Consider the following 1,153,433-nt stretch of genomic DNA (forward strand, 5'->3'; position numbering starts at 1 on the left):
ATCAAGGCCAGGTTTTTTCAGAAGCGGCAGAAGTTTAGCCTGCTTCCATTCTGCAGGGACCATTGCCGACGAAAGAGAGAGGTTTATGATCTGAGTAACATCCCTACAGACAATACCAGCCACTTCCGACAAAACCCGAGCCGGACACGGATCATCGGGGGAGCCTGATTTAAGGCAATCAAGTGGTAGTGGTAGTGCAGAGTGGTAGTGCAGAGTGCAGAGTGGTAGTGCAGAGTGGTAGTGCAGAGTGCAGAGTGGTAGTGCAGAGTGCAGAGTGAGAGTGCAGAGTGGTAGTGCAGAGTGCAGAGTGGTAGTGCAGAGTAAAAGTGCAGTTTGAGAGTGCGAGTGGTAGTGCAGAGTGCAGAGTGATAGTGCAGAGTGCAGAGTGGTAGTGCAGAGTGCAGAGTGGTAGTGCAGAGCGGTAGTGCAGAGTGGTAGTGCAGAGTGGTAGTGCAGAGTACAGAGGGGTAGTGCAGATTGGTAGTGCAGAGTGGTAGTGCAGAGTGGTAGTGCAGAGTGGTAGTGCAGAGTGGTAGTGCAGAGTGGTAGTGCAGAGTGCAGAGTGGTAGTGCAGAGTGCAGAGTGGTAGTGCAGAGTGCAGAGTGAGAGTGCAGAGTGCAGTTTGGTAGTGCAGAGTGCAGATTGGTATTGCAGAGTGCAGAGTGGTATTGCAGAGTGCAGAGTGGTATTGCAGAGTGCAGAGTGGTAGTGCAGAGTGGTAGTGCAGAGTGGTAGTGCAGAGTGGTAGTGCAGAGTGCAGAGTGGTAGTGCAGAGTGCAGAGTGGTAGTGCAGAGTGGTAGTGCAGAGTGGTGGTGCAGAGTGGTAGTGCAGAGTGGTAGTGCAGAGTGCAGTTTGAGAGTGCAGAGTGCAGAGTGGTAGTGCAGAGTGGTAGTGCAGAGGGGTAGTGCAGAGTGGTAGTGCAGAGTGGTAGTGCAGAGTGGTAGTGCAGAGTGGTAGTGCAGAGTGATAGTGCAGAGTGGCAGTGCAGAGTGGTAGTGCAGAGGGCAGAGTGGTAGTGCAGAGTGGTAGTGCAGAGTGCAGAGTGGTAGTGCAGAGTGGTAGTGCAGAGTGCAGAGTGGTAGTGCAGAGTGGTAGTGCAGAGTGCAGAGTGGTAGTGCAGAGTGCAGAGTGGTAGTGCAGAGTGGTAGTGCAGAGTGCAGAGTGGTAGTGCAGAGTGGTAGTGCAGAGTGCAGAGTGGTAGTGCAGAGTGGTAGTGCAGAGTGGTAGTGCAGAGTGCAGAGTGGTAGTGCAGAGTAAAAGTGCAGTTTGAGAGTGCGAGTGGTAGTGCAGAGTGCAGAGTGGTAGTGCAGAGTGCAGAGTGGTAGTGCAGAGTGGTAGTGCAGAGTGCAGAGTGGTAGTGCAGAGTGCAGAGTGGTAGTGCAGAGTGGTAGTGCAGAGTGCAGAGTGGTAGTGCAGAGTGGTAGTGCAGAGTGGTAGTGCAGAGTGGTAGTGCAGAGTGCAGAGTGGTAGTGCAGAGTGGTAGTGCAGAGTGGTAGTGCAGAGTGCAGAGTGGTAGTGCAGAGTGGTAGTGCAGAGTGGTAGTGCAGAGTGCAGAGTGGTAGTGCAGAGTGGTAGTGCAGAGTGGCAGTGCAGAGTGCTGAGTGGTAGTGCAGAGTGGTAGTGCAGAGTGCAGAGTGGTAGTGCAGAGTGCAGAGTGGTAGTGCAGAGTGCAGAGTAAAAGTGCAGTTTGAGAGTGCAGAGTGGTAGTGCAGAGTGCAGAGTGGTAGTGCAGAGTGCAGAGTGGTAGTGCAGAGTGCAGAGTGGTAGTGTAGAGTGCAGAGTGGTAGTGCAGAGTGGTAGTGCAGAGTGCAGAGTGGTAGTGCAGAGTGCAGAGTGGTAGTGCAGAGTGGTAGTGCAGAGTGGTAGTGCAGAGTGCAGAGTGGTAGTGCAGAGTGGTAGTGCAGAGTGGTAGTGCAGAGTGCAGAGTGGTAGTGCAGAGTGGTAGTGCAGAGTGGTAGTGCAGAGTGGTAGTGCAGAGTGCAAAGTGGTAGTGCAGAGTGGTAGTGCAGAGTGCAGAGTGGTAGTGCAGAGTGGTAGTGCAGAGTGGTAGTGCAGAATGGTAGTGCAGAGTGCAGAGTGGTAGTGCAGAGTGCAGAGTGGTAGTGCAGAGTGGTAGTGCAGAGTGGTAGTGCAGAGTGGTAGTGCAGAGTGCAGAGTGGTAGTGCAGAGTGGTAGTGCAGAGTGGTAGTGCAGAGTGCAGAGTGGTAGTGCAGAGTGCAGAGTGGTAGTGCAGAGTGGTAGTGGAGAGTGGTACAGAGTGGTAGTGCAGAGTGGTAGTGCAGAGTGGTAGTGCAGAGTGCAGAGTGGTAGTGCAGAGTGCAGAGTGGTAGTGCAGAGTGGTAGTGCAGAGTGGTAGTGCAGAGTGGTAGTGCAGAGTGCAGAGTGGTAGTGCAGAGTGGTAGTGCAGAGTGGTATTGCAGAGTGGTAGTGCAGAGTGCAGAGTGGTAGTGCTGAGTGCAGATTGGTAGTCCAGAGTGCAGATTGGTAGTGCAGAGTGCAGATTGGTAGTGCAGAGTGCAGATTGGTAGTGCAGAGTGCAGATTGGTAGTGCAGAGTGCAGATTGGTAGTGCAGAGTGGTAGTGCAAAGTGCAGAGTGGTAGTGCAGAGTGTCAGTCAGTCAGTCAGTCAGTCAATTATCTTTATTCGATTATTAAAAATCATAAAAGAGCGAGCAATAATACATGACAACATTTCATCAAGACACATGATAATATAGATCAATATTTTGTTAAAAAACCCTAAAATCACATTATACAGAATAAATTATGCATTAATGTTTAAAAAGAGTAAAATTGATAAAATACAAAAGGTAAACATTAGTCTGGGATAAGGTGCCTAATTCTAGAACGATGCTTATTTGTACGTACGCCTGCAACCAAAAAACTAGCAACATGAAATGCTACTTTTAAGTTCGGAAGAAGTTGCAGGAACATCACAGCTGGTTTTACCTGTGTAAAACCCAAATTGCACAGTATAGGCAGCAAATATTTTTTCCTAATCTCTTTATAATTGCCGCAGAACAAGATAAAGTGAGTCGTGTCCTGGGTGGAAAAATAATCGCAATCACATGGTTCAGCATTTTCAGGTCTAATCCACTTCTTAAAATTACCCAGAATGAAGGGAATCAGGTCAAGACGAAATCTCGTTAGAAGAAAACGGTGGTATGGTTTATTTACCAAAAATAGATATGGTTCCATACCTGGGACAGATGTTAACGTACAATGTTTCCTAACCGTAGATTTATTTAACTCTGTGGCTTCCCTCTCCAAAACATAATAATTTGTCAGTAGATTTTTAACTATTTTTATGTCTTCCTGAATCGGCCAACTAAAGTTAACTGCGTCTGAACGTATTTTAACCATGGAATGTTGTGTGCTCTATCCAGGGATAAGCAGTCTTTAAGAATATTATGATTTAAAGTAAGCTCCTGATTGAGCCAAACTTTCAACCATCCAATAACTGGGGCTAATTTTAAAGTGTCGGTGATATAGCCCAGTCCAAGCTCTGTATGTATTATATATGTGGAAGTCGATTGAGGGACAGAAAGCAGGGTTCTCAAGAATTTATTTTCTACTATCTGGATTTTATCATATTCATGATTTGTGTACCCCCAAATAACAGAGCCGTATTGAGCAACCGACAAACATTTAGCTTTGTAGACCTTTATAATGCTTTCCATGGGACGGGCTCCAAGTTTTTTAGCAAAACCAAGCAACCCAGCAGCCGCTCTTGCTACAGCGTTGCTTTTAGCCAAAAGCTGGGGGCCCCACGTGCCCTTTTCATCGAAGGTCACTCCTAGGTAAGGAAAGGATGGGACTCTCCTAACCTCTTTCCCAGCACAGAAAAAAGTTTTAGTCTTTCTTTTCCTGCCTACGGCTCCTGCTATCATTACATGGGATTTTTCTACATTGGTTTTCATGTCCAACGAGGACATGAAATCCCCAAAGGATAAAAGGAGTTTATTTAATGCCACTCCAGAGCGTGCTAAGAGGACAGCATCATCCGCGTACAGGAGGACAGGTATCTTTATCTCACCTGCACGCGGGATGTCAGTATGGGAATCTGCCAGGACTGCCTCAAGGTCATTTATATAAAGAGTAAAGAGGAGGGGGGCAAGGATACATCCTTGCCTAACCCCCCTCTCTGACTTAAAGTGACAAGTACATCTTCCTTCCCTGGTCACTCTGACCGAGGTCTTAAGGTCTCTATGTAGCTCCGCCAGATACCCCACCAAGGGAGCATCAATGCCCATGGACAAAAGGACCCCCCACAGCTTAGCCCTGTTGACCAGGTCAAAAGCCGAGGAGAGGTCCATGAAGGCCATGTACAGAGAGTCCCCCTTGGCAATTACATATTTGTTTACGATCAGTTCTAGATTTAAACACTGATCTAGAGTTCCTCTTTTGGCTCTAAAACCATATTGTGCATTTGATAAGGTGCCCTTCCCTTCTAAAAGCTGAGTCAGTCTTCCTAAAAGGACTCTCCCCAGGATTTTAACACTAGAATCAATAAGGGAGATTGGCCTATAACAGGCCGGGTCTGTTCTTTGTCCCTTTTTAAAAATCGGTATTATGGTAGACTTAGACCAGCTAGTAGGAAAAATAAAATCTCTTGTAGCATTAAAAATATTAGTGAGAATTTTGGCACTTAATTCAGGGGCACTCTTAAAGAAATCTGCGGGAACCCCATCAGGGCCCGGTGCCTTTTTAGAGTGTGTGTCACTGATCGCTTTTTTTACCTCCTCAATACTAAAAGGGGGGATGATAGCTACTACTTGTGTAGGTTGTGTTTCACAACCTGGAGTGTTATCAGGGCAGCTATAAATATTACTGAAATGTGTAACCCACTGTTCATCGGGTATGGTGCAATCTGCACTCTTTTTCTCTAAACCCACAAAAAATGGATGGTTTATTATCGCCCAAAATCTAGAACTATCTCTCTGTGTATCGGGCGACAATAAGTCGTTCCAGGCCTCCTTTTTGATCTCGGATTTCCTCGTCCTGATAGCATAATTATATTTTTTTCTCAGTAATGCTATCTGTTCTTTGTCTCTTGGTTTGTTTTTTAAAGCCTTCAAGAGGATTGAGTGAGCCTTGGAACAATTTGAATCGAACCATTTTGGGCCCCTATCTATATGGGGCTTTTTCTTTACAGTCAGGTCTAGATTGACCTGGCGGCAAATGACATTAAACGCTTCTATCAAAGTGATAACAGAGTTATTATTATCCAAGCAGATTGCAACCTCCCCCTCAATTTTAGCCAGGGTATCCTGTATAAAGGTAATTGGGGTTACTTGATCCCATTTCAGTCTGCGATTCTGATCTCCCAGAACTAAATCAGTCACACATAAAACTTCAATTTCTCTCTTTCCCAAAACTCCCTGAGATACAATCTCTAAAATTATTGGGTTATGGTCACTAAAAACTGAAGTTTCTACCTTGTAATTAAACACTTCAGACAGAATACTGGACGATAAAAAAATATAATCCACAACTGTGCCGGTGTTGTTACCCACGTATGTTGGTAACCTCAAACATGTGTTGCTACTATAAAATTCATAAAGATAAAAAATTGCTAAGAGTGATTCCAAAGCCTCTCCACGTGATGAGGGTTCGAAATGCGGGGTGGAGAGGTAGGGGGGAAAATCCTCGTATTCCACGCGGCAATCCATATTACATGGGTGAATATTATAGTCTCCCATGAGAATCACATCGAAACCATGAACACTATTCTCACTGTGGGTGGACAGGAAATCCTCTAGAGTTACCAAATGCTCGTTCAGGATTTGACTGACGGGGGAATTATAAAAATTAACAAATAATATAGGCTGTGAGTTTTGTGTGGTTAATTCAACCGCTAAGATATTTGTTGAATTGGTTTTAATCTGTCTTGGCTTTCCTTGAATATCTAAAGAAATATATAAAGCCAAGCCCCCCTTTGCCCTTCCAGAATTACTAGGTACTGCAGGTACAAAGAAATGGGAAAAGCCGTCTAGAACAAGTCTGTCTGTCGTTTCCCAAGTTTCTTGGAAGGCAAGAATGTCATTGGATCTGACCATCTCCAACCAGTTCTTATCGTTGAATTTAGATCTGATGCCAGCAACATTCCAGCTCATAATTCTGCAGGCCCTGTTATCTGTGAGTTTTGGATCTAAAGGCCCGAAAACAGGCAAAGGACCCTCATCATTAGTATCTTTTCTGAGAGAGAGTCAATCGTTTTGATCCATGAAGGATAATGGGACATAGCGATTAAATAATTGAAGAGGTTCTACGAAGGAATTTTGCTGTGGTAGAAGGGGATAATGGACCAATGCATTATGCCTTATATCTTGCCCCCGTCTAAGATTAGTGTCCCAAAATCTATCCCACCCTGGCGCAGGAGTCCTTGGATGAGTGACGTTCTGTTGCTCCCCATAGAAAAACTTCAGGGTTAGAGGAACAACAGTACCCTGTCTGCGTTGAGGAGGGAATAGGTTAGCAAGTATGTTAGGAAGGACATCTTGATTTGAGAGGCTCACTGCCACACAGTCCCCTTTAAACTTTTTCGTCCGGTTTCCCAGCCAGGGGACCCTGGTTGCTGACTTAATTACGTTTGCCAGTTGGTGTTTTCCCCCTGGAGCTAACCGCATATTATTGGTTAGCCAGTGCAAAGCCTTGCTTGTAAGGGAGGTAGGGCTTTCCACTGTTCCCCCTTCCAAAGGAGGGACATTCGCTAACACAAGAACCACTGGTGTGGCCTCGACTAAAAATTGTAGGGGGTCCGTAGAATGAGCAATTACTGGGGGTAAGCTGACAGGGGGATTATTATCTGTTGGGATGTTAACTAAAAGAGGGCCCTCAATAGTAGTGGTCAATAATGTTAATGGTTGGGGCTGTAAATTCTCAACAGACTGCTGAATCCCTACACCATCACTTACAACCTCTTTAACCACATTTCCCCCTGTGTTATTGCTCAAATTTGTAACTATCGTGGTAATGTTTTCTACCCCTCCTGCAACCGTGGTGTGGAGACCACCCAATCTTTTAATCTCCGCTTGCAATTTATCAATTTTAGATATTAAAGGTTTTACAATGGCATTAATTTTTAACTCAAGAAAGTCAGCAATCCTTTCAAAAAATGCGTCCTCAAAAATATGATTTTGTCTATCCTCCACTGTGTTTACTTGCATTGTCTTTGGGGTAATAGCCCTCTTCCTTCTTGTCCCAGGACGTGGTCCACACAGCTTAGGTGGATTTTTAGTACATAATCGTCTTGGCCTTATAGCGCGCCCTTTAGGTGTCTGCTCATCAGATGAAACTCGTGCGTGTTTCTCCTGGTCAGAGTCAATGTCAATGTCACTTTCGGCCTGTATATTGGAAACCTCAGAGGCCGGGACAACATTGTCAGGTGCGCTGCTTAATCCTTGGAAAATAGGGCCACTAATTGTGCTCTCCTGATTGGCTTCCTGCAAAATAGTGTCATCAATCAAGATAGATGCAGTCGGGGATAAACACCGAAGGTCTGGGGATTGGCTTAACCCAAGAGAGTTTCTCCTCTGCGTGTTTATTTTTTTCACGGTCTGGACAAGGTAGTTGTCAAGAGTGTTTTTTGGGGCTTCCTTCGATTTCGTAGACATATTTGCAATATACTCACAGCCTTGATTTTTAAACTAAAATAATAACTAATAGGAAAACTCTTTCAACTGAGAGTTCTTACTTGCAAAGATGAATCCTGCAGCGTTTCTGGCCCTGCCCCTGCCTCTTCCTGCCGATGAGGGCCGTAGAGGGCCCGCCCTTTGCCCGGGCTTCGCCCCGGGCGTCCCGCTCGCGTCCCGCGACGCGGGGTCTCAGGGATTTTATTGCGCCTCCTGGCGCGTTGTCCCCGCGTTCTGTGTCACTTCCTGCGCGCCGCCGCGTGGCCTGCCGGGTATTGTAGTCCCCGGAGCGGCGGCGCGGTAGTTGCGGGCTTCGTGACTCTTGGCGGTGGCGGCTGGACCATGCGTCAGCTGCTGTGGACTCTCGGCGGTGGCGGCTGGACCCTGTGTCAGCTGCTGTGCACTCTCGGCGGTGGCGGCGGTAAGTGAGTGTGGCTCCCCCGCTCTGCCGGGGGTCTCAGGGATTTTATTGCGCCTCCTGGCGCGTTGTCCCCGCGTTCTGTGTCACTTCCTGCGCGCCGCCGCGTGGCCTGCCGGGTATTGTAGTCCCCGGAGCGGCGGCACGGTAGTTGCGGGCTTCGTGACTCTTGGCGGTGGCGGCTGGACCATGCGTCAGCTGCTGTGGACTCTCGGCGGTGGCGGCTGGACCCTGTGTCAGCTGCTGTGCACTCTCGGCGGTGGCGGCGGTAAGTGAGTGTGGCTCCCCCGCTCTGCCGGGGTCTCAGGGATTTTATTGCGCCTCCTGGCGCGTTGTCCCCGCGTTCTGTGTCACTTCCTGCGCGCTGCCGCGTGGCCTGCCGGGTATTGTAGTCCCCGGAGTGGCGGCGCGGTAGTTGCGGGCTTCGTGACTCTTGGCGGTGGCGGCTGGACCATGCGTCAGCTGCTGTGGACTCTCGGCGGTGGCGGCTGGACCCTGTGTCAGCTGCTGTGCACTCTCGGCGGTGGCGGCGGTAAGTGAGTGTGGCTCTGGTAGTACAGAGTGCAGAGTGGTAGTGCAGAGTGGTAGTGCAGAGTGGTAGTGCAGAGTGCAGAGTGGTAGTGCAGAGTGCAGAGTGGTAGTGCAGAGTGGTAGTGCAGAGTGGTAGTGCAGAGTGGTAGTGCAGAGTGGTAGTGCAGAGTGGTAGTGCAGATTGAGAGTGCAGAGTGGTAGTGCAGAGTGCAGAGTGGTAGTGCAGAGTGCAGAGTGGTAGTGCAGAGTGCAGATTGGTAGTGCAGAGTGCAGATTGGTAGTGCAGAGTGGTAGTGCAGAGTGCTGATTGGTAGTGCAGAGTGGTAGTGCAGAGTGCATATTGAGAGTGCAGAGTGCAGAGTGGTAGTGCAGAGTGCAGAGTGTTAGTGCAGAGTGGTAGTGCAGAGTGCAGATTGGTAGTGCAGAGTGGTAGTGCAGAGTGCAGATTGGTAGTGCAGAGTGCAGAGTGGTAGTGCAGAGTGCAGAGTGGTAGTGCAGAGTGCAGAGTGGTAGTGCAGAGTGGTAGTGCAGAGTGCAGAGTGGTAGTGCAGAGTGCAGAGTGGTAGTGCAGAGTGGTAGTGCAGAGTGGTAGTGCAGAGTGGTAGTGCAGAGTGCAGAGTGGTAGTGCAGAGTGGTAGTGCAGAGTGGTAGTGCAGAGTGGTAGTGCAGAGTGCAGAGTGGTAGTGCAGAGTGGTAGTGCAGAGTGGTAGTGCAGAGTGGTAGTGCAGAGTGCAGAGTGGTAGTGCAGAGTGGTAGTGCAGAGTGCAGAGTGGTAGTGCAGAGTGCAGAGTGGTAGTGCAGAGTGCAGAGTGGTAGTGCAGAGTGCAGAGTGGTAGTGCAGAGTGGTAGTGCAGAGTGGTAGTGCAGAGTGCAGAGTGGTAGTGCAGAGTGGTAGTGCAGAGTGCAGAGTGGTAGTGCAGAGTGGTAGTGCAGAGTGGTAGTGCAGAGTGGTAGTGCAGAGTGCAGAGTGGTAGTGCAGAGTGGTAGTGCAGAGTGCAGAGTGGTAGTGCAGAGTGCAGAGTGGTAGTGCAGAGTGGTAGTGCAGAGTGGTAGTGCAGAGTGGTAGTGCAGAGTGGTAGTGCAGAGTGGTAGTGCAGAGTGCAGAGTGGTAGTGCAGAGTGCAGAGTGGTAGTGCAGAGTGGTAGTGCAGAGTGCAGAGTGGTAGTGCAGAGTGGTAGTGCAGAGTGGTAGTGCAGAGTGGTAGTGCAGAGTGCAGAGTGGTAGTGCTGAGTGCAGATTGGTAGTGCAGAGTGCAGATTGGTAGTGCAGAGTGCAGATTGGTAGTGCAGAGTGCAGATTGGTAGTGCAGAGTGCAGATTGGTAGTGCAGAGTGCAGATTGGTAGTGCAGAGTGGTAGTGCAAAGTGCAGAGTGGTAGTGCAGAGTGGTAGTGCAAAGTGCAGAGTGGTAGTGCAGAGTGGTAGTACAGAGTGCAGAGTGGTAGTGCAGAGTGGTAGTGCAGAGTGGTAGCGCAGAGTGGTAGTGCGGAGTGCAGAGTGGTAGTGCAGAGTGCAGAGTGGTAGTGCAGAGTGGTAGTGCAGAGTGATAGTGCAGAGTGGTAGTGCAGAGTGGTAGTGCAGAGTGGTAGTGCAGAGTGGTAGTGCAGAGTGGTAGTGCAGAGTGGTAGTGCAGATTGAGAGTGCAGAGTGGTAGTGCAGAGTGGTAGTGCAGAGTGCAGAGTGGTAGTGCAGAGTGCAGAGTGCAGAGTGGTAGTGCAGAGTGCAGATTGGTAGTGCAGAGTGCAGATTGGTAGTGCAGAGTGGTAGTGCAGAGTGCTGATTGGTAGTGCAGAGTGGTAGTGCAGAGTGCAGATTGAGAGTGCAGAGTGGTAGTGCAGAGTGCAGAGTGGTAGTGCAGAGTGCAGATTGGTAGTGCAGAGTGGTAGTGCAGAGTGCAGATTGAGAGTGCAGAGTGCAGAGTGGTAGTGCAGAGTGCAGAGTGGTAGTGCAGAGTGCAGAGTGGTAGTGCAGAGTGGTAGTGCAGAGTGCAGAGTGGTAGTGCAGAGTGGTAGTGCAGAGTGCAGAGTGGTAGTGCAGAGTGCAGAGTGGTAGTGCAGAGTGGTAGTGCAGAGTGCAGATGGGTAGTGCAGAGTGCAGAGTGGTAGTGCAGAGTGCAGAGTGGTAGTGCAGAGTGCAGAGTGGTAGTGCAGAGTGCAGAGTGGTAGTGCAGAGTGCAGATTGGTAGTGCAGAGTGCAGATTGGTAGTGCAGAGTGCAGATTGAGAGTGCAGAGTGCAGATTGGTAGTGCAGAGTGCAGAGTGGTAGTGCAGAGTGGTAGTGCAGAGTGGTAGTGCAGAGTGGTAGTGCAGAGTGGTAGTGCAGAGTGCAGAGTGGTAGTGCAGAGTGGTAGTGCAGAGTGCAGAGTGGTAGTGCAGAGTGGTAGTGCAGAGTGGTAGTGCAGAGTGCAGAGTGGTAGTGCAGAGTGGTAGTGCAGAGTGGTAGTGCAGAGTGCAGAGTGGTAGTGCAGAGTGGTAGTGCAGAGTGGTAGTGCAGAGTGCAGAGTGGTAGTGCAGAGTGGTAGTGCAGAGTGCAGAGTGGTAGTGCAGAGTGGTAGTGCAGAGTGGTAGTGCAGAGTGGTAGTGCAGAGTGCAGAGAGCAGAGTGGTGGTGCTGAGTGCAGATTGGTAGTGCAGAGTGCAGATTGGTAGTGCAGAGTGCAGATTGGTAGTGCAGAGTGCAGATTGGTAGTGCAGAGTGGTAGTGCAAAGTGCAGAGTGGTAGTGCAGAGTGGTAGTGCAAAGTGCAGAGTGGTAGTGCAGAGTGGTAGTACAGAGTGCAGAGTGGTAGTGCAGAGTGCAGAGTGGTAGTGCAGAGTGGTAGTGCAGAGTGGTAGTGCAGAGTGGTAGTGCAGAGTGGTAGTGCAGAGTGCAGAGTGGTAGTGCAGAGTGACAGTGCAGAGTGGTAGTGCAGAGTGGTAGTGCAGAGTGGTAGTGCAGAGTGGTAATGCAGAGTGGTAGTGCAGATTGAGAGTGCAGAGTGGTGGTGCAGAGTGCAGAGTGGTAGTGCAGAGTGCAGAGTGGTAGTGCAGAGTGCAGAGTGGTAGTGCAGAGTGCAGATTGGTAGTGCAGAGTGGTAGTGCAGAGTGCTGATTGGTAGTGCAGAGTGGTAGTGCAGAGTGCAGATTGAGAGTGCAGAGTGCAGAGTGGTAGTGCAGAGTGCAGAGTGGTAGTGCAGAGTGGTAGTGCAGAGTGCAGATTGGTAGTGCAGAGTGGTAGTGCAGAGTGCAGATTGAGAGTGCAGAGTGCAGAGTGGTAGTGCAGAGTGCAGAGTGGTAGTGCAGAGTGCAAGTGCAGAGTGGTAGTGCAGAGTGCAGAGTGGTAGTGCAATGCCAATAGCTCTAACTTTAACAAGGCCGAGACCATTGCATTGTAAATGATTGTTTGTTTTGCTGTAGCCCGACTCAACGGTATTGGAGCGCTATACATGAGCACCAGTTGCATCAAACCAGGACAAATTCATTTTTGTGGTACTCACGGGTAGATTAAATAATTTGCCCAGGATCATAACATGTTGAGCCACGCTGAGATTCAAACCTAATTCCCCCAATCCAAAATTGGCAGCCCGAGCATAAGGGCCACCTCCCTTCCCCCTTAGTCCCTGCTATTGTCTACTGTTTTCTGCTGTAACATTGTGCTCCTGAGCCCCATTACCTTGGCTGCTTCGCAACTTCTAAACTGAGCATCCGGCCAACCGAGAAACTGCCCCTCACGAGCGGTATCCCTGCACCCCAGCCTTCCTGCGCCCCCCGCGTATGCATTATTATCATGTGTGTGGCCTGAACCTGCACACTTTCAAACGCCTCTGAAGGGCACTTGAATCCCCGCTGTGCTATCTCTGGTATTTGGGTGCACTTGCATTGCACTGATACCACCAACCCTACCACACGTTAAAGCAACCCGATCATGCTCACCCCCCAACCATCCCCACTGTGCCTACTCCAACCCCCCCTGGTGCCCTCGGAAGCACTACCAGGCAAGGACACAACCCCTCACGTATGGTAGCCACACCTGCTTGTGGCAAGCACCGCAACTCTTGCCCTCCACCCGCCAATGCCAGATGTGTCTGAATGCCCAAAGGACGTTTGAGAGTCCACAAACATCATTGTGCACCCCCAGGTAAAGAGACAACAAACAGCATTTGAGCAAGCTCTCAAATATGCATACCTCTTCAACTACATTCATACCACATTCATAACTACATATATCTGGAAAGTGGGAGACATAAGATTGTTTTTAGTATCCACGACCATTTAGAGCTACTGCATATAGCAGGATCTGGATAGCATTGGTCGAAGCGTTTAGGTGGCTTGAAGTATAGATGGGCACCACCTTCCTCAGGACCTGCCAGAAATCATACCAGAATCGCTATACCCAGGGGAACTCCCAATATTACTCCACCAGCAATTATTTAGATTTCAATTTCGACTCATATGCCACAAATATTATTACCGCTCTCCAAAATTCTCTAATTCACTGTGCATCGAGTACGATATAAGTATAGGAGTGTTATCACAAAAGGAGCGGTCCTTATGCGATCACTTCAGTGGATCTCTGAGTCCTATGTTCTGGTGTTTTGCCAGTCCTTTAGGGCAACATCTTATCCCCATGTGTGACCCCGCACCCGGCCCGACCCCCCCAGCCCCATGCACTGCCGCAAGGCTCTACCCTATATATATATATATATATTTTACGCGCTAATACCTCATATTATTGTGTAATCTCATGTTTTTGTTTTCTCCTATGTCTATACTTGGCTCCTGTAATTGATGTAATTATGTAACCTGTAACTCTCTGATCCTCATGTAATGCACTCTGATACCTCCGGGTCTAGCCAGCGCTATATACAACTTTGCAAATAAATAAAATACCCTCCTGCCTAGCAGACAATCCCTCCTAAGGCTGTATGGCTCTCCTAGCCCCTCACCCCCACCTCACACAGTGTAGGGTGGCCAACTAGCATGGGTGCAAATTCAGGACAGTGAGTGTAAAAAATCAATAAAACGGGTCAAAATTCAGGACAAAAATTCAGGACAGGAGGTCAAAATTCAGGACAAAAGGTAAGTTTTACAAACACATCAGAGGAGGTTGCGCAATAGTATATAATTAAGTAAATAGACAACCACTTCATACAAGTGAAAATAAGTTTATATTAGGTTGAGACAATTGTGCACTTCATGGTTTTTCAGTATGCGTGCATCTTTAAGCAAATGTGCAGGTCTTTTAGTGGTAACAAAACCGCCGCCCCCACCCCACCTTTCCAGCTCCCAGAGAAAACGCCTAATGCCCGGTCCGGCCAGTCTGGCTTTCCTACTACCCTCCAATGGCGCCCCTCATCTTTACATAGACCGTCTCTCATGTGTATTTAATTTCTTTTATAGTGCTACTCATACTCAATAAGTATGTAGAGCAGAGTGTTGGAGTGCGTTACAACACATGTGAGAAGTTAGCCTGACATATGATGTCCACTATTCTAGTGGGCACCTTGCACCAGTCTAATCGACCCTTATTGATGGTGGTTGTAAAGTCAACCTTATAGACAAGCTATACTAGTGGTAGCATGGACCAGCAGGCATAGGCTAAGACTTCAGAGAGCATGTGAAGCAAGCTGTTTTAACAATTATAATCCCTTCAATACCAAATGAAAGGACACCACCAAAGGTATATATCAAATATATATGTATTTATTTCTAACACAACCCCTCTGCACTCTTTATGATGTCAGAGTGTAACCAGGGGAGCCTGTTGCCCCAAAGGTTAAAGACCCCCAGAACCCTGATCGGGGTCTCATCCCTTGACACACCCCTCTTGTCTCCACAGCCGCCCGATCAACAGCAGGACTGGTGGCAGACGGACGTGCCGTGGCAGGCATCGGAAGAGGACGAGGAGTGCGGCTCCTTAAATTGGATGAAGGAAGGAGAGAGGGCGGAGCCAGATGTCACGTCAAAAGCCGAGGTGAGGCCGGATCAGGTGTGCTTGTACATCGGAGGACGTTGGAATCGAGGAGAAGAGGCGAGCGAGTTGTTGCAGGAGGAAGACGGATCATTGGGAGGAGCAGCGAGAGCAGAAGAGCCGACCGAACGAACATCTATGGGATTCCGGACAGAGAGAGAGGAGCCATCACCGCTCCGAGAGCCAGGAGGCCAACGGCAACACGAGCCGCCCAGCCGCACGCCAGGAGGAGGCGTGTGGCTCCGCGAGGTACGGGGTTGCATAGCGGGTTGGGTGGGACGCAAGGGCGGGTCTGTAACGTGACCAGAACCCTTGGTTGTTTTCCCGGTGTTCCCGTCCCTGCACTGACCTACCCTTTCCTCTCACTCGTATACGAGCTGTCACACTGTTGGTGTTTCCTTCACACCCTTCCCCTGCACTGAGAGTTCGGGGCACTTGGACTGATACTTGTCCTCTCCTTTTCTCCCCGCCTCGAGCGTGACCTAGCATCACAGAGCCGAAAGAGACGGGACACCGGAGAAGCCCTGCCAGAACAGCAAAGGCCGAAGACGTCTCGAGGAGGAGAAGGCGGACGGACCGAAGTCGTTCCCCAAGGAGAGTGTCCTCACGCACAACTTGCACGGACTACCTCTTGTCTAAAATAAAGTCACCTTTAACGAAGACTCGTCTCTTGCCCTTTCCTACCGCTACCGTTACACAGAAGTAAAAGTACATCACAAGTTACTCAATTAGCATACGATAAGTTTCACATATACAGTTATGCCCTAGGGGCCTCAGGAACCATATACTAAGAAAGTGGTTTAAGAACCACGTGAGATTTAGGCAGCAGGCCTAGGGCCTGTAGAATCGTTGGGACTACACTAAACAACCAAGGGTTAGGACATAGGCGGCCCACGGGAGACGTGTGCAGTGTCTAAACACAGTCGCGAGTTACCATTGACTTATAATGGGAAACAAAGAAGTTAAAAAGTTACTGTTTAAGGACACTTCCGGATGGAATACGACAACCCCTTTAGACTAGGACACTTCGAGAGTCAAGACCCACGGGAGCACCGGAGTACTCGTGTTACCTCACCCAGGGAAGCCGGGTGCATAGGTGTCTTTTCGTGTCGGGTTTCGTCGTCGTTTTCTATGGAGATCTGCAAAGAAGTGCTGCAGGCGACCAGAGGAAAAGTGTCCGGGTGGATCCAAGAGTGGATTGGTGATGTGAAGAACCTGAAAGCAGAGGGGACGAGTCTGGGTCACTAGCCAGTGACCATGAAGGAACCAGTAAGGAACCAGGCGATGTTGCGTGCTTGAAGGTGAAGAAGGTGAGTTTGTCTCTTCAGCCACGAGGTCCAGGAGGCATCGACGATGACCAGGCACTGGATTCGAGCTGTCCCACAAAGGCTCTAGTTGACTGCGGTGTTGGTATCCGGATTGGACCCAACAAGCCTTGGCAAACGCAACCCACGGAGGATGTTGAGATTGGCTCTGTTGCAGACCAGCAAGGTCTGTAGCGTTTCTCCTTTGAAGGGAAGCTGGAGCAAGCCTGGAGCAACCAGGAAAGCAGTTTAGTTCAAAATAAAAGTCTTCAGGGGGCTCACTAGCCAATGAGCAAGGAACCGGGAAGGAGCGTCAAGTTGAAATGCAAGAGCGGGCCCCACGCGGCATTCGTGGAGTGTAGAGGGCTGAGCTTTGGTGCAAATGGTGCTCGGGTCTGGGGCTTCTTGTACCCCAATGCACAACTGTGAGTTACCTCAGGAGTCGATGCAGTTAGCAAAATGCAGGATGTCCAGGGTGTCCAGTCCCACGTCTCTTGTGTCTGCCACGGGGCTCAGCTTTGCTGTGGATGTGGGTCGGAGTTAGAGAAGTCTGAGAGTCCAGTTCCTGTGTCACTGAATCTTCGGGTTCCGGCGGGAGCATCGACAAAGCAGACCGGCAAGTTCCTGCAGGTGCCTGTTTGCACAGGGTGGTCACTCCTTGACCACAAGTAAGATGTCTTCCATCTTCTAGTCAGAATAGAATGTCGAAGGTCCAAGAGTTCTGTATCAAAGTTTCTTTTCAGGATAATCTGAAGTCCTGGGGAAACAGCTCCTATACTTAGACTAAGCTAAGGGGCTGGATTACCTGCCTAGGTCCCTCCTATGGGTAGACCTGAGAAGGGGGTGGTTACACCCCTTTCCCTTTGTCCTGTTTTGTGCCAGAGCTGGGGCTGGAGTGCCCCAGCAACTGGTTTGAACCGGGCTATGCATGGAGCACCTTGTGTGCCCGAGGCAGTGTCTAGATGCATTTACTGAATGCAGCCCTCCCTGCCCCAATACACAAAACCCCTGTCTGGGGAGGTGCTGGCACCTCCCTGGACAGGAAACCTATTGTCCAGGCCGCCCTTGCTGGAGTTTCCCCCAGCAACAGGAGGTCAGACTCGTGTCTGGGGCAGCAGCATCCATTTTGTGTTGCTGAGGCTCTGTTTAACTTTAACCAGGTAAAGCAGTAACATACATGTCTTTTCCCTCTAGAAGGGTGGAATGCTACCCCCGCCGCCAGGATTGGCGGGGGGGTAGTATTCCAAAGTGTTTGACACCTTACACAATATGTTTTGATAAAGCCAAACCAAAGTTAGCATTAACCGCGAGGATTATAATGCATTTAAGAGTATATAGTATGGCTATATCATAGAACAGCTATAAGGAGATGGTTCCTAAAGCTGCAGAGGGGCTCAGCTCATGCTAGGGCACCCTCTCACATAAAACCAAGCACTCTGCCTCCAGGCTTGTCGAGCCCTACCATAGAAGTGACTTATAGGTGCATATGTGTCTATATGTATAGGTAGATATAGATATACTATATCTAAGTAAGGGGTGATTATACCACCTTACCCAAGCTGAGTGATCAGCCTGTGGTGTCAGTTTGGAGGGCCAGCCAGGGGTGGCATAATACATGCTGCAGCCCCTGGTAGGCCTTGGATGCACCTATGCCCTGGAATTTGAATTTGAATTTAAAAGTATTTATTGAGCGTGCGTATACCAGGCGGTTTCTTGGCGCTGAAGGATGCAAAACCTGGGAGGGAGAGGTGCGGGGACTAGGGCGAGAAAGCTTGCACAAAAAGAAAAGTTTTGAGCGCCTTTCGGAACTCAGAATACGAGGGTGTAGATCTGATGGTGGGAGGGAGGGAGTTCCAGAAAGTGGGGCCAAGAACAGCGAATTTCATACCCCCCAATCTATTCTTCCTGAACCGCGGTACAGAAAGGAGAGACTGGGTGGAGGAGCGTAGTTCTCTGGCAGGCCTATAGTTTTTGATTTCCGAGTTTATAAAAGCAGAAGCAGTTCCGGCGCGGGCCTGAAACGTTGTGCATCCCAGCTTGAAGAGGGCCCGCTCTCTGATGGGGAGCCAGTGCAAGGCCTTTAATAGAGGAGTAGCATGGTGCGACTTAGAAAGACCGTGGATAAGGCGGGCAGCTTGGTTCTGGACCAGTTGGAGACGTTGGAGGGCATAGAATAAGATGTTGCCGTGGTCTAGGCGCGATAGAACCATCGCCATCAAGATGAGCTTTAAAGCAGGAAAAGAAAAGAATCTGGAGATCTTTCTAATGGTGCGAAGGGTAAAAAAACAAGAAGAGACCACCATGCTGATCTGGGAGTGCAAGGTGAGATGTTGGTTCAGCATGATCCCGAGTGTTTTGACTGAGCGGGAGGGTGAAGGGGGGGAACCAAGGGAGGGGGGCCAAAACGTGGGGGTCCAGGGGCTGGATGAACCACCAGTAAGAACCAACTCAGTTTTGTCTGGGTTAAGTTTAAGATGGTTAAGGTTCATCCAGTCCCTGATGAAAATCATAACTGATTGAAAACTGTAAATGGACTCAGGAGAGTGGGAGAGGTTAAAGATGAGCTGGAGGTCGTCAGCATAATTGAAAACCGCAACCTCCAGCTGCTGTAAAGAAAAAATGAGGGGAAGATGTACAAATTAAACAGAAGGGGAGACCGCACTGCACCTTGCGTGGAGAGGCAGAAAAGCCTGGCAGATGGACGGCCTGAGTGCGGTCTCTCAGAAAAGAAGTGAGCCAAGCCAGGGCGGGCCCCCTGACGCCCGCCGCCTCGACACGGGTGAGAAGAATGGAATGATCAACCGTGTCGAAGGCGGCGGACAAATCAAGGAGGACCAAAGCCTGGGGCCGGTTAACATCCATCCCCTCCCTGAGTTTGTCCATGACTGAAACCACGACTTTCTCGGTGGAGTGGAGCGGACGAAAGCCAGCCTGACAGGGGGCTAAACAGCCATTGTCCTCGACAAAAGAGCTGAGGACTGTGGTAATGTGGCACTCCAGGATTTTGCCCAAGTAGGGGAGGAGGGAAATGGGACGGTAATTGGAGAGGGAAGAGGGATCGGCACCAGGTTTTTTCAAAATAGGGATTATTGTTGCCGTTTTGTGATAATCAGGAACAGTGCCTTGTTTTTTTTGTGTTTTTTTTGCAGAGTTTTATATAGCGCGAACTAGACCCGAACCGAATCAGGTATCAGAGCGCTTTACATAGCACCAGTTACGTTACATGAGGACAGACACACATTCATTTTAGGCACGGGGAGATTAAGTGATTTGCCCAGAATCACAGGATGTTTGGCGTCGTTACCGAGACTCGAACCCAGTTCCTCCAGGTCCGAGGTCGAGCGCCCTAGCCTTTAATCCAACTCCTCTCCCCAACTCCTCTCCTGTTTGAGGGAATCATTGAGGAAAACCAAGGGGGGCGCAGGGCAAGCTAGAAAGATCTCTCTCGATACAAAAGCAGGGCAGACATCAGAGGGGGAACCAGACTTAACCCGGGCCAACAGGGGAGGAAGGGTTTCCCTGGTCAAAGGAGGTATATGGTCCAAGTGAGATCTGTTGGGCGGAGGCTGAGGGGCAATGAAGGAGGAGGAAGGCGGTGGTATATTGGCCTTAATGATTGCGATTTTCGCGATAAATAAATTGTTAAGGGATTCACAGAGAGATTGAGAGGGGGAAGGTTTGAGGGAAGCTCTATCTGACGAGGCCAGCTCATAGACAGTGGAAAAAATTTACCTGGGCTGATTTTCAGCCGAGAGAATTTTGCCCGAAAAGTAGTCCGTCTTGGCAAGAAGGATAGCTTTTTTGTATGCGTTAAGTGTGAGGGAATAATGTGCTTTTAAAGTCGGGCAGTAGGCGCGCCTCCAGGCGTGCTCAGCCTGACGCACAACCAGTTTTTTCTCCTTAAGGTCATTGGTGAACCATCTGTTGGCATTGTGGGCGCGTCTAACTGCGACGCGTCTCAAGGGAGCCACTTGGTCGCACGTCCTGGAGAGCCAATCATTAATGGCAGCTACCTGAGCTGAGGGGACAAGCTCCTCTAGGGCGGGGCAGGAACCTTGAAGGGAGGAGCAGAGGGAGGGCATGTCGACCTTATTCCAATTTCGGGCCCAGGTGTTCTTGGGAAAAGGAGGGCGTTTGGCGAGGCTAAGGTCGAGGAAAAACGAAATCAAAAAATGATCGGACCAGAGACAGGGCGTGATGATTGGGGATGTGACCGGGACGTTGAGTGACCAGATTTAGTCCAGGGTATGCCCCCAGACATGGGTGGGTGTGTGGACATGGGACACAAAGTTTAAACTGTGAAGGAGGTCGGTGAAATTTTTAGACACCGCGTCTTCCGCGGGGTCAGATGGCCAGAAATTGAAGTCCCCAAGAACTAGAACGGAGGAGTTGTTAACTGCTAGCGTAGCGAGCAATTCCTGAAGCCCGGGAATAAAGTGGGTGTAGATTGGGGGGGACGATAGACAGGGACGTAGGTAATAGGGATTTGAAAGGAGGCAGATCGCATCACCAGACAGTCGACTGCCATGGTGGTCGGGGAGGAGAGCAATTGAAAGTGAAGGCCAGAACGGACAATCAGGGCGACGCCACCTCCTGCCTTGCCTGCCAGTCGATCGGCCCGCAGGACGTAATAGGAGGAGGGCAGGGCCGCAAGTACATTGGGCAGGGAATCTGGGCAGAACCAAGTTTCTGTCAGAAACAGGAGATCAGGCTTATAAGAGTTAAGAAACACAAATAGTTTGAGGTGGTGCTTGACTGCCGATCTGGTATTTAAAAGAAAGGCCGAGATAGTGGAGGCCGAATTGGGCGGGGAAGGGGGTTCTAAGGGAGGGGGGGTAGTGGAGAAGGCAGGGTGGCTGGGAAGGGGAGGGCAAGATGGGGCCGGGCGAGGCCAAGTTTGGCAGTTTGGGCGGCGGTTCCAGGGCTGGTGGTCCAGGGGCCTTGGCAGAGGCGGAGTTCCTCCGAGGGAAAGGTTAAAAATTGGGCATGGTGGGGTGCCCCTTGCCCCGGCCGGATGCGGACGGGTGCAGACGGGCTTGCCTTTGGCGCGCCTTTGGCGCGCATCCACTGCGCTTGCGCTTGCTCTCCGCCCTAAGTAGTCTGGTGCCGTCGAGAGACTGGAGCGCTACTTGCGGCTTCCGCCGGAAGTGAGGGTCTATCTGCTCCCGGTGTAGCCCTCCAGTCAAACGGCACAGGCCGGGCTGGAACGGGGCCTCGGGGCACAGCTACAAACAGATAGATTACAAGTGTTTGGTTGATGATACAAAGTTAAAAATACAGTGCAAGTGAGTAAGTTTTAAAATTTTCGTAAGTACAAGCAAAGCGGCACCTCTTACATCAGGCTGCTCGCATCCACCTGTCAGCTCCGGTCTCTCCGCCCTAAGTAGTCTGGGGCCATCGAGAGACTGGAGCGCTACTTGCGGCATCCGCCGGAAGTGAGGTACCTGGGTACCTATGGTACACTAAACAGGGGCTCACAAAGGTGACCCAATACCTAATCTGGTATGTGCCTAAAGTACATGGTATCAATTTAGAGAGAGAACAGCTGGGCTGTGGGTCTGATTAGCAGGCCCACAGCCACACTAAAGTCGAAAAAACTGAAAATCACAGCAAAAAGTGGGGGTGACCATAGGAAGCAGACCCTACTCTCCTACAACACACACATATTATATAGCGACAATCACTCATATAAATGTGAAAGTCAATGTATAGGATATGTTGCTGAAGATAATGGGCTTACAGCGTGTAATCATACTTCCATCCATCATTCAAGGGTGTTTGATGTAATTATGGGTGTGGATTAAAACACCTAAGCTAAAAATCTGTGCCCGACTGGTATTTTTGTTGCTTCTGTCATTGCATCCAGATCTATAATACAAGAAGTAATGTTACACCTAGAACAAGTAACGTTACACCTACAACAAGCCAGAACTATTGGCTTTGTCAATGGTTGTTTGTTGCATAAGTTAAAAAAGCAACAACCATGGCTTCCTTGAATATAATATTGAAAATGCATCAGTTCTAAAATGATGAGAGTAAGAATATTTGGGTCCGCACACAAAACAAATAGTCCGTTCATCAATTAGTTCACACAGGTCTTTATTCCATAAATCTTTATTTTCTTATAACTCTTCTCAGTAGCCAACGCATTTCGCCCTGTTGAAGGACTTCTTCAGGGCTTATCAATCCATTTGTATGTCGAACTGAATATCCTAAACAGACATCACCCGTGCGTGTCTGACAGCGAGCAATTTGGGAACTAGGATCACGCACAGGTGATGTCTGTTTAGGAATGGGTCTACACTGACCGCATTCTGTTTGAGGAACCGTCCCTCTAGTACATGCCCACTTTTGATACCTTAGGCCGAGGAAGATCCAAGACTGAGGAGTTGAAGGTATCTTGCATATCTCAAGGTGACTAAGGCATTCATACCTAGATCAGGATCTTAAAGGGAGCAAGATACAAGTGCATCCACAAATAAAGGAATAGACTTGCATAACGATACAGGGGAGGGATGTGACTGTTTAATTGCCTGACTTTAAGATAAAAGGACACTCCGTGGGACATACATATGGATTGATAAGCCCTGAAGAAGTCCTTCAAGAGGTCGAAACATGTTGGCTACTGGCTACTGAGAAGAGTTATAAGAAAATAAAGATTTATGGAATAAAGACCTGTGTGAACTAATTGATGAACGAACTATTTGTTTTATGACCAAAATATTCTTGCATTTGTCTGTTGTGGAAGGCTTTTCACAACAAGGGTAACCAAAGGGATCTGGTTTTCTTTGGCCAACGCACCATATGTTACTATATCTCCCATTAGTTAAATAAGTCCGATTCTATATCCTATATCCTTTTTTCGTGTAAATCATCTAAAATGATGAGACTCTGAAATAACTATAATCCTTTCCTTTGAACTTCTTTCACTGCCTTCCTTCGATTAACTGGATTCTCAGGTAGCAGCAGCATGGGCGTTTTTGCACTTCCAGGTGACAGAAAGCCCTGCCCTAGACCAAGGCTGGAGGAGGCCACCACTGCCAAGCGCGAGGCTCGACGAGCACACATTTAGGGCCCGGCCTCTCGGCTCCTCGCCACGCCCAGGGGAGAGTAGGCGGTTGGCTCGCCCGATGGGCGACCGGCCGGGATCCATTTCCAGGTCAGGGGTGACGCGCATCCGGTGCGGGTGAAGACTCTGGCCTATTTAAGCTCTGGGAGTCGTGGTCCCGGTCTCTTTCCTCTCCTGCGCTGGACGGGCTGACACCACACCACACCTATTTAGTTTAACTTTAATTTAGTTTTAACTTTGAGTTGGTTTAACTTTAGGTTAGTTTTAACTGTAATTGGTCACTGTATCCTGGTCCGGAGCTGCGATCTCGGGCTATGCGGCGGCGGAGAGCAACGTCCTTCGGAGCAGCCCACTGGCGGGGGCGCAATTCCGGACCGTGTGGCAGCGGAGAGCGGGCAGCAGCCTTCTAGCGGAGATCGGCAGGTGAGGTGTCGGGTGTCCCGGGGAGCCGTGGGCAGCCGTGGAAGGCGGTGAGGGGCTGTTTTTTAAGAAGCCGCTGGGCTTGGGGTGCCTCCTGTGGCCCGCGGCTGCCTGCAGTGTCCCGCGTCTTTGTTGGTGCGCATCGGGCACCGGCATCTTCACTGTCAATCTGGGGGGGCGCAGGGATCAGGCATTGGAGGGAGCTTGCGGGACAATTAATCCCACTTTTAAGATAAGGAAGGACAAGATCTTGTCCATGCTGATGCTCATGTGAAATGCTCAACAGTGATGACACATATTGAAGTCAAACAGTGTCACAAAAGTGTCTCATAAGTGGATGTTTGCACAAAGTAAGTGAATATTGAGAAGTGTGTTTCCCGAATTGAAAAAAGTGTACATAGGGGTCGACTGCGGGAGACAGGACCTCCTCCCCCAGCCCACACCTGGCTGACCTGGCGGGGAGGACCTTTCAGCTGGAGGCGGGTCGGCAGCTGACTGTCATATGACGTCAAGTGCGCCAGCGGCCGCATGCATGCGGCATGCAAATTAGATCTTGTGGTGTTGCGGCAGGAGCATGTGATTATTTGAGCATCAGCATTAAAGGGAGGCCGGCTTTACACTGCTGCCAGCCCCGAAGTCTGACCTCAGTCACCATCCGGTGGCTCTTTTCGTCACATACAATTTTAAGAATACTGCCAAGAATGGTGTACTAAAATTTTTCTCCTTTTTAGGTCTTAACTGTAAGGCCTGAAGGCTACTCTGCCATACTGGCAGTGGTGACCTGGGCACTGTACATGGATTTGTGGGATGGAAAGGTCAGGCCTGGGCTGCAATGAAAGCAATTGGAGGGCCCAGGACCCTCTCTCATAGGACCCGGATCCCCCAGCATGCTCCCCGCTCCCACTTGATAACCTGAAACCCACATTAAATCATCGACAGGGATTTGCGTGGGTGTAAAACGGCCATGTTTAATATTTTGACATTTCATAAACATGACAAGGCATTTCAAATTCCTTATTTACAGTTATCAACACAATTTTATTATTGACTTTCATATTCTTCTTCATCGAGATTCTGATCCTCCAGCAGTAAGGGGCCTTCCAGCTCGCATCCTCCCTGCCGAGCATCCACGCAAGGTGCAACCCACCTGCGCCCATGAGGAGTGGGCCCCAAACCTCTGATCCTTGTCCCTCCTACGCAGGGGCCCCCCCACAGACCACCAGGCTGCCCAGGGACCCAGGAGGCTCGTAACCTGTCGCCCTAGCCTCCCCAGCCGGGGCCATATTTTACAGCGGAGAGCTTACCGTCTCCCCGCTCAGTGCTGGCCTAGGGAGTACGCAAGGCGGACTCCCGTCCATTCCGTCGGTCAATTTTACTGTTCCAAGGTCTTTCTACCGCAACACGCCCCTCCAACCTACTGAGCTAAAGGGACGGGTGGGTGGGAGTTAAAACTTAAAGGAAGGAAGTGGGGGACGCTTCTGCGAGCCCGCAGCCGGTCCGGTGCAGCAGAGGACGAAGAGACTGAGGTCCCTGCCCCAGGACCCTAAATAGGTCCCTAGTCTCCGCCCTCTGCCCCACCGGAAGCGCGTCACCTCGTGCTCCGGAAGTATTAAGAGGCAGGTCGCCCCTTAGGGCTGACCGGCCGCCACTTGGTCTAACGAGGTAGGGACGGGGGCCGGGGGGCTGGGTCCTAAGTGCGCGCTCCTTGATGCTCGCGCTTGGCAAAGGGTGCAGACGGCTCCATGGGTTGAGAGAGTTCTCGAAATTGGAGCACTGACACACATTTGTTTAAGGCAACATTGTCCCATAGATGGTTAGCATAGAAGTGACAAATGTTTTTACGGAGATGTGTCATTTCAGGGTGCATTGCTCGTTGAATAATTAATATTACTAGAGGCCTTCTGTTTCCAAAACACATTGACTATCTCCCGTTTTATGGAGGGTGGAATAAACAGAGCTGTGCCTTGGCAGCCTTTTGCATACCTCAGAAGTTGAATGTTTGTTATATGTGAGGGGGATTAGGAAAGAGGCAGTGCCACGGGAGAGTCTCAGACATGGAAATTTTCCATGCTGTGAGGGAATATTGAAGAGGTGGTTTTAGAGCCCAGGATCAGCCACTAGACCCCATCCACGTTGTTATTTCGAGACTGTAATTAAAGTAAGAATAACACGTAGTACATGTAAAATGCGATATCAAACGTGCTTTAATATTTCACGAGGGGAAAGAAAAAAGTTAGTAAATTTTTGGTGCAGCTTCCTGATGAAGCCTACCTCTAGTATGGTGGGTTTGCATGGAACCGGTTACCGGGGTTTGCTTTCAAGGGGACCAATCAGCATTTATCGAGTAAAAATTGCTATTTGGAGCTAGACTGCTGACTGGGTGTTGGGAACCAAGGTTCGTGCCTCAGGGTGGCGTCCACATCCTGTGATTCTGGGCAAATCAATTATCTCCCCGTGCATGAACGCGTACTTGTGTATTGTAACTGGTGCTCATCCAAAGCACTCCAATACCTTTCAGTCGTAGACGCGCTATATAAACCTGCATAACATATATGTGAGGTGTTTGTAACTTGTTCTGCGAGATGGTATCCGTTTCGCGAAAGAATAGATACCCCTTTGTTAAAATAAAGATAGAGGGGTGCACGCGCTGCCGACATTATGCAGAGTAGGCGGCAAGTTCCTCTAACAAGGCCTTCCCTGATTTCCCTGGTCCAAGGCCGTGTGTAATTTACGAAGGACCCCCCCGTACTCCTCCGTGAGGCGCTGGATGGAGGAATCCAGGCGGCCTAGCCCGGGGCAGGGCCAGGAGGTGGGGTTTGTTAAAGAGGATCTACCCAGTGATTTAATCAGGGGCTCAAAGAGTATGTGATGTCACGACCGCTTCACTTGACATTCTGGAGAGCCTATACCCATGCGGCACTAGCACGCCTACCCCACATTGTTTCCAGTAATACATTAGTAGGTAGCAGGTATTATACACTTCACACTGTGTCTTATATGACGAGTTGCTTTGCACAAATCCCTCAAAGATAATTTACACAAATGTTTATTGCCTTTTGTCTCTGGCAATTTCTGCCTGGCGTACTTACACCCTGCATTGGGTAGGCACTGAGAAGTGGGCTTTGTGGGGAAGGCCACAAGATATCTTCTCAATCATTCAATTACTGCTGTTTTAACAGCTCTGTTTGTTATTAATGATCATTGCACGTGTTCTCACATATACAGTGGGCGGCAGAATTACTCCAGGAAGAAGAAAAGCACCCTTAAGAGGAGTATCTGGCAGCCATCGCAGCGCGCTGGTATTTGTGAAATGTGCTGAAGAGCACAGTGCCATTGTTTGAGAGTACAGTGCAAGTAAGGCCTCTGCTGTGTGTGTGTGTGGAGTAAGGGGCGTGCTCACTAGAACTTCTAATCAGGTTTCCAAGATGTGTCACACAACTGGCTCAGCCTGGTTTATCAATAGAGCTGGTGCGCACACCTCTGTGCATGTTTACAGTGCCTGAGATCCGCCTTTGTGCACTTGACACTCCTTTACTTTGCTAATGCAGCAGCGGGGCGCCCTCTGTGCTCCTGGGAGAATTCCGCTCTCAGTTTTGCCAGGATATATGAATAAGAAATCCATATCGCGTTTATCAGATCTGCCCAACCTCAGAAGAACTGGAGGTCGGCGAACAGCAGCCCGGGTGTACCCATAGAGTGGGGACCGGGACTGAAAGGTGACATGCTGGCCAACATGCCAGATCGTCCCTCAAAGAGGGTTAATTATGGCACATAAGGGCGGGTTGGTGATCAATCTCCAATAATGCAATCTGGGCTATTTGGCTCTCTTGCTGAAGTCAGTAGGGTATGTCTCCTAAGTAATATCTCATGTCACTTTCCCTACTAACACGCGGGTAACGCGCCATCACAAGTGATCTTCAGGTCTGCACGCTACACAGGCCTTCGCCTGTGTTGCGTGCAGGACCTCGTGGCTCAGTGAGCTAAGGCATCCATTGTAGGGGCCTGTGTTTGACCTTCTGGTCACAAGTTCAAATCCCGGCAGGTCCATTAAGCCTTTATTCCTTCGAGATCAATAAAAATGAGTACTATTGAGCTCGGTAACAATAAACATCTTCCCACATTAAACATTTGGGTGAGGAGTTGCCATCGACCTTTAGGAAAATGCATCTAGACTTTGGGGGCACCTTAGAGCATTTTCTGGGGGCGGAAGGCCTGTCCCGGGAAGGAAGATGGCCCTGTCAATTTGGAGTACTAGTTTGGGGATTACCACCCTCGAATTTCCTAGAAAGGGGTGTCATCTCAAGCTGCTGGATAGGAGGCCGGCGGAAGGGAGTTCTAAACTGAAGTGCTGTGTCCCTGTATATAGTCCTAAGATCAAGAACAATTAATTTGCAAGGCTGTTGGATAGACAGGGCTGTGGAGACTGCGAGAAGGGATATGAAATCTTTAAATGAGCACAACTATGGGCGGTAATACACTCTAAGGGACAGTGACATAGGGGAAGTGTCCATGAGTGTGCAGGTTGATTTTCATTTAAGGGGACGGTTACACAAGCTAGTCCCTGCCGTTAGAGGGTCCTAGGTGCCCTACTGGTATCACTGTACTGCAGCAGGTGCTCCATTTGATGGGGCCAATCTTTGCACTAAAGAGCCGATGGCCTCAGTTGACTCATTTAGAATTGGGGCGGCAACATTAGCGGCAGGGGCGGGCTTATCGCCTGACACGGTGAGGAAAGTGGGACGCTGGTACTCGGCTTGTTTTCGCCTTTATATCCAGCCCGAGTGGCTATGAAATAATGCTCGCAATTTGGTCATGACTATGCCTGATTTTTCCATTTCTCTCCTGTTCATTAGTGTGCCCTGCTATGGTGGTAGGGGTACTGGGGCACTCGTTCGGGCAGCATGCCACAGGGCGATTGCAGCAGCGGCGAGTGGAGAAACCACTGGGCTTGAACGGGACGGAGTTCTTCTGGCAGGGCGTCAGGGGCATGCGAATACGGCAGCTTGGTCCTGCATGATGCCACGCCGGTCAGAGGGTTCCGGAGCACGATCTAGAGCCTTGAAGGCATCAGCTATCCAAGTTGTGCTCAGTGAAGGGCCGCTTGTGTCATTCCCCACACCGAAGGATCACAGGAGATCTGATGTTTCAGTTAGGCGGCTCAATGGGGAATTGGCCAAGTTGTGCTCAGTGAAGGGCCTCTTGTGTCATTTCCTACACCGGACGATCAAGGGAGATCGGATGTTTATCAAGATGATGGGCATCTATCGGACTTTGGCACAGACATATGGATCAGAGGCAGGGCTTTAAGTGGGCCGGGTCTCAAGGGGTCGGAGCACCGGCAGTTTTTTAAGGCGGCCTCGAAACGGGTCTCTATCGGGCTCTGTTTTGTGCCCTGGCACCAGCTGTCCGTTTTTTTCCCCAGACTGCAGTGACAGCAGCACATCAATGTGCGTGTGGTGAGCGTTGCAGAGGAAGGGAAATCCTTTAGAGAGTCATTTTCTCTCTGATTTGCTTTCTCTTTTTTAAACTAAGGAGCAGTACCATCATCGTGGTGTCACCAGGGCATTATGTGGAAGTTTTTTCAATATTATAAACAAGCTATAGTTGCTGCATATTTATCTTATGCAATTAGTAGTGACTTGTAGGTATGATGTGACTTGTTGTATCATATTTGGACGCAATTACAGGAACAGCAAAATACAAGTCGGGCGGCACACTTAGCTTACGTGTTTTTAAGCCACGCCCTTAATTACATTGACCACGCCCATTTGAGAGACCCCCCAGTTTTTTCATCCTACTTAAAGCCCTGATCAGAGGCATATGGTCTTTGGTGCAGAACTTATTTGGTGGTGGGGAGTGTGACGGACCTGGGGGCCTGGGTCACCCTTGTGGCGGTAAAGAGACCGTAGAACATTGACATGGACTTACAGAGTGAACGGGAGTACTCCTTTGCATACTCCCTAGGCCAGCACTGAGGGGAGAGACGGTAAGCTCTCCGCACTGAGAATGGGCCCCCCGGCTGGGGAGACAAGGGCGCCAGGTTACGAGCCTCCTCGGATCCTGGGCAGCCTGGTGGGCGAGGGGTGGGCCCCGGATATGGCGGACAAGGATCAGAGGGCAGGGGCCCATCACTCAAGGACGCAGGTGGGTTGCGCCTTGCGTGGGGTGCTCAGATTTGGAGGTGCGGGTCAGAGGGCCCCTTAGTGCTGGGGGAAAAGTAACTAGTATCACTAAGAACTTTGAATGTCAATATTAAAAATGTTATTGATCTTATCAATTTGTAATATGTATTGTTTAGTCATGTTTATGAATGTTGATAATTAAACATGGCCGTTTTACACCCACCCTTTCTCTGATGTGTGAATTTGATGGTGAGTCGTACCAACTGTCTTGGCGGGCGGGGAGCAAGCTGGGAGGTCCGGGCTCTATGCCAAGCGCAAGGCTCGTCGAGCGCGCACTTAGGGCCCGGCCTCCCGGCTCCTCGCCACGCCCAGGGGAGAATAGGCGGCCGGCTCGCCCGATGGGCGACCGGCCGGGATCCATTTCCAGGTCAGGGGTGACGCGCATCCGGTGTGGGAGAGGGCGGAGACTCGGCCCTATTTAAGCTCTGTGAGTCGTGGTCCCGGTCTCTTTCCTCTCCTGCGCCGGACGGGCTGACACCACACCGCAACTATTTAGTTTAACTCCCACCCAACCGTCCCTTTGATCAGTAGTTTGTGGGAGGCATTATGCAGTAAAGAGACCTTAGAACATTGACATGGACTTACAGAGTGAACGGGAGTCCTCCTTTGCGTACTCCCTAGGCCAGCACTGAGGGGAGAGACAGTAAGCTCTCCGCACTGAGAATGGGCCCACCGCTGGGGAGGCAAGGGCGCCAGGTTACGAGCCTCCTCGGATCCTGGGCAGCCTGGTGGGCGAGGGGTGGGCCCCGGATATGGCGGACAAGGACCAGCGGGCAGGGGCCCATCACTCAAGGATGCAGGTGGGTTGCGCCTTGCGTGGGGTGCTCAGATTTGGAGGTGCGGGTCAGAGGGCCCCTTAGTGCTGGGGGAAAAGTAACTAGTATCACTAAGAACTTTGAATGTCAATATGAAAAATGTTATTGATCTTATCAATTTGTAATATGTATTGTTTAGTCATGTTTATGAATGTTGATAATTAAACATGGCCGTTTTACACCCACCCTTTCTCTGATGTGTGAATTTGATGGTGGGTCGTACCAACTGTCTTGGCGGGCGGGGAGCATACTGGGAGGTCCGGGCTCTAATGCTGCGCCAGCCCAGACTGGCCCATTGTCATTCTGTATGTGGCAATCAGCCCCACACAGAATGACAATGGGCTGGGTGGGGCTGTTCTTGTGCTCGAGGAGGAGTGCGAGGCGGCCCCATCAGGGAGCTGAGGCCTTTCTCAGGGGATGAACAACATTGAAGACCTTGATAAAGATATTAAAAGAATTCAAACAAATTTGGAAAGCAACCTCACAAAAGATGATTTAGATAGCGCCTTGACGGATATCAACATACAGCTGGACAAATACACGAGAGAGATAAATGACAGAAAAATCCGCAAGTACAAACGTGACACCATAGACTGCAAGCTGGGGGAGGTGTATAATTGGGCTGAGGTTTACGCCCAACGAAGACAACAAAGACCATTCCAAAATCCATCTTCAGATGAAGGAAGTTCCTCATCATTTGATTCAACTCAAAAAGGCACATACAGACCAGAAAAGGGAGGTAAACAAACTGACAACAGGGATAACATTACTAATACTTCTTCTCCAACAACATCTGAAAGGCCTTTTTTAGGGAGAGGCCAAAGCCACAACGTCGAACCAGGAGGAGCAAGAGCACAAAGAGAACAAAGTTCTTCAATAGCCCAATCGACACGCAGCAAAACAACTTAGTAATCAACATCTCGAGAGAGAAGTTATCCAATAACCAACTTTCCACTTTGCAACGTGGTTTATCTTTTGTGCCTACTTACAGACCCAACGAATTGGAAACAGAAGTGAGCTTTTTCAAGTTCATGAGAACTCTTCGGCTGAGGCATTTTTCTTTCAAATATAGTCACTGAACCCACGACATCGACACAGACTGAAGACACATTGTTAGGATTGAGAAGTAAAAGCACTTTTTTAGCTCCTGTGAGCCATAAGATTCTTGATTCATATGAAACGATAACAATGAACGAAATAAAGGAATTGTTTAAGAAACCACCAGCTAAACGCTCCAATTTCCACAGTAGTGAATTTCGTGCGATCAACCAAATCATTGAGAATCGGAAAATCAAATGTTGTAAAGCTGACAAGGGTGGCGCCCTTGTCATAATGGACTCGGAATTTTATTTGGAAAGTGTGAACAGCCATGTATTTGATGAAAAGTTATACATGATACTACCGAATGACCCCACCATGGTATTCAAAGACACCTTGAACATAATCATCAACCAAGCAGTAGAGATGGGGACCATCACAGAAAAAGACAGAAGATTCCTGTTACAAGATCATCCTAAGTGCCCAAGCATCCACATGCTGCCAAAAATACACAAGGATCTAATGAAACCACCATTCAGACCGATTGTTTCAACAAGGGGTTCAATCCATGAACCCACAGGTAAATACCCAGACCGACACCTACAACCTCTAGTACAGAAAATGTCTACATACCTCCGTGATACCACAGACTTTCTCACCAAACTCAATGACACAGTACTCGATGGAACCACAGAAGTAACATTATGCACCAATGACGTGTGTTCCCTTTACACGTCAATTCCACACAACAGGGGCATTGAAGCTATAGAGTCGTTTTTAATCAACCACGACATCAAACAAGATTTAAAGGTGTTTCTGCTTGAATTATTACATTTCACCTTGTACCATAGCTACTTTTCCTGGAACGAGCAATATTTCCAACAGCTAGCTGGAACCTCTATGGGGAATTGTGCGGCCCCTAGCTACGCAAATCTCTTTATGCACCGATTGGAACTGGAGTACATTCTTGAAAATCCCAGATGGCAGGATAAGATACACAAATTTTGGAGATACATAGATGACATTTTCCTAATATGGAAAGGATCGTCCACTGAAATTGAAGAATTCATGAAATACATCAATAGTATTGATGATCCGGGATCCATTTCCAGGTCAGGGGTGACGCGCATCCGGTGCGGGCGAAGACTCGGGCCTATTTAAGCTCTGGGAGTCGTGGTCCTGGTCTCTTTCCTCTCCTGCGCCGGACGGGCTGACACCACACCACACCTATTTAGTTTAACTTTAATTTAGTTTTAACTTTGAGTTGGTTTAACTTTAGGTTAGTTTTAACTGTAATTGGTCACTGTATCCTGGTCCGGAGCTGCGATCTCGGGCTATGCGGCGGCGGAGAGCAACGTCCTTCGGAGCAGCCCACTGGTGGGGGCGCAATTCCGGACCGCGTGGCAGCGGAGAGCGGGCAGCAGCCTTCTAGCGGAGATCGGCAGGTGAGGTGTCGGGTGTCCCGGGGAGCCGTGGGCAGCCGTGGAAGGCGGTGAGGGGCTGTTTTTTAAGAAGCCGCTGGGCTTGGGGTGTCTCCTGTGGCCCGCGGCTGCCTGCAGTGTCCCGCGTCTTTGTTGGTGCGCATCGGGCACCGGCATCTTCACTGTCGACCTGGGGGGGGCGCAGGGATCAGGCATTGGAGGGAGCTTGCGGGACAATTAATCCCACTTTTAAGATGAGGAAGGACAAGATCTTGTTCATGCTGATGCTCATGTGAAATGCTCAACAGTGATGACACATATTGAAGTCAAACAGTGTCACAAAAGTGTCTCATAAGTGGATGTTTGCCAAAGTAAGTGAATATTGAGAAGTGTGCTTCCCGAATTGAAAAAAGTGCACATAGGGGTCGACTGCGGGAGACAGGACCTGCTCCCCCAGCCCACACCTGGCTGACCTGGCGGGGAGGACCTTTCAGCTGGAGGCGGGTCGGCAGCTGACTGTCATATGACGTCAAGTGCGCCAGCGGCCGCATGCATGCGGCATGCAAATTAGATCTTGTGGTGTTGCGGCAGGAGCATGTGATTATTTGAGCATCGGCATTAAAGGGAGGCCGGCTTTACACTGCTGCCAGCCCCGAAGTCTGACCTCAGTCACCATCCGGTGGCTCTTTTCGTCACATACAATTTTAAGAATCCTGCCAAGAATGGTGTACTAAAATTGTTCTCCTTTTTAGGGCTTAACTGTTAGGCCTGAAGGCTACTCTGCCATACTGGCAGTGGTGACCTGGGCACTGTACATGGATCCGTGGGATGGAAAGGTCAGGCCTGGGCTGCAATGAAAGCAATTGGAGGGCCCAGGACCCTCTCTCATAGGACCCGGATCCCCCAGCATGCTCCCCGCTCCCTCTTGATAACCTGAAACCCACAGTAAATCATCGACAGGGATTTGCGTGGGTGTAAATCGGCCATGTTTAATATTTTGACATTTCATAAACATGACAAGGCATTTCAAATTCCTTATTTACAGTTATCAACACAATTTTATTATTGACTTTCATATTCTTCTTCATCGAGATTCTGATCCTCCAGCAGTAAGGGGCCTTCCAGCTCGCATCCTCCCTGCCGAGCATCCACGCAAGGTGCAACCCACCTGCGCCCATGAGGAGTGGGCCCCAAACCTCTGATCCTTGTCCGTCCTACCGAGGGGCCCCCCCACAGACCACCTGGCTGCCCAGGGACCCAGGAGGCTCGTAACCTGTCACCCTAGCCTCCCCAGCCGGGGCCATATTTTACAGCGGAGAGCTTACCGTCTCCCCCCTCAGTGCTGGCCTAGGGAATACGCAAGGCGGACTCCCGTCCATTCCGTCGGTCAATTTTACTGTTCCAAGGTCTTTCTACCGCAACACGCCCCTCCAACCTACTGAGCTAAAGGGACGGGTGGGTGGGAGTTAAAACTTAAAGTAGGCGGCAAGTTCCTCTAACAAGGCCTTCCCTGATTTCCCTGGTCCAAGGCCGTGTGTAATTTACGAAGGACCCCCCCCCGTATTCCTCAGTGAGGCGCTGGATGGAGGAATCCAGGCGGCCTAGCCCGGGGCAGGGTTAGGAGGTGGGGTTTGGTAAAGAGGATCTACCCAGTGATTTAATCAGGGGCTCAAAGAGTATGTGATGTCACGACCGCTTCATTTGACATTCTGGAGAGCCTATACCCATGCGGCACTAGCACGCCTACCCCACATTGTTTCCAGTAATACATTAGTAGGTAGCAGGTAATATACACTTCACACTGTGTCTTATATGACGAGTTGCTTTGCACAATTCCCTCAAAGATAATTTACACAAATGTTTATTGCCTTTTGTCTCTGGCAATTTCTGCCTGGCGTACTTACACCCTGCATTGGGTAGGCACTGAGAAGTGGGCTTTGTGAGGAAGGCCACAAGATATCTTCTCAATCATTCAATTACTGCTGTTTTAACAGCTCTGTTTGTTATTAATGATCATTGCACGTGTTCTCACATATACAGTGGGCGGCAGAATTACTCCAGGAAGAAGAAAAGCACCCTTAAGAGGAGTATCTGGCAGCCATCGCAGCGCGCTGGTATTTGTGAAATGTGCTGAAGAGCACAGTGCCATTGTTTGAGAGTACAGTGCAAGTAAAGCCTCGGCTGTGTGTGTGTGTGGAGTAAGGGGCGTGCTCACTAGAACTTCTAATCAGGTTTCCAAGATGTGTCACACAACTAGCTCAGCCTGGTTTATCAATAGAGCTGGTGCGCACACCTCTGTGCATGTTTACAGTGCCTGAGACCCGCCTTTGTGCACTTGACACTCCTTTACTTCGCTAATGCAGCAGTGGGGCGCCCTCTGTGCTCCTGGGAGAATTCCGCTCTCAGTTTTGCCAGGATATATGAATAAGAAATCCATATCGCGTTTATCAGATCTGCCCAACCTCAGAAGAACTGGAGGTCGGCGAACAGCAGCCCGGGTGTACCCATAGAGTGGGGACCGGGAGTGAAAGGTGACATGCTGGCCAACATGCCAGATCGTCCCTCAAAGAGGATAATTATGGCACATAAGGGCGGGTTGGTGATCAATCTCCAATAATGCAATCTGGGCTATTTGGCTCTCTTGCTGAAGTCAGTAGGGTATGTCTCCTAAGTAATATCTCATGTCACTTTCCCTACTAACACGCGGGTAACGCGCCATCACAAGTGATCTTCAGGTCTGCACGCTACACAGGCCTTCGCCTGTGTTGCGTGCAGGACCTCGTGGCTCAGTGAGCTAAGGCATCCATTGTAGGGGCCTGTGTTTGACCTTCTGGTCACAAGTTCAAATCCCGGCAGGTCCATTAACACTTTATTCCTTCGAGATCAATAAAAATGAGTACTATTGAGCTCGGTAACAATAAACATCTTCCCACATTAAACATTTGGGTGAGGAGTTGCCATCGACCTTTAGGAAAATGCATCTAGACTTTGGGGGCACCTTAGAGCATTTTCTGGGGGCGGAAGGCCTGTCCCGGGAAGGAAGATGGCCCTGTCAATTTGGAGTACTAGTTTGGGGATTACCACCCTCGAATTTCCTAGAAAGGGGTGTCATCTCAAGCTGCTGGATAGGAGGGGCTGGGTAAGGCCTGGCGAGGACACAGAGCCGGCGGAAGGGAGTTCTAAACTGAAGTGCTGTGTCCCTGTATATAGTCCTAAGATCAAGAACAATTAATTTGCAAGGCTGTTGGATAGACAGGGCTGTGGAGACTGCGAGAAGGGATATGAAATCTTTAAATGAGCACAACTATGGGCGGTAATACACTCTAAGGGACAGTGACATAGGGGAAGTGTCCATGAGTGTGCAGTTTGATTTTCATTTAAGGGGACGGTTACACAAGCTAGTCCCTGCCGTTAGAGGGTCCTAGGTGCCCTACTGGTATCACTGTACTGCAGCAGGTGCTCCATTTGATGGGGCCAATCTTTGCACTAAAGAGCCGATGGCCTCAGTTGACTCATTTAGAATTGGGGCGGCAACATTAGCGGCAGGGGCGGGCTTATCGCCTGACACGGTGAGGAAAGTGGGACGCTGGTACTCGGCTTGTTTTCGCCTTTATATCCAGCCCGAGTGGCTATGAAATAATGCTCGCAATTTGGTCATGACTATGCCTGATTTTTCCATTTCTCTCCTGTTCATTAGTGTGCCCTGCTATGGTGGTAGGGGTACTGGGGCACTTGTTCGGGCAGCATGCCACAGGGCGATTGCAGCAGCGGCGAGTGGAGAAACCACTGGGCTTGAACGGGACAGAGTTCTTCTGGCAGGGCGTCAGGGGCATGCGAATACGGCAGCTTGGTCCTGCATGATGCCACGCCGGTCAGAGGGTTCCGGAGTACGATCTAGAGCCTTGAAGGCATCAGCTATCCAAGTTGTGCTCAGTGAAGGGCCGCTTGTGTCATTCCCCACACCGAAGGATCACAGGAGATCTGATGTTTCAGTTAGGCGGCTTAATGGGGAATTGGCCAAGTTGTGCTCAGTGAAGGGCCTCTTGTGTCATTTCCTACACCGGACGATCAAGGGAGATCGAATGTTTACCAAGATGATGGGCATCTATCGGACTTTGGCACAGACATATGGATCAGAGGCAGGGCTTTAAGTGGGCCGGGTCTCAAGGGGTCGGAGCACCGGCAGTTTTTTAAGGCGGCCTCGAAACGGGTCTCTATCGGGCTCTGTTTTGTGCCCTGGCACCAGCTGTCCGTTTTTTTCCCCAGACTGCAGTGACAGCAGCACATCAATGTGCGTGTGGTGAGCGTTGCAGAGGAAGGGAAATCCTTTCGAGAGTCATTTTCTCTCTGATTTGCTTTCTCTTTTTTAAACTAAGGAGCAGTACCATCATCGTGGTGTCACCAGGGCATTATGTGGAAGTTTTTTCAATATTATAAACAAGCTATAGTTGCTGCATATTTATCTTATGCAATTAGTAGTGACTTGTAGGTATGATGTGACTTGTTGTATCATATTTGGACGCAATTACAGGAACAGCAAAATACAAGTCGGGCGGCACACTTAGCTTGCGTGTTTTTAAGCCACGCCCTTAATTACATTGACCACGCCCATTTGAGAGACCCCCCAGTTTTTTCATCCTACTTAAAGCCCTGATCAGAGGCATATGGTCTTTGGTGCAGAACTTATTTGGTGGTGGGGAGGGTGACGGACCTGGGGGCCTGGGTCACCCTTGTGGCGGTAAAGAGACCTTAGAACATTGACATGGACTTACAGAGTGAACGAGAGTACTCCTTTGCGTACTCCCTAGGCCAGCACTGAGGGGAGAGACGGTAAGCTCTCCGCACTGAGAATGGGCCCCCCGGGCTGGGGAGGCAAGGGCGCCAGGTTACGTGCCTCCTCGGATCCTGGGCAGCCTGGTGGGCGAGGCGTGGGCCCCGGATATGGCGGACAAGGACCAGAGGGCAGGGGCCCATCACTCAAGGACGCAGGTGGGTTGCGCCTTGCGTGGGGTGCTCAGATTTGGAGGTGCGGGTCAGAGGGCCCCTTAGTGCTGGGGGAAAAGTAACTAGTATCACTAAGAACTTTGAATGTCAATATTACAAATGTTATTGATCTTATCAATTTGTAATATGTATTGTTTAGTCATGTTTATGAATGTTGATAATTAAACATGGCCGTTTTACACCCACCCTTTCTCTGATGTGTGAATTTGATGGTGAGTCGTACCAACTGTCTTGGCGGCAGTGGCGTCACTAGGGTTGGTGTCACCCAGTGCGGGTAACTCATGGTGTCACCCCCTCACGACTGTACCTATGGAAGGTAAGTTCTTTTCTTAGGCATTGGCTCCCCTTTCCTATCGATACAGTGGCGAACCAGAGCACAAGCAGCTGTTGTTCGCAGCAATTGTGTTTTTTTCAGCAAATGTTTGATGCAAATGTGTCTTTGCATCAAAAATATATGTGATGGAACATTTTGCACTAAAATATTTCATATGCATAATTACGTCGAATTTTCTAAGATTTTTCAGAATTTCCCACACCCTTAGTAAAGAGTTTAGGGTCCCCAGGGGTCCGTCATCCGGGCCCTTCTCTCCACAAAAGACCTGAGTGCCCCCTGTCTTTGCACACAGGCTTCCTGTCCCAGCAGCCCCTCCCTCTGCCTTGGACTTGCGGGGGGCAAATCCCCTCTGCTCAGCACCATCAGCTCAAATGGCCCCTCTGCACAGGCCGGTCTTAGCTCGCAGATGCACATCTCTATGCTCTGGACCTGCAGAGGTCAAAGGTTTCCAGCTTCTGAGCCTTGGGTGGTCCGGGCCAATGGGCCACAGAGGTCTAGTTCCAGACCCCCGCTAAGGGCCCGACAGCCCCGGACAGCATTCCCTCCATTTAGGGTCTCTCACAGGCTTTATTTTCAGGGTAGCACAAAGTATGCAAATATAATTGTATAGCAGGGGGTACATAATCAGTAAAATGGCGCCTCAAATAAATTGCGATTCAACTACAGGTGGGTACAGCAATGACAGCACAGAATAGCCAGCATGGTCCACCAAACGAGAGAAGTAACCAACAATTTCATTAAAGCACTTGTGTATGTCCCAGCCACTAATCATACATAAAAGACAGCCCTTGAATTCACTCACACAACAGGATGAAGAGTCTATAAGCCCAAACAAAACACTCACAAGTACTCGAAGGCAGCAACAGCTAAAATTATGAAACGCACCATAAACAAGATGAATAATGTGACATTTGCTGGTAAGGGAGATGCAGGGGAAATGCGCGTTCACGTACCACAGACACGACCCACAAGACGGAGGCATCCCTGGGACCCTGCAAACCACCCACACTGGAAGGGTGGTTTGCCACAATGACGTGTCCCTCTGTAGTGCCAGGTTGAGCCAGAGTCTGTGGTTCAGGAGGGAGGTCTCGCTGCCTGCCTCAGTGACTGTCGTAGTGCCAAACTGCCCTGTATTGCCAGCAGGCGCCTCGTGCTTCCGCCCCCCCCCCCCACACACACACAGACATTAGGGACCCGCCATCCAAAATACTTCTCTATCCACTCATGGAAGCTGTGGTCTGAACAGCTACAGAAAATGTGTAAGCACTCTCATTGTTGTCACGTTGGCAAGGAACAGGCACAGGAGGCTGGAAAAGCGGAGAGCAGGGCAGGAGGAGGCAGGCATGCCGAGGACAGCAGAGGACAGCCACTTGCTAGCAGCGGGAGCCCTCAGCGAGGGCGAGCAAGGGTGAGGCGTAAGGAGTGAGGAGGAAGCTGGGTAGGGGAGTCAGCGGGGGTCAGTGACCAGGTCACGAGTGATCATGCATGATTGAAAGTCCATGAATATTGCAAGCGGCCAAAGCTGATTCTATGAATAAAACCTGTACGCTGTAGTTAGCACTGGTAATCAGGGGTGAGGTGCACAGAGTCCTAAGAAGCCAACAGCAGCAAATTTTGCAAAGTAGGAGGGGTGAAGGCAAAACGTTTCGGGGTGACCCTGCTGAAAAGGCCAAGTCCAATAAGTACTGCTTGGATATCCAGTCCAGATTAGAGGACTCAGTGGGACAGTTAGGTCTATGTAACTGTTTCATTAAGGTTTGCCTCATTTCCACCTGTACATTATGCTTAATGTGATCTACTAGTTTAGTAATCTTTCTCAACTCAAGCATGCAAATCTCTGAAATGTTAGAGAATAAACAAGTTACTTGTAACTACAATTCTCCAACATTGGTATCTTTCATTCACCTGTGCTCACCCTGCTCCTTGTTTCTGAAGCTGCTATTGACTCCAAGAAAAGAGTTTTGAAAATGTGTCAATTGGTGCCTCTCATGAAGGTTGGAGCTCTGTGAGCTGCCACCTGATTTGCTCTACTTCTGGTCCTAAAATGAGGTGGATGAGCTACTGGTATTTCTATGATTGTTTTTTGTTTGTTTTCAATGCTAGCCTCTTTATCAAATACTGCTGTGTTAGCATTGACTAGTGAGAGTTCCAAGCCTCACAACAGGGATTCATTCAAGCATGTTAATCTATGAAACATTCCATTGCGGGAGATCGATGGTTACAAGTATTTTTTCTTCTCTTGTAAAGCACTCTGACACCCATTTTGATCGTGTTCACACTATTAAAACTGCACAGTTTGATACAAAAAATAAAGTAGTTAGGAGTCACACAACAAACCGACCATATCAAGTTTCCTAGAGACACATATATTTTCATATTTTATTTTATAGCAGCTGTTGTGCTCGTTATTCGTCCCGCTCTTTTCAGACGCATCTACAGACCTTTGCCTGCCTGAAACTACCGGCAATAAAACAAACGCTGGTATTTCTGAAATCTTTAACCCACTGAGTCCCAACATCTGCGCACATTAGGAAATACATGTTTTCCTCAGATACTGTATTAACTGGTTCAGCTGGGCTTCGAGGCCCGACCGTGCAGTATAATATCCTTACCCTGACTGGGCTCCTGGCGCCGCCGTTCAGAGGACCTGCTGCTCGGCACTTGCTCACGTCCTAGTGCGGGTATTCACGGGACCTCCCCCAGCACTTCCTAGCCCGGGCACTCGGAGCCACAGCACATCAATGCACAGCAGAGCAGAGCAGAGAGGAGTGAGTCCCGTTTCCAAGTAGGCTGGAGCGGACACGGTGGGAGCAGAATTCACTCCGAGCAGCATGACCTGTGTCAGGCAGAGGCCTACCCCCGGAGCCCGCCACTTCTGACTGACCTGAGGTCACATCCCCCCACCACGGCGCCACAGAGCCTGCAACGCAACGACTCTGCTGAGGGCAGGCCCCGCCCGATGCTCCTGGCAGCAGAGGGCATTTTGTAAGATTGTAGCATGACATGGAGAGATTTATAACCGTTACTGAGCCAGCGCTGGCAAGTGAAGTCTGCCGGCACACGCACAGGTGTCAGATGTGCCAGAAATGCGTTAGCATCACTCCCTAACTTGGCAGGCCTGCACGGTGTCACCCCCTTGTGATGGTGTCACCCGGTGCGGTCCGCACCCCCCGCAACCCCTAGTGACGCCACTGCTTGGCGGGCGGGGAGCAAGCTGGGAGGTCCGGGCTCTATGCCAAGCGCAAGGCTCGTCGAGCGCGCACTTAGGGCCCGGCCTCCCGGCTCCTCGCCACGCCCAGAGGAGAATAGGCGGCTGGCGCGCCCGATGGGCGACCGGCCGGGATCCATTTCCAGGTCAGGGGTGACGCGCATCCGGTGTGGGAGAGGGCGGAGACTCGGCCCTATTTAAGCTCTGGGAGTCGTGGTCCCAGTCTCTTTCTTCTCCTTCGCCGGACGGGCTGACACCACACCGCAACTATTTAGTTTAACTCCCACCCACCCGTCCCTTTGATCAGTAGTTTGTGGGAGGCGTTATGCAGTAAAGAGACCTTAGAACATTGACATGGACTTACAGAGTGAACGGGAGTCCTCCTTTCCTTACTCCCTAGGCCAGCACTGAGGGGAGAGACAGTAAGCTCTCCGCACTGAGAATGGGCCCACCGCTGGGGAGGCAAGGGCGCCAGGTTACGAGCCTCCTCGGATCCTGGGCAGCCTGGTGGGCGAGGGGTGGGCCCCGGATATGGCGGACAAGGACCAGAGGGCAGGGACCCATCACTCAAGGATGCAGGTGGGTTGCGCCTTGCGTGGGGTGCTCAGATTTGGAGGTGCGGGTCAGAGGGCCCCTTAGTGCTGGGGGAAAAGTAACTAGTATCACTAAGAACTTTGAATGTCAATATGAAAAATGTTATTGATCTTATCAATTTGTAATATGTATTGTTTAGTCATGTTTATGAATGTTGATAATTAAACATGGCCGTTTTACACCCACCCTTTCTCTGATGTGTGAATTTGATGGTGGGTCGTACCAACTGTCTTGGCGGGCGGGGAGCATGCTGGGAGGTCCGGGCTCTAATGCTGCGCCAGCCCAGACTGGCCCATTGTCATTCTGTATGTGGCAATCAGCCCCACACAGAATGACAATGGGCTGGGTGGGGCTGTTCTTGTGCTCGAGGAGGAGTGCGAGGCGGCCCCATCAGGGAGCTGAGGCCTTTCTCAGGGGATGAACAAGATTGAAGACCTTGATAAAGATATTAAAAGAATTCAAACAAATTTGGAAAGCAACCTCACAAAAGATGATTTAGATAGCGCCTTGACGGATATCAACATACAGCTTGACAAATACACGAGAGAGATAAATGACAGAAAAATCCGCAAGTACAAACGCGACACCATAGACTACAAGCTGGGGGAGGTGTATAATTGGGCTGAGGTTTACGCCCAACGAAGACAACAAAGACCATTCCAAAATCCATCTTCAGATGAAGGAAGTTCCTCATCATTTGATTCCACTCAAAAAGGCACATACAGACCAGAAAAGGGGGGTAAACAAACTGACAACAGGGATAACATTACTAATACTTCTGCTCCAACAACATCTGAAAGGCCTTTTTTAGGGAGAGGCCAAAGCCACAACGTCGAACCAGGAGGAGCAAGAGCACAAAGAGAACAAAGTTCTTCAATAGCCCAATCGACACGCAGCAAAACAACTTAGTAATCAACATCTCGAGAGAGAAGTTATCCAATAACCAACTTTCCACTTTGCAACGTGGTTTATCTTTTGTGCCTACTTACAGACCCAACGAATTGGAAACAGAAGTGAGCTTTTTCAAGTTCATGAGAACTCTTCGGCTGAGGCATTTTTTTTCAAATATAGTCACTGAACCCACGACATCGACACAGACTGAAGACACATTGTTAGGATTGAGAAGTAAAAGCACTTTTTTAGCTCCTGTGAGCCATAAGATTCTTGATTCATATGAAACGATAACAATGAACGAAATAAAGGAATTGTTTAAGAAACCACCAGCTAAACGCTCCAATTTCCACAGTAGTGAATTTCGTGCGATCAACCAAATCATTGAGAATCGGAAAATCAAATGTTGTAAAGCTGACAAGGGTGGCGCCCTTGTCATAATGGACTCGGAATTTTATTTGGAAAGTGTGAACAGCCATGTATTTGATGAAAAGTTATACATGATACTACCGAATGACCCCACCATGGTATTCAAAGACACCTTGAACATAATCATCAACCAAGCAGTAGAGATGGGGACCATCACAGAAAAAGACAGAAGATTCCTGTTACAAGATCATCCTAAGTGCCCAAGCATCCACATGCTGCCAAAAATACACAAGGATCTAATGAAACCACCATTCAGACTGATTGTGTCAACAAGGGGTTCAATCCATGAACCCACAGGTAAATACCCAGACCGACACCTACAACCTCTAGTACAGAAAATGTCTATATACCTCCGTGATACCACATACTTTCTCACCAAACTCAATGACACAGTACTCGATGGAACCACAGAAGTAACATTATGCACCATTGACGTGTGTTCCCTTTACACGTCAATTCCACACAACAGGGGCATTGAAGCTATAGAGTCGTTTTTAATCAACCACGACATAAAACAAGATTTAAAGGTGTTTCTACTTGAATTATTACATTTCACCTTGTACCATAGCTACTTTTCCTGGAACAAGCAATATTTCCAACAGCTAGCTGGAACCTCTATGGGGAATTGTGCGGCCCCTAGCTACGCAAATCTCTTTATGCACCGATTGGAACTGGAGTACATTCTTGAAAATCCCAGATGGCAGGATAAGATACACAAATTTTGGAGATACATAGATGACATTTTCCTAATATGGAAAGGATCGTCCACTGAAATTGAAGAATTCATGAAATACATCAATAGTATTGATGATCATATACAGTTCACACACACCATCAGCACCGGATCCATCCCATATCTGGATGTGCTAGTTTCCGTACAGAACAATTGTTTCCAAACAGATGTGTACACTAAAAAAACAGACAGAAACAACATGTTGATTTTTGACAGTTGCCACCCCATGTCATTGAAACGACATTTACCTTTTTCTCAGCTGCTAAGGATGAAAAGAATATCGCCAAGTGATCAAATTTATGAATCAAATGCCAACCTGATGATTACAAAATTCCGTGAACGGAAATATCCAGAAACCATCCTTGAGGAAGCCAAATTGAGAACCCAAACCATTCCCAGGGTAGAGTTACTTAAGACACATGTGAAGGATACTAATCAGGACAGACCAGTGTTTGTATCTAAATTCTCAAACTGAAGTGAACAAATAAAGAGAGTCATTTTGAAAAATTGGCAAATGGTTGAAAAGGAACCTGATTTTCAAGGACTCTTCACTAAACCTTTGTTTGCCTATCAAAGATCAAAGAATCTTAAGGACATGATTGAAAAGGATCCACACAACATAAACATCAAGTACACAGGGACGATCCCATGTGCTAACTGTGGACACTGCAATAATATAATCTGTGGCAACAGCATTAACCATCCCACCACAGGTAAACCAATCGAACTTTTCACCAATGCCACTTGCGACTCAAAAAACGTGGTTTACCTATTAAAATGTCCATGCGGACTCCCGTATGTGGGAAAAACGGAGAGGAAAATAAAAACTCGTATGACAGAACATAAAAGTACCATAAGAAAGAAATCCACTAAGGCCCCTGTAGCCGTACACTACAACTCTAACAGCCACAGCCACAACATCAGTCAGATTCGATTCATGATTTTGGAGTGTGTTCCCGTGAAGCAAGGCTGTGACAACAAGAAAAGGTTGGATCAAAAAACTGAATTCCTGCAACCCAACAAGGTTAAATGAACGGCTTGAATACAGTTGCTTTCTATAGCACAAATTATCTGTTGTATAATCTTGAATTCTTAAACTGCAATTAACTAATCAATTTTTTATGAATTTTGTATTAATTTGTGACACACAGAACATTCATTACGTGAACACAGTCACTCATTCATTTTCACTTTTTTACTGGCTTTGACATGTGATATATCGTCTGACTTTATTGTTCTCTGGACCTTTCCAACTTCGCTTTTTTCAGTACACAGCACCCCTATCAATGTGAATCACTCCGTTCCAACATGGCCGCCATTTACACATACTCTCCGACACTATCATTTATAATAACTTTCACTCGGTGAATTTTGTCCACTAGGCTCGTCGCATTTATTTATTGACCTTCAACGTTAGAACGGTGATATTACTAATATAATTGCGCATTCACATTCCTTAATGGGACACTACACACTTCCGGGATACGAGGGAGTTGACCTGGTTGACCGTGTTTAAGCGCACGCGCATTATGCCATAACCCGTCACCGACTAAGGCTAGTACACAAGTTACGTGTTCTTCCCGATTACCCGCTTGGTAAGTGGCATGCAATAATATACCTTAGCAAGTAGCTCTGACCTATCTTAACGCTCAACTAAGGATTCCGATGTAATCCCTACGACGGAGACGACATTAACGGGGCTAATGAGTGAACCGTTAGGCACGCAAGCATGGTTGCTTTGAGATTTATGTTTAGGCACACGGGGATCGTATCTTTAATACACGCTGGTTTTTTGCTCTAACAGTGAATATACCACCACTTCCACGAGTGATTATGTTTCACTACCCTTTATATGCATTTCGTTATCTGTCTTTACCCACATGTTCAACAGATTGGTTAACATCACGCTGGTTTCTTACTTAAGCAGTGAATATACCACCACTTTCACGAATGATTATGTTTCATTACTTTTTATATGCATTTTGTCACTTGCCTTTACCCACATGTTCAACAGATTGGTTAACATCACGTAGTGTTTAAAAATGTTTTTTATTATATGCTTTTTGACAGACTGTGGTCTGCTCCTATATCTCTGACAATACTTTATTTGACTTTACCTTATAGATGAAAATGCATTTCCCCTGATGAAGTGCGGTCAGCACGAAATGCATTGGGTATTTGGAGGATGATAACACCGATTGTATGAATCATTTGGAATAATTTTGGAATGTTTTGGAATTTTTATACAGCTGTGAGGTAACAGCATGTACCAAAGACAAATTTGAAAGAAAAAATGAATACATTTGAATGAGAAGTCGCTTCCTTTGGCTTACTTTATGAGTATTCTTCACTTAAAACTTTGATTAAATATTGGAGTGATTAAGACGTCTCCCCAAGGAGTGCGATTGGCTATTCTGTCAAGGTTGACAGCACCTACTTTGATGCCTTTCTCAGGGAAACAGCTCTGTTCCCCTGAAACGCCCAAAATTACTGACAAAAGGCGTCCGTAAAAGGGATCCGCACAGACAATGGACGTGAGGTCCAATTTACGGACGGTTGGTCACCCTAAGCCAGTGGTCTTCAATCTGTGGGGCGCGCCCCCCCCTCGGCAGGAGTGCCGCGCCCCCCCATTCCAGGGGGGGCGCGGCACTCCTGCCGAAAAGCTTTCCTTTGTGGAGTTGTTTTTCTTTTCGTCACGCAAGTCACACAATTCTGATTGGCCTGCTGCTCCCGCTTGTCCCAATCAGCATGTAGAACGTCACCAGCGACGTTCCACCAATGGGAGTGGCAGCAGCTGCAATTCCAGGAAGTGCCGCGAAATTTGCAGCTTTAAAGCCCCTGCATTGGAAGGTAGCTGCCTTTCCTGCTTTTCGTTTTGGACGTTTTCCGCCTCGTCTCGCTGTGAAGGCTTGCTGGAATCGGCCCCTCATCGCCGGAAAGGACTCTGTGCCCCTCGTCGCCTCCTCGCTGTGAAGGCTTGCTGGAATCGGCCCCTCATCGCCTCTCCTCTGCGTGTGCCTCTCGTTGGAATCTGTGTGCCCCCATCATCGCTGGAATCTGCCCTCATCGCTGGACTGCTGGTAAGAGGACTTTGTAGAAGTGTGTGTGGGGGGGGGGTGTTCCGTCCGTTTTTGTGTGTGTACTGTACCTAGCGCGAAGTCAGAGGGGGGCGGGGGGGGGTGTTCCGGCCGTTTTTGTGTGTGTACTGTACATAGCGCGAAGTCAGAGGGGGGTGGGGGGGGGGGGGTTCCGGCCGTTTTTGTGTGTACTGTACATAGCGCGAAGTCAGGGGGGGGTGTTCCGGACGTTTTTGTGTGTACATAGCGCGAAGTCAGAGGGGGGCGGGGTCGGGGGTGGGGTACACGAGCGAGGCTTCCTTGCACTTGAACGCTGGTGGCAGCAAGCAGTCTGAGAATGGATTTCTCCTCTAATTGGGCCCTGCATTCAGGGGACAAACGCAGAGGCAAGCCATCCTTTTTAAGTCATTTGTCGCATTGAACGTGAATGCCGTCCTCCTGCCGTATGCCTCCTATGTGCTGCTCCCTCTGAATGTTTGGAGCAGTTTTGCCATCAGCCTGTTCCAAGTGATCGGAATGGCTTTGCGCTCTACGTCCCTCTGTTTTACACATGCAGTCTATTTCGAATGCCGAGGCTAGTGTGTCTGGGTGTACTCAAGGTACAGGGCAGTTTCCTGAAAGGCTGGCACCTTCAGAATCCTATGTGGAGTGTGGTGTTTGACTGGCATGTACCTGGATCTACAACAGTCCACTCTGTGAAGTCAGTGATGCAGGGTCTGCTGAAGTCAAAAATGTCTGGCAGTGGCCTGTCTCCCTCACATTATTGGTGCCCTTAAAATGTGCCTGCCCAGTGCTTAATTTGAACTGGTGCTTGCAGGTGGGGCCTAGTAGCACTTATTTTTAGGGACCAGCACTTATTTTCCCCCAAAAGAATTTTACCACGAGAAAGAGACAAAAACACAAAAGGAGGAAAGAAGAAGGTGAGTATGTGTCTTGCCAGCTAAATTGCCGACTTTGGTGCTGGAAACAAAGGTTCGAGCCTCAGGGTCGCACCCACATCCTGTGAATCTGGGCAAATCACTTAATCCCCCTGTGCCTGAATGTGACCTTTTTTTGTGTGGAGAAAGACGGAAAAACAGTGAGAAAGCAGGAATGGAAAGGAACCTGATAAGAGTGAAGAAGTGATGGGTGGCGGATTAAAGAGGCATGGGTTGGATGCAAGACTATGCAGCCCTGGTATTCCGCGTTCCTACCTTCGATAGCGTGGGCCATGGGCTTCTAAGCAAAAGTTTGGGCACCTGCACTTATTATGTTGGTGGCCGCCTTTCGAGAAAACAGAAGGGTTCCATCACTGTCCAGTCCACCTCTGAGAATGGATGCGTGGCAAAATTAAACAGACAACTGACACATTCATGCCTAGTTGCCTGGTTCTGGCAAATTTGACCAGCAATTTCTTGAAACCAACTTGAGTCACATACCCAGGGTTGGATTGGGATTAAAAATCGGCCCGGGCACGCTACAAAAAGTGGACCACATTTGCATTTAGCCTTTCTGCAAAACACTGCTTCCGTGAAATTTTATTTTAAAAAAGGTGGGGGGGGAGTAAAAAAATGCACAGATTAGTGTACACTAGTGAAACACACCTGAAAACAAGGGAGGCCACTTCTGCTCAGACCCCCTGCCCGCACTCAATATGCATATATTAATGAGCCGAACCAGTGGGAGAAAGAGAGTGACACCTCTGCAGTTGATAAAAGGGAGGTAATGGACGCCCTTCTGCCTCCTGAAAGGCCACTCAGGCACTCACAGGGGCGCTGGCAGCATTGAACAATGCAGAAACCACCCAAATCGGCCCACCAGGCTGCTCAAAAAAGCAGCCCACAGCTGGAACTAGACACCGGCCCCTCGGGCATTGGATGTCTTTTACCTTCTCAAAGTCAGAGGGGGGCGGGGGGTGGCGGGGTGTTGTACTGAATGCCTGCTTGGCCGGTTCCTCCACACCTGGCTTGAACTGGCAATGGCTATTCATCCTTTCTGCCCACATGAAAAAGCCAGGCTCTGACCGAGGGCAGCAAAGTATTTCACTGTGTGGAAGATGCAAGAAATGCTGGATAATGAGAAGAGACGTGGTGAATATTTACTTGAGTTTTTCCCCAAACCTGTAGCTCTGTTTCTTCATAGGACGTTTTGTAAATGTCAAGTCATGCACTCCTGTCACAGTCCGCGTGGGTCTTTGGGTTGAATCAATTAAAACTTTGATTTATTCCTCTCTCTTTTTTGTTTTGCACAGCCTGTTTAAATGCCTTTTACTCATGTTTCACTGCTATTCACACTGGGTTCCACACATGGAAATCCCAAAAGATTTGGAGACATTTGTTTGACGTTTACAATGTGGAATGAAGTGTTAGGGTACACTTAAGTCAGAGTTTTTCCATCAGGGGTCACCATCCCAGAGCGATGCCTTCAGTGGTACCTTTAGGGCAGCAGCCCCTGGGCCTGCACAAAGAAGCTAAATTACACCATTCCAAACCTGTTTGTAATTATTTGGGGAATGTAGAACGAAGTATGTATTCATTTGTAATGTGACTTTTCTGTCATTGTTTCCTTTCAGTCACAGATCTTTCAGGCAGCTCTAGAACACAATGTAAAGTGCTTTCTGTTTCTATTTGCTATTCAAAGTATGCACAGATACGTGCTGAAAATTCAGTGGCTGCTTTTTTTGAACCGCCTGGGATTTTTCCCAATATATCAAGGTCGTATCTTAACCAATGGAGTCATAGCTTTGGCATATTTAGCTTTATATTTTTTATACAAATTTCAAAAAGGTATAGAGTGGCAGTACGGAGTATCCCAGGAGCCCTCCTTGTTCTGTTCCAGATGCCTTTCAGCTGCACATGTTGTATGACCACTTTTTGATGCTGTAGATTACGTGTTTTTTTCCCAGTGCTCTTTTGCCCTGGCCACCCGTCTGTAATATTACACCCATAGCGAACAGTCAAAAAACCACAACTAAGACCTGAAGTTGAGATTCAAAGGCAGTGCAAGTGTCTCACAGTGCCTGTCACTGGGTCCTAAAGTTGTTCCAAAATGCATGCTCATCCAATCCTGCGCTTCTCTGCAGAGTGCACATTACATTAGTCACGTGTGCCAGTTGTGATTCTGTGCAAAGGTCCAAGGAGGAACTGCACAGGTGTTGAAATATTAACATGGCACAAGTAAAATAAAATGTGTGCTTACAGGAGAGTGGGTGTATTGTGTATGGGGGATATTGAAGTGAAGGAGCCTCAAATAAAAAAAATGGAAAGCTAATGTGGTCCTGCCAGAAATCAAATTTTTAACTGGCAGATCATGGCCATCTTACCAGTCATCAGGACGTCAACTAATAACTTGAGAACATGCAAGTAATATTTCTTCAACATTTTCTCTTCATTGCAAGGGAAAAAGATACTTGGTCGCTAGGCTGAGGACTCCCATTCAAGCAGAAGAAACATCTGAGGAAGTGAATAAGAAGGTACGCATTTGTCTTTGAGTGATGGGTGAAGAGGCAGGGCTGAAGTTTGCCCTCACTAACCTTTGAACAAGTAACTCCCAGAGCCTCATCGGTGGTATACAGTATACACATACAGCAGCAATTTTGGGAGCACCTACGTAAAGCCTGGATGAGCTGGAATTACTTTTTTGCCACTTACCACAGAATTATGCTTTTATCCAAATTTATTTTATTTAAAACATAAGATATTTTTTTTAAAGATTTTTTTTTGCAACTACAAAGTTAAAGACCTCTTGTACCTCCTGCAGCTGTAACATTGCAGCCATTTACTATTCATTAACATGCAGCTTCAAATTTTGTATCTTAGGTTAAGCAAACATTTGATATGGATCGTTTTATGCTCCGAAAAGATGGTGGAGTGCTCAAGCGAAAGGCTGAAACAGAAAGCAACGGAGAGAGAAAAGCTGCAAAAACAAGGAAATATGATTCCTCCTATTTGGATATTGGTTTCACCTGCACTGTTGTTAGTGGAGAAAGTAGACCGCAGTGTGTGATTTGTGGCGTGATCTTAGCTAACGACAGCTTGAAGCCAACCAAACTAAGGCGGCACTTTGAAACGAAACATGGGTCTCTAGCAGGAAAAGGAAGAGATTTTTTTGCCAGGAAGTTGACAGAGATAACCCAGCAGAAAGAAGCGGTAAAACATGTGGCAAGTACTCCAGCAAATGCATTAAAAGCTTCATACCAAGTAGCATACCACATTGCCAAAAACAAAAGGCCCTTTGTAGATGCAGAAAAGGTGATTCTCCCAGCATTGCTCGACGTAGCTAGGACAATGCTTGGTGACAAAGCAGCAGAGAAGTTCAAAAGTATACCAATCTCAGATACAACAGTTTGCCGCCGCATCGCTGACATGTCAGAAAATATCCAGGGACAGCTCACAGCCAGGTTGAAATCAAGTTTGTTTGCTTTACAGCTGGATGAAGCAACTGATGTGTCAAAGGATGCCCACTTAATTGCATATGTTCGTTACTGTTATGAAACACTTGTATTAGAAGATTTTTTATTTTGCAAGCCAATCAAGGGGCGGGCAATAGGATCCGATTTGTTTGCCATGATCAATGACTTCCTGAATATCCATGGCTTAAAATGGGATAACTGTGTTGGAATCTGCACAGATGGTGCTCCTTCAATGTGTGGTGCTAGGGCTGGCCTAAAAGCTAACGTATTGAAAGTGGCTCCACATATTCTTTGGACCCACTGTATGATACACCGGGAAGCCCTTGCTGTTCGAAACATGGACAGCGAACTAGAGGATGTGCTGAATTCTGCCGTAAAAATAGTAAATTTTATAAAGACCCATCCCACAAGAGCTCGTCTATTTGCAATTTTATGTGCAGAAATGGGAGCTGAGCATGATGGCTTGCTGTTTCATACAGAAGTGCGGTGGCTATCCCGGGGCAAAGTGCTGTCTCGCATCTTTGAATTAAGGAATGAAGTACGGCAGTTTCTTCTGTGTTTGGACCCCGGCAAAGCAGAACAACTATGCAATCCCCGCTGGCTTGTACTTCTAGCATACCTTGCTGACATTTTTGAGAAATTAAATGCCCTGAATCTGTCTCTGCAAGGAGCTGACATGACTTCCTTTAACATGAATAAAAGAATAACTGCATTCAAGAACAAGCTTGAATTATGGAGAAGACTAGTTGAAGAAGGCCTGTTTGAGCAGTTTCCATGTTTAGTAGATGCTCTTGCGGAGACTGAATATGAACTTCCAAGTGTTGCTGAGGTAATAAAAAAGCATCTGACTTCTCTCAGGGACAGTTTGCAAAAGTATTTTCCGGAGGACAACGATCACTTAAATGACTGGGTCTTTCAACCATTTCTGGCAGAGGTGACAAGCCATCTCCCAATCCGTATGCAGGAAGAACTGTTTGATCTCCAAAGTGACCGCACTCTGCAGATGCATTTCAGCAAAGTCTCACTGGGAGAGTTTTGGCTGAAAATTTCTGCAGAATATTCAGCTTTGCAAGAAACTGCCATCAAAACTCTCTTGCCTTTCAGCTCGTCCTATTTATGTGAGATTGGGTTCTCAGCACTTGCGGTACTAAAGACCAAGTACCGTTCAAGACTGGATGTGGAACACAACCTGAGGATGGCAGTGGCAAAAATCCATCTGCAGATTGACCGTCTCGGTGGTGAAAAACAGGCACACCCATCACATTAAAGTTCGTGGTGTTATTATAAATCTGTCATTTATAAAACAAAGCATCCTAGTAAAAACAATTTACGCACATTTTATCTTGGAAAATTTTGTTTTGAGCTGTGTAATAAGCCTCTGTGATTTAACCACACCCACTCACAAACCTACAGTTAACTAAACTCTTATTGCGTTGAACATTATTTACCGGATATGGGCCGGGACACGCGGGTGGCGATCAATCATGTAGTGTACCAGATTGCAGAAATTTCTGTCAGGTGGTGGGGGGGCCTGACATTTAAAAAAATTAAGCAGGGGGGGCTCAACCTACAAAAGTTTGAAGACCTCTGCCCTAAGCGGTGTGTGCAAGGATGTGAGTGTCTTGGCAGTGCTCAAAGACAGCAGCGAAAGGTTTACAGGAGTCTAATTGTCACCGTGATTAGGAAAAAGAGGCATCATCACCCCCCCTTTTCTTAGCAGGGAGAAGGAGGTTTGGAAGTGGCAGTGCCTGGCACCTCGCAGTGCCACACCCGGTGGTGGTTGGCTGGGTAATTTGGCACCAGGGGAGTCTCATTGTCAATTGGCTGCGCCGTCCTTTGTGGTACTGTTGGAATGATACCTCTGGTTAGTGTCACGTTCTGCATTAACGAAGTCGGTCCTCCCCCCTCAAAGCAGTCACAGGTTTGCACACACCACAAAAAGGCAGCACATTTAGAGTTGTACCCGGGAAGGTACTACTTAAACAATAAAGAAGGTGGCATAACAGCTGGAACAGCCCACTTTAATGCTCAAGAAACCAGGTTCAGACCTAGCGGTACCATCAACAAACCAGTATTCTGGGCAAATCACTTCCCCCACAGGCCTAGCAATATATGGTCCGGCGGAATGTGCGGGTGCTCGCTTAAAGCGCTTTGAGCCTAACAATGAAGCATTTTTCCCAACAATAAAGGGCCATCTGTAATACAACCAGTGCTCTTTGAAGCATTTTCCTACCTGCAGGGTTGTGTTTAATGAATAAAAAAATACAAATAAAATTTGGGTGAGCTACGTCTCTACAACCGATATACCTACAGCAAAACTGCGGTTCAGGCGGGCTTCTCCATGGGGGCTTTTCCCCAGGCATAGTTTGGTGGAGGTGTGCGGCCTGCGGGGCTGCAGGGTTCGAATGGAAAATGTCATACAGGCTGCAGAGATCTAGTGGGAATATAGGGAGGTAGAAAAAGGGGACAAAAACGGCTCAAGCTGCTGAAAAGGGGGAGAGAAAGCAAGTCATGGAAGTACAAGAAAGATAAAGAGAGAAAGGGGGAACTACGATACAGGAAAGGAAAGGCAAACAGAAAGGAAGGGTGTTTTCAAACGCAACAATATCCATTCAATGAGGATTGAGCTGGGAAGGCTGCAATAGCAGGTTTGCATGTATGTCAAACAGTAAGGCAGGCGTGCAGTGATGGGGGAAGCCCTGGTTCATCGCCTCATACGCATCGTCTCTCTTGGAGCACAGTATATCAACTAATGCATTAAGCTGCAGTGCAGTGACCTATTAGTGTTGCCCCAAGGTTACTAACTAATGGTGCAGTTATTACGGATAACAGCAGAGCCATATGGTTAGTTATAGTTTCTAGGGTCCTGCTCCAAGTTCCATTTCACGGATTATATTAGGACAGTGTCCTTGGAAAGGGATTAGAATCATTTCTGGTCCCTCTGGCCTTGGAGTAGGTGTGCACGGCACATCGCCGGGGGTTTGGGTTCGGAGGGTTTGGGAGAACGGGAGCTCCTAACACCTCCTTCCCCCTTCCCCAGTGCGCCTACACCAATGCCGGACAGGTCAGAGGAGGAGGGGTGGGCATTGATACACGTCATTGGCTTAGAAACAGTTACCGAGTTACACATAGGGTAAGTACAGTACGTGGAGTAAGCACAAACACAGCAAGAGTATACACAAAAGTATACTATAAATCAGTGGTTCCCAATCTGTGCGCCGCGGCACCCTGGTGCGCCATCAAAACTAGCCAGGGGCGCCATGAACACACTTTGGGAACCACTATCAAGGCCTTTGACCTCTTCTTCACAGCACTTCCACCAAAGCTGCGATAGATAATTACAAGAGAAACAACAGATGCCCCCAATAAATAACTTTTCAATGCACTGCCAAAACGCACACCACGGGCTGCAAAGCATTATTCCTACAAGGTGAACACAATCAGAGCTGCGCACAGCAGATAATGAACCCTAACCCATCCACCTTCAACCCAGCGTCAAAACTTAGCAGGCAGGAACATTTGGAAACCCTCTGTTCACCTTTCTGTATTCTTTTTTTCACTCCACGAACAAGAGGCTGAATGGGTCAGACTGCCTGAGGCATGCATCTTGCAGCAAAATAAGTGTTACAATGCAGACAGAATTCTTAGCTGCAACTAATTGCTTTGAACCAATATTTGCACAAGCTCATCCCAAAACGTATGTTGTTTTTCCCCTCACAGTACAGGCCTGTCATTAACAAGTTTTTTTTTTTTTTTTTTTTAAAACATTATCAATTTGTAGATATGTTTTTGGCAGCGCCCTCACTTTTTGTCACAACCCTGAGTACCAGTTATATCAAGTTGCTGCTGCAGCCAAGTAATTTAGTGAGTTAAAAACATGACCTTGCAGGGCAATCCGGAAATGTTCCATGATTGACTCAAAAACGACTTTATTATAACTTAAAATCGTTATAACCCTCTCAATTAAACACATTTACATGGAGCAGTTTGAAGATAGGATATCAAAGGAAGCAGAATTGCTGTTGCACTTATAATGGCAAGATTCAAATCTGTTTGAAAACAATCACAATTCTGATATTTAGGCCAGTGGTTCCCAAACTTAAATTTAGGCAATTATTCCTATTTTCATGCAAATTCTGATTCAGACGTAAACTCCCCAGCGCCCGAATCTGGCGTAAAGTGGTGTGGGAATTTGGCGTAAAGTTGTGTGGAATAAGAGCACGCAGGGGATACTTCTCTGCACAGTTTTCATCAGTTAGTTAACCTGTCCCATTCCAAAATGGTGCAGAGAGAAGCTTTCCATGGCACCTTCTGATTCCTAGAGGCCTTGGGCAAACCCTATATTTTCAATTCAAATTCTGAGCATATTTGAACATAGCTCTTAAACACAGAATTAATGGTCACTCTGAACAGGAGGTCTGCATTTTGTACAACATAAAAAAGATGACAGAAATCTGTGGTGATTAATGTGAGCAATCTGAGCTGATTAGTATAAAAAAACCTCAAGGTTCAAATATTGAACATATCCCTAAATAGTTGCTGAAATAGGAATATCTTAACATAACCGGAAACTAGTCCCAACAGTCAGAGCATGCAAGAGATCACTGATCTTTTTTCCTTCTCTGGAGCAATATCAGGGAAAGATCATCTACATTTGTGCTGAATGTAAAAATATCACATTCTTAACAGAAATCTGTAGGACATTTTGATTTGAACAAAAAAAAGCAGTTTATTAAAAAAAATTAACATTTCTAGTAATCCAATTCAAAATGGGGGGGGAGGGAAGTCCAACTGTTCCAAGTGGTGGAAAATTAAATCTAAGAGTTAGTTGCAAGTATGGTCCAGAAGTAGTGTGGAAGATTTTAAGATCTTTTTCTCTTTTTTACCTTCAATATTTTGGCATTTTTGAGGAATGGCATGTATAGCGGATAATGTAGTCTTTGGCACTGGAATGCAGTACAATTTTAAGAGGTCACTGACATGACTTTCTTGAACATCTTTTGGATTTAGGTATCCTCAGTCTTGAACTTCACCAGTTATATATAAATATTTAATATGATTAAATAAAGAGTTCAGGTTAATTGCCCACTGCCCATGAACAGCCAGGGTGGTACACTGTCTATTATTGCCTGCCCAGGCCTGTAAAGTTAACTTTGTTTTGAATGTACTCTGACTAAACCAATAAAAGTATGTTATTAAACAACTGCTATATATCAATTTATTTGTATCTATGATTATAATACCTTCATGAGCTTCATGGCAGTTATTTTGAGAGAGAAAAATGGAAGTTCTCCCGAGGAAGGGCTTACATCCCCTCATCCACTAAAAAAAGTAACATAATGGGGAGCCGCAGCTTATGGCCAATAGGTCAAGGGAGCCGAGGGTCGAAAAAGTTTGTGAACCACTGCTATAAATGATGATAGTAATGCTCAGAGACGTAACTTGAGCCACATTTCGGGGGGGCTAAGAAAACTTGGGGGGGGTGAAACTTTAAGCAATAGGCAAAGTGAAGCTGCAGGGGCTCTTGGGAGGGATGACACAACATCAAAGCCCCATTAACATGAACATGGTCTTTTAAAGACCTGTGAAGTGCTCGGGTGCGGCTGTGTGCGTGCCCGGGAGCTGTCTGAGCCCGGGCTGCCACACACGACGGGGAGGGGCTGAAGCCCTTTGATTCCAATGGGTGTTGCGCGCCTGGTAATGCTAGTGTTGGAGGTGAGATGAAAGGCGCGCACAAGGGTTGTGGCGAATGGGGTGGAGTGGCTCATGGCAGGGAGAGTATTCTGCCAGCCTTCTGCCCCAGCATAGTGCCTCTTGCTGTCTGTCCTAGGTAGGGCTTCCAGGCCCACGTGGGGGGATGTTGAGCATTTGAGGAGGGATTGGATATGTATGAGATGCTGCAGCTGCCGCAGCATGTTTTGTGTCTGTGTGCGAGGCGCTCTGACGTATCACTGACGTGCTCCGTGCTGTGCAGTTCTAGATATAGGTATTTGGTGTCATTAGAGGGACAATGTTGGGCTTTAACTCTACAGATGGTTCTTCTGAGTCACGCCGCGTGTTTCCCCGTATGGGAAGTGTTCACACACAGGGAGAAGGTGTTGACTTTAACAACACCGAAAGAGGCCACACTTGAAGACAGGCACCTTACTGGAGTCATGCTGACTGATCGCGGATGGCGATGTGCAATGGGCGTGAGATGGTAGGTTAAGAGACAGGGAGTGGTGTAACAATCAGGGTGGCCGACTTTGGGAACAGGGGAATATGGTTTCCAGTTTCAGAGTTGGCTTGACATCCTGTGATACTGGGCAGATAACTTTATATGCCGGTGCCTACAAAACCAATGTTTTCTTCCGTAACATTACGGGGGATTTGTTGCCATTATCAGGTCAAAAAACAGAAGGTCAGATTGTTTGCTGCGAGGTGCTACCAGTATAGTTCCCTTTTCCAGAACATGGGGGTGCACTGGCCAATTCTCAGGCATAGATGCCGTTCTAGCGCCAGTTTTCCCTAACAGTTGCAAACGCGCAGTAAGGGCACACCGCAGTTGGAGGGAACTGAGGTAGTTGGAGTGAGTCTTTGGTGGCATGCAGGCGCCCATGGACACATTATTGTATTTAATGCGCTTTTATATTGCGCAAACATTACCCGAAGGTGTCAGAGCGCTTTACACAAGAACCAGTTGCGATACATTAGGATTTAGGATTACATGAGTTACATAAAAGATGCAAACAGAAAAAAAATGCAAATGTACAAGTGGTAAAGTCACACAAGGAAGAGATACAAGCAGAAAAAATTGCAAATGTACAAGTTGTAGAGTCACACAAGGAAGAAAAACAAGCAGAAAAAATTGCAAATGTACAAGTTGTAACGTCACTCAAGAAAGAGATAGAAATGGATAAACTCTAAGAGTCACATAGGAATGGTAGAGAGTACAGGTCTACTATATATACTAGTGGTTAGAGTTATCTCTCAGGTCACGGCCCCAAAAAAAACCAAAAAAAAACAGGAGAGCAGTGTTCCGTTAAGGAGGTGAGAGGGGGGAACGTAGTCACAGCACCAAGGGAGGGTGGGAGTGTTGCAAGGGTATGGAGAGAAGGCAAATAAGAGGTTCGTCAAGGGAGAAAAGAGGGTAAAGGACAAGGGAATGGACAAGATGGCGGGTCAGGGTCCAGAGAAAAATGGCAGAGAACAGCAGCAAAATGGCGGGCAGGACAAAAGTAGAGAAGTCCATGAGAGTGACCCAGTGAGTTCTTAAGGTGCAACGGAGTCAAGGGAAACCACTGGGAACTCTCTGCCGCAGCAGCGGTCGGTCCTTACACTGGGCCCCCCTGCAGATTAGTCCGGTGGTTCGTTGGTTGATCCTGTCGCCCCTGAAGCCACTATTAGTAAGTGTAGGTAGGGACCTACCACTGATAAGAAAGGCCATAATAACAAGGTCTCAATAATGTAGTCACTTGGACATCCCTTAGCAGCTTACTGCAGATGGTTAGGTGTGTGGTGCCACCAGTATACTGCGCTTTGCCATGGGGATGTTTTTCCCGTGCAGGGGGTGTGCACTGGCCAATTCTCAAAGGCACAGGTGCTGTTCTAGCTCAAGTTCACCTCAACAGATGCAAACGCACGGTGAGGGCACACTGCAGGTGGAGGGAGCTGAGGTGGTTGGAGTGAGGTTTTGGTGGAATATTTTAGGATCAAAATAATAACAAAAAAAAGGAAAATATAAGCAACAGCAAATGTCAATTTTATGGATTAAATAATTGTGCTTCTTAAACAACATGTGCCAACGTGAGACGTCTTGTCGCGGATGTCTTGTCGCGCTTGCCGGTACAACTTCAACGTTTGAGGCCAAGCACGATTCAGAAGAGTATAAATACATAAATAATTATACAAAAGAAAGACATATAGATAGGAAAGGCGTTTCTTTTACACATAGAGTCTACACAATGGAGTGATTACATGATGGAGGGATTCTGACAAGGTGAGGCCACTCCGCTTTCCACAGGCCTCAAGAATGTTGGGTTCACACTGACAATTGCAGTTGAGCATTCGAAGCACATTTTGTATCATGGGCCAGCGTTGCTTACAAAACGTGAAAAAAACTCCAAAAACCCACTATTTTAGCTATAGTGTGGAGTATCCCTTGGCCGCCTTCTTACTGGGGTGGGTGTGCGAGGCGCCACGCCAACGGGGGCAGGGAGTTGAAGGGGTTGGGGGATACTAAGCGCTCCCTGCTGCTTATTTCCCCCTCCCCAGCATGCCCACACCAGTGCAACACAGGTCCAGGGGAGTGAGGTGCAGCATATAGCATAGAAGGTACATGGGATGTCAGAAAAGTTTGGAGGTTTATGCAACAAAAGCGTTTTCACATACAGGTATTGGAAGGAGTCACAGCTTGCTAAACGGGTGCTAACAGAGATGATTTCTAGTGGGGTTTTTATACTGTAACACCTGTACTGAAATACGGAGGGATGGAACGTCAGGTTAACAAAGTTTTTATAAAAGAGGGCAAACACGATAGCCGATTATTCGTTAAACAGAATGAGTTTTTCTCCAGAGATTCTTCACTGTTCAACATGTCATGAAATAAAACAAAGAAAACAACCAATTAGGCCATAGGGCATAGGGAAAGAAAGAGCATGTAGCCTGGACGCAATTAGGTACTACCCAGTGACAAGTGTGGACAGTTGAAACAGGGTTCAATTGGTACTGAGAGCAATTTAAGTGCATGCAGCAGAGCCGAAGGAGACTCTGTTCCAAAAAATATTTTCAAGGATAGTAAAAGTAACATAGGAAGCATGGAGGAAGAGGAATGGGGGCACTCTAAGACATAGCTGGTAGGAAGGCACCGGTTTTGGAGGAGAGCCATAGACCGCAGCTGCTACAAAACCATGTGGTCATTAGAACATAAAAATAAGGTGCTTCCATTATAGGTTATGAGCAGGATAGAGTCTAGTCAGGTGGCAAAAAGGGTGTTGTTCAGAAGCTGGGTAAAGCATTGCAGGTATTAGGAGCACAGTAAAAGGGTATGGTAGAGAAGGATGTAGCAGTTGCAGGCGGGCAACTAGAGCCAAATTTCGGGGGGGCTGAAAAATATTTCGGGAGGGCTAATTCTTCCAACCACAGACAGAGTGGCTGTAAGAATGTGTGAACACAACAAAAGCCTCATTTACAATTAATGGTCTTTTAAAGCCCTGTTAAGTACTCGGGTGCGGCTGGAATTAGATGCTCGCCAGCCCGCGAATACGTGTCAGCCCGGGCTGACACACACGACGGGGGGTGGCTAAAGCCCCGTGAGCCCAATGGGTGTTGCCGCCTGAGCAGTTGGAACAAGGCAACGGTACTGGCGTTGTGTACAGACTTTTAGGAACATTACTGCTAGAGTTTCAATTTCAACAGACAATTTTAAGGAGTTGTTGGTGCGGGGCAAGTAAATACAGGTCCTGTGTCTGAAAGGATCTGACAGCAGTAGTATGGAATGTAAAGCTGAATGGTACAATACCAAACTGAAATGATTTGTTCTCTGGGATGGGCCACATGTGAATAAAGACCAAAAATTGGGCTTTCCGGGTTATTGAGCGGGTACCAACAGCCAAAGGTGACAAAAGCAACAGGGCCCTCCTTTAGTTAAGTATAGCTAATTCAGACCGCACAGCATAGCCTTATCAGTTAGGTCATATAAAACAGATCAAATTAGCAGGTGACCCTGTATCACTGTATATAGCATAGAGGTGGACAGCCCTTATTGCCCAGTTAGGCTCCTAGCTTGGTACATTTATAACAGGCAGGAGTCGATCACTAGGATACGTCCTCACCCACAAATATGGGATGCCAGAAGTTCAGGGGGAACTTTATGTGGACATCGGGGGAAAAAAGGCATGGAAAAATGTAACGATTAAGCTGTATATTAAAGTAATTACTAAAATCTTATGGTTCAACATTGCTCCTTTTGTGTACTACTTCACAGAGTGCAGAGCGGTCTAGGTGATCGAACACTGTTACCTTTCAAGGGCTGCAGACAGAGCTGGCGGCAATAAGGGGGTAATGCATCATTCCTCTTTAAACGTTCAAGGGTGCACTGCACGCACCCGGTCAACAAATGTTAATGTTGTGATCATTGAGTTCGGTAATCAATCAATCAGGGAATTGTGAGCGCGCTACTCACCCGTGAGGGTCTCAAGGAGCTGAGGGGGGGTTCGCAGATCTGTTTAGCCAAAGAGCCAGGTCTTGAGGGCCTTCATGAAGGTGTTCAGGGAGGGGGCACGTCTGATGCCAGCCGGTAGCTCGTCCCTTGTCTTGGCTGCAATGTGAGAGAAGGATCTTCTGCCTGCTCTAGCTCTGTGTATGCGCAGGGTTTCGGCCAGTGCGAGGTTGGAAGATCGGAGGTTTCTTTTGGGTACATGGAAGTTGATTATGTGGTTGAGGTATTTGAGTCCGTTGTTGTGTAGGCATTTGTTGGAGTGAGTGAGGATTTTGAAAGTAACTCTTTTCTCCACGGGGAGCCAGTGGAGACTTCGTAGGTGTTGGCTGAGGTGTTTGTGTCGGGGGTTGCCGAGGACTAGTCTGGCGGCGGTGTTCTGTATTGTCTGGAGTTTTGCGGAGTAGGGACTTGTTGATGCCGGCGTAGAGTGCGTTTCCATAGTCCAGTCTGCTGGTGATGAGTGCATGGGTGACTGTCTTCCTTGACTCAGGGGGGATCTACTTAAAGGTCTTGCGGAGGATGCAGAGGGTGTTGAAGCAGCTGGAGGTGACGGCATTGACCTGTCGGTTCATGGTGAATGATGAGTCGAGTACGATGCAGAGGTTCTTGTCGTGGTCTGAGGGGGTAGGTGGGCTTCCGAGGGCGGTCGGCCACCAGGTGCTGTCCCATGCAGAAGGGGAGATACCGAGGACAAGGACTTCTGTCTTCTCGACGTTGAGCTTCAGGCAGCTGTTGGTCATCCAGACTGTGACTTCTTGAATTCCTTTCTGGAAGTTGAGTTTGGTCTTTGGTGAGGGAGAGGATGAGCGGGGTGTCGTCGGCGTAGGATACAATGTTGAGGTTGTGTTGTCGGACGATGGCTGTGAGGGGGGCCATGTAGTGATGAACCCTGGGGAAACTCCGCAGGTGATGTTCGTGGGGTCGGAGAGGAAGGGTGGGAGTCTGATCCTTTGCCTTCTTCTGGTGAGGAATGATTGGATCCAGTCCAGGGCTGTTCCTTCGATGCCGCGTTGTGTAGTCTGGCGACTAGTGTGCGGTGGGAGACTGTGTCGAAGGCCGCTGATAGTTCAAGTAGGATGAGGGCTGAGGAGTGGCCTTGGTCCAGGAGGGTGTGGACGTCGTCTGTGGTGGCGAGTAGGGCGGTCTCTGTGCTGTGATTGCTTCGGAATCCGGATTGGGACGGGTCGAGGATGGCGTTCTCTTCAATGAATCATGTCAGTTTCCTGTTGACTGTTTTCTCTGCAACTTTGGCTGCGAATGGGAGGAGCGAGATGGGAGCGAGATGGGCCGATAGTTCTTGAGGTCGGTGGGGTCAACTGTGGGCTTCTTGAGCAGGGGTTTGACTTCTGCATTCTTCCAGTCATCTGGGAAGGTGCCTGGTTTGAAGGTGGTGTTGATGGTGCGTTGTAGTTCGGGTGCGATGGCGGCCGCGGCTCTGTGATAGATGTGAGGGAGGCAGGGATCGGTGGGGGCCCCCGAGTGGATACTTTTCATGGTCGAGGCGGTGTCTAAGTGACGAAACACGTGTGGGGTAAAGGAAGGTCATCGGAAGAGAATAAAACACAACCACTGAAGACAAGAAAAGAAATCTCATTTTCTCATTGTTACTTCTGATTGTATTTCTAACAAACTTTAATTGATTTGATTGGCGTGCATCTGTCAATCTTAGGATTGTATTAGGGGTGAAGGGTGTCTATCCCCACTATTGAATGCACCACGGGTGAAATCCCAGTCTGACAGTAAATACATGTAAATTCTATATGAGCGCTTGACACCTCTGAAAACACCCAGTTTGACAGTACCAGCTCCGGGGCTCTCGCCTACATCAGGCCATATGCAGGCCTCAAAGCCTCATCCAGGCGCATCCCCCTCTTTACGGCCAAATCTTCGGGTCCCTCTCAGCCCGTTACACAGTACTGCTACTGCTGCTCTCTTAGTGTACTGTAAGGCCCGCCAGAAGTCTTTTTTAAAGTGCCATTTATCACTCTTACGGCGAGCCCTCACAGACTCACTTCCACTCCGCCATCTTGGCTGGCCACGCCCCCAAATATATGCTTTTTGACCATCTCCTAAACCATGTGTTTAGCTCAGGTAGAAGAGGTGCCTCTCCAACGATAGCCTCTAGTTTTCAGGAAGCAGGGCTGGAGGCTCTAATTGCCGCTCTGTGTGTCCCTCGCGCTTGAATGTGGTACTTCAGATCTGCTTACACTGGGTGTCTTTCAGAGAAGGAAAGGTTGGCAGTTATCAAGATTGCAGGCACTATCTAGACTAAAGCTGTGTATATATAAGATCCACTGTATGGCAGAAAGCTGGCAGTAAACATTGATCCCTAGCAGACCACTAACTCTTGCATATTTCCAGAGGGGTGGGGACCATCTTGGATTGTCTGGAGCTGAGGTGCGATTGGACCATGCATAGAAAACTGCCATGCACATTCACCCCAAGTAAACTGACTGCATGAGAAACTGATATCTTGATAGTCTTTTGGCGCAAGCACACACAAAATCCTGCATGCGCACTGAGGCCTAGAAACAAAATTGACCACATGACTCAGGGGCTGTGTCTGAGGTTAGCAGGGGTGCCAAAAATGTACTCTCTAGCGGACACAAGACTACTGTGTTATTTAGGACATGTATTTATATAAGTTAGTGTCAGCATACCATTTTTTAATCCACTATATAGAACAAGCCTTTTTACTTGTTGAAAGGGAGAGTACAATGCCCATTGGCCTGCTCGTCCAAAGGTCCACTTACATGTCATGCCTTGACTCTGTTTTGACAGAGAGAGAGAAAGAGAAAGACAGAGAGAGAGTGTGTGTGTTTGTGTGTGTGTGTGTGTGTGTGTATCACGCTGATCTCCTGTCGTCCTTTGACATCATACACTACACGAAGTCAGTATGAACTAGTGGGAATAGGCCCCACTTAACATGAACCAGGTATCCTGTGTCCTACGTACGGCACAGGAAAGATGACTCGCACTCCCATGGATTAATGCCATTTTAATCACACTGTCTATTCTATTGTATTTTAACTACTGGGGATAACCAGTAGGTAGTTATAGTTAGGACCAAAGTTTCTATAGGATGAGCATTTTTTGTTTTGCCAATTATTTTGGTGCCGCTTGACGAACTTTTCAAAACGTATACTTTAGTCAGTTCTGCTGCTGTGTGGAAAGTTTTGGGGTGATCCGTGAAGTGGGGAGGGGGGCGGTCACGATAAGGGGGGGTCCCAAAATGCTTTTCCCCCATGTTATGTCTATGAGGCTTTATATATATATATGTGTGTGTGTGTGTGTGTGTGTGTGTATATATATATATTTTTTATTTTTTATTTGCCAATTCTTATTGCAATAAAGTCACAGATACCACTACGTGTTTCGACAATCTGTCTTCTTCCTGTTGGTTTCACATCTTTTTACAATCAGTAATAATTATCGGCTTTCCTTTTATGCAGTCAACAGGCATTCTGGGATATGTAGTCTCCTTCTATTTTACACCAGCGAGTCATGGTGTTTAGTCTCACCTTGCAACCTGTCTGAGAACAATAGCTTGTCTCTTCTGTCTGGTTTGCTTTGGTTTTTGCTTCCTCTAAAACTCTGTTGTTGTAACCTCGTGCTGACAATCTTTGCTTCTGCTCATCTTGTGCACGCTCAAATTGTCTTGTTTCACTACAATTTCTTCGTATACGAAGATTCTCAACATGAGGAATACAGTATTTCAAATTATTAAGGTGAAAACTTTGGGCATATAAAATTGTATTACCTGTGCTCTTTCTAAAAATCTTTGTATGTAATTTCCCTTCCCCAATATATACAGTAAGATCTAGAAACGCCACTGATTTCTCACTGATGTGCGAGGTAAAGTGTAAATTAAGTGCATTGTTGTTGATTTTTGTCACAAATTCTTTAGCTGAATCTAATGATCCCCACGAAATGATGAACAAGTTATCAATGAAACGTGGCCACAACACAACGTTATCTGTTAGTTCCTCTGTACATGTAACTGTTAGCACCTGCTCCTCCCATTAGCCCATATGCAAATTTGCAAAGCTGGAGCAAAGCAGGTGCTCATCGCTGTCCCTCTACATTGACGAAAGAGATATGATCCAAATAAAAAAATTATGTTTTTAAGGCACCAATGGATCATTTCAATTAGCTTCTCCATATCCTATACAGAGTGAGGGGCCTTGAGCTTATAAAATACTTCACTGCTCTTATGCCATCCTCATGGGAGATTCTTGTGTATAACCTTGGTACATCCAATGTCATTAGAATGAAATCATCCTCCCAATTGATGTCATATATCTTTCTCAGAAAATCCCTGGTGTCTTTTATATATGATGACAAGTTTTTAACTGACTCCTGAAGAAAAAAATCAACATATTTAGATGTATTGTCTAAGAGGCTGCCGATAGCTGAAATTATCGGTTGGCCTGGTGGTTTACTTAGCTTTTTTATGCACCTTGGGTATCAAATACAAAATGGTAACACGGGTTCGTCTGTTTTTAAAAAGTGAAATTAATTTTGCGTGATTACACCCAAAGACCTCCATCTAGAGAGTTCAATATGATACTCTTAATTGTTGAAGCTTCACTTTTCAATCAATCAATCAATCAAAGCATTTATATAGCTCACTACTCACCCGGAGGGTCTCAAGGCGCTGGGGGGAGGGGGTCCGCTACTGCTCGAACAGCCAGGTCTTGAGCTGCTTCCTGAAGGCGAGGTGGTCTTGGGTCAGGCGGAGGTGGGTCGGAAGGGAGTTCCAAGTCTTGGTGGCCAGGTAGGAGAAGGACCTTCCTCCTGTGGTGGCTCTTCAGATGCGGGGGACGGCGGCGAGGGCGTGGCTGGTCGATCGAAGCTGGCGTTTGGGAGCGTAGAAGTTGAGGCGGCTGTTGAGGTATCCTGGGCCTTGGTTGTGTAGGGCTTTGTGTGCGTGGGTGAGGAGCCGGAAGGTGATTCTCTTGTTGACCGGGAGCCAGTGCAGGTCTCTCAGGTGTCCGGAGATGTGGCTGCGGCGGGGGATGTCCAGGATGAGTCGTGCTGAGGTGTTCTGGATCCGCTGGAGTCTCTTCTGGAGTTTGGCGGTTGTTCCGGCGTAGAGGGAGTTGCCGTAGTCCAGACGGCTGGTGACGAGGGCCTGGGTGACCGTCTTCCTGTTCTCGGTGGGGATCCATCGGAAGATCTTACGTAGCATGCGCAGGATGTTGAAGCATGACGAGGAGACGGCGTTGACTTGTCTGGTCATGGAGAGGGAGGAGTCCAGGATGAAGCCCAGGTTGCGTGCGTGGTCTGTGGGTTTGGGTGCGCTGCCCAGGGCGGGGGGCCACCAGGAGTCGTCCCAGGCGGAGGGTGAAGATCCCAGGATGAGGACTTCCGTCTTGTCCGAGTTCAGTTTCAGGCGACTGTTCGTCATCCACTTGGCAACGTCTGTCATCCCTTCGTGTAGGTTGGCTCTGGCGGTGGCGGGGTCGTTGGTGAGGGAGAGGATCAGCTGGGTGTCGTCGGTGTAGGAGATGATGTTGAGGTTGTGCTGGCGTGCGATGGCTGCGAGGGGGCTCATGTAGACGTTGAAGAGTGTTGGGCTGAGCGAGGAGCCTTGAGGGACGCCGCAGATGACTTCGGTGGCCTCCGATCTGAACGGGGGGAGGCGGACTCTCTGTGTCCTTCCGGCGAGGAAGGAGATGATCCACTCCAGTGCCTTCTCCTGGATTCCGACGTTGCTGAGGCGCTGTACTAGGGTACGGTGGCAGACAGTGTCGAAGGCCGCGGAGAGGTCCAGGAGGATGAGGGCCGCTGTTTCTCCGTTATCGAGCAGGGCTCGGATGTCATCGGTAGCTGCGATCACGGCGGTCTCGGTGCTGTGGTTGGCCCGGAAGCCAGACTGCGAGAGGTCGAGGGAGCCGTTCGTCTCGAGGAAGGCGGCCAGTTGCTTGTTGACGGTCTTCTCGATGACTTTTGCCGGAACCGGGAGCAGCGAGATGGGGCGGTAGTTCTTGAGGTCGGTGGGGTCGGCTGATGGCTTCTTAAGTAGGGCGCTGAGTTCGGCGTGCTTCCAGCTCTCCGGGAAGGTAGCAGTGTCGAAGGAGGTGTTGATGATGTCCCGCAGGTGGGGTGCGATGACAGCGTCGGCCTTGTTGAAGACGTGGTGAGGGCAGGGGTCTGTCGGAGATCCGGAGTGGATGGAGTTCATCGTGTTGACGGTGTCTTGGGTGCTGATCGGGGTCCAGGCGCGGAGGGTGGTTGTGGGGGGCGGTGGTTCGGTCGTGGCGTGCGTCGGTTGAGTGCTGAAGCTGTTGTGTATGTCCGCGATCTTGTTGTGGAAGTAGGAGGCGAGGGAGTTGCAGAGGTCTTGCGAAGGGGTGATGTCGTTGTTTCCGGCGTTGGGGTTGGAGAGCTCTTTCACGATGTTGAAGAGTTCTTTGCTGTTGTGTGCGTTGTTGTCCAGTCGTTCCTTGAATGTGGTTTTCTTGGTGGCGTGGATCAGTTGGTGGTGTTTTCGGGTGGCGAGCTTGAGGGCAGTCATGTTGTCCGGTGTTGGGTCTCTGCGCCAGGTTTTCTCGAGTGCTCTGCAGTTCTTCTTGGAGCTCTTGAGTTCGTCGTTAAACCATGGTGCTTTCTTGCTGCCGGGTCTGCTCGGCGGGGTCACCAGAGGGGCGAGGTCGTCTGCGCAGTCGCTGATCCATTTCATGAGGTTGGTGGCCGCTTGGCTGGGGTTCGTTGTGCTGGAGGGAGGGTTCTTGCTCAGGGAAGTAGCGAGCTGGTCTGCAGTTATACTGTTCCAGCTTCTGCGGGGAACCTGTTGCTGGTGATGGTGGAGTGTGGTCCTTCTGAAGCTGAAGTGGACGCAGCTGTGGTCCGTCCAGTGGAGTCCCGTGGCGTGGCTGAAGGTGATGTCCTTGCTGGAAGAGAAGACCGGGTCGAGTGTGTCTCCGGCGTAGTGGGTGGGGGTGGTCACCAGTTGCTTGAGTCCGAGGTTGGCGAGGTTGTCCAGCAGGGTGGTGGTGTTGCGGTCGTTGTTGTTCTCCAGGTGGAAGTTGAGGTCCCCGAGGAGGATGTAGTCGGCGGAGGGGAGGGCGTGCGGGCTGATGAAGTCGGCGATGTCTTCGCTGAATTGTGCGCGTGGTCCCGGGGGTCTGTAGATGAGGGTGCCTCTGAGGGTGGTCTTGGTGTTGACGTGGATCTGGAAGTGCAGGTGTTCGGCGGGTGCGAGGGTATCGTCGGTGTCGGTCGTGATGCGGATGGTGTTCCTGTGGATGATGGCGATGCCTCCTCCTGTCTGGTTGACGCGGTCCCTCCGGATGATCTTGTATCCTTCCGGGATGGCGATGGCGATGTCGGGCGCTGAGGAGGCGTTCATCCAGGTTTCCGTGAGGAAGACGACGTCAGGGGCTGTGGTGTCGAGCAGGTTCCAGAGCTCGACGGCGTGTCTGTGGACGGAGCGGGTGTTGAGCAGGATGCACTTTTAGCTATCTTCTCATAGCATAGTGTATTTCCCAATTGTGCATTGGCCTCCTCCATATACATGGCCAAAGGTCGAAGCACAATATTGACACCCTTATCTGCTTGCCTCAACACAATAGGCCAGATGTAGGTAAATGCATGTTTGCAATTCCTTAATAGCGATTTTGAAGGAATCGCTATTAAGGAATCGCAAAATGCCATGTAGGTAGGAATCGCAATTTTTTTAGTGATTCCTTAATATTCCTTAATTGTGAATCGCAAATTGTGATTCGCAATTAAGGAATACCTTCCCATTCATTCCTATGGGCTAAGGGGCCTATAGGAATGAATAGGAATTGCTCCGGCAATTTGCGAGTCACCAAGAGGCACTCACAAATTGCGGGCGCAATTTCAAGGGTGCCAGGGTTCCAAATGGACACCCTGTTGCACCCTTGAAATGTGCATGTGTGCACATGTGGTGCACATACATGTCCTAAGGGCATGCATGTGTGCCACATGGCACTTAAAAAAAAGCAAAAAAGTGTTTTTTAAAGGAAATTGCTAATTACCACCAACTTAAAGTTGGTAGTAATTAGCGATTCCTTAAGGCTAAAGTGCACTTTCTTTTGTGCCAATTACATTTCATTTCATTTAAGGAGAAAAATAAGGAAAAATAAGGAATAGCAATTTTGCGATTCCTTATTTTGCTAGTAGATTTCAACTTACCTACATTGCTCGCTGACAAATAGCGATCGCTAACGCTGAAATTCTGCGAATTTCAGCGTTAGCGCCCGCTATTTGGCCACCTACATCTGGCCCAATGTCTTTTCTCCGATGTATTTTCTGCATAAGATGTTTGTACTGTATTTGCCTGTTCTCCCTAAGCAATGTCTGGGTGGTCTGATTGCTGTTCTGCAATTTTTAAGATATTTACTCCCAGCTTCAGCAAACATATCAATAGAATCTCTGGGCATCACTGGAAGAAAGATTGATTTGGGTCTAAATAGAGTAATCGCTCTCTCGGACATTCAGTCCTTGTTCTTGGATGAGCCAATCATCTGAGGACTCTATCGACAGACTATTTATGAAACGCAATATGCTCAGATCAGAGATGGCTGGATTACCACTTTACACTTTTTTACTTATTTGAGCCACATATTTACTGTCAAAGAACTTACAGTTTCAGCTTCCTAATGAATTTGAAACAATCTACTTGTGTTTGTACGTAATCCTACTCAATTGGAATACAAAACGAAAGTCCCAATGATAAGATTCAGGTTTCTTCATTATTCAACTCCAGGTCTGATAGATTGATAATATTCACACTAATATCTTCATTCATTATTTCTTCGTCAGCCCTGTTGGTTGTTTGTTTCCTTTTTTCTACCAAATCTTCTGTTTTTTCTTTTCCTCTTCCCCTTCCTCTTGTCCCTCGTGGATTCCTGCCATGATGCACCAGGGGTCGGAGGTTTAGATTGCGGTCCCATCGCAAACAACACAACTCATACTCCCCTGTTGGTACTGAAGCTGCGTGCCTCGCCTCTTCATTCTCCGTTTCCACGTCAGAGCTCAAATCAGAGCTGGAGATGTCCCTTTGCCTGGTATCTCCTCGTGGTCTGATTGACTGTGACATTTTCTGATGCCTTATGTTATCGAATATTCTTGAGAAAGTGAAAATCTGTCCTCTTTGGTAGTCCAGTTTGTCTCTCCTAAATGTTGTCGCTTATTGTCTGTTCATATTTTCTGAGCTGCCCTTGCATTTCCTCCTCGAATTTATTGATCATCTCCCTGTCACTCATTTTGCTCAATTGTTCGTTCAAGCTCTCTATTTCTTTAAGGAGAATTTCACGATCAATGGTGGCATATTTGATCAATATCGTTAACATCCGCTTAGAAAAATCTGCACTGTTTGCCGCCCACTCTTTTAGCATGTCCGGATTAGGGTTTGCATATGTAGGGGCTATTAGAATTTGTAGTCAGTCCCCTTGGTACACAGCCCACATCCAAATATCGCTGGACAGACTTACTCTCCCGCCACATTGAAATCTCTTGTTTGCCGGCGCGCAACGCCCATTGGACTCACAGGACTCTAGCTTCTCAACCCCCACCCCCACTCCCCCCCCCCCCCCCCCCCCCCCCGTCGAGTGTGGCAGCCCGGGATGAATGAGACAGCTTCCTGGAAACACACACAGCCGCACCCGAGTACTTTTTGAGGCTTTGATGGTTGTCACCTCTTAGGGCCCCAGCAGGTCCACTCTGCCTTTTGCTTGAAAAATCCGCCCCGCCCCCCCCCCCGAAAATGTTCACACGGTGCTCCGGAACAGAGGGGCGTGTCGGCTTTTCACACAGCTGCTAGAATGCTAGAATAAGTATCTCAACACACCCGTTCAGAATAAATAAACAGGTCCCAACACGCTCGAGTTAACTCGGACAGTTTTATTGTGGCTCGAGGTGAGCTTTATACACCATCTCAAATCCTTTAACTGAAAGTGCAATTTTGTTCTCACAACCACCATCAGTAGAACTTAACAGTGTTAATTTACATGTCATTAAATATATCGGCTATTCTGTAAAACATCGCCTAAAATTGCACTGGTTTGGATAGTGGGAAATCATACTCAAATAAAATGTCAAATAAAACTTATTTAAATGCAAATCACAAAGTGAACTGTGATAATGGGTGAGCAGCGTTTTTTAAAAAAAGTTGTAATTCACAGATGAATAAAGATTGCACATATTGACACAGCTAACAGCCCTTAACATTCTCTTCCTCAGCTTAAATCAGAATGTAAATATGTACATACAATTTAAAGTGCAAATGCCAGGTATTGTTCATTATCAAAGTGCAAAATAACATTCTAATATATTGCAATGGCAAATATAGAATAAACTCCGGCTTATTGCCTTAGCGAGCCAGTGTTCTATCCTCAAAAGTGCACCGTACATTGACTCAACAATTGTAGCAATAGGCAACATTGGTTTATGAAATCATGTTTATATATATATATATATATATATATATATATATATATATATATATATATCCAAATGGCCACAGGGCCGGTAATTGACTGCAATGTGTTCATCAGCCACAAATACTTTAGGCGCAATGGAGTATGCCACTGACAATGTAACACGTACTAAGTCTAACTTATAAACAGTGTGGGTGCACGTTTTTACAGTGTTCTCAGTGTCAAGAACACTCATGCACTGTTTATTTAATACAGGCATCTGGATACTGTTGAAATTGGCGCTTATGCCCACAGCCTGATTCAACAATTATGCGGTAACCCTAACGGTATGTATTTCTATTTGCCAACCAGACGACAAGTCATAGCATCATTAGAAAACAAGGTTTCTCATGGTGATGTTTCTGTGTATTTATTCAGACATCAGTGAGCCTGACAGTACCCTCGCGCAGATTGAAAGACGCTGTTTTGATGAAAGCACAGACCATCAATTACTAATCTCCCCGGTTTCTCAGTAAGTTGCTAATGTATAAACTCGACCGCAATGAGTCACCGACAAGAGTCTTAGCTAAACCCAATCCCTCAAGAGAATTCCAAACAGAACCATTTCCATCATTTCTCTTGCACTTTAGATTGCGTGACCAACGATAAGTGGTTGCACAACCAAAAGATCCAAATTGAAGACATAGGTGTCCTGATTCTCAAGAACAGGAACTGCACCCCAACCATTAAAGTATGTTGGTGCGAAGTATATTTACAAAAAGCCTAGATAGTGACAAAAACTAAAAATGCCCACAACTAGAATAATTTCTCTCAGACCACAACAAGTGTATATTAATGGTATGCATTTCTTTTTAGAAAGAAGACCACATTGGGGTTTTTAAATTCGTCTGTCCTGAGGAAGGTGCTACTATACTCTTAAGCATCGAAACGCGTCGACAAAGGACCTAATTTTTATCAATTTTCATAAAAAAATTTTTTCACTATGTGTGTACATTGGAATAATATGCCTATTAAGTAATTTGTGAACTTCTTGTTTTATTTAATATTTAATTTTGATGCATAACCATCAGTGTCTCTGTGCTAGAATACCGTAATACGGAATTGTTAGTAAATTGTGTTAATTGTGTACCAGAGCACTGTACGAAGATATTCGCATAATGTTTTTAATACTGATCGAATTTGTTTTAAGAAAATAAACTTTGAGAGACACAAATCTAAACTAGTGTGGTGCAATTAGAATGTCTAGTGTCACGGCTAAAAACAAAAAGTTATTTTGATACGTAAGTAGGCCTGTTGGTCACTAACACAAAAGACTAATAACACAGAAAGGAAACTTTGTTCAGATTACCATATACCCGGTCCTTTCTGGTCTCTGGGAAACTCTCTTCTTTGCAAGATTGTATTACAGCTTTTTTAGCTGGAGAGTGAATACTTTTTCAAGTATGGACACTTTACGCACTTTTGGTTTCTCTGAAGACCAATTCAAACAATTAATAGGGGGTTCCTCCAAAACAATTAATTCCATGACATTGACAAAAAATGACGATGAGCGATGGAATAAATTGTGGAACCTCAAGAAAAAGACGATACGTACGGAATTACATTCTGAATTTATCATCCAGTATTGTAGAAAGGGGATAATACCTGTAGGACTCCAGATTAAAAATGAGCCAGGTCTGTTCGTGAACAATGACAAATTTAAAGAAAGTTGGACATTGATCGCGAACAGATGTAGTCGCGACTGGATGTTGCTCATAATAGAGACCGCTCAAAGCATCATAATAATTGAAAGGGAGGAGATTGAAACCCTGGAAAAACAACTAAATGAAAGTACAGCCTTAGAGGATGCCAGGAAAAAACTTGAAGAGATACAAGAGGATATCAGCGGGTACCAAGATTACATGATAAACAAAAAATCTAATAAGCTTCGCAAAGATATAGCGAACTATAAAATAGAAACAGTATACCCTTATGTACAGAAGGACTACTATGAGCAACCAGCAGCGACTGAATACAATGGCAAACACTTTAACCACAATAGGAACAGATATCACAAGAAGAATGTGACATTCTCAGACAGTTCCTACAATAGTTCTGATTCTGAGGGTGAAAAAATTCAGGAGAACAGTAACACAACTGAGGGGCAAGGAGCAGTCTCAGGAAGGGGATATCATCCAGTTTTTTTAGGACAACAGCAGAGACGCCAACCCAGGGGTTTCAGGACCCGGGGGAGGGGCCGTCCAGGCAACCAACAGACAGGGGGGACCATGAGGAGGCCCTACATGCGAACCCGCAGTCAAAAAATCTGGGAATAGAAAACAAAAACTTGAAAGCCCCAATAATAAATCTCTCCAATAAAATACTCACAACATATGAAATTAGCGTCCTAGAGAAAGGTTTAGGTTTCGCACCTAGCACAATGGGATGTAGATTCAATATAGAGAGAGATATCAGGGACCTGTTTAGAAAAATTAGGATCAAAAAGTTTTTTGCCGGAAAAGAAGAGAGAGAGTCCAACAATAAATCGGGCCTCAAACCCCCGTCCACTTGGACCCCCAATACAACTATGGTTGGACAGGAGGTTGACACTTTTGAAAAGGCCGTGACAATTGGCCTTGAGAAACTTTTGGATACACAAGTTTGGACACAAAACAATTTATCAAAACCTGAAAGGAAGGCACTAAAAGACCTATCTACCTGTGATGACATTACAATCAAACCAGGGGAAAAGGGGGGAAGCATAGTAGTGTTATCCACAGAAGACTATGAGAGGAGAATGTGTACCTTGTTGGCGAACCCCACACACTACAAACCATGCACCGCTAGAGATTGGGATAATCTCAAAAAGAAGGTGAAAGATATGGTTACCTTCGCCAAGGAAGATGATATCATCTGTGACGAGGAATATCGATTTTTAATCAATGAGTACCCTAAGGTTCCGGCCCTTTATGGGCTTCCAAAAGTGCATAAGAGTATGGAAGACCCCCCCATGCGCCCCATAGTATCAGGCATAGACTCCTTAACGGAACCTCTGAGCAAGTACGTTGACCATTTTATTCAACCTTTGGTCACTAAGTTACCATCGTACATAAAAGATACCACGCATATGATCTCTAAAATTGAAGGTATGCCATTCAAAAGGGACTCTCAGTGGCTGGTATGCTTAGACATAGAAGCTTTATACACGAACATTCCGCAGCAGGACACTGTGAGTATGATGGAGGATATTCTGAAGAATGAAGTGGGGGACTTCACTGCTCAAAATGCCTTCATCATTGAGTGTATAGAGATAATCCTCAAAAACAAAATTTTTCTATTTAAGAACGATTATTATTGTCAGATCAAAGGCACAAGTATGGGGGCCACATGTGCACCGAGCCTTGCATGCCTCTACGTAGGAAAATTTGAGACTCAACATATTTATAACGAAATGTGTCCCTTTTTTGAAAATGTGAAATGTTGGTCTAGATTTATAGACGATATTTTTTTCATTTGGGACGGCCAAATAGAGGATCTGGATAATTTTCTAAAATTTATAAACCATGGAGACCCAAATTTGAGATTTACCTCAACCAAGAGTCAATCAACAGTAGATTTTCTGGACATCAGAATCCATGAGAATGAGGGATGTTTAAATGTAGAATTGTATGTGAAACCATCAGATCGTAACACCTTGTTACATCACACCAGTTATCATCCCAAATGTCAAAAGGACGGGATACCGTTCAGCCAATTCTTACGCATAAGACGTAATTGTAGCGACAGGAAGAGCTTTGAACTACATGCAGAGAATCTAAGAGCTAAACTGATACAAAGAGGATACCCGAGGCGTCTGATCAGACAAGCATACAAACGCGCAAAGTATTACAATCGCGAGAGTTTGTTTGAAACATCAACAAAAACGAATGCATGCAATGAGGGCATAATCATGGTTTCGGATTTCAATGGCTTCAGTAACAAAGTAAAGAATCTAATAAATAAAAACTGGACCATACTCAATAAAGCAGGAACAGCACCCATAGCTAAGCCCACCTATGCTTACAGGAGAAATAAAACCATCAGAAACCATTTAGTACAAACTTTTAGAGAACCTAAAACCAGTGGCCTCAGGAATGTCCTAACCAACACTCCCATCAGGGGCAATTTGCCGTGTGGGACATGTTCCCACTGTAAGAACATCATCAAAACGGACAAACTGGAGGTGAACGGAATCACACATTGGATGAACGACCATGTAAATTGTCGGACATCGAATGTAGTGTACCTTTTGATTTGCCCGTGTAACAAATGCTATATAGGAGAGACTGGACGTGAAATGCGCTTACGTCTCAATGAGCATCGCTCAGCTATAAAAAATCAGAAAAAGAATGCTCCCTTGGTTGAGCATTGGCTCACAGAGAAACATAGCGTGGATGAACTAAAATGGTTCATTTTAGAAAAAATTAAAATATCTGCGAGAGGTGGTGACTTTAACAAGAAACGAAAACTAAGAGAACAGTTTTACATGTCCAAATTTAAATCCTACTACTCAGGACTCAATGGGCGAGAGGAATGGGATAGAATGATCAGGTAGTACGCTATGCACATACAGAGTTCATCCAGTAACCAAGTATTTAAAGAAAAAACTGTTTTTGTGGGGAGGAAATAAAAAACCTCTATCTATGACCTCAAATAGTAATCGGATCTCATGATATGTGGGGTAAATAAAATAATGCCAGCACATCAACATAATTGACTGTATGTATTAGGAAAATATTATTCACTGAATAATTGCATAACATATAAATGTCATGAAATTTTGTATAGAGATGAAGCTCTCAAACTGCGACGCATCAACAAGCCTGTTAAGAAAGATGAACAATTTATATAGATGTTGTGATATGGGTTTGGCTAAAAACGATAATGCAAAATCCACAACTGATTCTTGAATATTGCAGATAGATGAACCTATCAACAAAGGCATATTAATATGTTTGTCAAGAAAGCAAAATTATTGGTATATGCAAACTATATATATGTTGATAAAAATGATTATGCAAAATTCATAGCACATCTTTAAGCGTTGTCTTGCTCAAATGAACAGCACAAATTGAATGTATATCAAATAACAACCTCAGAGTATCTCATAATTGTTGTACTGAGAGTGATTCTATGTCATAGACAAATTAATTGCTTGTGTTCCTTCCATATAGTCATCAGTAGGTCACATACCCCGATAGGCTAATGGAGAAAACAAGGAAAGAAAAAAGTGATAAATACGTCCTGGTTTAACTAAAAACTACCAAAATGGCGCCGGTAAATAAATGAAGAGGTGGATAGATAGTAACAATCCCTGTCTCTATCTCCATTCTCCATGGCAGGTCCATATAATCTAACAGCGTAGGAGTAACCTGATAACCACAGTGAGCAAATTAGTATAAAGTCTCGCATACTTTTTCTCATCATGGGGGCAAACTCCGATCAGTTAATATCATTGAATACCAATTAACATTTAAATAAATGGACCGAATTACATTTACGGAACTACACTCGCTATATCTCACAAGTGGGACTCTGTGTGTGTAGAGTGGGTCGTGCCACGGGCCGGCCTCGCTAAAGATGGCGCGACTTTGCAATATCGCAGCGAACATGTCCCTATAGCTTCGTCCTCCTTTTTGGAGAACTACTGCACAACGTACAACGCGGTAAAAAACTACAAATATGGCTGCCACCATCAACACAGGTGACAGCACTAATGAATTAAGTTTTTCGCCGATTGCCAATTAAGCACGGTATATAACATGGGCCGGGAATGACCGTTTCAAACCGGAAGCTGGGGAGAATCGAGAGATCAACCGCCTTTTCTTTCACGGTAAGGAGACGCGCTACGTTAAGATATGCTGCCATGGGATAATCCTCCGGGGTACAGGAGCGGCCCTTAGCCTTAAAGTTCTAGAGGGATGGTTAGACAAAGATCCCCAGAAATATAGCGGTATTTATCAAAGATGGGTGAGACATAAAATTTGCTTAGATACCAGCATAGGAGCCATATGGTTAGGGCTTTTAAAAATGAAAACATGTAAATACAAAGGGGAATTAGGATTTTGTCCAGAGTACCATCTGACACTAAAGTAACCAGCAACATGCTCTTACTAAATAGCCTTAAGATCACAATGATTGTAAGAAAATAATATAAGAAAGATGTATAAATAGGGGCAGTTCGGGATAATAATTAAATCATGAATCCAACTTATTAGTCACAGTGATACTACTGTGAACCTTGAACTGGCCATCAACCAATCATTTAAAAAGAAATAATGCTTTAAATATTTCTCTACCATATAGATCCACATGAGGAATGTATAAATAAGAGGGAGCGATTACAAGGCACTGAGTCTCCCACCAAATGCACGAGAGAGGACAGTATTAATAACGAACACGCTACCACTGGGAAGTGCATAAATTCACGGTATGTATGGGTGTACTTAAGTGGCCAGGCGCTAGCGCGGTAGATAGCACCTCAGTAAACCAAATCCAAACACTCATGCACTGTTTATTTAATACAGGCATCTGGATACTGTTGAAATTGGCGCTTATGCCCACAGCCTGATTCAACAATTATGCGGTAACCCTAACGGTATGTATTTCTATTTGCCAACCAGACGACAAGTCATAGCATCATTAGAAAACAAGGTTTCTCATGGTGATGTTTCTGTGTATTTATACAGACATCAGTGAGCCTGACAGTACCCTCGCGCAGATTGAAAGACGCTGTTTTGATGAAAGCACAGACCATCAATTACTAATCTCCCCGGTTTCTCAGTAAGTTGCTAATGTATAAACTCGACCGCAATGAGTCACCGACAAGAGTCTTAGCTAAACCCAATCCCTCAAGAGAATTCCAAACAGAACCATTTCCATCATTTCTCTTGCACTTTAGATTGCTTGACCAACGATAAGTGGTTGCACAACCAAAAGATCCAAATTGAAGACATAGGTGTCCTGATTCTCAAGAACAGGAACTGCACCCCAACCATTAAAGTAAGTTGGTGCGAAGTATATTTACAAAAAGCCTAGATAGTGACAAAAACTAAAAATGCCCACAACTAGAATAATTTCTCTCAGACCACAACAAGTGTATATTAATGGTATGCATTTCTTTTTAGAAAGAAGACCACATTGGGGTTTTTTAATTCGTCTGTCCTGAGGAAGGTGCTACTATACTCTTAAGCATCGAAACGCGTCGACAAAGGACCTAATTTTTATCAATTTTCATAAAAAAATTTTTTCACTATGTGTGTACATTGGAATAATATGCCCATTAAGTAATTTGTGAACTTCTTGTTTTATTTAATATTTAATTTTGATGCATAACCATCAGTGTCTCTGTGCTAGAATACCGTAATACGGAATTGTTAGTAAATTGTGTTAATTGTGTACCAGAGCACTGTACGAAGATATTCGCATAATGTTTTTAATACTGATCGAATATGTTTTAAGAAAATAAACTTTGAGAGATACAAATCTAAACTAGTGTGGTGCAATTAGAATATCTAGTGTCACGGCTAAAAACAAAAAGTTATTTTGATACGTAAGTAGGCCTGTTGGTCACTAACACAAAAGACTAATAACACAGAAAGGAAACTTTGTTCAGATTACCATATACCCGGTCCTTTCTGGTCTCTGGGAAACTCTCTTCTTTGCAAGACTCAGTGTCAAGAATACACGGGTGTGAATTTACAAATATCTAGTTTACCAGAGATGTTTTATAAAACTGTGATTTCTATATCCCTTTAAAAAGTTTCAATGACAAGAGTGTTTTTAAAAAAAAGACTGCCATGATGGGAGAATGTGCAAGTCATGAACTCTTCTATGTCCGTCCATAAGGGTCATATACCTGTAACCATGACAACCCTTAGCCTATTGAAACTCATGTAACATTTGAATGCCCATGTGAATGTGTAACATATATGTATATATAGTTTAACACAATGTTAATGCAGATGTAGTGAACAAGGCGGGAGCAAGCCGCCGAAACGCGTCTAAGCAGCAACTGAGCAATTAAATCGTTTGGATTATGATTCACGGAGTCAGCACCTTATTTTGATGGAAAGTTTGCTTGTTACAATATATATATATATATATATATATATATATATATATCACTGAAAAAACCATAGGTTATAGACCATATATAGTTAGGAATTAGCATTTACAAAACCTTGAAAATTCACTGAAAAAGCCATAGGTTATAGACCATATATAGTTAGGAATTAGCATTTACAAAACCTTATTTTACTCACACAAAACCATTGAAATTCGCATATATAGTTAGTTGCACTAACTATATATCGCGCACCCGCAATCCACTGCTGATCATGTCACATATTACATCCTTCATGACATGGTCAGTGACATCACTGATGACATCTCAAATGACATCACTGATGACATCTCAAATGACATCACTGATGACATCACTGATGACATCTCAAATGACATCACTGATGACATCACTGATGACATCTCAAATGACATCACTGATGACATCTTATTTGACATTACTGATCACATCACTGATGACATCATTCATGTGATAATACGATGAACCTCTTCAGACTCTAATATAACCTTAGATACACTCAGTGTAAACAGACACTCACAGACTGTCACTCATCCATGGAGTTACTCACACACCTAGTCAGTCATGCAAAGAATCAATCACACCTCCATTTACTCAACTATACAGTTATACACACCTTACTTATTCAAACATATACTAACACATATTTACTCTCTTATACAATCCCTGATACAAGTTCACAATGATCCATACAGCCACTCACACATTCACTGGCTCTTATGCACAGTTATTTATATATGTCAACTCTCACATGTACTGTGTTTTACATATGTACTTACTTTGACATGTAGCACTGAGATATCCATTCACTCACCAATACACTCATGCACACAGTCAACCGCCCATACAGCTGTTTCCACATGCACTTTTGAACCCATACATCTAGTGAATCAACTGCTCACACATCTATGCACAGAGTCATACACCTCCCAGCCGCCCACACACACACTCAGTCTCCCATACAAATACTTGGGCAACCAATCAATAACCCATATAGTTACTCATATAGCTACTGATCAACACATGCAGCAGTTTACAGAACAACAGACATAATGATGCACAAATTAAGACAGTTTAGTCACTAACCCATGCACTCAGTGAGACACATTTAATCACTCACTCATACAGTCACTCATGCACCTACTAAATCCTTCATCCAGACACTTATACATCCACTCATTCTTCAATATGTAAGACATATTTTAACTTTACAGAAACATACAGTCACTGGATGTTGTCATCAGTGATGTCATCAGTGATGTCATTTGAGATGTCATCAGGGATGTCATCAGTGATGTCACTGACCATGTCATGAATGATGTAATATGTGACATGATCAGCAGTGGATTGCGGGTGCGCGATATATAGTTAGTGCAACTAACTATATATGCGAATTTCAATGGTTTTGTGTGAGTAAAATAAGGTTTTGTAAATGCTAATTCCTAACTATATATGGTCTATAACCTATGGTTTTTTCAGTGAATTTTCAAGGTTTTGTAAATGCTAATTCCTAACTATATATGGTCTATAACCTATGGTTTTTTCAGTGAATTTCAATGGTTTTTTAATAGCAAATATCAAAAGCTGTAAAATGTATTCTTCTTTTAAAGGAAAAATATATTTTATATGTATTTAATATAATTTTTTTATGTATATAAATTTTTTGAGGGAACGAATTTATCAACTATCATGCTGAAGAAGAGTGTGGGGAAAAAAAAACAAAGAGGAGGACTAAGAGGAAAGAACAATCAGTTCAAAAATACAATTGCTTTAAAGCATGAAGTGCTTTTCCACACATTTACATTTAAATAACCCATATTAGAACATAAAAAATATCTACAGAGGAGACGGTGTACATTGAATTTTAGACTCTTCATTGGTACCTACATGTTGGTACTTACATCACCCACACAACACAACAACCGGGACGCTGTCACAGATATATATATTTTTTTGAACGTTATTTTCTCAAAATCCACTGGAGCACATATCTTGAGACCTAGCAAAGGCACATCGGGCAAACAGTCTCTACAATTTTGCCAAGTTTCATAGAAATCCATTCAGCCGTTCGAGCTAAAAGTGAGTCCAACCGCCCTATGGAAAACTCAATGTTAAAAACACGTTTTGGGACCCCCCTTTTTTCTCGGCCCCCGCTTGACGAAACCCCCCCAAACTTTTAGGGGATGCTCAGAAACAAAATGTGCCATTTTCCTGAAAATTTCAGCCAATTCCGTCTATCAACGCCAAAGTTATTCAACATAGAATTTTCAGAAATCCCTATTCAAAAAAATCCTAACTATATATACACCTACTGGCGACCGCCAGTAGGTAATATATATATATATATATATATATATATATATATATATATATATATACCATTTCTATGGCAAAATGAAACCCCTCATTTTGTTCCTTTTCAAATTAAATGTATTAAGTGTTACCACTTTATTCCAATCAAGATGACTTCAGGTGTGCCATACTTTTGTCATAAGTAAGACTGTTAGCGTTCTAGTTGTTCTTTAGAACACTCTGGGACATTCTGTCATTGGGCTCTAGTTGGGCTACATCTGGCTGATATTTGGGCTACATTTGTTTTTTTTTGTCTCTGGTGGCCATCTTTGGGCTACATTGGGCTACATTGGGCTACATTTTGGCTCTAATATATGTATAGCCCAATGTAGCCCAATATATATTTTTCAAAGTTAATTTTCGTAAAAATCACTGGAGCATATATCTTGAGACATAGCAAAGGCACATCGGGCTACCAGTCCCTACAATTTTGCCAAGTTTTGTGGAAATCCATTCAGCCGTTCGAGCTAAAAGTGAGTCCAACCGCCCTATGGAAAACTCAATGTTAAAAACACGTTTTGGGACCCCCCTTTTTTCGCCCCCGCTTGACGAAACCCCCCCAAACTTTCAGGGGAAGCCCAGTAACAAAATGTGCCATTTTCCTGAAAATTTCAGCCAATTCCGTCCATCAACGCCAAAGTTATTCAACATAGAATTTTCAGAAATCCCTATTCAAAAAAATCCTAACTATATATATATATATATAAAGTCACTGAATAAACAACGGGGTTAGGGATATGTTATAGTTAGGATAGTTAGGAAAACTGTATTTATTCTTTTATACAAATCCAACTTAAACTAGTCAAACCATAGAAAATCTAAAGTTACTGCTATAACTCAAATGTATAATTTAGGCAGCACCTTTAAATTACTATAAGTTGTGCACCTTGGTATCCAGTGTTGTCACCTCATTCACCACACTACATTAACTATAACTCACACCTTCTCCATTCACTTTGTTCTCACAAATTATTTAATTTGCGATATCATAAGTGTTGTTATGAATGCTATGATTTGGATGCACTGTTGGAAAAATTTATAGCTGCTGAACAATCATTGCATTAAACGATAATTGAACTAGACCTTTTGTAGATATCTCGTCCCCAGCCCATAATAGGCCCCGTGGTAACCCGAATGGGCCATTTCTAAGAGTGTTGTAAACTGGATTACAGATATTAATGAAGTGCATTGTGTCTTGGTTGATAGTATTAGGTTATGATAACACAAAAATGAGTATGAAGGGGAGGAAGGGAGGGATGGATAGTTGCTACTATCAGGGAGGGTATCCGTTTGTTTTGATAACTGTATGGTATATACTCTGTAATAATTTGGCGTATGTTCATAATTGAAAATCCAATAAAATATGTTAAAAAAAATAAAAATGAATGCTATGATTTCACATGGTATAAGTGATTCAAATCGTAGGGTTGAGTGTCATTTATTAGTTTGTTGTTAATTGGAGTGTTGTACAGTACAATGGAGTAGAGTGTGGAGGTGCGTAGTGTGGTAGAGTGGAGTATCGTAGAGTGAAATACAGTGTAGTAGAGTGGAATGGAGTGGGGTAGCATAAAGTGGAATAAAGTATGGAGTGGCATGGCTTGTCATATAGTGGAGTGGAGCATCATAGAGTGGAGCGACGTGTTGTACAGTGGAATGGTGTGTCGTACGGGAGTGCACGGTGTCATAGATTGGAGAACAGTGTTATAGAGAGGACTGGAATTGAGTGGACATACAGACCGCTGCGGTCACAGCAACAACTGTAAGTTCCTGCACAGTGTGACACACATGCCAAACCGTGTAGGAACTGGGGGGTGCAAATCCAGGGGGCACTACTGTCATGGTTCCAGCCAGGGAAGAGTGGCGGTGCGTGTGGTGGTATGTTTGGCAATTCCAGTCTTGGTTGGTGCGCAGGACAGCAGGGCAGGTCAGCGGTCCAGCGCTCCAATCAGGAAGCACACTCAGTCAAGTGGGATGCACTACCGGGTGAGACCGCATAAAGCTGCGGCACTCTAACCCGTCGGTACTTCCAGTACTGTTCCTGATGAGCCTGTCCCTGTGACCTACGACCCGCCTGTGGACGACTTGGAGTTCCCGACTAGCCCGAGACCTCCGCCCTTGCCGACGCATGTTGGCGTTCTCCCTGCTGACAAAAGCCCCATGGTTCCCTGGCACCTAGACCGTGACACGCTCTGATACGTGTGGTCACAGGTTTCTTGACTTTTCCCCGTGGCGCAGGAGTGCCTTGTTTTACAAGCACCGCAACACGCTCAGAGAGCGTGTGGTCGCTGCTTCTTGTTTGTTTCTCCACGGCGCAGGAGCACCTTGTTACAGCGCGACATGCACAGGGAACGCATATTTGATGCTTCTTGCCTGGTCCCTCGCAGCGCAGGAGCGCCTTATTTGTTTACATATTGTTTGCCTTTGCGGCGCAGGAGCGCCTTATAGTGTTACAGCGCGACACGCACAGGGAATGTGTGTTTGTTGCTTCTTGCCTGGTCCCCTGCGGCACAGGAGTGCCTTATTTGTTTACATGTTGTTTGCCTTTGCGGCGAAGGAGCGCCTTATTTTGTTACGGCGCGATACACACAGGAAACGTGTGTTCGCTGCTTCTTGCTTGGTCTCCACAGCGCAGGAGCGCCTTATTTGTTACAGCGCGACACGCACAGGGAACGCGTGTTCGCTGCTTCTTAACTGGTCCCCCACAGAGCAGGAGCGCCTTGCTTAGCGACACAATGAGACGCACAGGGAATGCGTGATTGTGGTTTCCTTTGTTCTCCTCACCACCCAGGAGTCTTCCTTGTTTTGCTTTACATTTTCACCCTGCTGCCAAGCAGGTGAGCATGGCAGCCCTTCCCTCTCCTTCACTGACGTTTGGATTGCTGGTGCCATCTTCTTCCAGTGCTTCAGGAACTGGGGTATATCGTGCTCGCCCTCGAGTTGCTCCTTCTCCGACCTTTGTTTCAGGTGACTATACCGACCATTACTCACCGATCCTTGTATTGATGTGAGTGTTGTGTGTATGGCCAAGCTAGAAGGTTGGGCAGGCGCACTAACCGATTGGTTCCTCTCTTATATAGCTGGCGATACCGAGACAAGTGCCCTCAGTCTAGTGGGACTCTTCACCAGGTATTTACTGACGACGTCCCTTCCCACCACCTTTTGACTCCTTCCCCTGGTCCTATCCTTGCCTTGGTCAGGATATCAACCTTGATAGGGTAAGGAGGGGGACGGTGGAGGTTGTTCGCGTTGTCCCTGTGAAATAGCCCCACGAGCATCCCAGGTAAGCTTTGTGGGGTTCTGAGAACTACCTGTGCCCCCTGCATGTACTCCCTGGGCCCAGAGGCAGCAGGGGGCTCGCCAACATGGAAAGGGTGGTGGCTTGGCAACTCAGAATATGCTCGCTAGTGCCGCTACTGCACCACCAGCATATTCCCGCCTCAGACCGTCGTGCTGCGGAATCCTAGATCCCAACAGAGGCGGCGGTCCGACCGCCACACTCAGAATGAGCAGTACCCCTAATCAGGCCCAAAAAGTGGAATAGCATATAGTGGAGTGGAGTGGAGTGGCATGTGGATGTAGAAGAAATTAGGTAGCAATGTAGAATATGGTGTGAAAAGTAACACAAGATAGCAATTTGCTCTGCCTTCAGTTTATCCAGATTGACCAACCAAAGCGGGGCCATGCTCTTGTATTGCGTTAGCCATGCAAGGAGAACACCATAGAACAGGGGGTCTACAAACTTTTCTGTAGTGAGAGCTTTTTCTGATCAGTGAAATCATGGTGAGCTACTGAAATCTAAGCAACTTGTGCATTGCTACCAGACACCTCACTCCATTCTTAGTTGACTTTAAGCCTAATTTCCAGAGAGCCAGATATTATGGTTTGAAAAAAATTCATTGAGTAGGGTCACTATGACAGGGCTGCTGTGTGTCAGTGTGAGTGTGGTCTTTGGGGATGTATAAACATGTGTGCGTATGAATGGGATATAGGTCCATGGGTGATTGGGAGCCTGTGTTGTATGTGTCTGTTGCACAGGACATACGTTTTGCCATATGTGCACTGTTACATGTATAACACAAACCTACAACCATTTTCTTAAATGGAAGAACTTTAAAGTACAGAAAACTGTTCTGCAAAAAGTTTCATAATAAAGAGTATTTTTCTGCACTTAAAATTTCTGTAACTTAAAATAATGCCTGTAGTTTTCAGTTATAAATATGGCACATATGATTACCAAATAGGGATTATTTGAGAAATCACAATTTGGTAATCGCAAAATGCAATGCACAAAACAGTGAGCAAATAGCGATTCTCTAATTGTGATTCCGTAAGAATTGCAAACGCAATTAGGGAATCGCTATTTGCAATTGCAACTCCATTCTTTCATATGGGCCTCAAGGCCCATAGATGAGAATGATCTTGCATTGCCTAAATTGGATACCTAATTGGTAATCGCAAATTAGGTAATGCAAATGCAAGGGTGCCTGGGGGCCTACGGCCCTGAGGTGCCCCTAAAAGAAAGTGCACGTGTGCGCCACATGGCACTTAGAAAAATGTATTGTTTTCAAATTGTGTACATGGTTACCATCAACTTGACAGAAAATAGCGATTACCTAAATTACAAATTTAAAAAAACTTTCATGCATTACAAAGGGCCATTTTGCAAACCCAAACAGCAGATTTTTGCGAATTGCACTGTTTGCAAAATTGCATGATGTATGTGCCCATTAATGTTTCATAGAAATATTTTTCTTTCACCCATTTCTTTTTTTAAATGACTGTATTTCCAGTCATAAATATGGCACAATGTCCACTGGTGACTGGAAGCAAGAGGTCTGCTGTTTGTAAATGTGACACTTTAAGAAAAGAGAAAGTTACAATGAAGAGTTATTTATTAAGGTAACTTTTCATTAAAATTGTCTCCCATTTAAAGCAGTCAGAAAAATCATTTTGTCCTCATTCTCCAATATTGAGTTAGATACCGCAGTGCTTCAGATCTTCACCTTTGTGCCCCCAGCCTGGGTAATAAATCTGAATGAGCACTGCTCATTATCAAACGCCACTATCTGCAGCCTGGTGATAATAATGTAAAATAAACACAGCCTTCCCTTAACTTTAAAAGGAAAATGTGACCCTGGTCTTATTTAAAAATGACCTCAAGGCTGTGAGCTACACTGCAGGTGTCTGCGAGCCACTGTTAGCTTGCAATCAACTGTTTGGAGACATCTGATATAGAATAATAAATCTGGGTGTTAGTGATACATTGTGCCACGATATACCGCAGTACTTTTGCGGTATAGGCAGGTACATTGCATTTGGAAGGCCTTATCTAATTTGTCCGAAACGTTGGCTGTATTTTGGGTTAGGGCCTTATATATTTGTTAACTAATAAGTTTCCTTCTTTTTCCCTACCTATTATCGCTTTATTAAAGTGTTAATAGGTACAGAAATTAAAACAAATTCCATATATTTTGAAAAGGTTTATAGTGTAGTGCTTGTAGTTACCAAGTACCTGTTGGTTATTTGACTACTTTACCTTTCTTCTTTCTCTTTTTAAAACTTGTGTGATATTTTGTCTCAATTACGCATTACGCCATACTTTTCTTTTTAATATATACAAATTTGAAAATACTCTGCAGTACACTATATTGGTAAAAAATAGTGTATTACAGTGTTTTTACCTTTTTAAACATATTTCTTATTTTTCAGTACTGCAGTTCTTTCAAGGTAGTACAGCGGTATTCTGTTATATATTTTTTAAACATATTAAACATTATAATTATTTTCCCTATCTATTACCACTAAGCATGGGCGTAAAATCCGTTCCGCTCGCGGATTTTGCGGATTTTCGGCAAATTCGCAATCCGCGAACTCTAGCGAATTTGCCGAAAATCCGTAAATTCGAACGCAGCAGATTTTTTTTTCTTGGTGATATAATTTTGCGGCACGCGGCGTTCACTTACCGTCATTCAGCGTTTGCCGAGTTGTTTTTCTCGATATTTTGCGAGTGCTGCGCCATTTTGGATCTTGCTGCGAGATCCCGTGGGAGTTTGGCGACCGCGATTACGTCATCGCGCCCGCCACCTTGCACAGCGAGAGTTTGTCAACGCGAGTACGCCGTGATCACGTATCGCAGGAGTTCGCAATTGCGAACCCGTAGATGTGGCGGGCAGCAACAATCTCGCACTCGCGAAAATACAAAATTTGCAATTCTGCACAAAAAATCCACCAGCAAGCAGCATAAACCTTCTGGAAATTATGATTTTTATCAGAATAACTTGTCAGGTTGACATTTGCCTGCACTTTTTTTGGCAAGGAGTCCATTTGGGAGGGAGGGGGGGAAGGAAGTGCCCCACAGTCTCCAACTTCCTGTTCCTGTCCAGCAGGCTCCTCCCAGTGCTTTCTTCATGTGCTGGTCACTTTCATTCGGATTCTTCACCTGGAAGGATTACTTTTTGTGGATGCTGCTGGATATTTGGATTTGAGGCCTTTTTGACTTTCTTTGGATCACTTTTGGATTAGAAATTTCACAAGTAAGTTTGTTTGGGGCATTACAGTTGCTGCAACTACAATTTTGGAATTTTCGATTTTTGGGCTGTTGTTGGGGCCTTTTGCCCAGGGGTACTCAGTGGTGGGTGGACTGAGTCTTTCTGTGGGGTGTCTTGAATTTAAACATCATGGAGGGCCTGGATGGCTTGGGATTGTGCTGATTGTTCTGTGTTTTTCGATTTTTTGGGGTGTTCATGGGGACAGGACATGTGGGTGGGGGCCATTTTGAGTGCTGCTACAGGCAGGCCTTGGCCATGTGCTGGGAGGCAGGGGGCCATTTTGAATGCAGGCAGTGTTCTTAGGTCTGCAACCATTTTGCCTAGATTTCAACCTTTATGCCCAGGGGTAGTGAGTGTTGCATGGGCCTAGTCTTTCTGTGGGGTGTCTTGAATTTAAACATCATGGAGGGCCTGGATGGCTTGGGATTGTGCTGATTTTTCTGTGATTTTCGTTTTTTTGGGCTGTTGTTGTGGCCTTTTCACCAGGGGTAGTGAGTGGTGCATGGGCCTAGTCTTTCTGTGGGGTGTCTTGAATTTAAACATCATGGAGGGCCTGGATGGATTGGGATTGTGCTGATTTTTCTGTGATTTTCGTTTTTTTGGGCTGTTGTTGTGGCCTTTTCACCAGGGGTAGTGAGTGGTGCATGGGCCTAGTCTTTCTGTGGGGTGTCTTGAATGTAAACATCATGGAGGGCATGGATGGCATGGGATTTTGCTGATTTTTCTGTGTTTTTCGATTTTTTGGGGTGTTCATGGGGACAGGCCATGTGGGTGGGGGCCATTTTGAGTGCTGCTACAGGCAGGCCCTGGCCATGTGCTGGGAGGCAAGGGGCCAGTTTGAATGCAGGCAGTGTTCTTAGTTCTGCAACCATTTTGCCTAGCTTTCAACCTTTATGCCCAGGGGTAGTGAGTGGTGCATAGGCCTAGTCTTTCTGTGGGGTGTCTTGAATTTAAACATCATGGAGGGCTTGGGATTGTGCTGATTTTTCTGTGATTTTCGTTTTTTTGGGCTGTTGTTGAGGCCTTTTCACCAGGGGTAGTGAGTGGTGCATGGGCCTAGTCTTTCTGTGGGGTGTCTTGAATGTAAACATCATGGAGGGCATGGATGGCATGGGATTTTTCAGATCTTTCTGTGTTTTTCGATTTTTTGGGGTGTTCATGGGGACAGGACATGTGGGTGGGGGCCATTTTGAGTGCTGCTACAGGCAGGCCCTGGCCATGTGCTGGGAGGCAGGGGGCCATTTTGAATGCAGGCAGTGTTCTTAGGTCTGCAACCATTGTGCCTAGCTTTCAACCTTTATGCCCAGGGGTAGTGAGTGGTGCATAGGCCTAGTCTTTCTGTGGGGTGTCTTGAATTTAAACATCATGGAGGGCTTGGGATTGTGCTGATTTTTCTGTGATTTTCGTTTTTTTGGGCTGTTGTTGTGGCCTTTTCACCAGGGGTAGTGAGTGGTGCATGGGCCTAGTCTTTCTGTGGGGTGTCTTGAATGTAAACATCATGGAGGGCATGGATGGCATGGGATTTTTCTGTGTTTTTCGATTTTTTGGGGTGTTCATGGGGACAGGACATGTGGGTGGGGGCCATTTTGAGTGCTGCTACAGGCAGGCCCTGGCTATGTGCTGGGAGGCAGGGGGCCATTTTGAATGCAGGCAGTGTTCTTAGGTCTGCAACCATTTTGCCTAGCTTTCAACCTTTATGCCCAGGGGTAGTGAGTGGTGCATAGGCCTAGTCTTTCTGTGGGGTGTCTTGAATTTAAACATCATGGAGGGCTTGGGATTGTGCTGATTTTTCTGTGATTTTCGTTTTTTTGGGCTGTTGTTGTGGCCTTTTCACCAGGGGTAGTGAGTGGTGCATGGGCCTAGTCTTTCTGTGGGGTGTCTTGAATGTAAACATCATGGAGGGCATGGATGGCATGGGATTTTGCTGATTTTTCTGTGTTTTTCGATTTTTTGGGGTGTTCATGGGGACAGGCCATGTGGGTGGGGGCCATTTTGAGTGCTGCTACAGGCAGGCCCTGGCCATGTGCTGGGAGGCAGGGGGCCATTTTGAATGCAGGCAGTGTTCTTAGGTCTGCAACCATTTTGCCTAGATTTCAACCTTTATGCCCAGGGGTAGTGAGTGTTGCATGGGTCTAGTCTTTCTGTGGGGTGTCTTGAATTTAAACATCATGGAGGGCCTGGATGGCTTGGGATTGTGCTGATTTTTCTGTGATTTTCGTTTTTTAGGGCTGTTGTTGTGGCCTTTTCACCAGGGGTAGTGAGTGGTGCATGGGCCTAGTCTTTCTGTGGGGTGTCTTGAATTTAAATATCATGGAGGGCCTGGATGGCTTGGGATTGTGCTGATTTTTCTGTGATTTTCCTTTATTTTGGGCTGTTGTTGTGGCCTTTTCACCAGGGGTAGTGAGTGGTGCATGGGCCTAGTCTTTCTGTGGGGTGTCTTGAATGTAAACATCATGGAGGGCATGGATGGCATGGGATTTTTCAGATTTTTCTGTGTTTTTCGATTTTTTGGGGTGTTCATGGGGACAGGCCATGTGGGTGGGGGCCATTTTGAGTGCTGCTACAGGCAGGCCCTGGCCATGTGCTGGGAGGCAAGGGGCCATTTTGAATGCAGGCAGTGTTCTTAGTTCTGCAACCATTTTGCCTAGCTTTCAACCTTTATGCCCAGGGGTAGTGAGTGGTGCATAGGCCTAGTCTTTCTGTGGGGTGTCTTGAATTTAAACATCATGGAGGGCTTGGGATTGTGCTGATTTTTCTGTGATTTTCGTTTTTTTGGACTGTTGTTGAGGCCTTTTCACCAGGGGTAGTGAGTGGTGCATTGGCCTAGTCTTTCTGTGGGGTGTCTTGAATGTAAACATCATGGAGGGCATGGATGGCATGGGATTTTGCAGATTTTTCTGTGTTTTTCGATTTTTTGGGGTGTTCATGGGGACAGGACATGTGGGTGGGGGCCATTTTGAGTGTTGCTACAGGCAGGCCCTGGCCATGTGCTGGGAGGCAGGGGGCCATTTTGAATGCAGGCAGTGTTCTTAGGTCTGCAACCATTTTGCCTAGCTTTCAACCTTTATGCCCAGGGGTAGTGAGTGGTGCATAGGCCTAGTCTTTCTGTGGGGTGTCTTGAATTTAAACATCATGGAGGGCTTGGGATTGTGCTGATTTTTCTGTGATTTTCGTTTTTTTGGGCTGTTGTTGTGGCCTTTTCACCAGGGGTAGTGAGTGGTGCATGGGCCTAGTCTTTCTGTGGGGTGTCTTGAATTTAAACATCATGGATGGCATGGGATTGTGCTGATGTTTCTGTGTTTTTTGATTTTTTGGGGTGTATAACTGAACTGATGTTCCTCTGTCTTCCATTGCTTTTAGGTGCACAAGACTCAAGAGAACCACCAGTGCCAGGAAGAAGTCCTGCAGCGGTGTGTGTGTGCAGCATAACGTCACGCGACGTCACGTCTGGACACAGACAACTCTGCAACTCGTGCAACTGCGGCCTGCTGTTCTGACCTGCTCTGAAGTAGATGGCCCCAAAAAAAGTTCCCCGTAGCTCCTCTAGCAAGAAAGTTGCCAGTAAGGAGCAGAAGAAGCAAGTTACCAAGGAGACTGGTGTGCCGGCCGCCACATTTTTTGGGAGTAAAAAAAAAGTACGCCTGCAGCAGCAGCGGAATCTGCTGGGGACCAAGCTGGGAGCAGCACCCCCGCTCCATTGGGCTCAGTGCCACCACCACCACCACGCCAACTTAAGTCCAAGCCCTTGAGTGCTGCAGAGGCACTTAGTCTAGTTGTTCAATCACCATCGACCAGTGATGTTGGCTCATCGCAAGAAAGTAGCAGCAATGTCCCTCAATCAACACAGGTTGTTGTAACTCATCTGACGAGTGTTGAACAACCACAGCCGCAACAAAAACCACATGTGCAAGTACAAGCCCAAGTACATGTGGAAGGAGAGGTAGCGCAAGGAGATGCGCAAGCAGAGGTGCGTGGAGGGTCACAAGTGCCCACAATAGTTGTTCCTCCCGAAGTAGGGGCACATCATGAAATCGACAATCAAGGCGAGGTATCATTTGAGGAAGCCACTCCTCCTGATGATCATTCATTGTCTTCCACACCCCTAGCAAGGAAGAGATCAAGGGTGGTGTCTACATCTTCTTCAAGCACACCTCCTTCTGATGATAGGGATCAAAATTGGGAACCAGCACCACTGCGGTCTGAGAGTGAGGCACACCATGATCTGACAAAGGTAGTTAAGCGTAAAAGGAAGCTCGTCCAAAGTCTCAGAGTTATGGAGTGTGATGAGGCTCAACAAGAAGTGGCGGATACTGCTGCTGATGAAGACTCTCACAACGACGACCCAGTCATCATAAAGGTCACTGCAGCCCCAGCGGGCATTCAGCAAACAGACATTTTGACCCTAGCCCGAAAAGCTGCTGAGCGTGATGATGATGTTGTCGACGAGGAGGTAGTGGAAACACCACAATCATTGGAGTTAACTAGTACACCAACACGTACCGCTTCCATATTTCTTCCTCGCCAGAAGGAACCTCCATCCACCTCGACCTCAATTAGTGGTGGTGAAAGTGCACAACGTACTAAAGTTCGGCAATCCACATCCTCCACTTCATGTGGCATTAGCAGCATGACCACCACCACCAGTATCGCCGCCTCCTCCGGCCCCCACAGACAATTCAAGTCCCCAGTTTGGGACTTCTTTAGTGTTTGCCCAAAAAAGGAAAACTTGGCCATTTGTAGCATTTGTAAGCTTGCAGTTAGTCGTGGTAAGTTTGGTACCAACTATGGTACCGGAGGCCAGAGAGGTCATCTTAGGAGACAGCACGCTGTCCAATGGTTTGCGCACCTAAAGGAGATCAAGGAAGCCCGAATTGGAAGTCAAGAAAACGTTGATGTTTCATCTGATGATGACGAGGAGGAAGAAGACGTGTCAAACACTTCACTTACACCCAGTACCCCTGTCAGCAGCACACCCCATGTGAGCCACACTAAGAGTGTGGGAGCGAGTGAGACACCAATGCGAAAAAGTTCATCAGCGAGCATAACTGGGTCAAAGAAGTCATCATCATCCCGTAAATGCTTGGTCCAGGGCAACATTAGAACCATGTTTTGTTCAGACGCGCCATATGAACGCAACCACCCACTGACGCGTCTGTATAACACTAAGCTGGCTAAAATGCTAGCTCTGGACCTTCTCCCTTTTTCTTTTGTAGAAGGGGTTGGTTTCCTAGAATTAGTGGCAGCGCTCTGCCCTAAATGGAAGGTTCCTAGCCGGTTCTATTTTGCCAGAGTTGCGGTTCCAGCACTACATGAAGATGTGCTGGAGGTGATTGGGGCAGCTTTGCAGAAGAGTGCTGTTCACACTATACATCTGACAACAGACATGTGGACCAGTGGCGCAGGCGCTGATTACATGTGCATCACTACACACTGGGTCTCTTTTTCAGGGGTTAAAGCAAAGCTAAACGCAGGTGTTGACCCGGACCAAGTTTTTAAAGCTGCTCGGAAACATGCAACACTAGCCATGTTTGGCTTGGAGAAACGTCACACAGCACAAAACATTTTGGATGAGTTTAACACAAAGGTTTTTCACTGGCTGTCCCCAAAAAAACGCCAGATTGGTTATGTTTCCACGGATAATGGCGCCAATGTAGTTGAGGCCATGGAGCTGGGTGACTATTTCAGAGTGCCGTGTTTGGTGCACTGTATAAACCTGGTTGTTAAAAAATTCTTGAGTGATGAAGACAGTCCAGCGTTCGAGGTAATGGCCACCTGCCAAAAAATGTGCAACCATTTCAGCCATTCTTTTAAGGCCCGGAAGCATCTGAGGAGCCTGCTACATGAACGTCGAATGCCAGTGAAAGCACTCATCCAGGAGGTGGCAACACGTTGGAACTCAACCTTCTACATGCTTGAGCGTCTGTATGAGCAGTATACGGTACTTGATCACTATTTCTTAAAACAGGGTACAGCTCAGAAGGACCTGAGGATGGATGCGGCGCAATGGGACCTAGTTAAAAGCCTGACAGACATGCTTCGTACTTTTGAGGTCTTCACGCGTGCAGTCAGCAAGGAGGACTGTAATTTGGGAAAAGCTATCCCATTGTTGTGCATGCTGGAGCACCAACTGAAGGCGGTGTCTTCTGTGTTTCAAAAAGATGAAAAAAAACAAGACCCTTTTGTTTTGACGAGAAATTATTAGAGCACCTACGTGGTGATGAACGTCTTAAAATGATCCACTCAGAACAGCATTACATTTGTGCTACTATTCTGGATCCACGCTACAAAAAGGCGCTGGCAGGCCAAGCATTCTTTCCTTTTGCTGATGAAGATGTTACAAAGTACAAAGGTTGGCTAGCCTTGTCAGCCAAGAGGTTTGAAAGAGAATGGCAGGATATTGAAGGAAAAGGCAGTACATCAGCATCAGCATCAGCAGGTCATCCCCAGTCAAAACAATTCACTTCTGCACCTGTGGCTGTGGCACAAGTGACCTCTCAGCCGTTAAAGACACTGGCAACCGGATCATCTGCACCAGACACAACAGTAACATTGGATGCTGAAGAGGATTGGCTAACTTGGCTTGGGTTTGGTTCTCAAAAGGTCACAGCAAAAAGTAAGCAAAGTGGAGGAACAATTGAGGACCTTGAGTCGATGGTGCAGGACTATCTGAATGACTCAACAGAGGTCTATGTTAATGCTGACCCATTGGCGTATTGGCATGGGAAAAAAGAATTGTGGCCACAGCTCTCCAACCTGGCTATAAACTACTTGTCTTGCCCACTCGCAAGCGTGTCTTCTGAACGTGTTTTCAGTGCTGCTGGTGGCATTGTAACTCCCAAACGGAGCTGCCTCTCGCCCAAAAATGTGGATAGGTTAACAATGATCAAGATGAATCAGCACCTCATACCACCAGATTACAAAGTACGAGAAAGCACGCCGCATGAAGACGAGGAGGACAGCAACGTAGATGAGGGAATTTGTTCTCTGTTTGGTGGTACTGACCTCACCCTGCCTGAATTCGCAGAGTATGATGACGAACTCTTATTCTTATTCCCTGACACCGAGCCGTTGAAAATGAGACAATGAATCAATAACTTTCTTTTTCGTCCTTATTCACTTTTATTCCTGTGTGTCTGTCTTTCTTTGTTTTGCACAGTTAATTTAATTCAAACTTTAATCACCTAATCACAAAAACAAGCCCATCAGCAGAACTGTCTTCACTTGTTTGCTTATTGATTTAAAGGTGCCGCAGTCTGCATTCCTCAGGTTCACAAGTTCAGAAGAACATGCTCCTCTATCCTCCTCCTCCAGACTCCTATTTCCCTCAAAGCAGAGGGCTGGATTACGCCCAATGAAGAAAGACTCAGCACTTGTGGGGGTGTTCTACTTCTTTGCGGGTGAGTTGATGGCTCTGGGGCCAATTCTGGGAAGCTCCAATACCGAATAAAAGTGGTTTGGACCAAATCGGAGGCGGAAATATTTTGCCGTTTTTTCTGACTTGCTTGCCTTTGAGGTGCTCTTTGGCGGGGTTTTGGGTGCTTGTGGGTGAGTTTTGGGGTCTGGGAGCACTGCTGGGACAGTCTAATCTTGATTGCATTTGCTTTTCAGGAAATCCGTGGTGGAAAACGGGAGTTATGACCTAGCTGCACAGCGCGTTTGGACCGAAGGCCGAGAAATATTGTAAGTATGAGATTTTCCTTTTTGGCTGTTTGGGGGTGTTGTGCTTTTTTGCGGGTGGGTTGGCGGGTCTTGGGGCATTCCTGGGAAGGTCTAAGACCGGATAGAAGTGGTTTGGACAAAATCCATGCAGAATTGTTTTCTGCTATTTCTGACATTTTGCTCAATGTAGCGTTTTCGGGGCCTGTTTGGGGGGCTTCCTGGTGTTTGTGGGTGGGTTTCGGGGTCTGGGAGCACTTCTGGCTATGGATACTTTAGTTTGCAAGAGGTTTGAAGCAAATCCATGGTGGCAGAGGGGAGTTAGGGCCTAGCTGCAGAGCGCGCGCGGAGTGATTTTGGAAATTGGCAAGAAAATGACTAAGTGACCATTTTTGTACTTTTGCTTTTTGGCTGTTTGGGGGTCTTCTACTAGTTTTCTCCTGGGTTGGCGGCTCTGGGGCCATTGCTGGGAAGCTCTAATACCGGATAAAAGTGGTTTGGACCAAATCGGAGGCGGACATTTTTTGCCGTTTTTGCTGACTTGCTTGCCTTTGAGGTGCTCTTTGGCGGGGTTCCGGGTGTTTGTGGGTAAGTTTTGGGGTCTGGGAGCACTGCTGGGACAGTCTAATCTTGATTGCATTTGCTTTTCAGGAAATCCGTGGTGGAAAACGGGAGTTATGACCTAGCTGCACAGCGCGTTTGGACCGAAGGCCGAGAAATATTGTAAGTGTGAGATTTTCCTTTTTGGCTGTTTGGGGGTGTTGTGCTTTTTGCGGGTGGGTTGGCGGGTCTTGGGGCATTCCTGGGAAGGTCTAATACCGGATAGAAGTGGTTTGGACAAAATCCATAAGGAAAAGCCTTTTGGCACTTTTTGTAACTTAGGGTTCATTAGGGTTAGCCCTAGCAGCAGGATTGCATGTGTTTCGGGGTGTTCTAGATTTTTGCAACTGAGTTCTGGGGTCTTAGAGCACTCGTGAGAATGTGTAATTTTGGTTGCAAGTCATTTGAAGAAAATCCATGGTGGGAAAGGGGGGATTTGGCATAGTTAAAGAAAGCCTTTGCCACTATTCTTAACTTAGGGCTCGTTAGGGTTAGCAGTATTTCTATTGCATGTGTTTGGGTGGGGGGGTTTTCGAGTCTTGGAGCGATGCTGCCTATGGATACTTTTGCTTGCTTGCAAGTGGTTTGAATACAATCCACGGTGGGTAAGGGGGTATTTGGGCCTACTTTTACTTTCAAAGTACGTTTTGTCACCAGTTTTCTGCTAGGCCTCGTTTTTTGAGATCTGATTGGGGGTCTTCTACATTTTTGCGACTGGCTTTAGTAAGGGTCTGGGTGGGAGCACTGCTGGGAAGGTCTAATTTTGTTCTAAAACACAGTTTACAGTACACCTAGCTTGAGGGGAAAGATCCGCTAAATTAATTTGCCCATACTTATTTATCCTTCAAAAGGTGACTCAGACAGAGTACGCACTTTCAAAAATATTGTACTGTCTATTAGGAAAATCAAAGTGTGACTTTTTGCACTACACAGCGTACATACCTTATATTTATTTATCAGTGGTGTTGTAATAGCACTTCCTGTTTTTCGTTCAATAATTACAGGCCGGGTTTCAGTCTGTGCAATGGGGAAAAAAGGATGGAGTCAGGCTTCACATTAGCGAGCCGCAATTCAGCATCCGCCAGGCAGGCAGTGGACAGGGTGTCTTCTGGTCACCAACATTGATGGACGAAGCGTCAGCTGGAATGGAGGAGTGCCGCTAATAAGAGGAATTGTTTGCTGCATGCAACTTACTTACCAAATTCAACAGGACAACTACAACAACATACAGATACAGTATCCATTGTTTTCTTCTATGAGTGTGACTGCATTTCTTGGATCTCTCTCTGCTTCTAAATTGATCCCTACAGCCATTCTATAGGTTTTACTTCGGCTAATTTTTAAACCTAATTTAATGTAAGAAGTGTTTCTCTGAGTGCAGAGATAGGCAAGTGGAAACGCTGCAGCCCTGTACTGTCGCATTCTAGTACTACTTACTTTTCAGTAACAATGCATGCAGTAGGGCATGCACTTCCTTTATGTCACTTAAAAGATTTATGGTTAGCTTTGTACCCAAATATTTCTTTATCTTCAATTATTGTTTGTCCATGCTGTGCTTTTTAGGGCTCGCCTATTAATATCCCGCAGGGATATAATAGGCTAGCCCTATTGGGGTGAAACCAAGAGCTCAAACCATCGGGCGGATTTCGCGGTTTTCTAAGAGTTCACGTGAAATCACGTGACCACAAGCACGGGCATTTGCCCACATCAAAGCCTCAGTCTCCCTCCCACAGGCTTCCCCAGTGCGCTCCGGCCTCTGAGAGCTTCAAAGCTTCAAAGCTTCCCCGCCCACTGCTTCACACTTCACGGCCGGCAGGCCGTGAGATCCATTCCTTTAATACAGTTGGAAAAGCCCAGCCATCTGCAGTTCCTTGTAGCTTGTTGTCTGTAAGTTAATGTATGTTAAAACGTAACACAATCAGCACTCACGTTTATTTTACTAATAAAGGCAACTTCCCACATCAACGTCTGTTAGCCTTTCCACTTTACTATCACATTATGTGTGGCGTTTTATATAGCGCTAACTAGACTCCAATGTATCAGAGCGCTTTACACCAGCACTAGTTACGTTACATACACACGCATTCATTTTTGGTAGGCACAGGGGATATTAAGGGATTTTCCCAAAATCACGCAAGCTTGGGCATCCCTGCCGAGACTCGAACCCAGTTCCCCAGCTCCTAGGTCAGCCGCCCTAGCCGTAAGGCCACAATCTCTCCACATTGTTCCTTTGTTTACTATCTTAGCTATTCAAGTTTCAGGCGTGCCCTTTAAACTATATATGGCACTTTTATTACCTTATTGTCTTCCCTTAGTTTCTTGTTTGGCGTGTGATTTATTTTACAACCCGGCCAGGAATGTTTGCGGCTGCTGTACATTTCTTAAATTACGTGTAGAAACATGAGACAGACGTAGACTCGGCTAGTACACTACATACGGAAATGATGTATACATAGTTATTTTTCCACATTTCATAGGCCGAGGATGTAAAGTAATATTTGAGACGTGTTATACTTTTTATCTAAAACATGAGCACTTGAAATTCGCATGCGGTTATATAATGCGCTGTTTTTTGTTATGGGTACATATTTTTGTTTTGTTGATTGTACGTGGCAAAAACGTAGCTTTTCGCCCTATGAAAGTTGCGTGCAATTGCCCATGCGTTTTTCTCGCACCTATATGAGTCGTTCAAACACGAACGCTGAGCACACCAACAAGAAAACAATGTAGTGTAACAACAGCATGTTTGTTGTGCGTATTATTTTCTTTTGTGAATGATGTCATATGCTAAGCCACGAGGTAACACAACTGCATGACTTGTTTTTCTTGTATTTTAATTCCACACATAGTTGAAACTATGGCTCTTCCCCTGTAGCTTAAATTTGAGATGTAGCCTGCTTGCAACCTGTTGCGTAAAACACATAGCCTCCTCCCAGCTGGGCCGCTGACGAAGTCCTGCTCTGCCCCGGGGGCAGCCTCTCTTTCATTACTGGTCCCATGCTTGTGCGACCTCGACCAGCCCTGCACTTCCCACCTTCAGGCAAAGCAGCTGCCGGCAGCAGGCTTCCCCCTCCTTCTCTTACATTGGGGCCGTCGCCTGCAGATTTCCCTGTGCTGCTTGCTGCTGGAGGGGCCACTGCAGACTATCTCGCGCTGTGGACCATCCACTGTCACCTGGCCGCAGGCGGTGTCCCTCATATCAGCTGCTGCAGAGACGATCCCATACGTGCTCCCCCGCAGTTAACAATCACTTCAGCATTAATAACAATGGATCACAAGAACGCCAAACTGTGTTTACTAATAAAATGTTATACTGGAATGCCCCCACTTGTCTTTCCTTCTCGGAGCTGACGGTTTGCTTTTATCCTATTTACATGCCTTTATAATTTCTCTTTTTCACTGATGACCGCATTAGTTCTTTTCATCACCTTATCGTACCAGTTCTTTGCCCCCTTGGATGTCATCACTCGGATGATACCTGCTGCTTTTCACGTTAGGTTACAGATCCATTTATTTTTTAAAGAGAAGGTTTTACATGGTAAATATTGAATTGATATCGGTTTGTTTTAAAAAGTGGTTAACATTAAAACTGGGACTTCTCTCAAAATTTAAAAAAAACGTAAGCGTCCAGTGTGTCTCACAGCTGCAATATGGTTAGCTCGTTTCTAAGTACTCAATATTTTGGCAAACAAGGGGGCCTACAGAGAGTTACGGCATTTTGCAGAGGATCACACTGTTTGGTTGATTCGTGCGCGCCGGGATTCAGTGTTAATTAAATCGCCGCGTTCTTCAGTTCAAGCATTTTTCAGCATAATCTGAGCACGTAAACTTCACACTAATACCCAGTAACGAGAAAACCAAGAGCTAAACAGAAGCAAAATGTATCCCCCATCTCTCCTCTCATACTGTAGGGGCCTGGCGAATGCTTTAGTAATATGCACAAGCAATTACTGCCACAGCTTTATTTAAAAATGTCACAAAAAGATGTTAATATTTCACCTCTGTTCTTGTTTTATGCTGGTTTAGTTTGACATAAATACCAGTTAACATGAAACTGCAACGGCATTTCCAATGCACCATCATTACCACTGCAAGAGTGAATCCCTTCAAACAATGAACAGTTTGTGATTTCTTTGCACAGATATAACATTATATATTACTTTGGGATTTCACATCATGGGGAATCAATTATTGCTATGATACTGGAGAGGCTTTGTGGTTGAGCACATTGCACACACATTAATATGGCATGCATTTCTTATCAACATTGACTCAACGATCTTATGATTTCTCCAACTAAATGTGAAAATCTAGCAACAAGTATCACCTACACTCTTCAAGGGCATGCAGTGGTGCTGCTTCTTTCTGAGTAACACGTTTTCGAGTGTATTGCAAGGATATGTGTCTTTTATTGAAACATCTCCTCTACTCGCCACTCTCCCTTTCCATTTACTCCCAAAGCCTTCCATTTTGCCCCCGTATTACCTCTCCTCACACCACAGCACCACTCAACACCACAGCACCCCTCAACACCACAGTACCACTCAACACCACAGCACCTCTCAACACCACAGCACCACTCAACACCACAGCACCCCTCAACACCACAGCACCACTCAACACCACAGCACCACTCAACACCACAGCACCACTCAACACCACAGCACCACTCAACACCACAGCACCCCTCAACACTTCAGCACCGCTCAACAAAACAGCACCGCTCAACAAAACAGCACCACTCAACACCACAGCACCACTCAACACCACAGCACCACTCAACACCACAGCACCATTCAACACCACAGCACCATTCAACACCACAGCAACACAACGCCACAGCACCACTCAGTGCCACAGAATCACTCAGCGCCACTGAATGTCACAGCACCCCACAATGCCACAGCACCACTCAACGCCACAGCACCACTCAATGCCACAGCACCACTCAATGCCACAGCACCACTCAACGCCACAGCACCACTCAACGCCACAGCACCACTCAATGCCACAGCACCCCTCAACGCAACAGCACGCCTCAACGCCACAGCACCACTCAACGCCACAGCACCACTCAACACCACAGCACCACTCGACACCACAGCACCCCTCAACACCACAGCACCGCTCAACACCACAGCACCCCTCAATACTACAACACCCCTCAACACCACAGCACCACTCAACACCACAGCACCACTCAACACCACAGCACCACTCAACACCACAGCACCACTCAATGCCACAGCACCACTCAACGCCACAGCACCACTCAGCACCGCAGAATCACTCAGCGCCACAGAATCACTCAGCACCACTGAATGCCACAGCACCCCACAACACCACAGCACCACTCAATGCCACAGCACCACTCAACACCACAGCACCACTCAACACCACAGCACCACTCAACACCACAGCACCACTCAACACCTCAGCACCACTGAATGCCACAGCATCACTCAGCACCACTGAAGCCCACAGCATCACTCAGCACCACTGAAGGCCACAGCATCACTCTGTGCAATCATTCAACAACTGGTTCTAATATGTTCTCTCAATGTTTCAAACTTTATTACAAATGTCACAAAAAGATGTTAATATTTCACTTCTGTTCTTGGATTTTCATCACAATAAAATACACTGAACATAATCTTCCCAAAAGTTATTTACAAAAGTTTAAGCTATTGCTATTATAAATTACAATAAATTTTATTTAAGTATTAAGTATTATAAAAAATAAAACCCATTGTTATTTGTAATATTAATACATCTAAGTCATGTAAATACAACGCATATTGCATTACAAATGCTATCGGTGTCACGTTTGCAAAAGTTAAAACTATTGGCATTGTAAATGACAAAGCTATTAATTTCGCTATTTTGAAAACCAATACATAAATAAAAAAATTGTCATTTACAATACTAATACCTCTAACTTTCCTAATGCGAGACCTATTGCATTGCAAATGCTTGTTTTTTCTTCTCTCAACAAAACCTACCCAAAAAGAAACCCCCATTCCCATCCATTTTCCAAACCCTAACCCTCTTCCCCCGGGCTGTGTGGTTTTGCTTGATGTGTGACTAAATGACATCAATAATTGCACACACTTACTGGGGAGGATAAGGTCATAGCAACAGGCTGGTGAAGGAATCCGAGGATATATTCTAGACTTACTCAGCTTCAGTACTATTTCTTGTAGTAGTAGCCAATGTCAAAGAAATTCAACGCAAGTACTAGTTATACTTTCAATACTTTACCATTTGTTAGGCTACATTGTGGCACTGTTCTAGTGTACTGTCACCTGCTATATTCTCTATCGTACCGTTGTAATGCTACAGTAAGGACAAACCAGGTTTCATTTTCTTTTTTTCCATAGGCATGCAACTGCCACTGTGTCACACCACTAGTACCACCGCAATGAGGACATTTCATCCGCCCAGGATTGCCAACCTTAATGGCCATTTCCCGTGGAGCCAGCCCTGGGCCTAGCCCTACTTTCAAACACAAATTACAGGTAAGATAAGCATTTGGTGGGAGGTAGTATAATGGAGTATTACGACTAGACGAGAGATTGACGGTAGTACTACTAAAGTCCTAGGACTCTTCAGGAAAACAAACTTACTGTTAAACCCCCACCCACCAGACTCAAAAGCAGTAAAAAACAGGTATGGTCAGATAAAGTTTCAAAAAGTATATTTTTGTAGCCCTAACAAAATAATCTCCCTCAAGACCCTCCCTAACCCCAACGATTGTCTTTCAAAAGTCCCAAAAAGAACCCAACTCCCAAATCCCACCCCCCAAAGTCTCTAAAAAAGGGGCAAGGGACACTACGGCAGGATGCTGTTCACTGTAGCGGCCAGGGCATCATACTCCTTGCGGAGGGTGGCATGGTCGAAGCGGAGGCCCTCCACCAAGTTCTTATAGGTTAAGACCTCCTGCTCCAGGTAGGACACTCTGAGGGATAAGCGGCGCTGGCGTGCCTTGCAACTCCTGTGGGGGGCAGCTGCTGTCTTTGCTGCTCGGCGGTGGCGGTTGGCTTTGGTAGCCCGGCTCCGTTCCGCTGGAGCACTGCGCTGGCTGGCAGCCCGTGGGGGCACGGAGGAGGATGCAGCTGTCCCAGTGGATGTTGTTGTTGTACCGGTAGACTGCGTGTCCTCCTCCTCCAGGGCCACCAGCCGCCGATATTCGGCGACAGTGGCATCCAGCCTCCGTTGCCGGGCCATTCGAGCCAGCTCCCTCCTTGATGGTTTGTTTGATTTGGAAGGAGCAACTAAATGAAGAAAGAAAGACATAGTCTGTAATCAATGCTCCTTAAGATTAACACAAAATGATTGAGCAGAAAGTTGTGTCACAGTACAAGTAGCAAATTGAAAGCACAGTACATAACTATTGAGGACAGTATCTATCTAACCTCCCACTTCTTCATCCTTGCTCTAACATTAGTGGGAGTTTAAGGAACAAATTCTACGAGCACTATGGACTTCCATTACAGTGGACTATGACAGTACACCAGTCTTATTCTTCTTCTTCTCTCTTGTTTAGGAAAATTGGTACGTTATCTTATGCAAGCCGGCATAATGCCAGCGCAGTGAACTTGCACCAGAGAAAAACAGACGCACACCATGATGAGTGAGACAGACTTGCGTTACTGTACCGGTCCAGTACATGCAGGTGGTGAAGCTCTTACTTTTCTATTACGGGTGGCACTTAGAATACTCTGTTAAAAGGGCTACTGCTTAATTAATTTAGCTTTCACCCTACAGTGCAAATGAGTACTAGAAAAGGAAAATGAAGAAGCTAAATAATCTGATTATCTATCACTTCACATGGGATGTATTTGATGACATATGGGATGACTTTAGGTGCTTTGCTTATTATTGAGTGAACAGTGATACACCCACACATGAATGACGTACTACTACTAAACTAAAGTTATTAAGAGAGGTAGGGAGTGTCCACCGTAATAACCGGATATATGCTGTGCTTGCAGTTGCAATACAAACTACTGCTACTATTCATGGTAGTATTTGGACAAAATTACAACTTATTTTCCTTGCCTTTCCTACACTGGAACGGACGTGCGGGTGCGGTGTTACATGCTCTTCAGAGTAACACTTAGTTCATCCAGTGACCGTCTACTCTCTCTAGATACACATATGCTATCTAAGAGTCAGATAATACCATGATCCAGGCATCCATCCATTCAAAGTATATGCACACATACAGTTTCTGTTTCACCCACCCAGGCTGTTCTCCTTCCACCCATCCTTGCTTCATCATTCACCCAGCCATGCACCATACCATATTCTTTCCTTCCCAGCCACCTTGGGGACCAAGCAAACACATATCATTCTTCTTTGCCAGTCATCATTAAATTTCTCATCCTTCCACACTTACTTACACCCTTCTTTCGCTTTTCGTTCATCCCATCCATCAAGTTAATCTCAGATCTGATTGGGATTCTTCTCGCCAAAAACTTCACAGCTAAGTCGAAGTACATTTAGAGGAGGCTACTACCTGGTTGATTTATAATACACCCGTGCAGAAAGCACACTCTGCAGTCTTCAATCTCAATAAGTAAGGAATATATAGCTTACCTCTGCCCGCCACCACCGTGTGAACCCTCACAGGCACGTCCGGCACTTGCACCGCCTCCTCCCCAGAGTTGTTCCCCTCGTCCAATACCACCACCTTCGCGCTGGCCCCGCCACCAGATGTTCCACCTACAAAGTACATTTAAGAATGTTAGAATACACCACTCACTACTATATAATATTTGGTCTAGGAGGAATAAAGAAATGTGAAAAAAACCGAATACAATGTAATAATTTGTGACTGTCTCTACTCTAAAGTAAAAATGTCCCTTTTTCCAGGGAAGGCTGTTGTCTTGCTGCACTTTTTGGCACAACTGATGAATGCTTGCTTTTTATTTTTAACACGCACCACTTTTTCTCCTAACAGACAGAAGCTTGACTTCTAAGAACACGAGCAGGATCAAGTTCAAACCAGGTGAGAGCTCGGCTCGACCACAAGAAATGTGTCCAATTAATCGTCAGCACTAAGCACTTTTCCATTTTCAGTTAAACGTTTAGTTTTATGACAAAGTTGATTTTAATAAATGTGTTTACTTTTAATAAAGCTTTTAAACTTAAATACACTCTGTGGTTTTTGGTCCTCCAGACTAGAGTGGATGAGCTAAAGGTTTTGGAATTTTTGCAAGCATGAGTCCGTACCTCTGACACTTCTTGACTCTGACTCCGTACTCTTGTCCTGCGTTGGATAATCTAATCATCATTGGGGATCAATCATCGGTGACTTTGGGAGCTAAATGACTCTGCCACACTATCTAGTCAGTAAGGAGATTGGGGGTTCAACTACAAAGTCTGTTATCACTGAGGTATGTGGAAATTCTAACAGCACCTATTATAATTGATAAGCTAAGCAATGCATTATTTAGTGTCCATAGTTCTGTTTGTGCAGATTTGTCCCTGCAACAGTAGTAGAATGGATTGTCCTACTATCCAAACCAAATGTAAAGTAGTATCTTATTCTTTCTTGGTGGTCATTCACCTTTTTATTGTTGGTAATTGTCAAAGCATAAACATTTAGAAGACTTGAAACGACATTATGGACAATCCCAGAGGACTGCACTCAGTGCATAGAGCTATTGCTGACTAGAATGGGAGTCCAATGGAATTGCCAAATGTGCAATCTTAGTTAGCTACACAGACAGACTAATAAGAATAATCTAGTAATACCACAGGGAGTCATAGTCGAGGCAGGATAAGAATTTAGATCCAGTCTACAAGAAGATCAAAGACGATTTAGAAAAAATCGAATGAGGAACGCTAGGAAAAAATAGGTACTCTATATTAAAATTAAAACTTACTGGGGCCAGCAAAGGAGCCCTCGCCTGCCCGATCCTGGCCTGCACCCTGAACAGCACCCTCCTCCTCCTCCTCCTGTGTCCTCTTGCCCCTGGGGGGAGCTGATGTACAACATGAAAGAAAGAAAGACCAGAAAACATGGATGATATTTGTCAACCAAATCAAACATTTCAAAAGAACAATAACAAAATATTTGGGCGAAATAGCAAATAGACAACTATTCCACGGGATATATTAACCGATCTCATGTGGTCTACTACGTTATTAGTATTGCTTGATTTGCGGACCGTCGACTTGGAAAGTTCTTATGTAACTCACTAAACAAACTACTAAAAAGGTTCGCCTAGGACTGGCAGGCAGCAGTCCGCAGCACGCGAAGTGACAGACAAAGTCCATCGTGATTGCAGATCAGTGAATACTCAAACTATCAATCCACCACCACTATTTCTTCTTATCGCCATGTGTACAAAGGAAGGACTGGACTTGAGTCTGTAGGGGCTGATTTAGAAGCCCCTTGCGGCTCTTTTGCTCCATTGTTGCGTGACTTTTGTGACGCAGTGGCAGAACAAAAGAGGCGCCATGGTGCGGCATATATTAACAACGTGACGCATATGGGAGATGCATCACGTTGTAAAGCCCTGCACCATCAGGGGGCGTTCCGGCGCAAGGGAGGGCGTTCCTGCGCAGGAACGCATCCTAAAAGTGGCTGAGGGACATCTACAAGATTTCAATCAGTCACTTTGAGGACAATGATGCGTGACTCAAACCCTGCGCCTGCTTGATGCAGCATTGGGGAGATAGGGCACCCCAGAGCATTGCTGGAGCTGCACCATCGTTGCGACGCAACTCCAACAATGCGCCGCCTTTACGGCACAGAAGCGTAACGCTTCGGTGACGTTTTGGGCACATGGTGCGCCGCATTGTAAATACGGCACACCATGGGTGGTGGTGGCGTGGCGCACAATTAACGGCGCATCCCTGCTACTTTGCAGGGATGCGCCGGTAATTAAAAATCTGACCCTTAGTGTCTAGCATTACGCAGTTCTTTAAACTACACTCATGCATAATTTCACAGGCCAATGAAATGAACACAAAATCGAAAACAAATAAGCATAGTAGCAGTGCTACTGAGAAGGAGAGCAGTGCACCTGAAATGCACAGAAGATTTTGAAATATAATTTACCTACAATGTAATCAGCAGCATTATTGCTCTTGGTAAAAAACAAAAATTTGCAAGATAATAACACACAGAGCAGGAGAAAAGAGAGTAGTAAAGAAATAGCTACTACTCACCAAGCCCAGGGATCTCAAGGCCGAGCAGGTCCAGCAGATCGCGTTCCCGGTCCAGGATATCCGTCCAACGGTGGGTGACCTGGTTGTAGGTGCGCCGGACCCGAGAGTGTTGGTACATGGCCTGGCACACCTTCTCCCACCGCTTCCGGCGCTCCCGGATCCCGTACCCGCTAGCGATCCTGCCGCCTGCCATGATGGTCCTGGGGAGGCGGCGCTGAACATAAAAAACTAGTGCGGCCACCTCCTCCGCGCTGAAGATCTCCCGGGGTTGGACATTCTCCCCCCTCAAACGCCCGCACGGGAGCCGGGCACGGGGTGCGGGACCCTTCCCCTTCTCGGGATGCTTCCCGGCTCCCTTTACCATGGTCTGGGCAGAAAGGAAGCTAAATAATAAAGAAGAAATAGAATAGGGAAGAAGAAAAGAAAAGAGTTTTAAAAAAGTAGTTTAGAATTAACCAAAAGTAGCAGAAAACACAAAAATATAGAGCTAGAAAAATAGAGGGATAGATAATAAGTAAAATAGATAAAAAATACTTCAAACAAGCAAAGGATGGCAGAGATTCAGAGAGGATACAGAAAGCATGCCCAGAACCATAGCAATGAATGAGAAACAAGATGGCCGCGCCCGTTCACGACCGCATGGGTAAGTTCGCGCGAGATTTTCCTCGCGATCACACGCGAAATTGTACTAGCGAGCCGCACACTTTGCGAGATTACACATAGCGCCCGGAAACGGAATTACGTCACGCAAACAAGATGGCCGCGCCCATGTACGACCGCTAGGGTAACTTCGCAAACGTTGCGCTACAAGCGGCTTGCGAACACGCAAAAAATCACGCAAACAAACACGCCGCAAAAAAAACAAATCCTGTATTCGCACGAATTCGCGGCTTCCGAAATTGATCTCGCACGAATTTGCGCCCCGCGAATCGCGCGAAATTGCAGAAAAACGATGTTTGCAAAACTGAAAGCACTCAGCTGGTGCAAAAGTTCAATCTTAACATTTGTAACCATTCCCTCTAGTGCTTCCTGAGGGGCCCCTCCAGAGTTCAGTTGCCTATTTGCAACTATTCTATGACCCTGCTCTGACCCTCACAGCAGGCTCATAGAATAGCTACAAGTAGGCCACAAAGGTCCTGTGAAAAAAAATTGCACTGCAACAGAAAGCAAATTACAGATAAGGAAGCAGGTGCCAGACTGGCAGTTTAAATTCAGTGACACATTAATCAACCCCAAATTAATTCATGTCAGTTGAAGCAAGGCAGGTGTGCTTGCTTTTTTTCACCCCCCATAATCTACAGTGATAAACAAACAAGAGGGTGGCAGTGATGTACCAGAGGGTGGCATGGGTGTACCAGAGGGTGGCAGTGGTGAAACAGAGGGTGCTGTGAACCTGTGATGATGAACCAGACGTAGAAACAACATAGTCGCGGCCGTTGCGAGCCGACAAGTAAGTTCGCAATTGCGAACTGGTACAAAATCCTCGCGAACTGGCAGAAACCCTTGCGAACACAAAAAAAAATTAAAAATCCGCAAATTCGCGAGAGTTTGCGGATTTTGCGGATTGCGAATCCGTAAATACGCAATTTCGCGGATTGCCAATTAGCAAAATCCGCCCATGCTTAATTACCACTTTAATTAGGGATAATACGTAGGGGAAAAATAATAAACCTATTACTTAAACCTATTACTTACCTGTATTTTACATCCTAAAGCAGAACACACGAACGCATGTACCATAGTAGTTTCACAAAATTACAGCAAAACTACCACTACAACAGATCTCACTAGTTTAACACCATTATAACTTTAAAAATACTTAGCCGACTTTCCTCTAACACCATAAACGATTATTTGCACACCATAATGTATAATCCTGCCAAATTTGATCAAAATCCGACACGCCGTTTGGACATTGTATCAATACAAAAAGTCAATGCATTTGGGACAAAATGCATTTTGAGACCCCCTTTTTTCTTTGCATCCTTTTGATCCATCATCGCAAAACTTCCCATCATCCACCAATGTAAAAGGAAGAATAGGTCTGTGAAGTTTCGTGGAGATTCGTCAAACGGGCACAAAGTTATTCAGGGGTAAAAAATCTGAGGAATTCCTATCTCTGGTGAACCTAACTATATCAGAGTGATGGTAGCCACTCTGTAGATGTAGATGTAGATATATATATATATATATATATATATATATATATATTTACATCACCACCAGACGACTCTCTTGCAATCCCCTGCCATGGGATAGAGAGACACGGACCACGGGAAGGTGTGGCTCAGATGTATTTATTTCCCCTCAGTGACCCGTTTCAAACTTCTTCAGTCAGACATTGGGTAAGCCATTCGCCATTTTAAATTTCCATTTCAACACCACGTGACTAATGAACATAGAGAACATACTTATCATCACAATGGCATACAACTTATTTTTGTAGTCTGTTTTCTAATTTGGGTAATTGGTTTTGCATAACCTTATTTTTTAAGATCCCAGTAAAATACTCATTTTTAATCTGATAATGCATTAATAAATATTCACATATATAAATTAAATAAATAAATATATGGATACATTAAAAAAGATATATAATGTATATATAATAACACATATTACAATCTTTTTAAATAAATTAACCAAGGTAATAATTCTAAAGTTAAAACCATCTATAAATATTGATCTAAAAACACAGTAATAATATATTTATGCAAATATGCAATGTTATCATAATGTCTTGATTAAATTATTATAGTTGCTGTCCTACTATATTCAAGGACTAGTAAACTGACCCTATTAAGAATTTAGACTATTAAAGTTTCAATCATGCCAAAGTTGAGAATTCTATGATGATATAGTATTATTTCTAAAGAAAGTGCAAGTGCTACCTAAAATACATAATTCTATACTGTAAAAAACAATTTAAAATTGAGTGCATTTGTGATAGTGTATATGAATAAATTACTAAAGTGCAATGAAGCGTATTAAATAAGCTGTTTATCTGCATAAATGCTTAAATTGTATTTGACCGCAAGGTAATCATTGTCTGTGTATTTGGAAGCATAATTCAAAAATTTCAAAAATTTCTCTCTGTTGGGAGAAAAATACTGACTTATAGGAAATACTGACTTATAGGAAAAAAGTGTTGTTTAGGCCATTTGGAGTTTTGCTGTCTAATTCCAAAATCGTGGTGGATTCAAGTTTACGTAACTTTTTTTCTCTATCTCCACCTCTTCGCAGTTTTGGGACAGCTTTAATGACAAATACTTAAGACAGTTGAGATCGTTATTATGCACTACCTTAAAGTGTCTCGCTACTGGATACGTCGGGTCATTGTTGACTATGGCGCGTAGGTGTTGTAGAATTCTGACATGCACCTGTAGCTTTGTACTACCCACATATATTAAGCCACAGGTGCATGTCAGAACATACACAGCGCATTCTGTTCTACAGCCAAAACTGCCCTTAATCTTAATGGCAGTGGGACTAAATTGGGTAGTATATTCAGATGTGTTGACCCCAAATTTGCACGCCTGGCACGAGGTGCATTTAAAAAATCCTTTTCTGTTTGTCAACCAACTGCCTGGGGTTTTCAATTCTGGACTGTTTTTCACTAACTGTGTGCGCATAGATGGCCCTTTTCTGAACGTAATGGTCGGTCGGTCAGGAAGTCTGGGGGCTAGTACACCATCCATCAATATTATCGGCCAGTTACGCCTGATAATTGACCTGATGTTCCTCTCTTGTCTGTTGTATGTGGTGATAAGCCTAGGTATCTCTTCCTCCCCATCTGTCTTATCCTCTATGAGTGTGAAAAGAAGGGATTCTCTTGATTTTTTTCTGCACTTTTTTGACTGCTTTCTGCAATCTCCTTTCCTCATATCCCCTCCTTCTAAATCTCTCCAAGGCCTCCTCACAACATGTATCAAAATCATCTTTGTTTGTACAGATTCGTTTGAGTCTAAGTAATTCCCCATAGGGAATACTGTCTATTAGGTGTTTGGGATGAGCACTGCTGGCATGTAGGGTCGCATTTCCAGCAGTGCTTTTTCTATGTAGTGTGGTTGCAATTTGTCCTTCTTTCACAAACACCCTGGCATCCAAGAATTCTATGCTTTCATCATTTATCTGGGAGGTGAACATGAATTATTATTTACATGGTCAGACACTGCAGTGTTATTTTGTTTAAATAGTAGTTTTGAAGTAGAGATAAGTGTATTTAAACGTAGTGATATTTGTGCCTGCAGACGTTTTGCGAAATGTTGCTGTTTTCTGCAAAAGTACATCAGTACATAGTGATGTGTTCTCACAAAAAATGTGATTTGCGACGTCATAAGTATTGTTGTAAATGCTGGTATTTTAGTTAGTATAACTGATATAATATAAAAAGGTATACGCGGTGCCTGGAGAAGGCTCAAGTTATAGTTAATGTAGTGTGGCTACCTCGTTCAATACAATGCATAGAGAGGTGAGTCAGTTATAATAATTTGAAGGTGTTACGTAAATTATAAAATAAAAACATTTCTGGTCTACTGTGTTTTAAGGTAGTCACAGATGAAGGTTAGGTCTAATTCAGTGCCTCTTCCTGGACGCAATCTTTGTTTGGAAGTCAGATTGTAGTGAATTATCTTAAATTAATTTTGATATCTGGGCAAAAGCTGCTCTTTCTAGATATTTGCCTAGGATTGATCTATTTGCTATTGGTCTGTAATTGTTGAGGTCTTCCAGGGGACAGTTTTGTCATCTTCAATAATAGTTGTACGTATGTCTTTTTGAAGTCTTGTTGAAAAACCTATTTTGTTAAGTAGTTGTTGATTAGTGTGCTTGGAAATCGTTGCAAGGATGTTTTTGAAGATTTGTGGAAGACAAAGGTCAGGAGGCCAACTGGCTGGCCTGCTAGTTTTGATAAGATCCTGCCATTTGGCTGGTGATAGTTAGTTAAAGGAAAGCTGAGCCATTCTTAACACTCCCTGAAAGGGATTTGTTGGGAGTGAGTTCATGCAATTGCTTTCTTTGTGTGAGCAGTATGAATAGAACATTTCTGCTTTTGTTTGTGCAATGAGTTGCCAGTTTGTGACAAAATTCCTATGAAATGCGATAGGTTACTTTGTTTCTTCAGTGCATTTAGGTTTGCAAAATTCTGGAAGTATTTTTTTTTTAATTTTTTTTAATTTTGTGTAGTCAATTCTACGTCAGTGATAACTTTTTTCGATTTTTGATTGAGGACTAGAACATTCTGGTATTTCTGTGTAGGTTAAAATTGATTTGAGGATAGTTTGTTATGAGCCAGTGTCATTTGTTGTTTTATCATTTTTAAATCTACATTCAATTAGGGGTCTTTTTTATTTTGTTATTTTTTAATGTTTTCTGTGGGATTAATATATGAGATTTTTTTATGGAGCCGTGCATTCTTTTAAATGAGTTTATGGTTCCAAATCTATTTTGAAAGCAAGTTCGGATTTTAATTTCTTCAAATTCAACGTGTTCCAAGGTGAAATGTAGTTGTGGGTAAGCTGAGCTTACTGAGGTGAGTTGCTGTGTCTTGTGTTTTAAGGAAACCAAGTGACTGGAGTAATTCTTTAGAAAGCGAATAATTCTTGGTTGCCGAAAATGACATCTAAAGAGCGTCTTGCAATGCTCATGGGTTTTGGAATAATCCCTTGTAGGTTGAGAATGTCAAGGCCTGTAAATATCGTTCTGGGGTGGGGCATATTAAGGTTGTCAAACCATATGTTCATGTAATCAAGAATACATAAATTTGAAAGTGTATCTAGAAAAGTGTCTAGGAAAGTTGCATTGCTGGGTGCTGCTCTGAAGACAGGTGACTGTCACAGGTAAAGGTTGGGTAGGGTTGCATCTGACAAGGAGGGCCTCACAAACATATAAGGGAACATCATCAGCAATGGTGAGGGTTGTTTGTTAAAGTGGAGAAGTGTGGCTCAATGGTTATAGCGGCAGACCCTGATGCAGAGGTCTAGCCCGGGACCAGGGTTCAATTCCCGCCTCGGCGGGTCTTGTCTTGGGCTCAATTTCCTCGGACCTGATAATTCTCACCTCGGTGCCTATTCTAATCATGGGTCCCACTCTGCAACTCTGGGCAATAGCTTCCTTAATCTCCACAATGGCCCCAACAACGCTAGGATGCCTGGCTTCACCTTGGGGGTGCCCAGGAAGGGTTCCACAGCGGTATGCATACAAGCGCCGAGATACCCTCATGGGTTGATTCGTGTGCTATACAAGTACTACTACATTACATTTTTACATTAAATAAGACAGCTAAGCCACCTCCTCCTTCGCCTATGCAATTTTGTGTAACTGTTTGATAGCCTGGCATAACAGCTTCATACAGTACTGGTGCAATGTTTCCTCCCCTTCACAATTCAGTTATGAAGAGTAAATCAGGCTCTTTGTCTATCAATAGGTCAAAGGGAGAGGAGTTGGCCTAACAGCTATGGAGGTCGACCTTGAATCTGGGGAAATGGGTTCGAGTCTCGGCAATGACGCTGAACATCCTGTGATTCTGGGCATATCACTTAATCTCCCTGGGCCAAAAGAAAATAAATATTGTGTCCTCATGTAACGCAACTGGTGCTATGTAAAGCGCTTTGATACCAGATTTGGGTCAAGTTCGGCTACATATAACTCCATAAACAAAAAACATTAAAAAAAAGTGTAGTACTTGTTTTTGGGACATACATAAACATTTATTAGTAAGGAGTTTAAAGCTGCTGTTTTAGAGGTATAATGATTTTGTGCTGGAGAAGAGTAAGTATTGTCTTTGGATGTTGTAAGTGATGTGCTATTGGTGAATGTGTTAGCTCTGGCAGGACGGAAATTGAGTTGTTTTGGGAGCTGTTATTCTCATCTAAATGGCTTAGAAGACATTTTGTTGGGTCTATGTGAGCAGGTGGCGAGGAAGTGATTGAGTGGGTGGCTGTGGAGTTGTCTTTGAATAGTAGAGTTGTTGTATGGTAGTAAAGGGGAGCGAGGTTATGAAGAGCAGCGTTGGGTGGATTTCTTCTGTATTTGCTGATCGTGTAAGAAGTTCGAGCAGGGCTTTAAATGTGTTGGGTCTCCATGGGTCCCAGACCAGGTAGCAATTAAAAACAGACATTGAAACGGGACCCCATTGGGCTTTATATTGATGTCCTGAACTTTAATGACAAAACACTGATCGATTTCTGAACATTTAATGTAGAAAACATTAAGGTAATCCATGTCAGCGATTTAGTTTCTGTTTATATTTCACATGTTTTACTTAATCCTCCATTTTCCCTTAGAGTGTTAGCTGTTTCTGGAATGTTGTGTTTCTGGCATGTTACTTTTGTGTGGTGTATACTATGAACTGAGTCGCTTCCCTCAATGTGTGTGTAATGGCCCACGATTGAGAACTCTGGAGTTGAAGCTGAAGCCAGTGTGAGTTTCTCACAGTGGGTCAAAAGGTGTTCAGAATACATGGACATCCAATCCTTGAATTATCGGCTCGGCAGAGCACAAAAAACCAATGGTCATATTATACAATTGCAATTGTGATTCTCTGCAAACATGGTGAAAGGAGAAACACACTTGACAAGGCAAAAACAAAAGAAAATGCAGTGCTTACAGGTGAGTAGGTACGTTGCGTGTATGGGGTGGTGAAGTGAAGGAGGTGTGAGGAAGTGCATTTAGCAGAGAAAGATAACAGGGTGCTCAAGAGGAAAAGACTGTGGTGTAACATATGCGGATGAACAAGATGTGGAATGAAAAGAGTGTAAGTGTCTAACAGAGTGAATATAGCAGGAGTGACTCAGACACTCTGAAGACCACTCCCCCTTCAACAGCCCTTTCTAATGTTTAATTTACAGTTGCACAATTTCAAAATTAAAACATTTCCAATATTAATTATTTACAACAAAATTCAGTGTTACTCATTTATCGTAAACAGCCAACAACCACTGACAAAGCCAACAGTACTATCTAGTTTTAGGTGTAGGTCAATCCCTGGGTTATATAGCTGTGCCCTTAATTACAGAGGCCGCGCTCCTTTTACAGACCTTCCCCCATACTTCTTTTTATCCCACTTAAAGCCCTGGGTATGAGTGAAAGGTGGTGGTGGTGGAGCATGAGTCTGGGTTCATAGCTCTGAATTCTACAATGGATATTAGACAGGATCATGAGTAATGATGTGTATTTGTAGTCTGAATGGTTGATCTTGGTTGATCTTAGTTGCTTGGAAACTGATGTAGAGATGTGTGAGAATGTTAGTTATTTGCGCTGGCATTAATTGCATAATGGATACATGTTCATGTTGTGGGGTGGGATGGGTGAGTTTGGGAAAGTCTGAGATGTGGGGTGGTGTGGTTTGTTTTGGTGTGACAATATTGACCGATATTGGTGTAATGACTTGAAATGTAGGATTTGACTGTGAAGAATTGGGTGGTGTCGATTTTGACAAGACAGGAGTAGGGTTGGATGGTAAAGGAGAGTCTATGTGGAGTGTAATAGTGGATAGACAGGGGTCAGGACAGTTCATTTTAGGGTGGAAAGATGTATGTAGGTTTATTTGTGGAAGAGTGTTACAGGAGTGTAGTCATGGCTTTGGGTGATAAGAGAAGGAGTGTTGTGTAGGGGGAGGGAATAATTGAGGGTTAGTAGAGAGTTGGGAGGGCTGGCCAGCCGCGGTCCATGCAGGTGACAGTGGTGGGGCCGGGTAAGGGGAGGATTTCGAGGGACGATGCCAAGGGAAAATTAAATAAATAAATAATTTGCCCTCAGCATCGTCACCTCGAAATCTCCCCTAACCCGGCCCAATCGCTGTTACCTGCATGGACCGTGGCTGGCATTGTCAACATGTGGAGATGGCAAAGGAAAGTGGGACAATTTAGGGAGAAAAGGGAGAAGGAGTTTGAGATTGAGGTGAATATGGATATGTGTATGGTGGGGTAGTGGCATAGTGGGGATATGTCTTTTGGACAGAACCTTAGCAAAGAGTTGCGCTGTGCATAGAAGTAAAGAGGCCCTCAAGTGGATGTAGATGAAGGGTAAGTTGAAGAATTTTGTACACATGGATATTACTTGGTGAATAAGAGTTGGTGGGATTGACCTTGCTTGATGGGAGTGGTAGTGCGTTTTTGTTTTTTAGATTGTGTATATGTAAGTTGTGGATGGTTCCTGGTTAATTTGTGTAGTTAGAAAAACTGGCAGCATTTCTGATCTTAGGCCTTTGTGTAGTTAGACCAACTGGCAGATGTTACTCCCATCTGGAACTGAAGACAGCAATGTCATCTAAGAAGGTAGCACAGGAGGCCTCATTACTAGCCAGGACTCTGTGAACCAACCTTTAGAAGGTAGCAGGTGCATTTTTCAAACCAGCGCGCATTACTTGAAACTGGAAGAGGCCCTCAGAGGTTGAAAATGATGACTCCTCTTTGGCCCCCTCTCTGGTAAGAGCGATCTGCTAGTACCCGGATGTCAAATCAAAGGTGCATCGGAATTTGGCAGTGCCCAGTCTGTCAATGAGCTCATCAGCTCGGGGGATAGGGTATTGATCAGTCCTGATGATTGAGTTGAGTCTTCGGTAGTCCACCGGCGTTCTGGTGTGGTGCCCGGTTGGGCAGCCTTTGGTACCAATACCACAGGGCTGGAACAGGGACTATTAGAGGGCCAAATCACCCCTAACGCCAACATCTTGGAAACTTCCTCCTTGATGCTGGCCCCACCATGTCTGACAAACTGTAAATGTTGTTCTTTACAGGTGGACTATCTTCCGTGTCAACATCGTGGAAACACAGATGTGAGAGTCCAGGGGTGCGTGAGAACAGGTAGGCAAACTGTCCCAGCAACTGGTAACAGTAACCCTTCTGTTCTGGAGTCAGGGTGGAAGAGAGGTTGACACCCTCCACTGACCCATCGTGTTGCTGTGCAGAGAGGAGGTAAGGAGAGGTTCGCTCTACTCTTCCACACCCTCATCTATCACAAGTAGCATGCTCACGTCAGACCTCTCAAAGCGAAGCTTAAGGCGGTATACATGGAACACCCTTAAGGGGTTCCTAGCGGTCGGGAGATCCATCAAGTAAGTGGCCTCCATCTTACGCTCCTTGACATTGTGTGGGCCAGTCCAGCGGTCCAGGAGAGCCCTGGGCTCTACTGGTTCCATGACCCACACTTTCTGTCCAAGCTGAAACTCCACCAGAGTGGCCTTCTGGTAATACTCGAGTTTTGTGACTGCTTGGCTGGCCTCTAGATTGCTTTTTGCTTCCTTCCAAAAGCAATGCATCTAGTGGCGGAGGATCAGTATGTAGCTGTAATACATCCTGGGGGGGGAGGGGTTCCTGGGAACTTAGTCTCACCCCTCCTTGACAAGGCTCGGAAGTCCACAAATAGGGTGTCCAAAGAAGAGTCAAAGAGGCAGCACCCTATTCCTTTCTGTGGCACCTGCCTATTGGCAACAAAAAGGCATGACAAGAGGAAGTCCCACTTGCATCTCATGGGCCCAGGCAGGCCAATAATCATGCCCTTCAAGTCGTGCTGAATCTTTCTACAAGATCATTAGTTTAGGGATGATATGGTGTGGTTCACTTGTAAGTTACAACACATTCATCCAACATGGACTTCATGTACGCAGACATGAAGTTAGTGCCTCTGTCAGACACTACCTCCTTGTGGAACCCCACATGTATAAAGATCCCCATCAGAGCTCTAGCCACCACAGGTGCAGTCACTAACCTCAGAGGGATGGGCTCTGGGTAGTGGGTGGCATGGTCCACTAAGACCAAAACACAACTGTTGCCTAAAGCTGTCTTGAGGTCCAATGATGTTTTAAAGGGAATGCCAACGATGAGCATTTTGCTTTTTTCCTGATTTCCCACTGGTCTGCCATGTAGGACAGGACCTATGTTCTTAATGGCCTAGAATGTCTTCATTCTAGGCCATTAAAAGTGGAAAACAAGTGGCAAAGGTCTTGTCTTGTCCTGAATGTCCTCCCAGGGGAATGTTGCGAGCCAAATCCAGTAGGAAAGCCCTGTAACACTGGAAGATCACCAGCAGATGGGCTGCCCCAGCACCAGAAACCTTAGGCTCGCTATAAAAGAGATCATTCTTCCAGTAGATTAGGTGATCCCAAGAGGCTTCACCTGATGCAGGGCTGAGGCCTGGCGCCTCAAGCCCTCAAGAGTGGGACCTAAGGTGGCAATGTCCTACCCAGTTGGCTCGGGGGCCTCCTACCCTGTGACCCCATCAAACTCCACTGTGGGAACTTCAGGGGCTAGTTTCCCATGCCCCTGACCCCTCTCCTTGGCAGCTGTCTATACCATTGTTCCAGGCTCCAGACGCCCTTTACTCCCTTTGCAGGCAGCCATTGACCGTGTGGCAACACCTACCCTCTCTGGCAATCCCGTCATCCCCAAGTGAGACTTGACCTCTACCTACTGTCAAGTCCACTCACCTGTAACTCTAGGTCCTACCTTCGAGAGATGACTGGACCCGAATTCTCCCGGAATCCTTCCCAGTTACAATGTTAGAGTAATACACTGAGCCAAGAGTGATACCAAGCGGCAGGGGGTTTGGGATGAGAAAAAATAAGAAAAGATACTGGAGCACTGGAAGTCACTTGTTCGTAGTGTTAATTCCTGCGTAATTTCTAGAGGGTGCTGCTTGAGGGGATGGTGCTCAAGAATGGGACCTGGATTCAACTTTCAATGGTGACTGGAAACATATCCTAAAAGAAAACATTGATAATCACTTTTTGAACTGAACACATGGAGTATAACTGACTCTGGCAATGAATAAGAGTTAAATCAGCTACTACATAAAGGCATACCAAGAAATGCTTCTTTGTAATCTGTTTTATGTCAAAGGACCATTCGCCATGTTGTCTAGCTCTCGTCCTATTTTCTTGATATTTAAACATTTAAGCAATCATTTTGCATCTGTAAAAGAAAATCAGAGTATTACAAAATGAGTATTTGCAACATTATACACATGGATAACAAATGACCCTTTCTGTCTGTTTTATATTCACCTTTGAGTTTTTCCAAAAATACTTTTATAAATTATTTTTTGTAATTGTATTCAAACAGTGTTTCTTTCACAATAAAGTTCTTCTAGCTGGGAATAAAAGTCTGCCGAGTTTTGACATCACCTTTTATCTCTAATAAATTCAAGGTCAATATTTGACTTCCTTCGTTGTAAAAACATGTACTTTAAATAAGTAAAACACATATCAAATGTTCCAAGGAATTATACACAAAGCATAGTCTTTATCAAATGTAACTGATTGCTGAAGCCGATAATGCAAGTTTATATAACTCAGGTTTTCTTTCTATTATTTTTTCAGAACAGGAAGCTGGGAGTGTCGAGATTGGAAAAGAAAATGCCTCCAGAAGGCAGGCAGTGCCCGCAAACAGCAGGACGCCTGGCGCTGGGAAGACGGACGAGCTGCAGCCGATAAAGAAAACTGGGATGCAGGCGCGCATGTAAGTGAACTATCTGCTCAGAGGCCAAGCATTGCTTTTCTGTTTTTTGCCTCTTTTGTAGTACAGTGCGCACGTGTTTTGAAGCACTTGTAGCAGCTGAACAAACGGCAGTTGACTCGCGTTGGCGACAAGCCTGGTGTCCTTCCAAACATGCTTCTGAGTTAGTGCAACGTATTTGGGAGCACCTTTAATATTTCCATGACTGTCAAACATCCAATTTGTACAAATAACAAGAAAAAGAAAGGAATAAAGAATGCTTCCTATAAATACAAAGTTAATAAACTAAAATACTGTGAGTGTATACATACAAAGTAAATAAACTAAACTATTGTGAATAGTGGAATTATGCATGCATAATGAGACCCTGGATAATATCCTTTTACAGTTTTCAGAGGGTCTAACATGTCAAGCCATACTCCATGTGCTATGCCATTGTGAGGGCAGTTGACATCATAACACCTACCTCCGGGTAGTGTGCTCCAGGTCGTTGCCTAGCAAATAATCAAACAGGCATGGCAGGACTCAGAGCAACTTGCAGAGAACCTGAACCATCACCAACACCCCACCCCCACTCAAAGGGAACCAGAGCCATTGGCTCTCTCAATTGTCGACAACTTCAACTTGGTGGAATTTGTTCAGTAGGAGCTGCTCTGCAGACACCAGCTGGCCCTTGACAGTAGTCATGCTGGCTCCTCTGCCTTGTAGAGCCTCCACATGTTGCTCACTGATGGCGACCCACTGCCTATGCTTTGAAGTATTTGCAGGCATGTGGGCTTTAGACACCATCTCTATCCCACGGGGAAACTAGGGTAATCTCTGTCAGTCCCCCAAAGTTAACTGGGACTGATGCCTACCCAAGGTCTACACTCGCCAACCCAGATGTCTGCCCACGGGTGGGGGGTTGTACCCTCTTGGGAAATTTAGAGTCACCCTGTCTTGTGATCAAAGAACGCCTTCTTCTTAGGATCAGACCAGGACTGGTTACCAGTACTCCCTTGGGAATTACTTTTGGGTTTTTAGAGAAATCCTTACTTATAGGTTTTCTCCCACCTCCTTTTTAGGTCTTGCCTGAGCCAGCGCATGCGCTGCTCTGGCGAGACATTTACTGAGTGGGGCTTTAAAAAGCCGACCACAGCTTTTTGGGTGGCCTAGAGCGTGCGGTTACGCGCACAGGCACAAGTAGAGGCGCCATCTGGCTTCCCTCTCACTCTCTCGAGTGCGCGCGCTTCGCTCCGCCTCTCTGTGCCCATATACGTCTCCCTTCAGCAGTCACCTCCCCGCTTTTTTGTGTGTGCGGTCTACGACTTTCACCTCAGACCTGCAGCGACGACATTGTTTCCGCATGAATAACCTGATTCATTTCATTTAACAGTTGGCTCCGCCCACGATTGCTTAGTAACGCAAATGAAAAGGAAGCTATCGACTTCATACTCTGGGTAGTGTTTTCGCAGCAGCTGTGCACCTGTTTGCCATGGCTCGCGCTCACAGGTCGCCCCACACCACGAGAACCCGACCGCCCTGCCGACTCCACTGACGGCTCGCATCCAACGCGCAGCGAGTTTTCCCTGATCTTTGACTCTAGGGGAGAAAACAAAGTCGCAGGAGAGTCGAGTTCCTCCTTCCCTCACACACTCCCATTACCCCTCCCAGATAATGACTCATGGCTGGCAACTTCAGTAAGTGGGTGGGCAGAAATCCGGCAACTCTACCAATCACTGACTTATGGTTTACATTAAAAAAGCACAGCTTGCAAGCGCTGGAAGGAACTTTTTGGAAAGTGCAAAACCCTGACTTTTAATCTGCGCAGGTCACGTGTGAGTGGTTTATCCAGACCAGTTTATTGTTACATTCTGGCACTGCCACGTTCAGATTCTCTCTATTTATAACTGCAAGCAAAGGACTGAAGATAAACAACATATCTGCAATGAGGACCCACGCATGGTACGTGTGGTACTGGCACCTTTAGACAGCCCTAGCTTTTCATGCTGGTTTTTTTAAATTTTTTTTTATAAACCTTTATTTGTACAGAAAGGATATACAAATCTGGGCCTACAACCAGACCGGCCGGCCACGACACGATAGAGCAGTCAAGAAATACAGAAGAAAAATATACAGAAACAATCATAATGGTGTGCAATCAATACGGTCCAAAAAAGGAGGGGGGGGGGGAGGATCCGGACGGCCCACAAACAGGAATAAAGAAGGTTAATTTTATAATATTACAATAAGGAGTATAACAGGCTCGGATACAGCATAGATGAATCCGGGTTCTAAGAGCAAGCCATTGGCTATAAGAAAACTAAAGGGCAGCAGTGCGGAGAAGTGTCACTACAGCATACATCAGTACGAAAACAGATGCGGTTAGCCCAAATCAACATTTAATTAGACACATCTTATGCACAACTACAACCCAGTAGTACATCGGAAACAGAACGAAGGAACCGGAATATTAACATCACTAGAACTAACCCGTCATACTAACCTTTGGGAGAGAAAGAAGGAGAAGGGGAGGGGAAGGAAGAGGGGAAAAAGAAAAATACAGACTAAAAGAGAAGAGCGCCGCGCCGAAACAAGCATCCCGTAGCAAGGACACAGAAAAGAGCAGGAGTATTAGCAACAAGGAGGGGATGAGAGTCACCATTGAAATGCAGCATAGCCACAAGAAGGAGAGCAGCGACGATACAGACCCCATCTCAAACATACCACGGGAGGCAGGGACAGACGCGGCGCTCCTATAAAGAGACACAAAAGGGGCCCTAGAACTAAGGAAAATATACCAGCAAATAAGACCCATCCCACCATCCCACCCAGCACCCCTGCAGAAGGCTACGGCCTACCCCCCCAGCAGCGTGCCTGTCGCCCTAATCCAGAACCCGAAATGTAGTAGAGACAAGAGAGAGAAGAGGAAGAAAGAGACAAAAAGAAGGGCATGAAGACAAAAAAAGTAGGAGGGAGGAGTAAAGGAGCAAAGACAAAACGGTCGGCCTCAGCCCACCGCCCAACCATACAATCGTAATACGTTTAAACGAAAACGACACAATCTCGAGCGTCATAAAACTTACAAGGGGGGTCACCCACAGCACTATGTATACGGGAAACTTCGCCACGGATATGTACACCAGCAATTCACCGGGAGCAATGTATCTCACCCCAGGCCTTTCTTGGCCACAATTAACATCCACCCCAGGACAGCGGGAAGTGAGCAACTCGGTGCGGGGCAAGCACACAAATTTATTTATTTATTTATTTTTTCAATTTGTAGGGCGCAACAGCTACCCAAAAAGGGTTTCCCGGCGCCTAGACACAGCTAGTTTGAGGACAGAAGAAGGGAACTGGCTATTGAGATTATTGTTCAAATAGCCAGGTCTTAACATGCCTTCTGAACCTGGCATAATTTTCTTCCTTTCGGATGAATGGAGGAAGTGTGTTCCAAAGGGATGGTCCCAGATGGGCGAAAGATCTGCCTCCTACTCTTGCCAATTTGAATCTCGGCACACAGAAATTGGCCGCCGATTGTGACCGCAGGTTGCGTTTGGGGGTGTAAGGGTGGGCTAGAGCTAGGAGGTATTTAGGAGCCGTGCCCGCTTTAATTCTGAACATATAGTTCAGGGCTTTGAAGCGGATTCTGTTTTCGACTCTGAGCCAGTGGAGTTCCCGGCGGTGACTCGAGACTCCGGAGTTTTTGGGAATTTTACACAGTAGACGTACTGCAGCGTTCTGGACCAATTGTAGTCGGCCGACTACTGATTTATTAGCTCCCAGATACAGAATGTTGCCGTAGTCAATCCGCGATGTTATAAGGGCATTGACTACGGTCTTTTGTGTGGAAAGAGGCAGCATCCAGAGGATTTTCCTCAACCATTTGATTATGGTGAGGCATAGACCCGTAACTTTATTCGCCTGTTGATTCATGGACAAGGAATTGTCCAGAATAAAGCCCAGATTCCGAACATGGGTCACCGGGGTAGGAAGAGCGCCCATCTGATCAGGCCAGTGTAAGGGATTCCACAAGTCTCGATGTTTACCCAGGACCAGGATCTCTGTCTTGTCACCATTAAGTTTTAATTGATTTCTCGTCATCCAGTTTAGTATGTTTTGGAGTCCTACTTTAAGTAGAGAAGGGGAATTTGGACAGGATTCGGACAGGGAAAAAACGATCTGGGAATCGTCGGCGTAGGGCATAAGGGTGAGACCAGATTGTTCCACAAGGTCGGCCAGGGGTCTAAGATATAAATTGAAGAATAAAGGACTTAGAATCGATCCCTGCGGCACTCCATGGGGTGCCGGCAGGGTATCCGAAGAGGCTCGTGAGGAAGTAATTTGAAAGGTTCGTTCCGCCAGGAAGGACTGGATCCATTCAAGTGCCTTTCCGCGTACACCATTTTTGTGCAGTTCTTTGATGAGAGTTTCATGGGAGATGGTGTCGAAGGCCGCGCTTAGATCTAATAGCACAAGCGCGACTGTCTGACCTTGGTCAAGGAGCTTACGAATGTGCTCAGTGACACCAAGCAGGGCGGTTTCTGTAGAGAAACCAGCCCTGAAACCCGACTGTGAAGGGTGCAGCAATGAATTTTCTTCTGCAAAATTTGATAGCACTGAGTGCACGTGCCTCTCCATACATTTGGAAAAGGCAGGGAGTAGGGATATAGGTCTTTAGTTGGCAAGAATTTCCGGGTTTGCTGTAGGTTTTTTCAGGAGGGGCGTAACCATGGCATGTTTCCATATGGCTGGGACAGTGGCAAGGTTAAGAGAGGAGTTGAGCAGATTAACGATAATCTCCAAAGAGCTGTCGTCCAGTTGCTTGATGATTTTAATTGGAATAGGGTCCCTGGGGGAGCCGGATTTAATGGTTTTCAGAATCACTTTCAGTTTGTCTACTGTGAAGTCAGGCCAGGATTCCAGTACATTGGCACAGGAGGGAGTTAATTCTGAGTCAGGGGGAGGGGGAGGTTCTTTATCGTTCGCATTAATGTCTAGGATGATTTTTTCAATTTTTTCCGTGAAAAAACATGCTAACGCCTGGCACTGTTGCGTGGTTAGTGGGGGTGCTGCGGCTATAGTATGAGCGCCGGCCAATTCTTTGACTTTATTGAATAGGGTTTTTGGCACATTAGTGGCTTCCACGATAGTTTTTGAGACGAATGCAGCTCGTGCTTTAGCGCAGGCCGTGTGGTAGAGATTCCTAGCTGCCTGATAGCTTTTTTTAGCTTCAGGGGCGTAGTGTTTTCGCCATTTGCGCTCAAGCGCTTTGCAGTTAGATTTTACAGTTTTTAGGGTGTCATTGAACCATGGAGCCGGGTGGCGGTGTCTGCTCCCTTTAATACGAGAAGTGGGCAAGCATTGATTGGCGGCATCACTGAGCCACTTTTGTGCGGCGGCCGCTAGGCTGTCCATGTTTGTGCCGTTATTCGGAGGGTTGGCTTGTAGTGCCGAGTTGAGCATTTCTAGGTCAACTAGTTTCCAGTTTTTTCTGGATGTGTCATGGAAGTCGTATTGCAAATTGGGGTTGGGAGGGAGAATAATGCTGAATTTTATAAGGTGGTGATCAGACCAGCAAATGGGCGTGGTGGCGAGACATTTTAGTTCTTTAATGTTGGAGATTATTGGGTCCAGCAAATGGCCGGCTATGTGGGTAGGGTCAGAGTTAGTTAGAGATAGGTTAAGGGCCTTCAAGTCATCAAGTAGGTTTGAACAGGAGGTGACGGAAGGGTCTTCTAGGTGCAGATTAAAGTCGCCCAGCAAGGAAAAGTTACTTAAGGCGATAAGATATGGGGTGATAAGGTTAGCTAGATTTGCTGCCCATTGGGAGAAACTACCGGGAGGGCGATATATCAACAGGCCTGACATCGTGAAATTAGGGTTCAAGGAAATTTTTAAAAGGCCCGCTTCACAATCTGGGATAGCTACTGGTTCAAGTGTGCATTTAAGGTTTCTATGAAAAATAATTGCTATTCCGCCACCGATTTGTTTGTTCCTATCTATCCTGGCTATGGCATAGTTGTCGGGGAGGGCGGTAGCAACGTCCGGTCCGGCGCTGTCATGTAACCATGTCTCGGTTAAAAAGAGGACGCTAGGTTTGTTGTCTAATAAAAGGTTAAGGATATTGTGTTTATGTTTTGGTAGAGAGCGACAGTTGGTGCTGAGGAATACGTATTTTAGAGGCTCAATCTTAGGCGGTAGTTTGCGTTTCCTGTGTCTTCTGGGGGTATCAGGGTGGGGTTGACATATTGTAATGAATGAAAAGAAGTCCGATAAAGACGTAGGCCAGGGAGGTCAATCCATAGGCAAGAGAACAAAAGTCCGGGTATGCAATTCAAGTGTCCCAACAATGTTAACAAGGGCAGGAAAAGACAGGAGTTCAGTCTCGCCGCTCGGGAAAGCGGGGGCTCCCCTGCAGCACAGAAACCCGACCTCATCAAGGCAAAGACATGCAGCAATCCACCATGCCTCTCGGGCATTCGAGCAGGATCGGACCCCAGCACGACATCCAGGTCCCCAAACTCCAAACATTGAAGCGCAGGAGGTTCCAAAGCCACTTGCATGCATACCTGTCGACGGACAGCTGTAGTAGCCCTCATCGCTGCCGAGGGGGGTGAGGCAGTGGCATCATTGAGACGAGAGGAGACCGTGAGGAACCGGTCATCTAAGATGGCGGCGGACCGCACCGATCCCCCAGGGGCATCGGGGGCCAAGGCCGCATGCAAAGATCGTAGTGCGTCTAGAACGTCGCCAATTGTAGGCTCACGCACACATGTCCAGGCCCCCGTGCAGTCCAGCAACCCAGGTCCGCCATCTTGAGGATATCCACGGCCCGGTTCGACGGCCGCCATTTTGTAGATTCAGCCTCGTCACCACCCTCCGCGACTCTCGGATCAGGCACACAGATGCGGACCCCCTCAGGCACCAAGAGGGTCCCACTAATGTAGCCTTGGTGCAGAAAGGAGAGCCGCCAAAGTCGGGGTTCCGCCTGCAATATCGCTGGCGTGTCCGATGAACAGAGCCCGGGCGCGAGGCTCCAGGGTGGATGGACGGAGCAGCGGCGGGGGGACCCCTTCACACGATCAGCCCTCGGAGCACCGCGCCCCACACAAGCTTCACGGCCGCCAAGGCAAGCCCGGATCAAGACCACCGGGATGTACGCACAACGGTCTCTCGCCAGTGGCTCACTCTCTCGGCCGGGGCAGGCGTTTACATCAACGCCAGGCTGGGTCCAATAGGCGAGGCCCCGGTTTCATCTCCGCGGAGGCCCCGGTCCCTCAGGGGGCACAACTTCGGAACCGCGGCACGCAGGAGCCTCCAGGTCAGACGGTGAGTAAGAGTAACACGTTGCGTTTCTATTTCTGCTCGAGTGTGTCGTCTCGGGGCAGGATATGCAGCAGGATATGCATGTCAGGCCTGAAGGCTGACGGAGCCGAGCTACAGAGCGACCATTACGATCGCGAGCTTGGCTCCTCCCCCCTTCATGCTGTTTTTTGAGGAACTAGTTGCAGTTTTAAAAGTGAAACTACAAGTCCCAGAACACACTATGAGAATAGCTTAAAAAGTAGGACGTACTGCCTGATGTGCCACCAGTGTTCTGACAAATGCACAATTACCACCTTTTAACCCTATCTCTACCGCTCCCTCTCTACCTCTCTCACTACCTCTCTCTCTCTCTACCTCACTCTACCTCTTTAACTCTCTACCTCTCTCTACACCCCTCTCTACGCCTCTCTACCCCTCACTCTCTACCCCGCTCTCTACCTCTAAATGGCAGCCGGAGCCTGATAGCACTGCTTGTCCTTTAAAAAAAAAAAAGCATTGGCATAGCCAATAGGTCTTGCATTTGGGGCCTTATAAGTGTTTAACCATGCAACAGTTAATGTTGTTGCACCAAGGATATTGTGTTGCATAACTAAATACTTATAAGGTCCCAAATTGAGACTTATTGGCTATGCCAATGCTTGTTCTATTGGGAACTGTAAATAACTTGTGGACACTCTGGTGCTAGCCCAGAGGTCTGCCTACTCAACAAGCTTCCTGGTGTCAGGCAGCTTGCTGTCCACTAGGTACTGGCGCCATTCAGGAAAACAGATATTGAGCATATGCTCTCTAATGATTAATTTATACAACCCATTACAATTACTAATCTTGCTGCTCATCCCCCATCCATTGAGTGCCTTACTGGAGTAATCTATACCATCTACCCAGGATTGGTTGGAGAGCTTCTGGCTGTCCCTAAATTTTTGGTGATACTTTTCAGGGGTCAGCCCAAATTTGGCTATTAAAATGGTCTTTATAGGGGTATAATTTGTTTGGTCACCATACTTTAGAGTGAGGAGTTAGTCCCTCGGAAGTGTTGGTATTTGTTTCCACAGACCCACCTTCTCCCCCAGTGTGAACCTTCAGTACAACTTCATAAGCTGAAAACCATTTATTAATGTAATCTCCCACCACATAACTGGGCACCAAATCCTTGGGTATACAAGCCATGCATGTATGCGGTCACTATCACTGCTGGAATCTACGTAAACAGCCAGCTCTTTTAGGCTCCTCTCATGAGTCAACAACAACCTTTTCTCCTCCACTGCCCTTTTAGCCTTTCTCTCCTCCCAGGCCCTTTCCGCCTTTTTGTATTCCAAAGCTCTTTTCTTTACCTCTGCCTCCATCTTTGATTTGGCCATCTGTGGCTAGAATTCTCTCTCCTTCCTCATTTCCTTAGGGGATAGGCCATGGGAAGAGACACTACTTACTGCTCTCACAGGGAGCTCACATTCAGGGATGTCACCCTCAGCCACTGCAGGCGGTTCCTCAGAAGAGCCATTCTCAGGCTTCCCTAATCCTTCATTTTCCTCTCAGTGATCTTCTGCCCAGGCCCTTGGCGCCTTTTGTAATGCCACCTGCTTGGTGGCACTCTTAGCAGGAAATCCCATCTCTTTACAAAAGTCTTTAAGCAGAGCCACGGTGTAAGTAGCGAAGTTGGCCAGCTCAAATTATAGAACTTGTAGAACCGGCAGCCAGAGACATGATTTTCAGGAAATATTTTAAATTGCCAATCAAGGAGAATAAAAAAAAAAATTTGAAATGGTCTTAGATGTGCATGGGTTGTTACACCAGGTTACTGTATGGCACTGCACAAACTCTAGTCCTACCCTCACCGCTGATCACCAATGAAAGAAATCGGGTTGTTTGCGGATTAGGGAATGAGCCCAAGTCAGGCAACAACTACAATCCTAGTCAGGGTAAGAGGCAGGCAAATCCTAAATTAACCTGTGCTCACCCTCTGGTAGCTTGGCATAGAGCAGTCAGGTTTAATTTTAGAGACAATGTGTAAAGTATTTGCGCAACACTTCAAACAGTAAAACTGTGAAAACACCACATGGAACTTAATCTAATAAATAAAACTAGACCAAAATAACAAAAATCCAATAAGTTGCTTGAGATATGAACTTTTAAAGAATAAACTGGAAAATAGCGCTTGGAAGCAATAAGCACTTATTTGGGTTATCTGGTGGCGCTGGACCGGGACAAATTAAAAAGTTCCGGCTGGCTGAAATGGAGCACGGGGCAGATACAGGGAACAGTTAAGTTTGCTAAACAAAAGTACCTTGCTCCGTGTTGCATTGACCTAGAAGATGATGCGGGATGCAGCCGATGTCGATCCTTGCAATGGTGGCAATGCACTGTCCTGATCTACGCATTTGCAACGATGCGTCATCTCAGAAGCACGCAATGGCTGTGATGCGGAGCTCTCGTCATCGAATCTGCAGTCGACTGAGATGCGAAAACAAGAGCATCGCGCAGTGTTGGTTCCGAAGGCGGAGCAGTGTCTTTGAGCCACACAAAAGCAGCACTGTTGCAGTTCTCGTCCGGGCAACGGGGAGTGATGCGCCAGTTCTGGTCATGCAATCAGGGGAAATGTGCCGGATCTTGTCAAGCAACAGTGCTGATGCACTGGTTCGTAAGTGGATGCATGGGTTTCACTGGAACAAGCACCTTAATCCTCACTGCCAAGGGTCCAGGACTGGGGTGGCACCACTTGCGAGGGTAGAGTCACATATGGCAGAGTCCAGTTGAAGCAGCAGAAGAGTTGGAAGTCCCAGCAAGCCCTCGGAATCACTATGGGTTCAAGCGATGCAGGTCCAGTCCTTCTCACTCAGGCAGAGATCCAGCAGCCAGCAGTGCAGCACAGCAAAGGAGGAGTCCAGCAAAGCAGCAGTTCAGCAGAGTGGCAGTCCTTCAGCAGCACATCAATTCTTCCTTGCAGTCTTCACAGGTCCAGAAGTGTACTGAAGTGGTGGTGTCAGAGGTCCAGTATTCATACCCAGTTGTGCCTTTGAAGTAGGAGAGACTTCAAAAACAGGGTGTCGAAGTGCAGAGGTCCTCCCTTCCTGCCCTGGCTCCAGGCTCAATACAGGGGGGTATGCAGCCCTTTGTGTGGGGACATGACACACCCTATTCAGGTGTGAGGCTGGGTCCAGCTCCTCCCACCCATCCTCCAGGGATGGCCCATTGAGTCACACCTAAGCTCCCATTGTGCGTGGCTGTCTGGGGGGGGGTGGCGTGGGGGTGAATACATAAAGCCCAGCTGACACCATCCACACAAGTGTATCAGAGACAGGCAGCAAGCATCAAATGGCTAAAATAAGAAAATGCTAGCATTCTAAAAGTGGCATTTTCAGAATTGCAATTTAAAATCCGACTTCACTACAAGGTGTGATTTTATGTTGGGATTCCAGAGACACCAAACTTGAAATGTCTTTTTCTTCTTAATTGGGTACTATACTTAAAAGAAATGCAATAAGGTAATCTCAATGGTATCCTACTGGAGAGATGGGCCTTGCAGTAGTGAAAAACTAATTTGAGAGTTTTTTCTACCAGGGCACATAAAACCTAAAAATACATGCACTGCCTTTTAAGTACATTGCACCCTGCCCCCTGGGTTGTCTATGGTCTACCTTAGGGGAGACCTACATGCATACAAAGGAAAGGTTTGGACGTGGCAAGAGGGTAATCTTGCCAGGTCGAAATGGCAGTGTAAACTGTACACACAGGCTCTGCAATGGCAGGCCTGAGCCATGGTTAAAGGGCTATTTAAGTGGGTGGCACAAGTGCTACAGGCCCACTAGAAGCATTTAATTAACAGACCCTAGGCACATGTAGTGCATTGTCCTAGGGATTTTAAAGTACATTAACTATGGCAATTGGAGATGAACCAATGTTACCATGTTCAGGGGAGACAGCACAAGCACTTTAGGACTAGTTAGCAGTGGTAAGGTTCACACAGTCCTAAAGCCAGTACAAATGAGGTCAGAAAAATGTAGGAGGTAGGAAAAAAGTTGGGGAGAACACCACCCTAAGGCTGTCAGGTCGAACACTTGCAAATTATGTTTTATTAGTGATACGTCCGCAAAAGCTATGGTAATTCAATCAGTTCCTGTGGAGTTACCTACTAGCCCAAGGAAGAAGCTTTTTTTTTTGTAATTTTTTTTATTTTGATTTAAACAGTGTAAAAACAAGGCAAGGGCCCCCGAGGTGCCATACATTCCCTCGCACAGGAGGACAGTTTAACATCGCTGGCGTAGAGTAACAGAAGTACGTAATCAAGTTCAAAGTTCTCAGATCATCAGTCCAATTAGCTCTGCGGTTATGACGTGAAGGTTTAAACCACTGATTGACCTGTAAGTAGAATGTCCTGTGCAGCGATGCCTAGGGCAGTGTGCCCTGCAATATGCATCCCAGGGGCCCAAGAGCAAAAGAACATAAACAAGCCCCCCCCCTCCCAGTCCGCCCCCTCCCTCCCCATGGTGGTGACTCCATTCGCCCCAACTGCCATCCCATCATGCACTCTAGATTTGAAAGAGGTGCAGTGATCTTAAGGATGCGGGACACACAGCTGATGGCAACCCTTTAGAGAGAAAGGCAACCAGCGGGCCCCACTGAAATTGAAAGTTCTTGAAGTTACCCAGGAAGATGTCCGCCATTCTTTCCATACTTAAAAGTTTCCAGAGCCTTGCGTGCCACAGGGAAATTGCTGGTGCCCCCTTCTGTTTCCAAGCGGCAGCCAACGTGAGCTTGGCAGCTCCTAGGCAGAGCCATAAGATCTTCTTGTCCGCCCGAGTCTGGTATTCCAGGCCAGGTTCCCGCAGGCCCAGCAGGACAGAGGCGATGGAGTTCTCGACAGGATAGCGAAGAATGTCCTTGATATGGGAGAGAATTTCCTCCCAATAAGGCCGAATCACTGGGCAGTCCCACCATATATGGCAGAAGTCACCCAGGAGCCCGCAACCCCTCCAGCATTTGTCGGACGTGGTCGGATATATGCGATGGAGCCGAGTCGGGCAAAGATACCATAGCATAAGTGTCTTAAGATGCGCTTCCCTTAGATGTAGTGAGTGATTAAACGCAGTCAGATCCCGCCACAGTGCAGACCATTCGTTATCAGAGATATCTCTCCCCACCATTTCCTCCCACTGTTCCATGTAACGAGGCCTGGGCGCCACAGCAGATCGAAGCAAGAGCTGATAAAGGAAGGAGATAGTTCCTTTCATGGTAGATGTCCGCAGTAAGAAGGCCTCAAATAAGGATGGTGGTCTTGTAGGTGCTTCCCGTAATCCAGGCGACGTAGCCCAGTGGAGCAATTGCACGTGGTGATATCGTTCATTCTGGGGGATCCCATAGTCCCGTGTACAGTTAGCAAAGGAGAGAGGGTCCTGCCCATGAAACAGATGGGTCAATGCTCTACAGCCCCCTTCCCTCCAAGCATCAAAGGGACCCTCTTGGAGCGCCGGCGGGAAGGCTGGGTTGAAATGTATGGGTGTGAAGGGTGAGGGAAATGTTGTCCACCTCTCGTCTGAGGCTAGCGTGTCCCAGACTTTCAACGTCGTCCCCGTAGGGGTGCTAATGTAAGCGTTAAGAGGGCGGTCTTTCTTTGGTTTCCACGCCAGGTCCCAGACTGATCTACCCGACACGCTCCGGTCCATGTGAAGCCAGTGCTTCTCCGACGTTTGCTGCGACCACGCCACTAACACCCTCAGTTGTGCCGCTTTATAATAGAGCTGCAGGTCCGGGAGTCCTACTCCTCCCTCAGACTTTGGTCGACGCAAGACCGTAAAGGGAAGATGAGCCCGCCCCCCCTGCCATATAAATCGCAATATCCGAGTCCTGAGGCGTCGAAAGAAATCGCTATCCAGTGAGATGGGCAGTGCCTGGAATAAATATAGATATTTGGGAAGGAGGACCATCTTTACAGAATGGATCCTGCCCAACCAGGACAGAAATTTAGGTTTCCACCTGTCCATTTCAGCTCGTGTTTTCGCTAATAGAGGGGGGAAGTTGGCCGAGAACAGTCCGCCCACCGTCGAGGTCAAATGGACCCCCAAGTAAACTATCGAACTTGTGGCCCATGCTAAGGGCGTCAAGGGACGCACCCGCTCCACCTCCGCCTGCGACAGGGTGAGATTCAGGATATACGACTTACTATAGTTGACCTTGAAACCGGCCACTGCTTCAAATTGCAATAAGGCCTCCCTGATGCAGGGCAATGAGTGTTCCGGATCCGCCACCGAAAGCAGAACGTCGTCCGCGAAGAGCGTGATTTTATGTTGTTCTCCCGTGAAGGGGATGCCCCGGATCCGCTCGCTCTCACTTACCGCCAATGCTAAGGGTTCAATGCTCAGCGCGAACAGGAGAGGTGAAAGAGGGCAACCCTGCCTGGTACCCCTGGAGTGTGGAAAGAACGCCGAGAAGTGTCCATTCACTGTCACCCGTGACCTGGGATTGCAAAAATTGGCCCTCACCATAGTAATAAATTTATCCGAAAAGTCATATGCCGACATAGTGTTAAATAGGAAGCCCCAGTCCACACGATCGAAGGCCTTTTCGGCATCCAACCCAACTAGGACCGCTGGGATGCGAAACCTATCTGCCTTTTCAATGAGGTGCACCACCCTCCGCGTATTATCGTGAGTCTGGCGCCCCTTGATAAACCCGGACTGGTCAGGATGAATAATTGCCGGCATCAGGTCTTGTAACCTGCGCGCCAGAATCGCTGAATACAGCTTAGCATCTATGTTAAGTAGTGCTATTGGGCGGAAGGAAGCTCAAAGTTCCGGCCGCGAAACCAGAGATGGCCATATCATTAAAGAGGGACACTAGGAAGTCGCAAAGGTCAGTGGCGTATGTCTTGTAGAAGACGGCCATATAACCATCTGGCCCAGGTGCTTTGTGCAGTTTCAGATCTTTGATGACCTCAAGCACCTCTTCCCTGGTGACCGGGGCCTCCAACAGGTCATTCCACTCCTTCGATATCTGGGGGAGTGGTAGGCGCCGCAAATATTCCCTTTGTGCTTCTGCATCGAGATCGTCCCCTGCGTAGAGGTTCGCATAAAAGCGGCCAAAGATGCTCGCCTTCAATTCGTCCCTATGCTGTAGCACGCCCGCGTCATCCTTAATCCCGCCGACATATTCGCGCTCCCTCCTGTCACGCTGTTGACGCGCTAGGTGTCTACCCACCTTATTCCCAGAGGAATAAGATTGTCGCCCCAGCCTCAACATCGTGAGTTCAGCCCTGTTGTTGTAGTGGGCTCTCAGTTTCCCACGGACCGCCGTAAGCGGACGTAGGGTCGCCCTCGACGGATTGAGCTTGTGCGCTTGTTCGAGGTTGGCCAACTCGGCCTCTAAGTCCTCCCGGTCTTTCCGCCTCAACCTGTTAAGAGTGGCGTTAAGGCCTATACACGTACCCCTGACGGACGCCTTAAAGGCGTCCCAAGTATTAGCTACCGATGTATCCGTTGTGGGGTTGAGGTCAAAAAACTCCCTAATGGCCTCCCGTAGTGCCCTATTCAATGCGTCATCCCTGACCACCGAGGCTGGGAAGTACCATTTCCGCTGTCCGTTACCGGACTGTGTCCAGCGAAGGGTGAGAACCAGCAAACTGTGGTCGGAAACTGAGAGCGGGAGAATGGTGGAATCTAGGACATCTCCCCTAAGGGCCTGACTGAGGAAAATATAATCTAATCGGGAGTAGGAGTGGTGTACATGGGAGAAGAATGTGTAATCTCGGGAAGTAGGGCGATAAAATCGCCATCCATCAAACAGCCCCATTTCACCCACCATCTGCTGTGTTGCATCCGAAAACACTCCTGTATCAGCCCTGTGAGACCTAGAGCTATCCACCACCTTATCCCACACCAAATTAAAATCCCCCATGAGGAACAAGTGCCCATCAGCGAAATCCCCCACCCTCTGCAGCAAGTCCTGTAGGAACTTATTTTGGCCAGCATTAGGTAGATAAACCACCACAAAGGTACACATTCGCCCCCGAACAACCCCTTTCACCATCAACCAGCGGCCATCCTTATCATTGCGCACCTCTACAGGTTGGAAGTGCAGCGCGGCGCGGAAGAGGATGGCCACCCCCCTGTGTTTCGTAATAGCAGAAGACCTGTAAATAAGAGGGTAAGCCTTATGTCTGAGGCGCAGCTCGTCTTTGCGCGCTAGATGAGTCTCCTGGAGACCCACCACATCCAGCTGATGATCAGTCACATATTTCCATACTTTCTGTCGTTTCTGCGGCGAGTTAAGCCCTTTAACATTCCAGGTCCCTATACTAACAGGCATCACAGAACCTCACCCCGACCCCTGCCAATGCCAGCTCATGAGTCCCCCCTCTCAGAGGCCTAAACTCACCCGACACCTGTAAAGCCGATGTACTACCCGCCCCACCCATCCTACTCCATTAGCCGGATAACAAGTCATCTTGAACCGTGGGTCCGCCCCCACTGCCCCAATCCTCCGTATTTCAAACGTGCATCTCAGCCATACACACCCCCTAGCACCCTTGTCACCACCATGAACCTTCCCCGACCCCCTCCCCTCACGCCCCCCACCCCCCAACACACCCCACAACAAAGGGAACAAGAAGAAGAAGAAAAAACTCAAGTCACTGAAACCCTCCTGGGGGTGTGGACGGGAACCCAACATCGGATCCCCCAAGGCCGAAGGGCGGGGTGTCTTCTCGAAAAGTACATACATAACCCCGGTACCTGAATGTGCGTGCCCCTCCGGCACCAAGGTGAGCTGCCCAAAGATCAGGCCGCCCCAGAGCTCTGCTGCGTCAACGCCAGCGTGGCAGAGGCCACTGACGCCACTGCACTCCCACGCTCCTGCAGGCTAGTCGTGTGGTCAGGCCTCCTGCGGCTCGCCTCCGGTCCCACTCTGTGCCAAGACGAGGAACGGTGTCGTCTCCGTGGTGAAGGACTGCGACGGTCCTGCGCCGGTGTCTCCACCTCGATCCCCAGGAGTGCCTTCGCTTCCCGGAGAGATCGAATCTGTGCCAGCCTATTCTGCCAACGGAAGACTATGCGGAAGGGATGGCCCCACGAGTAGGAGATGTTGTGCTCTCTCAAATAAGCAGTGACCGGTCGAAACTCGCGCCTCTTCTGGAGCGTGGAAGCGGCCAGGTCCTGATAAAGCTGAGGACGATGTTCCCGGAATTGCAGGGCGGGAATGTCCCGCGCCTTCCTGAGGATTCGTTCCTTGAGTTGGAAATCGTGCACACACACAAGTATGTCAGGGGGAGGTCCCCCATTCCGCCTGGGCAGCCCCACTCTATGGACTCTATCCATTCTGATGTCCTGCACATCTTCCTCATCCAAAATCTGAAGAAAGAGCGCCTGCACATATTCCCTGAGATCTCCCGCTTCGCCTTCCCAAGGGACCGCTCGAATGCGGATGTTATTTCGGCGGGAACGATTCTCCAGATCCTCAGCGTGGGCCTGCAGATCTATGTTCTGTTCCATGAGCCGGAGCACGTCCTGTTGTAGCAGGTGGACATCAATGGCCATGCTGAGGTCATGGTCTTCCAGAGTGGCCACTCTCTCCCCCAGACCGTCGACATCCCTCCGCACCTCACGGAGATCCGAAGTTAGCTGGGTTCGGAGCTCGGCAATATCATCTTTGATGGAGGCGAAGAGTTCCTTCATGAAGGCCTTAGTAGCCGGGGCCTCATCATCAGACCGCCCCGGAGATGCGCTAGGGCCGGGGGAGGCCGGGGGCTGAAAGCCCTTAGCTGACCCATCCTTGCCAGGCTTCCTCTTGCGTAGGGAGGTGGCCATCGTTGTCGCAGTCCACCACCGGTGTCAGGTCAAAAGAGCGGTGCACAGGGGAGCAGAGTTCACCAGAGCCTGCCGGAAGAACCAGGTGGAGGCACCGCCCAACAATCTCCAGCCGTCCCCCCGGCGCCCCAATGACAAAGTTAGTCCGGCGTCTCTAGGCTGTAGACCTCGATGCCCCAGCACACAGAAAGTACACCCCGGGCAGGCAGGCGCGTGGCGGCGTGTGAGCAGCAGGCCTGCCAAAGGCCTCAATACCAGCCAGGCCTCCTGGGCGTGTGAGTTAATCGAAGCGCTCCCTCCACAGGACGCATGTCCGCCGCTAGGTCCGGGCGAGGGAAGGCCGCCTTCTGGGCACAATCATCTCCAGGAGACCCTCAGAGGCCCCCAAAGCCTCATCAGCCTGACACAGCGTTACTTCACCGGATCCCCGGTCAATCTGCGTACCTGCAGCCTGCTTCGTCACTGTCCTGTAGCAGGGCTCCCCCGCCGAGGGGACTAGCGCTCTCACTGCCCTGTGTCTCCTTTCAGCCACCAGCAGCCGTGCCAAGCCGATCAGGCACACTCTGGGCCAAGCAGGGGCCCCCCAGCGGTCCACCCCGTGACCGCCTCAGCTCTCCACTGAAGGACCCAATCGTCCCAGCTGCCGTGCACTGCCCAGGCTGCAGCGCGGAGGGACGGACCCCAGAAGTAGCGCAGGCCGACTCGCGGACCAGGCCTCAGTCCCCGGCCTCAATTAGGCCGCCGGCCGCACCGCAGGTCCCGCCGTCCCCGGGCGATAGGCTCCGCCCCCACCCGGAGCTCAAGGCCACGGCTCCAACCGGGTCCGTTCTCGCTGCCGCTTGGTCCCCGGAGCGTTCCGCGGCAAAGATGAGGCAGCACCGACCACCACCGTTCGCCGAGTGCCCCTAGAGCTCCCTGCAGCTCTGTCCGGCTCTTCAGCTTTCAGCGCCTCACAGGGCGCGAGGATCGCCGCCAGCTCCAAACACACGACCTCGGGCACTAGGAGCGTCGGAGCTCACTCCGCTGCCAGCCACCGTTCTTAGTAGGCTCCGGAGCGACTTTAAGCCCAGAGGAGTTCCTGGGGTCAACGCTGGACAAGGCTATGTACGGCCCGGCGCCGGAGGGGACAAGAAGCACGTCCTACTCCGTCGCCATCTTGGCCACGCCCCGGAAGAAGCTTTTTTATTGATAGTCTAGCTAGGTTTGCAGCTCTGCTCAGACAAGCAGCATAGTTTTATTCTAATTGATTATTTTTCTAAATGGTCCAAGTGAGAACGGTTGGGAAGGTTACATCGGAGATCATAGTTGGAGTTTTAGATTAGGCGTTTTGTAGGGAATGGTTGCCATAGGTGATAGTTGCGAATAATGGTCCACAATTTACTAGTAAGGTGATGGAGAGATTTTTCATTAAGAATGGCATACAGCATAGGAGAATTTCAGTCTTTTATCCTGAAACCAACAGTCAAGTTTATGTTTGTTTATGTTTTAAGAACTTCTAAAGCACCTGAATCACCCCCGAAAGGGTATCTCTGCGCTGTGCAGGATTTCTTGAAGCAAGGAATGGTAAGGAGACATTTCATTCCAGAGAGTAAGCCCCTGCCCGGCTGGTAGGGGATACGTTTCTCAGTTAAGTAGCTGGGTCTTTTGCCATTTAAAGCTTATGTACAATGCAGCAAACTTTGAATTTAATTCGCTGGCGAATGGACAGCCAATGTAGTTGTTGTAGGAGTGGGAGTGTGGCCGTTCTAGTTGGCATTTTAGTGGTAAGCTGCACCGCCGTATTCTGTACTACCTGTAGTTTATTTAATAATGCTTCATTAGCTGTGACCAAGAGAGAGTTGCAATAGTCCAGGCGACTGCTGACCAGTGCCTGAACCAAGGTTATACGTACAGCTGATGGAAAGAGGTGGAATACTCTATGCCAAAAATGTATTAAATGGAAGCAGGTCCCAGAGGTAGCCACAACTTGGTCCTTCATAGACAGGGTCTGATCTAAATACACATCTACGTTTTTTAACACCGTCTTAGGGATAGGGGCAACGCTCAAATCTGCCAGACACCAATATGCGAACAAGAGTATATTGGCATTACCAAAGAGCATAATCTCAGTCTTTCCAGTGTTTAGCTGGAGATAGTTACCTGTCATCCATGAAGAAATAGCTTTCATGCCCTCTGAAAAACAAGATTTTGTGGTTAAGGAACTTTTGTTAAATGAGAAGAGAAGTTGGGTATCATCCACATACAAAATGAGGATGAAAACACATTTTTTAACAAGCTTTGCGTGGAGGGTAAGTTGAAAGGTTTAACAGGATAATCAAGACGATTCAGCTAGCAATCAAGTTCTCTTTGAATTGTTGAGAGGATGTAAACCAGGATCTAAGTTGATACCAAAGTGGTTGAAAAATAAATGCAACATAGACTCTAAAATTTATTTTCGGGAAATTAGAAATGCTGTTAGTATGTTCAAGCATAGAACGAAACATTTTCAGGATGCAAAAAGTGGTAAGACGAACAGTAGACATTGTGTGAAGGAAGGCAAATGGATTACAGTTAAGTTGAATTGAAATGTTGGTAAGGGTACTGCATATTGGTCTGATTCCATTCAAGTGGTGGAAATGTTTAAGAACGCTGTTAAGGTACAGGGTGGAACGGTTTGGAATCTTAATAGAGTGCCCAGTTGTGTTCAATCAAAGCTGGTGCTGATGTGTATGATGGTGGAACATGTGAGAGTATTTTGAATTATTACAAGGAGGAAGGTAATGTATTTTTGGATGTGTCTCAGAAACGGTAATGAGTCACCTGGTAAGAATTGCAACTCTGTACAGAATGGGGAGTTTGGGTCTAGGACTGGTAAAGTATGAAAAGTCTGCAATGCAAAAAAAGTGATGAGTCTGATTATGTGGTCGAAACAAGGAAGAGTGTTAGTTGCTCCAAACTAGCATCAAAACTAAGTGATTACAGGGGCGTGGCTAGCAGCCGATGAAGATGGCTGCAGATTAGGGAGGCTCCATACTCCCTATCATAGCCCAGTCGATCCGAACATTGATCCGGTGGCCCCGCTTGCCCCCGGCCTAGGGCTGCAGTGGCGGCAACACCGGAGAGTCCAGCGAGCTGTGCCCGAAGTGAGCGGGGCGATCCCCGGGCCAGCGGCGGTGTCTGGAACTTTGGGGCCTGGTGTGGCGGGAGATGCCGGGGCCTCAATTTTGTTGACGGCCCGGGACCCTCTGCATTTTACACGACTGTTTGAAAATAAGAGGCGGAGGCTGCCGGCGGTCTGCATTCACCGCGGTGCGGACTGCGCAGCCCTGCCCGAGGGGCTGTGTCGCCTGTGAGAGGCCTGCCGGTGCTGGTGCAGCCTGAACGGCTCCTGCGGTGCGTTCCTGTTGGGGTGAGGCCTGGAGGGCGTGCGGCGAGCCGGGGCCTCAAGTTTGGCGGCGCCCACTAACTTGGAGGAGCGGGGGAAAGAATGTGTCGGTCTGGCCCTGCTCCGCTGAGACTGTGAGCTGTATGAAGGAGACGTAGTGTGCCTCATGAACGGGTGCGGCCCGGGCGACTCCTGCGGAGCGTTGCGGTGAAGGTGAGGCCTGGGGGGCACGTGACGGGCCGGGGCCTAGAGTTTGGCAACACCCATTAATTGAAAGGAATGGCGGGAAGAAAGTGGCGGCCTGGCCCTGCTCTGAAGAGACCGAGTGTTGTGGGAGAGAGACGCTTGCCAGGGGGACCAGGTGCTATACTGTAACTCTCATAGTGTTACCCTGCCTTCCATCGCTGGCACCAGAGAGGTTTGAGGCTCACCTGCATGGAGGGGGCCGCTCGTGGATAGCGCAGATACATTGCTGTGACCGACGATGTGCCTGGCGATATCTACGCGATAAGAGTGCTATATGTAGCTCCACTGCCTAAGGTGCTGGTGAGTCGCATTCCCTGATATAGCGCCTGGGAGCCCGGCCCGCACTACGGGCTCCGCTGGCCTGAGAACAGAGAGGCTGCTTGGGGCACGACCAGCACCTTCAATATTAACATTGGTGTGGGTGCAAAGTACTGACCATAATGGCAGGCAGGAATTCGAAGGGCTCTAACTTGGTGAAACTGGACCAGTTTGCTTACAATAAGGCGCAGAAATTGATAATAATGGTTCTGTCGGACAGAAATACACAGTAGTATAGTATTTCAATTGTATTATTTGAAAACTTAGTCCCTATGGAGGGTACAAAGACAGTGGTACCTATACCAGTATAACCAAACACACTGACCACAAAGAAAAATTCAAGTAAAGTTTAACTCATATACTTTCATATTCTCTGTATTCAAATATTAGTTTTGCTGTCCAACAAACAAACATAAAACATATAAAACACATAAATTCTGTGCAGGACTGATACACATTTAAAACAACATATAAAAAATGTAAATTCACGAACTTATTGGCGAAGACAACTATATATGCAATAATCCACTAGGTACATCAATAAATTCTTGGGTCCTAGGGGATTTTGTATAGTTGGTTCATAAAAGAAGGAAATGCGTCGACGTTTCGACCCTGGGGGGCGATGCGATGATTTTGCGCATCAGAAGCGGGTCTTCATCAGGACTGTGCAGTTGTAGGACAGCCTTTTACGAACCTTGGCTCCTCATGGAAACCTGGTCCTTAAGTGGTTGCCGGTCAGCTGACTCAGCCACTATGGTATAGTTCCTTGTATCTCTGTAAAGATTAGTTATACAGGTGGTGAGATGGAAAAGGCGTTGTTTCTTTGATTTGATAAAAGTCGTTTGCGTCTGACTCCTTCTCATTAAAAAGCGGGAATGCCCGCTTTTTAATGAGAAGGCTGTCCTACAACTGCACAGTCCTGATGGCAAGAATTTATTGATGTACCTAGTGGATTTGTACCCTCCATAGGGACTACGTTTTCAAATAATACAATTGAAATACTATACTACTGGGTATTTCTGTCCGACAGAACCATTATTATCAATTTCATTACCCACCCAGGTTCTGAGGGTTAAAGGGTCACCCCATTATATGTAATGGTACAATAAGGCGCAGGCGGCGCTGCCAGAAGCGGGAACCGCGCCACCGCAGGGTGAGGCTCCGAACTCTGAACCAGAGGTGACGCTGCGTGACATAATGGCGACACTGAACAAAGTGGACTCCCGTATTGAAACACTGGCAGTGGAATTGTCCCTAATCCGGGCTGACTTCAGTAAAATATCAACGAGAATGTCCACGGTCGAATCTGCCACCGAAACGTTGACGAATGATACTTCCACGCTAAAAACTCAGGTGAACCATCTCATGGCTGAAAACAAAGTGCTGGCGGCCAAGCTCAGGTACCAGGAGAGTCGATCGCGGTGGTATAACATACGCCTAATTGGCGTGCCGGAGCTGACCGGGGGGGCGGCCCTGGACCTCTTCGTGGAGGACTTGATCACCAATCAGTTGCAGCCGCGCGGACTATCTAACTACTTCTCAGTGGAGCGTGCACATCGGGTCCCTGGGGGCAGGCCGAGGCCTGGAGCGCCGCCACGGCCTATTCTGGCCCGTATCTTTAGCTATCAGGATAGAGACGTAATACTGCAGGCCTCGCGAGCGGCCCCACCATTGAAGATCGACAATGCAACAGTGACTATTTTCCCGGACCACACAGCGGCGGTAACGAAGCAACGACAGAGTTTTCTGGAGGTTAAAAAGACGCTTCGCGACCGGGGCATTAAGTATTCTATGCTCTTTCCAGCTAAATTAAGGGTTGAGGCCAAAGGCAAAGCGTGGTTCTTTGCCTCCCCAGAAGAAGCGCAGGAATGGCAGGAGGGTGGGCGAAAGGCGGGTTGCCCTGGCAGGAGCGGCGAAGACAGCAATTGGCGCAGGGATCGAGCACGGAATGAGGAACATGAGTGACTTAAGGTATAGTTTGTGCCACTGGTGTTGCACGCTGTGTGGAGACCCCTGTACGGCCCACATTCAGACAGAATGCCATCCTCATGACTATCCTTAAGGTGAGCGAACAATTGTGATGGCTATATTGGGGTCCCTGGGCAAGGTCCGCTTGCAGTAGCCTCACGGCCTTCAGACTGATTGATTGACTATCACTGAGCATTGTCATTGATGTGTCTCTCCGTGGGATGGCCCTGTGGCCTGGGTCGGGGTGGAGTGGGGGCGGGACGGGGGGGTATTGCTCCTGTGTTGTAAGGGGTTGGGTAGCACCGGTTACTAATCTTTACCCCCGTTCACTGGAAATTGGGAGGGGAATTATGCACTCTGCTAGGTTGGGGAGGCGGGTAGTTGAGAATCCGTCAGGCAGGGAGGCAGGGAGGGGGCAGTATTGTTTTTAAGGGTTTGTTTTGGTTCACTGTTACTGTACACAAGGGCATACATACTGACGCACACGGCTATCAGCGCAAAGAAGTTATACTGTCGGGCTGCATCTCACGGCGCTCCAAACAAAATTCCTTACACATGTCTACACAAAGCCAACACGACACTTAACAGCAGCTGCCTTCGCTGACCCCTGGGACCCCCCTGTCTGTGCTGACTCGGAATGTCCGTGGGTTGGGGGACAAGATAAAAAGGGGGCTGGTATTGCAGTATTTTAAGCGGTGTGCGCCTGCGGTAGCTCTCCTACAGGAGACGCACTTAACAGGCTCCACCTGCAAAGCCATGGATAGGCGGGGTTATACGATGGTGGCGCATTCTGAATTCTCCTCGAGATCAAGAGGGGTAGGCATATTGATAAAGAAACACTTCCCGCTAGTGATACAGCAGACAAGAATTGATGACCAGGGCCGCTTCGCGGCAATGACTTGCCAATGGGAGGGGAAACTATTCAATTTAGTCTCGGTTTACGTCCCACCGTCCCAGCATGCAAAGGCACACTCAGCGCTTACTGCGTTCCTGCTTGCTCTACCAGACGCAACGATGGTGATTGGGGGCGACTTTAACGATATAGTGGATGGTACTGTAGATGGGCACCCTATCAAACCGAATGCTCCGTGTGGTCACCGCCTGAAGGGGCTAATAGAGGCTTTAGGACTTACGGATGCATGGCGATATAGGCACCCAAACATGTCTCAATACACTTTTCATTCAGGGGTCCATAATAGCCTCACGCGTATTGACTATTTTCTGGTGTTGGCAGACTGCCTGGCGGGGGGGGGAGGGGTGGATTGGTCAAAGTAGATATCCACCCTAGGGGTATATCGGATCACTCACTGATCATGCTGACATACTCACAACACCAGACTGTTAGGCGCCGCACCTTTCCCATCCATCCTAGTTTTCTGCTCATATCTGAAATTCGGAAGGGACTTACAGACACCACCACCGATTTCTTTCAGGAAAACGCAGAGTCGGTGGAGTCGCCCAGTATCCTGTGGGAGGCCTATAAAGCGGTTGCGCGTGGGCAAGCTATAGCGTCTATTACTGGACATAGAAGGGGGAAACGGGCTGAGCTGGATGGTATGGAACGAAAATTAGATGCTGCGACCTTGCAGCATGCTGAACATCCGACGCCCCTCACCGCACAGAAGGTACGCCTTAAACAGCGCGAGTACGTAGCGTATCAAAAAGAAATGACTATGGCCAATCTCCAAGCCACGCGCCACAGGGTGTACGAATTAGGTGATAAGGCGGGCAAAATGTTGGCCTGGTTAGACAAAAAAGAAAAGGCAGGGAGGACGATCGCGCGTTTGCGCACACCTACGGGCTCTTTGGTGACAGCTCCCAGTGTTATAGTGGCCACATTGGCTGATCATTTTGAGCAGGTATATGCCTCCCGCTCCGCGCTCACAATCGAGGAAACACACAAATACATCAAAGATATTGCTATGCCGCGGCTCACTCTGGAGGCGGCACTACTTCTAGAAGCTGACCTCACAATCGAGGAATTACGGACGGCTATCAGCTCTCTAGCATCCGGTAAAGCAGTGGGTCCGAACGGATTTCCAATTGAATTTCACAAACAGAATGTGCAATTGACGGTCCCCTTCCTTCTGAATATGTTTCAGGATAGCCTCCAGGCTGGTGAACTCCCGCGCGATCAGCGTCTGGACACAATTATAACAATCCATAAACCGGGCAGACCCCCGGAGGATTGCGGTTCCTACCGTCCAATCTCATTGATCAACGCTGAGCCTAAGATACTGGCTAAGTTGCTGGCACTGCGGTTCACCCCCACACCCCCATCTCTCATCTCTAATAAATCCAGACCAGTCGGGGTTCATGCCCCAGTGAAGCACCGTGCTCAACCTGCGTCGGCTCTATGCAGTGTTAGCTCGGAGGTCTTCCATTCAAGAGCCCGCTGTCATTCTCTCTCTCTATGCAAGTATGGCGTTTGATACGGTGGAATGGCCGTACTTATTCGCGGCGCTGCGGCACTTGGGCTTCGGCCCGATGTTCTGTGCCTGGATTTGTTTATTATATATTAATCCCTTGGCACATGTGGCAGCGAACGGACACATCTCCAGGGACTTTCTGTTGTCTCGAGTGATGCTGCAGGGCTGTCCATTATCCCCATTGCTGTTCGCGTTGGTCCTGGAGCCGCTGGCAGCGTGGATTAGATGGGAACCCTCAATTTGTGGGCTTCAGTGGACGGCGAATTGGGAAAATCGCATCTCATTGTATGCAGATGATGTTTTATTATATTTCACCAACCCCAGAAAGTCTATTCTGGTACTCCTGAACGTTTGCTCGAAATTTGGGCAGGTGTCAGGATATACTATTAATTGGTCCAAGTCAGTCCTCTATGTGCTGGTCGGTCCACCGCCAGTGCTACCCGCGGATTGTCCATTACGAATAACGGAAGATGCCTTTAAATATCTGGGCATCCACGCAACACCTGACCCCAACAACTTCCTGGTAAGAAATCTGAAGCCTCAAATAGACCGCTTCAAGTGCGATGTGGTGTTGTGGCGTAAACTTCCCCTCACGCTGCTGGGTAGGGCGGCGCTCTACAAAATGATGACGCTCCCACGTTTGCTATATGTCCTTGAAAACACACCATACCTAGTCCCGCAGGCTTATTTCAAAGCTATAGCGGCCAAAGTTTCCAGCTTATTGTGGGGGGCCAGGCCGGCACGGATTGCCCAGGATAAGTTGGTGCGCAGCTGGTACGATGGGGGGATAGCACTTCCAAACGTTCAGCTCTATTATTGGGCGGCACACTTTAAGATCATCAATAATAATAATAATAATAAAATGTAATTTGTAAACGCGCAACTTAGCCCAGTGGGCGTCAAGGCGCCTAGCTCAATATCTGGCTGAATCTGCAGGTGACAGGAGCTTACTGGTAGGCTTTAATGAAACACCAAGTTTTTAGGGCCTTCCTAAAGTGGACCAGTGAGGGCTGAGATTTGATCTCCAGAGGAAGAGTGTTCCATAATTGGGGTGCTAAGATGGAGAATGCCCTACTCCCCCATCTAACCTTCCTAGAACGAGGAACTACCAGTTGATTGAGCTCTAGCGAGCGGAGACATCTGCTTGGTACATAACGAGTCAACAAAGACCCCAGAGCATCAGAAGGACCTGCCCTAAGGGCACTGTAGGTAAGACAAAGGAGTTTAAAAGATACCCTAAAGGAGATCGGGAGCCAGTGGAGGCTCTTCCTTGCCACAGTAGCAGATGCAAGCCAAGGAAGAGCTAGCACAAATCGTGCAGCCGCGTTCTGCACCACCTCTAACCGCTGCAAAAGACATTTGTTGGCCCCAGCGTAAAGAGAGTTACAATAATCCAACCTGGAGCCAACAAGAGCAGTCACAATCTGCTTGCGTGCTTGAGGGGAAAGGTAGTGAAGGATTCTTTTGAGGGTCCTGATAACACCCCAACAGGTGGCAACTGTCCTGTTTACCTGAAACTACATAGAGAGCGAGGTGTCGAAGATGACGCCGAGATTCCTGGCAGATTGGGTGGGAGTGGGGCAGGTGCCAAGAGATGAAGGCCACCACTCACTTGACCACACGTCCTGGTCTTTACCAAAGACCAGGACCTCCGTTTTGTCGCCGTTCAACTTTAGGGAGTTAAGAATCATCCACTCTGCAACAAGTTGCATGCAGGACCTAAAGTTGGACGCGGATGTACTCACAGAGTGGGCCAGGGACACCATGCTCTGCGTGTCATCGGCGTACGACACCACCTCCATCCCCTGTGATCTTACTAGTCTCGGGAGGGGGGCCTCGTAGATATTAAACAGGGTCGGGCTCAAGGCCGACCCCTGTGGCACCCCACATAGCCGAGATTTGGCAGGGGAGAGGAAATCTCCGAGCATCACTCGCTGTTGTCTATGCTGTAAAAAAGAGTTCAGGAGACTCAGGGCCGACCCAGTTACCCCTGCCTCCCTCAGCCGAGATGTTAAAGTTGAGGGAGACAGGGTGTCAAACGCCGCCGTAAGGTCCAACAGCACTAACACGGTGGTTTGGCCAAGATCTACTTTTCGGCGAATGTTATCTACCACCTTGGTCAGAGCAGACTCCGTGCTGTGGAATTTCCTAAAACCATGTTGGGACCCGTCCAAGAACCCAGAGGAGTCCAAGAAGATGGATAAGTGAGAATTCATGTGAGCCTCCAACATCTTTGCGGGAGCTGGCAAAAGGGATATTGGTCTAAAATTTTTAAGACAGCCAGGATCAAGTGAGGGCTTTTTAAGAAGAGGCTTTACTATCGCCTTCTTCCACACCATAGGAAAGGCGCCATGTTCCATAGCCCCATTCATTATCTCCAACAGGGGGGGCAGGATAATATTCCTACATTCCTTAAGTACTTTCAGAGGGACAGGGTCCACAGGAGAGGCTGATTTAATTCCGTCGAGCAGTCGATTAAGACCCTCTAGGGAAAGCGCAGGAAAGTGAGTGAGAGTGTGGGAAGGGTTTCCAGTCCAAGATTCAAAATGCATAATTCCCGAGGAATCGTTGTCAGTCAAAGAACTCCTCTTGGATTGTAAAGCAATATAAATATCATCTATTTTTTTGTAAAAGAAGTCAGAGATATTGTTGCACAACTCTTGTGAGCCTACCACGGGAACCGGTGCCTGAAGCGACCACAATCTTAAAAAGCTCTTTAGATGAAGTAAGAGAGCTAGTCCGGTTGGTAAAATATTCCTGTTTCTCCCTGATAACTCTGCTTTTATATTCTCGCAACTGGCATTTATATACCTCCCGTTCTATAGGATCCCAGGATTTACGCCAACTTCTCTCTTTCCTTCTGCATTTTTGTCTCAGAAGCCTCAGAGAGTCCGAAAACCAGGGGGCTGTAGGTTTCTGCCGTGACACATATCTAAATGAGGTAGGGGCTAGCTCTTCAACTGCCTTGGTGATAGAGTCGGCAAGTTCTTGTGCTGCCTTATCCACCTCACTCAGGGATGAGATGCTAATGGCTTGGATATAGGGAGCCAGCGCATCATTGGAAAGGTTTCTGAAGCTTCTTTTCAGACATTTATTGTTGACCGAGTGATTAACCTCGGCGGGGGGAGATTCCAATTCCAATGGTACTGCTAGATGATCCGACCATACCAACGGAAGGGGCAGGCCAACTATTAGTCTCGTATCATTGGAAAATACCCCGTCCAAGGTATGACCGGCCCTATGTGTTGGGCAGTGCACCATTTGGACGAAGTCACAGGCTTCCAACGCGTTAACCAAAGTGGACGTATCTTTGGCTTCCAGGTCATCTAGGTGGAAGTTTAAATCACCAAGAATAGTGAAATGAGATCTCCCGAAATAAGGCTCCAGGATCCTGAAAAGCTCGGGACAGAAATTGGTTCTGGGTCCTGGGGGTCTATAGACGAGAATTCCTGAGAAGGAGACCGAAGGAGAGCAGACAATACAAAAATATAGGGCCTCGAAGGGATCCGAGTGAACCGATAAAGACTTCACAGTACATGAGAGTGACGCCTTGAAGAAGATTGCCAGTCCTCCTCCTCTACGTCGCTCCCTGTCCTGCCTATGAAGCATGTAACCATCGGGTATGGCCAGAAGGAGGTCATGACCTGAGGACCACGTCTCAGTCACGAAAACCCAATCAGGTTGCCTCATACTCACAAAATCATGAAATGCGATACTGTGCTTAATGAGAGATCTACTACTGGTTACATACTCCACAGGATGAGTCGGCGTATCAGGCAGACAGGCAGAATCTAGAGGGGGTGGGCTGATGACTGCATTGTATGTGGGACGTACGCCTCCGGGACTGGTTGGCCCTACAGCGCATACGATCCATATATGGTACCAAGCGCAGGCCTGCTTAAAATGCAAAGGCACCATCACACAAATGACACTGCTGTGGGATACACAGGAGTTGGGCTTCCTCCGTAAGAGTAAGGGGTTTAAAGACTGGGACAATATTGGAATCTCCGTGGTGGGCGACCTTTGGAAAAAGGGGGCGGTGGTAGAGTTCAGTCATTTGCAAGTTCAATACGGAATGGCACACACAGAAAGGTTCAGGTATCTTCAAATCCGACATGCACTTAGGGCGGCCATAACACCGGGCGCTTCCCTACCGGAGGCCACGCCATTGGAGGATAGACTCCTGACGGAATACATGACGATTAGAGCAACATCCTTCACCTACCACAAATTAGTCAATTTACTGGACCCAACATCGAAACTGAGGCGGTCTTGGTCCCGGGATGTGGGCGACTTTGAGGATTCCGAATGGCAGGAGGCCCTCTCATCGCCACGTGAGACGGCCATACCCTCTAGCTCTAGGCTCAGACTGGTCCAGCTCAAGGTGCTACATTGCACATACTACACTAGAACAACACTCTTTGCAATTGGTACAGACCAACACCAATATTGTTTACGCAAGTGCGGGGAGGAGGGTACATTCTACCATACGATCTGGGACTGCTCACGCATAGCGGCGTACTGGGCCAAAATAATGCGCACTATCTCCCATGTCACAGAGGTCTCCATCTTGCCGGAACCGAGACTCTGCCTGTTGAATGTGTGGGAACCTAATGACCTCAACCACCAACAAGATTGGGCTATGTTAGGTATGGCGATAGCGAAGCGAAACATTGCTATGTTATGGAGATTGGAGATGTTGCCTATGTTCCAAAAGTGGTGCAAAGATATGGACGAAGCAATGGTGGCTGAAAAGGCGGTTTTTATCCATCGTGGGTGTCCTTGGAAATGGGGTAAGGTGTGGGGGGCATGGAATACGTTTAGGGGGGATATTTGCGACCCACCCGAAATGGACACAGAGGGTATTACCCAGTAGGGCGTCGTGGACGGGGGAGGCCAGGGGAGAGGGTAGTATATGTACATGATTTGTTTTACATGTGGACATGATACGGTGTAACGTTGCTTCGCTACGCTGTGACTGCAGTCTGTAGAGATTACTTGATGAATGTCAAATGTGCCCTGATTTGCTGTTTAATAAAAAGATTTTTTTTTTTTAAAGAAAAAAACTAAGTGATTACGTTATGTAATCTGTCATGTTATTATCCTACTGCAAGTTAATGGCTATATAGCTTTATGCATTCTTAATGTATTGAATTTTCCTCTGCTCAGGTTTGTAAATTATGCACATCGCTATGTAGTTAATTTATTTAATGTGGGTTACTGAATGTATATAGCTATACTCACTTTTTGATTGTCCATTATATTAGGAGGGAAGGTGAGTGTTGGATTGGCAAAAAGAAGAATTAATCTATCTGCAATCAGAATCTATGAAGTTAAGTTTAATGACCAATAAGAAGATGGTGAGTACAGCAAGTGCACCAGATGCTGCATCGGCTCTTCACTAACTGCCTTACTTCGAATCCCCACAACCACATTTAAACATTCAAGAGCATGCCCTTTTCCCTCAGTAGCCACACATATCTAAGTTTCCTTTTGGGGCTCCGGACAGTTACAAACTGTGACCCCAATCACCTGGGGATAAACCAACACCCCACTGAGGGAAGTGCTCAAGAAACATTTAGGGCAAATTGCTTCTTTTAGCACCCGAGGCCCGAGTTGCTCTTCCTCAGTTAGACACCAGCTCTGGTAGCAAAGACGGCCCACGAGTACTTAGCGGAATACTCTATTCCTTGATCTTAGAGAAGTTGGAATTGGATCATAAAGTGGGCCAGTGGGTACACCTAACGCAGCCAGAAGATGTGGATTTACTGTCTACACTTCCAGAACTGGTTTGGGGTGATTGTTCATTCAATGGGCACTCTCCAGACAGAGTCTTTGTATAGAGTGATGCTCTGTACTACAGGGTTGTCTCAAGCCTGGAGCACCCACAATAGGTATGAGCTTTCTCTACCCGGTTGTCATCAGCCACACTGAAGAGTGATTAGGGGAAACACAGAAGGTTGGCCTCACTAAAGGTGTCCAACAACTGAGACTGCAGTTCCACCCTTCATCCCAAATATCTCCAGTTAGACTAACCTGCAGACTTAGCAGCAGTACATCTCAGTAAAAGTACTAAATGATTTTTCTAAAGGAGCCCTGTCTCCTCCTTCCAACTTCAGTAATGTCTGAAATACACTTCCACTGTGTGAGTGCGTCTTGTGCACAATGCCGAGCTTGAAGTATCCAAAATAGATCCTATAGGTTTCCATTACTATAGCTCACTCAAAACACAACATACAAGTATGAAGCAGACCACACACACAATATACTCTAGCTCTATGATCTGGTTTAATGCACAGAAGCAGGACTTTATACGAGTGTGCCAGAATGCCTCTACTCTAGTGGCACAGATAACTAAGTTTGGCCACACTTATGAACTCACGAAACTTGGTATGCTGCTGCCATCGCTCCATTTGCTAAAGTCCATGAAAGGGGCAGCAGTCCACTGTCTGTAGAATGAGAGCATGCTTATCATGCCCCCTTCAAGGTCACAGGACAAGTCTAGGAAATCACTCATGTCAAGAGAGCGGCCAGGGCCTCTGCACGCACTAGAGTAGCATTACGGTAAGGCTAAATGGAAACAAGCATTTGCAGTGCAATAGGTCTCGCATTTACGCGAGTTTGGGCTATTGACATTGTAAATCACAATGCCTTTTTATTTATGTTTTGGTTTTTAAAACATAAATATAGGCATTGTCATTTACAATGCCAATAGCTTAAACTCGCGTAAATGCGAGACCTATTGCATTGCAAATGCTTGTTTGAACAATTCGTGCTATGAAAAGGCACAGCTATTCCATTTTGCTTCAGTAACACACCACTGTTAGCCCCCCTCATGGAGCTGGAAATGTGCGAAAAATACACGGAAGAAAAAAGCATTAAAAGTCATCTTGTGCAGGAGAAGTTGCACAATTTTCCAGAGGGTCTTCCATTGGCCGGAAGTATTGCCCCTATTCCTGAGACAGCAAATTACCTGCTGACACCCACCCTCCCCCAGCCATCGGAGACACTACAGCTGCCCCCCCCAACCTCTCTCCGGCTGTCTACAGTACTCCCTGTTCTTTGCAGCATGATGGGGATTCTGGGCAGATTGTGGACGTCCAGGGTTGTTAGCTGAAGGGGCATAGATGCCAACCCTCAGTCTTCAGAACGTACGAGAGGGGGCAGTAAAGCCAGAGTTTACCTTATATTCGAAGTATTTCTAATTCTAACCCCTTCCCTGTTGATATTGTAATGTTCGTGTACAACTGCTTTAAATTCTATATCCACCACTGGCGACGCATAGTGTTGTAGGAAAAATAAAAACACCCAATGAAGCTTGTTAAAAAATATATATATTTTGGGCAGCCGTGTTCCAGGTGTGTTTGTGACAGCAGGGTGAGGACTCTTTCCATATTGTGGACATCCTTTTCACAATTATGGTAATTCTTGACACTGAGGCATCCGTGGCCCCCACCCCTGCTGTAACACTGACCCCTGTACTGTGGGGGTAACTTGTGGCATACTGCGGCTATGCAAAGCATGATAGTGCCCGATCTTGCATAATGTTGGCAATTCTTGGCATATCTCAAACCGCCATGGTATGATGGTGATAGGGCATGAATGTAAATCAGTTTCAATACATTAAAGTTCAAACAGTCTCAGACTGGGAGACCAGAGGTCACTGCAGGTGAACACACGTAATATGTGCAGTAGTGATCATGCTCATCTAATCTGATCTCCAAAACCCAACGCAAATGCATTTTTGCCAATGCCTGGTTTTGGAGAGTGGGTTGAGCAAGGCAAAACCAATTGCATTTCTAAATGCTTTATTTACGCAGCATATTGTACAAGTGTAAAACCTGTTTCCAGGCGCTTGCACTTTTGCCATAGATAGGAGGACATCACAACGAGACAGAAGGACCTGGGTGAATGAGAGACAGACCTCAGGGGGCCCCAATGAAGGGGGCTGTGTCTATGTGACGATGCTATCAGTAACTGATAGAGAGCATTCTGTCTGCAGAAGCCAACAATGCGCCTACCCACGCCTCACCTGATGTGTTTAGTTTTAGAAGGAGTGATATATGGAGCTGGGGAGGTGATAAAATGGGCAAAGTGCACAGGAGGCAGAGTTGCTGGTGTGGCTACTAGAAAGTTGCCAGGAGAATAGAAGTGAGCTTTAAACTACATTGAGCGTGACTTTGGTTAATGGGTTAGAGTTACTACAAGGATAACCTTTGACAAATGTGTGAGCGGGCATGCCCAAGAGTGAGACTAGTAAGACAAGATAGAAACAGCAAGCATTGGCCGAGCGACCCGGCCGGGAGTTGTGTGCGAGCGCACAAAAATTAAATTTGAAAAAAAACACGCATGTGGGGATGCTAGTGGTGCACGCAAGACATGAAAAAGTGCTGCACCTGTGCGCGTTCTAGCAAGCTGGTAGCCGGCCTGGAGCACTTTTCAAAGCAGCTACTAAATTTCTCGCAAGAGCAGCGCATGCGCGCTGACTCTAGCAAGACCTAAAAACAGGGTAACAGACACATGCAGTCATGCACTCAGGTTAGGGCACAGCTTTCCAAACTTTTCATGTTGGTGACACACTTTTTGGAGATGCGTCATTTTGTGACACAGTAAGGCAGTGTATCGAGCGAGGGAACTCGAACCACCTAAGGGGGTTTTGGCAGGGGGGGGGAGAGGGATTCTCCCCCCGGAAGAACATTTTGAAATACAAGTGGGCAAATGGTCTCCCTCTGTCTGTCTCCCTCCCTCTTCTCCAACCCTCTGTCGCCCTCCTCCCTCTGGCTGTCTCCCTCCCTGTCTCCCTCCCTCTCTGTCTCCCTCCCTCTCTCTCTCCCTCCCTCAGTCTCCCCCTGTCTGTCTCCCTCCCTGTCTCCCTCTGCCTGTCTCCCTGCCCCTGCCTCCCTCTGTCTTCCTCCGCCTCCCTCCCTCTGTCTTCCTCCCTCCGTCTCCCTCTGTCACCCTCTGTCACCTCACCCCAGCTTCCCGGGCACACACTCAGCCGCACCCGAGCACTTCACAGGTCTTTAAAAGACTATATAGCAGAGTATCTAGGAACGCCTCTTAATTAGCAGCAGTTATGTTGCCAAGTGCCTACGACACACTCACCATTTTCAGGTGACACAGTACTGTCGGACACACAGTTTGGAAAGCTCTGGGTTAGGGGAACACAACTGTACACCATGTGGGAGCCATTACAGTACCAACACCCATTGTATTATGTTCCGGTGGACATCTGCTAACGTCAGGACTTCCATCAGTGCATTTGGAGCAAGAACTGACATAACTGAGCCTGATCACTCTGCATCATACCTTGTGTGTACAGCAAGCAACCAGCAACTCACTGCATAGGCATTCAGGCTTTCCTGAGGACTGGTACAAAGGCTTAAGCATGCCACATACGAATACATTAGATTGTGCAAGCATTCTGACAGACAGCATAAATCCCAATGTATTAGATGAAGAAGGCATTAATTACATACTCTTGCAAAGATAAGCAAGCAGATTAAAAATCGAATTACTGCATTTTATAACGACTGGACAATGTTACCCGTTCAACTACCATTTTTAATTTACTGGACCTATATGTAAACAAAGGTCAATTTTTTTTCCTGATGAAATAATGCTGAACCAGAAAAGTCAATTTGTGTGTATTAACTGTTAATTGCGTTTTTAAATCAACATCAATATTCAAGATGAATTTGGGGTTGGCACAACCTCACTAGCCACTGAGAGCCACCGATGAGTTTTGTGGCATTTCATTAAGATGTGTAGTAGTGTCCAGTCCAGGGCAGACTTTAGCACCGTTGGTGCTTGGTACGACAATGTTTGTTTGCGCCCCCCAATGACCTCCTTCTCCACAGATTCCCTCACTACCACCATTTAACAGTGCACCTCAAGTCTCAGTAACCCCTCTCTCTCATGCATTTCTTTTGTCTTTTGTTTTATAGCAGCACTCCTACCAGTGTAAGGTGTCAAAGCACTTTACATCACATACACATTAAAAAAAAACAATGAATCATAAGTGTGTAAATCAGTATATAGGAAATGTTACAGCAGATAGATGACTACAAGATGTAGGAGCCGCAAGTCATCCATACTGGTAGGAAGTATAATTTAAGAGTGCTTGGTCTGGAGAAGCACAAACTCAGAATTTAAAACACAAGACCATGGTTAAGTTGGCTTTACTAACGAAAATTGATTACCAAGTGAACCCTTTTTGCAACATTGGAATAATGAAAGACTGGGGGGAAAAATCATAAGGCTTTAATCTATACCTTGAATTTAGCATGAAGCTCGCGGAGGATGGTTGACAGCTCACAGTTCTGTATTTGGATTTTCACTTAGAAACTGCACATAACAAAAGGGTCTCTCTGACAGGAGCAGTAACGCACTGACCTATTTACATTACATGCACTTTATGATCTGCACGGTACACGTGCTTTGCCTCAGACAGTTTAATCTACTGCTACTTTATGATGAGTCAATAAATTCCATTAGACAAAACTCCAATCTGTTAGCAGCTGCCCGATTAATCACGAAAGTTATCTTGACTTTATGGTTGCCTGAAAACTCCTGGAGGCAAGGAATGTGGCAGCAGGTGCTTTTATAACCATATTGTACTTTAAAACATGGCGCCCCCAAAGTCAGCGCCCAATGCGGTGGCACTGAAATCACCGCCCTAGAGCCGGCCCTGGTCCAGACTAATGTGTCAAGCTATAATAGGTATTACTTAGCACAAAGATTGTCCAGTACCTCGACCTGCCCAGGTCTTTGAGAACTGGACTGACATGATAGCATCCAGGTATTTCCTATTGTGGAGCCCATTTCTTGAACAACTCTACTTCCAAGTTTTGCTATAGTGGATACTACATCAAAACATAAAAAAGAATCACAGCCACGGTGGTGGCGTGTGCATCCCCTTTTCTCCAAGCCTGGAGGCATCCAATGATACAAACCTTTAACACAAGAGGCCAGGCAAAATGCAATCTCATAGCGCTGTGGATGTGTGACGCCTTTGCTCCTTGCCCTTCTCGTTCAATCGGTGGAAAGTGATTTCTGTACCTGTTCCAACTGATTGTTCTCACTGAGATACTTATCAGTTAGCTGACCTTCCCGCTGCTTTTTGTTTTATTGGTCTGAAGTACATTTTAACTCTCATTTTAACTGTGTATTCATATTTGAGGGCCACACAGTTCTTTTTGCATTTGGCTAGTTTTTCCAACCGATGTTCATTGTGTTGTCGGTACAGTCTTTCCCTAAATTGGTTAACCTAATACCGATTTTATGAGCATTACTTTCCAAAATTCATAGTTAAAACAGTTTTAGTCACTTTAATGAAACAAAGTAAGTTGTTACAATTGATTTACTATTCATTGCCTAATTCTACTAATTACATGCACAGTGAACCAATTCTTCTCTAGTTGCACGCCAAAAATCTGGAACTCAATTCCCCCCTGAAATCCAGACTGTAAACTCAAGTACAGCTTTCAAAAAACAAATGTAAGTTTATCTCTGGATTAAATTCTTCCCAAACTTCCCTCTTGCCCATTTTGGAGGGACTTCGGTCCAGGCAGCACGTTTCCCCGGCAGCTCCGCCAGCCAAGCAAAGCCTCTTCTGACCACAGCAGCAGAGTTCGAGCCTCGAGCCCGAAACAGCCTCAGGTTTTCGTGATCATCGTACTCACGCACTCCTGGCATGAGCGCTTGTGGGCTTTTGTGTGTTGTGTTCTTTACTGTGTGTGCTCGTGCTTCTTTCTCTTTTTCACTTACAGGTTGTGCCCTCAGTAATTTCAGCGCCTTAGCGCCTTGCCGCCTCTCGCCATTAGCCCTGCCCCCCTCCAGACTCCCGCCCGCTTCTTCCTTGCTCCCGTCCACCTCCCCTTGATAACGGCGACTGCTGCGGGGGAGCGCATGTGCGGACCAGACCTCGGTCCAGGCAGCACGTTCCCCGGCAGCTACGCCAGCCAAGCAAAGCCTCTTTTGACCCCAGCAGCAGAGTTCGAGCCTCGTGCCCGACTCTGCCTCAGGTTTTTGTGATCCTCGTACTCACGCGCTCCTGGCATCAGCGCTTGTGGGCTTTTGTGTGTTGTGTTCTTTACTGTGTGTGCTTGTGCTTCTTTCTCCTTTTCACAGGTTGTGCCCTCAGTAATTTCAGCGCCGTAGTGCCTTGTAGCTTCTCGCCATTAGCCCCGCTCCCTCTAGACTCCCGCCCGCTTCTTCCTTGATCCCGCCCACCTCCCCTTGATAACAGCAACCGCTGTGCGGTCGCGCCGCTAAGCCCGTCTGCGCCTGGACCGCACCCAGCGCCACGACCCCTGACCCTCCAGGCCCCTACCGCTACACCAGCACCACTCTCCTCGCTCTCAAACCCAGCTACCTCCAGCTCTGCGTACAAGCTCCTCCTCATAACACTCAAGGAGCTTTCTGATGCACACACTGCCGTAGCACTTTCTCCTTGACCAAGGCGGACACAGCCACACGCACTACCCCTGAAGCCGCCTCAGCCCCCGATACCATCTACTGCATCCTCCTCAACGTCCTGTCCCTCCACCGACACGCCACTGAGATCTGGGACCTACTGGACACTCTCACTCCCGATGTCGCTTTTTTCACCGAAACATGGACAAACGCAAGCTCCGGACTGGACATCGCCACAGCTATACCTGAAGACTACAAATTCAAGAGACTGGACCGCCCGAACCGCCCAGGAGGAGGCATCGCCATCGCGCACAGAACTGCCCTCAAACTCTCCACTCCCAACACCACTCTTCCCAACATAGAACACCGTCATTTCCAGATTCACACCAAACCCAGGACCACACTCCAAGGCTCGCTCATCTACAGACCACCAGGACCTCACACCCAACCCACTACCGCCATCACTGAACTTGTCGCATCCCACGCCATCACCTGCACGGACTACATCCTACTAAACTTCCACCTCGACAACCACCAGGACCCAGACTCAAACGCTCTACTGGAGAACCTCACCAACCTGGGACTCAAGCAACTGTTAAAATCCCCCACTCACACGGCGGGTCACACTCTTGACCCCATTTTCACCGCAGGATCTAACATCCGGGTCACCCATACCTCCCAGCTTGCCTGGACCGATCACCACTGTATCCATTTCACTTTCTCGTCCGGCCCCGCACCTAGAATAGCTCCGCTCCCTCCTCGACGAAGCTGGAGCAAGATCTCCGCGGAACTCCTCAACTCCACCCTCCTTTTGGACCCCCCCGCCTCCTTCACCGACACTGAAGCGGCCGCAGCGGAACTCCACAGGTGTATCACGAGCTGCGCAGATAAACTAGCTCCCCTGAGACAAGCTACCACCATACGCCCTCCGAAAGCTGCCTGGTTCACGACGGAACTCCTCGAGTCCAGACGCACCTGTAGATGCCTCGAGAAATCGTGGTGGAACCAAAGGACCCCGGCAGCCCACGCAAACTATAGAAGCGCCATGAGGAATTACCACCAGTTGATAAGAGACACCAAAAGAACTTTCATCAGCGAAAAGATAAACGCCAACGCAACGAACAGCAGCGAACTCTTCAAGATCATCACTCATCTCAACAAACCCACCTGCGAAGCCTCAGACATCACCCCCTCCTAAGATCTCTGCAACAAGCTAAGCACTTTCTTCCACCATAAGATCATGAACCTCTACGTCAACTTCAACGAACCAACAAATGCGTCCACTCTCACCACCACCATCTCCACTACGCCTACCATCACCACCTGGTCCCCCGCCTCCATCGATCTCATTACCACCACCATGAAGAAAACTCACTCAGGAGCCCCCACGGACCCTTGCCCCCCCCTACCCCCATATCTTCCACAGAGCCTCCTTGGCCAACGCTCCAGAGCTAGCCCCCACCCTCAACTCCTCCCTGTCCACGGGCACCTACCCCCCCGGATTGGAAACGCGCAGAAGTCAAGCCCCTCCTCAAAAAGCCATCGGCGGACCCGACTGACCTAAAGAACTACCGGCCCATCTCCCTCCTTCACTTCACGGCCAAAGTAGCAGAGAGACTCGTCAACACCCAACTGACCACCTTCGTCGAAGACAACTGCATTCTAGATACTTCCCAAATCCGGCTTCCGCAGCAACCACAGCACAGAGACAGCACTAATCGCCGCCACCGACGACATACGCATGCTGCTCGACCAGGGCCACACCGCGGCCCTCATTCTCCTGGACCTCTCCGCAGCTTTTGACACTGTATCGCACGGCATACTGACCACCAGACTCCACAACGCCGGGATCCAGGAAACCGCCCTCAACAGGATCCGCTCTTTCCTCTCTAACAGGACTCAGAGTTAGGCTCCCTCCTTTTCTCTCCGAACACAGACATCATCTGCGGCTCCAAGGCTCTTCCCTGAGCCCCACCCTGTTCAACATCTACATGGCCCCCCCCCCTCGCCAACATAGTCAGACGACACGGACTGAACATCGTATTCTACGCCAACGACACCAAACTGATCCTATCCCTTACCAGAAACCCAGAAGATACCAGACTCAGCTTTCAAGAGGGAATGAAGAACGTCGCAACCTGGATGAAGGACAGCTGTCTTAAGCTCAACTCCGAGAAGACCGAGGTTCTCATCTTCGGACCCCACCCCACCGCATGGAACAACTCATGCTGGCCACCTGCCCTCGCCCCCCTCCAACCCTCACGGAGCACGCACGTAACCTCGGCATAATCCTAGACTCCTCCCTCTCCATGAACCGCCAAATCAACACCATCTCATCCACTTGTTTTAACTGCCTACAGACTCTACGGAAGACTTTCAAATGGATTCCCCCCGATTGCAGAAAGACAGTCACCCCCCCTCTCATCACAAGCAGGCTGGACTACGGAAATGCCCTCTGCGCAGGAATCAACAAATCTCTACTACGCAAACTCCAAACGATCCGGAACGCAGCCGCCAAGCTAATCTTAGGGACACCTTGCCATGATCACATGACCCCTCACCTGCGAGAACTCCACTGGCTCCCTGTCGAGAAGAGGGTCACCTACAAACTACTCGCACACGCCTACAAAGCTCTCAACAACATCGGACCCAGCTACCTCAACGACAGAATAAGTTTCCACCCACCCACAAGGAACCTCCGTTCAGCTGACCTCGCCCTGGTAGAGGTCCCCCGCATCCGCCGAGCTAGATCAGGAGGAAGAGCTTTCTCCTAACCGGCACTCATTCAGACGAGATCTCAAGACCTGCCTCTTCGAATGACCTGGAGCTGCCCTTCCCTCCCCTCAGTGCCTTAAGACCCTCACTGGTGAGTAGCGCACTTCACCAACCCCTGATTGATTGAAAATCAGGTGCACGGAGCATGTGTGACGCAGTGGCCTTTACTCCCAGTTATCCTGCTGTCCTTTCCTCCGGCCCCATGTTCAACTGTGATCACTTCCTACAGACCATGTCTGATAAGGCATTCTCCGCCCTACACTAATCACCCTTGTTACATATTTATTTCTCCACTTTCATAGACTATTGATGTCCACTGCCCCCAATACAATCAATAACCTCTTGTTTAAGGGCTTATGCTGGAGTCCTACACTGCTTAGTTTGAATTTTGTGATCAATTTCATTTAGATATCTGCATAGACTATTGCCACCTACTCCCCAGCAACCTTCTAAGAACTCTTGTTCATAGGCTTATGTTCTCCCACAATACTCTCACCTAAACCATCATTTGTAACATATTGAGCCTATAGCTATACAGTGTAACCTGTAACTCATATTGCTATAGTATCTCTAGCGTTTTCTTCTGGTTTGTTGATTCCTTTACTCTCTTTGCAGTTATACGTAAAGCGCTCTGACATCATAGGGCCTAGTATGCGCCATATTAAAAACTGTATAAATAAATAAACAACCCGATTCCATCAGGCGACAAGAGCATTTTGGTTGGATATCTGCAGCATTAGCAATGGGCTGCCTCAAGGATCATCTTAGGCACCCACATCCTGTGTGACACATACATGACTACTTTAATTAGGTTAATTCACTTGCATTGGTGGCACATTAGGATTTACGGGGAGAAAGGCAGTGGAAAACGGTTAAAATTCGTCCAACTAATCAAGAGAGAAAATAGAAAAATCGATTTCCCTGTCTTGGCAACTAATATCCCCTCTATAAGCAAAATAAAAATAGTCATTCTAGCTGTCAGTGATTGGCTAGTCTCACTTCTAGGCCTAACCATCTACGCCTGTTTCATGACATTTAGTTGTAGGAGTATTCCTTAGCAGAAAATTGTTATTGCTTGTACAGTTTATTAACTTTACGCCTTCATAGGTCTCCATCAAATACCTTTTCTGCTTTTCTTTAAATGTTCACATTCTTTATCTGTTGGTTATCGTTGAGTGTGCAACCAAATATTCCTCTTGTGCTTTACTCATTTTGCAGAACTCAGGAAGAGAACCCCAGGAACTTGCTTCTGTGTGGCAGCCTTCACCTCGCCATGTACTGCTCTCTGAAACCAAGGCTTGCTAAACATATAGCATTAAACATTAGTTGCCACCTCCCAGATCACTCACGTTCCTTTCCACATTGCCCTAAATACACAAGCAATCCAGAACAGGGGAGGGAACTGGCCAGGGGGCAAACAGAATAAACATAGGTTTATATGCGTTTAGAAACACTGAAAGAGACACAAAGACCACGCTCACACAAGTCTGTTTTTGAAAATGAGATTTAGTGCACTAGACCGTGCCACAGCCAGTGATTGAAAATGCATGGCTATACTGAAGTTCATAAAAAGAACCCCACACCCAGGCTTCTTCCAATGACTCGGATAACTAGGGCTAGTAGGGGGGATACCTGTAAAGCATGTCAGTTCAATACTTTAGTGCATGTAGCTTGGCTCCCTTATATCTGGAGTTCTACTAAGAGCACCACAGCAACACATCCAAACGGATACCACTGGAAAGGGTTCCTAAACCGAGTTATAACTAACGGCCTTGTTAGGTCATAAGTGTTTTTAGAACATACACACCTCCTGGAACACATTATTATCCTTTCCATGAACATTATTTTCTTTTCCCTTTCTGGTCACGAATGTAATCAAATGTCATTAGGTTCTGCACGATATTCTCACTCCTGTAGCAAGACCCAGTTCACGTTATCCTCTGATCAGATCCATTAATCTTAAATATTCTGTTCAAATATGGTTACTAGTCAATATTAAGAGAAGGCACTTATGGCTGGAAATAAAAAAAATATTATTGAGATGACGATACCCACAGAGGGCTTCATCAAGCACAAAAGTTGAGACTAGCTAGATTCCTCCAAGGCATTTTTGCAGGAAGGAAACCAACTATTACCAATGGAAACTAAATGTATCCTGTTCTAAGGTAGTACTGTTATAATAAAACCTCTACTGAACATGGTTATCATCGTCCAGACAAACAAGAGGTTAAGGCTTCCAGGATTGATCTTCCTACATCCTCCAATCCTTGCGCGTCGGCTACCCCATGCTTCACCTGCATGAGTGCCGGCTGAGCATCACCTCTAGAGGCTCACGCCTAATTCAGCATTTTAGTCAATTGCAAGCGTTACAAATGATATAGTATGGATGGAGAGCGCAAACACCAAAGGCGGTAAACTTGGCAGATCATTTTAGTTAGCTCTACAGAAAAGTTGGCACTGCCCAGTCTGGACGGAATATGGTTAAAAAGGAAATGGAGGTGGTTCTACTATAAAAAGACAACAAACGCGACCCCACACAGTGGCGTAGCACGGGGAGGGGCGCGGTCCGCCCCAGGTGACATGAGTTTTGGGGAAGGCGGCTTCCCCCCCTCTCCGTTCTCACCTGCGGCCCAGGAATCGCCAGCCACCTCCTCCCCAACCCCACCCTGCTCTTATATTCGACCACCTAGCTACACCACTGAACCCCACACTGAGTTTTCAGCTTTCGGGTGAGTAGAGCTTGACCAGGTGCTGCAGCTCGGTGGGATACCCCGTCACCGGGCAGCGCTGGTGGTGCTTGACATAAAAGTAGGCGCAGCGGTAGCAGAAGACGTAGCCCGAGGTAGCGAGGGCGGTGTCGTTGACGCGGATTTTACGGCACAGCGGGCAGACCGTCTTCAACTTGGGCAGCAGGGGCGAATAGGTGTCCTGCGTGAAGTGGGCTGGTGCAGGCGGTGTTGGGAGGGCTGTCAGCGACTTCAGGGTCTCCTGGTTTTCGGAAGAGTACCACCAGTCCAGGAACTGCAGGAAGAACACGCCCACCGAGAGGCCCGTAGAGAGGGACACGGCTGCGCCCCCTGCCGCCCTCTTCAAGGCCGAGGTGGCCCTCTGACGGAGGCTGTGAAGGACAGGAGAGAAGCACAAATAGTAAAAAAGTCAGTCTGCTAAGAAAACACCAGCCTGTCACATAGGTGCAGCTCATTTACATTTGACAAGAGAGTATAGTTATTTTTATAGAAGTGTAAAGAACGACAACATACTTTGACAGTTTCAGTGAGGTACTAACAAACGGGGAGGGAGCTTTACCATTGACTTCTACTACTGAGTTTACCCCTCAAGAAATTATCCTTAAAAGTAAATACTCATGTTTACCAAAAACATGCAACACTTTTTCTCAAGACACTGGTTACACCCAATAACCACCAGAAGCTCCATGGTCCTTCCCGTGCACTCTCTGCCTTTGGTTTCTTGATCCTCCCCTCCCACAACCACCGAAGCAAGTAGTCAATCCATGGTTGGGTCAAACAGTCACCAGCCCCTACGGAATTCTGCAGTGATGTGAGATATGGCCATATGGTAGCATTGCATACTGTTAGTGTAGGCCCAGCAGTTCATCCTTATAGGCATTTAGCTGGGGAAAGGAACGGGATGAAGAGGGGAAGAGAAAAAACACACATGATGCAAGTAAGAGCAATATAGAATGCATTCGCCTTTCTACTAAGTGTATTTTTAGATGTTCTGTGCAGCAACGTTCTAGGGCCCAGTGTTCATCCATTGCTGAAAAGCAACTGATAGGGTTTGAAGGAGTTTCAGATGATGGCGCTCTACCTAGAGTATACGTTACACTCTGTGGGGAGATGAGTTCTAATGCGTGGTGCGTTAAGGGCGAACGGAATGACCCTAAAACCGTTCCAAGACAATCGAAAGGATTACCATAAACTGTAAACAGCAAAGCTCTCGCAACCACAAAACAGTGTGAAACATAAAAAACAAAAGTGACAATAAAGTAGCAGAAAGCAGCAGATCTCTATGTTCGTGTTCTTTTTCAAAAGGATGTTTTATTGGATCCACAATCAGCCGACACGTGTTTCATCGTGTTAAAGTGGAGTCAACACGACTCTTCAGGGCTGATGAAATAAAATGAACATGTGTATAGTACATTTCACTGTAACACATCTGGTACACTTATCAGTGATAGAGACGTGCACGTAAGTGGAAGTGACGGATTGTTATGTGCCTAGTGGCCGTTTAGTGATTTGCGAACCATGCACATCCACACTCGCATCCTGGTGACGGTGGTAAAGTGCGTGGGTAACTGCAAAATCATTATTATCTGTTTCAACGAATCTTTTTCTGTTAATATAAAATGCCCAAATAACATGGTTTGTTGTCTCATGCTCACGAAGAACCCGCGATTGCGAAGGATCAGGGTGTAAAAGTGTCAATTACTCCATTCTACTAAGCACACAGGTGAGTATATCGTGCTCAATAATAAAAACAAACACAAAGTGGGTCTATGTACCAAAAAACAAAAAGTTCATGCAACTCTGTAAAACCCCCACTAGTACCAATTGTAGCCTACCTGGTATAAAGACCCAGGCATCTATGGGTTGATGCAAAAATGAATACGAGTTGATAGAAATATCTATATATTACAAAAAAGAGTAAAAAAACAACGGGAGAAAGTTAGGAGTAGGCAAGTGGTGTTGATCGCAGGGTGCAGTAAAGCATTGTTAACTGTAGCTTACCCTGTAAAGATATTGACGGGTCTGTCAATATATTTAATGAGCAGAGAACCCTGGTTCCGGGTTTAAAGCTGTGTTTCACACAGCTGTATTGATATATTACAACAATGTTGCTCGTTTGCTCCAAAATGAGACTGCACGATAAAAGGAAAGCAAAATGAGGCTATATTAAAAAAAAAGCTGAAAGGAAAGCGAATAATAATAAAGTATCCGATAACTGCATATGCAGTCCGATCCATTAGTAGACCGTAGTGTACATACCTAAACAGAGTGTAACGTATACTCTAGGTAGAGCGCCATCATCTGAAACTCCTTCAAACCCTATCAGTTGCTTTTCTGTTGTTTATTCAGATTGGTTGCCTCCACGTTACTTTTACTTGACCAGTTCACTTTATTTTTCCCCATTATGGACAGGGATAAGGTAGCAGCAGACCTCTTCGACAATCTAGCTAAAGGAATGCCTACACACCAGGCCTCTGCCACTACAGGTCCTGCACCTGTGGAGGGACTCAGGGAAAAGTTTTTCAAACTTGAAAGGCTAAAAAAACAAGAAAATTCTCGGTGGTGGGATGGAACCACCCTGAAATATTACAGAAGAATCAAACAAATTCCTAGAGGTTTACATTCCCAGACCTTTCCCACATATGACAATCTTGACATTGACTTAATGGTCAAGTGGGAGGAGTCTCTTAACCAGAACTCTATGACCTTAATGGACATACTAATAGAGAGTGCAGAACGAAAGTCTGCTAAACTTTTATTAGAAATATCCACCCTAGAACAAGAGATCAAAGATCTAAACAAACCTGAATCCACTGTCAAAAACTATACCATTTTGGATGAAATTCTCCTTAAACATCAGGCAGATATCAAGACCAGGAAGGCCCGACAAATCAGAAGGGATGAGGCTGACTACAGAAATGGGAGGGTATATACTTATGAACAAAAATACGATTCATTGATTCCTAAATCTAGACAAGGCTCCCAGACGGGTAGATCTACTACAGCTAGCTCAGTAACTTCGAGTACCTCCTCACTCAACTCTGCTGGACTCGTAGAATCTGAGAATGAAAGAACAGAGAATACTGATCTTATTAATATGCCATTTTTTTTAGAAATGGAACGCATCAGAAAGGGCAACAGAACAACACTAACCAGGGGCGCCACAGACCCAAAACCCACAGGGGTAGGCGCAGCCTCAAACGAGGAGTATCGAAGAAAACTCAGGTCAGGCACACAAAGGAATTGACCAACTCAGATGATACGGTTCAAGTAATCAACCTTTCTTCTTTTCCTCTAACCACTGACATGGTTTCCTTACTTGGCAAAGGTCTGAACTTTAACCCTTACACCACTGGTGATATCTGTCAGAGTAAAATTGACATTTTCAAGTTTATACGAAATTTAAAGTTGAAGAAATATTTTGCTTGTAAATCTAATGTTACTAGTGAATCTAGACCCTCTCCTACTGTCTGTGACAAAGACGTTTTGACTATTAAAGATGTTCAAGCAACCCATCTGCTTCTTTCTTTAACGGATAGAGAAGAATGCCCTTATGACATGGAGAGGCTTCTAGAGGAACTAGATATTGAAACAGATTATGGTCAGGCCAGTGGCCTGAAAAACAAATCTAGGTGGACCCCAACTCTATCTGGGGGTAATGCGATAGATAATTTTCACAGGCATGTCCTGGACGACATAAATAAATTAAACATGAAGAACTTAAAGGACAAATTTAAATATAAGGAAAACCTGACAAAAGGTGAACGTCTTGCACTCTCTATTCTTAGTGATAACTCGAACATTATCATTAGGGAGGCTGATAAGGGGGGCAATGTGGTTGTGATGAATCTCGTGGATTACAACAATGAGGTTTTTACACAACTGAGTGACACTTCCTGTTATGAACCACTTTCTCAAAACCCTATGGGTCCTCTAACCATCCTAATCAACAAATTGTTGCTTGAATGGAAACAATCTGGCCTTCTGGACGATGACGAATACCTATATCTGAAGGTTTTTAGACCTACTTTTCCTTGGTTGTATACTCTTCCCAAAATACACAAAAACCTACCATTCCCGCCTGGCAGACCCATTGTCTCGGGTATTGGGGGTCCTACAGAGAGACTAGCGGAATATGTGGACCTTTTTATAGGCCCTTTAGTAAAAAACTTACCATCCTACATCCAAGATTCTAAACATATCTTAGGAATGATGTCAGATATTGATTGGCAACCTGAAACCATAATAGTTACAATGGATGTGGTGGCATTGTACACCAGCATTAATCTTGAACTAGGGATGCAAGCAATGGAGAAAACACTTTCCAACCGACCAGCTTCGCTGTGGGCTCACACGAAGATGTTACTACGTATGATGGAAATTATTCTTGACAATAATTACTTTATCTTTGACCGTAAATGGTTTCGACAGACGAAGGGGGTAGCTATGGGTTCGAAATGTTCCCCTTCCTTTGCGAATTTGTTTATGGGGGCCCTCGAATCCGATCTCATCTGGGGCCCTAAAGGTTCAGCCTATATCGACTCCATTTTATTTTGGGGACGTTACATTGACGATTGCTTCCTTCTTTGGTCTGGCACAATAGACTCTTTGACTACTTTCTTCAAACATCTCAACAACAATACATGGGGTATACAATTTACCATGCAATTTAGCAAAGAAAAGATGGAATTCCTAGACTTGGAATTTTACATAAAAGACAATGAACTCCACAGTAAACTTTACAGGAAACCCACTTCCTGTAACTCTGTTCTCCATGCTTGCAGCTCTCACCCTATACACCAAATACAGGCTATACCTTATGGTGAATACCTGAGAGCCAAACGGAACTGTAGTGAGCCTAGAGAATTCGACAACTGTCTAACCAACATGAAAAACAGATTTCTAAATAGAGGTTATCCCCTCCAAACTCTGAAATCAGCAGAGAAAAGGGTTCGTCGCGCCTCAAGACCAGATTGTCTAAAGAAACGTACCGAAAGTGAATCCTCTACCCAAAAAATTAGACTCATTACTGAGTTTAATGCATTACACCACACAATCTCCAAGAGTTTTAACAGACATTGGAAACTGTTAACTGAAGACACAACCCTAAGAGAGTGGCTACCAGAGAGACCAGCCATCACATATAAAAAGGGATGTACACTGAAAAACAAACTTAGTCCTACGGTCCCACATAATACTTCAGCCTCAGATTGGCTTACTACACATAGCTTAGGTTTCTTTAAATGTGGTTTCTGCTCCTTGTGTGTTTGGGGTAAACATGGCACTAAAACATTCAAAGGTCATGATGGTGTCAGATATACAATCAGACACAACATCACATGCCTAACTAGATACGTTGTTTACATTATTGAATGCCAGTGTGGCAAGATATACGTAGGCAGTACAATTAGACCCCTTAAAGAGAGATTAGCTGAACATATGCGGGCTATTCAAAAAAGAGATCCTAAATACCCGGTTGCGCTGCATATTGCAGCATGTCAACCACTTGAGGATGAAGTGAAGGTACGTTTCTTTGGTATTGACGTAATCCCCCCAAACATCAGGGGGGGCAACAGAGAACTTACTTTGAGACGTAGGGAGGCCACGTGGATCATGCGTTTGCAGTGCGTGGAACACGGGCTGAACTATGACCCAGAGCTTCAATTCTTTTTAGGAAACTAATGCCCCATTGTCTCTATAAAATGTTGCACATGAATCACTTGTCCGTAATATGATAACACATTTTGCAAATAGACATGGAATCGTTTAGACTGAAATGAGAACTGCATGAACGACTTCATTGGAGATATGGTCATACAATTAGTTCATTTTGGGAGTCATGACTCCAACACAGACCTTTTTTGATTTTTATTTACCATATGATTTTAATGTGCTGGATTACCACAATGATAATTTTCACTCAATTATGATGTATTTAATAGCAAGTGCAAAACTGTGGCTTATGATCTACCATTATAACATGTAATCTTATAAATTCATATTAAGAATGATATCAATGTACACATGAAGATTGTCATGTCACCAGTCACCGTGCGAATTCACATTTCACTTATGGGTGCTTAAGTCGGGGTTCTCCAATCCAACGCAACAGCGTTTACGCATATTTGGGAATCAACTCAAACAATTTTTCACTTGACCACTTGATTCATGACTCTAATTTAGATATGGATAGTTTGCCATCAGGGATTAGATCTACCATGAGGCTTAATCTTTTTTCGCGATCTGAACTGGTTGTGAAGTTTCACATTTTCGAATAGACGACTTGACTCATTTCGTTATTTTAATTGTTTTATTACTCTTTCTGTTCCTTATACAAATAAACTCAATAAGAATACATGAGATGATATTAATAGATTCTCACGGATCTATGCGTTTACATTTGATCTCATCCTTTAATTCCAAAGGAGATGTTCGGTAAGAGCGCCTAATTTGTTAACAGAGAGGAACTCACCTCCATCCTACTATGCCCTCATGTAAAATGGTGTTTTCGTTTAATTTGTACTTTTCGATTTTGTTCGCTAGTTAGGCGACCCACAGCAAACATTTTCACACCCAAAATGGCGGTCACGTTTTAACGTGGTAATCATATCAGCACGTTCTAGCTAATGATCGACCTAAACTATATTAGTCTGTCCGGTTTCCGGTCACGTGTCCGTCTTTGGAACACGGCGACCGGGAAAACACAGAGGAGGGATACCGATTTTCAAGTAAGAACACAACACCCTGTGTACTTGCGTTTTTTCCGATACATAATCTATTCTCTGGAGGTATACTCACTACCGCCTCCGTTCTTTCGTTTTTCTGTACTTAGTTCACTTACCTACGGAGACTCTTAACCAAGAACCAGCCTTAAAACTTTAAACATTCGGATCCCCTCCCGGTACGGTTAAACACCCACACGTGTTTAGGTATGTACACTACGGTCTACTAATGGATCGGACTGCATATGCAGTTATCGGATACTTTATTATTATTCGCTTTCCTTTCAGCTTTTTTTTTAATATAGCCTCATTTTGCTTTCCTTTTATCGTGCAGTCTCATTTTGGAGCAAACGAGCAACATTGTTGTAATATATCAATACAGCTGTGTGAAACACAGCTTTAAACCCGGAACCAGGGTTCTCTGCTCATTAAATATATTGACAGACCCGTCAATATCTTTACAGGGTAAGCTACAGTTAACAATGCTTTACTGCACCCTGCGATCAACACCACTTGCCTACTCCTAACTTTCTCCCGTTGTTTTTTTACTCTTTTTTGTAATATATAGATATTTCTATCAACTCGTATTCATTTTTGCATCAATCCATAGATGCCTGGGTCTTTATACCAGGTAGGCTACAATTGGTAGTAGTGGGGGTTTTACAGAGTTGCATGAACTTTTTGTTTTTTGGTACATAGACCCACTTTGTGTTTGTTTTTATTATTGAGCACGATATACTCACCTGTGTGCTTAGTAGAATGGAGTAATTGACACTTTTACACCCTGATCCTTCGCAATCGCGGGTTCTTCGTGAGCATGAGACAACAAACCATGTTATTTGGGCATTTTATATTAACAGAAAAAGATTCGTTGAAACAGATAATAATGATTTTGCCGTTACCCACGCACTTTACCACCGTCACCAGGATGCGAGTGTGGATGTGCATGGTTCGCAAATCACTAAACGGCCACTAGGCACATAACAATCCGTCACTTCCACTTACGTGCACGTCTCTATCACTGATAAGTGTACCAGATGTGTTACAGTGAAATGTACTATACACATGTTCATTTTATTTCATCAGCCCTGAAGAGTCGTGTTGACTCCACTTTAACACGATGAAACACGTGTCGGCTGATTGTGGATCCAATAAAACATCCTTTTGAAAAAGAACACGAACATAGAGATCTGCTGCTTTCTGCTACTTTATTGTCACTTTTGTTTTTTATGTTTCACACTGTTTTGTGGTTGCGAGAGCTTTGCTGTTTACAGTTCATCCATTGCTGTCCTTGGAACAGGGAACATGCTTACCAAAGTACCGCTATGCCTTTTACTCACAGGCATAGAAGAGTTCACTGGACTAGGGGTGCCCATATATCTTCATACCTGTTCCAATTTTACTATGAACTAGAAAGGTACTTGCCTGTTGCTTCACTGCTACTGGGAGGCAGAGTGTACTTACTTGCACTCTTTCGTGCACGTGGTGCTTAACACCACCCCATCTCTTGCCCAGACAGGTGGCAGAATGTTATGGGGCATCCCTTGTATAGTCGTAAAACGGCTTACCCATAGGTGTTCTTCCCTACCGCAGGAGTCTGGGATTTTGGAAAGCAGCAGGAGTTGCTTTGTGCTACTGTGTCTGGCTCGAAGTTATTGGCTGGTACGATCATTTCCAAGCCCAGTGTCCTAGCCACGCAGCATCTCAATTCAGACTATGGAACTACTTGCTACTAAATCCAGGCACCAATGCGCTGGGCAGACATACTTCCTCCTCAGCAGCACTCATGTCACAAGATACTTAATGAACAGCTTCATATGTGTCAAGCTGAAAAAATCTCATGGTTTTCTGCAAACAACTGTTTTTTTTTAAATCTCAGAAAAGGCCGCCGTGGTGGTCATTTACGAGCCAGTAAACTCAGGCTCCGCCTCAGACATGGTGTATTCCCTACATAAAAATGTTTTTAAGCATTCCTGAGTTCTTTAGGAATTAGGAGGACATGCAACTGGATGATACATTTCCAAGGCCTCCATTTTAAGGTATCTACTACAGACTGATATTTTTGAATATATAATATAACCCTCGAGCGGTCTTTGGGTCACTCCCTTGCTCACGACTGGATGAAGTTGTTGTCGCTTTGATTCAGTCTTTCCTCCACGCTCCTGTGTTTGTCTTGCATAGAAGCATTTCAGTTTCTCTGTGTTCTCATGGATATGGTGAGGCATGCCATTGCACAGGGACTCGATATTCCCTGCTGCTCAGCCAGTGACTGAGGTCATTGTACGGTTGGAATGTCGAGAGGGTTTGTGCTTTGATGAGGGGACAGTCAGTGTGAGAAGGGATCAGCAGCAGGATGCTGCTCTTTGTGGGGCTTTATCTGTAACCTACAACTAAGCTAATAAACCTACTTCCTTCATAACCAATGAACACCCATCCTTCATTGCTACACCCCTGCACTCAGTTTTTGCTCTTCACCTCGCTGTGGCTTCCTACACTATGCTACATGTATTTATTTTTTTGTTTTGTTTTTTACATTTTTCATTTTATGTGGGCATGGCATCTACAAGATACTGCCAGACCACCTGCTTCAGTCTTTGTGTGCTTGTTTTTGGGATTCCCCATCACCCGCCCTCCTGCTGCTCCATGTTATATTATATCTCTATCTATATATATCTAAAGATAGCGGGCCTAACAACTAAAAAGTGCTGCTGAACCACTCGCTTTCTTTTGCACACTTTACAACTGCTTCTTTATGCTGTTTTTAAAAATCACGGGAAAGCAATCCCGTGATTTGACCGGCATAAGCACGTCTTGTTCAACCGCTGCGAACAGGCACACGAATATTCTAGAGATTCTCCATGAATAGAAGGGGGATCTAGAAACGAAGTATCCTGATCCTGAAAACTCATTGCAATTGATCAGTGATAACCTGCTACCAATGAAATCAAACTAAGGATTTCCCCCCCCTCCCCAAATGTGACTGTGGGCTATAGCAGGCTTTCCCTCTTTGCTTTACAAGGGTCATCGGCTCATACCCAACTATTTGTCCTGATGATGGTCTTGTGACTAATTTTGATAAGACCGAAACGTCGACCTTCACGTCCACTCCTGCCATTGTAGACATCTCACGTTCAGTGCCTTATTGCGAATGTAACAGTAGTCACTGTACCATATATAACAGCTGGGACGTATTCTTACGTACTGTTGGATTAATGAATGTTTTCCTTGTACATCAGATTTTTTTATGTTTGATTCTAATAACTGATGAATAACCCTTACAATTGTTTCTCAATAATAACAATTTTTGATACATAATCTTTTTGTGTTGCTTCTCTTTATTGTTTGGCTAGTGTGGTAGCCTCACATTGTGACCCTGTGCACTGTTTCAAATAACTGGACCTTTTAATACAATACAGCAACTGATGTTTATAGTTCGGATCTAAAAACTTTTTTCATTAGAGATCCCTAATGCTGCTTAGTAAAGTGTGAAACAAATCCCTTTCTGGCAATTTGTTTTTGATAGATTATCTGCCCAAGCTCGCAAGGGTTTATTGGGTTACCCCGCTCTTCTATTAAGTATACTTAAGCAGCTGGCAGAGGGCACAAGGATGGGGCACGAGCAGAACTATGCTCTGGACTGAGAGTTGCTCTATTACTAGAGATCAGCAACCTTTTTTCTTTTTCGTCCCTCCGTCCTGAATGATCCTTCGTCCTGAATGATCCTTCATCCTGACAAAGGGGCTTCACTCTTTTTTCCCTTGACAAACTGCTTGCCACGAGTACTTGCGGCAGTGATTGAGTTGGCAGACGGGGTACATTTGTTTTAGTCACTTCAGTTCTGCTCCCAACTATCCAACAAAACCTTAGATAATTCTTTCCAAATCAATCGGCAGATCAAACTCACACCAACCAAGTCGCATAACAGGACTATAGCCTAAGAGGAAATTTCAGACCATATTCTGTGATGGGAATACTGGAATAGTCCGCGGCATCCCAGACAATCAACAGATAAAGAAGGCCACAATAATAGCAGACTGTGCCCTACTCAAATGCAGATCAAGTATCATAACAAAACATTCCCTTAGCAGTGCATCCAACACTTCCAGTTGCACTACGCACCACACACAAACTTTCATTTTAAACTGGTCTACTAATGATTATTATTTTTTTGACCAGTATTATAGTATATTCTGTCTTGGCCCCGCATGGTCCAATCACCATTAACGCGCCATTGTGTTCCACGCAATCTTCAGATTCTTCTGCTTGATGATCTGTAACGGTCACCTTCTAATCTTTCTTCCCTTCCTTTCTGTAAAGATTCGTACTCTCGTCTGCCATCATTTGTCCAGTGCTCTCTCGAATCATCCTGAAAATATTCTATGGAGCCGAAGGTGCAGGAGGAAGAATTTACAGGAGGAAGAGTTGGCACAGTAACTGGAAGACTAGGCCCATAAAGCAGGAGGTAGTGGCATTTTTGACACTGTTGGTCGCTCTGAAGTGTAAGACTGACCTGGCACTCGGATGGACAGCAGAGGGTTATGGAACCTCCAAAGGATTCGCAACATGTATAATTGGCTTTCGTGCTCTGGTGTTTTCAATGATGTTTTCGATGTTGAAGGTGCTAAGCGGACCCTTCCATAGAAGCTGAAACTCTTGATGTCAAGACGGATCTTGATAGAAAAGAGTAACTCTATGTTGGATGAGAGGTTCTAGAAACCCTCCGCATGGACTGCCTTGAAGTTAATCAGGCATAGGGACAATGCGGAGGTGAGGAAAGGTCTGAGGTTCCCCAAGGGGGACTAGACCTGGTCATCATCGGGCTTGATGAAAGTCTCAAACTAACCTATCTCTGAAGTAGTTAGTTCAATACTTTTTCACATTTTACGCACACAATACATATGCTATAATCTTCATGAACAAGATCCCTTACTTAATGTTTTATCATTTGTAAGTTGAGGTCCTGCTAGTAAATTCTATAAGGAACAATGCCTTTGGTAAGTGTGCTATAAGAATGCAATACGTTTTAGTTTCGACTATCCCTACTAAAAAGTTCAAAAACATGCTGTTTGCATCACATCAATTCTCTAATTTGTTTGTTGCAAGGAAACGCTTATTTTACCACTTCCAAGTAGGGTAAAAGAAAGTACCAACTTGTCACTTTAATAAGCATTGACAGAAGCTAATAGGTCTGGCTTTGCCTGCCAGCATTTTGGCAATTATTATTTTGTTCTGCTACTGTTTTTGCTAAAATATTATTGTTGGAGGTTGCCGCCTTAATCGATCTAAAAAATAAAAATAAAATTGACTAACAAGAAAAATATTTGATGATAAAAAAAGTACTCGTTACCACAGTATTTAGCCCTTGGCACTGAGGGGGAACTACTCTGTGCGTGGATGTGCTCCTTGAGAAAAGGCAGCTTGTCAGAACTCACAGTGAAGTCAGCCAATGGCTGAAGTATGCTGACCCATTACTCCAAGACGAGTGCTGGAGTGGGTGGAAGAAAATTGTGAATGACATAACAGACTAATAAATGAAGTCATGCTGAAAATCCCTATGAATAACTATATTTTAGACATAACATCAAAAGGTCTTGACTAACAGCCGATCTAAAAAAGCCAGTAGGTCTGGCATTGTCTGCCAACGTCTTGCCTTTGCTAATGCTTTTTTGTCATGTTATGCAAATCTTCATTGCTATTGAATAGGCAAGTAAAGACAGCTGGAGAGGCATGGAAAGACAGTGTTGCATATCTAGATATCTGTAGCTAGTGTTGCTTATCTAAATAGCTAAAGTTGCATATATAGATAAGAGTTGCATATCTAGTTAGAGTTGTGTATTTCGATAGTTAGGCTTGCATACAGAGAAGGTTGCACAGATAGAGGGATGTATAGATTGGTTTAGATAGAGTTGCAAAGAGATATATATATTTGCAATCTATACTACTATAATAAAGGAAGAACTTTCCGCCTTTGAGGCGGGTAAACTCGGGAACCACAGCGCCAATCCACACACCCGATACACCGTTGGAATCGTCAGGGTGTGTAGATGGTCATAGGCTATATAAATTAAAAAAAAAGTTATTTAAAAAATTTACTGTAAAAAAAAAAAGTAGTCCCTCCGAAGTAGCGCCGGCCGCGACGTGCGTGCTCACGTCAGGAGCGCGGGGAGGAGCGGCGTCCAGGAGCGCGACGAGGAGCGGCGGACATGGCGCGGGGGAGGAGTGGTGATGTGAGGAGCAGCGGACAGGCCAGCGGCGGTGCGAGCAGCGGACAGGCTGGAGGAGCGGCGGCTGAGGTAAGGGAGAGGTGGACATGGCGCGGGGGAGGAGCGGTGACGTGAGGAGCAGCGGACAGGCCAGCGGCGGTGCGAGCAGCGGACACAGCGGACAGGCCAGCGGCGGACAGGCGGGAGGTGCGGCGGCTCAGGTAAGGGGACCCATGTCGGGGCAGGCGGGGGTCGGGGCAGGCGGGGGTCGGGGCAGGCGGGGGCCGGGTGGGGGCCCGGGCTGCTGCACAATGTCGGGGCGGGCGGGGGTCGGGGAAGCCTGTTGCACCCGGACAAGGTCGGGACGGGCTGCTAGTAATAAATATAAAAATAGATAAGTAGCTTTGCAAAGATGAATAGATTTGCAAAAAGAGACATAGTTGCATAGATAGATTTGAAAGTGAAATAGAGTTGCATGGATTTGCAACGAGAGAGCTGCAGAGATAGAGTTGCAAAGCAACAGAGTTGCATAGATAAACAGAAATAGCTGGACAGATGGATAGATAGACAGGTATATAGAGAGACACGCAGGTGGGCTGACGGTTAAGTAGATTGATAGATACACAGACTGATGGGTTAGGGAACTGCGATACACGGCACAGCTTCAATTAGAAATATAATAGTTAAATGTTTATAAGAGCATGACAAACAAGATCACTGAAAGCAAACTAGAAGGCCAGACAAGCAGGATAAACAGTCTAAATTGGTTTACAAGTGTAACTATAGTCCTCAATTACATTTACAATGCACACCAGCATAGCACTGCAGTTATAAATGCACTTCATTGTGTGTATACTAAAAAGAGGACACGTTTAGAAAAGGAAGCTTCAAATGTACGAAATCTGGTATACTGTGAAATAGCAGCAGTGAGATAAACAAAGGCTACTCCAAAAATAATTTAGAAGAGCATGAACAGGCAACAGGAACTGAAAGTTGGAATGTGCGCTGTGCTCACACCAAAAACATAAGCTGGTAGAAAGATTCCAGCTATCACATCAGGCTCTAAACACAAAGCCAACACTGAAGTAACAATACAATCATAAATAATGATAAAGTAAATACATAAACACTGGCACTGAAGGGAACTACCCAGTGTGTGGATGTGCTCCTTGTGAATGAGCAAAATACAGTCATTCAAAGTGGAGTAAGCCATTGAAGGAAGCCGGCTGACCCATTGTTTCAGGCTGCATGCTGTAGTGGGTGAAAGCAAAATGTGAATGACACAAGAATAGACTACTGGAATGAAGAGAACTATCGGAAAGACCCTTAAGTGTGAGAGATGCGATCCTCTGGAATGCTCTCCCTTTAGAAATCCGCCTGCTAGAGGACTTATTAGTATTTCGTAGGGCCCTGAAAACTCATCTGTATTAAATTTCATTATCTCTTCTCTTCCGTTCTTTTTAGCGTTGTGTTATGTCCACCATTCCCTGCGCCAGGACGCTCCTTAGCTGGAGCATCTGTGCGCAAAATAAATAACAATAACATAACATAACATGTAAGTATAATGTACATATTATTTTGGGGAAATCAAAAGATCTCTGCTAATGCCGGACCTAAAAATATAGAAAGCTGTAATTGATGAAAATATTAGTAGATGGTGGCAACTTATGGCAAATATTTCCCATTCGGGCCCAGCCCACGTTTGTTAATTTTGGGATAATATCCAAATTAGGCAAATGATCTGTTTGAAAAGTGTGGTAAAGTTTCCACTATTCTAGCGCTACAAAATGCTCTAAAAAAGCTCAGTACAGCCTGGTGTACTACATTTCTAAACAAAACAAGAGCTGTATTGATATCAGGCACGGAAATTAATGGTGTCCCAATTGCAATTGTGGAGTTTTCAAATGTTTACCGTCAATTCTTTGCTGAAGTATATGCTTCTGCAGATTTTTTCGCACCACTTTCAAATGGAACGTTTCCACATGTTGTATGCACAAATTTGTTAAAAATATGTTGATGCAGCAAAAAGCGTAGTAGCTCCGATGCTGCACTTTTTATTAATTTCTGCAGCCCCCTAAATGAGGGTGGGTATATTAACATTTCTTGTGGACCAGGTTGGTGGATTTTGTACACATGATCATGACAGAAGCGCTCAAAGGAAATGCTCCTAGAAAGGAGTTATTACCTGCTAGTTTAGCAGCTTTCCTTATTCACCAGTGCTGAAAGATTGAGCTGCGAAATCCAAAGACATGGGGTGCATTTGACTGCACAGGAAATCGAAAAAAATCACACGTGAAATAACATTCATTATGTAAAAGGACAGTGTTGTGAGGCAAGGAATTAACCAATGTCTAGGTTAGGATATTTCGTTTGAAGGGCAATAAGCGGGGGGTGTATCAATAGTACAATAGTACAGCAGATGCAGTGATACCAGGGTCAGGGGTGTGAGAGGCACATAGACCAAATTATAGCTGTTTTTACTATGAAACCATGGATGAGGGGCACATTTGTATTGGGACCACTGGAACGTTTCCCACCCCACTGGATTAGTGTGCAAAAATGTTACTAGGAAATTTGAGAAGAGTTAAGTACAGTGTACCCTTTTTGAAAAATGCCATGCTAACTGAAAACATGTTTAAACATCATTTCTCTCGAGCTACACTTCAAAATTGAGGAGTCAGATTTTGCTGTTTTGTATTGTAGGAGAGTAGGGTCTGCTTCCTATGGTCACCCCCACTTTTTGCTGTGATTCTCTGGTTTTTCGACTTTACTGTGGCTGCGGGCCTGCTAATCAGACCCACAGCCCAGCTGTTCTCTCTCTAAATTTATACCATGTACTTTAGGTACATACCAGATAGGTTACTGGGTCACCATTGTGAGCCTCTGTATAGTGTACCATAGGTACCCAGGGCATAGGTTCACCTTAGGCCTACCAGGGGCTGCAGCATGTAGTGTGCCACCCCTGGTTTGCCGTCCAAACTGACACCACAGGTCTGTTCACACAACCTGAGTAAGGTGATGTAATCACCCCTTACTTAGATATAGTATACCTATATCTACTTTTACATATAGACACATATACACCTATAAGTCACTCCTATGGCAGGCCTCGACCATCCTGGAGGCAGAGTGCTTGGTTTTATGTGAGAGGGTGCCCTAGCATGAGCTGAGCCCCTCTGCAGCTTTCGGAACCATCTCCTTATAGCTGTTCTATGATATAGCCATTAAGTGCATTATAATCCTCGCGGTTAATGCTAACTTTGGTTTGGCTTTATAAAAACATGTTGTGTAAGGTGTCAAACATTTTGGAATACTACCCCCACGCCAGTCCTGGCGGCGGGGGTAGCATTCCACCCTTCTAGAGGGAGAAGACATGTAGTTACTGCTTTACCCGGTTAAAGTTAAACAGAGCCTCAGCATCACAAAATGGATGCTGCTGCCACAGACACGAGTCTGACCTTTTCTTGCTGGACGAAACTCCGGCAGGGGAGGCCTGGACAATAGGTTTCCTGTCCAGAGAGGTGCCAGCACCTCTCCAGACAGGGTTTTGTGTATTGGGGCAGGGAGGGTTGCATCAGCTGATGCTTTTCCAGACACTGCCTGGGGCACACAATGTGCTCCATGCATAGCCCGGTTCAAACCAGGTGCTGGGGCACTCAGCCCAGCTCTGGCGCGAAACTGGACAAAGAGAAAGGGGTGTAACCATCCCCTGCGCAGGTCCACCCATAGGAGGGACCTAGCCAGGTAGTCCAGCTCCCATCCTTAGTATAAGTATAAGAGCTGTGTCCCTAGGACTTTAAATTACCCTGGACGAAGCTTTGAAAGACATATCTTGGACCTTCGACGTTCCATTCTGACAGGAAGACGGAAGATATCTCCCTTGTGGTCAAGGAGTGACCACCCTGTTCAAACAGGCACCAACAGCAACTTTGCCGGTCTGCATTTTCGAGGCTCCCACAGCAAAACAGAGACCAGTGGCGGACACGAGAGACGTGGGACCCAAACTCTTGGACACCCTGCATTTTGCAAGCTGCACTCCTTCAACGAGGTATCTCGAAGTTGTACTTAGGGGTGCTAGAAGCCCCAGCCCAGGCCCCCAAACTCCGCTAGTGTTCCGTGGGCCCCACTTTTGCATTTGAGCTCGACGCGTCTTCCCGGTTCCTGGTCCGTTGGCTAGTGAGCCCCCTGAAGACTCCATTTTGAAAGTAACTCGCTTTCCTGGTTGCTGAAGGCTTGCTCCAGCTTCTCTGCAAAGGCGAAGCGCCACATACCTTGCTGGTCTGCAGCAGAGCCAATCTCGACATCCTGAGTGGGTTGCGGTTGCCAAGGCTTGTTGGGTCCAATCCGGTTACCGACACCGCAGTCAACTAGATCCATCGTGAGACAGCTCGAATCCAGCGCCTGGTCACTGTCGATGCCTCCTGGACCTCGTGGCTGAAGAGACAAGTTAGACTACTTCACCTGAAATAACCAGACATCGCCTGGTTCCTTCCGGGTCACTGGCTAGTGACCCAGACTCTGTCCCTTCTGCTTTCAGGTTCTTCAGCTCTTCGATCCACCCGGACACTTTTCCTCTGGTAGCCTGCTGCACTTCTTTGCAGCTCTCCATAGAAAACAACGACGAAACCCGACACGAAAAGACACCTATTCACCCTGCTTCCCTGGGTGAGGTAACACGAATAGTTCGGTGCTCCCGTGGCTCTTGACTCTCAAAGTGTCCTAGTTTAAAAGGGTTCCATCCTAGTCCATCCGGAAGTGTCCTTAAATTGTATATTTGTAACTTTTACGATCACCATAGAAAGTCAATGGTAACCCGCGCCTGTGTTTAGACACTGCACGCGTCTACCGTGGGCCTCCTACTTCCTAACCTTTGGTCGATTAGAGTAGCCCCAGCGATTCCACTTGCCCCAGGCCTGCTTTCTAATTCTCTCGTGGTTCTTGTACCACTTCCTTAGTATATGGTTTGTGAGGCCCCTAGGGCATAATGTATACTGTGCAACTTATCATATATTAATTGTGTGACTTGTATTGTATTTTTACCTCTGAACTCAAAGAGTGCAGAGGGGTTGTGTTTAGATTAAATACATATATATTTGATATATACCTTGTGTGGTGTCCTTTCATTTGGTACTCAAGGGATTATAATTGGTAAAACAACTTGCTTAACTCGCCTATTGAAGTCTTAGCCTGATGACTGCTGGTTCATGCTACCACTAGGATAGCTTTCTATAAGGTTGACTTTACAACCACCATCAATAAGGGTCGATTAGACTGGTGCAAGGTGCCCACTAGAACTAGTGGATATCATATGCCAGGCTAACTTCTCACATGTATTGTGTGGACAAACCAAAATGGGTGGCAGAGTATCTCACAAGATGACAGCAATATAGAGAGCTTTGGAGGGTTGTGGGGGGCAACAATTCAATCTATAATTGCAACACTATCACTCATAGGGGTATCTGAGCACTGAGGTTGCTGCATATGAATCGAAAAGCCAGGTCTTGAGTTGCTTTCTGAAGAGTGCCAGGGAAGGAGCCATTCGGAGGTGCGGGGGGAAGTAATTCCAGGCTTTGGCGGTGATGTAGGAAAATGCGCGGCCCCACCGTTGCGGGTGCGATGGATGCAGGGGACATGTGCCAGGGTGAGTGAAGTAGAGAGCAGGCGTTTTGAGGGAAGATGGAAGTACAGCTGGTCGTTGATGTAGGAAGGTCCTTGTCTGTGGAAGGCTTTGTAGGCATATGTGAGCATCTTGAATTGGCACTTGGGGAGGTCCGGGATGGGTCTGGCAGGTGTGTTCTTTATTCTCTGGAGTCTTCTGGGGAGATGGGTGGAGAAACCAGAGTAGAACGCTTTGCCATAGTTGAGGTGGCTGGTGACTAGGTGTTGTGCGAAGATCTTTCTGCTGTTTACTGGGATCCATCTGAAAATTTTGGAGAGTATGCAGAGGGTGTGGAAGCAGGAAGAAGAGACTGTGTTGACTTGTTGTTTCATGGTCAGTTGGCTCCCAAGGATTATGCAGAGGTTGTGGGTGTGGGGGGTGGGACGGACAGATTTACCACAAAGTTTTTACCACAAAATCCAATTACAACACATTTTTTACATCGTAAATAGTTTTACGATACACGTCTTTACCACACAAGTCTTTACAAAGCATATATATTTGAATTGGTGACTCTGCAGTAAGTAGCTTATGTATTTAAAGGGTAATTAAAAAAGAGGAGGTTGGGGGTCTCCACCAAATAGTAAACATGTAATCTACATAAATGTAATTTTTTTTAACTATATACATTTCATTTACAAAAGTGTTTTAAGAGGTATTGTATCATTTTTGAACAGTAGGTGGCAGTGTTAGACTGCGACTGTATTTTCTGTAACTGTAAGCGTGGTAAAAGTGTGCGTGGTAAAGGTATTTCAGATGTGAGTTAATGTAAATGCGTGGTTGTGGTATGAGTTTTAAAATCTGCATTGTAAAAACGTGCGTGGTTAAGTCATACGTCGTACTGTCACACAAACGGGTGTGGGTTTGAGTTCTTCCGGCCACTAGCTGTGGTCCCAGGTGGAGGTGTCCTTTCCAAAGCTCAGTACCTTAGTTTTGTCAGAGTTCAGTTGGAGTCAGCGGTTTCTCATCCAGTTGGCTTCGTCGGTCATGGCATTGCGAAGGTTGGTTTTGTGTCAGAGGGGTCCTTGGTGAGCGAGAGGACGAGCTGAGTGTCGTCGGAGTAGGAGATGATGTTGAGTCAGTGGGATCTGACGATGCCCACGCAAGGGGGGATCGGGGGTCATGTAGATGTTGAATAAAGTGGGGCTGAGGGATGATCCTTGCGGATCACCTCTTATGATGTCCTTAGGAGTGAAGGTGAAATGAGGTAGCCGGATGAGCTGTGTGCGTCCTGAGAGGAATGAGATGATCCATTTGAGGGTGTATAGTTGAATGCCAATGTTGTGGAGTCTGTCGATGAGGATGTGGTGGGTGACGGTGTCGAATGCTGCCGATAGGTCGAGGAGAATCAAAGCCACTGTTTTTCCATGTTCGAGGAGAGTTTGGATGTCGTCAGTTGAGGCGATTTGTGGTCTTGGTGCTATGGTTGGTCTGGAAACTTGATTGAGATGCGTCCAGAAGGTGGTTTTCTTCCCGGTAGTTGGTGAGCTGACGGTTGATGGCTTTTTCGAGTACAATGGCTGGGTATGGATGCAGGGAGATCGGCTGGTAGTTTTTGAGGTTGCTAAGATCGGCTGAGGGCTTCTTTAGCAGGGGTCTGATGTCTGCGTGTTTCCATCTGTCTGGGAAGGGTGAAGTAGAGATGGAAGCATTGAGGAGGTTGGTGAATTCAGGGCGGATTATGTTGGATCCGATGTAGAAGAGAAGGGGGGGGGCAGGGGTTGGCTGGTGCCCCGGAGTGGATGGAGGACATGATGGTTGTGGTGGTCTGGATGTTGAGGGGGGCACAGAGTTTGTGGGTGGTACGTATTGTATTTTCTGTGAAAGTCATGTTGGAGAATTCCTTGATGATTTTGAACAGTTTATTGGTGTGGTTGGCTGCGGCGTTAATGCGGCCCGTGATGGCTGCTCTTTTTACCTCCTTGATGCGCTGGTGGTAGTCGCGGAGTGCTTTTTGTGTGCTGTTCTGGTTGAGGGGTCCTCCGTGATGCGTCATTGCTTCTAGAGTATAAGACAGTTGCGCTTGGTGGTTCTGAGCTCCAGAGTGTACCAGCTACTTGTCTTGGCAATTTGTTGGTTTTTGCCACTTTCAGGGGGGTGACTTTGATGTGTCGGGTGGTGTGGGGCTGAGAGTCTGTGTCCATTGGCTCTCAGTTACTTTTACCCAGATGCAGTGGCTGGCACTTTGGTATTTGGTGGTGGTGGTGAGCTAGGACTTCAAGATAGTAAAATGGATGATTGTGAGATCGGTCCTGGAGAGTTCGATGGCGTCCTTGCGGTCCTCGATCTAGAAGTTGAGGTCACCTAGCAGAACGTAGTGGAGGGAATTGATGGCAAGGGGGCGATAATGTTGATGATGGCGACACAAAATGCTGGCCTGTATGAGAGGGTGCCTCTTATGGTTGTCTTGGCTTCGATGTGTAGTAGGAGGATGAGGTGCTCCATGAAAGGCATTGGGTCGTCATTCGTGGTGGAGCATTGGATTGTTTCTTTGAATATTATGTCAATTCCTCCGCCGTGCTTGTGTGGACGGTCATCTTTTATCTGTTGGGGGTGGCGATGTTGGAGTGGGAGGTGGGATTGAGCCACATTTTGGTGATGAAGGTGACCTCTGGGGTGAGGTTGGTGTTGGTGTCCTAGATTTCTGTGGCATGTTTACTGAGGGAGCAGGTGTTGAGCAAGATGCAGTGTAGTGGTTCTGGGTTGTTGGCCAACAGTCTATTCTGTACCGCACGCAATGCCTATTGCAAGAAGTGCAACAGGAGAGGACATTTAGCCAGGGATTTTTAGGGATGGCGACAACCACCAAGTCAAAGCAGTTAAAGTGGAGAGCGAAGAACAACAGAAGTTCATTTATCAAGTGAAAAGTTCATGTAATGGTTCTGTTCCGGATTACCCTAAATGTAAAATACTACTCAATAACAAATCCATAGAAATGTTTGCAGACTCTTGTTCTCCCTTTATCTTGTTGAACGTGGGAGATTACATGAAATTTTTGGGTGATCAAAGTACAGTAATAATAAAACCAATTTTTCAACGTGTTCAAGGCAAGAATTAATCTGTTAAATGTTACATAGCTGTGTTAAGAGGTCTCACCCAACGGTGTGACTTTGGGGAACTTAATGACTCAATCTGGGAGGTAGTGGTGTTGGGTCCTATGTGGGTAGGCAGTCCTGTGAAGCAGGAGAAGTAGCGGTGGTGACACGCGAAAGGTCCCACGGTGGAGCGCGAGGAGGACGTGCTGCAACAGTGTTGAGTCCAGGAGCTTGTCTGTGGAGTAGCGGCAGATAGTGGGAGGAGCAGGGGTCCTAGCATTGGGCGCAGTCTAGGCGCAGACAGGCTTGTCTTTGTTGCGCTTTTAGTGCGCCAACAGTGCGTGGTCCTCTGCGTCTTTATTAAATAGGCCTCAGGGAGGGGCACTAGGAAAGGGGGAGTGGGACAGAGCGGGAAAAGGGCAGTACGGGAGGCGGGAAGAGGAGGGAGCGGGGAGAGGGGCCTTGGGGGAGGTGTTCAGGTAGCAGACACGTAGGCTGCTACCATTGGACTGCTGGCACAAGGTCTGCTGGCAAGAGGCAGACTTCTAGGACAGGAGTGGCCCAAGGCAGTGGTGGTAGAGAGGAGAGCAGGAGGATACACTTGATACATTGGATAATGTCTACAACTCTATTTGTCACATTTACAATAGTCCTTGCAGTCTGTTCCAGAGTATGATTTTAATCTGATCATTCGTGAGCCCAGCGAATGGCAGTTTGTTGAAACTCAGGAGCAACTAAGAAGTGCTAAACAAGAGACGTAGTTGTCAGTCATATGAGGAAAACAGTGCTGGAAAGGCTGCTGGAACCCTAAGAGTTTCAATGTTATTCAAAATTATTCTGGCCAAGTAATAGTCTTTATGGAGGGGGCTGAGGTTTCATATTTCTAGTGTGCTCCTAGTGAAAGCTTGAGTCTATATCATAACCAAAGTCTTCAGCTTACGCTTATCTTTATTTCCTGTTCATTTCACAGCAGCCAATAAACCATCTTTAGTAACGAAAACTACAGATGCCACGGAACTAGGGAAAAAACTACAAGTCCACAAACCAACGTCCTTCACAGTGAATAAATAGGATCAGCACTATCTTGACTGCCTCTTTCTTTACTCCTCCAGTCAAGATTAGTGCCTTCTAATTTGATAGCACATGCTGGCTAACATTGGGCGTAACCACTCAAAATAATGGCTCATTATATGGATGCATTTGCTCTGTTTGTGACATGCCCACAATTAACCCTGGTCAGGCTCGTTGTCAGAGTCCCGAATGGGACAGCATTACATCCTTAAATCAAGTGCTAATTTGAACCCCTCTCACTAGGTGCCCCATGCTACTGAGACTAGTGTGGTTGCAATAATTCTCATGCAGGTGTAGCTTTGGGAGTTGCTCCTCCCGTCCTTCACTGCATAATTGTGTTTATGTCTGGGGCAGCTTCCCCCATATTGATCAAGGGGTGGTATCTATAGTACAAAGTCAACAATGATGTCTCTGAGGCATTTAATCTGGTTGAGCATGAACAACATTGTGAGGAAGACTCCTTTGAATACTAATCTGAGAAAGGCCTTGTGAAGCCATCGACTATTTTATTCAGCAGTTCTTTAATAACACCTTTCCATGGCATTTAAGCACTTCACAGAATAATTAAGAACATATCTGCTTATTCCTGTAGGATAAGAATCTGAGGGTTCCCCCTCTACCTACCGAAGCTCAAGTGTGGCATCCGCAAAGGAAAAAGTAAGAAAGAAAGATGGGCACATTCCGATGACATGGACAAACTGTCAACTTCCTAGGGGATTGTGGGAATCATTTCTCAAAGCCTTGGAGTGGAAGCTCAGACTCTGATGGAAAATCTTGAGTACATCAGAATCGGATTCAGAGTTCAACAAATCAGACATTCTGTTCTCCAGGAGTTCCTGGAGGCTGACAAAAGGACCTGCCAAATGCAAGAGCTGCTCTTCAAGCAGACATCAAGCCCCTCTCGTAGTCCTTGGGGGTTAAGATCGGTCTGCTATCATTTGAACCAGAGAACACAGTACAAGCACAGTCGACAGAGTGGGCTCCTCCAACAGCGGTTGCTACATATGTGCAGTCTCACTGTAAGAAAACTAGCAACAAGAATGTTTGTAATACACTTAGAACATATTGCTGGAAACCCTCCTTACTGTACAAAGTATCAGATACCCTGGATGTGGATCTGAACATGAACACATTTATAACAAATGTACTTGTGACCCAAACAAAGGTATTGACAGGTCTTGGAGGGCATGACAAGACGAACTGCTGGATTTGCCAGGACCTTGGACTAAGATCCTTGAGCTGGTACACCAAGTCAAGTACATTCTGACCTAATGGTCTCAGAGGGCCACATGTCTGCTTGGCAATGCAAACTGCATCATTTTGGCAAAGAGGCACCTTTCCATCCTTATGCGCCTAAACCTCAATTTGACAGAGCTAGCTTTGGCTGAAGCAGGCCCGATTGCAGATAGACTCCTCTTTGGCGCACATTTTGTTAAAGACTTGGGGAAGATTGTTAACATCTTTAGGAGACTCCAACATAGCCACCTTTTTGGAGGGGCCAAATGAGCACGAGGCTTCAGAGGAGACACATTCTTCCCATCCAGCAGAGGAACAGGGAGGGGTTCCTTCAATTTCAGTGCAGAATTTACAAGTAACTATAATTTGTTTTTTATACATAATTTTGGGGGGCAGGTACATCAATCAGTTTGTTCATAATTAGAACAAGCTGACTCAAGATGCTGGGTCTTGGGTCTCAGGGTTTTCAGCTAGAATTTAACAGAACATGTTTTCAGTTTGGTATTAAATCTTTGAAAATTCAATGGCTGGATTCTCCATCTCCACTGCAAGAAGGAAGCTATCCATCTCTGAGATATCTGCTAAAGAAGATGACTAGATGGTCCGTATATACCTCAAAGATGCATATCCAGTGTTCGAAGTGGGTGGGATCTGAGGGGCACGACATGCAAATACTTTTTTAATTTAAGAAAAACATTTCACCTACTTTTTGTAAAAAGACAACCGTCCTGGACAGGTAATTCTGACAGTTGAAATGTTTCAGCTGAAATACAAGGCCTTTTACCAGGGTGACTGCTTGCTAGATAGAAATGTAAACGTGCAAAACAGGTTAATCTCCAAACGTAAAGGGTACTTAGAAGCCGGCATTGGCTTTAAGTAATGGAATCACTTGAAGTTTCTTGATGACAAACATTTATTCTTTTGAGTCGCATTGAAAGGGAGTTACCAGCTCAGCTAGGAATTGTGTGCTTTTAAAGGACAGTTATAAAAGAAAACTGCACTATGTACAGTCTGGGTATTACTAAAATCTATATTTTGGAAGCACCTTTTAAAATCGTAATCCTTTTTGCATATTTGGTAGCAGCCTCTTATTTGGTATGCAATGCAAGTTTGAAATAATTCACAGTGCTTTCTGTCACAGACCTGGAAGCACTAAACGTACACAAGTCATTATTCTCCACTGCACTGAACAGGATTCAATTCTGTGGCCATCTGGTTATACACATAGACCTCTGCAGGGCATTGACTAATCATAATGTACGATAGTGCATTTCCCACTGATTAACTGAACTTGCATTTCTTTTTCATTTATGGTGTGTGTTATTTATATGTAATTAACTGACAGTGAAAGAGCGAAAAAAGTTACAGAATATTTTTTAAGCTACGCCTTTGACACCACCCCCTCGCTCACTCACAAAATCCCCATTGCTCACAGCATCACAGTTCCCATACTTTTTAAAATTCACTTTGAACACTGCACATATCCCACAATCCCGATATTTGCCTCACACTGATTATTCCTTCAGTGCCAATTGAGAGGCCTCTGGTACGAGTACTCTACCCTCATGTTCGGTCTGTCAGTGCCCCTTTGGCATTTCATCAAGGGAATTAAGCCAGCGGTAGAGACACGGGGAACCAAGGGTGTTCGATTGATTGCTTATTTTAAGGATTTTACCTTCATGGCTCAGGACCCGACAGAATTGAAGTTTGGTCCCTGGAATATTCAGATAAAATTGCACTATAAGCAGACGACGCGCTCTTCTTTTTCTCTAACCCGTGGGTCACCGGACCGAGGGTGTTACAAATTCTGCGGGTGTTTGGCTACACGCCAACCCGTCCAAGTCGACACGCTTTCCTATCTGCGGGGATCAGGGTAGCCAGGACTGGGCCTCACAGCTGGTCATAGCAAATGAAGCGTTTAAATATCTTGGGGTTCATATTACCAGAAACCCTACTGTGGCGTGGTCGCTTAACATTGCACCTCTGCTTCCGGTGGTCCGGGATGAGACGCCGATATGGTCCCATCTTCCCCTGTCCTCATACGGTAGGTCCACGATTTTTAAAATAGTGTCCCTGCCACGTTTGCTGTACCGACTGCAAAACTACCCAAATCCAATCCAGCCGTCGTGGTCCCGTCAAATGAATGCACTCTTGAATAGCTTCCTCTGGGGCGGTTCGGGTGGCTCTGGCGACCTGTGTCCAATCTACTTACTGTGGGGGCATCGCAGCGGCAGACGTGCAGTCCTACTACTGGGCATCCCAGCTGCTCGTCATTAATGACTGGTGGTATAACCCGCACAATGACCAGGCTTACTCGGTGGAGAGACTCTTTTTGGAGGTGCATCCCTTGCTCGATCTCCTGTATAGCAACTCTACCCTGGGGGCCCTTCCCCCGGCCTATCGCACGGTGATACAGGTATGGAGGAGCGTCTCTAGGACCCTGGGTTGGTGGGGCATGCTGACGTGCGAGACCCCTCTCTGGCGGGGCACGTGCCTCCGGTTGGTCGCGACACTGCCCGGGTTCCCCAGATGGGATGATATAGGAATATCCAAGTTAGGTGATGTAATGCGTGGGCCCACACTTAAATCCTTCCAACGGCTGCAGGAGGAGTTTGATCTCCAAAAGTCCCAATTCCATAAATACCTTCAGCTTCGCCACGCCCTGTCTCCCCAGAATAAAAACCTTACCACTCTGCCAAAATGTCACCCATTGGAGGGTAGACTGTAGATGGGGGACCTCAGAGAACATCAAATTCGCCAACTCTACCAGGCACTGACCACACATTCTAAGACAAACCTACACCGGACGAGAGCAGCGTGGGAGGCGGATATACCGACCCTCTCAGATGATGACTGGACTGAGGCTCGCGCCAATCCCAGAGGTTCCGCGGTGTCCTCCAGATACCGTTTAATCCAGTTTAAATACTTACAACGGGTGTACTACACCCGTCTCCTGCTCTGGAAGATGGGAGCTATCCCATCCCACACATGCCTTAGATGCCAATCTGACAACGGCTCTTTTCTGCACATGGTCTGGGGCTGCATGGCTTTGCAACATTTCTGGTCGCTTGTGTTGTCCTGCCTGGGGCGGGTGCTAGGATGGGACCTCCCTGCAGATCCTCAACTAACTCTTCTCCATAGTATGGACGACATTGGGGGGGGAACATATACAAACGGCATTTGTTATTTCTGGGGCTTACTTTGGCCAAGCAGGACATAGCGCAACAGTGGAAGTCCTCTCCCCCCCCCCCGGGGGTGGCGGCCGGATATCCGCTTTAGACAAATGTACGTCAGCCGAAGTGGCGGTGTTTCAAGCCCGAGGATGCCCGCAGAAGCATGGGAAGATTTGGAAAGTATGGGCTACTTATCGGGGCATAGACCTCTCCCTCTTGTTACCATCAGCAGATTCAGACCCTATAGACACTTACTATTTAGTGGATCCTCACTTCAAGACGCGGATGGGACAATGTGGAGATATGCTTATATGTTTTTATGCCTGTACAATGTTTTCAGTGGGAAACGCGGTGCATGGGAGGGGGGTGGCGGGTGGTGGGTGTTGTTGGTTTAACTGCGACATTGCTCCTCAAATGCTACCCACATCAGAAGTTTCTATTTCTGTAATTCGTGACTTGCATGACCGTTATTTGCCGGGTGAACTCCCCTTTGGTTGTAAAATTTCAATAAAATTTATTGTAAAAAAAATAAAATAAATAAAAGCTTTGGAATTAACAGGCAGAGAATTATCACCCTGAAATGTTTTCTTTGATATTACCAGACGAGCTAAGACAGATTCAAAACCCTTTTCCTATCCCAGTTTCCTAACAATCCTACGTTGTGTGTAGTTTATTCCCTTAAATTGAATGGAGACTATACCAGAGATATTAGATTGGATGGAACAAGTCAGTTGATCCCTGCAATCCACAAACCACATTGATCAGGGACAGTGGCTATGTTTTCCAGGTGGATACGATGGCTTATGGCAGAAGCTGGAATTGATGCAACTTCTTTTGGGGCAAGTATTTATATGTATGCAGTCAACTGAACAGGTATGCACAACCTCTGACAGTACACACCCTTTGGCTGCCACTTTAAAATAAGGAACTGTGAAAGAGGATTGTCTGCAAGTAAGGTAAGATTTGGATCCATATTTATAAGCTTTTCCAACTTGCACATATAGGGCAGCAATGCAATGCTTTTACCAGTAGGATGAGTGTTCTAAAGAAATGCTGTGAGCGTATATTTGAGGCTACTTATAATGCTCCCAGAAAGCTGTATGATTTTATGCAAATAGAAGCAGAAGTCTGAAAGCAAGACTTGTAGCTTTTTGCTTTCGAAATAGAATGCACACAAACATTGTAACTCAAAAAAGGTTTTTGCTAAGCGATTGTGGGACCTTAGATACCATATTGCTGAGTCACCATTTAGCAAAGTATGGTAGACACGTCAATATGTGTATTTAATTTTTTTAAGAGTCATTTTGTAGAATTAGTGTAAAACTACAATGGGCAACAGGAGGATATATTAGTCACGAAAGTGCACCCGCAGTTATGTATCCGTACATTGGTGCAGAGTTATCACTCATGAATTCCAAAGAGTTTACCGAAGTAGATCTGAAAATTGTACTTCTAGCATACCTTTGGGAATTCCATTTTCGCTTGAGCAAATATATATGCATGGATTGGCTTAGGTTTAATCAGACTGATGAAACACCACTGAAAACAACTGGAGCATAAATGGAGACTGAGTCAGTACAATGCAGACAGGAGCACATTCTAATCTGCCTTGAGACGCTTCTACCAAATGATCCGGACCACCAAACGATTGGCAGACTGCATCGATGCCTGCACCAACAGAAACAATGAAATCTTCACCATTGTTTAGAGTTTCACCCCGATCCACCCCTCGCAGAACCTCTGTAACAACCTCTCAAACATTAAGCAACAAAATCACCACTATTTAGAGCAATTTCTACCCCACAACAGGACCCAAAATACCTCAAACACTTCCCTATCGTATCCAAAGAACTAGCAACTGTTTTGAAGTCCTCTTTTTTGCATGTATGCTTTGATTCCAGTCAGCAGTTTGATTTGGACCTGGGCGGTTTTTGGCAATACATTGATTGGACTTGTACGTTTAGATATTTGTTGAGTGTGAGTCACAGAGATTTAGCGCTGTCAATTAAGAGTGGGTTGCAGTCCAGACCTTTTAGAGAATTTAGCAAGGTTTAGATAGGATTATTGATGCTGGGTGGCGAGTTAAGCAGGAATTCTATTTTTATAGGGCTAAGCTTCTAATTGTGTATTGCTATTCAGTACTAAATGTGTCAAGAATCGGGAATAGTGTGATAATATCTTCAATCAAGGAGATTTTCAAACAGAGCAGGGTGTCTTTTGCATAGAATTGGAATGAACTAATCAATTGCCTCCGAAGAGAGGTTTTTAGTACATCTTGTTTGATGCGAGAGGGTGAGGATAGGTCTGGTAAGTTAATTTTTGGCATCCGTTTTCAAGGAACAAGTGGAACCAGTCCGGAATCTGGTATCTGATTCCCATTCTTGTTATCCATGTCAAACACCAGTGGCAGGTCGAGAAGAAGGATCAGACAGGAGCTGCTATACTCCAAAAATAATTGTAAACTGAGTTGTAACGCCAGATTTCAGAAATGTAGAAAAGGGTAATTTGAACATTTGTTTACCATGCTTCATCGACATTTACAGCACAATTGTCAATTTTTTTGCATTTCCAATAGTTACAGTTCTACATATACACATCTGCTAGAAACTCTGGTGCAAAATCTACTATGGTCAAAGTATTTTGTATGTTAGAGACATTTAGGGGCATAGTTAAAATGGGGAAAATTAAGTTACTATTTTCAGAAAGCAAAGTGTTGTTGGCTAAAAGGCTGGACAAGCTGAAATATAACAGATGACATAGCCAATTGGCAGCACCGGCCTCCAGTCTGCCATAGCTGATGTACTTGATATTTTTACATAAGGCATTCTTCACTATTGAAATTATTATCTACAAAGAATAAAAGTAAGGACATTTGTTTAACTTCCATCATACAAGTGCTAAACTAGGTATATTATAGCACGATCATTTAACAGAATGTGCGGAATCTGTAGGAGAGTAGGGTCTGCTTTCCTATGGTCACCCCACTTTTTGCTTTACTGGTTTTCGACTTTAATGTGGCTGTGGGCCTGCTAATCAGACCCACAGCCCAGCTGTTCTCTCTCTAAATTCATACCATGTACTTTAGGTACATCACCAATTGGGATTTGGGTCACTCTTGTGAGTCCCTGTACAGTGTACCATAGGTACCCAGGGCATAGGTGCACCCAAGGCCTACCAGAGGCTGCAGCATATCTTATGCCACCCCTGGCTGGCCATCCAAACTGACACAACTGGCTGATCACTCAGCTGGGGCAAAGTCGTGTAATCACCCCTTGCTTAGGTATAGTATTCCTATACCTACAATTATATATAGACACATATGCACCTATAAGTCACTCCTATGGCAGGCCTTAACAATCCTGAAGGCAGAGTGCTTGGTTTTATGTGAGATGGTGCTCTAGCATGAGCTGAGCCTGTCTGCAGCTTTCGGAATCATGTGCTTATAGCTGTTCTATGATATAGCCATACCATATACTCAAGTGCATTATAATCCTCGCGGTTATTGCTAACTTTGGTTTGGCTTTATCAAAACATGTCGTGTAAGGTGTCATACGCTTTGGAATACTACCCCCTAGCCAGTTCTGGTGACGGGGGTAGCATCCCACCCTTCTAGAGGGAGAAGACATGTTGTTCCTACTAATCCCGGTTAAAGTTAACCAGAGCCTCAGCATCACAAAATGGATGCTGCTGCCACAGACACAAGTCTGACCTCCTGCTGCTGGGAGTCTTTCCAGCGAGGGAGGCTTGGACAATAGGTTTCCTGTCTTGGGAGGTGCTAGCACCACCCCAGACAGGCCATAGTGTATTGGGGCAGGGAGGGCTGAATGAAATGAGACACTGCCTGGGGCACACAAGGTGTCCCATGCATAGTCCGGTTCAAACCGGTGCTGGGGCACTCCAGCCCCAGCTCTGGCGCGAAACTGGACAAAGGGAAAGGGGTGTAACCACCCCCTTCCCTGGTCCCACCCATAGGAGGGACCTAGCAGATAATCCAGCCCACCAGATCAGTATAAAGGTAGGAGCCGAGTCCCAAGACTTTAGATTTATCCTGACTGAAACTTGAAATGAAACTCTGGACCTTTGACGTTCTACCTGAAGATAGAAGACTGAAGAATCTCCCTTGTGGTCACGGAGTGACCACCCTGTGCAAGCAGGCACCATCAAGCGAACAACGGTTTGCTTTGTCGACGCTCCTGCCGGAGCCCGAGCACAGAGCCTGACCCGGACTTCCAGTCTTCCTTCAGCCCAATCCACAGCCACACCAAAGCTGTGACCCGTGGAGGCGATGCAAGACGTGGGACCGGCCATCTTGGAAAGCCAGCGAATTGCTTTCCGTGCAACTTCTGAGGCACCCTCGAAGTTTTGCATTGGGGATTGAGAAGCCCCAGCCCCGAGCACCAACTGCACCGAAGATCAGCCCTCCACACTCCACGAGTTCTGCGTGGGCCCCTTCTGCATTTTCCTGCTCGACGCGTCTGTCCGGTCACTTGCCCGTTGGCTAGTGGCCTCTGTGACGACGAACCTTTGAATTTACAACGCTGGTCTGGTTGCTCCAGACTGGCCCCTGCTTCCCTGAAAAGGAGAAGCCCATCAGACCTTGCTGGTCTGATCCAGAAGTCATCTTCGATTCCTGCGTGGGTTGCCTTTGCCAAGGCTTGTTGACTCCAATCCGGAAGCCGACACAACCGACAGCGAGAGCCTTCGTGGAACAGTCCGTATCCAGCTCCTGGTCGTCGTCGACACCTCCTGATCCACGTGGCTGCAGAGACAAGCTTCACGACATCACCTGATTGCATCCCGACAATGCCTGGTTCCTTCCTGGTTCCTTCCTGGTCACTGGCTAGTGACCCAGACTCTGTCCCCTCTGCTTTCAGGTACTCTTCATCCTTGATCCGCCCTTGGATCCAACCGGACACTTCTCTCCTGGTCGCCTGCAGCATCTTTCTCCAAGGCTCCATAGGGTTCAGCGACGAAACCCGACACACTTTGACACCTATGCACCCGCTTCCTGTGGGTGAGGTAACGCGAGTACTTCGGTGCTCCTGTGGGTATTTACTATCCTAGTGTCTAACTTTCAAGTAGCTTTCTCCTTGTCCATCGGGAAGTGACCTAAAAGAACTAGTTTACAATTCTTTCGTTCCCATTATAACTCTATGGTAACTCGCGTGTGTGTAAAAACACTGCACACGCATCCTGTGGGCCTCCTACTTCCTATCCTTTGGTAGTACAGTGTAGCCCCAGCGGTTCCCTAGGCCTATCCTTTGTTCGTGACGTGGTTCTTATACCACTATTTTAGTATATGGTTTTAAGTGCCCCTAGGGCTCTACTGTATTTTGTGCAACTTAATGTATGGTAATTGGGTATCTTGTTATGTGCTTGTGCCTCTGACCTCATAAAGAGCAGGGGTGTGGAATTTTTTAAAATATCTACTTGTCCATGGGGCAGGTTGCTTCATAAATCTACTTGTCCTGTAACAAAATCCACTTGTCCCTTTAGTGCTATGTAGGTTGGTGACAAATTATGGCAGCAATCTCATTATATAAGAGCTCTTGTACAGCCTCTTGATTATGCCAGGGCTCATACCATAGTAGTGTTTGAATACTAGCAATCCCTTTATGTTGCCAAGTTTCGGCAGATCTACATACTGGGACGGAAGGTAATGGTAAGCAATAGTTCAAGGGTTGGAATGCTCTTTTGAGTCTGTGCAAACCTACTAACTTGCATGTTTTAAGGGTGTTCAGCAACTCTTCTCTAATATTTCCCCACACAGAGAAATGTTGAAAATTTACTCCCGCTAATGGCAAGCGTAAACCTTCTTCCAGAGTTGAGGAAACAGTAGTTGGAGGGAAAATGAACTTGCAAACAATCAGGTTTTCGCATGAGCTAATCTACACATGCATATTTGCTCATGCTTAAATTCAGTTCACAAATATTTTCTAGGAGTAAAATTTCTTGCCCTACTACTGTAAATTCTTGTGAATTCACTAAAGCCATATAGCTGCACGTATTTCAAGGACATATAACAAGGGTGCACTTTTGAGACTTTCTTTAATAATTGGGCCACTAATTTGGTCTGGTGTTAACCATGACCTTTTGTGTTTATTAAAATGGTCTCTCTCTCTCTGTATCGGCTGGCTTCACTGTGAGTGACAGCATTCTGCACCTTTCACAAGGAGCACATCAGCACACAAAGTAGTTTTGTTCAGCGCCAATAACTAATGTGGCAGTGCGTGCTTTTTTGAGACCAAAAACAATTTTTGCTTTTGCCAATGTTTGTTATAATGGTGAGGGCCCGGCAGATCTCACGTCAATAAGGCTTTACAAAAACCATGCCAAAACAAGTCCCACATTGCCAAAACTAAAAAGCTGACCACCAATTTCAGACCTACTTTCAAACCTACTGGCTTTGCCATGCTTATTTATTTTTATGTTTCCCATAATCTTATTGAAATTGGTTACACTGTTTTTCCAATATGAATACTTTTTGTAAATACTAGCATGCATCAACACATTTTACTAAATGATGCTACAAAGAATTGGTAACTGAAAATTTACAGTAGTTTAGCAAAATGTTTTTCCCCCCTACTTTTAGGAACATTTTATATTGAAAGCAAAGGATCATTAATCTTGCTTTCAAGCTTCTGCAAATATTTGCATCTAATCAGAGAGCTTTCTGGCAGCATTATGCATAGCCTCATATTGCTAAACTTTGAAACCTTGTGTACACACTTCTATACTGGAACCATGTCAGTATTGCAGTCAGAATTTACATTTACTAGAGCGCTCGCCCTAATAATAAAGGCTTTAAATTAATGAACCATAAATACAAGTTTTAACAGCATTAACAAATACACACAAAAATTAACTTAACTGCAGGCAGTGCCCTTCCCTGACCCTTAATGTGGCACTGCAAACTGGCAGCCAAAGGGTTTGTGCTGCAGGGGGTTTGGCCTACTTGTCCGAAGGACAAAAATACACATTAAAACTTGTTGCCCTTGACCCCAAACAATATGTCCTGGGTGTCTGGCTATAGGAATTCCACATCCCTGAAAGAGTTCAGGGGATTGTGTTTAGTAATAAATACATATATTTTTATATATAGCCTGTGTGGTGTCCTTTCACTTGGTATTAAAGGGGTTGCATATGGTAAAACAGCTGGCTTCACATGCCCTCTTGAGTTTAGCCTAAGACTGCTTTGTCCATGCTACCACTAGGATAGCTGGTCTATAACGTTGACTTTACAACCATCACCATAAGGGTTGTTTGGACTGGTGCAAGGTGCTCACTAGAATAGTGAACATCATATACCAGGCCAACTTCTCACATAATCACACCATTATCACTCCAGTAATTTAATTATTCCACCAGTATGCACATTTCTGAAAGGAAATGATTTAGCTAACAGGCTAAAAGAATTATATTAGCTTGTTTTATGATGTGTTTGTAATGTAATTTTGCATCGTTGGATGCTGTAAATGTTTTGCCAAAGCCCTGTTTAAATGGTACTGGAGCAGATCCCAAAATGTGAGCATTTAACACACTGAGCCAACTAAATTGATAAAAACACTCCGAGGAATGTGTACTGCAAACAAAAGCAAATCACTAAGACAATAAGAAATACAACTTGTAAATGTTCCTAGCTAACAATAGGGGACAGTAGCTTAAGGGAACACTAACATTCTCTTAAAAAGATGCGGTGAGAGATTTTGCTTTAATTTTCTTTACTGCAGCTAAAAAAAAACAGAAACACATGCTCACAACACTACAAATCAGGTTACTATCCAAAAATGAATTAACAACAGTCTAGTCTATGGTATGTTATGTTATGTTTTGTTAGTACAGCTTGTATAGCGCGCAGCAGCTGCCCCAGCAAAGGGGCGTCCCGGCGCTGTAGCTAAGGAGTGTAAAGAATAGCACAGAAATCACAGATCATAAAAGCTAGCAGAAATGTCTAATTAGGCTGGAGGAAAAAGGAAAGTTTTAACAGCTTTCCTGAAAGCAAGTAAACAGTCCATGCCCCGCATCTGTTCCGGTAGAGAGTTCCGAGGCTTCCACCAGTTTGCCCTTTTCTTTGCCAACTAGAAACTCTTCTAAAGAAGCTAATTCCTCCAACTTTGAGTCTACCCGTAACAGGCCAAACAACGACATTCCACCCAAATTGTGCCCTATTGGAAATATAAATTGCACCATGTCCAGTGCGCCCAATGGAACAAAACTAATGGATCAGTTAGCTCTCCTGGCACCCTGTCTGCTTACTCAGGTAGATCTAGTAGTTTATCCTGACAGGTACATCAGGACCTGTGGATAATTTATGTGTACGTTTTCAAAACGTGTGCATACATACTACCATGTTGACCTCAATCAAGTTCCTGGAGCATTCCATATGCCGGGGGTCCTTTATTTTTCTGTCCAGAGGCTTTCAGAGGAGTACCTGGACATAGCCAACATCCTCCGATGCAAGCACACATTCATATAATGATCTCAGGAACTTCTTGTTGTGAGGAATCAACGTGTCCTCAACGTTCTCTGGCCTGCTATCCCGTACTAGGGTGGTGCCCTGGTATAGAGTAGAAAGATCACCCGATCTTTGTCTCCTGGTAGTACCTCTGAAGAGTGTGGCTTACAAGACTGTCTGGTGTCCTCTTTCAAATCCTTGGAGAACTGATTTTCTAAGCATCTTCCCTCTTCATAGGAAGGAAAAAGTGAATTATTTTATGGTTTGCCAGGAGGGTGACTGGTGGCTTGGCCTTGCCTGTCCCTCCGCCTCATAAAGCTGGCTCTTCAGTAGCCTCCCTCACCCCAAATGCTCTACATAAATGCATTACCGAGTTTATCAAATGGATTAATCTTATGAGAAAGATTTTCTCCAGATGTCCTCAGCTGTCTGCTTGTTCTTATCAGGCCTGTTCCCTCATCTTGAGGGAAGCTCAACTTCCCTTCTCCTCTCCTCCCCAGGGAAGGTACCAGCCAAGATGCAGAAGCCTCATACAACCACTTTCCAAAGGGTTTCATTGCTCCCTTATTTGTAAATGTTATAGACTTCTGTACTGATAAATCCAGTGCCTCAGCAAAGCCAGCATCAGTGGTACAGAATCTGTACTCCGATTCCCCCTTCCAAAACAAGGCAACACAATCCCTTGAAGCCATAGTATGACAATGTCAATAATATACCCTCTTTTTGATATGAGCACAAAAGTAAACAGAGAATTAAACAAGCATTGGAAATGCAATAGGTCTCGCATTAGGAAAGTTTGAGCTATTGGTCTTATAAATGACATTTGTTTTATTTATGTGTTGTTTTTTCAAATAGCTAAATTAATAGCTTCGTCATTTACAATGCCAATAGTTATAACTTTCGCAAATGTGACACCTATAGCATTTGTAATGCAACATGTTTTGTATTTACATGACTTAGATGTATTGATATTACAAATAACAATGGCTTTTAATTTTTTTAAATAATTAATACTTAAATAATGTATTTAATTTGTAATGGCAATAGTTTAAACTTTTGTAAATAACTTTTGTGAAGATTATGTTCAGTGTTTTTTATTGTGACGAAAATCTAAGAACAGAAGTGAAATATTGACATATTTTTGTGACATTTGTAATAAAGCTTTAAACATTGAGAGAACATATTTGAACTAGTTGTTGTTGAATGGTTGCACAGATTGATGCTGTGATGGCGCGGAGTGATGTTGTGGTGGCGACGAGTGTTGCTGTGGTGTTCAGTGATGCTGTGGTAGAGCATAGTGATGTTGTGGTACCCCTGAGTGGTGCTGTGGTGGTGCTGTAAGGTGGCAGCAGACATGTGCAGTCCTATTTCATGCTGTTCACCGCTGCTCTGAGGTGTCTATTTTTTTTAAAATTCTAGTGTAGACTGCTAACATACATATATGTGAGCGAAATTCCCCGATTAGATATTTCCCGTTAATCAAGAGTGCGAGCAAGCACGTGCAGTAAGATTCCCCGTTCAGTTTTTAGTGCAGGTATAGAAAGAGAGCAGACACGTGCAGGAGTATGGAATCCATCTTTGTTTTTTGCTGCTATGACCAGTGGTAGCTGGCATGTGCTGTCACGCCCCCCTTCAGTTCTTTCTGGTCAGTGGCAGACAGGGTATGGAAGCCATGTTTCTACCAGCCCTGCACAGAAGGCCGTGTATGCCCAACCGAACAGGTTGATTAATGTTCTGATATCTGTTAAGCCTCTTCTAAAAACTCAACTTAATATCTATGCACATGTAAAAAAACACCATCTCTTTTCCAACCTGGGAATGTAACATGCTGTAGGATTAGGTGAGGCAGCTAAACCCCGAGACCTCTCACAATCATTTGCAAACAGGAGCCTGGATTAAAGTATCGTTTGTTGTTTTTATTTCTGGCAGATTAGTTGGAATTACTGCTGCTTGGGATACTCCGAGCCCCCACGCGGCCAACCCCTGGCTGCTGCTCGCTGCATTTTCACGTTCACTGAAATAAAAACAACTTTATGGAGTTGTGAAGCCAGTAATACTTTCAGTCCAGAGCAAATTAATACACAAAGATAAGCTTGTGCGTGCCACAGCGATTTTTTTTTCATGGATTTATGAAATTATCTGGATAGAAAAGTTAAAACAAGTGAAACCATTTTGTGTCAATGAGCACGCGCTGGAGTCGGGCTGAGCTGAAAACCAACGAAAACAAGCGTGAAGCATATGGCGGGGAGCGGATTCCCTTCAAGTCTTCATGGCTCGTTGCTGTTTGGGAGGTGGGAGGGGAAGTAGGAGAGGGGGGAGTGATAGGGATGAAAGCGCTAGCGGCCGCCTGCTGCCAAATGGTGACCTGCAGAGCGCATGAAAGGTAGAAACTTTCGAGATAGGAATAAAGACGGAGGAATAAAGACACTGGAAAAGATTTTTTTAATGGCCTCTTCTGTACAATGGTGTATATATATATATATATATATATATATATATATATATATTAAAGTCCACAAAGCACCCACGTGCAGCACGCACTCCAGCCAGCTCTTTCCAGGTAAGGGAGGGAAGCGGGTACAACCAGCGTCAGCAGAGCCTGACGCGTTTCGGGCATCCGCCCTTCATCTGAGGCTTCTCTGCTCTGAACAAACTGCCAACACCAGGATTGCAGAAAGTAGTCCCTTTATTTATTGCAACATCCATCGCAAGGTATTCTGGGATCTGCAGTCCTGCCAAATAACACCCAAGTGGGCTGCAGGCAATTATTATCAGAAAATGTCACAATTCACGGGTGTCCCGTAAATATCCTTCCCCGTTCAAATCTTGAGCCTAGCTGCTCTACTCCGCCGATAAAAGTACCAGCAGAAGAGACGCTTCATATGCGGTGGTGCGAGCCCCGGCCGGGTCGGCCGTCCAATATTAAAGTCCACAAAGCACCCACGTGCAGCACGCACTCCAGCCAGCTCTTTCCAGGTAAGGGAGGGAAGCGGGTACAACCAGCGTCAGCAGAGCCTGACGCGTTTCGGGCATCCGCCCTTCATCTGAGGCTTCTCTGCTCTGAACAAACTGCCAACACCAGGATTGCAGAAAGTAGTCCCTTTATTTATTGCAACATCCATCGCAAGGTATTCTGGGATCTGCAGTCCTGCCAAATAACACCCAAGTGGGCTGCAGGCAGTTATTATCAGAAAATGTCACAATTCACGGGTGTCCCGTAAATATCCTTCCCCGTTCAAATCTTGAGCCTAGCTGCTCTACTCCGCCGATAAAAGTACCAGCAGAAGAGACGCTTCATATGCGGTGGTGCGAGCCCCGGCCGGGTCGGCCGTCCAATATTAAAGTCCACAAAGCACCCACGTGCAGCACGCACTCCAGCCAGCTCTTTCCAGGTAAGGGAGGGAAGCGGGTACAACCAGCGTCAGCAGAGCCTGACGCGTTTCGGGCATCCGCCCTTCATCTGAGGCTTCTCTGCTCTGAACAAACTGCCAACACCAGGATTGCAGAAAGTAGTCCCTTTATTTATTGCAACATCCATCGCAAGGTATTCTGGGATCTGCAGTCCTGCCAAATAACACCCAAGTGGGCTGCAGGCAGTTATTATCAGAAAATGTCACAATTCACGGGTGTCCCGTAAATATCCTTCCCCGTTCAAATCTTGAGCCTAGCTGCTCTACTCCGCCGATAAAAGTACCAGCAGAAGAGACGCTTCATATGCGGTGGTGCGAGCCCCGGCCGGGTCGGCCGTCCAATATTAAAGTCCACAAAGCACCCACGTGCAGCACGCACTCCAGCCAGCTCTTTCCAGGTAAGGGAGGTAAGCGGGTACAACCAGCGTCAGCAGAGCCTGACGCGTTTCGGGCATCCGCCCTTCATCTGAGGCTTCTCTGCTCTGAACAAACTGCCAACACCAGGATTGCAGAAAGTAGTCCCTTTATTTATTGCAACATCCATCGCAAGGTATTCTGGGATCTGCAGTCCTGCCAAATAACACCCAAGTGGGCTGCAGGCAGTTATTATCAGAAAATGTCACAATTCACGGGTGTCCCGTAAATATCCTTCCCCGTTCAAATCTTGAGCCTAGCTGCTCTACTCCGCCGATAAAAGTACCAGCAGAAGAGACGCTTCATATGCGGTGGTGCGAGCCCCGGCCGGGTCGGCCGTCCAATATTAAAGTCCACAAAGCACCCACGTGCAGCACGCACTCCAGCCAGCTCTTTCCAGGTAAGGGAGGGAAGCGGGTACAACCAGCGTCAGCAGAGCCTGACGCGTTTCGGGCATCCGCCCTTCATCTGAGGCTTCTCTGCTCTGAACAAACTGCCAACACCAGGATTGCAGAAAGTAGTCCCTTTATTTATTGCAACATCCATCGCAAGGTATTCTGGGATCTGCAGTCCTGCCAAATAACACCCAAGTGGGCTGCAGGCAGTTATTATCAGAAAATGTCACAATTCACGGGTGTCCCGTAAATATCCTTCCCCGTTCAAATCTTGAGCCTAGCTGCTCTACTCCGCCGATAAAAGTACCAGCAGAAGAGACGCTTCATATGCGGTGGTGCGAGCCCCGGCCGGGTCGGCCGTCCAATATTAAAGTCCACAAAGCACCCACGTGCAGCACGCACTCCAGCCAGCTCTTTCCAGGTAAGGGAGGGAAGCGGGTACAACCAGCGTCAGCAGAGCCTGACGCGTTTCGGGCATCCGCCCTTCATCTGAGGCTTCTCTGCTCTGAACAAACTGCCAACACCAGGATTGCAGAAAGTAGTCCCTTTATTTATTGCAACATCCATCGCAAGGTATTCTGGGATCTGCAGTCCTGCCAAATAACACCCAAGTGGGCTGCAGGCAGTTATTATCAGAAAATGTCACAATTCACGGGTGTCCCGTAAATATCCTTCCCCGTTCAAATCTTGAGCCTAGCTGCTCTACTCCGCCGATAAAAGTACCAGCAGAAGAGACGCTTCATATGCGGTGGTGCGAGCCCCGGCCGGGTCGGCCGTCCAATATTAAAGTCCACAAAGCACCCACGTGCAGCACGCACTCCAGCCAGCTCTTTCCAGGTAAGGGAGGGAAGCGGGTACAACCAGCGTCAGCAGAGCCTGACGCGTTTCGGGCATCCGCCCTTCATCTGAGGCTTCTCTGCTCTGAACAAACTGCCAACACCAGGATTGCAGAAAGTAGTCCCTTTATTTATTGCAACATCCATCGCAAGGTATTCTGGGATCTGCAGTCCTGCCAAATAACACCCAAGTGGGCTGCAGGCAGTTATTATCAGAAAATGTCACAATTCACGGGTGTCCCGTAAATATCCTTCCCCGTTCAAATCTTGAGCCTAGCTGCTCTACTCCGCCGATAAAAGTACCAGCAGAAGAGACGCTTCATATGCGGTGGTGCGAGCCCCGGCCGGGTCGGCCGTCCAATATTAAAGTCCACAAAGCACCCACGTGCAGCACGCACTCCAGCCAGCTCTTTCCAGGTAAGGGAGGGAAGCGGGTACAACCAGCGTCAGCAGAGCCTGACGCGTTTCGGGCATCCGCCCTTCATCTGAGGCTTCTCTGCTCTGAACAAACTGCCAACACCAGGATTGCAGAAAGTAGTCCCTTTATTGGGTGTTATTTGGCAGGACTGCAGATCCCAGAATACCTTGCGATGGATGTTGCAATAAATAAAGGGACTACTTTCTGCAATCCTGGTGTTGGCAGTTTGTTCAGAGCAGAGAAGCCTCAGATGAAGGGCGGATGCCCGAAACGCGTCAGGCTCTGCTGACGCTGGTTGTACCCGCTTCCCTCCCTTACCTGGAAAGAGCTGGCTGGAGTGCGTGCTGCACGTGGGTGCTTTGTGGACTTTAATATTGGACGGCCGACCCGGCCGGGGCTCGCACCACCGCATATGAAGCGTCTCTTCTGCTGGTACTTTTATCGGCGGAGTAGAGCAGCTAGGCTCAAGATTTGAACGGGGAAGGATATTTACGGGACACCCGTGAATTGTGACATTTTCCGATAATAACTGCCTGCAGCCCACTTGGGTGTTATTTGGCAGGACTGCAGATCCCAGAATACCTTGCGATGGATGTTGCAATAAATAAAGGGACTACTTTCTGCAATCCTGGTGTTGGCAGTTTGTTCAGAGCAGAGAAGCCTCAGATGAAGGGCGGATGCCCGAAACGCGTCAGGCTCTGCTGACGCTGGTTGTACCCGCTTCCCTCCCTTACCTGGAAAGAGCTGGCTGGAGTGCGTGCTGCACGTGGGTGCTTTGTGGACTTTAATATTGGACGGCCGACCCGGCCGGGGCTCGCACCACCGCATATGAAGCGTCTCTTCTGCTGGTACTTTTATCGGCGGAGTAGAGCAGCTAGGCTCAAGATTTGAACGGGGAAGGATATTTACGGGACACCCGTGAATTGTGACATTTTCTGATAATAACTGCCTGCAGCCCACTTGGGTGTTATTTGGCAGGACTGCAGATCCCAGAATACCTTGCGATGGATGTTGCAATAAATAAAGGGACTACTTTCTGCAATCCTGGTGTTGGCAGTTTGTTCAGAGCAGAGAAGCCTCAGATGAAGGGCGGATGCCCGTAACGCGTCAGGCTCTGCTGACGCTGGTTGTACCCGCTTCCCTCCCTTACCTGGAAAGAGCTGGCTGGAGTGCGTGCTGCACGTGGGTGCTTTGTGGACTTTAATATTGGACGGCCGACCCGGCCGGGGCTCGCACCACCGCATATGAAGCGTCTCTTCTGCTGGTACTTTTATCGGCGGAGTAGAGCAGCTAGGCTCAAGATTTGAACGGGGAAGGATATTTACGGGACACCCGTGAATTGTGACATTTTCTGATAATAACTGCCTGCAGCCCACTTGGGTGTTATTTGGCAGGACTGCAGATCCCAGAATACCTTGCGATGGATGTTGCAATAAATAAAGGGACTACTTTCTGCAATCCTGGTGTTGGCAGTTTGTTCAGAGCAGAGAAGCCTCAGATGAAGGGCGGATGCCCGAAACGCGTCAGGCTCTGCTGACGCTGGTTGTACCCGCTTCCCTCCCTTACCTGGAAAGAGCTGGCTGGAGTGCGTGCTGCACGTGGGTGCTTTGTGGACTTTAATATTGGACGGCCGACCCGGCCGGGGCTCGCACCACCGCATATGAAGCGTCTCTTCTGCTGGTACTTTTATCGGCGGAGTAGAGCAGCTAGGCTCAAGATTTGAACGGGGAAGGATATTTACGGGACACCCGTGAATTGTGACATTTTCTGATAATAACTGCCTGCAGCCCACTTGGGTGTTATTTGGCAGGACTGCAGATCCCAGAATACCTTGCGATGGATGTTGCAATAAATAAAGGGACTACTTTCTGCAATCCTGGTGTTGGCAGTTTGTTCAGAGCAGAGAAGCCTCAGATGAAGGGCGGATGCCCGAAACGCGTCAGGCTCTGCTGACGCTGGTTGTACCCGCTTCCCTCCCTTACCTGGAAAGAGCTGGCTGGAGTGCGTGCTGCACGTGGGTGCTTTGTGGACTTTAATATTGGACGGCCGACCCGGCCGGGGCTCGCACCACCGCATATGAAGCGTCTCTTCTGCTGGTACTTTTATCGGCGGAGTAGAGCAGCTAGGCTCAAGATTTGAACGGGGAAGGATATTTACGGGACACCCGTGAATTGTGACATTTTCTGATAATAACTGCCTGCAGCCCACTTGGGTGTTATTTGGCAGGACTGCAGATCCCAGAATACCTTGCGATGGATGTTGCAATAAATAAAGGGACTACTTTCTGCAATCCTGGTGTTGGCAGTTTGTTCAGAGCAGAGAAGCCTCAGATGAAGGGCGGATGCCCGAAACGCGTCAGGCTCTGCTGACGCTGGTTGTACCCGCTTCCCTCCCTTACCTGGAAAGAGCTGGCTGGAGTGCGTGCTGCACGTGGGTGCTTTGTGGACTTTAATATATATATATATATATATATATATATCCTGTCTGTAAGCAGTCCTAATGGCGGCAGACATCGGACTCGTGACCATGGAGATAAAACGCTCGCTGTGCCATCGTATCCAAGTTGCACATCACTAATGGGATCTAATAATAACAAGAGGTATTAATGCGCCCGCAAGAGGTGGAGAATAAGGCTGGCTTTAGACTTAGCTCAGAGCCCTACATAGGATGTAGGAATCTAGAACACATCGATGCGGTCGGATACACGAAATCAGGGCGGTGCCTGCAGAGTTAATGGAACATTATAACTTAAACTGTGGCTATGCCATAAGAAGGAGGCGTATTGGGGGTAGTTCGGGTCAACCCTCCGGAATTCTTGTGGCGGCTGATGCTATTGTGGGGCCATTTGGCTATTCCCAGTCAGCACAAAATATTAGTTACTTTAGTGCTGGTGACAGCATGATGATATAATACTCAGAAATGTGGCAGTATTATTTTTCGGGGCCAGTCGATGGTGGTGAAACTGGAGACGAGAAGACACGGCACTTTCATTGTTTTATGACATGATTTTGTTGTGAACGCAATTTAGAAATTAAATAAACGATCCGAAATAAAATACTGAATCAACAATCGTGTTCAGCAGAGGCCTCCCTAAATATTTCTACTCGCATTATAAGGGTGATGGTTGACAAACATATCAACGGCATATTCCTCTGTAGTGAACACGGCCTGGCGGCCGTGAAACTGAAAGCACGGCCGACCGGCCGTGAAAAAGCCTTTGATGCAGCAGGGGGCAATTAGGGGAGGAGAATGGCTGGGCTGAGGCAGAGCGCAAAGCCTTTGATGCAGCATGGGGCGGAGCGGGAAGAGCTGCTGGCGGCACCAAGCTGACGATTTGATGCTGTGCACACGCATTTTAACTCATTGCGCTTGTGCATTGAGTTAAAAGCGCACATGCACAGCATCAAATCGTCAGCTTGGTTAAACTCTGGATAAGCCCCTATAGTCTCGCAAGCTCAATGCGCATGCGCATTGACAGGCGAGACCTAAAAATAGATTTAGATGATCTGACAGCTGCTCCCAAGTACAAGAAAGTGAGTGTGGCTTTCCTATGTGTAAATACACTGCGATTCTCTTGGCGCATAAGGTCTATGAAAGTCTTGGAAAAGCAATCTAAAGGCTCAGTGCAGAGGGGACTTGGGAGGCACAAAAGAATAAGCTGGTTAGACAAACCTCAGTACTTCTGCCTGCTACATTTTAAAACTGCAGGGCACAGCACTGCAAATAGATCTCGAGAGGACACGGACGGGTTGCAGTCCAGAGAAGGCTCGGCACTGCTGTTCCAGTGTTCAGACAGGCTAATCTGCAGAAGAACACCTTGATCGTGGCACGAGCCGCCACCTGTTCTCCAGCCTACAGTCCATGGACATTATATGCCCAGCGTCAAAGTAAAACAGCGAATGAGATTAAGGCACCAACAATAACAAATCAGTACAAACTGAATAAAATTGAAACCGTTGGAATCTGGTAATAGCTTCGCACTACAGCCTACTTGACAATTGAATACTGGCACACTACTTATGTTAGGCAGCAGCAGAGAAAGAGATGGACTGGGGGCAATCGTGGGGTTACCAGTGACAGGACTATTGTTTTTAGGTTTTTAATGGCCACATGATTTGTAGTTTTGGGCCGACAGGTTCTTGAATGTTGAGGTTTTCTTTTCTATATTAATCTTGTCTGCTGAGATTTGCAATAAAATAAGTAGAAGGGTACTCCTTGCCTCACATATAGAACAGCTATCTGAATGGTCTCTTACTACAGGACCATGATAGTACAATGTAGTTTAGAAAAAACGCTCCATTTATCTGTGTCAAGTAATTGCAACATGTATTCATGTTTCCCCTTTCTTGCTCATTTTGAATTGACTATGTACAATGCTTGACGGAGGCCACAAGTGGCTATTGAAATTTATGTTGGACTTAGCCGAAATTTCAATATTCTGTCAGGGTAATGATACAGCAGAAAATTGCTTCTCATGGATGTCTCTAATAACTTGGTTTGGGTGAAGTAGTTACAGTAACATGTCTTTGAAAAATGTGCCTACTCCGAGAAAATTAAACTTCCTAAAACATTAATAAATCAAGTGTCTTGTGAAGTGTGACTTCTAACCCTTAAGGGTCTCATGACAGGCGTGGGATGCTGATTCGTCGGAGGCACTGTGGTATAGTCGAAGAACCAGGTCTTGAAGCCCTTCCTGAATTAAGGCAGTGACGGTGATTGCCAGAGACGGAGGCAGGGTGTCCCATGTCTTTGCTGTAAGGTAGGAGAAGGAACTTGCAGATACGTGGGACAGTGGCAATTGTCAGGGCCAATAGGGCGGCGTAGAGGTTTCTGGTGGGTGCATGGAATGCGAGGCAGCGGTTGAGGTACGCAGGACCCGTTTCGTGTCCTGTAGGGCTTTGTAGGCACGTGAGAGGAGGTTAAAAGTGATTCTTTCGTTGATTGGGAGCCAATGGAGGTCTCTCAAGTGGCTGGTGATGTGGCGGTGGATATTGAGGATGAGTCTGGTGAAGGTGTTTTGAATATTCTGTAGGTTCTGGATGAGTTTCTGGGTGATGCCGGCATAGAGTGCATTGCCGTAGTCTAGCCTGCCGCTGATGAGTGCGTGAATGACCGGCTTTCGGGACTTGTTGGGAATCCACTTTAAGATCTTTTGGAGCAAGCGTAGCGCGTGGAAGGAAGATGATGAGACGACGTTGATCTGGCAGTTCATGGTGAGCGAGGAGTCCAAGATGATGCTGAGGTTTCTGGTGTGGTTTGTGGGTATGGTTCCAAGTGCTGCTGGCCACCAAGAGTCGTCCCAGGCGAAGGGGGTGGAGCCCATGATGAGGACTTTAGTCTTCTCTGAATTGAGCTTGAGGCAGCTGTTCTTTAACCAGGTGGCGACAGTATTCATCCCGTCATGGTGACTGTGTGTTGGTTGGTGAGGGAGAGGATCAGCTGGGTGTCATCGGCGTAGGAGATGATGTTGACAGTGGTTGCTGATGATGGCTGCGAGCTGGACCATGCAGATATTGAAGAGAGTGGGGCTTAGGAGGAGCCCAAAGGCACTCTGTAGATATCTCTGTGGGTTCAGAGTGTAACAGTGGTAGTCTGACTCTCTGTGTTCAGCCTGTGAAGAAACAGCGGATCCATTCCAGGGCTTGCATAGGGTGCAGTGAGAGACAGTTTTGAAGGTGGCCGAGGGGTCCAGGAGGAAGCTCATACTCTCCGTACGGCTGTTGCAAAATGTACCAACATTCTACAGTTTTAGGTCTTGCAAACCATCACATACTATGCTATGTTGTTACAATAAAGAGCCTCAATATTTGAATCTGCAAGGCCATCCAAGTTACTGCATCCATTGCTTGATCGCACTGGCACATGCAAGGTTTTGCTGTATAATGTTGGACTATGATGTTACTATGTAATTAAAAGCACTGCTACTACAATTTAGCAATAAAATAAAAAAGGTATCTGAAATCTAGAAGTACCCTGATGCTTACCTTTCAACTGGCTGGAGAGCCGCCTCCCCACCTCCTTTCTCCTCCAGGGCCAAGAGATCCTCCTGTGTCAGTCGGACCAGCCTCACACCTGCCAGTTTCAGCAAGGGTGAATGGTGCTGAGCAGCCCCCAGAATGTACCGTAGCTGCTGCGACAGAATCCAGCCTTCCCAGGCCATGTTTACAAAAGGGTAGGCAGCAAGGAAGGCCTTATAAAACCTCTTCCAAGAAGACGCAGGTGGGTGAATAGCATACTCATCCTCCTCTCGCAGTCTGGTTACCAACTTCTCCAGCTTGGATTTCAGGTAGGGAAGCAAGACTAGGAAGATGAGGGATTTCCAATAGTGGGTCCTGGGTAGCCCGGCACCAGCTAGCCTCTGTATGTCCTCGCCCAGGACCACTCTTTTCAGACCATAAAAGTTTTCTGAGAAGGAGGCGCTAAGTTTGGTTAGGTAATGTTGTTGAAGAAGCAGATCAAGCAAGGAATAGAACTCATCAAACCACCTCCACAGGGAGCCATATCGAGCAGGGTTGGACTCCGCAAGGACCTGACAACAAAGAACAAAAATAGATTAAGTATGAGTTTCAATGCACTAACTCGTAACCAAAGGAATATAGTTTTGTTGTAATAAAATAGGATGAATCAAAGCTTTATCTCGATTGAACTTTAATTCCAGGAGAAACCCAGAACAAACCCTACCAGACGCAGCTGGTTAAACTGTCACTGCCTCACTCCATAATGACCTCAGACATAGAACACTAATACATCAGAGGTGACATAACCCAGCCCAGCATAATACATTCTAACCGACCATGTATTATTTTTTACCATTTCATTGTAATTTTTAATTATTATGCCATGGTGGTTACAAATTTAATTGTCTTTTTAGCTTGTAAATATGTTGATTACTTTTAACTCTATATTTATTCAAAATGTGTGATGATTTTATTGGCCGTAATACCATGACTCAAATATGATGATGTATACCGGGATGAACTGAACTGATAATGTAATGTAATTCTGAGTACACACCCCATATCCCACCTGTGTTTTTGATTATTATAAAATTGTATTTTAATGAATTTTAATTGTATATCTTTTATGATGCAATTGCAACGAAATAAAGATTAAAAGCTGAAAGCATTCTAATACAATATAACATATCTACCCATCTTACACTACAAAAACATTTCTGTTTTCCCCCTGTTTGCCATTATCTTAATATATGTACAGCATTTCTTGTCGAAATACTCCTGCGGTTCAGTCTATAAATAAGGAAGTGCAGACCTCACAGCCCTGGGCATTCTCTATCAGCCATGTACTCAAGAACCTGCCCTGACCCAACCGACCCACACAACTGTGACTCCATAGAAGGCCTCACATTGATCTACTGAATCTGGAAAAAGTGATCACTGCCCTACTGACATTCCACTTTAGAAGACCACAGTGTCTTGTACCGAGCATGGCATAGTGACCGCACCAGCCGACATCAGGAATGACTGGTCATTGGCTGCTGACCCTAACTCTCTCACAGTATTGATCCTCCTCGATCCCTCGTCTACATTTGATCGAGCTGATCATTTCAATAACCTCCAAGCAGTCCCAAACCTCTTGTACCACATGGGAGACATTGTCTCCATGCTGGTTCATGGCAGCTTTATCCTGTCCTTTGGCAAGACACACATCATGTATGGATGCAGTGGCATGCAGGAAAGGGGCCTGGTAGCATCTAGCAGCGACCACAGGGATGTGTAGGGTGTATTCATCATAACTCCTTTTGGTGGTCAGTCTCTGTATTCTGCTAACTTTGGAACAAAAGGCGAAGCATGAGCTATAGCAAGGCTTGCTTGGATGAAAGCTATACATTCAAGAGGCACTTTCATACAGCTCCTTGATTTTAAAACACTTGATAATGTCACACATCTGAATATTTTTGTTAAGACAGAGAAGGCATGCTTTCCAATTCATCTGGCTGACCCCATAATCTCAACACACCAACACAGATAATAAAGGTAGCAAGCCCTACCCATTAATGAATGTTGCATATCTATGAAGGAATCGTGAACCTGAAGCCGGTGAATGTTCTACCTGGTAGGCCTGTTGGGTTATTGATCTCAAGACCCCAGTAACTGATGAACAGTGGTTTTTCTGCTGCACACAGTTCAAAGAAGTATCATGTAACAGTAGACATGGGGCGCTTCATTATAAATATCTGCATAGAGTTTATTACATGCATACAAACTTGTTATATTGTATTAGAATGTATTTTGCTGGGCTGGGTTATGTCACCTCTGATGTATTAGTGTTAAGTGGATGTCAGTAGGGCAGTGATCACTTTTTCCAGATTCAGTAGAACAATGTGAGGCCTTCTATGGAGTCACAGTTGAGTGGCTCGGTTTGAGTCAGGGCAGGTTCTTGAATACAAGGCTGATAGAGAATGCCCAGGGCTGTGGGGTCTGCACTTCCTTATTTATAGACTGAACCGCAGGAGTATTTCGACAAGAAATGCTGTACATATATTAAGATAATGGCAAACAGGGGGAAACAGAAATGTTGATAGGTTTGACAAACGGTGAGTGACAATACCAAAATACATTTACTCGGACCATTAGGTAACTGCTAAAGTAACAATAAAAATTTACATTTTCAACAGGAAATGATGACGCACAACAGAGAGATTCAAGTAGGATCAGCAAACAGGGTGATGTTAACCATTAATGCCTTCTTGAAGAGAGTTGAGTGTGAAAAGACGATGTGTGCGAGGACCCTTGAGGTTCTGGGCGGACGCAACAGAGGAAGTGCGTAACAGGCTGGGAGGTGTTAGGGTGTGGTTATTAATGGTTAGGTCATAAATCAGTGAACAGTGTGTGATTGTATGCAGAGGAAGAAATAGGTACAATCCAGAGTTCTGTGTGTCACATATTCATTTGCATGCTCCCAGGCTGTGGAGGACGCTACAGGGAGTGAATGAATAAAAATTGTTGAAAAGGAAGGTAGGGTTTCAACATCCAGTGTGGCGACATTAACACAATTATTGAATCTATGTAGGATGGATTAATGTACTGGCCTGATTTTCTGCACTAGTTCTATGAATTTTTTGTTTAGGGTTCATAGAGTTATTAGAGGAAGGGGTGAACTGCCCTGTAACCAGAGGCAGAAATCATCTCTCGCTCTGAGGTGGTCGGGAATCCTGAAAAGTTCAAAAAGCACAGAGGAAAAGTGTTCCAAAAAGGCTTTGGTTAAATGGAGTGAGCAGTACCAGGACAGAACTTTATAGGTAACAGTGGAGGGGTGTTATTTGTAGTAGGAAGAACTCTACGGCCTTGCGGGTGTTTCCAGAAGGGGTGGGGGGGGAGGTGGCCGGTGCAGGGGGTTTCACAGGTTGGGATTTGGAGTTAAATGCATGTTCAGAAGGGATGTTCATGTATACCACAGCCACCTCGTTCTGAGGGCAAGATTTAAACTTGAAATAACATCCTCTTGTACATGACATCACCAAATCTGTCAATGAATTTCTAAGCAAACCTAGTGCTTTTCCCCCCTTTTTGCGACCAGCTACCGATCTGCACTATGCCTGTCGATTGTACTGTACTGTTTCTAACGCAGGGCTGGTCTGGATTAGATAAGGATAAAACATGCTCATTGCAAGTTATAAAAATCCATAGATCTCGCCATCCTCAGGCTCTTCCTAGAGTTCAACATTAGACGTCACCTGGTCTGGAGAAGGGATTTGTGAAAATACCTTGGCCACATGTTGCAGTGCTGGTCTGACCGCCGACATCAAGCTATCCTGGGCAACCACCTCAAAGATGGAGGGCCTGTCATCGATGGCCGAGGCAGAGGTAAGGTGAGCACCATGCTCAGCCATGTTCTGTTCTTAGCGATGGAAACACATTCACAGGTGCTGACAGGTGAAGAAACTGTGCATCAGACGTCTACAGCAGAATTTGTACGAGCTGGATTAAAAAAATGGCATTTCTGTTGTTTGAAATGCGGGGAAACTAATGTCTGGAATTACAAAAAGAAATTCACATGTTATCACACACAAAAAAATGTAAATAAAAAAACAGAGGGGAAACTGTTTACATTCTAATAAATATCTATAAATACTAGCAGTTTGTACACAGTTAAAAAGAGGCATTGCTAACGTGGTCCATTCATTAGAAATGACTCAATTCATCTTGCGTTGTTTTAAGAAGTAGTCCCAAGTGGTATGGGTATGCCCAGAAACAGTCCATGTCACTTTCTGGGTCACCAAAAACTCAAGAAATAAGTAAAACGTGATGGCTGGAATGAGGGCATGTCAGTCACTGGCAAGTACTTTGCATCCCAGTCCATCATTGTTCGCCTACTATGTCACTCTAAACTAAGACTAATTATATGCAAATTCTACTTGGCCTTGCTCCAATAACAGTCCAGCCTAAACTACCCGACCAGGTCCCTTCCAGAAGGGAACACAAGCAATCCCAGACTGGGTTTGGCCATTTAGCCTTCATAAGTAAGATATAGTTTGAGTCAATTGGTGGAAGCTTGCTGACCTTGTTGTTGGGGCAGGAATCCAGGAGCCCGTGGTCCCGCTGCCAGAGACTCAGGAGAGTCTGACACCACTGCCGCTGGTTCCCTCGCCGCCGTGCACCATCTCACCGGCTGTAGCAAGGGGAACTACAACTCCCTGGGGGCATTGCGGCAGGAGCCGCCATCGTCATTTCCCGCCACCGGAGGCGCTTGAAATTGCGCGCACTCCCCGCGTCGCGGGATCGCGCGCGGGCCTGCGCCGGGCAGAGGGCGGGCCGTCCTAGGCCGTAAGAGGCCGGAGGAGGCTGGGCTGGGCCCGAAACTCTGCCCTTTCTGCCTGCCGTATCCTGGCCCGGTAGGCTTTCATTTACGACCCTTTTAATATTCTACTTCATAACATTCTCAGCCTGACTATAGGAGCATTATTCCTGATTTATTACATGCTATATTATGCCTAGCGAAACCAGAAGTAAGGCTGCTGCTGGAGGGGCAAAGTTGATTGGGACCCTCGATGATTTCATCATACGCACAAACACATTGATAGACCAGGGAATTGTGCTAATGGAGAGAAGGGTGTCCCAGGATCTAGCATTTGCTAAGAGGTCCTCTGTGGGTCACATTGCTGAGGCCCGCAGCCCTGTAAACGCTGTGGACCAGACCACCTCTGAGCAGATACTTGTAGAGGTCCATAATAATATGATTACCCAGCCAGAACTCCGGGATGCTCTTTCATCTGACTCACAGTATTTGGCACCACCTGGGAATATCTTGATTTCTACGCAAATAGATCCCCAGGTGGAAAAAAGTAATATTGAGCTACAAGGGAAAAGGGAGGGAGCAATCCCTAAGAATAGGCACACTAAAAACACTCCCATCATTAAAAAGAAAAATGCGATACCTGTACATAAATTGGGACCTGTAAATAGTACAGAGCAAACAAGGGGAGCTTCTAGAGAGGACACTAGGAAAGAAGTAGTTGGCCCACTAACAATGCCTATGACTATTGATGACTCTACCCTAGATGATACTCTGGCGGATATTTTTAATAATAGCTCCACACCCAACAGTGCAGACACTAATATAGATAGGGAAGATCCTAATACAGACAGGGAAGATCCCTTCATATTGACATTAAAAACCCTGATCAATTCTTTGCTGTTTCCCTTGGAAAATAAGCTTCTGGCAATAGAAACACAACTAAATGCTATGCACAAGGATATAGAAGCCCTGCGCCCGAGTCAGGCTAAAAAATTAGCACATCCAACCCTTCCCTTAAACAAGCAACAAATAACAAACAAATCTTTAGCTGAAGTCACTAAATCTGCCCCTAAAACTCCTCTGCTAAATCCACGTCCCCTTGTGACAAGTAAAAATCTAATTAAACCTACTCCATCTACTGAGGTTAATAAAAATAAATCAGCGACCTCAAATACCCCTATCCACACTGTTGAGAAACCCACCCAAGACAAAATGGAAAAACGTAGAGGGATCAATTTACCACCAGATGCTTGCCCCTACGTGGTAATCTTAACTGGAGTCCCCGAATTAGCTCCCCAGGTTACAGAATCATTTTGGGCACTTAAAAATAAAGTGTTCCAGTGGTTGAATTCTAACCACCCCCTTCCACCGAATATAACCAGTAACATTTTAATGGTGCAGCGGGTCCCCTGGGTGGGGAAAACTACAAAAAGATTACAAGGAGACTGTGTGGTGGTAACTTTTGATGACTCCAGGTCAGTGGATTATATCTGCCAAAGGGCCAAGAGAAATAATGGAACAACAATTGTGGCAAGACCACTCTCCTTTTTTTACATGCTAGTACAGACCGCGGATAATAGATGGAGTTGGTTGAGGGGCCCTATTCATTCTCGGGGAGGGTGGGGTCACGAAATGCGTCGGGATCTAGCCCACAATACATGGGGGGAGGGGGTAAATGATGGATGGACTACAATTCAACGCAGGAGGGGGGGGGGAACACATTATCCAGACCAATTTCGACATACTGAATGGAGGGACCCACAATACGTTCCGTTTTCCATCCCCTGCTTCAATCGGTTTAGCGATTTGGAGGCAGTAGATTGACAGTTAGACAACCAGGCACTAGAATCTTCCTCATTCTTATCCACCCTAAATAAGCCACCGGATAGCGCTGGGAATGTTGTACCATCTGACATGAGCACAAGGCAGGAAAATGGAGAAAACTTATTAACTATAAATGATACATTAAATGTGACTAATATCTTGGAGAACGAGATTAAAAAATCCAATGCAGCAGATACCAGGACTAATGTTAGTACTGACCGAAACAATGACATATGTACCTCAATGTTCTGGAACGTGGCAGGACTGAAAACAAAAATTACTAATCCTTCCTGGGAGACTGTTACAAATGATATGGATATTATGGCGCTCCAAGAAACCTGGGCTACAGATCAGATACATTTAAATGGTTATAAAACATTCTGCACTCCAGCAGTAGGTGTTACACATGGAAGACCGAAGGGTGGTTTGATTACGTACCTCTCGAATGGTTTAGGGTATGAGAGGGTACGTTTTTACTCTAAGTGTGATTTCTACCATAAATTAGCAATAGATACTAAAACTGGACTGTGCCTTGTAATTATAAACTTTTATAATAATATTCCAGGCAATATGTCACGAAATATTCTGAAAATGTTAGCCAATGATTTGCAACGTGAATTAGACAGCAATGAAAAAGAAGTAATGATTTTATGGGGGGGTGATTTTAATTGTCCATTATGCACAAAAGGATGTAAAGGCATTTGTGGTTTAATGTTGGAGCAGGACATTAATTTACCACATTTTAAACATACAGAGACTGGGGACTTATTGAATGAATTACTGTTTGATTATGATTTGGGTTTTGTTAATGAAATGATTCAGCAACCAGTACCTTTCCAACCAACCTTTATTGGGAGGGGAGCATCCACTACCATGGACTTTAGCCTTTGTTCAAATGGTTATGGTCATAAGATAGGTAGTTTTAAAATTCTGGATGCACCAATGAGTGACCACCTACCGCAAATACTAGAGATTGAGAACCTCTTTTTGCCTCGCCGTAATGATCCCGTACAGGTTGCCCCAGATGTCACGTTAGGGAGGCAGAACGGGTACACGCTCAAGTGGAGTAAGGTGGCACCGGAAGATTTTCTTAAAAAATTGGTAAATAGTTGTGCCGATAATTTTAACATTTGCTTAGACGAAGATTCCGATAGTGAAAGTATAATAGCCCATTTTAACATCATTGCATCCACTATCAAAGAGAATCTGAAATTAGCGTCAAAAAAAGGACTAAAGAAAGGCACAAGTTGGTTTGATAGGACTTGTACCAAGGCCCTCACAGAGCTCAAGCACGCAATACATAAGGATCCACGTGACATTACACAGATAAGAAATCTAGGGAAAGGTTATAACCAGGCCCTAAAAGACAGAAGAAATGCCATTAAAAAAGGAGTATGGGAAGAACTTTGTACAGCCTCACAAACAAAAGATATATCTGCATTCTGGAGAGTGGTAAACGCCCCACTTCCATATGAAAATACTAAAGCTCGGATGGAAATTGCTATTAATGAGGATGATTGGGTCGCGCATTTTTCCACCCTGTATACGCCCATAGATGAGGTGGAAAAAATAGACCTAAATATGGAAGGTGAATTAGTAGAGGAGGTAAATGAACTGAAGGTAACATTACCCGAGATCCTAGTAAGTCTGGGAGCCACAAAGGGCAGCAAGGCGGCCGGCCCAGACGGAATTCCAGCAGATTTGTACAAGGCAAATAGTGAACTCTGGGGCCCGATACTTGTACAACTTTTTAATGCAGCTCTTTTGAGGGGATTGAGTCCTTCCTGGTTTACATCAATTATTGTACCCATTTATAAGAAGGGAAATAGACAAGATTGTGCCTGTTATAGGCCAATATCCCTACTTGATTCATCAATAAAGATCCTCGGCAGAGTGATTTTAGCTATATTGCAAAACTGGGCAGAGGAGGTTGGGGCAATCAGTGATTTACAATTTGGATTCCAAAAGGGTATAGGAACAACAGAGCAGGGTTTAAACTTATTTCTGATTCAGCAGAAATATACCATGATAAAAAGGGAGCGTTTGTATTTTATATTTGTTGATCTTACATCGGCTTTCGATTGCGTGTCTCACTATAAATTATGGGACTTGATGTCACGGCTGGGCGTGGGAAAGCCGATAATTCAATTTTTAAGGGAGTTATACTCAGGAGCAACTGCTGTCGTGCGTTATGGCAAAGGGGGGGGAATGTAGTAGGTCTTTTCGAATAGGGCTCGGAGTGCGCCAGGGGTGTGTCCTGGCGCCCTTCTTATTCCTTATCTACATAAATGGCCTGGAGAATCACCTGCTGCAAGAGTGTAGGGATATGCCTAAGATTGGAAAGAGATCCATCCCTGCACTGTTGTATGCAGATGATGCCGTCTTAATGGCTCGTACCCCCATGGCCCTACACAAAATGATAACATCTTTTAATCAGTTCATGCTCAACCTTGATTTAAAAATAAATTGCAGTAAGACCTTTTCTATGAATTGTGGCACACGCATTAAAAAACAATCGATGTATATAATAACGCCCCTTTAGAAAGAACATCCACCTTCCCCTACCTTGGAATCTTGTTCCACGAAACGGGTTCCTGGACAAGTGCGGTGAAGGCAAGAACGCTCCTGTTTTCTAAGACAATTATGGCACTGAAGAGTTTCACACGAAAACTGGGAATGAAACCAATCAGGGAAATTTTAACTATTTATAATGCAACGTGTGTATCTGTGGCATTGTATGGAGCTGGACTCTGGGGCTATTCTAACACAAAGGCAATCCAAACAGTTGAAAATAAATTTTTAAGGCACATCTTATCATTACCAGAAAGCACAGCGACTTTTATTTGCCATGAAGAGTTGGGGTTGCCGTATATCACAGACACAATTAGAGTACAACCCATTCTCCTATGGCACAGAGTCTGGACTGTGAACGAATGCGTTCTAAATCGTGCCATACTACAGGATGTCTTAAAACTGGGGAGAGTAAACGGAGTCGAATGGCTAAACTATATTAAAACATTCCTGAAGGAAATAGACCGTTCGCAATACTATGACGATCCGTCTTCCATGGTACATATCCCCAGAAAAGTACTGAAAAAACTCTGTATGGACTGCCTTAGAGATAAAAGACAGCTTGAGGAAACTAAGAAAAACTCTGTCACTTCTCATCAGCTAATTTTAATAAGTGACAAACTACAGCCATACCTAAGCTTACATATGCCCAACTATGACAGATTCTTTCTAACACGTTTTAGAGCTAATATTGTTTTTAGATTATTTACCTTCCCTGAAATGAACTCGTGGTCCAAGGAATTACCTGTATGCCCTTGCGATTAAAAATCCGTACAATCTAACATTCATGTTTTATTTTTCTGTAAATTTTATACATTGCCCCGTAGAAAATTGATCGTCCCTATCCTAAAGGAAATGAATTTGCACAGATGTCGCCCAGTGTTTTTAGAATTACAAAAAATGGACAATGTTCTTACTGTTGCCTCGTTATCTGCGTATTTTAAACAGGTTTTTAAATATAGGAAATCAATTTGTTTAAACGAACTGTAACAGTGTAAATACTATGTATTATACTTATATCTTCCTTTTGATTGCTGTACCATTCAGAATTGTAAATGAAATGTGACTTTTTGTTGCTTTTATGGTTATTGCTTTTAACCGAATAAAGTACTTTTTGATCTTTGATCTTTGAGTCAATTGGCCCATGTCTTGACATAGTATTATTTGCACTCAGGGTATATGCTGCAACAAGAACAAAGTCATACGTGGCACTGGTTTTTAACATTTTGACTTCTGTGGACCCCCACTTAATCATTACTGGAAATCGAGGACCCCCAATGACTAATTATAGGAGTCTGGGGACCCTACTCATTCATTACTGAAAGTCAGGGACCCCGGCCTAAGTAAGTTTGTTGATTTCAACCTCATAACAATACACAAATGAGGAAAATATTATTTACTTCACACGCACACACACACACACACATACACACATACATATATATATATATATATATATAGAGAGAGAGAGAGAGAGAAAAAATCATAATTTTAAAGGGATGGGAGGAGCTTTTCTAAATGTAATTAAGGCAACCCATTACCATACTATATTCAGTTTGATACACTTGCGCTGTTCCACTAATTAATCTAAGGATATTAACTACATTTTTAGCCTTCAATATCAAATTCCTTCACATTAACAGAACATTTAAAAGGCAATTTTACGTTTTGATTCTTTATTTACATAAACTTTATTACTCTTAATTTTTTAAGCAGGCGCGAACCCTGAATGAATGAAGTATTATTTGATGTGTATAATTAATTAAAATCCTTGCATATCAAAATTAGTGTATAAATACGTATCTCACACCATTATAATACATATATCAAATTGTATATCAAAATAAAAATATTTATCATTTGAACACCGGTCTCAGACCATTTGTAAAAGGTGGGTTTTACCCTAAAATACATTGTTTTAAAATTACGTTTAGAAAAGTCCCAGTCCCTTATTTGTTGTTGACAAAAAAAGTGACTTGATGCGTTAAGGGTCTTGTGGGGACATGGGCTCCTTTTCTGGAGGGGGATCCTCACAGCTCGTTTCCTTCTGTTACTACAGAAGTCTCAACAATTGCAACCGCACAATTTTCATCGGTGCTGTTTTCAATTGGGACCCTTCATGTCATATTCATGAATTTGCCAAATTTGATCAGAGACGTGAGGGCTCTGTGCAGGACTGGAGCAGGGCCACGGCGTCAACTCATTTTCTGAGCCCATGCAGTCGCGGACCCCCGGAGCAGGCTTCGTGGACCCCCCGGGGTCCCCAGACCACAGGATAAGAAACACTGATGTATGGCATTCTTGAACTAATCTCAGCCACTGGCAATCGCTTGCGCCGCATCTCTGTTCTTTCTATTTTGTCCATCATGAGACTCTAGAAACTCAAAGTGGACCTCACAGCTGAGGGACAATTCCTAGTGGTGAATATAAAATCAAGCATTAAATCCATCACTTTGTTTTTCACGCCTGCTCAATGAATATGTTTCCCTAGCGCATGTATTGCTACCCTCCCAGCAATGTTAAATGCATCTTTAATTACTTGAGCATATAATCACTCATTGGAACCCCCATCGTGTTTGGTTGGCCCGCACAACTTGATGAGGAAGGGTCAGTTGCAGATATAACACCATCAGTAAAGAACATAAATTTTACAATGCAGTAACTACCACTTAGCTGATGTGTAATAGAGGCGCCCTACGTGTTACATTTTATTAATGACACGCATCTGCCATGGCTGCTACGACTTCGTCCGCACGTGGACAGTAGGTTCACTATCAACTGAGTTTTGATACAAAAAGTAGTCATTTGCCACCACTTATGCAAGAGCCTGTTAAATTTCCCACAAGCACTGAAGGTGAACAAGGATCCGGGCATGCTCAGCAGAGCAAGCTCTCTGGTCCTGTGCAGTGAAAGAACAGCGATCACCTGATTGTGGGTAGGAGGAATGTTGTCACCTCACCACAAGGACATTTAAACAAGTTTGTACAAAAAAGTGGATAATGTAACAGAGTTCTCCTGCATTCCTCTTGTCTGTCTGCCCTTCAAGAGCTTCTGAGTAGCATCGCCCCAAGAACTGGTCCCAAATACTAAGAACTGCACATTGATATCTTAAACTTGCAAAGCTTTAAGAGGCGGGGGGGGGGGGTCACTACTGGGGCGGAATGTACACATGGAACCAAAACGAGTGCTGCACTGAAACTCTCACTAACATAAATCAGCAGCACTGACTAAAGAGTATCACCGTTACCACTCACGAGTGTCCTTTTTAACATACATCAGCGCCCAACAGCACCAAATATTGATCCAAAAAGATGTACCCAGAGCAAAGCAAACAGCAAGCCATACACAATTCTTTGTAACACTAATTCATCAACCATTTGTTAAATCAAACCCCTTAAACATCTTGCATTTCAAATAATACAACACCCAAAGCTATTTTTAACGTTTAAACATCCACCCAAAGCTAATAAAATGCCCACTGATATGTTACAGACTTAAATCAATGATTAAGCCCTGCACGTTTTAACAGAGGTCAGGGTGTCATTAGATGAATACTGTTTAGGTTTTGACTAGTGTATAACACTTCAAAGGTTATACCAAGAATTTTAACAATGATATGCCCATTCCAGCCCTCTAGGAGTTGATGACACGTCGACATACAAGCTACCTTCTTCAGACCAAAAGCAAATATCAGTTTGTTAAATATTATGGAACTACAGATGTGGATAATCAACAATACAATTATTCTTTAACTACTCCAGGTTCAAAATATAATGCGCTTAATCAGGTACTTCTTAGCCAATATGCGAGTTTGTGAGACCATTTGAGAAGACACCTGTTTTAGTTCTATTAGTACCTGCCTTTCTGATAAATGGCACGGTCCTAATTGAGAATTATTTGAACTTCAGTTTACTCTTTGATTTTACTCCTTCTCAGGTAGAGTGCGTGGTTTACTGTGGATTATATTACTTACGACATGAAGGCATGTAAGGATAAACCAGTATGACTGAGCAGGATTGCATGATCCCACTCCTTTACTGCAGTTCAAATTTTCCCTGTTTATCAAACAAAATAATAATTAATCTATTTTTCTATTAATAATTGTATCTGTATTTATACAGCTCTAATTCCATCACAGATCTCTAGTATGTTTAATACTGTCCTAAAACTGTCTTTGCTTTAACAAACTAAGCCCTCACATAGTACAGCATGCGATTTAATGCACCAAGAGCTCTGAAACATTTTATAGAACAATATAAGTAAAACTAAACCGGTGTTAAATGCTAAAATATGGACAGGCAGAAATTCATCTACATGGAAACCTAAAGCCTGGTTAATAAAGCCTCATTGTTAAACTAACTTGTGAAATGAACATCAGTTGTGGGATATGTCTTTGAAGTGCCAGTACTACCCGAACTGGGTGTGGCTCAGGGTGCAGATATGTCTGCAGATCAAATTGGATTAGACCAAGTCACCATGGTGGTGGATAACTAACCGATCAATACTTTTAAATTACCAATGTAAGCTGAAGCACTTGCACTTTACTCAGCAATGTTGTCTGTGCGGGAGGGAAGGGTACGCAACCCTAGTTGTTTTCCTGTATTCAAACCATCGTGTTTTACACCATGGATAAATCTCGATGCCCTGTGTGTTAAATGTAGTGCGCACACCCCAAGCAATTTGTTTTTATCGGGGTACCAACTTTTTAAAGTAAATAAAGATTTATGAACCGATCAGTGCGTGGATATCAAGCTCTGAATCTGGCTTACTGTAGCTTCTACACTGGAAAGGCAAACATGTGGAAGCCACATTAGCTTTCAGACTATTTCTTGCTTCACAAGTGAGATCTGTGTGCAAAATCAATTTTGTTTTACTGTCGCCAATTAATAAAACTAAATTCCATTCAAAGCAAAGCGAGGAAGGTCAAACATTAAAGGCTCAGCAATCATTGATGGTGTTGCTATAATAGAGATTGGTCAAACAGATTATCTGATTATTCTGCTTCCATTAATTCGGAACCTGGCTTTCTGCCTAAAATGTATTCCATGGGAGATTTGATTTCACACCAACATTGATGACATGTTTGCTGCTCCTTGATCCCGTTTCTATCAAGATGTTATTCTGGAAATTCTGAGTCTTAAAGACTGGCTCTCTTGCCAGTTTTTCTTTCACCAACCAATAAGTCGACTTACTTTGTCAAATCTCTTGTTGTTAAATGTCCTGCGTTTTAAATGATACTGCAGGACTGACACACGTACTTGTGGGTTCACAGAAATACAGCACTCTCCCACCCACTGTTGATGTGCACAATTTCACAAATTTCATTAATGCTAGAAAGTTTATTTTAACATATATGCACACCTGGACGCTAATAAGCGGGCGTACACGTCGAAGACCATTATATATCACTTGCAGCGCAGATACTCTCCCTTTTTACACATCTGTCCTTACTACTATACACCAACTGAACCAATCCATCTCTTCTTGAGGGTGATTTCCCAGGCATGTGTTTCTATCAAGATGTTATTCTGGAAATTCTGAGTCTGAGCCCACCCATCCCTTAGCCGTTGCCAATCTGCTTCTTCATGCTGCCCATCTGTAACCCATGCTGCCATCTTTTCCACCACAGCACTGGTGTTTCACATAGTGTGAAGGTCTACAACCGACCGAGTGAAAAGGTCACCCATGAGATATGCGGTTTTACATGCTAAACATATAGTCGTTGGATCTATAAGCTGTTAAATGAAGAGAACACCCATCAGATATGCTGCCTTAAATGTTAACCATTTGGATGAAAAAACTTAGGTAGAACAGGCTATCACATCGACCCAGCTCAGACTTTATGGAACAATCAGAACAGAAGAGCAGTATCTGCCCTTGACAACCACGCTAACAAAGCCCTGGCATCTGCATAAGTTCTCGTGCCATGCAACTAACTACCTGGAAAATTACACTAGGTAATGAAGAACCAAGTTAATGACAGGTTACATAATAACAGCATTATGTGTATTGGAAACTGGGTAATATGGCCAATGTCTATGAAGGATCATGATCAGCAAAGATATGTAGGTATGCCCTGAATATATCTTTGGGCCAAGAAAGAGATTCCTGGCGCCCAACAGAAAGAGCACTCACACAATTCTAAACATATTATATACCTGCTGCATTGACTCATCTCTACAGTCATAGCTGTAGATCTAAAATAAAGCATGTAAAAGGGGGAATGCGGTGGTGTATGACACTCTAGAATGTACCTTAGGGATCGCCTCCTTGTAGTAACTAGGACTAAGGTGTGTTGAAGCTGGGACGAGCTAGCTTTAAATAAACTGCTGCAGTAGTCTTATCCAGCTGTTACCAGATCTCAAAATAAAAAGATATTGATGACAAATCTAGAATGCTATAGCTCAGAGATACTCAAAGTACAGCCCAGCTGGGGGGAAAGAGAGGGGGGGAGAGGGTTGGGGCGCATGGGGCCCTCCTGGCCCTCACATACTGCCCACTAGTCCACAGCAGCACTGGGCTGTTGTTTACTTGACTCAGCACTGTTATTAAAAAATGTTAAATAAACATGCAAGCATTTGCTTAACAGTTAATTAAAGTTAAAGAAAGGATGTAACTAGGCTGTCCTGCACCCCTTACCTTTAGGATCACCTTCATTTTACAGACATCTTGCAGAAAAAATGTAAAAATATGATAAAATCTCTTCAGATTCAAAAAGTGAAGTTCATGAACATGTAGAACTGTTTCACCTTAGTGCAACGGATGATCAGTACATTGAGAAGTATTTTTTAAAGTGTAAGTTTTCAAATATGAATTGAGAAACATTCAGTTTCCCCCACCCTGACAACAAAGCCAGTAGTGAACTAAGAAGCAAGTAGGTTGTTATGTGCGTTCTTTTGGTGGCCTGGGTTCCTATTTTACATGAACAGCATTATAGTTTATTTTTGTACAGCGCACATCCCGAATTCATGCATTTTCGAAGTCCTCTTATATGTGATAATCAAAAGAAAGTAACATAAAAAATATTGCCCGGGATTACACAAATTGGTTAAGTGGGGAAGCCGTGATTAATCCCTGGTTTTCTGGTTTCACTTTGTACAATTCAGCCCCTAGATGTATATGCTTTACTTTCCTAATCCCCCTTAAACGCCAACGCCTCCATATACCTAGCCCCACACCGCCACCCAGCTGGTATTAGTGGGCCCTGGGTCACATCCCAGTCCACATCTTTTGGCCCCTGGGAAAATGTTTGCGAGTACCTGTAATGCCGAGCGAGGGTCCAAGTGCATAGGAGAAATGGCCACAGTTTTCATGAGCAAACCCAGCAGTGCCATCTAGTGGCCAAAAGGGAAAAAGGCACCTGCCACTGGATTTTAACTTAGCTGCAGGACAGAGAAAGTTGACAAGGACATTAGGGCAGCACAACAATTGAGGCGAGACAGACAGCGTAGCGCCCACATAGCCACGCAGCAAGACAGAACTGGCGCAGCGACGCCCCACGGCACTAAAGGAGTAAGAACAGGACTGGCACAGCAACGCCACGCAGCAACGGACAATTGGCGCAGCGACGCCCCACCGCACCAAAGAAGCAAGGGGAGGATTGAGAGTGCGACACGACCAGGAGCTGCGTAAGTGAAAGAGCAGTGACCGTGGTCAAATGCCAGAAAGCAACAGTAGTGCCGCAAGGAGTAAGAGGAGGATCTAAAGTGCGACACGGCCAGGAGCTGCGTAAGTGAAAGAGCAGTGACCGTGGTCAAGTGCAAGAAAGCAACAGTAGTGCCGCAAGGAGTAAGAGGAGGATCTAAAGTGCGACACGGCCAGGAGCTGCGTAAGTGAAAGAGCAGTGACCGTGGTCAAGTGCAAGAAAGCAACAGTAGTGCCGCAAGGAGTAAGAGGAGGATCTAAAGTGCGACACGGCCAGGAGCTGCGTAAGTGAAAGAGCAGTGACCGTGGTCAAGTGCAAGAAAGCAACAGTAGTGCCGCAAGGAGTAAGAGGAGGATCTAAAGTGCGACACGGCCAGGAGCTGCGTAAGTGAAAGAGCAGTGACCGTGGTCAAGTGCAAGAAAAGCAACAGTAGTGCCGCAAGGAGTAAGAGGAGGATCTAAAGTGCGACACGGCCAGGAGCTGCGTAAGTGAAAGAGCAGTGACCGTGGTCAGGTGCAAGAAGGCACCAGGAGTGCCCAAAGTGCTCAAAGAGGAGAGCGAGGAACGAAGGTCAGCACTGCGACGCCAGGAGACCGCACAGGTATTATCCAGAAAGCGTGAGGAAGACGCCAGGAGACCGCGCAAGAACGCGACAGGAATGCAAGAATTCCACACCCCGCACGACAGGACCGCGCAGCACTGCGCCGGAACGTGCCGGGAGAACCAAGAATCAGGCGCAAGTGCCAAGGACACCGGGACGGTGAATAGCGACCAGGGAAAGATAGCACAGCATGACTACTCATGCCGAAGATGAAAGCCGAACACCCAGGATGGTCGCCAAGGAAAGAAACGAATCAACCGAGAAGATGGCGACAACCGGTCCAGTCACTAGAAGAAAAGACCAATGTCTGAGAGCCATGCCCAGAACAGAGAGACACAGGTGGAGTGCACGCTACCTGGAGAAGACTGGCGGGGAAGGCCAAGGCAGTACAGTGACCAAATCACGTCGCAAGAAGGAACAAGGAGAAGAAGGGCGTGATGCCATAAAGAAAAGGATGAAGGAACAGTAGAAAAGGTCGCGACGCTAACCCTGGAAGTGAGTGACAAAAAGACAGTGTCCTAGGACTAGGACAAGACCAGGATGACACGTGCAGAGTGCGCGCACTGCATGGGGAAGCCTGGCCAGAGAAGATGAAGGAAAAGGGACCAGGGTACGTCGTGAGAAAAGGAGAAGAGAAGAAGAATGATCGTAGTGGCACACCGCCACCCAAGAAAGGAAGAAAGGAGAAATCGGAATGGCAAGCTGCCACTGCAAGAAGAGGTCGCCCCTGCGGAAAGAAGCAAAGTGACAAGCACTGGAACACCTGAGTGCAAAGGAAGACCAGCCTGGCAAGAGCACCGGCAGTGCAGACCAAAGACAACCACCTACGAGCCATCCATCCACATGGCGATCGCAGAAGAGAGCAAGCTAGACGGTTGGCGACATCAACCTCTGTGGTTTGAGCGGAAGAGTTGGATGACGAGACTACTCAGGCCTCTGGAGGTTGAGGACCTGACCTACATCGCACCAGCCCGTGACAAACCAGAATCGGAGGCCTCGAGGGACTCTGGTGGCAGCAAGTCCCGCACGGGAGACAGGTCTACCGATGCACGTCTGCAAGACCCAAGGGGATGAAAGCCTCGCGAGCGATGAGAAGAGTCTACAACCCAACCTTCAGGTGGAACTAGGACACGACGGTGAAGCTCGTGGAGCGCCCTGCTCACGGCCCGAAGGCTATGGTGGAGCACCACGACCGAAGACACCAGTCCAGTGGACGCCTGGCAAAGAGGTCCTCCCGGACATCTGGTGAGAGAGGAATACCGGCGAGAGGGGCATCCTAGTGAGAGGGATGTGTGCACCTACTCTATTCATCTGCCAAGAGTCAACACGAAAGCCTGCCCGGACGAATATAACGAAGCCAGAAGAGAAGAACAAAACTAGAAAACTGTCAACACCTGTATCATCTAGTTATCTCTCATTGCCAACGGAGCAAAGCAAAGGCAGGGCTGAGAACAGCAGCCAGACAGCACAGCCAAGGAAAGAACCCGCCGAACAACTGCGGACCGTGCCTCCGAGAACTGCAAGTCCAGAATACGAGAGCGATACTGCCTGCGGTTTGCAAGCAGCCAAAGAGACTTCTTTTGAAAACGCAAGTCCAGTGTTATTTTCTGTGTTTGTTCTTCCCCCACAGGTTTTGGACTTTTTCTGTTTGGTTTAATTTTTAACCAATTTGGAAAGGGATGTAATGCCCAGCATAAGTTAGCAGTCTAGTGCTGAAGCCTGTATTCACACTTAACACCCACCCACCACTGATGTCACAGGTCATGTGACACAGCATGAATAAAAGAGGCCGAGCGCACGTGCTCAGGGCCAGTTGCACCAGACCTGCAGTGTGTCCTGTGTCAGCATGTGTGTGCCTGCCAGCATGTGGGCCTAGGGCCCATCACAGTACTTTACAGTACCCATGCTATAGATTGTGTCCTTCGCTTCCACGAAAACAGCCGCTCCGCTTTCGTGGATGGGTTGTATTGTTTCCTAGCTCACTCCGCACATGTTCATCGGTCATCTATTTAGAATGTAGGAGTGCGATGCAACGTTCTTGTGTTATGCTATGACTTTTAAAACACTTCCTGCAACAAGGAGTTTGTTTTTTTAAACTCACAGCTATCCACCGAAGAGCTTCTAACATTGATTCGGACTCTAGCTGCGCATATTATCATGCAACACCAACAAAAAAGTGGTCCGATTTTTTTCGATTTGCCATTACTTCAAATTCTTTTTCTTTTGCACAGATAACTTAATAAAGTATCTTCCAAAAGATTTTAGTATAGAGCACCTGTTTTGTCTTGAGTCTGGGTTATGTTTGAGTGTCCCATTGGTTTTTCAAATAGCACCACGAAGAGTCGGAAGTGATAATAAATGCATTATACCCATACGATACTGCTGCTGCATATCTGCCTCCAGTTAGGAACAAACATGAAGAGAACCCTTGCAAATGGGTCAACTGAGAACTATGCACCAACCTGCCCCCAATGTTACCCTTATATTCTATGCCAACTTTGGTTACCATTCTGCGTCCGCCGATCTATGCTCTGTTAATGCCCACGAACCCCTCAGTTACAACCCAGCTGTTGCCTTAGTACCGGGCACCTCCAGGCCTCCGCACGCCTGCCAGTCATCAACACGGATTCGGCCCTTCTTCTGTCGTCACAGAAGTTTACATGCCGGAACACGTCTAGCCTCCCTCCAACCATAGAGGCTGCATAAACCTGTAGGCCATTTTGGAATGGGATGGTCTCAGCAGCCAGACTAAAAATACAAGTAAGAAATATTTTTCGAAACTACCAATGTAGTTGGTTAGCAACAATTTATTTTCAGAGCACTCTAAATGTTCTAAAAGGAGGTAAATATGACAAACGTCACAGGGTTTTATCATTTACCCAACTTTTAAGGAGCGGAAAAATAGCATTCGGTTTCAATCAGCCTGTAGGTTTCCTATGCAAGGACGGATTTCGAATGCAGACAAAAACCCTGTTTTCTGATTTAGTTATGTGTATTAGGCTTAGCTGGCCAGGGGCCTTTTAGGGAGTGTGGACGATCTATCGCCACGTCTGACTCTATGATCCAAACAAACTTCCGGTGCTGTCACTGCAGTGTTTCAATTAAGTCCCGCCCCTGGAAGAGTGTAATTCCGCCTGCTGCATCTCCCTCCTGGATCTGGGGACACACCCGAGGTTTTAAAAGCGGTGAGTGTAAAGGATGAGGGATTGGAGCTTGTAAACTTTATTACTCTGCCACAGTGGAGTCTTAGAGCGAAAGAACAAACCAACCCCCCTGTCTTCACGATTGCTCGCCTCATACTGAAGTCTGCATCAGTGATGGAGGAGAAACACTGGGGAATATCCAACCCCATAACTGTCACCTTAACCTTGGTCATGCTCGTCACGCCGAACCGGGTTGACACACGTATTAGGATAAGGGTAGGGACCGTAGAGTTGTATACCAAGATTCCAGTCCTGTTATTGCAGTTGTCAGCCTAACATGTTATATGATTAGAAACGGTGAGGTGATTGTTTTCATACAACTGTTTACACTTACGCGCGATCTAATAGTCATTTTCAGGGAAGACAGGTCTAGAAACTCTGACCATTTTGAGATAAGGGGTGACCCGGGATCTGAGCCATCCATTTTTTTGCAACATTATTCACACGTGGGGAGGTTACATCCAACACAGCATCCTATATGTCAGAAAGCCACTACATCACTCCTGCCTTTATCTTTGAGATCATGCTTGGTACTGTGCGTCTTCTAAACAAAGTTAACGTAAATACTTGAAATTATAGATAACATGGACTGTCAAAACCAATATATCTATATATAGTGGAAACACATGTGTATGCATGCACATGATCGATTCACGTGGTTTGGGTAGGGTCGTGCTGGGGTTTCTTCATGAGCTATAGGTTTGATTGACTTTCAGCTTACTCCAGGATAAACCCCCTTCCATGGTTTTCATCCTAAATAATTATGACTTCTTCATATTTGCCTGGCTAACTTTGACAGGTTAAAACTACACAAATCTCCATTGGCCCTTATTAATACCATTTCACATTATTTAGTCTCTCGTGCCTTTCTTTGGTCTTAGATTTTGGTCTCATAAAGATGCGCAGAAACATTAATCTTCCAGCACATCCCAGATAGTGGCAAATTGATTTCAAATGTTCCTAAAACCATTCTGGTTTTCTACAGACAGTATGTTGGGGTGGGAATGTCCACTGCATGCTATATGAATGTGCTGCCCTCACGCACATCTGGTATACTAAATTTTATTTTGAGTATGACACATCTAAATGTGTGCTCAGAGGTCTAGGCCTGACCCTAACGTTGCGGGGTCTTGGATCTGTCCTGTGACCGTAGGGACACACCAGACATGGGCCTCATGGTGGGCAGAGTACTACTGTCCTTGCTATAAGGTATAGCATATAAAGTGGTTGTGGCAGCATACTGTAATCTAGTGTGACCAGGCCTTCCATCTGTATCACTGGGAGTGATGCTTACTGGCACCTCTCATGTACACTTCAGCTGTTATATGTATACCTAGAACCTTGTCCTTTTGTTTGCCAGGTGTGTGCAGTGCATGTAGCACATGTTTATTCGTGGGTTGAATGTGTGAGAATGATCCTCAACATCAAAGCCAGTAGAATAAACTTTGGATGCCCCTAGCATGGCATTTCACAAGATGAAATTGTATTGTCTGTATTTTTGTGGTTGGAGGGAGGAAATCCATGCACTGAAGTGAGGAATACGGAAACAAGGCTACCATTAGAAACTCCTTGGGGCAGGGGTGTGGATTTCCTATCGCCCAATGCCTAGGCAGGCCGTGACAAATTGTAAACATTTTACTAATCCTGCATGTCGAGTAACTTGAATAAAATGTTCAACCTAACTGTAATGTATTTGACCTGTAGACGGGTCTCAAATTGTGTGATCATTGGCAAATATTTTAATTTACTAAGTCGTATTTTTCTTCATTCCCACATATGGGTACTCCTTCAAATATGTGAGTTAATCATTTCTGCTGTACAAAAAGCTCTTGTTTGCTTAAATAGACTAAACGTTTGCTCCATTTGTAATATGAATCTAGCCCACATGTATGGTACACATGATCCATGACTTGCCTCTCAGTTTACTAATAGCATTGCCATCAGGGCAGGAGTCTTTCTCAGTTCATGTTTAAGCACGTACTTTTAATAATAAATATATTACTAAAGCATGATCATTTATAGGCGGTACATTGCCAAGAAAGGGACAGAAACCTTCCTACTACCTTGCAGCTTTACTGATTAGAAATATATTGTGTATTAACAACAATATATGAAAATAGGGTTTCAGAAAACGTATTTATCATTTGCGCATCTGCAAGTAAAGTGTTCTAATTTGTTTTTCATCCTAGTAAAATCTTTTTTTCATCCCAAAGAAGTAAAAACAAAAAGGGCTCTCACAAACTACTGAAATATATTTTGAAATATTTGTACAGTTGACTTATGAGCTATTTAAATGTACGTCAGGAAAAACCTGATACCCTACAGCCTTTCAATTCACACTTCATACAGCATTTCAGACAGTTCACTTTACTTAATCCAGGAACTCTGCAGCCAGAGAAGGAAAAGTAATTGTAAACTGACCTTTGAAGTCTGTCTCTGAACACAGAGCTAATAAAACAAGATATAAAGGCATCTTCATTGCTCCTTCACTTTCTGACTCAACAGAACTCCTGTTCATTGTCAGCTCGTCAGAACGGGTGAGTAAGTCTGAAATATAGCTAGACCTGATAAATTCTGGCTCGCCAGCGAAAGTGGGCGAGTACATTTTTCGAGGCTTGATGTACTTAAGTTGGTTCTCATTTACGACTTTACTGAATGCTCACGTTTTCAGACGTAGGCTAGGAAACCATTGTCATAGCAAGCTTTGCATACGTTTTAGTGGTGGGGAATTCCTATCGCCCGAGACATGTTGATATCTTTGGGGGGGGGCTAGAAGATGTAATTTCTGTTTTGTCCAAAGGAAAAATAGCCAATATAAAAGAACAATTCCCTTGAGAAAGGTCATTAACATAAAGGAAAAATAGGAAATACATTGAAATAAATACGAATAGAGCTGTAGAGCGTTTAGTGATCTGACATGTTATCACTGTGCAGCAGTCTTTTTGAAGAGCTTACATTTATTCAGAAGGTGATTGGGAGATAAGGAAAATTATGTTTAAAAGCATTTTTCTTTGTCTTGAGCTGACGCATTTTTTACAGGGCCTAATTGTTAGGTTCAATCATTTGCAAACTTGCACTGAAACCGCACTAGACCATAAGGAAACCACTGTAAGAACAGGATACTGTCTCAAAGCTTTCAGTGTAGTTTGCCGAATTACGTACATTATTTAATGCGCAGGCCTTTTTCGGTAGTTACCAAGAACAAAGAGAGCATGTGTGAAACTTGACCCTTCCGTATCTTCCCGACTAACTTTTTTTTTTTAATAGTTTCATTTTAATGAAAATCTCATACAACTATACAGCGCTTCATACACAGGTAGCAGCTTATACTTATAGGGCGGTTAAGTTTACTGCTGGTTGGGCCTGTGGAAGGTATGCCTTTCCAACCATAAGTTTGCGGAGTAATTTTTCTGTGGCAACAAAAAGGGGACGAAGTCATGAAAAGCAGTCTCAGTCAGCTTATCTGTTTATTTTATTAAGAGCTCTGTCACAAAGAAAATGGCAAAAAGGAGAAACGTGACATGTGCCTCTGTTTTGACTAAACTGGTTGTAAAGGCAGCATTTTAAAATATCTTGTGGGGTTAAGGCACCTGCTGCAGAGAGCTTTGTGTGCCCAGTAAATCTCAGCGAATAATGATAATTAATTCTGGTGGTTAATGCACTTGCTTCAGAAATCTGTGTTTTATCTAGTTCCACCTTTGACACATAAAGTAACAGAGAGCATTACTGTTTCTCATGTAAAAACCCATTGGGTAACATACAGAGGACATTTCAATTTTATGTTGATAGGTAAATGGGTTAATGCTTTTGACACTGAGATCCTTTTATTATTTCCAGTTCATAAACAGTCCACTTAATATAGCACTATGAGCTATGAACCTGCATCAAGGGCCTGCCTGCTAGCTGCAAGGCACTGGTTTAGAACATTATTGTTTGTACTCAATATTTTGTTATTATAAGGCTGCCAAAAATGGTTTCTTTGGGTAGTAATAGTCTTGTTACAAACAACCCCAATCGCTGTGTTACAGTTTAAATCCTGACTTTGTTTTTCTCGGCCATGCATTCTTCGGATAAAATCCCTACTGGTAAATACAATGCATGACTCTTAAACTTTGAAACTCTCTTCATATTATGTAACATTATACATTCATATGTACAATGTTACTTAAGACAATGAGGGTATGTACGTTGATTTACACACTATTATGATAGTCAATCTATAATGTGTGTGTGTATGATGTAAAGTGCTTTGACATCCTACAGTGGGATTAGTTGCACTAATATAGATTTAAATAATATTAAGTTGATTATAATTCCTATAAATACCCATACAACCGGTCTCATCTGACGTTCTTACAGTGCATGCACATCTCTTATATACAGGAATTGAATAAAGTCAAAAACTAGCCTCTATATCATAGTTTCTCTTAAGTACTTGTGAGTGATAACAAGCTGTGTGCCGTTTGTTTCCCCATCCATTGCATTGGCATCTAGATGTTAGACTCCAGGTAGTTCCAAGCCAGGATTATACTCGTTCAAAACAAGAGCCTTTCAAATTTGACCTTTGTTTTCAGCCCAGCTGGAATCTACAGTAGGAAAGTCCCCTCGCAGCCTGCATGTTGCTGCTCCGTACAGAAAGCTGATAACATGCAGGCGCTGCTGAATGGAGTCAAAGTGTTGGCAAATTACACTGGGACAAAGTGTGTATTTCGTCGAGGCCAGTCGGAAACCCAATCCAGCTTGGTAATAGCTGCTGGAACCAGGATCCGGCTAGATCCCTCTTCTTTCCAGCAGTGACTAAAAATAAACCCTGATTAGCGGGGTGCAAGACAAGACTGGTGGTACAACCTTTGTTTTTCAAGGGATTTTTGCTCGTTCTATAGTTTATCGAAATGAATGCAAATGTCAGCAGCAAACAAATGAAGCTTGTGCATAATATGCTTTGCTAGTGCAAATTAATGAGGGTCTACTAATTGGACCTGCAGAGTTCTGTACCACCCGAAGAACAAACATAAGATTTTTTCCAGGCCAAGATGAAGTCCATCATTATAATCCATCCACAAGCCGATGACATCAGTAACTGCAGAATGCCTGCCCTCAAAAGGAGAACACAGAAGAATACTGCTAACAGCTTTAGATGAACTAAACAGGTTAAGTTCTGTGCAGAGATCCGAGATGGCTGATCTGCCTTAGTCTTTAATGCTCATATGTTTTACTTTACAGGCTAAGGGCCCTCACTCCTTTTGGTCACAATTTGAACAACAGATGCCCACATTAGTGCCTACCATCATTACTTCAGGGATAGTAAAGGGATTCAACAGGAGCTGATGGCTACCATCCAACACCAGTCTTCATCATGGTTTCTATTTCACCTTTATGGGGGCTGCTAAGGGTGCCACCATAAAGGTGAAAATAGAAACCATGTGACTGGATGTGGTGCCCTAGTGTTTCAGTATAAGTGATACACAGACTTGGTGACAGTACAGAAGACTGAGCAACACCCACCACAACCCAAGGTACCTGCATAGCTGATAAAAAAGGACGGAAAGTATTTGAACCTTCTCAAACAATAGAAAGTACACCAACCGGAAAGAAGTGCCTCTATTTGCAATCTTTTAGAGATCATGTGTAACGGTGGCATTTTTGACAGTATCAAAAGCCCTTGACTTAGTTAGAAGAAATAGGTCAGGGAAACAGCTGCCATTAGATGAAGGATATCCAAAACCATCACAGAAAACATCCAGTGCTGTTTGAGAAAAAAACACCATAAAAATAGTTTAGCTGGCTATTGGGATTGAATACAGAATGCAATAAACTTAGCTGCCTCATGCAAAGAGAAATGGATTGAACTTGAGAGGCTCAGATCAATCAAGACCTTTGTTCTTTTCAAAGGTGGTGCCACCACCCGAGTGGGATGTCGGACCATGATGCAACCATTCTCTAGTGGGGGTTTTGAGGCCACCGACAATGAACTATATTTCCTTAGCGAGAAGCCCACTACTGATATACTGGCTACATCTGCCGCCTTTTATGCCGCGTCTGGCCATCGAGCTGGGATATATTGCGCCCATGCCCTCAATCTCCTTTCTAGGAGCGTTGGTCCCTGGAGAAGGAGTAGCCCACCACACGTTAACCTGCACCAACCACGTATGGGAGCGACTAGCTAGAATAGTGAGCAAGCCGATACTATACTCAACGCTTGTGCCGCTTCCGTACCTCCCGTATGCACCAGTCACCCATGAGGCTGTGTGCCTCTACCATGGGGGCACTTTTAAGGGATGGTAGGAGCTTTTGACAGGGGATAATGTCACTCAGCTGGAGGTATTTCTATGTATGAGGTTGAAGCGCGAAATCAGGTCCAATATCCCGGGATTCCCTCAGGAACCCCCCCATGCTAGACACATTGCACACCTTATTAAAAATGGCAGGGCAAGCGCACGCAGTGTCCAGCATATACCCAGCCGTGCTGCTGGAAAAGTCAAAGTCGAAACATGGGGCTAGGGAGGCATGGGATCCTGACCTGGAGCTGCCATTGACAGACAAGCAGTGGACATACTGCTGCACACAGACAGAAGCTATCACGGCGAGCAGTCGCTTACGGATCATACACTTTGAGTTCCTGCATCAAACTTATTATACACCTATGTGGCTATACAAGTACAAACTGAGAAATGATGACCGATGTGAGAGGTGCCGGCAAGAGGCAGCAGGGTTCTTGCACCTAACATGGCAGTGTTACGAAGTTCATGGTTACTGGCGGAAGGTGATTGCTGCACTGTCCAAGATGATTTACACTCCTCTTCCTGTATCCCCCCTGCTTGCTCTCTTACGCCACACGGCTGAAATACAGAAACCACATAGAAAATTTGCAGCAATGGGACTATTATTGGCTAAACACAGGGTGGCCGGAGGGTGGGGCAGAGGCTTGCCCCTAAGTTCAAGGACTGGCTAACAGACTTCATTTATTGTAAGGACCAATAAGCGACCTAGGTGGAACTCCTGCCTGCCTCTTCTCACCCCAGAGAAATCTGGGATCCCTTGGTGGAATATTTGCGGGAACATTCAATCTGAACCTGTACGTGATGGCTGTGCTATATGGTCTGGATATTTGGGCAGTGGCCCCTAGGGTTGGGGAGGAAATTAAAACATGTGTATTTAATTTGTCAACATAAGTCACCTCATGAGCTGGAGGTATGCATTTATTTACTGGGGTGTACCTGCATATAGCGGAGTTCTGTATTTATCTGAAATTTGCCTGTAAAGGTGGTATTGCGAACTGGGGTAGATACCACACTGTAGCATGACCTCTAGATGTATATATGCTTAAATGTCCGTCCTGTGCGTTCACATGCCATTTTGCTTTATGTTTTACTTGTACGCAAGTTGGAAAATTTATTTAAAAAAAGATGGTGCCACCAGAGTAGACATGCATCTATTTCTCCATTTCTGTTTGAGTAGGCCACTAAAGAAAATAGACCTAGTCAGAAGGCAAGCTTGCCAGGCATAGATTGAGCGGTGAACTTGTTTTGAGACTAACACTGCAACCGTAAACAGTTGACAGTCCAATGGAATACATTTAACGATGTTGGTGGTGGTAACATAGTATTTAAAGAAAAGGGCACATTGTTTTTGCCCGACTAGGATTACTAATCTTCATATAAAAAAGTACTTAATTCTGTGTGTCAGTGAAAATCATTGACATCAATTGTAGAAGCTTAGCTTATTTCAAAGAAAATGTAATCTCAAGTGTTTGCGCACACAAGCTACTAGATGCTCAGTTTTCAAACCTTGACTTTGTTTTTTTTTTTTTTGCGTTTCAGTACTGCAATAGCATGTGAATAGCCATATGATGCGCCATCCGTCATGACTATGGACAGTCATTCTCAGTATAATGATTCTTACAGCAGCTCCTGCCTATGCAAAGGAGTTGATATCTTGCTTTATAAATTGACCAAATTACAGCGCCCAAAGTTAATTATTCAACAGTTTTTAGTGTTCTGTCTCTACTTGTTGGGTGAATGAGACTAATGCCACTTTTCCAGTTTAAAATGACATTTCACATTTGCATTAATGCACATTTTGGTCAGTTTCATTAAGAGTAAATACAAATCTTTTAATATTTGTGTCCTGACCAATATCTTTGATCTACAGAGCAGGTGGGACTAGTGAATTTCTTCAGAAGACATGAAGTTTTCTGTAGCATTTTTTCCTTGGACAAGTGGATTATTAAAAAAAGATTCCACACTCCTGATGTTTGCTCATGCGAAAATCTGCTTAGAGATTGCAAATTGACTTCTACATCCTCTTTTGATTCCACCCTGGAAGAAGTATTCCTGCCCTTGTCAGGAGTACATTTGTAACCATTTCCAAAGATGTAGAGATGTAATACCCTTAAGAATGTTGCAGCGGTGCACTGACTCACCGAGTGTTCCAACCCTAAAACTACAGCTTCCCCCTCCCAGTATGTAAATTTGCTAAAAGGTGGCAAAATCGGAGCCGTACTAGAAAGCGAGCCCTGATAACCCTCATAAAAATGAGAGGCTATTTATCATCAGAGCCCTAATGTGAGGTCACTTCAGTGCATCATACTAAACAAGCATTTACAATGCAACGGTCTCGCCTTTGCAAAAGATGAGCTATTGGCATTGTAAATGACAACATTTTTATTTATGTGTTGGTTTTGAAAACAGATAAAGAAATGGCATTGTCATTTACAATGCCAATAGCTTAATCTCTCGCAAATACGAGACCTATTGCATTTGCACCCACACACACACACACACACACCCACACACACAGCCACACCCACACACACAGCCACACCCACACACAGAGCCACACACACAGCAACACACACAGAGCAACACACACACACACAGAGCCACACACACACACAGAGCCACACACACACACACAGAGCCACACACACACACAGAGCCACACACACACACAGAGCCACACAAACACACACAGAGCCACACAAACACACACAGAGCCACACAAACACACACAGAGCCACACAAACACACACAGAGCCACACAAACACACACAGAGCCACACCCACGCAGAGCCACACCCATGCAGAGCCACACCCATGCAGAGCCACACCCATGCAGAGCCACACCCATGCAGAGCCACACCCACACAGAGCCACACCCACACAGAGCCACATACAGAGCCACACACACATACAGAGCTACACACACAGAGCTACACACACAGCTACATACACACACACACACAGAGCCACACACACACAGAGCCACACACACACATAGCCACACAGACACAGAGCCACACAGACACAGAGCCACACAGACACAGAGCCACACAGACACAGAGCCACACAGACACAGAGCCACACAGACACAGAGCCACACAGACACAGAGCCACACAGACACAGAGCCACATACAGAGCCACACACACACACAGAGCTACACACACACAGAGCCACACACACAGAGCCACACACACAGAGCCACACACACACACACAAAGCCACACACACACATAGCCACACACACACATAGCCACACACACACATAGCCACACACACACATAGCCACACACACACATAGCCACACACACACATAGCCACACACACACACAGAGCCACACACACACAGAGCCACACACACACAGAGCCACACACACACAGAGCCACACACACACACAGAGCCACACACACACACAGAGCCACACACACACACAGAGCCACACACACACAGAGCCACACACACACACAGAGCCACACACACACACAGAGCCACACACACACACAGAGCCACACACACACACAGAGCCACACACACACAGAGCCACACACACACACAGAGCCACACACAGCCACACACGCAGAGCCACGCAGAGCCACAGACACACACACAGAGCCACAGACACACACACAGAGCCACAGACACACACACAGAGCCACACAAACACACACAGAGCCACACACACACAGAGCCACACTGTACAACATGGCTAAAACAATCACATTGACAAAGCCAATAGCTCTTATGTCGATGAGGCCTACTGGCTTTGCCAAAGTTTTTTTCTGCTGGGACAAGAGCGTGGGGTGTTGCAAAAATGTGAGAGGAATTGAAGAAACCATGCTAGAAGGTGGGATGGGCCATGGCAACACCACGGAGGGACTTGCAAGCAACAACACAGTGGGACCGGAGGCTGCTTGCTGCCCTCCTGACTTTTACATGTGGCCCCAGGCGGCAGTTTACGTAACTTGGTACTGACATTCAGAAATCGGTTACATGGGCCAGTATGTAAGTATTTATTTACACATTAACTAAAGGAAAAGAAAAAGCAAAGGTGTCCTGCACCACTTTTCTTTAGAAACACTTTCATTTTTAAAAACGTTATACAGCAATCATGTAAATATGATACTCTTTAAAATAAAATAAAGTTTACTTCATTAACATGCAGATGTGTTTCATCTTAGTGCATCAGATTATATTACTGCATTGACATATGTTTATTAAAAGTGACTGTCCTCAGAAATAAATTTTAAAACATTCATACCTTCCCCGCCATGACAACCACATGCTACCCAAGAGGTAAGTTGTGTCCATGCAAGGTGGACTAGTTTTATTATTATACATGGAACAACATGATAGCTCATTAAATTAAACTAAAGAAGTTCTATACAGCACACACTGTGAAATAATCTAATTTTAAGGCGCTCTCATATATGATAATTAACAAAAACAAGTAGACTTAACTTTACACGGTTGAGCATGAAAGGTCCTCTACCCAATCCAATTTGTTAGTGCTGACGGTTTTCAGAATTTGCTAGATCAACTTCCCTTCGATTATCGGTAAATACGAGCCTTATTTTGTAAGCCACTTTTACCGATTCATCCTCGGGGCATCTCAGAGTAGTTAACGGGATATCTCAGAACAGTTGTGTTTGAAACTAGGAATGATATGGACCAGAAGGTCCGCATCCGAAAACACCTCTTCGAATGCGCCACTCCCAATATGGCGTACATCGCCTGACAGAACGTTGCTCAGGGCTGCGCATGCGCACTTGGCAGGGCCGGGTCTGGAATACATAATGGCGGCGGCGGTGGGGAGGGAGAGACGGAGGCGAGACAGCAGTACGCAGAGTGGAGCCTGTTCCCGAGTCCCCGCGAATCCAGCCCCAGGTAAGGCTAGCGTCATTCTGCGCACTGCCAGCGGAACGTGATGCCTTGCTCGCCTGTAGAAGGCATGCGCGACTGCGGTGGCAATGAGATGTACACCGGGCTTGAGATCAATATTTTGATGACAGTTCCTGCTTTTTTGGGACATTTAGGCTTTGAAGGCTCCGGAATAAGACTAATGCCGTTTATTAATGGCGGCTACCTCATTTCGATTGACGAATGTGGTGGACGTAGCCATCGTTCATGGGCGTTTCAATGAACCTTTGGACAAATAACACATGAGCAAAACGCGTAAACGGAAATGCAGCTATGAAGCATTTAAACACATTATCTTAGTGTTTGGACGTGTTTTTTGGGTACACAACATGTTAATAAGCCCGTTTTGGTTGGCTCTCGGTCGACGGGCTTCTCAACAAGTGCTCGAGTGCTTGCCATTTGTCTCTAAGCCCTGTCCTTTTCAGATTGGGGGCGTGTTTTCTAGGATGTAAACAACAATCAAAAACACGCCCCCCAGTCTGAAAAGGACGGGGCTTACAGACAAATGGTTCTTCTTTCTATCTAAGCCCCGTCCTTTTCAGACTGGGGGGTGTGTTTTTCACTGCGAACGTCACTAGGTAGAACAAAACTAAAAAACACGTCCCCCAATCCGAAAAGGACGGGGCTTAAATGGAAAGAATGACGTCACTGAGACCGCTTCTCCAATGGCTGGCTGCCCTTTAGGAGGCCAGCCAATGGAGAAGAGGGGTGGGGTTTAACCTCGCTACTCAGTCATTAAATCTCGCCAGCGAGACTGCACATGTGCGCAGCCTACGCTAGCCGAGACCTAAAAAGTGTGTGTGTGTTTTTCTTTTTTACAAAACAAGTTGGCTTTTTGGGAGAATCCTTTCCCGTGGTTAAACAGAAAATATATACATTTCTACAGCCCTGATGCGGCCTTTTATTTAGCACACCCACTTCCTATGTTGAATAAGTTTTTATCAGGAAAAACTATAATGTATGTAGTATACAAAAAAATGTAGTATACTTGTAAAGCGCACAGCTGCCCCAGCAACTGGGCGTCCCGGCGCTGTATAACTCTGGGGAACCCGTCCTGGCTTTCCCTGTGGGATGGTCCCTTGCTGGGAGTCCCCAAGGTGGAGCCAGGCATCCCCGGAATTGGTGGGGCCGTTGTGGAGATTAGGCAAGCTAATGCCCAGAGTTGCCGAGTGGAACCCCTGATCAGAGTAAGCACCGAAGCGAGAATTATCGAGTCCGCTGACCAAGGTCCACGACCCTGCCGCGTCGGGAATTGAACCCTGGTCCCAGGCTGACTTCTGCTCTCAGGCCTGCCGCCTCTAACCAGTGAGCCACACTACTCCACATAGGGAATACTTGGCCCCTTCTAGTGAAAGCTCAAGTTGCCAAAGGACAGGTGTTCTGTTTACTCAAAAAGTGAATGAGCAATAAACATATATTTATATTGTCACATTTACTGTGTTCAAAGTCAGAGGTCAAATGGTAGTTTATGTCGTCTTACAAATTGCTGCTAATTTTATCATGGAGATTGGTGTTAAACATTTTTTTTGTGACTACGTACTTGGAAGATTTTGTAAAATGAACTGTCTTACAACGGTGCTGGGATAAACGGAGAGTGAAACGAAAGGCTGTAGGATGTCCGTTTCTTTCTCTAACACATAATCTAAATAGCTTTGAAAGGAACTGTACAAATATTTCAAAGTATATCAACAGTTAGGAAAGCAATTTTTTAAAAATTCAGTAGTGTGATGGAAGCAAAAGGATTTTAATAGGATCAAAACAAATCAGAACACTTTACTTGGTGATGTGCAAATGCTAAATATTTGCAGAAAGCCATTTTCCACACAGTATCGTTTGTATATTACCCCAACATAAATTTAGCCTTTGGAATTGATATAGTAACCCATCCAACAGTCACCATTATCCCGATGAGGTAGCCCAAACAGGTTGTCATTTCATTTCCTATATTTGAGCTGGAAGACCAATAATCCCCTCTTTTTGTAGCCTTGCTCTTCCTGTCTGCCAACAGCAGACCTACTGAAGCTGCATGTGTGCAACACGTGTTTTGCAGGTGGGACACCACTTACCCTTTGCCCTCACTATCCCTGCTGCTCAAACAATCTTGTGCAGCAAACAAATAATAATTTCTGGTATACACAACAAACATTGTTATCCAGTGGCATACATACACTATGTGCACCATGTGACATGCTTTCAGAATCTATTGCTTATGTGCCGCCTTCTGCACTTTGAGACCTGTGCCTGGTGTGGTCAGTGCCATGTGGACCACTTAACTTTGTACCTTGTGCAACTGGTGTAACATGAGAATGGTACCAAGAGTTATTAGTTCTGCAGCGTGTTCCCTTCAACCTGAGGAATGTGCAGGGAATGGCTACTGAAAAATGAGTAGACCCCAGAGGGGAGGGTATGGGTCCTTATTACAAGGGCGGTTCAATCACTAAATATAAAAACACTAAAAAGAGAAATGCTGCACGTGACTAAACATTAATACTTTTCCCAAGCAAAATGATCAAGGAAACTCATCAATTGATTATCAAATCTTCTTTTTGTTAAGAGAATTACATCACTAATCTCAACAAATCTTTTGATATGCAGTATACTATTTTACAGAACACAATCATACACCTGAAAATATAGAAAATAAATTTTTGAGCCATCACAAGCAATTATAATTAACATGCGTTACATATTTTTGATTCCCATCACCATTCATAGAATGCAGCCTTAACGAGTGCCATATAAATATAATTTTAGAATGCACTTCCTGAACTTTAAGGACCAATGAACAGTAAATTCTGTTCTAAAATGTATCCGTACAATGTTTAAGCGATTACAGTCAGGGCAGAGAAATGTCGGTGCGTTTCGACCCCAATCGTTTGTGGGGTTTCCTTAGCTCAAGGAACTGGTATGCTTTGTTTTGAATGGGCTGCTTAGATATAACGCTTGATGTCTATAATTCAAAGTTTGGGTTGGGGACTGTGTCATCTAACTTCATCTGCACTGACTTATAACAGGGAGGGAGGCCGTTGGCTACAACATCTGTTTGGTAGGCCTGTTCCTCCCTTTTATCAGCTTTCTGAATCGTGTCCTGCTGAGGCTATAATAGTCTGTGTACCTTGGGTACATTTACGAGTACTTCTGTTTTGACTCAGAATATTGCATATTTGTTCCCTCCGAGTTCGAGCAGGCCCCTTGTGAAGTGGGCTCTGAATGATGGGTAATGCTTAGTGCTCCATTGGCATTATTGATAATTGTGCCCTGGGCAGTCTTTGCAGTCTACATGTGACTGCTTTGCCTCTCTTGTATGCTGACAAGTAGATCTTCCCAAAAAATAATTGTCTTTGGAACCCTGTCGCCATCATTTACCACACACTTCTTTTGCTCGTCTTTTTATGCAATTGCAGCTGCAGGATTAGGTGTTTACTAGGCTGCTTCCAGTTCAAAACATCTAACTTTCCAAAACATTCCAGTTGACCATTACATGCCTCTTCTAATGCTAAATGCATGCCCTATCTGACCACCTCCCAGCAGCCTGATCACTCCTCAGTGTCCCATTGACACTGAATACACCACCCCATGTTCATCATCTGACTCGGACCCTTCCCCCTCTTTGTCAATCCAGTCTCAAACATGGAACAGCACGAAATATGCTGCTGCATTATTTCATACTTACTGAAAACCTTAATCCACTCATCCAGAACAACAGGTTTCGTGAAAAGATTCTAATCAATGGGCCACTGACCTGTTCACTTTTATTCATCTCCTGGCCGATGGTCACACTTATGAACATGCTACCCCCATAGTAATTACCTTGATTAGGCTTCAGATTATTGTAGTCTACTCCCACAGGTACACAAACACATTTACGCTAACCATGAACTTGTACCCCTGCAGCCATCCTCTCATCTAGATGTCAAGCATCATTCCCTCACTCTTCTCTCCCACAATGAAAATTCATTCTGACACATTCTTTGAATTTTATATTTCATTTTCTGAAGTATATAGGTGCCTCTAGTAATGAGACAGAAGCACTGATCCAAATATAATCACATTTATCATACACCTTTAGATAATCGAATCATTCTGGTGTGTAAGAGCCTTTGATACAGGTTCCAGTTTGGGATGTCACGTAGTTGTGTTATTGTTTGTGATAAAAGTTCTCCAAGTTAGCTATATTCAGCTTTTTTTCTGCCTCAAACTATATATCAGTGAATATTCATTTATATGGGTTGTTGCCTTATGGAATGCAGTTCTCTCACAGGCTCATTTGCCCACTGGATCTTTCTCAAGGCTTCCCTCTTGCACAAGGAATTCAGTAAAACGCAGTTCAAAAGGCTGTTAAATCCTCATTAGTACTGTACAATTCATAATGCCAGAAAATCAACAAAGTGGTTTGGATTCCTCTTTGGATAGTCATGGCTGTCATTTGCCTATTAATGACCACATCCAATTTGCTTAATCAGCTGTAAACTGGCTTTAGTCAACATCTCTTACAGAAATTCTCATGGTCACATCTACAATCTTGTTTTTTCAGAACACCGCAGTCTTCTTTTCTTCATTCTCATTCTATTGACTTTTAAGCACATTCGACCACACAGCCTTGCTTTTACCTCAGCAAGGCACTAGATTGGTTTTGTCTTCAAATCTTGTGAACTGCCTTTTCTGGGTTTCCTGGTATTGCTGGCTTCCTCCACACACAATTGCCCGTGTGCATTTCCCACAAATCTGCAAATGCTTGGACCTCTCCTCATCACCATCTCCCGAGGTGCTATTATCTCCGGGTTCTTACACCATCTATACACTGATGAGCCATACATCTCCTACCCTGTCTTCATACCTCTCCGTCTAAAAGCTGACTGTTGGAGCCATCAAATACTGGATGATCATCTCCTCCCTAATACTCTCTTAGTATAAAACTGTGGGTTAGACTTCCTCTAGCAGTATTCTCTTGCCCTGTAGATGTCACAGCTCTGTATCTGACTGCCACGTATCTAGGGTTACTACTGCACTGCTCAGGTAGTCTGGTATTACTTTAATTAGCACTTTAACTATTTTCCATCCACCTAATGGCATTTAAAGTTCTCCAGTGCTCCTTTTTCTCTACAGGTAATCCATGATCAGCTCACTCGTTATGAGCCTTCGGGACAACTGTAACATTCTTCCAGTGGTACTTCTCCCCAAAAATTTCTTTATTGAAACAAATGTGAATTTGTCTACGAGTGCAATCCCTGACTTGCACTGGCTACAGGCAGTGGAGGTACTGTTATTATCAGAAAGCGAAGAAGGGGGAATCCTGAGGATTATTTCTTGGTGGCCTCACACATTATGAGGATGTCCTGCTTCATTATTGGGCGTGCTCCTCGTAGGGCCAATGCTGCACTGCCCTAAGGGCCCTACGAAAAGTTGATTTAGCTGAGATCTTTTTATTTTTGTCTTCTGAAGAGAAGTGCCTGTGTGAGGGCGTTTTAAATGTGTGGGGTGGAGTCAATGTGTATAGTGAAGGGAGACTAAAACTGTCTAAGAGATACTGAACTAGACTTTATTGTGATGGTTTCCATGGTAGGATTAAAAAAACATAATTTGGTTGGGGCTACTACAGGGGCAGGATGTGCCCCAGTAGCCAGAATCTGTGAGTGTGGTCAGGCCGAAATGTTTCGCACACAATGGCCCACAAAGGATCCACAGCGCTTTTGGGCCTAAGAAAGGGAGGATAACCCTACCCCAGATCAATATGTGATATGCAGTGTAGGTATTCTCCTAGAAGAAAATACCTGGTTCAAAAATTTTACATTGATCAGCCAACCTTTTGGATAAATCGATCAACAATAATAATATATTTTTATTTATTTTAGTTTATAAAGTTTTATACAGGGAGAACAAGATCCCGAAGGTTATCAGAGCGCTTTACAAAAGGATGGGAGGAAGGACATACATGCAATAACAAAATCAAATAAGAATTAAAAAAAAACCTGGAATAATCGCATAATTACAAGACAATGAGTCAAGGAGAGTAATACAATAAACAGGTTTATAGCGGGCTACGAAGGGGAGCACACTATGCGGTAAAGAAGAACAGCATCAAATGATGGTACAATGGTTGTAGGATCAATGACTTCAAGCAGGTGAACCTCGCTCAATTAAGGTAAGCATGTATTCAACGGGAATCTTTTAGCTTCCAGTTTTAAAGCAGTCGTTGAGGATATTCTGCGTACTTCCGGAGGAAGAGAGTTCCATATCTTTGGGGCAGCAGGTTAGTGGTTTCAAGAGGAAAGTGTTGGCGCTTCTTGAGGCTCTACCACCCCAGGATAATTCAAGCTTTTGCGTTGGGTACCTGGGAGTTTTTAAATGCAGGGTTTTGTGCGTCAGAACAGCAATCTTTAACTGAATTCGAGCTTCGTAGGGCAACTATTTAAGGGATTGTAGGACTGGGAATATGTGCTCATTTCGTTTGGTACCTGTAACCAGTCTAGCCGCAGCAGTGATGGCCTTAGTGGAGCCAGGGTATATTTGGGAAGGCCACAGAGCGTAGCGCTGCCGTAGTCTAGCCTCAGCAAGACAAGCGCTTGGACCACCTGCTTGAAATCAGATTGTGGAAGGATTGGCTTGATAAGTGTCCTCATCAAGTGATTAGCTCCCTTATACACATTGCTGATGTGATTTTATATATTCAGGTGCTTGTCCAGGGTGCTTGTCCAGGGTGATTCCTGAGACCTAAGATAAACCCTCTCGGTAATGTGGTGTCGTGGCCTGACGGTTTACAGGCGATCTGTAGTCCCCTCTTGACAACCGAGCAAAATCTTGCCACACAGTCTACGCCTCATCTTAGCATGGCCCTACTAAATTGTAGGTCGCTGCCAAAACATTCCCTGGAAATTAACCTATTGATCCAGGATTCTAAACTGGATATTCTGTTTTTAACTGAGACATGGCTGCTCCCAAACTCAGAGCCGGATGTTGTAAGGGCACTCCCCCAAGGCTTCCTTTTTCAGGGACAACATAGATCCCATGGGAAGGGTGGTGGGCTGGCCATTATATATAGAGACCGGTTCGTTTGTAGGATATCAGAGGGGGTATTTCTGAGTGTGAAAGCATAAAGTTCAGCCTACAAATTACCCCGAACAAATCGGTTTCGGGCATACTAGTGTATCGCCCTCCGGGCAGCCCAGGGGCGTTTCCGGGATCTCTAATAGAGACCGTCATTCCCCTCGCTTCGGTAGCAACTAATTTTTTCTTACTAAGGGATTTAAATTTTCATTTCGAAGATCCTGATGATAAGGCGGCAATGGACATTAGGCTTGACTTAAATTCGTTTGAGCTGACCCTAAAGAACAAAGATGCTACCCATACTAAGGGGCACCTTCTAGATCCTATTTTTTCTAACATCCCACATTTAGAATCTAGACCCCACCTACCGCTACCCTGGTCTGACCACTTCCTGGTCCCGGTCACTTGGCAAACCAGTATAGAGTCTCCCCCCTCCCCGGTATCACGCTCACTAGGGAGAGCATGGCCCAAACTCTCAATAGAGAGCTGGACACTCAGACTTGAGCAGACAGCTCCCCCCTCCGATCCAAATCCATTAGAGGCGGACACAAATTTGTCTAATTGGCTGACTAGCTCCCTTGATGATGATCTTCCCAGGAAAGAAATAGGAACGAAGAGCAGGGTATTTAAAAACCCCTGGTACACTCCGGAACTCAGAGACCTAAGGAAAACCTGTAAGAAACTGGAACGCATATGAAGAAAAGACTGGGCCACTCACTCTAAAGCAGATTATCGAGCGGCAATAAGGAATTATAAGTCCTCTCTTAAAATTGCCCAAGCTTCCTTTTACGAGGAGAAAATTAGAACCTCCTCTAATTCATCCAGAGAAACCTACCGGATAATGAAAGATCTTTTGAAAATACCCAATCCCCCAGTTATGAAGGATGAGGCAGGGGAGAAATGTAACCAATTAGCGGCGTTTTTTAATAATAAAATTCAAAATATTTTAATCACTTTACCGCATAGTGATTTACCATCTGATCCGGTGTGTTTGAACATTCTCAGCCCCCCCCCCCTCTTTTTGATTCTTTTTCCCCCGATGTCTAAGGAGGAATTTCAAAAAATCTCCTGGATCTGAGTGCAGCCTTTGACACGGTAGACCATAAGATCTTAATCCAACGCTTGACCAACCTTGGAGTAGCGGGACCAGCATTGCTATGGTTGACATCCTTCCTGAGCAACCGAACCTTCCAGGTTTGGGAAGGCAATGTACGCTCCGAACCAACCCCCCTCTATTGTGGGGTGCCGCAGGGCTCTTCATTGAGCCCTACCTTGTTCAATGTGTACATGACCCCACTAGAGGAGGTGGTTACTCCGTTTGGGATTAGGGTGGTCACCTACGCAGACGACACCCAACTAGTCGTCTCACTATCCCAGGAGAAGCACAGCCTCTATTCATGCCTAACAGAAATATATTCATGGATGAGAAGATCGCGTCTCAAATTGAACGGAGCAAAGACAGAGCTGATGCTCCTTGGGCATCATTTAACATCTTTACCCAGTACTACTTGGCCAGCCTGCTTGGGGGACTTTCCCTACCCTAAAAATGAGCTAAAGAGCCTGGGGGTCTGGCTTGAGCAAGACCTCTCATTTAAGACCCATGCAAAAAAAGGGCGGGTATTTGCTTTGGTTTACTCCGATTTGCCAGGAAGATTCTCCCTTTATTATCACCTCATTCTAGCTGTTGGTCCAAGGTCTAATTCTGTCCAGGTTGGATTTTAGCACTGCCCTTTTTTTAGCCGCCCCGGAAGCCACCATCAATATCCTCCAACGTGTTCAGAATTCGGCAGCTAGGCTGCTCACTGGCACGTCCCCTAGATCTTCAGCCAAGCCCTCTCTCAGAGCCCTTCATTGGCTACCTATATGGGAGAGAATCAAATTCAAGTCCCACTGCATCGTTCACAAGGCACTACAGGGGAAGGGGCCCCCTATCTTAGGAAGTCTTATTTACCCTTACAAGGCTACTAGGACATTTCGTTCTGCTCACGGTAATCTAGCCAAAATTCAGAGAGTCAAGAAGGCTCGAACAGGGGGACGTCGATTCTCAGTTAATGCGGCTACTTTGTGGAACGCCCTCCCTGTCAGACTCCATACTGAACCAAGTTATCCTAGATTTCGAAAGCTCCTGAAGACGTTCCTGTTTCCCCAGGACTCCTAAGTGAGGGTTTCCCTATACAGTTGTTCCTTGTTCTATAGCTCTGGGACTCTCCCGGGCAGCCATACGCTTTATAAATCTAATTTCACTTCATTTCATTTCAGTTGAAAGCAGTGAGGTGATTCAGCCAAAGGTTTGGCTTGAGAATGTGGTTCGGAGGAGAGATGAAAAGGAATTTAGTCTTCGAGGTGTTGAGCAGGAGATGGTTCTCAGTTAACAAATTCTGAGTAGACGTTAGGGTAGTGTTGAGTGAGATGATGTTATCCGGGGATGAGGTGTTTAGATAAAGTTGTGAATCGTCCCCATACATATTGTAGAGCATGTTTGTGGAATTTAGTGAATTAGCTAGTGGTTCCAAGAAAAGGTTGAAGAGGATAGGAGAAAGGGCTGACCCTTTGGGGACACCCATGAGTACTGGAGAAGGCTGGGAAAGGGAGTGGTTTACCTTGACTTTTTGTGATCTGCTCCACAGGTCAAAAGCCTATCGATCCAGGCGATCCAATAATTTAGTAAGTGGGAACTCAATTCTTAAATGTATGCTGGAGACTTATTTTTTCATTGTATTTTGTTTGTGATTTTAATGGCTCTCGTAAATAAAAGATTGGATACATCCCAGACAACCTTGGGAATAATGGCTCTAAATAACAGTGATTGCCCATGCATTAGCGATAATAATTATCAAATTTAGACGATCCATGAAATGGGGTGTGATGGAGTGTTTGAATTAAGGAATTAGCATGAGTAACTCTTTTCAAATCCAGTATAGTCACTGGTATGATGTAGCAACAGTTGTTAATAAAAGCTGTTACCCACTGTTGCTTTGTCATAAAGGCCTTCTAGGCTGTTGTTGCTGGGCTCTCCTAGATACTGTTGGAGAAGTGCTGGAAACAGAGCAGAGCTTCAGGAGAAGAGGGTGCAGGGAACGGTAGAGGATGCGTGTTCCTGGATGGCCAGGTATTTATTTCGTTTTTACATTTTGGACACGAGAGGACATGTTATATAGGGAAACATCCTTTACAACAAAACTTTTACAACGCAGTGCTTTTACAACGCAGGTTTTACAATGAAAACCATTACAATGCATTGCGCTGGGGGCCCTCTAGGATAGGGAATAGATTTAATTTACTATCCAACACCTTCCCTAGTGTCCACGGGGACTGGAGTTGGAATAGTAAATTAAACTATTCACTATCCAGCACCCCAAAGCGCTATGCTTTGTAATCCACATTTGTTAAGCACACAATCACCCGTAAGGGTCTCTAGGCGCTGGGGGCCGTCGGGAAGATTAAGCGAGCTATTGCCCAGAGTCACATGGTGCTGGGCTAACCTGCCGCCGGAGCCGGGGATCGAACCCTGATCCCCAGATTCCAGCGTCAGTCGCCCTGGCCGCGGCGCCACACCTCTCCCTTCTTGTAAAGGTTTGCGTTGTAAAAACTGCGTTGTAACAGCATGCGTGGTAAAAGCATGTGTTGTAACGTCATACATCCTGTTATATATGGCTACCCCATTACTCTGCGACTGAAATAGAGAAACAGTAGCAGATGATTTTGGTGGCTATAAATAACCTAAAATACAAATGGGTAAAAGTGAATTACGGGGATATTTTTTACCTCAGGGTTCTAAGTGGCATCACAGGCAACTTTATATATTTGTTATTGTTTAGCAGTAGTAACCTTATTGCATAGATGTAATAAAATATCAGCTACAATCTTAAAACAACGAAATCAGCACGAATACTAAAATAAGAAGTTACAACCATTGATTTAAAGACATAAACTATCCAAGATAGCAATATGCACTGTCTAAAAAATTCACAAGCTTCCCAATAAATTGCATATAATTAGCAGAAAAACAGTATCTTATTGCTTCATGAATTGTTCCTCAGTTTGCTTTTATAAAACCAAGCTTCAAGTGCTTTTTGCTCGCGTGTAGTAAAAATGGACACAAACTCACTTTGTGTTGTAAAGATTTATTCTTATAGCCACAGAGGCAATACAGACTAAGTGGGTGTTAATTCTTGATTCATGATTCTTCAGATTGGGCAATCGGTATACAAAGAAGGCAGAACCTCAAATACTTAAATTTACAAACAGGGTTTAAAGTTCATGAGAGAAATCCCTGAGCTATATTCAGGTAGGTGTCAGAGATGGAATCTGAATGTTTGTAAACTTGTAATCGGGCTTAATCAGTCTGTTGTGACGACTGCTACTACTACCACAGGCAACTTGAGCTTCAATCTCTCTGTCTATCTGATATCACTGACCCCACCCCCAGTGAAAAACATCCCTGTTATTCACTGCTACCCATCTATTATGATATACATAATTAGCAATAGTACTTTTTGACAGGTGAGCTGGCAGGTCCCAGACTTAAACATGTATTTATTTACTCTTCAAATTACAGCTTCTCTACTCCTAGGTAAAGGTGAAATTAGGCAATTATTATTCGAAATACTTTCATAAAATGATTGCTTGATAGCAGGATGGTAGCCTAGTCCCCCTTCTTTTAAACATTTATCCTTTGTCTCTTCCCCTAGATTGGACCAGCATAGATTACATGCCTTCGAAGACTGATGTGCACAGTTGCTATACTTTCCTGATGATACATTTTAATTGGTCTTCAATTTCCCCAACTATTAACTGTTACAAAAGTCATGACAAAACAAGAATTGACAAAGTCAAAAGGCAGGCATTTTATTAGCAATGTCATTGCTTGTTTCGTATCATGAAAGTCTAGTTGAAATCTCAGATGCAGGTCAGAAATTTGGCCACTGATTTGGTATACGTATAAACAAAGAAAAGTTGATCCTCCTTGTATAACAACCTAATAAGAAGTAGATCGCAAGATAACTGATGAATGTATGAATTGCAGGATCAGGGCAATTTTAGAATCGTTATTGATTTGTATTTTTTTTTTCATATTGGGCAAATGTGGCAATTGTAACCCAGTTGTTTTGATTAGGGTTCCTTCAGTTACGTGATCATAGCTGTGTTTAATTTTGTAACTAATTGTTAAAAATGTTCAACAACTTATTTTGGGTAGCTATGTATATGATCGATGCCCTAAGCAACTAGTCTGCATAGGTAAAAAAAGACCTTTCAACTGAACTGTACATTTTAATGATAAATGTTCACCCTTCTTCTGAATTAAATGCGATTTTGGCATTTAACTGTCAGATTGACTAAGCTGTAGGAATTATTGTGGCCAAAAGAAGTCATTGTATTTACAGACTGCACAAGTCTAAAGACATAATGTCCCATAAATAATTTCTACCTTAATTCCTCTTTTAACATGGATGCTTTTAATTGACTTTTCCAAGGATATTGATTCAGTTAACTGTTGTATTACACCCCTAGTGTGATCCTAGAATAGAGTTGTCTTTTGTATAGCTACTAGGCCTACAAACACAACCTGTCTTTCCTAACAGTCCTCATAATTTGATTTTCCAGGTGTTTTTTGAACAGTCAGAAGCATGACGGACTCCAAATATTTCACAACCAACAAAAAAGGTAAGTCCTACATACTATAATTCTCTGCACCTTTGTGCTTTTATTTGTTATCTTTAGTAAAGCCCACAAAAGGTTCCAAGACAAAAGTAGTCCGATTCTGTGATGTAAAATAGTCTAGTGAAAGTACTCCACAATATTCTGTTTACCTACATGTTTTCTCACACTTAGGGCCTGAATACGATGATGGAGGGACCGCCGCCAAGAGCCCGTCGGTGGCGCCCCACCGCCATAGTAATAATGTTTTCCGCCTGACACATTAGGATCGCGGGTGGATGGGTGGTGATCGGCGAGACCGACCACTATCAATCTGATGTCCTCAAGGAGAGCCTGTCGGACCCTTGGAGGTGAATCCAATCCCTACAATGGTGGCGGTGCCTGCCAGGCACCTCATTAGGGATTATGATGTCCCTCCCCGCCAAGAGGTTTACCCACCATGAAACGGCTGGCAGAAGGGACATTGGGAGCTCGTAGCGGGCTCCCCTTCCTCCCTGGCCATCAGCTGTGGGTTTTAAGGGTAGGTGCCCCCCTAAATATCCCTGCACCGTGTGGCAGGCACTGCATGGTGTCTGCCACATAGTGCAGGGATTTGTGTGGTGTCCCCTTTTTGTACTGCGGTGTGTGCTGCAGCCGCCGCACCAATAAATAATGTAGGTGTGGCCGTCGCATCCTAATGCCTATTGCTGGACCACAGACATCCTGTCGAGTGGTCCCACCTCCGATAGGATGGCGATCGGACGAACAGCCATCATAATCAGGCCCTTATATAGTTGTTCGTTTTATGACATTCTACATTGCAACTCTCTTGTGCTATGAAATCTGGCTTAGAAACAAGGTGCCCTAGATTAGAGAACTCGTACCGCTTTCTCACTATCTACCACACACACTCATCACATTTCAGTGTAGTTTGACTTCACACCCAGTGTTTAATTTAACTCTCAATTCTTGTCCCCCTCAATGCCCAAAGCTTACCTCAAATCTACCATTGGTACCTAATAATTTAACCCTCCAATTATGCATCTGTTTGCTCTGACTACAAACAGCGCTACCTCCCTTTAACTCCCCTTCCCCCTCCAAGTGCTGCCTTCCTCCTCCATACCTTGAGCTGCCTTAAAAGGGCTTCCTCCCCTCTCACGAAGCCAGTCTTCCTTTACTCTCCCAAGGGCTTTCGCACCTTGTCCTGCACCACCCGAGCAATACCTCCCTTTAACCACCTTGAGGTAGCCTCTCTCCCCTTCACCCCTCCTGGGCTCGTTCCCTTAGCCCACTCTGCGAGCTTCCACCATTTAATCCTTTCCTAGTGCACTTTCCCCTTAGGGCTGCCTCCTCTTACCCCCCCTCACCTCCTTCCCTGAGAGCTGCCACCCCTTACCACCACTGAGGGATGCTTTCCCATACCCGCTGTCCCCCTGAGGTTTGCCTCCCCTTATGCCCACGAGGACTAACTTTCCTAGCCCCCTAGGGATGCGTCTGCTTAACTGCGAGGGCTGAGTTCCTTTACCCTGCCCCACCATAGCCCGCCTCGAGGAATGCCTCCTCTTAGCACCCTACCCTACAGCAGAGAGCTGCTCCAATTACACCCCCCTCGTATGCTTGTTTTCCCATAACTCCTCTGCTGTGGACTCCTCCCTACTCCCCCTCCCCCCCCCCCACCCCCGCCCCACTCCCCAAAACACACACAGAAGGGCTTGGCCACCAATCAACAAAAGGATCCTGTTCAAATCCTGTTTAAATCAGGTTGCATTGCCTTTGTAATGTTCCACTAGGTGGGGCCAAAATTGCTGGGGGGAGGGTGGTATTCAAGAAATGCATTCCCAAAACAAAATGCTCTTAAGTAGAGGGGGTTGGGGGGGGTGGAATGTGCTTTCCACATTCAAGGAGCCTTACTCTGTAAATCGTTACTTCTTGAACTGTGTCTTGAACCATCTTCCTATACCTTTACTCTGTCTTACTGTGCCCACTTCACAGTACCAAGGGAGACGTTTACAGTGAAAGTGAGTTTTTACAAAGTGCATAAAATAAATAAACCTCAAGCAAAGTACTCTGAAGATCATTGAAGTCATCTTAGTACTTTTGTGAGCCAAAAATGAGGCTGTTTCCAACCCATCATCTTGTACACCTGTCTCCCCACACCCAGCTTATGAATTCTCTCCTGGTGGACTTAGTAGAGTGGTGGTTCTCTGCTCCCCACAGCAGTTTTATCCTCTACCCAGATGCACCAGTGTCTGACTAACCTTATTCCAAATTGTGAGAAAGTGCCATCTTTCTTGCATTGGTATGCCCCCACTTTTTACTGAACTTCTGATGTGCCTTGACTGAGTGTGTCCTGGGCTCCTGCCAACCAGGTACCCAGGGCCTGTGTTCCTTCCCTAAAACCCAATTGGCATCTCTGGCCACCTATCAGCCCCTAGTAAATGGTACCCATGGCCTGGTGACCAGAGAAGACCCCTAAGGGCTGCAGCGCCTATTGTGCCACCCTTAGGTGCCCTGTACCCTGACACCCACACACTGCCTTTGCAGGCTGAGTGTCTAAGTACAGAACTAAACAGAGAGTCGACATGGCACACATCCCTGTGTGCCATGCCCACAGAACCCACTGCCCTGGCATACTTCAGTCACCCCTCTAGCTCGGTGTCCTATGCTAGTGGTGTGGGCACAGGTGCATGAGCCCTGTGTCCCTACAGTACCCAGAGCCATTCCTGGGCACTGTAAGTGCAGTGACGCCATTAAGCGTATATGGTGCTGGGAGGTTGTCATTACGAACTCCACAGCACCATAATGACTACTCTGAAGACTGACAAGTTTGGTAACAAACTTCTCAGCACATTAAACCCGCACTGATGACAGTGTGGGATCTAATGTAAAATGCACCAGAGGGCATCTTAAAGATGCCCCCTGAAAACCTAACCTACAATCCACGTCTGGTCTGAGTGGCTGCAGAGGCTGCCACACAGCAGACATGTTGCTGGACCCCTGGGTGGAGAGCCCCCCCGCTCTCCTGGGCCTGCAACAATGCACATCCTGGGCGAGGTGCTAGGTCTCCTCCCCCAGGATGGGCAGGGGGAAGCTTCAAAGGCATGCTGCCTCTGTGAGCTTCTCCAGACCATTTGCTGTACTCAGCAACTAGCCCCCACCAGTTCCAACCCCCATTCTGGCGGAAAGACTGGCGGGAAACCCTAAGTCAGGAAGGGGGGTGTGCCAGCCTGTGCCAACCCCACCCCTCAGGTGGGAGAGGCGAGGTGAAGCACGACCCCGGGCTCCAGCCATCTTGATGATGGGGAGCCCTGCCCAATCACAGCTAGGCTCCTGCCCCCCTCCCACAGGAGAGGAGCGGGCTAGGGGGTGTAACCAACCCAGGACAGGGACCTATTGGTCCCTGCCCTTGCCCTACCTGTAACGCCCCTAGATTTAGTATTTAGGGGCACCCTGAACCTTCCTTCCTCAGATCCCGATAAGAAAAGAAGATCAAGAAGAAGACCCGCTGTGCAGCTGCTAACAGGATGACACCCACTGACTTGGCCCCAGGCCTACCGGCCTGTCGATCCTGGAACCTGCTTCTTCTTAATCCCAGTGACTCATGCGGACAGCAACCTTGAAACACCCGAAGGACCTGTCTGCCTTGTCCCTCTTAAAGACTAGGACTCCCATAAGCAGAGGCTCTGCTTCAACCACCACCCCCTGGTGCCAGCCAAGAACCTTAAGACCTGCCCACTCTGCACCCGCCAAGCCCGACCCGTGCCCAAGTGATCCAAGACCACGAAGACGTCCCTCCGGCGACTGGGACCCGAAGTCCAGTGCACAAAGACCCTCCTCGACGAACCAGACGACGCCTGCAGCCTCAGAACCAGGGACCCCACCAACTGCAACCACCCGAGGGTAAGATTCCCGACACCAAAAGACACCCCTGCACCTGGCTCCCTGCAGCCCTCTGTGTCTGCCTTTGGGGTACCTACCTCTTCTCCAAGATCCCAACTCTCGAAGTGGTGGTCGCACCTGAAGAATCACCGTCTCAGAGTCTGCAGCCTTTGTTACCTTTTTACTTTTCCATTGAATAACAATTAGCGCCGGACGGCTCAAAAGCACCCTGCACCCAGCCGCCCGAGTGCCTCTGGCTGTGCAACCTTTGTCCTATCCTACTTCCCCCTTGGCCCTGAGCAAGTGACTAGGAGCCCAGCTCCCACAGCTGTGTGGCCCGCTAGCCAGCAGCCACCAACCGGAGGCCCCCTGCCCCTCATTGGATAACATTGGGCCTAACTACCTCCGCACCCGGCTGCCCCTGTGCCGCTGAGGGTGAATGAACTGTACCTACCTGACCCTGGGGGACCCCTGAGTCTATACCCAGGACCCTAACTTCCCCAGTCGAGTACTCACCTGGAAACCGATAACTCACTTACCTGCCATTGGATAACTTTGACTGGATCGACTCGAAAAATCTTCTAAGTGTGAAGTTTTGTAAACCTAAAATATTCCCATAAAATCAACCGAATTCCGAAGTACTCACCTGTGGTCAGGAGAGAAGCCAGTACTGCATCTTGTAGCCCAGTACTGAACCGCAAAAGTAATCCTAGTCGGGTTTACTAGTAACTTGAATTTTCTCCATAGGAATCCATTGTGTGCTTTTCTGTGAAATTTCTTGTCTACTTTTGAAAACTTGAAATATTCTTTAAAAATTATACCAAATACTGAAATGTAATTACTTACCTGTTTTAAGTTGAGACCCCAGTGCTGGACCTAGGAGCCCACTACTGGATTACAAAATAACGAGATCGTACTTTAACTGCAACCTGAATTTTCTCCCATTGGATAACATTGCCAGATTTTAATTGAAAAGTTTAAAAGTCTGAACTTCTAAAATTGCTTTATATTCCTTAAAAATCACTGCAATAACTAAATCGTTTTTACTAAACTTTTTTCAACTTAGATCCCAGGACTGAATCTAGGATCCAGTCCTGGAACTACCAGAGTTATCTACAAAGTAATCTGCTGTATTAATATAGAAAAACCCATTGAGCTCAATGCTAAATTGTGTTTAGAATTGTGTTGCCTACTGCAACCCCTGTACCTATTGTATTTACAAAATGTATAGCAAAATGCACAAGATGATAGACGGAATGTTGCACAATGGCAATACATTCACCCCCAGTCACAGATCTGGGTTTAATCCATCGTTATTTTGCTCACCAAGCCACCCCAGTTCAGACGTGGCCAAATCAGTCTTGACCCTGTGCCTCATGGGAACAGTCCAGACCGAACTGCCAAGCCATGTCTTTCCTGGACCGGAATCAAGCATCCTAGGACCGGTTTCTGGCTATCAGCCGTCTTCAATTTGTGTAAGCCAGGGTAGCTTGACTCCAGTGGCTTAGTGAGCACGGGACCCACGTCTGGGCATACCCTTCCCACATAGGGTGAACAGCAAAATACACAAGATGATGGATGGAATGTTGCACAATGGCAATACATTCACCCCCAGTCACAGATCTGGGAAGACATGGCTTGTATTCTATCCAAACCTGCCTCTCCACCCCACACCCACCACTCCCACCCCAGGGGCAGAAAGCCCACTGAGCATCAGGGATTCAAGACAGTGCCAAAACAAACAAAAGGAGGGGGGCAGCCTACCCTGGCTTCGAGTCATATCCCACCTGAGAAGATACAATAGTGTCGTTCTGCCCCGTTGAGGGCAGATAGGTTTGTCCCAATTGAAGAGGTTGCCCCAAATCTGCCCTGGGAGGTGGGGGGAGGGAGAGGGTAGAAGTCCACCTGACACCTGGGACTTTGCTTTTGTGGCAAAAGAAAGTGAGGTGGGTGTTGTACTCACCCCCACCGGGCAGACAGGAGTTTTGCTTCTAATTTGCCCCTGGAGGGGAAGGGGGGGGGGGGGTGAAAAGCCCACTGTATGGCAGAAATATATATTTTTGAATCAAATATAGGGTTGAGTTTTGGCCCATCCTAAAATTCGGTCTGCCCCTCATCCATAAAGCATCTTTCTGCTACTCTACGGACTTACAGTATCCCATTCCAAAAAGCAAGTGAAAGGACATTTGATTCTTTTGGTTGCTATTTTTGCAAATAGGCCGGGATAGTGTGACTAACTCCCAATAATGTCCCACTTGTAATGATGAATAGGTTCATGTTTTGGGCTTGGATAGTCTGCCACCTGGGAATCCTACCAGACCACTCTGAAAACTTGACACCCGGGGGTTACCAGGGTGGTGTGCTTCGTGTGGATTCTACAACAATCACCCATAATGCCCTGCAAATCTCAAACTGTGACTAAAACACACGTTTTCTTCCCATTTCTGTGAGGAAAACCTCTGGAATTAGCGGGGAGTACCAAATTTCATTGATTTAATCAATTTCTGTCATGGGTACTGGTGCCAGCCACACTAATGGGGTAGCATTTTTATCTGCACAAGTGGGTTAATGCTGGGTGGTAGGAACTTTGTGTAGACCTGCGGATTCCACACACCACCCTGGAATCCCCTAGTTTTCAAAAAGGGTTGTAGTTGGTAGGTTTCCATGGGTGGTGGCTCTGCACGGCCACCCAAATCCCGCAGCTACCCTTATCGTAGATTGTTCCATGTATCGTTTTAGGGCTTTTTGTCTCATGGTCTCTTTGCCCACCCACACAACTGGGGTACAATTCTTGTAGGTAGACGTGTTGGGCCCTAAATCCACAGCTACCTATTTTGCAAAAAATGGCCAGTTTTGAGTGGATAATGTGATGTGTCCATGTTGCGTTTTGGGTCCTTTTCTGTTGCTGCGGGCAGTAGGCCTACCCATACAAGTCGGGTACCATTTTTATCTGGAGATCTGGGGGAATGCTGAGTGGCAGGGAGTTGGTGGCTCCCCAGAGATTCTAGAACTTTCCATCGCATGAAATGTGTTGAAACTTTCTTTTTTAGTCAAAGTTTGAGGTTTATACAGGATTCTGGGTAAAAAATAAAATAAAATCTTTGTGGCACACATGCATGTCGCTCCATCCTGGATTCCTCTAGGTGTGTAGTTTTTAAAAATGAGCAGCTTTGCTAGGCTTCCCTTGGTGCCGGCTCAGCTAGAGCCCAAGATCCACAGCTAAACATTGTTCAAACAAGCATTTACAATGCAATGGTTTCGCCTTTAGAAAAGTTAGAGCTATTGGCATTGTAAATGACAAAATTTGTATTTATGTGTTAGTTTTGAAAACAGATAAATAAATGGCATTGTCATTTACATTGCCATTAGCTTAATCTCTCGCAAATGTGAGACCTATTGTACCCTACGGACGAGCTCAGCAGACAGCAATTACTACCACACACACACACCCAGAGCCACACACACACACCCAGAGCCACACACACACACACCCAGAGCCAGCCACACACACCCAGAGCCAGCCACACACACACACCCAGAGCCACACACACACACCCAGAGCCACACACACACACACGCCCAGAGCCACACACACACCCACCCAGAGCCACACACCCACCCAGAGCCACACACCCACCCAGAGCCACACACCCACCCAGAGCCACCCACCCACCCAGAGCCACACACCCACCCAGAGCCACACACACACCCAGAGCCACACACACACCCAGAGCCACACACACACACACACCCAGAGCCACACACACACACACACACACACCCAGAGCCAGCCACACACACACCCAAAGCCAGCCACACACACCCAAAGCCAGCACACACACCCAGAGCCAGCCACACACACACACCCAGAGCCAGCCACACACACACACCCAGAGCCACACACACACACCCAGAGCCACACACACACCCAGAGCTACACACACACACACACACCCAGAGCCACACACACACACACAGAGCCACACACACATACACACACACCCAGAGCCACACACACACCCACCCAGAGCCACACACACACACCCACCCAGAGCCACACACACACCCAGAGCCACACACACACACACACACCCAGAGCCAGCCACACACACCCAGACCCACACACACACACCCAGACCCACACACACACACACAGACCCACACACACACATACAGACCCAGAGCCACACACACATACAGACCCAGAGCCACACACACACCCAGACCCACACACACACACCCAGAACTTTCCATCGCATGAAATGTGTTGAAACTTTCTTTTTTAGTCAAAGTTTGAGGTTTATACAGGATTCTGGGTAAAAAATAAAATAAAATCTTTGTGGCACACATGCATGTCGCTCCATCCTGGATTCCTCTAGGTGTGTAGTTTTTAAAAATGATGTAGTTTTTAAAAATGAGCAGCTTTGCTAGGCTTCCCTTGGTGCCGGCTCAGCTAGAGCCCAAGATCCACAGCTAAACATTGTTCAAACAAGCATTTACAATGCAATGGTTTCGCCTTTAGAAAAGTTAGAGCTATTGGCATTGTAAATGACAAAATTTGTATTTATGTGTTAGTTTTGAAAACAGATAAATAAATGGCATTGTCATTTACATTGCCATTAGCTTAATCTCTCGCAAATGTGAGACCTATTGTACCCTACGGACGAGCTCAGCAGACAGCAATTACTACCACACACACACACCCAGAGCCACACACACACACCCAGAGCCACACACACACACACCCAGAGCCAGCCACACACACCCAGAGCCAGCCACACACACACACCCAGAGCCACACACACACACCCAGAGCCACACACACACACACACACACCCAGAGCCACACACACACACACACACACAGAGCCACACACACATACACACACACGCCCAGAGCCACACACACACCCACCCAGAGCCACACACCCACCCAGAGCCACACACCCACCCAGAGCCACACACCCACCCAGAGCCACCCACCCACCCAGAGCCACACACACACCCAGAGCCACACACACACCCAGAGCCACACACACACACACACCCAGAGCCACACACACACACACACACACACCCAGAGCCAGCCACACACACACCCAAAGCCAGCCACACACACCCAAAGCCAGCACACACACCCAGAGCCAGCCACACACACACACCCAGAGCCAGCCACACACACACACCCAGAGCCACACACACACACCCAGAGCCACACACACACCCAGAGCTACACACACACACACACACCCAGAGCCACACACACACACACAGAGCCACACACACATACACACACACCCAGAGCCACACACACACCCACCCAGAGCCACACACACACACCCACCCAGAGCCACACACACACCCAGAGCCACACACACACACACACACCCAGAGCCAGCCACACACACCCAGACCCACACACACACACCCAGACCCACACACACACACACAGACCCACACACACACATACAGACCCAGAGCCACACACACATACAGACCCAGAGCCACACACACACCCAGACCCACACACACACACCCAGACCCACACACACACACAGACCCACACACACACACACACACACAGCCACACACACACACACACACACACACACACAGCCACACACACACCCAGGGCCACACACACACACACAGAGCCACACACACACAGAGCCACACACACTCAGAGCCACACACACACCCAGAGCCACACACACACCCAGAGCCACACACACACCCAGAGCCACACACACACCCAGAGCCACACACACACCCAGAGCCACACACACACCCAGAGCCACACACACACCCAGAGCCACACACACACACCCAGAGCCACACACACACACCCAGAGCCACACACACACACCCAGAGCCACACACACACACCCAGAGCCACACACACACACCCAGAGCCACACACACACACCCAGAGCCACACACACACACCCAGAGCCACACACACACACCCAGAGCCACACACACACACCCAGAGCCACACACACACACCCAGAGCCACACACACACCCAGAGCCACACACACACCCAGAGCCACACACACACCCAGAGCCACACACACACCCAGAGCCACACACACACCCAGAGCCACACACACACACCCAGAGCCACACACACACCCACCCAGAGCCACACACACCCACCCAGAGCCACACACACCCACCCAGAGCCACACACACCCACCCAAAGCCACACCCACCCAGAGCCACACACACCCACCCAGAGCCACCCACACCCACCCAGAGCCACCCACACCCACCCAGAGCCACCCACACCCACCCAGAGCCACACGCACCCAGCCAGAGCCACACGCACCCAGCCAGAGCCACACGCACCCAGCCAGAGCCACACGCACCCAGCCAGAGCCACACACACCCACCCAGAGCCACACACACCCACCCAGAGCCACACACACCCACCCAGAGCCACACACACACCCGGAGCCACACACACACACACACACACACACACCCAGAGCCACACACACACACACACACCCAGAGCCACACACACACACACACACCCAGAGCCACACACACACACACCCAGAGCCACACACACACACACACCCAGAGCCACACACACACACCCAGAGCCACACACACACACCCAGAGCCGCACACACACACCCAGAGCCACACACACACACACACCCAGAGCCACACACACACACACACCCAGAGCCACACACACACAGAGCCACACACCCAGAGCCACACACACACACACCCAGAGCCGCGCACACACACCTACCCAGAGCCACGCACACCCACCCAGAGCCACACACACCCACCCAGAGCCACACACACACTCAGGAGAGCAAGCACAGTGAGGGGGCAGGGAAGCAAGCAGTGACAAACAGCCCCTACAGCCAGGGGCCTGTGGCATACCTGAATCGCCTCCTTTCATTTCTACAGGATTAACACACATCAGAAGACAGGAGGGGGCCGCCTTTCTGTTTGCCTCGACTGCTGATTTAATTATCAAGAGCCGCGAGAGTGGGATGAAATGTTGGCATTCTTGTTTTAAACCCTCCTTTTAACCCCTGGGAACTAAACTGACCTCAGGCAGCTTAACCTGAACAGGGGGGCAGCGAGAGACAGCTGGCACCTCTGCACACAAACTTTTCGGACTCCCGAAAGAGCTTAGCCCCCCCTCCACCGCAGTGTTTACCTTGCAGCTTAATAACGAGCTTCAAAAGAGTTTAACCCTTTGATAGCGGCGGGGAAATGTTTAATTCATGAGCCGGGCGCAGCATAATTGAAGGTCTAATTCTACGCACTGTGGCTGCTTTTGTCGCCGAGAGCGCGGGGCTCTAATCCTCTCTGCCAGGCATCTCTCGGTACACTTTAGATCTGCAAAGATGGCGTGACATCAGCTTCTGAGCAGAGACATTGGGGCCCAGGCCCCCCAAAAACGAGGTTCTTGTGAGGAGGAAACCAACGAATTGCAAAGTGAAAGGGCAACAGGTGGAATAACAAAACAAACTGTATTTTTCTTAGCCACAGACCTAAAGTGCTTCAAAAGGCGCTGCAGTTCTAGGCACTCTGAAACCCAGGCACTCTGAAATGTTCAACCAAAACTGAAAAAGTAAAGCCATATCCGGTTCTAGCCGTGGAACGACCCTTATCAAGCCGAGCCAGAGGTGAACTGCCCTCGCCCCTGCCAGGACGGTGCATTTGAATGCATGGAAGGGCCGAGTGCTGCTGACACGGCCCCAGCCCAACCAGACCTTAAGTAGGCTAACAGTGGAATGCATCATAAGGCAGTTATGGTCTGCAGAGTGCCTATCACAAGCACACATCCGCACCCCCGGGCGCTTATTTAAGGCAAGCCCCCCCAGCACCACCACCTGCCCGAGTGTTTGGGTGCAAGTGCCATGTACTGTGATGTTGACAAGCGTAGGACTCTCTAGGCGCTGCCCCGTGCCCCAGTTGTGATGTTTGCCACATCTGACCACTTCCACCCTGCGGGCCCCTGGCCCGGCTCCAAGGCCCCGCAGCATACCTGAGGCAGCCTTGCGCAACCCGGGCCTCGCTGCCTGAGTCAGGGATCGCTCACGCACGGCCGGCCCCGGGCCGTGCACTGACCGGTCCCTCCCCATACGCGACCTCCTCCCACGCTACAACTCCTGCGCCCTGACGAAACAACACCACGGGTGAACGGCGCCGAGACTTCCGGGAAGAGCTGTGGCACCCCAGAGTACCGAGATCTACCCACTCAGCCTGGGGAGGCGGGGAAAACATTACTGGGAGACAGAGGCCCGCTACAGAGCCATGCCTGCGCCCCGGTGCCACTGCACCTTCTTCACTAATAATGCTACCAAGCGATACCACATGTCAGGCTGGCGGAGCTGGGGCAGGATAAGTCTCTGTGCCAGACCTTTGACCTTCTGCGCGGCCCGAACAGCCTGTCAGAGCCCCTGTCCGTCAAACTGCCTCTGCAAAACTCCCCTCTCCCGCACTGGTCATCCATCGTGGACAAGGAGGCGCTCCCCACTCCCTCCATACCCGCATTCCACGTACACGAGGGTGCAACACACACACTGCTGTTGAACACACCGCTTCACACAACAAACCAGCATCACGATTGTCACAACATAGGCATTCACACTCCGTTGTCAGTCTGAGAGGCCAAAGAAAGAATGGGTACGGAGCCTCCTCTCCGCCCTCTCCGGAAGGTGGAGGTTCCCACCAGTGTGAGAGCAGGTCTCCAGGCTTCTACCCGACAATTCTCACTGTCACACACAGCACAACATACTTCGCGGCGCTATACATAAAACCGGGGCTACCTATACCTTCTCGTTATGACACCAGTCAATAGGTTTCCTTTCAACACATCATTGTTTTCGAGTACGACAGGCCAAGTACACCAAACCAGAACTGCAAGGCTCAAAAGGCACTCAAGTTATACAAGGTTTAGATTAAAAATTAGCTGTCTCGGTAACACGGGACTCATGTGATAACGCAGGACATGTACGCTAAAACAATCTCTTTAAATCCCAGCCTACCCCAAAACTCTGTGAACCTGGGCAATTGCCCGGTCTCTGCACAATCTGCAGGACGCACTGCTCGCCGATGTAAGCCATACGTGCCTCTGTCCAGCGCTGCATGAGGCGGAGAGCTCTGCACACTCGCTTAACTTTTCATCTGAGCATGCACGGTTTGCAGGAGAGAGAACGAGCAAGAGGTGTCCAAAAATACCTAACTTCTACCGGGGTATATTAAATCTCTAGTGCAAACGAAAGAACAGAGTTTCGAAGCGCTTTGAACATTCACAAACACTTTTGATAACTGCATTCTTCTTAAAGCGGCAATGCACAGCGACAAATGAATCAGAGGCACGCATCCCGACTGAGGGAAGTGGAGGTTTCCTTTCACACATCATTGTTTTCGAGTACGACAGGCCAAGTACACCAAACCAGAACTGCAAGGCTCAAAAGGCACTCAAGTTATACAAGGTTTAGATTCAAAATGAGCTGTCCCGGTAGACAACAAGCCGAGGTGCCGTGACAGCGGGAGGGGGGGCGGGAACGGGCACACGGACAGCGGGAGGGGGAGGGGGAGGCGGGAACGGGCACACGAACAGCAGGAGGGGGCGGGAACGGGCACACGAACAGCGGGAGGGGGGCGGGAACTGGCACACGCTGGTTCAAGACGGCACTGCGGAGCTTTTCAAGTAAGCTTCTGCCCGGCCGCCATCTTCGGACAAATGACCAAAACAAACCTTAAAAAAAAACACCGCCCACCGCCGCAATGACGTTCACAAAGGGGCGGAGAGCGAAAAAATCGCCGGAACGCCCACAAATCTGCTCCCACAATGACTGACGCATCTCTGTTCCAATGGCTAGCCTCCATTTATGGAGCTAGCCAATGGAACAGAGAGGCGGGACAAAGCCCCAGACTGCTTCTCAAAAGATTTCGCCTGCGCGAACGCCAGGCAAAACCTAAAAAGGGTCCGTTTTAAGTGGAATAATATGATGGGTCCATGTTGAATTTTGGGCCCTTTCCTGTCGCAGGCACTAGGTCTACCCACACAAGTAAGGTACCATTTTTATCAGGAGACTTGTGGTAATGCAAGTGGTGACTCAGTGATTTCTTTTTCTTTCATTGTATTTTAAGCACCATTCGAGAGTTCACAATCTAAAATCTAATGAATGAAAAATGTCTAGGCAATGTGTCCAGGAATAGGGCTTATTCATACCAGGGTGAATTTGAATTAGTTACCGATATATGGTGAATTTGAAAGCATTTTACATAATGAATGTTTGGTGCTCACTGGCATTCCACATTCCTACACTTCTGATAAAAACAACAACGCACATGTATGAGTGGGACTTTCAAACGAGACATGAAAGGCCCAAATCCAACTGATGGCAATGTCAAGATTTTTTATTTGAATTTCACTGATTGCTGGGATTGAAGTAGCAGGAAAGAAAAGGGTGGGAAAGACAATATACCCTTGCGGGCTTGGGCAAACTTAGAAATTTAAAAAAGGTGCCAGTAAGGGATTTTGCTTAAGAATACAAATAGCAGATAACAGATTTACAACTTATTGTCTATATTTCTCTGTTCCAACCCAATTGGTATCTGAGCAGTTTAAATTTTAAGTCTAACAATTAGACAGAAAAAACTTTTCAATAAGATAAAAGCAACACGGGAAAACTTTTTTTAATCATAAATATCTTTTATATATTTTTAGAGCAGAAATTCATAGGGTACATTTTAACAGTGAATACTGTTCATAATACTTTCAAATGAACAAGAACGTAAGAAATTATTCATACAATTCATTTGAATAAAAGTCCAAACCAATGCATACAAAAGACAAATGACTCTTATTTAACATAAAGTAAAGGTCAATTGTGTAGTGAAAAACAGACGAAGTAATGGACTCAGTAGTCGACGTTTCAGTCTTTTATGGTATAGCTCCTTCAGACCTTCCTCAGGACAAAAAATAAACGCATATAGATGTGACCCCCTAAAAAGACATAATGTAAACCATTACTTATGTCCCAACAATTTTAAATCTTCATCTTCATTTAAAAGAACCCGTGTGCAACTAAAAATCAAAATATCTCTATTGGTCTAATGTTCCATATATTTGATTATGTAAACAATCAGAACTTGTCATTTTAGAATAGGTTACTACCTGACCTATAAAGTGATTCAATCATATTAAACAGATTGTCATGTTGAACAAATTGTGTGATCAGTCAGCTTACTTTTTGAATCTAAAAAATATATAAAAGAGATATTTTTGATAAAAAAGTTTTCCAGTGTTGTTTTTATCTTATTGCAAAGTTTTTTCTGTCTAATTGTTAGACTTAAAAAGTAAACTGCTCAGATACCAATTGGGTTGGAACAGAGAAATATAGACAATAATTTGGGATTGAAGTAGCAGCAGTATATTGGCCTATGGTTTTCCAGTTACCCAACCAAAGACCTTTGTTTAAAAACTAGATGCCCTGAGGAGAGTTCACATTGGGGTGGCTTCTCTAGATTCTGCTACTTCTTACCTAGAATGCCCTGCAAATCACAAACTTGGGTTAAAATCAGACATTTTCCTTACATTTCAACGAGGGAACGATACAGAATCTGTGTGGATTGGCACACGTCCTACCAAGTGGTGTTTCCAGACTTCTCCTGATAAAAATCTTTCCCTGGGATAGTCAAGGGTGATGCAGCCTGTGTGAATCTCACTACATGCATCGTACAAACATCATACCTGTACCTAAAATCACCTCAATTCCTTTCACTGTCTGCAACATTCGCCAATGGAACTGTACCAGCCCTAGGCTTTTACGAAACTAGAGACTAGCTGGAATCCAAGGTAGGGTGCCCTGTGTGAAAGTTAGTACTTTTCTTACTCGGAATATCCTGCGAATGCCAACACTGTTGCAAAACCTCTCCAAGAAAATGACAAAATTAATGGGGTGAGTTCCAGCTTCTGGATCGCCCTACCTGGAAAGCGGAGAAATACTATTTTTAAATTGTATCTCTGTAGTTCAGATCAGTGCACTTTTTGCGGTGGGGGCAAGCTATGTCCTTGAGCAACGATTACAATTAAAACAGTCTGGGCTGAAAGCTACAGCTGCTCTCAGTTTCACACTTGATAGCTGCATGCATGATGGGCTGATTGCATAAAAAAATGTCTAAGTCTGCAGGAAAAGGTGAATTGCTCAGTGGTAAATCCCGCTGGTGCCAGCACCACAGGATTCCCACCCCTAGGTGCTGTGATGTGTCTTCCTTATCAGCAGCGTTTGATTATTTATGCTGTGCTTAGGGATGTCAATTAGATTGCAGCCAATGGGTACCGGAGAGAAACGGGTTTCAGTGTCCTACGTTAGGGCACGAGGGGAATTTACTCTATTTTCAAGGTTGTTGGTTGCATCCAAGAGAGGGTCTCAATTCAATCAAAATAATATAACATTTATTTAAAAAAAGGATGTTTTTGGAGAGAAATTTTAGGAAAAGTTGTTTGAGAACATTTTAACAGATGAAACCCATTTTTGGTGCTGGCTTTTAGTTTATCTGTTCCATACAGAAGCCAACAAGTATTTCTAATAATCACAAGTTTTGATCTGGAAGCCATGAAGGAGATGCGGGAGAAAATGGGGAGAAAATGGGGAGAAAAGAAGACCAGCAAAAGGATTTAATTCACAAAGGCATTTAATCAACAATACTCTAGAATAAGGGGTTATTGTTGTTCTCACAAGGACACAGTTCAAATTCATCAGATTGACCTCTCTTTGGCCCACACGTGTTCTTCTGGATGGGGTGCATCTTCTAATCTTCACAGAAGTCCTGAGCCTGCGGTTACTGCTTATTTTTCTTTTATACATGTCTCTCGGCCCTCATTGGCCCTTTTTCTCTCCAAACAATGCAAAGTCTAATAGATGCACTCAAATGATTTCACCAATGTCAGCTAAACACTGGTAAAAACATGAAATTGCTGATAGCAGAGATCTGCTAACCAGTCCCAAAAAACACAGTCAAAGAACTGCCCGCAACCTAGAACTGTTTCAACAACGAAAAAACTTAAGTTCATCCAAACTGTAAACCAAAGACCTTTAATGAGTAGTCATGAGTTATCCATTCATATCTGTATATTTATTCATGATAATTAAGTTCCTAAACAAATTTGATGAATTTTCAATTGGTAGTGTGACAAAAAATGGGTATCTTCACTGCATTCAAATATTCAACAATCCCCAATGCGTTTTGGGTTCCTAAGCAGCACAATGGAAGATTTTTCTTTTCCTGCATTTTTGTTAAACCTTCCACATACACACTCTGAAGGACTAGTGTAGTCATATTTATGATTCAAATCTTTTTTATTGAGATTTATATCATAGTAACAACAGCTGTCACCTACACCAAAGGCCAGTGGGGAATAGCAACCATTTCGAAAGTGAGAACCAAAACAGGGAGAGCTGAGTAAGAAGTGCAGAGAAACATTGGGAAGAAAGCATTCGACATCCATTGAATGAAAGACCCAGTGAAGGGGTGTGTTGGACCAGCAGGCATATAACATGCATATTCAAATTACTCTGCCATTTGTAGTGCCCTAGTGAGGTGGTGCACCCATAAGTTAGTTCAACAAATTTGATCGCCAAAAGTTTTATTGTGGAGTCCCAAGCTTTGACAAAACGTGGTAGGGTGTGTGCAAAGTTTTAGGTGAGTTTCTCCATACCCACAAGGTCCCATATTTTATATTTGCCAATCCAGTCTGGTCGGGATTGTGTCAGTGCTCCAACGGTATAAAAGAAGCTGTTTAGCTGCACCCAGCGCCAAGGTGATGGCTCTCCCTTGCCAGGATCTGAGGGGGTAGTTAGGTCAAAGCATTAGGCAGCCCCAGTGGTATGTAATTTGGGAATCTGGGTAAGTCTGTCTCATAGATGGTGTTGCTCTCGAACAGGACTGCTGTCCAGAACTGCTGTATTTTAGGGCAGTCCTACAGTAAGTGAGTACAAGTGCCCTCTTGCCCTCAACCACGCCAGAACCGCGGGTCGCCACCCGCCTTCCATCGGGCCACTCGCGATGGGGTGTAATACCAATAATGAGCAATTTTAAGCAACATCTCTTTACCCCTCCGTGCAACATGAGGAGGCCCTTGCTCTATGGACAATATCCTGCCATTCTTTGAGAGAGAATTTGCGCTCACATTCAGATTCCCGCCTACGCTGCGCTCCAGTCTTTGTATGGTGATGTGGTGTGCTGAGAAACGAGTATATGTCTGAGAGTAGATATTTATCCGAATGGCTAGTGATAAACCATTTTTCAAAGTCTGTCAGGGACCGACGCATGTGGATACACCTGGGGTTGTGTGACCCAGTGTCGGAGGGCGAGGTATTGCCAGTAAGATTCCTGAGGTATGCCATATCCAGTGCGGAGCTGGGTGAAATCCATCACCCCTAACTTGTCAAAGAGATTTCCCCATCTGCTTACAGTTTGCCTCTTGCCAATTAATGAATCCTTCGCCCTTCAGTGCCGGGGGGAACTCCAGGTGGCCAATGAATGGAGTCAATGGAGATGTTGGTGTGGAGAGGCGTCATGCAACCTGCACCCTATCCCACACCCCCACCGTGGCCCTTGTTTCTGGAGAGTTATACACTCCCGCCAGTCTGTGTTTCTTCGGCAGCCTGGGGACTTTACAAATATGGATCCCTGCCAGTGCATGATCGATAAAGCACCAGTTCTTTTCAAACTCCATGCGATACTATTCTACCATGTAGTGAAGTTGGGCTGCCTGGTAGTACCTTTCCAGATGGGGGGCTCCCAGCCCTCCACCTTCTGTTTGAGATATTTCTGCTGCCGGGCCATGCAGGTTTTTTGCCTGACCACACGAAGTCTCCTAAGAGGTGCTGTAATTTAGTGATGGTTGATGGAGGGACTGGGTGGTGCAGTGGTAATTTGTGCTTAATATACAAGATCCGAGGAAGTAGGGTCATCTTTACTGCCACCAGTCTGCCCAGCAAGGATAGTATGTATTTCTTCCAGACCGCAAGTTACGATTTCGCCATGGCGAGCAAGGTGGCGTATATTCCACGAGACGTATGCTCAGGCATAGGAAAAATCCATAGTCCCAGGTAAGACGCCCCTCAGGTGCCCAGGCAAAGGGAAACCGAGTTATCAGATTGTTTTGTCCTCGTTTGGAATCATCAGGCTAAGAGTTTGTTTCTTCTGGAGATTAGCTTTATAGCCAGACACTGCCCCAACTCTGCCATGACTAACAGCAGGGGAGGTTAAGAAAGGAACGGTTGAGTCCGAATCAGTAGTACGTTGTCAACATAAAGTGAGATTTTGTGTTCCCTGTCCCCATTGCGGATCCCAGTGATGTCAGCATGTTGCTGAATTCGCTCTGCAAATGGCTCCATGTAGAGCGCACATAACAGGGGCAAGAAGGGGCACCCCTGTCGTGTGCCACCCGAGACCTGATAGGTGTTGGATGATGTACCGTTCACCCGGACCTACGCCACTGGGGAGGTGTCATTACATTGTATCCACCTCCTGAGTCTCTGTCCCAGACCAAATCTAGCTAGTACTGATTGCAGGTAGGGCCACTGTACCCTGTCAAAGGTTTTCTCTGCATCTATTGACAAGAGTAGGGCCGGTAACTGGGAACGTTGTGACTTGTCAAGGAGCTGACACAGCCACCGGGTGCTATTAATACAACTCCTCCCAAGAATAAACACAGATTGGTCTGGGTCGACGAGGCCCAGCATATATAGGGAGTTAGCAAAACACACAAGATGATGGACGGAATGTTGCACAATGGCAAAACATTCACCCCCAGTCACAGATCTGGGTTTAATCCATCGTTATTTTGCTCACCAAGCCACCCCAGGTCAGACATGGACATATGCAAATCAGTCTTGACCCTGTGCCTCATGGGAACAGTCCAGCCCAAACTGCCAAGCCATGTCTTCCCTGGACCGGAATCAAGCATCCTAGGACCGGTTTCTGGCTATCAGCCGTCTGTACCTCATGTAGGCCATTTCTGGGTTCTAGGTCGCCTACACCAGGTATGCCACCACTGCTCTGGGCCGCAGGGGTCTCCCTCCTCCAGCTCCAACTCATCAATGGCTCCTCCAAAGGGAGTCATTCACCAGACCGTGGGCCAAGGCTCCAACTGGCAAGCATAGGGAGCGCCTTCCTAGGCTCGGCCAGGAGATGTCACTCAGTCATAGCAAGTGGCCCCACCTCCAGGCATGTAACCCCCACCAAACAGCAGTGCCGCATTCACCACTGGGGGTCTGCTAAACTTTTCCGCTCCTACTCCTTGGGCCCCTGTGTGCAGCCAAGTGAGAGTGTGGCAGCGTTTTCGAAAGCTGCGCTATAGGGGAGCTGGTTCTGCCTCTTGGGCACTGCCCCCAACAAGGCGACAGGCCCCCCAACCAGGCGTCAGGGCCCCCACTCATGCCTGTAGCGGTGTGGGTGGATGCTTTCTCATGCTGCAGGCCTAGGGCCCATCTGTATAAGTACTAGGGCCAGTCAGCCTCTCCTGTCACTCCAGGGGTCCCACACGTCACCTCCACAACACCAGTGAGGTTGCCACTTCTTAGGCTGCTCTTCGCACATCTCTCTGGGACCGTGTTGGGGGTGCCACCCTCCACCATTGAGACCTGTGTTCAGGCGCCTGTGTTGCGCAGCCGCTCAGCCCGCATTCAGAGCTGTATCACGGGTCATGCCTCTCCTGACTCCATGGGGGGGTCTGCTTCTCCTCTGTGCGGTCCACTCTCCCCTTGAGGCTAGAGCGGGCTGCTCAGGTTATGGGCAGCGGCTCTGCCCGCAGACTGGGTACCCGCTTCCCTCTCGACCTTCACTGATCTCTAGGCCGCAGAGGGTCCTCTGTGTCAATGTCTGCCGCTGGAGGATGCCCCCGCGGTCCTGCCCACACCGGGAGTCTGCTGAACGCCAGCGGGGCAGGGAGGGCCGATCCCCGCAGTTATATCGCCTCGTCTGATGGAGGTCCACGGGAGAGCTACTACGCGATCACCATCATGGCCACGCCCCTGTGTTGTCATATTTAACATTCAAGTAGGCCTTATTTATATGTAACGTGCACAGGTTGTCAAGAAAACCTTGCCACTTATATCAGTGTTTTGATGAGGCTTTGGTTACAGACAACTGGTATGGGGTGTGGACACCATCTTGTTGATTAGAATGCAAGTGGAGTAGCTGGTTACCACTTGAGGATATTGACAGATTCTTTCTCCATTGCATCAGCCACCCAACTCTCAATCAGTTTTCATCTGCATATGGGAATCTTAGATATTATTATTATTATTATTATTGTTGTTATTATTATTTTATTCGATTCAAAATATGATCATTCACATCATAAGAAAAACAGTATATCAAAATAAAAACAATTAATATTACATTAAGAAAGTGTTCATAAAATATCCATTAAAAACAAGGTTATGAATCCTATAAGAACACAATAATCAGAATCAATCATAGAAACAGGATGAACTAGATAGGCACAATAATGTTCGAGCACTGGTTAACACATTTTGACCTCTTCCACCAGGCAAATAGCAAGAATTTCGAAATAGCAAACACTAGCCAACTTGTAGTATCATATTTAAATGTGTGTGGCTTCCGAAGGACACCTAATAGAAAGCATACGGCAGACAGGACCTATCCAGGTTCTTCTAAAATCAACATAGGAGTAACAGCAAAAGAGAAAATGCCTCGGGAGCAGTGTGGCAAGAAGGGCACAGTAAATTAACCAACACATTTCCCCAGCTACTTCTCCTTGTATTTAAAGGAATGGTTCAGTATCTTAGTTGGGTATACAGTGCTCGTGCCTGTGGTGCCTCGATATCGTCCAGAAAAGACTTGAAGCCAAAGCTTGCTTTAACATTTAAGAACTTCACAGTTAAAGTGCCATGTGCAAAGCGTTCAATACTTTCCGAGACCATCAGTCCCCAGAACCTTTTTTCAACAAGGGGACCAGGTTCCTCCCAGAGCTGCCCCAACCCTATTTAAAAAAACCATGCCTTGATCTTATTTGACCACTTGATTCAACCTGTTTGCTTGTGCAGGGCAATCAACTCGGCCTTCAGCGGGACCTTGGTGTTATTTGTCCAAAGCCTTATCCAAAATAAAAGAGCCCTGAGAATGGCAAAGTGTTCAATAGGTTTTAGGCCAAGGTCTAGTCTTAGCGGCAGGAGTGGTGTGTTCACTGGCAGGTTCATGATGGCTCTAATAAATTATTTATCAGTAAGGGTTAGGTCAGTGAGATTTTCCAACCCCCATAGCTCGGCCCCATATAGAGCCGTTCCTAGACCTTTTGCCCTATGCAGTTCTAGGAAAGACTTTTTGGGAAACCTCTATTAAGCTGATGGGCCTATAATTACAAGGTGCCCCTCTGTCACCCTTTTTGTGGATGGTAATAATCTCTGCGCCCAGCCAGGTTTCCAGAATGGCTCCTCCAAGCAAGATGGTGTTAAAAACCTTTTGGAGCAGGGGGCCCCATATAATGGGTTCGGCTTTAAACATTTCACCCAGGAGCGTATCTATGCCCGGGGCTTTCCCACTCTGCAGCAAATTTATGGCCAAGATGGTTTTGTCTACTGTTACATTGTTTCCGTCAGATATATCAGAACCTGAAGGTTCATATATATGCCTGGGTCGTAAAGGATCTTCAAATAGATCCCCAAAATATTCCTCCCACACATGGGTCTGGATGTGGAAATCTGTTTCTAGGTTTGGCGACCCCTTCGACAAAAGGTGCTAAAAGAGTTGGCTGTTCTTACGTTTCGCAGCATCTAAGAGCATGCTCCACTTTTCGGACTCCCAGTCCCTTTTTGCCTAATTTTGTGCCAATTTATATGACTTTCTGCTTCTTTTTACATCTATAGGAGACTTCCATTTTACTGCGTCAAATAAGTCATCCCTGGCTTTTTTACATGCTTCATTAAACCAAGGGGCTGTTTTCCGCTTTGGTCTAGTCCAATGTTTATAAAAAAGAGGTCTTATATTTGAGATCAATTAAAAAAAAAAGTGGTCAGAACGACTTCTGACCCTATGGTAGGGGTACTCAGGTCTGTTAGGGTCTGCTCCACCTCTGTGTATATTTTGGGGAGTGCAGTTGGGTCAGCTAAAATACGGAGCCACTTAACTCTTCTATTGTTGGTTGTAGTAATGACTGGAATGCTCTCACACCTGAGGAGCCCATATAATTAGGCTAGACCAGTCAACGTGAGAGACAGGGCGTTGTGATCGCTGTCTTCCCGGATTAAAATAGACATGTCTTTAACATTAGACCAAAGATCGAGGTCGACAAGAATATAGTCGATCTGAGTCTTAGAGGCCCCCGCTTAAATGTATTACACACCCCTTTGTCTGGCCATTACAGGCTCTGACCCCATATGCAATAGTGAGTGACAAGACTTGTTGTCCCACTTCAGTGCATTTCTTGATAGGTGGTATATGAAGTTTAGCAATCCCCCTGGCCATGTCCTCATCTGAAATAAGATCCTGTCTGTAATCAACCGGTTCAAAAATTGTATTAAAGTCTCCGACGATTATCAGTCTCTGACTCCTCGGGGCAGAATTGACATAATTAGTCAGAGTTGTTATTGTCCCTGAAACTCTACGGGGGCTAATCATCTGGTTATAGATGTTAAAAAGTCTAACTTGGACATTCTCCTTGCCCAGTGATGGTTCTACCCCAAGTATTTCATCTGAATCAAGATTTAAAACCTTGATTTTACATGCCAGCGAGATTTTGACCCAGATTATAAGGCCACCTGCTGGACTACCAGCTGCCGACTGTTTAGCTTCAATACTATATGTGGTAAAGCCTACCCTATGGACACGTCCAACTGCCCAGGTTTCCTGCAAAAGACAAAAATGATACCCATCCATTAACTTACACCAATCAGGGTCGGTTATCTTTGTCTTTATACCGGCTACATTCCAGGATAAGAGTTTCAAATCCTGGGCATTGACTAATAATTACTGTGTGAGCCCAGTGGTTTTGATGACCCCCCGTGCACTTGTTGGGAATGGAGATGAATAATATTTGTTGCAGGTTCACTTAAACCAGGATCACTGCTGGTGCATGACAAGGATATGGCAATGGACTGCATAGCAGATATATCTTCTGCAGGGAATGAGGGTGCTCTAGATAGTCAATCTTGAGAATCTAGAGTACTCAGGGGATGATACCTGTTTCTAGTTTCCAGAGGGGGGTCTCCTGGTATTTGGGAGTCGTTACATTGGCAGTATCATTGGCCAGGGTGTTCTTCTCACTATTTTCAAAGTGCCTATAAAAAAAGCCAAGAGGCAAAACCGTGATTGCTTTGCCCAGCCTCTGGTTATTTAAGTGAGACCCCCCCCTTGCCAGCAGCCGACTAGCAATATTGGGGAGCTGCAGTTTATTACAATGCAGTTTCAAGGGAATGACGACTTGCGTAACGGGCCCACCCACCTGACTCGTCTCACAAATAAAATATCTTGGTAGTCTGAGTTAAGAAAATTTGTATTCTCTTGAAGCCAATAGCAGGTTTTATTCTTTAGTTGAGACTGTGATTCAACTTGATTTTCCTGCAGTGTGGGAACATTGGTGAGAATGGCTACATAGGGACAGCACATTGGTGAGAGATGTAGGGTCACTTTATCGTCACGATTAATTTGGCCATGTTTGTGGGACAGTAAAGGGGATGTTAATTGGTTTGTGCATACATCGTTCCCAGTAATAACTGTAGCTTATGGGCCAGGCCTAAATTGACTTGATAGTATGTGTATATTTGCCACTTGACTATTGCTAGCAGACCCCAGGTGCTTCTGTTCTACTGCGTTGGCTGGTTTTCTAGGGACTGCATTATCCACAGGACAGGGTGGTTGAGTGTTGCGTCTGGCTAACGACCCCTCTTTTTGGTTTAGAGTCCCCTTTTGAGCAGAACCTCTATCCAGTGAATTCAGTTTTGCCCCTGCCCCAGAAATAAAAATCCGTAACCGTAGTATGCATACGTGTCACAGTAGACTCCAATTTATCTAATCTAGCTAAGATTGGTAGAAAATTTCTAGAAATCGTCTCTTCTATCAGGGATATTAACGCCACAGTCATTTGCTGAGGAATAGCTACTGCCTGAGTGGGTGATGACAAGTTAGTGCCATTCGGGGTAGCTGGTCCTTGTAAGGGTGATGCCGGAGCTTCTGGGCAAAGAACCTGAGACTGTCTCTTTGACCCGGTCCATGTGCACCTTGTGGGCTCCGTATGTTTTACTTTTTTCTTCCTTTTTCCAGCCGTATCTCGTACTGGCAGTGTTAGAGGTTTAGTGCAGTGCTGCTTAGCGGAAGATGGAGCCACGAGCTACTCATGGCAGAGGAATTGATTTGGCTAAGCTCAATCATTTGAGCGGCCGGGGCATCCATCGAGTCTGGGTAGGTGGCCGAACCAACCGGGCCTCCTCCCACTGATAGCCGCCGTTCGGCAACCTCAATCTCTATATCAATAGCCTTTGCCGCTCGCAATAGAAAGCAGTCAAGTGTGGAGTTGGGCATGACAAAACCATGTTCCCTCACAGATTAAAGTAAAAAAATACACGCGCGCTTTCTTTCTCTCTCTCATACTTGATCTCTCTTCTCTATTTAATGCATTTCGGGTAATTCATTAAAATTCGCAAGTCTCAAACACATCAGTTGAATAAACACATCCACTCTGCTACATTAACTTACAACTTGATGTAGTAGAAAGCTTTATTCGATTTTAAAACAAACATAAAATCATAAAAGCGACAATCATAATATACAATTTCATACACAGTTGTAAGAATACAATAAACATAGAATTAAACATTGTATTTACGTTTAACAGAGTAAAGTCTTTCGTAACTACAATTGCTAGGTAAAAAAAATGTTTCCGCCGAATACTTGTATAATACCAGACATAATTGCTATACACACTTCAGTTTTCAGCAATAGGAATTAATAAAACACTGGAACTACAATCATGTTTGCGACGAATTTTCAAACAGTTTTTAAGAAACATAGCTATGTATTTAGCATTTGATACTGATTCTAGATGTTGTAATGCCATAAGAGCTGGGCGGCATCTTCGCAAACCCTGGGATAACAATATTGGAATAATCCAACGCTTGCGAGGTGATTCATAAAATTTGCAGAACAGAAATACATGGATAGTGGACTGTTCAGAAATACCATCGCAAGGACACCGGGTAATTGAAGTGGACCAATCTTGTCTCTTTGGGAATGTAACCAAACAGAAAAAACATATTGAGCCTAAACCGTGTCAACAAATATTTTTCGTAGCTGGTCAGACAAAAGGTGAGATACGGTTCAATGCCCTGAGTACATTGAATAGTTAAAATTTGTCGGTTTGAAGCTTTATTAATTTCTTGGGCTATATGTAATTCCCTTAAATGTGACAAACATAACATTCTCAAGGTCTTTCTTGTAATAGTAGATAAAATAGAAGGTTCTTTAAAATATATAGAAAGATCCAAATCCTTAAGAAAGTTGTGTACAAAGGACAGCCACGGAATATCTGACCAGTTGTCTAGGCCCAAACAGTCTGAGATTAGTGCACGTGTTCGACTACACTGCTCCGTTGACCAAATACGGTGCCATAGTAATATTGGCTGAATTTTAATATGATCAGCAATGTAATCCATGCCCAATTCGGTATGACAAGCAAACGTTTGAGAGCAATATGGGACGGCCAGCAAGAAACGAATAAAATTGTTCTCTACCCTCTGTAAGATGTCCACGGGTACGTGGCCCCACACCCCAGCACCGTAAACAGCTACGCTATGACATTTTGCATAGTATATTTGCATAAGTTCTTTTGGGGGAGGCTTCCCTATTTTACGGCCAAAGGCAATAAGGGCAGAAGTAGCTCTCCGGAATAAGAGATGCCTACTAACAATGGCCGGTTTCCAAGAAGAAGTGTTATCAAATAAAATACCTAAATATGGGTAGGTCTTGGTGCAGTCCAACTTAGCTTCTTCAATAAGTATCGATTTTTTCTTGGCTGTCTTTTTACCAAAATGAATAGCAAAGGTTTTTTTAATATTGACCTTCAGGTCCAGTGAGGCCATGAATTTGCAGTAGGAGTTTAATTGGATCTGGAGTTGTAATGGGGTTCGCGCCATAATCACCGCGTCGTCCCCATAAAGTAACGCAGGAATGGGACGACGGGCGATAGCTGGTAAGTCCTGACTCCCCTCTAGCATGGCCTTCTCAAGACCGTTCGTGTAGAGGTTAAATAAAAAGGGAGCCAGAACACATCCCTGTCTGACTCCCTTGGTGACTGCTCAGGGGGGAGTAAGCTCACCGTTCACCCCAAATGTCACCCTGGCCGATGCTTCCGAATACAACTCGCGTAGGAAGGATATTATCGGTGGGTCTACGCCCAGTTCTGTTAAGATTGACCACAGCCTTGAATGTGAAACACAGTCAAAAGCTGCGGTCAAATCCACATAGACTAAGTGGAGATTACCTTTCTTAGCCTGGGCATATTTCCCAATAAGAAGGGAGAGATTCAGCGCCTGCTCCACTGTGCCCAGGCCCTCCCGGAAGCCGTATTGCAGGTCTGTCATGATGTTGTTGTCCTCAGACCAGGCTCGCAATCTATCTAGGATCAAGCGACCAGCGACTTTACCAAGAGAATCCAGGAGGGAAATGGGCCTGTAGCATGCAGGATTATTGCGATCTCCCCTCTTAAAAATGGGCAGCAAGATAGAGGTTGGCCAAGATTTTACAAGACCCCCTTTTAGATCTGCTTCAATTACTCTGGTCAGTACCGGCGACCAGAGCTCCTGCGTATGGGTATAGATATCCAAGGGTACGCCATCCGGCCCGGGGGCTTTGCCAGACTTCGAGGATGAGAGGGCATTAATTACTTCATCATGACTGAAAGATAATTCAATATGATAAGGTGATGTGTATGGAATATCTCCCTCCCCAGTTTCGTTTGAGTTAAGACCTTCAGCTAAGAATATTTTTGAAAAGTGAGAGACCCATCCCTCTGCTGTAATTGCTACCTCAATACTGGGGCCAGGGTTCACATCATTCAGGAAGGGTGAATTGACCACTTTCCAAAACATTAAACTATCCTTTCTATTACAGCTCTCGTGAAGCTTCACCCACAGATCTTTTTTCCTTTCTTGCCTACATTCTTTTTTAGCCAAATTATAAAGCTTTCTCAGCTTCCTAACTTCAAGTTGATCCCTCTCGGATTTGCGTAAGGCTATTTTTAGGGTCGAAAGGGGCTTACGACATTCAGAATTAAACCACCCTTTTTCATACGAGAAATTCTGCTTTTGTTTACGAAGCAACTCCTTGCTAATTACCTTAGTAATATTAATAAAACTGGTCAAAATCTACTCTGCAGAGGAATGCAAATTTAGGCATGTTTCTAGCATAGGAAGGGCTCTGGTAATGACCTTAGTTGTGATAGCATCCGGATCTACTTTGGACCATTTAACCGAATAGCCATTGATTTTGTCTATGCTTATGGCTTTTTGATTTAATAACCCAGGGTTACCAGTTGTATTACGTGCGGTTTGCATTGAGATGGTGACACTATTGGGGAAATGATCACTACTAATATCATCTCCGGTTAAAAAAGTAAACAGCTCGTCCTTCATATGAAGAAAAACTTAACTAGTGAAAGTAAAAAAACAACTATGGATCTAATAAAAACCTCTCCATATAAAAATGGGCACATAAAAAATATCCTCTACACGTCAAGGCTGTATTGCGTTTTTTAATCTTATTTTAAGCACCATCAAACTATGAAGAGCAGTTTTAAAACAGAATGCATGCAATAGCTGGCTATTCACATAACAGCAGGAATTGCTGCCTGAACCAAACTCCAGTGTGCCTCAAAATCTTAAGGTTACGATGCAACACATGTCTCATAATGGATACATGTAAAGTAGCAATGCATGTGCTCTTAAATTCCTCATCTGAAACACTCACAGTTTGGCGATATATATGTTTTTTGCTGTAGGTAAAGCTATATAGAGGGGGGGGACCCAAGTTTATATGTATTATTTATACTGTGAAAAATGAGGGATTGGCTTTGTCCTGGTCTCCGGCTCCCCTGAGAGTCTGTTTACGTCTCACTATCCACCGAGACTACTCAGAGCGGTTATCAGAGAGCTGCATTGAAGATCTCTCGCTCTCACTTTTGCTCACCTTCTTTCGCTAGCACTCTAGTGCAGACACGCTTCTACCACTATCTTCGGCCAGCTTTGAAACGTTTGTTGTGAGTGTGGCCTTGTTTTACTGTAAATCAGACTTTTTCATGCAAGGCACAAGACAGGAATAAACGTGGGTAGACATCATCCACCCACTATTTTCACAGGGTGGACACTGTTCATCCTGCCAAGAAGTTGGGCCCCACTAAAATATGCAGAACGTGTCCCGGTGTAATTTTCCTACCTAGGGACACATTCAGCAGCTCCTGCACGGTGTCTGCTTCCTTTCCAAGCAGCAACGTGCAGCTGGGGAGGGAGGGCTTTGCTATTTTACATTCGAGCTGGGCCAAAACAAGGGCCAAACTTAAGGGGCCATCAGGACTCCATTTGTTCGAGTATCCTGACTGGGAGTGGTCTGGAGCCTCACACCTAGATGCAAAATGCAATAGCGTGGAAACCAAGCTACACAGTTCATTACTTCTCAAGTACTTAAGAGAGACACGGTTTTAACTTTTCGGACCCTGTATATGAGATATGCATGCACTGTAAGAATGGCATATGTTGGTCTGTGCTGGTATTTACGCAAGCAATTTATTTATAAAGTTCACCATTTTGTTTTTTTCTTATATAGCACTGCGCATCCCAGTGTAGATTGTCAGAGAATTTTTCATCAGATGCACACGTTATATTTTGACAATAAATCTTATAAGTGTTTAAATCAATGCACAGGATGCGTTCTAAAATACAGTGAGGGTTACAAGGGTTACAAGTTGTATGAGTCACATATCCTTCATACCTCTCAGTGCTATATTAGAATTCCAATTTTTGAACTGCAAGTAACAAAAGGATCTCTTTGTTAAATACAGTAACCCAGTTACCTAACTGCATAAAATAAAAACATGTCATCTGCATGCTAGATCATGGGCTTTGCAGGAGACCCCTTTACCTCTATGCCCCTTTAATTAAATAAAAAATGGGACGAGACAAAACCCAGATCTCTCCAGCAAATGCGTTAACCTCCAGTGTTTATCTTACCATTATTATTGTTCCCTGAGATTAACTAGGCATACAAAGATCTCTGCAACAGGTGCCTTAACCCTATAAGATATTTTAAAATACGGACTTCGCAAGCAATTAAGCAGAACAGATTTGCTGCCACATTTTTCCATGGTGTCAATTTCTTTGAGGCAGAGTTTTATAAAATGAAAGGGTAAGTGGAGGCCCTGATTTAGCATCTTGGTTGTCAAATTTTTGGCACAATCCCAACTCAAATTCTCATGTTAAATCTCGAATGCACTCAAATTTACTTGTGATAGACCTGCTAACAATATGTGTGAGGTGTTAAGATCCAATGTTACTTATTGTGATGTCGCTTTATGTGAGCTCATGGGTTGTGATGCCACTTTCTGTGATGTCACATCCTGTGATGCCATATCCTATTATTATGCCCTGTGATGATACTTGCAATGAGGTCACTTGCTTACTGCCTAACTTGATTAGTCCCCATCTCCCATTTTTTTGTGCCCTGCTTTTATGCTTGATAGGCTTCAGAATCAGGCAGTGTCTTTTTGTACTTTGTCTCATTTAGGGCTTTTGTGCCTCTGGCTTAAGCTGGCAGCTTTTGCTGCATGTCGTGAGACTTACTGTTGCCTCGGTGTTCCTTTGGCTCATTGCAGTCTTCTAGAACAGTTTGAACTGCAAGACTTTCTCTTTCTGGTGCGGGTAAGAGCTTCTTGCATGGTGCTGTACATTTTGGTGCAGCATCAAGTCTTGGGAGAGGCGATGCCCACTCAATTTCCACCCCATACCTGTGTCAGGGGTCGCAGATGCCAATGGCCTGCTAAAATCACCATGTTACTTGTACTGAGTCTGAGCGACCTTATTCCATTCTTCTACTGACTATGTTCAGTCTCACACTTCTTGTTGCAGGAGAGATCTTCGAGCTGAAAGCAGAGCTGAACAATGAAAAGAAGGAGAAAAGAAAGGAAGCTGTGAAGAAGGTCATTGCTGCCATGACTGTGGGGAAGGATGTCAGGTAACTGAGCAATATGGAATGGCATGAAAAGCAGAGGCCTGGAAACCATGGCGCTTGTAAACATAAGGCTGCCCAGAACCAATAACTTGCATACAATGCCGTGTAATCTAGGAAGGACCAATAACCTTCCTGCTCAAGCACGGTAACTCCCCTGTGGGAAGTTGGGTTGGGTAGGAAATAACAATGCAGCAGGGGTCCTAGAAACAATGGAGCTCATAGTTGTATTGTAATAACAAGCCTTGGCAAAGCCAATAGGTCTCGCCTTTTGGCTGCTAATGTACACCTATTGACTTTGCTAATGCTTTTTACTGGTGCTGTACAGCTTGAGCAAAGAGAGGAAAAAATGTAATTGCGGACACATGTTTTTTGTTGTCCGTGTTCTGGATGTATTTACTATGTTTAGATAAGTGTGCTGTAGGTAATAGCTTGTGAGATCTGCCCGTAATAATGTATCTTGAGAGGAAGTTGTTTGCCAAATAATTGAAGAAGTAGCATTGCATGTTTGTAAAATATGTATTCGCAATACAGTAAAAGTGTGTGTCTATATATGTGTATGTATATTACCTACTGGCAGTCGGTAGTTCTAGTTAGGACCTAGTTTCCATAGGAAAAGCATTTTTGGACTTACCTATAACTCTGGCGTCGTTTGACCAATCGTCATGAAATGTTCCCAAAAAAGTCTCAGTCAGTTCTGTGTGTCATAGAAAGTTTGGGGGTGATCCGTGCAGTGAGAAACAGGGGCGCAACATAAGGGTGTGTTTGTAATGTTAAATCCCATAGGAACACGTTGTCGAACCTACAGTCTGAACTGCTGGTTGAAATTACACCTAATTTGGCAGAAAGGTAGATGTTGTTATGCAGATTGTGGTTTTTGTTGTTCGGTGTAAATGTTTTCAGCCATTTTTCAGAAATGTAAGTTGAAAATTATAGTGCTATCTCTGGACGTGAAGCCTTCGCAAAAAAAGAGGAGCTTGAGCAGGAAAATGCACCGCTGTGATTGCTGCTAACACTTTAACCAGGAAGTGTTGGCACAGCCATCTTGGGACTCTGCTTCACAGAGTCCCCCCCCCCCCCCCCCCCCCCCACCAAAAAAGTGAAAATACCCTGACCCCCAAGCCATGGTGTATGGGTCCCCCTTGGACTCCGCCACGGCATAAAAACATTTTATTTTGAAATGCTACAAAAGCGCAATATTTGCGTATTTTTTTTCTTCCAAGGTTGCTTTTAGATAACATCTGGGTGGGCCAGGTCCCCGGGTCATAAAATAAATATAGGAGAAGGTACATGGGGCCCACCTCCTAGGGCCTATCAAAGCCCCGGGGACCCCCACCACCGTGAGGCAGTAACATTAATATATGTGGGGAGCCTCTCTGCTCTCCCGCTACCCCCGGACCGTCACCTACTCTGTAAACATGCCTCTCTGCGCACTGCTGGTGGGGGAATGAGGTCCTCTTGCCCCTTCATGGCCTCAGGACTAAAGTGGACTTCATTCCCCAAGCAGCAGTGTGCCAGGAGGTGCGTTTGCAGAGTGGTGGACAAAGGGGCGTGGCTTCTGACGATCTCTCAGCATACCAGCTGTGTGGGTCTTACTGGATGTAACAGGAGGGCTAGGTGTCCCCAAGGACCCTCAAGAGCCAAGTAGTAGTGTGCCAAGAAGGCTTGTTTGCAGAGTGTTGGAGAAAGGGGGCGTGGCCTCCTACCAGGTCTTCGCAGTCCTGCTGTGTGGGGCTTACTGGAGGTAACAGGAGGGGTAGTTGGCCCCTAAGGACACCTTTGGGGGCCAACATCCCCTCCTGCTACCTCCAGGAAGTCCCAAACAGCAGGACTACTAAGAGGCCTTTGGAGTCCACACCCTCTTTCTCCACCACTCTACAAACATGGCTCATGGTGTACTACTGGTTGGGGGACTATGTCCACTTTACTCCAGAGGGACCTTGGGGGCAAAGAAGTCCTCCTGGTACCTCCTGTAAGCCCTACACAATGTAATTCATAAAAGCTGGTTGGAGGCCCTACCCCCTTTCTCCACCACTCTACATCCGCGAACACTACTTTAAAAACCATAGAAATTCACTGAAAAAAACTAAGATTACAACTACATTATAGTTAGGAATTAGCATTTAAAACACCATAGAAATTCACTGAAAAAACTAAAGGTTACAAGGATGTTATAGTTAGGAATAGAATTTAAAAAAACTAAGAAATTCACTGAAAAAAGGTTACATGGATGTTATAGGTAGGAAATAGATTTTTTTTTAACTTAAAATTTCACTTAAACACCCAAAGTTTACACTCGTGAGTCCCAGGCTCTCCACACCACTGGAGTCAAGCTATCCAGGCTGATGAAGGCTGATAGCCAGAAACCGGTCCTTGGATGCTTGATTCCGGTCTGGGAAAGACATGGCTTGGTAGTTCGGACTGGACTGTTCCCTTGAGGCACAGGGTCAGAGCTGATTTGCATATAGCCAGTGTCTAACCCAGGGTGGTGTGGAGTGCAAAAAAACGATGGATATAGGCCCAGATCCTTGTACTGGGATGAATGTATGACATTGTTCTACATTCTGTCCATCAACTGTGTTTTTTGCAACATGAATGATGCCACCCATGAGAGACCATTCAAAATGGAATTACTGGCCTGCCATTGCAGCCTGTGTAAGTTGGTGCATGCACCACCTATTAAAGATATAGGTTTACTATATTTGGGGTCACTGCATTTAAAACCTATGTCACCCCTATAGTAGGCCTTGAAGGCAGGGTGCTTGGTTCTAAGTGAGAGAGTGCCACTGTATGAGCAGGGCACCCCTGCAGCCTATGAAGACCATTCTCCCGGGTTGCCAGTGAAGCAGCCATATACTATGTAGTGGGGCACCGTGTAATTACGCGATGACCATATCGAAACCAGCTGCAACGAATTCTATCATGTTTGGTATCAAACATGTTGGAATCATACCTCCCACACGTACATTTTGTGGGAGATCTGATTCCAAGCACTGGAAGAGCCCTCCGTTAGGCTCTCATTGTTCTCGATGCCAACCTTCTAGCCCCAGACAGCACAAAAAGATTGCTGCCGACCAGAGACCCATTTCTGTAGGAACAATAGGCATGCTGTCACAGGGAGGTGTGACCACCTCCCAGACAGGATTGTAGGGACCGGGTGGGTGTGCTTGCCAGCACCTAAAAGTCTGCATGAGGGGCACATTTGGTGTCTCTGTGCATAGTCCAGTTCAAGGCAGTTCCTGGAGCTGTTGGCTCCCGCTCTGATGTGAAAACGGACAAAGGACAAGGGAGTAACCTCCTCCCTGTCCAGACCCTCCCCTGGGAGGATCTCCTGAATCTTCCTAACACTTTCCGTAGGACTTACCTGGGTGTAGGTCCCAAGATTCGTTGTGGGATAAGATTCAGATCAGAAACCACTGCACTTCTACTGACTGGGCACTCTGGACTTCGTTTGGGCCTCACTTCGTCTCCCTTCCAGTCTGTTGCTTCGTCTGTGCCTGTTCATCATAAAGGAACCTTCAAGGCCTGTGAAGCATCAAAGACAACTGAGGTAATCTCCCTTGGAGTGAAGGAGTCACTCCCCTACATTCGCAGGCACCTCAACTAGGTCGACTGGTCTGCAGATCCTGTGCTCCTCCGGACTCGACTCCGTGGACTCTGCAACATAGGTGGTGGTTTTACACAGCTCCCCAGGCCTGCTCTTCCCTCTCACCAAGTTTGAGGCCAGCATCTCTCATCGGGTGGTTACAATAACTGAACCCCTGGGTACCGCGGTCAACTTGCAGTTGCAAATGCTTGTTTGCAAAAACATCTTCGGGCTCCAAGTAGCCCCAACCTCGAGCATCTCCTGTGAGCAGAATCTTCAGCCACACAGCATTGTGTGCATTGTGGCCTGCATCCTTTGGTGAGCTGCTTGAGATCCTCCTGCGACTCCAGTGCCTCCGGCCTGTGGGTCCACTTGAGGGGTCACACTTGTTTCTTTTGGGCTCCCCTGTTTGCTCGGGCCTGCCCTGACTCCCCTGTCTTCGGTGAATGCCCTCGACCTTGCTGGTCCAGACGTTGCTCCTTCTTGAATTTCTGCGTGGCTTGCCTTTGCCAAGGCTTGTTGGTGCTCCCGCCGTACACCAACCCCATCTTTGTGTGACAGCTCGTATATGGGTCATGGTCTTCCTCAGCATCGCCAGGTCTGGGCATCTGCGGAGTCAAGGTCCTCATCATCTATCCTGAAGCACCCTACATCGGAGTACATTAGTCTTCCAAGATGCTTGGTCGCCCCTGAGTGACATAGACTCTGTACCCTCTCCTTTCAGGTACTCCTCTTCAAGAATCCACTTTTGGATTCCCACGGACACTTTCTCCTCTCCCAGCAGCTGCACTTTCCTGAAGTCCTCCATTGGGTTTGACTGCGGTTTCCGACACCACTTCACAAGTATGCACCTGGCTTCCCTAGTGTAGGTAACGTGGGTACTAGGGTATCCACTGGTTGGGCGGCTCTCCAACCTTCTGTATCCACGGGGTTTCTGCAGGGTCCACTGGGAAGGGTCCTTAATCTTTAAAAATCCAACTGCGACTTGCACATAGGCTAATACCGAGCACGCAGTCGTGTTCCCACACTGCATAAACTCTCCGTTGGGTCCCTATCTACTTACCTTGGGTGGTTCTGTGGGTCCCCTGCATTTCTACGTCCTCTCAACACTGTCTTGACTCTAGTCGTGGTTCTTGTACCACTTTTTTTTTTTCACAACAATTTTATTTTATTTTATTGATTAGGCAAAGCATGGAAGCAGTCCTCCACAGTCAGGAGAAACCTGCCAGAACAACAAAATATGCATGTGCATGTCACAAACCCAATCAGTAACAGCCCCACCCACCCTCACCCACCACCCACAACCACCCACAACCACCCAACGACCCCTCTACCCACCCCTTATCCCTCCCTAACCCAGCGCAGGCAATCGCAACCAGCCTCCAGAAACTGTATGTATCAAGCAAGGAAACAGGTGTCTCCTCATCCACCAAATCCACCTCATTGTCAGGTTCCACTGGAGGATCCAGAGTCAAACCCCTATATTCCGCCCACCTCCGCTATATCTTGTAATGTTTTCGGGGGCATCCTCTGGCCTCGAACACCGGGCGCTCAAGCCCCATACAGTAATCCATCCCCGCTTTCCATACTCTCAGTGGGGGGGCTTGGTCACTCTTCCATGCTTGCGCCGAGTTCCGCTTGGCCACAACGAGGCCCAGCAGCAGCAGGTGACGCTTGTAAAGGTTCCCTCCAACGCCCTCCAGCACATGGAGAAGGGCCAACCTATGCGTCCGGGGAAGATCCCATCCCAGTACGTCCGATAGGCAGCCCCATACACCCCGCCAGAACTGGGCCAGACCAGCACAGGACCACACAGTATGCAACAGAGTACCCATCTCAGCTCCACATCGCAAACACTCCGGGGACCCAATCAACCCTGCTTTCCACAGTCGCTCTCGCGTATAATAGGCCCTATGTAGATATTTAAATTGAACCAGCCTGAGGCGCACCGCGATTGCAGTCCCTCGCGGGGACTCCAAAGCTTCTCTCCAATCGTCATCATCCAATGGTCCAATGTCCCTTTCCCAGGCGTCCTTCAACTTAAGAAGGGAGGAGGAACAATGAGTGACTAGGGTTTGATAGATACGTGAGACCTTCTTGTCTCCAAGGTCTCCCATGAAGACCTTCACCTCCAGCGGGCTAAACTCCGGCAGCGACTCCAGACCCACCAAGCTGGGCCCAAGCGCGTGGCGGAGCTGCAGGTATTTAAAAAATTGGGCGTTGGGCATATGGAACTCGTCCTTGAGCTCCTGGAATGATTTGAGGGCCACGCCGAATACGCCATCACCCAGGGAAGAGATCCCTATAGAATCCCACCCGTCGAACCCCGACAACGAGGCTAGCGCGGGGAGTTGCCCGTTATTCCACAAAGGAGTCTCTGCTGTTAATCGGCCCCACCAGCCCATACGACGCAGAGCCTGTCGCCATACCATAAACACCACCTGCGTGGCCCGGGGCAGCCGCCTCCGTAGTCCGGCCGAGTACAAAATCGTATGCAATGTATGAACACCCATCAGCGAGCGCTCTAAGGCGTATGCTGGGTCTCTCCTATCCCCGTACCACCATTCATTCAGCACCAACAAGTGGGAGGCTTGATAGTACGACAGCACGTCAGATGTGGCAAGCCCACCACAGTATGTGGACAGGAAACATGTGCGCAGCGCCACTCTGGCGGCACCCCCAGCCCACAAGAAGCGTCCCAGCACCGAATTAACCCGCCGGAACCACTGGGGTGCAACTGGATGCAAGTGGTTCTGTAGCTGGTACAGAAGGCGTGGGAGCGCAACCATTTTAAAAATTGCAGATCTACCGTATATTGTGAGGGGCATCCGGGACCACGTTCTAATGTCTGACTGAACTCTTTCCCAAACTGGCACTACATTACGCTCCCAAGAAATCGTCGCTGATTCGGACAGGAACACCCCGAGATACAACAAGCCTCCGGCCGCCACCTGCAAGGCCGATGCCCAGGAGCCCGCAGAAGCCCCACCACACAGCACCCACAAGGTGGACTTACGTGGATTAAGATACAGACCCGAGACCTCGCCGAATATACGCGTAATTTCCAATACCCGCGGGCCCGACCTATCCAGGTCCGTAAGAAAGAAGAGAACATCGTCCGCATATAGTGCGATCCTGTCGGTGAGTCCCCCACCCCACCTGAAGCCCCGTAGCTGCGCATCAATACGCACCCAGGATGCCAGGGGCTCCATGGCCAACGCAAACAAGTACGGGGACAGCGGGCAACCTTGGCGGGTCCCACGACCAATTGGAAACTTCCCGGACACCGCCCCGGAAATCCGCACAGCCGCCGTGATATCAGTGTACAGTAGCTTAACATATGAAATGAACACAGGACCCAGGTTGAGACGGGGCAGAAGCGCAAACAAGTAGGCCCAGCTCACGGAGTCGAACGCTCTATCTATATCTGCCAGGAGCAGGGCGGCCCATTCTCCCGTGGCCCCCATCGCATCCACAGCTGTTTGTGCCCGTCGGACGTTGTGCCGCGTCGCCCTATGCGGCATAAAGCCGGCTTGGTCCGGATGAACCAGGTCAGCCACGCAGGGAAGAAGCCGGTTCGCCAGCGCCTTCGCCAGTAACTTAGCTTCAATGTTAAGCAGAGATATAGGACGATATGAATCATGCCTAGCAGGCGGCCTACCCGGTTTCTGGAATACTACTACCTCGGCATGGCGCCAGTCTGCCGGCAGCCGACCCAGCTCCCGCGCCGCCTCCAACACATCTCTGTAGTGGGTTCCCAATTGAAGTTGGAATTTCTTGTAGAATTCGCATGGGAAGCCACTAGGCCCGGGCGCCTTTCCGGTGTTAAGTTGTGCCAACGCGTCCCCCAGCTCTTCCACAGTAAGGGGGAGATCCAATGTCGCACGCGTCTCATCTGAGACGGCCCTCGGGGGCAGGTCAGCAATAAATTTATCGACTGCATCGACTGGGAGGCAATCCTGCGGCGCATACTGTGCCGCATAATATCGAGCAAAGCTAGCCGCTAGTTCCGCCGGGTCCGTCACTGCAACGCCAGCGCTATCTGTAAGTCCCGGCAGCGTAAGCGGCTGCAAGGTATTTTGACATAGCCTATGGAGCATAGTACATGACTTATCTCCCCACTGGTAAATCCTACTACGTGTGGCCAGCCATGCCTATCTGGCCTCATCTAACAGTACGGACGCCTAGGATTGTTGTGCTTGTAAGAGCAGCCGGACCACCCCACCGTCACCTTCCTCCTGACTCTGCCGCTCAAGGACCTCCACGCGCGCCGCTACTATGGCCTCCCTGCGCCTACGAAGGGCCGCCGCACACCACGCTATGTCCACTCCCCGCAACGTGGGCTTCATGGCCTCCCAGACATTTGTCACATCTGCATTCGCGCCAAAGTTTTCCTGCCAATACTGGGCGATCACCCCCGCATATGTTGTATATATTCAGCTTGCTGAAGATGCCATGAGGACATTCACCACCGAAACGGTTGCCTCTTCCTGTGTAATTCAATATCTACGGCCACAGGGGAATGGTCGGACAACCCCCTAGGCAGGATAGCCGCCCCGCGCACTCTGCTGAAATACACACCGGGCACAAACACACAATCGAGGCGCGAGAAAGAGCCATGCACAGCTGAAACATAGGTGTACTCTCGGGCCGCAGCATGCAAGTGTCGCCAGGCATCCACCCAGCCCAGCCCCTCCGCCATCGCGCTCAATCGGGTAGGGGTAGCAACCGTTAGTGACTCCTGCAGCCGCTGTCGGTCCACATTCGCATCCAGCACATCATTCCAATCTCCACCCAGTATCGCTAAGGACTCCGGTATTTCCGCCCACACTGCAAACAGCCGCTCAGCCAGGGACCACTGTAATGGGGGGGGGGGCATATCCACTCCCAAATACAACAGGTTCCACACCCACCATCCCCTTCACGAAGATATATCGACCCTGCGGGTCTAGCCACTGCCTCTCATGAACATAGGCCAACCGTCGATGGACCAAGATGGCGTCCCCCCTGGAGCCCCTAGAAAAGCCCGCATGGAAAACCTGCTGATAGCCAAATCGCTGCAGGCTAAGTGCCTTCGTCCCCATCATATGCGTTTCTTGGAGTAGTAGTATATCTGCACCTTCCCTCTTCCCCCATCGCAAGATGGCCCCCCTCTTGATTTTATCCAACATACCCCTAACATTCCAGATCAGTATGCGCATGGACGCCCTGGGGGGCCCCGGAGTTAATGCGTCAACCATGATCCCAGGGAACACAAAGCAAGAGCACCCAGCAGCAGGCCTGACTACACCACACTAGTACTCCTGAGGCGCAGCCGGGAGCTCTGATTGTGTAAATACTGTTTTAAACTTTGTGTGTTAATTGACTTAAGAATTTGCGCACTTCTCTCTCACCTGTTTTGGGCACTCATTCCTACTTTACAACACCCGTGCAGCCGATCTCAACGCTGCCACGGGACAGGGAACCGCCATTATCGCCATCAGCGAGCGAGCCTGCCGCCAGGCCACGCCCACTTGCCAGGCCACGCCCCTCTAATTTAGGCCACACCCATACCGACTACTTAAAGAGCTGACGCCCAGCTCTCTGTTGATCCTGTACTCCTGAGGCACAGCCGGGAGCTCTGATTGTGTAAATACTGTTTTAAACTTTGTGTGTTAATTGACTTAAGAATTTGCGCACTTCTCTCTCACCTGTTAGTTTGTTTTGGGCACTCATTCCTAATAATAATAATAATAATCCACATTTGTTAAGCGCACAATCACCCGTAAGGGTCTCTAGGCGCTGGGGGCCGTCGGGAAGATTAAGCGAGCTATTGCCCAGAGTCACATGGTGCTGGGCTAACCTGCCGCCGGAGCCGGGGATCGAACCCTGATCCCCAGATTCCAGCGTCAGTCGCCCTGGCCGCGGCGCCACACCATTCCTACTTTACAACACCCGTGCAGCCGATCTCAACGCTGCCACGGGACAGGGAACCGCCATTATCGCCATCAGCGAGCGAGCCTGCCGCCAGGCCACGCCCACTTGCCAGGCCACGCCCCTCTAATTTAGGCCATGCCCATACCGACTACTTAAAGAGCTGACGCCCAGCTCTCTGTTGATGCTGTACTCCTGAGGCACAGCCGGGAGCTCTGATTGTGTAAATACTGTTTTAAACTTTGTGTGTTAATTGACTTAAGAATTTGCGCACTTCTCTCTCACCTGTTAGTTTGTTCTGGGCACTCATTCCTACTTTACAACACCCGTGCAGCCGATCTCAACGCTGCCACGGGACAGGGAACCGCCATTATCGCCATCAGCGAGCGAGCCTGCCGCCAGGCCACGCCCCTCTAATTTAGGCCACGCCCATACCGACTACTTAAAGAGCTGACGCCCAGCTCTCTGTTGATACTGTACTCCTGAGGCACAGCCGGGAGCTCTGATTGTGTAAATATTGTTTTAAACTTTGTGTGTTAATTGACTTAAGAATTTGCGCACTTCTCTCTCACCTGTTAGTTTGTTTTGGGCACTCATTCCTACTTTACAACACCGTGCAGCCGATCTCAACGCTGCCACGGGACAGGGAACCGCCATTATCGCCATCAGCGAGCGAGCCTGCCGCCAGGCCACGCCCACTTGTCAGGCCACGCCCCTTCCCTGGTATAAAACATGTGCAGCACTCGTACGCGCAGCGGACGGGCGCAGCGGGCGCGCCGTCAGCGCGCCAAAGGCAAGCCCGTCTGGGCCCGTCCGGGCCCGAACGGCCCCAGGCCCAGCCACCATGCCCCGGTCTCTTAGGACAGAGCCGGCATATACACGTGATATGCTCATGGCACTGAACCCCCTTAAACATCCTTCATGCAGTTACACCCACGTGGGTGATAACCCTTTCATGGGTTGCGGTCTCTGCAATCAGTCATGCACAGAAACTGAACGTGGCGGCCTACAGCTGGGCCTACTTAATTGCAGGTCGCTTGTCAAACACGCCCACGAAATAAATATCTTAATCTCAGACCATGCCATGGATATTCTGTTTCTCACAGAAACATGGCTCACCCCTAACAACGGCCACGACATGGTCAACGCACTCCCTCCGGGCTACCAAATCCGCTTTCTGAGCAGACCATGCGGCAGAGGAGGAGGCCTAGCCATAATACTTAAAGATTCCCTCACTTGCAGAATCTCGGATGGCAACATCAAAGACTGCGAAAGCTGTCACTTTAATATCCAAATTTCACCTGAAATTTCCCTGTCAGGACTGCTTGTATACCGCCCCCCGGACAAATCGCTGAGTTCCCGAGCAAGCTTATTGACCATATTACCCTTGAGGCCATGACCTCCTCTAACTACCTCTTATTAGGGGATCTTAACCTTCACTTCCTGGACCCCGCCGACACGCCCGCAGCTGAACTACTGCTGGATATCTCCTCCATTGGTCTCTGCTTAAAGAACTCACAAGCCACTCACGATAAAGGACAGCTGTTAGACCCAATCTTTACAAACATTCCAAACCTCAAGACTAGCGCGCACCTTCCCCTCCCCTGGACGGACCACTTCTTGGTTCCGTTCGAATGGCACATCAATATCCCCCCACCCCAACTGCCCAAAACCAGAACACTCACTAGGCGCTGGCACAAGCTGGTCCCTGAAGAATGGGCAGTCAGACTCAGGGAAAATACCCCCATCCCCTCGCAAAACCCCATTACGGCCGACACTGATTTCAATACATGGCTCACCCAATCACTGGATGGCCTCGTACCGAGATCCAGCTCCCTTAAACGCACTAAAAGAGTGAACCCCTCGCCCTGGTACACTCCTGAACTGAATCTCCTTCGCAGGGAGTGCAAGAGAAATGAACGCGCATGGAGGAAAGACATGACAGCAGATAAGAAAGTCAGGTTTCGGGCTGCCATAAAAACTTACAAACTTGCGCTCCATAAAATCAAAAGTACTTTCTACGAAGACAGAATTAAAAACTCATCCTGTTCCGCCCAGGAAACTTTCGCCATTCTTTTTTTTTTTTTTTTGAAAACCTTTATTGTGCAGAAATTGCTCACAAATACGGGCCTACAACCCATCGGGCCGGCCACCACAATTATAGAAGCACAATGGTCAGGACAGAAGCTCCAGCAGGGTACCACAGTAATCCAAACGGGAATCGAAGGCGAAAAGCCTTCAAGCCACAAGGGGTATAGCAGAATGATGGCAATCATCAAGGTCCAGAGGGCCGTGGCGGGCCGCGAGCAAGCAGTAATACAGAACACAGGAAAATTCAAAAAGAACAGTCACATTTTAACAAAGGCAGAACGTGAGTCCCACATTAGTAAGCAATTGCAACCGCTGCCCTGCGCCCACCCACCACTACGAGAACACACAATGATACAGAGAACGGAAAATAGGCTTACAAAACAAGAGCCCTCTGCTACAACAACCCAGGGGAGAAGGAAAAAAAAGGGGGGAAGGGAAAATGGAAAAGGACATCGGGAAAAAGGGGGAAGAAAGAACGCGGCATCACAGCTTGCGCCCCATGGCTAACAAAGCACTCAAAAATAGACCGGCACAGGGAACCAGTGGTAACAGGAGTAATAGATGCGTAGTAAACCATGACGGCAAGGAGACCAGAGGGCCCATGCTAGCAAAAACATCCCAGGGGGTCCACATGCAGACACCGCGTCCCGAAAAAAGGGATACATAAGAGCCATAGAACCAAAAAAGGAAAAGAGGGGGAAAAAACGAAATGACAGAACCCCCCCCACCCCGCACACCCCACCCTGCACCCCTGCAGAAGGCTATGGCCTACCCCCCAGCAGCGTGCCTGTCGCCCTAACTAGAAAACCGAAATATAGAAGAGTGAAAAGTAAAGAAAGAACCACAAAGACAAAAAGAAGAAGGGGAAATAGGGAGACAACGACGGGAGAGGAGCCACATAAACAAAACCATCAGCTCCCACCCCCCCGTCCGAACACACTCAGTGCCCACGGGAAGATAGTAATTACGAGGATAAGCTCCAGGAACATGAAGGAGAATTGAACATAGTCATACAGTCACAAACGGATCATCCGACCATACCGCAAAATAATAGTCCACCGAGGCAAGTTCATCTCAACCCTGTCCTCGTCTATCCAAAGCCGTAGGTATGCAACGCACCAGGAACCAGATCATGAGGAACCAGAGGCGAATAGCAGGGAGTCCAACCATCAATCCACACAAGTCATATCGATTTCGACCCAGATAAACAGGAAAAGACGGTAACCACCACAGGTAATGCAGGCACAGTTCCGCCGTCAATAGGAGGAAAGCCGTTTCGGCGGAGCAACCACAGGATCTTCGTTTGGCCATTCGAGGCAAAAAAGGAATGGGAGATCCAACGAGACCGGTCCGGACGGGACCCGGCCGGCGGACCCCCAGCACAGGGGAAATCACATGATGATTGAGAGCAGCGGGCATCCGTATACCCAAACAAGCGGCAGCCGCCGGGTCCACGACCTCCAGGAAAGTCCCAGCAGCACACAGCAGCGATGAAGCCGCACACATCGGGGGGGGCCCAGCAGGCCCGGCAAAATGATCATCATCCAGTCCAGCGATAGGTGCGGTCACGGAAGCACTCCAGGAGCGCAAGGCGGCGAGAATGTCGCCAAGCGTAGGCTCACCTTTACGGTATTCAGCAAACGAGCCATGCGGCGGACCAGCGTCGCCAGTCTCGGCCAGGCTGAGAGACAGGGAGCCGGCCGCCATCTTGAAAGCCCGGCGTGGCCGCGGCGATCTCCGACCCCCGTCCGGCCACAAGCGGGGTCACACAGGATACAGCCGACCACAAGCAGAGGCACCCCCAGGGCAGGAAGGCGGGCCACCAGGATAAGGAGGGTCGCCGGCTCCCCCACGCCACCGGCTCCGTTCTCCGAGTCCGGGCGGAGGGACTCAAGATGGCCGGACAGGAGAACAAAGGGGAGACGAGCCACATACACGGTCAACCCCCGTCCATGGAAGGCAGTGCCCCAACACCAGGCCGCAGGATCGGCGGTCCAGGCCCGGAGAGCCGTCACCGGTCTAATTGCACATCGGCCTCTCCGACCGAGCCCACACCTCCACCAAGGGCCGGCTGCAGCGCTCCGCCCCGCCCGGGCGCCGCCGAGGAGTTTCAGGCCCGCCCGCTCCGGAGGCCCCGAAGCGAACAAGGGCGCAGCTCAGGATCCGCGGCACCTAGGAACAGATGGATCAGACGGTAAGTGCCAGCGAAATGTCTTAGTTCCATAGTCTACCAAACAATACTTCCCGGGGCAGGATAAGACACAGGATAGACGTTCCAGGAAGGAAAGCGAACGGAGCCGAGCTAAAACGCGGCCATCGCGGACGCGAGCTTGGCTCCTCCCCCACTTTCGCCATTCTTAAAGAACTCCTGCATCCCCCAGACTCCCCTGTGAAACCTTTGGACCCCACAGCCGCGGAAAATAAATGCACGAAACTGGCTACCTTTTTTTGACGATAAAATTCAAAAAATCCTCGCTTCACTTCCATCCGGTGATACAGGTGGCATAGAAGGGGACCCCCCCCTCCATTCCTCCGGCCGCAGCCCGCCCACTGACGTCTCCATACCTCTTCTTGACACCTTTGGCCCAGTATCCACGGAAGAGGTTGCCGTGACGCTGGCCTCAATCAAGAGTGGCTCTCCCAGTGATCCGGTCCCGCTACGCCTCCTGAAAAAGGTAGCCCCCACCATCATTCCTCCTCTCACGTCTCTCATCAATGCCTCCCTTACACAGGGAGTAGTCCCTCCCAGCTGGAAAGCAGCGGTGGTCAAGGGTCTTTTGAAGAAACCCTCATTGGACCCCCAGGACCTAGCCAACTACAGACCAATCTCCCTCCTCCCAGGAAACAGCAAAATTACGGAGAAGCTAGTGAATAAAAAACTATCTTTTTTCCTAGAAAGCAACAACCTCCTAAAAAACTCCCAGACTGGCTTCCGCCCAGGCCAGGGCACTGACACCGCCCTCCTGGCGGCAGTGGAAGAGGCCAGAAGCATTCTGGATACAGGAGGATCAGTGGCAGTGATCCTCCTGGACCTCAGTGCGGCCTTCGACACTGTCAATCACCAGATTCTAATCCAGCGTCTGAGAGACATCGGAGTTAGGGATATGGCCCTGAAGTGGCTCTCGTCATTCCTAGATGACCGCTCCTTCCGAGTCTGGGAGAACCACAGCCACTCCCCCGCCATCCCCCTCCGCTGTGGAGTTCCGCAGGGCTCATCTCTTAGCCCGACGTTATTCAACGTTTATATGTCTCCACTGGAGGATCTGGTCACCCCGTTCGGTGTGTCAATTGTTAATTACGCAGACGACACCCAGCTGGTAGTGACCCTCTCACACCCCCATCAAGATCCCTCCGACCTCCACAGCTGTCTCACCGAAATCCACAGCTGGATGAACACCGCAGCCCTAAAACTCAACGGGTCCAAGACCGATCTCCTGTTACTTGGACAAAAAGGGCCCTCCTTGCCGCCTAACATCTGGCCCGACTGCTTGGGAGACCCCCCTGCCCCTAAGGAGGAGGTTAAGAGCCTAGGCGTTTGGCTCGAGAAAGATCTGAGTTTCAGAACGCAGGCCAAAAAGACGGCAGGGACATGCTTTGGACTCCTCAGGGCCTGCAGGAAGGTCCTCCCTCTGCTTCCGGTCACCTCACGTAAACTTTTGATCCAAGGTCTTATCCTAGCGAGGTTGGATTACAGCAACGCAATCTACTTGGGCGCCCCGGAAGCTACCTTCAACACTCTGCAGAAAATCCAAAACGCGGCGGCACGACTACTCACTAACACCCCGGCCAGATCCTCAGCAAAGCCAGCCTTGAAGCTGCTTCACTGGCTCCCAGTCAGAGAGAGGGTTGTCTTCAAGGCCCTCTGTCTGGCCCACAAACTACTTCACCACAAAGGTCCACCCATCCTCAATAAATTCATCACTCCCTACAAAGCCACCAGAGCACTGCGGTCAAACCAAGAGAACCTCATTGTTGTGCACAGAGTAAAAAAAGCAAGGTCGGGAGGCCGCCGCTTCTCGGTACATACCGCCAAACGATGGAATAGCCTCCCCCGGAGACTAAGGACTGAACCGAACCTTCTGCAGTTCAGGAAGGCTCTGAAAACTTTTCTCTTCCCTTGATTTTCCTCCCCTCCCGTGATGTCCCCTCCTGACCTCAGGTTCTAGCGCCGGGATGCTCCAGGGTTACTGCGCGCTCTATAAAAACCTTAAATAAATAAATAAATAAATACTAGCAAGGCATTAGAAATTACGTGCACATACCCCAACCGCCCCCAACCCCCCCACCCACACCCCCCCAGAACATCCCCCTCATCTCCCCTTCCCCCATCCCCCACCCCCCACCCCTATACCTCATAGAACTCAGAAGTATCTGTCGCGGCATGGGCCCAAAACAGAGCGCCCAAGACCAACCATACCAATGGATCCCCAACTACCCCCACAACCAAGATGCACCCCCCCCTCTAACACCCACCCACTTAGGAGGCAAATAGCCCCTGTAAACGAGCACCCTGAACCCTACCCCGCAGTCCCATATAGTCACCAATGTGTAGGGCGGACAGTTACAGAATACTCAGTCCTCGGCCATCCGAGCAGCAGGGCACACCCAACCGCCGACTCTCAGCCGGAATCCACGAAAGCACTGGCCACCTCGTATTTCGACGTCCTTCAATGTTCCTTTCCGGAGTGGTCCGAGTCCGCAGGTGCCCCGTCCTGTGTCCCACTGCGAGAAGAGGAGCGCTTCCACGACCTAGATCTCCTGGGTCTCTTACCCCGGACACTTTGGTCGCCCCTCTCCTGAGATGTGCTCCTGGATGGGCCGGGGTTCAGGCCCGGCTGGGCATACGGCCGAACCCTCACCGTCTCATCAGTCCACTTGAAGACCTCCTCTGGGGTATCAAAAAAGTGCGTCCGTGACTGGAATATCACCCGCAGGCGGGCCGGATACAGTAGAGAGTATTGGAGCTTCAGACCTCGCAGCTTCGCCTTGGCCGCTATGAAAGAATGTCGTTGCTGCTGCACCATCTTAGTGTAATCCGGAAAGATCATAATTTTCTGGTTCTCGAACATAATAGATTCCTTCGCCCTCGTCTCTCGTAAGATGGTGTCCCTATCATGGAAGTTCAAAAGCTTGGCAATCACCGGTCGGGGCCGCTCACCGGCGGGCGGTTTCTGCGTCAAGGCTCTATGAGCACGCTCTATCACAAAGCAGTGTGACAGTGCATCTGGGGGGAGCCAGGTCTCCAACCACTGGGATAAAAAGCGTTCCATGTTCCCCTTCTCGCATCCTTCAGGAAATCCCACGAAGTGGAGGTTATTCCTGCGCGCCCGCCCCTTGGCATCCTCCACTCGAAGGGCAAGGCCCCTCTGAATCTTCTCCATCGTGGCCACTTTCTGCTTCAAGGTCCCCACATCATCTTCCACACTCGAGAGTCTGGATTCTGCCTCTGTGATGCGAGTCACTGCATTGCGAAGGTCCTGACACAGCAAGGTCACGTCTGCTCCAACTGCTCCGATCTTGGCGTCGAGCATGTCCCTGGGCTGGGATATCGCCGCCATGATGCTGCGTTGTCCGGCCCCGCTCCCTGGCCGCCCCAGACGCTCCGGCACCTCCACTCGGTCCAGTGTATTTGTCCATGGGCCCTTGTTTGGCGGGGCCACTGCCCCCTTCGCCCCTGGTGATGTCCAAGGCACTATATGCTCGGCCGCGGTCAGGCTCCTCAATGGGCCGCAAGGTATCACTCCAGACCCCCACTCGGCCGGCCTCAAGCCTCGTGGTGCCGGGACCCCCTCGCTACACTGTCCAGACCCCCGAGGTAGGCCGCTGGCACACCAGCCGTCCGCCGCGGCCCGTAGCTCCTCGTGTACTCACTGCTCTTACTGCGCCACTGCTGCCACTGCTCTCGGCCACTCCCGGGCCCCGGGCGCCACCTCTGCAGGAGCTCCAAGCTGGCCACCGGTCAGGGGACCCCAGCTAGTACACCAGCGGCACACCCAGAATGTCAGGCAGGGCCGTCCGCCGTGCTGCCCGGGTCGTCTCGGGGCGCCGCCACCAATGGCCAGGGACCGCCAAACTCGAGGCCCCGGTCTCCGGATCGCTGCGCAGGCCGCAGCCCTCCTCCGACGTTCCTAAGGCCCGGGCAGCCACGCAGACAATAGGGAGAACGACGGATCCTCTACTCTCCGCTCCGATGCCCAGTCGATGCCCCTAAGCAGCACTGAAAGTTGAGGCCGCGGGCCCACAGTCGGACCGTCCGCCCGGGAGTCACCAAAATCGAGGCCCCGGCTTCGCACGTTGTGACCAGGCCGCTGGCCGTCGCCGCTGCTATCTCCTCTCTGGGGGGCCCGGGAGCTCCGCTCGCAGCACCGGGAGGCACCCCCCGCCGTCCGCCACCCTATTAACGCTTAAGCGCTGCAGATCGGGTCCGGGAGCTAGGATAAGTGGGCAAATTAATGTCGGGCTGGTGGAAGCTCTAACAGGCTGCGTCCACCATCTTCGCCCGCGAAGCCACGCCCTTGTACCACTTTTTTAGTATATATTTTGGTACCCCCCCATTGGGCCGCTGTGTATTTCGTGCTATTTACTGTGTTTCTTTGCTAAAGTATTGTGTGCATTGTGTTTATCTCCGTGTTGGAGACACTTGAACATTCTAGAGAGTATTATATAAAAAAATACATATTTGTATAAATACTTGGTGTGGTTCTTTTCACTTAATCTATAATAGTAGATTGCATTCTGGAAAAATAAGCTGTTTTACGCTCCTTCTGGACTAAGCCTGAAGGCTGCTCCCAACAGCTACTACTTAGAGAGCTTTCTAAGGTTGTCTAAGACCTCTTAAATCACCATAAGGGTTGTCTGGACTGGTGCAGGGTGCCCACTTACATTAGTGGACATCATATACCAAGCCATCCTCTCATATTGGGCGTGCAGCGGTTGGGTTTCAAGCTTGCATCGGTTTACCAAATACATCTTCGTATTGATTAATAAAAAACTATCAGCACTGCTAGGCACATATAATAGAAGCTTAGAAATAAGTACGTTCTACTGAACTTGGAGTTGGAATAAGTAAGTTTTACTGAACTTGAAGTTGGATAAGTCAAGGGTCTAGCACATCCTTTCTTCAACCTAAGAGAGCTTAGTTCCCACTAGGTTAGGTAAGTGCAACACCACACCACACTTAGTATGTCTTCCAAAAGAGATGCCAGTGGCTCTCTGACTGCTAGAAACAGTGAACCTTCTTCCAAAGAACAACTGAAAGCACTGTGTGGTGTGCCTCTAGAAAGTTGTAGACAGGGAAAGGAGCCACTACTCAATGCCTCTTAGAGGTATTACTGATAGATGACTTCAGGAAATCTTCAGGGTCAGATAAGCAGGATAGAGTGGGTGAGACAGGGCATGAGGATAGGCCAGGAGGGGATGCCCCGTTTGACCTAGAATCTAACCCTGACCAGGTGGAGCCTGATGACTACCACCTGGAGAATTCAGACCTCCCAGAGGAGAACACAGGTGGCTTAGAGGATGCCACTTTTGATCCTCCTTGGAAGGTGCAGTGTAGGCCAAGGAGGTCTAGCCTCCTCTGCAGAATCCAATGCCTCAGGACAGTCAGCAGGGACCTCCATTTCTCAGAGAAAGCGGAACAGGGAGTACCAACTTCTGGAGCTTACGAAAGGAAGGCTTTGACTCAGGCAAGAGCAGTTGGGCGTTGACAGAGAGTCCCTAGAAGTCCAGAGAGCTAGGAAAAAGTTGGGACTAGAGTCCTATGGTTGCAGTAACAGTGTCCCTAGAGTTAAGGACCATTCCTTTGAACATAGGAACCTGAACAAGATTGTCCCTCTATACCATGTTGTGGATGACATCCACAAATGGATAACTACTTTAGACAGGGCCTGTAAAGTTCAGAGGGTCCCTCAAGAGCAGTGGGCAGCTATCTTGTCACTCTTCTTTGCTGACAGAGGTAGATATAAGCCCCTCACTGTTAGAGAAGAGGATGCTGACCAATACTCTGTTTTGAAAGGTGCTCTCATTGATGGGTTTGGCTTAACCACTGAGCAATACAGGGCTATGTTCAGAGACCCCCAGAAAGCACAGACCTAGGACTGGGTAGATTTTGTGGATAGTGCCGTTAAGGCTCTGGAAGGTTGGTTGCTTGGCAGCAAAGTGCAGGACTATCAAGGATTGTACAATTTGATTATAAGGGAGCAGATCCTTAATAATTGTCAAAATCGGCTTTTGCATCAATACCTGGTGCACTCAGATCTGACTTCTCCCCAATAATTGGGAAAGAAGGCAGATAAATGGGTCAGAACCAGGGTAAAGCAGAAAAACCAGAACAGTGGTGGTGACCAGAAGAAGCAAGATGCTTTCAAAACCAAAGATAAGGGTGGGGACAAGGGTAAAGACCATAAGAAGTCTTCTCAAGGGCCCCAAAAACCTGCATCTAGTGGGGAGTCACAGTCCAAAAAGAAAGGCAAAATGAAACCTTGGTGTTATCTCTGTAAAAAAAACGACCCATTGCACAAGAGATGATGATTGTCCAAAGGCCAAAGTACCTGCAACTACTACCACTGTCCCTAAGGCAACTGCGCCTCCTAGCTCAGGTACAAGTGGGAGCACTGTAAACAAGGGATTAGTAGCGTTAACCTTGGGGTCTGAGTTGGACTCTGGCTTTGTCAGAACTCCAGCTTAGGCTGTTCTAGTTTGTGATAGTAGCATGGATCTTGCCACCTTACTTGTCAGTCTCAGTAATCTGGGCAAGTACACACAACAGCCTTTGATCAATGAAATAGAGGCAATGGCCTTCAGGGACAAAGGGGCCAGTGTCACAATGGAGACAGAGAAACCTATGTCTCCTGGATAAATCATACTTGGTGAATTGTACCAAGTGACCAATGCAAACAATGTTAGGACTGATCATTCCTTGGCAGTTGTTAATTTCAGCTGGTGAGGGGTAACTGGCCCTGAAAAGTTTGTGGTAAGTTCAGACCTACCAGTAGACTGTTTGTTGGGCAATGATTTGGAAACTTCAGCCTGAACTAAAATTGAATTTAGGACTCATGGAGCAGCTATGTTAGGCATCTCTGCAGATGTGTTTGCTGTGACAAGGTCACAAGCCAAACTGACAACCACTGAACAGGCCCTGGATCCTGGAACAATAGACCAAGTAAGTGCCTTCCAAGAGAAGGAGCAGGAGGTGTAAGGCTATCTCTTCCTCCCAGACTCAAAGTGAGGACCAGTCTCTTGAGGGAGATGATCTTAGTCCCTGTGAAGGAACTGCCCCAAATTAACTTGAGCCTGATCAGGTTGAGTTCTTGGGGCAGGGCATACTTGAGTTTGGAGCTGCAAACCAGCCCCTCAGACAGCAAACTGCAGCTGAGGCTGATGGGAGTGTCAGTGGGCCTCACCGAATCTGCTGGGATGATGGACTCCTTTACTCAGAGGATAGAGACCCCAAGCCTGGTGCCACCAGGAGGTTGGTTATACTTGTGAAGTTTAGGGGCTTCCTACTCAACCTAGCACATGACATTCCCCTGGCAGGACACTAAGGCCAAAGTAAGACTTTGGACTGACTTGTCCCTCACTTTCACTGGCCTCACATGTCTGAGGACACAAAGGAGTTTTGTCGCTCCTGTGCCACTTGCCAAGCCAGTGATAAGGCAGGTGGCACTACAAAGGGTCCCCTGATCCCACCTTCATTGGTGGGCGTTCCTTTTGAGAGGGTTGGAATTGGTATCATTGGTCCCATGTACCCTGATACAGCATCTGGGCACAGTTACATACTAGTGGTGGTGGACTTTGCCACTAGTTACCCAGAAGCCATTCCCCATAGGACCACTTCAGCTCCTGTGCGATGGCAAGGGCACTCGTGGGAATCTTTCCAGAGTGGGCTTCCCTAAGGAGGTCTTAACTTACAGTGATACAGCCTTTATGTCCAGTTATATTACTGCAATGTCGAAGAATTGTGGTGTGAACTACAAATTCACCACACCCTATCGTCCTCAAAGCAATGGGTTAGTTGAAAGATTCAACAAAACCCTGAAGGGCATGATCGTGGGTCTCCCAGAAAAGCCTAGGCGAAATGGGTTGTCCTTCTGCCTTCCCTTCTCTTTGCCTACAGAGAGGTCCCTCAGAAGTCGGTTGGCTATGGCCTTTTCGAACTTCTGGCTGGGCATCCAGTTAGGGGTCCCTTGTGTGTACAAGACAGAGTGCACTATGTACTTGGTCTTTGCTCCAGGGTGGCTGAATACATGAAGAAGGCAAGTAAAAACCTTGAGGCAAGCAAAGAACTCCAAAAAGCTCGGTATGACCAAAAGGCTGACCTGACTGTCTATCAGCCAGGCCAGAAGGTGTGGGTGCTGGATCCAGTGGCCCCAGCAGCTCTCCAGGACAAATGGAGTGGACCCCACACCATACTTGAACAAAAGGATGAGGTCACCTACCTTGTAGACCTTGTGTGAGAAAGTGGCTCTGTATATACTGGACCAAAGTAAGGTACAGTGTGCACGGAGTCCACAGACTCCAGAGGTATGGCAGAGGCTAAAACTAGATATAGCCTTACTCTCCAAAGTGGTAGCTTGGTCAAGCAGTAAGGCAGTACCAGAGGACAGTGCAAAGCATTTGTTGTACACACTCCGTCAGCAAAAGGTTTCATACACTTAAGAACTGAACTCTAGGCCAATTGTTTTGTATCAAAAGATATAGGTATTTATTTTTAGAACCAACAAGGTATCAAAATATACTTTCTCAGCATAGATTACTTCAGTTAAATACTTTTCAAATAGGCAATAGTCTCTTTGAATACAATAGTTACAGTTTGTTGCAATAGGCAACACAATTTCAAACACCATGCATCATAGAGCTGAATGGGAATATTCAGTTAAATGCAATTAATTACTTTGTAGATTAATTTTCTAATCACAGGACTGGATCTCTGGATTCAGTCCTGGGACATGAGCTGTAAACAGTTAAGCAAAAGCGTTTTGGTTACAGTTCTGATTTTTAAGGAATATTATTATATTTTAAAAGTTGAAACTTAGAAACTTTTTCAGTTGAAATTACCAATGTTACCCTATGGAAGGAAATTCAATTTGCAGGTAAAGTATGTTCGCGTTACTTTTGTAACCCAGTACTGGACTCATAGGTTCAGCACTGGGACCTCGATCTAAAACAGGTTAGTAATTACGTTTTGGTAGTTGGTACGATTTTTAAAGAATATTTGTAGTTTGCAAAAATCGACACCCCAGAAAAAGTCAATGATTTCCTATGGAAGAAAATTCAGGTTACTGTTATGTACGGTTAGAATTACTTTTCACGGTTTGTGCTGGGCTAAAAGGTGCAGCACTGAGGTCTCTCCTGATGACAGTTGAGTAAATCGAAATTCGTAGTTTGGCTGATTTTAGGTGAATATTTTAAAGTTCCAAAACTCCACTCTCAGAAGAATTTCCAAGTGAAACCAGTCAATGTTAGCCTATGGAAGAAAAGTGAGTTATCGGCTTTTAGGTAAGTACTCGACAGGCAGAGTTAAGGTTCTGGGCATAGACTCAGGGGTCTCCCAGGGTCAAGTAGGTACAGTTGGTATACCCTCAGCGGCACAGGGGCAGTCGGGTGCAGAGGTAGTTAGGCCCAATGTTATCCAAAGATAGGCAGGGGGCCTTTGGTTGATGGCTGCTGGCTAGCAGGCCACCCGGCTGTTCCCACAGCCTGCTCCTGGTCACTTGCCAAGGGCAAACGGGGGAGTAGGTTAGGACAAAGGTTGCACTGCCAGGGGCACTCGTGCGGCTGGGTGCAGGGTACTTTTGAGCTGACGGGCGCTTAATGTTATTCAATGGGAATCGTGAAAGGTGAACAAAGGCTGCAGGCTCGGGGACGGAGGATCTTCTGAAGCGACCAACACTTCGAGAGGTAAGTTGGGATCCTGGAGGTTAGGTGGGCACCCCGGAAAATGGAAAATCTTACACCCTGCTGGTCGCGGTTGGAGGGGTCCCTGGTTCTGAGCCTGCAGGCGTCATCTGGGTCGTTGAGGAGGGTCCTTGGGCACTGGATTCTAGGTCAGTCAATCCCCGGGGGAACGTCCTCAGGGTCTTTGTCCACTTGGGCACAGGCCGGGCTCGGCGGGTGCAGAGTGGCTGTGTTCGCTGTTCCTGGCTGGCACCAGGGGTATTGCTGTTGGAGCAGAACCACTGCTCGTGGGAGTCCCAGTCTCTAAGAGGGTCAAGGCAGGCAGGTCCTCCGGGGTTCTCGAGGTTGCTGTCTGCAGGAGATGCCGGAATTTAGCAGGAGCAGGTTCAAGGATCAACAGGCCTGTAGGGCTGGGGATAAGTCAGTTGGTGTCGTCCTCTTGTTAGCAGCTGCACAGCAGGTCTTCTTCTTCTTGGTCTTCTTTCTTGTTTCGAAATCGGGATCGAAGGAAGGAAGGTTCAGGGTGCCCCTAAATACTAAATTTAGGGGCGTTACAGGTAGGGTAGGGGCCAATAGGTCCCTGCCTTGGGGTGGGTACACCCCCTTACCTGCTCCTCTCCTGTGGGAGGGGGGCAGCAGCCTAGCTGTGAGTGGGCAGGGCTCCCCATCCTCAAGATGGCGGTAGCCCGGAGTCGTGCTTCACCTCGCCTCCTCCACCTAAGGGGTGGAGTTGGCACAGGCTGGCACGTAGGGTTTCCCGCCAGTCTTCCCGCCAGAGTGGGGGTCAGAACCGGTGGGGGCCAGTTCCTGAGTACAGCAAGTGGCCTGGAGAAGCTCACAAAGGCGGCATGCCTTTGAAGCTTCCTCCTGCCCATCCTGGGGGAGGAGACCTAGCACCTCGCCCAGGATGTGCATTGTTGTAGGCCCAGGAGAGCGGGGGGCTCTCCACCCACGGGTCCAGCAACATGTCTGCTGTGTGGCAGCCTAACCAGCCTCTCAGACAAGATGTGGATTGTATGTTATGTCAGGGACTTGTCAGTCTTCAGTGTAGCCATTATGATGCTGTGGAGTTCGTAATGACAACCTCCCAGCACCATATACTCTTAATGGTATCACTGCACTTACAGTGCCCAGGAATGGCCCTGGGTACTGTAGGGGCACAGGGCTCATGCACCTGTGCCCACACCACTGGCATAGGGCACCCAGCTAGAGGGGTGACTGATGTATGCCAGGGCAGTGGGGTTGTGGGCATGGCACACAGGGATGTGTGCCATGTTGACACTTTGTTTAGTTCTGCACCAGGACACTCCGCATGCAAAGGCAGTGTGTGTGTGTCAGGGTCCCTAAAGGTGGCACAATAAGTGCTGCAGCCCTTAGGGCTCTTCTCTGGTCACAATGCCCTGGGTACCCATGGTACCATTTACTAGGGGCTGGCATGTGGCCAGAGATGCCAATTGGGTTTTAGCTTCAATACAGTTCTAGGGAAGGAACATAGGCCCTGGGCACCGGATTGGCAGGAGCACAGGGCACACTCAGTCAAAGCACATCAGCAATTCAGCAAAAAGTGGGGGCATACCAAACAAGAAAGATGGCACTTTCTCACACCTTGGCACTCCCAGGAGCCCCCAATGGGTGCTCCATGTGAAAAGGCAAACACCTTTTGTGGACAGAGCTGACATGGGCTTGCCCATGGCACCTGATGAGGGACAGGAGGAAGAGGGTGACCCTCTCCTTGATCTCCTCTCTCAAAACCCTGATGATGGATCAGTTGATGGAGTAGCGTTGGCAGGCAGCCTAACTGATCAACAGTAGATTGATTGCAGGAAGGTCCTAAATCAAGTTAGGCATGTGTTCTCTCTGACTCTCGGTGAGAGTCTACCTGTGAAGAATAAGATCTACAGACAGCCTGACCATGTCCGAGATTGTATCAGGACAGAGGTCCAAAAGATGCTTTGATTAAAAGATTGATTAATTAAGTCCTCAGATAGCCCTTGGGCTAATCCGATAGTCCTGGTACCAAATCCTCACACCAACGTTGGAAAGAGAGAGATGAGTTTCTGTGTTGACTACAGGGGGACTCGATGCAGTCACTAGGACTGATGCGCATCAAATTCCAAGGGCAGTTGAACATATTGACACTGGCTTCAGCCAAGTTCTTAAACACATTTGACCTTATTGCTGGCTATTGGCAAATCAGACTATCTGAGGATTCAAACCAAAAACATTATCAATTTATTGTAATCCCCTATGGTTTGAAGAATGCACCAGCCACATTCCAAAGGGTAGCAAATAAAGTTCTCACAGGTCTGGAAGCCAATATTGCAGCATATCTAGATGATATAGCTGTCTTTAGCTCCACCTGGGAGGATCACCTGGTCTACCTGAAGAATGTTTTGGAGGTTCTGCAGAAGGCAGGTCTCACTATCAAGGCCACTAAGTGCCAGATAGGATTGAGATGGGTTGTGTACCTGGGCCACCTTGTGGTTGGAGGCCAGGTTCAACCTCTTCAGAGCAAAATCCAGACCATAATGGAATTGGTTGCTCCAACTACCCAGACTCGGGCCAGAGCTTTCTCTGGCCTGACTGGGTACTACAGGAGATTTGTCATATGGTATGGGTCCATAGTGACTCCTTTGAATGATCTGATATGTAAGAAAATGCCCAAGAAAGTTCAGTGGACAGTTAGCTGTCAGAAGGCATTTGATGACCTAAAGTAGGCCATGCGCACTGCTCCCATTTTGCAGAGTCCTGACCACTCTAAGCAGTTCATTGTCCAAACAGATGCGTATGAGTTGGGGGTAGGGGCTGTGTTGTCACAACTTAATGCAGAGGGCCAGGATCAACCAAAAGCTTTTATCAGAAGAAGGTTGACCCGAGAGAGAGACATTGGTCAGCCATTGAGAAGGGCGCCTTTGCTGTGGTCTGGCCCTGAAGAAGCTGAGGCCATACTTGTTTCGCACTCACTTCATTGTTCAGACACACCGTAAGCCCCTCTTATGGCTTAAACAGATGAATGGTGAAAACGCTAAACTTTTGAGGTGCTCCACTTCCCTACAGGGGATGTACTATACAGTTGAACAAAGATCTGGGAGTAACCATGCCAATGCAGCTGGACTTTCCAGATACTTCCACTTAGAAAATAAAGACTCAACTGGGCAAGGTTGGTCTCAAGGAAATTAGAGTAACTCCCCTTGTCCAGACCCTCTTCTAGGAGGGTCCCCTGAATCTTCCCAACCCTTTCCCTAGGGTACTTAAGGGCTTACCTGGGTGTAGGTCCCTAGAGTCGTCTTGGGATAGGATTAAGATCAGACACCACTGCACTTCTATCCTCTAGGCACTCTGGACTTTGTTTGGGCCTGACTTAGTCTCCCTTCCAGTCTGCTGCATCGTCTGTGCCTGTGCATCATAGAGGAACCTCCAAGGCCTGTGAAGCATGAAAGACAACCAAAGTAATCCCCTTGCAGTGAAGGAGTCCATCCCCTGCATTCACAGGCACCTCAAATAAGTTGACCGGTCTGCAGATCCTGAGCTCCTCCGGATTCCATGGGCTTTGCAACAAAGGTGGTGATTTTCCACAGCTCCCGTGACCTGATCGACCCTCGCACCAACTTTTAGGGCCAGCATCTCTTACGGGGGTTACAATATCCAAACCCCTGGGTACTGCGTCCAACTTGCAGTTGCAAAGGCTTGTTGGCTCCAAGTAGCCCCAACCTCGTGCATCTCCTGTGACAAGAATCTTCAGCCACACCGCATTGTGTGGATTGTGGCCTGCATCCTTTAGTGAGCTGCTTGAGGTCCTCTCTGGATTCCAGTGCCTCCGGCCTGTGGGTCCACTTGGAGTCACACTTGTTTGTGGGCTCCCCTGTTTGCTCAGGGCCTGCCCTGACTCCCCTGCCTTTGGTGAGTCCCCTGGTCCTAGCTGGTCCTGAAGAGTTGCTCCTTCTTTGAATACTGTGTGGCTTGCCTTTGCCAAGGCTTGTTGGTGCTCATGCCGGACTCCGACCCCTCAGCATTCGACATCCTTCTTGGGACAGCTGGTGCGCACAGCTGCAGACTCAAGGTCCTCGTCATCCATCCTGAAGCACCCGACATCGGGGGGCATTCGTCTTCCAAGTCCCCTGGTCACCCCTGAGTGACATAGACTCTGTCTCCTCTGCTTTCCGGTACTGCTCTTCAAGAATCCATGTTAGGATTCCCACAGACACTTTCTCCTCTCCCAGCAGTGGCACTTTCCTGAAGTCCTCCATTGGGTTTGACAGTGGTCTCCAACACCACTTCACACGTATGAACCCGGCTTCCCTGGTGTAGGTAACTTGGGTACTAGGGTATCCACGGGTGGGGCGGCTCTCCAACTTTCTGTCTTCCACAGGGTTTCCTCGGGGTCCACTGGGAAGGGTCCTTATTCTTTAAAAATCCAACCACGAGTTGTACGGAGCACACAGTTGCACTTTCCCACACTGCAGACGCTCTCCGTGGGGTCGCTATCTACTTACCTTGTGTGGTTCCATGGGTCCCCTGCAATTCTACGTCCTCGCGACACTGTCTTGACTTGAGTTGTAGTACTTATACCACTTTCTTAGTTAATGGTTTGGTCCCCCCCGCTTTCCCCCAGTGTATTTCGTGCTATTTACTGTGTTTTTCATGCTATTTACTGTGTTTCTCGTGCTGTTTAGTGTATTTCTTTGCTAAAGTATTGTGTGCATTGTGTTTATCTCCGTGTTGCAGATACTTGAACATTCTAGAGAGTCTTATATAATAAATACATATTTTAGAAAATACTTGGTGTGGTTCTTTTCACTTAATTTATACTATAAGATTGCATTCTAGTAAATCAAACTGCTTAACATTTTTCTGGACTAAGCCTGAAGGCTACTCTTAACAACTACCACTTGGAGAGCTTTCTAAGGTTGTGTAAGCCCTCTTAAGTCACCATAAGGGTTGTCTGTACTGGTGCAAGTTGCCCACTTACATTAGTGGACATCATATACCAGCCCATCCTCTCACAGTTGCACATCCTCTTCTAACGCCTGGAGTGCTCAGCGCTTTCTTTGTGGACATTGCAGTTCGACGTGAGTCTGTCTTCGTAAGCTGAGGCACCCGCTGTGAGGACAGCGGCGGCCACGACGGAACACACCTGTGTAATGTAATGTATATATATATTATATATATATATATAGATAGATAGATACAGACAGATAGATAGACAGACAGATAGACAGACAGATAGACAGACAGATAGACAGACAGATAGACAGACAGATAGACAGACAGATAGACAGACAGATAGGCAGACAGATAGACAGACAGATAGACAGACAGACAGACAGACAGACAGACAGATAGACAGACAGACAGACAGATAGATAGATAGATAGATAGATAGATAGATAGATAGATAGATAGATAGATAGATAGATATATAATCTATATATATCCATATATCCAGATCCTGCAGCAACAGTCCGTTGTTCCCTCAGGACTCGAAGGGCAAAAAACAGGTACAGACCACAACTGGCACGTGAAAAATTAAGTGCTGTTTATTTTCACCACAACCTCCTCAGCATGACGCCTTTCGACCGGGTCACCCCGGTCTTGATCACATGACGTGCCAACATAGAGGCGTGTCTTAAGTAGTGCATATACAAAAATAGCCACTCCTACAGTTGCAATAGACATAGAAAACATCTTGCTTTCTTGATAAATAAAAAGTAGCGTTAACAGAATACAAATAATATTGTTCACATAATAGTCTTGAGTATCCCCCTGGTTGTCACAATTTACTACATATGCATCAAGGTGTGCAACAATAATGCCAAGTGGCTTAAAAAACTCTCATGAGGTGAAAAAATGTATTTCTGAATCGCATACATTGTATAACAGAGCAAGTTAATTTTAAAGACTCGTCAAAATTGGAGGAAATGGCTAAAAAAGTGCAAGTGCTAATATAGTGCAAAAAATGACACAACCTATATGTTGAAAATACATTGGGAAGTGCAACATAGGCGGCAACTGATAAAAAATGCCATCTACATAAATAAGGTAGATACATCTATCCATAAGGATGTCAGTAAATACAGTATGATACGGTATAATCATTTATATATATGATTATATGATGATGATGATGTTATATATATATATAAAATCTTTCTATAGATTCAAGTGTGGGAACATTGTACTTAAGTAGATTTTTAAAAGGTTTGTTAGCACTAGTGCAAAATGATATAAGTGCAGTTAACACATTTCTGTTACATAATTGCTATTGCAACTGGTTAGTAAATTTGGGTACCTTCCTGGAAATATCTTATTATAATTTAGAGGAAGTGCAAATAATTTGTATATCAAACTTCTAAATATTTCTAATGGCATTCGTGAACATGCTAAACATTTGACAAATGTTGCTACTGTGTCTCTAAATTCATGCAGTGGTTTTAGGTGATCTTTACACAGTCTGCATAAACATAGACCATTTTGGGATAATATTTCCAATGTAAATTAAAATATTTGCTATGGTGTCACGTAATGTTTAATTTGCGCTTATGATCATTGCCAAATTTGAAATCGGTGTGTTTTTGAAAAGTAAAAACCTAAAATGAGGATCACAAATCAATTATATAGTTCATTGGAAAAAGATTTTGTAGTTCGCTCACGTGCTCAAAAAACGACATCTTGTTTACAGCAGGTACCCAACATTCCTCGTACTATGTTGCTATTATTTGGCATGAGTTTTAACATTTTTATATTTAGTTGTTTCTGGTGCACAGGATTGTTTTTACACATCTGTGTAGATAGCATTCAAGCTGTTAGAAGTAGCAGGAAAGTGGTACAGTGAAGAAGGCACCTGTCTATCTGCTTTGTAACTGGATGGCTTTTTAGGTCGAGCTTGGGCAGCACATGCCCTGCTCTGCGAGCCATGCTGTATTGGAGTATTAACTTGAAGCCCTGCCCACTCTGCGCCCATATTTGTTATTGGCTTGTGTCACTGTGCTTCGTAAATGCTGGCTTCTGAGCCCTTATTAGGCCAGTAAGTCCCTCCTTAGTGCCACCTCCCATGAGGACTGGCCCTTTAGCTTCGGTTGTTGCGTGGTACTCTTCTTTAGTCTGTAAGCACTTTTTAGGTCTCGCCTGTCGATGCGCATGCGCATCGAGCAAGCGAGACTATAGGGGCTCATCCACTCTTTATCCACACTGCAAGGAATCGTGGCGATTCCTTGCAGTGCCCGTGACTTTTAAGCTCAATGCGCATGCGCATTGAGCTTAAAAGCGCGTGCACAGCCGCCCGCATTCCTCCGACACCTTCGAAGTGAAGCTTAGCTTCACTTCAAAGGCCCGGCTTCCACGGCCGCCAGGCCACATCAAAGGCTTCCCCAGCACTGCCCCGCCCATCAATCACCCTCCCACTGCCACCCCCCTCCCTCTCCATATTGTGCGCTCTGCCTTGTTTCTCAAGCCGCCCCTCTTAGCACCCATATCAAGGCCACCGCACTGTCAGTAACTTTTAAAAACATTTTGCTTTCAGCATGGCACTCATCTAACGACCATCGCACTGTTCGGTAACTTTTAAGGATGGCGCCATGTGGAGCCACATGAGCAGTCATGCTGTAAAAGAAAATAAAGTGTGTGTACGTTTAACATACATACCAATATAAATTGTGCATGTTTAAAATACATAACGCAACTAAGTAGTGCAACTGATCTCTGATGCTGCTGGCTACACTCCTGTCTTTAGACGCTGCAGATGGTCTTACTCTGCTGACTGGTGTGGTTCTTCTAATGTGAATGTTATGAACCACCCTTTTCATGCAATTTCCCGTAAACAGCCTGCAGGCTCCTCTGCTGCTGGAATTTCCCCCTCCCTTCTCGCCCAGTACTTTGCGCGCAGACACCATCTGCCTTAAACAGCCTGCAGGCTCCTCTGCTATTGGCATTTCCCCCTCCCTTCTAGCACAGTCCTTCACCTCGGCGTGCACTCGCACCTCCTTTATCCCCTTTCGGCCGCTTAGATGTTCTCAGTTAGCCACGTGCTCTCAGCCTCCTCTATGCCTTTTAACTCCGTATTTCTTGCTCTAGGTCCATTCCGTTCTCCCCATTTTTTCCTTCCTCACTGACTTTATCTGCATCTTTCTCCCTATCCTTCCATCCTTCAACTTTCTCAAGCTTTCTTCCTCCGGATTTCTGAATGTTATGAACCACCCTTTTCATGCAATTTCCCGTAAACAGCCTGCAGGCTCCTCTGCTGCTGGAATTTCCCCCTCCCTTCTCGCCCAGTACTTTGCGCGCAGACACCATCTGCCTTAAACAGCCTGCAGGCTCCTCTGCTATTGGCATTTCCCCCTCCCTTCTAGCACAGTCCTTCACCTCGGCGTGCACTCGCACCTCCTTTATCCCCTTTCGGCCGCTTAGATGTTCTCAGTTAGCCACGTGCTCTCAGCCTCCTCTATGCCTTTTAACTCCGTATTTCTTGCTCTAGGTCCATTCCGTTCTCCCCATTTTTTCCTTCCTCACTGACTTTATCTGCATCTTTCTCCCTATCCTTCCATCCTTCAACTTTCTCAAGCTTTCTTCCTCCGGATTTCTGCTCCTCCATCTCATGTGTGCTTTCTTCACGGGCTTCTGTCTCCTCCAGTGTTGATTTCCCACTCCATGCCTCTGACGCCTTCTGCTCGCAGCCAGACTGTCCGTTTCCTCTCTGACACTGTCTGATTGCTAAATATTGCATCTGCTGGTGTCATACCACCAGCCTGGCTGGGGCGCCTCCTGTGGAATATGACCGAGCCAACATTCCTCTACCAGGCTTGGAACTCGTCCTCACTCGTCCTCACACTACTTTATGACACACACACTGAGCCCACACACTACTTTAGGCCACACACACTGCGCCCTCACACTACTTTAGGCCACACACACACTGCGCCCTCTCACTACTTTAGCCCACACACACACTGCAGCCTCAAATTACTTTAGGCCTCACACACTACGCCCACACACTCTGCACCCTCACACACCCTGCACCCTCACACATACTACACCCTCACACACACTGCACCCTCACACACTCAGTGCCACATAATTGATGTGCACGCCTGTGTGCACTGAGTAGACCTTCAAAACAATCCAAGTTCTCTACCGGAAAACTGCCAGTGAAAATTCATATACCAACTTCTAGCTCCGCTCCTAACCGTAGCAGACCTCACCTTGAACCGCTCCGCATCCCCACTGAAGCGTCGCACGTCAAACTTAGCCCCGGCTCCGAGCTTTCGGAACAGATCGAAGGCATCCATGTCGATCCCAGCATGCTCCGGGGCAGCCGCCGACCAGCCAGCATGCGAGCCACGGAAACTAAAGAAGGACTACAAGAACAGGCCAAACACAGTCTTAATTATTTGCATTTGGCACGCGACCTTCTAAATCTGCATCCTGTCAGGCAGTTCCATTTTCGGTGCGCCTTGCACCTTTTCCTGGAGTCTCCTGCGTGCATTGAAATGTACTTTATCCGTATTCTCTGAAGTTATCCAAGTTCTGGCAAGCACCATGCAGGAGTCCTGCAACACCGCCGCTGCTGCCGTGAGCAATTCACGGATTTTCGGCTATTTGCGCGTCCACAACACTGTACGCAGAATAAGAATATCTGGGGGCGCCGCCATGCTTTCAATAATCTCCAAATTCTCCACGGACCACCCTCCGGCGTTTTTCACAAAGCTGCTCCTATTTCACACTCCCCAGTCTCACGTGGTACACCCCTCCTACCAGCCTTAGTGGTACTCAACCCATACCAACCCCAGAGATCTTCTTGCCATTCCAGCTTCGCGCGGGTTCTCTGTCCTGCCACTGTCCCAGTGCGTTTCTACCCTGGGAATGCCCCACCGTGCGCCGGTCACAATATCTCACACAGTTCGCACCTTGCTGTCTCGCTGTGGTGCTCTCTCTGCCCTGCAAATCTCTGGCCGTTTTCCCGCTCTATCAACTCCCAGTGGTATTTATGCTATAGCCCCCTCCTGTGGTATTTCTGCCCCCCATAGCTTTGCGGTCCCTCACTCACCCTCAACCCCTCACCCTCACTCACCCTCACCCTCACTCACCCTCAACCCCTCACTCACCCTCAACCCCTCACTCACCCTCACCCTCACTCACCCTCACCCTCACTCACCCTCAACCCCTCACCCTCACTCACCCTCACTCACCCTCACTCACCCTCACTCACCCTCACTCACCCTCACCCTCACTCACCCTCACTCACCCTCACTCACCCTCAACCCATCACCCTCACTCACCCTCACTCACCCTCACCCTCACTCACCCTCAACCCCTCACCCTCACTCACCCTCAACCCCTCACCCTCACCCTCACTCACCCTCAACCCCTCACTCACCCTCAACCCCTCACCCTCACTCACCCTCAACCCCTCACCCTCACTCACCCTCAACCCCTCACCCTCACCCTCACTCACCCTCAACCCCTCACTCACCCTCAACCCCTCACTCACCCTCAACCCCTCACCCTCACTCACCCTCACCCTCACTCACCCTCAACCCCTCACTCACCCTCAACCCCTCACCCTCAACATCAACCCCTCACCCTCACTCACCCTCACCCTCACTCACCCTCACTCACCCTCACTCACACTCACCCTCACCCTTACTCACCCTCACTCACCCTCACTCACCCTCACCCTCACTCTCACTCACCCTCAACCCCTCACCCTCACTCACCCTCACTCACCCTCACCCACCCTCACTCACCCTCACTCACCCTCAACCCCTCACCCTCACACAGTGGAATAGGTCTCGGAGCATTTGAGTTCGAGCTTTTAGAAATGTTTATGGTTTTTTTTTTTTTAATTCTTTAGCATTGGCTACAGGAAACAAAAATGCTAAAGATTTACAAAAAAACCCATAAACAATTCTAAAAGCACTAACTCTAATGCTGCGAGACCTATTGCATTTCCAATGCTTGTTTCTTTATTGAGTTTCTATTACTGCAGGAGGGTCTCTCCTGAACAGTTGTTTATTTATCTAGTAGCAAACGGGGAGCTGTTCAGGGGTACATGGGAGACAGAAGTGGGCAACTCAACAATGCCTTCAAGCGTTTGGAATGCAATCAGTCTGGCATTTGCGAGAGTTTAGCCTATTGGCATTGTAAATTACAGTGCCTTTTATTTGTGTTTTAAAAACCAAGACATAAATTAAAGGCAATGCCAATAGCCTTTACAAGTGCGAGACCTATTACATTGCAGATGCTTGTTTCTTTAGGTAGTTACAAGCCAATATCAACTGCTTCACATATTTTACATCTGGACGTTTCTTTGGGCTCCATTAACAGTAACCCATATGGTGTCAAGTCAAAGCACCAACATTTGAATGACAAAGAAACATCAAGTCCGGAGACAGCCGGAAAGGCGTTTTATTAATAGTACTGCTTTCCTGTTACTTATGGAGACTTCAAAGGAAACCTTTTGCCGTTGCTTTGCATTTCTGCGGCCAGAGGGAAAAACAAAATAAAGGCACTAAGCAATTAATGAATAAAATGTAGTTTGCTGCGATTAGTGTTAGAAAAACTGCAAAGTTTCCTCATAGATGGTGTCAACTATAATCTAATGCTACTACAATGTCTACAAGCAGGGCCCTGCACCAGAAGCATTTAAACAAAGTACACAAACGCCAAGTAATATCAGCAGAACATGAGTGCTTGTTTTGGCGCCAAGATTAAACATTTTGGCAAAAAAAAGTATTTGCGATTCTGCCCAAGAATAATTTCACCCCATGCTGCTCTAATGATTTTATGTTCATAATTAAATGTCAACACAGCTGAATGGTAGGATTTTACTTTTTACTATCGTGTACATTTCAAAGCTGCCAATGATCACACAAACACATTCAACATTACTAGAAAACCTTTGCAAATATGTATGTGCCCAGTGAAAATATTATCCCAAAGGCATCCTTGTTCACCAGAAAATTCTAAAGATTACCCAAAGCAGCCCAAAATTTAGTGGCATGGTAACAACATTAGTTAAAAGTAAACTGTTCACATAGCTAGAGAAACTTGTTCATGAAAGCCTTTTGTAATATTTAGCTGTGCATATATGCGCTTTGTCAAAAAATCAAAGCTAATTTCCCTAAAGTAGTACATAGTAAACCACATGAAGTAATCACTATACTATCAGCTCTGCAAATATTTATGCGCATGGTGAAAATATTATCCATAAATTCACGCGTCTGTAAAAGCATGCACTTAGAGCAAGATAAATATTACCTAAAGGCTCTGGGTATGCTGTAATGTGAGCAGTGGAAAAACACCAGTCACCTAATCAAAAGCAGGGTAAAGATACGATGCTCCAGGAGAGGGAGAAACACAAGGAGAGGAAGGCCCGCAATCCAATAAGAAGCAAGCAAATGAATCACAGTAAAGCTGAGCAACGGTAAGCAATGGCTGGACTCTAAATACCACTGTGGGTTTTTGGCCTGATTCACTAGAGGCTTTCTCCTACAGACTTCTACAAGCAGGCTCGTAAGCGAGACCTAATTGCATAAATATAATGAGATTCTAAAGGCTTCCCCGTTCAGGTATTCTAATACTTTTTTAATTTTATGGTGCTATGCTAATACCTATATATTAGAAATGTGGTGCCCTCTGAGCCTTGATACTACTTCTTGGGTTCAGGATTCTTCTCTTGTCCTTCCTCCTAAAATACAAGTTTATGCTCCCATCTGTTGTGGAGCCATCAGGCCTTTCTCCTACCGCAATATCACACTCTTCTAGCTTTTGAAGTCAAATCATCCCCACCTTAGGTATGCAATCTTCCTCTTGCCCTTTAAGCAGCCAGAGCCTCTCTGCACTTGGCACCTAATTGCAGTCACTCGTAGGTAGTTATGGGTAGGACCTAGTTTCCATAGGCAAATCGTTTGCTAATAACTTTGGCGCTGTTTGATGAATCTTCACAACATTTTCAAAACTAGTTTGCCACTCACTTCACCTGCTGTCTGGAAAGTTTCGGGGTGATTTTTCAAGTGGGGGCAGAGAAAAAGGGGAGGCCCAAAACACGATTTCCCCTAGCAATTTCTCATAGGGATTTTAAACACAAATACAGACCGAACCGCTGAACGGAATTAAACCAAATTTGGCAGAAAGCTATATCTTGGTGCAGAAAGATAGCTTTTTGTAATTTGCTGTTAATCCGTTCAGTAGTTTTGAAGTTATCAAAGAAAAAAGATTTATGTATATCTGGGCAGAGCATCCGCACAGATATCGTGATGAGATCTGATTGGCTGCCACCACTTTAACCAGGAAGTGGTGGCAGCTGTCTTAAGACTTGGACTAGTCCCAAGAAAAAAAGAAAAGACAAGGGGACAGCGGAGGAACATCTTGCCCTCTTAGGCCTGGTGTGTGTGTGTGTATATATGTATGTATGTATGTATGTATGTATACATGCACACACACATACACACCCCCTGCGGGTGCCGCTCTCCATGAGGGTGGTTCACGGTAAGAATTCCAGACACAGCAGAAAATAGAAAGACTTCAAATATTCAAGCAGCAACAGGCCCATTCAGGACGCTATTTAGGATAGCATGACGATTAATTGAAGTAGAAATAATATGCATATGTACGTTTTCCAGATATCATCTTACTCTGATTGATGATGAAATTGACATTAATTATGGAATAGGTGCATTGAAGTATGAATGCCCATCCAGGGCACAATTATGATAATGAAATTATGATTGCAGTGTTCTACTTATGACACTGAGTAGTATTGTATATTATTATTATTTGCAGTAATGAATTGAGTAAAACGGTGACTATGTATATCCCTCACAATCATCCCTCTGTAATAAACATGCTGAAAGATGGCCGCAATGTAAACTGACATCTTGACAGCAAATGTATCCATCTCGATTTCACAGAACTTTTGAATTAATTTTAACTTAATTTAAATGAATTGAGAACGCAATGAAAACATTGACATTGAGAAAGGCCACTGTCAAAACACGTCTGCCAACCCTAATGCGCTGTGATTAAAGATATTTGACTGATGCACGCTTCCGAGTGCGCTCTATTTACTTAGCGGCAGAAATGGAACCCCTATGTCTGGGACATATATATGTAGAGATATATAGAGGACTACCTGGAATAAAAAACAAAAAACAAATGCGGTTTCCTACGCTTTTTATTAGCCCCCCTGGTGGGCCATGTCCCGGGAGGGGGGAATTGCTTATAATTTCAATGGGGCACACACTGCCGCCCTCTCCCAGGCTGCTTTCGGCTCCATGGACCGCCACTCCATGGGGCATGGACGATATTTACAAGTGGAGGGGGCAGCGTGGGCCTCCTCCTCCGGCTGGTTACAGCCCCGGGGTGCTCAACCCCTGGCGACCAACCTTTTTGTAATATTTGGAGGGAAGCACACACTCCCCTTCCCGTGCTGATTTCGGCCCCAGGGATCACCCAAACTACACCCACTCTCCCTCCCCCGGGCCCAGCCAAGAAAAAAGGGGGGCTGAGTGGGGCGTAGCGGTTTCAAAATTGTGTGTGCTCGCGCACGGCGGAAGCAGCTTTAAAGTCCTGAAGTGGGAAGGGAAACAGATAAAAAAAATTGCACCCGCCCGCATGCAGCAGCATTTTTAGGTTGAGGCGGTGAACTGGGTGGGGCCGCAAGGGCATTAGGGCATTGGGGTTTCCTTCATGGCCACCGAAAATGATGCATTGGGTGCCCTTGGTGTGGGCTCCAGGACACCCATCCCTTTGCTGTCCAGGCCCCTGGCATGGGGTCCCTGGGGCCAATATTGGCCCAGGGATTGTGCCTGCATGGCCACCTTTCCCATCTACAATATGGCCGGGCCCTTGGGAGATTGGTTCCCCAGGCCCGAAATCGGCCCGGTAGTAGGGCTACATACAACTCTACTAAAATAAATGTAGCTTCTCCCCTAAAAATGGCGGCAGGCTCCAGGGGATGGGGTCCCCAGGCTGATATCACCCCTGCTGCATGCCCCCTTCCAGGGTTGCCTGCCTTTGGGAGCTTGCCACAGGGCCTGGCTGGCATCGGCTGGCTGCTCCCGGCTGAAGACTGTGTGTTGGCTGCATGCGGGGAAGTTGGCTGCAGGGCCTGGCTAAACGCCATGTGCAGCGGCAGTTGGATTAACGTTTGCTAATTAAATATGACTTTAAGTACAAAAAAATAGTAATTCACTGAAAAAACCAAAGGTTACATAGACATTTCAGTTAAGTTTGTATTTTACACACAAAAAACAATAGAAATTCAGCAGTTATAGTTCTTATCTCAAGAATCTATAACTCGTGCCCTCATCATGCACTGCTAATTACCCCACATATATCAGTCTTGACATCTTCTATGACATCACTGATAGTATAACTGCACCATTTGCAATAAAATTATTGATGAGTAAACTGTATGGTGTGTATATATATATATATATATATATGTATATTTATGTATATATAATGTGATGTGATCAAGGCTGCTTTTCTGCAGCCGAAACGCTTCATGCTGGCAACACTGCAATAAAAGATTCATGCACTAAATATCCATTACTTGGAGCACGTTTTTGTTGAGGTCTGCACCTGTACCTGTCTACGGCAACGTAGGTTCCGAGGGTTCAGGACTGTTGTTGAGATATATATATGTGTGTGTATATAGATTCATGCACTAAATATCCATTACTTGGAGCATGTTTTTGTTGAGGTCTGTACCTGTACCTGTCTACGGCAACGTAGGTTCCGAGGGTTCAGGACTGTTGTTGAGATATATATGTGTGTGTATATATATATATATATATATATATATATATATATATATATATATATATATATATATATATATATATATATATATATATATATATACTAGCAGCCCGTCCCGACCTTGTCCGGGAGCAATCAGGCTTCCCGGACCCCCGCCCGCCCCGACATTGTGCAGCAGCAGCCCGGCCCCCCGCCCGCCCCGACATTTTCAAGCAGCCCCGGCCCCCGCCCGCCCCGTCCCGTCCCCTGCCCGCCCGTCCCCCGCCTGCCCCGACATTGTCAAGCAGCCTGGGCCCCTGCCCGCCCTGTCCCGTCCCCCGCCCGCCCCCCGCCTGCCCTGACCCCTGCCTGCCTGGAGCCTTACCTCAGCCGCCGCTCCTCCCCCGCGCTCCTCATTTCGCCGCTCCTCGCCGCTTACCGCTCCTCCCGCCTGTCCGCCGGTCCTCACCGCCATTCCGCCGTTCGTCACCGCTCCTCCCCCGCGCCATGTCCACCGCTCCTCCCCCGTGCCATGTCTGCCGCTCCTCCTCGCGTTCCTGGACGCCGCTCCTCCCCGCACTCCTGACGTCAGCACGCAGGTCGCGGCCGGCGCTACTTCGAAGGGACTACTTTTTTGTTTAATGTAAATTTTTTAAATAACGCATATTTTTTTAATTTACATAGCCTATGTCCATCTGCACACCCTGACAATTACAATGATGTATCGGGTGTGTGGATTGGCGCTGTGGTTCCCGAGTTTACCCGCCTCAAAGGTGCAAAGTTCTTCCTTTATAATAGTAGTATAGATATAGATATAGATTTTATTCAATAAAGACGTATTCATTCAACACCGCCTGTGCTGTGTTGAGGCCGGGTGTGGTAGACGGTCAGGTTCTGTGCTATGTGATGGTGGGCCAGGATCCAGAGGGTAAAGTTGTCAGGCTGCACGCTGCATCCCCACAAAGTCTGGCTGGTTTTATCCTCCCTGTAACTACCTCCTTATGTGCACACGCCTTGCATTACATCTTTTTACCACGAGCGGGCGCACGAGTCCTGCAGACACCTTTCAACGTGGTTGTCTTCCAGGTTTGTCTCCTTGCTGTTCCTGTGTTACAAAGCACTTCTTTTCCCCCACTTGTGTGGGAGTATAAAGTGCCGTGCCGTCCTGTACGTCTACACCATGGATTAAAACATTCCTCTGCGTTCCTCAGTCACCAGTGTGCTAAAGCATTATTTATTTATTTATTTATTTATTTATTTATTTATGCGTTTTTATATAGCGCGGACTTTACCCGAAGGTGTCAGAGCGCTTCACAATAGGAACAGAACTGATACATGAGAACATTACAAGTGAGCAAAATACAAAAGCAAACGTTACATTAAATGGCGCAAAAATGACAATCGTGAGCCAACATAATACAATTTAAAGCACTGTCCGAAGGGTGCGACTCCTTGAGAGACTGGGCACCCGGGGAGCAGCAGCACCCCAAAGTCGCTCAAGATGAGTCCGGGAGGCTCTGTCTGCTGTGAGGGGTTGTGTGTGTGCAGGGGGCACTACACAACGGCACCCCCCAGCAGCCCCCGACCTCTCATGTTCCTGGAATTCAGTTGGCATCATGCCCCTTACGACCCCTGGCCTGCCCTCTGCGGCCCCCAGACTCCGAGATTGCAAGGGCAGAAAGGGAGACGGGGCTCAGATGAACAATGTTTGCTTGGCCTGGACTGGAACATTGGCACATGCATCACACACAATGGCTTTATTTTGCAGGTCGATGCAATGCATTCAAATGTCTTCTTTTTTTTTTTTTTTTTTTTTTTACCAACCACACTGTGAGACATGTTTATTGAAACGATATCTGTCCTTTTTAAAATAAATTGTGATACAAATAGTCTCACCTGCAGTATAAAATCACATAAAACATTTTTAAAAACACATTACAATAGCTGTCATCAAAAAAAGGTTCAACATAGAAATCGATTGTATGCCCCCTGCACACACACAACCCCTCACAGCAGACAGCGCCTCCCGGACTCATCTTGAGCGACTTTGGGGTGCTGCTGCTCCCCGGGCGCCCAGTCTCTCAAATAAATTGTATTATGTTGGCTCACGATTGTCATTTTTGCGTCATTTAATGTAACGTTTGCTTTTGTATTTTGCTCACTTGTAATGTTCTCATGTATCAGTTCTGTTCCTATTGTGAAGCGCTCTGACACCTTCGGGTAAAGTCTGCGCTATATAAAAACGCATAAATAAATAAATAAATAAATAATGCTTTAGCACACTGGTGACTGAGGAACGCAGAGGAATGTTTTAATCCATGGTGTAGACGTACAGGACGGCACGGCACTTTATACTCCCACACAAGTGGGGGAAAAGAAGTGCTTTGTAACACAGGAACAGCAAGGAGACAAACCTGGAAGACAACCACGTTGAAAGGTGTCTGCAGGACTCGTGCGCCCGCTCATGGTAAAAAGATGTAATGCAAGGCGTGTGCACATAAGGAGGTAGTTACAGGGAGGATAAAACCAGCCAGACTTTGCGGGGATGCAGCGTGCAGCCTGACAACTTTACCCTCTGGATCCTGGCCCACCATCACATAGCACAGAACCTGACCGTCTACCACACCCAGCCTCAACACAGCACAGGAGGTGTTGAATGAATACGTCTTTATTGTATAAAATCTATATCTATATCCATATCTATACTACTATTATAAAGGAAGAACTTTGCACCTTTGAGGCGGGTAAACTCGGGAACCACAGCGCCAATCCACACACCCGATACATCATTGTAATTGTCAGGGTGTGCAGATGGACATAGGCTATGTAAATTTAAAAAATATGCGTTATTTAAAAAATGTACATTAAACAAAAAAGTAGTCCCTTCGAAGTAGCGCCGGCCGCGACCTGCGTGCTGACGTCAGGAGTGCGGGGAGGAGCGGCGTCCAGGAACTCGAGGAGGAGCGGCAGACATGGCGCGGGGGAGGAGCGGTGGACATGGCGCGGGGGAGGAGCGGTGACGAACGGCGGAATGGCGGTGAGGACCGGCGGACAGGCGGGAGGAGCGGTAAGCGGCGAGGAGCGGCGGAGCGGTGAAATGAGGAGCGCGGGGGAGGAGCGGCGGCTGAGGTAAGGCTCCAGGCAGGCAGGGGTCGGGACAGGCGGGGGCGGGCGGGGGACGGGACAGGGCGGGCGGGGGCCCAGGCTGCTTGACAATGTCGGGGCAGGGGGTGGACGGGCGGGCAGGGGACGGGACGGGGCGGGCGGGGGCCCGGGCTGCTTGAAAATGTCGGGGCGGGCGGGGGGCCGGGCTGCTGCTGCACAATGTCGGGGCGGGCGGGGGTCCGGGAAGCCCGATTGCTCCCGGACAAGGTCGGGACGGGCTGCTAGTACTAATATAATAAAGAGAGAGCCCAAACATTTGAGGCGGGTAGTCTCAGGAACCACAGCACCAATCACAACACCCAATACAGCATTGGAAAGGGCATTTGCAGCAGAAGGACATAGGCTATGCAGACGCCCACCATATACATTTAAAAGGTAAAAGAACCGTGCCAGCAAAGTAGTCCCTTGTGGGCGTTTCTGCGTTGTGCTGTGGGCGTGTGCTGGGGGGCGTGACAAACACTGGGGGCGTGTGGTACGTTCCGCCCTTCATGCCATGTCTCATATTATGTGCTAATCCCACCCTGCTCTCTTTAAATACCCCTGCACCCCATAATAATAACCCACCTTTACACCTTAAAATACCCTAACACCCTTAAACACTAACCCATCTTAACCCTATAAATATACCATGTACCCCAAAACCCAAACCTATCCCTAAACCCTAAAAATACCCCTGTACCCCAAAACTCAAACCTAGCCCTGAACCCTATAAATACCCCTGTACCTCAAAACCCAAACTTACCCCTGAACCCTAAAAATACCCCTTTACTCCAAAACCCAAACCTAGCCCTGAACCCTAAAAATACCACTGTACCCCAAAACCACCCCTGAACCCTAAAATATCCCTGTACCCCAAAACCCAAACCTAGCCCTGAACCCTAAAAATACCCCTGTACCCCCAAACCCAAACCTACCCCTGAACCCTAAAAATAACCCTGTACCCCAAAACCTAAACCTACCCCTGAACCCTAAAATACCCCTGTACCCCAAAACCCAAACATAGCCCTGAACCCTAAAAATACCCATGTACCCCAAAACCCAAACCTAGCCCTGAACCCTTAAAATACCCCTGTACCCCAAAACCCAAACCTACCCCTGAACCCTAAAAATACCCCTATACCCTAAAACCCAAACCTATCCCTGAACCCTAAAAATACTCCTGTACCCCAAAACCCATACCTATCCCTAAACTCTAAAACTACCCCTGTACCCCATAACCATATCTGAACCCTTAAAATACCCAAACACCCCAAAACATATACCTCAATACCCCAAAACATATACCCCTATACCCATACTTACCTTATCCACACATTAAAAAAAAAACATGCTTTTACCATTCATGCATTTCGTTGTAAATGTATGGGTGGTAAAAGCATATAAAATGTAATGCCATGCGTTATAATGGCATTGCGGAGTCATGGTACTTTCGTAATGAAAGTATGCGGAGTGATGGTTTGCGGAAGGAAAGTTGCGGAATAATGGGTGTTTACCCGGTAAGTACATTGGTGGCACGGCGGCCCACATCTCCAGCAACATACTCCTATTTTTTCACCACCCATTTGAAAAATGCACAGGTCTCTCTCATTGATGGCCAGCACCGACATAGACTTTTAGACACACCTCCCGCCACAAGTTCTAGAATTGCGAACTTTAGAGCTGGGGAGCTACGTTCGAATCTCGGCATCAGCTCAACATCCTGTGATTCCAGACAAATCGCTTTGTCTCCCCGTGCCTACCACAAATGAATGTGTTCTTCTGTAATGTAAATTGTGCTCATGCCATGTTGTCGAGTTCGCACTATATAATATTGCAAGGAAAAATAAAGTAGGGAAACTCGAGTTCACACACTACTGAACGCGCACTCTTAAGTGCATCAGCAGTGCACTTTGAATCGGAACGAAATCCTACAAAACAATATACTACTGGCCGGCAGCAATTCATACCCGGACAACGTCGGGACGGGCTGCTAGTTTTATATATTATTCATGGTTTGCTTGATAAATCAAATATTCAGGTATTCATATTGGATTTATGATCATGGTTTCAAGGAAATTATTTCATCAAAACAACATAATTGTACATGGATCAAATATGAGAGTCGGAAGGTTGATGGAGGCCTCCATCAACCTTCCGTCTATCATATTTGATCCATTCATTCATGTTCTTACTTTAATTATAGAGGTATTTTTATTTAATAAGTTTATGGTCTTTATCAGTCCCTAGCTATAATTTTCTTACACTTTGAATTGGCTCGCGTCATCCTTATTTATGTTAAACGAAGGCGCGTGATTGGCAACCGGGGTTTTTGGTTTCTGCCTTATTTATTTATTTATTTATTTATTTATTTATTTATTAGTTTATATAGCGCTAGAATCACTCCGTAAGGAGTATCTCTGCGCTTCATGCCCAATAAAATTAGTAACTACACAGTGGAATGGAATTAGATTTCGTTTTTAAACAGAATAGTTTTTAGTTGTTTTCGGAAGGTTAAATGCTCTTTGCATAGCCTTAAGGCCAGCGGAAGCTTGTTCCACATCTTGGGGCCCATAGTTGACAGGGCTCTTCCTCCATGTCTAACTTTTTTGATATGCGGCACCACAAGAAGAAAGTTGTTGCTTGATCTAAGGGACCGTAAAGGGACATATGGTCTAAATTTCCTTTCCAGGTAGGCGGGTCCTAGTCCGTTCAAGCATTTGTGGATTAGGCAGCATATCTTGAATTTAGCCCTTTGTCTAACATTAAGCCAATGTAGTTGCTCCAGGAGGGGTTTGGATGCAGTTCTTGGGGGGGCATTCAGAACCAGGCGAGCCGCCGTGTTCTGCACAACCTGCAATTTATCCAATAGCCCTTCATTGACTGAAAGTAGCAACCCATTACAGTAATCAATCCGGCTCAGGATAAGTGCCTGAACCAGGATCTTTCTTGTAGAGTTGGGTAAGAGTGGAAAAATTTTCCTGAGTAAACCAATGGTGTGGAAGCATATCCCTGAAATGTAGGTGACATGTTGTTTTAAGGACAGGTCGTGATCAAGTCGAATTCCAAGATTCTTCACGACCTGTTTGGGTTCAGGGACTGCTCCCAGCTCTGTTGGCCACCAATCAGGAGTCCAAAGCATCTTAGCTTCCCCAAATAGCATGATCTCCGTCTTGCTGACGTTACATTGGAGGTAGTTGTTGGACATCCAATTGGCCACTTCCTCCATGCCAGACGAGAAGGAGTTCCTAACCTCAGCGGAAAGAGTTCTAAAGGGAAACAGGAGCTGTGTATCATCTGCGTAAGACACGGGAACAAACCCGTGTCTACGCAGCACTCCTGCCAGGGGTGCCACATAGATATTGAAGAGCGTCGGGCTCAGGCATGAGCCCTGTGGCACCCCCTTAGAGATCCCGGTTTCCGCTGAGCGAAATGCCCCCATGGTGACTGTCTGGGTGCGATCTGTTAGGAAACTCCTTATCCAATCTAGGGCTTTATTCTTTAGGCCAGCGTTCGACAACCGTTGAGTCAGGATGGAATGTGACACGGTGTCGAACGCTGCCGATAGATCTAACAGTACAAGTATGACAGAGAAACCCTTGTCCTGGTAGGCGTGGAGGTCATCGGTGACAGACAGCAAGGTGGATTCGGTGCTATATCTGGGGCGGAATCCCGATTGGGATTCATCAAGGGCTTGCACTTGTTCAATATGGCTGGACAAGTGTTTGTTAACATGCTTTTCTATAACTTTCCCCAGGAAAGGTAGCAGGGAGATGGGCCTTAGATTACTCAAGTCCGACCAAGGTATGGTGGTGTTTTTCCTGGTTGGTCTGACGAGTGCTCGCTTCCATTCCTTGGGGACTGTGCCTAAAGTGAGTGATAGATTAACTAGTTCTGTAACCAGGGGGCTTAAATGTTCTTCCAAAATAGGCATGAGTTTAGCAGGAATAACATCCTCTGGGCTTCCACTCTTAACTCGTTTTAAAAGGGCAGAGGTTTCTAGACATAAAATAGGGGGAAAGCTGTCCAGGGATTGCGTGTCCCCGATAGGATTCATGGAATCTGAGTGAAGTGTCTCCTTGAGGGGTCGGGATTGATTGGTGCATAAGATCTTATCGTAGATTTTGTCAATTTTGTTGGTAAAAAAACAGGAAACTTCGTTACACAGTTTTTGAGATGCTATATCCGGGGCTTCACATGCTGACGGTTTAGCCAACGTCTGCACTATCTGAAAGAGGACTCTAGGTGAGTTCCCAGCCTCCTGTATTTGGGTAGCAATGTGTGCTTTCCGTGCACCCCTTATTGCTTTATGATACGAAGATAGGCTAGCCCAATATCTTTCTCTATCTTCAAGGAGATGGGAAGTTCGCCACTTTTTCTCCAGTTTTCTGGCTCCTTGTTTAAGAGTTCGTAAATGGGCAGAGAACCAGACTGCATGCTTTTGTACTGGCCTAGGTTTAAAACACTTTAAAGGGGCAATTTTATCAATAGTTGTCTTTATTTCGTCTCCGAATTTCTTGAGAGCAACCTCAATATCATCCGAAGACCGAAAGACGGGAGAAGTAAAATTTTCTGAAAAAGTGGACATATTTACTTTGTGCCACTGTCTGCGAGTGCACGGCAGGTTGCTGGAATATGCTAAACTAGGTTCTCGACGAGGTGTGGTAAATTCAACAATAAAATGATCAGTCCAGCTTACCTGAGTAGCAGGTGGGCATAATGTCGCCTGAACATTGGAGAAGACTAGGTCTAAAGTGTGGCCAGCCTGGTGAGTAGGGCCACTGTTTTTCATCAATAAACCTAGACTAGATAAGTCTGTTATTAGTGACTGGGCATCACCACAATCCATTTTCTCACAGTGGACATTAAAGTCCCCAACTAATGTAAACTCATCGTTATCAGCAATATAAGGGGCAAGTAATTCCACTAAATTATTACTAAATTGTTTATATGGACCTGGTGGCCTATAGACCAGGGCACCTTTGTAGCTCTCTTTCGAAGCTGATTGTATTTTGAAGATAAGGATTTCCATATCAGGGGAGCTGAGTTCCTCCAAAATCGTGGCTCTCAGATCCTCTCTATACACCACAGCAATACCCCCGCCAGTTTTCACCGGGCGGTCCAGTCTCAGGATTTTATAATTGTCCGGAATAGCGAGAGTAATGGCAGGGGTACAGTGAGGTTTGAGCCAAGTTTCTGTGAGAAAACACAGCTCTGGTAGATTAGAAGCAATCATGTCCCAGACCTCCGCAGTATGTTTGGAGAGGGACCTGATGTTGCATAACAGATTTTTCCTGCCTGACAGGGTGGTCTCTGTGGTTAATGATGGTGAGAATGTCCTGAAACCGCGCCGCAAAGTGTCATGGGCCAGTGTCTGATCACAAGTAAATTGGGTGTAGCAAAAACGACATGAGAAGGGGCCCTCGACCTCCAAATGGACCATGCAGGCAGCATCAGGAAGAGGGGGAGCATTAAGCTGGCGCAATACCTTGGAAGTATAGTTGATTGTCTTTGCAGTAGGGGACTGTCGAGAAACATCAAGACCCGCCATAGCCCTTAGCCCGTTCTGGCGCGGACGGGCGCAGACGGGCAGGTCTTTGGCTTGTCTTCGGCGCGTCAGAGGGCGCCCCCTGCGCGCAACCGCTGCGCGCCTGTGCCGACGAGTGGCTAAGTAGCCCCTGTTGCAGCAAGGCTAGAGCGCTAACCGCTCAAGTCTAGGGCGTGTACCAGGAAGTGTGTGCCTCAGGCTCGTACCTGCCCCGCCCTCCGCTCAACGGCAATGGACACCGAGTCGGAACGGGGCGGGCAGGCTGCAACACAGAGCAACTGAGCAATCACTATTATGGAGCCCCTATTAGCGCTAAGGGTTAGCGTATGATCCAAATAATAATGTGTCACAATTTCCAATCAAATATAACACAATTCCTAAAAGTTAGATTTTGCTAATCAAATCAGTTAAAATACAGTTTTAAAATATCAGTCGCTAGCATTAGCGTTTTTATATTCCACAACTCTAACAGAGTAATAGTGCAATCTGTTACCGTTTTTAATCTGGCAAAGAAGCGGGGTCGACAGACACTGCCACTGCCTGTCTTACCGCAAGGAGCCTCGCCTCCTCGCCGCCTAAGTAGCCCCTGTTGCAGCAAGGCTAGAGCGCTAACCGCTCAAGTCTAGGGCGTGTACCAGGAAGTGTGTGCCTCAGGCTCGTACCTGCCCCGCCCTCCGCTCAACGGCAATGGACACCGAGTCGGAACGGGGCGGGCAGGCTGCAACACAGAGCAACTGAGCAATCACTATTATGGAGCCCCTATTAGCGCTAAGGGTTAGCGTATGATCCAAATAATAATGTGTCACAATTTCCAATCAAATATAACACAATTCCTAAAAGTTAGATTTTGCTAATCAAATCAGTTAAAATACAGTTTTAAAATATCAGTCGCTAGCATTAGCGTTTTTATATTCCACAACTCTAACAGAGTAATAGTGCAATCTGTTACCGTTTTTAATCTGGCAAAGAAGCGGGGTCGACAGACACTGCCACTGCCTGTCTTACCGCAAGGAGCCTCGCCTCCTCGCCGCCTAAGTAGCCCCTGTTGCAGCAAGGCTAGAGCGCTAACCGCTCAAGTCTAGGGCGTGTACCAGGAAGTGTGTGCCTCAGGCTCGTACCTGCCCCGCCCTCCGCTCAACGGCAATGGACACCGAGTCGGAACGGGGCGGGCAGGCTGCAACACAGAGCAACTGAGCAATCACTATTATGGAGCCCCTATTAGCGCTAAGGGTTAGCGTATGATCCAAATAATAATGTGTCACAATTTCCAATCAAATATAACACAATTCCTAAAAGTTAGATTTTGCTAATCAAATCAGTTAAAATACAGTTTTAAAATATCAGTCGCTAGCATTAGCGTTTTTATATTCCACAACTCTAACAGAGTAATAGTGCAATCTGTTACCGTTTTTAATCTGGCAAAGAAGCGGGGTCGACAGACACTGCCACTGCCTGTCTTACCGCCTTGTCCACTTGTCCACTAGTCGCTAGCATTAGCGTTTTTATATTCCACAACTCTAACAGAGTAATAGTGCAATCTGTTACCGTTTTTAATCTGGCAAAGAAGCGGGGTCGACAGACACTGCCACTGCCTGTCTTACCGCCTTGTCCACTTTTAGGACGGCCCATTTCGACTGGCCGACGCCATCTTGGTTTGCCGTGACGTGGGAGGCTTAGGTTTCTGGGAAATGGTGCCTCGTGATTGGAAATCGCTTCCATTGAGCGTGCATGCCCACTTTCACTTTTAAAGCGCAGATAGGCAAAGCGGACGTTGGGAACCTAAACAGAAGCCACTTTTGCCATTTTGATTGGGGGGACGTGTGGTGTGCACCCGGCGCGCATACCACCCTACATGGGCCGCTTGTGCGGGCGAGAAGCCGGGGGCTCTCTTGCAGCCGTCGGCAACAAAGACAAACAGCACTCGCCCTCCTCCGTCACTGCCGGTCTCTGACTTCCAGCCGGTTGCCAACTCTGACTGACTTCAACCAATTTGTTAGACACACGGGGTGCCTGTGTTCTTGGGCCGGCACCAAGTACCCCTCTCTCCTAGCAGACTTCGTGCTCCTGAGCTCCGACACGTCTAACTTCCATGCTGCTCCACTGTGACTGGAGTAGATGATACAGCTGGCCACAGCCTCGGCTAGTCCTACTGAGGTGGATAATAGCCACGGGGGTCACCGACAGCCAGCTTGACTGAGCAGAGCTAGCTGCCGACTCAAGTCCGGTCGCCAACGCGCCAGACCATGCTGCTGCAGTTGGCTGGCTCTGAGGATGACTGCATCAGAACTGAACGGCAGTCTACCCACCCTTTTCGTTATTTATAACACAAATAATAATGTCGATCAAATACAATTTTAATGTTGTTGTGTAAGACTGTGCGTGCGATCTCGTTAGGGCCAGCCTACCACCTTTGGGAAAATTTAAGCCGTCAGCCCACACAGACCCAATTAAGAGAACTACGCCTGACATGATGTAGACTACAGAGTTGGGGTGGGCGACACAGGCGGCAAGTTGTCAGTCAGTCGGGGCATCTGCGTCACAAGCTCGAGTCCTCTTTCCTGCTGTCTCACTGCTGCGCTTCTCCAGAATGCAGAGCTCAGCCTCTCGGGCCTGTGATATGTCACCTACGAGCTGTTGGTGCTTGCCAGGCCCCTGTCCACACAGCTATCACTGGATACAGCTGCATGTGCACTGGTATCAGTAGCGCGACCTCTGCCACGGAAGAGCTCTCTTGCACTGCTGCACGAGATTAATCGCGTAACCAGAGGCAATCTTAGCTAATGATCTGTAGGGCTTTGATTAGAATGGAAAATACAACGTCGCAGTCAAGTAAAGCCAGCCCTGAAATAATTGGGTTGCTAATCAGCAGTTCTTCCAGTTTTTTTCATCTTAATTCCCGATTAAACCCTGCCTTATTTCAGTTCTTTTTCACCTTTGCTCTTTGTCCAGTCAAAGTGCGGGTGCTCTTCGTTTCATATAGCTTCCTTCTTTTTCTCCCTTCTGGTGCCTCTCTGGGTTTTTTGTTGAGTTCAATCCTTTTCTAAAATTTGCCCAAGGAAGCGTTTTACAACACAGTCAAAACACATAATACAGTGAATTTTACATATATTTAAAAGGTACGTTTAACACACAGATTATCGGTTAAAATATATAACGGAAACAAACTACTGCAATGAATCTATCTACAACTTACTCCATTTTCATGTATAGCTCTCTCCATTTCTGTTCCACCCCTGCTTATCTTTATCTGGAAGAAACACGTTAGTGTTAGATTCCTTACCTTAGAATATCCCCAAGTCGTCCGCGTCCGTCGTCGGCGCCGGGATGACGTCGTCGGAGTACTTAGACGGCGCCCTCGCACGCTGACGTTAGTTCTTCTTTGTTCCGCGCCAGCAAGCGCAGATCTGGATAAAGCAGTACTTCTTAGTCACTTTTTGACTAACTTTTTCGATCCTTTTTGGGTTCTTTTTTGAGTCTGTAGACTCTCGGTGTCGGTAGGGATGCCCAGGTTCAAGCCCTGTGCTGACTGTAACCGTCTGATGTCGGTTACCGACCCTCACCGTCGGTGCCTGTATTGCCTTGGGGCCGACCACGATGACAAGTCGTGCCCCGACTGCCGGGCCTTGACGTCGAAGGCTAGACGGGAGTGGTCCCGTAAGTGCCTCGAGCTCCGGCAGTCGGCTCTGCGCTGTTCACGGTCCAGGTCGAGGAGGAGATCGAAGGACCGGTCGCGGAGCCACAGTCATCGCAGCTCGGCGAGTCGACACCATTCGTCAGGCTCCAAGTCCTCAGGTAAGAGGCACAAGAAGTCGAAGAGACAATATCGTTCTTCCGAATCCCCCCCACGCTCGCACGACGCGGCCGGGGGTTCGGGCGACACCTCCCATGTGGCTCCGCTGGAGCCGCAGGCGCCGCTGCCAGCTCCATAGCCACCGGTCCCTGGGCTGAACACGACGCCGGCGGAGATCGATGCCTACTTCATGGCCATGAGGTCGTTCTCTCCTCCGTCGGATCCCGCTGAGGCACCTTCTGGCCCCGCGGCCCCGACTGGGAGCCCAAGCGGGCTGGGTGCTTCGGCCCCGGTGCCGTCGGGTGCTTCGACCCCGGTGCCGTCGGGTACTTCGACCCCGGTGCCGTCGGGTGCTTCGGCCCCGGCGCCGTCGGGTGCTTCGGCCCCGGCGCCGTCGGGTGCTTCGGCCCCGGCGCCGTCGGGTGCTTCGGCCCCGGCGCCGTCGGGTGCTTCGGCCCCGGCGCCGTCGACGCCTTCGGTCCCGACACCGCAGGGCCCTACCGGATCCGGATCGCCGCTGATCGACCTTACGATCCCTCTACCGGCGCCGCCCCCAGGGTGTCGCCCCCGACGCTGTTCCCGGACGTCGTCGTCCCCGGTCCCTCTCTCGGTCCGGATCCGGCGTCGGAACGGCGTCGCTCGACACCGAGAGAAGAGAAATTCTTCTATGATCCGGCCCCATCCTTTGCACCTGACTATCAGGAGATGGGAGACGAGGAGGATTGGGAGGGGTCTGAGGACCCTCTGGCATGAGAGTGCCAGTCGTATCAGGACTGGCCAGTGGATCTATGGGAGGCCAGTGGTTTGGACACTTTGCCCGACACAGGCTTTGTCTCCCCTCCTACCGTGGCTACGGAGGAGGGGGCTGCTTACAGCATGGTGCTGACGAGGGCGGCCAAGGCCAAGGCCTTGGGTCTTGAGCTCCTGTCGCGGCCGTGAGGACGAACCTCCTCACCGAGGTCCTTAAACCGCTGGCAAGTTCTTCAGAGCCTCTACTGCCGTTTATTGAGGCCCTTATTGACGTTCTGTTGGGCACTTGGTCCAGGCCCGCTACAGGTGCCTCTGTAGATCCCAACGTGGTCAGGCGCCACCGCCTGGCCCCGGGCGACCCTTGCTTTCTGTCCACCCATCCCACCCCCGAGAGCCTGGTTATCCAGGCCTCGAGCTCCCAGACCGCATTCCCGACTGCTCCACCTGATCGGGAATCCAAAAGGTATGAGCAGTTTGGGAAGAAGCTGTTCTCCTCACTTAGTTTGGGGTTGCGGTCGGTCAACACCGCTTGCCTTTTGGGACGTTATACTCACTCTTTGTGGGACACGGTCACGGACGTGCTGCTAGCTTGCCCAGAGGAGGCCCGGGTCAAAGTCGCTCAAGCCCTTGCGGAAGGGCGGGATGCAGCACGGTACTCTATCCGATGTGGGCTGGATACCACGGACTCGCTGGGCAGGGCGTTTTCCACGACGGTGGCGGTTCGCCGCCACGCCTGGCTGAGGTCCGCCAACTTTTCGGCTGATGTCCAGAATTCCCTCATGGACATGCCGTTTGATGGCCGGCGCCTCTTTGGCGCCAAGGCAGACCGTGCACTTGAACGCTTCAAGGACTCCAGGGCTACGGCCAAGTCTTTGGGCCTGTCGGACCAGCGCCGGCAAACTTCTACCTTTCGTGGCCAACGAAGGCGCGCCCCCTCATGTCCTGCCAGCCACGGGCCGCAGACTAACATCCAGCGCAGCGGTGGATGTGGTATCCGCCGTAGCGATGCCAGGGGACAGCGGCGAGGCCAGTCCACATCCACCCCCGCAGCATCCGCCTCAAAGCCTTCCTAGTCCGGGCTTTCAGGCTCCATCACATCAGACAGGTGGGTGCTGCAAATCCTCCGAAGGGGCTACTCCCTCCCCTTCGAGGCGACCCCTCCAGCCATGCCACCGCAGTACCACCGTGTGTCGGGGGATCACTTGCAACTCCTGCAAGAGGAGGTTACGGCCCTCTTGGCCAAGGGGGCCATCAAGCACGTTCCTGGGCCAGAAGTAGGGTGTGCTTGTTACTCCCACTACTTTATGGTCCCAAGAAGGGCAAAGGGGGCCTATGCCCTGTCTTGGACCTGTGGAACGTCAACGGCTTCCTCCGGAAGGAGAAGTTCAAGACGCTGACTTTGGCTCAGGTCTTAGCTGCGCTAGACCCAGAAGACTGGATGGTAGCGTTGGACTTGCGGGACGCATATTTTCACATCCCCGTCCTGCCGGCCCACCGGCGTTACCTGCGGTTTCACGGTAGGCCGCAAGCACTTCCAGAGTACCGTGCTCCCCTTCGGCCTTACCAGTACCCCACGGGTGTTCACGAAAGTGATGGCGGTGGTCGCAGCTCATCTTCGCAGATTAGGGGTGTCCGTCTTCCCCTATCTCGACGACTGGTTGTTGAAGGCGGGCTCGCCCCAGACAGTCGTCAGCCACCTCCAGACTACGGCCGAACTTCCGGCACCTGCTGCGGTTCTCCATCAATGTGCCGAAGTCACACCTGTGTCCTTCTCAGAAGCTCGTCTTCATCGGAGCGGTTCTGGATTTGGCGCAGTTTCGGGTTTAGCCTCCCAAATTTATTTTATTTATTTATTTTATTTATTTATTTAATTTGTATAGCGCGTTATAACCACCGGGGTCTCTAAGCGCTGTTTGTCCAGAATTACGTAGTGGAGGTTCAGCCTTTACTTGATATTACCACAGCGCCTACAGGCTACACCATGCTTGCCTAAACAGAGTATTTTTTAATTTTTTCCTGAAGGATAACAAGTTACATTCCTTCCTTAGTTCTGGAGATAATTTATTCCATAGTGCAGGAAGCGTGTTGGAAAAAGCGCGTCCTCCCACCGTGGCCAGCTTGAAACGGGATTGGGACAAGAGGGTCGCATCCGACGAACGCAAAGTCCTACTCGGTGTATAAGGGGACAGGCGAGATTTCAGATATCTCGGTGCATTGCCATACAACACCTTGTGTACGATGCACAGACCTTTAAAAACAACCCTCTGCCGAATCGGGAGCCAATGTAGCTCCTGCATCAGTGGGGAAGAGTGGGCAGTTCTAGGTTTTTTATAGATCAGCCGGGCTGCATCATTCATAACCCCCTGTAACATATCCAACAGCCGTTGAGGTAGGCCAATATACAGGGAGTTACCGTAGTCTAGCCTAGCCAGAATTGTGGCTGAGACCACGTGTCTCATGGTGGAAAAGGAGAGTAGAGAAGAGATCTTTCTCAATTGTCGCAGCAGGCCTATACAAGTGCCCACTACCGTGGTGACTTGTTTCTTCATGGAGAGTTTATCGTCCACGTATAGACCCAGGCTTTTTACTGCAGACGCCGGCTCCGGCGACGCACCCAGCTCCACAGGCCAAAATCTCTCACTCCAAGGGTTGCCCGAGATGGAGATAGGCAACACTTCCGTCTTGTCCGGGTTAATTTTTAAAGAATTCTCGGACATCCAGTTAGTGGTAGCTTTAAGTATATCCTGCAACCTGGTGGACGCTCCCGGACCATCATCCAGCCGGATGATTATCTGGGTGTCATCAGCGTAGTTATACACTAAGCAGTCCATCTTGTTCAAAAGTGCAATTAGAGGCTGCAAATATACATTAAAGAGTAGGGGTGACAGGGCAGATCCCTGTGGAACCCCACAAGTAATCGGGGAGGAAGTGGAAAGCAGATCCCCCAACTGTACTCTCTGTGTCCTGCCCTGCAGGAATGATGTGAGCCATGCATGCGCTGTACCCCTGATACCAAAGAATCTCAACCGCGACAGTAGTTGTTCATGACACACGGTATCAAATGCCGCGGAGAGATCCAATAGTACCAGGGCGCTTGGTGTTTTTATATCGGCGCGACTCCTCAGTTCATCCAAAATAGAGAGCATAACTAGTTCCGTGCTATGATTAGCACGGAACCCTGCCTGATTGGGCTCCAGCAGGTTATTGCTCTCCAGATGTCCCGAGAGCAGCGCCAGCACATGCTGCTCAATGACTTTAGCCAAAAAAGGCAGCTGGGAGATGGGTCGAAAATTCTTTAGGCACTTCGTGTCTGATCCAGGTTTCTTTATTAAAGGGATCAGGCGAGCCTCTTTAAAAGCTAGAGGCACCTGTCCTGTGAGAAGAGAAGCGTTCAGCAGATGTAAAACTTCACTGTCAATACCTGGCAGTGCCAGTTTGAACACATCCGGCGGGCAAAGATCGACCTTAGAGCCAGATTTAACTCGATCCATGATCGTGCGTAGCTCCTGTTTTGCCATTGGGATGAATTCAACTAGCGGTATAATGTCTGATGAGATGGAAAGATCAGGTGGGCAGGGACAAACGAGGGGTGTAGTTGCGGCAATTTCTCCCAGAATATTGGAGATCTTATTCACAAAAAAGTCCTGGAACCTCTGACAGTCCACCTGGGCGAACTCAGTGCTTTGCTCTTTGTTTGTCCTGAGCTCAGCAAGGACCCGAAAGATTTCCTTCTGCGGATTTCTAGCCGCAACTATTCTTTCCTCAAAGAAAACAGCCTTCCTAGATTGGATGGCTAATTTATACGTCGACAAGGAAGAAATATATTCTTTCTTGGCAGTGGCGTCATACTCCTTCCGCCATGCTCGCTCCTTCCTCCTCACCGCACGTTTCAAATCCCGTAGGGTATCATTATACCATGGGGCACCGGCTCCTCTCTCCACCTTCTTCATCCTCCGAAGGGGTGCCACCAAGTCAATGACTCTCCCCAGTCTCTGCTGAAATTGTCCGCAAAGAACATCGATATTACCCTCCTGCTCCCTCACTGGGGGGGATTCTTCCAGGAGATGCACCAATTTCTCCCCATCGATGTTTCTCCACTTCCGGGCCATTTTCCAACCTTCCCCCGGTTTGGACAAATGCCCATTCAGTAGAATTCTTCCTCTTAGCAAAGAGTGGTCAGACCACGCACATGGCAAGATTTCAAGAGAGCCCTGGGCTGGCATGGTGGTCCAGACTAAATCAAGCACATGTCCCTTCTCATGTGTTGGTCCCTTCACCTGCTGAGTGAGGTCTAAAGAGGAGAATGCTTCCTCAATCTGCAGCGCTTGTCCCTCTTTAGGGGATTTTTCCCAATGATAGTTAAAATCCCCGACAATAATCATTTTGTCGTACCTCGAGCGCAGGTCCTGAACCAGTCGAATGAGAAGAGCTGGGAATTCAGGCGGAGCCGGGATATTCAGGCTCTGATTCCGATCTTTCAGCCTTTACCCCGAGTCTCGGTCAGGTTTACGCTGCGGCTTCTGGGGCTGATGGCCTCCTGATCCTTCTGGTGCATCACGCCAGGTGGCGGATGCGGGCTCTGCAGTGGGACCTGAAGTATCAGTGGGCCCAGCATCAGGGCAACCTGTCCGACCCCGTCCTGATCTCGGAGGGCACTGCGAGACAGTTGCAGTGGTGGCTCACGGACCGCGATTGGGTCAGCGGCAGATCCCTCTCCCTACCCCAACCGGAGCACGTAGTAGTGACGGATGCGTCCCTCCTGGGCTAGGGGGGCCACATGGGAGAGGCGGAGATCAGAGGCCTCTGGTCTCCGGCGAAGTCCCGGCTCCAAATCAACCTTTTGGAGCTGTGGGCGATCCGACTTGCACTGAAGGCCTTCCTTCCCTCTGTCCGGGGAAGTGTAGTGCAGGTGTTCACAGATAACACCACCGCCATGTGGTACTGCAACAAATAGGGCAGGGTGGGGTCTTGGACCCTTTGTCAGGAGGCTCTGCGCCTTTGGCAATGGCTGAAATACCAGGGCGTCACCCTGGTGGTTCAACACCTAGCAGGTTCCCTGAACGCCAGGGCGGACGAACTCAGCTGCCGGTGCATGATGGATCACGAATGGCGTCTGAACCTGGACGTGGCGCAAGGCCTCTTTCAGCGATGGGGAGAGCCTTAAGAGAACGCGTAATGTCATCAGTTCTGCGCGTTGGAATTTCCAAGGCGGCACTCGCTTGGAGACGCTTTTCGTCGCGAGTGGAGCTGCGGTCTATTGTACGCCTTTCCGCCTATACCACTTCTGCCCAGAGTGCTGAAGAAGATCAGGGGCGATCAGGCCCAAGTCATCCTTGTGGCTCTGGACTGGGCACGAAGATACTGGTATCCCGAGCTACTCAGCCTGTCAGTCGATCCACCGATTCGTCTGCCTCTTCAGGAGGACCTTCTGTCGCAGCAGCAGGGGACGGTCATCCACCGAACCTGTCCAGTCTCCACCTCCATGCGTGGAGATTGAGCGGCGACAGTTGAGGCCATTTGACTTGCCTCCTGAAGTCTGTGATGTGATTCTGGCAGCCAGGCGTCCCTCCACAAAATCGGTATACGCCTACAGGTGGAACAAATTTGTGGCATGGTGCACAGCAAAGGCTGTGGATCCCCTTTCTGGACCCCTTTCAGAGGTTCTCCTCTTTCTTCTTTCTCTTGCCTTGCTCTGGGCACTATCAAAGGCTACCTCTCCGCCATTTCAGCCTTCTTGAGGCTTCCTGATCAGCCTTCTCTTTTCAAGTCCCCTGTTGTAAATAGATTCTTGAAGGGGATCCCTCATTTATTTCCTCCTGTTCCTTTTGTGAGGCCTCAGTGGGACTTGAACCTTGTTCTGACTTGTGATGTGCGCTGAGTCACTTCATAATTGCCCTCTTCGTCTTCTAACTCTTAAGACTGCATTCCTGGTTGCCATCACCTCTGCCTGGAGAGTGAGTGAGCTTCAGGCTCTTTCTTCTCAACCTCCTTTCCTCTCTGTCCATCCGGAAAAAGTTGTCTTGAGAACGTGTCCCTCTTTCCTGCCCAAAGTAGTCGCAGCCTTCCACATCGGGCAGTCCATCACCTTGCCCACCTTCTTTCCGCCTCCGCATCCCTCGAAAGAGGAAGAGAGGCTCCACCGTCTAGACCCAAAACCTGCGCTCTCATTCTATCTGGACCGCACACGCCAGTTCCGGGTGGAACACCAGCTCTTTGTTGGTTACGTGGGTGCTAAAAAGGGACGGGCGGTTGTTGGTTACGTGGGTGCTAAGAAGGGACGGGCAGTGGACAAACAAACCATTTCTCGGTGGGTCGTTTTGTACATAAAGGCTTGTTATTCACTGGCTAAAAAGGAGCCTCCTGTTGGGCTGCGTGCCCATTCCACTCGGGCCACGGCGGCTACTACTGCCCTGGGTCGGGGAGTCCCCTTGCAGGACATCTGTCCGGCAGCTACGTGGGCCTCGCTGCACACGTTCGCTAGACACTACTGCCTGGACAGCCAAGTCCGGAGATATGGCTTTTTCGGCCGTTCTGTTCTCCAGGACTTTCTGGTGTGATCATTGGTTCGCAGACCCACCACCAGGGTTGGTATTGCTGGGGTATCTATTCTAAGGTAAGGAATCTAACACTAACCTGTTTCTTTCAGATGCACAATTTACTAATCTTCGGTAACAATATATCTGTAAGAAACAGTAGTTAGTCTTAGATTCTTTACCGCCCCACCCATCCTCCCCGTTCTGCGAACCGATATCTAGGGTTATGGTTCTTCCCTTTGAGGGCCCTATTTTCATGGCACCAGTGTCGTTTTTAGGGCGAGCAAAGCGAAAAGCCCTTTTACTAGGGTTTCAAAAATGGACCTGGAAATTCCACACATCTCTTGTGTGTTATTTTCAAGGTCCATTTTCATTGGGCTTTGGGTGCGTGCTGGTTTTGAACAGAACACGCAATAGGCCATAGGCGGTCGCGTAGCTCCGCCTATGGCCTATTGGTGTCTGTTACGCGCACCAAAGCCCATATATCTTCAATTATCGCAGCCGTCAGGGCCGCGGTAATTGAAGACATATGCTTGTTTTGTGAATTGGGCCTGAACTATGTTGGCATTCTCCACAGGCTGTCTTACACTGCCATCTGGTGGCCAAAATTTGAGGTAGTTTAACACATTCTGTTTACGTATTTTCGAACTCTATTCGAAATGACTAAACAAAATATATTAACTTAAAGCTAAATTATACATCCTAGATATATTTTTATAGAATCTTTTATTTAAATATGACGTTTTCGTTTTTGGGCCTTTTCTTTGCAAAATTTACCAAACAAGGAAATTGGACGGAAGGGAGCCTTTTCAATGGCATGTCGAGGCATTCATTTCTCGATGCTCTGTGGGACACCTACTATTACATTTCCTGGCAGACGAAGAAGGCAGCTCCGTGCTCATCCTCCTCGACCTTCCAGCTTCCTTCTTTGTGACAGACCTCCAGATCTCACTCACCAGACCAAATGGAGATTTAAGGTTTGATGGAGAGAGCCAATGGATGAATCGCATCCGTTCTCGTATTTTTGTTTGGGATCCATTTCACGGCGAAGCGCTGAAGTCTTGTTTCAATGTGTTGATGACTGCTTTATTCACGCTGCTGGACAGAGTGCGGGTGAATACTGGCCTAGTTGACTGGGAACTGCAGTTTCAAGACCAGCCTAAGTTTATCATGGTACCCACAGAAGTCCGACTTCGGTGATGGAGGCTTAGGGGCACTAGTACACAGCTCGCTTCTCATACAGTAGTGCTTTAACGACACACTTTTGAAACGGTTTACCCCCTTTCTCGGTTGTTTTTGACTGAGGGAAGAGAACCCTTGCTTGCCGTACCCCCCCGGAACACAAAGATGCCCTTCAGGAGTACGCGATGGTGCCACCAATTAGGCCGGTAATTAACGCCCTCGGAGACGGAAAATAGCTTCTGTTGACTATTCGTGTATGTGTACCTGGCTCAGACCGGCAACAGCTGACACACAGGATCGCTATTCATGGCGGACAGGTCCACTGTGACCTGGGGCACGTGCTGGGCCATGAAATGAATCCAGTGCAGTGTGCAGCATAAATCACCCTGGAACCTTCCTATCAACTTCCAGCATTCGCCCCCCCCTCCCCCCCCCCCCACTCTGGCCGTTTGTGGCATTACCTGAGAATGAAACACAAATGGCATTTAGAGCAATAATAGATACTTCCTCCCCCTATACTCCCTGCAACGCCTCATTGAATCGGGGAATCTTGTTTGTATCCTGCCTTTTGTCTTACCTGACTCGTATCCTGCCCAGAGGGGAACTGTGGAATGGGGTCTTGCCTGCCCGCCTCCCGCCGCCTTACTCCCTGTGCCAACGAGGAGACGGGCCGCCGAGCGGAGCGTGGGCAGACTACAATTCCCAGCAGCCCTAGCGGCCTCCAGAGAACAGCTTTCCGTTCCAGGAGGCGCTTAAAAGCAGCGTCTTACCGGCGAGCGGGGGGAATCTTGTTTGTATCCTGCCTTTTGTCTTACCTGACTCGTATCCTGCCCAGGGGGGAACTGTGGACTGGGGTCTTGCCTGCCCGCCTCTCGCCGCCTTACTCCCTGTGCCACCGAGGAGACGGGCCGCCGAGCGGAGCGTGGGCAGACTACAATTCCCAGCAGCCCTAGCGGCCTCCAGAGAACAGCTTTCCGCGCCAGGAGGCGCTTAAAAGCAGCGTCTTACCGGCGAGCGGGGGGAACCTTGTTTGTATCCTGCCTTTTGTCTTACCTGACTCGTATCCTGCCCAGAGGGGAACTGTGGACTGGGGTCTTGCCTGCCCGCCTCCCGCCGCCTTACTCCCTGTGCCACCGAGGAGACGGGCCGCCGAGCGGAGCGTGGGCAGACTACAATTCCCAGCAGCCCTAGCGGCCTCCAGAGAACAGCTTTCCGCGCCAGGAGGCGCTTAAAAGCAGCGTCTTACCGGCGAGCGGGGGGAATCTTGTTTGTATCCTGCCTTTTGTCTTACCTGACTCGTATCCTGCCCAGAGGGGAACTATGGACTGGGGTCTTGCCTGCCCGCCTCCCGCCGCCTTACTCCCTGTGCCACCGAGGAGACTGGCCGCCGAGCGGAGCGTGGGCAGACTACAATTCCCAGCAGCCCTAGCGGCCTCCAGAGAACAGCTTTCCGCGCCAGGAGGCGCTTAAACGCAGCGTCTTACCCGCCTCGCGGGACGCCGGGCGTAGCCCGGGCCAAGGGCGGGCCCGTTTAAGCCCGTTAAAGACCGGGTAAGACTGGACTGGGCCACCCCATTGACATTTGCACTTTTGGGTATCACTATTACCTTTGTAATACCGTCGTACTTTTGCTGCCATTCTGTATCTGTGTACCCTGTCTCGCTAATTTAATTATGTCACCCAGAGGTACCAGAAGTACTAAAGCACTACGTGCTGGCCAGGTAACCGGCCCCATTGACCAATTTATTTCTAGGGCAAACGAGGCGATTAACCAGGGCGTAATCCTGTTGGAAAGGAGGGTTTCGCAGGATTTGGCCACGGCTAAACGTTCCTCGTTGGGTTTACTTGCTGCAGCTAAAACCCCCATACGCCCCTTAGAACCCGGTGCATTATTGGAAGAACATACCGACTCCCACACTGTACCATGCACTGTGGATCTGTAAGTATCTCTCGAGTTATCAGCCTCACAGCTATCTCAGGCGTCTGTCACTGGAGAGAACTCCGGCTCTTTTTGTCAGTCCGAGCAGGGAAGACCCCACTTTAGCATCAATTAGGGGTTTAAGGGAGGGAGCGATACCTAAGAAAAAGAAAAGTCACAATAAAAAACCCTGCAAGCAGACTCAACCTACGACACAACCCATTCATCAAGCCTCCCCTACTACCCAGCCTCTCAGTCAAGCTGTCTTGTCTCAGCAAGAGCTAAACCCCACATCTGTAGAAATAATTAACCTTTCCACCAACACGGCCAACCTTAGTGTAAATAGCAACGTGGGTAGAGGGTGCGAAATCTGTGGTATAAATAACCAACTATTGACCAGATTAGGGGCACTAATTAAATCCTACGTACAACCTATCGAACAGACCCTGTTAAAAATTGAAAAACAGATAGCAGCATTGACCATAACTCCAAAATCCCACACGGGAACTGCTCCCGGTCAAACAGTGGTCCAAAAACCCAACTCTAAATTTACCAAGGAAGGGGTGGCAGCACCAAAGTCAGCTCCCACTGTAACAGCCGTATTACAAAAACCTCCATCTACAGTGGTGAAGAAGGGTTCTGCTGTAACAAAAGTTCCGGCTGCTCCATCCTACCAGGCTCCTCTTCAAACAAAGTCATTAGGGATCCAAAACACCATCCACAAGACTAGGAGGAGGGGTGGTTATCCTATCCACCTCCCACCAGAAGCAAGTCCGTATGTGATGATTATGACCGGGGTTCCCGCGTTGAATACAAACTCGGACGAACCAGGCTGGTCCCTACGAAATAAAGTACTCCATTGGCTATCCACCAATAGGCCCCTTCCACCATATTCTGACAACAGAGTCACAATGGTTCGCAGGGTCCTGTGGATAGGTAAAGAGCCAAAAAATATCCAAGGTGACTGTGTTATCGTCAATTTTGAGGATCCCCATACAGTTGAGCATATCTGCTCCTGGGGCTCACAACCTTCTTCAGACGGGATAGAAACTAAAAGACTATCGTACTTCTATCCCCCAATACCCCGTTACAACAAAGGTCCAGAATGGAACTGGACCCAAGTTGGTAATTGGGACAGAAGACGCGATTGGGTTGATTGGCCAGGTCATGGGGGTAGAGACGCTGCTCCAACCTTTGGATGGAGAGGCGTTCCAATAGCAAACAGGTTCGACTGTTTGGAGATGGTGGATTGACCATCACTCCAAAGTACCCAGAAAAACACAGACCCCCTCACCCTAGAGTCTAATACACCACAACCACTTTTCCGTTCCCCAATCCCGCTCCCTATGGACTGTAATTTGGCTTCAGCGGATGTACCCACCTTCATATCCACAATTGCACAAACTCCTCCTATCAAGCGTGATGATTACTTTGTACCTCACTCAACTGCCCCACTAACACTAACTTCTCGACATTCAGAAAATTTACTTCCTGATGTCCTGCAGAATACTAGTAACCAAACTTCCTCTAACCAAACGCTGTCAGTACTATTTTGGAACGTAGCGGGTCTCCGCTCCAAAATAAACCTTAAATCATGGTTGGATATAGTGAACGCACACCAAATAATATGTCTACAAGAAACTTGGGCCATAGAACCCATACATATCCCGGGCTACAAAACATACCATGTTCCAGCTTGTACCACTACACATGGCAGATCTAAAGGAGGCCTAGTAGTATATTTTTCTAACAATTTACCATCAAAGAAAACAACTATCCTCCATTCCACCGCGAGCTTTCAAATCATAAAGGTTGCATTCAATAAATGTACGTTACACTTTTTCATCAACCTGTATAACAACCTCCTCCCTGCTGATTGTGTCAAGACCGTAATTGAAATCTCCTCTCTTATAAATGAACAACGCAACAAGTATTCATCACTTACATGTTATGTGATTTTGGGGGGGGATTTCAACGTTCCTTTGTGTACCAATCACAAGAAAGGTGTCTGTGGTCTCCAAGATGAAAATGACTGCCCTTTGACCCACTTCACTCATTCGTATCTAGGTAATACCCTGAATGATTGTCTTTTCTCTTTGGAACTGGAATATGCAAATGAACTTGTGGATCCACCCGTGGAATTTAAGCCCACATTCCATGGTAGAGGTTTGTCAAGCCTTATTGATTACATTCTATGCTCCCAAATACTAAAGGGCAAACTCCAACTATTTAGCACAGGCTCTGATATTTCAAGCGACCATTTTCCAAATAGTATCACCATGTCAATTAATACGGACGTACTTCCCCCTACCAGGATCAGCTTATTAAACCAGCAATCTTTGGCCATGGATAAAGTAAACGGCTTTTCCGTAAAATGGTCCAAAGTTGATCCTGAACTAATCACTGGCAATGTCATATCCAAAGCCCTTCCCTGGTTGAATAACTGCCTGGCAGAGGATTCCCCACCCAAACTGATTTTATCCAGCTTCTCTGAGATCTTAAAAGTTATGCGGGCTGAGTTATTCCGTCATCATAAACCCGGAGATCAGGAATCTACACGTTGGTTTAACTCAACCTGTCGTAAAGCGTTAACCGCCTTAAAAAGGGCGTTACACAGTCAAAATAGAGACCCAGTCGAGATAGCTAATCTCAGAAAGGTGTATAAAACCGCACAATATAATTGCAAAAAAGGAATAAAGAAGAAGTTATGGGCCCAACTACACGAGAGCTGTCTAAGTAAAGACAGCTCTCAGTTTTGGCGCACAGTTAAATCACCCTTTCTGGTTGATGCCTCAACTCCCCAACACTTAGATGTCGCAGTGACGGCTGACGAGTGGGTGGCACACTTTTCAAAGATTTTTGGTGGAGCCCCCGTTGACACTGCAACTGTCCAGTTGGAAAAGGATTGTAGCGAGGACCAAATATATCCTATTGAACTCCATTTCAACCTTAGTGAGGTCATTCACGCCCTAACATCGTCAAAAACCGGCAAGGCTCCCGGTCCAGACGGAGTTCCACTCGACATCTTTTTAAGCAATATTGAACTCTGGTCCCCCCTCGTCACCCAGGTGATGGCTGCTGTCTCTAAGATCGGCCTAATAGACTCCTGGTCTTCCTCTATTCTGCTCCCCATTTTTAAAAAGGGGGAACGTAATAACCCAGCCTGTTACAGGCCCATCTCTCTCCTGGACTCCCTGGGGAAAGTCGCAGGTCGACTGATCCTGGAACGCCTCCAGGATTGGGCGTCGGGGAACAACATCTTAACTGATCTCCAGTACGGATTCCAGGAGGGACTTGGCACTGTCGAACAGGCACTGAATTTAACCCTTTTAACAGGCAAGTATGTTGGGGCAAAAGGAGGAAATTTGTACTTGGTTTATGTTGAGCGCAGCATTCGACTGCGTGATACACTCTAAGCTGTGGTCCATTCTTAGCGAATTAGGGGTAGACCCCCCTCTCATCAAATTCCTCCGAGAGCTCTACTCCGTGTGTGAGATATGGGATTGGCGGTGAACTCTCCCCCTCCTTCCCAGTAAACAAAGGAGTTAGACAGGGCTGCGTCCTGGCCCCCTTCTTGTTTAACCTTTATACCAATGGGCTTGAAACTGCCATGTTAGTAGGGAGCCAGGACCTTCCATGTATCAACCATCGCCCTATTCCCGCTTTACTTTACGCGGATGATTCTGTCATTCTCGCAAGAACACTAATCCAGTTGCAAAGACAATTAGACAAATATTGCCAGTTTATGCTCTCCTTGGGGTTACAAGTAAATAAAAGCAAAACCTTTGTCATGCACATCGGTCCCAAGGCAAAAAACCCGTCTTTATAGAACAAGTTAGATTGGAACGTGCCAGGGAATATCCCTACTTAGGCATTCTAATGGACGATCACCTATCTTGGAAACAAGCAGTGGCAAGCAAAAAGTTGCTCTATCAGAGAGCAACCTCTGCACTTGTTTCCTTTTCAAGAAAATTGGGCAAACCAGCCCCAACAGAGCTGCTCAAAATTTATCACGCGAAATGCCACAGCGTAGCAACCTATGGCGCTGGCGTCTGGGGCTATGTTCCCGTAGACGACTTACAAAAGGTCCAAAACGGGTTTTTAAAATATATTCTGGCACTTCCCCAAAGCGCTCCAATATACGGTTGCCATATCGAGCTGGGCATCGATTACCTAACCGATAACATCAGATGTCAGCCGATTCTTTTATGGCACCGTATTTGGAATAGACCGCAATGCCATTTAACCCGTTCATTAATATCTGATTGTTTATCCCTGGCAAGTCGGAATAAAATTCCTTGGCTGTTGTACGTTTCCAACTTTTTAAAGGACCTGAACTGCACATCTTACTTCTTCGAGCCTTCTTCAACATCTGATATCAGTAGAAGCGCTTTGAAAAAACTCTGTCTAAACCATCTCAGAGATTTGCGTCTCTCACAAGAAGTATCTTAACCAACAAATGTGCAGATCCTAATGGTTCAGTCCTCCCCTGGTATCCAGCCTTATTTAACCTACTTCTTATCTAACCATGAAAAATTTGTTCTAACCAGGTTTCGTTGTAATTCTTTTTTCCGCCTTGTTACTTTTCCCACCGTGCTAAACTGGTCCCACGATCTGATTAAATGTCTGTGTGATGGATTATCATCCCAGTCGACAATACACGTAACTTTGTTTTGCCGCTATTACGAGCTTCCCCGTAAGCGCTGGATCATTTCACTTCTTCGAGAAATGGGGTTGAGACCCTGTCGGCCAGCCTATCTGGCCCTCCAGTTACTAGACTCCCAACACGTTGCCAAATGCGTAGCTCGCTTGTTAAAATCATGGTTGAAAATTCGCAGTGAAGTTGAGCTATTGCCCTCATGATTTCAATCTTATGTGTAACAATTCGTTAAACTGGTTTTATCAAATGTTTTTAATCGTCATTCAGTTTTTACCTGTATCATAATACTGTGTTTTAATTATATACTGAAATTTTATGATGTACTTTTTATGATTTGCCAAATGCCAATCGAATAAAAGTTTTGAAAGAAGAAAGAATCGGGATGCTCTATTGAATGTCAGCATGTGTTTGGACCTGTCGTGGACACTACAACTTTGGACCTCCAAGTCCATTCCTAAATGCTGATTAGGGGCATCTACATTTCGATGGGGAAAAAATCGACTAGAAAGGCGGATTTGTTGATTTATTTATGTCAATAAATAAAAGCCTGTGTATGCCTGCTGACTAACGTGTGTGTGATGTTATTGTGTGTATGTGCACAAGAGAGAAGTACTCTGTGTAATCCGTGGGTAGCTTTATGCCCGTTAGTCTTTGACCATCCCGGTGTCTGGATATCTGGGTTCCGGGGTGTGCACGGGTATCTCATGCCTGCATGTGCCTGTATCTGCGCGCAATACTGCGCGAGTACGTGTCGCAGTCTTTCTCCGTGTTTGGGTATTTGTATGCATGTTGCTCTTTCAGTGTTTGTGTTCTTGTGCGTGTTATTTTCATGTATTAATGCGTAGTGTACTACCACGTGAGCACGCTATACACAAGCCAAGCCTAGCCTATCGGCTTTGTCAATGAGTGTTTATTCACTTTGTTCACCAGACCCTCTCACCACACCCAGGACCCGCTGCCGAGCACCTCTTAGGGCCCGTCGGACTCAGGAGCTCGCCTCTCTCCGGCAGCGGTGCAACAGCCGCACATATGGAGTCTTGGCAAAACTTTCTCCTGCTGCTGGCCAGAAATATGGAAAATGGCCGCTTAGAAGAGTGCAGTTTCCCGCCCTGCCTGCGCTCGTGTGACGGGGCGCAGGGGGGTCAGTAACCCCCCAGATACCGCTTCCAAAGAAGGGGTACCTGCGCCAAGCTCTCCCAGAAAATGACTCTCTCTCGCTCTCTAAATCTACTTTATACTTGTATGTCTGTTTCAGCTGAATAAAGATATTTGACTCACTGTGAACATCAAGGGGGGGATCACACACATACATTTCACATATTTAAGTGATTTGTCCAGAATCACACAATGTTGAACCAAGCACTGAGATGGATTCGAACTCATGTCCCCAGGTTCCAAAGTCTACAGCTCTAGCCACTGCCACACCTCTCCTGCTACTGGAGTTTCTACCAGTCTATGACACCATAGCACGGTTGGAGGTCACTACAATTCAAGCAGTATCACTCGGCTCTCAGGGAGGTTCTAAACCTGTCTGCACATTTGACACTGGTTTAAGTCCCACGTGACAGCAGTGGCATTTAAATCTTCTACAGCAAATGATGGATTGGGGGGTACCTCTGGATCCCACTCTCACCACACCTTTTTCAAACATCGGCAACAGAGTCTTGTTTTTTATTTTCTGTGCATGGTAGGCCGGTGGGATTCATTTTCCTCCGTCAGCAGTCCATGGGCATATTTCGCTCCCAGACTAGAAACCTCAATTTGAATTAAATGCACCAATTACTAATGCGACAAATTGGCTACATTGTGGAGACTATACACACACAGAAGCACAACCCACACACACACAACCCCACACCACATGACCCCCACACACAACCACAACCCCACACTCACCCCCTCACACACACACACACACACCCACACACAACCCCCCACACACACAACCACACACACACACAACCCCCCACACACACAACCCCCCACACACACAACCCCCCACACACACAACCCCCCACACACACAACCCCCCACACACACAACCCCCCACACACACAACCCCCCCAAACACAACCCCCCACACGCAACCCCCCCAAACACACAACCCCACACACACAACCCCACACACACAACCCCCACACACACATCCCCCACACACACAACCCCCACACACACACAACCCCCCACACACAACCCCCCACTCACAACTCCCACACACACCCCCCCACACAACCCCCCCACACAACCCCCCCACACAACCCCCTACACACAACCCCCTACACACAACCCCCCCCACACACAACCCCACACACACACAACCCCCCCCACACACAACCCCCCCCACACACAACCCCCCCACACACAACCCCCCAAACACAACCCCCCACACACAACCCCCCCACACACAACCCCCCACACACAACCCCCCCACACAACACCCCACACAACACCCCACACAACACCCCACACAACCCCCACACACAACCCCCCACACAACCACACACACACACACACACACACACACACACACGCACACACACACACACACACACACACACACACACACACACACACACACACACACACACACACACACACACACACACACACACACACACACACACACACACACACACACACACACACACACACACACACACACACCCCAGCATAGCATAGCATAGCAAAACAAAACATAGCATAACAAAACATAGTATAGCATAACAAAAAGCATAGCATATTATTATTATTAGGTTCTTCTATAGCGCGTGGCCACTCGGGAGCATCCCAGCGCTTAAGACTGACCAGACAGAGATGAGTTAAAAATGCAGATCTGTATTATCTGGTTTTTGGAAACAGAAGAGTTTTTAGCATAACAAAACAAATCAGAACAGCATAGCATAGCATAACAAAACATAGCATAGCATAACAAAACACAACAAAGCTTATCATAGCATAACAAAACATAGCATAGCATAACAAAGCATAGCATAACAAAACATAGAAAAACAAAACAAAGCATAGCATAACAAAACACAATAAAACAGCACAACATAACATAGCAGAGCATAACATAGCATAGCATAACAAAACACATCAAAACATAGCATAACAAAGCAAAACCTAGCATAACAAAACAAAGCATAGAATGGCATATCATAAAAAACACAAACACAGCCACACATACAACTACACACAACCACACACACCCACACACACAACCACACTGTTAGTGCACACTTTCAACAGACACCATCAGTCGTCAGTGCACGCTTTCACCAGGCACAAACACCACCAGCCGTCAGTGCACGTTTTCACTGGGCACAAACACCACCAGCCGTTAGTGCACGCTTCCACCAGGCACACCACCAGACGTCCGTGCACGCTTCCACCAGGCACACACCACCAGACGTCAGTGCACGCTTTCACCAGGCACACACACACCACCCGCCATCAGTGCACGCTTTCACCAGGCACACACCACCAGCCGTCGGTGCATGCTTTCACCAGGCACACACACCACCAGCCGTCCGTGCTCGCTTCCACCAGGCACACACACCACCAGCCGTCCGTGCTCGCTTCCACCAGGCACACACACCACCAACCATCAGTGCACGCTTCCACCAGGCACACACACCACCAGCCGTCAGTGCACGCTTCCACAAGGCACTCACACCAACAGCCGTCCGTGCGCGATTTCACCAGGCACACACAATTTTTAGACTTTTTTTGCAATTGGTGTTGCAATATTTAGCAATGCCAATAGCTCAAACTTAATTAATGCGAGACCTATTGCATTGCAAATGCTTGTTTATCATGGCTCAGCGTTTCTGGCGCGCAAAAGCTGTGTATAAGTACTCTGACGTCATCCCGGCGCCAACGACGCCGACAACGGACGCGGAGCCGCAGACGGCGTCTACTGACCCGCAGGGGTACTGCTACGCAAAACTTTCCGGATCCAGTCTGACGCCTGGGGATATTCTAAGGTAAGGAATCTAACACTAACTACTGTTTCTTACAGATGTATCGTTACCGAAGGTAAGTAACTTGTGCATATAGCTTTCTCTGTTTTCTGTCTCTTTGCCTCTGGCGTTCACTGTTATAATTCCCTACAATGGATTACTGATCTGGAAACAATATTGACTTTTCGCCACTTACAAAGAGCTGCATCTACTCTTTGGTGACCATACAATTAAACACCATTTTGCTGTCTTCTTACTAAAGAATTGACCTAGTTTCTCCACTGCACGTCAAAGCATATGCCAGTTGGCAAATGAGCTAACATTATGTCTTCTGTGTCACACCTTCGTTCTGTTAAGTGGAACCACAGAATGTGTTCTAAACCTTAACCCAGCAAATGTTTTGCTCCCTTAGCAAGCTACCTTTCACATTGCATTCCTGTTTCTGTCTGTCACTTCCGCCTTCTTTGTCCTACTTACAAACCCTGCTTTCAAACTTACAAATTCGACATAGTTTCTTTTCGCAGAATTTCGGTCCAAACCTCATATGTTTAAGGACTGCGAAAAGGAAAGGCCATTCCACTAAGTCAAATGCCATTTGCCATCTAGCGAGAATATTGCTGCGTCCACTGCTATAGTCTGCCTACGCTCAAGTACGCCATGCAGTCTTCTGAGCTTAAGTGCTGTGTTGCAGTGGGGCATGAATCCGGACTGATCTGGATGGATCACCGTTGATAGGTGTGGTTGTAGCCTAGTTGCTAGCGTCTTAGCGAGAATTTTTGCCTCTGCATTTAGTAGGGAGATCGGTCTGTAGGATGTATATTCTTGTGTCGGCTTACCGGGCTTGTGTATTGCAACTATGGTGGCAAGACGTTGATGTCTGGGTAGGATCCCTTTGTCTAGGCTCTCGGTGTACATGGCCAAGAGATGTGGCACTAGTTGTGGGGGTGCTTGTTTATATGCAGTTTTCTTTTTAAATATCCTTCACTTATGTTTACTACATATTGTTATGAATTGGCTCATCCTATATATTATTAGCTTTCATCTCTTTCTCCTCCTGCCCTTCTTTTCTTCTTAAAATGTATTCCTATAAACCTTGCATTGCCCTCCCTTGCTCATTCTCCTATATTTACTGATTTTTATAATCTTTTTTTGATGTGTTTAAAGATGATGTGGCCTAACAGCTAGAGCGATCGACCTTAAGGCTGAGGAACCGGGTTAGAGTCTCAGCACGGACTCAACATCCTGTGATTCTGGGCAAATCACGTAACCTCCCCACGCCTAACAAAATTAAAGTGTCCGTCTGTGCCCATGTAAAGCGCTCTGATATCTTCAGGTCTAGTTCGCGCTATATAAAACTCCGGAAAACAAAATTACCTGCATATGTTGCAATTTTTTTACATTTTCAATATTGTTTTCTCAATAAAATCTTGTAAACTAAACAAAGAATCTCGAACTCTCCAAAACACCCACTCAGCTCACAAAAATCAATCAATCAATCAATCAAGGCATTTGTATAGCGCGCTACTCACCCGGAGGGTCTCAAGGCGCTTGGGGAGGGGGGGTCCGCTACTGCTCAAACAGCCAGGTCTTGAGCTGCTTCCTGAAGGCGAGGTGGTCCTGGGTCAGGCGGAGGTGGGTCGGGAGGGAGTTCCAGGTCTTGGCGGCGAGGTAGGAGAAGGACCTCCCCCCTGTGGTGGCTCTTCGGATGCGGGGGACGTGGCCGGTCGATCGAAGCTGGCGTTTGGGAGCGTAGAAATTGAGGCGGCTGTTGAGGTATCCTGGGCCTTGGTTGTGCAGGGCTTTGTGTGCGTGGGTGAGGAGACGGAAGGTGATTCTCTTGTTGACCGGGAGCCAGTGCAGGTCTCTCAGGTGTCCGGAGATGTGGCTGCGACGGGGGATGTCCAGGATGAGTCTTGCTGAGGCGTTCTGGATCCGCTGGAGTCTCTTCTGGAGTTTGGCGGTGGTTCCGGCGTAGCGGGAGCTGCCGTAGTCCAGTCGGCTGGTGACGAGGGCCTGGGTGACTGTCTTCCTGGTCTCGGTGGGGATCCACCGGAAGATCTTGCGTAGGATGTTGAAGCACGACTAGGAGACGACGTTGACTTGTCTGGTCATGGAGAGGGAGGAGTCCAGGATGAAGCCCAGGTTGCGTGCGTGGTCTGTTGGTTTGGGTGCGCTGCCAAGGGCGGGGGCCACCAGGAGTCGTCCCAGGCGGAGGGTGAGGAACCCAGGATGAGGACTTCCGTCTTGTCCGAGTTCAGTTTCAGGCGGCTGTTCTTCATCCATTCGGCTACCTCTTTCATCCCTTCGTGTAGGTTGGCTCTGGCGGGCGCGGGGTCGTTGGTGAGGGAGAGGATCAGCTGGGTGTCGTCGCGTAGAAGATGATGTTGAGGTTGTGCTGGCGTGCGATGGCTGCGAGGGGACTCATGTAGACGTTGAAGAGGGTTGGGCTGAGCGAGGAGCCTTGAGGGACGCCGCAGATGACTTCAGTGGCTTCTGATCTAAACGGGGGGAGGCGGACTCTCTGTGTCCTTCCGGAGAGGAAGGAGATGGTCCACTCCAGTGCCTTCTCCTGGATTCCGACGTTGCTGAGGCGCTGTACTAGGGTACGGTGGCAGACAGTGTCGAAGGCCGCGGAGAGGTCTAGAAGGATGAGGGCCGCTGTTTCTCCGTTGTCGAGCTCCTTTTGGTGCCCACTGAGACCTAAGGGCTGCAGGGAGGCAACACCCGTTGAGCTGAAAGGGTTCCAGCCCCCCTGGCCTCGGTCAGCAGCCTGCTCAGATGGTCACTCTCATCCTGCTAGAGTTTAGAGAACCACTTATAGCTTTACTGGCCACTATCTGTTTTATTGTTCATTGCTTCTTGTTGTTTCACTTATATAATAATACACACTCACCTGGGCTACAATAGGTGTCCTGGGGGAAGATTTAAAGCAGCAGGGACACCAAATGCCAAACGAACAGCAGATGTATTATGCAATGCTCCCATTACAACTATGCCTCAGTAAAATTTCCTTTGCACAGACGTAATCTCACTTAATTTCAAGTTACGCTTGAAATGCGTAGTTCCTGTAATGATGCTAATATGCTATTACACCATGTTGTATAATTATACACTGTTTGGGTTGTAAAAAACAGTTAAACAATTTTTTTTAAATGTTGCGATATGAAAGATTTTTATTGTGACCAGAACCAATTCATCACAACCCACAAAGAGAACATACAATTGCTGTAATATTTCTGACAATATGACATGGTTTATCAGGCAAGAGGGTAGAGCTGAGGTGTAGATGTTTGCATTATGTTGACACTGCTCTGAAAACAAATGTAGGTGTTAAATACACCTTTATTGTCCAGAACAATGAGAACCTACTTGAGGTTAAGTTCATTGGACACAGCACCACATGCATAGTCCCTCCCTTATGGCAATAGGATGTATTAAAGCAGGGCCAGGAAACCTGAAGGAAAAGAAGCATTGGCATAGCCATTAGGTCTCGCCTTTAGGACCTTATAACTGTTCAGAGTTGTCTGGCACCACTCGGCGCAATGCTTTCAACAAATTAATGTGTTCACGTGGTGTAGCACTGCAACTCCTACGTCCACCGCTTGATGGCTCTGCAGACCGCAGAACCTAATGCCCGCGTTCTTACTGAAATTTCGGTTTGACGTTGTTTTTGTTCTACTATTATTATTAAACGTTTAGTGGAGCCCTGGCAATTCTTCAAGGGATTACGGTGGTCTGTACCGTGTTTACGACCGTACAAACATATATTTTTAGATTTTAAAAAACATACATTTCAATTTTAACAGTTTTTTATTTTAAACTGGTCATTTATTCAAAATTGCACAAGCATCACATGACATGTTTTCCCACAGGGCCACGAAGCAATGCAAAAAGAATCACGTTACCTACAGGATATCACAGTGGCTTCAACTTTTGCCCATATGCTCGGCTCCCAAGCGTCATTGCTGTGCATACAATTTTATATATGACACACGACAACTCCCATAAGAATGAGTAATGCGCGGAAAACAAAAACAACAATTGAAACAAGCATTTGCAATGCAATAGCATAGGTATCGCAATTGCGAGATTTTGAGTTATTGGCATTTTAAATGACAATGCCTTTTATGCAAGTGTGTAAAAAACCTGCAATAATAAAAGGTATTATTATTTACAATACCAATAGGCCAAAGATTCTAAAATGCTGACCTATTGCATTATAAATGCTTGTTGTTTACAAGCCCCCATGCTGCGCTTTCACAGAAGTCACGCCCCTTTCTTTACATGAGTTGTGTCTAAAGAAAGGTTGATGGCCTCTATTAAAGTGAAAGTGCGGTATGGGGCGCTTTTACCAAAGAAAGCATTTGTTTGGTAAGTTGACAAAAATATGCTTTTTTTTGTAAAAGCGCCCTCTGAAAGTCTGCATGGCGAGTTGAATGCCTAAATGTAGAATGTCTGTGTAATATTATACTTGCACACTCCTGCCAGCTGGCTTTACGGGCTGAATCAAAAGATTACTTGAAACGTGTTCGCAATAGATTTCCCTCTTGTATCCATGCTGTTGGTTCTTCTTTTATAATCATCTGGTAAATGCTGTATTATCCCCATCTCCCGCATTGCCAATCGCCCTACAAAATAAGTATTGAATAAGTATTGAATGTGAATTAGCTATCCTATTCGTAAAGCTATGGGGATAATGTCTAACTGATTTTTCGATCATCTGAATCAATTCAGTATATGGATATAAAGTATAATTTTTATTCATTTTGATCTTGTAATGTGATAATTTGATTTTATGTAAATGTATTTAATTTTTATGATGTACTTTTTATGACTATCAAATTGATTATCGAATAAAAGATTTTGAACTGAACTGAACTGAATTAGCTATCCTTTATTATGCAACTCTTTTCATCTTTTTTCCTACAGCCTTTTAGTCTTTGAATAGACAAAGATTGAAAAGACACTACGTGCATTACTTTTTCGCCAATTAGTGATGCCAGTTGGGGCAAAATCTATGTGGATAATTTTACATAACATTTAAATTTGTTATCGTGTGAAGACACTCGGATATTAGGCAAACACACCAACACATGCATTCTCCGACCCTCCGGCAGTCCAAGATGTAAGAAAAGCCTCACTTTTTCAATGTTACGCTCTATCTCAATATGTTCTCCATCCATCCCAGTAACGAACGACTCCAAAGAATTGACCCCCCAAGTAGCAAACCTCAATCCCCTAGTGTCTCAGGGATGGACACAGTTAAAGGTTATCTGTTTGCTCTTTTCCCTTTTGAGGGTGCTCTATCAGAAATGACAAATCGCACTACTGGTCTGATTAATAAAAAAAAAAAGTCTGAAAATGTTTGTTTATTTTTTTTATTCCTTCCCTAGAGCTTTTAATGCTGAGAGGGACAGAGTGATTACAACTCGTTGCACTTGGTCTGGGACTGACTGAGGAGATGTGAATTGTTAATTAGAAAACGAATTGGCCAGTGAGAACAGATCTGCCCAGACCCTAGGCAACAACAGCCAGGGACAGAGCAGCCGTCTCTTGTAAGGAGACTTTCCCTGATAAGCTAGCTTCATTTTGTAAAAGTACGTCTGCCCTCCAGAAGCAGGCGGTTAGTGAAAAAAAAAAAGCATTGGTTACCTTAGATACCGTAAAGGTTCGAGTTCACTCGAATGGCAAGAACCTTGTAAGAAATGCCAAGAAGTAGAGCAGGGGGCAAGGAGCCTTTACACAGAAGCGAGCAGGACTTGAGGCTCAGCCCAGCTCTGCCCGACATGTGCACTAAAGGTGGTTGCTAACTCCGACTAAGCAGATGGGGCTGAGGACAGCAGCCCCGCCCAGCAGCAGTAATTATGTACTGTTGTTACAATCACAGCATTCACGCAGGTGACGCGATTGTAACAAAAGAAACGAAAATGAGTTTTCATTACTTTTGTTACAATCACGTCACCTGCGCTGGGGGCTGTGTGATTGTATCAAAAGTAAATAAATAGAAAACAATTTTCTCCCTATTTCTTTACTTTTGAACACACGTGGTTGACGCGAGTGTAACAAAAGTAACGAAAATGAAAAGAAATAATGGGCGACCGCTTTCAGCATGTACCTCTCCTCGCCGTCTGTGCCATTTTGCACGCTGACGAACCTACCTGGTGGTGTCCTTGGGTGTCCTCTTCCAAGGATACACAAAACTCGGAATAAAAAAGAAAGTGAAAGCGCGCACACCGTATGCGTGCACATCTCCTTTCCGGCCAGGCACGCCGAGCAGGAGACGGGGAGTATGCAAACAACGAACGCCGAGAATGCTTTTTCATAAGCACGTCTGAGCAAAATCACTAGTCAGGGTGGGCGGGGCCTAAGGGCGACAGCGTACACCAACCCTGCTTCCAGAGAAGGACAGAAAAGCAACAGCTATAGATCTCGCCTAAGGCGAAGCTTGCACATGCGCTGCAACGCAGACGAGACCTAAACAATAAACTTGGCAGCGACAGGCATTAGGGCGGTATTCCCCAAGAAATCCTCGAACAGCGGGCACATATGTTAAGCCCCCCTCTCCTAGGAGCAGTTCACCATCCCACCTGAGCGGGGGGGTGCAAGTGGAATCCGTGTGTGGGTAGCGATCGAGAGCAGCTCAGTCTGCTAAATGAGTATACAATCTAAGTATTTCGCAATGACAGCTAGGAGACACGCAGGGAAGTGACCCATGTCTGTGCTCCCAGGCTCACACTCTGGGTTATGGCCAATGCCACAGCCTGCTCAGTCTCTAGCACTCCTTCCCGAGCATGCCACGTAGCCCTGCATTTTACAACATCTCAGTCAGGCGGTCACCCTCCGAAGTCAGCGCGGGGGTAGCAAGATCTGTCACCCGCGGAGAAGCCACAGCCGGGCCCTCCACAGGCTCTCATCATGTCCCCCCACTCCTCCAGGCCACGCTCTGCATTCTCGTCAGTGCTAACTGAGCGCAGTCAGCGTTCCTCAGCCACGCTCCTGTGGCGCAGGTGCTCCCTCCACTTATCCAGCCGAGGGGGTATAGGAGGACTGCAGTGTATAGCAAGGCAGCGTTTGGCCAATGCAACTTCCAGGAAAGTAAGTTTGTCGCATACGAGCCCTCGACTTGGGGATCAGGAGTACGCCTAGGCGACATTGCTTGACCGACGCCTCAACGCATGCACCCATTTTAACAGTAATGGAAGACGAGGACCTCACATGGGCATGAGAAACGCTTTCTTTAAGAACTCTTGCAACTGTTAGAAAGGAAATTCTCAGTCAACATTGGTTTCCCACTCTCCGACTTCCATTACGTTTCTGTATCCAGCCTCCTTTCCACTATCCTTCTCTCCTTTTCTCTGTAGATGACAGCCAGGGCCGGACTGGAAACCAAACTCCAGCCTGCCAAAAATGTCTTGTGCAAAGCAACCCCTCACTGCTGGAAGATGGGACTATAATGGGGGTATGTTGTTCATGATTTCTTCCTCTTCATTCCACTTTAAAAAAGGAAATTCCACATAGTGCACTGCAGGCGAGCCCATCGAGAAAATGTCCCATTGGCAGAATGGCCAGTCTGGCCCGTTAATAGCAACTATTATGGTGAGTCACAATGAAATGAAATATCCAAGAGAGAACTGACTCAGAGATGCACTCACCACAGAAAAAAACATGTATTTCCACCATAACGTTTCGACTCTGCTACTGCCTTCCTCAGGTAGTATCCTATTGTTTGCATAGTGCTGAACAGCAAACAACCTTGTACTGTCTGAAGCCAAAACGTTTGTAGTGGAAATATATTTTTGTCCTTTTTGCGAGTCCATCATTTCTTTCTTGGATTGTTAATTTCTTTGTGACAATGTTTTTGCCCTGGCTGGCTGTTATCTTGTGATCCTTCATCTTCTAGCATGTGTGTGTATAATATGTCGAATTAAAGCACTACATAAACCACTACATTTATGTATGTTCATTTAGGATTATGTCCTGTAATTCTGAATGACAGAGCTTTATTTGAAATATTCCCCACTTGGAGTTTAATAAAACGCTACACATGTGGGATTGCAGTTACCAAAAAGATGTTATGTTATAACAATTTATATAGCGCACTAATACCCGTGAGTGTCTAGGCGCTTGTGGTCTTCCAATGCTATGTCAGGGCAAACTAGTTTCTGAAAAGCCATGTCTTGAATAGCTTCCTAAAGTCGAGAAAGGAGGAGGTCCTCCTAAGATTAGGCGGATGGGAGTTCCATTCCTTGATGGTATTGTAACTGAAACTCCCTCCACCACTTTCGAGATGTGTTTCTCATCTATAATGACCCCCAGATTTTTTGCCGTGGCAACTTGTGTAGGTGGGGGAGGGGGGGGCCAAGGGAATCCGGCCACCAGGCTGGTGACCATGAAAGAGAGAGGTTTCCAAACACCACCTCTGTCTTGCTTGAATTCAACTTGTGGCAATGCCTATTCATCCAGTTGCTCAGAGAGACCATGCAGTCATGAAGTTTGATAGAGTAATTAACATCCGTGTCCACTGTTGAAATAACCAACTGGGTGTCGTCGGCATAATAGGTAGGTATTAGATCGAAGCTTCTGATCAGAGGGGCTAGTTCGGTAACAGAGGTATTCAAGAGTGTAGGGCTCAAAGATGAGCCCTGCGGCACCCCACAAGGCAGAAAAAAGGTGCTGATTTAAAATTGGCCATGTGAACTGTTTGAGTTCTACTGATAGAAATTACGTTAAAAGTGAAAGGGCGGGGGCGTGGCCAAGATGGTGGCGGAGTAGGACGTGTTTTTGAGTCCCTCCGGCGCCACGCCATCTACAGCATTGTTCAGCACCCTCTTGGATTGCCAAATGCCCGTAATCGTCTGCCGCTTGCTCCCCCCGGGCCCCGGGGACGAGATTGAGGAGCTTTCTGAGCCCGTCGGCTCCGGAGTATCTGCGGCTGCTGGGCCGTCGGCGGCGTGGAGAGACCCGGGGGCCGGTGCGGACCTCGCCGGGGAGTGAGCCGACGGATCGCCACCTGCTGGGGCTGTCGGAGCCGACACTCCGCCTTCTCGCCCTCCGCCGGGATCGGATCAGACTCCAGGCAACATCGAGGCAGCGGGCCACAGGCGACAGTGAGGCAGCACCCCCCGGGCCCTGTGAGTGTTCTAGAAGACTGGAGCCGGGGCGGCTGCGCAGACGGCGGCAACGCGAAAATTGAGCCCGGGGATTTCAGGCCTGCGGCGTCCTATCGGCCGGCTGCTGTGCCCAGGCCTTCCCCGCACCGCTGCTTGGGCTTCCGGCGGATTGGGGGAACGGAGTCCTGGTACCAGAGCGGGGCTAGCTGTGTGAAGCCTAGAGGCAACAGAGGAGGCTGGTGAAGTGGGCCACGGGCGCCAGGACCACAGGCCCACGGGGGAGCGGGCGGCGGCCTGATGAGGCCTAGTGGCTGGCCTGGACTGGAGTGAGACTGGGTCCGGCCGCGGACGCCTACACACGGAGGTGAGCCTCGGCGGGAGCAGGGGGGACCCCGTGGCCTGGAGAGAGGGAGAGGCTGGTGCACGACAAGCGTCCCCCCTAGCGACTCGCCCCCGCCTATGTTGCCAGTCTGGACTGGGGCCTCTCGTGATCTCACAGCAAGACTTAGCGGAGTGGGAGCGGCGGTGCACGACGAGTGCCAGTGATGCCCGTTCTGTGTTTGCCCGCTCCCCCCCTCCTGCCTGATCGGACCGATTAGGGATGTGTGGGTACCCCCTGTGTGCGGAGAGTGACCATTGCTGGAGGCGGCGCTCGGGTTGCGGACTCCCTGCCGTTTTTGCCCTACTGCCTTGAAGGATAGCACTGGAGTGTGGACCCTGACCAGCTCAACTACGGCGGGGTGGGCTCCTGCGGCCTCTTGCTGACCCTCAGTGCAGACGACGCTGACCGGAGGCCCCCGCGTCTCGGAGGGCGGACTGGTGACCGAATGGCTGTGACGCTACGGGGCCAGCGTTGGGGCGCCTGTGTTCAACCCCTACCCCTGGGTGAGAGTGCTTACAGTCGGAAAGGTCCTAGGGGCGCGTTTCGGCAACCATGGCGTCCAACAGGACGAAAAAGGACAAGCCTGGGAAGGAGGGGATCCCGAGGGGAGCGGCACCTTCTGCCTCGCCTATCCTGGACAAATCCCCAAAAAAGGGTGAAAACGAAGAGCCCGCGAGCAAGGCCTTCATGATAGAACTCTTTGCGGCCATTAAAGAGGACATATCAGAGCTGCGCTCACAACTGGCCTCAGACCTGCGCGACGTAAGGAGAGATTTAGACGGAGTGGGGGAGCGGGTTGCGACGTTGGAAGAGCACGACGTGGGTACAACAGAGGACATTCACCAGCTGCAGCAAGACGTGATCCGCTTGACGGAGCAAAACCTGGACCTACAGGCCCACGCTGAGGACTTAGAAAATAGGTCCCGTCGCAACAATATTCGTATCCGCTCGGTTCCCTGGAAAGGTGAGGGGGCGGTCCTGAGGGAGTACGTTGAGACACTGTTCAAACACATTCTTGAAGAGGAGGACATCCAGACCATTCGCATGGACCGAGTGCACAGGGTGGGACTGCCACGTGGAGCTCATGCGCCACCCCCTGACATCCTGGTGTGCGTCCATGATTTCCAGCTGAAGGAACGGATCCTTCGGAAAGCACGGGATCTGGCTCTCCTCCAGTTCCGAGACCATCGCCCCCTGCTGTACCAGGATCTAGCGGCTTCCACCCTGCAGAAGGGTAGGGACTTCAAGCCCGTGACCACTTTTCTCCAGGAGCAAAAAGTGCCCTATTCCTGGACGTACCCCTTCCGTCTCATCTTCCAATGGCAGAATAAGTTGATCCAAGTGCGTTCTTTGGAGGCGGCGATGGACCTTCTGGGCCTGGACCGCCAGGAACCGGCATCTGGGAACAGTGGCTCGACTGGCAGACGACGACGGCGCTCAGCGGAGTGGCAGAGAGTGGGCAAGCCATCGCAGAAGAGGGGGCCGGATCTGTCCGCAAGACTGCACGAACAGGATGCAGCGGTCGCTTCGGTGGCCCAGGTCACTGATGCAGCGGCGGACCACGATGTACATGTATTTATATAGCGCAAATCACCGACCCGGTATCTAAGCGCTTGCTTAGGGAACCCGTCCTGGTATTCCCCTGTGAGATACCCCGGCGGGGTATCCACATGGTGAAAGCCAGGCATCCCGCCGCGAGGGGCCGTAGTGGAGATTAAGCAAGCTATTGCCCAGAGTCACAGAGTGTGACCCCGTGAGTTGAGTAGGCATCGGAGCGAGAATTGTCGAGTCCGTGGAATTTTTGAGCTCGAGACCCGCCGAGGCGGGGAATCGAACCCTGGTCCACGGCCGATCTCAGCTTCCGGGTCTGCCGCCTCTAACCACTGAGCCACGCTTCTCGACTTGGGCCTTATTGACGCCTGGCGCTTCCTATACCCCCAATCCAGAGACTTTACCTTCTTCTCCCACGTCCACCGCACCTATTCCCAGATCGACCACTTCTTCCTGAGCCAGTCTCTGCGGGGGGAATCTGAGGGAGGCCAAGATTTACCCACTTTCTGTTTCTGACCACAGCTTACTGGCGGTGGGGCTCCAGTGGGGTTTGAGGAGTAAAGTTAGCTCCAAGTGGTACTTCCCAGCTTCCCTGGTTCGGGACAAACCCTCATACACCTCATTACGAGGACTCATTAACGAGTTCTTCGCATTCAATGCTTCAGGGGACACGTCAGTATACACCACGTGGGATGCCTTCAAGGCGTACCTTCGTGGACACTGCATTGCACTAATGCCACTCTTAATCGGCAGCGCACTCGGGAGCGGGAGCACCTAGAGGAAGAACTCTCCTCCTTAGAAAAGGCACATAAGGAGAATCCCTCCAGGTTGGGACTCAGGCGACTAACGGCCGTCAGGGGTAAACTCCGGGCCCACTATGATAACAGAGCTGAATACACCCTGCTGAAACTGCGGCGGCTCTCTTACTCCCAGGGCAATAAGGTGGGGAGATACCTGGCCAGGCAGCTGCAGGATAAAAGGGAACGTGAGTACATAGGGGGTATTCAAGATGCACGGGGGGCAGTGGCACATCAAGATGAGACGAAGGCGGAGCTCTTTGGGGCCTTCTACAAGTCCCTTTATACAGGGGATCACCTGGAGGCTCCTGCCCAAGCCGAATATCTTCAGGGGCTGACGCTGCCTCAGGTATCGGCGGAATGGAATGAGGCACTGTCCGCCCCCTTCTCCAGGGAAGACGTGCTGGCTGCCATTAAGGTCTTAAAACCCCACAAGGCTCCGGGGGCAGATGGGTATACGGCCATCTTCTATAAAACTTTTGCTTCTGAATTATGCCCACACCTGGTCCAACTATTTAACCACATGGCAGATGAGGGTGAAACCTCCCGCACCATGGCGGAAGCACTTATTTCCGTCATCCCCAAGCCCGGTAAAGACCTTAGTCAATGCGCTTCCTATAGGCCGATTGCCCTCCTGAATCTGGACGCGAAGCTCTATTCCTCCATCATTGCCCAACGGCTCAACGATCTTATGCCGGCCCTTATAGACCCGGATCAGTCAGGGCTTATCAAAGGGCGCCATACCCATGATAATACACGGAGGGTGATACACCTCATTGAGAAAGCCACTAAATTCAAAATCCCAGCGGTCCTGGTGTGCCTAGACGCCGAGAAGGCGTTCGACAGGGTGGACTGGGGGTTCCTGTTCAGCACCCTGGCTGCATTTGGCTTCTCCTCCAAATTCATAACAATGATACGAGCGAACTATCTCTCCCCCCGATCTCGAGTGGCGGTGAACGGTCAGTTCTCTCCCTTCTTTGACCATTCCAGGGGCACTAGACAGGGGTGTCCCCTGTCACCGCTGCTATTCACCCTTAGCATTGAACCTCTGGCAATTGCGGTGAGAGCTAACCCTGACATCCGTGGATTACCATTCACTGGGGAATCCCACAAGATCACTCTCTTTGCGGATGATGTTCTCTTATCCCTATCGGATCCGGCTCATTCTCTCCCACATGTGCAGGCGGCATTGGCGCGCTTTGAAGCGGTGGCGGGGTTCAAGGTCAACTATGACAAATCCTATGTCCTCAACCTTACGATCCCCCAGTCGGAAATCCCCCACCTTAAGTCGCTCACTCTCTTGCCATGGACAGACTCCTCCATTCAATACCTGGGCGTCCACTTGACCCCCACATTGGGGAAACTGTATTCTGCTAACTTCCCTCCGCTGCTTGCTAGGATCCAGTCAGATCTGGCCAGATCTATAGGAAGGGCCTGGAACAGGTATAAAAGCTTGGGGAGGAGGGTCATTGTGATCGCATGGATCCTCCCAAGCCAGGAGATGAACATGGGTTTCAATGGAAACCCATGTTCATCTCCTGGCTTGGGAGGATCCATGCGATCAAAATGACCCTCCTCCCCAAGCTTTTATACCTGTTCCAGGCCCTTCCTATAGACCTTGACGCAGAATTCTTTCGGCGGGTGCGGTCAATGATGCTGCGCTTCGTTTGGCAAGGGGGCCGCGCGCGCTTCTCTTTCACCGCCCTACGCAAGCCAAGGAAGGAGGGAGGTGTGGGACTGCCAGACATGCACCTGTATTATAAAGCCCCGCAACTCCGCATACTTGTTGAGTGGTCACAACAAGAGTCAGAAAAACACTGGCTGCATATGGATAGAAGCGTGGCTGGGAGGACGATTTGGGATCTGGTGTGGCTGCCCAAATGTGATCAACCAAAGAATGCATACCTCAGCACCCCCACTGGCACCGCCCTAAAGGTCTGGGACTCTGTTTCTAAAGACGATAGATGGACCACCTTTCCCTCTCCCTTCACGCCCATACATTTCAATCCTGCCTTTCCCCCGGCATCCCTTGAGGGTGATCAAGTGTGTTTCTCTGTTTGTTAAGGCATCACAATATGGCGTATCGAGCCCTATGCCCTCAGCAGGGTCTACTAGACTTGCACTATTGCGAGCGATGCGTGACAATTTATTGGGGGATTAACTAAGGTACCGCATTGGTGTGTTCCAGTGCACCTGTGACTTTTCAGCGTCCTCACCCTTAGTGGCCTACTGGCTACTAACCCGTATGCTGGCAAAGTGGCACCACCCTGGGCGCTAGGCCGACTACAGAGACTTGAGCACGACGGCCCGTCCCAACTCTGTTGTGTCGCCCTTTGGCGTTTGTTCTTGCTAACCCCTGCGTGGGCTGAAGTGCGGGATTGTCGCATGTTTATTTCTTCTGGTTTTTCTTTTCTCTTCTACTAAATGATCAATAAAAATACTTTTGACAAAAAAGGGAAAGGGCCTTTCCTCCAATGCCTATGTTCTTTAGACGATCGACCAACAGTGTATGGCCCACGGTATCAAATGCTGCAGATAGGTTGAGGAGAACGAGGGCCGCTGACCCCCCACCATCCAGTGCCATCCGGATTTAGTCTGTGGTCTTTATCAGAGCCGTCTCGGTGCTATGACTAGATCTGAACCCAAACTGACTCTGGTCCAGAATTTGATTCTCTGCAATGAATGCGGAGAATTCCACATTCATTAATTTCTCAACGATTTATGCGGGAAGTGGGAGCCTTGCGATAGGATGGAAGTTGGTCAGGTCCATTATGTCCAAATAGGTTTTTTTAAGGAGTGGCAGAATACAAGCCTGTTTCCACATAGAAGTCCTTGTGAGAGAATCTGATTGAACATGATTGATAGCTGGGAGATAATAAGATGGCAGATGTTTAGGAGGATCCTGGGATGGCAAGGATCATCTGGGGATCATAATTTGATCGTTGAAGGTTTGTCGCTATTTGAGTTGGCGAAATAGGAGAAAAGTTAAGAAAGGGCACTTTGAATGTGGCTTCTTGTTCTATACGGCTAGTGTTTATTTTATTATTGGCAAACTGATCGAAAATGTGGTCCACCTTAGATTTAAAGGATTGGGCAAGTGTGTTACAGAACTCTTGGCTCCAATTGGCAGGATCATCCTTTGTAGCTGTTGTCAGATTTTTATGGTCCTTAAGAGTTCCTTGCTAGAGTTACCTGCCCTTTCTATTTGAGATGTAAAGTATTGGCTCTTTTCTGTAATATGCTTTTTCTTGTAACCTGCCAACATAGATTTATACAGATCTTTTTCTAGTGTTTCATAATTGTTTTGCCAGCTTCTTTCTTGCCTTCTACAGGCTTGATTAGATAATCTTAAGGCTTCTAAGAACCACGGGGCAGAAGGAGTTTTTCTATTTTTATTTATCATGGTTACGGGGCTACTTTGGCAAAGTTTGACTCCAACCAAGTTGTATAATTTTTAGCTGAAGCTTCAGCTTCCAATTCCAGGTCCTGTTTGCTTTGTATTAACTGGCTCTCCAGTAAGCTTAGGTCGATTTTATGCCACGCTCTCCCAGTGGACTTGGTGCTAGCCATATTGGTGATATTGGATCGAGGCAGATATCTGAACAGAATGGCATGGTGATTGGTCCAGGTAAGAGGGAGAACAGATGTAGTGGAGATGGCCGGGTTATCAGTGAACAAACCATCCAAGGTGTGTCCTGCTTTATGCGTAGGGTGTTTTACAAGTTGTTGGAGTCCTAATTCTGATGTAATGTCATTAAGCTCCTGCGTATCTGTGTCTGCTGATGATTCAAGATGGAAGTTCATATCGCCTAAGATAGTGAAGCATTTAGATTGAAGACCTAACTCTAAAAGAGGATGACAATTAGTAAGAAAGCTACTTTTGGGGCCAGGTGGACAGTAAATCAATAATCCCTTGAATGTATCTTGTTCATAAGGAGTGATGTTAAAGAGAATTGCCTCGTAGTCCAAGAGGGTAGAATTGAGCAGTGTGATATAAGTTCACTTCTATGGATTAGAGCGAGCCCCCCACCTTTTCTAAATTGCCTATCGTGTCTAAACACTTAATACCCATGAGGTACCGCAACATTAAAATCAGGGTCCGATGTTTCTTCACCCCAGGTTTCAGTCACAAACAAGACATCCAATTTATTATCAGTAATGAAATCAGCAACTTCATACTTATGTTTAATCAATGACCTAGCATTGATTAACGCTAAATAGAGCTCTATGTTGTGGGTACCAGATTTGACCAGACTACTATCTGGTTTCAGCGTCGGCTGAGTGCTCCTGTTCGTTTTGAATCGAGATTCTGCACATTGAGGTGGGGGGTGGGGTGTAAGGGGGGGAGGGACAACGAGGCTTCTGAACGTAACAGCTCTTCGCATGGAAATAAATTGCAAGACTTGCCCATGGGCCGCCATAGCGTGCGAAGGCTCTCCCCCTAGTATTGTAGTTTGGGCATAGTTATAGTGTTGGGGCCAGGGGTTCTGGCCCTGGGCCCGATCCAGGTGCCGCACTCACTGCGCGCCCGCTCCAGCCTGCACCTAAATAGGTGTCCCTGCAGGCTAGAGCGCTGACCTGGGCGGAAGTGAGCCCCCGGAGTGCTGACTGTGGGTGGTCTTACCTTCGCTACAATCTGCATGAACCCGTGGCGGACCGGGGAAGCCACCTACAGTGCAGGAAGCAGGTGAGCAAAGTGCGATTCGCAGAATGAGGCAACAATAAAACAACATTTAAAATGATGAGGATTAAAAAGTTTAAAAAAGAAGCAACCGGCAGGCAGTGAAGATTGAAGATGACGACAACTGCAGCCATGTCGAGTGCATTTTAGGGCAGGCACTATTTTTTAATGCGGTTTCCTTCAAGCAAGTCACATGTCCCCATTCCGTAGGCCAACATAACATTGTCGAAAGATAGTCATTTTGTGTCTGTAAAAATGAATGACTTGATTTGGCCCTTCAGCATTTCCAATCCTCTATAGCCTTCGGTACAGCCACATACAGCAGAAAGATGCTGCTCATTTAAAGATGTTCTATATTACATGACCCACGTGTATTGTATCAGCTGCAAGATGAAGTAGGGCAGAACAGCTGCCAGTTCAATCGGAAACAGTTCACAAGTAATTACATAGTTATGCTCAATAGTCCTACATGATATCCACACTAGAAGTCTCTAAGAAATCAAAGCTCCACAGTCAACATTTAGTAATGCAAACAGTGAAGTTTAAATACAGGTGTAATCATGTTTTTAAATAAAAAGAAGGTGCTACCATACATAGTGAAGTGACATCACGTGTCTCATTGAAAACCTTGTTCGTGTAGAGCAGTGTTCTTCAATCTGTGGGGCGCGACACCTTCCCAGGGGGGGCGCGACCTCCACTGCAATCTGCCCTTTGTTCCCTCCGTGCAAATCTTCTTAGAGGACTCCGGTATGTGGAAGGGGGAGGGAGGGGAGATCCCTGGGGCAGGAGGTGCGCGTCCTTTTGTCTGGGTAACTCTCCCAGGAGGGGGTTAATTCACGGAGCTGTTAGCTTCAGCTAAAGTGTGAGGCAAGGAGTCTCCTCTGCTAAAAACGAAAACAAACAGACACGCTTTCGGTTTTAGCAGAGGAGACCCCTCGCCTCCCACTGCAGCTGAAGCATTTCAGCTCTTTGAATTAACCCCCTCCTGGGAGAGTTAGCTCTTCCCAGCACAGCCGAGACAGTTTCCAGAGTTCGAGTCTCGGCATTGAAACTGAACCTCCTGTGATTCTGGGCAAATCACTTAATCTCCCCGTGCCTAACAATGAAAATGAATGTGTCCTCATTACAGATGGACACATTCATTTTTAGGCATGAGGTGAATACTTGATTTGCCCAGAATCACAGGATGTTTGAGCCTCCCACCAGATTCAACCTTGGTCCCCAGCTTCAAATTCGGCCGCTCCAACCGTTAAGCCTCATCCTCTCATGGAAGGAAGACAGTTACACAAGACTGCAGATAAGGCCAGGAATACTTTTTATGTATATATTAAAGAATTGCTGACAATGCATTTTGCAGACAGCTGTGGTGTCAACCAGACCTAAAAAGAGACTGGCAGTTCACTCTGGCTCATGTCGCTCTTAAGGGAGGGTTTAATTGTGAAGATTTCACAAATGTCATGAAAAAGCGTTTTTGTTCAGTGCTGAAAATAGAAATATATGTACCTCAGAAACCCATAATTTGAGGACGATGGCATAAGGGAGCGGGGTGAGGGGGGAAGAGTCTAGAAGAGCAGCAGGACGAGAAGCGGAGTGAATTACAGACACCCTATGATTTAATTTTTTTTTTTACATATTTGCACAGAAGTGTCAACGGAAAAATGTGATGGGCAAGCTTTTCTAACTTCCTTACTCTGTATTAAACCGACTGCATTTTAAGCTTGCTTTGGAGGTAAAGGCACTTGCTGCGTAGGTCTGTGCGCATCCAGCAGGTTTCAGGGTGTGATACTGGTGAGATAACTCTGGTAAATGACGCATTTGCTGGAGAGATCAGAGTGCACCCGTTTGACATGTCAAAATCATCACAAAATAGCTCAGAGGGTTAATGTACCTTTTGCAGAGCTCTACGTTTAAGCTACTTATTTTAATGTTTTTGTTAAGTAGTTTGGTGGGCTAATGATTTTCTTTAAGAGGTCCTTGTGTAAACTGCAAGCTTACACTCTCAATAAAATGACCCAGTCATGTTCACTCTTTAAATGACTCCATGTAGCCTGCGAAGTCTTAACTTTTTAACTCAATATTTTGATATTGTAAGATTGTTAATATGGGTTTTAATGGGTAGTGATAAATACTTATTATGCCAAAAAATGCAGTTTGTATCATCTGTTCTATGAACGATTATAAATAATGTATCTGCACACATACAGATATATATATATGCTGCGAGCGCATCGGTTCAGGCTTCTCGGGAGTTGCAGCGCTCGTCATGGGTGCCTCTCCCTACAGCGGAACCACGCTGTTTTCAATATTAAACACATTACTTCTTTTACGAAAGATTTGGGGCGCACACCTTAAGTTTTCTACTGCAAAGTGCTTAAATTCAGGATCATATCATCATTACAGGATAAAAGCGAGTGATTTAGCTCAACTCATTTTTGCCCGTCTGTGAAGAGTCACTATAGGTTCCAAAGCTGCCAGGTTAGTTGGCTTAATCACTCTGCCAGGTCAGCCTGAAACCTACCTTCTTATATGAGTAAGTTAGTGATCAGTGAACTCCATTGTCTTCCAGTGTTGAAGCTCATTCTGATGACATTCAAATGCTAATAAAAATGATGAAATAAAAAATATATATTTCTGGTTGTTTGATTTCTCCCATATGATTCCTTTTAGAATTTCCGCTCACCTGGCCCGATGGACTCTTCAGTAGACATAGCTGTATAAGGTTTTGGGAGATTCCATCCGAGGTGCCTCTGGAATAGATCAGTTCTACTTTACACTGTACGGTTTATTATCAGTCATTGATCAATCAGGCAGCCCTAGAAAACAAGTGGTGTTTTGAGCTGTGTAATAAGCCTCTGTCATTTCACCACACCCACCCACTCACAAACCTGCAGTTTACTAATCACTCTTATTGTATTGAATGGTATTCGCTGAATATGCCCGGAATGTGCGCGTGGCGGTCGAGTCCAGAAACTTCTGTCAGGTGGTGGGGGGGCCCAACATCTAAAAAAATTCAGCTGGGGGGGCTCAACCTACAAAAGTTTGAAGACCTCTGGTGTAGAGGGTCAAGAGTGCCTTCTAACATATGATTTTGAGAGATTTTCAGCTAGGAAACTCGCGGATAGCTTTTTTAAACTTCATTATCAATGATTTCAGACTCCTGTGATTGGTAGAGCCCTCCTCACTGAATTGAGATGTGTGCGAATCTATTGAGATCTTTCTGTTACTGCTCAGATCAGTGACACTGACCTTCCTAACTCATGCAAGCTCGGTTATTTTGTGCACTGCTTTCCTTTATTCACAGACCATGCCATAGATGTGCTGAGTGACCAATTTTCCATGTTTCCTAGCCGTCCATCTCGTGTACATCTGTTAACTTCCTGAGAGGCTGTCCTAACTTCTGTTGTATACGATCAGTTTGAGTGTCCAAGTAGAGCAAATTAACACGCCGGTCTGGGGTTGCATGTGTTCTCATTAATAGGTTTTCTAGCAGTTCGGCTGCATTGTCCATTTGATCCAGCAAGCAATTATCCTTCTGAGTTTATGTTGCACAGACCTGAGAATAACTGCTGAATAGAATGCATCTGTTCAATCACCAGTGATTCACATTTATTCAAGCATTTCCATCAATCAGTGTTCTGCTGTTTAAGGAGTAAAACTTCCACTCTTTTTACTCCTATGTGTCTGAGAATGTGTCTTATATCGAACTCTTTTGCACTATGAACCATATCTTTATTTGATTTTGTGTTGATGTAATGCTTCCCTTTTTTTGTTAGACAAGTAGGAGTCAGGCACTTATTCTCAGAATGTATCACGAGACTTCACTTCAAAGTAATACATTTAGATAAGGGTTGGTGATCCCTTCTGATAAATCTGGAGACTGAAGTAATTTTTAGAGCTCCTTTTACATATACTCTGGAACGACCACAAACATTAAATTGTTACTTTACTGCCTGTTCACAGACTTCTTTTTTTTTTTTTAAACCTTTTTTTATTGGAAGACAAGCAATAGACAGTAGTGCAACACATACAAATCGCATTATGATTCAGAGAACAGCGCAGTGCAGTAGCGTACATGGAAAGTTCAGATGCCAAGTCCAGATGGGGAACAGTGTGGGCAGGAGCAATAGCACAATATCAGCAAATACACGAGTTGGAGCATAGCAGTACAGATCACAGTAGTACATCAATAACGAGGATAACAATCGTACATCTCTACAAAAAGAACAGCACCAGGAGAGTGGGTGCATACCCAGAGGTCATCAGTCCCTGAGTTGAGGCATCCCAAGCATTGCCACAGTAGAGCAGGCAATGCGGCCCCTCCCCCCACACAATGATTATACAGTGTAAGCCATGCACGGTAAGGAGCATCAGTACACAGAGCCCCTCCCGGTCACTGTGTCATACGGAGTGTCGTAGACCGAGGTATGATCATATAAAGCGAGACCCCGTCAGCCCACCCCAACCCGATCCTCACTGTCCGAATCAGAATCCTGCGCAACCCTGGTAAGTAGGTACACCTGTAGTGGGCTCCAAAAGTCCCTAGGCCTACAGCGCACAGGCATCATTTCTGCGTATACATTAAATTGGTCTTGACAATAGATAATATCCTTCAGCCAGTCCCCGAATCGCGGTATCCTGCCCCGCCCCCAACAGCAGGCCACTCGCCGTTTCGCTAACAGTAGTGCCACATCCACAAACCTGCGATAGGTCGCCGGCACCTCCTTGGTATAACCTAGCAATAGGACCACAGGGTCGAACAGCACCCCATCCTCAGTCATGACCCGAAGGGCGTCATGGACCTGCACCCAGTACTCTGAGACGGGCCCACACTCCCACGCCAAATGCAGGAAGTCGGCACCCGCCGCATGACAACGAGCACATCTATCGTCTTCCGCTAATCGGAACCTGAGTTTCCTAGCTGGAGTGTAATAGAATCGGTGTATGAATTTATAGTGTATGATTTTTAAACGGCAGCTAGAGGAGATATTGGCAGTCACACCACAACAGTATGCCCACTGGTCATCAGAAATAGCGATTCCGAGCTCAACATTCCACTGCCGCCGTGCCCGACTAGGCGACGCCACCCTTTGTTTCCTAATGGCCCCGTACAACTTAGACACCAAATGCCACCCATCCGAGAGCAACAACACATGGAGTGGCAACGCCACGCCCGGCTCCCTGGGGTACTCAGGCAGCAGCGACCGCAGGCCCTGCCGCAATCGGACATAATAGAACATCTCCAGCGGGGAGTATTCTCCACCCCCAAAAAATTGCTCAAGGGTACGAAAAGTGCCCCCACGAAAAAGGTCCCCCCAAGTGAGTATCGCAAGACGCTTGCACATTCGTTGGAATCCCGTGCCTGTTCACAGACTTATCCATCTTTGCTGTTTGTTTTTAAATGGTTGAAAGTAAGGTACAGTTATGCTGTATAGTCTATTCTGGCCAAAAACTTTTACTTGTTTAGTTGAAACTGTTGAGTAGTGCAAAGTATTATTTTATGAGTTCCTAATGATCTTTTCTCAGTTGTTTGTATTTTCTAGAATGATGGCTGCAATTTCATGGAGTTTAATTGAAATATTGCATTTCACTTTGAGACAGCTGAATAATTATGTAATGTATGAATAGAATCTAGTCTGATGCTCTTATATCTGCTGATGTAATTCTAGGAGTAAACTGTATTAATGTTTTGTTTAATTTTGATGGTACAACAGGCTACGATTACATTTGCAAGACTGACACAACAGTTTTTTTTAAATTGCATCAGATCATCTTTAAAACACTTTCTTTCACGCTTTCCCCTTGAAGCTCCCTGTTTCCAGATGTGGTCAACTGCATGCAGACTGATAACTTGGAGCTGAAAAAACTAGTATACCTCTACCTGATGAACTATGCCAAAAGCCAACCAGACATGGCCATCATGGCGGTCAACAGTTTTGTCAAGGTAATTATAGCCAGTGTTTGTCATAGCCCATGCATTTACTGGCCCCTTTATATCCTGCTGAAGAATGATGATATGTATATGATCAAAGGGTAAGGCTCAGTATGGCCATCGTACAAAGCTCTAAATACCACTGGGACATGTGTGCTCATAATCTGTATATGTTTCGGTATTTCCAAAGCTGAATTTAGCTGGCTAGAAACAGAACACTGTACAGGGGCAAGCCCTGGTGGGGCACATGGGGAGTGGGAAACTATTGGAATTGGACCTGGCAGGAAGGGTTTCTATCCGTTCCAGTAATTAAACACTTGAACTGCATTGACAGCTTTTTTGTGTGAAGTGGTGCTGCCCTTGCTTTCAGAGTGGTTTTTGTATCCCTTGCTGTCCCTCCTTGCCAACTAGTTTGGATTTGGCTACACTGTAGGCACGACCAGATTATTATTTCATTTTTGAAAAAGACTCCAGTATGAGCCTGTATGCTTGCTCTTCGCCTCCACCAGTGTTCCACCAAATGTAGGTTAAGGTAGTGAAGTCTCTGCAACAGAAACACATATCTCCTGTACCCACTTAACAGAAAACATCCACAGCAAGATCCTCTCATCAGTTATACACATGACGTTCTATTAGCCGCTATGGAGACTGCAGCAGTTTAACATGAACTAACCCTCACAAATTGTGCAGTACAAAGAATATTGGCTTCTGCTAGAAGTGTTACCTCGAAGGAGGTGCTGATGAGGTTCTGCTCCTTCTCTAATGTGGTACCTCAGAGGCTGTTGTAGAATTTCTTTTTGTTTAAATGTCTTTTATTTTTTTATAGTCTATCATAACAAACAAATTGTCAAAAGCAACAACCATCGCATGGAGGACAACTACACAGTACATTGCTATATAGGCAGTTGTTATTCCATATAGAAAAGGCAGTGCAATTAATGAAGAATACCATGTGACATATTAAAGCACCATCCTGTCGACATTGAAAGTGAGTTATAGATATGGTGATTGACCACCCCGCCCAAGGGATGTACCGGGTTCTGTATCAATGACAGCTGGAGATCTCATGGCATCGTCCAGCAGGTCCAGTCCGTAATAGCTTATCCAGGAATTTTTTTGACTCTTAAGGAAAGTCAGAAAAGTCAAAGAGGTGCTAGTTACAGGGTGTTTGTCAAAGATGGAACAGTAATAGTTACACATCCATACCGGAATGGGATGCAGGTCTACACTTTTTTTTTTTTTTAAAAGACTTTATTCAGCACCAAATACAATTCACAGAAGCTGATAACAAACCAGAACAGTGGATGCGTACCAAGAAGCGACATAATATTTAACAAACTAAGGAGGTTAATGCAGGTGTGGAGAAGTTCTGGTCGGTTTGAGCAAAAATACAGAGTGCCATTTTTCAATACAGTAAAATCATAAAGACAATAATTAACGAACTGCCATGAAAAACAAGGAACACAGTACATCAAAGGAAACAAAATCAATAAGCACGCGAGAATCAAGAAGGCAAGTCGGGCAGCACTGGAACAGGTATATAGGTAGAATGTCGTGGCGGACAAAAAACGTAGCCCTCACATCTTGGCACGGGTTCGCTAGCACAGTGCACCATTCAAAAGGAGCGAGACTCCACAGTAGGCAAGCATTACACATGGAATCACATCAGACACCACGCCTGCGCCCAACTTTTCCACTCACATCAAACCGCAGTATAGAGCCCAAATTGAACAGTGATCATGTAAGATGGTAACGGGCACGCGGCGGGGCCGCACACTCCCTAACCCACCCCCTCCGGGACAATGGAATGAAGGGATTGGGCCTGTGCCTTCTATGTCAGTTTGTCAACATAGTTCCGATATGGTCCCCATATGTCCGTTGGACGGGAAGCTGGCGGGATCAAGGCCGAAAATTCCACGCTGTTGACATTGCAGTAGGCCACACTCCTCAGCCATGCGCCCACCCTCGGAGCGCGACGAGCGCACCAGAGCAGCGCAACTTCCCTCTTGGCCAGAAGGAAGCACAGGGAGGCCAGTCTACGGAGAGGGCGTGGAAAGTTAGCAACGTAGCCCAACAACGCAATTTCGGGGGTGGGCTGCAGAGTCATGCCCAGTATGTCACCCAGGACCCTGTGAACTTCCAGCCAATATGTATGTATCCGCGGGCACGTCCATGACAAATGGGAGAAGTCAGCATGCGGAGCGGCGCACTTGGGACAACAGTGCGGCCTGCCAGCGTCTATCTTGTGTGCAAGCGCAGAGGTGTGGTACATCCTCCGGAGGAATTTGAAGTGAAGAAGTTTGTGCCTACTATTCATGGGCACGTCTTTAGTGACAGCGCAGCATGCCTCTCATTAATCGTCCGTTATCTGAATGCCCAGGTCCCCTTCCCACGCAGCGCGCACCGCGGTGTCAAAGGAGGGAAGAGATGTCATGCATAGTCTGTATAGCCTCGATATCACATGAGTACCTGATTGATTTTGTATAATAAATGTGAGTGCAGGGTCCTCAGGCGGAGGTAATGGAAACGTGGGGAACTCAGCACGCAGCATGGACCGGAGTCTGGTCAGGGTGAAGGCGTCCATAAATGTGCGGTCTGCGAAGCGGGTGTCTTCCGTCAAGGAGAAAGCATGCCCCTCTGGGAACAGGTCACCAATCGTGTGTAGTTGAAATTTGGACAGCGTGCGGCCAACTATCGCCTCTCCAGTGATGGGGAGCCAGTGTGGGTTGGGGAGGGGAAGCGCAGAAGAGTACAGCCTATCCATGCGAAGTAGTCTCCGCAACTTATCCCAGGCCCAGCTCGTAGTGGACATCGGCTGTATGTCTTGCGGGTCTCGGAGGAGCCCCTTGGGAAGGACTGAGAGGAGCGGTACCGGGAGCGCCGTGTCGGCTTCAGGTCGCAGGTAAGGGATTCTGGCAACGGGGTGAAACCAGTAGTGCGCATATGAGCACTGTAACATAAACCAAGAAGGGAGGTAGAGCTATTCGTTGGATTTGCGCTCCACTATGATACTTAAATAAACAAAAGAAATCCAACATCAAGAGGGGAAAGAGGAAGAGTGATCAATGGATATTGAAGCACTCAGTGTTTGATAAAATACCCCTCACACACCAAAAGGCCCCTTGGTGTCATGCTTCATCATTGGGGTCTTCGCACCCCTCTATCGGGATGCGGCGTGCTGCGACCTACGGATACGCGGGAGCACTTTCAAGTTGGCTATGTGTGGTGTACAGTGTGTGGGGTATGTGATTAAAGTGAGTAGGGAACGTGGTGAAGGAAATTTAAAAAGTACCTGGCGCTGGAGTGAAAAAAGTTTTATTCCGAACTCTGGCTGGTACTATTAAAAACAGGTGCAGGGCGAGATCAAACTGTTATGTTAATGAACAGGATCTCTGGTGTGCTATGTTGTCGACATGTTTCGGAGACAAGCTCCTTCTTCAGGACAGGGGCACAAACTCCCTTCCCTACTCACGTCTTCTACAAAAAAAATTGTAATTTTTACAAAAAAGTGAAATTCTTTTAGGAATAGGCTAAGTGTGCCTACAGCGGTCTGCTACAAGTGCAATGACCTGTAGAAAGACAAAAACCAAAAAACTAATGGTTACCCATGTAGCGGGTAGTTCCAAGAGGCGCAGTCGCCTGGAACCACACCATTTGCTTGTTAATAAGCTTGTGAAAAAAGGGACTCACACCACATACAACATAAAACACATATAAACTAGGATTTTACTGTCAGTTGTACTCATACTTGTGAAGCCTGGTTGGTGGGCTTCATGAACAGCGCGTTGGGGTGCTGCTCCAATGGCTATCTGTAGTGGAGAATGATGTAGCTGTAAATTGCAATTCATTCTCACTTACTTTTGTAGATAAAAGTGGATTTCTCGTAGGATGTTCTTTTTTAGATGATATACTCACAAGGTCTGGACACTCTGATCGCCGCCTTACCCCTCACGCTGCTCCGCTGGTATGGAGTCATGCGAATGACATGGGTATTTATACTCTGTTTCGTTAATTGGGCGGAAACGGGAGTGTCTCCATGTATGGGTATTCCGCATGTCAGCCATACAGGGCGATCGTATGTTACTGCTGCGTTAGCATAGGATACTCCACGAACAGAACCTGTACAGGTCAAATATAAAATGTTGGAGAAGATATATTGATGACATCCTGGTCATATGGCAAGGCGACCGTCAGTCAGCGGAGCTCTTTTTGGAATGGCTGAACACCCAAAACGCATTCCTGAAGTTCACGAGTACAATCTCAGACCAAACATTGGTCTTCCTAGATCTCAACATCTATGCAGATGCAGGCATACTAAAAACAACCACCCATTTTAAACCTACTTCCAGGAATTGCCTACTGAGGTACGATAGCTTTCACCCTCGACATCTACGGGAAAACCTGCCTTATGGGCAGTTCTTACGCCTTAGGCGAAACTGCACGGATGTGTCTGAATTCAAGGAGCAGGCAATTGACCTCAAAGAAAAACTCAGACAACGAGAATACCCAAACAGGATCATCAATAAAGCACTGAAAAGGGCAAGAAACAATAACAGAGAGTCACTACTGGAGGAACGAATAAAAGAACCTACTGTAAATAGAAGACCAATCTGTGTGACAACATTCAACACAATGTCTAATGAAGTATCCAAGATTGTGAACAAACATTGGAGAATAGTAACAAGTGGCGATCTGGATCTAGACAAACCAATGTTCGCCCACCGTAGAGGACGTAACCTCAGAGACATTTTGGTACACACCAGACCAAAACCAACCACTGTATCCTCTCAACCATCAATAGGGATTCAAGGTCACTTCCCGTGCGGCAATTGCAGCAGCTGTCATTTAACCGAAAAAAGCAAAAAGCTCACCTTCCGCAATGGTTCGACATGGGAGCAACGGAGATTCACGAACTGTAACTCAAAAAACGTAATCTACCTCATAAAGTGCCCATGCAACCTTGAATATGTGGGAATGACAACACGAGCCATCAAAACACGACTAAATGAACACAAAAGTAACGTGCGATGTAAAAAAAGCACGACAAAAATGGCCACACATTTTCTCACAATGCAACACTGCGTCAACGATTTAAAATGGACAGTAATCGAACAATTGCCCACTGATGCTGGCCTTTTCCAAAAGGAACAAAGATGGGTGTTCCGTCTGGGCACCCATATCAATGGGCTTAATGATGATGTGCCTTGGAGCCAACTATCAGCATAATAACCACAGCAACACCTGTGCTGCAGTTCACACAGCAAAAAACAAAATTCCTTTATTCTTAATAACAGGATTCCAAAGAGATTCTTTGTCACGATCGATTGCCACCAATCATATAACACCGTGGCAAGCGGAATTATACTGCTTATGCTTTTTCTACAAAACCGCTGAATAAGGCCGCTGTCCACACGCAGCTCCATTCTACAGACAAGCGTGGCGCTTCGTAGACGCATGGACCGCAATCGCGCTCCTTTGGAAAAACTCAGTGCGCCTGGGACCATCGCGCATGCGCTAAGGATTGAACAAACAGCCACCGAACTGCGCACACGTAAGGAAGTAGCGGCGTCCCGGTGCACTAACTCAACCAGTCAGACGCTGATCCTATGCTAACGCAGCAGTAACATACGATCGCCCTGTATGGCTGACATGCGGAATACCCATACATGGAGACACTCCCGTTTCCGCCCAATTAACGAAACAGAGTATAAATACCCATGTCCTTCGCATGACTCCATACCAGCGGAGCAGCGTGAGGGGTAAGGCGGCGATCAGAGTGTCCAGACCTTGTGAGTATATCATCTAAAAAAGAACATCCTACGAGAAATCCACTTTTATCTACAAAAGTAAGTGAGAATGAATTGCAATTTACAGCTACATCATTCTCCACTACAGATAGCCATTGGAGCAGCACCCCAACGCGCTGTTCATGAAGCCCACCAACCAGGCTTCACAAGTATGAGTACAACTGACAGTTAAATCATAGTTTATATGTGTTTTATGTTGTATGTGGTGTGAGTCCCTTTTTTCACAAGCTTATTAACAAGCAAATGGTGTGGTTCCAGGCGACTGCGCCTCTTGGAACTACCCGCTACATGGGTAACCATTAGTTTTTTGGTTTTTGTCTTTCTACAGGTCATTGCACTTGTAGCAGACCGCTGTAGGCACACTTAGCCTATTCCTACAAGAATTTCACTTTTTTGTAAAAATTACACATTTTTTTGTAGAAGAAGACGTGAGTAGGGAAGGGAGTTTGTGCCCCTGTCCTGAAGGAGCTTGTCTCCGAAACATGTCGACAACATAGCACACCAGAGATCCTGTTCATTAACATAACAGATCGATCTCGCCCTGCACCTGTTTTTAATAGTACCAGCCAGAGTTCGGAATAAAACTTTTTTCACTCCAGCGCCAGGTACTTTTTAAATTTCCTTCACCACGTTCCCTACTCACTTTAATCACATACCCCACACACTGTACACCACACATAGCCAACTTGAAAGTACTCCCGCGTATCCGTAGGTCGCAGCACGCCGCATCCCGATAGAGGGGTGCGAAGACCCCAATGATGAAGCATGACACCAAGGGGCCTTTTGGTGTGTGAGGGGTATTTTATCAAACACTGAGTGCTTCAATATCCATTGATCACTCTTCCTCTTTCCCCTCTTGATGTTGGATTTCTTTTGTTCATATGAGCACTGTGCCACCAAGTAGTATAGATGAAAATCCGGCACCCCGAATCCTCCCCGCTCATAAGGCAATGTCAACGTACGCCAGGCCACACGAGGGTTCCTGCCGCCCCATATCAGGCGCAGCAATGTAGAGCGAAGTTGTGTGAAAAAAACCTTAGTGGGAGGGATCGGGATATTGTTGAATAGATATAAAAACCGAGGGAGGACAACCATTTTGATAATGGCAATTCGGCCAGCCATGGACAAGGGAAGACGGAGCCACCGCTCCGTATTATCCTCCAAAAAATCCAGGGCACGTCCGTAATTTAATCGTACAATGGACACCGCATCAAGATGGACGTGTATTCCGAGATACTTAACGGAGTCCGTGCACCATTCCAGTGGGAAGGAGCAATCCCATTGCACTGTGGAGGGGGTCAAGGGAAAAATAAGCGACTTGTGCCAATTTATCCTGAGGCCAGAGTATGAACCGAAGCGCGTGATCTCATGGATTAAGGGTTCCAAATTGGTACTAGGGGTGCGGACATACAAGACTGTGTCGTCCGCATATAGAGAGACAAGAAGTGGACCCGTGCGGAATTGTAGTCCCCTGTGAAGGTGTTTCTCCTGAAAATGACGGACCAAGGGATCCATCGCTATGATGTACAGGAGTGGGGACAAGGGGCAGCCCTGTCGGGTCCCCCTAGAAAGTGCAAAGTTCTCAGTTATGGTGCCATTCAAACGTATACACGCCGTGGGCGCAGAGTACAGCAATTCCACCGTGGCCACGAACATTGCAGGCATGCCCATTCTACGCATGATGGATATAAAAAAAGGCCACTCCAGGGTGTCGAACGCTTTCTCAGCGTCCAGAAATACCGCAGCCGCCGGGGTGGAGGGGTCGATTTTATGCAAAACAGAGAACAGCGTACGGAGGTTGAGAGAGGTGGACCTGTGTGGAACAAAGCCGGACTGGGCTGGAGCGACCAGGGTGTCTATAAGAAGCGCCAAGCGAATCGCCAAGACCTTGGCTAGAATTTTGTAGTCGAGGTTTAGGAGGGATAAAGGGCGGTAGGAACTACAGTAGGAGGGATCACGACCCGATTTGGGAAGCAGGACAATGACCGCCTCTCGGAGGGTAGGGGGGAGAATGCCCGATTCCAACGCCTCCGCATATACCTCCACCAGGCGCGGCACCAGTTCCTCTTTGTATTCCTTATAAAAATCGGCAGTAAACCCGTCAAGACCAGGCGCCGAGGAGCTCTTCAGCGAGTCTATAGCCTCAATTATGTAATCCGGTGTAATAGGGTGAGCCAGAAAGTCCTGCATATTTTTCTCGAGGTAAACCATGGCTATCTCGTTCAGATACGGCCCTGGGTCGCAATGGTTACCTGATAGCGTAGAAGTGTAAAGACGGTTATAGTAGGACAAAAAGGTATCGCAAATGTCAGGAGTGGAGTAATGTCGTGTACCCTGGGCGTCGAGGATGTCAGTTATGTAGGCCGCCTGGTGAGGCGGGCGGAGCATCTGTGCCAGCAACCTGCCCGGCCTCTCACCCTCCCCGTACTGACGCGCTGTGTAGTGTTTACCCAGAAATCGGAGCTCCCTGTCCGCAGCGTCCCTAAATTCCAGCAGCAACTCAAGGCGCCTGGCCTCTCGGGCCGGGGTAGGATCCATGAGCATTTCCCTTTCCAGTGCGGAGAGGTCCGCTTCTAGGCGGGTTAAAGTGGTGCGAGTGTCGCGAAGGGCCCCCACGTGTTTGGCGATACAAACCCCTCGGATGGTGGCCTTAAACCCCTCCCACAGTGTCGCCCAGGAGGACACAGAGCCAGTGTTAGTTTCAAAATAATCATCAATGGCCGTACAGACCTCCTCCGTAAAAAACGGGTCAAGCAAGGCCTTGCTGGGGAACCGCCACTGCCGCTCATAACCACCCAATCTCGGGACCGCCAGTGTCGGCACTACCGGGGAGTGATCAGATAGCGTGCGCGGGGGCGTGGAAAGAGTGTCCGTCCAACCGGCCAGGCCCGGGGAGAGTAGCCAGTAGTCTAATCTGGTGCTAGTGTTGTGGAAACCCGAGTGGTGTGTGTAATCGGGGGTGTGTGGGTGCGCCCTGGCCTCAACATCAATGAGAGAAAAGTGAGAGCAAAAGTCCGCCATCACTGCGCGGGCGAGCGGTTTGCAGTCCGGGGAGAGGGAGGTGCTGTCCCTACCAGGGTTCATCGAGAGGTTAAAGTCACCCCCCAGCGCCAGTAAGTCAATGTCGGAACGGAACAGCAGAAGTTGGAAAAAGGCAGGGGAGTCGACATTAGGGCCGTAGACACACACCAATGCAATTTTATACCCATACAATACTCCAGAGATCAGCACATACCTGCCTTCATCATCAGTCTTTCTATCAAGCAGTACAAAGGGAACACGCTTATGAACCAGAATCGCTACCCCTCTGGCGTATTTACTGTAACACGAAAATACTCTGTGTGCACCCCACCCCCTGGCAAGAGAGTGAGTGTCTGAGTGCACCAAATGGGTTTCCTGCAGGAACAGTATCCACTTTGTAGCGCGCAGCATAGTTCAACCCTGTCTGCGCTTCCGCGTGGTGTTTAAGCCCCGAACATTCCAAGTCATCAGCATTAACATGGAGGGGCCAGCCGTAAGACCTATCCTGGCCATATCTCCACAACAGGGTTAACCAAAGGAACCAGTGCATCCGACCAGCCAGGCATATGAATCTCGCTACAACATACATACAAAAAGGACCACAAAAACAACACACAGCCCATCCCCCGCCCACCACCCAGCCTCCCCACATCCCAGGAGAGGCAAACCCCAATCAAAAAGTGAAATATTGCAGAAATTGTCAAGTGCAAAAACCACAAATCAAGTGAATATGCATGGTACAAAAGAAACAGTAAACCCCTAAAGAAAATATGTAAGCGGGCGTACGCCATGGGGGGTAGCAACGCCACGCCACGCGGGCCATCCGGCAAAGCGAACACTACGTCAATGTTCGTGCAACAAACCTGAAAGGAATAACCATTAACATTAGAACAGATAGCAGTCAAAGAGGAGGGGGCGCTGGATAATCAGCCCCTGTCCGTATCGGCGAAAAGGTCGGCGCTGGACTGCGTGTCATTGCGGTGAGGAGAATGCGAGCCGGAGCCAGAGGGTGATGTGGAACCTTGTTTTTTGTAGCCGTGACAAAAGTCTTGCGCTTCAGCTGGAGAGTCAAAAATGCGAAATCTGCCGTTCACCTCCACCTTCAGTCTCGCCGGGTAGAGCATGGCGTACTTTAAACCAAGGTTACGGAGGGCAGACTTGACGCTAGTGTATTTACGGCGCGCTTCTTGCACCATGATGGTGTAGTCCGGGAAGAAGGACAATTTGCTTCCCTGCCACTGCACTTCTCCCGCTTCCCGTGCAGCGCGGAGCGCGGCGTCACGATCGCGAAAGTTCATGATTCGAGCTATTATGGGCCTGGGTGGGAGGCCCGTGCGGGGTCTAGGCCCCAGTGATCTGTGGGCTCGTTCCACGACGAAGCCAGCAGTGAAGGTGTCCTTTCCAAACAGTTTGATGAGAAGATGTTCCACAAAGGTATCAAACCGGCCTGTGGCAGTCGTCTTCGCCACGCCTAAGATACGAATATTATTGCGCCGGCTACGCGCTTCTAAGTCCTCGTTCTTTATGGCCACGTTTTTCAGGATAGTTTCGACCCGTTCCAGCCGTTTCAGTGATTTCGCAGCCCCATCCTCAATATCCGAAATCCTGGACTCCGCTAAATCAAGTCTACGGTCATGTGCCTGGACTGCGGAGCTCATGTCCGAGAGCTGTTGGTCCCAGCGCGTCAAAGCGAGTGTCCAGAGCCTTGAAGCCAGCGCGCATCTCCCCCATCATGGCGGCCATCATCGTAGCGGCGTCCCCCGCCTCCATTGCGCCAGAGGCTGTCCCAGGAGGGGGGTCAGTGGTGAGGAGTGAGGTCTTGTCGAAGCTGAGCTTCCGTTGATTCAGGTCCCTCTTCCCCATCTCCTAGATTGAGTGGGAGGTGCGGTGGCAGCAGCGACCGTACCCAGCGCCAATCCACAAGGTAGGTAGCAATAGGGTGGTGGCAGGTCTGAGCTCCGACAGGCCCCAGCGGAGCGTGTAACGCCTGAGCACGGTCAGCGAGGGCGGCAGAGGCTCGGCCCTCAGATGTGGCGCGATGATTCACAGCAGTCGCCAACGATCATATGCAGGGAGCAGCAGGACCAGGTGGAGGCCAGGCGCCGGTAACAACGCGTGCCAGGATCAGTGGGCCTCAGGGCAGGGAGCGACCCTCTCCCGACACAAGACCAGGAGGCAGGGGGGGAAACAGCCGTTTCGCCAGGCGTGTGTGGGGCATGGCCGCAAGGAAGCAACCGGGGAGCGCCGCCGGTAATCCCGGCCATCACGGACCCCAAGTCCCGCCGCCCCCAGCAAAGCGCACCCGCCCGCCGCTCTGAGAACCCCCGCGAATGCCCGCCAATCGAGGCCCCGGATCCAGCGCGCCCCTAGGCCAGAGGCTCCGGGGCGCGTCAGGAATCAGGTGCCCCATCCGGGGGGGGGGGGGGTGCGGAGGAAGGGCAGCGCGCTAGGAGGCTCGGGGGGAGCAGCTAAGAGCGAGAGGCCCGGCCGCCGAGACCCGAACCGCACCCACCCAGCGTCCCGGCGCAGAAGAGAAGATGGCGCCGAGGTCCGGAGGCCTCGCTTCCCCTCCGCCCCACTCACCGCCGAGGTCGCTCCCGAAGGTGAGAGAAACTTCCAAAGGCACCGGGCAGCATCTGGAGGCCAGTCAGGTATGTTGCGTGCTAGTTGGAGGAGCGGATCATGCTGTGTTCGTCTCCGCCGGAGCGGCCACGCCCCCGCAGGTCTACACTTAATTAGATAAATGAATGGTGCAAGGACTCCGAGTAGATAATTTGCTCCTGCTGTTAAAATTATTTGAGTACGGAGTCTATGTTGGAATGTCAAATTTGACCTTGAATCAGAACTTTACATTTCTAGGGGCAAACAGGCATGCACAAGACTATGATTTATCCTTGTCTAGAGAGTGCTAAAATTCAGGAAGATCATTTCTCAGCTCCAGAAGTCAGTTTCTTTGAAGATAAGACATTTTAGGCTCCTACTGAAGGCAACTGCCTTATGTATCCAGCTGGTACATTCGGCCTGCTTTAAGGGTATTCCTGCCTCGAGAAGGCCGGCACAGTTAATGGGCATAGTCTGGAGATTGTTTGGATCTCTAGTTATCATGTTGCAGCAATGTATGTGTAACAGGCAGAGGACTCTTCATTTTGACTAATTTTCCTTAAGACTGGCTAATGGAATTGAGGCATCATTTTGCAATTAGAAGGCACTTGGTGAATGCTACATGTGCGAAATAGAGTAGAAAGCAGTCCACGTTAGTGAATTCAGTCAGGACTAACTGTACGACATCATCAAGGTGGCAAGTACTTGTATCCAACAGCTGTCTAGGAATCACAATACCAGTACAGAGAATATGATTGCTCGAAGTGCTACATGGAGCAGAATAACAATGTATTTTGTATCCATTATAGGCAATTGATTTGTGCATAGATGGAGTGACTGCCTGCATGCTGGTTTATTTTTTCCCTCACTTCTTTTCCACTAAGCTGTGATCTTCCTGTTGAGGGAGCGTATGGCTTGTTCTCGTTTTCGCTCCAAGATGACGATTCGACTTCGGCGCGTGGCGCGCCAGGAGGCACAGCAGACGGCACCTGACCCGGTGAACATTTTCGATACCGAGGGAGATGAAGCAGACGAGCAAGAAGATCGAGAGCCGATTTCAAATCCAGCGGCAGAGATCGACTCCAACTACGACGCAGACGTCGAGATGCTCGATACTGAAGACGTCGTCGACGAGGTAGGAGACGACAATGAGGCCTACGGGGCCACGGAAGATAGCTCAAGCGAAGAGCTATGCCCCGTTCGGACAATAGCTAAGGCTCAGGTCGAGGGATCGCCACATGGCCTTACCCAAGATCTTGCACCTAGATCCACGGTCTCGCCTCCGGGCCCGGCTACGGACACATCTACGGAGCCGCCATTAGCCAAATCGAAACCAAAAGAGAAAGCTTCGGTCTCGACAAAACCGAAAGTGGTAGAGGCGACGCCAAAACAGAAAGCGCCTGTCGCCTTGGTCGGCTCCACGTCTTCAGACCTGTCGGTGCAGACGAAGCCAAAGAAGGTTGTCGAACCGGTGAAGTCGCTCAAGGGCGTCGAGCCGAAGACTGGGGCAACGAAAGCGCTTGTCAAGGCCGCCGACCCGAAGCCGTCGGCGCCAAGGGCCGTCGACACAGACAAAGGACTCGGAGCTCCAAAAGCTGTCAATCCTGCACGTCGGCCGGACAAGGCCAAAAGTACTACTACCCTCGAGTCCGCACGCGGTAGTAACTCGAGAGCACCTGTGGAGTCGACGAAACTGTCCGCATCCTTCACGAAGCAGGTGTCGGACTCGTTGAAGCGCATTAAGGACAAGGCTTCCGCGGTCGATCCGAAGGATACTTCCACGCTGAAGCCTGCCGCAAAACCGCTGAAGTCGACGGCGCCGATTCAGTTCACGCTGCCGCCGAAAGTGGCGCCGAAGGCGTTCGCACCCAAAAAGGTCGTCGAGCCGTCCATGGAGGTGTCCACGAGGCCGAAGCCTACCCCTGCAATTGTAGGCACAAAGCATCGACAACCCCTCCTGGAGGAGCAGTCGGAACAATTTATCGACGCCAACACCGGTAAACTTTCAATTTACAAGCGGAAAATCACGCCAGCACAGCCTATGGAGTCCTACACAATTCCTTTAAAGAAGAAAAAGGATTCCACGGATAGACCAGTTCTTGTTGAACTGATTAATCCACGTGCTCAGGACACTGCTCCAATCTCGCCCAATTACTCGGATGTGGAGGCTGGGGAAGGTGACTATGATGAATACAACTACCCTGCCGACACTGATCCTGAAGATCAGCATGACACATGGGCGGATGCTGCGGACCCAGGAGATCCACAAACTGCCCAGGACACTCAAGTGTATGCTGTCAAAACCTCCCCTACTGAGGATTCTGCGGCATTTAATGCGCTTATTGAGAGGGCAGCCAAGAATCATGACGTCCAGCTCCATGCTGACCCTATTGAAGTGGACTTTCTGTTTGACACCTTTTCCGCCTCTGAAAAGACTGTAAAGACTCTGCCAATGCTGAAAGGTGTCTTAAAACATGCTGCGGACATTTTTAAAGAACCCACACGTGCCAGGGTTATAAACCCCAGAATTGAAAAAAAGTACAAACCGGCGCCTGGCGACCCTACCTACATCAAGGGCCAGTTGCCGTTGGACTCTCTAGTTGTTTCTAATGCCCGGAAGAGGGCAAATTCACAAACTACTGGTGAAGCTCTTCCCCCTGACAAGGAATCTAAGGTGCTAGAAGCATCAGGGAAGAGGGTGGCGGCTCAAGCGGCCAATATCTGGCGCATTTCTAACACGGAGGCACTCTTGGCCAGATATGACAGGGCACATTATGATACACTTAAAACCCTGTTACAACACTTGCCAGATGCATATAAGGAGGCAGCAGAGATGCTCATTCAGGAAGGGAAGCTCATCTCAAATGCTTCTATTAGGTGTGCACTGGACGCAGCGGACACCGCGGCCAGTGCCATTAACACAAGTGTAATGTTACGGCGTCAGCCAACAAACAGTGACGCCTTGTCACTGCCCCCCGACCATACAACACCTGTCGGGGGGAGACTCCAACAGTTCCTGCCAGTCTGGACGTCCATCACCACAGACAGGTGGGTCAGAAAGCTTATCCAGTACGGTTATTGTCTGGAGTTAACGTCCACTCCACCCAACATTCCCCCAAAACACCGTCCTATGTCCACGGAGCATTTGCACTTATTGCAGCAAGAGGTGCTCGTCATGCTGCAAAAAGGGGCAATCGAGCTCGTACCAGTGGAACAAAGAGGCTCGGCAGTGTACTCCCTGTACTTCTTAATCCCAAAGAAAGACGGGTCCCTACGACCCATACTGGACCTCAGGCCCCTGAACCAGTACATTCTCTCAGAACACTTTCATATGCTCACGCTGCAGCAGGTTCTTCCGTTGCTCAATCAAGGGGATTTCCTCGCAACATTAGATCTAAAAGATGCATATTTTCACATTCCACTACATCCGTCACACAGAAAATACCTCAGGTTCACCATTCAGAATCAACATTACCAATTCAAAGTACTCCCTTTTGGAGTGACCACAGCGCCCAGGGTGTTCACAAAGTGCCTGGCAACTGTGGCTGCGCACCTCAGGAGACGAAACGTTCACGTCTACTCTTATCTAGACGCCTGGCTTGTCCAAGCAAAGTCGGCCCAGCAGTGTGCTGCCAACATGTCCCACACCATTCACCTTCTTCACGATCTGGGATTCTCACTGAATTATCCAAAGTCACACCTTCAGCCTGCCCATGTGCGGCAGTATCTGGGCGCGACGATAGATACTCTGGCAGCCACAGCGCAGCCAAATTCTGTGAGGGTCAACAGCATTCAATTGCTAATACAAAAATTCAGACCGCAACACTCGCTTCCAGCACGAGTGTTCATGCAGTTGATAGGCATGATGGCCTCCTGCATCTTCATAGTCCCGCACGAGAGACTGCATATGCGTCCGCTTCAGGCGTGCTTAGCACGTCAGTGGAATCAGGCTCACGGACAGTTAAAAGACCTAGTGTTGGTGACCGGTCGTGCATGCAACTCTCTGCATTGGTGGAATCCACACAACCTTTGCAAGGGACGACCGTTCCAAGAGCCTGTGCCACAAATCATCCTAACAACGGACGCATCTCTCCAGGGATGGGGAGCTCATGTACTCCACTACACAGTGCAGGGACTATGGACAACACAGCAGAAGAAGATGCACATCAACCTCCTAGAGCTGATGGCAATCTTCATGGCAATGAAGGCATTCAAGGTACATCTGTGCAACAAAGTCGTGTTGATCCGGACGGACAACATGACAGCCATGTACTACATTCAGAAGCAGGGAGGTACACACTCTCCACAGTTGTCTCATCTGGCTCAGAGCATGTGGAAGTGGGCCATTCAGAGGAACATCTTCCTCATGGCGGAACACCTCCCAGGCAAAGACAATCAGATGGCAGATCTGCTCAGCAGGTACAGCCACCAAATGCACGAGTGGGAGATACATCCATCAGTACTCCACCCGTACTTCCAGCAGTGGGGTCATCCAGAGATAGACCTGTTTGCCACCAGGGAAAACGCCAAATGCCAAAGCTTTGCCGCCAGGTTCCCGCACCCACAGTCGCAGGGCAATGCGATATGGATGAACTGGTCAGGCAGATTTGCGTACGCTTTTCCCCCAGCACCTCTAATACAGCTGGTGGCACGAAAGCTAAAGCAACACTCGATGACGCTCATCCTGGTTGCTCCAACGTGGGCACGCCAACCATGGTACACCACGTTTCTAGAACTTTCCGTGGTACCGCATCAAAGGCTGCACCTCACACCCAGACTTTTGACGCAGAGCCATGGCGACATTCAGCACCCAGATCCGCAACAGCTCAACCTGGCGATCTGGCTCCTGAGGTCTTAGAGTTTGGCTACCTCAACTTGCCTCCAGACTGCATGGATATCATACGGGAGGCAAGAAAGCCCACCACCAGAGCATGCTACGCAGCAAAATGGAAGCGGTTTGTCATTTATTGCGTAGACCACGACATTGACCCGATTGACGCGTCCATGCACAACATCATTTGTTATCTGTTACATCTTTACAAATGCAATCTAGCATATGCTTCCATTCGGATACATTTATCTGCCATAGCGGCTTATCTCCAAAACAGGCAGCATCTCTCCCTTTTCAGAGTGCCTGCCATTAAGGCTTTTCTAGAGGGGCTCAAACGAGTCATTCCTCCCAGGACCCCACCTGTTCCTGAATGGAATCTTAATGTGGTCCTCACCCCACTGATGGGTCCACCTTTTGAGCCTCTACATTCATGCGAGATTCAGTTCTTAACGTGGAAAGTGGCTTTCCTGATAGCCATTACGTCACTGCGACGTGTTAGTGAGCTCCAGGCGCTCACTGTACAAGAGCCATTCATACAAATTCACTCCAACAGGGTGGTGCTGCGCACTAACCCTAAATTTCTTCCAAAGGTGATTTCACAGTTCCATGTCAATCAGACTATTGAACTGCCCGTGTTCTTCCAAAATCCTGAGACAGTGGCGGAAAGAATGCTCCACACTCTTGACGTCAAAAGGGCTTTGATGTACTACATTGATAGGACCAAGGATTTTAGGAAGACAAAACAACTCTTTGTTGCCTTTTCCGCACAACACAAGGGCAACCCCATTTCCAAAGCAGGTATAGCCAGGTGGATCGTTAAGTGTATTCAAATTTGCTATCAAAAGGCTAAGCGCACTGTGACGATCCCCCCCAAGAGCCCACTCCACCCGCAAGTTGGGGGCCTCCACGGCTTTCCTGGGAAATATCCCTTTAGAAGACATTTGTAGAGCAGCCTCATGGTCTACCCCACACACATTTACGAAACACTACTGTGTAGATGTGCACTCCAAGCAGCAATCAGCTGTAGGGCAGGCTGTTCTAAAAACACTTTTTCAAACGTCTGCAGCTGGCACAGGCGGCCGCCGCTAATGGAGGGACTACTATATATTCTATGCTATAGATATGAATTCAGCAGCCCACATGCCTCGAACTGAATATGATACTTACCAGTATGCATCTGTTCTTGGCATGTAGGGCTGCTGACATTCATATCTCCCGCCCTCCTCCCCGGCGCCTGTAGCGGCTGCAGAATTTACACTTACTCTTAGCATGGTCATCGCTCACACTGTTACACTCCATCTTCGCCACAATGGCTAAAAACAATCTGGGGATGGAGTCGATGCCCATGCGCACTGTAGTCCAGGGGAGGAGCCACCTATCTCGTGATACTTCGAAGACTCTTCCAGGACAACAATGTGCAATCATCCGGACCCAACACTAGGCGGCGATCTATGCTATAGATATGAATGTCAGCAGCCCTACATGCCAAGAACAGATGCATACTGGTAAGTAGCATATTCACTACCATGTGAAAGCTTGCACTCCAGAATGAAGGCATTCGTTATTCTTTTCCATTTATGTTCTTTTTGACTACTGCATATTGCATTATACAGCCTTGAAAAATATTTATAAGGACTCCCACAGAGCATGAGTTCATTATCCTTACTAAACTATATATCTCTCTATCTACTTCTCTCTCTCTTTCTCTATCAATCTATTAGCCTTGTGTATTCCGACAGCCTCAGCAAGCTCAATATGCTCATTCATATATTTCACTCAGTAAATGGTTACTCTAGAAGTATTTCCTTTAAGTGTCACATTCACTTGTATTCATCAATTTGGGACTTCTTTCTGCTGATCCTGGACTGGAATGTGAAAAAACAGTAAGCTACAATGGCATACACTGCTCTATGAAACACCCATTTAAATAATCACTCAAGGTAATCTTGCGTTGTAGAATATTAATAGCTTGCTGAATTTATTTCAGGACTGCGAAGATCCAAATCCACTAATCCGTGCCCTGGCTGTGCGCACTATGGGTTGCATTCGTGTTGATAAGATCACTGAATACTTGTGTGAACCGTTACGCAAGTGTCTGAAAGATGAGGACCCCTACGTGAGGAAGACAGCAGCTGTGTGCGTAGCCAAGCTACATGACATCAATGCGCAAATGGTGGAGGACCAGGGCTTCCTTGACTCCCTAAGAGACCTGATTGCAGACTCCAACCCTATGGTATAGTGAATTTCTTCAACATGTTATTTCTTTTATCTATGTATCATTTAAATCTCTTTAAGCATTCACAAATGACTGAAAAGTGACATCTTCGTTTTATGAAAAGAACAGAAATCCTTTGAATATATTTTTACTTCCACTTATTCCTGGCCCAACTGATCTCCCCATATTTAGAAACGAGTCATGAATTTTTGCGTGAGTTTAAGTGCCTTGGATTAAGGAGTTTAGTTTATTATCCTTATATTTCTCTCTCCGTCCACCTTAAACCCTCCCATAAGTGAGCTAACCTATCTTAATCTGTCACTCCCTGTATAGGACACATGCACCATGTTTAACAATGCTTGCGTAGGAGGGAGTGTTGCTATGCTATGTAAGAGAAGAGTTGATTTTAGCTGGGCAAAGAGAATGTTGGGATTGGGAATGGGGAGAATGTTTGTATCATTCAGCATTCCGTCCATAATTTTTTGCAGTTACACTTTTCGCCCCAAGTGGGACGAGTATGCCCATATGTGGGTCCCTTGCTCACTGTGCCGCTGAATTCAAGCTAGCCTGGCTGATGAAGGGTGACATACCCCGAAACCGGTCCCAGGATGCTTGTTTCCGGCCCAGGGAGGACCTGGCTTGGCAGTTCGGTCTGGACTGTTCCCATGTGGCACAGGGTCAAGACTGATTTGCATATGGCTGGGTTCAAACTGGGATGACGTAGTGGGCAAAAGAACAATGGATTTAATCTAGATCCCTTGACTGGGGGAGAATGTTTGAATCATTCAGCATTCCGTCCATCATTTTTTGCAGTTACAAAGAAACAAACAATGCCACTTTGTGTAAAGTTAAGAGTATACATCTTCCCAGATTTTCATTTTTTTCTTTTATTCATTTTATTGCCTTTTTCAATTCATCACAAAATAGATGAGTCATTTTCCTGCTGGGATATCCAGTACATTGGTTACCATCAATTTCCTCTGTGGAATACATTAAGCAAAATGGATTTGGTACAACATTCATTGCCACATGACCTTTGTTAGTTTCCCACTGTGCCCACTTAAACAAGCCACTTTGTACCTCACTTCTTTGTAAGCAGTATAGAATAACTGAAGATGTCCAATAAATCACCCAACTCTTGGTAGGAGGGGGTATATCTGTAGCTAAATACCCTATATCATTCCATGCCTGTTGAACAGCTGACCGATGAGCACCGACACCAAGATGTTTTCCTATCATAATTTGATGGTAATGCGATAAAATGGCATATTCGAAAATACTATTAAAGGGAAAACAAACAAAACCTGTAATAAGTAATACTCGTGTACCATTGTTTTGGTAATTTTACATTATGACAAGTTTGTCCTCTAAAATGCAGGGAACTGTTGAAGGGACTGGATCCTAAGATAATGCTTTTTTTTAACTTCTTTTTATTGTTTTGTTACAAACACATTGAGCATCTGAGTTATCCAAAAACATCACATGGTACACTTAGTAGTATAGCATCAGCATATTCTCATACATTTCCATATCACAACTCTATTGCAGTTCAAGGTTTAAGACTGTATTTTCATATATAGCAAAGAATAGTTGACAAAAAACAGTGGATCACCGTGCAAACCCTTCCGTGTCGACATACTGTGAGATATGTGTAATCTACCCTATCAGTACTCAAAATATAACTTGTAACTCAATAAAGTCTCACTCAAAGTGTGTGTGAGCAGTGTCCCCACCTCTGTGCATAACACAAATACAGCAGTGGTAGCCATTATTCAACAGTAGTGGATATATATATCTGCCCATTATCTGTCTCTTAAAGATCTCTCAGGGTGCGGTCATCGCTCTTTCAGGTGTGGCAGCCTCGCCAGGGTGTGCCAATAGATAACATGTTAGGGGCGCCCAAATATCCTTAGGTTTGGAGGTCCTAGGTAACCATTCCGCATACGTGTTGAGTTGTTCTTGGCAAAAAATTAAGTCCCCCATCTAGATCTTGAATTTAGGTGCCCTTCCCCACCGACATGCCACTCTTCTTTTAGCCATGAGCAGTGCAAGGGCTACATACTTACGATGCACCGTCGGCAGCGGCCTCACATACCCCAACAAGGCCAGTAGGGGAGTAGATTCAATGTGGGTGTTTGTCATTAAATTGAGGGCATCAAAAACCTGTTTCTAGTAGTCGTATATCTTTGGGCATTCCCAAGCCAAGTGAAGAAAATCCGCTCTTGGAGCCTTACATCTTTCACACCTATCTGTAGTGCGCAAATCATGTCTGTGCAATCTGGCTGGAGTGTGGTACAACCTATGCAAAAATGTGTAATGTATGATACGGAGCCTGCTACTATTCGATACCTGCTCAGTTTGCAAGCAGCAATACTCCCATTGTTCATCCGACAGGTCACGGGCCAGCTCCTCGCCCCAACGTGTGCGGGCCAACCCAACCAGTTCCTCTATATGCTCGTGGATTGTGCGGTATATTAGGGAAACAAGACACCTGGGCGTCGTGTTTCTGAGCATTAGCTGTAGTGGAGCAAGTGAAGGGGGCTCAGCCGGGAACTCCGGGGTTAATGAGTGAATGCCCTGTCTGAGACGCACATATAAGAACAGATCCATTGGCGTGTGGTGCGTGCCCTGAAAGATATGGTCGGCTGTACGAAGTTGGCCCTCATGATACAGGTCACCCCAAGTCTTAATGTGCATTCGTTCCGGAAACTTATGAAATATCGCCTCCTGTAGAAGGGCATAGTCAGGTGGTATGTGAGGGTCAGCTGCGGAGAATAGAGCATCGGAGTGTCCAACATTCTACATATGCGATGCCATACCGTGACTGTGCAGGTAACAGTAGGGGCGTCGTTTAACACACCGTCAATCAGTATAAGGTGTGCAAGCCAATGTTCAGCTACCACCTCAGGCATATACAGTGGCGAATACACCCAATATATGCATATTGGGCTTGAGCACTGAGGTAATATAATAAAAAATTAGGTATTCCAACCCTCCCTGCGAATATGGTCTGATAAAGACATTCCACTGCAGCCTCAGGTGCTTACCCCTCCCAGACCCCCCCCCATCCCACCCCCCACCAGTCTCATCAATTCTGACCTGAGTGTTTAAAAAAAGCCCCTGGGTGGAACGGAATATTCAAGAATAGATAGAGCAATATCACCATTTTTATTAAGGACGCTCGACCTGCCATTGATAGAGGGAGCGTGATCCATCGGGTAACATGTTCCGTTATGTGTGTCATCGCCGTGCCATAATTGAGGCGCATCAACTCATCTCTATCCCTAGTGACGCGAATGCCCAAATAGCTCAAATCATCATCGCACCACTCTAGGGGATAGTCTAGTAGGAAGCGCGTTGTTGCAGTTGTTAAAGGGAAAAAACAGGATTTGTTCCAGTTAATTTTGACCCCTGGTAGGCCCCCAAAAATAATGAATTCCCTAAGGATTGGATTTAGGTTTTGCTGTGGGTCGCGAATATACAAGGTAATATCATCCGAGTACAGGGAGAGGAGTATCTGCCTCATATTGCATCATAAAGCTTTATCATTGTGACGTTGCCTTAACTTTGCAGCCAGTTGTTAGACCGTAAGCGCAAATAATAAGGGGGACAAGGCGCACCCCTGCCGAGTTCCTCTAGTGATTGGGAACTCTTGGGACACATGCCCATTTATGAGCACCTTAGACGTTGGTGAGAGGTATAACCGCTCAATCCAGGAGAGAAAGAGGGGCGGAAAACCCATGCGTAACATCACCCCAAAGATGTAGTCCCATTCAATTGAGTCAAAAGCCTTTGTGGCATGGGGGGCTATGGGACTGTACCGATGGATATGGAACGATATTATTTGAAAATTTCGCAAATTGTATTGACACTGCCTTGTACACTGAATTGCCTACCATGCTATATCTACCAATTATCTGTCAGTTGCCCTATTATTGTTCTTAATAAAAACAATTAAAAAAAAGCCTTCGTAGCATCTAAAAAAACAGCAGCCAAAGGCAAATCTGGGGAGACATTATTTAAAATTGTATAAAGGGTCCTTAAATTGTGGGAGGTGGCCCTTCCGGGTACAAAGCCAGATTGGTCAGGGAGAATCAGGTTTTCCATCAATGAACTAAGTCGAGTGGCTATGAGCTAGGCCAATATTTTTACATTGCAATTAAGGAGGGACAATGGTCTATAGGAGTCACATTGAAGGGGGGATTTTCCAGGTTTCAGCAACGAGATGATGAGAGCCTCCCTCGTGGGGGCCATCTGATCTATGTAAGTTTTATAAAATTCAATTGGGATGCCATCAGTACCGGTGGCCTGTCCCGATTGCATATGCATGATGGCGTCTTGGACCTCATCCAATTCAAACGGGGCACATAAAAATGTCCTCTGCACATCACTCAGCCAACCCAACTCCACATCGTCCAGGTAATCCTCTAAGTCCAGCCTGCCTACCCTTGACGTGGTGTAGAGTTGGGCATAGTGGGAGGTAAAAGCATTCAGTATACTTGCAGTGTCTCTATGGACCACCTCGCCCGGACTTTCAAGTTCCAACACATAATTGGAATAGCGTGGCTTCCTAATGGTGTCCGCTAGTGCCTTGCCCGGTCTCTCCCCCCCCACCATATCGCGGAACCATCCAATTTTTGCCCCTGAATCTCGCTTCTCTCTTTGCCGATTTCATATATGTACTGAGTGCCTCCCTAAACGGAGTCTGGGTAGGGCTGTCCGGTCTGGAGGCCAGTGTCGCCTTCAGCACCTTAAGCTCAGTTTCTAATTTCAGCAGCGTGTTAGTGATGTCTTTTAACACTCCAGAACCTTTTGAGATACAGAAACCCAGCAGGGTAATCTTGAATGCTTCCCATTCAATCTCCACACTCTCTACAGAGTCCTTATTTCGTACAGAGAAATCCCCCACTTCCTCCCTCAGTTCTTCCTGGAAAACTGTATTGAGAAGGATAGGGGCATGTAGTCTCCAACTGTTGCGCGATGGGCCATAGGCTGGAGATGTCAGTCTGAGCTTGACAGGCGCATGGTCCGAGTAAGTGCGGGCTAGATGTTGCACCCAAAATATAGCTGGGCCTAACCCTCTGGACAGAAACAGATAGTCCAGTCTCGCCCATGTTGCCGCTTGTGCAGTGTAGTGCGTTCCCCCCCCAACCCATGGGGATGTGTGTGTCTCCATGCGTCAATCAGCTGGAAAGAAGTCAGTGTCCTGCAGGACAGCACATGCCTTAGTGTAATGATGAGGGGCAGGATGGGAACTATCAATTTAATTTAATTGTGGGTTTATATAGCGCTAGAATCAACTCCCGGAGGAGTATCTCCGCGCTTCGACCGCTGGGGAACCCGTCCTGGGTCACCCTGAGAGATGGTCCCTAATGGGTATCTCTAAGGTGCGACCAAGCATCCCCAGCGGTCTGGGGGGCCGTTGTGAAGATGAGGCAAGCTAATGCCCAGAGTTGCCGAGTACGGTCCCTGACTGGAGTAGGCACCGAGGCGAGAATTATCGAGCCCGCTGACCCTGGTCCACGACCCTGCCGCGTCGGGAATCGAACCCTGGTCCCGGGCCGTCCTCTGCTTACGGGTCTGCCGCCTCTAACCAGTGAGCCACACCACTCCTCAATATGTGGGTTACATGCGACATTAAAATCTCCTCCCCATAATATATGATTGGAACCTATATCAATAATTTTTGCCCATAAGGAGGTATAAAAGTCCGGGGCATCAACATTCGGACCAAAACAACTTGCCCAAGTGACCGACTCAGCACCCAATCGCCCCCAAGCCAGACAGTACCGCCCCTGTTCGTCCCTGGCTGTCCCAGCTAAGTGAAACGGCGTCCCTTTTTTAAATATTATGGCTGTCCCTCTCGCATAAGCCGAATAGGATGAAAAAATTATATGGTCCGCCCATTTACATGTAAAAGTAGTACTGCTATGGGGATTAAAATGCATCTCTTGTAACATCGCTATATGCACTTGATGCCTGTCTAGATATGCTAGTATATGTCTCTTTTTTCGCGGATCACCCAGCCCTCTGATGTTCCACCTAACAATATTCAGTTTCCCAAGATCTGTGTTAGCCTTTGACCAATGTGCCCATCATAAATGTAGTCCATGCCCAGAAACCGAAGCGCAATGGAAATGTGTGTACACATGAACGCACCTCACATGCCAACTGCATGCTTTTGCATAGACAACCTTTCTGCTCAACGATGGTCATACCCAAACGAAACCAAGCCACACTTATACCCACCCCCACCCACTGAAGCAGCCCCAACTTGCAAGGAATATTCACCCACCCATCCTCCCTTGTCCCCAACAACAACACCATAACCCAAACAATCACCACTAGAGTCCCGCAGTGACCATCAGTGGAGGAATGCCCAAGAGGGGATCCCTCTAGGTGGCAACACCAGTGCACCTCGCCCAGAAAGTCCACCGCAGATGGAACAGGTGGGCTCCAGGGGGCTGAGGGTGCCCAGCGTGCAGTAGAAGAAGCTTGTAGCTCTCCCACAGCTGGATAAAGGATACACAACCCACATAACAGTTCCGACAGCCATACTGTTAGTTCGATAAACTCCACCTCTTGACAGACAAAGTCCAGGGATGTGAAGGTTCACTGTGAGCCATCCTCTCCCAACAAAGAAGACTGCTGCGACGACGCTGGTGTCCCAGAAGCACGGTTCATACGTTTCAAGTGGTTTAAGAATTCTTCCACCTGCTGTGGTTTAGTGAAGAAGAGCTGCTTGCCCTGTTGGGTGACCCTGAGGCGTACAGGGTAAAGTAGCGGATAATCAATCTGAGCCAGTCGTATTTTGCTTTTAACTTCCACGAATTTACCTCTTTCCTCCTGAACTGTTGGAGTAAAATCCTAATAAATGGAAAACGTTTTGCATTATAAGTTATCTTTTGTTTGCTTCTCGCTACTCGGAGTGCCACGTCCCGATCCCTGTAGTTCAAGAGTCTCGCTACAATGGGACGCGGCGTGCTGCCAGGGGGCAGACGAGGTCACAGTGACCTATGCGCACGCTCTACGATAAAATGGTTGGAGAGTGATTCCACACCAATTGACGACAGCAAGAGCTTTTCCACGTATTCCTCCATCTTCCCTGTGTTTGTGGATTCTGGAACACCTAAATGTGACTGCGCTTCTAAATGCTCATTTTTCGCTGCAATAAACTTCAGGAGTTTATCCATTTGGGCGACTTGTGCGGTAACTCGGGTCGTCGTATCTTCGGTGTCTGAGATGCGCCTTTCCGCCTCCTTAATACGGTCCTCATGCCCTTCTAGTTTGTGCGCAATGGCATCCATTCGTGATGACATTTTGTCTACTTTTTCCACTATGGTGGCTAATCCCTGTCGCACCTCCTGGAGTATAGTCTGTACATCAGTGTTCTGTGCAGCTGCCCCTGTTTGTGCCTCATCTGCTTTGTCCAGAGCCTGGTCATCCTGCAGGTTACGGGCACTTCGCTTTGCCGCCTCAAAGTTCAATTTAGGTTGACGGGTATCTGGTTTGCCCATGACGCCCCGTGCCCGCGACCCGTTAGTTCGACTGTGTCGCCACCAATTGTCCTCCCCAGAGAGGTGATACTACTCTCACAGTGGCCCCCGGGAATGAATTATAGCAAAGTCAACAGCGCAGAGGAAGTATCCCAGCGCACATCTCTTGTTCATTGAAGTTTGGAAAGAGTACAGCTCCTTCAGGGAATCAGCAGCATGACATTTAGGATAGACCGGTTCCTCCGTCCTCTGCCTCCTACACCACCACGAGGGGATTCAAGCCAGTGCGCCGAGGCCAGATAGGTATGCTCCACCACTGACACGCCGCTAATCAAATGCAGACATCCATATCAAGGGGTATTTGGCAAAGCAGTTTCTAACTCTGTAGCCGGCAGAGTTCAGTGGGAGATCAAGGGGTGCCTACCGAAAGGTTCAGCACTATGCGCGCTACCACACCCAGCAAGAGCTCCACAACGCATCCAATAACAGCGCAGATACAATGGGCGCACTGTGTCCCCGATACTCCACCACATAGAAAAAGAAGCCAGCAACTCCTGGATTCAAGATGGCGTCCACTCAGGAGATCCCCCCCCATCCCCCCCAACCTCGTTGCTTCAGTGCACAGTTTGTAACGGGCAGCAGGGAGGCAGCAGCTCTGGAAGGGCAGAGTTCCCAACAATGCAGCAGCAGGGCTCTCCGCTAATGCCAGCCGAGTCGACTCCCCTAGCGTCTCTGCTGGTTTCGCTTCAGAGGGCCCAGCTGTCTCGTGTGACGCAGCGACCGCGCGTGATTCTGGTGGCCGCTCCGCATAGCCACGTCGCTCCACCCTCAGATTTGGCCAAGTCTACCTGCCACCGCAACAGGTACTATGTAAGCCCAATCACGCCGAATTTGACAGCAATCTGCCGTGGGTTCAGTACAGCAGCATGCCATAGAATAGAACAGCTGTGGGGTCCAACAAGCAGGATCAATGTGAGGATAATCACGCTAGGCTGCAGGAGCCTCACATGTGTGCGGCCATCTTGCTTGTGCGCCACCTAGCCCCCCAATCCTAAAATAATGCATGATTAGCATATAGGGAAGGATGCTCCACCCAATTTATTTAAGAGAAACAAATCAAGCACAAGATGGATACATTGCCACTGAGACTTTTCGAGAGATTGGATACTGCTGTAAGCTGGAAAACCAGAAAGGCATGAGAACAGAGTAACGGAAATGAACAAAATGTATCTTTTTCCCATGAACGTTTTGAGATTATAATACCTCGGGTATAGACAACAATGTCTTTGAGAGCTGATATGTAGGGCTAAGCAGGAGTTAACAGCTAACTGTAGGTATGAGTTTGCAACTGCAGGTACATCTTGATATCTAAAATCATTCAGACCCTGTGAATTTACAGCTACATGCATATCCTTACAACCAGCATTTTCTGAAGACTAATGCCCGAAAGGAGAAGTGAACAGGCGATAAAGGCTGAGAATAATTCATGCTTGTGAATCTATGAAAGATACAATGCTAGTGAACTTTGACCATATAGAGACTGAAACACTTCTACAAAACTGCATTGTCCTTGTTGAAGCATTTGCTGATAAGTGCCTAAAGAAAACCTTTGAGACCACAGCCTGTTCAAAGAGTGTTCACAAAAAGTGACAAACAATTGTGCACCTATTTTTTGCGAAAGGGCTCTGAAAGTGGCCTATACACTTGTAGTTTTTTGTGTGTGCGCAAAGTCATTATTCACACAGGTGTGCAGATGCACTATTCCTCCTGAGGCGCAGCCGGGAGTTCTTCTGTGGTTTATTTTTAAAATATTTACATGTCACTTGTATGATTGCTGATTTTAAAGCACTCACTTGTTAGGACCGAGCACACCGCACAGCCGAGTTAACGCTGGTCGCGGACCCTTGGAAAACAAACTTTTCCCGCCGCCATCTCTGGCGAGCCGCGAGGCCACGCCCACTCTGAGGCCACGCCCCCTGCCCCGCTCTATTTAAAGCGCAGACCTTCAGCGCCACAACTAGATGCACTATTCCTCCTGAGGCGCAGCCGGGAGTTCTTCTGTGGTTTATTTTTAAAATATTTACATGTCACTTGTATGATTGCTGATTTTAAAGCACTCACTTGTTAGGACCGAGCACACCGCACAGCCGAGTTAACGCTGGTGGCGGACCCTTGGAAAACAAACTTTTCCCGCAGCCATCTCTGGCGAGCCGCGAGGCCACGCCCACTCTGAGGCCACGCCCCCCGCCCCGCTCTATTTAAAGCGCAGACCTTCAGCGCCACAACTAGATGCACTATTCCTCCTGAGGCGCAGCCGGGAGTTCTTCTGTGGTTTATTTTTAAAATATTTACATGTCACTTGTATGATTGCTGATTTTAAAGCACTCACTTGTTAGGACCGAGCACACCGCACAGCCGAGTTAACGCTGGTCGCGGACCCTTGGAAAACAAACTTTTCCCGCCGCCATCTCTGGCGAGCCGCGAGGCCACGCCCACTCTGAGGCCACGCCCCCGCCCTTTCCACCCCCTTATCAATATGTGCATTTACCGTACGCGCAGCGGACGGGCGCAGCGGGCGCGCCGTCTGCGCGCCTAAGGCAAGCCCGTCTTCGCCCGTCATCGCCAAGACATCGCCTCTCGCCAGTCCCTCTGGCCAATCTACCCGGGAACCCATCCGCTATGATAGAGACTCCCTTATCGCACTGAACCCTAGAAGGAACTGTAAGACTACATCGGGATGTCTCGGACAGACCTACCTCCACTGTAAGTTCTGTCACTTCTCTACACCTAAGCCCTGTCTGCCCAAACATCTGTCAGCTGGGCACAAACCCGCCCTCCTCACAATCCTACAACTTAATGTGAGGTCGCTCGGTAAGCACCACCAAGAGGTCAACACTCTGCTAATAGAAGAAAACCCCGATATTCTCTTCATCTGCGAAACCTGGCTACAAGACGATATGACCAGTATCATCAATCTCGCACTACCCGATAGCTTTCACATGAAATCAATAAATAGAGATACTAGAGGCGGCGGCATCACTGTCATATACAGAAAGCAATTTCTGTGCTCTTTCACTAAAGAAACCATCGCGAATTGTGAAAGCGCACGCTTCAAGATCATAGTGGGACCTCAGTTCTCGCTATCCGGCCTCTATATTTATCGTCCACCCGGGCCCTCACCTAAGTTCATAGAATCTCTCCTCGAAGTAGCAAACCCCCTAGTCGTGAGCTCGGCTAATTTTACCATATTAGGCGACCTAAACCTCCATTTTGACCGGCACCAAGATCCTACGGTTAAAAATCTACTGGCCGATCTCTCAGACCTACAACTTTACCCCCTGATTCTGAATGCCACCCACTCGGCAGGCCATATTTTAGACCCCGTTTTCCCCAACCTCCCGGAGACTTTAGCTGAGTTGCCTAAACCCATGGACTGGACGGACCATCACCTTATCAAATTCACCACTCCGATTAAAGAAGCGTTCACAGGAGCTGAACCGCCCGGTCACCTAAAAAGAGCATGGCACAAACTTTCTACTAGTGACCTGCACGCCACCTTAGGTGAATTCCACCAAGAGGCGCTTACAAATATAGATTCCACATATGCTGCCTTTCACCAATGGATCACTCAAGGGTTAGATACCCCTATACCGCTCAAATGGACTAAGGGACGCAGCTCCCCCTCCAACCCTTGGTATAATAACTCCTTGAAAGCCATGCGGAAAGACTGCAAGACTGCAGAAAGAGCATGGAGGCGAGAATATAACAACAATGATAAATCTGAGTATCGTCTCAAACAAAAGCTTTATCACAAAGCAATCTGCTCTGCTAGAGCTGCCTTTTATGCTGATAAGATTAGCTCTAGCCCTAACCCCTCCAAAGTGGTGTTCAAACTAGTGGACGAGCTACAAAGTAAGAGATCTCTCTCCTCTCATACCATGTCAGCTCAGCAATGTGAGGACCTTGCCTCCTTCTTTGTCGACAAAGTGAAAAACATTTATAAATCCTTCCCGCACCACTCTGATGTACCTCTCAGCCCCCCCCTACCCGCCAAAAATGGCACCAAGCTGGAGCTTATACCTGAAATCACCCAGGAAGACCTGACAACACTTTGTAAGAAAGTCAAATCCGGCTCCCCAGCTGACCCCATGAGACCGGCCAACTTTATGGATTCCCTGGAATTTCTACTTCCTTCCTTGGCTTCTATGTTGAACTTATCCTTTTCCTCGGCCACTGTCCCTACTGCCTGGAAGCAAGCATGGGTCTCTCCTATCATTAAAAAGCCTACTCTTGACCCTACCAAACTGGAGAACTTCAGACCTATCTCCTTGCTCCCATGGATAGCTAAACTTGCGGAAGCCCACGTAAACATCGCGCTGTCCAAACATTTGGACTTTAATAACATTTTAGATCCTTCGCAAAACGGTTTCACGCCAGGCCATAGCACCGAGTCGGCCCTTCTAGCGACGTCCGAACATCTCCGGACGATCCTCGATGCCGGCCAAAGTGCTGCGCTGATCCTATTAGACCTCAGCGCGGCCTTTGACACGGTATCTCATAATATCTTGCTGAATCGTCTAGAAACCGCTGGTATTACAGACCGGGCTCTAAAATGGTTCCGCTCCTTTCTGGAGGACAGATCTTTCAGGGTTTCAGCCCCCCCATTCCTCTCCCAGTCCCACACCATCGGACAGGGAGTCCCTCAAGGCTGTGCACTCAGCCCATCCCTTTTCAACCTATACGTACAACCTCTTGCGGCTGTTGCCAGAGAATGGGACCTCTCCTTGGTGTCAAACGCTGATGACACTCAGTTGGTTATTACTCTTACCGAGGGTCCCTCCACCTCTGCGGCAAGGTTCAGAGATGGGCTGACAGCGGTAGCCCAATGGATGACAGATAATTGCCTCCAACTCAACGCAGGCAAGACTGAGGTGCTGCTCCTCGGAAAGAACACCAGTCACTGGAACCAACACTGGTGGCCATCGTCAATGGGCATCGTCCCATCTCCCAAACCCTTGGTTAAAAACTTAGGTGTGTGGATGGACTCGTCACTTAACTTCCAGACCCACACAAAAAGAGTATCGGCCACCTGTGTGGGTCTGATGAGGAGCCTCAAGCCCATACTCAGATTCTTTGATGCTAAGGTCCGCCAAACAATCATCCAAGCTACTATTCTGTCTCGCCTAGACTACGCGAACGTCTTACTTCTGGGCGCCAACAAAGCAGAGATAACGCGTCTGTAGCGCGTTCAGAACACCGCGGCAAGAACCTTAGTCGGACTCCCCCGCAGATGCTCAGCCAAAGCCACAATCCGTCAATTGCATTGGCTACCTATCGAGTCCCGAATCAAGTTTAAAGCTCTCATCATGGTCTTTAAAACCCTTAAAACTGGACGCTCTGAAATCCTCCGGCCTCTTCTTACACCGTATGTGCCACCGCGCAATTTGCGCTCACTAGGGCAACAACTTCTGTCGATTCCTCCTACTAAGCTGGCTCGTACTGGCGGACGCTCCTTCAGAGTGCTAGGAGCCAAACTCTGGAACGATCTTCCTTTTAAGATTCGTTCACTGGAAAACCTGTATGCCTTCCGAAGAGCTGTGAAATTACACCTATTCCCTCCCCTCTAGGTCCTTGCCTAGCTCTCTGCCCTCTTGGATGTTCTGTGTTTTACCAGCGCCGGGACGCCTCTTTGCTGGGGCAGCTGTCGCGCTTCACCAAAGTTTAACATAACATAACATAACAACATAACATGACCTGGGCCACTGCCTACTCCCCCTGAGGTTACCGACTAGATTCACGAATGGGAAGGGGTCCTGTAGTTACAGCTTCCCTTTCGCAAATGAGTTAGCACCTCCTTTGAGGAGTCGGCTACAGATCAGTCGTTTGTGACTAGAATTGCAGTCTCACATTATTAACACATGCAATACCAAATCGCAATTTGCAAGAAATTTCACGCCCCTTCCAAATTACTTTTTGGTATGGGGGAGGAAGGAGAAGTGGGGTAGAGGGTCACAAAACCCATTTCACGAGTCAGAAATACTTTTTTTTTACATAACAAATAAAGATTTTGCATTCTCAAACGCAAATGATTATTTTGAATCGCATTTAGTTCATCTGGCCCTATATTATAATACTGCAGTTGGATATTAAAACGGGATGCTTTTGGCTCGTTTAATTCCTCAGATGGGTGATAATGATTATCAAAAGTTTCAAATTAGCTATAGAGGTTACTATTCTAGTATTCCTCTAGTCTAACCAGTGACTCTGCAGCAGGCAAGCATGTTTTCAGTGTTCCTCTGGTTTAAAGTTTGTTCTGCAGATGGCTGAAACAAACGTTTATGATCTAGTCACTCATTTGCAGTTGAAGAGTTGCAATGCCTAATGCTCAAGCCTTCCAGCTTCCCTTCATTATAATGTAAGTACTGCCCTTGAGATATGCTGGTGGCTGCCCCTTTTCTCAAAGCCCACTGCATTCGCTAATTCATTATGGAGACTTTCTCAATAACTGAGATGGAACTCTCTCCCTGCCTGTCTGTCCTCCCTTACTTCCAACTGCACTAGCTACACTCCCGTCCTGCCTTGCTTCCTTTAGGGGAATTAATCTGCTGTGTAACATTGTCTCACAGGCTAAGTAGATTCTCAAGTTTAGCACAAGACCACCTCTAGGAGAGGTCACAATGAATAGAAGGGAAATAGAAATTCCTAGCAGTAATGAGTTGCATACTGTGAAAAACATCTGAATGCTGGCTTGATCCTTTCAGGCCAACCTGCCAGTGGAATCAGAGTTAATTCTCATCACTGTTAACAGAATTGATTGAGTGAGCTTGAAATCGTTCTTTTTTATATCAGACAGAGAAGCATACATATGCATAGTGAGGCTGCTATAATAAGTCTTTCTTCCGCATCCTCTCTTGCAAACCACCAAGGAAACACACCTGTATATTTTTTCTAGTCTTATATCTGGCACCGAATTTACATTTGTACGCCATCATAGTACAGACTTGCATTAGCATATGCCGCATGAAAGAGAGTGTATAACTATTTTAAGTATAGTGCATGTAGCTCAGCAGGAATTTAGGAAACAAGAGCCCTGAATAATAAAACAGGAATATATTCGGCATACGAACATCTCCCTCCAAAATATTGCATTTTTTGCTCTTACAATGTTAGTGTTACCATTCAGCAATTGTAAAATACCTTGCATTCAATTCTCAATATGTGTATGCATAAATTGATTAGGTAACCAAATTCATTGTATGCAATGCCAGCCAGTAGGCCATAAATTGGCTTCTAACCAAGTTGTGATTTTTTTAGTTATTGGATTAATCACTTGCATAATCAAAGGCTTCAGTGGCATTGGAGGGTGCTGGGTTTTCAAGTTCCACGCTGAAAAGAAAAACATTATCTCCTTCTGCCATCTGTGATTCATCTCTCCAGCTGCTGTCTGTGCGTTACTTCTAGTGTAAGCCTGTGAGTTGTTGGAGATGAGGCTGAATTTTTCATTGAAACTGTTGAGGGGTTTACCTTGTGCGAAAGGTTACATGATTGAAGAAGATCAAAGAGGCACCTTGCCAGTCAGAAAGTGGGGTTAATGACAAAGGGTTCACATATTAACACACACACTGAATGGAATGGTCCACACTATTATATGTTGCCTCTAAGCTCAACGTGCATTATTGTGTCTCAAAAACCATAACTAATAAAAATCGTTCCAGAATGTATTTAACAAGCTCAATCTGTGTATGGGTTGTATTTCAAGGAAACCTGCTCTATTTCCCAGAAGACTGAAGATTTACTGCCAGCACTTGGAAACAAACTGGGTAAACCTGTACAGTAGAAAGACTAGTGTAGAATCTGGCTTGCTGTTTCGTGAGCCATTCAAGCAGGATTCTGGAAAAGATGACACTGAAATTGCAGACTTAGAGAAAACATTTTGCTTTTTTGCTTTAAGATTCTCCCTACTGTTAACAAAATGGAACAGTTGTTTGGATACCAAAGCACAAAAGAAAAACCTGGTATCTTGCCTAAATACCTGTTTCATCATAGAATTTTGTTTTGTAACTTTGTTTTCAGGTTTTATCTAGGCAGCAAATACAGTGTAATGTGGCATATGAAATGTCACAGTAATACCACAAAGTATATCCTACCTAAAGCTACAGCAGTGTGGAAAATACAGTTTGTAGTACAACGATACGCACATAGTACGCCAATTAAGCTTTCAAACCATATGGGCTTCAAACGTATTTGTATACTCTGCCCATAATATAGATTCAAGACAGATCAGTGTGCCTGGCAAAGTAAGTACAGAGTGGTTCCCTGTAGGACAGCCTACTTAATTCCTTAATGGATGGATGCACCTCTGATTGTGTGCTGCACATAGCTAGATCTTTCAAACAGTCTTCAAACGGCTAGGGATTACTTTTACCCAGGCCATAGCAACTCTGAGCTGGCCCAACAGCATGGCCATTGTGACTAAGTTCCTGGACTTGTAGGAATGTCTGAGAAGAGACCTAAACGGAGTGAGCACTGGACGGGATTAAATTATCAACTGCACCCAATACCTTCCACTTCCCCAGCATTGCACCTCCCCAAGAATTATCAAAAAAATATGATTTGAGCACCAGACAGCCCTATGCCAAATGCATAAAGTCTGCATCTCGCGCACAGTTAGAGCCTGGGGTCATGCCAAACTGCACTATGCCAGTAGGCCTGTATTGTTAATAAATGTAAAATGTATTGATCTAAACTTCCCATTAGTTGAAATTTCTTTCTTCTGCTGCAGCAAGATGACCACTTGGCATCCGTGATCTTGTAGCCGAATTCCTGAGCCCATTTAGCCCTAGACTGAAACTGCTCAACGTTCACTCATTCATTATTCTATTGTACATTGTTGTGATAAACCTATGGGATTGGAGTGTGAAATGATCAGGATGAACGGATTCCTCTCCTTTAGTCGATCAGGCAGAAATGGAAAATCTGATCCATCGTACGCCAAATTCTCTGATGTATCAAAACATCAAGGGATGGGCATATCGTTCTGTCTAGGTATTCCACAAGAGACTTGGACTTTTTGTTAAGAATTAGTTCCTCCAGTGCACCACGGTACCCATTCTCAAGCTGTCTAATCACTTGATCAAGGGGCACCTCAGAGAGTAAGCCTCACTCACCCCACCCAGTGCAGCCAACCTTGACTATGCCCAGATTGTACACTTTACAGTGTGGATCCCTGCTAGGTCTCTGTGGTTTTGCATCATAGCGGTAGTGAGGGGGACTGGGTCGGCAAGCCGCATCTCAAGTTCTTTCCAGTGGTCATTTAAAGTCACTGATGTGCAAATTGCACTTCAACGATAAGACACTAAATGTAGAAATTTGAAGTGATGGCTAACCAATACTCTTCATAGGACAACTATTTTATTTTGCACTGTTTTGGGCTGCCGCCCAGCTCATGCATATCTAACCATAAGCGACCTGAGCTGATCAGAAAATGGTCTGGAATGGGAATATTCTGGAACAGAAATTGTATTCCCCTATCATATGGGTAAAGCCTGCCTCCAATTTACCACATCAGGGGCATGCCCTCCCACAGCCAAGGTACATTTTTCCAAGCTTCATGGAGGTTAAGTATGTTCTATGCAGTGCAATGAATTGTACCAGCTAAAACCTTAAATTACTAGGCACATTCTTTACATGTAGGCATACTTGCATCCATTAATTAGTCTCAAGGGGATTGTCGCTATCTTCCCTCCACTGCTTTCTCACCTGAAGTTGTCTTTCTGCCTCATCTACTTTCAGGGCCCTACACAAATTGGAGACCAACTGCCTGCCTTGTGCCAAGATTAGCAACCATGACTTCTGAAGCTTTTATAGCATCTAGAATGTCTTTCTGTAGATCCCTGGCTATTTTGGTTAGCTTCGCATAGTGCACAAATTTGCCTTGCTCAACACCAAACGCCTCTCGGACCTCTCACTAGTGTATAGATCTCCTGTTTCACATCCCTCCTTCTGCACTGGACCATAGACCCACATTGCCCAATATGGTTAGTGTTACAGACTCCATATATCCATACCCGATGCAAATGGTGACCTCTGTAGGACTTTCTTCACTGTGTATTCCCGCACTCTGCTTAGCAGACAGATTAAATATGGAAAGTGCCGTACTCCCAACCAATATTCCCTCTAATGTTTCTTCTGTGTGTGGCAGTGAAGGTTCTCCCTGCACTACAGCCAAGGCTGTGTTCATTGAAGGCATGCAATCACTCACTATACAAGCGATGAACTGCATGAGCTACCAAAGTCCAATAGGTTCTGACACTTCAAATAAATGTAAAAGGCGCATTTTGACTCCCTCTTATTTGCATGTAATATTCATATTTAAGTCAGACGTATTATACACGAACATGTTCATACCAGTTTCTCATGACATTTAATCCACTAGCACCTGCATTACCCAGGCACAGAAATGACAGAACTCAAATGTTTGTATCATTAAGTAAATCTACTTTGAGTAGTGCGAGATGAGAGCATTCAAAAGAGCCCTCAAGTTTTGCCATGTCATACATGAGCAGCTGATCCAGTCATGTTTGTTTCTTGCCATTGCAAAACATAGAATGTTGTCGAAAAAATACAACAACAAGACTACACTTGCTAGAATGCAAAGTGAAAAGAAGGTTTGGATGAGCTAGCAATACCTGACATTGGGCAGCAGGAGATAAGCTAGCCACGGTTTGACTATGGACAGCAACAAATATGTCTCTGGTGCTTGGAGCTCAAACATAACTGAGTCATGTGAGAAGTGCAGCTTCAAGCATGCCATGGTCATCAAGAAGTTGAAGGTGGAGCTCTTCTTAGCATGAAAATAGGATTACGGCGTTATGTGTCACTACTCTAGATCATTCCATTATACCAGGGCAGTGATCCTCAAAACCAATTATGGTAGAGATGTGTCCTCCTGTTTTATACTTAGATTTTCCATCTCAAGGCATAGAGACTCCTGTTTTTGACCTAGATTTTCCATCTCCCTTAACATTCCCTGGCTCGCTCCTAGAGAGCCTTTTGGTACAGGCTTACTCTTCCCCATAGTAGAATCCTGAATATTTCCTCTATTCTCCATGAGAGGTAGTCTGAGGACCAAGGGAATGGGGAAGGAGGTATTCTTTTCGGGGAGACTTTTCACTTTTAGACTGTGCCTTGCCTTCTGGCCTGTTACTTTCATGATCTTTAGTAAATTGAAAAATGATTGTCCTGAACCTTCCTGATCACCCTTGGGGCCATTTTGCAGAAGTGTTGCATGATGTTCAGGACAGAGCCAAAGACAACCTCTTCTCCTTTGGCCTACATATTGTGGAATGGGTGGTGAGGTCCACAAGCTTCTTTATTGCCATGCATCACTATACCAGGATGCACTACACTGGCTGTTCGGTGGTGTCCAGTTTTTATTCTTTTGAACATTCCCTTTGATGATCATGTTTTTGGCAAGAAGACTGGCTTGCTCTGGGAGCATTTTAAACAGGGTCGTGCCATGGCCCACTCTTTGGGCCTGCCGATCTTTAATCTTCGGTTCCACACAAAATTCTGTAAGTTCAGGGAATACTCCAAAGGTATACCCTTTTGGTAGTGCCACCCCTCATAACCTGTGCCGCAGCAGTCCAACCAGTTCCACAATACAAAGGTCAAGGCAGTTCCAAGGGGCATCCAGGACTGCAACAAAGGCCTCCTCCTCTCCAGAACCCCCAAACCACTTTAGGTGCCCTTTCATCCATATACCTAGCTGTCTATCGCTATGGACCAATGGTTCCTCCAGATTGTCTAGCAAGGCACACCCTTCCCGGACATGTCCGCTCCCATTACGCATTTCCTCTAACCCCTCAAAAGACCATGCTTCCATTCTATCACAATATATTTTATTTTCCTGTGGTACTGTCTATACTTTGTATAGGTATGCGAACCACTGGAGTCTCAAACCAGATGCCTGGCTCTGGCTCACCTTGAGGTCCTCCTGGAACCTCAAGACCAAAAAGAGCTGAGCTTTCATGTGGCTTCGGACTACCTCCCACACTCTAAGCTTATGTCCTAATAATTAAAAACATTAACCGTCGATGTAACACAGGTTCGAGGATAAGATACCCATCTAGTGCAGAAATTGCACAATGTGAAAACAAAAAACCTGGTATAAATCTTGGCTTCCCTGCTTGACCAAGTTGTGTTATCTTAGGCAAATATTTTATTTAACTTTACCTATCTTTTCTTTGTAATATGTAAGTTGAGGATGTCTGCTGTACAAAACATATCTTGTGTTTGATTTCATAGACTATAGCGTTGCTCCACCTATGATAAGTATGTAGGGTGCACATCACAACTGGCTTACTTCTTAGTTCACTAACGGCATCGTTGTCATGTCAGGAGGCATAAATGTTTTTAAGTTCATATTTAAAAACTGTATTTTTTATTAAATGCTTTTCAATGCATTGAAATGTTCTGTTGTACTAAAGTGAAACCCTTCCTTATATTAAAGAAATATGCTTTTTGGAAGTTTGGAGACTTTTTCATATTTTTGTATGATGTTTGTTGAATAATTTACTTGCCACACATTATCAGCACTTGGCTCGTGCACAGGCTCTTCGAGCCTAGACAGAACCTTCCCTTGGACTGCCATGCTAAATTGTTGACCCTCCTACCTCTAATACTTCACTGTCAATATCTCGACTGCACTGTGTCCCCGGCTAACACTCAGCTCCCTACACTCTCCTCCTTTGCCACTGCGCTCCAACTGCTGTGTACTGGAAATCCATGGACTTCAAATGGCTATATTGATGGGAGAAATCAGAAAACGTTCAGCAGCAAGTGAGTTGTCGGAGCGTGCACACTGCATCTACAATCCCCAGTCTGGCATGCGATGGCCAGCCCACAGAATACCCCAAAGACTAGGTGAACCTGTCAAACACAGTGTTTCGATTAACTAACGGCCAATCTATATGATACCAGCACCCGACTCCTGGACTCGATCCACAAATCTCCAAACCAATTACTGGCGGCTGAACCTTCAGGTACCCGACTACCACCCACTCCCCTTGGAAAATTATCCACCAAAGCAGCCTTGAGAAGGCACCTCGAGGGACATCTGCCTGCTCCCACTATGCTGTGGAAAACAAGACGCGTCCCTTCTCCCTCCAGCAAAGAGCAGCTGGCTATTCTGTGGGCTTTTTAGTGCTTCGTGCATAGAAACAGTATGGTATAATGTGAACCAATCGCTGCAATGCCGTGTTAACAACCGATTGTGAACTATACAAATGACAATACATAAATTACATAAGAGCACAGCTCAAAGACACCTGTTCGTCATACACGCTGGGGGCCAGAGGGGCAGAGATTTCACCGTAGTTCGCATTTGTAATGTTTTATCACCCACTGTATTGTGTTTTGAGATGCCTTCTATGCAGTGTGCCCATCAACTGTATAGCAGCTCAGAATTTATGTTGATGTTTCAAGGTGAGGTCTATCGTTTTCTTTCTTTCCCTGTGTAAAATGCTAAAAAGCTGCCCTTTACTCCCGTTCACCTGAATTCATTCATACATGGAGCTAAAAAATAGACACAGTTTTAAATAAATGCATAAACAATACACAAATGTATGACTTATCAAAACGAAAATATAAAAAGGTGAAGACCCACAAATTAACACCTAATAAATGGGTAGCATAACATGTAGTACTGTAGAAAAAAGAAGTCCGCCATGCTCACAGTACAGAGAGCGCCTCTGCTCTCTGCCTACTCCACTTTTGAAAATTTCACCTTCTGACTTCGCTCTCATCCTCAGTGTTCTTTTTACATTCTTGTTAAAAATACCATATAAAAACCGCAAAAAATATGTTTGCAAGGTTATGCTTCTTTCAGGATAACGGTGTTAAGTGCAACTCTTACCACCAACGGCCTAAAAGGCCCCAGAGTCGTGCACCCTAATTGGAACTTAGCCTCCAACTGAGCTGTGGTGTATATGCACATCAGTAGTTACTTCTCCCAGTTTGCCCTCCGTTCAAGCTACCTACCTCCAGGCGGCACTTCATTGATATGTACAGTTCATATCCGGCAGCCCTAGTCACGCTTATAGTCAATCCTTCGTCAAAGTTTCCAGTTTCACCCTACTTCTTTACTCCTCCCAAACCAGCCAGATCAGCAACCCATTCTGCTCCCTGAACAGCTTACGTTCCAGTGGGTGCAGAGTTCTACATCTCAAACGGACTCCTTGAGAGGAAAACCATTGTATGTCCTACATAACTAAACGCAATCATAGGTTCAAAATTAGAACTATACACCAGGAGTGATAATCAGCCAGTGCAAACGGTGCAATAATTAGGAAGGAGAATTGGTGTCAAAATCAAAGAGTAAAAAAAAAATAAAAAAATACCAATTTAAACATTTAAAGTAAGCCAAACTAGAGAAAGTCCTTTGGAAGGCCCTGCCTTTCTTCTCACAGGGGTCGGTCAGCTGCTAGGTGAACGAGTTGGCATACAACGATCCCTCGAAGTCAGCAGAAGTGTCTCCTCTGATTGTTAGGAAACAAAAGGTTATATATAGGAAATGGTATCCTTGCCTCGTGCCGAGATTGTGATCGACCTGCCATTGTTTGTATTTCACAGATAGCTGTATCACCACATGGGTGTAATATTAAACACATTTGTGTCTCTCAGGTGAGAGCCATGTCCCTAATGTCAATGGAGTGCAATCATGTGCTCACTAAGTGTTCTGTGTCAGCAAGGCCAGTGTTTCCAAGATACTAGTCCAAGAGTCACTAATGCAAATGTTTGTCAAAAGTCGATGTGGCAAAGAAAAGGCAAATTTAGGAAAGGACAGTATGCATGTAAAAATGAATACTAATTCCTAGGGGGCCTAACTTGGACACATGACACCACTCCTCGTACAAGTGTTGCCTAAATAGCTATCTAAAGCAAACAAATACCACAAAAATGTTATAAGCGTATATGATAAATAGGTGATATTGTATTTATCATCAGGCTTTCGAGGCCCAACCTGTAAAAAAAAAAAACGAGAGGCAATTTAAAATAAATATCGAAGCTAAAAAACAGACTTAATTAAAACGTTCCTATCGTACGAAGATCCAGATGTTTACATGTTCCGAGTGGCAGATAAAACATTGCTAATCCCAGCGTCTGCAGAAGACGTTCCCAGAGGCACACCTCAGAGCAAGTTGATTGAGCAGGTATGTTCCCATCCAACACCCACAGCAGCTGCTGTGGGAGTGTATACAGCCACCTGATGTTCCGTTGAAACAGAGCTAAGATCCAAACCACTAGGCGCGAAAGCAACCCGGGGTAGCTCATAGTACGCGGCCAGGAGCAGATGTATCCGCAGGGGACAACTGAACAAATGGGACTTCAGAGGCTCCATCAGCATGTTTAAGCCCGAACGTTCAACCATCAGCGATCCCAAGCACAAGTCTAGGGCACACTCGTAAGGTCACCAGAGGCAGCGGATCACAGGCTGTATGCAATGTAGACATATAGGTCGGAAAGATTGGAACCAATGCTTATCCAGTTCTTGAAGCAGAGGAATGCCAAAGAAATGCACCATGCGTTCATAGAACAGTTGGATGTGAGGCAGTGGCAGCTGTCTTTGAACTTGAACCGGGACAGCCATTGCGGAGAAAAAACACTAAAAGCACTATTCCTGCAGTTAGGAGCAGGACCAGAGAAATGCCTCCAAAAATGCTGCCGAGGACGTAGTGGAAAAGGATGGAATAATTCCAAACACTGTCTGTAAGGTGCTGACCCACCCAGAGCCTATGCACCAGTGAAACCCTACAATTCCATTTGTATTAGACATATTAAAAATACCATGGACCAGCTCCTCAAAATGAAGTGGGAAGTAAGTGCGGAGGAGCACCTGTATCCGAAGATGTACGTGCCACTTGAAGATCAAATGTCTCCTTGGCCAAAGTTAAGGCCACATCTTTCTGAAATAATAAGGCTTTCAGTTCGCTCGGGGCTTCAAAGTGCACTTTAGAAAGATTAATTGAAGGCCACAGTGTATCCTCCCTATCTATACAAGCAGGTGGAACAGGACTTGTGTGAAACATGTCACAGTGGAAAAGACAGTCACCACATATGCAACCCCTGGTTTCTTTCCACAGCATCCTTGATTGTTCAAAATCAGGTAACTCCCATTCGAGAGCAGTCTGAAAGCCAGATGTATCATGGCCGCAGGAGACCCTTTCAAGTAGCAAGACAGGTTCGCTATTGACGCATTGCATGCCACGTTCAACAAAACGTCCTTGCATACCAGTGACCCGCTTAAATTATTATTGCAGTCCAAACCGCTGAGAAAGTGTCCTTATTCCTACACTGGAATGTGAAAGGAAGTTCCAGTTGTTCATGTATGAACCCTTCACCTAACCCATCATATCTGCCTACTTGATGGTGTTGTAGACGCTACTGAAAGTTGAGATTGGCAGTGTAATGTACCAATGAATTATCCAATCCGAGGATGCTATCTCAGGAACAGTAGAAGGTAATTTATCAAGCTTTTCAAATTGTAACATCGTGTATTTTGCATCTTTTCGTGCCATATCTATCTGTTGATCAGAAAGATGGTAAGGTGAGAACAGATTTGTGGTGTTAATGTATCGCCAAGGCATGTGGCCTGAACGCAATGTTTGCAGTGTGTAGCTTAACAATAGTACTAATCTAAATTGGGACCACCCATGTTGTAATGAAGACAAATCTTGCTGGAGTACATTTATTGTTAATGAGACAAGGTTTCGCAAAGAATACATTCTAGATGATAAAGTAGTCATACCGTTGTCCACTACTGCAAGCGCCTGTTCTAAATTGGCCTAAATCACACATACAATTTCAGCATCTTCTTGTTGAGATATTTTCCATACCTCGTTATAGACAGCATACAGAAAGTGCTTTTGATGTGGTTTCCGAGGACCTAACTAGAAATCTCGTAAGTCCAAGTCATCAGATAAAAGGGACAAGTGCAGTTGTCCCTGGACCAGTGCAGAGGTTTTTAGCCAATGCAGGCACAACTTCCCAACACTGTAAGTTGTTACCACCCCGAATGCCTGCTCTGTACATATCGCATGTCAGGCTTGTGTGTTGTTAATTACTTGAAATTACACAGGAATCTATGTTAACACCTGTTAGTGTCCAAAGGCCATATCAACCATGCTTTCCAATTGGAGTCTGACAAGTTTTATCTACTCTTACACAGTATAGAGTCAATAGGTGTTTCAGCATACTGTGTTAACTGCTTCATGTTCTCAAACCATGTAAGAGCGGAAATCCGTAGCGTATTCAAATCTTTATTTTTTGTTAAGCCAAGACACATCGTCTGTCACACAGTTGTGTTCAGACAAATCATCTGTAGTGGTATTATACAAGCCCTAAATAAAGCCTGAGTTCCCTGAACCTGCCAGTCTTTTGTCTACCAGATCGATTTTGCATCTATTGTGTCCCTCCAAAAGTCGAAATCCTTTGTAGAGAGTTGGGAAAGGAAAGACGCAGAGTTCATCAGCTTAGTGTCAGTTAACATTTTTCTTTCCTGGTTATGGCACAAGCCTATAATAAAAAGAGGCTGGGTCAGATGTGTCATAACCAGAAAAATAGGCAAACAGTTGTGCAAACGCTTTTTGTACTACCCTTTGGTGGTGTAGGGCAATGTTCCCATTGAGTAAAGTTAAACACTTCATGTGGTGTACTAGCCTTGTGTAAAAAATGATGACGATAATGTTGGTAACAGAACATCTCATCGAAATTGACTGTACCATCTTAAAACTCATTAGAAGAAAACACAGTTCAATGTTCTAGAATCGATCTTTTAACATTGAATGTACCGTATCAATATCCCAATCAGCCGAGATAGTAGTGGGGGTGATAATGTAATTCAATGACATTTTAAACCAATGTAAAATTTGTAAAAGTTAGGTGAGACCATACATATCAAATGATACCTTATCCCATGCAATCCCATCTGGTACTGAAACAGCTGAAATGTTCATCGGGGACAAGTCTCTTTGTTCACGGTGTGATGATGCGTGTGATTTCAGGACAAGTTCACAGTGTGTACTGCAAAGCATTCTGAGACAAAATGTCCATTTAAGAGAAGGAACAACACAGTTATAAAATCAACCCAAAGGATGAGGAAAAGTAATGCAATTGTAATCCAAAGGTGTCGCCATGGAGTACAAAATGTCCTTTTCAGCCTATGATAGAAAACCCGCACCATCAATGTGAACGGCAGGGATGGTGGGGGTGGTGGAACCTGCGATGCATCTGAGGAGAAGTCGTCAAAATCGATGAAGTATCCAGATGCTGTCCTGTTTCTCGTTGGTAGTTCAGCAGGTTGTGTTGAACTTGACACCGATTTGATCTGTAGTACATTTATGTAAACCGTGTTCATTTCTGGATTTCGAATAGAAATCTGTGTTTCTGTATTTGTTGATTGCACAGTAGTAGTTGTTTTTTGAATGGGTAGAAAACGTACTTCATTACTGTTTACCCCAGTCTCACGTTGTAGAGTTCAGGATTAATTTGTAATTAAAGCTCCCAACTGAACGTTCTGTAGGGTAGCGAGAGGCGATTGGGTAGTTACCCAGGAGTCAACGCAGCCTGTTTAGAATCATCCACATAGTGTGGTTTGATCAGACCAATAGAGACAAATCTTTTGTCGTGGCATCCGGCAAGAGGCAGAAGAAGTACAGTCTGTGTACCTTCGACAGCCAGGACAGGCACAGACTCTTTTTTGTCCGCAATCTTTTCCCCGATTTTTGGGATCCAGATAGTTCTTGATGGAACAACCTTCACTTCTCCAGTGGGAGTGCGTTTTATTTTGATGTTACTTTGTTTGTCCCGGAAATCATTCAGCTGCTGTAAAACAGCCACATGTTCATTGATGTCAAATGGTGTTTCTGCTGCCACTGTGCTGGGAATATCTAGTTTTGGGAACAAATCTTAATATCTTAATCCCAAACAGGATTTCATAGGGAGTATGACCACCCAGGTACTTTCTTGGCATGTTATTCAAGATCCTCTGGACCCCATATAGGTGATGGACCAAACTGTGACCAGAACCTAGTACACTCTGTTAAAGGCTGCTTTGAGTTCCTTTTTTTCCTATCTACGACCATGTTTCCCTCTGGATGGTATGGCAATGAGAAACGGATGGTCACACCTAAAATTTCCATGGCCTCTTTGTAAGCCCTAGAGCTAAACTCTGGGCCTGGGTCTGGATGTAATGTGCGAACTGCGTATGTCCGATAAAGTGTTGTTAATCCTTTATAACAGCTTGGGTTGTGGCCATACCCACAGGAATTGAGAGCAGGAATCCACTGCCACCAAGATATACTCGTAAGCCCCGTTTGATAAGGGGCAGTAGTGGTCCAGATATATTAGAGACGTGTCTGGGGTGGACGTGCCATGGTGGATCCCTTCATCTGTTGACAGATGTCACATCTCAGGACAGAGTCCTTGGTCTGTTTCTAAAGACCCGGCCATCAATAGCGTTGCTGCAATAGTGAAATTGTAGCGGCTAATCCCGTGTGTGCAGAAGCCCGATCCTCATGCGCAGGCAGTATTAATCCTAGCCTGCGATCATTGTTTGGTAATACTTTGTCCCCCCCACTCCTGGAATCTTAGCCTATGGTATGTTTGGTGCATCTAACTTGTAGGAGTACTTGAGTGGAAAGCCTTTCAGCATGTGTGTGTCATTGCGGGCAGCGCTGAGAGCCCCCATGATGTTCTTGTCTATCCTTGTACTTGAACGAGTTATAGCAGCAACAGCAACAGTATGAACTGTCGCCTTTGCGGCTTTGTCAGCCAATGAATTCCCTGCAACGGACGCAAACACGTTGATGAATCAATGTGTGTATAACATGAGCCCGTGGCAAGAATTCTTTCAACTTTGCCACATGTTCGCAAAGCAACTCGTGCTTCACTTTGCAGCCTTTCGAATCCCTGAATACATTCTGACTCCAATAATAAAAATACTCATTATAAGACTTCACAAAGTATAACGAATCACACACGAGGAGTGCGAGGCATCCAGCATCCATATTCTGTAGGGTCAGTACTTGAGCCTTAATCTCTGCCAACTGTGCGGTGCAATCACCATGTGATTGCTTGTAGGTTTTTTCTGGATGGAATGTTCCATCGTGCATACGTCCTTTTACGACAGCGCCTGCGGCTGATTATCGATGTTTCGTCCCAACGACAGGATGTGCAGTACCATCAGTATTAATGATGTAGTCAAAGCGATCTTGAGGCATAATTTCAATAGATAGAGAATATTCTTGCTCATACTGGAGAAATGCTTGTGTTTGAAATGTAGAGTCAAAAGTTATCTGTTGCAGTCAGGGAATTTGCCCATTTTATCCCTCCTGTTTGTAGAGCCAGATCATGTTCTCTCATCACAGCAGTCTAAACGGCAGTTAGTATTTTTTCTGCAAGACGCATCTCAGTATTTGCATAGGGATGCTATTTATATGCAGTCTGTACTGTCACCTTCATTGAACATGAAATATGTGTATTCTGATGTCCCCACGATCACATGGATCACCAGGTTCGTTGTGTTCACACGTATGTGTAAATGTTTGGAAGCTATCATGTCAGCAGGGACGGAATATAAGATTTTGCGGTGTTCCTGTGTCCACTGTGCCACTGAAAAATCTGGCTGTATAAGGTCGTAGAATGGTTTTACCCATTCTGCATAATCAGGAATGGTTTGTTCTGCCAAAATGTAGAAATCCTAGTATGGATTGCAATCTTTTCAGAGTCGTTGGAGGTTGGAGTAATGCACATTTTCCTAAAAAGTGAGTCGCAAGGTTTTGCCTTCACTTGAAAATTCGTATGTCAAAAAAAAGACACTTAGGAGGCCAATTTTTGATATTTTGAAATTGAATCTGTAGCTCATGTGAGCAACTCTTCAAAATTATGCGGACCACTCTGGTCAAGTGCTCCATCAGGTCTTCGTCTGTTAAGTATATGTCATCAACATATGATGATGCCTGATCATCAAAGTTTTCTAAAAATTCTGTGACTCTGGCTGAAAACAGCCCGGTAAGGTCTTATGTTCATGTGGTAAACGGCAGAATTGTTTATGTGAACCTAGCTCCGTGAAGGCAGTCAAATATCTGCTTCCAGGCACTATATTTTGGCAGAAGAATCCATTTGAAATATCTACTGTGGTTTTGTATTTCTTCCGCACAATGTTATTCATGAACTCAGAACATTTTATACTGCGAATGTACGAGTAGCTGGGTTCAAGTGTCTAATCTACTACTAGATGGTATGATTGATCTGGTTTTAGTAAAGAGAGGATTATTCATGGAAGAGGTGCATGTTTCATTTACACCTTGATATTCAAGTTATTCTAATATTACTCTAACTTGGTGCTTAGCATCAGTTTTTATTTAGTATTGTCTTTGAGGTTGTGGGGTTGTCCGTAATGATATACCATGATATGGTGAACCATCATCCCACCCCACAATGTTGTGGTATAATACAGAAGCCAGTGCTAACGCCCACTCCCTGGCTTGTCAGTGTTTAATTGATTCTGGAACGAGGCCGGAGAAAGACAGAAAAATTACAGTTTCTCCTTTTGGGCAATCCATTATGAAGTTAGGTGCCCAATTTTTTTTGCTAGCAAGATATCATTATCCTGAGTGAATTCCTCCTAAAAAGGACATACCTATAAGGCTGCTTAACATTATCACAGTTGTGTAGATTGTAACATTTTTCAATAGAGACCCACCCTGCGATTTTGTTTTGTCCTTGTATTTTGTATTGTTCCACTTATATATTTTTTTTTTTTTGAAGAATCAGGGTTTGCTTAGAGTTATCCTTTTCAGAATTACTTTTTACTTGTAGGTTTCTTAAATTTTTTTTGCCAATTCGTGCTCTTGCTGGGCAGGAGTCAGATTCCTAAGGCATTGGCTTTTAGCTAATTCTGCTGCTTAAACTTTAATGTTACTCAACAGTGTGACAGATTTTGTGGCAAAGTGGCTCATCTGTTTCATCTGCATATCCACGGCAGGGGCAGCCCCTTTCTCATTCTGCACTTGTTTCAGGACTTCAGGTAAGACTGCCAGCGAAGGGGTACCATGTGTTCTGGTATATACTGCAGCAAAGACTGTAACCCGAGTGGCTCAATCTTCTTCTACCAGGGGAGCCATCTCCATAGGCAAGCAAATTGTTACTATTCTATATTTCTCCTGCGGGCCTGTATTGGGCAATCCTACTAGCTGGTTTGTTTTTTTGTGTGATCCAAAGGAGCTAGTTTTAGTGTTCGCATCACGTATTGTATAGGATTTCTGTGTACTGTTACCAGATTATTGTTTAATCCTTGTATTTGACCTGCAGTGAAACAATGAACATTGGGATATGGTGTGTAAGGAGTGGCAATGTCGTCCCCTTATTGCTAAGTGGGCCCACTCTTATGTCTTGTATTACTATGGGGAAAGGGTGCCTTTAAACCAATTAATATGTTCTTGGTAAATTAATGGTATTTCTTTCTCTTTGTAAGGAGTGTATTCTTCTGGTGTGTCACTTACGCATATTGGAGAAGTACCCATTTAGAATCACCTCTTGCAGGGAATTTAACCCAGGAGTAAAATACCGCAGTCCTAAATGCCTCATGTGCCTCTACCATGAAGGTAGTCTCCCCACCATCATGGGTGAGGCAGTGTAGTGGTAATTTTTGAGTAATCGCATGTCTTCAGTTCTCAGATATATTCTGTGCCATGTTATGAGAATTAAGGATTACAGGATTCGGCTAACACAGTGGGAAGAAGATCCTAACAAACTTGAATTTACCAACAGCCAATACATAGGGTATACCTACTCAGTCGAGGAGAATGTTCCCTTTTACCACTGACGTCTCTGGGTTAAAAGATGTATAGGGATCTCTGAGGAAGCACGATAGAGCTACTCAATTGATCTGTACTAAAGCGCACTACATACCTGCGAGGGTCTCAAGGCGGCGGGGAGGGGGGCTCTACTGCTCGAACAGCCAGGTCTTGAGTATCCTCCTGAAGGTCAGCAGGTCTTGGCTCTGTCGTAGGCTCAGTGGGAATGTGTTCCATGTCTTGGTGGCGAGGTGGGAGAAGGATCTCCCACCGGTGGTTGTTCTTCGGATGCGTGGGACGGTGGCGAGTGAGAGGTCGGCGGAGCGTAGCTGGCGGTTGGGGACGTAGGAGATCCGTCTGTTGAGGTAGGCTGGGCCGGTCTTGTGGAGTGCCTTGTGTGCGTGGATGAGGAGCTTGAAGGATATCCTCTTGTTGACGGGCAGCCAGTGCAGGTTTCTCAGGTGGGGGGTGATGTGGCTGTAGCGTGGTACGTCGAGGATCAGTCATGCGAGGCAATTTGGATGCGTTGTAGTCGTTTGATTAGTTTGGTCAGGGCTCCTGCATAGAGGGCGTTTCTGTAGTCGAGTCTGCTGATGACGAGGGCCTAGGGTGACTGTCTTTCTTGTATCTGTCGGGATCCATCTCTAGATCTTGCGGACCATGCGGAGGGTGTTGAAGTAGGAGGAGGAGACGGCATTGACTTGCTTGGTCATTGAAATTGTCGAGTCGAGGATGATTCCCAGGTTGCGTGCGTGGTCGGTGGGTGTCGGGCCTGTCCCCAGTGCCGTCGGCCACCAGGAGTCGTCCCAGGCAGAAGGGTTGGAACCGAAGATGAGGACCTCAGTTCAGCTTCAGACGGCTGGTCTTCATCCAGCTGGCGGCGGCCTTTATTCCTTTGTGGAGGTTGGCTTTGGTGGTGATGGGGTCCTTGGTGAGGGAGAGGATCAGCTGAGTATCGTCGGCGTAGGAGATTATGTTGAGGTCGTGCTGTCGGGCTACATGTGCGCTAGGGCCATGTAAATTGTGAACAGCGTCGGGATGAGGAAGGATCCCTGGGGTACGCCGCAGATGATCTTGGAGGCTTTGGAACGGAATGCGGGGAGCCGGATGCTACCGGAGAGGAAGGAGGAGGTCCAATCGAGAGCCTTGTCTCTGATCCCTCCGGCGTGGAGGCATGCGCGTAGTGTGCGGTGGCAGACGTTGTCGAAGACGGCAGAGAGGTCTAGGAGGAGGAGTGCTGCGGTCTCGCCGTTGTCCAGCAGGGTCCTGATGTCATCGGTGGCGGCGATGAAGGCAGTCTTGGTGCTGTGGTTGCTGCGGAACCCTGACTGGGAAGGGTCCAGGATTCTGTTTTCTTCGAGGTATCGGGTTAGCTGTCTGTTGACGGTTTTCTCGATGACCTTGAAGGGGAGCAGAGAGATGGGCCGGATGTTCTTGAGGTCTCTTGGGTCTGCCTTAGGTTTTTTGAGTAGGGCGTTGATCCTGGCGTGTTTCCAGATCTCTGGGATGGTCGCAGTCTCGAGGGAGAGATTGATGACCTTGCGCAGGTGGGGTGCGATGGAGCTGATTGCTCTTTTGAAGATGTGGTGCGGGAATGGGTCTGACGGAGAGCCGGAATGGATTGTGCGCATGGTCTTGATGGGGTCATCGATGCTCACGCTGGCACAGGCTAGCAGGGGGTCGTGGTCGATGGTGTGCGAAGGGTCTGTTGTGTTGCTGTCTGTTGGGGCTGTCTGGATGTTGAAGCTGTCGTAGATGTCTGCTATCTTGCGGTGGATGAAGGTGGCGAGGGAGTCGCACAGGGCTTGCGACGGCGGGATATCATTGGTGTTGGAGCTGGGGTTGGAGATTTCCTTCACGATGTTGAGGAGCTCCTTGCTATTGAGTGCGTTGTTGTCGAGGCGGTCTTTGAAGGAGGTCCTCTTGGCCGCCCTGATGAGGTGGTGGTGGTTGCGGATAGCGTCCTTGTGTGCTGCGTGGCGGACCGGAGTTTGTTCACTGTGCCATTTCTTCTCTAGTTTCCGGCAGATTCGCTTGGAGGCTAGGAGTTCTGGGGTGAACCAGCTGGTCCTCTTGCTGGTGTCTCTGTGGGGTGTTTCTTCAGCGGGGCGAGGGTGTTGGCGCAGTCCTCGGTCCAGCGTCTGAGACTGTGGGCAGCGTCGTCGGTGTTGAAGGGTTCGTGGGTGGGCTGAGAGCGAGTTTTGCGTGTAGTTGGTCTTCGGTGATTTTGCTCCAGCAGCGGCGGGAGATCTGTTGGGTGCGGTGGTGTGTGGTGGGCTTCTGGAAGGCGAAGTGGATGCAGCAGTGGTCGGTCCAGAGGAGTTTGGTGGTGTGGCTGACCGAGACGTGCGGGAGGAGAAGAACCAAAAGGTTGCACTGGTGGAGTTCTAACCAGGGCAGACATTCTGGTTATTGAAGCCTGTGGCACCTAGGGCATACCAGGACAAATGGAATGGACACTACCCTATTCTATAAAGAAAAGGGAAGGTTATCTATCTGGTGGACCTTGGCGCTTCCAGGAGCCCCAAGAACGTTATCCATGTGAACCATCTTTACCTCTATCATGACAGGGCTGATGTGACAGGTGAGTGGGAGAGAGTAATTCTAATGTGGTTCAGTTATACTGCATGAGCCGCCATAGTGATGTTATTATCCATCTCATGTTCTGTAACTTGTGCGGTTATTGTAAAGATGTGTCAACCTATTTAAAAATAGCAATAACATCTGTTTAAAAAAATGACAGGGCTGATGTGACCATGCTGATGGTCACTGATGATAATCAGGAAGAAGACAGTGAACCTCTCCCTGTCCTCCTCTCCAACAACATTCAAGATGGGTCTGTTGAGGGAGTTGTCTTTTCAGACACACCCTCTGTCCAACAGCAGACTGACAGCAAGCAAGTCCTAAGGCAGTAATCTGGTCCCTTTTCTGTGACCCCTGGTTAGACAACCGGATGTACACATGATGTGGACACTGGAGACATGCTACCTGTCAAAAACAAAATAAACATGCATTCTGACCAAATCAAAGAAGCATCTGAACTGACGTCAGCAGGATGCTAGAGCTATGGGTGATTGAACCCTCTGAGAGTCTCTGGGCTAGCCCAGCATTGTTAGTCTTCAAGCCTCATTCCAAGGGAGATAAAGCAGAGCTGATGTTTTGAGTGGACTACAGAGGCCTCAGTGCTGTCACTAAGACAGATGCACACCCCATCCCAAGAGCAGACACGCTCATTGACAGGTTAAGGGCAGCCAAATTTCTCAGTACTTTTGATTTGACATCAGGTTACGGGCAGATTGGGCTGACCCCAGGAGCATAATAGAAGTCTGCATTCTCCACACCAGATGGGCATTACTAGTTTACTGTGATGCCCTTGGGCTTAAATAATGCCCCTGCCACCTTCCAAAGGCTGGGGAACAAAGTCCTGACTGGGCTGGAGTCTTTAGTGTAGCATATTTTGATGATATTGCTGTCTATAGTACCACCTGGCAGGATCACCTAACCCACCTTGGAAATCTCTGTGGCCCTGCACCATGCAGGACTCACTATCAAGGAAAGCAAGAGCCAGATAGGCCAGGGCTCTGTTGTTTACTTTGACCACCTGGTAGGTGGAGGCAATGTACACCCTTTACAGCCCAAGATCCAGACAATTCTGGACTGGAAAGATCCAACAACACAGACTTAAGTCAGGGCATTCCTAGCCTTGACTGGGTACTACAGGAGGTCTGTGAAGGGGTGTGGTACCATTGTTGCACCCCTCACTTAATCGACCTCCAAGAAGTAACAAAAGAAAGTAAACTGGACAGTGAGCTGTCACAAAAAGGCTTTTGACACTCTGAAGGAAGCAATGTGCTCAGCACCCATTCTAAAAGCTACAGATTATACAAAGCAGTTCATTTTGCCGACAGATGCCTCTGAACATGAGAAAGGGGCAGTTCTATCCCAGAACAACCATGATGGCCAGGACCAGCCTGTTGCTTTTATTGGCAGAAGTTTATTACCCAGGGAACAGTGTTCAAGTGCCATTGAGAGGGAAGCCTTTGCTGTGGGCTGGTTCCTGAAGCAGCTGAGACCCTATCTGTTTGGAAATCACTTCCTTGTTCAAACTGACCACAGGCCTCTCAGATGGCTGATGCAAATGAAAGAGGAAAATCCAAAACTGTTGAGGTGGTCCATCTTTCTACAGGGAATGGACTTTACAGCTGGACACAGACCTGGGAGTGACCATGCCAATGCTGATGGCCTTTCCAGGTTTTTCCATTTAGACAATGAAGACTCTCTCTGGAAAAGTTAATCTCATACTCTTTCATTTGGCAGGAGGGGCGGAGGAGGGCTATGTAGTAAAGTGCCCCTTTTTGTCATGGCCACCCCCATTTTCTGCAATTGGTACTGATGTTTTTTGACTGATGTGCACTGGGTCCCTGCTATCCAGGCCCCAGTTCCAGTGCTCTTTCTCCTGAGCTGTCTAGCGCAATTACTAGATGATACACATAAACAGTCTCCAGTATATGTACTGGGCACTGGTCATTAGGAGTACCCCAGCTACATGATGGCTTTACTGGAACCTATGGTGTTTGATATCAAACTCCTTGTCTTAATACAAGATTTGGTATGACATGCACCCAGAGGGCACCTTAGTGGTGGCCCCTGAATAATCTACCACAATCTGAATGACTAGTCTCGGCCAGCCTGCTACCTCAGACATGTTTCTGACTCACACTCTGAGGCCAGAAACAATGCATGATCCGGAGGAAGATGTTTACACCTCCTCCAGCAAAATATCTAGTGATTTAGCATATTGAGGCCAGGGGCTTCAAAGTCCCTGCTGTTTTTGATATACAACCCTGCCTACCTCCAGACCTGGGAGACGTCATCTCTTACCCTGAGGCCCATTTGGCACCATGCAAGTAGGCATGTTGCACCACTAGACTAGCGCACCCCTAAGGTGGACTGCCTAATGTACTCCACAAAAGAAGGATTCTACCATCATGTTTTTGGTGGAATAAGGAACTCTGGGACAGGGTTATTCCCACTCTCCAAAGGAAGTGGTCATACAAGGGGTGTAGTGACCCCAAGGGTAAGTAGCCCATTAGCTATTACCCTTCACTCCCTTTAATGCCCCTATATTCGGTACTTAGGTGACTCCCCGACACCAGAAACTGAGATTCACCTGACCAAAAAAGAAGCACAAAGACGTGACGATGAACGCAATAACTCTGGTCTAGCTGTGGTCTTGGCGCCAAACCTTGCCTGCCTGCTTCTGTCTCGACATTTGTGAAGACCCTGCTGGTCCTGCAGTTGTGCATCCTCCAAAAGCCTCGGAGGGCTGCCAGCGCTTCGCTAACCCGTCCAAATCTCCCTTGAAGTGGAGGTGGAACTTCCCTGCAGTAAGCAGGCACTGACTGCAACATCTGGTTCACCATCTGCTGACCACCGGGTCCACTAATGCAGCAGCTGCCCAGAAGAAGGTCACTGTGCTCCAGAAGGTAAGATCCGTTTCCCCACTTAGTTTGGGACTCCAGGAACAGCCCTACACCAACACCGGACCCCTTGCAGCAGCCAAGGCTTGTTTAGTGTCCAGCTCAGACACCAACACCGCCAAGACCGACCCACCGACGAGGCACATGAGCATCACCGAGGCCAGTACAGTGAGTGGCCCTGCTGTCCTGTTCTGTCCCCATCTCGAACACACTACCCCAAATAGAGCAACTTAAAATGTTAAAGCAAGCCCCTTTACACTAATAAGGATACCTGGACTCACTGCACTGTGCACCTTATTTTGGTACACTATATAGAGAGCCAGCTGCCTACTGGGACCATTAGCTATGCCAGTTCAAAATACCATTTCCGTCTTGACATTGTTTCTCACAACCACAGTCTTCCTATCCAAAATGAACATTTTCAGTCGGTTCATAACAATAACCATTGCATAGTGAGGAGTTGCTTTGTTAATATTTACCTTTTTCTGATTTAGATCTTATTTATGCTTAGCACTGACTTATGAACAAGATAACTTTGATTTAGTCATTCCTAATTTTTGCTTAGCTCTGAAGTCAACAATGTAACCTGATTGCCTGTTCACTGAGAGAAACCAGTGTGACCGATTCAAATGCTTTTGATGATCTGCCTTGAACAGGCCCTTGTGTTCCAGTGAAGGTGTCTTTTTTGAATCATAAACTGCTTGTTGCTTCCCCCATCCAACAAGATATGTTTTTCCCCAGGAATGTTGCTCACAGAAGCCTCCGAGGAATTAATTAAAGGTTTACAAAATGTAGTTTTGTGGGAGATCTGGTGCACACTTGACTATCTAGGGCCTCTGTAATGCTCTGCTCACAAGAGTACACTTACAAAGTTGGCTTTATTTTTTATTGCAATTGTTCTATTCAGAAAATATGATCTTATAGAAGGTGTGAAATATTCAGAAAACATGATTGTTTGGCATTCTTTTTCTGCATAAATCAACAAAGTTGATGTAGATGCATTAGCCAGATGTACCTATTTGACATACCCCCTCCTCACAAACGCAAGATCCCCCCGCGCTCAATCCCCCACCCACCCCCCCAGCCGTTTTGATCTTTTAATATTAGTTTTCTGTCTTGGCAAATGTTCATTCAGTAAATTCCTCTGCCACCTCCCCATACCCGAACAAAATATAATATCCTGGAAGCTCAGTATTGCTACTAGTTGCATAGTAGACTAGTAATAATGGTATTAATGTAAACCTTCTTTCTGTTCTACTTAGGTTGTGGCAAATGCTGTAGCAGCCCTTTCAGAGATCAGCGAGTCGCATCCCAACAGTAACTTACTGGATTTGAACCCTCAAAACATCAACAAGCTGCTGACAGCCCTGAATGAGTGCACAGAGTGGGGCCAGATATTCATCCTGGACTGCCTATCTAACTACAGCCCCAAGGATGAGCGTGAGGCCCAAAGGTAAACTACATTGCACCTGGAGGTTGGTAGTCACATTTACACTCTGTGAGGGTCTAGAGAAAAAAACAAATAACATCTTTAAAAGTAGTGAAAGGCAGATCTTCGGATCCCCAAGACTGCCCTATTGGCCCATTTCGAAGCCCTGGATGAGTGACACCGAAGGATAGCACTCATCGCATGCCAAAGGATAGGAGTAATTGAGGGAGGATGTGGATGGACATAAACCTTTTATTGTCAGTGTGATGAAGGAGATACATGGAGGCAAACCATACTAAATGTAATGGATAGGATCATTTCTATTTCTAGATTGTGTCACAGATTAGAGAGAGGTAACGTGTTTATAAAACTTTGTGCAGGGCCAGAGATAAAAATGGAAATTCCATCGAGAGCCTTTTAATTAGAGAAGCCCAAATGTTTAAGGTTCTTCCTGTAGAAGACAGAGCGTAAGAACCTAGAGTATGTATGTTTATTTGTACAACACATACTTGGCTGTAAACCGACAGACCACTGCGCAGAATAGAGAAATTCTTGCCCTAAGGAATTATCAGGGTCTGTGAAGCAGGAGAAATGTTTCTGTGTATTAAATATTTCCTGAAGAAAGATCTTCCATTCCATTCTTATTTGGAGTAGGAAAGGAGGTTTGATCAATCTAAATCTGGATTGAAATTCAGACTGTAGCAGTGTAAGAGAAGGTTTGTTGTCTGTTTTTCTTTTTCTCACAATTCTTAGTCTAAAACCTCCCATATTGCTGCAGTATGTATTATGTAGACCTCTCGAAACCTTAAACTTGCTTTCCAGTTGTTGCAAAATATTTGCAGCTTTAAATGGGATACAGCAGACCATGAAATAAGGCAGTCAGGCATAGGAAGCTATTTGAAGATCCATGAGCATAGGGATGATTCTTTATATTTCTTAGTTCCTTGATGAATTATGACACAGTTTGGAGTGCAGACTTTGTGGTAGGCTGAACCAGAATCTGTGATGCATCCCAGAAGACCATTGATTTTATTCAAGTATAAAAACACTAGTTCTGATGTTGATTTCCTGATGAGAATGCCTTGATTTTGTAGAGCAGAGATTACTGCTACCTAGTAAACAATTTCTATTTAGAGATGTGTTTTTGAAGTTGTGGTAAATTATGTAACCAACCCCTGAGCTAATGAGCTTTCTGTTTGGTGGAATGGGCTAGGCAGAATTGGCACCCATGAAGATAGGGAGTAGATCTACTCTACAGCGAGTACATTAATGTTTGTGAGCTACTCGATATATTGTTGGTTGTAATAGGGATGAGTACAGAGGAAAGTTTATTGTAAATATTGGTGACTGTTAATAGTGGGCTAATGGGTTTAAGCATTGATATTGAATCCGTCGTATGTTATTGGAGTCATTGGATAGGTATTAAAATGTGGATAGCATTTCTGTAAGAGTATGAATTTTGTTGTTCGATTCATGTGTAAATATTAGTGTCATTGGATACACCTTTAAAGTTATGTTAAAGGATATGGATAAGCAGTAAAGTCATGAGTGGGAGTCCTTTTGTTGTCATTGAGAATAACTTTGCTTTTGTTTGTTGATGAATGGGAGAGTGGAACTGATGGCTGTGCTTTTAAAGAGATTCTGTAACGATGACACAATGTACAGATGATTTCGGTAACTGAAAATGTAATATTCGGTCACACTCTTTCACTCTTGCTGTCTCACTGTGTACATGATAGCTTGAAGCAGGCCAGGTTGTACAACCAATTAGTAGGGTAAGTTGGTGGGTGATTCGCTTCTTGTTAATTATGGAAGCCGAGAGTTGAATTTGTGGAGAGAGGAGGATGCTTATGTGTGTCCTGATGGGTATTACAGTATGTAACAATATAAGTGTTTTTAATAATGGTCTGCATGTGTGTGTTGGATGGGTCTTTGGGTGTTATAGGGTTGCTGTCATGCTAATATTCGTTTAAGAAATAATGTGTGGTCGGTTTGTTGTCATTATGTATGTTTACTCTTTTGTCATATTTCCAATCTACTGCTCTTATCCTCAGCATTTGTGAGCGAGTGACCCCTCGCCTTTCTCATGCTAACTCTGCTGTGGTCCTCTCGGCGGTAAAGGTGCTCATGAAGTTCCTGGAGCTGCTCCCCAAAGATGCAGATTATTACATAATGCTGTTGAAGAAACTGGCTCCTCCTCTGGTCACTCTTCTCTCTGGTGAGCCTGAGGTGCAGTACGTCGCCTTAAGAAACATCAACTTGATCGTCCAGAAAAGGTAACCGCAACTGCATGATAGTGGATTGAGGAGGCAATGCATTCAAGTTAGCTGAAGAGGAATAAAAAAGATGAATGTGAGCACTTAGAAATGGCTGTAGTAATTATTTTGCTTTATAACAAGACCTTCGTTAATATTCTGAAACACTAAACTTTCACTGCCTTAATGAATGATCCTGGAAAACTTTTTATAAGGGCAATTTTCTCTTTCCTTAAAGGCGTACTGAATGCCCATCTAAAACCAACCTTCTCTCTGCGTATTTTTTAAATCAATTAGAATTGTATTAAAGTTAAAAAAGGAACTTTCCTTTTTAACCCTTCTCTAATGGTAGCTTCTGAAAATGGCAAATAAATAGGATCTATAGAAGCTTTGTAGAAAAAGATCTTATTACTTGTTTTTGCCTTGTAGTAGTGATTATCCCTCAATTGTTGCTAAGTTGGAGAGAGGATCTTAATCACCATGCTGTATCCTTTTTTCTGCTTTATTAGGGGAGTAGGAATTGAATTAGATATCAATGGTGAGGAAATGGAACTTAAAGTAGTTACTTATTTTTATCTGTCATGGGATCCTCATATAAATAAAATAGTTTAGCAAGCGTGTTCTTCCGACAGAGGGTAAACAGCCTATAATATAAAAAATGCACATGCTTTCTGTGACTTCGGACTCCACAGGGCAGCAGTAACAAATATTTGTACTATGGTTCACGTGACGGCTGCACCAATATTATTAATTTATACATTTGTAAGAGCAGCAGTTGCTCTTGACTTCCTTTTAACCACCTAAGAACAAGATTGTCTGCTCCAGCAAATGATTGACCAACAGATAATGAAAACTCGATCTTGTCTGCATGCTAATGCTACCATACATAAGCCTGTCTCCTACAGTAAATAGTTGACAAATAGATAGCTTACAATGTATAGTGAGAAATCATTGATCTTGACTGCATTCTAATGTGACTGTGTAGGAAAGTGCCTCTTATTTGCATGGTTACCCATCACTTTTTGTCTAATGCACTTTGCGTGTGCCCTGGGTCCTTGCAGATCAGGTTCCCAGGGCCTGTGTTATTTCCCAAAACTTTACTTTTGCTTTCACAATTGGCACACTGCTGGCTCACATACAAGTAAGTCCCTTGTAAAAGGTACCAGTGGTACAAAGGGCCTTGTGACCATAGAGGATCTCTAATGGCTGCAGCATGTACTGTACCACCCTAGGAGGCCCCTCTCCAACCACACATGCACTGCCATTGCAGACTTTGTGTTTTGGTGCGGACAAAATGTAAGAGTCGACATGGCATACATCCCTATGTGCCATGTCCACCAACCACTGCCTGTGGCATAAGTAAGTCACCCCTCTAGCAGGCTTCACCACCCTAAGGGAGGGTGCACCATACCACAGATGAGGGCACAACTGCATGAGCAATGTGCCCCTATAATGTCTGTGCCAGTCACAGACTTTGTAAGTGCAGAGGAGCAATGTAGAGTACATTAGCTGGGAATTTGTCATTACGAATTCCACAGCTCCATGATGGCTTCACTGAATGCTAAGGAGTTTGGTATCAAACTCCTCCACATAATTAACCCACATGGATGCCAGTGTTGGATTTATTACAAAATGCACTCAGAGAGCATCTTAGAGATGCCCCCTGAAAACCGACCACCTCCCTCGTGTCCAGCTGACTGGTCTGCACCAGCCTGCCCAACACATACATGTTTCTGACCCCTGAGGTGGGGTCCTTGTGCTCTCGTGGGTCAGGGACAAAGGCTGCTTAGGGTGGAGGTGCTTCACACCTACCCGCAAGCAGGACAGCATTCAGGGCGTGGAGCCTCAAAGGCTTCCTGCGGTTTGATATGCAAGCCAGGGACTCTCCAGATAGTGGAGATACCCACCCACCCCACCCCCCATGACCAGGCCCCACTTTTGGCAACCAGATCGGCGGGAGAATTAGTAGTCAGGAGAGGTGTGTTCCCTCTCTGCCAGGACCACCCCTAATGTGCCCTGGACCGAGGTGGCCTCCTTAGGAAATCCTCTATATTGAATGGAAGTATTTGACCTAATCAGGTTAGGGGGATGCTCTGTCCCCAACAGGAGAGGACATTCTAAGGGTGTAGTCACCCTAAAGGCAAATAGCCCATTGATTACCATCTGCCAGTCCCTGTAACACCCCTAAGCCTTGATCCTCAGTTTTGATGGCCTGTGAATAAGGACCGAAGAGACCTGCAGCAGTGGAGGAGACAATGACTACCGACTTGGCCCCAGCCCTATTGACCTGTCTCCTCCTCCAGCGACCCTGCTCAAAGAAATTGGCGTGTCCTATGGCTAGCATCACTCCAACAACTCCATAGATCTGAGCTGCATTTAATAAAGACTCTGTCTCCCGTGGACCCCGGATTTGTCAGGCAAAAGCCACCTCCAACAAGGACTCCAGTACCTCCTGGAACAGCAAGTCCTCACCACTCTGCACCCATCGCCCTTGGCCTGAGACCAGGTGGCCCAACAATCCAGTTACGTCTCCCCAGTGATGCTGTCTTGGGATCCAGCATTGGACGACCGCTCCTGAGCTTCCCCACGATGCCTGCAGCCTCATCTTGAAGGGTCCCCCGGACTGCGACCATATCCGGTGAAAGAAACCAGATGCCAAAAGAGACTACTGCATCCGCAGCACCCAGGCCTTTTGGTGCCCATTGGACGGTGTCCAGCAACTAGCCAACTTACCTCTCTAGTTGTTGGTTCTCTTCAGCCAGTCTTCTGGTCCGAGCCTGCAGCCTTTTTCCGCAACCAACGATCTCCATTTACTTCCATTGGGAGTCCGACGCCAGTTAGCACCCTGCACCTAGCCACCCATGTGCCACTGGAGGTAAGCTCTTGGTGCCAACTTGTGACCCCTTTGTGTTTCTTTTTGCTGAAACCGCAGGTTCTTCACCTGCAACTGGTGTTCTGCTGAGTACCCCTGTCTCCTTAGGCCTGCAGTGGGCACAGTCACCTCCTTTGACCTCTGCACCCGGCCTCCCCTGTGCCGCTGAGGGTGCACCCTTGGTGTCTTTATAACCCCTGCTGTGTGTTGGCTCTACAACCCAGAGACTGAACCTGAAAACCATGTTCTTATCTCTAAGTTACTGACCTGTTTTTCCTCCCATTGGCTTGCATTGGTTTTTCTCTGAATTGCAATAAGTGTTGATCCTGAGAACAGTATCTTCTTGATATTTCAAAGTATTTTTTACACATTGGCCTGGAGTTAGTCATTGAGTGGGTGTTCCTGCCTTGTATGAATGTGTACAACAAATGCCTTCACACTACCCTCTGACCAGCATAACTGCTCAGCGCAGCTACTACTAAATTTAGAGTAAGGTATTATCTACTTTATCCTCCGCTATAACTTTAGGGACTTACTAGAATCTGTGCACACTATATCTCTTTTTGATATAGTATGTACAGAGCCAGCTTCCTACAGACCGTACATGAGACTACCCATCTGGCTATGGAGCGTTTGCTTCAGTGTTGCCTAGCTTTTGACACATCTATCCACAGCTTTCTCACGTTGTGAATACACACAAGCGCCAGACTGGGTCCGGAGGATTTGATAATTTTCTCAGCAATTCCATCAGGCGTCAGTAGGTGGCATCGTATGCAGACTATGCTACTCGGCCTCAGGCTTTATTCTGAACACTGCATCTCTTACAGTGTTACAACCCCTGGCACGACCCTCTGCATTGGGGTGCTGGTAGCCCTCTCAGATTCAGAAGCACACCCAGAACAACCTCCATTAACATTGCCCGACCTAGAGTTCTTTCTCACTCTGATCCTGAGACTCGTTACCATGAATATAATCCTGATGATGACAATAGTAATTTATATTTTGACACAAAAACAGGCCACCCCGGGTCAAAAAGGAGAGAAGTATGGGGGATTCATCCTTTTATAGGACAAATTCCCTCACCCACCTGTAGGTGGCATGCTTCATCATTGGGAACCTCCTTCCACAGCGTACCTGGTCGCAGTGCGGGCTACAACCCACTCACCGCGAGGAAGGCGCTCAGGGATGTTTTAGTTGTAGGTAACAAGAGGTATACTAAAACCTTCAGATGAGACGGGTGTGGAGGGTGTGTGTGAAGTACAGTGGGTTTGAAGTTAAAACGAACTCCCTGGTGTGTTAGAACTCAATTTTAATTAAACATCCGGGGGTCAGGGCTAAAATAGGTGTACGATCTATGTCTGGAGAATTCAACCTTGCATGGTTCGGTGTGGTCATGAGGTCGACATGTTTCAGTCTCGGTGCCCTCCGCAGGGGTGCCGTGGCTTTCTTCAGGCCCAAATGAAAAAGAAAAGTGTGTGAAAACTTGACACTGTACCAACTTTGGTTGGTGTGCAAAGGATGCAAACCACTTACGGATTGATACGTCAGTCGTGGTTGGCTGATGTTCAGTGGCGTCCCTATAAACCAAAAAATGTGTTAATGACAAGTATGAATAACAACATAATTAAACTCCTTGAATGCCATGCCTATATTATGTTTGATACAAGTACAGTGGCTACGGTAATTATTGAAAGGTTAATCCAAGGCTTGCCCGTCTTATGGGGGCTGCTCGTGGCAACTCATTCTCGGTGCACTCGAGCAGGGTTCCAAAAATCTATGAAGAGCTCAGAGAGGGGGCAAGTGTGGCTGTAATTCACAGTCATAGGTGCACAGAAAGGTATATAAAAGTGAATCGGTGTGATCAATAATGGTAAAAAGTGTATATTCGACATGCATACATACATTCGCTACTGAGAAAACTGTAGATGGTGCATAGAAAGTGCCTGGAAACACATATCCACATCGTTTGTTGTTAGTGAAGCAGAGCAGCAGGCTATACAAATACTGGAATGCTACTGGGAGTTAGAGTGCCAAGCCACAGCAAGGGGGCCTGAGAAGAGGCTGAGGTACCCCTTAGTAGGCTCCCTGAAAACACCTATACACTTTTTTTGGCTGAATCCTCAGAGAATCTCTGTGATCGCATAACACCTGGTAGGATCATTGAATGCCAGGGCGGGTGAATTTAGCCGATGTTTGCTTCAATCGGAGGTGGCGTAGTGTCTTCCAGGAGATGTGGAGAACCCTGGCTAAACCTTTTTGCCACTGCAGTGTCCAAACTTTAAGTGTTGGAGTTTTCAAGGCAGCTCTTGCTTGGAGACTTCTTCTTTCTGGTTTGGGATTGAGAACTCATGTACTCCATCCCACATATACACTCCTGCCCAGAGTTCTAAAGATCAGGAACAACCAGGCCCAGGTCATTCTACTGACAGTGGGCTGGGCAAAGAGAGTGTGGTATCCAGAACGTCTGGCCATGAACATTTTGTCCTTCGAACCAGGTTTATCATAGTTAGGATCTCCTGTCACAGCAGCAGGGCAGAATCCTGTATCCAAGCATGCACAACCTACAACTCCATACGTGGGGATTGAGCAGCAGCAGTTGATGTTTTTTTTGGTTTTTCTGTCGAGTTGATAGTGTCATACTTGTAACCTGGTGTCCCTGTACCAAAATGGTTTATGTGGGATGCTGGGAGAAGTTTCTTCCTGCAACATTCAGCCTTTATAGGCACAGGTAACTGACATACTGTTATTTTGCCTTTCTTTGACTTTAGGGCCTTGCTGTTCAAACAGTTAAAGAATATTTGTCAGCGCTTTCTGCATTTTTGCGTCTACCTTTTTATCCATCTCTTTTGAAATCGCCTATTGTGATGCATTTTGTGGAAGGGCTGATTCATATGTTCTTACCAACATCATTTGTGATTCCCACATTAGGACCTTAATTTAATTCTCGCTTTCCTCATTTGCATTCTGTTTGAACTGATGCATAGCTGTTTTCTCGTCTCTTGACCTTGAAAACCACATTCTTCATTGCAATTACTTCAGCTCGTCGAACTACAAGCTCTGTCTGTACAACAGCAGCGTATCACTTCTACCCATACAAACTGGTTCTTTGGACAAAAGCTACCTTATTCCCGAAAGTGGTCATGCTCATCCTCATAGGACAGTCATCGCATCACCAGCTTTTTCGCCCTGCCTCATCCCTCCAAGGAGTAAGAATGTCTCCATCGTCTCAACCCAAAGAGGACCCTGAGCTTCTGCATTGACCTACATTGGGTGGAAGACAAGCTCTTTTTGGGCTTTCTCAGGTGGGAATAAAGACAATTTGGTACAGAAAAGGATTAGCTCTAGATGGATTGTCTTATCACAATCTGTTATGGTTTTCCAAAAAGCAACAGCGGCAAGGCTTTCACTCTCGTCTCACCAGAGCAAAGGCTGCTACAACTGCACTGGCATATGGTGTGCCAATCTTGGACATTTGACAGGCGGCTATGTTGGTATCGATCCATTCGTTCACGAAGCAGTACTGTCTGGAAAAGCCAGGTACAGCAGGAGGGGCATTTTACCTGGTCTGTCTTGCAGATTTTCCTGGCCTAAGCCATCTTCAGAACTACCACCTGAGGAGGTAGTGATTTGGTATCTATTCACAGGATGAGGAATCTGGTTAGAAATATCTATCAGAAGTAAAAGTTGCTTACCTTTGTTAATTCTCTATTCTGGTGGATACTCTTGTCTAACCACAGATTTCTTACCGTTCCACGACCTCCAAATTCTGTGGAGTGGACTCATCTTATTCATACTAATAAAATGGCATTCTTGAAATCTGCACACTGGCACAATCTGATTATTGAAGTTCCTGTGTCCCATGGTGTGAACAGCTATACGAAACAAACTGACGTCAGCATGTGGCGGTGAAGGCTATGAAGGTGCCCCCCATCCTCCTCCCCCACACACTTCACATCCAGGGCTGGACGGACCCGTTGTAAACAATCAATAAGCAAACCCTCTTATCTCACCTATCGTTATTTTAACTGTGGTAAGGACTCTCAAAAGATACATTTTCCTCATGGGAAAGCAGTTCTTCACATGTAATAAGTTTTTCGAATTTTCTTTTTTTGAAATCTTTTTATTAACACATACAAAATAAAAGCATCCGGTGATAGTCAATTTATACATCTTCCATTCTTCAAAATATACATTATGATGTTTCTCAGGGATCATTGTGATTCCAATACTACAATATCTACAATATCTTCATTTACAGTTGGGGACACACAAATATCTCCTCTGTAGCTATTCCAGGCTCCCCAAATTTTCCCCCATTTCCCGGGTCTACCCCTGGCGACATATACTGATCTTTCTCTAAACATGCACCAATCTAAATCTTCCATCCATTTCCCTATCTGGGCACCTGACTGGCTGCCCACAGCTGAGCAATGTTGCGTTTAGCTACCACACATGCCAGGGTCACCCATTGCTTCCCATGTGAATGAAGATCAGTCGGCTCCCAGACATTTAGGATACAGCGTCGAGCCTCCAACCCCAATTCCACTCCCATCACTTCCCGTACCTTGTTGTGTATTGTGACCCAGTAGTTCTGTATTTCTGTACAATTCCATAATATATGCATAAACGTTCCAGTTACCCCATATCCTCTTCGACACTCTCCATTCACGGCCAAACCGATCCGCACAAGCTGAGTTCCTGTAACGTAGGACCGATGGAGGATCTTCAATTACACCAACCGGAGTCTCATCTGTATGGCCACTACTTTCGGAGAGGAAACCGCCTCCCTACAGTCTTCATCGTCCAATAGCAGGCCATCGGCACCCCATTGTTCCCTAATTGTTACAAGTGGGTCCTCAATGTGATTAATATGTTTTTTATAGATCAGAGAGATAGTTTTGGTTGGACGATGACCGTCTAGTACTCGGTCCTCTAATGGGGAAGCCTCTGGAGGCGTAGTTCCACGGGGAATATTAGTAAGCAGTGCATGCCTAACCTGTAGGTACCGGTACCGCTCGCTCTCCTGCAGTTGGTGTCTTTTTTGTAGGGCGTCAAAAGTAAGGATCTCGTCTTTTCCCCACACATCTTTGACCTGAGAAATTCCAAAGAGATCCAATTTGTCAAAGCCTTTCGTCTTCCACAGGCTTCCCAAGCCTTCCGAATTCCATAGCGGAGTAGCCAAAGTAATTCTTCCGCCCCATTTAAGAGACCGATTAGCCTCGTGCCACACCTGGACCGCATGCGCCGCCAGCCCAACAAGGGGAAATCGGCCCTTCCTAGCATAGAGGGCTCTTGTATATTCTCCGCCTGGAATCTGACCACGGTCCATCGCATATCCGGGGTCTAGGGGCGATCCATAGATCGCTTGATTAATCGCCGCCAATTGGGAGGCCCAGTAATATTTCTGGAGGTCTGGCAGGCCAATCCCTCCATCGTACCAGGGTAGCGTAAGCTTAGGAAACGCAATGCGTAGTCTGCCCTCCCAGAGAAGCTGTCTCTAAAGGCACTCTATTTCCTTGAAATATGATTGGGGGCACTGGGTCCATTGTATTTTGGAGCGCGTATTGGAAACGGGGAAGGGCCATCATTTTAAACAGTACAGCGCGACCCAGCAGGGAGAGTGGCAATGACTTTCATCTCGCCACATCCCTCCGGAATCTGGCCAATGGGGGCCCCAAATTTCTCTCATATCTTATCTTTGGATCCATTGTCATGTATATGCCCAAATACCGAAACCCCACCGACTCTATTTTCAATGGGCAGTTTGTAGGGACATCCGGGGGGTCACCGCTGATAACAAAAAGGACTGACTTCGCCCAATTAATGGCGAAGCCAGAGTACCTCCCGAATATGGCTAGAACATCCAGAAATGTAATCAGGGATTTTCTGGGGGTGGTGAGATACAGCAGAATGTCATCAGCGTTGAGCGAGATTTTATCTTCCCACTCAGTCATCCACCGCAGCCCTCGAATCGACCTGTCCCAATGGACCCACGCCGCCAGCGGCTCAAGTGCCAGTGCAAACAACAGTGGGGAGAGAGGACATCCCTGTTGAGTTCCCCTTCAGCAGACCTATGATTATTCACCACCACTCTGGCCAGGGGTACAGGAGACGGATCCAACCGACAAATTCCGGTCCAATACCCATCTTACCCAAGACTGCGAAAAGATAGGGCCACTCAACTCTATCGAAGGCCATGGTAGCATCCAATGATAACAGGACTGCCGGTTCATGTATTTTTGACGCGCCACCAAGAATCCCATGCAACCTACGTATATTAAGGGCTGTATTGCGGCGGGGTATAAAATCGGGCTGATCCGGATGGACCAGGGTCGTAATAACCTTTACCAGTCTAGTCGCCAGCAATTTTGCTAGTACCTTCAGTTCTGCGTTTAAAAGTGAGATTGGCCGATAAGAAGAGCACGCTGTCTTCGGCTTACCGTCCTTATGAATGACAATGATATTGGCTACCCGCTGATCATATGGGAGCTAACCCTCTTCCTTACTCTCAAGAAACATTTCTCGAAGGAATGGTGCTAACTTATTGGCGTTCACTTTATATAGCTCTATGGGGAGCCCGTTCGGGCCAGTGGCCTTCCCGGAGTGGACCCCTCTAATAGCCTGTACAACCTCATCATTTGTGAAGGGGGAATCCAGATAATCCCTGTCTTCCTCCGAGAGAGCGGGCATCGGGATATCTTGTATCATATCCGCGTTGTCGTTCTCTGTATATATGCCTTCCGCAGTGTACACTGTGCTATAATAGGTCGAGAACTCCTTTGCTATTTGTTGCGGATCTGTTATTCTACCTAAACCCTCTGCCTGTAACTCTGGCACCAATCGCGATGCCTATTCCCCTCTCTCGAGCCACGCAATCAATTTCCCAGCTTTATCGCTGTGCTCATAAACTACTCTGGGTATCTCCATGCTGCATCTTGGCCCTATCTCTAGCTAGGCTCCTATATTCGTCTCGGAGGAGTCTCGAACGGTGCAACTTCTCTGGGGCAGAGTCTCCCGACAGCTCCCTCTCCAAGGCCATCAACTCTGCCTCCACTCTGTCTACTTCTGCCCAGCCCCTTCACTTCTTCCCCGAGATTATCGATAGTGCTTCCCCTCTGAAGACGACTTTGTATGCTTCCCACAGGGAACATTTTGACTCCACTGTTCCTACGTTGTTCTGAAAAATATCCTTCCGTAATTCGTATAATCTCCTTCTTGGTATCAGGGTCTCTCAACTGCCATGCGCTAATGGGGGCAATTCTAGCTACGTCTGCCTGTCCCACCTCAACGCTAAGCCAGACCGGCGAGTGATCAGATATCCCCCTACCCAAATGACGCACTTCTCGGATCCATGCCACCTGCGACGCCGGCACTAAGACATAATCCATCCTTGAGAGGGAGTTATGTGCGGCACAGGTGTGTGTGTGTAGTGTATTTCTCCTGGGTTTTTCAGTCTCCACCCATCAGCAAGCCCTGTGGTTTCTACAAAGTCCGATAACCACCGCCGGGATGGCGGCAGAATTCAGGCAGGATGTCTATCTATTTCTCCATTCACTACAGCATTAAAGTCTCCTCCCACAATCAGCATCCCCACAGGCAGAGTTAAATTGTGTTCACACAGGTCACGAAAAGTGTCAGCCTGTAGGGCCGGTGGAACATATACAGACGAAAAAGTAACAGCTCTCCCCTCCCACAGCCCGGAAACACCAATGTATCTACCTCGGTTGTCCGCCCATGTGGCCTGAATGGTCAGCAGAAAGGAATTTCTCACAAGGATCCCCACTCCCCTTGATCCCGAGGTAAATCCTTCGTGCGCCACTAGTTTGTACCCCCCTTTATGTAATGCCATACAACGATTACCAATATGATGCGTCTCCTGCAGCAACACCACATCCGGGGAGTGTCTCCTAACCAGTTGGTTAACCATCCCTCTTTTTATCTTGTCCCCTAGCCTATTCACATTCCAGCTGAGTGTGGCAATCCCCAGTCCCTATCTACTAGAAGACATTATAATAATACACCACTTCTAGGTCTACTGATGTCACCTGATGCAAAAAAAAAGGACATACACTAAGATCAAACTGAAACTCCAGATACCCCACAACTCTGAGTCCCCCTCCCACCACCCTGCACCCCTGCATAAAGCCAATGCTCATCCCCAACTAGCAGTGTGCCTGTCGCCCCAATCTAATCTATCGTTAACTAAAAGTAGAAAACAGAGGAGGGCCGTTGAACGGACCCGCCACCCCCCCGACCAACATTCTCACCCCTGTGTCAATCGATCCCCAGGATGAACTTGCAGAATACAATAAGACAGGGGATCCATAAACATAATACCCCTCCCCACCCCACAGTAACCGACAACAGTTCAATCCCCTTGAGTCCCCTATTTACGAAATCATGGGTCATCTGTCTCTGTGCGGTCTTGACTCTCGGAGTCCGGCATGTGTATAGTGCCCAACCAGTCCGCCACGACATCAGGATTGTCAAAAAAACAGGCCTTCTCATTAAATTCCACCCGGAGGCGGGCCGGGAATATCATCGCGTACTTCATACCCCTGTCTCTTTTTTCTTCACCGACAGGAAGCTCTGTCTTTGCTTCTGTACCGCCTGGGTAAAATCCGGGAAGAAGGATGAAATTGCATTTTCAAATCGGAGTGGGGCACCGGTACGGGCAGCCTGGAGGATCGCATTTCTGTCCCGGAAATTGAGAACTCTAGCAATCATAGGACGGGGGGGCCCCCGGTCTAGGTCTACCTCCGGGTACACTGTGGGCGCGTTCGATCGTGAACAAAGACCTTTAGGGTTAAGGTGGTTGAGTATAAGGTTTTCAACAAAAAGACCAGACGTTTGACCTTCTGACTTCTCCGGCAACCCCAGTATACGGACGTTGTTGCGTCTTGCCCTCCCTTCATAATCATCCAGCTTGCGGTCAATGAGAGTCCTTGAGGCTTTAAGCTCACACACCTCTTTCTGTAACTCACTAACATCGTCTGTGAGGCTATTCGTCTTTATTTCTAAAAGTTTAACTTTGTCACTCGCCTTTGTGAGATCAGCTCTTATCAGCCCCACTTCGATTGTTACGGTTTCTAGTTTATTGTCCGGGGTCTCCATCTTCTGGCCCAGGGACGCCTGCACTCCGGTAATTGCTGCCATGAGATCCGCAAGCGTCTGCTCGGTTCCGGTGGTATTGTTGGCCTTCTTCGAGTGCACAGGCGACCCTTTAGGCTGTGTATAACGATCCAACTTATTGGATTGGACGTGCCTGGCTCCCCTAGTAGGGCAAGGACTTATCCAGATCAACTTTTGTCGCCATCTCACCGTCTGATAACAGATCTCGCCTCTCCCACCGTCGCCAGGGTCACAATGTCGCAGCCCCAGACGTCAACAACGTGCCGTCACTGCTCTCACTCCACCAGTTTCTGCCCGACCATCTCCGTTCACCTGATCCGGTCCACCACTCCCCAGATGCCCCACTCTCAGGGAATCCCCAGGCGGCCCGGGGGTCTTCAACTCTGCCAAATCCTATCCACCGACAAAGTATTTAGCAGCTCAACTGCGGCGGTTACCACCTCAAGGTAGGATCTACCTTTACTCAGGCGCCCATCAGGATCTCACGCAGGTGTCTGCTGGCAGCTCCAGAGCCCTGCTGGGCGGTCTTTATAACTTAGTTAGGTGTCCTTGACACCCCCAAGCTCTCTCTGGCCGCATCCACCACGCCGGGTGTCTCTTATTCCGGATGGTTCCGGGTCAAGCTCCTGCACTGCGCCCCGGTGCCCAGTCACATCCAGGACTCCAGCAGGGGCACTGCTTCAGGCCAGTATCGCCGCTATGACTTCCTGGTCAGCTTTATAATTTCACTTTTACTCCCACGAGATCCCCCGGGATGCGTCGCTATTCCAGTCTCCCTGGGCGACTCCTCCCTCCAGGGCGCTGGACCAGGTCACTACACGGGCCGACAGCCGCTCCCCCCGGATGCCACAGTCGGATCACCGCAGACACCAACGAGGCACACATCTTGCCCCAGGGGGGGGGGGAAGGGGAGCAGAGTCTGGAGTGCGCACCGGTCAAACCCAGGCATTCAAGCCCTCCACTCTCCCGGTCGACCCCGGGAGCAGAAAGGTCCGATTGGGGCTCACCTTCGCCGGTCCATCTGTGAGCTTTGCTTCTTGGCCCACGTGTCCCAGCGCACCTCAGCGCTTTTGAAATGCGGGGCTCGCCGCCGATCCCGGTCCGGCCGTCTCATTTCCAAAAATCGGGACTACCACTTCCGGTTCGCGGCGGCCGATGTTTACACACTGAGGGGCGGCCTCGCTGCCACTCGAGGCCCCGGCTCTTCGGAGGGAGCAGGCCCAGATCTTCCCGACGGCGCCGCTTTGCCGTCGGAGCTCGGGGGTGGGGGCTCAAACTAGTACCCACGGGCATCGCTTCAACTCCCCTGTGAAGGAGTGGGGCAGAGGATCAGGATATTGGCCAGGATAGTTATCGGGAAAGGGAGGTCGGCGGAGCCGAGTCCCTAAGCAGCCATCTTGGTTGCTGGTGTGGCTCCTCCCTGAGATTTTAGGATTTTTATTTTTTAAATTTTCACAAATTATTTTCATTACAAAATTTTATTTTTGCAATTCTTTTGATTATATAAACATAGAAACACTAAGACATCAATTAAACATAACATAATAAATTAGAACATTAATAGAAACAGCATTAATAAGAATAATTCATAAGAGCCCCCCTAGACAGTGCCATCATCTCCACATTCACAACTTTCATTCTCATCAGTCATACTCTCAAACATACCAAACACAAAAAGAAGAGAACCTATAAAATACACATCAGATTGGGATCCTATCTACTATGAATATCTGACAGATAATAGTATCAGAATTTAAAAGAGATTGGTTTAATTATTCTCCCTCGTTGTTTCTTCTTTGTAATTTCTTCATATATTTCTTTGTGCAGGTTTCCCAGATGTGTAATCCGTGGTCTACGTACTTTTCGGTGATTAATTAATTTATATCACCTTCTTCAGGATCAAGGGGTCATTTTCTTAACTCTGATTTGTGGGCTAGGGGTTCAATGAGTTGCTACGTTACAGCTATGTTGCTGGTTACACATGTACACAAGTATGTGCACCCGTGTAAGGTCTTTGCGGGGGAGAGTCCTGTCATGCGCAGCCCAGGACCTGGGTGCAGATAGAATGGTGTAGAAGGGTCTATGCAGAGTTGGCTGGTGACATGGAATAGACCTTATAATGTGGGGGACACATGCAAGAGATAGTCAGTGTGCTTTACTGTTTTACTGTCGGAACATTATACTACTATGGAAAAGGAAACCACATATTGTTATTTAAATACTGGGGAGTCCAGAAGAAAAGATGCACTGCTTCTGAGAGAATGGCGTCCTCTTCCTTTTTCACCTTATCTGATAGTGTGAGAGCCTAAGTGCTTGATGTCTTGCAACAGGTTAGCCATTTTGAATATGCCCTCCACTTCCAAACGTAGCCACGGATGCAAGATGAGCATGGGTGTGATGTAGTTAAAACATGTGTTGCCAGACAATAGGCAATCGGCCTTACATAGAGCCGCTTTCAGCCGAGCAAGATGGCTTTTGTGTATGCCTGCAAGTAAGAGTTACCGTAATGAATCCTGGACATTTAAAGAAAATTCAGCACAAGTTTAGAGGTTATGTTCTTAGATTCAGGATTTTATTCCTTGCAAAAACGTTAATTGCCCTTAAACCACCTTTTTATTATTTGTTCCTATTATTTTTGTTCTGTAAAGCTTTATTAGGATTTTTAGATAGGGTACAACAAATAAGAGGGAACATGTTCTGCATTATACCTGTTAAGAAATACATAGCCAAGTAGTGGTAAGTACAATGATGAATGCCCAAAGTCCATAACAAGAAGTCGACAATGAAACTGTTCACAATCTAAGAACAGCACTACCAGTGTATGATAAACAGAGTGGTAAGAAATAGCAAAAGTAATAAAAAACATGAGGGATATGCAATGATAATAAAGTGGATATGTACTTCCAAGGATCATAGGAGTGAGGGAAGGTAGGGCACGAGGGGGTAAGTTTGGAAGTTTCTCCTATGATGGAGGGAAGAATCAAGAACACAGATTTCATATTGTTACGTTGGACTCCTTAATGGTGAACTGGTTCTATTACCAGATGGGCTACCTGGTGGCACAGGGGGCTTAATGGTTCATTGGCTCCCTTGCATACCCTCCTTGGATCCTTATTGGGCGTAGTCTCTGCTCACCTAACCCTTTCCAAGCAATTTTATCCATGGACCAACTCCCTAGCACTCATTACAAAAGAATTCTGCTAGATACAATCAAAGCACTAGAAATCAACAATAATCTCCCTTGCCCTATTCATAAGTCTGATGGCCTTTCTTTCTGGTATAACATAAAAACATAATGTTCGAGGCATGTGGGCTGCTGAATTCATATCTGTGCATAGATCGCCGCCTAGTGTTGGGTCCGGATGATTGCACATTGTTGTCCTGGAAGAGTCTTAGAAGTATCACGAGATAGGTGGCTCCTCCTTGGACTACAGTGCACATGGGCATCTTCTCCATCCTCAGATTGTTTTTTTCCGCCATTGGGTTTGGATGTACCTTCCAGCACTCCCAAGTTCGGAATAGAAGAAAAGTTTTCTAAAAGGCCAAAAGGCCTTCGCTTTCGTCGGTATTGTTTGCGATCGGTACCGAAAGACTTTCTTCAACTTTAGTTGCACTCCGGTCGTCGAATCGGGTCATTAGGCCTTCTCGACGCCACTTGGACGACGGTCGATGGAACGAAGTCCATTCAAATACTGCCCGCAGTGCAACTAAAAGTTCCCGCACACAGATAAGCATCCAGTGTGCAACAAGTGTTTATCTCCAGATCATAATGAAGACAATTGTCTAGCCTGTGCCCAGTTCCGATCCAAAAAGACAATACGGAATCGGCGGGCGGCGAGGCAAGAAATGCAGAGACCGGCACCGGAGCCCGAGAATATCTTCGACGATGAGGAAGAACTAGTGCACGCCGAAGACTTGGATCAAGACGATCAATACTCCGAGAACGACTCTGAATATTATATCGACGAAGAGGAAGAAATCGTCGATATCGAAGACTATGATCAAGACATCGTAGCTGTTGAAGATGACTCCGATGACAACGAGGGGCAAACCGTGAGTACACCGCCCCATATAGACACTACACCTATATCAGAGACTCAGGTCGAGGCATCGCCATCAGGCCTTAGCCAAGATCAAAAAACAGGTTCTATAGCCCCGCAATACCGCCCGGCTAAGAACATACAAAAAGAGCCCTCTGAGACATGTACTCCAAGGCCGGTTCCATCGAAACCGAAACTCATCGACACGACCGTCTTCGGACCGAACGTCGTCGTACCGAAGATCACAAAACCAAAGGGCGCCGAGCCGAAGGCCACCATACCAGAAAAACCTTCGAAGCCAAGACCGTCGAATCGACCAAATCGACTTAGACCGTCGAAAAAGGGGAAAAGCCTAGCACCGAAGACAAAGGGCTACGCCCAAGGTGGTCGTCGAACTGAAACCGAAACCTAAGTTTCACCAGACCAAACCCATCGAGCCGAAGCCCATCGATCCGAAGAAGGGCATCGAGCCAAAGTCACAGGCTCCGAGGACACCTCTAAAGCCAAAAGACGTTACCGAACCGACCAAGCCGCTCGGTCCGAAAAACGTGGTGAATCCTGGAAAAGACATCAGACCGATAAAACCTGTCGGAAACCCTCAAAAACCGATACAGGCACCAAAACCGGTCGAATCAGCTAAAGGCATCAAACCGAAAAAGGTCAAACCAAAGACATCAGCGCCAAGGCACAACACTGTGGAAGAGGAGCTCATCCATCCAGACCCCTCCACAGAGGATCAGTCCAAACTATATATTGACCCAAATACTGGGAAAGTGACTGTTTATACCAAGAAGAAAAGACCAGTTCCTGCTGAAGACTTTTCTCGAATTCCTCTCAAAAAGAAAAGGGACTGTGCTACCTCTCCTATTCTTTTCCAGCCTATCTCTCCAGCTATGCCTACTACTCCATATGCCCCATACTCACCTGCACGCTCTGACCATAACCCAGATGAAGATCAGGATGCAGACGTGGGTTTTGGATATCCACAAAATCCATATATAGACCCCAATTCACAACCATGGGGTGGGGGGGTGAGCCAGACAATGAGGGGACTCTACCTATTACAGACCCTACTGTATACCCAGTTAAACCATCACCCACAGAAGACACAGTGGCTTTTAACTCTTTAATAGATAGAGCAGCAAGCTACCACAATGTAGACATGCACTCAGATGCGGTAGAAGAAGATTTTCTATTCGATACGCTGGCTACATCAGAAAAAAGTGTCAAAACGCTCCCATGTTAAAGGGCGTCCTAAAGCACGCAACTGACATATTCAAGGACACTGCTAGGGCACGTGTCATCAACCCAAGGATAGAAAAAAAATATAGGGCGGCACCAGTAGACCCTACTTACATCAAAGGGCAACTACCTTTAGACTCTTTAGTAGTATCCAGCACACGAAAGCGTGCAAATTCACAAACTACTGGAGAGGCTGCTCCTCCTGACAAGGAGTCCAAAATTTTAGAAGCATCCGGCAAGAGAGTAGCAGCTCAAGCAGCAAACTCATGGAGAATAGCCAATACTCAGGCCTTGCTGGCCAGATATGACGGGGCACACTATGATACTTTAGAGGGACTTCTCTAACACTTACGTGAGCCGTACAAAGACCAGGCAAATGAACTCATACAGGAGGGAAAGCTCATCACCAACGCCTCCATTAAATGTGCTCTAGACGCGGCAGATACAGCTGCCAGATCTATCAACACAAACGTACTACTTAGGAGGCATGCATGGCTGCGAATATCTGGATTTAAAAATGAAGTACAGGCTACAATTCTTAACCAGCCTATAAATCCAGATTTTCTGTTTGGTCCAGCAGTTGACTCAATTCTGGACAAAATGAAAAAGAACACTGAGACCGCAAAGTCCATGGGGGCTCTTCAGTCCCAGCAACACAGAAGCTCCTTTCGTCGCTCCACTTATAGGGGAGGAGCGCGAGGTAACACATCGCAGCAATCCTTCACATACAAAACAAATACGCAATCCACCTACAATAAAAACACGAACAGGGGTGGATACAGAGGTAATAATAACAAGGGCAGAGGACGTGGAGGCAATGCCAATAGCTCCTCCACTAACACCTAACAGTGACTTCTTGGCACTACCCCCAGACCATATAACACAGGTCGGGGGAAGACTACAACAATTCCTGCCACTATGATTAAACATCACTACATACAAATGGGTTCGGCAAATTATCCAACATGGCTATTGCCTAGAACTCACATCAACGCCACCCAACATTCCACCCATACACCGTCCAATGTCACAGGAACATATAACATTACTGCAGCAAGAGGTCATCAGTATGCTGCAAAAGGGGGCCATAGAACCAGTCCCACTTCAACATCAAGGAACAGGAGTATACTCCCTATACTTCCTCATTCCCAAAAAGGACGGTTCCCTCAGACCAATATTGGACCTCAGGCCCCTCAACCTGTACATTTTATCAGAGCATTTCCACATGCTCACTCTGCAACAAGTCTTGCCATTGCTGCGTCAGGGAGACTTTCTGGCAACCCTAGACCTCAAAGACGCATACTTTCATATACCAATACACCCTGTTCACAGAAAGTATCTGAGGTTTACTATTCAAGGACAACACTACCAGTTCAAAGTCCTACCATTCGGTGTCACAACAGCTCCACGGGTGTTCACCAAATGCCTAGCAACAGTGGCAGCACATCTCAGAAGACAACGCATTCATGTGTACCCATATCTGGACGATTGGCTAATAAATGCACCATCGGCCCAGCAATGTGCCAACCACATGTCAAAAACCATTCATCTCCTGCACAGTCTAAGCTTCTCGCTAAACTACCCAAAATCACACCTGCAACCCTCCCACTTCCAACAGTACCTGGGAGCGACAATAGATACTAGTGGCGAAGGCATACCCCAACGCAGCACGGATCAACAGTATGCAGATGTTGATACAAAAGTTCAGACCACAACACTCATTGCCAGCTCGAGTGTTTATGCAACTAATAGGCATGATGGCCTCGTGCATATTTATAGTCCCTCATGCCAAACTACACATGCGTCCGCTACAGGAGTGCCTAGCAAAGCAGTAGAACCAGGCTCAAGGACAATTAAAAGACCTAGTGTTGGTGACCAGTCGTGCATACAACTCTCTGCATTGGTGGAATCCACAAAACCTTTGCAAAGGACGACTGTTCCAAGAGCCTGTCCCACAAATAGTGATGACAGCGGACGCATCCCTGCTAGGCTGGGGAGCCCATGTCCTGCATTACACAGTCCCGGGACTATGGACTATACAACAGAAAAAGATGCACATCAATCTTCTAGAGTTGATGGCCATCTTCCTAGCCCTAAAAGCGTTCAAGAAACACTTATGCAACAAAACCGTGTTGATCCGGACGGACAACATGACGGCTATGTATAACATTCAAAAGCAAGGAGGGACACACTCCCCACAGTTGTCGCACCTGGCTCAAAGAGTGTGGAAATGGGCCATTCAGAGGAACATGTTTCTCATGGCAGAACACCTCCCAGGCAAGGACAATCAAATAGCCGACCTGCTCAGCAGACACAGTCAACAAATGCATGAATGGAGATTCACCCCAATGTGCTTCAACCATTCTTCCGGAAGTGGGGACAACCGGAAATGGATCGGTTTGCCACAAGCGAACACGCAAAATGCCAGTACTTTGCCGCCAGGTTCCCACATCCGCAGTCGCAGGGCAATGCGATATGGATGAACTGGTCAGGCAAATTTGTGTACGCTTTTCCCCCAGCGCCATTAATCCCGCTAGTGGCACGCAAACTGCGCCAACATTCCCTGACGCTAATACTAGTTGCTCCCACGTGGGCAAGGCAACCATGGTACACAACGTTCCTAGAACTGTCAGTGCTGCCTCATCAGAGACTGTGACTCACACCCAGTCTTCTAACTCAGAACCGTGGCGAAATCCAACACCCAGATCCGCAACAGCTGAACCTGGCGATCTGGCTCCTGAGATCCGAGAATTTGGATACCTCAACTTGCCTCCAGACTGCATGAATATTATCAAAGAGGCAGAAAGACGCACTACCAGGGCATGTTATGCAGCAAAGTGGAAACGTTTCGTCATTTACTGCAGAAACAACAACATAAACCCATTAGATGCTTCTACACAAAACATCATTTGCTATCTCCTGCACCTACAACGTTGCAATTTAGCCTACTCATCCATCAGGATACATCTGGCTGCGTTGGCAGCATACCTCCAAAACAGGCAACACCTTTCACTGTTTAGAGTGCCAGCAATAAAGGCATTCATGGAAGGACTTGTGGAAAAGTCAGCCCATAACACACCTGAAGCCCAGGCTGCTGTCGCAGGACGCCTCTTAGTTCCCATCTTGAACGATTACCAATAAAGAGACGGGCGCTGGAAGCAGGAATACAAGAATAGAGTTTTTATTTCTCATGAGGAGAGCCTGTCATTTCGGACACTCGCATAGTGTCTTCAGGAGGTGCTCTAACAAGTTTCTCTGAGGCTTCGTCTTTTATACACAGGTTTATGGCACACAGACATCCTTCATTACAATCAAGACATTGTGAAGTATGAAGATATTCCAACACGTGGCTACAGTAGGGGCCCTTATCCTCCATACAATAGGAGGGGGCTGTCACGCAGCTGAGTGTTCTGCTGATTCCTTTGGAATGTGTGCGCCTGATCGAATCTCAGGGGGTGGGGCGGTCATGATCAATAGTAGCCCCTTTCAAGAGAGGCGAGTGCATACAGTAGTGGGCAATAAACTGTATCCTCAGGCTAAGGGATGACCAGCGGTCCATGTAGACAATTAGGTTCAGAGGAAGAGGTCATCAAAGGAGAGATATTCATGAAAGGAAGGATCAGTGTGGAAAATCGAGCGTAGAGAAAAGGGTTTATCAGAAGAGGGGTATTCATGGAAGGAAGGGAGGTGTTGGTCAGGCGCGGGGTGTTATTCTCAGAGACAGAGTCATGCGGGACGGGAGGGCTCATGACTTGTGCATGTGAGAGCGGGGGCGGTCAGGGTGCATGGGGGAAGCTTGCAGGGTCAGGGAAGGGGCTGATGATCGATCACGAACAGAGAGACCATGGTACCTAAAATGGCTGTTGTATATATGTGTGCATGGGTCTATGCTGGCGGGATAACACAGTCAGTGTTTTGCAATATCCATTCTGCTTACGACAAGAGGTACAGCGAACGCCGCTTATGTACACATACATTGCTATTTTCAACAGACTCAAACAAATCATTCCACCAAAACACCCACCTTCACCTGTCTGGAATCTAAACATCGTTTTAACCAGACTTATGTGACCACCTTTTGAACCACTACACTCATGCGAACTACAATTTCTTACTTGGAAGGTAGCTTTCCTAATTACCATTACTTCACTTAGAAGAGTTAGTGAGCTGCAAGCCCTAACTATTCAAGAGCCATTCATTCAAGTACATGCAAATAGAGTAGTTCTCAGAACAAACCCTAAATTCATGCCAAAAGTGATATCCCATTTTCATATAAATCAAACTATAGAACTGCCAGTGTTCTTTCAAAACCCACAGACAGTAGCTGAAAGGGCATTGCATACTCTAGATGTCAAGAGAGCTCTGCTATACTATATAGATAGAACAAAGGCATTTCGAAAGACAAAACAGTTGTTTGTTGCTTTCTCACCGCAACACAAAGGCAACCCTATCTCAAAATCAGGTATAGCCAGATAGATCGTTAAGTGCATTCAAATATGTTATTTAAAAGCAAAACGCACCTTAACAGTTCCCCCTAGGGCGCATTCTACACGCAAACTAGGGGCATCCATGGCTTTCCTAGGAAATATTCCTTTACACGAAATTTGTAAAGCAGCCACATGGTCAACCATACTTACATTTACAAAACACTATTGCGTAGATGTACATTCCAAACATCAAGCTGCTGTAGGACAGGCTGTTCTCAAAACTCTTTTTCAGACTGCTGGAGCTGGCACAGGCGGCCACCGCTAGGGGAGATACTGCTATACATTCTATGCACAGATATGAATTCAGCAGCCCACATGCTTCGAACGGAATATGCTACTAACCAGTATGCATCTGTTCTTGGCATGTAGGGCTGCTGACATTCATATCGCCCACCCGCCTCCCCGGTGCCTGTCGCAGCTGCAGCACTCACTCTTTGCATGGACATCTCTTACTGTACTATACTCCATCTCTGCCACAATGGCAAAAAACAATCTGAGGATGGAGAAGATGCCCATGCGCACTGTAGTCCAAGGGAGGAGCCACCTATCTCGTGATACTTCGAAGACTCTTCCAGGACAACAATGTGCAATCATCCGGACCCAACACTAGGTGGCGATCTATGTTCAGATATGAATGTCAGCAGCCCTACATGGTGGAAGAGGTGTGGCGCCGCGGCCAGGGCGACTGACGCTGGAATCTGGGGACCACGGTTCGATCCCCGGCTACGGCGGCAGGTCAGCCCAGCACCATGTGACTCTGGGCAATAGCTCGCTTAATCTTCCCGACGGCCCCCCAGCGCCTAGAGACCCTTACGGGTGATTGTGCGCTTTACAAATGTGGACTTTACTTTTACTTTACATGCCAAGAACAGATGCATACTGGTAAGTAGCATATTCCTTATGTACTCTCGCCTTATTGGTCCTATTTGGGGTGCAAATGTGTTTTTATGGTTCAAGACTTTTATCAGAACTGTGAACCCTTAGCTTTTGCTTTATTGCAATCTAGATTTTCGCTGTCCATCTCTTTTCTATGATTTTTATTAAATTGAGGCGAAACTACTCAAATGTGTCCCCTTAAATAGACCTTCCTTATTTCCACCTCTTACACATTGGTTTTGTTCAATGTTACACAGCCTGAAAAATCTATATATTTCTACAGTCCACCCCCAAAAATCTTTATCCATCCATAGTAAATGCTCTGCATTTATTTTTAAATTATTTTAACATTATAGCTATACAAGACCAAAAACAGTAACGCTATGAAAATTGTTTGATATGTTAAGCTGTTCTGTGTGGACTGTAGTATGAACCGCAGATTACCAAACAGATGGATGCAACTGTGGAAGAGATCTTCATACAGTTATGAGGGTGTTGAACATATTGGTAAGATTGAGCTTAGAGAGACAAATGAATTTAAAAGTGATAGTTTTACTCCAGATCTATGCCTAATTGTTAAGGCAACCATATATATTTTTTTTCATTTCTTCAGACATCCTTGAACACCACTCCAGTCCTCACATCCATGTTTAAGTATTGGTAATTTTCTGATTCTAGGGTGAGAGTTCACTGTCTCAGCATTTACCCAAGGCGTACATGGTCAGTTAATGCATAGGTGCATCCAGATCCATCCATATTCTCAGAATCAGCCTTGCGGAGAGCAAGGGCTGTCTCTGCTCAAAAGACAGATGTGAATGTGAACTCTACATTCTCCTTATCCTGCTTACATAAGATAGTAACATGAGATGTTGTAAGAGGAGGAATGGACTGCAGGCAGGCGGCAATCAAGCAGCAGCAGGAGTGAAGCAGCGGATCCGTGTTGATGGGCTGAGGCCATCACTCTACTGCCCCTGCTTCCGTTTACTGCTCTCACTTATCCACTTGCAGCTCACACTCCTGCCATCCATCGTCTCCCCCCGACAACTGGGGGTGACCATCCAGCCGGCTGCAGTTCTCATTGCCATTTCACTTTGTCCTGCTTCGCACCGATGTCTCAACACACCTCGAAGCCCTCAGGAATCGTGCAGCAAGGCGGCAGAGATGTTGCAAACTCCAGACAGCGTAGAGGGTGAGTCCAAACCACAATACCTTGCCATCTTGGTCATTTCTGAAGATTTTGGTTATCCTCAAGTTCTGATACTCGAGACCTTCTGAATTTGAGACCAGTGCCAGCCTAAGTGTGGTAAATAAATAAATAATACCCTATTTTTGACTAGACTTATAGCATAACAGATAGCTCAATAAATAAGAGTCAAGATTCGAGGTAGTAGGAGTTTCTGCAGGTTTATTACAGCATAAGGACAGGATCAGGACAACCTGCATAGGAACAGAATGACAGGGCCCAGCAGGACACCTGGGGCCCAACAGGGGAAAAGAGGCCCAGCAGCTGCTGGGGCTAGGTCTGGGATGAGCGCGCTAACATTCAATAACAAAACACAGGCATATATACATAGCGCGAACACATAGCATTACATTGCAGTAGGCGTAGCAGTGGGTGGAGCAGAAGGTGTGACGCGTAGCAGTCGCGAAAGATAACAGTAAAAAGAGGTAACTGGGAGTATACATAGACATGTGATGCAAACGTAACAGAATATGTCATGAATGGGCGGAAACATAGGAGGGGGCTACCTAAGGAGCCGGGACCTCTAACCTAATGGTGCGCGAAAACTAGCAATGACGTGTTACTAGGAGAAGCTGGGGGCTACGAACTCTGTGCTAGGAGCAGAGACTAAAGTCTGGAGGGTCGGAGCGACATGTACCTAGACCCTATCTGGTATCTAATGTTTAGGGAACATGTTGATATAAACTAGAAGTCATGAGGGGAAAAGCTAACTTGACTCTAAGACTGGACCATGCATTATTCTACATGAAGTGCGTGATGAAGAATACTAAATGACCATTAAATACAGTATTTCTCTAACGTGGAGACGAGAAGGCTAGACAATGACGGAAACTATTGATGCAGTTCAGTAGCTTAGGAATGCAGAGGAGGAGGACTGAACTGATAGCTGGAACTATAACATACTTTTGGCAGACTCAGAGGCAGAGCCAAGCTGCACCGGGCACTGCGAGGCAGGAAGTAAGTGAAGGGTCGAGGATACAGGTGGGGGCTGTATCGCTCCTCAGCGAGGCTTTCAGGAGACAGGAGCTGAATCTGTGGTCCGGGCCCTTTTGAGGCCTGGAAACGGGGACTTTATAATGGAATAACGTGCACACTGGGAAACGTGGCAACATTACTTTACATAGGCCTGATATTCGTAGTATTCACGAGGACTGGAAACTAACATACTGAGGTGGACACAACTGGAATTGCGTCATTAATCGGACATGGGGAATAACATATGCATATTGGTCATGCACACATAACATATGATGGATGAGGCGTAGGGACACAGAACATGGCAAAATTTACTTTTCCACATTCCCTCCTTGTCACTACGTTTCCATCAGGAAACATCAATTTTCATGATACCATCTATCATTTCATACAGTACCATTTGCTCGTCTCGAATTGTCTGGGAACGGGATTTAGAACGGGGCTTGGGACTAGGAATACAAGAGGTAGCACACATGCTGCAAATCGCAGGGCCACATTGTATACAGAGGCAGCAGCTGAATATAATCGCTACTGCAATACCTAGAAAGGACAGGACTTTCCATCCCCATGCGGAAATTATATTCCAGAACCAACCGGACCATGTCCAGGTGCCTGGATCTTGATGTAACAGATGGGCAATTTTATGGAGTCTGGTTATAGCTGAATAAACAGACGGCGCGTTATTTGGAATGAAAATGCAGCAACTAGATCCGATGACTCTACAGGCCCCGCCCCTATCGGCCAGTATGACGTCAAGGACGAGACGATTTTGCAAAACGACAAATCTCATAGCAGATTGTTCTTCGGTTAGGTTACCTAGAGCAGAGGCAGTCTCATTAACTACAGCTTCAAGGGTTCTTGTTAACCTACGGATCAGTTTACTATTCTGGACAGGTCCTACAAAGAAGAAGAAACCTTTATTGAAATCTGTATACTGTTCTAGAGTAGTTTCAGTATAATCGACAATTGGGGACTCCCTTCTATGTCTAATGTGTACTAGATGTGTGTTTCTGTGATAATCAGATGGGGCTAGAAAAACAGGCGGCAGTAGGAAAGCAATGTAACAGGTTCCCTCCCAATCGAGGGGCAGACGGACATATGCAGTTTGACCACAAATAAAATAAGAATGACGTGAAGCTTTGAAAATAGATTTCCCACTGTCACTATACTGGATAACAGTAGTACATTCACTATGACCTACATGTACAGAACCATAACTACGGACACATAATTCGCCTTTGACAGGTAGTACTGAAATAGCAGGTAAGTCTGGAGTAGTATCAGACTGAACATTCAGGACCATGAAATTCGACGAATAATTACCTAAATTATATACTTCGTTTTCTAGATCTAAACCTGTTCTGTGGGGAAGACCTTGCTTGTCTGGAAAACATGTACTGTTAAGAAAAGACATATCTGTTGAGGATGACGTTAACGTAGACCATGCTCCACACGAACCATTATGTGAGAATGGATAAGGAAACAGTGGCAGAACTCCCTTCGGTGTCTGGAAAGGGGGGAGTCGACCACACACCCAACAATTAGTGGCATTGCTGGTCTGGTGTGAATAATGTAACATACGGATGAATGTGTTGTTGCGCATAGCGAGGCGGTAAGAATATTCGTGAGGAGGCAGATCACTAAACGTGTGCTCTACTGTAGCATTAGTAGACATATTTACATGAGGAACTGGAAAACACAGGAAAAGTGCGTAGCTGGTGCAAGAAATCATTATGCTGAGAAATAATATGAAACTCAGAAAAACGATACATTGAAGTGAACTTCGACTGACTCTCTCACTATGGGGGTCTATTTTATACATGTCAGAAACAGTCTAACCGTTTCACCTAGGGGAGGACTTATACAATCAAACTGACTGACTTATTTTACTAGACCTTAATTTGAGCTTATACTCCTGCTGCGGAGTTTTCTCTAACAAGGGAGGGGTTGTAATAATGTCTTGTGCGGGACAGTCCTTTAAAACAATGTCTTGGCAATCTTTCGAATCCTGGCAATCCTTGGAAATGTTCTTGGAGACTGATTTCAATTCATTGAAAAGTTTTACATGAGAAAGGTGGACCCACCCCTTCCTGCCTTCCAACTTGACGGCAGTACGGGTGGTCAAGAGGACCTGACGTGGCTCCTTCCAACGTGGTTCCAGCGGACTTGATCTGTCAAAATTTCGGACCATTACAAGGGAGCCTGGAACGATCTCGTGCGGTGCCACCTCGGTATTGTCTGGAAATGCGGCGGCAACCTGTGAACGACATGAGTTGAGGGCAGACATCAAGGAAGCTAGGTAATCTGTCAGCATATTACATGAAACATCGGTAATACTTCGGGGTCTAGGAGTACCCCACATGTTAGGGGGGCGGCCGAATACGACCTCATACGGGGACAGACCTGATCTGGAATGTGCGACCATGCGCATATAAAACAAAGCGACTGGCAGAGCTACTAGCCAGTCCACACCTTTTTCTTTACAGACTTTGGCAATACGGATTTTCAGGGTCTGATTATGTCTCTCTACGAGACCGGCTGCTTCAGGATGGCGTACACAATGGAACTTCCACTGGTACCCTAACAAAAGGGAAACGTGTTTCATGAGTTCGGATGAGAATGGCTGACCGTTATCAGAATATACGACTCTAGGGAGTCCGTATCTAGGGAAAAATTCACGAACCAACTGCTTGGCAGTGGTCGCGGCTGTGTAATCTGGGACTGGATATGCTTCTGTCCACCTGGACAAAGCGCATACAACTACAAGGACATACTTGAAACCTCGACATCGCTCCATCTGAATATAATCCATCTGGAGGACCTCAAAAGGGTGGTCAGGGGGCTGGAAACCACCTTGTTCCACCGGGACACTTTTACCTGGGTTAAACTGACAACATATCATACAGGTGCGGACTTTCTGCTTGGCTGCAGCTCGTAAATGCTTATTGAACCAAATGTTCTGGATACTGTCTAACATAGCTTTTTCTCCTAAATGTGCTGGACTATGTGCGGTATTAATAATGACTTGAACCATAGAGTCGGGGAGAAACCATGTGGCTCTACCCTTCGTTAACCATCCTTGATCTGTCTGGACCCCTCCTTGTTCAGACCACTTCTTGATTTCTTCAGGAGTAGCATGTAACTGGATATCTATGACGTCTTGTGTAGGGTCCTTAACTGTCATACATATAATCGGATCTGAAGTATGTGTCTGATTAACTGGAATGTCTGGAGTCTGTGCTGTAAGCTTGGCTGTGCGGTCTGCTAGATCATTACCTTGGGAAATAATGTCGGTGACTTTCGTATGTGCTTTGCACTTCATGATAGCAATAGATGTCGGTAAATGTATGGCATCTAACAGGGCTTGAATAAGGAGACCATGCTGAATCTTGGTTCCATGAGAAGTCATGAAACCTCTCTCCTGCCAGAGCACTCCGAAGTCGTGTACAACTCCGAATGCGTAACGTGAATCTGTGTAAACATTAACCTTCAGGTTCTTGGCATGTATACAGGCTTGTGTCAGAGCGACTAGCTCTGCTGCTTGAGCGGACAGGGTGTCAATACGGTGTGTTTCAATAACTTCAGTGTCAGTAGTCACTGCATACGCGGCTACTAGTTCTCCTGTACTAGTTCTCATACATGAACCATCCACATAAAGTGTCAGGTCAGGATCTGATAACGGAATATCTGTCAGGTCTTGTCTTGGCTTAGTCGTAATGTTAACTACTTCCACACAATCATGTGGGTCAGAATTTGAATTAACTGATGGTAACAGTGTAGCAGGATTCAGAACGTTGCAGCGTCTAATGTCTATGTGTGGCTGGAACAGTGTTAATTCATAACCCGTTAAACGTGCAATTGTCAAGTGCTGAGTTTGTGTTCGGTTTAAAAGAACTTCTACGGAATGTGGAACTTGTACTGTCAGAGAATGTCCTAAAACTATGGAATCACTTTGTCTGATAGCTAGTGCTGTGGCTGCAACAGACTTGAGGCACGCAGGCAACGCCTGGGCGACTGGATCTAATGTGCTAGAAAAATAAGCACAGGGCTTGTATTGACCTGCTTGATCTTGTGTGAGAACGGATAATGCTGTACCTTCCCGTTCAGTAACGAAAAGTGTAAAAGGCTTACTGTAGTTCGGTGTAGCTAGAACTGGAGCTTGACATAGGGCTTTCTTTAACTCGTTGAAACTAAGTGTATGTTCAGATGTCCAAGGGAGGACAGTCGATACGGTTGCCTCCTGTGTCGTTAACTGTATCAGTGGCTTGGCTAGAAATGCATACTGGGGAATCCATTGTCTACAATAAGAAGTAAGGCCGATAAAGGCACGTACCTCCTTCTGGGTTCTGGGCTGGGGAAGACTCGCTATTAACTGGATACGGTCGGGTGTCAACTGCCTACCCCTCTTGGACAGCAAGTGTCCTAAGTATACCACTTGCTGGACACAGAATTGAAGCTTCGAAGGTGACACTTTGTGCCCCATCTCGGCTAGAAAATACAGAACTGTAAGTGATGCTCGCTCGCAAGCACATTCAGAACGGGCTGTGATCAGTAGATCATCGACATACTGGAGCAGGGCAGTGTCAGTTGGCATGTGAATGTTGTCTAGTTGTCTCTTGAGTGCTTGACTGTAAATACTAGGGCTTTCTGTGAAACCTTGAGGAGCGCGTGTAAACATATAGCTCCTTCCATTTAAACAGAATCCGAAAAGAAACTGACTGTCTGGATGAATTGGAACACTAAAAAATGCATTCTTAAGGTCTATGACAGTGAAAAACATGGCTTCGGAATCAATGGCTGTTAACAGGGAAGAAATATCTGGGACAACTGGGTACTGAGGAATAATACATTTATTAAGCTCTCGTAAATCAATCACTAATCGATATACTGGGGGTGCATTTGGATCAGTACGTTTCATGACTGGAATGATCGGAGAATTACATACATTGGAGTCAGTTTCTACAACTACTCCTTGAGCCATGAGCTCGTCAATAATTTTGGATAAGGCTGCTACAGCCTCAGGTGGCAATCTGTACTGCCTGATTCGTGGTAACACTACACCTGGTTTGAGAGTCACACGATGGGGTGTGATTTGCATATAACCTACATCAGTTGGACCTTGCGCCCATAAATGCTGTGGAACATTAGACAATCTTGAATCAAAATCTCGTAATACATAGTGACCCTTAAAGTCACGTAGGAACAGACGTATTCCCTCTGGGGAACAGCAAATAACTGCACCTAATTCTTTCAGTGTCTTGATGCCTAACAGATTTTCTGGACATGACTTAGTAAGTAACAGATCAGTAGTACGGGACAATGGACCTACTTCTAGAGTGACTGGCTTAGATATCTCATTAACTATTGGTTTTCCTGAAAATCCAAGGGAAACATTTCTTGAGCCTGAGAGCGGAGCCCCTGGAACTTCGGCATGACTAATTGTGGTCCTACTTGCCCCTGTATCGATCAAAAACTTTCTGTCTTTCCCTAATACTTGACTGTGAACATAGGGACCTTCTTGATCTACAGGTATCTCGATGAGAGGCAAGCCTACCTCCCTCTCTAGGCTGTTTCATGAATATGACTGATACTCTGGATACTCAGACTGTGCATACTGGTACATCTGTGATGTAACGTGCTGTGTTGCAGCAATAGGCTGCGGTACTGTAACTGTCTGTTGTGCATTCTGTGGCTGAGGAATCTGTGAAACTTGTTCTTGTCTAGGCGGACGTGGTCTTTCTTTAGTCTTACCAGTAGCTATGTTGTGTTTCAGAACTGCACACTCGTTTATAAAATGACCTGGCTGTTTACAATAATTGCAGTTCCCTCTAACGGGAGCTGCAGGATGACTGGCTTGATTCGGACCCTTCTTCTGACTGTCTTGAGGAACAGATTGTGCAACTAGCACTTTCATTTTCGTGTCTTTCATACGTTTTCTCTCGTGTTCTTGCTCTTCTCTGATTCTATTCTGGTGATACTGGAGCATCTGGAGCATCTGGGACGGGGTATTCGCTTGCCAGGTGCTTTCGACTTTCAAAACTCGATTTTTAATTTGCGGACTTGAATTCTCGACTAATTTGGTGACGAAAAGATGAGGGTATGACTCACTACTTGTCTTGAGACCACTATTAATACTAAAACATTTTTCAAACCTAGAATAAAAATCACTAATATCTTCATCTTGTTTCTGTTTACAGGCTGAGATTGCATCCCAGTCTTCTTTCCTAGTTGTTAATAATCTGGGTAAAACTTGAATCAATAATTCTGGTAATTCTTTACATTTATCTCCAAGACCGGTACCTGGTACTCGTGCCTTGTCTTCAGCTTCTAGAGCTGCCCAATCGATCTTTTTCTCTCCCACCTCCCATTCTTTTTCCTTTAACTTTTCATACACCCCTGCGGGTAACAGGACCTTTAACATTTTAATGATGTCTGGGTAAGTGTATTCTCCCATACGGAGCATGTCTTTTAATTCTCTATGGAACCCTGCTGGATCTTTGTCATGACAGGGAATTAATTTCTTCATTTCAAGAAGTTCCATCTTTGATATTGGAGTGTATACAAACACTCGTTGCATTACGCCACCCGCCCCTTGGACTGGGTGGACTTCTCGTAACGGATTCTGTCTGTCTATGTAGAATGATTTACTTTCTGGGGGTGAGACATGAACAAAATGCGGGTTCAGAAACGTTCTATATTTGTGGCGCTGTTCTAGAATGACACTAATTAAATCGGTACCTAGACCTCTCCATCTATACTGGAGTAACTCGTTCAGGATATCATGTAACGGACCTGGATCAGAGTGTTGACCCTCATACAGAGTAATGAGGTACTGGATCATATACATACCCACCAGTCGTTGCTTGGCTGGGGGCAGTTTCAGAAACATTTGTGCCACTATTTCGTCTGGAAAAGTGGTAGAATCAGTAATCCATCGGACTGCTGATCGGGCTAGTTCTTGTTCATGCATGGTACTTAATTCGCTATAACCGATTCGTGATTTCAGAATGTGATCGGTAGCTTGAAATACTTGTTCTAGAGAACCTTGTTCTGGTGCTAGATGAAAAATAGACTCGGGTTCTAGACGTAAATGGCGATCTGGAAATCTGGATTTTCCTACATACGCTATTCTGGCGGGATTCTCGTTCTCTTCCTCTTCAGGATCAGAGATACTTTCTTTCTCGCTTACTTGTGCTGCTTTACGCTGGTCGTGTAACCTTATTATTTCTTTACGAATTTTCTTGTACATACTCTCCATGGCACTGACGGTCTTGTGCTTACCCTCGGCTATATTATCACTCCACCTTGTCAAGATTCTCATTTCGGCGGGATCTTTAGACGGGTAATCTTGTTCTCTTATTAGACAATTGATCAGGAACTTTAATATCATAAGCTGAATCTCGGCTTTCCTTTGAGACATAATCTCGCCAATACTTTCTGGATCATCCCCTGTACGGATGAAACGATATATTCTGTCCAGATCTTCTTTCATGTTCGGCAAGGTGACTAGATACTCGGTCACTCTCCTTACACGTAAGGAATATAAAACCATAGTATATTCGCCTGGAACTGGATCATAAACACATTCGTTAAGGGCTTGCCTGATTTCTGTAACAGACTTATTACTTTTAGGAGTACGCTGTGATGCTTGAGCATGTAATTCGAGTGCCGATAAACGCTTGTGTGGCGGCGGGGTTTGAGGAGTAGCTCCTCCTGCGGCTCCTAGACTGGAGTCGTCTACTGAGGCTCTACGTCCTGGCAGAGTGGGAAATGGAACTGTAGGCTGGACCGGGGGTACCGTAACAGGTACTCCGGTGTCTGGAGGAGCGGGAAGTGCCTGATTTACAGGGACTAGCGGAGCGCGAACAGGATTTGCATATTCCGGGACTGTGTCGTCCAAATAGGACGAAATAAAAATATCAGCTGCGGTCGGTTTGTGACGTAGCTTGGTCGGAATTAATGGTGGCGGGAAATTACTAGATGCCTCTGGGGTCGCTTTTGGCAAACCTTCGGCAAGGAGAGGATACATACCCTTAATAAGGGCATGCCTCTGTCTGTCTGACTGTTCGGCTTTGACTTGTTCACCTATCTCGATTAATTCTCTTTCTTGGGCTCGTTCTTGGGATTCTCTACTTAATTCTGACTTTCTGACTTCCTTTTCCGTTCTTCTATGAGCTTCTTTACGCCATAACTCGATGGCATCTTTCTGTGACTGTCTGGCTTTCTTTTTCCATAATGCTTCTTCTACTCGCATGATACATTCGGCATCCCATGTACCCGATACGGGCCATCTATACTTTTCTTCTAACTGTTTGGTATACCCTACCCATAAATCTAGATATAATATGGCGCTTATGCCATGTTTCTGATACATAAAGTGACCTGGACTGTCCCTAGGCGGGACAGGAACTGCTTCCTCTAATAAACCTTTTCTAGTTTTTAACTGACGTAACTTGGAAAATATAGGCATGACTGAACTGTAATCTGGACAAAATACAATACACAATAAAAACACGAAATCACATCGCACTCATACCACAACAGTAAATTACATGAAGAACATTATAAATAACAGTTCGAACAGAATATTACCTGGAATACTGAGAACAGAAATAGAACAGATTTTCTCGAGAACGGAACAGACTAGAATTACTGGATGCACTGCTGTAACAGTACGGAACATACCGGTCCCATAAAGGGACACATCAAGACCCGTATCCACCTAGGTGAACACTTCGTTTGTGAGTCTGGGCACCACCAACCCACGGACCAGGAGTCAATTTAGATTGGTCCTGTCTAGATACTACCCCAGCAATGGTACTCACCGGGCAGCACGGAACGGAAGGCCTCGGACTGGACTGGACGACGGACGACGAACTTCGGATTTCGGACTTCAGTTACAGGTGGGCCTCCGGATACCTCGGACCTTGGACTCTCGGCTTGGGCTCTGGTCGGGACTCGCCGCGTTCCTCCACCGTCTCGTTCGGATGCTGGACCGCCTCCTCCGTCTCCTCCGTGGGCCTGAGGGATACTTGAGCAGAAATATCTGCCACTGCGCAGAAGAGTTCCGTCACGACTGCAGAGGGTCAGGGGGTCGGCGTGGCTTCACCGACGCGTGGGGAAAGGGCAAGTCCCTATTCGGGCGCCATTATGTGGTAAATAAATAAATAATACCCTATTTTTGACTAGACTTATAGCATAACAGATAGCTCAATAAATAAGAGTCAAGATTCGAGGTAGTAGGAGTTTCTGCAGGTTTATTACAGCATAAGGACAGGATCAGGACAACCTGCATAGGAACAGAATGACAGGGCCCAGCAGGACACCTGGGGCCCAACAGGGGAAAAGAGGCCCAGCAGCTGCTGGGGCTAGGTCTGGGATGAGCGCGCTAACATTCAATAACAAAACACAGGCATATATACATAGCGCGAACACATAGCATTACATTGCAGTAGGCGTAGCAGTGGGTGGAGCAGAAGGTGTGACGCGTAGCAGTCGCGAAAGATAACAGTAAAAAGAGGTGTAACTGGGAGTATACATAGACATGTGATGCAAACGTAACAGAATATGTCATGAATGGGCGGAAACATAGGAGGGGGCTACCTAAGGAGCCGGGACCTCTAACCTAATGGTGCGCGAAAACTAGCAATGACGTGTTACTAGGAGAAGCTGGGGGCTACGAACTCTGTGCTAGGAGCAGAGACTAAAGTCTGGAGGGTCGGAGCGACATGTACCTAGACCCTATCTGGTATCTAATGTTTAGGGAACATGTTGATATAAACTAGAAGTCATGAGGGGAAAAGCTAACTTGACTCTAAGACTGGACCATGCATTATTCTACATGAAGTGCGTGATGAAGAATACTAAATGACCATTAAATACAGTATTTCTCTAACGTGGAGACGAGAAGGCTAGACAATGACGGAAACTATTGATGCAGTTCAGTAGCTTAGGAATGCAGAGGAGGAGGACTGAACTGATAGCTGGAACTATAACATACTTTTGGCAGACTCAGAGGCAGAGCCAAGCTGCACCGGGCACTGCGAGGCAGGAAGTAAGTGAAGGGTCGAGGATACAGGTGGGGGCTGTATCGCTCCTCAGCGAGGCTTTCAGGAGACAGGAGCTGAATCTGTGGTCCGGGCCCTTTTGAGGCCTGGAAACGGGGACTTTATAATGGAATAACGTGCACACTGGGAAACGTGGCAACATTACTTTACATAGGCCTGATATTCGTAGTATTCACGAGGACTGGAAACTAACATACTGAGGTGGACACAACTGGAATTGCGTCATTAATCGGACATGGGGAATAACATATGCATATTGGTCATGCACACATAACATATGATGGATGAGGCGTAGGGACACAGAACATGGCAAAATTTACTTTTCCACATAAGTCTGAACCAAAACTGAGCAGTCCCTTTGGCCGCGACCTGATTTCATTATTTGCTGAATTTCAGCAACAAGTAGTATAATAAGTGCGGTCAAGGATGGGCTTTGGAGTTTTTTCTTCCAGCTGTGTGCGGAGGCAGCTGGCAACAGGACGGTGGAGCTTGTTCACGTAGAGGCTCCTCTTCCTGCTTTATACCTCAGATTTCTGGCAATAAACTGTGCTTGGCAGTTGTTGTTAACCTCTAGCCATCCTTTTTTTCCCAACAATTACTATTACAAGGATATTAAATCTATTTGTCAAAAGAAGATATTATTTTTGACTGCATGTCACCTTAAGACTAAGGTTCTATTTCATATTCAATATTGTCGCAAACATGGTTCTGCAAAATAGTGACTCCCTTCAGTGTAGATTGGTTGATGTGCTCTCCGTTATCTGGGATACACAAAATTCGAAAAATGAGTCTGAGTTGGGTTATTTCCATTGTGAATCTCTTCCCCATACCTTTATAAATGGATGCTCAGCCGAAGCACCCACATTTTTGTGGGTCTTGTTTGGAAATGATGGAAGGTTTGTGACATATCTTAGTATTCTGGGCCCGACCTTCCCCCTCCTTTTGTAGATGGCGAGTGCCAAAAATAGAATTGTTTGGCAAGAGCACCTAATGGCACCTGTATGTTGGAATACAATACGCAACAGGGGAGCTGGAGGAGATTTAAAGGACCAGCGAGGGCACTCTTCCCCAATTCAGACAATAAATACCACTAGAAACCCTTGGGTCTGAACGATTGACTATCGGTTGTCCCAATGAAAGTGAAAGAGAAGAGTGGGGAGAGGAGTTGGCCTAACGGCTAGGGCGCTCGACCTCGTCCCTGGGGATCCGGGTTCGAGTCTCGGTAACGACGCCAAAACCTCCTGTGATTCTGGGCAAATCACTTAATCTCCCCGTGCCTATGAATGTGTGTCCGTCCTCATGTAACGTAACTGGTGCTATGTAAAGCGCTCTGATACCTGATTCGGTTCGGGTCTAGTTCGTGCTATATAAAACTCTGCAAAAAAAAAAAAGAAAGAATGTAACAGTAGTGCTGTGGGAGGGGGGTGTCCCTTTTAAGGGTGGTTTCCTTCACACACCAAAGGTGTCATGCTTCATCATGGGGATACCTCCTCGCGTCACAAGCCTAGTCGTGATGCGGGCTACAACCCCCTCGCTGCGAGGGAGTAGCTCAGGAATGTTTTAATGAGGAAAGCGGTATTACTAAAACCCAATGTGAGCTATTGTGTGAGTGAGGTAGTGCAGTGCTGACTAAACTGTGAGGAAAGTTAAAACTAACCCAACACTGTGGCAGAGGTTGTGTTTGATACTCTCTTACATTTAATCATCACCCTTCTATCTACAAGCTGGTGTCCAGTCCTGCTAGTGGCAACCAGCGTCTAACTGAGAGGTTTGCTGCAAAAAAATGGCTCGAAGCAGGGGTGCCTACTTGCCACATTGTTGTTTTCCTCGTATATATTTGATTTGCTAGGTTTTCTCTCAATAGGAACAGGTTTCCTCTCAGTATTGGGGGATGGCCAATATCTTCCCTTTTATATAGAGATGATATTGTAATTGTGGAGCTAACTCCTCAAGGTTTAAAAGGCTGCCTGCTTGCGTTGCAGCAATACGCTGATGCGTACTTCTTCAAAATTGATTCCTCAAAAAGTAAAGTCCTCTATGTTTCGATGGCAAAAATGATGTGTAGGAATCTGAACGATGCTGCTTATATGACTAATAATGCTAGTAAGGTGCAATCTCAGGTAAAGGGGTTGGGTGCATTTTATAATGCTCTAGATCAATGGTCTTCAAACTTTTTAATGCTGCCCTCCATCCCCACCGCCCAGCCGGGAAAAAAAAATCATCGGGCCACCTCTACAGTTTTCACAATAATTCCATTAAATTGCAAATGTTTGAATATGTCTAGACTTATTTACACATTGCAGTTAAGTTATGTAACCGTCTTAAAAATGCAATCAAATACACGATTCCCAAACGTACTATTTTGGTCAGGCAGGCCTTGCTAAGACGACAAGTTTCCACAATGTGATTATTAGAAGCTGGGGTGAGGGTTTTGAAGAATATTTGGAGTCCCTTTCCTTTTGACAAATAATCTCAGCTAGGATGTAAATGACAAAACATGTTAGTAATGGCCCCTGTGCTAGATAAGACATTTTGTTCACCTCTTATCTGTTTATCTAGCTGAAATTCCAGCCCCTTTACTGTATGCAGTGGAGCTAATTGGTGTGGCAGATGGGGCTTTTTTAAAAAAAACAGATAGGGCAGATATTAAGGAGTTTGCATCCTGTAACACCTTGGCATCAACTGCTGCCTTAAGACTGGAATTTAAGATCAAAAGTTCCTTCTCACAAGGTTTGGCAGTAGTCATCCGGTGGGCTTATAAATTAGGACATTTTTAAAGTGTAAAGAGAAAAATCTTTGTTCAGAAATTTTGAATTTGCTCTTGACCAACTTGAATTGGGCCAAAGTTTGGTTTCCGCGTTATCACTAACTCAATTAAAAGTTTGTCTAAAACAAACGTCTTATGATCTAAGCTTTTGCTTGTACAGTAACGCCTGTAGTAACAAAGGGAGGTTCTAAAAAATATTGGCCTCAGCCTTATGTGAGATGGAATATGCCCCATGGCGTCAGACGCTTCTGGGCCCTTTTGTAAGTATATATTTTGCCTCTAAATATCATAGCTTTTAGATGGCATGGGTCATCAGATATATGCAGTCTATGTCAAAATGGTGTTCAAGACTAGAAACATTATAGTTAGTTAGACTGCTCTTTTTTTAAATTCTCTGTGTGAACTACTTCAAAGGCATTGCAATCGAAATTTAATCCCCAAATGAAATGTTCTGTTTAAAAAAAAAATTTACTTTTTAAAAATGTTTTTCAAATTTGTATTGAAATTCTTAGCATATCCATTGTTTTTAAATAAGTCCATGTCTGTAGCAAAAATGTGCAAGTAGTTCTACTGTCATTTCATGGTTATTTTTGTGTATGTAACCTTTTTGTATACTTTTAGCTTTATGTACACCTCTTCGGACTTCCAAATCATGAAATAAAACTTGAACTTCTCTATCCCACTAGTCCTGTACAGTCACAAATAGTAATACAAATAATACATTAAGGTAATATCCATATCACCAAGCCTTGATCGGTTATTATAATCCTGTGAAAAATCTACTAAGGACAGCATCACTATTGCAAAAAAATTGCAAGACGTGATAGTGAAAGACCGTGTATTGATGCACGTGATCTTTGCATCTAGTAAGGGGGCTTGATGAGCTCCTTTCTACAGAGTGAGCCTGAGCCTCAACACAAATGTGCCATCAGACAAAAGCTGGAGTGTACACAGGGTGGATTCGGCATAGTTGATGCAGAAGTCAGAGTCAATTCCAGAGTGGAGCCTTGGTATTGTAGACCAGGTCACAGGTGCAGTGGTTGATTCAGGTGTCGGGTTATGGCGTTTCAGGTGGTCTCAGAGTCTCTTCTTTGGTGTTGCATTTGAATAGGTCTGCTTTTCTCAGGAGGTCTTTATTGAAGTCAGCAAGCCCTCCCAGGGTTCTGGAGGCGCAGTAGCTGCAGGGCAAGACATCTTTGGCGCAGAGGAGATGGAGAACGGCAGACAGGTCAGCTGGGCTGGTGCCACGGCAGGATCTCTTCAGTCTTCTCTGCTTTCGTGGCTCTTCATGTCCTTCTTCATAGGTCATCAGGATCTGCTTCTCTGGTGCCAGTGCCTCTCCTAAATACTACATATTGCTGCATTAGGGGAGTGTCGGGTAATAGCCAATGTGCTAATGACCCTTAGGGTCACTACGCCCCATAAATGACCTTGCAGTTAGTCCACCTTAGGGGCTGATACAAGCCTGGGGTGGCACGCCTACCTGTTTACATGACTATCTAATTATCCTGCCCCTCTTGGTGCCACTTGTGCTCTGTACAGGGAGGCAGCTCCCTGTCCTCTGAGGGGAGCTAGATTTGCATTCCAAAGGCGGCGGCTCCTGTGAAGCTTGCCAGCCCAAAGAGGCTAATCAGCAGGTCAGCCTGTGGGAGGGGATGTTGCACCTTCTTCCCAGAAAGGCTTTTGTTCTGGGTCTCATGAGAGCAAGGGCTTTCACCCTAGGAGGTCAGAACAGTGTCTCAGGTTTCAGTCTGGCAGAATCCGGTCAGTCAGCACACCAGAGGCTGGTAGGTTTTAAGGAAGTACCTCTAAGGTGTCCTCTGAGTGCATGTATTGATAACTCCAACACTGGCATCAGTGTGGGTTTATCAAGACGAAATGTATGGTATCAAACATCCATATTTTCATTGAAGCCGTCATGTAGCTGGGAACTCGTTTTTACCAGTGTCCAGTACATGGCTTAAGATGGTTTCCCTGGTCACTTGTAATGGCAGCAATAGGGCTGCCCAACACATGGGCATATCTGCTCATGCATACATGCCCTCACATATAGTATTAAGCACCCTGCCTTAAGGGTGTCAGGCCTGCAGTGACATGTTGCGTTTACACTTTGGTCTGCACTAAGGCATGCAGCCTGTAATTACAGCTTTCCATGTGCTTGGTGAGGAGTCCCTTAGAGTGACACAATTTGTGCTTCAGCCCTTCGGGACCCTCTTTAGTACCTCCTGTCCTAGGTACCGGGCTACCATATACTAATAACTTACAGCGGGTGCTAAAGGTTTTGTCAATTGGGGAAACAATTGTACAGTTGTGAAAAAGAGCTCTGGCACTGGGGCCTTGTTAGCAGGAACCCAGTGCAGTCGAAATCACATCATGTACTGGCAAAGAGTGGGGGCAACAATGTCAAAATGGGGCGCTTTCCTGCACAGATCTTTTCTGCCCAAATGGCTATTTAGATATTAACTGCTGCACTGTTCCTCTTTGTCTCCTGCTTTCAGACTTGACAGAAAAGAGATGTAATGGAACAGTAGGAAATTTGGCATGTGAATACAAGTGACAGACCAAAATGCAAGGGAAAATGAAAGGTCTGACTAGAGATAAATGGTCCAGGAATCCAATCCAGGCCCTGGCTAATAATGTAGCAGTGAAACAGTATGAAACAGTGACACCTAGACACTTCGTCTATAGTCAGTTATAACACTGTAATTATGCCAGTGGGTGTGGAAGTAAAAATTATGTAGCAAGGTTGGCTACATTATGCGGCATAATGCACATTTTGGGTTCATGTTAACTCTTTGAGGGCAGAGGTTTCACCTCATTAGTACCACTTTGACACTCAAATACACAAATAAGCAACAGAAAACTGATCAGTTAACCTTTGCTAAGTGCCTTACACTGATATGCTGTCATGTGTCTTAGTTAGGCCCATGAAGAAATGCTGCCACTATTCACCATGTACAAGTTGCCTTCCCTTTCACACAATTACCTCTTACACACTTTTGCATGCCTGACAATGCTGGATAGTCTATCCGAAACTACTTCGCTTACAGATTCCACTTTGCGAGACCATTATCACAACTCCTTGAACACCATATATACAAGGCCTCGACACACATTGTGCAAATGTCATTCTATTTTTCATCCACGAGGCGACATAGCTATCTATAGGCCATAACTGTGCTGGCCTCCATTAGGACTCCTAAGCATGCTTTTCATTAGAAATAATGCAACATTTCTGGGTGTTGGCAGAAGTGGGCTTTGCGGCATGTAGTCTCTACATTCTGAAACTTTTTCCCCACCAGCTTGCTGATAGCTCTGCGAAGGGTGTCTAGCTCGTGACCACAACGGGGACTTACATTCTTCCTTTTTAGGTAACAAGGGTTGGATCATCCAGTACGGGGATTCTTGGCAAAACACACACACCCTACACACTTAGGTTAGGGGACGTATAATGGGAATATGCCAGATTTCTAGATTGTTTCATATGTTTGTGTATATACATTGTTTCAGCATGATGGTGGAACTTTTTATTCTGTTCATTGTCCAGGTACTTCTAATAACTTTCATTTGCTTCTGTTTATTGATCATTGCAGCTAATATATTTTATAGAAGAATCACTTTGGTTCAATACATTTTGAAAATGTCCCTCTGTGTATTCCTTATGTATTTCTGTGAAAGAAGGAGAGCACGAGTGAGTGAGAATAAGGGTTCTAGATCTGTTACCACGATTCCTGGGGATCAGGGTTGTCCTGCTTAGTGGTTGCCAGAACCATTTGCTACTCGCCTATAGGGCAATATATCCTGAGAGGGTGCTTGGATTCAATTTAGCGCCATCCCAACGGTTATGTTGTCCATATACGCGCAGTTCCTACTGTGGGGTGGAAACTAAACCACACTGCAAAACGTAGTGCTTTGTTTTTAGTAACTTTTGATCTGTTTGGGCTAGGAACAAAATGTTTTTTGCTGAAATCTACAGCAGATGATTGATTATGTGGCAAATGCAGCAAATCCAAAACTATGCAGAAAACGGAGTAGTCCCAAATGTGCCTAGTTCTAGTGGTGCTGCATATAGTCAACAGTCTCCCCTTCACAATATCCATCTTCCCGTCTTAATTCTTTCCTTTGTATGTTCTGTTCCCCAGGCTGAAAAATGTCAGGATATCCTATTCAGGCCCTGGCTAACAATAGAATAGTGAAACGGTATGAAAGAATGTCAGGCAGACACTTATCTTATAGTTAGGGCCACTGGCATTATATGGCAGGGGAGGTCCAGATCATGAAGCAGTGTTGACTAAAATACGGAGCAAAAAAAAGCCAATTATGTGACATAATGCAACTAATTTTGTATTCGTGTTATTTTTGCAGTTTTGACATGCTAACACTTTCAGGGCTAAGCTTTCACCTCATTATTACCACTTTGACTCCCAAATAAAGCAATAGGCAACAGAAAGGTGACAAGTCAATCTTTGCAAAGGGCCTTCTACCGAGCAGGAACATGTGCGGCCTATTTTTAGTAACTTCATCATTTTGAGGTAGGACCAACATTTGTTTTGCTTCAATCTACAGATTATGTGGTCATTCCAAAATGATGTGGAAAATGCAGCAGTCTCAAATTTGCATAATACTAATGGCCCTGTACATCTCTTTCACAATACCTCTCTTCTTACCCATCTTATTCCTTTCCTTTGTCCCAGGCCTGAAATATTGAAGCAGGAGATCAAAGTCTTCTTTGTAAAGTACAACGATCCTATCTATGTGAAACTTGAGAAGCTGGACATCATGATCCGCCTGGCATCGCAGGCCAACATTGCACAGGTCAGTGATCTAGGAACAGGAATGTGCTTGACATTGCAAACTCACTGAAAAAACACCATAAGAAAGGGGCTTTTCATTAGCAATGAGAATCCAACTTACTCAAATCTGTGCAGCAGTTGATAGCTCTCCAGTGGAGTAGTTCCATTAATCATAACTGATCAGAGACACGGTAAACACTAACCCCTTGCCAAATACAATAGGAAGAGGGCTTGCGTTGTGAATTATTTGACACTTGTATGCATTTATCTTGTATTTCTAAAGCACAAACCTAGCCAAAGGGCAGCAAAGCACTGGACACCGTCAAAGACCAGCATAATGTTCAGTGAGTGATAGGCGAGATAACTGTTTTGTGGTCTGTTATCGCATTGTGATGTAGGGTTATTTCAAGCGGTGCGTCGTCAGCTCTTTCTTAATTTGGAGCAGCGTTAGGGTGGTCCTGATGGATATGGGAATGGTGTCCCAGATGCCAGGTGCATAAATGGAAAAGCCCTGCTGCCTTGCTATTTGTTTCTTTTTTTTACTCTTCTTAGTCTGCAAACTGATTGTGTCCTGGCTGCCAAGAACTACAATAGATGATGAGCTTTTCTGCAAGATAACAAACACGGGGGTGCTGGCCCTGATGGCTTTGTAATATTTTGTAATTGGTGCAGCTGGTTATGCAGATGGTGCGGGCTGACAAGGGAAGCCAATGCGTAATTGCTTAAAACATTGCATGTATTAAATACAAACATTAATAGATAGATATATATATATATATATATATATATATATATATATATATATATATATATATATATATATATATATATATTACCTACTGGCGGTCGCCAGTAGGTATATATAGTTAGGATTTTTTCTCTATGGGTTTTTTGAAAATTCTATGTCTAATAACTTTGGCGTTTGTGGACGGAATTGGCTGAAATTTTCAGGAAAATGGCACATTTTGTTTCTGAGCAGCCCTTGAAAATTTGGGGGGGGTTCGTCCAGTGGGGGCCGAGAAAAAAGGGGGGTCCCAAAACGTGTTTTTAACATTGAGTTTTCCATAGGGCGGTTGGCCTCACTTTTAGCCCGAACGGCTGAATGGATTTGCACGAAACTTGGCAAAATTGTAGGGACTGGTAGCCCGATGTGCCTTTTGTAGGTCTCAATATATGTGCTCCAGTGGATTTTGAGAAATTAACGTTTAAAAAAAGATATATATCTGTAACAGCGGACCGGGCAGCGGCCCAGGACGCGTACTTTTCGCGCAACGGAGCTTTGTGAAGCGAAGCTGATTGGTTCTCTGGCGTCTGTCAACATTCCAAACAGTCCGTAGCGGCCGCCATCTTGTCTCTCGGTAGGATCGAGAGACAAGAGGAGGCCAAAGCGAAGGGGCAAATGACCATAAGGGGGAATAGTAGATCCTCGCTGACCCCCTAGGTTTGATGTGGAGGTTTTAAAAGGGCCCCGCGGGGCAAAAAAAAATAATAATAATAATAATCGAACGGCTGAATGGATTTGCACGAAACTTGGCAAAATTGTAGGGACTGGTAGCCCGATGTGCCTTTGCTAGGTCTCAATATATGTGCTCCAGTGGATTTTGAGAAATTAACGTTCAAAAAAAGATCTGTAACAGCGCTCCGCCTCGCGTAACGGAGGTTTGCGAAGCGGATTGGTCATTCTGTCACTGGGCTATAGTTGGGCTACATCTGGCTGATATTTGGGCTACATTTGTTTTTTTGTGTGTCTGGCGGCCATCTTTGGGCTACATTGGGCTACATTGGGCTTCATTGGGCTACATTGGGCTACATTTGGGCTCCAACATATATATAGGCCAATGTAGCCCAATATATATTTTTCAAAGTTGATTTTCGTAAAAACCACTGGAGCATATATCTTGAGACATAGCAAAGGCACATCGGGCTACCAGTCCCTACAATTTTGCCAAGTTTCGTGCAAATCCATTCAGCCGTTCGAGCTAAAAGTGAGTCCAACCGCCCTATGGAAATGAAGGAAATGAATGGGTAATTTGTAATTAGCAAATAGCTAATCGCAAACTAGGAATGGTAAAGAATCGCTATTTATTCCTTAAAGTTCGCTATTTAGGAAATGCAAAAAACTTTGATGATACATATGGCGGTTCATCTCTAACAAGATAAGAAGCATAGGGATACATTTATGATGACTGGCGCATCACCAGGGATGTGTTAGTCATTCTGTGCCGCTGTTCCGTCACCTATGGTGTGCTGCATTTACAATGCGGCGCATCATGGGGCAAAAACAGCACAGATGCGTGATGTATCTGTGCCGTAAAGGTGGCGCATTGCTGGAGTTGTATCGCAAGTGTGATGAAGCTCCAGCAAGGGTCGGGGGTGCCCCTGTCGCAGGGTTTCTGTTCTCACACAGAACTGTGGACAGAGGATTGGAACCTCGGCGAATTAGGGTGTCCCAAAACTCACGTTAGTAATCAAAAACTCCTTAGCAAGCTAGGTACAGTGTCACATTGGATATAACAAACTCTCAATGTTTAGACAATCCAGAATATGAACTTATAGTACCTCAGGATACGTGGAACTCATGAACAGTCGGTCGTTATATATTTCTTAGAAACCAGAACATGGAGTTAAGAAGAACACATGTGTATTTGAAATGTTTATTTACTAATGCCGTCTTCTGAGGCGTAGTATCTTAGATTATACAAGTACACATATTATCAGTAGCAAAATTACCAGCATAGTCAGTAGTACATAAAAAGCGAATGGTGACAGTATGTTAACATGCTGTAAATGAATAAGAGTTAGCAACACTTATAAGCAGCCGCGGGCCGTGGAGGGAGTTACGGTGAGGCAGGGAGGCGGGGAGGGGGAGAAGCAGGGTGGAGAATACAAGTACACATATTATCAGTAGCAAAATTACCAGCATAGTTACTAGTACATAAAAAGCGAATGGTGACAGTATGTTAACATGCTGTAAATGAATAAGAGTTAGCAACACTTATAAGCAGCCGCGGGCCGTGGAGGGAGTTACGGTGGGGCAGGGAGGCGGGGAGGGGGAGGGGCAAGGTAGAGAGGGCTCCACCCTGCTTCTCCCCCTCCCCGCCTCCCTGCCTCACCGTAACTCCCTCCACGGCCCGCGGCTGCTTATATCTCACCCTCCCTAATACACATATTATATTATTTGCTAAGAAGGTCTCTTTGTGTTGGTTTAGGGCGTGCCCATACTTTAGTGTCTTAGATTTGAAGGAATCACATCAGCATACACCAGCTCTCTCTTCATGTGAACCGCATCAACTGTTGTGTATGTGTGTTCGGCAAAGCAATATAAAACCCGCCTCATGCCCAGAATTGGCAGAAGTTGCACTTATGTTATGAGTATGAAGTCGTGGAGATCAGACCTCATAACAATTCTGTATCGTGTTGTTCTTGAAACTTTAGCACTCGCTGTACAGATATAGTTTAACAAGCAAAGCAGATAGTAGAGCAATAACATATTATTCTCATGTAAACCACGTTGAACTACTAGGTGGAAAGCTAAAGCAACAACTAAGTGTCGTGTGCAGAAGTTGCAAAAAAGGAAAAATGGCGTTTAAACCGGTAATGAGCCCATGCTAACTTAACACGGTGTAAAGATATCCAGGACCTAGATGACACCTCCCCATGATCCGGAAACGAACTGAATAAGATAATAGAAGTGCCATCTCATGAGAGTAGATTGCAAGTTTATATGTGGACGGTCCGCAAGGTAAAGCATTAAAAACTAGGAAAATGTAATGCTAAAGAAAAATAAAACAGCCAAGTACTTTATCGAGTCTTAAGCCAATAGGCAAGGTAAATAATAAAAACTTGACAAATAAGTCAATGAATTGTCAATGAAATGCTAGTACTCAGCATATCAAACATGAAAAAGGTCTATGACATAACTGTGTATGCAAAATAAGCTGCAACAGCCTCCAATAGGAAGTCACCGTCTTCATCCGAAAACAGTTCAGCCATCCAATTTAAAAGCGGAAAAGAACATACGTGCTCTCCCAGCACCGGATCCTCTATCACCATCAGAGGACAGCTCGGTGGGTTTTCAAGAAAGCTCTGTTCCAAGAAAGACTGTGCTGCCGCCAGTAAATTCCAGGGACCAAGTAGTCCATGCATCAATGCCACAGCCATAATCCTTTCGCCAGGACAAACCAACTCGTGAGTAATGATAGGAGTCATCAGCTGATTAAAGTCGACGTCAGGAGAAACCGGTCCGCAGAGACACAAATCAATGGCCCAATCGAAATCACAGGTCAGGCAGTGAAATACAGGCTGGACACAGGTGAAGTAGGAGAATCGAAAAGATAATCCATATGCCGTGCTTAATATCGCCAACGGCATTGTGCCATAATATTCTAGCATGCGATTGCGGAACAGTGTCAGCAGCTGCAGGGTGGGAGGTTGCATAGGAGGGACATCCATATTTAAAAATGTAAAAAAGCACAAGAGCGTCCGCTGGTAATGCAAGTAAAAATGCCAATCCACGAACCAGAGTGGAGAAAATAGAATGAAAGGAAGCAGGGATGACTCCAAAGATTTTCTCAAATGAAGTCACGAGACCACTGGTAACAACTTTAAAAAAGTGCGCCAGGGTCTTTGTGGAGGATGCGTTAAAGATAGTCGGAACCATCTTGCTGAAATTGAAAGGCAAATCTGAATTAAAAGTATTCCTTTTATCGTAACAGTAAGTGAACGGGTTATTTGCTGCAGAAATGTTCTATTTCCTCCCACACATGAACATAGGGAGTTTTCAATCTGGCCACAAATACCAACCTTGGGACAGATTTCAACGGCATGGCAAGAATAAGAGCTCTTTTGTCTCAGAGAGAGGTGGCCTTGAGTTCGGCCCGTGAAACTTTCGTGCTTCACATAGCGAACACCCGTACAGAGGTGCAGACCCTTTTCAATTAACTCAGAACAATCTTCATTATTGACCATCAAATAACTACCATTTTCCAACAACTTGAACGTGGGGATGATAGCAGGAACTGGCGTGCCTTGCAACACGCAAGCCATATTTGGTCGGTGTTTGTTGCATGAACCGTGTAACTGTATGTGCCTACACATTAGTGAATGATCTGGCGTCTCAGTGCATTCCTCTCCATTCAGATAAACTTCTTGATCATCTTTGAAACATCTGTATGTGTATGGAAGCGACCAGACCTCATGAAGAAAAGCACTACCTAAAGTTTCATAACGACCTATTGGTATATATTTCATACAATTTGAAAACTTATATAAAGCAAAAGGCAGCGTTATTAAACCGTGGATAAGGCACGTTGCCAAAAAACCCGCAATCCTCTGCTGATGATGTCACTGAGCATGTCATGAATGATGTAATATGTGACATCATCAGCAGTGGATTACGGGTAATAGTATCTCTAGTTTACTCCCCTATAGCTGTCTTTCTTTTAACATAAGTGTCTGTTTCCTTCCCTTATACTTACTGTTTTTGGTTCGCTTCTAGTTCGCGTACCGGCGAGCGAACTGGGAAGCGAACTAAGAGAAATAGAGGTTGGCACAGTTCCAAATATTGTACCAATTTTTTAATAACGGGGAGGTAGTTCTGAAAAGAACTTTTTTTTTTATTGTTTTTGTTGTTTTATATTTTTTTTATTATTTTTCGGAACATTTTTTTACTTTTTTTGAATTTTTCTGAGGTTTTATATTTTTTTGGGTTTTTCTTGGAGGGGGCAATGAAAACGATTCATTGTAAAGGGCTCAACAGGAGCAACAAAACAAAAAAAGAAGTATTTATTATTTTGGGCGTTTCGTACAAACTTGCATATGATAGTCAATAGCTCTGTTGATCAGAGTGATGCTTTTTTCTCCGTAGGAAATGAATCCATCGCAAAATACGCAGGTGTGTTTTACTTCACCAAATTTCATTTGTATATTTGGCACCATCTCCCTGCCCTCTGGTCCCGTTACTTCCGGTACAACAGATCTTCTGGCCATAATAGGGAGATTATCTAGGTCGTTCCGAAACTGTGCAGCACTGTAGTTGTTAGGATGCCACCTAGTCATATGGCGATGCATTGTGTAGTTTCCGAAACTGTATTTTTTCTCGGTTCCTCTGGACAGTCTATCTTGACATATAAGGCAAGTTACGTATCTTGCATTTACTTTTTTCTGACCTTTGGGAATTTTAAAAAATTGCCAAATGAAGTTTTCTTTCCGGTGAGACGTCTTGGGCTGCTCAGGCAAAAACTGCCTCTCTTCGTGCTCGTCGTCCTGTTCCTCTTCTTCCTCTTCTTGTTGAATTATAACTTGAGCAGGTGGTCCACTCTTCCTTGGATGTGGTGGAGGTGGTGGGGAAGCACCAGCTGAAGCTACTAAAGAAGCCATTGCTCAGTGATCACAAAGGGTCTTTCTCTCACAATGATGAAAGTCAGAGTGAGGAAAGAGTGTTCATTTTAGATTATATGACCTAGTCTTACATCATTAGGAAACCAAAAGTGAAATGAACCAATGAAAAGTGTTATTACCAAGTCACATGACTTGCTGTGTTTACGTTAAGCGCTTTGCAGGGCCTCACGGTTTGCTTCCAGAAACCTGCGCTTTGCGACTCGCTTCGCGTACCAGTTCGCTAACGTAGCACGTCATATGACGTATCACGCGACAACGTGGACCGTCATGCGGACGGGAGGCGTCACGATGTTGTTTTCTAACGCGCCACTTGCGGTAAAGAAACGTTTACCGGCTCGCGGTCTATTTCGCGGCATCAAGGTCAGCTAACGGGAAGCTTCCCGATTCGCGAAGCGGGAACGTAGAAAAAAAAATATAAAAAAAAAAAATTATTCATAAACATATAAAATAACTTTTTGGATTTAAAGAAGAATACATTTTACAGCTACAGATATTAGCTGTTAAAAAACCAATGAAATTCACAGAAAAAACCATAGGTTATAGACCATATATAGTTAGGAATTAGCATTTACAAAACCTTGAAAATTCACTGAAAAAACCATAGGTTATAGACCATATATAGTTAGGAATTAGCATTTAGAAAACCTTATTTTACTCACACAAAACCATTGAAATTCCATATATAGTTAGTTGCACTAACTATATATCGCGCACCCGCAATCCACTGCTGATGATGTCACATATTACATCATTCATGACATGGTCAGTGACATCACTGATGACATCACTGATGACATCTCAAATGACATCACTGATGATATCTCATTTGACATCAATGGTCACATCAATGACGATATCATTAATGTGACAATACAATGCATCTCCTCACACTTTAATATAACCTCTGTTACACCCAGTGTTAAATACAGAGTATAATTTTTGAAACCATTGACACACCAATACTAGTTACTACATACGCACTCACTGATTCCTACGTCTACACACACATTCACTCATTCACCCATACAATCATTCATACATACAATCACTCATCTTTACAACACTATCATATGCACTCATACACCTATACAGACACTCACACTCTGCCACTCATCCATGGAGTTACTCACACACCTAGTCAGTCCTGTAAAGAATCAATCACAGTTCCATTTTCTAATCTACACAGTTAAACATAGAGTACCTTACATTTTCAAACATATACTAACACATACTTACTCTCTTATAGAATCACTGATACAAGTACACATTGATCTGCACAGAGTCACACACCTCCCAGCCAGCCATACACACACTCAGTCTCCCATACAAATACTTGTGCAACCAATCAATAACCCATATAGCTACTTATATAGCTACTGATCAACACATGCAGCAGCTTGCACAACAACAGACATGCTGATGCACACTTTCAGACAGTTTAGTCACTAACCCGTGCATTTAGTAAGACGCATTTAATCACTCACTCATACAGTCAATCACGCACCTACTAAAACCTTCATTCAGACACTTATACATCCACTCATTCTTCAATATGTAAAACATATTTAAACTTTACAGAAACACATAATCACTTGATGTTGTCATCAGTGATGTCATTTGAGATGTCATCAGTGATGTCATCAGTGATGTCATCAGTGATGTCACTGACCATGTCATGAATGATGTAATATGTGACATCATCAGCAGTGGATTGCGGGTGCGCGATATATAGTTAGTGCAACTAACTATATATGGAATTTCAATGGTTTTGTGTGAGTAAAATAAGGTTTTCTAAATGCTAATTCCTAACTATATATGGTCTATAACCTATGGTTTTTTCAGTGAATTTTCAAGGTTTTGTAAATGCTAATTCCTAACTATATATGGTCTATAACCTATGGTTTTTTCTGTGAATATATATATATATATATATATTCAACAGACGCCATCCATCACGCTCCATTACCTCATGGGCAAACAACGTCGGAACGAAACCACAGATACGTGCAGTATTTTCAGTGCTTTATTCCGTGCATATGATTCAGCCAGCAAAATGCCATATATATATATATATATATATATATATATATATATATATATATATATATATATATATATATATAGTGACAGTACTTAGTTGCAGAAGTTAAAAAATAATAAAACACATTACTCAATAATTTCAATAAATTAAAATAGATCCTCAGACAATTTTCCTTCCAATAACTACACTACAATTTACGGAGCCACTAACCATCTATACACATTCCTAAATGGTTTTCATGAATTCAATCAATTGGGATTGTCCCATAAACTGAAGCCAATTCAGTACCATCAGGATGGAGGTTATCTGATGTTTTTCTTTTCTTCTGGCCATGGATGAGATAGTGCTACTGCTTGTAGGATGCCTTTAAGGGGTACCAGTGCAGAGTCTGGGAGGCCGGGGAGGAGGGCATTACGACAATCCAAACGCGAGAGTATGAGTTTTTTAACAGCAGTTCTGAATTTGCTTTCTGGAAGAAATGTTTTCTCTTTTTTTAAACGAGAGCTGGTACCCCGCCATCTTTTGCAATGTTTTCCTTGGGGTTAGGTTGGTTCCTAAAGTAAAACCAAGGGACATGGTATTGAATGAAAGTTGAGGTTTGAAGCAGTCAATGTTCATATTAGATTTGTAATTGTCTTTTCAAATAATAGAACGTGTTCCTTGGTTGGTCTCCGGGTAGGCGCTGGACATCCAGGTCTGGATGAAGTGCAAGCAGACTTTGATGTTTTGGATGTCTGACGCAGTGAAGAGTAAAGTTAAAGTGATGTGTCATCGGATATTAGTGTTTTGAATGCTGTTATCTGTGAATTGGGCACCAAGTTTCTCCATGTAAAAGGTTGAAGATGGCAGGAAACAGTAAGGAACCCTAGAGGACTCCGCAGGTAATGGGGATCCTTTGGGACGTGGAGGTTTCCATGTGAACAAACTGGAGTTGGTTACAAAGGTAGGAGGAGAACCAGTGAAGGGCTTTGGTGGTGAATCCTATTCAAGACTCTAGGGTGCATAAGAGGGTGGAATGGTCAACTATGTTGAAGGCAGCTGAGAGTTAGTAATATCAGAAGCAAGGCTTCATCTTAATCTGTGGTCAGGAGGGTATTGTCTATGGTGTGTGAAGTAGCCAGACTAGTATTTGTGTTGGATGGTTAGCATTAATGTGAAGTTGAAGCTTAGACTACATTTTCATTGAACTTGCCAATGATTAGGTTAGTGATGGGCCAGTGATTAGCAGGGTTTTCGGGGTTTAGTTTATTTCTTTAGGAGTGAGAGGAAGATGCCTTGAGAGAGGGAGGCATTGAAAATGATGAGTATGAATGAGAGAGCGTCCGGAGAGAGAGCTTTGATGAAGGACTAATGTAAGATGTCATCTTCATAAGAAATGGCTTTAGGGGAGTTGAGCATGTTGACGAGATCTGCAAGAGAGAGAGCTTTGAAGGATGGCAATTGTCTGATTCTTCTGGAAAGGGGTGCGCAAGAGAGGAAGCAGGTTTCATGTTGTCAATATTTTGTTGGATCATTTCCCTTGAGGTGTTTGAAGGCATTGCACTTTTCTGTGTAGTGAGGAATAAGTGGGTCTGGCTGGAGGTTGATGTGGTGCTTGATTGTCTTGAAAAGTGTTCTGCTCTCGTTGCTGTCTTCTTCTGTGTTGATATAATACATTGCCCTGGCTGACGTTATGAGCTGTTGTAGTGTCATGCAGAGAAACTTCAGTATCAAGAGGTCATTGGGAGTTCTGTTGTTCTTCCAATTTCTTTCCTGTCTACTCGTGGAGAGTTTGTCAGCTAGGTCATTTTGAGTATCAGGTTGCTGAAAGCTTTGGCCTACACTTCATGTTTTAGTTTGGGTATGGATGTCCTTGTAGTTTTCCAAAAAAGTGTTGAAGTTGTTTGGAAGGATGTTTGCTTAGGACATAGAGGTGATAGCAAGACAGGTCAATTCAAGCATTAGGTTGTCCATGGAGAAGTTTTAGAAGGATCCAAAGGTTTGATATTCCCTTTTTTGTTTACCTTGGTTTCTTGTTAGGACGCTGAGAGATAGGAATGGCGAAGTGGTCACTCCCGCCAGGTGTATCGGGGATTTGCATTGGATTGTTGGTAATGTTGAGACTACCAGATCGAGGATATGGCAAGTGTGTTGGTGTGCTACTTGATGTACAATGTTGAGTGGTCGATTAGTTTGAAAAAGGTGTCTATTGATCTTTTTTGAGCTTCTATTTTCATAGAGGTTTAAGCCACCTAAGTTGAATATTGGGCTTGGTCCTCTCCGCTGAATCACCCTCCAAAACATTTTGACTTCACGCTTCCTGCTCTCTAAACCTGTTTTTGTTGACTTTTACCACTCTTCAGGTTACCACAGATAACCAGTGCTAAAGTGCTACCTCCTTAAAACATAGTCAAATTGGCTTACACTCAACTGGCACACTTAATTTACTTATATATCCCTAGTACAGTGGTATTACTTATAAATCCCAAGTACAGTGGTACTACATGTGCCCAGGGTTTGTAAATTAAATGCTACTAGTGGGCCTGCAGTACTTACTGTGCCACCCATTTAAGTATCCCTTTAAAGCATGTCTTAGGCCTGCCATTTCAGCTTGTGTGCAGTTTTATACTGTCAAATCTACCTGGCAAAATATACCTTTTGCCAGGCCTAAACCTCCGTTTTTTAATATATGTAAGTCATCTCTAGGGAAGGCGCCAAATAGCCTATAGGGCAGGGTGCATTGCATTTAAAAAGTTGGACTTGTACTTTTAGGTTTTACATGTCCTGCTAGTGAAAAAAAAACGAAATTAATTTTTCACTACTCCGAGGCCTACCTATTTCCCATAGGATAACATTGGGTTACCGTATTACATTTAATTGGGGTAATCATTTGATTGGGAACGTGTAAATATCATGTTTGCACTCACATGAAGTGTGATTTAAAAATCTCTTTAATTGTAAAGTTGGATTTTAGATGACAATTTTGAAATTGTCACTTTTAAATAGTTGCCTTTTTTCTGCCCTAAACATTCTGATGCCTTCTAGCAGTTCCCAACTGCCTGGGCCTATTAATTGCTCCCCCATCAGGAATGTATATTGGGCATAGAACAATAGCACCTGGGTGTAACTGGGCCCACGATCTGTCCAAATCAAGGAGGGCCCCACAATCCCCCCACCTGTGTTGATGCGACAGGGGGAATGGGCTCCCTATCCCACATATATTATTTTATTTATTTATTTTATTTTAATTTCTTCTATAGCGCTGGAATCAATCCCGTAAGCGTATCTCCGCGCTTTGCCAGCTAAAGAACGACAGGTAGTGTATCATAGGGGTTAACTAGACAGGAATGCTTCTTGATAGAGAAGGGTCTTTAGTGTCTTTCTAAAAGACAGGTGGTTGGTAGTCAATCTAACATCAATGGGAAGTTTGTTCCATAAAGCAGGTCCAACCGCGGAGAAAGCACGATCTCCTTGTCTGTATTTCTTAGTTGCAGGGGGCTTTAGAAGGGCTTGGTTGCTAGAGCGGAGAGACCTGCTGGGCTGATACAGCTCAAGGGATTGAGACAGATATTTAGGGCTTGCTCCGTAAAGACATTTGTGAACCGTGCAGCATATCTTAAAGTTGATACGCTGCCGTATGGGAAGCCAGTGCAGTTCCTTCAGCAGGGGTTTAGAGGGAGTCCTGGCTGGTGCACTCAAAATATTCCCCCATTCTAACTCCTACACCCACCATTTAGCGCAGGTGGGTGCAGGGGATCAGCATGTACTGAACAGCAGTAGGGTGCAGTTCACCAGGCTCCCCATGCACCGTGGAGACCGATCTTGCAGGCTGCTACCCATCACCCAAATACTCTGTCTCCTGGGGATGGGAGGGGGGGTTCTCCTGACTTCATCTCCTTTAAGTGTTTAGTTTCTGGTACTAAAGGCCAGCCTTGCCCAAGCATTGTGCTCCATGCTCCCAACTTCTTAATGCATGCTCCCATTGTCTTCATGCATGCTCCCATTAGAAAAACTACTGATAATTGTAGAGAAGCAGTCCATATTTTCGAACACATTGTATCCATCAACACACTGTGTACATGCTCCAGCATCACAAGTTTTTGTCACAGAGTTTTGACTCTTTACCTAATACCAGACTTCAAAAGCCAATCCGGTTCCAGTATTCTGAATTCTGTTTGATTTAAAGATTTCTGAGTGTGATCATCTTCTGTAGCAACTTTAGAAATGAGCCATGGTACAGTTTGTATTATTCTGCAATATGCCAGAGCAAGGGCATCCTTTACAAGCATTACTAGATGTATCACTGTGGCTGAGAGTGATAAAGAGCTCATTAGCCAGAGCATTGCTTGTTCATTGTCGTATTTGATTTGTAGTGCATAAAAGGAAATGGTGAAGGCAAAGCCCTAACACTGTATTTTCTTCATCTCACCCTCTTTCCAGGTACTAGCAGAACTGAAGGAATATGCTACTGAGGTGGATGTGGATTTTGTCCGAAAAGCAGTACGAGCGATTGGGCGCTGTGCCATCAAAGTCGAGGTTTGTGTTCAAATTCCCTCAGAGACCTCCTATTGGGCGCTAGTGGTTGTCCTCCCATTGCCATCTCAGAACCTGCTAAAACTGCATTACAGCGCTGTATTTTGAAATTCATTGTGATAGCGGTCTAAGGCTGACAAAAAGAACTTGCACCGGACTGTCATCTTCTTTTTACATTGATTATCCCACTTTCTCTGAAGAAATATTAACAAGTCCCTTATATCATTAATAAGGGAGTTCCACCATCCATACTGCTGTGGCCTGCAATTCCAAATCGAGCTGTGGATTGCTGTTGCGGACCGGCTGTAAAATGCCAGTCAGGCAGCTGTGGTGAAATGTTTATATTTCTTGTGGCAAGATATATAACAAAATAAAGTGGTCGCCAAATACTGATCGCAAATTGTGACCTGTAAGAATGTTACAAACTGAGCTGCGTACTAATAGGTCAGTACATAAAATTTCTAATCGTAGTGAGCGTAATCGGATTCACATTTTGGCTCTCGATGTAGTACACCGCAAATTGCGGCTAACCATGATTGAAATCCATCTCATGGTTGGTGGCCTGTAATGGTCAGCAGACCACCATTTCGGTGATCACTTTTCATGTAAACCTTTTTGTTCTGGCATATATAGCTGTCGATACACATGCTGTGCATACTGTGCATACTGTGCATACTTCTGCCAGCAAGTGTTGGGCTTGGACTTGTGTTTCAAGTAACTGAATATTGTGACTCCACCTATTATTGGTAATACGTATGGGCATCGCCTCCACTGTTAAATTGTGTTTTTTCTCCCGCTACCTAGGTTGGATGTGGTTTCCCCTTCCATTCCTGTTAGGAAAACATTCAATGTCTGCAGTACTTTTGGTGTTGTCATGACCTTTGTCAGGTTCAGGACCAGTTTCAACTCGGCGCCCCTTTTAGGGCCTTCTCCTCCGTCTCCCTTTTTCCAGAATGTGAACATCGTGAAGGAAAAGATCACTTTCAGGTTCTCTCCAAAAGCCTTAGACAGACCTCCAGACAGTCTGCTACCTGTCTGTCTCTCTCTGGAACACAACAAGGACACCTGCTCCTCCTGTCTTGCCTTCCACTCCAAAAAAACCTTGCAGTACAAATGTGGTCGCTAACTATGATGGAGCTGCAAGGAGAAGACACCCCCGACTCGGAGACCATGACGTCGAAGAAGAACAAGACCCTGGGCACTCGGATGAGCAAGCCTTACACTTCAGCAGGAAGCTGAGTTAACATTTGGAGTCTGAAGCAGAGGAACATCAATAGGCCCAATCACAGAAGATGTCGACCGTGAGTACGACATTCCTCCCTCCACATCCTCCCCGTTATCAAACTACGGCCAAGCACTGCCCTCGGCTGCCTAGCCCGATGCCAAGCACCAGATTTCCTGTCTGCTGCTGGCAGAATGCAATGGCCGACACTGACAACAGGTCTCAAATCTGACACTTAGCCAGCCTTTGACACGGAAACACAGCCCAAAACCTGACCCCTGGCACGGACAACACCATTATTGCCAGCAGTTCTTTCGGCTCCAGCACTGAAAGCACCCTCCAAGGCCACCAAAGCTCTGAAGACTCCATTGACACCAAAACCCTTCTCTGCACCAGTGGTCTACAAAATACTTTCAGCTCCAAAGCTCTTCACACCCAAAGCCCCATCCTCTACTGGATCTGAAGAACAGGAGCAACCTATCCCGCAGCGCCTACGGGAGATGCTCAATGCCTGGGATAAATGGATCCTCATTCACCCGCAAACCGGCAAGATAGTCACTCAACCTCCTTCCAAGATACAGGACTCTGTCCCTCACAAGAAGCAGCTGACTTTCGAGGAGACTCTTGCCTTTGAGCCTGCACCACCATCCAAGACCAAAAAAACAGGATGTGGCCCTAACCGTCTTCCTCCTGGACCCCATCTTCTTCCTCCCTACCTTCTCCTCCTTACTCTCCTCCTCCCCTGCTTTTCGTTTCACCTCCTCCACCAGGCCCCCCTCTGCATCATTCACCAGAGTGTTTACCACAGTCGTCTTGTGGGGGATATGGGGGACCTGGTTAGTGTCACATATCTATTGCATCCTTGTGAGGCTCTATTCGAACCTGAGGTTGACCGGTTGGACGAGTATGACATTGATGAGCAAGGGCAGCTTGTACTCCATTCCTCCCTCCCCCATTGATACTACCTCTTACCATGAGGGCCTTCTTTGAGTTGCCACTTAAGGCAAAGATGCACAAGGTTTAGGATGATGAAAACTAGCTTGTGGGAATGCTGTCCACCAGCCAGCGCTCCCTATAGCTCCTTCCTATGTTAAAGGGGGCGTTGGATACCACTCTTGATTAATTCATAGAGCCGATAAAGGCCAGGGTAGCCACCCTCAGGGTAGATGAAAAGTGCAAAACCTATTCTTCCGACCCATTATACATCTGGAGTCGATTCCCACGGCATGGGCATCGCCCCTTTGCTGTATAAGGAAAGTAGAAAGATTGATGCTGCCAATAAGTGAGTTTCTGCCTAATCATCAGCTCATTGGCATTCACTAACCCCACCAAGCTGCTCTCCAGTTACGATCGGCCCACTGGAACGAGATGGAGGCGTTCCTCTAACTTCTTCCAATATAAGAAATGCATTCATGAGCACGTTTCTGAGGGGAAGATTGTCTAGAACTATCCTGTTTGCCCTGAACACCACTGATACTGCGGTGTGCGACATAAACTCCAACGACTTTGTTAGGCCCCATACCTAACTTTGTGTCTTAAGCCAGAGGTTCAGCAGTATCTGACTTATCTGCCCTTCGATGGGAAGCACCTCTTCGAACCACAAGTTGACTAGAGGTTTTAAGAAAAAGAAAGGATATGACCAGGACTATTAGTGGCTCTCCCCGGAGTTCTTTCAGAGGTCCGAGTACAGGGGGGGGAGGGTCCAAGGGCACCTCCCCGAGGCATTTACCTATTACCACAGGCACCAGCAACAACAGACTCCTGCATGGGGATATTCCAGGAGAGGGTTCAGGGGTAACACCTCTGGGATAGAGGAAAGATTGGTGCGGCTAAAGGAGCTGTTCCTCAAAATAGTGACCTGCTCTCCCTTTCCCCCAATCCACCGAACATGTAGGGTGAAGACTTCAGGGGTTTCTCTCACAATGGAAAGAAATCACCTCCAATCAGTGGGTTCTTGCCATTATAGGGCAGGGTTAATGCTTAGACCTCACTGCAACCCCACCAAACGTCTCTCCCCACAAATACACCCTTTCCTCATAACATCGGTGCCTTCGTCAAGAGGAGGTAGAGGCACTCGTTCCCAAAGGGGCAATAGAGCATGTGCTGCTATACCAACCCGCAAAGGAGTGTGTGCTCCTGGTACTTCCTGATCCCCAAAAAGGACAGGACACTACACTGAACCTCAGGCCCCTCAACTGATACATCACCTAGAAGCCCTTCCACATGCTTCATAATGTCATCCTTCTACCTCAGGAAGGCGATTTCTTGGGCGCACTTGAAATGAAGGACGCCTACTTAACATACCCATCCACCCGGCACACCGCTGGTACCTTCAGTTCGTGTTAGTGACCAGCATTTTCAATTAATTCAAAGTTCTTCCGTTCCGGGTCCCACTGCCCGAGTTTCTGCAGTTTCTTGCTGTGGTCAGTGCTCATTTTAGGATGACCTGCATCGATGCTTTCCTTTACATCGAGAGTGTAAACAAACAGTGCTTGACACACACTCCTGATTTAGGGTTCACTTTCAACACACTCCAGTCCCATCTTCATGTACAACCCTTCTTGTGAGCAGTTCTTATTTCAGTCACTGGAAAAGCTTGCCTCAGCCAAGCACTGATTCAAGCTTTCCCGTCATTATTGCCCCTTTTATTGCCAGATCGTCAAATAGCGGTTAGGGCAGTCATGTGTCTCCTTGTCATGGTGGCCTCCAGTATTGCCGTAGTTACACATGCGAGGCTGCACGTGTCCGCTCCAGGAATGCTTATCTGCACAATGGGTACAAGCTGAGGGTTTCTGGTAGGATCTAGTGTTGATTTCTGCCAGCACTCATTGCTCTCTGCGTTGGTGGAACAGAAACAATGTGTTGTAGGTCCAGCCCTTTCTGGACCCAGTTCCATCACTGACCATCACAGTGGACGCTTCTTTCACCGGGTGCGGTCGCATCTATTGGACTTAACCATTTAGGGTATGTGAAAACTACATGGAGTTACGGGCCATGCAGATAACTCTCAAAGCTTTTTTCTGCCATATTCAATGCAAAGTGGTGCCCATCTGCACAGACAACATGACAGTCATTTTTCACTTACAGAAACAAGGTGGCACACAATCACAACAGCTAACCGCGATAGCACAGGACATTTGGTGGTAGACACTCCACCACAAGATTTATTTACTAGTGGAGTGGGCAACAACTTGATAGACCTGCTCAGCAGAATGAGGCAACAATTTCACACGAGTGAACTCAATTTGCAAGTCCTATTTCCTTAACTCTGACACTGGGGGTTCCCAGAAGTAGACTTCTTCGCCACTGCCCAAACCGCCAAATACCCATACTTCATCTGCAGGTTCTCTCATTCGATGGACAATGCACTATGGATGAACTGGTCAAGGATATTTTCCTACGCTTTTCTGACTCTCCCACTACTTTCGTTTGTGGTTCGGAGGCTTCTGCAGACATCCCTCACTCTCATCCTGGTGGCTCCCACGTGGACTAGACAGCTTTGGTTCACCACCGTTCTTGACCTGTCCTTAGTCCCTCATGAGAAGCTCCCTATCGGCCAGACCTTCTCTCTCAGAACCATGGAACTGTCAGACACCCAAACCACAGGCTGCTTAATATTGTGATTTGGATCCCGAAGCCCTAGGTTTTGACAACTTCAATGTGTCTCCTGAGTGTATGACCATCCTTGAAGAGGTCCGCACACCCACCATGCAGGCCGGCTACATGGCTCAATGGAAAGGATTTGTCCACTACTGCCTCCCTTAACACATTGACCCACTCAAGCAGTACAAGACACAGTCTGGTACCTGCTCCATCTGTAGACCTTAGTCCTTGCCTGCACGTCTATCCATTTTACCTAGCAGCAGTTGCAGCTTACTTTCAGAATAGGGAACATACTTCACTCATCAGGGTCCCTATTGTCCAGACTTTCACGGAAGTACTTAGATGGGTCACCGACCAATGGTACCCCCACTTCCTACCTCAGCATTGTTCGCACATGACTCATGGGCCCCCATTTCGAGCCCAATTACTCATGCCCCCTACTATTCCTCTACTGCAAGGTGACTTTTCTAGTGGCCAAACCTTTCTCAGGCATGTAAGTGAGCCATAGGCTCTAACCCTCTCAAAACCTTTTATTCAGTTGCACAAAGACAGATTTGTCCTTGAAACAAATCCAGAATTTCTGTTTAAGGTGGCATCTTCTTTCCACCTTAACCAAAGCATTGAATTCTCAATTTTCTTCCCACAACCTAGACAAGGCAGTAGCCTGGGGGAATTTGAGGTCCGGGCCAGCCCAGAATAATTTTTGGCCCCCCTAACGAGCTAGGCAGTGGGCACACTTTAGAGGTACAGGAGTTCAAAAGGTGAATGAACAATGAAAATCCCTCTGTGTTGTTTTTATCTTGTTACATTTGCTACATGTTCCGAGACATTTTAAATGTCAGTCTGTCTTCTGACAAATTGCTCTTTTAACATGAAAATGTTGTTTACTTTTCTTCCTTTGGAAAGTGAGAGGATTGTCTAAATTGAACTGTGACAACCTGTCTGCGGTATAGACAGGGCCACAGGAATTAGGCAACAGCTGAGGCCTACATTCTGTGCCATTTTTGACCAATTTTTCTGACAAGAAAACACAAATGTTGTGCATTAATGCTCCATATGCTTATAGTATAGTATTATTTTCGTCATCTTTTACACTTTAGCACTGTCTGGGCAAAGGCTTCACTTCATTGGTACCGGTTCCACCTTTGCAAACAACCTTCCAGTGTACTGCAGCACATGTTGAAACATTTTTTGTACATTTTGATCTGTTTTGCTGGAAACAAAATTAGATTTTTTGGTAAAATACACACAATATGCAGCAGATAATGGATTATGTGGCAAATGCAATTAATTCATAATTATGCTGAAAACGCAGCAGCCGTAGAATCGGATAGTTCTATGGCTGCAGAATCTCATGATTCCAGTGGCGTTATGTACAGGAAGTGCAAAAAGAAATACTGTAGGATGTCACTTTGTTTCTAACTTACAAAAAACATAATATACCTGTAAATGAACTGTACACATGTTTCAACACATACTAGCATTACATTTTGTTTATTATTTCTGAACTGTGATGGAACATAATTTTTTAGCAGTATCAAAATAAATCTCGGTGATGAGTTATGCATATATTTATAGGACTTTCTACACCTATGTGTGACACTGAAGTGCTTACCTATATTTGCAGCAAGCTACACCCTATAGGGTGGTGTGTGTTGGCTTTGTTTTGTGATCCAATTTAGGAAGTGTTTTCATGTTGTGCGTGATGACCACCAAGGTGCGGTTATCGTGTTATGGGTTGCCACATGTAGCAGTGTGGTGGAAGATAAGGTGTGAGGGACAGACACATAAACTATAGTTTATGGTTTTTCAGTCACTGGCAGCCTTGAACGGCTCAGCGGGCCCCATTTATGGTACTTTTTATGATTATAGGTTGCTTAGCTGGCTACAGCACTGGTTTTGGGGCAAATTTACTTACATTAGAGGCAAATTGCTGCACTGCAATGCGTGAAAGGCAGAGAGCAGAAATTTGCCATATTTATAAATATATGGCACATTTCTGCTGTCTTCTAGCGCTGGCGCATTATGTGCAGGCTAGCACCAACAAAGGCACCCTTGCACCAAGGTGCAGGGGTGTCTGTGTTCCAGGCAGGATTATTTTTTGCATGAATGGTCAACTTCTTGCATAAAAACAATTCTTAGAGGCATATTCCTCCTTCTATGTGTGCTCTTGCAGCACAGAACAGGGAGAGATATTTCTCCTCATTGTGCCTCACTGGGGAAGGAGTGGGGTTTTGATCCTTTCCCAGGTTTAGTAGTTCTAGTAAATCTGGGAATGCACCAAAATCGTAGGTCAGCTCTCCTTAACTTACCTAGGTATTAAAAGTAGTTTGCTGGTTGGGTTATTTCCAATCTGCGTATTGTAAGCTGAAGATTGAGCTTGAGGGTGTGACTGTCTTTCCAAGTTTTGTTGCCAGGATGTGTGGTGGTGTAGTTGTCTAAGTAATAGCAATGTTTTTAACTGTCCTCTGGAGTGTATAGGCCCATGGATGCTTCTAATGCTAGCTGGTAGTGTGTTCCAGAGCTTGGTGGCTTGTACTGAGAAAGCAGAGTGTCCTACGGATTTCTTATGGTAAGGGGGTATAAGTGGTGCAAGCCTGGAGCACAATGTCTTGATTTGTTTGTATTGCATGACTTCAGCTTTTAGTTATTAACTGTCCTTTTCCTTGGAGGCTCTGTGAACTATGCAAAGTGCCTTGAATATTGTCCTTTTTGCGATGGGTATCTAGTGGAGTGATTGCAATATGGGAGTCATGTGTATGTGTTCTCTTGGGTGGTGCTAGGTAAGAAATGTTGTAGCAACATTTTCTATGAGTTATATTTTGCATATTATGAATGAGGTTCCGCCATGGTACAGGCTGTTGGCCTAGTCAATCTTGGAGATTACAAGTGAGATAATGGCATGCAGGTTCTGTTGGTATCCAAGAAGGTAATTTAATGCTTTCATTGTGTAGAAGGCACTCTGTTTTATGTTGTTTAAATATGGTATAAAACATAGGTCTGAGTCAATAGCTACTTCTAGGTTTATGACTTCTCTTGATATTGTTGGAGCAGCTTCATGTTCCTCGGGTCCTATGGCAGTAGGCTGGTATTTTTGTCATTGTCTGCAAGTGAAAAGCTCTGGCTTAGCTGTATTTAGCTTTAGATGGTTATTCATCATCCGTGTGTTTATGGCCCAAAGTCAGTCATTAAGATTTAAATTGTAGAGGTCTTCCAGACCATCTATTTTAAACAAAAAATGATTGGGTTTCATCTACATAGTTGTAACAAGTAAGTAAGTAAAAAAGTTATTGTTGGCTGAATTAAAATTGTTTCAATATAAAATACAGTTGTAAATAGAATTCATTAAAATAGAAAAAATACTTGGAGTGTGGCGGCGGAAAGGTCTAAATGCTTGTACGCCATATTTGTAACAGGTGAGGTTGAATGTTTTACTCAGATTTGGTTACAAAGTTCGGTCGATGTTTAATAGTAGAGGGGATATGATGGACCACTGCGGGAAGCAACACAGTGTTGGGTGTGAGGAGCGGATATGAAAGGTGGTATTAACACTAGTTTGCTGTGACAGCTGAGAGGCAAAACATTCAATGGGCATTAGCTGAACTCTTTCTACTTTTTATTTATGATGTGTCTAACAAGAATTGTCTGTGTGAAGGGATTGCACATGTGTAGAGGACATTGAGTCATGTTGTTCTTAAACTAGCAACGTTCTTGACTTCCAGTTCCTTATACTTGAGTGGTTGCCACTACCCAAACCTACCAGTCATTCAGAAGCAAATGTTCAGTCAGGAAACTCCATATGGTATGGTGCTTTGATTAGCCTCTTGTGCCGGGGCTGAGTTATCACAAGCCAGGTACAATTTATATTTGACTGACATTGCCCCAGCCCACACTGACCTATTAGGAAATATAGCCTGGTGAAAAAATGTATCTGCTCTACAGATTGTGATTTTTTTTTTTTTTTTGCAAGAGTCTGTTAGGTTAAAGTGCCTGCTGCAGAGGGGTGCATCTGCTCTACAGATTGTGATTTTTTTTTTTTTTTTTTGCAAGAGTCAGTTTGTTAGGTTAAAGTGCCTGCTGCAGAGGGGTGCAGACACCCAAACTAGCAGTAGTGTGAACCTGAAGTGACCCAATATAGCCTACCATGTCACAAAGAGCTGCATTAATAGACTGTCTTTCTAAAATGTATTAATATCTAGTTAACTCTGCCAGGGTCATCACACTGGGAATACATCTCCTACCATAATCGGGCATTTGATGTTATGTTATGTTATGTTATGTTAGGTGCTCTTTTATAGCGCACGAATCACCCTGGGGCATCTCGGCACTGCCTAGAAAACAGACGTGATAGCTGGGAGTCAAAATAGCGGTTGTTTTAGAACAGAAAGGCTTTTAGTTGTTATCTGAAAGAGCAGTAAGTCGGAGTTTCCTGCAGGGCCTTGGGCAGACTGTTCCAGTACTTTGGAGCCAGATACGAAAAGGCTTTACCCCCAGTGCGGCTCAAGCGTATACGAGGGATCTGTAGAAGTCCTAGTGAACCTGATCTCAGATTTCTGCCTGGTATGTGTTTTATCAGTTTGTTTCGTAGATAGTAAGGCCCTCGACCGTTTAGAGCGTTGTACGTAAGGCAGCATATTTTAAAAAAGGATCTCTTCCTTACTGGCAGCCAATGCAGTTCTTTTAGCAAAGGTTCCGAGGGGGAGCCAGCTGCCATGTTTAAGATCATTCTGGCAGCTGTATTCTGAATGACCTCTAATTTATTAAGCAGGGTCTCACCCATGTCTGCCAGCAAGGCATTGCCATAGTCTTAGTTACTGGTCACTTAGATAGTAAGGGCCTCGACCGTTTAGAGCGTTGTACGTAAGGCAGCATATTTTAAATAAGCATTTACAATGCAATGGTCTCGGCATTAACAAAGGTAGAGCTATTGGCATTGCTCATGACATTTTTCTTCATTTTTTTAAAAACCTAAATAAATGGTATTTTCATATACAATGGCAATAGATGAGCATTATAGAGTAGTAGAGAGTATTTACAGAGCCACACACACAGAGCCACCCACACACACACACCCACCCAGCCACACACAGAGCCACCCAGCCACACACAGATCCACCCAGCCACACACAGATCCACCCAGCCACACACAGATCCACCCAGCCACTCACAGAGCCACCTAGCCACACACAGAGCCACACACACACTTAAACACCTCTAGCTAACACAAAGCCTTTCCACTTAGCATACATTAGCACGGACAGTGCACAGCCACAAACTGTCTCATCCTGCAGTAGATCAATGATACATGCCGCATCTGGAGCACCTTTCCATTCAACATGCAGGCACGCAGAATGCAACTGGGGAATTTCAAGTGCAGCAAAGCATTGTACTGTACAGTACTAACGTATCGTACATGTTGAGTACTAAAACATACCCTCTGCCAAATAACTGGCAAATGTTAATGACTGAAAACAACTGATCCGATTTCAAACGGACAAATGTTAATATAAAAACACCTGCAATGAAGGAAAGTAACAGACAATTTGTAAAAGTTGCCTGGTCATGTCTCAGCTGTTGATTAGTATATTAAACCGGGATTAATGAGGTGATTTTTTTTGTTAAGGCAGTTCTAAGTTATTTCTTAGAGAAAATCAACAGCCTCACCTCTTTAATGTTCAAGGGTCTTCCACTAAGATCGTGCTTGGCCATAACTTCCACTGCTTTCTTGACAAATTCTGCATCTTTGAACTCAACCACACTGTAGAAAACAAAATGTTTATTAACCAATAGAACGCACAAACGTAAACAGACAAATATATATTTATATTGGTTACTTACCCACAACCCTACAGCAAGGGATATTTTCAAATATATGTAAAGAAATAAAATAAATTAGTAAGCGAATATCGTCGTACAGAATAGTTTGCAACAATGTACAGGCCTACACATTTAATTAAGCTAACCCTTCCTGCTTAAAGCAGCCAGCTGCATGTAAACAGCTGCCAATATAGAGACGGGCTGCCCTCTTAGTGGTAAACATATTCCATAACACTTAATTTGCTGGATCCAGTTCACAGGTAGTAACCTGGACGGAAGCTTACTGGCGTGCAAAGATGCAGGAGCAGCATACTAGTTTTGTAAAAAAAAAAAAAAAAAAAAATGTTGTGCTGGGGAGAGTAGCATTTGAGTGTTATATAGTCATGGAAATACTGTGCCATTTGACAGTATGCACTGGCATGTGGGCATTTTGTATAGGCTGTGTTGTACAGCTAAACAATATAGTTAATTCATAGGACAGTTTGTCATGTTTCAGCACACAAATAATTATGGTGGGTGGCTTTAAATAGCATAATTAATAGGTTAAAACGGTCTTAAATGCCTTCCAAATATATGTATCCATCCAAGTCGGAAAGCAGAAGAACCTGACAACACCAATTAATTTTAAAATAGGACTTGTCTATTGATCCACAGCACTATCGTGTGCAGCTCTGCAAACTGCTTGGAGGATGCCAAAAGTACAACATTGCACTAACTGAAATTGACCATTCAGTATAGTGTCGAAAATCCAGAAAACAAATTCAGATTACAAGATCTAACGCCTAGTTTAGGTTTCTGAAAGGGGACAAAGTTTGCAAAATAGGGTGGCTTCAGCCTTCCAGTTAAATTTGAAATTGCATCCAATTATTTATCAGTGCAGGGATCCGAGATCTTTCATACACAAACAGTAAAATGAAACTTACTTTCCAAAACTGGTACAGGTATAATGCAAAAATAAAACTGCTGAGGAAGTTTAAAACCTCAAACAGGTTATTGCCCACGGCACTTACCCTTGATTTTCCTTCAGCATCCTTAAAGAGCTTCACGTATGTAACCTCAGCAACTACATAAGACATACAAAGGGAAAATACCAAGAAACAATGCATTTAAAAACACCAGCATCTTTCTTTACTGTGCCCAATGCACAACTCTACAAAGAACCTATTTTTCACCAACAATGAAAACATACCAAATGTCAATCAATGGCTACATAATTCAGCCAAATTCGAAAACGTAGCAGCCACATACTCAATAGCAATACACAACTATAACCCAATTCATACTACAAAATCATATTTCGGCCACTACGAGCAACATTACAAAAATCAGCGGCCATTTATCCTCAATTTAAAACCATTATATAGCACGTTTCATTGACGTGTCATCTCAAGCACAACAGCTGTTTTAAGGTGACTTTCTACCTGAATGAATTCAATCTTGAAAAAAGTTTACCTTCAATATAAAAACAAATTTACAAGCCAAATGTTCACAGGAAGCAACACTTTCTAAAATTCGATAATAAAAACCAGTCAAATAGTCATGTCACCTTACAACAGATACACCAAGCACAATTTCTCACAGACCTGCCTTACACAATATACAGTTTAACGTTGATAATGCCCCAGTAAGTGGGACTTTATAATTTCATTATTCTGCCAAGACTATGCAATGTGTGAACAAAGAACAGCAATAAGCAATTGTAGTTCGGTATCACCTGAGCGTATTGACAGTGTGCAATGCAGACAACTTGAATTCCAACGCCAAATGTACTACCAAGGAGGTACAAGCAGTGTCTGGAGGACATCCATCATTGTGCATACATAAACACTAGATATTAGGATTGCCAGTAACAGTTATCTAAAATGAACCATTTTGGAAGTATGGCGGCATGCATGTGCCAATCTATGTAAGCAGTAGTCAGCAGAAGAGCACTAACTTTAACATTGCTCCTCAGCAATGCTGGTTGTCTCGAGGGAAAAGGGGAAGCAAAAAGTTTAAAATCCTCAGCTAAAAAAAAGGCGTGGTTAGGGAAAGTTACCTTTGTCTCATGATGTCTTTGATTGCTTGCCATTTCATGTCATATGGGATGTTACTAATAAATACTCTGTTGCGTCCCTGTCCCTTCCGGTCACCAGAGCCCGATCCTCGGTCCTTTTGGTACGGCTGAAACCGGTTTCCTTTCCTAGATCCTGTAGATTTTCCTTCAGTTCAGACTTCTCTTTCACTTGCTCTTCAGAAAAGCCAAAACAGAATTAGGTTTATCTCGTTGCAGGCACATGTACTTGCAGGCACATGTACTTGATATAAAACAAATATGCATCACAAAGCGAAATAAAATACTGTCATGCTTTACGGTGAAGAAAGCACAGGATTTAGAAGACTACAAGTCTCACATTAAACTACCAACTAAATATATGCCCACAAAACTATAAGATCAGACACACGTGCTATAACCACGCTGATCTAGGTTTATAGATATGCCATTAGAATAACTATTCCCGTAAACCTGTGAAACACTGCGAATAGGCAAATTGATAGTCGTCATAAAATTTAAGAAGCCGATATACGTTGTTTGTCGCGTGGAAGAACCTTTGCAGACCGCCATTATAATAAACCCCGGAAGTAGTATTGCAATAACCAGCGCATAATGCACAACGGCACAAAGTTTGTCCATCCGGTTCAAAAGTACTACCTTATAGTCCGACGCCGCACAGCTGTAACGAATGGACTAGACTAATATCACGCGTGAAACGGGTCTGCGAGATTTACAGACCAGCAGGACACGTCGTCACAGTTTACCTTAAAAATACATTTCCAGTGTTACAGAAGTGCGGACATTTCCCCTCCCTGCTTCAACCGAATAGCGTTGACTGCACAAGCCCCTACCGGACTACGGTCACCACCCACAAGAGAGGCCTCCATTCCCTACCACGGTCTAAAATTCGACAACACGTTTTTCACGGCCTACTACTCTTACGTAACCCCGTCTTTAGGGCAAATCAGCCGCTTATGTGGGGTCTATTTTTACTCGTACTACTAGCTTATCCCCGATATCCTAGCGGCTACCCAACACGGCCTGCCCAGCAATCACAAAGACAATAGGTAGGCCATACGCTTGAACTCCATTGGAATCGCCATTCTCCTCCGCCCGTTGGTCGTCACAGTTGTTGACCTCCTCGCTCCCGTGCTCCTGCTGGGGCTCTTCTTCTTGGGCCCCCTGTGCTTCAACGGATTCCTGCGCCTCGTACCGGTCCATGTCTTCCATTCTAAAGTGCCCCTTGATCTCACGAAGGCTTCCACAGCAAACAGGCCGCTCCGTCTGCACCGTTGGAAATAGCCGGTGCGTTGGGCTGCAGTGGTTGTCGTCAGAGACAACTTCTCGCGAGAAGGGGAGTATCTTTAATTTAGCATGAACACGGAAAAAGGACAGATAAGCAAAAGAACTCAGTTAAAATGGCATCTTACTAATGTTGTTTTTTTTTACCACATTTGCTGTATCGATATATGAAGCGATACAAATTAGAATGCCCGCCCCGCGGAAAAACACGTAATAGAAAAGGTGGCCATTTTAGGGCTGAATTATGCACACCAAAAGGACCGCTCTCAGCCAAAGATTCAAAACCATTTTTTTCCTTGAATAACGCGCGGTCAATAACTGAAGAGTTTCGGTTGAATACATGGCAACTAAATAAGTTATCATCCCAGCTTCCAGTCGGACAGTTAGTAGCTGTGACCCACAGTTGTTTTAAAATAGCGGCAGGCGACATGTGCGTTATTTTAATTTTTTAGAAAGTAACCAGGGCACAAGTCCTAACAAAGACACGGACAGCGGGAAAGGGCGGGATAAAAGACAGCGGGAAAGAGGAAAGCGAGCGAGAGCAGCCTACCTCAACCTCACCAGCAGCAAAATCGCGGCCTCAAGCTTCCCATTTTTTCGGAATCGGGGGAGTGGTTTTGCTGTTTTGAGTGACAGACAACGTCACTGTCTAAAGAACAGCAAAACGTACGCCCCCAAATCCGAAAAAGACGGGGCTAAATCGGAGTGACGCATCTCTCCTCCAATGGCTGGCCTCCGTTTAGGAAGCCAGCCAATGGAGGAGAGACAGGGCAGGGAGGCGGGATCCAAAGCGCTACTAAAGAACATTAATTCTCCGACCCCAGACTGCGCAAGTGCAGCCTTTAGGTCCGAGACCTAAAAAGGATTTCTTCCTTACTGGCAGCCAATGCAGTTCTTTTAGCAAAGGTTCCGAGGGGAACCAGCTGGCATGTTTAAGATCATTCTGGCAGCTGTATTCTGAATGACCTCTAATTTATTTAGCAGGGTCTCACCCACGTCTGCCAGCAAGGCATTGCCATAGTCTAAGTTACTGGTCACCATTGCTTGAACCAAGGCTGAAAGCATTTGTATTATAATTGACCTCTCTAGACATCTCCGCAAAACATCAACTAACATTTTCATATTTTATGTATTGTAATTTAAGATGTGTAGTATGAATCTGCTTTTTGAAATGTATTGACTCCTTTCGAATTCTACTTGATCTTTATCTAATTCATTGCTATAACAAATAAATTGCTGTTATGAGGTCCTATGTAATTAATGTGCTAAATACATATTATTTGGCGAACATTTGAGGTAGTGGTTTTATTGAGTGAAGTGTGGGAAGGCTGGAAGGTAGGAATTTTAAGGATTCCCCCAGATTTCCAAATCTCCCTTCACAGAAATATGAGGATAATCTGTGATTTAGCTAAAGTTTTGTGCTTGCTGGGCATTCTGGTAAAGGAAACATATTGGTATCCACACAAACTACACCACCCCAGACTTTACTAGGTACCTTGTTTTCAGAAATGTCTGGGCCTGGAAGGTTTCCCTCAGTGCCAACTGGCCGAAATACCATTGCTACCGACTTTGCGAGAATTGGTCTGTTTGCAAGGCAATCTTGATCTTTGCTTGTGTCTTAGGTAGCCTGTCATTTCGTGGGCGATAGGTAAGTCACCAGGGAAGGCCGGCATCTACCGAGAGTGGTGATGCATGCAAATGGGTGGTGAGTGGGTGCATGCATCACAAAGTGGGTGTATGCATCACGGAGACACTGTAATGACGGTGTTAACGAAGAGCAGCAGTGTGTGGCTGCCACTTTTTCTCTCATACAAATAACCTACCGATGGCTTACACTGAAGTGTTTTCTCCACTAAATCAACAGACACATCTGTGAGAGAAGTAACCATCAGAAGACAGTAGTTTGGTTGCTGGGCTTCTCTGAAATTCATGGACTAGGAGCTGGAGCGATATTATGACACATGTAGGGCACATGGCAATCATTACCAAGTCAGAGGTCACCGAGCTATAGATTGCAATATGCAAATTGGAATATGAACTAGATAGAAGGCTGTACCTTACTCCACATATATGTACCTACATAATATATATATATACCTTCAATGTATGTAGATATGGGCTTAGGAGTAGTAAATCTATAATTCCCTATAGACACTTACCTTTAAATATTCTGTCCTTGATATTCTTGTATGATGACATTCTAGGGGTTGGTATTTAACCAGTATTTGGGATAGAATACACCCATAGAGCACAGCTTTAATGTTTGGTCAAATGACCATGAGCTGATAAGTTTTACGGAAAGGTTCTTAGCTGTCAATGTAGTATGTAAGTGCCCTCTTGAAGTCTAATGTGTTAAGGTCTTTCTCTACCACCAAGTCTAGGTGCAGGCCCTATAGCTAGAAGTATATTTTTTTGGGGGGGGAGTTGGCCCCCAGCTATAACCAAACATTAAATCTGCTCTTTGTGGGTGTATTCTATCCAAATACTGGTTAAATACCGATCCCTAGAATATCTGTATACAAGAATATAAAAGACAGAATATCACAAAGGCAATGCTCTCTCTGAAGCTACCATAGCCAGGTGGCTGGTCAAATGCATGGAAACTGGACTGCTTTTAAAAGCAAAAGTTTACTTTTTTTCAAAAGCTTGTTTGGGAGTTGGTAGTGGTCCCTTAGACTACTGCCTTCTCCGCAACACATTTTTTAATTCACAAAGGGGAAGGGGAGCCAAAAGAACCCCATCACTTTTTCTGATGTATTTCCATGCCAAACTCGAGGGTATGTAATTTTTCAGTGGTGTGCTACTGGATTTTGGCATCAAAACATGAATGCATATCATACCGAACAGGTATTGGAAAGGGAATCCTACAACATGCCCTGTCCAAATACCGATTCGGTATGGGATTGCAATCACATTTTAGGAGTTGGTAAAAGTTTACAGATTAGTACATCCAAAAAAAGCATTTTAACAGTTGCAAATACAGGATCAGATTGTTTGCAACTATTAAAATGTTTAGTCCTTCTAGCTCTTCATTCTTTAGGGGAGCCATTTCAAGGTAGCTACCAGGTAAACCTTCATTGAGGCACTTCCTAATCTCCAAATCCTTATTGGTATAGATTGTGAGTCTTCTAATGTCATACCGATTGATGTAACACACTTAAGTTGTAAGAGTCTTCTTCACCATTCAAATCTCCAGAATTACTTTGGAGTGTGACCCTACGTTTCATCTGAAAGATCGTAAAAAACTCATCAGCTCCTTAATATGTTCTTGCCTTTAAGTCATGCTTACATTGCCTATACTGTGTTCTATTCGTTTTGCAGTCGGCTGACTTCCTGCGATCCACTTCCTACCCTCTGGTAGTTAGAGGCATATTTTCCTGCCTCATCCTGAGATAGACACAGGGATATGTGGACCTTTCGGCACATATTTGTATCTCGCATTATAGCCTTTGAGTTCCTGGTCTTACTACGTGAGTCCCTTTAATTTGTCTTGGTCCTTCTCCTAAGCGTTTATTTTGCCCCCCTAATTCTTTACTGTATTAACTTGTTCCTATTTGGGATTGTCTATTTTTTCAACAACAAAAAAAGACTTTATTTAGACAATGCAGTCTGTCAAAGTGCCTAAAATTACAAATAAAATCGGAGTAATAGCTATTGTCACAATTATCGGTTTACTTTGGTTATTTTGTGTGTTAGTAGTCTATTTATATCTTTTCTCTCTCTCTCTCTCTAGCAATCTGCAGAACGCTGTGTTAGCACTCTGCTTGACCTAATTCAGACCAAGGTTAACTACGTGGTACAGGAAGCCATAGTGGTCATCAGAGACATCTTCCGCAAGTATCCTAATAAGTACGTAACCTGTCAATAAATTGTCAGTCTGTGGGGTCCCATGGTCTAGAGGTTAATCACAAGTTGAGTATAGATCTGAATGTGCTGCTTCTACGTGCTGTGTGAGTACGGGGGTTGATGTGGATCACCTTTTTATTGCTAGAGCTTACTTGCTTAACTGTAACAGCTGGACACAACTCAGCCCTCACCTACTTCCCTAAAGTTCAGTGGTGACTGAGGAAGCAAATATATTAAAAACGGGAAGACATAAAATATATGTTCTGTGAATGCAATTAGATCAACAAAGGGATATGACCACAACAGATGTAGCTTTTAGATTGAATGGGAGCAGTTTAACTAACCAATGACCAAACAGCCAGGAGACTGTGGAACAGAGCAGATCAGCAAATCAAGAACTACACAGAGAAAAAGAACAAGCAAACAAATGAAACTGATCAACAAAGGTATGACTTGAACCTATAAACATTATTGAGGGTTATTTAGAAGACAAAAACAAGACTTGTAAACAAAAGGAAAAAGGTAGTAAAGTGAAACTGAGTATAAAAGTAAAAGCAGAACACTATAGCAACAAGAACGTGGCATATGAGAAAAAGATGTGACAAATAGGAAGGCAGTCTAAGAAAAACGTAACCGAAACAAGCAGGGCAACTGTGAGTAAGGACTGCTGATGGAGGGACAAGAGATGGTAAGCTAGGTTCAAAGAAGAACCATGAAGAAGAGGAAAAATGTGCTACACTGGTGGAGCATGTGGAACAGAGAAGCTACTGATCGAGACACATCAACAGGAAATGGGCTTGGAAACTGGGATTAACATAAACAATGTGTAAGGAAATGCCATTTTTATGTATGGATCTCCCCAAAATTTAGGACTGCTGCAGCTGTTTTTTAGGTCGAAGCCTACCAGACAGCCCAGCTGTCTGGTTTGCTGACAACAACTTGGAGACATTCGGAAAGCTTCCCTGGGAATGCATTCCACCCACTCCTTACCATTGGCTTTGTGGTTTGTAAATCACATTTGCTCGTTTTCTATTTGCTGGCTTTATTTGTTTTATGCTGTCCAGTTCGAGTTTGTCCTTTCACGTGCCGAAACTTTATTTACTGTTTTCTTCCACCAGTACTGGATTTCTGTAAACAGGTCTTTAAATCTTGTTTTTATCTTGTCACATTTGCTGTGCATTCAAATACAGAGGCCAAATGTCAGACTTTTTCTTCCAGGGAACATGGTGTTTACTTTTCTTTCTCTGACTTTAAAGTGAGAGGATTTATGTCACATTCATGCTGGGTACTCTGTGTGTCCTGGATGGAAAGCTGTACAGTGTTATTTTTTTCTAGCACAAAATACAATTTAAATTTCTGTAAATGAACTGTGCAGATATTTCAGAATATATCAGATTCAGAAAAGCACAACTGAAGCACATTTCCTTTGTAATTCTGAAGTGTGAGGAAAACATATTTTAATATGATGAAAGCGAATCGATACAATAGGTGATGACATTTCCACATATTATTACATTATCGTTTGTGCGCTGTATTCTTTTATCAGTAAAACTGGATGTGCAAATGTAATGGTCATTTCAATTGAAGATGTGTTTGTAATGGCAGTACGCTACCACATCATGCAAACTTCACTTTGCTGCACTCTACTCTGTACCACTCCTCTCTATGCCACTTCACTCGACGCGCCTCTGTTCTACACCACTCTATGCAAATGCATTCTACTTCACAGTACTCTACTATGCACCACTGCACTTGTCGCCACTGCACTCTACGTCAATCCACTCTAAGCCACTCTAATCTACTCTACACCACTTCACTCTATTCTATGCCACTCCACTCTACTCTGAAACAATCTACTCTAAGCCACTCTGCTCTACTCCACGCCCCTGCAGTCTACGATGCGCCACGCCACTCTATTCTATACTGATGCACTCTGCTCCAATCTACTCTGCACCACTGAACTGTACATCTACAATATTTACACCACTCTGCTCTGTGCCACTGCACTGTACTCTGTGCCACTGCACTCTGCCACCCCTGTACGCCACTCTACTACGCTCTTCGCCTCTGCACTCTTCGCCTCTGCACTCTTCGCCTCTACACTCTTTGCCAATCCACGCCACTACACTCTATGCCAATCCACTCTAGGCCACTAATCTGCTGTTCACCACTGCACTCTATGCCACTTCTCATTTGATTGGAGAAGAGGACCAAAGGAGGACTGCACCAACGACCCAGCGAAGAGAGGCTGCACTGACGTGTACTGCACTATTGAACCTGGTGGCTAGCAAAGGAGAAGGGACTGTGCCTGCTGTGTTCTGCTGATTGACTCCTGAGCCCAGCCAAAGCAAGAGACTCCAAGGTTCAGTTGGCTGACCTGCTGTTTGCAGCACAGGGACACAAAAGCTGAAGAAGCATGCTGGAGCGTGTTGGTAGTCCAGATTATTGAATCTGCAGTTCTCACTGCAGTGCAGCACCAGGGTAGGATTGAAGAACAGTACCACAGGATCTGACACTCAATGTTGCCCGAAGAGTCTACTGACCTTGGGAGAGTCATCTGAGTGCAGCTTGGTAACTCAGAAGGCAACTACCGCCAGCGCAAGGGAACTCTAAGAACTGCTGTACTGGGCAACTGGTAGTCCATTGGCAACTGAAAGTCCACTGGTGAATGGACACAGAAGAGACTGCTATTGACTGCAGCATCATCAGCATCCTACATTGCTGCATTCCTTGCATCAGGATCCCTCTATAGAAATCCATTGCAAGGAGCCACTGACGCAGGACCAGGACTGAAAGCTGCTTTTTTTTGTCAAGGTAGCTATTTCTGTGGACCTTGCTGGTCCTCCTGATTGGCTCCCTGTCGGAGTTGGTTGCCTTAAGTAACTGCATTGATACTTACCAACGTTTTTCTTGAAAACTTTCCAAATGCCAAATTTGTTGAATTTGCCAATGTTTGTTTGTGGTTAAGTAAAAGTGTTGATTTACTATAGTTTGTGAATGCTGTATCCTCGAACCCTCCCTCTGGATCTTTTTTGTTTTGGTGCAAAAATTATATAAAAATCAAATCTATTTTAGGTCGAAGTTTGCTAACAGCATCTTGGGGACATTCAGAAAGCTTCCCTGGGAATGCATTCTGCCCATTGCTTACGATTGGCTTTGTGGTTTGTTACTCCCTTTTGCTTGCTTCCAGCGCGGCAGTCGCCATTCACCCCTTGATACATAGCACTCCGTCTGTGTGGGGTTAAATATGCCCTGTGTAGCAACATCAACTGGAGAAATTTAAACTTGGGATTACGAGAGACCTTCTTGGGGAACCCCAATACAGTGTCCCATTCTTTGGCTGTGAATGTACGACCCACGTCTTCCTCCCTCTTGTCGCGTAGCGGCTGCAATGAGATCACTCTCTCAACTCAAATCCCATGAGTTAGCCATTTAGTCAGTCGAGCCCCGTTACCCATTAGGTACTGCATGTTAAGCAGTGTGTTTGCAGGTGGTTCAGTGTCTTCGGGCGACCATGTATGTATCTGGAAATATGTGCGTGTAGTAGGAACAACGTATCTGGGGCACCATGGACACGTACAAACGTTTCATGCGACATCAGTACACCCTCCGTAAAAAAATCCCCTAGTGTAGTGATGCCCGCCTCAGTCCACGCCTTTAGGGCACGGTTAGAGATTATCCCTGAACGTCTGGGGATGCCCAACAGCGGAACCTTGGGGGCATACGGTGCCTTACGTCCAGTATATTTTACCGCACTCCGCCAACAAGTGATAGCTAATTTAGGGCTCTACAATTTAACTACATATTCTAACTAACTCTTCATCAGAGAAGTTGCACCAGCATCTGGTGGACGCCAAGCTTTCTAGCCCCAGGGAAATAGACAAGACAGCTGTTGAGTGGTTTCCCACCGGTGTCCCCAAGATGTCCCAGGGTGGTGACCAGAAGAAATGTCAGGCTTCCCTTTCAGTGGAAAGAAGGGGGTAAAAAGAAATAAAATCCAGAAGAATCCCCAAAAATGCCAAGGGGTAGGGGGACCAGAGCCGTACCCCATTCCAAGGAGTGGGTGTACCTAGGAAATAAGTTTGACCCTTGAAAGGATAGGATGTGCCCTGATTGTAATCAACCAGGGCACAAGAGGTGAGACTCTGTGTGCATCAAAAAGACATCCACTGTGAACACTCCAAGGGGTTGGCAAGTGTAGGGATGGTATGGGAAGTTGCCCCTAGAGTTCGAAAGGATACACAGAGGCCTCCTTAGTGCCCAGAGGTAGGGAGAACATTGAACCGTTGGCTCACTGGCCTCCTAGTATGGAGAAGGATAGGCAGTGGCCAACAATCCATAGAGTAGAAGTGAAGGCTCGGAGTGATATATTTGCCAGCGTAGCCATGGTGATGTAAAATTGGTTTCCTCCATCCAGATCCTTCCAGAAGAGAAGAAATGCACCAAATTGTCAATACTGACAATGTGACAAAGTCCCATCTCATGGCTGTGGTGGTCTTTGAGATGAATGGGGTTACTGGCACAAAAAAGGTAGCTGTGTCCCGCCCAGCCATCCCAGGGTCATGCATGCCAATAGCCTCTAGTTGCACCATGACAGGGCAGACATCACCATGTTGATGGTGACAGATGGGGAAGGGGATCTTCCAGACCTTTTATTCTCGAATGCCCAAGATGGAACTGTTGAAGGAGTAGTTATCTCCTCCATTCTAACAGACCATCAACAAAGGCACTGCTATCAGTTGCTGAAGCAGTTTGCTACATTTTTTTCTCTGACCCCAGGTCTGTCAACATGGTTTACCCATGATGTGTACATGGGTGACAGCTTGTGTGTCTCAAGCAAAATATACAGGTTGCCTGACCAGGTAAAGGTCAGCATTATGGCTGAGATAGCCAAGAGTTTGGAGTTGGGGGTGATGGAACCCTCTAGTAGTCCCTGGGCCACCCCTATGGTACTGGTGTCTAAGTTCAATCCCCAAGGAGGGAAGCCTGAGATTAGGTTCTGTGTGGACTTCAGAGGCCTAAATGCAATCTCCCAAGACTGATGTACATCCCATACCAAGAGCTGATGGGCCCATTGATAGATTGGAGGCAGGTAAATATCTGGTTATTGCCAGCTAGCCCTCACCTGTTGCGGGGATTCTTCACATACACAGAACTATGCGCAGGAAAACAGGACCTTGGTGTATAGGGGGTGTACCTTCCTACCACCTTAGTGCCCAAAATCCCAACACTGACTAGCTATAGTGTCTCATTCGTTCTCCTATATAATCGCAAAGCTACAAATGATTAGACAACCCAGAACGCAACACTCCCGACTGTCTCAGGAATCGCGGTAGCAAGACAATACCTTTTGCTCACTCACTCGTACTTGTCCACAATAAGGATTGTCAGTCACTGTAAAGTTCAAAATGATTATTTTAACTATTGTGCTCTATAATTCAGTATGCAAGCCACTACCAGCAGAAAAATGCTTAAACCTAAAACAGTTCGCATTGTTACAATACCATAGAATATGAGGGGGGGTATCATTATATAAAGACAGTGGAAAAAGGACTATAAGGCCTTACCACCCTCCCCTTGGTAAATTTAGGTTTAGTATATAAAGGAAGATCCCTCGGCTTTGTCAGAAGACCCCATACATTAGAGCCTAGATGGCAGCTTTACATCATAGGAACAGCATAGCTCTTCTCCAAAGAAAGGTTTCCCTCCAAGTGTCTGTGAACAACATGTATTCCCGTAATATCAAAACACAAGCTCTCCAGCGCTGCAGCTGTGTATGGCATGTTTTGTCTAGGTAATAGGGACTGACCTGAACAGAATAACAAGGGCATGTTTTTCGACCTTGCACATCATGTTCAGACTATACTTCAAGAACAGCAGAGAACGCAGAAAGCAACCGTTCTTGTGAAAGACACAAACCGAGTCTTGCAAAATAAAGACATGTAGTAACGTGCGCAAAGCAGCATCATGGCAGCAGAGCTCATGCTAACTTAGCAATGTTGAGAATGACCCAAAGGGCCATATAACACACCCTAGCATCAATCATTCAATCAATCATATCATTTGTAAAGCGCACTACTCACCCGTGAGGGTATCAAGGCGCTGGGGTGGGGAATGCTGCTACTGCTCGAAAAACCAGGTCTTGAGGAGTTTTCTGAAGGTCAGCAGGTCTTGGTTCTGCCGTAGGTGGATGGGGAGGGTGTTCCAGGTCTTGGCGGCGAGGTGGGAGAACGATCTGCTGCCTGAGGTCGCGCTTCGGAAGCGGGGGACTGTAGCGAGGGCGAGGTCGGCGGAGCGGAGCCGGCGGGTGGGGGTGTAGAAGCTGAGTCGTCTGTTGAGGTACGTTGGTCCGGTGTTGTGGAGTGCCTTGTGTGCGTGGGTGAGGAGCTTGAAGGTTATCCTCTTGTTGACCGGGAGCCAGTGCAGGTCTCTCAGGTGGGGTGTGATGTGGCTGCGGCGAGGGATGTAGAGGATCAGGCGTGCAGAGGCGTTCTGGATGCGTTGGAGCCGTCTCAGGAGTTTGGCCGAGGCTCCTGCGTAGAGGGCGTTTCCATAGTCCAACCTGCTGCTGACAAGGGCCTGGGTAATTTTTCTTCTCGTTTCAGTGGGTATCCACTTGTAGATCCTACGGAGCATGCGAAGGGTGTTGAAACAGGAGGAGGAGACGGCATTGAACTGTTTAGTCATGGAGGGGGTGGAGTCGAGGATGACCCCTAAGTTGCGTGCGTGGTCGTTGGGTGTTGGAGCAGTTCCCAATGCAGTCGGCCACCAGGAGTCGTCCCAGGCCGAAGGGTTGGATCCGAGGATGAGGACCTCCGTCTTGTCCGAGTTCAGCTTCAGTCGGCTGTTCCTCATCCATTCAGCAACGGCCTTCATTCCTTTGTGAAGGTTGGTTTTGGCGGTGTGGGGGTCCTTGGTGAGGGAGAGTATCAGCTGGGTGTCATTGGCATAGGAGAGGATGTGGAGTTCGTGGCGACGGGCGACGTGGGCGAGCGGTGCCATGTAGATGTTAAACAGGGTTGGGCTGAAGGATGAGCTCTGTTACCCCGCAGATGATCTCGGTGGCTTTGGAGCGGAAGGGGGTAAGGCGGACGCTCTGTGTTCTGACGGAGAGGAAGGAGGTGGTCCAGTCCAGGGCCTTCTTTTGGATCCCAGCGTTGTGGAGGCGTGTTTGTAGTGTGTGGTGACAGACCGTGTCGAAGGCAGCTGACAGGTCCAGGAGGATGAGGGCCGCCGTTTCTCCGTTGTCCAGCAGGGACTTGATGTCATCGGTGGCGGTGATGAGGGTAGTCTCGGTGCTGTGGTTGCTGCGGAACCCGGACTGGGAAGGGTCCAGGATGTTGTTCTCCTCAAGGTAGCAGGTCAGTTGTTTGTTGACGTTCCTCTCGATGACCTTTGCCGGGAACGGGAGCAGGGAGATGGGCCAGAAGTTCTTGAGGTCCTTGGGGTCCGCCTTGGGTTTCTTGAGTAAGGCGTTTATCTCGGCGTTCTTCCAGCTCTCTGGGAAGGTTGCTGTCTCGAAGGAGGTGTTGATGACTTTCCGGAGATGGGGTGCGATGGCGGTGTTGGCTCTGTTGAAGATGTGGTGTGGGCATGGATCTGACGGAGATCCGGAGAGGATGGTGTTTATGATCTTGATGGTGTCATCGTCGTTGATGTTGGTCCAGTAGAGCAGGCGGTTGGTGCGGATGGTGGTCGTGGGAGCGGAGGTCTCAGTGGTTGTCGGGCGGTCGTGACGTTGAAACTGTCGTGGATGTCTGTGATCTTGCGGTGGAAGAAGGTGGCCAGCGAGTCGCACAGGTCTTGCGAGGGTGGGACGTCGTTGGTGTTGGAGCTGGGGTTGGAGTGTTCCTTCACGATGTTGAAGAGCTCTTTAATGTTGTGCGCGTTGTTGTCTAGGCGGTCTTTAAAGGAGGCCCTTTTGGCGGATCTGATGAGGTGATGGTGTCTGCGGGTGGCATTCTTGTGGGCGGCGTGGCTGTCCGGTGTTCGTTCACGGAGCCAGATCTTCTCCAGCTTTCAGCAGGTTTGCTTGGAGGCCCGGAGGTCTTCAGTGAACAAGCTGGCTTTCTTGTTGGTATGATTGTTGGAGGGTTTCTTGATCGGGGCGAGGGTGTTGGCGCAGTCATTGATCCACTGTCTGAGGTTGCGGTGTCGGTGTCGGTATGGTCTGTGGGTGGGCTCTGGGCGAGGGTGGTGCTTAGCTGGTCTTCGGTGACTTTGCTCCAGCAACGGTGAGGCATCTGTTGGGTGCGGTGGTGCGTGGTGGGTTTCTTGAAAGTGAAGTGGATGCAGCGGTGGTCGGTCCAGTGGAGTTCGGGGGTATTGTTGAAGGAGACATGGGGGTTTGCGGAGAAGATGGGGTCAAGCGTGTGACCGACAGAGTGGGTGGGTGTTGTGACTAGTTGTCTGAGTCCGAGGTTGGCTAGGTTGTTGATCAGGGTGGTGGAGTTGGTGTCGTCATTGTTCTCGAGGTGGAAGTTTAGGTCCCCGAGGAGGATGTAGTCCATGGAGGCGAGGGCGTGTGTGCTGATGTTGGTCGAGACTCTGAGAGTGTTCCTGTGGACGATGGCGAGTCCTCCTCCCGCTCTGTTGGTGCGGTCCTTGCGGATGATCTTGTAGCCTTCCGGGACGGCTATGGCTATGTCGGGTGCCGAGGCGGGGTTCAGCCAGGTCTCCGTCAGGAAGGCGACGTCTAGGGAGGTTGAGTCGAGTAGGTCCCATAGTTCAACGGCATGTTTTCGGGCGCAGCGGGTGTTGAGAAGGATGCATCTGAGGTGGTGGGGTTCTTTCCTGGTCAGCAGCATGGTGGGGCGGATTCTTGTGAAGCTGCAGTTCCGGCAGGTGAAAGCTCCGTGGGTGCGCTTCGGGCGGCCAGGAAGCAGGTGTGTGATCGTCCCGTGTCGAGTGCGTGGAGGTTTCTGGCATCATAGTGGTGTCGGGCGTCGTGGCGCTCATGGTGTCTAGGGGTCCTGGCGCTGGGCGCTCTCCAGGCACGGACGGGCACAGACAGGCTTGCCTTAGGTGCGCCTTCCATATGAGGGGATGTGGGAGGGAGGAGCAGCTGGGAGGCGGGAGCGGGGCGGCGAATGGGATTGCAGGTGGGCGGGGCAGGGGAATAAAAACAAGTCTCGGCAAGAAAGCAAGTACAGGCACAGGGGAATAGGAATAGGATCCAATGAAAGTTCTGCTTTCTCCACATCTGAAGGCCACATTCAATTAAAAGTGATGCCTTTTGGATTGAAGAAGGTACCTGCCACCTTCCAGAGGTTGAGGAATTGTGTACTGTCAGGTTTGGAAAGATTTAGTGCAGCTTACCTTAATGATATAGCTGCATTCAGTTCCACCGGGAAGGTCACTTTGTCCACCTCAAGGAAGTGTTTCAGGCCGTGACGCAGGCAGGTCTGACTATGAAGGCCAGTAAGTTCCAGAGAGAGTTGGGCTCTGTAGTGTAGAGTGGAGGCCATGTTATACCCTCCACCCCAAGATGCATGCAATTCTGGTCTGGAAAGCTCCTAAGACTCAGACCCAAGTCAGAACCTTTCTTGGTCTGACTGAGTACTACAGGAGGTTTTTGAAGGGTTATGGTACATTAGAGGAACCGTTTACTGAACTTACCTCCTTGAATCAACTCGGAAGAGTTATCTGGACTAAGTAGTGTCAAAAGACTTTTGACACCCTCAAGGTAGCTTTGTGCTCAGCCCTGTCCTGAAGGCACCGGACTACAGTAAGGAATTTATAGTTCAGAAAGATGCCTCTGAACATGAGATTGGGTTAGTGGTGTCAGAAGTGACTGATCCGGGCCAGGATCAGCCAGTTGACTTCATTAGCAGTTGAATCCTCCCCAGAGAACAGTGTTGGAGTGCCATTGAGAGGGAAGTCTTTGCTCTGGTTTTGTTCCTTAAGAAGCTGAGACCATACCTGTTTGGTACTCACTTCAAAGTTCAAACCGACCTCAGGTCTCTTATATGGCTGATGCAGATGAGAGGAGAGAACCCCAGACTGTTGTGGGGATCCATTTCGCAATAGACTTTACAGGTGAACACAGACCTGGGACTGACCATGCCAACCAATGCAGATGGCCGTTTCAGGTTTTTCTACTTAGATGATAACTATCAGGGTAAGTGATAGCTGCTTATCACTTTTTGTCTGAAGAGGAAACATGTAAGGAATGCCTGTTTTTATCTGATCACACCCAAAGTTTAGGACTGATGCTGATGGATTTTCCACTCAGAGTGCACTGAGGCCTGCTAGCCATACCTCAGTGCCTATGCCCTCACCGGAAAACTGTTTATGTTTGATTGACTTGTACCCAATGGATATAAGCAAGCTTACTTTTAAGTCCATAGTATACGGGGCCTAGGGCCTGTAAGTTAGAGGGTCACCCCAGGGACTGCAGCGCTGGTTGTGCCGCCCTAAGTGTGACAAAGGTGAAACATGGCTCCCAGTCTGCCACTGCAGACTATAAAAGGGCAGTTTTAAATTGATAAATCAATTTTGCCATTTGAAGCAGTGGGAAAGCCCCATCTTCCTTTTTTAATGTATGTACCTGAAGCAGGCCTAACAGGCCTTAAGGTAGGGTGCTATATATTAAACAGTGGAACATTTGGTTTTATATGTTCCAACCGTGCTTACTTACTTATTTATTTATAAAGTTTTATATAGCATCCTACCCCTCCTGTGGTATAGGCCATCAACTTGGACTCTGTAGCCATCTCGGTCTTGGGCTTTTCTTCAATCTGGCTCCAGGTGTAGCCCATCTCCTTGCACTTAACCTCAAAGACTCAATGCCAGGTGTTTCTTGGCCACTTTTCTTTTTCCTTTGAGGGTTCCAGATCGGGGTTTACCTGCTGGCGTTTGACGCTGTCTCGCGAAAGGTGTGACCTATCCAGCCCCAGCGTCTTCATGATTTCTTCATGGGCAGGGAGTTGGGAAGTCTGCTGCCATAGGGCGTTGTTACTGATGGTGTTTGATTTGGAGGATTTTCCTCGGAAAGGTTTTGATGAAGGTCTTCACTTTTTTGGTGGTAGTCGCTGCTATCCTCCAAGTTTCTGCTCCATAGAGGAGGGCTGATTTACGTTGGTGTTTAAAAAGCCTGATCTTGGTTTGCTGCGTTTGTTCCTTGGAGTTCAGGGCTTTTAGATAAATGAAGGCTGCCCTTGAATTGCCTATTTTTGCCATGGCATCTATGTCTGCGACGCCATGCTTGTCTATGACACTACCCAAGTAGGTGATGGTCTCAACCTCTTTCAGTGCATTGTCTGCAAGCGTGACTGCAGTTGTGCTAACAATGTTAACCTTTTGGATCTTGTTTTTGTCACCTCTGGATGTTACGGCCACGTTGTGCTGATGTGATCGCCACATTGTCGGTCTTCTCGTGCATCTGCTGATGCGTATGATGGAGTAGGGACAGATTTTCTGCAAAGTCTAGGTCATAGAGCTGTGTCCACTGGACCGCATTTCTTCCCCCTTCTCTGAAAAGGGTTCATGAATCCAGTCTGTGACCAGCAGGAAGAGAAAATGCAAAAACAACCCTGGCTGACCCCGGTTCTCAATTATTAGAAGGATTGCATGAGTTGTTCTCCATGGACTATCTTGCAGGTCATTCCCTCGTAATAGTTCCTGATGATTCTTACGAGTTTATCTGGCATACTGTAGTGGCAGAGTGGCAGAGGAGTTTCTAAAGATTCTCTGTCAACGTGGTCAAATGCCGTCTCTTAATCAATGGAGTTGATATAGAGGGGGGAGTTCCATTTAATCGACTGCTCAATGATGAGGTACAGTGTTGCAATCTGGTCCATGCATGATCTACCATTGCAGAAGCGAGCTTGCTGTTCTCGTAAAAAAAAAAAGAAAAAAGTGATTTCCATTTGTACTGTGGAAAACGCTATTAGGCCCATTGGCAAGTGCAAAGTTAGAACAGACATGTCAGCCTTGCTTACTTCTGACCCGGACTACTAAAGTTGATACTGTAAGGTATCAAACAACTCATTGCATTCAGCCCGACTTGATGCCCACGTCGAATTGATGTAACTTGCCCTTTGTGAAACTTTTATAAAGTTGCCTCTTTGTTACCCCAAATCCTCTGTGCCTGTCCTTGGTTGCACACAGGGTCTGTTGGGGAAACAGAATTCTGCCCTCCTGGGGAGATGTGCAACGACTCCTGAGAAAGGACACAGTAGAAGCCTGTGTGGGGAAGAGGTGTAACCTCTCTGTGAAGAAATGGGGTGTATTATGTGGTGTGGTTGTGCGACTTCACCATGTAATACACTTACCATCCCCTTTAGGTCCAGTTGGTTTTGTCTGGAAAACCCTCAGCTCAACCCTGGGTGGCATTGAACAGCAAGACTTACACAGCGGAACTAGTGTTAAGCATTTATACAGCACCAGAACTATTGAAGAAGAAATCGACAGGACACTCAAGAAATCTGACACCAATTTTTAAAAATAGGTTGTATTTTTATGAGAAATTAGACACTAGAATGAAAACGATCCAGTGGAGTGCTCTGGAGATATACATTTTACAAGCAATAATAAACTAGTGCATTTTCACACAATCACAAACAAGCCTTGGCAAAGTCAACAAAGTGGACACTTAGAAACTTTTTCAAGGAAAGGGTATCACTGTTAACGCTTAAAAGTACTTGGGTCGACCAACTCCAGAAGATAGCTGGTCAGGGGGACCAGCAAGGTCCTCAAAAACAGTTACTTTCACAGGTGAAGGAGTGCTTCCAGTTCCAGGCACTTTATACGCGTTGTAATGCACTCCTATGGAGTGGTCCTGATGCAAGGGATGAAGGATGCTGTGGATGAGACTCGGTCAACGGGGGTCTTCTTGAATGGATTCCTCGGTCAACAAAGATGGTGAGGAAGTCCTCTTTGCAGGGTCGATATCCCACAAAGTCCTCCACGGTCTGCCTAAAGTCCAGTAGCCACTGGAATACCACAAGCGGTCACAGGGCAATCCTTCTTCAGTCGATAACTCGCCGTCTAAGGTCCCAGACACACTCTGACTTCTGAGCTCAGTGAAATCTTGTGCAACTCTGTATATCGGGTCTTGATCCTTGGAGCTACACGGCGGCAATGGTAGTGACTTGAAGACTTTGAGATACAAACTTTACCCCAGCAGACTTCTTCACCTGTTGTGTCCCTTTGCTGCGAACAGGAGGCCATTCTGCTGGCTGTTGGAGTTCCCTTGGCTTGAGGGAGTTCTGGAGATGGCTTCTCCATGAGTAGGACATGACAGGCATGAATCCTCTCTTTGCAAGCCACCAGGTGTAGTCTTCATCGGTGCAGCCTCTCTTTGCAGCCGGGCAGTCCTTCTTTAGTACTTCTGAGTCGGTCATGATTCGAGTTCTGGGTGCCGGGGGAGGAGGGGGTGCCCTACTTGTCTGCTGAAAATGCCCTCAGGGTATGATGTGGTTGGCAGCCAACTGGCTATCAGGTTTCCTTCCCTATCTAGCCACTCTGAGCTCCCTTGTCCCCCCTCAATGGTATGGCTACCTCAGGGCTACATGCCCCTGAAAACTGGTTTGACAACTGGCTTCTCCTCTTCTGTCCCTAGTGCCAGCCTTTCTGCCTAAACAATAGAGCAGCTCCTCTCCCAAGTGTGTGTTACCAATTTGCCCTTCAAAAGCCAGCTTTGCCTTTGAAGCCCGCCATTTGATCTGACACCCAGGTGGCTTCTTGCAGGAGGGAGGTAGCATCTCTCTACCATGCAGGTCCCTATTGTGTCCTTTCCTCTGAGTCCTAGTCCCCAGGAGAACAGAAATATGTCTGCAGTACAAGCCCTGTGTGCATCAGTAAACGGGTACTGGAAGCCTTGGGCAACTAAAGTGGCAACTTCTAAAGTTGCACTTTGCCCAACAGTGACATTAATTTAACTATTAAATCAGAATTAAAGCACCGATTATATTAATTCCAAACAGTACCAACCTTAGTAGACCTATGCAGAAGTGATCAGGGCTGTGGTGCCAGCCTGACGGTCTATTCTTGCCAATGGAGCTAATAGCCTTTCCACAGTAAAAACGACAAAAGTGTTTATTGCTGGATGTAGGAAACTGGCTCCATATATACTGCACCAAAATGAGGTATAGCATGTATGGAGTCCAGGTAAAATGTAAATGATGTAATGTGGGATACTTGTAAAGCGCACTGTTACTCTACCCGAGTGTCCTGGCGCTGTAGACCGCTGGGGAACCCGTCCTGGTTTTCCCTGTGAGATGGTCCCTTTCTGGGTATCTCCAGGGTGAAACCAGGCATCCCCGGCGTCTGTGGGGGGCCGTTGTAGAGATGAGGCAAGCTTAATGCCCAGAGTTACCGAGTGTGTTCCCTGGTTAGATTAGGCACTGAGGCGAGAATTATCGAGTCCGTTGACCCTGGTCCAAGACCCTGCCGCGTCGGGAATTGAACCCTGGTCCCGGGCCGTTCTCTGCTTACAGGTCTGCTGCCTCTAACCAGTGAGCCACACCTCTCCAGACCCCAGAGGTAGGCAGAGGTTAAAGTTAGATATAACCTTACTCTCTATTTGTGGTAGAGTGGTTGAGCAGTAAGACAGTATCAGAGGACAGTATTAAGCATTTTGCTTACACCCTCAGTCAGCAAATTAATTCACACACTCAAGAACTGAACTCTAGGCCAATTGTTTTTGTATAAAAAATATATTGTTGTTTTATTTTTAGAACCAAGCAAGCCTGGCACAGGTAAGCATTGAATACTTTACAGTAAGAAGTTGCTGAATGTAGAACAGTTCGAAAATGCAATAGGACTTGTACTTTGTTTGATTTACAGAGGATGCAGTAGGTTACAATACTTAGCAAATACAGTACATTGAAATGGATAGGCTTTTTCCTGTAAATTACATGTAGGTTACTTTTTAGGTTACTTTTCTAACTCCGTGCTGGATACCTAGATTCAGCACTGGGACATTTCTTGCAAACAGGTAAGTAAATGCGTTTTGGTTAGTCGTGTGATTTTTAAAGAATATTTTTATGTTTCAAAACTCCACACACACAAACTTTTTGGGATAAAAATCGTTAATGTTATCCTATGGAGGAAAAATAGGTAATCGGTTTAAAGGGAAGTTATCGACTGTGGGAGTTAAGGTTCTGGGGTTAGACTCAGGGTTCCCCCAGGGTCAGTGATGCACTTTTGTTACACCCTCAGCAGCATTAGGGTGGCCGGGTGCAGAATGTTGAGGCCCAAGGTTATTCTATGGAGGATAGAGGGTCTCCGGTTGGTGGCTGCTAGCAAACTGGCCACACAGCTGTGGGAGCAAAGCTCCTAGGGTTTAGCTCCGAGCAATTGGGGTTGCAGGTCAGCACAAAAGGTGCACCCTCAGCGACACTGAGGCGGCCGGGTGCAGAGTGCTGTTTTGGCGCCGGGCACCCTGTTTGCTATGGAGAGACTCCAGTCGAAAGAAACACTGCAGGCTCGGGGACGAAGATCTTCTGGGTGCGACCATCGCTTCAAAGGGGTAAGTTGGGATGTTTTGGGTTGGCTAGGCACCGTTGGTTGGGGCACACAAGGCCGTAGGGCGTCGGGTGCAGGGGTGACTTTTGGCGTCGGAAAGTCTTACCCGCTCTTGGTCGCGGTAGAGGGGATCCTCTAGATTGAGGCTGCAGGCATCGGCTGGGGTCTTGAGGCTGATCTGGGATCTCTGGATCTTGGGTCACAATCACCAGGGAGACCACGTCGTCGTGTTTTTCCCCCTCGATCGCGGGCCTGTTTCGGCAGGTGCAGAGTGGGCTGGATTCGCGGTGTCCGACCAGAGCCAGAGGTTGCAGTATGAAAAAATCCGGTGTTCATAGGAGAAGGGGTCTTTGGAAGTGAACGCAGGAAGGTCCTCGTAGGTTTTTGAGGTTGCCGACTGCAGGACACACCGGGATTTCACAGGAGCAGGTTCGAGGGGAGACAGGCCAGTAGGGCTGGGGCCAAGTTAGTGGGCGTCGCCCTCTTGTTAGCTCTGCACGGTTCTTCGGTCCTTCTTCTTATCTTCTTTCTTGTTGTTTCTGAATCTGAGGAAGCAAGGTTCAGGGTGTCCCCTATATACGAGATTTAGGGGGGTTACAGGTAGGTAGACGCCTGCGACCAATGGGTCCCTTCCCTGGGGTGGGTACACCCCCCATTGTGCCACCCTCCAGTGGGAGGGGGCAGGAGCATGTCCCTGATTGGTTGGGTTGCCCCATCCTCAAGATGGTGGGGACTCTGAGTTGTGCTTGACCTCGCTTCCCCCACCTGAGGGGTGAAGTTGGCAGAGGTGGGCACACCTCTCTCCCTCACTTGTTTTTCCCGCCGGTTCTCCCGCCCAAAGAGGGGGGCATAACCAGTGGGTACCAGTTGCTGAAAGTAGCAAGTGGTCTCGGGACGCTCACAAATGCGGCATGCCTTTGAAGCTTCCCCTTTGTGAACCCTGCCCATCTTGGGGGAGGAGGCTTGGCACCTCGTCCCAGGATGTGCATTGTTTCCGGGCCCCTGAGAGCAGAAGGCTATCGACCCAGAGGTCCAGAAACATGTCTGTTGAAGGCAGCCACTCAGTCGGGACACTAGAAGTTGGTCGAGTTTCAGGGGGCATCTCTAAGAAGCCTTCTGTCTTGCATTGCACATTAAATCCCACACTGACATCAGTGTGGGTTTAATTTGCTGAGAAGTTTGATACCAAACTTCCCAGTTTTCAGTGTAGCCATTATGGTGTTGTGGAGTTCGTAATGACAAACTCCCAGCACCATATAGTCTTAATGGCAGCACTGCACTTACAATGCCCAAGAATGCACATGGGCATTGTAGGGGTACACGGCTCATGCACCTGTACCCTCACCACTGGCATAGTGCACCCACCTGGAGGGGTGGCTGAAGGGCAGTAGGTTGTAGGCATGGCACACAGGGATGTGTGCCATGTCGACTTTTGTTCTGCACCAAGACACACAGCCTGAACAGGCAGTGTGTGAGTGAAAAGGTGCAGGGCCTCTAAAGGTGGCACAATAAGTGCTGCAGCCCTTAGGGCCTTCCCTGGTCATAGTGCCCTGGGTACCTGTGATACCATTTACCATGGGCCTACCTGTGGCCAAGGATGGCAATTGGCTTTAGGCTTCAATGCAATTTTCGGGAGGAACATAGGCCCTGGGTACCTGATTAGAAGGAGCCCAGGTCACACTCTGTCAACGAACATCAGCAATTCAGCAAAAAGTGGGGGCATACCATGCAGGAAGAGGGCACTTTCTCACACTGGAATATATAAAAGTTCCACTTTATCATATAAAACACCCTGCCTCCGGGCGTGTGTGGAATAAATACGCAGGGTTTAGAGGATGAAGACATCCCTTGGCATGTCATTCATGCCTCTCCCTTGCCCGAACAATCTTCTTGGTCTCTGCAGAAAAGAGATAAGCAAAAATAAAAGAGCACTAGTCTAAACTAGTTGTGGGTGTATTGAAATCCCGCCAACTGTGACAGTGTGTTAGGCCTGCTATAGGGTGACTTACATACCCTAAAAAGGGAGGTTTGGGCTTTGCCATCACTTTAAATCGCAAAGGCGATCAATCAGTTGTAAACTGCCCTTCCAGTCGTCCGTGCAGACTAGGAGCCATGGTTTACCTTGTTCTACTCAGTGTGGCACAACAAGTGCTGCAGTCCCTGAAGTATTGTAATTATTTCTTGATGTAAATCAGAATGTTTGTCATAAAATCAAACAAAAAAGTGTCCGTAGGACTACAGCAGTGAATCAAAAGATAAGAGGAATAAGCACACGGAAAATCCTATTTATATGAAAATATATTCTGTATTTAGTCTGACAAAAAATAATTCAAGGGGATACATTAAGTAAAAACATAAGCAAAAGATGCCATGAAAAGATGTATAAATTAATTACTGCTTCTTTCGTTGAACCAAGGCCAACTTTCTGTTGGCCTTACTGGTCCCCCTGACTGGCTGCTTGTCTAAGTTGGCCACCTTAATGAACTCAAAGTAACAGCACAGATACTTATCAAAAAGTGTCTAATTTGTTGAATTTGACAATGCTTGTTCCAGGCTCAGTAGAAAGTGTTGATTTACTATACCTTGTAAATTCTGTATCTCTGAAATCATCCAGTGGATGTTTTTCTCATGTTCATGTAAAAATGTATATAAAAATAAAATCTATTTTTATAAATTGTTGTCTGATTTCTTTAGTGTCATGTATTTCTTCTGCAATTAGTTTGGTGCTGTTTAAATGCTTAAAACGTGTTCCTTTTCTGTAAGCCTGACTGCTCAGAGCTACGGCTAGCCAGGGTTGAGCTAAGAGTTTCACAAACAAAATCTACTGGTCCTAAGGGGGTTGTTAAGTGTATTACACGAAGAGGTTACACAACCACACTATATAATACACCTCATTTCCTCACAAAGCGGATCTCCAAATATAAGAAAAAATAAGCAAACAAAAGCGAAAAAGTCAAACAAAATCTGAGAAATTGGTAGAATATTTTGGATTAAGTATCAAAGGTAGAGAGGCAAAGTCAAGAAACAGCAGAACCAGTAATAGGAAAATGTATGTAAAATGTTCAAAGGACCGGGAATAACCAACAGAAGGAACCAAGGAACAGGCAGTACTGTTTGAATAAGGGTAATAAAAGGTGCTGAGTCAGCAACACATGCAGTAACTAGGCTAGATACAGATAGCAGAGTGGGAAATAGGAGAAACCGAAGTGCAAATCAGGTGGGGAATTGTACAATGGTAGAAAAGGAGAGTAAAACAAACATGGAATCTAATAATAATATAAAAGGATGCATGAAACTGGATGGGAAAATGGGAATTGGGATACAAGATGTGGAAAAGGATTAGGTGGGAAAACCAAAAATGAGTGATAAATAGGTAAGAAACGTTCAGAGGATCAAGGAATAAGTGGAAAAGATGCAAGAAACAGGCAGGTGAACTGAGAATAAGAGCAACAAATGGAGGTGCAGTCTCAAGGAGCAGACAGTGAAACTTTGAATAAGAAGAAAAGGCATTAGAAAGTAGAGCTGGAAATGAATGTAAAGGGTATTAATAGCAGACTGGGAAATAACAAAAGATGCAGGGGAAATGGAAATGAGAGCAGCAGGTGGTGGGGATTAAATGTAGTAAGAGGTGAGGATCTTAGCAATTTGTAACGGAGTAAAAATGAAACAGCTGCTCTTTGGATATTATTTAAAACAAAGTTGAATTAGATTATATATGGAGAAATGGAGGATTAGAACTTGGTTTGAAAACTGGGTAAATGTCCAACAAAAAGGCAACCCCTAACGGCTAGGGCGCTCGACCTCGGACCTGAGGATCGGGGTTCGAGTCTTTGTAACGACGCCAAACATCCCGTGATTCTGGGAAAATCACTTAATCTCCCCGTGCCTAACAAAAATGAATGTGTGTCCTCATGTAACGTAATTAGTGCTATGTAAAGCGCTCTGATACCCGATTCGGTTCGTGTCAAGGTCGCGCTACATAAAACTCTGCATAAAAAGAAACTAGTAATTGAAGGTGTAGAATTCTTAAAATCTTATTATATCAAGATTAATATAGTTCTTATATTCACCAACGGGTGTAAGAAGTTGTAGAAAGAGGCATCAGATCTTGTGATGAGAATTAAAGTTTGTGTGGGGACAAAGACCACTAAGAAATTAGACAAATGAAGGCAGTAATAGATGTGCAACAGAACCATATTGCAAGTTATGTAGCAAGGTAGTAACTAAAACAAAAAGATTGTAGATGTAGTAATTTGTTCTTGCCACGGCAGGTTTGAACCAAGAGGGGAATAAGGGCAATGAAAGGAAGAAACGTTCGTTTGATGATGCTGGTCAAGACACACTTGTAAATGTCATGACCGCTGTGTTACCACAATCACTTCTGTGCGGCGCTACGCATCAGATTGTATTTTGGCTACAGAGCATCCATGCCAAAATTGATGTTTCCAAATTGGACTGGATTAGCGGAGTTGAAAGGGAGGTGAAAGAGCCAGTGTCCTGCTGAGTCCTGGTTATTATTTCCAAGTTTAGGTTAGGATTCATTGTGAGCTGATGCATTACCACCAACCTTTCCATACATATTAATTTCCATAGTTTTGTAGCTGGCATATACAATCAATCAATCAATACATTTTTAGAGCGCGCTACTCACCCGTGAGGGTCTCAAGGCGCTGAGAGGGGGGGGGTGCTGCTACTGCTCGAAAAGCCAGGTCTTGAGGGGTTTCCTGAAGGTGGGATGGTCCTGGGTCAGCCGTAGGTGGGTGGGTAGGGAGTTCCACGACTTGGCAGCCAGGTAAGAGAATGATCTTCCTCCGGTGGTGGTTCTACGAATCCGTGGTACGCTGGCGAGGACGAGGCTGGCAGAGCGGAGCTGGCGGGTTGGAGTGTGGAACGTGAGGCGGCTGTTGAGGTATTCGGGGCTCGTGTTGTGGAGCGCTTTGTGTGCGTGGGTGAGGAGCCTGAAGGTGATCCTTTTGCTGACGGGAAGCCAGTGTAGTTCTCTCATGTGGGCAGATATGTGGATGTGGCGAGGGATGTTGAGGACGAGTCGTGCGGATGAGTTCTGTATGCGCTGGAGCCTTTTCTGAAGTTTGGCTTTGGTTCCTGCGTAGAGGGCGTTTCCAGTAGTACAGTCGCTAGTGATGAGGGCCTGGGTGACCGTCTTTCTGGTTTCGGGAGGGATCCACCGGAAGATCTTTCGGAGCATGCGCAGGGTGTTTAAGGATGAGATGGCGTTGACTTGTTTGGTCATTGTGAGGGAGGAGTCCAGCATGAAACCCAGGTTGCGTGCATGGTTCTTGGGTGTCGGCGCGGTGCCCAGTGCTGTGGGCCACCAGGAGTCATCCCTGGCGGATGTGGATGGTCCGAGGATGAGGACCTCTGTCTTGTCTGAGTTCAGTTTGAGACAGCTGAGTTTCATCCATTCCGCTACATTTTTCATTCCTTCCTGGAGGTTGGATTTGGCGGTGGCTTGGTCTTTGGTGAAGGAGAGTATCAGCTGGGTGTCGTCGGCGTATGAGATGATGTTGAGGTTGTGTTTGCGTGCGATGACGGCGAGGGGGCTCATGTAGACATTGAAGAGTGTTTGGCTGAGCGAAGAGCCTTGGGGCACGCCGGAGATGATCTCGGTGACCGCTGAGCGGAAGGGAGGGAGGTGGGCTCTCTGGGTTCTGTTGGAGAGGAACGAGGTGATCCAGTCCAGGGCATTACCTTGGATCCCGGCGTTGTGGAGGCGGGTTATTAGGGTGTGATGGCAGACTGTATCAAAGGCGGCTGAGAGGTCTAGGAGGATGAGAGCGGTTGTTTCCCCGTTGTCAAGCAGGATCCTGATGTCGATGGCTGCGATGAGGGCGGTCTCGGTGCTGTGGTTGGCTCGAAATCCGGACTGGTATGGATCGAGGGAGCCATTTGCCTCGAGGAACGCTGTCAGCTGTTTATTGACGTCTTCTCGATGACTTTAGCAGGGAAGGGAAGAAGAGAGATGGGGCGGAAGTTCTTGAGGTCTTTAGGGTCCGCCGTTGGTTTCTTCAGTATGGCGTTGATCTCCGCATTCTTCCAGCTTTCTGGGAAGGTGGCGGACATGAGGGAGTTGTTTATGATGTCCCGGAGGTGGGGTGCGATGATGGAGTCGGCTTTGTTGAAGATGTGATGAGAGCATGGGTCGGAGGGAAAGCCGGAGTGGATGGTGTTCATAACGTGGTTAGCGTCTTCAGTGCTGATGGGAGTCCAGTTGCTGAGGGTGGTAGTTGGGGGCGTTGGTTCTGTGGTTGGGGGCAGGGTCTGAGTCTGAGCGCCAAAGCTGTTGTGAATGTCGGCGATCTTGCGGTGGAAGAACGTGGCAGAGGGGCTTGTGATGTCGTTGCTGTTGGCGCTGGGGTTGGAGAGCTCTTTAACGATGCTGAAGAGTTCCTTGCTTTTCTGTATGTTGTTGTCCAGCCGCTCATTGAACGATGACTTTTTGGTGGTGCGGATCAGCCGGTGGTGTTTGCGAGTGGCGTTTTTGAGGGCTGTCAGGTTTTCAGTTGTCTGTTTGTGGCGCCAGGTTTTCTCGAAGGTTCGGCAAGATTTCTTTGATTCTTTGAGGTTGTTGGTGAACCATGTGGCTTTCTTTTTGGCGGGCTTGCCTGGAGGGTTCTTCAGTGGTGCCAGGGTGTCGGCGCAGTTGATGATCCACTATGTGAGTTTGCGGGCTGCGTCGTTGGTGTCCGTATTGTTGATTGGTGGGTTCTGGCTCAGTGATGTGGTTAGCTGGTCTGTGGTGACTTTGTTCCAGCATCTGCGGGGGAACTGTTGCGGGTGGTGGTGGAATGTGGTCTTCTTGTATGTGAAATGGATGCAGCTGTGGTCGGTCCAGTGTAGTCCCGTGGAGTGGCTGAAGGTAACATGGTCGCTAGCAGAGAAGATGGGGTCGAGCGTGTGGCCAGCGTAGTGGGTGGGGGTGTTCACCAGTTGCTTGAGTCCGAGGTTGGCGAGGTTGTCTAGCAGGGTGGTGGTGTTGTTGTCGTTGTTGTTGTCTAGGTGGATGTTCAGGTTCCCTAGGAGGATGTAGTCTGATGAGGCGAGGGCCTGCTGGCTGATGAGGTCGGCGATGGCTTCGCTGAATTGAGTGCGTCGGCCCGGGGGTCTGTAGATGAGGTTTCCTCTGAGGGTGGTCTTGGGGTCGGCGCGGATCTGGAAGTGTAGGTGTTCGGCAGTGGCGAGGTTGTCTACGGAGTTGGGCGAGATGCTGATGGTGCTCCTGTGGATGATGGCGATTCCTCCTCCGGTTTGGTTGACGCGGTCCTTTCGTATGATCTTGTAGCCGTCCGGGATGGCTATGGCGATGTCAGGGGCTGAGGAGGCGTTCATCCAGGTTTCCGTGAGGAAGGCGACGTCTGGCGCTGTTGTGTCGAGGAGGTCCCATAGTTCCACCGCGTGCTTGTGGATGGAACGGGTGTTGCGCAGGATGCACTTGAGGTGGTTGTTGTGGCCTGGTCCGGATGGTGGTGTGAAGTTTCGGACACAGGTGAATTTGCAGTCTAGGCAGGAGAAGGGTCCGTGGGTGCGCTTCGGGGTGGCTCTGTGGCAGGCCGGCGGCCGTCCGGTGTTGAGTGCATTGAGGGCGGCGGTGTTGTATCTCAGTCGGGTTTCCTGGCTTCGGCGGGGGCCAGAGGTTCTGGCGCTGGGCGCGGTCCAGGCGCAGACGGGTGCAGACTTGTTTGCCTTTGGCGCGCCAGCGGCGCCTCCGCTGTGCATCCGGTGCGCGACCTCCATATGAGAGGATGGGGGAGCAGCTGGGAGGAGGGAGTGGCGCGGCCAATGGGATACCAGGGGGGCGGTGCCGCAAGGGACGCAGCGGCGGGAAGCGGGTGGGTGACACAGAAGGCAAAAGGGGGGCAGGGGGGAGAGGGCACAAAGTGGGAAACGAGAACCACAGTAACAAGTAAAACAATAGTGGCAACAAGCACAGGCGGATATAGAGTCACGGAAACACAATAAATAAACAAGCGCAGGCAATGCAAGGCCGACCTCGGTGGGGATAGGCGGTCAGATCACAGCGGGTAGTGGCAGCGGGACAGCGGCACAGGAGGACCGTGTGGCGGCTGGTGGGGCGACCTACCTGGTGACAGGGTCAAGGGTCGCTCCCTTCACCACCGCGCGGCCTCCATATGAGGGGCTGTGGGAGGGAGGAGCATCAGGGAGGCGGGAGTGGGGCGGCCAATGGGATACCAGGGAGGGGGGCCTCAAGGGGCGCAGCGGCGGGAAGCGCGAGGGAGCGGGTGGGTGACACAGAAGGCAAAAGGGGGGTAGGGAGGGAGAGGGCACAAAGTGGGTAACGATAACCACAGTAACAAGTAAAACAATAGTGGCGACAAGCACAGGCGGAAATAGAGTCACGGAAACACAATAAATAAACAAGCGCAGGCAATGCAAGGCCGACCTCGGTGGGGAGAGGCGGTCAGATCACAGCGGGTAGCGGCAGCAGGACAGCACCACAGGAGGACCGTGTGGCGGCTGGGGGGGCGACCTACCTGGTGACAGGGTCAAGGGTCGCTGTAGTAAATGTATAGTTCGAGGCATATGAGCTGCAGATCATATACTTATGCATAGATCGCCATCAGGTGTTGTTTGCACTTTGTTTTTGCCTTTGGAAGAAGTCTTTGTAGTCACGAAATAGGTGACTCCTCCCTAGGGTGATAGTGCGCATGGGCATCAACTCCATCTTCAGATTTTCCCGCCATTGGGTTCGGTTGTGACTTCCTGCGCTCCGGCACGGTATCTACTTCGAACCCCCTTCGATGTGCAATTCCACACCACTCAACGGTATTGCCTCAATCGCTTTTCCCTTTCGCCCTGTATCTACAAAAAACGATATTCTCCTCAACCTCGAACTTAGACGCGGGCTGTTGGGCCTATCCGCACCGACCACGCCAGCAGTCAATGAAAAGGACTCCTTTCAAAATATGTCCCCGGTGTGGTGCTAAGTTCCCTCGCACACGGATTTACACGAGGTTTGTAACCTCTGCTTCTCCCCGGAGCACAAAGACCAGAATTGCGAGGCCTGCTCATCTTTCAGGTTAAAAAAAAACATCCTAGACCGTTGGGCTCGACGTCACAAAATGTCCTGCGAAAGCAGCTAGGTTCCGTACATCCTCGAAGCAAATCCCGATGTCCATACAGAACAGGAAGCTGAAGAAAGAGAGGCCTCAATCTCCGAAGCCGACGCAATCACCCTGGCTCAAAAGTCTGTAAGGTACCGAGACCCCTCTCCCAACCAATCCCAAACAAAAGGCTCCGGTAACACCTTCGCCCTCGAGCTCAGGTTGGCACTGACAGCACATTTAGGATGCCCCGCCCTCAGGCGCCCTATGCGCCCTATGAAACAAAAAGACAAGCCTCCAGGCTTGGGCCAACCCCATTCTGGTGCCAACAAGTCCCCTTCGGCGCCGAATCCCAAAATCAAACCTGTGCCACACCTTTCTTCGTCGGCACCGAAAACAGCCTCGGCGCCGAAGCCTTCGGTATCGAAACAGTCAAAGAGACAAACCTTCGGAGCCAAAACACATTTCGAAGACTTTGGAACCGAAAAAGATCTCTGAGCCGGAAGCTCCTATGCCCAAAGTTAAAGAGTCCAAGACCCCACAGAAAGCTTCGGACACCAAGCCGAAATTACATTCTGCCCCTAAATCTTCGGCGCTGAACAAGGTCTGTGTTCTCAAACAAAAGTCTGTGCCTGATCCTTCGGATCCAAAGCAAAATACTTTATACATTGACCCAGTAAGCAGTCATGGTACCACTAAACCTTTTAAAGAGAGGAAACTGGAGTATTCAGAAGACTCTGAAATACGCACCAAACGGAAGGAGATAGGCAGTAACACTTCTCCACCTTCCTCCCCTCCTTCACCTGATCCAACCTGCTAATTTCTCCAGCACTCTCCCCTCAACATACTTTTTCACCTCAACCTCAGGGGGATGAAGATGTTGACATAGGTGGGGATAGGATTACAGATGCAGATTGGGGTGATGACATATGAGAAAGTGCCATCTTTCTTGCATTGGTATGCCTCCACTTTTTTCTGAACTGCTGATGTGCTTTCACTGACTGTGCCCTGGGCTCCTGCCAACCAGGTACACAGGGCCTGTGTTCCTTCCCTAAAAACTGTGTTGAAACAAAACCCATTTGGCATCTCTGGCCACCTTTCAGCCCCTAGTAAATAGTCCCCTAGGTACCCAGGGCATGGTGACCAGAGAAGACCCCTAAGGCTGCAGCACTTATTGTGCCACTCTTGGGGGCCCTGTACCTTGGTACCCACACTGCCTTTGCAGGGTGAGTGCCTAGGTACAGAACTAAACAAAGAGTCGACATGGCACACATCCCTGTGTGCCATGCCCACAGACCCACTGCTGTGGCATACATCAGTCACCCCTCTAACTGGGTGCCCTATGCCAGTGGTGCGGACACAGGTGCATGAGCCCTGTGCCCCTACAGTACCCAGGTCCATTCCTGGGCACTGTAAGTGCAGTGATGCCATTAAGAGTATATGGTGCTGGGAGGTTGTCATGACGAACTCCACAGCACCCTAATGGCTACACTAAAGACTGACAAGTTTGGTACCAAACTTCTCAGCACACTAAACCCACACTGATGCCAGTGTGAGATTTAATGTAAAGTGCACCAGAGGGCATCTTAGAGATGCCCCCCTGAACACCTAACCTACAATCCATGTCTGGCTGAGTGGCTGCAGAGGCTGCCACTCAGCAGATATGTTGCTGGACCACTGGATAGGAGAGCCCCGCTCTCCTGGGCCTGCAACAATGCACATCTTGGACGAGGTGCTAGGTCTCCTCCCCCAGGATGGGCAGGAGGAAGCTTCAAAGGCATAACGCCTCTGTGAGCTTCTCCAGACCATTTGCTGTACCCAGCAACCAGCCCCCAACCGTCCTGATCCCCACTCTGGCGGGAAGACTGGTGGGAAAAACTACGTCAGGAAGGGGGGTGTGCCAGCCTGTGCCAACCCCACCCCTCAGGTGGGGGAGGCGAGGTGAAGCACGACCCCGGGCCCCGGCCATCTTGTAGATGGGGAGCCCTACCCAATCCCAGCTAGGCTCCTGCCCCCCTCCCACAGGAGAGGAGCAGGCTAGGGGGTGTACTCACCCCAGGACAGGGACCCATTAGTCCCTGTCCTTGCCCTACCTGTAACGCCCCTAAATTTAGTTTTTAGGGGCTCCCTGAACCCTACTTCCTCAGATCCCGATATCAAAAAGAAGAAAGAATATCAAGAAGAAGAAGACCCGTCGCGCAGCTGCTAACAGGACAACCACAACTGACTAGGCCCCAGCCCTACCGGCCTGTTGATCCCGGAACGTGCTCCTGCCTAATCCCAGTGACCTCCGCGGACAGCAACCTTGGGACACCCAGAGGACCTGCCTGCCTTGACCCTCTCGAAGATTGGGACTCCAATCAGCAGAGGCTCTGCTGCAACAACCCACCTGGTGCTCACCAGGAAGCTCCGGACCAGCCCACTCTGCACTAGCCGAGCCCTGGCCGGGCCAACCCGAACCAAGACCACGAGGACGTCCCCCCGGCGACTGGGACCCAAAGTCCAGTGCCCAAAGACCCTCCTCGACGAACCAGACGACGCCTGCAGACTCAGAACCAGGGTCCACCCCAACCGCGACCAACCGAGGGTATGCTTTTCCGACCCCCAAAGACACCCCAGCGCCCCGCGACCCCATGTGCCGCCCTGTGGGGTACCTACCTGTGGGGTACCTACCTGTGCTCCAGCATCCCAAATGACCTCTCGAATTGCTGGTCGCCCCTGGGGAGTCTCCGTCCCCGAGCCTGCAGCCTTTGTTCCCTCTTCAAGATCCTCATTGGATAACATTGAGCGCTGGACGGCTCAAAAGCACCCTGCACCCAGCCGCCCGAGTGCCGCTGGCTGTGACCCCTTTGTCCTATCCTACTTCCCCCCTTGCCCTGAGCAAGTGATCAGGAGCCCAGCTCCCAGAGCCACGTGGCCTGCTAGCCAGCAGCCACCAACCGAAGGCCCCCTTACCCTCAATGGATATGATTGGGCCTACCTACCTCTGCACCCGGCCGCCCCTGTGCCGCTGGGACTGAACTAACTGTACTCACCTGACCCTGGGGGACACCTGAGTCTATACCCAGAACCTTAACTTCACCAACCAAGTACTCACCTGGAAACCGGTAACTCACTTACCTGCCATTGGATAACATTGACCCATTTTGACTTGAAAATTTTCTAAGTGTGAAGTTTTGAAAACTGAAAATATTCCTATTAAAAAATCAGCTGAAGTCCGAAATCCAAAGTACTCACCTGTGATCAGGGGAGAAGCCAGTACTGTACCTTTCAGCCCAGTACTGAACTGTAAAAGTAATCCCTCGCGGGTTTACTAGTAATCTGTATTTTCTCCATAGGAACCCATTGTCTGCTTTTCTATGAAATTTCTTCTAAGTGTCTACTTTTGGAAACTGCAAATATTCTTTAAAAATCGTACGAAATACTAAAACACAATTATCTACCTGATTTGAGTTTAGCCCCCAGTGCTGGCCCTAGGAGACCAGTGCTGGGTTACCAAAGTAACGCGATCATACTTTACCTGCAACCTGAATTTCTTCCTATTGAATAACATTGTCAGATTTACATTGAAAAGTGTGAACTTTTAAAACAGCTTTATATTCATGAAAATTCATCACAGTAACTAAAACGTTTATTCTAATCTGGTTTCAGCTTAGGCCCCAGGACTGAATCTAAGATCTGGTCCTGGAACTACCAAAGTAATCCATAAAGTAATCAACTGTACTTATCTGTGAAAAACCCATTGAGCTCAATGCTAGAGTGTGTTTCAGAACTGTGTTGCTTACTATCTATCCTTTAATTATTGTGTGCACAAACTTTATTGATCCTTTGCAAAGTATTTACATGAGTACTCATAACTTGAAAAGTATATTTTTAAAACTGTTGGTTCTAAAAATAAAACAACTATATCTGAGGATTTAACAACAATTGGCCTGGAGTTCAGTTCTTGAGTGTGTGAAACCTTTTGCTGACTGAGTGTGTACAACAAATGCTTTACACTGTCCTCTGGTACTACCTTACTGCTCGACCAAGCTACCACTTTGGAGAGTAAGGTCAGTTCTGACTTTAACCTCTGTTATACCTCTGGGGTTGGTGGACTATATACATACTGTACTTCATTCTAGTCCAATATATAAAGAGCCACTTTATCACATGACACACATACAATCCCACAGGATACAGATCGATGGGATGACTATAATGCTGATCCAGATCTACACAATGACCCGGACGTCTATCCCTCTCGACCAGCACTGCCTGACAATAACATTGGGATTGCGCAACTAATTAATAGGGCTGCACAATACCGTGGGGTGCAACTACACTCTGATCCATTAGAAGAATCCTTCTTACTAGAAACATTTGCACCCTTACAAAAAACTACACACACCCTGCGAATGCTAAAAGGCATTCTTAAACATGCACCAGTAGTGTTTAAAGACCCTATCAGAGCCAGGATCCTCAACACCAGGGTGGACAAAAAATATAAGGCTGCTCCCAATGATGCAATCTACATCAGAGGTCAAGTCCCTTCAGATTCTCATGTAGTGTCTTTACGCATGCAAAAGGGTTAACTTACAAAGCACAAGTGACGCACCTCTACCTGATAAGGAATCAAAGCTAATAGACGCATCTGGTAAATGTATTGAGTCACAAGCGGGAAATCATCGGCAGATTGCCAATGCCCAAGCTTTGTTGGCCAGATATGACAGGGCTCACTATGATGAGCTTGAAAAGCTTATGCAACATCTCCCTGACCAATATAAAGCAAAGCTAACGACCTTTTACAGGAGTGTAAGTTAATAACTAATACATCTATCAAATGCGCCCTCGACACAGCCGATACTGCTTCTCTGCTATTAATACCAGTGTTTTATTACGCAGGCACGCTTGGCTTCGCATCTCAGGATTCAAGCAAGAAGTGCAATCCACTATTCCTAATCAGCCTTTTGACCAAGAGCTCCTCTTTGGGACCCAGCGTCAATAAGTTTCTAGAACAGATGAAAAAGGATACTGAGACTGCCAAGTCCACGGGGGCCTTGCAATTACCTTCTTCTAGAGGGTCATTTGGTCGCTACTTTTACAGGGACGGCTCCAAACCACTGGCATCCCTCTACCTCATACAAAAGTCTCAATCAAACTACCTCCTCCAAAGGATATTTTCGAGGAGGGTACAGGGACAACAGCGGTAAGGGAAGACATTGTAGTGGCAACACCCGCAAATCCCCCACCACCAAGCAGTGACTTCCCTTCACTTCCCCCATATCATTCCACTCCTGTCCAAGGACATCTCACACAGTTTCTACCTGTCTGGGATTCCATCACAACAGACAAGTGGGTAAGACAGATTATCCAGTATGGTTATTGCCTGGAACTCACCTCTACTCCCCCCAATATCCCTCCCAGACAACATCCAATGTCTTCGGAACATCTGACTCTTCTCAAGCAAGAGATTCTCTCGCTATTACAAAAACATGCAATAGAACCTGGCCCCTTGTCTCATCAAGTCACAGGGGTTTACTCCCTCTATTTCCTAATCCCAAAAAAGGGCGGCTCTCTCAGACCAATACTGGGCCTCAGACCGCTGAACCTCTACATTCAGTCGGATCACTTCCACATGGTCACTCTCCAACAGGTGCTTCCACTGCTTCAGCAAGGCAACTTCCTCTCCACTATGGATTTTAAGGACGCTTATTTTCATATTCCCATTCACCCCGCTCACAGGAAATGTCTCAGATTCGTGGCAGACAGACAACTCTACCAATTCAAACTCCTCCCATTCAGGGTGACTACAGCACCCAGAGCCTTCACCAAGTGCCTTGCAGTAGTGATGGCTCACTTAAGAAGACCGCATATTCACGTGTTCCCTTATCTGGACGACTGGCTCATAAAAGCCAACTCACACAGCAGCTGTGTGCAACATACACAAAACAATCCAGCTGCTTCACGATTTGGGATTCACAGTGAACCTCACCAAATCCCACCTCCAACCGTCCAGCACACAATACCTAGGAGCTACAATAGAGACTTCAAAAGCTCTAGCATACCCCACCCCAGTCAGGATAAGCATTATGCAAGCTCTGATAACAAAATTTCAACCTCAACACTCTTTGCCAGCTCGAGTGTTCATGCAGCTAATCGGGATGATGGTCTCTTGCATTCTCATTGTCTCTTATGCAAGACTCCAAATGCGTCCCTTACAGGAGTGTTTTGTACGTCAGTGGAACCAGGCTCAAGGTCAGCTAACCGATCTGGTGTTGGTGGACAGCCGCACCCATCGCTCTCTGCAGTGATGGAATACGCGAAACCTTTCCAAAGGGCGGCTGTTCCTCGACCCGGTTCCAGAGATAGTGATAACAGACCCATCACTCACGGGCTGGGGAGCTCATCTTCAGAATCATATAATTCAGATCATCTGGCCGCCTCAGCAAAAACAACTACACAGACATTACCTGGAATTGTTGGCAATTTTTCTAGCATTAAAATCCTTTCAACTCCATCTCGGAGACAAAGCTGTCTTGGTCCATACAGACAACATGACAGCTATGTACTACGTAAAAAAACAGGGGGACATACTCTCTGCAGCTTTCACACCTAGCTCAAAGCATATGGAGATGGGCCATTCAACAAAACATATATCTCCTTGCGTAACACCTACCAGGAGTACACAATCAAATTGTAGATCTGCTCAGTCATCAAGACAGCAAGTCCACGAATGGGAACTACATCCTCAAGTTCTTCTTCCGTTCGTTCACATATGGGGACACCCAGAAATAGATCTGTTCGCCACACACCTAAACGCAAAATGCCCAAGCTTCGCATCCAGGCATCCACACCCATTGTCCAAAGGCAATGCACTATGGATGAACTGGTCAGGCAAATTTGCTTACGCTTTTCCGCCTCTCCCACTCATTCCGTTAGGGGTTCGGAAACTCAAACAGCATTCCCTCACAATGATCCTGGTTGCTCCGACAACCATGGTTCACAACCCTCTCGGAACTATCAGTAGTTCTACATCAAAAGCTAAGCCTCTCACCCAAACTTCTTACTTCGAACAATGGAGAGAGCAGGCATCCAGATCCCAACCAACTCAACCTTGCAATCTGGCTCCTGAAGTCTGAGAGTTTGGCTACCTCAATCTCCCGCCAGACTGCATGAACATCATTAAATAAGCTAGACCTCCTACCACCAGAGCATGCTATGCAGCAAAGTAGAAACAATTTGTGATTTATTGCACAAATAACAAAATTGATCCACTAGATGCTTCGATTCAGAACATTATCTGTTATCTCTTGCACCTACAACAATGTAACCTAGCATATACATCTATCAGACTACATCTCACTGCAATAGCAGCTTATCTCCAAAACAGACATTTGTCTTTATTTCGAGGACCCGCTATTAAAGCATTTATGGAAGGACTTAAAAGAACAATTCCACCCAGAGTTCCACCCTCTCCAGGGTGGAACTTAAATGTGGTCCTTACTAGACTCATGGGGCTCCCATTTGAACCCCTGCATAAATGCGAAGTACAGTTCCTCACTTGGAAAGTAGCCTTTCTGGTTGCTATCACATCTCTTAGAAGAGTTGTTGAACTCCAGGCATTAACCATACAAGAACCATTTTTGCAGATACATCATAACTAAGTAGTTCTTAGAATTAACCCTAAATTTTTACCCGAAGTCATCTATGCCTTCCGCCTTAACCAGTCTGTTGAACTCCCGTTTTTTTCCCCCTCAACCAGATTAAATGGCAGAAAGGGCTCTCCACACGTTAGACTTTAAAAGAGCAATACTCAACTACAATGAGAGAACAAAATCCTTTAGAAAGACTAAACAACTCTTTGTGGCTTTTTCCCCACCTCATAAGGGCAATCCCATTTCAAAAGCAGGAATTGCAGAGCTCATTCAACACGCAAACTAGGGGTTTCTATGGCATTCTTGGGCAACATTCCCCTAGATGACATCTGCAAAGCAGCAACTTGCTCTACAACACACACTTTCACAAAACACTATTGTGTAGATGTGCAGGCAAAATAACAAGCTAGTGTGGGCCAGGCTGTACTAAGAACACTTTTTCAGACCACTGCAACAGATACAGGTAGCCACCGCTGAGGAGGTAACTGCTGTACAGTCTATGCATAAGTATATGATGTGCAGCTCATATGCCTCGAACAGAAAATGCTACTTACCAGTATGCATCTGTTTTGGCATGTAGAGCTGCAGATTCATAAATGCCCACCCACCTCCCGGATACCTCTATCGGTTCCAGTACTATAATAATTACTTAGATACATCACACATGGACATCCTTTTTAGGTCACGCCTACGCAGCGTGAATGCGCTGCATAGGAAAGAGACCTCTTGAGATCACTTCAACTTTTCCTGCAAAGACGTGCACGCGTTGCATTGCTTTCAATGCAACACGCTCACGTTTTGGCGTTTTCCTGCGGGAGCGCGCGTAGTTGCATGCTCCGGCAAGGGAATCTCACAGCACCCTCCCGCCGCGCGCTTGTTAATAAGCGCGTCCGGAATCTGTGCATCACTCCCTCTGACCACCCGAAGACAAAACTGTTCAGACTCAGACCTGTATGTTGCTGGCGCGGACCAACACCCTTCTCTCCAAAACCGCAGACAGAAACACTTGCCCGCTATTAAATGAGGGTGGCACACTCCGACTACCGGAAGGACTGCTTGAACGGAAACAAATGCAGCAGACTCGAAAGCCGAACAACACTTCAGATTTAAGTCCGGCGCTCCAATCCTAGGTCTCCTTAGACATAACTTCCAAGCAACTACCAGAGTATGTTCAGTATGAGGATTGGCTGTGATACGACCCGGAAGATTTGATATTTAGCCCAAGTGACATCCGTTGAAATATCAACAATTGACAGCGGGCTATGAGCTGAATTCCCGGACTGTCCTGTAAGTAGTTGTCAGATTCATCCTAGGCAGGCAGTGGAAGCTACGAGACGCCTCCATGCTACAAGGAGGCAGACCAGGGGATACTTCCTGGCTCTTTGCAGGCAGAAACACAATCTTACGCAATCATCTTTTAACAGTTGCTTTATTGCCAAATTTATACAGCTTTACAAGACTCGTCAGCGTTGTTTGAGAACCTAAAAACAAGAAGCTACTAGTTAAGAAGGGACTGGGAATCTGCATAGTTTGCTAAAAAAGGTCAAAGAAATGTTGTTATTAAAGCAACAAAGGTATACGGAGATTTAAAGAAAAGGCTGCAATTGGAAAGTAATCCTAAACTGTGTTTCTTGAAAGTAGCAAAGACAGGAATTAAAGTAAGGGCAAAATATTCCGTAGTTATACTTCCTTGGATCACTGCAATTTGTTGCCAGTTCTCGTTTTTATTAGGGCACCGAGGTGCCAACTTACTGATTAAATATAGACTGTGCCAAAACACAAATCCAATAGTTACACACAGCCGTGAAAATAAGTTATTTCACATATTGTGAAACTCGTGCTATCTCTTCCTTGTGGAAATCGGCCGCTAAATTTGGAAACGTCAGTCAACACGACACGTTTCACAAGAAACAGGCGGTAACCGGCTTGATTGACACACTTAAAGTGCACCTTCACCACGGAGAAAATGAAGTGTGCTGCATGTAGTTAATAAAATGTAAACGAGGTGATGGGGGCTCCGTCTTATGATTAAATAGTAGATACTAGTGAGAGACAGGGTGGGACTGACCTAGGGCAATCTGGCGGTGCCAGGAGAGCTGGTCTGACAGGTCGGTGGTGCCCGTTCTCTTGCCTGTCTGTTTGTGGGCTTGTTTTATGGTCTTGTGGGCCGGGTTTTACTGTTGATTACCCGAATCTTACAACAAACATTGCCTGCACGACGCTGTCTCCCATGCCTTGTAAAGCACAACGCACGTACGTTTTTGTCTACGTTTCTTTACTGGCATTTAGTCAAATTGCACCACCAGTTGTGCAGAATACAATATCAATAAGTGGACAAACCTAGACATCCCATCCTGCATACATTAAGAATGTTCTGGAAGCAGCATCTGTATGGATGGTGACAGGCATGAGGAAGGGGGAATGGGGGAGAATAAGATGCTTACCCAGGGCAACAGTAAGCACCCTGTTCCATGGAGGGGTAGCCAATGTGTACACTTCATAAACAACAAGCATTTGCAATGCAATAGGTCTCGCAGTGGCGCGAGTATAAGCTACTGGCATTGAAAATGACAATCCCTTTTATTTATGTTTTTAAAACGAAACAAAAATAAAAGGCATTGTTATTTGCATTGTCAATAGCTCAAACTCGCGTAAATGCGAGACCTATTGCATTGCAAATGCTTGTTCTAATTCTTACTAACTTCATCAAAACCCATTATGGCGAAAACAATCTGAAGATAAAGTCGATGCCCATACGCACTCTCACCCTAGGGAGGAGAAACCTATCTCGTGACTACAAAGACTTCTTCCAAAGACAAAAACAAAGTGCAAACATCCGAGCCCAACACCAGTTGGCGATCTATGCCCAAGTATATGAATATGCAGCTCTGCATGCCAAGAACAGATACATACTGGTAAGTAGCATTTTCCTTTTGGGCTTGGGCATGTTCTTGCCATTAAAACAGTCTTCCTCTCCTCTGTGAAAGTAAATGTTTCACCTGCATCTGTCACAGTTTAACCTTTATTCTCAAAGGTATGAGAGCATCATTGCTACATTATGCGAGAACTTGGACTCCCTGGATGAACCTGATGCCCGAGCCGCCATGATCTGGATTGTTGGCGAGTATGCTGAACGAATTGACAATGCTGATGAGCTCCTTGAGAGCTTCCTCGAGGGCTTTCATGATGAAAGCACGCAGGTATTGGTTTGACTGCTGTTAATGTTATTGTTTTCTTGTGTGCAATTGATGTTGTTCCCCGACCGCCTTACTTATCTTACAGCTTATTATTGGTCCTGTAAAAAGCGAGGGATAAGAATACTATAAAACTGGAATTGAGAAAGAAGGGGTGACCAATCTCAACTAATTTAATATATAATCTTAGAGTAGTAGTTATCATGGGTTTGCTTGACTGGATATGTCTTTAAGACCTTTCAAATGTCCAAATGGTCTTTGATGGATGACTTCTAGAATGGATGGCACTAGTAAAATGTTCATCAGTGATATTACATACACAGAATAATATCCACGGGTCTAGGCGGGCTCTTAGAATTACAAAAGACCTCAATGTAGTGACCAAACCTATATATCTCTAGCAGACTACAGAAGGAAAAATCCTATAAAAGGGCGAATTCCCATCACTCACCAATGGTGACATGCTTCATCATCTGGGTCTCCTCCTAGTGTCACTCTAGTGGCACTAACGGCTACAACCCTTTCGAAAGGAAAAGGGAGCCCAGAGATGTTTTAATTGGAGCTATCTCATTTATAGCGACAAAAACCTGCTATACTTAGACCAACAGATGTGAGTAATTGATATGTGTAAGAATATTATACTTTTTTTTAATAATGTGTATTATGTTATTTAGGACCCATATTTATTTTAATGAATTCCAACTACCAGGTACCTGGAGAACGTATTGAATGGAAATGAGCTTTTACTGAGCTAGTCACAAACATACTTTTATGCTTTCCCATGGATTCCACTGTTTCTGAAAGTGATCATTATGTAAAAACATGTAAAAATAAAAACTATCTTATTTATTTATTTTATTTATTTATGGTCTTATATCGCGCCTGAATAAACCCCCGAAGGGGTATCTCCGCGCTTTTGCCTGGTGAAGGAACATAGGATATACAGATTCGTGCTCAAAGGAGACTGAGTGGGGGAGGTGTATTTTAACTATTAGTGAAAAGGTAGGTTTTGAGAGTTTTTCGGAAGGACAGGTGATTGGTGATTTGTTTTAGTGTCTGGGGGAGAGAGTTCCAGAGAACTGGACCTGTGTGTGCCAGGGCACGACCTCCCTGTCTGGATTTTTTTATTCTAGGCACCTGCAGCAGCTGAAGGTTGCTCGAGCGTAGTGATCGCCCAGGGACATAGGATTGAAAGGTTTTAGTCAGGTATTTAGGCCCCATGCCTATCAGGCATTTGTGGATGGAGCATAGAATTTTAAACTTGGCGCGCTGCCGTACAGGAAGCCAATGTAGTTCAGTAAGCAGAGGGCGGGAGGGAGTTCTAGGTGGAACATTTAGAACTAGCCTTGCCGCCGTATTTTGGACTACTTGCAGTTTGGTAAATTGGCCTTCGTTAGTTGAAAGGAGAAGGCCATTGCAGTAGTCCAATCTGCTTATGACTAATGCCTGAACTAAGGTCTTTCTGTGTGTGTCTGGGAGGTATGGGAACACTCTTCTCAGAAGTCCAATGGCCCGGAAACATGTACCGGCGACTTGGTTAACATGATCTTTGAATGTTAGGGCTTGATCGAATAGCACCCCCAAGTTTTTCACGGTCTGTTTCGGAATGGGAACAGGTCCTAGTTCTAAAGGCCACCACTCATCAGACCATAGTTTCCCCGCATCCCCAAACAGTAGTACTTCTGTTTTGCCCACATTACATTGAAGGCAGTTCTTGGCCATCCACTCAGATACTGCCCTCATTCCATCTGCAAAGGATTGTTTTAAGGCAGGTGTAAAGGTTTTGAAAGGGAACAGAAGTTGGGTGTCATCGGCGTATGACACCGGGGTGAACCCAAAGGACCTCACTAAGTCGGCCAGGGGGGCCACGTACACATTAAATAATGTGGGGCTTAGAGATGAGCCCTGTGGCACTCCCCTGGTGAGCTCCCTAGAGATGGATTTGTGGGAGCCCAGCCTGACTTCTTGGGAGCGGCCAGAGAGAAAGCTCTCCATCCAGGACAGAGCTGCGCCCCCCAATCCCACATCCCTCAGACGACCGAGAAGCACTTCATGAGACACCGTATCAAAGGCAGCGGATAAGTCCAACAGCACCAGAATCATAGACCCCCCATCATCCAGTGTCATCCTGATGTTGTTGGTCACTGCTAGGAGGGCTGATTCGGTGCTGTGGTTTGGCGTGAACCCAGATTGTGATTGGTCCAGGCCATCCGATGCCTCGATATAATTTGATAGGTGGGTATTAACATGCTTCTCAGTCATCTTCCCTATGTGTGGTAGGAGGGAAATGGGACGCAGGTTAGGGAGGTCTGTCCAGGGAGAGGCCGACTTTTTCCTTATTGGGTTAACCACCGCAACCTTCCATTCCCATGGGACTTGACCTACCGTCAGTGAGATGTTCATCACTGACTGTATGGAGGGTCCCAGGAGGGTGATCAGAGGGGGGAGCATTTTAGCTGGAAGGAAGTCGTTGGGAGACCCAGTTTTTATATGGTTGATAAGGGGTGGTAGATCAAGATCGCTAACTAGTGGGAAGGAGAGTAGAGAATTTTTATTCTGAATTGGCAGACCTATAGGGAGGGGAAACGTGATTCCAGCACCGTTGGACGCTAGGATTTCATTATAGATGAGGTTGATTTTGTCCTCAAAGAACATAGAGATCTCATTACAGAGTACTTGGGAGAATTCATCGGGGCTCTCACTAGCTGTGGGTTTTACAAAGCTCTGTAGTATTTTTAACAGCTCCCTTGGACAATTGCCTGTCTCTGCTAATTGTGAGGAAAGACAGTTCTTTCTAGCTTGCTTTATGTTTTTGTAATAAGTTAACTGGGCCTTTTGATAATTTATCCTTTTCTCTTCAGTTTTTGATTTCCTCCATGCTTTTTCTAGACGTCTGCATTTCTGTTTCTCTTTCCTAAGATCAGGTGAATACCATTTTTCTTGCTTGGTTGAAAGATATTGTTTATGAGGTTTTAGTGGGGCCAGAATGTCGATGGCTGATTTTAGCGATTCGTTGAGTTTCCCTAAAGCAGTGTCAGCTGTGTCATCATCAGTAAATATAGGTTGTATCCATTTATCCCGCAAATTATCCACTGATATTTTATGCCATTGACGGCGCAGTATTGGCGGGCCAGTTTTTTGTGCAAGGGTTTTGTTGGGCCAGTCAAAAGGAGAAACTCTATCAAAAAGTGATCGGACCAGAGGATTTCTTTGGCCGGGAGGCAATGTATTTTTGTACAGTTGGAAAATAGTAAGTCTAGGGTGTGGCCACCTATGTGGGTAGCACCGGTATTTATTACTTTTAACCCTAAGTTAGACAGATCAGTTTTAAGTGAGATCGTTTCAGGGTGTGCCGGATTATCCATGTGTATGTTAAAATCTCCAAGGAGGATGAAGTCCTCCTTGGCTTTGAAATGTGGGGCTAAAAGCTCCAACAGGGATAGGGCAAAGTCAGGTTTGGATCCTGGGGGGGCGATATACCAGAGCGCCTTTCCAGAAGGTGTGACCCTCCGTTTTGATTTTGAAGATCATTATTTCCAGATAGGGACTTGACCTTTGATCTATGATGGTTACATTAATTGCGTCCTTATATATGATGGCTAAGCCACCACCAGTTTTATTAATTCGGTCAAAGTGAATAATTTTATAGCCTGAGGGGACCCCTAGAGTAATAGCTGTAACTGTGTGGGGTTTCATCCATGTCTCGGTGAGATAACATGTCAGGCTGCATGGTGTTAATAAGATCCCATACCTCTGTTTGATGTTTAGGAAGGGACCGGACATTTAAAAGGAGGCAATTTAGTCCCTCTTATTTGGGGGCATTGTTTTTAGCACTCATCCTGATGGGTACGGATTGAAAGCGGCATGTTAGGCATGAAAAGCAACCCTCAAGTTGAAAACAGGGAATGTGTGTGCCTTGATTGTTAAAGTAGGGGTTCAACAGGAAATATAATCCAGGCAATCCAGATTTGTAGTTAAGAAGTATTTATTTGAGCATCCACCTTCTTAAAGATCAGCAGTACAACTGACCACAACTGATCTTTCAAGATGTAACATAACAAACCCATTTTAAAGGTATACAAACCAAGCAAAGAACATTGTACAGAAAACATTTCATAGAGAATGAACTATGAGAATTCCTCAGTTAATTCTCCTGTAATAAACATTCTGTTATAAACACAATACTACAATTGTTCTTGAAATGCAATTAAAACGGTGGTTCATAGATCTCCATCACTTGTGAAAGCAACCATGTAGCAAATGGCCATGCTGATTTGACCTTTCCAGAAAACAAGGCAACCTATTTTATCCCAATCAAGTTGATGTGCATATCAGTCTGAACCCCTCCAATATCGCCATTTCTATTTTCCACAAAACAGTAATGACATTCTTAATGAAATGTAAAACCCTTCCACTAGAGGTGTGTGTTCAGGTGGAACAGAGTTTGCATCCGGCGATTTAGAGAAGTGCATCAACCCCATTTTATGGTGTCAGATGGGTGGGAGAAACTGTACTGACTTTGCGTCTATGTTTAGCAAACACTGGCATACTATGTTCTTCCCTAATGGTCCATCTATATTAAGTATCCTTACCAAACTACCCCCTCTACTATCCTAGTGACAAATGACTCCAGTCAGAATGCCTACTCCTCTTACAGTGTCTGTAATCCTGTCAAAGATTATGTGTCTCCCCGTCAAATCCATTGCAAACCTCAGCCTTGTATTACCTTTCCTCAAAGCTAGGAATCCTGGTTGACATCACTTGAGGACTAAGACTTATTGATATGCCGACACTATGCTCAAATGCGCCTTACACAATATTCTCCAGGATTAAAATTGTTCTGAGCATCAAGCCATAATTCCTACATACAATGATATCAGATTGTCAAGTCAACCAAATTATATCTCTTCCTACCTGTTTTCTTCCTCAAATCCATCATCTCCTGCAAATAGATCTTTCATACCTTGATTATGTAAAAGGATTTGTGATGGATAAGTCTGTCTGCAGATTCCTCACCTTTTGAATATCCTAGGTTCTGGACTGTATGTAGAAAGTTCTTACATAACTTTCCTGCACTTGACCCTTGGTTCCATCTTGGCACCAGAAACAACACCACTGGACGCATATAGTGGCAACCACGGTGCCCTGATGTCAGTTATCTTTTTTCTGTGCCCTTCATCTTGGATCCAAAACTTGCTCTCCTCAGATTTTGTCAGTGAGTTTTCTCACAAATCTGGATTACATTTTCTATAATCAGTTTAGTGCCATAATGCATCCAACACAAAAGTTAAGTTTCAAACAGTTGGGATTGTAATGGGCAGGGTTCCCTTTTAGACCCACTTGAGGTGTTTAAGGTGTGTCTTTGGTGTTTGGGGTTGCGGCATGACTCGAGGTTGTGCAACAAGTGTGGCATCATGCACCCAAGGCAAAAAAGGATCGCAAGACCAAGCTTTTAATGGGCTGCACCTGAGCGAAGCACCGATCCCTTTGCCGCTCGGGTTCCAGCACAAGGTCACCTTCCAGATTTATTCATCAAAGTTGTTTTTGTGTCCTTGATGGCCATCAAGATCATTACTGTATGAGCCTCCAGGCTCTGGCCAATGGCTTTTGAACCTGGCTCCCAATGTCCTCCTGTATACTGGAGATGGTCTCTTGCTACAGCTATTTTACTGCTTTGGCGCGGACCATCCTCAGAAAACCTGGGCTCGGAGCTGGGTTGTCAGCTTTTCGGTCATCATAGTCACTTCTGGTGCCTCATGGAGGGAAATCTCTCTGTCACACCAACAGTGAGGCCCTCGCTGCACCATCAGTTGCGTACCATCACAGCTGTGTTCCACTCGGCGGGGGTGGTTTCAGTTGACCGGCTTGAGCCGTCCCTCGGGGGACAAACCTCTGACCTCTCCTAGGACCAGCCCCCCTCTGCCTGACCCCGCCAGACAAAAGTCTGGCGCCTGGGTGTGCCACGGGGTGGGTCTGGTGCAAAAACAACAGTTGATGGACAGAATGCAGAACACTGTCATACATTCACCCCAGTACAGAGATCTGGGCCTAAACCCATCGTTTTTTGATCACCACACTACCCCAGTTCAGACATGGCCATATGCAAATCAGCATTGTCCCTGTGCCTCATGGGAACAGTCCAGCCCGAACTGCCAAGCCATGTCTTCCCTGGACCAGAATCAAGCATCCTAGGACCGGTTTCTGGCTATCAGCCGTCTTCAGCCAGGATAGCTTGACTACAGTGGCGTGGAGAGCACGGGACTCACGTCTGAGCATACCCGTCCCACTCGGGGTGACAAATGCAAAAACAACAGTTGATGGACAGAATGCAGAACAATGTCATACATTCACCCCAGTACAGAGATCTGGGCCTAAATCCATCGTTTTTTTGCTCACCACACCACCCCAGTTCAGACATGGCCATATGCAAATCAGCCTTGACCCTGTGCCTCATGGGAACAGTCCAGCCCGAACTGCCAAGCCATGTCAACTTGTTTTTGCACGGGGTGGGACTGAGGCAGGGAAAGGTACCAGCTCCCAGCGAGCTGCAATGACCACCCCCATGCAAGGCACGAACACCCCAGCCTCTCACCTCCTCCTCCTCCACCCAGGCACGCACTCAGTCAGTCAGACCATTAACCAACGTCTTGCTGCTTCCTTTCACTTGCACTTGTTTTCTGCCTGTTCTGGCCCGTTATTATCACAGTCTTTGCTCGTGCAGGCGAGAATTACCAAGATAACTTCTGCAGTCCCTTTGGCCAGAGTACCTCCCTCTCAGTTTCTGGCCTGGGGTTGCCCCACGCTGAGTTCACTGCCATCCCCACAAGTTCACAGCTGGCCCCCAACTGAGAACCGGGGTATGGACAGAGACAGATACTGGCCCTGAGTGGACCACACCAGTTCCCCCACCAATCATGAGTAACCCGGCATCTCACCATCTCCTCCTTCCTCTCACTAGGTCTGGCTGACCACTGGGCAGTCTTCCACAGCTATCATCCGATGCCTAATGCCTCCTCAGTCCGCGGCTCAGGTGGGGAAATAGAATCTAGAGAGGTCTCCCCACGCAACACTTTCAGATGTGGGACTCCACCTCCATCTTGATGTGCCATGGACAGACCCTATCCTTTTGTCTTTTGGGTCAGTCGCACGGAGCTGCCTAGGTATGGCATTGGGTACCTCCTGCTCTTAGGTGTCCCCCAAATAAGTTTGCTGCCTCAGAGCACCTCCTATTCAACAGTAGAAGTAACGTTGTGGGCCGTGCATGCCGGGGCTCGAAGTCACTCATCCAACTCCATGCGTCACCAGGCATCCTCCCTCGCACTCCCCCTCCCCAGTTTGTCCACTGTTCATGCTTGACAGCAGGGGTGGGTGGATCTCGCGAAATTTCACTCCACGAAATTCCATGGAGTTGCATGAAAACTCCACGAGGTTTGTTGGAGTTCTTTGAGTGGGCAGAAATCGGCACGTTAGCTGTTCACATTGATTTTTAGAACCGGGAGCTTGTTTTATGCTGCAACATTGGTGCGAACTGCATTATGCAGCACGCCAGAGGGTGCTGCTTCTTTGCTGCCGCTCGAGTAGATCTTCTACTCCAGCAGCAACGTTCTCACTGCGAACAGTCATGAACTTCAATGGCAAGGCCTAAAAATAGACTCACCTGAGGAAGGAGTCGAAAGTTGTCTGTGGAGGCCTTCGCCTCCGAATGGCATTGGAATGTACAACCAAGTGATCATGCACTCAGCTGGCAGATATGGTGTGCAGCGGGAGGAAGACTAGCAGCAACCATGTTTCCTGCTAGTACACTGGTGCCAAGCCAGACAAGTAGTCCGGTCCTACCCATGCTCCTTAGTGTCCTCGACCAAGGAAAGGAACCATTCAATGAACCAACCACTTGTAGAGCAGTGACTCCAAGGGCTGACAAAAAATATTAATATTCTTACAAGGACCCTGCCTATATTAAGGGTACTGTCCCTGGGGATTCCATAAGCACGTCCACAGCAAGGAAGAGGACCAGCATTCCATCAACCTTCAATCCGCCTCTTGATTTATTTATTTTTAAATATATTTTTATTGGCACCATAGCGCTATCCATAAAATGAAGTTGGTCGATAGACATTTTGTCTGCATTGGGGTCTTAGGCTATGTGCATTCCTTATAGAACAGGGGTATAAAAACTAGGGAATGGTTCATGGAATTTCCGGGCGGTCCGCCTCTTGAGGAGCGTAAGAGAATGGATCTCATGGGATGGAAGTTCGAACGGAGTTTTGCCAACCAGTGGTGCATTGCGATTTCTAAAGCACTGCTGAATAGACATGCCAATTAACACTGGGAGGAAATCGGTGACCTCATGAATCACCTCCCTGAGCAATATCAGAAGATGGAAGCACATCCAGCAGAAAGTGGCAAGACATCGCCAATACCTCCCTTAAATCTGCATTGGACAAATAGATCAAGCTGTCAAGTGATTATGGGCATCACACTCCGATGCCATTCCTGGTTGAGAATCTCCGGGTTTAAGCCAGAAGTCCAAGATAACATCTTGAACACTCCATTCAATAGGGAGCAGTTGTTTGGAAGCTCAGTGGATGAAAACCTTAACCAGTTGAAAAAGGCCAACAAGATTGCAAAATCAGTTTAGCACTCTGCAGTTTCTGTGAGGAATGCGAAGGGGCACATTTCCTTCAGGAAGGCCTTGGGGCAGAGGAAACTTCCAGGCTGGAAGATCACAACAAGGATTTCAGGGTAGCAACCAGACTGCCACGACGCAACAAAGCTGGCTGTATCAACAGCAAGGACACCAGCTCTTTTGAGGAAGAGGATTGCCAAACAGAGTCTCAGATATATATATATATATAGTGCTGCAGCCCACTAGTAGCATTCAACTCACAGACCCTGGGTACAGGGGGTACTACTTTACAAGGGACTTAGAAGTACATTAAATATACCAATCACGTATACACCAATCTCAAACATGTTTAGGGAACAAGCACATGTACTTTAGCTCTGGTCAGCAAAGGTAAAGTACTCAGAGTCTTAAGGCCAATAAAATGATACAGCAATGCGTGGAGGTTAAAAGCAAAGTTTTTGTGGAGGACCACCCTGAGGCTGACAGGTCTAACAGCCACCAACAAGGGGACCAAAAACGAAGGTCTATTCCGTAGAGGAAACAAGCCATCTTCGCAGAGAGGTAGAGGAATTGCTGGACAAGCAAGCAATGCAACATGTCCCAAAACAAGTGTTCAACGAAGGAAATTACTTCACATATTTCCTGATTCCGAAAGTGGACAGATTGCTACGACCAATTCTAGATCTCAGGTTCATGAGCAAATTTATAAAAACTCAAAATGACAACTTTACAAGAGATCACCACAGGTGCCAAAAGGGGATTACACAGCAACATTAGACTTAAAAAATGCCTACTTGTTCATGCCTGATTTATGGTGAATTGAAGACGTCAGTTCACAGTACTGGCATTTGGAATAAAGTCAGCTCCAAGAGTGTTTACAAAGTGTCTGGCTGCAAGAGAATCACACTTGAGAAGAATGGGAATCCATGTATATCTGTACCTGGGCAATTTGTTAGTGAGAGCATACTCCTACTACAAATGCAAACAGGATATTCAGAAAGTAATAAAGACCCTTCACAAACTGGGATTCTTGGTGAACATGGAGAAGTTATCCCCAGAACCAGAACAGGAGAAGATTTTTTTTCCAGACAGAGTCTGGAAGGAACAGGATGCAGTACAACACATCAACAACCTGGAATTCAAGATGGTGTTTCAAGCTTTACAAAAATATCTCTTTGGAGAAACCAGTATTGATTCTGGACTCAATCACCATCCATGTCAAAACTAGCTCAACAACTATGGAAATGGGCAATACAGAGAAATATGGAAATCCAAGCAATGCATCTGTTAGGGAAAGACAATGTTGAGGCAGACAGACTGAGCAGACAAACCTCAAGCTCCCACGATTGGGAACTGAATCGGAAGGTAGCAGAAACGATATTTCAGAAATTGGGAACACCATGAATAGATCTGTTTGCAACACCACAGAACGCTAAATGCCAAAGCTTTGCCTCCAGACAGTCAGACCACCTATCCGTAGAGCATGCACTGTCGATAAACTGGTCAGGGACATTTATGTACGCTTTAAGCCCGATTCCTCTGTTGCACAAAGTGATGAGCAAATGCAGAATGAGCAGAATGACACTAATATGATAGCCACGCAGTGGGCAAGACCAACATGATTCTCATAGCAAATAGAACTAGCATCAGGAAACTATCAAAGGTTACCACAACAGGATCTATTGTCAATGGGAAATGGAATGGTACTACACCTCAAACCAGAGTCCTTCAGTGTAACAGCATGACTCCTGAAGAGTTGGAATTCGGACATCTAAAGCTGCCATAAAGCGCAATGGCAATTCTAAGAGAAGCAAGAAAGCCAACAACAAGAAAATGTTACATGACAAAATGGAAGAGATACTTACTATGGTGTATTAAAAGGGGAATAGTGATAAACAAAAACGAGGGACCAAGACATTGTTAAGATAGTAACACATCTTCTAGAAGAAGGACTAAAATATGCATCCTTAAAGGTACACCTAGCAGCAATAGTAGCTTTTGCAAGAGGACATATTGGAAGAGGTTTGTTCACATCACCTGCAATAAAGAGATTCTTGGAGAGAGCAAAGCGAATAGCTCCACCAAGGAAGGTGCAGCACCCACATAGAATGTAAATGTGGTACTCACTCAGCTAATGAAAACACCCTTGGAAACTTTGCACAAGGCTGGAGTACAAATGCTAACCTTCAAGACTGCTTTCCTAGTGGCTACCACTTCACTGCGCAGAGTAAGTGAGTTGCAAGCGCTCACAATACAAGAACCATATTTTCTAATTCACAAAGACAGGATCGTCAAGAGAACAGGCCCATAGTTCTTGCCAAAAGTCATTTCACAGTTACACATGAATCAAAGTATACACATTTCAAGTTTTTTTCAGAAACCAAAGACGCATGCTGAAAGGACTTTGCATACATAAGACGCACCGTAATGTACTACATAGAAAAGTCAAAACCAAACAGACCGACTCAACAACTGATCGTACCATTTGCAAATAATTTCCTAGGAAATCCTGTAACTAAGAACACAAACGCAAGAGGGATTACGCAAAAATTCGGTTGTGCCACACATAGGCAGGAGAAACTTTGACTGTGGCACCCAAAGCACATTCTACACAAAAGATGGTGGCAGCCATTGCTTTTCTGGTAAATACACCATAGCAAGAAATCTGCAATCAGTACACAGTTTTAGAAAATGCTAATGACAATTACTGTATCGACATGCAAATGAGCAAGGAAGCACAAGTAGGACAAAGAGTTTTACAACATCTGTTTACAAATCAATGCCCCTCTCCAACCCAGACACCACAAGGACCACTACAAGATCAGTGCACAGAATGTGAATTGAGAAAAGATTAATTCTGCAAAACGTATAGTTACTTACCTGCTGGTGTAGTTGTGAGCGTGAAGAATTTTCTGGATTCACAAGCAACCCACCCACCTCTGCCAAGAAGATGGAAAGAGAAAGCAACATACAAAAAAAAAGAAAAGAAAATCTTAAGATGGCGACAAAAGGGAGCGTCCGGAGGACAATGCAACAGGGGACACCAACAGATCAATCGACGCCCACTAACAATAATCTAAAAGAGCAGGACTCCAAAATAGAGGAGAATTCCGGGTTCAGCCTCTAGATGGCAGAATAATACCCAGCATATGAATCAAGAAAAAGCCTTCAAGCTGCAATACTACATCGACAAATAAGAAACTATACATTCTTTTTGTTGTCCCCCTGCAAAAGCTTTTTCATGAACATACAAAAGCCCAGGTAAGTTTCGCCAGCTCTGTACTTTGCAGACTGTACTTCTCTCTCCAGTACTGGTTTGGATCTCCCATTTACTGAACAAGAGACATTGGACTTCGGCCAGTAATACTCTGTACTCATTTACATGTTTCGGATGGTGCCCTCTTTCTGTTTGGGTTGTTGTATTTCCAGTTTGAGTGTAGTAGTATTCGTGGCTGTAGAGCACTAATGGTGAATGCCCAACTCTATACTGGTTACTTTTCAGTAACTTTCGACTGACTCAGGATATCATGAAAAGGTCTCCAACCTAGTACACTATGTAAAATGTCCTCCTGTATGTGCTATGGACAGCCGTCTGTTTCCCCTTGAGGCAATGCTGATGGAAACATTGTAACCAATAATAAAATACGCTCTAAAATTCTGCTGAATCTATGATAGCAACTTTACTAGGATGTTGTGTTGACATATATTTGATGCTTAGGGCTCTGCCTTGAATTTCATTAATATCCTCGTGCCATTTATGAAATCCATTCAGGAAGAGATCTCCTGTAACAATTTTCAATAATTGTCTAAACAATCTGCTGCATGACCTTGGATGCTTTTATCACTTACTTGCCATTGCATCAATTGATGTTTCATACATGAGACTTTCTAATTTGTTGCTTGCCCTATATTGTTCAGTTTTGACTGAAGTTCTAGTAAATCCTCCTGTCCCTTTACCTCAGAAGACTTGCAAAGTCACAGAGTGACAGGGTTATCAAACACTCATCATAAGTAAACCTAAACATAGATTAGCCTGGAGGTTCAGAAGCATGAGGAGGTGCAAACAGGTTCGCCTTACCTAGACTTAAATGATGCAGAAAGGAAATCTGCATTATTTTCAACACATGGCTGCCTCCCAAGAGCCCACCGCAGTAATGCATTTCTAATTGGAATACAGATTATGAGTGAAATATTGTATAATCCGCTAGCAAGGAATGTTAGACCACCAGTATGCTCACACGAAAGGAATGGACAGCAAGAACAACTTAAGTGAGGCCTGACTATCCCATTCGACCATCTAGAGCAATCCCTCTCAGAAAGGGAAAGTTGACCCCCCCCCAATCTTAAAGTCCAAAAACATCCCAAATTCCAATTCATTCTCAAACATCCCTAACCACCATAAAACCCAGTAAATGAAAACACTAGCACCCAGTTCTCCATAAAAGACCCCAGCAGAAAGAATGCTGAAGGAAGTATCCAAATATCTTTCTTCGAGGATCAGCAAGAGAGGACTTCTGGCTCCTCTGCAGAAGCTGCAGTGGTGGAGTGCTGTGCTGCTGCTTCTGTCTTGTCTCATACTGTGCGTAGAGATTTAGGACCCTAGTGTAATTTTCACGATTCATGCCCTTACATAGGTATAAAAATATCGTATCCTTATATAGGCATAGAAATCATAACCATATTAAGACATAGCTCAAGTAGTCCTAATACGGGTTGGCTACTACCACTAGTTCCGAAATTCTACAACGATTTCTTGGAAAAACCCGCCTTCAGCAGTCAGGGACTTCCCCCTGCATGAATATTAATTTATCCAAGAAATCATGGAGTTTTCAGAGAATTAATTCTCTAATGACGTTACTATGTCCGTTCTTGCATCAAACTCGGCACCTTCAAGGTATAAATATGGCCACACTTGTCTAAACAAACACACAGTGGTTTGGAACACTTCGTCTATCTACTTGCCCGGCGCGCCCTGCTGCAGCAAGTGCCGAAGGAAGCCGACCCTCCAGCTGACGCACTAAGAGACGCTGTACTTTCTCCAGCCGGGAAATCCAGCTCCAGTGTTTCCTGGCTACCCTTGCGGGTTGCTATGAAATCGAGTCCTGAGAGAGAGATACCAGACCTCCTTCATTCTAAATCAAGGTACGAAGCTGATTAGACCCTAAGAGAATTCTTGGATTAGATCCTTGGCAAAAAATACTGAAACTAAGCTACACCTCACTTACTTCTTCCCTTGTACTAGACCTAGGTTAGGTACACCGGGGTAGGCGTATTTTAGAAGCACCAGTTGAGTACTTTTAGTCATTATTTATCACAGTATGCATTTTATGCATTTTAGGTATTTTATGGCTTAGAAACCATATCATGCTTTTACAATATTATTTTATAATACTCTTCGTACTGTACGCTTTGTACTTTACTACAAGTATTACGATTGCAGCAGTTCATTTCTTATGCTTGAGAAAGAAGACTGTTAAATAAAAACCTTTTATTGAAAACGCCCGTCTCTCCATTTCTCTGCACCTCTGGTGAAATGAAGCATGCACGATTGACTGAGTGAAATAACTATCTATTGTTTCCGCGACTCTAGAGATATATTTCTTATTCTTGGGGAACAAAGTTGTCATGTTTTAAGCGATTGTCAGAAACTAATCCCTTCTTGTTCATTCGAGAAAGTTTCTAGTGACCTCTGAGCTAGCTGGCACACACACAATTAAGTCTAGTATATTCGGTAGAGACCTAGTCGACTTCAGTCCTACGTCTAAACTACAGGATATACTATTTCAATGCGCAGAGCCTATTGGGAATATAGGAACTACACTACAATACCACCCCCGTGATTAATGGTGGTTGGAAGTGCCTGAGGAAAAGTAAGAGTGCAATATGCATTCACTCAGTTCATACAAAGAAGGTAGGTATCCCTTGATTAAATTCAGGTCTAATGGTGTTGGATAAAATATTTAGGTGATCTATGCAAAGTCCTTGAACAGTCTCTCTGGCGAATATTAGGACACTTCACTTTTATTTACTTATTCTGAAGTTATTTCTCCAGTGGCTAAGAGCATAGAGAGACGATCAATTTAACATTAAATGTAATGCCTATGTTTTGAATGTTTGTGATTGCTGGTTGAGAATAGTAGCTGCTGTTATTTTGAACAAAGGGTTTTATAATGGAGTTGATTTTTGCCTTTCATGCAGAGTCAGAGCTGCCTACCTTTCGATGTCTGACTAAAGCCTTTCAGCTTGTGAAGTTATGAAAAAACAGATTCTGAACTGTGACTTTTTGACCTCTTACTTTTACTCCAGGTGCAGCTTACACTCTTGACAGCCATTGTCAAACTGTTCTTGAAGAAACCTTCCGAAACTCAAGAACTGGTACAGCAAGTCCTGAGCCTGGCCACACAAGTAAGTCAGTTTATCCTTGCAGAAGGAGTATTTTTGGAGAATCATTGCCATGCTCGTATCTACTTAAATCATTTTACCAAGCCCAATCTGTCCAACCTTCAATAAATTGTACTGTGCTCTGAGAAACCAAGTTCCAGTATGGTGGGTTTGGACAGCATGCAACATTCTTGCCTACTGACTGGATTTGAAAGTAATGCATCATCACCTCATCCAGGTTGATAATCCATGTACACCAACACCCTGGCGCAGCAGAGACATTAATTACCAATACTCTCTCTCGATGGACATGGTGCCCAAAACCAGATAGGTTAAAGCTGGTTCCTAAACACAATCCTGCTTGGAATCTCAGCTGATAGATTAGGTGACAATTGCAAAGTTTGTTTGGGATACTGCGCTGAAGCTGAGGTTAAAGATGAAGTGTTCATATCCGGGCATGGATGACCAGGTGCCACCAGTTAGGCTGAGCTTGGAGGCTAAGCGCTATTATAGCGGCTGGACAACTGCCCAGGTGCCAACATCTATGTCATGCAGGGATGCGGCCAGATGCTAGCTCATAGGTTGGGCTGGGCGGCGGGTGTGAAGGTGCCCAGGTTCCAACACCTGCATGTAGCTAGTCAGTTGGCTATTCTCCTGTACTCTGCTTGGCCAGGTGGCCCAGGGCAGCACCTGGGATGAGCTGGATTTGGGTGGACAGGTGCCAGAACCTGGGCTTGGCTGTGTGGCCATGCAGTGACAACGGAGTCTTTCAGTATAGTCATGCAGCAGCATGAGTACTGGGTTGGATGCCAACCTATTCATAGTTGGACTGCCAGGTGCCAACACTTCATCATGGTTGAACTCCCAGGTGCCAACACTACAGCATGGTTGAACTCCCAGGTGCCGACACTTCAGCATGGTTGAACTCCCATGTGCCGACAACTGAGTGTTGCTGAACTCCCAGGTGCCAACACCAGAGCGCGGCTAGATGGCCTGGTGGTGACACCAGAGCGCGGCTAGATGGCCAGGTGGTGACACCTGAGCGTGGCTGGATGGCCAGGTGGAGACACCTGAGCATGGCTGGACAGCCAGGCGCCGACACCTGAGCATGGCTGGACGGCCAGGTGCTGACACCTGAGCATTGCTGGATGACTTTTGAGATTGTAGATACTGTATTTTATAGTGGAGGAGAGGTGGTCATACAGTGAGCAAAGTGAACTACTACTGCTACATTCATGAAACTGTTTCAGTCTGACCAGCAACCAACTTCTCTCCCAAAACTAGGTAATTGCGCGCCGTAAGGCTAGCTTCTGGTTTTTTACTAACTCGTATTGCATCTTTGCACATTGGATTTTAAATGAAAATCTGGTTTTAACTTAAAATTGGCTTTAAACTTTCTACTTACGTGTGGTGCTGCTAATTACGGGTCCTCGTTCCATCACGGCGAACAGTGCCGCTTGTACGGAGGGACAGGCGCGACTCCGCATTGTACCTCACATCCTGCCCCCGGGTATAACAGACAGATGGCTTGCCGGACGCGCCAGAGGTAAGCCCGTCTGCGCCTGGATCGCGGCCGGCGCCGGCCATACTGCTGTTAATGGGAGTGGTAAGGCCATATGTTGAACTCTAGATGATTTGATGCGTCTTCAAGGTTTAACGTGTTCATGGTCACACCAGATTGATTTAGCTAAGTCCCCACTGCCGTATAGCTGTTGCTCATCCGGTCAGATCCTGAATCGGGTCAAGGCTGCCAGTATTGAAAAGGTACCTCCCCGAGAATTGGCGAACGAGTGCAACGAAAAAATCAATGCGTACCTCGTCAATTGTAGATCAGTGCCCAAACATGCAGAGGATGTCTGGTCAATATTATCAGAGGCTATTTGGGATGTTATGCTCCTAACTGAAACCTGGCTAAACTCTGACCCGGTGACAACAATCGCTCTAGCTATCCCACCTGGTTTCAAAATGTGCTACGCCAATCGAGAAGGCGAGAAAAGGGGGGTGGGGTGGCTATTATTTTTAAGGATTCGTGGGAACTAGTGTCCTCTGCCCCTCTCCAGGTACAGGGCATTGAAGGTCTTAATTTCTGTATACAAATCAACCACTCTTCCGCCCTCGCGGGCATTCTTATCTATAGACCACCAGATTGTGCAGTGATTTCATCTCAGACTCTGTGCAATTTCATTGCTCAAAAATCAGTAGTGTATTTCAATTTTATGGCCCTGGGAGATTTTAATTTGCACGTGGGCAACCCGACTTGTGCACAAGCAACGCAGCTGGTCTCGTCCTTAGCAGGTGCCAATCTCATACAACAGGTGTCTTCCCCGACGCATTTAGCGGGGCACACCTTGGATTTAGTCTTCTCTAATATTACTGCCATCATTATGGAGACTCCTTAACCTTTGGTTTGGTCAGATCATTATCTGATCCCTTTTTTGTTCACTCTGTCCAAACCAAGTAAAGCTAAGGGTACACATCTATTAAAAAAAGAAATTGGAACAATTTGACCGACGTTTCATTAAGCCCTATTCTGTAGCACAATTATCCTCGCCTATCCTCTGACCTCAATGCAGATGCAGCCGCCATACATCAATGGATCGCCTCTGCTGTGAAGTCTGTCGTTCTGGTCAGAGTAGTGAAATCCATTAGACTGTCCCCTCCTGCTCCCTGGTTTTCTAATGCCCTCAAAGAAGAAAAAAGAAGGTGCAAAAGATTGGAATGCCAGTGGAGGCTGTGCTATTGCACTTTAGCCAAGGGAACTTACAAAAAAGCACAAAAAGATTTTCATAAGGCTTTAAAAGCAGCCAGGCCGGATTATATTGTTTCACGTATCCATATTGCAGACCACTCTAGTAGAGAGGTTTTTAAAGTAGTTCAATCCTTTTTAAACCCAAGGCAATAGAGATGGAAGTAATACCGTCCCTAGCTTTGTGTGAAAAAATTGCTAGTTATTTTGATAAAGATCGCCATCTGGTGTTGGGCTCGGATGATTGCACTTTGTTTTTCTTCTGGAGAAGTCTTTTTCGTCATAGATGACTCCTCCTCTCGGTGTTAGTGCGCATGGGCATCGGCTCCATCCTTAGATTGTTTTTTTCCGCCATCGGGTTCGGATGAGGATCGAAGCGCTCCGGACCGACTTCAACAAAGAAGGTTATAACCGGCGCGTATTCCTTTCCAAATCGACGGTATTGTTATCGAACGCGACTTCCCTCCATACCGACGCGTTTCGAAGGACGACGACTACGAGAAACTCGACGTAGTCCAGCCCGGGGTCCATGGAAAGGACTCCATTCAAAAAATGTCAAACGTGTGGTGCTAAGTTCCCACACAAGGACCTACACGAGGTGTGCAACCTCTGCTTGTCCCCTGAACACGAATCCAGGGACTGTGAGGCCTGTGCAGCGTTCTCTTCAAAATCGACGATTAGAAACCGTCGAGCCCGAAGACACGAGGTATCGAGAATGCAGTCACAAGCAATCCCGGAGCTGTTTGAGGACCAGCACCCAGAAGAGGAGGAAGATGAGGCCGACGAGGCGGGGTCTGAAGCGGACGAGTCTGACGTCGAGGAAATCGACGTCCAACAAACCGTGAGTGACGACGTCCCTTTACCAAAAAACAGACCCCACACGGTATCGACCCCGCCTTCGAGCCCGGTCAGACAACCGAGAAAAGTTTCCAACGCCCCGCCTTCGAGCCCGGCAACGAAACAGAAACCGAAACACTCGGTCTCCCATCATAGTGGTTCCGGTTCCGATAAACGGACCACATCGACACTGAAGCTCCAAGTCAAGGAAAGCTCGAAGTCGAAGCAGTCCATGTCTACACCGAAGCACGTTTCGGCGTCGAAAACACCCTCGACACCGGGGACATCTTCGATACCGAAGAAATCGGATCCGAATAAAATCTCGGTACCGAAAATACAAATGGACATTCAAAAGAAAAAACACCTTTCGGACCCGAAAACTGCGGTACCGACACAGGAACACGGGACTGATCCTAAACAAAAGACTCTGTTTATTGACCCAAAGACTGGCAAGGTAGTCACAGAACTACCTAAAAAGAGGAAGAATGAACATTCGGACGACAAGACTCATCCGAAGAAGAGAACAATGGGGACGAATACAACTCCTCCCTCTTCTCCCAAACCTAGACACACACCATCTTCTCCTCTTCCTCACAATAGGCCAAATATTCCTCCCACACGACCATCTACACCTACAACAGATGTAGAGAGTGACACAGGGGAGGGGGAACACCCTGGGGATGATGAAGACACAATCCCAGAGGAGGCAGACCCATGGGAAGAGTATAATGTAGGGTCAGATAATGATAACGACCCTGAATTGTATCCCTCAAAACCTTCACCTCCTGATGACAATACTGGTTTTGCACAACTCATTAATAGAGCAGCAACATATCATAAGGTAGAATTACATGCAGAACCTCAAATAGAGGACTTCTTATTAGAAACACTACCTACTGCACAAAGAACATCAGGAACACTACCAATGCTTAAGGGCCTTCTCAGTCATACATCAGAGATATTCAAAGACCCAGTGAGGGCTAGGGTATTGAACCCAAGAATCGATAAAAAGTATAGGGCAGCTCCAAAAGACCCAATATACATTAAAGGGCAAATTCCTCTAGACTCACTAGTGGTCACAAACGCTCGTAAGAGAGCAAACTCTTTATCTACAGGAGAAGCTCCACCTCCTGACAAAGAGTCTAAACTAATAGATGCCTCTGGCAAGAGAGTGGCATCTCAGGCGGCAAACAGCTGGCGCATAGCTAATACACAAGCACTACTTGCAAGGTATGACAGAGCGCATTATGATGAGTTAGAAAAACTCATCACACATCTCCCTAAAGAACATCAAAAGAGGGCAGATCAACTCATACAAGAAGGGAAGTTAATTACTAACACTTCAATAAAGTGCGCCCTAGACGCGGCAGACACTGCAGCAAGGTCTACAAACACAAGCATCATGTTAAGGAGACATGCATGGCTCAGAGTATCAGGGTTCAAACAAGAAGTACAAACATCGTTACTGAACCAACCTTTTGATGGGAAAACACTTTTCGGCACAGGGACAGATGAGGCCCTAGAAAAGATGAAGAAGGATACCGAAACGGCTAAATCAATGGGAGCATTGCAACAGCCGACACAAAGAGGTTCCTTTCGTAGATCCACCTATAGAGGAGGATCCAAAAATACAGGTACAAGCCAGCAGCAAACCTCTTTTACACCTACATCACCCAGAGGTAATTCTAGAGGTGGCTACAGGGGTAACAACAACAAGGGTAGAGGTCGCGGAAACAACAACAACCGCAACTCTCCAACCCCAAAACAGTGACTTCATACAGCTCCCCACAGACCATATAACACCGGTCGGGGGACGCCTATCACAGTTCCTACCCGTCTGGGGAAAACATCACATCAGACAGGTGGGTGAGACAAATTATCCAACATGGTTATTGCCTACAACTCACAGCTACCCCACCAAACATCCCCCCCAAACAGCGTCCAATGAAACAAGATCACCTGACACTGTTAAAACAAGAAGTACTATCCCTGCTAGAAAAGCATGCCATAGAGAAGGTTCCACAGCAACAACAAGGAACAGGAGTATACTCCCTATACTTCCTAATTCCCAAAAAGGACGGGTCTCTAAGGCCAATACTGGACCTAAGACCTCTCAACACATACATAAATTCGGAACATTTCCACATGGTCACGCTCCAACAAGTACTGCCTTTACTGAAGAAAGGGGACTTTCTTTCTACACTGGATCTAAAAGACGCTTACTTTCATATCCCGATTCACAAAGCCCACAGGAAATACCTCAGGTTTGTGGTAGAAGGACAACATTATCAGTTCAAAGTCCTTCCGTTTGGTGTCACAACGGCACCAAGGGTGTTCACAAAATGCCTGGCAGTGGTGGCAGCTCACCTAAGAAGACAACAAATTCATGTCTTCCCATACTTGGACGACTGGCTAATAAAGGCCAGGTCACAAGAGGAATGTCTTCAAAACACACAAAAGACAATTCAGCTACTACACCAGCTAGGGCTCATGGTGAACTACACAAAGTCACACCTACAACCAAACAAGGTTCAACAATATCTGGGGGCTACTATAGACACAGAAAAAGCCAAAGTGTACCCCAACCCAGTCAGGATCCAAACAATGCTTACAGTCATTCAAAGATTTCAGCCACAACACTCACTACCAGCAAGAGTGTTCATGCAGCTATTAGGGATGATGTCATCCTGCATACTGCTAATACCATATGCCAAACTACAAATGCGTCCGCTACAAGAATGCTTAGCGACACAGTGGAATCAGGCTCAAGGGCAGATTACAGATCTGGTGTTGGTAGACGACCGCACACACCGCTCTCTGAAGTGGTGGAACATAACAAACATTGCCAAGGGGCGGTCGTTCCTAGAACCAATTCCACAGGTGACAATAACAGCGGACGCATCGCTCACCGGATGGGGAGCACATATGGACAAATACACAGTACAAGGAAGGTGGAGTGTGCAGGAAAGAAGACTGCACATCAATCATCTAGAACTACTAGCAGTGTTTCTAGCATTGAAAGCCTTCCAAATACATGTTACCAACAAAGCAGTCCTGATCAGAACAGACAACATGACAGCAATGTATTATATTCAAAAACAGGGGGGGACGCACTCTCTCCAACTATCCAGACTAGCACAGGAAATTTGGAGATGGGCCATTCCTCAAAACATCTATCTGTTAGCCGAACACCTACCAGGAGTCCAAAACCAGATAGCAGACATCTTAAGCAGACAGTCGGAACAAATACACGAATGGGAACTGCACCACCAAATACTGCAGCCATTCTTCCAAAGATGGGGACAACCAGAGATAGACCTCTTTGCCACTCATCAGAACGCAAAATGCCAAAGCTTCGCGTCCAGGTATCCACATCACCTGTCGCAGGGCAATGCATTATGGATAAATTGGTCCAACAAATTTGCATACGCTTTTCCCCCTCTCCCACTAATCCCATTAGTGGTCAGGAAGCTGCAACAACATTCAATGACCATGATACTAGTAGCACCCACGTGGGCAAGACAGCCGTGGTTCACCACGCTCCTGCAACTCTCACAAGTGCCACATCAAAAGCTACGAATTCTACCCATGCACCTTACACAGAACCATGGAGAAATAATGCACCCAGACCCAACTCAATTGAACTTAGCGATCTGGCTCCTGAAATCCTAGAATTTGGGTACTTAGATCTACCCCCAAATTGCATGGAGATAATTAAACAAGCGAGACGTCCAACCACCAGAGCATGCTATGCAGCTAAGTGGAAGAGGTTTGCTATACACTGTACTAATAACAATATCAACCCTCTGGAGGTATCAACAAAAGAGATTATTTGCTACTTATTACACTTACAGCAATGTAATCTAGCGTACACATCTATCAGAGTACATCTAGCAGCTATAGCAGCGTACCTACAAAACAGGCAACACATATCACTGTTCAGAGTACCAGCGATAAAAGCATTCATGGAAGGCCTCAAAAGAGTCATTCCACCAAGATTACCACCTTCCCCAGTCTGGAACCTCAACGTAGTACTCACCAGACTAATGGGGCCACCCTTCGAACCTATGCATAGGTGCGAAATACAATTCCTTACATGGAAGGTGGCTTTCCTTATAGCCATTACCTCACTCAGGAGAGTAAGTGAATTACAGGCATTGACAATACAAGAACCATTCCTACAGTTACACCAGAATAAAGTGGTTCTTAGAACAAACCCAAAGTTTTTGCCTAAAGTAATCTCAGCATTCCACATCAATCAGCCAGTGGAATTACCAGTCTTCTTTCCAAAGCCACAGACGGTGGCAGAAAGGGCTCTACATACACTAGATGTCAAAAGAGCCATTTTGTACTACATAGAAAGAACACAAAACTTCAGGAAAACTAAACAACTATTTGTAGCATTTTCCCCAACACATAAGGGCAATCCTATCTCTAAAGCAGGCATCGCTAGATGGATTATAAGATGTATACAAATATGTTACATTAAAGCAAAGAGAACATTAACTGTTCCTCCTAGAGCTCATTCTACACGAAAACTAGGAGCATCTATGGCATTCTTAGGGAACATTCCCCTAGATGACATATGTAGAGCAGCAACTTGGTCTACACCACATACATTCACAAAGCACTACTGTGTTGATGTACAGGCTGCACAACAAGCCAGAGTGGGCCAAGCTGTATTAAAAACTCTATTTCAAACAGTTGCGACAGACACTGGTGACCACCGCTAGGGAGGTAACTGCTTTACAATCTATTCATAAATGTACCATCTGCAGCCCATATGCCTCGAACGGAATATGCTACTTACCAGTATGCATCTGTTCTTGGCATAGAGGGCTGCAGAGTGGTACATGCCCTCCCTGCCTCCCCGGAAACCTGTGTCTGTCCCAACATTATCTTATTTAGATACACTTACGTGGGCATATCTTTATGTACTATACTACACTACTCCATCTAACCCTACTATGGCAAAACAATCTAAGGATGGAGCCGATGCCCATGTGCACTAACACCGAGAGGAGGAGTCATCTATGACGAAAAAGACTTCTCCAGAAGAAAAACAAAGTGCAATCATCCGAGCCCAACACCAGATGGCGATCTATTCATAAATGTACCACTCTGCAGCCCTCTATGCCAAGAACAGATGCATACTGGTAAGTAGCATATTCCTTTAAAGGTTTATGACTCTTTCTCGTCTTCTAAGGCAACTGAGAAAGTTGGTATTTCTGCGTGTGCGGTGGAGGGATCTCCGCTCACTAATTTTACATCGATTTCGCCTCAAGATGCGTTAGCAGAGATTCAAAAATGCCGCTCAGGTGCCCCAGATGATCCATGCCCTCCCAAATTGTGGAAAATGCTATCCCTTTCCATGGCGGGCGGGCTACTTCATATATGGAACACCTCTCTGGACACAGGCATCTTTCCAGATAAATGGAAACATGCAACACTTCTCCCTCTGAGAAAGAAACCAAATGGTGACCCAGGATACTTTAGCAACCTTAGACCTATCTCTCTGCTCCCCGCCCCAGGAAAAATGTTGGAGAAGCTGGTTCAGCGCCAACTAACCAATTTTATTGAGCAGAATGGCGCCTTGCACGATACACAATCTGGCTTCCGGGCTGGCTTTAGCACGGAGACCGCTCTCCTTGAGGTGGCAGAGTCAGTGAGATGGTCGCTAGATTATGGGGCATCAGCACTGCTGGTGCTCCTGGATCTGTCTGCAGCATTCGAAACGGTCGACCACACCATATTGGTCCAGAAACTACAAGGTGTGGGATTTGGAGGGAAAGTGCTGACTTGGTTGACATCTTATCTGAGCCGTCGTACTCGGAGAGTTGCCCTTCAGCCATTTGAATCTAAACCAAAACGGCTTTGGTGCGGTGTCCCCCAGGGCTCAGGTCTGAGCCCTCTACTTTTTAACCTCTACCTAGCTCCACTGTTTTCTTTGATTGCCAACTGGGGAGTGAAAGCGATTTCTTAAGCTGACGACACCCAGTTGTTTGTTCCATTTAAGGAGCGGACGGTGGATGCCTTCAAGAACTTCAAAGGTTGTTTGCGAGACATTGCATTATGGATGTGTCACGATCTTGCGACCACCTCCTCGGGATCGTGCTGATGCTCAAAGGGGGCCCACCTCTGAACCACCCCAAGTCTGGACTCGAAAAAGGCACACAGACTTTTGAGGTGATTGAGCGGGGGAATGAAAGGGTAGGGACAGCAGGGAAGGAGATCTTTATAGGAAACAATAAAACAACGTCAGACCTACAGAATTACTCTGTCACCACTCGTAATCTACGTAACAGGTTCTTTCTTCTATATCACAACCCCTACCTGAAATGAAGAAATAAAGGGCTGTAACATCGGAAGAGAGCAGAGGACAGTGGCTGAATCAGAACAATATCTAGGCAAAAGAGAAAACAACAGTGCAGGCAATGTTATAGTTATACATATACTATGTCTTACATCACCTCGGTTACAACATATATCCTACTGCAGGTATCAGGACAATCACCTACCAGGGTAAATGTACTATGATCCCTATAGCCTGAATCTACCCTCTTCGTAAGAGTTCTCTTCAGACGACACTTTGAAGAAAGGAAACCAAACAAATAAAATAAGCGAAGAGTTTCTTATGACTCCCACAATGATAACTGATAAGGAACAATCTAGTTCAAAGCGATGGCACTTCACTTCAAGTCTTGTTAGGGTTATACCTTAGTAACCTTCATGCCATTTACATAAAGCTGAAACTTGCCCAGTTATTGCTTCATAACAGGACCTTCAGGGGCGCTTATCTTTCCCTGCATGAAACGCTGGAAACGGAAGATCTGAAAGAGACACGTTAGTATTAGATTCCTTACCTTACAATATCCCCAGGCGTCAGACTGGATCCGGAAATTTTTTGCGTAGCAGTACCCTTGCGCGTCGGTAGGCGTCGTCTGCGGGTCCGTCGTGGGCGCCGTGATGACGTCGTCGGAGTACTTAGACGCCGCCTCCGCGTGCTGACGTCAGTTCTTCTTCTTTTTTCCGTGCCAGCAGCGCAGATCCGGAAAAAGTGGTACCTTAGTCACTTTTTGACTTAATCTTTTTGATCTTTTAATCTCATTTTTCGAGTCTTCGACTCCTACTCGGTGCCGGTAGGGATGCCTGGTTTCAAGCCCTGTGAGGATTGTGACTGACTGATGTCGGTAACGGACCCTCACCGTCGGTGTCTCCACTGTCTCGGCGTCGACCACGACGACAAGGCCTGTTCCGACTGCCGGGCCCTCACTTCGAAAGCTAGACGGGAGCGGTCCCGTAAGCGACTCGGCCCCCCCCCCCCCCCCCCCCCCCCCCCCCCCCCGGACGCTCGCGCGACGCGGGCGGGGGTTCGGGTGGCACCGCCCACGCGGCTCCATCGGAGTCGCAGGCGCCGCCTCCGGCTTCATACCCTTCGATCCCTGGGCCTAACGCGACGCCGGAGGAGATCGAGCAGTTCCTCATGGCCATGAGGTCCCTCTCTCCTCCGACGGACTCCGCGGCGCCTTCGGGCCCAGCGGAACCGTCTGGGGGTCCTAGCGGGTCGGGCACTCCGGCCCCGACGCCGTCGGGTGCTTCGGCTCCGACGCAGCCGGCGCCTTCGGACCCGGCGCCGCAGGGCCCCGCTGGATCCGGTTCCGGGTCGTCGCCGGTGGATTTAACGACATCCCCGGCGGCGACCCCTCAGGTGTCACCAGCGCCGTCCCCGACGCCTCCCTCGACCCGGTTCCGGCGCCGGTGCGGCGCCGCTTCAGACGCCGTTCGGAGAATTCGTTTTCCATGAACCGGCCCCATCTTTTGATAACCCTGAGTACCAGGGGATGGGTGATGAGGAGGATTGGGAGGGGTCTGAGGACCCTCTGGCACGTGAATGCCAGTCTCATGAGGACTGGGCTGGTGAACTTGGGGAGGCTAGTGGTATAGACACTTCGCCTGACACTGGATTTGTCTACGGAGGAGGGGGCAGCCTATAGTGTGGTGTTGATGAGGGCAGCCAAGGCCTTGGGCCTTGAGCTCCCCGTCGCGGCCGTGAGGACTAACCTCCTCACTGAGGTCCTTAAGCCGCAGTCATGCTCAGCTGAGCCTCTGCTGCCGTTTAACGAGGCCTTAACCGACGTTCTTTTGGGCACGTGGTCCAAGCCCGCTACGGGTTCGCCCGTAGATAGGAACGTGGCCAGACGCCACCGCCCGTCCCCGGGCGACCTATGTTTCCTGTCCACCCATCCCACCCCCGAGAGCCTGGTCATCCAGGCCTCCAATTCCCAGACCGCATTCCCGTCGGCGCCGCCAGACAGGGAATCCAAGAGGTACGAGCAGTACGGTAAAAAGATCTTCTCGTCCCTTAGTCTGGGACTGCGGTCTTCCCATACCGCATGCCTCTTGGGCCGCTACACCCACTCTCTGTGGGATACGGTTGCGGAAGTGCTGCCAGAGTGTCTGTTGGAGGTACGGGCCAAACTCGGCCAAGCCCTTGTGGAGGGCCGGGATGCAGCCAAATATTCTATCCGGTGTGGGCTGGATACCACCGACTCACTAGGTAGAGCGATGGCAACGACGGTCGCGGTCAGATGCCACGCCTTGTTTAGGTCCGCCAACTTTTCGGCCGATGTCCAAAACACACTGATGGACATGCCGTTTGATGGCCGTCGCCTCTTTGGCGACAAGGCAGACCATGCGCTTGAGCGCTTTAAGGACTCCAGGGCTACCGCCAAGTCCTTGGGCCTCTCGGCCCCGAGCCAACAATCGGCTGCCTTTCACTCCTTTCGTGGCCACGGAAAGGGTGTACCCACACGTGCTGCCAGCCACGCTCCGCAAGGTAATACCCAACGTGGTGGCGGCCGTGGGAACCGCCGTCCCGGCGGTCGGGGACAACGGCGAGGTCAGTCCACACCTTCCCCCGCAGCATCCGCCTCAAAACCCTCCTAGTCCGTGCTTTCAGGCCCATGTGACGCCAGTGGGGGGCAGGGTTCACCATCACCATCACCACCTCCACTGGCGCACTGTCACTTCGGACAGGTGGGTGCTGCAGATCGTCCGAAGGGGCTACTCCCTCCCCTTCGAGGCGACTCCTCCAGCCATGCCACCGCAGAACCACCCTGTATCGGGGGATCATTTGCGACTTCTGCAGGAGGAAGTTACTGCCCTCTTGGCCAAGGGGGCCATCTAGCGCGTTCCTGGGCCAGAAGTAGGGTGTGGGTGCTACTCCCACTACTTTCTGGTACCCAAGAAGGGCAAAGGGGGCCTACGCCCTATCTTAGACCTAAGGAACGTCAACGGCTTCCTACGGAAGGAGAAGTTCAAAATGCTGACACTGGCTCAGGTCCTAGCTGCCCTGGACCCAGGAGACTGGATGGTACGTTGGACTTGCAGGATGCTTATTTCCACATCCCCGTCCTGCCGGCCCACCGGCGCTACCTGCGGTTCACGGTTGGCCACGAGCACTTTCAGTATACCGTGCTCCCCTTCAGCCTTACCAGCGCCCCACGGGTGTTCACAAAGGTAATGGCGGTGGTCGCAGCTCATCTGCGCAGGTTAGGGATTTCAGTCTTCCCCTACCTCGACGACTGGTTGTTGAAGGCGACTCGCCCCAGACAGTTGTCAGCCACCTCCAGACTACGGCAGATCTCCTGCACCGGCTGGGGTTCTCCATCAATGTGCCGAAGTCACACCTGTTCCCCTCTCAGAAGCTCCTTTTCATCGGAGCGGTTCTCGACTCGGCGCGGTTTCGGGTTTATCCACCCGAACAGCGGGTCCGGGATATTCAGGCTCTGATTCCCATCTTTCAGCCTTTATCCCGGGTCTCGGTCAGGTTGACGCTGCGGCTTCTGGGGCTGATGACCTCCTGCATCCTACTGGTGCATCACGCCAGGTGGCGGATGCGGGCTCTGCAGTGGGACCTGAAGTTTCAGTGGGCCCAGCATCAGGGCAACCTGTCCGACCACGTCCTGATCTCGGAGGGCACTGCGAGACAGCTGCAGTGGTGGCTCACAGACCGCAATTGGGTCAGCGCCAGATCCTTCTCCCTTCCCCAACCGGAGCACGTAGTTGTGACGGACGCGTCCCTCCAGGGCTGGAGTGGCCTCATGGGAGAGGCGGAGATCAGAGGCCTCTGGTCTCTGGCGGAGACCCGGCTCCACATCAACCTGTTGGAGTTACGGGCGATTCGTCTAGCACTGAAGGCATTCCTCCCCTCTGTCCGGGGGAGTGTAGTGCAGGTGTTCACGGACAACACCACCGCCATGTGGTACTGCAACAAACGGGGCGGGGTGAGGTCGTGGACCCTTTGCCAGGAGGCTCTGCGTCTTTGGCAATGGCTGGAACGCCAGGGCGTGACCCTGGTGGCTCAACACCTGGCAGGTTCTCTGAACGCCAGGGCGGACGAGCTCAGCCGTCGGTGCATGATGGATCACGAATGGCGTCTGAACTCGGACGTGGCGCAAGGCCTCTTTCAGCAATGGGGAGAGCCTTGGTCAGATCTATTCGCCACCGAAGAGAACGCGCAATGTCATCAGTTCGGCGCGTTGGAATTTCCAAGGCGGCACTCGCTCGGAGACGCTTTTCGTCGCGAGTAGAGTTGCGGTCTATTGTACGCCTTTCCGCCTATACCACTTCTGCCCAGAGTGCTGAAGAAGATCAAGCGCGACCGGGCCCAAGTCATCCTTGTGGCTCCGGACTGGGCACGAAGGTACTGGTATCCAGAGCTACTCAGTATGTCAGTCGATCCCCCGGTTCGTCTGCCTCTTCAGGAGGACCTTCTGTCGCAGCAGCAGGGGACGGTCCTCCACCCGAACCTGTCCAGTCTCTACCTCCATGCTTGGAGATTGAGCGGCGACAGTTGAGGCCATTTGAATTGCCTCCTGAAGTCTGTAACGCCATTCTGGCAGCCAGGCGTCCCTCCACAAAGTCAGTATACGCCTGCAGGTGGAACAGATTTGTGGCATGGTGCCCAGCAACGGCTGTGGATCCTCTTGCTGCCCCTCTCTCTGAGGTTCTTCTCTTCCTTCTTTCTCTTGCCCAGCAGGGCTCTGCTCTGGGCACTATCAAGGGCTACGTTTCTGCCCTTTCAGCCTTTTTGAGGCTGCCTGATCAACCTTCTTTGTTCAAGTCCCCTATTGTAAATAGATTTCTAAAAGGCATCACACACACATTCCCTCCTGCTCCGTTTGTGATGCCTCAGTGGGACTTGAACCTGGTTCTTACGTTTCTGATGTGCGCTCCTTTTGAGCCACTTCACAACTGTCCTCTCCGCCTTCTTACTCTGAAGACTGCTTTCCTGGTTGCCATTACCTCTGCCAGGCGAGTGAGTGAGCTCCAGGCCCTTTCTTGTACTCCTCCTTTCTTTCCTGTCTGTCCATCCGGACAAGGTTGAGTTGCGTACTAAGCCATCTTTCCTGCCCAAGGTTGTCACGGCCTTCCACATCGGGCAGTCTATCACCTTGCCAACCTTCTTCCCGCCACCGCATCCCTCTAAAGAGGAAGAGCGGCTCCACCGTCTGGACCCAAAACGTGTGCTCTCATTTTACTTGGATCGCACACGCCAGTTCCGGGTGGATGACCAACTCTTTGTTACGTGGGCGCTAAGAAGGGGAAAGCGGTGCACAAGAGGACCATTTCCCGGTGGATCATCTTGTGTATCCAGGCATGCTACTCCTTGACTAAGAAGGAGCCCCCTGTTTGATTGCGGGCTCATTTCACCCGAGCCACTGCGACTACAACTGCCCTGGGCCGGGGTGTGCCCTTGCAGGACATATGTCAGGCAGCTACGTGGGCATCGCTGCACACGTTTGCAAGACACTACTGCCTGGACAGCCATGTCTGGAGGGACGGCTTCTTTAGCCATTCTGTCCTCCAGGACTTTCTGGTGTGATTATTGGTTCGCAGACCCACCACCGGGGTTGGTATTGCTGGGGTATCTATTCTAAGGTAAGGAATCTAATACTAACGTGTCTCTTTCAGATGCACAAGTTACTACTTGTCTAACGATATATCTGTAAGAGACATTAGTTAGTATTAGATTCCTTACCGACCCACCCATCCTCCCCGTTCTGCGAACCGATATCTAGGGTTAGGGTTATCCCCTTTCGGGGCCCTCGTTTCAATGGCACCAGTGTTGGTTTTTAACATGGCTCAGCGCTTCTGGCGCGGAAAAGCTGTGTCTAAGAACTGACGTCAGCACGCGGAGGCGGCGTCTAAGTACTCCGACGACGTCATCACGGCGCCCACGACGCCGACGACGGACGCGGAGCCGCAGACGACGCCTACCGACACGCATGGGCACTGCTATGCAAAAAATTTCCGGATCCAGTCTGATGCCTGGGGATATTCTAAGGTAAGGAATCTAATACTAACTAATGTCTCTTACAGATATATCGTTACAAAAGTAGTAACTTGTGCGTTTCTCCAACAGGGAAAGTAATGCAGCTGGGGTACCAGTTAAGGCACCTTTACTCCCCCGCAAGAGACTGCAGTCGCACACGTCTCAACCAACAGGCGAGTCAGAATCTAGGAAATACAAGTACTTACCACCTCGGTATATGGGCGGTATCTGGGGGCCGTGAAAAGAAGACGCCGGTGCTCCCGCAAGCTCCCCTGCACGAGACCGCTAACTGCGCGTCTCAGCCAGCAGGGGAGTTAAGTACACAACAATGCACCCGGCACTGGTTCGATAGTCACAAATAAGGCGGGCGTGGAACCTGGAAGAGCAATACCGCAATCTCACCGTTCCCTCAGCAACACAGAAGTCCACCAAGCAGCGTCCGATGATAGGAAGGACTGGAAGAATAATCTGCAGCGTTTCTACAGCAGCGGCCATTGTTATTCTTCCGTGACGCGACGTCATCACGTGATACGTAACTCGCGTGGTGTCAAGGAAAATGTAGTCTCTTGCCTTGTCGTGTCGGGCGGGCAGAGAGCGTAACCCTGCTCGGATCCTGACAGGATGAACTCAAACAAATTAAAACTTAATGCTGGGAAGACAGAAGTTATGTTCTTCGGCAATGACTCAGTGCCAGATTCAGATCTATGGTGGCCGCCAGAAATGGGTCCACCATCATCCCCTGCTACACATATTCGTAATCTAGGAGTGAGATGGGAGGCGGACCTCTCTTTTTCAGCCCAAATACAGCAGGTCTCTGTAACTTGCTTTAGTAAACTAAAAAATCTCCGGAAAGTTTTACATTTCTTACCGGAAGATTGCCGTAAATCAGTAGTTCATGCCACCGTTACATCTAGGCTAGACTATGCTAATGGCTTTTATCTTGGCCTCCTCAAATACGCCATCTGTCGCCTTCAGATGATTCAGAATGTGGCTACGAGACGTTGGCCTTCCAGGTCCTTAATGGAAACTGCCCAGGATATCTGAAGGAAAGACTGTGCCCCTACAAACAAAACTGTGCGTTGAGATCCAATTCTCTTAACTTGCTGCGCACCCCACGCTTTGCGAAATCTCGCCTGGGTGGCAGAGCTCTCACAGTCAGAACGGCTTTTTTGTGGAATGCCCTGCCAGGCTACCTGCGGCAGGCCAATTCAGAAACCTGTTTTAGAAAGGCCTTGAAGTCGTGGCTCTTTAGGGCAGATTAATATGGGCTGTTAACACCGGCGCTCTCTCTGGACGCAATTTTCAGCACCTGGACACCCCTGTTTGGGGTAACTATCGCTCTTTATAAACTTCAGTATTATTATTATTATGTATTAAAACGAGATCCTATTAGCTCTGAGTTTGTGCTATCCTTGTACCGAACCCATACAGTTCTGCTAGTGCATCTCATTTCTTACTTACAGCACTAATGTGTGCATGCTAGCACATACCATACCACAGAACTGTGAGTATGCACAGCTCTGCCAGTGCACCTCAATCCATACAATTGTGCAGGAACTAGAAACCTTGAAGTTCAAACTGTTGGCTTTGTTGCACTAAAATTAAGGAGGCTCTATATAATGCATCCTGTACAGCTCATTGTTATCCTGCCCAGATTTATTTCTGTAATGTTTTGGAAGAGCAGTGAGAATTGCTTTCTACATAGCCGATAAGCATACAAATATTTAAAAAATAAAAAATTACTAGCTGTAAAATATATGGTAAGCCAGCCTCTCTTCTTAATTCTCTCTGTTGTGGACTGTCATTTGGCAATCAGAGCTCTTGCTTTAGCAGTCTGGCATAAATCAACAAAACATTGTCCCATTCTGACTGGCATGGACTAACACCTGCTTCAGGAACCCTTTCAAAAACAGGTATAAAATAAGGTTCCATTTCCTAATCACAGGAGGAAGATTTCGAACTTCATATTAATATTGACTTAGCCTTCGCTTCGTGTATGTACCCCCAAAGAAGCGTAAATGCTGCTTTCCTCAAACCAGTAACTTCTACCCTGTTGGACTTGGTAGGGACTCTACACTTCAGTGCTGTAATGATACGTGCACGAGGCAGGACCTCGTTGGTGGTTGCATTTCTTGTTACTGGGAAAGTATTTTATGCTGTGGAGAGCCTTTCTTGTCTGATTTCAATTGATGAAAAGCAGCTGTAGTGCCTGACTTCTAGAGGACCTAACCCTTCAGTCCCCAATCAATCTGTTGTGAGCCTGCACCATTGTAGCCTCTTTGGTCCCTTACAGTATCTATACCTGCCCCCTTCATTTCCAGTGAGATAGAGGCCTTTTCTTTTTAATCAATCAAACAATCAACCAAGGATTTATACAGTGTGGCATATCGCCCATGAGGGACTCAAGACGCTGGAGTTGCTTACTGCTTCATTGTGATCTGTTCATTCGAACAGCCAGGTCTTGAATCCTTTCCTCAATTGCTAGAGTGAAGTGGCAGTCCTGAGGTGTAGGGTAAGGTCATTCCAAGCTTTGGCCATCAGTTGTGGAAAGGAGTGTCCTCTGCGTTTGTCTCGGTAGATCCTTGGGGTGTCTGTGAGGAAGAGGGAGGGATCGTAGGTGCCTGATCGATTGGTGAAAGGTCATGCATTTGTTGACATATGCTGGTCCTTCGTTGTGCAGGCTTTGTATGCGTGAGTCAACATTTTGAACTGCCATCTCTTCTGGATTGTGAGCCAGTGTAGCTTCTTGAGATGGGGTGCGATGTGGCTCCGTCTGGAGAGGTTAAGGATGAATCTTGCCCCTGAGTTTTGTATTGTCTGTAGTCTCTTCAGGCGACATGTGGTAACTCCTGCATAGAGTGTGTTCCTGTAGTCCTGCCTGCTGGTGACGAAGGATTACGTGACGGTCCTTTTAGTTTTTAGTCCTGTCACCGGTTTGTGTTTATTTTGTTGAACTTGGTCCTCTGGTCTACAGCACCCTTAGTCCATAGGTCTAATATGCACCAGTTCAGAGACATTAATGTTTTTAAGGTCACACACGTAATCTTTCCCTGCGTAATCTTTCCCTGCATTCCATTTGCCAGTTGGAATGGTTTAGCCTTTCGATTCAGTGGGTGTATCAACTCTCCTGTTCACCCCCAAAACAAGCCAATTTTGAGAACAACCTTCAAAAATGTAGATTTCACCTTGGGATTTTATAGTGTGTGTCAGGCCTGGACATCAGAACCAAAACAGCCATGGCAAAAATCCTCCTACCCGCCTCTCTTCTTTTGTGTCTTCGAGCTATCTCTGTCCATCCTTCCATTCTTTCTCTCTCCTTTTCTCATCTCTTGTCTTGCTCTCTGATCACTTTCTCTCTACCTTCCCCCTCACTCCCTTTCTCGCTCTTTATCTTGAAGCCTCCACGTGCCTGCTGCATGTAACCTCAGGGAGCTGGGGAAAGTGATAGAGGCACCAAGAGCGACTTTGGACTTTTAAATCTGGCCTCCAAGGGCTCCTGTGCAATAGGAGGCATGCCTGGCCCTGTTATGTTATGTGCTGATCCACACCTGCATCTTACCCCTTCTCTTGTATCCGCTGGAAAACATTTTGAGACTGTAGGTCCTCCATGGGGTCTTCACTGGTCTGATTTATGTCTCAACTAGACATTGACCAATGGATCCCTGATATCCCTTTTAAACTGGACTATTAAGAATTAAATGGCCTTGGTATCTTGATCTTCCATTTTTGTTTTGGCTAGGACCGTTGTTCCTGTTTGGTTGGCGAGTCATTTGAGCCATAGGTTTTTGGGCTGCTATTTACTGCATACGTAGCAGGGAGACTGCGAGTCCCCATGGGATAACACAGGACCTTGATCTTAATTATGTTGTAAATTCTAACACCAACATGGTATATAACTAGTTGGGGTGGTATCTTGGTTCCAAAAAATGCTACTACCTCAGTTTTTACCTCTAAGCCTACAACATAGCACAGCTGTCTGGTTTGCTAACAACATCTTGGAGACATTTGGAAAGCTTCCCTGGGAATACTTTCTGCCCATTGCTTACCATTGGCATTGTGGTTTGTAACTCATATTTGCTTGCTTTATATTTTCTGGCTCCAATTGTTTTAGGCTGTCCAGTTTGAGTTCATCCCTTCTCTTGTCCAAACTCTATTTACTGTATTCTTATATTAGTACTGGATTTCTGTTAACAGCCCTTTAAATCTTGTTCTTATCTTGTCACATTTGCTGCATTCAAAGACAGAGGTCAAAAGTCAGTCTCTGTCTTCCAGGGAGCTGGTGTTTACTTATCTTTCTCTGACTTCAAAGTGAGAGGATTTATGTGACAATCATGATGGCTACGGGGGCAGTGTTTCAGGAAGGCTCTATGATGTTATTTTTTACAGCACACAACAAAATGTAAATGCCTGTAAATGAACTGTGCAGATATATCAGAATAGATCATAATTAGAAAAGCACAAATGAAGCACTTTTTTTTGTAATTCTTAAGTGTGGTGGAAACATATTTTAATTCGATCAAAACAAATCTATACAATAGGTGATGACATTTCCTCACATTATCGTTCGTGCACTGTATGCTGTTATCCGTAAAACTAAGTGAAAATGTAATGGTCATTTCAATTGAAGATGTTGTCTGTAATAGCAGTTTGCTACCACACCATGCATATTCCATTCTACGCCACTCTACTCTGCACCAGGCCACTTCACTATACATCTCTCTACTCAATACCACTCTACTATATGCTAGTGCACTGTGCCCCACACTACTGTACACCGCTGTACTCTGCACTGCTCTACTCTGCGCCGCTGCACTCTGTTGTTACGACGCATACCATTACAACGCAAGTCATTACAACGACTTGCTGTAGGGGGGCGCCAGATTTTAGAATAGTATAATTTACTATTCCAACTCCAGTCTGTGCAACAGTAGGGACGGTGTTGGATTTAAAATCCAATACCTTCTGCCCCCTACAGCAAGTTGTAATGCGATGTAACAACGCAGTCATTGTAATGACTGCGTTGTAATGGCATGCGATGTATCAACATCATTGTAAATGATGTGTTCGAGGCATGTATGCTGTAGATGCACGATCATCGACTCCATTGTTAGATGGTTTTTTTCTGCCATCGGGTTCGGATGTATATTGCTGCGCTCCGGTTCTAAACTGTGTTTCGGGTTCCCCTCAACGTGAAATCCTCTCTACCTCGACGGTATTGTTTCTGTTCATGTCCCCACTTCTCTGCGTATCGTTTTCGGCATCAGAATTGACCTTCTATCGGAAAGCTTTGTGGCTGGCCTTCAAAGGCCTAACCGCGCTTGGTTAGCTCTCCGTCGATGGATCGGACTCCGTTTAAGTTCTGCCCTGTGTGCCACGCAAAGTATCCGCAAACCGACTCACACGAAGTATGCAACTTGTGCTTGTCAACCGAGCACAAAGAAGAAAATTGTGACGCTTGCAAATTGTTTTGATCAAAGAAGACTCTTCGCGATCATCGGGCTCGACGTCGGGAGATGCAGCGTCAAAGAATTGACGACACAACGGGCATCTTCGGTGAAGACTCAGGCCAAGAAGATAGCGAGGCATCGGCTCAGAACTCGAGATCGACTGAGATGCCGAAAAACTAAAGATAGGTCAATGCGATGTAAGTACTGAAGACCCCTTGCCCCACAAACTATCTTCATCACCACCTCTGCCTTTTGGCCAAGGTCAGCACCGAGATGGCGTTTCAGATGCCACACCCTCGACCCGGCACCAAAACTACCAGTCAAACCTTCCTGCTCTGTACCGAATCGACAAAAACCCTCCTCGGAGCTGAAAGCCTCCGGTTCCAAGCATAAGCCTGGCTCAGAGCCAAAATCTCCTGTGCTTAAAGCCAAGCAACCTTCTGAGTTGAAACCTTCCACGCCGAAAGGCCAGCCTCCGTCTGCACCGAAAACACAGGCACCGAAAACTTCAGCACTGAAACATAAAGATACCCCTTTGGATCCGAAAGTGGACATTATTCCATTAACACCGACCCAAAGCAAAAAAGACTGCATATTAACCCTGATACTGGTCATTTCACATAAAACCACCTCAGAACCGCAAGCTTCAAGAAGAGGAAAATCTCCTTGAAGAAACAAACTGTGGCTAAAAGTCCTTTTCATTTTCCATCACCTCCAGCACCTCTGTCACCACCTGAGAATCCTTTGCAAATTACACCTCAAGATTCTCCTCAGTCTCATCATTACAATGATGATGCAGATGATGGGGGGATAAATATTCAAATAGATCCATGGACAGATTACACACTGGATACCCCAGGTGACACCGATCCAGACTTGTACCCAACCAAACCATCTCCTCCAGTCGACCATACATCACACCCTGAACTCATTGCCAAGGCTGCACATCTACATGGTGTAGACCTCCACAAAGAAACACTAGAAGAAAAATTCTTGTTTAAAACACTAGCATCCACACACAGGTCATCACAATCGCTCCAGGGCTCGAAAAATCTGTAAAATGGTACTAGTCCTGCAGGTCTAGTACCTTGAAAAATCTCCTCGACCGAACAGTAACCTACTTGACCTCCGTCTCTGAAAGCGGAGCAAAAGTGACAAGATAACGAGATTTAAAGGCATCTTTATTGCTCATTTGCTTTGTGAGCAATAAAAATGCCTTTCAATCTTGTTATCTTGTCACATTTGCTCCGTTTTCAAAGACAGAGGATAAAAGTTAGTATGTTTTCCTACTCGCCAGAAAGGGTGAGTAGGACCTAAAAAAAGCTTGCCCTCATAAAAGTTACCTCGCAAATGCGAGCGGTCGAGTAGATTTGTCGAGCCCTGCACTCCCAATGCTTAAAGGCATGATGCGACATACTGACTAACCCAGTCAGAGCCCGCATCTTAACTCCTAGAGTGGACAAAAAATATAAAATCTCTCTTACAGACCCCATCTTTATCAAAGGACAATTGCCTTTAAATTGCCTAGTGGTATAAAACGCTCGTAAGCCAGTGAATTCTCAAACTTCAGGGGATGCTCCTCCACCAGATAAGGAGTCCAAACTAATTGACGCCTCTGGCAAGCAGCAAACCAATGGCACATTGGAAATACCCAAGGCCTTTTAGCTAGGAATGACCGGGCACACTGGGATGAAATGGAACAACTTCTCCAATACCTCCCAGATGAGCATTAGGCAACAGCACAGGACTTGGTAAATTAGGGTAAGCTCATTTCCAATTCCTCTATTTGATGTGTCTAGATGCTGCAGACACCTCAGCTAGGGAGATGAACACCAGCACAAGCTCAGGGGACATGCTTGGTTAAGGATCTCAGGTTTTAAACAATCAATCCTTAGCACACCCTTTGATAAGGAACACATATTTGGCCCTAACGTTGACCAGGCGTTAGAAAAGATGAAAAAGGACCCTGAAGTCACTAAATCTATGGGAGAACTTCAAACTGCATCCAACAGAGGTTCTTTTTGTCGCTCCTTCTACAGAGGATGGTCAAAAACAACATCCCCAGATCAAAATACCTCCACTTACAAAGGTAATAACCAATCTTCTCCCTCCAGAGGATTTTTTTGAAGAGGTTATAGGGGCAACAACTTCAAAGGTACAGGTAAGGGCAACACACCACGTAACTCCCTTTCCCCCAACAAACAGTGACTTACCCACGCTCCCCCCTGCTCCCCCACCCCCGATTATACCACACCTGTCGGGGAAGATTTCACCAATTTCTCCCCATTTGGCAGTGTATAACCTCAGACAAATGGGTGCTTGGAATTATCCAACATGTATTTTGCCTGGAGTTTGCAAGCAATCCCCCAAACATTCCACAACGATCTCACAAGTTATCTCCAGAACGCATACACTTGCTAAAACAAGAGGTCCAGTGCCTCTTGATAAAAGGGGCAATAGAGCCAGGCTTGATGTTGATGGAGACGGGAGCCTGAATCGGAGCTCCCGCCGGTGATCCCCTCTCCAGCACCATCCTGCCCGCTATAGAGGGGCCCAAGCACAGTGACTGGCCCTGGGGGTGTCGGAACCTCAGGGGCGTCGGGGGCACACGTTATAGATGTTTAGCAGTTCTCCCCAGGACTCACAGACCCATCGGACCTTCAAAGCCGCGGACCGCACAAAATGGCGGTCGCGCGGCGATAACAGCCCGAGTCCGATGCTGTGCAGATGGCGGTGGATTGTTGCCTGCCCTGATTTGCCGTTGCGGAAAACGGGTGGTGGACGCTGGGGGAGGAGCGAGGCGGGAACACTGCAAGTAAGGGGGCAGCTTTATGCGAGGACTGAGAGGAGCCTAGGACCTGGCTCATAATAGCTTACAAGCTAGGAAGCTAACCTCCCGGCCCTGACGAAGGCCCGGAGGGCTGGGACTGAAGTGGGAAGGCTTGAACTGCCCGCACGGCCGATACGGCCTGATACGCATGGCGACCTGCACCCCTCATGGCGGAGCGGCAGAGTGGTGAAATGGTGGCTGCTTGACGCGGGACGTAGACCGCACGGAGGAGCTCGCAGGTCACCGCTGCAGGCACGGAAAGACACACGGAGGGGCACAGCAGGGGGAACTTAGTGCCTTTAAGTTGGTCCCGGGAGGCCCATCACATAGCAGTGCAAGGCCAACAGCAAGGGGAGTGGCGGATGCGGTGGGGCAGAGGCACGCCATGCTGGCGGGAGGCCCATGATGAGCCCCGGCGGCTGGTAGCACCACATTAATGGCCAGCAGAGAGACTGGGGACTGGGATACCGCCCTGGACAGTGCAACTGGCTGCGGGCCCCCTGAATCAGTGAAGACACCGTGGTGGCGGCTGGGACTTCATGCTCGGCGCGAATGAGGCACGGCCTGGTTTGGAGGTGGAGGGCCCAAAGACAGCAGACTCAAAGGCGGAGGGGGAGCTCAGTTGTCGCCAGTACGGTGGATCTGGATCCTTTCAGAGGATGGACTAGCGAGCAAATATAGTGCGGCGGAACGGGGACAGAACGGTGGGACCGGCCTTCGCCCCCACCATAGCGGAACATAGCACGACTGCGACCGACCCACCCGGTTGTTCGTCACATCGGAGGCGGAGGGGACCGGCCGCAAGAACACCATGGGACGGACCGCCAAGAGACGGGTCACTGAGCAGCAGGAGGCGCCGAGTGAGGAAAGCGGGGACACCCCCGGAGGAGCTGTCACTGCATGATATTCTACAGGCCATAGAACGGTCGAGGATGGCAGTGGAGACCAAGATAGACACAATCCGGGAGGACCTGGGCCTTCTACGGGCTGACCACAGGAAGCTGGCGGGTCACGGCCACGGAGGGGAGATGGAGGGGCTGAGGACACCGGTGGCTGCGACAGCACGCAACGTCATGGACATAGAAAAAAGAGTCCTCATCCTGGAACAACGCAACAACATTAGGGAACAAGTGGAGGGGAACGACATTGTGGCGTACCTTGAGCGCTGGCTGCGCACTGCAGTGGCAGAGGAGGGGCTATCGACATTCTTCGCCTTAGAAAGGGCACACAGAGTTCCATCCCGAGCTCCGCAACCTGGCAGGCCACCGAGGCCGGTGGTGGCCTGCCTCCTCTTTTACAAAGATAGGGACCATGTACTGAGCCAAGCGCGCCTCAAAGGGCTACTTAAGGTGGATAACAGTATTGTATTTATTTATTTATTGATTTTATAGAGCACGACAGCTACCCGTAAGGGTTTTTCCGGCGCTAGAAAGGCAGAAGCAACCCAGCACTCACCAATCAAGATTATTGATTAAAGAGCCAGCATGACAGTTCTCCACACGAATCTCGAGGGGGAGAGAGTTCCAGAGTCTTGGCCCCAGGTTGGCAAAGGCGCCACCTCCAAGAGTCTGTACTTCGGTACGGAAAAAAGATGCTGAGAAGAAGAGCGAAGGGTTGCGCGAGGGAGTATAGCTCTTAACAAGAGACTGAAGGTACACAGGTGCAACCCCCGCTCTGATCTAATGCATGATGCTTAAAGCCTTAAACTTCACGCGACTCTTGACTCTGAGCCAGTGGAGCTCGCGGAGGCGTGTGGTGATACGGTCCATTTTACGACAGCCGCAAAGGAGGCGCGCGGCCGCGTTTTGCACCAATTGAAGTCGACGTGTGACCGCCCTGGTGGACCCCAGGTAGAGAATGTTGCCATAGTCCAACCTGGAGGTCACCAAGGCGTTCACAACGGACTTCTGCGTATCAGATGGAAGCATCCAGAATATTTTTCGGAGCCACCGCAGAATGGTGAAACAAGTCGCCGCCACCTTGTTGGCTTGACATTTCATAGACAATGTGTTGTCGATGATAACACCTAAGTTGCGCACATGCTCTGAAGGGGTGGGAAGTGGACCCATCACATCTGGCCAATGCCTAAGATTCCAGAGTTCAGGTTTATTCCCAAGCACCAGAACCTCAGTCTTACTCCTGTTAAGTTTGAGTAAGTTGAGGTTCATCCAGTCAGATATTTCACTGAGGCCGACCTGCAGGGGGGAAGGTCGAAGTAGGATCCAATTGGGAGAGGGAAAAAACAATTTGGGAATCATCGGCATAAGTAAATAAAGTCAACCCAGACCGTTGTGCAATAAGGGCCAAGGGGGCAACATAAAGATTAAAGAGAAGAGGACTAAGGATAGAACCCTGGGGAACACCGTGAGGAGAAAAATAGTTTTTAGATTTAGACAAGTGAGAAAAGATTTGAAAAGTCCGGTCCGTCAGAAAAGATGTTAACCACTGCAGGGCTTTACCACCAATCCCCATGGCCGCAAGGGAACCAAGAAGTATCTGTGTCAAATGCTGCACTGAGATCAAGCAATATCAGTGCAACGGTGTCACCACGATCCAACAGAAAACGCAGGTTTTCTGTGACGCCCAAAAGGGTGGTCTCGGTAGAAAAACCGGGACGGAAACCGGACTGGGAAAAATGTAGAAAGTTATGGATAGTCACAAACTGGGACAAACTGGGACAAGTGCTGGTGAATGTGTCTTTCCAAAATTTTGGAAAACACAGGCAACAGGGAAATGGGACGGAAATTGGAAGGGACCTTGGCGTCTGCCGTAGGTTTTTTCAGTAGGGGGGTAACCATAGCGTGCTTCCAACAACCAGGGGCAGTAGCAGTGCTAAGGGATTGATTAAGTAAAGTGCAAATCATAGAAAGCAGAGGAGTGTCCAAAAGACGCAGATCAGGGACGGGCAAGGGATCACAAGGTGAGCCCGATTTGACTTTCCCCAAAAGTATACGAAGAGTAGAGGGATGAAGGGTGGGCCAGGACAAAAGTGAGGCAGAGGAAGGGGACAACAGGTCGGTAAATTCTCGAAGACTACTAGAAGATTTGGTGTTTCTTTGAACGGAAATATCATTGTATATGGTGTCAATTTTGGAGATAAAAAATTGAGCAAGTGCATCACACTCGGTGTTCGATAAAGGAGGAGGCTTGGCTATAGTCTCCGAGCCAGCGAGGTTTTTAACCACCTTAAAAAGTACTTTGTTGAGAGGGAGATTGCTGAGATAGAGGCTGACCTAGAATCGGATGTTACATCTGATAAACTCCACGCCCTGGGTCTGCAACAATTTGCTTATAAGTCTCTGGTCACAGATGCGGCTAAACTGATGTTTCGGGAGCAACAGGGTCGTTTGTATGATGTGGGGGACAAAGCGGGTAAATTATTGGCATGGTTGGATAAGAAGGAGAGGGCGAATCATGTGGTGCCTGTGATTCAGATTTCGAACGGTGTGAGAGTGACAGACCCGGTTGGAATAGTTGAATGTTTTGCGGATTATTTTCGTGTGGTTTATACCCCTGTGTCTGAACGGGATGTTGATGACTCTCGCCTTTTGTTGCGTGATATAGCTCTGCCCAGTGTTTCCGATTTAGACCGAGTCTCTTTGGAGTCCCCTTTTACTGCGGACGAGATAGCGACGGCCATTCGCTCACTCCGTTCGGGCAAAGCTTTGGGCCCGAATGGATTGCCAATTGAATTGTACAAGCTAAGTCCTGACAGGGTGGCGCCCTATCTTCGTACCATGTTTTTGGAATCCCGCGAACGGGGTATTCTCCCATATGATCAGCGTCTGGCTACGATAGTTGTTATTCCCAAAGAAGGTAAACCTCGGGACCTTTGTTCGTCTTACAGGCCCATTTCCCTGTTGAATGTTGAACCCAAAGTCCTGGCTAAGCTCCTGGCTACCCGCCTCTTGACGGTCATTAGTGGCTTGGTTCGTCCGGATCAATCCGGATTTATCCCGCATCGCAACACGGCTCTTAACCTACGTCGTCTCCACGGAGCTGTTGCGAGGGCGGGGCTTCTGACGGAGCCGGCCATTTTGGCTTCGCTTGACGCCTCGATGGCCTTTGACACGGTAGAGTGGCCCTATCTTTGGGCAGCTCTTGAGAAATTTGGTTTTGGACCTGAGTTTATTGGTTGGGTGAAGTTGTTATACGCCGAACCCTTGGCACAGGTAGTGGTGAACGGTCAGGTTTCTGTCCCCTTCTGTCTTGGTAGGGGGACCCGTCAGGGGTGCCCCTTGTCTCCGTTGCTTTTCGCGCTTGCTCTGGAACCGTTGGCTGTGTGGCTTCGATGGGAACCTTCACTCAAAGGGATCCGTTGGTCACCGGATTTTGAAGACCGCGTCTCGCTTTACGCGGATGACATTCTTCTGTATCTTACTTCCCCGCGTAAATCTTTAAATGTCTTATTTGACGTTCTTACTTCGTTTGGTGCTAACTCTGGTCTGGTTATTAATTGGGCTACGTCCTGTGTGTATGTTCTCTCGGGTGTTTTGCCCCCATTACCGGACAGGTTTCCTGTCCAGGTTGTCCAATCTGGCTTCAAGTATTTGGGGATCTTTATTACGCTGGACTCCTCACTCCGGTTCGAGCGTAACCTCCTCCCCCCGCTTCTTAGACTGCGACTGGATGTGGCCCGTTGGCGTAAACTACCCCTGTCTCCTCTGGGCAGGGCTGCCCTTTTTAAAATGATGTCTTTGCCGCGATTCCTCTACGCGCTTCAAAATTCCTTTGACGACATTCCCGCTACCTATTTCCGAGAGATCGAGAGTCTTCAAAGGCAACTGATCTGGCGTCCACGTATCGCCCTTGCGAAACTTACCATCCCTTGGTATGACGGGGGCATGGCGCTCCCCGATATCAAGAGATATTATTGGGCTTCCCAGCTGTCTGCCATTAACCACGCAATGTATTCCCCGGGTCGAGATCCGGCCTTTGAGATGGATAGACTCCAGCTGCCGGGAGGGGATTTTAATAGAGCGCTTTATTCCAGATCGGCCGGGCGCCATCTTGTGGGCCCGTCCAGGACCGCAGTCAATGTGTGGCACGCCGCGAATGTGAGTTTGGGATGGGAGAACCGACTGACAATGGCGACTCCGCTTTATGCTTCTGAACGTTTGGGGTGTCTCTGGTCTACTAAGGGCTTTGACCGCTGGGATATGATTGGTATATGTAAAGTGGGTGATGTCTGTGTGAAAGGTAGAGTGAAGTCTTTCCAGGCCCTTAAGGCAGAATATGACTTGAGTGATAGAGATTTTTTTCGGTATTTGCAGGTCCGGCATGCCCTGACCTCTGTTCTGGCTCCTGATGTGACCCTGCCCGAGTCCTCCCCCTTGAGGATCGCATACTGGATGGACGCCTGCCCGATAGCACTATCTCCCTTATTTACAAGAAACTGATTAATAATCGCGCTGATTTATTGGTCCGACTTAGGGAGGTTTGGGTCGGTGACGGATTGGACTTGGATGACGAGGATTGGCAGTCGGCACTCTCTTCTCCGAAAGAAGTCGCCATCCCCGCCCGTCTCCGTTTGGTCCAACTTAAGATCCTCCACCGGGTATATGTAACTGGTCCGCGTCTGGTTGTGATGGGTTTTTCCCCAGATGGCTTATGCAAGCATGGTTGTGGGATGAGTGCTACATTTCTGCATATTCTTTGGGAATGCCCGGTGGTAGCAGCCTACTGGATTGATGTGCTTGCGGTGATGACTGTTGTGACTGGTATTGACCTGCGGCCTGAGGCCCGACGATGCCTGTTGAACGTGTGGGAACCCACCGACTATTCTGTGGCCCAGACCAGATGGGCGACCTTGGGATACATGGTCGCGAAGCGGGACATTGCGCAACTCTGGGGCGCATCCAGACCGCCCGAAGTCTCGGTGTGGGAGGATAACATGGACTGGTCCATGTTCCGAGAGAAGACCGTCTATGTGGCTAGGGGCAGACCCAGGGCGTGGACGAAGATTTGGGGTCAGTGGAATGCATATCGTGGAGATATTTGTACCCCTCCCTTGGTTGACACTCCCGATGTTACCCTATCTCCCTAGGCTGACGTTCCCGAAAATTTTTTCATGTTATTTTAGGATTTTCCTGCCCTCCCCGCTGGCCCCCCCCACCCCGGCCTTGCCGAGTCCCATTGATTTGCTTTTGTCTTCCTGATTAGTGTCTCTCCCCTCCGCCTTCTGGGCTGACTTGATTAATGTGCATTCGCCTTGTTTAGAGTTCGTTGTTTTTCTGATTAATACAGAAAATTGTTATGTCCTGTCCTATGCTTTGAGCAATAATTGGTATATGCTTTGTGCCTGGCCACGAAAGTGATCGTTTGCTTCTTATGTTGTGCGTTGCTATTAGCGGCCAGCCCGTGTGGTTGTGGGCCCATCTCTGTAATTTTTATTTGATTGCTCAATAAAAGTCTTTCACCCAAAAAAAAAAAAGTACTTTGAACTTGTTGACCGCTTCAGATATCATGGTGGATGCGTAGTTGGCCCTGGCCAAAGCGCATGCTTTGTGGTAGCGTTTCAGCTCACTTTTATTTGGACAGTACTCCCTACTCCAGATACGTTCCAATTTTTTGCAACAAGACCTATTGGTTTTTAAAAACACATTAAACCAAGGGGCAGGGGTTTTGTGAGGTTTCACTTTCTTAGAGACAGCCGGAAGACAGGTATCAATGGCTTCAAAGAGCCATAAGTTGACAATACTGGCCGCAGTTTCTATCTCCATGGAGTTAGGCAGGTCAGTAGGAAGATATTTAACAAGTGACTTGTTGAGAGAAGTAATATCCAACTTTTGCCAGTCTCTTTTATTGACACTAATTGGGGCACTATATTGAGGCATAGCTCCGGTGGCACAAAAAGAAAAGTATTGTGCGGATCTTTCCAGATTTCTCTCGGGAGGTGCAACAACAAAGAGCATCCTTTACTGCGGTCAAAAGGAAACTGCGCCTGATGGGGGTGTCCTACTCTATGGTCTTTCATGCTAAACTTCGTATAGTGCGCTCTGGGAGCACTTTACTCTTCACCACCTTCCAGGAGGTCTGGGACTGGATTGAGGAACAGGACCGCCGCAAAAAGGAAAAACCCCAGTTGGACAGACCCTGAAACGCTCTCCTGATAGAGGGACGACCTCAAAGAACTACCCGATGACGGAGGAGGCGAACCGGGCCAGAGCCAGTGCAATCGCAGCGGTGGCCTCATTGAGTGCCGCGAACACCCGGGACCCACTGTTGCATTCTGGGGAAGAGCAGAGGGACTCAGACTCTGAAACCAGCTTGAGCTCGGTGGGGGATGCCAGCCGGACTCTGCCGCATGTCACTCCCAGATCAGCAGATGACCTGATGTGAAGTGGGTCGTGCAAGCAAGTATTGTTGGGCCTGTGTTGTGGGGAGGGGGAACTTGATGTTAATATAGCCCTACACAATGGCAGGAGGGGTCCCTTAATAATTACCCAAGACATTTACGCCGGGGGGGAGGGATCCGGGGGGCGGAGAGGACGGCTGTCCTCCAGGCGGTCATTGACCTAGCCACCACTTCCGAACTTTGACTGTTCAAGCACCAGTGTGCATGGTTTAGATGGGGGAGACGTTCTCACTTGTCCTGGGGAGGGGGTTTTGGGATGGTTTTATTAGTTCTAGTTGGGGGCACTGCTGTCTTATCCAATGGGGCGACATAGAGTATCACGTGAAGGCTCGCACTCTACGATATGAGGCGCCAGATACCGGGGGGAGCAGTGGGAAGCTGGACGGAGGGGTAGTGGCTAATCTCTAATGCACAAGCAGACTGAATACAACCTTCTCACCTGGAACATCCGGGGATGCACTCCATGCAAAAGCGGTACAAAATTTTCGCACAGCTGAATAGACGGGGGTCCACATAGCAATGCTACAAGAGACGCATATATTAGCGGCGGAGGGGGAGGCATTACATCGTAGGTTAAGTGGACAGGTGTACTACACCACGTATTCCGCGTTTGCCAGGGGGGTCTTGATTTTGATCAGGGCGGGGGTCCCCTTCCAACATACTGCTCACAAGGTGGATCCGGAGGGCCGATACGTAGTGGTCACAGGACGCCTCGATGGTCAGGACATCACACTCATCAATGTCTATGGCCCGAATATAGATCAGGGGGCGTTCCTGGAGCGACTGTCAGGGACACTGGCCCCATACCTAACGGGGGCAGTTATCATGAGGGGCGACTTTAACTGTATAGCAGACCCATTCCTGGATCGCTCGCACCCACCACTTAATGAAGCCCCAGCACATAGGATAGCTAAGAGGTTTCGGGACTGGCAATCCCGTTGGGGACTGGTAGACACGTGGCGAAAGACGCATCCAGGGGACAGGGAATACTCCCACCTCTCCCATGTCCATGACCTACACGTCCGCTTAGATACCTTCTTATGTTCGCCAGATATGCACATCCGACTCCACAAGACGGAATACCTCACGCGCATGGTGTCTGACCACAATCCTCTATTAGCCCGACTGCAATGTGGACATAAACGTCAACCCATCCCCACTTGGCGCCAGAGGCACTTGAGGACCAAGTGTTCCATAATGAGATTAAAGAGCACATCATCACATACTTCATGGACAATGCACACACTGCGGACTCTAAGGTGACTGAATGGGAGGCCTTTTAGGCAGTGATTTGGGGGCGTTACATGGCACTGTTCATAGGGGGTGAGACGTACGCTAGTGACGGACGTGGAAAGGGCAGACAGGGTGTTGAGGGAAGTGGAGTGCAGACGTCCGAATGCTCCGGACCTACAGCAGGAGTTCCTCGAAGCGAAAGAGGAGGTGGCGGTACAGGAGGAGCGATTGCGGTGCTTCGATTACCGAACCTACATGGACAGAACACATGCGGGGAGGGATAAGGCGGGCAGATTGCTGCCGTGGCTTGCTACCCCTACCCGTAGAGAGCACGCCATTCCGTTAACAGGTCTAGGAGGGCGACCTCTGTATCGGCAGGATGACATTATTGAGAGTTTCCGGGGGTACGATGACATTATTGAGAGTTTCCGGGGGTACTATGAGCGCCTATGCACGAGCACAGGAACCAGGGAGGCGGGGGACGTGGAGGAGTACCTGGCGGACCTTCCAATGCACGCCCTAACGGGCGAGGAGTTGGAGCCCCTGGGGGCAGCAATCTCAGACAGAGAAATCCGAGTAGCTATTAAAGAACTAGCGAGAGGGAAAACACCAGGCACAGATGGGCTCCCTAAAGAGTATTATGCCACGTATTTGGACGTGCTGACCCCAGGCTAGTGGGGATGTACGCGGAGGCCCGGGAGAAGGGCTGCCTGCCGGGTACGACTAGTGAGGCAGTCGTGGTCCCGATCCTGAAGCCGTACAAGTCCCCCCTGGAGTGTGAATCGTATCACCCATTGTCGACGCTCAATCTCGACTTTAAAATTCTAAGTCAAATTCTGGCTACGCGCCTACTCCCCTATATGGTACCATTGGTACATCAGGACCAGGCAGGATTCATAGCTTGTCGAAATACTACCCTAAATATACACAGGCTACTGTCTGAATTAAGGAGCGGCGGCGGAGCAGAGGGGGGCATGTGTTCACCATAGGCATGGAGAAGGCATTTGATAGACTTGAATGGGGGTTCCTGTCTGCGGTATTGTCCAAAATGGGCCTGGGAGAGGGCTTTATAGGCTGGGTGAAGCTCTTATATGCTGATCCAGAGGCAAGAGTCCGCACGGGTCACACAATATCGACGCAATATCGAGTGGAGAGGGGGACGCGCCAGGGATGCCCCTATCCCCGCTGCTGTTCGCCTTGGCAGTGGAGCCATTAGCCTGTGTGGCACGGTCCGGCAGGGAGTACCAGGGGATTCAGGTGGGAGAAACATGGCATCAAGTGGCGCTATATGCAGACGACCTCCTACTATTCCTCAACGATGCAGAGGGTGACCTACCGGGAGCTAAGGCAATGATGGAGCACTTTGGCTCCTTGTCGGGACTACGCGTGCACTGGCTGAAGTTCAAGCTGTTTTCCCCTGGTGAGGGACGCAAGACCCCTTCTGAATTTGGAGAATTTGAGATGGGAGCCCCGTTGCTTTCGCTATCTGGGGGTCCACATATTCCACACGGTGGAGGACGTGAAAGAGGGTAGGGAGGGCGCTCCACTCGCTTAAGGACACTATGGCCTTCTGGGGGAGGCTCCCACTCTCGGTGATGGGACGGATCTCGCTACTTAAAATGGTGGCTTTACCCCGGCTGCTTTACTTTTTCGTAACGTTGCCAATTTGGATATCCGCGGCCTGGTTCAGGGAGCTGGAATCCTGCATGTTAGCTTTTATATGGAGGACGGGACAAAGAAGGGTAGCCCTGGCTATATTAAAGTGACCCAGATTAGGGGGTGGCCTGGCACTGCCGGATATGGAAGCTTACTACCTGGCGGGACAGCTGCTGCGGTTTACACAATGGCCCGGGACCCAGATAGGGGGATGCCTCCATTTGCCCCGGAGGGGCCTGTGGTCTTTCGAACCCTGCTGAGGACGATTAGACCCCAACAAATTGTCAGTCATGAGCATAGGGTGTTATACCGCTGCTGGAGCCGATGCCTGCAGAAAACTAAATCAAAGCGCCCATATTCCCCGGAGATGGAGGTGCAGGTACTGGAGGCTCTACCTCACGGAGGGCAGTGGCACGACCTGCATGGATGGAGGGAAGCAGAGGCGACAAAGGTCGGGGATTTGTTTTGGGATGGGGAGTTGCTTTCCTTCGAGGATTTCAGAGCCGGCTGGGACATACCAACAGGACACTTCCTCCTACACGGGGCAGTCACAGGAGCAATACAGCGACACTGGGGGGCGGGGGAGGCGGAACCTCCGTAACACCACACATGTGAATACATGAGCCTGGCAGGGAGGCTCCATCAAGGCAGTGGCCTGCTTATACAGAGCTATTGGGCGTGACTCCACGCAACCACTAGATATACTGAAACACAAATGGGAGGATGACACTGGCAGGCCCCTAGAAGATAAGGACTGGGACAATGTTTTGAAGCGAGCTGCCAAAGTTTCTCGAAATGCCCGGTTTAGTTTGATCAGTTTTTACATACTCCAGCAAGCCTATTTAACCCCAGAACGTATTAACCAATATTTTGCTGGTGCGGATGCTAGATGCCCGAGGTGTCAGGAGCAGGGAGCGACGTTTATACACATGGTTTGGAGTTGTCCCTCCCTAACCCAATACTGGCAAGTGACACAAGTGACGGCGAGGGTGACGGAAAGGGTGGTCCCATGCACACCGGCTCACATACTGCTTCACTTATTCCCACACTCTGCTAAAACCAAAACCACATCCAGATTTCAGGATTTGCCATTCATTCTGGCGAAGTGGGAAATCACTAGTAGCTGGAAGAAACCGAGTGGACCCTATGTTCTCAGGTGGAGACACGAGATGGAGAAGTGGGCGGGTTGCTACAGCAGAGTACTGCTCAGGAACGCACGGAGGGGAGTGGGCAAGCCGGAGAGGGCCCAAGCATGGGAGGGTCTAGTGACAGACTTAATGAGGCTGCACAGGAGCTCAGATTCTTCCACACCAGAGAGCATCCAGCAAGTAGTGCACCCCCCAGGACAAGGGCAAGATGGGGTACCCCAATAGAAAAGCAATAATGGGTCTGGCGTCGGCATCTTCAGGGACAGTAAGGGGGCTCCACTGGAGCCATCGGTGCACCATTGTTGCTTACGGTTGGAATATCAGGTAGCATATTCACCGATTGGAGCGATGCTCAGGGAAAGACAGCAGTGCGGGGGGGTAGAGGTCGCAGTTCTTGTTTGAGGCCTTGTTTTTGGGGGGGGTATGATCTACAATTAAAGGGACCATGGAGCAATCATGCACCGCCTTGGACGGACAAGGCACAACAAGGATATTGACTGCAACAACCGGTTCATGGGCTCGTTTGCCTGACCAAGGTTAACATGGAATGATTGTCTCAAAGTATATGATGTATGCAAAACAAAAAAGGCAATAAAGTTTGTTTGAAAAAGAAAAAGGGCAATAGAGCCAGTTCCCATACAGTAGAACCAAGGCTCTCTGTATTTCCTCATCCCCAGAAAGGGAGGTTCCCTAAGATCTATTTTAGATCTGAGAGAGCTAAACCACTATATATTGTAAGAACATTTTACATGGTGACCCTCCAACAGGTGCTCCCAATTTTACAAAGAGTAGTCTTTATGTCTACTCTAGATTTAAAAGATGCACATTTTCATGTTCCAATTCATCCAGCTCATTGCAAATATCTGAGCTTTGTGATAGCAGACGAGCATTACCAGTTGAAGGTACTTCCCTTCGGAGTGACTACAGCGCTCAGGGGGAGCCTACCTGGACCGCTGGGGGTTTCTATGCTGCAGAGTCCACCGCCAAGAGTCACGCTGAGCGGATTGGGAGCGCCGACTGCCATAGCACCGCCATTAGCGCCGCCGCCCCGGGACTGCAAATCCCGGCAGCCTCTGCGGCGGATCGGTTTCACCGACGCCTGTGGAGCGCCAGGAGGTGCATAAAGACGCTCGAGCAGACGCGGGCGGGACGCTGGGCGAAGCCCGGCCAAAGGGCGGGCCCTCTGTGGCCCGAGGAGACTGGGCTGGGCCACAGATTTTGGCTCTGCTGTTAGCGTCATTATTTACAAGTAAGACTTAATCATCCTAACTGGAAGACTTGGTTGTTTCGTCAAGTGTTCTGTGCTAGTTAATTTAGTTTACTGTTTAGATTAATATTTTCTCTTACAGGTTTTTCCTTTTTGGATTTTGTTCTTAGAGTACTACGTAATGTCCAGAGGCAAAGTAGACAAGCCCACCTCTGGCCTGGGTACTATGGATAATTTCCTAGTGAAAAAGGTCAATCAGATTAATAATGAGAGAAGGGCTTCTTTAGGACTGGGTAGTGCTCCACTCCTACAGGATGAGGTGCCTCTGATAGCAATTGATACCCCTACGCTAGATAACTTTATTTCTGTTGATATTAGTAGCAGGGATCCCATAACAACTGTAGCACAGGTACATGCTGAGACGCAGGGAGACCCCCTTGATACCTCCATTGAAGAAATTGAACCGGTGAAGTCAGTGTCTAGACCAGTGAGAAATTGTAGAAAATCTCAGCCTAAACGGGGGGTAAGCATAACAAAAAGCGAGCTGAAATAGCTGCACCGGTTAGCAATGGTCCACTCTCAGGCCCTTGCGCAACAGAGGGAAATAATGAGGAGGGTATTAAAACTTATTCCAAACAACTTATCCTCCTGCTAAGTACTTTTGAAAGGAAATTGGTGGAAAAAATGGAAGAATTGCTTAGTCCCCTGTCTATCAAGCTAGACAACTTAGCTTTGGAGGTAGATCGACTAGGGGGTTTAGTGTCAATACACCAGACATCGGCCCCTATTGCTAGATCTAAGGTTGCGGAAATAGGACAGGGTCCCTTGAGGGAGCGAGCTCGGGAGATCTGCCGGAAAATCACCGTAGCAGATAATGCAGATATTGTTTCTGCTAAGCCCCTATCAAAAACTGCCCTGACTGCACCAAGTCCAGCAGATCAGGATGGCAGGCCTGACGTCAGACCAGAAAGAAGAAGCCGTTATATTAATCTGCCACCTGACTGTGCACCTTATGTGGCTGTTTTGACTAACGTTCCAGCTATAGAAGATCATCTTGCACAGTCACAAGGGGAATCTCACGATTCACTAAAAAATAAAGCAGTAGCTTGGCTGAACTTTAATTGTGGATTTCCAACTGCATACTCCAATGAGATATTAACAGTGAGAAGGGTAAACTGGATTGGCCCATCTAGAAAGCCAAATAGTGGGGATTGCATTATTGTCAATTTTAGACACCCCCAACATGTGGCAACAGTTTTACTAAGAGCATCATCATTATTGGCTGATGCAAATAGTATATGTGTCCGACCACTTGGATACTTTTATTCTCACCTTCTTAAAACTCCACTTAGACATAGGAACTTGAGGCCTCTGTTTCAATCTCAGCCCATGGCCCCAGAACCTCCACACCTGTATAATGTTGTTAATCAAAACAGGGATGGGTTCATGGTGGAAACACATAACAGATTTGACTTGCTTTCTGGCCTCGAGGCATGTGATTGACGGGAGGGGCCTACGGGCCAAGGAAATGTAAACTCTGGGGAAGCTGTTCAAACGGAGATTTTACAGACGCACATTTGTGGTAATAACGTAATCTCCTGGAATATTGCTGGATTGGGCACTAAGATGTCAGATTGTAATTGGGTCCGCTACATTAAGCAGTTTCAGATCATCTGTCTCCAGGAGACCTGGCTAGTGAACTGTGACTGTTTTCTTGAAGGGTATAAAGCGTTTTATGCCCCTGCTGCAGCATCTAGCAGAGGCACACCTAAGGGGGGCATGGTAACGTTTATTTCGGTGGCATTCTCCTGTAAAATACGTAGAATTTTAACAGACAATTCTGGTATCATTGGTTTAGTTTTAAGTAGAGATAACTGTCAGGTTGGTCTGGTGAACTTTTATAATGCAGTTAATTCTTGTCCAACTCTTAGTCCCATATTGGCACTGAATGTATTTATTAGTACTTCGATGAAGGAATTTCTCCACAACCCTTTGATAATGGGTGACTTCAATGTTCACCCATGTGGGGATCCCTTGTTCAAAAATCTTTTAGAGTTGCACTGTGAACATACAGAGGGATTGCATCTGGAACATACTTCAGAGGGGGAAGCCTTCAATGCTCTGTTGTCTAATCTGGATTTATTACCAACAATGGCTCTCAGGGATCCTTTGAAGCGCTTCGAGATTCCCACTTTTAAGGGCCACGGGAAGGGCACCTTTATTGACTATGTTCTGCTCACAGTACCAATGCAGACCTTCGTGGATTCTTTTAACATCGAACACAGTGACTTCAGTGATCACAACCCATTGACTGTACTCTTGAGGGGCCCCTGGGTGGCTAAGGAGGGGCGGAACTTCACCACTGGCAGGCTGAGCACTACTGACTGGAGAAGGCGCCTGAAGTGGACTATGATTTCACCAGTCCGCTTGTACAAAGATATCAAGGAACATTGCACTGAGGAAATTGTAAAATGCACCCAAGATGGGGTGGAACCTTGTCAGGTCCTGTGTGCCTTCCAGAGTATTTCTGATAAGGTGTCCCAGTTGATGTCAGCGCCAGTAAAGCACTCAGTGACCAGGGGACCAAGATGGTTTAATCAGATTGTTCCAGGGCCTCACGGAATCTAAGGGCAGCACTGACAACAAAACCCAGAATAACAGAGAATATCCAACAGTGCAGAAAGGAATATAAGTCTGTTATTAACAGTCGTAAGGAGGCTCTAAGAGCAGAGGCCTGGAATGAGATCCTTGAACCCTCGACTCTGAAGTGTAGTTCTAGATTCTGGGCGTTAGTAAAAAGACCTTTTTTGACCCAGGACCCAGGGGATGGTTTAGAATGTTGTATAACAAGGGAGGAATGGGTCACTCATTTTACCAAATTGTATTGTCTATGGCCCGAATATAGATCAGGGGGCGTTCCTGGAGCGACTGTCAGGGACACTGGCCCCATACCTAACGGGGGCAGTTATCATGAGGGGCGACTTTAACTGTATAGCAGACCCATTCCTGGATCGCTCGCACCCACCACTTAATGAAGCCCCAGCACATAGGATAGCTAAGAGGTTTCGGGACTGGCAATCCCGTTGGGGACTGGTAGACACGTGGCGAAAGACGCATCCAGGGGACAGGGAATACTCCCACCTCTCCCATGTCCATGACCTACACGTCCGCTTAGATACCTTCTTATGTTCGCCAGATATGCACATCCGACTCCACAAGACGGAATACCTCACGCGCATGGTGTCTGACCACAATCCTCTATTAGCCCGACTGCAATGTGGACATAAACGTCAACCCATCCCCACTTGGCGCCAGAGGCACTTGAGGACCAAGTGTTCCATAATGAGATTAAAGAGCACATCATCACATACTTCATGGACAATGCACACACTACGGACTCTAAGGTGACTGAATGGGAGGCCTTTTAGGCAATGATTTGGGGGCGTTACATGGCACTGTCCATAGGGGGTGAGACGTACGCTAGTGACGGACGTGGAAAGGGCAGACAGGGTGTTGAGGGAAGTGGAGTGCAGACGTCCGAATGCTCCGGACCTACAGCAGGAGTTCCTCGAAACGAAAGAGGAGGTGGCGGTACAGGAGGAGCGATTGCGGTGCTTCGATTACCGAACCTACATGGACAGAACACATGCGGGGAGGGATAAGGCGGGCAGATTGCTGCCGTGGCTTGCTACCCCTACCCGTAGAGAGCACGCCATTCCGTTAACAGGTCTAGGAGGGCGACCTCTGTATTGGCAGGATGACATTATTGAGAGTTTCCGGGGGTACGATGACAATATTGAGAGTTTCCGGGGGTACTATGAGCGCCTATGCACGAGCACAGGAACCAGGGAGGCGGGGGACGTGGAGGAGTACCTGGCGGACCTTCCAATGCACGCCCTAACGGACGAGGAGTTGGAGCCCCTGGGGGCAGCAATCTCAGACAGAGAAATCCGAGTAGCTATTAAAGAACTAGCGAGAGGGAAAACACCAGGCATAGATGGGCTCCCTAAAGAGTATTATGCCACGTATTTGGACGTGCTGACCCCAGGCTAGTGGGGATGTACGCGGAGGCCCGGGAGAAGGGCTGCCTGCCGGGTACAACTAGTGAGGCAGTCGTGGTCCCGATCCTGAAGCCGTACAAGTCCCCCCTGGAGTGTGAATCGTATCACCCATTGTCGACGCTCAATCTCGACTTTAAAATTCTAAGTCAAATTCTGGCTACGCGCCTACTCCCCTATATGGTACCATTGGTACATCAGGACCAGGCAGGATTCATAGCTTGTCGAAATACTACCCTAAATATACACAGGCTACTGTCTGAATTAAGGAGCGGCGGCGGAGCAGAGGGGGGCATGTGTTCATCATAGGCATGGAGAAGGCATTTGATAGACTTGAATGGGGGTTCCTGTCTGCGGTATTGTCCAAAATGGGCCTGGGAGAGGGCTTTATAGGCTGGGTGAAGCTCTTATATGCTGATCCAGAGGCAAGAGTCCGCACGGGTCACACAATATCGACGCAATATCGAGTGGAGAGGGGGACGCGCCAGGGATGCCCCTATCCCCGCTGCTGTTCGCCTTGGCAGTGGAGCCATTAGCCTGTGTGGCACGGTCCGGCAGGGAGTACCAGGGGATTCAGGTGGGAGAAACATGGCATCAAGTGGCGCTATATGCAGACGACCTCCTACTATTCCTCAACGATGCAGAGGGTGACCTACCGGGAGCTAAGGCAATGATGGAGCACTTTGGCTCCTTGTCGGGACTACGCGTGCACTGGCTGAAGTTCAAGCTGTTTTCCCCTGGTGAGGGACGCAAGACCCCTTCTGAATTTGGAGAATTTGAGATGGGAGCCCCGTTGCTTTCGCTATCTGGGGGTCCACATATTCCACACGGTGGAGGACGTGAAAGAGGGTAGGGAGGGCGCTCCACTCGCTTAAGGACACTATGGCCTTCTGGGGGAGGCTCCCACTCTCGGTGATGGGACGGATCTCGCTACTTAAAATGGTGGCTTTACCCCGGCTGCTTTACTTTTTCGAAACGTTGCCAATTTGGATATCCGCGGCCTGGTTCAGGGAGCTGGAATCCTGCATGTTAGCTTTTATATGGAGGACGGGACAAAGAAGGGTAGCCCTGGCTACATTAAAGTGACCCAGATTAGGGGGTGGCCTGGCACTGCCGGATATGGAAGCTTACTACCTGGCGGGACAGCTGCTGCGGTTTACACAATGGCCCGGGACCCAGATAGGGGGATGCCTCCATTTGCCCCGGAGGGGCCTGTGGTCTTTCGAACCCTGCTGAGGACGATTAGACCCCAACAAATTGGCAGTCATGAGCATAGGGTGTTATACCGCTGCTGGAGCCGATGCCTGCAGAAAACTAAATCAAAGCGCCCATATTCCCCGGAGATGGAGGTGCAGGTACTGGAGGCTCTACCTCACGGAGGGCAGTGGCACGACCTGCATGGATGGAGGGAAGCAGAGGCGACAAAGGTCGGGGATTTGTTTTGGGATGGGGAGTTGCTTTCCTTCGAGGATTTCAGAGCCGGCTGGGACATACCAACAGGACACTTCCTCCTACACGGGGCAGTCACAGGAGCAATACGGCGACACTGGGGGGCGGGGACGGCGGAACCTCCCTAACACCACACATGTGAATACATGAGCCTGGCAGGGAGGCTCCATCAAGGCAGTGGCCTGCTTATACAGAGCTATTGGGCGTGACTCCACGCAACCACTAGATATACTGAAACACAAATGGGAGGATGACACTGGCAGGCCCCTAGAAGATAAGGACTGGGACAATGTTTTGAAGCGAGCTGCCAAAGTTTCTCGAAATGCCCGGTTTAGTTTGATCAGTTTTTACATACTCCAGCAAGCCTATTTAACCCCAGAACGTATTAACCAATATTTTGCTGGTGCGGATGCTAGATGCCCGAGGTGTCAGGAGCAGGGAGCGACGTTTATACACATGGTTTGGAGTTGTCCCTCCCTAACCCAATACTGGCAAGTGACACAAGTGACGGCGAGGGTGACGGAAAGGGTGGTCCCATGTACACCGGCTCACATACTGCTTCACTTATTCCCACACTCTGCTAAAACCAAAACCACATCCAGATTTCAGGATTTGCCATTCATTCTGGCGAAGTGGGAAATCACTAGTAGCTGGAAGAAACCGAGTGGACCCTATGTTCTCAGGTGGAGACACGAGATGGAGAAGTGGGCGGGTTGCTACAGCAGAGTACTGCTCAGGAACGCACGGAGGGGAGTGGGCAAGCCGGAGAGGGCCCAAGCATGGGGGGGTCTAGTGACAGACTTAATGAGGCTGCACAGGGGCTCAGATGCTTCCACACCAGAGAGCATCCAGCAAGTAGTGCACCCCCCAGGACAAGGGCAAGATGGGGTACCCCAATAGAAAAGCAATAATGGGTCTGGCGTCGGCATCTTCAGGGACAGTAAGGGGGCTCCATTGTTGCTTACGGTTGGAATATCAGGTAGCATATTCACCGATTGGAGCGATGCTCAGGGAAAGACAGCAGTGCGGGGGGGTAGAGGTCGCAGTTCTTGTTTGAGGCCTTGTTTTTGGGGGGGGTATGATCTACAATTAAAGGGACCATGGAGCAATCATGCACCGCCTTGGACGGACAAGGCACAACAAGGATATTGACTGCAACAACCGGTTCATGGGCTCGTTTGCCTGACCAAGGTTAACATGGAATGATTGTCTCAAAGTATATGATGTATGCAAAACAAAAAAGGCAATAAAGTTTGTTTGAAAAAGAAAAAGGGCAATAGAGCCAGTTCCCATACAGTAGAACCAAGGCTCTCTGTATTTCCTCATCCCCAGAAAGGGAGGTTCCCTAAGATCTATTTTAGATCTGAGAGAGCTATATATTGTAAGAACATTTTACATGGTGACCCTCCAACAGGTGCTCCCAATTTTACAAAGAGTAGTCTTTATGTCTACTCTAGATTTAAAAGATGCACATTTTCATGTTCCAATTCATCCAGCTCATTGCAAATATCTGAGCTTTGTGATAGCAGACGAGCATTACCAGTTGAAGGTACTTCCCTTCGGAGTGACTACAGCGCTCAGGGGGAGCCTACCTGGACCGCTGGGGGTTTCTATGCTGCCGAGTCCACCGCCAAGAGTCACGCTGAGCGGATTGGGAGCGCCGACTGCCATAGCACCGCCATTAGCGCCGCCGCCCCGGGACTGCAAATCCCGGCAGCCTCTGCGGCGGCGCGGTTTCGCCGATGCCTGTGGAGCGCCAGGAGGCGCATAAAGACGCTCGAGCCGACGCGGGCGGGACGCTGGGCGAAGCCCGGGCAAAGGGCGGGCCCTCTGTGGCCCGAGGAGACTGGGCTGGGCCACAGATTTTGGCTCTGCTGTTAGCGTCATTATTTACAAGTAAGACTTAATCATCCTAACTGGAAGACTTGGTTGTTTCGTCAAGTGTTCTGTACTAGTTAATTTAGTTTACTGTTTAGATTAATATTTTCTCTTACAGGTTTTTCCTTTTTGGATTTTGTTCTTAGAGTACTACGTAATGTCCAGAGGCAAAGTAGACAAGCCCACCTCTGGCCTGGGTACTATGGATAATTTCCTAGTGAAAAAGGTCAATCAGATTAATAATGAGAGAAGGGCTTCTTTAGGACTGGGTAGTGCTCCACTCCTACAGGATGAGGTGCCTCTGATAGCAATTGATACCCCTACGCTAGATAACTTTATTTCTGTTGATATTAGTAGCAGGGATCCCATAACAACTGTAGCACAGGTACATGCTGAGACGCAGGGAGACCCCCTTGATACCTCCATTGAAGAAATTGAACCGGTGAAGTCAGTGTCTAGACCAGTGAGAAATTGTAGAAAATCTCAGCCTAAACGGGGGGTAAGCATAACAAAAAGCGAGCTGAAATAGCTGCACCGGTTAGCAATGGTCCACTCTCAGGCCCTTGCGCAACAGAGGGAAATAATGAGGAGGGTATTAAAACTTATTCCAAACAACTTATCCTCCTGCTAAGTACTTTTGAAAGGAAATTGGTGGAAAAAATTGAAGAATTGCTTAGTCCCCTGTCTATCAAGCTAGACAACTTAGCTTTGGAGGTAGATCGACTAGGGGGTTTAGTGTCAATACACCAGACATCGGCCCCGATTGCTAGATCTAAGGTTGCGGAAATAGGACAGGGTCCCTTGAGGGAGCGAGCTCGGGAGATCTGCCGGAAAATCACCGTAGCAGATAATGCAGATATTGTTTCTGCTAAGCCCCTATCAAAAACTGCCCTGACTGCACCAAGTCCAGCAGATCAGGATGGCAGGCCTGACGTCAGACCAGAAAGAAGAAGCCGTTATATTAATCTGCCACCTGACTGTGCACCTTATGTGGCTGTTTTGACTAACGTTCCAGCTATAGAAGATCATCTTGCACAGTCACAAGGGGAATCTCACGATTCACTAAAAAATAAAGCAGTAGCTTGGCTGAACTTTAATTGTGGATTTCCAACTGCATACTCCAATGAGATATTAACAGTGAGAAGGGTAAACTGGATTGGCCCATCTAGAAAGCCAAATAGTGGGGATTGCATTATTGTCAATTTTAGACACCCCCAACATGTGGCAACAGTTTTACTAAGAGCATCATCATTATTGGCTGATTAAAATAGTATATGTGTCCGACCACTTGGATACTTTTATTCTCACCTTCTTAAAACTCCACATAGACATAGGAACTTGAGGCCTCTGTTTCAATCTCAGCCCATGGCCCCAGCACCACCACACCTGTATAATGTTGTTAATCAAAACAGGGATGGGTTCATGGTGGAAACACATAACAGATTTTACTTGCTTTCTGGCCTCGAGGCATGTGATTGACGGGAGGGGCCTATGGGCCAAGGAAATGTAAACTCTGGGGAAGCTGTTCAAACGGAGATTTTACAGACGCACATTTGTGGTAATAACGTAATCTCCTGGAATATTGCTGGATTGGGCACTAAGATGTCAGATTGTAATTGGGTCCGCTACATTAAGCAGTTTCAGATCATCTGTCTCCAGGAGACCTGGCTAGTGAACTGTGACTGTTTTCTTGAAGGGTATAAAGCGTTTTATGCCCCTGCGGCAGCATCTAGCAGAGGCACACCTAAGGGGGGCATGGTAACGTTTATTTCGGTGGCATTCTCCTGTAAAATACGTAGAATTTTAACAAACAATTCTGGTATCATTGGTTTAGTTTTAAGTAGAGATAACTGTCAGGTTGGTCTGGTGAACTTTTATAATGCAGTTAATTCTTGTCCAACTCTTAGTCCCATATTGGCACTGAATGTATTTATTAGTACTTCGATGAAGGAATGTCTCCACAACCCTTTGATAATGGGTGACTTCAATGTTCACCCATGTGGGGATCCCTTGTTCAAAAATCTTTTAGAGTTGCACTGTGAACATACAGAGGGATTGCATCTGGAACATACTTCAGAGGGGGAAGCCTTCAATGATCTGTTGTCTAATCTGGATTTATTACCAACAATGGCTCTCAGGGATCCTTTGAAGCGCTTCGAGATTCCCACTTTTAAGGGCCACGGGAAGGGCACCTTTATTGACTATGTTCTGCTCACAGTACCAATGCAGACCTTCGTGGATTCTTTTAACATCGAACACAGTGACTTCAGTGATCACAACCCATTGACTGTACTCTTGAGGGGCCCCTGGGTGGCTAAGGAGGGGCGGAACTTCACCACTGGCAGGCTGAGCACTACTGACTGGAGAAGGCGCCTGAAGTGGACTATGATTTCACCAGTCCGCTTGTACAAAGATATCAAGGAACATTGCACTGAGGAAATTGTAAAATGCACCCAAGATGGGGTGGAACCTTTTCAGGTCCTGTGTGCCTTCCAAAGTATTTCTGATAAGGTGTCCCAGTTGATGTCAGCGCCAGTAAAGCACTCAGCGACCAGGGGACCAAGATGGTTTAATCAGATTGTTCCAGGGCCTCACGGAATCTAAGGGCAGCACTGACAACAAAACCCAGAATAACAGAGAATATCCAACAGTGCAGAAAGGAATATAAGTCTGTTATTAACAGTCGTAAGGAGGCTCTAAGAGCAGAGGCCTGGAATGAGATCCTTGAACCCTCGACTCTGAAGTGTAGTTCTAGATTCTGGGTGTTAGTAAAAAGACCTTTTTTGACCCAGGACCCAGGGGATGGTTTAGAATGTTGTATAACAAGGGAGGAATGGGTCACTCATTTTACCAAATTGTATGGTGGCACGTTGAGCATTAATTCCAATCCCTCTTCCCCTGTTAGCAGTGATCCTATTAGGTTTGACAGAGGTGAGGTTATTGAGGGAATAATGGGACTCACAGCTGGGAAAGCCCCGGGACCTGATGGGATCCCGCCAGACCTATATAAGTCTGATCCCAGCTTCTGGGCACCAATACTAGAATCGGTCTTTACCGCAGCGGCTAAAATGGGCTGTCCAAAGTCATGGGGGACGTCAACGATTGTCCCAGTTTTTAAAAAGGGGGACAAGGGTAGCCCTCTCCGTTATAGACCCATCTCTTTAATTGATTCTATGGTTAAAATAGTGGGAAGAATGATACTGACGAGGCTTTCCGACTGAGCGACGGAAAACAGCATTATGTCCATCTCCCAGTATGGCTTCTGCAGTGGACGTTCTACCATTACACAGTGCCTCAACCTCTTTTTAATTCTAAGTAAGTATACTGTCGCCCAAAAGGGTACTGTCCACCTTGCCTTCATGGATCTGTCCTCAGCTTTCGACTGTGTCAACAGGGGAAAGCTGTGGCAGTCCATGGGGGACAAGGGTGTTGACAGTGGGATTGTTAATTTTCTTGTCGACTTACACAACAACACCAGTGCTAATGTTAGGTACTCTCAAGAGCTATGTGTAACTGATAATTTTAATATTGGGAAGGGTCTGCGTCAAGGCTGTATCCTTGCCCCTTTTCTTTTTAATTTTTATATTAATGATTTAGACAGCGTATTGCAGGATGTAAAGGCCGACTGTCCTAGAGTCGGCAGGCGGGGTATTCCTGTTCTTTTATATGCTGATGACGCAGTTTTAATTTCTAGAACAGAGAGAGGTCTCCAAGCTTTATTAAATGCTTTTAATACATTTATGATGGATAGGGACCTCCTGGTCAACAATTCTAAATCCTTTATTATGCAAGTTGACCAAAAACCAAGCAGGAACTTCTTATTTAAAATTGACAATGTAGCTATTCTCATCTCGAAGTCATTTACCTACTTGGGGGTCTCTTTTGACTCCAAACTTAGCTGGGGCTCACATCTTGACAAAAAGAAAAAGGAATTGGTACGGTTGAATGCTACTATCTTCAACTTTGCATCGAAATTAGGGGAAAACCTAACAATGCCAAGATGAAGCTTTACAACGCAAAATCAGTGGCATCTGCTGTCTATGGCAGTGAAATATGGGGTTATGTGGCCGGCGAGCAACTACAGATTGTAGAAAATTCTTTTATGAAACGTCTTTTATGTGTCCCAGTAGGGACATCTAATTTTGTAGTGCACGAAGAGCTAGGGGCACAATACCTTTGTGATATTTTTTCACTACGCCCATTGACATGCTGGCTAAAACTATGGCTGAATCAAGATATTCCACTGACCCACTTGATTATGAGAGATTATTTGTCACAGGATAAGGCATTGGGTACACCCTGGCTAAAATACTTGAAATCGAACTTCTCTAGGCTTGGCCGCCAGGACTTGTTCGAGCATCCGAGTGGGATTGTGAAGGGTGATGTGGATGCAGTTAAGCGAGCCTTCTTTTTGGACAGAAAGCTTAAAAGGGAAGGTGAGGAGCTCCTGAAACCAAGTGTAAGATTTACTATGTTAAAAACAGGGATGTGATTGAGCCCAATTTGATGGGATCGCTGTCTTCTCATGAGAAGTTCCTGTTAACGAGGTTTAGATTTAATATTTTTCACTATTTGCTGTTCAGACCTAAAAATGCTGCTCATTTTAAACCTGCAGTTCCCTGTGGCTGCGACGGTGTGTCTCCACAGGATATGTTGCATTTTATATTTTTATGTAAATTTTATGAATACCCCCGCAAACGCTATTTGGTAGACCTTTTAAAGAAACTGAATTTTAATCGCATCAGACCAGCTTTATTGTATCTGCAACTTCTGCACAGTGACAGTATCCTCCAAGTTATTGAATTTTTAAAATTGTCAATCAGGATGAGAAATTGTTTGGACCAATGATGGAACCTATGTTAATTCGAATACTAATGAACTGGTTATGCATGAAAATTTGTTGTTGTCTGCACTTTGTACTTTTTGATCAAGTCTTAGAATTATCGAATGTTTTAATGTTTTAAATTGTCGATAATGTTTATGTACTTTTATGGTTTGAATTAAAACCGAATAAAGTCTTTTTGAATTTACAGCGCTCAGAGTTTTTACCAAATGCCTGGCAGTGGTTGCTGCTCATCTTACAAGACAACAAATACACGTCTTCCCCTATCTAGACGACCTGTTCATGAAAGCCTTACCAGAACTGTCTGCAACACACACAGAGCACAATAGATCTACTTCATCAACTGAGTTTCACCATCAATGCACAAAAATCACACCTGCATCCATCGCAGACGCAGTCTTATCTAGGAGCTACTCTAGACAAAGTCAACGCTCTAGCCTCTCCCAATGTAGCCAGAATACACAACATTCAAGCTACCATTCTACAGTTTCAACCCAACCAAGCATGAGCAGCCAGAGTGTTCATGCAATTACTCTGAATGATGGCGTCCTGCATCGCAATTGTACCCCATGCGAGGCTTCACATGCGCCCACTACAAGAATGCCTAGCACATCAGTGGAATCAATCACAGGGTCTGTTGGCCAATCTAGGATTGGTAGACTACCGCAGCCATTATTCTCTGCAGTGGTGGAACCCACAAAACTTATCAGCAGGCTGGCCTTTCATCGACCGTCTTCCACATCGTGCTCAAAGCAGACGCATCTCTAACAGGTTGGGGGGGGCTCATCTAGAGAGTTAAAAAATACAAGGCATGTGGAGCAACAAGCCCAGGACTCTCCACATAAACTATCGAGAGCTCTTAGCTGTTTTCCTAGCACTAAAATCTTTTCAGACTCAGCTCATAGCCAAAACTGTCCTAGTACGAACGGACAATATGACAGCAATGTATTATGTGCAGAAGCAAGTCAGGACACACTCTCTCCAACTGTCAACACTAGCTAAAGCCATTTAGAATTGGGCGATCCGCCACAAGATTTATCTTCTGGCAGAATATCTCCCAGGAGTAAACAATCAAATTGCTCCTCAGCAGGAGAAAACAACAAATTCACGAGTGGGAACTTCACACCCAAGTTCTCCTTCATTACTACCGACAGCGGGGCTTTCCACAAATAGACCTATTTGTTGAAGTTAATGACTCTCGCAACAGTAACGGACTTTGCAGACTAGAAACCGGATCGCCCAAAACACAAACAAATGAAGTGTGAACATTACACCTGGCTGTCATCAGCCTTTTGGCATAACACGCTAGGGAGAGACAAAGGTGCAGGTCCAACCAATTCTCGTGGCACAACAGAAGCATCCCCAATCACCTAGCCACTGTTGGAAAGTCCCCCTTTTTGTCATGGTCAGCCCCCACTTTTTGCCACTGGTACTGAGGTTTTTTCACTAATGGGCACTGGGTCCCTGCTAACCAGGCACCAATGCCAGTTCTCTTTCCCTAAAACAAGATAAAAGGTTCGAATTGTAACACAGTTGGCACACACTTTGGCATCCCTGAAAGTCCCTTATAAGTGGTACCCCTGGTACCTAGGGCATGGGTACAAAAGATGGTCTCCAAGGTCTGCAGCATGTATTATTCCATCCTATTGGACCCCCATACAAATTGCATGCAGCAGTTGTCATTACGAGTTCCCCAGCTACATGGTGGCTTTACTGAAACCAATGGTGATTGGTATCGAACACCTTGTCTTAATAAAACCTACCACTATCTAGTGTGCTGGCTGACTGGTATCAGCCAATCTGCCACCTCAGACATGTTTTTGACCCCCTGCAGGTGAGAGCCCACGCTCTCTGAGGCCAGAAACCATGCCTGCTTCAGAGGAAGGTGTTCAAACATCCTCTAGCACAATAGCTAGTGATTTAGCATATCAAGACCAGGGGCTTCAAAGCTCCTGCTGCCATCAATATGCGACCCCAGCTTCCCCCCAGACCTGGGAGATGCCACCCCCAGCCCTGAGGCCCATTTGGCACCAGGAAAGGTGAGAAATTAGCTTTGCAAGTAGAGGTGTTGCACCACCAGGCCAGTCACATCCCCTAAGATGGGCTGCCTGATGTGTTCCACAACAGAAGGATTCCACCATCTTGTTTTTGGTGGAGTTAGGAACTAAGGGACAGGGTTATGCCCACTCCCCGCAGAATAGGGGGTGTAGTGACCTCAATGATAATTATTCCATTGGCTACTACCCTTATTGCCCCTAAATTAAGCATTTAGGTGGCACCCTGACGCCAGCAACTCTGATTCACCTGACTCAAGAAGAAGGACAAAGAAGAGGCGACGAACGCAAGAACTGAAACATAGCTGTGGACTTGGCGCCAAACCCTGCCTTCCTGACCCTCTCCCGACAATTGCGATGACCCGATTCATCCTGCAGATATGCATCCTCAAAAAACCTCCTAGGTCTTCCAGCACTTTGCAAACCAGCCAGCATCACTCTTGAAGTGAAGAAGCCACTTCCCTGCAGGCACTGACCAAAACGTCAGATAAATGTATCTGCTGACCACTGTGTCCACCGCCGCAGCAGCAACCCAAGAGGAGGCCACCGTGCTCCAGGAAGTCAGATCAGTCTCCGCACCAAGTTAGGAGATGCCTGGACCCCCCAGGAGCCACCCTGCACCAACATGCGGGTTACTGGAGCCCTAACATGAGCCAAGGTTTGTTCATTGTCCAACCTGGAGACCAATACTGCCAAGAGCACCCTACTGACGTTGGACATCGGCACCAGAGAGTCCATCAATGCGAGAGGCCCTGCTGTCCTGTTTTGTCTCCATCTCCAGGTCGACTTAAAAAGTGAGAGCTTCCAACGCAAGCATCCCGCTGGGCAAAACACCTCTGCACCCAAGCCCCACAGCCTCAGTCCAAGCCTACCGACCTTGGCCCCTACTTTCTTAAGTCCAGGAGATCAGTCTTGTAAGTCATTTGCAAATGACCCTATGCAGTGTGTGTTTCTTCCATAGAATAACATTACTGCGTTTGAGGCTCATTCCTCAAATCTGAGAACTGTATTTTCTGTTTTCTGAAAATCGCTATCTAGAAAAGTACTTACCTAATCTCGTAGATCTGGGTGTCTAAATTTATATAAAAATCTTTTATTTTTCTAATTTGGTGTTGGATTTCCTTATTGATTGTGTGCCTCTTTTGTTGACTCTCTTTGCAACAAATGCCTTACACTTCCCTCTGATAAGCTTAAGTCTTCTCGACCACATTACCACAAATAGAGCACCTGGGATTGTTAAAGCAAGCTCCTGTACACTAAGGGATAGAAATACCTTCAGATTACGCTGGTACTTGCCCGCTGCAGGGGGGGCCATAACGTGGATGGGTCAGTGTGCTCCGTAGACTGAAAGCTGTTGCAGGGACATTGAGGAATGGACTCTAGTGGAAGAGATTCACATGAAACTAAGTAGGAAGAATGAGAAGATAGAGGATGATGTATAAATATGAAGTGCCCTGGCAAACAGGCTTCTGACTAGTCGGGACGTTTCCTCGAGTGATGCATCTATGCCATGGAAGACTAAAGCCCAAGTGGTTTTGAATCGGTGGTGTGGTGCCACACGATTTGGGCGAGGAGGATGCTGTGCTATGAATAGATCAATGAACTCCTCCTATGTGGATAGTTGTTGCATAAACTAATACAATTCTGTTCCCTTCTCAATGTGCTGCAAGCAGTAGCGACTGATCTGTGCTGCAATGTTGGTTCATATGTACGTCTAAATGAAGGTTTTTAAAAAAGAAATATAATTACGCTACAGCAAATTGCGCAAGTTATGCCCACTCCTAAAGAAAAACAACCTTAATTATGATAATTAGAAAAATGGTACACTGCCACAGCCTCTTAATGTATATGTCCCAGGACATGGATGGTATCCCATGTCTACTATTGAGAGCTCTTGATGTGTCACTTCAGACTGCAGCAATTAGGCTTTTGTTCTTATGGTCCGTTACAAGGCCCAGGCATTGGCGTGCGCACAAAATTGTGTGTACTCTACCAAAAAGTCCAGAATATTAGACAAGCTACCTACTGGGGTGTAGGAAAGTGCCCCTTTTTGCATGGTTGCCTCCCACTTTTTGCCTGATGTTGATGCTCTTTTACTAAGTGTGCCCTGGGTTCCGGCCAACCAGATACCCAGGGTCTATGTTCTTTCCCTAAAACTGTACTGTTGCACACCCAGTGAAGAGTCGACATGGCACCCATCCCTGAGTGCCATGCCTACAATCCACTACCTATGGCATAGGTAAGCCACCCTTCTAGTTCGGTGGATTATACCACTGGTGAGAGTACAGGTGCATGAGCCCTGTGCCCCTACAGTAAGTGCATTAAAGCCATAAAGGGTATATGATCTGGGAGGTTGTCATTACGAACTCCACAGCACCAAAATGGCTTTACTGAAAGCTGGTACGTTTGATATCAAACTTCCCAGCACATTAAACCCACTCTGATGCCAGTGTGGTATTTAATGTAAAATGCACTCAGAGGACATCTTAGAGATGCTCCCTGAAAAACTACCTAACTATAGTGTCCTGGCTGACCGGCTGCCCGCCAGCTGCCACCCCTAGACATGTTTCTAGACCCCTGGGTCGAGCTCCTTCCGCTCTCGGGGTCCTGAAACAAAGCACATCCTGGGCAGAGGTGCCAAGCCTCCTCCCCTAGGATGGGCAGGGTCCATGAATGGTAGGCTACAAAAGGCTTGCCACCTTTGTGAGCTGACCCAGCCATTTGCTACTCCCAGCAAATGGTTCCAACTGGTTCTGACCCCCACTTTGGATGGGAGAATCGGCGGTAAAACCGAGATAGGAGAAGAGGTGTGCTCAGCTTTGCCAACCCCACCCCTCAGGCGGGGAGGCGAGGTGTAGCAAAACTCTCAGTCCCCGCCATCTTGAAGATGGGGGACCCAGTCAACCAGAGTGAGGCTTATGCCCACCTCCCACTGGAGGGTGGCATAATAGGGGGTGTACCCACCCCAAGGAAGGGACCCATTGGTCCCAACCTGTACCTACCTGCAACGCCCCTAAATTTAGTATTTAAGGACTACCCCAAAGAAGAAGGACCAACTGGCCATGCTGAAGGAAGAAGAGGAGGACAACAATTGACTTGGCCCCAGCCCAACCACCTGCCCCAACCTCGACTTGCTCCAGCAGAATCCTGGTGCGTCCTGCAGCCAGCAGCATCCTAGAACCCTGAGGACCTGCCCTGCCTTCACTAACAAGACTTGGTCTCCCGTGAGCACCGGAATTTGCTCACCAACAGACTCTGGCTGTGGCCAAATCCGCAAGTTTGCACCACTCTGCACCCGACGCCCACGGCCAGAGTTAGAATGGCCCAACACCACGAGGAGGTCTCCCTGGCGATCCTGACCTGGGATCTGGTGATCTCTGACTTACCTTAAGTCTCCTGACACCGTCTGCAGCGCCTAACTGGAGGATCCCCCAGACCAAGCCGGTAAGGAAAACCCGATGCCAAAAGACACCCCTGCACCAGACGCCCCACGACCTTGAGTGGCTTAACCAATGGTGTCCCGGCATCTTGCAACAGCCCAACTTACCGCTCCACCGGTGGTTGCCTCTAGAAGCTCTTCGTGCCCAAGCCTGCAGTGTTTTTCTGACCCGATCTTCCCCATTGAAACCAACAGGGCTCTCAATGTCGACCCTGCACCCAGCCGCCACAGTGTCGCTGTGGGTGCACTTTGTTTACTATCCTGGATCCCCCTTTGCCCTGAGCTAAACCCTAGGAGCTTTTCTCCCGCATCCAAGTGGCGTGCCCATGAGCAGTCTCCTACCGGAAGACACCTGTCCCCTGTTGGATAGCAATGGGCCGCAGCACTCTGCACATGGCCGCCCTGGTGCAGCTGAGGGTGCTCTTTGAGTGCATCCTTGACCCTGGGGTATCCCTAGTTCTAACCCCAGAAACTCAACCCCAAAGACCGTTTACTTACCTGCAAAACGATAAACCTATTTTTCTCCATAGGATTCCATTGACTCTGTTCCTCTGAAAAACTTCTGTGTGGTTGTTGTTTTGTATGGGAACCTAAAACTGTGTTTTGAGAAAAACTGATTTACTTACCTTTTAGCCAGGAAATAACCCAGTGTGATATCCAGGCGTATCACACTGAGTAGAAAAGTAACCTAAAAAGTAATCATCATCATCAAAATCTTTATTTCGGTAATTATGTCACCATAAAAGATATACATAGATCATTTCAAAATTATTAAAAGTAATCACAAAGTAACTATAAAGTAACTTTACCTGTTTCTGAACATTTGACTTACCAGTAACAAAGCCAACAGCGTTGAATTACATTCAACTGTATTAGTCTGAAAAGTACTATATTTACTTACCTGCACCAAGTCCCACTTGGTTCTAAAAATAAAATACAACAAAAATATTTGTATACAAAACAATTGGTCAGAGTTCAGTCTTTGAGTGTGTGCAATCATTGCTTGCTTGAGTGTGTACAATCATTGCTTGCTTGAGTGTGTACAATAAATGCTTAACACTACCCTCTGATAAAGCCTTACCGTGCACCCACACTACCATAAATAGAGAGTAAGGTGTTATCTACTTTTTCTTCTGTAAGCCTTTGGGGATCCAGTGGACTCTGTGCACACTATGCCTTACTTTGGTATAGTATATACAGAGCCAGCTTCCAACAAGAGGTCACTAAGGGCATGTGGTGCATGTTTCGACTCCATTCATGTTCCAGTAGATCCCAAATTGGTCTTGAAGTTGAACGTGGGCAGGAAGACCGATAAATGTGGCCAGTCCCACCAGGAACCTGGTTTTGAGCTTAAATAATATGCAGGCCTTCTAGTCTGCTCTGACACCTCACCTTGGCGACAACCAGAGTAATGCAAGTTCTCCATTGGCCAGGGGTGAGTAGTTCTTCTCAATACTCAATGTTGTAGATTTCTTAAATGAACTCTTGCACCAGTTTTTAGACTAGACAAATGTTGTAGACGCACAATAAATGGCAGATGAACACTGACATCAGTTCTTTTTTCCCTTGCCTCCAAAGAAGAGGATTCCTGAGCTTTTGGTATTTTTACTGATCTACATTTAATTTGTAACAAGGTAGTTGTGGTTCATCCCTGTTTTCACTTCATTCCTCAAAGATCTTCAAAATAGGCCCCCCCTACCCAGATGAACTTCAACTTGGTCTTAGCTTTTCTAGTGGGTCTTTTATTTGTGCCCTTAACTTACATGATCTTAATGATTCTATTTAGTCGTCACATCAGTCAGTTTGTTTAGTGATCTGCAAGCATTAGCTTCCCTGCCGGCCATCATTTTTTAAGAGGCCAGGTTACTCACAGAGCAAAACCATCAATTTTTCCAAAGGTGTTTTTTTAATTTATTAATATCTGGTGGTTTTGTTCTTTTCTTTTCTTTTCTACTCCACATCTGTCCAAAGAGGACCAGCAGTTGCATCGACTTGATCTGCAAAGAGCTTTGCGTCTTTACATTCATAAGGCAGAAGCTTTTTTAGTGATTGAGGTGGTCATGGAATTTTCAGGCTCCCAGTTGTTTGTGGCAGTTAGGAGGTAAACCGTTTTCAGATGGATATTCCTCACTTTTTGCCATTACTACGAATTTAATAATAAACCACCATCAACTTGTTTTCGAGCCCATTCCACAAGGGTTTCTGCGGCGGCTTCTGCTTTTTTACTAGTTGTTCCTATAAAGTAAGAAGTCTCAATTTGCCTGAGCTGTCCTACAACCCTCCTTTTTTATGCATGTTTTGTTCTCAATCCTCCTCTGGCTGCTGTGGCATTACTTCCCGTACAGAATCTCCAAAAGTATATGTACATTAGGAAAATTAGCTACTTACCTTTGATAATCAATCAATCAATCAGAGCATTTATATAGCGCACTACTCACCCGGAGGGTCTCAAGGAGCTGGGGGCAGGGGGTCCGCTACTGCTCGAACAGCCAGGTCTTGAGCTGCTTCCTGAAGGCGAGGTGGTCCTGGGTCAGGCGGAGGTGGGTCGGAAGGGAGTTCCAAGTCTTGGCGGCCAGGTAGGAGAAGGACCTTCCTCCTGTGGTGGCTCTTCGGATGCGGGGGACGGCGGCGAGGGCGTGGCTGGTCGATCGAAGCTGGCGTTTGGGAGCGTAGAAGTTGAGGCGGCTGTTGAGGTATCCTGGTCCTCGGTTGTGTAGGGCTTTGTGTGCGTGGGTGAGGAGCCGGAAGGTGATTCTCTTGTTGACCGGGAGCCAGTGCAGGTCTCTCAGGTGTCCGGAGATGTGGCTGCGGCGGGGGATGTCCAGGATGAGTCGTGCTGAGGTGTTCTGGATCCGCTGGAGTTTTTTCTGGAATTTGTCACCGTGGTTCCAGCGTAGAGGGAGTTCCCGTAGTCCAGACGGCTGGTGACGAGGGCCTGGGTGACCGTCTTCCTGGTCTCGGTGGGGATCCATCGGAAGATCTTTCGAAGCATGCGCAGGATGTTGAAGCATGACGAGGAGACGGCGTTGACTTGTCTGGTCATGGAGAGGGAGGAGTCCAGGATGAAGCCCAGGTTGCGTGCGTGGTCTGTTGGATAGCAATCTTTCTGATGAATACAGAAGCTCCCACATATTGCTTGGGATCCACCACCTCTACTCTCACATACTACACTTTATTTATTTGTGTTTGTCATTTGGTGTAATTGTCTATATTCAACATGTCTGTAGGGGCTGTGAAAATGTTTAGTCCTAATTGATGCCACCTGTGCTTGTGCGTCATTTATAGTGCACATACCTCTGTTCTGGAGACCTTTTGTGATGCAGCTCTAGAAGCTGAAGAGTACCGCGTAGCGCCAGTGACTTGGAATGGGTAAAAATAAAATTTCAGATCCAGTCTTGTGCCTGCTGCAAAAGTTAATTCAAGCAGTTTGTGGGACCTCCTGTATCTATCAGAAAGAATGTTATCAAAGGTAAGTAAAGTGTTCATCATCATGGACCGAACATCGCGTAGGCTTACACACAGGTAAGTAAGGAAGACAAATAACAAGCAGCTAGAACTTCTGCTCTCTTATATGCAAGCATTGACTTCATATTACCGTTGTATTTTCTTTTTTTTATAAATCTTTTTATTGACAAAAGAAACAAACACATGACAGCATAAAATAAAGTGACATAGTGCATAGGTACCATAACGTCTTTGAATTATCCTTGTAGTCCAACATCTCCATCACATTACAAAACATCAATTATAACGTCTTGAGCTATGAGATCAAAGAGGCATGTCATCTTGTAGAGAGGGATCGAGAAACAGCTCGCACAGCATTCCCCTCACTTTGTTCCTGTCACCCCATATCTTGGTCCACTTCATGTGGGCAGCCCCTCCCTTCATAGACCACCTTCTCAGTCTGCATACACCAGTCCATATCCGTTTCCCAATAACGGAGTTTGGGTATCGTGTTCCCCTTCAAGTTCTGGCTATATTACGTTTCGCAACAACATTCCCAAGGAAAACCCAGATCCTTTCCTTAGCCGTCCGGTCGGGTGTGACCTCCATAGTTTTCCCACAAACTTCCCACATTTTTGCGGTCACTTTCCTCCAATACTGCCGTATTCTTGGACATTCCCGCCACTGGTGTAGGTATGTGCCCACTTGCCCACCTCCCCGGGAACACTGCTGTTGCAAAAAATGCCCATCCTAGCTAACGCAACGCCTATATAATAAACTCTGTATTACAGTTGTATTTTCAATTGTTTGATATGGAATTAGAGTCTCTAAGCCTCTCTTCCAAACCTGCAGGAGGAAGCCACGACTGTTCATTCTCACTAACATGAGAATTAGGAGCCTAACTGTGCTCTCTTGGCTATCAAGTTTGAAAGGGAAGCTGTATGTTGGCGTGGGACACCAGCGGTAACAGGCAGCGCCCATACATGCTAATGCCCTGTAATCTTGGATTGATCCAGGGCCCCAATAAAAGGCCACCCATTTATGTTTGAAGGCTCTCTTATATTAGCGGTACAAAATAGCTCAGGAACTTGCAGCAGCTCCTTCTTCCTCACCATTGACCGAAAGCAATCACATTATTCAGTGCTTGTAGTTACTTTATTCATTAGCTCCCCCCACAGAGCTCCGACAATGACAAGTTCACTTAACATCAGAGAGCATGTTAAAGGATGTGCAGCTAACTTCTCGTTGCCTTTCATTCTATGCCTGAAGCCATGTTGTTGGCGCATTGTCTGTCAGAGTTGAAAGTATAGGAAGAAAACAGCCAAGAAAAAAAAGTGGATTCGAGAAATGGTTCCTGTTAGCAAAGAGCTGTGCTCGCAGAAACAGTGTCACTGTTTGCTTTCCAGTGTGCTTTCCTCATTAAAGCACCCTGGTTAGTGAAATGTTATGTAATCGGATTCCCTTACTCCCCTTACACACCTTGGCTCCAATGACAAATGGGCAATTTAAATATCTGCTGAGTGACAATATTTCAGTTGGCAGGCAATTACTTCTATGTCTCTGTTTCGCTCACAAAGCAGGTGTGAGTAACTGCTGGAGGACAGGCAGTGAGGGAAAGAGTTAGTATGCTACTGGACTCTTCTGCACTAATTATATGACCTAGTGTTCTCCTACCAAATGACATTGTTTTTCCTGGGCATTAAATTGACATTCAAATACATAGAAATCAAATATTGAGGGGCATGAGCTAGGAAGTGGGTATACTCTGAACCCCCTTTTCTCCTTTTTTCAGGATTCTGACAACCCAGACCTTCGGGACCGAGGCTACATCTACTGGCGCCTACTCTCCACTGACCCTGTGACTGCGAAAGAGGTGGTGCTATCTGAGAAGCCTCTGATTTCTGAGGAAACAGACTTGATTGAGCCCACCCTGTTGGATGAGCTCATCTGTCACATCGGATCGCTGGCCTCGGTTTATCACAAGCCCCCCAATGCATTTGTGGAGGGCAGCCATGGAGTTCATCGCAAGCACCTACCTATTCAGCACGGCAGGTAAGGTGTTAGAAGGCAAGAGCCTAAGGGAAAAAAGCGCAAGACTGATGTGTACCCTTCCCTGAAAAAGGGTGCCTTTATCCAGCCATAGCAGAAGAGAAAAAGGGGGCATATGCAAAAAAACAAGTTAGTTGTGATATCATCAGTAACACTTGGCTATTTTCCACGGTATAAGGGGAGGAGTATAGTTCTAGTAAAGGGAGAAGGAGTATAATTCTAGTAAGGGGGAAGAGGCATTCACAGCAGACTGATTAAGCAAGCGTTCTTGGGTTTTCATTTCATTTGTAATGCTCTCTACCCATTAGTACCTAAACATTTTCCTGTATTAGTGCATTAAACACATTTAAAAGACAGGAAACAAATACATGAGGGGACAAATTGATATTGGCTATTATCAAGTTACATTTATCAAGAGATTGGCAAATGCTAGTGCTAGTCACTTACTATTCCTAAATGTAATTTAAACAATTTTATTGGTCATCACTTTTGTTAAACTGCAAAACTGAACTTTCGTCTGCTAAGGATGCTACCCATAATTGAATGCAGAGATAAGAACACAAAATGTCTCCCATGTCCCATAGAATGGGAGTCCGCTTCTTTGCATTTTTGTTATTATAGGAAACTATATAGCTCAAAGGTGGAAATAATGTAAATAACAAAGAAAGAAATATTAACATAAGGAATATCAAAGTGATCATATACAAGGCATGTCTCAATTATTTGTTCAGTGGTGTTCAGAAAATGTAGTATTAAGTGTGATCTCAAGTATATCGGACAAAGAGAGTTGAAGATTTACAGGACAAACCAGACAAGAAAGGAAAACATACAGATTCCTAAAACACTTCATTGTCCTAGTAAGTAAGCAAGTTACAAATCTGGTAATATTTGTCCAATTCATGAATCCTAGTAAAGTATACCTTTCAGCTTGCACAGTCCCAGACCACCCAACACCAAGGGAACCATTTTAGAATGTGTTTCTCCTGTGTCAGAACCTTGACATCTCACTGGATTTTTCATCATAATGTTGTTAGTCTGAATTTTACTCGTCCTTATGAAGAGAAGTTTCTGCTTTGATGATTTTTCACAGCTGGATGACAATGTATGACTGTTAGTTTTGTGACAGTCAACTCTTTCAAATGTTGTGCCCTCTGTAGTGTCAAGGTGTCACTGTAGGAGAAAACAGGAGTTTTCATCATGTTGGCACAGCTTTAAAATAAAGCCCAAAAGGAACATCTACTAAACATTGTGTGCAAAGCATGTGAGCTGAAATCACATACTTTGCATACTCCTGCCATCTAGCGTTGGGTCTGGATGTTTGCAAGTTATTGCTGTTCGAAAAAGTCTTACCAGTCACGAGGTAGGTGACTCCTCGGGGATAGTGTGCATGGTCATGGACTCCATTGTTAGTTTGTTTTTTTCTGCCATCAGGTTCGGACGGGTTTTGCTGTGCTTCGCTTCGGAATCAATCCTCTGGTTCCCCCTCTGTGCGTATCTCTCTCTACCTCGACTGTATTGTTTTCGATCACGCTTCTATCTTTGCGGTTCAAATCAAACTTCTAATATTTGACATTTTGATCGAAACATCTGCAGGCGGCCTTCCCGGGCCATCCACGTCCGTTCGGCTCCTCATCGATGGAACGGGCTCCATTTAAATTTTGCCTACTGTGCCACGCGAAATATCCACACACAGACTCATCAAATGTGTAATTTGTGCTTGTCCCCCGAGCACAAGGAACAAGACTGTGAAGTGTGCCGCTCTTTCAGGTCGAAGAAAATTCTCATAGATCATCTGGCTTGACGTCGAGAGATGTAGCGGTTGGATGTCACACCAGACCTCTTCGGCGAAGAATCGGAGCAGGAAGAGGTATCGGCGGCAGAAGAAGAGATGGCTTCGACTCCATCTGACTCTGGGTCCGACCTACAGATCGACCTTGAAGACGACAATGTGCTGCAGGGACAAGGGGACGTGAGTACTGAAGACACCTCCTCCCTCCCTCCGTCCCTGAAAAATCTAAGGCTTCTGCACCACCTCCGCCTCAAGACCAAAGTCGGCACTGAGAAGAGGTTTCTCACGCCCCACATCATGGCTCGGCACCGAAACATTCCGAAAAGCCTTCTGGCTCTGGACCGAGCCGGCCAAAGCCCACTTCCAAGCCGAACCCTTTGTCTCCAAATCCAAGATTGGTTTCGAACCGAAATCTTTGAAATGGAAATCTTCGAAACCTAAAAAACCTTTGGAGTCTAAATCCTCCGCACCAAAAGGACTTCCCAGCTCGGCTCCAAAAGCTTTGGTGCCGAAATCCAAAGCCGGCAGCACAACCGGATCCAAATAAAGACAGTGTACCGCCTGCATTAGATCCAAAACAGACAAAACGGTACATCCATTCAGATACAGGGCACATCCATGCCAAAACACCATCCAAGCACAAGCTTTCTGATGAGGACAGCACATACAAAAAATCCTTTGAAAAGGAAAAGTGTATGCACTAGCCCTTTCCATACTTTTCCACCTCCTCCCTCTTCACCACAGCACGATCTATTAAATATTACACCTAGCCACTCTCCTCCACCTCAGCTTGATACAGGTGAAGCTGACGATGATGATACACCAGTGCTAGATCCTTGGACGATTACACTACTGATCCTCCACAGGTTACAGACTCTGATCTTTAGCCTACTAGGCCATCTCTCCAACTATAAAACTTCCCCCACAGATCCTATTTTTATCAAGAGTCAATTACCACCTGACTCTCTAGCAGTATCAAATGCCAGGAAAAGAGCTAATTCTCCAGATAAAGAATCAAAACGTATTGATGCGTCGGTCAAATGTGTAGCAGCACAAGCAGCTAATCACTGGCATGTTGCCAATATGCAGGGCCTACTAGCAAGGTATGATTGGGCCCATTGAGATGAAATGGAGCAATTGCTTCAGTTTCTCCCAGATGAGCATAAGGCAAAATCTCAGGACTTCGTCCCAAGAAGGGAAGTTAATTTCCAATGCTTCTATCCGATCTGGATGCAGCTAACATCGCAGCTAGAGAAATAAACACTAGTGTTAGAACTGGGGGTCTCTAGTTGGCAGAGGTAGGTGACACTGTCCAAATAGGGACCCTTGCTTCTAGTCAGGGTAAGGAGGAAACCTCTGAGATAACCCCTGCTCACCCCCTTGGTAGCTTGGCACGAGCAGTCAAGGCTTATCAAAGGCAATGTGTAAATTATTTGTACCAAAACTCACAGTAACACAGTGAAAACACCACAAACTGACGCCACAACAGTTTAGAAAAATAAAGGTATTTAATCTAAACTACACAAGACCAAAACGACAAAAATCCAACATACACAGTTCAAGAATATGGTTGCAAAAGAGTTCTTAAGGTTCTTAAGGTTAGCGATACAATTATCCACAGTTGCGTCACGTTTTAGCCACAGTACCTTTGTTAGCGATAAAAAGTTCCACGCACAGAAGCTGTAGCGGTGAAAAACAAGCGATGCGTTGCTCCTGAGACCCTGGGGAGGCGTTAGCGACAGCCCCGCTGCAGCAGCGGGCGTGTAGCGACAAATCCGGTCTGTATGGAGAGGAAGGCCACTTGTATGGATTCCGGTGCGTAGGTTATGTAGGAAGTTTTCTCCCGCAAACACACGATGCGATGATTCTCGGGGCTTGCGATGATCTCCGGGGCGACGATGCGCGGTCCAGCGGCGATCTTTCTCTCGCAGCTCCTCGATGCGATGGCTCTGCGACGATTCTCGCAGCGACGTGATGCGATGATTTCACCTGCGACGATGTTCACAGCGGCGGAAATGTCCCCGCTAACGAAGGGTGCGACGTCTTCAGGCAGCGGCGACAGGCGCTGCGACGATCACGGTCTTCGTAGCGGCTGGAATTTTCTCGCTCGGCCGGGATTGCGATAAATTTTCTGTAGCAAAGTCTTTAAAAGCTTGATTTCCAGCTCCCCAGCACAGGTACAACTTCCAGAGGCACCACACATGGCCCAAGCACTCCAGGAAGGACAGAACTCTCTCAGCAGAGCTCAGGGAAGCTGGGGGGTGAAGTCCTTTTGTTCCTGGGACTTCAAAACAGGGAGCCAGCTCTTCTCAGGCCCTTGGAGATTCCTTTAAGCAATGGGACACAGCACAAAGCAAAGTCCTTCCCCTCTCCTTGGCAGCAAAGCAACAGCAGGTCAGTCCAGCAGTGCAACAGCAGGACAGCCTTCCCGCTTCAGTTTCAGCTTTCTCCTTGGCAGAGGTTCCTTCTTGATTCCAGCATGATCTAATTTTCTGTTTTCAGGGGTCCTGTACTTATACCCCTAAAAGTCTTTGTTACCTTTGTGCAGGAGAGCTCTGAGCCCGGTCTGAACCAGTTTTGGGTGTTCCTTGAGCACTTTGTTTTCCTGGCTTCTCCTTTCCTTTCTGAGTGAGGGCCAGGGTCGTCAGCCGCCCAGCAGGAGGTGGAGCCAGCATTGTGGAAGGCAGGCACAGCCCTATTCAGGCCCAGGTGCTATCTCCTCCCACCACTCAAGTTGCAAATGCAGTCATTCAGCCGAGGGCTGACTCAGCCAGCCTCCTGGGGAATCCCCAGCCCCTGTCACTCTCAAACCAGACAGTCAATTCACAAACAGGCCAAGGCACACAGAAAGGTCAGACAAGAGAACAGAAACTTTCTAAAAGTGCTATTCTCAAACACAGGAGTTAAAAAACACCTTTCCTAAAAGATGTGTTATTAATTTCTGAGTTTAGGGATACCAGACTTTTATGTCCTTTCTTGTTCCTATGGGAAGATATGCTGGTAGCCACTGTAGCCAGCATCCCCCATGATAGCCTATGGAGCAAGATAGCCTTACAATAGTGAAAAACGAAAATGGCTGTAATTCACTACCAGAGCATGTCACCTGCACAAGTACATGCTCTACCTTTCACATACACTGCACCCTGCCCAGGGGAGTACACTGGGCCTTCCATAGGGGTGACCAATGTGCACAGAAAGGGATGGGTTAGGCCTGGTCAGTGGGGACACTGACCAGGAGGACATGGCAGTTCAAAGACTGCACACAGGCACTGCGGTGGCAGGCCTGAGACACCATTTTAGGGCTACTCTTGTGGGTGGCACAATCAGTGCTGCAGGCCCACTAGTAGCATTTGTCATCACCATCCTTGGCACACCCAGTGCACTTTACTAGGGACTTCTTGGTAATACAAATATGCCAATCATGTATATCTAATCACAATAACAATTTATACAGAGAGCATATGCACTTTAGCACTGATCAGCAGTGGTAAAGAGCGCAGAGTCCTATTGCCAACAGCCACAGGTCAGGAAAAATAAGGGAAGAAGAAGCAAAACGTTTGGGGATAACCCTGCAAGAAGGGCCAGTTCCAACAACTAGCATATCTTGTTAAGACGCCATGCTTTGGTATGGATTCCAGGATTCAAGCCTGAAGTCCAACAATCCTTCTTAAATATACCATTTGATAAAAAAAAAAATCTTGGGCCCTGATGTTGATTTTGCACTCGATAAAATGAAAAAGGATACTGATGTGGCAAAATCAATGGGAGCACTTCAATCTCCCACAAACAGAGGTTCTTTTTGGCGCTCTTTTTATAGAAGAAGGTCCAGGTCTATTGGTACCAACCAGAGAACTTCCTCCTTCAAAGGCAATTCTCCATCCTCCTTTACGAAAGATTTTACAGAGCGGGTTATTGAGGAAATAGGACTAGGGGCAGAGGTAAAAACACCACACCCCGCACTTCCTCTTCCTCAAACAAACAGTGACTTCCCAATGTTTCCCGCTGACTATTCCACACCTGTCGGCGGAAGACTTCAAAACTTTCTCCCCATTTGGAACTCAATAACATCCGACAAATGGGTGCTTGGAATTATCCAACATGGCTACTGCCTGGAGCTTACCAACAATCCTCCAAACATTCCTCCTCAATCCCACGAAATGTCACCAGACCATCTACACTTACTTCAGCAAGAGGTGCTTTCTTTATTACAAAAAGGGGCTATTGAACCAGTCCCACCACAGTACCACGGGTCAGGGGTTTATTCCCTTTACTTTCTTACCCTCAAAAAGGACGGATCTCTGAGACCTATTCTAGATCTCAGGGAGTTAAACAAATGCATATTGTCAGAACACTTTCATGTGGTCACTCTTCAACAAGTACTTCCCTTGTTGCAGTAGAACGACTTCATGTCTACGTTAGATCTAAAAGACGCTTACTTTCCTATTCCCGCTCATCACAAATACCTCAGATTTGTGATAGCAGGCAAACATTACCCATTCAAGGTACTGACATTTGGCGTCACCACGGGCCCCAGAGTGTTCACCAAATGTCTCGCTGTAGTAGCCGCTCATCTCAGAAGACAATGTATACTTGTCTTCCCTTACCTGGACGACTGGCTTATCAAAGCAAGCACTTACCAGAACTGTATACTACACACTCAGACCACAGTACATCTACTTCATCAGCTGGGTTTCACATAAATAATAAATGCACAGAAATCTCACCTGTGTCCAGCACAGTTGCAGCCTTATGCAGGAACTTCCCTCAACACTCTTAAAGCTGTCCCAGAATGCTTGTTTCAGGTCCAGGGAAGACATGGCTTGGCAATTCGGGCTGGACTGTTCCCAGGAGGCACAGGGTCAAGACTGATTTGCATATAGATATGTCTGAACAGGGGTGGTGAAGTGAGCTAAAGAACGATGATGGATTCAACCCATATCGGTGACTGGGGGTGACTGTCTGAAAAGTTTCCGCGCTCTGTCCATCATCTCCTTGTGTTCACTCCCAATGTAGCCAGGATTCACAATATTCAAGCCACAATATTACTTTTCCAACCCAATCAATCATTACCAGCCACAGTCTTCAAAAAACTTCTTGGAATGATGGCTTCTTGCATAGCAATTGTTCCTCATGCAAGACTCATGCAAGACTCTACATGCGTCCTCTACAGGAATGTCTAGCGCGTCAGTGTAATCACAGGGTCTAATAACCGATTTAGTGTTGGTAGACCGCCGCACCCGTCACATTCTGCAGTGGTGGTACCCTCAAAACGTAAGAAATGGGCGACCTTCATAGACCCGATTCCACAGATTATATTGACAGCAGACGCATCTCTAACCGGTTGGGGTGCCCATCTTCAACATTACACAGTACAAGGGCTGTGGTAGGACAGTCACAAATGCCTTCAAATCAACCATCTAGAACAGCTAGCATTGTTTCTAGCACTGAAAGCTTTTCTCACCGAAGTCGTACACAAGACTGTCTTAGTCCGCACAGACAACATGACAGTAATGTACTACTTACAGAAACAGGGAGGGACACACTCTCTCGAACTATCGCGCCTTGCACAAAACATTTAGAACTGGAGTAAGAAGTAAAAAAATTTTTATTGTGTACAGTTAATTAAAACCTTTACAATATTGTTAAATTAAAAAGACGTGTTGTTTTTAAAACAAAAAGTACAAGTTCTCGGGCAGTTAAAAAAGAGAAAAAAAAAGGTTTCTAGGGAGTCCATGTGTTTGGTTTAGTTATAAAAAAAGATGTTTCAGAGAGTCTATTCGTTATGCTTCACGCGTCCGACTTCGTGCCTTTTGTTTCCTTTTTCTCGGTGTTTTGTATTAGCTGCAGTGCCTTATGGCAAAATCTGGCGGCCCTGCAAGCTGTCTGCAGTTGATGACTGTTCAGAGCAAGCATAACGGCCGGGCGGCATGTTCTAATTTGGAAGAAACGGTATACGTGAAGGAGATAGTAGCGTCTCAAGTTTTTCAAAGAGGGACAAATGCACAATATGTGCATCGTTGATTTAGAACTGGGCTATTCATCACAAAATGTATATCCTAGCAGAGCACCTTACAGGAGTAGGCAATCAGATTGCAGACCTGCTCAGCAGACGCAGGCAGCAAGTCCACGAGTGGGAACTTCACCTCAAGTTCTACTCCCCTACTTCCAAGAATGGGGATTTCCACAAATAGATCTGTTTGCTACAGCGTTCAATGCAAAACCCGCAACGTTCGCATCCAGGTTCCCACACAAAGGGCAATGCTCTATGGATGAATTGGTCAGGGATATTTACTTACGCTTTTCCGCCTCTCCCACTAATTCAATTTCAGGTTCGGAAGCTCAGGCAAACGTCCCTCATGGTGATACTAGTAGCAGCTACTTGTGCTCGTCAACCTTGGTACAAAACCCTATTAGAACTGTTGGTGGGTCCTCATCAAAAATTGCATCTTACACCCTTTCTCCTCACTCAGAGCCATGGAGAAATCAGACCGCCAAATCCCAAAAAACTCAACCTAGCGATTTGGCTCCTGAAGTCATAGAATTTGGTTATTTACAACTACCACCAGACTGTATGAATATTCTCAAAGAGGCTAAAAAGCCTACTGCTTGAGCATGTTATGCAGAAAAGTGGAAACGCTTTGTTGTCTATTGTAACAACAATCATATCAATCCCCTTGAGGCTTCTGTGCAAAACATTTTGGTATTTGTTGCATTTACAACAATGTGGATTTGTTTACACATCCCTTCGTTTACATCTAGCAGCTGTAGCTGCATACTTACAAAACAAACAATATCCGTCTCTATTCAGAGTACCAGTGATTAAAGCATTCGTAGAGGGATTAAAAAGAGTAATAACTCCAAGTATTCCACCTGCTCCAGAGTGTAATTTAAACATAGTTCTTACAAGGCTAATGGGTCCACCTTTTGAATCAGTGCACAAATGTCAGCTACAATTCCCATCATGGAAAGTTGCTTTCCTCATAGCAATAACCTCACTAAGGAGAGTTGGTGAATTACAGGCATTAATCATACAAGAGCCTTTCTTTCAACTTCACAAGATTAGAGTGATTCTTTGTACTAATCTAAATCCCTCCCTAAAGTAGGGTGCCAAACACGCTTACCTATCCCTTGAAATCCAGGCGGGGGAAAGAGATAGCCATAGTACAGCGGTACAGAACATATTAATTCATTGGAGAACCCCCCCGCATACCTGCACACACGGGACGGTACCATCGATTATGGCACGTGTTGGGCATGGAAAAGATCTCTCTTACCCTGGCCGGGAAAGGCTCTTCTTTCAGCCATCTATGGCAGCCTTTTCTCAGTCCTGCCCAAGGTACCTGCGCCTCCTACGCTTGACAGAGCCGGAGGCCTCTTCGTAGACTGAACAACCTTGTGTCACCTTGCGTGACACATCGCTACGTCCTGAAAATGGACCGTGGACGGGAGGGTGGTGGGTTACTCTGTCTTTTTTCCTTTTTCAACTCTCGGGCTGGCGGATGGGAAGTATTTGTCGATTGTTTCGGGCATAATACCAATGCACTGCTTAGCATTTATGGTGTACTTTGCCATCCCCTCCAACTCAACCATTACCACAACTGCCAGGCTCAGATCCACAACACATAACACAGGGTTCTCCTCATACAGAGCCTGATTTAGGAGATGATGATGATGCTGACAATGTTTCTTTACCAACAGATCCATTGGACAATTATAATATTGATATGGATAATGATCCAGGTTTATACCCTACAAAGCCATCACCTCCAGATAATAATGTATCTTATCAAGAGCTGATTTCAAGGGGCAGCAGCTTATCATGGAGTTGCACTGCACAAAGAGGCTTTAGATGACAACTTATTTGAGGCACTAGTGTCTTCACATAGGACTAGTCAAAGTCTCCCTACGTTGAAAGGCATTATGAGGCATGCAGATGAGATTTTTAAGGACCCTGTGTGTGCCCGTATTTTAACACCCAGTGTTGTTAAGAAATACAAACCATCACCATCTGGTCCTGTTTCTGTTAAAGGACAGCCACCTTTAGACTCACTTGTAGTTTCTAATGCTCTTAAGAGAGCAAACTCACAGACTTCTGGGGATGCACCTTTCCCGGATGAAGAGTCTAAATTAATTGACACACCCGGTAAAAGTGGCTGCTCAAGCGTCTAACCTCTGGCGCATTGCCAACACACAGGGCCTACTAGCTAGGTATGACAGGGCACACTGGGACGAGATGGAAGGCCTACTTTAATACCTCCCAGAAGAGCACAAGAAAAAGGCACAATAGCTAGTCCAAGAAGGAAAACTTATATCTAATTCTTCTATTAGATTTGCTCTAGATGCCGCTGACACTGCAGCGAGAGAAGTTAGCACCCGCATTCTTTTATGTCGACATGCCTGGCGTAGGTTTTAAACCAGAAGTCTAGCAATCTATTCTAAATACCCCCTTCGACAAACAACATTTTTTCGGACTTCAAGGTGATGAGGCTTTAGAAAAGATGAAACAAGACACTGACGTGGAAAAATCCATGGGAGCGCTTCAGTCACCATCAAGTAGAGGCTCCTTTCGCCGCTCATTTTATAGGGGCGGGTCTGAAACTACATCCTCAGACCCTAAAGCTTCCTCATACAAGTCCAACATGCAAGCCTATTCCTCTAGAGGCTTCTATAGAGGAGGGTACAGAGGAAACCATTTCAAAGGCACAGATAAAAGCATGCTAACCTGTAACTCCCCTTCCCCCAATAAACAGTGACTTGCCTACCCCTCCTGATCACTTAACACCTGTCAGGGGAAGACTTCAACAATTTCTCCCCATGTGGCAATCCATAAATGGGGTGCTAGACATTAACCAAAATGGTTATTGTCTGCAGCTCACCAGCAATCCTTCCAATATTCCACCTCGTACTCACAAACACTCATCAGAGCACCTGCTGCTCCTCAAACAAGAGGTACAAGCTCTTTTTAGCAAACGGAGCCATGAAACCAGTTCTGTTACAGTACCAATGTTCAAGGGTTTACTCATTGTACTTTCTAATCCCCAAAATGGACAGCTCTTTAACACCAATTCTGGATTTAAGGAGTTACATTTGTATATACTATAACAACATTTCCACATGGTCACCCTTCAACAACTACTTCCACTTCTGCAGCAAAGCGACTTTATGTCCACACTGGACATAAAAGACGCATACTTTCATATTCCGGTTCACCCAGCACATCACAAATATCTCGGATTTGTGATAGCAGGAAAACGTTATCAGTTCAAAGTACTCCCATTCGAAGTAACTACTATTCACAAAATGTCTAGCAGTAGTGGCAGCACATCTCGAAAGACAACAGATTTATGTCTTCCCATACCTAGACGACTGGCTCATCAAAGCCAGCACACACCAAAACTGTTTACAACACATTCTGACTACATTAGACCTACTCCACCAATTCGGTTTCACGGTCAATCCATGTAAGTCTCATCTTTAGTCTTCACAAATGCAGTCCTATCTGGGAGCGACTCTAAACACTTGCACAGTTGTAGCCTCTCCCAATGCAGCCAGAAGTTGAAATATTCAAACTCGGCTACTACAGTTTCAGACCAATCAATACTTATTAGTCAGGACTTTCATGCAACTGTGAGGAATGACTGCATCATGCATTGCAATAGTGCCTCATACAAGGTTACACATGTGTCCTCTACAAGAGTGTTTAGCACGTCAGTGGAAACAGTCTCAGGGTCAATTAACAGATGTACTGTTGGTAGACAGCCGCACCCATTGCTCTCTGGAGTGGTGGAACACACAAAACCTATCAAAAGGGCGACCCTTCATCGGCACTATTCCACAGATTGTGTTAACAGCAGATGCATCTCACAGGTTGGGGTGCCCATCTTCACAATTCAAGGTCTATGGGACAACAAGTACAAAACTCTTCACATCAACTAACTAGAGCTTCTAGCTGTGTATCTAGCACTCAAAGCTTTTCAGTCTCACCTCATAGAGAAAATTGTCCTAGTCCGCACTGACAATATGACAGCTATGTACTATGTTTAAAAACAGGGGGCTAGACACATTTTCTGCAACTGTCACGCATCTCTCAGACCATTTGGGGTTGGACAATTCATCACAGAGTTCATCTTCTTGTAGAGCACCTCCCAGGAGTGAACAATCAAATTGCCGACCTCCTCAGCAGAAGGCGACAAAAAATACACGAGTGGGAACTTCTTACCCAAGTACTCCTTCCATACTTTCAACAATCGGGATTCACACAAATAGATCGGTTCACCACAGTGGACAACTCAAAATGTCAAAACTTCGATTCCCACACCCTCTGACTTGGTCAGGTATATTTGCCTAAGCTTTTCCGCCTCTCCTTTTCCTTCCATTTCTGCTTCGGAGGCTAAGGTAAACATCTCTCACACTGATTCTAGTGGCTCCCACTTGGGCCTGTCATCCTTGGTTCACACACTCTTGGAACTATCAGAAGTTCCACATCAAAAGCTGCATCTCAATTCTAGCTTTCTCATGCAGAGCCATGGAGAAGTCAGACACCCAAACCCCCAGGAGCTCAATCTAGCGATTTGGCTCCTGAAGTCATAGAGTTTGGTTATCCAAACTTGTCACCAGAGTGTATGACTATTCTTAAAGAAGAAAGAAAGCCTACTGCCAGAGCATTTTAGGCAGCGAAATGGAAAAGATGTTATATTCTATACCAGCAACAATATTGATCCACTAGATGCCTCTATTCAAAATATAATTTGTTACCTTTTGCATCTACAGCGTGCTAGTCTAGCCTACACGTCCATTCAATTGCATCTTGTGGCAGTAGCTGCATATTTGCAAAACAGGCAACATCTATCTTCGTTCAAAGTTCCAGTAATTCAAGATTTTATGGAAGGCCTTAAAAGAGTAATAACACTCAGGGTACCTCCAGCACCAGTTTGGAATCTAAAGACTGTGATTACATGGCTCATGGGGCCACCTTTTGAGTCATTACACAACTGTCCATTACAGTTTCTTTCATGGGAAGTTGCCTTCCTCATTGCAATAACTACATTGATGAGAGTTGGTGAGCTACAGGCATTAACCTTACAAGAACCCTTCTTTCAGCTTCATAAAGATAGAGTAGTTCTTCGCACCAACCCAAAATTCCTACTCAAAGAGGTTTCTGCTTTTCATATCAACCAATCAGGTGAGTTACCTGTGTTCTTTCCTCAACCTGATTTGGTAGCAGAAAGAGCTCTTTATACTCTTGATGTCAGAAGAGCGTTATTGTATTATATTGAAAGAACTAAAGATTTTCGTAACTGTTTGTTGCATTTGCTACACATCACATAGGCAATCCTATCTCTAAATCTGGTATTGAAAGATGGATTGTTGAATGCGTTCAAATCTGCTACGCTAAAGCTAAAATAACTTTTTCTATACCTCCTAGAGCACATTCCATTCATAAAATAGGAGTGTATATGGCCTTTTTAGGTAACACCCCTATAGCTGATATTTGAAAAGAAGCAACATGGTCCACACCACACATATTTACCCAACATTACTGTGTGGATGTGTTAGCACGTCAACAGGTCAATATAGGGCAAGCAGTGCTAAAGACAATTTTTCAAACAGCTGCAACATCTAACGGTTAGCCACCGCTTTGGGAGAATACTGGTATATATTCTATGCAAAGCATGTGTATCTACAGCACACATGCCTTGAACAGATTCTGCTACTTACCCAGTAAGTATCTGTTCTTGGCATGTAGAGCTGTAGATTCACATGCACCCTCCCCGGGCACCTGTAGTTGTTGCTGTTCTTATTATTTACATTACATATGCATGGACATCTCTTTACTACACTCACTTACTCCATTCTCACCCTCTTGCTGGAAAACAATCTAACAATGCAGTCAATTCCCACGTGCACTATCACTGAAAGGATAAGTTACTTTACCTCGTGTCTGGTAAAGACTTCTTTGAAGAAAACCCACTTTCAAACATCAAGACCCATTACTAGATGGCAGAAGTATGCAAAGCATGTAAATCTACAGCTCTACATGCCAGGAGGAGATGCTTACTGGGTAAGTAGCATAATTCTCCCGGTTCCCTTCAGTTGTTTTTGTCCTTTTGGTGTCATTTTAAAGATACAAATATTTCCTATTTTTATAAATTGGTGTGGGATTTTTATTGTGTGTTGTCTTATTTATTTACTGAATCAGTGTTTTTAAATACTTTACCTACCTTTCTCTTAAGTTAAGCCTGTGTTCTTGCAACCAAGCTACCAAGGGGTGAGCAAGGGAATAATTTATTAAGACCTATTCTGAGCCCTAAACTGTGTTATTGGCCCTATTTCCAGTGGTAGATGCATATTTACCACTACTACTAATTTTCTAGCAAGTACCTTGTGGATTATGGTCTTGAAAAAAACAAATAAAAACCTTGAGGCCAGCCAAGAGCTCCAGAAGCTCTGGTATGACCAAAAGGCTGCCATGTGGAGTTCCAACTAGGGCAGAAGGTATGGGTTTTGGTGCCTGTGGGTTCTAGAGCTATCCATGGCAAATGGAGTGGGCCCTACCCTGTCCTATAAAGAAAAGGGGAAGTCACCTATTTGGTGGACCTTGGCAGTTGAAGGAACCACAGGAGGGTCATCCATGTAAACTTCCATAAACCCTATCATGACAGGGCAGAAGTGACCATGCTGATGGTCACAGATAAGGATCAGGAAGCAGAGTGAACGTCTCACTGATCTCCTCTCAAACAACCCTAAAGATGGGTCAGTGGAAGGATTGGTCTTGTCAGGCACCCTCACTGACCAACAGCAGACTGATTGAAGGCAAGTCCTACATCAATATGCTGAGCTCTTCTGTTTGACCCATGGTCAGGCCAACTGGTGTACATATGATGTGGACACTGGCGACAACCTACCTGTCGAAAACAAAATTACAGGCAGTCTGATTATGTCAAAAAGAGCGTCAAAGCTGAAGTAAGGAAGATGCTGGAATTGGGAGTCATTGAACCCTCTGAGAGCCTCTGGGTTACCCAGTTGTCTTAGTCCCCACCCTCACACCCAGGGTGGAAAGAAAAAGTTGGCGTTTTGTGTGGACTGTAGGGGCCTCAATGCTGTGACCAAAATGGATACACATCCAATTCATAGGGCTGATGAATGAATTGACAGGTTAAGGGTGGCCAAATATCACTGTACTTTTGATCTGACATCAGGGTTCTTGCAGGTAGGCCTGACCATTGAAGCAAAAGTGAAAACCGCGTTCTCTACCTCAGATGGCCATTATCAGTTTGTCATGTATGCAAGTGTCTCTTTTTGACATGGTTGCCCCCACCTTTTTGCCTGGTACATGACGTGATTTAGACTGAAAGTGCACTGGGTTCCTTCTGACCAGGTCCCCAGTACCAAAGCTCTTCCCCAAAACTGTACAATTGTTTCCCCAATTGACAAGTCCTGAGAGCCCTAAAGCAGGGGACTTGATAATAAATGTGAGTATATGCCCCTTTGCTGGGCAGCCTTATTGCTGCCTGTGCAAGTGGCCAGAGAAGCCATCTTAAGCCATGTACTGGACACTAGTGAAAACGAGTTCCCCAGCTCCATGATGGCTTCACTGAAAATAGGGATGTTTGGTAACAGACATCTCCTCTTGATAAACCCACACCAATGCCAGTGTTGGATTTATCAATACATGCACTCAAAGGGCACCTTACAGGTGCCCCCTGAAACCCTACCAGCCTCTGGTGTGCTTGCTGTCTGGATTCTGCAAGCCTGCCACGAGAGACACTGCTCTGACCTTTTAGGGTGGGAGCTTTTGCTCTCAGGAGACCCAGAACAAAAGCCTTTCCCGGAAGAGTGTGTACCACCCCTTCCCACAGGAAGACCTGCTGATTAGCCTCCTCGGGCAGGCGAGATTCAAAGGAGCGCCACCTTTGTAGTGCAAATCTGGCTCTCATCACAGGAGAGGAAGCCACCCCCCCCCTGTCCAGAGCCCTCCTGGCACCTGGACAGATAGGCAAATAAACCTGTCAGGTAGGCGTTTCCACTCCCAGGTTAGTACCCCCCATAAGGTGAGCTAACTGCAAGGTGGACACCATTTTTCACAGGTAGCCATCTTTGTGATGGCATACCTAGCAGTTCTGGAATGGGGTTATGCCCACTTCCCACAGGAAGTAGTCATATTGGGGGCCTAGAGACCCCAAGGGTAATTAGCCCATTGGCTACTATCCTACACTCCCCTAAGGGCCCCAAATTCAGTAGTTAGGGGAGCCACTGGCACCAGAGAAGAGATGACCTATGGAGAAGGACTCAAAACGAACAAAAAGAAATTCAATTCTATTGTGTATAGACCTATTTGTGTGTGTGTATACGATGCAACAGATGATTCCAGGTACAAGAAATTGGGTTAGAATACCTACTTATAACAATTCACAGCTCAGACCATAAAAGGGTGTATTAGCGGGCTCGGACCCGACGGTTGAGGATGTTGAAGGGACCATAAGGGATCTGCAGGCAGGGAAGGCACCAGGCCCCAATGGATTCCCGGCAGAATAGTTAAAATGTGTGGCGCGGACGGTCGCCCCCTACGTTTTGAGTATGTTCAATGATGCACAGGTAGCAGGCCAACTGCCGGAAGATCTAAGAACGGCGACCACTGTCAAGATCCATAAACCGGGCAAGCCACAGAAGCTGTGTAGCTCCTACAGGCCTATCTCCTTAATTAATTTTGAGACTAAAGTGCTCGCAAAGGTATTGGCAAACCGGTTATGCCTTTCATTCAATCTCTGATACACCCGGACCAATCTGGCTTTATGCCCCATAGGAGCACTCGGCTTAACCTCTGACGCCTCTATGGCGTGATGCACGTGCTATCACAACACCCGGAAACACAGGCCGCGCTCCTGTCACTTGACGCTCATATGGTGTTTGACAGTTTTGAATGGGCATACTCATTTGCGGTCCTGGCAAAGCTAGGCTTTTGACCGAACTTCCGAGCATGGGTTTCGGCTCTTATATACGGCGCCGCGGGCACGGGTGAGAGTGAAAGGGATGTGTCTAGGGTCTTCGAGCTGCGCAGAGGCACATGACAGGGCTGTCCGCTCTCCCCGATTCTCTTCGCGCTCGCGCTGGACCTGCTGGCATCGTGAGTGCTGGGTGACCAGCTGGTGTGGGGCATTGACACTGGGGGAGAATGGGTGGAGCACATCTCTCTTTGCGCCGATGATGTCTTACTCTATGCACACTGCCCCAGACAAACTTTCCATAGGCTTATTCACATCTTAAGATCTTTCGGTGATTACTCTGGTTACCGCATTAATTGGGGCAAGTCACTAGTGTTCGTGCTTGCAGGAGCACCTCTGGTGCGGACATCGGCATGTAAAGACCTGACATGTAAAGAGACGTTTAAGTATCTGGGTATGTGGATCATGAAATCTGAATCGGCCTTCATGCGCCTCAACGTCTATACACAATTGGATAGATTAAAGGGAGATGTCACCCACTGGCGGAGACTGCCAGTTTCGCTCATGGGATGTGCTGTCCTGTTTAAAATGATAGCCCTCCTGCACCTATTGTATGCGCTACAGAATACTCCCTTCTTAGTACCGGAGAGTTTTTTGTGTGCCATGGAAGCAGAGCAGCGCTCACTGCTGTGGGTGGGCTACAATTGGGGGTCTGTGTGGGAGGACTGGCTGTACCGGACCTCAGAAAGTATTATTGGGCGATGCAGCTGGTTAACATTAATGGATGGGTATTCTCCTCCACTGAGGTACCAGCGTATCCGGTGGATCGTATGGCTCTGGGAAGGGGCAGCTAACTTGCAGTCCTATATACGAAGAGGAGGGGCACTTCCACTCTCCCAACTCATACGGAGACAGTGGTTGCTCTATGGCTGAAGGCAACTAAGATGACGGGGTGGGAAGCTAAACTCACGGAACAGAGCCCACTATGGGAAGGGGATTTTCTGTTGGAAATCGGGCGCCTGAGAGGCCTCAGTGGCTGAGAGCGACATCGGTATAGATCTCCTGGGTGACGTCTGGAAAAAAGGGAAGATGATAGACTTTACAGCCATGCAGTCGGAATATCAGATGGGGGAGGGGGAATATTTCCAGTATCTCCCGGTCAGGCACGCAATACATTGTCATCTGAAGGATGGGGAAGGATTGCTAGAATATGCCCCATTGGAAGACAGGCTTCTGCTGGATCCAATGATTGATAAAGCTATCTCACTCACATATAAAAAAAACGAATAAACAACACGCCAGGCCCCTGGGACCATTTAAAGAGGCCTGGGAATCAGACGTGGGCCTTCTCAAGAATAATGACTGGACAGAGGCCCTACAGAGCCCCAGAGACATAGCGATAAGGGCACGGTTTCGTCTTGTCCAGCTTCATCGTTCATACGTCCCTAGGACAGTGCAACATCGCATTGGCTATTGTGGGTCTGTCAAGTGCATGCGGGGATGTAAAGAAACTGGGGCATTCTTCCATGTCCTGTGGGAATGTCCTCTGATACAAAGGAACTGGAAGAAGGTGGCCTAGGTCATGTCTGAGGTGGTGGGTTCCAAGGTTCTAGTGGACTCTAGGTGGAATATCCATGGAGTGACTGGGGAGGTAGTATGGCCCAAATGGGCTACAATCTGGCTCGCATTGGTGGGCATAGGGGTGAAACGAAACATAGCAAGACTATGGGGGCTAGTGAGGTTCCTTCTGTGGGTGGCTGGAAAAGGGATATCGATTGGTGTCAAAGGGCAGAACATACTGTGTACCAGGGTAGAGGGTGCCTGCGGAAGTGGGAAAAGATTTGGGGTGCCTGGATGGCATACCAGGGGATTTATTGACCAATTGAGGGGCATCACCTACCAACGTGTGGTGGGGGGCTCGTGGGAAAAACGTGGATCACCTTGGGGATATTAGAGAACTAAAGTAAATGTACATTATGAATAATGCTATGCAACTGTATTTGCTGACCCACTGCTGAGTAACCTGTCTCTTTGAAAGGAAAGCATTTGTTGTTTTTGTTTTTTTGTCAATAAAAATATGTTTTAAAAAAAAAGGGTGTATGAGGGTGTCTGTCAGTTGCAGTGCTGATGACGTTTCGACCTTATGCATTGCTGTACTAAGTCATCATCATGACAAAAAACAATATAGAATACCTATGTAAGTGAAAAAGAGTAACAAAAGGAGAAAACATTAATTGTATTTCGAAGCAGTTAATCCAGAAATGCAAGGGCTTTTGGAATCAATACCGTTTGAGAAGGTGGCTTTAAGCCACGCCCTTCTTTTTAATTGGCTTGCATCAGTGTTTATGTTAAACGCTGGTGCATTATTGGCAATTGGGCTTACTTGTTACCACCTTGTCCTCTTTTACTGCAGCCCATTTCGACAGCCCGACGCCATCTTTGTACTGTAACATTTGAGGACTTCTAATACTTTCCATGAGGCCAAACCTAAATTGTTAACATTTGGCAGAGGCTGCTTAAATTATTTGTCTACATTTTGCACAGCAAATTGAGCGATTAGCCCAGAATCGGATGTTGAGTCGACATTTAGACTCGAACCCTGCTCCTCAGCTCCAAAGCAATTTGCTATTGTGCCATATGGGGTTTCCATTCTCCGTGATGCAGATTTTAGCAGATGTAGGCATTTTAACTTCAGGAGTGGATGATGGTCTTCAGTAGTTGCCTTTTTTAAAACAGTGTGATTCACAGGATGTTAAGCTGCTCTGAGACTCAAACCGGATTTCCCAGCTCGAGAGTCGGGAGCTCTGGCTGTGACGTCACTGGACTGGTGTCTGCGCCATATACATTTGGCAGCAATCAAACTACTGTTTCAGGCAGTGGAACAAGTGTTTCGGACACACCCAGCGCCAATTTCAGGGTGACCTGAGAGACTTCTACTGCCGTGTTAAAGAGTCTAGGGGAGGTAACTTTCTCTGTGTGAGGTTGAGAGGTTGAGAAGGTAATACTTTAACTCATAAGTAAGTCTGCCTATCGCACAGCAGAACTGAATTTTACTCGAACATGATTAACTCGTAGGTATACATATCCCTGTATACCTAGGAGTTAAGCGTGTTCGAGTAAAAGTAATGTTCGAGGCATATGAGCTGCAGATTACACACTGTGCATAGATCGCCACATAGTGTTGGGCCCGGATGTTTGCAGTTGTTTTTGTCCTGAAAAGTCTTTGGAAGTCACGAGATAGGTGACTCCTCCTTTGGATTACACTGCGCATGGGCATCGGCTCCATCCTTAGATTGTTTTTTTTACCATCGGGCTAGGATGTGTTTCCTGCGCTCCGGGTTAGACCAGATTCTCCTTCGGCGCGCAATCCTCACCATTTTCGACGGTATTGTGTCGAACGCATTTCCAATCGACGCTACTCTTCAACTTCTAAGTCGTTGGTTCCGGTCGTCGACGAAGGCCTTCGGGCCTACTTAGGCCTTATCTTCTGGCTCATGGAAAGGACGCCATTCAAGAAGTGTCCTCGATGTGGGTTGAAGTTTCCCCACACCGATCTCCATGAGGTGTGCAACCTTTGCCTCTCACCGGAGCACGAGGCCAGAGACTCCAAGAAGACGATTCGGGACCGACGAGCTCGAAGAACAATGGCTCGCTCGCCAGCTTCGATCCCAGACGACATCTTCCAAGAGGGCGTCAACGTGCCAGAACAGGAGCAAGAACATGGCGTCGACAGCAACTCCGAGGCCGACGACTCCGACGTCATCACTCCGGCACTGCGGGTCGTAAGTACACACGTCGACCCCAACCCTTCTTCGACACCCTCCAAGAAGGCTTCGGTCACACCATCGACTTAGGGCCTGGGTGCACACCGAGGGACTGCTTTCCAGGCCCCGCCTTCAGGCTCGGCAAAGAAGCCTATTAAGCCTTTAGGCGACTCAGACTTGAGTCAGCCTACCCCCGGTGCCAGCACACACCTACTGGCACCGAAAAAGAAGCCACCTTCTTCTTCCACGCCAGCTATTTCCACATCTAAGCACTCAGCGCCGAAGATTGGCACCGGCTCCTCGGTACCAAAACCACACATGGAGGCGAGCAAAAAATTGCCACTGAAAGTACCCGACTCCCATGCCTCAGAGCCGAAAAAAGCCTCACAACCGAAAAAAACACACTTTCCACCGGCCAAACATACTGCAAAAGAACATGTTTCAAAGCCGAAGGATGCTACCGGTTCGGTGCCGAAAAAGCCTATGGAACAAAAGCCCTCGGCACCGAAGGATCTACCTCCCACAGAGGAATTATTTCATCCAGATCCTACACAAAAGACTCTTGTAAAAGATCCTAAAACTGGTCGATTGACTCTTAGTTCTAAAAAATGACTATTAGACACGCCCCCACCGGCTCCTCATCCTAAGAAGGACATTGCAACCTCTCCTCTAAGGATGCCTTCTCCTCCTCCTTCTACTCCTCCCCCTACTCCTCCACCACTTCCTCCCCTACCACATCAATCCCCTACACCATCTCCTACTCCATTAGAAGATAATGATGATGATGACGAGGATGACACCTCTGATAACACAGGGGCTGGTGCAGATAATTAGCCCCTAGATAATCCTAGTCCTCCTGGCTCACCTGACCCTTGGGATGATTATAGCACCCCAGACGTCCCTAACATTCCACAAGAGGACATATACCCCTCCAGGTCTTACCCACCAGAGGACACTATGGGATTTAACCAACTTGTCCATAGGGCTGCCCAATACCATGGGGTTTACCAACATACTGACCCAGTAGATGAAGATTTCCTTATGGATACCTTTGACACCACACAAACGTCCACCTCAATTTTACCCATGCTTAAAGGGGTCATTAAGCATGCGCCAGAATTCTTTAAAGATCCAGTTAGCGCTCGAATCATCAACCCCCGATTTGAGAAAAAGTATAAAGCTGCCCCCTCAGAACCAGCCTACATTAAAAGGCCTGCACCACTAGACTCCCTTGTAGTCTCCAACGCACGCAAAAGAGCCAATTCACAAACATCAGGCGAGCATCCCCCACCAGATAAAGAGTCAAAGCTCCTTGACTCCTCAGGCAAAAGAACAGCGTCACAGGCAGCAAACATATGGTGTATTGACAATACTCAGGCACTACTAGCAAGATACGACAGGGCACATTATGATGAGTTAGAATCCATAATGCTGCACCTTCCAGACAAGTACGAAAATAGGGCCAATGAACTTATACAAGAGGGTAAAACCATCACCAATACCTCTATTCGTTGTGCCCCAGATACTGCTTCAAGGGCGATTAATACCAGTGTCCTTTTGCGTAGGCATGCCTGGCTACGCATTTCAGGTTTCAAACCTGAAGTACAAAGTGCCATCCTCAATCCACCCTTTGATGAGCAACACTTATTTGGGCCTAATGTGGACGTATCCCTTGAAAAAAATAAAAAAGGTTACGGACACATCTAAATCTATGGGAGCCTTGCAGTCGCAAGCTCCCAGGCGCTCCTTTCGTCGCTCATCCTACAGAAGCACCACCAGAGGCTACTCCTCAGATAGTCCCTCTACTTCTTACAAAGACCCTACCCAATCCACCTACATTAGGGACTACCAAAGAGGGGTTTACAGGGGTAACAACAACAAAGGCAGAGGTAAAAATAACAACTCCCGCTCTGCATCCACCCCTGCCCAATGACTTCCCTCCACTTCCCCCACCACATTCCACTCCAGTTGGGGGAAGACTATAACAATTCCTTCCGGTCTGGACTAACATCACATCAGACAGGTGGGTGCGACAAATAATTCAATCAGGTTTCTGTCTCGAACTAACATCTACCCCCCCAAACATACCACCCAAACAGCGCCCAATGTCACAAGAACATTTGCTTCTGCTAAGGCAGGAGGTAATATCCCTCCTACAAAAAAGCGCAATTGAACTAGTTCCACCACATCAACAAAACAAGGGAGTTTACTCCCTGTTCTTTCTTATCCCAAAAAAAGAACGGCTCTTGAAGGCCTATTCTAGACCTCAGACCACTAAACCTGTACATACAATCAGACCACTTCCATATGGTCACAGTCCAGCAGGTCTTTCCTCTCCTTTCACAAAACGACTTCCTTGCCACTATAGATCTCAAGGACGCCTATTTCCACATTTCCATTCACACAGCTCACAGAAAGTATCTCAGATTTGTACTGGACGGTCAGCACTATCAATTCAAGGTACTCCCACTCGGAGTCACAACAGCACCGAGTGTGTACCTAGTGCCTACCAGTAATAGCAGCACACTTAAGTAGACAGCACATTCACATCTTCCCATGTCTCAAAGACTGGCTCATAAAAGCCAGCTCCCACCGTCAGTGTGTACAACACACTCACACCACCATCCAATTACTCCACGACTTGGGGTTCACAGTAAACCACACCAAGTCTCATCTGCAACCGTCCCACGTACAACAATATCTCAGTGCCACAATAAACACCTCAACAGCGGTAGCTTATCCCTCTCCTGCCAGGATAACAAATATGCAAGCTCTTCTAACAAAATTCCAACCGCAACACTCTTCCAGCTCGAGTGTTCATGCAACTCATAGGAATGATGGCCTCTTGCATATTCATAGTGACTAATGCAAGACTACAGATGCGTCCTCTTCAAGAGTGCTTAGCACGACAATGGAACCAGGCTCAAGATCAATTAACAGACCTAGTGTTGGTAGACATTCGGACTCACCGCTCTCTGCAATGGTGGAACACCAAAAACCTGTTCGAGGCATGTGGGCTGCTGAATTCATATCTATAGCATAGATCGCCGCCTAGTGTTGGGTCCGGATGATTGCACATTGTTGTCCTGGAAGAGTCTTCGAAGTATCACGAGATAGGTTGCTCCTCCCCTGGACTACAGTGCGCATGGGCATCGACTCCATCCTCAGATTGTTTTTTTCCGCCATTGGGTTCGGATGTAATTTCGTTATCTCCAGTTCGGAATCGACATAAACTTTCTAGGCCAAAAGGCCTTTTTCGAACCGTCGGTATTGTTTGCGTTCGGTGCCCAGTTCTGTTCCGACTCGCTTCCCGAGTTGGACATCCAGGGAGTCGCGTGACTCTTCAGTGATCGAGGCCCAGTCGACGCAGCAAGACTTTTGACGACGCGACATGGAACGGAGCCCGTTCAAGAAGTGTCCCGTGTGCGGATCGAAGTACCCACACATCGACATCCACCCGGTGTGCAACAAGTGCCTGTCGCCGGACCGCGATGAAGCCAACTGTATGGCTTGTTCAAGGTTTCGTTCGAAGAAGACGATTCGGCTTCGGCGCGTGGCGCGCATGGAGGCCCGGCACCCGTGGACATCTTCGACAGCGGAGAAGCGGACGAACACAAAGTTCAGATGCAGATTTCACCTCCAGCTGAAGAAATCGACTACGACTATCAAGTGGATGTCGAAGGCCTAGACGTAGAAGAAGTCGTCGACGAGGTAGGAGACGACAATGAGGCCTATGGGGCCATGGAAGATAGCTCGGAGGAAGAGCTATGCCCCGTTCATACAATTACAAAGGCTCAGGTCGAGGGATCGCCACGCGGCCTTACCCAAGACCTTATACCAGAATCCACGGCCCCGCCTTCAGGCCCGGCTACGGACACTTCGGCGGAGCCGCCATTGTCAAAAACGAAACCGAAAGTGAAACCTTCTGTGTCGACACAACCGAAAGTGGTTGAACCGCCATCGAAACCGAAGACGTCTGCTCCCCTGTCGACACCCTCGTCTTCCGAGGTGTCTGGACAGACCAGGCCGAAGAAAGCTGTCGACCCGGTGAAGTCGGGCAAAACCGTTGAGCCGAGGTTGACCAAAGGCGTCGAGCAGAAGGCCAAGAAGGGCGTCGAGCCAGTGTCCAGCACGGGCGTCGAGCCGAAGTCCAAGAAGGGCATCGAGCCGAAGACCAGCAAGGGCGTCGAGCCGAAGACTGGGGCCCGAAGATGGTTACACAGGCCGCCGACCCGAAGCAGTCAGCGTCGACGTCTGCTGTCGCGGAAGGGGGGCGTAGCACGCCTATGAAGGATACTCCTAAGCCTCGGCTGGAACAGCCCAAGTCATCGACGCTCGAGTCTTCACACGTTGGTGGACCGAGATCGTCTGTCGTGTCGACAAAGCTGTCCGCTTCCTTTACGAAGCAAGTCTCGGACTCCCTAAAACGTATCAGGGACAAGGCTTCAGCGGAAGACCCCAAGACCCCTTCCGCCCCGAAGCAATCTGTCCCGACGTCAAAGTCATCGATGCCAATCCTCTTCACGTTGCCGGCCAAAGGTGGCACCGAAGGCTTTCGCACCACGGTCGGTGCCCGGAGCGAACTTGCAGGGTTCTGCGGGGTTGAAGCCTACTCACCCGTCTGGGGGCTTGAAGCATCGACCACCATTGGTAGAGGAGCAGTCGGAGCGTTTCATCGATGCCGACACCGGGAAGCTTACGCTTTACAAAAGGAAGATTACGGCGACGAAGCCTTTGGAGTCATACACAATTCCTCTAAAGCGCAAAAAGCCTGCTTCGGATTCACCAGTCTTGGTCGAGCCACTAACTCCTCGGCCTCCGAGAATTGCCACACCCTCACCGACTTATTCGGAGATGGAGGATGCTGGGGATGAGGACGAGGAATACAACTTTCCTGCCAACACAGATCCTGATGAACAACAGGACTCATGGGTAGAGGCAGGAGACCAAGGGGATCAGCAGCCCGCCCTTGACCCTCAGGTCTACAACGTCAAGACCTCTCCCACTTAGGATTCTGCGGCATTCAATGCCTTAATTGAGAGGGCGGCAAAAAACCACGACGTTGAGCTGCACGCTGACCCTGTTGAGGTGAACTTCCTCTTTGACACTTTTTCCACTGCTGAAAAGACTGTGAAAACTCTCCCAATGTTGAAGGGGGTCCTGAAACATGCTGCGGACATTTTTAAGGAACCCACGCGGTCAAGGGTAGTCAACCCTAGAATTGAAAAGAAATACAGACCGGCACCTGGCGATCCAATTTACATCAAGGGCCAGTTGCCATTGGACTCTCTGGTCGTTTCCAATGCCCGCAAAAGGGCGAATTCGCAGACCACTGGTGACGCTCCTCCCCCGGACAAAGAATCTAAAGTGCTGGAGGCATCAGGAAAGAGAGTTGCAGCTCAGGCCGCCAATATCTGGCCTATTTCTAACACGCAGGCACTCTTGGCTAGATACGACAGGGCACACTACGACACACTAGAGACCCTGTTGCAACATTTACCAGACCAATATAAAGAGGCAGCGGAGATGCTTATCCAGGAAGGGAAGCTCATCTCCAACGCTTCCATTAAGTGTGCACTTGACGTTGCGGACACTGCAGCCAGGGCAATAAACACCAGTGTGATGCTGAGACGTCAGGCATGGCTCAGGATCTCCGGGTTTAAGCCGGAGATACAAACTACCATCCTCAACCAGCCGGTGAACCCTGACAGATTATTTGGTCCTGAGGTGGATACCACCCTGGAAAAAATAAAAAAGGATAACGAGACTGCTAAGTCCATGGGAGCTCTTCAGTCCCAACAGTTTAGAGGGAACACTTTTCGTCGCTCAGGCAATAGGGGTGTTTCCAGAGGCCAGATGTCCCAGCAAACACAATTCAATAAAGGTGGGGCGCAATCCTCGTACACCAAGCAAAGTAGAGGAGGTTACCGGGGCAACAGCTCCAAGGGCAGAGGCAGGGGCAACAATAACTCCAGTTCCTCCGCCTCCAACAAACACTGACGCCCTGTCACTGCCCCCGACCATTCCACGCCTGTCGGGGGGAGGCTCCAGCAGTTCCTGCCAGTCTGAAAATCCATCACCACAGACAGGTGGGTCAGGAAACTTATCCAGTTCGGTTATTGTTTGGAGCTCACATCCACTCCACCCAACATACCACCAAAACACCATCCTATGTCCACAGAGCATTTGCACTTATTGCAGCAGGAGGTTCTTGTCATGCTGCAAAAAGGCGCAATAGAGCTCGTGCCAGTGGAGGAAGAAGGCACGGGAGTGTACTCCGTGTACTTCTTAATCCCAAAGAAGGACGGATCCCTCAGACCTATTCTGGACCTCAGGCCCCTAAATCAGTACATTCTCTCAGAACACTTCCACATGCTAAAGCTGCAGCAAGTTCTTCCGTTGCTCAATCAGGGAGACTTCCTTTCAACCTTGGACCTCAAGGATGCTTATTTCCACATTCCACTCCATCCCTCCCACCAGAAATACCTCAGGTTCACCATTCAAAATCGGCATTATCAATTCAAGGTCCTTCCTTTCGGAGTGACCACAGCCCCCACAGTGTTCACCAAATGTCTGGCGACAGTGGCTGCGCACCTCAGGAGGCAGAACGTACATGTCTACCCTTATCTGGACGACTGGCTGGTTCAGGCAAAGTCAGCCCAGCAGTGCGCCGCAGACATGTCCCACACCATTCACCTTCTTCACGGTCTGGGCTTCTCACTGAACTATCCGAAGTCGCACCTTCAGCCGGCCCATGTGCGGCAGTATCTGGGCGCGACGATAGATACTCTGGCGGCCACGGCTCAGCGAAATTCAGTGCGGATAGACAACATCCAGTCACTGATCCAAAAGTTCAGACCGCAACACTCACTTCCAGCGAGAGTGTTCATGCAGTTGATAGGCATGATGGCCTCCTGCATCTTCATAGTCCCGCACGCGAGGTTACATATGCGTCCGCTCCAAGAATGCTTGGCGCATCAGTGGACTCAGGCTCGGGGACAGTTGAACGGCCTAGTGTTGGTGACCGGTCGGGCATACAACTCTCTGCATTGGTGGAATCCACACAACCTTTGCAAGGGCCGACCGTTCCAGGAGCCTGTGCCACAGATTATCCTGACGACGGACGCATCTCTCCAGGGCTGGGGAGCTCATGTACTCCACTACACTGTGCAAGGACTATGGACAACGCAGCACAGGAAGATGCACATTAACTACCTAGAACTGATGGCAATGTTCTTGGCGCTGAAGGCATTCAAGGTACATCTGTGCAACAAGGTCGTGTTGATCCGGACGGACAACATGACGGCCATGTACTACATCCAGAAGCAGGGAGGTACACATTCTCCACAGTTGTCTCATCTGGCTCAGAGCATTTGGAAGTGGGCCATTCAGAGGAACATTTTCCTCATGGCGGAACACCTCCCGGGCAAGGACAATCAGATGGCGGACCTGCTCAGCAGGTACAGCCTCCAAATGCACGAGTGGGAGATACATCCATCAGAACTCCGCCCGTACTTCCGGCAGTGGGGTCATCCAGAGATAGACCTGTTCACCATAAGGGAAAACGCAAAATGCCAAAGCTTTGCCGCCAGGCTCCCTCACCCACAGTCGCAGGGCAATGCGATATGGATGAACTGGTCAGGCAGATTTGCGTACGCTTTTCCCCCAGCACCTCTCATACCGCTGGTGGCAAGAAAGCTAAAGCAACACTCGATGACACTCATCCTGGTTGCTCCAACGTGGGCACGCCAGCCATGGTACACCACGTTTCTAGAACTCTCTGTGGTACCGCATCAACGGCTGCACCTCACACCCAGGCTTTTGACGCAGAACCATGGCGACATTCAGCATCCAGATCCGCAACAGCTCAATCTGGCGATCTGGCTCCTGAGGTCTTAGAGTTTGGCTACCTTGACTTGCCTCCAGAATGCATGGATATCATTCGGGAGGCGAGAAAGCCCACCACTAGAGCTTGCTATGCAGCAAAATGGAAGCGGTTTGTCGTTTACTGTACTGAACCCAACATCAACCCGCTTGATGCATCCATTCCCAACATCATATGTTATTTGTTGCATCTTTACAAATGCAATCTTGCATATGCTTCCATTCGGATACACTTATCCGCCATAGCGGCTTATCTTCAAAACAGGCAGCATCTCTCTGTTTTCAGAGTGCCTGCCGTCAAAGCCTTCCTAGAAGGCCTGAAGCGGGTCATCCCTCCCAGGACCCCGCCAGCTCCTGTATGGAACCTCAATGTGGTCCTCACCAGGTTGATGGTCCCACCCTTTGAGCCTCTTCATTCATGTGAGATTCAGTTCTTAACGTGGAAAGTGGCTTTTCTCATTGCCATTACGTCTCTCCGACGTGTTAGTGAGCTACAGGCGCTCACTGTACAAGAGCCATTCATTCAAATTTACTCCAACAGGGTGGTGCTGCGCACTAACCCTAAATTTCTTCCTAAAGTGGTTTCGCAGTTCCATGTCAATCAGACCATTGAACAGCCCGCGTTCTTTCAAAACCCGGAGACAGTGGCCGAAAGAATGCTCCACACTCTTGATGTCAAACGAGCCTTGATGTACTACATCGATAGGACCAAAGACTTTAGGAAGACACAACAACTCTTTGTTGCCTTTTCAGCCCAGCACAAAGGCAACCCCATTTCCAAAGCAGGTATAGCCAGGTGGATCGTTAAGTGCATTCAGATTTGCTATCACAAGGCAAAGCGCACTTTAACGGTCCCTCCCAGAGCCCACTCCACCCGCAAGTTGGGGGCCTCTATGGCTTTCCTTGGTAATATCCCTTTGGAAGATATCTGTAGAGCAGCCACATGGTCTACACCACACATGTTTACTAAACATTACTGTGTAGATGTGCACTCCAAGCAGCAGGCAGTTCTTAAAACACTTTTTCAGACATCTGCAGCTGGCACAGGCGGCCGCCGTTAATGGAGGGACCGCTATGTATTCTATGCTATAGATATGAATTCAGCAGCCCACATGCCTCGAACTGAATATGCTACTTACCAGTATGCATCTGTTCTTGGCATGTAGGGCTGCTGACATTCATATCGCCCGCCCTCCTCCCCGGCGCCTGTGGCGGCTGCAGACTTTTTACACTTACTCTTAGCATGGCCATCGCTTACACTGTTACACTCCATCTTTGCCACAATGGCTAAAAACAATCTGAGGATGGAGTCGATGCCCATGCGCACTGTAGTCCAGGGGAGGAGCCACCTATCTCGTGATACTTCGAAGACTCTTCCAGGACAACAATGTGCAATCATCCGGACCCAACACTAGGCGGCGATCTATGCTATAGATATGAATGTCAGCAGCCCTACATGCCAAGAACAGATGCATACTGGTAAGTAGCATATTCATTCCACGGGTCGACCGTTACTAGAGCCAGTTCCTCAAATAGTCATAACAGCGGACGCATCGCTCTCCTACTGGGGAGCTCACCTACTGCAGCACACCACCATGCAGGGCAGGTGGACACCGCTGCAAAAGTTACTCCACATTAACGACCAGGAGTTACTAGCCATATTCCTAGCCCTAAAAGCATTCCAAAAGCAGATATTTGGCAAAGCTGCATTAGACCGCCCAGTCAACATGACAGCTATGTACTACATAAACAAACAAGGAGGGACACACTCTCTGCAACTGTCTTAGTTAGCGCAGCAGATATGGAGATGGGCTATACCTCTAAACATCTTCCTCTTAGCCCAACATGTTCCAAGGGTACAAAACACCATAGCAGACCTGTTAAGCCGTCAGATACAACAGATCCACGAGTGGGAACTTCATCTACAAGTTCTTCAACCGTTCTTTCAAATGTGGGGACAACCTCAGATAGACCTCTTCGCCACCCACTAAAACGCCAAATGCCCAAGCTTCGCCACCAGACATCCACACCCGCTGTCCAAAGGCAATGGGATATGGATGAACTGATCCAGCAAATTTTCGTACGCTTTTCCTCCTCTCCCACTGCTTCCACTAGTGGTACGCAAAGTACAGCAACATTCCCTGACTCTCATTCTAGTTGCTCCAACTTGAGCCAGACAACCGTGGTACAACACACTGCTGCAACTTTCTGTGGTACCGCACCAAAGGTTATGCCTGTCTCCACGCTTCCTAACCCAGAACCATGGAGAGATCAGACACCCGGACCCAGCTCAGCTCAACCTAGCGATCTGGCTCCTGAGGTCCTAGAGTTTGGTTATCTTAACCTTCCCCCTGAATGTATGAACGTTATTAAAGGAGCTAGACGCCCCACCACTAGGGCATGTTATGCAGCCAAGTGAAAACATTTTGTAATATACTGTCATAACAACGACATCAATCCTCTAGATGTGTCTATTCAACAAATCATAGGACTATTACTGAACCTCCAAAGATGTAACTTAGCGTTCACGTCTATTAGACTGCATCTTGCTGCCATTGCAGCATACCTACAAAATAGACAACATCCATCACTTTCTAGAGTACCTACCCTAAAGGCTTTTATGGAGGGCCTTCATAGAATAATTCCTCCCAGAGCACCACCTTCACCTGTGTGGAAGTTAAACATTGTTCTCACACGGTTAATGGGACCTCCCTTTGAACCTTTACATAAATGTGAACTGCAATTCTTAACTTGGAAAGTCGCTTTCCTAGTAGCTATTACTTCTCTCAGAAGAGTTAGTGAGCTACAAGCATTCACCATTCAAGAACCTTTTCTGCAAATGCATCATAAAAAGGTTGTTCTCCAAACCAATCCTAAATTCCTTCCAAAAGTCATTTCGCCCTTCCATCTCAATCAATCTGTAGAGCTGCCCGTATTCTTCTCGCAGCCACAAACGGTCTCAGAAAATGCTCTTCATACCTTAGATGTCAAAAGAGCATTGCTTTACTACATTGAAAGAACACAACCTTTTCGTAAAACTAAACAACTTTGTGTCTTTTTCACCACCACACAAAGGCAACCCCATATCAAAATTTGGGATAGCTAGGTGGATTGTCAAATGCATACAGATTTGCTACCACAAAGCTAAACGTACTTTATCTGTCCCTCCTAAAGCCCATTCTACAAGAAAGATGGGGCTTCAATGACATTTTTAGGGAACATTCCCTTAGATGACATCTGCAAATCAGCTACATGGTCTACACCACACACATTCACAAAACAATATTGTGTAGATGTGCAACCTAAACAACTAGCTACTGTGGGCCAGGCTGTACTCAAAACACTGTTTCAAACTACTGCAACAGATACGAATGGTCGCCGCTAAGAGTGGGTACTGCTATACAGTCTGTGCACAGTGTGTAATCTGCAGCTCATATGTCTAGTACGGAAAATGCTACTTACCAGTATGCATCTTTTCTTGGCATGTAGAGCTGCAGAGTTGCACACGCCCGCCAGCCTCCCCGGCTACCTTTATCTGTTCCAGTATTACCTTAATTAGATACAGCTTACATGAGCATCCTTCCTGTTTCTTACAAAACGTCATCATTTCCCTGCTGGCGAAAAACAATCTAAGGATGGAGCCGATGCCCATGCGCAGTGTAATCCAAAGGAGGAGTCACCTATCTTGTGACTTCCAAAGACTTTTCAGGACAAAAACAACTGCAAACATCCGGGCCCAACACAAGGTGGCGATCTATGCACATTGTGTAACTGCAGCTCTACATGCCAAGGACAGATGCATACTGGTAATGTTGTATAGCATTTTACGACCCTAGTGTAATTTTCCCGATTCATGCCCTTATATAGGTATAAATCATCATGTACATATATAGGCATAGTAATCATAACCATATTTAGACATATCTCATGCAGTCCAAATACGGCAGGGCTACTTCCACTAGTTCCGAAAATCTACAACGATTTCTTGGAAAACTTGACTTCAGCAGCTAGGGACTTCCCCTTGCTTGAATACTGACTTGTCCAAGAACTCATGGATTTTTCAAAGAACTGAGACTCTTTGATGACGTTATTATGTCCACCTTTACATCAATCTCGGCACCTTCAAGGTATAAATATGCCCACACTTGCTATAGCAAACACACGGTGGTTTGGAGCAGTTCGACTATCTACTTGCCCGACTCATCCTGCTACAGCAAGTGCCGAAGGAAGCCCACCCTCCAGGAGACGCACTGAGAGAGTCTTCTTACTGTACGCATTATATTTTGCAACCAGTATTACGATTGTAGCAGTTCATTTCTTCTGCATGAGAAAGAAGACTGTTCAATAAATACTCTTTTATTGAAAACGCCCGTCGATCTATTTCTCTGCACCTCAGGTGAAACGAAGCATGCACGAATGACTGAGTAAAATATCTATCTATTGTTTCCACGACTCTGAAGATCAGTTTTATCTTGGGGAAACAAAGTTGTCATGTTTATGCGGTTGTCAGAAACTAAATCCCTTCTTGTGATCTCGAGAAAGTTTCTAATGACCTCTGAGCTAGCTGGCACTCACAATTAAGTCTAATATATTCGATAGCGACCTAGTAGACATAAGTCCTACGTCACATCTATAGGATATATTATTCCAATGCGCAGAGCCTATTGGAACTACACTACAGTAAGTAGCATTTTCCTTCTGCTGTGCGATAGGCAGACTTACTTATGTGTTAAAGTATTGCCGTCTCAACCTCACACAGAGAAAGGTATGGGAGTTCAACGATCCACTCACGCCCGGTATTATGACGGGCACTCTGATTGTCACCACGCGGTCAAGGATACTGGATGGAGCTGTACATCACAACATACTTCATCTGCTCTATTCGGTGTCGAACAGCCCCCACTCCCTCTCAAGTCTCACTCCAGCAATTGTTGGGGGCTTGTTAAAGGGTAATTGCTCTCACCGACACCTTTGACCTTCTCTGCATGTCAGCAGCCTCAATATCATATGCAGTCCTAAGACCCAGAGGCCCACAAGAGGAAACGTCAGAAATTGTAGAGCACATAGAGTACAGCTTTAGCAAAGGCCCCTTCGCTCTCTCCACAAAGAGGCCTTCTTCAACAGTGGTCACGCCCATTCGTTCGCTAGCCTAGATGAAAATTGCACGTTTTGACCGAGGATGGCGGAGAATTATTTGTTAGCTGTGCGATACATATAGTAGTGAGTTTTTGTTAACCAGATAGCGAGATCCGAGAGGCGGGCAAAAAAGGAACATTCTCACTAGTGCTTTGGTTAGATGGATCATGTTACCTTTGGACCAATTAAGGCACTTAAAGTGCCTGACGTGTCTTGTTAGGTTATTTTGTGCGCGGTGGCTGAAAGCATGAATATTTTAATAAACCGCTTCTATAATGTATATTATATTAGCTTTGTAAGAAGGCAGCACCAAACACTTGTCTCTCCTGCCTCCGACATTTAATTTGGGTGTTTTTCTTTTCTTTTTCTATCTATTGTGATGTGAAGGGGTCATCTGCTGTTCTATTCCATTTACAACTGCTGTTACATTCAATTACAATTGCTGTAACAATCAAGTATTGTTTTCTCAGTTAAAGTGAAAATATATCTACATTGGTAAATTAACAAACGCACTCAAGCGCATCCATGATCTCCCGGGCGCATGCATAATACTATATACTGACTGTGAGTTGTAATGCAGCACCACAGATAAACTACTCTGCTACTGTAATCATGCAATGATGATAAGAATTCATATTGCATTGTGTTTATTTAAATATTGCACATGTATCTTGATAGGTGGGACATTTTAACCTGTGCTGTTCCTTATCAATCAGTCATTTGTAGAGCACACTACATACCCGCAAGGGTCTCAAGGAGCTGGGAGGGGTGGGGGCGCTACTGGTCAAACAGCCAGGTCTTAAGTAGCCTCCTGAAGGTCAGCAGGTCTTGGGTCTGTCGTCGTAGGCTCAGTGGGTGGGTGTTCCAGGTCTTGGCAGCGAGATGGGAGAAGGATCTCCCGCCGGTGGTTGTTCTTCGGCTGCGAGGGACGGTGACGAGTGCGAGGTCGGCGGAGCAGAGCTGGCGGTTTGGGGTGTAGAAGAAAAGTTGTCTTTTGAGGTAGGCTGGGCCGGTCTTGTGGAGTGCCTTGTGTGCGTGGATGAGGAGCTTGAAGGAAATCCTCTTGTTGACGGGGAGCCAGTGCAGGTTTCTCAGGTGGGGGGGGGTGTAATGTGGCTGTGGCGTGGTACATCGAGGATCAGTCGTGCAGAGTCTTTTTGGATGCGTTGCAGTCGTTTGATGAGCTTGGTCGGGGCTCCCGCGTAGAGGACGTTTCTGGAGTCGAGTCTGCTGATGACGAGGGCCTGGGTGACTGTTCTTCTTGTATCTGTTGGGATCCACCTGTAGATCTTGTGGAGCATGCAGAGGGTGTTGAAGCAGGAGGAGGAGACGGCGTTGACTTGTTTTGTCATGGAGAGCGTTGAGTCGAGGATGATTCCCAGGTTGCGTGCATGGTCGTTGGGTGTCGGGGCTGCCCCTAGTGCCGTCGGCAACCAGGAGTCGTACCAGGCTGAATGGTTGGAGCCGAGAATGAGGAACTCCATCTTGTCCGAGTTCAGCTTCAGTCGGCTGATCTTCATCCAGTCGGCGACGGCCTTTATTCATTTGTGTAGGTTATAAGCTTTCACACACTGCGTGAGTGATCACTCAATAAAAGTGCTGAATATTTATTTTACCTGGGACCATTCCTTCTGGCTAATCTACATTTGTAGAAAATTACAAAATGTATATGCGAATAAAGGTTTCCTCGCTAAGATACAGACTTTCATGAGCCTCGGCTGTGTAGGCAGTTAATCAATTGTTCATCAACTACATTATGCTTCATAACATTGTAAGCATCAGGCACTCTAGCCAAAGCAATCTGGTCCCTAAAAGATAACAAACATTTGCAATGCAATATGTCTTGAGCTATTGGCATTGTAATTGACAATGCCTTTTATTTATGTGTTTTGAAAACCTACAAACAGTGCGTAAACACACACTTTGTACTTCTAGTAGTTGCTTACTAGAAGCAAGGCTGGCAGTAACTGCGCCTCTTTTACTGCCAGTCTTGCTTCTCGTAAGCAAGGACTATTAGTACAAAGTGCGTGTTTACGGACCGCTTACAGGTTTTCAAAATACATAAATGAAAGGCATTGTCATTTACAATGGCAGTAGCTCAAACTCTCACAAAGGCGAGAACTATTGCATTGCAAATGCTTGTTTTATTCTGTTGGTGACCTCAAGTTGAACATAAAACATATTTTTTAACGAGGGAAATGGGTTTCCAACTTGGTGGTTTTGTTGCTGCTTAAACAGCCCAGAACAAAGTTCTGATGTGGCACACATGAGGCAGAAAGCATTCTACGTCTTCCTATTATAAATTTGAACTGGAGACTTGTAGATGTTGGCCTGAATTCCTGTCTCCTTCAATAGATGGCAACAGATTTGTTTATCATCTGCTTTATCCTAGAGTACTTGTGGTCTCCATTTGAACACATAAATTTATATACATTTTGTCATGGAAAGTATGCTTGTAGGTTGTGTGATCTCAGATAGGAGAGATGCTGAAATTTCAGTCCTGTCTGCTTGTAATCTCTTTACGATTGTTCACAATGGAAATGTAGTTCTCAAAAAACATCAATTGTTCATGTCTACGGTATTGGTGTTCCTCCATATTAATCTAGGATTATTTCTTCCATAGTCTTTATTCTTGTCCATATGATCTAGCAGTCTTGTGATTTTTCAATTGTTTTGCTTTATGATACATGATCTGTTGGGTTAAGATGGCTGTTAACTTGTTCTTTGCAGCATTGACATTGGGGACAGCCCAGTAGGACCCCCAGCATCTGCCTCCGTAGATCAACAGCAGCAACAGCAGGTCATTCCCTCACAAGGCGACCTTCTAGGGGATCTCCTCAATCTGGACCTCGGCCCCCCTGGAAATGTTCCTGCTGTGTCTTCCATGCAGATGGGAGCTGTGGATCTCTTGGGCGGGGGGCTGGACAGCTTGGTAAGTATTTTCGTCCTAATCACTTAGATCTAGTGGTGTGATTCTTAGGCTCTGCATATTTGCTCCTCCATTCGGCCTACTAAGCTTCAAATTTTCTATCAGAGCCCTAGAACATTCTAATAAATTGAATTTGTGCCACAATAGGCATTATGTCATTGTTTTTTGGCCGACTTGAGCCTCAACAACTTGTGTAGCCTACACCCAAAACCTGGTGCGCCTGATATGCAGCCTGACTCAGGCACCACGCATGAGGAAAACACAATTGCATTACTGTATGTTACGCTTTCATCCCGATTGTGACTACATAAGGAAGCTCCACTGCCAAATCCATCAGAAGGTCCTTCTTGCATTGCAAGCTGCCTGTTGCCCTCCAAAGCTGGTTGACTAGTGAGCTTCAGGTCGTTTCTAAGGTCATATGACATTTCTGTTCCCCTTGAGAATCACAATCTCAAACTACCATGGTTTCCTGAACTAGGGTATGTTCACTCCCTGCAGCACAATGTATAGTATGGCCAGTACCAGGACGAAACACGCTATGCATAGGCGATTCGGCTGGTACTTCTGGGAGCAGGAGATGCCGGTCATTGCTGTACGCAAGAAAAAAACAGCCAGACTCTTTCCATAGAGCCATGAAGAGCTCTAGAGACCGACACCTGCATGCGTCTACAAGCCCCTCTACTGTGCTTTCTTTGCATCACCCTGCTGTGCCCTTTCTGTGTTCCCTCTATGCCCCCTCTGCTGCAGTCTCCGTGTCCTTCAGCTAGGTTCTCTGTCCCCTTCGCTGCTCTCTCTGAGCACCCTCTCATCGCCCCCCCCCTGCTGTGCTACCTACCTCGACACTCCCCCCTCCTGCTGTGCTGTTGCTGCACCCCCGCTGTCCTATCTCTGCACCCACCCCTCCCTGCAGTCCTGTCTCTGCACTCACTTCCTCCGGGCTGTCTCTGCACCCCCTCTACCATGCTATCTCTGCCCCACCCCCTTAGTAGTTCTGTCTCTGCCCCGCCCCCTGTGCTGCACTGTCACTGCCCTACCCCCTCTGCTGTGCTGTCATTACTGTGACACTTCTAATGTGGTGTTTGCCCCTCCCCATGCAGGTTTGTCACTGTGCCGTCGCTGCCTCACCACTTAGATGATAAAAAATAGAATTTCTTATTTTACTTTTTTTGTAAACACATTCATTCATTCTTGTAAATTGTAAAATAGTGGTAATAGTTCCCAACGTTGTGAGACTAGGAGGTACTGTAAGAGCATCTCTGGGTTTAATCCATCACCGTTCTTTAGCCCACTCTGCCACCCCAGTTCAGACATGGCCATATGCAAATCAGTCTGACCCTGTGCCTCATGGGAACAGTCCAGCCAGAACTGCCAAGCCATGCCTTCCCTGGACCGGAAAGTGAGTGTTTGATTGGTTCAGATGCTCCGTCCATCACCACCCCCTTTTGTACCGCTTTGTTCGCCATAAGTTAGCAGGGTATGCTCAGACGTGAGTCTCTTGCTCACTTTGCCACTGGATTCAAGCAAGCCTGGCTGAAAACGGCTGAAATGCCAGAAACCGGACCTAGGAAGCTTGTTTCCCGTCCAGGGAAGGCATGGCTTGACAGTTCGGGCTGGACTGTTCCTATGAGGCACAGGATCAGACTGATTTGCATATGGCCATGTCTGAACTGGGGTGGCAGAGTGGGATAAATGTAGTTATTTAAAAAATCTGCCATGGATCCAGCTCTCCAGGAATGACTTTGGAGAACCCTGACTTAAAACCTTTGCATAGTGGTACTTTTAGACCTGACAGCCTTAGGGTGGTCCCCCTCCCTCCCCCCAAACATTTTTGCCTTATTCCTCCATTCTATTGCTGATCACGTTTTTGCTGGCCTTAGGACTCTGTGCACTTTACCACTGCAAACCAGTCCCAAAGTGTATGTGCTCACTTTTCTAAAAGTAGTAAAATTGCCTTACACCCAATTGACACATTTAATTTGCTTGTACGTCCCCAGTAAAATGGACTTGCATGTAGCCAGGGCCTATATATTTAATGTTACTAGTGGGCCTGCAGTACTGATTGTGTCACCCACTGAAGTGTCCTCTTAAAAATGAGTCGGGCCTGCCATTTCATCCTCTGTGTGCAGCCGAAATTGCGATTTCTACCTGTCAAAAATAAACATTTTGCCACGCCTAAACCTTTCTTTTTAATACAGATAGAACACTCCTAGATTAGCCCCTAAGTAGCACTTAGGCAAAGTGCAGTGTATTTAAAAAGTTGGCCTGTATTTTTTATTTTTATATGTCCTGGTTGGTACAAGGTCTCTCCAATAGGATAACGTTGGGTTAACGGGTTACATTTAATAATTGATGACTTTCAATTGGAGCAGGTAGGAATGTTCGGCCACATGCATCAATGTAGGAATTTGCGATTCCTAAATTGCGAAATTTAAGGAATCGCAATTTAGGAATCGCAAATTCCTATGCATCAAGAAATCGCAAAAGTTTTTGCGATTTCTTTATTTTTCTTATTTGCGATTCCTTAATTGCGAATCGCAATTAAGGAATCGCTGTACATTGATTCCTATGGGCCTAGAGGCCCATAGGAATCAATGGGAAGGCATTCTCATTTTGCGAATTCGCAATTAAGGAATCGCAAAATGAGAATGCAATTTCAAGGGTGCAGGGGGGGGGTCCAAAGGACCCCCCTCTGCACCCCTTAAATGTCACGTAAGTACATTTTTCTCACACACATGTCCCAAGGGCATGTGTGTGTGTAAAAGTTAAGTTTCAAAAATGCACTTTTGTGCATTTTTGAAACTTTTCGCAAATTACCATGAAGGTTTACTTCATGGAAATGTTCCCCTTCCTAATTGCGAATTTGCAATTTAAAAAAATCATGCATAGCATTTTAGAAATCGCAAAATTTGCGATTTCTTAAGTGCTATCGCAATTTAAGAAATCGCAAAAAATTGCGAGTTCTTAAATTGCGAAAAATGGAAAAAAAATGATGCATCCCAAAAAAGGTTTTTGCATTCGCAAACGGCCGAATTTTGCGATTCGCACCGTTTGCGAATGCAAAAAAGCTTGATGCATGTGGGCAGTTGAGTTTGGTGTCTAAAGAATAGTAATATAAAGCCTGATTTTAAGTCACAATTCTGAAAACTTCACTTTTTAGAAAGTTGCCATTTTCTTGTCCCAACCATTTGGTGTCTGCAGCCTGTATCCTAAGTCACGTGATTAGGTGTAGCTGGCAGTTAGTTTTTATATATTACTCCTAGAAAGTGGTCCAAAAGGCAGTAGCTGTTGGCAAGATGGACCGTCTCTAACTTGCTGAGGGGTAGGAGCTGTCACCTACCTCAGTTAATCACAAATGCTCAGCCCGGGCACTCAAAAAAGGTTTGACACTGTATTTTGTGACCCCAGCCAGGTGGAGCCAGGGCTGGGAGGCAGGGCATTCCAAACACCTCTGGGGGTGGAAGCGTCTAGAAGCATCTCCTACTTCAAAGGAAGGTATACAATTAGCCTGTCGGATCCTCAGAACAAACTCTTCAGTACCTGTGGAAGACTCAGAAGGACTTCTATGCTGCTATGCAATGATGACTGCTACTAGGCTTCCCTGCTGCCTGAGTGCAAAGAGTTTGATGGCCTCCAGATTAGAGCCTCAGGGACAGAAAATTCTTCAACCACCTGGAACCCAACACCTGGACCCTGCCTGTTGTGAGGTCCTCATTCCCACCCCTGTCTTCCCTCCCTCACAAGTGCTGCCACACCAGTTGGAAGCAGGCCTGAAGGTGCTCTACCAGCCCAGCTGTGGTCCTGTAAGCAGAACTAACGGTATACAACCTTTACAACGCAACTTTTACCACGACCTACCATTACCACGCATTTTTTACAACGCAGGATCCATTACAACGCATACCATTACCACGCATGTATTTACAACGCAGGTACTTTTACAACGCATACCATTACAACGTAAGTATTGGTAAGTATATTATTTTATTAAAAATATTATTTGGGTTTTTTGGTAAAGGGGTATTTTTAGGGTTCAGGGTCAGTTTTGGGTTTTTGGGTAAAGGGGTATTTTTAGGGTTCAGGGTCAGTTTTCAGTTTTTGGGTAAAAGGGTATTTTTAGGGTTTAGGGTCAGTTTTCAGTTTTTGGGTAAAGGGGTATTTTTTAGGGTTTAGGGTCAGTTTTCAGTTTTTGGGTAAAGGGGTATTTTTAGGGTTTAGGGTCAGTTTTCAGTTTTTGGGTAAAGGGGTATTTTTAGGGTTTAGGGTCAGTTTTCAGTTTTTGGGTAAAGGGGTATTTTTAGGGTTCAGGGTCAGTTTTCAGTTTTTGGGTAAAGGGGTATTTTTAGGGTTCAGGGTCAGTTTTCAGTTTTTGGGTAAAGGGGTATTTTTAGGGTTCAGGGTCAGTTTTGGGTTTTTGGGTAAAGGGGTATTTTTAGGGTTTAGGGTCAGTTTTGAGTTTTTGGATAAAGGGGTATTTTTAGGGTTGAGGGTCAGTTTTGGGTTTTTGGGTAAAGGGGTATTTTTTGGGTTCAGGGTCAGTTTTGGGTTTTTGGGTAAAAGGGCACAGGGTAAAAATTAAATATAATTAAATTTAAATTACATTAAATTAAATTGATTAAATTAATTAAATTACATTAAATTAAATTACATTAAATTAATTAAATTAAATTAAATTACATTATATTAATTTTAATTAAATTAAATATTAAAAAATATTATATACTTACCAATACTTACGTTGTAATTGTATGCGTTGTAAAGGTACCTGCGTTGTAAATACATGCGTGGTAATGGTATGCGTTGTAATGGATCCTGCGTTGTAAAAAATGCGTGGTAATGGTAGGCGTGGTAAAAGTATGCGTTGTAACGTCATACATCCAGAACTAACACACGGCGACACATTTCCTTGCAGCCACATTGGAGCTGCTGCAGCACGACACACCCCGACCTCGCGTCACTGCCATCCTTCTCCTCAGAACAGCTGCAATGCAATCTCAATGCAAGACTACACATCGGAAGCCCCTCATCTATGGCATCCTCGTAGATGACTCGAGACTGCATCGCAGCCCCGTAGCTTCCCTGGAACTGCCGGTGTGCGATGCAACCTCGACGCGGAATCTCACAACACTCCGCAACTAGGATTTAAGGTACTTTCTTCAGCAGGCCTAAATCGTCCCTGTATTCGGCCTGCACTCCATCGCAGTTGTGCTGAACTTGTGACTTTGTCCTGGTACAGTGCAACCAGATAACCACAGTTGGTGCTTTGTGCTTCTCTGCACTATTTTCACTTAAATCCTTAAAATTGCATATCTTAGGTTCTACTAAGATTTTTTTTTATGCTCTGTATTTACTTTATTACTGTTTGAAGTGCTGCATAAACACCTTACACATTGCCTCTAAGTTAAGCTTGACTGCCTTTGTACCAAGCTACTAGTGGGTTAAATGCAGGTTCATTTAGTGTTTGCTTGTGATTGCACCCTGACGGAAATTGTAACTGTTGTTTGAGTAGGGTTTAAACCCTCAACCAGTAACCTAATTTGCAACTGGTGCATAAATCAGAACAAGCAATAGTCTTTTTTATAAAGTCCTCCAGTGTCATGTTGGGTTTTGCCAATCCGTTGCAGCTAGATGATACAACTATCTGCGAGCCCTCACAAAACAAATCCAAACACAACACAGCTGCTAGGAGTATCGCTCCCCTCCTAAGCAGCTCCCTGCATCCCAATTACTGCGAAAACTTCATTACCTACCAATGACCTCAAAAACTGATCTCAGACTGCTAACCAATATACAAGATATGGTACACGGGCTGGCTAAACTTAACCTCTTAAACAGTTCAGAAGCACATTGCAGGAAGATTCCGCCAGTGTTCCCATTAGAAAATCCTCTCAGTATGTAGAATCAAAAGTAGGACCGATGAGCTAAGTCTCGTATTACAATTGTTACTTGTTTGTGACTAGACTGTGGCCAATATTTTATTGTAAAGGAACAAATGGGCTGCTCCAAAAGCTTACATCCCTTCTATTCCTTATATGAACCATGACATCAACATTCTATTTATTGTTCCCTCCTCTTTTACTTCTACAGACACCAATTTGAGATATTGTTTTTACGGGGTACTATTTGAATGGGACCTAACATACTATTTTGGGAGTTGTATACTTTGCTACTGGTGTAGAAATGCCTTCTTTGTGGCAGATTACTTTGATTAGATAAATTAGTCTAAATGATGGTCCAGTACCAGCGATTCATAGAATGGGAAGTTATAATTATGTAAAACATATGTTCTGCCTGCGGTAGGTGGGTTCTATGATGGATTGTACTGTCACAGTGAATAATAGAAAGTTATTTCATTAAGTGAAGCAGAGCACGCCTTGGTAGGCTGATTGCTTGATCCTGTTCTGACTGCTATTCCAAAGAGAATACCTCACTTTAATGCAGTTGTGCACAAGCAGTAAATAGAATCGGCAAGTTACAGATGGTACCCATTAGTTCTCGTACATCTAATCAGAATGTGGGCTAATGAAAACGTGTCAAAATCTAATCCTCTCGGCAACCCGCAGGATGAAACTCGGCAAACAGGCCGTTTCTTTGTAAAGTAAAAAAAAATATGTTGAAAGAAAGCTGGCTTTGATGCAGGGAGGTGTCTTTTATGCCATGATGGTCGAAGCTATTTATCTCATGTTGGTGATTCCTTGGAGTGGCTCAAGTGAACAATGTACTTTTGGTTTCTAAAAGTAATTGTAATCCCCTCTTCTGCTAGTTATTTTAAATGTTGTGAGATTAACCATTTTATTTCCATAAGTTCTTTGTCCAGTGAAAACTGTCTCTTCCAGGCCGCATTACGGCTGTAAGGGCCTCTAAGCAGTCACGGGTGTGAGCATGATTAAAGTATTGCTCAAAATACTTAGAGCAATAACAGAGAAGTCGAAAGAGAGTATAGGTTTGTGATTGGTACTGTCAAGATGTGGGGAACTGATGAAGAAAGCAGAAAGTTGGAGGAAGGAAAGTCTAAGGGGAAAGAAGGAGGATTTGGCTGGCATGTGTGCGGAAAAAAAGAATTAAGATGGGTTTGAAGAAACTAAATGAAGATAAAGTTTAATAAGTGGGAATAATAAGATAAAGCAATCAAGAACATGACATTCAGATAGAAACAAATAGTGTAGAGAGATTGTACGAAGGGAGGGCACTTAAGTGGACAGGAGAAATAAGAAGGAAGGGAGGGACATAAACCAGTTAGGTGAACAATAGTTTGAAGAAGTAGGGATATAAATTAATTAATTTGTTGAAGAATAAAAAGTGAAACTTGAAAGATAAAAGTGACAATATGAAATGGAGTGATAAGTATAAATTGAAAGATACAAGGACGAAATATAGGAGGCTGACAAAAAGATGACAGTGGGATGTGCAAGATAGAATGGATTACATGAAAAGTTATATGTAGGTTCCAGGCTGTTGTGAAAAGATGGGAGGGAAAAGGAGTGTAATGCAATGTAAGTCATAATGAACAATAATGAGAGTTGTAAACTTCGAATAGTGTTGGGAAGCAACTGCCCATGCTTAAGCACAGCGCTCGTTCGGGTCAATGGCTGTCTTATTATGTGATTCTGAATATTCACTTAACATACAGCATAGTGAAACAAACTCAAAGTGCAATTTTTATTGGAGATCAGTGCTATGGAGACATCAGTGCAAATGTTATTCTGTTAGAAAGCGTTAGTGTACAATTACCTCTTTCTCGTTATGCAGTACAATGGATCTATGTCTGCTATCAAGGTGTTTGTGGCTCATTAGAGTAGGACAGGTGAGTTAACAATTACTACTCGTGTGTGAACAGATCTATTTGGTAGTAATGTCAAAAAGGAACACTCCAAAAGCCTACATCCCTTCGATTGCTAAACACAACTATTTGTTGGATAGAACGTTTTCAGAGAATGGGATAATTCATGGATTCACTTTTGTATCCCCTTCTGTGAATGCCAACATACTAAAAGGATGAGTCTCATTGGCTAATTAAATTACGTTCTGGTTCTCTGTTTGGGAGTCACTCAGGAACCTGGCTCACCAATGGAATCTGTGCTCTTTTTCACTCCGCTAAAACCCAGGGCACTGAGCTTTGTTATTCAGTGTTTGTCTTCTTCAGCAAATACAGTTCAAATATTTACAGATACAAATTTAGGAAATGACAGGGTGTCACCGACTGCCTTACTGAGAATTCCTTTTGAGTGTGCAGGCACTATACAAAAGGATTACTTTTATTTGCCTAGGTTTTTGTATGCAAGAAGATTCTGATGGATTCCTCTTACTGCAGTTTCCCCACCCTCTGAATTCCCCCAAGCACCAGACTGAATCTGAACCTTTCTCAGCAATTATTCCTGTTCGCTGACAAGTGGTGACACCTGACTCCGCAGCAGCATTGCACCACTTCTGGAACTTATATTAGAAAGCTGTATATAGGCACCACCCCGGTGCATTGGTGTGCATTCTTTTATTCCCATGCCCTGCAATGCGGATTCATAGCTCCAACTTGGGCTCTAAGTTTTAATGAACCCCAATATTTTATCTAACGGTGTGCTAGGGTAATGTTGTCCCAAAGACTGATATCTTCAAACTGTGTCGGGACTGCAGGAAACGGACATCTGTCAAGGACCCGCACATCATCTGTCTGTGGTATTTGTCCTGTGACAAATATTCCTTGATGTACTTGGGGCCTCACAGAGCGGGAGGCAAAGCTTCCAGCCTCCAAGCAAAAGACTGGAGTAGGTCATGCTTGGAGAATTTGGCCTGTTACTGCTCCAAGTACGGTCCCAGTCCTGATCCCACTTAAAGTCCCCATCCTCAGGTAAATTGAAAGACAGATCTTGTCATGAAAGCAAGATGTCTAAATGGGTTAGTCTCCTTTTTCGTCACACCCTCTCCTGTGTAAAGTTGTGCAGTCGGCACTCAAAATACCCCACTCCTCTTCAACCTTCAAACTCTGAGCCCTTCTTTAATCTGGTAGCGGTGTGCCCAAAGTTTTCTGGAGCAATGTTGGCCCACCAGCAAGTGGAGACCTTCAAAGAAGCCATGCTGCAGTTGTTCCGGATCCATCTGGTGTGCCATTAGACTCTGGAATCCTCTTGGTCCCCCAAGTGGTGATGACTAACCACTTTGGGCCCGCAGCTGAACCCCGGCTGGCTTCGGCCACCTTCATAGGTTGGAGACACGTGTTCCCATACATCAATAATTTGCTGCTGAAAGTGAAATTGCCCCATTCAGCTGTTTACCATCTACTGACAACAGTAGTCACCCCTCAGGTTCTCCATCAATGTGCCGAAATTCCATTCGCAACCAACACCGACGATTTCATTTATTGAGGCTATCCTGGACACAGTAGCTTTCAAGGCCATTTCACTCACACAATGAGTCCAGGACATTCTGGTTACAATTCTGATGTTTCAGATTGCTTTCCAGTGGTTTTCAGTGTCAGTTGCAAAATGTGAGCTCTGCAGTGGAATATTTGTCTGCAATGGGCTCCACATTCGTGTTGGCTCTCAGATAACTTCTGTTTCTCAAATATGGTAGCCAGGGACCTGCAGCAGATGGTTCACCCTGTCTCACCCGAAGCTTCAAAGTACTGATGGGGTACATTCTTTCTGGGTTCGGGTGGTTACTGGGTCGAGATGATAGTTAGGGGCCTTTGGTCTCAAGTGGAGCAGAGGCACCTTCTCAATCTTCTGGAGCTATGAGCCATCCAGATGGCCCAACCATTTGTCCATCCTTAAATAGTAAGTCAATCCAGGTCCTGATGGACAGCACAACTGCCACATGAAGCTACAAGAAACAAAGCGGTTCAGAGCCGTGGGCACTGTGCCCAGAAACACTGATGTTCTGATGGTGGCCTGACCTCCAAAGTATCACTGAGGACCAGTCATTTTGCGAGCTTGCTAAATGCCAGGATGGACAAACTCAACAGGCTTCACGTGGCAGAACACGAATGGCATTTGCACCCGACGGTGTTTCAAGGTGCCTTCACCTAGAATGGCATGTCTGGGGTAGATAGTTTCACCATCACAAAGATCACAGTTTCGCAACGAATGTGCTGAAATTTGCCCCTCCAGGTTCAGTTGGAGACTTATTCCACCTACAGTGGGTCTGTGTATGCCATTCCACTTGCTGCCACTCCTCCTCTGAGTTCTGTAGAAGACGAGGACACGCCGTAGTTCATCCTGACAACCACAGTTTAGGCCTGGAGAGTCTGAGCATTTGCCCATAACTTGCTCTACCTGTTCGGTAGGCCCTTCTGTCCCAAAAGCAGGACAGAGTTCCCACAACCTCTGCCTACTTGCATGGAGATGGAGTGGAACCAACTGAGGGGTTTTTACCTACCTGCAGAAGTAGTAGACATTATCTTAGTAGTTTGACGCCTGTCTATTAAATTCATTTACTAGAGTCAATGGGTGTTGTTTGTGGCCTGGTATGAGGACTGCTGGGCACTTCTAACATGTTTTTTGATGTGCTGTTTATTTTGTTGCTAGCCCGGCAAAGATTTGATATGGGTATTGATTAAGGTTATTTTTCAGCCTTTATACAATTTGGTTGGTCAATCATTGTTGTTTAAATCACCTGTGCTGATGCGTTTCCTTAAGAGCTTGCATCAATTTTCTTTTCCTCCTGTGACCGCAGTCTGACCTTAATTGGTTTTTCACTTTTTCTGTGTGCACACCATTTGAACCTATGTACAACTGTCCTCTGAGGATGTTGCTCATTAACTAGTGTAAATCACCTTCTTCCCTAACAAATTTCTGCTGAACGTTATCTCACCCTTCCACGTGGGACAGTCAATGTTTCCTACTTTTTTTTCTCCCACCCACACCTTTATAACCAAGTCGAGAGACTTCACCAACTAGATTCCAAGAAGGGCCTTAGTTTTTACAATGACTGAACTAAAGATTACCTCATGGCCGACTAGCATTTTGTCCGTTTTGCAGGAGCTTAGAAAGGATGTACAGTTCAGAAGTGGACCTTCTCCAGGAAGATCGTGGTGTGCATAGAAGTGTATTATGCCCTGACCAAGAAGGAGCCACCGGAGGGTCTTCGAGCCCATTATACCAGAATCAAAGGCCATCACTATGGCACTGGCTGGGAGTGTTGTTGTGTTGGACATCTGCCAGGCCTGTACATAGGTGTCCATTCACACCTTCACCAGGCATTTCAGTCGCTTTCTTGAATCTCAAATCCACAAGGGACTTTATCCCAGTAGAGTGCAGCCAGACATCCCAGTGTACAGTCCTCTGATTTGGTATCCATGCAGGAGGTGAGGAATCTACGGTTAGAAATATCTACCAGGAAAATAAGTTCTTCGGTAACACTCTTTCTAGTGCACACTCTTTCTAACTGCTGATTACTCACCCTCCTCACTATTTTGTGGAGTAGCCATTGATGGTTCTAATTAGGCCCCAAGTTAGGTCAAATACAATCTTTCACGGTAGAGCCACTTCTGAAGGTGCAGAAGAGTTTCAAAAGAAAACTGACATCAGTGTGCTGGGATGATGCCTTTATATAGCTCCATGCCATCACTTTAGAGGCGGTGTTAATGTAACTTGTTGCAGTGTGGTACTTTACATAGTTGCCACTGTTGTGCCTTTAAATCCCCTGTGCCCTTCTGACCACACATGGTGCCTGTTCCATAAGATAGCTTTCTGCTCTCCTAGAGAGACATGCCAACGACTCTCAGGAAGTAGAACAATGAGGAGTTCCAGGCCAGGGAGGTGTTAGCTCCCTCCTTCAGGAAGCCACTTGGGTGTTAGTCCCAAAAGGCAAGCTTTAACGGAGAAGCTGCCTTTGATGGGCAGGTGTGTACCACTATGGGGTAGGGCTGACCCATTGTTTTGGGAGACAGACTGGCACGGGAAGCAAAATGGAGAAACCAGTTGCCAAACCGGTTTCCTAACGGGCATCTAGCTCTGCGGTGGTCACACCCCAGGAGTGGGTTAGTGAGGTCTGGACACCAAGTTAGGGGTCTCACATCTTGGGAGTGAGTAGAATGGTGCCTCCTGGGATAGCCAGATGCCATACTCCACAGGAAGTGGTCACTGGTTGGGAGGGAATCGGGTAGCCTATTGGCTACCAACCACTTCCTGCCCTGAGGGCAAAAGAAGCTGCATCATCAAGGACTGCACCATGTGGCTAGCGAAGAGCAGGACCGTAGGACCTCAATAAAAAGTAATCTCCAGAGTACAGCGAAGCCTAGAGACTCCAATGCTAGCCGAATGGCCTCCTGTTCACAGCACAGGGACGCAACAGCTGAAGAAGCCTACTAGGGAAAATTGGTAGCCAAGCGTCTTTAAGTCACCACCACCACCGCCGCTGTGCAGCACCAGGGACCAAGATCCGATACACAGTGATACACGTGGGTTTGCTGAGCCTGGGAGTGCTGTCAGAGAGGTGCTCGGACCCTCAGAAGGTAAGTTATCAACCCAGGAAGAATTAGCCTGTTGCAGCCCCGCCAGCATTCCTCAGTGTGGTTCTTGTCCCTTTGGTGGATACGAGCGGGCGTGAGGTACCAATAAGCTGCTACCTTACATGCAGACTCGGCTCCAGCGGTATTAGGCTGTGTGATGGGCTCTGTAATGGATATCGTCCCACTCCTTGTCCGTAAGGGCCCTCCCCCATTCAGTCTTCCAGCGGAGTTGGCCTTTAGAGCAATTACCTTTCTGGCCTGCAGCAAGAAGAACATAGAGTTCTGCAATAAGATGTTTGTCATCTTTCTTGTTTGTTATCCACTTCTTGAAGGGAGTAAGCTTGCGGGAGACATGCGAGAAGTACGCCGCTGAGGTAGCCCAGTGACACAGTTGTAGATAATAATACTAGTATGTCTGGGGAAGATCAAGGTCCCGTCGTATCTGAGAAAAGGGAATGATGCCATCTGGGTCAAATAAGTGACCCAAGCGTTTACAGCCCGCCTCCCTCCCAACGCTGGGCGACCTCAGACTTACATCCCGGGGGGGAATATGGGTTATCCACCACTGGCGTCATCGGGGAGGGGAAGGTTGAGAGGACAGCGTGGATTTATAGTGTATTATCATTAAAGTTTTTGAGCTATCGGATATTTCTAGAGAGATGCACATTTGTGCACAGAGACGTCTTTGCAAGATGGCTTCCAAAGGGGAGGAACACATACTTTGTATCCTTGTGTTTGTTCCTTCCTCTCTGTTGCAAAATGTATCCCTATGCAGTCCGAGTGGTGGTGTGGCTGAGATTTTGGTAATACCTCAGAGGACTACAATGGCTGTAAACAAATTATCAGCATTACATGGTATACTTCCTTTTGTGGCTAATACAGACTCAAGTAGTACATGATATACTTCTTATTGTGGCTAATACAGAATCTTGCAGTACATGGTATACTTCTTATTGTGACTAAAACAAAATCTAGCACTCGCAGCCAGCAGTGCATTACGCGCCTGTTACACTTAATGTTGGGATGACTGCCGTCTGACACTGGAGTACAGTGAGAAGCTATGAACAAGTTCGATCTGTGGATAGTAGTCATTGGATAGTATGCATGTAGTATGCTTGCAGCACCCATCAATGCAGGTAAGCAAATACCAGCACCCCATACTCCACCAACATGAGCCCCAGAGTCTTCTTACTGGGTCCCGACAAGGACACGGTGTCACAATGCCTGTCATTTTAACAGCCTCAACCGACTGTCAGGGGCTGTTGAGTGGACCGCCCCACACAACAACCAAAGCCCCTACACTGCATCTTTCTACCACACTACAGTCTGTACCACCCATGGTATACAGTGAGCAGGCCACTGCACGGAGGATGAAGGCAAGTACTGGTTGTTCATCTCTGTTGGATCAAAGCGCCGACTCAGAACTGCAGTCACGACAGGCAGGCCTTGCAGGGCTTCTTTAGGGAATCTTTAATAGCTCACATAGCCCATGATTCTTAGGATCTAACAGCTTCTGGCAGAGTGCTATTTTATTCAGACAGCACTTTTTTTGCAGGGCACACTCCAGTGATAACAGGGGAGGTGGCGTTCAGAAGAGAGGTAGCCATCTTTTTGGGTTGTCTCTACACCCTGCAAGTTAAATCATTTTATATAAATAGTTGAAAATATTTACTAACTGTAGTGTCCAAATAAAATTATTATGCGTCCAAATAATGTTTAGCGACCGTGGTGAATTTTTTAAAATGTATCCCATTCAAAATATAACCGCAGTGCTGAACAGGGGCAGTATTGTCCCAATTAAAATACTAAAAACCTCTTGATAAATGCTCAAGTTCCCCAGGCTTGAATCTCGTGGCCTTCAAATTCAACACAGATCTTCATAACAGACCTTGCATCATCTGAACTATATTCCCCAACAGAACCATAGACAGAGACACTGCATGCTCATTGTAATTGTCAAGTTATTGTTTAGCCTGTGTTGCCGAAATCAGTAGGCACTTTAGTGTATAGTGCCGAACACTTCTGAACTTGGATTCTCATACTGGTCCAAAGAAAGACATTTTCAAAATTTTGTAAAGCATAAGTGTAGCCACTTGATGGTGTTACACACAGTTCTGCATATTTCTATTTTCCCTTCATAATAGTTGTAGAATTCAAGAAACTATGGAATATAGGTATGTTATGTGTAAGCTATAAATGAGGCGGCATCGGAGCAGTGCATTTTTTGTTTATATTGAGGTTAGGCACTGTTAAAAAAGGCACCTTTTGTGGATAGATCAAAATTCAGCTGCATACAAAAAATGCAACACTCAACTCTTCTGACTTTAATGTACCCCTTATGTGTCTGAGGTGGATGGAGAGAGGGTGTTCTACGCTTGTGACCCTGTGAGTTGTAGTTAGTACTTTCTGATGGATTCCTCTAACTGCAGATTCCTTACCATGTGAATATTCCCCCACACGTAAGACTTGATCTGGAAACTTAAAAAGCTGCACTCCTGTGCACTGTAGGTGGTGTCATGCCGCTCCGCACCAATGTCAGTCAGCTCCAGAAGCAACAAGCCGTCACATATAAGTGTCATTCGTGTGCATTGATGTTAGTTCCTTCCTTCCTTTCCTTGCCTTCAGGCTTGGTTCCTGTGCGCTACTCCTGTTTTGGTGAGTAATATATGCTCTCCAAATGTTATCAGTGTGCAAGGGAAATGTGTAGCTTCCCAAAATGCTAGGGTGCCTAGGGTCGAACTACAACTCCAGGGCCTGCGACAACTATGCCCAGGCGAACCCGAGGGGCAACCAGGACTGTGAGGCAAAATGTTATGCCACCAACTATCAGAAGATTCTGCACTGGGACTGTTTAAAGTCAAAAGGAAAGGTCCTGTTCGTGCGATAGGTCCTCATTGCAGTCGAGGTCTTCAGATAAGTCTAAACAAACATGAGAAGTTGTGTTATATTTCATATAGGTACCCTATATAGGCGCAGGTAACACTGCAACCTTTCACCTATATCCTTCCCTACATTACATACATAACGGGTCATAGGGACTGACCTTTTACCTAGGTACAACACTGCATTGAGAACGCAGATTTTTACCTAGTTCGAAACTCATACATTATGCATGAAGCTTCTTGGAAGCACAGCAGGACTGACAGCAGGACGAACATCTCCTGTATAATATCTACAGTCCTGCTTTATGGGGCACAGTTGGTCAAATCCTGCTGGCAGCTCCAGAAGACCTATGGAACTATTTAGCCAAAACCATGCAGGATGGCTGGGATGCAGCAAAATGTGTCATAAGGACTGGCCTTGACACAACTGACTTCTTGAGTTGGATGCTTGGCACAGGTGTGTTGCTTCAGCACCACGTCTGAATGAAAGTCCATGGGCTTCTTGTGGGATGTCCAGCAATCTTTAATGAACATGCCATTTGTTGACTCGTGTCCTTTTGTTATGACAACAGACTTTGCCCTGGAACGCTTTAAGGAGAGTTGTGCCACAGAGCCTTATTGGGGGTTGTCTGCCTCTACCAAACAGTTTCCTCAACGGTTTGGCAACTTCCATGGTACCGGTATGAGTTTCCAGTACCGCCAACACCAGAACTCTCTATTGGCACAAAAAGCATGCTTAGCTTTTTCGTAGCAGAGGCACCTAGAAACAACAGTTAGGGAATTGTCAACAATGTGCAGCTCAGTCCTCCTCACCTCTTGTCAACCTCAACTGCAAAACTGTTTTAGTGTGTCCTTTTTGACACACACCCACGCGGTAGGAGACAGGATCAGACATATCTTCCAAGGGCAGCAAAACATCAGTATGAACTCATGCGTTCTCCAACTTATCAAGCGAGGCTATGCCCTCCTATTTCTTTCTACTCCCCTGCACCTGCCATCCCATTTACACAGCTGACAGCCCCTCTCCCACCTCCGCCCTTTGCAGTCTCACACCTTGTCTTCATTTCTCTTGCCCTGTCTGTCCACCACAACTTCCTCCGGGTGTCAAGAGGCCGAGGGTCCTTCCTTGCAGCTGCAGAGCCGTTCCTGGAGGCGCCCGGGTCCGCCATGGATCCTCCGTCCCCCTCTCCTTCTCGTTGGTTCAGAGCCCTGCGAAGGACAGTGGTTGAGCCTCAGAAACCCTCCACCTCTTTGATTTGTGAAGAAGCCCTTCGAAAGTCCCGGGATGCGCTCGCATCTGGGAAAACCAGGACTTTGGAGTTTCGAATTGCTCAATTAGAAGCTATTTTTCAGATGCTGGAAAACAATGAAAATCCGTTTGTAGAAGCATTGCAGAAGGATTTGCGTCGGCCTAGGTTTGAAACCCTTCTGTCAGAGAACACCACCGTGAAGAATGAAGCCCGCTACGCAATAAACAACCTGGAGAAATGGATGCAACCTGAATACATGGAGAAAAGCATAACCTCTCTTCTGGATATTTGTTTTGTGCAGTCTGAACCAGTTGGTGTTGTACTAATTATTAGTAGCTGGACTTTCCCTATTCAGCAGAGTCTTGTCCCGTTGATTGGTGCTATTGCAGCTGGTAATTGTGTCATACTGAAGCCTTCAGATGCAAGTTCAAATGCAGCCGAGCTGATGAACACCTTGCTGCCTAAATGCTTGGATAATGAATGTTACCATCTGATTTGTTGTGGGCATGCTGATATGGTGGAATTACTAGAAAACCGATTTAACCACATTTTCTTCACTGACACCAAAACTGTTTTCACCAACTGCGGAGCCCGAGCAACCATGGCCGATGCCCAGTGGAACTGTCCCATGCAGCTATAGAGGAGTCTGGCCCCTGGCTGTCATCTACCAAGCTGGACGTCTGACATTGTTTTCCTCGTCTCCCCGTTTTATGTCTCCATGATCACTGTTACTCTTGCTATTCCTGACGAATTCCTGGAACATTGTTTCTTTGCCTGTGTTTTACTATGCTCTGGTAACGGTTGTAATGTGTTGACTCATTTGATCCTCTGTCTGTCTCACAGACTTCTTCAAGATAAAGGCCCCCCCATCTTAAGAAAATTTATAAGGCCCTACAAAGCCCCAAGATCCCTCCGCTCTGATCAGGAATATCTTATTACCATCCCCAGAGTCAAGAAGGTGCGTACGGGTGGACGGCGCTTCTCTGTTAATTCTGCCCGCCTTTGGAACTCTCTTCCCCGTGACCTTAGGACGGAACCAGACTATCTTCGATTCAGGAAGCGGCTGAAAATGCACCTTTTCCCCTGATCAGTTCTCCCCCCCCCCCCGCCCTGATTGACCCTCAGCTGTTTGGATCTTAGCGCTGGGATACTTACGGGTGACTACGCGCTTTATAAAATTTATTATTATTATTATTAATGTAAAGTGCTCTGATATCCTTCAGGATCTGGTTCGCGCTATATAAAACTTTTAAAAAAAGAAAAAAAAGGACTGAGGCAGTTAGCTGATTTTAGATCTCAACCCTCTCAATGTCGTCTTGCGGAATGACACATTCATTATGCTCACACTAGCTACAGTCCTATCTGCCCTGAATCCTGGAGGCTAGATGATAGCAATGGATCTACAGGGAAAACATTTCCATGTCCCTGTCCCGCGGGCCCACAGGTTACCTGTGATTCATAGTGCGTCAAGATCATTTCCAGTCTGCGGTGCTCTCATGTGGCCTTATCAGTGCCTCTTGGGTTTTCACAAAAGTGATGACAGAAGTCGCAGCGCATCTTCAGAGGTCATGTGCCTTCCAGTGCCTCAACGAGTGGCTATTGAAAGACTCCAACAGTCGTAGACCTCCTTTTGATGTCTGCGAACCTTCTAGAATCTTTATCATTCGCTATTGTCATGCAAGAGACACCTGACTCCGCAGACGCTCCCGCTCATTATAGTTATCCACTATACAATGCAGTTTCATGCCTTCACCCCAGAGTGGAGAGTTCAGGACATTTAGGCTCTGATCCCGATGTTTGTCTCTATTCTGGATCTCAGTGAGGATGGGATTGAGGCTGCTTGGGCTCCTAACCTCGTGCACCATGCTAATTGCCCACTCCAGATAGCATGTGTGTCCTGCAGTGGAATCTGAAGTCCCAGTGGACACAGCACCAGGTGAACCGATTAGATTACGTCCAGGCTTCAGAGGATCCTACAAAAGATCTGCAGGTTTGACTGTTAGGCTGCGATTGGGCCGGTGGCATCATCTCTCCTTCCCCCCCCCCCACCCAGAGCTTTTGGTGATCACGGATGCATCACTGCTGAGCTAGGGAGTCCATATGGGAGAGGTGGAGATTAGAAGTCTCCGGTGGAAACCCTCCTCCACATCAATTTGCTGGCTCTGTGGGCGATCTACTTGGCATTGAAGGCCTTCCTACCCACCATCAAGTTATCACAGACTATACTTCTGTCACGTGGTACTGCAACAAGCAGGGCAGGGTGGGGTCTTGGTTGTGTGCGAGAAGACTCTGGGCTCTGACTTACTGGGAAATTCTCTGGTCATGAACCACCTAGCAAGATTTCTCCCCATCAGGACTGATAAACTCAGTCGCCGAATCCCTTTGGATCACGATGGCAGTTACATCCTGAGGTGGCGCATGGCATTTTCCAGAAATGGGGAAAACCCTGGCTTTATCTTTTCACCACTGCAGAGAACTCGAAATGTCTGCATGTTTGTGCACTAGAGTTCACAGTAAGGCTCTCTCTCAGACATGCATTCCAATTAGAGTGCAGGTCTGAACTCTTGTAAGCCTTTTTGCCTCTAGCCTTCTTGCCTCGATTTCTGAAGAAGATTGAGACCGGCTGGGCCAAAGTCATCCTAATAGCTCTGGAATAGACCAGGAGGGTGTGGTGTCCAGAACTCCTGGGCATGATAATCTGTCATTCGATAAAACTTCAATTTGGAGAGGATATACTGTCACAGCAACAGGGTGGGGTCCTGCCCTCTGGCCTCTACACTCTGGCCTCCATGCTAAAGCAGTGGCAGCAGCTAGTCTGGGATGTGATTCTGGCAACCAGGCATCAATCTACTAAATCTGTGTACACTGGGTGCTAGGACAACTTTGCGACTTGGTGTGACACCCCTCAGATTCGCCCACTACAAGCTAAGCTGTCTCTAGTGTTGTTTGATTTGTTGTTAACCTAGCAAGTACTTGCGTTTTGTCAGTGCGGTCTGAACAACGCCATCTACCGGCGAGCAGGAATACTGATTTTGAGTTTCCGGATCCAGTCTGGCACCTGGGGAATATTCACAAGGTAAGGAATCTGTGGTTAGATGAAGTATCCACCAAAAGCAACTCACTAACTCAACACACATCAACTCCTAGACATCACCCAATTGGGCTTGCGGCCCAACCACAGCACCGAGGCCGCCCCCATCGCAGCAACAGATGACCTCAGGATGATCCTTGAAGAAACAGCAGCAGTTGTATACTGCTTGGCCAACAGTTATTTTGTACATATCTGTAATTTCATGGCTGTATAAGGATAGTTACCTTCAGTGTTTAATTTGAAGATTTGGTTGCGGGTGGCGCCCAGTGGCACTCCTGTTTTGGGGACCCGAATTTATTTGTCCTCCAAAACCTTTAATCCAGAGCAAGGTAGATAAAACAAAAAAGGGGGAAAGAGGAGGAACAAAAAGAAAGGGAAAACAGTGACCGAGGGAGAAAGCAGGGATGAAAAAGAATCTGCAAAAGTGAGATAAAGGGGTAGCGAGTGGTGGCGCAGTAAAGTGGAATGAGGTGGAACCAAGACTATGCAGCCTTGGTATGCAGCACCTGACCTTCAAAAGCGCCAGCCGCAGGCTTCTGAGGGAAATTTTGGGCCCGGCACCTATTCTTTTACAAATTAAGCACTGGTTGACCTATGTGTTAAAACGTATGTACAATATAGTAAGCCAGAGTTGGATATGGTGAGAAGCCAGTGATAAAGGCAGCAGTCCTAATTGGTTCATTGGGAACAATTGTCAGGTGGCATCGGTCTAGTGTTTTTACTGTGACATGTTATGACAAACTAAGTAGACCTGACTAATTTATTGTGTGAATCATCATTACTTAGTGTTAAAGCCATTAGACAGATATTTGTACATGGATTTTCACACATTACTGTTGTTAACAAGGGTTTTTTGTTGGTACCCTGACAGGTTCCCCCTCTAACAAACACTTTGCATAAAATATTTTCCCTTTGGTAATTCTTATTTGCCCCTTTAGAAGGGATTGAAAAGGTTACCAATTATATTGTTGTGTATATTTATAATATTCTGATTGTATGTCTTGGGGGTTGTGAGAGAGTGGACATTAGTTAGTTATGGTGACAAGTTGGTGACAAGCTATATGACAGGTTGTTTATTTGGGAAAAATTATATCATAGTTGAGATATATTGATTCTGAAACGTTATGACAGACGTAGTAGTCCTGGTCAGTTTATTGTAAAATGTATTTATTAAAGCTTATGTGTGGTGAAAGGCAGATTGTTATTACACTGTGTTGAAGGCCAGGTAAAGTCATTCGGCATATCCGTCATCAATTATGCCGATGACACCCAATTGATTTTTTCATTTGAGGGTACCAGGGCAATATCGAGAGACACTTTCCACCGGTGCATGTCGGCTACTGCGGAATGGCTACGAGCCAACTCGCTCCAATTTAACGGTTCCAAAACGGAGGTCCTTCATTGCTCCCTAGACCGAACTCCCCGTCCGCTTCCGGACGATTTCTGGCCGACATCTATTCCAGGTACGGTGGAGGCAGCCAAATCGGCCCGCAATTTGGGAGTTCTATTTGAACCCAATCTGCAACTTGATGCCTCGGTGAATAGAACTATAGCGGGCTGTATGGGCTTACTTCGTGCCCTACGTAAGATCTTGCCACTTCTTCCTGAGGAGGCAAGGGCAGAAGTAGTGCGCAGTTCTATTCTTAGTCGATTAGATTACTGCAACGCACTACTTTTGGGAGCCCCAAAAACACTGATCCTAAAGCTGCAGAGGATCCAAAATATGGCGGCTAAATTGGCCTTATCTCGCACTCGCTCTGCCTCTTCTTCGGGTGCTCTAGCAGACCTTCACTGGCTGCCCATCCAAGAGAGAATTTGTTTTAAGGCTCTCTGTCTTGTCTTTAAGGCTTTGCATGAACAGGGGCCGACTTCGCTTCAAAACCTCTTCTCTTGGTATTGTGCTGCCAGACCCCTAAGATCCTCCTCTGCGTTCCTAGTCACAGTTCCTAAGGTCAATAGAGTGAGGATGGGTGGCCGTGCGTTTAGCTTCGCGGCTGCCACACTCTGGAACACCCTCCCGCTGGCGCTGAGGTGCACACAAGATTTTATTCCATTTAAAAAGAATCTTAAAACTTTTCTGTTTCCTAAACCTAGGTAGTGATAGTTTGCCAGCAGGATAGACGCAGTCTCAGAGCCAGGATACCCTTGGGGTGGCAGCAGCGCTTAATAAGTAAATAAATAAAATATAAAATAAATAAAATAAGGCTGGAGACTCCTACTTTAAAAAGATTTGGAGATGAAGATTTGCAATTTCAAAATTTTTGTTCGCCCTCTTCCTAAGGGACGTATATTGTTTTGCCAGCTTTCCTTTTGTATATGTAATTTTATGACTGTATGCCTGATGATTGCCATCTTATTTGCATTGCAGGAGGCCTCCGTTGCTTCTAGCGACAGACTATTGATAAAAGCTATAGGCCTTATTGGTTCATTAATAAAAGAAATTTGGCGGACGTGCTTAAGGCTGACAAGGTGATTACAGCTGGGGAGTGCCTGGGAAAAGACTCCTTTAACCTCTCTTAAACTTTAAACTGTTAAATTGCACTGTTTTGAATTGCACTAAGCTCTGAAAGCGCCTGGGAAAGGGCTCTCACACGCTGGTATTGTTATGTTCCTATTTTAAAACTCGTTGTATTGCACCACAGTTCTTAATTAAAGCAGTCCCCGGTCCAGCACGGATTGTTCTGGTTGTCTGGAGGGAGGTGCCACTAAATCGGAAGTAAGGCACACCCAAGGACGGGAGGTTAGCAGTCTAGCCTAACTCAGTATAAAACTATATGCAGATTCAGACGCGCAGCAGACGCACGCAGCAGGTTCGCCGAAGGCACGCCAAAGGCAAGCCCGTCTGCGCCCGGCTGTTCACCGGCCACGCACAGCGCCAGCCATGCTACCGGTCTGAGTACTTACAATACCAAAAAACCTGACTTTAGATACTCTGGGAAACAACTACGTGCCCTAGGGGAGTAGGAGAACGTAGCGGGTAAATTTACCCTGGAGGAAACAGCGGGCCGTTTTCAGACTTTTTAAAGCAGGATGTGTTGAACTGTGGCCTTCTGAATGTGAGATCATTGCCAAGGCATTCCACTGAGACGCAAATTCTGCTAGAGACACAAAAAATAGATGCACTGTTTTTGAAAGAGACATAGACGGAAGCAGGATCAGACCTGGAGTTGGATCTGACTTGCCCAGTAGGATATAAAGCATTTCACAAACCAAGGACCAGTGGCAGAGGTGGACGTGGAGGGGTAGTGGTCATTTACAAGGAACTCTGGAATATTACACCCATGGATATCGATGAGGTGGTGGGCATAGAAATACTGGGTTTCTCCATAATAGAACCAGCAGGCCATGTATTGACAGGCATGGTCTGCCATAGACCTCCAGGTGTAGTCCGCGAACAATTTCAATAAAGATTGATTGATGTATTCAATAATATGGCACTTACTCATAAGCGTCTACTGATCTTAGGAGATTTCAATCTTTGGAACAATGGGAAAATGGATGCAGGCTACAACAATATCCTTCAATCCTGTGCTAGTTTGAACCTGCTGCAAACGGGTTACTGAACCAACCCACAATGGAGGGCATATATTGGTCCTGGGTTTTGCTGGGGAAGACTCGATCATAATGGACAACATTTTGCCGGTAGGCTGGTTGGACCACCACCTGGTGCAATTTGGAGTGATACACACTAGGCTGATCTAGCCTACTCCCAAAAGAGAAATAATTTTTGGGGAAGGGACTGGAAAGGACTAGTGAGCAGAGCAAACAAGTCCCCTGTCTTTCATGCAGAGAGCTCCTTTGATCCGAGTAAACAGGTGGATGAGAACTATACAGCCCTATGTGGATGTATAAACAAAAAGCTACATCAGATTGCTCTTCTCAAGAACATTAGGATGGTTGGAAAACCATCCGACCCACGGTACAATGGAAACTTAAGGACCCATAAGCTGGCATGTAAACATGCAGAGAGGCAATGGAGGAAGCTTTATGCAGAGGACAAAAAAGCTATTTGGAAGGAGAAAATAGTCATTTATAAAAAAAGCTATTGTTATGACCAAAGCAGAATATTACTCCGAAATAATTTCAAAGTCAACCAATAGTACTAAAAGCATCTTCAGAATAGTAAAAAACATGGTCAACCCTGAATGTGTTAAAAATAAGATCTTGCATACACAGGAATTATGTGATAGTCTGGCTTCCTTCTTCCAGGAGAAGATAAGCAAGATTATCGAAGGGATGAAGACGGAGGACACATCTAGCACTGTAAAGCAGGAGGTCAGACAAATACCAAAGGACATTGGGGTTAGGGACAGAGGGGCGTGGCAATCAGAGCAGGTCGCCACCCTGGACCACTTTGCACTACCCTCAAAGGAAGAATGTATAAAGATAGCTTTAGGAGCTACATCTGGCTCACCCCTGGACCCCCACCCTCATAAAATTTGGAGGGAACTTGGTTCGGAACTATTTCCAGTTCTTCGCCAGCTGTGTGACCAATCCTTAGGCAGCGGGTTAGTTCCATCCTGCTGGAAACAGACAATAGTAACTCCCCTTTTGAAAAAACCAACAGCAGACCCTAAATACCTAAAAAAAAAACTACAGGCCCATCTCTCTGCTCCCATACCTAGTGAAGATAGTGGAGCGCCTGGTTAGCAGTTTGCTGTCCCAATTCCTGGAGGCTAATAACAAGCTGGAGGATGAGCAATTTGGGTTCCGTCCAGGTCATGGGACGGAAACTGCTCTGAGAACCGCCCTGTATGATCTCCGAATGGGTGCGGACAGGGGATAATCACCATTCTGATTTTGCTCCACCTGTCCACTGCTTTCGATACGGTGAATCATGTGATCCTCCTTGCTAGGCTGGAAGAAATGGGGGTGGTTGGGGTGGCCTTGAGGTGGGTTCAGTCATATCTGGCCAACAGACAGCAGGCAGTGGCCCTCCCTCCCTTTCAATCGGACTTCGTTGACATCAATTACGTAGTACCTCAGGGGTCCTCAATCAGCCTTATTCTATTCAATGCCTCTATGCGACCGCTGATAAGCTATCAAGTCATTTAACACTAGCTTGGTGAATTACGCTGATGACACCCAGCTGATCCTTTCTTTGGAAGGGGACCATGATGGTGCCCTGGAGAATTTTCAGTCCTGTATGCGGGAAATGGTAAACTGGTTGAGAGACAACTCCCTGCAATTTAATAATGAAAAAACTGAGATTCTGCACTGTGGAGTGGGTAGAGTGCCGCCAGCACTTCCTACCAACTTCTGGCCTATTCCCACGGAAGTACCCCTGGTACCCGTGGGGACTGTGCGAAACCTGGGGGTCTGCTTTAACGATAAGTTGAACCTTGAATCTCATGTCAACAAGTGTAGGAGAGTAGGGTCTGCAATCCTATGATCACCCAGATTTTTGCTTTTTGCTTCACTGGTTTACGACTTTCCCTGGCTGTGGGCCTGCTAATCAGACCCACAGCCTAGCTGTTCTCTCTACTCCAAATTGTACCCAGGTACTGAATTGGCACTGGGCCCTCTCCAAGTCCCTGTACCCAGGGCTGAGGTGCACCCAGAAGTCTCCCAGGGGCTGCAGCATGTATTATGCCACCCCTGGGTTGACTAACTAAATCAGACACAACTGGCTGCTTGGCAGCTGGGGCAAGGTGGTGTAATCACCCTTTGCTTTAGATATAGTATTCCTATATCTAAACCTACAATGGACACCTATATTCCTATCTGTCACTCCTATGGCAGGCCTTAACAATCCTGAAGGCAGAGTGCATGGGATAAGGTGAAATGGTGCTCTGGCATGAGCTGAGCCCGTTTGCAGCTTGCGGAACCAAGTCCTAATAGCTGTTCCATGATAACGCATACCATATACTCTTAAGTGCATTTTAATCCTCGCGGTTAAATGCCAACTCTGGTATTGCTTTATCAAAACATGTCGAGTAAGGTGTCATACGAATTGGAATACTAACCCCTCGCCAATTCTGGCGACGGGGTTAGCATTCCACCCTTCTAGAGGGACACGATATGTATGTAACCTGTAACCCCGGTTAAAGTCAGACATAGCCTCAGCTCCACAAGATGGATGCTGCCACCGAGACACAAGTCTGCCCTCCTGCTGCTGGGAGTCCTCCCAGCACAGGAGGCAAGGACAAAGGGTTTCCTGCCAGGGGCGGCGCCAGCACCGTCCCAGACAGGATTTTGTGTATCCTAGGTAGGCAGGGCTTTAGAGGAAGGTGACTGCAAGTGGCACCCCGGTGCTCACTATGCATAGGCCGGCTTGAACCAGTTCCAGGGGCACTCCAGCCCCTGATCTGGGGAAAGCCCGCCAAAGGAGAGGGGTGTAACCACCCCCCTCCTAGTCCCACCCATAGGGCAGGACTTAGTCGCGTGCCAGCCCCTTTTAGCAGGATAAAGGTAGGAACTGGCCCCCTTCCAAATTAGATCAATCTTTGAATCCTGAACCGACTTTCTACGAGAGGAACTCAAGACTCTTCCTAAGATTTCTCCCTTGTGACTAAGGAGTAGTCACCCTGCAGCAGCAGGCACCAACCAAGCATTGCGGTCTGCTGTAAGTCTCTCCTCCGGATCAAGACTGCCCAGCACGACGAGAACCGGCTTCCCTGGCACCTCTGACCTCAACCTGCATCATCAGCCCAGCTGTGATCCGTGGGTGTGACGAGACCTCGAGGGACCGGCCATCTTTGAAGTCTGCACGACGCTTGTCCAGCACGACCACCGAGTGACCCTCGACTGAGTGCTTTGGGGTAAGAGAAGCCCCGACCCTGAGCAGCTCCAGCACCGAAGTTCAGCCCCCCTGCATCCACGAGATCTGCGTGGGGCCCTTCTGCTCTTTGCTGCTCACCGCGTTGTCCAGGTCACTTGCCCGTTGGCTAGTGGCCCTCTTACGACGCTTCACGACGACAAACCACCGCTGGTCTGGTTGCTCCAGACTAGCCTTTGCTTCCCTCCAAAAGAGGAGCACCCTGGACCCTCCTGGTCCACTCCAGACTCCATTTTAAGTCCACCGCGTGGGCTTGCGGTTGCCAAGACTTGTTGCCCCAATCCTGGGTCCAGCGACGTCGACAGCAGATACCTTCGTGGGACAGCTCGCACCTCCATCCTGGTCGCCGACAACGCCTCCTGGTCCGAGAGACTACAGAGCCCAGCAGCGCCCACTCACCTGGTCGAGGTGACTTCGTCCGGTGCCATCCTGGTGCCCACCTAAATCACTGGCTAGTGATTCAGAACTTGGTCCCCTCTGCTTACAGGTCTTCTTCTTCCCTGATCCAGGCTTGGATCACCACGAACTTCTTCACTGGCCGCCTGCCAGCAACTTCTTTCTTCAGGCTCCTGGTTCTTCAACGAGGGTTTCCGACGCAACTTGAACCCTATGCAGCCACAGCCCCTGGGCTAGGTAAACTGAGTACTCCGGTGCTCCAGCATAGTCCAACACCCTAAGTGTTCGGATCCACTCTTGTTTTCGACCCACCTAGTCGGGTTCGCCCGAGAACAGTAACTTTGTGATTGCTAGTATCCCTAGACTTGTTCCCGCATTACGCGTGAGAGTTCCCACTCTGCACACGGCGTCCCTAGGCCTCCTGCTTCTAATCCAAGGGTTCAGCATTGTAGGCCTAGCGTTTCTACAGTCTAGAAAAGTATTACTTACCTGCTAGTAACTTCGCATTCCACTTCTTGTGTATATGGTTTTTCGTGCCCCTCGGGCATTTGTGTAAATTGTGCGACTTTAAGTATTTCTTTAAGAGTTTTGTTGTGTGCTTAGCTCCCTGTCTCATAAAGAGCCAGGGTAGTTGTAGTATTCTGGGTTTAGTGTTTATATTACTGCACTTCTCTGCATCTAACAATTCAGCCAGTGTGAGTGTTCCAGGTTAGAATGTGAGTGTGATTGACATGAATGGAATGCTAGTGTGACTGGTATGAGGGTTGGGAGTTGGAGTATGGGCTGAGTAGCTAGGAGGCTGCTCCTGGTGGGGCTGCTTGTTCCAGCATAATACTTCTTGTAAATCTACTAATGGTTAAATAAACCTACTTCTCAACTCTACCTCATCTGCCTCGGCTACATCTCTTCATGTATGTATGACTAAAATACTACAGTAGTCCTGTTATAAATAAATATACTTTATTTTTGATAACAACTTGTGTGGTGTCCTTTCACTTGGTGTTCAAGGGGTAATGTGATGGTAAAACAGCTGGCTTAACACGCCCTCTAGAGTTTAGCCTTAGACTGCTCGTATCCATGCTACTAGGATAGCTGGTCTATAAGGTTGACTTACAACCAAACATCAATAAGGGTTGTTTGGACTGATACATAGTGTTCACTAGAATAGTGAGCACTGCATATCAGGCCAACTTCTCACAACAAGCTGGTGAGAAACTGCTATAATCTTATTAGAGAGTTGCGGAAGGTGTTCCAGGTATTACCCACTCAGACCAGAGCCTCAGTGGTCAGGAGTGTCATCATGAGCCGCCTGGATTACTGCAATGCCCTGCAACTGAAGTCCCCAAAATATCTGCTGAAAAGACACTGGCTCCCGGTGGCTCAAAGGGTACAGTTCAAATCCCTCTGTTTAGTGTTCAAGGCTCTGCATATACTCGGACCCAAACCTATACAGAAGCTGTTCGGATGGTATGGCCCTATACATAACCTCTGCTCCTCATCAGCTAACCTTGTGATCATACCCAAAACTAAGAGGGTAACCATGGGGGGGGGAGAGTTTGGAGTGGCAGCTGCCCACCTCTGAAACAGCCTCCCCCTTTAATGGAGACAGATACAGGATCTGATGCTGTTTTGAAAACAAATCAATACCTGGCTCTTAGTCTCCACAGTTTGATGTACAGCAGCCTAGTCAGTAACTTAGGTGTCACAGCACCAGGATGCCCGTAGGGTTACAGCACACTTTAGAAATGCTCATACAATACAATACGTAGGTCTAATCTTCTTACTGTGAAAAGCTATGTAACAGTAGGCCTGACCCATTTATTGTAAACATCTTCTATTAAAGCCAATGGGCCTTTAAAGGTGGATTATTATTGCACTGTGTTAAAGCTTATCGACTGGCATTGCAAACATGGGTTTCGGTGTTGGGTCCCCCCTCTGGCTTCCTTCTCTGAGAAACCCTGCAGTTAGATTTTTACTTTGGTGATCCTGATTTACATGTGCACTTTTTAGGATTTAGCCTGCAAAAGCATGCGCAAGCGCATGCATCTCACTTGCAAGACACTGTTGATAACAAAAAGGGTTTGGCACCCTCCCGTTGCTTACCATTTCTTGACTTACGTGGCACTCTTTACAGCCTCGTTTTTCGTCAAGGCAGGCCTAACATTATTTCCGTTCCTTTCTGTGGAGCAGGGACCAGGCACTGATTGATTCAACTTAATCAGGTCCCGTCCACTGCTCCTGAGGTGATTGAGGTACTATTTTGTCATTTTTAACTTTTAGTGCCCTAAAAACAGGTGTGTGACTGACAAAAAACGTGCCCAGCAGGACTAACAAAAGTGCAAAGATTTATGTTCTTTAGTTACCTTTCTTTTGTTACCTTTCTTTTATTTTGCCAAGTCTTCTTTTCTCACTTTGCACTCATGTTTTCTTTTGTTTTTGCTCATGGGCTCAAAAGACGAGGATGATTTTATTGCAGAGTGACATTGTTTATATCTTATATGTAATTTCTGAAAGTATTCTTTAACACAATGTACAGTCCACACCAGTTCACATCACCTCACCCCACACCAATCTGACCCACTGAATCCAATCCACCCCAGAACACTCCAGTCCACCCAACTCCAAACCACTCACCCCAATCCACCACACTTCAATCTTCCCGACTCAACCCACTTCAATCCAAAACAATCTTCCCCACTCCAATCTTCTGCACTCCAATCTACCCAATCCAAGACAATATGCCCCACTCTGCCCCATTCCACCCCACTCCACTGCCTTCAATCCAGCATACCACACTTCATTCCACCCCACTCTCATCCACCCCTTCCCACTCCACTTCACTCTAATTCATCTTGTCCAATCCTTTCTAATTAACCCCACTCCAAACTACTCTACCCTTATCCAGTCCATCCCATCTCACCCCACCCCATATCAATCTAATCCACCCCACCCCACCCAGTCCACCCACATCCAACCCCTCCAATCCAACTCCACCCCACTCAGTCCAACCCACTTTACCCCAATCCACATCAGTCTACTCCAATCCACCTCACTACCCAGCGGTGGATCCTCCGCTGTGGCGGAGGTGTGTCGCCTCCCCTCCCCAAACCAGCACCCTTAAAAACGTGACAAATAAAACTGGTTTAAACCCCGTTTTATTGTTGTTTTATTTTTCTTGAGCCGAGTCTTTGTGGTGGGGCCAGGGTGGTGACAGGCTGGAGGGGGAGTGTTGAGCACTGCCTTCACTGCGCATGTGGGTTTTGCCGGCCGTCTCATGCCAGCCAAATCCACATGCGCAGTGAAGCTCTCTCCAACCCCAGCTGCATTGCTGGGGTTGGAGAAAGCAGGCACAGGCTGCCAGTCTGCCTGGAGTGCAAATCATCAGCGCTCATACATGAGAGCAACTTCAGGTTTGGCCGCAGGGCAGTCTGGGAGCCTGTGCCTGCCTGCAGTGAAGATGAGAGGAGCAGAAAAGCCTGATGCAATGCTGGAGGGCGGCAGGTAAGTTCTTTTTTATTTTTTGTGTTTGTCTCCCTCGTCCCCATACCTCCCGACCTCTGGACCTCTTTTCCCTGACTTGAGCATGTCCTGCCACTACCTCCGTCCACTATATGCCACTGTACTCTGACACTGCACTGTACTCCCATTTATCCAACTCTACAACACTCTACTCCCTTCTACTCCTCTCTAATCCAACAAATCTAGTCTGCGACACCCTACTCCTTCACTCCACTCTAGGACACTCCACGCGACTAACTTTTAGCCATGCTGAACAGACGCCACACTGGTGCTCAACATGGCAAAAACGTATTGCCTAAGCCAATAGCACTTGTATAGGGGAGCCTATTGGCTTTGCCAATGCTTGTTTTTTGTTGTATGTCTGCTTGTGCTTTTAACCTTCTGGATGAGTCAATAGTTGTCAAATCTTTTTGTGTTGTTAAATCTTGCACCCAGTCAGATGATTGATGTTAAATTAAGACAAACTGCTAGGTCCAAATATAGGAGATGCTATTTATTCTGAACTCACTGAGCACGGCTAGTGACACCGCCCAGACAATATGCAATCTTGGTGACATTTCAAATAACATTCTCGAGCTGACTCAGTTCCAGGACGGTCACAGAATATAACTGCTGATAACATTCCACACAAGGCTCAACAATTGAGTTACCAGCTTGCCTGCCCGGTGGCACTCAACTGGGCATTTTCAGAAATGTACTGAAGGCGTAGCTTTTCTGTCCAAATGATTAGTCTTTGAGAATATGTGAATGATGATGCTGTATAATTCGGTGTTGCATTCAATCTTGTCCTGAGCTCGTGCATTTATGTAGTGCCCCCTACTTGTTCACCATAAAATGATACAACAATGCATTACTAGAATGTCTGTGTGTTATAGAATACTTGCATTAAAACAGATCTGGTGTAGTATATGTGACAGTTTCAGAAAGCAAGCCGTTAATCCTGAGGCAATCGTATATGAGGTGCTTGGAATAAAGAAAGCAGGGCAAAGCCAGCCAGGCTTAGAAATTAGGACAAGGCAAAGTCAAACTGTGAATGACAGAGCCCAAAGATAATGCAGATGCGGAGACAACATCCTACAGAGGTTGATGAGTCGATACTGCAGAGACTGGAAACATGATTTTGGAAAAAGGGGGTGGTGATGGACAGAGTTTCTGAATTATGCAGAATACTCTTACCAAGTCAAGAGATCATGGTTTTAATCCATCACCTGTTTTTTAGCTCATTGCACCATCCCAGCTCAGAACCTGGCTATATGCAAATTAGTCTGTTCCTGTCCCAGTGCATGATGGGAACAGGGCAAACCAAACTACCAAGCCAATTCTTATACTGGGAAGGAGACAAGCTTCCGGGGACCGGTTTCTGGCATCACAGCCTTCGTCGGCCCGGCTTGCTTGAATCCTGAAGGTGCAATGAGCAAGGGACTCACGTCTGAGTATACCCTCCCACACATAGTGTGGATAAAATCGATTTTGGAAAAAGGGGGTGGTGATGGACAGAGTTTCTGAATGATGCAGAATACTCTTACCAAGTCAAGAGATCATGGTTTTAATCCATCACCTGTTTTTTAGCTCATTGCACCATCCCAGCTCAGAACCTGGCTATATGCAAATTAGTCTCTTCCTGTCCCAGTGCATGATGGGAACAGGGCAAACCAAACTACCAAGCCAATTCTTATACTGGGAAGGAGACAAGCTTCCGGGGACCGGTTTCTGGCATCACAGCCTTCGTCGGCCCGGCTTGCTTGAATCCTGAAGGTGCAATGAGCAAGGGACTCACGTCTGAGTATACCCTCCCACACATAGTGTGGATAAAATCGATTTTGGAAAAAGGGGGTGGTGATGGACAGAGTTTCTGAATGATGCAGAATACTCTTACCAAGTCAAGAGATCATGGTTTTAATCCATCACCTGTTTTTTAGCTCATTGCACCATCCCAGCTCAGAACCTGGCTATATGCAAATTAGTCTGTTCCTGTCCCAGTGCATGATGGGAACAGGGCAAACCAAACTACCAAGCCAATTCTTATACTGGGAAGGAGACAAGCTTCCGGGGACCGGTTTCTGGCATCACAGCCTTCGTCGGCCCGGCTTGCTTGAATCCTGATGGTGCAATGAGCAAGGGACTCACGTCTGAGTATACCCTCCCACACATAGTGTGGATAAAATCGATTTTGGAAAAAGGGGGTGGTGATGGACAGAGTTTCTGAATGATGCAGAATACTCTTACCAAGTCAAGAGATCATGGTTTTAATCCATCACCTGTCTTTTTAGCTCATTGCACCATCCCAGCTCAGAACCTGGCTATATGCAAATTAGTCTGTTCCTGTCCCAGTGCATGATGGGAACAGGGCAAACCAAACTACCAAGCCAAATCTTATACTGGGAAGGAGACAAGCTTCCGGGGACCGGTTTCTGGCATCACAGCCTTCGGCGGCCCGGCTTGCTTGAATCCTGATGGTGCAATGAGCAAGGGACTCACGTCTGAGTATACCCTCCCACACATAGTGTGGATAAAATCGATTTTGGAAAAAGGGGGTGGTGATGGACAGAGTTTCTGAATGATGCAGAATACTCTTACCAAGTCAAGAGATCATGGTTTTAATCCATCACCTGTCTTTTTAGCTCATTGCACCATCCCAGCTCAGAACCTGGCTATATGCAAATTAGTCTGTTCCTGTCCCAGTGCATGATGGGAACAGGGCAAACCAAACTACCAAGCCAAATCTTATACTGGGAAGGAGACAAGCTTCCGGGGACCGGTTTCTGGCATCACAGCCTTCGTCGGCCCGGCTTGTTTGAATCCTGATGGTGCAATGAGCAAGGGACTCACGTCTGAGTATACCCTCCTACTCAGACGTGAGTCCCTTGCTCATTGCACCATCAGGATTCAAGCAAGCCGGGCCGACGAAGGCTGTGATGCCAGAAACCGGTCCCCGGAAGCTTGTCTCCTTCCCAGTATAAGATTTGGCTTGGTAGTTTGGTTTGCCCTGTTCCCATCATGCACTGGGACAGGAACAGACTAATTTGCATATAGCCAGGTTCTGAGCTGGGATGGTGCAATGAGCTAAAAAAACAGGTGATGGATTAAAACCATGATCTCTTGACTTGGTAAGAGTATTCTGCATCATTCAGAAACTCTGTCCATCACCACCCCCTTTTTCCAAAATCGAGACTGGAAACATGAGCACTGCAGAGTTCCGCTGCAGATGGCCAGATGCTGGAATACTGCAAGGGACACGAGGGAATACTGCTAGGGGCAACACTGGTTGGGAATACTGCAAGGGTCAGAAGGCAGCGAGTAGCAACATGAACACTGCAAGGTACAGAAGTGGGACTGATGCACAAGCAGAAGGCAGAGAGCATGTTATGTGTGTTTGTAAAGAGCACTATCACACGTAAGGGTATCCTGGCACTGAGCAGGCGTGTGTGCTAGCCCTGCTTATGATAGGTAGGTTAATTGAAAAGCCAGGTCTTCAGCTTCTTGGGACATGGAAGAAGAGAGTAGGATAAGCAGGAATACTGTGTGAGCAGAAGTGGGAGACCGTACTACAAGGGACAGTGAATACTGCCAGGAGCAGAAACGGCAATGTAAGCAAAGTGCAGAAGTGGTAGAGAATAACGCAAAGGGGCACAGTGGGAATACTGCAAAGGGTAGGCGCAGGAGGCGATAATGCAAAGGGCAGAAGGTTCAGGACACAAATCTGAATACTAGAGTCTGGTGGGAAAACTGCAAGGTACAGAGACGGATGAAATACTACGAGACAGTGGTGGGATGGAATTCTGCTAGAGACAGTGTTTAATTGGCAGTATCCGTGGTGGGTTCTGTCATTTACCACAGGTACTCCATGACCACCAGTGCTAATGGACTAAAGTTGAATAACCAAGCAACCACTGATGGCCACTTGACTCTCAAAGAGTAGCAAGGTCGAGCACGCAAGACCCTTGCTGTAGGAGGCGGAGTGACTTACGAACGCAGACGCTGTTTAAACAGTACATAACGCAGAATGTGTGAATTTCCCCGAAGATATATTGCTTCTATGAAGATTTCCTTTATTTGCCTGCTAGCTAAACTGCCTAGTTAAAATCAAGATGCACTCTCAAACCAATAGCTGTGGCACAATACTAATATGCACTAGAATAAAACTCAGAGGAATACAAGCATGGCCATTGCAAGGGACAGAAGGAAAACTATAAGTGAGGGGAGCAAACAGGCCCGGCTCCAGGAATTTTTATTTGGGTGGGCCAAGGGTGCATTTGGGTGGGCCACTGTGGGCTCGATTTGTTGCATATATGTCTGGGCAGGCCTGCTTCAGGGCCCTCCTTTATCTCTTCTTAGTTTTACAAGGCCCAGTAAAACGCACTCTTTTCCAAATCTCTTTCTAAGTTTTATCACTCTCAAAAAGTGTTTTTTCCATGTAATGTTCCTTTGATGGGAAGAGGAGGTTTCTGAGGTGGGAGTATCAGGCAAATGACACTTCTCGGGCTCCCTCTGTGCGAGCCTTCAGGTAGAATCCCTCTTCATTACTACCTCCACCTGACCCCGGACTCTGCAACGCACTCACTCCCTTACAGGCTTGATTATCCACTACTCCTCTCCAGTGCACCTTATCTCACAGCTGACCTTGGGCCCCAGCCCCATATCAGGCACCATCGGGAAAACATTAGTAAAGTCACCTTAAAACTTAAAACATTGAATATAGCAGTAAATATAATTGGTACGCACTTTAAAGTATGTTCCACAGTAACCCTTATGACCCGACTGCTAATTAAATAAACAAAAACAGAAAGCCGATGACAGGGCCGGCTTTAGCGCTGATGCGAAAGTCTTTTTTTGGTGCCACACCAATTAACTCTTTCTCCGTAAATACCTTTACTACCACCTTCCAACAGTGTCCCTCATCCCTTCATGGCCCCCCTATTGACCTCTTCCTTGGATTCCCTCACTGCCACACTTCACAAGAGCCCCTCATATCCCCCTAGCCCCTCCCCCTCAGGCCCTCCTCCTCCTCAGACTCCCTCACTACCACCCTCCACCATTCCCCCTCATCTCTCCCTAGCTCCCCCTCCACCCCATGACCTCTTCCTCAGATTCCCTCACTGTCACCCTCCAACAGTGCCCCTCATCACTCCATAGCCTCTCCCCCTTTTGACCACCTCCTCGGACTCCCTCACTGCCACCCTCCTCCAGTGCCCCTCATCTCTCCGTAGCCCCTCCATTGACCTCCTCCTCAGATTCTCTCACTGCCACCCTTCACCAGCGCCCCTCATCTCTCCATAGCCCCTCCCCTTTTGACCTCCTTCTCTGACTCCCTCACTACCACCCTCCACCAGTGCGCCTCATCTCTCCGTAGCCACTGCCTCATATGCATTTCATTTGTTGTATAGCGCTACTCGTATCAGTGTAAGGTGTAACAGTACTTAACATCACGCACACATTATACAGAGACAATCAATCATGCAGGTATGTAAATCAGTCTACAGGGAATGTCCCATAAGCCATAGAGGATTACAAGTTGTAGGAATCACATGTCATCCATACCGGTGGGCAGTATATTGTAAGAGCGTTTGGTCTGGGGAAACACAACCTTAGGATTTAAAGCATACCCCAGTGGGTAGGGGTTGGCTTTACTAATAAAAATGTTTATGTGCCCAAAAAAACTCTTTTTAGCAAAATGAGAATAATGAAAGACTGGGGAAGATCTAACTATATCACAAAACAAAAAAAGCGAAGTTCTAACTATACCATTCATGTTTGTATGCAGCTCTTTGGTGACAGTTCAAATGTCACTGTCCTATGTTAGGATTGTAACTTCTGAACTCCAAGTAACACAAGGAACTCTGTGACAAAGGCAGGAACCCACTGAGCTTCCACATAAAATACAGTTCATCTGCATTTAATAACTACTAAGAGATGGATGATTGCTCTCCAGTAGGATCATTAATCGCCAGGGTTTTCTGGGAATTTTGTATGGTCTTATTTTGTCCTGCAGCAACCATGATAATGATAAAAACTGTTCAAATGAAGCAGTCACGAAGTATGTGTCCTGCTGGGCCTGTGCAGAATTTTAAAAGAAAAACAAATAGTAACACATTCTCTTACCTACTCTATAAAACAAACTTTGTGTCACAGCCTGAGGTGATAAGCAGCTGCAGGGGTCAGGAAAGGTGAATAGGAATAAGCAAACTTCTTCTCTACTGCGCTGCATCGAAAAAGTAATATTCACCAGCAGTACAATCGGCAAAGGTTACCTTTGTCAAAGAAAGGATTTGTCGCATTTCGCCATGGAGATGAAGGGGCGAAAAACTAAACTAAGCCTCGTTAACATAGCAATGGTCTTTTAAAGACCTGTTAAGTACTCGGGCCGGCTGCGATCATCTCTATGACTGTCTGTGTATTCGCCAGGGAAGTTGTCTCGGTCCGGGCGCACACACAGCCCTTTGAGCCCAATGGCGTTGCGCGCCTGCCTGCAAACCCTCACTGCAGGGCCAAGGATCCTGTTTGGGTGGGCCAGGCTCATGTTTGGGTGGGCCTGGCCCACCCGGCCCACCCGCTAGAACCGGGCCTGGGAACAAAAGGTACTACTTCAAGGGTCAATGGAAACCTTGAAAGGAATAATTATAGGAGAAGAAACATTATCATGCTGTTGGGATGGTATCTTGTCAGTTGGAGCTGCAGCTGAGCTGAGAATGCTGCTTCTTGGCACTTTTAAGACGGGTTTGAAAATCCAGCTCCCACGCACTTTGTGAAGGAGACATCCAGGGTTAAAAATGCAGTTTCCTAGCACTTTGTCAAGGAACACCCTGTGTTAGTGACGGAAAATGCTGCTTTATGGCACTTTATGAATGAAGAGGCAGAGCCATCTTATTTTACTGACGGATATGTTTCAATTTGAACGAAGAAACGGACTTTGGAATTTACAGACGCTCCCCGCCTCTGGAGTGTACATTGGCGGTTTTCTGTGAATGAAAGTGCTGCTTCGGTGCTCGTTCGGCGTAGGGAGAGGATGATTTTGGTGAATGAACACTCGCACGTGGTACTCTGAGGAAATCTACTTCTGTGGCGGGAAATGATTTTCTATAGGGAAGGCAATCTGTTGTTGGTGGAGAGCGCTGGTACTCGGAGCGTAGAAACAAGTTGCATTTAAATGGGCAAAAAGGCGCAGGCGGCCCCTTGTTGATGAAGAAAGCGGCCTCCGGTTCTCCCCTCCCAGATACCGCTCGCTTCTGATTGTTGTGAAGAGTGCTAAGGGTAGAAACATCCTGCTACTCGCGATCTCCCAAAGCTGTAACCTGCCTCTGGTAATGGAGAATGATGTCCCGAACATTCTCTGACGAGACACGTCTCGTGTGGCGGCAGTCCGACTCCGAGGTTCCACACGTGCGCGAGAGTCGTCCATGTCAGCGCCGTCTCCCTCCGCCGCGTGACAGCCGTGCCGTCCCTGGGCTGCCCTGTGTGATTGAGTTTAGATAAGTACCGTTCGTGCACATCAGCCTCTGACAGCCGGTCATTTTCCTGCCTCCCTCCACGGCTACTACGAACCCGCCTTCTGCGGGGGGAACTCCGAGCGGCCGCGAACCTGCCGTCAGCACACCGGGGAATGCCGCCAGCTCGGCCAGCTTAATGTCAGTGCGCGGGGACCCTGGTCGCCACATCTCCATAGGCGCGTAAAGTGGTGTGTGGCGCAGGCCATCGTGCTCGGCAGGCCCGCAGGGTTTTCCACAATGCAAAAGACACACAATTGATGGACGGAATGTAGAACAAATCAAAACATTCACCCCCAGCCAAGAGATCTGGGTTAAATCCATCATTCTTTTGCTCACCATGCCACCTCAGTTTAAACCTAGCCATATGCAAATCAGTCTTGACCCTGTGCGTCATGGGAACAGTCCAGCCCGAAATGCCAAGTCAGGTCCTCCCTGGACCCGGAAACAAGTATCCTAGGACCAGTTTCAGGGTTTCACCCCTCTTCAGCCATGATAGCTTGATTCCAGTGGCACAGTGAGCCCAGGACCAACATCTGGGCGTACCTGGCGCACTTAGGGCGAGAAAGCAAAAGACACACAATTGATGGACGGAATGCAGAACAAATCAAAACATTCACCCCCAGTCAAGAGATCTGGGTTAAATCCATCATTCTTTTGCTCACCATGCCACCCCAGTGTAAACCTAGCTATATGCAAATCAGTCTTGACCTTGTACCTCATGAGAACAGTCCAGCCCAGGTCCAGGTCCTCCCTGAACCGGGAACAAGCATCCTAGGACCGGTTTCGGGGTTTCACCCCATCTTATGCATTCTGTCCATCAATTGTTGTTTTTGCATTCGTCACCCAAGTGGGACGGGTATGCCTAGTCATGGGTCCTGTGCTCGCCTTGTCACTGGAATCAAGCTATCCTGGCTGAAGAGGGGTGAAACCCCGAAACCGGTCCTAGGATGCTTGTTTCCACTCCAGGGAGGACGTGGCTTGGCAGTTCGGGCTGGACTATTCCCATAAGGCACAGGGTCAATACTGATTTGCATATGGCTGGGTTCAAACTGGAATGGCATGGTGAGCAAAAAAACGGTGGATTGTAGCCCAGATCTCAGTACTGGGGTGAATGTATGACTTTGTTCTGCATTCTGTCCATCAATTGTTGTTTGTGGGTTTTCCACAATGGCAGTGACCAGGGCTTTAAGTGGGATGAAAAAACTGGGGAGTCTTTCAAAGGGGCGTGGCTAATGTAATTAAGGGCGTGGTGTAAAACACGTAAGCTAAAAATCGGTACTTAGCATATTGTGCCGCCTGACTTGTATTTTGCGGTTTCTCTCATTGTTCCAGATATGACACAACAAGTAACATCATACCTACAAGTCAGGACTAAGGGCTTTGTCAATGCGTAGAGCTCTACAAACTCTCCTCTTCTGTTAACGTTCCCCTCAATCGAGTAAGATCCTGCACAGCTGCTGAAGCGCCGGGACACCCCGTTGGAGTAGCTGCGCGCTATATAAAACACACTAAATAGATAAATAAATAAATAAATGGTTGTTAGTTGCATGAAATAAATAAGCAGCAACTATGGCTTGTATATAATATTGAAAAAGCTTCCACTTAAAGCCCTGGTGACACCACAACAATGTTGCTGGTCTTGAGTATCAAAAAGAGATGGGAAATCCAGAGAAAATTACTCTCTTTAAAAGATTTACCTTCCCCTACAATGCTTACTTGGCATGACGTCATGCCATAACTGCTCCACAAGTGAGAAGTGAGCAGTGTGAGCACGCGCACATCGTTGTGCCTACGGTCACTGCGGTCCCGAAAAAAATCGGACCACCTGTGCCAGGGCACAAAACAGAGCCCGATAGAGACAGGTTTCAAGGCCTCCTTTAAAAAACTGTCAGTGCTCAGACGCAGTGAGACCCAGCCCACTTAAAGCCCTGGCAGTGACTGTCCAGATCACTCCAAAAACAGAACCATTTGAGTTAAACCTTTCCATGCACAGCCGTGAGCAGAGCCTGGATAGCTTGCAAAGTGAAAACTCGAAATCCTTGGAAGCAGCAGCGTCATAGTTTCACCCGCGCCACTTCTCTTCCGAGGAGTACAACGCGTCCCTGACAAGGACATGTGTTCGGTGCCAGTCTCTGTTAGCCTACCTTAAGACTCTGAAAGACGGAAGCAGTGAAGCGGCAGTTGATGGTGACTTGTGTGCAGTACGGTGAGCTTGCAGCTCTGTGTAATGCACCAGTATTCGGTTCACAGTTTGACATGTTATCCTACAGGCGCCACTTACGGATACTAGGGAGAGGCGAGAACGCGTTTATTCACTGAAAAGGAGTGCCAACAACTGCTGCTACAACTGACATGGCAACTGACCTAGAACACTGATTAGGGCGACCAACTGGCATGGGTGCAAATTCAAGACGGTCATTGTAAAAATTCAGGACAAAGGGTCCAAATTCAGGACAAAAAATCAGGACAGAAGGTCAAAATTAAATTCAGGACAAAAATTCAAGACAGACGGTCAAAATTCAGGACAAAAGTTCTGGACAAAACATACGTTTTACAGATCAGAGGAGGTCCCACAATAGTATATAAGTAAATAGACAACAAAAATAAGTACAAGTCAAAATAAGTTTATATGAGGTTGAGACAATCGTGCACGTCACTGATTTTCAGTTTGCGCGCAGCTTTGCAAAGCGGCATCAGGCCCTATCTGCAATCAAGATTTGTGCAAGAGAAGGCACACCACATGCTGTTACTATAATAGGGCCCATTGTCATTCTATCTGTGACAATCGTCTGCCGTCTCAGAATGACAATGGGCCAGTCCGCAGTCTTTGCGAGGACCTGAAGGAGCTGCTGCAAGCAGTCTCAGTCTACAGATAAATAGATAAGTGCGAGAGGCCCAGAGTGGAAACTTTTACACTCATGGGGCCTGTCACTGGGGAACAGCACTCCTTCCTGAAATTCCCCAATTTGATTTTAGTTTATGGTCTATAAGGTGTCTGTAATTTGGGGACCCCAAATTCCAGATGCCTTACAGAATCATACTAAAATAACGGACGGTCTGTGAAATTTTCGGATGGTTGGTCACCCTAACACTGATAACCTTCCAAACCAGCACAGAGAGAAGCATCTCTCTGGCCGTCGTCATCCCCACCCCCAGGAAACATACAGTAGGAATAAAATTGTGTATGAATGATCACATTTGAAAGTTATTGCATTCTACCTCTATGGGAAGAACTTGTTAGGTCGGATAAAGTAGTGTAGACTCAAGAGACCCCACGCGAGCCATTCCACCAATGGCCATTTTCTAGCACAAAGCCAGTGCATCTTTTCTTAGCCACTCGTATCGACTCTCAAAACTTACTTCAATCACAACTCCTCCCAGTAAACTTCTGGTCCTCTGCTTACTCAGACATTTTCTTAGCAGCATTTCTGGAGTTGTAACACTGACACACCTCAAGCTGCATCTCTGTGGCACTTCTGAGACAATCGGTGTCACCTCTCTAAACACTACTCATCAACTCCTCCCATATCAGTGACTGTATTAGGCTGGCTTAGTATATGGTGCACACTTATTTAAGTGAAGCACCTTGCACTAATCCAGACAACCTTCATGGTGATTTTAGTGGTCTTAGACAAACCTTGGAAATCTCTTTAAGTGGTAGCTGTAAAGAGCAGCATTTGGGCTTAGTCCGAAAGGAGTGTTAAGCAGCTTGTTTTACCGGAACTGATAATATAGTGTAGGTTAAACGAAAAAGAACCACACAGGGTAGTTTTAAAAATATCTATTTATTATACAACACTCACTAACACATTGGTATATTTCCTACTCGGAGATTTCAATACACTACACACAATATTTCAAATGTAAACCGGTAAGAAAGCACAAATACACAGTGGTCTTCATGGGGAGACCAACCCATATACTAAAGAAGAGGAATGCGAACTGCGACCAAAGTCGGGACTTCGAACAGAAGACTCAGAAGAGCTGGGGACACAAGGAACCACCAGAGGTAAGTACCCAGGAAGCCCACAGAGCCTATGTGCAGAGCGGAAACATAGCCGAATGCTCAATACAAGTCAATGGGAAAGTCGCAGTTGCAGTTTTTAAGAAGGACCCTTCTCAGTGGACCCTTAAGAAACCCAGTGGAAGACCGTAGGTTGGAGAGTCACCCCACCTGTGGATACCCCAGGAACCAGGATACACCCACACTAGGAAACCAGGTGCATAAGTGTGAAGTGACGTCGGAAACCGTCATAGACCACAGTAGAGGACTTAGTAAAGATGCCACTGGCGAAGAAGGTGGAATTCTTGGAGAAGAGTGCCTGCAAGCAGATGGGACAGAGTCTATGCCACTAGTGAAGTGACCAGGAGGCACGGAAGACCAATGACCACTGATGGCGGAAGATGTAGGAGTAGTGACGGTGACCTTGTTGCTGCAGCTGTGCAGACCAGGCGATGCTATAGAAGACCGGGAGCCGTTCACAAGCTGTCCCACATCAGTAGTCAAGAACCAGGGTGTTGGTGTCTTGCGGGAGCACCAACAAGCCTTGGCAGCAGCAACAGACGAGGTATACAAAAAAGATGCATCATTGGGACCATCAAGGTGCGAGGGACTCACCAAGTGCTGGAGAGTCAGAGCAGGCCCGAGAAAGCAGTGGAGCCCACTGAAGCCAAAGAAGACCCTTAAGGGGACCCACAGGCCGAAGGCACATGAGTCGCAAGTGGAACTCGAGCAGCTCACTAAAGATGCAGGCTCACGATGCAGAGGATGCGGTGAGGACGAGGATGCTGGAGGATGGAGCTTCTTGTAACCGAAAGATTTCAGGAGGACAGAGTCAACAAGCCTTGGCAACGGCAGGTCGATGTGGTGCACAGGGGTTCTGCTCCAGCAATTCCGACAAGGGATATTTGCCTCAAACTTGCTTAGAAGACAGTGCAGGCATCAAGGGAGTTGTAGAACCACCACCTGTGTTGCTGAGCCTTTCGGAGTCCGTATAATGTCAGGAGCAGCAGACCGGTTAGCTTGGTTGCGTTGCCTGCAGATGCAGGGGAGTGACTCCTTCATTTTATCGGAGATTTCTTCAGGTGTCTGATTCCCACAGGCCTGGAGAAGAACCTGGATGAAGCACATGCACAGACAATGTAAAAGACTGGCAGAACGACAAGACCAGGAGCAGCAGGAGTCTTCCTTGATGTGGTCTCGGTTCCAGGCAAAGTCCAACGAAGTCCAAGGTGCCCAGACGGTTGAAGTTGTAGTGGTTTCAGATTTGAATCTTTTCCCATGATGAATCTGAAGAGCCACCCACAGGTAAGCCCTTCAGTACCCTAGGGAAAGGGTTGGGACGATTCAAGGATCCCTCCCAGAGGAGGGGCTAGGCAGAGGGGAGGATAATCCCATGTCCTTTGTCCTGTTTCGTGCCAGAGCGGTAGCCAACAGCCCCCTGAGCTGGCTCAAACTGGAGTATGCAAGGAGGGCACAAAATGTGCCCTTCAAACAGTCTGGTGGTGCTGGCAAGCGCCCCCACCCAGCCCAATACACTATGTCCTCTCTGGGAGGTGGTCACACCTTCCTGTGGCAGTAAACCTATTGTTCTACCTTCCCCTGCTCGAGCGCAGCTCAGCAGCAGGAGGGCAGAATTGTGTCTGTGGTCGGCTGCAGCATTGCTGTTAGATTCTAAAAGGCTGGTACTGGGAATACAGGAGGGTACCCTACGGGAGCCCCTAGTACATGAGATCCTACGTCCAACACTGGAATCGGTGTTGGGGTTGGATTCCAATATGTTTGCTATGAAACATGACCTGTTTTGGTGCAGCCAGTATATAGTTAGACATCTCGTATTTGATTTGATGTCCACTATATGTATTAAATGGATGACCGCACTTACAAGGCCTGGAGAATCGATTCTGGGGTTTGTAGGGGTATCCTGCTCATGCAGGGCCCTCTCTCACTTATAACCGAGCATCCTGGTTTCAGGATTGAAAGGCCTGCTTTATGGGTGACTTATAGGTTGGTGACTACCTCCACCATGGATTCTCGCACCGCCACCTTTTAACCGTGCCCCACAAGTGTTCATTACCACTCTCTATCAGATACGTTTAAATAATTTTATAGCGATACTCATACCAGTGTAGGGTGTCAGAGCACTTTGCATCACACACACATTACACATAAACAATCAATCATACGTGTGTTAATCAGCTTATAGGAAATGTTACATAGGCCAGAGGCCTACAAGGTGTAGGCGTGACATGTCATCCATACTGGTAGGCAGCATAATTTAAGAGTGCTAAGTCTAATGAAGCACAAACTCAGGATTGAAAACGAAACACCATAGTCGGGGGTTCTTTTTAATAATAACAATTGAGTTCCACCCAAATGAAGCTTTTTGCAACATTGTTCCATGCTTTAATCTATACTTTGCAGTGTACATGCAGTTATTTGATGACATTTCATAATTCATTGTTCTGTATTTGGGTTTTAACTTATGAACTGCAACTAACAAAGGGAAATCTCTTGGAAAAGCAGTAACCCACTGACCTATTTACATTATACGCACTATGTGATTTGCATGGTACACATTCTTTTCAGCCGACATATTACCCCTCTGTGCTATTTTATGATCATTCAAAACTGAAACTAGGCAAAACTCTGATCTCGCTACAGGAAGAACATTAATCACCAGAGCTATCTTGACTTTTTATTTTTGCCTGGAAATTGCTGGAAGTGAGGAAGGCACCGGCAGCGGTTTTAAAAACCAAAATAAACTTGCAAACACGGCGCCCCAAGAAGTCAGTCCCCGGTGCAGTGGCACCAGTCGCACCGTCCTAGAGCAGGCTCTGATCTTAAGTGCTCTGTACCATTCCGCTTGAAGAAATTCACTATCTAATGAGAGGTGAACTTTACACCACTGTCGATGACGAGGGAACCCTTAACTACAAAAAATCAAGTTTGAAGTGATCAAGGTGATCATTGACGGATGTTGGTCTTCAGGATGCACGGCGAGAGCTGCACCCCTCTGAGTCAGAGTACACATATTACTCTCCTGTCTACAAGATACTCTTGCATGTCTATTTCATACTGGTTAGCACATCCCTCCTTTCTGAGATTCTAGTGTCATTAAAAGAAACAGCAGCAGTCTCTGACCATGCTCCAGTACTGGCGTGGTTGGCAATAGGTCCCATAGACTTCCCTTCGCAATTGGCGCTTACACCCATCTTTGATTAGGCATCTAATCACCGCGAATAAATTGGCCAACATATTAGTGAGTATTTTAATATAAATGAGTGTGGCGGGGTGTCTGGAGCACCTTCATGCTAGTGATACGTGGCCATCTGATCGCAGCAGCAGCTCATAAGCAGTGTCTCCGCAAGCCAGAGGTTCAGAATATAGAAGATGAAAATCGGGAGTTGGAATGGGAAAGGGTAGAAAACCCGATGCTTCATCAGGAAAGCATCATACTTGAAGATGGATTGATGTTTAAAAGACTTTAAACCCTCAATGTTGTTGCTGAAAACTTCCTCATATCCATCAAGTCCTGAAGAAATATCAAACAGCTGTACAATAAAACTGAAGGGCCATTTTCATGAATGTATTACCATCTTAATATTCTGCTGTTCAGTCCACTTTAGGATGTTGACTTTGTAAGCCACAACATATACCTTGGATGTGATATTCCTTTCTGTAAAGGCAAGTTGTGCGTATAACACTTCTTTGAATTAAATTGCTTGAGGGTTGTCTCACAATTTAAAACAAGCATTTGCAATGTAATAAGTCTCACATTTACAAGAGTTTGAGTTATTGGCATTATAAATGACAATGCCTTTTATTTGTGTTGTAAAAGGCAATAGCTTAAACTCTCGTAAATACGAGTCCTATTAGATTTGGATTGCAAACGCGTTTCCGCGCCTGTGCAATAAAGATTTTTTTTCAAACCGTTAGGAGAGAGCGTGTCCTGCCTGTGACAGCTGGCAGGACAAAGCTATTTGAGAAAATAGTGCTCAGAGTCTTTAATTGAAGCCTACCGAGTAACAACACACATAAAATGGGGAGTCCTCATAGGAGGTTACAACATAAGACATGGCGGTACTAAGGAGGGACTACTAAGCCTATTGACCAATGAAAAGCCACAGTTTACATGGGCAGTGACACAAGCCAATAGAAAATTGGGGCGGAGAGTGGGTGGAGCTTCAAGTCCATACCTGAATACAGCATGCTTCGCAAAGCAGCGCATGCGCTGTCCAGGCTCGACCTAAAAAGTATGTGGAGGTGGTAGGTTGAATATGTGAACTGATATGTGGATGAAAAGTACTGTGAAATACTGACAGTTCACTTGTCACAGGCAAAAGTTGTCACATTACTTTTGCATCAGGGCATTTGAGGAATCAACTGTGAGAGCACAGTGAAGAAAGATGTAACGTATAAATGCTTAACATAGCTGAAATCAGAACCGGGCCAAAAGCTCAATCAACGGGGCTTGGTCATAAAGAGGAATTGAAGCTCCAGAAGGTTCCTTCACCCTGAGAGGATGGACTAATGCAAGGAGGTGGTTTGGTAGGAGAGTTACTGAAGTAAAAATGAGGCAGGACTCTTCATAGATTGTTGATAGTTCCGCGTTCTTTCACTCCATGAGGAACTTACTGCAGCGGGGATGCACCATAATGCAGCATGCAGTAGTGGCGAATGCACAACCCACTTCAGACTTCAGTAGCCGAAATGGCGGCAAACCAACTCAAACGTAGTGAGAATCAATAGTTGTGGCATCGGATCCCTGTCCCCAGATAGAAGTGTAGTGGTGCAGAAGACCGTACTTGAGGGGACAAGTGAGAGGTAAGAAGAACACGTATATTCACTCAAAAGGAGACCCGCTTCTACTGCATCGAACATTGACAACATTCCAACAGTGTGTGGGGAAGCACGTGCTCAGTCACACTGCAGGAAGATGAACCAGGGTAGTACATGATGACAATGGAAACATACAATAAGAATACAATTGCATGTAAATGATCGCAATTCAATGTTACATCTTACTACACATCCTTTTTTGCTAGGGACCACATGTTTATTTATTTATTTATTTAAAAAGTTTTATATAGCGCTGGCTAGACCCGGAGGTATCAGAGCGCTTTACATGAGCATCAGATCATAGTTACAGGTTACATTGTTACAAAGGTTACACATGTCATGTCTTTTCTGCACATCACTACTGGGCTCTGGACCCCTCACTTGCCTTCTGAGTCCTCATTTATGGTTTGCTGCCGCTATACAGTTTCATGCTACGTTGGAGTTTTTCTGTCCTTCACATTATGTTCTTGTCCACATAGTTCGTAATGGGAAGTTATGACTGCTAAAGCGCAGCTTCAATCAGGTCATCAACTATTCTGAGCACCATTCACAGTAGGCAAGTTCTGCTCCTCCAGAACCACAGGCCCATCTTGAGCAGTGAAAGGCGGAGCCCAAGACCCCTCTTGACATGGATGGTAATGTTTCACCCTCTTAAAGCTTTCTCTAGGACACATTAGATTCCTCTCCTCTACGGCACCTGGTCTGCTTCTTTTTGTGTCCCTGGCAAATATTATATAGGCATATTGTGTACACCCTTAGACACAATGCAGTCTCCCACATGGCAAGCGTTGTTCTCTGGGTGGCTTGCATGCTACTTTGACCAGCGTTGACTCGTGAGGTGTCAGGGTAAAAAAAACTTCTTTTAAGAATGATGTACAATACAGTTTGGGGCCCCCTATTAGAATTTCAAATAAACGTTAATAAACGGTTTGTGTAATGATGCAAGTGCTCCATTGCTGGGTGTGCTGACAGTAATAGTGAGAGGGCTTGTGTGCTAATTTTACAGCTTGTGTACTGTTTTAGTTCCTGCAGTGTTGTAGTATTGACTGTTCGTTATGGTGAAGATGATGTATTTCGCTTTGATGTCAACGTGGCACTGTTGGCTTTTTATTTTTTCAAACGGGGCGGGGGTGGGGAGTATTGCATGGTACAGTTCATGAAGACTGAATAAATACTTACTTTTTGAAATGAACCGAGAGACAGCAAAGATGAATGCAGTTTTTATTTTCATGGTTAGAGCTCAGTCTCAGAATCTCACCTGCTGGTTTGGAGGCTGTGCAGTGTGGTGCAATGATAGTATATAAGACTATGATATAAGACTAATATTTCTGCTTCCTTCTCTTTGTCTCTCATGCATCCGGCCAGATGGGAGAGGACACACAATGGGTAATTGGCTCTCACCCCCTCCCCCACCACATCTCCCGTGCATGTATACACACTGTCCATTTTGTTGGTACACATCAGGGAGTGCCCGGTAGTTCAGCATGTAATCGGTCAATGTATTGGCCCAACAAATGCAGTTAATTTTCATATTCTAGAATTAACTGAAATGACCCGCAGACTTTTGAGCATATTTTGTGACGTTTGTCAGCTTTTCCCCCAAAAGTCTTATAAAGTAGATGGCATCTCGATATCATCTTTTAAAACTTGAATGTCACCAAATCCCTTTCTCTCATAAAGTTAGGGGAATTTCTAATTTGGAGCTGGTTTAAACTTGTTTTTTTTTACATTGGTTTCGGATTCAGAATGGAAGTTAAATGGATCCCATTTTTAGAAGTGCCTTCATTTTTTTGCACTTCTGTGATCTGTACTAGAGCTGTCTGTCTCTTTTATGACTTGTTACCTAAATGGAATAAAGATTATACCAGCACATCGTGGGATTAAAATAGTAACTACTAGAAGTGAAGCCTTCATAAATGAACAACCCGTCATTAACGCACCCCTGTCTTTAATAAAACAGGGCTGGCCCAGAATTCCCTAGATCTCTGTGTGCGCTGTATGTCTCATATTATCTCTACTTCTGCATACTTTTAGTGTGTGTATATCTGAAAGAAACAGGTCAGTGTTAGATTCCTTACCTTAAAATATCCCGAGGCGTCAGACTGGATCCAGAAAGTTTTGCGAGCAGTACCCCTGCGCGTCGGTAGGTGTCATATGCGGCTCCACGTCCGTCGACGGCGTCGTGATCACCGGTATGACGTCGTCTGAGTACTTAGACGCCGCCCTCAGCGCTGACGTCAGTTCTTTTTTCCGCGCCAGCAATCGCAGATCTGGGAAAAGCAGTACTCCTAGTCAATTTTTGACTAAACTTTTTGATCTCTTTTGGATCCTTCTCGAGTTGATTCCTCGACTCGCGGCGCAGATAGGGATGCCTGGGTTCAAACCGTGCGACGATTGTCACCGATTGATGTCGGTGACCGACCCCCACCGTCGGTGCCGTTACTGTCTCGAGCCGACCACGATGACAAGTCGTGCCCCAACTGCCGGGCCTTGACCTTGAAGGCTAGGCGGGAGCGGTCCCGTAAGCGTCTCGAGCTCCGGCAGTCGGCCCCGCGCCGCTCAAGGTCCCGGTCCAGGAGGAGGTTGAGGAACCGGTCGCGGGGCCACAGTCATCGCCGCTTGACGAGTCAACACCACTTGTCGGGCACCAAGTCCTCAGGTAAGTCGAGGCACAAGAAGTCGAAGAAGCAACATCGCTCTTCAGACTCCCCCGACGCTCGCGCAACGTGGCCAGGGGTTTGGGCAACACCACCCACGCGGCTCCGCCGGAGCCGCAAGCGCCGCGTCCAGCTCCACACCTGCCAGTCCCTGGGCTGCACGCAATGCCGGAGGAGATTAGCGCCTTCCTCACGGCCATAAGGTTGCGCTTTCCCTCCGTCGCAACCCGCCGAGGCGCCTTCGGGCCCCGCGGGTCCGTCTGGGAGCCCAAGTGGGCCGGTGGCCCCGGCGCCGTTCGGTGCTTCGGCGCCGTCGAGGACTCCAGTCTCGACGCCGCAGGGCTCCTCAGGATCCAGGCCTGGATCCGTGACGACGCCGGTCGACTTTACGACCCCTCCGTTGGCGCCGTCACCAAGGGTGTCGCCCCCGACGTCCTCCCCGGTCCGGATCCGGCGTCGAACCGACGCCGTCTTCGACGCAGATCGGTGAACCCTTCACTGACGACCTGGCTCCATAATTTATTCCTGACTATCAGGAGATGATAGGGCCCTGTTATCATACAGAGAGGAGAGGACACACTGCCGGGATCGTCCGTGAACCACACGCCATCACTTAGCGCCAGCATCGTCTGAGCCACACTACATTAACTGTTTATTTATATTACCAGCCATATCCATACCAGGAGCGCCCTCGTGTGTATCCTGTCCCGTGCCTCTCCTCCAGCACTTCTACACCTCTTAAAATACGGATCTGCGGACCGATATTCAAACACGTTTGCTTCACCCTTACTAGGGGTCCCGGACAGGGTCCCTGTAAGTCTTTATTTTCACCTTTACTTCACGGTGCCACACTGGTTCGCTCCCTGAGCAGCGCAAACCCTTGAAAGGTGCCCCCCTTGACCAGTCCTGAAGAGACGTGATACCCTATTCAGGTCGAAACGCCGTCGACAGAGATAAAGAGACAGACTGTGCACAACAGTTGTTTATACGTTTCAACTATTGTACTTTGATTGTTTATACATATAATTTGGTCGTCTCTTTCCAACTGAATGTAAACTTCAAACCTTGTGTTGTCTACACATTATTATGTTTCACCATAGCAGTTTAGGTTCTTTTTTTGTAAAATTAACTTGGGACACACCATAATTTTTTTGATTATATGTGTGTATATAATGTTACTGATACTCTGTATAAACTGTTGATGTATATTTACATAAACTTCTTGAATTGATTAATACATTCTCACAGTGTATACACAGCTCCCTTTTTTTTACATCTAATTAATCACCCATATTGCTATTGTGCGTTATATCTATTAGAATAAGTTCCTATCTATCCACAGGAGCCATTGTTTCTTGTAATAATTTCGTCTCTTTCCTGGCCAAGGAAGGGGCGCCCCCACACGTCCAGCTAGCCATAGGCCGAGAACCAACCTCAACGCGGTCACGGACGTGGTAACTGCCATGGCGGTGCTGGGGGACACCGGCAAGGTCAGTCGACTCTCGCCCCCGCAGCATCTGCCTCAAAATCCTCCTAGTCCGAGTTTTCAGGCCCATTTGACACCAGTGGGGGGCAGGGTTCGCCATCACCTCCTCCACTGGCGCTCCATCACATCGGACAGGTGGGTGCTGCAAATCGTCCGAAGAGGCTGCTCCCTCCCCTTTGAGGCGACCCCTCCAGCCATGCCACCGCAGTACCACCGCATGTCGGGGGATCACTTGCAACTTCTGCAGAAGGAAGTTACGGCCCTCTTGGCCAAGGGGGCCGTCGAGCGCGTTCCTGGGCCAGAAGTAGGACATGGTTGCTATTCCCACTAATTTCTGGTACCCAAGAAGGGCAAAGGAGGCCTATGCCCTATCTTGGACCTACGGCGTGTTAACGGCTTCCTCCGGAAGGAGAAGTTCAAGATGCTGACTTTGGCTCAGGTCCTAGCTGCCCTGGACCCAGAAGACTGGATGGTAGCGTTGGACTTGCAGGACGCGTATTTCCACATCCCCGACCTGCCGGCCCACCGGCGTTACCTGCGGTTCACGGTAGGCCACGAGCACTTTCAGTTTACCGTGCTCCCCCTCGGCCTTAGCAGCCCCCCACGGGTGTTCACGAAAGCTCATCTGCGCAGATTAGGGTTTTCAGTCTTCCCCTATCTCGAGGATTGGTTGTTGAAGGCGGGCTTGCCTGTCAAGTCGTGGCTTTTGCCGTACGGCGCCTCCTACACTCCTACAGAATGCCGCATTCACACTTCCGCTCTGAAGTCGAGGGAGCGGTCTAGCCTTTCGGAGGGTCCGCCTCCTCCTATGATGCGCTTCCGGGGGAATCCGCATAACCATCGTGGTTCCGCCCGGATCGGCGCTTCGTATCCTGACATTTTCCTGTTGAAGCCTATCTGCCACGAGAATCACATCGGAACAGGTATCGGAGGACTCCTGCTGCCAAGCGAACGTCCTCTCCGTGTTTCTATGAACTATTCGAGTATGCCTTTGCTGACCGTGCAGGAGCGCTGGCATTTGCCTTGGTATTTTGTTTGTTGAGATCGCGCTGGAGCGCTTTTCTTTGTTTTCTTACTCAGCGCAGGAGCGCTTTCATTTGCCTGGGTACAGGGTTTATACATATTGCGCCGGAGCGCTGTTTCCTTTGCCTAACATTCTTTTACTTTGCCAGCTGTCTTGGAGGGGTTACTTATTGCGCAGGAGTGCTTGCCTTGCCAGATATACTTTGGGATGTTCCTCATTGCGCAGGAGCGCTTTATTTTTGTTTACATGACAGTTCTGGGACGCAGACTTAAGGGGGTTACTAAGAACCCTAAAGACAGTTCCTGGAGTCTGGACGCCTTCACTACCAGGTAGATGTTTCTCTGTATGTGTGTAGAGGCGTTTGTTGGAGTGGGAGGTGTGGGTCTCCTTCTAACTGGGTGTCCCTTTGTCCATTTCCAGTTGGTGTCACCGGTTCTACTCTTCCCCAGAGACGTTCCACATCTGCACCCAAGACAGCAACCCATCATCATTATCGGCTCCCTTCCCCTGGTTCCATCTCATCTCGGTTGGACACCTCATTTCTCCGACAGGGTTAGGTGGGTGCAGGGGCGGTAGCTCTTGTCGTCTCTGCGAGAACACTCCACAAGCAAAGGTAAGCCTTGTGGGCTACCTGACATCGCCCCAGACAGTCGTCTCCTACCTCCAGACTACGGCCGACCTCCTGCACTCGCTGGGGTCCTACATCAAAGTGCCGAAGTCGCACCTATGCCCCTCTCAGAAGCTCCTTTTCATCAGAGCGGTTCTGGACTCAGCGCAGTTTCGGGTTTATCCCCCCGAACAGCGGGTTTGGGATATTCAGGCTCTCATTCCGATCTTTGAGCCTTTAGCCCGAGTCTCGGTCACGTTGACGCTGCGACTCTTGGGGCTGATGGCCTCCTGCATCCTTCTGGTGCATCACGCCCGGTGGCGGATGCGGGCTCTGCAGTGGGACCTGAAGTTTCAGTGGGCACAGCATCAGGGCAACCTGTCTGACTACGTCTGGATCTCGGAGAGCACTGCGAGACAGTTGCAGTGGTGGCTCACAAACCGCGATTGGGTCAGCGGCAGATCTCTCTCCCTACCCCAGCCGAAGCACGTAGTGGTGACGGATGCGTCCCTTCTGGGATGGGGGGGGCACATGGGAGAGAGGGAGATCAGAGGCCTCTGGTCTCCGGTGGAGTCCTGGCTCCACATCAACTTTCTGGAGCTGCGGGTGATCCGGCTTGCACTGAAGGCATTCCTTCCCTCTGTCCGGGGAAGTGTAGTGCAGGTGTTCACGGACAACACCACCGCCATGTGGTATTGCAACAAACAGGACGGGGTGGGGTCGTGGACCCTTTGTCAGGAGGCTCTGCACCTCTGGCAATGACTGGAACACCAGGGCGTCACCTTGGTGGTTTAACACCTGGCAGGTTCCCTGAACGCCAGGGCGGACAAACTCAGCCGCCGGTGCATGATGGATCATGAATGGCGTCTGAACACGGACGTGACGCAAGGCCTCTTTCAGCAGTGGGGAAAGCCTTAGTTAGATCTATTCGCCACCAAAGAGAACGCGCAATGTCATCAGTTCTGCCCGTTGGAATTTCCAAGGCGGCACTTGCTCGGAAACGCTTTTCGTCGCGAGTGCAGCTGCGGTCTGTTGTACGCCTTTCCACCTATACCACTTTTGCCCAGAGTGCTGAAGAAGATCAGGCGCGACCGGGCCCAAGTCATCCTTGTGGCTCCCGACTGGGCACGAAGATACTGGTATCCCGAGCTACTCAGCATGTCAGTCGATCCCCCGATTCGTCTGCCTCTTCAGGAGGACCTTCTGTCGCAGCAGCAGAGGACGGTCCTCCACCCGAACCTGTCCAGCCTCCACCTCATGCGTGGAGATTAAACGGCGGCAGTTGAGGCCATTTGATTTGCCTCCTGAAGTCTGTGATGTGATTCTGGCAGCCAGGCGTCCCTCCACAAAATCGGTATACGCCTGCAGGTGGAACAAATTTGTGGCATGGTGCACAGCAAAGGCTGTGGCTCCACTCTCTGCCCCCCTTTCTGAGGTTCTCCTCTTCCTCCTTTCTCTTGCCCAACAGGGCTCTGCTCTGGGCACTATTATGGGCTACCTCTCTGCCATTTCAACCTTCTTTAGGCTTCCTGATCAGCCTTCTCTTTTCAAGTCCCCTGTTGTAAATAGATTCTTGAAAGGCATCACTCACATATTTCCTCCCGTTATTTTTGTGATGCCTCAGTGGGACTTGAACCTTGTTCTAACCTATCTGATGTGCGCTCCTTTCGAGCCACTTCACAATTGCCCTCTTCGTCTTCCGACTCTTAAGACTGCATTCCTGGTTGCCATCAACTCTGCCAGGAGAGTGAGTGAGCTCCAGGTTTTATCTTCTAAGCTTCCTTTCCTTTCTGTCCAACCGGACAAAGTTGTTTTAAAAACTCGTCCTTCTTCCCTGCCCATGGTGGTTACGGCCTTTCACATCGGGCAGTCCATCACCTTGCCCACCTTCTTTCCGCCTCCGCATCCTTCGGAGGAGGAAGAGAGGCTCCACCGTCTGGACCCATAACGTGCGCTCTCCTTCTACCTAGATTGCACACGCCAGTTCCGGGTGGATGACCAGCTCTTTGTTGGTTACGTGGGCGCGAAGAAGGGACGGGCGGTGCACAAAAACGAACCATCTCTCGGTGAGTCGTGTTGTGCATTAAGGTCTGTTACTCCTTGGCTAGAAAGGAGCCCCCTGTTGGGCTGAGGGCCCATTCCACTCGGGCCACGGCGGCTACAACTGCCCTGGGTCGGGGAGTCCCCTTGCAGGACATCTGTCAGGCAGGTACGTGGTCCTCGCTGCACACGTTTGCTAGACACTACTGCCTGGACAGCCAAGTCCGGAGAGATGGCTTTTTCGGCCGTTCCGTTCTCCAGGACTTTCTGGTGTGATCTTGGTCGCAGACTCACCACCGGGGTTGGTATTGCTGGAGTATCTATTCTAAGGTAAAGAATCTAACACTAACCTGGTTCTTTCAGATGCACTAGTTACTTACCTTCGGTAACGATATATCTGTAAGAAACAGTAGTTAGTGTTAGATTCCTTACCGCGCTAAACATACTCTCCGTTCTGCGAACCGATATCTAGGGTTAAGGACAACCCTTTCAGGGCCCTAGTTTCATGGCACCAGTGTCGGTCTCTGGAATGGCTCTGCGTTCCTGGCGCGGAAAGCTATGTACAAGAACTGACGTCAGCGCGCGAGGGCGGCGTCTAAGTACTCCGACGTCATCCCGGCGATCACGACGCCGACGACGGACGCAGAGCCGCAGATGACACCTACCGACGCGCAGGGGTACTGCTACGCAAAACTTTCCGGATCCAGTCTGATGCCTGGGGATATTCTAAGGTAAGGAATCTAACACTAACTACTGTTTCTTACAGATATATCGTTACCGAAGGTAAGTAACTTGTGCTTCACTGAAGCAGTTTCACTTACAGTTGTGTTCTGCATCAGTGAAGATGGCACGGTTTTGTATATAAAGTGCCTATAGCCAAAAAAGAGTGGGTATGTGAGTGGACATTATCTTATGGTATTCACGTACTATTCAGCTTGTACACAATCTGAGCGGAAGGTTCATGTTATTTGCTGGGCGTGTCGCTGCCGGATGACAGTGTTTCCAAAGTAGGCGCTTGTCTGTTATAGATGAAGGCAGTGTTAGCTCAGGGCGACCCAGGTAGAGACAGACTGAAATCAATAGAGACAAAGGTGCAGAGTCCGATGAAGATAAAAAAGGCAATATTATAGCTAATTCAAGAAAGACAAAGATGTATATATAGTTAGACTTAGACCAGGACAGCAATGCCGGAGCTACAATAAGATATATAGAGGTCTACACAGAGCATTATTAATTTGGCGCCAAAGAGAGCACAAAACCAGTTTCTAGATGTGCACATGCAAAAGCAACCGGAGATCAGGGCAGAGCTGTTAAGCTAGAGGTGAACTAATGAATCTAATGAAGCCTGGAGGGGGGAGCAGGACTGGAGTCGCCATTGTTCTGGTCTCTGACACGATGAGCACCCATGTTGGAGCAAGCGACACCTGTGGGGTTTTACTCAGAAGCGTGCTCCTAGAGGGGCAAATGGGTGTGATTGTAGTTCCTGCTTCTGAGATATCTGTCCCCCAGAAAACGGCAGTGAAGAGTCCTCCCCTGTTGCCCTAGTGAAGAACAGAGAAGGCAATATTGGGAACTGGGGAGAGCTGATGGTGCTTGGGACCAGTCCTCCCGTAGATGGTAGTGCTGAGGAGACGCTGCGTTGGGCTGGCACCATCGCCCTGTTGATGCCCGTGCGCGTGGCTGCCGAGCACAGATAGTGAGGATCAGTGTTCCCTCTAATTATTGTTGTCCCTGTGCAGCAATGTGATGGTTGTGGCTGTGTGCGGATTGAGAATATTAATGACTCACTATGCATACGAACCTAGTGAGCGAGTTACTACTATGAATGGGGCAGGAGGGGAATAGTGAGGAAGAAGAGTTGGATTCCTTAATATTCCATGTAAACACTTTCAGCTTCTAATAGGTTGTACGATTTGGATCCTTTTTTGGGATCAGGATATTTTTCGTTTTCCCGCTGATGCTTGTACAACTGTAGCGATGTCTGTGCAAATATTCTATTATTCCCAAATACAAAAATAAATCATGTTCATCAATTGTTTGCACAGAGGTGCAGAACACTCCAATAATGTAGAATTAAAGTAGCACAGCTAATAAATGTATGTATAACCCATAACCACTATATGTGGGCTAGTGTCCTCACATTCGACTTTTCATGTGCTAATGTAAAATTATAGATACGTACAGGGGCAGGAGTGAGAGGAAATGATGGTTCTTCATATACAGCCTCCTGTGAATATGTACTATAAACCAAAAAACAAAGTGAGCAAGCCTGGACTGTCTGTCTGTGCCTTACACCTGGCTTAAAGACCAGCTTTCTGTTCGGATGTGGAACTCTCACCCACCATTGGTGGCATGCTTCATCAAAGGGTTCCCTCTTGCACCCTGAGTTGGCACAACCATGTAAGATGCCTCTAATTATAGAGGACTTTTCATGTCGTACTTTGATTTTAACTTTATCATCGACTGTCCTAAATAAATACAATTGAGGAGTCTATTAAATAATAATAACTTTGTTCAAATAGTGAAGAGTGTAAGTAGAGTGTTGGTGTGTAGTGTAGTCTGTCAATAGTATATTTGGCGTTGTGCAAAATTTTAGGAAGTGTGCTCCAATCATGTTGCAGACAACTTCTGGCTGCGCTTAAGCATGTAGTGAAGCAAAGATAATAGGAAGATATAGGGTCATGTTTGTTTATCATTACCATCCATAAGATAGGTCCATAATAGCTTTGGATTCTGGCCTACGTGCACTTATGTTCCATGCTACTGTTCAATTGGAGGGAGTACCCATTCGGGGGGAGGGCTAGCAAACAATTCGTTTTAATTTGCTTTTTAATCAAAATTATTATATGAAGTCAGAAAAAAAGTATAATTTCAAAGATGTTCTTAATAAAAAATGTTCTGTATTGTTCATACTACTTTTAACATGGTGGAGTAGTATACTGGTTTAACTGAATGTAAATAAAACGTTTTTAGAACATTGATTTTTTTTACTTGTAATTATTAGGCACGACTATGAGGTCTCTTCCCACACTGGGTATGCAATGTCGTATGTATGCTCAGCAGATCAATGCTCGCCATTGACATGTGCAGCCGGGCTGGCTTTCAGGCAGTGTGACCGGTGCGGCTGCACTGGCCGCTGTTACCTGGGTCTTTCCACTTCAATTTATTTTATTATGATTTAGGACTCTGAAGAGTTCCAAGTAAGAGAAAAAAAAAGTATACATCCAAGGTCATCACAACCCGCCCATAAAGGAAAATGTTCTATTCTTACAATATAAAATTCATTGTTTCATGCAAAAACAAAGGCGGTACATATATACAAAAACCGTTCCAAGGACCTTTCAAGTGCCAAGTGTGCAGGGACATAAGTCAGATTACCATCCGTAAATACTTAGAGAACTTCAGTTAGACTTTTGAGATAATTACAAACAAAAACAAAATATATATATATACAATACCACAATTAGTACCTGGGTGGGAATTAATTACCTGGGTCTGTCTGAAAACCTCATCTCCATATTGCAATAGAACAAAGCCTTGAGAAATGGCTCTTGGACTTGAGCAAATTTTCTCACATCGCTGAGGCCATAGGTAAACTGCACAGGCTACCTGTGAAATAGAGAATACTTTTCAAAGCCTTATGTTTGGCCCGTAAAGCAATACATGGCAAAGTGCCCCTGTCCCCATGACCTATTTTTCTAAACAGGTTCTGTGTACTACTTTGCACGTCAGAGCAATTCTATCATTTAAAAAAAAAAAAAAAAAAAAAAGCCCATTATGGAGATGGAGGAAACGTTTTGTCCTTAAAAGCATCAACACCAGGCTCAAGATTGTAGCATCAGAGGCTTTATTCATATGTATATATAAATGTAGGGGCATATTTTAAACATTACAATTCACATTTAAAAACCTTAGCTGTCTTACAATTCTTAACAAACACAATACATCTAATGTGCATTAAAAACAGTTCTTACATAACACAATAAATCCAATGTGTATTTAAAGCCAACACATTGTTTTAGTTGTGACAAACATATAGACCATAAAAACAATATGTCGATTTTTATTAAGAAAACATTTTACACAAAAATATGCATTAAAAGGAAAAAACATGAAAACCTGACAGGGAGACCCTATTGCGCTGTCTAAAAGGTACTGTTACAGAACCTGATCCAACTTTTCATGTAGAATTCATATCATTATTGCTGTCCATCATTGTCCATCATTGTATTTTGCAATAATCTTTCTCGTGGTTGAGTTTAGTAACTTTACAGCGTCAACGCGTTTCGGTGGCTAGGAACTTTAAACCCCCATCTTCCTGAGGACAAAAAGGTATATCAGGGATTAAAACCTCCCTCTTAGAGGAACTACAGATACGTCCGATCTAAAAAAGAGAGATAGGGTGAATATACAAAAATACATTTTTAGTATTATACCCCATTTTATAGACTCACATCCCTATTTAAACATATTCCTAAATTTCTTTAAAAGAATCCAAGAACTGATCCCAACGAAGCAGACATAGACCTTCCGCCTAGGGCATCTGTCAGTACAGTAATCAGGTACGGTGGGTCATAGTTAATAAATCCCTTACTTATTTTACTCACACACTACTTTCATACGCAATTATTCAATCCCTATTCAATTGTTCTTTTCAAACTAAAATGAAACTTCACTCACCACAGTCAGTGATGTGCTTCCCAATGACGTCAAGAGATTGAATGCAGCAAATTCTGTGTCAGTCTTTTTACTGCCAGAATAAATGATTCCTGACCTCTGTTCTAGAACAAGAATCACTATCTTCATGAATGTAAGGCCAACCTAAGGCACAGTCTCAAAGCTGGTAGGTGTCAGACATATTTTATTCCTATATGCATGCATGCTCTTACCTAAGAGACATGTTCCTATTTCACAGCAAGTATACGTTGGTTTTAAGTCCTAAATGGACCATTATGAAGACAGTGCAATCACTGCCGGTGACCGGATATGCGACAATTCACTGATTCCTTTTTATGAATATAAAAAGGTTTTTAATGCCAGTAGCGGGCCCACCTTCTCTGTGAGTGGGTATCCGCACCAGGAATCGATATACAACCTGTGTCCACTTGTTCTAGACAAAAACATAAATAAAGCATGTCTAGTTTGTCACAACTAATACAACGTGTTGGCTTTAAACGCACATTGTGTTCTGTATGAATTGTTTTTAATGCACACTAGATTTGTTGTGTTTTTTAAGAATTGTTAGACAACAAAGGTTTTTAAATGTGAATTGTAATGTTTAAAATATGCGCCTAGTTGTGTGTGTGTGTGTCTCTGTGTGTGTCTCTGTGTGTGTCTCTGTGTGTGTCAGTGTGTGTGTGTGTGTCTGTGTGTCTGTGTGTGTGTGTGTCAGATGTTTCTTCACTATATTAGCTCCTGGAAAGTTCTTCTGTTCCCTGGCTCATGTACTGCCAAGTTGCCTTTTGGTGTACGTTTTGCACTTTAATCGTATTTTAATCCATTCACTTTACATCCTGACTTTTACTCTGACAACGAGCATCATTTAGTCACTATTCTTGCTGAGAGTTCAAATTGAGCTTGACTTGATTACTATTGCGAAAACTCACCAATGAAATGGCATCGTCGTTGACCTCAAAATGCTTCCGTCATCACGTACATGCCACGTCACGTCCATGCCAATAAAATCTTGATGTGGAAACTAGTTGAGTGTCATCTGGTTCAGGATTGTCATTTGGTCTCAGAGCACGCCTGGTCAACCCCCCCATTGTCTGCTCCTATGTGGTCCCACCGAATCCCTGTATTATGGTCAGGACGTGGCCCCAGAGCGATTGTAAAATCATCCCCTCTCCTTCGTTGCCACCCCTTGGCATATGGTTCCGCGAGGCACGCCAAGAACAGTGGCATGGGCAATCTGCATATTTCGTACTCCACTTCCCCTCTGCTCGACAAATTCAATTACTTTTTTCATTTCATTAGTGGGTTAATATTCGTGGAGAATTCCCTCGCTGCATTCATGCTCTGTCTCCCAGCTCCTGCTTCTTAATTAAGGTTCAACTGGCAGCAGCTGCTGTCATTATAGAGAATGTTTTCAATAAATAAATGCATTTTCACGTTTGTCTATGTCAAGTATAAGAAACACAGGTGGGTTTATTTCATATTTAGCAGTGGTCGAATAACTTGTAATTCACAGAAACGTCATCATGATTGAATTTGTTTTAATCATTGGGAAACTTGGTTGAAACTTTAAACCGCTCACCTCATGTAAACCAAACAGCATATACCTGGTCTCACCTCATGTAAGCCCAACAACATATACCTGGTCTCGCCTCATGTAAACTAAACAACATATACCTGGTCTCGCCTCTTGTAAACCAAACAACATATACCTGGTCTCGCCTCATGTAAACTAAACAACATATACCTTGTCTCGCCTCATGTAAACCAAACAACATATACCTGGTCTCACCTCATGTAAGCCCAACAACCTATACCTGGTCTCACCTCTTGTAAGCCCAACAACATATACCTGGTCTCACCTCATGTAAGCCCAACAACATATACCTGGTCTCACCTCATGTAAACCAAACAACATATACCTGGTCTCGCCTCATGTAAACTAAACAACATATACCTTGTCTCGCCTCATGTAAACCAAACAACATATACCTGGTCTCGCCTCATGTAAACCAAACAACATATACCTGGTCTCGCCTCATGTAAACCTATACCTTGTCTCGCCTCATGTAAAACAAACAACATATACCTGGTCTCACCTCATGTAAGACCAAACAACATATACCTGGTCTCACCTCATGTAAGCCCAACAACATATACCTGGTCTCGCCTCATGTAACCCAAACAACATATACCCGGTCTAGCCTCATGTAAACATATACCTCGTCGCACCTCATGTAAGCCCAACAACTTATACCTGGTCTCGCCTCATGTAAGCCCAACAACATATACCTGGTCTCACCTCATGTAAGCCCAACAACATATACCTGGTCTCGCCTCATGTAAACCAAACAACATATACCTGGTCTCGCCTCATGTAAACTAAACAACGTATACCTTGTCTCGCCTCATGTAAACCAAACAACATATACCTGGTCTCGCCTCATGTAAACCAAACAACATATACCTGGTCTCACCTCATGTAAGCCCAACAACATATACCTGGTCTCACCTCATGTAAGCCCAACAACATATACCTGGTCTCACCTCATGTAAGCCCAACAACATATACCTGGTCTCGCCTCATGTAAACCAAACAACACATACCTGGTCACACCTCATGTAAACCAAACAACATATACCTGGTCTCACCTCATGTAAATCAAACAACACATGACTTGTCTCGCCTCATATAAGCCCCACAACATATACCTGGTCTCACCTCATGTAAACCAAACAACATATGCCTGGTCTCGCCTCATGTAAACCAAACAACATATGCCTGATCTTGCCTCATGTAAACCAAACAAAATATATCCGGTCTCACTACTTGTAAACCAACCAGCACCTGTTTGTTATGTACCAATCACCCGATTCCAGGTTTTAGTGCTGTATGCTCTAACAGCTTCACTCCTGTTGTATCCTGTTACTAAAATCCTCCTATCTATGGAATTTCCAAAATGCACATATAACCCATTGTATCTTTTTTTTTGTCTCCTTGACGTTTGAATATTTTTTTAATTTACATTTAAAATGATGTTCAAAGAGTGCATCCTGTTTCACTATCAGTGGCCCATGGTGAAGATAAAGCCAGTGTAAGCGTGGTTTCTACGCAACTGGGTCCACCAGACCGTGGAAGTCCAATCTACTCCCATGCAATCGCCATCATATGAGCACTCTTGTTTGCTTAGTTTCAGAAACGTTAGAGATTGTTCTCCTCCTCTGGACATTATGCACTAGAACATTTGGGAGAGAGAGATGTTAGCATAGATTGTTATGAATATAATGGTTTAACGACATAATACATGCACATAATTTTTCCCTCCTGGGACACTATAGTTTTGGAGTTCTCCCCTACCAGGCAAGACTTTAATGTACCGGTTTCTCTTTGTACATTGTCACTGATTTGATGAAACTTCCAATTTGTTTCTCAAGATGTTGTTATCTGCATTTGAAATTAGCCATTGGTTGCCCAGATGTCCCGGTGAAAGGAGGCGCTCATAGTACTGAAGGCTGTTATTGGGGCACCATTTCTTCATGCTTTGTTCCGTGTGATCCACAGTTGGGGAAGAAGGGATGTGTGTGTGTGTCAGTGACTGACACCCATCTGCCTTCTTGCCCTTGGACCCTCTTAATGAATCCAAACCCACTTAAAACATGAGGAATAGTCCCCCTGCATTGACGCACCCCTGACTAGCTGCAAACGTAGCCGCCTCACATCCAAAGACCATAACCGACCCTCCCCAGTCCCCCCCTTAGTCCTCTGCACCCTCTCCTTCCCTCACTGTTTCATTCAGAATGTTATATCCTTTGTAGCACTAACATGTCTTGGAACATTTGTGATGGAGAAAAATGGCTGTGAAATATGAAGCGACGAACCACTGCATTGGGTGATATGCCCCGTAAACGTGACAGACATCCCAGAGATGTAATGCTACATATGTTGTAAACTTCATGCTTTGCTTCTCCTGTATTTCTAATAAAGGATATTTAAACAAAACATGAGGAATAGTGTGGATGATCCTGTGGCAAGGCATCTTCTAGCCCAGTGGCTCTTATCCTTTTGCAGACCTCCAGTGATTATTACTGGAACCCGGGGACCCCACTTGTGTATTTACTGGAACCCGGGGACCCCGACCTAAGCATTTTCGATAATTTGAAATACAAAATAAAGCATATAAATTACAGAAACAAGCACTCATCAAACAAATGATTTAATATTTATTTAATTCACAATCAAATACATTTTAATGAGAAGGTTGTAGCTTTTCTAAATTGAAATGGGCCACTGATCGTCCGTACTATGTTCTATCTGATGCACTCGCGCTGCTCCCATAAATCAATCTGAGGATACTGACTTCATTTTTAGCCTCCTTCGCATTTACAGAATGATTTAAAATTTCCCAATGTGCCTTTTACTTATTTATTCATATATATATTTGTAATGACAAACTTCTCCGTATGTTTTGGTGCTTCTGTCAGTCACCAGGTCATTACTTACCACATCCTTTCTCAGTTCCAGAAAGACACCACATTTCACAATACTTACCCAAGAAAGGAATAACACTGACAACATATAAGACCATTGCTGAGGAGCTCGCAAATAACACACAACACCTCCCTTTCTGAGAGGGTAAACAACGCATGCTCCTCCTGGCAATGTAATTTAGTCATCCCTGATGGGAGGCACTTTCCCTTCCGTATCAACAATTACCCATTAGAGGGGAATCGTCCATCCCTCTGTAAGTACTTGGTAAAAAAGGGTCTCAACCTTCCCTCACAAGGAATGCAAACAAATTATATGCTCTAGGGTTTCTTTATTACATGATAATAGGATGACAAAAGAAAGAAATAACTAAACCTCACAGTAAACATTAGCAGCAATCATCAGCACATAGATATACATAGAGCCTGAAAATAAAAGCATAGTTAGATAAAGTTAGATATACATAGAACACCTCACCAAAATCTTAGGCATCTTGTCATCTTAAGAAGGGTCCGTCTCTCTTTCCCTCACTGGTTGGTTCCGGACTCTCTGTTGCACAAACACATCTGCACGTCTGCAACGTGATGTATCATCAGACCGCCAAAACACCAGACCAGCATCTCAGCTCAGCATCTCAGAAGCTCTCTGCCTCTCCGAAAAACTCTCTCTCTCTGCCTCTCTCTCTGACCCCCTTTCTCTAATATAGAACTCTATCCTCTATCGCAGCTTCTGGAAGAACCCGCCTACCTTTCTCACAAGATTCCTGTACTTTTCCACACCAAGCACCCAACAGCAGCTGGCCAAGCTTTTGTTCTGGCGCCAATGCGAAGAAGGCACATTCCTCCTGATAAGAACTGGTCTGCTCTGGTTCACTGCCTGTGAACAACACATGTACTCTCAAATATCACCTCTCACCTACAGAGGCTCAGAAGATGGCTGCAGTTTAGAATATGGAGTTGCTCAAGCATAGGCCTCTACTACTTGGAAAGCAGAATAATATTAGACCACGTCAAAGCCAATAGGCTAAAGTCATAATTCACCTAACTCAAATAACACTATGCACTTAATCCCTCAGTATCCACTATGGAGCACATGTGTGCACCATCACCAACAACTCTGCACCTCGACATCCCACACCTATTCTTTGGCAAGATTATTGTAATGCAAGACCATCCTACATTAAGGCTAAAGTAACATAGCACACTAAAATCAGTACACAATGGTGGTGATCGAGGGTCATCAAAGATCATCAGATAATCAGACCACTAAAGTGGCTCATTCACTACAATACTTTATTTATCTGTTAGTATAATTTAATTTTCTAAGCAGTCGCTGACCCATTGAGTAATCTTCGTGGACCCTCATGGGTCCCCGGACCACAGATTAAGCAGCACTGTTATAGCCCACCTTTCTCACTGGGATCCAGTGTTTCAGATCACACTTGGACAGCTCCATGCAACCAAATATGTGATCCAAGCTGCTCAGAGACTCATACGTCAAGAAAGGGGGATAACATTTCCTCTGTATGACATCACTGATCCCCTCAGAAGCCAATTCTGTTCCAAAGAGCACTTTCACCAGTCTTCCACTAAACACTGCCATCTGAAAACCCAGAACAGTATTGAAGTGTATTCGTTTCTTACATAGAGTTCTGGAATTAAAGTGAGATGCTTTTCAGCAGAAGCACCGCCTGTGTTCTGCCAGTGCTGATTATGTGTCATGACTGATGCTGCCTGTATATTTTTCCAAAGATGCGCTCAAGACTCCTTCCCTCGTAGTCTCCATATAGTCAGTATTCCTACACCTATGATACTCCATTTACCCCATTGCTTGCCTCGGCTCTTTAACGTTGTCTAAATTAGTACCCAATTAGACTTAAACTGTCCAAACTAGTACTCTAAAATTTGCAACCAATGCAATAGGTTCTGAAGTAGACCTAACCTATGCCCCAGCATGCCTCTGTGCCAAGAAACACTGATCTAGTAACATGGAACTAGTTACCCATGAAGACGTTGTGTTGTAAGCCTGATCAGGGACCAGCAAAACACACAAGCGGGGCTCGGCTTAGCCTCAACACGAGTTCTTAGAGTGCTTGGGTGAATTGCTGCCTTTCTTTGTGGCATTTGAAATAGTCAAGCCTTGCACCCTGTAACGTGCTGCTATTGCATGGTCGTCCTAAATGTTCAACATGCTTGTTGGTTGTGGATTGTGCTCCTGTGTATTAACCCTTAGCCTCACTCCAGGACACTTTACTCTCATTAGCGTTCTAGGGACCACCACGTTCACACGTTCCTTGCCATGCAGCCTCACTCACTGAAGGCTTGAAATTCGCGCAAGACCGCCTGGGGGTGGTGGTCTCTAAAACTGTGCTGCACAGTTCCCTGCCCGCTGAACTGAAGGTTTTTTAGGTCGAGCCTGGACAGCACATGCGCTGCTCCGAGAGGCAGGCTAGGGACTTGAAGCTGCGCCCACTCTCCGCCCATATTTTTCATTGGCTTGTGTCATTGACCACTGTAAACTGTGGCTGTTCATTGGTCAATAGGCTTAGTAGTCCATCATTAGTACCGGTTGTCTCATTTTTTAACATCCTATGGCGACACCCCCTGTCACACGTGTTGTTACTCGGTAGGCTTTAATTACAGCCTCCGAGCACTGTTTTCCCCAAATAACTTTGTCCTGCCTGCTTTTGCAGGCAGAACACGCTCTCGCCTAATGCTTTTTTATTATTTTTATAGCACGAACACATTTGCAAGGCAATAGGTCTCTCATTTACGAGTTTAAGTTATTTGCATTGTAAATGACAATGCCTCTTATTTATCTGTTCTAAAAACAACACATACATCAAAGCCATTGTCATTTACAATGCCAATAGCCCAAACTCTTGTAAATGCGAGACCTATTGTATTGCAAATGCTTGTTCTGTATTTAGGGCCTGGAATGACTTGTTTCTCTTTGTCTTTCAGCTGGGGAGTGACCTCGGAGTTGGCATCGGTGGGAGTCCCGCTGTAAGTTTCACCTCTGTGATTGTTCCAGCATATTTTCTAAACACTTTTGCACTGCTTTGCAATGTAATTTTATCATTTGTTTTGATCCACCGCGTGCTCAGTGGTGATAGGTGGCCCAGGCTGGGTATCCTTCTGATAGGAATGACTTTTAGTGATGCTGACAGGGTGATGGAGCCTCTCAACTTTAATAATTGTTTTCTTTCATTACTCTGGTATCCATTGACACGCATACTGAGCTGTTAATACGTGTGTTCAGTATGCCTTATCCTTGGCACCAGTAAGATACCAGATACTGTTTATGCCAGGGAAACTGATAGAGCACACTTAAATTATGCATGCACGAGAGTTATTCTTTATTTTTAGTAATGCAGATAATCATGCGTGTAAAAGTGTGGCAGTGTCACCCAACGTAACATACTATGGAACAGGCAAAGTAAGACAAGCGGTGAATAAAAATACAGGTGTTACCTTATATCACCCTTCAAGCACATCGAGCCCCGCAAGGCTTAAGAGTCCGCTATACAAATACCGGCACAAAGGTACAGAGAAGGAATAAGGTGGCCCAGATGTGCGATATTTTATCTTAATCCTTGGTGAGTCCATTCCATTTTAGTACAGACTCCTCCTCTGGTAGGGAAGATTAGTCACAGGAAAGGAAAACCTGAGACTGTACATGCAAGGATGTGCCAGTCAGATGACGTTTTACACTCTGACACACCTCATGTGATCTCTTGTGCCAAAAAGAAGGCAGTCTCTAGGAGTAGAGCCCGCTCTTTCCTGGGACTATACAAGTGAATGTCAGAAGGGATTTTATTATTACATCACTACATCAGCACAGCTGTAAATTGGTTGCAGCCGTAAGAGCCATGGTCAAAGTTCTAGCTGTCATTATGTCCAGTTCAATTGTACTACTGATTTTACAAATGTACAATGAAACATTTGCGTTAGGGTGTCGGTGCCCGCCACATCAGAGTAACAACTGCATATAATGGTTTTAAGATGCACACTCCTTAGGTGAAAATCCATGAGGCTGCTTCAAGGGCTTTTGCATTCCTTCACAAAAAACAACTGTCTATGTGGGTCTTATTGCGAGACTGTTAATAAATCTGATGTGTACATTTTGCTTACCAGGTGTTCATGTTGTGCCTAACAACATATTTCTTGGTGTGAGGCTGTAAGATTGGTTTTCAGAAGTAGGTTTCTGACCATGGACTGAAGTTAAGGAAACTGCACCTTTGCAAAACACGCCTTTGACGCATAACATTGTATAGTTTTTGCAAGATAAAGCAATCACCATGATTGCATCTATTTAAGGGTTCTAGGCAAACAAACGCTCGGCACCAAACAGTTAAATTATTATTATGTTTTTTTAAATACAGGGCAACATATAAGTTTTAGCTGCAATAAAAGCCTAACAAAAGATGAATAGTATCAAATGTAATATTCAAAGTGCACACATGTGCTTCTGTTGCTCATATCAACTATTAATTTGCCAACCTGGGAAAAAAAACTTAAATGAAGCATCTGATATCTTATTTAACTGTCCGGTAGACTCTTAAACTATAGGAAAACCTCAGTAACCGGGCTAATGTGAACATTTTCCAAACAGGTAAGCTATATCACGGTTTTGTTATAATCATAAGCCTGACATCTTAAATGCACTTTAAGAACATCTTGAGAGTGATTTCTTTCGTAAACAAGTGACTTTCTCCATCATTTCTTTAACTTGCTTAGATTTATAGCAGAGGGACTAGAACCGCCCACCAATGCATTCCAACATGCATACAGTTTTTCATGAGAGCATCAATATCTCCAAGTATATATACATGTTAAACCAGAAGATTGAGCCATCACTTTCCAGGCAATACGATTAAGCTCTAATCTCACAGGTAGTCTATAGCATTGGGGGGTAGTTTCAGGAAATGTATTAAAAATCGCCTTTCTAACTGTAACCAACAGAGTCTTATGCCTAAGGCTAAAAGTTTGGTTCAATAGTGTGCTTGAGGAATTACTTTCCCATCAGATTGCCAAGGTATCAGTCAGAAGCGCACGCACCATACATGCTGTCACAATGTGGAAGCCATGTACTGTGGCAAGCACTTTAATTCAAACATCGGGAAGATGAGCATCCCAGCTTAGCCTTAATGAAACTGTCAACCCCCAAGCATTTAAAGGATTACCCTAGCTCCAAGTTTACATTTGCGAGCAACCAGGAACAAGCATTTACAATGCAACGGTTTCGCCTTTACAAAAGTTAGAGCTATTGGCATTGTAAATGACAATATTTTTATTTATGTGTTGGTTTTGAAAACAGATAAATAAATGGCATTGTTATTTACAATACCAATAGCATAATCTCTCGCAAATGCTAAACACCCACACCCACAGAGAGCCCCCCAACAGAGCCCCACCCACACAGAGCCCCCCACACACACCCACACAGCCCGGGCGCGAAGCTTGACAAACTGGAAGCCCACGGCATGGGGGTCTCTCCTGAGCCCACTCCCCAGAGTGACCCACTCTTTGGGGTAATTGTCACTTCCCCTGATCCCATTAACACTGTTGGACTACTCCAAGCACCCTGGCGCCTTATTACCTTACGATTGGAGGGCTGGCAGGAGTGAGTGATTGTGTGTGTATGAATTCAACACTAATTCCTCTATGGGTCCGGGAGTAGCGTGCTACTCGCCGAAAAAAATGCTTTGACGCCTCGTATGGGGTAGTACGTGCTATACATATACAATTACAATACAATTAAGAATGAATCTGTCAATTATTACACTTAAACAGTCATACTTGAGGCCACTAATGGTAGTGCTAATTTGGTTTGATGCATCAAACCTGCAAACGAATCAGAAGTATGCAACCTAGAAAATGGCGTCCAGGTGATAATAAAGATGCATTTCTAAACCTCATCTGTCCATTGATAAAATGTATTCATCAGTAAAACCAATTAAACTATAACATTAGATTACAGTAGGGTGGGAACAAAGAAAACCATGAGTAGTTATTATGTGACACCCGGACGAGGAGTAGTCTGGTAGCCACCGATTTTCAAATTCAAGATGCATTCAGTTCCTCAGAAAACACCAACATGGACTGTAAACGTAGGTCATTGTAGCTTTCAAAGAAAAAAAACTCGTGTCGGTCTACATAAAACGTTTAAATATGGAAGATGAAAACAATCACCCCCCGGCGGAGGGCATGGGTTACAAGAGCCTTGGGGCAACCTTATCAAATCGTATCCACAAAATTCGACACGGAAGTCTAGAAGGGAGACTGAGCGTAGGTAGCCAGACTTGGAACGCTTTACTGTTCCAGGCCTGGAAATACAAGAGTAACCTTCATCCTGGTCACTTCGTACCTTTAGCAGGGACCACTGAGGGTGGCCGCCTCGTGACCACACACATCTCTCACCATGCTGTCATGGGGTTGAGCGCCCTCCGGTGGTCACCTAGTCCGCCTCGGTCTCCCCTCTATTAAACTCCCCTCCCTCTCACTCCACCCTTACATGCTTAGATTTGGACTGCGCGGCGGTCGGGCCCTTCTTCCGAAGAACGGTTACGGTGTCCCAGTCGCTCTCAGCCATTGTTGCCGTTTCAGATACGCTGCGTACGAAATTAACTGCAGAATGGTTGATGCTCTCACCGCGGCTGCGCCTCAGACTCTACCGGAAATCCCGTCTCCAACATCCGATAGGCTACGAAAGCTGCCCGTCAGGCCATTGCCGCTCTTCATTGGTCAAAATGCTTAACCAACAGGCCAGGGTCGCTGATTGTGGTTAGTTAAACGACACAAACAGAATTATTTCAGGTTTTAGACGTATGATTGGTTACCACAATAAATTAGCTGTTGTATCCAGGCGCCTCATTGAGTGATCCGGAAGGCCAATAAGATCTTCCACTTGTTTCCCCTCAAACATGATTGGCTAAGAGGAGGACTAGTAAAGCAACTCCATTTGGTAACAAGCACCTACGAAGACACGGGGGGCGGGAGAGAACACGGACGGCGGGAGGGGGGCGGGAGAGAACACGGACGGCGGGAGGGGGGCGGGAGAGAACACGGACGGCGGGAGGGGTGCGGGAGAGAACACGGACGGCGGGAGGGGGGCGGGAGAGGACAGGGACGGCGGGAGGGGGGCGGGAGAGGACACGGACGGCGGGAAAGGTGAGGGAACGGGAAAAAACGTAACTCCGCCCAGGGAAAAAATCTCGGGAACGCCCCCGAATCTGGTCCGGCCTTGACGGACAGATCCAGCACCCAATGGCTAGCCTCCATTTATGGAGCTAGCCAATGAGAGCCGGGGGACGTTCCCGAAGTCCTTATTGTCAACATAGGATTTCACCTGCGCCGAAAAGCTGCGCAGAGCGCAGCCTTCGGCAGGCGAAACCCAAAAATGACATGATGTATATATATTTTTGTAATTAATCTTTATATTGAACCGTTGTGATGGTACATTAATACATCATAAAACCATACAGCAGTGACATGAGAGGCATGATACATATAGCCACTCAGAGGTCAATTCACTCGCATAGAACATTAGACAGGCAAAGAAACACCATCCAAAACATTATCTTGCAGTTTAAGCAAGAGAGAGATACATATATTCCCACAGGACTTATTCCATTTAGCCCACTTGTGGTCCCATTTTGCGGGACTACCTCTGCGTTTGAATACGTCCTTTTCGGCAACCATGGCCAGATCCATATCCCTGACCCACTTTGCATACCTAGGGAGCTCCCCAGATCCTCATCCCTGTGCAATGTTTCGTTTAGTAAGTGTGCACCCTAGCGACACCCATGAATGCTCTGTGCGAGTCAGGTCCATGGCCTTCCATACACTTAACAGGCCCAGTCACGGGGAAAGAGTGATGGACTTCCCACATATCCCGGCCATTGTTGAGATAATTTTCCCCCATAAAGGCTGTAGTTTTGGGCACTCCCAAATTACGTGAAAGAAGGTGCCTTCGGCCGTACATCCTCTGAGGCAGTGAGGATCTGTCCGACTACCTATCCTAACTAATATGTGCGCAGACAGGTATGTTCTATGTAAAGTATTCAGTTATACAAGTCGTAAACACATTGGGATGGCCACCTTCCTACGGGAGGAGATGGCTTCCTGCCAGTCGTCATCCTGTAAGTATCCCAGGTCTGTTTCCCATCGTTGTCTAAGACGTACCAAGGGGTTGGGCTTGTTGTTGATCAGTTTGCGGTAGGTGAGCGTGATCGCCTTCCGGGATCCGTCAGGAGCCTATTCTCCAGTGGGGAGGCTTTGGGTAATGTCTCCCTGCTAGGGACAACAGCTGTTAGGGCATGGCGGATTTTGAGGTATCTGAACGTCTCGGCCTCCGCCAACTGATATTTCCGTTGGAGGTCCGCGAATGAGACCATCGCCTGTCTCTTCTATTGGTCCCACACTGAGGAAATACCAATCAGGTCCCATTTGTCAAAGCCAGGGCACCTGCTCAAATGACATGATATTTTTGACAAGATTAGTGTCAGCATTACTTTTGGACTTGTTTGTTCTATAATACAAAGCAAGAGCTGTCTGTTTCCCTCTATAATGGATGACAAGACCGTTGGCATAAAATCAACAAGGTATATGTCAATTCCCCATATTTGGATGAAAAAAGACTGTCAGCCGACGTCTTAGGAAGACCAGATAAAAGTAGGCCAAAACGGATAAACGCTAGATCAGCCCCTGGTTTAAACCATTCTCTATGGGTAATAGGAGGGGCAAGGCCACTGTTATCATCACATTCATTTGAGTTCAATGGTTAGATTATAACCTCCCAAGAACAACCAATAAGCCTTCAGGACTATTCCAGCTAAGCAGTTAAAGGTGCATAAAATGCATAGGAGCATGAACAAAAATTGATTATAATTTATGAATAATTGGACAACCCACTGAGCAATATTTGAGCGGAATGTGCCTTAGGTAATGGCCAATCCTATGAGAAATCACAGGGATAGTTGGTGGAATCCAAAACCTCTTTCATGAAGCAAGAATACACACTAAATCACTAGGAAACTATTGATGTATTTATTTTAAAATCGAAATCCTATCCTAGTTAATACAATATGAATTGGAACTATAATAAAGCTAGAATAGTAGCACCAACATTTACCAGAAGCGGGAACAACAAGAAATAGTCTAAAATATTTGCTGGATGACTTTATAGCAATCACACCCTAATTATTCTATTCACTAAGCTAATCGTAGCACTGAAAAAAATGCTCATTTAAGTTTTAGAGATGATTCACACCTGCATAACTGTTTGAAAAATAAAACTTTGTGTCCAATTAAATAGAAGAGTCTGCTATACTTGTCTTGTGCTTGCAGCTGGTCTGATAAGCGCAGCAAGTGAAGGCTGGAAGCTTTCCCGTTAGCCTTCAGCCAAAGTAGATTTTACATGCACTGCCTCGCCTGTGCCTCCTGGCATGAAGTTCCTCTCTAATTCTTCATACTTTGTGCTTAGCTTTCATAACATTATTCAGTTGTTGAATCTTTCAGTATACGCAATTAGAACAAAGGGGCATGATGTCTTTTTGATGATTTTCATTCTGCAACACTGTGTTCTTTGAACAGCAATAATTAACCAGACATGTAGTTATCAGATTGCTAAGAAACTTTTTTCACAACTCAATAACAGTTATGTAAAGCAGAACAGTCAGATCAGATTAAATACTGTGACTATATAGGAGCAGACTTGATTATCACATTACAAATAAAAATGATATAAAAGAATGTGCATTCTATATTAATCACACACACTTTCTAAATGATTGACTGAATATATCCTAAAATGGGGATACCTAAAAGAGAAAAACATAATAATCATAACAATGTAAGGAAGAGCATGATGACATTTTGGTGTACGTTTTGGAAACATTTAAGAAGAAAAGAGTGGCCTGAGGATTAAAAAAGAAAAATGCAAAATTAGATTGTATGGGTGGACTCTGGGTCATCGCATAGATTTTTCATGGAATCAGACCAAATTCATCCCTTGTTAAGTAATCCGATCAGGCCAGCTCACAAAACAAGGAACAGTTATGTTCATTCTTAGATCTTGCTGAATTTTATGCTAAATTTGTTACCAACTTCGCAACAAGACCAGTTGCATGAGAATGTTGATGAATAAAGATGCCAGTTTTTGTGTGATGTGAAGGGTGTGATGCAGATTTTGATATGCTCACGGATAAGTCATGCACAGCTCCTTATCTAAAACGCTTTTGGCACAAGATGTAATTTTATCACTGTAAGGGATGCAACTAGGTATGGATTAGGAACTGTATTGTTGTAAATTAAGCAATATTGGGAGAGTGTGGTAGCTTATGTATCAAGGGCTTTAAGATAGGCAGGGTCTAGGTAATTTGTGGGGCACAACATTTAAGATGAAGACAAATTATAACCATTTATTAGGTCTTTTTACTACTAATGGGGCTGGTAAAGCAACTCCCCTGCCTTGCTACGTGGCTTTTCCCATTAGTATGATTTTGATGTGCAATACATGCCTCAAATTAAAAAGTAACTACTGAATGCTATCATGGAAGATTATGTGATTGTTGCCGTTAGTGAGGCAACAGTGAGGTGTGTATTACAATGCAATGATCATTTTCTTGAGGATTTGGTGATGAAGAATGTTGTTCAATATCTGGAGGGTGGGTGGCCAAGGAAAGAGATGTTGAGCGACATGCTGGGCTATAAAATGTGGAGATGAAGGTATCTTATCAGGATGGTATTTTAAATCAGAAAGAGCTGTTGGTGGGTTTTTGAGATCTACGATTTTGGATATGGCTAATGAAGGACATAAAGGAACGAGTACAATGGAAAGGATAATCATAGCAGATTTTTGGTGGCCAGAGAAGGTGAAGCAGTGCATTCCATGGGTATGGAGTAACAAGTTGCAGAAACCAGATACTAGTCTTACGAAAGAAGAGGAGAGATCAGGTGGTCCGAGGAAGATCGCTTTAGACCTCACTGGACTTTTTCACATCTTTTGTAGTGATTCAATCTACACTTTGCTTGTGATAGACTATTATCCAAGGTGGCCAGTGATCAAATGTGTGTCACATGTTGAGACCAGAATAGGTATTGAGTTTTTAGTGGAATTGTTTGCCTGAGACGGCGAAACTGCAGATGTGGCAACATATCACTGGGTGCAGTTAGTATAAAACCACCCCCCTTCCCGGCCAAGGTCATAGAGAAAACCGTCAACAGACCGCTAACCCGATACCTCGAAGAAAACAGAATCCTGGACCCTTCCCAGTCAGGGTTCCGATGCAACCACAGCACCGAGACTGCCCTCATCGCCGCCACCGACAACATCAGGATTCTGCTGGACGACGGCGAGACCACAGCACTCATCCTCCTAGACCTCTCTGCCGCCTTTGACAACGTCTGCCACCGCACACTATGCACACGCCTCCACGCCGCAGGGATCTGAGACAAGGCTCTGGATAGGACCACTTCCTTCCTCTCCGACAGAACCCAGAGCGTCCACCTCCCCCATTCCGTTCCAAAGCCTCCGAGATCGTCTGCGGCGAACCCCAGGGATCCTCCCTCAGCCCGACGCTGTTCAACATTTACATGGCCCCGCTCGCACACGTAGCCCGACAGCACAACCTCAACATAATCTCCTACGCCTACGACACTCAGCTGATCCTCTCCCTCACCAAGGACCCCATCACCGCCAAGCCAACCTCCACGAAGGAATGAAGGCCGTCGCCGACTGGATGAAGACCAGCCGTCTGAAGCTGAACTCGGACAAGACGGAGGTCCTCATCTTTGGCTCTAACCCTTCAGCCTGGGACGACACCTGGTGGCCGACTGCACTGGGGACAGCCCCGACACCCACCTACCATGCACGCAATCTGGGAATCATCCTCGACTCAACGCTCTCAATGACCAAGCAAGTCAACGCCGTCTCCTCCTCCTGCTTCAACACCCTCCGCATGCTCCGCAAGATCTACAGATGGATCCCGACAACTACAAGAAAGACAGTCACCCAGGCCCTTGTCAGCAGCAGCCTCGACTACGGAAACTCCTTCAACGCAGAAGTCCCAACCAAGCTCATCAAATGACTACAACGCATCCAAAACGCCTCGGCACAACTGATCCTCGACGTACCACGCCACGGCCACATCACCCCCACCTGAGAAACCTGCACTGGCTCCCTGTCAACAAGAGGATATCCTTCAAGCTCCTCGCGCACACAAGGCACTCCACAAGACCGGCCCAGCCTACCTCAACATACGGTTCTCCTTCTACATCCCCAACCGCCAGCTATGCTCCGCCGACCTCTCACTCGCCACCTTCCGGCGCTCAGAACAACCCCCGGTGGGAGATCCTTCTCCCATCTCGCCCCTAAGACATTGAACACCCTCCCACTTAGCCTACGACAGACCCAAGACCTGCTGACCTTCAGGAGGATACTCAAGACCTGGCTGTTCGATCAGTAGCAGCCCCCCACTCCCAGCGCCTTCAGACCCTCGTGGGTATTTAGTGCGCTTTACAAATGATTGATTGATTGAGTGATAAAAAAAAAAAGAAATGAAGGGAAGGGAATTTTTGGGAATGCTTCTCATCCGTCCTTCAAGGATGTCTGTGTTTTACCCAAAAGGTAATGGATTGATTGAGAGATGGGATAGCGTTTTGAAGGATAGTTTGCATTTGGCATTGTATGGTGCTGAGAACAGGAGGACTGTGGCAAGGGAATGAGAATGGGCATACCGCTCTACTCCCAGTGTGATGACAGGAGAGACACTAAAAGTTGATGCATGGAAGGGATTTTAGTTCTGACATTAAAACAAAATGTGACTTAGTGTTGTTGTTAAAAGGAGCAAAGATCAGAGAAAGGGTCCAAATCGTGATGTAACTGGCTGCGTTGAGTTCAAGGAGGGGGGATTGGGTGCATGTAAAACTGGAACTGAAGGTGAGAAAGGGTATGTCGAATTCCTCCGCGTCCATGCAGGTAAGTAGAGTTGGGTCGCATGTAGTTGAATTATCTGACTGTAATGCTTGGAATGTGAGAAAGGTTTTGCATGTGCCAGATATTTCACTGCACTAAGGCTCCGTGGTAGACAGTGATGTGGCAGCATAAAGAAGAGGAGGAAGGTGGAAGTCATTTCAGGAGTTCCTCATTATCCTTTTGGATGGTGGTTTTGCCGAGATTCCTTACTTCTAGATCTGGAAAGTTGAAGGGATCTGGAAGTTTCATGTTGTTCTCTTAAGGTGTGAGTATGTTCTACTGAGAATAAAATATTTAAAACTTGGTTGAAGAGACCGACAGGGCCGGCTTTAGCACTGGTGGTTCCCTGTGCGACCGTGTCTGTTGGCAAGCCCCCATTGACCAACTCTACCACGGATTCCCTCACCACCTCCCTTTAACAGTGCCCCTCAAGACACCAGAACCACTGTCTCTCTGATTCATTTAGTTTTATAGCACCACTCATACCAGTGTAAGGTGTTAGAGCACTTTACACCACACACACGTTGCACAGAGACAATCATATGTGTGTAAATCAGTGTATAGGAAATGTTACAAATAGCACTAACATATACCTTGCAGTTTGCTTGTAGCTCTTTGATTACAGTTAATAGCTCAGTGTTCTATATTAGGATTTTGACAAAGGACAGTAACAAAAGGAGCTCTCTTACAGAAGCAGTAACCCGCTGATCTATTTACATTACATGCACTTTATCTGCATGGTACATGTTCTTAGCAGCAGGCATTTTACCCTCTGCGCTACCTTTGCATGATTAAAAACTTCCACTAGACAAACCTCGGGTCTCTTTCCAGGAACCCGATAAATCACCGGAGCTATCATGACGTTTTAATTGATACCTACAAAAATTGCTGGAGGCCAGGAACACGCCAGCAGGTTGGTGCTTTTAAAATGATAATGTTACTTGTAAAAATGACGCCCTCGCCCCAAGTCAGCGCCCGGTGCGGTGGCATCGATCGCACCGCCCTAGAGCCACCGAGCATGCTTACCTAAGACTTCACATCTGCCCTGCCTCTGGGCTAGCACGGGCATTAAGAAGTCCAGTCAGATCATCATCAAATACAGCTGGATTTTCTTTAACTTAAAAACGCCAGTTACGACTAAGATAGTACCCACATAAGCTTCTGTTATGATTGTGAGATCACCTTCAGGCTCTAAAGAAATAGTAAAACTGTGAGAATCTGGATGAATAATTAAGTTAATAATTAAGCAGAGTATGTAATCTGAACATAAATTAAGCCAACAAATCAATATCCAGGGACATTCTGAGTTTACTGCATGTGCTCAAGAAATTAATGTACGTAGGACTCCCTTGCTATCAATTGTTATTTTTTCAAAAGTGAGATATCACAGTTTGAAGGCTAGACCCTAAGCTTAGACCCCAGTTCCTAGTGGGAAGATGCAGGTTCATTAGGTACCTCAGGCACACGGTTTGTCTATTCACTTGAGCATTTAAACACTAACAAGAGGGCGTTGTATCACTTCAGCCCCTTGCGCCTCTCTGTCTAGTTCTTGTAACTTTAGGTCCAGGGATAAGAGGGGATTCGTTTAGGTTACAGATTCATTTATTTTCTTACTGGATGTAAATGTACTTGCAGCGTGTGTCGTTTTTTTTTTTTTTTACACAGTCGTCTCTCACATTTTATGTGTGCACTCTGGGTGCTTACTGTTTCTTTTTGTCCTTAGCTAAAGTTCTTTCTCCTCCTGTAGGTTGGACAAACCTTCATTCCCTCATCTGTACCCACGACTTTCGCCCCTTCACCCACACCAGCTGTGGCTAGCAGTGGCCTCAATGACTTGTTTGAGCTTTCATCCGGCATTGGGATGGCGCCTGGTGGATTTGTGACTCCCAAGTCTGTAAGTACGGCCTCTAAAACAAAAATCCACACAGCTCTTAAAGGGCCTCAAAATGTTTGTTTTTCTTTTCCAGACGATTCATTTAAGCAGCCAATCATGTACAGACCGATTACTTGAAATATTGTCCCAACCTTTTTTGTTCTTTTGTCTGGTACGTTAGAGCTTTCAGCAGAGATGGCAAAGCTCTCTGTAGCCTGATGAAGTATATGGCTGTTTTGCAGGGTCTTTACCATTAGTCTTTGATGTTTTGGCCCCAGTAGAAAAGTAAATAGCGTATTTTTGATATCTGAGCGGTGTTTGAATTGGGACTCAGACTAGGCTCAGTTTTGGAACAGGCTCTTTGCTTCTCTCCATTTCACTCTAAATTTGATTCCCTGTTCAGTGCTCGTTCTAGCCCATCTTCTACCGATGCATTGAACGCCTTCCGCAGTAGGCAGCAGGGTCCTCTCTCCTTCTTCAGGGCTTCTGTGTGGTGGTGGTGGTACTTATTTTTAACCTTGAACAATAGGTTCGAGGCATGTGGGCTGCTAAATTCATATCTTAGCATTAGATCGCCGCCTAGTGTTGGGCTCGGATGATTGCACATTGTTGTCCTGGAAGAGTCTTCGAAGTATCCTGAGATAGGTGGCTCCTCCCCTGGACTACAGTGCGCATGGGCATCGGCTCCATCCCCAGATTGTTTTTTTCCGCCATTGGGTTCGGATGTGGTCTCGACGTCTTACTGTCGGAACCAAGTAAAACTATCTTTTACCGGCCAAAAGGCCTCGATTTTCTTGCGTCGGTATTGTCTGCGCTCGGTCTCGAGTCTTCCGTCTCTTGAAGCCGGAATAAGCGGAGTTTTCTTCGCTTTCTAAACTTTGAGGCCTTCTCATCGCGACACGACAGCAAGCCTTTACGGACATGGAGCGGAGCCCGTTCAAGTACTGCCCGCTCTGTGGGTCTAAGTACCCACACATCGATCTACACCCTGTGTGTAACAAGTGCCTTTCACCGGACCACGACGACGGCAAGTGCAAGGCCTGTGCACAGTTCCGCTCCAAGAAAACTCTCAAGCTTCGGCGCGCGGTGCGCTTGGAAGCTAGGCAAGCGGCCCCGGATCCGGAGAACATCTTCGGCGACCCGGAAGAAGAGGTCCAGGGTCACCTTCTACAAATCTCCCCATCACAGACGGAGGTCGAGGCGGATCCGGGAGACGACGACGGAGTCGCGGGTCAGGTCCTCGAATACGTCGAAGAGGTAGGAGACGACGATGAGATTTATGGGGCCGCGGCGGACAGCTCTGCGGACGAGCTCTGCCCCGAAAGTTTCGAGGACGACCGGGACACGGGATCGCCTGTCGGCCTTACCCTGGACCCGTTGCCGCAAGCCACAGCCCCGCCTTCGGGCCCGGCTACGGACTCACTTGCTGGGCACGATGTTTCGAAACCGAAACTGAAACCGTCGGGGTCGTCAACACCTAAAATGGCCGACCCGAAATCGAAACTGAAACCAAAGGACTCGAGTGTCCCTAAGATGGCTGCCGTGCCTGTGAAGAAGTCGGTGCCCGTCACCCCGTCGGCTCCGTCGACCTCCGGTCCGCAGAAGCCGAGGAAGTCTGTCGATTCCGATGCTCCGAAATCGAAGCCGACGCCCGAGGAAGGGGCCCCCAAGAAAGATGGTCGGCACGGATCAGCGGCTCCGGCGCCGTCCAAGCCCGCCAAGGTCGGCTCCAAAGAGGCTACGCCCAAGAAGTCTGCGCCCCGGCCTCAAGATTCGGAGGAGCCGAAGAAGGTTTCCGCGCCCAAACCGCACAAGGCCCGCGAGAACGTCGGATCCGAGGGACCGCTCAAAGCATCCTTGTCGGCGACGAAACCCACTGGCAGTGTACCGTCCCCCATTGCGGAGTCACTGCAGAGAATCAGGGAGAAAGCCTTTGCTCCATCGGCTCCGATGCCATCACCGCAGCCGCAAAAGGACGCTCCGGCTAAGCCTTCTGGGAAACTCCTTTTTCTCTTGCCACCTAAGGAGGCGCCGAAAGCGTTTTCGACGAAATCGGCTCCGAAACAGGGTTCCTCGCTGCCTGACCCTCTTCCACGTCGTGTACTCGAATCGGAAGACGATTCAGAGCATTTCATCGATGCTGCCACCGGCAAGCTGACCCTCTATAAACGGAAGATCACTTCGGAGCCGGTGGACCCCTACGTCATCCCGTTGAAGAAGAAGAGGGTGCCCCTTGACGCCTTGGGCCTCACGGAACCGATTCAGCCTCCTCCTAGACGGAGCCCTACTCCCTCCCCAGAACACTCTGTGGGTGAGGAAGATGATGAGGATGAACAGTACAATTTCCCCATCGATGAACCTGATGTACAACCAGATTCATACGACGACACTGGTGACCAGAACACCCAAGGTGCGGGCCAAGACCCGCAGACCTTTAATGCACGTGCATCCCCGACTGAGGACTCAGCAGGATTTCATGCACTAATTGAACGGGCGGCGGCCAATCATGATGTGGACATGCATGCCGACCCGGTTGAGGAAGACTTCCTTTTTGACACCTTTGCCATATCTGAAAGGACAGTAAAGACACTTCCTATGCTGAAAGGTGTTCTCAAACATGCTGGAGACATTTTTAAGGAGCCTACGAGGGCTAGAGTGGTCAACCCTCGCATTGAAAAGAAGTACAGGCCTGCTCCTGCGGACCCCGTCTACATCCGGGGACAATTGCCACTGGACTCTCTTGTGGTTGCCAATGCCAGGAAACGTGCCAACTCCCAGACAACGGGTGAAGCTCCTCCCCCGGATAAGGAGTCCAAAGTGCTTGAGGCAGGAGGCAAAAGAGTGGCTGCACAGGCGGCAAACTTTTGGCGCATCGCAAATACACAGGCGCTCCTGGCGCGTTATGATAGGGCGCACTACGACACCCTAGAACAGATTATACAACACCTGCCCCCACAGTTCCAAGAAGGCACCAAAATGCTTATTGAGGAAGGAAAGCTAATATCAAACGCGGCCATCAAGTGTGCACTTGACGCTGCGGACACAGCTGCTAGGGCTATCAACACTAGCGTTATGCTGAGAAGACAAGCCTGGCTCCGCATCTCAGGGTTCAAGCAGGATATTCAGACAACAATTCTGAATCAGCCAGTCAATCCTGATAGTCTGTTTGGTCCGGATGTTGACACCACCCTAGAGAAGATGAAGAAGGACACGGAAACTGCTAAGTCTATGGGGGCCCTGCAGTCCCAACAGTTTCGTGGCAGCAATTTTCGTCGCTCAGGTGCACGTGGAGTCACCAGAGGACAGATGGGTCAACAATCCCAGTTCTCCAAAGGTGGGGCGCAATCCTCGTTCACTAAGCAGAACAAGGGAGGTTATAGGAATAACAGCAACAGAGGTCGCGGCAGAGGAAACAACAGCTCCCGCACCTCGACTCCAAGCAAACAGTGACTTTCTGTCACTGCCCCCCGACCACCTAACACCTGTCGGGGGGAGACTGCAGCAGTTCCTGCCCGTCTGGAGAAACATCACCACAGACAGGTGGGTGCGTCAACTGATCCAAAATGGTTATTGCCTAGAGCTGAAATCCACTCCACCCAACATCCCACCGAGGCAAAGGCCTATGTCCGCAGAGCATTTGCACTTATTGCAGCAGGAAGTAGTGGCGATGCTGCAAAAAGGCGCAATCGAGCTCGTGCCGGTGGGGGAGGAAGGCACAGGGGTATACTCCCTGTACTTCCTTATTCCAAAGAAGGACGGTTCTCTCAGGCCCATTCTCGATCTACGTCCCCTCAACCTGTACATACTGTCAGAGCATTTCCATATGCTTACACTGCAGCAGATTCTTCCCTTGCTAAACCAGGGAGACTTCTTAGCGACCTTAGATCTCAAGGATGCTTATTTCCACATTCCACTACACCCGTCACACAGGAAATACCTAAGGTTCACTATTCAAGGCAGGCACTACCAGTTCAAGGTCCTACCCTTCGGAGTCACTACGGCCCCGAGGGTGTTCACCAAGTGTCTAGCGACAGTGGCGGCGCACCTCAGGAGGCAGAATATCCATGTCTACCCCTACCTAGACGACTGGCTCGTACAAGCCAAGTCAGAGCAACAGTGCGCCGCAGACATGTCAACTACAATTCACCTTCTTCACGATCTGGGTTTCTCCCTAAATTACCCAAAATCGCATCTTCAGCCGGCACGTGTCCGGCAGTTCCTGGGTGCTACGATCAACACCCTGACAGCCATGGCTCAGCCAAACCAAGTCAGAATCGACAGCATTCAGTCACTGATCCAACGATTCCGACCGAGACACTCCCTGCCAGCGAGAGTGTTCATGCAGTTGATCGGCATGATGGCCTCCTGCATCTTCATAGTCCCTCACGCACGGTTACATATGCGCCCGCTCCAGGAGTGCTTAGCGAATCAGTGGACACAGGCTCGTGGGCAATTGACAGACCTAGTGTTGGTTACCAGTCGGGCATACGACTCTCTGCATTGGTGGACTCCACACAACCTTTGCAAGGGCCGACTGTTCCACGAGCCCGTGCCGCAGATTGTCCTGACGACGGACGCATCCCTCCAGGGATGGGGAGCACATGTGCTCACTTACACGGTGCAGGGACTATGGACGACGCAGCAACAGAAGATGCACATCAACTATCTGGAACTGATGGCAATCTTCATGGCGCTCAAGTCCTTCATTGTACATCTGAGCAACAAGGTCGTGCTAGTCCGGACGGACAACATGACCGCGATGTACTACATTCAGAAACAGGGGGGCACCCACTCGCCACAGCTGTCTCATCTAGCTCAGAGCATGTGGAAGTGGGCCATTCAGAGGAACATTTTCCTCATGGCAGAACACCTCCCGGGCAAGGACAATCAGATGGCGGATCTGCTCAGCAGATACAGCCATCAGATGCACGAGTGGGAGATACACCCTTCTGTTCTCCACCCGTACTTCCAGCAGTGGGGTCATCCGGAGATAGACCTGTTCGCAACAAAGGAGAACGCAAAATGCCGACTCTTTGCCGCCAGGTTCCCTCACCCACAGTCGCAGGGGAATGCGATATGGATGAACTGGTCAGGCAAATTTGCATACGCTTTTCCGCCAGCCCCTCTAATACCGCTGGTCGCAAGAAAGCTAAGGCAGCACTCCATGACTCTCGTCCTGGTTGCTCCAACGTGGGCACGTCAAGCTTGGTACACCACGTTCCTCGAACTCTCAGTGGTGCCGCATCAAAGACTGCGCCTCACACCCAGTCTTTTGACGCAGAACCATGGAGACATTCAGCATCCAGATCCACGACAGCTCAACCTGGCGATCTGGCTCCTGAAGTCCTAGAGTTTGGATACCTTAACCTACCTCCAGAATGCATGAGTATCATCAAGGAGGCGAGGAAACCTACTACTAGAGCATGCTATGCTGCTAAGTGGAAGCGTTTTGTCATCTATTGTACGTCCAATGACATCAACCCGCTAGATGCATCTATTCCCAACATCATCTGCTATCTGTTACATCTCTACAAGTGCAACCTGGCGTACACTTCCATTAGGATACATCTCTCAGCCATAGCGGCTTATCTTCAGAACAGGCAGCACCTCTCTGTCTTCAGAGTGCCCGCCATTAAAGCCTTCCTTGAAGGTCTGAAGAGAGTCATTCCCCCAAGAACTCCACCAGCTCCGGTGTGGAACCTCAACGTCGTTCTCACCAGACTGATGGGGCCACCATTTGAGCCACTGCACTCGTGTGAGCTCCAATTCCTTACGTGGAAAGTGGCCTTTCTGATAGCTATTACGTCTCTGAGGCGTGTCAGTGAGTTGCAAGCGCTCACCATACAAGAGCCGTTCATTCAAATTCACCCAAATAGGGTAGTGCTACGCACTAACCCTAAATTCCTCCCTAAGGTGGTGTCACAGTTTCATCTTAACCAAACTATCGACTTACCAGCATTCTTTCAAAACCCGCAAACGGTGGCGGAAAGAATGCTCCATACCTTAGATGTACGGAGGGCGTTGATGTACTACATAGACAGAACACAACCCTTTAGAAAAACAAAACAACTCTTTGTTGCCTTCGCACCACAACACAAAGGCAACCCGATTTCCAAAGCAGGCATAGCCAGATGGATTGTTAAGTGCATCCAGATATGTTATCAAAAAGCCAAGCGCACTTTAACAGTACCCCCCAGAGCACACTCCACACGCAAACTGGGGGCATCCATGGCTTTCCTAGGGAACATTCCTTTAGAGGATATTTGCAGAGCAGCCACGTGGGTCACACCACATACCTTCACAAAACACTACTGTGTTGATGTGCATTCCAAGCAGCAAGCAGCTGTAGGACAGGCTGTTCTCAAGACACTTTTTCAGGTTTCTGCAGCTGGCACGGGCAACCGCCGCTGATGGAGGGACTGCTATGTATTCTATGCTAAGATATGAATTTAGCAGCCCACATGCCTCGAACTGAATATGCTACTTACCAGTATGCATCTGTTCTTGGCATGTAGGGCTGCTAACATTCATATCGCCCGCCCTCCTCCCCGGTGCCTGTCGCAGCTGCAGATATACTATTGTATTTATTTCATTAGCATGGACATCCTTTACACTTTCACTCCATCTCCTGCCACAATGGCGGAAAACAATCTGGGGATGGAGCCGATGCCCATGCGCACTGTAGTCCAGGGGAGGAGCCACCTATCTCAGGATACTTCGAAGACTCTTCCAGGACAACAATGTGCAATCATCCGAGCCCAACACTAGGCGGCGATCTAATGCTAAGATATGAATGTTAGCAGCCCTACATGCCAAGAACAGATGCATACTGGTAAGTAGCATATTCATTTTGCCGGGTGCCCCTGTGTTGAATTGGTAGTCATTGCATTAAGCAGTTATTTTCCTCTGAAATAAGACTCTCTAGTCCTGATGTATTGGAAGTCTTGAGTACTCTGTAGAAACATTCTCTTTCAGTAACCTGGTTAAAAGTATATTATTTCTAAAGAATTGCAAGGGTGCGTCACAGTCTCTTGTGCTGGTTTTTTGTGGAAAATCAGAATTCTTGATTGTTTGCTGATTTCAGAACTTTGACAGCTGTACTTATATTAAATTTCCAGTGAATTTGAGGGACATAGATGACTTTTTTGCATATAGAAAATAAATGGTTGTATCAAAAATTGAGGAGAAATGTCTAACCGAGGCTGTATGGTGGCACCTGTTGTGATCATTGTAATGTAGCAAACTGTTGGTATTGACTCAGGTACTTCATAGTGATTTTTTTGTATGGAGGCCACCCAGCCATGGCCATTGGAGGTTTTTACTGAAGTAAAAATTGGCAAGCATGCATATTGTTTTTTAGGCAAAAACTGGCACGGCAGGATGGAGGGAGTCGTGAGGGTACAGATACTGACATCAGGACAGACCCGGACATAGGGTGAGGAACAATAGTAGGAGCAGCACAGAGGCCCTTCCTATTTCTAGTTGACTTGATTTGTAAACATTAATTGTTTGAAAATATATACTTATAGCGTGTCCAGTGCAAATTATTATTTTTAGAATACAATTGAGAAATATTGGTATAGGTTTTAACCATTGTTTCTTCAGATTTAGGTTTTTCTGTAAAAATTGTTACATTCCTTTCACCTCAGAAACTTGAAAACATTTCCTCATATGTTTGTTTGTTTTTCAAAGATTTGAACTGTTTGGTCAGAAGTAGTATTAAAAGGTTTCTTCCTTCTCTGTTTCGTGATAGTTGGAATTTTGCCAGGTTCATCTAATTCCCTCGCTTAATAGTGGTTTCTGCCAGTTTTCCTGTGTTATTTCATGTTTTGAGCAGTGTCCAGTAAGTAGGCTAAATTCACATGATCTATTATTCGGCATTTCTCAAGAATTTGCTCTTACTACCTGCCTGACCCCCTGGACAATGTGTATTACTTGTATGATCGACTTAGTTGATTGTATACGTTCTCTCTTTGTATATCTCTATATTATTGACGCACCTGTCTGGCTCTGTATACGGTACCTACACCACCTCAACTATTCCTACTCTTGTATTACTGATCCACCTGTATGACTATGCACCCTGTACTAATTTACCTCAACTATGCCTACTTTTACGCTATCTTCAAAAGCATTTTGAGAATGCTTAAACAAGTATATGCTCCTTCTTTTTGTACTTTGATATTATTGGCGCACCTGTTGACTATGCACCTTGTACCTACACTACCTCAATTGACCTACCTCTTGTATTTGGACATATCTATGTAACTATGCACCTTGTACCTAATTACCTCAATTATTACATACTATTATTCTATCACTCCCTTGTCCTTGTAAAGCGCTCTGATATCTGTAAAGATCTTGTTCGCGCTATATAAAACTTTTCAAATAAATAAATAGGCCTATCTCACTTTGCCCATCTTTCTTGCACTTTCTTTATATTTCTGCTCACTCTGTCTTCTTAAGTTTTTTCTTTTCCTCTCTTCCACTTTTTCTTATCACACTTTCGCCGGCATTTGCTTTTTCTTTTTTTTTCTCTTTCTGATGTCTTTTACCAGGATCTTTCATGACACTGTTCAAATGATTCTACTGTTTCTTTTGCAGATTTGGCTGCCTGCAGTGAAAGCAAAGGGGTTGGAGATCTCCGGTACCTTCTCGCACCGGCAGGGTCACATCTACATGGACATGAACTTCACAAACAAGGCCCTGCAGCACATGTCTGACTTTGCTATCCAATTCAACAAGAACAGGTGAGACACCCGGCTGAAGCGAAGCTGATGCAAGGGCGTCATTCCGCTGCTGTTTTTGAAGCAATTGCTTTTGTAGCCCAGCCCGAGGTTGGGAGTTCTTGCTGTAGCTCTTCTTCCAGAGAATGATGCTCAGTCACTTTTACCGTCTCGGTTCGAGAAGGTCTTGACGTCCGCTTCCCCATAGTGAAACCTGCTGCTACTTCACTGGAATCAGCGTGCCAAACTCAGTATTGTTCTGTTTTATTATCTTGTTTCCCATAGCTAATCTTTGTTTTCTTCCTTGTGCTTCAAAAAGTTTTCGTTTAGTTTCATAATCTTTATTTCTCCCGTGCCTAAAAAATGAAAGTGTGTCCTCATGTAACGTAACTGGTGCTATGTAAAGCGCTCTGATAACTGATTTGGTTCGGTTCTAGTTCGCGCTATATAAAACTCCGAGAAAAAAAAAATTAATAAAAAATAAAATATAAAACCAATGTTCGGAATAAACGAACCAGCCATTAAACATACTGCGATTAACGATGTCATAAAGTTAAGAGTGATATTTAGCATACATCCCTGGCTAAAAAATATCTTCTCTTGTGCCAAACTGTCCCAAAATATTTAGCTAGTGCAAAAACTATATGGCCAGAAAGGTCAGTCTTAAAGACCCTATATGCGTGCGAGCAATGGGAGAACCCCAGATTTTTACATACTGGGACAATCCATTTCCTCCTGGCCTGTGCAAAGGCTTTGCAGAAAAGCAGTAGGTGCAAATCAGTTTCATTTTCGGATTTACACCCTGGGCAATTGGTCGGGGAAGATTCAACCCATTTACTAGTGTAAGCCCGTACCGGCAAACTGCCATAACTCCATTGGAGATACAGCTTCCTGATAGTTGTTGGGAATATGACATCTAATACAGTTTCAAACCTATAGCTGTCCTTGGTTATAAAAAAAGATACTGTTAGAGAGCCTGAGCCTATTCCTTGTGAGTGTGTGGCAAGTTTACTATCCTGATACTGGGTAATAAGCTGCCTCCGTGTGACCCTGGGGCATGATGACAGTGGATTAGACCATAGTGTGGATAGCCCGAGTTTCCCTAGTTCTTTCTTTATGTAATTGAACCAGGGAATTTTCCCAGCATTTGGGAGGGTAAGGATTTCCTGCAGTTCTAGCCTGTAGTTAACTAACTATGGTACATACCATATTCTACGCCAGAATATTAGAGGCCATAGACCCATATCTTCATCAAGGGGTCTCAAGCCCAAGTCGAACCTCATTGGCAACAGGGGAGTGCTAGGAGGAAGTGATAAAAGCTGTCTAATGAATTTATTCTCTGTTGCTACTAAATCATGATTACACATGTAGCCCCAGAGCTCACTTCCATACATAGCCACACCCCTTGCCTGTGCTCTGTAAATCTCTAAAGGGGGACTGACCGGCTTGATAGAAGATTTATTTTTGGAAACAAGCTTAATGATTCCGCCTGCTATTTGGGCCAGTTTTGCTTGAGCTTTCTCCCGTTGGTGTCCCCACGACTTTTTCTCGTTTAGGGTGATTCCCAAATACTCAAAGGTTCGGACCCTCTCTAGCCTGTTAGTACCGATATACGGATTAGAGCGAGTTTTAACTAGTGGATTGAAGACCATGTATTTAGTCTTCAATGCATTGATCTCGAGGCCATGATTTTTACAAAATGCCTCGAAACCATTAAGAACTCCCTGGATCCCCATCGGCGACTTGGACAGCAGCAGGGTGTCGTCAGCGAACATAATCGCCGGCACCCTGCTGCCTCCAAGTTTAGGGGCATCGGTGTTTTCAACCCCGTTCAGATGGGCAATTACCCCATTGACATAGAGGCAAAACAGGGTCGGTGCAAGCACACACCCCTGTCTTACCCCCCTGCAACGGGGAACTTATTGGACAATGCTCCCTCCCTACCACATCTGACCTGAGCATAGTTATCAGTGTGTAATCTGACAACCATGTCCAGGAGATGCTGTGGAACTCCCAAGCCGGAGAGGACGGACCAAAGTTTCCTACGAGGTACAAGATCAAAAGCCGCTCGTAGGTCAACGAATACAGTGTAGAGGCTGCCACCCTCCAACTGTACCGTTTTCCAAAAAATTATGGCAAGGCGATAGACTTGATCTATCGTGGACACTTTGTTCCTGAACCCACCTTGGTATGGACTCAGGACTGAGTTATCCAGCATCCATTCTTGTAGGCGGTCCAAGATCAACCTAGCAAAAATCTTTTTGGGGACGTCGATTAAGCTGATGGGCCTATAGTTGACTGGGAGCAGAGGCAAACCCTTCTTGAAGATGGGAATAATCTCCGGCCCCAGCCAAGTAATAGGCACCGACATCCCACCAAGAATTGCTTTAAATAGGACCTGTAGGTATGGAGCCCAAACCGCGGGTTCATTTTTAAATAAGTCACCAGGGAGTTTATCCAACCCTGGGGCTTTCTCTGGAGCAAGTCTGGCAATAGCTGCCCCAACTTCTGCCACGGAAAATGTTTCCGTCTCCAGAAATGGCGCAGGCGTCAGCCCTGAAACCGAGTCTTCTTGGTCCCCGGTGAGATCTACATTGGGTTGAGCATACAGGGATCTAAAATAATCCTCCCAGACACTAGATGCAATGTTAGCCTCTACTGCCGGAGAGGAATCAGCTGAGCCATTTTTGACAATCTGCCAGAATTTCCGGGCATCTCGAAGCTTGAGCGCGCCCGTCATATCCTTCCAGTTGTCACTATCCCATTCAATCTTAGCATTGCTAATAATGTATTTATACTCCAGCCTCTTGGCTCTAACCAATGAGATATTGTCAGGTTGCTTCATGGCCTCGAGTAAGTCGGCTTTGGCCTTCCTACAGGCAGAGTTGTACCACGAGGCGCGCATCCCATTGCCTCTCCCATTTTTTGCCCTCCGCACAGGGTTCAGAACCTCTGCTAGTGTGTCACACAACTCCAGATGATTTGCCCCGAGTTCTCTGTGACTCTCCTCAAAGGGAGATTGGTATAGGAGATTATCGACTTTTTCCAGAACTGAAACAGTCTTTGCCTACAACATCTGGATGTCAGTTGGATTCCCTATGATTTTGGACCATCGAACTCTGCGCCGGTTGCTAGATAAAATCATACTCGGATCCAAAAGATCAACGCCCCCCTGCATAGACAAGGTGACGCCAGGGACCGAAATCTTTACTTACATTAAAATTGACAACTCTGGAATATTCAGACAGTTCCACAAGCATATAATCCAAGCGAGAGTTACACCCTGGTTTGTTAAAAGTTGCTTTGGGAGGGATATCTCCACTTAGCCGGCCATTACAGGCCCTTAGGGAATTTGCTAGGATCAAACACATATTTTGTGTTGCTAGTGGGGACCAAGACTTCACTGGCGGGCCAGCCGGTTTCGGGATTCCCCATTGATCATCCTCCTCACTGGTCGCACCTTCTACGAATAATGGAAGAGGCTCAAATTGACAGTTAAAATCTCCCCCCACTATATACGGGGTACCTTGGGAAATGGTGCTCAAAAACAGTGCTAATTCCTCGATGGTCTTAGAAACCTTTGCTATGCCCACAGGTCTTGAGTATACATTGACCAGGGCCAATTTTACAGCGTTAGGCCATTCCAAGAGTACACATTGAACGTCTGGGGAATTTGTTGCGAGAACCCTCGCTTTGCAACCCAGATGCGAGGCCACCCAGATAAGTAGTCCTCCAGACGGGCGTCCCTTCCCCTTCCAGTTCGCCCAAATTGAGAATGTATCAAACCCTGGGCGTCGATGATCTTCTCTAGCCCAGGTCTCCTGAAAAAGGCAGACATCTTGTAGATCAATGAAAGCCCCCCAGTCCGGGGAGTCAAGTTTGTTAGCCAAACCCGCCAAGTTCCAGGAAATTATGGAGATGTGACCCCTGTCACGCAGGTCTGCATTAGGGCTGATGTTTTGCCCATTTTCAACTGGGACCACAGAATCCCTCATAGCCTGCAGACAGTGCCGGACACGGGTACAGGGAGTCCTCTCTTTAGTTTGAGGGGAGGCAATCTTACTTAACCGGGGAGTGGGGATCAGACCGGCATTTAATGGCCACTCACAATGCCCATTTACTTCCTCCTCTGGGGCTGCAGGGTCCATCCTCTCCTCCTTCAATCGAGTAATGGGTTTGGCTGTCAGTCAACCATCTCTAGGCAACCAAATCTATTAGTAATCGGGAAGCCTCCCCAATTGTCCCTGTGTACATGGTCTCTAAAGGCCGGTGCCCCCCATGTTCCCCAATCTCGAATCCTTCCGCGACGCCCTACTGTGTGCCAGTCGTTATCGTTGTTCCAATCTCGTGTCGATCCACTCCTGGGAGGATAAAAAAAGGAGAGGCGTCTGGTTGCGATCCCCTCGTATCTATCCTGTACATTCCAATTGTATACGTAGTCAGCTGTATGAGGATCCGCAAAATTGACCAGGATACAGTCGCCCTGGACTGATTTCCTCTCATAGCCCACCCATGGTACCCTGCGTACCGTCAAGATCTTACTTGTTTGGTTAGATGGTAGAGGGCGATTTACGTTGAGCCAATGTTGTATCTTATTTTTTAAAGACCAGTTGGCTTCCTCATCGGCCTCACCCAATTCAGGAACCCCTGTCATGACAACCACATAGGGACTTACCTCTGGGGGCAAGTTTACCGCTCGTCTCCTATGTGATCCTCCGTCATTGTTGCTCTTATTTGACTGCGACATGTGTTCCCTAGTTGGAATATTCACTTCTCGGGGGGCGGTGGCACAGGTTTTAGTCTTTAGAGCTAATGACTAAGGTTTTGGGTTGGTCACTACTGATAATGGTCTTTTAATAGCTGGAGAGATAGATTTAGCTGAAGTTAGGTTCGGTCCCCCTATTCTGTGAGTCCCCTGCAGATTTAGTTTTTTGGGCACAGCACACAGATCAGCTATCTGTTTTTCAATGTGGGCTAATCTTGACTCAATTAGGGGTAAGGTAAAGTTTAAAGAGTTCAGCGATCCTAGGTAAGAGGGAAATATTAACCTCGTCATCCCTGACCCTAATCCTGTCTAGAGTGTCCGGGACCTCTACATTCGCACTACATGATGCCTCATTTGTAGGGGCATTATTAGGGGGAGGAAGGGCTATAATCTGATTTAGACCAGAAAACCCAGGAACATTTCTCAAGCGTTTACCCCCCTCTCTTACTTCTTTTGGATTTGATTTTTTTGGGATGGCTCTCTCCCATTTTCCCTTCAGCTGGCTAGCACTCAGGGAGGCAGGTGTAATAATAACAGCTAAGTCCGTGGTTTTTTCCAGGTCGGCACTTAGTTGTGAATCTAATGAAAGATGGGACACTGATAGGTCTACCGTACCGGGCAGACTCTGTCTGTGGGCGTGTACATCTGCATTGGTTGTTACAGAGGTTTTTAAAGGGACCGAACCCTTAGATTGTTCGGGGGTTTTGGCTGGTTCAAAGTGGCCCATAGAGGATCTTTTAGCAAGAGCGAGGTCTTGAGATACTCTACGTTCCATCGATGAAATTTCTTGTTCAATAAAGGAATTGGCCCTTATAATAAAATTATCCAGAGTGCCTGTTTGTGGTAGCCCCCCCGCTGCCGTTTTGCTTCTAGGCGCTCTTGTGCACATAGTTACCAGTAACAGAAAATAACAATAATCTATAATATACGCCCAATTAACAGGCTAAAAAAATAAATAAATAGATAAAATATAAAACGTGCACCTAGATTTAGTCCGAACTCGAAGTCAGAAGTTGGGGGGTGGCCCAGCCCAGCCTTACACGGTCTCTAACGGGCACAAACGGGCCTGCCCTTTGCCCGGGCTTCGCCCCGGTCTTCGTCCCGCCCGCGTGCGCGTAGCCCAGAGCGGTTAAGTAGTAGAGGAGGTGGGGGCGGGAAGAGGACTAGCTGTGGCAGATTAACAACGCACTGCCCGCTGGTCCTCGCAGTCCCGCTGGGGTCCGGTGTATGTCTCCTCCTCCTCCCCACGATCAGCTGCAAGGTCTCTCCCTCACGAGCGGCCCCCGCGGAGCGGGGGCCGCGAGAAGCAGGCACAATCCAGGGGTCGAAATCAACAGGCTAAGCACACCCGCAAGGCGAGGACAGCAACACCCCTCTGCTACAACGGCAAATCCAATCAGGTCCGTTCCCTCAGAGTTTATTGAGCCGGGAGGTAGGGGCGGGAAGAGGACCAGCTGTGGCAGATTAACAGCGCACTGCCTGCTGGTCCTCGCAGTCCCGCTGGGGTCCGGTGTAAGTCTCCTCCTCCTCCCCACGATCAGCTGCAAGGTCTCTCCCTATTGAGCGGCACCCGCGGAGCGGGGGCCGCGACAAGCAGGCACAATCCAGGGGTCGAAATCAACAGCCTAAGCACACCCGCAAGGCGAGGACAGCAACACCCCTCTGCTACAACGGCAAATCCAATCAGGTCACTTCCCTCGGAGAGTTTATTGAGCCAGGAGATGGGGGCGGGAAGAGGACTAGCTGTGGCAGATTAACAACGCACTGCCCGCTGGTCCTCGCAGTCCCGCTGGGGTCCGGTGTATGTCTCCTCCTCCTCCCCAGGATCAGCTGCAAGGTCTCTCCCTCACGAGCGGCCCCCGGTGAGCGGGGGCCGCGAGAAGCAGGCACAATCCAGGGGTCGAAATGAACAGGCTAAGCACACCCGCAAGGCGATGACAGCAACACCCCTCTGCTAAAATGGCAAATCCAATCAGGTCAGTTCCCTCTGAGAGTTTATTGAGCCGGGAGGTAGGGGCGGGAAGAGGACCAGCTGTGGCAGATTAACAGCGCACTGCCCGCTGGTCCTCGCAGTCCCGCTGGGGTCCGGTGTAAGTCTCCTCCTCCTCCCCACGATCAGCTGCAAGGTCTCTCCCTATTGAGCGGCACCCGCGGAGCGGGGGCCGCGAGAAGCAGGCACAATCCAGGGGTCCAAATCAGCAGGCTAAGCACAGCCGCAAGGCGAGGACAGCAACACCCCTCTGCTACAACGGCAAATCCAATCAGGTCAGTTCCCTCGGAGAGTTTGAGCCGGGAGGTGGGGGCGGGAAGAGGACCAGCTGTGGCAGAGTAACAACGCACTGCCCGCTGGTCCTCGCAGTCCCGCTGGGGTCCGGTGTAAGTCTCCTCCTCCCCGCGATCAGCTGCAAGGTCTCTCCCTCACGAGCGGCTCCCGCAGAGCGGGGGCCGCGAGAAGCAGACACAATCCAGGGGTCATAATCAGCAGGCTAAGCACACCCGCAAGGCGAGGACAGCAACACCCCTCTGCTACAACAGCAAATCCGTTTTACTTTTTAATTATCTAATGAAAGAAAAATACCCACCGCATCAATAATGATTGTCCTGCATCGGCATTTACTGTGTGCGTGTGTGTTTAGACCACGCTTTATTGGTGGCCTTGGGAAGTGCCATCAGTGTAACATAATTAAAGGTCCCACTTTAGATTTTTGTGGCCTAGCTGTAATATCTAACCTGCTTAACAGCCTGCCTCTTCAACTAGCAGGGTGTCTATTCTGCTCATGCAGGGGCCTTAAAGAAAGAAGACTTTTAATATGCTGGGTGGCTGGCTTAATGAGCTGAACGTTTGCCAATGACAATTGTGGTGTTCTGCAGGTCGTGAATTTGAATCCTAGAAAGATGGGTTTGGTCTTCCATCTTCCTTCCTTCCCTTAAGTTTGGTAATAGTAGCATGTATCATTTACGGCGTGAAGAAATGGCAGGAATGTAGTATTTAGTGTTACATAAAAGCAAGCTGCTAACATAAACACAGTACCATTTACCTCATTAATAGTTTGGTATGTGCCACCACAGTTTCAAAAATAGCCCGTATTGACTGCTTTAGTTCGTATTACTTTGAAGAACATTTCAGTCATTCTGTGTCTGACCTGAATTCGCTCCTTATGTGTTTTACACTTTACACCTGTGATCATGCAGTCAGTCTGTCGCAGCCTTTTAAGAAGAACCTCTTCTTTCCTTCATTTTTTCCTCCTTCCTTTTTCCCCGGACGCGGACCTCCTCTCAAGGCCAGTAGTACATTCTTGACTTCCCCGTGTCACTTAACATTAAGTGCGCGCTTACAAGTTTTTATGTCTCGCCTGATCCTGCGCTGGGCTGGCCGAGACATTTAGTAGCTGCTTTTAAAAGTGCAACCAAAGCGGCCACCAGCTTACTGTCCCGCGCTCGCATCCCTAGCGTGCCTTAGCGTGTCATCGCGATCTCTTTCGCTTTCAGAGTGATCGCGATCGTGTTGACTTTCGCTTTCATGGCGGCGCTACGTTACTTTTACTGCCGCGCGGCCAATGCTTGTTGATGTATTAATTATGAGGACAAGAGGAAGGAAACTAGCATTCTCTTTTTCAGTAGATAATAAAAAAAATTGTAACATTATACTTATTTTGTTTAACAATGTAAGTGAGGTGAGATTGATTGCTAATTCCCGCCACACTTTTTAGGTCTCGCCTGTCGATGCGCATGCGCATCGAGCTTGCGAGCCTATTGCGACTTATACAAGCTTTAACTAAGAAGCAAGGAATCGTGGCGATTCCTTGCAGTGCCCGTGACTTTTAAGCTCAATGCGCATGTGCATTGAGCTTAAAAGCGCGTGCACAGCCGCCCGCATTCCTCCGACACCTTTGAAGTGAAGCTTAGCTTCACTTCAAAGGCCCGGCTTCTTCACACCCACATGCCGCTCTCGCTCTCCCCGCTCCGCCCCCTCCCCTGCCCGCCGTGTGTTCAGCCGTCCAGCCAACCCGCAGTGCACACCGGCAGAAAGTCTGAGTTAATTGTGTGTGCCGCCTCCCTCACCCTCCCAGCTGCGGATACTTTGTTGCAGCTTTTTCCTTTCCCCACTTCCCCTGAACCCAACCCCCCCCCAATGGTTACAGAGTACATAGTTCTTTTTTTCAGTCTCCGTTGCCTCAAACTTTTTTTTATCGGAGGAGTCCGACAGGCTCAAGTACCCCTTTTACGTACAACCTGTTACCCCCCTCCCCCCAAACACACTTTTGAAGCTCGGGGTACTGCCATCTCCCGATCTGCTGAACCCCAATGCCCTGCAGAGCCACATTTACCCTCTCGCAGCATGCCTACCTGGCCCAGAGAAGCTGCCCCCCAACTCTACTATTCCAGAAAGAAACATGTTAGCTGCAAGAATCATGTTTTTTTCTTGCGAGTCTCTGTATCTGTACCCTGCCTTCCGCGTCACGCTGCCTACGGGACCAGTCTCCTACAAGCTTCCTTTCGCGTGTTAGCATTAACTAGGGCGCTCCTACCTTGCACGCTCCTTAGTGAATATTCGCACCTGCGAGCTCCCCTTCTCCTGCACTCTATATGCAAACACGTTGCTATTGCAAGCTTCCTTTTGCTGGCACTCGCTGGTTGAAAGCTTTCCTGTTGCAAGCGTCATATTCCTTACACTCTGGTTGGCTGTTGCAAGTTTCACTTTGCTTGCCATCGCTGATTAAAAGCCTGGCTGCTGCAAGCTTGCATGCACCCTCTGGTCGAAAGCTTATGTGGGGCAGGTTTGCTTGCACTCTCCGATTGAAAGCGTGTCTGGTGCAAGCACTCTTGTTGAAAGCTTAGCTACTGGAAACTTCATTACTCCTGCGCTCTACCACTCACGTCCCTAATCTCGCTGCACAGTGGTGCCAGACTACTGCAAGCTTCCATCCACACGCAGGCTCTCCTGCACACCACTGTCCACCCCAACCCCTTGGTCGCAACACCCGATACTCCACTCGGGAGGATGGTGCTTTAAACGGACTCGGGGCGGCGACGAGCGCCTGCTCTGCCAGAGCCCTAGGACGCAGGCTGGCTGATGCTGAAGGTGGTGGGGGAAGAGCGGCGGGGAGGTGCCCCAGCCCCCACTAGTTTGAATGTGCACTGATATCGCCCTGGTTACTGCAGGCATCCAGAGAAGGGGGGTGTCACTCACAGCTCAGATTGCATCTGAGCTCGGAGGGCTGGCAGCCAGCCAGGGCCAGTGTATTTAAGAAAGACAGCCCAGGCTCTGCAGCCAGCAGTCTCTGCAGGAACTTTTCCAGGGGGAAGAGCGCCTCCGAGCACCTCGCTCCGCACTAGACACGTCCTGCTCTTATTTTCACATTAGCGATTTTTGCAAAGACGAGTGAATTTTTTTTCAACGACAAATTTTCATTTTCGACTTATTTTTATTGGCCATTAACTCTGTGGTTTGCGCACTCTGTCAATTTCTTATATTCTCCCATTAGGCAAAGTAACATGTGCTGTGGGCTTACTTTTTTTTATCACTTGTGTTTTTTGTTTCTCTCTCTCTCTCTCTCTCTCTCTCCTTCCCTTCCCTTCCCTTCCCTTCATTTACACTCTCTCTCTCTCTCTCTCTCTCTCTCCTTCCCTTCCCTTCCCTTCCCTTCATTTACTCTATCTCCCCTTATTTCTCTCTCTCTTTGACTCCCCTTCATTCACTCTCTATCACCTTTATTCTATTTCCTCTTGCTCTCTTTTCTCTCACTCATTCCCACACTTGACAGGACCAACAGTGGGCGCTTCTTACATACAGGTACAACAGAGCGCGCATCTCACACAGACAGGAACAGGGGCCACATCTCACACAGACAGGAACAGAGGATGCTTCTCACACAGACAGGAGCAACAGAGGGAGCATCTCACAGACAGGAACAACAGGGGGCGCATCTCACACAGGCAGGAACAGGGGGCACACACGCAACGCCACTCTCACACGCCACTCATCCACGCAACGCCACTCATCCACGCAACGCCACTCATCCACGCAACGCCACTCATCCATTTGCAAAACGAAAAAAGTTAAACTCTTCTATTGCGAGACCTATTGCATTTTCAATGCTTGTTACCATTTGCTAAAAAGTCCTTGACTTTTCTTCACAAACGTAGAGGCGAAACACGCTGCATGGCGATGCAGTAATTGTGTTAGAATTCACCATCTGAGTGTTGAAGCTAACAGCAGATGACTCAAACGGATTAGGTACATTTCTCTCGGGATAAATTAAGAGATTTTTCTCCCCCAAAGAGCAATTTCTAACACCAGTCATGTGGCGACCATTTTTTTCTAGCACATATACTGTAGAGTGACTTCTACACATTGATTGGAAAATGGAGGGGGTGAAGTGGGTCGTGCCGGCCGCATCATCATAACACCCGGTTTGTCTGCAGTTTATATAAAAATTGGAGCGCGTGCAGGGAAATGCGGTGCTGCCGCTCTTCTCACTAGAATACATTTTCAAATGTGTGGCGTTTATCATTTTATTTCAACATTTGGGGCCCGATTACAAGTGATATGGTGATTAATCCCGAATTTGATGGAGGGGATCTGACCGATAGTAGACCCTTTAGTTGTTCGCAATAACCACAAAAAATGTAAACAGGACCATGGTTAGTGGCAACATAACCCCCTTATGTACAAAGTCATTACCAAGAAACTGCTAATTTAGGCAAGATGGGTTTTTATTTTATGCGCATGAACTATTGTTCTTGGAGCTAAACGATTTCTTTAAAAAGAGGGTTGGAGAGGCCAGTTTGCCAAAGGCTGCCAAAGAATAGTTTAATGATGGCTTCCATTCTAAGAAACTCGGTCTCATTGCGGCCATTAAATAGAGCGATAGACATAAAAGTTGCTAGGGTTTCTTATATAAATGTGATTAGAGATGCAGGAGTGAAATTCAATACAGGGAAATTAGATCATCTTCATTTAAGCTGCTTTAACTAAAAATGCGAAAGCTCTGGCACACAGTGTCCCATGGGGGGCGCAATAGGCTAATGTGACCAGAAATTAATTTTCAGGCCGATGACTGGGTAACTCATTTTGGAACCCTTTATGGTGATTCATTGAGCACAGCCAGCTCTGAACCCTGCTCAGAATCTGCCTGTCTTGGAACTGTTGTACTAAGTACACCTAGTACTAATTTCTCCTTAAAAGGTTTCAGGGAAAGCTATAGATGCCCACAATGCGAGCAAAGCACCTGGCCTCGATAAAGGCCCGGTTGACCTTTTTTAAATCTTAAGTAGATGTATGGATTCAAATATTAACACTGTATCTAATGCTATTGCTGCTGGTGCTCCAATCCCTGAAACGTGGAAAGGAGCAGTGATTGTTCCAAACCACAACAAGCATTGGCATAGCCAATAGGTCTCGTTTTTGGGACCTTATAAGTATTTGGTTATGCTGCACAATATCCTTGGTGCAACAACATCAATTGTTGCATGGCTAAACACTTATAAGGTCCCAAAGGCGAGACCTGTTGGCTATGCCAATGCTTGTACTCTTTTCTGCGGAATTCCATTCTAACCATAGTTCCACAGTTATGAATTATACTTTTTAGCACTTGCTACTCAGTTTGTTCGAGCTCTTCACAATCCGTTTTCTGTTTCTTTGGCTGCTCTTAGTATACACTTAATATTCTCCTCACAGCTGATCATGAAAGTGTTTCCCTTTTATTTTAAAACAGACAACAAAATGCAAGCTAGCTAAAAAAAAGAAATATACCTTACCTGCAGCCAGTTGCATTGTGCTCTTCTGCTCCAGTCCACTGTAAGTACAGTCTCCCAGATTCCCCTGCAGCCAATACTGATGTCAGGATTGGCCTGAGCACCCTGAATTTGCGCTCTAGGTAAGACTGGGTGCCAGTGCCTGCTGTCTCCAACCCGGCAACGCAGCTAGGGATGCAGACAGCTTCAGTGCGCATATCGGTTTGGCCACCCTGAGACTGCCGGCCAAACATACATGCTCAATGATACCCGTGCATATCACTCCCACCCAGTGACTGTCATCCCCTTGGCCCCGCCCTCAAAGACTCGGCCGAAAAAGGAAAAATAAAATGATAATCAAACATGTTTATTATAGTTTTATTTTTCCTTTCTGACCGTTTTGAGGCAGCTGGCGGGCTGGGGGCATCACAGGAGTGGAAGATGTATGGGAGGAGGGTATACATACTGATAGTTTTGGCATTTGATGCAAATAGAGAGGATTACAATCTAAACGTTCCTGCTGGATAGCTGGAAAATGTGTTGATTCACTAGATCTGTTCCTGAGGCTCAGCCGAGAACACGCGCGCCAACTAGTTTAAAAACGCTTGCGAGCTGAAAGTATTTTAATGTGTTCTGTGACAGTGTGATTTGCAACTATTGTTTACATTTTTACTTTGGGGGACAGTGTGTCACAAAAGCTACTGCATCAATCTCTTTGTGCGCTGACGCTTCAGTGAGTGTTTCGCAGCTCTACCTGACTCTGCACTTTGGTCTTCACGCTCTTTGCAGCGCGGCGCCATCTTGGGTGGAACTAAGGTCAGCACGCTAGTCTTTAGCGTCCTCTGACAATAAAAGTCCGGGTTTCTAAGCGCCGCTTCCAGATCTGTTCCTGAGGCTCAGCCAGGAACACGCGCGCCAACTAGTTTAAAAACGCTTGCGAGCTGAAAGTATTTTAATGTGTTCTGTGACAGTGTGATTTGCAACTACTGTTTAAATTTTTACGTTGGGGGACAGTGTGTCACAAAAGCTACTGCCTCAATCTCTTTGTGCGCTGACACTACAGCGAGTGTTTCGCAGCTCTACCTGACTCTGCACTTTGGTCTTCACGCTGTTTGCAGCGCGGCCGCCATCTTGGGTGGAACTAAGGTCAGCACGCTAGTCTTTAGCGTCCTCTGACCTACCTCCCCTTTCCTATTTAGTCAGAATGCCTCCGAGGATGTGCAGCGGACGAGTGCAGCGGGCGCACCCCATGCGCGCCAAAGGTAAGCCCGTCTACGCCCGTCCGCGTCCCGGAGGCGCCAGGGCCTGGCCATATAGATGGACCTAAAGCTCAATCGTCAGGTATCATGCATAGATATGACTCTAGTTCTTTAAAAAGTTTGAGGGGAAATATGGGTTGTGATTGTCTCGCGCTCCCTATTAACATCGAGGATGCCTTACGCTGCGCGAGTTGCGGCTGGATATTTCAGAATATATCATCTACTAAGGACATAATGTGCTCCGCAGACCCCTCTGACTTTGCGACTAACATGGGAAACCATCATAATAATTACTCCTGCATGCTACTCAATACACGGTCCCTGGGTAAACATGCCTTAGATCTTTTTAATCTACTAACCGAGTACAAGCCTGCATGCCTCTTTCTGAGAGAGACCTGGCTCGGTGATTCTTCTAGCCCGGATATATCTAACGGCCTTCCTCCAAACTACTACATGGTGAGGAAAGACCGGGCTATGGGTAGGGGAGGGGGAGTCGCAATGGTTGTGGATAGACGCTACTCTTGTTCAGTTGTCATGACGGAAGATATCCCTGGGGTGGAGTCACTTGGTTTCTGTCCGTCTTTTTCTCCTCATCATTCGTGCGCTGGCTTGCTGTTGTACAGACCACCTGGCCATTGTGGCTCCTTCTATGACGAACTCCATACTGCCTTTTCCCCTTTAATCATGAAATTTAAGCACTGTCCACTTTTAGGGGATTTTAACATCCACATGGATGATGCAGATGCTAAGGACACCATGAAACTTCAGGACGTGACTAGTCCATTCGCTCTGTCTCCTTATATCTCTTCAGCTACTCACAATAAAGGACATATCCTCGATCAAATTTTCTCCACAATTCCCATTATTTCTTCCTTTCACCTACCCTTGACTTGGACTGATAATTTTTTATTGAATTTTGACATTGTATGTATTTCTAAAGCGGCCAGTGTCAGTGCAGGTTCGCAGTCTATGGCCTTTCGTTCCTATCATCGAATTACGGCGGACATGCTGGAGCAATCCTTTGCTTTGCACCCTTGCCAGCTCACTGGCGAGCCGGCCAGCGATGTAGCTCTTTTTCAGTCCTGGCTTACGCAGCACCTAGACGAGATAGCGCCCCTCTCTATTCAATCTAAAAGAAACTCGTGTGCTTCGGCCCCTTGGTTTACCCCAGCACTCCATGAGAGCAGAAGGCTCTGTAAGAAAGCCGAAAGAACGTGGCGTAAAAGCTATAATGTCCCTTCAAAAGAGATATATAAGGAACTTATCAAAGAATATCACAAGGCTATCATCATTGAGAAAAAGTCTTATTTCTCTAAAAGAATTTAATCTGCAGCTAATGTAAGCAAAGAAATGTTTACAATAGTTAAGGAATTTACTTCCCCTGCTTCTCTAATTTCTAAATTTTCACCTACAGAGCCATGGATCAAACAACTGGCTAGTTTCTTTGCTAATAAGATCTTAGGCATTCAGGCTTCTTTTGCACCTACTGATTCTACAACAGGTTCTGGCTCAAATCTCTCCATAATTCATTATTTTCCCGAGAGCCATATGCTTTCACTTTTTCCTCCTTTATCCCCACAAATGTCTCTGGATTTACTATTTAAACCAAAGTCCGGTTCTCCGTCAGATCCTTGCACTGCAAAATTTCTGGCCAAGATGGCACATATCTTCAATCCCATTATCAATCCGATCCTCAATGTTTCTCTTGAATCCGGTATTGTCCCCAGTCCATGGAAAATGGCGCACATTCTTCCGTTATTGAAAAAACCTAATTTGGACCCCCTTGTACACTCTAATTACAGACCGATTTCGCTACTCCCTGCCTTGGCTAAAATCGTGGAAAAACATGTCCACTCCACTCTCTCAAACTTCCTTGAAACCCGAGATATCCTCCATCACACTCAATCCGGGTTTCGTTCGAACTTAAGCACAGAGACTGCTTTACTGGAAGTTACAGAGTCAATAAAAGAGGTTGTGGACAGTGGAGGGAAGGCGATGTTGGTTTTACTCGATCTCTCTGCGGCCTTTGATACCGTCCCTCACAGCCGTCTTCTTTTAAGACTCCAGGAAATTGGTCTGAGAGGGACGGTATTCAATTGGTTAGAGTCTTTTTTTATCAGGTCGCCAACAATCGATCTGGGTCCCCCCTTTTTCTGCTCCAGTTCCTCCTCTGGATGTGGGAGTCCCACAGGGTTCGGTGTTGAACCCCACTCTTTTTAATATTTATATGTCCCCTCTGGCTGATCTGGTGGAATCACATGGAGCCCGGATTGTATCCTACGCCGACGATAACGCAACTTCTTTTTACCTGCGATAAGAACACAGACTTCGCTGGTGACAGCATCAGGAGCTGCCTCGAGGCAGTTTTTTCGTGGTTCCAATTGAACCAGCTAAAATGCAATTTTGATAAGTCAGAGATTTTCTTCTTTGGCTGCTTACCTGATGTCCATTGGAAATCATGGTGGCCCACCGACATGTACCCTCCATCATCTGCCACTTCTATGGCAAAAAATTTGGGTGTAAAAATTGATAATGGTTTAACCCTTAAACCCCAGATTCTTAGTGTAGTGGGCCAGTGTTATGGCCTTCCACGAACTCTCAGGAAATTTCTTCCTTTTCTATCTCATGTTCATAGGAGGATTACTGTAAAGGCGTTGATCGGCTCTAGGCTGGACTACACTAATGTACTTTATTTAGACCTTCCGGAATATTTCCTTAAACGCCTCCAATCTGTACAGAATTCGGCGGCAAGGGCCATTTTTGGCCTTAGCCGTAGGGCTCCTACTTCGGCTCTTTTGAATTCGCTTCACTGGCTGCCGGTGCGCGAGCGCATTTATTTCAAGACTCTTATCATGGCTTTTAAATCTTTGCATGGTACCGGCGCTGTCTACCTAAGGAGAAGAGTGCGGTTATATTTTCCTTCTAGATCCTTACTATCCACCTCTCAAGCGCTGGCCATCGTTCCTGCAACCAAACAAGCGTGCATTGGAGGACGTTCCTACAGACTGCTTGCTCCCCAACTCTGGAACAAACTCCCCCTTTCCCTCAGGAAATTAGACAACCTGTTATCTTTTAGGAAGGGGCTCAAGACTTGGTTATTCGGTCAATAGTTCATCTGTGTTTTTTTGGGCCACACCTCTACAGATATGCATAGCGCCGGGACACTCTGCCCGAGTAGCCGAGCGCTCTATAAAAAACCCCATTAACATAACATTAACATAACTAGAATCAACACATTTTCCAGCTATCCAGCAGTAACGTTTAAAGTGTATTCCTCTTTATTTGCATCAAATGCCTAAACTGTAGTGTAGTTCCTATCATCCCAATAGGCTCTGCGCATTGGAATAATACCTACAGCAGTAAAGGCCTAGGCCAGACGTTAACTAGGTCTACTACTGTCGATACTAGACTTAAAGTTTTGGGTTTGCCAGCTTAGCTCAGAGTTCACTAGAAACTTTCTCGAATGTTCAAGGAGGACTTAACTTCCCTGATTAGACAAGAAGGGATTTAGTTTCTGACAACCATAGAACATGACAACTTTGCTCTCCCCTAATCAAGAGTAAATCTCGAGAGTCGTGTGAACAAAAGGCAATTTATTTTACTCAGTCAGTACGTGCATTCTTAGTCTCATCAGAATGTAGAGAAAAGGAAGAGACGGGTGTGTTCAATAAAAAGGTGTTATTTATTGATCAGTCTCTTTTCTCATACAAGAGAAATGGATCGATATTATTGCAATACTTATAGCTAAGTAAAGTGCATACATTAAAAGCAATAGTATAAAATAATACTGTAAAAACATTGATATGGTTTCTAAGCCATAAGATGTTTTAAAATGAATAAAATATATTACATACACATATACATTTGACTAAACGTACTCAACTGGTGTTTCTAGATATGCCTACCCCGTGTACCTGACCTAAGTCTAATGCGTGGGCGGGAATAGATAGTTACAGTTTAAGTTAAGTTTGTTTTTTGCCAAGTGAATAACTAAAGAATTCTCTGTGAGGGGTTATTCAGTTCTGGACCTGGAAGTTAGGATGAATGAGGAATGGTATCTCTCTCTCTGGTCTCGATATTCCAGGCTGCCTGCGAGGGCTACCCAGAAACGCCGGTGCTGGATTCTCGGCAGGAGAAAGCAGCGCGTCTCTCAGCGCGTCAGGAAGGCGGGGCTGCTGCCAGCGGGGTCTGCTCTGCTCTTGGCTTCGGCAAGTATGGCTGCTCCGTCTCGTCACCATGCGTGTGTTTGCATAGGGCAAGATCGGTAATATTTATACCTTTAAGGTGCCGAGATAGACGTAAGGATGGACATAGATACGTCAATAAAGATGTCATACGACTTGCTCGTTAGCACATTCTTTTACTGAAGTTCTCGGTGAAATCAAAACAATGGCCGCAGGGTTTTGCCCAGGTTGTCATAGGTTTGATTTGTTATGAGAACTCCGTATGCCTTATCAGGGGCTGGAGGAATATCGCTTGTCTAATTAGATCGCAAGCGTTATGACTTAATCAGATAACACGTTCCTGTGCCGTAGTGTGACTGCGTCAGATAACGGTATCTGCATCATGGGGGTTTTCTGCCTCATGGGCTGACTGCTAGTTAACTTGTTGGTTTGTTTAACTAGAATAGGGTCAGGAATAGGGGGATCGATTCAGAACCTATAGGAATACATGACAAAACTATCAGTATGTATACCCTCCTCCCATACATCTTCCACTCCTGTTCATGCATGGACCCCATAGAAAAATAAATAACCCACATTGCTCCTCTCAACAACAAAAAATCTTCAAGACACATAAAACTGTCTGTTTCGATTATTAAATTCCAAATACAATACAGAACTCACTCTATTAGTTTATGGCTTACAACTCAGTGAGCAGTAGGTAAGTAAGTATTGTCCAAATGTATCATTGAATGGGATTGTACTCACCCCTGTATCCTAAATATAATCTAAAAAGATTTGACCTCTACAAGTTTTATTTTTTGGGGGTAATTCTACGTTAGAACTGGAGGCAAGGATTTAGCTCTTTTAAAGCTTTCTCACTAGCATAAAGCCATGTCCACCATTACCATAAAGTAAAAAAGCCTTAGAGGTCAAGGCACTCCTCATTGAATATGCCAAAGACCTGGCCATCAATATAAATACCACTCTTAGCTGTTATTCAGTGAACCCAGCTAGACATGCACTAGTCTCTCCTGACTGGACTAAGGTCCTTAGGCCAATCTACATCATTTGGCAGTCTTTGTGGCTCCATCGATGAGGAATAAATGGCTAGAATACATAATTCTCCCCGGCTAATTGTTCGATCCCTTCAAACATAAGGAACCCTTCTAGTAGCTGAAGGTGTGGCTTATCAAGGTGATAGGTCAGAATCACTGGAAACCAGGGTAGAGAGATTGGCGAATCAGGAAAAGTCCAGAATAATTGGAAACCACACTTGAGACCTTTATATAGCAGCTTAACTGTAATTGTTAGCCTTCTATCCCCTCATTTGTTTTATTTATCACAACACACGGTGAAAGGCATATTTGTTTGTGCTTCCTTGTTCTGTAGAAATGTGTTCACTGTGATGCTTTTGGATCAGACCTCTATCTGGAAAAAATTGAAACCAGTGTGTTTTACCTCATGATGAACATGTCCACCTTCCATCAGTTCCATTTGTCCACAAACCACTTGAACACCACCCTATCAGATTACTACTAGTTGCTGCCCTCCTAAAGGAACTGAGAGTTTCGGTCCTTGACTGAATTCTGCTTCACATGCACATATCCACACCCTCTTTAAAATCGAGTTGTCCAATAATGCCAACATTATTTGACTAGCTGTGCCAGCAATTTGCACCATCAAACACTTGACTTTGAAGGAGTCAGTTGCAATTCCAGAAAATTGTCCTGATGGTTCAGTTAATCTTCTGCCTGCCCTCCACCTGTAGCAACATTTCCATAGTCTACTCTCCAACCTAGAGACCTTGCCTCAGATTCAGACAAGAACTGGAGTTGTGTCAGAAATTGTCCCATCATTCCAGTACCTCACGTGACCATGCCGCCACTGTTGTTCAGGGGTGTCGAGGAAAGGTTTTAGGTTTCTTAGGCCATCGAGTTGATATGGCCACACATGTTCAAGTTGCAGTGGAGGGTTATTCCGAGGGATTTGGCAGAGTCTACTAAGGTAGGAGTGCAGTTTAAAGCTTTGATAGTCTTAATCCATTCCTGAGTGTCCGGGCAGGGGGGATGCTCGGCCAAATTTCGTATAAAAAAGGGAGTGAGGCAAGGTTGCATTCTTGCACTCTTCCTCTTCTCTTTATATATAAACACCTTGGGTAAATATTTGATCGAGCATCGACAGGACTACCCGAATATTAAGAACACACCAGTTCCCATTTTACTCTATGCGGACGACGCTGTTATTATGGCACGGACGCAGGTGGGGTTACAACGAACAGTCACCAACTTCGTTAATTTTATGCATGACAGGGGTATAAAAGTTAATGTTAGTAAAACCTTTACTATGAGTTGTGGGAAAAAATCAAAGAAAAAAATGTGACATCTTTATTAACAACAGTAGTGTAGGAAGTACAGATAAGTTCTCCTATCTGGGTATCACGTTTGATCGGTCTGGGTTCTGGACTGCGGCAATGCAGGCAAGAAAACTGATGTTCATTAGAGCCCTTGGCGCAGTCACTAATTTCTCAAGGAAACTAGGCTGTAGACCTGTCCCAGAGCTTCTAGCTATTTACAAAGCGATATGTGCCCACAGCGACTTATGGCGCAGGTATCTGGGGGCTTGTAGAGGTTGATCAGATTCAACGTTGTGAAAATGCGTTTATACGTTATCTCTTGGCGGTTTTCTAGGCTCCACTGCTAATTTTAATTGCCACATGGAACTTGGTCTCCCTTACATTTCCGATTTTATCAATTTAAACCCGTTTTTACTCTGGCATAAGGTATGGGCAACAACTGAGACTGGTTTTAATTGTGATGTAATTGAAGATTGCCTTAGATTAGAGAAGGTGGCTAAAGTTCCATGGCTCAGTTATATTAAAAAAATGTCGACTGACATTGGCCATCCTGAATATTATGATGCGCCAGAGATCATGGAAACAATCTCTAGAAAATCTCTGAAAGCTGTTTGCCTGACTCACCTGGAGAATAAATGCTGGCTTAAAGAAAGAGAGAAACAAACTGTTATGGAGAACCAACTTATGTTAACATGTCGGGGCATACAACCTTATCTGACCCAGATTCAGGGAAGTTTCTGTCGAATGCCCTTAACCCGTTTCCGTTTTGGGGTTTTTCACAGATTGATAACGTTCCCAAATGTTAATGACTGGTCAAGAAATCCACCCTTATGCCTGTGTGATGATATTTCTAGTCAAACAACATTACACAGTGTGCTATTTTGTACATTTTATACACGACCTAGGAAAATCTTTTTAAAACCAGTTTTGCGGGAAATGGGCTTAAGACATTGTAAAATAGCGTTTTTGAAGCTACAGCTCTTAGACAATCAATTGATTCTATTGGCAGTCTCCTCTTTTTTAAAGTCTGTTATTAAATTTAGAAACACAATGTAATTATCAAATTGCCATGTTACCTATGTTGTCTATAGAATTGTGATGCTTTTTAATATGCAACTATAGCTAAATTAATTTATCTTTTTAATCTGTGCTTTTATGATTTTCAAGTTTGTAAAATCGAATAAAGCTGAATTTGATTTGATTTGAGTGTCCGGGCTACTTTTGGGTGGGGAGATTAGAAGATATTTGGTTTTTTTGCGTTGATTTTAAGATGATTGGAGGAAAGCCAATGGACAGTCAACTTCAAGGCCTCATTCAAGGAGATAATGTCCGCAAGAGATGAGATTTTGATGTAGATCTGGGTGTAGTCGGCGTACATATGGTAGGCAATGTTGGTGGTGCGTAGTACTTCTGCGAGCGGCTCAAGGTAAATATTGAAGAGGGTAGGGGCCAAGGTTGATCCTTGTGGGACTCAAACTGTGATCAGGGTGGAGGCTACCATTAATTAGGACTTTCGGTGAGCGATTGTGGAGGAAGGATCTAAACCATTCAAGAACAGCGCCATCCAATCCCATCCTGATATTGAGGCGTTCAAGGAGTTTTTCATGATTGACCATATCGAAGGCAGAGGAAAGGTCTAGGAGGATTAGGTGACAGGTTTTGCTTTGGTCAAGGGCTTGGAGGGCATCAACCACGAGGTGGAGGAGGGTGGTTTCGGTACTGTGTCCAGGCCTGAACCCGGATTGGAAGTCTTCTAGCAAGTGAAAGTTAGTGATGTGTTGGTTCAACTGTTGTTGCACACATTTCTCCAGAACTTTAGCTAGGAGAGGGATATTGGATATAGGCCTGTAGTTGTCGGGGAAGCAAAGGTCCAATGTAGGTTTTTTTAAGATGGGGACGACTTGTCTGCTTTGAGAGAGGCAGGTATCGATCCCTGTTGGAGGGATGCGTTGATGATTGCAGTCCGAGATGGGATGATAGCCTGGGAAGCGGCAGCTAGGCAATTGGAGGAGAGAGGATCATGAAAGTGATTGTTCGGTTTTAGGGAAGATAGAATTTTTAGACGGACTGGTCGTCCTTTATTTAGAAGCTGGACCAGTGTGCTTAGTTTTTGGGTGGGGTCTGGGCAGGTAGCACGGAAGGAGGAGGCAGAGCCTATGGGGTTTGGGAGTGAGTGGCAGATCTGAGTTCATTTTCTAGGGCAGCGATTTGTCACCGAAGAAGGAGGAGAATTCCTAGCCTGGGACTAGGGATTTAGGGGTTTCTTTTGATGTTATTGCCAGTTTGTTAGATTGGTGTTTGACCAATTCGAATAGCTTGCGAGGTCTGTTCTTGGCGTTATCCAGTTCTGTTCTGAAATATTCTTTTTTTTAGTTGAGAATTTTCCTATTGTAGGCATTTCTGGCGAGGCAGAGACGTTTTAGATGGATTGCTGATGGGTGCTGTTTCCAGTTTCGTTCTGTCTGTCGGAGGGATCTCCTCTAATTTTTGAGGGTTCCGTTGAACCAGGGGTTTCTGTCTTTTGGGTTCCTTTTAATTTTAGCACAAGGTCATCAAGAATGTTGGATATAGTCTTGGAATAGTGTTCAATGAGGTTGTTGAACGTATTGATATGAGGGGAGGGGGTCAGTCTCACAGCGAGCCGCCAGTTTCCCAATCTGATCAATACAGGTAAAGCCGTTTTTTCAGATGGACAGCCTTTCATCTTTGGAGTGGCCCAGTAATGTAGGGTCCCCTAGAAACCCACATGAAACTGCAATGCAAAAAGGCCCACCAGCCGCCATGCCGATATGTGAAGAGAAAAGCCTTTTCTTTATCAGAACCACCTTCACCTTCTTCTGATGTTAATCATCTGAGGATGTCTTAGTGTTGCCAACAATGAGTCTGTGAGCCCCTAGTAAGGTCATGAACCACCTTTGAGTCAAGTCAGACTTAGCCATGTGGATTGCAAACCCCAAGTTCTGTAGGAAGTCCATCGTCTGGGATATCTAGTTCCAAAGAGTTTGTTGGTGGCCTTCCCACTTAAAAATAATGTTTCCCATGCACAGTGTTGTGTTATTCCCCTGGTGCTTGCAGACTCCATCACTGGTTTCATCAGTGTGATGAAGCATAATGAAGCCAAGAAGAGATTGATAGAAAGGGTTGTTACATCGAACACCTTCCCTCTTCAGAAGAATTGCAGGAATGTGCTGTAAGGAGCAGAGATTAAGAAATTCAAATAAGACGCCTTCAGGTCCACACTAACTATCCAGTCACATAACCAGCAGAAAATCACTGCAGCAGTAAAACATAAATAACCGCATTGAGAATGTGTGCACCATTTTCCTGCCCAGTCAGTCGCTTTGGCTATTTCCCTATTTGTGCTCCCTCCATTACACTAAGTGCTGAAGGGGAAGAATCTGCTGATCATTCATGGCACAAGAGCTTCTTCTTGGGTTTATAGTCCGTTTCTTTCTGTGTGTCAGTGATATGTATCACACAGATCCAAGGAGAGCTGAGCGCTAGCATGTGTGATTATTCACACTGCTTGTTGTGCCCGTTGCTTTTCTACATCTCTTGCAGTGCACACTGCCTTCCTTACTAACACTTCTAAAAATAGCTCCAAGGGCAGCTGGCCCAGGTGCCTGCTTCGTCCTTATTCTCCCTTTATTCTCATTTCGCTGAGAATGGCCGCAGGACATCTGCCACTGCAGGCTGCTTTATCTAGAATTCCTTCAGTTAGGGAGACTGGGCCGAGGAGTAGAGTAGCTTATGCCAAAAGTGAAATCCCTCATCAGCAGGCAGAAATCGCCACAACTTAAAAAAATAATAATTCAATTCGGAATGTTTTAGTAGCATTTAATTTTAAGTAATGCTTAGTGACCCTGAGCGCTCTGTGTCTGATCTGAAAGCCAGTCAGCAGCTGTTGGCTTATACTCCTACCCACTCTCATAAACTTTGGAAGCTGGTGTATGTGTCCTTGAGGTGCAGGGGTAAGGCAGCAGGATCCAGTAGCCTGCATCCATGTTTGTGACTGTGGTGGAGTTGCCTATTCCAGTTGCTGTTTGGCTTAACCTCTGCTTTTGTAGAGCCCATCACTTCTGTATACCTTATCGTAAATCTCTTTTTCGTGCAGTATTGCTTAATCTGGTGGTGTTCCAAGCTATTGTAAGACAGCTACCTTTGACTGTACAAGAGATGTAATAGTTATTAGTAAACTTCCCCACCAGTGATCGGTGATGTTTGTCTGTGGGTTGTAAACAGTAAAAAGCCGCGAAGTCCCACGGAAGGACAGAACTGGAAACTGAAGCGGGCTGTTCTAAAGACCAGAGTAAACATATTTAGTATCTTCAAGTAATGCAAAAAGTAAACCACTTTTGTTCCGACAATTGAACAGTGTTTCGTAAGGAGCAGTACTTCCACTGGCAGAACGTCTTATGTCACACTAGATATAGAACTTCAAAGAAAGGTTCTGAGATAATCGAGGTACTGCTGAAAATACTCCAACTGGCCACCTTGAAACTTGATGTGCTAGAGATCAGACTGAGGTTTTGAAGAGTATGGTTGGTAATGGCGACCAGGAGCAATTGGTTTTACCAAGATATGGCCCTGTAACTTCTGTGTTTTGTAGACTTAGGAAAGTTGACAAAAATGTGAATGTGAATCTGATCCAAAAGATCCTATTGAAAGGACTGGAAACACTTTGGAACAAACACCATAGTTTAGCGTGGAATCGCCGATGGGCATTTTGGCTCATGCGTATTGTATGGTTAGGGTTGTACAACAGAGCAGTGCGGGTTCATTATTACTTTTACAGAATTCAGTACACGCACTAGGATTAAACATCTACGATCAACAGTTAGACTCCCTTACCGTGAAAGGAGAAACCAACATAATTACTATTGCGCTCACTTCTTTTACTTTCCTATTTGTGCCTCGAAATAATATCAGATTGTAGAGTAAAATAATTTTGCATTTGGGATTAATTCCAGTGTTTTTCCAGATAATCTTACAATGGGGTACAGTCATAGCCAGTTAATATTTTAAGTATGTGTGCAACATCTGCTTCCCTCAGATGGAGAGAATTTGTTTATTAAAAATGTAGGGCTTTGAGTTTTTGGTGTAGTTATGAAAAGAAAGGTGAAAGATCCTACGATGGGCACGTTTTGCTTGAGAGAAAACCTACAAAGCCTACTTTTTACAAGGCAGTTCTCCCACAGAAATGAAGTTTGCGAGAAATATTTTATTTATTTTTATTTGCCAGAAGGCTTCCCCTACATGTCTAGTTGTCAGATTTCACATAGATACAGAGTTAACTTAGCACATATCTGCTAATGGAATTTTAACTTCTCACATTTCTGATTTTGGGATATTCATTCTGTTTTGTTTTTTTGTGGCCTACCTTCTGAGGCATCAGTGGAGACCCCCCTACCCCCACCGAGGTGGTTAACTATATTGATTGTCTAAAATACATTTTACAGTCTGCACATGTACTAGATTCTTACGCTTTCCTTTATATTGCCGTTTAATGGTTGATCTCTACATATATGTTTACAAATATTTGCATACTGCCTTCAACTCCTCGGGATAGCCTAGCTTTTAATTAGTCTCTCACAACATTCAGTCCAAACCACATGCATTATTGAACATTTTCTCATAAAACCACTTCTAAAGATAGTCGTAATAGTTCTGAGAAAAAATATCCTAACAATTCCGCACAATCTCCGTATTCCAGTTGAAAATTAAGATTTATTTTTTCATCAAATCCGCAAGAGTCTTCCAAGTATACTTTTCTCAGCCCAAATTGTCTCCGGTATTCAACTTTAAAATGTAACAAATTGCTGGAGGAGCCAAGATGGCGATCGGAACGGTTGCATAAACGCTTGGCTCCGTGGGCCCTTCCTCCCCGCACGTCTATCCTGTAGATAATCCTGTGCACGGTTTGCTGATTTAAGTTGCTGAAGGGAAGCAATCACTTACCGTCTGTTTCTGGGGCTCCACCGTGCAGTAGATCCGAAGAACCATCCCCGTCTGCTTGCCGGCCTTCGTGGCGCTGAAGCCGGGGCCTCGAGTGCATAGGGTGCCCTGCGGTGATCGTAGCGTTGGCGGCCCTGGTCGGGATGAGAAGCCGGTCAGTGGGAGCCTGAGAGCCGCGAGCCGGGAGAGTTGGTATCAACCCACTCCCAATAGTGGGTTGCCCCGTGAACCAGAGATATTGCCGAGCCGGAGAAAGCCCATGTTGCCCGGTTCCCCTTGGGTGAGACGCCCGGCCATGTTGATAGTCCCGTCCGGGATCCAGCGGGTGGCTCCCGGCGAGCTGCGGGGAGCATGTCCGGCCTTTCGGTGACTCTCCTTTCTGCAGCAAGCGTCGACTGTCGAGATCCAGCCGTGGGGCCTGCTGACTCCAGTGGTCGGACGAGACTCTGAAGTGGAGGGGAAGAGGAGGAGAACTAGATGGCTGAAATGGCGGATGGCGCCTCGGGGTGCGCCCCACCCGGGGACGGAGAACCTGCTTGAGTTTGGCAATGTGGGGAAACGCTTACGCGTGGCCACGTATTGGCTGCACTGACAACCCTGCGGACTGCCCTGCTCCGGGGAGCCCGGGACTTGGAAGGAAGGATCGCCGCCATTGCTGACCCGCCATTTTGTAGCGAACTGGGTTGCTTTCGAGTTGATGCCGATGCGTCTCCCTCTACTACAGTGTTATATTCACCGGATGTGTTTACAGACTTGGAGGCTCGAATGGATTTGGTTTCTGGGCTTATTGTTGCTACACCCGTTCCGCAAGTGGTTGTCTCGCCGGGTCCTTTTTCTGTCCAGCGAGTGGAGAAGCTACATCGATCCATGGTACATGAGGCCCGGACTGTGCTGCGCTGTTTCCCACATCCTGTGCTTTCCGTCCTGTGCTTGGCGGACCTGTCTTTGGACTTGAGACTGTTGGTGGTCTGGGTATTGTTGCAATCCGACATCCGCCATACATCGTCAGTTGTCTCTCGGTGGCTACGACCATGTTGGGCGGCTGCGTTACCTGGTCTGATTGGAACGATTGGACCTTTTGTACCGAATTGTATCCCGTCTGCAGGACTATTCATCATTGATACTATTGACAGAAGTGGCCAGGGGTGACCTCGTTTGGGATTTGGAGGGACTTCTTGCTGGTTAATGGTGATTCAAGGGCACGTCTAGTGGGGCTGTAATTGATTGCGTTTTATGTGCTTGCTGATACTTATACTTTAATATTGCTTCTGTTCATACGATTCTAGTATGCGGGGTGGGAGGGAATGGGTAACCGAATCGCTGGCTCTTCTCCTCAATTCTTTTTTCTTCTTCTTTCTCTTTCTTTTCTATATTTCGGGTCTCTCATTTAGGGCGACAGGCACGCTGCTGGGGGGATAGGCCGTAGCCTTTTGCAAGGGTGGGGGGTTGGGGGATGGGTTTGTTTTCTGCTCCTTTTTTGTTTCTATGGCCCTTTGGCCTTTTCCTTCTTCGATGTCGTCGTCTTCATGTCTCCCATAGCACGTTCCCTTTCAGGGGTGGGGCTCGCATACCGTGCTTGGTACGTGACTATTGCATTTATCCGGTCTTTGGTGCTCTTCTCCTTTCCTATTCAATCTATGTTCTTCATCGAAGTGATAATGTGTTTTAGCTGACTGTGTTGGGAGCCGGAATGACAATGCGATATCGATTTTCGACTTAATTTTTGGTTATTTAAAAATGAACCGTTTCAACTCCTTGGTATCACGTATTATCTTGATTCTCTGCTGTATCCTGGCTGTGGCTTTGTTCTTAAGCGCCGGATTGATGTGATACTTCTTACTTAATTTCTGCTCGATTTAACTAGCGGCCGGCCACACTGGTTGTAGGCCCGTGTTTGTAATTTCATGCTAATTGAAATAAAGGTTCAAAAAAAAAAAATGTAACAAATTTTGAGCACATCCAAAAAGCATCCAAATAAATAGACTTAGCCAACGCTTGGTTCACAATATGGACGTTTATTCACGCCTAACCATATTTTCTTAGTGACTTATTAAATACAGATCAGAGCAAAGCAAAATGCATGAAACCCCCTTGATACTCAGTAGCTTACTCTCATTTGCACTGGCACTCACTTTTTCTTACTCTAACGCAATCTCACTCATTCTCACTCTGACCCACTCAGACTCACCCATTCTCACTTACTCACATTCAGTCTCATTAAATCTTTCTCACTTGCATTCACTTTTACTTACTCTGACTAACGCAGTCGCACTCTTTCCAATTCACTCATAATCACTCACTCAGTTTCACTTATTTATCCTCACTAGTTTTGACTCAGTCTCACTCGTTCTCACTCATTCTCTCTGACTCCCCTAGACTCACTCAGTCTAACTCCGTCTCACTCACGGACTTAATCACTCATTCTCACTGTGACTCACGCTTTCTTCGACTCGCTAAGACTTTCTAAGTCTCATTCTAATTCACTCAGTGTGTCACACAGTAATATTCAGTTACACTCACTGTCACTCTCTCACTCATTCATTCTCACTCATGCCCTCTCTTCCTATCTCTAGTGAGTGTGTGTCCTTCACTGACACACACTCACTTTCTTGCTTTCTCAAACACATACACACACACACACACACACAGAAATGCTCACACATGCTGTCTCACAGACACACACTCACAGTTATGTGTGAGTGTAACCGGATGTGCCCAGGAGAATAATCACTGTGCCACTTCGTCGAAGGTCTATTGCTGTGGGTCATAAGACACGTTTGGGGGGGGCACTGCAGCAGCACTTTATGGCTGGTGCTCCTATGAGCTTTTCACCATGCTCATCCTGAGTAAGAGACTGCAAAGATTCACCAGGCTCGCACCCAGAGGACTAGTAGCTGTCCCGGTATGGTGATACCACATGAATTATGAAAAAGTGCTAGCAATATTAATTGCTATAAATCAACTGTCATAAATCTAAAAGGAGACAGAACAGCTCTCAAAGGAACATATTCAAATTTCGGAGAGGGCATTCAGATTACTTCTTTACTGGGGTAGCCGAGTTTGTTATGTTATGTTAAACTTAATTTGTAAAGCGCACGTACACCGGGTTGGTTTCTTGGCGCTACTCTAAAGGAATTATACTAAGGTGTTACAAGTATCCCTGTTTGAATAGCCATGTTTTCAAGAGTTTGCGGAAGCTCATGAGGTCAGTGCAGGATCTGATCTCCAATGGTAGGGCGTTCTAATATTTGGGGCCTAGGGTAGCGAATCTGGACTCCCCCTTCTCCTTTTAGTCTGAAAGGAGGTGTGGTCAGGAGATGCGTGTGGGCAGATCGCAGGTTGCGGGCAGGGGAGTACCTATTGATCAAGCTGTTGATGAATTTTGGGTTTTTGTTATTCAGGGATTTGAAGATGATTCATCCCACCTTGAAGGCGCATCTCTGAGTTATTGGGAGCCAGTGTAACTCTTCTCAGCAGAGGGGTGATATGTTGGCGCCTGTTGCCCTGAAGGGTCAGCCTGGCCGCCTGGTTTTGAACCATTTGAAGAGGTAGGCCGGAATGCCAAAGTAAAGGGAGTTGGCATAGTCGATGTGGGATATTACCATAGCGAGGACTGCCTGTATCTTTGCTTCCTGGTTAAGGAACCTGCTGATTTTCCTTATTTTTCTTAGCTGGAAACAGCATGTTGAGATCACAGATCCAATTTGATTTTTCATTGTCAGGTCTTTGTTGAATATGACCCCCAAGGTTTTTGCAGATGTAGAGGGGACGGGGGATTGTCTCAGTTCTTTAGGCCAGAAGTAGGAGTTCCAGGGATTCGATGGGCCACCTGTGAGGATGACTTCCGTTTTATCCGGATTGAATTTGAGGTGGTTGCTGTTCATCCAGTCACGGAAGAACAGCATTGTCGTCTGGAATTCGCGAATAGTGGTAGGGGAGTTATTGATCGGAAATATTATTTGAAAATCATCCGCGTTATTGAAGGTTTGGCCTTTTCTTTCTTTTAGTGCATGGATCAGTGGGAGGAGGTATAGATTGAATAAGTTAGGGGAGAGTGAGGAGCCCTGGGGGTCACCGCAAGTGTTTTTAATCTTGGGGGTTGTGAAGTTTCCCAGGCGGACCGCTTGATAGCGGTTTCTTAAGAAGGAGCTCATCCATTTGAGGGCTGGTCCTTGGATTCCTGCATCCATGACACGGTCGATCAGGGTGTTGTGGTCGACCGTGTTAAAAGCGGCAGAGAGAGATCCAGTAGCACAAGTGCTTGGGGGGATCCTCCGTCCGCCTTCTCTCGCAGGGAATCCAGGACTGACAGTATCACTGATTCTGTGGAGTGGGCTGGTCGGAACCCTGCTAGATGAGGGTCCAGATAGTCTGACTGCTCCAGAAAGGCAGATAAGCTTTTAGCTACGTGGGCTTTGAGTAATTTGGCCAGATATGGAAGCAGTGAGATGGGTCAGTAATTGGTGAGAGTGCCGGGGTCAACTCCTGGTTTTTTTCAAGAAAGGGATGACAGATGCCTCTTTGAAGGTATCTGGTACGTGGCCCTGGGATAGTGAATTGTTTAAGAGGGCCGTGGCTGGCTCTGGGCAGGCCGAGAAGGCCTCCTTTAGGATCCACGGGTGGCAGCAGTCTCTAGGGGAGCCAGATTTTACTTTGGTCATAAGGTCAGTAAAAACTTCTTGGCTTATCATAGGGAACTGTTCTAACCTTTTTGTGTTTTTTGGTTTCGTTTGGCAAGTGGGCTTTGTGCATATGGGGATGCTTGCTTTGATAATTTTAATTTTATCAATGAAAAAGTTATTCAGGGAGTCGCATAGGGATTGCGATGGTGTGGTTTTTAATGCAACTCTATCAGGGTTTGATAGATCATTGATTATTGAGTAGATGTCCTTCGATCTGTTTTTGGAGGTGAGGATTTTGAGTGAGAAATATTCGGCTTTTGTAGGCAGAATCGTTTTTTTGTAAGTTCTAAGGGCTATTAAATAGGTGAGTATTTGTGTCTCCATTTCCTTTCTGCTTGGCGCAGCGCAAGTTTTAATTCTTTTAGGTCAGTGGAAAACCATTTCTGGTCTCCGTGCCGACATGCCCGTTGTAATTTCCTCAGCGGGGCATGTTTATTGCTAGCTGTCAGGAGCCAGTCCGACAAGTTTTTCTCACTCTCATCTATGGAGGATTGGGTGGTGGGGATTGTATTGGCCAGGGTTTCGAGAAATTGGTGTTTGTCGATGGTGTTCCAGCTCCTAAAGTATCCGGGTCAGGTGGGGGAATTTTAATGTTATTAATGGAGAATTTAATAAGATGATGATCTGCCCAGATACAAGGAGTTACTTCTAAGTTTGTCATAGTCAGGTTTGTGGACCATACCTGGTCTAGTATATGCCCTTTAATGTGTGTAGCGGTGGTGATGTTCTGGCTGAGGTTTAGCCCCATAAGTAGGTCAGTTAATTCCCCCAAGTGCGGACCACCTGCTGGGTCATTGGCCCAGAAGTTGAGATCACCAATGAGTAGTATTTTCGCATGATTAGTTTTGAGGTGTGTCATCTGTTCGCTCAGGGACTGTGGGAACTGTGGCATGCTCTGTAGTGGTCTGTACAGAATGACACAGACTAATGGGGCAGAATCGGACTCTAGTTTAATCACTAGGTTCTCTATTTATTTATTTATTCATTCATTCAAGAGTTTTATATAGCGCTGGCTAGACCTGGAGGTATCACAGCGCTTTACATGAGGTTCCACAAAAATTACATTACAAGATTAAATCAGTTCAATTTTGGAGGAGCCTAGCTCGAGGACGGAATGGCCGCCTTTTAGCTCGGCTCCGTCGGCCCTCCGGCTGACCTCGACTATCCTGCAATATATCCTGCACTACTACGATACTTCAATACAGAATTTGAAATTTAAAGATCCACTCTTACTCACCGTCTGGTCCGGAGGTTCCTGTGTGCTGTGGGTCCGCAGCTGTGCCCTCGGTGAGATTGGGGCCTCCGGGCACCCGAGACCGGGACCTCGCCTGCGGGACCCGACCGGCGGAGAAGAGATTGCCGGCTCCGGCCGCGAAAGTGAGCCACTGGTGGGAACCATTATGCGTGTGCCCCGGAGATCCTGTACCGGCCCCGACGATCGGGCCGTGCGGCTGGAGGGGGACGTGATGTGTTGGGGGCTGACCGTGTGAAGGGGTCCCTTCGCCTTTGTCCTGTCCGGCGGCCCTGGACCCCGCGACTGGCTCTCGCCTGTGGGGCCTGCCACTGTTCGGAGGGCCCCCCCATCGGGCGCTCGCCCATCCTGTGCCGGTGAGGCCGTTGTTGGGAGCCTCCGGAGGTCTGTAAAGTCCTTCATTTGGGACCTGTTTGGGGGCCCACGGTGGAGTGTGGGGCGGCGAAACTCACAAGATGGCTACCGACAACGTGGGGGATGCTCCGCTCTGCATCGGCGCTCCTTACCGGCCGGATTGTGCGGAGGCCTGGGTGTGTCCTCGAGCGCCCACGCCCGTAGATGTCCTGGACGCCTTGATGTCATTGTACGCTGTCTTGGCCCCCGGTGCCTCTGCCGACTCCATGCGGCTCGCCGCCATTTTGGGCCGCCGCTCTTCCATGCACCCCCATCGTCTTGATGCCGCCATTGCTTCGCCCCCTTCGGCTGCGCCAGGAGTTGCTGTTGTTATTCTTCGGCCGACTGATGGGCCGGTGACTTTTGACCCTCTGCCTCCTCACCGTCTGGATTTCGAGGACTTTCATACGCCGCGGAGATCTACTCCTTCCCGGGTACCTGGGACTTATGGTGTGCCGCTGTTTGATCCCGCTTCGTTGGATTCTAACTTTTGTCCTGGAGGGGTACCTTTGAATTGTCGAATTGCGCATCTGGACTCCGGCTCGCCTTTGCTTGCCCTATCGTTGCTACTACAATTGACCTGCTTTATTGACTTTTTGTATTCCCTCCGTACGAAGGCTCTCCCTGATTTATATTACTGCCGTGACTCTGGACAATATTACGATTATTTTGTGCTGGGTGGTCCACTCCTCATTCTCCTTTATTGGGTTGGTTTCGGGGTCAGGAGGGGTTGGGGGTGAGTTGTACTACATAATAGTTTGCTGGTTTACCTGCCCGTTGCACTGATGTATGTACTCCCTGATACGGTGAATCGTTGCAATCTCTTCCTCCTCCCCCTCCCTGTGATTTTTGCTGTATGTGAAGATGTAGTGTTGACTTGATGCTTATTCATTCGTTGGTCGGGAGAGGGTCGGGGCCGAATGTGTTTGCTCATATCCTCTGGCTCCTCCCTCATATATATTTATTTTTGTTTTGTATTTCTTCTCCTTCTCTTTTTGTCTTCTTCCTCTACTTTCTTTTTTCACTATATTTCGGGTTTCGGATTAGGGCGACAGGCACGCTGTTTGGAGGGTAGGCCGTAGCCTTCTGCAGGGGTGCGGGGTGGGACGGGTGGGTGGGGTCTTTCAGATGTTTTCTTTTGGTTCTATGGCCCTTTCTATTCCTTTATAGCGGTGCCGCTTCTGTCCTCGCTTCTCAGGCATGAATGGATTGGGGTCTGTTGCTATGCCACTTTTATCGGTTTCGATGCTTTGTCGCTACTGCCATGCCCTTCTTCTCGCCAGCTCTCCACTTTCTTCTGTACTATTAGCCGCGGGTTGCCTGGCCCGGGGTGGCGCCCATCTTGCACGATTGTGTTTTTCCTTTTATATTTCTTTGTTTTGTTCTTGCTCCTTCCTTTCCTCCCCCTTTCTGTCCCCCCCTTTTTGGTTTCTTCCCCTTTGTTTCCCCCCCTATTTTTCCCCCCTTCCCTTTCCCCCCCCCTTTTTCCCCTTCCCCTCCCCCTTTTTCCCAGGCTCGTATTGTTAGAAGTGGGTTCGGTTCGTACAGTTTATCCGTTCCCCCTGCCTCTGTTAACGTGTTATTGGGTGGGGGACATGAGATCTTGGTAGCACTTGTATGCTTCTCCACTATATTTTACGTTTGTTTTGTGCTGCGATCGACTCGTGCCCTTACATCCTCCTCCCCCCCCCCCCCAACCCCCCCCCTCCTTTCGTTTCAGCATGGGTGTATTCCTGTTTCTGGGTTATCCCTTGTTTGTGAGTCAGTCATGAGCCTTCTCCCCTTATTATAAAATGGACCTCATTGATCCTGATATTGGGCCGTTATTGCCGCTTATCCCATTTCTAGCATTGCTTAATTATGTTTTGCTTGCCTGCCAACTGGCCTAGTGTCGCTTATTTTGAATTTTATGATAGTCTTTGCCTTGTGGCCGGCCAGATTGGTTGTAGGCCCGCACATGTTTATCCTAATGATGCAAATAAAGGTCTTCAAAAAAAAAAAATAATCAGTTCAATTTACATCAGTTGCTAGACAAACAATAACAAGAGCATACGAGACAATATGATTGAGTTGTAGAGGGGAAGTGGTAAGGGTAAAGGGGTGGGAGGGAGAAGCGGCAGAGAGACGAAAGGAAAGTCTGTCCAAGGTCCGGCTCTTGTGGTAGTTCAAGGGGGGTAAGTACTGAGAATTTTAAGTCTTGGTGTATTATAGCTGCTACCCCCCCTCCAATTTTTCCCTGGTGGCAGTTAGCTTGGAGTATGTAATAATTACTAGGTAGTACTGCTTGGATATCAGGCGCGGAGTCCTGTGTTAGCCAGGTTTCTGTTAGCAGAAGGATGTCCGGTTCTTCAGTCACCAGAAGGTTGTGTATTTCAAGTTGGTATCTGACCAGGGAGCGGGTATTTAGATAAGTGACTGTTAGGGTTTTTACATTGTTTATAGCTTTGAGGTTCGTGTTGTTACTCGGATGAGTATATTCACCGACTTCTGGAAATGAGGATCTATTAACCATTATCCCATATGCGGCTATGTTCACCCTACAGCCCTGGTCGATTACTAGATTGTTGGAGTGGAGTGATTTCAGTTGGGTCGTAGAGTGAGTAGTAGTTTGGGCATAGTGGCTTGCCCAGGTCGGCCGCGGACGGGCGCAGACGGACTTGCCTTTGGCACTCCTTCGGCGCGCCGCTGGCGCGACCCGCTGCAATCCCGCGTTGCTGCCTGCATTTGTATCCCGTAGGTATCCCCAGCCCCTCCCCCTCTTCCCTGATTAGCACTCTGGTGGTAGCTCCACCAGGAAGAGAATCGAGCTAGTATGGCGGCGGGTTTTGGCGCGGTGAGTTTAAGTTTTTAAAATATCAGTGCATCAATTCATCAATTCAATTGTGACTTTTCAAATTCAAGCAAGAACAGTTTTTAAAAGCAAAGCGGGCTTAGCGCTTCGCGCAGGCAGCGGCACGTTCGAGTGTTTGCTCCCGCGCTGCTATCAGCTTTTATGTCCCTTGGCAGCCCCAGCCCCTCCCCCTCTTCTCTGATTGGCGCTCAGGTGGCGTCTCCACCAGGAAGAAAGCCGAGCCTCCAAAAGCACCAATCCCTGATGGCTGGAGTTCTGACCAAAATAAAATTGCAGCTATTATTCACAGTACCACAACTTAAAACTTAAGACCTTCTTAAGTCATATCTGTTGCACACACTGATAGTATTGAAACTTGACTTTGGCAATTCTTCAAAGTGGCAATAGACTATCGAAAATGTCAAAATAAAATAAATAAACTGCTTGTAAGTTAGGATCTGGCTAAAACGGCCTAGCACCCACTGGTCTGCGTATGCCAAGCTAAAGAGAAATCTCTAGCCCTGTTGGATGGCAAATCCTGACCAATGATTTTGAACTTGACCTCTGATACCCAACTATGGCTGCTGCCACGGAAACATGTGAGTTCTTCTGTTAACAGTCAAACCTGATTTTCCAGAACATATGGTGGTCTTTTAAGTGTAAGAACATTAGGTGGTCTTTTAAGTGTAAAATTCTGCAGTGCCTAAAGCTTTCTTAAGCTCCATGCCGAGGCAACGTAGTACCAATTTTCCTCCCTGCCCAACTGATACTGAGATTAAAAGGATGAGCTCTGTAATCCTCCAGAGACACTGGAGGTGTGAATATAAATTCTTCAGTTCTTACTGTGAGCAGATCATTGCAGTCCAAAAGGTATTTGCTCAACTACTTACCTGTTGAAAGGCAGCAGCATCCACTGCTCTCTGCATGTATTGTAACAGCAGGCAATGATGCCTCCATTTTGGCAATATCTCCTCTTCAGTTTATTTTACTAGAAGTCCAGAATTTTACAGAAAGAACCAGTAGCACCATCTTCTGATTTTTAATAGAAGATGGCGGAGATAAACATCAATTTGGATCCCTTCCCACGCAGTCCTACAGAATGGAAAAGTAGATATTAGACGTGGAGTTCACTCCTTAGATCCTCCTCTGTAAGGCGTACTGCTTTGGTAATAAATGGCAAGGTGAGGAATGTGTGGTTATAATGTCCAGTAGAAGAAACTCTTATTTCTGGTGGATGCTCTAACTGCAGATTCCTCACTGCCCACTCTTCTCCATGTTATGTGAAGAGGACTTTCTGAAGTAATTATGTTCCCAGCTAACTAAAACACACGCTCACACTCACACTCACACACACTCACACACTGAGGATGTGGGAAATATCATTGGTATGCAGGGCTGGCACTTGCATGCGGCACTATGTTGTCATGTCTGGAGGTGGGACAGTGTCACAATAGAACTTATGTGCACCACCTGCTGGCCCATAGAAGCCAATGCAAAAGAGTTTTTTGTATCCAGCTTCGCCGCTGGCATAGGTGAAAATTTAGTGGTTAGAATAGCCACAAGAGAAAGCTCTAGTGAAGCTGAGTAACTCGTTTATCTATGCTCAACTCAAAATGCCCTAGCCCTGTCTGCCAGGTGATGTTTATGCTTGGTATCTACATTAGAATAGTCATTGGGATTATCATTTTCTAAACAGTGCATGCATGGATGGCAAAAGCAGCGCAGCGCAATTATGCTTTTCTCTGTAACCAGTGGAAATTAGCTGTCCCTTTTAGTTCGGTTTACCATGGATCTTTCTCCTCTTTTGTAAATAGCAGTAATACCTGACACTCAGTGGCCAAGATTTTAGTGCTTCGAACAAAGAAGCTACAAGTTTAAATGGTTTTGAGTCTGAGGTTCGTTTTCACTCTTGAGATAGTGTTTACTCATTTGTCGGTGGAGCGAGACAAGCCTGGGAATGGTTCTACTGTGCGATCCATCATTTTTGGGTACATCTTGAACTACTCTGTTATGTGCTCTTAGTCAGGCATATGACAATAGCAAATTAAGTTGTGCTGCTGTATGTGAATAAAGTAGTCCTGTGCCAAACGAGCAGTTCGTCTTACGTTTTGGGGAGGTTGCATTGCTAGTGTTTGGAACCAGATCCTTGTTTTTTTAGGTACGTTTTGCTAATACATATCATAATCTTTCTCTCTCTTTGCCCTCTATTCAGTTTTGGCGTTATCCCCAGCACTCCACTCGCAATCCACACCCCATTAATGCCAAACCAGAGCATTGATATTTCACTCCCTCTTAATACTCTGGGACCTGTCATGAAGATGGAGCCACTCAACAACCTCCAGGTAATGGGGACTTTCATGCATGGAGTGAAAGGGGCTATTAAGGAGGATGGTTAAATGCAGGGTTATGGCACTTTAATTGAGAAAGTTGAACAATTTCACTTCTTTGTCAGCTATTTTTCTATGGCTGGTGGTCATTTAGAAGTAGCCTCTAATGTGCTGGGTTACATGACTATCTCATTATACTTAGCTGCACAAGCATCCATTTTATGTCATTATTTTCTCTCCTTTACTTTTCCCTTATTTTCTGAGACCTCTGTTAGTCACCTGTTTCTGTGATGGTTCTTGCCAAGCAGTGCTCCTTACTTTCAGTATCTGGGATTTATTTTTGCTGTCTTCGCTATTACTTTTAATCTCTGCTATTTTCATTCTGCTCTGTTGCACGTTTTCATTTTTGTTTTGTTATTTCTCCAGCTGCTTCTGTTTCCCGCCCTTTCCATAGTCTTGTGCCCCATAGCTTCTTTGAGTTTCCCTTCATGTTTCTTTGTCGCCTGGTATTTCTGTTCCTCCATCTCCGGCGTATTGACATTTCCAGACTTTATATATGGTGCGTTCTTGTTATGTCATGTACCCTCCCCTGTCATTTTCCTTCTATGTGTGATTTGGCTTCTGTGTCCTGTAATTTTTTTTATCACTTTAGTTTGTCAGTCAATAACTGTTACTAACATAAGTTGTCAACTTAAGGAGTTTACATGCCCAATACAAGTATTAAAATATTATGCACTTCTTGGTCACCGCCTAAGAGTTGCAGACATTTACGAAATGTCATTAGAAGCTATTGATAACATTCCGGGTGTACAACCAGGCCCCACTCAGCAGACCAAGCTTGCAAAAACTGTTCTGCTAATGCAGTGTTCAACAATCCTGTGAGAAGTTGGCCTGGCTTTTGATGTCCACTATACTAGTGGGCACCTTGCACCAGTCCAAACCACCCTTATTGATGGTATGTTTAAGACAACCTTTATAGAAAGCTATCCTAGTGGTAGCTTTGGAGAGCAACCTTCAGGCTAAGTCTTGAAGGAATGTAAAGCAGCTTGTTTTACCAGTCTATAATCCCTTGAATAATCAAATGAAAGGAGGACCACACCAGGTATATATCAAATATATATGTATTTATTCTAAACACAACCCCTCTAGTCTCTTTTTGTGGCTAGAGGCAAAAGTACAACACAAGGACTTAAACAGCACACAGTAAATTAGCACAGTATACGTTTTGCCCTAGGGGCCCCACAAACCATATACTAAGAAAGTGGTATAAGAACCACATAGAGCATAGAGACAAGGCCTAGAGCCTGTAGAAACCTGGGGTAACCAGGAGCCACCCAAGGTAGGGACGCAGGAGACCCACGGGGGACGCGTGCAGTATCTAAACACAGCCGCGAATCACCATTGACTTCTATGGAGGAAATTCAAGTTACAGTTTTAAAGTTTAAGGACACTTAGGAGTGGACTGCAGTGAAACCCCTTTAGAACTAGACACTTCGAGAGTCAAGACCCACGGGAGCACAGAAGTACTTGTGTTACCTCACCCAGGGAAGCTGAGTGCATAGGTGTCTTTTCGTGTCCGGTTTCGTCGTCGATTCCAATAGAGAGCTGCAAAGAAGTGCTGCAGGCGACCAGAGGAAAAGTGTGCGGATGGATCCAAGGGTGGATCGGAGATCTGAAGATCCTGAAAGCAGAGGGGACAGAGTCTGGGTCACTAGCCAGTGACCGGAATGGCGGCGAGATGAGGCCAGCCGATGTCGGGTGCTTTAAGGTGATGTAGGTGAAGCTTGACTCTTCAGCCACGAGGACCAGGAGGCGTCGACGACAACCAGGAGCTGGATTCGAGCTGTCCCACGTCGGATGTAGAGTGCTGCAGCGTCTGTATCCGGATTGGACCCAACAGCCTTGGCAACAGCAACCCACGCAAGATGACAAGATTGGCTTCAGTGCAGACCAGCAAGGTCTGAGGGACTCACCATTTGGAGGGGAGTCAGGGCATGTCTGGAGCAACCATGAAAGCCCAAGAAACAAAGGATTGTCCTTCGTGGGGACCCACCAGTCGACGGACTAGGGATCGAGCGGAAATGCTGAAAGCGGGCCCACTCGTGGAGTGGAGGCCCACAATCTTCGATACAAAAGGTGCTCAAGGCTTGGACTACAAGTAGCCCAGTGCACAACTTCGGGAAAGCTCGGGATGTCGATGCACTAGCAAATGTGCAGGATGTCCAGAGTTCCGATCCACGTCTCACGTGATAGCTACAGGTCTCAGCTTCGCTGGGGACTCGTGTCAGCCTCGGAGATGTCTGGAAGTCCATGTCCTGTGTCGCAGATTCTTCGATATGGAATGTCGAAGGTCCAAGATTTCTTCTTCAGGGTAATCTAAAGCCCTAACGGACTGGGTTCCTATACTTATACTAAGGAACTGGGAAATGCATGGGACACCTTGTGTGCCCCTGTTAGAATTGGGGGTCTCTGGTTGGCGCAGTGCAGCACTGGCGACAAGCAGGGACCCTCTCCTCTAAGTCAGGGCAAAGGATTACTCCCAGAAATAACCCCTGCTCACCCTCTAGGTAGTGTGGCGCAAGCAGTCTAGGCTAAACTCTGGAGTACATAGGGTTAAACATTTGCAACATCACACACAATAACCATCAACCCCCCACACAATGACACTAGACTGTATTTCTGTAAAAATATCTTCTTTATATATATTTTTTAAGCAGGCTTGTAAATACGGTCGTAGTACAGAAAAATGGTTCCAGTTACTTGTGATTAGGCTGCCACAGTTCTTAATCAGCTTCTCATAGTCTTAAAGGTGTTCTTTGGGGCCTTTTGCCCAGTTTCTGCCAAGTATAGTGCTTTCTAGCGTTTCTGGGGGCTTCTCAGCGCCTCTGTGTGCCTCCTGTGAGGAGATCGGGCCCGGCCTGCCAAAGCTCACGCTTCTCGCGTGAGCGGCGAAGGGCACGACCGGGTCTGGCTCTCAGGATGAGTCACACAGCTGTGTGGGACTCGAGGCAGAGGGGGCGGCATTGTGGAGGCAGAGCACAGCCTGATTAAGAGTCATGGGGCACTCCTACCTCCCACTAAGGTGTAATCCTTGCATTCACCACCTGTCATCCCCCAGCCCTGTCACTCACACAACCCAGACAGTCAGATACACATCCTAGCAGAGGAGGGCTGAAATGGTTAGGCAAGCAAAGGCTAATTTTTTAAAGGTAGCATTTGCAAACACAGGATATTAAAATAAACTTTACTAAAAGAAGTATTTTATTATTCTGAGTTCAGGCATACTAAACATTATTTTCTACCATGTTCCCTGAGCCTGCTGGGATTATAGAGTGTAATAATTCCAGCAGCCCATCTGGCCTAAAGGGAACAGGTAGCCTTACAATAGTGAAAAACGAATTTGGCTGTAATTCACTATTAGGACATGCCACACACATCAGAGCATGTCCTACCTTACACTTACAATGCACCCTGCCCTTGGGCCTACCATAGGGGTGACTAATATGAAGTTAAGGGAAGGTTTAGAGGCTGGCAAGTGTGTGCACTTGCCCAGCCAGCATGACAGTACCAGACTGCACGCAGGTTCTGCAATGGCAGACCTCAGACACATTTTGCTAGGCCGCTTCTGGGGGTGGCACAACCAGTGCTGCAAGCCCACTAGCGGCATTTGTATTTACAAGCCCTGGCACTCCTGGTGCACTTGACTAGGGACTGACAGTAAACCAAATAAGCCAAACATGGACACCAATCAATGTAACAATTTACAACAGGGAGAGCATATGCACTTTAACACTGGTCAGCAGTGGTAAAGTGCCCAGAGTCATTAAACCAACAAAAACAGGTCAGAGAGAGCATTGGAGGAAGGCAAAAAGTTTAGGGATTACCCTGCCAAGAGGGCCAGGTCCAACAGCCCCAGGCAGTGTCTGAAAAGCAATCACTGAATGCAACCCACCCTGCCCCAATAAACTAAAGCCTGTCTGGGGAGGTGCTGGTGCACCTCCCTGGACAGGAAACCTATTGTCCAGGCCTCCCCTGCCGGAGTTTAGTCCAGCAGCAGGAGGTCAGACTCATGTCTGTGGCAGCAGCATCCATTTTGTGATGCTGGGGCTCTTTTAAACTATTACCGGGAAAGTATGGACACTGCATTCTTGGGGGTCAATACCAGTGCACTCACCAGACGACTTGTCTAGATCTGTATCCTAAACTCAAACCCCAGAGGTCCAGCAACATCTGCTCAACCTGCCCTTCGATGGAGAAATCTATACAGCCCACAGGTTGATCAGATGTTAGAAAAAAACACTGCAAAGACCATGGGTGCCCTTAAGACTCCATCATTTATGGTTTACTTTCAAAGGCTACATTACAGGGCAGGCTCCAAAGCCGCTTCCCCAGACCCTACCCCCTCATGCCAGAAGCAGCAATAGTCCTACCACCAGCAGAAGGCAAAAGGGTACACCAGGGGTGCCTAGAGGGGCAACAATACCCAGGCCAGGAACAAAAGAGGTTCTGACAAAGGGGCCTCCACCTCAAAATATTTAATTCCCCTTCCTCTCCTAATTCCGCCCCCCCCCCCCTTCAAATTTACACAACATCCTGTTGTGGGAAGAATCCAGGATTTCCTTCCCTACTGGCAGACCAAGTTGGTGTTGGTGTTAGTGGAGGTTTGCCACAGCTACTGCCTAGACCTTCTCACATCCCCTCCAAAGATTCCTCCCTGCAGCCTCAATCTCAGCAGTTCCATCTCGCCCTTCGACAGGAATAGGTATGAGCGGTCCTGCAAAAAGGTGCCATAGAGCTAGTGCCCCCTGACCAGTGGGGCCGGGGCGTTTACTCTTTTTAATTCACCCCTGAGAAGGACTGCTCCTTCAAGCCCATTCTGGACTTCTGGTCGCTACCCTGGGAACACTTCAATATGGTAACACAGCAAGCTGTTGTTCCCCTACTTCAACAAGGTGATTACATAATAGCATTAGACCTCGGGGACGCCTGCTTTCATGTCCCCATCCATCCCACTCACTGACGCTACCTCTGATTCATGGTAAGAGGGCATCATTATTAATTCAAGGAAGTTTCCTTTGGTGTCACCACTGCTCCAATGATCTGCCCAAAGTGCCTAGCAGTAGTAGCCTCCCACCTAATGAGAGGGCCATCCATGGTTTCGCCTACCTTGATGATTGGCTGATCAAAAGCGCAAGCACGAGTTCTTAGCAGCTACCCAGGATGTCATCTTAATGATACACATCCTTGAAAGCCGCTAAATGCCACCTACAACCCCTTCAAGACCAAGCCTTTTTAGGGTGATAATAACCTCTGTTACAGGCAAAGGCCTACCGCATCCTGTCCAAAGAGGATGTTAGCCTTTCAGCGGCTTTTACTTCTTTTTCAGCCAAATTGTCAACTCTCAGAACCTTTATGTGCCTACTAAGCATGATGGCTTCTTGCACTGCTGTAATACACCAAGACTAGATCCATATGTGTCCGCTACAACAGTGACTCTTGGATCAATGGTCACTACAGGGGGGTCATTGGGGAAATCTAGTGTCTGTATGTGCCAGCAGCCATTGTTCTCTGCATTGGTGGAACATAACAATCTGTTGTAGGGCAGACACTTGCTAGACCCCTGTCACATAGTCCCCATCATCCTGGACATTGCTCAACCCTGCTGGAGTGTGCATATAGACCACTTGACCATACAAGCTGTCTGGTTTGCCATCAGCAGGGACACCACACTAATTATTGTGAGTTCTTTGTCATGCATCTCACCCTGAAAGCCTTCTTTTCCTTCATTTAGAGAAAGGTATTACTAATCAAAACAGAAAACATGACAGCTATTCACTACCTCCACAGACAGAGCAGTACTCGCTCTCCCTCGTCATTCCTGGCACAAAATATATGGCATTGGGCACTATTGCACCACATTTATCTCATGAAAGAGTATCTTCCGGGGGTGTACACCAACCAGACTGGCCTGCTTAGTAGGATGCATCAACATTAAGTCCTCGAGTGGGAACTCCATCCGAAAGTCCAACTCCATTATTTTCAGCATTGGGCACACCACATATAAATCTATTCACCAACCCTGAAAACACAAATTGACAAATGTAGTCTCTAGGTACCCACACCAAAAGTTCACGGGCAATGCACTATAAATGAACATGTCAGGGATCTTTGCTTACACTTTCCTGCCTCTCCTACTCCTTCCATTTGTGGGCCAGAAAATTAAATACACCTCTCAGTCTCTCATCCTCGTATCCCTCACTTGGGGCAGAGACACCATGTACTCACACTCCTCTAGATATCATTCAGCCCCCACGAAGAACCTCCCCAACTAGCTGGACTTTCTCACCAGGATTCCAGGTCAAATCACACATCCTGACCCCAAACTGCTCAACCTAGCGACTTGGCACCTCAGGGCCTAGGGTTCAACTATCTATGTCTTCCACAAGAATGCATGGATATCTTATGGGAGCCCTACAGGCCTACACACAAGCCTGCTATGCAGCATTTGGGACAGACTTCTATTATTGCATCCCTGAAAAGAAATGCCTTTTTACTTGATCACGCCAAATATTTTGGACTGATGCTGCTGGTTTTTGGACTCAGAGTGCACAAGGGCCTGCTAATCAGACCTCAGTGCCAATGTTCCAGCCCATTGCAAAATGTATGTTTAATTTGCTACTCCCTATTGGCATATGCTGACTTATAAAACCCTAGTATATGGCACCAAGTGCACCCAGGGCTGGAGCACTGATTGTGCCAACCTGTGTGTGACAGAGTACAAAATGGCTTCCAGCCTTCCGCTGCAGCTTCGAAGAGCAGTTTTAAACTGCTAGTTCGACTTTGCCATTTAAATCAATGGCAAAGCCCCCTACTTCCCTTAACAATATATATGTCTCACCTAAGGAAGCCTATGGAGCCCTGAGGCAGGGAGCTGTATATTTTTAAGTGGGAGATATGTTATTAATATGTCCTAACAGCAAGTTAGTAGCCCCATTGACTTGCACAGAGTTACCGGCTGACCTCCCAGTCTGGCTAAGTTCTGAATGGGCCTCCTAAAATGTGTACTTCAAAGTATCAAATTAATTGTTGCATTAAATGTTGCCCATGTCAAATTTGATGTCACTTTTTAGGAAAGGCAACTTTTAGAACGTTGCCACTCTGTTGCTTAGTTTGTCCAGCGGCATTGCACAGTTTTTGGCCACCGGCAGCCTTCTGCCTTCCTGGATAGTAATGTGAATGACTCCCAGGCTCATGAACATTAGAAGCCTTCTGCAGGGAGAGGTGTTAATTCCCCTTCACAGGAAGCCACTCAGTGTTTACCCAAAAGTTGAGCTTCAAAGGCAAAGCCGCCTATGGTGGGCAGATGGCAATCACACTCCTGAAGGGCTGCCCCTTAGTTCAGGTAGACAAGCTGGTGGTAGCAACAAAAGGTGGAAACCAGTGGCCAAACGTGTTTTCCTTTGGGCGTGTAGCCCACAGGCAGCCACATCGCTTAGGTGAACTACCAAGCTCCTAACATCCAAGTAAGGGGTCAGACATCTTGAGAGTGGGCAGAATAGTGCACTTCTGGGATTGCTGGATGCCACACATAGCTGGAGGTCATCACAGGGCGAGAAGGATCCTGGTAGCCCATTGGCTAGTGACTGCTTCACCCCCCACCCCTCCCCAGAGCACTTTCTGGGCATGAATATGGTATCCTTAACCTCAGATCACAACTAGGCTGGAGAAAGTACTGAAGAAGGACTGCCCTGCTAACCGCTGTACCTGGCAAGAGAGGCTGCACCCGCTGCTGGATTGCACCTGCCGTACCTTGGGCTAACATATAGAGGACTGTGCCTGTGGCTCTGGGCCCATTGAAAAGTCGCTCTCGAGCCCCAGACCAAAGGAGTAGTGACTGTAAGGGTCAGTCGACTGGAACCTGCACCAGGGTCATCAAAGCTGAAGAAGCCTATTCCGGCTTCTTCAAATCCGAAATTACCACTGGGTGACCCAGGAGACCGATCCACAACAGCCGAAAGTTGCACCTGAGTCTGCCAGAACCATAAGTGTTGTCTGAGTGCTGATCGGTGGTCAAAGAGGGACACCAAACTTCACCTAAGGATACAGCTGGAGCTGCAGTACTGAGATTGATAGTCCAGCCACAGCTGGCCTTCTACTGGCTCAAAGAGGACTTCGAGGAACTCCAACCTCTGTGGTCAAAGTCGCCCCACCTTACCTGTGGACCAAAAAATAACCTCAATGTCACCCCTGTTGATCCAGAGCATCCTTCTGCATTCTGCTTCCCTAGCATAAGGACCGGTCCATTGAAGTCTATGGGGACCTTGATGTAAAGTGTGGAACTGGACTTGAGACTGCTTTGGGGACCAGGTAACAGTACAAATACTCCTTAGTGCCGTCCCCTTCCTCTCTCCCCCCCTCCTATCCCCCGACCTTCTCCCTGTCAGATTTGGTCACCCCACTCTGGCTGGAGTAGCCGAACACAGTTTGCAAACTTTTCAAAACCTTCTAATTTTTACATTTACCATTGCTTATTTGTGCATTGGACTAAAAAGCTGAGATTTACATTTTACTTAAAAATCTATATTCCGGGAACTATCTGGTGTATTTTGCGCATCTTGGCTTCTAAAGGTTCATATAAATATAATCAGTTTTTATAAATTAGTGTTGGATTTCTTTTGTGCTGTGCAACTTTCTTAAATCATTGTTTAGTGCTCCTAAATGCGTTACAGTAGTTCCTATGTTTAAGCCTTGCTGCTTGAAGCCACAGCTAGTTACCCAGGGTCAAGGTAAAGGTTTTACAAATGACCCGGACTGAACCCAAGACAGGTTTGCAAATGTGTACTACAAGGTAAGGTCTCACAGCCATACCATATAATACAACACAATCCCCAAATATCTGCATCTGTAAAACCTGCTGTCCAGGACATTATTTGCTAGTTGCTGTAGAAGTCAGGTATCGCCTACACTTCCATGTGGCCCCATTTAGCAGCCATAGCCGCTAACCAGTAGTTAAAGCCTTCATGGGGAACTTAAAAAGAGTCACCCCTTTTCAGAGTTACCCCTGCACCAGTCTGAAATATCAATATAGTTCTCACTAGACTAATGGGACACCTCTCCCCTCTTTTGAGCGTTTCCACTCTTGCCCTCTCCAGTACAGTCCCTGGAAGGTAGCTTTTCTTGTGGACATAACCTCTCCAATATGTTTTAGTGAACTGCAAGCCCTTACATTACAGTGCCCTTCATTCAGGTTTATAAAGACAAGGGTACTCAGGACCATGGAAAGTTCCTTCCATAGATGGTTACCCCATTTCACCTCAGTCAAACCAGAGAGCTCCCAGTCGTGTTGCCTCAGCCAGACTCCGTAGCAGAAACAGCCTTTTATACTCTGTACTTCAAGCGGGCTCTCATGTGCTACATTGACTGAACAAAGCCCTTTCACAAAACTGACCCCCACAAAGGGACAACCCATCCCCATAGCGGGCATCGCTAGGTGGGTAGGTAAGTGCATCCAACCTTGCTTTCATAAAGCTGGAGGGGCGTGGTCACGGAGGCGACCAAGATGGCCGCTTTCGAGTGAAGCTCCGCCGTCCGGGCGACCAACCTTCACCATCCTGACACTTTGAGGCGGACCTGACCCCGTACCTCCGCTCCATCCTACAGCTGCGTCGACCCGCCGCCATCCGACACCGGATTTGGGGCTGCGGAGGCACCGGTGGGGTGTTCCAGGCGGAGGAGCGAGGCCGCCACCCCATCGGCGCCCGCTCTCACTGCGCCCGGCTTGCTGGTAGGTGCCGCGCTGGGGGCGCGCTGCTGGTCTGCTTGCGGCCTCTTGTGGCACTGGGGGCTTGGGGCTGTTCGCTGGGGTCTGGCCCGGGGGGTTGCTGCGCCGTCTCCGTGACTCCGCGACTCGCGGCGGCCTTCGGGCCTGTGCGGCGACGCGGAGCCGAGGCCTTGGGTGGCAGCTACCCCGGACTGGGCGCGAGGGACGTTCCGACCCGGGTGCTGCGGGAGGGGCGGGTGATTGGCGGTGGGCGCCCCGGGGGCTGGCGCTGCTGCTCGGCCGGGCGGCCCCGCCTTCCCTTGGTGTCCCCCCCTGATTCCCAATGGAGAGAGGGGACGACTGTTGGCGAGGCCCAGCACCTGCAACCCTGGCCGGCCATTTTGGCTTTGGATTACGCTGCCGCAGCTGGACGAGTCCTGGCTCCCAGAAGGGTCACATTGATACCTGGCAGTCACGCAGCGACGGATAACTGCCTCCTTGCACGCGAGTTGCGCCCGGTGCCACCAGACTGAGCTGTTCCTAATTGCCATATCCACAGAGGCGATCGCACCTCTTGGCGCATTCCTGTTGGCCTGCCCGCCCGAAACTCAGACAGACGCCCTGCTCATAGGTCCTTGTCTGCTGTCCCATTCAGACCCTGTCCACAATGGGCAAACGAGACCTCAATCAGCGGAAACTCAGTTTTGACAAAATCTCCATGCTTTCTGCAGACACTGCAACCGGCTCCTCATCTGACGCCATGCCTCCCCCTCCTCCGGAAAACGCAGCCGCATTGGTCGCTACCATGATGGCTGAGATGAGGGCTGGGTTCAAGTCCCTCGACGGTAGGTTTGACACTCTGGAGCAAAAACTAGCCGATCTGGGCTCTAAGGTTCAAGTGCATGACCGCAGACTGGATGTGGCTGAATCCCGCATCTCCGACATCGAGGACTCTGGCGCCAAATCACTGAAACGCCATGAACGCGTCGAGAAGATACTGAAAGAGGTTGCCATTAAGAATGAGGACTTGGAGGCACGTGGACGACGAAACAACGTTCGCATATTAGGCGTGGCGGAATCGACCCAGACTGGCCGTATGGACGTCTTTGTGGAGAACCTTCTTATTGAACTGTTTGGCAGGGACCAATTCACTTCTGGCTTTGTGGTGGAGCGGGCCCACCGGTCTTTGGGACCCCGACCGAATCCGGGATTACCGCCACGGCCCATCATCGCACGGATTATGAACTTCAGGGACCGTGACGCAGCCCTCCGCGCAGCTCGAGAAAAGGGCGAGATTCGTTGACAGGGCGACTCACTTTCCTTCTACCCAGACTTTACTGCCATGGTGCAAGAAGCGCGGCGAAAGTTCACCGGGGTTAAAGCTGCTCTGCGCAATCTAGGCCTTAGGTATGGCATGCTTTACCCTGCGCTCCTGAGGGTGGAGGTGGCTGGCAAGGCCCGCATATTTGACAATCCTACGGAGGTGCAGGAGTTCTGTCATTCGTATAAAGCCAGAAAAGACCTGAATGCGGGCGAATCCAGGGCCCAGTCGCCGTTGCAGGGTGACTCTCAGAACAGCGTCGATCTATTCTCCACCTCAGGCCAGGGCTGACACTAGCACTCTAGCATGCACATCCGCCTCCGCAGTTTTGTTGTTTGGCTCTCTGACTCGAGTCTCATTGGATTGATTATTTGCATCTACAACCATGGTCTTGCCCTGAGGACGAGGCGTTACCACCCCCTATGGCGGCTGCCCTTCTGCTTGGGGACTTTGTTGTTTTTGACGTGGTGGGATGGGGTTCCATTCCGGTTGTTCAGTTAGTTAGATACTATCCTGCCGCCACGATGGGCTGGGTATTCCTCTTTGGGGTTACTGAGAGGTACGGTGGAGGGTGGGCTATGGGGATTGTTTGGTTTTGTATTGTTTGGAAGTGTCACGAAGTCATCATAATTCCGATTGTTGTATTAAGCTGCTTCTGTCCTAGGTCACCTACATTTACTCGTCACTCATGGCTAGATTAGGATTGCAGGTGGGCCCCTCAGACTTGTCATTAATGTCCTAGAATGTTAGGGGATTGAATGACGCCAGGAAATGCAAACAAGTGTTTAATTATATTGCCAGACATAGGATTGATATAGTCTTCCTGCAAGAGACTCATTTGACATCGGACTCTGCTGCACACGTAGCCAGGAGTTGGGGTACGCATCGTTTTTTTTCACACTACACTAGGTATTCCAGGGGAGTGGCTATCTGTATACACAAGCGGGTTCCTTTTGTGCTCTCCCACTCCGTCTTTGACAAAGAAGGCAGATATGTCATCATCTCAGGGACCCTACTGGGCCATAAGGTCACGCTTGCCGGTATTTATGGTCCTAACATTGACACCCCTGCCTTTTTCAGTGACTTTCAGCTACACCTACTACAATTGGATCCAGAACTGCTGTTGCTTGGTGGTGATTTTAACCTTCTATTTAATTTTTCGAGAGATAGTACTGCATCCACCCCTGACACCAGACCTCATTCACGCCCTGTTTTGCTAGACATATGTACTCACTACTCTCTCGTTGACATTGAGGCGAAATTACACGCCTCCGCCCCTGCTTATGCACACTACTCTGGGTTCCATGACACATGGACGAGACTTGACTATTGGCTTCTCTCCCCGGAAGTGGTTGGGTGGGTAGACGAACTCCTTACGCTTCCCCGTACACTATCAGACCACTCACCCGTTGTACTTAGAATGCGGGACCCTAGGGCGGGGGGCTACGAGAGGCAATGGCGCTTCCCCGGGAAGGCTTTGTCGGACCCAGTTTTCACTGAGACTATCAGGGACGCCATCGAAGAATACTTTGAACTCAACACAGGCACAGTCGACACCTGGGCTGTCCTATGGGAGGGCTTCAAGGCAACCATCAGGGGAGTCTGCATAGCAACGCACAATGGGGTTCTGCGTACTATACGTACGACCCTCTCGCGGCTTGAACGGGACATAGCGACACTGGAGGCAGAACAACTCCGTCGACACACTGCGGAAAGGGACCACAGGCGCTTACAATTGCTAATGGAGTTTAGGGAGGAAGCGGATAGGGAGCTCAGATTCCTGACTAGAGCACACACTGCTAGGCAATATGGGGAGGGGGACCGACCCGGCAGGGTACTGGTACAACTACTTCGCCCACCACGCGCCTCTTCCTACATCACGACACTCGTGAGCCCGGCGGGGGAGACGCTACACACTACCCCCGAGATATGTGATGCATCTTTATCCTACTACACTACGTTGTATACATCTACACTGACGGACGATGCCACTGACCGTGGTGATTACCTCAACGAAATTGCAATGGTGTATTTGGATAAGTGGATGGTCGACTTTCTTGCGGACCCCATTACGTCAGATAAAGTGGTGGAGCCAATAGACTCCATGACGGGATCCTCAGCCCCGGGGCTGGACGGATTCTCGGCCGACTTTTATAAAGCCTATAAGGATGTACTGGTTCCCCGCCTGGTGGAAATGTATGCTGAAGCATTGGAAACAGGTTGTCTCCCCCCTACACTCAGAGAGGCAGTCATAGTGCTTCTCCCCAAGCCGGGTAAAGATGCCACCCTCTGCGCTTCCTATCGCCCACTATCTTTACTAAACCTAGACTACAAAATTCTGGCGAAAGTGCTAGCCATCCGACTTTCGCTTTTAATGGAATCCATAATCTCCCCTGCCCAATCAGGCTTTGTCCCGCATCGCTCCACTTCTCTTAACCTTCGCACCCTTTTCTCCATCTTACATCGGGTTGATCCAGACGTCCCGGCGGCAGCGATCCTGCTAGACGCCGAGAAGGCATTTGACTCTTTAGAATGGCCTTTTCTCATGTCAGTGATGCGCCGCATGGGGATACCCGAGTGTTTGGTTAACACGGTGGAGTTATTATATACTCTCCCGGTGGCCCGTCTACGACTAAACGGAATGATCACTGCGCAGTTCCGCCTGGCCCGTGGAACGCGACAGGGTTGTCCCCTGTCGCCGCTCTTATACATATTGGCAATGGACCCGTTGGTCCGGCACTTCCAAGAGAAGCATTTACACCGTGGCCTCCAATTTAGGACGGGCCCGCTCTTGCTTTCGCTATATGCAGACGATACCATCCTCTATGTCCGACAGCCCCAGTTCAATCTTGAACCATTGCTATTAGAAATCACCAGATTTGGCAAGTACTCTGGCCTCCGCATCAACTGGCATAAATCCGTAGTATTTCCTCTCACGCCAGTCACGACTGAGTGTACGTGCCCCTTCCCCCTCACATGGAGCCAGGACGCTGTAAAATACCTGGGCATCCACGTACATTTAGACACGGAATTAATTATCAGATTAAACTACGGTACGGCTCTCACGGCCCTAGAGGGACAGATCGAAAGATGGATTAGTTTGCCATTATCCATGGTTGGGCGTATCGCCATCATTAAAATGATTGTACTGCCGCGGTTCTTATACTTATTCAATAATATACCGGTGCCCCTCACGAAAACATTCTTTGCACAACTACGCACATTGTTGTTGAAACTGGTGTGGGGGAACAAGTCGCCACGAGTGTCCTGGCAGGTACTGACACTCCCCTATGATCGGGGGGGCCTCGGCGTCCCTGATTTTTATCTTTATTTTCTAGTGGCGCAGTGTTCCTATGCGCACCCGTGGTTCCACCCAGATGCCCGGATTCCTTATTTGCGGCCGGAGGCCGATCTGGTCCTGCCGGGATCGCTGTCCACCACCCTGCCGTCGGGCTTGCCTAGAGATCCTCGAGACATTCAAACGGTTTCGTCGACCTGCTGGGCGTGGGGTAGACTGGGCCGCCTTGTTGGCCTTCCTCACCTGTATTCCCCGTGCCACCCGTTGCCTAACTCCACCTGGCTACCAATTACTGGGGAAACAGTAGTGCAACACACGCTGTCCAAGTTTCGCATTGCCACCATTGGGGATCTGTTCCCCGATGGCCATGCGTTCACGCTTACGGAAGATCCCCGATTCCTGGAGCGGACCTTCATGGACTCCTTCGTGCTGACCAGGCTGCGCTCCCTCCTGCGTGCGTCTTTCTCTTCCTTCCCGCTTCCTCCAGAGGAGATGGCTCCCCTCACATTCATTATTCAACACACTTCGGGCACGCATTTGGTCTCCAAGCTATATCACATGTGCTGCGAGCTCCTCCCCTCCAGGGATCATTTGGTGCGTGCCGCCTGGGAGGCGGACTTGGGTTCCACCATTACGGACGACCAGTGGCAGTGGTGTTGCAGAGCGACCAGGGACATTTCCCTTAACAGTAAACACAAACTTCTGCACTTTAAATTTCTACGCAGACTGTACTTCACCCCAGCGCGACTACACAGAATAGACCCCTCGTGCCCCCATGCTTGCCCCAAGTGCAGCGGCCCTTTTGCTGATTTTGCGCACCTTTCATGGTCCTGTCCCGCGCTCCATAGTTTCTGGTCCCAGGTCCACGTTACACTTAGCGCTATGCTGCACCTGAACCTGGCTCCGATCCCTGAGATCGCCCTTTTGGGATATATGGCCGAATTCCCGAAAAATGTACGCAAATTGGCTGCACTCAGTTTCTTATTGGCTAAACGGGAAGTGGCAATACGGTGGTGTGACAGACGCCCCCCGTCACACAGCTCCTGGCTCCGAAGCCTGGCGCAATGCAACACCAATAGTACTGAATACTTGGCCATGGTCCCCTCTTCATCCAGACTTGTTGACATCTGGGGTCCGTATCGCACATATGTAGCTGGCACAGTGGATGGTACCCAGCCTCCGTCCACTCCTACGATGGCTCCTGAGGGGATTGGTTGAGGGGCGAAGGGAGGTGAGATTTATTCAACTCTTGTTTTTCTTTGTGACTTGATGTGCGGTGTTCTGCTCCCTCCCTACCGCCTATGCAATGACCTGGGGTGTGTTGTGCCAGTGTTCCACCGCGCTCCTTCTCTATTGTTTTAGTAGTGTACTTTGACTATGCTCATACTGCTATGATTTTGTATATGTGACCTTTGTGATGACACCTGACTCAGATATATATTGCAACATGTATGCTTCCTTTTTGTTTGTGTAAATTTCTTTTGGAAAATGATAAATAAAGTTTAAAAAAAAAAATAAAGCTGAAAAAGCTTTCCCTGTTACCCCTAGGGCACACTCTACATGCAAAAGGCAGCAACCATTTTTTTCTGGGCAATATTTAATTAGCGGACATATGCGTAGCTGCTACATTGTCAACCCCACCACATTTACTAAACATTATAGTGTGGATATCTTAGCCAGAAAACAGCCAATGGTTGGCCAAACAGTCATCATTGACACTAATTCAGACATCTGCATCATTTACGTGCTAGCCCTCAGTAGTAGAGGGGTACTGCTTTACAGTCTATGCAGGACATGTGTACCCATCTATTCTACATCAACACCTTACTAATGGGAAATGTTACGCTGTAAACATCAATTCTAAGTGTGAAGTCCTGTAGATTCACATGCGCTCACCCTCCTCCCCTGATGTGTGTATGGTTCTGATCACAAATCTAATCCTGTATTAACTAACTTTCTTTTACAATACACATATGCACCTTAATTCGTTTAGTCACCACTTCATACAACTCTCACAACCTATGCTTAAATCCGTCTAATATGGAGTTGGTGCAATGCACATTCCAAGAGAGGGGGTCACACTGCATTTCCTGACTCAAAAAAACTTTGAAAAATGAAAAAACATCCGAGCTCAACACTAGTTGGCAAGAGTATGCCTAGCGTGAGAATCGACCGCTCGATATGCTATTAATAGATGCTTTTACAGGATAACATATTTCTTTTATTACAGAAGGCCGGAACTGCCTGCCGTTGTTTGGTAGTGGATGAGCATCTCCTTCAACAACATAAGGACATTCTTTTAGACAGTTTTAGTCCCTATGGGATGTACTTACTTTTTTTTTTTAGCTGGTATCTCCTTGACCCACCTTTTTAAGACCAACAGTGGTTTTGGCACCACTACCACATCTATTATTTTGCGGAGTATCTCATACATTTTCCTCCAATACCTTACAGTGCTGGGACGTTTCCATGCCATATGCATAAAACCTGCACCTACATCTGCTGTGTCCTGTTATTTCTATTTTCCTGCATCTTGTTTCTGCTTTGAGGAGAAAAAAGGTATGGATGCAATGCGTGAGTTAATTCAAGCACTCCAACAATCGTTTTTTTTTGCTTTCAGTTAGATGCCATAACTGTGGCAAGAATCCCGAGGCTTCAGTCACATAACTCACTGTGCCATAGGACTCAAGGTGTACCTCACTGATTATGCACTTCAAGTCTGAAACGGTCTGGGGTTCCTGTTGTTCTCATTTAGAGGAGGCGTTTGCTGGAGGCGGTGGCAGCACCTCGAAATAGCGCTTAGTGAAGGCGAGCAGATTGCGAGGGTTCTCCTCTGCTCTCCTTCGGTCCCCACTGAATTACCGAGTCTTTTAGATTACTTGCACTTCGATTTTAAGAATTGTTTGTAATTAACTTTTGTGCCTTTTAAAAATCTTTTTTAATACTGTTACCTTACTGTGCTTAAGACTTGGTCCCCTGTGCCCCGGTCCACCGCGGCTCCCAGGTGGCGATTGATGTGGAGGGCTAGACGGGCGCCATCTTGAGTCAGGCTCGGACCCGGCTGGACCCGAGTTAGCGGTCCAGCGGAGGGAGGGGCTGTGGGTACAAATAGATTTGGAGTAGGTGGGGCTGGGCGTTTGCTGGAGGCGGTGGCAGCACCTCGAAATAGCGCTTAGTGAAGGCGAGCAGATTGCGAGGGTTCTCCTCTGCTCTCCTTCGGTCCCCACTGAATTACCGAGTCTTTTAGATTACTTGCACTTCGATTTTAAGAATTGTTTGTAATTAACTTTTGTGCCTTTTAAAAATCTTTTTTAATACTGTTACCTTACTGTGCTTAAGACTTGGTCCCCTGTGCCCCGGTCCACCGCGGCTCCCAGGTGCCGATTGATGTGGAGGGCTAGACGGGCGCCATCTTGAGTCAGGCTCGGACCCGGCTGGACCCGAGTTAGCGGTCCAGCGGAGGGAGGGGCTGTGGGTACAAATAGATTTGGAGTAGGTGGGGCTGGGCGTTTGCTGGAGGCGGTGGCAGCACCTCGAAATAGCGCTTAGTGAAGGCGAGCAGATTGCGAGGGTTCTCCTCTGCTCTCCTTCGGTCCCCACTGAATTACCGAGTCTTTTAGATTACTTGCACTTCAATTTTAAGAATTGTTTGTAATTAACTTTTGTGCCTTTTAAAAATCTTTTTTAATACTGTTACCTTACTGTGCTTAAGACTTGGTCCCCTGTGCCCCGGTCCACCGCGGCTCCCAGGTGCCGATTGATGTGGAGGGCTAGACGGGCGCCATCTTGAGTCAGGCTCGGACCCGGCTGGACCCGAGTTAGCGGTCCAGCGGAGGGAGGGGCTGTGGGTACAAATAAAAATGCACTCTAAGACGCGCAGCGGTCACGCGCTGCGGGCGCGCCGACTGCGCGCCGAAGGAGCGCCAAAGGAGGGCCCGTCTGTGCCCGTCCGTGCCTCGGACGGGCCTAGGGCCAGCCATTCTGCCAATACATCTCGACGGCCACCTAACAACATAATACGGTATGCACGCGGGCATCTAATGGCGCTGAAAGGCGACTCCTGTATGTGTGATGCTGCATGGGACGTGACTACCAGTGCGTCCCGGGTCTGCCAGATGTGCAATTTCCGTTTTCGGCCCAGCCTTACCCTCCCGCTTCTTCGTCCCACTGATACCTCACTGGTGAAAGCCGGTTTAATCAATGCTAGGTCATTGGTCAAACATGCAGCAGATATTTTTGAGCTGCTGAGTGACAATCAGTTGGATTTATTATTTATTACGGAAACCTGGCTCAATGACACATGTGCCCCTTCTGTTGAACTTGCTATTCCACGTGGATTTAAATTTTTTAGGTCTGACCGCCTTCTGGGTAGAGGTGGCGGAACCGCGGTTGTTTTCAGAGAACAGTGGATTTTCTCTTTTGACCCCCAAGACCAACTGGCTGAGGCGGAGATGCTACACTTTTCTCTGATATTCAATGCCCACTCATCCATTGGTGGCACGCTGGTTTACCGTCCTCCTGGCTATACCGGCAATTTCGTACAGGTCCTGGAAGAAGTTATAGTTCCTAGGATCTTGCGTCATTCCCGGTACCTCCTTCTGGGGGATTTTAATATCCATGTTGATAGCCCGGAGCTACCAGAGGTGGCTCGCCTTGCAGAAGTTCTCTCCATGGCCCAACTAAAACAATGGGTGGACGCTCCAACCCACCTAGGCGGCCATACTTTGGATCTGGTATGCACAAACTTTGACATCAACATGGTTTGTCCTGAGCCAGTACCTTGGTCTGACCATAAGCTCATCAGATTCTCTTGGCCTCTATTGCTCTCTACTGCGATCCAGCCCCAAATTGCCCACACACAGAAGATTAATTTAAATATTCTTTCAGCTGGTCTTAAGGCCTCTCGCCCACTGCTTCCTCCTGACATTGATGCTGCAGCCAGCGCATTTAACCTTTGGGTGGAGGGTGCGACTGCCGCAACAATCAAGAGCAGTCGGGTCTGTAGACTTCGTTCTACCCCCTCTAAACCTTGGTTTTGTCCTGCTCTCCGAGACCTCAAATCAGGCTGCAAAAAGCTGGAAAGGTTATGGAGACTAGATTACCTGCCTGAGGCAAAAAAGAATCTGCGGACTGCACAAAAAAAGTATTATGCAGCCATCAGATCTGCCAAAAGTAGCTACTATGCAGGGCGCATCAGCAAAGCTAACAACAATAGCAAGGAAATATTTGCAATTGTCAATAGCTTTGTTTCCCCCTGTGCATCAAAACCTTTGCTGTCCGCTTCAGAAGAATGGTGCGAAGAACTATCTGAGTTCTTCGTTGAAAAAATTGCCAAAATTCAGGTGGACCTGCAAAACGTTTGTAATGGCCCTTCTTCTCTCTTAACAATTCCGCTTCCTTTAATGCCCAGTCGCATCGCCCAACTGGCCGACTTTACCCCTCAACTAGATTCGGATATTACTGCCATTGTTGCTGCCTTAAAATCCGGATCTCCCTCTGACCCATGCCCGGCCAGAGTACTTGCGGGTGTAGCGGAATCGGTGGGAAATGAGGTAACCCAGATTGTTAACCTCTCGCTCCACTCAGCTACCGTCCCTGACTGTTGGAAAAAAGCAAAACTACTCCCACTATTAAAAAAAAATGGACTTGATCCGGCCACCCCGTCCAATTTCCGACCAATATCTTTGCTGCCAGCGCTTGCAAAAGTATGCGAAAAGATTGTTTTTGGTCAACTGGAGAAATTCGTGGAATCCACGGAGGCCCTACACCCAGCTCAGTCGGGCTTCAGGGCCGCCTACAGTACTGAGACGGCTCTAGTCGAAATATCGGAGGCTATTCGGGAGTGCCTTGACGGGGGTGGCAGAGCGGCTCTGATTTTATTGGACCTCTCTGCCGCCTTCGATACGGTGCCTCACTCCCTTCTACTCTCCAGACTAGCCGATATAGGTATTACTGGCTCCGCATTTGACTGGCTGACCTCATTTTTAAAAAACCGCACGCAACAAGTTTGGTTGCCTCCTTTTGCTTCTACTCCTAAATTGCTTTCTACTGGTGTTCCTCAGGGGTCCATGTTAAGCCCATTGCTTTTCAATATTTATCTTACCCCTCTGATCTACCTGGCTGAACAGTTAGGGGCAAAAATTATGGCGTACGCCGACGATACGCAACTTTTGTTTACTTGGCCCAAAGATAATTTAGATACGTCGGCGGCCCAATTATGCTTATCTTCTGTCTTCCAATGGTTAGCTAATGCCCAATTAAAATGTAATGAAAGCAAATCCGAGATCCTGCTATATGGCTCTTTTCCTGAGGATTTTAGTGATTGTCTTTGGCCTACCGACCTACCCCCTCCAAAAGTTGCTTCGGGCCCAGTGAAAAATTTGGGGGTTTGGTTCGGTAAGAACCTTAAGTTTGAGGACCATATAAATAAAGTCACTGGAGTCTGTTTTTTTACTTTAAAAACTTTGCGCAGGTTTTTCCCTCTATTACCGAAAGAAGCTAAAGAGACTGTCATTCGGGCATTAGTACTTTCCCGATTAGACTATGCTAATGGACTGTTTTCTGGCCTACCGGCTTTCTTGATTCACCGCCTTCAGGTTATTCAGAACGCCGCCGCCAGACTTCTGTTTAATGTCCCAAAGCGTTCCAGTGCTCGACCTCTTCTTCGTGCTTTGCACTGGCTCCCTGTTGCCCACAGGATTCTGTTTAAAATCCTAGTGTTGGCGTATCGAGCCATCCACCACACTGGTCCTGTCTACCTGAGAAAAAGGTTCGGCCTGTACATTCCCAATCGCCCTCTGCGCTCGGCCAATTTGTGCCAAATGACTGTCCCCAAATTTAAATATTGTAGACTTGGCGGGCAATCAATCTCAGTGAGAGCAGCGAAATCCTGGAATACTTTACCTCTTCATTTAAAAACCGCCCGACTCTTGGTTCTTTTAAGAAGGGTCTTAAAACCCATCTTTTTAATATTATAGTTTAAACTTTTCTACCTTCGGTATTCCTAGTTAGTTACGCCCCCCTAGTCTGCTCCGCCTTCTACGCGCCAGGATACTATTTTTTTAGTAATAGAGCGCGATATAAAAGCCTTTAATAATAATAATAATAATAATAACATGGCCTGGCAGTTGGATCTGGACTGTTCCATTTGGAGCAGAAGCAGGGCTGATTTGGATAACATTCCATGTCAGAAGCTGCACAGTGAGCAAAAAAGTATGGACTGGAATACAGCCCAGAGTAATGCTCTGTGACTGAGATTATAAAATGGAGTAATGGATATATATTAAGGAATAAGGTCCTTAGAGGTGTGCAAGGATGTGAAGTTGCGAGACTGCGGTTTATCTTAATTTAAGTGATGTAGATTACACTGGCTCGAAGCGGTGAGCATCACACAATAGTAGGCTTCCACCTACAGCTAGAAGGAAAACGTGCTACTGGGGTCCTGGGAGATGATCAGAGTACTAGGTCGAACAGGGACAGAAAATAGTCCCGGACAACAAAATAAATATAGCCCTCAGAAGTGAATTACACATAGCTAAAAAGTGGAGAATATTTGCAAATTGGGGAAGTTTTAAAATTGCAAAGGCTCGCTGTATAAGGGTTTTGCAAGATATGGGAGACTGCATGGATTTTGAGCTTGCTGCTAATTTATTGGTAATATCGGGGAAATCAACAGTAAAAAAAAGTGGCACCACAAACAGCCGAAAAAATGTCCCTTCACTGACCTGACAGAACAACCCTTCGGTCAGTGCCAGAGTGACCTATAGCACAGTCCAATCCTGCCTGAGTATACAGGAAATCTAAGACGCAAGCTCTTTGCAATTTAAGCCTAGCACGCTGTATCCAGGCCACTTTTATATGTTTAATAGTATGTGGAGAGGAAGTATGTTCAAGGAAGTGAGATTTAAATGGGCGAGGAAGAGACTCAATTTCTTACTGGAGCTGAAGTGTTTGAAAAAGTGATGTCTTCCAGCTCCTGGTCTCTTGAGCCAGGACCAGCTGGCACTTTTATGGGGCATGATACCATTGTTTATTAAATATACTTTCTTTACATTCTAAACCTTTGCTAGTAAGAACATCACAGGAACTGGACCAGAGGATCACTAGGAACCTACTGAACAACGTTAAAGAGCTCTCCAACCCCAACGCCGGAAACAACGACATCACCCCTTCGCAAGACCTCTGCAACTCCCTCGCCGCCCACTTCCACAACAAGATCGCGGACATACACAACAGCTTCAGCACTCAACCGACGCACGCCACGACCGAACCACCGCCCCCCACCACCACCCTCCGCGCCTGGACCCCGATCAGCACTGAAGACACCGTCCGCACGATGAACTCCATCCACTTCGGATCTCCGACCGACCCCTGCCCTCACCACGTCTTCAACAAGGCCGACGCTGTCATCGCACCCCACCTGCGGGACATCATCAACACCTCCTTCGCCACCTTCCCGGAGAGCTGGAAGCACGCCGAACTCAGCGCTCTACTAAAGAAGCCTTCAGCCGACCCCACCGGCCTCAAGAACTACCGCCCCATCTCGCTGCTCCCGTTCCCTGCAAAAGTCATCGAGAAGACCGTCAACAAGCAGCTGGCCGCCTTCCTCGAGACGAACGGATCCCTCGACCTCTCGCAGTCTGGCTTCCGGGCCAACCACAGCACCGAGACCGCCCTGATTGCAGCCACCGATGACATCCGAGCCCTGCTCGACAACGGAGAAACGGCGGCCCTCATCCTCCTTGACCTCTCCGCGGCCTTCGACACTGTCTGCCACCGTACACTAGTGCAGCGCCTCAGCAACGTCGGAATCCAGGAGAAGGCACTAGAGTGGATCACCTCCTTCCTCGCCGGAAGGACACAGAGAGTCCGCCTCCCCCCCGTTCAGATCAGAAGCCACCGAAGTCATCTGCGGCGTCCCTCAAGGCTCCTAGCTCAGTCCAACCCTCTTCAACGTCTACATGAGCCCCCTCGCTAACATCGCACGCCAGCACAACCTCAACATCATCTCCTACGCCGACGACACCCAGCTGATCCTCTCCCTCACCAACGACCCCACCACCGCCAGAGCCAACCTTCACGAAGGGATGAAAGAGGTAGCCGAATGGATGAAGAGCAGCCGCCTGAAGCTGAACTCGGACAAGACGGAAGTCCTCATCCTGGGATCCTCACCCTCCGCCTGGGACGACTCCTGGTGGCCCCCCGCCCTAGGCAGCGCACCCAAACCAACAGACCACGCACGCAACCTGGGCTTCATCCTGGACTCCTCCCTCTCCATGACCAGACAAGTCAACGCCGTCTCCTCGTCGTGCTTCAACATCCTGCGCATGCTACGTAAGATCTTCCGGTGGATCCCCACAGAGACCAGGAAGACGGTCACCCAGGCCCTCGTCACCAGCCGTCTGGACTACGGCAAATCCCTCTACGCCGGAACCACCGCCAAACTCCAGAAAAGACTCCAGCGGATCCAGAACGCCTCAGCACGACTCATCCTGGACATCCCCCGTCGCAGCCACATCTCCGGACACCTGAGAGACCTGCACTGGCTCCCGGTCAACAAGAGAATCACCTTCCGTCTCCTCACCCACGCACACAAAGCCCTACACATCCAAGGCCCAGGATACCTCAACAGCCGCCTCAACTTCTACGCTCCCAAACGCCAGCTTCGATCGACCAGCCACGCCCTCGCCGCCGTCCCCCGCATCCGAAGAGCCACCACAGGGGGACAGTCCTTCTCCTACCTCGCCGCCAAGACTTGGAACTCCCTCCCGACCCACCTCCGCCTGACCCAGGAAGCAACTCAAGACCTGGCTGTTCGAACAGTAGCGGACCCCCCTCCCCTAGCGCCTTGAGACCCCCTGGGTGAGTAGTGCGCTATATAAATGCTATGATTGATTGATTGATTGATTGAACAACAAGACCTGAGGGGCTGCTGCTGTCATCCTCACCTTCCAACTATGCCTGTGTGTGCCAGCTAAATTAAAGGGGCAAGGAAAGGCATAAGGCCTGTGCTAAAAGCAGCTGTCATTCTCCCGACAATTCCAAGATAAATTGAAGTGCAAAGGATAACGTAACAGCTATCACACCTGCTGTTGCCTTTTCTCTCTCCAAGATAAGTGAGAAAGCAAGGGATAATATGGGAATAGTCGGTACAGCCGATGACCTTAGCCCTCATTTGATCCAGTTGTCAGAACTCCTGTTGTCTTACTGACAAAACAATTTTCAACCTGGTCAGGCAGAATAGATGTTCAAGCAGCTTTTCAGCATCAGCAATATTACTAGGTCTTCCCCAAAAGCGAGCCAAATGTCTTATCCGCCAGCCTTGTCTCCTTCCCTCGAAGGAAGCTGCAACAGTCCCTCATTCTTTAGTGCGGCCCTTTTTCACCTTTGAGAGGTTTTAACCAAAGAGCATTTCTTCTCTTTTTTTTCGTTAGAGTTCTATTGTAATTCAGACATTTTAGTACAGGGGAAATGAAGGTTGCACAGTGAGCACCCATTCCAAAAGTAATCCTCAAATTTATGTTTTTTTGTTCTATAAAGTTGCACATTGGAGAGACGAGGAACCTCGGATGAATGAAGTACAAAAAGTAATGTAAATTAAGAGTTCCCAAAAAGTTGGAGGTTTTTGCTCGAGATGATGTACAAGCCTTTTGAACAAGGCTACATCTAAGGGATGCAACATACACTCTTGGAGGAGCAGTCTCTTCCTAGAGCAGATTGCTCTTTCAGTAGAGCTCCCTCCTAAATAGTGTCCCTTGAGTAAGCTCTTTTGTTTTGTTTGTTTTTTTAGTTCTGGTTTTGTTGACGCATCTGTTGCCTGCGTAACAGAGTGCTATATTCCTGGGTTTTAGAGCCCTTTTCAACCTAAAGAGCAAAAGGGGGCCTTGGTCTAAAATATTTGTTTTGTTGCAGAGGTTCTGCATTTGCTAGCCTTGGGGCAATGATATTCTCTTGTTCTACTTTGCTTCCTATTTCTATGGTGCATGGTCATTACAAGGGGGCTTTGAGTGAGGGTAAATGGTCCAAGTTGCTGACTGCTGACAAAACAGCTTCTTGTAAGGGAGCTCTGAGGATGGAGGAGAATGAGCGGGGGGGGGGTGGCTGTGGGATCTACACTCAACAGCACTGTTGGAAGCTGGATCTTTATGTGATATATCAAAAATCTGATATACCATGTAAAGAGTCCATTGCTATGCAATCCCAAAGTGCTCTATTACTGTGGTTGAGCAGATTTAGGCTTAACACAGAGGAATGCAAGACATTTGCAAATGTACACAATGATTAATTATTGAGACACACAACACAAGAAGGAGATCGAGACCAATTTATAAAAAGATAGCATCTTTAGGCATTAGAGAAAAATCGTTTCGGAAAGTACGTTTTTAAATATAAATTCCTTTCATTTTAAAAAGTGGGCACCATGCTATTTCTGAGTTCTGCATTGTTATCCTATGGAAGGAAGAACAAGTTCTGCAAACAGTTATTATAAAGCAACTTATAAAACCAGTCTCCAGGAGTTAAGGTGGGTGGTGGGCAAGGTCCAAGGCAGCACCAGCAATACACTACCAGCAGCAAGAGCAAGCCCGGGTGCAGTGTGCAAAACAGCGTTAGGAGGCCAATGTATTTCGAGGGCGATCGGTCACTGTGGAAAAAGGTTACAAAATATGTCCAGAAGGCCAGTAGTGCTGAACCAGTAAGTGGGCTCAGCACTTGCGAAGCTTGGGGATGGGGGGACAACTTTGGTGCTCTTCTCCAAGGCCCAGCGGCAACAGGTGTAGGGGTGTCCTTAGGCGTCTGATTTTTCCTTACAGGAGCAGTCAGGGTTGAGGGAGCATGCATGCAGAGGATGCAAGCGACGTCGGGGAGTCTAGTAGGGGTGAAACCATGATGGACTCGAGCTCTGGAGGACCTTGTGGCCCACTTCAACTCGGGCCGGAGGCGGCAGGTGCACTGGTGGCTACGGGTGTCGGGTTTTGGCAGTTCTGGAGGCTTCTGTCTTCTCTTTTTTAGTTCCTTCAGAAGAGATCCACTGTTCAAAGGAGTCTTTTTCGAAAGCAGGCAATCCTTCCAGGTTTCTGGAGTCAACAGCTACTGGCCGAGTTGACTTTGGCCCAGTTTGCCACAAGGTATGCAGACAGTCCGGCAGAGTTGGTATCCGGTCAGCTGCTGCTTCTCTCTTTTCTGCTTTTGCGGCTCTTTGGTCTGCTCTCTCTTCTTAGGTCTTTAAGTTCTGCTTCTCTGGTGCCAGGGGCTCCCCTAAATACTGAATTGGGGGGCTTTAGAGGAGTGTAGGTTTGTAGCCAATTGGCTACTGACCCTTGGGGTCATTACGCCCCCTCTATGACCCTTCCTGTGGAGAGTGGGCATAACCCTGCCCCAGAATTCCTAAGTATGCCATCACAAAGATCACTACTTCTGAAAATGTGAGTCCACCTCACAGTAGCCCGCCTTGGAGGTGATACTAGCCTGGAGGTGGCCTACCTGACTAGTTAATTTTGCCATCTGTCTGGGTGCCAAGGAGGTCCGGGATGGGGGGGATGGCTTCCTCTCCTGTGAGGGGAGCCAGATTTGCATTCCAACGGTGGTAGCTCTTTGAAACTTGCCAGCCCCAGGAGGCTAATCAGCTGGTCATCCTGTGGGAGGGGTTGTTACGCCCTCTTCCCGGGCAGGCTTGTGTTCTAGGTCTCCTGAGAGCAAAAGCCTCACCCTAGGAGGCCAGAACACCATCATGGGTGGCAGGCTGGCAGAAACCACTCCGCAAGTACACCAGAGGCTGGTAAGTTTTCAGGGGCACCTCTAAGGTGCCCCCTGGGTGCATGTATTGGTAAATCCAACACTGGCATCAGGGTGGGTTTACCAATACAAGATGTTTGGTATCAAACATCCCTATTTTCGGTGAAGCCATCAAGTAGCTGGTGAACTCATTTTCACCAGGGTCCAGCACGTTTTACGATGGCTTCCCCGGTCACTTGTATGGCAGTTAAAGGACTGACCAGCACAGGAGAATAACTATCATGTAGGTATGCCCTCACATATAATATTCAGCCCCCTGCCTTAGGGTTTTCAGGCCTGCTGTAGGGGCGAGTTGCAAATATTACATGCAGCGTTAGGAATATGGCACACATGGATGTGTGACGTGTCCTGTTTTCACTCTTGTCTACTCCCAGACATGCAGCCTTCAATGGCAGCCTTGCATGTGCTTGGTGAGGGGTCCCTTTGGGTGGCACGATTTGTGCTGCTGCCCTTCGGGACACTCTTTAATACCTCATGCCCTTGAAGGACTGGACTTTTTAACAGTACCAGCGGTGCCAGGGAACAACACCTATAACCTTCATGGGATACCTGTTTCGGCGCACAAACTACAGAGACACGGGACACTTCCTTCGGCGTCAAAGATTCAAGGTTTATTACTGCAGGGAACACAGTAGTCACGACAAGTACAACACGTGCAACTTGGGGAGACTGCTTCAAATTGGTTCTGTGGATCGCTCCTTTTATACAAAATTAACTCATAGGACAACATGGTACACAAAAGTTTACAACCTGGTTCCCATAATTATCCCCCAGAGGGGTCGCTTTGGTCACTTTGGTACACATAAGGTCCGGAACATAAGTGCGGAAACATTTGGCGGTTCCCAACTGTAAAAACCCATCTTCCCAACATTAGTGAATTCTAATCGGCAGTAAAACAGATCGAAATAGGGACAAGGACAGGTGCAGAGGGAGATGGAGACAGTGGGGAAATCGAAAAGGGTGTAAAAGGGGAGGTATCGGGAAACACGAGATACAGGCATCAAAGGGACGTGTCTAATGAGATGCACGGCTGAGACAATAAACCGGACGCCAAGATGAGCCTCGAGCGGGGCCATCTGCCTTACAGTATCATCCCCCTCATCGTAAAAGATATTTACAAAGTACATGTGTCTTCCACAAATCCTGAGAGTCCCAGGGTGACGAAGCGGACAGTGTCCGTTCGCTGGCTACTTGAGGGCAAGAGACAAAATGGATGCCGTATCTAAGATGGAACCCGTGGGTACAGATGAAAAACTCACATATCAAATGAACGGTTTAAGTTAGCACAGCGAAACTGCGCACACTTACTAAACTCGTCATTTGCGGTTCTTAGATACCAGACTCGACCATATTCGTGCGAGTCGAAAAACATCACTTAAAATTGTCACGGAACCTCAGACGCTCCTTTTGCCCTCATGTAGGCAAGCACTAGTCGGAATCATATTCGATATTCATCAGACCCTCGAGATGTTGCTGTAGCATAGCTCTGTCCAACCGAGACCCTTTGGTAACAGGTGGCTGTCTCATACACGTTGTAGCACAGAGGCCACATAAGGCAGGACCGCACTGCACGCAAAGGCAACACGTGAACAGGAACACTACAACGACTCCAATGATCGTCAGAATTTTCCAACCCCAAGTCGACATCAGGCCCCAAAACCATCCAAGTAGCGTCCAATCCCCTACATCCACGTGTATGGATTCGGAGATCTTATGCAACTTCGAGATGGCTTGATAGACAGTCGGAGCGTTATCAGGAATGAAAATACAGCAGCTCGAATGGATCACCTTACATACCCCACCTCGATCTGCTAAGATCACATCTAAAACCATACGGTTTTGTAACGTCATAAGTCTATCCGCCTGAAGTTCTGTGGTGATATTACCAAGGGCACTGGCAGTAATATTAGCTGTCGATTCTACCACTCGAGTCAACTGTCTTAGGTTCCTACTATTAACCATAGGTCCCCAAAATGGGAGGAAACCCTTGAAAAAGTCTCCTGCCTCTTGACCGGCAGTATCCTCTTCGCTAATTACGCCCCTCACAACTCTAGTTTTGTGATAATCTGCATCTACAGTAAACGTCGGAGGCAACAAGTTTGCGATAAAACATGAGCCCATGAAGTCAGAGGGCAACCATGCATATGCACGATCATGACAAATAAAGTATGTACCCTTGGCAGCCAAAAACACAGGGGACGAGGCCATTGGCAATATATAATTTTCAGTGCAAGCACTCTCTCCAAGTCGGGCTTTCGATCTACGGCCGCGACCTATTAAACAAAAATTACCAATGTGGGGTACGACCCATATCGGAGGCGAGCTTTTAAGCTGTTTTTCACCAGTGAACACACTGTATTCGCCTCTACTTAGGACCCTATAGGCTTGTACCTCTTCTTCAGGGATAAGCGAGGGATCATAGATATCGCTATCTAAATCCTCTATAGACAAAGATTTTTGGTACGAGGTAGGACCAGAGTAAGGGGAACGTGGTTCTCGAATGGGGTGGAAACCCAGTGCGCTTCGAAACATTGTTTGAAATGCTCGAGCTGACCCTTGGGAGCTATACGGTAACACCAGATATGGAATTCCCTTATCCGTAGTATGTGGCATCAATCCACACACCCAACAATTAGTAGTGTTAACCACTAACTGATGCTGATGAAGGAGCTGAATAAAGGAATTGTTGCGGAATTCTGCACGTCTAGCCTGCTCGTGTTCAGGTAAGATGTGAAAAGAATGAGGAGAATCAGTGGAGATGAGTTTAAGGTCAGGGGTAGGAGTAGGTATAGTAGAAGGTAAGAAGTAAGACATTGTGTAATACACTCCACCCGCTAATAACGCAGAACCAGTCACAAACAGTACGAATATTTGGAACACAAAACATTTGGTACGACTGAGTTGCTGCAGCTTGAATCTTTGTGCTTGAGCTTTTTCCAAGTCCATCAGCTTTAAAAATGCCATTCCCTATGACCGTCCGCAACGTTTCTTGACGCACTTCGTTCTGTGTAGCAATAGTCAATTCCTAGGAGTTCCCAGGAATCGACGGTCTTTAACCTAGCGTCAAGACCTACTAACCAGGAGGAAGTACACGCGCGGCCCTACGGCCTTTATTTCACAAATATATATATATATATATATATATATCAAAAACAAATGTCTCTCAGCTGTGGAAACAAAAAGTGTAAGGAACGAAGCTCAATGAATATATACAAAATAATTACAATGGTATGAGTGTTCAAACTGATCATGGAAAACGGGATAATGCACTTGTCAAGGGACAGAACGGGGTTTTTATTAGTCTTTAGTGCTGGATCTCAAAAAATATCGGGTTTTCCCAGGACGTGTCTGTTCGTTGAACAAAAGATTCGTCGAAGGGACAACGCCCTGTTGATCAGCTGAATGTTCTGGTCTTGAGTCTTCTGATGACAAGTGTTCAATAATGCCTTTTTGCTGCACTGAGGATTCTCCGACAGGTTGTGCGTCGCTGAAAGGTACAAACGCCGACAATCTTTCGGTTTCAGTTGATGCAATGCCTTTCCTCACCCACGAGTCTGCTGGCAACGGAATGGGGACTTTCTTGGTATGGGTGGCATGCACCCAATTTTTCCGCCCCTCGAGACGAACTGCAGTTCTCGTGGCAAGGAGGACCTGATAGGGTCCAGTGAACCTGGGATCCAAATTGTTCTTGCGCGAAAAATTGCGCGTTACCACCCAATCTCCGGGCTGGAGCTGGTGGCCTGGACCCTCCGTCTGCGTCGGCAATGCTTCGTGAACCTGTTGGTGAATTAACCTCAGTTTAGCAGTCAAGTCATGAAGATAATCGATTAACATTGGATACTCAAGTTCACAAAAGGCACCCGGTCTAGGGACCCCCCAAACATTGGCAGGACGACCGAACACTATTTCATAGGGACTGAGCCCTACTCGGGAGTGTACAGTTGCCCTTGTTGATAGCAATGCTAAGGGTAAAGCGTCAGGCCACGAAAGACCTGTCGTAGCCTGAATCTTTGCTAGTTTTAGTTTAAGGGTGCCATTGTACCCTTCAACCAAACCGGCTGACTGAGGATGATTGGCACTATGAAATTTCTGTACAATCCCTAACCCGCGACACACACTCTTCATCACGCTTCCAACAAACTCACTTCCGTTGTCTGACCACACAACCCGAGGCATTCCGTAGCGGGAAAAATACTCTTTGAGTAAAATTTTTGCCGTGGATAAAGCCGTATTATCCTTAAGGGGGTAGGCCTCAATCCACCTAGAAAATGCACACACCACAACCAGCACATACTTCAAATTATAACATCTCTCCATGTGGATAGAGTCCAACTGGATAACTTCGAAAGGGTACGCAGGAGGGGCAAAATGGCCAGGTGGAGTGGGAGTGCCCTTACCAGGATTGTGCATCAAACACACCATACAATTCTTAACCAAGCGTTCAGCACATTTCGTAATACCATCATTCTTCCACACAGGAAACAGCAATTTACAGATACCTTTCGCGCTAATATGTGCTAACCCATGCGCCATAGTCACAATAGCCAGCACATACGCATCAGGCAGCATCCATCTTTTCTGTTCCGATAAGTCAGTCCAACAACCATTCGCATCCAACTTTCCCGTACTTTCTTTCCACTTCGTCTTTTCAGTCTCGGTGGCCTCATTCTGAATTGCTTTCACACTCTCGATAGTGTTCTCACACATACTTGATTCTGCAGGCCACCTAACCGAACTCGTCACATACATTCGAGTGCTAAGGTTCCGGGCAGTCTCCTTAGCAGTCTCATCCGCAAACGCATTACCACGACCAACATCATCCATCACTTTACGATGCGCACTACATTTAACAATCGCCACTTGCTTAGGTAACGTAAGTGCATCCAAAAGATCATTTACAAGCTGGCCATGCTGAATCTTCGTACCATGTGACGTAAGGAATCCTCTCTCTCTCCACAGTCGTCCAAAACTATGTGCCACACCAAACGCATACTGGCTATCTGTAAACACATTCACCCGTTTATCTTTAGACAACACACACGCTCTCGTCAAAGCAATTAACTCAGCAGCCTGAGCCGAATTCTGACTTAATCTTGCACTTTCCACAATCGTTCTCAATGTAACTACAGCATACGCAGTCGTCACATCACCGTTCGGCAACTTGAAACAAGAACCATCCACATACAAAGTACCATCGGGATCTGTCAATGGAGCTTCTTTTAGGTCAATGCGACCCTTAGTTTCCTCTTCAGTTTTGAGATAGCAGTCATGTACTGCTTCATCACTTGATTCTGTGTCGATCGGCAGCAATGTTGCTGGATTCAACACATTACATCGTTTTATCCGTATATGACTGGCCAGCAATGTCAACTCATATCCAGACAATCTTGCACTTGTCAGATGTTGAGTTTTCGTTCGGTTCAATAGAGTGTCGACTGCATGCGGAACCATTACCGTGAGTATATTATCCATGACTAGACCTGCAGACTGTCGAATGGACGCCGCAGCTGCCGCTGTTGCTCTTAAGCAACTTGGCAAAGCCCTTGCTACTGGGTCTAAAGTCGAAGAAAAGTAGGCACATGGGCGTTGCTTACCACCAAAAGATTGTGTCAAAACACTCAACGCGCAACCATCCCTCTCGTGAACGTATAGTGTAAACGGCTTACTGTAGTCAGGGGTACCCAACACAGGAGCCGAACACAGCGCATCACGCAATTCCGAAAAACTTTTCTGACATTCTTCAGACCAAGGTACTGGGGATGAAACATCCTTGCACGTAAGGGCTATCAATGGTTTCGCCAACAATGAAAAATTTGGAATCCATTGTCTGCAGTAGGACGTAATACCTAAAAAGGCGCGAACATCTCTTTGGGTTTTTGGCACAGTCATTCGGGAAATCGCTGCAATTCTCTCTGGGGTCAATCTTCTCCCTTCTCTTGACAATAAGTGACCTAAATAGGTAACTTCTTGGCAACAATACTGTAGCTTTGAAGGTGATACCTTGTGGTGCAAGTCATGTAGATAGTGCAATAATGATACTGTAGCCGTTTTGCAAATAGCTTCTGTATCAGCTGCCACTAAAAGATCGTCAACGTATTGAATCAAAGCTGCACCTTTAGGCAATACAAAGGCATCAAGCTGACCTTTAAGTGCTTGGCTGTAGATTGATGGACTCTCACAGTAACCCTGTGGAGCGCGTTTTAGCCTAAAACTGCGACCTCCTAATGAGAATCCAAACAGGTCTCTGCTTTCCTCTGCAATCGGAATGCTAAAGAAAGCATTCTTTAGATCGATCACTGTGAACCAGGAGGCAGATGCCGGAATCATTGTTAATAAAGCCGTAATGTCAGGGACCACAGGAAATTGCGGAACCACTATTTTGTTTACCTCTCTCAAATCTATAACAAAACGATACACAGGAGGTTTAGTTGGGTCAGTTCGTTTCAGAATTGGTAATACAGGGCTATTGCACACGTTTCCACGAGTTTCTTCAACAACACCTTTTCCAATGAGATCATGAACGATTTCTAACAGCGCTCGTTCGCCCTCAAGAGAAATACGATATTGAGGTAAACGCGGTAATCGCGCATTTGGTTTTAATTGAATCACATAGGGTGGAATGTCTAACAGGCCCACGTCATTGGGACCTGTGGCCCATAAGGACGCAGGGAGGGAATTCAATTCCGGTGGGAATTTATCAACCGATAAATACATGGGAGAGATCACTCTCCTTCCCAATGTAAGCTCCACTCCTTCGGGGGAACAATACAATGTTGCATATAATCGTTTCAACAAATCCAGGCCCAAAAGATTTTCACCACAACCTGTAGATAGAATCAGTGGAGCCGTTAGCTCACGAGGTCCAATCATAAGAGGCAAAGGGTTAGAGACTGGGTTACTAACAGGGGCGCCAGAGAATCCGACGGAAACATTCGTTAAGCCAGACAAAGGTGCGCCAGGGAGTTTTGAATGCATGATGGAACTTTTCGTCGCACCAGTGTCTAACAGAAAAGGCTCAACTACACCCGATGTAGTCACTGCAACGTAAGGCCCACTCTGATCGACCGGAACTGACACTACTCCCTCTCTTTGTCGTTGGCTGTCCTAGTAGTGGTCATTTACAACAGTCTCGTGGTCTATATAATAATCATCAACATTATACTGTGCAGATCGAACTGACCCCGCATTTCGCTGGTCAAAATAATTATTTGCATCCGATTGATTTTGATGACGATCAATCTGATTGTGGGATGAACCACGACCTCTACCACGTGGTGCCTGCTGAGGACCACCGCCACGATTTCCTCGTGTCGACACACCATTCAGACGGTCCCGTAAAGCAAGACAATCATATTTTAGGTGTCCCTCTTTCCTACAATATGCGCACTGATTATACCCAAGTGAAGATCTGGGATCAAAGTTGTCAGAGCGCGGCTGTGTTCTATCAAGCTGTGCTCGTGGTCGATACTGCTGTTGTGCATCATTTTGGTTTGATCGTGGAGGGTATGCTTGCTGCAACAAAACCTTCGTTTTGAGTTCTTTCGTTTTCTTTTCTACACGATCACTTTCTTCCTTTTCCCTATTCTCATAATACTGAGCCGTTGCTAATATTTGCGCAGGGGTTGAAACTGCCCACGCACTTTCTGAATTCTTTAATTTGTTGCATAGCTCAGGCAGCAAATTTGACACAAATTTGTCAACGAATAACCGCTGACCTCCCTCAGCGCCCATGTCCTGGCCGCTGTGGTCGACAAACGCTTCCTCAAACCTTGTAAAGAAATCCGAGACACTCTCGTCTTTCTTTTGTTTACAAGCTGATAACTTATCCCAGTTCACCTTCATCGCTGGCATGAGAGTTTTCATGAGCGTAATGATTTTCTGAGGCAAATCCAAGATCAACTGTTCAGGTTTAGCCCCACCAACTTGTAATGCATCAGCTGCTAGCAGTGCAGCCCAATCACCCCCTAATTCAGCTGCGTGATTGGCTTGACGAATTTTAGCCCAAACTGGTTGCGGTACAACATTGCCAAACAACATGTCGATGTCGGCAATATTCATAATAGAAGCTTCTATCAGTTGTGATAACTCCTTATAATAACCAGCCGGATTTTTACGCGGATCGGGTAAGGATTGCTTCACTTGCAAAACTTCCGATCGTTTCCATGGAAGATGTATCCACACCCTTCGAAAATGCGGTAGCACCACAGGGTTCGCATTAGGATCACCAGGCACCCACAGTGGCGGAACTTCTCTCATGGGATACTGACCAGGAACCGCTTTCCAGTTCTCAGTGGTATCATCTAATGTCACCCGAGAATGTGCTGCGGGTCTGAATGCTAATAAGCGTTCCACTGCACGTCGTACATCGTCTCCTATAATCATACCGTTCGAAAAGTGACTCTGGAGTTCAATTATGTCGGACGGTACATCATCTACATCATTATTGTACCATTCTTCTCTCAAAAAGTTACACATTTCCTCAAATACGAATCTCTGCGTAGGCTCATTAAACTGAGAAAACGTATCAAAGACTACACGCGGAGTGTAATTAGCAGGATGTCTTATCCACCTATGTGTCATTGTTACTAACGTCTCTTTCTCCCTACCACTAGGGATCTGACTCCGTCTCTGAGGAGTTTCAGATGAATCGGACGAAAATAACGGACCAGAAAGAGGTGAATAAAGGGTAGCAACAGAGTTAGGAACACGCTTACGAACAGAAGGAGAAAGAAAAACAGGAGCAACAACACTAGAGGTGAAGGAAGGCATAGTAGGAACGGACAAGATAGTCGGAGTAGCAGAAACAACAGTCTGCAAAGGTACAGGTACAGGAGCAGTAGGAACGAGGACAGGTGGTGGAACAAACGTAGGGTTAACAGCGGGCTGGCCCGCAGCCGCTGGAGCAACAAGAGGAACAACAGGAGGAGCTATAGGAGGAGCTACAGGAGCAGTAGCACCCTGTACATAAGGAGGTGGTGATTTCATCAAGTATGATAACAAGGAATCCTCCTTCAAATCTTCTTCTTTCTTTTCTGATTTATTCGGTAAAACTGGGTAACATTTATCTATTTTCATGTGATGCAATCTAGTAGCGATTTCCATATCTTTTTCTTCTTTGTCTTGTCTACATTCTTTTATAGCTTGCATTATCGGAACAAACTCTTGCTTTTTATCCTTTTTAAGTTGTTTGATTTCTTTCTGTTTGGCCTCTTTACGCCATATCCGAAAGGAATCAAACATAGCTGGCCTAGCTTTCTTTAAAAATAATTTAGCCTCAAGATTATCTAAAATCGAAAGTTCAAAAGTTCCGTGTGGTGGCCATCTAAGGTCACCGTCTTTCTTTGTATAGCGGACCCAGTAATCATTATAGATTATAGGACCCACCCCATGTCGACTATATAGATCATGTATCGGAGTTCCAACTGGAGGTATCGGACACGAGTCCTCCAACCGGGAATCCATTGCGCAACATTTGAAAATACGAAACAAATCACTATGGCTAGGCATCGTGCACACTAACCTAGTATCAAACTTCAAGGATTACCGAAGCAATAAAACCTCGTGTAAGTCAAAACCCTCGGTTTTTGGCAATTGCAACTGTCAAATAATACTAAGAACCAATACTAAGAACCACAAATGCAATGGAACCATGCAATACAACAAAGCCTTAAGGCTATCACAAAGCTCGGAGAGCTAACCACAAAGCCTGAGAAGGCTATTACAAAGCTCAGTGAGCTATTACCACAAAGCCTGAAAGGCTAACCACAAAGCTTTCAAAAGCTAGAACCACTACTAAGGACTGGGAGCGACCCACAAATACTTAACTCAGAACTTCAATGGCGTCACCAGGAAGGCCCGTCTATCGTCTCGCTTGTACATAAGGTCTACGCCGGGCGTCGAAGACAGGTCGACAGTCAGGGCATCGGTCCGTCGCAGCCGTCAGGAGGCGGGAATCTTCGCAGGGAAAAACTTCGGGCCACTTATTTCGACAACAGGATCGATGAAGCGGGGTGCACCTTCCCTCGGAGATTTCACACGAAGTTCCTCACGATCATCAGGCTTTGGACCGGACCGGTACCACTGAAGTCGCCCCACGTTGGGCGCCAACTGAAGGACTGGACTTTTTAACAGTACCAGCGGTGCCAGGGAACAACACCTATAACCTTCATGGGATACCTGTTTCGGCGCACAAACTACAGAGACACGGGACACTTCCTTCGGCGTCAAAGATTCAAGGTTTATTACTGCAGGGAACACAGTAGTCACGACAAGTACAACACGTGCAACTTGGGGAGACTGCTTCAAATTGGTTCTGTGGATCGCTCCTTTTATACAAAATTAACTCATAGGACAACATGGTACACAAAAGTTTACAACCTGGTTCCCATAATTATCCCCCAGAGGGGTCGCTTTGGTCACTTTGGTACACATAAGGTCCGGAACATAAGTGCGGAAACATTTGGCGGTTCCCAACTGTAAAAACCCATCTTCCCAACATTAGTGAATTCTAATCGGCAGTAAAACAGATCGAAATAGGGACAAGGACAGGTGCAGAGGGAGATGGAGACAGTGGGGAAATCGAAAAGGGTGTAAAAGGGGAGGTATCGGGAAACACGAGATACAGGCATCAAAGGGACGTGTCTAATGAGATGCACGGCTGAGACAATAAACCGGACGGCAAGATGAGCCTCGAGCGGGGCCATCTGCCTTACAGTATCATCCCCCTCATCGTAAAAGATATTTACAAAGTACATGTGTCTTCCACAAATCCTGAGAGTCCCAGGGTGACGAAGCGGACAGTGTCCGTCGCTGGCTACTTGAGGGCAAGAGACAAAATGGATGCCGTATCTAAGATGGAACCCGTGGGTACAGATGAAAAACTCACACATCAAATGAACGGTTTAAGTTAGCACAGCGAAACTGCGCACACTTACTAAACTCGTCATTTGCGGTTCTTAGATACCAGACTCGACCATATTCGTGCGAGTCGAAAAACATCACTTAAAATTGTCACGGAACCTCACCCTAGTTACCAGTGGTACCATTTACTAGGTACTTACAGAGAGCGCTAAAAGTATTGTCAATTGTGGGAAACATATGTACAGTTCTATGAAAAAAACACCTTTACTGGGGACTTGGTTAGCAGAAAACCAGTACACTTCAGTCAAAGTTGCATCAAATACCAGGCAAAAAGTAAGGAGGTACTCCAACAAAAACCCAGTTTCTCAAAAGCCCTCTGAAGCACACATTCCTTCATAAATGTGTACATTCAACCTTCCAACTTGTAAATAAATTTCACTATGCAAAGAGGGGTGGGGCCTTGTGCCGAGGCCTACCTAAGAGGCACTCTGCCCTCCACCTAGCTCACCACCCTCTCCCCTAAAAAACAAAGGGTCGCTGAGGCTGTAGCCAATGTCCTGTGTTGTTTTCACCCTCCTTTATGCACATCAGCAGCTTACTGCCTCGAAAAGCAAGCTAGAAAGCCACTTTGTGCTGTGGTTTCCAGCTCGTCTTTCCAGCCACCCTGTGATTTCGGCTCTTTGCTGGGTGGCCGTGCAAAGGGAGCTGAAATCGTGTGACACACTGTGGCACAGTGTGAGTTGGCAAGTAAGAATGTGCCTGTCTTTGTTTCCACACACATCTAAGGAATGTAGCAAAGTAGCTTGAGAAAAGACCTGCATCCACCTCCCTCCGAGAAGAGGTCCAGGTTTGTGAAGCTCTCAAGGCGCTCTTTGGCTTGTGGCCCAGTAACATATGCTTTCCTCCTGTACATCTCATCCACCGCAATTCTTACTCATCCCAAATGACCAGGAAAACTTAGCGCCAAGACACCCTCTTGGGTAACAGTGCACTTTACACAACTCCTTAATCAGTCAGTCAAAGCTGTAAGAAAGGTAAAAATACAAACATTAATTTTTTTATTCATATTGTTCAATGAAGTGCATGGTGCAAAAATGGTGGGAGGAATTTGTTCACTCACGTCTGCATGCTTCCTAAAGGTCTCCTCTCATAAGTCGCTCGCTCTTGAATAGCTTATTTCAGTGCTTAATTATGCTTTTTGTTGGTTGATTCATAATTTCACTGCTGTCATTCTTTTTTGTGCAGGTGGCAGTGAAGAACAACATTGATGTCTTCTATTTCAGTTGTCTCATTCCTCTTAATGTTCTATTTGTGGAGGATGGCAAGATGGGTGAGTGTTGCAAGCAATTCCACCTCTCCGTTGACTTGTCACAGCCCACAGAAAATATTCCCATATTCTTTAGCTTTCTGCGCTCTCACTTTAGGCTGCAGGAGGTAAGTTTCCTCTTAACTGTCACATTAAACTGCAGTGGGTATGTTTCCTCTTATCTGTCACTTTAGACGGCAGTGAGTATGGTTCCTCTTAGCCTGTCACTTTAGACTGCAGTGGGTATGTTTCATCTTAGTCTAAAAAAATGTGTTCCCCTTGGGTGAAACAGAAAGTATCATATCAGGAGTCAAACTTCAACTTTTGGGATGGTGTTGGCACATGCATGCAAAGGAACGGCAGCGACGCTCAACATACTGTTATTCTGGGTAAATCACTTAATATCCCTGTGCCTAACAAAAACAGAAAAATGAATGTGTCCGTCTGTACGAAACTGGTGCTCATGTAAAGAGCTCCGATACCTTCGGGTCGAGATAGCACCACATAACACCCTAAAATGTTTTGTCTTTTTTTAAATAGGAAGACAAAGGTTTAGCAAGTGGATTACCATGATTATCCTAACAGAAAGCATGAACTGTAATATAACCTTCAAACTACAGTTGACCATAACCCATTCTAGAACTGAGATGTATGTCACCAGGCCATAGTATGGACCAAAGCTTGCATCTTTATATGAATAAGCAAATAAAGGAAACCGATAACAGAAACAAAATGAAAAGAACAAAAATCAGTGCACTTAATAATCCCAGATGTAAGGATTACATAACACCGACGTATCTGCAGCATTTATGAATAGAACCAAGCCGCTATCCACCATCTTGACGAGGGGTGTGTATGCTTCGGAAAGGTATATTAGAAGCTTCATGGCACTGTAGTTCTTTTTTTTCTTCACCACTTCCCCGTCACAGCTGTGACTTACCACAACAAATTATGTTGTATATGTCCTTATTTAACACTAACAGAATACACCCCTAACACTCCGTTCATCAAGCGCCTGGGGGTGAGCCAGGCAAGGAGGAAGGATCTGCCCTCAATGACTGCCCTGATCCGCTCGACCCTGTGCACGCTCACGCTTATCTTGGGGACGGGCTGAGTGGATGCAATACTTTTTGGAGCAGTGACGGTCGGTGAGCAAACGCTGGCAAATAAGATCGTATTTGCCCTGGCGGCTGGACGTGCAGAGAACACGCCAAAGGTATTTGAAGGCTGACTAAGGTATTTACTGTGCCCCAATACTTTTTGGCTGGATAAGTTACTTATTCTGCCCCACTTATTGACTCATCTTGTAAATACCTATAGTCCTCAAAATGGCCGGGGCCATAAACTGAACACCCTACCCCCGCCTGAACACACGAGGCCCCTCAGCAGCCCCTCTTCGGATAACAAATCAGAGATAAGACTCCCTTTGGTATGCAGGACCCTGAGACAGCCGGAATTGAATGTGAAACTGCTCTGCCCGGCTATCAAAACAGCAACAACTAAAAGAGGACTAATGACTACATCCTCCCTACTTGGTGGCCATCTTTAAAACTACTTTTGTTCTCTCTGGCGGCCATCATGGACTAGTCCTTTGGACTATTATTTACTATCGGTACCAAGGTCACCACTTAGCCCCTTCTTTAAATCTATGTGTTTTTAAGTGGCTGTCTTTTACTGCGGTATTTATTACCATTGTATCTTACACTTCATGTAACCTAGAGCTCCTGATGTGCTTAAGGATCCGCCTTTTACTGCAGTATTATACTACCACTGCTACCCTACACCTTAGGCAACATACACCCTTCTTCACTGTTACTCACTGACAGTGCACTGATTGCTACCTCATATCCTACTGTCGTATTTTTTTATTGCTGTAACTTGTTTTGCACATATATCGGACTCAGTAATTCATTAATAGTTTAGCGCTATCCCCATACTGTATATGTGGTAACTTGTTTTGCACATATATCGGACTCAGTAATTCATTAATAGTTTAGCGCTATCCCCATACCGTATATGTGGTAAGCTGCACCTATCTCACCCTTATCCCTATCACTCACTGTTCACTACCTCATTTATGTGCTGGTTCTTCGATGTATGATACCTCACGATGTTGCACTGATTATTATTACTACCTCATTCACTGCGTCTAGTCATGTAAGCTGCACCCAACCACCTTCTACACCTCGACTACACCACTGTTACCTCATACATTCTGATGTGTAAATCTGATTCCACCTAACCGGGTCTACCTCTCATATTTTCTACATGGTGTAAGCTGACTGCTACCTCGCATATAGGATACATTGTGTAAGATGCACCTACGCACTGTTGTTCCTGGAGTGCACTGACTTCTACCTCTTCCACATTGGTAACTCCCAAGTGTCTCTCCTCTGCACTGTAACTAGCGGCTGACAGTTTTGATTGTCGTCCTATCTCCTACACCCAACATCACAGCCTTTCTAAAATGGAGCTCAACGGCACGCACACTTTCAGAATTATCTACCCTCCCACACTCACTAAAAAAGCCACTAAACGTTTTAAACATAACTTCTTGAGATCGCACCCTGAAACACCCTTTGCCGACACCTACTTCTCATCGGGCAATGGAGCCCTGAATACTGATATCATCTTCCACACCTCACGCAGAGCTCAATGGAGAAAAGTGTTCCTATCTCTACTCACCGTCTCCACCACCAGGAAAACAACTCACGGCCTAACTCTCTCGATCACACCTTCCCACCTCTTCCCTGGCAGGACCACCATTACTATCTACAATAACGGGATTGTCCTAATTCAATCCACGGATAAGAACCTGGAACTACTAGACAACCTGTTCCCCAAGTTCAAAGAACACCTCTCCAAGATGCGGACCCCCACCCAGAACTCCACCAGCACTACCACCCCTGACGTCGCAGCCCCCACCTACAACATCTATACCCCTAGCACTCCAGTATATGACCCACCTGCGGTTAACGCCCCACACTCCCCAAGAATAGCCACAAATGTCCCCACCTCATATACTAGCCGCCCATCTAACAGGCCCCCTCGTACCCCCACTCACACCCCCTCCACCCCTCTCCCCCCTGACATAACACCTACTCACAACACGCCACCATCTGAACACACCATCGCCCGGAGCTTATCCACCCCCTCCTCCTCTCCCCCCCACGGCAGACCCCTCTCCCTCCCCAGCTCACTCCCCACTCCCACCCACGAGTCTCTCACACTTGACACAATAACTCTCACTCACAAGCCACCATCTGAACACACCACCACTTGGAGTTTATCCACCCCCCACTCCCATCCCCCCCACAGCGGACACCTCTCCCTCCCCAGCTCCCTCCCCACCCAAGACACTTTCACCCTCCCAACAAAAGATACAGAAGACACCGCCTCCCTTACCTTAGCATCCCCCTCTCTCCCACCTCCTATTCTCAGCCCTCACTACCCCCCTGTCTCCCCCCTTCACTCACTCTTCTACCCACCGACACCGTCTCCCACTGGCGTCACTACGTATGCCACTCACCTACCGCCCACTTCACCTACGTCACCCACACCCCTCGCCCACAAAAAGGCCCCCACTTTGAATGCCATCCCACTCTTTAGCACTGCAGAACACTCCAACAACGCCAGCATATCCACCCCCTCGATACCCTGCCTGCTTTCCAACGCACTACTCAACGAGTCACCAATGGCTCTCACCACAAACTCCATCCCCAATACACCTCCTGACCAGACTTTATCCACCCTCCAGCAAGTCAAAGAGGATATTCTACAAATCAAAAAAGATGTCCACGCAATCAAAGAGCTTCTCTCCTCACAGCCCAGTCTACCTCCATCCATCCCTCTACCCTACAAACGACGCACCCTCCCTACATACCCTCGCTTCCAACGACACCCCCGATGGCCGACTACCCCCGTTTGCACTAACGCCCACCGCCACCGTCGTGCCCTCAACCCATTGTCGGACCGTGAATTATGCTCTCTACTACGCTCTTATGGCCCAGGTCCGGTAAAACACATATCCAACGCACACATCCCCATACCTACAATTCTTACAAACCCTCTGAGGCTCCCAACACTCAACAATAGAGGTTCCGTCCCTAACAACCTCAGAAAAGTTCCCCTCACACTAGAAAGCCCGACCACCCTTCTCTCTCCCAAACTCAAATGCATCCTACTCAATTGCAGATCGGCCCAGAGACACTCCTCTGACATCGCTGATCTCGTCTCAGCTAGGGATCTGGACCTAGCTATTCTAACGGAAACGTGGCTTACTGAAGCCTCTACCCCGATTATGGACATACTAGTCCCCCCCAATTATCACATCATTAGGCTGGACAGGTCTCCTGGCAAGACGGGCGGGGGAATTGCATGCATTTTTAGGAGCAACCTCTCCGTTACTAAAATCACCCCCCCCCCCTCCCTCTCCGCCAGTGAACTCCTCTGCCTCGACATCACCAGCGAGGGCAAACAAGCTTGTGCTCTACATCTCATCTACCACCCGCCTGGTGACAATCTCATTTTCACTCAACAACTCATGGACATGATCACTTCCAATGCCGGTCGGCAGACAACCCAAGTCTACCTGGGTGACTTCAATCTTCACTGGAACGATCAGAAAGACACAGTAGTAAATAGTCTCAAAACTTTCCTTAATGCGCTTGATCTCACCCAAATATGCGATAGGCCAACACACGACAAAGGCTCGATACTCGATCTCATCATTGCCAAAGAGAACTCAACACACCTGGAGGCGATTCAACCCTGCGACTGGTCTGATCACCACATTATCACCTTCTTTATCAATGAAAAAGTTAAACCTATCCCAGCTCAACCAATCAAATCCAAAACATGGAAAAGGAACATGAAGAACCTTAACCCCTCTACCCTGCCCCCCCACATCGGCAATCTCCTACTTCCCCCTTCAGGTGCCTCGGATGTTCAATCACTGATGGACCACTACCTTGACTCTATGAACACAGTAGTCAATGAAGTCGCCCCACTGCAACTGAAGAGAGTCTCCACCAAAACTTCTAACCCCTGGTATGATGATAGACTCAATGACGACAGGCGTACTATGCGAATGGCAGAGCGCACCTGGAGATCGGCCCTTCTGCACTGCACCTCAAAAGGCTTAAGAACAAGAGAAACGCCTACTTTAGGAAAATAAATCGCACAAAGGCGGACTTCTTTAGCCGCCAGTTGGACCAAGCAAAAAACAGGCCAAGAAAGCTATTCGAACTAATCAAGACCCAAACAAAGACTCAACCCCTACAATCAAACAGCACAACAAGCGACACCCCACACTGTGAAGCCTTCTCTGCTTTCTTTAAGCTAAAGACTGACAACATAAGAAATGACCTCATCATGGATGTAAGTCGATTCCCCAACAACACCAGAATGTCTTACACTCAACCTAAAAACAAAGCATCTTGGCAGTACTTCGATACCTACTCGGAAGAAGCAATACGCAAACTGCTCTGCACCTTGAAGCCCTCTAATCACCTCACAGACCCCCTACCTGCTAATGCTGTAAAAGACTTCATCCCCTTGCTCCTCCCTCTCTGGACCAAAATCATCAACAGCTCCCTGCAACAAGGCCTCATCCCGGACTCCCTCAAGGTGGGGCAAGTCACACCTATACTCAAGAAACCTACAGCTGATCCGTCTGACCTAAACAACTACCGGCCCATCACCAATATCCCCACCCTGGCCAAACTGCTGGAAAAATGTGTCCAACTACAACTAACTAAACACATTGACCAATTTGACCTCCTCAACCCTCATCAATCAGGCTTCCGAGCGAAACATAGCACGGAAACAGCTATGACACACATAATTGATGACGCCCTCCAAATTCTAGATCGCAATGAGTCCTGCCTCCTCATCCTTCTGGACCTCTCGTCAGCTTTTGACACGGTCAAACATGAGAACTTGCTGGAGCTGCTAAGCACTAGAATGGGTCTATCGGGAAGCCGCTTGGCCACAGAGCGCTTTATAAATCTCTTTTTCATTTCATTTCATTTAATTTCATTTCATTTTCTCAAATGGTTTTCGTCCTTCCTTCACAATCGGTCACAGAAGTTCAAGATCGACAATGTGCTATCCACACCTGTGCCTGCAGATCTGGGTGTTCCACAAGGATCCTCCCTCTCCCCCACACTGTTCAACCTCGTCATGGAACCGCTCGCCACCTTACTTCAAGCTTCCAATGTCCAATTCCATATGTACGCCGATGACACACAACTCTACCTAAAGCTACAATCTCCGGAAGATATCAAACATCTGAATTCCATGCTTATTAACACTCAATCTTGGCTGGCAGATAATCACCTCAAACTAAATGCTCTGAAAACCGAGTTCCTACTCATCTCACCCCCGGCGAAAACTTCCACCACCCAAACATGGCTCAATAGCCTAACAGCACTCAATGTCCAACCTACCATCGTGGACTCGGCGAAATCCCTAGGCATCACACTCGACGCCAAGCTCAACATGCAGCAGCACGTCAGCAAAGCCACAAAAGCAGCTAATTTCCAAATCAACACACTGAGAAAAATTAAACCTTTCCTCCCTGCCGAAGACTTCCAAACTGCTGTACAAGCTCTAGTCATCCCTCGAATAGACTACGGAATTGTGGCACTCAGCGGACTCCTGCTATCCACAACTGCACCCTTAAGAGCCTCCCTGAACGCTGCAGCAAGACTCGTTACTGGCTCAAGAAAACATTCGCATATATCCCCAGACTTAAAGTCTCTAAAATGGCTGCCTTTTGAAGCCAGAATACAGATATAAAATTGCAGTTATGACACACGCTGCCGTGCACCACAATGCACCCAACTACCTCGCTCAAAAGTTGTCTATCTCAGGAGGTTCGAGGTCCAATAGAAGCACAAAAAACCTACTCCTGAAACCTCGTAGATTCCGGAAAGAGAAAACATACAAGCGCTCCTTCTCTGGAAGGGCACCCAGGATTTGGAACGCGCTCCCGCCTGAAACTAGGCGGATCTCCTCCACTGCACTCTTCAAGAAAGAGGTGAAAACCATCCTTCTGGCCAAGATCTCCTGAACATGATTGGTGCTGGATCAGAGACTCTGCATTGCTTTGTATCACTGTTCACCTTGTCCTCTGGCACTATACCTCTAACTTGATGTTGTCACTACCAATATATGATACACTTTGATTCACTCTCCAGATGCCCCCACTCAGTGTTCTCGCTACACTAAGACTTTGGTATAAACCATCCACACACCCAAGGAACACCTGAACACCCCTGTAGTGGGATCAATGACTTGTGCCGTCTTATTTTACTTGTTTACCTGACTGTATTTTGATATGTTTTATGTATGTTACTATTACCCCACCATGTTAGCGACTACTATACTGCTCCCATTATCTCTGTTCACTCCTACTGCCACTACCCTGTCTTTGTGAAGCGCTCTGATATCTGTAAGGATCTTGTTCGCGCTATATAAAACTTTGAATAAATAAATAAATAAATATACTTTGCAGAAAACAATTCGCCGCCACAGTGCATTGTGCACGGATAAGCTCAGCAAAAGGTAAACCTGCAGATAAAAAGTCTGCATGAATTTTCAGCTTAGGCGAGTTTCATTTGAGTGAAGTTTGTGTAGCTAAGCGTAGAAACACTTTGCACTGCTACAATAAACCAGGAGACTCTGAAAAAGCCGAATGTTGCGAACTGTATAAACATAGCTGAGGGGGAGGAAAATTCACACTCCAAATCTTGATCAAAGCTAAGCCTCCATGACTTACTTCCTCGATCTTGGATGGAATACTATCCAGATTTTCATTCACAAGGCAGCACTCTTCCATTCAGGCTCCTTCCAACGTTGTGCTCCTTTTAACTACCAGATTTTTCTACTTCCACGCCCTCCATATTATATAAACAATCAGAAATAGTGTTTTCTTCTATGGAACATGCTGTACATCAAAAGTGTATTCCTGAAATTCAAATGCTAGTGTGACTGTGGGTTTCTCTAAATCTGTTATCACCAGTGTCGGTCTCAAATCCCATCGAAAAACACAGTGGACTAAGGCTCAGTAAGCAAAGTATAGTGTGACACCATTAATACAAGCCTAACTATATCTCACGGAGTGATTAATCCTCACTGAGGCGATGGTCTTCATCCACAACTTTCAGCTTCGAATGGTGCCAGTAAGGGTGTGTACTCCCCATGCTGCCTTAGTGTCCTATATTGTTCTACAAAATAATTTCAGATTTGTTAATCAAAAAACTTAAACTACAGAAGTCCATCAGCAATTACATAGGACAGTCTATTATGAGCATGTACAGTTTTGGACAGTGCAATATCATCCAATTGCAGAAAGCGATTATGAAGAGATTTAAATAAAATAGGGAGGACATCCTATCTTAATCTGGCTTTATTTATCCCCGCTTTCAATCCTATGGGGTTAAAAAGTACTGAAAGTTTTTCAAGTGTAGTACTAAAACACGAGCAATGTTCTCACAAGCCTTTTCTTTTCATTAACAAGCCATACCATTCTAGAATTACCTAAACATCGTCCAATTGGGACAGTCATTCGTTGCACCTCCAAGTTTCAGCACGTCTCCCTTACCTCACGTCTCCCAGTCCACAAAACACTGATAGCCCCTAAGTCTCTTTACCATTTTTTTATGACAGCTATTGGCCCTACGACCTCTTGCAGTTTACACAAATATAGTTTCGTTTCAGCAGTGATGTACTTTGCACCTAAATCATCCGACATTTTCCCTATTATCACACCCGTAAGAATATTCCACTAATAGAAATATCTTTAATTGGAATGTCCGGTTTTGATACCCTGAATCCTCTACAAAATGTACGATGTCCCTTATACTAGGGTCAAGATCCTTACCAGAATTATAAGCCATGGCCACCTTCCCTTTGGAATAGTTTTCCCTTTCTTCTTGGCCCTACACGCTCAGGCCTTTCCCTACTTACAAGACTCTTTCCTTGCTCTATGGACGGAGAGGCAGTTGAGAACCATGCTGAAGAATGCGACCTCCACGACAACTTGCCCCTTTCTCTTCCTGCCTTTGTTATTTATGCTTTGCTAAGTCACACACTACTACCACCACCCACCTCTCTGGGCCACAACCAAGGCACCAAGGCAAACTTACTGTCCGCACTTTTGTAATTCTCAATCGAAATCTTACCTACAGCTTGCAGAAGCTCTCGTCAGTCAGGGCAAATGCTTCATCTTTAGATTGTCGGTTCATCATGCCATTAACTGATCTTGGTAGAATTGGCCCAGAAACTAGCACAAACCTATTGCTGCCTTATTAGACCCTTCAATAACTTCGCCTTGGCAATCTTTAACTGTTATAGACCATAAAGCATCAGGAGCTATGCATATTAGGATGGAGATGCTTCTCGTACTTTTGTTTTGTCCTTCAAAATCCATACATTGCAACAGATGGATTTTTTAAATTGTATTTTGTTGTGACTTGATTGACACTGTGGCTCCGCTCAGATTAGAACGTCCGGAATGTCAACATTCTACCGTGGCGGTCAACATTCTACCTGGCGCGGAGCGGAGCCACAGTGTCAATCAAGTCACAACATATTTACTGGCAACATATGCGATCTTCTGATGTAGCAAAGTCCCCCATACAGTTCCCAGGCTATAATGTGTTGTCCCTCCCTCTGTAAATAAGCATGGAAGGGATTGTGGAGAGGATTTCATCAGATGAATGATGGAAATTCAAGGCAATAACAACTACACTGCGTGAATGACCAGGCGCAAGATGTTGGTACAATTGCATAGGTTAATTGAGCAGCGAAAGAGCAGATAGTGTCTTAAAGCACCAGCTGTATGTGTGTTTTGCAGTCTGGATGCGAAGCACATACTCGTTGATCCACACTCTCTTTATCTTGCTATTTTTCTCTATCTAACCCGGTCTCTCTCACAGAACTGTTTGTTCAGATACTGCTCTCTTCCTTCTTAGGTAGCTTTGCCTGAAAGGTAGCATTCTTATTTCTGACGCCCAGTCCATCTGAAAGTTATCCCTGTAGGACTGGCTTTCTAACGTTGTGCTATCTCCTTTTTGCAGAGCGCCAGGTCTTCTTAGCAACGTGGAAGGACATCCCTAATGAGAACGAGCTGCAGTTCCAGATTAAGGAGTGTCACCTCAATGCCGGTAAGTAGCACAAAGTGTACATTGAAAGGACCCGGATAGATGAATTTAGACTTGAACTGGGACTAAATCCTCACCACTTGGGTATTGGAACTACAGCACAAACCTAACTGTGAAGCAGCAAAGTGCTGTGTAATTCTGAGTAGGGAATGATTTCAGAGATTGTTCGTGTGTTGTGTGTGCGCGTGTCTGTCTGTCTGTCTGTCTGTCTGTCTGTCTGTCTGTTTCTGTCTCCCCCGCCCCACCCCTACGAGGCAGAAGGAGCTGTGACTTGGTTTTATTGGTGGTGGAAGAGATTCTTCTAGATGAACTGCGTTTAGCTCCTGTCTGAAGCAAAGGAGTGAGCATGATCAGTGGTGTGGCTATTGTTCCAGACTCAGTGATACAAAAGCAAGGAAGGCCACCTGAACACTAGTGAGTGAGGCAAAGCATTGTCGGACTACACTCAGCCATTCGAGGATTAAAGCAATAACCTAAAAAGAAGAATTGCCAACTGAACACCAGGTCAGTCTAAGGCTTAGTACTCATGGATCGATACTTAGCTTTGCTGCACTGAGAGGATCTTGACTTAGCCAGGGAAGATAAGTGTCACAGAAGCACCAATAGACGTTGAAGGGCTTAGTCCTCCCGGGGTCATAAGGGAAAGAGGACAACTCCCATCTATAACCAGCTAATAGCCCAATATATACTCCCACTGAATAAAGACGAAGTTGTACTAGAAAGTAGTTAGTATCGCATGGTTTCACTGTCTTTTTCCCTATCCTTGCTCCACTGGGCCATCACCGCCTGCCTGATTAAATCTTAATGGGCCAGAATTCAACAGCCCCCGTGCCATTGGCCACAGTTGGAATAGTTCTTAACAAATAGTGGTTCCTTCATGGGCAGTGGGCATCTTTGGTGATGTGTAGTAAATGTCACACACTTGACATGGGGACATAAATGCCTTATTTTTGTGTCCTGCAGGATTCTCGAATATGCAGCTGTGCTCTGGGCCTTAATAGTGAATGGTATTACTGAAGGACAGTTGCTGGTTGACCTGGCCAATTGATAAGGACTGGTCCTTCTCTAAAACAGTGCCCTTTGAAGAACTAGTGCTCGTACACTGACCCATTGCCGAAGGGCTGGTTCTGTACGCACATGGTCTGTGGTCCTATTGATGAGGGACTTGTGCTTCTCACTCACCAGGCCCATTAAGGAAAGATGAGTCAACCACACAATCCCACCGAGAGAAAGGGGGATGCACAATGGGTCAGGACAGGCACGCACGCACCAACCCACCCTTAAACCCCGTCCAGAGGCATTGCGCTAGAGTCCGCCACCTCACACATCCTCACAGACACTTTCCATTCCTGGGCTTTCATGTTACGAAAAAAATTATTCCTGTTGTAATAGTCTTACTTTACTTTCACTGAGATAATTAGTTTGTGATGAAAAGCACATAACTGAAAAGGTCATCCATGGACCAGCCTGTATCAGACCTGCCAAGTTTCTCAGGTCCATGTCTCCAAACCAGTCCAGACTTTTTTTTTCATTGTTCTGGAACTTTAAAATTCCGGAGCAGCACGTCACCACGCATTGAACTGAGTAACATGGCAGCTGCGCATAATAAAAGGTGTATTGTCGAAGGGCTGCATTACTCGTTAATAAGGCACTTTGTTGGGCCAGGAGGCGAAGGGATGTAGTTGTGCGTACCTGTTTCAATGCACACAAACGCCACGCTGCTGCCGTGGCCTCACAGCTCTAGTCGCACCCTCTAACCTTACAAGGCTGATGGACCCAGTGCACGAGACACGCACGTCAGTACTGGTTCGTAAATCACAGCAGCCCGCTGCTTTTCCTCTCAGTGGGGCCCTCGGCGCGTGAGAGACCGTCCTCCGGAATACACAACCCGAGCCGTGCTTGCAGGTAGTGTCGCAGCAGGAGCTTCGCGAGACAGGCCTTCAAGCGCTCGCCGCAGGCGTGCGCGGCTCACAGGCCCACGGCCCCCCGCTTCTGGCGCTACTTGAGCGGCATTGATTGCGAGAGACGCCGCAATCGAAAAATAACTCCAGCGCTCCCCGAGAGAAGGCCGCGGCCGCAGCCGAGCGAGGGGTGTAAATACAGCGGCGCGGGAGCAGGCCGAGGCGGGCGGAAGCCAATCACGGCCGCTGTTCTGAGAAGCGCTGTACCCCCATGACTGGCTGTACCCCCTACGTCACGGGGGTGCAGCAAATCTCAGCACCGAGCTATTCGCCATCGCCCCCCCATGGCGCTTTGTACCCCCTACGTCATGGGGGAGGAGCTGTTCAGGTGCTTTAGTGTATTCAGAAAAAAAGGCAGGCGCGCGTCGCCTTGATTCAAACAAGCCTCAATAGCTCAGTTGGGAGAGCGTTGTACTGCAGAGCTAGAGGACACTGGTTCAATCCCGGGTTTCGGCATAGATGCAACTTGTGCTTTTATTTTTATTTTATTTCTGTATTTATTTATTTATGCGATGTTATATAGCGCGGACTTTACCCGAAGGTGTCAGAGCGCTTCACAATAGGACCAGTAATGATACAAGAGGAAACAATTGCAAATTAACAAATTACAAAAGCAAACGTTAAGTTACATGATCAAAAGTGACAATAGTGAGCAACCAAAATACATGAGGTAGCAATCGGTACATTAGAGGAGAAAAAAGTGATATGTGTGCAGGTTACAAAAGCACACAAAGTACAAGTAGAGGTATAATACTGCAATAAATGGCAGACACTCCAGCACAAGAACAAATGTTACGTAGGCAATGGTGGCACTTGTGCAAGTATCTAAAGCAAACAAAATGTGAGAGGTAGCAAACAGTGTGTTACAAGAGAAAAGTGACATGTTCAAGTTACAAAAGGGTACCATAACAGGTACAAGGATAATACTGGAAAAAATGGTAAACATTCAAACTACCAGAACACACTCGGAAGGAACTTCCATAGTCCTGGACAATAGACTTTTCAATAATGGGAGGTCTTCCTTCAGATGATAGCGAGGGTGTGAATTAGATTTGGAGGTGTCTTTGGAGGAGGAGTTGTAACGTAGTGGTTACCATAAATGAAGACACTGCAAGTGTAGAGGGTTTGCGTCAGGTTTATTTAATTTATAACCTCTAAAGAGCGCCGAGCCGATGGTGCACCGCTCTCGGCTTTCGCGCTAATCCTGGCGCCTGTGTGCGCGCAGCCAGAACATGGCCGCCTGCACGTCACGTCGGTACGTGACGTGCATACACTAGACTGCACCACCACATATCTCGCCCTTTTTCCCAATACAGAAACTGTTAACTCACAGTCCGCCGTTCATGTCAAAGTCTCTGAACCAGGCTGTTTTGACCACCGCTCTCCCCCTCCGGGTCAGTCTCACCGGGGTGGATGGGGTACCTCCTTCCTGAGTCCTTTCATCGCTCCTTCCACTTCCAAATGCAGCCTCACTATTTTCTCTTCTATTCACGTTACCTTCACTAGCCAACGCTTGGTTGGCACCACCGGGTATCTCTTCCTGCTGCTCTCGGCTCTTCTCATCCGGATGCATCTCAGAATGTTCTTGCTCTGCAGCTCCTTCCTCCTTGTCTTCCAGGTCTGCTCCAACCTGGTCCCAACGTAGTACTTTGTTGCATCTTGCCATGCCGTCCAGTGACCACACGTTTCCGTCACTTAGCAGAGCTGCTCTGCCCATCACTTCCTTGACCTGCATAGGCTTGATATACTTGCTGTCTCCTTTCTTTTGCAGCGTTGCCAACTTTACTCGCACCCATTCTCCTTTTTCCAATCTTGTCTCCTTCACGTTTTTCCGGTTGTTGTAGTGTTTTGAGTAAATGGCTTGCGCCCTTTCCAAGTTGGCTCGCACCACTGCAGGGGACCATTCGCTCACTATAGTCTTTTCCTTCCACACTCTATTGTCTTGAGTGAATGGTTCGCGGCCTCTTAATATCTGGAAGGGGCTGTACCCTGTCCCTGTAGGGGTGATCCTGTACGCCCATACCAAGTGCCATATCTCCTTTTCCCAATCCTTGTTGTTGGAGATAGCTGCTTGAACGGACCCCGTCACCACTCTATTAAATCTCTCCACCAGTCCGTTTCCTGCGGGGTGATATATTGACGTGTGCTTGACCAGTATGCCATTTCTCTGCATGAAATTGTTCCATTTCTCTGACCTGAATTGGGGACCATTGTCGCTCAGGATGGACTTAGGGATGCCTTCCCTCACAAATGTGTCGGCCAGGAACTTAATAATGGTCTCCGCATCCATCGCCTCATCTATTTTCAGCTCAGGCCACTTGGAGTACCTATCCATAAGAACACATACATACTTTTGGACTCCGTGTATGTCCAGTATCGGGCCCAGAATATCCGCTGATAACTCTTCCCATGGGTTCCTAGGGGGATCGAACTTGCCGAGAGCCGGGCGTAGTGGTTTAAGTGTCTTATCCGCCCCTTGGCACTGTGAGCAGTCCCTGACATGCCTCTCAGCCTTTACGTCCATCCCTGGCCACCAGTAGTTTTGCTTGGCTCTCAATTTCAATTTCCCTATCCCCAAGTGTCCTTCATGGAGAATGTCCAATAGTTTGGGGATGATTCCTGCCGGGGGGATGACTTTCTCCCCTCTGTATACAAACACTCCTAGGTCGTCCATCGACAACTCTTCTCTGACTTCGAAGTATGGGTTGAGGTCCCCACGGGTTTGTATTTTGTCTGGCCATCCCTTCGTGATGTATGATTTTACTTTTTCTAGGATCTGGTCTTCTCCATATGCTTCCTTCCATTCCTGATGTTCTATGGTTTTCTCTTGGTCTTCTGTGAGTGCCACCATTTCTTCCGCCCCTGCTTGGTCTTCTCCACTCTGATCCATGGCCACTGCTCTACTCAGATAGTCTGCCACCCTGTTCCTACTGCCGGGGATGTGTTCGACATCGTATCTAAATTCTAGCAGTTTGAGAGTCATCTTTGAGATTCTGGGCGTAGCACTTGCGTGTCCGCTGGACGTTAGTACCTTCAGTAAGGGTTTATGATCTGTTTTCAATAGGAAACGTGTGCCCCACAAAAACTGCCTGAATCTGGTCATGGCCCATACGACCGCTAGCATTTCTTTTTCAATTACGCTGTACTTCTTTTCAGTTTCACTCAGTGCGTGGGATGCGAAGCTGAGCGTTTCCATTCTCCCCTGACCTCGGTCTTGCATCAGGACGGCAACCAGCCCCTTGTCGCTGGCATCGGTGGTGAGCACTGTGTTACCTTAGGGGTCATATCCTTGGAGTGGTACTGCTCCTGCCACCTCTCTCTTGATGACTTCAAATTTGCCTTGCGCTTCCTCCGTCCAGCAGAATTCTGTGTTGTCTCTCGTCAGTTGCCTCATGTGGTGGGTCTTGGAGGCGAAGTGCTGCACGAACTTACTATAATATTCCGCCATTCCAATGAACGATCGGACTTCTTCTTTGTTGGAGGGCGGTGGTGCTTCGCAAATGGCTCTCACGTTGTCTGCTTTCGGGGTAACCCCTCGCACCTCTATCTCGTGTCCTAGGTACGTCACGGACTCCATCCCTATCCGGCACTTGGTCCATTCAGCTGTGAGGCCCTTACCCTCAAGGATCTTTAGTACTTTTCCGAGTTTGTTGTCATGATCCTGTCTGTCCCATCCCATTACCAGGATGTCGTCCTGGAAGTATTGGACTCCATCTGTGTCTTTGAATAGTTGGTGCATCAGCTTTTGGAACACCGCAGCCGCTGATGCTAGCCCGAACGGCATGCGGCGGAACTGATAGCACCCAAATGGGGTGATACACGAGGTTAGTTTGCGGCTCTCCGGGTGCAGGGAAATCTGGTGGTAGGCGGAGGTCAAATCTATGGTTGAGTACCATTTGACCCCCCTTGTGCTGGCCAGCATTTCCTTGATCCTGGGCAAGGGAAATTTCCCCACCACAATGTTCTTGTTCAGTTCGCGTAGGTCGACACACAGCCTGACCTTCCCGCTTGGCTTCATCACTACTACCAAGGGCGCGAGCCACTCCGCACATGTGATGGGTTCGATGATCCCTTTCCTCTCCAGATCCTGTAGTTCCTCTTGCACTGCGTCTCTCACCGCCAATGGCACATTCCTCACCTTGTGGGCGACCGGTATGGCATCTTCCTTCAGGATTATCTTGTGCGCGAACTTCTCCATCCTTCCAACTGTGCCTCCGAAAACCTTAGGGTACTCACTTTTCCATTTGTCCAGGTCCGGCCATGTTCCCGGTTCCGTGAGTAGTATCTGTTCTTTGCCCCCTGGATCCAACTTGATGCCCAGGTCGCCTTGGTCAAGCCATCCTAGGACCGAGGGTCCTCTCTCTGATATGTAGAGTTTGCAGAACGCAGATCGGCCTCTGAACTCGAAATGTAATGGTCTGAACCCAGCCATGGGTATTCGGTCCCCATTGTACGTCACTGGTCGGATGTCCAGCTTTTCCAGTTCTGGGCCTAGGTGTGGTGCAAAGCTCTCCTCCCATACTGCTCTCTGAATGATGGTGTAAGGTGAACCCGTGTCAGCCACCACGTTTATCGGTATTCCTCCAATCGACATCTCCAGGACGGGTTTCATTGTTCTCTTGCCGTCAACACTCGGTACTTGACCATCTACGCCTAGTACTTGATCCTCGATATAAATGACTGTGACGACATCTTCCTCCGTGCCCTCTTCTTGTTCTTCACTGTCCTGTCCGATGTATTTCACCACGCTCTTCGCGGCCTTTCTCCGACACACCTTCTCATAGTGGCCCACTATCCCGCAGTACATACATTTTGCGCGTAATGCTGGGCACTTCCTGTCGTGCGCCTCGTGGGACCAGCTCCCGCACCGGTAGCATGACTTCTTGTTGCTTCCCGCTTCTTTACCCGGAGGGCCTGGGTTGCCTTGCCATCTGTTGGGTCCCTTCGCCGCCGACCCCTTGTACTTGTGGTCCCGGCGCGGTTCCTCATCGTCTACTCTGTTCACCATGGCGGTGGGTGCCGTCTCCTTCCTCGTTGCTTCCGCACACCTGCGCGCCAGTTCTGCTCTTTTGACAATCACCATCACTTCCTTCAGGGTGGTGTCTCCGCTGGCCCACAGCTTGTCCTGCACTGCTGTGCTCGTGGTGTGCATCACCACCTGGTCCTTGATGAACTCTTCTTCCCAATTATCGTACTTGCACGTGGACGCCAGTCTCTTCAGCGCTGCAACATATTCCTCCCCTGTCTCGCCTGGACGTTGTTTCCTCTGCTGGAAATTAAATCTGTCTACCGACACACACACCGCCGGTCTGTAGTGTTCATTTAGGTCATCGATGGCATTGGCATGCACGTTGTCGTCCGTGCTTCCTCTTTCCTTTGGCACCAGGCTCTTGTATATTCTCAGACCTTCTGGGCCTAGGTTGAGTAATAGGATACGTTTTTTTCTTTTAGGATTGAACACCTCCTCGCTCTCGTCTTCCAATACTTCTATAAAATTGTCTATGTATTCTCTCCAGTCCTCCCACTTCATTAGTGGTTCCCCTGGCCTGGGTAGAAATTGTACTGGCGCCATCGCGTATCCCGCCTGCGCACTCATCTTCTCACTCTTGATCGCGGAGGGCGTGCTCCCTTGGTTCCTGGGACTGCCTGGTGTGTTGTCTTGCTCTTCCTTGCTTGTGTGAGACTGGGGACTACTTGCGTCCGCCCCCTCGCTCTTCGGTGGGGGATCCAGCGCTGTCTCTCTGTCTCGCCGGTTGCTGTTTGGTTTGGCGCGCTTTGCCTTGGGCTTGCTTGGTTTGGCGCGCTATCTTGTGGGCTTCTGGGTAGTGCCCTGTCCCTTCGGTAGGTTTGTTCTGCCTTTCTGGGCGATCCTGGGCTCTGCCACGCTCTTTAGGGCTGGTACCTGTGTGTTTGATTCTGGCTAGTCTCGCCCCGACCTCCAGCTCTCTTGACCTTTCAGCGCTGTGGTCCTGCTCCTCTGCCACGTGTCTTCTGTACACCGGTGTGGTTGTTGGTTCCCTCGGTGGCTCCTGCTCGTGTCGTTCCTCGTGGTGGGTGGATCTAACATCCCACCCTCGTCGCCATTGTAACGTAGTGGTTACCATAAATGAAGACACTGCAAGTGTAGAGGATTTGCGTCAGGTTTATTTAATTTATAACCTCTAAAGAGCACCGAGCCGATGGTGCACCGCTCTCGGCTTTCACGCTAATCCCGGCGCCTGTACGTCACGTCGGTACGTGACGTGCATAAACTAGACTTGCGCCACCACAGGAGTCAGTCTTAAGTCAAAATCAAAATCAAATTAAGATCAAAATACGGCGGTCTATCCGCAACGCGGGTGGCCTTATTAGACTTAGTTTTTATACCCGTTTACACCCCTTTTACAATAAAGGCCTGACGGATCTCTGTTATATGTGTTCATATGTACTTCCACCTGTTATAGAAGGGATCTTGCAGCTTTTCTGTATTATTTACTGTCCCTTGGTTTCTCACGCTTACTAAGTGTTCCCGCCAGGAATTGTTTTCGCCCACGGGCGGGATACTTGAAATGTTCCTTGACCGGTGGGGTTTTACCAATGTGCGCTTCTAGTTGCAATGCCTGTGCAATTTGCATATAAGCTTCATGCCTCAACTGCCTAGACGATGTCTTTGTGTCATAACACGAAATGGTTAACACTTCCGGTCACGCAGCCTTAAGACGCTCACGTTGGTGTGGAGATGGCGTGCTCTCATTTTATAGATTGACTCTACATACGTTGGCCCAACTGGACGCTAAATCCAGACGGGGCTGGGAGAGCTTGGCCCCGCTCTGGGGTTCCAGCGTTACTACTACGCCACTGTCGGTGGTGGTAAGGTATCTTACTAATGCCAAGGGTTCCGTATTCAGTGCAGGTAGGTACTATATATTGTCCCAAACTAGTACCTTCACAATGTACTTCCATGGGTACGTCGGGGACTACTTCCTATCATGGCGCAGTTTCGCGCTTATCCGCTACAGGCCTTCCCAAGTGGCTGAGTGCGGATTAGAGCCGATTACGAGCCGGGGGGCGTAACCCAATCAGGTTCCACTTATACCAGTTTGGATTACGCCCTTCGCTTGTGTTCCCAAATTGCTCCTAGGCTCTTAATGCCTCAAGGTCAGACGGAGCAATTTTTTGACTTACGCCTTACCGGCTGTAACAACAAGAGGGCCCTCGGAGTGCGCACACGCTCCTTATAACTAGACATGGCTCTTACGCCTTTGTGGGCTGCAATGATTTGGACTACAGCTCTGCTCAGGAGCCGGTTATATTTTTAATTTCACTTCTGGTGTGCAAAGGGTTGGCTCCCCCTCTTACTCCTCCGTGATTGGTGCCTTGCACTACAATATTACATTCTGACACCCTTACACGGGCGTGATTGGTGCTTGGCACTACAATATTACATTCGGACACCCTTACAAGGCTGGGTGAGTTACAAGGAGGATCAAACGTACATTAAAGGAGCATTCGCTCCAGAATGCACTCGGTGCCAATCGGGATTTTTCCGTCCCAGTGTCGGTCACCAGGGCCCCAGGTATACAGTCCTCAACACGGTGTGGTAAGCCCTATGACCGCCCATCATTATCTGGATGCTCCTCTCACAGCGGAAGAACTGGGAGATGCTCTGGGACAGCTTAACGCGGGCAAAGCCCCCGGACCGAGCGGTTACCCTTGTGAATTCTATAAAAAGTTCCACACGCAACTAGGGCCCCACTTTCGGCGTGCGCTTGAAGCGGCGCAGGGTAGGCTTTTGTGGTTTTCCAGAAACCGGGTAGGCCCCCTGATTAGGCACGACTCTTATCGCCCTATCTCGCTGCTTAACATAGAAGCCAAAATACTGGCCAAGGCCCTGGCTAATCGGTTGCTTCCGTATATCACGGAACTGGTACACCCCGATCAATCGGGCTTTATGCCCGGTAGGGCTACACGCCATAATATTCGGCACGCGTGGGCTGCGATTGATGCCATGGGGGCCACAGGTGAGCAGGCGGCCTTGTTGCTTGCTGATATTAACAAAGCGTTTGACTTGGTGAGCTGGACGTTTCTGTTCGCGCTCCTGCCCCGTCTTAACCTGGGCCCCGTATTTCTATCATATATTAAGCTACTCTATACGGACATCACAGCTACTGTGCGTGTTGCCGGGGCGGTGTCGGAGACCTTCCACATTGGCCGGGGGACCCGGCAGGGATGCCCTTTATCCCCGTACCTCTTTGCCCTTGCTATGGAGCCGTTGGCCGCCTGGGTCCGTATGGACGCGCAGATGCGTGGCTTTGTGTGGCCCTGGGGCCTCTCTGATAGGATCGCGTTATACGCTGATGACGTTCTCTTCTTCCTTACGGACCTGCGACGCTCCGGGCCGCGAGTGTTGGAAATTATGCGGGTCTTTGGAGAGGTCTCGGCCTATATTTGAACATGGGTAAATCTACCCTGTGGGTCCTTGGAGGTGGCACAGTGTCGGACCCTTGGACATTGGACCTGCAGGTGGCGACCACTGGCTTGCAATACCTGGGAGTGTTCCTGTCGGAATCTGCGACCCTCACGTGGGAACGTTCTGTACTTCCGGTCTGGGAGCGGGTGCAAGCCGACGTGAAAACTTGGTCCCGAATGCCCCTTAATATCTTTGGCCGATCCGCCATCTTTAAGATGGTAGCGCTTCCACGCCTTCTGTATCAACTGCAAAATTATCCCCATCCGGTCCCGACCTCATGGTTTCGGCAGGTGAATTCGGTCTTGGGGCGGTTCCTATGGGCTGGGGGTTCTGCCCGGGTGGCGCTGCGTACGTGCTTTTTATCTACGTACTGTGGGGGCCTCGCCACCTCGGACCTCCTGTCCTACTACCAAGCAGCTCACCTGCTCATCCTAAATGACTGGCAGTGCTCTTAAATCGTTCCAGGACCTCAGTGCGGAGTTCCACATGCCACGGTCCCAATTCTTCCGGTATTTACAGCTCCGGCATGCGCTAACACCATACATTGCCGATCTTGACTCGCTCCCCGAATTCAGCCCTATTGAGGCGAAGTTGTTCATGGGTGATCTCGGTGACAAAAAAGTATCCCGGATATACCAAACGGTGGTCACTCATTGCGCTTCTGATTTACTTCCCCTGCGGACGGCCTGGGAGGCAGATGTTGGTCCCATGGACGAGGATGATTGGCGAGAGGCCCTGGAATCCCCACGAGACACTGCCATCGCAATGAGGCTCAGGTTTATTCAATTTAAAATTCTCCACAGGGCTTATTTTACCCGTGAACGCCTCTGGAAGGCGGGACTGATTGAATCGTCGGAATGCCTGCGTTGTGGGATGGAGATGGGCTCGCTGCTTCATACGGTGTGGCTGTGTCCTGGGATAGCTGGCTTTTGGAGAGGTGTGTGGAATTGCCTGTCTGAGGTACTACACTGGGATCTACCCCGCACCCACCGGCTGGGATTGCTCCATATTCTTGCAGGAATGGGGGGGAATTGCTATAAGCGCCATCTATTGCTGTTGGGACTTGTATTAGCCAAAAGAGACCTAGCCAAGAGACCATGGAAAGACGAACGGGCACCTCCTTTGTGTGTATGGAAAGCGGGACTAGACTTCTGTATGGGTCTGGAGCGCCCGATCTTTGAAGCGCGAGGGTGCCCTCGCAAGCACTTTAAGATATGGAAAAGATGGGCCGATTACAGGGACTTGCCACTGGACCCCCCGATCGACCCCGAAGAGGAGCCCTAAGCTCCCCCATTGCATGGGCCTGTGTCTTGCGCCTTGGCGGATACACTATACTCACACAACGCTGTTTCCCCCTTTTTACACGTGCACAGGGTTAGGGTGGGACTGCGGGGTGGAATTAGTTGAGGGTGGTGGGGAGTTGGGATGGGATGGGATGGGATGGGGTGGGGGGTTGTTTCAAATAAATAAGATTTGTGATGATTTCATTTCGACCTTCGATCCTGCTAGATGTAATGTATCCAAATGCTTGGTGGTTTCTCCTGATTGTGGGGTGCCACATTGATTGCCTTGCTTGAATTCCTTAATAAAATCGGTTGTGAAAAAAAAAAAATTGGATTGGGAAGTGAAGAACAAATTTATTCGGATAATGCTTCCTCTTCCAACATTAAAAATAGTCAAGACAGGTAAAGATATACACTGTCTAATGGTGGAACGTGGTCAACATGTTTCAGCAATTCACGGCCATTATGCCTTGCTTTCTTCAGGACCTATTTGACGACTATGGCTACTGCAGCAAATGAATACCAAAACGTGTAATCAAATTGTGAAATAAATAAACAAATAGTGAATCAATAGACAGACTGGCACAAATATCACCTGGAACTCCTAGGTGCAATGTCCCGTCTCCTCTTACAATTTCAGTTATTCACCGAATTGTAAGGTGTGAAGACCTCACCCCACCTGGCAGCGGCTCAGGGCAAAAGTGAAGCACCGCTCTTTCAGTCGGTACTTCAAACCGGCATCTGTGCCGACTGGGGAGGGACCAATGGTCATCTGCTCGGCCCATTCCTGTTTGTGATAAGACATCTTGGTGTGTGTGTGTGGGGGTCTCTCACGGAACCCCAAATGATGACGGGCGGTTCCGAGTGGTGACTGATGGGTGTTCAAGACCATCCACAGGTTTGGCTTATCTTACTAGTTTTATAAGAGTCAGGGTGTAGCTGCTGGTATCAGTATCTAGTCCCAGTCCGAGTACACTTGCCACTATTTGACCCTCTGGTACCTTTGTTGTTATGAGTATACTGTAGGGAATGTATCCAGAGCTCGGTCGTTAAACTTTCCCTTGGGTCCCCTCCTAATTGTGTTTGTGTAGTTGTTCCGAAAAGTCTCCCCAAACTGCAGATTCAATTCAGTTCATGTGAGCCAGGCGCGTGCACATCACCAGCCACATCCCACACCATGCCTCGGCATCAGACTTGAAAGGAAGCCGCTCCCCCGCCCCACTCCGCGCAATGCCAGAGCTAGTTTTTCTCGCTTTTTATTTGGTGTTCTTTGCGGCCCATGCTTCATTCCACCTACCACTTTACACTGACTTGTTCACTTTCCTCCCATTTCTATCACCTTCCCTCAGTCTCCTCCTTCATGTATTCCTCTTTGTCAATCTCCGTCTCCCATTCTTCATCTTCGATGCATCTTTTATTTTCTTACATGCTTTGGTGTACTTTCTCCTTTCTTCCCCTTCCTCCATATTTTCTACAACTTCATCACCTGTATTCTCATATCTTCTTTATTACTGCCTTCCTTATTTGATTTCCTCTTCTTCATTCAACCTTCCTTGTTCTCGCTCCGGTTTTCTCTTTCTTACCTCATTCCTCGTTCTTTCCAACATTGCCCCATCCTCTTCAGTCTCTTTCTCTGTGCTTCTGCTTTTCTCCGTCTCTACTTCTGCTCATTATTTCTTGTGTCCCCAATGTGCAGCTTTCCAGCTTTATTCCTTCCATTCTCTTCTTTCTATCCTGTTGATCTTTCCCCTCTACTCCTTCCACCCTGCATGCCTGCCTCAACTGCTTCCTTCGTTTTCGCGCTTTATTTCCGTAGTCTGTATTCTGTCAATCCACTTCTGTTCTCCTCCCTCATAACCCCCTCCTCCGTTTATCCCTCTCTTCGCCCCTCCTCCTTCTTCCTTATCATATTATTTTCTTCCTCCTCTCCTTTCCTTCCTAGTCTTTCCCGCTCTTTCTTGCTTCCTTTGTTCCTCCGTCCCTGTCTGTGTCCAGCCCCCTCTCCCTGGTACCTCAGACCTTTCCAGCTGCCTCCCAACCACCCTGACAGTCGGGAGCTGGTGCCTGTGGGCACAGAGTCTGGCTTGGCGTGATTTATGCCATTGGTATAACAGCAGACACACTGCAGTCCATCACTGCAGTCCCCCCCCCGATTAAAATTCAGCTCCGGCCCGACTGCAGCACTCCACAAAAGGAATATTCTACATAATTTCCGAAAATGCTTGTTTATCTGGTTTAAAAAGTGACCTTGTGTGATGTAACTAGTGTTCATTTAAAGCGCTGCAATACCTTCCGATAGGGTTCGCGCTAAATAAAAGTGCAGAAAAAACACAAGACAAATCGAACGCTTTAAAGCAAGAAAGGAACGCCTCGGTGGGTGAATCACCCAGCTGGTGTCACAAGGCCCCCATAGGCAGAGTGGATATTTCTTGCCATCCCCACCTCTGCTCATTATCCAGAGGCTACCAGGCCTTACAGTAACACCTCGTCACCCAGAATACCCTCGGCCCCCTCTCCAATCTCACACCTCAGCAAAGAGCCTTTGATCAGCATTAAACAGGCAAGTGCTCCCCCCTGGGGCGCTACCTCCGGGCATAAAACACATTATACACCACCTTGAGTGTACCCGTTCTTTGAGGTAGACAGTACCATATAGGAGAGGTGCAAAATAAGTGTATAATCTTGTTGTAAGCCTTTATTACTGCAGGACATAATCAGGGTTTCTTTGCTACAACAGCTTGAATTATATACAACACTACATTGGGCGCTAAAAACTGAGAAAAAAAAATCACATTGGAATGTTTAGAACCCAAACTGCTCAAATTTCCTCAAAACGTAACCATGAACAAATCAATTTACACTGGAAGAATACTGACGCATTTGCTGTGCTTAATACAAGCTTTAGTTTAATAAAAAAACTAAACTTAAAACCGGTTTGCCCATAGGCAATTAAAACAGAAGTGGAATGCATGCAGGGTGAACGAACTGCTCAATTTTGCGGAAAATTGTTCTTAAAGTCCACCAATGCAGTGTGCTAAAGTGTTTGGTCTTTCAGGGCAGTTTCTCAACTACTTTTCATCAGTGGTTGTTAAGTCCCCAGAGTAATCATTTGGGTCAGCAGCATCATCCGCATCTGCACTTTCTGCCTCCACATTATCTGCTCCTCATTTTCATCGTTTTCACCATCAATGTCCTCCTTTTCGTTTTGGTCATTGTCTTCATCATTCGCATCAGTTGTTTCCTCAACTACCGATTCTCCCGTTTGTTCAACGATTTCAAAGGGATTCTCACCCTAAAAGTAAACACAAGTTTTAAACCATCTTTAGCAAAATTCTCAAGAACAAATGCACACCAACTATTACAAAAGTAACAGCAAAAGTCTTGTGTACAGTGCAAGTAAAGAAATCAGATTTCAGATCACAAAAAAGCAGAAAGAATATATTATTAGAAAAGGCATCTTACAACGGGGAGAACATATGCAGGACTTCTAAATTTTAGAGTATGTCCAGACAGACCATAGGATGGAAAAATCCATGCCAGGTCTATGAACGCCCATGAGCTCCGAGGAGTCCTTGTACAGAGGGGGCGATGACTGGAATATTGAGGGTGGGCATCACATTTCCAAGAAATTCATTTCCTGCGAAACTACAATTTTTTGGGTGAAACTCAGTACGGAAGAAGTGTTATTTGCAAAGCTGAGGAAGGAGTACACAGATCTGAACATTCAATATGCAGTGTGAGCCCTGGTGGCAGGAAGGGTGCAAGTGCATCCACAACATTACAGGCTGCAAGCTAATTGTTGATGGTAACTAACTTATCCGTTTGCAGCATGTGTACCTGTTTAATTTAATTAATGATTTTATTTATTGTGTATAGCGCTTGAATCACCCCCAGGGGGGTATCTCAGCGCTTGGAAGCACAGCATAGGTCATGGGTACTCACAAACGTTCTCTCAGGGGCCAAATTTACACTGTGGTTTGTGCCTGAGGGCCGCACCAGTGGGGTCAGTGGGGTGTAGTGTAGTTCCTATATTCCCAATAGGCTCTGAGCATTGGAATAATATCTTCAATAGTATAGACGTAGGACAGAGGGTAACTAGGTCTTCTACGGACTATATTAGACTTAAATTTTGTGTGCCAGCTAGCTCAGAGTTCACTAGAAACTTTCTCGAATAGGCGAGGAGGATTTTAACCTCCCTGGATAGACAAGAAGGGATTTAGTTTCTGACAACCATAGAACATGACAACTTTGCTCTCCCTGATCAAGAGTACATCTCTAGAGTCGTGTGAAAACAAAAGACAGCTATTTTACTCAGTCAATACGTGCATTCTTAGTTTCACCAGATTGTAGAGAAAAAAAAGAGACGGGCGTTTTCAATAAAAGGTGTTATTTATTGATCAGTCTCTTTTCTCATACAAGAGAAATGAATCGCTACAATTGCAATACTTAGGGTTAAGTAGAATGCATATAGTAAAAGCAGGATTATAAAATAATACTGTAAAAGCATTGATATGGTTTCTTAGCCATATGATACTTTAAAATGGATAAAAGATATACATACATATATACATTGACTAATCGTCAATGGTGCTTCTAACTACGCCTACCCCGGTGTACCTGACCTAAGCCTAATACGTGGGAGGGAGTAAGTAAGTAGCAGTTTAAGTTAAGTTTGTTTTGCCAAGAATCTGACTCAAGAATTCTCTATACGGTTTTAGTCAGTTCAGTACCTGGGATTTAGAATGCTGGAGGGCTGGTATCTCTCTCTCAGGACTCGGTATCCCAGTCACCCACGAGGGCAAGCTGAAAACGCACCAGGACTTGACTGTTGGGTTGTTTAGGATACTTGTAGCAATGAGTACGCTCTCCCTTTTTATTTGTTCCTTGTAAGCCTGGAATTTTTTTTAGATAAATAAACGTTAATTTATACACATACTGCTAGTTCAACTACAATAACTTGGTTGGAACCTAGAAGAGAAGGCCTTCAATGTGGACAGAAACCCTTTAGAAACTACTCTGCCACCAGGGTGTGCCAGATAAGCGTTTAAAAAACACCAGGGACTCTTATTAGGGAATGACCCGCAATCTCGCTCCCTCCACAAGCAAGCAATCAAACCCCACCAAGCAGGCCGTGACCTGAAACCCTCAAGGGAAAAGAGCACAGCCAAGAGACAAGGCGAGCAGGACTCCAAGGCAGACTGCAAGGCAACGGGTTACACCGAGTCTGATTGAATGGTTTGAAAAACCTCTGGTAGATTTTCTGAAGACAAATAAAAAAACATTGTCATTTACAATGCAAATAGATCAAAGTCTCTCAAATGCGAGACCTTTGACGCACTCGTGCTTTAGCTGTAAACATCGTAAGATAAAGACAAGGAGGTGCAATTGCTTCAAAAGCAAAGCTATATAAAATAAGCATTTGCAATGCAATAGGTCTCGCAGCATTTAAGTTTGGGTTACTGGCATTGTAAATGACAATGCTTTGCATAAATTCTTTTTTGGTGTCCGTGTGTGCATGGCAGTGGTGGTGTGTGTGTGCATGGCAGTGGTGGTGCAGAGATGCAAATCAAAGTATCATGAAACAGCAGCCTCTGAATTTAATGGAATGTCGGCAGATAACAGAACATAGCCAGAGATGAACTGCCAGCAGTGTTTGGTCCACCAGCCATGTTTAGAGGCAATGTATTCAGGTTTACTCAAGAGAAGTGCCTTGTAGCTCACACAACACACTTCGAGGTGGATTATGAAATGGAGAGGGAACTCATGTAATTATTTCAAAGAAGGGCAAACAAGCTCACATTGTCTGTTGTTGGCGATTAGAAAAGCGACCGCGTAAGAGAAACTTTGACAGGTGTTAATGAGAACTGTGGGAGAGTAGTGTGGGGCCTCATTGGGCAAATGATAAGACAAGTTCCTGGAACGTGAACCACAAATGTTTAAGATGAAGGGCAAGCTTTATAATGTGCTTTAATGTAAGCTGGGACTCAGAAGTCTGTGCTCTTTTCTGGACATGCCCTTTGAAGGACACAGATTGGTCAATGAGAGAGCCGAAGGATTTGGAAAAAAATGAAATAGGGAGAAGAGGCCATCCAATTTCAAAGACATGCCCTTCACATTGACAAAGCCTTTATTTTGAGATACCCATAATTAATATTATAACCACCACACTGCCCAATTATTTCAACTATCAAACCAATGCCAAGGTGTTGGCGATGTGAAGGTCTGTAATTGTTAATGACGTGATGGATTGCACTGACATTCATATAGAGCCACTCTCACACAGACAGAGCGCCCCACACAGACAGAGCGCCCCACACAGACAGAGCGCCCCACACAGACAGAGCGCCCCACACAGACAGAGCGCCCCACACAGACAGAGCGCCCCACACAGACAGAGCGCCCCACACAGACACAGCCGCGCACACACACACAGACACAGCCACACACACACACACACAGACACAGCCACACACACACACACACACAGACACAGCCACACACACACACACACAGCCACACACACACAGCCACACAGCCACACACAGACACAGCCACACACAGACACAGCCACACACACACACAGACAGCCACACACACACACACACACACACACAGACACAGCCACACACACACACACACAGACAGCCACACACACACACACAGACACAGCCACAGCCACAGCCACACACACACACACACAGACACAGCCACACACACACAGACACAGCCAGACACAGCCACACACACGCACACAGCCACACACACACAGACACAGCCACACACAGACACAGCCACACACAGACACAGCCACACACAGACACAGCCACACACAGACACAGCCACACACACACAGCCACACACAGCCACACACACAGCCACACACACAGCCACACACACAGCCACAGCCACACACACAGACACAGCCACACACACAGACACAGCCACACACACACAGACACAGCCACACACACACAGACACACACACACACAGACACACACACACACAGCCACACACACACACAGACACAGCCACACACACACACACACAGCCACACACACACAGCCACAGCCACACACACAGACACAGCCACACACACAGACACAGCCACACACACAGACACAGCCACACACACAGACACAGCCACACACACAGACACAGCCACACACACAGACACAGCCACACACACAGACACAGCCACACACACAGACACAGCCACACACACACAGACACATCTTCTCACCTGCACAATGGAAAGGACAAAAATGCACACAGGCTTCGATCAAACACCTTCCAGATTAACTGCCCAGAATGCAGCAGCACGCACAGCTTCAGACCCAGCACTTACCCACCAAATACACTTCCGCCACAGAAGCAGCACTGGCTGATGAGACTAGCCAGCCACCAGGGTAAAACCAGACAGAGCAGATGTTCTGAAGTGGCCGCTACCCACAAGACAAGGAGGCCACCAATTTCCAGGACATGGCTCACCAAGACTAACTATTAGTCAGTCAAAGCTCTAGCCTGTAGAAGGGGCAATCCAAAAACCACTTGTAACCCAACCGTGTCCCCGTCCTCCCTCGCCCCAAAAGAATGTACAGTTAAATGAGATTGATAGGACACTTTGTTAGGCTGAAACAGGGCACATTAACTGTGATATCCAGACGCGGGTAGAAATCTAAGCTCGGAATCAGAAAGGGGGGCCCTGAACACTGCAGGGGGGCTGGGGAGTTCAGCAGTCAATTATACTCTGCCTTGAAAATAGTACTGTGCCAAAATGGCCTCTTACCCAGAGTGACTAGTACATGTCGCAACTCAGCGCCCATCACAGAGCCATTGGCTTCTTTGTCGAAGACCCTCAGCCCCTCCACAAAGTCATCGTAGGTACCCTAGTCCTTGTTCTTCGCAATTGTCTGCAGCATGGGCAAGAACTCGTCAAAGCCAATCATCTTGGTGTTAAGCTCTGGGAAGGAGAGAAGAGTTCAGAGGAGCAGTCACCGGCTGCAGCAGCGTGCCAGGCTGGCGAGTACACATTAACAGTGACAAACTTTAAACAATGTGATCGTCCAAGTTCCCCAAAACCCCCCTACCACCTCCAGTCAGGTTTTTGTCCCATCCCAGACTGCCAATGAATATTACTGATATGGTCCATCTATCAACTGTGAACGAGGCAGAGATCTCCAATTCAATGTGTGGCACAGGGTAAGAGCTGAGGGCAGAGGGGTAAGAGCTGAGGGGTAAGAGCTGAGGGCACAGGGGTAAGAGCTGAGGGCACAGGGGTAAGAGCTGAGGGCACAGGGGTAAGAGCTGAGGGCACAGGGGTAAGAGCTGAGGGCACAGGGGTAAGAGCTGAGGGCACAGGGGTAAGAGCTGAGGGCACAGGGGTAAGAGCTGAGGGCACAGGGGTAAGAGCTGAGGGCACAGGGGTAAGAGCTGAGGGCACAGGTGTAAGAGCTGAGGGCACAGGTGTAAGAGCTGAGGGCACAGGTGTAAGAGCAGAGGGCACAGGTAAGAGCTGAGGGCACAGGTAAGAGCTGATCTGCCACGATTGTCACATTTTATGTAATATCCTAAATCAGATACAAGCAACACGTTGCGTCCAAGTGAAAGGGGCCCATTAGACTCTAATGGAAGCCTAAGGTTTAGTAATAATAGCCAACTAGGATATAGTGAGCACTTCTGACTTGCCCCCTAGGTTCAATGCACCACAGACCTAATAAGCCCCTGGGTCTCATCGTAACAGACTTTGCACTCTGAAATACACCTTAAAATGTAGCTCCTTCAGATTCACCCAAGTTAATTTTCAACTGGGGGGTGCTCTGGTCCACGGATGAGTGGCTTGTGCTCAGATCCAGGGGTGAGTGGCGGGTGCTCTGGCCAGGGGTGCGTGGCGGGTGCTCTGGCCAGGGGTGCGTGGCGGGTGCTCTGGTTCAGGGGTGCGTGGCGGGTGCTCTGGTTCAGGGGTGCGTGGCGGGTGCTCTGGTCCAGGGGTGAGAGGCGGGTGCTCAGGTCCAGGGGTGAGTGGCGGGTGCTCAGGTCCAGGGCTGAGTGGCGGGTGCTCAGGTCCAGGGCTGAGTGGCGGGTGCTCAGGTCCAGGGCTGAGTGGCGGGTGCTCAGGTCCAGGGCTGAGTGGCGGGTGCTCAGGTCCAGGGCTGAGTGGCGGGTGCTCAGGTCCAGGGCTGAGTGGCGGGTGCTCAGGTCCAGGGCTGAGTGGCGGGTGCTCAGGTCCAGGGCTGAGTGGCGGGTGCTCAGGTCCAGGGGTGAGTAGCGGGTGCTCAGGTCCAGGGGTGAGTAGCGGGTGCTCAGGTCCAGGGGTGAGTAGCGGGTGCTCAGGTCCAGGGGTGAGTAGCGGGTGCTCAGGTCCAGGGGTGAGTAGCGGGTGCTCAGATCTAGGGGTGAGTAGGGGTACTCTGGTCCAGGGGTGAGAGGCGAAACCTAAAAAACAGAAGCTGTCTATCTAGAAACATACCTTTTTTGACCGCATTGCCATTTGATCCAGGTTTTCTCGATTTAGGTTTTTTGTCGACAAACGCCCCTCCAATGGGTTTATTAAGCGATTGCATCATCTTTCTTTTCATCCACCTTCCAGCAGGCCGACCAAATACCAGATTTGTCTGGTAGTCGACAACAATTCCAGGTCTCTGCATACCGCCATAATCCTGCAAATTGATAACATAAAATTAGCAGAGAGTATGCAGATAAGGCAAGTTACATGGTGTGCAAAAATGTGTTAACAGTTTTATAATAATGGCAGGCATAATCCAAGAACCAATGTTGGGTGGTCAAGGAATTCGTCGGCTAAGCAGCAATTGTTGCCATTCTGGTAGGTGTAGATACTTCTTGGCTACAATTCTGAAAACTGCAGTAAGGACACTGCTGTACAGGTTTTCATTTGCATTAGTGAGCTTGAGAAATAAAGAAGATAAAATGCTTATAAACATGTGTGTGGTTGTGTCTGGTTGCGCGTGTGGTTTGGTTGTGTGTGGTGTGGTTGTGTCTGAGAGAACCGGGAGTTAGAGAAGGAGGCGGGGTGAAAGAGAAAAGCAGATAAGCACAGTAAAAGAGAACAGGGAGTTAAAGAAGGAGGTGTGGTGGAAGAGAGCAGCAGATCAGCACGTGAGAAGAGAAGAGAACAGGGAGTTAGAGAAGGAGGCGGGGTGGAAGAGAGCAGCAGTTCAGCACGTGAGATGACAAGAGAACAGGGAGTTAGAGAAGGAGGCAGGGTGGAAGAGAGCAGCAGTTCAGCACGTGAGATGACAAGAGAACAGGGAGTTAGAGAAGGAGGCAGGGTGGAAGAGAGCAGCAGATCAGCACTTGAGAAGAGAAGAGAACAGGGCGCTAGAGAGAGGGAGGGCGATAGAGAGAGATGGGAGGGCGATAGAGAGAGATGGGAGGGCGATAGAGAGAGAGAGGGAGGGCGATAGAGAGAGAGAGGGCGAGAGAGAGAGGGCGATAGAGAGAGAGGGCGATAGAGAGAGGGCGATAGAGAGAGGGCGATAGAGAGAGGGCGATAGAGAGAGAGGGCGATAGAGAGAGAGGGCGATAGAGAGAGAGGGCGATAGAGAGAGAGGGCGATAGAGAGAGAGGGCGATAGAGAGAGAGGGCGATAGAGAGAGAGGGCGATAGAGAGAGAGGGCGATAGAGAGAGAGGGCGATAGAGAGAGAGGGCGATAGAGAGAGAGGGCGATAGAGAGAGAGGGCGATAGAGAGAGAGGGCGATAGAGAGAGAGGGCGATAGAGAGAGAGGGCGATAGAGAGAGGGCGATAGAGAGGGCGATAGAGAGAGGGCGATAGAGAGAGGGCGATAGAGAGAGGGCGATAGAGAGAGGGCGATAGAGAGAGGGCGATAGAGAGAGGGCGATAGAGAGAGGGCGATAGAGAGAGGGCGATAGAGAGAGGGCGATAGAGAGAGGGCGATAGAGAGAGGGCGATAGAGAGAGGGCGATAGAGAGACGGCGATAGAGAGAGGGCGATAGAGAGAGGGCGATAGAGAGAGGGCGATAGAGAGAGGGCGATAGAGAGAGGGCGATAGAGAGAGGGCGATAGAGAGAGGGCGATAGAGAGAGAGGGCGATAGAGAGAGAGGGCGATAGAGAGAGAGGGCGATAGAGAGAGGGCGATAGAGAGAGAGGGCGGGCGATAGAGAGAGGGAGGGCGATAGAGAGAGGGAGGGCGATAGAGAGAGGGAGGGAGGGCGATAGAGAGAGGGAGGGAGGGCGATAGAGAGAGAGAGGGAGGGCGATAGAGAGAGGGAGGGCGATAGAGAGAGGGAGGGAGGGCGATAGAGAGAGAGAGGGAGGGCGATAGAGAGAGAGGGAGGGCGATAGAGAGAGGGAGGGAGGGCGATAGAGAGAGAGAGGGAGGGCGATAGAGAGAGAGAGGGAGGGCGATAGAGAGAGAGAGGGAGGGCGATAGAGAGAGAGAGGGAGGGCGATAGAGAGAGAGAGGGAGGGCGATAGAGAGAGGGAGGGCGATAGAGAGAGGGAGGGCGATAGAGAGAGAGGGCGATAGAGAGAGAGGGCGATAGAGAGAGAGAGGGCGATAGAGAGAGGGAGGGCGATAGAGAGAGGGAGGGCGATAGAGAGAGGGAGGGCGATAGAGAGAGAGGGAGGGCGATAGAGAGAGGGAGAGAGAGGGCGATAGAGAGAGAGGGAGGGCGATAGAGAGAGGGAGGGCGATAGAGAGAGGGAGGGCGATAGAGAGAGGGAGGGCGATAGAGAGAGGGAGGGCGATAGAGAGAGGGAGGGCGATAGAGAGAGGGAGGGCGATAGAGAGAGGGAGGGCGATAGAGAGAGGGAGGGCGATAGAGAGAGGGAGGGCGATAGAGAGAGGGAGGGCGATAGAGAGAGGGAGGGAGGGCGATAGAGAGAGGGAGAGAGGGCGATAGAGAGAGGGAGAGAGGGCGATAGAGAGAGGGAGAGAGGGCGATAGAGAGAGGGAGAGAGGGCGATAGAGAGAGGGAGAGAGGGCGATAGAGAGAGGGAGAGAGGGCGATAGAGAGAGGGAGAGAGGGCGAGAAAGGGCGATAGAGAGGGGGAGAGAGGGCGATAGAGAGAGGGAGAGAGGGCGATAGAGAGAGGGAGAGAGGGCGATAGAGAGAGGGAGAGAGGGCGATAGAGAGAGGGAGAGAGGGCGATAGAGAGAGGGAGAGAGGGCGATAGAGAGAGGGAGAGAGGGCGATAGAGAAAGGGCGATAGAGAGGGGGAGAGAGGGCGATAGAGAGAGGGAGAGAGGGCGATAGAGAGAGGGAGAGAGGGCGATAGAGAGAGGGAGAGAGGGCGATAGAGAGAGGGAGAGAGGGCGATAGAGAGAGGGAGAGAGGGCGAGGGAGAGAGGGCGATAGAGAGAGGGAGAGAGGGCGATAGAGAGAGGGAGAGAGGGCGATAGAGAGAGGGAGAGAGAGAGGGCGATAGAGAGAGGGAGAGAGGGCGATAGAGAGAGGGAGAGAGAGAGGGCGATAGAGAGAGGGAGAGAGGGCGATAGAGAGAGGGAGAGAGAGAGGGTGATAGAGAGAGGGAGAGAGAGAGGGTGATAGAGAGAGGGAGAGAGAGAGAGAGGGCGATAGGGAGAGGGAGAGAGAGAGAGGGAGAGAGAGAGAGAGAGAGGGCGATAGAGAGAGGGCGAGAGAGAGAGAGAGGGCGATAGAGAGAGAGAGGGCGATAGAGAGAGAGAGGGCGATAGAGAGAGAGAGGGCGATAGAGAGAGAGGGCGATAGAGAGAGAGGGCGATAGAGAGAGAGGGCGATAGAGAGAGAGGGCGATAGAGAGAGAGGGCGATAGAGAGAGAGGGCGAGAGAGAGAGAGAGGGCGATAGAGAGAGAGGGCGATAGAGAGAGAGAGGGCGAGAGAGAGAGAGAGGGCGATAGAGAGAGAGAGGGCGAGAGAGAGAGAGGGCGAGAGAGAGAGAGGGCGATAGAGAGAGAGAGGGCGATAGAGAGAGAGAGGGCGATAGAGAGAGAGAGGGCGATAGAGAGAGGGAGGGCGATAGAGAGAGGGAGGGCGATAGAGAGGGGGAGAGAGGGCGATAGAGAGGGGGAGAGAGGGCGATAGAGAGGGGGAGAGAGGGCGATAGAGAGGGGGAGAGAGGGCGATAGAGAGGGCGATAGAGAGAGGGAGAGAGGGCGATAGAGAGAGGGAGAGAGGGCGATAGAGAGAGGGAGAGAGGGCGATAGAGAGAGGGAGAGAGGGCGATAGAGAGAGGGAGAGAGGGCGATAGAGAGAGGGAGAGAGGGCGATAGAGAGAGAGAGGGAGGGCGATAGAGAGAGAGAGAGGGAGGGCGATAGAGAGAGAGAGAGGGAGGGCGATAGAGAGAGAGAGAGGCCGATAGAGAGAGAGAGAGGGCGATAGAGAGAGAGAGAGGGCGATAGAGAGAGAGAGAGGGCAATAGAGAGAGAGAGGGCGATAGAGAGGGGGAGAGAGGGCGATAGAGAGGGGGAGAGAGGGCGATAGAGAGGGGGAGAGAGGGCGATAGAGAGGGGGAGAGAGGGCGATAGAGAGGGGGAGAGAGAGAGAGAGAGAGGGCGATAGAGAGAGAGGGGGCAATAGAGAGAGAGAGGGCAATAGAGAGAGAGAGGGCAATAGAGAGAGAGAGGGCGATAGAGAGGGGGAGAGAGTGCGATAGAGAGGGGGACAGAGGGCGATAGAGAGGGGGAGAGAGGGCGATAGAGAGGGGGAGAGAGGGCGATAGAGAGGGGGAGAGAGGGCGATAGGGGGAGAGAGGGCGATAGGGGGAGAGAGGGCGATAGAGAGGGGGAGAGAGGGCGATAGAGAGGGGGACAGAGGGCGATAGAGAGGGGGACAGAGGGCGATAGAGAGGGGGAGAGAGGGCGATAGAGAGGGGGAGAGAGGGCGATAGAGAGGGGGAGAGAGGGCGATAGAGAGAGGGAGAGAGGGCGATAGAGAGAGGGAGAGAGGGCGATAGAGAGAGGGAGAGAGGGCGATAGAGAGAGGGAGAGAGGGCGATAGAGAGGGAGAGAGGGCGATAGAGAGAGGGAGAGAGGGCGATAGAGAGAGGGAGAGAGGGCGATAGAGAGAGGGAGAGAGGGCGATAGAGAGAGGGAGAGAGGGCGATAGAGAGAGGGAGAGAGGGCGATAGAGAGAGGGAGAGAGGGCGATAGAGAGAGGGAGAGAGGGTGATAGAGAGAGGGCGATAGAGAGAGGGAGAGAGGGCGATAGAGAGAGGGAGAGAGGGCGATAGAGAGAGGGAGAGAGGGCGATAGAGAGAGGGAGAGAGAGAGGGCGATAGAGAGAGGGAGAGAGAGAGGGCGATAGAGAGAGGGAGAGAGAGAGGGCGATAGAGGGAGAGAGGGCGATAGAGAGAGCGATAGAGGGAGAGAGGGCGATAGAGAGAGAGAGAGAGAGGGCGATAGAGAGAGAGAGAGAGAGGGCGATAGAGAGAGAGAGAGAGAGGGCGATAGAGAGAGAGAGAGGGCGATAGAGAGAGAGAGAGGGCGATAGAGAGAGAGAGAGAGGGCGATAGAGAGAGAGAGAGAGGGCGATAGAGAGAGAGAGAGGGGGCGATAGAGAGAGAGAGAGAGGGCGATAGAGAGAGAGAGAGAGAGGGCGATAGAGAGAGAGAGAGAGGGCGATAGAGAGAGAGGGCGATAGAGAGACCCCCAATTCTACTACTCTCTTGTAGCCCAACAAACAAATCATCAGAAAATGAAGCAGAGTTGAGGGGCATGCCAGGTAGAGATCCATGCCACACAAGCGTCCGGTGGGGATGTATGGCATAATTACAGCACCAGGACTCCTCAGCGACCTATCATATTCAGAACACTGGTACTCACAACAGCAAGGAGGTAGGGAGACGGTGGGACGGTAACTACTTCACACAAGTCTGTCTTCGTTTTGAACAAGAGATCGGCTTCTTTTTAGACAAGCAACCATCCTCAACTTGTCCCAAGTACAATATCACTCCTAATTGGAGTCCAAGGAGAAATAAAGTTGGTTGTGTCTCGGTTGCAAATTCGCAACCTTGACCGCCCCCCAAACTTGGGGGCTTATTTACAAGCCCCTTGCGCCACTTTTGCGTCATTTTTAACATAGGAAAAGTGACGCAAAAGTGGCGCAAGGGGCTTTTAAATCTGTCCCTTGGTATTTAAGTCACCTGCACTTCTGTTGAACGTTGTAATACCTAAGAAAGGAATTCTACTCTAATATGAATTAAAATCTCCAGAGCTGATGCCGCAGCCATTCCTTTGAAGGGGAGGCTGAGGTCAGTCAGGAGAGCTGCTGGTTGCGCCCGGTGCCGCCTGCACAGCCAGTGACCGTAGCCGGTGCGTCGGACCCTGGCTCCCCGCTTCCCACAGGCCCCTCCCGGCGCGGCGCCGCTGCACTCACCGGTGTCCAGACGCACTACCTGGGGCAGCCGCCAGCCTGTAGGAGCTGATGAGCTGGTCCAGGGGCAGCGAGGCCGAACTCCAGTGCACCTCCTTGAGCGGGGGCACGGCGGCGGCGGGCTCCATGCTCACGGGCGGGGGTCGGCGGAGAGGTGGCGGCAGCCCCGGGCTCCCCCGTCAGCCGCAGCGGGACATGCTGCTGCTGCCGCCGGTCAAAGCAGGGTCGCCTCAGGCTCACGGGCGGGGGTCGGCGGAGAGGTGGCGGCAGCCCCGGGCTCCCCCGTCAGCCGCAGCGGGACATGCTGCTGCTGCTGCCGCCGGTCAAAGCAGGGTCGCCTCAGGCGCGTCCGCCCGCAGCGCTGCCCCTCTGCCGCCGAGGCTGCCTCTGGTAGGAAGCGCCATCGCAGCGCCTGCCAGAGCTGACTAATCACAGCGGCGGAGGAGCTCGCGCGCGCGACGGGCAACGTAGAACTGGCCCCACCCACACTTGCGTAAATGTGTGCACAAACAGGGGGTACAGTCCCTGATGGGCGGGGTAGTGAGACGTCATGAAAATTAAAATGCGCATGCGCACCATTAGTGCGCATGCGCACAACGATGAGGGGACACTGCCACATGGGGGACAGTGGATTATAGAACACCGCCGCTCCCGTCTCTCGCTGCGGCAGGCGGCAGCGAGGAAGCGGGCGCTGCTGAAGAAATACAGACAATAAAACACGGCACGAGGGGCTGTAAAAGAAACATAAGAAACCAGCGCAGACAGTGCGCTGAGGAGGGTGGGTGTAGTTAAAAACGTCTGAACGGATCAAATGGAGACAAGTGACAGAGAATAAAAAAATTAAAACATGACAGATGAACAAAAAAAAACTATACGCCAGTTATTTATAGCAGTAGCTTCAGGACTTTAAGCTGGATGAAAAAAGTGTTGAGTGTGATCTCTGGAAGGTAGTGGTCTACGTAAGTAAAGGGTGTGGCTTAAACACGGAGACACTACATTTCGGTGACTCACTTAGTGTGCCACCCGATCTGTATTTTGGTTCCTCTCTAAACTTTATTGCATTCATCTATATAACACAATAACTGACATACGCCAAAAAGCAGCCGGGATTATTGGCTTTGTCAATGGTTGTTAGTAGTCGTATATAAATGAGTAACAGCAATGATATTGTTGTAAATAATATAATTGTGAGACTGTGACTAAACATTACAGAGGTCTGTACAAGAGAGAGTGATCTGTAGAGGGTCACAAACCACCAGAGGGTTCCGGAATATAGACTTTACAAAGTACAGTAAATAAGCACTTTTTACTCAACCACGAACAAGCATTGTTGAATTTGACACCTAAAACTTCTTAAGCAAAAACTTTGTTTGTATTGCAGTTGGTTAGAGTTACTTTGGGTGACCAACTCTGACAGGGATCCAGTCAGGGGGGACCAGTAAAGAACCTCAGAAACAGTTATCTCAAGAGGTGAAGCAGTCTTCAGTCAGTTGTAGGTACTTTTGTTTTTCGTTGTAGGTTCCTATGATAGTGGTCCTGATGCAAGGGATAGGGGATGCTGAAGATGCTCAAGGATGCTGTGGATGCAATGCTGTTGACGGGGGTCTACCTGCAGCCACTCCTCAATCTACAGAGGGGGTGAGGCAGTCCTGGCCATGGAGTTGACATCCCTCAAAGTATTCTTGGGTCTAGCTGAAGTCCAGTCACCATTGGACTACCAGTCGCTCGATGTAGCAGTTACAGCCATATCCTGTCCTGGGCGATAACTTGGATTCTGGGTGACCCACCTGCACTTAAGCTGTTGGTCCAGCAGACTCGGGTGCAACTTTGAACGTCAGGTCCTGGTCTCTGCATGGCGGCGGTTGGTGGTTGAATATTGATTCTGGGCTACCAACTTGCCCCAGCAGGCTTCCTCAGCTATGGTGGCTCTGAGCTGCAAACAGGTCAGCCAACTGACCCTTGGAGTCTCTTGCTTTAGTAGGACTCCGGAGACAACTTTTCCATGAGCAAGACACAGCAGGCACAGTCCCTTCTGTTTTTGCTAGTTACCAGGCTCAGCAGGTGCAGTCCATTCCAGTGCTGGTTCCACGGTTCAGCAGGGCAGCCCTTCTCTGGTCCTTCGTCCATTCCAGTTGAGATCCGAGTTCTGGGTGCCAGTGGTTCCCTATTTATGCTCAGTAAATGCCTTCAGGGTAGGATGCAGTTGGTAGTGAATGGGCTGCCAGATTCGCTCCCCCTTGATGACTACTTCCTGCTATGTGGTGCTTCTGACTATCTTGGGATGTTCTGCCCACTTCCAACATGGTAGAACATCTCTTAGGTGTCCAGAGTGCCCAAGCCAAACCCAGAGGCAGGGCTACATACCCCTGAAAAACTGGTGTGGCAACTGACTCACCCTCTCCTGCAGAGTGGCAGCCTGTCTAATGAAACAATAGGGCACCCCTCTCCCAAATGTTCTCACCTTTGAAGCTCACCTTTTGGGCTAACACACTTATTATGGCTTCCTGTCTGGGGGGAGGTAACACCACTTCCAGTGGCAGGCCTCTATAGTTATCTTCCTGGGAGTCATTCACACATCTCCCCAGGAGGGCAGAGGCTTTCTGTGAGGAAACCTTGGGCAACCAAAGCAGCAACTTCTAAAGTGCCCTTTGCTCGCCAGTGACTTTACCTTTAGATCATATTTAGGTTTTCCTGTTATCAGTTTCTATTTTTGGTAAATTCTGGTGGGGGTTTTCAGTTTTTTCAATACCTTAAAAAACAGTGGTTATCAGTAGATACACAATTTCACACCATTAAAAACAACAGAAACAGTTTTTTTCCGGTGTTTATGGAACGTTTTGCTTTTAATTATTGCTTGCTTTCTGCACTGATAGTGCATGTATATAGATAGCATGTGTACAGGGTATATGAGGTCCAGATACATTTTTACAAATCAAACGTATTGTGGTACACAATACAATACTTCTTTAGTGAGTCTTTGGTCATGCCACTCGCTCTTTCCTTCCTTTGTAAACATTTATCTGTGAAAAGACGCTCTCAACATTGGTACTTGAGACGGGCAATGCCAAAACAGCCAGCACACAATTTGGTAACTCTGGCCAATGACATAGCTTTCCATGCCAATACTGGTGCACCTGAAGATTGTTATTGCCTAGGCTCATTCTTAACATCCCTAGCCGCTCATCTGCCACTGTAGCTAGGAAGAGTCTGCACTGGCTCCCGATCCAGGCCAGGATCTCTCCTAAGATCCTGTGCCTTGTCCACGGGGCACTATTTGGAGAAATCTCTGAAGGTATACGATCTCTGTTGGTTCCCTACACTCCCAGCAGAAATCTACGCTCCTCCAGTAAGAATCTTCTGACTGTTCCTCGGGCTCGGAATGTTAGGTGGGGAGGAAGGGCTTTCTCTGTGCTGGCCCCTTAAGCTGTGGAACACTCTCCCCCTGGAACTAAAAACACTACCCTCTATTGGACCTTTCAGGAAAGCATTGAAAACCTGGCTTTTCGCAGAGGCGTATCTGTAAGCTGGTCATCGACTCTCATATTGATTTCATTTGGTTAGGCGCCTTGATGCCCATGGGCTAAGTTTGCGCATTACAAGACTGCCTTATTATATTATTATTATTATAGGCCATGTTCTGCAACATATACGTTGAATTGGGCACATATGCCCTCAGTTATTGAAGCGGTCAAATATGAAGCAGTACTTTTCAAAGTCTGGAGAAAATTCAGAAGGAATCTAGAACTTGTGCAGAGTACCTCAGTGAGGCTTCATCAACCTCAAATGCCATGGTTGGTGAAGGGACATTTCTATGCATCATTGCAAGCCATTTCCCATAGACTGTAAAATAAAATTTTCTGAATAGCTCCACAACATTTCTAGGCTTACTAGGGGGCAAGAATTCTAACATGGAGCATGTTGCAGTGCCAAAGTCACAAAAAGTGTCACCCAGCCTACTCTCAAGGAGATGTTTCACATCTACACCCATTACACTGAACACTTGGTAGACAAGGGTGTTTTCAGACTCTAGTATTTTCATTAAGTCCACTACAGCAGTCCTGTTTTCATGTGAAAACCTAAGCACGCAACAGACTGTACTTTTTTCACATCACTATCAATTTGTGACCAAAGATCATCACATTTCTTGCCTTTGATATAATCACTAAGAAAAAGTTCCGTAAACGGTCACCACATGGATAATATGGCATTCACAGCTTTTATTACTGAGAACCACTGGCTAGATGATACAGTTAGGATGACTCTTTATTTGATGTCACACCAAGCACAAAATGAGAAAGATTTGCATTTTAGTTCCCGGGCATAACGAAACAGTGTACCAGAATAGACTACAAAGTCAATAGCAGTCCTCTTTAAGTCTGGAGATTGTTAAGATGGTTTCAGCATACCATCTAGCAAGTGACCATGATCTCTTACAGGAAAGCACTTCAGCTCAGGTAGCAATTTTAACAGGTCATCATACAACTTTTTCATCTACTTAGCAGAATTACTGCAAATGCAAACAATATCACTCCTCTTTATTGAACTTGGTAGGAACTTTTTCCAGCAGCATTCCAGTGACACTGCGTTCCATGTTTACCAACGTCTGGAGTCATGTTTTCACCACTATCTCAGATGCTTGGTGACAACATTCTTTTCACATATACCTGTCACTACACCTTGCATTCAATGTTTAAAGTCTGTGGTGTTTGGCAATTCACCTACAATCAATACTGACTCGCTAGGAAAGGGGGCTGATATATCAAAGGATTTCACCCATTCTCTGTCTGTGGGTAAATGTGATGGTACATATTGGGAAAGATTCTTATGAAACCAGCCATTTTACCTGTCAGTAAAATCAAATTTAGCCAAAATATCAAATATGATTTTGATATTTCCTGATTCTCTACAGTTTTTACAATAACTAAATAAGACCTAAAACATGCTTCGAAACACTGCATCTTTAGACCAAAGACCACAACTGAAAAAAAACGAAGGAAGAAGAGACAATATTTTAGTGACATCCCTAAACAACAAAACTCAAGCAGCTTAATGTTAGCCCAGTCTTTCTCGCTACTGCCTTGTATAACAAAGTTGCATTGTTTTGGCCCCTTCAGGAAGAAATAAAAATGACTCTTCCACTCATCTTTTCCTTTCTTTGCATGGCACTTAGTTTGTGGTTGCGATGGTGTGTTTCCAGTGTTTATATGTGTACACCGGTGATGGCTATTTTTACTTTCGGTGGGGTATTATCAGTTAATATGGGTTTAAACCTAAAACCAGATAGTCTAATCATATTTAATGCACTGAATCATTTGATACCTTACAGGACTAATTTTAGTAGTTCCGTTCAGAAGTTAGCGGGCTGAGATGTCAGCCTGTAACTCGGTGCTTGCCAATGGGGCAACTAGCCATTCCACAGTTAAAACAACAATTGATGGTTTTTACTGTTGGATCATGAAAAAGTACATGTTCCACTTTTTAGCATACAGCACCCTGCCGTAGGGCTCCACAGGCCTAACTTAGGGGTGGCCTATGTATATCAAAGAGGGAGGTTTGGGCTTTGCCATTACTTTAAATGGAAATGTTGAGTTATCAGTTTTAAACTACCTTCCCAGTCTGCAGTGGCAGACTGGGAGCCATATTTTTCCTTCTTGCACTCGTGGTGGTACAACAAGTGCTGCTGTCTACAAAAGACCCTTCAACGTACGAGCCCTAGATATCCCTTGTACCATATACTGGGAACCTATAAGTGAATTGAGCTATACCAATTGGGGTTAAGCTGTTTGAAGGGCCAGCACATATGCACTGGGCCCTGTTTAGCAGTGCTCAGGGCGTATCAGAGCCATTACACCAGTACCTAGTAGTAAAAAATGGGGCAAAGGGGGTGGAGCTGTGCTAGCAACCAAGATGGCTCCGCTGACCTCCTTCTCCAGCCGACGATCCTGTCTACTATCCTGAATTTCCGCCCACCTTTCGTGTGTGTGAACCGGTGCTGAGTCTAATGGTGAAGTCTGGAGAATTTTACTTGCCTAAATGACGGAGATACGTCGTGTTTTCATCTACGGCCTAACCCAGATCGTGAGCCGGGGCCTCGAATACTGACCCAGCTGGGTTTCAGTTGATCAACATCGGCCATGGGACACTGGTGGGGTCCGGTCTCTCGCTGTGGAACTTGTTTTTACCCGATTTCGATGGCGGTCGCCTGGTAGTTATACCATCGCAGGAGCGGTGACATGGCACGTCTGGAGCTGTGGGCGGAGGTCTCTGTACCGGGGACCCGGTTTGCCGCCGCCGGGTTCTCTGGGTCGGGATCTTCGCTCGCGGTGGCAGACTAACGGATTGCTGCTGTGATAATTGACTGGTCACCCTCTGTAGCCGCTCGATTCGTTCTTGTCGGTTCCCCCGGAGAGACCCGGCTCTCCCGGGAACGTGAATATGTTCGAAGCTGATCTAGATCGGAGTCTGAGCCGTCACTGAAGACCGTTTTGGCCGCCATCGGGGCACTGCATCTACAAGTGGAACTCCTAGTCCACAAAATGATCGCTGGTCCATTAGCGACGATGAGTATGAGACCGGACCCAGCTCCACTGCGTAATTATCATCGAGCCATGAATCCCACGGCGACTATCATGCCAACGAATATGGGCCCCGTGCAGAAAGAATTAACAGAGTCCCTGGTCAGTGTGTCTACGAACAAAAATGAGCCCATGGCCATGGGAAAATCGCCATCTATAACATCGCTGCCGATCGAGGGAGGACCTGTTGGTTCTCCGTCCCTGGATACTGTTGGTACTCCTTTCCGGATCACAACGCCATCTTTTCCCTCCCTGACTGGTCTATCGTGGTCGAGAAGGAAACAACATCGGGAATCGGACTGGGTGAGGGAGAACGTCAGGGATGGAGGAACCCACCGGGGCTTAATACTTTTGGCTCTTTCCGGACTGAACTTTCCCGAACTCTTGACGCTCCTTGACTCTCCTGTTAACGCGGTGGTTCGTATGGAACGGGTTCGCTTGAAGGATCGGAAGGGCCAGGGATGAGATTTACGGACTGGGTTTCAGATTGTGACTTTAAAGAACGCAGGATTTGTTACCATTATGATCACCGATCGTTGGGCGGTGTTTACGGCTTCCCCTGTCTGTTTTGTTGATGTTTTATATTTTTTACAAAATCTCGTAGCTAATTCACGGGGGTTGCTCGTTTCTGGCGGAGGGGAGGGGAGACTGGGAGCCTATATGAAAATTATCCTTCTCCACACTTTCTTTTTCTACGTTTAGAACCTACTTAGATGGGGCGACAGGCACACTGCTAGTTGGGGTTAGGAGGAAGCCATATGCAGGGGTGCAGGGTGGGGGGCTGGGGTGTTTTGTATTGTCTTTGTTTGTTTTCGTGTTCAATATCCTGTTAATATCCTGAATCCAGGTGCCGTCCTATAGGGTAAGCCTGCTCGATGGGTGGATGGGTCCCGGGTGTGATAATTGCTCGCATAAACCGGTAGAATGTATAGGGTGTTAGTATTGCATGATTGTGGCGGTCGTAGTTTCACTTTTAATTATAATAATTGTATTATGCTTCGTGAAGTAAGGTACCTGTATTTGACTTTTATGTTTTTCACTTTAATAAAAAGAATTAAAGAATTAAAAAAAATATGGGGCAAAAAGTGGGGGTAAACCTGCAATAGCCTGTTTTCTTACAGTCGCACAATTAAATGTACCCAAACATTGCCAGGGGCATGGCTATCATGGATGCAGCAGGCGCGATGGTTCAAGGGTGTGATGGACCCACTGCACTCCAGTTATAACTCTCTCTACACAACAGGATTGTTTGTTGGAGACTTTTTTCCTTGTTTCCTTTCGTGCATATGGCAGCCTTACTATACTGCTCGTTTTAAATTTAAGACCGTGGATTGAAAATGTGAGAAAACAAAGTGGGGTAATGTTAGTGTGTATTTTAGGGAAGTGTCTACCTGTTCAGTGATGTAAGCTTGCACTTCTGTTGCCTGTGTGCTACCAGTTCTGAATCAAGAAACGTTGCACTGCTGCAGCCTAAGCAGATTGCACCTCTTCTGTGCGGGCAAGGAAAGTAATGTACTGCTAATTCCCTTGGGGCACGTTTCAGTACACAAGGAAAGGTTTTGCAGTGTAGATGCCCCGTCATCATAGTGGGTACTCTCGGAAACTAGTTGGTTACAGCAGTGTGCCTATACACAAAACAACACTGGGAAAGCCTGACAACATATCTATGTAGTTTCATCACCTAGAGCACTAGCCAGTCAGAGGGACAGGTAACTATCTCTAATCCCCTCTGAGCTTGTCAGATTATTGGAATGCATAGCAGAACCTCATTAAATAAAAAGCAGGTAGGGTTGCATGTAAATCTATGAAAGATGCTGATGCCGAATAACTGAGTTAGAGGTAAGTAGGTTTTTCCTTCTTCTTTATTAAATGTTTCATAGATTGCCATGCTTGAATATAAACTTTAAAGGAGTATACTATGTCAGATAAACCTAGTGAAAAGCAGGAATAAGGTTTATCTTTTGAAACTAAATTCTGCAGTTCTGCTTGCCCTACTGCTGTTTCAGGATTTGACTTCATCTCAAAGCTGTAGTGATAGGCATCAGCGTTATAAATGTCCTTAAGTCGAAATGACAGCAATCAGAGCTGCTATTGCTATCATTTCAATCTTAGAATGATTCAAAGTCTGCCACGTATTGGTCTGCCAATGTTCTAATGAGCAATTATGATGTAAGAAATTATCAATCTGGCAAGACTTTGTTTATACAAGGACTTACACTTATTAACTTGTCCAAAGGTTACAAGTAACCATTTAGTGAAGGTTCGCTGTTAGCTTTAAATAAAATGTTAGGTGCCTGTTAACACCCAGAGAGTTTAATGACCTCTTTGCTGCCATTGTAGAATTTGGGAAAAAAGGTTGGCAATACTGTATGTATATCTAAAATAAAAGGCAAGGATACCTGTGGGAAAAGATTTGTATTAGTCCTGAGAATAATTTTTTCCTTGTAAAAACGTAAAACTCTCTAATTAAATGAGCAGTCAGTCAAAGTCTTTATTTCGGCTCAAAGGCCATAAAAGCAAATAAATCAGTATAAAACATAAATAAGTTTAAAAAGTCATAAATACAGATAAAATCCTGCTCATTATGTTACAACCTATAGTCAAGCGAGCCTTAGATACAGCAGATGTAATTGGCTGGGGATAGCACAATTGATGGTCAAAGTGCATGAAGAGGGAAAAGGAGGGTGGAGAGGGGCAATCGGGTATTAACAACCATGGTCTGAACATAAATTTGCACAACATATCACATCGCTACATCTCCAGTAAGTTGCTTGCCAGAATAGGTGCAAATCTGTCCCCTGACTCTCCACATAGCCATCAAGTAGCAGGTGAGTGCAAAGATCAGTGGCTTGCTGAGGTCTGTTTTAAGAATCCTTAGGGCAACTTAATACTCTGTGGTGCCTAGGTTTCGACACAGTGATAATGTCCAGCATCGCCTATTGATCTCAGCCAGGCCAAAAAACAAAACATGTTCAAGGGTCTACTTGGGGGTGCCAAAGACAAGTTATCGCCAGTCATCAGCCCCTGGGACATTGACCCACCTGGCTGTGAAAGAATGTAGAGGTAAGCTCCCATAACCTAGTTGCAAGAACAAAAGCCTTGCTAGGGGAGGTTCAATCTCATCCAGGAAATCTTCTCTGCTACTAAGATCTTGGACTATGAGAAATGCATTAGTCATAGATCCTCGATTTTCCTGGAAATGTAATATAAGGTATTTATGCTGCCAGTAGGCTGTTTCAATGGTGATATTGGATATCTCCCCTATCTCATCGGGAGCGCTCCACAAAGTTGCGAGCCCAATTTCTCCCAGGGTGGTTTTTACGTACTTGACCCAAGTTAATTTGTGGGAACCCGCAAGACTTTTCTACTAAACAAGCCCAATACTGATGGAGTCTTGGGGTAGCCCAGATCCTCTACCAATACAGGATGGGGCGTAGACCAATTTTATCTGACAGTGCTCTCCACCCAAGATCAATTCTAAGGGGGAGTCGGGCAGTATTTATAGGCACACCTACCAGCTGTCGGATGAACCGGTTTTCGACTAAGTCTAGCATGGCTGCATCCAAATGGCCTCACAGCTCTGCGCCACAGGATGCTGTCCCTAGGGCTTGCAATTGATATATTTGTACGGACGGGTGGGCAGGCCAAAAATGGGAGCTATGTATCATCTTTGATATACCTTCCACAACTTGCTCTAACTTTAATCTGCGCTAGGTAATATGTGCCTGCCACCTGAAATGTTCAGTTAAGGTGATGTCTTAATACATGAAATCATATACTCTTTCTAGGGGAGTCCCTGCTAAGACTGGATTAGCCTTCGTCAAATACCCTGAGTTTAAGATCATGTGCTTCATCTTGCCTATATTAATTTCAAGACCTCGAACCCTACAAAAGTGCTCAGAGGGGTCCAGGAGCTTTTGTAGACCCATGGGGATTTAGACAGTAAAAGGGTGTCTGCAAACATGAGGGCAGGAATCCTCATGTTTGCCAACCTGGGAGCTTCGTCATTCTTCCTCAGAAGTCTATAAGGCCACTTATGTACAGAGAAAAAAGCATTGGGTCAAGTACACAACCCTTCCTTACCCCTCTGCTCACAGGGGATGGCTCAGTCAGCTCACCAGCCTGGCCGCACCTCACCTACTCACAGTTGTTCATATACAACCTCACAAAAATATCAAGTATGTTGCTGGGTACCCCTAGCTTTTGCAGTACCCACCGCAGGGTTGACTGGGGACTAAAATCGAATGCGGGGCAATGGTCCACAAATATGGCATAAAGGCGTCTACTCCCCAAGGAGGGCACCTTCCAGTACACCATCAGGAGCCGGAACACCTGGTCGATCGTATTTGTCGCTTTCCTAAAGCCCTCCTGAAGAGGTGACATAATATCCTGATCTTCCTTCCACTCGTGCAATCTGCCAATTATGGGCCCGATTCACGGAACTAACTTAAGACAAAATCCTAAACTTACTACCATTTTGGTATTCACAGAATGCACTTACTCATTTCGGTATTCACAGAAGTTAGGAGTCCTAATTGTGAATACCAAAATGAGTAAGTGCCTTCTGTGAATACCAAAATGGTAGTAAGTTTAGGATTTTGTCTTAAGTTAGTTCTGTGAATCGGGCCCTAGGACCCTACAAAATAACTTTTGCGGGCTGTCAATACGACTTAAGGGTCTGTAGTTGACTGGTGCGTCAGAAGGGCCTTTCTTGTGTATGGGAATGATTTAAGCCCCAGCCCAAGTAGTGGGCCCCTTTCAGAAAAGCTGTAAATAACGGTGAAAAATAAGCACCCCATATGTCTGCCTCCCTCCGAAATACATCCCCAGAAATGTTATCTAGGCCCGACACTTTGTTGGGTACCATACCCGGTATAGCTAAACTCTTTTCCTGGGCTGAAATTCCCTGATCATTAAAACAACACACCAGGGCAGACACTTCAATACTATCCTCATCCTCTCCTAGGTCCTGAGTTTCTTGACCCCGAATCCCTGGATGCATGGGATTGTTAATTACATAGATCGATTCTCCCTTATGCACATACAAGCTCAAATAATAGGCTACCCCGTCACTGGCTGAGATATTGACTTCTATTGGTCCAGACCCTTGTGTGGTGATCTTTGCATTTGGCAGCATCTAAGAGACTCTCCACGTTCTTCTCTCCCTTTCTTTTTTAGCATCAGTAGGGGCTTTTTTATGAGTGCGCTTGGCAGCCTGGATCAATGTGTTGTCTTGCTTTTTCATTACTTTGATCAGATTAGTCTTGGCATCCCTACAACATTTGTTACACCAAGTCGGTGGGCGCTTCCTCTCAAGAGGTTGACTGGTTTCAACACAAAAGAGGTTCCTTCATTTTCCAAACAGCCCCGTATGGATCTCAGAAATTGCACCCAGTGATCCTTCCAAGCCCCCTGCCGAAAGGAGTGATGCCTTTGCCTCAATCCCTTCTGCCAGCAAACAAAGAATCTAGATTATGACCTCTTGCGAGGTCGCCATCCTACACCATTTGACCCTGCGCCTATTACTGGTAATCCTCAATCTCCTGTCTAATAGATCTCCAATATGGACAATCTGGCATTTTATATTTAGGTTGAGCTAGAGAGCCAAGGCATTGTGGTCACTATCCAGACGCAGCATTACATGCATATCCTCAAGATATGGCCATAGCTTAATATCCAGGAAGATGTATTCAATGAGATTAGCTGACTTAGGGTGATTGACTGTGTGGGGGCCCTACCACATCCTTCTCTATAGATACAAAGTGGGCGCATATCAGGGTTAATTGCTCCACTGGGCGTTCCCAAACCTTGATTAAACATTTGCCCATAAATTCATTAAAGATACCGGCAGGAGCGAGTCATTAGACTATACGAGGGGTACATTGGTCTGCTTTTTCCTATAATGGGGCTGAATGAGCGCTGAGGGCTCTAGTTTTTTCCGGCCTACGAGCTGACTAGTTCTTTTTCTCTATCTGGGGATTGGCCGGTGCTATTTATGCACAACTCTGTGCCGTTCAAGAGTTGAATTTCTGTCACTCCTAAGGAGGAGCACGAAGGCGAGGATACAAACTCCAACGTAGAGGCTATGCTCTGATCAATCCCCAACTCAGGAGCCATCTCCAAATGCAGAGATATCCACTGTTCAGTGATCTCAATCTCCGTACTTAGAATCCAATAGCTCTATGTAGCATTCGATCAATAGAGGTGGTCTTAGCTGGTGGAGTACTGGTTGGGGGACGGTCTGTGGCTCTTCTTTTACCCATTTTAATGAAATATTATTGTGCCTGGCGTATGGAATTCGGCTTTACAACAACTCTCCTCACCCTCACCCTCATTTGAGCACCAGGATAAAGAAGAGGTTTATCAACCAATGCCAGACGAAAATGTGACAATACCTTACTTTACTTAGGGGACAAATACTACTTCTGAGGTGACCAGTACTATTTTAATCAATTTACACACTTTCCCTTTTTTGAGACCCTTAAAATATAGGCATATCGGCCCTCTTTCCTAAAGTCAGCAGCAGTTCGCAGGGGTTGCCACTTACTACTGATCACTCTTATGTTGCCTCAGGTTTCCAAGGTCACAGTCCAAACAATGTTCCCCCAGTGACTCAAAGATGTAATAAATTGGAGACCACCTTTTAAGAAATCCTCGGATGGAGAAGCTCCAAGAGCATTTGAGGGGACTGGTAATTGTTATAACAATAGTGCAAGGCTCCTCCTTCTCCTGATGGATCTTGGACCTAGTAGTCTCCTCATGGGGTGGAATTCAAGGCTCTCCCTCGGGCCCATGTATACTGAAGTGGCCCTGCAGTCTGTAACAAAGCCTGTTTATTGGTGAAGCTCGTGGTTCAGCATTTAAAATGTACTGCACCTGCTATCACAGTACTCCTCCAGTGAAGCACAATATAAAGGGCAGCCAATTGTGGAACGGCAGTGCTTGTACAAACATGTCTCCTCAAAAATCAATCAATCAATCAATACATTTGTAAAGCGTGCTACATACCCGCGAGGGTCTCAAGGTGCTGGAGAGGGGGGGCTACTGCTCGAAGGGCCAGTTCTTGAGAAGTCTTCGGAAGGTGAGGAGTTCTTGGGTCTGTCGGAGGTGGGTCGGGAGGGTGTTCCAGGTCTTGGTGGCGAGGTAGGAGAAGGATCTGCCGCCGGAGGTCTTTCGTTGGATCCGGGGGATGGTGGCGAGGGCGAGGCTTGCGGAGCGGATCTGGCGGTTGGGGGTGTAGAAGCTGAGTCTGCTGTTCAGGTAGGCTGGTCCGGTGTTGTGGAGTGCTTTGTGTGCGTGGGTGAGGAGCTTGAAGGTGATCCTTTTGTCGACGGGGAGCCAGTGTAGGTCTCTCAGGTGGGGGGTGATGTGGCTGTGTCCTGGTACATCGAGGATCAGTCGGGCAGAGGCGTTTTGGATGCGTTGGTGGCGTCGCAGGAGCTTGGTCGGGATTCCTGCATAGAGTGCGTTGCCGTAGTCTAGCCTGCTGCTGACGAGCGCCTGTGTCACCGTTCTTCGACCACGCTCAAACATTTCCAGTGATGGTCATACGGCAGCTTTTAAATAATACTTAGGATAGGACAAGGGACTAAAACAAAGGAGGCACAAAGGAATGTACCAGATAATCAAATCAAGGGGGCAGCCCAGCCCGGCTCTTCTTGTCAATGATGCCACAGGATGGGCCCGCCCTTGGCCCAAGCTTTGACCGGGCTGGTCCTGTGCTCTGCGACAGCAGCGCTGCTTAAGTAGTGCAGATTGAAGTCCGCTGTGGGTCCAGGGAGGGATTGTGGGACCTGTAGTCCCCAGTGGCCTTGTAGCTCGGCAGCTCACCCCTTGGGTCAAATGCTGGTGATGTAAGGGCCATAAATGCAGCCCCAACCTCGGGGAATCGAGTTTCTGCTGCCCCAAACCGACCCAATGCCAAGAGAAGCACAACACTGGGCAACGCAGCATGTATCTCACCTACTCGTGCGAAAGTTAATAGTACCCACTAATAAAAAGTCTGTCTTAAATCACAATTGTTGATCTAAAGATCTGTGGATAGGCTTAAAAGGAGGCTTCATTAAGGCAGCTAGAACTGTATTAATCTGCCATGCTGCTGTAATTTGAACTTCTGGCGCAAAATATCTAAATAGTCTTCTTTAAATTTTTCTAGTTAAAACAGCAATGGCTGAACTGTTGTTCTCAGTGACTGGAAATTGCCGCCCAGTGTACTCTGATTAAAGACTAACACATTTCTACACATGTTAAATAAATAGAAGTTAATGAAGTGATATAATTCACGGATCTACAATATTGCATTGAGCTTTCATGTAAAAACTTTATTTAATACCATATGACTTCACAGTGGATGTCATCCAGTCAAAACACCCTGGGAAGGAAATGCTCCTTAGACAGCAATATGGAGAAAAGCCTTCAAATTAGGAGCAGGGTACTGAGATCAACAAGCAAGTCATCGAATCCATAGCAAGGAACAGGCACAAATCTCAATTTATATGAGATAATATAGGTCTGTTTGCTGATTCTGTAGGCGAGGCCTAACCAGCAAAGCCCCATTAAAGTTAAGTTTCACAATTACTACATGTCTACGAAAATTGTGTTTTGAAAATAGTTTTTTTGAACTCGAAAATGTTTTTGTTTTTTTTACATTTTTAAAGTTTACTTACAGTAGTTTAAAAAGATAGAACTTCCGAGTTTAACGCCACACATCTTTAACTTTATTCCCTTGCCATTTGTCATGGCATTACAATAGTTTAAAAAGGCAGAAAATCTGCGGTTAATGCCACACATTTTTAACTTTATTCACTTGCTATTTGTCATGGCATTACATAGCCTCACATATCAAATTAGTAAACCCTTGTAATGCCATTAGCTGGGCAATAAGGATTTAGTTTGAAAGAAGACCTATGCTGTCCCTTGTCATCCCGCTCCATTTTTTTTTAACATTCTGCCTGTCATCTCTCCCTTCTCTTTGTCTATTATTCTTTCATCTGAACAAGATTTCTAGCTGCAGATTCCTTACCTTTGAATTATTTCCAGGGGCCAGACTGGCTCTGGAAATTTTTCATAAGCAGTACCCATTAGCAACGGTGGGTGGCATTGTCTGCCCCGTATGACATGTGGGGTGCCTACATAGGTGACACCCTAGCACACTGATGTCAGTTCTTTTCATTCCAGGACAGTCAATATTGATCGGAAGAGTTATCCCTGTAATTTTTTGCCTAACCTTTTTTAACTTTTTGTCAACGTTTTTTTTAGATTCTTTCTCCTGGTGTGACAGTGATGTCCACTAGGAAAGCTGGCTTCAAGCCCTGCAGCACCTCTCACCAACAGATGTGGGTAACTGACCCACATCTTGCTTGCCTCTGGTGCTTTGAGAGCGACCACGACGCAAAGACCTGCGTCGACTGCCCCGCAGTCCCTTGAGGTAGCGGTCCTTCAAGCTCCTTGGCTCTCAACGTACAATGCCGCAATGGTTTGAATCCCGTCAAGAGGAAGGTCCCGGGATTGGTTGCTGAGCCATCGATCTTCATCACAGTCGGCCGGGTGTTCAGATAAGTCTCACAAGAAGAATAAGAGTAAGAAGTAGAAGTGGTCTTTGGCTTCACCCTGTCCATCGAAATCATCTGACGAGGGAGCGTCGTCATTCAAGGGCTGGCTTCAAGGGTTAGCCTGCGTCGGCTCTGTGCATCCCCAAGTTTCTGGGATCCAGAGCAACCCCTGCCCACCTCTGCATATTTTTTGAGGCCATGTACCTCATCTATCGCAAGCCCGTCTTCGCTGGTGTGCCTTTGGGCCCTGTGAGTTTGAGAGGGGCCCCTACCCGTTCCACGCCGGCAGGTCCACCGCTGGTGCCAGATGGCCCCTTGGATTCACAGATGGATCCGAACCGGAGCCAGTTGTATCACCTTGATCTTCCACGCTGCCATTCCCAATGTCAACGCTCCTGGCAGCGCCATTCACATCCCTAACATGGAACTGGAGGGGCGTCACCCCCCGCTGAATCTTCCCCCAACTGGAGCCTTGCACTTCCGACTGGAGCCCGAGCCCTATTCCTACGGGCTAGGTCTTGGGGAAGATTGGAAGGGCGCTATCTTAAATGTATCTATCCAGAGTTGAGGGTCTAAAAATCAAAGAAATCCTTACTTGTCGAACACCACAGATTGTGGAAAGGAGAACAAAACCTTTTGTTATTTAACCCTCATACACCCTATTGGTGTCATGCTTCATCATCTGCTTCACCCTGACTCCTAAAAGTCAGGGTGGGCTCAACCATATTTCAGGGAGCTCTTAGGAAATGTAGGCCAGGGGGACTTAAATATAAAAATCCTACTCCGTTCCCCAGGTATCCCTTTTATTCGTGGGGACGTAGTGGATATTAAAAACAGTAAAAAACGTGTCTTTTTTGTAGTAATGGTCCTACGACCCTAATAATCTGCCAACATGTTTTAGCCCACCAAAAATTGGCCTCAAAGGTCCCGGGCTTTCATCAGGGCTCAAATGGTTCCCTCCCTGGTGTTGACAGTGATTCACTCTATATATAATAATTGAAGGAACAGATAGCTGTAACCTTCATGCTCAATAAAGGAGGGGAAATACTTATCACCCTTCTTCAGGAAACGAGAAAAAATCCGCCTGTAAGGGGAAACAAAAACGACAACAGCACAAACAAATAAACAAATAGTTACTGTATGTGACCGCACCCTCCATGCCCGGGTGCTCATAATCCAAAGTTGTCTACTCACTAGTGTGTGATAGTGACCCTGAGCTTCAATATCATAATTGTATCATGACCCGCATGAGAGGCGGAGTGCGGAAACTATTGCACCTATATTTTGTTGAAATCTCATAATTGCTTATCTCTTCAAACATTCAAAAATATAAAAAGACTTTTAACCCGTTGATGCTCGTGAAGGAACCCAGCCGTTATGAGCCACGTGTGGCCTGTGCGCATGACGGCTGGGTTGCGTCACGACCACGCCTGCGATTGGAATGTCCAGCACCGGACTGGAATTCCTGCCGCAGGCAAAGTGTTAACCATACCAAAGAATGTCCTATCGAGATTCCATTCCTTGTCAGAATTCAGTGACAATCATCGTGCGTGATAACACAAGCATCAAATTTAACGTCTAGTATTCTAGTAATCCATGCACACAATAAGCATACACACGTAGTTAACTGGCATCACAACTATTACAGTGACCATGGGTGCTCGAATACCCTTACCCAAATCGGGGGAATGACTGGTATATCAAGGATAGCGGAGTGGGTAGTCTTGTAGTCAAACGCTGTAGGAGAAATGAATGAAACTACAGCGTTAGGCTCCCGCTGAAAATATGCATGTGGTTTGCGCATTACCTTAGTCTAGCATGGTGGAAGAGGGCAGACTTACTGCGTCAACGGTCCTAAGCCACAGTTCACTTATTTGGTCTCGGTCAATCAGGGCTTTTGCAATGCACTGTGATGTGGGCTTGCTTAAATGTGCTTGCCATTCTGTCTAATTCCCAGAAGCCGGCGTGTGTAAGGGGCGGAGCCACTCAAAGACATGATAATCTGCGCGCTGGTAGACTGGACTACAGAAACCCAATGTACTCAAGGGTAATGTAGTTCCCAATGCGTGTTTTTCGGAAGTGTATAGGTATTACACTTGAAAATGCTACTAGACCATGATGTATGACCATGAGTCATGTAAAAATAACATCACAACGTAAGGAAGTAATAATAAATCCGGGGACCCAGAAAACATGCCCAGGTAGTTGGAATATACCCCACTTACTGGATACCCTCCACAAGCCTGTCTCTTGATTTGGTCTGGCATGAGTAGTATTTGTAGAAACCCCATGTTACCAAGGCGTGTATCAAGTAGTAACATATATTCTTATAGTATGCCTTGCTACATGTGTAGAGTGTGGGACGGGGGCTACCTACTCAAAGGCTGTGAAACCAATGTTTCAGCCTCTATCTTGGGTTTTGGTGAGACTGACTCTGAGGCTGCTGGGCCTCAACGCCTCCTGGATCCTGCTTGTGACACATGCCCTGGCATATGCGGGCTCAGCAGTGGAACCTGAAGTTCCAGTGGGCGCAGCATCAGGGAAATCTCTCCAACAAGGTCCAGATCTTGGAAGGAACTGCAAAATATCTGCAGTGGTGGTTAACAAACCATGATTTGGTCAGCAGCAGACCATGTCTCCCTTCCCCAACCAGATCTGACAGTGGTGACAAATGCGTCACTCCTGGGATGTGGCAGCCATCTGGGAGAGGTGGATATCAGAAGCCTCTGGTCTCTGGAGAAATCTGTAATCCATATCAACTTACTGGAGGTCCGGGTGATCTGGCTGGCTTTGAAAGCCTTTCTACCCTTCAAGTGAGTGCAGGTGTTAACGGACAACACCACTGCCATGTGGTACTGCAACAAATAGGGTGGTGGAGTCGTGGACCCTTTGTCAAGAAGCCCTGCACCTCTGGGCATGGCTGGAACGTTGGGCATATCCCTAGTGGTTCAACACCTGGCGGGGTCTCTGAATGACCAGGCGGATGAACTCAGACGAAGATGCCTAGCGGATCACAAATGGTGTCTCCATCCAAAGGTGGCGCAAGGTCTCTTACAGCAGTGGGGAGATTCTTCGTTAGATCTGTTCACGACCGCTGAAAACGTGCATTGTCAGCAGTTCTGCACGCTGGAGTTTCCAATCAGCTCTCGCTCTGAGTTGCTTGTCATCTAAATGGAGCGCAGGCCTCCTGCTTGCTGTTCCGCCCATACTACTCCTGCCCAGAGTTCTCTAGAAAATTAGGAACAACCGGGCCCAAGTCATCCTTGTGGCTCCGAAAGTTTGCTATCCCGAGCTGTTGAGCAAGGCCATCGGTCGTCTGATCAGCCTGCCCCTTGGGAAGAATCTTCTATCGCCGCAGCAGGGGAGGGTTCTCCACCCAAACCTGTCAACGCTCCACCTTCATGCATGGAGAGTGAGTGGCGAATGTTGACAGATTTTTACCTTCCACCCGAATTCTGCAATGTTATCTTGGCAGCCAGACGTCCCTCCGCCAAGCCTGCATACGAATGCTTCTGGGGCAAGTTTGTGGCATGGTGTAAAGAAAAGCAAGTTGACCTTCTTTCTGCTCCCTTGTCTCAGGTCCATGTTTATTCTTTCTCATGCCCAGCAGAGCTATGCTTTGGGCACCTTAAAAGGCTATCTTTCACACATCTCAGCCTTCCTGCGGTTGCCAGGCGAGCCATCACTCTTAAAATCTACTGTTGTAAATAGGATTTTGAAAGGTCTCCAACATATGTTTACACCTTCGACCATCATCATACCTTGTCCTTACATTTCTGATGTGCGCTCCCTTTGAGCCGCTATATAACTGTCCTCTCGTGCCCCTTACCATCAAGACGGCATTCCTAGTGGCGATAACATATTCCCGGAGGATCAGTGAGCTTCAGGCATTGTCATCTAAGCCTCCATGCCTAACCACCTTTGTAGATGACCTGGTTTTTTGCACTAGAGATTCGTTTATGCCTAAAGTTGTCACTCCCTTTCACGAAGGCCTATCCATCACCTTGACTACCCTTTATGCTCTGACACATCACTCTAAGGAAGAGGAGCAACTCCATCAACTGGACCCAAAATGAGCATTGTCGTTCTACCTTAACCGCTCAGCCGATTTCTGGATAAATGACCAACTCTTCATGGGGTATGTCTGATCCAAGAAGGATAAGGCTGTTCAGAATCAGGCCATCTCCTGATGGATCATGCTCTGCATTAAAATCTGCTTTGTATTTGCCCAGGAAGCAACCCCATGAGGGTTTACCTCCTCATTCCACCAGAGCTATGACTGCAACCACTGCATTAGCACACAGAGTTCAGGTCCTGAACATCTGCCTGACAGCGACGCAAGCTTCTCTGCACACATTTACCAAGCACTACCGCCTGGACAGTTTGGTCCTTTGAGATGTGCGCTTTGCCCGTTCGGTCCTGAAGGACTTTCTAGTGTGAATTCATTCAGCAGACCCACCTCTGGGGAGGTATTGCTTGGGTATCTATTTTAAGATAAAGAATCTGCAGCTAGAAGTCTCTATCAGTTGAACAAGTTACTTAGCTTTGGTAACGTCTTATCTGGCAGAGCCTCTGTCTAGCTGCATATTCTTTACCAAACCACCCATTCTCCCCTTTCTAGGTCAAGACTGTTCCCCTTTCAGGGCCTTAGTTTTACACACCAGTGTTCTTTGTGGCTCCGCGCTCCTGGCGTAGAAAGTTGCGAAAAGAAATTGATGTCAGTGCACTGAGGTGACACGTATATAGGCACTACACATGTCACATCCGGTGCGGACGATGCCATGCGGAGCCGTACTACGCCACCTACCGACACGCAGGGGTAAGGTAAGGATTCTACAGCTAAATAGAGTCTCTACCAGATAAGGCATTACCCAAGATAAGTAACTTGTTCCTCTTGCTTATTCTTCTTTTAACCATTCTTTCACTTGCTTCACACTCTAACTTTCACTCTTTTCCTTTTTTCATCTCCTCTCGTCTGTGTCCTGTTTTCTTACTCCTCTTCAACCTTTCTTCCCCCTCCACTCTCTAGAGTCCACTGAGGAGTTTGTGGTATTTTAAGATTATTTTCTAGCTTTGTTGTGAAAATGTTTATTGGTGTTAAGTTAAAATGTATATTTTTTATGCAAAATATTGAATTTGTGTATATTTGTGTGTGTACCTTGCGTGTGTGTATTAAAATGTTAGCTGTTGCAACTTGTCTGTGACTCATGCCTTCATTTATTCCCTATTTTGGATGCGTTCCAGATGCTGTTTCCACCAAGCTGCAGAACAGCAATGTGTACACCATCGCCAAGCGAAATGTGGAGAGCCAGGACATGCTGTACCAGTCTCTGAAGCTCACCAATGGGATCTGGGTGCTGGCTGAGCTCCGCATTCAGCCAGGGAACCCCAACTACACGGTAAAGAAGAGACTGCTGTTGCTGGGTTGTCTCTTTACACACTTTCCAGACCAGCAGCATTGGTGATCTTTAAAAATCACCTTTCCAGCTTGTCCACTCTGAAAGTTGTTCAAGCCTCAATGGTGATAAACGTGCACAGGAAGATGAAGCAGGGGTAGGGATGGTTGTCCCGGGATGCGGGCACAGCTTTGGAGTCTTCCATTGCCCCCTTATCTGATTCTCATCAGTCACCATGTTCCCAGTCTTGTACTTCACTGTTACAGATAGTTATCATGAAGTAGATTAGTTTAAGCACCCGAGGACGATACCTACCAGAACATGTTACGTCACTAAATGACACTTCATGATTACAGAGGGTCTGCTGGTAGCATGTAGCTAGATGACGACCTACGTAACAGGTTTCCTTTAAATTCTTATTTAAGCACAACTTACTTTTGTCAAATCTTTGTGCATTCGAATGCTCCTTCCTCAAGGTCTAGTTAGAAAAGCACAGCGCAGCGCAAGGTATCAGATACTAAAGGCTTACATTTCAGGGCTAGCGCTGATCTATGGTCCTTTGCAATAATGCCCCACATATGAAATCCTATTCTGCCACTGACACAATGTGCACTTCTAGATCTTTTAGTCTGTATGGTTGTGAAGTCTCCCGGTCGTCTTCTCATGTTGCAAGACCTTCCTATGACTGCAAAATGGCATAGTTGTCCTTGTTGAGAGAAAGACATGTTCTGCATGACAGCAAAAGCTCCATCAACGGATAATAAACTCTCCAGGGACTGATGAGGCTTATGCAGACGCTAGCAGATGTTTAACGTCTACTCCCTCGGCGATTTTAATGCCGTTTTAATTTTAATCTGTGAGCTCCCTCTCAGCGAACACTGTGTCCGTTCTAATATCCACAAATATTGCTCTGAAACAGCCCTCGCACAGCAGTGTCCGATCACTGGCACACCCAGCTTACATTTTAATGCCAGTTTGCATGTGGTCCGTGTTTGTCGGGTTGTGAAGGTTTCATCACAAATTGCACAAAATCTACTTCATTCATTAGCAAACTTTATTTGTAACAGTTTGGGCACAACCTGGAATATACTTTTTCAAAGGTGTGGAAAAATGGGGTGTATTATATGGTGTGGTTGTGCAATCTCACTGTGTGAATTCCTTTAGGACCCTGGGTTCCGTCTGTCAAATCCTCAGTTCAATCCTGGGTAGCTGTGGCACTGAGCAGCACGGCTTTCAGAGAGGAACGAGTGTTAAGCATTTAAACATCACCAAAACAATTGAAGAGGATATCGACACGACACAAGAAATCCGACACCAATTTATAAAAATAGATTGTATTTTTATACGAATTTAGAGGCTAGAATGAAAACGATCCACCAGAGGGTTCTGAAGATATAGATTTTACAAGAAATAATAAATCTGTGCAATTTCATTAAACGCAAATAAGCTGTGGCAAAGTCAACTTATCCGACACTTAAAAACTTTTTCAAATAAAACTTAAGTAAGTGTCAATGAGGTCAGGTAGAAAGGTACTTAGGGTGACCAACTCAAGTTAGGAAGCTAGTCAGGGTGACCAGCAAGGTCCTCCAGAACAGTTACCTTCACTGGGGGAGCAGTCCTTCAAACAGTTCCAGGCACTTTATCCGTGTATGAAGTTGTCCTGATGCAGGGGATGAAGGATGCTGAATATGTTCTAAGAATACTGTGGAGGCGACATGTTCTACAAGGGGTCTTCCTGCAGGGATACCTCTGTCCACAAAGATGGTGAGGGGGGGGGGGGTCCTGGTTGTAGGGTCGGTGCCCACAAAGTCCAGTCGCCATTGGACTACCAGTTGCCCGTTGTCTCTTTCACAGGCCAATCGTTCCTAAGTCGATAACGTGCCTTCTGAAGGTCCTAGCAACTCTTAGACTGTCCTTCAGGGTTCAGAAAACTCAGGTGCAATTCTGGTAATCATGTCTTGGTCCTTGGTGTTGCACGGCAGTGGAAGACTGTGGGCTACCAACTTGCCCCAGGAGGTTTCTTCAGCTGTTGTGTCCCTGTGCTGTGAACAGGAGGCCAGTTAGCTGGCCCTTGGAGTTCTCTTGGATTGACTGGGCTGTGGAGAGAGCTTCTCCCAGGTGCGTAATACAGGCCCACGCATCACCTGTGGTGTGGGGTGGGCCCTGAGCTGCAGGGGGACCCCTCAGCATAGTACTCAGGCCTGAGAGCTCCATATTAAATCTGGAGCAGGGGGCACCTCTATGTACCTTGCAGTGGGGCGGCTCAACTTTTGTTACGCCACTGGCATCTCCCTGAGCAGGACACAGCAGGCACAGTCCCTCTCTTCTCTAACCAGCAGGTGCTATCCTCGTCTGTGCAGCCTCTCTTTACAGGTCCCCTGGTGCAGCAGTCCTTCCAAGTCAGTCGACATCTCAGTTTCAGGGGTGCCCCGTTTATGCTCGGAAAGTGCCCTCGGGTCAGGATGCGGTTGGTAGCCAATGCGCTACCAGGTTCCTTCCCACTAGGCGACCATTTTCTGTTGAGTGTGGCATCTGGCTATCCGATTATGCACTATTCTGCCAACTCCCAAGATGGCGAGACCCCTCTCCTGGTACACACCTCCTTAGCCTATCCTGGGGTGTGGCTTCCTCAGGGCTACAACACTCCTAGGGAAACCAGTTTGGCAACTGGTTTCCCTCCTCTGTAACTCGTGCTGGCCTGTCTACTGCCACAATGGTGTCCCACATCTGCTCTTCAAAGGTGGCTTCGTCTTTGATGCCTGCCTTTTGGGGCTGTCATCTGAGTGGCTTCCTGCAAGAGGGCGTTGACACCTCCCTGGCCTGCAATCCCTCATTGTTCTTTCTTCCTGTGAGTCATTAGCATGCGTCTCTCGGAGGGCAGAAGGCTGTCTCGTGGAGCAGGATCCATGTGTGCCCGGGAAGGCACAGAAGTTTTAAAGGCAACAAAGTGGCAGCTTCACTTAAGCTGCACACTGCAACAAGTTCCATTAATTTCGACTTGAGATACAAGTCGAGCTTAAGGTAACAAGTTGTTTAATACCTTGGAGTGCCCACTTTCAAAGCCCCGTTCCAGAATAAGCACAGCTGAGGGGGTCAGTGTGTAACCCTGCACTCGCCAATTGGGCGACCAAATCTTTCCACATTGTGTGTTTACTGTCAGGGCATGTAAAGTACATGTCCTGCCTGTGGTATATGTTGTACCTGCCTTCAGGACTTGGTAGGCCTGCCAGAGGGATGACTTGGACACATGTCCAGGGAAAGTGGTGGCTTTGCCATTGCTTTCAATGGCAAAGTCGGGCTAGCGGTGCACGACTGCTGTAACTGTCTGCCGTGGCAGACTGGCAGACTTGTTTTACTTGGGTGACCGCCCAGATAGCAAAATCAGTGCTGCAAGTCTGCGTTACCCCTCTAACTTGCATGCCCTGGGTATGAGGCTACCATTTATTAGGGACTTACAGCTAAGTTTGCCACTTCCAAATGAATGGAAATAGACAATTAGACATACACTTTTAGGGTCAGGGCACTGAGGTCTGGTAAGCAGGCCTCAGTGCACTCTCGGAGTCCAGAAACCAGCAGCATCAGTCGAAAAACTTGAGATAACCATGCAAAAAGAGGCATTTCTTTTTAAAAGGGAACTGCTGAAAAAACCGACACCACAAGTGTCCAAGATCTCTTGTCTGAAGAGCTAAGAAAAAACGCATTCGAGCTAAACCTAGCCTACTAAACCACATAATGCAGTAAGAAGTGCAGGGTGGACACGGAATCCCAAAGAAGCATTCCATATTAGGATTAATCCATTGTATTTATTTAACTGTACCTTCATACAAACCATCACACTCAGCAGTATGGTCTCATACTAAAATATAACACCAATTACAATCCTTAATTGCGAAACGTGTCATTTCATTACATAATGTTCTCATAGTATATTCAGTTAATTTACTTTGTCATATTGTATTACTAACCAGCATTGTTAGCACATAAACAGCATCTTCCTTAGTGGAAACTGTTCAAATGTGTTTTATTAACCTAATGCAGGACTCCCCAGGTGGTATTGAGTCATGTGAAAAAATCCACATTGTTTCAACTTCCAAACCATACATATTCAAGGTCTCCCTTAGAATTCCATCTGAGACTTCTTTTTTTCCATGTCAAAATTAAGTCTTGTCTTTCGTTTTTTAGGTCTCGGGCCTAGCGTCACACTGCGTAAGCAGTGAGGGCGGAGCCCGAGATTTTATGACTTCAATGTGGGGCTTTATTCCGCCTCTCTCTTCCATTGGCTAGCTCCATAAATGGAGGCTAGCCATTGGAAGAGATGGGTGTCCGTTACTCTTTTCCCGGTCCCGACGCGATTCGGGGGCGTTTCTGTCTCTTTTTTAAGTCCCGCCCCTTTTTTTCGTCATTCGGAGGTGGGTCATTGTGGGCGTTTACTTTTTTTTTTTTTTTTTTTACACAGGGATGTTTTTCGTCATTGCTAACATCTCTGTTGCCGGGATGGACGTAGTGTTGCCGCTCCCGGTCCCCTCTGAAGACCCCAGCGTCCCGCGCTGTCCTGTCTTTGAGGAGCTGCTTGGCTCCAAATTGTGTTTTCCAAGAGAAATTAGTTTACTTTTCCAATACTACTATCATTGTTATTTTTGTTATGCCTCTAATGCGTTTCTTTTAGTCTTGCAGCGAATTAAAATCGAGAAAGAGAGTGACAGACAGCTACCACCAAATACCAACTCACCAATTGAAGCTCAATATATCTTTTTTCCGTTGCCAATTAGCGCAAAGCTGGGCGGGTCCTAGACTGACGAGCCGAGGAACATGGTAGGCAGACGACCGTTTCAGCTGCATCTGTTACTTTTACACAGTGTGGAGTCTGGCGATCTGCAAGTGGCGAGGTAAGATGGCGGCTGTGGGATGAGGCCCACGGGCAGAGAAGGCCATGAGAGAACTAGCACCCATAGGGGAAAAGGATAGGGCAGGAAAAACCACCGCGAGTAATGTTAGACAGTCTACGGCGTTATTAAGGGCCTTTTGTTGTAAACTGTGATGGTACCTGACCACGAGGTGCAGTGGTGGCTGGTGTTAAGGAGCGGAGGGGATTAACACCATTGAGCAGCTTTGAAAGAAGTGCTCGCTGTTTGGTGCTCCCCCAAGAAACGATGTATGTAAAATATGTTTTGGTGCGCAAAGTCTTCCTGCAGGCTGCACATGTGCTAGCTAGGCGGCGCTGGGCCGGGCGAGGAGTCACCAGCGAGGAGGCGGGAACATCAGCTTTGTGGGGGTGTCTGCATACAGCTACAGTGTATGAATTTACAATGGGGCGATTGGCCCAGGGCGCGGTCAGTAAATCTTCATTCACAATAATGGGAATGGGCAGTGTTGGCGAACAGTGCGGGGGTGGCAATTGCTGGCCCTCCTTTCGAAGTTTCGCCTCCGTAAATTAATAAGCTTCCTAATTGGTTAAGGCAAGCTTGGGAGCGTGACGTATGTATGAGCTTGGCAGCACGTATTTCCGGGACACTACATGAATCAAGTTGTTGTAAAAAGAAAGGCGCCTGCAGCTGTGAAATCAAAAGGGCGTACACCAGGTTTGTTTTTCTAGTAACAGAGACCTGAATAGGGACTGCGGCTGGGGCTGGGGCTGAGGGGGGGGGGGGGGGGGGGCGGGTAGGGGGAGGCTGCCATTAATTGTGTCATTAATTGTTCCAAATGTGCTGAGTCTTTCCTGCGGGCCGTAGTGATATAAACCTTCCGTTCGTCTTTAGATAAAATAGTGTAAAAGCGTGTCTTTTAAAAATAAGATTGTTGTGTTATGCAAATTATGCAGGTTACCCCCTTTGGCTGTCTTAGTTGCAAATCCCACGTACAGATGCCAGCTCGTCCTTTCGCCAGCTGAAGCCGAGCCGTTGTCCCGGTTGGTTCTGTCCTTTCCAGTCTCCCCCAGGAAGCGTAGGGGGACAGTTAATACAAGTCCTTGCGCGATCTTAGCGCCATGAGAACAGCATTTGTAGACGCAGGTCAACAAACCGAACAGTTATCACCCCCTCGCCCAACACACGCACACACAAACACAAGGGAAACAACAGTGCTTTTCCAAAAGCCACCAAATGATAACTCAAACTCAGCATTGTTTATTGATACTCACGTATTCGAAAACGGTGCTTTGTCCTGCTCTGTGTCTGCAAGTTATGACACAAGCAACTCGCACTCTTAATAACCAAAGTTTTTCTTATTCAGTCTAGTCCTAAACAACACTCTTTCCACATGAAAGTGCCGCCAGTACTGGGAATGCCACCAGCCATAAATCAAAGCGCCAGCACCGGCAGGACTGGCTTCATTCGCAGCCCTAACTATTCATAATTAAAACATGTGCCTTTTTAATGACGGTGCGTGCATACGGTGAAATCGAGCCTAGTTGCTTAACTCGCAGCCCAATATTAACGGCCCTCACTGCATTTAGCTTTAATTGTATCTCTGGGGCAAGATTACGACGTGAGTCCGGCAAGAGCTGTGACGAATAGTCTTCCGAGAAGGCATGCCGGTTTCTCAGCAATGCGCCGGAGCAGTCACTAACTGGCCAAGAGAGGACTGCAGCCTAAAATCGTGGAGCAGGCCTCTGGGATTATAAATGTGTGTTTTCGTGCTTCTAAACGTGGGTCGTTTTTTCTTACCACCATTGTTTTCAGTGTATTTGTGTCTAGATTTTTGTAGATGTCAATAAATGCATGCAGATAAATATTATAGTTGTGTGTGCGTGTAGATATATATATGATTATTTATATATCATTTATAGCATGGATGGAAGAATGTTAAATATATATGCAGCTTATGTGTAACTTATATTCATGTATACATCTTGTTTATATATAGAGACATGAGGGGGCCTGCATCTTACTTTTAAGACGGGTCTCAAGGGGGTTAGTGCAGTGTTGATTCCACTAGTTTCTCTCTTTCCGCTTGGACAGGCTTTGCTTCAGCCTTGGCTAAGGGAATTTGAGAGGATTGCAGCATAGCACCACGGGACAGGTGCTGCATAACGCCACTGGATAGGTGCAAGATAGCGGCATGGGACAGGTCCAGCATAGCGCCACTGGACAGGGGCAGCATAGCGACTGGTGCAGCATAGCGCCACACGACTGGTGCAGCATAGCGCCACGCGACTGGTGCAGCATAGCTCCATTAGCAGTGAAGATGTGCAGCTCTGGACCAGCAGCGCGAGCATCCCTCCCTCCCGAATACATATAGCACGGCCTCGGGGGTGGAAAGTTCCATCACCCAGCACAAGTCCATGGCAGGTGGTGGCAGCCAGAGTGCACAGTACCCTCACACGCGCCTAGTGCAGCACAGGATGTAGCAGTGCGACTTCCACACCCACTCTCTGCCCTGGGGAGAGTAGACAGCCATCTCAGCTTTTTTCTCTCTCTCTCTCTGCCTGTCTGTCTATATATTCTACGTTCTCTCACCTTCCCTCCCGTAGTGTGAGAGACGTTTTTATTATGTTTTGGTTTTGGCATTGTTATTTGCAATGTCAATAGCTCAAACTCGCGTAAATATGCGACCTATTGCATTGCAAATGCAATAGGTCTCGCATTTGCGAGAGATTGAGCTATTGGCATTGTAAATAACAATGCCATTTATTTATCTGTTTTCAAAACCGACATATATTAAAAAGTTTGTCATTTACAATGCCAATAGCTCTAACTTTTGCAAAGCCGAGACCGTTGCATTGTAAATGCTTGTTTCTGTTTGATAGCACAATTCCGATAATCTCATTTTACTATTCTGGACTTCTGCATATACTACTTGGTGGCCGCATGTTCTTTTGATGCCCAACTGTTATCATTGGACCCGAGCAGTACAAAAGGGGGTGGTGGTGATGGACGGAGCATCTGAACTAATCAAACACTCACACCCAGTCAAAAGATCTGGGTTTGATCCATCACCGTTCTTTAGCCCACTCTGCCACCCCAGTTCAGACATGGCTATATGCAAATCAGTCTGACCCTGTGCCTCATGGGAACAGTCCAGCCCGAACTGCCAAGCCATGCCTTCCCTGGACCGGAAACAAGCTTCCGAGGACCGGTTTCTGGCATTCCAGCCGTCATCAGCCCGGCTTGCTTGAATCCAGTGGCAAAGTGAGCAAGGGACTCACGTCTGAGCATACCCTGCCACACTTATGGTGGCCAAAGCAGTACAAAAGGGGGTGGTGGTGATGGACGGAGCATCTGAACTAATCAAACACTCACACCCAGTCAAAAGATCTGGGTTTGATCCATCACCGTTCTTTAGCCCACTCTGCCACCCCAGTTCAGACATGGCTATATGCAAATCAGTCTGACCCTGTGCCAGGACCGGTTTCTGGCATTTCACCTTAAGTGTGGCAGGGTATGCTCAGACGTGAGTCCCTTGCTCACTTTGCCACTGGATTCAAGCAAGCCGGGCTGAAGACGGCTGGAATGCCAGAAACCGGTCCTCGGAAGCTAAAGAACGGTGATGGATTAAACCCAGATCTTTTGACTGGGTGTGAGTGTTTGATTGGTTCAGATGCTCCGTCCATCACCACCCCCTTTTGTACCATCATTAAACCCGTGCCTTACTTTAAAAAATGTTTTCAAGAATTTATACATTTATTTGTTTCTACAGTTTCAGCGACCACTTACATATCCTAACATATCGTTATGGACTATGGGGATACATGGGTGGGCAGTCTGTCTGCGTTGTTTAAAATGCCTGCAGACTGCCCATCGGGGCATGATGAATGTTGTGTACATCAAATTCTGAATTATCTGACCTTGCATGAAATAATCCATAATCCCAAAGGGCTGTGATATGGTGTACATTAGCCAACAGTCAATGTGTGGTTTAAAAGGACACCATCACTAATATATTGTTCTTTACCAATCGCAGGAAGTCTTATTTTGGCACCATAAACTACTATTTTAACAACTTTGGCTGAGAATACCAGATTATAGGAACTGCACAACGGCACAGATAATTGGCGAAAATTTGTTTTAGTGTAGTTTTTTTTCTTCCTAAGCAGATATCCCTAGGAAATGTTATTCACTAATTTGTGCCCAGATTATTAAAGACCTTTACTTACACCAGTAGCTAATAGTCAACGTTTAGTTTAAGATGTGTTCCCCGGTTCATCTCCGATGCTTTACCTGTTTACCTTCATCCCTTGGATCACAGTTACTAGACACCACATCTGGAGACCAACTTGCGATGAACCAGTAGGACCATGCCATCGGCATAGAGTGATATCAGAATGTGTTCCTAACTCTGGTTGAATCTCCACCAATAGTTCATTTCTGCCTCAGAAATGTGCATGCCGGGGATCACACTTTTTACAATGCAGACCTCTTTGCTCATCGTTTGTCTTGCATTGAAAGGATACTGTACACAAACACACACACACACATATTTTTAAATGTTGATGGTAATTACTAAACTGTGGATAAGCCCCGTTTTGAATACAGTGCTTTTTATGCTACCTTGGGAATATACGTCCTTATCACATTGCTGTTTTTTTTATTATACAATCATCACATGTTCTTTGGGCCCAGTATCATAATAGTTGTCTTCATGCCCATTAACGAGGTGGTCTACATTCTGGAACATACCCTTGTGACTTCGATGCTGTAAACATTTTAAAACGCATTTCTTGTCACATGTGGCAGCATTTGGTTCTGCTTACATTTCCCTCCTCAATTCCAGACTGTTCTCAGGTAGCCGTGTCTGAATGTTCTGTTCTATATGATTCTCTTGGTCAAGAATTACTAACGATATATAAAATTGTTTATGTTGAAAGATTTTTCTTTGTTTTGTTTGCAGCTTTCCCTGAAATGTCGTGCTCCAGAAGTTTCTAACTACATATATCAAGTCTACGACTCCATCTTGAAAAACTGAGAAACATTTTCCCAGCGGTCAGATTGTTGATGATCACGTTCTTCATGTGGACCAAAACAGAAACCTACAACAACAAAAAATAGGAACTCACAAACATTGCCCTTGTGTATGTATACCTGCCAGTGTGTGGAATGTCAAGACACTGCACACTCACTAGGGCTAAAATATACATTATTCGACGTACACAAATCTCTCTGCATCCTTGGAAACTTTATTTCAGGTTCTGTGTTCAGGTGTCCTAATTGGTCTTTTTGAGCCTCTTGAAATTAGTTTCCCTTTTACGTGTTTAGAGATTGGTGGGATTGAAAGTCATGTGACCAGATATGGTAGCGTACACTTAAAAATTCCTCCGGCTGTACTCTAATTTAGTGGTGGGAGCAGAGATAGTGGCTATGAATCAATTATCGTGGGATGTCATTTGGTGTGCATTTAAATGTTAAAGGATGGCTGAAGGAAGGTACAATCCTTTTTCCCAACTGATGCCTGCTTCAGATTAATGTTGCTTGAGGCCATGGACATTTCTGCACTCTTTCAGACACCAAGTCTAGGGCCTCAGCACCCCTGGCGAAGGGAAAAACAAATATCATCATTTGTTGGATGGTAGTCCGGATCTGGAGATCTCTGTATTCAAATATTATTGGCCTTGAAACCACTCTGTCCATTCCCTAGGGCATGTTTTCAGAATTCCTTCCATCTTGCCATGTCCTTTTACCACAGGGTTTTATTTTATTGTGAAGTCTGAGAGTTGTTGTGTAAGACCTTGCAGATGGATAGGCGCATTGAACAGGCAAAGGAATCAAATTGTAGTTAGGTGTTGGATACAAATGGCCTTGTATTGTGCCTTCCACCACAGCATGAAGCCAGTACTGCTAATGTAGCCTTGTGCCAGTAATTTCTGCTGTGAGCGTAAGTGCAGCTGATCCATTTTCTTGTTCTCTGTCTCCGAAGGATTAATTGCATCTTCCAATGTTGTTAACCCTGTAGACTGGTTCCTAGGTCCATTGTAGAGCTGTGATCCTTGTAAATCCTGCCGCCTAAACTCAAGGGACCTCCTTTAGGAAGGATTGCTCTTTGAGGAAGTGCTTCACATTTTGTGGTGGTCCTAAAAGATATTAAAAGTGGCACCTTTGGGTCTGGGAGAATCTGGGTCTACCACTCTAGTTGAAATGAATGATGTGGCTGGCGTCCTTGTAAGGTTTCCAAGTTGTGGCTGGATTTGTGCACTATGTGTAGGTCTTAGCACTAGTGTTCGTGTAGAGAAAGATGCATCTTATAGTTGTTAAATAAGAGCGGCAATAACTATTGTTTTCTTAACCCAGAAAAAATCTACCTTGTCTGGCTGAGCTTCCAAAGTTCACACATTGATCCCCCTGTGTTAAATCCCTACTCTGTTGCAACCGAAGGCTGTAACATGACGCGCCACCCCAAAGCCAGGAAGCCATCTGTGGCTCAGTGTTTGGTTATGGTGCATATTTTACTATTGTCAGTCTGCTCATTAATCCCTCAACACATTATGCATTCTCAGTCAGTAATCCCAAACCCTATTCTGAATGTATTTGCCGAGTATCAGAACAGTGGTGCCTATCAATGGGCCGAGTAACATCCTAGGCCACCAACTGCTTCTCAAGCGCCATTGCTTCCAGAGGAATGATATTGGTCCACAACTGTGCCAATACGTAATCTGGCATACTCCATTCAGCACAGCTCTATTCAGAGGACACTGCACGTCATTCATGCTCGTTGTTCATTTGGAGGAGTCTTCCTCCTCTGAGATCTTAACTTTCCAAAGAAATATCCACCAAGCTCCTGCTGAATGACAAAAGCAAGCAGCTTTTATCAGTGCAGAGTCATAGCACCCCAGTGTATTTGTTTTCCATTGTACAGGCCCGCGCTATATCCTTTTCAGACAGTGTACAGTCACTATTAATTATGCCATCCTTTTTTTGTACACCTCAGAACGCTTTTTTCCTGTGTTTTCATCAGACCAAGTACAGGAAAGATCAGATTATTAGGGAACAGCTTCTTGACTTTTTAATGCCCACGACGGACCTTGTGATCAGTCCAATAAACCTTTCCCATTTTGTTGAGCACACTGTTATCTGCAATCAAATACAGTTACTTTTGGTCTTATTTAAACATGACATGCAGACACCTCAGTTTAAATGGGCCAGAAGTACAATTGGCGGATAAGATTGTCCTCACCGAAAATGTGTTATTAAAGAAAAGAGGTAAACCTGCATTGGTAAGAAATGTACTTCTTAGGTTTGGCTTCCTTGAATTTGAAAGAAGACGCTTGTGTCATAATAACTTAACATACAAAAGACTGCATTAGCACTGCTTGACCATCATGCCCTGACAAAGTCCAATATGATGCATTTCGATCAACCAGGTGTTCCCTTCCAAACGAAGTGTATTGTGTGCCTGTTATTTTGAGGCACGCCTACATAACCTAGAAGTTTAGGGGGTGAGTAGATGTCACTAGTTTTATTCCTCCACAACAATACAGTGGTCCCTAGTAGGTGAACTAGGTGAACTATGGAAGCTCTGCCGAGCGGCTTCTCTGTAAATGTATCCTTGTGATACCCCATCCATTGCTTTACTGTTATTGTGGGCGTCTTCATTTCGTGCCAATGCGTATCGTTTTCTATTTTGCTTTTGATGTTTGCTGATATTTTATAAACTGCCTCACCTTGCAAGGGAGGCAGGACTGACCGGCTCATTAAAAGTGTATAGTGTGTCAAATTTGTGATATTTTCTGAGTTCTTTCTTTTATCACAGGCCTTAAGTGGTTGGGTTTTTGAAACGTGGCGATTTGATCTATTGTAACTTTAAACTAATTATGTACCTGTCTGCCAATGCAAAGGAAATCCACTGAACTGAAATAACATTGTTGGATGTCTTCAGATTCACAGGAGGAAAAAGCCCTCACTAACTCTAGTAGTGGCATGCTTCATCATCGCATCGTCCTTGCTGCTAAAAGCCAGGATGGGCCTGAAAATATTCCAGAGAGCTCTTTGTGTATATGTAATCTTTTTTTATATAGTGACTGGGCGTTAATCTTAAGAATGACTAATCCACGCCCATGTATCCCTTTTGTTTCTGCCCTACTCTTACACACCTGAGTCCAAAGAAAGATTTTTGCTCATGATCCTCATTTTTAAATGCCTTGAAAGTGGAAACTTTCCCTTGTCAGACCATGAGCAAGAGAAAGGAGACTGGCTTTATTTCCATGAAAAAGAAAAACATGTTTGAGGCATATGTGGCAGTTGATACACATGCTGTGCATACTCCTGCCATGTAGTGTTTGGCCCGGGTGTAGAAGTTGTTTTTCTTTGAAGGAGTCTTTTGAGTCACGAGGTATTGTGACTCCTCCTTTTGCTGGTAATGCGCATGGACATTGATTCCATTGTTAGATTGTTTTCTTTCCACCGTCTGGTTTGGATGTGTGCTCCCATGCTCCAGTTCGAGAGAATTGTGGTGCTCCTTTTCAGCTAAACGGGTTCCTTCCCTCCATCGATATTGTTTTTAGATTGCATTTAATATCCCTTTTTGTCTTGGGTCGGCGGCCACAGCTCTATCCGGGTAGCTGTTCGAGTCTGGTTCAACCCTGCATGGGGCCTTTCCCTTCAGGGCCTCCTACCATGTCATGCCTTGTCTCCACTACCATGCCTCCACTGTGATGGAAGAACGCCCTTCTGCTACTGTCCTCACTGCCACGTGTAATATCCTCAGACAACTCCTGATCAGGTCTGTAATCTCTCTCTAGCCCGAGCTCAACAGGGTTTCCTGTGACGTATGATGCTCATTCCTCTCCAAGAAGACTGTGCCTGACCGTTGGGAACATCGAATCGAGATGTCGCAGAGAAGATACTCTGACTTCTCTAGAGATCAAAGGGGAACAACATCCCCAGCCGTTGGCCGCAGATGAGGCAGTTTTCTTCCCTGATGACAGCTTAGACTTTGACCTGGAGATTGAATATCTTCCAACTGCTCAAGAAGACGTAAATATCTTTCCCACTCCCCCCTCGCTTGGCTCACGAGTTACAAAGCCGTCTATGAAGGGCCCTCCAACCTCCCTGAAATATCACAGACCGGCTGCGGGCCACCACTGCCCCAGGCACATCGTCGGCAGATGCAACTCCCAGCTCCGGCTCAGCACCAAAGAAATCAACAAAGCCACCTGCTTCAGCACTGACCAGACCCGCAGAGCCAACACATTCAGTGTCAAAATCAAAACTGCCCTCTGAACCGATGGCCTCCATGATGAAACCGCCCTAGATCCAAAAGTCTCTGCGTTGATGACCAAGGCTGGCTCAGGCTTTGGCAGTGTTAAACTGATTCTCCAGAAACTCCAGGAAGAGATAGATGCTCAACAAAGACATTTGTTCATACACCCCGTTGGGGTCGCATCCTTACCCATCCATCGGAGACTGCTGCTCAACAATCCAAAAGGCAGTTGTCATTCAAAGAAGACCTTGACATGACTATTCCACCCAAACTGAACAAAGTTGGTCTTGACGTACCTTTTTCAGGCCAGCAAAATGGCGTAATAGGACTAAAACATTCAATCCAAAAGGTCAATCATTAGGTTATTCTATACATAGAGAGATATTTTTAAGTTTTGAAAAAGAGCATTTATTGAAAAAGGGAAAGGGTGAAAAATAAAATATACATTGATGATAACTTTGAGTACTTCCAATAATACAGAAATAAAAAATCATACATCAATATAACAAGATAAATACAAATGTACTAAAATATCTGGTCAGGTAATAGAACAATGCATAAAATATAATAAAAACAGTAGTGAGAACAATAATGAAGAAAAGAACAAATGAGAATGTCAATGGGGTTTCAACACTTCTTGGTTCGAAATTTGAGGCACAGAAAAAAGCTTAGCATGACGATCTATAAAATCTGTAACTGGGGACCACATAAACAAGCGTTTGGGAGCTAAAGGAAATTGGGAATACATAAGCAGTATCTAACCTGTGAATATGACACACGTCATACTACCAAGCCTGAAAGGATTAGTCGGCTAAGCTTTTCCAATGTTTGATAATTTGTTGAAAAGCTACTCCCAGAAGCAAATCCAAAACCTGTAATGGTAAACGACAGCTCGACCAATCTGCAGATAGAGAGCCTAAGAAAATATTAGTAAATGAAAAAGGAACCGTCAAATGAAAAATGTGGGTAATTTGATTCCACACCTTCTGCCAGAAATCCTGAACAAAAGGACATAAAAAAGAAAGTGATGTAAGTCAGCCTTATGGGACAAACATGACTAACAAACATCTGGGTGTTTAACCTTAAACTTATGCAAAAAAGAGAAATCCAAAACCTGTAATGGTAAACGACAGCTCGACCAATCTGCAGATAGAGAGCCTAAGAAAATATTAGTAAATGAAAAAGGAACCGTCAAATGAAAAATGTGGGTAATTTGATTCCACACCTTCTGCCAGAAATCCTGAACAAAAGGACATAAAAAAGAAAGTGATGTAAGTCAGCCTTATGGGACAAACATGACTAACAAACATCTGGGTGTTTAACCTTAAACTTATGCAAAAAAGAGGGGGAGAGAAATAACCTATTGTATATAAAAAAAAGAGTGTTTGCGTGGTATTAGCTGCTTTGGATGTTTTCCCTATTTTGAGCCAAATGCGATTTCAAAGTGAAATAGGGCAATCAACTTTAAGGTCACGTTCCAAATCTGATTCTATCTTAGTTTTTTCTCTATGAGGGATTGGTTTATGTAAGTATTTTTAGATTGCTGAGGCTTTGGGACCAGAACTTAAAAATGTAAAAGCATTAATAGAAGGATCCATCAATTGACCCAGGGAAGGGATAATTGTCTGAATTGCTGTGTTTAAAGCATGTTGTAATAGAGTATATTTATTAGAGAAAGAAGTAGGGAAGTTAAACATTCGTTTAGCTTGCGAGAAAGATAAAATAGTGTTATTTTGAAAGAGCTGATGAACCCAGAGGAGCCCTTTCGGTCTCCAAGATTTCCAATATATGGATCTATTGTTGACCAATATACGTTGATTATGCCAAATTGAGGAATTAAGAAGTGAATTGAGATCAGAACAGGCCTTTAATAAAAAAAGGGTCTAATACTTTGTGTAAGTTTGATAATGGGTGTAACTAATATTTGAGGTTTCCTGGAAAAAGAAAGGAATTCTGAGAAGGAGAAGGGAGCAACAAAGGATTGTTCAAATGATACCCAGAGAGGATATCTTCAGAGGGGTTATTAAGCCAATGAGAAGATTGTTGAAGAATAAAAGCTTTATGGTAAGAAGGGAAATCAGGGAAATTTACCCCACCTTCAGTTTTAGGACGCCGAGGCTTTGCTAGTGACATTTGAGTTTTCTTCTTACTCCCAAGGAAAAGAAGACAGCAGAGAGTTAATTTTCTTAAAATATTTTTGAGGTATAGTGATAGTAATATTAGAAATAGTAAATCAGACAATTAGGGATAGCATCATTTTGATGGTATCTAACCTCCCCCACCAAGATAAATACAAGGGATGCCATCTATCAATAAGAGAAGAAATTTTGAACAACAGTTATCTAAATTAATGGAGACTGAAGAATGAATAGAAGGCGAAAAGAAGTTCCTAGGTATTTTATATGAATAGAAGGATCCATCAATTGACCCAGGGAAGGTATAATTGTCTGAATTGCTGTGTTTATAGCATGTTGTAATAGAGTATATATTCATTAGAGAAAGAAGTAGGGAAGTTAAACATCCGTTTAGCTTGCGAGAAAGATAAAATAGTGTTATTTTGAAAGAGCTGATGAACCCAGAGGAGCCCTTTCGGTCTCCAAGATTTCCAATATATGGATCTATTGTTGACCAATATACGTTGATTATGCCAAATTGAGGAATTAAGAAGTGAATTGAGATCAGAAGAGGCCTTTAATAAAAAAGGGTCTAATACTTAATGTGTAAGTTTGATAATGGGTGTAACTAATTTTTGAGGTTTCCTGGAAAAAGAAAGGAATTCTGAGAAGGAGAAGGGAGCAATAAAGGATTGTTCAAATGATACCCAGAGAGGAGAGTCTTCAGAGGGGTTATTAAGCCAATGAGAAGATTGTTGAAGATTAAAAGCTTTATGGTAAGAAGGGAAATCAGGGAAATTTCCCCCACCTTCTGTTTTAGGACGCCGAGGCTTTGCTAGTGACATTTGAGTTTTCTTCTTACTCCCAAGGAAAAGAAGACAGCAGAGAGTTAATTTTCTTAAAATATTTTTAAGGTATAGTGATAGTAATATTAGAAATAGTAAATCAGACAATTGGGGATAGCATCATTTTGATGGTATCTAACCTCCCCCACCAAGATAAATACAAGGGATGCCATCTATCAATAAGAGAAGAAATTTTGAACAACAGTTATCTAAATTGGAGACTGAAGAATGAATAGAAGGCGAAAAGAAGTTCCTAGGTATTTTATATGATCTTTGCTCCAAGAGAAATTGGTAGATTTAAAGTCTTCTTTAAATGTATATTTAGTTAGGGGTAAGATTTCGAACTTGTCATTGTTTGATTTGTAACCAGATACTGAAGAATAAGATTGTGTTTCAGATTAAAAAGCAGGTAATGAAGAAGAGGGGTTAGAGACAAAGACTAAAATGTCATCAGCATAAGCTGCTAGCTTAACGTGCGAATCACCAGAAATGAAAACCTGAAAATCTGTATTTTGACGAAGTTTACTCAAAAAGGGTTCTTAAGCTAAGTTAAAAAGAAAAGGGGATAGCGGGCAGCCTTGACAAACACTTCTGCCTAAGGTAAAGCTCGAGGAGGTGAGGCCATTAACAAATATAGCAGCTTTAGGGTTTGAATATAATAAAGATATCAGCGAAATAATATTAGGACCAAAACCGAACCATTTAAGGGATGAAAAAATAAATGGCCAGTAGACTCTTATCAAATGCTTTCTCTGCATCCAGTGCTATGGCCGCTAAAGAATCAGATAAATGAGAAGATTTCGAAAGAATATAAAAAAATAAACGAATATTATCCGTAAGAAAGCAACCTTTCACAAAGCCCAATTGCTCCTTACCTAAAAGATACGGAAGGAAGGATTCTAGACTTAATGCCAGTGATTTAGAGAAAATTTTATAATCCATGTTAACCAAGGAGATTGGTCTTTTTTTTTTCCCAGAGACGGGAATCTTTATTATATTTAGGGATAAGACAAATGAGAGCTTCCAAAACGGAATCTGAAGCAGAACCATACTGTGAAAAAAGAGTCAAGAGTTTATGCAATTTAGGAAGGAGATGTTGGGAAAAGTGAGAAAAAACTCAACGGTGAATCCATCAGGACCTGGGGCTTTGTCCTTTTTAACCCCTTCGATGCTAATGACAAAGCCAGCTCGTCATGGGCGTTACCTGCGCTATGCAGATGACGAGCTGGCTTTGTCATAAACAGCGCGATTTTCAAAAATCAGCGCACAGCGGGAAAACGCGGTAGAGGTTAAGAGTATGTAGAGCATTATGAAGTTCCTTCAATGAAATATCCATTTCTAACGGTTGAAAATCAATATCGCGGTCTGAGATATTAGCAATAGAGGAAAAATAAACAGAGATGGATTGATCGGTAGGATATGTTTCTGGAGTATTCAAAGAATTATAAAACGTATGAAATTCCTGTAAAATCTCTGAATCCTGAAATCTAGGTGTCTGTTGAGCATCTACTATTGAGTCAATATTGAATTTGTTTTTCTTTACTTTGAGATAGTTTGCCAATAATTTACCTAATTTGTTATTACCACCATAAAATTTTGCACTCGATTTTAACAAATAAAGGGAGGCGTTGTCAGTAGATACCACATTGAATTTGAGTTTGGCAACTACTAAAGCATCTAGAGAATCTTTTGATTTAGATGTGTATTATTTATGCTCTAGGGATTTTATTTTAGTAAAAAGGTCTGTGGCAGATTTTCGGGCTATATGGCGTTTCTTAGAAACAAAATTAATAACAAAGTCAAGTGCTGCTGCCTTAAAAACATCCCAAATAGTAAAAAATGGAAAAGCATCAGATTCATTAAAAGAGCAATATTCATTGAAGAAAGAAGTGAAAGAAGATGTATAGACAGGATCGAGTAGTAATGAATTATTGAAGCGCCATCGTCTGGGGGCAGAAGATTTATGAAGAATGTCTAGAGAAACGGAGACTAGGGCATGATCATAAATTAAGATGGAACCTATTTCAGAAGAAATTAAAGACAGAGAGGACATGAGAAACAAAAATATGATCAATACCTGACTGTTAATGGTACACTGGAGAAAAAAAAAAGGTGTATTCTCGCAAGGAGGGATTGCATAATCTCCAGGCATCAACTGGGTGTCTATGTTGAAAAGAGTGTAAAAAAGCTTTGTGCTTTAGAGGGAGTAAAAGAGGAAGTGGAATTACGGTCAATAAAAGGATCAACAACCATGTTACAATCTCCAGCTAAAATCAAGTTGTTTTGAGGGAGTTGCATTAATTTTTCTGAAAGGTGGGACCAAAAAGAAAAATCAGAAATAGTCGGGCATAAACATTAAATAATGTAAGAAGGGTCTTCTTTACCACTAGTTCTGTAAGAAGCCAACGACCTATATCATCAGTCTCTTGAGAGATAGGTTTAGCCTGAAGAGACTTATGACAGAGGGTAGCAACACCATTGCGTTTGCCATCACCTGGAGAAAAGAAAACCTCTCCAACCCAGTCTCTTTTCAACTTCAGGGATTCCGATTCATTGAGATGAGTTTCTTGAATCATGGCTATATCAACATTCAGTTTAGAAAGATGTGAAAGAACATGTTGTCTTTTAATAGGGGAGTGTAAACCCCAGACATTCCATGTAACAATCTCCACATAGAGATCAAAACAATGGAAGGATGGGGGGAGACCACATGGAACGATGATGTACCCAGACTACATGAGGTAAGGCGGGGAAGACTTCGGGATGAAAACAACATTCAAAACTAAAAGGTCATGCACATGAGGTTAGGATCTGTGTACAAAGAAATTTAAAAATGGTTAATATAGGCAAGATGGAATATATCATGACACATTATGACATAACACATAAGGTTATAACCTGAAATGGAAGAAAATAATGAGAATCAACAAACTATTATACCATGGCAAAATCCATTTTCAAAGTTCTGTAAGTAAAACAACATACTGAAACGCTAAATCCTATTCCATTATATAACGGAAGAAAACCTATTCAAAGGGTAATAAGAACAGAGAAAGCCATTATACCATGGGAAAAACGATACTAAACTTCTATAGTTGAAAGATACCACTAAGGATTTAATCCCTATTAAAATATACTCCAGAATAAAAGCTATTTAAAGCGAGTGCTGGAGATGTCCATCTTTTCTTGGCAATGTGCACTGAGGAAACTCTTTAACTTTGTTGAGTCCTCATAAGTTGTGGTGTTATTGTTGAGTGCCTTTAAATAAGCAGGGATGAAGCAATCCGAAACGTGCTCCAATTGAGCGCAGTGCAGGACGCATATCGAGGAATTCTTTGCGTCTACCTGCTGTGGACTTGGCATAGTTTTGCGAGAAGAATAACTGTCGACCTGAAAATGAAATACGCTTTAGGAGCCTAACTGCAGAAAGCACTTTGAAAAGGTCCGTATACTCAAGAAAATATAATATAACTCCGCTTGGTCTTTTCGTGCTTGAGGGTGTTGAATGCAGTGGGCCCAGTCTATGAGTGCATTGTATATTAAGAGTAGTGCCCTCTGGGTGATTTAGTACTGTCGGTAGGAATTTTTGAAAAAAGGAGATGGGATCTGATTCCTCTGTGACTTCTGATAAACCATAAATGCGAAGGTTGTTGCGTCTGTTTCAATTTTCAAGGTTTTCAACCTGTTTTTGCAAGGATGTAATTTGGGAAGGAAATATGTCTACTTTGTTGTAACAAGCACTGAGAGTTTCAACATTATGTTCAACCTTGGTGAATCTGTCTTCCAATTTTTCTCATCCATCGGTTTGTATTTGTATTTTAGAGTTTGTCTCCTCAACAAATGGCCGCAGAGCTCGAATTTCCTCCAGAAGGAGATCCATGGAGACAGACGAAGAAAGCTTCAGTGGAGAAGGTGGATTTTGCTTAAAGCGTTAAGTTGTTATCTTAGTAAGAGAAGAGGTGCCACAAGTCGCAGTGGAAGGACCAGTTGTTTTGGGCGATGGTGTTAGGTAGTCTTCCATTTTAATGAAGTTCACACGTGGCTTTGAATGGACAAGAAATCTATGATTTGAAGATAATTGTGATGAAGATGCTCTATTTAGCCTACCCATGCAGTGGGAAAAGTTAAAACCTATACAGAAAAGGTTATGTAAACCTGCAAGGTATAACATAAGTGCGCAATTTCAAGTAATATTAGTGGGCAGGGCACACTGTAGCAGAATTTGTATACCTTTGGCATAGGACAGAATATCAAAACATACATTTACCAGTAGGCATGAGGTGATATACAACGGTACTATCTGTATGCTTAAAGGGAAGAGATTGCATATATGAAATGCAAGTCGCCACAGTACATTACAAGATCATGTCTATGCCCAAGCATGCATAACTTAATATCATATCCAAGAGAGCCACTTTAAATAAAGAATCTTGTGATATTCTCATCTAATAAATGTAGGCTCTGAGAGGAACACAGTTAAGAAATGCAGCTATTTGCACACACACATTTTAGCAACACAGAAATAGGGTTACAGAAATGCCCATCCAAAACCTATTGATACCAGCATATGAAAGTAATGACCAAAAATGCTTTTCTTCCTGACTATTAGTGTGAGACATCCATAGTCAGTGAGCTGGGGTCAGTAAAAGAATAAAACATTTCTGCTGTTGAGGAAATTCAGCGCACAAAGGAGATAATCTCCTTTCAGTAGGTGAAAGTCAGTAATGAAGTGAATACTGCCACTTTCAAAAGACACAGCGTGCAATATAAATAATCTCCTCAGTAGGCAAGCTAATGTGGGTTAAAATAAGTTAGGTTTAATGAGAGGAAAGTGTGGGAAATGTGAGGTACCATAAGTCATTACAGAAGCATGTCTATAACATAGTGAACAACACAGCATGCTAAACTTAATGCTAGAGCCAAAAAACGAATTCTAAATAAATAGCCGAGCGGTACCTCCATATAACATTGCAGGCTTTGGAAAAATCAATCAAATAATGTAGACAATTCCACACAAGGAAATTAGAAATTTAGAAACGAGGTTACTAGTATGCCTAATCAAAGCCTACTAATTAAAAAAAAGGATAAGTGCACTGAAAAAAGACTACATTTCACTTTCCTTCTTAACATCTAGTGCCAGGCAGCAATAGTCATTCACGTGAAAGCAGTAAATAAATCATTGCCTCCTATGAAAAGACACAGCTTGGGGTAAAAGCTATTTCTTCTACATGCAGGCAGCTTTGAAGTGATAGTTGCTTTTCTATTTAGTTAGGAATTTTCAGAGGACCAGAAAGAGGCATTGCATGTCAAAAAGAGAGGCAATAAATCCTTGCAGAACTTAGTTTGTTAACTCCAATATTATTTCCTTATCGAGTGTGAAGTCATGCTGTCAGCAGAGACATACTGCGCAATGAACAATGAAAAACGGCTCCCTCAGCTCCCAAGCCATAATGGGTTAACGGCCATCAATACCTCAGCTGTGAGCGCACGCTTTTGAAGTGAAAAGCTTGTCAGAAATGTGATGAGAGACCTATCTGAAAGCTCTCATATTCCGACTTTCTTTCAGTTAAATTGCCATACATTCAGACACGGTTGGTGCAAGAAAATTCCTCGAAGAGCTCCGACGCCCCAGACGAGTCACGGGAGTGCCGCCATCTTCCTCGGGCGCTAGCCACGCCCCCTATACATTGAGAGATATACCAGAGAGAAAAAACAAAGACAACTGTATTTATAAGACAAAATCTTTTTGTTTATATAATCCTTATAAGAAGAAACTAATCTATAAATTATCATTACAGTAGGCGGTTGTCAAAAAAGGAGAGTGCAAAGAAAGTGCTCATGTGCAATGTGAACATTGAAAGATAGAATTAAAAAATCAAACAAATGAGGAGCATAATATCCTAATAATTATATATACAACACTGGTTGCAGTAAATGAAAAGTAAGGAGTTCAACAATGCTGACCCACCCCCCCCCCCCCCAGGGGACACTGACCCTCATTTGTACCCTGCCTGTCCCTCCTCTCCAGAGTACTCCACCTCCTCCCAGGAGCTAATTGGCAGTGCTGCCTTCTACTATAATGTAGATCCCACACTGTACCTATTGAGGATGACTTTCTCTTCACGACTCTCTCCTCCACCCACTGCCCCACCCATTTCTTTCCCATACCCAAATACATGCTTCGACACGCCCCAGACATCTTCCAGCACCCCGTAGGGGTCATCACACCCAGTTGGCAGGGTAGACAAAAAAATACAAGGCCTCCCGTACTGACCCATTTCCATACGTGGCCAGCTCCCACCTGACTCCCTGGTTATTCACCCTGCCTGCAAGTGAGCTAACTCTCAGGCGTCTGATGAAGCTCCTTCACAAAAAAGGAAAGCCAGCGTATCAACACTGCAGAGAAGTCACCGTGCAGTCAGGCAACCATTGGCATATCCCCAAATCTGTTGGGCTGCTTTCGCACTACAACGCACCCACTGGGACAAAATGGAAGAGCTCCTCCAACATCTCCCAGAGGAGCACAGGAAGAGGGGGTACGAGATAGTTTCAGAGGGCAAGCAAATCTCTACTACCATCACCTGTTGTGCCCTAGATGCTGCTGATACTGCTGCTGGGTGCATCAACTCCAGCGTCCTGGTGCACAGGTATGCGTGGCTGTGCATTTCTGGCTTCAAGACTGAACTCCAACAAAATCTGTGCAACATTCCGTTCAATGGCCAACAGGTTGACCAGATGTTGGAAAAGATTACTAAAGATACTGCAAAGGCTATGGATGTATTCCAAATTCCCAGTCCTCGTGGGTCCTTTTCACCGCATATCATACTGTGGGGGTTAGAGAACCACCTTCCCCCAACGCCTCCATAACAGGGCAACATCCCGAGGCCCAGCAGCCTTCTGACGGGGGTTACTTCAGAGGCTCATTTAGAGGTATCAGTAACAGAGGTAGAGGTGAAGGTGGCTCACCCAGAAGGGCTGACACCCCCACCACAAAACCCTGTCTTCCCTCTTCTTCCTCTCATCACACAACACATGTCAAGGGCATCTACAAGGGTTCTTCCCCACTTGGCGGAATGTCACCTCCGACCAGTGGGTGTTAGATATTATCCAACATGACTATTGTCTTCCATGCCACCAAAAATGCTACCACACGCAGACTCTCCCCGGAATATCAAAGACGTCTCAGGGAAGAGATTCAGGCACTGTTACTCAAAGCATCCATAGATCCCATCCCTTGTCATCGAAAGGGCACAGGAGTATACTCTATGTACTTCTTGATTCCCCAAATGGACAGTTCCCTCAGACTCATTATGGACCCTGGGCCCCTAAACGAATACATCCTCTCAGAACACTTTCACATGGTCACTCTTTAAGATGTCATATCACTTCTGGAGCAAGGTTACTTCATAGCTGCACTCGACATGCAGGATGCCTATTTCCACGTACTAATACTAATATACCCGGCCCATCGCCATTGTCTCAGGTTCATGGTCAGCAGAAGACCGTACCAGTTCAAAGTGCCGTCTTTTGGGGTGACCACTGCACCTCAGGTATTCACCAAATGCCTTGCAGTAGTGGCTGCTCACCTGCGCAGGCACAGTGTCCACTTTTGTTTGCCCTGCCTGGACGTCTGGCTGATCAAGAGCGCCACCCACCAACAAAGCTGCAAGCACATACAGGCTAAGTTAACCTCCTACATGAGCTAGAGTTTACCACCAACTCCACAAAATTCCACCTCCAACGCCTCCAGATCCGACCATACCTGGGAGCAATACTCAATTCAGAAGTTGGCATGGCCTTTCCTAAAAAAACAACCTGGAGGTCTAAGAGGGAGCTAATTGATGATCCCTAGATGCACTAAACTCCTATAGTAGTGAGCAAGTAACTAAGGTGCTAGATCAAGCTAACTACCTATAATAGGAAAAGGAATACAAACTCACAGTCATATGACTCACTGCGACTGCTTGAACAGACCCTTACAGAGAAAGATAGGATTCCCATCAACAATGTGTAGATCAAATAATTATCATTTGGTCATCGTGATAGGGCTGGCGTGTCTCTTGATCAATAAGACCATGCCTCAAACTCATCCGGGTCAAATCCTCAATCGCCGTGATGACCATAGGACTATGATCTAAATGGGAACTGTGCAGTGCAAAAAGTGGTGTATATTAAAAAAGGATAGAGCAACAATAAGAACAAACTTTAATCAGCATTGTTCTCCCTTATTAAAACCAAGCAAGTAAAGCAGTTTAACCAAATAGCTGCATGTTAAAAGGCCAACATGTTTCAACCAAACTGGACTAATTCCAAAGTCTTTCGTCAGGGCCACAGTTCTAAATACTTGCTACTGCATTGTAAAGGTGCAACAAAAAGGATATAATTGTGCAAAAGAATATTAGTTTTCCTCTGTATCAACTTGGTGTATCAGCCATCCGCATTGTACAGGGAGTGTGCCTCACCTCTCCTGGAAACCTTGCTCAGGATTAGAAGGAGGTCCCGCTCTACAAAAGGTAAGGAAGGGGTGTATGTGAAGAGGAGTGGAAAGACCAACTTGTGCTGTCCTTGCCTCTACACTTATGTTCACCCCCGTTTAATCAAAACCTCTTGGAGGGCAGTTAAAAGTCCCAAAAAGACAGGAACAGACCAGGCTCGCAAACCACCTGAGTGTCCAAAGTGCCTCCTACGTAATGACTGCCTGATCTAATAATGAATTACCACCCCTTTGTGAATGGAAGAGGAGCTCTGTCTCATAGTCTAATAAAGATTTGAAACCAACTGGTTCCATGGACTCACCTATCTGTCGCGACCCCTTAGCGCTCTTCTGAGCTCAGTGGGAGGCGAGGTGCCCTAGTGAGAATGTGATCAAGTACTACAAAGGACAGGAAAGTAGGCGGAACTCCGCAGACCGGTGTCTGGGATTATCGCGCCGTTAAATTCCTGTAAGCCCTCAGTAACAACAGTACCATATTGTAAATCAATGTCAATAATGTAAAAACGAAGCCGGTATCAGGCTTACCAGGGTCGCCAAACTACGAATCCACATCTCGGCCATTGTCCCTGTCATAGCGTAGTCCCGCGAGAAGTAAGACCGGGACTACCAAATGACATCATCAGTGCCGTTTGTGTAGTTCGGAAGGCTGCCTCATTTAGTGCAAAGCAAAAGTTAGGGACAGGAAGCACCAGCTCTCACAGTACTCCCTCTACCGAGCACCTACTGAATAATAAACCGAAAAAGACAAAAAAGGAAAAGAAGAAAAGAGATTACTCTTTATCTCTCCTTATAGTCTGGTGGTAACCAGATTTCAACTAATAAATCGGGGCTCCAACTTCAAATTGAACTAGTATACCGGGTCACTCAACTGACGTGTATTGATACCCGCTTTGGTATAATCTACCATAATAGCTCCCAAACGGTATAATAAGTAGTATAGTCGCCGCTTGTAAGGTCACGTGACCTTATCAACTCACAGGTGAATGGTTGAGGCTCACAACCAGAAAAGAGTAAACCAACACATATGCTTAAAATAAGCCAATATCCTGGATGATAAAATTTGAGCTCCATCAATATGTCTAGGATAGTATTGTGATTCTCTGGTAAACAGCCTCTCATCATCATCATTATTGAAGCTAGAGAAGGGATCACCCTCTACTTAACACGCTCTACTTAACACGCACGGTGTACTGCGTGGACATGTTAGATAACGAACCCAAATCATTAGTCCTCAAGCAATGGGAACACCTGAAAAATTAATCAGGAAGGCTATTTTATTCAATTTAAGGCTACCCAGGGTATTTCGTCATTTAATCCACGTGTGTCGCTAGACAATTTGAATACCCATTTCTGTTCTTTCTTAAATAAGAAATTCGATATGTCGCACACATGGGATGGAATGTAGGGTTTGTCCAGGACAGTCCAAACGAAATCTGTCTCAGAATGGTTAAATTCCAAGAAGTGTTTGGTCAACTTAGACACAGTTTTTTTTGCATCGAAACAAGCTCTTGTGTTCTTGCATTCGAACTCTGACCTTTCGAGTCGTCATTCCCACATACTTCTTATCACATGGGCAAGTTATTTGATAGATCAAGTTGGTACTGTTACAGTTCGTAAATTTTTTGAGGATCCATGGTCGATCCGTCCAGATGTCTAGTTCTAGTGTGCGTGATGTCTGAGGGCAGACCGAACAAGACCCACAGGGATGATGCCCTGTCACTGCTGGCAGATTCCAAAGGGTGCCAACGGACCTTTTGGGAGTATCCTTCGGACGGGTGTGGACCAGCCTATCCCTTAAGTTTGTAGCCCTCTTAAAGGCGAACAAAGGAGGTTCAATTTTGTCATTGCCCGCATTTAGAATTCTCCAATGACGTTTCACAATGAGTTGTATGTGATTGGACCTTGTGTTAAACGTGCTCACAAAGGTAATACGTTCCAGCGGTGGTTTGACTACTGGAATGTCAAGTAATGCAAGACGATTGTTATTAGTTGCTCGTTTCAGTGAGCGTTTAACTAGCTGTTTGGGACAATGTCTTTGAATCAGCTGTTGACTTAGAAGTTCTGCATGTTTAGAAAAAGTTTCTTTCTCTGAGCAATTGCGTCTCACTCTAAGAAATTGCCCATAAGGCAGATTGTCCCTAAGGGCTTTGGGATGTTGACTCCCATATAGTAAAAGGGAGTTCCTGGCCATAGGCTTCCGGAACAATTCACTTTCAAGGCCCGTATTGGTGGCATAGATGGATAAATCCAAAAAGGAAATCCTTTCTTTGTTAAACTCTACCGTAAAGCGTAGGTACTGGTTCTGCATATTTAGCCATTGATGGAACAAACAAATGGACTCAAGGTTGCCTCTCCAGATTTGATTTTTTTTTTGATTTTTGAGGGGTATTTGTAGAGCGCAACGTTCGCTCCGGAGGGAGCATCTTGGCGCTAAGAAACCTAAATGAACCAGTCCAGGGGGTTAGATGGAAGCTTTGGAGTACTCGTCCGGAAGATTAAAAATCCATGTTTTTAGAAGCTTTCTAAAGGGCTTTTCCTGGGTTTGTTGTCTGAGATTTTTAGGGAGTTTGTTCCAGGCTTTAGATGCAAGGAAGCTGAGGGTTTTCTCACCCTTCCTTTTCAAGTTGTATTTAGAGAGAAGGATGAGGTTGTCATTGGTTGAGCGAAGGTGACGGCTGGGCGTGTAATGGGGAAAGCGCCTGGTGAGGTATTTGGGGCCTGTCTTGTTATAGGCGCGGAAGGCTATAATCAGGATTTTAAAAAGAATCCTTTTGTGAAGGGGGAGCCAGTGGAGTGAGTGAAGCGCTGCAGAGATGGAGGATCTGCGGGGTAGGCCCAGGACAAGGCGGGCAGCTGTGTGAAGTACACTCTGCAATTTAAGGAGGGTGCTCTTTTTGACTCCTGCAAGCAAGCCATTGCAGTAGTCCAGCCGCGAGATTATGAGTGCGACTGTCACCGTCTTTCTGGCATTGATGGGGAGAAAGTCGAAAAACTTTCTGAGGGATCTGATCGTTCCGAAGCATTTGCCTGCAATGGTTCTGGCATGCTGGTCAAAGGAGAGTTCAGAGTCGAAGATTATGCCGAGGTTCCTGGCTGACGACACCGTCTGGGGGGGGGCAACAGAATTATCTGGCCACCATAGTGCTGGACAGAAGGAGATATTTGTGCCAATCGGGAGGATCTCTGTTTTGCTTGAGTTGCATTTCAGATGGTTATTGTCCATCCATCGGAATACTTCGGTCAGGCAGTGTTTAAGGTTGAGTTCAGCTCTGGTCGATAGTTTGTCAAGCGGCACAATGAGTTGTGTGTCATCGGCATATGAAGTGACAGGTATGCCAAATGATTCTATCAAGTTAAGGAGGGGGATGAGGTATACATTAAAGAGGAGGGGGCTTAGGATAGAACCTTGCGGGACACCTGAGGGGATAAGTTTGTTTTTGGAGTGGAAAGGGCCCAGTGTGACGGCTTGGGAACGGTCCGAAAGAAAAGATGTAATCCAGGATAGGGCGGTGTCGGAGATTCCAATGTCCCTGAGTCTACTGATGAGAATGGAGTGGGAGACGGTGTCAAACGCCGCCGTTAGGTCGAGAAGGATAAGGATGCAATTCTTTCTCTGATCTTGTAGAGTTTTTATGGTGTCGGACAGTTCAATGAGAGCAGTTTCTGTCGAGTGTCTGGGGCACAAAATTTCTGAGAAGGGGGAATTTCAGGCTGGAGTGCCTTTGGATGCGTGAAAGATTTGACGATTGAAAACAGAACTTTTGGTTTTTGGCCTGCGTTTTTTATGGCATTGACATAGTGTTTTTTTTTTGCCAGTTTGATTTCCGCGAGGTAGTTTTTCCTTGTTGTAATATAGGAGGACCGGTTGGTAGCCTCGTATGTCTTCCGCCATTTTCTTTCTGCTTTTTTACATAGCAGATGCATTTTAGCAAGGTCTGGTGTGAACCAGGGAGCATTAATTTTAGTTTTGGTTTTGCGCCGGGAGGCACAGGGGCATGAAGGCGGGATTCTGGATTTAAGATCACCAGGATATCATCTATATACCTCTTCCACCACTTGATGTAAGGGCGGAAGGGATTAGATGGTGTCAAGATGTGTTGCTGTTCAAAAGTATGGACATACAAATTCGCCAAACTTGGGGCAGAAATGCTGCCCATACTGGTCCCAGAGATCTGGAGAAAGATATTGTCCTCAAATCTGAAAACGTTGTCCTTCATGGCTAATTTGGCCAAGGACATGATAAAGGACACTGGAGTGATGGAGTTCAGTTCGGTATGACTTAGAATGTCCCTGATGGTGTCTAAAGTCTCGTCTTGAGGGATCGACGTATATAACGACTCAACGTCAAACAAGACCAGATAATCGGTCTCCTTATTGAACTCCATGTCAGGTAAGGCTCTTAAGACATCAGTTGTATCCTTGAGATACGTAGGCATTTTTTCAACAATAGGTCTAAGAAAATGGTCCACAAATGCTGATAAAGGCTCAAGAAGAGAGCCTTGGCCAGATATTATAGGCCTGCCAGGAGGTGGTCTCTGGGCCTTATGCACTTTAGGCAAAGTGTAGAAATAAGGCATTGTGGGGTGAGCAGTTGACAAAAATTTGGCTTCGTGGTTCGTAATCCAGCCTTCACTCAGAGCTTCCTCTATCAGAGTATCCATCTCTAAAGACAATCTCTCTGTGGGATCTGTAGTGAGTATCTCATATGATGTCTCGACATGTAGTTGGCGTAAACACTCTGCTCTGTAGTCTGCAGTGTCTTGAATTACAATCGAGCCGCCCTTATCCGCAGGCTTGATTGTAATAGAGTCATCCTGTGTAAGAGCTAGGAGTGCTCGATTTTCTGCCTTGGATAGGTTAAACTGCTTTACTTGCTTGGTTTTTATAAGGGAGAGAACAATGCTGATTAAAGTTTGTTCTTATTGTTGCTCTATCCTTTTTTTAATATACACCACTTTTTTGCACTGCACAGTTCCCATTTAGATCATAGTCCTATGGTCATCACGGCGATTGAGGATTTGACCCGGATGAGTTTGAGGCATGGCATGGTCTTATTGATCAAGAGACACGCCAGCCCTATCAGGATGACCAAATGATAATTATTTGATCTACACATTGTTGATGGGAATCCTATCTTTCTCTGTAAGGGTCTGTTCAAGCAGTCGCAGTGAGTCATATGACTGTGAGTTTGTATTCCTTTTCCTATTATAGGTAGTTAGCTTGATCTAGCACCTTAGTTACTTGCTCACTACTATAGGAGTTTAGTGCATCTAGGGATCATCAATTAGCTCCCTCTTAGACCTCCAGGTTGTTTTTTGTGAGTAGACTGTTTATTTGGGGAGTTTCTTCCTGAGGTGGTCTTTAAATAATTTCCCTGTGACCCTTTGTTCTACCTTTTTGTTATTTAATGGCCTTTCCTAACCCTGTCCAGATACATTCTTTCCAGGCACGGATTGCTAAATTCCGACCTGGCCGTCAAGTCCCAGTCAGGACTGTCAGGCGCCTTCTAGGCATGATGGCCTCCTGAATCACCATACTTCCACACGCCAAACTATACATGCGTCCGTTACAGTAATGCCTAGCGCAGCAATGGTCTCAAGCCGAAGGGTCATTGGGACAATTTAGTGTTGATCGTCCACCGCGCCTGTCGCTCTCTACAGTGGTTAACACCAACAACCCACTGCAGGGATGACCTTTTCTTAAACCAGTTCCACAGATGACCATGACAACAGATGCCTCCCTTACAGGGTGAGGTGTGTACTTGAAGGATCTGACTGTCTAAGTTCAATGGGAGCCCAGACATCAGGGCCTCCACATGAATTTCCTGGAACTGTTAGCCATTCCCCGGGCGATTAAGGCTTTCCTACCCAATTTGCCTGGCAAGGTTGTCCTCATCCAAATAGATAACATGAGGGATATGTACTATCTCCAGAAACAGGGCGGCACTCGGTCAACCCAAATCTCTCAGCCCAGACCATTTGGCGGCAGGCTCTCCTCTGGAAGATTCACCTCCTGGTGGAGTATCTCCCAATAGTAGACAACGACTTTGCCAACCTCCTCAACAGGCTGTGGCAAAATGTTCACCAGTGGGAACTCCACCTGAGAGCTCTCCTCCCTTATTGCCAACACTGAGGGGACCCTCAGGTAAACCTTCTCACCAACGCCAAATGCCCAAGCTTCACACCACAGTCCATGGGCAGTGCACTATGGATGAATTGAATAGTGATATTTGCCTGTGCTTTTACGCCTCTCCCCCTACTTCTGTTTGTGGTTCAGAGGCAATGGCAGACGTCCCTTCCCTCATTCCGGTGACTCCCACTTGGGCCCTCTAGCCCTGGTTCACAACCCTACTGAAACTCTCAGTGGTTTCGAACAAGAGGCTCCCCCAACAGGCTGAACATTCTCACGCAGAACTGTGGAGAAATGAGGCAACCAGACCCTAAGTCGCTCATTCTTATGATCTGGCTCCTGAGGACCTATGGTTTGGATACATTAACCTTCCACCTGAAAGCATGAGCGTACCACACACGCCTGTTACGGTGCCAAATGGAAACGCTTAATCCATTATTGCCACTCTAAGCAAATCGATCCTTTAACGCCCAGGGTCCTGGGCATGGTCTGCCACCTCCTACACTTGCAGATATGTGGTCTGGCTTTCACTTCCGTCCACCTTCACCTTGCCGCAGTAGCTGCCTATCTCCAGGACAGACAACACATTTCCTTCTTCTGCATACCAGTTGTCAGAGTTTTCATGGCGGGTCTCTAGAGTCATGCTGCCTTGGGTTCACTCTGACGTGAAACCTCAACATTGTCCTCACAAGACTCATGAGTCCCCCATTTGAGTCCCTTGCCTCCTACCCCTTTTCCTTTCCTCGAAGATGTCATTCCGCATTACCATCACTTCACTGAGGTGTGCCAGTGATGTCCAGGTATTAATGCTAGATGAACCTTTCTTTCAGGTACACATGGACAGAGTTGTCCTCCGCACCAACCCTAAATTCTTTCTGAAGGTAGGCTACCCTTTTCACCTAAACCAGTCCATTGACCTTCTTGGATTCTTCCCACAACCTGAATCAGTTGCAGAACGGGCTCTCCACGCCTTAGATGTAGAGTAAGCCCTCATGTACGAAAACGATAATACAAAACCTTTCAGGATGACGCAACAACTTTTTTATGCTTTCTCTAAGCCACATAAAGGGAAGGCCCCGTACAAATTGGGCTTATCTAGTTGGATAGTCAGTCATCCATACATGCTGTGCGTAAGCTAAAAGGCTTTTGTCTATTTTTCCTAGAGCTCATTCTACAGGGAAAAAGGGCCTTCATGGCCTTCCTAGGCAATAGCCCCATAGCTCACATCTGTAAAGCAGCTACATGATCAACACCTCACACCTTAACAAAACACTACATGTGTGGATGTGCTGGCTCGCCAACACGCCAGTGTTCATCAGGCAGTACTTCTACCACTGTTTCAGTCCTCTGCAACATCCACAGGCTAGTCACTGCTTTTTTAAGAGTGACACCATTACAGTATATGCACAGCATGAGTATTTACAGCCACACATGCCTCAGTCAAAAAAATATGAATATGTAAATCAGGGAAGACATTAGACCCTGCTATTTGTAAATAACTCCAGTGACTGTTATACATTGGGGTATGATCTTTTCAGAGTGCTAATCTGAAGACTGCGATCCATATTATGAGCCCAGGTGTCGGCACTGGGAACAAGCTATAGTCACAGTTTCTGTGGAAAGTGAGTCCATTATTTGATGGAGAACCTCTGTACTAGTAACTCATCTCAGCCAATGCTATAAATGTACAAGAACCAATGCACGCGAAGATACCAGTTACATTCCAACTCCAACATTTTATACCACCCCCACAGCAGCAGAGACTACGCTACTACACCGTATCAGGACATGGGTGAACAGGAGGAGAGAGTGAGGAGGAGGACAACAAGGAAAAGGATGAACAATGAGGTCCAAGGTGGTGATAGGAATGGAATGATCAGGTCAGCACGGATTGGCAAAACGTTGTGGATCTCCTAAGGAGGTCTAATGATGCTCATTCCCTTACAGTGACCTTGCTCGTTTCCTCTCACTCCTGGAAAGGCTACCAAATTATTTGACTTGCCAGTGAGGTCAGCTGAAAAACATTACTTGTTGCTATGGGTTCTCAGGACCTCCAGTAGTGACCTTCCATATCTCGATGCATCCAGAGTGCTGGAAATATCTGAGAACGTTAGATTTTGAACTAGAGCAAAGGAAAGAAACTTAGAAAAGGGAGAATGAAAGAGCAAGAAAAACAGTGACTAAATGAGATTAAAAAAGTCCGATAAATAGACAGGAAGTTTGCAGTACTGGGAAAAAGAGGCATGCAGTAGAATCATGACTAGGCAGCCCCAACACTTGACAGCTGTGGGATCCTAACTGAAAATCTGTCCTTCACAGTATTTGTTTTTCCAAATTTCATTTGGGTACCAGGGATAACCAATAGTTCCAGGTTAACCAACTGTGTAATGTCAATGAAATGTAGGTCTTTAATAGTGTTTTAACTGCAAATATCAGATGGGTGTTCTGGTCAGATGTTTATATTCACCCAGAATGAGATCTCAGTCAGAAACGGTAAACTTGTGTTGGGCAAGGTCAAAATGGAAGGAAGCTAAACATTTCAAGGGAGCCTGGTATATTTCTGATGGATGCTTTTAACTGCAGATTCTTCACCTTTAGAAGTTTCCCTTGGCACCACTCTTGGACTCCAAAAGGGCATGAGGGTGTCAGCATGCCTCTTGGTCTCACTCCTGATCTTCATCAGAGTTTAGTCCCGCTACATCCTGATTTCTTAGGCCCTTCTGTGACTTTGCAGTATGTAGAGGCCTTCTGAGATGTCATGCTGTGAATTCCTGGCACTTTACTTGTTCCTTCTGGTGCACCTTCGGCCCCCAAAGATCACTAGGGCCTCTAGTTATGCTTTTGCAGGCAGGTTTTTCCTCTGCAACATCTGTGCCCCTCAAACACGCATCAGGTTCAGCACCGGCTCAGTCCTCAGCAGTGGTTTCCCTGGCATGGTTGTCGACACTTGATGCCAATGGAGGACGTGCATCCTATTGTGCTGTCCATCTCTGTGCAGATAGACCACGCCTTACTTCCACAGGGGTGCAGCCAACTTTCTGTTTCTGATACCTAGCTCTTGCAACAAGATAGGACTCGATATTTGCGTAGTCTTTTCAACCCTAACTCATATAAAGACACTGATGAAGGTGATGATTTTATTACCCAATGTGATGAGGACAACTGGTATGAAGAGCTGCCAGCTAACATTGGCATGGATACTTCTCCAAACACTGGTTTTATTTTTCCTCCTGGCTCTGCCACTGAGGAAGGTGCCTCCTTTGCTGTGATTATGTGTAGGGCAGCACAAGTATTTGATTTACATCTCCCAACTATGGAAGTGGGACTAATGTTCTGAAAGATGTGCTCCAGATAGTATTTTTGCACCGGGTATTGATTTATCGTGAGAATATATGACAATGTACAAGTGAACAAATACGCATAAATGCTTCTTCTGTACTTAAAAAATCTGAAAATAAAGGTTAAAAAAAATGTGCTCCAGATAGGCCAGGCTTCTACAGAACTTTTATTACCATTTAATGAGACCCTTTTGGACACTTGCGCAAAACAATGTTCAAGATATCCTGTTAACAAGCAGGTGGCTTGACATCATCAGTCGGCTTCAGGAAACCCAACCTTTCTAACAAAACTTCTTCCCTGCCACCCCACCTGATCAGGAGTAAAAAATAATAGAGACATTTGGCAGGAAGATTTTCTCCTCTATGATCCTTGCGTTAAGGTCAGTGAACGCCAGCTTTCTTCTAGGCTGCTACTCCATGCCCTTTGGGACACTGGCACACATTTTACTAGTAGTTCCAGATGACCTTTGGGCATCATTTACTCAAGATATCCATGATGGCCACAATGCAGTGAAAATTGTTATCCATTCTGGCCTGGACTCAACCGACTGCTTAGGTCGTGCAATGAGTACCAGTGATTTCCAAGCAGCCGCCATGGACATGCCATATGATTGCTCTCACCTTACTGATAATAAGGTGGATTCGGCATTTGAACGTTTCAAAGAGAGCAGATCCACTGCATGTCCTGTGAATCGATTTCCCCTCGTTAGACCATTCCCTCAGCAGTCTCTCCCCCTCCGTGGCTATGTTAGTAGTTTCTGTTGACATATGGTCAAGCCCATCCTGACCTTTAGGAGCCAGGGTGAGCCCAGTGATGAAGCATGTCACTATTAGAGTGAGAGAGGGCTATAATAACAGAAGGGTCTCCCTCCCTTCTCATCATTCAACCAAGGGACACCACTAAAACCAGGCATGTGTAGCCAGGTGTAGACTCCTTTGGGTGTTCTGTCCCTTTTCAGTACCCCCCTCCTTATCATTGGTCGTTGTTTGTCTCCTACCTTCGCCACTTCCTTTTTGCCACATAGGGACCTTGCCAGGTTCCAGGAGGGATATCTGTAACGTCAAATAAGTGATCTATAGGGAGGATATATCCCTTCCCACCTTCTTAGGGAGGCCCTCTCTACCCATCGAGGCCCCACTGAGGCCCCGATTTTTGTGAAATGGAGGAGTTTCAGTTTTTCCAACACCAGATCCTACTGTCAACTCAACAGACTTCCAGCCTGTTCGTGGCTTAGGTTGTGCCTCACAAAGACCGTGCCCAGGGTATCCTGGACAACATGCAGCTCACTCCTCTGTTCCTCCAGCATCTGCAGCCGCAAAACCCCTTTGGTGTGCCCTTGCCAGCACACAGACACACTGTTCTGAACCAGGATCCAATATTTTCTCCAGTTGTACATTGGGGCTTGATGCACCTTCCACCTGCGTCGATGGATTTGTAGCGGCCCTTCCCGGTCGCAAAACGAGCTCACCGCTGTGGTAGCGGGTCATGGGCGGCTCCACGACAGCGCTGCCTACTATGAACGAGGCTGAAGTTGTTCCCTTGCAGGGAGGGAGCCATTTCTACAAGCTCAGGTTGCAACCATAAAGCGGGGCAGGTCTCGCCTCGGACAGGCACATTAACACTTTGCAAATCAAAAGACAGTGAAGGCGTGCCCACTGGGGATTATCTAAAGAACACTACATCGCCCACAAGGCCATGTGAGAGGCTACGCCCATTAGAGCAGTGATGCAATCACTGAGTGTATCTTTTAATAGCGCTCACACTGTCAGTTCGCAACCTTCGCCACTGAAGAGAGGAGTACCTTGAAACGCGTCTGGCGATTTTTATTCAGAACACTGCTGTTCCTTGGAAGAGTCCTGCTGGCAGGCTGCATCCTTACACTTGAGAGCTTCATTTTGATCCTCGTGCGGCTCGTTTCAATTTGGGTTACCTGCGTCGATGGATTTGTAGCGGCCCTTCCCGGTCACGAAACGAGCTCACAGCTGTGGTAGCGGGTCATGGGCGGCTCCACGACAGCGCTGCCTACTATGAACGAGGCTGAAGTTGTTCCCTTGCAGGAGGGAGCCATTTCTACAAGCTCAGGTTGCAACCATAAAGCGGGGCAGGTCTCGCCTCGGACAGGCACATTAACACTTTGCAAATCAAAAGACAGTGAAGGCGTGCCCACTGGGGATTATCTAAAGAACACTACATCACCCACAAGGCCATGTGAGAGGCTACGCCCATTAGAGCAGTGATGCAATCACTGAGTGTATCCTTTAATAGCGCTCACACTGTCAGTTCGCAACCTTCGCCACTGAAGAGAGGAGTACCTTGAAACGCGTCTGGCGATTTTTATTCCGAACACTGCTGTTCCTTGGAAGAGTCCTGCTGGCAGGCTGCATCCTTACACTTGAGAGCTTCATTTTGATCCTCGTGCGGCTCGTTTCAATTTGGGTTACCTGCGTATATATATATATATATATATATATATATATATATATATATATATATATATATATATATATATATATATATATATATATATATTTACACTCCAAAGTTGCCCCAGAGCATAGAGACGCCACTCCACCAGCAGGGTGTTCTCCGAACCTTTTATTAAAAAAAAAAACAGCACACATTTGGCTCGTGCTTTTATGTTGCCCTGACGCGTTTCGATGATCCTTCATCTTAATCATAGGGAGGGGCTCCAAAGGCAAAAGGTGGATAATGCACCACAACCTTCATTTTTCCCTAAACATGCCCTCTCCAGTGAAAAGCATGCTGGGGGTTGTAGTGCCAGATTTAACCTCAGCAGGCTCCACGTCATTGCCCATTGTTTCAAAAGCACCCTAATGTTGAAAACAATGTTTATGGCCCTCCAGTGGGCTTTGAGGAAAGATGTGCAGTTTCAAATTTTATGGCACGACACGGAGGCCAACATTCTGCAATAAATCCTTTATTGCCACCACTCAGCAGCAAGAGAAACACAACATGTTCTTAGAACAAAGAATATAGAACTTCTGAGAACATTCCAATCTCAATAAAACTCCTTTCTTCCATGTACTCTTCCTTCTTTTATTGCTGCTGCTCAAAGAGATAAGTACAGTTTGATTTCATCACTTTGATGTAAAATATGTTATGAGATTACTCAGGATGGTTTGGATAAAGGGTGAATTTAAATATAATATGAATAAAGATAAGGTGATTCTATGTATATCTAGGAAGGTTTAAAATAAGAAAAATATTTTAAAGGAAAGAAGAATCTATTTAAAAGAAATCTAATTGCTTGTAATGTAAAGAATAAATTAGAGATGTTCTAAATGTAAAGCGAAATGTAATTGAACTGGTTTTTTGGTCTCGTGACCTATCAATGCGCATGCGCATTGAGAGAAGCGAGACTATAGGGCTTTAAACAAAGCTTACCTAACTGTGGCGATTTGGTGCTGTGCCCGTGGCTTTTAGGTCAATGCGCAAGCGCATTGACCTAAAATGCGCGTGCACAGCACCAAATCGCCAGCCATCTGTTCCCCAGCTTGGATCTCCTGGCTGCTCCTCCCCTAATTATCCGCACATCAAAGGCTGCTCCCGCCCCCTGCTTCACACTTCAAACGAATGCTACCGAGAGCATTTCCCGGCCGGCCGCTTTTAATTTCATTTCGCAAGCAGTTCCCCCTCCTCCCTCTCCTCCCTCTCCTGACTTTCTCCTGCCTGCCACACCAATCCAAACTGAGGCGCTGCTGCTCCAGTCCCTGTATTACTCCCACTCATCTATGATTAGGAATAAAAGACTGTCGGTTAAAAACAGTTTCAAGATAAAAATGGTTTCCCATTACTTTTGCAGAATGTTCTGCATTTCCTTAACCGCCTCCAACTCTCCGACTTTCACATGCACATACCACTTTGCTGATACTGACCGAGACATGCGCTTTATAAGCAGGAAATAGAATTCTACAGGAAACAATACTACCGAAGACCATTCGAGGGTGTGAGCTCAATGCCACCTGAAGAGTACGTACAATTATTATACTTAAAGTTCAGTCAACTACCCTTGATGCACGGACAACCTTTGAAGAAAGTGAAAAGCATGTACCCTCACCCTCACTCACCCTCAACCCCTCACCCTCAACCCCTCACCCTCACTCACCCTCAACCCCTCACCCTCAACCCCTCACCCTCACTCACCCTCACCCTCCCTCAACCCCTCACCCTCACTCACCCTCAACCCCTCACCCTCACTCACCCTCAACCCCTCACTCACCCTCACTCACCCTCACTCACCCCCAACCCCTCACCCTCACTCACCCTCACTCACCCTCACTCACCCTCAACCCCTCACCCTCACTCACCCTCAACCCCTCACCCTCACTCACCCTCAACCCCTCACTCACCCTCACTCACCCTCAACCCCTCACCCTCACTCACCCTCAACCCCTCACCCTCACTCACCCTCACCCTCACTCACCCTCAACCCCTCACCCTCACTCACCCTCAACCCCTCACCCTCACTCACCCTCAACCCCTCACCCTCACCCACCCTCACTCACCCTCACCCTCACTCACCCTCACTCACCCTCACCCTCACTCACCCTCACCCTCACTCACCCTCACCCACCCTCACTCACCCTCACCCACCCTCACTCACCCTCACCCTCACTCACCCTCACTCACCCTCACTCACCCCCAACCCCTCACCCTCACTCACCCTCACTCACCCTCACCCACCCTCAACCCCTCACCCTCACTCACCCTCAACCCCTCACCCTCACTCACCCTCACTCACCCTCAACCCCTCACCCTCACTCACCCTCACCCACCCTCAACCCCTCACCCTCACTCACCCTCAACCCCTCACCCACCCTCAACCCCTCACCCTCACCCTCACTCACCCTCTACCCCTCACCCTCACCCTCTCACCCTCTACCCCTCACCCTCAACCCCTCACTCACCCTCACTCTCACTCACCCTCAACCCCTCACCCTCACTCACCCTCACCCACCCTCAACCCCTCACCCTCACTCACCCTCACTCACCCTCAACCCCTCACACTCACCCTCACCCTCACTCACCCTCAACCCCTCACCCTCACTCACCCTCAACCCCTCACCCTCACTCACCCTCACTCACCCTCACTCACCCTCACTCACCCTCACTCACCCTCACCCTCACTCACCCTCACTCACCCTCACTCACCCTCACCCTCACTCACTCACCCTCACCCACCCTCACCCTCACTCACCCTCAACCCCTCACCCTCACTCACCCTCACTCACCCTCAACCCCTCACCCTCACTCACCCTCACCCACCCTCACCCTCACTCACCCTCAACCCCTCACCCTCACTCACCCTCACTCACCCTCAACCCCTCACCCTCAACCCCTCACTCACCCTCACTCTCACTCACCCTCACTCACCCTCAACCCCTCACCCTCACTCACCCTCACCCTCTCTCACCCTCAACCCCTCACCCTCTCACCCTCACTCACCCTCACTCACCCTCAACCCCTCACCCTCACTCACCCTCAACCCCTCACCCACCCTCACTCACCCTCAACCCCTCACCCTCAACCCCTCACCCTCACTCACCCTCACTCACCCTCAACCCCTCACCCTCACTCACCCTCAACCCCTCACCCTCACTCACCCTCACTCACCCTCACCCACCCTCACTCACCCTCACTCACACTCACCCTCACTCACCCTCAACCCCTCACCCTCACTCACCCTCACCCACCTTCACCCTCACTCACCCTCAACCCCTCACCCTCACTCCCCCTCACCCTCACTCACCCTCAACCCCTCACCCTCAACCCCTCACTCACCCTCACTCTCACTCACCCTCTCTCACCCTCAACCCCTCACCCTCACTCACCCTCACCCTCACTCACCCTCAACCCCTCACCCACCCTCACCCTCACTCACCCTCAACCCCTCACCCTCACTCACCCTCAACCCCTCACCCTCACTCACCCTCAACCCCTCACCCTCACTCACCCTCACTCACCCTCAACCCCTCAACCCCTCACCCTCACTCACCCTCACCCTCACTCACCCTCAACCCCTCACCCTCACTCACCCTCAACCCCTCACCCTCACTCACCCTCACTCACCCTCACTCACCCTCAACCCCTCACCCTCACTCACCCTCACTCACCCTCACCCTCACTCACCCTCACCCTCAACCCCTCACCCTCACTCACCCTCAACCCCTCACCCTCAACCCCTCACCCTCACTCACCCTCACTCACCCTCACCCTCACTCACCCTCACCCTCAACCCCTCACTCATCCTCACCCTCACTCACCCTCAACCACTCACCCTCAACCCCTCACCCTCAACCCCTCACCCTCACTCACCCTCAACCCCTCACCCTCAACCCCTCACTCACCCTGCCTCTCACTCATCCTCACTCACCCTCACCCCCTCACCCTCACTCACCCTCACCCTCACTCACCCTCACCCACCCTCACTCACCCTCAACCCCTCACCCTCACTCACCCTCCCTCACCCTCAACCCCTCACCCTCACTCACCCTCAACCCCTCACCCTCAACCCCTCACCCTCACTCACCCTCACCCTCACTCACCCTCACCCTCACTCACCCTCACTCACCCTCACTCACCCTCACCCTCACTCACCCTCACCCTCAACCCCTCACTCACCCTCACCCTCACTCACCCTCAACCCCTCACCCTCACTCACCCTCAACCCCTCACCCTCAACCCCTCACCCTCACCCACCCTCACTCACCCTCACCCTCACTCACTCACCCTCACTCACCCTCACTCACCCTCACTCACCCTCACTCACCCTCACTCACCCTCACCCTCAACCCCTCACCCTCACTCACCCTCAACCCCTCACTCACCCTCACTCACCCTCACTCACCCTCACCCTCACTCACCCTCAACCCCTCACCCTCACTCACCCTCAACCCCTCACCCTCACTCACCCTCAACCCCTCACCCTCAACCCCTCACTCACCCTGCCTCTCACTCATCCTCACTCACCCTCAACCCCTCACCCTCACTCACCCTCACCCACCCTCACTCACCCTCAACCCCTCACCCTCACTCACCCTCACCCTCACTCACCCTCAACCCCTCACCCTCACTCACCCTCAACCCCTCACCCTCAACCCCTCACCCTCACTCACCCTCACTCACCCTCACTCACCCTCACCCTCACTCACCCTCACCCTCACTCACCCTCACTCACCCTCACCCTCACTCACCCTCACCCTCAACCCCTCACTCACCCTCACCCACCCTCAACCCCTCACCCTCACTCACCCTCACTCACCCTCAACCCCTCACCATCAACCCCTCACCCTCACTCACCCTCACTCAACCTCAACCCCTCACCCTCACTCACCCTCAACCCCTCACCCTCACTCACCCTCAACCCCTCACCCTCACTCACCCTCAACCCCTCACCCTCACTCACCCTCAACCCCTCACCCTCACTCACCCTCACTCACCCTCACAAACCCTCACCCTCACAAACCCTCACCCTCACTCACCCTCACCCTCACTCACCCTCAACCCCTCACCCACCCTCAACCCCTCACCCTCACCCTCACTCACCCTCAACCCCTCACTCACCCTCAACCCCTCACTCACCCTCACTCTCACTCACCCTCACTCACCCTCAACCCCTCAGCCTCACCCTCACTCACCCTCACCCTCTCACCCTCACTCACCCTCAACCCCTCACCCTCACTCACCCTCACCCTCACTCACCCTCAACCCCTCACCCTCACTCACCCTCACTCACCCTCAACCCCTCACCCTCACTCACCCTCAACCCCTCACCCTCACTCACCCTCACTCACCCTCAATCCCTCACCCTCACTCACCCTCAACCCCTCACCCTCACTCACCCTCAACCCCTCACCCTCAACCCCTCACCCTCACCCTCACTCACCCTCACAACACATATTGTGTTACAATAGGTGTCACATTTGCGAAAGATAAAACTATTGGCATTGTAAATAACAAAGCTATTAATTCGCTATTTTCAAAACAAGCACATAAATAAAAAATGTGTCCTTTACAATACCAATAGCTCAAACTTTCCTAATGCGAGACCTATTGCATTGCTGTGCTTCTCTCCCCTGCTGCACTCTCCTGCTCTCTAGAGATGTGGCCTAACGACCAGAGCTGCCATCTAAGTCACGTAAATATAAAACATGTTGCATTCCAATTGCTATAGGTGTCACATTCGCGAAAGTTATAACTATTGGCATTGTAAATGACAAAGCCATCAATTTAGCAATTTTAAAAACCAACATATAAATAAAATATGTCATTTACAAGACCAATAACTCCAACTTTTCTAATGCGAGACCTATTGCATTTCCAATGCTTGTTTAATGTTGAAAGCGGTCGGATTAGATCGTGTGGAGACCGTTTTTTTTTTGTAGTAGACCAAAATGTCTTTTGATGTTGTAAAAATCTTTTATGAGAAGAGATATGAATTTTAAAGAATGTTTTCTTCGAGAAGTGGGCTCGAGCAATATAATATTTTAATAAATGCGCATTTAGTTAGAGCGCTTACCGTTATTTCGAAGTAACGCGAGTGAAACAGGAGCTCGAGCGTAGAATCGCATCGAGCCGAGCTACGTGCGTGTCGAAGCTTTGTCTTCGCGCACGAAGGAATTTTGAGCTGTTGGGGCCTTGTTACTTTCGGCGTTGCTAGGTAACGGGGCATGAAGCGGAATTGCGTATTTAAAAAAGCGTTTAGTTTTTGTGAGGAACGTGTGAGGATTTTGGGATAAAGAGGCATTGGCAGTTACAGCGTTAACGGAGGCTTTCCAAAAGTTTATTTAGTGAGAGCGGATGTTTTATTTGGTATCAGAGTCTCGATTTGAAAGCGAGGAACAGTTTGAGTTTGGTGTTGCTGAAAGTTTAATATATTTGAGTAAAATATATTATAGAGAAGCAGAAATTAATTATTAAGTGTAAAATGGAGCAAGGAAAAGGCTCTATGGATGAAAGGATAAATAAGGCAATTGAAAAAATAACAACAGAAGTATCTTTACGCATGGAAAAGAAATTAGAAATGATGGCTGTTGCTAAGTCTGGAGGACACGAGGAAGAAGGTTTTTATTCAGCGCAGGAGAATGATTCCGCGCAGAGAATAGCAAAGAAAGCTTCGAGGAAAAGAAAACATGTTTCTAGAAGAGAGGAACATGGGAAAAAGTCAAAAATTTCAAATGTGGAACATGTTTGCTGTTCAGACAGGCAAAATGAGATTGCCACGGGCAATAAAGAAGGGCATGTAAGAGGCCCAAGAGAAGTAAAGGAAAAGAGTGTGCGTAAGCACAAATATGTTATGTGTGAAGATTCCTCTGAGAGTGCAGAGGTGGAAATCAGTTGTAGTTCGGATTTTGATTCAGAGGAGGAGTTTCAGGTTAAAAGGTGTAGGAAAGAAGTTTCTTCAACAGGAAGTGAGTCTATTAAAGATCCTATGGGCGATAACATGTTTGATCCACTTTTAATTAAGCATCCCTTTTCACCGGAGTGGACTCCTTCGGAACATGTTGTGAAATATCTTGAATATTGGATGAGAAGAGAAATCCCTAAAGAGGTTAGGGTAAGACTAAGGTCGGAATGTCCACGACCATTAGTAGATAAATAAGGTGTTGGTGACACCAGAACTTGATTCTAAGATGATTGCTTTTATTGCAAGGGGGTCATGATCCGAGGAAAGGTATAGATAGAGGATTGAAATCCTGTCAAGATAGATTATTAGATGTTGTAGGACCAGTATCAAAAAATGTTGATATGGCAGAGGAAGCCAATGTTAATAAAAGTGAAATTGATGTACAGGAATTAGGAGAATGGATTCAAAGGGTTGTTTGTTTGTTAGGCAACACAAATACAGCCCTATCAATAGAAAGGAGGAAAAGTTTATTGCTAAAAATTTACCCAAAATTGGTAGACCTTGCTATTAAGGAAGAAGGCCCATTGGCAAAAGGGCTTCTTTTCGGTGATGAATTTATTAAAGAATTATCAAGATATGTGGGTGCATTTAGCAGCCTACTAAAATCTCAGAGAGAGATTAAGAAAGTTTTCAATGTGCGTGTTTTTGGCATGGCCGGGAGAACGAGGGGCCGGTTCCCTGGCCGAGGTCAAGATATTACAAGAGGCTCATTTTCAAGAGGATTTGGAAGAGGCTACCATGGTCAGCAATATTATAGAGGAGGATTTTTTCCACAAAGACAACGTGGTAGAGGAAGATATACCCGAGGAGAAAGAAGAGGCAGAGGTGCAAATGGTAAGTCAAGACCTTTCTGCTATCCAGTTAAAATTGGGCGGCAGACTTGCCCAATTTTTAGATGTATGGAGGACTATAACAAAGGATCCTTGGTGTTAGAAACAGTACGGGGTTTCAGAATAGAGTTCATAGAGATGCCAGTACAAGAAAGGATTCCAAACCCAATAACGTTTGGGAAAGAACAAATAGATTTAATAGATATAGAAGTGGGAGAGTTGATTCAGAAGGGTGCGATTGTGGAAGAGAGAGTAAATGTGGAAGGTTTTATAAGCAATATTTTCCTGGTGGAGAAGGACAAAGGGGGTATGCGTCCAGTAATAAATTTACATCAGTTGAACGATTGGGTGGTTTATCACCATTTCAAAATGGAGGGGATACATCTTTTAAAGGATGTTTTGGTAAAGAAGGATTGGTTAACAAGACTAGATCTGAAAGATGCTTATTTAACGATTACGATTTGCAAGGAGCATCAGAGATTTTTGAGATTTGCATGGAGAGACCAACTATGGAAATTTGTGTGTCTTCCGTTCGGTCTGTCTTCAGCCCCGTGGTGCTTCACGAAAGTACTACGTCCAGTGGCAGCTTTTTTGAGAGAGAGCGGGCAGGATGATAATATATCTAGACGATATTTTATTGATGGATCAGGACAGAGACTCTCTTCTTTCTCATACGGATTTGGCGATCAAGTTGATAGAGTCTTTAGGTTTTGTAATAAACAGAAAGAAATCTCAGTGTGTTCCAAGTCAACAGACTCAATTTTTGGGTTTTGTGGTAGATACAGAACAGGCTATGTTGAAGCTACCAAAGGAAAAATTGAAGAGGATTCGGAAAGAGTTAAGGAATGTCTTGAAAATGGACAGTATCTCATTAAGGATGTTGGCTCGCATTGTGGGGCTTTTGTCTTCAACAATACAGGCAATTTTTCCGGGTCCATTGCATTACAGGGCTGTACAGAGATTGAAAGCCTGTCATTTAAGGAGTGGTTTGAAATATTCAGAAAATGTGTGTCTTTCGCAGGAAGCGAGACAAGAGTTAATTTGGTGGTTAAGGAATATGGATGCATGGAATGGGCGTGCAATTTTTGGAGAGAATGCGGATCTAATTGTAGAATCGGATGCAAGTTTGGAAGGATGGGGTGCAAGATGCGGTTGGTTAAGTTCTGGAGGTCGTTGGACGAGTCAGGAAAGAAATTTACATATAAATTGTTTGGAGTTGTTAGCAGGATCTTTCGCTTTAAAATGCTTTGGGGAACAAACTACGAGTTGTTCAGTGATATTGAGGATGGACAATGTTTCTGCAGTGCGTTATGTGAACAGGATGGGAGGTCCTCGTTCGAAAGGTTTGGCGGACATAGCAAAGATCTTTTGGGAGTATTGTTTGGAAAGGAATATTTTTGTACAAGCAGAACATATTCCAGGGAACTCGAATTCTGTGGCAGATTGGTATTCCAGGAACGTTTACGATTCAAGCAATTGGATGTTGGACAGAATAGTTTTTAGGAAATTGAACCAGTTTTGGGGACCGTTTCAGTTAGACCTCTTTGTGAACAGGTTGAACAAACAGGTAGACAGATTTTTCAGTTGGCATCCAGATCCAGATGCGATGGGTGTAGATGCTTTTCTACAAGATTGGAGAGGTCTAAGGCCATATGCGTTTCCCCCTTTTTCAATGATAAGCAAAGTGACAGGAATGATCAGGAAATGGAAGGAAACAGTGGTTCTGATAACCCCATTTTGGACCTCACAGGCGTGGTACCCTATGTTATTAGAAATGAGTGTGGATTTACCAATTCTACTTCCTGTGTTCAAAGGGATTTTACGAGGTCCTTTAGGGGAGTTTCACGATTTAGTGACCTCAGGTCATCTTCTTCTTCTGGCTTGGAGACTTTCAGGAGAGTTTGGAGTAAGCCAGGACTTTCATCGGAGGCTTCGAAACTCATTGAGGAATCATGGGCTCCAGGTACAAGGAAGGTTTATAAGTCAGTATGAAATAGATGGAATGGTTGGTGTGTGGAAAGGGGTTTGGATCCCGTTTCAACAGATGTAGTAAATATCTTGAATTATTTAACAGGTTTATTTAAAGGTGGTTTGGCATATAGGGCAGTGAATTTACATAGGTCTGCTATTTCGGCTGGACATGAGTTGGTTAATGGTATTTCTGTTGGTCAGGATGTAATGGTTAAGAGATTGTTAAGAAGTATTAGATTGGCGGTTCCTCCTGGACCTAGATACTCTTCTTTGTGGGATGTATCTGTAGTTTTACTTTTATTCGAGTCATGGGAGGACAATAAGTTTTTGAATCTGAGAGATTTGACTCTTAAGCTTACCATGTTGTTGTGTCTTCTTTCATTTAGAAGGGTTTCAGATGTTCGTGCTTTGGAAGTCTCAAGCAGGTGCTATACTCCGGAGGGAATATGTTTTTATATAAAGCAAAGAACGAAGACTAATTCGAATTCAGTGTTCTATCCTTATCTGGTGGAGAAAGAAAAGCTGTGTGTGGTTCGTTGTGTTAAAGAGTATGAAAGCAGAACTAAACCATTTAGACCTGTTGGGGTAGAACAATTACTGATTTCTTTCAGGTATCCTTATAAGGCAGTTTCGGCGCCAACTTTGGCAAGGTGGGTAAAAATGCTTATGGAAAAAGCAGGTGTTGATACAAGTAAATTTAAAGCGCATTCTGTTAGAGGTGCAGCTGCTTCTAAAGCAAGAATTTTAGGAGGAAGTTTACAAGATATTCTGAAAAGTGCAGATTGGTCAACAGATTCTGTTTTCAGGAAATTGTATTTTAAACCAATTGAGAGTGCTGCTCAATGTATTGTTGATATGCTTTGAACTTGCATAATGTTGTCCTCCGTATCGTGCCATAAAATGTAGATTTTCCACAGCCTTGGTGGTCTGAAAATCTGGATTTTATTAAGGACAGGGAGGCAAATATTATCCCACCCAGCCCGAGACCCTTATATTAATTATTTTCTGATATTGTATTTTGTGCAGGTCAGAATTCAAATTAAATGGACAATATGAGAGATTTTGCTTTTCATTTCGGCGTTGGAGAGAAGAAAGAAGACTTCCTGTTCTGTTTCAAGTTTATCAGACATTGGTTTCTGGAATTGTTTTGTTGATATATTCTCTTTTAGCAGGCAAGATAAGAAGGAAGAGTACATGGAGGAAAGAAGTTTTATTGAGATTGGAATGTTCTCAGAAGTTCTATATTCTTTGTTCTAAGAACATGTTGTGTTTCTCTTGCTGCTGAGTGGTGGCAATAAAGGATTTATTGCATAATATTTGCCTCCGTGTACTTAAAAAATCCAGATTTTCAGCCCACCAAGGCTGTGGAAAATCTACATTTCTTTCCCCGCTGTGCTGGAATCGGGCTGCCATTCAGTTGTAGCCCCACAGACCTGCATTTGTTTTGTTAGGCGGTGCATCTCCCATGGCCGAGGCCGCCGTGTAACGGATGTATGACGTTACAACACATACTTTTACAACGCCTACCTTTACATCGCAAGTTTTACAACGCATACCATTACAACGCATAGTGCTTTTGGGCGCTGGATAGTGAATAGTTTAATTTACTATTCCAACTCCAGTCCCCGTGGATAGTAGGGAAGGTGTTGGATAGTACATTAAACCTATTCCCTATCCTAGAGCGCCCCCAAGCGCAATGCGTTGTAATGGTTTGCGTTGTAAAAGTTGTGTCGTAAAGGCACTGCGTGGTAAAAGTTGCGTTGTAAAGGATGTTTACCCCGTGTAACATATTCTCCAAAGTTGCCCCAGAGCATAGAGACGCCACTCCACCAGCAGGGTGTTCTCTGAACCTTTTTTTTTTTAAAAAATAGCACACCTTTGGCTCGTGCATTTATGTTGCCGTGACGCGTTTCGATGATCCTTCATCTTAATCATAGGGCGGGGCTCCAAAGGAAAAACGTGGATAATGCACCACAACCTTAATTTTTCACTAAACATGTCCTCTCCAGTGAAAAGCATGCTGGGGGTTGTAGTGCCAGATTTAACCTCAGCAGGCTCCACGTCATTGCCCAATGTTTCAAAAGCACCCGAATGTTGAAAACAATGTTTGTGGCCCTCCAGTGGGCTTTGAGGAAAGATGTGCGATTTCAAATTTCTTTCCCTGCTGTGCTGGAATCGGGCTGCCATCCAGTTGTAGCCCCACAGACCTGCATTTGTTTTGTTAGGTGGTGCATCTCCCACGGCCTAACAAAATACCCCCCCATATATTTTCCACGCCAAAGAACCATTCCCGGGACCTCTTTCTACCCTGCCGCTCCTCTTAGGCTGAACTGAAGCTGTCCAGTGCCAAGAGCCAGGCGGGCAGCCCTCGGAGCGCATGGCTTCGGCGTTTACAAGACCTCCTCTCAAGAAGCTGTGTAGGAAAGGGGGAGGTGCTCACACTGTCCAACTGCTCTCTCAACCCTCCTCAGTAAATTCCACCCATCCTCCTCTCCCTCCCTCTGCTCTCTCCCACTCCTGTATCTGCATCTCTGCTCCTTCGCACCAGCCCCGTGGTCCAATCGCTGGTCCTCTCCAGACTGGACTAATGCAATTCTCTTCTTACTGTCCTCCCCAAATCCCACCTGTCCCCCTCTTAAATCTGTTCTCCATTCAACAGCTCGTTTCATTTATGGGGCCAAAAGAAGCGACCACATCACACCCATATTATCCACCCTCTGCTGGCTTCCCATCGAGGCAAGATCTATCTACAAGACTGCCTGTAACACCCACAAAGCCTTGCACTCCTCCTCTCCTCACTACCTGGTGAATAAACTGAAACTCTCTGGAGGCTCTAGACCATCACGTAATGCAGAAAATGTACTGCTTAAACCTCCCACTTTCAAGAAGGAAAGATTCGATGGCCCAATCCTTTTCAGGCAACGCGATGAGAATCTGGAACTCACCTCCGCCTCAGCTCCGGACCACCACCTCCTCCCAGGCCTTCAAAACTGACAAAGTTCTCCTCCTTCAAAGACACTTCCAAATTTAATTCACGCCCTCTCTATTATCTGAAGGAAGACCTTCCATTATAGAAAACTCTACTCTCTATGACTATGGAAGTGCCTTCCCAGTGTGTTCTTGTGGTTTGAGTGTCTGCCATCTATTGCAGTATTATCCTACCTGTGTTTGGTACTCTTTTGTAACATGCACACGTCACTTTTCTCTTCTAACACACTGTTTGCTACCTCTTACATTTTGTTTGCTTTAGATACTTGCTCAAGTGCCACCATTGCCTACGTAACGTTTGTTCTTGTGTTTGAGTGTCTACCATTTATTGCAGTATTATACCTCTACTTGTACTTTGTATGTTTATTTATTTATTTATTATAAAGTTTTGTATAGCGCGAACAAGACCCGTGGGTATCAGAGCGCTTAACATAGAAGGCGTAGGAGAAAGACATATATATCAGACAGTTATACGGACAACAAATATGAGGTAGATGATAAATATACAATATCCTGTGTGCAGTTAGTGTTGATAGTCAATGGTGGGTATACTTCTATCTTAAGTAAAAATGTATAAGCAAGTATGACAGTTAGGTCATTATCAGATCGTGAATGTTCTATTCTAGGTAGTGTATTTCTTAAACAGAAAGCTCTTCACTTCTCGCTTAAATGATGCCACATTTTGGATCTTCCTGATGTTAGGAGGGAGTGAGTTCCATATTCTGGGGGCAGCTCCTGAGAACGCTCTGTCATAGGTTTTTTTCTTGTGGAAAAAGGCTGGCCGTAGTAGCAGTTCCTCAGTACTCCTCGCTGGTCGATTACCTCCCGATAGCTGGATTTTCTTCGCTAGGTATCTTGGGGTGTTGTGGTGTAGCGCTTTATGGGTGATACATGCTATCTTCATTTGGATTCTCGCTTCATAGGGTAGCCAGCTTAAAGCTTTCAAGTGTGGCGATATATGATCGTATTTTCTTGATCCGGTGATAATTCTTGCCGCAGCGTTTAGGCATGCTTTCAATGGCGCTGTGGACATTTTTGGTAGTCCCGCTAAGGTGGGGCAGCCATATTCAATCCTCGAGATAACTAAGGATTGGATTGCTAATTTGAGATCTGCTTCTGAGATGAATGGTTTCAGTTTTCTTAAGTAGTTCAGGTGGAATCGAGCATTTTTAGCCATTGAGTTGATGTGGGCTTTCATGTCCAGATTCTCGTCCAGAGTGATTCCTAGCGATTTAGCTGATTTGATTAGTGTTGGGGTGCAGTTTAGCGCAGTCACCACTTTCGTCCATTCCTTTATTTCCGTATGGCTCCTAGCTGGTGAGATTAGTAGGAACTCTGTTTTGTGAGCGTTCAACTTCAGCTGGTTGGTGGTTAACCATTGTAGAGCCATTTTTAGAGTCTTGTTCATTAGTTCCATGTCTTTTAGGGAAGAGATCTTTAAGTATATTTGCGTGTCGTCTGCATACATGTGATAGGATATCTGTGATTTTTGGAGAATTTCTGTGAGCGGTTCGACGTAAAGGTTAAACAGATCTGGGGATAACGATGATCCTTGAGGGACTCCAATTGAAATAGGGCATGGAGGTGAGATTGACTGGTTGACCAGGAATCGCTGTGACCTGTTCTGTAGAAAGGAGATAAACCATTTCAGCACAGTTCCTGACAGTCCCATCCTGTCCCTTAACCTGGTCAATAGAGCTTCGTGATTTACCGTGTCGAAGGCCGAGGACAGATCTAGGAGAATCAGTAGGCATGCTTTGTTTTGGTCAAGTGCCTGTAGAGCATCATCGACAATATGGAGGATCGCTGTTTCCGTGCTGTGCCCTGCTCTGAATCCTGATTGGCATTCATCGAGCAATGAGAACTTGGTGATGTGTTGGCTTAGTTGATTCTGTACGCATTTCTCAATTAGTTTGGCCAGTAGCGGGATGTTGGTCACTGGGCGAAAGTTGTTTGGGTCTGATCTATCTGCTGAGGGTTTTTTGATTATGGGAGCAACTTGACCTGTTTTTAGGCAGTCAGGGATGATCCCTTGTGATAGTGAGGCATTTATAATTTCAGTCCATATTGGAACCAAAACGTGATTGATTTCTTTTACACATTTTGCAGGAAGGGGATCTTGGTAGTGGTTGTTTGGTTTTATTTCGGAAAGCGTTTTGGCGATACTGAGCTGGTCATATAGTTCGAACGTATCCCACCTTGCCTCATTTTTTGTCATGGTACTCCCCGTTATAGCAGCGGTATCTCTCGTAGGCATTGGATCTATGGGAAGGTTTGCCACGGCGTTTTTGAGCTCTACTTCTAGCGATTTCGCCTTCTCTGTGAAAAATGTAGAAAATTCTTCACAATTTAGGGGTGTTTTGGAGTTCTCATGGACTGATTTGGCTAGTTTGTTTGATTGTTGCTTTAGGATTTCAAAGAGTTTCCGTGGTCTGTTTTTGGCACTGTCCAGTTCTGACCGTATGAATTCTTGTTTTGAGTTGATGATCTTTTTATTATATTGGCCTCTAATTTTTCTGAGTGCTTTCAGCTCTGGGGATGAAGGGTGTTGTCTCCATTTTCTTTCGGCCATTCTCAGTTTGCGCCTTTCTTCATTTAGTGATTCATTAAACCATGGATTTTTTGTCTTCTCCGAGATATTTTTCAGTTTTAGTGGCATGGTGTTGTTGACAATATTTTCGACTGTTGTTATGTAGTGGTCGGTCAGCTCGTTCACATTATGCAGGTTGTTATGAGGTTTTAGGTCTCTTTCACAGCTTTCAACTAGTAGCTCTAAGTTTGCATCTCTTGTGTCTCTGACCCATTTTTTGGTCCTGAGGGGTTGTCTGGTCATGCCTTTTACCATTATAGGTATCACGAATGTTATGGCATGATGATCCGACCAGTCACATGGTGTTATAGAGAGGATTGATGTCTCTTTGTTTCGTGAGATAATCCAGTCTAACGTCGCTCCTTTCGAGTGAGTGGGTTGTGTGCATAATTGAGTACGGTTCAGTTCATCAAGGAAGTCTTTCAGCGATTTGACCAGTTTGTCGTTGTGGTCCTCCCAATGTAAGTTGAAATCACCAAGAAATATGTTATTAACGCCGTCGTTAGAGTTGGTCGTTATGATCTCCATTAGCTCCTCTGTAAACTTTGCGCTGTCTCCGAGGCGCTAGAGGGCGCACCAGCTAATGGCCGCACTTTCGTGAGGCTCTGGCTGCCTGGCCGGAAACATCCTGAAATTATCCTTTGTTCTTGCGGGTGACAGCCCAGGATTAGCAGCGCTGGTGGACATACACCTTCCACGGGTCCTGTCCAAATCTGGAGGAAATCCGAGGTCGGAGGCCGGAACCGCGCGGCTGTTTCCTTTGCCCGGGGAGAGCCGCTGGAGAGTGCTGCCGAGGCGCCTGGGCGCCGGACCACGCGAGGCCGCGGCTTCCCACGAGGGGGATAGGCCCCGGTGCTGCGGGGCTCGCATTGCTCAAGGAGAGACCTGCTGGGGCTTCGCGGGGGCGGCGGAGGTGAGTCTCTCCCCCTCTGGGGCCTCTGAGGAGAACTGCGATACGGAGCACTGCGCTGGTGGGCAGTCAAGGTCACCAGCACTCAGCGCGTCGCCCGGCTGGGCCTGCTGTGGGGGTGGGTCGGCTACCCGGCCCTGCATCGCGTGGCTCATACTGCTGCCCCTGAATCCTGCTGAGATCCGTCTGCAGCTGCGGGGGGAGGCCTGTGGATCGACTGGGGCCCCCCGGGGGACATATACATTTGCCGGCTTGTGTCTCCTTGGTCCCGGGGTTGGCGCGCTTACCCTCCTCCTGCGCCTGGCGGCCTGCTTTTACCCCCCGCTGCCATCCCCTGGGCTCTGAGCTGCATCGCTTGCTACGGTGCCTCACCAGCTTGCCCGGGGTTGCCTCACCGGAGCGGGGGCTCTGCGGAGCGTGGACTCCACTCGCTACTACTGACCTGCATCCTCGAGGAGGCTCTACCGCCCCAGGTGGGACCACTGCGCGGAGGGCCATCGGTACGCGCTGCCCCTGCCGGGGCCGGTGGACGCAGACACTTGCGCCCCTTGTCGGACTTAGTGGCCGCTCACAGCACAGGCGAGATGGGCAAAAATGACAGACAGCAGCCCAAGCTCTCTTTCACCCCTCCGGCCGCGAAAAAACCTCTGCGCAACATGGCGGGGGCTAGCGGTGCCCCAGGACCGTCAGGCACTGACCCCCCCTCTACTTCCTTAGCCCCGGAGCTGAGACTGATGATGGAGGAAATGCGGCAGGGCTTCGCCACGATAGTGGACAAGGTAGACCGCTTATCATCCAGAATGGATGGCATTGCGCAGAAAATAGATGTCCACGAGGAGCGCTTGACGGAGGCGGAACGACGTATTTCAACCTCGGAGGACACGGCCACTGCCCACGACGCGCGCCTATCTAGAATGGACAACATCCTGAGGGTGATAGCGGCGAAGAACGAGGAGTTGGAGGCGAGGAGCAGGCGCAATAACATCCGCGTCACGGGGATTCCGGAGTCCACCAACACTGGGCGCATGGAGGACTATGTGGAGCGCATTCTCATCACGGCAGTGGGCAAGGAGGCCTTCTCCAGCCAATTTATTGTCGAGCGGGCGCATCGCTCCCTGGGTCCGGTTCCCAAGCCAGGGGCGCAGCCAAGGCCCATCATCGCCCGGCTGCTTAACTACCGTGACCGTGACGCAGCGCTGCGCGCAGCCCGTTCGAACCGGAACCTGACTTGCGATGGTGTGCAGTTCTCCTTGTACCCGGACTTTACGCCCATGGTGCAGGACCAACGGAGGAAATTCTTGGACGTGAAAAAGAAGCTGAGGGACATGCAAGTAGACTACGCGCTCCTGTACCCAGCGCGTCTCAGAGTGACCCATCAGGGCAAACAACATTTTTTCACGAACCCGCAGCAGGCTGAGGACTATGTTCGGAAGCTTCGCGATGCCAGGAGGGACAAGCGGAACGAGGGAGAGGTTGGGGCAGACGAGCTCCCTGTTGAACACGAGGAATCTTAAAAGGGCCATCGCGAACATTTGCCTACTGACTCCATGTAATGGAACGTCGGATGGACTCTTGTTGCCTGTCACCGTCGGGGAGACCCGGCCCTGCCTGCAGAACCGTTGATGACTGATTTGCTGTATCGTGGCCTGCTGTTGAGCGCCATCTGCCTTCGTATATGTTGCCCCGATGCTGGAGTTGATCTTGATCAGGGCTGCCCGATGGTGGAACGGGACCTGATGTATGCAGCGGTTGCGCCTTGGACAGTCCTCCTGAACTTATTGGTAACTTTTCTTACATGGAGGGCGGTGATAGGAGTTGCTGACTGGCTGTCTGGGCTTAGCCTGCAGGACTACTACAGGCCGGGCACCGCCCCGCCTTCTCTCTCTTCCTCGTATGGCACATGCGGGGCGAGGGGAGCGTGGTGGGGTGTTTGGGTGCGTCCCTCTGGTGTCACTAGGAGGGGGTTCCCCATATGGTTTTTCTATTGTTCTTGTTTGTTGGGCTCGGGGTGGGGGGGAGGGCCGTGGTACTGGCAAGATTGGGTTGCTTCAGTGGGTGGGGGGTGGAGCGGGAGAATGGGGGTATGGAGGTTGTGTGTGGAGGGTGGGGTGGGGTTTGGCTGCTGGGTTGCTAGTTGTTGAAAATGTAACTGTTGTTGCGTTTGGCGCTCATGACATGTGTGCAGGTACTGGAGTTTGTATGTGTGACAGCATGATAGGTTGTGTGGAGAGGATGTTTTGGACAGTGGGCAGTTCGGCACGTGGTACATTCAGACTGAGGGCTGGTGCGTTGACCGATGGCTTCTTTCAGGGATACAGAGATAACCGTGGGTGATAATGCTTTGACAAATGTCTCCATAATGTCTTGGAATGTCCGTGGCCTTAATGATCCCCGCAAATGCAGGAATGTGATTGCATATTTGGATAGGCACCACGTACAGATAGCGATGCTCCAGGAAACCCACCTTAGCCCAAATAGTGTCCCCAAGTTTGCAAGCAGGTGGGCGAGTGTGAGAGTGTTCTCTTCTTATTCTACGTACTCTAGAGGGACTGTTATATTAATCAATAAACAACTCCCGTTTCTGAAGTTGGGGGAGCGGGCGGATAGGGAGGGGAGGTACGTCATCCTTTGGGGGCGGTTGGGCACTGATGTGGTAATGCTTGTGAACTGTTACGCGCCCAATGTTGACACTCCTGGTTTCTTTTTGTCGCTGTGGGGTCATGTGTTGGAAACCGAAGTCACGCACATTGTCTGGGGGGGAGATTTCAATTTATCGTTATGTCCTATGGTAGATAGATCGGACGGTAGTGCACAATATAACACGAATGCCAGGGATGCCCTCCAGGGCATAATCACAGAGGCTGGACTTGTAGACAGCTGGCGGCACAGACATCCGACGCTTAGGGAGGGTACCCACTTCACAGCGCATACACGCTCATGGGCACGAATCGACTACTGCTTTGTCTCGAGAGGCCTTGCTGGCGGTGTTGTTAGGGTGAACCATCTGCCTCGCACCTATTCAGACCACTGTCCTATACTGTCAGTCTTGGAGATGCCGGGGTATGCTAGGGTGAGACCGCCATGGCGGTTCCCTCCTTCAGCCTTGCTGGATCCTGTCTTTCGTCATGAACTAGGCGAGGAGATCGAGGCCTTCTTCCCCAGGAACAAAGGTTCAGTCGACAAGGTGGAAACGATCTGGGAAGCCTTTAAGGTTACAGTGAGGGGGTTCACGATCTCTAAGAGTTGCGGGGTACTGCGGGACATAGTGCGCACATTAACTAACCTTGAATCGGAGCTCAAGGCACTGGAGGCTGAGATGGTCGGGAATCCCTCCCCAGACCTGGCGGGGGCATTCAGGACTAAATTGTCGGCCTATGAGGAAGAAGCGGCCAGGGAATTGAAATTTCGGGGCAAATATTGGACGGCTCGGCGCTATTGTGAGGGAGACCGGCCGGGTAAGGTCCTAGCGGCGCTCACGAGGCACCAACGCTTCGCTACCCATGTCCTGGAAATCTCCGACGAGGGGGGCAGGACTCACCAGGATTCTAATGGAATTCGAAATACTTTCCTACAACATTATCAGCGGCTGTACTCCTCTCAGCAGATGGGCGATGTGGAGTTCGGTGCTTTCTTGGACGACATCGCGCTTTGCTGGCTCAGCGATAGCCACAGGGCGTTCTTAGGATGCCCGCTCGAACTGGACGAGATCAGGGAAGCTATTATGTCCCTTAGCAACGGCAAGGCGGCGGGATTGGACGGTCTACCGGCCGAATTTTATAAGTGCTACATAGACATCATGGCACCTGTCCTGAAAGAGGTCTTTGAGGATTCGCTTGAGGTCGGGATACTGCCGGGCTCCATGCGGGAGGTAGCGATCACGTCGCTTTTGAAACCAGGGAAGGATCCGAAGGATACTGATGCCTATCGGCCCCTGTCGCTGCTCAACTGTGATGTGAAGATCCTCGCGAAGGTGCTTGCGACTAGGCTGTCCCTACTTATGACTACTCTGGTGCTGCCAGATCAATCTGGCTTTGTCCCGGGGAGAGCTACTTCCCATAATTTGCGTACGCTGTTCTCCTTGATTCCCACCATCTCGCCCGACTTGCCGATCGCTGCAGTGTTTCTGGACGCCACCAAGGCGTTTGATACGGTGGAGTGGGGGTATCTACTGGCAATTCTGGACCGGATGGGCTTCCCTCAGATCTTTATAGCCTGGGTGAAACTGCTCTACACCTTGCCGGTCGCTAGGGTCGTCATCAATGGAGTGCTCTCGGCACGGATGCCGATCACGAGAGGGACTAGGCAGGGGTGCCCCCTGTCGCCTCTGCTGTTTGCTCTGGCAATAGAGCCACTGGCTTGTAGGATACGTCAGTTGCACAAGGCTAGTGCCTTTAACTGTCAGCAGCGTCAGATTGGTATTTCTCTCTATGCAGATGATGTCACGCTGTATGTGCGCCACCCACAAGATCATCTTAATCCGCTCCTGAGGGAATTCGTGGCGTTCGGCGGTATATCCGGGGTACACATTAACTGGAAGAAGTCGCAATTCTTCCCCCTCACGGCATCAGTTGTCCAGTTTCCGTTGGATTACCCCCTGGAATGGTGTGGCTCCGACTTACGGTATTTGGGCATAGAAGTGACGCTCAATAAAGACGACACAATCCGATCCAATTACGGAGTGGCTATCTCGCAGTTGGCTGATAACGTAACCCGCTGGCGGGCCCTGCCGCTCTCGATGGCAGGGAGAGCCTCCCTGATCAAGATGGTCGTCCTCCCGCGGTTCCTATACCTATTCCAAAACATTCCATATTTCCCGGGGGCCTATTTTTTCAAACGGCTTAGAACTGAGCTGCTTCGCCTATTCTGGGGTGGTAAGCAACCACGCCTTAGCTGGAAAGTCTTGACGCAGCCGTACGATAGGGGAGGATTCGATGTGCCTGACATGGAAATGTACTACCTCAGTGCTCAGGCTCAGCATTCGTATCATTGGGTTAACCCCGCTCCCTTTATGCCACAGGTCGCAGCTGAGGCCTGGATCGTACACCCGATCCCGCTTAAGGGCATGCTGATGGGACTGATTGGGGATGTAGATACGCCTGCTACCACGGTTACATGCACAGTCGATGCTTGGCGGAGAGTAACTAAACTGCTGAACGCTCCCATGCTTTATTCCCCGGCGATGCCCCTTGCATACCACCCAAAGCTTTCCCTTCTAACGGAAAACGGATTCCGGTCCATGTGCAATCGCGTACACCTTCACACGTGGGGTGACTTATTTCTGGATGGAATGTTCCGTACCAAGGAACAGATGTTCCGGACTACGCCCCCGTCGCCCATGGAAGTGTTCTATTATATCAGACTCCGGCAGGGTATGCGAGACATTCTCCCCAACTTCCCGGAGGAACCGGGGACAGTATTGCCATTGCATGTTATGCTTGTGTCGGATGGCAGGCACTTGGTGTCCAAATTGTATGCCGCCTTGCGTGAACAGCGCCCAGCGGTTCTGCCGAAAGCTCGGACTAACTGGGACGCAGACCTGCCAACCGCACTCACGGACGAGCAGTGGAATTATTGCTGCTCGCTCACGGCTAGAGTCTCCTCCAGCTGTCGGCTGAAAATTATTCATTATAAGTTTGTGCAGCGATACTATTATACCCCCGTCAGGAAATTGCGGTTTCACCTGGCGGAGGATGATCGGTGCGCTAGATGCCGGGCGGCTGGCGCGGATTTCCTCCATCTGGCCTGGGAATGTGGAGCAGTACAATCGTATTGGGAGCAGGTACATGCTGCGCTCCAAATAATGATCGCTGGCACCATACCCATGGAGCCGGTGGTGATGCTGCTGGGGTACACCAAAAATTTGCCCAAGTCAGTTCGCAAGTTTGTCGACCTTGCGCTACTCCTTGCTAAGCGGAGAATAGCTTGCAGATGGGGAAGGGGGAGAGCCCCAAAATTTAAGGACTGGCTTGACGACCTCACATACTGCCAGGACCAACATGGCGTTTATGCAGAATTGTTACCTGCCAGGTGCGCTCCTCGTGACTTTTGGTCCCCCCTGCAGATGTACTGGCTATCTCAGGCGACCCATAGCGACTCCTCTGGGGATGACGAACCGGTTCCGGGCCCGTGAGCGCGTGAGTGCTTTACATTACATTCACCATGTTACTCTACACGTGCCGGGTGGTGCTTCACGCCGCCTGGATTTAGGTGAAAGGACATGTCTGGGGTACACCCACTGAACTCTTACTGTTGGAATACCTGGGATGTCCGGAGGACTATGTGTTGTTGCTTCGGGGAGGGGCCTATCTTACTCTTCCTCCACTTGGGGTGGGGGTGACGGACAAACACATTGGGTGTTACGCGTACACGACGCTCCAGATGACACTGGGGACGGGGGGCACTATGCACTGCTTCACACTATACTGTATCCTGTTACTCTATACATTTGTCCTTAGATGAGTCCCTCAGTGAAGACGCATATGTCTGGGGTATGTATGATACACTGACACACATGATAACACGGCCAGCTACCTGGGCGGTGCGTAGACGGGCTCGTGTTGGGGTACTCCGGTGATGCCGGCCCTACATGCCTGCCCGCCCGTTTGAACTGGGAAGAAAAGATGCAGCTTGTCTTGCCACGTCCCGTTCTTTGAGGGGGGGGGGGGGATCCTAGAATGTTGGCCTCCCGCTGCTGTACATGGAGTTATATGCCTGTGTTTTCTTTTCATTTGGGAAGTTGTTACCTCTCTACTGTATGTACCACGCTTATTATTGTATTGGATTGTACATGCTGCCACTGTCATGTCTATGTTCTGTTCGCAACTAATAAAATGTTTAATAAAAAAAAAAAAAAAACTTTGCGCTGTCTCCTGGTGGATGGTAAAAAGAATGCAGGTTGCATCTTTGGTTGTTAGTTGTTCTTATATTAAGACCTAGGTATTCGCTGGATTCTAGAGGGTCGGTTTGAATTTCTTTGACCTCAATATCAGATCTGTGAATGCAGGCTATACCTCCTCCTAACTTTATGGGTCTATCACGTCTCAAAATGTTGTATTGGGGTGGTACTAGGAGATCCATGGAAGGGGATGAGGATTCCGTGAGCCATGTTTCAGTAAGGACTGCTATATCAATGTCCTTATTAATGATGAGGTCAGCTATATCCGATGCATGTTTGGTTGCCGACCGACAGTTGAGTAGTAGACATGTCAGAGGTTTCTCTTTGTTGCTAAGGTCGCCATTCTTATTCTCTGTTGCTGTAAACTGTATCTGTTGTAGGTTGTGAGGGTTAGATGTTCTATCATTCTTTCTCGATGTTCTGTTTGGGTCGAGTGGTACTGTTTTGATTCTTTCCTTTCTCTCGTGGTCCGGTATTTCATACGATCGGGTTAAGGCCAGAGTTTCCTCCTTTGATAATGGTTTTGTCCTATTCGGTCGGTTGTCATTATGTTTCAGCAGCCAGACCGTTTCGTTATTCTTTTTTTGTGAGCAGTGTACAACGTTTTGGATGTGCGTGACCTTGGAGTGAATGCTCGTCGTCAACTCCTCGATTTTTTCAATTGCCTGTGAAGTATTTAAAGTGATTTGTGCCATCTTGTTTACTAGTTTCTGGAGCATATTAATGTCTTTCCTGTTCTGATGTGAATTCTTAGGGTAGACAGATCTGTTTATCCGGCGTTTATATGACGTTGGTATTGTACTCGAGGGGGGTGTAGGGGGGTTGATACCTTCTCCCTCGTCCACTTCTTGGTCGTCCTGGGGCATTCTTCTCGAGTCCGATGTATGCTCAACCTGGGAGGTCTCTTCATTCCTGAGCGAGGGCTGCTCTTCTCTTTGGAGTTGGTCTTGATCTTTATTTGCGTGTTTGATAAACCTCTCCGTTCTTTCTGTCGTGTTCTCAGGCTTGGACATTACCATCTCAGGTCTAACTTCTCGTTTAGAGCTTTGAGCATGGTGACCCCTGTTTCTAATGGCTCCTCTGATGTTATCATTAGTGACGGGAATGTCTCCTGGTGGGGTCTGGAGTGGTTGGTGTCTTGGGTCTTCTAATGAATCTTTCATTATTTGGAATATCTTGGCAAATTTCTCCAATTCTCGGTTTGCTGCTTGAATCAGCACAGTACCCGATTTATATATGGTGATACTTAGTTCTGCTCTACATCTGTATGATGGTGAGGTCATCATTTTTGTGCCATGAGGGATGTTTGTAATCGTTTTTATGGCAAGCATCCTTGAGAAGGTATTGCGCCATTTTGTTGTTTTGTTCGTGTAGAATATGAGGTCATTCATTGATGTGCCTTTGGTTATATTGAAATATAGGTCCGTAAATAGTATGTCATGATTTTTTCTCAGGGTGACGTGTTTAAACTTTTTAGCTGCATTTTTGGATAGATTAGGTGGGTATTTTATAATCTGAGCTTTCGAGCCTACCGTCTCTAGGTATCGCCCGCTCATATTGGCACTGTGTGGCAGGTCTTCAAGTGTCTCTTTCTTCAGCTTGTCTCCGGGTAGAGAGGCTACTGGTGATGCTTTGTTCCAGTTTTGTGCTTTCTTTCCGAATTTGTGCGTGTATAGATAAAAACTTTGTTGTGTAGTGGTGAATAAAATATTCCACTTATTGTCGTTGTAATTCCTGATGGTAGCAATTGGAGATCTCTTAGTTCTCTCGTTATCTCTTAGTTGTCGTGTCTCTGGGTTGAGCAATATAGTAAACAGACATTGTAAGATGGCTGCTGTCAAGCTGGTTCTTCATTGAGCAGAGAAGACTTTCTCTCTTTCCACTTCTTCCTTCATTGAGCAGAGAAGACTTTCTCTCTTTCCACTACTTCGAGTAAGTCCCTCTTCTCTGGTCGACTGTTATTTTATTTTATTTCGTTATTGGTTATTTCCAGGAGGAACTAGATTTGCACTGTTCCAGATGTTACCTTACTTGATTAGTATTGAAATCCCAGCCTTGATTAATCGAGCGCTTATTTCGCCTTAACCGGGTTATTGTTATTCATGTCCGGTTTGGGCGCCATTTTAAGGTCAGGCAGGGCTGTATTTAGCTCCCGGATTGTTTACTCTGAGATTTTTATGAAAATAAAATAAAATAAAAGGTCCCGCTTTCCCGCTTCCTCCTCACCGCTGAGTGCGGGAACCTCCACAGGCCCTCACTTCAATTGCCGCCTCGCATCTTTCCTCTGCGCGCGGCTTCAGATGTGTTTGCTGATGTCTCCGACGGGTCGGTTCGCTTCCTCTCGCGCTGTCGAGTCTCCGTTGCCGCCTCGCTACTATTGGGGCTGGCTTGCTGCGAAGTGCTCTTCCTTGCGTGGGATGGTCCTTGCAGGAGTCCCCTGGCCTCATCGCCTACCGGGGGGTCGTCTCTTCTCCCATGCAGATTCCAGGCTTCTTCAAGTCAGTGTCGTGTCGGGGGTTCATAAACGTCCCGTCAGCTGTCCGCGTGATGCAGCATTTTAAGCAAGCTTCGTCCCGCTTCCACCAGGCACCACGGATGGGCAGTCCGCCTCCGGAGGTTCTCTTTCTTCCAGGTCAGTGTGTGTCCGGTGTCCGTTGTTTGCTGGCCGGTCTTCCGTGCTGCTTTTCAATGCGCCCGTTACACTGCCCGTTACGCTGCTCAGGTTGCTTTATTCTTCAGCTCCTCATCTTTTGCTTTTGTAACTTGCAGACATATCACTTTTTCCTCCTGTAATGTACCGTTTGCTTCCTCTTGTATTTTGTTTGCTCACAATTGTCACTTTTGCTTCATGTAACTTAACGTTTGCTTTTGTAATTTGTTCACTTGTAATTTTCTCCTCATGTATCATTACTATTCCTATTTTGAAGTGCTCTGACACATTCGGTTAAAGTCTGCGCTATATAAAAACACATAAAATAAAATAAAAACACGTCACCCTCCATCGTCCTCTTCTCACGTAGCTGTATTTTCATATATGGGATTCATACATACATTACCCGTGGCATACTGTACATTTTAGTTTTGTGAATACATTTTATAACTTTTTTTTTTACCACATATGATGTGATATACTGTCTGTACAACATTGCTGCATGCTCCAAACACGTGTGATTGGTTTATATTGGGGATTGCTTTCTCAATTCCCCCTGTAGACACTTTATGGTTGCAGGAGTGGCCTCTGTTGCACCATCAGTCCACACCTCACCTTATTGCAATACTGACCATCCTCATCTGGAGATATTGCGGGTATTTTGTGTTCACAGCTACCATTGTGATGGTTGAAAATCAGCTAATAGGGTTGAGAGAAGTTTCAGATGACGGCGCTCTACCTATAGTATACGTTACAACCTGTAAGGAGATGAGTTCAGACGCGTGGTGCGTTCAGAGCGAACGGAATAACCCTAAAACCGTTCAAGACAATCAAAAGATTACCATAAACTTTAAACAGCTATGCTCTCGCAACCACCAAACAGTGTGAAAATTAAGACAAAAGTAACAATAAGTAGCAGAAAGCAGCAGATCTCTATGTTCGTGTTCTTATTTCAAAAGGATGTTTAATAGGATCCACAATCAGCCGACACGTGTTTCATCGTGTTGAAGTGGAGTCAACACGACTCTTCAGGGCTGATGAAATAAAATAAACATATGTATAATACATTTCACTGTAACACATCTGGTACACTTGTCAGTGATAAAGACGTGCACGGAAGTAAAAGTGACGGATCGTTACGTGCCTAGTGGCCGTTTAGTGATTACGTACCATGCACATCCACACTCGAAACCTAGTGACGGTGGTAAAGTGCGTGGGTAGCAATAGCACCATTCCTATATGTTTCAACAGTTCATTCACTATTGGCATATACAATTAAAATCACATGGTTTGTCGTCTCACGCTCACGAGGAAACCGCGTTAGTGAAGGATCAGGGTATGAAACGCTTTAATTGTTCCATTCTATTCAGCATAAAGTGGGTGTGTCATGCTCAATACCAAAGTAGGTCCATGTGCAAAAGTCAAATTCATGCGGCTCTAAACAAACCCAAAAGTGTCCATAGTAGCCTACCTGGTATAAAATCCAGGCATTTATGGGTTGATGCGAAAATTGTAAGCGAGTGGATCGATATATCTACATATTGAAAAAAGTAAATAAATAAAACGGAGACACATTAATAAGAGGCAAGTGGTGTAGATTACAGGGTGCAGTAAAGCAGTGTTAGCTGTCGCTTACCCTGTAAAAATATTTGACGGGTATGTCAATATATAATAATCGTCGAGAACCCTGGTATCGGGTTGGAAGTTAAGTGATCACACAGCTGTATTAGTCTGTTTAAAATGTTGCTCGTTTCATCCAAATTGAGACTGCACGAGAAAAAAATAGAATAAAGCCCAATGAGAACATTTAAAGGTAAACGAGTAATAACCAAGTCTCAGAAAATGCAGACGCAGTGCAATGCAGTGATAGGTCAAAGTGTACATACCTAAACACATGTTAGTGTTTAGCCGTACCGGGAGGGGATCCGACTGGTTATAGTGTTTTCCGGATAATTACTGGATAAGACTCTCCGTGGGTAAGCGAACTAAGTATAAAGAGACACAAACAGGGGGGAGGCGGTAGTGATTATGTCTCCAGCATTTAAACCTGTATCGGAAATAACGCAAATATACAGGGTGTTGTGTCTCTCTTACCTCCAGAGCGGTATCCCTCCTCTGTGTGTTCCCGGTCGCCGTGTTCCAGAGACGGACACGTGACCGGAAACAGGATAGGAAGATATAGTCTAGGTTGCTCATTAGCTAGAAAGAGCCGGTCTGATTCACACGTCAAAGGTGACCGCCATCTTAGATGTGAAAATGTTCGCTGTAAGTCACCCAAGCAGCGGAACACACAATGCAAATTACTAATTGAACGATAGTGAATCCTGTATGTTAGTATTCAGGGCGCTCTTGCCAAGCCTCTCATTTAGATCTATTGGCCACATGTCATGTGTGCGACTGTAATTAGTTTATATATAGGGAACGCGAAGAATAATTTACAAGTTGATTCGAGTCGTCTATTTCAGAAAGTGAAATATCACAAAAGGTTCAGAATTGCATAAAAAACTAAGCCTCCTGGTAAAACTAAACCATGATGGCATACTAGTCCATAAGTAAATTAGAGCCGTGAATTTCGTGATCACGTGAGAAAATGTGTGAGGTGATCCCGAATAAGCTTCAATATTGTTGCGTTGGATTGGATAACCTCGACTTAAGCACCCATAAGTGAAAAGTGAAGTAGCATGGTGACTTGGTGACTTTACAATCTGTATGTCAACATTCCTGCATTCTTACTATGAATTTATAAGATTACAAGTCATGAAGGCAAATCCTAAGCCATAGTTTGGCACTTTCTATTATACACATCATATTTGAGTATAAAAATAACATTATGGTATTCAGCACATTAAAACCATATGGTAGATAACAAACCCTGGAGGGCTGTAACGGAGTCATAACTCCCCAATAATTATACGACCATATCTCCAAATGAATTCGTTCATGCAGTTCTCATTTCAGTCTCCACGATTTTATGTCTATTTGCAAATGTATTAACAAATGACAGATTTATAAATCATGTGCAACATTTCATTAGGACGATAGGGCATCAGTTCCCTAAAAAGAATTGAAGCTCTGGGTCATAGTTCAGCCCGTGTTCCACGCATTGCAAACGCATGATCCACGTGGCTTCCCTACGTCTCAGAGTGAGCTCTCTGTTGCCCCCCCTAATGTTTGGGGGGATTACATCAATACCAAAGAAACGTACCTTCACCTCATCCTCAAGTGGTTGACATGCCGCAATATGTAGTGCAACCGGGTATTTGGGATCTCTTTTCTGGATCGCCCGCATATGTTCAGCTAATCTCTCTTTAAGGGGTCTGATTGTACTGCCCACATAAATCTTGCCGCATTGGCACTCAATAATGTACACCACGTATCTAGTTAGACATGTGATATTATGTCTGATTGTGTATCTGACACCATCATGACCTTTAAATGTTTTAGTACCATGTTTACCCCAAACACACAAAGAACAGAAGCCACATTTAAAGAAACCCAAGCCATGTGTAGTGAGCCAATCTGAGGCTGAAATGTTGTGTGGGACCGTAGGACTGAGTTTATTTTTCAGTTGTGATTGTTGTGATGGTTTGTTTGCCTGTTTATCTCTCTCTTCTTCCCTGCCTCAGCTCTTCTCTCTCTCTTCCCTGCCTCAGCCCTTCTCTCTCTCTTCCCTGCCTCAGCCCTTCTCGCTCTCTTCCCTGCCTCAGCCCTTCTTGCTCTCTTCCTTGCCTCAGCCCTTCTCGCTCTCTTCCCTGCCTCAGCTCTTCTCTCTCTCTTCCCTGCCTCAGCCCTTCTCGCTCTCTTCCCTGCCTCAGCCCTTCTCGCTCTCTTTCCTGCCTCAGCCCTTCTCGCTCTTTTCTTCCTTGCCTCAGCCCTTCTCTCTCTCTTCCCTGCCTCAGCCCTTCTCTCTCTCTTCTTCCCTGCCGCAGCCCTTCTCTCTCTTCTTCCCTGCCGCAGCCCTTCTCTCTCTTCTTCCCTGCCGCAGCCCTTCTCTCTCTCTTCCTTGCCTCAGCTCTTCTCTCTCTCTTCCCTGCCTCAGCCCTTCTCGAACTCTTCCTTGCCTCAGCCCTTCTCTCTCTCTTCTTCCTTGCCTCAGCCCTTCTCGCTCTCTTCCCTGCCTCAGCCCTTCTCTCTCTCTTCTTCCCTGCCTCAGCCCTTCTCGCTCTCTTCCCTGCCTCGGCCCTTCTCTCTCTTCCCTGTCTCAGCCCTTCCCTCTCTCTTCTTCCCTGTCTCAGTCCTTCTCGCTCTCTTCCCTGTCTCAGCCCTTCTCGCTCTCTTCCCTGTCTCAGCCCTTCTCGCTCTCTTCCCTGCCTTAGCCCTTCTCTCTCTTCTTCCCTGCCTCAGCCCTTCTCTCTCTCTTCTTCCCTGCCTCAGTCCTTCTCTCTCTCTTCCCTGTCTCAGCCCTTCTCGCTCTCTTCCCTGCCTCAGCCCTTCTCTCTCTCTCCTTCCCTGCCTCAGCCCTTCTCGCTCTCTTCCCTGCCTCAGCCCTTCTCACTCTCTTCCCTGCCTCAGCTCTTCTCTCTCTCTTCCCTGCCTCAGCCCTTCTCTCTCTCTTCTTCCCTGCCTCAGTCCTTCTCTCTCTCTTCCCTGTCTCAGCCCTTCTCGCTCTCTTCCCTGCCTCAGCCCTTCTCTCTCTCTCCTTCCCTGCCTCAGCCCTTCTCGCTCTCTTCCCTGCCTCAGCCCTTCTCACTCTCTTCCCTGCCTCAGCTCTTCTCTCTCTCTTCCCTGCCTCAGCTCTTCTCTCTCTCTTCCCTGTCTCAGCCCTTCTCGCTCTCTTTCCTGCCTCAGCCCTTCTCTCTCTCTTCTTCCCTGCCTCAGCCCTTCTCGCTCTCTTCCCTGCCTCGGCCCGTCTCTCTCTCTTCTTCTCTACCTCAGTCCTTCTCGCTCTCTTTCCTGCCTCAGCCCTTCTCTCTCTCTTCTTCCCTGCCTCAGCCCTTCTCTCTCTCTTCTTCCCTGCCTCAGCCCTTCTCTCTCTCTTCTTCCCTGCCTCAGTCCTTCTCTCTCTCTTCGCTGTCTCAGCCCTTCTCGCTCTCTTCCCTGCCTCAGACCTTCTCTCTCTCTTCTTCCCTGCCTCAGCCCTTTTCGCTCTCTTCCCTGCCTCAGCCCTTCTCGCTCTCTTCCCTGCCTCAGCCCGTCTCTCTCTCTTCTTCCCTACCTCAGTCCTTCTCGCTCTCTTCCCTGCCTCAGCCCTTCTCTCTCTCTTCTTCCCTGTCTCAGCCCTTCTCTCTCTCTTCTTCCCTGCCTCAGCCCTTCTCTCTCTCTTCTTCCCTGCCTCAGCCCTTCTCTCTCTCTTCTTCCCTGCCTCAGTCCTTCTCGCTCTCTTCCCTGTCTCAGCCCTTCTCGCTCTCTTCCCTGCCTCAGCCCTTCTCTCTCTCTCCTTCCCTGCCTCAGCCCTTCTCTCTCTCTTCTTCCCTGTCTCAGCCCTTCTCTCTCTCTTCCCTGCCTCAGCCCTTCTCTCTCTTCTTCCCTGCCTCAGCCCTTCTCTCTCTCTCTTCTTCCCTGTCTCAGCACTTCTCGCTCTCTTCCCTGCCGCATCCCTTCTCTCTATCTTCTTCCCTGCCGCAGCCCTTCTCTCTCTCTTCCCTGCCTCAGCCCTTCTCTCTCTTCTTCCCTGCCTCAGCCCTTCTCTCTCTCTCTTCTTCCCTGTCTCAGCACTTCTCGCTCTCTTCCCTGCCGCATCCCTTCTCTCTATCTTCTTCCCTGCCGCAGCCCTTCTCGCTCTCTTCCCTGCCTCAGCCCTTCTCGCTCTCTTCCCTGCCTCAGCCCTTCTCTCTCTCTTCTTCCCTGCCGCAGCCCTTCTCTCTCTCTTCCCTGCCTCAGCCCCTCTCTCTCTCTTCTTCCCTGCCTCAGCCCTTCTCTCTCTCTTCTTCCCTGTCTCAGCCCTTCTCGCTCTCTTCTTCCCTGTCTCAGCCCTTCTCTCTTCCGTTCCCCAGCCCTTCTCTCTCTCTTACCTGTTTCAGCCCTTCTCTCTCTCTTCCCTGCCTTAGCCCTTCTATCTCTCTTCTTCCCTGTCTCAGCCCTTCTCTCTCTTCCGTTCCCCAGCCCTTCTCTCTCTCTCTTACCTGTTTCAGCCCTTCTCTCTCTCTTCCCTGCCTTAGCCCTTCTCTCTCTTCTTCCCTGCCTCAGCCCTTCTCTCTCTCTTCTTCCCTGCCTCAGTCCTTCTGTCCTTCTCTCTCTCTTCCCTGCCTCAGTCCTTCTCGCTCTCTTCCCTGCCTCAGCCCTTCTCTCTCACTTTTGGGACCTTATAAGTATTTAGTTATGCAACACAATATCCTCGGTGCAACAACACCAACCGTTGCATGGCTAAACACTTAAAAGATCCCAAAGGGGAGACCTATTGGCTATGCCAATGCTTGTTTCACCTCCAGCTGGGCCGAAGTTAAGAGGCCATCCACCTGGAACCATGCATTTAAATGTGAATGCCACATAGGGCAATTAGGGCACACAGCTTGCCTTCTCTTCACAGGTACTTAAGAGAGCCATGCGTTTGCCTTTGTTCTGTCCCTGCATGTAAATACAGACACTGTTAGATGGTCAGGTGGTTTAGTCTGTCCCAGTATTTACACAAATAATTTAAATAGCACTATTTTATTTATTTGATAGCGCTATGTCGTGACTTCATGAGGTCATTTGCATATTGTCTTACTTGGTCAGTCCCCCCACTTTTTTTTATAGGACTTGTGCCCTGGGCATGATGTGTGTGGGAGATGTGAAGGGGACAGAGGCGCTCCTCATAGCACCTTGTAGGGGACCCTTACGGTTTTATTACGTCACTCCTATGAGCCAGACAAGTAACTTCTCCGTCGTAGTGGAGTGCAGTCGTATTGATGGCGTTGGTCTGACTGCCCCAGGGCCTCCAGGCATGGCCTCGCATTCTTCTAGCGCCTCGTTAGTTCTCGACTCCTCTCACCAAAGACCCACAAACACCCGCCCGCCCTCCTCGCCTCCGCTGCATCTCCTGCCGCTTCTAATTCATACTCCAAGTGCCGAAGCACTATCTTCATTCATCAATCAGTCCCCCTTCATCTCTGCGGGAACACCCAGCTCTGGGCGCGCGTTCCATTTGCAATTCCGCCGGCGCGCGGGCGCTCGCGTGCGGGCTGCGAAGGATGCATCTGCCACCGCTCGAGCGTGGGGAGAGGATTACACACCGGCGGCGGCAATTGGATCCATTACAGAAGAGGTTTATTCCCAACCCAGCGGGACGTACAGGGAACGCTATAGGGAGACTGGGAGCGCTATATATAGTGATTTAAAAGATGGATGCCAAGCTATACATAGAGCGCCAGGCGGCGAGCTATAACAAGTTTCCGATAGATGGGCAGATATACACAGCCTGGTTTCCTGGAGTAACGTGCTACTCGCTGAAGAAAGCGCTTCAGCGTCTAGTGGGTGTAAGCGCTACATTAATGCATATACATTATAGAGGTACGGAAAGTCCGGTTGTACACTGAATGCTGAGACACTTGGAAGGTGTGACGATGCGAAATCAGCCGACTCGCATCTTTATGTAATGTGTTGTTTTATTTTATAGGTCAGAAAATACTCGAGTCAAATGACCCATGAATGACTACATGTTTTGCGGAAACCTCTGACCACACGCACACTTTTGTTTATAGCCTATCAACTTCAAAGTTGAACCGCAAATATATCACTGATGCTAGAACTCACAAGCCAAAGCAGACTCCTGTCAGTAATGGGATCCCCAAAGTCAGCGTGGGACGGTGTCCTGCTGTTTGCGCTTCAAAGCCTGGGGATGGGATGTGGCTTAAAGGTTAGAACGGTCGACCTCGAACCTGGGGAATCGGGGTTGGGTCTCGGCAGGCACGCTAAACATCCTGTGATTCTGTGCAAATCGCGTAATCTCCCCGTGCCTAACAAAATGGATGTGTCTGTCTAGAACACAACTGGTGCTCACACAGGGCCGGCTCTAGGCTCATGGCGGCCCTGGGCAGGGAGCATAGGTAGGGGGCCCTGTAAGAGTGGGTCTGGGCGGGACGGAGCGCGGACGCCAGTGAAGAGGGGGGCTCAGGGTGTTTGGAAGTGGAACAGAGCCGTAGGTCGCCAAATCCCTGCCAGGGGCCGCCACGCGAATATGGATCCATCCTCAGAGGATTATTATATCAAGGATATATATTGGCGTGGCGGCCCCTGGGGTTTGGCGGCCCTGTGCAGGTGCACAGCTTGGACATGCCTAAGGCCGCCCCTGGCTCACATAAAGCGCTCTGATACCATCGGATCGAGTTTGCGCTATATAAAAATAAAATGCCACATTAGTGGCAGAATGAGCAATAAATGAGTAACACAACCCAGAGAATCCATGCTTAACCTTTTCTCCTGAATTATTTGAGAAGGTGTGGGGTAAATGGTTTAATCTATTGCCTGTGTGACGACCCGACTGCACTTGTGCGCTCCTGAAACTATGGAATGGCCGTACTCCATTCAAATGGCCTGTCTGTGCTTGTTGTCAAATGTACTTGCTCAAATTTCCTCACTTGTAACGCCTGATCTGCTACCAATGAATGTACTTGTTTTTTTCTTTACAAAATCAGTAAAATCAATAAAGTTGATTATCAAAAAAAAACAACTTTTCACTTCCATGGACCCACACTGAATCACTACTGGAAGCTGTGGTCCCCGGTTGAAACAATAAGACGTTGTGGTTCTGAAAATCTGGACCCTGTTGTTATCCCGATATCGAGGTCCAATACCCGTGTCACAAAACATCAACATACCATGACGAATTTAGTATCGACGAACCGATAATGACTAGGACATCATCCCTATGCATTTGCGTCATGATCGGAGGTTGCCAACACCCCTAAATCATAGTTTCCGTTCCGACCCTTTAAACTCCATTTTGTAAGCGGCATCCATCTTGTGCCTTGCCCTCATGATAAGTCAATTAAAGGTCGAGCTTGATCCAAAAGGACACGTCCACCTTCCCTGACTTCCCCCTGACCTGTCCCAACTGACTCCACTGCCTTCAGCCAGACCTGTTTGGGCAGCTCCTCGCCCAGTGGCCGAATACGATAGCATCAATGCATAACATTCCACAAACCATTCACTACATACAGACCATGCTTTCTGCAAACATGCACCTGTCCACGTTCCTTGTTTATGGCCAGTTTTATGACTAGGAGGTGCCCTTCTTTATTGAGGTTTCATCGATATCTGATGGGAGTTCCCGGCCTAACTGGGTAATCTATCACCGAACTGGACATCTAAAATGTGGGCTTGCTTACGTGACTTCGCTCTTTGTATTATTGTAGAAATATGTGTATAGCCATATCATAAACTCAAGAATTCTTGCTCAAAGCCATTATTCTTGTATATAAGGAGAAGGCTGGTTCTGTAAAAACGAACAGTCTCCCGAGAACCTACTATCCGTGTGGTGTACTTCTGGGACACGTGTTACTTGGTAGCTACCAATAAAACTTGATCTTTGACTGCGACTAGAAGACTCTGTGTTTCTGTGGATCCGGAACAAGGGTGAACTCAGAGGTCTTCGGGTGTTATCCCCTGGCACCAACGGGTTCCTAAAAACCCGTTACCTCAGTTGGCGCCCAACTCGGGGCGATATCAAGCGGCGACGGTCCAAGCCAGATGTTGGTGAGGAGCTTCGTGTGAAAATTCCAGAGGACGGCCAGCCACTCCAGCGACCCTTGTATGTCGACGTGGTTCCGAAGGTCTTTGCTGCGAGGTTCCCCGTGTCCCGACGGCTACGAAGGACTGCTGCCCTGACTATCGCCTTGTTTTGGACCCAGTGATCCTTGGTAGAGCGAAACGATAGACGAGTCTTCTAGCGACGTCACAGATCTTCAAATACTTCAGTTAAGTATAAGTGGAGCGTCTCCCAGTCCTTAGTTTGTCCTTAGTTTTTGGTATCCTTGAGATACGCTTTGATTTGGTACTTGCAAGCCCCAAAGCCGAAGGACTCGTGTATTCACGAGAAGTATCGTAATAGATCATCCTTTGAAGTTTGAAGCTAGACTAGTGAGCAAAGATGCCTGGTTTTAGCAGACTTGGAAACTTGTTTTGTCTTGGTTGTAGTAAGGACTCCCGATTCGAGGATTCTTGTCCGGTTCCTCCAATTGGAACTCCAACATATGAGCTCTTTGTAAAGCACGGCGTAGGTCCTATCACATATAATGAAGCATGGATAAAATACACCCGCAAGGATGGTGTTTTAAAATGGCCCCAATATGGTAGTTTTGATCCAGAAATCTTAGACAACCTAGAGGTCAAATTGTTCAAGAAGAAAGCCCGGCCGGCGATGTTTGACTCTTTTCGCTTATGGCGCAAAGAAGCCAAACAGAAAGAAATAAAATTAGCAAAAAAGAATAAAAGAGGAATGTCAATGGTACAAGCTGCCATTGCATACAGAGATAACGAGGAAGAGCAGGAAAGCGAACAAACACTTAGGAGAAAGAAACTAGCAGTAGATAAATGTTACCCGATGCTACCAAATAAGGGACAAGGTCAAGAGGAAAGATCCGAGAAAGATCCATTAATGTCCCACTTATTAAATTCGCCACCACCCTATGCACAAAATGCCACAGCACCTCCGCAACCTTTAGTTGCACCTCTGGTAGCTGTTATACCGGCTCCTTCACAGCACCCACCAGCTGTTCTTCAGCTGGCTCCTGTTTCTCTGGTGCAGCCTCCTCAAGGCTCACCGATCACATCTACTTCTCCTACTGTCCCTTCTACAACTTTGCCTAGCGCACCTTCTATTTTCTCTGATACTCGTTCTACGAATGTTTCTGTTTCTGCTCTGCGTGACTCTGTTCTACCACCAGTTATTCCTCCACTTTCGCCTTCTGTCTGGCATAAAATGGCCAGCATTGTTACTAACTTTCCTTCACCACTTTTTCGGTCGCCTAAAACGACCCCTAATACGGAACGAAGACAATCACGAAGCCAAATGCCTAATTATCAGGAAAGGGAGTCATTGAATAAGTTAGCACGGAATTGGGCTATGGATACAGCGAGATATGATGTAGAGTCTGTCATGAACGTCTTCCGTCAATGGGATGAACCAACGCAAAGATACGTCTTTGAGCAGATGTGTGTTTTTCTGTGTGAGGATTTGGAAGATAATGGTCAGAAGAGCAACCAGCAAGAGCTGTGTAGTGTATGATTTAAATTTGGGGAGGGTATGATCGTAGGTCCCGATGTTGAGAAAGCAGTTGAGATATTATTATCACATCGAAGTACGGGTGGTAATTCTGGGTCATCATCTGAATGTGGTACATCTAGTAGGAAAAGAGCGAGACAGTACCCCATGAGAGAGGTTCCTCCGGTTTGGAGGGAAGGCGATGCGAATGCAGTACCGCTAATTCCGCCTCATTTCCAGCATGTATGGGTACATGTCCCCTGGAAAAGATCCGAAGTTTTAGCACTCAAGCAGACACTACCCGATCCCCGTAAAAACCCGACTGGGTATTATAAGGAGTTGTCGCAAACTGCAAGCTCATGTATAATGAATTTAGCGGATATAGACATGTTGTTTGGGAACGTTGTTCCCCATCCTTTATGGAGTAAAATCCGTCATACGGATCATGACCAAGAATTAGGTGACTCGTGGGCGAACATTACAACTACAGATGCAAGACAAGTCGGCGGTTTTAAACCTGAGCCGTTAATAGCTGAACTTCCCGGTAGAATTATAGCGTACATGAAGACAATAATGCCTGAAGTACGCGTAAACTGGGACAAGCTATCTGCGTGCAAGCAAAAGAAAGATGAGAATGTGTCTGACTTTTTCACGAGATTTGAGGAAACTTTCACCGACCATAGTGGTCAGGATATGGCTACCGAGGGTGGCCAGAGATTGTTCGTAGACAAATTTGTACATAATTTGCTTCCTGAACTGTGTACTAAACTAAAAGATTCAGAAAGTGCTTGGGCTGTGTCTACGTCAGCGCAGGTTTTAGCAACAGCCCAGTACTATGAAAATAGGCGCAAAGACGAACTAGATAAGGCAGACAAAAAGACGAAAGATTTAAAAACTAAAGTTCTTCTCCAGCAGGCCTATCCGCCTCGTATGGCTAGTCAGCCCAATTATCAGCAACAACAGCAGTATTCGAGAAACGCGCAAGGAAACGAGTTTTCCCATCAGCGTGTTCCGTATGGCCCGAATCAATGTGCGTATTGCAAGGAAGAGGGTCACTTCAAAAGTAATTATCCGGCTCTTGCGCGACGCTTGAACGGTGTTTCAGGTGTAAGGGGGAGAGGTGTTCAACATGCCCCTAGAGGTAGGGGCCGTGGAAATTTCTCCCAGAACACAGCTTCTTTTCCGCCTCAGAATTCCATGAATAGCTTTGACCAACAGAATAATGCATCGTCTAAGTCAGCTCAGTACTATGCTGACGACTATTACACCGAACACGAAAATGAGGGTAACGATTGCTAGGACAGCCATGGACAAAGAGAGGGAGTTGTTTCAGTTCCAGTAGATCAGAATGGACCTTATGTCGAGGTAATTACATCAGGAGTGTCAGAGCCATTTCTGCTGGATACTGGTGTTACAAAAAGTTCTATTATGCACTCGAAACTTCCTGGCGCACCTTTGTCTGGCGAAATGAATGTCTCAGTAGGTTTCTCTGGCGCCCCTGTTAGAAACCCGATCTCTAGTCCTATATTACTTTCTGTTGGCCCATGCGAGTTGGAAGCACCCCTCGGTCTTACGACAGGTTGCGGTGAAAATTTGTTAGGTTTGGATTTGCTAAAAAGGTTATATGCGACTCTATTCTGTTCCCCCTTGGGAGTACGACTTACTTTCGGTAAGAAAGTCATTTCTCCAATGTATTTGTCAAAGGAAAATATTCCAACTGAATTGTTATCACTTCCTGATATACTCTGGGCTAATGGTTCTAATGATGTAGATCGTTTGGAGATAGCACCGTATGTCATAACTTTGAAAGCCAACGTTAGGTTGCCACGTATTCCCCAATACAAAATATCTAGCGAATGCGAAAAGGCGTTGTTAACGATCGTTTATGATCTGATCGATAAAGATGTTATCGAAGAAACAACAGGTAACGTTTGTAACAGTCCAGTTTTGCCAGTCTTAAAACGTACTGATCCTTCACAGCCCCCTGTGTATAGGTTTGTGATTGACCTGAGAGAAGTAAATAAGGTAGTTATCCCATAGTTTCCAGTTGTCCCCGACATTACTGCTCTATTGACAATGGTTCCAGCTTCAGCAGCTTGGTTCTCGGTGATTGACCTGAAGAACGCTTTCTTCAGCATCCCGATTGCTGAAGAGAGTAGAGACCTTTTCGGCTTCAATTTCGGAGGACGAAGCTTCCGCTTCAAGTGCGCTCCTCAAGGCTACTGCGAAAGCCCATCAATATTCAGTCAGGCTCTGAAAACACAACTAGACACAATTGTGCTGCCAGATGGGTCAACTTTGATTCAGTACGTAGACGATCTGCTGATCGCTGCAGACACTGAAGAAATTTGCAAGCAAGCCACGTTGTCATTATTGCATCACTTATGTGACATGAAGCACAAAGTCTCTCTTTCCAAACTACAATTTTGTCGACAAGACGTAACCTACTTAGGTCACATCTTATCGAAGGAGGGAAGGAGACTGACACTAGAAAGAATACAGGCAATCGCAGAACTAAATGCCCCAAGGACACAGAGAGAGGTTCGAGCCTTCTTGGGCATTACATCGTACTGTAGACAATGGATACCGAATTTCTCATTACTAGCTAAACCCTTGCTGACAGTACTCTGTAAGGACACGCCCAATCCTATGCCCTGGTCTGAAGATTGTCAGACGAGTTTCCACGAGTTGCGTGATGCATTATGTTCGGCTCCTGTGTTGGGAAACCCCAACTACAGTAAGCCTTTTACATTATATGTCCACGAAAAGGAAGGTTGTGCATTATCAGTCTTAACGCAATACTTTGGGGACAAACAGCGCCCATGCGCGTATTTTTCGGCAACTCTAGATCCTGTGGCTAAAGCCCTACCAAGTTGTCTGAGAGCAACCGCCGCAGCAGCTGTCTGCATTCGACAGTCTGCTGGATTAGTCATGAATAATACTCTGATCGTTATGGTTCCGCATGCAGTAGACATTTTGCTAAATAGGACAAAGACACAACACCTCACTAGCGCTCGACTATCCAGTTACGAACTTACACTGCTAGCAAGTCACATCCACATAAAGAGGTGTGATACACTCAACCCCGCTACGCTACTTCCCATCCCGACAGAAACAGACACAGACAAGATTGATAACCATGACTGCTGCTTTAGGACAGAAGAAGAGACAAAAGGGAGAGTAGACTTACAGGACACTCCCCTTCCCGAATGCAACGATACTTTATGGGTTGATGGTTCATGCTTCAAGTTGCCGAATGGTGATACGACTACAGCATATGCCGTAACGACATTACACACCATTATAGAGACCGCGCGCATTTCCCACAATTCTGCACAAGCTGCAGAACTTATTGCACTTACCAGAGCATGTGTGTTGGCGAAAGGAAAGCGAGTGAATGTGTACACTGACAGCCAATACGCCTTTGGTGTGGCTCACAGTTTTGGGAGATTGTGGCGTGAACGTGGGTTCTTTACGTCACATGGTGCAAGGTACGACATGGTCAGCTAGTTAATGAGCTCCTTAAATCACTGACCTTGCCACTACAAGTTGCCATCATAAAATGCAGTGCACACAAAAAGATTCAGGATGATGTTGGCCGCGGGAACGCATTTGCAGACGAGGTTGCGAAAGAAACTGCAAGGAACACAATGAGTCGAATGTATGTTGTGGGTCCCGCTAGATGGATTGCTGATGTGGGAATGTGTGAGGACACCATTGAAAGCGTGAAATCGATACAAGCCGAGGCCACTGAGAACGAGGTGAATGAATGGAGAGAAAGCACAGGTAGATTAGATGCGAATGGTTGTTGGGTCGAACTATCAGAACACCAGCGATGGCTATTACCTAATGCATACGTACTTGCAGTAGTAACGATGGCTCACGGAATTGCGCACATCAGTTCGAAAGGAATATGTAAACTATTGGCCCCAGTATGGCAGAATAGTAATATCCCAAAATATGCAGAGAATGTGGTCAGAAAGTGTATGGTGTGTTTGAAGTACAATCCCGGTAGGGGAACCCCAACTCCAGCTGGTCATTTTGCGCCTCCAACGTACCCGTTCGAGGTTTTGCAGCTCGATTTCATCCACATGGAGAGGTGCAACAATCTGAAGTATGTACTCGTCGTTGTTTGCGCCTTCTCCAGGTGGGTGGAAGCGTACCCCCTTAGGGACAATACCGCCTTATCAACTGCCAAAGCCCTTGTCAAAGAGTTCTTCCCGAGATTCGGTATGCCTAGAATTGTCTGGAGTGATAACGGAAGTGAATTCGTAGGATGCGTGATGAAGAGAGTGTGTGAGTGTCTAGGCATACACCAGAAGTTCCACGCTGCAAATCACCCCCAATCAGCTGGATTAGTAGAGTGCTACAATGGCACTTTAAAACTCAAACTAGCCAAGATCCAAGCCAGTACAGGTCTTAAATGGCCCGACGCCTTGCCTCTAGCACTCTTGTCAACCAGAATGACTGTGCATTCCAGATTAGGACTTAGCCCCCACGAAATAGTGTTTGGCCGCCCAGCCAACGTCTGGGGCGTGCCAAGGCCAAAGAAACTCAGCGAAATAGAACACCCCGTACTGCTTGACTATTTGTGCGAATTAACAACTAAATTACGTGTTTTACACCAACAGGTTCACAGTTCCTCTCCGCCAGCCTCTGACGATCCAGGCCACCTCATCGAACCCGGCACGTGGGTCCTGGTGCGGAATTTCCAGCGCACCAACAACGGACAGCCGAGGTGGACCGGACCGCACCTGGTACTTCTTTCCACAAGATCGACTGTTCGGGTGGAAGGCAAAAAGAACTGGGTACATGGGACCCATTGTAAACGGGTCCCTCTACCCCTTCCATACGACCGGTGGGTCAATAAAGGACTTGCCGACTCCGAGACAGAATCCGTACCTCGCTTCATCCCTTTCAGCGATGCACGTTTGAAAGAAACTAGTACCGAAAAGGAGAGTGATCATATTTTACAAGGACTTGTGTCACCGTCTATGCAATTGGACACTACCAAACCTGAGACATTGTTTGAAGACCACACCGTACCTGGGAAACGACGGTACAACCTAAGGTCTAGACAAAGAGACTAATAAAATTACAAACTAATGTGAATTTCTTTTCCCCTAAGAACTATTTTTGACTTTTCAGCTCTCTCGTCCCAGGGAACTTGCTCATTTTTGATTTTCGAACCGCCATCCGGTTCTGCTGCTAGGGTCGCGGTTGAAGTCTGGGGAGTGCAACTGGGGAAGTTTTAGGTCCACGGTTCTGGTTGGTCCACGGGAGTTACCCCGGACTGAACAGAGCGCGCTCCCTGGCAGAATCAATCTACCACCGCGGGCAGCAACTAGAGGATGAAGTTTCCTAGGGTAGAGAGACCTATCAGACTCACGAACTTTGAAAAACAGTTATGCACGATACTGTCCAAAAGAAGATTCCTGATAATATGTGTTTTAATGTTATGTAGCATAGTTGTGTTTTTGACTGGTTATACTCTATTCGTATTTAAAGTTACCTTTTCGAATGACACCCAGCCACCACCTCCTCCTACTATTTCTCCACACTACTTTCACCCTCTACCTGAACACGAGTCTGCCCGAAGACTCGAATTTGTAAATAACTCTTTCATTCAACTTCTACACCAACACCAGTCCATAATGAACACCTCGAACTGTTGGATATGCGGACTCATGCCACACACAACCGATAAGGGGATCCCATACTTCATCCTGCCATTCAGTTATTATGGTTCTCTGTGGGCTTTCCAGACCATGTTCCTATTCGCCCTAGAACCATACCCGACCCGTTCCACTGAGAGCGACTCCAGTAACAAGGCACTAATTGCAGGGATAAGAAATATGAGTAGGGATATCGACACATATCTGACAATCCCCAAAGATGAACTCAGTCCCTACACCCGTTGGAACGTGACCAAACATGGGGTTTACCTGATCAAGAGCCAGGCAGCAAAGAAATCCCGCCCAGTTTGGGTAGTGCCCCACCGAGGTCATTTATGTTTACAGGGTATTGGTAGGGATCCCACAGCACAGTTAGGAAAGAGCATTTGCACAGAAACATATGTGTTCGCTTCCCGAACTTCCCCTATACTCTTAGCAGCCAAAGGCACGTATTTCGTCTGCCACGACCAAGCCTACACATGGTTGCCCCCTGACTTCTCAGGTACATGTTTCATCTCATTTCTGCTGCCACCCACCTACACGGCCAGAGCAGATTACCATCGGACAAGGACAGCTAGGGGTGTCGTGAGTAAAGACGACACCGCGGGTCAGGAATTCGCTGACTTCGCCAAAGGTTTTCTGCCATTTTGGGGTCCTATGGTGAACAGCAGGAATATTCGTCAGTTATCGAGGATAGTTGAATCCACCGTGATTACAACGGCCGAAGCCCTTGGCAATTTGACAACCGAGCTTCAGTCGGATCGACTTATGACCCTTCAGAACCGAATTGCCCTAGATATCATACTCGCCGATCGTGGTGGTGTGTGTAGAGTCATCCAATCCAGTTGTTGTATATTCATCCCTGATAATGCGCCGACAGTATACCAGGCCATCTCTAAACTACATGAAATATCTGGTTCCCTTCACGTTGAGAAAGGGGATTGGTCCTTGCTGGGGTGGTTCTGGGAACTGATCACCGGCTGGGGATGGAAAACACTGATCTTCATTGGGATGATCTTAGCACTTCTGTTTATGTTCTGCCTATGTGCACAGTGCGCTCCTGCACTATGTGGCCTCTGTGCTACTTCGTGCGTACGGAAGCCTGTGTCAAGGGACGAACGGAGTAACAGAATAATGCTACAGCAGCATCTCCACGAATTTCTTCATACCGATTTGGACTCAGATTAACGTGAGTTATTGCCTTACATAAGGGCAAAAGGAGGGTCTGTGGTTCTGAAAATCTGGACCCTGTTGTTATCCCGATATCGAGGTCCAATACCCGTGTCACAAAACATCAACATACCATGACGAATTTAGTATCGACGAACCGATAATGACTAGGACATCATCCCTATGCATTTGCGTCATGATCGGAGGTTGCCAACACCCCTAAATCATAGTTTCCGTTCCGACCCTTTAATCTCCATTTTGTAAGCGGCATCCATCTTGTGCCTTGCCCTCATGATAAGTCAATTAAAGGTCGAGCTTGATCCAAAAGGACACGTCCACCTTCCCTGACTTCCCCCTGACCTGTCCCAACTGACTCCACTGCCTTCAGCCAGACCTGTTTGGGCAGCTCCTCGCCCAGTGGCCGAATACGATAGCATCAATGCATAACATTCCACAAACCATTCACTACATACAGACCATGCTTTCTGCAAACATGCACCTGTCCACGTTCCTTGTTTATGGCCAGTTTTATGACTAGGAGGTGCCCTTCTTTATTGAGGTTTCATCGATATCTGATGGGAGTTCCCGGCCTAACTGGGTAATCTATCACCGAACTGGACATCTAAAATGTGGGCTTGCTTACGTGACTTCGCTCTTTGTATTATTGTAGAAATATGTGTATAGCCATATCATAAACTCAAGAATTCTTGCTCGAAGCCATTATTCTTGTATATAAGGAGAAGGCTGGTTCTGTAAAAACGAACAGTCTCCCGAGAACCTACTATCCGTGTGGTGTACTTCTGGGACACGTGTTACTTGGTAGCTACCAATAAAACTTGATCTTTGACTGCGACTAGAAGACTCCGTGTTTCTGTGGTCCGGAACAAGGGTGAACTCAGAGGTCTTCGGGTGTTATCCCCTGGCACCAACGGGTTCCTAAAAACCCGTTACCTCAACGTGAACCAAAAAAATAAACAAGAGACTAACTACAGAAAGAAATATACATCAAACAAGCAAATTATGAAATATGTTCTTTAATTAACAAACAAAAATTGACAATGGAATGGAAAGGTTGGAGCTTTTCAGAATGTAGGTTTATTTTTAAAAGCCCCGGCAATGTACAAGAGTCCACCAGATCCCCATTTCTTTTTTTTGCTCCTAGTGCACCCTCTCTGTATGTCGGAGGATGCTAGTGTCCAGTTGAAGCCACTGGTCATCCACATTGCCCTCTGCAGTGCTCTATCGGATCACGCTTGTGTCCAGTTAAGGCCACTGGTCATCCACCCTACCCTCTGCGGCCACTGGTCATCCACCCTACCCTCTGCGGTGGTTGCGCTGCTCACGCAGATCAAGCTAAGGAGATCAACTTCATTTTTAGACTCCAATTTCAAATTCTTTCACATTTACAGAGCGTTTGAAATGTTTAAATGTTACATTTTATAAATCTACTAATCTTATTTAACTTTCTAAATAGTCACGGCACCCCAGGTGTATCACGGACCTAGAGGTTTAAAGGCAGCGAACTATAGAAGGTGAGTAGAACACAGTAGTATAGGAGCCAGATGTTTTCCCAATTTTCTAGGTAACGTAACATATTGATGGTGTAATTGGATTCCATTCAGCTTCTTTGTGCGTATAGACGTTTTTGTGGGTTATTAATAACATGCAGAATAGTGATCTACACTCAAATGTAAATGTCTGCAAGATATGTGGGGTTGCGGGGAGCAATGGTTTTGTAAATGATGCAACTAGTTTTGAAGACCGTGTAGGCCAGAAAGGGGAGCAAATGCAGTTCCATCATGTGTGGGGGTGGCCTTTTGTGACCAATTCAACAGTTAGGAGGTAAACCAATTTAGAACAATGCCATCAATCTTCAGACATGTTTAGGTCACGCCTACTTGGCAGCGCAGCCGCTGTCTGTTATGAATCATATTGTGGATTTCCGACAACATATAGGGGCTTGCAGCTCGCCCAGGGCTTACTACTGGTTGGGTTTCCTTGTCGCTTATTTGCCAACTTCTTATTCGTGTCCCAGCTTGCTTGCCCTTCCCATGGAGCATTGCCTCTTTACATTATCTGTAATTGGCTTGCATCGCCGCTTCCATTGATTGCTTTTCAGGCACAGCTTTTTTTTTCTGTTCTGTAAAATACTCCATTAAAGTGCATGAGTTTTCGGGCAGTTTTCCTTATGTATGTCTCTCCCCCTGCACTCTGTTTCACTCTCTGTTGCCCGGCAGCTTCTCCTACCCTCTCCCGCTCACCTGTGCGCTTCTCACCATTGCTTGCCCACACCTGCACTCTGTGTTGCTTTCGCCCAACCCCCATTTTGCTTTTATTCATGCTCCCCCTTGCTTTTCCATCCCTTACAGCTCTCCCCTCCATTGACTTCCCGTTCCTTCCCATGTTGCTTCAGCGCCCCCTCCCACCCTTCCAACTATTGCTTCCTTGTTCACACCCACCGCCCCTCTTGTTGCTTCGTCATTCTTCCCACAATCCCCAGTATTGTTCCCGCACCCCGGTCTGCCCACCTTTAGCACATTTTATTGTGTTTTTAGTTGCCAATCTAACTTGGATCAGTAACTAAAAACAAAATGAAAGCGCCATCTTTAAAGAGCTTTTTTTAACATCTTTAGCCATGCTGCAGCATCTCGGATACTGTGCAGCATAGTGGCTAAAAATCATTGCCAAAGCAAATAGGTTACAAAGCCAAGACCTATTGTTTTCGCCATTGTTTGTTTCAAGATGTTGATCGAGGAAGAGTGATTCATGGTGTTGAAAGCAGCGGATAAGTTCAGAAGCACAAGTAGAAGGCTTTCCCAGAGCTGGGGTAGCGTAGAGCATCATCTGTGACCTGTGAATGAGTGGTCTCAGTGCTGTGGCATTGACAGAAACCTGATGTGCACTTGTCTAGGAGCTGCTGTCACTTCACTTCACTTTGATAACTTTATTTCGGTCGATGACCATAAAAGTGCAATAAAATATATACAAGCAGGGTAGTAAAACATAAATACTTCAGAATTAAAAAGTTATTAAACATTGGTTATCAAGGAATAGAAAAGCATAAAAACAGTAGTTCATCAATCCTTATGGATAAATGCAGTTCTTCTCCGCCACATGCCGAATAAAAACCGGGAAACGGCAAAAACAATGGGAGGGGCAGTGTCATAGGTTAGGACTCTGCAGGCATGTACGCTGCTGTCACAACTCCCCTTCACTAGGAAACGAGGGTAAGGTATGAAGATCACCAGCGTCCAAGGGTTTCTTGAGAAGGTGGGAGACTTTGCCTATTTCAAGACAATCAAGGAAGACACTTTGTGAGCTTTCAGATGCTTGAGGGTCAAGTGCTAAAGGAGTGTACATGGTGCTCAGTGTTCACCTCAATAAGAAGCGGACACTTAGATGTAAAATGCCCCAATTACAACCCCTGATTGCCCGGGTCACCCAAAACCAGTTACAAAGCTCTTCAAATGTGATGCCTCTTTTTAGCAACTCTTCCTCTCGTAAGTCTTTTAGCCTTACGTCCCTCGTATGCCTCTCACAGGGACCTACCTCTTTCTCATGCCTCCAGGGTGCCTCTCCTCCATCCCACTTTTTGCTCATATCTCTCTTTATTGTCTGACATCTTAATGTCTCTCCCGTGTTGCTCCTCGCTTCTCTGTACCTCTCACTGATATCCCTCTGATACCAATCCCCTCTCTCACCCTTTCCCTGAGATTATTCTACATACCTTCTCACATCTCTTTCCACGCAGACCTGCCCAGATCCTCTCTATCGGGCACCCAATGCTTCTTTTTTTAAGTCTCTTCTTATATCTCTAGCAGCTCTCGCTTTAAGGTCACTCTCTCTCTCTTGCGTCTGTCACATCTCTCTAATACTCTCATATTTAAATTTAGGCGGGCCCTATCTCTCTCTTTCCATCTCTTACCCTCCCTTGCATGTTTCTGACTCTCATCTTTCTCCTCACAGCTTTCTAGAGCCTCTCGCAGCTTTCTCAGCTCATCTGCACTGCCTCTTACACACCTATGTCCCCATGTCCCAACTGTTTCTTCTCACATTTCTATAATTTTCTCCCTTTTCCTTGCTGTATTGCATCGCTCCTCACACATCTCACATTTTTCTTGTTCCATCGTTCTGATGCCTCACGCATTTTTCTCAGTTCCTCTCTATCTCGTGAATGCTGATCTCACGGCTTTCTCCTGAATGTGTATAACTCATCTCTTTCGTCTCACATCTGTATCATGTCTCTCTCAGATCTCTCGCATATTTCTCTTCCCATCGCTCTAATGCAACCCTCTTGCATCACCCTCCTTCCATCGCTCTAATGCATCTCTCTTCACATCTCTCTCTAATGCATCCCTCTTGCATCACCCTCCTTCCATCGCTCTAATGCATCTCTCTCCTCGCTCTAATGCATCTCTCTTCACATCTCTCTCTAATGCAACCCTCTTGCATCACCCTCCTTCCATCGCTCTAATGCATCTCTCTTCACATCTCTCTCTAATGCATCCCTCTTGCATCACCCTCCTTCCATCGCTCTAATGCATCTCTCTCCTCGCTCTAATGCATCTCTCTTCACATCTCTCTCTAATGCAACCCTCTTGCATCACCCTCCTTCCATCGCTCTAATGCATCTCTCTTCACATCTCTCTCTAATGCATCCCTCTTGCATCACCCTCCTTCCATCGCTCTAATGCATCTCTCTCCTCGCTCTAATGCATCTCTCTTCACATCTCTCTCTAATGCATCCCTCTTGCATCACCCTCCTTCCATCGCTCTAATGCATCTCTCTTCACATCTCTCTCTAATGCATCCCTCTTGCATCACCCTCCTTCCATCGCTCTAATGCATCTCTCTCCTCGCTCTAATGCATCTCTCTTCACATCTCTCTCTAATGCATCCCTCTTGCATCACCCTCCTTCCATCGCTCTAATGCATCTCTCTTCACATCTCTCTCTAATGCATCCCTCTTGCATCACCCTCCTTCCATCGCTCTAATGCATCTCTCTCCTCGCTCTAATGCATCTCTCTTCACATCTCTCTCTAATGCAACCCTCTTGCATCACCCTCCTTCCATCGCTCTAATGCATCTCTCTTCACATCTCTCTCTAATGCAACCCTCTTGCATCACCCTCCTTCCATCGCTCTAATGCATCTCTCTCCTCGCTCTAATGCATCTCTCTTCACATCTCTCTCTAATGCAACCCTCTTGCATCACCCTCCTTCCATCGCTCTAATGCATCTCTCTTCACATCTCTCTCTAATGCATCCCTCTTGCATCACCCTCCTTCCATCGCTCTAATGCATCTCTCTCCTCGCTCTAATGCATCTCTCTTCACATCTCTCTCTAATGCAACCCTCTTGCATCACCCTCCTTCCATCGCTCTAATGCATCTCTCTCCTCGCTCTAATGCATCTCTCTTCACATCTCTCTCTAATGCAACCCTCTTGCATCACCCTCCTTCCATCGCTCTAATGCATCTCTCTTCACATCTCTCTCTAATGCATCCCTCTTGCATCACCCTCCTTCCATCGCTCTAATGCATCTCTCTCCTCGCTCTAATGCATCTCTCTTCACATCTCTCTCTAATGCAACCCTCTTGCATCACCCTCCTTCCATCGCTCTAATGCATCTATCTCTCCACACCTCTATAATGCTTCTCCATCTACCTCTCTAATGCACCCCTCTTGCATCTTTTTGCTGCTATCTCTCTCATGATTTTTTCTTTCTCCACGCATCTCCACAAGTAATGCATCTCTCCCCCCACAGCTCTCTAATGCCTCGCATCCCTCCCCTCCGGGCCGTCGCTGCACCGCACCCTCCGAGGCCGCTCCCCTGCCCCTCATGCTCGCCCCGCTCACTTCGAAGCCTCCACCCTCCCTCCGGAGGATGGCTGCCTGTACACCTCAGGCACAGAACGGCGCGGCTATTTTTAGCCTGCTGCCAGATGAGGCATTTTAACAAGATGTTGAAACAGAGGCAGAAACCCGGGCAGGTGGATCCCTGGGCGAGGACTGCTGAGTGCAGCAAAAGCCTCCCTGAACCCAGCAACGAGCAGCCAGTAACTGAGGAACGTGCACAGCGAGAAGCGTGCACTCGTGGAACGTAGTCAAGCCGGCAGCAGGCACAGAATATAACAGCCGAGTAAGACCACACGAAACACGCCAGCATCACAGAACATCAGAAGCAAAACAGGCATCGAATAACACGCCGTGTGCAGAAGAAACGCTGCGCAGAGCACAACAAAACCAGCACACACCACTTAAATTCTAGCAGGCACAGAGCAAACAAAAAAACACCACCAAGGAGCAGGAACAATGCTGCTGAGTACAGTCCGTCAGAGGAGAGACAGTACAACAACAAAAGCAATAAATAGCATAACCATTCCTAAACCAGTAAAAAACCAATGTCTGGCATTGCATGCAAAAAAACAGTTAAACAAGCAATGGTAAGGCCGATAGGGCTGGCCTATGAATGAAAGTGCTTTTCATATCATTGGTAGGTTAGCCACTCGTAAGTCATAAATCACACATGCACTCTGTCACTCATGTTCCACTCATGCATTAATTATTCCTTCTGCTGACGCTTTCTGCATTCCCCCTCTGACACAACCACAATCAAACACACACAACCTCAACCACATATGCAAGATAAATTAAAGAAATACAAGTAGAAAAAAGAAAACATGCTGCCTTCTAAAGACGGCAAGCATGTGCCTGTACATAGCCTACTGTTGTTTTAAAGTTACATCATGGCCGCCACGTTTAGAATCAACGTGTTGATTGGAATGGTAAAATAATGATACACTATTGTAATTTGTGAGCAAATGTGCTTTATTATATGGTGTGGTTTGAGACCTCCCTGTGAAATGCACTCACAATACCGTCTTGGGTCCAGTTAGGTTCGTTTGTAAAACCTTTAGATCAACCCTAGGTAGCTGTGGTTTCGAGCAGCAAGACTTGAATAAAGGAACACGTGTAAAGCATTCAGAAGTGCCAAAATAACGAAATAAGAAAGTCACCATATTATGAAAAGATATCTTAGTTTTTATGAATTTTTACACACCAAAACAAACAAAATCCACCAGAGGGTCCCAGAGATATACATTTTTAAAGTAAACTGTAAATCACGGCTTATAAGCAAAATTCCAACAAGCATTGGCAAGCGGATGTTTTTGAAACTTTATAAAACGTTTATTCAAGCCACTTTCAGTAACCAACTCCGGTAGGGAGGAGGTCAGAGGGGCCAGTAAAGAGGAGTAGGGCAGTTACATTTTCACCAAAGGAGTCTCAAGTCAAGTTCCTGGTTCTATGGGCAAACCGCCATAGACTTCAAAGAAATGGTCCTTATGCAAGTGATACATGATGCTGAAGATGTTGTATGGTCAACGGGGGCCTTTCTGGGGCTACTCCATGGTCCAGGTGATGTAACTTTGTCCACAGGGGCTGATTTCCATCGAAGTCCTCTTTGGTCCAGCAAGAGTCTACTTGCCACTGAGCTACTGGTCTCCAGTCACAGTGAAACCAACGGTTCCCTTTGGTGAAGGATAGTGCAGTCTTGGGCAACCAAACTGCACTCTTTTTTTTTTTTTAATTTTTTTTTTATTGAGAGTTCATATATAACAATACAATACAGTACAAGAGACATGACATATTTGAGATCCAATTAATACAGTCTAGAAGAAAAGAATATTAAAAACAACCATACAGTTTTTAGTTATAACATTTAAATTATAAAGTGCAAAATTGTGTAAGAGCAAACAGGCAATAGACTTTCACTAATATTCAAAAGATTTTGTTAGAGTTAAAAAAATATAGGAACTTTAAATTCCCTTTGAAATTTCTCAGTTAATTTTTCATAGCTAGATTTATAAAGTGCATCGTGCATATACATAACGAACCTAATAAACCAATTTTAAATCCGAATAAATAGTAGCAAGGCAAATTTAAGGATCAAACCCACTCCAAAATTTCTCATATTTTTTCAGAGCCCCTGATCTTAAAGCGTATGTTCTTTCCCTATCCTGGATTCGAAGTAATTTTATCTTCCATGCTTGGAAAGATGGGACAAGGTCTGTTTTCCAGGACTGTAATATAAGGGATTTAGCTATTAAAGAAGCTATAAAAAGCGACTCATCGTGTTGAGTGTGGATAGGAGAGCAACCTAGGACGGAAGTCAATTCATCAAGGACAATATTAGTTTTAAGGACAATTGAGAGATATTTTTCTATTTCCTTCCATAATACCTGGATTTTGGGGCATTCCCAAACAATGTGTTTCCACGTCCCTTTTCCTTCACATCGGAAACATTTGTCAGCTACTTGGGGGAAGATATTATGCAAAAAGGACGGAGTTCTATATATCAACCATTTGTTAAAGAATTGCATACGTTTAAAATTTGCTCCTCGAAAAATGGTTTTATTAAACTTATTTATTTTGTCCCATACCTGTTGATTAATTGTAATATCTTCCCTCTGTTTCCATCTTTCAATAATCTTGCTGTAGAGGTCCTGATCTTTGCCTTCTCTTAGTGTTTTAATCCAAATACTCATTTTCTTTTGTGTTTTGTTGTTAAGGATAGTGGAAATATTTTCTTTCATGAATAGATTTCCTATAGTGAGTTCTCTAAGTTTTGGATTTATCCTGATGAAGGACCAGTTCAGCATGCAGTGCGAATGGATTAACTGACTATTGATTTCATCCCAGGATTTCCATCTGTTGCCCAAGAGGAAGTCTTCAATTTTCTCAAAGCCATTCTCCTTCCAAATAGTTAATATATATTTGTCCATACATCCAGCGTCTCCCAAGCTAAAATTCATTAAATCTGTCTTGCTGCTAAAATTAGGTAATCCATAGAATTTAAAAAACTGAGTTTTCACCTTAAAGATCCACTGCAGGGATTTATAGCGTACTTTTTTTGGATCTTTAGTGATTCTCACTGGGTCATAAATTTTCAATTCCAACAGCATCCTTTTGATAAAAAAATCATCCGACTCATGGAGATCTAAAACAGAAAACCTGTGACTATAATGTGCAAAAGACGCAAAATAATATTCTCTAATATTTGGGAGGGACAGCCCTCCTTGTGTAAATGATAAATACAAAGTGCTCAGTGGAAGTCTGGAAGATTTTTTTGCCCATAGGAAAGAAGAAATCAGCGCTTCTACTTTTTTAAAATAAGAGGCCTGGATTGCGCAGGGAATTGCACAAAAAAGGAAATTAAAAAGGGGTAATACCGACATACGAATTAGCGATGCACGCCCTATAATAGACAGGGGTAACAAATTCCACCGGTCTAAAAGTGAGCCCACCTTTTTTAGTAAAGGTAAAAAATTTAGTGCAAAAAGGTCGTCTAGGCTATCTGATACAAATATTCCAAGATATCTTTTTGGATTTGTGTTATATATCCGCCTGAATTCCGGAGCTAAAGTGTCTATAGTGCAGTTCACCAGAATAATTTCCGTTTTGTTTACATTAATTTTATAACCCCCTAGCTTTTGAAAATCAGAGAAGATTTTTAAGATCCTCCGTTGACTAGAGGGTTTAGAATCTATAAAAAGGGCAATATCATCTGCATACAATTTTATATTTGTCATTCCTAATATTGGGGCTGTGTCAGCTTTAATATTCCTGATGGCGATTGCGAGAGGTTCGATAAATAATGCAAATAAAATTGGCGACAGGGGACATCCCTGTCGCGTACCTCTAGTGACTTTACAGGACCCAATATTTGTATTATTAATGATAATTTGTGCCCTAGAATTCACATACAATTGTCGTAGGAGAAAAATAAAAACATTCGGGAAATTAAAACTGCGTAAAATTGCAAACAGGCAATCCCAAGAGACTAGATCGAAGGCTTTCTCCGCATCTAAAAACCAAATTTGAGCCTTCACCTTATTAGTTTTAAAATAATCTAGTGCCTCCAATAAAAATGTAGTGTTGGAATGAAGGTGTCTGCCTGCAATGAAACCGCACTGATCGTGAGCTACCAGGGATCCTATTATTTTATTTAATCGGTTTGCTAAAAGTTTTGTAAAAATTTTATAATCTGTATTCAGAAGGCTAATCGGGCGGTATGAATTTATATTTTCCTTGTCCTTTCCCTTTTTTAAAATACTGACCACCACCGCTATGTGGAAGGAATCCGGTGGGGGACCACCTTGGAGTAAGTTATTAACTAATTTCAGAAGTTCTTTGCGTAGTGTTCCCTCAAATCTTTTAAAAAATTCGATGGGAAGGCCATCCTCACCGTTGGCCTTACCGTTGGGGAAAGACTCTATCACTTCCTCTAATTCCAATAACGTGAAATCTTGAGTAAGATAATTAATGCCCTCAAGATCTAATTTAGGTATTTCAAGTTGTTCAATCATCAAGATTGAATATTAGCATGCTTATAAAGATGTAAATGGATTATTGCACCACCGCCTTATCCTAACAAGTATCTAATGTTGTTTATGAAACTTGAACGAATGTCGTATTCTATAGTAATGTGCTACAACATTACCATTCTCTTTAAACAGCCTTGAAAAAGTCGGGGGTTACATTCCCCAGAACGACGAAACACGTGTCGGCTGTGACGTCTCCTTCAATAAACAACGACAAAACCCTGAACAAAAGGATTTAGAAATTTATTTTGATGTTGTATGAATTGAATTGTGAAAACACTTGTACTTAACAACTATTTATAATACTAAACGTGTGCTAGGGAGTAACAAACTTTTGTGGCATCGCCTAACTAGAAGAGGGAAAGTGGTTCTCTTCTCCTTTTAGCACCGTTAAAAATCATTGCTCAATTACTTATATATAAGAAAAGTGCACATCTCCCAGTGGCGCCTTTAACCTAGTACAAACTACCACTATTCTAGAAATTAAACGTTTTCTCCAACTAGGGGCAGCCTAAGGGTCCACTATGAACACTATGACTAACAATAGAGCAGACAGAGACAAAGAAGCAGAGGACCTATTTAACAACATAGGTGGACAGGTACCCAGCACCTCAGCAGGACAGGGAGGGCAACCTTCAAAAGCTGAGGGTCTGAAAGAGAAATTTATGAGGTTAGAAAAACTCAAAATCACAGAATCATCAAGGTGGTGGGATGCAGCTACCCTGAAGCAATATGTAAAGGTAAAAAGGATCCCAAGAGGTCTCAGGTCGCAGATTATGCCAACCTATGAAGACCTGGAACCGGACCTTTTATTAGCCTGGGAAAAGGAATTGATCAATAATTCCAATAACCTGATAATGATTTTAATAGAAAATTGTGAAAGAAAAGTGGCCAAACTACAAGCAGAGATAGACAAATTAGAGCAAGAAATTAAAGATTTCAATCTCCCTGATGTGACCTCCAAAAACTACCAGATTCTGGATGACATAGTGCAGCGACATGTCACGGACATTAAACAGAAAAAAAGCAAGAAACTCAAAAGGGACGAGCGGGACTACTTGGGCGGGAGAGTATTTACATTCGCCAAAAAGTATGACCATCTAATACCTAAAAATCCCACTCAGACCCCAAGTGAAACCATTTCGGTTGGCTCAAGCACAACTTCTATTGACACCATTAACTCAAGTGAAGCTAGCATAGAAGTAATGGGAGCTATGAGTGCAGTTGATCCCAACAACAGTTTTTTATTAGAAATCAACAGAATCAAGAAAGGGAACAGAGAAAGCAAGAAACCAGGCCCGCAAGGAAAACAAGGAGAGGCAAAAGAGCAGGCGCCAGGTCAGGGCAGAGCAGGAATGCGAACCAGGTCCTGGAACCAGAATGTGAATCAGAGGAAATAAACAATGTTACTGTTATGAATTTGAGTGAATTGGAACTCACGAATAACATGATATCTGTGCTTGAAAAAGGTATGAGTTTTTGCCCGAACAATGTTGGTGATGTGTGTAATACAAAAATTGATTTGTTTAAGTTTACTAGACGTTTGAAATTAAAAAAACACTTTGAAATGACCAATCCAACAAATAAAGAAGTGCAACAAAATTTGGGTATGATGGTTAATGACAATTACTGTATTCAGGATATTCTTGACACAAGACTACTACTGTCAATCACTGATTGTGAAGATGAGGCAATATTGACAGAAAGGATAATGAGGGACTTTGACATAGATCTTGATTATAACATAACAAGTGGGTTGAAAGACAAATCGAAATGGACACCATCACTAACAGCAGGCAACAATATCGATCAGTTCTACAAAGCAGTAACAGCAGATTTAGACAAACACAACATGAAAAAAACAGTCGAACATATGCACAGAGATAATCTCACAAAGGAAGAGGGGAAAGCATTGAAAGAACTCAGCACAAACAGAGAAATAACAATCAGAGAAGCAGACAAAGGGGGAAACATGGTAGTAATGCAAAGTAGGGATTATGACCATGAAATACTCACCCAGTTAAAAAATGCTGATTGTTATGAACAAATAGGAGCCAACCCAATGTGGAGACTGACAGAATATATTAACACACTATTAAAACAATGGCATGGTAAAGGTCTTATTGATGACAATGAACATGCATATCTAAGGATAGACAGACCAAGATATCCATGCATATATACAGTACCCAAGGTACATAAGCCCCATATTTTCCCTCCGGGTAGACCAATCATATCTGGCATCGGGGGGCCAACTGAGAGGCTCTCAGAATATGTGGACGTGTTCCTAAAACCATTAGTACAAAACCTTCCATCTTACATCAGGGACACGAAACATATCCTGGGGACCATGGCAGACCTGCTGTGGGATGAAAACATGACAATGGTCACATTAGACGTGGTCTCTTTATACACGTGCATTAAAAGAGACACGGGACTGACAGCTGTAAAACACATGCTCAGCAAAAGACCAGCTAGTGCATGGGCACATACCGAGATGATTTTAGAAATGATTGAGACAATTTTGGACAACAACATATTCCTTTTTAAGGAACAGTGGTACAGACAGAAGCAAGGAGTGGCGATGGGCTCCAGATTTTCGCCCTCATATGCCAACCTAGTGATGGGGAGGTTTGAGGAGACGAGAATCTGGGGCCCACCGGCTTCAGAATGGAATAAGGACATACTATATTGGGGAAGATATATCGATGACTGCTTCATGATTTGGACAGGCACACCAGATAAATTACAGGGATTCCACACATATCTTAATGCCAATGATCAAAATATCAGATTCACAATGGAATACAGCAAAGCAAAATTACCATTCTTGGATGTGGAATTCTTTATTGAGAACAATACGATACAAAGCAGACTATATAGAAAAAGCACAGCCTGCAATTCCCTGCTACATGCAACCAGTGCCCACCCGGAACACCAAAAAAAGGCAATCCCTTACGGGGAATTAGTCAGAACCCGCCGCAATTGCAGCACAGACACAGAATTTGAAACACAAAAACAAGGAACAATCAAAAGATTCAGGAACAGAGGGTATAGTCAGAAGGTACTACAAAAAGCTGAAAGTAGAATAAACAAACTAGCCAGAACAGACACACTAACAGAAAAGCCCAAACAGGTAAACAAACAAGAAACCGTTAGAATGGTGACATGTTACAATAACTGGGCTCATGTTTTGCGTAGAAGTCTAAACAAACACTGGCACCTACTTAGCAGAGACACGATTCTAAAGAAACACATAACAGAAAGGCCAACACTAACATACAGAAAAGGCACAACACTGAGGAACATACTGAGCCCAAGTTACCCGGGAAAGAGAACCAAAAACTGTTGGCTAACAGACCCAGGGTTCTACGGCTGTGGAATGTGCGCAGCATGTAAATGGGCCTACAAAAAGAGGAAGGGATTCAAAGGACCACACAATGAAGAATACCGAATACAGACGACTATCAATTGTTGCAGCAAATTTGTGGTTTATGCCCTAGACTGCAAATGCGGCAAAAGATATGTAGGGAGCACTAAAAGAATGTTAAGAGACAGAATAAACGAACATATCAGGACGGTTAAACAAGGTGATATGGGCTACCCAGTGGCAGCCCACATGTCAATATGCCCTGCACAAACATCGAGTCACTCATTCCAGTACTTTGGGATTGAACATGTACCCATCCATCCAAGAGGGGGTAATAGGGAATTAACCCTGCGAAGAAGAGAGGCTATTTGGATAATGACTCTGAAAAGTGTAGAACTGGGTCTTAACATTGACCAGGAGCTACATTACTTTTTAGGCACATGAACAAAACATAACCATATATAATGCAGACCAGCGAAAACTAAAGAACTACTGAGGAAGAAAGTTGCATGGAATGAGGAATATATGTAGTGTGGATGAATCAGTACTAATGACAAACATTGCATTTCTGTAATGAAAATTCTGTGTTTTAATTAAGAGAACATAAGTTGATGGTATATCTGTATCACTGAACATAAATAAGGCCACTTAATGGCACAAATAATTGTTCTGAGCCCATGCGAGATGGAGAATTCGATATCATTAGTGACTGGCCCAATACAAAATATAAAGAATAACTGTGACAATCACACAGCACACAAGCACGATGGGAAACACTGGAGGATGGGTCCAAAACCACCACCAATTTGAAGCCCTCACATGTGTATCACGGGGTATATCACAAATGAGCCCAATACAAACTGAAGCAACCAAAGAATAAAATAAAACGACTGTCACAACCACGTAGGTTGGGATAAACAGCTTCCCAATGAGAATAAAATAAAATAAAATAACTGAATAATAGAGCACGAAGAGTTAGTTGGGATACATATATATAACGGGAATTGCCTGAATATATGTATCTAATAACTGTAAAACGTAACTGTTTTTAATACAGAGGTAAAAAATATATCAAAAATACGATAATATTGGATTTATTCACAAATAGGTGTCTTTATATACCGCCAAACAGACAGTCTAAAATGGCGGCCGGATTTGCAATCAAAACTCGTAAACCGGGACTAGGCTAGTGTGCGAGGCCAACAGGAAGTGACGCCTGCCAGCAACCGGGCAACACTTCCTCTGTAAATATATGGCGCCAGTCTTTTGAAACTAACGCTGCCTCTTACGCGAAGCAGAAGGGACGAATCTTATTCCCGCGAAGAAACCGACTAAGAGGTAAGACGCGAGAACGCAGAGATCTGCTACTAACCAAAGGAGCAAAGGTCCACACGCGTCTATGTGGAACGGAGGGGGTAGTAGCGTGCATGTTTAAATTGCGGAAGTAAAAGGAGGCTGACCCTAGCTGGTCATTTAGTAACAACCAAGCGAACAACACGGGGACAGATACGAGGGGAGCACTATATAATAACCAGGCGAATCAATGTCATTCTCTAATAGGCACAGTTGGGGCAAGAAACGGGGAGCACTTCCCACAGGAGTAAAGCCTTCCGAACAAGCGAACAACACGGGGACAGATACGAGGGGAGCACTATATAACAATCAGACGAATCAATGTCATTCTCTAATAGGCACAGTTGGGGCAAGAAACGGGGAGCACTTCCCACAGGAGTAAAGCCTTCCACCTCGCCATAAAACGTTAGAGCTCTATTAAGAGTACGATACATGGGTAGCCACGAGGCTTGATAGTTATTTAATATACGATATATAATCGTATATACAAGCAGAGCTTTTGTATCTGCAAAATACCCAATAAAAACGCATGGAAGGCTAGGCAGCTTAGTCTACTTACAGACATAGCGATTCTGTGAATACAGAAATGTCTAAAGTGCAACCAAGTAACGTTTGACATTAATTACAGCTTGCAGAGAGTGAACCATTATTTGGTGTTCACATCAACGAAGCTTGAGTAATGAGAACAACGACATCAACACCAGAACCCCACTGAGGGTTGGAAGTATCACCTCAATCAACGTAAGTAGAGTTATTAGTTTATAAAAATATTGCCTTTGTGTAAATAAGTTGTTCCAACTAGGACGACTTCAAGCTTATACCTTGCTTCAATATTCCCTCTCACAGAACGAACTACAGCAACGGAGAATAGGTATCAAAAGGCATGGTTCTTAAATAAGCATGAACCCACGATAAATTACACAAAAACAAAAATAATTACAACGATAAGATTTTGCATGTCACCCCCAAGATAATGATAATTACACCCTCACCGGTCTCTCCATACCTCCCAATGGGCTCATACTTTAGATGATGTTAAGAAACACCATACTGTACACAAAGCCTTAACAATACCAATAAGCAGGCACGAAATGTGGCAATCATCAAGATTGAATATTAGCATGCTTATAAAGATGTAAATGGATTATTGCCACCGCCTTATCCTAACAAGTATCTAATGTTGTTTATGAAACTTGAACGAATGTCGTATTCTATAGTAATGTGCTACAACATTACCATTCTCTTTAAACAGCCTTGAAAAAGTCGGGGGTTACATTCCCCAGAACGACGAAACACGTGTCGGCTGTGACGTCTCCTTCAATAAACAACGACAAAACCCTGAACAAAAGGATTTAGAAATTTATTTTGATGTTGTATGAATTGAATTGTGAAAACACTTGTACTTAACAACTATTTATAATACTAAACGTGTGCTAGGGAGTAACAAGCCTCCACAGATCCACTGCAAAATAAAAATATATATATTTTTTTAATTTCCCTTTGGGACCCACCCCGTACCCCCCCACCACCAGGCCTAGAGGGTCAGGGTATTCCTGACCCTCTAGGCTTAGTGGTGGTGTTTATTCATGGAAATGAGCCAAGTCAGAGTCCCAAGATGGCTGCCAGCACGTCCTGGTTGAAGTGATGGTAGCCAATCAGATCTCTATTTAGAAAAAATGGCTGAAAAGAATTGCACCAAATTTGGAAGAAAGCTAGAGCTTTACTCCCCATGATATGAGTTGGTGAAAATCGGTTCAGAGTTTTTTTTAGAAATTAAAGTTCAAAAGTTCAATAAATTTGGACAGTTGTCCCCCCACAGTAGTGCAAATTTTTGTTTAAAATGGAGCAGTCTAATTGACCAGGAGGGTTTTAGTTTTTTTTTTTTTAACAGTCGGCCATCACAATCCTGCAAGACTAAGCAATCTGATTGGCTGGCTGCAACATCAGCAGAAATGTTATGGCTGCCATTACAGAACACAGGGACTCGGGTTCCGTGTCCCGAAATTAAGAAAAAATAAGGTGTAAGGGTGCACTGTAGGAGTACCCTTACCCCCTGGCTCAGAGGAGATGCCTCTCTTACTTGGGGCCAAATTAAGGAAAAAGAATTATACCCGGGTCTTGCAGTACTCCTACAGGAACCAGTGAGGCACTGCAGGACTCTTGCCCAGTGTGGACCTTCATGTGTTCCCACTGGAGTACTGTGGAACCGCGGGAAAAAAAGACGGGTGAATGTCCGTGTGGGGGGAGGAGGGGAGGAGGGATGGAGAGTGATACGGGAAGGGTGGTGGGGATGATTGGCAATGGGGCATATACAAAAGGCCTGCTCCTGCACCCAATTCCACGCCGTGCACAGTCAAACAACTTTAAACGCATCAAGCTTTCTTTACTACGTTGGTGAAATAAACCGAGCACATTGCAAACTAAAGTCTACTGGCCGCTCTATACAGATAGCGTTAGAGGAAGCTAGTGATTTGTGATATGTGGCTGGCAGACCTCATAATCACACACCTGCCACGCACAGTGTTGTCATCAGCGATTTCATTTCAGATGTCATGAGTGATGTTTAGTTGTTGTTATGTTATGTGAATGTTTAGAACGCTGAATCCCTGTGAGGGTATTCAGGTGCTGTGTATGATAGGCCTGAGGTGGAAGGAGGAGATTATGCCTGTTTCATTTGAAATAGCCATGTCTGGAAGTTCCATCAGAAGTCCATGAGGCAGGTGGAGGTTCTGAGGTGTTTCGGAAGGTCGTACCAGGTTTTTGGCTGCAAGGTATGAGAAGGGGCGTCCTTCCATCTGGTCTTCTTGATGCGAGGGAGGTGTATTCTTGCCTGGGATGCAGATCAAGGTTTCTGGTGTTATCAATGATGTCTTAGAACATGTCATGAGTGATGTAATATACTCATAAGCTCATTAGCAGTGCATAACAAGGGTGCAAGTTAGTTACTTGAAACAACTATAACTGGTGAATTCTGTGTTTTTTTACTTTAAAATGTTATGTTTAAACTGAATTTTCAACTACTACAATGTCACTTAAAACATTATTTTTCAGTGAATATCTGAGGTTTTTTGTAATGCAAAGAACGAAGTTATTACCACACCGCATTATGATATAATGTTACTTGTGTTTTCAGGGAATTTCTAGGTTTTTCAAGCATAAAGTAATATTTTATTACCATATGTAACTATGCCAACGGCACATGGCAAAAGCTGTGCGTGGCGTATGGTTCGCCGCAGGCCTGGGCCCGACGCCCAGTGCGCGGCCTTCCCCTTTGGCTGTGCATAGCGTCTGGTTGGCTGCTAGACCTGGCCTGTGGCCTGTCCCTGCACCCAAGCCCGTCGAGCAGCCAACCCCCTGCAGTACACTGCCGTTGGCCATTCGCACTTTGGGGTTGGCTGCACTGCCTGTGGTTAGGCGCTAGGGCAGACTCTCCGTCGCAGCCACAGTTCTACCAAGCACACCCTGTGGCAGTGCGCAGCGTGGGTTAGCCGCAGGGCCAACTGCCCATACACGGGCAACCCATCCGAGACACTGATGTCCCTCCCCTCTGTTTTTTTCCAAAATGTCTTTTTCCAATCCCACAGGACTCTTGCGGGATCCAATTCACATTTTTTATAAATGTATCCCCAGGGTGGGTCCTTTTTGGGACCCCCCTCAAGGTACAGGGGGGGAAGAGTACCACTACCCTGCCCCCTTATACAATGTTTAGGTCTCGCTGAACCAATGCGTAAGCATTGTTTGGCGAGATTATAGTAAGAGGCTTTCAAAAGTCTACCCACTGCGGATTAGGTGCAGTTCATGTGAGCCAGGCATGTACACATCACCAGCCACATCGCACATCGCACACCATACACCATTTGTCTGAGCCTCGGCATCAGACTTTAAAGGAAGCCGCTCCCAAGTCGCTCCCCCACCCCCCATTAGACTTCAAAGGAATGCACCCCCCCCGCCCCCGCCACAGCAATGCCGAGAGCTTGTTTTCTTTGTAATTTAATGACATACTTGAGAGCATTTCAGCGAGGCGCATCTGGTAGAAATTATCCCGATCGCAACTCCACTGTGACTTCAACATTTTTTTCCTAAATGTTTACTTTGTCGGGGTTTGTTTTCTCTTTCCCATGGCAGGGACGTGCATCTGGTAGCAATTATTTATTTATTTTTACCACTGGTCGCTGCTTGTTCGGAACAGCTGCTCTTCGCTCTCTCTTGGGCTGCAGCTGCTCCCTCCTCCCTTCTGCTTGTTGGGCTCTTTTCTTCGTGGAGCCTGCATGGCGCTGCTGATTCCCCTCCCCTTGTCGAGCTTTGTTTTCATTTTCTTATCACAGGGTTGTGCATCTGTTAACAATCTCCCCAATCATCCCGACATCTGAGGAAATACAGAGCGACTTTTAAAGGTATTACTTCTCTTCCATTTACCGTGTTTGGGATTTTTTTTTCTACATTTCTTTCGGCGGTGTTTACTGTATATTTAAGCTTCTTTCCTATACACTTACTGTCGCAGAACACCGAGCACATTTTACATTATTGCTGTGACATAGGCACTAACTGCAGTTGATTTTTACTCTGTATTTACGCTTCTTCCCTCTGTAAATTGTTTTTGCAATTATGTATTTGCCATGCACAAAACGTTATATTGTTAAATAGTATACTAAAAGATTGCGCGTCATCTTTGGCACTAACATGTTGTGTTTCCGATGCCAAACACATTTTGCGACCACAAATGCTGTTTATCACTTCTCTTTCATCTACCTATCGCCACATAAGTTAAAGCACATCACATAAAGAAAACAGGCTTAGTGCTTTAAGTGGGCCGGGTCTGGACCGGTGCTCCGCACCAACAGTCCTTAAAAGCAGGTCCTGTGACATGTCCCTTTTGGGCTCTCCATTTAACTCTGCAATACTGGTTTTTGATGTAAGTTAAATAAGAATTCATTTTCTCTTTTGATATAGTCCAAACTTGAAGTGTTTTTAGTGCAAACATGATGTTGAGCCCAAGTCAGGCTCGAACCTACTCTTTCTGCTCCAAAGGCGGCAGCTTTACCCTTTCGCGCGAAGCGAGAGCTTGTGTAGGCACTTCAGAAATGCTCTGAAAAAGCGGATCACACACAGTTCATGTGCGACGGGCGCGTGCTCGCCGTTTGGCAGCCTGCGGCCACTGACCACAGGAAAGCGCTTTGATCTATATCACTCCCCTCTCCCACTCCCTCCTCTCACTTGCTCCTGCTGAGCCTCACAAAGTGGTTGCATCTCAGCCACAGACTTCCTGGCTTGCACGCATTACGTTAAAAAACATTTTACATTCACCCTGAGCCTTTCCTATGAAATTTCAAAGGTTTCCTACTGTGCTGTCACACAAACACTGCGCTGCCTCACACACACTGCGCTGCCTCACACACACACTGTGCTGTCACACACACACTGCGCTGTCTCACACACACACTGCGCTGCCTCACACACACTGCACTGCCTCACACACACTGCGCTGCCTCACACACACACTGCGCTGCCTCACACACACACTGCGCTGCCTCACACACACACTGCGCTGCCTCACACACACACTGCGCTGCCTCACACACACACTGCACTGCCTCACACACACACTGCGCTGCCTCACACACACACTGCCTTGCCTCACACACTGCACTGCCTCACACACACTGCGCTGCCTCACACACACTGCACTGCCTCACACACATTGCGCTGCCTCACACACACTACGCTGCCACACACACACACTGCGCTGCCTCACACACACACTGCGCTGCCTCACACACACTACACTGCCTCACACACACACCGAGCTGCCTCACACACACACACTGCGCTGCCTCACACACACACTGCGCTGCATCACACACACACTGCGCTGCCTCACACACACTACACTGCCTCACACACACACTGCGCTGCCTCACACACACACACTGCGCTGCCTCACACACACACTGCACTGCCTCACACACACTGCGCTGCCTCACACACACTGTGCTGCCTCACACACACTGGGCTGCCTCACACACACTATGCTGCCTCACACACACTATGCTGCCTCACACACACACTGCACTGCCTCACACACACACTGCACTGCCTCACACACACACTGCACTGCCTCACACACACACACTGCACTGCCTTACACACATACTGCACTGCCTTACACACACACTGCCTTGCCTCACACACACACTGCCTTGCCTCACATACACACTGCGCTGCCTCACACACACACTGCGCTGCCTCACACACACACACTGCGCTGCCTCACACACACACACTGCGCTGCCTCACACACACTGCGCTGTCTCACACACACTGCGCTGTCTCACACACACTGTGCTGCCTCACACACACTGAGCTGTCACACACTACATAGTCTCACACTGCTGTGTGTCACTCACACTGTCCTATCACACACACACTGCGCTGTTACACACAAACTGCACTGTGAGACACACACTGCACTGCTTCACACACACAGACTGTGCTGCATCACACACTGCCCTGCCTCACACACCCACTGTGATGTTACAAACTGCACTGTGAGACACACACTGCACTGCCTCACACACACACTGCCCTGCCTCACATACACACTATGCTGCCTCACACACACACTGCGCTGCCTCACACACACTACACTGCCTCACACACACGCTGCACTGCCTCACACACACAGTGCTGCCTCACACACACACTGCGCTGCCTCACACACACACTGCGCTGCCTCACATACACACTGCGCTGCCTCACACACACACACTGCGCTGCCTCATACACACACTGCGCTGCCTCATACACACTGCGGTGTCACACACACAGCAATGTCTCACACTACGCAGTCACACACTGCTGTGTGTCACTCACACTGTCCTATCACACACACACTGCGCTGTTACACACAAACTGCACTGTGAGACACACACTGCACTGCCTCACACACACACTGCGCTGCATCACACACACACTGCCCTGCCTCACACACACACTGAGCTGTTACAAACTGCACGGTGAGACACACACTGCACTGCCTCACAAACACACACACTGCGCTGCCTCACACACACACTGCGCTGCCTCACACACACACACTGGGCTGCCTCACACACACACTGCGCTGTCACACACACACTGCGCTGTCACACACACACTGCGCAGTCACACACTGCGGTGTACATACATATATTTATACATCTGCATAACAATATAAATACAAATATAAATGCATGCATACATATATGCATACATATGGTTCTTATGTACATAACAGTTTGAAAACACATAATAACACTCAGTGCCATACAATTACACGCCTCATACTTACACTCTACTCAATGCAACATAAATACACTACATATAATCACACACAGTTCCACATAAATATATGCTACATACTTACAGTGATCTCGATGTAACATGCACTCCAAATACCACTCAGTACCACATAATTACATACTACATATTTACTATACTTAATGCAACATACACTCCACACAACACCGCTCAATGCAACATACTGATATAATACATAATTACACTGCCTCAATCCAACATACACTACAAATAATACCACTCACTGCCACATAATTACACACCTCATGTTTACACACAACTCAATGCAACATAAATACACTCCATCTCATACCACACAGTGCCACATAATTATATGCTACATCATACCACTGCACTCAATGCACAATGCACACCAAATAACACTCCGTGCCAAATAATTACACGCCACATAATTATATACTACTATATACAACACACACTCCACACAATACCACTCAGTGCAACATATTTATATGCTACATAATTACACTACACTCAATGCAACATACACTCCAAATAATACCACTCAATTCCAAATTATTACATGCCACACAATTACACTCTACTGAATCCAACACACACTCCACACAATACCACTCAGTGCCACATCATTATATGCTACATAATTATACTTCAATCAATGCAACAGATATTCACATATTAACACTCAGTGGCACATATTTACACTCTACTCAATAAAACTTAAATATACCCCTAATACCACTCAGTGCCACACACTTACAAGCCACATTATTACACTCTACTCAATACAACATAAATACTATCACAATAATACCACTCGGTACCACAAAATTTCACTCCACGTATTTACACTCTACTTAATGCAACATACATGCGCTCAACATAAAGCCACTCTGTACCACATAATTACACATTACAGATTTACTGTACTCTATAAAACATACATACACTCCACATACCTGTCACATTTGCAAAAGTTTATGCTATTGGCATTATAAATGCCTATGCTATTAGTTTATCTATTTTCTAAAACAACACATAAATAAAAAAAATTCAATTAACAATTCCAATAGCTCACACTTTCCTAATGCGAGACCTATTGCATTGCAAATGCTTGTTCTTTTTTGTTTTCTTCAAGACACGGGGACTGAGGCCCCATAACTTGAAATTGCGGGCGCAACAATCCTCCCCTAGTTGCGACCAGCCAATCAGAATGTGAGTTCCCGTGGGAGCAAGACATCTGATGGGAAAAGAGTCCCATTTAGCCTATCAGATTGCTCTGGGCAGAGAGAAGCCAAAAGGCTGCGTCTCTGACCTGCACTAGACTAGGACATGTCTGATTAAATGAATTTGGAACAAATCTTGATCTAAGATGAATCATGATTAGATATTGAAGAAAACTACGGGAGTAATCTGATTTATGCGCATAGGGAGTGAATAATATCCTCAGCACAAATAGTATTGGTAAGATTGTCTAGAAAAAGGGAAGGCTCAGTGAAATACGTGTTGGCTTATAAGACTGCAGGTCCATAAACAGAATGGATTTTTTGTGGATGTTGTATTTGTTGTAAAGATCATAATTTTTTTTAAACTTTGCAATTGTCAAAAATATGATGTCTGAAACCTTTGATTATCTTGTAAAAATTATGATGACCTATCATTCTATCATACACTTTACAATCAATGATATAGTTTATGGTCAAACATCTTGTCTAATCCACTCAGTTTTGAAACTATAATGTTGAAAATATGCTCACCCTAGGGGATAGCTAGGGAAGAGAAGAAACACTGGGCAATTGTCTTGGTTTCCCTTGACTTGTGTATATGTATGTAGTATGTAGGTACATATCCTTAAAAAAACAATAAACTTAACTTAGTGGTTGCGTTGTGATTTTCCATCAGTAGTAGTGACTCCTGCAGTAGTGGATGCTTGGTAATGACTTGTGTTGTAGTATCCTGCATGGTGGTGGCCTACAACCTGTCTGAATGCCAGAAGGGAACAGTAAGTGGGCAACGTATGGATCACCGTGTAGACGGACCTACATGTGGGTGGGTTTGGGCAGCCTTCTTCTTTGTCGTTGGTAGGTCCTTGGTGTTGGAAGATAGAGAAATAGTGCAGGTCATTTAGTGTGCACACCTGAAAGAGGATTAATATAGGCCACACTCATGGTGTACGCAAAGACTGCTACAGTGGGCTTTACAAGACTGATCCTTTTATTGCCTGGCCTGGAGGGACCCCTTGTTATTTTACGGGATGTGGGAATGAGCCGCCTTGGGGACTCGGATGATCATAGAATAGAATAGATGCACTTCTGGTAATCAGCTGGGACCCAGTAGTGTTGCTTCACTGTGTGAGTCTTCATATGAGTTGGGGAGGCAGAGTGCTTCCAAAGGAGAGTTTATCACACACCCAAGCGGGTACTACCAAAAAAGGAAGCTGGCATGCAATACGGTAGACCATGTTTGGGTGGGAAGTTAGGGTTCTTCGTAGGCAGCCATGTGGAGGCAATATCATGGTGTGATAATGTCCTCCTTGTCCTGAAGTATACTGCACACGAGACACACTTCACCACTTTTGTTGGACCCGGCCTCCTGGCGTGGTCCTACCCCTCCCGCATGGCGGGCCCAGGACGACATCGGCCCTCCATCGAGCCCCGGTCACCCCCTGAGCACGACCCGACACGAACTACCGACGAGAGCAACCACCCTAGCAAACCACGGCTCTCCCCCCTGGAACGTGGCGTACCCTGCACGCCCCACCACTGCCGGTCCGGGTACCCCTCCGGATCACTCCTACAGGCCCGACTCCAGCTTGGGCCCATCACGTCCCGAGCACGTGGCCTCGCCCGACTCCATCTTGGGCCCATCACGTCACGAGCCCGTGGCCTCGGCCCCGGCCAAGGCCCCAGCGAAGCCCCGACATCGAGGCACCAAGATCCCCCCGGGTTGTAGAGTGGCCACTCAACGGATCCAAGAGGAGGGGAGTTTCGATGGCCCTCCAGCCGTCCCCGGACGCCTGGTATCGATCGCCCTCCGGCCTCCCTGGGCGCTGGCTCCACCCCAATGCTGGGTGTCTGGACACCACCATCCCGGCCCCTCTGACCCCCAGGCGCGAGGGTCCGGACATCAAAGGACTCCAGTCCTATATCTGGACCAACCCTGGAGTAGGACGCCAGTTGTATCCTGGAGTCAAGAGCCCTGCTGACGCTGTCGCGGCTGACCCAAGAAGAACTCATTACCCTGAAGCCTGAACCCATCTTTGGAGCCTGCTGGCGCTGCCGCGGTCCATCTTAGCTGAACCATCTTTGGAGCCTGCTGGCGCTGCCGCGGTCCATCTTAGGTGAACCATCTTTGGAGCCTGCTAACCATAAGTAACCAGTGATGGGAACTTTAAGCTCTTTTAACAGACGAGACCAGTGATAGGAAATGTAAGGTCTTTTAACAGAAGTGACCAGTGATGGGAGCTTTAAGCTCTTTTAACAGAAGTGACCAGTGATGGGAGCTTTAAGCTGTTTTAACAGAAGTGACCAGTGATGGGAGCTTCGAGCTCTTTGAACAGAAGTGACCAGTGATAGGAGATTTAAGCTCTTTTAACAGAAGTGACCAGTGATATGAGCTTTAAGCTATTTTAACAGAAGTGACCATTGATGGGAACTTTAAGGACTTTTAACAGAAGTGACCAGTGATAGGAGATGTAAGGTCTTTTAACAGAAGTGACCTGCGATGGCAGCTTTAAGCTCTTTTAACAGAAGTGACCAGTGATGGGAGATTTAAGCTCTTTCAACAGAAGTGACCAGTGATAGGAGCTTTAAGCTCTTTTAACAGAAGTGACCTGTGATAGGAGCTTTAAGCTCTTTTAACACAAGTGACCAGTGATAGGAGCTTTAAGCTCTTTTAACAGAAGTGACCAGTGATAGGAGCTTTAAGCTCTTTTAGCAGAAGTGACCAGTCATAGGAGATTTAAGCTCTTTTAACACAAGTGACCAGTGATAGGAGCTTTAAGCTCTTTTCACAGAAGTGACCAGTGATAGGAGCCTTACGCTCTTTTAACAGAAGTGACCAGTCATGGGACCTTAAGCTCTTTCAACAGAAGTGACCAGTGATAGGAGATTTAAGCTCTTTTAACCCCTTCGGCGCTCATGACGAGCGTTGTGCCGCTCGCACGCTGATGACGAGCTCAGAAGTGACCGTTGATGGGAGCTTCAAGCAATTTTAACAGAAGTGACCAGTGATAGGAGCTTTCAGCTCTTTGAACAGAAGTGACCAGTGATGGGAGCTTCGAGCTCTTTGAACAGAAGTGACCAGTGATAGGAGCTTTAAGCTGTTTTAACAGAAGTGACCAGTGATGGGAGCTTCAAGCTCTTTAGACAGAAGTGACCAATGATGGGAGCTTCGAGCTATTTTAACGGAAGTGGCCAGTGATAGGAGTTTCGAGCTCTTTTAATAGAAGTGACCAGTGATGGGCGCTTCGAGCTCTTTTAACAGAAGTGACCAGTGCTAAAAGACCATAGTGAGGCTGACTGTGAGCTAAACGAGAATCACAAAACATAACAGAAAATGGTACTACAAATCTCAAAATTAAAAATGGCGTTTCTAATAAAGCAAGGACTGATGATGACATTGTGGCATTTGACCAGGCAACTCTGCTGAGGAACACTTTTACACAGCGTTCTCATATTTGCCACTCACTCATTCCTGATTTGTAATTTTCACCCAGGGACTCAGTGCTAGTTACATTAGTTTAGATTTAGGGCTACAATTACTGTAATGAAAGGGAAAAAACCTGGACAGGGGGACATATATACCCATGCCAGTGGAAAGGGAAAACATGAGAGTTCAGATTTTACACATTGCAAAATTCTGGGCCTGAAAGGAGGAGCGGGTTGATTGATGCATTATGACTGCAAATAAACAATCATTTACCAAAGAAAATAGATGCAGTCTATGTAAGCAGAGCTCTTGTGTATGAGGACCATAAAAAGGTAGCTCACCCAGGCCAGCTTTCTTGCTTTGAATTCTGGGGCTTGTGGTCCATTTGCTCCATTATAACATCCAAATTAGAAACACCAGAATGCAAAGCAAAAACATGGCCTGGGTGAGCTACTCTTGCGTGGATCTGGGAAACTTTTGCACTTTGTGTGATTAGGGAAGCTTGCAGTGTGTGCACGTTTTACACTTAAGGTGTGGAGCAGTTAGTACGTCCTAGTAAAAAAAGGAGAGGGGGGCCGAGGAGCACATTACGGTCCAGTGTCCATGCTCCTCTATAAAATACTTAAACCTGCTGGTACTCTCCCTCTCAAAATAAAAAAAAAAGTGCCCGTACTCCATACCGGCCAGTACCGGCCCATTCAAAGTACTGTATGTAATATATCTTTTTGGGGTATATAGCCACCAGATTTTCATTGACCTACTATGCAAATCTTGAAGACTTGACCCCCGACCTTCCCAAAGGAAACTTGACATGGTATACTCTTACAGCGCACCGACACCCATACGGTTCTAGTTCGCGCTAGACAGAACCGCAAATACATAAATGCATGGCGCAGATCTGCGTCATCGACTACTCCCTGAAAGGTGGAGGCGTAGACCGAGCAAGTACTCCCACTGCTCTCAGATGTTACTTCTTGCATACCTTATGTCTCTGGGCCGGCGAGTCACAGCTGCAGGCTAGTACTAACCGCCCGCCTGTCACTGCACCGACCTCGATCCGGCGCCATGTTTACTGTTCTCCTCCCCGCTCCCAGCAGCGGGCTCCTCTTACATAATCGCAGTGGGGGCTCGCCACGCGTATAATTTTCCTCCTATAATTTCCCTATTACACCGAGTGAAGGGTAATTTCCATATGACAGAGTGCCAGTAATTTCCTGATTATGTGTGAGAGCTGATGTCATAATAAACATATCAAACTACTTGCAACCCTGAGACTCACGCAACTCCAGCCATGTTACTTCTACGGGAGACAGGCATACATGCCAATAGTCCCGTTCCGGCGGCGGTAACTCGATATTTTTTTAGCCAAAAAATTGCTTCATTTTGACTGTCTCCACTCGAAAGTGCAACAAATTCAATAGAACTCAAGGGCGGAATAGGGTCTTTGGGGGCAGTCGACTACAGGGAGGTCTGCCCCCCAGGAATATTGGGGAAGATGCTGCTGTTCAGCGACTGCGTCTTTGTCTTTGGGGATTTATTTGTGCTATAGGTATAATCTGATATACATTTCGACCATATTAAGTACCAGCCACGATTTTGTCGTAGGTATAACAGTGGCTGGTTATAGTTAGGAATTTTCCCCACCGACCCCTCATCTTTTATGGTTCTGAAGGTTGTTGCTTATGTTTGGATGGTTTCTGTGTGGGCAGGGTTTATCTTGGAACATGCCATGTATGCATTGTCACTTGAAGCAGGTTCCAGGGTTGTGTACATGGTGTGCACCTGTTTCAATAAAGCAGCCTTTTTTTTTGTTTTACGCAAAACGATGTCAGTGGTCTGTGCTGTGCCCACCCCCCTTCCCCAAATACATTCTCCTGATGATTTTTTAGAATCTCCGTCTTTCCTCATATAAAATGTTGGCTTGTATACTGATGGGCAGTTGGACAAAAAGTTGGCAGGGGTTAGGAAATGTTATTGTTGTTGAAAGCGGCAATCCAGGCTGAAAGGGAATGGGTAGAAAAGTTCACACGTGGAGAGGCAGAAAGTCAAACTTTCATTAGGAAGTTAAATTAGAGGTTAATAGATGCAGTAAACCTGAATGAGAGGTTAAAGGTCTCAAGTGCAGACGATTAGCACAGGAGGGAAGTAGAGACATGCATAATTAAAGTTTGTTAGGGGGCGGGGGTAGTTTAACATAGGTGAGCATTTGTGTATAGTGAGGTTTTAGTTTTGTAAGGCGAAGGGTCCAAGGTTGTTTAAATGGTGTGTGCCTGTTTCAATAAAGCAGCCTTTAAAAAAAAAAATATTATACACAATACTATATCAGTGGTTTGTGCTGCGCCCCCTCTTCCCTAAATACGTTCTCCTGATTATTTTTAGGTCGAGCCTGTCCCATTCCGCAGGAATGGATAGGATCGAATTCATGTCAGCAAAATCCTCTTCAAACTAAGGGGTTTCAGCCCGGCGTTTTCTTGCAGTTCACGTGAACATGCACGAGCATTCACGGCCAGGGCTTCTCCTCCCCTAGCAGCACTCCTCCCACACCAGCAACTCCCCCCTCCCACACCAGCACCTCCCCTCTCTCTCCCCGCAAACACAGCCTTGCCATAGCAGCACTCCTCCCACACCAGCACCTCCCCCCTCCCACACCAGCACCTCCCCTCTCTCTCCCCGCAAACACAGCCTTTCCTTTCATTTCTCCTCCCCCTCCCCTACCACAGATCATGTCACTCTGCTGGCCGCCACACTCGGCGTCTGCATTTTGCCATTCCCCCTCCCCCACCACAAAGCACGCCTCGTATGTTAGTCCCTTCGACTCCACTCTGCTGGCCGCCATGTCCGTCCTTCCTCACTCTCACGAATCCACCTTTACCCCTCATTCTTTTATCTTGTTTTCTTGTCCACGTCCGCGTGGCCACAGCACAGGATCACTGCTTGCAGCTCCAGCTCGGATCTTTTGATCAGACAGGCTCATCCTTGAAGAGTTCAAAGCAGACTGCACATTCACGCATTTATCTGAGGTGCAGAAAACCGTGTTAGAAGAGCGTTTCAAAGCTGAGTAACCTTCCTGACAAACACAGCCGGTGCTCCGGTTCGCGGCCACAACACAGGACACAGCCCCTTCTGATAGCTTGCCTTCTCTTGTTTTTCCAATTATGCCTGCATGCCATTGATGAGCTTTTTTAAATGTTTTTCTTCTTAAGAAAAAAAGTGTGCAGTTCTGATGCCGCCCGAAACATAGCGCTTTGTTTTGTATTTAGTTAGACTATGAAACATAGCGCTTGCAAAGTTGTGCCTCTCACACGGATCTGTGTGAGTGCTTTCAGCTCTGCTGCCTGTGGCGTCTACTTGCCCCTCTCTCTCACAAGGTACACAGAGTCTACACCCCTCTCTCTTCGTCTCTTTTCTCCCTCTCTGGCTGGTCATCTCTCTTATTCTCCTGTTTCCCGCTCGCTCGCTGTCCTGCTCCCTCTCTCTCGGTCTCTTTTGCTCTCTTTCACATTGTCTCGCTTCTGCTCTAGATGTGTGTCTCTCTCTCTCTCTCTTCCTCTTATCCCTTTCCATTCTGCTTTCTCGCCTCTCTCTTTAGCTCTTATCCTTTTCTTTGTTCTCTCTTTATATACCCTCTCACTTTATTGTTATTTCTCCTTCTGTCTTTTTCTTACTCTCTCTCTTCCTTTCTCCCTCCCTCATTTCCTCTCTCCCTCTCATCCTCTCTTCTTCTCTCCCTCTCATCCTCTCTCTCTTCCTCTCTCCCCCTCTTCCTTCCTCCATCCTTCCCTCTCTTTCCCTTCCTCTCTCCCTCCCTCCCTCTACCTACTTTCCTCCCTCCCTCCCTTCTCCGCCTCTTCTCTCTCTCCCTTCCTCTTTCCTTCCCTTCCTCTTTCCGTTCCTTTCTCTCTCCCCACCTCCCTCCTTCTCTCCATCCCAACCTCTCTCCCTCCCACCTGCCCTCCGTCCCTTCCTCCCCTTCCCTCCTTTCCTCTATCTGCCCTTCCCTCTCTCCATCAATCCCTCTTTCCGCACCTCCCTCTCTCCCACCCTACCTTTCTATATCCCTCCTTCTCTCTGTCCCTCCCCCTCTCCCTCCTTTCCTCTCTCCCTTCTTCCCTTCTTCCCTCTCTACTCCCTTTCTCTTTCCTTCCCTTCCTCTCTCTGTTCCTCCCTATCTCCCCACCTCCCTTCCACCCCCTCTCTATCCTTCCCTGCCTCACGCTCTCCCTCTCTCCGTCCCTTCCTCTTTCCCTCCCTACCTCCATTCCTCTCTCTGTCCCTCCCTCTCCCTCTCCCCCTCCCTGCCTCTCTCCATCCCTCCTGCTCTCCCTCCCTCCCTCTCCGTCCGACTTACACACGTACAGGCACGAGCGGAGGTGCCATCTGGCTTTCCTCTCGCTCTCCCAAGTGCACGCGCCTTGCTCCGCCTCTCTGTGCCAATATACGTCTCCCTTCAGCAGTCACCTCCCTGCTTTTCGATGCGCTCAAGTGTTTCCCACTTGAGTGGGCCCCTCCCCTGCCAGCCACTCACCCATGTCCCTTCTGGCATTAACTACTCGCCCCCTTGGCACTCACCCTTCACCTCCATGGCACTAGCCCTTCACCCCCCTGGCCTGGCAGCTACCCTTCGCCCCTTGCACTCACCCTGCCCCTCCCTGGCACTCACTCCTCACCTCCCTGGCACTCACCCTTAACCATCCTGGCACTAGCCCGGTTTCCCCAAGAACAAAAAATAACAAGCATTGGTATAGCCTGTAGGTGTCGTCTTTAGGACCTTATAAGTGTTTAGCCACGCAAAAATTGATGTTGCACCAGCGATATTGTGCTGCATATCAAAATACTTATAAGGTCCCAAAAGCGAGACCTATTGGCTATGCCAATGCTTGTTTTAGAATGTCCCTCTTTCCTCTTCTAAAATGTTGGCATGTATGCCCTAAATACGTTCTCCTGATTATTTTTTTAGAATGTCCCTCTTTCCTCTTCTAAAATGTTGGCATGTATGCTGATGTGCCTCAGCTGAATCCACAAAAAGAACAATTGATGGACAGAATGCAGAACAATGTCATGGTCCTAGGATGCTTGGGGGAATACCCCAGTAGAGAGATCTGGGCCTAAATCCATCATTTTTTTGCTCACCGTGCCATTCCAGTTTGGACCCAGCCATATGCAAGTCAGTGTTGCGCCCAATGGGAACAGTCCACCCCAAACTGCCAGGACAGGTCCTCCCTGAACTGGAAACTAGCATCCTAGGACTGGTTTTGGGCTTTCAGCCCTCATCAGCCAGGATAGCTTGACTCCAGTGGCATGGAGAGCATGGGACCCACGTCTGCGTATACCCGTCCCACTCAGGCTAACAAATGCAAAAAGAACAATTGACAGACAGAATGCAGAACAATGTCATACATTCACCCCAGTACAGAGATCTGGGCCTAAATCCATCGTTTTTTTGCTAACCATGCCATTCCAGTTTGGACCCAGCCATATGCAAATCAGTCTTGACGCTGTGCCCAATGGGAACAGTCCAGCTTAAACTGTGAAGCCAGGTCCTCCCTGATCTGGAAACAAACATCCTAGGACCGGTTTCGGGCTTTTAGCCATCAGCCAGGATAGCTTGACTCCAGTGGTATGGAGAGCATGGGACCCACGTCTGAGCATACCCGTCCCACTCAGGCTGACAAATGCAAAAAGAACAATTGACAGACAGAATGCAGAACAATGTCACACATTCACCCCAGTACAGAGATCTGGACCTAAATCCATCGTTTTTTTGCTTACCATGCCATTGCAGTTTGGACCCAGCCATATGCAAATCAGTCTTGGTCCTGTGTCCAATGGGAACAGTCCAGCTCAAACTGCCAAGCCAGGTCCCCCCTGGACTGGAAACAAGCATCCTAAGACCGGTTTCGGGCTTTCAGCCCTCATCAGCCAGGATAGCTTGACTCCAGGGGCATGGAGAGCACGGGACCCACGTCTGAGCATACCGGTCCCACTCGGGGTGACAAATGCAAAAAGAACAATTGATGGTCAGAATGCAGAACAATGTCATACATTCACCCCAGTATAGAGATCTGGGCCGAAATCCATCGTTTTTTTTGCTCACCACGCCATTCCAGTTTGGACCCAGCCATATACAAATCAGTCTTGACCCTGCGCCCAATGGGAACAGTCCAGCCCGAGCTGCCAGGCCAGGTCCTCCCTGAACTGGAAACAAGCATCCTAGGACCGGTTTTGGGCTTTCAACCCTCATCAGCCAGGATAGCTTGACTCCAGTGGCATGGAGAGCATAGGACCCATGTCTGAGCATACCCGTCCCACTCAGGCTTACAAATGCAAAAAGAACAATTGACGGACAGAATGCAGAACAATGTCATACATTCACCCCAGTACAGAGATCTGGGCCTAAATCCATCGTTTTTTTGCTTACCATGCCATTCCAGTTTGGACCCAGCCATATGCAAGTCAGTCTTGATCCTGTGTCCAATGGAAACAGTCCAGCTTGAACTGCCAAGCCAGGTCCTTCCTGGACTGGAAACAAGCATCCTAGGACTGGTTTCGGGCTTTCAGCCATCATCAGCCAGGACAGCTTGACTACAGTGGCATGGAGAGCACGGGACCCATGTCTGAGCATACCCGTCCCACTCGGGGTGACAAATGCAAAAAGAACAATTGATGGTCAGAATGCAGAACAATGTCATACATTCACCCCAGTACAGAGATCTGGGCCTAAATCCATCGTTTTTTTGCTCACCAAGCCATTCCAGTTTGGACCCAGCTAAATCTACCGCAAGGCGACCAGATGACTCCTTGTAATGAAGGCCCCATGTTCTAGCCCTGGGTGTTTCACCGAAGCCTGCGGGCATGAGCAAGGCCTAGCAATCTAGACCTATGTGAAGGAGGACTTGAGGAAAGTTTCTGCCCTGCAGCCATCTCATTGTCAATGACCCAAAGCAATTGATTTATCTGAGTGTTGAGGTCATTCTTGGATCATAGAAGGACTATGCTTGGCGGCAAGCAAGCATTGACCCTCTCTTACTTTGTTGGAGCCTGTTTTCTCCTGCTTTCAGCCTAAGAGGGACATGCATGTATTTACATTTTATCAAAGTATTGAGGGTTATTCTCAGAGTAATGCTCCATTGATGGAGGCTAGTCATTCGAATTTTAGAAATGTTTGACAAATTCTTCTACACGATTCAATTCTGTAATATGGCTATTTAACTATGAATTAGGGCCCTACTACTAATCCTAGATCCACAGTTGCACATGGGAATGTAAGATCTCGTGGGTGCCCAAGATCCAGTGGCGCCGAAGCCACACTAACATGCTGACTGCAACCAGACGTTTAAGAGATGGTAGCCTTGGGGAACCTGCTATGAGTGGTAAGCCTATTTCTTGAGTCTACGTTCCTCATATGGGAAGACCTGCAGAATCATTCAACACTAGGCTAGGCGTTCAGAGCTAGCTAGTAGGGGAGAGGAACTGAATTGTATATGGATTTTATAGTGGATGAATTTTGTGCATACCTTGATGCAGGTGAAACAGCAGGAGTCATTTTACTTGAGCTCTCTGCTGCGATTGAAAGGGTTGATCACACTTGAGTTTCCTAAGAAGGTTAAGAGAAGTTGGTATCTCTGGCTGCGAGGAAGGTTGGTTCACCGCTTTCCTTGAAGACTGCCAGCTCCCTCCCTCCTTGTCACCCTTCAGGTCTCTTTCAGTCTGGGGTGTGGAGTTCCAATGCTATTCAAAATATGTCAGGTGCCTTAGTCATCTAATTCACTCATTAGTTAAGAAGCCATCTGCTACGCCAATAATATTCACTTGACTGTCTGGCTTGATAAACTGGTCTTGTGACTTATTCCTTCCCTGCCTAAGTGTCGCCTGGAGATCAAAGACTGTGTGATCTCGAATTTTCTTAACTAAACTCTAAGAAAACTGAACTCATGATTGGTGGTGTCAACAGTGGCGGATCCTCCGTTAAGGCGGAGAAGCGTCGCCTCGCCTGCTGCCAGCGCAGCAGACACACACATTCCAAAAATGGTAATAAATACCACTTCATCATGTTGGTAGGCTTGCGATGCTACAGCGTGAGGACAGGGGGCGGGGCTGATTGGTGCAATTGCACTATTACGTCAGCCCCCTGCCAGTGCGCATGAAAATTGTCCAATCTTTCATGCGCACTTCGAAGCCTGCAATCCCTGTGCTGAAAAAACAGCCAAGGGATTGCAACCGCAGGCCCCCAGCCTCGAAATGAGCGTTGGGTTAGCCTGCTCCAACCAATCATGGAGCTGTGCTGTAGCTCCAGGATTGGTTGGATTCACGTGGCACAAGGAAGGAAGTACCTCCCTTTCTGCCCAAGAGTGTAAGAAGAAGAGAGAGATGGCGACAGGACCCTGTGGCCAACAACATACTACTGGTGAGTTTTTTGGGCATCGCGCCCCATAAAATGTTAATGTTGCTGACCACTACTGGGTGTCAGATCCCGTTCAGGGGGACATAGGGCAGAGGGGCTACTGAACCCCGTGGTGGGTGAGGTTATTTGCCACAAGTGCTCAGGAGTCTGTGTACAATGGCTTTACAAACTGGGACAAGTACACCTCCCACACTGGAGTCTCAGGGTAGCGAGGGCATGCAGTCAAAGGCTTCTCAGGGAGACAAGGGACAAGAGCTCAGAACTTAACAGTCAACCAGTAGATACAATATTGCATAGTCCAGCCCTGTGCTTATCTCTTAGGTTAAAGAAAATACTTCAATCTCACAGCACAACAAAATACTACACAGTGCAATTAGGGTCCCAGTAACAGGGTTGTACTCCTGTGTGCGATCCACAGAGACACTATACTCTTTCAGTACCCACTCTCTGGTATTGTCGCTTCATAATGATTACAGCACTGGTGTATAGCAGGGGTATGGGTATGAATTATACATAGGTGCAGTTTACTCAAAAGTACCCCAAAGTCAAGATCACAAATCAGTTAAATTCCCTTTCAACAATGAGTTCACTCTGCAAAATATTTTAATTTGTATAGCAGAATTCTTCTGCTCTCAATCTCTTATTCTACTCGCAATTGGGCACGCTGCTGCCGGTGTCACTAGTTGCATTTCTGGTTGTGCAGGTGGGCACGTTCCGCATTTCCTGTGGCAGTGGCTGTTGTACGGCTGGAGTGCATTTAGAATGTTACAACGCATGCGATTTTATCGCATGCCATTACAACGCGTCGTTACAACGACCGTGTTGTTGGTACACAATACCTTTACATCGCATGCCATTACAACGACTTGCTGTAGCGGGCGCACTGGATTTAGGAATAGTATTATTTACTATTCCTACTCCAGTTTGTGCAACAGCAGGGAAGGTGTTGGGTTTTATATCCAATATCTTTGCGCCCCCTACAGCAAATCGTTTTAATGACTTTCAATGTAAAGGTATTGCGTACTAACAATGCGGTCATTGAAATTACCTCGTTGTAATAGCTTTGTGTTGTTGAAACAGAGTTGTAAACGCTGGGGTCACAGTGATTAACTCACTTAGAGCATGACCACTGGGCAGCCACAGTGGTCTTCGACAGCAGTACCCTCCCAGGTTGGGTGTAGATGAGGGCTTGGATGGGGCAGGTGAGGCCTCCGGGCCAGGAGCAGAGGATGGGTGACTTCAGCAGTTGCAGCCTCCCCACTGATCACCTTTGGCATCAGAAGCGATGAGGAATCTCAGGCTGCGGCAGTACCGGTCTCTCTGATAAACAACAAGATGCAAAATGACTTACCTAGGAGAGTGACAGTAGTCCTATGCCAGCTAAAAGGACATACTTGTGCTCTCCCTCAGGCTGCAAAATAGGTCTCAGCCTCATGTTAAGAGCAATAGGCCTACGCTTCTGTGCACATGCTAGATTAGCATGATGCCTGTGCCAAACAAAAAGTCAGAATACCAGTTTCACATACAGTTGGACGCTCAAGGAGGAAGGACATGGCCATTTACCGTGCAGAAAACAATTTTCGGCCAACACTTGGTAAACATTCTAACCCTTGTAATGATTCTCGGTTGCCTGTAGCTTCAGACAAACCCCTCAATCTTCCTCTACTGTCAAATCCTTGGACTGTGAACTGTTCTTCTTGATCCAGGTCATGCCATCATTTCTGCTGTGTCTCTGTCCTCAAGAGCGATGGGCACACATGGTAGCAAAAGTGCTGCGGTATATGCTCATCGCTCTTTATGCATACCTAGTCTCAGTATCCGTTTTCTCATGATTTGAATAGTGCAACATCTTTTACACAGGCTTGCCTGTAATTGCATTAAACAATCAAGCATTAAGCAAACTCCAAATAATATAAAACATGTCTATTCGTAAGACTGGCCATCTGAACAAGCATTGGAAATGCAATAGGTCTCGCATTAGGCAAGTTTGAGTTATTGGTCTTATAAATGACTTTTTTTAATTTATGTGTTCTTTTTTAAAATATCTAAATTAATAGCTTTGTCATTTACAATGCCAATAGTTTTAACTTTCGCAAATGTAACACCTATAGCATTTGTAATTCAACATGTTTTGTATTTATGTGACTTAGATGTATTGATATTGCAAATAACAATGGCTTTTAACTTTTTTTAAATAATTATTACTTAAATAAAAGTGATTGTAATTTATAATGGCAATAGCTTAAACTTTTGTGAAGATTATGTTCAGTGTATTTTATTGTGACAAAAATCCAAGAACAGAAGTGAAATATTAACATATTTTTGTGACATTTGTAATAAAGCTTGTAACATTGAGAGAACATACTTGAACCAGTTGTTGTTGAATAGTTGCACAGATTGATGCTGTGGTGGTCCTAAGTGATGTTGTGGTGGCGACGAGTGATGCTGTGGCATTCAGTAATGCTGTGGTAGCGTATAGTGATTTTGTGGTGCCCCTGAGTGATTCTGTAGTGGTGCTGATTGATGCTGCGGTGATGCGATAGATGGATAGAGTGAGGGCAATAGATAGATAGAGTGAGGGCAATAGATAGAGTGAGGGCAATAGATATATAGAGTGAGGGCAATAGATAGATAGAGTGAGGGCGATAGATAGAGTGAGGGCGATAGATAGATATATAGTGTGAGGGCAATAGATAGAGTGAGTGCGATAGATAGAGATTGTTAGAGTGAGGGGCAATAGATAGATAGTGTAAGGGCGATAGATAGATAGACAGATAGATAGAGTGAGGGTGAATTTCCGTTGCAGGAATAGGCCTTTAAATACATGTTCTATTGGGTTAAAGAAAACGGGACTGTCTGCATGTGTCTCACCTGTCAGGGAGCACTTGACATCAATGCAGAAAGAGGCATGAGGCAGCAGAAAGAAGGACTGCAAAAGAAGCTTGGACAGTGGGGAAGAAAGCAATGCAAGAAAGTGAGAACAACAAAAGAAAGGAGACTGGGAGAAAGGGAAGAGAGAGAAAGAGGAATAGTGAGAGATAGGCAAAAAGAGAACTGGAGAGTGAGAATAAGGATGTAGGGACAGGTGCAAAGGAGAGAAGTAAAGAGAGGTACACAAGAGAGTGAAGACAGTGCGGACACTAGTGAAAGAGAAAGTAAAATAAAAACGGAACACGATGTGGAAGGTATGGGAAACACCGAGCCAAAAAAAAAATGGGGGCACGGAAAAGGAGAAAAAAGACTTATCAAGAACAATCCATAGGGTGCCTCTATGTCACCTTGACGGCATGCTTCCTGTATGCAAATGCCATCTAACATATCAGCGCATTCTGGGAGATGTAGTCTTTCCTTGGTTTAAAGGAAACCATCCGATTTAACGAACCTTGTAATGATGCCACTGTGGTAAATAAATAATTAATTACCGGTACTATTTTTCAATACAATCAATAAAACAGGTAGCTCAATAAATAAGAGTCAGGATTCGAGGTATCTTGAGTCTTCAGGCTTTAATCAGGCATAAGGGAAAAGGACAGAACAGCCTGGAAGCACGGGACGGCAGCTGCCCGGGAAGGGACAAGGGAAACTGGGCAATAATGGGGGTGACTTTTTGTAACAGTTCATAGTATATATATCAAAACAATTGCATTACATTCAATACAGTAGGCGTAGCAGTAGGCGTGACTCGTAGCAGTCGCGAAAGATAAGGGCAAAATGATGTAACAAGAAGGCGTGTACAGGGCGTAGACATAGACATGTGATGTAAACGTAACAGAAGTGTCATAAACGGGGCGGAAACATGGAGGGGGCTACCTGAGCAGTTGGGACCTCTAACCTAGTGGTGCGCGCAAACGGGCAATGACGTGTTACCAGGGAGAACTGGGGGCTATGACTTCTGCGCTAGAAGAGGAGACTAAAGTCTGGAGTGTCAGAGCGACATGTACCTAAAGCATATCTAGTATCTGGTGTTTAGAGTACATATCGATAGAATCCAAAAGTTATCAGGGCAAAGGCTACTAGACATTAAGACTGATGCGTGCATAAGTCTACATGTATTGTGTGCTAGGAATATTCTACGAATACTAATACAGTATTTCTCTTACATGGAGACAGAAAGGCTAGACTATGACTGAAACTATTGATGCGATTCAGTAGCTTAGGAATGCAGAGAAGGAGGGCTGGACTGATAACTAGAAGCATAACATACTCTTGGCAGACTGGGAGGCAGAGCCAGGCCGGGCCGGGCACTGCGAGGCATGAAGTAAGCGAAGGGTCAGGGATGCAGGTGGGGGCTGTATCGCTCCTCAGAGTGGGTTCAGGAGACTGGAGCTGAATCTGAGTCCGGGCCCTTTTGAGGCCTAGAAACGGGGACAATTTGCTGAATTAACGTGCACACTGTAAAATGTGGCAACGTAGGTTTACATAGGCCTAATATTCGTTGTTTTCACGATGACTGGAAACTGGCATACTAGAGATGGACACAACTATAATTGCGTCTTTAATCGATCAGAGGGGAATACATGCATATCGATCATGCACATATAGCATAAGATGGGGAACACGTAGGCACATATAACATGGCAAAATTTACTTTTCCACATTCCCTCCTTGTGCCCTACGTTTCCATCAGGAAACATCAATATTCATGATACCATCTATCATTTCATATAGCATCATTTGTTCGTCTCGAATTGTCTTGGAACGGGACTTAGGACTAGGAATACAAGAGGTAGCACACATGCCGCAAATCGCAGGGCCACATTGTATACAGAGGCAGCAACTGAATATAATCATTACTGCAATACCTAGGAATGACAATACTTTCCATCCCCAAGCAGATATGATACTCCAGAGCCAACCGGACCATGTCCAGGTGCCTGGATTCTGGTGTAACTGATGGGCAATTTTATGAAGTCTGGTTATAGCTGAATAAACAGACGGCGCGTTATTAGGAATGAAAATGCAGCAACTAGATTCGATGACTCTACATGCTCCTCCTCTATCGGCCAGTATGACGTCAAGGACGAGACGATTTTGGAGCACGACAAATCTCATAGCAGATTGCTCCTCGGTTAGGTTACCTAGAGCAGAAGTAGTCTCATTCACTACTGCTCTAAGGGTTCTGGTTAACCTACGTATTAACTTACTATTCTGGATAGGTCCTATGAAAAAGAAGAAACCTTTATTGAAGTCTGTATACTGTTCTAGAGTAGTTTCAGTTTGATCAACAATTGGGGACTCGATCTCTCTTCTAGGTCTGACGTGTACTAGATGTGTGTTTCTGTGATAATCAGATGGGGCTAGAAAAACTGGTGGCAGTAGGAAGGCAATGTAACATGTTCCATCCCAATCGAGGGGCAGACGAACATATGCGGTCTGACCACAAACAAAATAAGAATGACGTGAGGCTTTGAAAATAGATTTCCCACTGTCACTATACTCGATAGTAGTAGTACAATCACTATGTCCCACATGTGCGGAACCATTCTTTCGGATACATAATTCGCCTTTGACTGGTAGTACTGAAATGGCAGGCAAATCTGGAGTAGTATCGGACTGAACATTCAAAACCATGAAATTCGAGGAATAATTACCTAAATCATACACTTCATTTTCTAGATCTAACCCTGTTCTATGGGAGAGACCCTGCTTGTCTGGAAAACATGTTCTATTCAGAAGGGACATATCATTGGAGGATGATGTTAACGTGGACCATGCTCCACACGAACCATTATGTGAAAACGGATAAGGAAAGAGTGGCAGAACTCCCTTCGGTGTCTGGAAAGGGGGGAGTCGACCACACACCCAACAATTAGTGGTATTGCTGGTCTGGTGTGAATAATGCAACATTCGAATGAATGTATTATTTCGCATAGCAAGACGATAGGATAGCTCGTGAGGAGGCAGATCACTAAATGTGTGCTCTACTGTAGCATTAGAAAACATTTTTACATGTGAAACTGGAAAACATAAATGTAAAGCATAACTTGTGCAGGTAACCATAAGACTCAAAAATAGCAAGAAACTTAGAACAATAATACATCTTTTAGAGTTTTGACTAACTCTCTCACTGTGGGGGTCTATCTCATACATGTCAGGAACCTGTCTAACCGTTTCACCCTAGAGGGACTTAGACAATTAAACTGGCTGACTTATTTTACTAGACCGTAGTTTCTCTTTATACTCCTGTTGCGGAGTTTTCTCTAACAGGGGAACTTTGAGTTCAGAGTCAAGTTCAGAGTCTGTTTTTAGGCAGTCTTTAGGAAAAAGGTAGTCCTTAGCAAAAGTCTTTTCTCGTAATCCATGGAACTTCTTAATATGGCTCAGATGGACCCACCCCTTCCTGCCCTCGAGTTTTACGGCAGTCCTTGTTGTAAGCAATACGAGGCGGGGCTCCTTCCAGCGGGGCTCCAGCGGACTTGAACGATCAAAATTCCGCACCAACACCAGGTCGCCTGGAATGACTTCATGCGGTTTCACCTCGGTGTTGTCTGGAAATGCGGCGGCAACCTGTGAACGACAAGAGTGTAGGGCAGACATCAAGGAAGCTAGGTAATCTGTCAGCATATTACTGGAAACATCTGTAATACTGCGGGGTCTAGGTGTACCCCACATGTTTGGGGGGCGGCCGAATACGACCTCATACGGGGACAGACCTGATCTGGAATGTGCAACCATCCTCATATAAAATAAAGCAACTGGCAGGGCAACTAGCCAGTCTACACCTTTTTCTTTACATACTTTTGCAATGCGTATTTTCAGAGTCTGATTATGTCTCTCCACGAGACCGGCTGCTTCAGGATGGCGCACACAATGGAACTTCCACTGGTACCCTAACAACAGGGAAACATGTTTCATGAGCTCGGATGAGAATGGCTGGCCGTTATCTGAATACACGACCCTAGGGAGTCCATAGCGGGGAAAGAATTCACGAACCAACTGCCTGGCAGTGGTCGCGGCTGTGTAATCTGGAACTGGATATGCTTCTGTCCACCTGGACAAAGCGCATACAACTACGAGAACATACTTGGAACCTCGACATCGCTCCATCTGAATATAATCCATCTGGAGGACTTCAAAAGGGTGGTCAGGAGGTTGGAATCCACCTTGTTCCACCGGGACACTTTTACCTGGATTGAACTGACAACATATCATACAGGTACGGACTTTCTGCTTGGCTGCAGCTCGTAAGTGTTTGTTGAACCAAAGGTTCTGAATACTGTCTAACATAGCTTTTTCTCCTAGATGTGCTGGACTATGTGCGGTATTAATAATGACTTGAACCATAGAGTCGGGGAGAAACCATGTGGCTTTTCCCTTCGTCAACCATCCTTGATCTGTCTGGACCCCTCCTTGTTCGGACCATTTCTTGATTTCTTCAGGAGTAGCATGTAACTGTATGTCTATGACATCTTGTGTAGGGTCCTTAACTGTCATACAAGTAGTCAGATCTGGAGTAAGTGTCTGTGTCATGTTAACTAGAATGTCTGGAATCTGAGCTGTAAGCTTGGCTGTTCGATCTGCTAGATCGTTACCTTGGGAAATGATGTCAGTGACTTTCGTATGTGCCTTGCACTTCATGATAGCGATAGCTGTCGGTAAATGTATTGCATCTAACAGAGCTTGAATGAGGAGACCATGCTGAATCTTGGTTCCATGAGAAGTCATGAAACCTCTCTCTTGCCAGAGTACTCCAAAGTCGTGTACGACTCCGAATGCATAACGTGAATCTGTGTATATGTTTACTTTCAGGTTCTTAGCTCGTATGCAGGCTTGGGTCAGAGCGACGAGCTCTGCTGCTTGAGCAGACAGGGTGTCAATACGATGTGTCTCTATAACTTCAGTTTCAGTAGTCACTGCATACGCGGCTACTAGTTCTCCTGTACTTGTTCTCATACATGAACCATCCACATAAAGTGTCAGGTCAGGATCAGGTAATGCAATATCTGTCAAGTCTTGTCTTGGCTTTGTCATAGTGTTAACAACTTCCACACAGTCATGTGTGGCAGGATTTGAAGTAACTGACGGTAACAGTGTAGCAGGATTTAGAATGTTGCAGCGTCTGATTTCTATGTGTGGCTGAAACAGTGTCAGTTCATATCCTGTTAAACGTGCGATTGTCAAGTGCTGAGTCTGTGTTCGGTTTAAAAGAACTTCCACGGAGTGTGGAACTTGTACTGTCAGGGAGTGTCCTAACACTATGGAATCACTTTGTCTGATAGCTAGGGCTGTGGCTGCAACTGACTTGAGGCACGTAGGCAAAGCCTGGGCCACCGGATCTAATGTGCTAGAAAAATAAGCACAGGGCTTGTATTGTCCTGCTTGATCTTGTGTGAGAACAGATAATGCAGTACCATCGCGTTCTGTAACAAAAAGTGTAAAAGGCTTACTGTAGTTTGGTGTCGCTAGAACAGGTGCTTGACATAAGGCTTTCTTTAATTCATTGAATACAAGTGTATGTTCCTGGGTCCAAGGGAGGACAGTCGATACGGCTGCCTCCTGTGTCGTTAACTGTATCAGTGGCTTGGCTAGATATGCGTACTGAGGAATCCATTGTCTGCAGTAAGAAGTGAGGCTGATAAAAGCTCGTACCTCCTTCTGTGTCTTGGGCTGTGGAAGACTCGCTATTAACTGGATACGGTCAGGTGTCAACTGCCTACCCCACTTGGACAGCGAGTGTCCCAAGTATACCACTTGCTGGACACAGAATTGTAATTTAGAAGGGGACACCTTGTGCCCCTGCTCGGCTAGAAAATACAGAACCGTAAGTGACGCTCGCTCGCAGTCACGTTCAGAACGGGCTGTGATCAGTAGATCATCGACATACTGGAGCAGAGCAGTGTCAGTTGGCATGTGAATATTGTCTAGTTGTCTCTTAAGTGCTTGACTGTAAATACTAGGACTTTCTGTGAAACCTTGAGGAGCTCGTGTGAATTTATAGCTTCTTCCATTTAAACAGAATCCGAAAAGAAACTGGCTGTCTGGATGAATGGGGACACTAAAGAATGCGTTCTTGAGATCAATAACAGTAAAGAACGTAGCTTCAGAATCAATGGCAGTCAATAGTGACGAAATGTCTGGGACTACTGGGTACTGGGGTATGATACATTTATTAAGTTCTCGAAGGTCAATCACTAATCGATAAACTGGAGGTGCATTTGGATCAGTACGTTTAAGAATCGGAATGATAGGAGAATTACATACATTGGAGTCAGTTTCTACAACTACTCCTTGAGCAATGAGCTCGTCAATAATTCTGGATAAGGCTGCTACAGCCTCAGGTGGCAATCTGTACCGTCTTATTCGTGGCAAAACTATACCTTGCTTGAGAGTCACACGATGGGGTGTGATATGCATACAACCTACATCAGTTGGACCTTGCGCCCATAAATGCTGTGGTACATTCAATAATCTTGGATCAAAATCACGTAATACATAATGACCTTTAAAGTCTCTCAGGAACAATCGGACCCCTTCTGGAGAGCAGCAAATTACTGCACCTAATTCTTTTAATGTCTTGATGCCTAACACATTTTCTGGACATGATTTCGTGAGTAACAAATCAGTAGTTCGGGACAATGGACCAACTTCTAGAGTAACTGGTTTCGAAATTTCATTAACAATCGGCTTTCCTGAAAATCCAAGGGAAACATTTTTAGAGCCTGAGAGCGGAGCCCCTGGAACCTCGTCATGACTGATGGTAGTCCTACTTGCCCCTGTATCAATCAGAAACTTTCTGTCTTTCCCCAATACCTGACTGTGTACATAGGGACCCTCTTGATCTACAGGTATCTCGATGAGAGGCAAGCCTACCTCCCTCTCTAGGCTGTTTCATGAATACTGTTGATAATCTGGATACTCTGTCTGGGCATACTGGTACATCTGCTGTGTAACATGCTGTGTTGCAGCGATAGGCTGCGATGCTGGAACTGTCTGTTGTGCATTCTGGGGTGGCTGAGAAGTCTGTGAAACTTGTTCTTGTCTAGGCGGACGTGGTCTTTCTTTAGTCTTACCAGTAGCTATGTTGTGTTTCAGAACTGCACACTCGTTTATAAAATGACCTGGCTGTTTACAGTAATTGCAGGTCCCTTTAACGGGAGCTGCAGGATGACTGGTTGGATTCGGACCCCTCTTCTGACTGTCTTGTGGACAGATTGTGCAACTAATATTTTCATTTTCGTGTCTTTCATACGTCTCCTTTCGTGTTCTTGCTCTTCCCTGATTCTGTTCTGGTGATACTGGAGCATTTGTAACATTTGTGACGGAGTATTAGCTTGCCAAGTACTTTCGACTTTCAGGACTCGATTTTTAACTTGTGGACTTGAATTCTCGACTAGTTTGGTAACAAAAAGATGAGGGTACGATTCACTACTTGTTTTCAGACCACTGTTAATAATAAAACATTTTTCAAATCTAGAATAAAAATCACTAGTGTCTTCATCCTGTTTCTGTTTACAAGCGGAGATTGCATCCTAATCTTCCTTTTTCGTGGCTAGTAATCTTGGCAAAACCTGGATCAATAACTCGGGCAATTCTTTGACTTTACCCCCAAGACCGGTACCTGGTACTCGTGAATTATCTTCAGCTTCTAGAGCTGTCCAATCTATCTTTTTCTCTCCCACCTCCCATTCTTTTTCCTTGAGTTTTTCATATACCCCTGCGGGCAACAGGACCTTTAACATTTTAATGATATCAGGATACGTGTATTCTCCCATACGGAGCATGTCTTTTAATTCTCGATGGAACCCTGCTGGATCTTTGTCGTGACAGGGAATTAACTTTTTCATCTCTAAGAGTTCCATCTTTGTGATAGGGGTGTAAACAAATACTCGTTCTAGATCACCACCCGCTGTCCTAACTGGGTGTACTTCTCGTAACGGATGCTGTCTATCTATGTAAAATGACTTACTTTCTGGAGGTGGGACACGAACAAAATGCGGATTCAGAAACGTTCGATATTTGTGGCGCTGTTCTAGAATGATACTAATTAAATCAGTACCTAGACCTCTCCATCTATACTGGAGTAACTCGTTCAGAACATCATGTAACGGACCTGGATCAGAATGCTGTCCCTCATACAGTGTAATGAGGTGCTGGATCATATACATACCCACCAGTCTCTGCTCGGCTGGGGGCAGTTTCAGAAACATTTGTGCCACTATTTCGTCTGGAAAAGTGGTAGAATCAGTAATCCATCGGACTGCTGATCGGGCTAGTTCTTGTTCATGCATGGTACTAAGTTCACTATAACCGATTCGTGATTTCAGAATGTGATCGGTAGCTTGAAATACTTGCTCAAGAGAACCTTGTTCTGGTGCTGGAGGAGGGAAAACTTTCTTGTGATCTAGGCGTGAATGTCGGTCGGGAAGTCTAGTTTTACCTACATACGCTATTCTGGAGGGATTCTCGTCGTCTACCTCTTCAGTAGAAGAGTTGTCTTCTTTCTCGGTTACTCGTGCTGCTTCTCGTTTCTCGTGTAACTTTATTATTTCCCTACGGATTTTCTTGTACATACTCTCTATACAGTTCTGTGTCTTGTGTCTTCCCTCGGCTATATGGTCACTCCACCTGGTCAGGACTTTCATTTCTTCTGGATCTTTATCCGGATAATCTTGTTCTCTTATTAAGCAATTAATTAGAAATTTTAAAAGCATGAGCTGAATCTCGACTTTCCTTTGAGCCATGGCATCGCCAATACTTCCTGGATCTGCTCCTGTACGGATGAAACGATATATTCTGTCTAGATATCCTTTCATATTCGGTAGGGTGTCCAAATACTCGGTCACCCGTCTTACACGCAATGAATACAGGACCATATCATCATCGCCTGGGACTGGATCATAACGGCATTCGGTAAGGGCTCGCTTGATATCTGCAACTGACTGAAGTTTGGGCGAACGCTGTAACGCTCGTGCATGTAGCTCGAGTAACGTTATACGTCTGGGTTGAGGCGGGGTTCCAGGAGGACTTCCCCCCGTGGCCCCTAGACTAGAATCGTCAACGGGTACTGTACGTGCTGGGAGAGTGACTGATGTAGAGGGTACATGTACTGTAGACTGGACCGGGGGTGCCGTAACAGGTGCTGCAACGGGTGCCCCGGTGGCTGGAGGAACAGGAATTACATTATTTACGGGAGCTGGCGGAACAGGATTTGCATATTCTGGGACTGTGTCGTCCAAATAGGACGAGAGAAAAATATCAGCTGCGGTTGGTTTGTGACGTAGCTTAATCGGAACCAATGGTGGCGGAAAATTACATGGTGCTTCCGGGGTTGCTTTCGGCAAGCCCTCGGCAAGAAGAGGATACATACCCTTAATAAGGGCATTTCTCTGTCTGTCTGACTGTTCTGCTCTAACTCGTTCACCTACTTCGATTAATTCCCTTTCTTGGGCTTTTTCTGAGGATTACCTACTTAATTCTGTCTTTCTGATTTCTTTTTCGGTTCTTCTGTGAGATTCTTTGCGCCATAACTCGATGGCATCTTTCTGGGACTGTCTGGATTTCTTTTTCCATAATGCTTCTTCTACTCGCATGATGCACTCGGCATCCCACGTACCTGACATGGGCCATCTATATTTTTCTTCTAATTCCTTGGTGTAATCCACCCATAAGTCTAGATATAATATGGCACTTAAGCCATGCTTATGATACATAAAATGACCTGGACTGTCCCTAGGCGGGACAGGAACTGCTTCCTTGAGCAACCCTTTTCGGGTTTTTAACTGACGTAACTTAGAGAATAGAGGCATTGTCTAGGCTGGAATCTGGACACAATACAATACACGATAAACACAATAATAACTGGAAAAACAAATCACTCATACCACGACATTGAAGACACATGAAATAACATTTAAAATAACGGTTCGGACAGAACACTTGAATTTCTTGAGAACAGAACTTACTGGAATGACTAGATGCACTGCTAAAACAGCAAGAACTTACCGGTCCCATAAAGAGACACGTCAGGACCCGCATCCACCTAGGTGGACACTTCGTGTTGGATCTGTGTACCCAAACCCACGGACCAGAGACAAATTAATTGACCCTGTCTAGATACTACCCCAGCAACGGTACTCACCGGGCAGCAAGAACGGAAGGCCTCGGACTGGACTGGACTGCTACGACGACGGACTACGAACTTCGGACTTCAGTTACAGGTGGGCCTCCGGATACCTCGGACCTTGGACTCTCGGCTTGGGCTCTGGTCAGGACTCGCCGCGTTCCTCACCGCCTCGTCTGGATGCTGGACCGCAACCTCCGTCTCCTCCGTGGGCCTGAGGGATACTTGAAGCAGAAATATCTGCACGTGCACGGTATGGTTCCGTCACGGCTGCAGAGGATCAGGGGGCCTGCGTGGCTTCTCCGGCGCGTGGGGAAAGGGCAAGTCCCTATTCGGGCGCCATTATGTGGTAAATAAATAATTAATTACCGGTACTATTTTTCAATACAATCAATAAAACAGGTAGCTCAATAAATAAGAGTCAGGATTCGAGGTATCTTGAGTCTTCAGGCTTTAATCAGGCATAAGGGAAAAGGACAGAACAGCCTGGAAGCACGGGACGGCAGCTGCCCGGGAAGGGACAAGGGAAACTGGGCAATAATGGGGGTGACTTTTTGTAACAGTTCATAGTATATATATCAAAACAATTGCATTACATTCAATACAGTAGGCGTAGCAGTAGGCGTGACTCGTAGCAGTCGCGAAAGATAAGGGCAAAATGATGTAACAAGAAGGCGTGTACAGGGCGTAGACATAGACATGTGATGTAAACGTAACAGAAGTGTCATAAACGGGGCGGAAACATGGAGGGGGCTACCTGAGCAGTTGGGACCTCTAACCTAGTGGTGCGCGCAAACGGGCAATGACGTGTTACCAGGGAGAACTGGGGGCTATGACTTCTGCGCTAGAAGAGGAGACTAAAGTCTGGAGTGTCAGAGCGACATGTACCTAAAGCATATCTAGTATCTGGTGTTTAGAGTACATATCGATAGAATCCAAAAGTTATCAGGGCAAAGGCTACTAGACATTAAGACTGATGCGTGCATAAGTCTACATGTATTGTGTGCTAGGAATATTCTACGAATACTAATACAGTATTTCTCTTACATGGAGACAGAAAGGCTAGACTATGACTGAAACTATTGATGCGATTCAGTAGCTTAGGAATGCAGAGAAGGAGGGTTGGACTGATAACTAGAAGCATAACATACTCTTGGCAGACTGGGAGGCAGAGCCAGGCCGGGCCGGGCACTGCGAGGCATGAAGTAAGCGAAGGGTCAGGGATGCAGGTGGGGGCTGTATCGCTCCTCAGAGTGGGTTCAGGAGACTGGAGCTGAATCTGAGTCCGGGCCCTTTTGAGGCCTAGAAACGGGGACAATTTGCTGAATTAACGTGCACACTGTAAAATGTGGCAACGTAGGTTTACATAGGCCTAATATTCGTTGTTTTCACGATGACTGGAAACTGGCATACTAGAGATGGACACAACTATAATTGCGTCTTTAATCGATCAGAGGGGAATACATGCATATCGATCATGCACATATAGCATAAGATGGGGAACACGTAGGCACATATAACATGGCAAAATTTACTTTTCCACACCACCTAAAAAGGAAAGGCCAGGGCTGCGACAACGTTGGCCCCTTGGCGTGTTGCTATCTGGGCACCCTAAACATACCTGCACTGAGTCATGCGTGTAGAACTGGAGGCAGGCGGTGCCCTTTGATGCAAGGCATGCGGTAAAAAAAATAAGGCTGTGGTTTGGAATGCCAATAAAGTTTATCAAAATGGATCAATTTGTTTGCTTTGGAATTCCCAAAAGTCGACGTAATGCATCCCTCGCTTCAAAGAAAAGTGCACTCGCAGTGGGAGAGCTGAGGGACTCACAATAAGATACAGTGTGCCAAATTATAATAAATAACAAGACGGAGGGAAGGCAGAGAAGGGGAGGGGGGAGGAGCGCCTGTTGAACAGGAAGAAAGAAACGACTGCGAGGCACCGGGTAAGAGAGGAACGAACCGCTGGTTGTATGCGTCTGTTTTGCCTGCATTTGGAAAAAAGTCCGATACTGAGTGCCTGGAAGCGAGTAATAGCGCCCTGTATAACAGTGTACCAACACTGCCTATTTTCTCTCACTTAAAAACTGAATGTGTTACCAACGACATAAAGAAATAAATAACAAGACGGAGGGAAGGCAGAGAAGGGGAGGGGCGAGGAGCGCCTGTTGAACAGGAAGAAAGAAACGACTGCGAGACACCGGGTAAGAGAGGAACGAACCGCTGGTTGTATGCGTCTGTTTTGCCTGCATTTGGAAAAAAGTCCGATACTGAGTGCCTGGAAGCGAGTAATAGCGCCCCGTATAACAGTGTACCAACACTGCCTATTTTCTCTCACTTAAAAACTGAATGTGTTACCAACGACATAAAGAAATAAATAACAAGACGGAGGGAAGGCAGAGAACGGGAGGGGGGAGGAGCGCCTGTTGAACAGGAAGAAAGAAACGACTGCGAGGCACCGGGTAAGAGAGGAACGAACCGCTTGTTGTATGCGTCTGTTTTGCCTGCATTTGGAAAAAAGTCTGATACCGAGTGCCTGGAAGCGAGTAATAGCGACATAAAGAAAAAAGTGCCAAACTGAATAAACAGTGCACTCACAGTGGGAGAGCTGAGGGACTCACAATAAGATACAGCGTGCCAAATTATAATAAATAACAAGACGGAGGGAAGGCAGAGAAGTGGAGGGGGGAGGAGAAATGCGACACGGCGGGCAGGGGAGGGGCGGAGCGGGGAGAGCGGCGATGAGGGTGTGAAGCAGCAGGGGCCTTTGAAGTGAAGCTAAGCTTCACTTCAAAGGTGTGGGAGGAGTGCTGCTGGGGAACAGATGGCGATTTGATGATGTGCACGTGCATTTTAGGTCAATGCGCTTGCGCATTGACCTAAAAGCGCACGGGCACAGCACCAAATCGCCAGTTGGGATACTAGTTGGGTAAAGTCTGTTTAAGTCGCTATAGTCTCGCTCTGCTCAATGCGCATGCGCATTGAGAGGCGAGACCTAAAAATGTGACTGTCTCTGAGACTCGAAAAACAGCTCCCCTGCCTTCCGATGTTCCACGGATTCAAGCTTAGGCTCTTATGCCTGATGCACCGGATCTTTTGTAATATTGAGAAATCCTGTTTGCATGAGTGCTGAGATCTTTGAATTAATTCCCAGCTTCTCCTCCTTGTTCTGCATTTCAAAAGGCTCACCTTGGTGAATGCTTCCTTCTTTACTTTGGGCCTAAATCCTGGATTGACTTACCTCTCACCATCAGGGACATCCTCACCCACCTGAGTTTCAGAAAAGTCCTCAAAACATTACTTGTTCTCTGAATAATTTCTGTTGTCTTTTTTAGATGCTTTCCTATCTTAGCACGAAGATGTCCTTTGGCTGAATGCTTGCATTAAAGATTGTCAAATCTGTAAATCATTCTTTTTTTAAAACTAGTGTGAGGTGTAACAGAACTTCATCTGAAATGTCTCAAATATCCTATTCTCAGACCATCAAATCCCTACAGGCCACGTTAGCTGGACACAGAATCTTTCAAAGGCACTTCTTTGACATTCTAAGGAAAGCACTTTTGGGCTATGGAGTCCCATTATACTTGTGGATGGTGGGTTTTTGGTTAAGAGACCTGTAACACATTCTCCGTTTTTTGTGCTCAAACTGTCCCTATTTGCACATGAGCCCTTGACAAACTAGGATATAGGAAAGATCTATCATATAACCTGTGATACATTTTGTAACCTTTTATCTGGCACTATTTTATATGAGAATCATTGCACTACCAAAAGAACTTTCCATCCAGGAAAAGAGTAGGCCTCAATGCTATTTTAATGGCAGTCACCTTACCACCGAGGCACTATTAAATCGATTGGGGATTGTATTACAGTTATAGAAGGAAGATGCTAGAATCATCAATTTCCTTATATGGATCATTATTTTAGCTGACGTACATTTCCAATATGCAAATAAAGACCAGGGGGCAGATTTACAAGCTCCTTGTGCCTCTTTTACGCCGCAGTTGGGTCACTTTTGTGACGCAGCGGCGGCGCAAAAGATGCGCCATGTTGTGGGGTATTTACAACGTGACGCATCCTAGAGATGCGTCACGTTGTAAAGCCCTGCGCCACATGAAACCTGCGCCAGGTTTCATGTGGGCGTTTCCACGAAGGGGGGGCGTTCCGTCGTAGGAACGCTCCTGAAAAGTGACTCAGTGAAATCTACAAGATTTCACGGAGTCACTTTACCAACGCTGATGCGTCAAAACCCTGCGCCTGCTTGAAGCAGGCGTAAGGCTTGACGCACCACATTAACAGATAGGGCAAGTTGGAAAAGGGCTGGAGTTGCGTGCCGCATGCAACACAACTTCAGCACTGTGCCAACTTCACGCCCTAGATGCGACACACATCTGTTTATTCCTACGCCATGGTGCGCCGCATTGTAAATGCGGCGCATTATGGGTGGCGCAAGGATAAACTTGCGTGCCGCATCTTTCCTGGCGCATCTCTGCTGATTTGCAGAGATGCATCAGGCAACATAAATCTGCCCCCAGTTTTTTTAAAGACTAAGGCTTTGATAGGAGTTAATCGTTTGTCATAACTGTATCAATGTAGCTGAGTTCCAAACCCACTACCACCTACGGTAGTAAACCATGCCTGAACCACCAGACTACCGTAGGCGAGTCAACTTTACAAAGGGAGTAACATGATTATCCAGTTGAAGTGCAATGGTACCCAGAAATCTGGGGCCCCAATGTTCAATGATACTGCCTACCATGGATGCTGCCATTAGCGGAGGGACAAAAACTTCATTTAACCTATCAAAAACAGGTCATCTAAATAAACAACCTGCTTATGTAGTTCGACATTTTCAGACTTGATTTCTCTGGAACAACCTCAGTCTTTTCCCCCATTACACACACCAGCAACCATGCTTGCAGAAAACTATGGCCAATATTTACCATCACGCAACGCAGTGCTGCTTGAAAATCCGCCTGGCGCAAACCACCAAATATAGCATAATGGAATCAGTCAACTTCATGCATAACATGCTATGTGTGCGTGATGCGAAACACAATGCAAGCAGTGCCTTGCATGAGTTTTACACTCCATGAGCACACTTGATTACAAACCTGTTCTCTCAGACAATCACCCGGCTCTCAATCATATAATATGTACAACTTCGTGGACAATGCAAGTATTCTGCGTGGGAAAAAACGTGATTTTCCTGTAGGTAGAAGGCCACCCGTGCTTGATACATTTGTGTTCGCCCATTTAGGTTTCTTCTGATCTTTGATAAAAGGTTTTAGTTTATTTTTAATCCACCTTTATTCCCTTCTCACGCAGTTCTTTTGGACTTTTGTCCTCACTCAGTGGGCGATATGCACAGTTTGATTATAATTCACTCACCATTTGATTATGTGCTGGATCATTTTGATATGTAGGTAGGTGACACCCGACAATTCTCTTTGATAAGATTGTTTCTGCTGGGTTTGACACCGTATCACCAATTATATTTTCGTTTGCTTGAGTGTCACTTTCAAGATTTACAAGCGAAAAGGTTATTAGCCATATTATATTTTATTTAGGTGATATGAAATTGTTAACCCTCTTCCCCCCTCCACTGTGTATGATTTCACTATTCTAAGAAGGCACCCGATATGACATTTCAGCAAGAGCCTTATCACACTTTAGTGTGTATCTTGGGTTCTCTGCCATTTGGTTGATGGTAGGGAAGTTGGTGTGAATCAGGGTGCTCTGTTGTTAATGGTAAGGAAGTTTCTGTCAGGGTCTTCGTGTTTGTCTTTCCTTGATTTCTACTTCAGGAAGCATAAGAACAGTCAGATGCAGAGATTTTACACTTCATTGTGCCCATGTTTGTGAAACTCTTGCTTGCAGCCAGTTTCATCACTTTCTGCTGTAGGAGTCCTCCTCTTTCACAAGGATTGTGTCTGCACTGCATACAAAACATGACACTAGGGTAGAAACCACCCCAAACCGGTTCATGGTCTTCAGACAGTGGAGCAATACCCCACCTGGAAACTGAGCATAAAGTTGCTAATTCTAAGTTATTTATGGCCGAGGAAGGGAGTGCTCCGCTGTGTTTCTGAAGAATCTCTGAGATACAGAGCTGGTGTCTGCCTGAAAGCCAGTCTCTTAGAGGTGAATGGACCTCATCTGAAGTCTACACAACTTGATTTGCTGGAGAGCTTTGCATCTGCCTAGGACCTTAAATTCTGCCTGCCTGCTCGTATGAAAAAAGAGAGAGCCTGGCCCTGCTGGAGGAGAGGCTGTCTAGAAGGAGAAACCTAGTTATGCTCTCAGCATGTGAGCACCTAGAACAACTGACTTGTAATGCGCGTATAACGGGCACCCACCCGAGCTGTGACGAGTCATTCTGCCTCTGGGTGTGATTTATGCGTGGCAAACTGAATGAAGCATCAACAGCCCCAATAGACGGCGCATTCTCCAGCATCACTGCAACATGACCAGTTCTGCTACTTCCCTAATGTCCAGTGCTACCTGTGAGGCCCGACAACACTGCTGTAGATGAGTGTTATGTTTTGAGCATTCTAGTAGTTGGGCGTGGGCGGAGTCATGGGGTGGAGGAAGAGGAGGGGCACGGGCAGGAAAGGGGCAGTTAGAGTAGGGACAGGGACGAGTAAGGAGTGTGCCAATAAAGCTCCATTAATCTCAAGTAAGTGTCTGGCATTATTGAACGCACGACACTACAGCTGGCGACGAGGATGGGATAAGGCAACCTGCCATCCCCACACTGAGAGAGAGAGTGCCCTGTCCCTGGGAAGCACCTAGAAGTAGTCGCCGTCGCGACACGTGTGCCCCCCTGAGAAGATCGCCGCCTGAGGACCCAGGCCAGCGACAGTTTGGGACCGCTCCGCGATCTGTCGGTCATGTGGAGCGCTGCCGAGTGAATGCTGGAAGAAGTTTGCTGCCGAGAGCCACTTCGCGCCAAAACGGGAGCTCACCCCAGATGCGTGCAACTTGGCAAGGCGTCGGGAGTGGCCGCGAGTGAAGCGACAGAATCGGGAGCTTACCCTGACCCCATCGTGAAGAAGCTCCAGTGAAAGTGAGTGGAGCGCGGCTGTTGTAGTGCTGCTGACGGCGATCCGGTGAGTCCCAGTGACTGAGTCGGAGCGAAGAGAATGAATGAAGTTGAAGTCTCGTAGGAGCCGAGATTTCACTAGCGGCGGCCATTTTGGAGTCAGGCAGCCAACAGGACAATCCTTATGTGCGAGTGGAAAGCGGCCATTTTGAAGTCAGGTGGCTCATGGCTCCAGCAAAACAAGCCCTGGCAAGTGCAAAACAAGCATTGGTAAATGGAAACAAGCATTGGTAAATGCAAAAACAAGCACTGGCAAATGCAAAACAAGCATTGGTAAATGAAAACAAGCATTGGTAAATGCAAAAACAAGCACTGGCAAATGCCAAACAAGCATCGGTAAATGGAAACAAGCATTGGTAAATGCAAAAACAAGCACTGGCAAATGCAAAACAAGCAGTGGTAAATGAAAACAAGCACTGGTACGTGCAATGCAAGGACTGGCAGAAGCAAGCAGCAAGTCAGCAAGAATTGGTGTATACCAAACCAGCATTGATAAACGCAATCAACACCTGTGAAAAGAACGGTGATGCTGACAATCACTTGCAGAGATGTCAAATCCACCACAGCAAGATGGTGGCAACGCCACGGTGGCTACCCCAGCTGAGCCTCGAATATCACACCAGCATCCCCCTGAACCACTAACGCTAGTGGGTGGTGGAAGCATGGGCCCCCGATGGCAGTAGTGGCTAGAAGATTTTGAGGACTATCTCGAAGGGTCACTGTAGATAGAGACAAACTAATTGCATTGCGTAATTTGGTTGGCAAGGAAGTCAGCAAAGTGATTAAAGAACTGCCGGCAGACGACAAAGAAACATATGACAAAGCAAAAGAGGTGCTGAATAAGAAATTCATACACAAAAGGAATGTAGACTACGGGAGATATGTATTTCATCAAGCTCGTCAAGACAAAGAAGAAAGGATGAGCACCTTCATCTCCAGGCTCCGTCGACTATCTCAGTATTGCAACTTTGATGTGTTCTCAACGGAAGATGCTATCCGACTATGAGTGATCGAGGGCTGTCACTCCGAGACACTGCGGAGGAGATTGCTAAGAAAAAGCCATAATCTTGATGAGAAAGAAGAAATGACAAGGGTACATGATCAAGCGGAGGAACACGCCAAATGCATGGAGATCGGAAGAAGTGAGAGGAAAGAACAAGCATTCTGGACGCAAAATACCAACTCTCACAGGAGTTCAGGTGAACAACCGAGGAGATCCCGACCGGCCTCTCGTCATCAACACAAAGGACGTCGACGCTATGGGTCTAGCCGGAGAGACAAGAAGGCCGAACATGCAAGAAAATCAGAACGGTCTAGAAAATGTTATCGATGTGGATACGTGTATCCGCATGCAGATGTGTGTCCGGCGATGGGTTAACAGTGCCACAAGTGTGGGCGAAAGAACCACTTTGAAGCGATGTGTGGAGTATACAACAAGGAAAGAACAGGTGAAACGAACAAGCTGCGGTCTGATCCCAGAAGACATCACGCCAAAGCAGTGCAAGACAGGGCGATGTCATCCTCTGGATCGTCCCGTTCCAGTCGAGACTCTCGTGGATCCCAGTGGACCAGAAGGTCGCCGAAACGATCACCGTCGAGAGAGTCTAGATCGACATCCGCAGAGTCTGATTATACAGATGAATATGTTTGCATGGTATCAGACCTAGATCAACTAAAAAGGTATCCCCCATTGGACATAAGAGTGGGGACCCATGCAACCCAATTCATGCTCGACAGTGGGGCATCCCTAAACTACATGCCCGTGACAGAATACAATAAAATGATATCACCACCTCGCCTGAGTCCAGCGCATGTAAGAGTATTCACCTGGATGACGAAGAAACCACTTCCATGTTTAGGTAAATTTGAAACAACTCTCACCCATGAAGACAAGTCTGTGACAGCATACGTCCACGTCATTGAAGGTCCTGAAGCTGAGTGCCTCCTCAGCTTGCCAACTGCGGAACGTCTCCGCCTTGTGGAGATCCTCTATAGAGTCAGTGATGATCCAGACATAATCCGTAAGTTCCCTAAGCTGTTTACTGGGCTTGGAAAGATGAACAAATGCCAGATCCGTCTACACATCAACGATCAAGTGCGCCCTGTAGCTCAACACCCTCGACTAGTGCCTTTTCATCTTCAGTAGGCGGTGGAAGACGAGATTCAGGAGTTGTTACAAACTGATATTATTGAAAAAACAGATGGTCCCACACCATGGGTGTCACCTGTTGTCATCGTTCCAAAGAAAGGCATTCCGGACAAAGTGCGCTTATGTGTGGACATGAGACTCCCCAACACTGCCATAGAAAGAGAGCGTCACCCAGGACCCCACCTGAGTGACATGATAGCCGCCCTGAATGGAGCCAGAGTATTTTCCAAGCTTGACTTGAATAAAGGCTATCACCAGCTGGAACTCCATGAGAAATCAAGATATATAACCACTTTCGCTAACCACTTAGGTCTGTTTAGATACAAGAGTCTGAGTTTTGGCATTTCATCAGCAGCTGAAATATTTCAGGAAATGATTCGTCAGACCATCAGACACATACCCAACTCGCTAAATTACAGCGATGACATTTTGGTATATGGGTCGAATACACAGGAGCATGACAAAGCACTAGATCGAGTATGCCATGCCCTTCTGGAGGCCAACCTGACCCTAAATAAGGACAAGTGTGAATTCCACCAATCTACTCTCAAGTTCTTTGGCCATGTGTTCTCGGGAGCGGGCATGAGGCCTGACCTGGAAAAAGTGACTGCACTCAATGCTACCAAGAGTCCCCAAGATGTGAGTGACATTCGTACCTTTCTCGGCATGGCGATCTATTGTGCCAGATATATAAAAGACTACGCCACTATCAGTCATCCATTGAGAACCCTCACCAAACAAGGACAACCGTTTGTGTGGAGCTCCCAATGTGAGAGGGCCTTTCGGGAAATCAAACAGGCCGTTGAGGCAGCGGATAACCTGGCATACTTTAGCCCCACAAGGAAGACTGAAATAATGGTGGATGCCAGTCCAGTGGGTCTAGGTGCCATCTTACCCCAGTACGACAAAGACACTGATCAACGGCACATCGTGGCCTATGCCAGTCGCAGTCTATCTGAAACCGAAAAGGCCTATTCTCAGCCAGAAAAGGAGAGCTTTGCGGTCGTCTGGGCTTACAAACACTTTCATGTCTTCATATATGGTAAACATTTCACCATGATAACGGACCATCAGGTGTTGGTCACCATATTTGGCAACCCCAATGCCAAGATGCCACCTAGAATCGAACGATGGGGCCTGCGCCTGCAGGAATACACATACACAATCATACACAAACCGGGGAAAGGGGAGAACCCTGCGGACTATATGTCCCGACAACCTCAGGCATCCCAGGCTTCGCCTCCATCAATAGCTGAAGAATATATACACTTTGTAGTAGGATCAGCCTGACCTCTAGCCATTCCATTAGAGGCAATTCAGGAAGCTACTGCCCAAGATAATATTCTTCAGAAAGTGATGCGCCGACTGTGCTCCCATAGATGGAGGCATGACAGCGAGGAAGAGAAGACCGATCCTCAGGTCCGCCAAGAAATGCAAGCGTTCAGGCACATCAGTGACGAGCTATCTGCCACCTCGGAGGGGTCCTCCTGAGAGACCATCGGATTGTCATCCCGAGGCAGTTACGACAAGGAGTCATTAACCTGGCTCATGAAGGCCACAGGGGAGTGGTTGCAACCAAAAGAAATCTCTGTGAGCGAGTCTGGTTCCTGCTGCTTGATTCCATGGTGGAGGCCACCCTCAAGGATTGCCCCCAGTGTCAACTTGTCAGCCATGGAACACCCCCAGCCCCACTTCAAATGACTAAGTTACCCAGTGGGATATGGCAAAAACTAGCCATGGACTTCTACGGACCCCTCCAATCTGGCAAGTATGTAGTGGCCATCATGGATGAGTACTCGAGGTTTCCTATAGCTCAATTCGTGCCATCCATTAATGCTTCCTGCACAATTGCGGTGCTTGATGAGGTGTTTGCCACATGGGGTGTCCCAAAGGAACTCAAAACAGACAATGGTCCTCCTTTTAATGGCCAGGAGTTTAGCGAGTTCGCAAGACACCTTAACTTTAGACATCGAAAGGTCACGCCTCTGTGGCCACAGGCTAATGGCACCATTGAGCGGTTCATGGCGACTCTGAAGAAAACGTTCAAACAAGCCACGCTCGAGAAGAAAGACTTGCAAATTGCCCTCAACGAAGTCCTGCGAGCCTACAGAACTACCCCTCATGCCACCACAGGAAAGTGCCCGGCCACTCTTATGCTGAGGCGACCCATCAGAACAAGGATTCCGACGTGGGAGGGTGCTCTGCGACCAGTGTCTCCGACACAGGTTCACCAAGAAGTGGCCCTGGCTGATCAAACCAGTAAGAACAAAATGAAATTGTATGCGGACACTCAAAGGAGAGCCAAGTATCTTTCACTACAGACAGGGACTGTGTAGTGGTCAAACAAGAACAATCCCGAAAGACAGATTGCACATTCAAAGACGAACCCTCGGTTGTCACCCAACAGAAGGGCACTATGGTCACGGCGGCGTTTGAAAAGAGAAGGATCACCAGGAACGTGTCCCATTTTCAAAAGTGCACGCCTGGCCTGAAAGAGGCGCTTGAACAGAATGAATATCCACAGGAAACACCAGGACCCAATCAAACAGGCCCAGTCCAGAGACCTGATCAGAGGACTGACGCTGAAGTGGATGATGGTGGCATGAATCTGCGACCTAGAAGGAACATTCACAGGCCTCAGAGACTGATTGAAGAACTCTAATAAAGTCAGTTCATTCTTTTGTTAACAAAGGGAGAGATGTTATGTTTTGAGCATTCTAGTAGTTGGGTGTGGGTGGAGTCATGGGGTGGAGGAAGAGGAGGGGCACGGGCAGGAAAGGGGCAGTTAGAGTAGGGACAGGGATGAGTAAGGAGTGTGCCAATAAAGCTCCATTAATCTCAAGTAAGTGTCTGTCATTATTGAACGCACAACACTACAATGAGGACCCCCCCAATTGGGGTGAGGATGTAGCCTTACGGCTAGAGCGGTCGACCTCGACCCTGGGGAAATGGGTTGGAGTCTCGACAACGACGCTCAACACCCTGTGATTCTGGGCAAATCACTTAATCTCCCTCTTCCTAACAAAATGAATGTGTGCGCCTGTAACGCAACTGGTGCTCATGTAAAGCGCTCTGATACCTGATATCTTCGGGTCTAGTTTGTGCTATATAAAATTCTTTAAAAAAAAAAAGAGTAATAAAAAGAAACAAATGTTCTGGAGGTGGTTACTGAGAAAGACGAATGACTACTGTTCCCTAATATAGGTCCGGCTCCTTTCCTTCACCTCCTGAAGTGGACGCTGTGTGAATTGGAAAAGAGCTGAGACTTGTTCCAGTGCACAGGTAACACAAGTCCTCAAACTAAAGCCTGAGAGACTGTATCTTGAACCCAAAAACATAATCCTGCATGTTAGTGAGGTTAATGAATGCCAGTCTGAACCCTTTTGCTGAAAGTTTGAATGAACTGATCAACTGGTAGCAAACATGTTAGCTGCTTGCAACGCATTGCAATGAACAACCATCTCTGCCTGATTCTTGTTTAGGATCTTTTATCACTGCTAGAACACTGTAGATGTTGTGGCACTACAGTTGCTGTGATAGACTACTGAGGGTGTGAAAATTGTCTTACTTGGCTAGAGCAGGTAGAAGTGTCTGTCGAACCATGTAGCTGATACCCCCATCACTGTGTGTGAGGAAATGCCTCTTTTTGCATGTTCACCCCCACAGTTGTGGACTGATGCTGCTGCTTTATCGACTCTGACAGTGCAGTGAGGCCTGATAACCAGAACTCAGTGCCAGTGTTCTAACCCATTACACAATATATGTTGAATTGGCATAAGCTGACTTACTTATAAGTACCTAGTACATGGTACCAGCGGTACCCAGGGCATGTAAGACAGAGTGTCCCCCAGCGCTGCAGCAGTGATTGTGCTACCATGGGGATGATAAGGAACAAAAGGGCTCCCAGTCTGCCATTGCAATTTTAAAACTACTAGTTTGACTTTGCCATTTAAATCAATGGCAAAGTCCCGCTTTTCTTAACAATATATATGTCTCCCTTAGGGAAGGCCTATTGAGCCCTAAGGCAGGGATCTGTTTATAATTAAGAAGGACATATACTTTTAATATGTTCTAACAGCAAAACTTCCAAATTATCATCTTTGCTGTGGAACAAAGAGTGGTCTCATTGGCTAATACATAGTCATATGCTGACCTCTCAGTCTGACTAACATCTGAATGGGACTGCTAACATGGGTACTTCAAGGTGTCAAATTAATTGTGGCACTAAACCTGACTTATACACAAGTCGAATTTAATGTCAATTTGAAGGTTTTAGAAAATTGCCACTTTGTTGCCCAGTTTGTCCAGTGGTCTTGCATAGCTGCTGGCCATCAGTCAGCCTTCTGCCCTCCTGGGGAGTGATGTGAATGACTCCCAGGCTGAGCAACAATGGAGGCTTGCAACAGAAGGATGTGTTACCTCTTCCCCTTGCAGAAAGCCACACAGGGTGTTGGGCCAAATGGCTAGCTTTAACAGCAGTCACCTTTGGTGGGCAAATGGCAATCACATTCATGTATGGCTGCTCCTTTGCTCAGGTAGACAACCTGGCAGTGGGAACAGAGAGGGGAAACCAGTGGCCAAACCTGTTTCCCCTTGGGCATGTTGCCCGCAAGTAGCCACATCTCTTGGGAGGGCTACCAAGCTCCTAACATTCAAAGAAGGCTCTAGATATCTTGGGAGTTGGCAGAATAGTGCACTCTGGCATTTCTAGATGCCACACATAACCGGAAATTGTCACAGGGAGAGAAAGATCCTGGAACACCATTGGCTAGTGACTGCTTCATCTCCCCAGGGCACTTTCTAGACATAAATATTGTGCCCCTGGAACCCTGAACTTCAGTTCATGATAGAACTCAAGAAAGGACTGAAGAAGGACTGATCTGCTGAACCCTGGACCTCGCACAGGAGGCTGCACTTACTGCTGGACTTCACTTGCCACACCTTGGGCTAACAAAGAAAGGACTGTGAGTGTGACTCCTGGCTCGTGGAAAAGATGCTTCAGAGAGCGTTAAGAGGGTGTCACATCAATTCTGTGTTTAGAGTGTTTGTGAGAGGCAGGCATGAGACTGATAGGGCCTCTTTCTCTCTCTATTCGGCGTTATATGGTGCTTCGAATGGCTAAACAGCTACTCAGCAATCAGTCAGTCCTTCCGGACACTCTGACCAGTACCACAAACAAAGCTCAGTTCTTCTCATCATGGGGGTGGGCCTAAAATGCACTGCAAGCCGCATGTCAGACACAACTGGGGTACGACATCTTAAAGGGGCTCACAGTATCAATTTAGGAGTTGCTCTTATAGGTGCCCTTCTTTTCTTTCTCCGGATATTCAGCTAATCACTCCCAGGGTATGGATGAGGCATGTGGGCCTGATTCACAGAACTAACTTAAGACAAAATCCTAAACTTACTACCATTTTGGTATTCACAGAAGGCACTTACTCATTTTGGTATTTACAGAAGGCACTTACTCCTTTCGGTAACCTAACTTTAGGACTCCTAAATGCCTTCTGTGAATACCGAACATTTTAAAGTTAGGATTTTTCTCAGTTTAGTAGTCCTAAAGTTAGGAGTATTAGCTTTACTACTCCTAAACTGGGAAAAATCCTAACTTTAAGACTTTCGGTATTCACAGAAGGCATTTAGGAGTCCTAAAGTTAGGACTCCTAACTTCTGTGAATACCGAAATGAGTAAGTTCCTTCTGTGAATACCAAAATGAGTAAGTGCCTTCTGTGAATACCAAAATGGCAGTAAGTTTAGGATTTTGTCTTAAGTAAGTTCTGTGAATCGGGCCCAAGGTAACTAGAGGCAGCACAGATTCTAGCACCTCTGTCACACTGGTTGCAATCTCACCAAGACGATTCATTCAGCACGCTTCCCCTGGGTAGCACCAAATCAGGCAGCCATGGTTAGTCTCTCCTAAATGCTTAATCCTTCATTATAATACTCCTTAAACACTACATCAATAAAATTTCATCTTATCAATATACCGAACACAAATCTACACATCATACACAGCTCATGCTGCTGCTTCCCACCATGTACTATAGTATTAACCTGAACACCATATTTGTAACCTGCACAGGAACTTGTTTATTCATTCCTCTGTATATCTTTACTGTATCTGTACTTTCTGCTGTAAAATCTCAATAAAATGTATCCTGAACTTTAAAAAATCCTTCCTGTGGGGGTCCTCCAGTACCCTTCTTACAACCGGCCAAGAAGAGTTCTCTTCCAAATAGATCTAAATCTCCTCCAGCAGCTTGTTGCAGACTCCTTCAGGAGATGTTCTCTCATCTCTGGGAAACTGGTTCTTAAGCTCATCAGCCATGCATCTCAGAACATTTCCCCAACACCCTAAGGGCTCAGTGGGCAATTTTTGAACACTGACTGGCAGTCTAAGTCTTTCTTTTGTACTCCATTTCCAGATGTAGTTTGTGTACTCCAGATTTGCTGTCCCAGAATGGGTTTGAGGTGGCTCTTTCACTTTGTATCTCCCTCTGCTTTCACAACAGGCTAACTCTTTGTCTCCAGGTGTTAACAGATAGTAGGCGGTGACTCTGGTAGTGTCCACTGAGAGAAACCAACAACAAGAGCAAAGGGAGAATAGAAACCTTCCTGTCGGATACCCAGCAGCTTACTGGGAGTAGCAGGTATGGGGGAACAAAAGGTGCAGACCCGCACTTCAGTCGAGACCGCTGTCTCTAGACTTCCAACACCCTCTATTTAACCTAACGGAAGTGCTCCAGGGAGGAACTAAAGGCACGACACAGTAAATAGGCCCTTCTGCAATCATGAAGAGAGTCTGTCTCCATCCTTGCCTCATAAAGGAGACTGATATTACAAAATGCTTCAGGAATGCTAGCAATACAGAATGCTGGTCTGGCAAGTGACATCCAACCTCATTTTGTACATCAAGCTTTCAGCATCAATTGAACATGAATTCACTGAACTCCCATCCACTCAAGTGCACACATACCAGGCACAAACTACCACACCTTGCTACATACATGTGCTATCCAGCCACATAGAATTTTGCAAAGGACAAACTACATTGTGGAAATTTACTCAAAAGTGAGCACACTGGTGCAGGGTCACCCTCTCGTCCGCGGGTTCCAAAGACTAACAAAAATAGATCAGCATTGGAGTTGAAATAAAATAACAAGTTTATTAATCACTCATGAGTGGGACCACATCCACACAACACTCTCAAGTGTTGCAGGAGGACGTACACTGGATTCATAAACCATCATCTTTATTTACTCTTTTTCTGCACTGTAAGCATGTGGACAGAAATGGAAGGAACAAGTTTACAAATAGCTATCAACAAACGAGGGCAGATGGATAACCCCTTGGTCAGCAAATAGGGAGGGGGAGCAGGAATGCTTATGGCAGCAGTAAACAGTCAACAGATAACATTTAAGACCAGGTGCACTGGCAGCCACAAACTCCCCAGCACGTACATTGCTGAGCCATGTCAAAAGAGGTCAACTAAAATAGATGACACAAGCAGAGTGAAAAGGCAAACAGCAGAAGATGAAGGAAACGAAATGGACAACACAGCCAAAATGGCTGTTGCTTATGCTAATGTCAAATATTACACGTTTCCACAGATGACCCTTTTAGCATAAGCTAAGACATGTTCTTATTTCTTCAAAGTGGTACGATACACATCATGAATGTCAATTAACATAATTTCACAGATTTCTCGTTCTATTGCTAAACGGGCATTTGCATTTTGGACATTCGTTTTAGACACTACACAAGTAGTACAAGTGGAAATACACAGGGAACAGAACATTGGTTCACATTGTATACATTAACAAGAGAAGAGAATTGCAATAATTATGAACAAGGCCGACAATATTTTCAGAACCCATTCGGAAAATATGCTCCAGAACCATCCAGTCCAAGTCCATGTTAATGTTCTGTGGGGACCGGAGTAGTAGCAGGCAGTAAATTTTGAGCCGGAGTTACTTCCTCCACAACCCACATTATCGTAGCAATGATGACAGCAGTCAAAGTCAATCCAGTAATAAACATTGTGCAGCCGCTACAAATCTTTGCAGCATTGAAATTCTTCTCCCCAGGCATGTTCATATCGTCGACAAACAACAAAATAGATGATGCCCTAAGGTCCTGGGCAGGCGTTGGTTTCTTCACTAACGTTGGACGAGAAGTCGCTAAAAGGCTACCCCCCTTTGTAGTCAGACTTTAACCACCCATGACAGTGGCTCAAACAGTCTCTTTTTGCGATGAAGTGTCTTTCTTCCTGGATTGAAGTAGGTATCTAGATGCACCAGGGATCGTATGGTCTGGGAAGAATTCCTCAGGCCCTTCAGGTGACGCTGCTCGTCCTCTCTCGGTGACCAGGATGTCGCAGTGATCTGACAACACAGCAGGTCACACAACGGCATGCAGAATTTTTCAGCACTGGCTGGCATGGAACCCAATTCTTCCGGTTGGTCACTCACACTGCAGTTCTGGTAGCAAGAGGACATGCTCTGGGCCACGCCACCAAGGTGCCAAAGAATTTGTCAGTTGAAACGATTTCGTCAGCACTAAATCGCCAGGCCGCAGATCTTGGCCTCCCCTCTCCGACCTGTCTGGAAGGGTTTCCTGTACCTGCTGATAAATAGAAGACATGCTGTCAGTTAACTGGGGCAAATAGTCACTCATCAATACGTGGGGAACATCATGTATAGGGTGAGGCTTAGGGACCCCCCAAATATTCATGAGCCTGCCAAAAATAATCTCATATGGCGTAAGGCCAGATCGGGCATGTGGTATCGATCTAATAGAAAGAATGGCTAGGGGCAGTGCATTAGGCCATTTCAAAGACGTTGAAGCCTGTATTTTAGCCAATTCTAGTTTCAGGGTGGAGTTGTAACGCTCCACCAGGCCTGCTGACTGTGGGTGAAAAGCAGCATGAAATTTCTGCTTAATCCCCAACCCTTTCATGACATATTCTACAACAGGGGTTCCCAAACTTTTGACTACTGAGGACCCCCATTGACTCACCACTGGAAGCTGGGGACCCCCAGCAATTTATATGATTTAAATTTCACACATTAAAAGAGTAATTCGAAAAAAATAAACACACATGCGCCCAAAACAAACACTCGAATTACTAAGAATTTAAGCATTTTATATTGAAAGAGTTTGCAAAAAAGGGAAATATTTTATGGGAAGGTTGGTGCTGCATCTCCGTGATTAACTTTTAAATAGTTAATTTTATTTCGCAGCACAAGGCTCCTGCTACTGCCAAGGCCAGAATGGAAACCCAAAGCAGCCCTGGCAACTGTTTTCAGACCAGTCTCCATACAGTACACACCAAGTGCACTGAGTGAGCCTGACCACTACAAAGGGAGCTGTGGGAGGCTCTCCCCTCAAGAAAATGTAAAATACAATGATGCATTCTACAGCACATTTATCATTATGTATTGAATTGTATTTGCTTTTAAAGAATAGTAAATAAGGACCTTTCTACGTACCAGGATACAACAATCTTTGTTGGGGTTCTTCAATGATTCCCTTATTATCTAAAAAGGTCTAAAAAGATTCAACAATATTTATGGAGAAATGTCGGACAGACCGGTCCTGAAAGCCTATCAAGCAATGGTGCCCCCCCAATTCTTGTATGGAGCCGAAGTTATTTATTTAAGCGGTAAGACCACCTGGGATAGAGAGGAGGGAAATATATTAAAAAGTCTTTTTGTACTGCCCAAATCTTCCATGGTACAGGCGGCCAGACTTGAGTTGGGAATTACCTCTTGGGCGATAACTGCCTGTATGGCCCTTGTACGGTTCTGGCAGCGATTGGGAGCAGATGAGCTCCTCAAAATCTCCCAGTGGACTAAAGTGGAAATTATAAAGAGCGACTTACCCTGGGCCAAAGAGACAAGAGCATCAATAAGGAATGCTTACAGGGTGCTCGATTTAAAGGTCTGTCCGCTACAAGATCATACATTAATAGGTAAGAAAGAACTAAGGCTTCAAGGAACCGATATGTCCCGTTCTTATGACCGGGAGTACCTTTCACAAAAAAGTTCGGTAGCCCACATGACAGCTGTATGGGAGCTTGACCAACATTTTCCGTATGTGGACCGACTACCAAGTCATGATTTAAGGCGGGAAGTCCTAAAAATGAGAATTGGAATAAACCCATGTTATGTTAATAATGGAGCTCGAAATCAAATGATAAGTTGTAACGGGATCTGCACCTGCACTTTAGGCACTACCTGTAATATTATACACATTTTACTGGATTGTATGTGGTTTTTAGATTTACGAAAGGAGTTTTTATGTCCGATTTTTAAAACTTATAATATTACAAATAGGATGCAAGCCGCTAAATTGTTGTTGGAAATGGAGAACTTAGATATAGCCTGTGCCTTGGGGAAATACATGAAAAAAGTTAAGGTGTCCCTCAATTGCACAGAGTAAGATCTAACAATATAAGTCCTCGACATTAAACAAGTGTGAAAGAACGAGTGTTTAAAATAGTGCTGCACGATTAAGGAGGTGTTGTATAGGTACGAAATAAGTATTTTTAATTAAATTAATTGTTATAATACTCCGATTTTAAAATGTTAGTTAAGTATATGTATATCAAGTTGTAAGATGATATTGATACCGCTGTGCTATGTATTATTGTGTTTTTATTTTCTCCTGTTTTAGTAAGATAAGAGGTAAATTATACTTTTATGGTTGTAAAAAACCAAATAAAGTTGTTTTGACTGACTGACTGACCCTTATTATCACCCTTCAACAATACCTCTCATTTCTCTATAGCACATCTGTCACATGTATTTCATTTGTTTTATAGCTTCTCTCATACAATTGTAGGATGTCAGAGCACATTACATCACATACATATAGAGACAATGAATCATACGTGTAAATCAGTGTAGAGAAAATGTTACATAAGGTAAAGGGGACTACAAGGTGTAGGATTCACATGTCATTCACACTGGTAGGCATTTTTTAAAACTGTTTGGTCAGGAAAAGCACAAACTCAGGATTCAGAACATAACATAGTAGTTAGCATTGACTTTAACAATAAAAATCTTTTTCCACCCAAATAAGCCCCTTTAGCAGCATCAGGATAATGAAAGACTGGGAAAAAACATAAGTTACTAACTTGTACCATGCAGTGCGTGAACAGCTCTTTGATGACGGTTTATAGGTCAATGTGCTAGATTATGATTGCCTCTTATGAGCTGCAGAGTAACACAAGAATATCTGTGACAAAAGCAGTAACCCACTGACCTATGCACATAAAATACTGTTTTTTTAAATGCATGGTAGGCGTTCTTTGCAGCAGGCATATTAACTCTCTGTGCTACATTAGATAAGTCAAACCTGCCACTGCACACAACTTTCATCTCCCTCCAGCAGGTACATTAATCACTGGTGTTACCTTGACACTTTTATTGTTGCTCAAAAACTGCTAACTCTACAAGGAACTTTGAAGTGCTTTTAAAGCTGCTGCCTGAGGACCCCCTGGGAATGTGTCATGGACCCCTGGGGGTCCCCAGACCCCAGTTTGGGAAACACTGTTCTACAACTTGCCCAATGAAATTAGGTCCATTGTCGCCCCATAGGATCTGACAAACGCCGAAACGGGGAAAGAACTCCTTTAAGAGAACTTTTGCTGTAGTGAGAGTTGTATTATCCTTCGTAGCATACGCCTCCACCCATTTACTGAAGGCACATACCACTACTAGGACATATTTCAGATTATTACAGTGCTCAAACTGAATGTAGTCCATTTGCAGGACCTCAAAAGGTGCAGATGGTGTCGCAAACCCTCCTGTTGGAGTTTGCATTCCCTTTCCAGGATTATACTGGAGACAGACCAGACAAGACTGGACTATCTTTTTTGCAGTGCCGGCAATATCAGGATGATCCCAAACTTACATGAGTTGTTTTGCCATTGAGGATGCACCAACATGTGCCGGCCCATGTGCCAAGTGAATCAAGGGGTATAAGTATGCTGCGGGTAACTTCCATTTGGTCGTATCTTTATTCCTCCAACAGCCCTCATCATCCAGTGTTCCCTCCTTAGACCATTGGTCTAGTTCGTCAACAGAGGCAGATTGTTGCATGTTCAGCACTTCCTGCCGGGCATCATGCCAACGTTCAACTTGTGACGTCACCACATACATAGATGTGGTACTTCGCTGCATTGCGGTCTCGCGGGCTGTGTGATCCGCAAAGGCGTTACCTGCTCCTATTTTATCAGTCACTTTCTTGAGTGTACTACACTTAACAATATCCCCTTTCTTAGGATAAGTTAGGGCAGTAAGAAGAGTATGCACTAATTCTCCATGCACTATCTGTGTCCCATGTGAGGTGATGAAGCCCCTTACTTTCCACAAGTGACCAAAATAGTGTGCCACCCTGAAAGCATACTGGCTGTCGGTAAAAATGTTAACAAGTAAGTCTGTACTAAGCTCACATGCTCTCGTCAGTGCAATCAGTTTGGCCGCTTGTGCTGACTTGTGTGGGATGCGAGCTGTCATAACCACTGTCTGAAGTATTGTGATAGCATAGGCAGCAGATGTAGTGCCATCAGGTAATTATAAACATGAGCCATCAACCCATAACGCCCCATCAACAATAGAGAGAAGAGTATCTTGTAGGTCAACACGGCCCTTTGTTTGCTCTTCAGTGAGAAATATACAATCATGTGGTTCTTGGGACTGAGGCTGAGTAGCTTAGCTGGAAATGGTAGTAGTGTAGCTGGATTTAGTGTCAAACATCTTTTCATTGTGATATGAGGGGCCAAAAGTACCAATTCATATACTGTCTAGTAAGCACTAGTCAAATGATGTGTTTTTGTTTGATTTAGCAAAGCATCAACTGAATGGGGTACTAAAAAAGCAGTTTGTGTGACAAAATTATTCCTTCACTCCGACCTATAGATAGAGCTGTTGCTGCCACTGCTCGGAAACATCCAGACAGCACGTTGTTTATCACCGTACATGTGTTTTAAAACCGAGAGGGCAAAACCTTCCCGCTCGTGTAAATAGTGTGTGAAAGTCTTAGTGTAGTCTAGAGTTCCTAATACTGGTTCAGAACAAAGAGCTTGGCGTAACTGTTGGAAGACATTCTGACATTCAGTAGTCCATGGGTTTGGCATTGGAGTGTCTTTGTTCAAAAGGGCCAACAAAGGTTTAATAATGTGCAAAAAACTGGGGATCCACTGCCTACAAAAAGAAGTAAGGCCAATCAGTGCATGGACATCCTTCTTATGACGGGGCACAGGAATATCTAAAATGGTCTGAATGCGATCTGGTGTGAGTGCACGTCCCTCCTTAGACAGAAGGTGACCTAAATAGGTAACCTGCTGACTATAAAATTGCAATTTCTTTCTAGAAACTTTGTTTATTTTATTTATTTATGAGATTTTTATTGCGCAAACAAATACCCGAAGGTGTCTCGGCGCAGGTGAGAGCTAACAGAACCGTACAACAGAAATTCACTGGTTAAACAGCCATGTCTTTAAGAGCCTCCGGAAACTCAGCAAGTTGGGGGCGTTTTTAATACCCAGTGGTAGAAGGTTCCAGAGTTTTGGTGCGGCGACCAGAAAGCGTCTGTCTCCCCAATTTACCGTCCTTGTGCGCGGTACTGGTAGGAGGCAAGTGTTGGCGGATCTCAGTGACCTTTTAGGAATGTAGAGCTGAAAAGCCTCAGTCAGAAACTTAGGTCCGACGCCATGTACTGCTTTATAGGCAATGCAGAGAGCCTTAAATTTAATTCGGCTCTCCACTCTAAGCCAATGAAGCTGGCGAATGGCGAGAGTGGTGGGCTGGCGGCGAGGAATGTGTAGAAGAATTCTGGCAGCCGCGTTCTGTACTGATTGTAGCTTAGACAGCCCACGTTTCTGAGAATTTAGAAAAAGGGCATTTCCATAATCCGTTTTGGAAAATACCAGAGTGGTAACTAGGGTCTTCCCGGCTGAGATAGGGAGGTAAGGCAGCAGTTTCTTAATTTTCTTTAAAATAAAGAAAGCAGAGGAGACAACCTTGTTGACATGAAGGTTAAATGTCAGCTTGCTGTCAAAGATGACTCCAAGATTCCTCGCCTTTTCCACTGGTACTGGTGGAGAGCCCAGCTGGTTAGGCCACCATGTGGAGGACCATTCTGGGGAAAGATTACCAAAGGTCATAACCTCGGTTTTATCCGAGTTAAGCCTCAGGCAATTAGAAGACATCCACGAACTAACATCAAGCATAGCCTCCTGGAAATTAGCTGCCACCGCTAAGCCATTCTTATGGATCGCAAGCACCAGTTGGGTGTCATCTGCGTATGATGTTAATCTGACCCCTTGGGCCTTTATTACCCTCGCTAAGTCCGCTACGTAGATGTTAAATAACGTGGGACTTAGCGAGGAGCCCTGTGGTACTCCACAAGGTATTGCAGAGACAGGAGAATAGAAATTACCCAACTTAACTGTCTGGGTGCGGTCGGCCAGGAAAGATGAAATAAGGTCTCTGGCCGAACCGTTTATCCCCAGAGCTGTGACACGGTCGACCAAGATAGCGTGGTCGACCGTGTCAAATGCTGCGGATAGATCCAGTAAAATCAGAATGGCCGCACCGCCCTGGTCCATAATGGCTCTGATCTCGTCGGAAGCTTTTATTAAAGTGATTATGTGATGCAAGAAATGATATCAATGACAGTATTCCTTCTTCACACTGCTCAGGGGTATCTGCAGCTAACAAGATGTCATCGACATATTGGATAAGGACCACCCCTTTTGGTACAGGAAAGGAATCAGTTGTCTTTTTAATGCTTGACTGGAAATGCTAGGACTCTCTGTATAGCCATGTGGAGCTCTACAGAACCGGAATGATGTATTTTTCAACGTAAATCTGAAAAGATAACGGCTGTCTGGGTGAATGGGTATTGAGGAAAATACGTTCTTTAAGTCGATCACCGAAAATGTAGTGACAGTGGGAGGGACCATAGTGAGAAGGGTCATGATATCAGAAACTACCGGATATTGGGGCACTATAATTTTATTAACCTCTTGCAAATCAATAATGAATCTGTACATTTTAATTTCAGTGTCTTTTATCAAAATAGGAAGGATAGGGCTATTGCAATTATTATAGGGGACTTCTTCCACTACCCCCACTTTGATAAAAATCCTGAACAATGTGTGTTCATGCTTCTTCACCATCTCGGGATATTTTGTATTGGGGCAGATGAGGCAATGAGACACCTTCCCTTACTTGGATATGCACTGGTGGAATAACCATTTGACCCACATCAGTATCTGATCTAGCCTACAAGGTACTAGGTAAGGACGCCAGAGCGACATCCTCATTGATAAGATAAGATCTCTCAACCATTGGATAATTGTCATTCAAAATAACATGCACACTTTCCGGAGAACAACGTATTGTAGCACGAAATATTTAAGCATATCGATACCCACAATGTTGTCCGGCGTGATAGGGGAAAGCAAAAATGGACATGCTGCGGTGAATTTGTCAAGTCCGAATTTAAGTGGCTGTGAAAGCGGGCTAGGTGTAGGTGTTCCATCGAACCCTATCGATGTTATCATTGTGCCGGACACAGGGGAGCCCTAGGAACCAATCTTTTAGACATAGCACTATCGGTAGCCCCTGAATCAACCAGAAATTGATCATTAGATCCCAAGACATTTGCATCAACATAAGGACTCATTTGATCTACTGGCACCTCAACCGATCCCTTACCCAATCCTAGGCATCCCTGTGCGTAATTGTAATCTGCAAGTGCACCAGTAGAATAATCAGACATTTGGTATTGATTTCGTCTATCAAAAGTATTAGAGTAATTTGGTCCTTGTTCAACTGCCTCAATCCTGGAACGAGCTCCTGCACCTCCTCTGTTTCCTGAATTCCCTGGGCGTCCTCTCATACTTCCCCTTCCCCGCTGGTACTGCTGACCACGCAAAAGAGGGCACTCAGAACGCCAATGCCCAGTCTCTTTACAATAGGCACACTGTTCAGGGGACAAATTTGCTCGAGGAAGAGGGGGCACTCCAGGTGTATACATTGCATGTCCGCCTCTTCCACCTCCCCTAAATGGTGGACCATATACTTGGGCCAACATAACTTTTGCCTTTAAATCTTTAACCTTCTTATCCTCCCTGCATAAGGCTTCCTGTTCCTGTCACTCATAATATTGGGCCATAGTCAAAAGGGAAACTGGGGAAGATGTCGTCCAAGAACTCTCGCTAGCCTTTAAGCGACTAGCAATCTCCGGTAACATGTTAGCAACAAATTTGTCAACAAACAAATGCTTACCCGTATCATCAGCCAATGACTGCCGCTAAAATCATGGAATGTCTCCTCAAATCTTGAAAAGAAATCAGAAACTAACTTATCTTTTTTCTGTTTACAGGACGCTAACATAGTCCAGTCTATTTTCTTAGGGGGTGTGAGAGTCTTCAACTTTGTTACAATAGCTTTAGGAAGATCTAATATTTCCTTCTGAGCTTTCTGTGCAGGCTCCCTTTCCGCATCTATTTCTTCTAAATGTTCCCAGGTATCATCATATGCCACATTATCATCTATTTTACGTATTGTTCTCCACATATCAGGGGGAAGAATAAGCCCAAAGAACATATCAATATCTGGCAAGGTCATAGTGCAGGAGCTGATGGCTCCTTCCACCTCCTCATAAAAGGAGGTGGGATTTTCGCAGGGGTCAGGTAAAGCAGCCTTAAGAGCCATAACATCTGCTCTGCTCCAAGGAGTGTAGCCCAAATATATATAAAAATATACCTTTGCATCATGCGAAGTTTTATCATCACTTGTTCCCGCACCTTTCAGAGGAACATACAGGGGTGCAGCTGCACGCATTGGTTTTTATAGTAATTTCACTACTACTGGGTTTGTTTGCATCCACCAAAATATCTACTTTCTTTGTCAGAGATTGAACTGTTTCTACAACTTTATATTTTCTAGCTAATTCTTGCTCTTTTCGTAAATGGAATCTTTAATCTCGTAATGTAACTATTCGTCTAATCGTATCAGGTATATCTGAAAAAAGGCAAGTCCTATCTACTAACCGCTTATAATCAATGTTCAGATCAGCTGGTTCTGTTTCGTCAGGAATATGCCGCCAACCATATATTCCCTCCCAACAGAATTTTTCTACGAAATATAACTGGTCTATATCTTTCCAAAGTTGAACCATATTTATGAGGATCGTCGCTGTAGCAGCAGCTTTTTAGAGCTAGTCGGTCATCCAGCTTGCCTGTCTTTATCTTTATCCTCTGAAGAAGAATGCTCCTCGTCAGAATCCTCGTCCTCAGGGGCACTTAGAGTGGGAAATGTATACAGGGGTCGGGGCGTTCTAATAGGATGCAATTATCCTGAGGTGTATTAAGTAGTGGATAAATAGGGCACCTAAAAGGATACTGGCCATTTACCTCTAATCGACGTTCTCTATCTTCCTTTTCTATTTTGTCCTTCATTTCTTTGTCTTTTAGTTCCAACGCTTTTTGATATATTGTTTTCCGCTGCTCTTTTCTGCTATAGTTTCTGCTCTCTTCGCTCTCTCTCGCACTCCTTTATCCCACATATGTACACAATCAAACATATCCTGTCTACTTTTTCTTTTAAATAAACACTGCTCTACATTTTGAACCTTTTTAGAATCGAATGACCCATTCACTGGCCATTGTAAATCAGACTCTTTTTTTGTGTATTTGTTCCACAATGAACTATACATTATGGGAGAAATATCGTATTTATACATATTATACATATCTCTATTTGGGGTCCCTTCTGGAGTAGCCGGCTGACTTTGCTCTAAAACTTTCTTGGTACCACAAGAGCAGCAACACCACTTACAGAGTGTGCCGAGAACAGGCATGTTTTTACAAGTATATGTAAAATATTACTACTACAAACAAATATTCCAAAAGGAGACAAATCTCCACATTACCTGCCTTCAGTCTTTGCAAAGAATGAATTCCAAATCAAAAAAACAAACCTTACCAAACAAGTCGCCAACTCCCACCTGCCGATCTCTGGTCGACCTAATGGTCACTGCAAAATACGCCAAAGAAGACCCAGTCAAGACCAGCCACCTCCTGGAGGGTCAAATCGGAAAAACCAAAAATTTTACCTCGAACTGCAAAGACAAGGGTCTCCTCATGCTCCTCAGTAATATTTCGATCCTCCGTCGAGTCCACTTCTTCGGACGGACGCGTCTCCGATGGGGCCCCACGTATCAGGTGCCAACTGTTGAAATGTACCCAAAAGTGAGCACACTGGTGTAGGGTCACCCTCTTGTCCACGGGTTCCAAAGACTAACAAAAGAGATCGGCAATGGAGTTGAAATAAAATAACAAGTTTATTAATCACTCATGAGTGGGACCACGTCGACACAACACTCTCAAGTGTTGCAGGAGGAAGTTCACTGGATTCGCAAACCATCGTCTTTATAACTCTTTTTCTGCAATGTAAGCATGTGGACAGAATTGGAAGGTGCACGTTTAAAATAGCTATCAGCAAACAAGGGCAGATGGATAACCACTTGGTCAGCAAATAGGGAGGGGAGCAGGAATGCTTATGGCAGCAGTAAACAGTCAACAGATAACATCTAAGACCAAGTGCACTGGCAGCCACAAACCCCCCAGCACGTATATTGCTGAACATGTCAAAAGAAGTCAACTAAAATAGATGACACAAGCAGAGTGAAAAGGCGAACATCAGAGGACGAAGGAAACTAAATGGACACCACAGCCAAAATGGCTGTTGCTTATGCTAATGTAAAATATTACACGTTTCCACAACATGAGATTAGGCAAAACTGTATACCTTAGAAGCAGGAAGCCCAACATACCAAGTGCAGAGAAGAGGAAAAAGGCATGCTCTGTAACCATGATTCAAAGACACACTACCACCGCTGCCAGTCTCACTTCAACCGAAGAGTGGAGAGTAATTCTGTTTAATAAGGAAAGCATGCATTGAGTGCCGCCCAGAGCGCTGCTCTGGGACTCAGAGTCCACTTAAGTAAAGTGGTCCTAGTGTATGCCTATGCATGATGGTCATATGTGCTAAGGCCAAAAGAACACATCAGAAACTTGCCTTTCGGTAAGTCAGGGAAAGGACAATACTCGCAGCATCGTGCAGGGGACATTCCCACCCCAGCACACAGGCTCAGGGTCTCACCCATAAGCTATCCCTCTATGCATCTTACTGGTTCACACCTCAAAAACAAAATTGCCCTTCAGGTTGTAAAAATCCTCCATGCTCCGTTATCTCATTGTAGAGCTACCCTGCAGCTTCCACACATATTACACTCTGAGACCTTTGGCAATAAAGCTTGCCAAATCAACTAGGCAAAAAATTCATCAAAAGAATTGTTTCAGGTGGTCACTCACCTCTCCAACCCCCCTGCCCCTCGCTTTGACGGAACACAATCCCTCTGCGACTCTCTGGACACTTTTTTCAAAGACAAAGTCACGGCAATTTTCTCAGCCTTCACCCACGCCCCCCCTACTACCATACTGAATCCTTCATCTCACAACAATACTCCTAGTTTTGCGGCCTTCGAAGCTGTCACGGAGGAACAAGTCCATGGACTTGTCTCGGGCACTAAATCAGGATCACCTTTAGACCCTTGTCCTCCTGCTATTCTCAATCTTATCCCTGATGCCATTTCCCCTGCTTTGACGACCATCTGTAATGCTATGTTCTCAACGGGTACCTACCCCTCAGTCTGGAAGGAGGCTATCATTAAGCCTCTTCTAAAAAAAACTAATCTCGATCCCCTCCTTCCTGCCAGTTACCGTCCCATTGCTTGTCTTCCTTTCCCAGCAAAAATTTTCGAGAAAACAATGAACATGCAACTATCGAAATTCATTGATAACAACAACCTGCTGGACGATACCCAATTTGGGTTTAGACAGGGTCATGGAACAGAGACTGCGCTACTAAAATCAGCCAATGAAATAAGGATGACTCTGGACAAGGGAGGAGCAGCTGTACTAATATTACTAGACCTCTCTGCAGCCTTCGACTCGGTCGATCATGTCATCTTGATCGACCGTGTCTCAGCCTTAGGAATTCAAAATAAAGCGAAAGACCTTCTTGCATCCTTCTTAGCTGATCGTCCACAAACAGTAAAAATGGGCCATTTCACACCTTCTCTCTCCCTTGTGGCGTCCCACAGGGCTCCTCGCTAAGTCCGACACTGTTTAACATTTATGTTTTGGACTTAGCGAGGGTAATAAAATCTTACGGAATTGCCCTAACAACTTACGCTGACGACACACAACTGGTGCTATCTGTACACACTGATGGTACATCAGTTGCGGCAAACTTTAAAGAGGGAATGCGGGCTATCAGCTCCTGGATGTCATCAAACTGTCTTAAATTAAACTCTGACAAAACAGAGGTGATGACATTCGGGAAACCGGTAGCCTACTCGGTCCCCTCAATGGTGGCCACCTGACATGGGAGCTCCACCTCAACCGGTCACTAAGGTTCGTAACCTTGGAGTTGTATTTGATGATAAAATGACTTTTCATCATCATGTCAACTCAGTGGTCTCCTCATCCTTTTTTGTCCTGAAAAGGATCAAGAAACTGCTGCCATACCTCCCCTCGTCAGCCGGCAAAACTCTAATTAGCACTTTGGTATTCTCCAAAACTGATTATTGCAATGCCCTTCTTTTGAATGCCCAGAAAATAGTCATCAACAGATTGCAGCTAGTCCAGAACGCCTCGGCCAGAATCCTTCTGGGCGTTCCTAAGTTTTCATCCATCTCCCCATACATCCGGCAACTGCACTGGCTCCCAGTCAGGAGCCGGACAAAATTTAAGGCACTATGTATTGCCTATAAAGCAGTCAACAACATGGGCCCACAGTTCCTTAGAACGGCTCTTTGTCCGCTTGAGCACTCAAGAGTACTTCGCTCCTCCTCTGCTCATTTGCTCAAAGTCCCGCGAACAAAAAGGGCCAACTGGGGTGACAGGTTGTTGGACCTGCGATGGGCAAGCCCAGCACAAAGGGGTTAGCTTGGCTCAAGTGACAAGGCAAGTGAAGGCTGTAGTGTTAAGCCGGCTCTGACCCAATAATAACTCCTTGTACATCCACACCAAAAAGAAGGACACCACACCACTGCTGTAGAAAAATACGATTCCTTTATATAAAAGTTCTTTGTTGTAAATAGGGTTGACTGGGAAAGCACATATACATTTCTTTTGGTCATACAGTTCTGGTAATAAATAGTATTAATAAATAGAATAACTTCAGGGATGAGTATCACAATAAATATCAGAATAAATATCAGGATAAATATCAGAATAAATATCAGAATAAATATCAGAATAAATATTGGTTCATTTAAATAAACAACCACATGTTTCTTCTGGTATCGCTGCCACCAATTAAATACTTTAGAATCATTACATGTGCAATACGCTTCAAATGGGAAAGATAACTCTTACAGTTTATGCTGTTTTAAATGACCGGGTATACGGCTTCTCTGAGCACAAAATAAGGTTTGGGACTCTTTAATAATCACTCAGGGCGTATGCGCGTATATCTAAAAGGCAAAGAAACACAGTAAATACATCATTTGCACTCGGCGGTCACCGGGATAGGATCTCTGCTTTGCCGGTGAAGTCTATGCGCGCCTACGGGCTTTAGCACCACTTGAGCACAGGCGGCACCAGTTCAAAGTCTTTAGACTGACGAACGGGCTGCCGGAGAGGTCACACAACCTTCGCGCACAGTCAAATGAATGCCGGTTCACAGTTCCTTCACAACGCTGCATTCACTATGAAGAAACGGGCCCACCTCACATCGGCTGCAATCAAAATACGATTCAGTCGGGCACAGCACTTCTCTCGTTAGCGACGGGGCTCTCAGATGCTCCACGGACCTCCCTCCGACTTCCGCATACAGGGTGGTTCCCGCCCACAGCTACAGCTCCCGGGTCACTGGGGAGTGGCAGAGACGCTAGTCCCACCCAACGAAGGCCGGCCTTTCCCCGCCCCGGCGCACCACCAAACCTTCAATCTGCGCAGGAAGCGCTCTACGCTGGTGGGGCTCGGAGACGTCCGAGCTCCCCTCTAGAGGCACCTGTCGCGAAGGGGGCACAGCTGACGATCGCGGCGAACTTGCTCTCGCCTCGCGACTCGATAAATCGATCACAGTTCACCACCGGGGGCGGGGAGGCACACGAATCTGGCCACAGTCTTTTGGGGGCAATGAGGTACTCGCTGGGCAGGCGCTGTAGGCGCTAGATCACTTCTCACGTAGCTGACTGGAACGCCAGTCAGACACAACGCCAGCAACCCTTTGCTGCTCTACTGCCTGCGCTACCAGCCACCTCAGGGGTCAACAGGGCAGGTGTCAATCTGGTGTCAAGTCTGGAATCTCTTAATCTCCTTCTCTAGTCTGAACTAAAATGGCCGCCAGGGACTGGGCCTTATATAGCCAGTGCCCTGGGGTACTGGCACGAGCCAGAAGGTTCTAGAACCTTCTCTGGCTGTGACAATGACAAGGCACTCTTGAGGGGTATTTAGGTCACTCACAGCCACCGTACTGGGGTTCTAGAGCAGCCATTTTGTGTACCTGAGGAAAACAAAGGAATTCCTGTCAGAAATGAGCGCCAAACAAAGGGCGCCAAAACCTCAAAAGGCCAGGGTTCATGAAGGCTCCAATGGGAGTCACTTCACATGAGGAAAAAGGGTGTCCACCATTTTAGGTTCATTTGTACAGGTTGACAACCCCAGTTTGTAATGCCACAGGTTTGGGCCAGGCGCCTTGTAAATAGGTGCCACAAACCTTGTGAGCAACTGGCCATCAAGGAACATCTAACCCCATGAGACAACACATAAAAAGTCCTGGTAGACAAATAAAAAACGACAAATTTTGGGAGGTACAGGGGAACAAAAGAAATCATAGTGGTGAGGGGACTCTCAAAAGCAGACGGGTCTAACACAGGTGTTTCACAATTTCCACAGCCAAACTTTGGAACACACTGCCCCTTCACATCAAAACTGCCCCCACTCTCATCAGTTTTAGAAAAAAACTAAAAACATGGTTCTTCTCATCATAATTCTTGGCCGCCGCTATGGGTCTGTATTCTGAGCGCCGAGACACCCCCGGGTATTTGCGCGCTATAAAAATTGCATAAACATAAACATAAAGCTATCTTCAGTTTATGGATATTTTACAGGCTCTTACATTTGACAGAAAGTGATCTTTGCACTCAGATGCCCGTTACATGTCATTTGTTAAAGAGATCTTAAAGGCACGGACATCTGAATGCAAAGATGTTCATGAGGTTACACAGGCCTTGCACTTCAGAAATCCATTTAAAGTAGGGGACAATGAGAGGAAGAGAGAGAATTGGTGAAACACCTGGGGTGGGTGGGGGTGGGAGGCGTGTGTGTTTTCTGTGCAATGTGGAGGAAGAGACTAGAACACGGAAGGAAAAGAGGGCCTGAAATGTGTAATGGGAAGGGAATGAGTTACAGAGAAGAGCATTGAAGGGAGAGTTGTGTGTGAAAGAGAAACAAAAAGCAAGAGGCTGAAAGAAGGTGATGAGGATCTGGAGATGAACGTGGGAAGGAAGGTGAGTTTTTTTGTTAAAGGAGAGGAGAGAGGAGACTAGAGGGGAAAAGAGATCGGACGGCCTGATGTGTACGGGTAACAAGAAGAAACGGAGGGCCAGGAGTGTGAGTGCGCGGGCATATAAGTGCATAGGTGTGGCAAGTGGGGAAGAAGGGAGGTGAGAAAGGGGTGGGAAAGTAAAGTCATATGTGTGGGGCGGGAAAAGAGGGAGAGATGGTGTGCATTAGAAGTGCAAGAGGCATTAGCAGAGAGTGAGGGGTTGTGACGGAGGGATGGATAAGTCAGGTGATCAGAGTCTGGGAGTAAAAAGCTAGTTGTGTGTGGGGGATGGGGAGAGACAGAGAATACCAAAACAGGAAAACGGGATGTGCCCGCTTGGTGTAGAGGCGATGAGGAAGAAGGGAGGTAAATAGAGAGGTGTAGCAAAGAAAGATCTTACACGTGTGCAATCTCAAAAGAAGGTGGGGCACAATGGAAGGGTGATATGTATGTGAGGAGGAGTACACCAGAGAATGCCCCTCTTTATTTCTCTCTGTACCGTACGGGGTGCTGAAAGAAATAAGGAGAGAGCGCGCGCGTAACTAAGACCGGACGCGATTGTAAAGAAGAACGCTGTGGCGGGAGAGCCGATGTGCGAGATGGGACAGAAGAGATTAGAAATGAACAGCTGGTGACCGCACTTAGTAAGTGGCAAAGAGGGGAGAAATAGCGCGGCTCAGCCCCCTTACTCCATAGTAGAGAAGCGGCCAGAACAGGCAGCCAGCAGTGAACCCTGGCGGTACGCCAGAGGCTATAAATACATACATCGCATAAAAGTGTCTATCGTAGCCGTTTATCGAATGAATGCATGGGTGTGACATCACCACCTTTGGCATGTGACACACAGAGGGTGTGACATTGGTGAAGGAGGGCCTCTGATTGGAGGCTAGATGTCCTGACTAAATCACCTGTCCATGGCGGAGAATAGATGGCATCCTCCGGTTGCCGGGTGATAAGGCGGGAGAGATGTTCGTCGCTAGGAGACCAAGGAGAGGATACACATGATTTGCTGTCCCAGTGCTTTCTTTGTGTGTGACCGGCTAATCAATATGGCTGAGCCCCTTCACTTGGCAGCACATCTCCTCCTCCATCCAGTCAAAGTCCTGGAGAGAATTGATTTCAGGTGCAAGATCATCCAAATTGGGTAATTTGGCTAGTTTTCACCACTACTTTGTTTTGACGCGGAAGTTCGGTGGGTGTTTTTTAAATCACGTATAACGATTTTGTTTGACTCAATGACATGAAAGAAATGAAATTATTTAGCAGCCTTTTTCAAGTCATGAGGATTCATACACACTTTAAGGGTACTTGTCTAGACAAGGACTGTAAAGCTTGCCTCTTATTTAATGTGAAGTGTAGTTTATGAGGCCTGGATGGAACTTGCAGAATTTCACTCCACAGAATTCAGCGGAGTTACAAAATTCTGATTCCACGGGATTACGCAAACGGGTGGCAAAATAAATGTTGCGCTGCTCGCACTGAGTCTTAGTACCAGCAACACTGAAAATTCAGCACGAACGGCAACATGCGGTGCACAAGTGTACGGCCATTTTGTTTTTTCACTGTTTCTGCCTTGCTTTCTTCTGCCTGCTCTCTTTTCCAACTCAGTCGCACTTAATTCACCCCATCTGATCCCCAATTCCCAGGCCCACCTTTTGGTTACTTATTTTAATTACTGTCTGTCGTTCCCTCTGAATATTTACGTTTCTGTGATTTTTGACTTTTTGTATTTTGTTTTTGGTTTTTCTTTCCTTTCCTGACCTGACCTGTCCTTCTCCTATTTCCGTTTTCCTTCCCAAGTTTCCCATCCCAGTCTGACTCCCTCCCATCCCTCTCAGTCCAGTCCACTTATGCCACTATGGCAGAAGCAGGCAGCTCCAGTCGCAATCGCACCTCCTGCAGTTGACATAGGTAAGCAGGGGTGCAGCTCCGCCCCATTTTTGGTGAGGCAGAGGTAGCCACACTAATCTTTTGGGTGCAGTGTCACCTCCCCAACATGTTGGAAGCAGCGCCAGGCCCGGTAAGGGTTACCCCCTGGGGGAGCATCGGATGCTCTTGGGGGCGAGTGCAGCGGCTAGTGCACCGCAGCACAGGGATCCAGCGCACTCAGCAGCAGCTGATGGACCGCTGGGCAACATTCTATACCAGGAACAGGACCTACTAGGAGTAATGTTTTTGTTTAAAAAAAATAAAAATAAATTTTAAGCAGCATATCACAGGTAAGTTATGTTTACCTGATGATTGATTTTTGTATCTATAAATCTATGTGTGTATATATATATATATTTACTGAAAAAAAGCAAAGGTTAGAATAACATTATAGTTAGGTGAATTTGTCAGTGACAACATTATAGTTTTGAACTAAACTAGCCACAGAAAGTCACCATTTATAGTTTGCAGCACTAACTATAACTTGCGTTAGACGTGGCCAAGATAGCAGCAGGATCAGTTGCATAGTAGCGAGCTCCGTCTCAGCACTGCAATACCCCTTTTTAAGGACAGCGGTAGATGCAATGTACCACCACAACATCTAGGGGCTAATTGGAGGCTGTTCTCCACCGACCATGAGAGGCAGAACACACTGTTGGCCCTATGCGGATTGACTTACTAGTAGGCTTGCTTGGGGCCCATTGCTGCAAGAAGGGGACATAGAGTGGAGCGGTGGGCCAGCGCCCACCCCCTCACCTTGCTATGATTACCACATGCCCTGCAACATACACCACTTTTGCTGTCTTGTTCTCGCTACTGGTGGAGGCCTCCTGTCGTGGGTAGCAGGGGAGACCCCCCCCCTTACAAACTTGAGAAGGCTACACTATTGAAATGAGCACCCAAACCCCATTGTTACAGGAAGGGCCTTGCCTGCCATATCTTTTCATGATGGAGCCTGACCTATGTGACCGATACCTTCCCAATGCCTTTTTTGAGGATCGCAAATACTGGTGAGGGCCTGCCACTGATACCCTCTGACTTGGCACAAGAGTGTGCAGCGGGAATTTGCTTAGTGGCACCCCCTGCTGGAACATTGAACTATCCAGAGGTAACGTTTCTTGACAAGGGATTGGCGTTGAACAGTTGTGTGTGGGAAGTGACAAGCATTACTGTACTATGGGAAGGCAACTTGGGGCTGCAACAGTGAGCCACGCTTACCCCTCTGCCGTCCTTGCAAATGTTACGGCTGGATCCTACTTGAGGGTGAGCGACCGAAGTGGGGTGATCCTACCTGGAGTTGCTCCCTGGAGGGACCCGAGTCTAATTGCCACCCCTTTCTACCGACCCCCACTGTTGATGCGGGAACGCACATTGGAGGAGTGGCTTTCTGACCCTTTGGAAGCCTTTGTGGAGACAGCTGCAAGAAATCCCCCGTGTGGATGCTCGAAGCGCGGAACCCTGGGGCTGGTGTGTTGTGTAGTCTTACCTGGTAGTGCCTACTTGGAAGCGACATGGGCAGAGTCCCCCCCCTCCCCTCCCCCCGAGCCTGAAGACCCCAGCCCGGATATTCGGGAGATGTTAGTGGCCATGGAAAAAAGCCAGCAGAGCGGGATTGCCTCCCTGGGCACAAAGATGGACACCCTCTCATACCGGATGGACAGGATGGTGGAGAACATAGACAAACATGCGGAACGCTTAGATATGTCTGAGCGCCGACTCACGGAGGTGGAGGAGGCGCACACTATGTTGGATACAGAACATAAGCAACTGGGGAGGGTCTTGCGCGTCCTGCAGGATAAAATGGAGGACTTAGAAGCCCATTCACGTCGCTGTAACCTCAGAATCACTGGGTTACTGGAGTCCACCCCGACTGGAAATATGGAACACTTTATAGAACAAGCATTTACAATGCAATGGTTTCGCCTTTGGAAAACTTAGAGCTATTGGCATTGTAAATGACAAAATTTGTATTGCTGTGTTGGTTTTGAAAACAGATAAATAAATGGCATTGTCATTTACATTGCCATTAGCTTAATCTCTGCAGTCACTCTGCAGTGCCTAGCACTCCATAGCACTCCCTAGTCACTCTTCACTCCCTAGCACTCCCTAGTCACTCTGCACTCCCTAGCCCTCCCTAGTCACTCTGCACTCCCTAGCACTCTGCACTCCCTAGCACTCTGCACTCCCTAGCACTCCCTAGCACTCCCTAGTCACTCTGCACTCCCTAGTCACTCTGCACTTCCTCGCACTCCCTAGCACTCTGCACTCCCTAGCACTCAGCACTCCCTTGCACTCTGCACTCCCTAGCACTCCCTAGTCACTCTGCACTCCCTAGCACTCCCTAGTCACTCTGCACTCCTTAGTCACTCTACACTCCCTAGCATTCTGCAGTCACTCTGCACTCCCTAGCACTCCCTAGCAGTCACTCTGCAGTCACTCTGCAGTCTCTAGCAGTCCCTAGCACTCTGCAGTCACTCTGCACTCCCTAGCACTCTGCAGTCACTCTCCACTCCCTAGTCACTCTGCACTCCCTAGCACTACCTAGTCACTCTGCACTCCCTAGCACTCCCTAGTCACTCTGCACTCCCCAGTCACTCTGCACTCCCTAGCACTCCTTAGCACTCCCTAGCACTCCCTAGTCACTCTGCACTCCCTGTCACTCTGCACTCACTAGCACTCCCTAGCTCTCCCTAGCACTCTGCAGTCACGCTGCACTCCCTAGCACTCCCTAGTCATTCTGCACTTTCTAGCACTCCCTAGTGTTCCCTAGTCACTCTGCACTCCCTAGCACTCTGCACTCCCTAGTCACTCTGCACTCCCTAGTCACTCTGCACTCCATAGCACTCCCTAGCTCTCCCTAGCACTCTGCAGTCACTCTGCACTCCCTAGCACTCCCTAGTCACTCTGTACTCCCTAGCACTCCCTAGTCACTCTGCACTCCCTAGCACTCCCTAGCACTCCCTAGTCACTCTGCACTCCCTAGCACTCCCTAGCCACTCTGCACTCCCTAGCACTCCCTAGCCACTCTGCACTCCCTAGTCACTCTGCACTCCCTAGTCACTCTGCACTCCCTAGTCACTCTGCACTCCCTAGTCACTCTGCACTCCCTAGTCACTCAGCACTCCCTAGCACTCCCTAGCACTCTGCAGTCACTCTGCACTCCCTAGCACTCCCCAGCACTCCCTAGCACTCCCTAGGCACTCTGTACTCTCTAGCACTCCCTAGTCACTCGGCACTCCCTATCACTCCCTAGTCACTCTGCACTCCCTAGCACTCCCTAGCCACTCTGCACTCCCTAGCACTCCCTAGCCACTCTGCACTCCCTAGCCACTCTGCACCCCCTAGCACTCTGCAGCCACTCTGCACTCCCTAGCACTCTGCAGTCACTCTGCACTCCCTAGCACTCTGCAGTCACTCTGCACTCCCTAGCACTCTGCAGTCACTCTGCACTCCCTAGTACTCCCTAGTCACTCTGCACTCCCTAGCACTCTGCACTCCCTAGCCACTCTGCACTCCCTAGCACTCCCTAGCCACTCTGCACTCCCTAGTCACTCTGCACTCCCTAGCGCTCTGCAGTTACTCTGCACTCCCTAGCACTCTGCACTCCTTAGCACTCCCTAGCACTCTGCAGTCACTCTGCACTCCCTAGAACTCCCTAACACTCCCTAGCACTCTGAAGTCACTCTGCAATCCCTAGCACTCCCTAGCACTCTGCAGTCACTCTGCACTCCCTAGCACTCCCTAGTCACTCTGCATTCCCTAGCACTCCCTAGTCACTTTGCCCTCCCTAGCACTCTGCACCCCCTAGCACTCCCTAGTCACTCTGCACTCCCTAGTCACTCTGAACTCCCTAGCACTCCCTAACACTCTGCAGTCACTCTGCACTCCCTAGCACTCCCTAGTCACTCTGCACTCCCTAGCACTCCCTAGCACTCTGCAGTCACTCTGCACTCCCTAGCACTCCCTAGTCACTCTGCACTCTCTAGTCACTCTGCACTCCCTAGTCACTCTGCACTCCCTAGCACTCCCTAACACTCTGCAGTCACTCTGCACTCCCTAGCACTCCCTAGCCACTCTGCATTCCCTAGCACTCTCTAGTCACTCAGCACTCCATAGCACTCCCTAGCACTCTGCAGTCACTCTGCACTCCCTAGCACTCTGCAGTCACTCTGCACTCCCTAGCACTCGGCAGTCACTCTGCACTCCCTAGCACTCTGCAGTCACTCTGCACTCCCTAGCACTCTGCACTCCCTAGCACTCTTCAGTCACTCTGCACTCCCTAGTCACTCTGCACTCACCACTCTGCACTCACCACTTTGCACTCACCACTATGCACTCTCTACTCTGCACTCTCTACTCTGCACTCTCTACTCTGCACTCACACTCAGCACTCACACTCAGCACTCACTCTGCACTCACTACTCTGCACACTCACTTTGCACTCTGCACTCAATTTGATCAAATACCGAGGAGAGGGGACTGTCTGGAGCGTGCTTATGTGGAGAGAGAGGCTGCCAGGAGCGTCCACTTCCATGGAGATCGATCCGCCCGCCCCAGCTCCACGAAAAAATGGCAGCCGCATTGCCGAGAAAAAAAATTAAATAAACAACCGCCCACCGCCGCATGACGATCGCAAAGGGGCAGGATGAGTAAAAATCGCGGGAACGCCCACGAATCTGCTCCGGCAATGACGGACAGATCGCTCTTCCAATGGCTAGCCTCCATTTATGGAGCTAGCCAATGGAAGAGAAGGCGGAACCAAAGCCAGTGCTGTTCTAACATTAGATTTCGCCTGCGCGAACGCTGCTGCGCAGCGGATCGCGAGGCGAAACCTAAAAAATGTTGGTGGCGCTGTTGGGAGAGGGGATCTTCTCCGCCATGTTTGTAGTTGAGAGAGCCCACCGATCTTTGGGGCAGAGGCAGATCATCGCGAAATTGCTCAACTACCGGGGCAGAAACACAGCTCTGAGAATGGCGAGAGAAAAACGGACACTGAACTATGAGGGGTCAGAGATTTCACTATTCCCAGACTTTACTATACGAGTCCAGGAGGCACATCACCAGTTTGTCCCCATGAAAAAGCAACTGTGAGACATGAACTTAGACTATGCCATGCTGTATCCAGCAAAGCTCAGAGTTAACAGACAGGACCACTCACATATTTTTACCAACCCAAAGGCTCTGCAGAAGGCGCTTAAAGACTGGTCCAAGGAGCGACGTCACACCCCTGAATGACAGCTGCTTGACGAAGCGGCGGGTGGCTCTCTGGAGGAACAAGACTAGCGACGGCGGAGAGCGGCTGACCGATAAGTACTGGCATATGGTTTGGAAAACATAGGGGGGAGAGGGGAGGAAGTATTTTTGACAGATTACGGGGTTGTGGACTATTTCCGGGCACTGTTCCCAATAACGTGCGCGGCTGGGCGGGCGCGCACCTCTGTGGCATGAAGCGCGCAGTGCTGTGTGTGGAGCATGCACACACACAGCACATCAATCAACAACATTCGCGCCTCTGCTTTTAAAAAGCGAGCGGCGCGAATATCGGGTGTTTCTTGTAGAGCCTGGCTGCGTTGACTACTGTGTGCTTTTGTTTAAAGTATTCATATTAATTGCAGCGCCGACATGAGCTGCTATTAGCATGAATACTTTAAACTAAAAGCACACAATGTGCCCATCACCCTGCAGCTGCGCTCTATTGTGAACAGAAATTCAGCAAGTCTACAAACAGGGCGTAAAAAGAACAGGTCGTGTTTGTAAACTTGCTGAATTCCTCTTCTTAACAGAGCTGGGCTGCGGGGTGATTGTGTGACTTTGTTAAAGTTGTCATTTTAATTACAGCTCCAGACGGGTGCTGTGATTAACCTGAAATCTTTAGCAAAGCCCCACAATCGACCCGCAGCCCAGCTCGGTTAAGAAAAGAAATGCAGCAACTCTACAAACACGACGTGAAAAGCACACGTCGTGTTTGTAGAGTTGCTGCATTTCTTTTCTTAACAGAGCTGGGCTGCGGGGTGATTGTGTGACTTTGTGAAAGTTGTCAGGGTACTTTCAGCTCCAGACGGGGGCTGTGATTAACCTGACATCTTTAACAAAGCCCCACAATCACCCCGCAGCCCAGCTCTGTCAAGAAAAGAAATGAAGCAACTCTACAAACACGGCCTGAAAAGCACACGTCATGTTTGTAGACTTGCCGAATTTCTCTACTTAATAGAGCGCAGCTGTGTGGTGATTTACACCTTTCTGTGTTTTGCATAGTGTGCCGCCCTACTTGTATTTTACTGTTTATGTCATTGCTTCCAGATATATGATACAACAAGTAACATCATACCCAGGGCTTTAAGTGGGATGAAAAAACTTGGGGGTCTCGCAAAGGTGCCGGGCCAATGTAATTAAGGCCCTGGCTTAAGCCACATAAGCTAAAAGTCTGAACTTCCCATAGTGTACCGCCCAACTTGTATTTTGCTGTTTCTGTCACTGCATCCAGATATATGATACAACAAGTAAAATCATACCTACAAGTCAGGACTATCGGCTTTGTCAATGGTTGTTAGTTGCATAAGATAAATAAGCAGCAACTATGGCCTGTGTGTAATATTGAAAAGGCTTCAACTTAAAGCCCTGGTGGCACCACAACAATGTTGCTGCTCCTGAGTTTCACAAAGAGAAGGGAAATCCATAGAGAAAATGACTCTCTTTAAAGGATTTCCCATCATCTACAAGTAGGGTGTCTAGAGCATGCGGCCCAAAAAACTGGACATTTCACAAAAATAGAGGAAGGACCACAAATTTATATCAATAAAGTGGCAAATAATGACAGTCCTCATCCTCATAGAAACACAGAACAGGCACTAAGAAAATAAATAAAATGTAATTTTTAAAACCAGCATCATGAATGTTAATTAAACTGCTTACTTATAACAGTTGCTTTCTAGCCCTGCTTTGGAACACCAAAAAACATGACTCTCACTGTTTTTAGTTCACCCTCTCAAAAAAACGGGATATGAGCCACTTTTCCCGAAATCTGCCGGGACAACTGTAATTTGTAATTGGTTGCTAGTTGCATAAGATATATACGCAGCAACAATGGCTAGTATAAATTAAATCCATCTGAATATGAAAGCAGTGAAACACTCCAGCCATCTTTCTAGTTGTGATTAGACTGCCAATGACAGAGACTTGCTTGAGTGTCTGTTATGGTCATGCTGGTAGTACAGTTTTAACAACCCCTTTTGACAAAATGTGACATTTTAACAAGAAGCAGCTTGACTGTTAATGATATTAGCTTTTTTGTACTTGCTTATATTAGGGCGAAAGGGGGCGATCTTCTGTACAAAACTCAGCTCTGAAATTCATCAGGTTAAGCAGACTGTCTTGTGATAGTAGCTTGCCATACATCTAGTAGTGCAGCTTCCATACTGTGGTTGGGACAGAAAAGTGACTAATGGGAATTCAACAGTTGGCTTGCTTCTAAGTATTTTTCAAATTGTAGGGTGCTTATTCTTTCCGGGTTTAATGGGGTCAGAGGAAGGAAGAAAGGGGAAATGTTTGTGGTATTTTCTATTTTGTTTAATGTAGGTGCTTATTATGGCAAGCCTGAAGAATAGACTACATAAACTTTGACCCAGTGAGACACTGATGATGGTAACAGTAGTCTTGAGCAGTGGAGGAGCAGCGTCTTTTTTAGGGTCTTAATTATTGTTCTATTATTGTCTTGAGAAACTTACATCTAAAAGAGTGTGTTTTTTATGCATGATGATCTGTGACCTGAGCATTCCACGGGACCAGGTGATGTACCAGTGCAGTGATGGTGCAGGTTTTCACAGATCTCTTGTCAGCATTGTAATGTTGGTCTAAGTTTGTATTTTTTCAAGGATTTGAAAGTTGGATAGCAGTTCAGTGATCACTTTTCTCACCTATAAAAGCCTCTAAGAGTACTGCCCACTCCTAGTCATCCTGTTTCACTTCATCTGAAAGTTTTCTTGTTAATTACAGCTCCAGATGGGCGCTATGATTAACCTGAAAACTTTAACAAAGACACACAATCACCCTGCTGCTGCGCTTTATTAAGAAAAGAAATGCAGCAATTCTACAAACAGGGTGTGTAAAGCACAGGCCGTGTTTGTAGAGTTGCTGTATTTCTCTTCTTAATAGAGGTGCGGTGAGGGGGGATTGTGTGCCTTTTTAAACGTTTCTGTACTTGGCATAGTGTGCCCCCCAACTTGTATTTTCCTGTTTCTGTCATTGCATCCAGATATATGATACAACAAGTAACATCATACCTACAACAAGTCGGACTATTGGCTTTGTCAGTGGTTGTTAGTTGCATGAGATAAATAAGCAGCAACTATGGCTTTCTTATAATATTGAAAAAGCTTCCACTTAAAGCCCTGGTGGCACCACAACAATGTTGCTGCCCCAGAATTTCAAAAAGAGAAGGGAAGCAAGTGTTAGTGAAGAGAATACTCCTGACAGTTGGATCAGTCATTTACACACTTGCAGCTGCCATCTGCTCAGACCTGCATCATGGCAAGATTAAAAATCTTGGCAAGGCCTAACCTATCTTCCACCCATCTTAGTTTGTTCAAGTGAGCACGGTTACATAGAGCAATCATTTAGAAATGACAAGATGGCGAAATAGGCTCCCTATGTGGAGAAGTGTGGCTCACTGCTTAGAGGCGGCAGACCCGTAAGCAGAAAACGGCCAGGGACCAGGGTTCGATTCCCGACGCGGCAGGGTCGTGGACCAGGGTCAGCGGACTCGATAATTCTCGCCTCGGTGCCTACTCTAGTCAGAAACCACACTCGGCAACTCTGGGCATCAGCTTGCCTCATCTTCACAACGGCCCCCCCAGACCGCCGGGGATGCTTGGTCGCACCTTAGAGATACCCATCAGGGACCATCTCTCAGGGTGAGCCAGGACGGGTTCCCCAGCGGTCGAAGCGTGGAGATACTCCTCCGGGAGTTGATTCCTAGCGCTATATAAACCTGCAATTAAATTAAATTAAATAGAACATCCCAACATCGATATGCAGAGACGCTACTTCTGAAGCATTGCCATACCACACTTGCTGTCTTCTATGACATATCTTTTGTCCTATTTTCTTCCACTCCCCAGCTGCTCTCGCCCTCCTCTTCTTTTTCTTCTTCCTCATATCAGTCCCGCTCCACGTTTACCTACTTTCCCCTTCTCCCCATCCCATTCTTATCTCCATTTCCCTCTCACTGCCTTTTCTTTGCTTTCTCTCTTACCGGTTTTCCATTCTCCGTTCTCCCTCCCAGTTCTCCAATGCCTCTGGCTGCCTTTCTTTCCGTCCCTCTCTTACCAATTTCTCCATTACCCCTTCCCCATTTCTCGTCTTTGCGCCCTGACTTTTTTTCTACTTTGTTCCTCTCTCTCCCTTTCTCTGCCACTAAATCCTATTGCTCACTAGTCTCCTCTCCTTTTCCTTCAGGCTATGTTACAATTTTGAAAACACATCCAACTATCCCTGAACATTACATGGAAGCACAGTTAGAATTTGGACCAGTGTGCCTCTGCAGTGTGGGTGACCTGGCCCAAAAAGGACATGAAAAAGCTGTAATTGGATCATAAATCCAAAGCTGTTCAAATCAGGGGCCCCGGAAATAAGTTTGGGCCTGGCGCTCAAAATCCTTAAGGTGTCCCTGTGCATTTGTTAAAGTTTTCATGTTAATCGCAGCACCCATCATGAGATGCAATTAACACGAAAACCTTAACAAATGCACACAATCACCCCGCAGCCCAACCCTACTAAGAAAAGAAATGCAGCAACATAGCTGCCAAGGTTTCAAATTGCAATGTGGGATGTTTTCATAATTTCACTGTAATTATTAGTGCCATTTGAGCACTTTAGTGCTGGTGGCGCCTGCTGTGACAATGTTTGTTGGCGCCCCAATGATCACCACAGCCATGGATACTCTCATTACCAACCTTTAACAGTGACCCTCAAGTCTCCAAAACCCCTCTCTCTTTCATATTTATTTTGTTTAATAGCACCACTGATACCAGTGTAAGGTGTTAAGCACTTTACATTGCATACACATTACACAGACACTGAATCATAGTGTGTAAATCAATGTATAGGAAATGTTACATCAGACAGAGGAATAAAATGTTTCTTCTTAACAGTGCTGAACTGCTAGGGTTTTAAGCAAACGTTTGTAGTGATATTTGGCGCTGCACACACGTGCAATGTAGTTCCTGGCGCACATAGCCACGGCTGAAGCGCACAGAGACCCTACACTGCCACACACAGAGGAAACAAATTAGAGGGAACATTGTTTGCGGTACCTATTTACATTGAAAGACCAAGAAGGGGGGGTTGAAAGGCGGGTCCGGCCAGAGATGTATTATGGAACAGTTACGGGACTTGTAGAACCAGATTCGGAAAGTAGACAGGAGAAGATGGGTGCGGGGGGCCCGGGGTCAAATGAGGCTACTCCAAAATCACAGTAGTTGATTAAACTAGTGGCTCGGAATGGCAGGACTTGGAGTAGGGATGGACATCTGTCTAAATGGTACCATTATAGAGTTGGAAGACATGGTATGTTCAGACTGCGGGGCTGTATATTTTTGCGATGCACGGGGAGTGGCTGGCTAACATATTGTTTCAGTTACTTTCTTTTCATAGTTACCCACAATACAGCAAGCAACATCCGCCCACGAGTGCAACACACACAGGGGTGGGTATTTGATTTGTGGGGGGGGTGGAGGGGTAGTTCTTGGGGTTCCTAGGGGATGAGGCACAGCCGAGTTGGGGGAGGTCTGTTGTGGGTGGGGGTAGGACGGAGGAAGGTGTTGGTTTCAATGTTTCAGTTATTTGAAGTAATACGTCTGTATGACCAGTAAGAGATTATCATTCATTTGTTTAGCAGGTCGGGATATGTAATACGATACACTTCGCGAGACAGCGGTTGAGGGTGAGACACACACATTGGTGACCCTGAGTTCCCAGCGCGCGCTTACGTGGAATGTTCAGGGGCTTAATGACCATCGTAAGTTACGCAAGGTACTGAATTATTTACTTAGGCACAACGTCGACATAGTCCTAATACAAGAAATACATCTCCCACTGAATAGCGCATTATTGCGCAGTAGGGGCCTCTATTGCAGGTTTCGCCACACATGCCAGAGGGGTACTGACATGGGTCAACCCCAAGTCGGCCTTGACAATGGTCCAATTGGAATCCAACGTGGATGGTCGATTTGTGATCTCCAGATGTCACAGGAAGGGATTTGACATCATTATAGTCAATGTTATGACCCAAATTATGATTGCCCGGAGTTTTATAATTCAGTAGCTAGAACTGTCTAAAGTATCCAGACATACAGTATCTCTGGGGTGGAGATTTGAATCTTGTCAGGAACCCTGATTTAGACAGATCGAGGGGGCCACCGCGAAGGCCGTCCGTGGTGGCTAGAGCACTAGAGAGCGCTATGCTAAGCATGGATCTATGCAATGTATGGCGATCACGATATCCGGACAAGGGAGGCTATATGCATTACTCTGCTTATCATAGTTTACACACCCGTATTGATTATTGGCTGATTTCTTTTTCTCTTATGGGACAAATCTGGGAATGCCTAGTACTCCCTTGTACACTATCTGACCACTCTCCCATCCTACTGATACTGAATACGCCCAAGAAAACAGTTCCTACATTTACTTGGAGGTTTCCACCTTACTCTTTACTGGATCCAGTCTTCAAAGAAGATATGTCTGAAGCTATAGAAACCTTTTTCAACATCAACGTAGGGTCTGTGGAAGACTTCCAGGTGGTCTGGGAAGCCTTCAAGGTATACATAAGAGGTGTAGCTATCGCAAAACACTTGGGGGTCTTACGCTTGATCCGACAACGTCTGACCGACCTTGAGTGGAAACTGAGTTCTCTGGAACTTCCCCAACAGACAAGTGATGATGAGGCACTGGCTCGGGAAATTAGAGAGCTGCTGGCCGAATATCACGATGCGGCTGATAGTGAAATCAAACATCTCGGGAAATACGCCACGGCTAGGGTATACGGGGAAGGGGACAGGCCAGGTTCTGTATTAACTCAGATATTTAAGGCTAAACGTGGAAGAACGCAGGTCTCGGAGCTCAAGTTAGCAGAGGGTAAGACACTAACGGAAGAGGCAGCTATAGTGGATTGGTTCAAGCAATATTATGCGGAACTGTACACGGCGCGTTCGTCTGGCATAGAAGAAGAGATCCTCACATATAAGTATATTAAGTTACCATTTCTCACTAACACCCACCGAGAGTGCCTTATGCGTCCTATAGAGAAAGAGGACATTTTAATGGCCCCGGCTGGTATGAGGGCCACGAGCGCCCAGGGGGCGGACAGCCTCACTGTAGGCTTTTATAAATGCTTTATTGATCTATTGCTTCCTCATCTGTTAATGCTTTTTGATGATATGTGCGTGTCCGGCTTAATGCTGCCGACGATGAGAGAGGTGGTAATAGTTGCCATTCTCAAACCAGGCAAAACCCTATATGAATGCGGATCTCACCGGCCGCTCTCTCTGCTTAACATGGACACCAAGTTATTTGCTAAGATACTTGCCAATCAGTCAGTCCCTCTTGCGGCATTATTAGTAGCCCCAGAACAGGCCGGGTTTATCCCAGATAGGAACCTTACATACAATCTCTGCACGGTATTCGGTACCATTCAGCATACCAATCCAGACTCGAAGGCGGTTGCGATCTTTTTAGACATGGAGAAGGCCTTCGACTCAATCAAATTCCTCTAAATTAGACAGGTCCTGACTAGGATGGGATTGAGCCCTGTCTTTCTCCAACTGATAGGGGTCCTTTATAATGCACTCACGGCACGTATCAAAATTGGTGATTTAGTAACGGACTCTATCACGATTTCCATAGGGACAAGGCAGGGCTGCCCGCTGTCCCCTATCTTATATGCCTTGGTAGCTGAACCACTGGTGTGTGCATTGAGGGAGTACCATAGCCATAGAGGAGTCTGCTTCCCAAATTACAAGATCATTGTCTCTACCAACTCGGACGACACATTATTGTATGTTCGCGAACCGGAAATTAATCTTTCCTCCGTCCTAAGAGAGGTGGTTCACTTTGGGGCACTGTCGGGTCTTTGTGTTAATTGGGCAAAATCCATAATTTTCCCGATCACCCAAGCCACGGTGCCTTTTGAAGCGGACTACCCTCTCCAGTGGACCACGGACGCGATCAGATATCTTGGTATCCATTTACATGAGAAGTGTGGCTCACCGGTTAGAGGCGGCAGACCCAGAAGCAGAGGTCGGCCCGGGACCAGAGTTCAATTCCCGACGCGGCAGGGTATGGAACCAATGTCAGCGGGCTCGATAAATCTCGCCTCGGTGCCTCTCTAACCATGGGTCTCACGCTGCAACTCTGGGCAATAGCTTGCTTAATCTCCACAACGGCCCCCTCGCTGCTGGGGATGCCTGGCTTCACCTTGGGGATGCCCAACAGGGACCATCTCACAGGGAAAGCCAGGACGGGTTCCCCAGCGGCACACAGCGCCAAGAAACCATGCGGTGAACGTGCGCTCTACAAATTCAGACTAACATAACATAACATACCGATTCAGACATTGTGTTCAGAGAGAACTACGGCACCGCGGTCAGTAGGCTGGAGGATGATGTGGAGACTTGGATCAGGTTGCCTCTGTCTCTCCTTGGCAGAATCTCTATCATGAAGATGGTGGTTCTGCCATGATTTCTGTTTCTCTTCATGAACATCCCCATAGTTCTGCCTTGTTCGTTCTTCCAGAGGGTCCACACTTTACTGGTAAAATTAGCCTGGGCGGGCAAACAAGCGAGAGTGAGATGGCGGATACTGATGTTATCGTACCACTTGGGGGGACTGGGCGCGCCAGACTTAAATTTGTATTACAGAGCAGCGCAGGGTGTCCAGGCTTACTATTGGATACATGGCTCGCCGGATATTCCATTTCTTCGCATAGAAACACTTTTTGCGGACCCTCTTCCCCTGCCAGCCACGATATTTGAGCCTATAGATCGTAGAACAGGTATATTGGACTCTCTTAATTCGACTCGGCATGCGTGGCATAACATCTTACAGATGGAAGCGGGGCGCTGTTATACTCCCCAAATATGCCCATAGCTTGGATGCTCTAGTTGGCCCCGTGTAGGGACAAAGGAGTTATACGTGCATTGAAAGCTTTGCACATTATGACGACAGGGGACCTCTTTCTAGACGGCACTGCTAAATCCCGGGAAGAGGTAGACGACACGGAGATAACTTGCAACATGCTACAGCGTTTCCAATTCCATAGACTGAGGAGGGCTCTTAGAGATATCTTAGTAGATGAGTAAGAGGAACCCACTGAGGTACTGGAATTGTCTTATATAATCAAAGCTAAGTCGCCCCGAAAAATGGTCAACAGATACAGACTGGGAATGTCCCATAGAGCAAACCAATATACTAAAGCGAGATTGGCCTGGCAACGGGATCTGCAACAGACCATAGACGACAATATGTGGACATATTGTTGCACTAGCACCCAGCGTATCACCCTACATGGCAGACATAGACTGATTCACTTTAAGTTTATTAATAGAGTGTATTATACGTCAGACAGATTACACAGATATGGGTTACGAGAGACCCCGGCCTGTGACAGATGCAGAGCACCAACTGCGGATTTTCTACAATTGGCATGTCAATGTCCGGGGGTGTATGCATATTGGGAAGTTATCTTTCAGGAATTGAGGACAATAAGAGACTCGGAGCTGGCCCCAGACCCGTTCCTGGCTCTTCTGGGATATACCAAACAAATTGGCTAGAGCAGTGCGTAGATTAGTAGATATGGGTCTGCTCATGGCAAAACGTTGAGTCGCAATGTGCTGGTTGAGGGGCCCCTTACCTATATTAACACAATGGGCACATTACATGCTTTATTGCAGCACATAAACCGAGAACTATAGCAAATTGCTCCCTCCCAGGAGCAGACCCAAGAACTTCTGGGGACTTTTCACGACTTACTTAGCAAACAAACACTCGGATGAAGGTCTTGCAGCTCCTACGGACCAGGGCGGCATTACGTGGGACATAACTATTTAAGCAGTAGTAAGAAGCATGACTCAGACGCTATCGTCCCGGGAATTGGGTGGAGACAGCCCCTGACTTCTAGTGGATAAAGTATCTTCAGGAAGCAGGGAACATGGGCCTAGAGACTACATAATAGCTAGACAAACACCCTCGCCTAACATGGACATTTTAACGACCGCCTAATACAGCAAACGTAACTGGTCAAAGTTTTATAGACGGCTGTTGTGCAGGTTTTGTTATTATGGTTTTGTTTTATTTATGATATTCCTTGCAAAAATGTGTCATCTAATTATTTGCTCACTATCGCTGCCTGCCCGCTGAGTTATTGGCCTTTTAGCTGTGTTGAACTATATAGAATATCATGCTGCCGGCTCCAGGGTTGATTGAGATGTATGCAATAAAAATTTAAAAAAATAAAAACTAACTTGATTCCTAAAAAAAACCTTCAACATCCAATGGTATATGCAGCAGGGATTGTAGACAAAGAATTGAGTCTTCCTTTCACCTCAGTGCAAACAGTGACTATAAAATATTGGGACTCCGTTCGTTCTCAAGTAAAAACGAAATTATAAAAGTGCTTTTATACTTGAAAAACATGAATGTCTGTCTTGACAGCATAATGAGAAGGGAAGAAAACGTATAATTCCGAAAAATTAGCTATTTTTCATCTGTTGATCATTCTCTCTAATAACCACAGGCCTGGTGTAGGTGTTGAAGTGGTTGAAGCACTAATACATTCTCCTGAAAACAAGTCAAGAAAGGAGATTAGTCCTTGCCCAGAAAAATCACTAACCTGAAATGTTTCTGGAACGACCATTTAAATTCCAGAAACGTTTCTGGAACACATATTTTTTTTCTGGTGGCAGAAGTGGGATCTCAAGGTAAAAAAAAAAAATGTTGAAAGAACATGAGCGGCTGTTTCAGCAGGTGATTTGTTCTCAATAGCCAAAACATAAGGAATATTATAAAAGATAAAGGCGTCATGGCGCTAATATTTATGATTCCTTCCCATCCCTATTTTTTTTTTTTACATTCCTAAATTAAACCATAATATTAAAGATGAATTAACTGTTTGATGCATGGAGCAGCTTGCACTTCAGCATCCTACCTTCAGCTTGACTCCTGTTGGCTGTGCATAAAACCAACAACCACCAGCGATCTTTCAAACTAGTAGAAACAGTCAAGTGTCTGCTGCTTTAGAAACTAACATGTGTCCGCATCACTGTGGATTGTCCTGACTGCCAAGAACCTCTCTGCTGCTTTTGACACAGTAGATCACGTGTCCTTAGGGACTGATGAGGAAGTTGATCATTGTAGGGGTGGTATTCACCTGGGGCCATAATTATGACCCCAGTTGCATTGCGCTTGCACCACGCAACCTGGCAAATGCAAGTCGAAACTGAAAAATTAGGTTTATGAGGCCATGCAAGGCAACTTTGCATGGCCCTGAGTGGCGCTATAAATTTCGAGTAAAGCAACGAAAGGCAAATTGCTGCCTTGCCTTACTCTGCGCTAAGGAAGCGTTCCATGGGCTTTGCGTGGATGTTCCCACACAACTCTGATGTTTTTTATTTAAAAAAAAATATATTTTAATTAGTTTTCACAGTAATAAAGGTCACATGAATTTTCCGATCAACAGTTTGGCAAATTACACAGTATACTAAAGCCATTAGGGAGGGTAAATCAGTTACATTCACTGTATGACCATGTGTCGCTCTCTAGTGCACTGCAATTCCATTTCCACTGATGGGGAAACACATAGGTTACATCAGTAGGCATTTCACTTGCCCCATTTCTTAGGACACCCTCTTGTTTTAAACACCTCCTTTTCCGCTATCATGCATTTGTCAAACTCTCTCACACAAAGTCGGAGTGAAGGTCTGTCCGCTACCCCCACCTCCTCGCAAACTCACGTTTGACAAAGGTGTATCCCAATGTGGTCAGTTGTTGTTCTACTTCTGCAAGGTCAGTCTGTTCCCACATGTTGAGAAGACCCAATTGCGGCGTAAGGGTGAGCTCCTTCCCCAAGGCATCCTGAATGTGACTCGTGGCTCCCTCCCATAGCGGTCGCACCACCGCGCAGGCCCAAATCCTATGATAAAAAGTTGTATCTTCCTGTCAGCCCCGGAGGCAGAGTGCATCTGCCCTTGATCCTATCTTTGCTAGGGTTAACCCGGTCAGATAAGATCTATGCAACATTTTGAGTTGGATTAGTCGAAAACGAAGGGTGATGGCAGCTTCCCTAGGAACATTAGTGCCGCTTGCCAGTCGTCGTCAATGGGCCCAAGGTCCATCTGCCACTTCTCTCGTAGTTGGTGGAACGTGTCGGGTAGGTTGTTACATTGTTTTTTATAAGTCAATGATATGGCTTTGGTGAGCAACGGCCTGTCAAGTAGCCTATCCTCCAAGGGGGTCGACTTGTATGTCAGTCATGTCAGGAAGAGCTGTGGTGAGGGCATGTCGAATTTGTAGGTATCTAAATACCTCTCCGTGGGCCATGTCATATTTCTCGATTCCCCAAACTTAAGGAGTATTCACCAGGTCTCCTGTAGTGGAAATCCCGATGGTATCCCACTTGTCAAACCCGGGTTGGTGAAACAGGAGTCCCAATCTTTGGTAGACCACAATGGTGTGGCTTTGGTGAGGGCATTCAACCAACCTAGACGGGAGTTTGCCTGGTGCCATATTGCAACAGTATGGGCTGTGGGGCCGAAATACTGTCCTTTCCGAGCCTTTGAGTACAGCACTCCCAAGTATCCTGCGCTCCCCATTTGGTACTTGTCCAACAAGTAGGCTGGATCAACAGAGGAGCGATATATCCAATCATTCACTACCATTAGCTGCAATGCCCAATACTATAGCCTAATGTCCGGGAGGGCAATGCCCCGTCATACCACTCCTTGGTTAACTTGCTCATAGCTATACGAGGGGATCCACCATCCCATAATAACGTCCGGACTTCACTCTCCACCAACTCTGATTGTTTTTGAGGCATTTCCAGATTTACCAGAACTGATAAACCTGGGAATGTGCCAAAAAGATATACCTTGCCAGGAGACACGCAACAAGGAGAAATATCATTATTTCTTCTCATTACTTCTTCTTTGTATCTGTGCTTCATTCTGCAGCACATATAGATAGAAGAATATGCCTCACAGGATTGTTTTTCCTTTACAAAAGCAATCCTGGCTGCAACACAGACACCCTTGCATTGTGGTACAAGGGTGCCTACTTCGACGCTAGGCATCCAAAATGGCACTAGTGCAGGGGAAAAGGCAGGAATGCACTGTATTCCTATAAATACAGTGCATTTCTGCCCTTTCCCTGTCACGCAGTGCAGCACAGCAAGATGACTTGCTGTGCTGCATTGAGTGACAGTCACAAATATGCCCCCTGGTTTGCATCCTTTTTAGAAGGTTGCTCCCAATCTGTACATTACCTCTATTTCACCCCAGCAACTGCCCACTAAGTAAGTAGTGCCCCAGGGCCTGTTCCTGCCATTGATCTAAAGTGAAACCCCTGGCACTGCTCATACGCCTTTCAGATGCTCTGCGGTATTTTGTACCAACAACACCCAGTTCATCGCCAGACTCGCTAAAAACTTGAAAACCACATTGGGGCCAAACAATACTGGACCAATGCCAACTTCACGGAACTAAACGCCATTGGAGATTCAAACAGCATTGGTAAAGGTCTGTCTAAGCTTATCAATAGGCCCCCCCCTAAAGTGAGGTTCTTTTGTATCACATAAGTTAAAGAACCTCTTCATCCAAGATTCCTGTTTTCAGACATTGGGTTACAGGTCCACACATACAAGGGTTGTCTCTGCATACATTTTGCCAAAACATAATTAATGCAACAGCCTATCTAGGCCTTCCAAAATACCCTACATAAGCTCTAGAGAATTCAAAAAGTTGGCATACGAAGGGTAGCTAGCTGGATACTATTTGACACGGTCCTAGAAAGTTTCCCTGGTTGTCAGTAATCAACGGATCCTCTTTAAAACAGCCTGCCAGATGCACAGGGTATTCTATGATACAGAGCCCTGACAATCAAAAGATGAATTCACTGATGCTCCTCTGGTGTAGATCTGTAGGACTGGACTCCCACTTACTGGTCTGTGTTTCTCGTATCAGACCGGCATGAACATGGGGAAGATCTTTGAAGACTTCACAGACCCACGTATTGAATGATCTCCCCATCCAGACCCACATTTCTATTCACAGATCATTAAAACTCTTGTATTGTTAACTGTCAGTCCAGCTCCTGTCTTTCTTGGCTTCTAGCATTTATTCTTGTGAATGGACAAGCACTGTATACATAAATAAATGCACTCAATGAAGAAGGGCCGTAGGTCACTGCCTCAGAGTCTCAGTGGTCTCACATTTCTCCTCAGAGTACACTCCTCCATTCATGTCCCTAAGTTCCTCTGCAATAGAGGCAACCTTCTTCTTCTGTCACTGCACACTCGTCTGTGTGCCCTCTCTGATCACCACCACCATGTGCAGCTATCTTTCAAGGTGTTCCTCCCACTGGATTGTGTGATGTATTCTCAGATGGGACGCTTTGCCTGCAGTACAGTTGTCTGATTCTGGCTTACCTCTGCAAATACTCACGTGGCAAATGGAGCATATTGCAATGTTATCCTCCTGCTTGTTAACAGTAAAGAAGTTCCAAACTGGGGAGTAGAGCTTTTTTTCCTGTGCCCCTGCCATTGCCTAAAGAACTGGAGGTAGGTGGCTGTGTCATGTGCCTCTCTGTAGGACATACTTCGACTGTGGTAGTGGTGGATACAGGTCTCGACTGGGTCTTACAAATATGAAAGCTGGCGGTGTTGGTACCACATCCCTCTGAGAAGGATGAATAGGAGGGGTAATTTTTGTGTTGTCTCAGCCACCCTCCATACTCACAATCACTGGCTCGTCCTCATCACTGTCACTTTTCACAATTCTAAGGCTGTCAGGAACTTTCCTTTTCCCTTGTCTCGGGCATTGGGGGACCAATCCATGTCCAGATCATCAGATGGGAGGCTTGGAAAAAATGATTAAGTACACTTTCATTTTCCTACTGGAGATTGTGTAGCCAATGATTGAAGAGAAACATCTTCCTCAGCAGGAAGCACAACCTCCTGTTCTTCTCCTACTTCAGGAAGAACTGCTGCTGGCTGCGGCTCCTGTTGTGCACTTTACTGCTATGATTGGGAACTAGTTTGTGGCTGAGACAAATCCAGTTTAGACTCACTGCTCGTGGCCATGGTTGCAGTGGCTGCTTCGCTGAGAGACTTGAGTTTGGGCTTAGCCTTAGTGTGGGGTGGAGCTGTTGATGATATTGGGTTGCTTCTCCCAGCCTTTTGCTGCCCAGAGGAGGGTGCAGCGGGTATACCACATTTCCTGAAAAGGTGGAGGCTGGCACACCAGTAGTGGCAAAATCATTCTTATTTTCCTTTTCACTTCTTGGCAGGAACATCCTTCTTTGGGGCCATCTTCAAGTTCTTTCTTAGCTCTGGCAGTTGCCACTTAGCTGCACAAGTGGAAGCAGAGGAGGACTCAGCTGGTGTGCACCGCTGACAGCCTTCTGTCTGGCTACATCTAAAAGCAAACAAATAAGATGAAAATTCTGTAAAACATGGCCCTTTCTGTTTGAATCTACAGACAATATAATTTAGTGATGTCACATGACAAATAATTAACAAAGGGGTTTGTATTCCAAGCCACATTAACATTTTATTTCAAAAACATACAGATTGAATCCTTTACTTTATTATTATATAATGCTATAAAGCGTATTACATAACATAACAAATCATGTGCATTTGTAAAGCGCACGTTCACCCAGAAGGGTATCTTGGTGCTGAATAACAGATATTTATTGTACAGCATAACGTATGCGGTAAAGTGCCTTAGCAAAGATCCAACCAAAAATTTAGAAAAAAACATGTTTTCAAGAGTTTTCAAAAGGCGCTAAATGATTGGCACCTTCTCAGAGAGTCGGGCAATGCATTCCAAAATCTGGGGTCCAGGTAGAAAAAAGAACAACTGCCGCCCTGAAGCTTTTCTTTTTTAAATCTTAGGACTAAGCAAAGATTCCGACGACGAGAGGTGCTGGGCCAGTGGTGTTTCACAAGCAATGGCAGATAGCGGGCCTACATTGGACATGTCTTTATGTATATAGCATAGGGCTTTGAACTGTATATGTTTTTCCACTGGGAAGCAGTTGAGGTCACAAAAGAGATCGGACATGGAGAGTGTTTAGGGGATTGAATAGCATCTGGCAGCCATGTTCTTCAATCAATCAATCAATCAATCAATCAATATACTTATAAAGCGCACTATTCACCCGTTAGGGTCTCAAGGTGCTGGGGAGAGGGGATGCTACTGGTCGAAAAGCCATGTTTTGAGGTGTTTCCTGAAAGTTAGGAGGTCCTGGGTCTGGTGTAGCTGGAGTGGTAGAGAGTTCCAGGTTTTGTCGGCGATGTGTGAGAAGGATCTTCCTCTTGCGGTGGTGCGGCGGATGCGGGGGATGGTGGCGAGAGCATGGTTGGCGGAGCGGAGATGGCGTGTGGGAGCGTGGAAGGAAAGTCTGTCGTTGAGGTAGGCTGGACCGGTGTTGTAGAGAGCCTTGTGTGCGTGGGTCAGGAGCTTGAAGGTGATCCTTTTCGGTATGGGTAGACAGTGTAGGTCTCTGAGGTGGGGGGAGATGTGGTTGCGGCGTGGGACGTCAAGGATGAGGCGGGCGGATGCGTTCTGGATACGTTGTAGCTTGGTTTGTAGCTTGGCCGTTGTTCCTGCATATAGGGCGTTGCCGTAATCCAATCGGCTGCTGACCAGGGGGTGGGTGACGGTTTTCGTGGTCTCGACGGGGATCCACTTGAAGATCTTGCGGAGCATGCGGAGAATGTTGTAGCATAGGAGGAGATTGCGTTGACCTGCTGAGTCATGCTGAGAAAGGAGTCCAAGATGAAGCCCAGGTTGCGAGCGTGGGTGGTGGGTGAGGGTGCGGTGCCTAGGGAGTTGGGCCACCAGGAGTCGTTCCATGCTGAGGGGTTGGAGCCGAAGATGGCGATCTCTGTTTTATCGGTGTTTAGCTTGAGGCGGCTTGATTCCATCCAGTTGGAGATGGCGTGCAGTCCAATCTGTAGGTTGTTTTTGGCCACCTGCAGGCATTTGAGTGAAGTCTTACCAGCCCCAAGGTATAAAATGTTGCCATAGTCCAACCTTGACAAAATCAGAGCCTGAATAACAGTTTCCTGAACAGAAAAATTTAGTATCTACAGATTAACCACTGTAAGACTGCAAAACAGGTAAAGCTACCATAGAAATCTGAGTTTTCATTGAAAGTTTGTCGTCGAGCCAAAAACATAAATTCTTCACATTAGAAACAGGAACTGGAGGGGATTCAAGAGAAGGCAGCCAGTGATGTGGCCCCCACAATTACTACTCACAAGCACAACCTCGGGCTTATCTCCATTTAATTTCAAAGAATTGTTACTCATCCAGGTGGCAACCTTCAGGAGACAAGAGTTCAAAATGTCCAAACCCTGAGCTTCATTAGATGCAGGTCATCAGCGTAGGAGAACAGAGAGAGGCCACAGCCTTCAACGATATCAGCCAGGGGACACATGTAAATGCTAAACAGCATTGGGCTCATAGCGAAGTCTTGGGGGCCTTCAGAAGGGAGGGAGTGACACCTGGAGGTAGAATTGGTGCAAAAGACTTGAAACATCCGTTCCTACTGAAAAGAAGTCAGCCAGGACAGCGCTGTATCCTGGAGACCCATGTCCTCTAGTCTTTTTAATAGTAATTTGACATAGTGTCAAAAGCCATGCTAAGATCAAGCAACATCAGTGCAGCAGTACCGCCACTATCCAGATGCAGGCTGAGATGCTCAGAGACTCCCAGCAAAGTGGATTTGGTTCTGTAACAAGCCCTGAATCTATATTGCGATGGGTAGAAGAGACCGTGTGGTTTCACAAATTATGAGATTTGCTGGTTCACACCCTTTTCAAGAATTATAGAGAGCTAGGAAGAAGCGAGATTGGTCTATAATTCGACCCATTAGTAGGATCAATATTAGGTTTCTTCAGAAGGGGCAGAATCATGGCATACTTCCAAGCTTTAGGAACAAGTACCTATTGCATTGAGGAGTTACGAAGGGCAACCATTATTTGCATAGATAGAAAGCAGCTTAAGTAGATCTGCATGCTTTATGATATTCTTTCATAGCTCATTTATATTTAAACATATCTTCCTTGTTATAGGATTTTCTGCAACACCTTTCCAGATGCTTACAGTGCTTTTTGACCCCCAGGAGAGTGTCAATAAACCATGGGGCTAAAGGGTGCAATCTGGACGAATTGATCTGTTCAGCTAGCAAAATCAAAGGAATCCCACATCCAGTTATCAACCTTAGACTGGTCTAGGTCAACTGACTGGTTCAAACTGGGTAATGTGTCTTGGAGGGAGAAATTAAAAGTGGAGAAATTGAGATTGGACCAGTTTCTTGAAAAAATAGAAGGTCCTGGGGCTAAAGTAGTGAACGGGGAAGAAATCGGAACTGAGAAAGGTATTGCAAAATGATCTGAACAAAGTAGAGGAATCAGAAAATCTACAATAAGACCCTTAAGGTTTGTCAAAAGGGGGTACAGCACATGTCCAGCACTATGCGCAGGGGCATTTTTCATCAAGCGAAGATTTAAAGCTCTGAGATAGTCTATCTCAGAGGAGGCAAAGCAACAAGTAGAGTCCTCAAAATGAATATTAAGATTTCGTTACATATTAAAATTAGCACATTTAAGGATGTGCTGAGAAAGGACATCGGTTGCTGGGCATTCCCATTGCCAGCATATCCCTGGGTACGATAAATCAGAGCAACCAACAAAGTAAAATTATGTGAGAGGCAGAGAGAAAAAAGTAAGACCTTGCAATCTCGAATGATTGGAATGATTGGAAATGCTCTTTAATGGCAATTGCAATACCACCCACTCTCTTATCCACACAATCCAGTCTGACCATGATATACTTAAGGGGAAGCGTCGCAGAGATATCAGGGGTCGATGCCTCATGGAGCCATGTTTCTGTTAGAAACACTGCATCCGGCGATTGGATTAGCAAAAAATTAAAGAGATCTAACTGATGTTTGGCTAAGGTGTGTCAGTTGATATTATAAAAATGTAAATTAGTGGATTTAGAATTGAATGGGTCGGGTGCCTTTGCACTGGGGATGTTGGGGGTGGAGACATCTGAAATTAGACCGAGTTCAAGGGTATTCTCACATGGAGGGATCTGACAGTTGCAGTAGTTACACTTCATGGCACCCGCCAAAGGATCTAAAGATGAGTGATATACCTCTAGATTGGAGTGTGCAGCGCTTTTAGATGACTGGAATAGAAAAAACGCTTTCTTTGAGTTAAGAGAGGCAGCATTTCTGGCCCCTGGTACAGTTAGGACGTGGACGGGCGTGGACAGGCGCGGACGGACGCAGATGGGCTTCCCTTTGGCACGTCAGCAGTGCATCTGCACCACTATGAGATGCCTGTGGGAGGCAGGAGGTGCCGGAGGAAAATGGAATAATCTTTTTAAGAGTATTGCTAGTGTGAGCCTTTGGCAGGTGGCGGGTGCAGGCCAGGGTAAACTGGAATAATCCTTAAAAAATTGTTTCTAATGTGCACCTATGGTAGACGGAAGGGCAGGCCAGGGCAGGGGAAAATAGAATAAACCTTAAAAAACATTATTGCTGGTACAGGACTTTGGCCTTTGGCAGGCGGTGGGTCCAGGGCAGGTCATGGGAAAATTAAGTAATCCTTAAAAAAGTTATTACTGTTGTGCGCCTATGGCAGGTGGTGGGTACAGCAAACACAAGAAGATGATGGACGGAGAGCTGAAACTATTCAGACACTCACCCCCAGTGACAGATCTGGGTTGAATCCTTCATCGTTCTTTAGCTCACTTCGCCACCCCAGTTCAGACCCAGCCATATGCAAATCAGTCTTGACCCTGTTCCTTGTGGGAACAGTCCAGCCCAAACTGCCAAGCCAGGTCTTCCTTGGACCGTAAATAAGCATCCTGGAACCAGTTTCGGGGTAACACCCCTCATCAGCCATGCTAGCTTGAATCCACTGGCAAAGTGAGCAAGGGACCCACGTTTGGGCATACCCAATTTAGGGCAAACAAAGCAAACACAAGGAGATGATGAACGGAGAGCTGAAACGTTTCAGACACTCACCCACAGTCATAGATCCGGGTTGAATCCATCATTGTTCTACTTGAAAAACATGAATGTCTGTCTTGACAGCATAATGAGAAGGGAAGAAAACGTATAATTCAGAAAAATTAGCTATTTTTCATCTGTTGATCATTCTCTCTAATAACCACAGGCCTGGTGTAGGTGTTGAAGTGGTTGAAGCACTAATACATTCTCCTGAAAACAAGTCAAGAAAGGAGATTAGTCCTTGCCCAGAAAAATCACTAACCTGAAATGTTTCTGGAACGACCATTTAAATTCCAGAAACGTTTCTGGAACACATATTTTTTTTCTGGTGGCAGAAGTGGGATCTCAAGGTAAAAAAAAAAAATGTTGAAAGAACATGAGCGGCTGTTTCAGCAGGTGATTTGTTCTCAATAGCCAAAACAGAAGGAATATTATAAAAGATAAAGGCGTCATGGCGCTAATATTTATGATTCCTTCCCATCCCTATTTTTTTTTTTTACATTCCTAAATTAAACCATAATATTAAAGATGAATTAACTGTTTGATGCATGGAGCAGCTTGCACTTCAGCATCCTACCTTCAGCTTGACTCCTGTTGGCTGTGCATAAAACCAACAACCACCAGCGATCTTTTAAACTAGTAGAAACAGTCAAGTGTCTGCTGCTTTAGAAACTAACATGTGTCCGCATCACTGTGGATTGTCCTGACTGTCAAGAACCTCTCTGCTGCTTTTGACACAGTAGATCACGTGTCCTTAGGGACTGATGAGGAAGTTGATCATTGTAGGGGTGGTATACACATGGGGCCATAATTATGACCCCAGTTGCATTGCGCTTGCACCACGCAACCTGGCAAATGCAAGTCGAAACTGAAAAATTAGGTTTATGAGGCCATGCAAGGCAACTTTGCATGGCCCTGAGTGGCGCTATAAATTTCGAGTAAAGCAACGAAAGGCAAATTGCTGCCTTGCCTTACTCTGCGCTAAGGAAGCGTTCCATGGGCTTTGCGTGGATGTTCCCACACAACTCTGATGTTTTTTATTTAAAAAAAATATATTTTTATTAGTTTTCACAGTAATAAAGGTCACATGAATTTTCCGATCAACAGTTTGGCAAATTACACAGTATACTAAAGCCATTAGGGAGGGTAAATCAGTTACATTCACTGTATGACCATGTGTCGCTCTCTAGTGCACTGCAATTCCATTTCCACTGATGGGGAAACACATAGGTTACATCAGTAGGCATTTCACTTGCCCCATTTCTTAGGACACCCTCTTGTTTTAAACACCTCCTTTTCCGCTATCATGCATTTGTCAAACTCTCTCACCCAAAGTCGGAGTGAAGGTCTGTCCGCTACCCCCACCTCCTCGCAATCTCACGTTTGACAAAGGTGTATCCCAATGTGGTCAGTTGTTGTTCTACTTCTGCAAGGTCAGTCTGTTCCCACATGTTGAGAAGACCCAATTGCGGCGTAAGGGTGAGCTCCTTCCCCAAGGCATCCTGAATGTGACTCGTGGCTCCCTCCCATAGCGGTCGCACCACCGCGCAGGCCCAAATCATATGATAAAAAGTTGTATCTTCCTGTCAGCCCCGGAGGCAGAGTGCATCTGCCCTTGATCCTATCTTTGCTAGGGTTAACCCGGTCAGATAAGATCTATGCAACATTTTGAGTTGGATTAGTCGAAAACGAAGGGTGATGGCAGCTTCCCTAGGAACATTAGTGCCGCTTGCCGGTCGTCATCAATGGGCCCAAGGTCCATCTGCCACTTCTCTCGTAGTTGGTGGAACGTGTCGGGTAGGTTGTTACATTGTTTTTTATAAGTCAATGATATGGCTTTGGTGAGCAACGGCCTGTCTAGTAGCCTATCCTCCAAGGGGGTCGACTTGTATGTCAGTCATGTCAGGAAGAGCTGTGGTGAGGGCATGTCGAATTTGTAGGTATCTAAATACCTCTCCGTGGGCCATGTCATATTTCTCGATTCCCCAAACTTAAGGAGTATTCACCAGGTCTCCTGTAGTGGAAATCCCGATGGTATCCCACTTGTCAAACCCGGGTTGGTGAAACAGGAGTCCCAATCTTTGGTAGACCACAATGGTGTGGCTTTGGTGAGGGCATTCAACCAACCTAGACGGGAGTTTGCCTGGTGCCATATTGCAACAGTATGGGCTGTGGGGCCGAAATACTGTCCTTTCAGAGCCTTTGAGTACAGCACTCCCAAGTATCCTGCGCTCCCCATTTGGTACTTGTCCAACAAGTAGGCTGGATCAACAGAGGAGCGATATATCCAATCATTCACTACCATTAGCTGCAATGCCCAATACTATAGCCTAATGTCCGGGAGGGCAATGCCCCGTCATACCACTCCTTGGTTAACTTGCTCATAGCTATACGAGGGGATCCACCATCCCATAATAACGTCCGGACTTCACTCTCCACCAACTCTGATTGTTTTTGAGGCATTCCCAGATTTACCAGAACTGATAAACCTGGGAATGTGCCAAAAAGATATACCTTGCCAGGAGACACGCAACAAGGAGAAATATCATTATTTCTTCTCATTACTTCTTCTTTGTATCTGTGCTTCATTCTGCAGCACATATAGATAGAAGAATATGCCTCACAGGATTGTTTTTCCTTTACAAAAGCAATCCTGGCTGCAACACAGACACCCTTGCATTGTGGTACAAGGGTGCCTACTTCAACGCTAGGCATCCAAAATGGCACTAGTGCAGGGGAAAAGGCAGGAATGCACTGTATTCCTATAAATACAGTGCATTTCTGCCCTTTCCCTGTCACGCAGTGCAGCACAGCAAGATGACTTGCTGTGCTGCATTGAGTGACAGTCACAAATATGCCCCCTGGTTTGCATCCTTTTTAGAAGGTTGCTCCCAATCTGTACATTACCTCTATTTCACCCCAGCAACTGCCCACTAAGTAAGTAGTGCCCCAGGGCCTGTTCCTGCCATTGATCTAATGTGAAACCCCTGGCACTGCTCATACGCCTTTCAGATGCTCTGCGGTATTTTGTACCAACAACACCCAGTTCATCGCCAGACTCGCTAAAAACTTGAAAACCACATTGGGGCCAAACAATACTGGACCAATGCCAACTTCACGGAACTAAACGCCATTGGAGATTCAAACAGCATTGGTAAAGGTCTGTCTAAGCTTATCAATAGGCCCCCCCTAAAGTGAGGTTCTTTTGTATCACATAAGTTAAAGAACCTCTTCATCCAAGATTCCTGTTTTCAGACATTGGGTTACAGGTCCACACATACAAGGGTTGTCTCTGCATACATTTTGCCAAAACATAATTAATGCAACAGCCTATCTAGGCCTTCCAAAATACCCTACATAAGCTCTAGAGAATTCAAAAAGTTGGCATACGAAGGGTAGCTAGCTGGATAATATTTGACACGGTCCTAGAAAGTTTCCCTGGTTGTCAGTAATCGACGGATCCTCTTTAAAACAGCCTGCCAGATGCACAGGGTATTCTATGATACAGAGCCCTGACAATCAAAAGATGAATTCACTGATGCTCCTCTGGTGTAGATCTGTAGGACTGGACTCCCACTTACTGGTCTGTGTTTCTCGTATCAGACCGGCATGAACATGGGGAAGATCTTTGAAGACTTCACAGACCCACGTATTGAATGATCTCCCCATCCAGACCCACATTTCTATTCACAGATCATTAAAACTCTTGTATTGTTAACTGTCAGTCCAGCTCCTGTCTTTCTTGGCTTCTAGCATTTATTCTTGTGAATGGACAAGCACTGTATACATAAATAAATGCACTCAATGAAGAAGGGCCGTAGGTCACTGCCTCAGAGTCTCAGTGGTCTCACATTTCTCCTCAGAGTACACTCCTCCATTCATGTCCCTAAGTTCCTCTGCAATAGAGGCAACCTTCTTCTTCTGTCACTGCACACTCGTCTGTGTGCCCTCTCTGATCACCACCACCATGTGCAGCTATCTTTCAAGGTGTTCCTCCCACTCGATTGTGTGATGTATTCTCAGATGGGACGCTTTGCCTGCAGTACAGTTGTCTGATTCTGGCTTACCTCTGCAAATACTCACGTGGCAAATGGAGCATATTGCAATGTTATCCTCCTGCTTGTTAACAGTAAAGAAGTTCCAAACTGGGGAGTAGAGCTTTTTTCCTGTGCCCCTGCCATTGCCTAAAGAACTGGAGGTAGGTGGCTGTGTCATGTGCCTCTCTGTAGGACATACTTCGACTGTGGTAGTGGTGGATACAGGTCTCGACTGGGTCTTACAAATATGAAAGCTGGCGGTGTTGGTACCACATCCCTCTGAGAAGGATGAATAGGAGGGGTAATTTTTGTGTTGTCTCAGCCACACTCCATACTCACAATCACTGGCTCGTCCTCATCACTGTCACTTTTCATAATTCTAAGGCTGTCAGGAACTTTCCTTTTCCCTTGTCTCGGGCATTGGGGGACCAATCCATGTCCAGATCATCAGATGGGAGGCTTGGAAAAAATGATTAAGTACACTTTCATTTTCCTACTGGAGATTGTGTAGCCAATGATTGAAGAGAAACATCTTCCTCAGCAGGAAGCACAACCTCCTGTTCTTCTCCTACTTCAGGAAGAACTGCTGCTGGCTGCGGCTCCTGTTGTGCACTTTACTGCTATGATTGGGAACTAGTTTGTGGCTGAGACAAATCCAGTTTAGACTCACTGCTCGTGGCCATGGTTGCAGTGGCTGCTTCGCTGAGAGACTTGAGTTTGGGCTTAGCCTTAGTGTGGGGTGGAGCTGTTGATGATATTGGGTTGCTTCTCCCAGCCTTTTGCTGCCCAGAGGAGGGTGCAGCGGGTATACCACATTTCCTGAAAAGGTGGAGGCTGGCACACCAGTAGTGGCAAAATTATTCTTATTTTCCTTTTCACTTCTTGGCGGGAACATCCTTCTTTGGGGCCATCTTCAAGTTCTTTCTTAGCTCTGGCAGTTGCCACTTAGCTGCACAAGTGGAAGCAGAGGAGGACTCAGCTGGTGTGCACCGCTGACAGCCTTCTGTCTGGCTACATCTAAAAGCAAACAAATAAGATGAAAATTCTGTAAAACATGGCCCTTTCTGTTTGAATCTACAGACAATATAATTTAGTGATGTCACATGACAAATAATTAACAAAGGGGTTTGTATTCCAAGCCACATTAACATTTTATTTCAAAAACATACAGATTGAATCCTTTACTTTATTATTATATAATGCTATAAAGCGTATTACATAACATAACAAATCATGTGCATTTGTAAAGCGCACGTTCACCCAGAAGGGGATCTTGGTGCTGAATAACAGATATTTATTGTACAGCATAACGTATGCGGTAAAGTGCCTTAGCAAAGATCCAACCAAAAATTTAGAAAAAAACATGTTTTCAAGAGTTTTCAAAAGGCGCTAAATGATTGGCACCTTCTCAGAGAGTCGGGCAATGCATTCCAAAATCTGGGGTCCAGGTAGAAAAAAGAACAACCGCCGCCCTGAAGCTTTTCTTTTTTAAATCTTAGGACTAAGCAAAGATTCCGACGACGAGAGGTGCTGGGGCAGTGGTGTTTCACAAGCAATTGCAGATAGCGGGCCTACATTGGACATGTCTTTATGTATATAGCATAGGGCTTTGAACTGTATATGTTTTTCCAATGGGAAGCAGTTGAGGTCACAAAAGAGATCGGACATGGAGAGTGTTTAGGGGATTGAATAGCATCTGGCAGCCATGTTCTTCAATCAATCAATCAATCAATCAATCAATATACTTATAAAGCGCACTATTCACCCGTTAGGGTCTCAAGGTGCTGGGGAGAGGGGATGCTACTGGTCGAAAAGCCATGTTTTGAGGTGTTTCCTGAAAGTTAGGAGGTCCTGGGTCTGGTGTAGCTGGAGTGGTAGAGAGTTCCAGGTTTTGTCGGCGATGTGTGAGAAGGATCTTCCTCTTGCGGTGGTGCGGCGGATGCGGGGGATGGTGGCGAGAGCATGGTTGGCGGAGCGGAGATGGCGTGTGGGAGCGTGGAAGGAAAGTCTGTCGTTGAGGTAGGCTGGACCGGTGTTGTAGAGAGCCTTGTGTGCGTGGGTCAGGAGCTTGAAGGTGATCCTTTTCGGTATGGGTAGACAGTGTAGGTCTCTGAGGTGGGGGGAGATGTGTGTCACGATATGCAGATTGACTAACCTGGTTTGTTCAGATACAGCGGGAGCGATGTGAAGATAGTTTCTCTCCTCTCTGGATGTGTACCCCAGGTGAGTCGTAATGGAACTTCACCTGAGAGGACACCGCCCAGGGAAGGGGAAAAATGGAGAAATAAAATAGAAAAGGCTGGCAGCCATAAACCATCCACAAGGCACGACAATAGGAGATACACCTCGCCTACGTCAGGGTACAGGTTCCTGTTAGGAGACACAAACACACAGGAATCACTCTCTGTTTTATATGCAATACCTCTCTATATTATATAGCGGGTTACCTACTATGCTTACATGTTAAAGCTCCAGCAAGCATTCCACTCATCAGGGCAAAAGTAGGAAAAATAAAGTAACAAAAAATATGAGGGTACTGCCCATGAACCCTAGACAGAAAAAGATGAACAAGTCTCTGTGGAATACCAATAGTCGTTATCTCGCTACTTATCTGAGGCGTAGTGGGTTCTTCATGAACTTGACTCTACCAACCCCAAGACAGCAGTTGAGGAAAGGGAAAGGCAATCCAGTCCGAGCTATAACGATAGCTCAATTTATCCACAACCAGGAAGTAGCGGTTAAATACACGCAAAAAGTCCTTTCTCATGCTAGTCTACACTAGCTAGTGTCCATGAAAACAAAAACGAAAAAACAAGCGAGGCACAAAGGGGAGCTGGATTAACATCATCCACTCGCCCTAAAAGTCCTTGTGTTCAGCGCGCTCCCCACAGGGTACACTGAGGGACACAGCGCTTCTCACTAGTGGCTCTCAACAGGGTTCACAGAGCGGGTATCAGCGCGGCTGGTGGCTCGGTTCCAGAGCGGGACACAGCGCGGCTGAAAGCGGGACACGATCTTCTTACCAGCGGCTCCCAGCAGGGTTTCACAAAGCGGGTATCAGCGCGGCTGGTGGCTCGGTTCCAGAGCGGGACACAGCGCGACTGAAGAGCGGGATACAGCTGACAGCAGATCCTGCGGGCGCACAACGCGAAGCAAGGTTCCAGGATCAAGAAGGTAGCTAGTACAGGTGACAAGCACCGAGGGCTTCCACAGCGGCATAGGTATAGGTGAGGCAAACCACAGAGGAGAGGAAAGAGAAAACAGACTCCCACCAGGCATTCTGGGACTTGTAGTTCCCCCCTAAACACCTAAGTTGTGACAGAACCCCCTCACAATGACCGACGACCCGGCGGTCCACCAGGCTTCGAAGGAAATCTGGCATGGAAACGTCTCAACAACCCAGGACAATGCAAGTTGGAGCGAGGTTCCCATGAACGTTCCTCAGGACCGTATCCCTTCCAATCTATCAAGTATTGTAAGGCACTCCTCACCCTTCTGGAATCAAGCACCGCTCTCACCTCATACTCGACCTCCCCCTCGACATCCACAGGCTGCGGTCTGACCATCGGTCTCGTGCCCTGCACATAAGGTTTCATCAGAGAAACATGGAACACGGGATGTATATGCCAGGAGGAAGGTAATTGAAGTTTCATGGCAACTGGATTAACCACGGCCACAATAGGATAAGGTCCTACAAACTTAGGTTGCAGGCGTGTATTCCCCTTCAGCCGCAAATGTTTGGTACTCAACCATACCTTATCGCCCACTGCGTAAACTGGCTCTGGAGTTCTCTTCTTGTCAGCTTGTGCCTTATCGCGGTTTCTGGCTGCCACCAATTGTTCTTTTGCATCATGCAGAACTGAATGTAGATGCCTATGGTGTTGCTGTATGGTGGGATGGGAAGAAGGACATGGCTGATCAAAAGGCAAAGAATTGGGATGATAACCCGTAAGACAAAAGAAGGGGGAACATCCCAAAGAAGAATGAGTGGTGTTATTGTAGGCAAATTCTGCCATCCACAACAACGTCCTCCATTCTTCTCCCTGTTGCAGGGTGAAGCATCTCAGGTACTGTTCTAACGTTTGGTTTAGTCTTTCTGTTTTACCGTCAGTCTGAGGGTGGTAACTAGTTGATAGACGCGCATCTATTTTCATCACCTCACACAAAGCCTTCCAGAATTTGGAGGTGAACTGGGAGCCTCTATCTGTGATAAGCACAGAAGGTATGCCATGTAACCGTACCACATGCTGCATAAAGGTCATAGCCAATTCTCCTGATGTGGGTAACTTAGTCAATGCAATGAAATGCCCCATCTTAGTGAGATGATCTATCACCACTAGAATAGTGTTGTTGCCGAAACTGAGAGGCATTTCTACGATGAAATCCATCGAAACCGTGTGCCATGGAGCCGGAGGTACCGGTATAGGACGTAGTAACCCACTGCTTCTTTGATGTTGAGCTTTAGCTTGAATGCATATAGGACATCGGGTTACATACTCTTCTGTGTCTTTCCGAATGTTTTCCCACCAAAAGTACCTCGTAGTATGTTGGAGAGTCTTGAGAAATCCTGGATGGCCGCTAAGGGAGGAATCATGTGTCCATTGCAGAACCTGAACCTGTGATTCCTGATCAGGGAGGTACAACTGATTGTCTCTGAAGAGAAGCTTCCCTTTTTGTTTTCTTTGTCGAGGTTCTTTAGCTATCCAGGAAGGAGCGTCCACCGCATTGCTTTTTTCCTCCACATGTCTCAGGAAATCAGTAGGACTCGTTATGGCTGACACAGAAGGACTAAAGGTTGCTCTGTTTAGAAGAAGAGGAGGTTCGTCAACTTCCAATGCCAACACCGGAGATACTGATTCTGGTCTTGATAAAGCATCCGCCTTTCCGTTTTGTGGGCCCGGGCGATATTTAATGATGAAATCGAAATCCGAGAAAAACAAGGACCACCGTAACTGACGAGGTGTTAACGCCTTTGCACTTTTCAGGAAAAAAAGATTACGGTGATCCGTAAAGATTTCCACAGTGTGTCTAGCCCCCAACAGATGATGTCGCCACTCTTCGCACGCCCGTTTAATGGCCAACAATTCCTTATCGGTGATGCTGTAGTTAATTTCACTGGAAGACAATTTCCTTGAGAAATAGGCGACAGGATGAAGTTGGCCTGTGTCCGGATGTCTTTGGGATAAAATGCCTCCAATTGCGTAATGTGACGCATCCGTTTCCATCACGAAAGGTAGAGCGGCATCCGGGTGACGGAGAATGGGTGCAGAAACAAAACGATCCTTTAATGCCTGAAACGCCTGTTCAGCTGGTTCCGTCCATTTGAAGACTACTCCTTTCTTGAGCAAATGCGTCAAAGGCTGGATGATGGTGGAAAACCCATAAATGAATCGGCGATAAAAGTTCGCAAACCCTATAAAACTTTGCAACGCCTTCACACTAGAAGGGGATTCCCATTGTATTATTGCCTGGATTTTCTTTTGATCCATCCGTAGCCCATCCGGACCAATGATGTACCCTAGAAATTCAACCTCCTTGGTATGGAAGAGACATTTCTCCAATTTGGCAAAGAGGTCGTGTCGCTGCAGTCTCTCTAGTACCTCCGTCACATGCTGAAGATGGTCTTCTTGCGTGGCTGAGTAGATGAGTATGTCATCTATATAGACGATGCATGACACGTCTAGCAAGCCCCGTAACACCTCATCCATAAAAAATTGAAATGCCGCAGGGGCGTTGCACAAGCCAAACGGCATGACTTGATACTCGTAGAGCCCGTATTTGGTGCGGAAAGCTGTCTTCCATTCATCCCCTCGGCGGACCCTCACAAGATGATAGGCCCCACGCAAGTCAAGCTTGGTGAAGATTTTGGCGTCCTTTAATTGGTCCAATAGGACAGGTATAAGAGGAAGAGGATATCGATTTTTTCTGGTGATTCTATTGAGAGCTCTATAATCGATACAGGTGCGCAAGCCCCCTTCCTTTTTTGGGATAAAGAACAGAGGCGACGAGGCTGGAGAGGTAGAGGGGCGTATGAATCCGGATGCCAATAATTTTGTCAAATACTGTTGCAGGTACACATTTTCAGCTTCCGTGAGAGCGTATATTCTACTGCATGGAATAGAGGCCCCCGGTTCCAGATCGATCACGCAGTCATATTCCCTGTGAGGGGGTAACTTATTGGCTTCTTTTTCGTTGAAAACGTCCTGGTACTTTTTGTAGACTTCTGGAAGGAGCGAGATGGCATTCACACTCAACGTCCTACCTCCGCTGGCTAGTGTACTTGCAGGGGTTTCTGTCCTGATTTCCTCGGGAAGGCAAGGCAGGGCACAATGTTCAGTACAGTAGACAGAACTAAGGGTGATGGTACGAGCAGACCATTTCACTACAGGGTCATGTAATGTTAACCATGGCATACCCAAAATCGGTTGAATTGAGGGGCATCTATCAAGTCGAATAGAATGAGTTCGTAATGGTTTTGTCCTATTTGCATCATTACTTGGCGTGTATGGTACAACACAGGACCCGATGTTAAATCAGAACCATCCACAGCCTTCACGGCTTCAGGCGTCTCTTTCAGGATGCATGGGACCCCCAGTCTCTTGGCATATCGTCGATCAATGAAATTGCCAGTAGCTCCACTGTCCAACATGGCATGTACCATCACAGGCGTTTCTCCCGGCCACCTGAGGGTGACACAGACGTTCATATGCGGCACAGCAGGCTGCATGGTGTTGGCAACGGCGTGAACGACCTCTTTTTCGATCTCATAGCTCAAACGAGGGGTCTGGAACTCGTTTGAGCGTTCTCGTTTCCCGAAGTAGGTACAGGATATTCCACTGCAGAGAGATTTCTAGCCCCTTTTGTCTTGACTCTACAATCTTTGATGAAATGTCCGGGTTTTCCACAGTACATGCAGAGTTTCTGTTGCCTTCTACGTGTACGCTCTTCTGCACTCAAAGGACCTCGTATTCCTCCTATTTGCATGGGTTCGGTAGTATCCGACGTAGGAGGGGTGTCTGACACTGCTTTGGGTTTGGTAGGAGGGAAACGGTACTTGTGTCTATATTTGTCGCCTTTCCGTTCTTGTAGTCTGTGATCTAGTTGTACTGTGAGATCTATTAGCTCTTCACACGTAGTAGGCAGAGACACCACCTGAGCAAGGACGTCCTTCAGTTCTCCCTTCAACCCTTGATAAAACAAGGATACTCTCTTTGCTGGTGGCCAATCAGTTTCGACAACAAGACGATTGAAATGTGTTATGTACGACAGTAGATCTTGCGATCCTTGTTTCAGTGTGATCAACTCTCTATCTAAGGATAGCATATGTGCCTTACGATCGAACAACTTCCTCATCTCTTCACAGAATTCTTCGAAATCATTCAGAACAGGATCATTTCTTTCGATCAGAGGAAATGACCAACTAGCGGCGTAACCTCCTAAATAGGATAACATGAAAGCCGTCTTGGAATGATCATCAGGAAAGACAGCAGGTTTACACATGAAATGTAACCTGCACTGCCCCAAAAACGTACTGAATTTTTTAGGATCCCCTAAAAATCTTTCGGGAGGTGCCAAGGGCAACTGCATTGGTTGTATTACGTTAATGGTGGAAGGACCTTGTGCTCCTGGAGCAACAGAAGCTTGAGACTGAAGAGGAGGAGGTAACGTGGCTTCTCTAATGTAACGGGCTCCCCTACCACTAGGGGGACCTGACCGTGCCATCCCCGCTACTTCTTGTCGTAGAGTCGTCATTTCGGTCCTCATATCGTGGTTCTCTACCCTCACCGCATTTACCTCTACTCGTAATGCGTTAAGAGTGTCTAACATAGTAGCCAGGACAGTATTGGTGTCCATCGCTCAGGCCGTAATACCACGTGGGCTTGTCACTCTGTCACGATATGCAGATTGACTAACCTGGTTTGTTCAGATACAGCGGGAGCGATGTGAAGATAGTTTCTCTCCTCACTGGATGTGTACCCCAGGTGAGTCGTAATGGAACTTCACCTGAGAGGACACCGCCCAGGGAAGGGGAAAAATGGAGAAATAAAATAGAAAAGGCTGGCAGCCATAAACCATCCACAAGGCACGACAATAGGAGATACACCTCGCCTACGTCAGGGTACAGGTTCCTGTTAGGAGACACAAACACACAGGAATCACTCTCTGTTTTATATGCAATACCTCTCTATATTATATAGCGGGTTACCTACTATGCTTACATGTTAAAGCTCCAGCAAGCATTCCACTCATCAGGGCAAAAGTAGGAAAAATAAAGTAACAAAAAATATGAGGGTACTGCCCATGAACCCTAGACAGAAAAAGATGAACAAGTCTCTGTGGAATACCAATAGTCGTTATCTCGCTACTTATCTGAGGCGTAGTGGGTTCTTCATGAACTTGACTCTACCAACCCCAAGACAGCAGTTGAGGAAAGGGAAAGGCAATCCAGTCCGAGCTATAACGATAGCTCAATTTATCCACAACCAGGAAGTAGCGGTTAAATACACGCAAAAAGTCCTTTCTCATGCTAGTCTACACTAGCTAGTGTCCATGAAAACAAAAACGAAAAAACAAGCGAGGCACAAAGGGGAGCTGGATTAACATCATCCACTCGCCCTAAAAGTCCTTGTGTTCAGCGCGCTCCCCACAGGGTACACTGAGGGACACAGCGCTTCTCACTAGCGGCTCTCAACAGGGTTCACAGAGCGGGTATCAGCGCGGCTGGTGGCTCGGTTCCAGAGCGGGACACAGCGCGGCTGAAAGCGGGACACGATCTTCTTACCAGCGGCTCCCAGCAGGGTTTCACAAAGCGGGTATCAGCGCGGCTGGTGGCTCGGTTCCAGAGCGGGACACAGCGCGACTGAAGAGCGGGATACAGCTGACAGCAGATCCTGCGGGCGCACAACGCGAAGCAAGGTTCCAGGATCAAGAAGGTAGCTAGTACAGGTGACAAGCACCGAGGGCTTCCACAGCGGCATAGGTATAGGTGAGGCAAACCACAGAGGAGAGGAAAGAGAAAACAGACTCCCACCAGGCATTCTGGAACTTGTAGTTCCCCCCTAAACACCTAAGTTGTGACAATGTGGTTGCAGCGTGGGACGTCAAGGATGAGGCGGGCGGATGCGTTCTGGATACGTTGTAGCTTGGTTTGTAGCTTGGCCGTTGTTCCTGCATATAGGGCGTTGCCGTAATCCAATCGGCTGCTGACCAGGGGGTGGGTGACGGTTTTCCTGGTCTCGACGGGGATCCACTTGAAGATCTTGCGGAGCATGCGGAGAATGTTGTAGCATAGGAGGAGATTGCGTTGACCTGCTGAGTCATGCTGAGAAAGGAGTCCAAGATGAAGCCCAGGTTGCGAGCGTGGGTGGTGGGTGAGGGTGCGGTGCCTAGGGAGTTGGGCCACCAGGAGTCGTTCCATGCTGAGGGGTTGGAGCCGAAGATGGCGATCTCTGTTTTATCGGTGTTTAGCTTGAGGCGGCTTGATTCCATCCAGTTGGAGATGGCGTGCAGTCCAATCTGTAGGTTGTTTTTGGCCACCTGCAGGCATTTGAGTGAAGTCTTACCAGCCCCAAGGTATAAAATGTTGCCATAGTCCAACCTTGACAAAATCAGAGCCTGAATAACAGTTTCCTGAACAGAAAAATGTAGTATCTACAGATTAACCACTGTAAGACTGCAAAACAGGTAAAGCTACCATAGAAATCTGAGTTTTCATTGAAAGTTTGTCGTCGAGCCAAAAACATAAATTCTTCACATTAGAAACAGGAACTGGAGGGGATTCAAGAGAAGGCAGCCAGTGATGTGGCCCCCACAATTACTACTCACAAGCACAACCTCGGGCTTATCTCCATTTAATTTCAAAGAATTGTTACTCATCCAGGTGGCAACCTTCAGGAGACAAGAGTTCAAAATGTCCAAACCCTGAGCTTCATTAGATGCAGGTCATCAGCGTAGGAGAACAGAGAGAGGCCACAGCCTTCGACGATATCAGCCAGGGGACACATGTAAATGCTAAACAGCATTGGGCTCATAGCGAAGTCTTGGGGGCCTTCAGAAGGGAGGGAGTGACACCTGGAGGTAGAATTGGTGCAAAAGACTTGAAACATCCGTTCCTACTGAAAAGAAGTCAGCCAGGACAGCGCTGTATCCTGGAGACCCATGTCCTCTAGTCTTTTTAATAGTAATTTGACATAGTATCAAAAGCCATGCTAAGATCAAGCAACATCAGTGCAGCAGTACCGCCACTATCCAGATGCAGGCTGAGATGCTCAGAGACTCCCAGCAAAGTGGATTTGGTTCTGTAACAAGCCCTGAATCTATATTGCGATGGGTAGAAGAGACCGTGTGGTTTCACAAATTATGAGATTTGCTGGTTCACACCCTTTTCAAGAATTATAGAGAGCTAGGAAGAAGCGAGATTGGTCTATAATTCGACCCATTAGTAGGATCAATATTAGGTTTCTTCAGAAGGGGCAGAATCATGGCATACTTCCAAGCTTTAGGAACAAGTACCTATTGCATTGAGGAGTTACGAAGGGCAACCATTATTTGCATAGATAGAAAGCAGCTTAAGTAGATCTGCATGCTTTATGATATTCTTTCATAGCTCATTTATATTTAAACATATCTTCCTTGTTATAGGATTTTCTGCAACACCTTTCCAGATGCTTACAGTGCTTTTTGACCCCCAGGAGAGTGTCATTAAACCATGGGGCTAAAGGGTGCAATCTGGACGAATTGATCTGTTCAGCTAGCAAAATCAAAGGAATCCCACATCCAGTTATCAACCTTAGACTGGTCTAGGTCAACTGACTGGTTCAAACTGGGTAATGTGTCTTGGAGGGAGAAATTAAAAGTGGAGAAATTGAGATTGGACCAGTTTCTTGAAAAAATAGAAGGTCCTGGGGCTAAAGTAGTGAACGGGGAAGAAATCGGAACTGAGAAAGGTATTGCAAAATGATCTGAACAAAGTAGAGGAATCAGAAAATCTACAATAAGACCCTTAAGGTTTGCCAAAAGGGGGTACAGCACATATCCAGCACTATGCGCAGGGGCATTTTTCATCAAGCGAAGATTTAAAGCTCTGAGATAGTCTATCTCAGAGGAGGCAAAGCAACATGTAGAGTCCTCAAAATGAATATTAAGATTTCGTTACATATTAAAATTAGCACATTTAAGGATGTGCTGAGAAAGGACATCGGTTGCTGGGCATTCCCATTGCCAGCATATCCCTGGGTACGATAAATCAGAGCAACCAACAAAGTAAAATTATGTGAGAGGCAGAGAGAAAAAAGTAAGACCTTGCAATCTCGAATGATTGGAATGATTGGAAATGCTCTTTAATGGCAATTGCAATACCACCCACTCTCTTATCCACACAATCCAGTCTGACCATGATATACTCAAGGGGAAGCGCCGCAGAGATATCAGGGGTCGATGCCTCATGGAGCCATGTTTCTGTTAGAAACACTGCATCCGGCGATTGGATTAGCAAAAAATTAAAGAGATCTAACTGATGTTTGGCTAAGGTGTGTCAGTTGATATTATAAAAATGTAAATTAGTGGATTTAGAATTGAATGGGTCGGGTGCCTTTGCACTGGGGATGTTGGGGGTGGAGACATCTGAAATTAGACCGAGTTCAAGGGTATTCTCACATGGAGGGATCTGACAGTTGCAGTAGTTACACTTCATGGCACCCGCCAAAGGATCTAAAGATGAGTGATATACCTCTAGATTGGAGTGTGCAGCGCTTTTAGATGACTGGAATAGAAAAAACGCTTTCTTTGAGTTAAGAGAGGCAGCATTTCTGGCCCCTCGTACAGTTAGGACGTGGACGGGCGTGGACAGGCGCGGACGGACGCAGATGGGCTTCCCTTTGGCACGTCAGCAGTGCATCTGCACCACTATGAGATGCCTGTGGGAGGCAGGAGGTGCCGGAGGAAAATAGAATAATCTTTTTAAGAGTATTGCTAGTGTGAGCCTTTGGCAGGTGGCGGGTGCAGGCCAGGGTAAACTGGAATAATCCTTAAAAAATTGTTTCTAATGTGCACCTATGGTAGACGGAAGGGCAGGCCAGGGCAGGGGAAAATAGAATAAACCTTAAAAAACATTATTGCTGGTACAGGACTTTGGCCTTTGGCAGGCGGTGGGTCCAGGGCAGGTCATGGGAAAATTAAGTAATCCTTAAAAAAGTTATTACTGTTGTGCGCCTATGGCAGGGGGTGGGTACAGCAAACACAAGAAGATGATGGACGGAGAGCTGAAACTATTCAGACACTCACCCCCAGTGACAGATCTGGGTTGAATCCTTCATCGTTCTTTAGCTCACTTCGCCACCCCAGTTCAGACCCAGCCATATGCAAATCAGTCTTGACCCTGTTCCTTGTGGGAACAGTCCAGCCCAAACTGCCAAGCCAGGTCTTCCTTGGACCGTAAATAAGCATCCTGGAACCAGTTTCGGGGTAACACCCCTCATCAGCCATGCTAGCTTGAATCCACTGGCAAAGTGAGCAAGGGACCCACGTTTGGGCATACCCAATTTAGGGCAAACAAAGCAAACACAAGGAGATGATGAACGGAGAGCTGAAACGTTTCAGACACTCACCCACAGTCATAGATCCGGGTTGAATCCATCATTGTTCTTTAGCTCACTTCGCCACCCCCCGTTCTGACCCAGTCATATGCAAATCAGTCTTGAAATGGAATAATCCTTAAAAATATTTTTGCTGGTGTGGGCCTATCGTAGGTGGCAGGTGCAGGGCAGGTCAGTTCAAAATTGAATAATTCTTTAAAATTTTATTGCTGGTGTGCGCCTATGGCCACAGCAGGGTGCAGGTGCAGGGCAGGGCAGGCCAGGCAAGGGGAAAGTTGAAAAATCCTTGAAAACATTATTGCTGGTGTGCACCTGAATCACCTGAATATCGAAGGCAAGAATATCGACATCCAATCTACAACATGGTAAGTACAAAAATATTGAGAAAAAAAATCGAAGTTAAAAATACCGTAATTAAAAATATTGGGGTTTTTTGTAATTAAAAAAAGTGTGAAATAAAGTAAATAATACTTATAAACCAAATAAGCATAGTTAAAAATATTTAATAAAAATATTTAATAACGTTTAAAATGAATTAATAATACATATACAATAATATAACATTAATTAAACATATACATAAAATATATAATATATACTTACTTAATAATAACTTTTAATAACCTCATAAATTATTTAAAAATACTATAAACTACAAATACATATAAACATAAAACAATAACAAATAAAAAGTAAATAAATATATTAAATACATTTAAAAAATGAAATATACTTTCAATATTTTAAAAATTATTATTATACTACATTATCAAAAATAATATTAAAAATATTAAATAGCTAAATAAATAAAAGTACTATTCAAAGTCCAAAAAAAACTACAGTAATGATAACATTGGGTGCTAAAGTAGGGAAAGCGTTGAATAGCGTTGGGGTAAAAATTACTATTAAAACTCCAGAGGGGCATTTGTTCTGAAAAAAAAAAAACTCCAGAGGGGGCAACAGTAGAGAAAGCGTTGGATAGCGTAGGGGTAAAAATTACTATTCCAACTCCAGAGGGTGTAACAGTAGGGAAAGCGTTGGATAGCGTAGGGATAAAAATTACTATTCCAACTTCAGAGGGTGCTACAGTAGGGAAAGCGTTGGATAGCGTAGGGGTAAAAATTACTATTCCAACTCCAGAGGGTGTAACAGTAGGGAAAGCGTTGGATAGCGTAGGGATAAAAATTACTATTCCAACTCCAGAGGGTGTAACAGTAGGGAAAACGTTGGATAGCGTAGGGGTAAAAAATACTATTTCAACTCCAGAGGGTGTAACAGTAGGGAAAACGTTGGATAGCGTAGGGGTAAAAATTACTATTCCAACTCCAAAGAATGCTACAGTAGAGAAAGCGTTGGCTACCGTAGAGGTAAAAATTTCTATTCCAACTCCAGAGGTCGCAACAGTAGGGAAAGCGTTGGATAGCATAGAGGTAAAAATTACTATTGCAAATCCAGAGGGTGCAACAGTAGGGAAAGCGTTGGATAGCGTAGGAGTAAAAATTACTATTCTAACTCCCGAGGGCGCAACAGTAGGGAAAGCGTTGGATAGCGTAGGGGTAAAAATTACTATTCTAACTCCAGGAAGTGAAACAGTAAGGAAAACGTTGGATAGCATAGAATTTAAAATATAACATACTTATAAATAATTTTTATATTTAAAATAATGAATAATTACATTTTTAAATAAATCTACATCATTTACAAACAATTAATAATTACAATTGAATAATTAATTAACAATAAATATTATTGAATAAATGTTAGTCAGAAAATACTAAATATTAAGCAATACAATATTTTTCATTACAAAAATATATTAATTATTTAAAATTAATTCACAATTAGAAATTATTAAACAATACAATTATTTTTCATACCAAATAATACTTTTTATAAAACATTGATTACCAATTAATTAAAATAATTTCTAATTAATAAAAATTAATTACCAATTAAAAATATTAATTGTCCATGAACAAAATTATTTACCAATTAAAAAATTAATTACCAATAAAAAATTGTTATTGCCAATTAAAAGAAGTAATTACAAATTAAAAAATTATTTAACAATTAAAACCATTAATTACCAATTAAAAAATTAATTATCAATTACAATAATTAATTGCCAATTAATAATTAATTATGAATAACATAATTATCCATACCAAAAAATAAATATAAATCATTAATTAATTACAATTAAATTACTTCCCACTATTCCCCTATAAACCCACAACCTGCTACAGAAATAAAAACATAAATTAATTTAAATTAATTTATAATTCCTAAAAATTAATAATTAATTTGGTATATTTAAATTACTTCCCACCCTATTCCCCTATAAACCCACAACCCGCTCCGGTACTAAAACATTAAGGGGCCGATTCTGATTCGGTCGACCAATCGTACGACCGAATCGAATCCGTAGCCCTTTCCATGCGACTTGTAAAATTCAGTCCTCATCACGTAGTACGGTTCGTTTGAAAAATATACAACTAAATCGTTGCGAACCGTACGAAAAGCAAGGGAAAATCCGTACGACACGGACCCTCACAGTGAATCGTACGAATCGTAAACATGCTGTACGACCTGACAAGTACGATCCGGACCGGGCAATGAGAATGCGATTTGTACAGAAAACGTCGCGTATCAGTGATTCGTACGGAGTGCCACACTATCACATACGCACCGTACCCCTGCAATCGTGGGGTGTACGCACCGTACCCCTGCAATCATGAGGTCTACGCACCGTACCCCTTCGCACCGTACCCCGGCAATCATCGGGTGTACGCACCGTACCCCTATGCACAGTACCCCTGCAATCATGGGGTGTACGCACCCTACCCATGCAATCATGGGGTGTACGCACTGTACCCGGGGGGCCCATTTCGTACGCGGTTCGAGTCAAAATCTGCTTTTCCGGACGTTTTGAGCTCCCGTAGAAAAAGAGTCGTACGGAGTGTTGACAAGACGAATCATACTTGCTGGCCGGAAAATGCTGCTTCGATCCGTACGGACGTTGCGTACTGCGTGTTCTAAATGTGATACGTATGGATTTTTAAAGTCGTATGGTCTTTTGTACGATCCGTACAGAGATCTGCTTTGGGTCCGAATCGTACTTCATCGTACGTACGGGGACGTTTAAGGGTACGATTCGTATAGGAAATATGCTCCATACGGCTATTTGTAAGGGATTTTACCGAATCGGAATCGGCCCCAAAATGTACTTAAAAATAACATTATTAATATATAAAAAGAGTACACATATAATTTAAAACAATTAAAGTACTTAAAAAAACATATTACACATACATAATAAAATACATAACAATAATACAAATATCGATATTAGTAACATCGAAATTAGTTACATCGATATATATGCTATCGATATTACTAACTTCGATATTACTTACATCGATATAAAAAAAATCGATATTACTTACCTTAGTGTCGATATTCTATCCAACGATATTCTTGACCTCGATATTCTAAACCTTCGATTTTTCCAACTTGATATTTTTGTAGGTCGATATAAAAAACTCGCTATTTAGTCTGTGCACCGTGCACCTATGTCATGCGGCAGGTGCAGGCCAAGCCAGCAGGAAATGGAATAATCCTTAAAAAAATAATTGCTGGAGAGCAGCTATAGCTGCATTGGGGTGCAGGTAAAAATCTAATTATTTAAAAAAAAATGATTGCATGTGTCTGTGAGAGACTATGAGAAATCCTATGAAAGGCAGGGAGGCACAGGGGAAACTGGAAAAAATTTGTTAAAACACTGTACATACATACTACAATCATATTCAAGCACAATAAAATCCCATGAAGGAAAAAAGATAAAAGGAACAAAAAATAAAAAACAAAAAGGCATAGGCCTCTTCTATCAATGTCCCTAGAAAATGGCTTTGAAAAGTGGAAGTGTAGTGTAGTTCCTATTATCCCAATAGGCTCTGCGCATTGGAATAATACCTTCAATAGTATAGACCTAGGACGGAGGTTAACTAGGTCTTCTACTGACGATATTAGACTTAAAGTTTTGGGTTTTGCCAGCTAGCTCAGAGTTCACTAGAAACTTTCTCGAATAGGCAGGGAGGAGTTGAACCTCCCTGGATAGACAAGAAGGGATTTAGTTTCTGACAACCATAGAACATGACAACTTTGCTCTCTCCTAATCAAGAGTGTATCTCTAGAGTCGTGTGAAAACAAAAGACAACTTATTTTACTCAGTCAGTTCAGTGCATTCTTAGCTTCACCAGATTGTCGAGAAAAGGAAGAGACGGGCGTGTTCAATAAAAGATGGTATTTATTGATCAGTCTCTTTTCTCGTACAAGAGAAATGAATCGATATTATTGCAATACTTATGGTTAAGTAAAGTGCATACAATAAAAGTAGAAGTATAAAATAATACTGTAAAAACATTTATATGGTTTCTAAGCCATAGGTGGTTTAAAATGGATAAAATAGATACATACATGTATACATTTGACTAATCGTACTCAACTGGTGCTTCTAACTACGCCTACCCCAGTGTACCTGACCTAAGCCTAATACGTGGGCGGGAGTAGATAAGTAGCAGTTTAAGTTAAGGTTCTTTTGCCAAGTGACTGACTTAGGAATTCTCTGTAAGGGGTTATTCAGTTCTATACCTGAGATCTAGAATGGTTGAGGGCTGGTATCTCTCGTCTTTGGTCTCGATATTCCAGGCTGCCTGCAAGGGCCGCTTGGAAGCGCCGGAGCTGGATTTCTCGGCAGGAGAAAGCAGCGTCTCGTTCTCAGCGCGTCAGGAAGGCGGGGCAGCGACAGTGGGCTTCGCTCTCTGCTGGGCTCCTTGGCAAGTCTCGCTGCTCCGATCTCGTCACCACCGCTTGTGTTTGCTTAAGGCAATGTCGGTAATATTTATACCTAAAGGTGCCGAGATTGACGTAAGGATGGACATAGATACGTCAATAAGGATGTCATACGAACTGGTCGTTAGCACATTCTTTACTGAAGTTCTCTGTGAAATCAAAACAATGGCCGCAGGGTTTTTCCCAGGTTGTCACAGGTTTGATTTGTTTTGAGAACTCCGTATGCCTTATCAGGGGCTGAAGGAATAGTGCTTGCCTAATTAGATGGCAAGCGTTATGACCTAATCAGATAACGCGTTCCTGTGCCGTGGTGTGGCTTAATCAGATAACGGTTTTTGCATCATGGGATGGCTGCTAGTTAGTTGTTAACCAGAACCGGGTCAGGAATAGGGGGATCGATACAGAACCTATAGGAATACATCACACCCACTCCACGCTAACTATGTCCATGTTTACAAATCTAGACATAGTAAATATACAGTGACGTATGTGTATACCGTACCACCCCAAAATACATCCATATGTATTTCGAAACATGTAATATACGAGAAAAATATAATTATATGCACTATATGCACATAAGCAGTATAGGAATGCTAAATTAATCACGCATATTCATACATTATTATCAACAAGATATGAAAATGACACATGAAATGGCTCTTAATACAGAAGAAAAAATGCGAGTCCATTTCATCACAAAATAAAATCTCCATGAACATGCCAGAGGGCAGCTAATGTCTCTAAAGTTTCTAAAATAGAAATTCAGTTCTTTAAGAATAGTTTTCTACTTTAAGCAGAAGATAAGTGTCCCCGAAAAATATATTGGGGTTTATGAAAAATCTGCCGTCCGTGGACTGGAGAAAAAATTGTTCATGTTACTTTATCTTTAAAGTTGAAGGCCAAATTCAGGGCGATGGGAATGCCGTGTGCTAGCTTGCTCAAAAGTCATTATTTCTGCTCTGGTGTGAACATCATATTATTTAGACTGTCAAAAAAGCTGTCAACAGCTTCCTGTGAGAGTTCCACTAACTCGGAAAAAGTGGTAACCATGGATTCATGAGCATGATTGCCTCCATTGATGTTTTGATCAGCATAGCTGACAGAAGGTCGTACCTGATCGATGCTGCTTTCATCTCGAACCTCACTACCCCTCAATCGTAGTGGTGAAGTTTCCACGAATGCCGTCATCAGGATTGGTAGCCGCTGGGGACAGCACAATGCATGAGCCGTGACCGGACCCAACAAAGTTTCTGCATCCATTGGCGCATCCGATTGTAGCGTCACACAGGTGTCCAACACGCATTCTTCTCCGCATAGCAAGCACCTTAATACAGGTAAAACACATCTTTGCCACATTGGTCTAAATGAAAGAAACCAAGTCATGTTCAGGTCTCTAAGCCGGGATAGTCCAAGGATTTTAGATATCCGGTCCCGGTATCCAATGGCTAGGATTGTTTCTTCCCTTGTCGCAGGTGTTTTGTCTGTGACTCGGTCTGCCATAGCGAAATAACAGGATCAAAAATAGGATTCCTGCCACTAGTCCCAAAAGGAGAGGAAGTCCACCAAAGATGGAATGGACAAAGTCTGGAAAAATACCCAGAATGGCTTTGAATGGTGTTAAAGCCCCCGAAAACACTGTCTTAAATACATTTGAGACTCCACTGGTATCAGAAATATTTAAGATTTCGTTCAGGACTTCTGCGAAATGTATGGGGGAATTAGTTGATAACAACGAATGAATCTCTGCCATTGTCCTTGCAACTTGGAGACCATACGTTTCTTTTGATGACGTGAGCATGGTCGGCGTCTGAAGAAGCACTGTTTTCATTCTGCTTAAAGTATCAATTCGAATAGAAGTAAATTTCAAACTCGGCCATAACCTCGCCTCCCTGTCTGGCATTGCGCTGGGGAACAATACTCGTTCACAGCACATGACCTTCGCAGTCGTAGTTACGAGATAAGGTACTCCGGGCAGCAAACTACAACATCTGCGTTCTACAATCAGAATGTAACTCCCGTTCGATAGTCTCCTAAAGAATGGTTCTATTTGTGTTGCAGGTGTGCCTAGCTGGTGACATGAAAGGTTATTTGAAGACCCTTCACAGGCTCCGTGTAAACTAATTCCATTACACAGTAGTGTACCGCTTAGTGACATCGCACAATTATTGCCACTAAGAAACACTTTCTGGCCTTTATTACTGACACATGCATGTGAATAGGGCAAGTTCCATGTTGACTTAATGTACCCTTTACCCAATTTTTCGTACATGCCAGCCTGTATATATTTTTGGCAATATTGAAACCTGAAAGTAGATATTGGAATATTAATTATTCCATGTAATATCCATTCAATGACCGGTCGTTCTGACATTGTCAAAGGTAATCTCTCGAGTTTCTCAATGCTCAGGATTGTATAATCAGCACCCTTCTGTGCCATACCGATTTGTTTATCAGTAAGGTTAAAGATATTGAATAGTGACGTTGTGTTGATTAAACGCCAAGGCACATAGCCTGAACGCAGATTTTGTAACGTCCAGCCAAGCTGTATAATAGAACGCAATTGGGACTGACCGTGTTGTAACACAAGTAAGTCTTGCGATATTATGTCGATTGCTGAAGACACAATGCTGTCCAAAGAGTATATTCTGGAGGACAGAGTCATTAACCCGTTGTCCACTACAGAAAGTGATTTTTCCAAATTAATACGGTCAATTTCCCGTATTCTCTCTGATGTTTCAATTTGAGTTATTTTCCAGGCTTCATTATAAGCTGCATATACAGAGGCTGCTATGAAGCGTATTTGACACTGTTTGCGCGGTCCCATAATGAAATCACGCAAGTCAGCACCATCAGTAAGTAAAGTTAGGTGTTGCTTAATTTATGTCAGTGTGGATGTTTGTAGCCATTGAAGGCAGAGCTTGCCCACACTGTACGTGGTAATTATACCTGGGTGTTGTCTTTGGGAATATCTAGGGTCTGGCCTGGTCAATTTGAACCCCTGTTTTTTGTTCAGGAATCTGTCTTGACAGTTATTAGTATCTGTGGGCCAGATTAACCAATGTTTCCAATCAGGATGTGTTCTGTTTTGGCTTAATATATGGTTTACGTCTATCTCCTCATATATAGAGCTATTACTGTTCATAGTTGGCTTTGGAATAGACGGTTTGTTCAAATCTTTGATTTTGGCTAGGCCAAGACAGGTAGTTTGTTGAATAGTGTCATTCAAAAATATAATTTGTTCAGGGATCATGCAGGCTCTAAACAATGATTCTATACCTTGTACTTGCCATTCTTTTGTACCCCAAACACTTTTCACTTCAACATTTTTGTCCCAATAATCAAACCCGAATGTACTCATTTGCTCAAAAAATGAGTCTGAATATATCAATTTAGTGTTTGTAAGCATGGTCTTTGAACCTGTCTTATTTGACAATTTGAAATAAAATGTTTCTGCATTACTTGTGTTGAACCCAGAAAAATATGAATATTTGTCATAAAAGGTTCTTGAGCTACCTTTTGGAGGAGTTGCACAGTGTTCCCATTGATTATAATTTAAAACATTTCTAGGTTGTGCAGATTTATGCAGATAATGGTTACCAAAGTGATTATAGCAGAACATCTTATCATAATTAGACGAACCCTGCAAATAATCATGTTGTGTAAATTTAGCAGACATTACTAGGTCAGACATCATATCATTAATACTTTCAAAGTCCCAATCATCAGCAATTGAGTTTGGTTTTACAAAGTCACTCAATGAGATCTTGATTTGATGTGGATATTTCAGGATTTCAACCGGACCATAGATTTCATAATCAGTTTTGTCCCATGCTACCCCACCGGGTATAGGATTGGCTGTGAAGTTGACTGAAGAAAGTTCTCTTTTCTCTACGTGTGAAGTCTTGTGTGGTTTGAGGACCAAGTTGATTTTCTGGCTTGCTGTGTCCATTTTAGCATATTTTCCCTCAATGAAATGTCCCAAACATAGTATCATGACGAGCTAAAGTATGAGGATAAGTGCACCTAAGGCCACCCAGAATTCAATCCATGGAGAAATCAGATAGGTTTCTTTCAGTTCTTTAAAAAGTTCCTTAGCTTTATCTTTAAAAGTTTTTGTTAATGTCTGTTCCTTTGATTCACTTAGATCTTCAGATGAATCATCGAAGTTGATGAAGTAGCCGGATGCCGTTCTGTCTAATGTTTCAATTGCTTCAGGATTACTGTTTGCTTTATCAGTGTGTTTTGTTGCAGCAGCATAGTCATTAGTTACTTCATTGTAGATTGGTGTGTCTCTGCTAAATGTTTTTATTTGGGTTTTTAGAGGTTTAAGTTCCATAGCATTGTTACATAGTTCTTGTTGTTGTTCTGTAGACTTTTCAAATGTGAGTAGCCTTTTAGATTGAACCTCTGTGTTTGTAGCAAACCTTGGTGTTCTACTACTTATCGGGAGTCCACTTGGCCTACTGTTTGTTATCGGCCACATGATTGTGGTTTTACCAGGTCGATTGATACAACTCTGTTCTCCTTTTTACCAGCAAGGGGCGGTAGTACTACTGATCTTGTTCCGTTGATAGATAAGACAGGAACTGCTTTTCTGTAAGAAGGCCCAAATTCCTTCTTTACCGCGATCTTTTCTCTGACTAGATCCCCGACTTTTGGAATCCAGACAGGTCTTGCTGGGACAGGTGGTTTTTCTTCAGTGGTTGTTGGCTGTTGTTTCAACTTTATGTTGCTCAGGTCTTTCCTTGTTTTGTTTAAGTCCTGCAAAATAGCCAAACGATCTTTGATATCAAAGCTTTTGTCTTTAACCACTGAAGTCTGACTGTCAAGATCTAAGACCATCATTCTAGTCCCAAACAATAATTCGTACGGACTGAATCCCCTCAGAGAATTTCTTGGCAGGTTGTTTAGACTACGTTGGACACTTATTAGATGTTTGACCCACCCAGCTCCCGAACCTAATACCTTAGCTGTTATAGATTGCTCTATGCCTTTAGTTTTTTCTTTACACCATCCCGTTCCCTCAGGTAGGAAGTGAGAAGAGTCCCGCTATGCTATGCTCATTTGACCTTGTTTTTCCACACGCATTAGGGTACGCGGAAAAACTTTAGCCTAACGTAGCATGCTTCTAGCGTATATGCCATTATAGACTCGCAAATCTTTTTATAACAGTTCAGACGTCAGCCGAGTGCTGGGGATCTACATTATAAGTGGAAACTAGCCTGTATATGTTAATTGGACACTTTGCTTTTTACTGTTGATCCATTCTGGAGTGAAACGCCATGGTAATATACCGTTTCTTTCGCCACTGCGATTTCTATTGCAGTCTGGGCAGTTCTTTACAAAGATGTGATGATGCAGGCTCATGCCTGGCCACCAGTACACTGATTGTAATTCTTCCAGTGAATCTTTTAGTTTGAGGTGTCTAAGACCCTCACCCATATGTGCGTCTGTTATTAACAAGCCTCTCCTGTCCGTGTTTGGAATTACTCTGTCCCCCACTCCAGGGATTCGAGCAAAAGGGACGGAGTTTGCATCGATTACGTATGTATAATTGAGTGGATAGTTGATCGGTAGCGCTGAGCAGTCGCCTTTTGATGACGTTTTCACCGCCAGCACTGTTTCACCGTCAATGTATTTTACTGCACGCTTTTTTCTAACTACGGAAGCCGATTCAGTTGCTACCGTTGTGGCTGTCTCAGCCAATGAATTCCCTGCAACGTGAACGCCATCACGCTGATGACTCAGTGTATGTACCACGTGAGTCTTTGGTAGTTCTTTTTGTAAAAGAGCTACTTGTTTCCAAAGCACTTGTTGCTTTATTGTTGCACCTGTGTCATCTTTATAACTGTTTTGAATCCATTTCTGCAAATCGTTGTTATATGATTTGACGCAGTAATATGAATCGGACACTATAAGTGTCGGGAATTCGCGATCTGCATTATCTAGCGCCATTTTCAATGCTATTATTTCAGTTTGTTCGTCTGAATTAGTTTCTACTGAGTGTGTTTTTATTAGCAGAGGTCTCAGTTTCCCTCCGTGCCACACTTCTTTTGTGATTCCACATGTTGGGTTATATGCTTGTTCTCCCCACCCTGGTGGTTGAGCACGGCCGTCTGTATAGAGTACACAGGCGTACTGTCGTAAGGGCCGAATGTCGATTGGCAGAGGGTATGTCATTTCATATTCTAGATATTTTAATTCTTTTAATTCTGGGTCAAAGTAGTATTTTACTCTGTCCGTTGTAATTGAATTCACCCATGGTATCCATTCTGGATTCAACGCTGTTGTTGGTAAATTACATGGGGTTGTTAATGCCTCAAAGGCTGACTCAGCTGTTCTGACTGTGATACGTCTACCGTCTGCTTTGTCTTTTTCTTTTGCTATAGCCGTTTGAACTGCATGAACAATGTTTTCTTTAATACTGAACTTCTTTTCAGCTTTTGTGTACGAGTGTGATTTGTATGCAATTGGTACCTTTTATCCCTCATTAGAGGTCAGGTATGTGAATCCGCATCTTCCTGGGATGACTCGAATCACAAGATTGCGTGTGTTGTCACGTGTTTCTAATTTTGTTTTAATTAACATGTCTGTTTGTAACGATCTCAAAATTTCTGTGTGTATTTGAGTCCAATTGATTCTTTTAAAATCTGGTTTTATTAGATCATAAAGGGGTTTTACCCTTTCTGCGTAATTTGCAATGTATGTTCTTCCGAAATTTAGGAAGCCTAGAATTGATTGTAAGTTTTTTAGTGTTCTAGGTGCTTGGAGTACAGCACATTTCTCTAGGAAATTGTCAGCCAGGCTTTTGCCTTCACTTGATAGTTCATATCCTAGAAACAGGACTGTTAGATGGGCAATTCTAGACTTTTTAAAGTTGAATTTGTAACCCTCTACTGCGAACCCAAGTATTATGGTGTTCACTCTCTTCAAGTGAGTATCCAAGTCATCATCTGTTAGGTAAATGTCGTCGACATAGGATAATGCCTCGTCATCATATGTTTGTAGTAATTCTGTTACTCTCGCTGAAAATAATCCTGGGCTGTTCTTGAACCCTTGTGGTAACCTACAGAAGCTTTTTTGAGCGCCATTTATTGAGAACGCGGTCAAATATCTGCTCTCTGGTGCTATATTTTGACAAAAGAATCCATTAGAGATGTCTAATGTTGTTTTGTATTTTTTGCGCACTATGTTATTCATTAGTGCAGCACTATGCGAGTTTTGCACTGCAAAAGTTTTGCAACATGAGTTAAGGTGTCTGTAATCCAAAACAAGACAATATGAATTGTCTGGTTTGGCGACAGGAAACAAAGGGTTGTTCATTTGTGAGGTACAAGTTTCAATCACCCCCTGGTATTCAAGTTGATCTAGGATCTCTTTTACCTGTTTTTTAGCTTCTTGCTTAATTGGGTACTGCCTCTGTGCAGTAGGTTGTGATTTTAACTGGATTTTGTGAGGAGGAGAGTCCTCATCCCATCCCACATTATTTTTATATAAGGCAGGGGCTTGAGCTACTGCCCACTTTCTTGCAAGTGTATATTTTTTATGAATTGGAATATGATTTGAGAAGGCAGGCATAATTATTTCTTCGCCATGTGGGCACTCCCTGGCAAACTCGGGTGGCCAGTCTTGTTCAGCTAGAAGGATGTCATAGCCCTTGGAGAGATTATCCCAAAATAGGCCTTTTATTTTTCTAGTCTTATCCCCCTCTATACGCAATGTTATTTCATATGTTTTATGAGGTTTGCTAACTCTGGTATCTGCAGTTTCCACTTGAATGTATTCATTCGTGTCCACTGTCTCCAGATGATTCATAAGGACTTTGCGAGCTATGCTCACTTCTGCTGCGCTGTCTAGCATTGTCTGAGCCCATTCTCAGTTTTTCAGTTGTGTCCTCAGTATTCTCGGCATTCTTAATTACTTTAATGCTGGCTACCTTCTTTTTTGGAAATTGTAATTTTTTATTTGGATGAGCAGGTTCCTTGTCTTTGGACTTGACGTGCTCTTCCCTGTGTTCTGATCGTCCTCTTATTTCCGATTTCTGCGAGGAAGTCTGAAAAGATTGAGAGGGACGTGTATCAATATCTTGATATCTCTCAGGTTTCTTTATATTATCCCTATTTCTAAGGTTGTATTTTTTCCCAGAGGGCTCCCTTTGGGGAGACTTGCGTCCTTGGTCAGGAGATCTTTCTCTCCGCCGAGGAGACCTTCCTCTGGACAGGAATCTTTTTTCTTTAGGATTGGATTGTTTGTTTCCATCCCAGCTTTTCTTTTGAGTGTTTAAATTATTTTTAATAAATACTTTTTCTGGACTTTCAATTAGTTGGGGTTTTACCGGTATTCCACCCAAACTATCTCTACCTAGTTCTTCATAGGATTTTTCTATGATTCTGGCAATTTCAGATGGTTGGTCTGCTATATTTGTCTCTTTTAACCTCTGGCGGATCGCCACATTTGCTGCTTCTCCCTTTATGTTGGCTAATAATATAGCCGAGACCTGCTTGAAGTCTTTCAGTAATTTCATACCGAGAGTTAAAGCGGGTTCTGGACCATATTCATCTTGAATTTGTTTTAGTACATCTGGTATTACTGACATGGATGGTACACCATGTGTTTTTGTGTAAATGGAAGCAAAGACTGTTCCCCAAGTGTCACAGTCCTCCACGTGTGGTGCGATTCCCATTGGAAGACAGATAGTCAGAATCCTGTGTTTCTCAAGAGGAGTGGTGTCCGGAAACACCGCCTCTATTTGAGTAATTTTTTGTGCTAACCAGAATGGAATTTGTTCCCGTTTAGCTGGTACTTTACCTAGGCAGGACTGTATGTTCTGTGGTGTAATTTTATTTGTGTTTCCCTGATGAGGGCTCAGCTGTGGAATTTTAATAGCTGGTTGAACTGTTGAAGTCCGCATTACATATTGGACTAATTGTCTGTGTATTTTAATTAGTTGTTTTAGCTGTGCTAAAAGCTCTGGTGCAGGCATTTCTTCAATGTCTGGATGTGGTGTGTATCCAGCTAGGACCGGCCACATTGCTCCTGGTCTACCTAGTGGACCGAGCCTGGTGATGTGATTATTATGTTTTAGGGCGCCATTAAACAAGAGCAGGTGCTCTTGGAATTTGAGTGGTACTTCCACCTCCTCGAAAGGAGTGTACTCATTAGGAGGTTCCTCTATTTTGTAATAGTGGAAGTCCTTTGTTACAGCGTTTGCTGCTGGAAAGTTTATACATGAATAGAATACCTCTGTCTGCCGATATTCGTGTGCCTCTATTACGAATATGACTGTGCCACCTCTAGGTGTCAGTCCATTTTCTATAAGTTTTAAAGTTACTGATTTCCTTTTGTTGACCGGGATGAGTATTATATCCGGGTCTGCTTCTTGCATAGTATTATCAGCTGCTAGTAGTTCAGCTGCTATTCTAGCTGTCTCTCTTTCTTCTTCAGTGTCTGACATTCTACTGTCAGGAAGGTTATTTTGTTTGTTTGCAGATCAGGTTTCTATGGAAACAAAGATTAGATGCACAATATTTTGGAACAGTGTATCCTTCAACGTTGACTAAACCAAGAACCATACATAGGAGTCTCCTCCTGCGAGGTCTGGCGGATATGACCTTTCACCCACTCCAGACGTCTTTGGAGTATTATGGAAAAAGGGGTTCTGTGTGAAAAAGCACGACTGAGTTACTCTAATGTCTTGCGTTAGTTTTATCGCCTATCCAAACGTTTGGGCGCCATGTAGTGTAGTTCCTATTATCCCAATAGGCTCTGCGCATTGGAATAATACCTTTAATAGTATAGACCTAGGACGGAGGTTAACTAGGTCTTCTACTGACGATATTAGACTTAAAGTTTTGGGTTTTGCCAGCTAGCTCAGAGTTCACTAGAAACTTTCTCGAATAGGCAGGGAGGAGTTGAACCTCCCTGGATAGACAAGAAGGGATTTAGTTTCTGACAACCATAGAACATGACAACTTTGCTCTCTCCTAATCAAGAGTGTATCTCTAGAGTCGTGTGAAAACAAAAGACAACTTATTTTACTCAGTCAGTTCAGTGCATTCTTAGCTTCACCAGATTGTCGAGAAAAGGAAGAGACGGGCGTGTTCAATAAAAGATGGTATTTATTGATCAGTCTCTTTTCTCGTACAAGAGAAATGAATCAATATTATTGCAATACTTATGGATAAGTAAAGTGCATACAATAAAAGTAGAAGTATAAAATAATACTGTAAAAACATTTATATGGTTTCTAAGCCATAGGTGGTTTAAAACGGATAAAATAGATACATACATATAAACATTTGACTAATCGTACTCAACTGGTGCTTCTAACTACGCCTACCCCAGTGTACCTGACCTAAGCCTAATACGTGGGCGGGAGTAGATAAGTAGCAGTTTAAGTTAAGGTTGTTTTGCCAAGTGACTGACATAGGAATTCTCTGTAAGGGGTTATTCAGTTCTGTACCTGAGATCTAGAATGGTTGAGGGCTGGTATCTCTCGTCTTTGGTCTCGATATTCCAGGCTGCCTGCAAGGGCCGCTTGGAAGCGCCGGAGCTGGATTTCTCGGCAGGAGAAAGCAGCGTCTCGTTCTCAGCGTGTCAGGAAGGTGGGGCAGCGCCAGTGGGCTTCGCTCTCTGCTGGGCTCCTCGGCAAGTCTCGCTGCTCCGATCTCGTCACCACCGCTTGTGTTTGCTTAAGGCAATGTCGGTAATATTTATACCTATAAGGTGCCGAGATTGACGTAAGGATGGACATAGATACGTCAATAAGGATGTCATACGAACTGGTCGTTAGCACATTCTTTACTGAAGTTCTCTGTGAAATCAAAACAATGGCCGCAGGGTTTTTCCCAGGTTGTCACAGGTTTGATTTGTTTTGAGAACTCCGTATGCCTTATCAGGGGCTGAAGGAATAGTGCTTGCCTAATTAGATGGCAAGCGTTATGACCTAATCAGATAACGCGTTCCTGTGCCGTGGTGTGGCTTAATCAGATAACGGTTTTTGCATCATGGGATGGCTGCTAGTTAGTTGTTAACCAGAACCGGGTCAGGAATAGGGGGATCGATACAGAACCTATAGGAATACATCACAGAAGAAAAGGATTTACACACTGGCTACACAAAATGGCCAGCTACCACATGTTCAGAACAATAGGCAAGAAGGTATGGAAAACAAAGAACACATGCAGCACTATGGCAAATGCAAAGCCTACTGGCTCTGCAAAATGTCCGCCGGCCACATGGCCTCCACGGGCAAAGGCATGGACAACAGAGAACACATGCATTCCTATGGCAAAACCAAAGCACGCTAACTACAAAATGGCCACCAGCGGCAGAGGCACGGACAACAAAGAACACATACAAGCCTATGCAAAAGCAAAGCACACCGACTAAAAAATGGCCACTCTGCCATATGGCATGGAGAAAAAAGGCAAAATGATGACCTATGGCAAACACACACACAGGCCACACAAAAAAAGCCATTTGTCAGAAAGAAGGGAGGCATAATAAACAAAGAAGAAAACACTACCATTAATTCAGCAATGCCAAAAATAAAATAAATTATCCGTCCACTTTAAAAGTACACCAAACACGAACATCTCAAAAAAGCACCAAAAATTACCCCACTAAAACACCTTGCAAAAAAGCATAAAATACAAAACCCACATTTTGCATTTAATCCAAGGCCATCCATCAATCAATAGATGTTTACAAAAACATATTCCACATAAACAACAGTTGTTTAACATATATACCCCATGCCTAGTAATAGTAGCTTGCTGGCCGTGGCCTGTGGCGTGGGCATTCTAGGGCCACAGTAAAATTAGCAAAATATTAGTGCAAAATTCTCAAAGAGCACACAAGAAAATGTATAAAAAGTACTTTAAAAGTTTTAAAACTGGGACTCCAGCCCTTCTAAACCTATGTAAACTTTTCCTCTTGGAAAAAAACTAAAAAGGTTAATGCAAAATGTGCCCCTACTGCAGCGCCTGTCCTCCCACAATCAAATTTAAAAATTGAATAAAAAACATAAAAAGGTAAAACAAACACTGTTGGATGCCCGCCATCAAACAACAACCAAAGGTATTTAACCTATTTGATTCCTCAAAACAAAAACTTTCAAATCTAATGGTATATGCAGCAGGGATTGCAGACAAAGGGCCATATGTATGAAGCAAATTTGCATTCGCAAATGACCAAATTCGCAGAATTTTGGCGTTTGCGAATGCGAATTTGCGAAATGGTATATATAAAGGAAAATATGGTGCAAAATAAGGAATCGCAAAATTTGCGATACCTTATTTTGCAATTGCATTTAAGGAATCGCAAATTTTGCGATTCCTTAAATGCAATGTATGAAGCAAAAAAATTTGCAAATTGTCCCTAAGGAATTGCAAATTACCACCAACTTCAAGTTGGTGGTAATTTGCGAATTCCTTGAAAAATGCCCATTTTTGCATTTTCAAAGTGCCATGTGACGCACATACATGCCCTTAGGGCATGTATGTGCACCACATGTGCACCCATGCTTATTTCAGGGGTGCAACAGGGTGTCCTTTGGACACCCCTGCACCCTTGAAATGATTCTCAATTTGCGATTTTCAAATTGCGAATCGCAAAATTGAGAATACCTTCCCATTCATTCTTATAGGCCTCCTGGCCCATAGAAATGAATGGGAAAGTATTCCTTAATTGCTACTCGCAATTTGCTAATCGCAATTAAGGAATACTAAGAATTCGCGAAACAAATGCGAATTTGTACATACATACCAATTTGCGATTCTGAAATAGCGATTTCTTAAAAATCGCTATTTCAGAATCACAAATGGGTACCTTGATACATATGGCCCTAAGAATTGAGTTTTCCTTTCACCTCAAAACCCAAATGAAAAGGGATGGACAAAGCACTGGAAGGAGCCTTCTGGACAGGAAGAGGAAGTTGGAGTCTCCGTGGCACTTTCTTCCTGTTAAAAAAAATGTAAACTTTAGAAAATGCATTTTGCGCTAAAAAACAATCCGTTTGAGTAGAATAGTTACTTGAAAATCCACATTTGAGTTGATTTTGCTGCTTCTACAGTAGAAAATCTACTCGAAAAGCAGCCCTATGAGCGCGACCACTCTTAACCGTCTACGTTAGAAAATGGCACCAGAAGGCTTCCTAGCGACCGGAAATTGCATTAGAGACGCCAAATCTTGCTTGCGCTCACCAGCTAGCTTGCTGGAGCGGCACATTGTTTCTGTTGTTATTGTATTGCTCACACAGGAGCAAGATTCCGCCATGTAGTGATTGGTGGAATTTTGCCCGGAACTCTGCGTTAAAGAGTAACGTGGAGTGACCAAAACTTCACCAATCTCGTGAGTGGAATGCAATTTTATGCCACTAGTAGTTTTTCGTCTATTGTAGAAAATTAACCAACCTGCTGCTTTCTTGGTAGCTAGCTGCACATTAGACTCCTCTTCAGAAGAGTGCAATATAGAGACTACAGCATTTGCAGTGCAAACAGCGACTAGAAAATATTGGGACTCTGTTCAATCTCAAGTCAAAACTAAATTCTAAAAGTGCTTTTTTACTTGAAAAACATGAGTTTATTTCTTGACAGCATAATGAGAAGGGAAGAAAATGCATGATTTCATCTGCTAACCATTCCCCCAAATAACCACAGGCGTGGTGTTGGTGCTGAAGTGGTTGAAGCGCTTAAACATTCTCCCCAAAACTAGTCAAGACAGAAGATTAGTCCATGCCCAGAAAAGTCACAGACCTGAAATATTTCTGGAACAACCATGTAAATTTCACAAACTTTTTCGGAACACATCTTTGTTTTTGTTTTCTGATGGCAGAAGTGGGATCTCAAGGTTAAAAAAAAATAAAGTTGAAAGGACACGAGGGGCTGTTTCAGCAATTGATCTGTTCTCAATAGCTAAAACATAAGGAATATTATAAAAGATAAAGATGTCTTGACGCTAATATTTGTGATTCCTTCGCATTCCTGTTTTTTTGGGCATCCCTAAATAAAACCATAACATTAAAGAAGAAATAACTTCAGCTTGACTCCTGTTGGCTGTGCATAAAACCAACTACCACCAGCGATCTTGTGAACTAGTTGAAGCAGTCAAGTGTCTGCTGCTTTAGAAACTAACATGTGTCGGCATCACTGTGGATTGTCCTGACTGTCAAGAATCTCTCCGCTGCTTTTGACACAGTAGATCACGTGTCTTTAGGGAATAATGTGGGAGTTGGTCATTGTAGGGGTGGTATACACCTGGGGCCATATTTATGACCCCAGTTGAATTGCGCTTGCACCACGCAACGCGGTACATGCCCGACGAAACTGAAAAATTAGGTTTATGAGGCCATGCAAGGCAACTTTGCATGGCCAGAGTGGCGCTATAAATCTCGAGTAAAGCAACGCAAGGCAAATCACTGCCTTGCCTTACTCTGCACTATGGAGGCATTTCATGGGCTTTGCGAGGGTGTTCCCACACAACTCCGATGGTTTTGACACATTCCCATATTTAACAGAACTGATAAACCTGGGAATGTGCCAAAAAGATATGCCTTCCCAGTAGACGCGCAACAAGGAGAAATATCATTATTTCTTCTCATTACTTCCTCTTCCTATGTGTGCTGCATTTTGCAGCACACATAGATAGAGGAATATGCCTCTCAGGATTCTTTTTCCTGCAGAAAATCTATTCTGTATGCAACACAGACACCCTTGCACCGTGGTGCAAGGATGCCTGCTTTGACGCTAGGCAGCAAAATGGCACCAGTGCAGGGGAAAAGGCAGGAAGGCACTGTATTCTTGTAAATACGGTGCATTGTTGCCCTTTCCCTGTCACGCAGTGTAGCACAGCAAGGTGATTTGCTGCACTGCTGTGCATGACAATATCATAAATATGCTCCCTGGTTTGCATACTTCTTAGAAGGTTGCTCCCAATCTGTACATTACCTCCATTTCATCCCAACAACTTCCCGCTAAGTATGTATGGCCCCAGGGCCCATCCCTGTCATCTGTCTAAAGTCAAACCTCTGGCACTGTTCAGACGCCTTTCAGATGCTCAGTGGTATTCTGCGCCAACACCTAGTTCATCGCCAGGCTCAATAAAAACTTAAAAACTACATTGGGGGCAAACAATAGTGGATGAATGCTAACTTCACTAAACTAAACAACATTGGAGATTCAAACAGCATTGGCAATGGTCTGTCTAGCATTATCATTAGGTCCCCCTCCAGTGCCCACTTTTAAAGTGAGGTTATTTTGTATCAAAGAGGCGAAAAACCTCTTTATCCATGATTCCTGTTTTCAGACATTGGGCTTTACAAAAAAAGAACCTAGACCCTAGGCACTATATAAATTTAAATTTGATGGTGTATCATGTGTCGCAAAACATTACAACTAACCTCCCCTGTTTCAATTACTGGGGTAGGAGATACATCCACATTGTGCCGTATTTAAAACTTGCCCAGTCCCTATTTATAAAATCACAGTTGTAAGACTACAAACAACACACACCCTGGTGTCACGTTCAGACAAACGAAAAAAGTGTGTGTGAGCAAGATGGCACCTCACGGGCGCACCACCAACGGGAACCTGGCAGGTACTCACCAGGATTGCCCTGTTCTCATCATTGGCGCCATCAAGCTCAAAAATAATTGTGTCCAAATAAACAAACAAAGGATGTGTTTGTGGAAAACGTGCAGTGTAGAAAGATAAATTACATACATAAAGTCAAAACAACATACAAACCACAAACAACACGGATAACCAATTTTATTCTTTCTCCGTAGTGTTGGTTGTGGATTATTAAAAAAAGTGAGTGTGGTTACTACTTATCCAACCATACTCCACTTGCCGACATGTTTCATTGCCACTCAACTCTTTGGCAATTTCTTCAGGGCATTACGTATTTCAAGCCACTGCATTGGACATATATCGTCTTGACAACTGTGAAAATTATAAAATACACAGCACTTTAGTAGTTGTCAACCTGCCTTGTAAAGTACTGTTAATGTGGCCAGACCAAATTACACATAACTCCAATATATTTACCCTCTATCAGCTATCTTGTCTCGTACCAGCCGAGAGGTAAACACCTGTTTGTGCTTCTAAAATGACTCCTAACGTGAGTCCCTTTTCTTTTCCATCCGTGATTTTCACTGCAGAGAGTTTAAAAGTTTAAAACAGTGTAGGATTACATGTTTTTTCTCTTATTTTTCAAATGTACAAACAGCTATACGAACAGCTTAATTTCGTGCATGAGCTTATAGCATTTACTCTCTTGGTTGTCCTTCATTTCTATTACTAAACCACTCGATATTATGAGTGTTCACTGAACTGCCCGCTGTTTTATCTAAAAACAATCTGACCTTTCCAAAAGTCTAATCGTTATCGGTCAGAATTCTATTCTTCAACGCGAAAACCGGACCCCTTACTCCTTACGGGTATGGAAAAACCGCTAGCGTTTCCTCAACCCGTGTGTGCCTCCGGGGATCTAACTCCCGTATAAATCCCTCGAGTGCTCCGGTAGGGGCGTATTCTTGCGAGATCTTGCAAGATCTTGCGAGATTCTTGCGAGATCACTATTATGCACAGCTGGGTATGAGTTAAAGACCGGTTTATAATTAGATAAGAAAAATAAACCAACAAATGTATCGCCCGAGCTCAAGATGGCGTCCGAAATGGGTAGATGAACCTTATATCCATTTTTGAAATGACTGGAGAAATTCGATATAGATTGGTAACGTTAATAGATCTAAACTATATCGATATAGTTTGTATACACCACAGAACAAGATGGTATTTGGTTTAAAACACAGTTTAAAACACAGTATTGAATCATGTATTTTCCTATTCAAAGATGGCGCCCATAGTTGATAGATAGATCGACAGTAGATCTGCAGTGAAAATCACGGATGGAAAAGAAAAGGGATTCACGTTAGGAGTCATTTTAGAAGCACAAACAGGTGTTTACCTCTCGGCTGGTACGAGACAAGATAGCTGATAGAGGGTAAATATATTGGAGTTATGTGTAATTTGGTCTGGCCACATTAACAGTACTTTACAAGGCAGGTTGACAACTACTAAAGTGCTGTGTATTTTATAATTTTCACAGTTGTCAAGACGATATATGTCCAATGCAGTGGCTTGAAATACGTAATGCCCTGAAGAAATTGCCAAAGAGTTGAGTGGCAATGAAACCTGGACTGTGCTGGAACAGCCATATATTCCTCCCCATGTCACTGACATTTCAAAACATCTGTTCAAAATAGAGCAGAAATGGGTATATCGTTTGAATGCTGATAAGAGCGGCCTCAACGAAGATATCCCTTGGATGACCTTGTAAGAGCTATATGATAAAGTTTTTTCCAGTACATGTGATCTTTGGGATATATGACCCTTTGTGAGATACTATACTTTATAAATACAAGTGCGCATTTTCGAGCAAATGTATTATTCAGACAGGGAAGATGTGCTTAGTGATTACTGCATTTTTCACGCCAGCACACACGATTCAGATGTACATAGAATCTATAACGTGTATATTGCCCTTTAAGTATTGACAGGGCACATAATCCCACCTGTAAAAAGACTTAACTAGCTATATATAGTTGGAGAGGCTGATATCTGAAATATCCGTAATTACATCCAGTTCTCTGGCTCTTGATACAGAACAAGTGATCAGTTCGATCAATCTGTAGATAGTACAATATCTGGGTACGTGAGATAGGGGGCGGTCTCTCTTTTTTATCTTTATTATTTAATTGAGTGAGTAGATGTCTCCCCTCAGAAATAACCTTAGGAATGACATCTCAAAGATTAATACTTTTGATTGCACCCTTATGAGTATACCCATACCCTTTACTCGGTAACTGTCACGGAACGATAATACTACAAATACAACATCAGAGACTACATCTCCCATGAGCCTCTAGAGCACACTCGCATGACGCGCTGAATTGACCAATGAGAGTAAGCTACTCTCATTTGCGTCCGAACTATGCGCCGTCCATCACGGGATGAGGACATTCCGGATTAGATTCCTTTAAATGGAGGTTAACTAAGGCATTCCGGTGCCTCCCCAAACAGCCCGGATGCCCGCCTGGCGTATTGACGGTCAGGTAAGAACCTCCGGCGAATTCTAGTATTTCGCGGGGGTAGCGGGGACTTAAAGGTCTCTGTTATAACCACGCTCTTAACTGACCATTAGACGCACAGTATAATTACTGCGGAGAATTATCTCAAATATTACGTAATATATGCCTTGGAATTTGATAGCTAGACTCATTACTAGCTGCAAGTTATCAAATTGAGAGATTAGACCGATTAAGGCACGACTTTTGGTGTATTTTGTGTACAGCAGCAACAGTGTGGGGTCCTCACCATTGTCATTTTGGTTTCTCTGATCAGAGCAATGCGCCAATTTCCTGAGCTGTAGCCAGGTGAGGAGCGGCGCTTATCCTCCATACTCTAGTTGAGTGAGAGATAACCCTACTAACTCATATAGGGGTAGGTAATGTTTCATCATACCGAGCATGGGCTAAGCCATACAGCTCATGTGATTGATAACATTCTTAAAGCGAATTGTTGTCTCACTATTTTCTGTGTTATGTGTTCTTTTTCTTCTCTTTCAAAATGGGACGCATGGATATGATTTCATCATAAACAGAGATGCGAGGACCGTATCAGGTGAAATCCTTTTTGTTTCCTTATGCACTCACCCGTTTGTTTAAGCAGTAGCAAGGTAAATTATTGGTCCTGAAGAAGCAGTAGACACCATTAGGGTCACACAACTGCAGAAACATGTCGACCTGAAAACATTTGCAGTAGATATTTGTTTAAACTACTGTTACTTTGCACTTGATATATTTTAACTTTGGAAGTGAATTGATGTCACAAAATAAATGAGGTTCTTTCAAATTCACTATCCAATTTTAACAGTTAGCACTTTCACTCACCTCTTTTGGTTTAGCACTGCTTTTCAGTTATTACCAGTAAGAACACTTGTAATTGCAGGGTGGACGCACCACTCTGTGCAATGGCCCAAATGATGACCAGGGCGGTTCAGAACGTATAACTGATGGGAACAATATCACACAGTGATTAGTCCCTATGCAACTTACTAGTTCTATTTGGTTACACATTGTTGCAGTATATATGCACATGTGAACACAGAGATAGTTGTTGTTAGACCCACAGTTATTATTTTTTGTTAATACAGTGTTTCATGTAGGGGACTGTAACTGTGTTTGGGTCTCTAAATATTCCCCTGGACCCCCCTTCTCTCCGTATGTTGTCAGTGTCATGAGCAGTTGCATAACTGCGGGTCCTTTATCCTTTCAAAAGGTTATGGTAAATTTACATATGTAAGTGTGAAGCGGTGCTCCACTGCGTCTGATATAGATCCATTCCTTTTTTGCTCAATTTAGGGTATATCTGGTGGGTGGTTGAGCCTTCCTCTACCTGTTTGCTGCGTACTACTTGTTCTGCCAATTTGTCTCTTTAAGGACATTAATACAATTATTTTTCTGGCTAAAGTCTCTTCTTTTTATTTACATCATGGCAACCAATCTGGGTTTAGCTTTTGACGAGGACGAAATTCAATCTATCCTCAATGACAACCCAAGTATGTTAGAATCGATGCCTGTTCCACCAGTGACAACTGAAGATGGGTGGTCAAAAATTCTTATACTTAAAAAGAGTCATTCGCGTACTTGTGTACACGGGATCGCGATGGCTGAATACCTCAGAGGAAATGGGTCACCCTCAAGGTTGATAGTTACCAACGCCCCTAGACTTTTTTTAGACGACAAAGATTTTCTACGTGACTGGTCGTTGATCGCATGGAAATGCACACGCGACTGGCTAGTCCTGATAATTAAAACTGCAAAGAGAGTTGCTGATAAGATCCTAGTTGAGATCCATGTACTGGAAGGCCAAATCAAAGCTAAAATTACTGGCAAGCTATTTACAAAAAATCAAGATGAGGGGAATAAGACGAACAAAGAGTTCAAAGATTCGATACTGTTCGCCAAACTTGAAAAGTGCAAAAAAGATCCAGCTAAATTCGCCATGGACAAAAGCTATCCGTATACCAGTGCCACGTATACACCTCCCCCTTATAACAGAAATGGACGCAGAGGGGGGTCTACATATGGGACTTCAACTTCGGAAGACACCTCCAGTGACTCTGACTCAAACAACCAGGGGAACACTACCTACCAACAGCGAGGCAGAGGTAACAAGAGGAATTGGAGAGGCTACAGGTATGGCTCCAATCAATCCAACAAATGGTGGACACCTAACCCGTGGATGACCGGTGGTCCCTTTCCACCACATATGATGGGCCCTCTTGGCCCCATGCCCTTCCCGCAGAATCAGAACATGCAGCCTTTTTTAGGTTTTGGCCAAGGAAGGCCACGAGGAAGGAGACGGACCTCCAGAGGTCAAGTACAGTGGAATGTCCCGCCACAAGGGATGGGTCTACGGAATAGGAAACAGATTCCACAAGACCAAGCAGGAACGAGCTCGGGGACAGTTTGATTATCAATCTGAGCTCTAGATAGTTGACATTGACTGAAAAACAGGTCCTTAATCGGGGCCTTGGCTTTGTGCAAACCTCCACCGGCGACCCTTTCGAGACTCAAATTGAATTAGGAAAATTCTTTAGAAAGGTTAGATTGCACTTTTTCTTTTCTAAATCAGAAGATCTTCCTAGGGTAGGACTGAATACTGGACTTAAGAAACCCTCAACGTTCATACCACTATCTAGTACCATACCAGCCAAAGTTACTGCATTTGAAGAGGCAGTGAAACATGATATTCACAATCTTTTTGCTAAAACTACTAAACCCTACATGAACCTTCCAAGGAATGAACAACAAGCTTTAACTGCTCTGGCCCAAGATGATGCAGTGACTATCAAACCCGCTGACAAAGGGGGCGCAACAGTACTTCTGGACACCACCACCTATAGAGAAGAATGTCTGAGACAACTGAATGACACCAACTCCTATAGGTTGTTATCAGAGGATCCTACAGAAAGAATCTCCAGAGATATCAAAAATCTAGTTGAGGAGGCACTAACAGAAGGTTGGGTTACTCCCTCTGAGGCGGCTTTCCTCAGTACATCCAACCCGGTGATGCCATATTTTTATGTGCTCCCGAAGGTTCACAAAGAGAAACGACCACCCCCAGGACGTCCGATAAACTCCGGAATTGGGTCTCTATTAGAACCTTTATCGACCTTCGTCGATTTCTTTCTGCGCCCTTTGGTAAAATTGATGCCAACTTACATCCAAGACACCAAAGATTTGTTGAGGACACTCCCTAACATTGAATTTGATATGGCTACAGACTTACTGGTGTCATTTGATGTCGAGTCCCTGTACACCTCGATTCCCCAAAATGAGACTCTTGATGTGATCGAGGTGCTACTACGACAACAGGAATGGGACTCCATCACTCCAGTATCTTTTATAATGGAGTTGGCCACAGTGGCTATGAAAGAGAACTTTTTCAGGTTTGAGGAGATGGTGTTCCTGCAGACATCTGGGACCAGTATGGGCAGCGTTTTTGCCCCAAGCCTGGCAAATTTGTACGTCCATAAGTTTGAACAGGACTGTGTACTCGCCCCGGCCAACCCTCATATAACATCTGTGAAGGGTTGGAAACGCTATATTGACGATATTTTTGTCGTATGGCGTGGAACAGAGTCTGAGCTTAAAACTTTCCATAAGTGGTTGAATGAACAGAACAGGTTTTTGCGCTTTACTGTTGAGTATTCAAAATCTAGTTTAGCATTTTTGGATTTACTGATCATAGCTACCCCTACAGGTTTGATTTCTGAGTTGTACAAGAAGCCCATGGCTCGCAACTCTTTACTTCAATATGACAGTTGTCATCCAAAGGCGCTAAGGGACAATCTGCCTTTTGGCCAATTTTTACGGATTCAACGTAACTGCACCACGAAGGAAAGCTTCCAGAGACATGCAGATACCCTTCAAAACTGGCTGTTTCAAAAGAAGTATCCAAAAAAGTTGATTCGGAGGTCCAAGAAAAGGGCTTCAAACAACAACCGTGAGTCACTCCTTGAATTGACACCTTCGAAACCCCAGAATGAAAGGATCACATTTGTAAATACCTTCAACACAAGGTCAAATGCTATACAAAAAATCGTAAAAAAGCATTGGAAAATCTTGAACACTGGTCCTGATACATTGCCTGAACCACTTTTCGCATACAAAAGAGGGACGAGCATGAGAGACCGTCTAGTGCATACTAGACCAAAAACTAGAAAGATCCACCAAGTAGGCACTCTCTGGGATTTGCCCCCGTGGAGGGACATCATCCATGTGGGATCTGTGCGGCGTGCCCTCAGACTACCCATTCTACTAGTATCGACATAGGTACTTCACGACGGTGGGAACAAAAAAGGTTCACAAACTGTAATAGCACCAACCTTATTTATTTGATCACGTGCTCTTGCCAATTGAAATATGTTGGGATGACGACGAGGAAAGTGAAAACGAGAATATCAGAACACAAAAGCACTATCAGGTGCAAGAAACAAGCGACCCGCCTCACAAATCATTTCTTAGCGGTGGGCCACAAACCAACTGACTTTACCTGGACTGTGCTGGAACAGCCATATATTCCTCCCCATGTCACTGACATTTCAAAACATCTGTTCAAAATAGAGCAGAAATGGGTATATCGTTTGAATGCTGATAAGAGCGGCCTCAACGAAGATATCCCTTGGATGACCTTGTAAGAGCTATATGATAAAGTTTTTTCCAGTACATGTGATCTTTGGGATATATGACCCTTTGTGAGATACTATACTTTATAAATACAAGTGCGCATTTTCGAGCAAATGTATTATTCAGACAGGGAAGATGTGCTTAGTGATTACTGCATTTTTCACGCCAGCACACACGATTCAGATGTACATAGAATCTATAACGTGTATATTGCCCTTTAAGTATTGACAGGGCACATAATCCCACCTGTAAAAAGACTTAACTAGCTATATATAGTTGGAGAGGCTGATGTCTGAAATATCCGTAATTACATCCAGTTCTCTGGCTCTTGATACAGAACAAGTGATCAGTTCGATCAATCTGGAGATAGTACAATATCTGGGTACGTGAGATAGGGGGCGGTCTCTCTTTTTTATCTTTATTATTTAATTGAGTGAGTAGATGTCTCCCCTCAGAAATAACCTTAGGAATGACATCTCAAAGATTAATACTTTAGATTGCACCCTTATGAGTATACCCATACCCATTACTCGGTAACTGTCACGGAACGATAATACTACAAATACAACATCAGAGACTACATCTCCCATGAGCCTCTAGAGCGCACTCGCATGACGCGCTGAATTGACCAATGAGAGTAAGCTACTCTCATTTGCGTCAGAACTATGCGCCGTCCATCACGGGATGAGGACATTCCGGATTAGATTCCTTCAAATGGAGGTTAACTAAGGCATTCCGGTGCCTCCCCAAACAGCCCCGATGCCCGCCTGGCGTATTGACGGTCAGGTAAGAACCTCCGGCGACTTCTAGTATTTCGCGGGGGTAGCGGGGACTTAAAGGTCTCTGTTATAACCACGCTCTTAACTGACCATTAGATGCACAGTATAATTACTGCGGAGAATTATCTCAAATATTACGTAATATATGCCTTGGAATTTGATAGCTAGACTCATTACTAGCTGCAAGTTATCAAATTGAGAGATTAGACCGATTAAGGCACGACTTTTGGTGGATTTTGTGTACAGCAGCAACAGTGTGGGGTCCTCGCCATTGTCATTTTGGTTTCTCTGATCAGAGCAATGCGCCAATTTCCTGAGCTGTAGCCAGGTGAGGAGCGGCGCTTATCCTCCATACTCTAGGTGAGTGAGAGATAACCCTACTAACTCATATAGGGGTAGGTAATGTTTCATCATACCGAGCATGGGCTAAGCCATACAGCTCATGTGATTGATAACATTCTTAAAGCGAATTGTTGTTTCACTATTTTCTGTGTTATGTGTTCTTTTTCTTCTCTTTCAAAATGGGACGCATGGATATGATTTCATCATAAACAGAGATGCGAGGACCGTATCAGGTGAAATCCTTTTTGTTTCCTTATGCACTCACCCGTTTGTTTAAGCAGTCGCAAGGTAAATTATTGGTCCTGAAGAAGCAGTAGACACCATTAGGGTCACACAACTGCAGAAACATGTCGACCTGAAAACATTTGCAGTAGATATTTGTTTAAACTACTGTTACTTTGCACTTGATATATTTTAACTTTGGAAATGAATTGATGTCACAAAATAAATGAGGTTCTTTCAAATTCACTATCCAATTTTAACAGTTAGCACTTTCACTCACCTCTTTTGGTTTAGCACTGCTTTTCAGTTATTACCAGTAAGAACACTAGTCCCTATGCAACTTACTAGTTCTATTTGGTTACACATTGTTGCAGTATATATACACATGTGAACACAGAGATAGTTGTTGTTAGACCCACAGTTATTATTTTTTGTTAATACAGTGTTTCATGTAGGGGACTGTAACTGTGTTTGGGTCTCTAAATATTCCACATGACCCCCCTTCTCTCCGTATGTTGTCAATGAAACATGTCGGCAAGTGGAGTATGGTTGGTTAAGTAGTAACCACACTCACTTTTTTTAATAATCCACAACCAACACTACGGAGAAAGAATAAAATTGGTTATCCGTGTTGTTTGGTTATCGCGGCCATCGTACGCAAACACAACCTCAGCATAATCTCCTACGCCGACGACACCCAGCTGATCCTCTCCCTGACCAACGACCCCGCCGCCGCCAGAGCCAACCTGCACGAAGGGATGAAAGAGGTAGCCGAGTGGATGACGACCAGCCGCCTGAAACTGAACTCGGACAAGACGGAGGTCCTCATCCTGGGCTCCTCACCCTCCGCCTGGGACGACTCCTGGTGGCCTCCCGCCCTGGGCACCGCACCCAAACCGACAGACCATGCACGCAACCTGGGCGTCATCCTGGACTCCTCCCTCTCCATGACCAGGCAAGTCAACAACGTCTCCTCGGCGTGCTTCAACATCCTACGCATGCTACGGAAGATCTTCTGGTGGATCCCCACCGAGACCAGGAAGACCGTCACCCAGGCCCTCGTCACCAGCCGACTGGACTACGGCAACGCCCTCTACGCCGGTACCACCGCCAAGCTCCAGAAGAGACTCCAGCGGATCCAGAACGCCTCAGCCAGACTCATCCTCGACATCCCACGAACCAGCCACATCTCCGGACATCTGAGAGACCTTCACTGGCTCCCCGTCAACAAAAGAATCACCTTCCGCCTCCTCACCCACGCACACAAAGCCCTACACGACCAAGGCCCGAGCTACCTCAACAGCCGAGTCAACTTCTACGCTCCCAAACGCCACCTCCGATCAGCCAACCACGCCCTCGCCGCCGTCCCCCGCATCCGAAGAACGACTACAGGAGGAAGGTCCTTCTCCTACCTGGCCGCCAAGACCTGGAACTCCCTCCCGACCGACCTGCGCCTGACCCAAGACCACCTCTCCTTCAGGAAGAAGCTGAAGACCTGGCTGTTCGAGCAGTAGCGGCACCCCCCCCCCAGCGCCTTGAGACCCTACGGGTATGTAGCGCGCTTTATAAGTGTCACTGATTGATTGATTGATTTGTGGTTTGTATGTTGTTTTGACTTTATGTATGTCATTTGTCTATCTACACTGCACGTTTTCCACAAACACATCCTTTGTTTGTTTATTTGGACACAATTATTTTTGAGCTTGATGGCGCCAATGATGAGAACAGGGCAATCCTGGTGAGTACCTGCCAGGTTCCCGTTGGTGGTGCGCCCGTGAGGTGCCATCTCGCTCACACACACTTTTTTCGTTTGCCTGAACGTGACACCAGGGTGTGTGTTGTTTGTAGTCTTACAACTGTGATTTTATAAATAGGGACTGGGCAAGTTTTAAATACGGCACAATGTGGATGTATCTCCTACCCCAGTAATTGAAATAGGGGAGGTTAGTTGTAATGTTTTGCGACACATGATACACCATCAAATTTAAAATTATATAGTGCCTAGGGTCTAGGTTCTTTTTTTGTAAAGTTGTTGAGTGGAGGGCGACCTATGACCCTATTTTCCCTCTAAGCTCCTTGTTGTTAGATATTCAGACATTGGGTGACAGGAGTCAGGCCCATCCCTTCATTCCCAGGTCCACTCATACAAGGGTTGTCTCTGCATACATTTTGCCAAAAATTGATTAATGCAACCACCTGTCTAGGCTTTCCAAAACATCCTATCTAAGCTCTAGAGAATTCAAAACGTTGGTGTAAGAAGGGTACCTGGCTTGATAATATTTGACCCGGTCACAGAAAGTTCCTCTGGTTGCCAGTGATCAACGGATCACCTTCAAAACAGCCTGCCTGGTACACAGAGTATTCTATGACACAGACCCCTGGCCATCAAAAGATGAATTCACTGATGTTCCTCTGGTGTGGATCTACTGAAGAAAGGACTTCAATAAAAAGGACGTTTTAAGAGACTTTATTGATGCGACGGCCAAAGGAGACTGACAGGAACCAAATCCACTCCAGTCAGAGTAACAGAATAACGGAATGGAATGGAATATGGGAGTTCTAAACGGACGGTAAGGAAGAGAACAAGGGAAAGGGGGTGTGGGGCAAACCATAATAAGATAATTTAAATATACATATTCTTGTTAACAACTTACAACACTTCTACTCCCTACACAACAATAAGAATTGTGCAGTAATTACAATCTCAATAAGGAATAGGTTACATTCAAAATACATACTGAAATCCTTATGCCATCCTGGAGGTTGTGTGTAATGTGTATCGGAATGCTTTTATTAGAACATGCACTGCTTGTGGTCAGTTAACGTACTGTGCCATGACTGCTAGGACCCACACAATGTGACGTCAACCAGAGAAGAAATTGTCAATGATGTAGTGCCTACGGGCTATTCCTGCTGCTGCTGCAGTGGGGTGTGGTCCACCTGCCTCATCTTCATCATCATTGTCCGGTGCATCTGGCACTTGTATCTATGGGGTTTTGCTCCGTACACATATGTTGTGCATCACACAACATGCAACGATCATCTTGCACATGAGGTCTGGACTGTACAGGAGCTTACCACCTGTGACGTCCAGGCACCTGAAATGTGACTTCAACATGCCAAATGTGCGCTCCACGAAGCCTCTGGTGCGTTTGTGGGCCACATTGTACTGCCCCTGGGCCTGTGTGTTCAGGGGTCGGAGGAGTGGCATCATCCAAGCGCAGAGTGCATATCATTGGTCACCTGTGACAGTGTAGAGAGACATGAGTCACAACTACATACTGCATGATGTGTTGGCAGGCCCACTGGTTCATTGGTGTGTGATATGTGTGACCTAGTGATTCCTGAATGACATGTACTGTGTGTTGCACTTGAACTGCATCACTGTGTACTACGTAGCCTCATTGCTGCACCTCCCCCCTACCCGAGCACATTCACTAGAGAGCGCAGCGTGATTACATCACATGCACTCCTACGGCACACCATTGACATGCCTGTCTGCACATGTCTACAAGCCTGAGTACGACACAGTGATGATGTTGCGCAGAATGTGGCTGGCCACGTGTGTGTAGGCTCATTGCAAGGACAGGGCTGACACAGATGTGGAGCACCTGCTTGGCTGCACTCGACATGCAGTTGCTGCACTAAAAGCGACACACACAACTGTTGGAATGTTTGATCCCTGACCCCGACCGAGCATGCGCTCCCCTATGTACGCCTGCGGCCGACCACGCACACTGAAGGGCATGCCACATAGCAACATTTTCCATTGCTGGACGGGTGGCGCAGACACTACAACAGAGACACACGGATCAGCCACATCCTTGGCAAGGCCCACGCTGAACCACACCCAGATCCACGTGTGGAGGAACCACACCCCTAAGCAGTACTGTTGTCCGCCTGTCCACCCCGCTTACGTACACATGAAGATACGACAGGGTTACATGTCCCAGGTCTACACCACTGCCAGCGGTGCCATGGTTACGCACACTGTACACAGCACAATGTGATGTGGAATGGCCCCGGTCCCACATGCATACATAAGGACCACACGGACACACTGAGGGACTATGTGGGACTGGCACGGGCACGTGCTCCTGGCCCCTTTGATTGCCAGGGTAGCATCTCCAGTGATGCCTGTGCTGGATGGGTGTTGGGTAGTATAAGCCACCACTCAGGGGTTGGGTGGTGCTGGCAAAAACCACAATAGTGAGCAGACAATCAGCAGTACAAGGTAGGGACATCATGTGTCCCTGACTTGAGCAGCACAGAGTTTGTGGCCCCGGATGCACAGCCGCCGGCAGAGGCCCACCGCCACGGGACGGTGACTTGCGGTGCAACGAGGTAGGGCCAGGCGAGCTGAGGGTGTACTCGTCAATGTCCAAGGGGAATGTCGCAGAGGGTTGCGGGGGACAGTGGAAGGTGTCCCTTCAGGGTATGATGCAGAGGGCAGAAGCAAGCAGGAACCGGCAAATGGCGGAGTTAAATGCTACAGACTCCACTTTTCCATCTTGTCAGTATCAGCTAGATGTAGAGGAAGACAACCTCCAGCCCATGGGCCCAGACGCCACTGACGTACAAACAGAGATCGACCATGAATTTCAGGGCACACACTCAGGGGTACCAAAGCTGGAAGGGGATGCAGTCTGCAATGAGGCCTGTACGATGACATTGACTCTCCCATGTAGAGGGCAAGACTCAGTTCAAAATGTGTGACCTACCCCACTCCAGTGTGTGCCGGAGCCAGTGGTCATCAGGGGCCCACAGCCACGTGTGGTAGGCATGCGCTGCACAGAGTCAGTGGCACCAGTGCAGTTGTTTGTAGTGTTTCATCACCTCCGTAACGGAGACCCTTTTCTCCTCTGGACTGAAGCGCGTCTTTCCCTTACTCATCTCCTTGCGTACTGTGACTTGTACACTGTCATGAAGATATCAAGACTCAGTTTCAAAAATGCGACCTAGTTGGTCGCAGTGTCAGACGGAGTCTGCGGTCAGCGCGGGTTAACCACTGTCTAGCCATCTCCTCCTGGATCTTTAACACACGATGTTGGAATGGCATTTGTATTAGATTTGTGGGTGAAAGGTAGTGGCACCAGAGCTGAGCGTGTGTTTGGCCATTAACGATGCCGTGTCCTACCGGAAACGGACTGCATTGGATTAGTGTGAGACCTGCAGGAACGCAGTGTAGGCCAAAGGCCGCAGTCAGCAAGTGCCCACAGACACGTTTGGTGCGAGCCCTATGCACAGCCTTGGTGGCAGCACATTGAAGGGAGTATAGTGACTTAACATCAGTCTTAAAATATGTACTCTGCCATGGTGTAATCAAGACTCAGTTTCAAATGCGTGTCCTGCTTGTTCACTGTGTATGCCTGTGGAGTACGTCAACGATAATGGAGTTCAGCTGGTCTGTTTTGCGGAGGCCGTGATAGTCCAAGGAGACTGCCAAGGTCGTGGGCCTCAGGCCTGGAGCTTGCACGGGCACGTGGTGGGCCCTCATCGACACACGCCGGTGCCGGCAGTTGGGCATTGAGGCCTGGGTGCGCAGGGGCGGGCAAGACGGGTTCGGAGACAAGCGGCCCGGGGTGCAGCAGGCACACAGGATTGAAGGCAACACCGCTCACGGCGACGGTGTCGGCCTCGTGGCGGGGTGAGAGGCGCCGCCCTGGCAAAGACGTTGGGCATTCGGGAAGAGGACCACACCCAGAATTATGTGCCTTTTATTCGAGCCCCTACGCTGGCCTGGCATACGCTGGGCCAGCCGACTCCGCTCACGCTTGCAGGGGGGATGTGACAAGCTACATTTGCTTGATCTCCCCCACAGGCTGGGGTGACATGGTTGCATCCACTATCCACTACAGTCCACACACCAGCGGTGTGTGTCAAAATGTATATGTGTGTAGTCTGCATACTGCAGTCTGGCCAGCACATCCATGCCACACTTGGCATTGCATACATGCTTATTCATGGGTCACTTGCCTCCTTCGCACATGCCTGGTTCCCACCTCTCCCCAAAATCTGCTATTGTGTGGCTGAGGTGCCATGCCGTTGATGGCTTGTGTATATGGCTAGCCCAGGTTCCCACAGTAAGTTGTGCTGCCGTGTCTAGTGGGTGGGCATGTTGTTTGGCATGTTGTATGTGAGTTTGTAACATGTGCATTCCTAGAATTGCGAGTTGCATGATTGTGAAGTCGAGGTGTGTGGTGTGTTCATTTGGTACTTACCAACAAGCAGTGCTGTTCCCTAGGTGCCATCCTGGACGCGCCAGTTGATAATGGACTGTCGGAAGATGTAAGAATCATGCACACTGCCTGGGTAGTTGGTGACGACATTGGTGAAGAGTCCCCCGTGGTCCACTATTGCCTGCACATGGATGGAATACGTGTGCTTTCTGTTGCGGTAATTGTGTGCAGTGTCGGCAGGGGGCACAAGTAGGAGATGTGTGCAATCTATTGCCCCCAACACATGCGGGAATCCAGCTATGGCGTAGAAGCCTTGCTTGGTCTCTAGCTGTTCCTGCACAGTGTGGGGGAAGTGTGGGTACTGGGGTACCAAGCTGATGATGGCTTCCAGGACAGGTTTGAGGAACTTTGATAGGGCTGGCTGTGAGACTCCTCCGACTCTGACGGTTGTCGGTTGGAAGGTACAAGAAGCCAACAGATGCAGCACAGCCAGAAGCTTTGTCTGCAGAGGGATGTTGGTTGTCCGCAGTGTTGGTACTGTCAGCCTGTGGGCAATGATGTTCAGGATGCGGAGGATGGTTGTCCTTTTGAGCCTGTAGTGGGCAGTGACATACTTTGGTGTCATGTCTGTGAGGCTGGTGCATTTTCTGAAGGTCCGCCGTCTGTATCTGCGCTGCCTCTGTGGTGGTCCCGTGGGGTTGGTGGTCTGGGGGGTTGGTGCGGGGAGGCCCGGGGGGTGGTGGCGGGCCGGAGGGTGGTGGTGGTGGGTGTTGTTGACCTGTTGGGGCTCCGAGCTGCATGATGAGTAGCTCCATGAAATCTGTTGTTCTTCAGGTGTGGCTGTGGGCTTGGCTCCCTTTTGTGGTGCAGGATGCTGTCCGGCTTTGCACCAGGTCAGAGCAGGTGTTAATTTCCTGCTGCTAACGCGCCTTATTAAATGTTTTGTGGTCGTATCGCCGAACTGGCTGGTCGTTGAGAATGCGGCGGAGTGGTGTTGTCGTGGCTTTTTGCAACGGAACGCCTCCTCTGCGTCTCATTAGTGGTAGTTGCCGGGGTCGTCTGTGGTGATGTTTTTTGCGGCTGCTATGGCGGGTAAACTGGTGCTATGGGCTGTTAGCACCAGCTTGTAAATGGGGCTTTAGTTTTATCGCCACTTTGGCTGTGATATAGTGCCGATAATGGGGCGATAGTTCCTTGAGAATATGCCCCCAAGTCTTTACATCGTTTAATCTCACAACATTTTTCCCCACTTTAACTACCTCCATAGGTTCAGAAAATTTGCTGAATCCTTTCTGTCTAGACACAGGAAGCTTGATGAGTACCCAGTCACCATTTACAAACCTTCTCTCTTTAACTCCATGACAGAAGTCAAACTTTTCTTTGTAGTTAAGTTGATGAAGTTTTCTCAACCTGTCCATTTCTTTCCTGCACACCCACCATGGTTCTCCACCACCCAACCAATTGGGTAATAATTTAGTGCAAGGTAACCAACCTTTTAAGGCCACAAAAGGATAGATATTGGTAACTAAATTGGGAGCCGTGTGGTATGACCACAACATGTTCTGAAGAGCAAGATCCGCTGGGCAATTATAAACTTGAGCTAACAGCAAAAACTACTTAATCACCCTGTTCACTCTCTCTACAAGACCATTTGCCTTGGGACAATACAAGGCTGTCTTGTGTTGTTGAATAGACCATTTCTCCAAAAACTGGTGCATTTCATCAGAAGCGAACTGAACACCATTATCCGTTATGATAATACTGGGAACTCCTTCAGTTGAAAATACTTCTTGCAAAAAACAAATTAGAGCCTTGGTGTTAATACTACTCACAACTTTGGTTATAATCCAGTGGGAATGATAATCAGCTACAACCAAAAATTATATTCCGAACCAACCTGGAATCTTTAATGGACCCATAATATCAGATCCTACCTCGTCCCAGGGCTTAGAAGGAACTACCACTGGATTTAACGATGAGCTTCTGACTGATCTGGATTTGTCGCTACGGGCACATGTGACACAGCCCTTCACAATACTTTCTACAATACTATCCATTTTGGGAAACGAATACGATGCTCTAATTTTGACTTTTTGTGATACTTCTTCCCAGATGCCCTTAATGTGCCACCACTGTAATCATTTCACGCAACTCTGAGGGAGGTATTATCCTGTTACCTCTACAAAATCTGTCATTGGCAATGCATAATTCATCTCTTACTGTCCAAAAATCTTGCAATTCTGGGCCCAGTAAACCAGTCTTGGCAGGCCAACCTTGGACAATTTTCTCTTATACTTGTTTGAGCACCAAATCCTTCACCATACCAATTCTCCATTCTTCTCTTGTAATACCGGGAATCTCCACAAATTACACTACTTCACTCACTTCACACGCATGCTCTACTAACCCTTCCACACATGGAAGCCTAGATAAGCAATCAGCCACCCTGTTTTTTGAGACCTAATATAAACTCAACTTTGAAATTAAAACCTTCTAAGCCCAGTCACCATTTACCATTTAGCAATACAGGGAGTAGAGGTATCTCTTCCTCTAGTGGAGAACATGTAGGTAAAAGGCTTGTGGTCAGTACGCACCACAAAAGGTAAGCCCCACAAGGAAAATGTAAAATGGTTCATAGCCCACTACCATGCTAGGGCCTCTCTCTCCACTGTAGAATAATTCTGTTCTGCTTTCTTCAATGCTCTGGAAGTAAAGGCTACTACTCTCTCTTCCCCATCCACCATTTGAAATAGCGCAGCACCAACCCCCGATCCCACTGGCATCCGTAGTCAATAACGTTTTCCTTTTTGTATCAAAATTCCCCAGAGAAGGGGCATTACAAATAGCTGCTTATGTGAGAGCAAATGAATTTTACATGAATCATCCCAGAGGAAGGAAACTCCTTTTTTAAATAAATTTCTCATAGGTGAAGTCAAGTCAGAAATTTTTTTAACAAATTGTGCCAGGTACTCTACAAGCCCAAGGAAGGACTTCAATTCTTCCTTATTTTGGGGAGGTGGTGCACTCTTAACAGCTCCTACCAAATCCAATTTGGGCTTCACCCCCTTGTTTGAAATGGTGTGACCCAAATATTCTACAGAATATACACCCTGTTGACACTTATCCTTGCTCACAGAAAGTCCGGCAGATTTCTATTCCCCTAGTACGTCTCTAAAATCACTATCATGATCCACAGAATTTCCGTAGATCAAGATATCATCCTGAAAACATAGGACATTCCGGATCCCCTTCAGTACATCTTGCATCACCCTTTGGAACACCGCAGCTGCAGACGCAAGGCCAAATGGCATACGGCAAAACTGATCAGCTCCAAATGGAGTGATGAAAGATGTAAGAGCTTTGGAATCCAGATGAAGATCAATCTGGTGAAAAGCAGATGATAAATCAATAACACTAAAAAGTTAGCTTTAACTATTACACTCAAAATGTCATTAATTCTGGGCAAGGGGAATCTGGCAACCCATATGTTTGCATTCAAATCTCTGAAGTCGACACAGAGACGGAGGCCCCTTCCCTCCCGCCTTCTGTGTTACGACAATTGGAGCCAATCATAATGAGCTGTCAATTGGTTCTATTATTCCTTGACTTACCAGTTTGTTCAATTCATATTTGAGGGGAACTTGCATAAGATATGGACTTTGTCTCACTTTGTGTACAACTGGTAGAGCATTGTATTTTATTATTATCTTATGTTTATATTTTTTAAGAAGACCCACCTTTTCAGAACACAGAGTGGGAAACTCATCGCACAAGGCCTTAAGAACTTGTTTCCTGGGGATTTCTACTGTTAAAACTGGATTCTCTTAGTTAGGATCTAATACAATACATAGATCTTTTTGATGAGCCCAATCAAGTAAACTGGATCATCTCTTGGTTAAATACACTTTCCCCACTATCGATCTACCCTTGAAATTAATTTCCATGGTCAACATTCTAACCAATGGAATAGGATCTTTTTTGTACCCCCCTGGTTTGATGTCAGGTGGAGTCAACTCGTGAACCTTACCTTCGAACTTATCTTTAAATGTGCCAAAGTCAATTAAAGTATACAGAGAGTCTGCAAAAACTTCAAATTCCTCCCCGTCCAAAGAGATCCAACATTTAGGATGTGAGGACACCAATCCCACTGCATCTCCTTCCTTATGGCACACTAACGTTTTCACTTCATCATAATTGTCCATAACACAGTATACATTTTTCTTTTCCCCTTGCAAATTTTTACATAACCTGGCAAAATGCCCCCTTTGTTGCACTTCCTTCATATGATTGATCTCGCAGGACAACATGGAGTGTTGGCCAAGTGATTGGAATTCCCGCAACAAAAACATCTTAACTTATACTTTTTGTTGTCCTCCCATTCATTCTTGTATCTATTGTCATTAGTTTTGTCACATTCAACTCTTACATCAACCTGAGCCATTTGGGAAAATATATTTTTTACAACGTGCACAGTATCTTACACATTACCTCCTTTCATTTCCTACATACATTCTGTTATATGCTCTACACATTTGGCAATTTCAATAGCCACCTTCAAATCAGGATTCCCAGTTAGTAATTTTTCTTGAATTTTAAGATTGTTGGTACAACTACCAGTTGGTCCATGATTAAGGAATCAGTTACTACCCCAAAGTCACACAAATTAGCCAAACCTCTAAGAACAGCAACATAACTTGTGATTTTTTCATTTTCCCCTGAATTCTGCAAAAGAATTTGTGACGTTCAAGAGCCACATTAACATTTTGTCCAAAATGCCTCCCCAGTTTTGTTAATGCTAATGAGTATACATCCTCCTGACCTTCCTCTCCCTCTGACTTGCTGTCTGAATCAATAAGGTTTTCATATACCTTCCGCCCCTCAATGCCCAAATTGTGCAACAAAATATGTTGTTTCCTCAAAGGCGAAAATTTCTCTCCTCTGATAGCTATTAAATATGAGACAAAAAATTGTTCCCACTCCTTCCACAGAATGAGAGGTTTGCCTTCATCATGAAGGAACGGAGGTCGTTGATTCATGCTTGTAGATGTCATGCTACTAGAGCACAATAAATACAACATAAAGTACTCAATGATGATCCAACTATGCCAGTCAGTGTGTACGCATAACTAGTAGCTGTGCCAGTTAGATGATTGCAAGGATGTTCCAATACTTTTAAGCTGTGGCAAGCAGCGGGTAAAATAAGACGCAGAATAAAAATCACTGAGAACAAATCTTCTATACTTCACTAGGCACGACTATTTAAAATGCAGTATTTTATCAATAGGCAGAGAGTGGCACGATAAGTTAGGTAGAGGCGCATATGATAGGACTAGGTAACCGCAATTATAGAAGTTTGAAAAAGTATCGAAAAACAGAAAGCGCAGCACCCTTTCTATAACGGAAGACCACAGAGCCAGAAATGTACAATTTTCTGATAATAAGTACGTGGGGGAAACAACAAAGACGAAGGCACTAACAGCTGCTTAAATATTTACTTTACAAAAGAGCAGTCCCCGCACCACCAAAAGATGCCTCACTCAACAATGCATCTACTTGGGAGGGAGGGGTGGGGGGGGGGAGAAGACCACTGACGCCTTCTAGGTGTGAAAAAGGCCGCTTTATTCGGAACAGGTGCACATTACAATAAATAAACCTCTGCAATGCCTTACAAAACTAAACCTCACTAACTTTTACATACTAACCCCGCCCCCCCTCCCCCGCCCCTAACTGGTCATTTGAGCCCCGCCCCCGCCCCAGCATTACAACATTAATAACATACACTATCATATTCAACACAATACATATGCTTTATAAAACCAACATCTTTATTAACGCACACACCCCTGCCTGCCTTTTCATCATTTACTAACCCCCAAAAACTGTAAATGCCCCAACCATAACACCGCTCAACAATCCCTGTCAAAGACCCCCTGCTAACCATCCCATCAAAGTCTTTGCCAACCCTGGCCAAACTTCCGCCAAACTCCGCATATCCAACAACGATGCACCTGCTCCCAGCGACAAGACAGCAAAACTTCCCCTGTGCACCAGAACCAACAAAAACGGCCCCTGAAGGAAGGGGACGAATGAAAATTCCCAGGTGAATTAAACCCCCCCCCCCTAACAGAGACCCAGGGCAAAACCCCACCCCGCAGGGGGGGGGGGGGGGTGGGGGGGACAACCCAAAACGGGAAAAAAGAGGGAGGGAGGGGACAAAGCTAACTACGCTACACTCCCAGCCACCAGGTCACCAATGACAAAATGGTGGCCGGTAGTGGGCGCCCCGCGCCTTAAAGCGCTGGGCTGCCTTTGGGCTGCTTTTGGGCTATGCCAAAAAACAGCCCAAATCCTAAAATGGCCGCCGTAGTCCCTAATCTCCACCCCCCCTCGCCCCTCCCAAACAGCCCGGGGGGGGAACCTCCCAGAGGTCGGCCGCCCCCCAAAGCCCCCCTTGGGAGGGAGGAGTGGGGAGGGAAGAAGACCACTGACGCCTTCTAGGTGTGAAAAAGGCCGCTTTATTCGGAACAGGTGCACATTACAATAAATAAACCTCGGCAATGCCTTACAAAACTAAACCTCACTAACTTTTATGTACTAACCCCGCCCCCCCTCCCCCGCCCCTAACTGGTCATTTGAGCCCCGCCCCCGCCCCAGCATTACAACATTAATAACATACAATATCATATTCAACACAATACATATGCTTTATAAAACCAACATCTTTATTAACGCAAACACCCCTGCCTGCCTTTTCATCGTTTACTAACCCCCAAAAACTGTAAATGCCCCAACCATAACACCGCTCAACAATCCCTGTCAAAGACCCCCTGCTAACCATCCCATCAAACTCTTTGCCAACCCTGGCCAAACTTCCGCCAAACTCCGCCACCCAGAAAGACAGGGGGGGAGGTAACTAACCCCCTCTTTCTGCCCCCCAAAACCGGAACAACCTTAAAACGCCTAACAGATGGCAACCCGGACCGTACCCCCACCTCAGGGCACCCTGTGGTGATCCCGCACCACCAAGCATCGTGCCAGCACCTCTCTCAACTCGAGCAAGTAAAGCTCCATCCCCAACCGGGACAGATGAACCCCATCACCCCTGAATAATTCGCCCGCCTCGAATTTGATGTCCCTGTGACAAACCCTACCAAAACCCAGCTCCCTGCAACAACGAGAAACCTCCAAGTTGACCTTCTTGCGCGCCCGATCAATCGCTCTAGGATTGCGTGCCCCCCTCCAAACTCGCCGGGGCACCAATTCCGTCCACAAGACATGGCAACCCGCCCACTGCTCCTTCAACAATGCCAGGTCCCTCTTAATGGCTCTCAGCAACACCACCCCCTTCACCCCACACAGGTCATTCTCGCCCAGGTGTAATCCAAGACATCCGGGCATTGCCCCCCAACCAACCAGGAATTCAAGGACTGAATCAGGTCCCTCCACAACATGCCCCCTTTCCCTCTCCACACAATGTTAAAAAAGCGAGCATTGAACCCCAGCATCTGTCCAAAATAGCACTCCCGAGCTTGCACCTGAGCCCATTTCACAAAGGAATGCCCAACGATCCATATGTTCAACGCCGGGGAAAGGGGGCCCGCAACCGAACCTGAAACAACAAAAACAATGTGAACATCATGAAGGGGAGGAAGTCGCTAGCGCGTCATCTGCAGTGCTCCGAACGTAGCGCTGGAAACAGTTAGAAGACCATCGCCCCAGCCGCATAATCTCCCCCCTGGACCACCCTCTGTGACTTGCTTCCGTCGCCGCCCCAATCCTGAACGAATGAGTCCCAAACTGGTCCCAATCCAACCCCAACTCCAGTAAAGCCTTCCGCATAACCATCCGAAGCTGGTAATCCGTCACCCTGCTCCCATCCAAGTGCAAAAACACCCGCGCACTCCCTGTACCCTCAGATACATTCTTCCAACGCCTCGCCCACCATAACGGGCACGTGCATCCCGCAGAAACTGCCTCCAACCAAATCCCTTTGCCCCGACACATCTGATCGGTTTTTGAACCTGTCAGCCAAAGGTGGACCCCCTGCTCCGCTAAGAAAACATCCTGCCACAACAAACCCGCCTTGCCTCTGGCACCCAACAATTCCAACACCCTGAACTCCCCAAAAAACATCCAAACCATAAGTGTGGAAAACAGGCAAACTTCGAAACCGTCCTTGCCCACCGCCGGACGAACCGAAAGCAACCGTGCCAGCAACTGCCATGACACCGGCCTGCGCACCCGAGCCGCCCTGCCCCGTTCCCTGTCCCAACCTTCCAACATCCTTCTTCCCAGTTCTCCCGCCGACGGGGCATAACCCCACCACAACTTACCCATGAAGGCAATACCCGCTAACTTCCCTGCAATCGTCACCTTTGAAAGGCCCCTGTCCATCAATCCCAGCAAAAACTGCACCACATCCTCCGAGCGTCTCCACTCCTCCACCCTCCTACGCGCACCTGGCGCCAAAAAGTCCCCCCATGCCAAAGCATACACCGCGCGAGTAGAAGCAGACAACGAACCTACCACCAGTTGTACAACCCTACGTTGCCTACATACCACAGATGTTCCGGCATTGGTGTTGGTGCCTTGTCCGCCTCCTTGGCCAGCCCACGGAATCTCTCCCACTGTGAACGAGACAAGGCATCCGCAATGTCATTGTCCACACCAGGAATATGCAGGGCGTTAAAAGCAACGTCATGCCTCAAACAACCAAGCACAAACACCCGCAGCAGCTTCAACACCTGTTCGTCCCTGGCCGACTGCCTGTTGATGATTTGCACCACCGCCATGTTATCAATCCGAAACAACACTCTCTTATGTGGCAGATCCTCGCCCCACAAAGTCAAAGCCACCAAAACTGGAAACAACTCCAAAAACGCGATGCTCCAGCCACCATTCTTCCATTGCTCCGGCCAACTCTGCGCGCACCACTTCCCCTGCCAATAGACTCCAAAACCATCACTGCCTGCCGCACCTGAGAAAATCTGAACATCTCATGGCAACTCCTCCTCCCTGACCAGTGGAATCCCATTGAACGAACGCAAAAATGTGCTCCACATTCGCATGTCTTCCTTCGCACCCACCGACAAACGCACATGGTGGTGAGGCAAATGGTGACCAGACAGCGCCCTCCCCAGATGTCTGCAAAAAGTCCTTCCTGCTCTAACCACCCAGCAAGCAAAATTGAGATGACCTAGCAAGACCTGGATATCCCTCACCGTCACTTTGTCCTTAGCCAGCATGACCCCCAGCAACAGCAGCATGGCCTCTTTCTTCTCTGGCGGCAAGCGCGCCTCCATCCTGACAGAGTCAAGCTCAATGCCCAGGAATGACATTGTAGTACAAGGCCCCGTCGTCTTCTACGGAGCTAAAGGCACCCCCAACTCCTTCATTAATGCCTGAAATTTGTCCAAGGCCCACTGACATTCCACCGTGCCTGGTGAGCCCACAAAAAAGAAGTCGTCCAAGTAGTGTGTAATCAGCCCCAAACCAGTCTGATGCGTAAAATGCCACTGTAAAAAGGTGCTGAAACACTCAAACAACGCACAAGACATCGAACAGCCCATCGGTAAAGCCTTGTCCACGTACCATTGCCCCTCAAACTGTATGCCCAACAGACTCCAGTCGACCTGATGTACGGGAAGCAAGCGAAATGCGGATTTAATGTCGCATTTCGCCATTTCCGCAGTTGCGCCCGCAGTCACCACTAGTGACATTGCAACGTCAACTGAGGAATAAGACACTGAGGCTGCCTCCCCATCAATAAAATCATTGACAGAAAACCCCTCAGGCCACGATAGGTGCTGAATGAGCCTGTACTGACCAACTTCCTTCTTGGGCACCACCCCAATTGGTGAGACAATCAAGTCCTGCAACGGCCAATCCTGGAATGGGCCCGCCATCCTGCCTTCACGAACTTCTCTATCCAACTTGTCCTGTACCACTGTCGTGTGCTCGAATGCTGACTTCAAATTTTTGGCCCATCTCCTCTCCCTAGGCCCCTCGTACCCCAAATGGAAACCTTCTGCAAACCCCTCCAACAATACCTGCTTCGCTTCCAGATCGTCATAGTCCCGCAAAGCAGCCCTCAAGGATGCCAGCTTAACCGGCGTAGGAGCCTTTTGGCCCAGCCCCTGGAGGTCCCTTACCCCCCCTATGTCCCTGCGCCTGCTGCGGGGGTCCTGCTGCATTACCACCCGCCGGGTGCCACTGCTGTCCTCCCTGCGGCCTGAGTCCCCAACATCTGGCCAGAGGGTGCTTCCTCCCGCACTGCGAGCATTAATGCTGGAATCTACAATACTCTCGCGTGCACACTCCCTATTGAACTCCCAGCAAGGACCCGTTCCCCCCGGCGTGGCAGTTGCAGACCCCACCCCTCCCCGGGTGGGCTTCCCTGGAAAGGGCCGATAGACTAAGGGCAAGCCACTGGCTGTGAATAACGTTTTACCCCCCGCAGACGCCCCCATGGTATGCTGCCACAAATCCGTATCCAGCTCACCCCACTTTGCTTCCTCGTCCCAAGCCATCCTGGCTCTAAACTCCTCGTCATACTGGGCCCAGGCCAACCCTCCCCCTGTGATCTGCGCTTTCCTGATTACGTCCATATATTTAAATATGGACACACTATGCTCTGGAAACTTCTCGCAATACACATTAGCATATATTAAGAAGCCTGCCGTCCAGTTTTCAATAGTAAGCGGCACTTTTGGTCTTTTTGCCAGTTCATACTCTTCCTCCTTTGACCCCTCCTTGGACCGTACCTCCCTGTGCAATAACTTTAAGATCTCCACATACTCCCCCTTCCAAATCCTTTCCTTCGTGGCCAGCATCAAGTGAGCCCCCAACGGTTTAGTCACCCCCATATACAGAAGCCTTTTAAACTTCAACTCCTTACTCGGCACCGGCTCTTTGCCTGCCACCTCCGGATCCGTATTCACCCCGGTTTCCACTTTCGATCCCGGCAATGCCGGACCCCCCGTCCCCACTGCCTGGTCCTTGACGTACTTCCCCTTGTGGAGCTTACCACCCAGCTCATCCCCAACAACACAATCACCTCCATTTCCCACCGACACCATCATTGGTCTGGCCCGTGGGATCGCCTGCTCACCTGCCTCGTGCACCCCGTGTCCCCAATGGAGCCTACCACCCAGCTCCTCCCCGGCACAGTCCCCTCCAGACCTTCTTGCCACCATCTTTTGCCTGGCCTTCGTAACAGCCCGCTCACCTGGCTCAAGTACAGGCGCTCGCCCTGGCGCCATTCTCCAAGCCGACCGACCGGGTGGGTCCGTAGTCCGAGGAGCCCCTGCTGCGGGGCCGTATTCTCTCCGGGAGCCCAACGCCGCCGCCGGCTGACCAACCTGCGTGACCTGTAACACAGTAGAAGATAGATGAGAAGGCCCCCCCCTCCTCATCCCCCCTCCACTCCCCTTCCTCGGGGCTGTCCTCATCGTAATCCAACACCACCACGTCCTCCAACTCTAGAGGCTCCTGCACATAATTCACATTCTGGGCCTTTATCAACCCAACCTTGCTACAACCAGCAGAAAACCCTGCCACTGGGGGAGCCAGCTGTGCCCGCTGATACTCCCCTTCACGCTGCCTGAAGGGAAAAGAAACATCCACGGTGCCAGCCGCCTGTCGGGCCGTGCCGGTTGTTGGGGCCAGTGAAGTCGCGCCAGACTTTCGTGCACTGGCCGCGTCGGGATCCCCCGCCGGTACGGGTCGTGCCGCGCCAGGCTCCGCCCTCCCTTCTCCTCGGCGCTGTTGGGCCGTACACGCCCTACCGAGTCTGCTGAGGCCCCCTGGACCCTATCCTGAAAAGAAAAAACTTGGGCTGGAGTGCTGGGAGTACGACCACCGCTACCTGACCTGCTGCCCCTAACACCCCGCAACCCCCCCAACCCCACCCCCCTTGGCCCTCCTCTGCCCCCCCAAAACACACTACACGCCCCTGCAGTGGGAATGGAGGGAGGGGGACCCCTCCCTGCTCATCCTCATCGCCCTCCTGCCCTGAGAGGACCGCAACCCCTCCCCTACCTCCCCCGCCTTCCCGGCACCCCGCCCCTCACCAGACCCCCCCTGCCATGCCCCGGCACACCCCCATCCCCCCAACTCTGAGCCGTGCCCCCCGCACCCTCCGTCTGCCCTCCCCACCCCCTCCCTCCCACCGCCCGCACCCCCTCCGCCCACGCTGGGAACACATCCAAACCCTCCCATGCCTGCCCACCCCCCGCCGGGTCCAGCTCCCCCTCAGGCAAAACGCACACACCCTGGCTCTGCACCCTCACCGGAGACTGAAACCCCCCAGCCCCCCATCTGCGCCCACTCCCCTTCCCCCAGGGAACTGCCCCCCAAGGACCCCCACTGCTACCTGTGCGGGGATGGCGAAGAAAACAACAAGGGGCTAACCGACCCCCCTCCCCTCCAAGGCCTCCTCAACCAGCCTGTCCGTTCTCGCCCCCTCCGCCTGTACCAGAGGCCTCACCCCCCCCTCCAGGAAAGCACCGTCATCCCCTGCCCACTCTCCTGCCCCCCCTCCCAAGTCCACCCCCTGTGCCTGCAGGGGCCCACTCGCCCGCCTGCCCACTTGCCGAATCGCCTCCCTGTCCTCCTCCGTGATTACCGCCCCCGGCCCCTCCCCCCTGCCACCCCACGCTCAACAAAGCCGGGCCTCTGCCACCAAAACTGCCCCCCCCCCCTGCGCCTCGCTCCGCGCTTGAACCGCCCCTGGGCCCGGCCTCTCCACCCCCTGCCGCTCCTGCCAAGCATCTGCCTCACAGTCCGGGGCCCCCGGCAGCAACCCAGGCCCTCCCCCTCGCTCCCCGCCCAGACCTCCCGCAACCAACGGCAGCGCCACCGGGGCCGATCGCTTCCCTCCCCGGGGCCCGCCCGCCTTCCCTACCTCCCCCGGCCCTGAAACGCCAGGCGCCAAATCCGCCGTATCAAGCGACCACCCGCCCCCCCCTCCCTTCGCACGCCCACCAACCCCTTCCTCCCCCGACTCACCTCCACAAACGCCAGCGATGGGAACGCCGCCCCACGACCCGCCGCACCACGCCTCAGGGGGGCCGTCTTCCGCCCCCACGGGCGGCCCCGCTCCACCGCCGCCACCAGCTTCGGTCGCTTCGGCGACAGACAAGCCGCCACTGCGGCGGCTACTCCGGCCGATGCTTGTCGAGCCGGGCGCGATGGCCCGGGCAAGTCCCCCAGCACGAGGTCCAGCCTGCCAGCCTCGCTGAGCAGGCGAATCGCCTCAAGGACCCTCACGTCGTCTTCCGACATTCTCCCACAACAACGCGCTGTCACACCTGAAACACCTGCACAATCCGCCCGAGAGCCGCGGAAAAAACACCTGCCCTGATTCTACAAAAGCGCCGCCTTCCAGCGACCTAACTAACAAAACGGCCTAACTACCTGACAAAGCTAACTATGCTACACTCCCAGCCACCAGGTCACCAATGACAAAATGGTGGCCGGGAGTGGGCGCCCCGCGCCTTTAAGCGCTGGGCTGCCTTTGGGCTGCTTTTGGGCTATGCCAAAAAACAGCCCAAATCCTAAAATGGCCGCCGTGGTCCCTAATCTCCACCCTCCCGCTCCTCCCAAACAGCCCGGGGGGGGAGCCTCCCGGTGGTCGGCCGCCCCCCCAAGCCCCCCTTCCCGCCTTCCGTAACAGAGATCAATAAAGAAGAACTCCTGCATGAAGGACAAACAAAGCCCTTACGCAGGAAATTAACATCGAGGGACCGAAGCGGCTCTGCCAGCAGCGTCGAGAGCCAGGAAGACTCCGCCTGCAGAGTTGAAGTCAGAAGAGACTCCGCCTGCAGAAGAATGAATCCACTCAACGTCGTTGAAGACCAGAGTGGTTTCGCCTTTACTGACAGGAAGGAGGGCGCGAGCCCCACCTCTACGCAGAAACCACTCCCCCAGCCGACTTCCAGACTTCCTCACTTGCTGCAGCTGCTCCCTCAGCCAGCTATGATTCGTTTGCAGCAAGAAGTCATCTTCAAAGCGGGAATAAGCAGCGTCAGCACTTGCCCCACGAAGACTGACACGATATGCCAATAGGGTTTGGGGGAAGACTGCCACACGCTGTGCTGTACCTCCACCAGCACTCGTCACCAAATAAATGTAGAAAGGACTTCAATAAAAAAGGAATGAAATGGAATGGAACATGGGAGTTCTAAACAGACGGTAAGGAAGAGAACAAGGGAAAGAGGGGTGTGGGGCAAACCATAATAAGATGAGATAAATATACATATTCTGGTTAACAACTTACAACTACCACTTACTGGTCTGTGTTCCTCGTGTCAGACCGGCATGAACAGGTCGAAGATCTTTGAAGACTTCACAGACCCACGTTAGTGAATGATCTCCCCATCCAGACCCACATTTCTATCAATAGATCATTAAAACTCTTGTGTTGTTAGCTGTCAGTCCAGCTCACTGTCTTTCTGGCTTCTAGCATTTATTCTCGTGAATGGACAAGCACTGTATGCATAAATAAATGCACTCACACACACACAGCTTTATTCGATCATTGTGAACAGATTGTAAAAGCAAAAGAATACATGTAAAAAATATCCAGATCAATAAATATTCATATATACATTAGTTAAAACATTAATAAACAAATGTTGCTGTGGTCCAATTAAACTTTTAAAATCAGTTATAATAGAAAAAACTGTTCATGATATGGTTACAGGGTGCTGCTAGAAACTCTGCCCACCCTTTTCCTCTTCCTGAAGCAGGCCCCTAGATATGAGGCAACACAGAAAAAGATGAATGGGTCACGTAGGGCTTTTAAGAAATACATTGCGACCCGACATTGCCTAAAATTATGATGCCTCAGAATTGGCAGTATAAACAATTTCCTTGCCTCAGAATATTTTTGACAAAATAGTAGGCTATGCAGATCTGTCTGCATCGCAAGGTTGTTACAGGGGTAGCGTTCAAGATCTGCTAGCCTATACTTCTATTATACCGTTGTCCACTGCTTTCCTAAGGATGTCTTGTAGAGTCTTTTTGATTTCTTCCGTTGGGTTCGCTTGAAGCGGTATAATTAGTGAGAAATCCAGGACGTTTCTCACGCAAGATAGCCCTAAGGGCCCAACTATGTATATGGTACCAAAAGTACATAAAGACTTGCATAAACCACCCTGTCGCCCAATCGTCTCCACAAAAATGAGCATTCACGAACCAGTGGGAAAGTATATTGATAAATACCTACAGCCTTTGGTCTACAAAAGCCTATCATACATAAAAGACACAACAGACTTCTTGATAAAATTGCAACAAGTGAAAATGGAAGATGACAGTGTAATGGCGACGGTTGATGTAAAATCGTTATACACCTCGATACCGCATAAGGAAGGCCTAGAAGCCATAGAGAGAGCTTTACTGCAAAGTACATATTCCCAAGATCTACAAGTCTTTTTGATGGAACTTATGCAGTTCACATTATTCAATAGCTACTTTTGTCACAAAGAGAAATGGTTTGTTCAACTAAATGGGACCTCAATGGGAAATCGCGCCGCTCCGGCGTATGCAAATTTATTTATGACAGCATTCGAGGAACAACATGTTTACCACAATGAAGAATGGGCAACACATCTCCTCATGTATGTGAGGTTCATAGACGACATCTTTTTGATATGGAAAGGTACAGAAGAGACACTAAAACAACAGTTGGAAATTCTAGACACTAAAAATGACAGAATTGGTTTCACGTGGAACATAAGTAAGGATGTCATACAATTTCTGGATGTAGAGATCACAAAAACAGGCAAGAAATTTACCACCAACATATACCGCAAACCAACAGACAGAAACAACTTTATACAATATAAAAGTCACCATCCGCAATCATTAAAAACTCATTTACCCTATTCTCAATTTCTTAGGGTCAAAAGGTTGGTATCTGAAGAAGAAACCTGTCAACAACAGCTAGATACCATGGCCAAAAGGTTTGAATCCCGAGGATATCCGGAAAAAATCATTACAGAATCTAGGGAGAGAACACAAAGAAAAACAAGGACTGAACTACTATCATCAAAACCAAAAACTAAGGAACAGAGAATCACGTGTGTTAGTAAATATTCCAACGTAAGCACGGATTTCAAAAGAATTATCCGTAAAAGCTGGCAGATGGTCAAATTGGAGCCAGATTTCAAAGGAATATTTGACGAGGAACCACTGTTTGCCTTCACCAGAGGGAAACACATAGGAGAATTACTGAAAACTTCAAAACACACGACAAAGAAACAGACATTCAAAGGAACTGTACCGTGTTTAAACTGTGGGAATTGCCATAACATAATGAAGGGTGAAAGCATTACCCACCCGATGAAAGGACACAATATTCCCTTAAACCTCAATGCAACTTGTGACACAACTAACATTGTATACTTGTTGAAATGTCCATGTGGATATGGATATGTAGGCCATACAGAAAGGAAATTTAAGACTCGTTTGAACGAACACAAAAGCAATATAAGAACTGGGTCATTGAAGTCAACAGTGGCAGCGCACTTTATGGACAAACTACACAACGTAAGCCAACTAAGGGCTTGCGTGTTGGAAATAGTTCCTAAAAAAGAAGGACCTCTGAACAAAAAATCCCTTCTACTAAGGGAAAACTATTAAATTTACCACTTGTGTAGCCTTAAACCGAATGGGCTAAATGAAAAAATGGAATTTACTTGTTACTTATAACATTGAAAATCAACTTCTTATTGTGATTTCATCAGTAACAGATCAGTAACACCTTTGAAATTGATTTTTTATATACTAGAGAGGTAGACTCCTAACATGAGAAATAGAGTAAAGTCTGACAGCTCGCATGGAATAGAACCCGCTAGATTGACGCGCTGCTAGCATATGTATAGAGCCTTAGGAGTATGTGATAAGTGATAGCGCAGAGCGTGTTAATATAGCTAGACTCATACAGCTTTTTTAAAAAGCCGAAACTCCTTTTTCATGTGCGCATGCGCGAGACTCGCGTTTGAACAAAAATTGTTGAACTAAATGGAGCGGAGGGGCTTCGCGTAGCGGGGATCCTAAGAATTAAGATTAAGGTAAGAGGTGAACAACGAGCCGATACATTCAGTAACAGCCAGCCGAGCGTAGACATTGAACGCGTTTTCCAACAATAGAAAGCCCGCGCGGGCAGCAATTAACAGCGTAACGGCTAGCAAGACGCCCAGGTAAAGATTAATCAGCATCATAGACTAACCGACAGTTAGAACGATAAGGACAAAATCAATACGGTTGTTACATTGAATGCATATCTTCACCAATCGAGCGAACGTATACAGAAATGTCATAGAGAATGTATAGTATTCAACAAGCTTGTTAATCAAATAAGTTGTCGAATGAGATAAAACAGGAACCTTATGATTATAAGTGTGTTATTTGTTTAATTTTCAGGCGTTCCCTGATGAAGGTGCTGGACGCACCGAAATGCATTGGATTGAGGAATGATGTATATTAACGCCTAATATGAAAAAATTTAAATTATATGTGAATCAACATGCCAATACAAGAATAAAAGTACTTTGAGCAAATGAATATTGGATGAACTATATGATTTAACAGAGCTGGTTGTACCAGCACACCATACTTGTGCCTAGGGTGATACACCTGTGACGTAACAGGTGTGCAACTAGTGGTCTCTCATATCTCCTCAGAGTACACGCCTACATCTATGTCCCTTTGTTCCTCTGCAATGGAGGCGATCCACGGGACGCTCTGTTGCACCACTTCTAATCAACACTCATCTCAGTCTCCTCCTAGACAACATCAATGTATTCAACTTTGTCTGATAGAACTGGACAGAGAAACCGCTCAGGGTGAACCAGAACTTTTTCTGATATGGCCTCCAGTGCCCTAGGCTCCCAGCGACGGAGCGATAGATGTTGCATAGTCACCTGTAGTTCATTTCTTCATAAATAGAAAATCTAACACGAGGAAACTAGCCTCCACATCTCACCACCTGTGCTGACCAGCACCACAAGGAATCTGGGGGTGATCATGGATTCTGACCTCCTGCTTCTGCTTCAGGCAAAACAGGTTACCAGTGCCTCCTTTTTCTCCATCTGGATCCTTGCTCTTTTTTCCACAGCTTAGTTTTCTCCACAGAGTCCAAGACACTGCCTTGGCTCTCCCTTGTTAGCAATATATCAATGGATTGTACCTATTAGCTCCCACTTCCATCCTCTGGAGAATACAGTGTACAGAACACGTCTGCCAGATAGCTTCTACTTCTCTGCAGCAGAGTTCACATCATCCCAGCCCTTCTGGGTCTTTACTGACTTTTAAGGGCAAATTATTTTTCTTCTAACCACTCTGCATCACCCATCGGCCCACCCGCATTGCTGGTCTGATATTTCTGCTGCTCAAACTCCAAACCTGTCACCCAGGAAGGATTAGACTGATCCCGGCTCTGACCATTCCACCTTCAGAAGGTCCTGGATTGGTGGGATCTACTTACGGCCACGCCCTAGAACTCCCTCCAAGTAAGAATCAGACAAGAAAACCACCTGGAGTTCTGCGGTGCTGTAAAGACCGCCACTTGCCTTTCTTTTGACTCCTCCACTCACCTAGATTACCTCAAACATAAGCTCCGCCTGTAGGTTCACACACATGCTCCGATCTTGGAAACCAGCAAGATATGGTACGTAACGACAAACACAACAAAAGATGCCTGTGACGCCCAGTCTCACTGTTCAAACACAAGTTACAACTTTCTATGTTTAGGTTGTTTATTCCAGCCCAGGGTGTTTCAGTCGGATTTCACGTGTATTTTCATTTCTGCGTGTTTGCAAGATTTCGTCCCCATGCTTACATGTAGCTAGTTTACCTCTTTGCAGCCAGAGCAGGAAAAATGTGATTATGTTATGGGCCTGACATTTGCAGAGCAGAGCCTACATTTAGCAATTGGAAGTCCAGTCTCTTAGCACCACCGAAATAAAAGTGCGGGGACTTAGTTGCAGCTTCATACTACCAATCTGTGAGTTTCTCTAGCAAACCACTGGTATTTAATGCACCACCACAGGCTACTTAGAAAACCGATAAATATTACATTATTTTACCACCTTGCTGGTCACACAACCTTTCGTTTCTCAGTGATTAGATGACTTCTATTATTTCAGGTGTTTTAGAAGTGGATGATGAATTATTAAAGATGACAAGCACATTTGTCTATGATGCAGCAGGGGACCAGGGATACAACAGCCTCTTCTCGCTCTTTGTATACTCGAGACCTATTTATTCATGCCAACCTTGAAGTTTAGCCCACATTGCATGTCCTTTGCAGCTGATCAAGAACTGTCCAACCTCTAAACCAGTGGTCTTCTAACTTTTCCAATTTGACCTCCATTCCTTTGAGCAAAATGATTGAACCGCTCTCCACAATTACACAATAATGCTTTCTCCCAAATATTATGTAAAACATTAACTGTGAGGATCCTAAAACATTGTAATGGGGGTTAGTGTATACTCAGTAGTGATTTAAATGTATCACAGTAAACATTTCCACTGTGAAATACTGAAAACAAGCCAAAGTTTTCAAGTGAGGAAGGAAGAGGCATTTTGAAAGATAAGACCAAAACTATCTATAGATTTTTTCTTACAGTATATCCAGTTAATGACACTAACACAAATTGCAAGTGAAAATTGCTGAAACATAAAAAGGCCTTTGACATGTACACCATGCGACCCCCCCTAAAAACGTTGACAGAAATTGATGTTCATAGTTAGTTTATAATTGATCGTATCAATTTCAGTTTTAAAAGTATATATTGACAAATACAACAGGAAAATATTAGTAATTGTATGTGTATTTGCGTGTGCGTGAGAGAGAGGTGGGGGTAGAGCGTGAAGGGAGCAGACTGAAATGTCTGAGGTGAGAGAGGGAGGTGGTTGAGTAGAGTATGAAGGGAACACAGCATACATTTGCGAGGAAAGAGCGAGAGAAGACAAAGGGAGAGACGGTGAGCGAGAAGAGAGTGGGGAAGAAGACAGCAGAAATTTGAGGAAGAGAAAAGGACAGAAAAATAGATATGGGTGAGTAGTAAAGACATGTTTAAGATGTGAGAAAGAGAGAGAGAAATGCATGTGTGGTAAAGAGTAGGGGTTAAGATAAATATTTGAGAAGAAAGATATGGGTGGGGTAGAAACGAGTGAGGTAAAAGACAATGGGGAGTTAGAGAGAGGATAGAGAGGTGTGTTGGTTGTTAAAAGTAGGGGAAGTGCACAGCAGAATGTCTAAGGAGAGTGGTACGGGTGGGCAGTAAAGGGGGAGACATTTTTGAAAAATGTATGAGGAGGGAGAGCGAGAGATGGTTGGTGGTAAAGAGTTTGGTGAGAAGGCAGTATAGAGAAAGAGATACATTTGGCGGAATGAGTAGAGAATGGCGGAAGAAACGTTTGAGGTGAGAGAGAGTTGGGCTAGGTGCTGGAGAGTCGTGAAGAAGGCTGTAGTAAAGTTTGAAGGAATAGAGAGAGCAGAGGGAGACGAGAAGCAGGCAGCAGTAGTAGTTGAGAAGAGAGAGAAAAAAGAGACAGTTGGGTGAGTGAACAGAGAACAGTATGAACATACAGCACAAATGTCTGAGGAAAGAGAGATAGAGACAGATGGGTAGGTGGGAAAGAGTGGAGGGTTAAGAGAGGAGAACTGTTTAAAAGAGAGCGAGAAAGAGAGAGTAGGGAGAAAACGGCAGAAACGGCAGAAATGTCTGAGGAGAGAGGAGGGAGGTGAGCAGACAGTAGACAAGTGTGAGCAAAGTCCCACATTCTCTCTAGAAAAGGAAATGCTGAATTGAGTTTAGGCTCGATCACTCTCCTAGGCAGCTGAATTACAATTTAATTCTTTCGTTTTCATGCTAATTTCCGGGTTTTGAATAATAGCTGATTTTGTTTACAAGTTGCAACGCTTGCTCATTGAAGTCAGGCGGCGCCGACACCAGCTGTTCCAATCCCTGGAACCTCCCTCCCCCAAACCCCCCTCTCGTTTCATCGTCCATGGAAGTGAAGACAGCGGCGGCCATCTTGGCAGGATTCCAACCTGTGACCTGCAGGTTGCAAGGCTCTTTTCAACAGGCCAATGAGCTACCTCACAATTTCGTTTTATTGTGTTTGATCTGTATGTTGTTTGGTATGCTTGTTTGCAAAGCCTGTGGCTTTGACATTTTTTGCACATTCTTGCTGATTTTGGAACAATATCGTACAATGAGTGACCACTTGACGAGCACTTTGGGATTGCTTTCCAAAGCGGACAGCCTGGCCTGTGCAGATTAAAGTAAGTAGGAGTTAAGTAAGGGGGCTAGAACTGGAGGCTTTATGCTATGTTGTGTGCATTTGCATAGCGCTTTTTATACTATCTGTATGGGCTTTTGCAGTCTATAACTCTTTGGCATAAGTGCTCGTTGTTGACCAAGCATGCCTCTGGTTGTGCTTATTCCGTTTCAACATGAGCCATAGGCAAGGTTAGACCAGACAAGTGTATAGTCTACTGATGGATTCTACTGGATTGTGGTCAGAAAGATTCTTACGTGGATCTGTGTCGAGTATTGTATGTATGGATTCATGTCCTATTTATAAAATGCAGGTTCTGACATTGGTTCATTAGGGCTGAGACAGACATGCATATGCTGGAGCATAGTGATGGTTCTAATAAGCTGATGGTTCTGGCGTGGTAAAATATTTCCAATTCTTCGAATTTAATTAAGAGAAGAAATGGGGACAGGTCTTTTTGCATGGAGCAAGGAGATGGTCTAGTTCCTCAAGAAGTATGTGTATTTTTGCAAGTAATGCCTTTGCTACAGGAAGGGTAAATGGTGAGAGCCTTTAGGATTTTGGGCAGAGGGCATTTATGCACGTGGTGCAAGGCTTTGAAAATGTGGTAGAGTGACAGTGTGGCACTAGAAGTAATGGTACAGAGTGTGTGCCCTCCCCAGCACACTACACTCCCCTTCTCATTTACTCCTAGCTGATCTGATCATCTGCCACCTCGTGGCTCCAGACCCATCTAACATCACCTGGAGATGTGCATGAGATGTCAGGCCCATAGAAGGAGTAAAACGCCATCCATTACTGTTTTTGTGCAGGAAGGTGCCCCATTCATGCACAAAAATAATCATCCCTGCAATGCAGGCACTCTTGCACCATGGTGCAAGGTTGCATGTGTTGGTGCTATGCAGCCAATTGTGTGCCAGCGCAGAAGAAAGCAAAGGGATGCATCGTAATATGCAGCAGCGGCCATTGCAGGTAAGCGCTGTGGAGTGGGGCAGGGGCGTAGGGGGGAGGAAATCAACAAATCACAGAATTGGGGAAATTAAATAAATAAGTCATTTCTATTCCATCATTTGTTGACTTGCCCCTCTCCCGCCCCACTCTGCCTCACCGCGCTTACCTGCACCGACCGCTGCTGGTATTACTGTAAATATAGCGCATCCCTACCCTTTCCTAATGACGCAAGTCGGCGCAGCATGATAACTTGCAGTGCCATGCTGTGTAATTTTCTAATAAGTATGCCCTCTAATGTACCATGTTGCAAAGAGAAGCAGGCTGTTTCCTGTGTGAGATTTGTACTCAAGGAATATCCTCCAATGCAAATTATGTACAGAGAATCACCAATGTGTAAATGATAATCACGTAAAGAAGTCGCAAATATTATGCTTGGGAATATTACCTTTTGCCCATTGTTTGCACCTGTTTTCATTTGGCTTTAGTGATGCACGCCCAGCAAGGCTGCACTACTCTGATGTCTTTAAATGACTTGGCTTCTTTGCAAGTAAAGACATTGAATTATAAGGGACCTGGAACTGCCTGAAACAAAACAATTCAGAGCTGTGCTGACGTCAACATTCGGCCTAAAAACCTTTTTCCGTACAAAAGTTGAATGATGCTGCAATTTGTGTTTCTTGAGGACCCCCACTAAAGCTTTTTAACTCTGGGATAGACGATTTGTGTTAAAATAAAGCCATTAGCAAACATAACTATTGCAGGGGAGGCAGTGCCCCTCTGAATGCTGTGCCCGGAAAAATAATATCCACAAACACTAGCACTATACTGTAAAAAGCGTACATGTTTTTCACGCCAGTGGCAAAGGAATGTAGGAAGAATGATGCAATGCATGCTAGAAGCTCTGTTACAGACTCAGCATAAGCAGACCTTGTAAGAAATTGGATTATTATTTGGGGTAGGTGACTGCCTCTTCACTTGTAAAGTTGAACCCTCAAAGCCACTAAATTGCCTGAGGTCAATCCTCTGGTAACTATGGCACAGAGCAGACCGACTTAACTTAGGGCAATTATGTAAAGTATTTCTGCAGTAACAAAACTGTAATAAAGTTAAAATGCATAAGAAAACTCCCAAAACCAATTAAAAAAATGCGAATACAATTCAATAAACAAATTAAACCAAAATCACAAAAATCGAAAAAGGGAAACTGGAGATATGAAATTTAAAAGTTTTAAGTAGAAATGAGGCCAAAAAGCACTAAACGCCAATGATAGTCAATGTTTATGGTAGACTGAGACCCAGGACCAATTTGAAGAAATTGCGATTGAGCATGGGTCAGATCAGATGCACCAACCTTGTTCATCCCGGTCAAAGGATTTTTGACTTAGTCCTTTAAGTTCAAATCCACTACAGGAGTACATTTCTAAGGCCCCCAGGACCTCAGGTGAGGCACTTAGAGACTCACATGGTAGGGTGTAAGGCCGAGGCTAACAGCAGGGTCTAGTCCAGGTCCAATGGTCACTGGTCAGTTGGGTACTTCCAGGAAAAGGCCTCTTGCAGCTTTGTGTTTCCCTGTAACCACATAAGAAGTAAGTCAACTGACCCTTAGAGCCCACTGCTTTGTCCTGGGTGCAAGAGGGAGCAGGTCCAGTCCTTAAGTGCTCCTCTCAGGTTACAGACACCAGGTCCAGTCCTCTTCTGATCTTCTGCAGGCCCTGACAGTGTACTGAAGTGATTACCTGGATTGCAGGTGGGCGACCCGGTGGCAGTGGGTCCATGCCTGTTGCTGAAGAAGCGGATGTTACTACTTTGACTTTGCCTTCGACAATTTCACCTTTTGGATAGTTTTACTTGCGCTTTGCTGAAGTAATAGCAGAGGCGCGTTTTAACATTGGGAACATTTTCTTCTGCCCTGACCAACTTCCCTGTACTTCAAAGTTTAACAGGACACTAACCTGCTTTCCATTTCCAGAGAGCACCGGCGGCCGGCTGGGTGCTGATCGTCTCGGCGGGCTCTCAGCGGCCGGGGGCGCCATCTTGGGTTGGGTTGGTCAGGCGAGTGACATCATCGCCACACCCCCCGAGATCCTTCCCCACTTATACGGACCGCATGTGTCAGCGCAGCGGACGAGCGCAGCGGGCGCGACGAAGGCGCGCCGGAGTTGCGCCTGAGTTAAGCCCGTCTGCGCCCGTCAGCGGCCGACCGGGGCCCGGGGCCTGTCATTCTGCCCGTCCCCTCACATACACCCGCTCTGCCCTTATCCATCTCCATGATCTTGCGCTTCCCCCCCCTGAGTCCTCATTTAGACTTGCTTCGTTGGGTTTGCTTACGGCTAGAAAGGTCTTTCCCGAGACTGCACCTCTCTCGGGTGCCTCTAGACCGGTTGGTCTGGTTTCCAGGTCTAGCTCTCCTCCATCTGTAAGGGCCCGCAAACCCAAACTATCAGTGATCTATCTTAACACCCGTTCCCTGGTCAGTCATCAGCTGGATATATTCCATCTCCTGGGATCTGAGCAACCTGATATTTTATTTCTTACCGAGACCTGGCTCACTGAAGACTCATCCCCCGACATCCTGGCTGCAATCCCGCCGGGCTATTATATACTTCAGGCAAATCGCCCTTCCGGCAAGTCAGGCGGTGGAGTTGCAGCCATTATTAGGCACCCGATTCGATTTTCCCCAGTTGTCACCACCAGTATTCCCATGACCGACTGCTTGGTGCTTAGGTTGGAGCAGCCAGGCTCGTCCCTTATATGTGTTCTGGTTTATCGCCCTCCCCAGCCTATGCCCAGCTTCTCGACCCAGTTTGGTGACCTTACCTCCCAACTAGCCATTAATAACACCAACATCTTGGTCCTAGGCGACTTTACCTATTGGCCTTCCGACGCTCATGAAACCCCATGTTCTTTTGCCTTTTCTGACCTCATGTTGGGTCTGAACTGTTCTCAGCACATACATTCACCCACCCACATTAAGGGCCATATCCTGGACCAGGTTTGGACCTCTTGTCTGGACATTTCTACCCCCCTTATCCTTCCTTGTTTTTGGTCAGACCATTCCATGATCACTTTCACTATAGCTATGCCTCCCCCTGTTATTAATGTCTTAGAAACCAATTTTTCCGCTCGCAACTGGAACAGGGCGGACTTGAGCAAATTCACCTCCCTTCTTAGCACATCTGTCCCCCCCAGCACTGGATCTATTGACTCTCAAGCCCAGGGCTTGACTTGCTGGCTCACTTCTGCCTCCGACTCCGTGGCACCTCTAAAACTGGTCAGAGCCAGGCGCCGCCATGACGCCCAAAGGTGGTTCACTGAGGATCTTAAAGCTTTGAAACTCGGGCTCCGACAGGCCGAAAGGCGTTGGCGCCGGGGCTACTCTCCTGATACCAAATTGACATTTTCCACCCTGCTCAAAGAGTATAAGCTAGCCATATCTTCAGCCAAGACTCTGTACTTCTCCAATAAAATCCTGGACTCAGACAATAAATCTAAGGACATCTTCTCAATAGTCGAGGAGCTATCCAACCCTGAAAGAGTTACTATTGCACCTCTCCCTTCCCATTTACTTTGTGACTCTCTCAACCAATTCTTCATCGACAAAATAATTAAGATTAAAAACAGTATCCCCACTCAAGCCTCCCTTACCCTCCCTCAACCTGTTGTTCATTGTCCCTTACTAGATTCCCACACCCTAACCCAGATTCCCCTCATCTCGAAGGAAGGCTTTCTTGCCCTCCTACGCAAAGTCTCCTCTGGTTCACCCAGCGACTGTTGCCCCCCTACAGTTCTCCGCGAAGCCTTCACTGTCTGCCCCGAACCCCCCCTGGCCCTTTTGAACAACTCTCTTGCCATGGTTGAGGTCCCTTGCTCTTTTAAGCAGGCAGAGGTGGTGGCCATTCTAAAGAAACCCTCGGCAGACCCTTCGATTATGAGCAACTTTCGCCCCATATCTCTCCTTCCTTTTCTCAGTAAGGTACTGGAGTCACATGTCACCAACACCCTCAGCTCTTTTATTGAGGAATCCTGTTTTCTGGACTCCCAGCAAGCTGGGTTCAGACCTGCGCACTCCACAGAGGCAGTCATACTCTCTGTTATGGAGGAACTGCGTAGAGGGGCCGACACTAACATCTGTCAGGCCCTGGTGCTTCTGGATTTGTCGGCCGCCTTTGACACTGTCGACCATGGCATCCTTGTCGACCGTGTCAGAGAGGCCGGCATCCAGGGCACCGCTCTTGACTGGGTTCACTCTTTCCTGTCTAACCGCCAACAAGCAGTCAGACTGTCCCAGTTCTCAGCAGACCAGGTTGGGCTGACTTGCGGTGTCCCGCAGGGTTCCTCTCTGTCCCCACTCCTTTTTAACTTATACTTGGCTCCCTTGATCCGCTCCCTCCGTAGGTTGAATGTCACTGCGTTTAATTACGCGGATGACATTCAACTGGTCTTCACCATCGACCCCTCGGATCAATCAATCTCTACTTTTCAAACTACCCTCTGTTTTATTAGTGACTGGATGAGCTCAAATCATCTTAAGCTCAACCCTGACAAGACCGAGCTGGTTCTTGTCGGGGGACCCTCTAACCCCTGGCAACCCTCTTTCTGTCTGGCAAGTCTGGGCAGTCCCCCTTGCCCAGTGAATTCAGCTAAAAGTTTGGGGGTTATCATCAGCAGCGACCTTTCAATGAAACCCCAGATTAGCGCGGTAGTGTCTTCTAGCCACTTTCAGCTCAGGAAGATTCGTAAAATCTCCCGCCTCCTTACCACCGAGGCCCTCACCCTGGCTCTGTTAGCGCTAGTCATCTCAAGAATTGACTACGCAAACGCGCTTTACGTAGGTATCCCTGACTACCAAGCCAAGAGACTCCAGCAGATCCAAAATCAAGCCGCCCGCCTTATCTTCCGCCAACCCAGACATCAACATGTTCGCCCTCTTTTAAAAAGTCTTCACTGGCTTCCGGTCACCGCGCGCTGCAAGTTTAAACTAGGTTGTATAATCTTCAAATCATTTGCAGGCGGAGGCCCTTCTTTCATTTCTTCTCTCCTTCACCCCTATGTCCCCTCACGTAGCCTTCGCTCGTCTCAGCTGGCTTTACTGTCAGTCCCAAGATTTAAGAGGAAGAAACACGGTGGCCTTAGGTTCTCATTTTTAGCTCCTTCTTTCTGGAATGCCCTTCCCCTCCCTCTAAGGTTGTCTTCCCCTTACACTAGGTTCAGATCCCTCCTTAAAACCTTTTTGTTTACCGAGGCCTATAATTAGTCTTGTCCCCTCACTTTTTCTCCGCTCCCTCAGCACAAGCGCCAAGAAACCTTCAGGTGTTAGTTGCGCTATATAAAACTTTTTAACATAACATAACATAACCTAGAGGTGCCACATTTATGCTGGGAACCAGCTAGGGGGATGGGGTGATGTCTGGACACACCCTAACTAATGAGGTGAAAGTGGCCGACCCTACCCACTTTTGCAGTAGTTACTGTTGGCAACCAGGCTCAACATGCCACATGTCAGGGCATTTTTAAGATGGCGAAGTCTTTGGCCATACTGAACTTGGGCTCCGAGGAATGGGCGGTGTGTGTGTGAAGTGTACTATGGTAATTCTAGTTTTTCTTCCACATCTAACTCTAAATTCCAATTTGAGGCAGCCACTGTACCCGCATCAACTGACAGAAGTCTGGTAAGACAAAATCAGGGTTCTTCAGCAACCAGACAGTTGATACACAAGAATTGGGGAAACTGCATTATCAATGTGGGCTAAACGACATGTAACGTTACAACGCAAGTGGAACAACGCTTGCCTTAACCATGCATATGCCTTTACCCCGTATATGCCTTAACCACGCATATTCCTTTACAAAAATTTCCATTGTAAAGGTGGTTAAGGTATATGCGTGTTAAAGGAGTCAGTGGTCTAGCATTGGAGCGAGTGGGCATTGGATGGGAGATGTTGGACAGTTCTGGCAGACCACAATGGAAGGAATGATGGCTTGGTGAGTAGTTTTTTTTCATATTTAGATTTTAGGGTGTTGGGTCAGTGTATTTTAAGGGCTGGGATCTGGGTTTTAGGGTTTAGGGCAGAGTAGGTTTTAGGGCTGGGGTAGCTTTTAGGGCTGAGGCCAGGTTTTAGGTCTCAGGGTGGGGGGCTGAAGTTGTTTTTAGAGCTGGGGGCCAGGTTTTAGGCCTCAGGGCAGGGGGAAAGGAGCAGTTTTTAGTGATGGGGGTTGGTTTTAGGGTTGGGGGTAGGGTGATTTGCAGGGCCGGGTTTTAGGCCTCAGGGCAGAGAGGCTGGAGTGAGATCTTTACCACGCATATGCCTGTGCCAATCATGCATTTACAATAAAATGTGTTGTAAAGGCATGGTGGTAAAGAGTCGGTCATTGTTGAGACTGCTTTGTTAAGGCATGTGAAGTAATCGCATACGTTGTTTCGTCACACAACCCAAGAATTGTCTTGAAATCCTGTTCTCTCCCTTTCACCCCACGTGTTAAATATGGCTAAACAGACCTGTTAAGCAGGATTTCATGCTGTGGTGTTGAATGGAGGCCCACAGTCCTACTCTGCATATTTTGTTGAACTCAGAGGAGTCATGTTTGTCAAATCACGTCAGCCTATTGTTTGCTCTTGGGAGGCATTTCACATCTTTTTAAGGCTAATCACTAGCTGGGACATATTGGAGAGCCAATGCAGATTAGTCTCCATTAATGTCAGGCTGGGATATGTAACTTTCTGTAAGTTAATTTTCCTTAATATTTATAAAAATCCACTTCACTATTAAATTGGATTTTTAATAACTTTTAAAAATAGTTATTTAGGCGGAGGAGCTACGCTAGGAACCAAGATGGCTGCTTAGGCTCCCGGCTCCACCGACCTCCGTCTCCTGCCAGATGATCCTGTACTAAATCCTGTGTTTGCGCCCTCCCTCCCTGTGGATGAACCGACGAGCAGTCAGACGGTGCAGTCCCGGGAATTTTACCGGCTTGGTAGACGAAGTTACGTAGAACTTAAGTTTGAGGCCTTCTCCAGCTTGGGAACCGGGGCCTCGAGTATTGGTATTGCCGGGTTTGAATTGAACAACATCGGCCTTGAGGGTTCGGTAGGGTCCGATCCACTGTTGTGGAGGTTGGTTCACCCCCGATTTTGACGGCAGTCCCCTGAGTTTATCCCACCGACGGAGTGGCAATGACGCAAGACTGAAGCTACGGGCGGGGGCCCTTTCCCGGGGACGCTCTCTGTCTCTCTCCGGTGTTCGCTGGGTCGGGGTCTCAGCCCGAGGTAGCGAGTCCGAATACCTGCAGGAATAATTGGAAAGTCGCCCTCCACAGACGTTCGTGCCACTCGTGCCTGAGTGCCAAGAGAGACCAGGCTCTCTTGGGGAAAGTGAACATGATCAACATCGAGTGCGGAGAGACGGGACTGGCCCCAAGTGAATTATCACTGAGAACTGTGATGGCGGCCATCGGGGCGCTCCAATCGTCTCTGGAGGCCATTACGCATAAAATGACGGCTATCTCTTTTGAGAAAGAGCGAGTTGGACCGGACCCTACTCCAGTGGAGAAATTAATGAGTGCTGTACCACCCTCACTGGCCATGTTGTCTGAAAAGAACGGTCCTGTGAGGCGCGAGGAGTCGCAACTACTATGTGCTGGGGCAGCCGACAACTGTGAGCTTGGTGCTTTGGTCGGATCGGTCTATATATCATCGCCTTTTATTGTGGACCGGTCGGTTGGTGATCCCTCCCAGGAAACCCCTGTTTGGATTAATATTGGGCTCGAGACAGTGTTTCTCCCCTCACCGGCAGTCTTCTTAGGATTGCGATGGCATCAATGTTTGGAACTGAGGTCGGTGAGGGGTATCCTCGATGGAGATGGGGTTCTCATCGCTTTAACACCGTTGACTCGTCTCCAGATGTACTTTGTGGAACTCTATGCACACATTGACTCGTCGGAGGAGGCGACTGTTCGACTGGAGAGGTTTGGCACGACCGATCGTACGGGCCAAGGCTGAAACTGATGAACTAATCGTTGAACTGTGGTACCGGTGAAAGTGGGACTTGCTACTATTGTGTGTATGGAAGGGAGGGCGCTGTTTTCGGGCTTCCCCGGTGTTCAACTGTAAAATGTATCCGTTTATTTTTAGATACTATTATAGGGGTAGCTCGGCTCTGGTGGGGGGGAGGGAGGCCCGGGGGCCCATACGGGAATGATCCTCCTCCATTTTCCATGTTTGGTAACTTAGTTTACATGGGGCGACAGGCACACTGCTAGTTGGGGTTAGGCGAAAGCTACATGCAGGG

General features: G+C 46.6%; 2 protein-coding genes and 1 long non-coding RNA gene across 5 annotated transcripts; 1 reads left to right on the forward strand and 2 right to left on the reverse strand.

Annotated features, from left to right (window-relative positions):
* Window positions 1–163,063: 163,063 nt before the first annotated feature.
* PEX12 (peroxisomal biogenesis factor 12) lies at window positions 163,064–231,410 on the reverse strand. 2 transcript variants are annotated; one of them, XM_078679613.1, is made up of 4 exons: window positions 231,252–231,410; window positions 215,074–215,339; window positions 211,334–211,878; window positions 163,064–164,693 (listed from the first exon to the last, which is right to left on the reverse strand). In XM_078679613.1, exons 2-4 carry the CDS (start codon window positions 215,197–215,199, stop codon window positions 164,294–164,296), a joined length of 1,071 nt encoding a protein of 356 aa, XP_078535739.1. In that variant the 5' UTR covers window positions 215,200–215,339; window positions 231,252–231,410; the 3' UTR covers window positions 163,064–164,293. The 2 variants fall into 2 exon arrangements, with proteins under 2 accessions (XP_078535739.1, XP_078535740.1); XM_078679614.1 differs by lacking the exon at window positions 215,074–215,339 and having other exon boundaries at window positions 231,252–231,403.
* A 399-nt stretch (window positions 231,411–231,809) lies between these two features.
* On the forward strand, window positions 231,810–893,850 carry AP2B1 (adaptor related protein complex 2 subunit beta 1). 2 transcript variants are annotated; one of them, XM_078679615.1, is made up of 23 exons: window positions 231,810–231,930; window positions 255,795–255,854; window positions 286,837–286,942; window positions 379,970–380,105; window positions 398,341–398,586; window positions 435,663–435,853; window positions 437,884–438,105; window positions 480,480–480,600; window positions 493,438–493,533; window positions 511,243–511,358; window positions 546,578–546,743; window positions 561,670–561,768; window positions 621,500–621,759; window positions 658,002–658,203; window positions 706,247–706,267; window positions 724,819–724,860; window positions 736,581–736,727; window positions 745,311–745,456; window positions 783,037–783,166; window positions 822,428–822,512; window positions 832,574–832,660; window positions 881,057–881,211; window positions 891,034–893,850. In XM_078679615.1, the coding sequence occupies exons 2-23, from the start codon at window positions 255,818–255,820 to the stop codon at window positions 891,106–891,108; spliced, it is 2,886 nt and encodes a 961-aa protein (XP_078535741.1). In that variant the 5' UTR covers window positions 231,810–231,930; window positions 255,795–255,817; the 3' UTR covers window positions 891,109–893,850. The 2 variants fall into 2 exon arrangements, with proteins under 2 accessions (XP_078535741.1, XP_078535742.1); XM_078679616.1 differs by lacking the exon at window positions 706,247–706,267 and having other exon boundaries at window positions 231,811–231,930.
* LOC144822285 (uncharacterized) lies at window positions 847,020–859,953 on the reverse strand. Its single transcript, XR_013608596.1, has 4 exons — window positions 859,690–859,953; window positions 853,818–854,007; window positions 852,138–852,311; window positions 847,020–847,642 (listed from the first exon to the last, which is right to left on the reverse strand). It is a non-coding gene; the product is annotated as an uncharacterized LOC144822285 (long non-coding RNA).
* Window positions 893,851–1,153,433: the final 259,583 nt, after the last annotated feature.

Source organism: Lissotriton helveticus, chromosome 3_1, assembly GCF_964261635.1.
Source record: "Lissotriton helveticus chromosome 3_1, aLisHel1.1, whole genome shotgun sequence".
Classification (NCBI taxonomy): Eukaryota; Metazoa; Chordata; class Amphibia; order Caudata; family Salamandridae; genus Lissotriton; species Lissotriton helveticus.

Coding starts and splice junctions, on each gene's coding strand:
- AP2B1 (XM_078679615.1), top strand. CDS start 255,818: ATGACGGACTCCAAATATTTCACAACCAACAAAAAAG. Junction 511,359..546,577: donor TTCCGCAAGTATCCTAATAA/GTACGTAACCTG, acceptor TTATTCTCAAAG/GTATGAGAGCATCATTGCTA. Junction 546,744..561,669: donor TTCATGATGAAAGCACGCAG/GTATTGGTTTGA, acceptor CTTTTACTCCAG/GTGCAGCTTACACTCTTGAC.
- PEX12 (XM_078679613.1), bottom strand. CDS start 215,199: ATGGCTGAGCATGGTGCTCACCTTACCTCTGCCTCGGCCATCGATGAC. Junction 211,879..215,073: donor CACTGCAACATGTGGCCAAG/GTATTTTCACAA, acceptor CTTTGTTGTCAG/GTCCTTGCGGAGTCCAACCC. Junction 164,694..211,333: donor GCTCTCCAGCCAGTTGAAAG/GTAAGCATCAGG, acceptor TGTCCTTCACAG/CCTCCGTCAGAGGGCCACCT.